This window comes from Carettochelys insculpta, chromosome 1, assembly GCF_033958435.1.
Source record: "Carettochelys insculpta isolate YL-2023 chromosome 1, ASM3395843v1, whole genome shotgun sequence".
In the NCBI taxonomy this organism is placed as follows: Eukaryota; Metazoa; Chordata; order Testudines; family Carettochelyidae; genus Carettochelys; species Carettochelys insculpta.
The window spans coordinates 148,905,905-150,034,635 of NC_134137.1; the positions used below are offsets into that span (position 1 = coordinate 148,905,905).

Consider the following 1,128,731-nt stretch of genomic DNA (forward strand, 5'->3'; position numbering starts at 1 on the left):
TTACAAAGGATAGCTGACTGCTACAGAACACAGAAAAAATAGCATATGTAACTACCCATGCCCTCCAAAAATGAGATTTGTGAGCTCAGGGACAGTGCAGCATCTTTAAGGCAAAATATCACCAGAAGCAGAGCTTAAATTCAGCTGGAGCTGTGCAGAGTGGAGTTGTGGTAAATACCTATTTTCAAACCCGTACGGAACCCTAGTGCACCCTCCACCGGCCAGCCACTGCAAGGCTAAAGCCTGGCATTCCCCCCACCCACTGCCCAATGGCTGAAGCTTAGAGCCTCTCCCTCCCTCCTCCTTACCCCCACTGGGCTCTGGAGCTTTTATCATATTTGGAGGAGGCGGGGCTTAAAAATCAGTCCAATTAAATGGGACTAAAGGGTCGCATAAGCCTTCAAACAGAGGTAGACTTCCAGATGGGTGAGTTTCACTTGGACTAAGCAAGGTTACATGGCTAACCTTGCACAGTACAAACTGAATGAAACATGGACTTTTGGGCATCTTGAGTTTTTGTCCAGACCCATCAGAAGGTATGCAGTGACAAGGGCAAAGTGCACCAGAGAGAAGTTTCATTTTAAAGACACTAGGTCCATACCAGAGGGCAGGATTCCCTCACCTGGATTTCTTGCTGCAAACAGTGTTCACACACTCATATGTAGGTTCACCACTGCACGTTTTATTTACAAAGTTCTAGACAAATCCTTGGTGCTGGACAAGATATGGCTTTCACCTTTTCCCCAAAAAAGAGAAGATGGGGAGGAAATATCTGACCTCCCAGAGATTCTACGTTTCTTGGCCCTTCCTACTTTTTCCTGTCTGAAGTGTCCTCAGATGACAAGTTGAAGTCACCTTGTTAACAATTAAGCACTAGGTCATCTCATTGAAGTGGCGTAAGTGGTGAGCCAGTATTAGGCTACTCTCTCGATCACAACTCATTTAAAAAATGCTCCAATGAAGCTCGACCTCTTTCAGGGTACATAAAATTCATATTGGGTCATGCTGGGGTTTGTGCATAAGATTGATACACACTTTATAAAGAGAATGCACTGCCTAATACACATTTATAAGATGGGTAGACTATCTTTCCCTTAAACATAGCTAAAAATGCTAAACAATCATCCTACCAATGGATAAAAGGAGGTAGAGGGCAAAAGGGAAAAAAAAGAGAATCCAATTTCCTCAAACTTGGCTGCGATATTTTGGCTCAAATTTTCACAAATTCAAGCATGTTCATGCAAAGGCCAAGAACAGAACATTTCAGCCCAAAAGATGAAAATTTGAAAAAGCTACAAGCAGCTGAAAATTGAAGGGTGTGGGGATGTAGAGTTTAAAAAAACAAACAAAAAATCCCACAAACATACATAGTGGAACTCTAGCTTTCTTTAGGATGAGGATTTGAGTCCTTGACTTTAGCCACTATTACCCACAGACCAGTGTTCCCTGTAAGCTAAGAGCAGTGGCCCAGGAGAGATTCAGATGTCTCCCAGCCATTAGCAGATCACCCAGAGCAGGCAGTGTTTATACTGGTGGTGCACATCCACACATACTTTTATGCACATAATTTTTTCTACCTATGGATGAAAAAAAAGAAGAGGGATCACTACCCCATACACAATGCCTTTATAATTGGACAATCCCTCCAAAGGCCACCAGACAATTTACAGTCTTATGAGGCCCCAGGCCTGTAACTGACTCTGTACAGGAGGAGGTCTAGTGGATTCATGGGGTCAGTTTCAGGATCTGGAACTTAATGAATGTATATGCTACTTGCAGGGATAACTTCATTTGCAACCGAAATGCCACAAGTAGCGGAGTGAGAGGTAGCAGCTGTTTAATTGCATGAAGCAATAATACCCGGCAGTTCAGGAGGCAGTGCATTTATAACAACATCAGCCATTCTAGGTAAGCAGATTGTAATTACTCAATTTTGAATTTGGCCAGAACTCCAGACTCAACGTGTTGTGAAAGGTGCTATTGGATTTTAAATTACCAAAAGCATTTGCAGTTTTTGGCTTTATATTTTATCAGAAACGGGTCATCTCCAGCTAGGGATGCCAGGCCTCTGGGTTTTTGACTGGAAAACCCTGTCAAAGAAGGACTCGGGTGGCTTTGGCCCATAAAAGTCCAGGTGGCAGCAGCTGCCAGCTCCACACAGCTTCCAGAAGCAACCAGCCTTTCCCGCCAGTTCCTAGGTATAGAAGTGGACAGGGGGGCTCTGGGCACTGCCCTGAAATGGCAACCAAACAGACCTACACCTGTAGCTGCAAACTGAACCTCACCTCCTGGCCCAGCCCAGAGCCTCCTCCAGCACCCCTAATTTCTGGCCCCAGAACCCACAACATACTCCAACCCCTTGCTCCAGCTGGAGCCCTCTCACAAACTCTGAGCCCCTTGGCTCCACCTTCCAATCCCAGAACCCTCTCCTGCACTCAAATCTCATCAATCCCAGCCCCGCCCAAGAGTCCACAAGCCCCATTTGGAGCCTTCACCTTCTTCTGTATCACAGCTTCCTGTCTCAATCTGGTGAAAATGAATGAGGGCGAAAGAGTGGGGGGAGTGAACGGAGGTGGGGCTTTGAGGAAAGGGTGGAGCCATGCTGTCCCGTTTTTCTGCAGTCAGAAAGTTGGCAACCCTCTTCTCAGCTGCTTCAGATTCCTCAACATTGTGATGGAGCACTACATTGATATGAGTTTTGATGGAAGAGTGCCATCTGTGAAATCATCCATCTCAGTGTTTCAATGAGATCTAGCTATGTACTCGCCTAGTCAAAGCTGCTTGGTTATGGCATGTGGCAAGATCCACAAAATGCATGCAATACCTGTGGGAAAATAGCCTATTTGGTCCTCCCTTATAATCAGAGAGGACCAAACATATAACAAAAATATTTTTACTATTTAGTATTTGGATTCAGATAATGCTAATAATGTGCACTAATGGGTAAAATTCAAGAATACCATTCTGTAAACACCAGGGAATAATGATAATAAAAAACCCTCTGTAGCCCTTTGTAGGTAGTAGGAGAAGGTGGGATGCAAGGAGGGCGAGATAAATGAACATAGCCCCCAGGAAGGGAGTGTGTGCAGCAATTTTCATATCAAAGAAAATAATGTTATCACACATGCACTGCCTGATGCCCTTTGGGGAACAGAACAGAGGATATTTGTAAATTAATATTTATGCTGAAGAGTAGCAAAGCTTCTCTTTGGAAATACCTGCTCTTTTCTCGACTTGAGAAAAACTTTGAAGGGTGTAGAGCTGCTGCACGCCTGTGTCACTAAAAAAAGAAAAACCCTTAAAAGGCGCATTCTTCAGGGGCTGGCGCAAGAGCTGTGAAAGGCAAGACACGTCAAAGAGACTGAATTTCTGCAGAGTATGTGCCCTGATTTGCTGAGAGAGAACAGAAGGGTTTCTCAAGGGGCATCGTCACATTAATATTCACTTGTTACACTGTTCACCTCCCATGAGTGACAGGAATTGAGGCAGAGATATTCCAAAGGCCTATGGCAGGAAGACAACCTGCAGGAAAGGACATAGGGTATAATGAAATTAGAAGATTCACAGAAGCAGACCCACAGGAACAGGAGTAGAAACACTCAGGAGCAATCAGACAGAAACTGCTATGGGCGGCATCTCACCAGTTGGCTTTTTTTTAAAAAAAAGCTGTAAATTGGCCCCATACTCTTAGTAAATCCTCTAGACTCCAAAGTATGCTTTTTAAGTGTCATTATTTGTGTGTGTTTCCTGGACTTTTGTCTGCATATTAATGTTTTCCTGAAAGAGGACACCTCCGCCATGAAGCCTCTATGAGCTCCATGCTAGTCCCAAGCCTGGATGAAGAAGGAGGTTTAGTCAGATGTGTGTCAATGCGCTGACTGTCAAGCAACAATATGAATGAAATCTGATGCCACTACAACTAAATGATAAAAGACACTGGCTTGGATGTCACCCGGATAAACAAGGTCCGCGATACCAATCAAGTGATCGGGGTTGGGTCAATAAGTTGGCTACCAAATGAAAATTACAACTAACACATACGCTATCTATTGGAACATGGAACGTCCGAACACTGTGGGCAACTGGAAAATTAGAGCTGCTTTGGAAGGAGATGGAGAGATACTGATGCTACATACTTGGACTGGCAGAGATGCGTTGGACGGCATCAGGAGAGACATGCAGTTGTGAAATCATTTGATCAGGAAACAAAACAGCATGAAGCAGGAGCTGGATTCCTTCGGAGCAAAATAGCTAAAAGAGCATTATTAGGCTACAAACTGGTGAGTGCAAGAATGATGGTAGTGAGATTCGAAGCAAAACCGTTCAACATCTCAGTATGCACCCCTGTCGGACACTACAGAGGAAGAGATTGGGCTATTCTATAAAGACTTGACAATGATGGTGAAGGAGATACCAAAGAAAGATGTGTTGATCATCGGAGGAGATTGGAATGTGAAGATTAGAACAGATAACAAAGGTTGGGAGAGAGTCATGAGAAGGTTTGGATATGGAGAAAGAAACGAACGAGATGAGAAACTGCTAGAGTTTGCTACAGAGCATGAGATGGTGATCTGCAACAGGAGATTCCAACAAAAGGACTGTAGGAGGTGGACGTGGCGATCGAATGACGGGAAGTCCAAGAACATGATAGATTTGATTTTGATAAGAAGAAGATGGATAACATCTTTGATAAGAAGAAGATGGATAACATCAGTACAGCAGTGCCGAACTTTCCAAGGAGCGGATATAGACTCAGACTACAGTCTAGTGATCGCAAACATCAAGATAAAACTCAAAAGAAAATGTAAGACACAGTTTAAGAAAAGAGCAGGTGTGGCGAGGCTATGTGAGGAAGAGACAGGAAATGCATACAGAGCAACGCTCAAAGAGATTATCACCACAGAGAAAGACCTAGATGAGAGAGTAGCAGGGATAGGTATCGCTATAGAAGAGGCAGTTGAGCAGACTGTTCCAGAAGAAGAAAAGATCAATAAGAAGTGGATTACCCAGGAGACACTGAAGTTGGTTCAAGAGAAGAGAGCGATGAAGGTCAGGAGAGAAGCTTGTGAGATGGCAGAACAGCAATATAGGGTGAAGTGCAATGAGGTAAGTAAAGCAGCCAGAAAGGATAAAAAGAAATGGTCAGAGGAGCAATGTGAAGATATAGAGAGGTATTATGATGAATGTAAGACCAAGGAGGTGTATAAGACAATTCGGAATATTAATAGGAAATGACAGCTGAAGCAGATGGCGATCAATGATGAGAACGAAGAAGCGCTCATGAACAGGGAGAAGATTGTGCAGCGATGGATGAGATATTACACTGATCTATACAAAGCACAGTTGGACCCGAGTGTCTCAGACATACTGATTGAAGAACTGAAAGAGATATCTCCACTGAGCATCAAGAGTGAGACCAATATTTCAAAAGAGGAAGTAGAAAAAGCAGTGAAATGACTAAAGAAGAACAAGAGCCCTGGAAATGATAAGCACATGGGAAAGAAGATCAAATATGGCGAAGAAAGCATGATTCAGGAAATACACCGACTATGTAAATATAGCATGGAAAGAAGGGAAGGCACCTAAGGAATGGACAAGATCTGTGCTAGTGACAATACCCAAGAAAGGAAGTACATTGGAGTGCAAGAACTACAGGATGATTGCCCTAACGAGTCATCTAGGCAAGGTGCTCGTGATGATACTGACTGAGAGACTAAGATCACAGATAGAAGAACATATAGCAGACCAGCAAGTAGGGTTTAGAAAAGATAGAAGTACCATACAACAGATATCGGCACTAAGACTGATAGAGGAAAAAGCTCAACGAAAGAACAAGAACAATTTCCGTCGATTTTCAAAAGGCATTTGACAGTACAGATCAGAAAGTGACTAGGGCGGTGTTGGAGTCATATGGAGTGGATAGCAGACTGATACCGTTGTTGAAGGATATCAATGACAATGCGGAGACAGCGCTGAGAACACGTGGGGAGTTGGGAAGTTGGTTTAAAACAAGTAGAGGTACGAGAAAAGGAGATCCAATATTGCCAAGTATCTTCATCGCACATCTGGAGAGAGTGATGGACAAGATCAAGGAAGAGGTAGAAGGGATATCTGTGCATGGGAAAAGAATAAACAACTTGAGGTTTGTGGATGATATAGTTATCATTGAGGAAGATGAGAAGAAGCTAGCAAAAATGGTGCAGGTGCTAAACGAAGAAGGGAAGAAGTTCGGACTGATTATGAACATCAATAAAACAAAAACAATGGTATTTGGAGATAAGGAAACAGGAAGGAAGATCAGTGTTGATGGTATTGAACTAGAAAATGTAGAGAAGTTCACATATCTGGGGAGCAACATAATGCATGATACAGACTGTAAGAAGGAAATAACCACTAGAATAGGAAAGCAAGAGCGAGTTTGAAGGCGATGGATAAGATCTGGAAAAGCAAAGCAATTAGCTTAAGAACGAAGCTGAGCATCTTGAAAATGTGTGTATTCAGCAGCATGTTGTACGGATGTGAGTCATAGGTGATAACAAAAGATTCAAAGAGAAGAATATTGGCGTTCGAAAGGAGTTGTTATAGAAAGATTCGGAGAATAGGATGGATGCAAGAGGTCACGAATGAGGAATTATATAGAAAGATACAGCCGAAAGAGAACCTGCTGCAGAAGGTTATAAAATGGAAGCTACAACTATTTGGGCATATTTGCAGAATGAACGACGAATGAAAATTCATGACCCTGGTATTCGGTATAATGAATGGTTCGAATATGAGAGGCAGACCCCACAGGGAATGGATAGATGATATAGTAGATTGGTGCAGATCTAGTCTACAAAAACTAAGCCACTCTGCACTGGAGAGGGAAAGATGGAAGGAAATAGTGAGAGAGGCATCAGATACCAACGGGTGCTGAGCCTACGGTTATTGATGATGATGATGATGATGAAAGAGAATACAATGAGTTTTACTAGACCATTCCCATAGCCATATCACAATCAAAGATCTTTTCCCCACAATCTCCAGGCAACAGTGCTGTGCAAGAGAACACTATGGAGTGCTCACACTCCCAGTGCCCTTTATAATGCCTGTAATTATCCTTATTTTCAGTGTCAGCCTTATTAGAATCCCATTTCTCACAAGTGTAATTTTAGTCACTAGAGCGTTAATACGTGAATCAACAGTATATTTGTTGCAATCTGAACTCACATAAAAAGCACAGTGAGGTTTCAAGAACTTTTTTATAACACTTTCATAAGGGAATTAATTAATTGATAGAAGTCAGATTTCATATTTTCGGGATGTGGTTAATAAGAGTGTTTATTTTAATGAGGCCAGATGCCATGGCTAAGTCTACATTAGAGAGTTTTGTCGACAAAACTTGCAGAGCGTCCACGTTCCCAAAGAGTTCTGTTGAGAGTAAATCTACAGAACGCGGCATTTTTGTTGACAGCCTTCTGCCTTTCCCCCATGAGGCAGAACGTCTCTGTTGACAGCATGTGTTGACAGAAAGACAGTCTATATGTTCCAAGGTGCCCTCTATCAACAGACAGAGCTACCGGGAAACTGGCCAGCCTCATCTATTGTGTTTCTCATTGGCCATTTTGTGGAGAGAGTGGCCAGGCAGTCACTCTTTCGATTGCTTTGGCTCTGGCCTCAATCTGTCAACAGAAGTTTTGTCAGAAGATATCTTCCAACAGTAACTTCTGTTGACAGGTCACCCTAGTGTAGACATAGCCCACGTGAACGATATGTCTCCTTTTAGAGAGTATGCCCTTCTTCCAGAAAGCAGGAGAGTAAATTCGTCTCTAGTTATTTTTTTTCTCCCAAGTGAAATATTAATTTGTAATAAACTTTGCTATTCCAGTAAATGGGCAAGACTAGCATAGTTTATAAAGATGGGATTTACTCCAATTTCTGTGAGATTGATATAGTGTTTTAGCAGTGAGATACTGGTAAATCAATGCACATTTCCTGTAATAAAAAGGAAAATCAAAAACCTGTTTAAATGTCAAAGACATGGGGAGGAATATATATTAATACCTTTTATCTTTTTCATTAAGTGAACACAACAAAGTTTCTTACCTTATAGTACTTTGAGAAGAGTGGTCCCTCTACCAATACTCCACTGTCCATGAGCATGTGTACACTGTGTTCTGAGTAGAATTCTCTCATGCGGTGCCATTGGTCCATGCATGCACCCTTGCTTTCCTTGTGCTGCAAACTGAGGCCAGGTCTACAGATACAGGGGAAGATCGAATTAAAGTATTCAAATCCAGCTACATTAATTACATACCTGGAATTGACGTGCCTGCATTTAAGCACTGAACTATGTCAATGAGGAGTACCAGCACTGACGGGGACATCCTCTGAGTTCCACTTGGCATGTCCCTACCAGATGTGCTAAATCAAACTGTGGAAGATTGACCTGTAGCGAAGATGTGCCCCAAGTGTATAAAGGGAAGAGCGGAGCAACTACCTCTTTGATTACTTCTTCTACAGAAGGGAAGAACAGTAGTATATGGACCAAGGAAATGAATAAGAACATAAGAACGGCCATACTGGGTCAGACCAAAGGCCCATCTAGCCCAGTATCATGTCTGCCGACAGTAGCCAATGCCTGGTGCCCCAGAGGAGGTGAACCAAAGACAATGATCAAGCGATTTGTCTCCTGCCATCCATCTCCCGCCTTCAACAAAAGGCTAGGCACCATACCTTACCCCTTGCTAATAGCCATCTATGGACCTAACCTCCAAATATTTATCGAGTTCTTTTTTAAACTCTGTTAGAGTCCTGGCCTTCACAGCGTCCTCTGGTAAGGAGTTCCACAGGTTGACTGTGCGCTGTGTGAAGAAAAACTTTCTTTTATTAGTTTTTAACCTGCTACCCATTAATTTCATTTGGTGTCCTCTAGTTCATATATTGTGGGAACAAGTAACTAACTTTTCTGTATTCACTTTCTCCACACCGTTCATGACTTTATATACCTCTGTCATATCGCCCCTCAGTCTCCTCTTTTCTAGACTGAAAAGTCCCAGTCTCTCTAGCCTCTCCTCATATGGGACCCGTTCCAAACCCTTAATCATTTTAGTTGCCCTTTTCTGAACCTTTTCTAATGCCAATATATCTTTTTTGAGGCAAGGAGACCACATTTGCATGCAGTACTCAAGGTGTGGGCGTACCATAGTTTGATATAGGGGAAGTAAGATATTCTTTGTCTTATTTTCTATCCCTAACATCCTATTTGCTTTACTGACTGCCGCTGCACACTGCGTGGATGTTTTCAGAGAACTATCCACTATAATTCCAAGATCCCTTTCCTGATCTGTTGTAGCTTAATTTGCCCCCATCGTATTGTATGTATAATTAGGGTTATTTTTCCCAATGTGCATTACCTTACACTTACTCACATTAAATTTCATTTGCCATTTTGCTGCCCAATCACTCAGTTTGCTGAGATCTTTTTGAAGTTCTTCACAGTCTGCTTTGGTTTTGACTATCCTGAACAGTTTGGTGTCATCTGCAAACTTTGCCACCTCACTGCTTACCCCTTTCTCTAGATCATTGACGAATAAGTTGAACAAGATTGGTCCCAGGACTGACCCTTGGGGAACGCCACTAGTTACCACCTTCCATTGTGAAAATTTACCTTTTATTCCTATGCCTTGTTTCCTGTCTTTTAACCAGTTCCCAGTCCATGAAAGGATCTTTCCTCCTATCCCATGACCACCTAATTTACATAAGAGCCTTTGGTGAGGGACCGTGTCAAAAGCTTTCTGGAAATCTAAGTATACTATGTCTACTGGATCCCCCCGTCCACATGCTTGTTAACCCCTTCAAAGAACTCTTAATAGATTCGTAAGACACGATTTCCCTTTACAGAAACTATGTTGACTTTTGCTCAACAAATCATGTTCCTCTACGTGTCTGACAATTTTATTCTTTACTATTGTTTCTACTAATTTGCCCGGTACTGACGTTAGACTTACCGGTCTATAATTGGTAGGGTCTCCCTTAGAGCTCTTTTGAATGGTTAGACTGGAACAACCAGTGGAGGACCCAGAGTCACATACCAAGCTGGGATCCAAGACCACATCAGTGTTAAAGCATAGGAGAAGGGACCTAGAATGAGGAAGGGAAGCAGACTCTGGAAGAGGGGTGGGGGTAGATCTGGGATAAGGAGGGCAGGAACCAGGAACAGATGGGAAGGTTGAGCTCAAGCAAGTAGGCAAAGTCCTGTAGTAACTGCCAGCCAGGAGTTCACCTAGCTGCATGGACAAATTTCCTGTGCCACTTTCTGGATTAAGTACTTGGACAATCAGTAGGGTTGGTCATCTCTTCTAATCAGGTGCTTAAAGGGGCAGGGTCCTTTCTGAGTGGGAGCTTTTCTAACCTCCTTCTCCACTGGTGCAGGTGAGCAGCTTGGTGGCAGCTGTGGTCTAAACATGACCTGGAAGACTGTTCCCCCACACACTCAAGGCAGGGGATGGGGTGTTGAAGTCAAGGCAAGTGGGAGGTGCAGAGGTTAGGGCAGGGGTCTCAGGACAGGGGGCTGGGAGGTGAGGGAAGTTACCAGGGACATCTATGGCTGTGACAGTGGTGCTGCTCCAGTGGCAGCTCCTCCCAGGGGGCCATCACAGCACTCCCTGGGCAATGACTCCTCATGGGAGGGAGGGATCTGGGGCTGTGTGCTTATTGGGTGGGGACTGGGGTTCTGCACACTGCCCCCTGTCTGGGGAAGGCAGCGCTCTGGGGGCAGCCTACAGACTGCCGCTGGCCCCCAAACCTGAAGCTGCTCCAAGGGGCCTTTGTTTGAGGTAGTGGTCATCCTGACCTGCAGCCTGTTGAGGAAGGGAGAGCTCTGTGGACGGGAACCACCCTCCAGCTGACCCTGGCCCTGCACTAGTCTGGTGAGGGCTGCTCCCAGCAGCCTCCTCCATCCTACAGTCTGTTCTGTGGGCGCTTCAGGGACTGGCCAGGCTCTGAAAGCTGCCTTCCCACTCTGGTTGCAGTGCTCCTATGGCTTGCATGTGTGTGTGGGGGGAGCAGTTGCAGGCTCTGGGACTGCCCCCACAGCCTGTCTAAATGGGGAGTCAGGCTGCCTGCCCTCCATCAGCCCTCCACAGTGGGCAGGCTGTCCAGGGGCCACAGGCTCTGGGAGGGCTGCCCCCCGCCACTTCAATTACTGTCAAGGGCCTGCAGACTGTCTGGGGAGGGACCAGGCTCCAAGTGCTGCCCCCGACATACTGCAGGCTTTTGGGGTGGGGGGAAGCCAGGCTTCAGGGAGCTACCCCTTCTCCAGCTGCCACACTCCCCCACCCCCTGCCCCTCTGGGCAGGGCACAGCTGCAGGGGGCTGCCCCTTAAGCTTCCCCCATTCCAGCTACCATTCTGTGGTCTGCTGTCTGTCTAGGGGATGCAGGCTTCCATGGGATGAGCCTCCTCCTTCCAGCTGCCCCCCGTGGTCCGTGGGCTGTTTGGAGGATCCAAGCTCTGGCGGAGGTGCCCCTTCCTGTTTCCTGCAGGCTGTCTGGGTGCTGCCCTCCTCAGTTATTCCCCACTATGGTCTGCTGGCAGGGGCCAGGCTTTGGTAGGCTGCTCCCCCAGTTGTCTGAGAGAGCCAGGATCTGAGGTCACTTGTCCTTTCAGCCCTGTGGCCTGTAGGCTCTCAGTGGTGGGGAGGCTCTGGGTTTGGGGCAGAGAAGCTATTTACCTCGTCTTTGTGGCAGGCAAGATTGCAGAGCCCCCGCCCTGTTGGCCTCTCTGGCTGCGTCTACATGTGCACAGCTTCCACAGGATCCTCTTCACGAAGATCGCATCCACATAAAAAGCTGTCCGAAAGAGCCGCCCCTTCCTCCAGAAGAGCGTGTCTACAACTGCATGAGCGGTCTTCCAGAAGAATGAGGCTGGAAATGCCAAGGACAGGATCCCATGGCTGGAGAGCTGTGCCGGGGACCCCAGCCATATAGTGCGTTAAAGGGCCCATTCCTAACAGCCCCTCCCTGCGCAAGCTGCTGAGGCCTGACATGCTGTATGCAGCAAGGCTGAGCCTGTCCCTGCTCCTGACTTCCCAACCACCAGACATGGACCCCCAGCAGCTGCAGACCTGCAGGGTTGCCCTCACCTGGATGATGGCCCTTCTCCTGGCCACCCTCCTCAGCCCCCAGTGGCAAAGGAGACTCAGGCCCATGGGTCCTGACCCACCACCACCCCTGCTGAGATCCCCCCTCTCCTCCGGCCATCCTGTGCATCTAGACCCAGGGCATCAGCACCAAGTGGTGGGACAGGGTGGTCATGGTGAAGAGGGACAACACGTGCTGGCTGCAGAATCTTCTGATGAAGGAGGAGACCTTCCTGGAGATCTACAGCTGGCTTATCCCCATCCTTCGATGGCAGGAGACCTGGTTGCAAACCAGCCCTGTCTGTTGAGAAGCGCATGGCCATCACTATATGGAAGCTGGCCACTCTGGACAGCAATTTGGGGTGGGCAAGACCACTGTCAAGGCTGTCATCCTCAAGGTAAGCCATGCTCCGGGACCTGGCCTGGGGAGCAAGCTGTCAGGCAAGGACAAGGGCTTGGACTGGGGAGGACAGGGAAGCCTAGCCCCAGGGGACATACAGCAGCCTGCAGCTAGAAAGGTGCCCCACAGGGGCAGGGGATGGAGGGCCCTGTAGGGAGGGAGGAGAGACCCAGGAAGGCAGCAGGGGCACCCCATGCACACCTATGAGCATGCTTGCTCTTTGCCCACTGCAGTTTGTGAGAGCCATCAACAATGTGCTGGTGTGGAGGCTCATGTGCATCAGCGACCAAGACACAGTTGTTGAGGGCTTCGCCAAGCTCGGGTTCCCCCAGTGCTTCAGGGCGACTGATGGAATGCACATCCCCATCAGCACCCCAAACCACAGCACTGGCCGCTATATGAACCCCAAGGGGGACCACTCCATCATACTCTAGGCACTGGTGTACTCTTGGGGGCAGTTCACTGACATATATGTGGGTTGGGATGGCTGGACCAGGCCCATGACACATCTTTTGCTACTCCGCCCTGTACCACTGGACAGAGGCTGCAACCTACATCTCTCAGCAGAAGCGCACCATCAGGTACATTGCCATGCCGCTCTGCCTTGTGGGCTACCCAGCCTACCCGCTGCAGCCCTGGCTTATGCAGCCATACACGGGCTGCCTCACACCCTCCCAGGAGCTGTTCAGTGCCTGGCTCACATGGGCCTGCTACCCGGCGGAGAGTGCCTTTGGCCACTTGAGAGCAAGGTTTAGTTGCCTCCTCCCATGCTCGATGTGGGAGTGGAGAATGTCCTCCAGATTGTGGGCACCTGCTGCGCCCTCCACAACGTCACTGAGACACGAGGAGACCCTTCCACAGGGCTGGATGGAGGCTGCCCCCAAATACAAGCAGCCTGCCATGGCCCCCGACTGGCAGCTCAACCACAATGGGGTCCACAGTGGGGAGCAACTCCAGGAGGCATTTACCTGCGGGGAGCACCTACTGTCTCCCGAGCCCTCCTCCACCCCTCACCACTCCCCCTCAGTAATCAGTGTCATGGTCAGTTGGAAACTATTAAATTCTACTTAGCCAGAACTTGCAAACAACAAACATTTTTTAACACATAACTAGAAAAAAAGAAGCTTTTATGTTCAAACTGAAACCTGTACAAGTATTTACATAGTGGTGTCAGGAAACAGGGGCATACTAACTTGGGTGGGGACAGGGCCTTGGCATGTGTTTACGCGAGACGGCCTCAAAAAGGTTGAGTGAGGCCTGGCTGGAAGTGGCCTGGCTGCTGGAGGCGGAGGGAGCTCTCCGAGGATTCATTCCCAGACAGGACCTTGACATCCTGGGTGCTGGGCTCTCTGGCAGGTCCAGGCTGGTCTCTAGCTAGACCTGCCTGCCCCTCCTGTGCAGCATGGGGTTCCAACACAGCCATCTCAATGGTGGTGTGGGGTGGGGAGGTGTCATCCCTCAACAGTGGGTCCCACAGCTCCCTAAAGTAGGGACAGCTGGCTGGGTCCTGGCTGGACTGGTGGGTGCCGTCCCAGGTCCTCATACAGCCCTGCCTTAACTCTTCAGCCTTACACCACAGCTGGTTGTGGGGGTTGGGAAGGGTGGTCTTGGGCAGGCAGGCCCTTTGGGAGATGCATAAAGGTGGGGCTGTTCCTATGGTGTCCTGTAGTGTCCGTCAGCACTTCTTCATCCCTCCAGAGCCCCAGGAGCTCTGGCTCCATCCATAATTGGGCCCTCCTTTTTGTGAGCCAGTCGGGGTCCTGGCTGCCCTCAGCTGGCTCCCTAGGGGAGCCCTGGAGAGTGCAAGGCTCTTGTTGTTGCAGCGGTGGCTGTGAAGTGTGACCCATGTGCTGCCTGTCTCCACACACTCAGGTTCCTGCCTGGGGTGGGTCTCTGGGTCTTTGCAGCTTTAAAAGTGGCTGAAGCTAGAGAGCACAGAGCCCTGCTGGGGCTGCCTGGAATGTCTCTGCGCTCCAGCTGGCCACTGCCAAGGCGGACCACTCTTTCAGAAAAAGGGGTCAGGAGCACTTACACATACTTTCTTCTGAAAGAAGGTGCTCTTCCTTATTTGGGAGTGGAGTTTGGAATCCAGAAGACATGGTGCTTTCTTCCAGACTCCTTCTGAAAGCGCACCTTTAATGTGTAGATGCTCCATGGATCTTCCAGAAGAAGCTGGTCCTCTTCTGGAAGATCATGCATGTGTAGACGCGGCCTCTTGGTGCTGCAGCTGTCCCCAGTGGCCACTCTCAGTACTGCATCCCTCCTGTCCTTTCACCTCCTGCCCTCTCCTTTTCTGTGTTCTGGAAAACAGCCCCACTCCCAGCACTTCACATTTCCCAGGCACAACCCAAACCTGACCTTGCTTTAAGTTTGTGTAAAAGAAAGCATCACACCAAATTTCATAGTTGTAGCTTTTATGGTTTAAGAGGAGTTCTTGAACAAACGTAGCACCAACCAACAGACAGATGCACTCTAAAATCTATCTACACCTATTTAAGAAATTTAGATTATTCAGCTAGAAAGGGAGCTCTTTTAGACGCTCTCCAGATTCACACTCCTAAGATACATGGATGCTGAAGCTGGGCAACTGGTGGAATCTTCAAACATCAGTGGCTACTGGAGCCCTCTTGCAGCGATGAACAATCCAAAGACAATGTTGCAAAGTGGGAGAATGGCACACTTCAGTTTATTCCATCATCTCTTCAGTTCCAAAGCTGTAACAAGTACTCTGAAGAAGGGAGGGTAAACAGACTAAGTGTGTGAAATCTATGTTGAAGAAATCCAGTTACAAGAGAGTGACTTATTTCTCCTTCAGGTGTTCTCTTTATATTCCTGCTTTTGCGAATCTAGCAAGCAGTAATCACCTGAAAAGCCGAGAGCTACAGGAGAAATTTAGTGCATTATGCACAACTCCTAAAGAGTGACAGCCTTTTTAAACACGCTAGAATATGCTCCCCACTGCTTGTTCTCATAAACTATCAGTTTAGTGTTCTAGGGAGCCATTTGAATAATTTCCCATATAGGTGATGAAGAAAATACACAAGAGGAAAACACAGGGCTTTCAACTTCAGAATGCTGATATGTAGTATTTTTTTTCCTGGAAATCACAGTGAATTATCATATTCTTGCAATCAGATCCCTAGTCAGACTGGAGAAGTCCGAGGTGATTTGCTGACTGAACACAACTTTTTACACAGCACTGCATCACTGCATTTGCAACATGATGGATTCCTGGCTAGTGTCAATTTCATAAACATGCCTTCTATATTTGGAACAGAGTGTTTTGCTAGTCAGTACTGCAGGATTCATATTTAGACGTGCATATGAAGTTATGTATATTGCTGAAACCGGAAAATTCATCAGCTTGAGAAAGAACACAAAGAGAGATGAGCTCTCCTGAAGCATTTCTATTACTGTTATAGGGTAATGCATGTGAAATTTGAGTTTCCTGATCAGAGGAGAACATGTGAAGGTCTGCAAGAGGTTGTAGAACGCCATCTTTCTTTGAACGAAATTTCCTTACCTCAGTTTTTATTTTGGAAAGTAAGATGAAAATGTATGTACTTCATTTAAATCATTGCTTTGAGGTAGAGCTGGGAATGAGGGGTTCAGCATGCAGGCTGCCCAGGGAGAGAGGACCAACCCAGCACGTTTTGACAGTAGCAGCTTCGGACAGGTGAGAAGCATTTCTCCATGGTCACTGCAGGTCCAGCAAGCACAGTCAGTGGAGTGGTGAATGCCTCCAGATGGGACAAGTCCAAGTTTGTCTGCCTCCTGTGCTTCACATCCATAGTGAGGAATATAACAACATATGCACTTAGCCCTCGCTCGCTGACAAAGGGGAACAATTAGAACTCAGAATGCCTCTTCCCACAGAAACAACAGACTTACAAATGAACTTTTAGAACACAACCTGTTTGTAAGTGTGGGACTTCTGTATTTGTCTACAGCAATTATGATTTACAGAGTGAAAAAGCTACATTAATACTAAGTACCTTCAAAAAGGAAAATATGTATATTAAAGACATTGGTAGAAGAAAAGTTTTATTTTCCATTTTCTAAAAAAAGGAGTTAGATATAGAAAGTAAAAACAAAATATAAATAGTGCTTGAAAGCTTCATTTAAATAAAATCGCATTCAAAATCAAAGTCATTATGAAGTGTTCAGTCTCCACGCAATCGAATCAGAATACAGCTGAGCCTCAGCAATTTTCAAAGTAATCTGTCTGTAAAGGGCACCACTCACTGTTTGGTCCATAATCAATGCTCTTTTTTTCTGTTCACGTTGAAGCTCCTCTCTGAATTGCTGTACTAGTTCTTTTTTGTCAGACGAAGATGGCACCCTATTCATCTTCTTGCCTGCCTCATGGTTAGGTGTCAAGTTGTTTTCAACTTCACTCACTGCAGAGGTGAGACAGCTCCCAAGGGTGACCATTTCCTTTTCCAAAGCTTGTGCAAAGTGCTCAGTAAGAATGTCCTTGCTTTCTAACTTTATGAGTTTTACTTTGCATGTTAGTGGAAGAAATCCAATGAGTCTGTGAAGGCACTGGAACAAGACAGTTTGATTTCTGTTTAAAAAAAAAATCAATATAAGGATATAATCCTTTCAGAATTTTTTAGTGGAACTATACAATGAAGCTACTCTGAACTGACCAGGAAAATTATCTATGCACCTTATTGTGTAAACCTTTTACATGACATTTCCTGTAGGTGGAATGACAATCAAAACCTTTCCTTTGGAGTTTCAGCCAAGTACTTCATAGCTAAAGAATGAATGCCAAACAGGCTTACACAACATCAGCCAAATACTCAGTGTTGAAATATACACACCCAGTTAAGAGTGCAGTGCATCATCTATTTCTGGGAGAAGTATTAGACTAATTAAGGGGGTTTCCTACAAGTGAAGGTGAATCTGTTTCCTTACATGCCGAGACAGAAGAAAGTCACTTGTGACAATGCAATGTGTGTTATCTGCATATTGCAGTACAGTAGAGGCATCACATTATTTATTTTAACAAGAGTGTTTTAGTTTATAATTTCCAGGTTTTTAAAAACAAGAGTAGGAGGCATAATAGTGGGCAGGAATACTGCTCCCACAAACTTCCATACTTTCATTAAGGTGTATAGGTGCAGAATTATTAGACAAAGAACCTCAGGGAAAACAGAATGGGCCTGTCAAATACTGTATCTCCTATGCTGGTTCAGCCGCAGAAAAAAGGAGTCTTAGGCTGCATCTGCACTATGAGATAAATTGGAATTTAAGGCAGTTAGCTCGATATTACTAAATGACTGTCTTCACTGTAAATACCATTAGCTTGATTTAGAGAGCACTAATATCAGTATCGTCAGTACCTGATGGTATAGCATCAAGCTTGAACTCAAAAGTTCAATTAAAGGCCAGTGTGGAAGCACCACATCTTAACAATCAAATTCGTTAGCTTCCAGAGGTCCCCCTATGTAACCCACAATGCCCCTCTGTGCTCTGCTCTGGCCGCTGCTCTCCAGGTGGACAGGAATTAGGTAACAGGAAGATTTCAAATCAGGACCAGGAAGCCTGTGGGGTCATGTTTGTATGAGAGCCTGAGAAATGTCTTTCTTTCTTTGCTATTAGCGCTGTCACTGCATCTACACATTACAAATAGCCCCTGCAGGGAGTTCATAGTTGGTATTTTTTTCTGCTCAGCCCAGTGCCAGCTGCTGCCCCGCTACACCACGTGGCAACAAGGCTATTGTGAGGGTCGTTCTTGCAAAAGAGGCTGAGAAACTTCTTCTCAGTGGTTTACCTTTGTGCGTGAACCTCTCTCACTCCCCCACAGGCACCAGGAAGTTGGGGTCTTTCCTAAAGTCAACCACCTCATGTGGCTAGCCCCCAACCCAATAAAAGGATGTGCCTGCCGTTTGGTGCCGACTATGCTGCCTGGAAGCACTATGCCCTAGTTTGTGCTCAGTTAGGGCACCAAAGGCAGGAAAGAATTACGGGGGCTTGTTGCCACTGGGGGGGTGTCCCCCAATGCCCCCCCACTGGACCCTCCCCATGTCCCTAGCAAGTGACTAGTGGGACTTGCTGCTGCCAGGGGTAGGGAGAGGAGTCTCCCCCCAACGGCTAAGATAGTTGTGGGGGGCTACTTCAACTACTTCAACATTTCAAGTGGCTCTGCAGCCACAGACTACAGCACCCCCCCACCAAAAATATTTTCGGGGGCTTGCAGTCCATTTCAGACACCTGCTTTGATATTTCTATTCAGAAATGTTAGCTATAAAATCTTTTTCCTATCTTCATGATTTGACCCCCCCACCCCCCCAGAAAAACACAGGAAGGAGGGCCAGTTGAGATTCCTGTTTCCATTAGAAGTTCAGCATATGAGGTTTCACTGCCATTCCCCGTGTGGTCAATGTAGTCGAGGGAAGACAAATATTTTTTTCCTAGATTTGTCTATCCTCTTTCTTCTAGTTTTGAGAATACGGTCTGTCCCTGTGTTACTTTCAGGGATCTGATGCAATCACAGGAGCGTTTGTGTGTGTGGTTTGGGGGGGGAGGGCGGTCAGTGGATGGCCAGTTGAGAACACAGCCTGTGCACAGAAGCCTTATAGTGCACCAGAAAGCAAAAGACGTTCCCCTTAGCAACTCCTTTTCCTCAAAACTTTTCTATCATCTCCTTCTTTAAGCTTTTCAAAGTCCCTGTATTATTTTCAGAGATCAGACGCAATCATGGGAGTGGGGACAGTCAGTGGATGGCCAGATGAGAATTAAGTTACAGAAGAAAGAGATTTCTGTTAACTTGGCCATCTCTGTGGATGCTTTACTTTTCCTTCCTTCCTATTGGAAAAATGGACATTTGCTTAATATGGAAGGGGAACGAGGAAAATGCAATGTGAGAAGAAGATGTCAAAGACCAGCAAGCATTCCCAGAATGCTACAGGGATGAGTGAACTGTGGGATAGCATCCCACAACGCACTACTGCAACAGTCAATGTTTGCCAATTGAGTGTGGCAGCAATAAGCCGACTTTGCGAGGAGCACGTGGGTAGATTAGAATAGTCAAAAACTGAATTTATGAATTCCGGAGTTATAAAATCAATATTAATAAATTAGATTTTCTCTCACAGAGCAGTCATAGCCTCAGAAGCCAAAGAGCTTAGACAGAGGCTTAGAGGAGCCCAATACATTGTATGTGATCCCAACTGCAGCATAAGCTCAAACTCCACTTATCTTCAGTCTCCTATACACTTTTTTAAAACAGAATTCATGGTGTTCCATTTTTTTCCACGGCATTCTAATTTCAGTCCATTTGAAGACAAAGGAAGATGGAAACCCCCCTTATTTCTTTATGACAAACCTCTGGCTTCAGTCTTGCCAGTGGTAGCAAAATGGATAAAAACCACGGTGAGCTATAGTTTTAGGAAGATTAATATTTAATCATTTTCCCTAGTGGATTCATTCAGAATCCCTTATATGATGTCCTTTACATGTGGTGACAATACACCATGTTGTTCATACAAAATAAAGAAGCTAATCTCTACATGGAGGGAGAAAAGCCAGTTGAGTGTCTTTGGTTAAGCTCAGAAGCAGAAGCAACACAGGTGATCAGGTAGATGATGATTTCTTCAGACAACCAACAGAAGCTGCCAAATCACAGGTCCTGTTTCTCATGGGAGACTTTAATCACTTAGACATTTGTTGGGGGACCAATACAGCAGCACACAGACAATCTACGAACTTTTTGGAGAACGTTGGGGAAAAATTCTTGGTACCAGTGCTGAGAGAAATGACCGGGGCAGTGTGCAGCTCACAAACAGGGAAGAAAGAGGAGGAGAAATAGAAGTGGGTGGCCACCTGGGCTGCAGAGATCTTGAGATGGTAGATTTCAGGATTCTGACAAAAGGAAGAAAGGTGAGCAGTAAAATACAGACCCTTGATTTCAAAAGAGCAGACCGACTCCCTGAGAGAACTGACGGGCAGGATCCCCTGGGAAGCTAATATGAATGGGAAAGGAGTTGAAGAGAACTGGAAGTATTTTAAAGAAGTCTTATTGAAGGCACAGGAACAAAACATCCCAATGCACAGTAAGAAAAACAAATATGGTAGGCAACCAGTTTGGCTTACAATGAAAATTCTTAGTGAGCTTAATCTCAAAAAAGGATGTGTATAAGAAGTGGAAACTTGGACAGATGACTAAGAAGGAGCACAAATATATGGCTGAAGAATGCCAGTGGGTAATCAGGAAAGTGAAAGCACAACTGGAATTGCAGCTAGCAAGGAAAGTGAAGGGTAACAAGAAGGGTTTCTACAAGCATGTTAACAATAAGAGGGTTATCAGGGAGGGTGTGGGGCTGTTACTGTATGAGGGAGGAAACCTGGTGGTAGATGGTGTGGGGAAAAGCTGAAGTACTCAATGCTTTTTTTGCCTCAGTCTTCATGGACAAGGTCAGCTCCCCAAATACAACACTAGGCAATGCAGTATGGGAAGGAAGTGGGCAGCCATCAGTGGGGAAAGAACAGGTTAAGAGCTACTTAGAAAAGCTAGATGCACACAAATCCATGGGTCTGGATTAAATTCATCCAAGGGCACAGACAGAATTGGCAGATGTCATTGCAGAGCCTTCGGCTATTATCTTTGAAAATTTGGAGATCGAGAGAGGTCCCGAATGACTGGAAAAAGGCAAATGTAGTGCCCATCTTTAAAAAAAGGAAAGATGGACAATCTAGGTAACTAGAGACTGGTCAGCCTTACCTCAGTCCCCTGAAAAAGAATGGTGAAGATCCTCAAGGAATCCATTTTGGACCACTGGAACAGGGGAAAGTGATCAAGAGTAGTCATCATGGATTCACCAAGGGCAAGTCATGCCTGACCAATCTGATTAGCTTCTATGATGAAGTAACTGGCTCTGTGGACATGGGGAAGTCAATGGATATGATAAACCTTCACTTTAGCAAAACTTTCCATACAGTCTCCCACAACATTCTTGTCCATAAGTTAAGGACGTATGGATTAGATCCATGGACTGTAAGATGGGTAGAAAGCTGGCTTGATGGACGGGCCCAACAGGTACTGGTCAATGGCTCAATGTCTGGTTGGTGGTCGGTTTCAAGTGGAGTGCCCCAAGAATCGGTTCTAGGGCCAGTACTGTGCAACCTCTTTATTAACGACCAAGATGAGGAGATGGTTTACACCCTTAGCAAATTTGCAGATGACACTTAGCTAGGGGGTCAGGTAGATAAACTGGAAGATAGGGATAGGGTCCAGAACAACCTAGACAAATTGGAGGATAGGGCCAAAAGAAATTTGATGAGGCTGAACAAGGGGAAGTGCAGAGTCCTGCACTTGGGATGGAAGAATCCTAAGCACTGTTATAGGCTAGGGACTGACTGGCTAAGTAGCAGTGCAGCAGAAAAGGACCTGGGGATTACAGTGGATGAAAGGCTGGATATGAGTCAACAGTGTGCCCTTGGAGCCAAGATGGCTAACAGCACATTGGGGTGCATTAGGAGAAGCATTTCCAGCAGATCTAGAGAAGTTATTATTCCCCTCTGTTTGGCACTGATGAGGCCACATCTGGAGTACTGTGCCCGGTTCTGGGCCTACCAATATAGAAAGGATGTGGATGCATTGTAGAGGGTTCAGCAGAGGTCAACGAAAATGATTAAGGGGGTGGAGGACATGACCTATGAGAAAAGGCTGAGAGATTTGGGCTTATTTTGTCTGCAGAAGGAAAAACTGAAGGGCAATTTGATAGCAGCCTTCAACATACTGAAAGGGGGCTCTAAAGAGGATGGAGAGAGACTGTTCTCCATGGTGACAGACAGCAGAACAAGGAGGAATGACCTTAAGTCACAGAGGGAGAGGTGTAGATTGGATATTAGGGAAAACTATTCAGCAGGAGAGTGGTGAAGCACTGGAATGTGTTACCAAGAGAAGGTGGTGAAATCTCCATCCCTAGAGGCTTTTGGCTACGTCTACATGTGAAGCCTACATCGAAATAGCTTATTTCGATGTAGCAACATCGAAATAGGCTTATTTCGATGAGTAACTTCTACACGTCCTCCAGGGCTGGCAACGTCGATGTTCAACTTCGATGTTGCGCAGCACCACATCGAAATAGGCGCTGCGAGGGAACGTCTACATGCCAAAGTAGCACACATCGAAATAAGGGTGCCAGGCACAGCTGCAGACAGGGTCACAGGGCGGACTCAACAGCAAGCCGCTCCCTTAAAGGGCCCCTCCTAGACACAGTTGCATTAAACAACACAAAATACACAGAGCTGACAACTGGTTGCAGACCCTGTGCCTGCAGCATGGATCCCCAGCTGCCGCAGCAGCAGCCAGAAGCCCTGGGCTAAGGGCTGCTGCACACGGTGGCCATAGAGCCCCGCAGGGGCTGGAGAGAGAGCGTCTCTCAACCCCTCAGCTGATGGTCGCCATGGTGGACCCCGCTATTTCGAAGTTGCGGGACGCGGATCGTCTACACGGTCCCTACTTCGACGTTCAACGTCGAAGTAGGGCGCTATTCCGATCCCCTCATGAGGTTAGCGACTTCGACGTCTTGCTGCCTAACGTCGAAGTTAACTTCGAAATAGTGCCCAACGCGTGTAGCCGCAACGGGCGCTATTTCGAAGTTAGTGCCGCTACTTCGAAGTAGCGTGCACGTGTAGACACAGCTTTTAAGTCCTGGCTGGGATGATTTAGTTGGGGTTGATCCTGTGTTAGGCAAGGGGCTGGACTAGACCTTCTGAGGTCCCTTCCAGGCCTAGAATTCTATGATTCTATGTTGAGTGAAAACTGAGTCCACTCTAGGTAAAGGAAGATCAGTAATACCTTCTCTTTACTCTTTGTCTTTCAGACTTCAGGGCAGTAAATATACCATGTTTCATATTTGAGTAGTATTTCATACTCTGTAGGCTACCAAGCTAAACACCACTATTATTATTAACAAATAATTGGCCTGTTAGAATAAGTTCTATGACCTACCCATTTTTGAAAAAGGCAAGACAAACTTTTGCTAATTCAACTGATCCACATTAGGGGGAAAAAGGGGGGGGGGGCAGCAATCTGTGACTATTCAGACAAAGATCTATATTATTATTTATTATACTTTTAGGATAGGAACTAATCAACACTGCATACCAAATATTGAATTAAATGTCACTTTGAGGTGTTGTTATTAAGTGTAATGGTCAATGATCGGTTCATTGTTTTTATAGGCTGAACCTCTCTAATCCGGAATTCTCTCATCTGGGAACATCCATAATCTAACATGATTTTAGTTAGCTGGATGACCACTTATCATGGGTGTGGTCAAGTTTTCTGTGTTCTCAAAGTTTGTTTCTAGCCACCAGTCCTGGATCTCAGTGTTTTGTGCTGTTAATTAGCTGTAGTTTACGCTTAAATGTCTTCTAAGAGCCCAATAAGCAGTGGAAGTGTTGGTAATGTTAGACAATATTGACCTCCTGTAGTTTGGCAAATTCTCTCATTTGGTACTGGCCAAGTCCCCTGGGTGCCAAACAAGAGAGGTTCAACCTTTAGATTTCTTATTTTTAAAATCTGCGTAACAGATGTTTAGTTTTATTTTAATATAAAATTTATCATGTCTTCAAACAGAATTCAAGACTTTCCTGAAATGACAAAATCTTGAAATTCAAATTGAACTACTGTAAGCTCCCCCCTCAAAAAAAAAAGGGGTGGGGAACTCATGAGAGCTGCAGATATTTGCACTCTCCAACTGTCTCATGAACTTTGTGCATAAGAAATCCTACAGGAAAGCCCACAAATTTCTGAACTTCATCCTTTGCTCAAGACTTGTGATCAGCAGTGAGAAGATTCTACCTCCTAGTGCCAAGGGAACATAGCCAAAGATCTAACTCAGAACTACTCTTCATTTTCCAAGGCTAGTAACCAAAAACAACTCTTAAGGTAGATGAACATACCTTATTCGGAGTTCATGGAACATTATATTCTGACATATTAAATAACATTAATCTAATATAGACTTTGATTTTATGCACAGGTGTCTGTGTAGAGCACAAATGATTGCAAATAGGCACACTATGGTAATTTAAAAGCACTCCTAACTGCCTGTCAATTAATAAACTGGCAAAATAATTATAATGAAAAAACAAATCTGCAAAACCTTAAGTAATGGAGGACTAAATATTCCCTAAGATCTCTAACTATTTTTACCTGCAAAACAACGTTAAAATTCCTTTGAATGGAGTTTTAGGATTCCAGCTAAAGACAGTGCCATGAGGACTTCCAAATTTATGACAAAACATATTTTCAGGGCATTCTTTGACTGGCACACACTCCATTTGTGACAATAGCCACAACTTCACTGTAGTCAGAGTGCAGTCAGGTGAGACTATCTGAAAGGAGAATTTGAGAGATACTGCTAGAATAGCAAATATATCTTCCATGGCGCCTGTAAGAAAAAATATGAAAGGGTATTAAAACTAAATATTTTATGCTTTAACAAATGCACATTTTGATCAGTTTCTTTCAGATGTCATTACCTCCTTCTTATAGTTATTTCAAGAAAGCTGAAACTGGGAACGTTTAATGTTTCCACGGCCATGAATGGTATCTACCTTGCTAACCTAAGGCTGCATCTACACTGTGAGATAAATTTGAATTTAAAGCCGTTAGTTTGATTGTAGCAAGTGACTGTTATTTAGTATAAATACCATTACCTTGATTTAGGGAGCACTCATATCAACAGCAAGCATAACAATGCTGGAACCGTGTGGATGTAGTGTCAAATGTGAATTTAACAGTTTGAATGAAGGCTAGTGTGGGAAGCAAATCGAATTTATTAACCTCCAGATGCTGACTGGTGCTGCTGCACCTGGCTCCCTGCTGCATCTAATGTAGCTTAAGATTGGTATCTCCCTTTTGCTTCACCTCACAGGATAGCTGTCACTCTTGGATCTTACCTTGCCTCTCAAGTCTACCAAAGCACCTAGCCCTTCCCAGAGAATTACCTTCCCACCACATTCTTACTGCTGTTCTTAGCAAACATCCAGGTCAACTGACAGAGGACCTCCTGTATATTAGAGAGAATTATCAATAAACTACTGTGCTAGTGTGATTGGTGGACCTTGGCCTTTGATTCACTAGCTCCTAAACAGCCTCTTGCCTGACTTTGCCCTCACAGATGACAGAGAACATTTACAATGGCCAAACTGGACAGTCTCTTTGTAAAAAAAATAAATGGACACAAATCAGATAGCAGGAATGGTAACATGCAAAAACCTGTAGGAGAATACTTCCATCTCCCTGGACACACAGTAACAGATTTAAACATAGCCATACTGCAGCAAAAAAATTTCAGAAACAGACTTCAAAGAGAAACTGCAGTCTCAGATGAAACTGTACACAATCATTTGCTAAACCAGAAATTTTTTGTGAAAGCAAGTCAGGCTCGAGATTTTGATGAGCATTTCCCAGAATCATAGACAGTTGCCTTGTTCTCCGCTTGCTCACCTGATCAGCTGCATGGGAACTGTGCCATGCAGACTGCTCTGACACCATGAATCCTGGAATTCCAAGGTCTGTGGCTCCAAAGCAGTCATACTATGTCAGGGTTCCCAGGACCTGGGCTGGTGGGCTGAAAGCCCTGGAAGTTCGAGGTTTCCAGGCTCCCTGATGTGGAGAGATTAACTGGAGCTCTGGTCCTAGTTTCATGGCAGGGAATCTGGAAGACTGGAGAATTCTGGCCTGAAGCCAAAGCCCTCAGAACTTGCACGTTCTCTGTCATGGACCTGAGAGCCTGGAATGAGTTCCCCAAGTTTGCAGCTGTGAGGCACTTTTCATGGCAGGACTTCCCCAGCACTGTAAACCCCAAGTATGTCTGGGAGTCCAGACAAGGGGTAAGTGAAACTGACAATCTCAGCTTCACATGAAAAGCTGGCTCTCCCATCCAAATGCTATATCGGAAATACGTCAGCATTTCCGAAGTGACATTTTTTAGAATTTTCAGGTTACAAAAAGTTTTGAATATTAGGTTCCAATACTTTGGACTACTCATCTGCTATCAGTGCCAACTAACTTGGTTTTGTTAGGTACCTTTGAAATTTTTCTCAGTTTTCTCTAAATAAAGAACCTAATTTTAAGTTACCTATAAATTGTGTACTGCTCTCTTCCTTTTTTAGCTCACTAAATCGATTTAAACCGTAATCCTAGTACAGAACCTGGAAGCAACTCACTTCACTTTTTCCACAGTGACAACTTACCATTTTTCCACCTGAGTCAGTTTCCAACTCATGATAGATCATTACTTTACAATGAAGCACATATTACGATCAATGTGATTACAACACAGAAGATTAGATTATGGCTTGAAAACAAAGACGAGTCAATTGAACCAGCTCTTCAGACTAAATGTGAACAAGTCATCAATGCATGATATATTTACCTGTACAATGACTATTATTCTTTAGCAAATTTACTGAATATTTCCCACTTGAAATATCTTCCAGGCAAAATGAAATTTTTCCACATGATAAATTCAACTTTTTGCTTTCCTGTAGGTTGCCATCTTGATATTTTCTCCTCTTAGCATGTAGTAGTATTATACAACACACATCACGGAATGCCAGCAGTGGTGAAAGGTGGGTAACAGCAACAAATGTCTTTGCCCCATCTGCTGGAATTTCAGAAGGCCTTCCATGGTATTCTTTTTTCAGGCCATTCTTGCTGCAGAAGTCCAGTTTTATCCTCTTTGGTCGTTGCTCCATTTGGCATGAGGAGGTAGACATTGCTGAGAAAGCCTGGTTCAGTTTAACTAATTTACTCTGACACTCAATAACTGGAGAAATTGAAGTGAAGTCATGACGCATTACCAGGGATAAGCGAACATCATTCAGTGACCTGTAAAACCCATAAAAGATATCTGGATTTCAAGCTCACACTTTACAATCAAATATAATCAAAATTTTGCAAAAATGTATACTGACATTTAACAGTCTAACATTTTGGAAATTCAAGGTTTTATGTGGTCAGCCATTATCATATGAACTGATCAAAATTTTAAACATAGGTTCAGACTAACAAATGTAATAGTGCAAAGATGTTTGATAAGCACTTTGAAGGTATTTTTGGCACATACTTAACCCATTGTATTAGGTTCCAAAATACAGGCTGGGATTTTTAGAGGAACCTACAGGAATGAGCTGTCCAATTCAAATTGAAAGTTAATAGCATCTGTGTGCTAAATTTCCTTAGATGTGACTGGATTTTCAGTGACATGTTCTTGTCTATGAACTATAAAGTCTGAAGTTTATTTTTAAATTTTCTTTTGTAGAAGACATTTCCTTACAATACAGTACAGCAACATTCCTTCGCTCTTTAAAATTTGTTTGAAATGTGATGTTACTCCTTTAAGCATCATAGATCACTTTTGCTACACTATACTTAGTTTTAAAAAGCTCTGTGGAGTTTTGTTCAAACATATGTGAATTTCAAATGAAGGTGTTAAATTACTATACTAATTAATATAACAGTTGATATAGTGCTGTGTGAAATTTGTAAAATGCTCTATTCACTTTAATATTACTCTAAATTATTCTCTCACAAAGGCCCTTAAAGGACTTAAAATTAACAAACACTGTTTTATCAGTCACTTAAGATTCAAGTAGAATTCACATTTAAGACTTACATTTCACAGTTTTCTTTGCAGTGAGGTAACATCTTATGCTACAATACAATATTGCAATTTTGCTTAATAGGAAGAGGAAATGCTTTTAGGCATAGGCATCACTGGTTAAATATTCTATAGTCCCATTAAAAACAACAACAAAGTTGAACAGAAAATTGCTACTATGATCAGAGCTGAAAATTAGAAACTTAAAACATCTCCCTCTACAGCTCTTATAAGATGAAGAGGATGTCAAATTTTTATAAAGTCATAGTAATCTGGTAGCGGAGAAAGACTATTTCAATACGTTTGACACAGTGGCTACAGGACTTAGCAGGTCAGTTCAGTTAGTCATTCAGTGGCACCAACAGTCAGAAAGCCTAACTTTCACAATCTCTAATATGTTGCCTATGGGAGTATAGGTAGAGCCCTACACGGCGAAAGATTTCTATCTGCATACACACATATCTATGGACAGACATCGATATCTGTGAACCGCAGCATTCTACTCATGGGAACCCCAGCAGCTAAGAGAGAAAAGAATATGGTACTGCCACTCCCAGAAGCCAACTCCCCATGCTGGCAGCTCCTCCCAGCAGAGGCTGTACTGCCCCCAGAGGGGCTGTAGGACCTCTGGCAGGGAAGACACATGCATGGAAGCAATGTGGGTGGTACAGCTGCACAGTCGGGAGGAGCTGCTGGCACAGAGCACTGGTTCCTGGGATTGGCAACACAGCGCTCTTCTTTGGCCTCTGTAGTTCACTGGAGTAGAGCACTGTGGTTCAGTGGATACCAATTCTATCCACATCTGTGCAGGGCTCTAAATATAGACCAAAAGGTAACAGCTCTGCCTTTAAAAAGCAACGTGTGTTCCTGTGTCAAGTTCATGAGTTCAAGATTTTCTTTAAAATAACTTGCAAATTAAATACTTGCTAAGCATATTTTTCTAGGATAGAAGTGAAATATTTCTGAGCACTCTTGGAAATGAAAATGTTCAACTATGAAAGTCAAGATAACAGAATAAACAAACCCTTTCATGAAAGTTAGTTCTATTTAATTTTTGTATGCATACAGAAGTGCTAAAAATGTATTTACAACTGATTTAAATCATGTGGGATTGCCAAATTTTAAGTCTGACTTCACACCAACTTGAAACATAACTCATTTCAGAAGACTAACAGTGGAGTATCTGAATGTACATCCCATGGCCAGATGTCACAAGTGTTATGGTGAACAGAATGTCTGATTCTACTGTACTTTTCTCTTAAAATGACATGGACTCAATTTAAAAAGAAAAAAACATTTTTACATTTATTGAAAGAACTATGCTAAGGCAACAGTAAGGGTACAGTGAAAAATAAACCCAGAAAAGCAAAACTTAAAGACCTCTTAGCATTGATGTATTCATATTGCATATAGGTATTGTATTATGTCCAGTTTTCTTCATTCCTATGTAATTTACAATTTCTTTAACTTCATAATAGAGGTAGCTAAACCACGGTTCTTTTACAATGAAAGTGTGGCTTGACAGCTCCCCACCCATTCTGCGTCTATTTAAACTAGAGTTGGGGCTCGGGGCTTCTGCCCTGTAGTGGGATAAGGTGGATAGGGAGGCTAGACATTCTGCCTCATACCTACTGTCAGAAGTTTGCCACCCCCCAACAGCTTGAGTCATGCTCCCCCAGGCACGTCCCGCCCTCACCATCAGCCACCCCTCCCTGCAGCTCCCAAGTGTTAGCTCTGTGGAGACAGATAGCATCTAAAGCAGCAGTTCTTCCTACAGCTCCCAAATGGTTTCTGTTACCTCTCCCTGTGCGAGTAGCACCCAGCTTATCAGCTCCAACAACTGTCACACACCATGTGACAAAGGGAAACCAGCAAACTCTGGGAAAAATCCGGTAGTCTACTACTACTACTACTACTCCAGAGTCTACTGCCACATGTCTTCACGCTGAACAAAACCAGTGGCAACACAGGTCCTGAGGCTTCAGCCCTATAGGGCACATCATCAGGGCCTCAGCAGGAGCGGGGCTGAAATCTTGAACCTGGGTAAACTCCTGAGGAGATGAAGAGGCTTGAGGTTCCACTCCATATAGACCTGAACTCTGAGCCCCAGCAGGTGCCTCTTGCAAGGTAAAAGTTCCAAGATCCTCTGCCTGCGAGGGCTGAAGTCCTGAGCCCTGGAGGTGCACCTCAGGTCTTAAACTGTTGAAAGTTTGGCCACCCCCGGTTTAGAAGATATAGATTTCTAAAGCACACAGCCAAAAGTTACAAGTCATTTTTTTAAAACTTTGTAGTCACTTGCAGCTTTGCAAAGACAGGATCCAACTTACAAAGTAAGTCATTAGAATATATTTACTTACAAGTTAGGTGATTCTCTTATTTTAATTCCAACTACCAGTCTGTCATCCACCACACGGTGCCATAATTTCTCTATGAAATGTTCTGGGATCTCAGATGTCAGTGTCATCTTTTTATCAAGAGGATGAAGATTTTCCGTATCATCCCAGAGAGAAACAAGACCTTCCTTAGAGAAAAATATATCAGTTTAAATAACTGAAGTGCATGTACTATATAATTCTTTTACTTCAGTTAAGTATTTTTATGGTCCTGTTTACCAAGTAGTATTCAGCTGGCTATGAGGACAAAAAATAAATTTATCTGGAACATGCTGTTATACCTGAAATATGAATGGAAATTAAATTCTATCTTTTACAAGCAACATAAGATGTATTTACCTAACTGTGCTGTGCCATGAACTCCTCATATGCATTAAACAACCTCAAAATTCAACCTTCCATTGTGAAAAATTACTATATCAACCCTGGACTACCACATAACCCTATTGGCTTGAATAGGATTATGTGATCAAAGTTATCTTGCATGATTACTCTCAATATCTTAATAGCTTTAGGTACCTGACATTATTAAATAAACCAATCATCAACTGAAAGGTGAATTTAGAGGTAAACCTACACTGGAGCATCTGTTTCAGGACATGTGAATATACCATATATCCAGGACAATATATACTGAAGAGTCAATTTCCTTAGATCTGTCACCTTTTCAACCCACAACTGAAAAATCAGTTTTGTACTAACTACAGTTAAAATAGATCATATTTCATTTTGACCATAATATAGAAACTGTAACAGCATAATCTATTTTACCTCTTCTGCAGTTGGTAGGATATGCTCTCTCTCGTGGACAAGGTCTATTAATGCACGGCAAGATTCAAAAAGAACCTTCTCCTTGAGCCGTAAATGATGCTGCAGCTCCCGAACAGAAGCGTAGCCAGCCTTTGGGGTATAAAAAGGGTGGTGACTAGTGTTAGTTAGCCAGCAAAGTACGAGTGAGATCTTAAAAGCTCCCTGTGGCTTTTCAGCTTTATATTATACTCTAAACATTTATGTCAAAATAAAAAATTAAAAAAAAAAATAAAAAAGGTTAGGCACTGAAATTCATGTTTTGAACATAAAGGCGTTGTTGCCAAAACAAAATTGGCTGCTGATCTTAAAGAGAAAAAGAAAAAGAAACAAACCCTTGCTTTTTAAAAAGAGTTTTCTGGATTCTTTAAAACAATACAAAACAAAAAACCCAGACTATTTAGTCATCTTTTCTTGCTTCACTTTCTTATCTAAATAGAAAATTCTTTTTGCCTATATTGGTAGTGATTAATGGTTAAACAAAGTAAGACCCTACACTTAACCATGTTAAATATAGAGAAATGCCATAAAGTTAACTTCTGAATGCACCCATCTCATCAATTAAAATCTTCATGGAATATTCTAGGAACACATTTATTATTTGAGTGAAAATCAGAAAAGGGGTGGGTGGGGGAGGCTGGGGACCATTCAAGCCCCTTGCACTTAATTAGCAGACTTAGCTGCTTCAACATCTGCCCCCTCCCCCTGGGAACTGCCACTGGCACTGTAGGGAAGAGAGAGGAGGAAGCCCTGAGCTTTGCAGACCAGATCAAGGCAATCCGTGGTCAGCACATCATCCACAGGCTCTGTCTGGCAGTGGGGAGGAAGCGGATCTGTGCTCTTCATTCCCTACCCCTTGCCAGCTAAGGGAACAGCGACACAGGGAAATTCTGTTCCTAAACTTTCCTGCAGGCTCCAACTCATCATTCCCCCTGACTGGGAAACCTGGCCAAGGACAGTGGCAGGGAATGGTGCCTGCATGCACAGGGCAGTGCACAGCAACCTCTTCCCCTCCAGAAGCTGTGCCAGGTAGGCGCCCCAATCCCCGGCCCTACTCCTGAACCTTACCTCCTGCCCAAACAGCTCATCCCAAACCCAGTCCCCAGCAGCTTCCTCTTATACATTGTACCCCTCATTTCTGAACCCTCCCCAGAGTCTATGGGGGCCCCAATAAAATCTACTGGCCTTGGGCCATCTGATTCAGAGGCTAATTTAAGCCATAGATTATTAATCAAAGCTAACAGTTTCACAATTTCATATTTGAGCTCCTTTGAAAAGTTTTGGTGAATGCTAGCCGATAATGGTGACTTATTACCATTTACCGATTTGTTCCAAAACAACCACTTTCGACCACCTCTAGTCTGGAATGGTCCCTCAGATATGTTGCGCAAAAGAATGGCATCTGGTATAGGAATCTCCCTTGCATCCTCTGTACTTAATAATCATGCAAAAATTCATTTAGTGTCTCCACAATGGTCTTATCTTCCTTGATTACTCACTTAACACCCTTATTTTTCTAGTGGCTCCACTAACAATTTGGCAGGCTGCTCCTATCATTTTTTTGTTGATGTTAGTGTACGTGTTTTGCTATTTGCTCTACACATTTTTTCTGGCTTGCCTAATTACACTTTTTCACTTGACTTGCCAGTTTATGCTCCTTTTTACTTTCTGCTGTAGAATCTGATTTCTAATTTCTAAAAAAACAAAGTAATGGCAATTTACATATCAAGATATACAGAAAGTACTGCAGAATGCAAACCTGCAGTCTTGCTTCAAGGGCCTGGATGGTAAGAAAACCATTCTCCTGTAGTCCTTCTGCAGGAGGAAAAACCTCCTTACACTTGATGTCACTCTAAAGAAAAGCAAACATTAGTATACAAGCTGATAATAAACTGCAGCTGATTGTCAAACAATTCTAGGATAGCTTATGATGAGCAATTAAAAAGCCACAAGAACCATAATGTGCAATAAAAAAAAAATCTTATTTACCAAAGAAAATTAGAGTATAATATTAAACATTGCAAAGACCGATTTGTGAGAAATTAACTAACAAGTGCAAGGCACTCAATTAAGTGTCTTTAGTTGACCAAAAAATAAACATTGTAGCAAATGTTGCAATATGAAGCATCAACAAGAAGCCTCTTAAGCATTATTTTAATTTACCCATATAATTTCTGTTACTGATGATCATTTCAAGTCAGTTATTTTGAATGATTCTTGCTTATTATAACCTCACTATTAAAATAAAAGACATAGTATTGACATTTAAGTGGGAATCTGATATATAGTATGTTCAACTTCACTCTGTTCAAGTACTTTTATTAATAGTATTTTGAGGTTTGGGTCATGAAATTTCATTAGTGTGTACTAAATGGGTAAGAAAAGATAAACTGAACTTACTGCATAGCTGACCTTGCCAGAATCTGTTATAATGAATTTACTTAAACTATCTGTATTGGAGATGTCCTTAAAAAGCAATAAAATTTGTTCAGTCCCAGTGCCGATAAAATCATCTATCAGGACAGACATCGCTTCTTGCCATCTGGAAGTAACCTACGATAAAATGCAGTAATATGTATTTTTCTAGCACATCTGTGTTTGAGATTCAATTTTGTTGCAGTTCTCCCACAATTCTTTAAAACAAAACAAAAATCATAAGACAGCAATTGTTTTTTCACCAGCATATAGTTCAGCCTAGAGCAGCAGCTCTCAAACTGTTGGTTAGGATCCCAGAATGGGTAATGATCCTTTCTTCAATGGGGTCACCAGTGCTGGCTTTAAGATGGAGCCCTGGGTGTAAACCAAAGACTGATCCCCATTGCCTAGCACTGAAGCCCTGGGGCTAGGGTGGGCTCAGGTTTGGTCCTCACTCCTAGGGTCTTGTAGTAGTTTTCACTGCCAGAAGGGGAGGCGTTATATTGCAATGAAGTTGGAGAATGCCCTGGTTTATGGGCTGGAGCTCAATACTGTAAACTCAAGTCCAAAATTCTGTTCCTGTCATTGACTAGCTGTGTCACCAAGGTCAAATTAGTTAGCTTCTGTTCCTCTATCTTCTCAGATTTTTAAAGTGGGTTTGTCTTTAAAAGAAAACTCCACTTTTCCACATCCTTCAAATACTGCAGTTTTTGATCGTTTATTCTTAAACACAATGTACAATTTATTGAGACCTATGATTTAGTCATATTTCCCTCACCAATATTTAAGACAGTTGTAGATCTAAACTGTGCACTTCACATGGAAAACGAGCTTATACTCATAACAGTTAAGGAGATCGTAACTTTAAGCATTTACAGATCTCCATATTCCTTATGAAAGCTCAACTTAGAGATAAAAATAGCAAATTAAATGCTTGTGTCAACTATGATCATTAAATACAAAAGAGCTGAACAAAAAGGACATTTTTTGTATTCTGAGACCAAACTGTGAGATTTCAACTAAAACTAGACTACATGGAGATTTTGGTAGCATATCAACAAAACACTAACAATTCACACTGCCTCATGAATTTAGGAAAACTAAGGCCGAAAACAGTCCATTGGCGTCACCAGCTGCATTTCTTTGTTGCCAAAATGTCAGGAAAAGTTAGCAGAATTCAAGTAGCAAATTTAAATTTGGGTTTAACATCTGTTCAGCCCTCTAAAATTTATGAATGTTTTTACATAACAACACAGTCTTGTTACATGACCAATTCTTATTTTAAACAACTTTTGAAACAGTAATAGGTTCACTGACTAAGTCTCTCTATTTTTATTAAGCTGCTTAAATCATTTAGGCTCTCTCTATACTACAAAAATAACTTCAAAGTTGCTTACTTCAAAGTTGCTTACTTCAAAGTACAATTTCAAAGTAGAGCATCTACACACACCCTGCTTTGAAGTTAAACTTCGAAGTAGGGCACTACTCCATTCCTGTGAATGGAATAAGGACGTCGAAGCTGGGCTCCCTAGTTAACTTCGAAGTAAGGGAAAACGTGTGTAGATTCCCTGCTGGCTACTCGGATGTAGTGCCTAACTTTGAAGTTAACATCGAAATTAGTTCCTACTGTAGATGCATCCCTAGAGTTTTTAGGCAAATCACAGAGCAACACTAGGAAAGATGTATCCTACTGTATTCAGATCACTTTAATAGAAGCAACATAAAGAAGAGCAGATAATCAATACTAATCTCTCTGTTGGGAGAACCTGACTTACAAATGTGGATAGAGAAAAAATAAACCCACAAATTTACACTGATACTAGCTATATACAACTATAATACCTGAAAGCTGTCATTATGCACTGCACAGACGTTTCCAGAAGCAAATGATACAACAAACAGTGAGCCATTTATGCCTGTTTCTGCTACTTGTATTGAACAGGGCTCTTCATATGGAAGCTGACAGACATCTTTAGGAAGACCATCTTGGAACCAAATTAACTGTTTTTTGCGGGTGATGGCTACAACTGATGTTCTGAATGGACTTCTTGATATATTAATCCTGCAGACGTGTACAGAAGATATCACGCTGCTGTAGGCATGAGGCAGAAAACAGATGCCACTTAATATTTTCTGATTTTCAATTGCATATACAACAAACTCACTACCCCAGATGGCTCCATCTGATTTTGAAAGAGGGTGCCTGTCTTTTTCTTCTGACAGACAAACAGCTCTTATCCCTATTACTACAATGCCTTCATTCTCAACTTCATCTGCCCATTCAATGGAAGAAAACTGAACAGAAGCACTTAGCACGGTGCAAGTTTTGGTAGAAATATAAAAAAGTCTTTTGGCGTGTCTCCACAATACTGTCGGACCATTAAGCAACCTTATATCATCTTTCAATTCATAGTCCAATTTAAAATGTAAGCACTGTTCAAATTCATTGGAGCTGTGAAACAACAACAAAAAATATTTGAAAACACTATTATTTTTTTTCCTTCTCATCAAAATACAGGGGAGATTAACTCCTGTTCTGAAATCTGCTGCACAGCTACAAGAAACAATTTCAATATTCAAGCTTCCACCATGCATGCTGAGCAGTCCTGAGGATTTTTGAACAAACACGTTAGTGCCACTGTCATATACCATTCTCTTGACATGTAATCTTGTTTTTTCAGCTGCACATTTTGCTTTTGACAGCTGAAAAATGAGGACTTCGCCATTGTAAGATAAAATTTTTTCTTGTTCATCTGACAGCATTTCCTTTTATGGTTGCTCCACTACATGAATCCTGGATGTCTCTCCATGTTTCATTACGATACTTTTTCTGTTAAATGAAATTTGTAATCCAAGTGGAGTTTTCAATCTACAAAACAAAAAAACCTTTTTAGATCAGTGGTTATCAAATTTTTTGGCCCACTGCCCAAACTTTCTGTGGAACACTAGCTAACCACCCACGATAACAAAATGTATTTGCTTATCTCTAAATACGTTCGAGACTAAATTATTCATATTAAGTTACTGGAGCACAAAAACATAACTATGCAGCTATGACATAATCCGGCATATAATTAGATCTTGTTAGTTTGCCAAGCCTTACTTTAAATAAAGTAAAATATTAAATTATGTCCGAAACAAAAGGTTTCAATGTTGTCTTGATTTATGGAAGGGGCGGGGAACCTTTTTTGGATTAGGGATCGCTGACTTACAGGAAAAAAAAAAAAAAAAGTCAGTTGGGAGCCGGACAAAGGTGAGAAGCAAACAAAAGCAACAACAAAAATAATCCAAGTCTCACTGATATGGCCCCTGACTGAAACACCTCACTCACTCTCACTCCAGCCCCATGGTGAGGGGGAAGGAGGACCAAGGTTCAAGGCTTCCTATAAGCTAAGTTAACTCTTCCGGGGTCCTAGAACTAACAGATTTTGTGCCGCCCCTCACTCTGAGGTGGGACCAAAAATGAGGAGTTCTGTATACGGAAAGGGGTGGCTGGGGAGCAGGAAAGGGACGGGCATGTTGGATATAGGCATGAGGGAGAATGCAGGAGGCTGAGGGTGGGGTGGGGTCTGCGTGGGAAGCAGGGTTCAAGAGGAAGGGGCTGGGGATCTGTCTGGGAGGGGGTGCAGGAGGAGGAGAGATCAGGTCAGGGGGGCCATGTGGGCGATGGGGATGTGGGGTCTGGCCATGAGGGGGCACTTACCTGGCTCTGCACTTCCTGACACCATCCTCCACTATTCCCATTAGCTAGAATTGCAGCCAATGTGAGCAGCACAGAAAGCCTCACACATTAGAAAGACAGTTTCCCAACCTTTAATATTCACAATGATCTAAGGCGGGCACTTAGTATTTCCCACCCTGACCCCCTTCAGTTCTGTGTATCTGATTTGTCAGTTTTTATTTCAATTTTTTTGGATCTCTGTATTATAAAATCATCATTGCTGTACTGGAAATTTTATATTTCTAGATCTGAAGAAGTGGGTCTACCCCACAAAAGCTCATCACCTAATACACTATTTTGTTAGCTGTATTAAAGGGCTACATGACTGCTGGTTTGTTTCATTAAGATACAGACTAACATGGTTACCTCTCTCTTACTATTCAACATCCTAGAGCTTTTGTGGAGGTGCTTCCTCCCTGCAAAGCCAGATATGGTTCATGAGACTTGGGATCCACTCCCTCCAAGCATACAAGGGTTGGGGGGACTAGAGTGCCAGCTGGGCTGCCCCCCCTGTGTGTGTGTGTGTACAAAGCAAACCTCAAGCCCACAGCCCATCTGCAAGACAGGTACAGAGAACTGCACTTTGAGTACCACTACAGTAAACTCTTTCATATCTGGCATTCTACTACCCACAACTCTCAAATACCTAGCATTTTAACCATAAGTGCATTTTAGTTAAGTTTTCCATAGGTACAGTATAGTGAAAGCAAATGTAGTATAAGTTTACAGTGTACGATACTACTATTGTGGGTAAATAATCTGCCTACACTTGTTTGTTTCTTAATATCTAACCTTGTTTTTCTTTAGTGTTATGCATCACCAGTTATATCACTCCATTATCCAGAATATTTGAAGTTCTGGTAGCCTCCCATTCCCAGGCTTCCAAACATGAAAAAGTTTTCACAGAATCATAGAATAGTAGGACTGGAAGGGACCTCGAGAGGCCATTGAGTCCAGCCCCCTGCCCTCATGGCAGGACCAAGCACTTTCTAGACCATCCCTGAAGGCCATCTATCTAACCTCCTCTTAAATATCTCCAGTGACGGAGATTCTACCACCTCCCTTGGCAATTTGTTCCAGTGTTTGATCACCCTGACAGTTAGGAACTTCTTCCTAATGTCCAACCTGACCCTCCCCTGCTGCAGTTTAAGTCCATTGCCTCTGGTTCTATCCTCAGAGGCAAGGAAGAACAAGTTCCCTCCCTCTGCCTTATGACACCCTTTTAGATACCTGAAAACTGCTATCATGTCCCCCCTCAATCTACTCTTTTCCAAACTAAACAAGCCCAACTCTTTCAGCCTTTCTTCATAGGTCATGTTCTCTAGACCTTTGATCATTCTTGTTGCTCTCGTCTGGACCCTCTCCAATTTCTCCACATCCTTCCTGAACTGCGGTGCCCAGAACTGGACACCATACTCCAGCTGAGGCCTAACCAGCGCAGAGTAGAGCGGGAGAATGACTTCTCGTGTCTTGTTCACAACACATTGTTAATGCATCCTACAATCATGTTTGCTTTTTTTGCAACAGCATCACACTGTTGACTCATATTTAGCTTGTGGTCCACTATAACCCCTAGATCCCTTTCTGCTGTACTCATTCCTAGGCAGTCCTTTCCCATTCTGTATGTGTGACACTGATTGTTCCTTCCTAAGTGAAGCACTTTGCATTTGTCCTTATTAAACTTTATCCTGTTTACCTCAGCCCATTTCTCCAGTTTATCCAGATGCTTTTAAATTATGAGCCTATCCTCCAAAGAAGTTGCAACCCCTCCCAGCTTGGTATCATCTGCAAACTTAATAAGTGTACTTTCTATGTCAATATCTAAATCGTTAATGAAGATATTGAACAGAACCGGTCCTAAAACAGACCCCTGTAGAACCCCACTAGTTATACTTTTCCAGCAGGGGTTCTACTGTATTTTAAATTAATATGATTAATGATGCCTGCATGCAAACAAGGATATTGGTTACAAGCCCATCATTTGGTCCCTACTATAAAGTTCTGAAGTTAGCATGAGGGTTGGCACAGTTCGAAATGCAGGATTGGAAACAAGCACAGCAACTTTTTAATCAAAATTAGAAAAGCAGAATAACAGTTTGTATTTTTACCCTTAATGCTACAAAATCTTTTCGTTATTTTGTGAGCTCAATCCTCGAGGAGGCCATTTAGGGGTCTGGGCAAATAGATTTGTTTATAAAAAAATAAAAAAAAATAAAAAAATTGTCAGGGATGGTACTTGGTCCTGCTGAGGGGCAGGGAACTGGACTCAACAACCTCTTGAGGTCCCTTCCAGCTCTGGACTCAATGACCTCCTCAGGTCCCTTCCAGCTCCATGTATGATATGTATTTAACAACAAGTGTTAATTTACAGATTTCCAACAATCTACAACATAAAATAATTTAAGCTATTTGATAACAAAAGTATATTATTTGACACCAGTGTTCTCTGTAAGATGAGCACTTGGCCAACTGCCCAAGAGAGATCCAGGTGCTGTCCAGCTGATTAGCAGAGTGCCAATAGCCATCCGCAGTGGGCAACATGTGTTTCTATTCATGGTGTACATAACAAAATGTATTTTGCCAATGCATGGAAAAAAATAAATAAAGGGAACACTCTTTGATACACATTTAATCATGACAATTCAAGAAGGCGCTCTAGGAAAAAATTAAACAGACCTGGAAACTGCATCACCAAGAACTCCCAAACTATTTTCTCATGCATAATTCTATTCAGATTTAAATAATTTATTCTTGAGCCGTCAACACACAAAGTTTTACAAAACTTTTTTTTCCAGAATAAGAACACAACTACTCATTGTTGTCCAGGAAAACTTTTTCTTCACAAAATGCATAGGATGGCGGTAACCTGAGCCCAATGAGAGATCACAATTTATACCACAACTACATCATCTTCACATGCTCCTAACAACAAAAGTTAATTTCCACTAGCTGGTCCCACAAATCAACAGTAACTGAAAACAACTTGATTTATATCTGGTTTATTTTCAGCAAGAAAAGAAGCAGATGTCCAAGTGCACAGCTCACAAGGTGACTGCGAAGGGGAGATTCAAATGTTGCCCAGCTGACTGGCTGTGGGTCACTGCCAGCAGCACGTTTATTTTGCACATGAATGGAACAAATTACAAGGAACATTGTTCCCAGCCATATAATAATCTAAATACTTGGCTTGACCACGAGACAAGAAGCTGTAAACCCTCAAAGCAGTAATTGGAAATGCATACATAATTTAATCTAAAGATCAGACAACAACCCTGGCAAAATATATTGACCACCTGGGTGTTACAAGTAACTTTTCAGCTTGTATTTGTGCATGTACTAGTAACTTGTACAAACAAGGCCATCCAATGAACATAACTTAACATCACAGGAATGGGCAAGTAATTTAGTCACTCTGTACATCAGTTCCCCATTTGTAAACCTGAAATAATAGTACTTTCCTACCTCGCAACAGTGATATGAAAATTAATGTCTTGGGGCAGGTCTACATTATGGAGAGAATTCAATCAAAGCTAAGCAATTTGACTTATGATAGTGTAATTCAAGATGATGAAACTTAGATCTACTTATCACAGGGTCTACACTGCCCTAAGTTAAAGGAAGAAACTCTCCCATTGACTTCCTCTTGCTCAACTCATCCCAGTGGAGTACTGAAGTCAATGCCAGAGAGATCAGCAGTCAGTTTTGGGGGTCTTCCCTAGACCTCCTAAATCAACTCCCAGTAGATAGATCGCCCTAGCATCATTCCTATTTGTAGTGGAGAGAAGTCCTCAATGTCATGATCATTAACGTACTTTAGTAATGAAAACCATTCAAAAACCCAAGTTTTATAAATAGGAGACAAAAGGGAAGTTCCTATTTTATGTAGATTCTTATAACATCCTCATCACTGTAATATGTACATGCCATTTCCTAATTTTAAAATTCAGCACAGATAAGACTCAGAACTTGCAACTTATCCATATACGTAGGCCTGTGTGCTGAAATGGTACCTGTCTGTGCCAAGCAAGTTGCAAGATAAGGCAAAGGGTTGCACTGTAATAGGAGTTTCCACATAATAAACTCGCAGAAATAGTATTTTCGTTTAAAAATCAAGTCTACACCTTTGAAAAATTTCAATTAGGAATATTCCAAGAGGAAGGAAATTATTCTAGCCAGTCAGTGAGGAATCCCATTATGCCAAGTACTTTGTAAGACAAAAATAAGTCCCTAAACTACATGTAAAATAAATTGGCCAACACATACTCCAGCATATTTGTATTAAAGCTACAATACTATCTGCTTTGTTTGGCAAAGTAGGAGAGGTTAAAGCGGGCAGACATGATTTGTTCCAGCACCAAAATCTGGAGATTATCCAGTCTTCCATTCATGGCATTTTTTGTCATGGATTCCAACTACCTTCCTATTAAGTTATACTTTGAAAACAATACATAAGATACTAACAAGCTACTTAAACTGTAAGTATTAAAAATTACAATTCACAATAAAAAAACTAATGTGTATTTCAGACATACAGAACATAGGAATATAAGAACAGTACTACTGGGTCAGACTATAGGTCCATCAAGCCCAGTTATCCTTTGAATCACGAACCTGATGAAATATAGCTGCAGCCCACATTCAGAAACAACAATTTGAGTAGCTGCCACTCACAACATCAATATGGAGAGAAATACAAGCTGTAATGCAGTAAGAGACTTATGAGGTGACAATGAATGTGGGCAGAACACTTCAATTCTCTAGTCCAGCGGCTTTCAACCAGTGTGCCCTGAGAACTGTCATCAATATTCCCTTGATGTGGCTCTTTGCAAAAAGGGGGCGGGGAAGAGGGGGGTTGATGGTACCGTGTCAGCTGGGGCTTAAGTAGCCTGAGCCCCAGCTGATACAAGCTTCCTCCATTCCCCTTCTCACTTTGGTGGCTCTTTGCAGAGCTACCAAATGTAGACCTGGCAGGACCTCATTCATGTAGTAAGGCAGCTGAAATGCTGATTCGAGGCCAGAAGAAAAAAGGGCAAGCAGTCCACCACTGCTCCCTGCTGTGGCAAGAGCAAGGAAGCCTGTGGGAGCTGGGGGACATAGTTCAAATGCCACCTTGCAGCTCCAACAGGCTGGTGGATAGGGGAGTCTGCTTTCAGCGGTTACTTATTTACTCAACATCCCTCACATGGCTTTGAACAGATTTTGAAAATGGGTCTGTGCTTCCTAAGACAGTGTATTCTGTGGTGGATCTGAAATGTTAATGTGTTTGATCCTTGTTGTATACACCACTATGTTGCAAACCTCTCCAGTAAGTTTCTAACCATAGTAAATGTAAGCAAAAGTGACTTATGAGCAACTGATTCTGCTGAAAAATGTGGGTGTGCCAAAGAATTGTTTCACTGAAGTGTGCTGCACTATTGTTAAGGTTGGGACCCACTGCTCTAGCCCAGGGGTGAACAAAGTGGGAGGCCAGCCCCATGGGGGTCATGAAATTTCATAAGTGGGGTGCAGCACAATCACATGCTAGGTCTCTGGCTCGTGCAGCTTATTAAAAAAGTTGAAACGTGTTACTGTGTTTACGTATGTGTGGTCACATTTACACACAGATTAATAAAGCTTTTACATCCTACCCACTTATTTTCTTTTGCATTCTGAAAGGCTTTTATTGTCACGTGAACAAAAGTTTCCATTTTCTTGGATTACATTCGACAGGTTTGGGGGGCCCGACATAAAAAAGTTAGCTCACCCCTGCTTTAGTCAGTCAGATAGCTCAGCTCTCAACCAGATAAACACTACTCTTGTAAGACAGAAGGGCCTGATTCTTCCGCCAAAGGGCGGAGGACAAGACACCTTTCCCAACCTGCTCCGCGCACACGCTGTTATGAAGTTCGGATTCACCCTCTTGCCTGGGATTGGGCCAAACGTAGAACTGAGCCCAAACCTCAGCCACAGACTTGGCTGCTCTCAGGTTGCTCCCTCAAGGCTGCTGAGCCCACGCGCAAAGTCATCGGCCTTTAAACAGCCAATCCCACGTCGACAGGTAGAGTAACCAGCCGCCCACCTCATAACGCCAGCCCCTCCCCGGCTGGGCGAGGACCGTGCGGAACACGCGGGGCGGGGCCCGGCGCGCGGTACCTGTTCCTACGCAGCAAGCGCAAAGGCGTCGGAGCCATTACACAAGGTCAAGCCTGCAGCCCCCGCAGCTGCGCTAACTGCTCCACCTGCCCGCCCACCGACCGGTAACGGCCCCAACCCCGCTCCCTTCCCAGCCGCAGCCCTTACCCGCCTCATGCGCCGCTCGTACACCGCCAGCCTCCAAATGACCCGCCACGCAAAGCATTGTGGGAGCGGAAGCACCTCCCTCTTCCGGAAAAGCCACGGGGGGAGGGGGGTGGGATTGGAGGGAGAAACAGACAAGAAACGAGGTGCGGGAGTTGGGCGGGGCCGTCCCTTGGCCGGATGTAGCAGGAGCGGCGCGCGGGCTGACTGACCTGTCGGGGGCCGTGCCGGGAAGCGCGCGGTGTTGGTCCAGCTTAGAGAGCACCTGCCCCCCCTCCGCTCCGCCCGCCCTTTCCGTCACGCGCTTCTCCACCCCCGCGCGCCCTGCTGTCTTGTCACCTGCTGCTGCTGCTCCTGAGGGCAGCGGTACTATGGCTGGTGTGAGTAGTTGCGCGCGACCTGGGCTGTCACCCCCCCGCCCCGCCTCGGCGCCTCCCTGCTGAGGAGCACGCTGACCCCTGGGGGACTTGGGGGGGAAGGGGTTACTTGGCCGGGCATGGAGGCTCCAAAGAAGTGGGACAGGGAGACTGGGGCGGGAGGAGAGGGGCCACCTGGGCAAAAAGGTGTAGCGGGACTTACCCAGGTTTATCCTTTTGTTTCTCAGCAACAGGACAAGGCTGCTTTAATTAGCGAAACCAGACGGCGCTTTGAGAGTGACTATCTGCCAGGTGGGTACGTGGCTGGGAATGGTGTCCACCTAGGTTAGGGTTTCCTGTCTCATCCGTCCCTAGCTGCAGTGCTGGATCAGGATATGTGTTTCTTCATGTAGGTGGCACATTGCGTGGTTTGCACAACCCTTAGTGATTTTGTAAAGCCTGTGTCATTTTGCCATTCTCTTTCCCCATGCACCCAAGTGAGTTGATGTGCGGAGCCTTTCATGTCTAGGTTATGGGGTCTAATACGCATCTATGCCATATGTATTTAAACAAAAAGCCGTCAAGTAGCACTTTAAAGACTAGCAAAATAGTTTATTAGGTGAGCTTTCGTGGGACAGACCCACTTCTTCAGACCATGAAGAAGTGGGTCTGTCCCACGAAAGCTCACCTAATAAACTATTTTGCTAGTCTTTAAAGTGCTACTTGACGGCTTTTTGTTTTGATAGTGTATAGACTAGAACAGCTTCCTCTCTGTTACTATTCAACATATGTATTTAGTGAGTTCTGTGAAATAAGTTGGTTCTTATTCATTTCATTTTCTATTACTGGGAGGACTACATCATTAACCACCACAGTAATTGGAACACTTCTAGTCGGCAGTGTTAGGAGGTCAGGGAGAAAATAGGCATAGTGGTGTTGCAGTTTAACTCCAACTGTTTTTTATGTCTTTATATTACATTAGGACCTAAAAGCTGTAGTCATGAATGAAGACCCCATTGTGCTATATCTGATGTCTCTAAAGAGTTTATAGTTCAAGACCAGACCAGAAAGAGGTTTCTTTGTATCAGTGTTTGCTTCCCCATGTCTGTACTGAAGAAATACATAGGATGACAGTGCATTATTTATCAGAACATCAAACAACCCAATTTAATATTTAACACAGTGAGTCACAATCTGCTTACCATTGTGGATGGCATATGCAACTTTGTGTGTTGTAGGGACCAGCACATCCACATAATATGTGCTATACTACTTGTTTGTCCCTCAGGATGTCACATGGCCCTCAGCTGTGCGCTGATCGGTCTGCAGGCTGCTTGTTTGTTGAGAACTACTACTCTAATATAATCTCAAATGTGGGTTGGCCTTCAGTGTAGATAACCTCTCTCCCCTTTCTACTTAGGAATTTTCAAGTTAATCTATAAATAAAAGGACTCTGAAGCATAAGAGCTGTAATACTGAGTCTGATCAGTGGTCTGTGTAGTCTGGTATCTTGTCTCCAGCAATGGCTACAACCAGAGTTTCAGAAAAATTGTACAAAATAGGGTAGTTGGAGTGACCCTCTCCTGTCTCTCTCCACTCCTTCACCTACCCCTCCTTCCCCCTCCCGCCGCCCCCAGCTTCTGATATAGGTTTAGGTTTGTGTGGAGCATGGTATTACATCCCTAGCCAACCAAAATAGCCATTGACGAATCTATCCTCCATTAATATGTCTATTTCTTTTTTGAACACAGTTATACTTTTGACCATCACAAAATCCTGTAGTGAAGAGCTCTATGGGTTACCTGTGCAAAAAAGTACTTTCTCTAGTTTGTGTTATCCGCTACCTATTAATTTCATTGACAGCTAATTTTGTTTTGTGGAAAAGAGTATATAATACTTGTCAGTTCACTTTTTCTACACCATTCCTGATTTTTGTGAACCTCTATCATAGCCCTATTAGTTGTGTCTTCTGTACGATAAGCAGCTCTAATCTTTTTAATCTCTCCTTTTATGGAAACTGTTCTATTCCCTTCTTCATTTTTGTTGCCCTTCTTGAAAACCTGTTCCTGTTTCATTCTGTCCTTTTTGACATAGGGCAAACAGAAATATTCAAATTGTGGTACACCAGGGATTTATATAGTGGTGTTATGCTATTATCGGTTGTTTAATATCCCTTCACTAATACTTTCTAACTTTCTAGAAGCTTTTTGACTTTTTGAGCTGCAGTTTTAAGAGAACCATAAACAGTGATTTCAATATCGTTTTCCCCCAGAGTATGTATGTAGTTAATTGTACATACTGGAGTCTGTCCTTTTAATATAGGCCTAAAGCCTGCATGTGCACGTGTTTTAATGTTGCACCCCAGTCCTGTTGAGATTAAACAAGTGTTTGTGGGGCTGGGGCATAATAAAAATTCTTGTCACTTTATAGTGAGGCTTACTGCTGTTCCTGTGCTGTTCAGTTTAAAAAACAAAACCAAACCTTTTGAATGCTGCATAATTGAACTTAAATTTAAATTTGATGCTTATTAATCCTAACTTTTTTTGTTTTGTTACAATAGAAACAAGAGGGGCAGCTATGGTTAAGTTTGTATAATGGCCAGCATTCAAACTCCCTGATTACAATTGTTCATAATTGCTGAAACTTTCATCTCTTTCAACTGCAATATTTCAGGCTTGATCTTTGCTTAAAGATGTATCTTTTTGTGTATGTGTGGGAGCAGGGAAACTCAGGGGGTGAGGTGAAATCAGCTATTACTGAATTCAGTGAGTTTTCAGTTCCAGAGGACTGGAGGTGGATATATTTTCCCACTATAAAAAGGCAATTAATTTTGCTACTCTTTAAATGGTCCAGGCAGGTGTAGTGGTTGTAATGGAAATTTTCAGTTTGTCATAAAAATATCGTGATTAAACAGCAGAACTTATAAATTTCCAATGATATTTTTTTCAGCCAACAGCACTTACTAATAGCATGTATTTTATTTGTTAAAACCTTGGTACATATGTACCTTAAGTATATTTTTCTTTGTTCAACTGTTTAAAGCAGGCTCCTGTTCATAGTCGGCCTTCCTTTAACTACAGGTTTTGTGAATTTGTTTAAAGAACAAACCACATGATGTAGATTATACTGCATGAGCACAGCATGCAATATTTACAGACTTCAGTTTTGCTTTGAGAGAGCCAGAAGTTCATCAGAACACCTCTCTTCCTTTTAAATTTCAGGCCTCTCTCTTTCCAGTTGTGGAGCTGTTTATAGATAAATAACATTTGAAAATCTTCACCTTTTATTGGAAAAGTTTTTGTCCTGTTCATCTCATATTCAGAAATGACTTGGCCTTTCTCTGGTTGAGGAGCAATTATGTACTTCTTGAGTGGTGATAGAATTATTAAAGTACATACCATTTAGAAAAAGGAACTTACCATGTCATATGAAATCTACATAAGTAAAGTTGACTTTGACAGTCGCAGAGAGGTAGTTGTATCTTCCAAACCTTGGAAGTTGCTCAGTTACCAGATTACTTTAACATCCCTAGTACAGTAAACTCTTTTATATCTGATACTTATTATCTGGAACGCAAATAACTGGCATTTTAACCATAAGTAAATTTTTAGTTATGTGTTCTATAAGTACAGTATACTGAAAGTAAATACAAATAACTATAGCAAATACAGTATAAGTTTACAGTCAACAATACTACTGTTGTTAGTAAATAAAGTACTCCGCATACATTTTTGTTTCCTAATATCTAATCTTGTTTTTCTTTAGTGTTATACATTGCTGGGTATACCTCTCTATTATCCAGAATATTTGAATATCCAGCAACCTGTTGGTTTTGGGATGCCAGATATGAGAGAGTTTACTGTAACAGCAATATCCTGTATCAATCAGTTTGACTTTTTACTTCTTTTTTGCCTTTGCTAATCCTTCTCACTGCTTAGGAAATTTCCCCAACTGGCCTTATGGTCATGAGCTGCTGCTGTTTCTGTGTTCCTTTCCTTATGTAAGTGGTGTGGTCTTGAAAGAATGCTAATTGTTTTAATGGTAGCTTACTCATTTCCATGCAAAGTCTGTAGTAATAAGTAAGGGAGGAGGATTGAAGAAAACACATAGATATAATTATATTTGAATCATTGAGTCATGTTTTTTCTTACACATCAGAGAGTTTTCAAATGCAATTTTGTAACATTAGTTTGAGATTTTTTCCCCCATATGTAGTTCTATGGGAAATGTAAGGTTTATTCTGGTTCTTATTTAAGGCAATGGCAAATCTGATGTTATCTTTTCAATATGAGTAGGATCAGTCCCTACATATTAAGAATTGTGTGCTGAAAGAACCATGATTTACATATATGGGAAGGGCTCATGGAGGCAAGTGTTGATATTTGTTTTAAAAAAAACAAACAAAAAAAACAAAACCCTCTAATGGAAAGTGTGAGCATGCCTGTTCATATCTGTTTAGGATTCGAAAAATATATTTTTCCAGGCTCTGACATGCAGCAAACTGAGATCTAGCATATTTACATGTGTTTCAATTTATAAAGTGAAAGAATAAGCAAGATATACTATTAGTCACAATTCCTGGCCGGTGGGAGTGATGGGGAAGCAGCCTACAAGTAAGCACAGAGACAAAACTTTCCTGCATTGCGTGAAGAGCCACTTCTTCCTCCCAACAGGAGAGCCCACATGTCAGATGCGGCTTGTGGCTTGCTTTGATTTGGCCTGCAAGGCTCAGGTTTCTCCCACTCCACACCTCCAACAGGGGGACAAGCCGGTGCTGGCTGTCTGGCCCCCAAGGGACTGTGCCCCGCCTCGGCCGTAGGTTTCCCTATAATTGATCTTGGGTGTAATCAGGAAAGACAAAGAAGGAAGCATAGGTGCAGCTGGTACTTTGTGGCTATTAGTAAATAAATATTCTCAATGTAAAGTTAGAGCTTTTCTTGCCTCTTCCATACAAAAGGAAGCATTTTACCTCTTGGCACAAAGACTGTGCAATTGACTGTGTTTCATAATCTTAACAAAGTTTTAAGGTTTCTTAGAAGTGGTTACTAGAGATTGCATTCAATCTGTCAGGCAGGCAATCTGCAGATTTTCTCTGGGTCGACTGCAATCTGATTGATTTAGCTTCTGCTACCTTTCCCATGGTATTGGATAGAATATGTGATTAAGACCTAAACATAAAACATCCATCATTTGATGCTATACCAGTGTTAAGTAATATAGGCTGACCTACACTTGCCCCCAACTTTGAAGGGGGCATGTTAATCAGGGTGACTGGAGATTACTAGTGAAGTGCTGAGATGAGTATGCAGTATGTCATTAAGCTAATTCTCCCCCACAGCAACTTCGAAGCGTCAAACTTCAAAGTGCTGGTGTGCTGGTAGCCACGGGCACTTCGAAATGCCCACAGCTACACACATGCTGGCATTTTGAAGTTTGATGCTTTGAAGTTACTGCAGGGGAGAATTAGCCTAATGAAGTGCTGCTTATTCACTGCAGCAATTCATTAGTAATCTCTGGTTGCTCTGATTAATGTGCCCACTTCGAAGTTGGGGGCAAATGTAGACAAGCCTGTAGTCTCTTAACATCAATCTAAATCAAACTGTTTGTCACTTTCTTCCTGAAAGGTAGGTGACTCTGCAGTGCATAATTTAAATATTCAGAGAATATTTAAATATTCTCTGTTCAGTTTTTTAATTAAAAAAAAAACCAAAAAACAATAATTCTCTGCAGTATAACTGCTGGGGGGTAAGTCCAAAGCTTGGATTCTTAGCTGCTTGGACTGTCTTGGTAAATACTTTACGTGAAAGTGTTATGCTTTGGAGATAATTGTAGTCCGTGAGGGCCCTACGCTATATTTGTATAGAAACAGAACAATTTTCACAACTTGGCACAGAAATGTCCCTATGCTGGACATTTTCAGGGATAAGTGGGTATGGTATTCCATGGGTTTAGACTTTTTGTTTTATGCAGAAGTTTTTAGTCTTCATTTGAGTCATCGGCAAACCCACCTTTTTGTGAAGGTCACTGCTGGTTGACTCCCAAGATTGTGGATATGTGCCACCAAAAAAATCTCTTGGAACTACAGTTATGGCTAAGTAATCCATCTTCATTTCCACTTTTTGGAAATGGTTGTCTCAGATCACTGGTCTGTGAACTGAAACAAAGTTTCAATTGTTTTGATAAAAAAAAAGGTGAATTTACTTAATTTTGCTGTGCTGATTTTAAAAAATGGCATGCATTTTGCTCTATCACGTTAGGATTCTTCCCAAATCAGAAAGGGAAAAAAAGGACATTTTTCAAGCTTTTTATTCCACCTTATGCATAAACACTTGGTAAATAGTAGGTTATAGCTCTTTTAGAAGGTCTATTGTAAGTCCTTGTTAAAGAACAACAGAGCAGAGTGTGAAATTTAACAGCTGAGTAATTTTAAATGATTAGATGCAACTGAATCAACACTCTTCTGACAACTTATGCATTTCACCATCAGTCTCTTTCCAGGGACCAGCAATAATCAGCCATCGTTTTGACATCTCAGCATCCTTGATATCTCTTTTCCATCATCTTGATATCTTGAAATCTTTCCCCTTGCTCTTCACTGACACTTCCAAGAGTTTCAGGAGTATAATCCAGATGGGAGTGCAAAAAATGAGCTTTCAAGCTCATGTTGTATCCAAGGGTCTTTCAGATTTTGTTTAGCATGTTGCCAACAATGTTTTTATAATCGGGACCTTTTGTTATTCCCTAAGAAGTTTTATATGACATTTCTGAAGGCCGCCCAAGCATCTTTCTCTGTGGTGTTCATTGTTTCTTCAAAGTTAGTATCAAGAATCAGTTTTCTGATCTGAGGACCCACAAAGACACCCTCCTTAACTTTTTTGGTAACTCAAAGCTGGGAACTTGTTACAAATGTACTTGAAATGGTCACTGTTCTTGTTTAATGCTTTCACAAATTGTTTAATCAACTCAAGCTTGATGTGGACTGGAGTTAGCAGTACCTTGTTGAGCTCAATCAGTTTTTCATGCATTGCAGTGGGGTCTCAACATTCACAAGGGTTGAGAAGCCTTGCGAATGTTGAATTTAGTGAATATGACAGCCCCTGGTGCTCACTGCCCGAGGCAAGTGGCGGCTGCTGGCACTCCCTGCCCTGGGGCCCAGGGAAGCAGCTGCTTCAGTCGCTCACGAATAATTGAATTCGCGAACCTTAGGTTCGTGAATATTGAGACACTACTGTACTTCCTTGGAGCCGGGAGTCAGACTCTTCCTTGGTGGCCACCATTTCCTTATCCAGTGAAGATCTCTTGCTTTGCTATCCCATTCACATAAAAAGCATGACATTTTTGTGTAACCAAAATATAAAATAACGCAAATATCATTCAAAACATAAAACAATGAAACCATTCTGTTTTGTTACTTCTATGAGATATAATATAATAATTTGGCGATCCTCTTCAACAAAATTAAGCTAGGTGGCATTCATTTTGACAAATTCAATCAATTTGAGGTATTTTTGTTTGCAAGTTCTTGAAAATACGTCACATCATATAATGTGTAATGCATTATAAAAGTATTTTTTTTGAAAAAGTGGATGTCAGTTTTCAGAAAATCTGTACATCATGGACAAAAATTGGTATAATTTTTGAACTCAGCACCCCAAAATTAGTTGAGGACAGTTATTTGTTCTCAAACAATGGAACCCATGCAGGAGGGTGAAGTAATTACTTTGTAAATTATGAACAACATTTAATTTATTGAGGAAGATCTTACCAGGATCTTTCTGGGACTGGAAATCTGAAGAGGTAAGAGATTCCAGTGGGGAAAATCTTTCTCCTCTGGAGCTGATAAGCTCTGTTGTTTGTTCTGCGCATTTTATAAACTTTTAAGACTTAAGCACAAAAGCTCATGACCTAATACATTTGTTAGGGTATGTCACACAGCAGTCTTATTCCGAAATAAGCTATTCTGGAACAACATCAGGCAAAATATTTCCATTAGAGGCAGGGAAGTGTTAGAATACATGATGGTGGTGAGAACCCATCTGGAGTACTGTTTTTATACAATTCTGGTCTCCCATGCAAAAGTGCTGATTCTATTCATGGGCTGTTCTGGGACACACATACGCTCAGGGGGAAAAAAAAAAAAAAAGGGTGCTCAACACCCAGGAGCCAGAGCTTTAGCATGGAATGTGATGATTTCTATGCTGTTAACATCTGTCCTTAGGGAAGGGAGTTTGTTGGAAAACAGAGGCTGTGTTTTCCCTAGTTTGTTTATGGGCAGTTTATGTGAAACAATTAAAGCCTTACTGTTCAGGAACGTTCTAGTTATTACTTGGAGTTTGGGGTCTTGGACTAGATGACATTTGAGGTCCCTTCCAGTAATCGGTTATAATTGGTTGAGAAATAAAATAGCTAGTAGATGCAGGTTTATATGGAATTTCCTACAGAAGTGGATGCATTTTGCTTCTACCTATCTCCAAAAAAGTGTTCCTAGACACTTAATTTTCTTGATTACTGTACTGACATGTATTTTAAGGGAGTAGAGACCTTTCAAAAGGCAAGGTGGAATAGTCTGATATTCCAATTTTAATACTAGTGCTGTCGAGGTCAGGGCATTGTGATTATAGATAGTTTTCAAAAATTATAGCATCATAAAAAATTGTCAGACCTCTCTCTCACATAGGTATTCTGCAACTCCAAAATTTCAAACAGATAAATATAAAGTTAAGACCTATATTTTTGTTCAACTGAAAAAAATCATAGTTGATATATCAAAATGACACAAGCAAAAATCGAATTCTGCCAAACCTAAATATAACTGGGGTACACAGTTGATCAAGCAAAAATATTTTACAACTGTGTATCTTATGGTAAGTCTCAGTGATTTAAACTGTAGAAAAAGTAAATTAAATTAATGGTAGTATTCTTGATCTTAAATAAAGTGAATGTCACAATGCTGAGAATTCCTCCATTTCACTTCAGGAACAATGTGTGTGAGTTTTACATTTGTCCATTTCTGTACCACTTTATATGCCCTTTCTTGAAGGATGGTAAATGCCTATGATAAACCAGTTTAGAAAATCCAGACAAGACCTGATGTATCTGAGTCTGTGAATGTGTGTGTGCATATCGTTACAAAACTTTGAGAAGTCCAGATCTTTTAGACTTTGTCTGCTATTAGAAAGTAATCTGTCTTTCTGTATGCTTGAGGAAAAAGACGGGAAAAACTTAAATGGTTGTCATGCATGTACAATTATTTTTTGTCAATGTTGGTGTTTTTCTTTTAATAAAATTCAAAAAAAATGCATCTTTTCCAGTCCTGAGAAATATTTCTTCTTAATAAATTCCACTTTTTAGTGTAATTGATAAATATTTTCAATATCTTTCATTTCAGAGGTGCTTAAGTATGCTGAAATCTTTGAGATATTTATATTCCCAAGCAGATCTCTGCCCCTGAAATTTGCCCAGTTTCAATTTTATAATATTTCTGTAGTATACAGTATAACATTAAAAAAATTCCATTTTTTAAATTAGATAAATCAGATAAATATGATTCCAGAGATGTGGAAAGATTGCGGCAAGATAATAACTGGGTTGAAAATTATTTACTTTGGCGTCATGATGTGGTGGATGATACGTTGAAGATGATCGATGAAAGCTTTCAGTGGAGGAAGGAATACATGGTCAACGGTAAGATGTCATTTACTACTGATTAATGTTTTGTCAGTCAGGCCTGCCTTCGGAGGCAGGGGTGCAGTTCCCCTGTGGCCAGGGAGTTCAAAAGGGCCTAGGAATGCTGGCTACCACTACTGCAGAAGTTGCAGTGTCTAGAGCTCTGGGCCCTTTAATTTGCTGCTGGAGTGCCATGTGGGCCTCTCCAGACAGCGTTCAGGGCTGGGGGGGGCGGTGCTGAGCTGCCCCCAGCTCTGCCTTTCTGTGAGAGGCCCCACCCCTTCTGAGAGCATGGAGTTGGAGGATCCCACACCTTGCCCAGGGGCCCAGCAAGGCTATCAAACTCCCACCCCCACCTGCAGAGGTTAGTTTCTTATTAAACTGTACCCTATATGTACAATTTAATTAAACACCCGTTCAAATGGCAATATAATTTTTTCTTTGTCGAGTTGCCATATAAATCACTAATTGTGCTTTATAATTTAGCGTGGTTGCATTTTGGGCAATGAAGCTATGCAATAGACTAATAGCGTGAAGATAATCTGTAGTTTTGAAAATATCAGGGTGTTTCGTGGACTTCAGTTCTTTCCATGTTCCTCAGGTGCAAACCTCTACAGAAATAAATTTCCCTTCCTTTCGGTTTTAAAATTCTTCAGGGAGGAAGTGGTCCACAGGTGGAAAGACTCATATGCTACAAGGTCATGAACTAATAATTCATTATATGCTCTCTTACTAAGACCAAAGTACAATCTTTCCAGCTCAGTAAATGAGTTTAAACCTGTGAAGTGCTGTCATTGCATTAATTACTGTAGTGTCCACAGTTTCTAGTCAAAACAATATTCTTTGTGCTGTATAACCACAGAAAGAAAGCCCCTGCCCCAAACAGGTTAACAGTCTACATAACCTTCTGTTAGGGGCCATTGACCCACAGAAAAATCAGTTACAGGCTACACTCAAACAAAAACCTCATTCAACTTGCCTGTAGTCAAGGCCTGATTAACTCTTCTGGGGGTGGTCCAAGACTATTAGGTTGTTTTGAGCCTCCTAGGTTCCAGGAAGGGACCAAAATAAGGTGTTGGGGAAGGGCTGTGTCTGGGGGTGTAGGCTTTGAGGTAGGACTGGGGATGAGGCATTTGGGGTATAGGAGGGAGCTCAGGAAGTGCAGTGGTGGTGGGCATACAGGTCCTAAGCAGAAGCTAGGGTGCTGCAGCAGCCTCATGGTGTGGGAAGGAGTGCAGGGTGATGGGGGGGACAAGCACATGGCTCATTTTGGGCCCCACTGCCCTGTGCTCACCTGCAGGTATCACTCCCTGCAGCTCTCCTTGGCTGGGAATTCTGTCCAGTGGGTGCTGCAGAAGGGGAACCTGCAGATGTGGGCTGCACAAGCACAGAGCTTCCAGTGATGATGCAGCTCTAGCCCAGTGGAGGGGATGACAGTGTGCCTGCCCCCCCGAGCTTGGCAGGATTGTATAATAGGCAGAGGCTTTAATGTCTGTAACTAGGGCCCTGGGCTAAGTGGGCCTCGAAAAACATCTGGACTTTTGGCAGCCCAAACATCTCTTCACTGGGCCTCTCTTCACCCAGGGCGCTAGGCTGCGGCCCCAAAAGGCTCTTTCTTAGTCTGACCCTGCCTATAATGGGAATGGGCTTTAGGCACCGGTGCTCATGCTCCAGTCCTGCTCGGGGCTTTCGCCCCTGGCGTGAAGACTTGCAGTGCGCTGTATCAAATTGAGCAGGGGGCTGGATCTGTCCTGTGGACTGGAGGTTCCCCAGCCCTGGTCTGAATAAAGAAATGTTACAACAAGTGGGTGTTACAGAGAGTACATGCAGGAGGGAGGCCAGTGCTAACAAAATATTTGTAGGTCTTTATTCCTCCAGCCTTTAATATCTAATTTGTTTTCCACTCTCTCCCCAATACTTTTCTGGTATAGTTTAAAACAGAAAAGTGGGAAAGAAAGTAGTTTGCAAACAAATTAACTGTAAAATAGAGGGCTCAATCTATCTCACACATATGAAGCTTATTTTCAATATGAAGTTTCTCATACTGTTCAGACATTCAGTAGCATCTTGTAGTGACTTTTAAACAGAAAAAGGACACAATACCAATTTTCTATAATAACTTTTCTGTTTGCTTTGCAGACTTGTCTGAATCCATCCTTCCAAAATGGTTATTTGAAAATGGTGCTCTCTATCTCCATGGATATGATAAAGAGGGTTACAAGTTATGTAAGTATCATGCACACTTATATTTTCAATTATCTTTTAGTGTGTGTGTGTGTTTTGTGTGAAATATATATCTAAATAAATACATTTTCATATTGGCAGCTGCTAAAATGCTGTAATCAATTACTTATAAGGAGCTACTTGTATGAAAAAAAGAGAGAATCAAGTGATGTTTTTTTTTTTCCATTAATATCTGACAAATAGGTCGTGGACAAATGGTTACATTGCAGTATGTGATCAAAAATGAGATGTATAGCCTTGCTTGTTGAATCCAAGAGTCTTTTACTAGAGAGAGAAATTCTTCAGCATTCACATTTTGTAGCTTGAAATTCGGCACTCTCCTTTTTAGCTTTCCTGATACTAAAAAGCTCATTAGGATTGCATTCAGGTTTCCTTCATTAATGTTGCATCATGTTTCAGTTCGGTAATGCAGTTTAAAAATGTTCAATTAACATGCTATGTTTGTATCTCTTTGGCTGGAAACATACAGCCATGATTAAGGCTGCGATTTAGTCACAGAAGCTGTGAAGTCCAGCTGCCTCTGTGATGGTTGGGAGCTGCAAAGTTGTCTGCTTGGGAATGAGGCTGTGGGATGCTTCTCCTTTGTGCATCATCACTCATCCCCCCCACCCCCACCTGCGCGCAGTAGCAGGGAGCTACAGGGCAGCTGGGAGCAACATGTCTGGCCTTTTTCCTGCATTCCCTAGCTGCTACAGGCATGTGCTCGTCCCTGCATTTGTTCTGCTAGAACAAGTGTGGAGATCTGTAGATTCTCGTTTTGTCAGAGAGATATTTTGGTAAAAGTTAGGGACGGGTCATGACTTCCATGGATTCTTCTATTTTGCCCATGACCCATCCATGACTTGGACTAAAAATGTCTGTGACAAGACCTTAACATTAATCATGAGCCTCGTCTACAGGACAGTATATTGTCCTTGCACTCACTTGTTTACGAAACAAACTGGTATAGCTGTAATACCATACTCGTACACACATACTTGAAATGGTGCACAAGTTTTCATATCATTGTTTGAACTAAACATACTGAGAGAGGCCGTTATTCAGTAGCAGTACAGTACAGGCAACAAACTCTGGCGTTGCAGCTGCAGTGGTGTCAATTAGTTTTTCCAGTTCTCTTGTCGTTCTTCCAGGTTGCCTTTGACAGCCCAATCATATGGCAAATCCTTTCATTGTTAGCAGCATGCCGACGCAAGAACACTCAAGTACAGGTTGAATCTCTCTAATCCAGCACACTCGTGTGTGGCAACATCTGTGTTCCAGCGTGATTTTAGTTAGCTGGGTGTTCAGTTTATCATGTGTGGCCAAGTTTCCCATGGTCCCAGAAAGTTTATGTACAGACACACCTGTATTGACTCTGTGTTCTGTGGTGTTATTTAACTTTAATTTATCCCTAAATATTGTCTAAGAGCCGAGTAAGCAGTGGCAGTGTTCATAATGCTGCCAGACTAGAGATGTTCAACCTATAGTCTAGTATCTACTCTGGTTTTAGCCTTGCCTTCCACTCCTGCTTTCTTCTCACCAATCTCATCAAAGGTAGCAGCACTCTGATGATAGTAGAGGTGTGAATTGCATCTCTTTGACCCCACTTGCTTTGTTTCTTCTGCTTTATTTAGAATAATAAAATAGGGAATGGGGTGTGGGAGGAGGGAGGATCAGTTGCTCATGTTTAGTACTGTCAACACTTGAATGATTTCAGTTCACCTTTCTAATGTGACTATTTCAGTGAGCGTGTGAGAGATCCCTTTTGTGCTTCTGTTGTATGTTTGGAAACAATTGTGTGTGTGTTCATAAAAGAATGCCTGTATCTCTGCAGTGAGATAAAATATTGCCTTCAGTTTAATAAAAATATAGATTTCTTTTTTCCAGTATAATGTACAGGTTTGAACTTCTCTAGTCTGGCACTCTTGGGACCTGACTGGTGCCAAACGAGAGAATTTGCTGAACCATGGGCCATCAATATTGTCTAGAAGCATTACCAACACCTATTACCAGATAACTGCACAGAACACAGAATCTGGACTGATGACTGTAAACGGAATTCCTGGGACCATGGGAAACTTTGTCACACCAATGATAAATGGACTTCCAGCTAACTAAAATCATACCAGATCACAGATGTTGCTGGATGAGAGAGATTCAGCCTGTAGAATACCACAAAAAGGAGGAGGGGGGAAAAAAAGTTAGGATTAAAAAGCTCAAATGAGCCCCTCTTGTTTCCCTTCTCTCTTGTGTGTTGGGCCTTTTCCAGTGACATTTTATTTCAAAACTGTGTGTGGTTGGGGAGGTGTCTAAATGGAAGTCTAAAAATCTGCTTCATCTTCCTATTCCTGCCAGAGCTCGCTAATGAAAATAGTGAGAATGTTCAGTATTGTCACATAGTAGTGGGATTTTATTACCCTGTGCCTCCCAAGCACCACTGTTGTAGTTACTTAGGCTTTTTCCCCCCTCAGATCAAATGTAGATATTATTTCTTAGTTAGGGTTCTAAGATGGACTAATTTAAGTAATCCATTTTAATCAACTTTTCCATTTTTACACCTGTTATTTTCTAAAGAATGGTTTCTCATTGATTATAACTTGTTGCTTCACAACTAAATAGTCATTGCATGAGATTTGGTGCACCTTTTTGATACCTAGAAGGTACTCTATACCATGCACATTTATTTAAGCAACTGCATATTTTAATATTTCAAATTCTTATTGATTGTATATTTTCATGTTAGAAAATAAAGCCTGATGTATTTAAATTTTTCCTCATGATCTGTATCAAATTGTTTTAGCATGATAACTGGTACTTAATTTAAATGCACAACAGTACATTTTTAATTAACTCTTTTAAGGTACTATAAGTTTAAGCCTTAACATATTTTGCATTAAATTCTAATTTCATTTTACATAGCTTTAGTTTTTAAAATAAAAATGTATTGTGCTTTTTTTAAAATAAAATAAAAATATGATTTAACATTTTTAAAAAAAAAGGGGGGGGGGCGTTTATCCACCCTGAAGGGTTCTATCCATGTCAGGGTCATAAAGTAAGAAATCTTGGCTTGCTCCTCTGAAGCAAACTGTAAGTTTGGGCATCAGGAAGGCCAAAGTTCTAATTTTGATTCTTGTGTTTACTAAATGTTAGGTGAATCACTCTGCCTTTCTTAAATTGCTTCACCTTTCTTTGGGCTTGTATCCACTACTGGTGGGATCAGTTCTGTGGCAATTGATGCACCAAGGGTCGATTTAATGGGTCTAGTGAAGACTCACTAAATTGATCACTGATCACTCTCCGATCAACTCATATACTCCACTGGAAATGGAAGAGTAAGTGGGAATTGATGGAAGAGTTTATCTTACTGACCCAGGTTGGTGTGGATCCCTCAATAAGGAGATCTAAGATATGTCAGCTTGTTATTCTACTAATGTAGCTCAGATTGTGTAGCTTTAATTGACCATTAGCCACAGTGTAGATTTGTCCATTTCTAAGTGTGTGCAATAGCTTATTCACCAGCACGTAGGAGATTTCTGAGGATTAATTAAGTAGAACCTAATCCTACAGTCAATTCCACATGGGTGGATGTTTAAGCCCTCATATAGCTCATTACAGGATTAGGGACGTACAATAATTATAACTTGCAATAGAAGTGTTTAGCTTTTTCAGTAGTGTATCACTGTTCACAAGTATAGTTAGTGTGAATAATTGCAGGCTTGAAAATCTGGGGTTATTCACTCTATTTCAATGGATTTTTGTGTCTAGAGCCCTGCAAATGTATAAATATCTATAGACCGTATTTGTGGATTGCATGCAGATTAAAAAAACATTGTATCCACTCAGAGCTCTAGGAATAATGGTCTTGGAGAAGACAGGGGTTGGTAGGTGGAAATGATTTATTTATTTTGTTTTTTTCCCTTTTCCAGAGGTAAAATAGAAATTGCTTTTAAAATTTTGTAAGCTGCCTTGAATATTTTTAAATAGAGAGGCAGGGTAAATATTTTCAATAAATAAATAAAGCATAGAAAATTTTGAATAATAATAATAATACAACAACTAAAAAACCCACAAAACTCCTCAGTAGGTTAAAATCTTCCATGCATGGCCTCTGGTACGAAGTATGAATGTTCCCAAAAGTTACAAATGTGGTAAAATAAAAGTTAGAATAGACAACACTGTCTTGCAACCTTAGCAATCACCTCTACATCCAGAACCTGTTAAAATTACTTCTTTGGATCTGTGTGACTACAGACTTTAATCAGGAAACAAATCATATGGTAAATGCATTTGGAATAAGTGTGGTATTTATCTAACATACTGCTAGTATTCAAATGTATTTTAATTATGCAGTCCTTTTATTTTCCTGTTTGTTCTTCTATACCTCGTGTTTTTATTTTTAAAAAATCAAAAGGCCATTATTTGGTGGATGTTTCTATAAGAGCACCTGAGAAATAGCTGAAAATATAGAAACTGTATATAGCTTTATCAAACAGCTGGTAGATTTCATAAGAGGTCACTTAATGCTTTCCACTAATAAGATTCTGATATTCTAATGAGTTCAGGTTTTTTACATACGTACATACATATGTTTTCTTTGTAGTCTGGTTCAGAGTGAAGTTTCATACAAAAGATCCTAAACAACAGTTTGAAAAAAAGAAGTTTGTAGCCTTTTGGCTAGAGCACTATTCCAGAAGGGAACACGGGAAGCCTTTAACAGTGGTGTTTGACATGGCTGAAACTGGAGTCAGTCACATAGTAAGTATTTTAATTACGATTTCTGGTTAGGTTATGTATAGATTAACCATGCACTCAGGTCCTGTGCAGCACCTTATACAGCAAAGGACCTACAACCTAGGCAGCACTGCCCCGTAAGATCTCTACATCCTTCTCCCAGGCACGTGAGAAATCGTGGCATAGGGCTTGTAGGCAACCAGAAAGCAATTAAGGCTTTTTTTTTTTTTTGTTCTACATTTTTCTCTTCCCCTTTTGAACTGAGGCAAAGATTACTTCAGTTAGTGGGAGGAGGGAGAGAAAATCACCACAGTCACTCTTATTAAGCAAGTGTCTGCTGTACGATACCCGACCCAGTATCTGCTGAGGCATGCCAAATTAGCATGTTAGCTTGAAGTGTGTTTCTTCACTGGAGTGACACCCATTTACAGCAGTTATGACTTTGACCCATACAGCCTGACTCTTGTTACTGACATGAGTGTATAACTTTAAAATGTCCCAGATTCACGTGCATTTACTTTTGGGGTAGGGGGGATAAACATACTTACTTTAATATTGAGCCTCTCTATTTGTAGTTGTGAAATAAAATGCAACAAAGTGTATTTGTAAATCATAAATTGCAATAGCAGGTTTTTTCATTTAAGGCAGCTCTCAGGCAATGTGTATTTCCAATTCTTCAGGATTGCTCTCCAGTGAGTAGTGATAAATTGTATTTCTTTGGAGTATCATCTTCCTATTCTTACACATGTGATGTGACAGATAGGTCATCTAAGACATTGGAACCTTCTTGTAGCAATACATGTCACAGGACTCCTGGGCCTCTTGCCTTTCCCCTCACCATTCCTGAACATTTTGAGATGGTGTATTGCTCCTATTTGCCTCAGTTCCTTCCAACCACATCAGCAGAAGGATGTGAACTGATAAGGTTTCATTCCACTAAAAAGATTTAGTTGTTTTTAGGGATAGTTTTACCGCTAGGTATGATTAGGATCAGTTATAAGAAAAGTTTAGATTGTTTGTTTGTTTGTTTTAGTTTAAGATAAACTTTGTTTTATAGTTAGATCTTCTATTTTACCTACTGGTTCCATGCAGATCCATATCAGAAAAGATCAAGTTTTAAAACATGCATGTCATTTGTAGTGGTCTTTATGGCATCATATGTTTGCACTCAATAGCTAGTATGCCTGAGTGAGCTTAGCTTTCCTTTTAAGGTGTATAATCTGCAGCATCTTTGCCCTCAAAAGCAAGAAAGACATGTCAGAATGAGCTGAAAGTCCAGCTATTATAAACACCTCTGTTCTCAAATCCTGTGTGGTGTTACGCTGCGAAAGGATTTAGAGTAAGAACAGGAGGCAGTATCAGCTGTAGGCACTTCCAGATCTAAGCAGAAGACAGTTGAACACAAGCTCATGGTCCAAAGCAATCATGTTGTTGGTACCAAAATCTGCAGAGCCAGCATCTAGATATGATCTCCACTGGCATTGGCCTCTTACATAAGAACCCAACTCTGTGAGTGCATCAGATCTGAGTATCTTGGCTCCATTGCATGTAACAGAGCTGGAGAGTCTTCAGAACTCTTGGAGCAGGATTAAATCAAATGGATCCACATGCAACAAGAATGAAGGAGCTCTCAGGAAAATTTTTGCCTATTCCTGGCTTTAGGGTTCCACTGGCTCTGAAGAAGTTTTTGGAGCCACTGTTGTCAGTTTGTCTATGTTCTTTGGTCACGGTTGTGATGCAAGTGCGCATTTAGGCTGCGTCTACACTACAAGATAAAATCAAATTTAATTGTTAGCTCAATTTTACCACGATTGTCTTCACTGTAAAGACCATTAGCTTGATTTTGGGTGCAGTAATATCAAGATTACAAAATTGAAGTTACCTGACCGGTATAGCGTCAAGCTCAAATTCAGAAGTTGGATTAAATGCAAGTGTGGAAGTGCCATGTCTTAAAAACAAATTTATTAGCCTCAGGAAGTGTCCCGTATGTAACCCATAATGCCCATCTCAGTGCTCAACCCTGGCCGCTTCTCTCTAGTAACAGGAAGAGCCTGAATTTCCAAGAAGGAACAGTGAGCTTTTAGCTATGGGCTTATGTTAGTATGACAGCCTGAGAAATGGCTTTTTTCTTTCTGTGCTCTTAGCGGTGTGCATACATCTACCCATTCAAATAGCACCTGCAGGGAGTTTGCGGTTCTGTCTGTACTCTTGCTGTTTTTTTCCTATGATGCCTGATGCCAGCCCCTGCCACACTGAACCATGTGTCAGCAAAGTTGTGCTGTGGGTTGTCTTTGCATAACAGTCTGAGAAACTTCTTCTCAGTGGTTTACATTTGTGTGCGAACCCCCTTTCCTCCCCCAGAGGCGCCACACAGTTTAGGTGTTTTCTGTGCTCAGCCACATCATGTGGGTAGCTCCCAACCCAATAAAAGGATGTGCCTGCCATTCGGTGCTGACAGTCGCATGGGAGAGGAACTCTGGGCTTTGGTGCCACTGTGGGGAAATCTCCCCCGGCTGTTAAAATACTGGGGGCTTTGCTGCTGCCGTGAGGAAGTCTCCTCTGGCAGCTAAAGGGCTTGCTGCTGCCACCAGCGAAGGAGCAACTCAATTGGTCATCCACTGACCCTCACGTTCATGGCCCACACCTGGGCTTTCTGCCACTGGGGGAAAACCAAAAATTCTTTTTTTTCCTTAACTTTTCTATCCTCTTTCTTCTAACTTTAAAAAACAGTCCAGGACCCCACATTCAGACTCTCCCTTAGACCAATGTAGTGTATGGGGAAGACAGAAATTCTTTATTTGTACATTCTTCTCAATGTAAGAAACGTTCCAGGCCCCTGCATTATTTTGAGGGCTCACATGCATGCAATCATTCATCAGTGTGTGTCCAGTTGAGAATACAGCTGCTGCACCATGTTGGCAAGGTAATGTGTGGGGAAACCAGAAATTTTCTTCTAATTTTGAGTGTCTTCTGCATTGTTTCCAGGGATCGACATATTTTCAGGGATCGAGAGGGGAATGATGAAAATTCAATGGGGAAAGATGACCTTAAGTCCAGTGAGCAAACCCAGAATGCTACGGGGATGAGGGAACTGTGGGATGGCTTCTCACAATGCACTGCTGCAACAGTTGATGTTAGCCAATGTGTGTGTGGGGAGCACGGTGTGGAGTGAGCATGGTCAAAATCAAACTTACAAATTCCAGAATTAGAAAATTGGTATAAATAAATACAAATTTCTCATAGCGTAGATGCAGCCTTAGGAGAAAAAGATGGGGAAGAGTCCTATGAGTCGCTCTCTTCCTTGCTGCCTGTACAGAAGATTATTCTGCTATAGTGCTGGGCATCTATTTGAAGAGGAAGTCATGTGTGGTACAAATGGAATATCAACAGCTAGGCACAGAATTTGATTAGGTCTTCTCTTGATGAGAGTGTTTACATAAATAGAATAGTATCTATGTTAAAGCTCTTGTCAGTTTCCTTAAAGGAGACTTGTCGTTGAGTTTTTTGATAATGTCAGCTTTAACTTTGAGTAGAGTCTCCGTCCCAATTTTAGATGGTCTCTGGCAACTAGCAAAATCCTTCTGGTTTAATTTTGCTTCTTGTCAGCTGTTCTCAAATGTTGGTAAGCTATATTAAATTCCATATGACAGATTATTTTGCATGTATGCTCTTCCTCTTTGCAATTTATTGGTGTTAGTTGCAGTAACTTACAGGTCACGAGATAGAAGTTTGAATTCTACAGCTTCCAGCAAGGAAAGCAGGAATTTGAGACTGAAGGGGGAGGAAAATAATTTCTTCTTTCTTCACCCTCATATGAGAGGTGCAAATTACTAGGTAGTGACATTGCAATGTTAGTGCCATTTATGGGGCAAAATGTTGATGATTGCAAAGACACTTCCTAAAGGCCAGTGAAATATAACAATTACGTTAATACACATGACTGGATGGTTGCCTAATACACAATTTCCTCTTAATGTCTTGTCTTGGTTATAAGATCAATTTGTGGTAAAAATCACATGGATATGATCTTCCACTCTCTCACCAAAGACAAAATCTAATAACAGTACTTTTTAAGGAGAGAGGGTGTTCAACAATAAAGACAAAAAATTAGAAAAAATCAAAGATACAGATCTTGCTGCCAAAGTCAGTGTGTCTTTTTCAGTCTGAGAGGAAGAATTCAATGACCTGTCTTCAGGTGCAGTAAGCATCTGTATTTACTAGCCTCCTGATCCTCTTAGGCCCAGAGACATCACTCATGCCATCATAAAGCTTCCTTCACCTGTACGTTCTCTCCTGAATGCCAAGTCTCAAGTTTCATAGTAGAACCAACCCTTTCAACCCCAGATTGGATTGTAGCTCTCAATCTTAAGGATACATATTCCTAGACTACCAAATCACTGCAAATATTTTTGCTTTACTATTGTTCATAACCATTTTCACTACAAGGTCGTACCTTTTGGCCTTTTTACCTCTCAGGGCTATGTCTGTAGTGGAGAGTTTTGTCAACAAAACTGGTGTAGCATTCACATTCCCATGGTGTTCTGATGACAGAATGTGGCACTTCTGTCTGCAGAATTCTTCCATTCCCCCAGGAGGCAGAATGCCTTTCTAGAGGGCCTCTGACAGAGAGCCCATGTGGGTGCTCCAGGGGTCCTCTGTTAACAGACAGGGATTCTGGGACACTGAGCAACCCTCTCTGCTGTGCTTCTCATTGACCATTTTGTCGAGAGAGCAGCTGGACAGTCTGGCCACTCTCTGTTGACAGAGAGGATCGATGGAGCGATCTGCTTTTGTGTCCATCTGCAATCTATCGACAGATGTTTTGTCAGAAGATATCTTCCAACTGCAACATCTGTTGACAGGTTGCTGTAGTGTAGATGTAGCCAGGGATTTTATAATGTACCCCTTTCTAGTAGGAGCTTGTCTTGAGGCAATAGGGTATTTTTGTCTACCTATAGTTAGACAATTGGTTTCTTAAATCCACCTCAAAAACATAGAGCTGCCACCTTGAGTGATGTTTAGACTGTTAAAAACACTATTCAATAGCTTTGGCATTTTAGTCAAATGCTTTGTTCAGTAGAGTACTTCTGTCCTTTCTTAACTAGACCCTTGAATCCACCAATCAATCATACGTACTGCTCACAAACCTATCCTAGGAGTGGGAGTGTGCAGAGTACATAAGAAGAAATGGAGGTTACTTACATGTGTAACCAAAATTCTTTGGAATGGACTCTGTATATTCACACCTTTACCCACCTTCCCCTTTTCTTCAGAGTCCTAATAAGATACAAACCTTACAGAAGCTGTGCAAGAACTGAGGTGGCAAGAAGCCCCTTGCCTTTGGAATGCTCAGGAGAGGTGAGGGAAGGGACTATGAGCGCTCTAATAGGCATTACAGAGCATAGATTCTATCATTCAATCTGCATCAGCCAGTGCATCTCATGAGTGTGAATATCCACCTTGAAGAACTCTGGTTGCAAGTAAGCAATCTTCATTTGTCTCTGCATCATATGCTATGAAGATTTGTTTTATTTATTTATCTATTTACAACTAGGGATTTATCTGGTGTTGCTCGGGCTCTTGTGGGAGTTCCGGGCAGGAGCTGGAACATGTAGCCAGCAGGGCTTCCTTGCTTCCATACCCCACCCAGTCCAGCACTGGGGCTGAGAGCTGTGGTGTATGGCTTTGGCCTCAGAATTTGGGGTAGGAGGGCCACTAATCCAGGTTGGTGGCCTACAACATGTTAAACCCCAGCTGGCTGACTTGGCTTACCTAGTGCAGCTGCCCCCTCTGGTCACTCTACATTACATTACACCCCTGACTTTTGTGTAGGTTGTGTTTCCAGGCAGCCTAGTGTAAGTTGAATTTTGCACAAGTTGAGGGAGCAGCTGTGCTGGTCAGTTTCCCAGCTTTCTGCAACTCCCTGCAAGGGGAGGGGAGCCACCTGGTTCCCAGCTCCTTGCCACTCCTGAGAGCCAGGAAACTGGCCAGCGCTGGTCAGTTTCCTGGCTCCTGCAAGCAGAGGGGGAGCCAGGAGCTGCCTGGTTCCATCTTGTGGAAAGCAATCCAATTCTGGGTACATCCCATTATCCTGGCACAACCAAAACCTGACCTTGCCTTAAGTTGTGGTGAGAGGAAGCTGCATACCAAATTTGATGCTCCTAGCCCTTACTGTTTAGGAGGAGTTCTTGAACAAATGGGCTGACAAACAGATGCATAAATTCTATAAAATATGTAGCAGATGTACCTCACGTGCACCTGTTCCAACACTAAATAAATTCTAAGTTCTGTTGTCATTGTGTGTTTTCAGCAATAGCCAGGCATTGTTCTTCCCTTAGTCTTTTGCAGAACTATGATTGTTCATAGGATTATGAAATTTAATTTTTGTCTCTAAATACTGGTGAGCTATGACTTCATTAGCAATCAAGACAAACAGAACTAAAAAAAAAAACCCTTATAACAGGCAGACGTTTCTTATCCCTTGCCGTTTTGCCTTCAACATACAAAACTTAGTTAGCTTGCTCATCTGTCTCCAGTGCTTGTACTGTGTAAGGAAGGCCAACCCATTGCGATTTAGAAAAAGAGGTTTGTTTGTTCTGTTAGGCTGTAGCTGTTAGTGAAGAGTTAGATTTTCCTGAGACCCCAGTTCCTTAAAGACTTAATGCGTGTGCTTAACTTTATGCACTAGTCGGTAAGTCTTACTGACTTCACCAAAACTACTTTTACGTGGATAAATTTTTCAAGGATTGTTGCCTGTATGAGTAGCATTGCATTGGAGGTTGGGGCAGTGTTTTGAAATTTAATATTCTGTATATAGCCTATGTACATTTAGTATGTTTTACTTTAGTTGTGAATTTAGGTTGAAAAATCTTTATTGTATAATTAATAGTTTACAGAAGAACAATTATTTTTAAATAATGCGTGCAGCATTCATTATTATTTATTTACCATTATTTTAGGACTTGGACTTCATTCGATTCATCATCAACTGTTTTAAAATTTATTATCCAAATTACCTCTGTAAGTAATGTATGTTATCCTTTTGTAAGGGGATATAGTTTATAGGCCTTGTATTTTTCAATGTTATTTTGTTGTATAAACGTTTTTAACTTATCAGGAGAGAGGGTTTTATTAAAGGTTTGTAAATACTACTTTTTGCATGTGTGGACTGCAAAGCTAAAACCAAAATAAAGTCGAGAAATGTGTGTGATGTGGCCCAGAACAAAGTGCTGTTGAAGGTGGGTAGTTCAGCATATAAATGCATTTATTAATAATAATATTTTATCTTTTAGAAAGATTAATTTACATGTGGAATTCCACCATCACAGCCTTTGACTGGTTAACAGAGCTGATCATCACACATTTATTAACTTAATTTTGGTTTGAAATTCACATAATATATAGATTTTGTGTTAAATGCACATAGTCTTAAAGTATTTTAACAGGTACAAATTCACCCTCTAATTAGTTTTAGAAGAATATAAGCAGTGAGTTAATATTCATAGCTTCCAAGGCCAGAAGAGATTATTGTGATCATGTAGTCTGATCTCCTGTACGTCATACGTGATGGAATTATTTGGAGAAGTTCTAAGAGCACATCTTTTGGAAGAACATCAAATCTTGGTTTCAAGATTTATGAGGAATGGGAGAATCCACAACAGCCATTGGTATATTGTCCCCATGTTTAATTACTTTCACTTCTGCGGTGTACTTTTTTGTTTCCAGTCTGATCTTGGCTCGTTTCAACTTCTAGCCGTTGGATCACATATTTTCTTTGATAGACTGAAGTGTGCACAACCAAACCCGACCTTGGTTTAAGTTAGGATAAGAGGAAGCTGTATACCAAATTTTGTGGTCATAGCTCTCTCACAGTTTGAGACATTCTTGAGCAAATGTAGTACTAATAGGCACACCATAGATTTTGAATTTTGTATACTAAAACAATACATGCTATAGTTTCCAATTGGCTTTATAGTACTTCTGTTTATCTTACTATAGAAATGGTTTCAAAAACACTGATTATTAATTGATAAAGTGAAGAATGTTAATTTTTTTCATGAAGAAAGTAAGAATGGAAACTGTGTTCTGTTTTTAATAGTTCTCTAATAAGACTTTCTCTCCTTTTGTTATTAATATAGAAGTAACATCTTTCAATTATTTCCTCCTCTTGTCTTTACAGCAAAGATAGTGATCTTTGAAATGCCATGGATAATGAATGGTAAGTATTTTCCATAATAGGTTTAAAAATCCCTGTTCTGATATGATCTTAATTCAGACCTATAAACTGATTTTTTGGATTTATACAATGTTTTTAATGTCGCTGTGTGTAGGTATAGAAATATATAGCTAATGCATAAGCCAAATTTTTCTTTTAGTTAAGCACTTGGTGTTGTATATTTGTCAGTTCAGTGCTTTAGTGTGCACATTGTACTGTGATTCAAAGATTAAATAGTCTCCTTCAAAGTGCAGAGCCAGACCCTGCATCTACCTTGCCACTTGCCTAACTTGGAAGCACTTCATATGTAGACTACTTCTTGAAGCCTCCATTTTCCGGGTTCTCTAAAGCCAAATCCATTACAGGTCCAAGCTTGCTAGGGTTAGTAAATGTTTTTCTGTCATGGCCAAACACAATGTGATATACAGGATAGGGTGTATGCATGACGCTGATAATCCCCATATATATCTATGTTGATGCGTATATTCCAGTACTCAAGCTAATCAATGCACTTGGAAGACAAGTTTTTGTTCCTTTATATTGCATGCATGCACACAATTATAAAAACTGCCCATTTACTGCACATTCTACAGTCTCTCTCTCTTAAGGCTATTTTAGTTGTCTACAGTCAGCAGGTTTGAACAGCCGTCATTTTAAAACAGCAAACCTGCCAGAGAAATGTTTCGTTCTGCCAGCTTTTCTCTCATTCAACATTGGGACCTTACTTCTCTGTTCACTTTCCCTTTTCTTGAAAAAAATAAATTAGTCACCTGAGATTCATGAGGGCTAAATATTGAGTTGTTTGACATGTCACCACTTTAGTTCATAGCATGATGAGATATTGGAAAGGATGTAAGTAACTGTGTTTAGTGGCTGGCTCAAGGAATTTGAGTCTGCTTGCACTACAGAAAGTTTCATAGAGGACATTTCCATTAATTCTCTAGGGCAAGTTACCATTAAAGACCCACAATTTTCTGGGAACCCTTCAGAGCCTTCTTCCCCTGCTTCAACTAACTTTTGCAGCAGCCAGTGTTACACATAGGCAAATTTGAGGATACATTGGAGAATCCCAGGCTGACTATAAAGGATGAAGATCTTCTTTTTACCCTGCTTTTGGGGAGCCATTTGTTGATTTTTTTTTTTTTTTTTTTTTTTTTTTTTCTTCATGTGTTATACATATCCTGTACAATTTTGAACTGTACTATTTTCTCTGCTAGGAAATCATGCCAAGTCCCATTCCTCCTTTCATTTTCAGTTATCCCTCTCACAAGATGATGTCCTGGCACTTATCTAAAGTAGGCTGCTTCATGAAGTTCAGTATTCCTTCTCACAATCCACTATTTCCTTGACAAGATCACATGCTTCTTTTGGGTGGCCAGTACTTCTATTACTGTTCAAAGGGCCAGTATCTTGCAGTGAGACATTGGTGAAACAATAACACAAAGGTACTGCTTACCAGCAATAACTTTTTTTGCCCAAACATATTGGCTGCACTGAACCACACTCAGCATCCCTCTTCTCAGTTTTGGATCATGCATCCAAATAGGTTTCTGGGTGGACTACCTGCACCCACTACTTTCAGAAGAGAGCACAATGTATTCACATTCTTATTCTGGATTGTTGTGTTAAGCACACTATGTAACAGTCAACAACTACTTGGAAAGATTCCACGGCCCAGGGACTGGAAGTACAGTTTTTGCTGTGTGGCTCTGTGCAAACAGTACATTCAGAAGACACACTATTACTTGCAAACAATTGCCCCTCAGGTGCTTCCAGCTTTTGCAGACACATTTCATTTTTCATTTATTTATTTTTCTTCACCTTGAAGCTTGTGTAATTGGTTTAATAGCACTCAGTGGCACAGGGAGACCAATAATACCAACGAAGAAAACTTAAAGCAAAACAAATCTGCAGGAAGTGTGTCTCGTACCTAATGCACAATATATTAAGGTTTTGTAGGCACACATTAATGATGACCTCCATTATTTGATTATGACTTTGCTATTCACAAATACTACAGCAAAGCACTTTTTATGAATTCATGTCAGTGAAGTTTCTACCACAAGGTCCTGCTATGTTCATGTGCTCTCTGCCTTTTTGAGCATTTATAATTGCTAAAGAGGCCGTAACTGGACATCTAATTGTTTCACTGAATTAAGTGCTTAATCTAACATTTTTATGAGCATTTATTTATACACTGTCAATGGCAGATAAAACTGCAGTGTTTTTTTTCAGGCAACTCATGTATTATTGTTTTCTGTCTAGCTGCTTTTAAAATTGTGAAAGGTTGGCTTGGTCCAGATGCCATAGGCATGTTGAAGTTAACAAACAAGAATGACGTGCAGGAGTATATCAGTGCAGAATATCTGCCTGCTTATATGGGCGGAACTGTAAGTATGTTGAAATTTTAAAATAACTTTGTAATGCTCACTATCTTCATGCAATTTTTTGTGCATATATAAATTGCCTTATTACGCACTATAGTAGACGCAACTAACGTTTTTCAGGTAGGAATATGGCTATGTCCATCTGATGTTGTTAAATTTACAAATTAACTATTAATGATTGCAAGTTCTATTACATCTCAACTGCTGATTTTTAATTTTTTGCTTATTTTATAAAGTTTTCTTAGCTCTTTTTGTAAGATTGGAAGTAATTCTATGACCCTTATTCAGTGACTTTATTTTGGGAATTTTAATAGTGCAAGTGTGCTGCTGCTTCTCATCTCCTGCCAAAGTAATGATTGAATGAAGACCTGCCCAATCCATTTTCTGGCCTTCCTGCCCTCTCTCCGCAATCCACAAAAATTGTCTGTGTGGATTTGCAGGACTCCTAAACAGCTTTCCAGGTCACCAAGCAGCAGGCCCCTGACCTCCAGCCACCCCCTCTTCTCCCCAGAGATCCTGTGTCCCACCACACCTGCCCTTTCCCTACTCTGGGTAGGAAGGCTACAATCTTGGGCCCTTACATGCAGTGTCCCCCTCCCAGTGGGGCAGGCTCAGACACCCCTGTACAGCTGTGGGAGGCTGTAATGCATGGAGACCCAGTCCAGACAGAGCAGAGGTAACTACTGTCCCTTCATAGTGTGGGCCCTTGCCACCCACTTATTTTAAATTACACCTCCACATCTCTTTCAAAATGGCACTAGGCTCAGCCTCTTCTGAGGGAGTTGTAGCTTACTTCCTCCATCCAAGCAAGCTGAGGGCTACAGTTCCCAGAATGCCCAGCAAGCTATCTCCTGTGTGATTTAGAGAGCCAAGCTGGAGCCTGCAGGCTGGGTGACAGCAACTCACTTCTGGTGTCTGGTGCAGAGACAAGTGCATCTGTACGTGAGCTGCTATCTGAAAAAATGGTCCGCCAATATTTCCAGCTGATACCCACAGATTTGCAGGTCTCTAGCGATATGGACTCAAAGCCTGTATTAAAATAGTTATGCACATTTATAATACTAGTTCTTTATATATAGCCAATCTGTTTCAGTTTTTACAAATTCAAATCATGGACTACCTGCATAATTTTCTGTAAAACCAGAGCTGTTACAGAAGTATTAAAAAAAATCTGAAAATCCACTGCTTTATTTTGTTTTAAGTTTGTCTTTGTGTAATGTAGAAACAAAATTTGGTTTAATTCTTCCCCCCATCTTTAGATTTTTTGATTTCAAATGTCAATTCAAAACAAATTCTGCAACTTATTTGGAAATATGCAAATGTTTCCAATAGCTATAAATTAGTGACTGTGTTGGATGATTGTCATATTTGATTATTATAGTGGACAAACACAGTATCAACTTTTTTCCATGGATCCAAAGGAACTTATATTGTATAAATGAAATATATATGATGTAAAAGGACTAAAAAAAACCCCACAACCTCTACTTTAATTATACTAGTGAAATAAATCACTTTTCCTTACTATCAATATACTAGTGAATTAAATATTCTTGTATTTTAGGATACTTTCAAGTACAGTTACCCTCCATTGGTTGATGATGATTTTCAAACTCCATTGTGTGAAAATGGGCCTATTACTAGTGAAGATGAAGTTGAAAGTAAAGAGGAGATTGAAGCAGACAAGGAGGCTGGAGAGTCCAGTGAAGAGCAAATTCTCAACCCAAAAAAGGTATTCATTAACTCTAAAAGCTAAGAATTAAATGAAAATAAGAAAAGTTGGGCATGATTTATTTTTTTTATGGCAGATTTTTAAATTTGTGTTTTGGGTGTTTGCCACTTATATTAAAAATTCAAGAACCTAAGAAGTAGCTCCATTATCATGGATGGGCTACAATGCACACATGCAAATCAAGCATTAATCTTTTTATTTGTGTGTGTGTATGTGTGCGCACGTGCAAATATTTAGTTCTGGTACTGCTCAGTTAAATGTGCAATGTGAAATTTTAAAATATATTTTAATTTTATCCATGAAACTTTGTATTTCTCTAGATGTATAATTAGTTCTTAAACTTCCATTTTAGCAACCATTATATTACTTTAACTATCATTTATCCAGTTTTCTCAATAGGGCTATGTCTGCACTAGCCAAAAACTTCGAAATGGCCTATCTGCTCATAGGAATAAGGGGACTTTGAAGTAGCCGGGGTCCTTTAGAAAAGGAGCCCCGACTGGAAGAGCCATGCGGTGGTGAGCCGCGTTAATTTCAAAGTGCCATAGATGCCTGCATGCTAATGAGGCGCTGAATATGTATTTCAGCGCTTCATTAGTAAACTTCGAAATGGCCATTTTGCATGGCCATTTCAAAGTTTTTGGCTTGTGTAGACATGGCCTAGATGTTTTAATGAGCGCCTGAGAGAGGAAGTATTAAACATTTTGAAAGCATGCTATTAAGAGTAGCGTCTAGAAATAGTATTAGGTTTCTATTTATCGTCTAAGTTACACAAACTCCAGTTAATTTTATATGGTCACAAAACAAAGCAAAGGCCAGAATCCTGCAGTCTTATCTACGTGGTAACAATTTTCTGTGCCGAATTTGTTCCAACATTCCAGGGCCAAGGAATACAAAAAAGGAAACCTAAGGGAAATATAAACCTTTTTTTTTGTTCATCAGTACTGGTCTTGAAAAATAGCCACTGTGGTACAAAATCTGGAATGCACAGTTATTGCCATAACTGCCTAATCAGAATATTAATTTGTTAGTATGTATGTTTTAATATTTCTTAATTTATAGCATACATGCTTTCAGTTTACGTTAGTACTGTAGTATTTTGGCATGTATAGAGCAATTTCTATTTTAATAGTTACGGTGCTTTTAGAATTTGAGGACTCAAGGAACTGTTAGGTCATCTACTCTGATTTCTTCCATATCATAGGCTCTTAAATTGAATCAAATTACCCCGTATTGAGCTTAGTAACTTGCATTTTCTATTTGACTTAAAACGTATCTTCCAGAAAGGCATCCAGTCTTGATATGAAGATGGCAGGAGTTGGAGAAAGCACTTCTTGGTAGAATGTGTTCCAGGGGTCAATCACCCTCGCTGTTAAAAATTCGTGCCTAACTTTTAGTGTGAATTTATCCAGCTTCAGCTTTTTGCCATTGATTATTGTTATGCCTTTTTCCTCTAAATTAAAGAGTCTTTTAGCTTGTGGCATTTTGTCCCCATAACGGTACTTACTTGCTACAATCAAGTCATCCGTTGTCTTGATAAATTAGGCTGTGCGCTTAAATTCTCTTTCTCTCTCTCTCATGCTCTCTAGTCATCTAATAATTTTTGTGACTCTTTTCTGCCCACTCTCTAATTTGTCTGTAACCTTTTTAAAACATAGATGCTGAAACCAAATCCACTATTCCAATATTGGTCTAATAAATGCTATATGCTGAGGTAAAGTTTCCTCACTACTCCTGATCACAGTTCCAGGAGTTGTCTTAGGTCATATTGCCAACCTGTTGGGAACTCATATTTAGTAGCTTACCCACTGTGACCCCCTAAACCATTTTTGTAGAGTCGTCATTTTCCAGAACACACTCCCTTATTTTGTTGCTATGTTCTGCATTCTTTATTCCTAGATAAGTAACCTTGAATTTGGCTGTATTTAAAATATTGTTTGAATGAGCCAAGTTTACCAATAGCTACACATCGATTGTCCAACTGTCCTCATTATTTACCACTCCACCAGTCTTTGTCATCTACATATTTTATCACCAGTGACTTTCTATTTACTTCCATACCATTAATGAAAATGGTGAATAATATCAGACCTGGTACACTTGAACCTCTTTAATCTGGCAACCCAGGGAAATAGAGTATGCCAGATTATGAAGTTTTCCAGACCATAGAGGGTGCTGGGGGTCTGAAAAGGAAGGATGGTGTGTGAGGGGATATGGTGGTGTGTGAGGGGGTATGGGGCCAGGGTGTATATCTGGCACCCCGCTTCTGGGGACATAAATGACTTCCTCCCCTGTGCCACTCCCAGGCACTGCCCCTGCTATGGTGTGTGCAATAGGTCAGGGGAGGCTTCCAAAGAAGCACTTGGCTGTAGTACTGTTCCCTCAGCTGGGCAAGCAGGGAGAGCAGCAGCACACAGTCACTTCCTCCTCTGCTTGCCAGGGTCTGAATCACAGGGGTTCCCAGATTAGGGGCACCTGGATTACAGAGGTTGTAGTGTGCTAGTACTTGTGGAACTCTACTAGAAACCAACTACTACTTCCACAGTGGTTTCTTAACCCATTTAATATGTATTCTGCTCATACTTTATAACGCTACTTTTTAGTTAGAATGTTATGTGGTACAAATTTAAATATCTTGCAAAAGTCTGTGTATGTTACCTCTACATGATTATCTATACCAATGAAGTTTATAATCAAAACAAATGAAATCTGGTTTGACAAGACAATTTTCCATAAAATCCTGCTGATTGGCACTATTCATATTATCTTTCGTTAAAACAATGTTTTATCAGTTTTTCTGTTATTTTACCCAGATGATAATTATCTGGGTCATCCTGTTTATCTTTTTTTTTTTTAAATATTGGCACAAAGTTAGCCACTATTCAGGTCTCCTGGGAATTTATAAAAAATTGACATCTCCAGAGCAGAGATTCTCCGCACACAACTCTTTTAGAACTCTACAGAACAAGATACTGGGACCTGCTGACTTAACAATATTTATGCCTTGTAGAATATATAAACATTTTCTTCAGTTATAAATAGACTGGATAACACTTCACCATCCTCTTACGATGGTAGTACCTCATCTAGTTTATTACCAGATAAACAATTGAAATTTATATAATAACACTTCAGTCTTTTGTGACTCATTAACAGTTTTACTAGATCCATCTGATACTGGTCCTATACCAAAAGGATCAGCTTTGACCCCTGACTATGCAATTTTGATGATCTTTTACTTAAAAGTTATAATATGATGGTATAAGGGAATAGCTAACTTTTGAATCATGCATCAAACTGTACTAGAGATCCCTCTTGAGTTTCAGGTCAGAGTTATCTGCTAATGAATCATACATGTTAGAGTTTGATTGGCTTTTTTTTTTTTTTTTCATGAATTACAGGCTCCTTTGTAAGTATGAGTCTTTTCAGATACTTTCAGAGAGCCGTGTGCTTTCCTCACTTAATACCCTCAGCATCCCTAGCTGCATCATCTACATGGCCCCTCCCTTTTGGAAGGGGCATGCAAATAACGGCCAATCAGAAATGCAAACTATGTGTGGATTTATATATCGTGTGCCTCATTTGCATGGTCCCATGTGATCTGGCTTCCAGAAGAGCCATTTCTGGAAGCCCAAGCTGCTGTGTAGATGAGGTTCCTTCGAAAGGACCCCCCCACCTTTCAAAAGCACCCTTCTTCTTAATATTTTTTCAGGAAGAAGTGTGTTTCTGAGGTGGGGGGGAGGTGTTCCTTTCAGAGGAACCCCATCCACACAGCTGCTTTGGCATCTGGAAATGGCTCTTCCAGAAGCCAGATCATGTGGGACTATGCAAATGAGGCATGAGGTATTTAAATCTGTGCCTCATTTGCATTTCCAATTGGCCGCATTTGCATGCCCCTTCCGAAGAGGGAGTGACTGTGTGGACGTTGCTCCTGTGTCTGAAAGATTAATTCCCTCCTCCTTATTCTTACCCCATATTTTTTCTAAAATTCTTACTCAGACCTTTGAATAAGCTATGATACTAAACTGGAACGTTAACCAAATTGGAAAGAAAGATGTAGCCCAACAGAGGTTTAGGTTTAATCATAAAATAAATCCATCTCCTAAAAAGTTTCATCCAGACTCTCAAAAAATCTGTAATTTAACTTTCATACTGAGGAAAATAATGTTCCTATTAGCTATGGAGAATTAATAACATGATGTTAACAAGGAAGGGGTGAGACCTTAAATTAGGCTATTCAGATTTATTTTGGAAAAATCCTTATATCTGAACCAAACAGATCTCCTGGTGGCCATGTTTGTAAATTAATTTTTTTTTTATTTACTTCCTTGTATGTTTTTAATGTAGGTGTATCCCATGAAAGAGTCTCAGATATGTAGGCTCTCTAGGCTGCAAGTCTGCCTCATCAAAAGCCTTCTTCCGACATCCTGGTCTTCCTAGCTCCACGTGGAAAAAGAGATGTCATCAGAGGGAGTTTTCATGACATTTGGCCCTGTGTGGATGGGCCAAATGTCAGGAAAGCCACTCCCAACAGAACAGTCAGCAGGCGATATGCAAAATGCATTGCACAAGTTGCATCTCTTTTCCTGACAATTCTTAGCAATCTAGACATAGCCTGCAATTAGAATAGATACCCAAATACATTAGCTAGTCTGAGAATAACTGACTATTGAAACGAAATAAGTCTGTGGCCTATACCGGGGCAAGCTGCTGAAAGCAGCTAACTGCTCCCTGTGGCTCTGTGCTGCAGAGCAGGGAGAGCTTCGTGTGCTGCCCCTTCCCCACAATAAAAAAAAATTCTGAGTTGCTATTGGCCAGAAACTGGCCAATGGGAGTTGAGATTTTGCTGGGGGTAGGGGTAATGAGGCAGAATTTCTTCACTCCCATTGGCTGGTTTTTGGCCAATCAGAATGGAGAGATTTTGCTGGAGAATGGGGCAGCATATGAATCGCTCACTCTCTAGTGCAGAGAGACATAGGGAACAGCAATTGGGCTGGGGCTGCTGGAAGACAGGAAAGCCTGCCTGAGAGGGCTGCTGGCCCAGAGCTGCTCAGGTAAGTGTGTCCTGGCCAGAACCTACCTCTGGTACCATACCTCAACTCCTTCCCAGACCGCCCTTCCCTTCTACACTCCTCCCCTAGTCTAGAATCCTCTCCTGCACCCATACCTTCTCCTGGATCCTGCATCCCAATCCCTAGCCCCAGGTCAAAATCCCCTCCTTCATCCAAACTCCCTATCAGAGCCAGCATCCTCTCCTGCACCCCTGTCACCTACACTAAGCTTCCTTATGCCCCCAACCTAACCTCCCAGACCCACACTTCCTCCATAGCAAAGTGTGCCTCTTGATCACATACCATTGTCTTGGTGTGTCTCCCTATCAAAAATTATTGCCCCCCGCCTGATCTGTATATTAAGTTTCAAGCTGATAAATTTGAATTCTTGTAATAAAACCCCTTATATAGCATTTTTCTTACACTCCTCATATTTAAAAATAAATATTTTTATTATACTCAAATTATTACCATATGTGATTAAACAATATGGGGAATGTTGTACAAAGTTTGGAATTGAATTCTAAACAAAATTACTAGTTTTAGAAATAAAATCATTGTTTATTTTTACTAATTCAAATAATCAAGGACAGTGCCTAGAAGAGCTGGAATATTTTAGTAGTGGGGATTTAGCATATTTTTACAATGAATCTGGCATTTTTATAATGTATCTGTTTAAAGTTAGAATCAAATGGAGAATAACTTCCTACACTTTAAAGATGGGGGAAAAAACTGTTCACAAGTTACAGTTAAGTGAGGAAGAAATAGTCAGATTTTGAACTTCAAACTGGAGGAAAACTTGAAGAATGTAGTCACTAAGATGTCACAAATTGTAGGAAATTGTTATCCAGTTAAATGTTTCAGGAACAGTTAGAGAATAAAGATAAGGCGGCTTAAACAATTCTGCTAGTATTATACTTTTAATAAGAGTAATTAAAGAAACACAGCATTATGAATCTTCTGGGAATTGAGGTTCATAATACTGAAATGTTCACAATGCTGAATAAAACACTGGCTTTTCTTTCAAAAGTTTACAACTGAACATTGATTTGATATAGTTATTAAACATTACTTCTCAAAGAAAAATGGAGCTTGTATTCATCTTAATTTAAATGAAACAAGTACAGAAAGTTTCCTTACCTCATCCTATCTTCTTTAAACTTCTCTTTACTTTTTAGTAATTTATCTTTAACACAATACTGTACTGCATTTTTTTGTCTCTGGTGCTGCCTGATTACAGCTGGTTCAAAATGAAGTGTGTAATTGACTAATCAATTCATAATTCAGAGATTCTACTGTATTACATTTGGAAACACTATTTTTTCTGAAGTTCAGTTGCCAAATGGTTGACATGGATGGATAAGAAATGTGTAATGATGATTTAATCTGTCTGATAAATTGCAACCCAAGATGGAGATGTCTCAAATCTTGTGATGTGATAAAAGCTTGTGAGATCAATAAATTAATTCCTTTTGGAGTTGGGCCAGCACATCTTTACATCTGGATGGAATATCGATGTGTGAAGAGAGATACCAAATACAGTTGAAGAGTTTTGTCTTTAGGTGATTCACAGGGTGTTTTCATTGGAAGGTCCAGAAATCCCAAACACACACACCTCAGTACTGATCAGACGAGTCTGCCTGCTTCCTATAAGAAATGCTAAGTATTTGATTACCCTCTCCCAAAAGAGTGATTTTCTTTTAGCAAAAATCCTTTGTGAACAAGAATTTGTGTCTTGGACCTTAAAGTACAAAATCATAACTATAAGCAGCCTTGGGAAGTAGAGAGCTTTTAAGAGCAAATATGTGAAAGGTTCATCACCACATTTAAAGACTTCTCTAATAACTGGTGGTAGAGCAATCTATTTAACAGTGTAAGAATTTATCATTAATGCATATCACTATGATATATCATAGGAGTTTTTGTGCATTGAAGAAAGTCAGAATTTGGCCTTGAAAGGCAATACCTTTGCTCTCCTAGAATACTGAAAGTTTCTGAACTTCAGATCTTTGTTCCTTTAAATCTGTACCCTGGTAATGATGAAATTTATATTTTGAAATTTTCCAAATTAATAAACTTAACTTCCATGGATACCAAGATACCAGATTCTAAATAAATAATCAAGCAAAAGGAAGAGGGGGAGGCAGAGAGTGAAAAATCTCCTTCCCCACTACGTGTAATTTTACTCTCCTGTCCAGGGCACCCCTTCCTCTGTGTTTTTCCTTATTTAAATCCCATCTCATATCATGGTTGCTTTCTTTTTGGGATGTAGGTAGTCCTTTTTTCATATAATTTTTGTACCCAGAGTACTTTTATATTTGTCCTCAGTCTGTAATGTTACTGATACATGTCTTACCAGCAATGGTGGAGCCACATACAGAGAGGTGCTTGTGATGCAATAGTTTTAAATAGGAATATTTAATACTTTCTATTTGATACTATGAACTGATTGGTAATCTGTCTATAGAACCTAAAAGTCCTGTTTCTTTGTTTAAAAAAAAAAAATAAAAGTAAGGTATTCAGTAAGTAATCTATGGTGTAGTGACATCCCATTTTTTAGACAATGTCTACTGTTACTTCAAACGTCAGCTATTTTATTAAACAATTCCAGTGATCACACCAGAGTACAAATGTACATGTAAAACTATAGATTAATGCCTATCTACGCTATATAAATCTTTCCCTCTTTATCCCAGAAAAGGGATAACCAGAGGTGCAGAGTTCACGAGCCTTCCCATCTTTTCTGGTCACCCCAGTACAGCTGATTGGTAGAAGTTGCTGCAGGAGGCTTTGGATCCCAGTGGAGCGGGTCTTGAATTGTAGTGTTTCTGTGAACGGCAGTCCCAATTCCCTGGCAAAGTGGTATCTACACATAGTCCCCAAATGTGGTGTTACCCTCTGGTCCCCTACCTCACCCTGGTTCTACTGTGTTGTGATTGACCACACAGAAGCCATAGATTAAGGGGTGCCATTCTGTCTACATCCCCAAGCAGTCGCTTCATATTTTTGGGGGCTTTTCCCACTTGCTAGTAGTTATCATGAACTTAGAAATACTCTACCATACTCTACATCAGTGGTTCTGAACCAGGGATACATGTACCCCTGAGGGTATGCAGCGCTCTTCCAGGAGGTAAATTAACTGTGTTTCTCAACCTTTTCAGGAATTAAAAAAATTGAATTTTTTTTATGTTTATCTAATATTTTTATTTATCCTTTTTTCAGTCATAAGTGCGATAGCAAGTTTATTGCCTTTAGGCAATTTCTTCCAACCAACCAGTTACGATTGTTGTTTAAATAAATGTGTTGCAATGGTAGAAAAAAATTGCGTGTCTGAAAATTGTAGGGGGGTACTTATAATTTTTTTTTTTTTTTTTTGGAAAAGGGGTACTTTTAAAAAAAAATAGTTGGGAAACACTGCTTTACATCTGTTTTTCCGAAGCGAGTTATGACACGCAGGATCTGCTGGTTATGCTTCAGTTTCTGTTTCCCTAAAGGGTTTTGTGTAAGCACATTTTACCTATGCTTTGTCTTGTTGCTCCCAGTGGAGTTCTGGCCCAGAGCATCTAACTGTGCTAGTGTCTCAGTGCTCCGAGCATGATTCTGAACCATAGAAGCAGTGAGCACTCATTTAGTTCTCCCAGGAAGGCTACAGGGCAAGGTTGTCCCTTCACGTCCTGAGTTTTATCTTGGTAGGTTTTCAGTAGATCCCTCTGGAATTATCTTTATTGTATCATTACACAGAATAACACATTAAGAGAAATCATCTCCTATGTTCCTGCAATTAGCATCCAGAACCTTCTTTACACTCAGGATAAAAACACGCTGAAGGGGTTCATCATACCCATATATATTTGCCTTTTAATACCATGTTAGGTATGTACTTAAGTCCTCCTCCTCTGCTCCGGGTCCCATGAATTTAACTTGATCTTCTTTCCTTGTCTTGAACTGGTGATCTTTGTCCTGGTTTGCAAGCTTGTGTCCCTCTTGCTCTGTCTGCACTCTGATGTCAGGCCATAGATTACTCCAGAGCTCTGGATCTGTCACCATAGCTGGATCCTCTGTGGCACCATTTGCTTGATCACTTATGGGAGAAGTGGCCCTGGTTTGGAGTGCATAGCCCATCCTGTTTTCAGGCATGAGATTGCAGCACTGCCCACGATGCTATCTACCTCTCCTTCACACGTGGTCTCCACTCCTGCCTCTACACTTCTCACCAGGACTTCTCATCGTCACCATTACATCTTATGGACCATCTCTGGAACTGTCAGTGGCACTATCTCTCTGGTCACCAGCCTGCCCTTTAGGAGAAAAAGGGATTCCTTTTCACTCCTGATTTGGAGCAGGTGCCCCACCCTTCCTCATGGTTTACATGTGCAGTATGACCAACAACTCCTATTTTTCTAATCAGCGGAAACAAAGCCTCACTGTGCATGCAGGATCAGATGTGCTCTTTCTTGAGGTGTTCTTTATTCATAATGGGTAACTATTTTTTTTTTACTAAAGATAATTAAAAAAATCTGCTCATGCCTTTCAGACCAACAGCATAAATGAAGTTCCTTGCATAAGTGGTTTTAAAATCTTCTTACACTATTGCACCAATTCCTACTACACTAATTCCAAGCATTGCTACCATTTCATTATAGTTCCAAACAGGCTGGCCGCCCCACTAGACTACTGTGTTAAGGGTTGCTTGGTGTGTGTGCTTTAAGAGCCTAAATGGAGTGCAGCCACTGTCTTCATTTGGGGGTCTGTGTACACACTCCCAGGGCACAGACCGTCAATCTTCAACACCCTTCTGAGAACCTGCTTCCCATCTTTCTAGTCACTGGACAAGTCATTGATCCTTTAGACTCTGCTATTAAGAGGACTATGTACATCCTCTCCAGAGTTCCACTTCAAAGATGTGATGCTTCAGATTTAAAGCTAAACTCTCAGGAGGCCACAGAGTAGTTTGAAAACACTGAGCACACACTGACACTTTGCCTTGAGTCTAAGGTTGCATCTATGCCACACGCTAAGGGAATGATTCTCAGTTTGTGCATGCATATTCCCACTACCTCTTATGCGCACACTGGTTCATAGATAGTAACAGGGTAGCCGTGTTAGTCTGTATTCTAACACAACAAACCAGCAGTCATGTAGCACTTCAAAGACTAACAAAGTAATTTATTAGGTGATGAGCTAATAGTCTGTCCCGGGAAAGCTCATAGATAGTAGCGTGGGCAGTGGAGGTACAGCTCAGCTGGGCTGAGTAAAAATGCATCTGGTCGAAGCCAGCGGCTGTACACTTGGCACGGCTAAGCTCTGTTGCTGCAGTCACTTCCCATACTACCACGGATATGCTCCTGTTTATCCTCACAGTTGCTCAATGAGCGCTTGCATAAGTCTGCGGACATGAGCCGCAAATGACACCCCATTCTGTAGCGTAGCCGTTGCCTCACACAAATGCTCTTGATCGTGTAGAGCACAAAAAAGAACAAGTCTAGAAAACAATATACCATACAATACCTTTCCCTTCTTCAGTTTTGTCATTGCTCCAGTTCATTCTGGCACCAGCTCAAAGAATTTCTTGGGGCCATCTGTGTCCAGTAAAGCTGTCCATTTCCCTACTTTGTGCAGGTGTAAAATGTTAGGCAAGTTCTCACTCAGAGAGTCCTTCCCCATTTTCTGTGACCTTGCTGTCTCTTGCCCCATGCTTCCTCTTGCAATCTGATGTCTGTTCTTTGGTTTTCTTATTTAACCCCCTTCTTCTCATTCAGCATCTTTCTTTGTTCTGTCTTCTGATTAGCTTCCCAGTGTTTAAGCAAAAAACACCACCACCAGCACTACACGCTTCCCCTCAGACAGAGGAAGTAGCTTTTCACTTGGGAGGCAGTTTTTCTTCTTTCCATAACTTTTGACACATCATTTAACCTTAAGTACCCCCTTTTTAATCTTTGGGGGAGTAATTCTGCAATATTGCGCAATGCAGAATTTTGCAGGAATTAACATGCTCACAGATTTCCTTTCCCCTACGTCCCGCGCCAGAGATGGGTTGTGGTGCTGCCAGCCACTTCTAGAAGCTGCTGGATCCCTCAGAGTTCAGCCCTCTCACACCGTGCTGAGGAGAGGAGAAAGAAGAGAGCTAGAGAGTTCTTAGCAGCTGCCCTGCCCAACAGGCCCTGAGGGAAGGAGAGGGCGGCATGCAGAAAACTCCATGCAAACCTGAGACCGAAGACAAGGCTATTTCCTTCCTCTGTCTCTCTGAGCTGGACAGTGGGAGATGGGTTTCTCAGCAAGGGAGGGTGCCTATGACTGGGCTTTGTGGGGAGAAGTTGTAGTTGTCTGTTCCTGTGGCTGGGCTCATGGGGAGGGAGGCGACAGAGAAACCAGGAACTGGATTGTCATAGGAGTTTCTTTAACTCTCTATTGCTGGATGCATGTTTTGTTTGTTTGTATTTGTACAGATTTTACTTGCTGACACAGGGGTGAGCAAACTTTTCGGCCTGTGGGCCACATCTGGATATGGAAATTGTATAGTGGGCCATGAATGTTCATGAAAATAACAGTTCAAGAAATAGGGGTCCTGCTGGCAAAGACATCCATACCAGACTCCGGCATTCTTGAAGGCAGTTCTGAGGCCATCGAGGATGAGGCCATAGGAGTTGGGGAGGATCCAGGCCATGGTGATTGGCTGATGAGAAATGAAATGACTCTTGGAGGAACAATGTCTCAGATTGCTTAGTGAGTCATGGTTCCTAATAGGGCTTGTGGATGGTATCCTGCCATGCTTCTGTCTTTAATCATTGGTCGTTTGGGTGGAGCTCGCCCTTCAGGGCTTGGGTGCACTGCTGTGTAAAAGTAGGGCTCCTATCCTGAAATCAACAGAGTGAAGTCAGCATGAGCAATGTCAGGTGCACCTGCACGCTGCTGTTCTGGATGTAGGAAGATGATTCTCATAAAAGAATTGGGGGTTGGAGGTCATCTGGGGGCGAGGGCAAGCCTCCGACCCTGCTTCCCAGCAAGCACTCATAAAAGGCCGACATAAAAGGTCTGATGGGTCAGATGTGGCCTCCAAGACATAGTTTTCCCGTCCCTGTGCTGACAGGTACTTTGAAATAAATTGTCAAAATAGTTGAAACTGGTGTGGCTACGTACTGCTCTTTTAACAAATGGAATTTTCTGAATTGTAATTTTTTTAACAGAAATTTTAATTTTTTGAAGAGAGTGCTCCCAGGAATAGTGCATGTTCTGTCAGCAGTTATGGATCCTTTTACAATTATATGCTCACTATATAATAATAGAGAGGGAGTTGTGCTAGTCTATATGCTATCAAAACAAAAAAGCAGTCAAGTAGCACTTTAAAGACTAACAAAATAATTTATTAGGTGAGCTTTCATGGGACAGATCCACTTCTTCAGACCATAGCCATACCAGAACAGACTCAGTATTTAAGGCACAGAGAACCAAAAACAATAATCAAGGTTGACAAATCAGAAAAAAATCATCAAGGTGAGCAAATCAGAGAGTGGCAGGGGGAGGTTTCAAGAATTAGATTAAGCCAAGTATGCAGAAGAGCCCCTATAATATCCCAGAAAATTTGCATCCCAGTTCAAACTGCGTGTTGTTGTGTCGAATTTGAATATGAAAGAGAGTTCAGCAGTTTCTCTTTCCAAAGCAGACTGAAAATTCTTCTTCAATAAGACGCAAACTCTTAAGTCATTAACAGAATGACCCACTCTATTAAAATGTAGACTAACTGGTTTTTGAATCAGGAATGTTTTGATGTCTGTTTTGTGCCCATTAACTCTTTGTCTGAGGGAGTTTGGAGTCTGTCCAATGTACAAAGCATCTGGGCATTGTTGGCACGTGATGGCATATATGATGTTAGTTGAGGAACATGAGAGTGTGCCCCTGATTCTGTGAATAACTTGGTTAGGTCCAGTGATGGTATCGCCAGAATAGATATGTGGACAAAGCTGGCAGCAGGCTTTGTTGCAAGGAAAAGTCCCAGGACTGGTATTCCTGCAGTATAGACTGTGGCTGTTGGTGAGAATCCTCATAAGGTTGGGAGGTTGTCTGCAGGAGAGAACAGGCATGTCACCCAGGGCCTTCTGGAGTGTGGCATCCTGATTGAGGATAGGTTGTAGGTCTATATAAGTTTTTTTCATAAACTATAATATCAAATAGAAATCAAAAGAATTGATTTCCAAATTGTAATGTTTTGCCAGTGTTACTCTGTAACAGACAAAATCTCTACGTGAAGTTTGTGGGTCTCTCTCTGGCAAAGAAACTGAATGGCAAAAGCACCTCATTGCACCTACCGCAAGCTTACTAAAAAGGTGCGCTTTACCTTTTTTAGTTTTCATGTTTATATAGTTCATAACTAGACTGCTTTAGCCCCTGTCCTCAAGTTACACGTTTTAAATTGGCATGCCAGAACTAAAAGTTTCCCCTTTGCCTATTGTAACAGTCATGTTCTATATATGAAGTTATTGGAACTTCAGCATCTTTCATATTGTAATCTTTATATGTGTATGAGCATTGTGTAACCTTGTGCTGTACTTGTCATATTGCTTTATATTTACCTTCTTAAATTCTGTGCTTACTCCTAGAACTGTAGTTTCTTAAGCAATAAATGATTTTAATTGTTTTAACTAGAAAGCAATCCCTATTTAAATAAAACAAGTGTGTTATCCTATTTTACCATTTTTAGTTTGTCTTGATACTACATTGAACCATAGTTTTGTAACCTAGTTTAATTAAAAGTACATTTGTTTATCAGATACGGTTTGAACCTCTCTAATCTAGAACTCTTCCATCTGGCAACATCTGTAATCCCACATGATTTTACATAGCCAGATGACCACTTATCATGGGTGTGGTCTAGTTCCCTCTGGTCCCATAAAGTTTGTTTACAGCCACCAGTCCTGGCTCTCCATAGTCTGCTGTTATCTAGCTGTAATTTACTTCAAAATGTCTAAGAGCCCAGTAGACAGTGGAAGTGTTGGTAATATGCTAGACAATATTGATCTACTGTGGTCTGGCAAATTCTCTTGTTTAGTACTGCTCAGGTCCCAAGGTTGCCAGATGAGAGAGGTTCAACTTGTACTATTTTCTTAAGTATTAAGAATTGTTCATTAAATTGTGCTGTGTTTTAACCATTAGTGTGTCTCAGTGGGAAACACACCCTTCTGATATGTTTGTGTTCTATGAAGTAATTGATAGAACAGCATTCATCCTCATGGCTATTTGAATCTTATAGTGACTTCTATGATGCTTGTCCTTTCTCACAGTTAATTGAATTTTATTTTGATTTTTCCTTCTTTTGCAACTTCAGACTTAGAAAGCTGCTTTTCAAGCATTATTAATATCTTGTCTCACTCGTTTATGCACGTTTATTTTTATATTGTGTAACTTGCATATTTATTGATATTTTGCCATAATTAAAAAAAACTTTTTTTTTTTCATTTAAAACTCTCTAGTTATATTATTTCCATGGCATTGGCTAGTGCTTGAAAGAGGATTCTTGGAGGTAAATAGTGGAACAACCTTCTGAGCTTAGCATAATGAATAGTAATTATTAATTTTCTTATAAAATTTTTTCTGAACAAATTGCATGAGAAACAGGTAGATTCCATCTATTTAATTCTTGTTTCTCACAGCTCTCAATTTTTGATGATTTAAAAAAAATAATTTTAAAATAAAGTTTTCACCTCATAACTGCTAGTATTTCTTTCTGTCCTCATATACTAAAAATAAAAAGCTTATTCTTGATTTTTACCCTTACCAGCCATGGATAATTTTTTTTTCAGGTTGTCTTTGGCTTCCCTTATCAATTTTCTTCATTTACATTAAATTTTTATTATGTTTCCCTGTCCAGTTGTTCATATAAAATGTTCCTCATTGGTGTCTTTACTTGGCCACTGCACTATGATGGACTTTTAGCCAAAGCAACTATCTATCTTGATTGTGGAACTGTACTACTTTTGTTTTGATCATCTCTTCCTAAACAGTTTGTCGTCTTTGTCTTCTGTTTTAACTGTTCTTCCCTATCAGTTTTGCTAATAGTTTTTCTCCATGTTCGGTAAATTGCTCTTTTTGAAACATCACATGCATATATGAGAATTTCAAAACATGATTTTGATTAATAAACTGATGACAGTATAATGCTCAGGGTGTTGTGCAACAGGGCCCTAACAGTAATTATATATGTATATAACATTTAATTTAACAATAATATATGTATAATAATATGTGTATAACATTTAATTCGGTATTATATATGTGAAAAAATAAAATACTATATACATATACAATTACTGTTAGGGCCCTGTTCCACATCACCCTAACGTTTATACTTCCATCAGTTTTTATTAATCAAATCATGTTTTGAAATTTCCATGATTGCTTTATATCTTGCCCACTAAGGAGCAAAGATGAGTTAAGCAAGTCCATGAAATACATTTAAATACAGTATTCTCATTTATTTTATATACCCAACATCATAATTTGTTGTTGTTTATATTGAGATATTGGTTTGAATCTTTTGCTCTGTGTTGGTGGAATGAGTGAAACTAATGGTTTTTGAAGTAAAACAACTCAGGTTGGTTACAAGACCAGAGTTTTAAAGAACTCTCCAAGCTACAAGGCATCAAGGTTCTAATGTGTATGTATGTTGCTCTTTGACATAAAATGGTGTGTGTGTGTGTGTGTGTGTGTGTGTGTGTGTGTGTGTGTGTGTGTGTGTGTGTGTGTGTGTGTGTGTGTGTGTGTGTGTGTGTGTGTGTGTGTGTGTGTGTGTGTGTGAGAGCTGTAATTTGTTAGAAGCCTGATATCGAGGCGGGTGTGTGTGTGTTTCGTTTATCCAAAGTACAGGGATTTCCAAGATGAACAGGGTCTATAACATGTATTTGGTGGCTTGAACATCTTTCCGTAATATTTGCCGCAGAGATTATCTACATGAGTGTAATGTCTATAATCCTCATTTTTTATTCCTTTATCATTCTCATTTATTTTTACGTAGGTGTGTTCTGTAGAACAAATTTCCAAAGTGGAAGAGAATGACAAAACAGATTCCAAAACAAAAAATTCAAAGAAAACATTAACCGTTTTTAAAGGACTGTTGTTACATATAAGGTAATAATGGGCAATAGTAATTTTTTTTCCTTTGTCACATTGTGTGTAGCTCATTTAAAATTAATTTGGTCAGTTTAAATCCACAAAAATAGAAATTTAAGAGTTAAATGATTTGACTAACCATTAATAAGCTTTTGCCTTCTACAAATTCTTACGATGTCTGATATGAAATGTACTCAGGCTTGCTTTTCTTCCATTCAGCAGTTCCAAGTAACTCCAAGTAATGTCACATAATATCTGTATGTCTGTGGATGAACACTTTCATTGATCATTAATTTTTCCACATAGATCAAAGTTATTTTTGGTTGTTTGTGCAGTGCCATGAATATGCCTGGTACTAATTGACAGTTTCACATCTTAACTATATTACCAAAGTGTACCAGTTCAATTAATTTTTATATAATCTAGTTAGAACGATGTAAACGCCATAAACAAATTTAAACATTGCTTAAATTTGCTTAGCATAAATGTTAGCTGTTGAATTTTAATTTTTTCTTTTAACTGATGCAATTTTAGTGTCTGATTTTAAGCTAAAACGCATATAAGCAAGGGTTAAAGTGATGTAAGTATGTCTGAATGAAGGCTTTGCATTAATTAAACAACAGGTTGAATCGCTGCATTCCAGAACTCTATTGTCCGGCAACATTTGTAATCCAACATGATTTTAGTTAGCCAGACAACCACTTGTTATGGGTATAGACGAGTTTCCTGTGATCCCATAAAATTTGTTTCCAGTCTCCAGTCCTAGCTCACTGTGTTCTATGCTGTTGTTTAGCTGTAATTTACTCCTAGATATCTTCTAGGCAGTGGAGGTGGTGGTAATGCTACTAGACAATATTTACCTCCTGTGGTTCAGCACATTCTCACATTCGGCACTAGTCAGGGCCTGAGGGTGCCAGTCTACGGGTTCAACCTGTAGATCAATTTAACTGGTACAACTTTTCTAATGTACAAGAACAATGTGCAAGACAGGTCCTTGCCCCGAGGATCTCCATCTAAAATTCTTATATTTTGCTGTGAGAGCTCTCATTGTTGCATGCAAATCTTAAGAAACGTCATCTCTCATCCCATTGTTCTACAGCTCCAGGTGCTTGTTTGGCAAATGAAACAGAAAATTAGATGTTAGTTAAATTTTTTATTTCTCTTATGATTTTAGATGATAAATGAAAATAATGTTTACCTTAGTTGATTAGGACCTGTCAGTTTCATACATGTCGCAGTCTGTGAAATAAGCCCTCTACCATGAAATCTGATCTTCCCCATGCTTCTTGGAGTACCCCAGCTGGTGGCTTCTAACTGCTCGTCTGGGCCAGGTACAGGCAGGAGTTCTTCCCTTGTCTAGCTAGTCTTCATGCAAAGACCAGATGTACCTCTAGAGATGCTTCCTCCCTTCACCCCTGGACTCGGGTCACTTGCCTCCCATGAATACAGTCAAGCCTTGGGCACCTGCTCCCCATGTCCCTAGCTGGAGCATTAGTCCACCTCTGGCCAGGACTAGCAGCTAGGAGCCCCTGGCTGGTTTGCTCCAAGTAGCACAGGGGAAATTGGACCCACCTCTACCTTTGGGTATCTCATACAGCTGTAGAAAGCTCCAGGGCTGCTGCCCAGCCGCAAAGTTTCCTGCAGCCAGAGAGATACCAAGGAGTGGGTCTCACTTCCCCCTATCAAGGCCCATGCAGTGGATGAACAAGTCTTGTCCTCCCAACCAAGGTAGGACTAGTAGCTAGGAGCTCCTGCCTCAAGGGCTGTCAGCAGCATGGGGAGAGTGCAACCCGTTCTGCAACAGCTTTGGGACCCCTCCCCCACAGTCCCTTTTTGAGATGGCACTCCTATAGTTACAATAATGTGAAATTTAAGATGAAGGTTTAAAATCATGAAATGGAACAATTTAAAAACCCTCTGGCCAGGAATGTGACCAAAATGGACTGTGAATTTGGTTGGGCCCTACTTACTGATAAAACCTCCTAGCAATTTTCAGGCTGGCTTTTCTATGTGCTAAATTAGACAAACTAAGTAGTTGTTACACCTGTGAAATTTAGCAGATTTGCTCTTCAGATGCAGAATGCTATCACGACTCCTGTGAAGCCACTGTCCTCACAGACAGTCCTCCATATGTTAAGAAAAAGGTATAGCCTGTAGACACTTCTGATTAAAAGAATTTCTGAAATTTACAAGCAGGCATAGGTTTCTGGTTATAATTTATTAGAATATTGAATTTGAATAAGGATTGCCTATTTTTTAATGACCTGAAGAAGCTGCCTGTGGTGTTACACACAATTAAACTTTATACTGTATCATACTAGAAGCTTTTGTGCTTTGCCATTGGATTAGAAGGGCTTGAGTTTGTTGGAAACGGGGAAGAAGTAATTTAGTGAAATGTACCAGTGTTTGTACGTGTGGTGTTACTAATCTATAAAATGACAAAATTGTGTATAGTCTGTGCTGCTACTGCAAAAGCTAGAAAGGGAGAATATGCTACACAGTAATTACTTTCATTATGAAAGTAATGTGCTATTGGGGGCAGGGGGAAATGCTAAATTTATTTAATGATCTGTGGCGTTAAAAGCTTTGTAGTGCAGCAATGGACTAAGGGTGCAGCTTATATCCAGAAAGATGAATGTGTGAAATTGTCTTGTTCTACCTAAAAAGGCTTATCCTTGTGTGTTTTCTGGTTCATATTCTATTGCAGAGACCAATTAACTTCTGCTTTTTACACTTCATACAACTGCAGAGCCATTGATAACTTTTGTGATAGATGGTGGGCAAGTTGGGTGATCAGATGTCCTGATACTACTCCAACTATACCATGCTCCCTCTCTCTTCCCCCCTGTTCCCCACCCAAAGAAATCCTGATTATTTTATTTCCATACTTGCTTTCTGGTTGTTCTATGGGCAAATGAGAGAGAACCCAGTTTAACTTTGAAGTCCTGTGTCAAGTTTGCAGAGGTTTCCTGAGAGCTGGGCCAATGTTTACTTATAAACTGAGCAAAACTAATGTGAAGTAATTGAGACAGTAAAAATGAAATCTTACAACACCTTTTTTATGATTCTCAGTAAAATCACTCTACAACAAAGTCACAAAAAGTCACAAATGTGGAATCGTGTGTTGTACGGTAATTCCTTCTTGAGGCAGAAATATTAGACACATTCGATTTTTCTAGTCTACTGTCTAGGGTAGATTGGAGAGCTATCTCCTTCCATCCCTTCTCCCTCATCACAGCTTGTCTTGTCCATCCCTTCTTTCTTTTTCATTTGCTTTTTCTACTACTGTGCAAGCAATGAGATGCCTTTACAGGACACAAGTACTCTTCTTCCCTCCCTCCCCAAACATGACTAGACTGCTCCTATTTAGAACTGGGTACCATTTTGTCCTCACAGAGGCCCTACTATCCCAAGTACTTCTGCTGCTGACTCTGACCCCTTCCAGGTGAAGTACAAAGCTACCTATGGCTGGGTTTAGACCAGGCGTGTCCAACCTGCGGCCCGCATGCAGTCCTGGACAGCTAGTAATGCATCCCCACAAGATCGTAAACTTTTAACATTATTATGTGATTTATATACATTAACTATATTTTGTACACGGCCCAAGACTATCTTCACTCAATACGGCCCAGGCAAGCCAAAAGGTTGGACACCCATGGTCTAGATGGAACCACTCTCCCAAGAGCTCTATGCAAATAAACAGCCTTGCAATTGCAAATGGCTGCTCATTAGCATAGCCGTGTGAGATCTCACTCTCAGCAGAGGGGGGTGCTGGCAGTAAAGACGCTGCGTACACACGCCCCGGCCAGCCAAAAACCCCTCTTTTTTTTTCAGGCATAACGGGCTGGTGACACGGGCTTTTTGCCAGCAGGGGCACGTCCACGCAGCCTTTTTTACTGCTGGCACCCCCATCTGCTGAGAGCGAGATCTCGTGCAGCTGTGCTAGTGAGCCGTGGAGCTGCCAGGAGAGCGGCTTTGTGTAGAGCCAGCCTACGTATGGTAAAAGAGGTGGGTGGAAGGAAAGGGATACAAAGTAGTTTGAAGAAAGAAGAGGTCAAAATGAGCTAAAAAGTAATTGGAAAAAGAAACTGATTACGATTACTTAACATTATCCTTGCTTTTCAGAAGAGAAACGTCAGGCAAAAGAATACAGCAACACTTTTACGTGTGCCTTTTAATTACTTTAAAAAATAGTATTTTCTTGTGCCAGTCCTCTTCCTTCCATTCTCTGTCTGTTTCTCACCTGGGTAATGCATGTGCCTTGCTCTGCATATTCAAGATGAATGTCAAATTCCAGAATGATAATACCCTTGTCATATAATTTGGGAAGAGAAGCATAACCCAACTTTTGTCAAGTTACGTGAGAATATAAAGCACAGGGAGAGACGTATCTTTATTTCCTGGTGCACAGAACACTCACCTTCTACTGGCTTTGGATTCCATCAAATTTTAAGTATGCTGTAGACTATTCTGGCAGCTTCCCTGTGAGTAACTTTATTTACAGTGATAGATACTATTGGATAGGGTTTTTTCCTATAAACTCAGATTTGCATTATGATAAATTATTATTTCAAAATATTTTGTCAAAGATAGTAGATTACTCAATGCAAATTGTATAAACCATATTTTTATTTTAGCCCATCAGAAGAACTGTATTTTGGATCCAAGGAAACTGGAGAAAAAAAATGCTTGATAGTTCTGACAAATGTGACTAAAAATGTAGTGGCTTTTAAGGTAAGTATTATTTGTGCATATCCATAGTTTTATTCTGCTGTCCACATGCTTTTTATTTGTATATAAATATAAATTTGTCATTACAAATTTTGTGTGAAGTCCCAATCTTTCATGGAATAAATGACCAAATGAGATAATTAACAGCAGGAATAATGAAAGGGTAGTGTCCTTATGCTACTTAAAGGTTTCAGGTATTTCATTTCTCTTTGGATGTCCAGATATTGATGGATTTTTTTCTCTCTCTCTCTCACCCTCACTCACCCTCACCCACATCCAGTCTGAATTTGATTATTTTATTTAAGGTTTTGTAGGACACCTAATGTTTTCTTGTGTTTTATCCATTGTTATATTGAAGCAGATTATAGAAATTAAAATAGATTTTTGCATGTATTTGTCACTTACAAAACCAATACCAAACATGGTGGTAAATTGCATAAATCCTTGAGAGAACCTCATATAAATGAGGATTTTAGGGATGATTACAGTTTTTACCTTTTGATCCTCTGGATCATCCTTTAAAAGATCAAAGTGCGAACAGCTATCTACATGTTTATTTCATGAACAAGTCACCAGCACTTTGTGTTTAACTGTGTCTACATGATGAAAAGTTAATTTCCCAGCAGTTGTCTTCAGAGGAATAAATACTCTGTTTCATGTGCAACACAGTTGCCATCTTTTAAGGGATGTAAGAAATTAAATGAATTTAGATGTGCTTGGTTTACCCCCATTTCTTTGTGCAGGTATAATTTAAAAATAAATATAAAAATAAAATATTTGTGTTTCAGAGATGTGAAACCAGAAACTTTCACAAATTGTATGTTCACTATTCTTGTTTGCTTATTTTATTTATGTGTAATCAAGAGAGCAAAGATATCAGTCTTTACAAAATGGGAAAAGACAAAACTAGTAGAGGAAGAAGTTAGAAGTATTAGGTTCTGAGACTAACCCCAAAAAGGAAGGGGGATATGGGTGTTGATTTTGTTTTTAAAATCTTCATTGCTTCAAAAATGTTCATTACTTCATAAAATCTTCATTAATCTTCATTACTTCATTTTTTGACAGTAGCAGAGGGCTGTTAACATTTTAGGAACACCAAACCCTGTCTCTTACTCTTTTTTATAACCTAGCACTAATAGAACTGGTGGGTGTATTGTGTGTTAAACTCTGATGTATGCCATATGCTTGCTTGCTTTATTTTAGGTGAGAACAACTGCTCCTGACAAGTACAGAGTTAAACCAAGTAATAGTAGCTGTGAACCTGGTACATCAATAGATATAGTAGTATCCCTTCATGGAGGTAAGTGAAAACATACAGGACAGAATTTTCAGATAACTCTGCAAGAAGTATGTGCATAATTAACAGCTATTCTGTGAGTTGGTCTCTGTATATTCCCAGCTGGGGACACATTTTATGGCACCGTGAGGTCTGGGATATGTTAGAAGACCATTGGACTAACCACGAAGATTTATTTAGCGTAACAAGGCTCCTAAACTGCATTTTTTCACTTTGGTACTGCTATAGTGCCATTATCCAAGATTGTAGCTGTTAAAATCTGAGAGTGAGCCCATGTTAAGTTACCTTTAGTTATGGTTGAAAACAGCTTTAATCTGTTGTAGTAGTGCCTACCGAAGGATTTAAAATAAGCATCATATGTAGAGGTGTACATTTAGCCATATTGGTCTGAATTATCTTCTTCTTCCAGTAGAGAAGTGTTCTCTTTGGTATATTTTGTTTTTTGTTTGGCTTGGGTTTTTTGTTTGTTTTGTTTGTTTGTTTGTTTGTTTTAACCAATGTCCCAAGATTTTAAGTGTAATACAAGGAAAATGAGACTGGCTTCTAGAGAAGTTGAACAAACACGTACAATTTATTTTATTTAGTATGGATAACAATGTTATGTATTTCATCCATGTGATTTGAAATTCTACTGAAACTGTACTGCTAAATGATTGGAAAAGAAAAAATTCAGATTTTGTGTTACACAAATAAAATGTAAGTAATTTTGAGATACATTTTTATAAACAGGAGTTCTCTTGCATCTTTCTGCATTGTTAGCTCTTTTTATTATTAAATTATATTCATTCTTTTAACAAATTTTAGATAGGAATGTTTAACATAAGTGGATATTAAATTCATGCTTATTTCCCAAAATGTATTGTCATTTAAAACATTCTTAATTAAAAATTTATTTCTATGTTTCATTCTCTCTTTAATCTCAAAGGGTCCAGTTGTTAAAATTTTGCCAAGGATAATTTATGTCAAATTAGTGGATTTATGGTGTAAAGTGACTTATCTTGTTTTCTTATGCATCTTTTTTTCACAAATCTAATCTAATGCAACATGTCCTTTTTGTGACCCAAAGAAACAAATGTTGGATTGTTCATTAGCATAGATTTGCCAGTGGAATTTTGCTAAGTAGTCTCCATTGTGAAAATGTCAATTCCTTCAGTTTTGTGTTTTTTGCTATTTCTTCTTTTGTGTCTTCACAAGTTTTTGACACCTGCTGTAGTTGCATTATACCTACCTTCCTCAAGTGATAGTCCTTATGTGTATTCCAGATCGTATGCATGCATACAAATCCAGAAGTGTTTAACAATGTCGGTTGAATTATGCGGACATAGGGCATACCAAGGGTATAAGAGGTAATGTGGGTCAATACCACTCCAGTTCCTTCTTACTTCAGCATGGCCTCAGTCAGAACTACTGGTCCTTCTGCTAGGAGAGTGATTTTTTTTCCTCTGCGCATAGTTCGTAAGTAGTTTTGTTACTATAGGTAGATAAGTTATATTACAGTTATTAGAGGACTTCTCTTCCCTGTTCATGAATGTCATCCACCTCCAACTCCTCCCTCCCCCACTCCTCCTGGGCTTTACCCCAAGATCCCAGGCTTCAAAACCTGTCTCTTGCCCACACTCCATCTCTGAGGCTAGGTCTAAACTGCAGGATTCTCTCTGGAGGGTGAAGGCCTCTGAACAGAAGTCTGCCGCGTTGGGAGCGTTCTGCCAGCATCCCGATCTTCCCTGTTCCACGAGAAAGAAGGGCTGTCTCAGCAGAGGGGGTTTTCCCCAACATTTGGCCCTGTGTGGATGGGCCAAATGTTGGGAAGGCCTCTTCCAACAGAGCTGTCAGCAGAAGATAGGCAAATGAATTGTGCAATTTGCCTGTCTTTTGCCTATAGTTCTCAGCAATGTGGACACAGCCTGTGAGTGTGAAGCACCAGCAGTGCCTTTACTGCTTAAGTGAGGCACATAGCGGGGCACATTGTGTCATCGGCAAGCCCTTTCTTACCAGAACAAGGGAAGCCCATGAGTTCTGCCTCTGAAAATATCTTACGGAGGAGGCAATCCAGCCCCAGCCTCACTGAGATTCCGGTCTAGAAGATCCCCTGTCCCTCAGGCAGCAGTCATGCAGTGAATGCTCCCTCTGAGCACAGAGCCTGACTTGGAGCTGGCAATATGTCCTGATAGAAGAGCAAAAAGTTCTTACTGGCATGAGGGCAGGTGTCTCTAAAGAACTGCTCCCAAACTCAGTGTTTCTTCCCTGAGCCAGGTCAGGTGAGACTTACACCAGGCACCAATGAGATCCAGTGGTACCAAGAGTCTCCTGGACACCCAAGCAACTGGAGCACTCACTAGCATCAAAACACCACCCATCCCTCTCTGTTTATATCCTGTGTCTGCTTCATGAAAGGATTAGTCAACACGTTTCCACCCGTGCTGAAGCCCACCTCCCCATGGGCCTTCATCTAGTTCTCTTCACCCTCACAAGGACATCCTTTCAATCAATGGCCACATGCTCATTCTCCAACTTCTCAATTAAAATGGCATTCTTAGTAGCCAAAACCTCAGGCAAACAAGTCCGTGAACTCAACAGCCATGATGGCATACACCTTCTCCCCACACAAACACATGTGCACACACAAGATTCCGCAAGGTTAAGGTGTTCTTATGGCTGAACCCCAGCTTCTTTGCAAAAGTGGTATCTGAGTTCCCTTTCCATCAGTCTGTCCAATTGTTGGTATTCCGCCCAAAGCCACTTTCCCACTGACAGGGCCTTGTACTCCCTTGGTGTCCAATACACTCTAGTGTTCTTCCTTCACAGGACTGGGCCATTTTGAACATTGCTTAAACAATTGGTAGCCATTGCCAGAATGTCAAAGGGACAAGCCCTTTCATCCCAGCCAATCTCCAGATAAGTCTCGGAGTGCATTCTTGAATGCTACAAACTCAACCATGATTCTCTGTACATGGGAACAGATCACCTCCTCAGCCTCACTGGCAGATGTTTCTAGCAAGACCTCTGTTTGTCTTTGAGTCATTATCTCCAAACTTGCGTGGCATGCTGTGTCAGAATATGCAGGAGCCACAGATCCTGCCGTGAGCTATGCCATATTACAAGCCGCAGGGCTGTTAGTATCCTTTAACCCACCTCTGTGCTGATCTTTGCTAGCAGGACACCTATGTGTGGAATGCTCATTAAGACTATCATTCAAAGAAGAGGAGCTCTCCTGTAGCTGGAGAATCTTTGAGATGTGTGGTCCCTCTCGGAATTCCACTGCCTGCCCTCAATCCCCTCTGCTTTGGAGTGGCTTATGTAATGGTAATTCGGAAACTGGAGTGGCATTGACTCACACTACCTCTTATCCCCTCCGCTGCGAACGAGGAGGTGGCTCACTGTGCACATGTGAGTCAACAGACACTGCTTTGAAACACTTCCGGATTAGGTGGATGGCGTGCATGCGCATCCACGTATGAAATACACAGGGCCCACATATCTTGAAGAATCTCTAGTCACAGATAAGTAACCTCTCTCTTTCTAGTATTCATGCTATTCTTTTAAATATACTTAAACGGCACAGTTCACATTTTCCTAATTACTTCTCTAGGGAAGAAATTGAAAAGTTTAAAAGTCATGTGTGCGTTCAACCTCTGCTAAATGTGTTGTTTTGGATTTTTTGGATGAGGGTAGGTTTTGCCGCTTCCCTGCAGGACCGTTTCTTGATAATGGCAGCAGAAATGGACCAGTCTTCTGGAGCAGGTGCACCAGAATTGGCTCAGTTTTGGAAAGAAGTCCCTAGAAGCAAAGTGATGGAGCATAGGTGAGTGTATAGTTAATCTTGTCTGAAAGGCTTTCTTGTGTGGGCTTTGTATCTGATTTCTCTTTTGTGCATCATCACCAGTATTAAAGATTCTGCAAGCCGAATTATGCTCTCTGTGACCCCTGTTCATCCCCATTGTGTGCAGTGGGCTTTACAGGTAAAATTGATTGGGACTTTGTTACTGATGTATGAGCTGTACAGGTTGAACCTGGCTAGTCTGTCAGTCTCATATGGCAGCATCCATAATCGGGCATGATTTTAGTTAGCTGGATGACCACTTACCATGGGTGTGGCCAAGTTTTCTGTGGTCCCATAAAGTTTGTTTACAGCCACCAGTTGTGGCTCTTAGTGTTCTGTGTTATTTAGCTGTAATTTACCCATAACTGTTTTCAAAGAGGCCAGTAAGCAGTGGAAGTGTTCGGGAATGCTGCCAGACAATATTGACCTCTGGTGGTCTAGCAAATTTGCTTATTCAACACTACCGGTCTCAAGGTGGCCGGACTAGAGAGGTTCAACATATAATAGAATTGATCTCTCATACTGCTGAGTGTTAACATGAATAATCACCAATAGCAAAAATTATTTTTGCAACAAAAGTGAACAGATGTTTCTCAATAGATGAGTAATGCTGAGTAAGAGAGTACTATTTTTATATTATCACTTTTTAGATTAGAACAGCCATTAAGCATTCTATATAATGTTTTTTTTTGGGGGGGTGGGGTGAGTGTATAATTTCTTTGCTGTTTTTCTAAACAGCAAGTAGAGGAATTAGGTGATATAGAAGTGTTTTCTAGCCAATGCTAAAATCCCCTTTTCACTGTCAGACATACACTGGTAGAAATATCTACTGCAGAGCCACTAACCCTGTTTTACTGAGTTTATACCTTAATCCATGATCCAAAGCTTATCAGAGCACTCATTGTCTGATAGACAATAGAGTTGGTAGATCTTATCCCGCACTTTGAACATTGGAAAAAGCAGTAAGTAAAGTTTGGACAGTGGAAGCTCTTAGCTTTAGTAAAACTGCAGGTTTGTTAGTATATTACAACTGAAAGCTCTCTTCATTATATGTTTTCTTCCTCTCTGTTGAAATTCTTGTTAATTTAAATTGCTTCTTTGTGTTTTAATTAAAACTGTTTTTCTAGCTCTTATATGTTTTGAAATGCGAATGTTGAACCTAGCCATGTTATTCAAAATGGTACATAAGAGAATACATCTCTTGATAATTAAGCAGTTCATAAATACAACTGTTAGGTAAATTTTCTGTTGCTCTGTTATTTAATAAACTCATTCTTTCTGGATCATATAAAAGCAGTTTCACTTTTCAAGGAATTTTGGGACTTTTTCTCACGTTTTAGCTCCTTATTTTTTCAAATACAAATTACATAAGAGTTGTTTAATCTCTCCAGTCTTCCAAAATCCCCAAAGAAAAGAATAAAATTCCCTATAGGAAAATATAACACAATTTTTATATTATTTTTGTTTACACACATTGGAAAGATAAATTGTGTGCATTTGTACATTGAGTTGTAGAATGTAAGTAAATGTTTTCTTGCTGAAACCGAGGTATTTTGCTATGGTAGGCCATTGAACAATAGTGAGAAATTACTTGACTATATTACAGCTGCCACAATAGCCTTCAGGGGAATACTTGACTAATAAACCAATACAAATGACTGCATCAGGAAGCAAGATGTTCTTCCATGTGCTTAGTCCAATAATGTGACATGCAGATATATACAGTGCTGACCTTTTGTTTTTTTCAGGGAAACCTGTATCAAGTACAGTAGAGCATGTCATTGTTGTCCACCTGAAGTGATGCAGTGTTGCTTGACTATTTATAGACACAGACGAGTAGCTCCATCTTGCTAAGTCCTCTCCCAGAGGAGGCCAGTTAGCATTTTGTTTTCCGAGGCGGGGGGTGTGGGGGGAATTATTGGAAAACATCCTGTTCTTTTAATTCTCTCAAAAGTATCGGCATTTCCATTTTTTTCGCTGAAGTATAGTGAAAGAAAGTCTCGTGCTAAAATTGATTCACACCCACCCACAGTAAATAAATGCACCCATTTCCTCTCTAATGGACTTAAGTGTTTCTAGAATGATTCCTGCGGTGTTTTTATAAAAACACTTTAATTTTCAATATTATGTATATCAAATGCATTGATGACTAACTATTTCTTAAGTAATTTTTCCTATCTTGTTAGTGTTTTAAACCACATTTTGAAGCTTGTAACTGTGTATTTAGACAAGCTTTGAAATTTTCTTTCTCTAAATTTGTATACTTAATATAAATTAATGTCCTTTTTAGTATTGAATCTTGGATTATAATCAGTTATATAGTGCTTTACACAGCTGTGGACCACAGCATCTTCAGGGCCATACTTTAGTGTAGCTGTTATATGGCTGTGGCCCAAATAACATGTAAACAGAGCTTCATGTGTGGCCAACAATGGTAAATAGGTGGAGAACCACTGTTCTGATGGATTATTCTGCTCCCATTTTACCTTCATATTTCACAAGTTGGTGCAATGTAACAAGGGTATTTTGGGCATGATCCCATGTCCTGTTGAGTTCATTAGAGTCAGAATCATATTTTGATAAGAATGTTGTCTTTGACTATTCAGTGTAAAATAATTGAACTATAGTGTGTTACGAAAAGCATATTTTAGGATTTTTTGTCCTTTACGTGTATTTTCCTGGTTTAGTTAAGGCAACACACTTTATAATAGTAATAATAAACTGCGTTTAAATTTTCACAGGTTAAGATGTCATGTTGTAGAAAGTAGCAAGCCTTCTACTCTAACATTAAAAGAGAATTCATTTAACATTCCGACAAAAAACAATGAAGACTTACATTTACGGGTAAGAGAGTATTCTTCATACAGGTGGTCATTGAACAAGTTTATAGATGATTATCTTGCAGCTATAAATGGCAATTGAAGATTTAATGAAATAGTACAAAAAAGTTCAATACTGAAAATATTTTCGATAGAGGAATTGAATGCATCAAAAGGATCACAAATCAAATAATGACATTATTTTAATGATTTTTATATACTTAATAAAATGAATTCTGTTACATTTTCAGCTTCCAACATGGCACTGTCATTCTTTTCATAGGTATTATATACCTCAAGTAATCGAATTACTAAGTGTTCTTATCTGCTGCTTAGTAGAAAAATTTGATTTTATTTATATTAATGTGCACACACATGCATATGTACACATACTCATGTAGCTGTATAAAGGTAGAATTGCTTATACCGCCAAAATAGTATCTTCTACAGATGTGATCAAAATTATGAGAGCAGCCTGATAGAGGAATTCTTGAAGACTTCTTTGTTATATATATTTTATATTGTTGGTTAATTCAGTATTGTAACTCTTTCTCAGCTACTTGCAGCTAAAATCACTAGAGATAGTACAGTTCATTCAGTAAAAAGCTATTTAATATCATCTAACCTATTTTTCTTTTCAGCTAACTCAGTTATTACAAGTTAATAAAAGACTTCAAGAGCAGATTGATTGCTGTGTCTGGTTCCAACAGCTAATAGCTGTATTAGCATTGTTCTTGGTTGCTATTGCTGCCTTTTGCTTCTACCTGTTATACACTCAGAGATGCTGAACAGCAATGCTTTGTACTGCACATGATGCTGAATACAATGCTGCTCCATTAAACCCAGAAACTACCAAAAATGAGAGGGGTCTCTCCTCCCTTGAGACTGAAAAATATAACATCGAGTTATACTGGTTGCTGCTAAAGGAAGAAACCTAAAGACCTGCAAGAGCTCAGAAATTCACTGAAACTGTCTTGATACTTTGTAATACCGAAAAAGGATATTAGAAGATTTAGGAGCGGTGTTCACTGGACAAGTTATTGAATATTACCAAACAGAAAAGATAATTAAACATAACAATATAACTTAAAACTGCCTAAAATATATTATTTTTCCCTTTTTGGTTGAAGTACTTTAAATGTGACGTTTTTTGTTCCATTCATGCTCATGCAAGCAAGATGTACTAAAAGTGCAAACAGACTGCTGAAATGTATTTAAATAACCTTTTTTACAGCATTAAAGTAGCTACAATAGCATAGGTTAGATTTTTCTTACATTGTATGTGTGTATGCACATTGTGTGTGAAAACAGAAATATGAACATGCAGCGCACAGTGATTAGGTTGTCATGCTTTTTGAAGTTCAAGAAGAGCTTCCTTATCATGAATATCTTTTTTATTTTTGTTTTTTCTAATGTAAAATTGTTGTATAAATGTCATGCCAAACAGTATACACAGTGCATCAAATTGTAGCCATATAGCCCTGAGAAAATCACTTCCATAATTTCAGACATTTGATTTAAATACTTGTTAACACATTGTCCTGATTATAGATATTTTGTTCTGTTAGATTTTCCTACTTTAATATTTACTAATTTTAAGTTAAAGTAGAAGGAATTTTTTTATTCAAATGCTGAAGCAATGTGCTGTTAAGTAAGTCAGCAGTAGTCTACTGCATGATTCATACAAAAGCTAAAAATAATGAATGATGCACAATATACTTCAATCGTGCATGAATATTTGGAAGAAACAGGCCAGGTCATGAAAAGATTGGTGTATTAGATAGAATATGAAAAAATACTGTATCTGCTGCTACATTGAAAGAATTTTAGGAATGGTATATAAAATGAGTAAGCATTTATTCTAGAAGAGATTCTTTATACACCTTTCTATAAATATTTATATTAAAATGATCTAAAATGCTTAAAAGGAGGCATGGTATCTTTCATACATTTTGAATCTTTTTTTACTAACCATTTATAATAAATGCTTGAAACTTAAAATTGTAATCTGTTGCTTATTTTCACCACAAATTGGATTGTTCACGAGTCTCTTCATTAAAGGTGGGCTGATGGCTGTGGGCTTTTTTATAGGTTAGAAAAGATATTGAGAGTTCATGTTAATATTTTAAGTGTATTGATTCCTCCAAAAAAACAAATTTAAGTGGAAAAAACAGGATGAACATTGGGTATCTCTCTCATGACAGTGTCTCCTGAATTATTATAGGTGTGGCATTATTGACAAAAAATAAAGTTTAAAAAATTCTGATCAATATTTTATTCTGCAGAATTGAAGGTAATAGACTATTAGACTAATACTAGTGAAGCAGAATATCAATCCAATAAGATTACCGAACATTTGCTTTATAATGGAAAGATTCTGTAGAAATGTGTTTGTGCTTGGTGAGCTATGTTGTATTAACTCGTAACTTCAGTGTCATTTTATCACAATGGTCTCTTAATTTTCATTTATTCTGGGTTCTTTTCAGCTTTGGTTTCAGCTCTTCTTTTATTTTCCATAATATTTAATACATTCAAAAATTGGTTACCATTGGCCATACTATTCCTATATTTCCATTTCCAAATATTTCACATTCAACAAAGTATTTTTATGGAGCAACCTCTGGAAAAATAACATGAAGTTCTAATAACATACAGTAATATGTAAATTAGAGACAAGATTTACTAACTTATAAAATGTTTATCACTAATTTTGACTGGATGTAGTAGCACTTTATTGTAAAACTGTAAAAAAAAAAATATATTCTTAGAATCCATGCCAATTTAAATTTTGTAATGTTTTGCTAATTTTCTATATTTTTGGTATTTTTAATACAGTTAGTATTTACTGTGTATAATTTGTCAGATGAACATGTTTTCCATCTTAATGTATTTTAGTTGAATAAATGCACTTGTGAAATAGAAAGAAAGTAGCATTTAATGTCAGCCACAAAATGCATTGTGGAGTTAAAAATCTTTGGGTTTTGTGGTGTGTGGGTTGGCTTTTTAGGGTTTAATTCCTAGCACAGTAGGACACCCGTCTACTAATGGCATATAGGTACAAGGTTTTAACAAGATTTTGTTTGGTACCATTGTGTGCATGTGCACATTGTAAAACCTAACTAGGATTTCAGTTTTCTGTTAGTCTGTAAAGTGCCACAGGACTTCTTATTGTTTGTTTTTGAAGATACAGACTAACACGGCTACCTCTCTGATACTTAGTACCATATAGTATGTGAAGATGTGATGTAATATAAAGATAAATGTAATGCAAAGAGCATAATGAACCCCAGAACAATTCTCTCATTTTGTCTAGGTTTATATGGTACTTCATCAGTACAGAGGGCTGGAAGTCTCTGCCTGTCCTACATTTCAGTGATCATGCAACATGCAATTCTTCTTTGAACAATGTCACTTTGGGTTATCCAGTTCAGGCATACGTTTGCCTCTTGATTTGTAAACCTTCTGCTAGAAGTGTCTGGCTTGTTCATTTGTCCTCTTCATGCCAGACACCAAGGCATTATACGGGTGTGCAGATGATCGGTCTAAACCAGGAACAGGCAAGCTATGGCCAAGAAGCTGTATTCAGCCCATCAACCATTTTAATCCAGCCTTTGAGATCCCGCTGGAGAGTGGGGCTGAAACTTGCCCTGACCTTTGCAGCTCTTAGAAGCAGCAGCATGTCCCCTCTCCAACTCCAATACAGAGGCAACCAGAGAGGTCTGTGCATCACCCTGTCCTCAAGCACTGCCCCCTGCAGCTCCCGTTGGCTGAAAACTGTCGCCTTTGAGAGCTACAGGGACAGTGACTGTGGATTGCAGGTGCAGTGCACAGAGCCCCCTGTCCATACTTCCAGGTAGGAGCTGAAAGGGGGATATGCCACTGCTTCTGGGAGCTGCTTGAGGAAGTAAAGTGCAGCCCAGAGCCTACACCCATAAGCCCCCACACTCTGAGCCTCCTGCCATCCTCTGAACCCCTTGGACCCAGACCAGAGCCCCTCCTGCATTCCCAGCCTTTATCTCCAGCCAGAGCCTGCATCCTTAGCCAGAGCCCTCACCCCCCCTCCACTACCCCATACTCAATTTTATGAGCATTTGTGGTCCTCCATAACATTTCCATACCCTGCTGTGGCTCTCAGACCAAAAAGGTTACCCAACCTGACCTTAATTGCCTTATCCTAAGGTTTCATCTCAGGTTATGTCTACACTGTGAAAGATCAAATTTGTGAAGGTCGACTCTTCTAGCACTCAATTCTGTAAAGTTGAAGGTGTGCACATCCACACTGGTACCTAAAGTCGATGGAGTGTGTCCCCATTAGAATTGCCAGATTTGACTTTGTCAGCAATGCACTGTGGGTACCTATCCCACAGTTTCTGCTACCCCATTGTATTGTGGGTTTCTGTCTCAGTGGCTACGTCTACACATGCACGCTACATCGAAATAGCTTATTTCGATGTAGCGACATTGAAATAGGCTATTTCGATGAATAACATCTACACATCCTCCGGGGCTGGCAACGTCGACGTTGGACAGCACCACATTGAAATAGGTGCTGCGAGGAAAGGTCTACACGCCAAAGTAGCACACATCGAAATAAGGGTGCCAGGAACAGCTGCAGACAGGGTCACAGGGCTGACTAGCGCTTCTGGGGCAACAGCTAGCTGCTCCTTTAAAGGGCCGCTCCCAGACACACACAGCCTGCACAGCACGCGATCTGCAGAGCCATAGGCACGCACACCTTGAGCGACGCAGTCATGGACCCCCAGCAGCAGCCAGAGGTCCACCCAGCTGCCCCTGCAGGAGCAGTGCTCGCCCTGCTCCATGCCATGCAGGAGGCAGCTGAGCACCTCCTTGCCACAGAGGAGGAGCTGCCCGCAGGGGAGGAGGACGCAACCCCGAACCCTGCAGCACCCCCCTCCGCCCCCCCCACCGCACACGCCGCTGGCTGTGGAGCTACCCCACGAGCACTGACTGGTGGGAGCGGCTGGTGCTCAGAGAGTGGGACGACGACCACTGGCTCCAGAACTTTCGCATGAGCCGGCAGACATTTCTGGAGCTATGCTAGTGGCTCACCCCCACACTGAGGCACCAGGACACCGCCATGCGGCGTGCCCTCAGCATTGAGAAACGGGTCGGCATCGCTGTCTGGAAGCTGGCCACTCCAGACAGCTACCGATCCGTGGGCCAGCAGTTTGGTGTTGGCAAGGCCACCGTCGGGGCTGTCCTCATGGAGGTAAGAGGACCCATGGGGGGAAGGGGAGGCAGCCCTGGCAGGGGAGGGGAGGGCCACACACACCCTGCATACCCCTCATTGGTGCTCTCCCATGTGCTTCCCCTGCAGGTTGTCCGTGCCATCAACGCCGTGCTCCTCCACAGGCTCGTGAGGCTTGGGGACCCAGATGCCGCCATCGCGGGCTTTGCCACCCTGGGCTTTGCCAAGTGCTTTGGGGCTCTGGATGGGACCCACATCCCCATCCGTGCCCCGGAACACAGTGGAGGACGCTACTTAAACAGGAAGGGCTACCACTCAGTAGTCCTCCAGGCCTTGGTGGACAGCCGGGGCCGTTTCTTGGACACTTACGTGGACTGGCCTGGCAGCACCCACGACGCCCGGGTATTCCGGAACTCGGGCCTGTGCTGCCGGCTGGAGGCGGGGACCTACATACCCCAGTGGGAGATCCCTGTGGGGGACACCGCCATGCCCCTCTGCATCATCGCAGAGGCGGCATACCCCCTCCAGCCCTGGCTCATGCACCCATACAGGGGCTATCTGTCAGCCAGCCAGCCAGGAGTGCTTCAACCTGTGCCTGAACCACACGCCAGGTGGTGGAGCGCACATTTGGGCGCCTCAAAGGGGGCTGGAGGTGTCTCCTCACCCGCCTGGATGCGGGCCCCACCAACATCCCCCAGATTGTGTGCGCGTGCAGCGCCCTACACAACCTCGTGGAGAGCAAGGGGGAGGCCTTCTTTCAGGGCTGAGCTGTGGAGGCCGGCAGGGCCAATGTGCAGCCACCCGCTGCCCCCAGTCGCCAGGTGGACCCCGAAGGGACCCGGGTCCGGGAGGCCCTGCGGGCCCAGTTCAATGAGGCCGCGGGGTGAACGCTGGCAGGCCCCCCACTGCCCCCCCATCCTCCACAGCACTCCCTGCCCGTACGCCCACACCTGTTAAGACTGATGCGGTGCTGCACATAATGAAGGATTCCAGGGCTATGTTGTATTCCCCTGGCCTCTACACACCAGCCCCTAGACAAAGACAATATAGTTAATGGCCATACCAACGTCTGCTATACTCAGCATATATTCAGTGGCACCAGTGGCCCTACACTCTGCAATGGTGATGATGCCCACCATTCCCTTAGCAGTGTTTCAGTCCCACTCAACCTAACAAGCAAATGTGAACATTTTGAAGGAATAGAAGACCTCCCATCGACTCCCGCACTACTAATATCTATTCCACCTTTTGGTCATGGTATGCTCCATTTCTCCATAATTCATGGACGATTACTACCGTCAGATGGGCTGCGCTGTCCCCTTCCTGTCCATGCTCTCTTCCCAACCCCTACACTTACCCTTTCTGGGAATCCCTCTCATGGCCACTTGCTCCACCAAGAGTTGCAACATCTTCTACAAATAGGAACAGTGGAAATGATGAACAATCAGCACAGCTGAAAGGGATTTTACTCCCACTACTTTTTGGCAGAAAACAAAAGCTGTGAATGGCAACTAGTTCTTGAGTTCAAGTGACTAAAGTTTGTCAAAAAGGAAAAATTCTTGATTTTTACCCTGGCCAGCCATGGATTTTTTGGGGGGGGGTTGTCTTTGGCTTCCCTTATCAATTTTCTTTACTTACATTAAATTTTTATTATCTATTTCCCTATCCCATTGTTCATATAAAATGTTCCTCATTGGTGTCTTTACTTGGCCACTGCGCTATGATGGACTTTTAGCCAAAGCAATTATCTATCTTGATTGTGGAACTGTACTTCTTTTGTTTTGGTCATTTCTTCCTAGAGAGTTTGTGGTCTTTGTTTTTTGTTTTAACTATTCCTCCCCATCAGTTTTGCTAACGTTTTCTTCCTGTTTGGTAAATTGCTCTTTTTGAAACATCACGTGCATATATGAGAATTTCAAAACATGATTTGATTAATAAACTGATGGCAGTATAATGCTCAGGGTGTTGTGGAACAGTGCCCAACAGTAATTATATATGTATATAGTATTTTATTTTATCACATATGTAATACCAAATTAAATGTTATATACACATATTATTATACATATATTATTGTTAAATTAAATACTATATACATATATAATTACTGTTAGGGCCCTGTTTCACAACACCCTAAGCATTATACGTCCATCAGTTTTGATTAATAAAATCATGTTTTGAAATTGCCATGATTACTTTATATCCTGCCCACTAAGGAACAAAGATGAGTTAAGCAAGTCCATAAAATACATTTAAATACAGTATTCTCATTTATTTTGTATACCCAACACCTAGGCAGTGTGGTGACACACATGTACTGTTTCCTGTGGTGTGCAAAGAGCAGACTTAACCCTTCTTTCCCTTCCTGGATACCAATGCAAAATATGGAGAGAAACTTAGACGTGTATAGGCTACAGCAAAGTCACACTTTGTGACAGCATTCAGTAAGAAACAATGATATTCCTGAGCTATCTTTCAAAAGATAGTTCAAATGTCTTTTTCTCTTAGCTCCATCTGAGTCTTGCTTAAGAACATAAGAACGGCCATACTGGGTCAGACCAAAGGTCCATCCAGCCCAGTATCCTGTCTGCCAACAGTGGCCAATGCCAGGTGCCCTAGAGGGAGTGAACCAAACAGGTAACAGTCTCTCTCCTGCCATCCATCTCTAGCTTCTGACAAGGCTAGGGACACCTTTCCTTACCCACCCTGGCTAGTAGCTGTTAATGGACCTAACGTCCATGAATTTATCTAGCTCTTATCTCCCCCCTCCCCCCAGTATAAAAAGGATGTGGATGTGCTGGATCAGGTTCTGTGGAGGGCAACGAAATGATTAAGAAGCTGGAGTACACGACCGATGAGGATAGGCTGAGGGATTTGGGCTTGTTTAGTTTACAAAAGCAAAGACTTAGGGGTGATTTAATAGCAGCCTTCAGCTTCCTGAAGGGGAGCTCTAAAGAGGATGGAGAGAAACTATTCTCAGTGGTGTCAGATGGCAGAAAAGGAGTAATAGTCTGAAGTTGAAGAGCGGGAGGTGTAGGTTAGATATTAGGAAAAACTACTTCACCAGGAGGGTGGTGAAGCATTGGAATGTGTTGCCTAGAGATTTGGTGGATTCTCCATCCCTCGAGGTTTTTAAGTTCCAGCTTGACAATGTCCTGGCTGGGATGACTTAGTGGGGGTTAATCCTGCTTGAAGCAGGGGGCTGGACTAGATGACCTCCTGAGGTCCCTTCCAACCCTATGATTCTACAATTCTTTTTTAAAACGCTGTTATATATTATCCGTGGATAAATCTGTGCTGACGATCACAGATATTTGTGTGTACATGTAAAAACTTTATAATTGGGTGAATAGCTATGGGTTTCTCATTGAAGGAATCCTGGAGACTGTGTCTGAGTCTTGCTAGAAAGAGTAGGAAACTCAGTAGTTTAGTGTACTTACCTTTGGTGTCTTCCTTTGAAAGCCTAGGACTCTCCCTAGTCCTTGTCAAAACAAAAAGCAGTCAAGTTGCACTTGCTAGTCTTTAAAGTGCTACTTGACTGCTTTTTGTTTTGATAGTGTATAGACTAGCATGGCTTCCTCTTTGTTCCTAGTCCTTGTGTGTACCACAAAATAGCCATGTGACTGAGCACATTAGACAGCATGAAAAGCCAAGGACTAAGATTCCAGGTATTTCCTTATCTTGGGTACACATTGGACAAAGGTGCTCAGTAGAGATCATGGAGAGTGCATCCTTCACAGCATCATACTCAACACTCTGGGATGACAGAAGCTTCTCTGGTTCTACAGGGATAAATCTCTGTAGGGTTTGGGGTCGAGGAAGGCAGAGACTCCATCTGGCATTTTTTGGGCTTTGGTTCAGACCCGAAGGGACTGGCTGCATCAACCAGGAAGTCTAGCAGAGCTGGGAGCAGAGTCCCAGTCCTATGAGTCTGAGGCTAGTACCCACCAGCTCAGCCATCCTTTCAGGAAGAAAGCTGAATTAGATTTTGTAGTTCAGTGATGAGGCATGCTAATGAATCATGTGTTGTTTCCTGTGTTTTTGAATAACTTCCATGTGTTTCCTCAGCTCCCATCTCCACTACAATCATTTCCAAGTACTTTCATTTTTGACAGCGTGGGCCAGCTCTGAACACTTGTTCCCCAGCCTCAGGGAAAACGTCGGAAATGAGGAACATCATTTAAATAAATACAGATGACAGAAGTAGTGTGTAAAATAAACACAAAGAAAATTTAAGTGTTTTTTTCTTTCTTTTTCTAGCATGGCACAATTAGTAAATTGTTAAAAGGAAAAGCAGATCTGTACAAGCACCACAGATGTCTCGTTAATCCAGTACAACTAGCTCATACACATTGATGCTTAACCCTCCGGCATCTGTGCAGGACTATAATTCCCATGCTATAATGCTGCTTTGTACACATTCATATGCACAAAAACCATTGACCAAAGAAATTCTCATTCTCATAAATCTTCTGCTTTAAACTTATGTACATCTGTTATTTTTCTGATCGTGTGCCAGTAGTGTTCAAAGCCTGAGAAAAGGGGTGGTGCCTGTCTCAAAGAGTTCGCTCATCTACACCTCGGTCGATCTTCTGGGGTTTTGGTTTGCACATACAAAAACCAACATTTTCTGGAGTCAAAGTTAACCCCAGAACTCCTCACAAGTGGTGAATTAAGGAAGGTCAATGGGAGAAATGCTCCTATTGACCTTCTTCCTTATAGGCTGTGTCTACACTAGCCCCAAACTTCAAAATGGCCATGCAAATGGCCATTTTGAAGTTTACTAATGAGGCACTGAAATACATATTCAGCGCTTCATTAGCATGCGGGCGGCCGCGGCACTTTGAAATTGGTGCACCTCATTGCCGCGCGGCTCGTCCCAACAGGGCTCCTTTTTGAAAGGACCCCGCCTACTTCAAAGTCCCCTTATTCCCATCAGCTCATGGGAATAAGGGGACTTCGAAGTAGCCGGGGTCCTTTTGAAGAGGAGCCACGCGGCAGGGAGCCACGTCAATTTCGAAGTGCCGCAGCAGCCCGCATGCTAATGAAGCGCTGAATATGTATTTCAGCGCTTCATTAGTAAACTTCGAAATGGCCATTTGCATGGCCATTTCGAAGCTTGGGGCTAGTGTAGACACAGCCATACACAGTCATCGAAATGGACTGCTGCTAAGTTGATTTTAGCTATGCTATTGGCATTGCTAAAATTGTGTCCCTGCAGTCGACTTCTATGTCTAGTATTGACATAGCCCACAAACCTGATTCTGCACAAGGGGGCAGTAAATAAGTATCCTGATTCCTGGACTGCTGTACAAATATTAGGGTCCATGCATGTAGGTCAACAGTGTAGACAGCAAAACGTTGCTGGATTTACTGCAGGCTATATCATGTGTGTGTAAATTTCATCATCCCAGGAGTAGTCCCAGCAAATGTTGTGCTTCAGAGGTACTGTCCGGGTTTTCTCTTTGCATCAACTGTGTATTAGAATCCAGAGAAGCATTATTAACTATGATAGAATAACACCATCCCTGTGCCCTGCTGCCCCAGGAACTGCTCAGACCCACTTTCTGTTAATAGACAGTCTGTACTCTATTATAAACCCTTCCACAGACACTTGTACAATGCAGTATCACAGTTATAAATGTCTAGCTCTTTTATTCCCTTTTACTTGGGTGCTTGGCGGAGAAGAGAGCTTCCTTTCTCGGGAATTCTTTCTGGCTCAGCTTGGCGCCCTCCACCAGCACTTCCTTCCTGACTTTAATCAGGTCAGCCAGCTGAGGGCTAATTAGTTCTTTCTCTCCTCCAGGCTTTTGTGATCAGCTAATTTTTCTATCAGCCATGGCAGTTATAGTGGCTACAACAATTAGATTGTTGACCAAGTACTTCTACCCTAGACCAGTAACAAATTACAACACTCCCAGCTCAGCTTAGCTGTACTAGCAAGTGTATTGGGTGAAGCGGAGACACCAGGCATTCCCTGCCCACTTGCTGCAGGAGAACGTAGACACATACTGCCCATTTACTCCTACATGCTTAGCACGAGGTTGGGGTATGTTCCCCTTTGCTTCCCTGTGCAGATGTGTTGTCCATGGGTAAAGTTTCCAAATGCACTCAGATGATTTCGGTTCATGTGAATGGAGGAGGACTACAGTGTTTTGGCTCCTCTGCCCCACCCAAAGTCTCATATTCAAAAATGGCTTAGACACTTGGGCAACGCCTATACTAGGCAATGTAAGTCAACTGCAGATACACAGTTCTAGCTATGGCAATTCCATAGCTAAAATCAGCCTATCTGCACTCGGTTTACTTGGCCATTCCTACTGAACGAGGTTGATACAAGAGTTTCTGCTGTAAACTTTCCTTACTTCTCACATCTCACGAGGAGTACAGGGCTTGACTGCGATCCCTGAGAGATTGATTTTGTGAGTCCCTGAAACCCCTGAGTAGGTCAATCTTCCAGGCTAATATAGTTGTAGCCTTAGAAGCTTAAGCTCAAATTTCAATGAAGAAGTGACAGAAGTCACTGTTGACAGATATTTCCCAACAGAGCCACAATCTACAGAACACATCCACATCTAATACAGGCTGACCCTGTCAGTGCCCTCTGTTGACAGAGAGTGGCCAGACTAACCAGCCCTCTGTCAACAGAACACCCAACCAGAAGCTCTTCAAGCAGGACAGTTGGTGAACCAGAAGGCCTCTCTGTCAACAGAGAGCCCCCCCCAGGGCATCTACAATATTTTTTTGTTTACAGAATCTGTTGACAGAGGCACTATGCCTCAGATGGTCAAGACAGAACTCTTCTGGGAAAACTGCTGCGTTCTTCTTCGAGTGTCCCCGTGGGTGCTCCACATTAGGTGTCGGGCTCGCCCGGCGCCGCAGATCGGATCTTCCAAGCAGTTTCTGCCGGACCGCGCATGCGCCGGTGCGCGCCGCTCCCCCGCGCGCTCCCGGCCATGTGCGCGATCCGGTCCCCGCCAGTTCCTCTTAACCGCCGTCGGCTGCAGACGGAATCCAACTAGGCTAAGGCCAAGTAGTGTATTCAACGACTTTATCTGTTTTTTCTTAAAGTTTTTTCAGGCACTTAGGCTACTATAAGCTAGCCGGTTGTTATTTTGTAAAAAAAAAAAAAAAAAAAAAAAACAACAACGAACAAGCTAGGAGAGGGACAGCTCAGCCAGTCCCAGTAACAAGCGCCGGAGGCCAGGAGCTAGGGCTATCAGCCCTCCTGCTAAGGCAGGCCATCGGACGGGGAAAACGGCACAAAGAAGGTGCTAAGTACCCACTTAAAAACTCAAAGACTCACCAACAATGTCCTCTTCAGGCTTTAAAACAAGAGAAAAAAAAAAAAAAAAAAAAAAAAAATGCTGCTTCTTGATAAGGCCCTCCAGCCAGAAGCGCCGGAGCGGCCGCAGCAGGAGGGACCCTCCGGGGCCCTTAAAAGGAAAGCTGCCTCCCTCACTCCATCAGCGCAGAAACGGAGGAAAGTATCTCCAGCCCGATCCCTGCCGGCAGCAACAGCGAGCGGGACGGGAGGAGCAAGCAGCCCCCAGCCGCAGCAACAGCTGATCGGCGGCGGCACGGAGAGCCACGTGGAAACGGCTCAGCCTCCAATACTCAGCCAGCCGCCCAGCACCGCAGGCAGGGCGGCGGCTAAGCAAACGCCGGTACCGGCGGCACCGCAGGCAGCGGCACCGACCCCCGGGGAACCGGCGGTGCAGAGCGCGCAGGCACGCAGCCTGCCGGCACCGGAGGACACCGCACATGCGGCATCGCCCTCGAGCGTGCCGAGCTCGGTGCGGACGGGGCCGGAATCCCCTGTATGCTCCCCAGCCCGATCCCTGCCGGCAGCAACAGCGAGCGGGACGGGAGGAGCGAGCAGCCCCCAGCCGCAGCAACAGCTGATCGGCGGCGGCACGGAGAGCCACGTGGAAGCAGCTCAGCCTCCGATAATCAGCCAGCCGCCCCGCACCGCAGGCAGGGCGGCGGCTAAACAAGCGCTGGTACCAGCGGCACCGCAGGCAGCGGCACCGACCCCTGGGGAACCGGCGGTGCAGAGAGCGCAGGCACGTAGCCTGCCGGCACTGGAGGACACCGCACGTGCGGCACCGCCCTTGAGCGTGCCGAGCTTGGTGTGGACGCCGGAATGCCCTGTATGCCCCCCAGCCCGATCCCTGCCGGCAGCAACAACGAGCGGGACGGGAGGAGCGAGCAGCCCCCAGCCGCAGCAACAGCTGATCGGCGGCGGCACGGAGAGCCACGTGCAAGCGGCTCACCCTTCGATAATCAGCCAGCCGCCCCGCACCGTAGGCAGGGCGGCGGCTAAACAAGCGCCGGTACCACCGACCCCCGGAAAACCGGCGGTGCAGAGCGCGCAGGCACGCAGCCTGCCGGCACCGAAGGACACCGCACATGCGGCACCGACTTCGAGTGTGCCGAGCTCGGTGCGGACGGGGCCGGGATCCCCTGTATGTCAGGGGCGGAGTTACCTCCTCAAGGGAGGGGGAAGACTGCACACAAGAGGAGGCATTGCAGCCCCTCTCCGCACAGGGCTGTGTAGTTGCTTTCTCACAGCCCTCCGCTATGTTGCAGACTCCAACTAGAAGGCAGGGGTCCCCCCCCCCTTGGCCTACCCGGAGCCCCCTTCTCCATTTCTGCAACCAGCCTCACCCTGGCTGGGACCACCTCTCCAGGGTCTCGACGGTCTCCCTCCCCCAGACGCAAAGCGTATGCACCAAGGGAGTGGTCTAGGTCACCTTCCCAAGACCAGTGCTTATACTGCCGTGGTCGCCCCTACCACGCAGGGCATAGACACCATCGGCAATCTACTAGGGAAAGATCCCTACGAACGATCTCGTACCCCCGAGGGCAATTGTGACCGGGGACAGAGACTTAAGCATCTCAGGGGGGACTGGTTATGGAACCCCGAGATTTTTCCTCGCACACCTCTAGTGAGAGGGTGTACCATCATCAGCAGGAACCGGAAGGGTCCAGAAAGACGTACCCCAGCGGTTCCTCGCTTTCCTCCCCGGATGAGGCTACGGCCCCGGGGGGCGTCCATCCTCCGGACGATCTCAAACAGTTCCAAGAGCTGTTTTACGAGGGTGGCCTTCACGCAAGGCTTCCAGACAGCAAAGGTGCAAGAGCAACACCATAAGCTCCTCAAAAATCTGAGACCTCCGGCCTCCTCCAAAATAGCATACCGCTGATGACGCAATCTTGGAGTCTGCCACTATGATATGGCAGACTCCTGCGACTATTCCGCCTGTCCACAAAAGAGCGAAAATAAATAAATACTTCGTGCCCACGAAGGGCATGGAGTTCCTGTTCAGCCACCCACAACCAAATTCTTTGGTGGTGGAGTCGTCGCAACGTGGGGGAATAAACAAACATGCCAAAAAGCTAGAGCTGTTGGGCAGAAAGGTCTACTCCTCCTCCACGCTACTGTTGCCAATGGCAAATTACGCAGCGCATCTAGCGAACCATAATTTCAACAACCACATTAGGTTGACCTCCCTCATGGACTCGCTTCCAGAGGGCACGAAACCAGTGCTCAAGGCCATCATCCGACCATTTTATAACCAGTGGCAAAGGATCACCACAGACACATGGGTGCTGGAGATCATAGCCACGGGGTACGCCATCCCCTCCCAGTTGCTCCCACCGCCATGACCTCCACCCGGGGCCCCACCTCCAGGAGACCTCCCATGTAGCGAGGCTCAAGCAGGAGGTAGACCATCTCATGCTCGTAGGGGCAGTGGAAAGAGTGCCGGAGCAACTGCAAGGGAGAGGGTTCTACTCGAGGTACTTCCTCACGGGGAGGTCCATCTTAGATTTTCGAGGCCTCACCGGTACCTGCGCAAGCAACGTTTTCGGATGATCACAAACGCCTCCATCCTTACGGCACTAGACGATGGAGATTGGTTCGCAGCCCTTGACTTACAAGGTCCTACCGTTTGGGCTCTCCTCAGCCCCCAGAGTCTTCACCAAGACCTTGGCAGTGGTGTCAGCCTACCTGCACAGACAGGGGGTATTTATATTCCAGTATCTGAATGACTGCCTACTCAAAGGGGCCTCAAAGGAGGAGGTACTACGCATAATATGTGTCACAGCAGGCACGTTCTCTTCGCTCGGCCTGCTTATCAATCTGACAAAATCAAAGACAGACCCCGCACAGGACATAGAGTTCGTAGGGGCACGCATAAATTCTATTACAGCGAGGGCGTATCTACCAGAGACTCGCTTTCGGGCCATCGGCTCCCTCGCGCAAGGCTTCACCTTCAGCCCTATGGTGCCGGTTCTGACGTGCTTACAGCCGCTGGGCCACATGGCAGCAGCAACGTTTCGTAGAACAGAACGCCAGGTTACACATGCGCAGCATGCAGCATTGGCTGGCGAGCGTATACAAACCGGCAGCACACACTGTTCACAGGATGGCGTCGCCCACAACGGAGGTGCGCAAATCCCTGCAATGGTGGGTAAACCCCGAGAACCTGCTTACAAGGGTACCCTTCCACCAACCACACGTATTGGTTTTTCTTACTACAGATGCCCCCCTCATAGGGTGGGGAGCACACATGGGCGAAGAGGTGACGCAAGGGCTGTGGTCCTCTATGGAGCAGTCACTGCACACAAATATACTGGAGCTCAAAGCAGTGTTCAACGCCTGCAGACACTTTTGAGACCAACTGAAAGGCAAGGTAGTCGGGATCAGTACAGACGATACCTCCACCATGTTTTATATAAATCGGCAAGGAGGAGCTCGGTCCCGTGCCTTATGTATAGAAGCAGTCCGGTTGTGGAACTGCTGCATCGCCAACAATGTAACCTTGAAAGCCTCGTACTTACCAGGCGCTCGCAATGTGAAGGCAGACCAGCTGAGCAGGCGTTTCGCACTCACGCACGAGTGGCAGATCCGTCCCGATCTGCTGCAACCGATTTTTCCACGCATGGGGTTTTTCCCCAGATAGACCCTGTTTGCTACTCAGCACAACAAGAAGTGCCCACGATTCTGCTCCAGGGCAGGACTGGGACGGGGGTCCCTGAGGGATGCCTTCGCGATCTCATGGAGGGGCCCCCTGCTTTACGCTTTCCCTCCCACAGTGCTCATCCACAAAGTGTTGCAGAAAGCCAGGAGGGAAGGAACCTGAATGATCCCGATAGTCCCAACGTGGGATCGACAGCAATGGTTCCCCCTATTCCTGCGCATGTCGGACCGGCCACCGATGTCCCCTCCGGTGGCGCGGGATCTGCTCACGCAAGCCCAGGGGTCCATAGTGCATCCGCACCCCCAAAGCCTGCGACTACAAACGTGGTTAATCCATGGCTCAGCTCCCTAGAGAGCACATGTACGGAGGAAGTGCAGCAAGTCCTAGAAAGTAGCAGGAGGACTTCCACCAGGAAGACCTTCAAGCAGAAATGGACTCGCTTTACGGCATGGTGTTCTACCAAACAGCTAGCCCCCTTTCGGTGCCTATGGCTGTGATATTAGAGTATTTACTGGACCTCAAGAGAGGAGGACTCTCGCTATCCTCGTTTCAGGTCCACCTGGCCGCCATTTTGGTGTTCAGACACGAAGAGGAAGGGCACACGGTGTTCGCCCATCCCATGGTTACCAGGTTCTTCAAAGGGCTGGTAAGCCTATACCCCCCTCAGAAACCGCTTCCACCTCTGTGGAACTCGGACCTGGTGCTTAATGCGAAAAGGGGACCACCGTTTGAGCCTTTGGCCACGGTTTCCCTCCGCCTCCTTATGATGAAGACGACCTTTCTTCTCGCAATCACGTCGGCTCGCAGGGTGAGCGAGCTTGAGGCAGTTATGGCAACGCCGCCCTGCGCTGTTTTTCCAAGGAGGCGGTAACCATACGGCTGCATCCAGCCTTTGTTCCTAAAGTTTCTTTCTGAGTTTCATACTAACGAACCTATTGTTACCCTTGTTTATCCAAAGCCTCATATCTCTAACAAAGAGGTGCGCCTACACCTCCTGGACGTGAGCAGGCGCTAGCTTTCTATATGGACAGGACCAAGTCCTTCCGGAGAACGGATAGGCTCCTAGTCTCTATCGCTCCCAAATCAAAAGGAGAATGTCTCTCTTCGCAGAGAATCTCTAAGCACATCGTATCTTGCATAAAAATGTGCTACAAACTCAAAAAGACTCCTTTACTGGCCACGCCCAGGGCTCATTCCACTAGGGCGGTGGCAGCATCAACAGCCTTTTTTCAAGGGCGTTGCGCTAAAAGACATTTGCAGAGTGGCGACCTGGTCATCCTGTGACACCTTCGCCAAACATTACGCCCTTCACAGGGTATTCCAAGAGGATACCCGTCTCTTGGCAGCGGTCCTCTCGGGGACAAGCTGCACATAATCCGATTACCCACCTCCTATCTTGGGTTACTGCTGGGTAGTCACCTAATGTGGAGCACCCACGGGGACACTCGAAGAAGAAAGAAAGGTTACTCACCGTAGTAACGGTGGTTCTTCGAGATGTGTCCCCGTGGGTGCTCCACTACCCGCCCATCCTCCCCGCTCCGGATCTCTGTTTAGTGTTTTGCAGGAGCATCCGAGGCGGTTGGTCAAGGAACTGGCGGGGACCGGATCGCGCACATGGCCGGGAGCGCGCGGGGGAGCGGCGCGCACCGGCGCATGCGCGGTCCGGCAGAAACTGCTTGGAAGATCCGATCTGCGGCGCCGGGCGAGCCCGACACCTAATGTGGAGCACCCACGGGGACACATCTCGAAGAACCACCGTTACTACGGTGAGTAACCTTTCTTTCTGTCAATGGATTCTTGACAGAGTGCATCTGTAACATGGATGCTCCCTAGTTTTGTCGACAGAAGGCCTCAAAGATTATCAAAGTTCCTTAACCAAATTAGACTCAGTAGCGTGCTCTGCTTGGGGCTAACATTCAATAGCTCATGGGAAACTTAAAGGTCAGATTGTTGCTGCTCATAATCTGAACAGGAGTGCTCAGGGAAAGCATATTGCTCTTATGTGCTACTTTCTGCTTAGGATTTCAGCTCAAGATGTTGACTACTACCTATGATGGCCTAAAGGATGTAGGTCTTATTGAAGAAATAGGCTTTCCTCCATAACCCGCTAGTTTGTGTTGACCAGGAACACGTTAACTGTTCATCCCGAGGTGTGAGGTCACAGGAACTGGGGGGAGAAAAACATGAGGTCCTTCATCTTTTGGTGTTTGTTCCCACGCAGGATGAAGCTGGGGATAAGTGTAGAGACCTCTAGAGAGACATGTAAACTGCATCCCTGTGTTGTGACTTCCCACTAAATACAAATCTTTGAGTTCTTTGGTATCTAGGTTGGGACTTGGATGTTTCCTTTTCTGTTCTCCAGATGTTAACTCGTTTCTGACAGGGACACAGTGTATTTGCTGCTGTAGCCAGAGATAGTAAATATGAGTGGACAGGTAGATGCACCATTATTCTGATCATCACTCTCTGCTATTCATGGTGATGTACAGTGTTGTCATTTTTGAGGTTTCAGGTCTCAGAAACCAGCAAGAAACATGTTGAGAAGCTTTGACAGAAAACTAAAAATTCCAGTGGAGAAAAAAGACATCCACAGGCCTAAAGGGAGTAACTTTTCAACTTGAGAGATGCTGAGACTGTGGGTGTCAAGGTCCAGGAACCAAAGGAGCTGGACAAGGCAACTAATAATACTAAAGGACCTGGACAAGGCAACTAATAATTGTCTTCAATAAGAATCATTTGAATGTAAATATATTTGGAGGCTTACAGACATTTTACAAAGAGAGGCCGTGTGTATATTAATATTATAAACTTGTAATCAAAAAGATACCTTATGCTGGGAGGCTAACCAACGCTATGTCTAGCCTGCAGGCTTCTGTCGACAAAACTTCTGTCTTGACCTGTCAGAAGGTTTGTCTATGAGCGTGCGTGAAGACTGCAGATCTCTTGGAAGGGGTCTGCTGCTTCAGGAGCATTCTGTTAACATCCCTGCACACCTCAGTCCACGAGGAAGAAGGGATGTCTCAACGGAGGGGGGCTTTCCAACATCTGGCCCCATGAGGATGGGCCAAATGATCGAAAAGCCTCTCCCAACAGAACAGTTGGGAAAATCTTTTGCCGACAGTTCCCCACAGTCTAGACACAGCCCAAGTGGTGACTTTGGAAGAAAAAGAGAGAAACTTTAGACCAAATAATTTGATTCATGGCAAACCAGCAACATGTGTGCTTAATGCAGACTGCAACTTTTCAGCCCAACAAGACAATTGAACTAACACTTTCAAGGGGAGGGGATAACTCCGTGCTTAGAACATTGGCTTTGTAAACACAGAGTTGGGAGTTCAATCCTTGAGGGAGCGTTTCAAGAGATCTGTCAGGGATGGTGATAGGTCCTAGTGTGAAGGCAGAGAACTGGACTGGAAGAGCTCTTGAGGTCCCTTCCAGTTCTATGACATGATGCACGTAAAAAAAATTTGCTTAATCACCAGTGGATGTTCCAGAATGTGGGTTTGTGACCCCTTAAACTTGGAACTGGGTGCAGATTCATGGCTTGAGTGACTGACTTATCTCTGGCTGCTTCCCTCTCCCTCTTTACATGACCTGTTTCCCCTAGTCACATGTTCCAATAGTAGTGGGAAGGTGGTGCACAGCCACTGTTACGAACTTGAAAAAGAACCACCGCAGAGCTCAAAGTGGGGCTGCATATTGGAAATGGTACCAGTGCTCCCAGGAAAAGTGTATGAAGTGAAATTCTCCACCTGTTTGGAAGGGTGCATCTGCCAGTCTCTGAAAGGGTTTTGGGAGGAGTGGAAAGGCTAGTGAATGGGGGTATACCTCATATTGCTTGGAGGACTTCCTGTGAAAGAGAAGCTGAAGGACTGAAAATTAGTGATGAAGTTCAGTTTCATGTCAAAGAGCCACTGTGAGGTTGCGAGAGGTATAAAGATGGTATTGGACTTGGTTATGTTCGAGTGGTCTCCTCAGAATGTGAATTACACAAGTGCCACCACTTTATTTTAGCAAGGAACTAGTATGCAAATGACTTCAAGAATTTTCTTTACTGTGTGTGAAAATGAACCAGAGCCAATGTGGGGCTGGCAGACATTCAGGCAGGTTTCCAATCCTGTTTAGGTTTTCCCAGGATCCTCCCTATTTTTGAGGAACTTTCCCTGGGAAATCCATAAGGATGTTCAGTGCACACTGACAGCTATCAAATTTTGTGGGATCAAGTTTATTTCAGATGTCCCAGTTGTTTAGTTTGGGATGCAGCCCTAATCCCCACACAGCCCTATCTATGGTTCGACCATGTGATCTTCATCACCACGTATCTGAGCACCCCACAATTATTTGATCTATTAAATTTACTGCATCCTTTAAGGCAGGGAAGTAAAAGGGGGAGTGGAGACACAGATCCTCCATGATATTTGGGCTCCTAACTTTTATTGAAATCAATCAACGGACCCTAACTATTTTGAGGGGCTGAGACAGAGAGCTGTTTAAATGCCATGGCCATACCTCCTACAGAAGTGTGATTTTTACAGCACGCCAATGTCTTGCGCACTAACTGGCCCCTGTAGCCCCTTCCGGCACACACGAGAAGTTCCCTAGGGTACATCAATGTAGTACTGCAAACTGCACTCCATTAAAGCTCTTCAGGGAACTTTTATTGTATGATAACAAGATCGACATAGGCTAGTTAGCGAGCAACACTTCGGTTCGCTTTAGAAATGACGCTCCAGCAAAACATATTGCTGTGTCCTCTAGACAAGGCCCAAGTGACTTGTGCAAAGCTGCACAAATCTGTGGTGGACCAGGAACTGAACCTGGCTTTCTGAGTCAAAGGCTAGCCCCATAACCATGGGATCTAAAAGTGCTGTGTTTTTCTTCAAAAGAAATGAGTGATGAGAACTTTTCATATCAGCTCATGGTGTGCCAGAACTGCTCTGTCTATTAATGATCTGGGCCAGGAAGATTTACTTGTACATGAAAGCAAGCAATAAACTTATGGTTAAAAATGAAGGTTGGACAGGTATGTAGTGGTAGAAACAGTAATTTTCACCAGCATGTCCCTTTGTAAGATCCTACTTTTAAATGAGTCAAAGAGAGACAACGTAGAACATGGGCCAGGTTTGCGGAATGAGTAGAGTAGAGTAATATTTTGTCATTTGCCTCTGGTCTCCAGCCAAGTGAATCATTGCTGTAGTGCTGAAAACTTCTGAAATGTAACATGACGGAGTTCGATTCTCATGTGATATTTGAGTGCTTTGGCACTGGCTGAAATGAGCTCATTTTTATGCAAATGGAAGCCAAGACTTTCATAGATCACTTCCTAAAGCCTGTGGGGAAAGACATTTGCCCAATATAACGCCTAGTGGAGAGAATCTTGCAGGTAATTATACACAATTACACAAAACCTTTAATGTCTTCATGACATATTTTACTCACCAGACTGTTACAAAAGTTGAGTTATTGTGTAATATTCAAGTAATGGAAATCATCAGCTAACTCCAGATTGTTAATTGCTGTAGGACATTTCCAGAAACTTAGGGGGAAACAGTTCCGTTTTCAGGAACATTTTAAAATATACAATTATGTGCTAACCTTGCAAAGAGGTTACCTTGCAATGTGCTCATTGTATGAGTTGTGAGTTATTTGCTCTCTGAAGCATAAGCATGTTTATCATGAAGGCTAATGAGAATTAAACATACACCAGAATGGGTGAATAAAACCATTTAATTAGAGGCCTTGAGATTTTTGAGAAAGCTGAAGTGGCAATTTGGACAGTATTCTTAATAAGATATTTTACCACTTTTGGTTTGCCATTGAAAATACACTCACTCCTATACATTTGATCAGTAAACAGAAGTAATTTTGTAAGGTGAGACTATTATGAGGAGGTTTAATGGAGACTAGCAGCAATTTAAGATAAAGAGGCCTTAAGTTGGAAGCCCAGCAAAGTGTTTACAGGGTGTCAGGGAAAAGAAAGAGTGAATTCACATGGTTTCACTGCACTCGAGATTGCAGCTGGATTGCTGCAGGACCGGATAACAATCCATCACTGAGACATACTGCATTATCATCACATGCTTAGGTTGCTTGATCACCCAATAACATGTTAGTAGCCCAGTGCTATGAAGCAACAGCTTAAAGCTATTGTGACAGTGTGGCAGGATGCAGTGTTGTAATCTACCTTCTTATATTACAGAAGGGCAGGGTGCTCCCTGGACTACGGCAGCTTTTGCTTATGAGTTTGGACCAGGAGAACAATATAACAAAAATCTTTTAACAGTGGTGAATGCAGCTATGTCTGACTGGGTGGGGGTGAAAGGAAAGGGATTCCCTCAACTTCTTTTTTAACTGTAGTGTTTTGCTTTTCCAGCCAGAAGTGTGGCTGTGCCACATCCTCCTTTCTCCCACTCCCACAGTATATTAATCATTACTTAATAATCACTTCTTTGTTACAGTACATTTAGTGGGTGCCATATAAACATAGACTGTAGTTCTGCACACACTTATGAATGTACCTAGCTCTTACTCAATCAGCTAGGGACTACTTCTGTTAATTCAATGGAGCTGATTGTAGAAAAAGTGCCAGGCCCTCTCTTCCCACTTCTCCAAGCTCTGCTACTTCCCTGGCTCCTGGCTCCTACTTACACTCCTGCCCTGTGCCCTTTATTCCAGTTTTCTACCCCTCAATCCATTTCCTTTTCTCCATGTCATGCTTTACATCCACCTCTGTATCAGACCAGAAGATACTGTAATAAAGCCTGGATTAAATAGTGCTTCAGCCATAAATATAAGATGTGTGTGATTTTGTGTGATGTTGTGTGTTATTGTAAGGGCTGGACTTGATAACCTCCTGGAGTCTTTTCCAGCTCTAGGATTCTGTGATTTTTACTTTAAGTTATGTTTTGTGTATCTTTAAAAAGGGGAACTTCATGTATGAATGAATGAAAACCATCAAATACTCAACAGCATTTTAACACACCATGGTTGTGGCCACACTTGGCCCAAATTTCAAAAGGGCCATGTTAATGGCCAAATCGGACAATAGTAATGAGGGACTGAAATGAATATGCAGCACCTCATTAGCATGCTGCTGGCCGCGACACTTTCAGAGTGCCACATGTTGCTCGCTTGCAGCTCGTCTACATGGGGCCCTTTTCAAGAGGACCCCGCAGACTTTCAAATCGCCTTCTTCCTATCAGCTCTTCCTATTTTTTTCTGAACTTCACGAAATCTTAAAGCATGAATGAGATGTGACATACAAAATTCCAGGGGCATCAATCTCTTTTTTTTTTTTTGTGGGGGAGAAGATGGGGTTAAAAATCAGTCATAATATGGGAAGTTAATTTCAATCCTAACAATGGAACAGATGTTGTTTCAGAATGATGGGGTATCATTGCTAATTCTCATTTGGCATACATTTTATTATTTTCCCATAAGGAAGTAGTGATGTCATGTGAAATGCAAAATTATCTCACTAATAAAACATGCCTTTTTCACATGATGAGACATTATAATGAATGAGAGGCAGCTCATAAGAATTATCTTTAACAACAAGAGGCCATTTTAGTTGCTTGTAGTCCTACCTTCTGTGATAAGTCCTGCTTTCCTTTCAAGGGAGAGGCCTAATAATTTATTATTTAGTAACAGATGAACCATCTGGTTTGAGTTTGTGGTTCCAAGTCGTATAGCATGAAATGTGTTCCATAATTTGTAGTTCCACAACATTCCAGTCACTGCGTCAGCTGTCCAATGCTTCCCACAGAGCAGAATAATCCTGCTCTGAGCTGAGGGTTACCTAGGCAATTGTCTAGGATAGGGGTTTCCATTTCCAATTTCTCTTAAGTCTTGTAGTAAGCTTTGGAAGAGATTGTATGTGAAACAGAGCAAAGTGTGTTGGAAAAATCCTGCCATGGAGACAGAATAGACTTGATTTCAAGAAAATGGTAAATCTGGTGTAAAGCAATTTTGCATAGATAAAAGAGTCAGGCTGTGTATTTCTATAGTTAACACCATAAAGCTCTGCTCTTATATACTGCCTTGCCCATGATAATTTTAGATCCTGTGGTCTGCAGTTGTTTGGTCCGGGGCTACTCTTACCAATAGTGGGAACTGTACAAGCTTCAGGAATATGGCCCTTCAAGAGGGAGGGACAATGGTTCAGTGGTTACAACGTAGCCTTGGACCTTGGAGACCTGGGTACATGTCCTTGTTCCATCACAGGCCTCTTGTGTGACCTTGAGCAAGTCATAGCATTTAAGGCTATTCTGACCTCCCATATATCACTGGGCACCAACACCAGCCAACCACTGCACAGTAAATCCAAACAACCAGAATTAGGCAACATATTTCAGTCTACAAGAGACTAGATAAGTGTGTGGCATAGGCATCTCCCTGAGGCTGAGTTCCCCATTGGTAAAATGGACATTACAGCACTGCTTTCTCATAGGGCTATTTTGACGTTGGTACTCAGAAACTGCAATAGACAGTACATGAGGTACCCGAATGGCAAAGAGCCCCCTTCCACTCTCCTGCCTTGGGTCTTCCCTGTTATGTTTTGAAAATCACAGCACAGAATCTGCTCCAAAGAGTGGATCTTTGAGTGAAAATGTGCTATTTATCCATAGCTGGTTTTCAGAACAGAATTTACCCTTAACTCTAACACATTTCTTCCTTCCTGAGAGACATGTTCAGATCTGATTGAAGTAAGTTCCCAATTGTTGCTGGCATCCTCTTCCCCCAGAAGATACACGTGCACAAATATAGGGCCAGGTACTGAATCCCTAAATATCCCTAAAGCCCAGCATGCTGCAGGCAATGCACCTGGCGGACTTGGAATATAGTTTGAGAAAAGGGAAATTTGCCTGGGTGAGAGAAATATTATAAAATATGCTCGAAGGCGCAGAAATTTATAACTCCCAAGAGTAACAGTTGACAAAAATATCACTAGGCCAGGTATATTCCTTCATAAACCTTCCTCTTCCCCCCACCCCCACAAAGCTACCTTTCATCTGAATGAAAATTGAATGAAAACAAATCACCTGCTTCAGTTGCACTGCTGTTGGTGACAGCACTGTATCTTTGCACTCCATTATAAATCAGGGGATGATATAAACAGGAAAGACCCATTATGGTAGCCATGTGTTTATCCTCAGCAGCAAACAACGTGAACTATTAATGAAGTTATTTGGGTGTGGTTTTTATGTTTTGTTTTATTTTATTTTATTTTATTGTAAAATAACTTGCTGTAGCATAACAATTCACCTTTGTTGGGTAGTGAACTTATACCAAAGGCAATGTGCTGGGTTTTTTATGTATACCCAGTGCATTTTTTTGTGCTGGTATTGCCAGTACTGAGTACTGGCACTTCATCAGCCCCAGCCCTGGGATTGCCTGTGGGGCTGGGGAGCCTGCTGAGAACCAGCTCCTTTCTTTCTTTCTTTTTTTTTTTTTCAAAAGAGCATTGTGCACACCTAGCCTAACTTAATTTCTGGCCTATTGATGACAGAAGTATTTAACACCGGCACTGCATGTGAAGTGCTGACAAATCCTCACTGAGATGATTCATTGTTCTGAGGGGAGCAGAGAGCGATTTCCGCTTAGCATAATAAACCTACACAAGGGAATGGAAGGGCGTGTTTTCAGCCTTGCTAGACGCAGTCCTGTAAGCAATTATTTCAATAGAACTGCTCATGATTGCAAGCACTATGCCTGGTACCACAGGGCCATTGACGGCACGTCTGCATTATTATTCAATTTGCCCTATAACTGTTGTTCACTTTTGGCAGGATACAAAAATGTCTATTGTTTTTTGGTCTCATGACAAAAGGCTGAAGAATACTGACAAGCTCTGAGCTGCATTTCAATACAGAGCTGTTTATTTTATCTGCCAGTTTTGCTGGCCTTGCCGTGTTCATTTCACTTTAAGACTGCACCACCCATCTCTGCTCTTGCTGATCCTAAACACTCTTTGTCCTCCCCCATTCATGTTATCCCTCCACTAATTAATGTAATAAGAATAATGATAATTAATAAAAATAATTGAACCAATATAATGAACAGTTTGTCAGCCTTGCAAACAGAGAGTGCAGGTATATCTGCCCAAGCTTTAAATTAGCTAGCATGGTTCAAAATGGCAGTGAAGGCACAGCAGCATGGACTGTGGTGCAGATTAATAACATAAGTGCATACTTCTGGTTCTGGCTGGGCTTGGACAGCGTATGCTGAAACCTGCACTGTGCTTTCACTGTTATCTTTAGCTTGGCTAGCCGCCTTAAAGTCAGCATGGGCATGCCTGCAAAAGCAGTCAGAGGTGCTCAGCACCTGCTCTGCCCCTGTCTGTGCCTCCACCACTTCCTCCCAGTCCTGAACCCCCTCTTCGCCACCTGCTCCCTTGAGCATGCCTACCGCCTGCTCTTCCCCTTCCTCCCCCCGCTTCCGCTACACGACGAAATGGCTGATTGCAGCAGGTGGAAGGTGCTGGGAAAGAAGGGGAGAAGTTGATTGACAGGGCTGCAAGTGGATAGGAGGCACTAGGGATGGGGGGCAGGTAGCATGGCTGCAGGTAGGTGCTAATGGTTTTACACCCTAACCTGAAATATAGATCATTGATCTTAGCGATGGGTTGGATTGCTTGGTTGGTGCTGCTTGTGCCAGCCTTTATATCCTTCGACTGTGATTTTCAGTGAACTTGCAGTGTCAGTTAATTCATTTTTATCTAGCATGGCCTGCATGGAGCCTTTTCCCATCTCAGCACTCACAGTTTTGATGTGTTCATCCTTACCCTGCTCCTGTGTTACAAGAGGAGGCCCACAGAGGCTAATTGACGTGTCCCTGATGATGCAGGAAGTCTAGCAGAATAAAGACTTGAACCTAGGTCTCAGGCCAGGGTCTTAACCACTGAACTTGCCTTCCTTTCTATTAGGGGGAAAGATACTCAGCACCTCTGAAAATCAGGGCTGAGGTGGCTCAGACTGGGCACTCAGCCCTGCAGGAGCTAGTTTTGCAATATTGTCCACAGAATACGACCACCGAGTTCCCAGGTGACTGGGGCATACTGATAAGGAGTAACTAAACAATGGTAACATTCTAATATGCAGCTTTTGACCTGCCCCATGTTCCTGATAACAAATACTTACAGAAGTGAATTATTTGTTAGGATGCTACCCTACTTCATCAAACTCAGGAGCCTGAGATTTAATGATTTCTGATACCATCTTTTGGCAACAAGCAGCACCTTCGGAAAACAAAAGATGCTTTGTACACTATCTCCATTACAGCCCTCATGTATTCTTGTTATCAAGATGTAGCAGAAGACAGGTATTAAAATCCCTTTAAAGAAGGAATTAAAGAGGCTTTGCCTGCTTATTAAACAGTGCTGTTCTACAATCTCTCTGTCACTGAGAATTCAGGCTCTCGGCTATCTCTCTGAGAGGCGCTGTACTATGCCAAGCACCTCTGAAATGAAAATATAACTCTGTACAGCTAACTTCATCCTTTATTTTCCTTCTGCCGTGAAGCAGCTTTCCACCCCACTCTGATCTACGAACATTAAGGGCCTGCTCCTAAACTCATTGACGCCAATGGCAGGTTTTTCATCAACTTAAGAGTGCTGCAGGTCAGATCCTTTAGACTTTTCAAAGGATCTCATACGAGCATCCACACTGCATAGAGAAGTATGTTAAGAAGGGGAGGAAGCAAGTCACCAGCTCCCTGCAGTTTTCTGACAGTAGCAGGACTAGGGACAAAGAAGCAGCAGCTGCAGTAGCATGTTCCATGGGCTGTGATTTAGTCCTTTCCCTCTGAATTCCGCTCTGATTGGGCAGGACTGGACCTAGTTGAAACAAACCCAGACATGGAGTGTCTTCAGCATCCCTCCCTGCATCTGTGAAACTTCTGAGTACCTTGTCTTGTACTGCATTTGTAGCTCAGTTCATGACTTGGATGCATGATTTTCCTGTAGGGTTCATCCCTGCCGTATAAGCCGAGATCTGTAAATCTGTATTTATTCATTCAAAAATTGTTTCCTCTATACTTACAGAAACATTTAATTTTAAGTATCAGAGAGGTAGCTGAGTTAGTCCGCATCTTCAAAACCAACAAGAAGTCCTGTGACACCTTATAAACTAGCTGATATTTTGGAGCATAAGCGTTCATGGGCGAAGACCTACTTTGTCAGATGCAACTGCCCACAAAAATTTAATTTTAAGAATAACTGACATATTAACATCGCAAAATTGAAATGTGCACCAACCTGGAGTGGCCCAGCATTAAATAGTCTTACTGTAGGTGACAGCTTTATAATGTTACCTTAGTCTTTCGTTCAGAAGGCCACTTCTCTTGCCTTAGCCCTCGTGAACGCAAAGCTAGGCACACATGAGGAAAAGCATCCTTTAACTCAGCATTATTAATGAATTAGAGAAGTTGGAGTGGAGAGTGCTTCTTGTGAGGCAAAATGTGCTATATGTTGTCCAGTTCAACAGAGAAGTCTTTTTTTCATTAATATCCAAACACTCTCTTTGTGTCAGTGTCTGGAGAAAGTCAATTCGTTTGTTTGAGAATGTTTTCCTGTCTGTCAGCAGCTTACTCAAGCCATTCAACTACCTGGACCCCCAGGTCTTCCATTTACCACACCTTCTTTTCAATCGACAATGGGGCAGGATCAACAAAGAAGCAAACTCCTTTTTGAACTTTTCTTCCAAGATTCCCAGGACCTCATCTCTGCCCTCATAACCAAACTGTCACATCTTCCCATGAATAGGAGTTTCCCTGAAGACAGGCTTAACACCTAACTTCTCCACTGTTTCTTCGGCAGCAGTGGTGAAGTCTTCAAATCTGCTGTTTCACTGGTGTGTCTGTTTTTCATCGAGACCCTTATTTTCCCCACAAGTAGAGGACTTTTCCTTTGGACAGAGGACTAAAGCACCAACTAGATCAAAATCTCCCAGCCAGTCAGAAGGAAACTGGGACACATAGTAATCCCAAAAAGGTTCATAGCTCTGAAGTGTCCTGGGTCTAGTCTTTAATTATATATTTATTATAACCCACCTTTTCCACATGCAGCAGTGGAAAGTGTACTGTATTGATGAGAGAGAGAAAGAGAGAGAGAGAGAGAGAGAAAATAGTTTACAATTCTTACTTCTACAACTCCTCTACAGTTCTTCTGTGTTTTAAAATCATGCTGCAAAAAAGTCAGTCCAATGTGCGAGTCAAATCAACAGTTAGCTGACTATGTCTGCCTAATATACAGTATGGAAATACCCCATATCTTTACATTCACAAGCTGTTATCCAGAGGAGATTTATACAACACTGTGGCATCCATGTTACCTTTCAGGTGAGGACACAAATGCTAGACTTAGCTTTAGAGGGAGGAATAGCTCAGTGGTTTGAGCGTTGACCTACTAAATCCAGGGTTGTGAGCTCAATCCTTGAAGAGGCTATTTAAGGACTGGGGCAAATAGATGCTAGAGATGGTGCATGGTCCTGCTGAGAGGATAAGGGGTTGGACTAGATGACCTCTAGAGGGCCCTTCTAGCCCTAGGACGGGGTGTGTGTATGATTCTTCTAAACTGTAGACAGTTTAAGCCATTAAGAAAAAGGAGTTGGTCTCTTTTCCTTGCAGACATTTTATGCATGTGCTGTTAAAAAGTAAATGTAAGAGTAAATAGCTTCAGATGTGCAATATGCTGTTTGCTTGGTTCATATTCTCAGTAGTTTGCTTGGTTGATTTTGAGGAAGTCCCTCAGTCTATGTCCATACTAGGGAAATAAGCCAATTTCAGATACTCAATTCTAGCTACAGTGTTTGCATAGCTAGAATCAACATATTGGAAATCCACTCTCCCATCAACTGCCCTTACTTCTTTACTCCCGACCTCGTTTTATGCATCTTTACCAGATGCTCAAAATTGAACTCTGGAATATCAACCTTGATATAGGCATACCCTTAGGATGTTTTCTTTTTCTTTGGTAATAACCCAGCCTGCGGGGTGGCTGGCAACAATGCTCCTTTCAGTCAGAACAGCTAATTATTCTGCTTGTAGCAACCTCCATTCAAAGATTCCTCTCTAAAGCTTTAAGACGTAGATCTTCACTACCTCCTTTCTACAAGTGGTGAGATTAGGGATTTGAGCAGCTTTAGTTCGGTTTTGTTCCAGAGCTCATACATTCCATGAGATTACTTAGACAGAACTTTTTGCTCAGCATTCACTACCTTGGTGGGATAACAAATGTTCTCATTTTTAAGTCTGCCAGTTGTCTCTTGTCTGCAGGGAATCCCAGGAACCTCCAGAAGAGGGGTAAATCTTCAAATATGAAATCTCTTTGCTGATCGCTTCTTGTACACATTTAGCTAAACTTCATGTCTTAGCATCTATCTTTGAAAAAGTTGCAGTGTCTGTCTTTTCTGATTTTTTGGGGGCAATAGTTTATGGGGTTTTTTTTTCCTTTCTGAATTACTTGTTTTTGAAAGAGGGGTATTCAACACTCCCAAAATTGTCCGCAAAATGAGAAATTCCTATGTTCATTCCAAGTGCGCAATTAATCACTTTGTTCTGTGACACATTCTTCAGTTGCATACTTCCCCCAACAAAAGCTTCCATAGCACTTGACAGATAATCAATTAATCCTCCCCACACCCCTTCCAGGTAAGGAGGTATTATTTCCATTTTACAGATGGAAACAACAAGGTGCAGAAAGGTTGTGTGACTTATCTTAGTAACTGCCAGACTGGATCACAGCAGTGATCCATCTAGTTCAGTATCTTGTGTCTAGCAGTGGCCAACACTAGGCATTTCAGGAGAGGGTAAAAGAAATCCTGCACTAAGCAGTTGTGAATTTACACACTCCTAGATTCAGAAACTAAGGGTGTGGGGGTTGCTACAGCACTCTCTGATTTTACACAGGGTCCTCACTGTCAGCTCCACATAGGGATCCTGGCTGCTGGCTCCAGTCTCAGTCCCTTTACCCCATCCACATCACTCCCTGTGGGAGACATGGCCTTACTCTTGGCAGGAAAGAGGCCAGTGGAGTAAGGGAGCTGGCTTTCAGCACCTCCACCATGAAGAAGTGTTCCACTACTACAGACCATACTCACCACAGAAGTTTCCCAACATGCTCAGTGGCTGGTTCATTCCTTGACACCTGACAGCTTTTTATTCTCAGTTGGAAATTAAGCTACCTGGGGCAAGTGTCCATACTCTCATTATCAGTATAAATGGCCAGGCCTTGTTTTTGTCCAAGTATAACTGCCCACAGGTAGAGTTGAACCTGGGACCTCTAGAGCTTAGTCCAGCTGCCCTTACAGTTATTGCTAAGAGGCAGCCATTGCACAGCTTATACTGAAGAGGACACTTACCCTTTCTCTGTGAAGTGGTCCAGGTGCCACTACTTGAGTCAGTGACCCACACATAGGTGTGTGGGTTACACAAGGTCAAACTGAAAGCCTAAACAAAGGCCGTTAATAGGCAGTTGTGGTGAAAGACAGCCTGAAAAGTTAAATACTCTTTTTTCTTTTTTTCAAATGCAGATGTGTTCACTTTAAACTTTCATTTATGAACCGGCTAGTAAGACCTTCAACCAGTTGTGGCAAAACTGCAAAGGTCTGCCAGCACAGTGCCATGGACGAAATTATTTTGGCAGAACGTGTTCACATTCAGCTACTTGTGCCAGTGGATTATGTTCACATAGCAGCAAGTTGTCTTGACAAATGGCATGATATGCTGTGGATTAGAAGCCTGGTGTTCTCCATGCTACCTTTAGGTTCAGTGCCTTGTGGGAAATAGTCACTGTATATTGTGGCTCAGCTGCTGTGCATTGTGGGACACCCGCCTGCCACTCTTTCATGCCATTTATGAATTAACCCAGGCAAACATGGCTACAACACAGAGGCTGTGTCTACACTTGCATTCCTCTTTCAAAAGAGGCATGCAAATGAGGGAAACTGAAAATGCAAATTAAGTGCAGATTTGTATATCTGGCACCTCATTTGCATATTCTTATTTCGAAATAGCTTCTTTCAAAAGAAGAAAACCAGTGTAGATACAGTTCTTTTGCAAGTAAACCCTACCTTCGAAAGAATTCTTCTCCCCATAAAAAAAAGGAAGAAGGATTCTTCCAAAGATGGGGTTTACTTTTGAAAGAGTAGTGTCTGCTCTGGTTTTCTTCTTTCGAAAGAAGCTATTTTGAAATAAGACTATGCAAATGAGGTGCCAGATATGCAAATCTGCACCTCATTTGCATTTTCGATTCCCCTCAATTGCACACCTCTTTTGAAAGAGGAATGCAAGTGTAGACACAGCCAGAGTAATACTGAATTATCCACTGGGTGGGTGATCCTGTTGCATTTGACTACACAAGGAACGCAGAGGCTATGATGTGGCACACAACTGCACTTGGTGAGGCAGTGGGTTTGGGCCCACCCAGCTAGCACTGAGTTGGTGGGCGGAGTTTGTGGGGAAAACCAGGGACAGCCAGAAAGGGTCCCGGTACTTCTGGAGGAGGAAGGCTACACTCTGTGTTGACCTCAGCCCTGTCCTACAGCACAAAAATATTAAGTTGAGAGCTGCCCTGCAAGTGGAGAAATAAGTGACAATAGCCCCAGATTGTTATCAGGTCAGCACTGAAAACCAGCAGAGGGGGTGGTTATCTTTAAGATATACAAGGTGATAAAGCGTATCCTGTGAAGGGCGGGCAGGCGAGGCAACACGCAATAAATAACAATGGATTCAATCAGCACAGCTACTCCAACTGTGCTCGCAATGGGACCATGTCCCAGTTCTGTGCCTCATCATCCCTAGACTCTGAGTAGCTGAACCCAAAGAGGTAACCTCAGTGGTTCTGCAGGCCTTAGGAGTCCACTGTGGACAATTTACTGGCAAATATTAGCTGGTTAGGGAAAGTTCATGATGCCTGGATATTTAGAATCACTTGACTTCAGAAAACACTGAAAGGAGGGAGTCTTTTTGGGGGGTCCCACCAATTGATATAGAGTGGGTTTCTGTATCATTAATAATTCAGGGTGACTCCTTTCATTTCCCTGGCTTTGAAAGCTTTATACTAGTGAGTTATGTAAAAAGTTTCTTTCCTGAGCAGTGGACAAATTAAGGTGAAGTGTGTCTGCAGGGCATGGAAGGAGGTGGAGGTATCTCATGACAAGATTCCACCTCAGTAAAAAAACAGTCCCACTGTTATTGCTGCCTGCTGTGCATTGAATACAATCTGCGAGACCAAGAGTTTTGCGAGGGTGGGTAAGTGTAGTGGACACACTTTGAGCAACCTGAAATTATGTCAGTTAACAGACCCACTGCTAGGGAAATTCAAGTGAGGGCAGCTTTACCAGCCCATTTAAACAATAGGCGGATGTTTCTACGTAACTATCATTACATACCCTGGTGGGGCATTGTCAGGGCTGTCCCAAGGTGTGAGTGTGGTCTGGGGCAACCTCCTGCCAGTACCCCATGCATAGGGCCATAGCAACCTCCCCAGTGCCTCAGATCCTGTCCCTACCCTGTTCCACCCTCACCTCACTCCTTTACGGACCCTCTACTCCCTAGGTAACAGTGCCAGGGGATTACCTGGGGCTGGGATTTGCAGACAGCAGCAATAGCAGTCTCCCATTCCTGCATTCACCACCCAGGTGGCGGGACCACCAGCCTTCTCTGCAATGCTGTGCTTTCCACTGATGTGGAGAAGCTAGGTGCACTGGGCCAGGAGAGCTGTGTAGCAGAGCAGAGCAGGCTTCAGGTACTTCCACCTGCTTGGTGAGTGCTTCGGGGGGAGTGACCCCCTGTTGCAGCTGCTGCTGCATGCAACTCCCTACACCAGGGAATCCCCCACCCTGGCTCTGGCCCCTGTGGCAGGCCCCAGGTAATCCTCCCCACTTCCATTCATAGGATGCCTGTGGCAGCTGCCGCAGGGCTCCCAAAAGCATGGGGCCTGAGGCGGCTACTTGACGTCATCCTATGGGTGGGACAGCTCTGGGCATTGTATTTTTATACTGCTCAAGCCTTTTCTGTTACATACATGAATGAATTAATGTCAAAGAATATTTTATTGACGTGTGGAAGATTGAAACTATATGCATATAATCCTTAGTAAAATAACTGCTGGTGTATTTCCAGACTGAGTAGAAGCAATTGCTTCTATAGACTTCTAAGAGCTCTTGAGATTTGTAAAGTGCAGCATGGAAGCCTTTTTTGTTATAAGGATTACTATGCTACAGCTCTTCACTGCACACACTACTATGGTTCAGATTGAACCTCTCTAGTTCAGTACCCTGGTGACCTGACCAGTGCCGGACCAGAGAATTTGCCAGACTACAGGAGGTCACTATTGTCTAGCAGCATTACCAACACTCCCAAGGCTTACTAGGCTCTTAGAAGACATTTAGGGGTAAAGTACAGCTACATAACACCACAGAACACTGAGAGCCAGCACTGGTGGCTGGAAACAAACTTTACTGGACCAAGGAAAATTTGGGTACACCCAGGATAAATGGTTGTTTGGGCGGCTAAAATCATTCCAGTTTATGGATGTTGCCTGCTGAGAGAGTTCCACATTAGAGAGTTTCAACCTGTACCAAAAATCACAGTTAAAGTACATCAATTTTCAGATTTTATCAACAATGCAGTCTGCTGGACAGAAACAAAAACAAACCGAAAAACAAACAAAAATGTCTTACAGCTTTGGTGTTGCAATTTGATTTATTTGTTTTCTGAGGCTTTTCCATCTGTGGCAAAGCCGGAAAGGCTCTCTGGTTATGAGACAGAAAGGCAGGGCTGTTATCTAGTCTGTTGCACATGGAAAAAAGAAATCCATTTTCTGGGATTATACCCCCGCCCTTCCTGGTTTCCTTGTCTAGATGTGCCAGGCAGAGGTTCCATTATTCATGGAAGTTGAGGGGGCAATCTAGCCCTTGCTCTCTTTTGGCTGGTGATGATAGACCATATGGAAGGCTTGGGAAAGGCACAGCTGGAAGGTCTTTTGGAAAACAGTCTATTTATCTCATCTTCATTCTCAACTGGAATCTGGGAGATCCAAGTCCACCTATTTTCGTTTGGCAAAGCTGTGGTAGTCTGGAGGCCCTGACTAAGCCTGTTTCTCTCCAGGTTCAAATCTTCTTGTCTTCCACTGTGCTGGATTCAGTTGCACTGGCTGTTCTCAAGAAAGCTTCTGCAGATGTTTGACTAATATTTTAGACCCTCATTTTAAAAGAAATTAATATAAGGGAAATACTTTTAAAAAGATAACTTGTGCTCACCCCTTGAAATGTGTACACTCATTAGCTTTATATAATGCTTGAAATATAACAAAGACACTTTCACATGACTGTCCCTTAAAAGAGAACTGGTCTCATTTCCAACTGTGTCTGGTTATTAACTCCTAGGTGATGGGAGGGAGCTTGAACCAGTGGTTGGATTAGGGCACCAGGTATCATTTCCTATAAGACGGAGCATTCATCATCAGGGAGAAGTTGAACAGTGAATTAGAATTGGGAATGGACCCACAGAGCTTCCTTTCTGAAAGATATCTGGTGAGCTGAGTGGGTGCTTGAGCCTGATATTAGAGTAAAGCAGAGAAAATCTGCAGAGATGCACCAGCCATATGTGCAGAGTCAAACGGTAACAGAGACAAAGTTTTACCACGCCGGACAGAAGTTAAAAACCTGGGTAGAGATACTTGTTGTGTAGGGGCAGGAGCAAAACCCTTAAGGTTAGAAGTCCATGAGGGCAAAACGGCTTGGTAAGCCTGGAGAAGAAGGTAGAGGATTCTAGTTCAAGTTAAAATATTATTTTATGTTAGTAAGCCAGACTCTGTGAAGGGGCGTAATTCACATGAGAGCCTGCTTGCCATTATTGGGAAACCCAACATGGGAAAGCAGCAGGGGCAAATGCCAGCGGTGGTAGAACCATAGCACATCAACAAATACATTTTCCACATGATTATTCATATTTTATTTGGTACCTCTTCTTTTGCTCAGTAATTTGTTTCATTTGTGATGAGCTCCAGCCTCCCTTTTTTAGATGGAGCAGAAGGTGACATTTATATGAAAAGAGCTACCTCCAACCCCACAGATTCATTTATAATTTAGAGAGTCATCAAACTGAAATATCATGCAAGTTCATCTGAATTTAATCCTGTGTGGTGGCAAAATAAAATACAAAGCAAAACACTGAGAGGGCGATATCATGGTTCTCAAGGACGTGAACTCTTCTCTTTCAACTCGACATCAATATTTATGAAAACCTGCACATCACACTAGCTGAATGTTTTTGGCTGGGTTAAAGTTATGTGACAGCTTTATCCAGATACAGACGTCCCTCAGCACTGCGGAAAAATGTAAAAATAAGTGTTCTTGTGTTCTGTATTGCAGGCAGTAATAGTGTAACAACCGGATGTAAAGAAACAAATGCTATCAAGGCTGTTCCCCACTCTGACACTCCAAGTGCAGGAGGTGGGGGCTTGCAAGAGACCTTAAAAGTACCTTGCGTCCATAGCTTCCCAGGGTCACAGATTCCCTGGCCTTGGGAGGGAGCTGCCACCACCCAACTGAGAAAACCCCTCTTTAGAACCCAGGAAGACACACTTGGGGTGTCTCCTTGTGACCTAACTCTGTTCTCTTAACTCTCCCTTAGGAGAAAGTTTGAACACAAAGAAGAAGAAATTAAACCGCAATCTCTGATAGCTGACATTTCATTCTCAGGCATCCATATACACAGGCCCCTCTCTGGGACACGGGCATCAAATCACTGCCTTAAAAAGGTGATTTATTAACAAATAGGTGTTATAGGACAACTTTAAAAAAGGGTAGGGTAAAGCACAGAGAAATTACTTCCCTGGGATTCAGTTTAAAAGTTACAGTGTATGGGGGATACATTAGTCAGCCCAAGAAGTCCCACACCAACAAAATTTGACCTGATTTTGTCTGATTAAACATTTCCTTTCCACTTACATATCAGTATTCCCAGAATTCTTTTGAGTCCTGGATATTTGCTGAATCCTCCAAGCCTGGTTCAGACTTAAACCATCTCTGTGTCTCTTTCCTCTGGCCACATAAAAAGACTCTTTCAGAAGGTAACTACTCCAATTCAAACTCTCTCTTCCTGTTGGTCAGCTGGCTGCTTGCCAACAGAGAACCCACTCTGTCCTTTACAGGCATTCATTCATGAGAAATGTATTTGTAGATTGAATTCCATTCTGTCCTCTGTCTTCCTTATTCTGTTTTCATTCTTTTCTTTTCATATGTTGCAGTACAGCCAATCTAAATAAAAAAAAAAAAAAACAAATTCTCCAGATGAGAAATTGAATGGTGTTTTCAAGATGGTGCCCTGCAGTAATGCCTGTAAATTCACAGAGCATGAACACTTTATACCATTGAGTGGCAGGGAAAATCAGGGATGCGGATCGAACCTCTCTAATCCAGCACACACTGTCCTGGCAACATCCATAATCTGGCATGATTTTAGTTAGCTGGATGTCTATTTATTATGGGTGTGGCCATGGTCTCCTAAAGTTTGTTTAGAGCCACCAGTCCTGGCTCTCAGTGTCCTGTGCTGTTATTTAGCTCTAATTTACCCCCAAAGTTCTTCTAAGAGCTCAGTAAGCAGTGAAAGTGTTGGTAATGCTGCTAGACAATGTTGCCCTTCCATGGTTTGGGTGCTAGACCACAGAGGTTTCACCCGTACCACTTTCTGAGAGAGACGATCCAGCTGTTCAACCCCTTAAAGCAGCTGGATACTCAGTTACAAACTCATCTTCTGTAGTAGATTTTTTTTTCTCTGAGGCTAAGATTTTAAAGTGTAAGACAGCAACAGAGGGATCAATAATTTATCAAAAGGGGAAAACATGGCCAGGGAGAGCCTAATACCCTCAGGATTCAGACTCCAGCTGGCAGATTGCCTGCCATATAGTAGAACAGAGTTCATCATTTTACTTTAATTTAACCCCAAACACAGCTTTAGGAAAGTATTTAGTAATTATTTCTAAAGGTTGTAATATTGGTGTGGAGTTTCATAGAATCATGGAACAGGAAGAAATCTCAAAAGGTCATTAAGTGCAGTCCCTAGCACTCATAGAAGGGTCATTTAATATCTAGACCATCCACAACAGATATTTCTCTAGCCTGCTCTTAAAAATCTTCAGTGATGGAGATTCCACAATCTTGCTAGGCAATTTATTTCAGTGCTTAGCCACTCTGACAGTTAGAACATTTTCCTAATGTCCAACCTTTGTTGCAATTTAAGCCCATTGCTTCTTGTCCTATCATCAGAAGTTAAGGAGACTAATTTTTCTCCTTTTTCCTTTTGGGTACCTGAAAGCTGGAAGATAGTTTATATTAGGCACCTCTGATAAGTCATTGGAAGATACTGTTTTCTGAATTGTGACATGATGCAAGTTGTTTCTATTGAGCAATGTTAAGCTATGGGATTTCTTAAAAATAATACGTGGAGTTGATTTTATGATTTTTCCCTTTAATTCCTTGAAAACTTGTTTAAAAATTGTTTAGGTCAAATTAGTGTCCATTAAACACATTTTTGAGTGCCTTGGTTTTCTGTTTGAAATCCCATTAAGTGTTACCTATAGATTAAACTGATGCAGGAATTAATTTCTAAGGTCTAGTCTACATTAGAAGATTATGTCGAATTTGGCTGACTTAGGTCAATAGTCTAAGCAATCAGTCCACATTCCAGGTTCTGTTCCACTGACTTTAAGGACTCCGAAGGTAGACTTTTGTACTCCTGATTTTCACAAGGAGTAAAGCCAAATTCAGTCTTGAATGGTTGACTTTAGGTCAGTGCAGGTGGAGCTTTGTAAAATTCTGTGTCTTGGCCTCCTGAAAGTGTTCAACAATGCCCCACTGTGACCTCTCTGGCCACCGCCTTCTGCTTCACTGCCCTCCAGGTGTGAAGGAAACAGCCTCGGAAAGTTTGAACTTCCTTTCCTGTTTGGCCAGCGTGATGAGGAGAGCAGGCAGAGCACCTCTGCAGCACACCTGCCCATGAATTCCCAGGGTCACAGATGACCTCTAGCATGGAGCATGCAGGAGATCCAGGGGTGGTGTGGGGCATAAAGCTATGGTGGCAGAACTACAAAGCAGCAAAAGAAATGAAACCATCTATGCTGAGATCTCAGAGAGCATGGAGGAAAAAGGATACACTGGGGATGCTCGGCAGTAGAGTATGAAAATAAAGGAGCTCAGGCAGGTGTACCAGGAGACAAAAGAAGCAAATGGACATTCTGGGTCATCACCATAAACATGCCACCTCTACGAGCAGTTGCCTGGGATTCTAGTCGGGGACCCAACCGCTGTCCCCAAAGAGTCCATGGATCGTTTCCAAGAGATTGCTCAGGCAGCCACTAGCAACAGTGGGGAAGACATGGAGGAGGAAGAAGAGGAGGAGGATGACAGCTGATCTCACCAATAGCTAGGAACCTTTTTTAACTGGTTTTCATCACTCTCCTCCGAGTTCATTTTGCAGATGGACCCTGGTGGCAGGGAGGGCACCTCTGGTGAATTCTCCTTTTTAATCATGCTGCAAGTGGGTTAAGGCAATTGGGTGTTATCTGTGGCACCCACACATCTGGGGTTCCCCAAAACAAGCCTCCCTGCACATCTCCATAAAGCTCTCTTTAATCCTTCTTATGAAGTTTCAGGGGAGAACTGCCTTATTTTGACCTTCACAACAGGACACCTTTTCATGCCAAACCAGCAGTAAGTAATGAGCCGTGCAGCACACCAACCAGCCCTCTGCTCACATTCAGTCATCATCTGTTCCTTATCAATGTTTGTTATTCTAAGCAGCCTAATATTTCTCGTTGTAACCTAGAGGAAGCAGGGGAAGCAGCATTAAGCTATGATAGCACAAGCCACACTGCCATGCCTGTCCTCCTGGACTCCTGGGGAAAGAAAAACTTTCACTGTCCCAGCAGAGCAGTGAGGAGAAACATGTGTCAACCGTGAGGGGCACGTGACCCGGATAGCACAAGCTGCACTGCCGTACCTCCATCCCACTCCCTTCCTTTTCCTGGGCCCCTTGGGGAAGCGAAAGGTTCAATGCCCCAGCAAAGAAGGTGGGGAAGCATCCAGTGAATGCCACTGCCATAGCTCTGAAAGCCACCCTGTCCCCTTCCCCACACCACTGCTTTTGGAATCACAGGCTTGAAAGCATGCCCCAGTCTGTGCCTTGCCATGGCTGGAGATGAGCTGAGTTAAGCAGGTCCCTTAGGCTATGTCTTCTTGGCACCTAACCTTAAAATCAGCTACACAATTTGCACTATGCAACTTGCAAAACTTAGGTCAAGTAGAGTTAGAAATATGCAATTTCAGCATGTGCTGCTGTCTGAATGGCTCCACACGGCAAAACACAGCCCAATGTTCAGGCATCCCTGTACTCCTCATGTGAATACATGAGGGGGTGGCAGGGGCAGTGGGGGTGGGGTGGGAAGCAGTGGGGCAGGAGACTGGACTGGCTGCTCTGTGAGGGTCCTGCCAATGGTCTGCTGGTTGCCCATCAGTACAGCACAGGCCTCCTGCCCCCAGGCCAGGTCTGCCCTGTACAGCTTCAGCTGCCCTCAGCCAGTTCATGTTGGTGGCAGACGGTGGCCATGTAGGCATTGCTGTCATCCCAGGGGCAGCAACATATCCTCTGGGCATGGGCCCACCTGGACACCAGTGGTGAGGCTGCCCTGGCCTTCTTCTCCTCCAGTCCTGGGCTTCCTGGCCCAATGATGCGGATGGGGCTGGCCAGCCCCGGAGGTGAGATGGGGCTCGCCCGGCCCTCAGATGATGCAGCTCTAAGGATGGAAGGGGAGTATGTCAGTCCCACAGCCCAGCCCTGAGGTGAGGGGTGTTCTGCCTCTTGCCCTTGGTCACCCCCAGAACCTTCTCATCCCACCAGAGGCTCAGCAGATCCCCAAGTTCTGGCTCAGTCCAGGGTGGGGCCCTCCTTTTTGGCTGTAGCCACACTGGCCCCCTCCTTTTGGAAGGGGCATGGTAATGAGGCACTTTGGCAGGTGCTAATGAGGCACTACCATGAATATGCAGCACCTCATTAACATAATGGCAGCCTCACGCATTTTGAAACTGCTGCTTTCAAAAGGTGTGCTGCCTGTGTAGCCGGGGGCCTTTCAAAATGACCCCCTGATTTCAAAAGTCCCTTCTTCACAAAACCAAATGGGAAGAAGGGGCTTTTGGAATCAGGGGGCCGTTTCAAAAGGCCCCTGGCTACACTGGCAGTGTGCATTTTGAAACCGCACTTTCAACGTGCATGCGGCTGCCATTATGCTAATAAAGCGCTGCATATTCATGATGGTACCTCATTAGCATCTGGCAAAGTGCCTTATTAACAATCCACCCCCCCACACACACACAAAAGGGTGGGGCTAGTGTGGCCACAGCCTTTGTGGCTGAGGCTGGCTCTTCTGACCCCTTGATCAGCTCCCTGGGAGACCCTTGGGGGTTGTGGAACAGCTGGCTGGCTGATATGGTCACTCCAGTCTCAGCAAGGGTGGCTGTGAAGGTATGAGGCTGCTGAACTCAGCTCCTTGCTGACTCCGCATTCACAGCTCCCTACCATGTTGTGTCCAGGACCTCCTACGCCTTTAAGGCAGCCAGACACAGAAAACGTAAAGCTCCGATACTGCTAGCCAGGGTGTCTCCGAGTTCCAGCTGGTCGGTGCCGTGGAGGATTCCTCTGTTGAAGGAAGGGCCCCCGGACTGCATTTTTTAAAGAATCTTTCAAAAAAAGGTGCTCTTTCTCATCCGGGAGTGGAAGAGGGGGGCCGGTAAAAGGGCCGTGTTCTTTTGGTTGCATATCAAAAGAGTGCATTTTGTGTGTGTGTGGAGGCTCCACACATTGTTTTCAAAAAAGGTCCGTCTTTTTCAGGAAAAACATCCTACTGTAGACAAAGCCAATAACTGGTGATGTGCAGATAAAGAGCTCTGAGCATGGGACTCAGCACAGCAGACCCTGAGGACAGTGCCTTGCTTAATGGGCTTTTCCTTTCCTTTGTTTAACCATACCACATTTGTCGCAGTGTAAATTTATGTTTGGCTATTGTTATTAAACTAGCTGTTTCTTTCTCAGACTTCGGGCTTGCCAGAGGGGAAGAACTGACTCTACAGACTCCCAGCAGGTGGGGTGAGATTGTTCCAGGTTACTGGGTGGGGACTTGAGCCAGTTTGGTTGAATTATTGATGGAATCCCCTAAGAATTCAAGCTGGCCCTTCTGGTGGTCACCTGCTCTTGAGAGAAGGGTTACACATAACAAATCCCTATTGTGTGCCACAGAGACGCTTTCATGAAATTCCTTTGTGAGTTGTAAACCTTATCTCGTCTACAGGAATGTATATCCCTAATGTCTAGCCTTTACTTATGTTCTGTTGCAGTGTGCTCATCAGTGGGCTGTTTGACCACTATTCCCAGATCTATCAGTCACATTCTATAACTATGAAACATCAGTTACCTTGAAATCCACCTTGTGTAACACATATCCTTGTTAAAACCATATGTGAGCAAGAGCCAAACAAAGGTTTCTCTGGCATCTGACTGGGAGGGGGAGAGTGCCCATGCAGTGGAGCGAGTAAGGTGTCTCTTCACTCCACCCAGGGTGGGAGGTAAACTGTGAAGATGCCCCTCTGAACCCTTGCTCTGCACTGATCAAAGACAGCAGCTGAGAGTAGGGTGCACAGACGGGTCAGGCACGTGAACTAGACTTTTGGGTGGCTGGACTTAAGAACCTGAGGGGAAAGGGAAACCACCTCCCCTACTTGGGGATGGGTCTTTTGCTCATGGGTGATGCTTATGAACCCCCGTTGTGTTGTTTTCCCAAATTAACACAAACTTCCTTCCTTTATTTTATTAAAAGTTTCTTTTTGACACTGAGACTCTTCGCTTGCAAGTGGGGAAGCTCTGCTTCTCAGGAGACGCGCACAAGTGGTGTGTAAATATCCCAGGTTACTGAGAAAGGGAACTTGAAACAGATCTGTGTTGGTTTGATGGAAAGGAAACCCTATGTATTGAACCCGGCCCTGGTTTCTGCTGGCTGCACCTGGCAGAAGTGTTACATATATGTTGTCAATCCCTTTTCTCCCCAGACCCTACCACCTGACTCAGAATTTGGACCTTGGTATTGATCCCAGCCTATAGTTTGACTACAGACTTCTGGACTACTCTCAGGCTCAGGTTTGCCTCTTCTCTAATCATTGGTCCTGACAGCCCTTGTCCAAATTTTGACATAATGACCCACTATGAGGGACACATAGTGCCATGTCTCAATTAATTGTACAATAGAAATATCAATAAATTAAAAAAACCTATGTAAGACAAATGTGCTAATCCTTAAGGACCATGAAACTTTCAGATGTCATCTTTCAGTTAGCATATGGGATCTAGCATGGTAGAGAGTATTTGCCCTGTCTCCTAAATATAGGCACCTGGTTTATTCAACTCACGAAATGTCTTAAATTGAGAGAAGGTGGCAGACATCCCATTAATGCAGTCATGAAAAAAATCCTGAAAGTTTCCCAGGCCTGGCACTAGTAATACTTGCTCACTCAGTACCACCATGACAAATTTCACAGAAAACTCTCCTCAAAACACCTTGCTCATGCAGATCATTTCCATAGTGAAAGAAGTGGCACAAACTAGTTATTTTATATTTCTGTTATCATTCTTATACTACATATGGCGATGCCATGACCCATTCCAAATACCAACTTGACCACTTCTAGTCCTCCTGGTGAGTTCCTTTTTATTTCCTAAAACTCAGCCTGGCTCTGACACCATTTATATGAGATGATTTTTCCAGTCATCTGCATTCAAGATGACTTGACCTCAGAGCTGTTGAGGACTGTCCTTAGGCACAGAATCAAGTTGAGTTCAATCTTCTGTCTCTACCTTCCTTTACCCTGGGAGCTTTTCTTTTTTTTTTTTGTACACCAGTGTTTGGCTGACAGTCATTTCTGACATTGATTGTCAGGTTGATTTTTATCTTTACTGGATCAGAAGGAGAGTTCTCTTAGACAGTTCCCCGTGGGATGTGTCACTGACTTCTACAATAACAACTGTTACCATTTTTAGGAGCTGCTTTCAGAAGGCCGACAACAGGGATGGTAAATGACAACTCACTCCAATGCTCATGCTCTGACCTGAAGCTTTTTGTTGCTGAGATTCTCTTAATCTATACTTGGGGAAGCCATTTATGATCCCAATGTGAACAAGCAACTTTCTAGCAGCCGTGTCCAATACTAAGGTTACAGAAAGAAAGACCATGAGAAGGGAACACAAAGCCACAACATTGTAAATCTTTATTTTGTCTCAACATCATAACCAAGAGCTTTTGTTAATTTCCATTTTAATATCAAGCACTCAAAGATGTATCTCTCATCACATTACATAGCTCTGCATCTATAGGTTGAACCTCTCTAGTCCAGCACTCTGTTGTTCAGCAATATCCGTAATCCTGCATGATTTTAGTTACAGATGACCACTTATCCTGAGTGTGGCAAAGTTTCCCATGGACCCATAAAGTTTGATTGCAGCCACCAGTGCTGGCTCTGAGTGTTGTGTGCTGTTATTTACCTGTAATTTACCCTCAACTGTCTTCTGAGAGCCCAGTAAGCAAGTTCTGGCAATGCTGCTGGACAATACTGACCTCTCATGGTCCAGCAAATTCTCTCGTTTGGCACTGGTTAAGTCCTAAGGGTGCTGGACTAGAGTGGTTCAACCTGTACAACTGATTATTCACATTTAATACTAATCTTTCTTTAAAAATCCAAAGAGTGAACATATACCTTGGGCATATAGAGTCAGATCCCAGACCAGATTCTTGCTGCTTAAAATCCTTGTAAGATTTTTTTAATCAATGGGTCCCAAACCGTGGGACATGTCCCCCAGGGGGTGTGGATGAAAACTGGGCATGGGGTGGGGGAGGCAAGGCAGGACCTGGGCCAGGGAGGATGCAGGACTGGAATGCCACCCAGCCTTGCTCTACCCCATCTGCCCTCTGGCCCTGGCCTTGTGTTAGCCGACGGCTGGGGGTGCGATACCACGAGTGCCCTCACTTCATCTGAGTCTTTAAGTGCTAGGACAGACAGCCCCTTCACAGCAGGCAGCCGGGGTGGCTGACGGATGCCCCAAGGATTATCACCCAAGTCTTTAGCTGCTAGGATACACAGTCTCTTCACAGCGGGCAGCCAGGGAGGCTGACGGGTGCCCCAAAGGTTGTACTGAAAGCCTCCTTCACCCGAGACTCTGACTGCTAGGACAGACAGTCCCTTCGCAGCGAGCAGCCAGGGAGGCTGATGGGTGCCCCAAGAGTCTGCCCCGTGGAGGCAGCATGACTCAGCACTCAGCTCTCAGTACGCCTCACCAGTGACAATCCTAATACAGCCGAAAACCATCTGGGGTTCTTTGCTTGTGTTCGGTTTAGCATAGTAACAGGAGGAGTCAGCCTAAAACTTAAACAATTACTATTTATTTGATAAGGAAAAGCTTAACTCTTCTGGTTACAAGGTTTATAGTTTCACTTCTTTATTTACAAGCAGCTAGAATTTTACAAAGTACTTTAATTCATAGATCTATTATTAAATGTGCGCAAAAGCAAAACAAATAGCAGGTCTTATTCTCACCCCTGTGTTACCCAGCTTGGCGTCGCCAGCGTCTGTCACTCAATCCCTGAGGAAGAAGAAGTAGGAGGAGGGCGTCCCCTGGGACATCGGAAGGCAAAGACCTTCCTGACCGGCAGGTAGAGGTAATTGGAGCTCAATCAGAGTGGGCTGCCGGACCCTTCTTTATACCCCTTGGGTCATGTACACTCCTCCTTATCTTAAAGATGCCAATTGTGTTAGATCATCTCGTGACGCTAGTTCTCACAGGGAGTTTCAGGGACTTAATTCACACCTGCGAGGGGAGATAATTTAGACATTCTTTTCTTATGGGTGTGAGATTCCTCTCCTGGGACGATGTGTAGGCGTATCAATCACTGGTACTAGCCAAGGGCAGCCTGAGGCCCTGGTTGTCTCCTAGCCCGTTTGTCTTTTGTTGTCTCGTTTCGGTCCATTCAGGGTCATGATGATACATCCATCTGTGCTCTGAGGCATCAAAGACTGTGCTTGAGATTAGTGCACCTGTGCTCTCAGGCATTCCAAGTCTGGGCTGTATCCTTTGTGCTCAGAAGCACCTAAAAGGGGCAAGATGGAGTAGAGCGGGGGGATTCTGTCTGGCTACACCTTGGCCCCTGCTCCTGGCCATAGCTGCAGATCAGGCTCTGCTCCCTGCCTCTGACCACAGCCCTGCTCGTGGTCATAGCTTGGCCTCTGGAATCCACTCTCAGTTCTTACTTTCAGCACCCTGTCCCTGCTCCTGACTGCAGCTCTTCTCCCTGCCTTGGCTGCAGCCTAGCCCAGCCACAACTCTGATCCTGGTCTGTGGCACACAGACAAGTTCTATTACTGGTAAAGTGGAGAAAGCAAGGGGAAAATTTGGGAACCATTGGACTAGAAATTACATTAAACTCAATGGCTTATTGCAAGATCTTTGCTGATGTATCATGCAGTTCCAGTGCATTGGCAATGTACTGTAAGTTTTTATGCCTTGTGGTTTTAGTATCTTTATGTTCTTTCACTAGTACCAAGTGAGTCATAAAAAATGTCATTCATATTGAATCTCATGTCCCAGCACCACACAGAGCCCTCATGATTTGCATAAACATATACGATACATGAATGTGTAAACTACTGGACCTGATACAGCAATCACGGAAACCTTTTTTAATAGAAGGCTCATGTAAAATGAAATTCCAAGACAACTCACCCACACTAACGATGTCTTTTAGTTGAGGTTTGAACAATTGAAATGAAAGGATCTTTTGTCACTGTTCATGTCGTTGTATTACAATTGTGACATTTCATTGTTATTATTGATTTTGGAGGAGAATGTAGCCTTTGTGGAAGGTGCCGGGTAACAGTTCCATATTTTCCTACTTTGCTTATGAGACTGTTGTGTAGGATAGTATCTTATTTCGAAAGAGGGCTGCAGTGTAGCTGTAGCCTACGGCCGTGTCTACACTAGCCCCAAACTTCGAAATGGCCATACAATGGACATTTCGAAGTTTACTAATGAAGCGCTGAAATGCATATTCAGCGCTTCATTAGCATGCGGGCGGCAGCGGCACTTCGAAATTGATACGCCTCGCCTCAGCGTGTCTCGTCCCGATGGGGCTCCTTTTCGAAAGGACCCCACCTACTTCGAAGTCCCCTTATTGCCATCAGCTCATGGGAATAAGGGGACTTCGAAGTAGGCGGGGTCCTTTCGAAAAGGAGCCCCGTCGGGACGAGACGCGCGGCGGCGAGGCGCGTCAATTTCGAAGTGCCACGGCCGCCCGCATGCTAATGAAGCACTGAATATGCATTTCAGCGCTTCATTAGTAAACTTCAAAATGGCCATTTGCGTGGCCATTTCGAAGTTTGGGGCTAGCGTAGACGTAGCCTATGTCTGTATTCTTCGATAAGAGTTGCAGCACAAACGCAACTAAATGGCCAAATGCGGACGTCCTTTCTCAGACAAAAAGGTCAGTGAAGCGTTTGGGAGTTTTGAAGGAATAAAATGATGATTTGGTCCATGATTTTTATAGCAGAGATGAGACTTTAAAGGCATATCAAATTGCAGTCACTTATATCTTGCTGATTAGATGACAATAGCACGGTAATGAGCTGTATTCTAGCAACACATCGCAATGTAGCAACACATTCCTAATGTCTGTTCTGTAATGTAACATTTACGTTAGTCACAATTAATTACGCACTCCTAGGAGTTTGATATGTGTATTATTTACTATGATTTATTTGGCTCCTATCACACAGTATCTGGGCCTGCACACCATTGTTGAAACAATTGATAAAGATGGCAATGCAATTTGGCCACAAACAGTTATCTTTCTCTCATAGCAGAAGCTTTCTGATTTGTAGCTAGTGAAGAGGTTCTACCAGGACATCATGTGTAATTTATCCCCTCCAGTGAGCACAGCAGGGCTACGTCTACACGTGAAGCCTACATCGAAATAGGCTATTTCGATGAATAACGTCTACACGTCCTCCAGGGCTGGCAACGTCGATGTTCAACTTCGACGTTGCGCAGCACCACATCGAAATAGGCGCTGCGAGGGAACGTCTACACGCCAAAGTAGCACACATCGAAATAAGGGTGCCAGGCACAGCTGCAGACAGGGTCACAGGGTGGACTCAACAGCAAGCCACTCCCTTAAAGGGCCCCTCCCAGACACACTTGCACTAAACAGCACAAGATACACAGAGCCGACAACGAGTTGCAGACCCTGTGCATGCAGCATGGATCCCCCACTGCAGCAGCAGCAGCCAGAAGCCCTGGGCTAAGAGTTGCTGCACACGGTGACCATAGAGCCCCACAGGGGCTGGAGAGACAGCGTCTCTCAACCCCCCAGCTGATGGCCGCCATGGAGGACCCCACAATTTCGACGTTGCGGGACGCGGATCGTCTACACGGTCCCTACTTCGACGTTGAACGTCGAAGTAGGGCGCTATTCCCATCCCCTCATGGGGTTAGCGGCTTCGACGTCTCACCGCCTAACATTGATGTTAACATCGAAATAGCGCCCAACACGTGTAGCCGCGACGGGCGCTATTTCGAAGTTAGTGCCGCTACTTCGAAGTAGCGTGCACGTGTAGACACAGCTCAGAAGTCCACTTCTTTTTCAGGGGTTACAATTTGGAGTGCTGTCCCTTCCCGCTCACACTCACTAGCACTCTTAAGGCCAGCTTTGTAGGGACGCACTCCGTATCATAGAAGAGGACATGAAAGTATTGCATCTGGGAGTTCTGTCCTACAGGAATTCTTTCTGCTTCCGCTACCTATGAGCACAAGGGCTTCTTTTTCTACGTGTGCAGCAAAAAATGTGCCTCTCTTACTCTATCTGGCTTTCTGGGCCCATATGCAGGAATTTCTGTTGGGGGGAAGGTGCTTTTTCTGTAAAAGTAGACAACCCCTCCCCTGTAGTGGGCCCTGCCCCTCCCTTCCACTCCCCCCGGTTCTCCAGACAACCCTCCTCCTGCCTACAGCCGCAATATGGCAAAAAATGTGGTATTGGGGGGGTGGGCGTGGGGAAAGAGGGATAGCTCAGTGGTTTGAGCATTGCCCTGCTAAAGCCAGGGTTGTGAGCTCATTCCTTGAGGGGGCCATTTAGGGATCTAGGGCAAATAGAAGGGGCAGGGGAAGAGATGGTGCTTCATCCTGCCAAAAGTGCAGGGGACAGGACTTGATGACCTCCCAAGGTCCTTTCCAGCTCTGTGAGAAGTGTATCTCTCTACTAAATGCAAACTACCTCATGGGATTTCGCTGTAATATTGTAAGTGAAAAACAATATTCCAAAATATTCCAGTCTTCAGCGCTCCCCTTGCACCCAGTCCCCTGCCTGGAACCTCCCTGACTCCACAGCTGGAGCAGTTGCAGAAGATGAAGAATCAGAAACACCAGAAGGAGGAAAACAACCAGAGCCGCAAGTAGCACAAGCGGCGAGGAGGCAGCTGCTTGGCTAGAAGCGGGTCTCTTGCTTGGGCAGTGCACTGAGCAGGGCAGCTGCTGTGCCTGAGCTTCAGAAGCAGCACTCGTGCTGTGCAGCCTTAAGGCTTCCTTGCCGCGGCCGCACCCAGCATGAGGAGGCCCATGGTCCAGCTTGCACATGGCCTAGCACCCAGCATAGGTGAGGGAGAGGAGGGGCTGCTGATGCAGCTAGAACTATCCTGGCCATAGCGGGGGTGGGGTGGCTGCCTCAGGCCCCACAGCAGCTGCCCCGGCCATCCTATGGACGGGAGCGGGGGGAGTACCGGGGCAGTGAGCAACGGCAGTAGTGCAGCCACAGGGGATCACCTTCCCATGGGCACAGCAGAGAGCTGCATGTGAGTGCTGGGGCAGCCGGGGGAGGTCATCCCCTGCAGCTGGCATTGCCTCTGCCACTTCCTGCCCTGGTTATCCCTGGTTGGGGTGGGTGCCGTGGGTCAGTGTGGGGGCAGAGCAGGGAAGGGGCTGGGTGGCCCATGGGGGGGGTTACAAATGAACCCCCCCACCCCCGTGCATGGGCCCTGCTTTCATTTCAGAGCAAGAAACAGTAAAAAAACAGAGGACGACTGCGAAGCACCTTTGTGGGAAAGAGACGTGATCTGCTCTGCAACAGGGAAAGCCCTCTGCTTTCGGAAAGTGCGGTGCACAGCAGAGGGATCTCTCCTTTCAGGGCAGAGGGTCTGTGGAAAAGAGAACGGCCTCTCAGCGCAGACTTCCAGAGCTCCATCTTTCCCCCCACCTGTTTTAGGGGATGCATCTCCAGACTTTGTTCCAATTATGGCATATCAGTGAAAGAGACGCCATACTGAACAAATGCCTGCAGTGAGCACCTCCCAAACTGCAGCAACATGAACATGAGTACTAAATAATCCCTCTAGCCTGAGAGCGTAGATTCTTATGTACATTATGCTTCTCTCCCTGACCTTCCTGCTCTACTTCATGAGTTGGGAATAGTCGACCAAATCTTGCATCCTATCATAGAATCCTAGGGCTGGAAGGGACCTCAGGAGGTCATCTAGTCCAGCCCCCTGCTTCAGGCAGGATCAACCCCCAACTAAGTCATCCCAGTCAGGACATTGTCAAGCTGGGACTTAAAAACCTCGAGGGATGGAGAATCCACCAAATCTCTAGGCAACGCATTCCAGTGCGTCACTACTCTCCTGGTGAAGGAGTTTTTACTAATATCCAATCTACACCTCTCCTTCTGTAACTTCAGACCATTGCTCCTTGTTCTGCCATCTGACACCACTGAGAACAGTTTCTCTCCATCCTCTTTAGAGCTCCCCTTCAGGAAGTTGAAGGCTGCTATTAAATCCCCCCTCAGCCTTCTCCTCTGTAAACTAAACAAGCCCAAATCCCTCAGCCTATCCTCACAGGTCTTGTGCTTCAGCCCCTTGATCATTTTTGTTGCCCTTCGCTGGACCTGCTCCAGCACATCCACATCCTTTTTATATTGGGGGGGCCCAAAACTGGACACAATATTCCAGATGTGGCCTCACCAGTGCTGAATAAAAGGGAACAACCACATCTGTAGATCTGCTCCTCCTAAGGCACCCTAATACGCCGTTAGCCTTCTTGGCTACAAGGGCACACTGTTTACTCATATCCAGCCTTTCAGGTCCCTTTCCACTGTACTGCTGCTTAGCCCATCAGTCCCCAACCTATAACAATGCTTGGGATTCTTTCATCCCAAGTGTAGGGCTCTACATCAGATTTCTTTTGTCCCAATCCTCCAATTTATGCAGGTCACTCTGGATCCTATCTCTACCCTCCAACATATTACCTCTCCCCCAGCTTTGTGTCATCCACAGACTTGCTGAGGGTGCAATCCAGTCCCTCATCCAGGTCATTAGTCCCTTAGGGCGTGTTTTGGGTACCAAAGGACCTCAAGATCAGACCTAAACATCCAACACACTTTCAGGAGACACAAAGACAGTCAAGTTAGAGGAGTTTATCAGAGGGAGGGGAGGAGAAGGCCAGTAGGGTGGGGGTGGGGAGTGAAGGGAGTAAGAGAGGGGGCTGGATTCGGTTGTTTTGTGTGAGATTTTATCCTGTCGATGGAATTTCAGTTGCCATGATTTTAAGCAGAATGGCTTTCATAGATGCACTGTTTGGACAAGGCCTGATGTTTTATACATCATTTATACAGCTGCTAGCCTAATGATGTCCTAGTCTCTTATTAGGGCTTCCGTATGTCATGGTAATACATGTAATAACAATAAATAATTAATAATAAATAACAAACACATGTCAGGTTTACAGCTGGAGGAAGAAAAAGTTAAGGTCAGTTTTTGAATGTCTGTCCCATTTATCCTCAGGAACATTTTATCTAAATGGCTTCGTATTAGTACTGTATGTTTGACCTGCAGCCTTTGTATGTGGAATACTTCTTTGTGAGAGTAATGTCTTTCCTTGGTGTCAATGTCTGTGTGCCTTCAGGGTGGCATGGTGTTTCATCTGCCCACTGTCTTGCTACTTGGTGGTGTCTTACACATGTATTGTCACCTTTCCTTTCCTTTTTTAAAAGCATTGCGCCTTTGCTGCCTACGTGCCAACTGTTGTTATGGACCGAACGCATCCCTGGACGGATGTGTATTTGAACTGGCAGAGTGTATAATTGACATTGGGCATAAGTTATTTTTGTATCATGGCTTTGGCATGTTGATTGTCAGGAAAACTTCTCTAACGAAAGCCATCCACGCTTGCCAGCTGCACTATTAAGGCACGTGCCAGCTTCTTTTCTGAATGCCACTTGATGATAAAGTGCTAATAATTGATGGGGAGAAGCACGTTTATTTTACTATTTGTGAACAAGTCAATTGACCAGATCCAACTGTCACTGAACAAATTAGGAGTCGTTCTACTGATTTCAAAGGAATCTGACTTGAAACCAGTGCTATTACCTTTAAAAAAGTGTTTCCTTCTGTCTCCTTCTAAAATCAATTTTCATTAGCAAATGTGTGGCACCAAAATAGAGCTGAGGAAAGACGGTCAATCGGTTTTGGTGACAGCTGGTAGCTGTTGAGCTAAGGAGATGTTTGCCACTCAGACGTGGGTTATTTTTATCAGTCTTCTGCTTTCATTATCACCTTTTCTTCTCGCTCTGAGGAATAAATCTATTTTTCTTTGATGCAAAAGCAATGAAAGTAAAGACTAAATAAAACTTAAATCCAGGAGAGCCCAGCTGGCATGCTAAATTCCCTTAAAATAAATCTATGTAAAGTGGGGCTTTATGGAAGCTCCAGGGAGAAAAAATAAGGCAATCTTATTCTTGCACTTTTGGTGTTTGCTGTTTCTTTGCTCACTGGCAGCCACAGAATGGTAATGCAGGTGTGTGCAAAATGGGGGACAGGTTCCCCCAGGGGCCTGAAATTTCATAAGGGGGATGCAACACAATTGGGCACTGGGTCTCAGACTCATCCATCTAATCAAAAAATTGAAATATGTTATGGTTTTATCTATGTGTGTACATATTAATATACTGATTAATGAAAGATTTTACATGCTCTATACCTGTTTTCCTGAGCCCGTTGAAAAGTGTTTTTTTTTTTTTTTAATATGAACATAACTGAAAAGTCTGTCCGTTTGGGAACAACAAGTCCTGTGGCACCTTATAGACTAACATTTTGGAGCATAAGCTTTCGTGGGCAAAGACCCGCTTCGTCAGATGCATGAGTTGTGTGTGTGGTGGGGGAGGTTTCAGAGGGGTATTTAAAGAGTGGGGTCCCAGTAAAAGGGAGGGCCAGAGCTGACAAGGTCTATTCAGCCAGGTGGAAATGGCCCATTATCAGTAGCACGTATCAAAAGAGGAAAAAACAAATCAGATCAGATGGGGGGGATGTAGCCCATTGTCAGAGTCTAATGGGGAGATATTAATGTCCAGGGCAGATAAGCTGCTTTTGTAAGGGGCAGGCCACTCTCAGTCTCTGCTTAATCCTTAATCTCAGTTCATGTTCGGCAGACAGGCCTTGTGATGCGAAATTCATTGCCAAAGTCAACACTGAAATTCCTGGGGGAACATCCGCAAAGAAAGTACAATAAATGAATGGTCATGAAAATTATACCATTCTCTTACTTCTGTTTTACACTGTGACACAGTGGTTATGTCTACACTAGCCCCGCCTTTTGAAAGGGGGATGATAATGAAACACTTCAGCAGATGCTAATGAGGCACTGCCATGAATATGCAGCACCTCTTTAGCATAATGCCGGCTGCAGCGATTTGAAAGTACTGCTTTTGAATCATGTGCCGCCCATGTAGACGGGGACCTTTCCAAAGCACCCCCAGTCTCTGAAAGCCACTTATTCCAAAAACCAAGTACGAATAAGGGGCTTTCAAAGACAGGGGGGTCCTTTTGAAATGGCCCTATCTACATGGGCGGCGCACGATTTGAAAGCAGCACTTTCGAATCACTGTGGCCAGCATTATGCTAATGAGGCACTGCATATTCATGGCAGCGCTTCATTAGCATCTGCTGAAATATCTCATTATCATCCCCCTTTCGAATGGCGGGGGCCAGTATAGACATAGACAGTATAGAAAATAGGAGATGCTTCCTCTACACACCCTGAAGGTCTAAGCCTGATCTTGCAATTTTGGGATATTTTGGGACTAATATACATTTGTATATTTGACTCTGATGGGCCTTCCCAGGCAGCTGTAGCTGCATATTTACCTGGTGGCTGCTACATTTTGTACCTACCACCATCCCTGACTCTGGCCCTCTGCATAGTTTAATGATCTAAATGTTTGCTATGCAGAGATATATAAATTATATTCATGTGTACTGTGAAATCTTAAAAAACAAGTTTGTCAGGGAAATGAACGACTCTACTCTGAAAGCAAGACCTACGTCTTTTACAAAGTATGATCTGTTAATGGCACCTCTTGTCTGATTAAATCTGACCTCACCTATTTCAGGCATAAACTATGTGCACAGTTCACAGCTGTCGCTTTGATTTCTGCATTCTTGCTGCACACATGAAACGAAGTCATTGTGACAAACCTTCAAAAGTATTTGAACTCTAGATGCCTTCTTTTCTTGCACAGAATTTTGGGAATACAGAAGGTCAAAAAATTCCGGATGTTTTCTCCAAAAAGCTTGAGACTACAATGATTTTTTGTTTGTTTATTTGTTTCACTAGATAGCAGAAGGAGAAAATAAATGGGAGGAAAACTAAAAAAACTCCAAACTTTTCAGTTTTTCACTGGTAAAGCTGCAAAATGTTAAGCAAAACAAATTTTGTGACAGAGCGGCTTCATTTTGGCCAGAAAACCATTTTTGGTCAATAATTTTACGGTGAAATATTTCAAACAGCTCTAATTAAAACACATAGGCCTCATTTTCAGATATATTGAGCATCCACAGCATGCACTGGGGACTCACATGCTATCTCTGACAACCAGATCCTGCGTGTTTGAATTTGGGCTTTTCAAAGCAATAAACACACTGGATAGTTTTGGCCTTAAGATAGCCCAGTAACTTGCACGATGCCTGCACCAAAGTGCTTGCACAACAGTAAGGTCACATGGTGGGCAGTCATAAATTGGACCCTTAGGCCATTTCTACACATGCCACTTTCTCCGAAAGTGGCATGCTAATAAACATCCCGAAATATGCTAATGAGGCACGGATGCAAATTCCCTTCTTCCGGAGGCCCCTTCTTCCTGAAAATTTTCGTGAAGAAGGGGCCTCTGGAAGGAGGACTTCCTTCCGGAAGCCCCCACAGAGCCGCGCTTCTACACGGAGTTTTGGAGTCCGGAAGAGCATCTTCCGGCCTCCAAATCACTTGACCTTTTGCTAATGAGGTATGGGGAATTTGCATCCGTTCCTCATTAGCATATTTCGGGATGTTTATTAGCATGCCACTTCTGAAGGAAGTGGCCTGTGTAGGGATGGCCTAAGAAAGTGATGATTAATTTATATTTTGCATGAGATTGATTCTTGGGAAAAGGAGAGAACTTCAGGTGTTTGGCTGGGATCAGCAGTGCCTGGCTGGGCTAGATGAAATTAGTTACAAGTTAAATATAATGAACCTACATAGCGCAATATAACTTACTTGATGCTAGTAGTTTCTCGCTCAGTATTCTGGCACTAAACACTTACTACATATCCAAGATGTGAAACTTGTATCACTCCAACAGTTAACCTTGACAATCTGAAGTGTACATCTTTAGATTTATTATCATGCTTATTTCCATCCTTTGCTGTCAAGAAATATTAAATCTTTGCTCACCCATTCATTTTGCATGTAGAAAGACAGATGGCTCTTTTGGATCATTCTACAGCATAACAGATGTCAGAATTGAGGACCAGAGAACTCTTGCCAAATTAATTAGACTCTTCTACCAGTCTGGATGAGAAGGGTAGCGTACTGTAGGGGCTCTGTTACTAGTTGTTATTCCGTGAGGTTATCTCCTTTGAATTTCAGGTTTTCTAGTGAGCTGTTCTAGTGGGATGGGTTACAGTACTTTGGGACTGAGTGCAGAGGTGATAGTTAGATGACAAATGGTGAATGAACAATTTTAAAATAAAATAGAAATAATAACTGGAACATTAGTGTAGGAATATACATGATATGTCAGCATCCAGTGGGAGGTAGAGTTCTTATGGGATCCAGCAGGTTATTTTAATTTTTTGTCCATTAAGTTTATTCATATTTATTAAGTACCAGATAACTTATTGGTATCAAATACCAGATAGCTTATTAAACTTATTCATCAGGACACAATCTGTCATATGGGTATAGATTTCTCTAATTGATTCTGCATCAGTGAACATGGGATCTGATTTTGCAAGGTGTTAAGCACATGTCACTAACTTAATGGGACAAAACAGCAGTGATATAGCACTTTAAAGACTAACAAAATGATTTATTAGGTGATGACCTCTTGTGGGACAGACCCACTTCTTCAGATCTATATAATTTCCTGTCCAGACCCAGACACATTATATAGATCTCAAGAAGTGGTTCTGTCCCACAAAAGCTTATCACCTAGGCTGTGTCTACACTAGCCCAAAACTTCGAAATGGCCAAGCAAATTTGCATGGCCATTTTGAAGATTACTAATGAAGTGCTAAAATACATATTCAGCGCCTCATTAGCATGTGGGCAGCTCTGCTGATAGGAGTAAGGGGATTTCGAAGTTGGTGGGGTCCTTTCAAAAAGGAGCCCCACCTAGATAAGCCACGCAGCAGCGAGCCGCAGTAATTTCAAAGTGCCACGGCCGCCTGCATGATAATGAGGTGCTGAATATGTATTTCAGTGCCTCATTAGTAATCTTCGAAATGGCCATTTGCATGGCCATTGCAAAGTTTTGGGCTAGTGTAGATGTAGCCCTAATAAATTATTTTGTTAGTCTTTAAAGTGCTAAGTAACTGCAGGTTTGTTTTGTTAGAATACAGACTAACATAGCTACCTCTCTGTGACTTAATGGGAGTTAAGGTGCTCACAAGGATGAGCCCCATGCATTAGCCTTGGAATACTGTGAGCAGAGGGGGACAGGACGAATGAACCACTGTCTGTAGATTAGAGGCTAAAATAGACAATGGCTGCTTCTATACTAGCAAGTTCTTTTGAAATATTTTTCAAAAGAAGAGGGCTCTTTCTAAAGATCCCATGGAACATCTGCGTGCAAAAAGGGTTCTTTAGAAAGTAAATAAAAAGAACGTGGCACTCCTTCTGAAAGTGCTCTTCCACTCCCATTTCAGGAAGAAGCCCCCTTTCGAAAGCTTCTTTTGAAAGAAAACATGTAGACGCTCTGCAGGCCCTTTTTTCGAAAGAGCAGTTCTCCCGGCACCGGATTTTTCAATCCTTGGCCTGTTCTTTCAAAAGAGTGGGGGCTGTGTGAATGCTCTCTTTCAAAAAAGCAGATCACTCTTTTGATCCGCCTTTTTGTGTGTGGATGCACTCTTTCGAAAGAAGTTGTTTCAGAAGAGATCTTCCAGCAGGGCTTCCTTCGAACAATCTCTGTAGCGTAGATGTAGCCAATATGTCTGCGTTGTAAAACATCCTTCATAGCCTGTGGTTGCAAAATCTGTCATCTGCCATCAGGAGGATTTTGGCTCAGCTTAGTTGTGAGTTAGGTTGAAAGCATAAATCATCAGCTGCACACCCATATGACAAGAAACTTAAGGATTCATATGGTTAGATACTAGATACCATCTAGAGATAGGTGATTTTGATATATATCTCGACACAGATTTCCAGATTTGGGCTGACATATCTTTTACACATTCATGTGAGCACCTTAGCTCCCATTAAGTCACAGAGCGGTAGCTCGGTTAGTTTGTATTCCAACAAAACAAACCAGCAGCTTGGGGGTTGGTCCTGTTTGAAGCAGGGGGCTGGGCTAGATGGCCTCCTGAGGTCCCTTCCAGCCCTATGATTCTATGATTCTGTGAAATCCAGAAAAGGTCATTGTAATCATCTAATCTACCCTACAGTATAACACAAGCTATAGGGCTTCCCTGAATTAATTCCCATATCTTTTAGAAAAAAATCCGCACCTAATTTAAAAATCCACCATGCCTCTTAACTTGTTCCGTTGGTTAATCACCTTCACTGTTAAAAATATGTGCCTTATGTCTAGTCTAAATTTGCCTAGATTCAATTTCCAGCCATTGGATTGAATTATACCTCTCATCTCATGAATTGAAAAGCTCAGTATTATCAAATTTCTGTTTCAAATAGAGATATTTAAAGCATGTTCAAATCATCCCTCACTTTTCTCTTTGTTCAATTAAACCAGGGCTCTGCAACCAGTGTGCTGTGGCACACTGGTGTGCCACGAAGCAGTGCTTAGTGTGCCGCAAAGCTGAGCACCAGGCGTGCCATTCGCTGCTGTGCACATACACCCCAGCACTGGGTGGGAGACATGCACGGTGGTGGTGGCTCTGAGGTGGTGACAGCAGTGCAGTGGCTCTGGTGAGTTGCTGGGATTGAGTTACAGTGGGGTGGGGGCACTGGGGGTGCCTGGCTCTGGGAGAGTGGGAGGGGATAGGGCTATAGGGAGAGCTGTGGGCTCCTGGTTCTGGAAAAGGAGATGGGGATCAGGTTAGAGTGGGGGAATTGGGGTGACTGGCTCTGGAGGAGGAGGAGGGGATCGGGTTATATATATATTGGGTGTGCCCTGAAATTATAACAAGGGCTGAAGTGTGCCATGAGGTGATAAAGGTTTCTGGGCACTGAACTAAAGAACTTCAGCTCTGTAGGAAGGAGGTGTGGCCTCTCTGAGTTTAACAAGGAAGGATCACATCCTGCCACCTGCTGAGTGTGGTTAGGAAGGCCACGCCCCACCTGCCAGAAGCAGAATGGTAGGACAGGAAGTGGAAGTCTAAGAGGACAGACCTGCTACTCAGTTGGACTGGTGCTGCCATAAGAGACAGATGCATCTTGCTTGCTGCTGGAGCCTGAGGAGAACCCCGGCCACACTGAAGAGTAACGAGTGCTCCCAGGGCCACTGACTGACGGAGACCCAGAGGAGCTGCTGGGGTTGCCCTCTGGGGATGGACCAGAGCTGACGGTCAACTGAGACACGGGTGAGCTGCTCTAGCTGCCACTGGCCACCTCCCCTGGGGAAATGGAGGACAACTAGAACACAGAGGTACCAAACCCTGGGGATGTAGGAAGTAGCCTAGGGAAACTAGACTACAGTGTGCTGCTGGTGGATCCCCACTGAACTAGTGGTGGAACACTCCACCACTGAGAAGGCCCTGGACTGGGATGTGGATGGGTCCAATGACCCCACGATCCCCTATCCTTGCCACCCACCCTTGGGGAGGCAGCTTCCCCACCTTAGGCCTGGAGGCCTATGTTAGTCTAACAACTGCCAAGAAAGTATAGGAGACAGTGTTGTTGCTCACCTCTGCCAAACGGCCAGGGGCTTACAGACTTTGTTGCTCTGCCTTGACAACAGGGTTGAGCCTCTGTTTGCTGCCCCTCCCAGACTGTGGGCCTGGGGCTTCCAGACTCTCTTACTCTGTCCTGGTTGCAGCCTAGAGCACCCTAGACAATTTGCCCTTTTTGAAGTCCAGGGCTCATGGAGTGCTTCACTGCTCTGCCAGGTCTGAGGACCTGAACTCTAGGAGCAGTTGCTTCTCCTTTGGAGATCACCCTCACTGGTACCTGCCAGCGAAGAAGCATAGCCACCTTCTGAGCGTGACACGGTGGAATGGCCATGCTTCCCCACAAGCTTCCTAAGCTTTCCCTGAAAGCTTGCATATTGTGAGTCTTCTTTCTCAATGTATTTGTCTTCCTTGAGAATAATCATTCAGTATGGTCGGTGCAGATACAAAGACATTGTTCAATAATGGTTTAGTCCCTAATGCTAGCAGATAGAAGGACTATAGGATTTTATTCTGAATCATATTAGCTTTTTTTCCCCAACACACTTCTTCTTACGACTTTACAGAGAGAGAGAAAAAAGTAGCAGATGGCAGGCTTCTGCATCAGCAGTACGGTTATATACCGTTGCCCCTTTTTGGCCTGAGCAGTCAGTCAACATCTGGGGCCTTGCTGGGTTATTCCTGTTGTGAAAAGAAATTGATGATATAAAACAGGCATTTATGATCCTATTATTTACCAAGAATATACTCCCAAAAGCAGTGCAAACAAACAGCAGTAGGTGGGTTCTTTGTTCGCAATCTCCAAGCCTGACTTTGTGCCCTAAGGAGCTTTCTTTTTGCTCCATCTCCAGACCATGTTTGTGACTGTTCTTAATGTCTGCTGGCTTCCTCCTGGTTTTCTGCCTCTGGGACACAGGCAATAATCCTCTAGCCGCCTCCCCTGCCTTCTGCATTTGTGTCAGTACCAGGGAAGCCCCTCAGGCCACACTGTTCAACTTTGCTTAGTCTGTTCCCTGTGACCTTGGGCTTTTGTTGGTGGGTTGCTATTGTTTCAGCTACATCTGCACAGAGACATTTAATTGCAGCTTCAATTTAGTTGAAAGGAGGGGGCTTAATACACCCATCATCTTTAACTGGGTCTGTGACTGATGACAGCCATTAACACCTTCTAGCCTAACAATAGATTTAAAACTGAAATTAATGGACCACATCTTCAGCTAGTGTAAATCAATGTAACTCCATTCACTTCAACAGAATTAAGTTGATTTACACAAACTAATGCTATGGCTCTAATATCACCACCTCATTACTGTGTTTGCCAAAGCTCATTTAGCAGCATAAGCAAAAGAAGTAAATACAGCAGCAGAGGGTACAAAAGGTCACTGAGGTCAATTTACTATCTACATTGTGATGCCAAATAATGTGGGTGATGCATGTGCTGATAAAGGAGTGCCTGCTTCTTTGCTTCTTGAGTATCATGTTGGGAACCTGGTGTTTTGCAAAGGTGTGTGGTGCAGCTCGTTTTATAAAGTGTAAACCTGACCCTGACTCTCTGCATCCGAGTATAGTGTGAGCCAGCTTGTCCTGCCTGTAGGACAAGGTGGGGTGGCTGTTCCAGGCCCCACGCTTTTGGGGGCTCCATTACAGCTGTCCAACCCATCCTATGGCGTATTGTCTGCTGATGGTAGCAATGCATCTTTCTCAGCTGAGTTAGTTTCTTTTTAGGATTATAGTATCAGAAGTACAGTGGAAAAATGTTACCCACTGGGAGATTACAAAACCCTCACAGACATTAAACAACGGCTGTGAATGGCTGGCTAAACAGAAAAGCAGTTTCTCCTCTCTTGGTGTTCACACCTCCAGATCAATTGCTCCTAGTAGGCCTCACCCTCCCTGACTGAGTTCTCGTTATCTCCAGCCTTGCTCTGGCCTGCCTATTTATATCTGCCTCTGCAAATTTCCACTACTTGCATCTGATGAAGCGGGTCTTTGCCCACGAAAGCTTATGCTCCTTCATTTCTGTTAGTCTATAAGGCGCCACAGGACCCCTCGTCGCTTTTGCAGACATTAATATTGAATACATCAGAGTTTGTTAATCTCATGGCAAAGGAAGAAGCTTATACTCAAAATACGACTAGCACAAGACAAGTATCAGAGGGGTAGCCAAGTTAGTCTGCATCTTCAAAAACAACAAGAAGTCCTGTGGCACCTTATAGACCAACAGATATTTTGGAGCATAAGCTTTCGTGGGCAAAGACCCGCTTTGTCAGATGCATCTGATGAAGCAGGTCTTTGTTTGTGATAGCTTATGGTCCGAAATATCTGTTAGTCTATAAGGTGCCACAGAATTAGCACAAGACAGTGGTTCATGATCAAGATGGAAGGGCATATCACATCACTTCTGAGTCCAGTTCTGATCAATATCTTCGTTGATGGTTTAGACAATGGAAAAGACAGTATGCTTAAAAGTGTGCAAACAGGACCAAGCTGAGAGGGGTTCTAAGTGCTTGGGAGGTTAAAATTAAGATTCAAAACCATCTGGATAAATTAGAAAAATGGTTTGAAGTAATCAGGATGAAAGTCAGTAAGGACAAACGCAAACTGCTACACATAGGAAGAAACAATCCGTTGCACGCTTGTAAAATGGGAAATGACTCTTTAGGAAGGAATACTGAAGGAAAGGGCCTGGGGTCATAGTAGCTTACAAACTGAATAGGAATGAACAAAATAACATTGTTGCAAAAGAGCAAACTTCATTCTGGGATGTATTAGCAAGTGTGCTGTTAGAAAGACACAGGAAGCAATTCTTCCACTCTACTTCATGCTGATGAGGCCTCATCTGGAGTTTTGGCTACGTCTACACGTGAAGCCAACATCGAAATAGCTTATTTCGATGTAGCAACATCGAAATAGGCTATTTCGATGAATAACGTCTACACGTCCTCCAGGGCTGGCAACGTCGATGTTGAACATCGACGTTGCGCAGCACCACATCGAAATAGGCGCAGTGAGGGAACGTCTACATGCCACAGTAGCACACATCGAAATAAGGGTGCCAGGCACAGCTGCAGACAGGGTCACACGGCGGACGCAACAGCAAGCCGCTCCCTTAAAGGGCCCCTCCCAGACACACTTGCACTAAACAGCACAAGATACACAGAGCCGACAACGAGTTGCAGACCCTGTGCATGCAGCATGAATCCCCCGCTGCAGCAGCAGCAGCCAGAAGCCCTGGGCTAAGGGCTGCTGCACATGGTGACCATAGAGGCCCTCAGGGGCTGGAGAGACAGCGTCTCTCAACCCCCCAGCTGATGGCTGCCATGGAGGACCCCACAATTTCGACGTTGCGGGACGCGGATCGTCTACACAGTCCCTACTTCGACGTTGAACATCGAAGTAGGGCGCTATTCCTATCTCCTCATGGGGTTAGCGACTTCGACGTCTCGCCGCCTAACGTCGAAGTTAACTTCGAAATAACGCCCGACGTGTGTAGCTGCGACGGGCGCTATTTCGAAGTTAGTGCCGCTACTTCGAAGTAGCGTGCACGTGTAGACACAGCTATTGTGTCCTTATTATGGACGAATCTGGGCAAATTGGGGAAATCCAGAGAAGAGCAACAAAAATGATTACAGGTCTAGAAAACATGACCTGTGAGGGAAGATTGAAAGAATTGGATTCATCTGTCTGGAGAAGAGAAAAATGAGGGGGGACATGATCAATGTGGTCTCTGTTTTTTAATGTCTGTGTCCAGAATAAAAGTTGTCATGTGCACAGAGGCATGTTCAGATATGCTCACCCAGGAGAAGCACATGCTGCTGGCGGTGGGTGGCTGTGAGCGCTCTGCTAATCAGCTGGGTGGCATTTAACTTGCTTCTGGGTGGCCACCCATGCACACAGCTTACAGCGAACACTGGATATGTCAAGAGATGTCAAATGCCGAAAAGATTGCTACAAGCAAGAGAGAGACAAAAAAAGAGAGAGAGAGAGAAATCCCCACCTGAATGAACTCCACCAAGTTAGCTCCTCCCATTACCTCACCCAGCATAGTGGATGGACCTAACTTAGCCACTGCTGCTCCTCCAACTCTAATCCCAAGGGCCTGGTTTCATTGGCTGATCTATGGCAGCGTGAGAGGCCAGTCACAGCCAAAAGAAGGCAAGGATGATGCAGGAACTGCAGGACCCATCTGGCTCCCCTTCCAGATTGCCATTAGCTCCCCTTGCCCCTCCCACAATGCATGTGTGTTGGCTGCTTTGTGAGTGAGGGGCTCTCTGCAGCTCCCTGCCCTGCCGCAACTGAAACAGTGGAACTAAATGCTGTTGATTTAACGGCCGGATCTTTCCCACTGCCCTGCCAGCCATGTTCTGCTGTTTCAGCAGTGGCAGAGCAAGGAGCTGCAGAAGTGTCAGTGGCGGCAGCATCCGGAGCCACAAATGATGCCTTAGAGCTGCATGCATCTCTAGAGCTGCAGGTTGCTGACCCTTGATCATTTTCCTGGGGAAACCTTATTTTCACTTCGTGGAACCCCAGGGTTCCGCAGAAAACCCTTTGGGAAACGCTAGGTTAGACACACGCCTGTCACTGACGGCCTGGAATATAGATGGTGCTGGATGGTGGCATGAGTACAAGGGACTGGACTAGATGACCTATTGAGGTCCCTTTCAGACCGATAAGCTACAATTCTATGAAATCAGTCCACTAAGGAGATGTCGGCTTTTGCACCTTGCCTTATGGCTACAATTCAAGGAAAAGAAAAGCAAAACGTAAATAAGGAGTAAAATATGCAATGCTAACAATATAGAGGATGTATCAGCTCATGCTGACTGATAACATATATATAAGAAAACAAAAAAGCAGTCAAGTAGCACTTTAAAGGCTAGCAAAATAATTTCTTAGGTGAGCTTTTGTGGGACAGACCCACTTCTTCAGACCATAGCCATACCACAACAGACTCAATATTTAAGGCACAGAGAACCAAAAATAGCAATCAAGGTTGACAAATCAGAAAAAAATTATCCAGGTGAGCAAATCAGAGAGTAGAAGGGCAGAAGCGGGTGGGAGGGGAAGTCAAGAATTAGATTAAGCCAAGTATGCAAACGAGCCCCTATAATGACCCAGAAAATTCCCATCTCGGTTCAAACCATGTGTTAATGTGTTGAATTTGAATGAAAAACAGAGTTCAGCAGCCTCTCTTTCCAGACTGTTGTGAAAATTCCTCTTCAGTAAGATGCAAGCTTTTAAGTCATTAACAGAATGGCCCACTCCATTAAAATGCTGGCTGACTGGTTTGTGGATCAGGAGTGTTTTTATATCTGTTTTGTGCCCATTAACTCTTTGTCTAAGAGAGTTTGAAGTCTGTCCAATATACAAAGCATCTGGGCATTGTTGGCACATGATGGCCCCCTTCTGCCCCTCTACTCTCTGATTTGCTCACCTTGATAATTTTTTTTCTGATTTGTCAGCTTTGACTACTATTTTTGGTTCTCTGTGCCTTAAATATTGAGTCTGTTCTGGTCTGGCTATGGGCTGAAGAAGTGGGTCTGTCCCACGAAAGCTCATCACCTAATAAATAATTTTGCTAGTCTTTAAAGTGCTACTTTGCTTGTTTGTTTTGATAGTATATAGACTAGCACGGCTTTCTCTCTGTTAATATATATAAGAAATATATTGAAACATTCATTTGTATAAAATAGAGGCACACAGTGATGAAGTAGCTTACCCAAGGACACCCTGCAGGTCCATAGCAGAGCACAGCATTAAACTCTAGTTTTCTGATACCTTGCATGATGCTGTAGCCATAGACCACAGTGTCTCCACTGACTGGTGCTATACACATCCCTCTGACAAACCAGGTCACAGTGCCATCTGTAGCTAAATGTTCCAAAAATTGGACTTCACCAGGGATAAACTTGATTTCTTTTAGCTAAGCTACCAGATCACTTTTCAAAGAAAGCCAAAATTTGCTTAATAGCAAAGGACACTCTGTCAGAAAAATTAGGTTCTGTGTTAAAAGCAAAAAAGAGCTCCTCTGTTGTGGCAGCTGGACCTACAAACAGATATGCAGCTATTGTTCAAGGACAGCACAGTCAAATTATTATGGTATTTGCAATTTAAAAGGAAGCTTCAAAGCCAGTTTTTTTTCCTTTTGTTCTTTTTTCATAGAGCTGAGAACTGCATGAGGTACTTAGAAGTGTCCTATGTAATTTGTGAGGCATTCTGCCAAAAAGAAAGAGAAAACACATCAATATTGTGTATTTAGTGGTGACATAACCCTTGATTTATTTTATAAACATTTCAAAAGTGGCTAATATATATTTGTCCCTTTTGCAGTGTGCAGTGGGCCCATGGAAATCTGTGGCAAAAATTCCAGAGTTCTCCAGGCATTCAATGTCCTTGGAGGACTCCCACACCAAAATGAAGCCGCATGTGGGAGTAGCTCCTGGAAGGCAGGCCATCGCAGCAGGCATGATTCACATATTCAAGATGAGCATTAATTTCTGCTGGTATTTCTCCATGAATCTGGAGAAATACAACTCCATGGCGGTGTTTCCACTGGTCTTTTATGTGTATGTGTGTGCTTTTCCATCCATGTCCAGAATAAACTTTTATGTGCACCTAGGCGTGTGTGAATGTGTCCCAACAGTAGAAATAAAAAACCTGGTGGTGGGTGCTCTGCTAATCATCTGGGTGGCATTTGAATCTCTCTAGGGCAGCAGTGTGAACTCCCAGCTTACAGGGAACACTGCTCCACAGAGCACCCATTCAGATGAGCCATTCACCACTTCTACCCACTTTGCTTTCTGTCCCAGATTCCTTTTACCCAGCGGCTCAAACACACAGTGATGACAAGCAGCAATCTCCACCGGATCAGAAGCAATGGGATGCGGCCACCTAATCTCTTTGTGATACAAATCCAGGCTATTCCTACAGGTTTTCATCTGTTTCCCATGGGAACAGAGGCAGGGGATTGTCTGTCCACAATAGTTTTCCATCCAGACTTAATATTGTCTGATGCTAAGTTAATTTCCTTCTCAGTTTCCTCTCAATACATCTTGTCTTCTGTGTCACATTTCTTGAATTGTAAACTGTTCACTGCAGATCTTATATTCATAGAAGCCAAAATCTACCCATAGTAATAATAAAATAGTATTAACAAGTATAACTAGTACAGGTTAAAACTCTCAGCTCCTGCATTCTCTCGTCCAGCAACATCTGCTGTCCAACAGGACCATGGAACTTGCAGGACCTGAGAGTCCTGGGCCTGGGAAGAGGAGGGGCCTGCCACACCAGTGGCAGGAGCCCAGTACGGGGCAACCACAGATGGTCTGGCTGCAAGGTGGTAGTGGGGCAGCAGCCACCAAAGAATAGGTAAACTGGCAGTCCAGGCCAGAGAACAGTGGCTCATCCCCAGTACTGGGTGGGAAGCCATGGCTGGGCCTGTGTGGGAAGCCCCAGCCCAGGGAAGCTGAAGCTTGGGTGGAGTGGCTGGGGCTGGGGAGCCTACGCGAGGGGAAAGAAGGTTGGAAGCTGCAGGGAGGGAGCCCAGGAGCGGATGCTGAGGCCAGCAGAGGAGCAGCATTGACCACACTGGTCTGGCAAAATCCCTCATCCAGGACCACTCAGGTCCCAAGGATGCCAGACCAGGGAGGCTGAACCTGTAATTAACAGTAAAATAGTATTAACTGACATTATTAGTAGCATTTTCAATGACTTTATTGGAACCAGAATTTCTCCCTGTGTATTCAGTGCAGTACCAGGCATATTATAAACTTACCAAATAACTACAACAATAATTATCAAATTGTCTGGTTTAATGCACAACAATAATAAGCCAATGTTTTTAGTCTTGGTTGCTCTTTAAATCACATGTCAGATTTTGAGGTTATGGAATGTATTGATGTGCAGCAAATCTCTCATTTGTGAGGCAACATAGTACATAACTCATTTATTAATTTATTTAACTGCCAAACTTTTCGAGAGAGAAAATTCAAGGTTGTCCTGTAGGCAACTAATGTTGAATTAGAGAAAGTTAGCAATGCACATCAAATATTATTCTGCCATGCTTTCTCTATGTGATTGGAATGCTTTTGATCACATCATAAAGCAAGGTCCTTGAAGATCAAAGGGGTCTTTATGTCCAGGCTTCTTATCAAAGTTGGCTGGAGCCTAAGTGGGCACGACTGAACAAAGAAACCATTCTAAAACCTTACACAACAGTCTCTCATGATTCTGAAGTCTAGGAGGAAAGAAATTTGACAAGATTAAGTTGGTACAAAGAATATATGGAAGCTCTCTCTCTGTCCTGCAATGCCAACAACTGCCTTTGCCCCTAAATAAGAGTCAATGGGACACTATGGGATTGCCAAACACTTGTCGGGTATTTGCAGTGTTTTAATGGTCAAATATTAGGTAAGCTGGGAAACAGGAAATGAATGTGGGGCCCACAAAGGAGATTAGGAAACTTCATGTGTTTGGATATGTTTTTGCCTTCTTATTCTTTTGAATGGATTGGAAGGGTTTGGCCTTCTTCAGAAATGTTAAGGTGGTTAAGGTGGACACCTCTAGCTCTGTGGGAGGTTCAGCCATCTGTGAATCAGCTGTGACTCTATGTTTCTATTAGTTACTCTCTCCTCCTGCAATGCCACCTCACAGTGCACCTTCACAGTTATAGCCCCAGCCTGTTTACTGTTCAGATGCTTGCTGACACATGGGGAACAATAAGAGATTAATACTGACAGGATGTGTCAGAATGTACCTTTGTATTTGCACCCTACACACCACTGTAATAATCTTTGTTCAAAATATGGCTGTTCAGATATCACTTGAAAACAAATAACTGACTGGGTCAGTAACATCAAACTGAAATGTGTGTTGCAATATTAGATGTAAAGTTATAAACACAAACTGAAATCAAGTCTGAAATGTATTTACTAGACGTTTCTCAAAGACAAAGGACACGTTGGAGCATCCAGGAAAGTGTCATCAAAGCTGATGGTGATCACCTGTTGGCCATTCTTCAGCCAAGAAGGTGGGTGGGAACAAACAGATCTGAATCTTGGCAAATGGCAGCATGGAATCGCTTTCACCACTGGGCTCTGTGTCTCCATCCTCATGGCAAGAATGAACTTTATCTGCAGGCAGCCCTCGGGAAAATGGATTTTCAAAGGGGGACCTGCCTATAGAGTGATGGGTGGAAACACCCACCCTAAATATTTGTTTCTGTGCATCTCTCTCTTTTCCCCCCTAAAAAAGAAAGAAAGAAAGAAAAAGAAACAACACTTGGACTTTGGGAGTAGACCCTGGCCTGAAAACTGGGTCCCAGTGTTACTGGGAACATGTAGTAAGGGGCTTCACCTTGAACCAAATCTAGCTTTGCTAAGTTTAGTACTAAGAAGCATCTGATCGCTAGATCTCTTTTATCCTTTTCAGTCTTTAACAACTTATACTCGTACCTACTTAAAACCTCTCCTTGTAGGTAAACAAAAGGTTTTATTCCTTAATCAAAACTAGTCCCATGTCAGAGGGGTACCCACATAGTCTAGAACTTCAAAAATAAAAAGCAATACTGTGGCACCGAGAGACTAACAAATTCATTAGGTCATGAGCTTTTGTGCGTAAAAGCCCCTTTCTCAGATGAAATGCAGTGGCTTTGAACTGTGTGGATATCTCCATTTACCTTGCACAGAAGGGTAACAGAGAGAGAGAGACGTGCTAGTCTATATACTATCAAAACAAAAAAGCAGTCAAGTAGCACTTTAAATACTCACAAAATAATTTCTTAGGTGAGCTTTTGTGGGACAGACCCACTTCTTCAGACCATAGCCAGACCAGAACAGACTCAATAGTTAAGGCACAGAGAACCAAAAATAGTAATCAAGGCTGACAAATCAGAAAAAAAATGATCAAGGTGAGCAAATCAGAGAGTAGAGGGGTAGAAGAGAGGCTGAGTCAAGAATTAGGTTAAGCCGAGTATGCAAAAGAGCCCCAATAATGACCCAGAAAATTCCCATCCTGGTTCAAATCATGTGTTAATGTGTAGAATTTGAATATAAAAGAGAGTTCAGCAGCCTCTCTTTCCAGACTGTTGTGAAAATTTTGTTAGTCTTTAAAGTGCTACTTGACTGCTTTTTTTGTTTCTATGCAGAAGGGATTAGGCTTTAGCTGGCTAACTACCCCAGATTAAAATTTTAGGGGAGTATTAGTAGATAATGGATGTATTTTTCTGTGTTTCCTTTGTTAGAGGTTGATAACGTAAGCAAAAGATTCCTGTCTGTCACTGTAGTCTGTTAATTAAGGGATCAAAAGGAGATGTTAATGTTTAGATTAACGGTAGTTAGATCTTTGTCTTTAATTCTCTTTGAAGTATGTAGCAAACTGTCAGACATCAGAAACTGGAATAAACATAAACCTGTAGGGGCACACTTCAATTTTACAGGACAGACAATTGTGGACCTTAAGGTAACAATCTTGTTACAGAAAGTTTTTAACACCAGATTACAAAGGGAGACATCTGAACTGGAATTCATTTGCAAGTTTGACATATTTTACAGGGTGGGAGTGAGGGGTGGAGGAAAGGGGAAGGGGCTTAACTGAGATCTCAGTTATCTTACACATTACAGGGACAATTTCCCCACGTTTGATATTTGCAGGAATGGTACACATCCCACTTTACCTAATTTACTCTTTCTAGAGGTCCTATTAATGATAGTTGACTTTTCCCTTTTTAGTTTCCTTCTCCTCCTCTCCACTCCGTGTTACATATGTAACCTGTTTACTCATTTTTGTTCCATTATCTGAAGAAGAGTCTTACCCACAAAACCTCATTTCCTAATAAATAAAATTCTTAGTCTTTAAGGTGCTACAGAACTGTTTGCTTTTTGTTTTGTTTTTTGTTTTTCTTTTTTGTTTGTTTGTTTGTTTTGTTTTGAAGCTACAGACTAGCACAGCTACTCCTCTGAGACAATGATGTTTAGGAAATAGAAGAATTTACTGCAGATCCCGGATGACCAACTATTGTTCACCCCAGGAATATTTGCTGGGAATAGGATGTCAATAGAATCATAGAAGAGTAGGACTGGAAGGGACCTCAAGAGGCCATCGAGTCCAGCCCCTTGCCCTCATGGCAGGACCAAGCATTTTCTAGACCATCCCTGAAAGCCATCTATCTAACCTCTTCTTAAATAGCTCCAGTGATGGAGATTTTACCACCTCCCTTGGCAATTCGTTCCAGTGTTTGATCACCCTGACAGTTAGGAACTTTTTCCTAATGTCCAACCTGAACCTCCCCTGCTGCAGTTTCAGTCCATTGCCTCTGGTTCTATCCTCAGAGGCAAGGAAGAACAAGTTCCCTCGCTCTGCCTTATGACACCCTTTTAGATACCTGAAAACTGCTATCATGTCCCCCCTCAATCTTCCCTTTTCCAAACTAAACAAGCCCAATTCTTTCAGCCTTTCTTCATAGGTCACGTTCTCTAGACCTTTGATCATTCTCGTTGCTCTCCTCTGGACCCTCTCCAATTTCTCCACATCCTTCCTGAACTGCGGTGCCCAGAACTGGACACAATACTCCAGCTGAGGCCTAACCAGCGCAGAGTAGAGCAGGAGAATGACTTCTCGTGTCTTGTTCACGACACACCTGTTAATGCATCCTAGAATCATGTTTGCCTTTTTCGCAACAGCATCACACTGTTGACTCATATTTAGCTTGTGGTCCACTATAACCCCCAGATCCCTTTCTGCTGTACTCATTCCTAGGCAGTCCTTTCCCATTCTGTATGTGTGACACTGATTGTTTCTTCCTAAGTGGAGCACTTTGCATTTGTCCTTATTAAACTTCATCCTGTTTACCTCAGCCCATTTCTCCAGTTTATCCAGATCCTTTTAAATTATGACCCTATCCTCCAAAGAAGTTGCAACCCCTCCCAGCTTGGTATCATCTGCAAACTTAATAAGTGTACTTTCTATGTCAATATCTAAATCGTTAATGAAGATATTGAACAGAACCAGTCCTAAAACAGACCCCTGCAGAACCCCACTAGTTATACTTTTCCAGCCGGATTGAAAACCATTAATAACTACTCTCTGGGTACGGTTATCCAGCCAGTTGTTCACCCACCTTCTAGTAGCCCCATCTAAGTTGTATTTGCATAGCTTATTGATAAGTATATTATGTGAGACCGTGTCAAATGCTTTACTGAAGTCTAGGTATACCATATCCACCGCTTCTCCCTTATCCACAAGACTCGTTATTCTATCAAAGAAAGCTGTTAGATTGGTTTGACATGACCTGTTTTTAACAAAGCCATGCTGGCTGTTCCCTAGCACCTTACCACCTTCCAATTGCTTGCAGATGATTTCTTTAATTACCTGCTCCATTATCTTTCCTGGCACAGAAGTTAAGCTGACTGGCCTGTAGTTTCCTGGGTTATTCTTGTTTCCCTTTTTATAAATGGGCACTATATTTGCCCTTTTCCAGTCTTCTGGAATCTCTCCTGTCTCCCACGATTTACCAAAAATGATTGCTAGTAGCCTGCTAGTGATTTAGAAAAGAACTATCAGGCCCTGATCCCCTTATCTCACATCTGCTTAAGCTTCATCACGGGAAGTTTGAGTCACAAAACTGAAGTCTCTAGCTCCAGTCACTCTGATTTTGGACATGGCCTGCCTATTTTGGACAGCATCCTGATGAACTGATTCTGGAAATGGCTCACATGACTTTCCTGCTGGACACCGGGCAGCCCAGACTGCCCAACACAGGTGGGTCCTCAGCCACAGGAACTGAACCTGGGACCTCTTAATGAGGTCATAGCTAAAAAACCCTGTTCCCTTAGCCCAGGAAGAAATGTTTGCAGTTCTGAAGCTCACCATCTGTGCAGTGAAACTGACTGTAGAACCCTATCGATGCCTGAACTTATAATGATCCTTTAACCAATACTCCTCCCTTTTAAATTATTTTACTTTTAGTTCAGTTGTGTCCAATAGGATTGCCACAGCCCTCCCCCTGAGCCAGGCATATCTCCCCCCCGCCTCCACCTAGGCACAACCCCACCCATGCAAACTGCCAGGTACTCACCAGAGCTGCTGTGCCTGGAGCCTCTTCCATACCTGGAACCACCGCTGTGAGCTGCACGGGGCCTTTTCTGCTTACAAGGTAGTTAAGTGTTAATGTGTTTAAATTGCTTATATAATATATGTTTACTGGCATTAATTATTGCCACTGTTCAAACTGCTGCTGGTAATGCAACAGTGTAAACTATTTGGGCCCAGGGCTCATATTAAGATGTTTAATTATTACACAGCCACTAATTTGGGCCATGGAACTGGGAGCACTGGATAGGCAAGAGCTGTTCTTGCTAAGGAATCCTTGAATGCGTTCCAATTAAAATCATTTCCACTAAAATAGTCTCTCTGTCTCTCAGGAATTTCTCTCTCCTTCCCATCCTGCTTACTCCTCACCTGTAGTCAGAATGCCTTATTTATGACATTATTATTTTCTAAGAAATACACCACGGCACTTGCAACTCCCCCGGGCGGGAGAAAGATGGCTTTATGTCTCCTTTGTACCTTCCTGATCTTCAGCTGCTGCCAAGCCCTTGGCTCAGTTTTAGATAGACCAAGGGGATCTCTCTAAATTACAGTGTATTCCTCAGCTGCTGTGGCTCTGCCCTGGTGAGCCTTCTTGCCTCTAGCTCTGTTCCTCACATCGTCCCTGTAGCTACCGCTACATTAGAGTGCTCTTTGGAAAGGGCACCTTTTGAAAGAGAGGAATCGAAAGATGCCCTTTCGAAGGGGAACATCTACACAGGGGCGGGGCCTGGCGCTGTCGATGAGCGCCGTCGAAAAGGCCACATGTCACATCGAAAGGGGCCATCGAAAAAGCGCGTGTACAGCTCACCCACACCCTCTTTCAAAGGAAAGGGCCAGGAAACACCGCAGATGGGGTTGCGGGGCAGCGAAGCCCTTCCGGGGCCGCAGCCAGCCACTTCTTTAAAGGGCCCCTCCCAAACATGCTTGGCCTACACAGCACGAGGCTTGCAGAGCTGCCACAAGCCCCACAGATGCAGCGCCCGCCGGGAGCACCATGGAGCAGCAGCAGCTCAACACCCCGCTGGCTGCAGCCAATGGAGTGGTGACCCTGCTGGCCTTAGCAGTGGTGGCCACCCTGCAGCTCCTGTCAGGGGAAACCCCCTCCCCGGGGCAGATGGGGACTGCCCAGACCATCGGGTCCCTCAGCACCCCTCTCCTCCGGGCACTCTGCCAGCTCTGGAGCTACCCCACCAGTTCAGAGAGGTGGGATCAACTGGTCACGGGGGAGTGGGACAACGACCGGTGGCTCCAGAATTTCTGGATGTGGCAGCAGATGTTACTGGAGTTGTGCCAGTGGCTGACCCCCACACTGAGACACCAGGACACCTGGATGTGGTGCATCCTCCCCATGGAGAAGAGGGTCATGACAGCTGCCTGGAAGCTGGCCACTCCAGATAGCTATCAGTGCATGGGACACCAGTTCGGTGTGGGCAAGGCCACACCATGATGGAAGTAAGGAGGCCTGGGCATGCACTCACTGGAGCGGGGAGCCCGGGGTGCAGGGGGCCCAAAGTGGGGCCTGGCATATCCTGCTCACCCTCATGGGTACATATGTCCCCCTGCTTGCAGGTGGTGCAAGCTGTCAATGTCATGCTGCTCTAGACGGTCGTCCACATCGGAGACCTGGATGTGGACATCACTGGCATCACTGCACTCGGGTTCCCAAATTGCTCTGGTGCCCTCGACGGGACCAGTATACCTATCTGCACCCTGGAGCACAGTGGAGGACAATATATAAACTGAGAGGGGTACCAGTCTGTCATCCTGCAGGCCATGCTGGAGAGACATAGCCAGTTCCAGGCCATATATGTGGGCTGGACCCGCTGCACCCATGATGCGTGGGTGTTCTGGACTCAGGCCTCTGTTGCCATCTGGAGGTGGGAACCTACATGCCCCAGAGGGAGACCCCTCTGGGGGACGCCACAGTGTCCCTCTGCCAGGTGGCCAACACTGTATATTCGCTCCAGCCCTGGCTCATGCAACCCTGTATGGGCCACCCCGCCGCCAGCCAGGAGCGGTTTAACACCCAGTTCAACCACGTCCACGACAGGGTTGAGCGAACCTTCCGCTGCTTGAAGGGGTGGTAGTGCTGCCTCCTGGCCTGCCTGGAGGTGGGCATTCTCAACGTCCCCCCAGGTGGGTGCCTGCTGCCCTCTGCATAATATTGTAAGGAGTAAGGGGGGAGGCCTTCATGCACAGATGGGTGGCAGAGTCCGACATGGGCTACTCTCAGCAGGCTGCCGCCCTTAGCCGCCAGGCCCACCTTGAGGGAGTCCATGTCTGGGAGGCTCTGTGCTTGTACTTTTCACAGGGGCCCCAGTGAGCACCACCACAAGCTCATCTACCGCACACCGCCCACGACCCTGCGCAACCCCCTCACCGCCTCCCACCTTCCGCACACTGACCCCCCGCCACTGAGGACACAGCATGCAGGGTTGTTGGAAAAATAGTTATAGTCTAGCACTACAAAAATATGTGCTTAATGCCTGCTATGATTAACATAACGACAATCTATTTACAGGAGGAGGGGGAGCTAGGTGGCCAACCTGGTGGGCCATCACTCTGTGGCAGGGCTGGAGGGCCGTGACCTGCCCTGGCTCTGGGACTCTCACCCTACTCCCATGTCTGGGGTCCCTGATAGGGCTGTGAGGGGGCGGGGTGGATGGGAAAGTAGGGCCAGGGCTTAGCGTCGGCCCAGCAGTCTGGTCCAGGTGGGCCTTCTCCCAGGAGGGCTGATGGGTGATGGCAGGAAGGGCAGCAGGGGTGGCAGGAGAGGTGGTGGGAGGGGGCAGCCGGGGCAGCAGCTTCTGGTAGGTCGCTGCCATGTCCTGGAAGGTGCCCATAAACTCCCATCAGGCTGCCCAGTGCCAGACTGCCTCCCCCTCCCCAAAACGGAGGCACCACTCGGTCAGCTCCACCTGCCACTGGATGGAGGCAGAGAGGTGGGTTTTCTCAACTGGTTGTCATTGGCCTCTCCATAACCAGAGACATCCTGATGCTGTGGGTGGCTCTGGCCGGTCACTGTCTCTTTTGCCTTTGGGGGACTGTCCAGGACCACTGATGGGGCGAGGCTCTCCCAGCCCTCGGATGGTGCAGCTGTGGAAACAGGAGGGAAGAGAAGAACAGGCCATGAGTACTGACAGCTGCCCCATGCCCCACAGCTCCCATCCCTCTGTGGGCTGTGGGTCCCCGTCCCCTGTCCCACATCTGTGGGCGCGGTGGCCCTGTGAGCAGCCCCCTTGTATGGTCCGGCTTTGCATGCTGCATGTGTAGATGTGCCACACACTCCTTCAAAAAAAGACCTGCCTTTTGGAAATAATTTCCTAGTGTAGACACAGCCTGTGTCAGGCATGCAAGTGGGTCCTCAAAAATGGCTGTCGCCTGCTTTTTCTGACCCAAAGAATTTTTCCCCTGGACAGATCTGGGGATTTTAAGAATTTTTATGCTACTTCAGCCCATTTACTCATCATAAAGGGGTTGTAATGGGACTGAGGATTATGGATTTCAGAGAGGGCATGGGAAGTAGCAACAAATCAATTTTTAAAAACTAAAATTCTCCTGTCCCGCGAGCATCCTTGTCGGTAAATAATAAGGAAAGAGAAATGTAGAAAGTCCTGTTTATATAGAGATTCTTTTGGGTGGGGGAAGGGTAAAAAGAAGCCCAAATTTCTCTCCCATGGCATCCTATCCTCAAAAGCCCTGCATTGCTTCATCTTCCGTGAGCTAGAGAAGATCCCTGAGGAGTGACACGGGGCGCTCCAGCCCTCCAGATAAAAGCTGCACATACTGCCTACCAGCCCAGAACAGTTCAGAGTCAAACACCGTTAACATGTGTCAATGAGTTGCGCTGCCATGGGGGAATTGGCAGCTTCATGTAAGCCATCACCACACGGTGCTTTAAATATTAATTCCCGTCTCCCCACCCAACAGTCTTTATTTTCAGGCTAGAACAATGTGCATGCCCATATTGGGGGAGTGGCTGTGCGAGGGATGCATTCACACCCCCCATGGACTGCCCTTCCCCTTTCTCTTCCCCTTCCCCGCTCTGTACCCACCCTCACCCTGGCTCCCTCTCCAGCCAGCCTGGCCAGGGATTACCCGAGGCAGAGACGGGTGGCAGACAGCAGTAGGAGCTGCAGGGGATCACATCCCTGTGGCATCCCTCACCCCCCCACACTAACCATGGGGTGCTTTGCTGTGCCCTTCCAGCCCTGCTGGGTGGCTGAAGGCTTCCCAGCAGCCCACGGAGAAGCAGCTGAGATGGACTGCCACGTGCTGGGGAGGGGACAGACAATGAGGCGATGCCCTACATATGTTGCTGCTGCTTCGCCCCACCGCATGCCCCCTGTCCCAAGTAATCTTCCCCCTCTTGGGCTGAGTGGGCTACGGGATCCTTGGGCTGAGGAGGGATGGGGGGATCTTTGCGCTGAGTGGAGATGGGATATTCAGACCGAGCAGGGAGGGCGGGGGGGTTGTTTTGGGCTGAGCTGGGGAGTGGTGAGGTGTGTGGGTAGAGGGAGTGTGTTCAGACTGGGGGGTGATGTTGGGGCCATGCGGGATGGTACAGTCTGAACAAGGGGCAATGCTTGGGCCGAGGGGGGGATGGAGGGATTTTCAGACCTAGCAGAGATGTGAGGGCTGTTTGAGGTGTGGGGGCCAAACTGGGAGGTGGCTGGAGTGGGAGTGGAGGACAGGGCCAGCCAGAGGGGCAGACTGGTGGGGGAACTAGAAAGCTGGGAGGGAGAGAAGGGCAAGCCCCACTTGGGGGGGGGGTTTCCAGACTTTTTAAAAAGCCCCCCTCCCCAAAATTCCTGCATATGGGCCTGATGTGTATCATGGGGGGCACTGCTTACAGCCATTGAACTAAACAGTAAACCCTGGATGTAATTAAAAACACATCAGCACCCTTAGCTCTCGCACCTACAAGCCACTCCCTCCAGAATCCCCACACATCAGGACAAGTATCAGAGAGGGAGCCGTGTTAGTCTGTATCCTTGAAAACAACAAGAAGTCCTGTGGCACCTTATGGACCAACAGATATTTTGGAGCTTAAGCTTTCGTGGGCAAAGGCCCACTTTGTCAGACGCATGCAAGCTTATGCTCCAAAATATCTGTTAGTCTATAAGGTGCCACAGGACTTCTTCTTGTTCACACATCAGGAGCATCTCTCCACGTTCACTTATTTCGCATTCTTGCTCCTGAATAGTTAAAAACGACTCCACAAATCTGGTCTTATGCGGACATGAAACAGGTCAGTGGTCATGGAATGCATCTGGGAGTACTGCAGCTAGCCGAATTCAGTCAGGGTGTTTTATTCAGATACAGCCAATGAGACAGGTGACTAGCCAAGCTCTGCAGCGCATTCAAAAGGAAAGTTGTAAGAATACATGTAGGTCTAAGGATACAACATTGGCTGTAGCTACTTGCTGTTTTTCCAGACTATAAAGTCAGAACTAGTGATCCTCTTGAGGTCTCTTTGAAACAGGGAGACTGATGACAAGAAGAGACAGAGTCCTCACACATAACAAGGAAGCGTAATGAGAATAAGGCACGAGTGCCCACAGTTGCCTAAAGGTATTAAATTTAAATGAAGTGTAAGTAAAGTTGAACATAAGAGATTAAAAAAGGTCAAGAACTGTCAAAGCGATAATGGCAATTCAACAGCAATGGTCAGGGAGCGCCAGGCTCCAAAGATCTGCACTAGGATCAGGAACAGAGAAAATCCACACCAGGGGCATGGCTGCTTTTCTCCTCTCTGGCTTGCAGCATTGATTCCTGCTCATATGTGGCTGAGCTTTCTTAATTTCTCTGACAAACTTCTACTGAAAGAGAAATCAGATTTCTGGGAAACTCCTTCTTCCAGGACCTGGTCCTGTAAGGAACTCCATGCTTCTGGATGCGTGCACCAGAATGGAAGTTGTGGGTGGTCAGCACCATGTGCAACATGACAGGGACATAGGCACAAGGAAATAAGTAGCACTTCTCTAACTAAACGATAATTTTCACCTTGACAGTGCTCAGCATACAGCAGTGACGATGTGAGGGAGATTCCCACACCTGAACCATTCTTCCCAAAACATTTTGGGAGTTGGGGAACTTCAAGTTCGGCCGATACTTTGAAGCACCCAGGGCTACACTGCCTGTCAGCGCTTTGAAGTTCCTGCAGCAGGCAGAATGCTAATGAGATGCTGCATAGGCATTGCAGCACCTCATTAGCTTCCTTCCATCGGGCTGATTACCATACCCACTTCAAAGAAGGGGGCGAGCGTAGACAAGCCCTATGATCTGTATTTGTAGGGTGACCATATTTCCCTATGTGAAATACGGGGAACCTAGCAAAATTCATCATCATCGTCAACAGCAATGGGCTCAGTGCCTGTTGGTGTCCGATGCCTCCCTCACTATTTCCTTCCATCTTCCCCTGTCCAGTGCGGAGTGGCTTAGTTTCTGTAGACTAGCTCCACACCAATCTACTACATCATCTACCCATTCTCTGTAGCGTCTGCCTCTCGTGTTTGAACTGTGCTTGGCGTTAAGCGAGTTCAGTGACAATCCATTAGAACAATACAGTGCAAACATTCAACATAACATTAAGTTGACTGGGCACCCATTTAAACCGTATCCGGCATTATTATAACAAAAATAGGTAAAAATTAAAAATATATTTCTACAATTAAGTGGTTATTGCTCTATAGAACTACCTGCCTTGCCCTCCTCTTGTCGAACTCCAGAGCATGGTCTGACAGTGAGAGAGAGGTGCAGGAGCCAGGGCAGGGGGCTGAGGGGTCTGTAGAGGAGGGCTGAGGTGTTTGAATGTTAGTAGGCATCCTTCAGTCTGCATAGACTATGGATCGCGCCCTTTATAGTTTCAATTGAGGACTTCATTTACAGCGTCTATTGTGACTATAAAGACCCACACGAGAGCGACAGTCCTTGCTGCATCTTTTGCAGATGTAGTGGGTGTCTGGCAAGTCCTTATTGTGCTTTCTGTGCGCTCGCTTCTCCTCTGCTAGCTGTCTGATCCTCATCTCGCCCTTCTGAAGGCCCTTGTGTAACCCCTGCCTCCATCTGAATGAGCTGCTGGAAATCAGAGCTGGTGTGTGTGCAGGAGGGCAGGAGTCAGGGATAGGGGGCAGGAGTTATGACAGGAGGTTGGGAGCAGGGAGGAGCACTGGGGCTGGGCTCTGGAACAATGTAAGCCATTTGATATTCTTGCAGTAATATAAAAAGAGAATGAAACTTAACTAGGCCAATCCTACCCACTCGTCCCCATTTAAATGTCACTGGAGTCAGTGGAGTTACAACAGATAATTTATGGCTCCTCTTTGTCTCCTTGTTACTGCCTTTGGGCTGCCTTTTCTCCCCTACTCCCCACCCCCGCAGACCTGGCTTAGCTAGATCCCCAGTTCCTCAGGGCAAGGCAAGATAAGGTAAGGGCTACAGCCGAATAGTTCAAATAGCCCTTCCCAAACAAATGCTAGAACGTGATGGAAGTCACTTCTTGTTGTTCTTATCTGGAAATTTAACTCTAATTGAAAAGTCAAACAAACAAACAGGATCTATGGTGAAGTTCTTCCAGTTTGTAGTTTACCATGCAGCAATTGATAAAGTAACACAGGATATTTTTTAAAAAAATATTGATCAGTTTCCGATAGCTACAAAACTCCAAAGGAATTATGCTGTAAATAGAATTCTTTCCCCTCTAAACCATTAACACCTATGCAAAGTGGGGCAGCCAGGCTCCCTATCCCCAGCCTATTTCTCCCACCACCTCACCTTTCCCCCCAACTCTCAAAGGGTGGGGGTGGGAAGGGTGTGACTCTGGCCTTTGAGGGGAGGCACAGGCAGAAAGAATGGAGCAGCAGGGAGAGTTGCCTCCCCAAAGGGGAGGTTCGATCTGCCACACCTGCCTGAGCAATTTAAAAGGGTCTGAGCTCCCAGGCCCTTTTAAATTATCTGGGGTCCTGGGCACTTGCCCCTTTTGCCTCCCTTCTATCACTGCACCAGCCTGAGCCCTCTCCCACCCTCCAAACACTGGGAGCCCCCTCCAGCTGCACACCAAACCCTCCATCCCAGGCTGTACCCCAGAGCATGCACACCTAGCTGGGGCACCCTCAGCCCGTCTCACCACCCAGCCTGGATCAGCCCAGCCTGGATCTCCCCCTCCCATATTCTGAACTCATGATTTTTGTGCTCACCCCAGATCCTGGGGGCCCTCACAGAATCTAATAGCCCTGGCCTCCAGAAGGATTAATCCAGCACTTCCAGCCCACCTCCCTGATTCACCTGCCTTGTCCCCTTCTTCCTGCCTCTGCTCTCTCCTGAGCCCTGTCCCCCATTCTTCATGGGACTCGTCCAAAGCCAGGATCCCCCATCTAACCCCTGGCCTGGGCCCAGCTGCCCTTTACTCCAGAGACTTGCCTGTTTGCACTGCCTGTAGGCTCGCATGCTAAGTGCAATCCCCTAACAGCTGTTCCCCCTTTCCTCCGAGTGGCTGCCCCCCATTCCCTGCCATCGGGCCCTGCCATCCCTAACCCAATTCTTTCATCTGCCACTAGTGGTTGTGGTGATAGTGGTGAGGGAAGACCTGAGACACAGCCTCCTCTGTCTTTCTCAGGCACGTAAGCGAAGAGTACACAGCCTGATCCCCTTGCGCCTCCTCCACCACCTTTCATTGACCCAGGGGCTTCTGGCAACAGCTGTTTAAACAATCTGTTAAAGAGCTCACCCACCTCTCCAGCTAGCTCTTAGAACAGACACCCCTACTGTTTAAAGAGCTGTCTCTTTAAAATTCAGGTCCCTGCTTTACAATATAGGGGACACAGTCTGGAGGCTCTCCAGGGAGCTAGAAAAGGGACATTCCTGGCTAAAACGGGATGGATGGTCACCTTGTATATTTGGCATAAATATGGTAGCTTAAGAGATCTCTTTTTTACATACTGGTGTCTTATGCTTCACAGATGTGGAAGACCAGATTGCCACAGACTATAATTATGGTCAGCCTTCAGTTTCACCTGGCACAGATGAGATAGTCCAGTGTCTGAACTATTACCTCTTATAAGTCATGTAGGGGCTGTATTTGGGCTAATACCCTTCACTCATGGGACATGGAATCTTCCCCACACAGTGGAAAATATAGGATCTGCCATGTGAATGGTGGCTGGGGAGCGGGCCAGCCTTCTGCTCAGTACACGAGTGGTTTAGCTGAGCTCTCTGCCAGGCCTCTAGCAAATGGCGTGGAATGGTACTGGAGTCATGGGAGTGGCCACTGCATCCACAGTTATGCAGATCCAGTGACCTCAATCCTCCGGGTGAGTGTGAGTGTGTGTGTGTTGGGGGGGAGGGGCTGTTATTGCCTTATCCCAGCTCAGTGGCTGAAACAGCCGGAGAATGGCCACCTGTCATTTTGCTTTTTACTTGGGGTCAATTCTAGCATCTCCCAGTCTGCAAATCATTGCCTATAGACAATGTGTTTTATCTGGGTTTGGTGCAGAGAGCAGGAGGGGGTGAATTTCACTCTTGCTGTGTAAGTTGATGGGACCTCAGAAAGGTGGTCTGGTGTTTGGGCATTAAGAATTAAGCGTCTGGGCTCTGACCTAACAATCAATTATATAACAAGGGAGAGTTTCAAAGAAATGCCCATGGCAACATTTGAAAGGCAGCTGTGTGTACTGAAGAACATAGTCTGAATGAAAAACATAGTCATAATGAGTGTTAGAAGCATGCCCCAATCTCTCTTTATGGACTAGAGAGCTCGAAGCACAATGTTTTTTTTATAAAGGCACCAGGATATTTTGCTAAAGGCTTTTTCAAAAAAAAAATATATATATAAAATGCAAGTCACTCTGCAGAAACCTATTAAATTCCCCAGAAGAAAGCAAACACCAGGAACGATTCCCTTCCTTGTTGCAAACTGAGTGAAAGAAAGGGAAGGCTGATGGCCAATGTTTTCTTGCACAGCAGCCCTACTAGTCCACGGTAAAGTCAATTAACCATAACCGGGGTATTTGGATTAGGGAGAAGAAACCACACTCTTGAGTGTGAAGCAAACTGTGATAGCCAAGGGAAGTCTGACTTTCTTTTAGCCAGCTATACTCTATTGATCAAACACAGGGTGTCTGGGCTGTTCCAAATGGCCACTGGCTAACGGAAAATAAGAAAAGTGAGGAACTGGTGTGATGAAACAAGACAAGCAGAAGGAGTTTTGAGTGCAGGTTGCATCTCCCTGGTCTGGCACCCTCAGGACCTGAGTAGCCTTGAATAAGGGAATTTACTGGACCAGGGGAGGTCAGGCCTGACTTCTCCTGGGGAACCACCCTCCTGACCTCCACCTGCTTTCTGCCTCCAGGCTGCTGGGATGGTGGTGGAGGAAGCTCTGCTTCTGGGAGGGTTTCCTGCTGCTGCGCTGCCAGCAGGGCTCTGCAGCACATCCAGGCTCCCCAAGGGACTTCCCGTCCACAGCCTGGCTCCCTGCCATGGGCTGCCAGCACGGCTCCCCAGCCCAGCCAGGCTCCCTGAAGGGTTCCTGACCCTGGCCCAGCTCCCTGCCACAGGGCCTCCCAACTCTTACTGGATACTGGTGTGGCTCCCTGACCTGCCATGGGGCTCCCCACCCCAGACTGGACTGCTCCCTGCTCCCACAGGGATGCCAGCAGGTGTCCCAGATCCCAGCCCAGACAGCTGCCCACCACCCTGGGGCTCCCTGATCCCAGCCAGGCTTCATGGAGTGTGGCCCCATGCCCCAGCCTGGCTCCTCACCACAGGGATGCCCAACCCCACAGTTGCCAGTGAGGCTCCCTGTCCCTTGCCAGGCTCCCCACAGTGGGGCTCCCTGATTCTGGCCCGCTCCTCACTGCGGAGCTGCTGGTGGGGCTCCCCAAACCTGGCCTGGCTTCCCACCATATGGGGCTGCAAGGAGGCCTCCCTGTGGAGAGGAAGCGTTCCCTGCCATCAGCAGGGCTCTCTCTGGCAGGCTAGCCAGACTGTCTCTAGGCAGGTGGGGGTCTATGGTCCAGGCAGTCTCTGGACCAGCAACACCCATGATCCAATCTTCTGTCAGCTAAAACTAAGGCTGCCTAGTACCCTCAGAATGCTGCGTCAAGATAATGTAGAAGTTAACCTTTTCAAAAGAGCCTTTTGTGGTTTAGAAGCCAAAAACCAATTCTCAAAACTGACTTAGACTCTGAGGGAAAGATATTAAAGGTGTTTAGGTGCCTAAAGACAAATAACCATCTAATGGGATATCAAATAAAGCCTTGGAATGAATGAGGATCAGGCACCTAATTGCTTTTCAAAAATCCCATTAGATATCTGTCTGCATTTTTAGGCACCTAAAATCTGGCCCTTAGGAAACTAGCCCAGTGTTATTCAATATCAGTAGAACTTAGATTTTGAAGTGCTTAAGTCACTTCTGAAAAGAAGTGTCTGGTCCTAAATCACTTAAGAACTTTTGAAAACCTTCCCTTATGGGCCTTTTATCTTAAAATCACAAAGAAAGACTACAAATGCTTTTAGGGCCAATCAGTCATTCACCAGGGGTCTAGGATCAATGATCAAAATGAAAAATATTTGAACCTATAGTCCCAGAACACACTTACCAACCCCTGGTTCTAGTTCAAAGGCAAGACGATTTCTTGCCTTTGGAAGAAATGAGGGGAGGAAAAATACATGGCTTCCTGCACTGGAGAGAGACATCTATTATTGCCTTTGTGCACTGTTTTGGATCCTGTCCAATGCCTCACCCAGTTTTTCTCTGCTCTTGCCGGCATAACAAAACCTAGACCCAGAGGTTGTGGCCACACTTGGCCAAACCTTTGAAATGGCCATGCTAATGGCCAAATCAAAGAATACTAATGAGGCGCTGAATTGAACATTCAGCGCCTCGTTAGCATTAGCATGCTTCCAGCCGCACTGCTTCAAAAGCACCTCTTTCAAACGCGCACGGCTTCGTGTGGCTACCCAGGGGACCTTTTTGAAAAGACCCCGCATGTTTCAAAATCCACTTTTTCTGCTCAGCTGAGGGGAATAAGGGGATTTTGAAATGTGTGGGGTCCTTTTGAAAAGAACCCTTGTGTAGCTGTGCCAAGCTGCGCATGTTTAAAAGCGTCGCTTTCGAAGCGCTGTGACCAGAAGCATGCTAATGCTAATGAGGCGCTGAATATTCAATTCAGCGCCTCATTAGTATTCTTTGATTTAGCCATTAGCATGGCCATTTCAAAGATTTGGTCAAGTGTGGCCACAGCCAAATTGTGCAAAGCAGTGCACTGATGAAAGCTGTATTTTTTAAAGTGACTCCATATTCTCGTATGTAAGAGACAGATTGTACCAGGGCTCACGCACACTTCACACACGTTTCATATTTAACTCTCACATTCATTATGTAAGGAATGTAGCAGCAGGAATGCAATGCTACTGAAGGCTGGGAGAAATGCGTCTCCAAGAGATCTTTTGCATGAGATGCAAAGGTGTGCATATGTGATACCTTGCAAACAAAACCTGATGGGTAGCAAGGAAGCAATGGCTTTTGTTTATTATAAACACATTATCGTAAAATCACAATTTATGCTAGCACTCGGTATAAGAACTGTGAAATCTCACCAATGCTCCAAGCTGTTGTGGGGGACAGGACAGTCATCATAACTGCATAAGACATGGATTGCACAGGGCTTCCCTGGTCTAAAGTGTTGTAAAGCAGAAAGGGTGGGGGTATTGGTTGAACTAGCTAGGTGATTGCCTTGGCTGTACCTAAGCCTTGGCCATATAGCTATAAGCCTGGTTGATTAGCTGTCTCTGCCTGTTGAAAGATAGAGCTGGATACTGCTGTTTGTATCTTTTATGAGCTTTGACTTTGGTAGACAATGAGAACTGACATCACAGGGTGGCAGCTGAGGCAACTAAGAGCTGAAATCACAGGTTTTGCCACAGGCCAAACCCACAGCAAATGGCATGACCGGTGGATGGCTAGTAGGAGGAGCAGCAGATGGACAGAGGGTGTCATTAGCAGCCAGCTGGTAGGAGGATCAGCAAGTGGCCAGCAGTCGGCAGGAAGCTGCAGACAAGTGGACAGCTAGCACCACCATGGTGATGCATCTGTGGACTCTGGGTCTTGGACTGCACTGTGAGAAGTACACCCTATAAGTGTGTTGAGGGGGGGCTAAAGACAAAGAGCCCTCAGCAAGAGACTTGGTTCTATAAAATATTGGGATGGTACCTTGTTGATGGGGTTTATCTCTCCTTTGTTTAGATCTATTGCATGTGTCACTGTGTAAACGTGGGTTAGGCTATCGTTATTAAACAAGTTATTTCTATCTCAGACTCTGTGCTTGTAAGAGGGGAAGAACTGCTTTACAGGCACCCAGCAGGTGGTGTGAAATTGTCCCAGGTCACTGGGTGAGGGCTTGAGCCGGTTGGTTGCATCATTGTCAGAAAACCCTTCGGAGCTGAATCCAGCCCTTCTGGCAGGCACCTCGCATTAATAGAAGGGTTACAATTGTTACATTAAGACTAAGGTCTAACACTGAAAGGTTAAAATGATTGATTAAGGAGGTGAATATGTATTCAGGTTTTAGGGGAAAATCAGACTCTAAGACCTGAAGACGCATTAACCTTTGAAGTCTTCAAACATGGCACTGCTGGCTATCCAGAACTCGCTCATGAAAATGTCAGTACAACACACAGCCTCACTTGGCTGTTAATTTACTTGATGTGAATTCAGTAATGAACATTGGCTGGCCACACAGATGAAAACTTCCTGAAATTAATCTCTCTTGATTTAGATTAAAGTCCTCGAGCCTCCGGGCAAAAGGCACGTCCAAGCTAAAAATTCAAGGAAACATGACTTAGCCACCTTCCACTTTAACTTCAAAATACTCACTAATGGCTGTTGCGAAGTGCTAAGTGCTATGCAGTGCCCTGCACAGAGGCCTGAAGAGCTGCAGTGGTCCAGTTACTGGCTGAACAGAGGCACTCTAAGGCAATCGACCCACCATAGTTGATGCAGATGGTACTGCTACAGGAGCTCACTGCACAGTGATCCATACACCTGAGAATGGGTAGCAGGCAATGTAGGTGAAGGAAGGCACTGTCTTCCCAAAACTGTCTATGTTCCTCAGCTGCCCTGGGGTTACTTGGGGAGAGCTGGGGCCATGTAGCAGCCCTCTGGCTGCCTCTAGAGGGAAGGGGACATGGCATAGTATCCCAGCCCTCTGGCCATCAGGTGCTCTGGCTGGCCAGGAAGGGTGGGGCATGTCACCTGCTGGGATGGGTGACAATAAGGGGCCTGGGGATGATCAGCGGCTGGGCTGGGAGCTGGGTTTGGTTTCTTGAGGGGTGGAGGAAAAGTTGCAGAAGGGGCTGGGACTCTGGCAGAAGTGGGGGGGGGGGCTGGGACCTTCCTTCTGCAGCTGAAACTTCACCCACAGCCCATGCATCAGAGCCTGAAAGAAGAAGCATGTACTCTCCACATCCTTCAGAGCAACTATTGCCAGGGGCCCAGAAGGGGAAAGGGTCCCAGTCATGCTTCTTTGGGGACATCACCTGATTTTTGAGCAGCTTTATTTCTGAATTAAGTTGTTGTTCTTCAAAAGCTGCTTTCCAGTCAAACACAGTGTTGTAAACTCCTGTCCTCACTGCCACCATTTGTAAATATCCAGCTTGTCATTCAGCCTTTATCTATGTTAAATGCAATGGGCTCCCTTGGTGCAACAGGGGAGGAAACCTTCCTCTCTCCTGCTTGGGATTCCCCTGACATGAGAGGATCCCACGAGGGTGAAGAACTGCCTTAGTTGGCTTCTATGCCAGCTCCTTCTGTTTCCCTGTCTTCTTCAGCCCTCACCATGAGGGCAGGGCTGAGACATGTCCAGCGATTGCTCCCAACTACACAAAGTGCCAACATAAAACCAACATGAGAATCAGGAAGCTGTGGTCTGCTCCTCTGAGCCACTGTAGCCACTGTATTGATCAGGCCAATGTGGGTAATGAGTTCATTACCTGGCCCATGTGTTTTAATAAACACATGGAAGGCAGCCCTGTATTTTCTAGAGCTCTAATAGCGCGATTTCCCAAATCAAAGCAGCATAGGATATATTTGTAAATATGTGCAACCACTGATGTGAATGCACATTGATGTGGTAGAACTTTGTTTGTTCAGATGAAGACCAGCTTTTGTTTTGTTTTGTTTTGTTTTGTTTTTCCTTTCACCACAAAACCATGTAGAAGTAAGTCATAACTACTTGGGCAGATTTTGGCCTGAAGATGTTGCCTTGATTTAGACCGTGACTAAAAATGGCTTGTGTTCAGTGACAGCTGGATAGTTCTTTTTATTTTATACCTGTTTTACAGGTTGTTGTTTGGTTGTTTTGGGGCTAGTCTGAATCATTTCTGCTTCTTTTACATCCTCGGGAGTCATATCCGTTGACTGCAATGACATCTAGTTTAAATGAGGGCAGAGCAGAGCAAAGTACACAGCTGCTGAAAGGAATGGCAGGTTACTGCACACAGCTCTTGACTACAGCCAACAAGCCACCTTCACAGAAGATGCTGATTTCAAGCTAGTGGGAACCTTAAGGGATAATTTCTCATTGCATTAACTCACCCAGCAATTATGAGCCTATGAATCATCTTTCCAAGGAATGACGTATAGCAAATAAGAGTCTCCTCCTACTAAAACTGCATTGGAACAAATTTATGTTGCATAAGAGTTCTAGAGAACACTGACAGGATTTTTACATTGACTGATGGATTTTAATATGGGGAGGGACATATTCTGCAAAGTGGCATCAACAGGCTGATGCTTGTGGGGCATGAACTGCAGCAACGTTGAGTTTCAAGAGCCTGCTATAAAATCTAAACCCACTGGGAATGGATGAAGTCCTTTTCTGGTACTGAACATTCAGGACTGAGGTGATGAAAAGGCTATGTATTGCCTAACTGACTGAGTTTGCCCCTTCCCACAGCTTGCTGAGAATATGGGCACCTTCATTCCATGCCCTGCCAATATTATTTTTAGATTAGCTCCCTTGTCCAAGTTTAGTATAGTTGGATAGCTTTCGTGTAGGTAGACCTTGATAGCATTGTCACATTGATACAGGTTTTGCGCATGTGTTTGATTAGACTGCTACCGCAAAGAGCCTGTGTCATGGTGCACAAGTTAGGAGCATACTTTTGCATGGGAGTTAGACATGGACCTTATACTCTCATCAGAAAAAGAGATTCTGCAGTTTTCATGTGGTTGTCTTCATCAAATCTTTGAAAAAGCCTGGAGGGAGAGAGTCGCCAACACTGAGGTTCTCAAACAGGACAGCATATCCAATATGCAAACACTGCTCAGAGACACTTATTCTAGTTTGGAACTGTAAAAGATGGGTGCGTCTCAAAGGACATCCTCTATGGTGAATTTACTTCTGGGGAAAAAAAAGCCCAAAAGACACCACAAGTTGTATTTCATGGAGGTACACGAGACCTCAAAGAAATGGATATGGATATGGACAACGGAGAAGGCCACACTGAGGACCACAGCCTCTGAAAACAAGAACTTAGAAATATTTATCTGGAGATAACTAACCCGCACTCCTCCTATCTCTGTCCTATCTAGTTACGCTGATGCACTGAGCTTCCCAGGTTCCATCCTGCCCACCAGCAGCAAGGGTCTGTCGCTGTTATAAGTGGATGGGACATGGAACCTCTGGATCTAAATGCATAAGCCTCCACTACATGAGCTAAAAACCATGTGGCCTTTAGCTCAGGCTGTAGAACAGACACGTTAATTTCTTCTGAGTGGTCTTGGTGCCAATAGAAGAGATGAACCACCACACCCAGGAAGTGTGTGAACTACATTATAATTTTTGTGGAAAAGAAAATAAAAGGATAGAACTAGTTTGGCATTAATTTGGGAAAACACCACAAGCGGTGTTCATAAACATAAACCATGAATGCGGGGCAGTGTCCTTTTCCTCTTAGGTTCTTAAGTTCAGCAACTGAGAATTCCCTTTCACGTGTCCAACCCTTCTCTGAATCACTCACAGTAGCTGCCCTTGGCCAGCGCAGACCCAGGGTTCAGAAATGCACCTACAGACTCTACCTTCCAAGCTAGGTGGCAGAGGGCTAAAGAGGAGCATTTTTTACTCTGGTGCTCGGCACGTGTGTGCTGTCCTACCCTGCTGGCTGCCTGCTTACACTCCTGCTGTAGATCTCCGCGAGCCAGCCTGCTGACTGCTCATTGCTGTCACCCTGTCAGATAGACCTGGGACCTCTGGAATGAAATTCATGAACCTTTTCTCCGGGAGTGAGGAACTCTGGCTCATGGTCTGGATTCAGACTATGGCTTGTCTGGATCTGGACCTGAAAGCTCAGGGCTCCCCTCCATGGTATCTGGCCTGTGGAGGGTGCAGATCCTGAGCCTTGAGGGCTGGATGAAGCAAGCCATGTTCCGGACCCAGACTGCAAGCTGTGCTGGGAGCCAGAAAGGGGCTTCAGGCTCCACTGCTGGTAACTGCTCTTCTCCAAGAAGTGGGTCTGGCAGCGGGGGCAAGGGGGGAAGTAGCAGCCGCTGGGGCAGCCTGCCTGCCGGCTTCGTACCTCTGCTCTGCCTGGCTGGAATTCTGGCTAATCTGAGCAATGAAAGGCAGTTCCTGGGAGCCAGAAGTGGCGGGGTGCAGACCCACTTACATCTGGGAGGGATGCAAAAGTAAGTGCACTCCTGTCACCCAGCTCCTGTGCCCCCAGACAGCTACTGCACTCCCTCCCATCCAGACCTCCACCCCCCCACCCTCACCCCTCCCTTCTAGACCCCCCACCCCAAGCACTCCACGATCTCTCACCTAGACCTCACACCCCCCTCATGCACACATTCCCACCCACACCTTGCTTCTAACTCTTCCATTCCAGACCCCCCACCCCAAACTCTCCTGCACCCTTCCTCTGACCCCAAGCCTGCTTCTGCCCCTGCCTCCAGACCCCACAGCCCTGGCCCTCATATAGTCAGGGACACTGACTGATTTGTCTATGAGTCAATGACCCCCAGTGCCAAAAATGTTTCCTGACCCTGCTCTACTCCATGCACTAAAAACCATGGGGCCCTTAGTTCAGTCTGTAGGGTAGACTCATTAATCTCTCTCCTCTGCTCTTGCTGCCACTAGATGAATCAGAGCACCACATTCAGGAGGTACGGGGGTTACGGTTATGCGAGGAAGCAGTCCAGCTCAGCAGAGGAGAAGAGATCTCCCAGGAGGCAGAGTTGAAAAGGTCAAATGTAACAGAAGTATCATTCAACAGAGGATGCCTCTCTTAAGCAGGTCTCCTCAGCCATGGCTGTGGCTCTGAGAAAACCAACTAAATAAATTCTGTTCCTCTCAGGGACACATACTCATGCTCTCTCAGGACCAAAGAACACCTACTGACACTACCATATCACTGTCATATTGATAAAGGTTTGGCATTGAAGGTCCACATATTAAATTGCTTTAAACCTCTCGTTTTACGAGCCTGGGCTGGAAACCAAGTATTCTGCTTCATGAAAACTGTGAGGTTTCAACATTTGTTTTCATTCCACCGTGGAACAAAAACATTCACAAAATGACATACAAAATGAATAACCATATGTCTAGGCTGGGATGAGGGTGGTTCTACACTTACAAAATGTTCTGCCACAATGGCGGCCATAGGTAGCTATGTTTATATATTATCTGGGAGTATTTGCTCACCTAAGTTGGCCATGTGCAACAGCACACGCTCGTGAACATCTGAAAATGTTGTCCCACCCATCTATGACATTGATACCGCTGGGAAGAATGCCAGAGGGATCAGCAAAAGCTCTGAAAAGCATTAACCCTGGATTCAGCACCTCTGAAAATGGGATCACCCTCTAAAAGCACTTGTGCTGTTAAATCATTTAAATCCACTGACAGACAGGCAGCCTTGGTGTGAGGCAGCACCTTGTTGGTCTGGGGATGTTATTTTCACTTTGGGTGCAAGTGGGCCTGGGTTCAAATGCCAGACAAGCTGGCTACATGCAAGGGTGTGAGCCCTACATTACAGGGAGGAAATAGCTTGGTGGTTAAAGCATTGGCTTTATGAATTCAGGCTGTGAGCTCAGTCTTTGAGGGGGCTGTTCCTGCAGCAGTTTAGATTATAGGGACGGTGACAGGTCCTGTTACCAATGCAGGGGAGTGTACTCAATGACCTCATGAGGTCCCTTCCAGCTCTAAGATATATGTATAAACATGGCACAGTAGCAGTATCTCACTGTGATCTGCCCTCATCCTGGTTCTTAGAAAATTGAAAGGCACTAAGCTAAGGAGAAAATGGGTTTTCTCATCCAGAATAAATCCTTCATGTTTCTCAGATTTAACTTTCATCCATCTGTTACTTAAACTAGCAGGAAAACAAATGATTGAATTTCCTTAGGCTACATTCTACCCTAATGTTCCTTAGGAACATCCCAAATTAATGCATTTAGTGGAGTTCATGACTTTTAAAACCAAAAGCTACTAGGTTCACACGCACATACTTGGAAAATCTTTGGCATTAGCACACATTTCTACACAAGGCCTTTATTGAGAATGCTAGGATTTTGCATTTGGCACTGAGCAGGTCTTAAAAGAAATCTCTATATTGCAAAATAATCTTGTACTGAAGCAACGGCTTAAGGTGAAGCAGAATAAGGAGGGTATTATTTAAACCTGATTGTGAAAGATTTCTGTGACAAAAGCCACAGAAATCAGGAGGGTAGTTAAGCTTCTGAAAGGTTACTACCGGCAGAACAGAACTTTGCAGAACCAAAGATTGATGTGCAAATGAGCACACTGTCAGTATTGTACAGAACATATTGCACACAGTCTTTTGAAAGTCATAGCTACCCACCCTATATTCTGTTCTTTCCTGAGATACGCCTCATTAATATTTACACCAGTGTCTGAGACATCCAAATAGTTAGAGATTAATTAGGAAAAGCTCTAATTAAGAAAATGTTTAATTGTTACAGTGAGTTCAGCAGGCACAGGTTAGACTATGGCTGACGTTTCCAATTATTCAGGCTGAATAAACTCACTCTTGCACAAGTAATCTCCTAAAAAGAGTGCAGTGTTTGTTCTGTAACCCTGGCTTACTACTGACAAATATCTTAGGACATGTTTTCCCAAACTGGGGGGTGTGCCCCCCTGGGGGGACGTGAAGAAATTCCAGGGGGGACATGAGGCAACCCAGCCCCACCATCTTTCCCCCACCTGAGGAACTATCCAGCCTTTGCTTCCTGCTCTCAGCCCCTGCCATTTTACATGGGTGACCCAGTGCACCTGCTATAGTAAGCAGGCAGCCAGTAAAGACCCACGTGGAGCCAGCTGCCTTCTGCAAAGATGAATGAGTGTGGGTTGCGGGGGGAGGAGGAGGATGGGATTAGATGGGAGGCTGGAGGTGCCTGGCTCAGGTGAGGGGGATGGGGTAACAGCAGGGGGGACGCTTGTGGTGCTTGGATTTGTGGGATGGGTGGGGCTCAGGCGGGCAGCTAATCGGGCAGCCAGCCGGCTTGTGGGACTCACGGTGCTTGGGCAGCTCAGTCCGGTGGCTGGCCCCGGAAGCACGGGGCTTGGGCAGCTCAGGCTGGCAGGCAGGTGGCTGGCCCCAGCAACATGGGGCTCAGGCAGCTTGGGATGACAGGGAGGCAGCTGGCTCTGGGGCTGGTAGGTGGGCAGCTGGTCCCAGCAGGCTGGGGCTCAGGTAGCCAGCAGGTGGGCAGGGCTTCCCAAACATCAAAAGGGGGGCATGATGCCAAAAAGTTTGGGAACCACTGCCTTAGGAGATTAATGTAGCCCAAGAATCTCATCTCAAATGTTTTTGACTTCCGGACCTCGTGGTTGTCTGTGCTACAGATGAACAAGGCAAAGGGACACGGATGGAGTAAGAGAGGTGAAACTCATGCTTCTTGAAGCACTGACTCACCAAGCTTTACAGTTCCATCACATCGCTTGGCAAGAGTTGTCTCCCCAGAATGCAATGTTCAGGCGTAACTCCACAAACTCAATACTTAAAAGAAACAGGGCAGGGGTGGGCAATAATTTTTGATGGGGAGCCACTCCAAGAATTTGGTAAGTGGTCAAGGGTTGCACTTTCCTGTGATGTTAATGGAAGAGGTGTGGGTTGTGGGTTGGACGTTGAGAACAGGAGGGAACTCTGGGTAGGGGATTAGGATGCAGGAGGGAATGTGGCATTTGGGAGTTTCAATGGAGGCAATTGTGACCTCAGACAGGGAGTTGGGGTGCAGGAGGAGGTTCAGGGTATGGGAAGGGTTGTGACCAGGGACAGGAGTGCGGGGGGTTGGCGGGAAAGTCAGGTCTTGGCTCTGGCCAGAAAGCATTTACCACAGCCTGGCCAGCTGCCCAGTGAGACACTTCTGCACTGCCACACACTGCTCAGAGTGGCTGACTGCTGTGACCAGCATGTCTTTGCATGGTGCGCCCCTTAGGGGGTAAGCCCTCCACATGCAGTGCTGCCCTGCAAGTAGGGCTGGCCCAACCATAAAGGTGAACTAGGCAGTTGTCTAGGACGTCAGGCTCTCGGGGGCACCAAATTAGATGGAAGTGAATTCTCTATAAAAAAAAAAAAAGTGGAATCTGTTATTTCTTATAAACAAAAGTACCAGACATTGTGCTTGGAAAAGGGTGTGTGACGGCCGTGTCAGAAGCTAAGGTATATTATTCATTTCATATCGTGGAGCATGGCTGTGTGTGTAAATACGGTTCAAATGTGTCCTGGCCTAGCTTCAAAAGAGCACTGCCTGGATTTGCTGCCTGGGGGTGGGGTCCAGCAGTTCAGTCATTCTCAGTAGCCCAGTGTCGCCCAGTCATATGGTTGAGTCACTGTAGTTCGCCACTTAGGGAAGGCCAGTAGGTGACCTGCAACAACTGTTCTGCCCTGTTGCAAGCTGTGATTGATGGCCCAGTGCAAAGAGGTAATAACTTAAAAACAAGACTTAATTCGGTATCAAGGAATAAAGATTTTTGGAGCTTCCCAAAGATCAGCACCTTTGGATGAAAGACAGCTGCAGCTTTGAAATGCAACTGTTTATAGCGCTGACCAGAAACATGGTGTTCAACTCAAAATGGTTAAACTTTAAAGTCACAACAACGAGAAGTCCTGTGGCTAACAGATTTATTGGGGCACACATCTGATGCAGAGGGTCTTTGCCCACGAAAGCTTATGTTCCAAGAAATCTGTCAGTCTATAAGGTGCCACAGAACTTCTCGTTGTTTTTGCAGATACAGACTAACATGGCTACCCCTCTGATTTAAAGTGACAGTTATTAGGTGGTTTACCCTGTACAGTATAATTGTGTTAGGATTAACAAAAAATAGAAGAAAATCAATTCTTTCTATTTTTACTTTGTTAATTTCAAATGCCACATAAATAAAGAAAAAAAATTCATTCTAGACTTCTCATTTTTCTCTGTATTGAATGGAGGATGCCAAAGTCATAGTTTGCCTCGGGTGCCAAATTTTACTGCCTCAGAAGGGGGAATACAAAGGGGACTTTGGCTGAAAGGCTAGAGAACCAATAGGTTGGGCCTCACAGAGAGAAAAGGAGACTTACCAACAGATGCCTACAGTGGGGTCAGTTAGCCCTGTAGAGTCACCTTCACAAGGAGGTTGTCACACCTTAATATATTATTTAACAAATAAGAGAATGGTAAATCTCTAAGGGCATGTCTACGCAGCAGCACTGTTTCAAAATAACAGCTGTTATCTTGAAATATCTATCCCAGCATCTACACAATGCAACTGCTATTTTGAAATAACTTTGAAATAGCGGTTGGTTTATTTCAAAATTGGTAAACCTCATTGCACAAGGAATAGCCCCTATTTTGAAAGAAGCCATAGTGCATCCAATGGCTTTATTTTGAAATAGGCTCTATGTGTAGCTAAGTGCTATTTCAAAATGAATTTTGTGTGTAGCAGCATTATTTCGAAATAGTAGCTCTTTCAGAATCGCCTCTTTTGCTGTAAGGCTGCTGTGTAGACGTAACCTAACTTGCTCCTGGCCAGTGCTGCTATCTTCAGGGCTCTCAGTTTGGCCAATGTTGCTGTTCAGACTTTCTCCCAGCAACCAGACAACACCTCCCTCTCTCCCTGACCTTGGTGAGAGCCACATTCCTCTGCTATTCTTACTTTTCCTGTGCTAGTGCTCCCCTCCTGTTCCAATCTTCCCTGGCCTTTCCCTGCAGCTACCCTACTACTCCAAAGAAGTGCATGGCAGGAAGGGGCCTGACCTGCGAAACTTTTTGTAGGCTGATGACCACAGGAACACAGGGTTGGGATTACACTGAGGCCTTGTCTACACTAGAGCATAAAGTCGATTTTAAAGTACTTAGCTCAATTTTACAATGTGATGGTCTTCACTGCAAATACCACAAGGTTGATTTTAAGGGGTGCTAAAGTTGACTTTCTCATCTTACCCCTCTGAGAATCATAGAATCACAGAATCCTAGGGCTGGAAGGGACCTCAGAGCCGTGTCTACATGTGCACGCTACTTCGAAGTAGCGGCACTAACTTCAAAATAGCGCCCGTCACGGCTACACGTGTTGGGCGCCATTTCGATGTTAACATCGACGTTAGGTGGCGAGACGTTGAAGCCGCTAACCCCATGAGGGGATAGGAATAGCGCCCTACTTCGACGTTCAACGTCGAAGTAGGGACCGTGTAGTCGTTGCACGTCCCGCAACATCGAAATTGTGGGGTCCTCCATGGTGGCCATCAGCTGGGGGGGTTGAGAGACGCTTTCTCTCCAGCCCTTGCGGGGCTCTATGGTCACCGTGTGCAGCAGCTCTTAGCCCAGGGCTTCTGGCTGCTGCTGCGGCAGCTGGGGATCCATGCTGCAGGCACAGGGTCTGCAACTCGTTGTCGGCTCTGTGTATCTTGTGTTGTTTAGTGCAAGTGTGTCTGGGAGGGGCCCTTTAAGGGAGCGGCTTGCTGTTGAGTCCGCCCTGTGACCCTGTCTGCAGCTGTGCCTGGCACCCTTATTTCGATGTGTGCTACTGTGGCGTGTAGACGTTCCCTCGCTGCGCCTATTTCGATGTGGTGCTGCGCAACGTCGATGTTGAACATCGACATTGCCAGCCCTGGAGGACGTGTAGACGTTTCGATGTCTCCACATCGAAATAGGCTACTTCGAAGTAGGCTTCACGTGTAGACATAGCCCAGGAGGTCATCGAGTCCAGCCCCCTGCTTCAAGCAGGATCAATGCCAAATAAGTCATCCCAGTCAGGCCTTTGTCAATCTGGGACTTAAAAATTTCTGGTTTTAGAACATAAGTTTTTGTGGGCAAAGACCCACTTCATCAGATGTGTGCCCCAATAAATCTGTTAGTCACAGGACTTCTCGTTGTTGTGACTTTAAAGTTTTAACCTTTTTGAGTTGTACACCTTGTTTCCGGTCAGCGCTATAAACAATTGCATTTCAAGCTGAAACTGTCTTTCTTCCAAAGGTGCTGATTTTTGGGAAGCTCTGAGAATCCACCACCGCTCTAGGCAATGCATTCCAGTGCTTCACTACCCTCCTGGAGAAGTATTTTTTCCTAATATCCAACCTACTCCTCTCCTTCTGTAACTTCAGACTGTTGCTCCTTGTTCTGCTGACTCCACTGAGAACAGTTTCTCTCCACCCTTTTTAGAGCACCACTTCAGGAAGCTGAAGGCTGCTATCAAATCACCACTCACTTTTCTCTTCTGTAAACTAAACAAGCCCAAATCCCTCAGCCTCAGGTCATGTGCTCCCACCCCTTAATCATTTTTGTTACTCTCTTCTGAACATACTCCAGCACATTTACATCTTTTTTATACTGGGGGGGGGGAGGGAAAACTGGACACAATATTCCAGATGTCGCCTCACCAGTGCCAAATAGGGGGGAACAACCAGTTCTCATTATTGAATCACATCAGATTTCTTTTGGCCCAATCCTCTAATTTATCCAGGTCATCCTGGATCCTATCTCTACCTTCCTATATCTACCTCTCTCCCTAGCTTAGTGTCGTCTGCAAACTTGCTGAGGGTGCAATCCAGTCCCTCATCCAGGTCATTTGAACAACACCGGCCCTAGAATGGAGCCTTGCAGCATTACCCTTGAAACCGACCACCATCCAGATAGTGAGCCACAGACCACTACCCGTTGGGCCTGACCATCAAGCCAGCTTTCTATCCATCTTATAGTCCACGGATCCAATGCATACTTCCTCAACTTATGGACAAGAATATTGTGAGAGACTGTATCAAAAGTTTTGCTGAAGTCAAGTTATATCACATCTACTTGCTTCCCCATGTCCACAGAGCCTGTTACCTCATCAAAGAAGCTAACCAGATTGGTCAGACACAACTTGCCCTTGGCGAACCCGTGTTGACTACTCTTTATCACTTTCTTCTCTTAAGAGGGCTCTGAAATGGATTCCTTGAGGATCCCCTCCATTATTTTCCCAGGGATTGAGGTAAGGCTGACCTATCCATAGTTCCCTGGATTCCCTTCTTTCCTTTTTTAATGATGGGCACTACTTTTGCCTATTTCCAGCCATCTGGAATCTCTCCTGATCTCCGAGAATCTTCAAAGATAATGGCCAAAGGCTCAGCAATAACATCTGCCAATTCCCTCAGTACCCTTGGGTGCATTAAATCCTGACCCATGGATTTGTGTAAATCTAATTTTTCTGTGTAGCTCTTAACTTGTTTCTTCCCCACTGATAGCTGCCTTCCACCTTCCCATACTGCATTATCTAGCATGGTAGTGTGGGAAGCTGTCCTTTTCCATGAAGACTAAGGCAAAAAAAGCATTGAGTACTTCAGCTTTTCTTACATCATCTGTCACTAGGTTACCTCTCTCATCCAGTAATGGCCCCACACATTCCCTGATAACCCTCTTGTTGTTACCATGCCTGTAGAAACTTTTCTTGTTACCCTTCACATCCCTTGCCAGCTGCATTTCCAATTGTGCTTTCACTTTCCTGATTATTGCCTGGCATTCTCCTGCCATATATTTACACTCCTCCTTAGTCAACTGTCCACATTTCCATTTCTTATATGCATCCTCTTTGAATTTAAGCTGACCAAGTATTTCCCTGTTAAGCCAAGCTGGTTGCCTACCATATTTGCATTTCTTACTATGCAGCGGGATGGTTTGTTCCTGTGCCTTCAGTAACACTTCTTTAAAATGCTGCCAGTTGTTTTGGACTCTTTTCCCTTTCATCTTCTTTTCACAAGGGATCCTGCCCATCAGTTCTCTCAGGGAGTCGAAGTCTGCTCTTTTGAAATCAAGGGTCTGTAAATGTACTGCTCACCCTTCTCCCTTTTGTCAGGATCCTGAAATCTGCCATCTCATGGTCGCTGCAGCCCCGACTGTCACCCACTTCTATTTCTCCTACTAGTTCTTCCCTGTTTGTGAGCAGCAGGTCAAGTTGTGCATGGCCCCTGGTTGGTTTCTTCAGCACTTTTATCAAGAAGTTATTTCCAACATTCTCCAAAAACTTCCTGGTTTGTCTGTGTGCTGCTGTATTGATCTCTTAAGAAATGTCCAGATGATTAAAGTTTCCCATGAGAGACAGGATGGAGTAACGCCAAGTTTAAATTTAAAAGGCTGAATTAATGCTAGTGTGGAAACAACATTACTTTAAATCTCTTTTATTAGCATTCAGAGGTAACCCACAATGCCCCACATGTGCACATTCTGGCCACTTTTAACTCAGTTGCTCGCTAGGTACACAGCAAGTAGCTAACAGAAAGCCCAGGAATTTGAATTAATTTTCTTTCTGATTAGTGTGCATAGCATACCTCAGGAGTGACTGCATTTAGCCATCATGAGTTCTCAGGGTTCTAGTTCTGATCAGAGTTCTCAGGGTCACAAAAGAGCCCCAGCATGGAGCCATCAGGAGATGAAGGATCTCATTTCTGTGTGGGGTGATGAATCTGTGCTGAGCACACTGCAAACCAGCAAAAGAAATGTGGACATTTATGGGAGATTTCCCAGGGCATGATGGAGATGGAGCACACCACAGATGCTCAGCAATGCTGTGTCAAAATCAAGGAGCTCAGGCGGAATTATCAGAAGGTAAAAGAAGCCAACAGGTGATCTGGGACGTCTCCCAAAACCTGATGCTTTTCTGAGCAACTTGATGCAGTTGGTAGCAAGGACCCAGTCACAATCACCAAGGATTTCATGGACTCCTCAGGAGACAATGTTCAGCTCTCCAGTGAGAGCAGCAAGGGTGAAGAGATGGAGGCCAGTGAGAAGGAAGACACCGCCAGTCAAGCAATTCAGCAGACAGCCAAGGAAGCTGATCTGCCGCCCAGGAGCTCTTCATCACCTGGAGCCAGTCCCCTCATCAACGGCGGATGCTCCGGAGTCCAGCAATGCTGAAGAGGGCTCTTCTGCTGAGTATATTTTTAACACTGCTAATAGCAGATTACAGCTGGCTGGGGTAGAGGTTTACTTCTGTTGTGTTTATTTTTTAAAACTACTAAATGAATTGTGAGTGGGGTGAGGTGGATCTATGCTCCTAGAACAGCTAGTTAATATTTCTGGGGATGGAGCACTTATCCTTTTTGGAGATCTCCATAAAGGTCTCAGCCAGGTACTCTTTCATTTTTTGGACAGGCCTGATTTATTCCAGCTCCCACAACAGCACATGTTGCCATTCAAAGTTGCCAGTAAGTAGTCTGGCATCATGGCACCAGTCAGCATTCTTGCAAATATACCAGCCCTGTGCTCACACAGTATAAGCAAATTTTCTTTTTCACTCTCTGTTATTCTTAGGAGGCTGCTGTCTTTTTGCAACCTAGAAGAAGCATGGGAAGTTTCCTGAAAATGTTTGTCCCTGTAACGTTATCACACTGCTCCCTGTCCAGTTAAATTTCCCAGGACTGCCCTACTGCACCAACTGGCAGGTGGGCTCGCTGTCTCCCCACTCCATGTGGCTGGTGGGATCTCATGGCTCCCTTCCCTCTCACCACACTGCTGAGAGGCTCCCCATCACCTGCAACCACATGGATGTACATGGAAAACAAAAGTTGCAGTGATTGTCAAACAGATACCCATTCATTGTATGGGTCAGCATGCTGTGTCACATTTAAAAATTGCATCTAAATTTTGACCTTGACTGTCTTGAACAGGCAGCATTTGTGATGGGTGAGATCAGTGTGATGCTCAGAAGGACTTCATCCTACAGCAGCTGCAAGAGGCCCAGAAGAAGCAAGCCCAAGCTGCTGCGGATAAGAAGTGGACCCAGCAGTGGCAGCAAAGCTTGCTCCAGTACAGAAACCAGGACTCAGAAGAGCTCCTGATGGCTGTCAAGGAGCAGACTAACATCCTATGATCCATGCTTAAACTTCAGAAGGTCACCCACCATAGAACAGGGTGTGGCCTCCTCACCCTGTTTTCCAACCTCTCCTCAATGTCGCCTGACCTCCCCTCTTTGGGGGCCCTGCCTGTGAGGGGGGATGAGAAAGGACTGTCTCATGGTCCACCCATAGGACCTCTCCACTCTGCAGAAGGCTCATATTCCCCCACATGTAATGGCAGGATTCCCTTTCTTTTTCCCACCCCTTAATCTCACCCCCTTAAACAAAAAAGCTGCTGTTGTGAAAACCAGAGTGTTGTATATTGGTTCACATGAGATGGGGTGCAATTTGAGGTGCTTTCATAAAAATCAAGCACACATCATTGTGGGCAGTGGGGTGGTATCACAATAGTTAAATGCAGCAGATTCATGTGGCTGTCTGCTCATCACAAAGCTATTTTTCAAAGCCTCCCTGATTTTCATTGCATCTGTCTGCAAATTGCTGATTGCCCTTGCATCTGGCTGTTCATAAGCGCTGCCCAGGGCATCTGCCTCTCCACCCAGGAGGGAATGAAATTTTCCCCCTTTATTCACAAATGTTACGGAGAATACAGCACGCTGAAACTACGGCAGGGATGCTGGCTTTGCAAAAGTCCAGATGGGTTAAAAGGCACTGAATGTGGCTTTTAAATAGCCAAAGGCACATTCCATTGCCATTCTGCACTTGCTCAGCCTGTAGTTGAAGTGCTCTTTGATGTTGTCCAGGGTGCCTGTGTATGGCTGAATAAGCTAAGGGAGAAGAGGGTAAGCAGGGTCACCCAGTATCACTATGGGCATCTCCACATCACCAATCTTGATTGTCTGGTCTGGGAAGAAAGTTCCATCCTTGAGCTTTCTGAACAGACCTGAATTTCTAAAGATGTGTGTATCACGCACCTGTCCTAGCCATCCCACATAGATGTCAGTGAAATGACTGTTGTGATCCACCAAAGCCTGCAACACCATGAAGGAGTACTCCTTATGGTTTATGTGCCCAGATTTCAGGTGGTCCAGGGCCAGGATGGGGATGTGTGTTCCATCCATTGACCCACTATAGTTAGGAAACCCCATGGCAGCAAATCTGTCCAGTACATCTTGCACATTGCCGAGAGTCACATTTTTTTGTATCAGATGAGCAATGATTGCCTTGTCTATGCAGACCACCATGGCCCCAATGCAGATCTGCTCACCCTGAATTGATTTCCCACTGACTGGTAGCTGTTGGGCATTGCAAACTCACACATAGAAATTACCACTTGCTTGTGAACTGTCAAAGCACGTCTCATTTTGGTACGACAGTGCTTCAGGGCAGGAACAGCAAATCACAAAGTTCTATAAAAGTGTCCTTGTGCATGCAAAAGTTCTGCAACCACGGCTGGTCATCTGAAAGTTCCAAAACGATGTGGTCCCACCAGTGCGTGCTAGTTTCATGTCTCCAGAACCAGCACTGTACTGAATGCAATGAATCCAGGGCAGCCTGAAGCTATGCATTCCTGGTCTCCAGTCCTTCAATGTCATCTGAAGCAAGGTCTGCATCCACCTCATCCTCCCACTGGTTTTACACTAATAAAATACTGAACAACACTTTGGGAAGTGGCCATAACACACTTTGCAGTGGCTCTAAGCTGTTCAGGATCTATGTTATCACTGTGCAGTGGTGTGAGCCAGGTCCAGGTTTTGGAAAAATGGTGCAAAATTTCTCGGGCCATTTATTTTCCAAGGGTGGGGGATGGGGGCAGTGCACTCTGAGATAAGGACATCCAACACTCACGAGCACTTGCAGCACATTTTTTCCCAAAACACACTGGCACAAAACCCCAGATTACAATGGGGCTGCAGGCACTGTGGGATATGTAACCACAATACATTGCTGGCAACTGAACCTAGCAAAGACAATGGAGACATGTTATGTTGACTTTCTGGACATGTGTGGACACTCACCTTCGACTGTATCTAGTCTAATGTTAAGAAGTCGACTTCAGTAAATTAGACTTTATCTTGTAATGTAGACGTAGCCTGAGCTAAGCCTCCTGAGGAAGATCCTTTCTCTACTCCATGATCCAACAGCTGTGGCAACATGGCCCTGTGATACTTCAGTGGCACAGCTCTGGAGTTACTTCTTTTTAGTGAAGCATGAAATTGCATCATAAATGTTATTACCATCCTGCATAGGTTATGGGGAGCAGATTGTCGTTTATGGCGATCGCAACACTGAAGCAGCAAACTGCACTGCACCAGCAAACCCCCTGCTGGTGGACAGAAGCTGTTCCAGTAAAGATATATCAGAATGAAGGAGTTGGACTTTAAAAGAAAATAGTTACTGTTTGTACCATAAATCGGAATAAAATCTGTCTTGTAAATGTGATATATGTAATTCTGTGATTGTTAGCATCTTGTTTTCTATGTGCTGAACCTTTACATTTTTAGGGGTCTGTCTGCAAACACAGTTATCATTCATTTTATCTTGCAAAGCTGACTCAACAGTCTGCAGAGAAATCAAACAATATACACTCTGAGAGATTTGCCTTTTTTCTTGTTTCCCTTAATTTAAAATAAGCCATTCGGGCTTACCTGGTTGATTTTTGTGTAGGGGGAAACATAATAGCAAGAAAGAATGTGCTTTTGAAGGGTCACACATTTAATTTATCCTGATTACACACTGAGTGTGATAAAAAACAGGGATGAACATGTGAACGCGAAGGAGGTAACTCAAGGAATTAGCTCTCGTTCTTTGAAAATCTGAGGCTATTTTCTGGAGGTCATTCTAATCCATTCACCTTCACTGAGAGCAGAAGTATCTTCATTAATTCCCCTGTTACAGAGACTCAAATGGAGATTAGTATGTTAATGCACAGTCCTTACAGAGATTTAGATTGCTTGAACTCTCATCCATCTCCAGTAGAGTATTAGCAGTGTATTTTAGTTTATCTCATTTGTGTTTTATACATATTCAGTAGCCCTCCCAATTTGAAGTTAATATGAGTAATCCATAGTTCTTCATATTCTATGATTTTTCTGACTGTTCGTAGGATTTAAAGTGATAGGATTGTCCATTAAAATAATAGAAGACAGAAAAAAAGTACATTTTTTAAAAAAAGTAGAAAGCCTAGAAAATCCAGGAGTAAGGAGAGAAATTATAAGGACATTGCAGAGAAGCTGAATTAATTTTTTTCTTCTCTACGTAGAATTGTAAGGAGATTTTTATCTTTTCAGATAATAAAGAGGAGGTATGAAAAGCAATTGAGGTGTTATTAGGATAGCTGCTGGGACAGCTTGATAAATTAAGGCACAACAAATCATAAAAACCAGATAGTTTTCATATGAGAGAGCTGAAGAAATTTAGGAATGAAATGACTGGACTCCACTACTTAAACATTAGCTAACTTATGGGAAGATGGCAAACGTGTTGGTCTTTTAAAAAGTCTTGGGATGGATCCTGGAAACAATAAGCTTTATTTCAATACTAGAAATAATTGAGAAATTGGAACTATAATGAAAAGTAAAATTACATGATCATGCTGCAAGGCCAAAGCATTACAGCTTACATAAAGGAAAAACAAGCTTCTCTGATCTATGAGAATTCTTTCAGCTCAAAGAATTGTAATAGCCAACAAAATAAAATGATCAACAAAATTGTGGAAAAAGGAAAACTGGTCTCATAATTTAGTTGGGCATTCCAAAAAATCTTTGACAAGTCTCTTTGAATCAATGATGAGGAGAGATAAGAATTTGTTTCATGGATCAGTGGAAACAAGACAGAAAACAAAGATTAAGGACAAGTGGCCAGTTTTTATCATGGAAAGAGGTCAACAGTGGAATGCTTCCAGATTCTGTACCAGGACTTCTACATCTTGAATTGTTAATGATTAGAGAAAGAAGATGATGGTGTCAAGCCATGAGAAACTTCAGATATATGTAGAAAAGTGATTGGCTGGAGTGATAACAGATTAAATTAACTATAGGCAAGTGCAAGGTAATACATATTCAAAGGAGTATTTTCACCATTATGGTGGGTTCTAAAGTCACTGTGTCACATTCTTTGCTGAGAGCAACGAAGGGTCCTGTGGCACCTTATAGACTAACAGAAAAGTTTTGAGCATGAGCTTTTGTGGGCACAGACTCACTTCATCAGATGCTGTGATTTCCAAGACCAGCATCTGATGAAGTGAGTCTGTGCTCATGAAAGCTCATGCTCAAAACTTTTCTGCTGGTCTATAAGGTGCCACAGGACCCTTCGTTGCTGTTACAGATCCAGACTAACACGGCTACCCCTCCAATACTATTCTTTGCTAAGGTAAATGGGCATAGGTTCATGTGGTTAAGTGGAACTACACAGATTTCTGTGTAAGGCTTATGGACCCAGATCGTTTGCAAGAGTGAATGAATGTGCAAAATTAAGGGCTAAAGCCAGGCACTCTACTGCATGACCTAAAAGCCAGCTGGCACTCAGCTAAGGCTGTACAGCAGAGACTTCACTCTCCCTTGTCGGTGTCTCAGTGTCTCTGGAGTTATTTATACAGTTTTTCTGTGTCTACACTTGCATGCCTCTTTCGAAAGAGGCATGCAAATGAGGGAAATCAAAACTGCAAATGAGGTGCAGCTTTACATATCTGGCACCTTATTTGCATATTTTTCTTTCAAAAGAAGGAAAGCAGTGTAGACGCAGCTCTTTCAAAAATAAACCCCATCTTTGAAAGGACCCTTCTTCCCATAAAAAAAAAGGCTAAGTCTAAACTACACAGTCATTACAAAATAAGTAACATACCATTTGCACTACTCACACTCTATTTTAAAATAGCTTTGAACTAGAGGACACATTATTTCAAAATGGGTGACCCTCAAAGGCTGTGGCTACACTGGCCTTCCCTTTTGGAAAGACATGTGAATGCAGTCAATCGGAAATGCAAATGAGGCATGAATATAAATATTGTGTGCTTCATTTGCATAGACATGTGTGATCTTGATTCTGGAAGAGTTGGTTTCTAAAGCCAAAACAGCCGTGTAGAAGGGGTTCATTTGAAAGCAAACCCCGCTTTCAAAGGAACCCCATCTACACAGCTGTTTTTGCTTTTGAAATCAGCTCTTCTGGAATCAAGATCCTGCATGACTATGCAAATGAGGCACAAGCTATTTAAATCCATGCATCATTTGCATTTCTGATTGGCCGTATTTGCATGCCTCTTCCAAAAGGGAGGGCCAGTGTAGTCACAGCCTTTGAGGGTTACCAATTTTGAAATAATGTGTCCACTAGTTCAAAGTTATTTTAAAATAGAGTGTGCGTAGTGTTAATGGTGTGTTAGTTATTTCGAAATAACTGTGTAGTTTAGACATAGCCTCTGTGACTCTGCAGCTAAAGTGAGAGGAATACTGCTTATTTCAAAATAGTTTTTAGGCGTGGATGCATTATTGCAAAGTAAGATATTTCATAATAGCAATTTTGAAATATCTTATTTCAGATTAGGGCTGACTGCGCTCATAAACACAGAGGCTACGTCTACACGTGTCCCAAACTTCAAAATGGCCATGCAAATGGCCATTTCGAAGTTTACTAATGAAGTGCGGAAATGCATATTCAGCGCTTCATTAGCATGCGGGCGCCAGCGGCGCTTCGAAATTGACGCTCCTTGCCGCCGCGCGGCTCGTCCCGACGGGGCTCCTTTTCGAAAGGACGCCGCCTACTTCGAAGTCCCCTTATTCCCATGAGCTCATGGGAATAAGGGGACTTTGAAGTAGGCAGGGTCCTTTCCAAAAGGAGCCCCGTCGGGACGAGCCGCGCGGCGGCAAGGAGCGTCAATTTCGAAGCGCCGCTGCCGCCCGCATGCTAATGAAGCGCTGAATATGCATTTCCGCGCTTCATTAGTAAACTTCGAAATGGCCATTTGTGTGGCCATTTCGAAGTTTGGGGCACGTGTAGACACGGCCAGAGAGTCTTACATATATCTTTGTTAAGATTTTTATCTATGGAATGATCTGATCATAGGCAATTCTACTACCTTGACAGTCTTCTGGCTAACACACAGGCTACTTCTACACTTAGAAAACACTTCAAAATGGCCATGCTAATGCCAAATCAAAGAATACTAATGAGCTCCTGAAATGCATATTCAGTGCCTCATTAGCATGCTGCCAGCCACAGCACTTCAAAAGTGCCACAGTTCGCTCACCTGAGGCTCATCTACCCAGGGATTCTTTTTGAAAGGACCCTGTCAACATCAATAGGAATAAGGGGATTTCGATGATGGCAGAATTCTTTCAAAAAGGCCCCCCAAATAGATGAGCCGCTGCCGAGTGAACTGCGGCACTTTCGAAGTGCTGTGGCCAGCGGCATGCTAATGAGGTACTGAATATTTATTTCAGCACCTCATTAGTATTCTTTGATTTGGCCATTAGCATGGCCATTTCGAAGTTTCTTTTAAGTGTAGGCATGGCCCCAAGATTAGGTGGTACCTTGGCTTATATGACAGATCCTGTGTGTTGCCAAGAAAGAAAAACTGACTAAATTTAACTATTAGTATAATAGGAGAAAAAGCAACAAAGTATGAAGACATATGTAAGCATCTTGCAGTAGATTAAAAGCTCTGCTTTCTAAAGAAAACCTGTCAACTCGTGTGCATACAATTTTGAACAGAACCCATGGTGTGTACTGTAAAAAAGAGTAATTTTTACCTATACTGTAATTTAAGACAGTCAGAGTGCAATCTGCTAACCTTACTTAATAGTCACTGTTAGATTTCAGAGCTGAAACAGTAGATGATATTCACTGGTGTTGATTTGGGCAATATGTTACCCATGGAAACCATTCAAATTTACCAGGCTGCAAATCAGATTTAAAAGTGGATTAAGGAAGCAGTTGAGAGATGGTTTCTCCTGTATTCCTACCCATTTGTCCAATAATCTGGCTAGTGAGCAATGAGAAATATCTATGGTGATTTTAAGTGGCTCATTGGTAAGGTATCACAACATATAAATATGTATATAGACTTGAATTAAATCTGATAGTACCTGCCATTCATGGACTCTCGAGAAAAATGTCTAATTTATCCAGTGATTCCACATGCTCTGAGTAATAAAATTCATGTAGTGAAGAGTTCAGAGAACTTATTTCATAGTAAGGGACACTGTTTCATTTAATCTTTACAAGATACTTCTGCTTCTGAGAAGTGATGTAGAAAAAAGTAATAGCAATTAAAATTAGAGATGAAATTAAAAAACATTGTAGCACCTGAAAATAGTCAGATTTTTCCAGAAAAAATTGCAACTAGAATCATGTACCATTTTTAGTAAATTAAGCGCAGCTTGAACCTCTCTAGTTTGGAATTATCTTGTCCAGCAACTTCCACGGTCCAGCATGATTTTAGCCAGATACCTATTTATTATGGTATAGCCAAGTTTCCTGTGGTCCTCTGTTTACAGCCACTAGTCCTGGCTCTGAGTATGTTATTTAGCTCTAATTTACCCCTAAATAACTTCTAAGAGCCCAGTAAGCAGTAGAAATGTTGGTAATGTGCTAGACAATAAGGTCCTGCTGTGGTCCAGCAAATTCTCTGGTTCAACACTGGTCAGGTCCCATGGGTGCTGGACTGGAGAGGTTCAACCTGTAGATACTTTCCTTGCACTTTGCCATCACCTGTCCCATGCCTTTACTATCCACCATCACTCTTACGTAATGCAGTTTTCATCAAATAGCTCTATTCACCACAGGAAGTCATTAAAATAGACATTTATTAATGTTGTGTGACAGGTTTCTTTAAACTAAGAGCTTCAGTGAGGTAGCCATGGCAGTCTGTAGCTTCACAAATAACAAGCCGTCCTGTAGCACCTTAAAGGCTAACAAATGTATTAGGTCATGAGCTTTTGTGGGTAAGACCCACTTCTTCAGATGATTGGAATACACATTTAGAATCCAGGCCCACGGGGGTCAGCAACCCCCAGCACAGGTGCCAATAGTGGCACCCAAGCTAATTTTCATCCGCATGTGAGGTGGGAGCTCAGCCTCACCCCTCATCCGCTATGCAGTCGGGAGCTTGCTCAAAGCCATGCTGCTTGTGGAATAACAAAAGACCAGCTCATGCTACCAACCCCCACCTACATGGTAAAGCTCTGAATCTTCATTTATTTATTAATGAAGCTGTTGTAAGTAGGATTATCAGGCCGTGTCTACTCCACACAGTTAACTTCAAAGTTGCCTATTTTGAAGTCCAACTTTGAAATAACGGACTTTGAAGTTGTGCGTCTACACACACAAAGCCCCCAGCCTTTATTTTTAAATAGCATCCCAGGACTTCAAAAGAAAGCGTCTACATACCAGTAGCCCCGATTTCAAAATAAGAGGCCAGGAAATAACGCAGACAGGGGTCGCATGTCTGACAAACCCTTCCTAGCCCACAGCCAGCTGCTCCCTCAAAGGGTTCCTGCAAACACCCCCTCCACTTTGCATGTGCTCAGAGCTGCCAGGCTGCACACAGCAGGGCAGACCATGTGCTAGGGAGCACAGCTAGCCAGGGACAAGCTGCCTTGCCAGCTGTTCCCCCAGGAGACCTCCTCTCCGCTGCGGCCGGCCTGATGACCATAGTGCTTGCTGCCGTATTTCAGCAGCTCGGCAGGGCTGGTCACATGGATCCCATCCTGCAGGTTCTGGGCTGGGCCCTGCTGCATTGGCCCTGGCCCCCTGATGGATGCATTGGCCCTGGCCCTGGCCCCCTGTGCAGAAGCAGGTGGCAATAGCACTGTGGAAGCTGGCTACCTCAGACAGCCACCGGTCCATTGACCATCAGTTTGGGGTGGGCCAGGCCACCATTGGGGCAGTCTTGCTTGATGTAAGCCTGGTTCAGACCATGGACCCAACCTGGGAAGGGGGCTACTGAGCAAGGGAGGGGTGGGAAAGTGGCCCTTCCAGGGTGGGGTGAAGAGGGACAGGGGTCATGCTGGGCAAGTGGAGGCAGGGAAGGGGCCCTGCCAGGGAGGGGGAAGGGGGAAGGGAGGAAGGAGACCCTGTTGGGGAATGGGGAAAGTGGCGCTTGCTGGGGAAAGGGAAAGGGGACCACCCAGTGTGGCATTCATGAACATGTCTTTCTTCCACCACATGCAAGTCATCTGAGCAATAAACAACGTGCTCCTTTGCCACATCATCGTCTGGGACCTGGATGTCGCCCTCACTGTGTTTGTGGAACTCGGGTTCCCGAACTGTTTTGGCGCAATGGATGGAACCCACATCATGATCCAGGCCCGGGGCCACAGCACAGGTGCCTTTGTGAACAGGAAGGGGTACCACTCGGTGGTTCTCCAGGCCCTGGTTGATGCAAAGGGCTGCTTCATGGACATCTGTGTGGGGCGGTAGGGCAAGGCCCATGACCCCCAGGTGTTTCAAAATTTGTGGCTGGGACACCAGATGGAGGAGGGCATCAATGTCCTCCCCCACCCCATGGCTGGGAGCTCCTGCTAGGGGACATCATAATGTCCCCCTGTATTATGGCTGACACTGCATACGCGTTGCACCCATGGCTCATGTGGCCCTACACAGGACACAGCACCCTGTCCCAAGATCTTTTTAACAGCCACCTCAACCATGCCCTGGGCACTGTTGAGCTGGCATTTGGGAGGTTAAAGGGGAGGTTTTGCTGCCTCCACATGAGGCTGGATGCCAGCTTCCCAAATGTGCCCACAGTGGTTGATACCTGCTGTGCTTGCCACAATATTGTGAGCCAGGCTGGCAAGGGAGCAGGAGGTTGAGTGAGGTGCGTGGCCACAGCCTGGGTGAGGGTTTCCAGGCTGCCAACCACCTGCACCCACGTCTCCCACTCCATTAACAGCCAGTTCTAGAGCAAGGTGGTCATCTCCCACATGATGGCCTGGTTGGCAGCCGCCTCCTCATCTCTCCATTGTCACCATTGTGTGGCCCGGCGGCAGCCCTGTGGGGATGTGGGCTGGGGTGAGGAGGTGAACTCCCAGTCCTCCACAGCTGCGGGCTGGTCCAACATGGGGCTGAGGCTACTCCCAGTAGCAGACCTATGGAGACAGAAGGGGACAAGGGGTGGCCTGTGAGTGAGGTGTCCCAGCCCCACTGGCCCCCACTCCACTCCCCTTCTATCTGATGGCCAAGGGGTCCCCGTGGAATCTGGGGTGCAGTGTAACCCGGGAATGGAGTAAGGACTTTGAAGTTGGCTTCCCTTACTTCAAAGTTAATTTTGAGGTAATGTGAAATGTGTGTAGACACTGCACTCTACTTTAAAATAACTCCAAACTTTGAAATTAACTTTGAAGTTCATTGCTAGTTTAGACAGCCTTAGTGACTTTAAAAAATATATCTGGCACTTGGGCCATACATAGAGGTCAAAGGGTCATATTCAGCAAGTTGCCTCAGAAAGGTTTCTGACCCCTGATCCAGGGTTTATATAGCTGTGTGTGTGTGTGTGTGTGTGTGTGTGTGTAAGTGAAGGAAGGACAGGGGTTTAAGTGTAGTAAATCAGCAGACAAGTAGGACAAGCAGGTAGTAGGACCAGCTGACAAAGCAACTTAAGTTAAGTAGAATGTGTCCCATTCCTGAGAAGGTCAAAGGTTGGGAAATTGCCTTGGTAGTGCATAAGAAAGCTGAGATCTCTGTTAAAGCCTAATTTAAATGTGTCAGACTTGCAAATAAATTCCAGTTCAGATGTTTCCCTCTGTAATCTTGTGGTAAAACCCTTTTGTAGAAGAAAATGGCTACTTTCAGATCTTCTATTGAATGTCCAGGGAGGTTAAAGTGTTCCCCTACAGGTTTAGTTGTATTCTAGTTCTGGACATTGGATTTATCTCCATTCATCCTTTGGTGCAGAGACTGTCCAGTTTATCCAATGCATATGGCAGAGGGGCATTGCTGACACATGATGGCATATATCACATTAGGGGATGAGCAGGTGTATGAGCCCCTGAGGCTGTGGCTGATGTGGTTAGGTCCTGTAGTGGTGACACACGATATGGGGAGAGCTGGTGACAGAGTTTGTTGTAGGCAGTGATTTATTTTGGAAAAAAAAGAGAAGCAGTACTCAGCCAGGTCCCCCCACAGACAACCCTGCGGCTGCTGAGGTGCCAGTACTCAATCCCGGGATGTACCAGCACAAGAAAGCACTTCTTATAAGTATGGACACCTGGGTTAGTGTTTCTGTGGTACGGCGTGTGGCTGCTGGTGAGTGTTTATTTGAGGTTGGCCAGCTGCCTGTAGGAGAGTACTAGCCTGTCACCCAAGGCCCAAGTGATGGAGAGAGACTTATATGCACAGAGAGCCTTAGATCCACCCTGTTCCAGACCTTGCAGAACTTCAGCTATAGCTCCAAACATCGAAGTTTGGGCCAATGTGAGACAGGGATGTTCAGATAATGATTTTTGTGCTTCTGATAACACTGACTTTGCATTTCATATCAAACATTATATAACAGGAGCATTTTTAAATGGCTTATACAAGATTAACAAATATTATAAGCATGTTATACATTAATAGATACCTGTCCAACAAGTGTTAGAAGGCCATCAGCCTTAACTTTCAGTAACCTACTGAGCTGCTGAACATTCTCCAGAAAGCTAAAACAACCGATTAATCATTTATTTAACATTATCAATTATTTATACCTGCATAAACTATTTATAAAGGTACCCATAACGTAAAATATAGCCATTTTCATTTCAGTAATTATATTTGTGTAATGTGGGCAGAAATATAACACATTAGCCGTGTCTACACGTGCACGCTACTTCGAAGTAGCGGCACTAACTTCGAAATAGCGCCCGTCACGGCTACATGCGCCGGGCGCTATTTCGAAGTTAACTTCGACGTTAGGCAGCGAGACGTCGAAGTTGCTAACCCCATGAGGGGATAGGAATAGCGCCCTACTTCGACGTTCAACGTCAAAGTAGGGACCGTGTAGTCGTTGCGCGTCCCGCAACTTCGAAATAGCGAGGTCCGCCATGGCGGCCATCAGCTGAGGGGTTGAGAGATGCTCTCTCTCCAGCCCCTGCGGGGCTCTATGGTCACTGTGGGCAGCAGCCCTTAGCCCAGGGCTTCTGGCTGCTGCTGCGGCAGCTGGGGATCCATGCTGCAGGCACAGGGTCTGCAACCAGTTGTAGGCTCTGTGTATCTTGTGTTGTTTAGTGCAACTGTGTCTGGGAGGGGCCCTTTAAGGGAGCGGCTTGCTGTTGAGTCCGCCCTGTGACCCTGTCTGCAGCTGTGCCTGGCACCCTTATTTCGATGTGTGCTACTTTGGCGTGTAGACGTTCCCTCGCAGTGCCTATTTCGATGTGGTGCTGCGCAACGTCGAAGTTGAACATCGACGTTGCCAGCCCTGGAGGACATGTAGATGTTACTCATCAAAATAGCCTATTTCGATGTTGGCTTCATGTGTAGACGTAGCCATTGCTTCTCTAGTACACATATTGTAAGAAAAGAGTAGCTGTAGTAGTTAGAAATACAGCAATATTTTTTAAACACACCAAATGACAGAGGGTGTATCTACACACAAAAGAAAACCCCACAACAGGCCTCTACAAGCTGACTTGTGAGGCTCAGTCCATGGGGCTATTTATTTTAAAGGCTTCTGTGGGCTTCTGCCCAACCCTGGAAGCCAGTACAGTAATTAAATGGCCCCACAGCCTGATAGGCTAGGATGGGCAGCCAGAGGTTTTACTTTGCTGTGCAGGCACATCCTTAGGAGTATCAGGGTGATTTTCAAAAGTGACTTAGGCAGCTAAGCCCAGAATCTCAAAGGTTCTTATTTCAATGAGAGTTAGAGGCCTCAGCATCGACTACATTCTATTGACATTCAGTGACACTTGACTCGGATTCTTTGTCTGAATCCAGTCTGAATCCAGAAGGATTTCTGGAATTAAGTGGGAGCCTGAACTGAAGAACCAAGTCCAGTAGCTTGGAGAAAGTTAGTTAGTTAAAGCCTGTTACTCCCGCTGGCATGTAGGCCAGCAAAGAGGGTCCTCCACCACCGTCTGTCTTTGGCCATTTTCTCCAGTATGTCCCAGTTGTAGCTCATTCTCTTCATGTCTACCTCAACAGTACATCACCATGTCATTTTGGGCCTCCCACGTTTCCGTCATCCTTCAGGCATCCAGTGAAGTGGTAGCTTTACAATGGCGTCTGCCTCCCTTCTCATCACGTGCCCTATCCATCTCCAGTGTCTTCTCATAATGATAGGCTCATAATTTTCTATACGTGATCTAATCACTAGATAGTGACAAAAGATCTTCTTTGTGCTAGTTTGGGCTGCACACTGTTGTTGTCCACAAAAGCTCATCCTAAACTTCAAAGATTTTGTAAAAGCTCATTCAAGTCCAATAGCGATGATGCCCTTGGACAGGTCATCTGCTAGGATTGAACTTGGAGTTCAAAGCACGAACATCTGTTGTGTGAATGAAAGGACCATCTTCCTTGGCTAACAAATGGTAGTTGAGTCACAAACCTCTGCAAGTGGTCTAGTCAATACAGGGAGACAGAACCATGCTATGTTAGGGAGGATTATAGTCAGTGTTCCTGCTAATTTTTCCATCCATGGGTTGAATACATTTTATGTGCACTGAGGCAAGTGTGGATGTGTATCACCAATAGACTCTGCTAATCAACTGTGAGGCACCTGGCCACTCAAGCACTCAGCTTACAAGTAACACTGGTTACGTTGTGTCTCTAAACTACCACCCTCCAGTATCATAGTTATTTGTCCGTCTATGAAAAATAAGGAGAGAAATTTAGAAGCTTTTTTCCAAGATGGACAAAAAATGCTTGGGAAAAGACACTTCTAAATGATCAAGTAATTTTACATTGTAGTAGCAATTTTCTTTGCATACTCTTCAAAGGCAATCTTGCAAGGTTTAGCCATTTAATTAATCTTCCTACCTATTCACAGTGAACTTGCACACTTGGTTTTGTGAGCCAGTGTAATACCAATAGACACAATTGAACCTGATACATCTGGAGCTGGATACGTATCAGTCTCTACCACATAATCTAAAGGCTGGCTGGCTGTAACCCAGACTCATTATTCTCTCCCACTAGATGGAACAGTACACCACCCCCAGGCTGCTGCTACACTACCATTCTCCCCTCGGAGGTGCCATCATGAGGCAATTCAAAGCAGGCTAATGAGGTGCTAACGTGCATATTCAGCGTATCATTAGTGTAATGGTGGCTACGCAAACAGACTTTGAACTACAGATTGACAGTGCAGATGGGGGCAGCTTCAAAATTACCACCCCACTTCCACATTCCCTTACTCTTCTCTAGGTCTGTGGGAGTAAGGGAATGTGGAAGTGGGGTGCTTATTTCAAAGCTGCCCCCATCTACACTGTCAATCTGCAATTCAAAGTCTGTTTGTGGGCTTCCATTATGCTAATGAGGTGCTGAATATGCACATTAGTGCCTCATTAGCCTGCTTCAAATTGTCTCATTACCATGGCACCTCCAACGGGAGAATGGTAGTGCAGCAGCAGCCCCAGAGGATGTGTGGGTTATACCAGCATGCTGCTACTTATTCTCAGGGGTAAAATTAATCCCATTATGCAAGTTGCGCCTGTTAGAATTTACAATGGAACTCTAGTTTTTGCATGGTTTTTGGCTCAAGGGTTCTCTTTCACCAACATCACAATAATTCTTCAAGTTATAAAGCATTTGCCTAAGGAAGCATTTTTTATAAACCATCTAAAATGAAAAATACTGGAATAATAGAGGAACAAATTTAGTCTACAAATGCAATAGAGTGACTAACATTTTTTTGTAAAATAGAAGCAGGTATTTTTATCTTTTTATTCTACACAAAATCTTTTATCACCAGGCTTCACACACACATTTGTTTCTATTACACATTTGATTTTGCATGGGAGTGTGTGCACAGAGTTTTTGCAGGATCAGACTAACCACATGGAATAATGAGAGTTTCCATGCTAGCAAATGTGAACACAGGAAGTGTCGCAAACGAAAGACAGTGGAAGGAAAATACATTTTGAAACAAAAACCTAACCAAACAAAATACCAAATAGTTTCCATGAGCCCAGTTTTGATCTTGCTGGTACCAGTGTAAATCTGGAGTAATTTCACTCACTTCTGTAATAAGTCATTATAATGTTGAATTTTCTGTGAGTTGCTCTGGATTTACATCAGTGAGAGTGAGATGATAAAGTAGCCATTTATGTAGAGATCTACTTTTAAATAGACAGATGGTTTGTTCATCATCATGTTGTGTCCTACACAAACATAAGGTATCAATTACTGAAGACAGCCCTACTCACTGTCTTCAAGTGTGCAACATCAAGGGGATCACAGACAAACAGCCTGATCTTCAGCCGAAGAGATGCCTTTTGTTCTTTGACCAAATCTGTCCATAAATAGTTTCTGCATCCTCTTCAACATACAAAACTTTTCTGTTAGTCTATAAGGTGCCACAGGACCCTTCGTTGCTTCAACATACACTAAGATATCTAGACCTACTGGCTACATCTATACTTGCATTCCTCTTTTTGGAAGAGATTTTTTCGAAAGAAAGAAAGCAGTGTAGACAGGGGGTCTTCTGAAAATAAACCCCATCTCTGAAAGAATCCTTCTTCCTGAAACAAAACAGGAAGGTTTCTTTCAAAGATGGGGTTTATTTTTGAAAAAGCCCCATCTACACTGGTTCCTTTCTTTTGAAAGAATCTCCTCCAAAGAGAGATTATGCAAATGAAGCACAGTATATGGTTATCAGTGCCCCGTTTGCATTTTTGATTTCCCTCATTTGCATTCCTCTTCCAAAAGAGGAATAGGGAAAATAGAACTTTAAGGAGTGGCAAAGAGTTATGGGGCCAGTTTGTATAATTTACATCCTATTCTGCCATTGGCCAAGGTACAGCTAATGATGTAATGGTGGAAAACACACATAAAATTCCAATACTTTGAGAAGAGGCACTGAAATGATAAGAGTAGCTCTGCACTTCATAAATATTGTAGTTTACACTAACTAGTAATTCGGTCCATATTAAATGACAAAAGTATAAGAAATGAATTTATATGCATTTTTTGTCATGCCAATTGTCAGACTATACTTTTTCTTAATTTGTATTTCTTTCAATATCTTTGTAGCAAACAAATGTACTGTCCTTTGATCCTACCGCCATATTTGTGTTTTAGTGATGTGTTTATTAGAGTGACAGTTAAGCCAGAGGCTTTCACCCCGTACTCTCTTCTCCACAGAGCTGAATGCTTCTTTTCCAATTGCGTATTTAATATACTGGTGTAAGTGCTTTTGAAAATTGTACTCTAAGTCTCATTTTCAAAGGTGATTTGGGGAGTTAGGAGCTTAAATCCCTTTGGTTTTCACCTACAGTTTTTCAAGAGCACCTGTCTCTATAATTGTTCTTGTTGATGGGTTCTGCCATGTGGCCTATGAATCACCTCCACAGGCTCCCTGCACAACAGGACTAAACACTGAGGAACTGTGAAACTGAAAGAGGAGGTTTCTCTCTTACAAAATGGCTCATACAACAAAAGAGCCGGAGAAGCCTTGTTCTAGCTCACCAACACCATCTAGTGTGTGAATACCATCATGGTGAGCTCCCCACGTTATCTACTATAATCCAGTAATATTGATTTTTAGAAGCATCTCATTCCAGTTGCATGTTATAGAAACTCTTGCATATTGAGAAATTAAAAATACTGAAGGTTGCATTAAAGCTGGGCTTGGGGGATCAGAAAAGCTTTGCTCAGAGGTAGAGTGATTAACTCCAGAGAGTTACATAAAATTTTTGCAGTGATAGTAGAAAATTATTCTGAACTGAGATTTTGTTACCAGTCAAAATGAAGATCAGATTCATCAAATGTCTGCTCACCTTCGTCTGCCTGCCTTTGAGTAAAGCTGTGGTAATTTGCAGCTCGAGGTTGGAACCTACGACAGAACAACCCAGGATCCTGTATAGTAGCAGACAGGTAGCCATGTTACTCTGTATCTTAACAAAACAAAAAAGTAGTCATGTAGCAGTTTAAAAACTAACTAATGTTTCTCTGGATCCTGGTGGATGTTTCCAGGCTCAGATTTGTCCACAGCTGGCATGATGACGACTTCTCTTTTGATTGGTCATAGCCAGTGCTCTTTCGTGCAGATACTTGCTGGTACTAAGTACTGGCACCTCAGCAGCCCCAGCATGGGATTGGCTGACAGCGGGGAGGCAGTGGGGGCGGGCTGGGAGAGAGGATCCACCTGAGTACCGGCTCCTTCTTTTTTTTGTTTTTAGGTTTTAACGAAGGAAACAGCACTAGTAATGGCCTGTACTGGAACTTTGCAGTTGACTATCCTGAAAGAAGGCTAGAGAGAAAGTAGGTTTTGTGAGTTGGGTCCATTTATTGACGTTATATGAAATTCCATGTTTTTGACATGAAAACATGTGAAAATAGGAATCTGAAAGGGGTTGTCCGAGCAACTATGAAGTTAAAGGAAAATCTGTGGTAAGAACTCTCACAAGTTGAAACTGATGCAGTCACTAAGGGGGGATCCACTGGTGCACTGAAATGTTTTAATCCCATCCCTAAGCACTACTGTGATCCACCAAACTGCTTGGCTGGCACCTGACACTCTAGGCGCCTCTCCTCACTTGACACCTAAGTTTTTTGCCTTTAGGTATGGAGCGTTCAGCTTCACTGATGCAGCTGCGCCAAAGTAGCACATTTAGTAGACATATGCTGAGTCAAGGAGACAGCACTCTCCTACTGATGCAGTTGCCCCACCTCAATGAGAGGCAGAAGCTATGTTGTCAGAAGACCAACTCCCACCAACATAACACAATATATACAGGGAGTGCTTTAATTTGATGTAACTTACATCACTCAGAGGGGTGTTTTTTTCACACTCCAGAACAATGCAAGTTACTTCGACTTAAGTGATAGCGTAGGCAGCATTTATTTATAAGGTTTGGCCTCAGCAATTAAAGAGATATTAGACTAAGCCACACAGTATGTGGCTCCCTTCTGAGTTAGTGCTATTCTGAACAATGTCACTTGGAGAAAAATGTATTTAATTTACATTTTATTCATGTGAACTCAAGCTCTGTATTCATTAAATGGTTGATTTTCTAGAGTGATACAATTTTATCTGAAAGAGACCGCTGAAATAGTTCTGTCTGATTCACATAGCACAGTATACACTGCACATGTGCTAGCATGATCTGCCTGGCCTGCAACAACTATAAATAGTAGAATGATTCGTATTAAATCGGGTTTGCTAACAGTAATGCACTTCCTTCTTTACACTTAGAATAGAGAATAAAAATTTGGTACGTGCTGTAAATTGTTCACCTTTTTATGTTAGGGTCCTTGTTTCATTCATTCATTGTTCATAATAATGAAACATGCATTTCTATAGTGCTGTCTAACATGGCCCTCTAAGGCTCAGATCCCCAAAGCTATTGAAGCATGTCACTCCCATTATTTCTGAGATAAATCTGACAAATTTCATGTGAAATCAGTAAATTTCATTTCCCCTCCTCAGATCAGGAACTCAGATTTCAGAGCAATTTCTGTGCTAGAACCAGGAATAGAATCCCCCGTTTTATGGTTTCTAGCTCAATCCTTAATAACACAAGGATTCTCTAACACATGCGGGATTTCGTCAGTGATGCTTTTCATTTCTCTGTGCCAGGAGTTCCTCATGTTTTACCAAACATTTACCACTGCTATGGAAGTGCTTTAGAGGAGCACTGCTATTAAGCCCACAGTAATTGTTAAACTAACAACCAGCCTCAGCCAGAGGTAGATTAAATAGTGTAGCTTAGAGTTTAGCTAGTGAAAGGGACAATTAGCTGCCAACATTTCTGTCAGCAAATTCAAGCTAATTAGATCCAGACATGCTCTTGGAATAGTCTGTTTTGTCCTTTCTATTATGAAATAGACTCAACAGTGCTATCACTTCAAAGCATGTAAAGCAGCCACTTACTATTAAAGGAATTAGTGAACTCAAGTCTGCATTCTTCAGTGAGGAGGCAGGTGTCTATGGCAGGTCTACACTACAAAGTTACTTCCCTATAACGATGTTGCTTGGGGTGTGAAAAATCTGCACCCTGAGTGACATAATTACACCCACTGAAGCGCCAGTGCAGACAGCGCTGTGCCAACAGGAAAGCATCTCCACCAACATAGCTACCGCCTCTTGTGGAGGTGGGTTAAGGATGCCAATTGGAGAGCTGCCTCCTGTCAGCATAAAGCATCTTCAGTAAAGCACCACAGTGGCACAGCTACATGGGTGCCGAGGCACCACTGCAGCACTTTAAGTGTAGACCTGCCTGGGTCTAAAGTCAAAATCTCAGTCACTTCTAGTGCTGTGCATTCCATTCACAACTGACACCTCCTGCCGTGTAACTGTGATCTCCATTTCACTCCCTTGCTGTGGTGCACTGTCAGCTAAAGCTGTAAATGGGCAGTTGTTGTCAGTGGCAGATTTATGTTACTAGACTCTTCATATTGACACTGAAGACTTTTGACACTATAGCTTAAATTGCTGACATACCTTTTCCAATTAAAAATAATGCCGATACAAAAAAACGCTGTGAATACCTGCTTATTACACAGATTTCAATGCATAATTTACTCATGCTTAGCTTAGCATTTGACTCTGACTTGCACTCTCTAAGCAGATGGGCTTGGATAGCTCCCTGTCTGCCTGGGCATTTTGATTACACTAATCGCAGTGGAAATGGGAGCTACCCACAACAGTTTAAGGGGCTAAAAAAAAGCAGCTGTAGAAGATGGTCTTTGGGAATCACTTCAGAAGGGGTATCAGGCAGGTAGCAATATCCCACAGGATGGGAGTTTGGGTCTCCCATGTGGTTTGGCATAGCCAGGAGGCTACAGAGTTAATCCCTCCACCCACTGAATAATTGTATTTATACAAAGTGGAACTCCTTCAACAGGACAGAGCCCTACCTCAAAGTAGCCTGCAGCTGAGAGGTTAGTGTGTTTTCCTGAGATGCTAGAGGTCCCTGCTCAAACCCTTTCACCACCACAGAGAGGGGTAGAGAATTGAACCTGGGTCACCTGCATCCTGCTAGCATGTGCTAATGCCCAAGCTAAACCTTACAAAGTGAATTCAACCACCAGCCAGATTTGGAAAGGGACCCAATTTAATTATCTGAGTTTGCCTACTGGCTCCAGCCCAGTAGATGAAATAGGTGCTCCTCCTCCACCTACCTTCCCCTGGTTCATCGTTTAGCCTGTTGTGATTTGAACCACTCCCACAGAAACCCATGCCTCCATCTTTTATCTCATCCATCATAGTCCTCTTTGCCACATTCCGTGATCTACAGTGTGGTGGGATGTATAAACCCCATCTTGTTTAAAGGGAGCTGGAAAGGGCAACTAACCTATTCCAGTGTTTGGAGGGGAGTCAAGTACTTAAGGATTAGACCAGTGGTGGGCATCCGGCAATGCATGCGCCACATGTAGCCCACTGAAATTCTACATGTGGCCCAAGCTCCACGCCTGCTCTCTCTCCACCACATTTCTCCTGCACTGGGGGCCCTGCACTTACCTACGTCTCCTCCTCCTGCCCAGCACTTCCAGAGAGCTGTGAATCAGCTGATTCATGACCCATTCCTGTTCCTCCCCATCCTCCCAGATCTTGAACACTGCTGACTTGTGGCATTCAACGTCCTGGAGACAGGGAGAAGGGCAGGAACAAGGCACAAATCAGCCAATTCACACCACTCTGGGCATGCTAGGACAGGGGAGAGGGGAAGGGATGGGGTGTGCTCCAGGGAGGAGACTGGGAAGAAGACAGGTAGGGGATTGAGGGAAGGGGTGGAGTGTGGGTGGGGGGACTTGCAGTGGAGGGAAGGCTTGAGCAGCCCCTGGTAAAATGAGAAGTGACCCACATTTAAAGCAAGGGCACATGTGAGGTGCATGCTGACTGTACACAACATTGCAAGAGCCATGTGCTCCCTCTGTTTTTTTGTTTCCTTTGCCAGCTATTCAATTTGCCCTGATAATGTATTACTTTGTGTTGGAAAGGCATGATAAAGAAGGATAATCAAGTGCAATGTATTTAATCTTATTCTTGGGGGTCATGGTTCATGCACATGCCTGATTTCAATTTTCTGGCCCACTGAGCTCACTTACCTCTTGTGGACCACTGTGCACCTCACTCACTAGGCTTGCCCATAGCTGGATTAAACCCAAGTAGACAGAATTAAGGCAGGGTCAAATTAAGGCTATGCTAACTACGGAGCTAGAGTCAATGTACCTTAATTCTGGTTTCTTTGTGGTCACCACTAAGGGAAGTCAACAGGGCCCTACACTCCCATCCACTTCCCTTACTCCTAGAAATGAGGCAGGAGAATGGCGGTCGACAGGGATGCCCTGTACATTCAATTTCACACATCCCCACTTGGTGCGCTAAGTTGAAGTCTAGAAGATTGACCGCAGCAGAGTCAATCTTCCCTGTGGTATAGTTGTACCCTCATACTAGATGGATTCTACAGAGGAAGGACTCCAGGGTACGAGGAGAGGAGTGAGGATAGAGAGGATTCTTACCCTGGGACTGGAGTTATAGGAAGTGACCAGAAAATCTGAAAACTTCCCAGGAGATTATGACAAACATCTACACCAAGACTTTACAGTCCCTGAGAGGAAGGTCTGGAAGTGCAGTCTTAGAAAAGTTGTCTGTGGAACCAGCCCAAGGAAGCAGGAAAGGATTATAAGGAGCAGGTTAAGCTGCTTAGCTGCTTAAACAGAAGGTCCCTGGGCTGGAACACAAAGGGGGGGGGTAGGTTGGGGTTTCCCCACCATTCCCAGGAAAGAATGGGTAGGAAACCCTCCCTGAAGAATAGGGGGCAAGGACTATAGAATGAGTCTGATGTGGGGCCAATGAGCATTAAAGGTTCATGGGCTCTTTAACCTGTGGGACTTTTCTTACCCCTTCTGGGGTAATAATTATGGAGAGCTAGAGTAATGAGGCTAAACTGACTGTCACTGCACCAAAGAGTTCTTTGGAGGGGGAAACTGAGGTGGGTGCACTGCTACGCCATGTCTGGCGTACAGCCATTCTGAGTGGCTTCATTTTCACTCTCTTGTGTCCTAGCGCAATATGGCAAGCACAGCAGAGGTGGGACAAATCTTTTTTTTTTTTTTCAAATGGGAACATGTGTATGTGTGTTAGGTCTTGTCAAAGCCTTAAAAACCACAAAAAATTAGACCCCTCTCTACAATAAACAAACCAAACCCCAAATCAACAATGCCCTAACTTTGAGTCAAGGCTGACTTAAGTGTTCCTTTAGTGTAAAAATTAGGCTGGTCTTTAGTCTCTGTGTTGGAAGTGTCTTCTATTCCTCCTCTGTGAGCAAAGTTTCCTTGCCACATTCACAATGACCTTAAAGAACTTGCTCTTCCTGACTCTTTAAAGGAGCTATCCAGAGCTTTATGGGTACAAAGTTCAGTGCTATGTGAGTTATTTATAATGTATCTTGTCATTTCCTCATAAAGAAATACTCCAAACTTGACTCATTTGCTGTACAGTGAAAGCAACTGATCCTTCCCTGCCTGTGTGGAGTCTCTGATGTCCATGGGCCGTACTGCTAGTGCAGGAGTCTGCCTGCAAACAGGCGAGACATAAATTTGCAGGGGTTCTACTGCTGAACATTAGCAACTCTACATAATTATAAAAGGAGTAGGCGTCCATCTGTCCATCCCACTGTAGTCATGAGCATTCCCCTGGGCCCCCCAACCTGACTGTGGCCCCCCGTATCTCTTCCCCATTCCCCCTCTTCCCACTACACCTCTGTGCTCTTTCCCCCCATCCCCAGCCCCTCTAACTGCTCCTCCCCAACTGCAGTCCCCTACCCCCCCCACCCAGCTTGCTCCCAGCCTATCTCCACACATGGCCCCTACTGCCACTCCCCCTCTCTTCCCCACTCACAAATGTGGCTACTGTAGCTCTGCCCCCTTTCCACTCTTCCTGCTACACCTCTGTGCTCCCTCCCCCTGGCCCCAGCTCCTTCCACTGCCCCTTCCCCGACTGCAGCACCCCTAGGCTTGCTGGCAGCCCATCTCCACATGCACCCACCCCCTGACTGCAGACCCCACAGTCCCTCATTGTGCCAAGAGAGCTCACGGTCCAGACTGCAGATGTCATCATTCATCATGTATATGGGGACACCGAAAACGATTCTGGAGGTGTAGTGTACTTGCACGAGGGGGTTATGTTGACAGGAACAAATGTTGTGGCCGATCATTTGAATGATAAGATCATGGAAAAGCTACCAGGAGAAAGCACCTGGCTGCAGAGTGAACATACCATTCAGGACAGAGATGAAGCAACTCTTTACCCCCACTAAGTTCCTAAATTCTTTGTACTGCAATGGCCTTGCACCACATAAGATAAAATTCAAAAGTGGATGCCCAATTATGTTCCAGCAAAATTGAAATCCATGTCTTGGCCACTGTAATGGTACATGGTATATTGTGAAGAACATGTCACGGCATCTCATAGAAGTGGAAATGCTTGGAGAGGACTCAACGAAAAGAACAGTCCCCATTCCTCACACAACCATGTCACAGTCTGAGTTGGATTTCCCAATCATCATGCAGGGCCAACAATTTCCCACTAGGCCAGCGTTTGCAATGACTAGAAACAAAAGTCAGGGACAGAATATCGAGAAATGTGGAACATGTTTATCTGCACTAGTTTTCACTCATGGCCAATTATATGTGGCTATAAGTCAGGTAGGCAACCCTGGAAACCTTGATATATACGCAGATCAACAACCTTTCCACATGACACCAAGGTGGTCCGTACAAGTTAGGTCTAACGATGTGCTTACCCAAAATGTTATGTATACAGAAGTGATACAGATGTAATCAGTGCTTGTAGGAAAGATTGATGCACTGTTTGTATATGGGACAAAATAAAATTTGATTGAAAAAGCAACAGGATATACTTTGGCTTACATATTAGAAACAACTGATTCTGCCTGTGCAAATAAGTACTTTGGCTGTAGCCGCCACAAAGGGGTGGGACCTGCTAGTAGGTTTTAAAAAATCAAGGCACCTAGAGGTGTCTGACCTCCAAACCCTCACACTGTGAATCCATGTCTTGGAAAAATCAGATAGTTGCCTGAGTGAAGAGGTTTTGTTCAGAAGACGCTGCTAAACTACCACATGGCAGAAGGAAACTCTAAGGTATTTAAACCATGTATTCAACATACATCTTGTTACTCCAGAGTCTAACCCTTACGCACTTTTACTGCGCGTGTTCCAATTGGTCATGCCTCTTCTCCCTCACTTTCAAAAATACCCCCATCTATCCAAGCTTCAACATCAATGTCTTTTTCATTTCTCTCTCTTCCTTTGCTCCCCTCAAAATTTGTCCTGTCCTTTCCATCTTCAAGATTCTTCTCCCTCAAGGACTGCAGCTTGCTCTTCTGAGGTTTTCCCTGATCCTCACTTCCTTCCTCTTTTGTCACAAACAGGTAGCTGTGTTAGTCTGTATTTTCACAAAAGAAAACAAAACAAAAATCAGCCCTGTAGCACTTTAGAGAGTAACAAAATAATTTATTAGGTGATGAGCTTTCATGGGACAGACCCACTTCTTCTGATCTGGAAAATGCTGATAAAAGTATACTGGCATGACAATAATTTAACAGAAAGAAAAAATATTTAATGAAAACTGATGAATCAGCTGTGTAGGACAAAAGAAGTGGCAGTGAAGATGGGGGAAGAACAGAAGAAAATTACTTAGTGCAAGTGTCTCTTAAGTTAAGTTGGTGGACTGAGGTCACTATGAATATCAAATATGGGGAAACTGTCCTTGTAATGCATAAGGTAACTGATATCTTTGTTGAGACTAAGGTGTGAAGAATCGAACTTGAGAATGAACTCCAATTCAGACGTCTCCCTTTGCAATCTGGTGTTGAAGTCTCTTTGTTTTAGAATGCAGGTTTTCAGGTCTTTAATGTGATGGCCTACTCCATTGAAATGCTCAAGGACAGGTTTATGTGTATTCAGATTTCTAATATCTGATTTGTGTCCATTCATTCTTTGGTGAAAACAATGAGAAGTCCAGTGGCACCTTATAGACTAACAGATATTTTGGAACATAAGCTTTCGTGGGCAAAGACCCTCTTTGTTAAGGGCAATGTCATTGCATCTGATGAAGCGGGTCCTTGCCCATGGAAGTTTATGTTCCAAAATATCTGTTAGTCTGTAAGGTGCCATGGGACTTCTCATTGTTTTTGGGGATACAGACTAACACGGCTACCCCTCTGATTCTTTGGTGAAGTGATTGTCCAGTTTGTTCAATCTGCATAGCAGAGGGGCATTGCTGGCACATGATGACATGTATCACATTGGTGGAAGTACAGGAATATGAGCCCCAGATCATGTAACTGATGTGGTTAAGTCCAGTGAGAGTGTCTCCAAAGTAAATATTTGGACAGAGTTGGCAATGGGGTTTGTTGCAGGGAAAAGTCCCAGGATTAGTATTTCTGTGGTGTGGCCTGGTTTTCCTCAGGTTAAGTAGTTGTCTGTAAGAAAGGACAGGTCTCTCACCCAGGGCCTGTGAGAGTGCAGCACCATGTTCCGGTATAGGTTGTAGATTGTCGATAATGCGCTGGAGGAGTTTGAGCAGAGGGCTGTAGGTGATGACAAGGGGTGTTCTGTTATTGACCTTCTTGGGCCTATCTAAAAGTAGCTGGTGCCTGGGTATTCATCTGTCCCCGTCAATCTGTTTTCTACTTCTCTGAGTGGGTAATTAAGTTTTACTAATGCCTGGTAGAGATCTTGAAGTTTTTGGTCTCTGTCAGTAGGACTGGAACAGATGCGGTTGTATCTAAGGGCTTGACTGTATGGAAGGATCATGTGACATGTGCTGGATGGAAGCTGGAGGCATGTAAGTAAGTGTAGCAGTCAGTGGGTTTCCAGTAGAGAGTGGTATTGATTTGGCCATCAGTGATTTGTACTGTGGTGTCCAGGAAATGTATGTGGAGCGGTCAAGGCTGAGATTGATAGTAGGATGTAGGTTGTTCAAATCCCTGTGGAATTCTTCAAGAGTCTCTTTGCCATTGGTCCAAATAATAAAGATGTCATCAATGTAGCATAAGTGATGGAGGGGTAATAGAGGACAGGAGCTGAGAAAACTTTGTTCTGAGTGAGCCATAAAAATGTTGGCATACTGTGGGGCCATGCGGGTACCACAACAGTGCCACTGATCCGGAGGTATAAATTGTCCCCAGTAAGGAAATAGTTGTGGGTGATGACAAAGTTACATAGCTCAGCCACCAATTTGCTGTGGTAACATCTGGGATAGTGTTCCTAATCCCTTGTAGTCCATCGTCATGTGTAATATTGGCATAGAGAGCTTCTACCTCCATAGCGGCAAGGATAGTATTTTCAGGAAGGTTTCAGATGTTCTGTAATTTCCTCAGAAAGTCAGTGGTATCTCAGAGGTTGCTAAGAGTGCTGGTAGCATAGGGTTTGATGAGGGAGTCTACACAGCTGGATAGTCCTGTGGTAAGGGTGCCAATACCTGAAATGATAGGGCATTCGGTGTTTCCAGGTTTATGTATTTTGGGAGGCAAATAGAATAATCCTGGCCAGGGCTCTAAAGGTGCGTTTGTATGAATTTGGTCCCCTAGTTGAGGCAGGGAGCTCCTTAAGAAGATGATGTAGTTTCTTTTGGGATTCTACAGCAGGATCAGAGTAAAGAGGTCTGTAAAATGTGGTGTTGGAGAGTTATCTAGCTGCTTCATGTTCATAGTCTGAATTATTCATGATGACTGCAGCACCCCCGTTGTTAGCCAGCTTGATTATAATGTGAGTTATTTTTGAGACTCTGAATAGCATTGCGTTCAACACGGCTGAGTTTACGTGCCACTTGGTTTCATTTGCGCACAATGTCAGCCTGTGGAAGAATTGAATATAGAAATCAGACTGTCACTATGACCATCGGGGAGAGTCCGCATACAATTCCTTTTTTTTTATGTTGGTAGGGGAGAATCTGCTGGGTCAGCTTGTGTTGGAAGTATTCCCTTAGACAGAGACAGTGAAAGACGGCTTTGAGGTCACCACAAAGGTCACCACAGACAACCACTTAACCTCAGAAAAATTCTTACTAGCAACCACAGGCCATGCCACAGAAATACTAATCCTGGAACTTTTCCCTGCAACAAACCCCATAGCCCTAGGCTACTTCTTACCTATCCCTGCAGGCTTCTTCATCAATTTCCTCTGAACAGGGAGCTTTTGTGGCCATTGCTTGCTGACTGGCCGCCATGGTTTGGTCTGTCCACAGCTCTTCCTCAGGAGCTTAGACATCACCTAGTTCACTGGTGTCAAATGCCCTGATTGACTTGCTCCACAGGCCTTTATAGCTGGCCTGCAGCTAAAGCATGCCCAGAAAGGCTCTGGGGGGAGGGCCTTCTCAGCCATGTAACCAGAGATAACCCTTTCAGGCCCAGTGTGGGATTGGGACACCACATCACAACCAACTTATGTTCCAAATGTTCCATTTTAGGTGCCTAAAGTGAAAGTTGCCTGACTTTTCAGAATTGCTTAGCATCCACAACTCCTTTTTAAATGAATGTTATCTGCAGGTGCTCAGTGCCTCTGAAAATCAGGCTATTTATTTAAGATCCATAAGGTAAATTACAAATTTTAAGGCAACTCCGTGTGAAAATTTTGGCTTAAATTCCAAATACCTCCCCTTCCCATCAATCCCTTAAAACAAAGCTCTCTCTGCATACATTTCACTTCTCACTTCCCTTTAAAGTAGAAGGCAATGGGGGTGAATGTTACCACAAAATGATAGTGTTGATGTTTCTAAGGAACGGTACCAGGGAGAACAGTAAAATAAAGACAATGGATTTCAAGAAGGCAGAGTTTAGCAACTTCACAAAGTTGGTAGGTGAGCTCTCGTGTGAAGCAAGCCTAAGAGATTAAAAAAAAACAATTGAAGATAGTGGACAGTTTTTCTAGGAGACCTTGTTAAGGGCACAAGAGCAATCAATTCCCCTGGATAGGAAAGATAGGAAGTATGACCTTGGTTTAACCAGGAGCTCTTGAATGAGCTAAAAACCAAAAAGGAGTCCTACAAAAAGTGGAAACTAGGTCAAATTATGAAGGGATATTATTGAGGACCAAAGAACAAACTATTCTACTGTGTAGTAAAGATAGGAAGTATGGCAAGGGATGACCTTGGATTACTGAGATCGTAAATTATCTAAAATTCAACAAGGAATCATATAAGAAATCATAGGAAAACATAAACATTTAAAAATTAGAAAGGCCAAGGCACAAAACGAACTCAAACTACCTAGAATTAGAAAGGATAACAAGAACGCATCTGCAAATGTATCAGAAGCAAGAGGAAGACCAAGGACAGGGTAGGCCTCTTACTAAATGAAGAAGGGAAAACAATAACAGAAAATGAGGAATTAGCAGAAGTGCCCAATGATTTCTTTGTTTCAGTTTTCACCAAGAAGGTTTTTGGTAACTGGATGCCTAATCATAAAGAGTACCAGTGAAAACTGAGGTCAGCTCAGAAGATAAAATAGGAAAAAAAACAAGCTAAAAATTGCTTAGAGAAGTTAAAGATCTTCAAGTTACAAGGGCCTGATGAAATATATCTGAGCATACTGAAGATATAGCTGAACCATTAGCTATTACCTTTACACACATCCCACAGATCTGGAAGCAACACTGGGAGGTCATCAAGACCATTCCCCTGCCCTCTTGGCAGGACCAAACACCATCCCTGACAGTTTTCTTTTTTAATCCATTTGCCCCAGACTCCAAATGGTCTCCTCAAGGATTGAATTCACAACCCTGGGTTTATGAAGCCCCTGCTCAAACCACTGAGCTATGCCACCCATTGAAAGGTCACGGACGAGAGGAGACATTCTAGAAGACTGCAAAAGGGCAAATATAGTGTCCATATGTGAAAAAGGGAAATAAGGACAACTCAGGTAATTACAGACCAGTCTGTTTAATTTTTGCACCAGGAAAGATAATGGAGCAAATAATTAAAAGAAAATGTATCTTTTCTAGACTCCCTGAGCTGAGGAATGTGTTTTACAGTCTTGAAAAGTACCAAACATGCTGTTCTAATTAGATTGTGTCTGCCAGGAAGAGTTTCTCTATCTTTTAGTTCTGTGTTTGTACAGCACCTAGTACAATAACATCCTGAGATTTCCAGGTACTATGGCAATACAAACAATAAATAAAAAATTATGTACATATCATATTTGTTTATAAGAAATACGTGCAAAGAATAAAGTCACTCTTCTTTGCACATACTGCACAGTATATTTTAGCAATAAATAACAATTTCAAAACTGACTTACATTTCCAGAATACAATGACCTGCCTAACCTTTCATTACATACCCCTCTCTTCATACACCCCAGTACTAAGCTCCTAGCCTGTATTCAAATCACTCCTGCTTGTGTGGACTTCTGATTTATATGCCGTATGGTATTTCGGCACACAAGATATATTCTTTTGGCTTATTTGAGTTTCCAAAGCAAATAAGGCAGATTATATTAACCTCTTAACCTCACTTTTAACATAATGGTCCACACAGGTATTCTTGTTAACAATGGACAAATTAGATTCAGATGTATTTCTACAGACATTCGGCATATTTTGTAAATTTCTCTTTTCATAACTCAGTGCCAGTGCAGCTGCACTGCTCAACAATATAGTAAATACCTATACTTATTTACATGTGATTTTAGATGTAGCTGAAATCGCAGTGCTGTTTACTCTGACTAATAATACATTGTTCTTCTAAAACAATATAACAAATGCCTTATGTTAGGTTTCTCCACTGAAGTTAGTCAAGTAATTTCCTTGCGCTGCAAACCAATAGAAGGGTTTCATTTCATTTCATTGTCACCCAGGGCCTGATCCCATAGCCCATTAAGATCAGTGGAAAGATTGCTGTTGGCTTCAATGTACTTCACAACATCCCTTTTGGCCCCACCAAAGAAAAATGTTTAAGTAATAAGATGAGACTACTCACATACTTAAAGTTAAGCATATGTTTAAATGTTTTATAGAGGCTGGCCCTTAGACTCTATTCTCACTGTGATATTTGGATTATTTGTTGCTTAAAAAATTAAATTACCGTGGCACACATTAAATGGATTAAAAGCTGGCCAGGTGATAGATGTAAATAGGGAATCATCATTGACTGAGGGTATTTCTAGAGGAGTTCCACAGGTATCAACTCTTGGCATGAAGATATGTAACTTTCTTGTTAGAGTCCTGAAGAAAACATAAGATCATTAGTGGAAATTATATTATGAAGAAGACAGGCAATTGAGTCAGAGGGAGCAAGATCACTTGCTAAGTGGGGTATAAGCAAATACTATGTCTATGTCTATGCTACAGCAATCTTTAGAAAAAAAGTCCTTCTGGAAGATCTCTTCCAAATGAACGTCTTTTGAAAGAGTGCGTCCACACATAGGCTGCATCTACACTTGCCCCCACATCCAGAAGGGGCGTGGTAATTAGTAGAGCAGAAGATGCAAATGAGGCATGAATTACAATGTCTTGTGCCTCATTTTCATATTCCCATGAGATCTCACTTCCGGAAGATCCCCTTCCTAAAGGAAAAGCTGCCGTGTAAACAGGAGTCCTTCGGAAGGAAACTGGGGTCCTTCGGAAGGAAATCCCACTTCCGGAAGACCCTTCTTCCACAAACATTCCGCAAACAATCATACAATTAAAGTAATTGTTGTAATGAATACCAGTTTTAGTCACACGGTTAGTAACAGAATATCAATTGATATTTTTATCAATATTTTTGAATGTTTTCTACATTTTCAAATCTTTTGATTTCAGTTACAACATGGAATACAAAGCATACAGTAAAAACAACAGAGACTCTGGTGGCACTTTAAAGACTAACAAATTTATACCCTAAACCCTATACACTCTCAGACTAACATGGCTACCCCACTGAAGGATTTATAGTGCTCACTTTATATTATTATTTTCTTACAAATATTTGCACTGCAAAAGAGATAAAAATAGTATTTTTCAATTCTCCTCATACAAGTACCATAGTACCATATCATGAAAGTGCATTTGTAAAATGTAGAAATTATTTTACATAACTGAACTTAAAAATAAAATGACGTAACACTTTAGAACCTCCAAGACAAAGCATGAAGGGGATATGAATGTTTAGCATAAATAGCTTGACATGCCAGCTACCACAGTGCCACCCAAATGCTTGTCTCTCTTTCAGATGAGAATATAAATAAGAACCAAGGCAGCATGAAGCAGGTCTTTGCCCACAAAAGCTTATGCTCCAAAATATCTGTTAGTTTATAAGGTGCCACAAGACTTCTTGTTGTTCTCAAGGCAGCATTGTTTCCTGTAAATAAACTTGTCTGTCTTAGCAATTGGCTGAACAAGAAGTAGGACTGAGTGGACTTGTAGGTTTTAAGGTTTTACATTATTTTGTTTTTGATGGCAGCTATGAAAAAATAATTCTACATTTCTAACTTGCACTTTCATAAAGGTTCAGAAAAAGGCAATAAAAATGATTACGGGTTTGGAATGGATGCCATATGAAGAGAGATTAAAAAGACAAGGACTTTTCAGCTTAGAAAAAAGGAGAGACCAAGTGGGAAGATATGATAGAGGTCTTGTGTGGAAAAAGTGAATAGCATAACATAAGAACAAGGCAGTCAGCAGAGGAAATTAATGGATATCGGGTTTAAAAATAACAAAAGGAAATTTTTCTTCACTCAGTGAATGGTAGGCCTGTAGAACTCCCTGCCAGAGGATGTTGTGAAGACCAGGACTTTAACAAGGTTCAAAAAAGAACTAGGTAAAATCACGGAGGATCGGCACATTAATGGCTATTAGCCAGGATGGGTAGGAGTGGTGTCCCAGCCTCTATCAGAGCCTGGAAATGGATGAAAGGAGAGGGATCTTTTTAACAATTATCTGTTCTGTCCACTCCCTCTGGGGCACCTGTCATTGGCCACTGCTGGAAAACAGGATACTGAGCTAGATGGACTTTTGGTCTGACCTAGTAAGAATTTCCTTATGTTCTTATAATAAAAGAGATTGCACTACAGAACAAACTAGTAAATACTGTGCTGTACTGTGCCTGTCCTTGACTGGGCTGGGAACAAACTAGTTAGCTCAGAACTTGGAAAAGAAATTTCCCAAACTGTACTGAAACCTGGTCTGGAGCATTAGCTGCTGGAGCTGGATCCCAAGCTCCTGCCTGCATGCTGTGTTTTGGAGCAGCCCCTCAATATTAAAGGATCTTAGCCTGTACTTTGTACCCACTGACACTTTGGTGCCCCAAGGCACTTAACTCATCACCCTTGCAGCTAAGGGGCTACAACTTGTTGCCTGTCCCCACCCTCACTCCTACTCACCAGGCAGGCCTGCTGAGCTGTGAGCCCCTGCACCAAGCTAGCAGTCTGCCCTGAGCAGCATCTTATAATAGCTTGTTCAGAGTTATGAACATTTCAGAAGTATTCATAATCTCCATTCCTGAGGAGTCTGTAACTCTGAGGTTCTACTGTATATATACAGCGGAGCCTAACTGACACACGATGTTAAAATGCTACCTTAGTTGAAGCTATGTGGCATTGTGGTTTAACTATGTCTACATACTTTTTCAATAAAGGAAAAGCTTTGCATTCATAAGTCAAGAACACCCATGCAAAACGGTAGGTAAAACTAATTATGTCTATTGACGATTATTAGTTCAATCTGTTGCATTAATTTAGCAGGGAAATGTTGCCTGGTTAGGCACATATTTATCCATAGTTTACTATGTTCCAATTTAATATGGGAGCTTATTCTCAAATGAAAAATATTCTTGTACTGTATTCATTCGTTTACTTACTGATTCTAATTTTAAGTACAGCGTCTGGCTTCTGATCTCATTTAAATTGATGTGTATCAGAGCTAACACTGTTGAAAGAAATGGAGTTTCACCCATATATTAAACCCAACATTTCTTTTTAAGGCCTTGAATGTCATCTTCAAATTTAGCTGAACATTTGTAGTATTTGAAATATCTAAGGACAGAACAAGGCCATTAGACAAAACCAGAAAGAAATAAAAGGGCTATTAACCGTATCTATGTTCAAATAACTTTGATTCAAAACCATTTCCAAATTGATACAGTTAATATGAGCAGTTCATAGACTTCAGTAGTCACAACATAATGAGTCTTAGAGCAGCTACTTGGCTGGTATCTCTGAACTAATAGGCTTTTATTAGCATGGTGCTGCAATTACTTACCGTTGTAATGCCAAGACATCTATGTTGACATTAGTTCTTCACTGAATGTAAGGACTTAAGATGATCAGTCAGGTATGCTACAAAGAACATAACAACCGTGAAATCTGACATAAATAAGGCCCAAATTGAATTAAGGGATGATTGTCAAAAATCATGTCTGAGTGGTGGACAAACCAGGGAAAAGTGTGGAAAAGTAAACATGGACCTTATTATTTGTGTTAATAAAGTTCATTATTATTGTTCTGCGATTTTTGCTGTTGGCCTCCCAGAGCTAAGAGTGGAACATGAGGCTGACAGCAGCTACCTAAAGCTGACAGTGAAACCTCTCACTTTTAGCCCCAGGGCAGTTAGGGCTCCCACAGTCTGCCCCATGCACAGCAGGACTCCTGCCGTCAAAACTGCAATGGAAGCCTAATATTGAAGAATATTCAATTTTCACAATATCACAAGTTAAGCCATGCCAGTCCTCACAGTTTTGCCTTCTGAATTTTTTTAATCAGCTCAGTCTCAAAGTCAGAGCTGTCCCATCCATAAGATGGCCCAAAGTAACGCCCCAGGCCTGGTTCTTGGGGCACCCCATGGTGGCCACCCCAACGCTATGGCTAGGTCCCATGGAGCTTGGAGCATTGAGGTGGGTGGGGGTGTCCCAGGCCCTGTGCCCCCTAGGTAGGGCCCTGCTCAAAGTAAGTTGAGTGATATTGTTTGGTAACCCTCTAAGTCATGTGACTGGACCATGTAACAAGAAAACAAGCCTGCTGAGGACATAAGGGAAGTCTAAGTTTAGGAAGGGAGTAAGTGACAAATTACCAGGGGGGCTAGACAGAAGAGAAGACCAGACTCATGGAAAGATACACATAATATCTGCAGGAAGCAGGATCCTCCTTCAGGAGGGAAGCTCCAGCTAGGAAGGATGTAAAGGATTGTGAACCTGGAGAAAGGATTACAAGGAAGTTCTGCTGAAGGACTTGCAAAGTCTTCTTAACCAAGAGGGAGGGTTTATGGATACTGAACCTCCTTATAAACTGTCTGAAAGGAGCCAACTGAGCTGGGGAAGAGAGCTGAGTGCCTTACTATTTGATTGCAACAGACCACATCCAGAAAGGAGCAGTATTGCAAAACCAGCTGATTTGCTAGTTTGTTTTCAGGTATGGCTCATAAACTGAGGCAACAGCAGGACCGCTACAAGCATGAAGGCATGACATTTGGGACACCAGGCTCTGTATGTGAATTTGGATATGTCTATTAAGCAATGCATATTTGGTGATAATATCCACAATGAAACATCAAAATACATGCTGTGCAGAGAGACACCTTACCATGGCACACGTTATACACAGTCTACTAAGTCAGTTTCCATAGCATAACTAAGGGCTTGTCTGCACTACCTCCCTACTTCAAAGGGAGGATGGTAAGTAGGGTGTTGGGAGTTTATTAATGAAGTGCTGCAGTGCATATGCAGCACTTCATTAAGAAATTTCCACCCACCGCCCCCCACAGCAACTCCGAAGTACCAGCTCCCGTCTAGCCATGGCTCACCTGCCGGTACTTCGAAATGTCCAGGGTACTTTGACATACCTTTGCTCCTCAAAATTTTGCAGTCTAAGTTTAGGAAGAGAGTAGGAGACAACTTACCAGTGGGCCTAGACAGAGGAGCAGAGCAGACTCATGGAAAGATACACATAATAGCTACAGAGAGCAGGATCCTGCTGTGGGAGGGAGTAAAGTAAAGTAAAATTTTGAGGAGTAAAGGGACTTAGAAGCGCCCTGGGCACTTCTAAGTACCGGCGGGTGAGCCATGACTAGATGGGAGCTGGCAGTTGGAAGTTTAACACTTCAGAGTTGCCAAGGGGGAGGAGGGATTTGCTAAATGAAGTGCTGCATACTTCATTAGTGAACTCCCAACACCCTACTTACCATCCTCCCTTCGAAGTAGGGAGGTAGTGTAGACAAGCCCTGACAGAGATCGGCATTATGTGCAAACTGTAAGACTTCGTCAGACTGTGGGTGTTTTGTTGCTGGTGTCTTCTTGTAATGATGATAGCAGGCAGCTTTATTTTCCCAAGGGGTACAGAGTCACTATGGTAACTTCTTGTTGAGCTACTGCAGCTATCTCACATTGTACGAAAGCTGACAAAAAACATAAGTTTCTCTGTAATTAACTATCAAAAGAGTCCTTGTTTCACCAAGCCATATTTTAAGTTTTTGCAGTTCTCCATCTAGTCATTAAGGGGAACTGCAGAAGAGGTACATTGTATACCGTGTTTAAGTCATTTAGTTACCTCAGATGTTTCCTTTTTTACCCTAGGCTCAAAGTCAATGACACAGGGCTCCTTATAGATATAAGCATGCACATGCCACTGTACAGTGTGACTGTGAAGCTGACTAAAACAGTACAAGGTCTAGGGAACCTTCTGGAACACCTTAGCCAAACAGCTAGACCATGGGAAAGTTTAGAGCATGAGCTTTCGTGAGTTAATTCACTTCTTCAGATTCTTCACTTCTTCAGATTCGTTAACTCACGAAAGCTCATGCTCTAAACTTTTCTGTTAGTCTATAAGGTGCCACAGGACCCTTCGTTGCTGCTACAGATCCAGACTAACACGGCTACCCCTCTGAAGCTAGACCATGGTTTCTCAAATGCGGGGGACATGAAGAACTTCTGGGGGGGTGGGCAAAGCGACCCAGCGCACCCCATCATTCCCCCAGCCCAAGAAAGAGCCAGCCTTTGCTTCCAGCTCTCGGCCTCTGCCATGTTTGGTGGGCGACCCAGCACAGCCGCTAGAAAAAGCAGAAAGCTGGCAAAGACACATGTGGAACTAGCTGCCTCCTGTAAAGGTGAGTATGTGTGGGTTGTGGGGAGGGGAAGGACAATGGGGTTAGATGAGGGACTGGGCGTACCTGTCTCGGGGGAGGGTGATAGGTAAGGGGGGGGTGGTCTCTGGCTTTGGGAGAGAGGAGAGGCTCATGTGCGTGGGTCATGGGGCTTGGGCAGCTGGCCCTGGCCCCATGGGGCTCAGGAGACTCAGGCTGGTGGGCAGCTGGCTGGCCCTGGCAGCATGGGGCTTGGGCGTCTTGGTCTGGCGGGCAGGTGGGCAGCTGGCCCTGGCAGCATGGGGTTCAGTTGGCTCAGGCAGGCAGCTCTGACAGCACACGGCTTGGGTGAGAGGGTGGCTGGTGCGGGCAGCTCTGGTGGCTGGCATGGGGCTCAGGCAGCTGGCCAGCTGGGGCTGCACCAGGCACCCTCACTGGGCCAAGAAAAACTATTTGTGCTTATTTTTAATTTTAAATATTTTTGTATCAAGTTTTTGTGTTTCTTTTAAATTATGAATTGAATATTTTGTTAAAGTGTGGTTGAATGATGGTAAAGAAGAGGTTGGGGAGTATGAGAGTTTCTCAAAAATCAAAAGTGGGGTGTGATGCCAAAAAGTTTGGGAACCACTGAGCTAGAGTGATGAATGTCTTCCAGTATAAGTGTGTTTATAGCTCATTTACCACTACAGTACCTCTGTGTGACTACCTCTACAATAGGTATTATCCCTATTTTGTGATCTCTCAGCACACAATGGCCTTAACAGGCCTACCTCAGTGCTAGGCATTGTTCAAATTAGTAAAATAGTTTATACCCTGGAGAATTTACAACGTAGTGCCAGGTAAAATGCATCAAGTATGTACTTGACTCTACATTTTCAATGAGTTTGTCCCCTGTGAGGCTCTCTGTTTTAAATAAGATCTTCAGTTCAAAATGAGAGTATGTTATAAAGGAAGCTTTTCATTGTCTACTTTTCCATTCATCTAAAAATGGAAAGGATAAGAATATGGCTTTTTGCACTTGAAAAACAGAATAGAAAAACACATTTTCTTGAAATATGAAACTTTCTGTTCATGCTATCTGTGTCTTACAGACTAGCTCCCATTCTGTGGCATTGCTTTAAACCCAAAGCATAGAAAGACCACCTATAAAAGGGCTTGTCTACTTTAAAATGAAACTGAATTTCTGACAGCAGATTAACATTTTCTTGTGTAGCTAAAACTTAAGAGGAATGTTTGAACTTTGGCCTTTAAATGTTATCATAGTTGAAATAATTTTTATGCACATCAGTTTGCTGAAACATCACTTTTGTGAAGTGACTAAAGCAGGAACTGTTAACAGAATCTTTATGTCCAGGGCCAGCTATAAAGTAAGAACATTATTGGATGCTGCTTATTAGGCAACTGGTTTTAGCACCTTACCTCTACACAAAAGATGCTCAGTCTAAGCTTCTTTAACCATACATGAATTAACAATCTTCATGCAGAACTCTTCTAGAATTGGCTGCTATGAGACATTCTGTTGCCCATGAACTGGTTTCTCTGGCTGGGAAGGAGGGGCAACCAAGGCAATTCTAATTAAAAAAATAAACGCTCTTGTTCAGCAGTGCCTATCTTGAAGTTCACAGACCACATATTGTTCCACTTCATGTTGTAATCTTCATATAATTTTAGCTTACACAAAGAATCACCAAAAAATGAGGAACAGGTTTAATAATTGAAAAGTGTTGTCATGTTTCATTGAAGCGTAAGTCTGCAAGTAATAACTGTCTGCAGTCACAATTCAGCTATAGGCTGAGCAGACCGATTAAATTTGTTTCCTTAGTGATTGTTGTTATAAAAAACGTTGAAAGACACCCGTGGGCAATGGGTGAAGCTGCCGCTTGGGGAGACATGAGCTCCCCCACCCACCTCTTCTGCCTGTGCCCATCCTCCACTACCTTTCCACCCTCCACTCTGCCCAGGTCCTGCCAGCTCCCCCTTCTCTTCCCTCCCACTAGCTGCTCTTCCTACACCCTTTCCAGTCAAATCTCTGAACCCAAATGAAGCAAATTCTTTTTTTTTTTAAATGAAACCGCTCTTCTGCATTTTCTTTCTAAAGACAATGGAGCGTGTTTTCCACTGCATGCCAGATTCAACATGCAGCAAGTACCTATTTAAAAGCACTACACTGTGGAATAAAAAATGTCAGTCACAGTTTTTTTTATACACCTTGTAGTTTGCCAGAGATTTATGTTCAAAAACTTTGTAGGAAAGGCAAGTCAGTTGTTCTGCTAAATATAACGTTGGCTGTGTGTACACTAGCACCCCCATTTCCAAAGGGGGATGCTAATGAGAATTCTGGATATGCTAGTGAGGTGCTGTAATGAATATTTGGTTATAGGAATAAGGGGATTTCGAAGTCTGCTGGGCCCTTTCTAAAAGACAAGCTGTGCACAATCAAAGATTGTGGACAAGCTGTGCACGATCAAAAGTGGCACTTTCAAAGTGCCACGGCCTCTATTATTCTAATGAAGCACTGCATATTCATTGCAGTGCCTCATTAGCATATCCCAAAGTGTTTCGTTAGCACCCTCTTTCGAAAGGGGGGGAGGTGCTAGAGTAGACATAGCCATTAAGTATTATGGAATACATGAGGCAGCTTGTCTCTGTTTTACGTTTTCTTAATTAGTATTTCTAGGCTGATTTTATATTTTAAATATACTCTTAAGATCATTCCACATTGCCACATATTTAATTGACTGAAACAAAGACACTTAAAATAATCAGTCACAGAGTGCTAGTGTGTTCATAACAATGTTCATTGTTTTCATAAAAAGGACACACTAAGGTACTTTGTGTAATGTCCAGAGCAGTAGAGATGTTTATGACATTTTGACAGCTTCAAACATATGCTTCCAAACAAATATTTTAGGCATAACAAAGGAATTTATATTTTACTAAGTTACTGATTTTGCTGGAGGATTCTCTTTAAATTCCCTTTAACCAAATATTAAGAAGCAGTCCTTTTTTGGTTAAAAAAAAAAAAAAGAGAGAGAGGAGTCAGCTGACTCCCCATCCTCCCTCTCCCATCCAATACCTGCTGTGGTTCTGGTATTCAGTATTGGCAAGTACCAGCACAAAAAAAGCACTGATCAGAAATGATATCTGGAAAAAGTGGTGTTGTCCCTTTACGGGCTTTCTTAAAGCAGGGGTGAGGCTGTGAGTGAAGGAAGAAAGATGAAATTTATAAGGCTGGACAGAAGAGTCAGGAGACTTTGGGAGCAAGCTCTTTGTACGATAGAAATTCAAACAAAAATGCACACGTTACATAAGGGTGGTCTTTTGAAAGATTTATTTAAAAATGTAAGCCTGACGAGCCAAGCATTTAAGGCTAATGATAAATATTCAGATTGTGCATCTTTGTGCATCTAAATATCTATCAAAGACATTTTAGAGATGTGATTTTTATAATCTTGAGCAACACAGCAATGGAATATCTCAAAGCAAATTTTAAAATAAGGTCCTGCAGACGAAAAGTTCTGAGTAAATATTGCAGTAATGCACAGCTGCTCATCAGCAAATTTGGAAAGGGATGGTATATACGTGTGGGGCATGGATGGCAGGTATCAGAGGCAGGGGAAGGCAATGCCTTCCTAAGCTGCTTGGCTGGCCCTGCCCATAGTGTGCCTCCGTCTTTCCGTTCAGCATGGTTCCCTCCATCTCCTGGGCTGTCTGGGTTTCAGCCCTGTGCTGCCAGTCTTCTCCGTACTGTGTGGGAGGCTGAGGCTGGCGCTGGGGTGAAAGAGTGGGGTTGCCGGGGCAGGGAAGGCCAGAGCATCATCTGTCCGTGTGCTGGAGGGGCCTGGCGGTGGAACACAAAGAGAGGTTGCGGGGAGCTGGCCACAGGCTGCAAGTGCTCCAGGGAGGCTGGGTCATAGGCTGCCTGTACTTGGTGGGAGGAGAGGACCATGGGTGCCCTCTGCTCAGAGGGAGGAGTAGCCTGGCTGCAGGCTGCTCATGCTCAAGGGGGTGCCCATGTTTGCTGGGGAGGGCCCTTCCCCTCCAGTGGCGGGGCTCGACAGCCATGGGGGTGATGGGCAGCCATGGCAGGGGCGATGGGTGGAAAGCCTGAGGCTGCGGTGGCTTGGGCTTGTCTCCCCCAGCCGTAAGTTAATCCACTGCCCATAATGTGGGGGCTGTCACATGGCTTCATTATTATGCAAGTGGCTTTTTAACCATATAGAAGGCTTTGCCCCTCCTAAGTTACTAGCTCAAAGACTTGCCAGGCAGCAGCCAACTGTGGGAGCCACCTCAGCAGCAAAGGTCAGACCAGGATTCGGAGGAGACAAGAGAGCGTATACTAAGACCCAGGTAAGGCAGTGCCTTCCCTCACCTCTTACACCCACTGCCCAGGAAGACATCTTTGGACACATGCAGATTCCTTCCTCATTACCTGTCCTAGAGGCAATGCTTTGGGAGAAGCAGATGATGTGTGAAATGCCACCAACAAAAGGGGAGGTGGCTGGTGAATTTCACGTTTTTCAAGACATGTGAACTGACTGATTATTTTGTGTGCCACAGCTAAGCAAATCACCTTGTCGCATTTGCCAAGTAACAGCTGCAGTGTGGAAGGAATAGACGTACCATGAAGTGACTCCATGACATGAACACACGGGGAGAGCAGGATGACTACAAGGGTCAGAAGTGAAAATAAGGTGATGCTCCCTGGCTCTCCATTCAGGCAAGAGCTGGCTGGGGCACTCCACTGAAAGCCAACCAGGGCACTCCACAGTAGGTGCACATGGTGCAGCTTATGTTATGCTTTTCCAGTTGGGCTCCTGGGGCTCCTGATGTAGGCTGGCACTGGCGGCCCTGCATGCACAGCCAGGTGAGGCGGGCAGGTGTGAACGGGGCTGGCTGGAGGTGTGCTGGAGGGGAGGTGTGTGTGCTGTCAGCAGGCTTCCTTGTGCATCTACATCTACTGCGCTCAGACTCAGTGCTGGGCAGTGTGTGTGGGTGATGTCTACACAGCAGTGTTATTTCAGAATAAGCTATTCCAGATGAGATTTTCCAGAAAGGCTTATTTCGAAATAACACAGCTACATACAAAATATATTTCGAAATAGCCCTCAACTGTTTCGAGCACAATATCTACATACAATAGAGCCTACTTTGAGATAGAGCCATTGGACAGACTAGCTGCGTCTACACTAGGCAATTATTTCGAAAAAGGAGGCCTGTTTATGAAGTTGCGCGTGGTGCATCTACACGTGCCGGGTGCTCTTTCAAAACCAAAATCAATGGTAGTCACCACAGGAATCAAAATCCCTCTTCCAAACAGGAAATAGGAAGAGGCCACCCCCCGCTCCTTTTGATGTCCTTTTTCTAAAGAGGACATGTGTAGACATTCCATATCCTGTTCTTTTGAAAGAGTGGGGTCTGCCATGGCGGCAATCAGCTGTTAGGTGGAGATGTGGTCCCCAGCGCCTGCGGGGCTCTGTGGTCCATGCATGAAGCAGCTCTTAAAACCACACAGACCCAGAAACCCCACTGCAGGAAGCTGAGAGTGTGCAGGCAGCAGCCTCAACACGCACTACCCCGTAAGTCTCAGCATGACCCCTAGCACAGCTGAAAGCAGCATGGCCAGCACCCAGGCAAGTCAGGAGCCCCAGGGCCTCCCCTCCAAGCATGTCCAGGGCTTGCAGGGTCCAGCCTGGGGGGAAATAAAGTGCCCCCTCCTGGACAGAGCACGAGTTCCAGGATCTGCTGGGGCTCTGGCAGAAGGAGCAGGTGCTCCAGGCGACGGGAATGAAGTGGCGGAATGTGGCTGCTTTCACCTGGCTGGCCAAGGGGCTGAGTATCAGGGGTCACCCTACCTGCACTCCTGACCACGTCAGGAGTAAGGTGAAGGAGTTATGGCAGGGTTATGCCCAGGCTCAGGACTCGGCCAGCCATTTGGGGGCCACCCCCACTTCGTGTTTGTATGCCTCCTCCCCACCTGCCATCCTGGATACTTCTACAGAGGAGACCCAGCCTGGATACATGGAGGAGCTGGGACTGTCACATGGCTCCACACCACCTGGGCCAGAGCTAGAGCCAGCCTCAGCCAGAGACTGGTCAAGTGAGGAGGGGAACCTCATGATAGACCTCCCCTCCCACACTTCCAGCCGGGCATTGGCCAGCCGGGCATCCCCCAACTTCGGCAGTGGACCCTCAGGTACGTACCCGACAGGGCACACACCCTGCATCATAGGGTGGGTGCACCAGACACAACTGGGGCTGCCCCACACACTGGCAGACCCTGGCTGGACCCAGCCAGACCACGGCCCTCAGGACAGTGGCATGACCTCCAGCACCCTTCAGCACCTGCTCCCGCAGACTGCACTGCACCCTGCCCCTGGGACAAGGAGTGGCAGGGGCTGGACCGCACAAGGGGGCTGCCCACAGGGACACCGCATCCTCAGATGGGGGACAGGGGACAGGGACTCGCCACCCACAGGAAGATGGGGGCGTGGGCCACAGGGCAGGGGCTGGTACTCATGGCCTGTTCCTCTCTACCCTCCTGTTTCCACAGCCACACCATCCGAGGGCTGAGAGACCCTCACCCCATTTGTGGTCCCAGACAGCCCCCCAGAGGCGAGGGAGGATGACCAGTCAGAGCCACCCCCAGCACCAGGAGGTCCCCAGTCATAGAAGGGCCAACGGCAGGTGGCAGAGGACCTCCACCTCACCGCCTCCATCCGGCAGCAGGTGGAGCTGGTGGAGCGGAGCCTCCGCTTTGAGGAGAGGGAGGCTGCCTGGTGCCGGGCGGCCTGGGGGAGTATATGGCCACCTTCCAGGATGTGGAGGCCACCTATTGGGAACTGCTGGCCCAGATGCCCCCTCCCATCACTCTTCCTGCCTTTTCCCTGCTGCCCCCCTTTCTGATGTGGCTCCACCCGCCAGCCCCCCGGGAAAGGGGGCTGATCCCCGGCCCTACGTCCCCTTCCTCCCTGAGTGCTCCCAGCCCCACCAGGGCCCCTGGACAAGGGGGAGGTGCGGGTCCTGGGGCCGACGCGGGTCGCAGCTCTCCACTCTAGCCCCAGAGTGATGGTCCACCAGGCTGACCTTCCAGGTCCCCTTCCTCATGTAAATAGTTCCCTTCCTCCTGTACATAGTTAGCCCCCACCCCCCACGTAACTAGTTTGTCATTGTGTTATGCACAGAGGCATTAAGCACACTTTTTTGTAGTACAGAACGTAACTGTTTATTTTTCCAACAACCCTTCGTGCTGTGTGCTCGGTGGTGGGGGCAGTGTGTGGGAGGTGGGGGGCGGTGTGCGGGAGGTGGGGGCGCATGGTGCACAGACTGGTGGGCAGTGTGTGGTAGACCCGCTGGGGGTGCCCATGGTGGTTCTCACTGAGGCTCCTGTTCAAAAAATGCACGCAGGGCCTCCCAGATGTGGACCCTCTCATGGTGGGCCTGGCAGCAAGGGGCAGCAGCTGGCTTGGGGTAACCCGTGCCGGACTCGTCCACCCACCCCTGCATGAAGACCTCCCCCTTGCTGTCTACAATATTATGTAGAGTGCAGCAGATGCCCACCACCTGGAGGACATTGAGGCTGCCCACCTCCAGGCGGGCCAAAAGGTTGTGCCACTGTTCCTTAAAGCAGCCAAAGGTTCGCTCAACCACGTTGCAGGTGTGGTTGAGCTGGGTGTTAAACCACTCCCGGCTGGGGGTTGGGAGGCCTGTATAGGGCTGCATGAACCAGGGCTGGAGCAGATATGCAGCGTCGGCCACCAGGCAGAGGGGCACAGTGGTATCCCCCAGCGGGATCTCCTTCTGGGGGATGTAGGTTCCTGCCTCCAGATGACAGCATAGTCCCGAACTCTGGAACACCTGCACGTTGTGTGTGCAGCCAGTCTAGCCCACAAATATGTCCTGGAACCGGCCCTGGCTGTCCACCATGGCCTGCAGGATGACGGAGTGGTACCCCTTTTGGTTTATATAATGTCCTCCGCTGTGCTCCGGGGAGCAGATGGATATATGAATCCTGTCAAGGACCCCAAAGTAATTTGGAAACCTGAGTGCAGTGAAGCCAGTGATGGCTGTGTCCAGGTCCCCGATGCGGATGACCCTCTGGAGGAGCAAGGCACTGAGGGCATGCACCACCTGCAGGGGGGAGACATATGCACCCATGAGGGTGCGCCAGGTGTGCCAAGCCCCACCCTGGGCCCACCCCAACTCCATCATGCTCTGGGCTCCCCCCGATGGGTGCATACCCAGGCCTCCTTACCTCCATCATGACGGCCCCAGCTGTGGCCTTGCCCACACCGAAGTGGTGTCCCATGCAGTGATAGCTATCTGGAGTGGCCAGCTCCCAGACAGCTGTCATGGCCCTCTTCTCCATGGGGAGGGTGCTCCACATCCAGGTGTCCTGGTGTCTCAGGGTGGGGGTCAGCCACTGGCAGAGCTCGAGGAACTTCTGCCACCACATCCAGAAATTCTGGAGCCACTGGTCATTGTCCCACTCCCCCATGACCAGTTGTTCCCATCATTCTGAGCTGGTGGGGTAGCTCCAGAGCCAGCAGAGCTCCCAGCGGTGGGGGATGCGCTGAAGACCCAACGGTCTGGGGTGTCTCTGTCTGCCCTGGGGGGGGGGTCTCCCCTGACAGGAGCTACAGGGTGGCCACTACTGCTGTAGCCAGCAGGGTGACTATTCAATTGGCTGCAGCCAGCAGGATGTCGAGCCGCTGCTGCTTCATGGCTCTCTCTGCAGGCACTGCATCTGTGGGGGCTTGTGGCAGCTCCACAGGCCTCGTGCTGTGCAGGCGAAGGATGCTGGGGAGGGTACCTTTAAAGGAGCATCTGGCTGTGAGCCCGGAAGGGCTTGGCTGCCATGCAACCCTGTCTGCGGCGTTTCCTGGCCTCTTCTTTCGAAAGAGGGCATGGGTGAGTGTAGACTCTCTCTTTCAACGGCCTGAAGGGCCCCTTTCGAAAGGGTGGGTGGCCCTTTCGATGGCGCTCATCGACGGCACAAGCCCCAGCCTGTGTGTAGTTGGTCCCCTTCAAAAGAACATCTTTCGATTTCTCTCTTTCAAAACATTCCCTTTCAAAACAGTGCTCTAGTGTAGACACAGCTACTATGGCTTATTTTGACATAGGCTCTATTCCCTGTCCACACAGCCCCTGTTCTGAAATAGCTATTTTGAAATAGGTTGAAATAGGCGCTATTCCTGACACAATGAGGTTTACCTAGTTCGAAATAAGCAGTCTGCTCTTTCAAAATTCTTTGGAAACAGCGACTGCGTAGTGTAGATGCTCGCAAAGTTATCTGAGGATAATTTTGCTGTGTAGACCTACCCATCCAGTCTCCAGAATACATTCCTGCCAGCAGCCCCTGAGAAAGAGCCAAGGGAAGGGAGCACAGGCCAGTGGGGGTCTCATGCACCATTGCCTGTTTCCCTGAGGTAGTGCCCCCACACAGTTGGTGCACAGCTCCTGGGTGCCACTGTAATGAACAGAAGCAGCAGAGTCCAGACCTGTCCACCGGCCAGGTAAGGTAATCCTGGAGTGACCAGGAACCCCTCACCCGCTTCCTCCTACACAGACAAGCACTAATATAATTGCATGGTATTATTTGCTAATACGCTCTGAGCAGCAAAGTTCTATACTTAGAAAATCTAATGAAAACCATGGTGGTTGCTGTAAAATTGATCAGGGTAGATGGGTCGAATCACTGATCATTTCAAGCATTCTCAGAAAAAGCTGATTCAATCTGAAGTTGCAAGGGAAAAGAAAGACTTGTTTCCCAGTTATACTCAGCTGTAAAAGCTTTTCAGGAAAAACTGCGGCAATGCTCGGAAAAGGAAACAGTATTTCGCTTGCCATCCTGTGAAGAACTCAGGAAGAAAGTAACAGAGAGGAAGCCGTGCTAGTCTATACACTATCAAAACAAAAAGCAGTCAAGTAGCACTTTAAAGACTAGCAAAATAGTTTATTAGGTGAGCTTTTGTGGGACGAAAGTGGTCTGTCCCACGAAAGCTCACCTAATAAACTATTTTGCTAGTCTTTAAAGTGCTACCTGACTGCTTTTTGTTCAGGAAGAAAGGGCCATGTTCCAGTCCTGAGTGTCTGAGTGGTAAAATTAATGAACCTCTTGGATGAGAATTTGGAGGCCAGATTTTCCAAATTCAAGTCACATGTAAATGACTTCTGTCCAAAAACTGTTTTGTTACTAATGAGGCAAATATCCACGCCTCTCTGGAAATGGAACTGATTTAGCTCATTTTTAATGGACGTATTTAATTAAATGAAAGGCGATTTTACTCTCTGCTGACCAGGGATCAGTTTCAAAATCTGTCTAGATTGCTAGTTGAATGTGCACAGTTTTTGGCAGCACACACATCTCTGAACAAACTTCCTCCGTTATGAAGCTGAACAAGGCTCAGCTGTGCTACTGCCTAACAGGTGGACATCCGCATACTGTACGTCATGTAAGCATCTCTCACTTTGGGCCAAATTTTAACATACTGGTTGCTGAGAAACAACCTCAGACTTCTTACAAACTTTGAAAATGCACTTTTTATTTGTGGTTAATGTGGGGGGGTGTTCATTACTGTTTTTCCCCATTTTCTTTAATTCTGAAACACATTTTATGCACTGATTGCTTTATGCATTTTAAAATAGATAATACTGTACCTATAAACAACTGCAGGATGAACCTCTCTAGTCCTGCACACTCTCATCTGGCGACATCTGTAATACAGCATGGTTTTAGTTAGCTGGATGACCATTTATCATGGGTGTGGCCAAGTTTCCCATGGTCCCATAAAGTTTGCTTCCAGCCACCAGTCCTGGCTCTCAGTGTTCTGTGCTGTTATTTAGCTGCAATTTACCCCTAAATGTCTTCTAGGAGCGCAGTGAGCATTGAAAGTGTTGGTAATGTTGGTAGACAATATTGACCTTCTGTGGTCTGGCAAATTCTCTCATCTGGCACTGGTCATGTGCCACAGATGCCCAATTAGAGAGGTTCAACCTGTATCAAACTACCTACAAATGAGCTTAGTTTAAAATATAAATCAATGCAGGTGACTTCAGATCTTGTAAGAATGTGTAGAATATGTCTGGCCCACTCAAGGTTGTACTTCAGTTTATGTGGCCCAGTTGTGGAGTAAGGTTGGGCACTGTTCACCTCATTCTATGGATTTGATAATCCTTAAAAATAACGACAGACTTCAAATTCAAAACACCCCAATGTCCTGAAACAAACTGAGTTTCTGCCTTTCTTTACCAGCTTGCTTTGGTGCATTAAGTGCCTGACTACTGTACATGCTGTGTTCAAAATACTCCTGGGGATCCCTGGGAAATGTAAGACTGAATTCTATTAGTTGTATGTGAAAAGTCAGATTTGTATGTGTGTGTGCGTTGAATGCTTACTTATGGGCTCAGTTACCGAGATGTCATATGGTAAAGGCATGCAATTGTCCAGTGGGCATGAACACTTTTATAAACTCCGCGTCTAAGGTTTTAACTATTTCTTGTTGGCATTATCTGTTAACAATAACTCTCCGCCTTGAATTCCAATTGTGGACATTTCACATTCTACGCCATGAAAACTTTTGATTGGTACTGGAAAAATGTGATGTGATACAGTGCCAATAAATTAATATTTACTAGACTATTTTTTACCAGCCTCTCGCACAGATATTGGAATATAGTGTCCGATCAGACTGATGATGACAAACAGTTTCCCTGTCAGTTGCCAGGTTACCTGTTTTTAATTGGCTGGCTGAGAGGCCAAGACTTTTTAATACCCATTGTGGCTCTCCAGTGTAAATACTCCCCTGTTTAGCCAGCTAATGAGGCTAGGAGGCAGGAGATGAACCTTTACGACACAGATTGTCCTGAGAATATTCCAGAATTGTCCTGAGAATATTTAGCTGAAGCATGATTGTATTATAGCAGGCCTTAATCCTGCAGTTTTTGGATCAATGCAGGAGAGGGTGCATAGCTGTTGTACTTCAGCGCATATGATTATTGAATCAGGGCATGAGTTTAAATACAAACACTAGGCACTGTACATGTTGCTAAAAGTAAGTCTCCTGTCCATTTCCATCTTCCCAAATGCTATATTGAGACAATGCTTAATTCATTGCCTAACTTTCTCCACTTTTCAGTGGGAGACTATCATATGAATCCATGTAGCGAGGGACAAGGTGTGATTTACATGTGGCATCTCAGGTATATGCTCATAGATTTTAAGGTCAAAAGGGGGCCATCATGATCATCTAACTTGACCTTCTGCACATTGCAGGCCACAGAAACTCACCCACTCACCCCTGTAATAGATCCCTAATCACTGGCTGAGTTACTGACACCTTCAAATCGTGTTTTCAAGGAACAAACAGCAAGAATTTTTGCTGTAAGCTGGAGACTTGTCGGTGGAAAGTGGCAGAGGATGAAAAAGACCAGGATGTTTTGGATGATCACAGGATGACTGTGGGCTTCCAGTGTGATGTGGCCGTGAAAAAATAAATGAATAAATAAATAAAGCTATTTCAGTCCTGGGATGCAATGGGCATCGTATTTTCAGTTGAGGGAGGGATGTGTCAGTAGCATCATAAAATGCAATGGCGAGACTTCCCCTGGAGTTCTGCGTGCAAGTCTCTTCTTCCATGTTTATGAAAGGTGAATTCAAACTGGAACAGGTGCAGAGAAGGGCTACCAGGATGGTCTGAGGAATGGAAAACCTACCTTATGAGGAGAGACTGAGAGAGCTTGGCTTCTTTAGCTAACCAAGAGATGGCTGAGGAGAGAGATGATTGCTCTCATCATGAGTGTGGTAAGCTTATGGGACTGTCTAGCATGATATGCAGCCCATCCATGACTTTTAGCAGCAAATATCTCCAGTGGCTGATGGTGCAGAGAGCTTTCAGTTACTACAGAGAATTCTTTCCTAGATGTCTGATTGGTTGGTCTTACTCAGGTTCTAAGTGATCAACACATTTGAGGTCAGGAAGAAATTTTCCCTGGGTCAGATTGCCAGAGACTCTGGGGGAAGCAACAAGCATTACCTTCGTTTGCAGCCTCTGGCATGGGTCTCTTGCAGGTTTCAATTAGTGTAAATGGTGAATTTGCTGTAATTTGAAATCTTTAGTTCTAGGTGCAGTATTAAATTTCAACCAATTTCTATCACTCCAGCTTTCAAGGTCATCTAGAGCTTGTATGATACTGTGGTCCTCTTCCATATCAGCAGTACCTTCCAACATTGTGTCGTCTGCCAATTTTATTAGCACACTCACATATTTTGGACTAATGTCATTGTAGGTGCGAGAAGAGTTTGTAACGGTCTCATGAGAGCAGATCGACCCCTCTGTGAATCCTCAGGAGAATCTAAACAGACCAGTCTGTGCAAGGTGAAAGCTGCAAACTGCCATGGGAACAGCTGCAGAACAAGCCGCGCTTGCCAAGATTTCAAGGCTACGCTGGCAGTAGGCCACAAGAGATAGTGATAAGAAATGCATAGGCAATTTTAGGCAATCTTATGTTAATGAGCTCAGCTTTATCAGCTAGTGTTAGGAGGCCTGTTACAGAGCCTCTTCCCGAGCGAAGCTCCGACGCGTCGGGTTTTCCCCCACTGGTGACTGCAGCGTCTCCGGGGCTCCCGTCGTGGGTGTCACACGCTTTCAATAAACCAGATATATAGCACTCGCCTTCTGGGTGCAGCCTCGTCTCTGGGGAACCCGAGCCTGGTTGGTTACAATTGGCGCAGCGAGCAGGGTTCTCCAGGTACGATGCCCTTTTGGTTGAAAGCAGGGGAGGCAGGGCAGCCAGCGCTGTCCCTGCAGCGCATACCAGGATGGCCCTCGACGGAGCAATGGAGGCCGGTAGCGCGGATGGTGGCCAGTTGGGCAGCCCCGGCAGACTGGCCAGAGTTGCAGGAGGCGGCAGGCGTGACGCCGGTACAGGTAGAAGGGGCGTTGCGTCGGCTGCAGTTGAGCCACCGGCCGGGGCCGGAAAAAAAGGTGGCGGGAGAGGTAGCATGGCTTTTCCTGACTGCCCTCCGGGCCCTTGGTGATGAGCTTCTCCGCCTGCAGAAGGCGCTGGCGGGGAAGGAGCAGGAGTGTTGCGCTTTGGCGGATGCGCGGGCAATAGCGCAGGAGGTGGTTACCTCGCAGTCCGAAAGGACGCAAGAGTTAACCCATCATTGTGAGGTGTTGGCAGCGAGAGTTGCGAATCGGCGGCGCACGAAAGTAGGGAAAGCACCGGTGTCGAAGGCCCAAGTGCGTGCGGTCCTAGCGCTAGCCTCTTGGGACCCTGAGACCTGGGATGGTAACATTTGGAGCTCTTCCTCGTCTGAGGAGGAGGAGGAGGTGGTGATCGGGGAGGCTATGCCTACCGACCAGAGGCAGGTGCGTCCCGTTCGGGAGATGAGGTCGGAAGGGGGGCACCTGCGCTCCGATGTCTGGCGAACGTTTAAGACAAGTGAGTTGCAGGAGTTGGTGAAGAGTTTTAAGCAGGAGCCGGGGGAAGGCCTTTTGGCCTGGCTGGTGCGTGTGTGGGACAACGCGGGCAATTCTGTGTTGCTGCTGCCTGACGAGCTCCACCAGATGGGTGTGTTGTCCCAGGATTCACAAGTCAGGCAGGGAGTGCAGACTATGCAAGGTCTGACCGATGGACAGGGAAATGCTGTGGAAGCGCCGTCCCTGTACCGCTGGTTGGCTGCGGCGGTGGGTGACGTCTACCCCTCCCCTGGGGAGCTGGAAGCACAGGTGAGGCCCTGGCGTACGATCCCAGAAGGGGTGAGTGCACTAAGACAGCTGGGCATGGCATGGGCTGTGGCCCTCGACCTGGGACCGGACGATATAACTGTCCAGAAATCCATCAAGGCCACTCTGTTACGCCTTGCCCCTCCCGAGCTGAAGGCCTCCCTTATGGCCATGGTCATGGCAGCGGGCGGGACTGTCGGTGACTTGGTGGGAACATTGATGCAGTTAGAGGCTGTCATAGGCGGCGCGAAAGCGGTCCGTGCCACAAAAGGAAAAGGTGGTCGGGCAGGAGCCTCTGGACAGGAAAAAGGGCACGTTAAGGTGACTCGGAGAACTATGTGGACGGATTTACTGAAGGCAGGAGTGCCCCGTGAGGAGATCAATGGTGTGCCGACACCAGACTTGTACAAGCGTTGGTTACAACTGCCGCCTACCCAGCGGAGCGAGGATGTGGGTGCCTCCAAGAGGGTGAGCGAGACTCAGGCACCACAGAAAGGTACAGGAGCTGGGGGGAGGACCGAGCCCAGTGCCCCGGTCGACTGGACCATTCCCCCTAGGAAGTGACGGGGAGGCGGGTCCCCTGCGGTACGGGCTGTGGCTGTGCAACAAGTAGCAGGGGACCGGCGCCCATTCGTCCCGTTAACCATCAAGTGGCCCCGGGGAGGGGAGCAGCATGTCCTTGCTCTGTTAGACACTGGAGCTGAACTGACCATTCTGCATTCTACCCAGGCTGCGGGTCACGTGGTGGTTGTGCAGGGCCTTGGAGGAGCAGAGACCACCGCTTATTCGGTGGAGGTCACCCTCACACTGGGGAAAGCCCCTCCCTTTCGGGCGACTGTGCTGGCTGCGCCGTTAGGTGAATATATCATCGGCATGGATGTTTTGCGTGGCCGGTGTGTGGACACACAGTATGGGCTGTTTGCCTTTGGGCACCCCCAATACATCCGGGCAATCAGAACTGTGGAGCCCCTACTTCGGGGACATCCCAAATGGGAGCCTGTACGCCTGCCGGTCCCCCAGACCCCGGTATCAGTCAAGCAGTACCGCATCCCCGGTGGAGAGCAGGAGATCAGTGACACTATAGCTGCATTGCTACAGGCGGAGATTATTCGCCCCACGCTGAGCGCCTTTAACAGCCCCATCTGGCCAGTGAAGAAGCCGGATGGTTCGTGGCACATGACAGTGGACTATCGAGAACTCAATAAGGTAACCCCAGAGCTAACGGCCGTAGTTCCGGACATGGTTACCATTCTGGAGCGCATCACCCTGGCAGCCCTGCCGTGGCATGCCGTCATAGACCTGGCTAATGCGTTTTTCTCTGTTGACATTCATCCCGAGAGTCAGGAGCAGTTTGCCTTCACGTGGCTAACAAAGCAGTACACGTTTACCGTGTTACCCCAGGGCTTTAAGCACTCCCCGACGATCTGCCATCAGCTAGTGCAGGCCGATCTGGAGCGTCTGGACCTCCCGGACCAGACAGCCTACTATCACTACATCGATGACGTTATGATCTCGGGACCAGATGAACCGACTGTTCAAGCTGCCTTAGACACCGTTGTAACAGGTTTGCAAGAACAGAGATGGGCTATTAACCCCAAGAAAGTGCAGGGGCCAGCCACCAGTGTGGTTTACTTGGGTGTGCTGTGGATGGGTACAGACAAATGCATTCCACCGAAAGTGCGGCATACCATCCAGGCATTCCCCACACCCTCGTCTAAGCAGCAGCTGCAAACCTTTCTGGGCCTTCTCGGTTTCTGGCGTGCTTTTATTCCGCACCTTGCTTTTCTTATGCGTCCCTTACAGGAGCTTGTGCGCAAAGCCACTCAGTGGCACTGGACAGAGAAGCACCAACGCGCCTTTGACCTTTGCAAAGAGGCAGTAGTAGCACACGCCCGCCTCACCGCACCGCTGCAGGGCCAACCGTTTGAACTGGAGGTCACAACCATCGGCGACACGGCGTCCTGGGGTCTGTGGCAGCAGGTAGGAACCCAGCGAAAAGAACCTATTGGTTTCTGGTCACGGACCCTCCGCGGAGCAGAAGGTGGGTACACCCCCCTGGAAAAGCAGATCCTAGCAGTGGTGTGGGCGTTGCAGGACACTGAGCGGGTCACGGGTGTCGCCCCTGTTACCGTGCGGACCCCGATCCCCTTAATGGGGTGGGTCACGGATACCTCTGAGCGTGCACATACGGGAGCGGCCCAAGCAGCTACCCACTTCAAGTGGAAACACTACTTACAGCAGCGCATGCGCTTGGGAGCCCCCACACTTACTGCTCCACGTGCCCTGCTGCTGGGAACCATTACCTTTCAGCATGATCCCCAGCTAGTGGATGAGCTACCCGCCGTCGACCCACCAGTGGCCCCCTCGCCGGTGGCGGAGGCACCTCCATTGGATACCGTGTCTGAGGAAAGGAGAGGAAGCATCTGGGTAACCAACGGGCTTGCTGTTTGTACAGCCCTGCAAGCACGCGGACGCTGCTGCTACAATCACAGCACTCACTCAGCTCAGCGAACGGCTGACGCTACGGACCCTGTAACCATGGCCTGGCTGTGGCGCTGGTACCTCTGGACTGCTGTAGCACTGGCCTCGGAGTGGGGCCCACATATCAGTGACCGCTCCAATGTCTGGGTAACATTGGCACAGACTGCCATCAACGCGTCTGCCTTTTGTCTGCCCCACAGCATGGCCGTGGGACAGCTCATGGACACTTGTTTCATAGGTGTCAGTGCTTCTCCTGCTGTCTTGCAAAACTATGCCCTTTTGTATAACTTTGCTTTCACTGCTCTCATATGCTGTTGTCAAGTCTGTTCCACAGGTGCACACTGTGTTGCCAGAAGAGCATCAACCACCTCACTTGATTCCTACTAGCCTCGGCGTTCACAAAGGGGTCGCGGGCAGGAGTGTAGGGTGCGAGAAGAGTTTGTAACGGTCTCATGAGAGCAGATCGACCCCTCTGTGAATCCTCAGGAGAATCTAAACAGACCAGTCTGTGCAAGGTGAAAGCTGCAAACTGCCATGGGAACAGCTGCAGAACAAGCCGCGCTTGCCAAGATTTCAAGGCTACGCTGGCAGTAGGCCACAAGAGATAGTGATAAGAAATGCATAGGCAATTTTAGGCAATCTTATGTTAATGAGCTCAGCTTTATCAGCTAGTGTTAGGAGGCCTGTTACAGAGCCTCTCCCCGAGCGAAGCTCCAACGCGTCGGGTTTTCCCCCACTGGTGACTGCGGCATCTCCGGGGCTCCCGTCGCGGGTGTCACACGCTTTCAATAAACCAAATATATAGCACTCGCCTTCTGGGTGCAGCCTCGTCTCTGGGGAACCCGAGCCTGGTTGGTTACAGTCATTAATGAAAATGTTAAAATAAGATTGATCCTAAGACTGATCCCTGAGGAACTCCACTAGTAACCTTTCTCCAACTTGACAAATCACCTTTCAGTATGGCCTGTTATAGTCCCGATTTAACCAGTTCTTTACCCACCATTCAGTTCTTATATTAACCACCATCTTATCCAGTTTACCTAATAATTCCCCATGTGGAACCTCATCAAATACCACCTTGAAATCCAGGTAGATTTGCTCTACTGCACTTTGTTTCCAAACCCAGGCCATTCTTGCAGGAGATGTCTTAGAAAAAATTGTACCTTCAATATGCATGAATAATTTTCATTGGGCCAAATTCTCTTTTCAGCTGTATTCCATATCTGGTCAATGTATGCAGTTCTGTAGCATTAAAAAAAAGGTTTGACCCCGACTTCAATGAGAATTGCCTATTCATATCCAGAGGCAGAATATGGTCCTTTTAATTCCGATCTGGCTACTTATATTTCCTCCTGTGCTCATGCCTGAGTTATTGTGCAAGACAAAAATCCATTGATCCTATTGAACCTTCAATGAAAAAAAAAGTTTCAATACACTGGCTTTCAGTTTCCTCAGCATGTTGGCATTGATAATTAGACATTCATTATTTTTTTCTTGTGGCATGTCAGTTACAACAACACAAACATTCCAGGTTATTTGCTCTGTTGCACTTAGCAGTCATTCCATTAGCAGCCTTGCCACTAACTCTGGGTGAGAGTCCCTGGCCCACAAGTTTGCATTACTCAAGTGATGAAAGTGATTTAAAGTCAGTCTAATCAGCTGGTAAAGAATTTCCCCTGTTCTGAGATTCTCTGGTGGCCTAAAGTGATTGAAAGGCTATGCCAAAGCCCATCCTGATCGACCAGAAATTATTAGTCCATCCCTTCCAAGTGTGGTTGATGTCAACTCTGTGGGTTTTCTTACGTGTGGGGAGAATCCTAAAGACCACGGACAAGATTCAAGAGGAAGGGAACAAGTAACATTAAAGCGGGAATGCAAGTGATCACAGCCCCAATTTGTAGGCTACTTAATTAAGCCCATGCATCTCTTCAAGCATCTGGATAAGCTCATTGATTTCAATAGGATTACTTATAGGTTTAAAATTGTGCATACGATTCTGTGTTTGAATGGATTTGGGCCTATAAAATTAGAGAGAAATGATGATTTAGGGATTAAGGCACAGGAGCAGGTCTCAAGAGACTTGAGTCAAAGTCCTCGATCTGTGAAAGACTCTGTCTGTGTCTTTGGGCAAATCACTTAATCACTATGTGCCTCAGTTCCCATCTGCAAAATGGAGATAATAGTGCATTCCTTTCACAATGTAGGTCTTGTTTGACAGTTCTTCAGGGTCCTCTACATCTCATGCTAAGTGTATGTACGCTTGGGTTACTTGTACACACTGGCCATGGTTAGGAAGGAATCTTCCTTGTTTGTTTTTTGTTTTTAAATTAATTATTAAAAATGCTATAAGGAAGGGCAGTGCATGGTAAGATATTCTCTATAATCAATTGTATCCACATTCCTTACAACACACACAAAGAGGCCTCAGTGCACTCATTCTTCATCTTAAAATTGTTTCACTATTATGCTGAAAACGTGCGAGATAAAGTGCATTCTTCAGCGTTGCCCCTCCAGCAAGGCATCTGTCTTTGCCTTTTGTTCATTCTTCTCTCCCATTTTGTTCAGGCTTCAAAGTTCATTTAAAGATGATTCCCCATTGGATTAGCTATAATTTCAGGTCAATAGACAACTAACAAACATTAGCACCGATTTTCACCTTTGTTTCCTATTCAAGCTGATGTTTAATTCCCTTCTCTACACTGATTTTTGTTTTCTGTAATGTAGTTACCCCTTTCTCACAGATGAAAGTGTATTCGTACAACCTGGCAGTTTATACTTCTCAGGTCCTAAAGATTGTATAAACAGACACCTCAGGAGACTCCATTCCAGTGAAGTTCTTTCATTTGGTATCAGTTTTGCAGCAGTAAATAGTGGAAGATGTGAGTTCATGTGACTTCTTAATACAGCGTTAGTGCCTTCTGAGAGAAATGGAAAGCAAATTGCTTCATATGTGAAAAACATTACTCCACTTGCATGGGAAAGTTTGGATCAGATCACAACACTTGAGGGAGTTTCACAAACAAAATAAGCTGCTCTGGAGGGATGATTGCCAGTTTTCTTCTTTGAAACAAAGGTCCTAGCCTTCCATTAAAAGAAAGAGCCATAATTATTTAATTATGACTAAGTCTGACTGTGAAGTAATGTGACTGCTTCCACAGAGAGAACAAGGTACAATTACAATTGTGAGTTACAGCCTACAAGAATCTTATGGTTAAAGATTAAAAATCTTCAGTCTGTGGCCTGGTCTACACAAGGGCTACATCCACACCGTATTCTGCTTTCAGAAGCAGAATGCAAATAAACGAGATCGAAAATACAAATGAGGTGCAGATTTACATATCTCATACCTCATTGGCATATTCTCACACAATTGCACTTCCAGAAGAGGCTTTTCTGGAAGCAAAAACAGCCGTGGGGGTGGGGTTCCTTCGAAAACAAATGCTGTTTTCGTAAGAACCCTTCTTCTGATTTTGTTTCTGGAAGAAGGGTTCTTTCAAAAACAGGGTTTGTTTTTAAAGGAACACCATCTACATGGCTCTTTTAGGTTCTGGAAAAGCCTATTCCAGAAGCGAGATTGTGTGATAATATGTAAATGAGGCACAAGATATGTAAATGCATGGCTCATTTGCGTTTTCAATCTTGTCCATTTGCTTTCTGGAATGCGATGTAGATGTAGCGAAGGAGAGTAAGTCGAATTAAGGGTCTAAGATCAATTTTATGAACTAGCTGTCTATAGCCTAGCACTCAATGGCCGTGTCTACACTAGCCAGAAATGCTGATACTATGATGAGCTTCACATTATTCTGGGGGCAGATGCAACCTCTTCCCCCAGAAGAGGACTCCTGAAGTGCATCCTGATGTGGAAGGGGTAGATGACAGTGGGGTCCATTCCAGCGCTTAAGTAGACCCTGAAAGCCACGAGCTATTTGTCAAGCTGGAGTCCATGAATCCTGTATCCTTAACTCAGGAGGCAGCTTTGGAGGGAAACCCAGATCCTGGAGAGGGCATTTCTGTTGAGTATGCTTTGTTTTATACTTATAATAGTATGTTGAAATCGTGGGGTGGAGCGTCTATGCCCCTTTCCCTTAGAACAACTTGCTAATGTTTCTGAGGATGGAGCACTGATCCTGTTTGGACATCTCACTGAAGGCCTTAAAGTGTCACTTTTGGATTCTCCTCATAAGACTTTTGGGGAGACTTGACTTGTTCCTGCTTCCACAGTAAGACACCTTACCACGCCAAGCCACCAATAAGTTATCTGGAATCATGGCCCCACAGACCATTCTTGCAAATTTTCCAGCATTGTAGCTGGACAGAACGAGTAATCTTTCCTTATCCCTTTTTCTTATTCTGATGACTGATCTCTCATTTGGTAACCCAGAATGCATGGGAAGTGTTATGAGTCACCAAATACTTTTTGCCTGTGACCTAGTCAGTGCAAACTCATGCATCTCCTGCAGCAGCCTCTTTAAAGTCCAGGAGCTGCTTTAAGCAGCATATGCTCTAGACAGCCCCCATTACCTAGGGGGCTGGCAGCCTTTAAGAATGTCACAATGCAGCCACTTACTCCCTCATGGTCTGGCAACCCTGAGACACACACACCCCACTCCAGTGTTGCTTTCAGAATTTTTTTTCCCATTAACTGAGGATAGCTTACCATAGTGTTACAGATAAACCTCAGTGGTAGAAGAGCTGAAATTGGTCTGCTTGGAATCATGCATTCTTCAGCCTTAAGAGGCATCAGAGTGACATTCCAGCTGCAATATGTTCTTCCCTAGCGACAGATAGCCATACTTTCTGTCGGTATGGTCAGTGTTCCAAATAAAAATAATATTGCCAACGACATTAATATTTCTAAATGTATTTTATCAGGAAATGACCTTGGTAAAAGAAAAAGAGGCCCAGTCCACTTGATAAGAGGTTGCCCCAAATATGGAGGAAGAAGAAGATCCAAAATGAAATTTTGGAAAATTATTTTGATCTAGTGACAAAGGAAAAAGCAGAGCTCAGCGACTGGAAAAAAACCATAATGGACTGTCATGTCTCATTCATGTCCTTTACGAGCAAGCACACAGAAATCTTAGTCAGTGACCTCTGCCTTAATTGAAGCTGTGCTTGAGAAAAAGTCAGCGAACCATGCACCCCGCTCCAACACATGCCCCATTACATGCCCATCTGTCCATACACATTACCTCCCACTTTTAGGCTATGTCTACACTAGCCAAAAACTTCGAAATTGCCATGCACACGGCCATTTCGAAGTTTACTAATGAAGCACTGAAATACATATTCAGCGCCTCATTAGCATGCGGGTGGCCGCGGCACTTTGAAATTGACACTGCTCGCCGCCGCACAGCTCGTCCAGAGGGGGCTCCTTTTCGAAAGGACCCCGCCTACTTCGAAGTCCCCTTATTCCTATGAGCAGATGGGAATAAGGGGACTTTGAAGTAGGCGGGGTCCTTTCGAAAAGGAGCGCCATCTGGACGAGCTGCGTGGCGGTGAGCCACGTCAATTTCAAAGTGCCGCGGCCGCCCGCATGCTAATGAGGCGCTGAATATATATTTCAGTGCTTCATTAGTAAACTTCGAAATGGCCATTTGTATGGCCATTTCGAAGTTTTTGGCTAGTGTAGACACGGCCTTAGAGGCACAGAATCTCCAGGCCACTCTAGGCATCACCAGTACATGCCACCCATACCCCATTCATTCTCCCTGCCTGGATGGGGCACTCCATGCACCATCATTTGAGACCTCCCTCAACCCAGTCAGTCCACTCACCACCTCCTGGCTCTGCATAACCCATCCAATCAATGCCCCCTTCCAAACCTCCTCCTTCCACACATTCAGCCCCCTCCTTTTGTCAGGGACCCAGAACAAGCAGGGAAAGTCCACGGAGAGCCCTGCATTGTAGCCCCACAAACCGAGCCATGACTAACCATGACCTTATTATCCTTTTTTCAATTATACCCCCAACTCTACCATTAGTGCTCTCTAAATAAAAATGTTTTATTTTGGAAAAAGAGTTTAGTTTATTGGTTAACATGCTTTGGAGTTGGGTGGGAGGTGATGGATGTCTCGAGGTTGAAGGGCAATTTCACAAAGGGCAAGGAAATAGTATGTGTGAAGTGAGGGGGGTGATACCAGTTAATGCTCTTCATGCTTACTCACAAACTTGGTTTCCAAGGCATCCCTGATTTTCAGTGCATCTTTCGGGGCTTTCCTGTTTTCCCTTGGGGGGTTGATTGATGATAATTTCTTGCCAGGATCGCTGCCTCAGCCCCCCATGCTGGCATGAAGCTTTTCCCCCTTGCCTCACAAATGTTATGAAGAATAGAGCAGGCTCCAGTGACAAGGATAGTGTTTTCATCAGTGAGGTCTAAGCAGGTCAGAAGGTACCTACACCTGGTTTTTAAACAGTCAAAGGCACATTCTACCACCTTTCAGCACCTGCTCAGCCTGTAGTTTAAGGAGCTCTTACTGGAGTCCAGAGCTCCTGTGTACGGATTCATGAGGCAAGGGCACAAGGGGTAAGCAAGGTCACCCAGAATCACTATGGGTATGTCCATGCCCTCAATCTTAATATTCTGGTCTGGGAAGAAATGTCCACTCTGGAGCCTTGTAAACAGACCAGAATTCCTGAAGATTTGCACATCATGCACCCTTCCCAGTCACTCCATGTTGATGTCAGTGAAATGACCTTTGTGATCCATCAATGCCTGCAAAATGACAGAGAAGTACCCCTTGTGGTTAATGTATTCTGAGACCTGGTGGCCCAGTGCCATAAAGGGGATGTGCATTCCACCTATGGCCCCACTGCAGCTAGGGAACCCCAAGGCAGCAAATCCCTCCACTATTTCATGCATATTCCCCAGAGTCACTGTCTTCCACAGGAAAAACCTGTTGATTGCCTTGGCTACCTGGATGACAATAGCCTCCACTGTAGTTTTGCCCACTCCAAATTGATTTCCCACTGACCAGTAGCTGTTTGGCGTGGCAAACTTTCAAAGAGCAATTGCCATGCACTTCTCAACGGTTAAAGCAGATCTGATTCTCGTATTTCTGTGCTTCAGGGTAGGAGACAGCAATTCACAAAGTTCCCTGAAAGTTGCTTTATGCATGCAGAAGTTTCGCAGCCAGTGCTGATCATCCCCATGACTGCAAAACAATGTGATCTTACCAGTCTGTGCTGGTGTCGTGGCCCCAGAACCTGCACTCCATGCTGTACAGTTCTTCTAGTAATGCCAGAAATACCATGGTTCTTCTCTCCAGATCTTCATAACTGTCAGTGCCCCCAGCAGTAATGAGCTCATACTGCACGGGCATTATGTTTGGAAGATATTACTTCGCAGTGTGGGAATTGAACACAAAACACTGCATCAAACTTTGAAATGTATTGGGATCCATGCTAGTGCCTGTAAAGGTGGTTAGCAGTCAATATGAAAACAGCACACAAATGCCTTTTTTTTTTTCCAGCCGGAAAGGGGGAAATGAGGGAAATGCAATCTGGGATGTTGACATCAGAAACTCAGAACCGCTTGCGATGATCTTTTTTTTTTTCCTGCAAGACACCAGCACAAAATCCCAAAATGCAATGGGGCTACAGGAACTGTGGGAGAGGTGCCCACAGTGCGCTGCTTCCACAGTCGGACTTACACAACCTTGTGGGGACACACTAAATTGACTTTCCGAGCAGGTCAGAACACTCAACCTCAACTTTGTAAAATCTAGTGTTAAAAAGTGGACTTTAGCAAACTTTACTTTATTCCCAAGTGTAAACATACGCCGAGTACTAGGAAATGTACGAATGAGGAGACCGAGAAGACTAGGGCTATGGCCACACTTGGCCAAAACTTCGAAATGGCCATGCAAATGACCATTTGGAAGATTACTAATGAGGCGCTGAATTGGATATTCAGCACCTTATTAGCATTAGGACGCTTCCGGCTGCGGCGTTTTGAAAGAGCTATTTTTAAACGCATGCAGCTCGGCGCAGCTTCACGGGGGTCCTTTTCGAAAGGACCCCGCATATTTCAAAATCTCCTTGTTCCTCGGGGGAATATTCAACTCAGCGCCTCATTAGTAATCTTTGAAATGGCCATTTGCATGGCCATTTCGAAGTTTTGGCTAAGTGTGGCGACAGCCTAAGTTTTCTGGGGCAGGGACCTAGTACAGTGGTGTCCCAGTCAATGACTGGAGCTCCTAGCTACCCCTGCAGTGGAGAGTCATTTGTACTGTAGCTGTACCTAAATCTAAGAGTTACCAATTCCATGTTTAAAGAGAAATAGTGAATATCTTAGAACATGAGAGAAGCTTGCCTTTGACCTGCCACAATTACTGTAAATCTACTCCGGAAGTTGATGATGAGCATATAAAACAGATAAGCAGGACAAAAGAAAATAATCAGCCCATGAAAGGCAAGACGCTTGGCTGATACTTTGGCAGTACTTCCAGACCACCTTCCACAATGGAATTTCGGGGCATGCACACACTTATGTAATATTCCCAAGATGCAGTTCTATCCTGGATATGGATGAAACACATGGAATATTGGAGAGCAGGATTTGGCCCCCTACCTGCAAAGAAAAAAACCTTCATTTTAACTTCTAATTCCCAGCTAGGGGACTTGCAGACAGTCTGTGACACACAGATGCAGACACCCGCTGAGCTATGATCTATAGCAGGGGAGAACAAGATATATACGGAAAGTTAAAAGTCTGTTCAAAAAGGAGGCAATAATATTAAATATGAGTAAATGACTTAGCTAACTGATGCTCCCCAGATCTAACACTTGACTAATCTTATCAAACATCTGGTGCCATGATGAGTGACATTAAAATTGCTGTTCTGTTGTTTATTGAGTGGCATTCTGGGCCTAAATAAGAAATTCATGAAGAAGCCACAGTACATTTACACTTTGATGGCCCATCTTCTAAGCAGGTCAAGCAACTAAAGAAACCACCTTATGACAGTGTTCAATAACCTGCATCAGGTCTCCTTTGATTATCTGCATCGCTTCAAGGTACTAGTTCTGTAGGCCCTTAATGCAACAGGCCTCACAGAGACTCAGAAATTGCCTCTCACCGATCTCTTCTGGGATCCATCATAGGAGCTGTGAGTGTCTGGCATGAATTTAACAGGGCCCAGGCTTAGATTCAATTAGAGGAAGAACCTTTTCAGTAGCAAATGAAGGGCTCCGTAAAAACTCCCACATGAGACCAAGAAGAGTCACCAGTATAAGATTCAAAAACACCTATGTGACTTAGGAGACTAAATCCTATTAGGCTTCTACTTCATTCAGGCATTTTGAAAATGTCCCTTTTTATTTCACTCAGCCAGCTGCACTGAGAGTCATCGCTTCCCAATACCTTTTCTCAAAGAACCAGGGCATAGCCACTAGTGTGCACACAGGAACTGGTTTATATCAAGCAAAACAAGTTTAAAAGGTTAATAGGATAGAGAACAGACTGCCACTCGTGACAGCGCTCACTCAGTTCTATGATCCATGCACGCTACGTATAAACCAAAGTGATAGTTGCTTTAGAAATGTTTGTAGAAAAATCTATGAAGAGACACGTTGTGTTTACTATAACAATGGCTGTATTGATTAAAGGTCTTCTAACTTCCATGCAGGAATAAAGAGAGGATTGTTGTTTAGAAGATATGCATAGGTAATCAAAGGGGGGTGTACAATACTATCTCCAGCCTTACTAATAGCTTACACCAACTTTGCTCTCTCTTTGTATGGCTGTAAATAAAGACGGAAGGTACAAGGCAGTAAGAATGAAGCCAATAGACTTCAGAATGTATCCTCCTATTGAAAGAATCCAGGTTTCTAATGTCATTAAGGCAGATTTCTGATGAATTTTGTTCACTCCTTATCCAACTTGAATGTGAAGCATAGCCTTTCCACTACATTACTTCCTCCACTGCAATCTAAGGCATATTGGTGGAATGAAGACAATCAATGGGACACAGCCATATCAGGGTACAAAATATATTGGAAGGACAGAACAGGTCACGCCAATGGGGGAGTGAAACTATATGGGACAGAACATATAGAATTAAATTAAATAAAAATCTTATATGAACCAAAAGATTCCATGGAACCTCTTTGGATACTAATTCTGTGTTCTAATAATAATATAGAAGTAGGGATATATTACCAACCACCTGAGCAGGGTAGTGCTCAGGTGACTATAGATGAGAGAGGCTAGCAAAATTTAAAAAATAAAAAAAAACCTCAATAATAATAGGGGACTTCAACTAGCCCCATATTGACTCAGTACACATCACCTCATGATAAGATGCAGAGATTAAATTGCTTGATACCTTAAATGACTGCTTCTTAGAAGAGCTGGGGAATAAAAAGTAAATTTGGGGGAGTAAAGGCGCTTGGAAGTTGATGCAGAGAGAATTAGCCTAATGAAGTGCTACATATTCATTGCAGCACTTCATTAGTATTCTCCGATGAGGCTGATCACCATGCCCCCTTCGAAGAAGGGAGCAAGTGTAGACATAGCCTAAGAGTACCAAAAGAGTGCCATTGTGGCTTAACAACCAGGTAAAAGAAGTGAGAGATAAAAAGGCAGAGTTTTAAAAAGTGGAAGTTTAAGTCCAGAGAGGAAAAGAGAAAGGAGCATTAACTCTTCAAATTAAGTGTAAAAGCATAATAAGAAAAGCCAAAAAAAGAGTTTGAGACCCAACTAGCCAAAAACTAATGGCAAAATGTTTTTCAAGTACATCAAAAGCAGGAAGCCTGCTAAACAACCCATGGTGCCACTGGATGAGCACTCAAAGACGATAAGGCCTTTGCAGAGAAACTAAATTAATTTTTTTTGCTTCAGTCTTCATGGCTGAGTTTGTTAGGGAGAGTCCTAAACCTAAGCCATTCTTTTTACACGACAAACCTGAGGAATTGTCCCAGATTGAAGTGTTATTAAAGAAGGTTTTGGAACAAATCGATAAACTGAATAGTAACAAGTCACTGGAATCAGATGGCATCTACCCAATAGTTCTGAAAGAACTCAAATGTGAAATTGTGGAACTGTTAACTGTGGCTTGTAACTTATCTTTTAAATCAGCTTCTCTACCTAATGACTGAAACATAGCTAATGTGACACCAATATTTAAAAAGGGCTCTAGAGGTGATCTTGGAAATTACAGACTAGTAAACCTAACATCAGTGCCAAGCAAATTAGTGGAAATTATAGTAAAAAGATAAAATTGTCAGACACATAGATGAACATAAGTTGTTGGGTGAAAGACAACATGGTTTCTGTAAAAGGAAATCATGCCTAATCCATCTACTAGAGTTCTTTGAGGGAGGTCAATATGCATGTGGACAAGGGGGATCCAGTGGATTTAGTGTACTTAGATTTCCAGAAAGCCTTTGACAAGGTCCCTCACCAAAGGCTAAGTAAAGCAAGTTGTCATGGGATAAGAGGGAAGGTTATCTCATGGACTGCTAACTAGTTAAAAGATGGGAAACAAAGGGTAGGAATGAATGGTAAGTTTTCAGACTGGAGAGTGGTAACTATTGGTGTCCCCCAAAGGTCCGCACTGGAACCAATCCTCTTCAACCTATTTATAAATGATCTGGAAAAAGGGGTGAACAGTGAGGTAGCAAAATTTGCTGATGATACTAAACTTCTCAAGATAGTTAAGAACAAAACGGACTGTGAAGAGCCTCAGAAAGATTTCACAAAACTAAGCAATAGGGCAACAAAATCGTAAATGAAAATTAATGTTGATAAATGTAAAGTAATGCACATTGTAAAAATAATCCCAATTATACATACAAAATGATGGGTACTAATGTAGCTACAACCACTTGAGAGAGATACTTTCAAGTCATTGTGGATAGTTCTCAAAAACATCCACTCTGTGCAGCAGCAATCAAAAAAGCAAACAGAATGCGAGGAATCATTAAATAGGTATAGAAAATAAGACAGAGAACACCTTATTGTCCCTAAATAAATCCATGGTTCTCCCACATCTTGAATATTGTAAGCCCATGTGGTCACCTCATCGCAAAAAAGATGTCTTGGCATTGCAAAAGATTCAGAAAAGGGCAACAAATATGATTAGGGGTTTAGGATGGTTGTCACACAAAGGCTTTGTCTACAGTAGCCCAAAACTTCGAAATGGCCATGCAAATGGCCATTTCGAAGTTTACTAATGAAGCACTGAAATAAATATTCAGTGCCTCATTAGCATGCGGGCGGCCACTGCACTTTGAAATTGACGTGGCTCGCTGCCACGTGGCTCGTCCAGATGGAGCTCTTTTTCTAAAGGACCCCGGCTACTTCGAAGTCCCCTTATTCCTATGAGCAGATGGGAATAAGGGGACTTCGAAGTAGCCCGGGTCCTTTTGAAAAGGAGCCCCGTCTGGACGAGCTGCGTGGCGGTGAGCTGCATCAATTTTGAAGTGCCGTGGCCGCCCGCATACTAATGAGGCGCTGAATATGTATTTCAGCACTTCATTAGTAAACTTCGAAATGGCCATTTGCATGGCCATTTCGAAGTTTGTGGCTAGTGTAGACGTAGCCACTGAGTCAGACCGAGGGATAGTATGAGGGAGTCTGATTCAGACACCCACTTCTGTCAGTGACTGGGATGTGGACAGGCCTAGGAGCTGGGGCAGCAGATAGAACTGGAGTCTAAGACTAGGAATGACAGTCCAGAGTCAGAACCAGGTTTCTAGGAGTGAGGCAAGGCAGGAGCAGGGCTGGAACAGAATGGGAACTGGACTGGGAACAAGCAGGCACAGGGGGTTCTCAAAGCCAGGAGCAAGTGCTCTGAGCATCCAGCATCCTGCTGCTGGTCTAAAGAGCAGGTCTGCTGATCCCATCAGCCAGTCAGGCACTTTGGCCAATCAGGCAGTTCAGCTGGGGCCCAGCTCTTGTTAGATTGCCTGGGGATTAAGCTAACTGGGGAGCAGGACAGCTGCAGGTCCTTACCCCTGCCTGTATTCCCTCCCCCAAGGGTGCCTATGAGAGGTTTCTAGGATGGGCTAAGTTTCATGAAACTCCTGCAGCTACCAACCAGGGCAGGAACATTTTCCACTGGTTGCCAGTGCACTACACACTGGAGATTCCGCCAGTGCATCAGGAAGCAAGAATTCACCAAACCAAATAATCTGCCTGGGCTCTCTGTAAGATTTCAGGAGGGAGATGTGGACAAAGATCTCTACTGGTTATGGGGCCCAAGGCAATGTGCTATACCAATTGGAGCACAGGGCCCTGAAGGCACAGGGCCCATGGCAACCACTTCGCTCGCCTTGCTGCTGCCTGTCACCACTGCCAGCTCCCTGCCCCGGGTAATCCCCCAGCCCATCCATAGGATAGGTGGGGCAGCTGCTGCCGGGCCATGAAAGCACTGGGACTGGGGCCACCTTGTCCTATGGAAGGGATGGCTCTGCCTGGGTTCCAACTACTGAGTCTGCATATGGCCTTGTTTCTGATTCCTGGCTACTGACTCCTGCTCCAACCATTGCGCATGACTGCCCATGCCCCAATACTGAAGCAGCCCGATAAAAGAACCTACTGGGGAGTGGGGAGGGAAACTGGTTCCCTGCTAGTATGGAGTTCACCGAGACGAACCTCTCCCTTACTTCTGCTAGTAGCCTCACAATGGGATTACTTGTGTCTGAGTGAAGCACCTAGAGTTTCATCCTAAGCATTTAGAAGGGCTCACCTATTTGTCAGCTCCTGGAGTCAAGTGTCTCTGTGATGATCTCAGTCTCCTTTCTTAAAGTAAAACTGAGTTTCTACCTCTTGTGGCTGTGGAGAAACCTTCAAAATGTGACCCCAGTGAACCCTGACAGCTCCAAAAGCAGAAAGCACATAAAAGGAACATACACAGCCTCGTGATTTTTAGCGAGCCTGACTCCTGGTTTTTGAACATCTAGGGTTGATAATGTGGTATGTTACACATTCATGAAAGGAACAGCACATATGAACTTTCCGCTAGTGAAAACTCATTTCTATGAAATTAACTAAACTCCCTTTGGCTTCACTGGGTCCAAAACTGTACACTTCTCAGTTTTCATGAACTCTGTCTTTTGCGTGAATCTGTGAGGAAAAAGTGCCAAGAATGTACTCTAGAGCTATTCATAATGGTCTCAGTACTACATGCTAACTCTAAGATGATGGGTTGGTCTTTATTCTCATTTTGATGAAGTTACCTTTCACAAAAATTGAAGAAGAAATATTTGTATCTTGGTTAAAATTTGATTATTTACAAACCTGTCATCATAATTCTACTTCATTGGAGGATGCAGCTTTCAAACACATTTACTGGTTCTTGAACTGTCTGAAAAGAAATATTAGACAGTAATTTTTTAGGGTAGTGATTACCTTCATTTTGTCATCTTGTATAATGGCAATAGCATTGCTGATACTTAAATAATGCAACCCTAAAATTTCTTACCCTTTTATTTCTGAACAAAGGTTCCAGAAGCTATCTAGATATATGCAGTTTTAGGAACCCATTTTTGCTGAAGGAAATAGAGACAAGCCCGGGCCTCATTTTCTGCATACCACCACCTATATTTTGCAAATGTCACTCTTTGTAAGACTCCAAGCTGTGTGCTTGCATCATGGGAACATACAGAAATTGTGTGGACTTTCCCTAGAAAGTATCTTTTTTTTTCCTCTCTGTCACAGGGTATAACTCCTTTGTAGTTCCTTACAGGAGGCTTTGTGATCCTATGACAGCCTTGTCAGGAAACAGAGCTGTGACAGGCCAGGGGCAACAAAGGTGGCACCTCCAGACCTGCCCAAAGCGGCCTCACAGGAGCAGCCAATCAGAGTCCAGCAGGCTCAGATAAAAGCAGCTGCCTGTCATTATCAGGGCAGTTTCTGACTAAGAGCAGAGGAGTGAAGAAGGGGGCTCTTCTCTGGCCAAAGGAGCTTGATGAATAGCTCAGTAGGCAGAAGCTCAGGAAACTAGTGGTGATGCATTGAAGTCAGAAGATGTGTTTGCAGTGTGTAGGATCCATCCGTTGGAACCTGGGCTGGTGAGCTGGACTGGGCTCCCCCAACAGCCAGAGGTAAAGTGGTGTAAAGGGAGACGATTTTTCAGGGAGCCTGATCAAATGGCTGAACATAAAGAACCCAAAGCTGAGCCTGAAGCCCCAGAATGGACAAGGAGCCTGTTAGTTATTGGACTCCTGAGTGCCCTGGCAGGGGTGTATTTGGACTTTGTGATTTGGCCAGAGGACCAAACCACTAAAGGCCCGCAAAGGCTAACTAGCAGGTTGCAGGAGGTGTCAGAGGGGATGAAAGAACTGCAGCACACCTTGTCACTTCTTGAGTGTCTCCCCAAACACCCCCAGAAGGGGCTCTAAAAAACTATTCTAAAGAGCACACAGAGTGGTTGGATGGCTTTGTATTCCGGCTGCATCCTCTTAGCTAACCCTTTCATTGTGCATTTCACTTGATGTCATTCCCATTTGTTGATTGATCACAACAGCCCTGGAGTTGTTACTAGTACACTGCTGGGTAAAATTCATATCAAACAGAATCAGACCCAGCATGGAGCAGGCTTACTGTACCTGAGCAAACACCAGAGTGTACATCTGTCTCATGGTGTTAAAACGTAATGGAAAACATCTGTACTCTCCTAGCTCCCTTCCAATGCATCGCTGAAAGCTGCTCTGCAATGGAAGGGTGTATGTGGTGGCTTAAGGAGAATGAAGGACAGCTCAGGATTAGACTGTGCTCTGAAGATGAGAATACTTGAATTTTTTCCTCTGATCTATTTTTGATACCAGAAGCAGATGGCTCAACACACACACACACACATAAAGTTGAGTAGCTTTAGCAGTGCGCACAGTGTGGGACTTTCAAATGCCTGTATGCAAGGCACATAAATACCCTCTGCTGCCACTAAGGTCAGATCATTTCTATGGTTGTGAGAGAAGTTGATGTGTGTTTTCTGACTTACCCTGCAGGTGTAGAGTGAACAAAAGGCAGTAATTGCCCCCAAGTCATTCCTTTCAGAACTCTGCTGAGGTACGTCTCTCCACACCATTGCTTCTGTTCACTTTTTCCCTTTCAGCTGGTAAAATTGAAGTATCACTGTTGCCTGAGGCCTGAGAGTTGCTAGTAATGGCCAGACCATCCCAGATATGTATCAGTGTAACCTAGCAAGAATTGTTCTATTACCCATGAGAGCAATTTGCCCCCAAAGTTGTCAACTGTGAGGTGAGAGACTGTTTTCTAGAAGCCCACGCAGTGATGAAGCAGATATGGACTGACTTTGTTTCCATGGTAACACCTGCTGGTCCTCCACCGTGCATGAAAAAGTGATTTAGTTTTGTTTCTTCTTTAGTCTTTATCACAGCAGTGTTATACCAAAATGGATAAGCTTTGCCTTAGATTGGGGTTTTTCAAACATGAACTCTATAGCTGCTTTTTTGTTTGTTTGTAAGTAAAGAAAATGATACAGTATGTGGTCAAAGGAAGACTTGTCTCAGAGGTTATAACTGACTTCTTTGTTAATCAGGCCTAACTGCTGTAACTACATATGGATTGATATTAAGATGAGTACCCTGAACTGTTTACAGAAGTCTATACTACATAATTACACACAAACTCTGTGCAGAATGCAATCTTAACATCTCCTGTGAACCAATAACATCACCAGTAAAATACTATATTAGATTTCATTGTATTATTATCAGGTACAATGTTATGAGACTATTGCTTTAAGGTCTGTTATATCAAAACTGGTGGGGAAAAATCTAAATGGTTTTCCAGGCATACTGCAATTAAATATTCACTGGGTCCCCTGCATTTGTCTCCCTCCCTTCAGCTTTTTATTTTCACATTTTCCACCCTACACAATCTATATATCAGGGAATAGACATGCGTGTTCTACTCAAGGTGCTTTAATACAAATCATGTTTGACTTTATTTTTGAGGTTTGGTGTTACTTGTCTGCCTTAAAGATACATCTCAAATCCAGGCTGACTCAGCCATTCATCATTCCATGCAGACAAATGAGAGTTCTACGTCATTTACTCTGTGCATAGGGGGGTGAGAGATGAAGGGTTTTTTACCAAGCGGACTCTTAAAAACTGATGTCCTGTCAGTTCTGCATGGACACTAAGAAGCAAATATTTAAGGGGCGGGGGGTGCGTATGTGCATGCAACTCTATGCCTAATTTGGTGTATAATTGCAGACATGGCACAAGCAATCATATGATCACATGGGAATAGCCAGGAATGTAGACAACAGACCTTTTCTGTATGTTTTCATATGTGCTCTTAGTAACTTCACACAGATGAGATGTGCAGTGCTGAAAATGAGTTAACTTTTATTTTGTAAAACTCTCATTGTAATGACAAGAACCAAGCACAGAATATAAGCTTTGAGTCCTATTTGATTTTTTGCCAGAGGTTTGATTGTCACCCCCTCTAATAATCTCCGTCCCCAACTGTTTCGCTTCATATTCCTTTTGCAAGAAATCTAAAACATTTTGAGACCTGTGCTTCAGATACACTGTTGCTCCTCATGTGCCACGTCCTAAAATGCCCCCAACAAATATCCTCAGAGCCTAGAGGTGAATGGCTTTTAAAAGAGCAGTAGCGAGGAGTTCAAAGCTCACTTTGGATGCAACCAGAACAATGATGGCCATGACAGTTGCAAGGCAAAATAGTTTCCCGAAAGGTAAAAGGTCATATATGATTTACTTAAAAGCATATCAGTCCATGCTTGGTATAAATCCTTCTGTATAAGTTCAGCTTGGGGTATCCATGGCTGTTGGGGATGCAAGTAAGAGGCATATGGAGCAGTGAGAGTGTTTCTTGACTTTCCTGTTTGCAGTGTCAAGTTAGGAAGAAACAAACAGGACTTCTCCCTTGACATCTTAAGTCCGTAAGGCTTTGGGTGGACGAGAGATGTCCTGCACCAGCCTTCATTGTCACTAAACAAAGTTGTTGGTCACTAATGCATAACGCATGTAACATGCTCAAAGGTCAAACGTTAAAGGTGTTGTTTTGACATAATCGGCCTGATCCTCCCCGCCCCGCCCTTGCATCTTGTGCTATCACTTAGGCCTGTGCGAAATGAGAGAGACAGATAGCATTTGACACCTGCTGTCAGGGCTGTCCCAAAGGGGGATGTGACCCAGGGCTAGTCCCACCCCCAGTGCCCTAGGTGCAGGTCCCTGGGAATCCCCCTGCCACCACACACACACTGCAGGCCCTGCCCTTTCCTTGCTCCACTCCCACCCTGTTCCCTTTCTCTCTCCATGACCAGCCTGGCTGGGGATTACCTGGGGCAGGGTGTGGCAGTGACGGCATCAGCAGCAGGGGTTTGCCTTCCCGCAGACTGCCCCCAATCACCATGCGGTGCAAGCAACAGCCTTCTGTGTTCCCTCTGCCACGCTCTGCCAGCCTGCTGAGCCCTGCCTCTCCACAGGCGGCTGGGAGCGGAGGCTGCTTCCTGCTACGGCAGAGGAGTGGAGTCCAGTGGACCAGAAGGCCCCAGTGTGGCAGAGCAGAGCAGAGCAGGCTGCAGCTTGCGCTGCCAGTGTGGCGAGTGCAGGAGGGGACAGACAAGGGGAGGTGACCCCTTACTGCTGCTGCTGTCCACCCCTGCGCCCGGCTCCAGGTAATCCTCCCCACCTCCCATCCATAGGACGATTTGGGCAGCTGCTGTAGGGCCCCCAAACGGGCGACCAGAGACGGCCACCCCACCTTGTTCTATGGACAGGATGGCTCCGCCCGCTCTGTTTAGGAGTTATGACTGTTCAAGGCATGAAGCATATTTTGTCACCTGTATTGTGATCCATATTTCTGACAGAAGCAAGCCTCTCATGAAGCAGTTCAATTTTAGCTATACCTTTATTTTAGCTGTAGACAAGGAGGTAAGGTGGGAACGGAGAAGCAGGTAGCACAGCACTATGCTTGCTTTCTGCCAAGAAAGAGCTAACAAGAAGCCAGTTGCCTTTCCCTCAAATATTCACCCTCTACCCAGACTTGCTAATCCAGCAGCATTTTGCTGAATGTTTGAAAAAACAAAGCTGCCTCATTTAGTCCTGCAAGGGTCAGTTGTGTAACGTGTGCCACACTGAATCAGAAGAGTAACTCAATGGAAAATCACTAAAGCTGCGTCTACACGTGCACGCTACTTCGAAGTAGCGGCAGTAACTTCGAAATAGCGCCCGTCACGTCTACACGTGTTGGGCGCTATTTCGAAGTTGAAATCGACGTTAGGCGGCGAGACGTCGAAGTCGCTAACCCCATGAGGGGATGGGAATAGCGCCCTACTTCGACGTTCAACATCGAAGTAGGGACGTGTAGACGATCCGCGTCCCGCAACATCGAAATAGCGGGGTCCTCCATGGCGGCCATCAGCTGGGGGGTTGAGAGATACTCTCTCTCCAGCCCTTGCGGGGCTCTGTGGTCACCGTGGGCAGCAGCCCTTAGCCCAGGGCTTCTGGCTGCTGCTGCTGCAGCTGGGGGTCCGTGCTGCATATACAGGGTCTGCAACTAGTTGTTGGCTCTGTGTATCTTGCACTGTTTAATGAAAGTGTGTCTGGGAGGGGCCCTTTAAGGGAGCAACTTGCTGTTGAGTCCGCCCCGTGACCCTGTCTGCAGCTGTGCCTGGCTCCCTTATTTTGATGTGTGCTACTTTGGCGTGTAGACGTTCCCTCGCTGTGCCTATTTCGATGTTGGGCTGAGCAACGTCGAAGTTGAACATCGACGTTGCCAGCCCTGGAGGACGTGTAGACGTTATTCATCGAAACAGCCTATTTCGATGTCGCAACATCGAAATAAGCTATTTCGAAGTTGGGTGCACGTGTAGACGTAGCCTAAGAGTGCTGCAGCCAACATAAGTGCACTGTGGAAATCACTGAACTTTCAAGACTCGCGAATGTAAGTTCCATTACTCTGCAACAGTTCCTTAGGTGCCTGTTATTGCCACAGTACTTTTAAAAATGCAATAAGCAAATCGCTGACAGATTAATTCTTATATTGCAGCTTCATTTAAGACACCAGAAACATGAACACAGTAAAAGCATGAGGTGCATATAAAATAAACAGATGCAAGACAAGCAGAAATGAAATGGTAATGTACATGGGCTGTTTTGCAGCACTAGTCAGAGCACCTGGACTTGGAAATATGCTCCACATGCCCAGAAAATACCTGATACTTGTACAAACTGCTGAGCAGCTCCTTCACCGTGTGGCAGTAATTATAATTTGCCACAGAGGTATTACAATAAAGGACCGTAGTGCTTGGGAAATGCTGCAGAAAGATACTCAGAGGTTTTGGAATACAATTACTTTCCCGTATAATCACATACGTGCTATGACAAATTCAGAAACCCTGTTACTTCAAACAAGGGATCTCTGTTCCTTCATATATATAGCCCCTTTGCCACAGGTACCTATTACCTCTGGTGCATTTCAAAATAGAAATAATAATCTGACACTGATGCCACATTCCTAGAAGTTGACGGATTTTGTTCATTTTTACACCAATTCTGTAAGGGAAGTGTTAGGACAGGAGTATCTCTGGTTATCTGAGGTTCTCATACTTGTCTGAGACAAGCAGACAAAGTGTTTGGTTGATTAGATTGTAGTATATGCTACCCATTCTTCTGACAGCCAAGTCTTATTCTGACCCTTCCATTTCCCTTCTGCATGTTAGTATTTGTTCGGGGCCTTTTTGGCCAGCTTTCTGATGCAGGAGAAACAGGCCCGCTGACAGGGATTGGGCAAATGGGGCAGTTGCCCCTGGGCCCTGTGTTTCAAAGGGCCTGGGAGTTCTGGCTGCTGCTGCTACTTTGACAGTGGTGGTGGCCAGCACTCCAGGCTCTTCTGTACGGGCAAGGCAGTACAGCTCAGCCGTTCTGCCTGGCTCGTGTGCAGGGCGGGGTGGGGCAGGCAGCAATGCAGTCCGGGCTGTGCTAAAGCCTGACTGCCATAGGCCCCAGCCCTTGCACCCTTGGCCCTGCCCCTCCTGGGATCATAGAGCTGGGCCCCCTAGCACCTTACCCTGGGCCTGTGGTAGCTGTTGACCCCACTGACTAGTAATCAATTATACAAATCTTGTTTAGCTAGGAAATGTAAAAGAATGGGGACAAGCAGGTCCCTCCCAATAATCAGCAGGGACAAACTTCCTCAGGGCCACAGCAGGGGATAGAGCTCCTCAGGCTCCCAGGTCACAGGAGGGACAGAGAACACGCTGCTTCAAAAGTCATCTGTTTTTATTCCTGCACTCACCCCATGGGTATATTCTAAGTGTAACTTCTTTTACTTTCACACACACCTGATGTGGGAACAGAGGTGTTCAAACTGCAGTTAGAGCAACCTCTTCTGTCAGTAATCTCGGCTCAACACTACTGCCTCGTTCCTAGGCAGCAGTCATGGCTAGCGAATTGTCTCCAACCCGCGACTCAGGCAGACATGAAACTGTCCTGCCCCACAGGACCACTGCCTCTTCGCAGAACAATGCATCAGTACAGAACACCTTGCCAGGTGACTTGAGGTAGCACTCGGAAGGTGCACCACTTCACTGTGCACCCACCAAAATTGTAGCTGTTAAACAAGGTGCCCCCACTTGCCTCCGGCCTATCCATCTGGATGGCCCTTCCTGCAACCTCTCCCTCAGAAGGCACCAGTAGCCTACGAACACCAGACAACTTGTCTTCCCAAGATATGGAGCCTGAAAGGCTATGAATAATGGTCTGGCCTTGTGATACCGACCATACCTTAACAGTATGTATAATGTGGTGGTAGGTGTGGCTAGGGTTCTGCTGCGGGTTAAGAATTATGCCGTATCCAGCTGGAAGGCAAGGAGGCAGCAAAACTGTACAGCACTCATACCGACAGAGTAAGACCACCTCTCTCTTTGGGGAGCTGGATCTGATCTGATTTACTAGTGCAGTCAGGCTAAATCTACACTGGCACTTTACTGCGCTGTAACTTCCTGGCTTTTGGGTGTGAAAAAACAATCCTGAGATCAACAAGTTACAGCACTGTAAAGCATCAATGTAAATCAGACTACCAGGGTGGGAGCTGTACTCCCAGCACCATTAGCTGCTTCCCTCATGGAGGTAATGTCTATGCTTCCAAGAAGATTGGCCCAGTCAGTGTTGATCTTCCGGAGTTCAATTTTGTGCACCTGATAGAGAAGTGCAAAACTGAACTGTCTGGGGTCAGCACTCAACCCCTGTGCTCCTCCCTATCACGAGGAGTACGGGAGGTTGATGGGAGAAATGTTCCTGTTGACCTGCCTTTTTGTGGATGGTCACATATGTCGATTGCAGATAAGTCAATTCTCGCTGTGCAGTTGCCTTAGCGAGAATTGCGTATCTGCAATCCGCTTACGTGTCTAAGGTAGACTGAGCCCTAGAGAGCTCTCCCAGTGCTCCTGCCACGGCCACTTGCATTTAAAAGCACTGCCACAGCTGTGCTTTAATTTTGGAAGTGTAGACAAAACACTCGGTGGTTTTGTTGTGCTTTTCTTTGGATGGCTATTTTAGTTCGGCACTTTTTGAGGTTTGAGAATGATGGATGGAAAACTTCTGGAATGGAATGTTGTAAGCATGGGAGAGTGATTGCTTAGAGCAAGATGGGTGTCCCTTAGTGAAAGAACTGGAGGTCTTGCAACTGCCTTACCTCACTGAGTCTGAAAAAAAACAAAACAGATGACATCTAATCTGACTTAACCATTGAATACTGTGTTCTCTCAGCGGCAGTGTAAAGGGGAGGCAAAGGTGCAGGCAAACTCCTAAAGGCTTGCATTGAGGGAAAAACGGCTCTGTGGATTCCCTCTCTTTGATCTACTTTCTTACGTGGGGCTGTTTCAAATCACTTCTACAAAATATCCCATGCGCTGGGTGGGAAAAAGGTGTGGGGTGAGGGGAGATGCTCACAAAGTGGCATGTTCTCCGTACACCCTGGTGTAAAATCCACAGAGAAAAGTGAAAGCCAGAGTAGAGAATGCTTCAGCAGAACTAACTGGTCAATCTGATGTGGTCTGTGATTCTTCTTTAAGGGGCAGCACGGAGTGTGATTCCAAGGCCAATAGCAGCACTTCAGTCATGCCATACTTGGGAGTATAGATTCCCCAAGACCAGGGGTGAGCAAACTTATTTATGTCAGGCCCCACTTGTTGTCCCTGCAATTAGCAGGTCCTCCCCAACCTGTCTAATGTAATCCAAACCGACGGACATTTGAGTTAGGTTCATATGAGAAAAATAACCTTTCAGCACGTGTAAGAAAATAAGTATGTACAATGTAAAAACAATATGAATCAGTGTATAGATGTAAATACACAAACATAAAAACAACAACATAGTTCAACATTTTTAACGAGATGGACAAGCCTGACACCCAGCAGCCAATCGTGCTGAGCCCTGCTTATGAACCACCCCACCCTTTGCACAGCCCTGCCTTAGAATCCCAGTTTTACTTTCTCTAATCCCATCTCCTGCCTGTCTCACTACCCTCAGAATTCAGGATAGAGAGGGAAATGCACCCTAAGGTTGGCTCTGTAAGAGCTTCTGGGCCTGAGAGGCCAGTGCTTTGTGCAGTCGCTTACATTTCTGCCAGCAAAGTGGGTGTCCAAGTACTCAGTTCAGCACAGAAGCATTGTACATCCATTTTGCCCAGGTGTTTATGACTACAAAAGGGCAAGGTAGTGCTGAATCAGGCTGATTGTTTTCCTCACGTTCTTTGCTCTTTCAATTCACTCTTCACTCATACTTCAGCCCAGTCTCAACGCCAACTAAACGGAAAAGCGCAGAAGGTAAAGAACATACAAAAACAGAGTTACATTAGTAGGATACTTTCTCCTATCAAAAAAGAGTCAGACACTGTAGGTACAAAGCCTGGACACCATGTAGAATCAAGTAGGAGGGTTTATTAAGCACAGCCGGCAAAGTGCCACTTCACCTGTCAAGCTCTGGGGGCACTGTCAAGCAATTGGTTACAAATGATTATATCGGATGCCAATGGGCAGAGAGAGACAGCGGGGTGGGAGCTCCCGAGCCCCTGGATAGGTGCTGGCAGCAAGACAAAGTGAGCATAACAAGCCAGTAATCTAAAAGGTTACACAATGACTCCACCCATAGCTTACATCAGCATTTTGTCTAATACGCAGGTGGTTTTCCTTAAAAATTTACTTATACGATGCATGCATTAATTTTAATTATGTTTAAATTCTAATCATGTGTCCATGGGAGTAATGATGACTCTTTCCAAACAGGTATGATTCACAGGTACATATCTGAGGGATTTAAAGCAAGAGCAGTGAAAGTACATGACAAGCGTACATAATTGTAATACATTGTTATATCTCTGAGCACCCAAGCTGGCAAACATGGACGATACCTGGTACGGAGGACAGGGAAGATGTCATATCTCACTATTGACAATCTAGGCCTCTCTCTGCACGTGAGATCAGCCTTGGAATGAAGCTGTTGGGGCTGTTATCTCTTCCTCCAGACTTCTAGGCCCCATCCCGGGCTATGACCTTGCTTGGGGCTGTAACATAGGATAAGGGGCTGTTGAAGCAGAGACCGCCATTTTATGTTACTGCCATTTTGTGTTAAGGTCAAAGCATGTGGTTTATTAGTGTTAAGGTGGAGAACAACTCCACATATGGTCGCCTGCTGGCTTACCCTATCAAGGGCATGTAACTGTGCAGGGTACAAGCGTGGAGCCAGCTGATTTGTTGTTTTGTATCTCTTGTGCACCGACTATGTAAGCACTGATACATTCTGTTGGAGGGCAGAACTCGCTGCACAGCCTGGCAGGACACACTGTTAGGCCTGTCTGTGTGTGTGACTTCTCTTTCTTTGCAACATTGCTGGGAAATAAAACTTGTTTACTTTCTTCAGTAGTCTCCTAAAATCATTGAAGCAGCAGTTTTGCTTCTAGAGGGCTACACGTTCAGCCTCCCACATGCAGTTTTAGCTTGCTCAACTTTAGACACAGGACAGAGTAATATTCCACTCACCCTAGCTGCTCATTTTCTCATTAGCTAGGCCTCATAGCAGACTATGAAATTTGGGCATAATGGGAAGGGGTCTTAACAGAAACCCCAACGTAAATTAGGAATGTGTATCCTTCAGACACTAAAAGTGACTTCTTCAATAACATCTTTGACAGCAAAAAATTGTAAACGCTTTGTCTGATTTTTAAGGGCATTCCCTTTGTACATCACAGATTGACTTAGCAGTAAAATAAAAAAGTGCCAGCAGCTCAAAGGTTAATTGCAGCACAAGCCTTGATTTGCCACTCCGTTTGTAATCAGAATACTTTCAGGCACACTAATCAATCAACAGTGTGCTTCCAACTAGACGCTTTCATGGCAGATGAAACTCTGTGTCCATCATCACATTTCTGCAGAGGTACCAACCTGAAGTGAGAAAAGAAAGCTGCAGTAAACAAATGGAAAAGTCCCCCCTAGCACAAGCAGAACAGAAGGGGCATTTATCACATGTCAGATGGATTTCTGTGTTCTCACAAGAGATGTGGGCCAAAGAAAGAGTGTAGCACACAACAATCCCCATTTCAGTCTTTAACAGATACTCACTGCTTACATAATACTGACAGAGAGCAAAGTCAACCACCACCAACACACACGAGTTCCAAGATACTTCCTCTATGGGTATCTCAGTATGTCCAAAACACAGACTTCCTCAGAGCAAACATCAGGCCAATGGTCCAACTCGTCCAGCATAGCCACTTGCCTGTGCACCTAAACATCCACCAATCTGCTCCATTCTCCCAGCTCTGCTTCTAGAACGAACAGAGCCAATGACCTACATATTCACCTCAGCAAATGTGCTTTTTCTTCAGAGGGGAGAGGCGAAATGCCGAAAAAAGTCAACATAAAAATTTTCCACACTGAAGGTGACAAATATAAATCCAAAAGTCAATCAGACTTATAAATCTAAAACTGTATGTATTATATCTAGGAGTCTAAATGAACTGAAATGATGGTCAAAACAAACTGTTCTTACGTTTTTGAAACACAATATTGTGACACTATCAAACTGAAAAAAGAAAGCAGGAACATTTTGTGCTGACACTTTCCCATCAAAGATTTCATTGTGACTGACATTTCCTGAGAAATGTTTTGACTCTGATGAAACTGTGTTTTCCGTTCTCTTGAAATTTTTTTTCAAAATGGGCTTTTATGCCAGTTAGACACGTTTGAAATGTTCACCCCAGCTGTTCTGTCGTAGCTTTCTTTTCTCAAGGAACTACAGAAATATGGAATCCCTCAGTATGTTTCCTAAAACAAACGTTGATAGTGGGAACAAATCTAACAAAGCTATAGCGGGAAATTAAGTGAAGGCAGAGATGGTGATGTAGCTCTGCCATCTGGAGCACATACATACTATGCCATAACTAACATGACACACAGCTAGTGTTTCCTTAAGGAAAGAAAAGAAAATCAAATAGCGATTTTCCACTGGGACTTTACCAGTGGTGTAGGTCACCTGTTCAGAACATCTAAGTTTAATAGCCTCAATCTGTTTGTCATTTCATTGCTGAGAACCCCAAAATGTGTGTGACACAATATCATCTGCTAGTGTCAAACGGTCTGAAACTAATGAAACAAAAGCTCATTTATATTCATTCTGGATCCGGAGGTGTTTTGTCCCAAAATAAACTAAAGCGCATTTGAGTAGCACAGTTAATTGCATTATTTGACTGTCTGACTTAATTACCTTTAAACACAAAATAAACATATCCAATAACAGCTGTATTATGGGAAGAAATCTGTCCTATCTTCATATTGTAACCTACTGCTCAGTGGCTACACCATCTGCTCTGGCAGAAAACCAAAGGAAACACACATTTAGGATCCGGAGGAGAAAATGTCCGTGAGGTTCCACACATGTCATATTCCTGGCACTGTCCTCCTAAGTTCATAGGGGGCACGCACGTAGTGTAGTATAGGGGTCAGGCTCTTCTGCAGATTCGCTCATCTCAAAATCTTCAAGGACATGGAAACAGTCTGCTTTCTGTATAGCCAGCACTAGGGCATGTGCTTGAAAGACACCAGATGAAATCTGGGTTGAAGGGATAGAGTGTTCATTCAAATTAGCAAAAGAAAATAAGAGCCAGATCCTCAGCAGCCATAAATCAACATAATTCCCTTGAGGCCGGTTGATACCATTGAATCCATTGCTTGTGATGCATGTTATGGGGCTCCTCTTAGCTTCTGATGCTTGTTGTCCAATGTCTGGTTAAAAGAAATGAGTGACTAGCAAAGGGAGGATAGTGAACAGGAGGCTGTGAAAGAGGGACATAATTTAGCTTCAACAGCATGCCTAACTTCCATGCAAATTGGATGTTTGTTCACATCTCCAATTAGCTGTGCCATTTGTATACGTGTGGGAGCTGCATGTGCAAATGCAGAATTTTTGTGTATGGAATGGTGCATGTTTGAAAACCAGGAACTAAGTAACCAAATGATGCTTTAAAACTAATCCAGTACATTTTCAGAAAATACTACGGAAATCCTAAAAATGTTGCATCATGTATTAAAAGGATATTTTCCAACAGGATCAGGCCTCAGATCTGACATGCATTTACCTACTTCTGTGGCAAAACCCATTGCATGTTTGCATCTATTTCTCTTTAATTTTCTGTTCAAGAACAGTTTCAGTTCTCATATTTCTTTAAGGAAACATCAGTGCCAACAGCACTCATGAGCAACCCCAAAATAACAAATCAGGGTGTTCATACAATGAAAGTCAAAAAGACAGTTCTGAAACAATTTTCATTTTGCATCGTCTGGATGGATCATTGATGAGGGGAAAATTACTCTATATACGTCCTTGCCAGACTGGTTAGCTGGACATCAAACAGTTCATAAACTCTTAAAATGTCCTTTCCTGAAATTTTTCCATTTGGTCACATGTCAGTTACTCACTTTTTAGAAAATGTGCTTATTAACAAGATAGGCAAACATCTATAAATGGTTTAGAGCTTCTTGTGGGAGCAAAGCTGTGGGCTGTATCCGTACAGCACGTAGAGCAACTTGTTTGATTTTAAAACTGAATGACACCTATAGAACAGGCCTGAGGAGTTTTTTGTTCTTTGAGCACCACCATACTAATCAGTGTTGAAATATATGGGCTTTTGTTGCAACAGAGCTTGTTCTCACAATTGTCTTTGTTTATTGTCACGGAGTATAAGTTTTAGGTCAAATGTGACTTTCAAATTTGCATGCAAATGAACATAAATTGAATGCATCAGAGTTACACTATAATTTGTTTCTAATTTGTAGAAAAATTAGAGACAATACATACAGTAAAAGTGTTTAGCTTATGTTGAACAAATAAAAAACCCAATAACTCCAATAAATGTCTCATGTTATTAATTTGTATTATTGTCATGCCTACCGGTCCCAATGCCCATCAAGATCCTGTTGTGTTAGGTGCTACACAAACACAGAACAAAAGTATGGGCCCTGCCCCAAAAGCTTACGTACTGAGCATAAGATCAGGGAGAGGTGAATACAGTCAGAGTACACGGGAACAATGAGACAATACTGCCACTTTGCCAGGCTGCGGTCTCTGCACACCAGCATGATTTAACATCACATTTATAGGATGGTACCTAGCTCTCCAGGGTTAGAGAAGGACTGTGCCCATGTCACTGCCCTTGTCTAAAGTTGAGGAGATGGCCATGCTGGGTTTTCAAATGGGTCACCTAAATGTAAAGAACAAAGCAGAACTCCTCACCCACTTGTCTGAATCTCTCAGCAGTAGCTTGTGTGACAGACCCTTTTCAGTGATGATATAACTTTTGATAAAATTCTATGCGTACTTCATGTCAACATCCCTACAGCTGAGAAAAACAGGAAAACAGTATACAAACAGCACCCTGCCATGCACAAGAAAAGAGTAATTGCTATTGGAAGCAGCAACAGCTTGGGTGTTGGGAGAGATTACAGAGGTGTCACTTCAAGGTTTGTGTGCGGTGTTTGCCGTCTGACAAGAGAAAGATGTATAAAATGGATTAAGAGTTTGTAACGGGTTAATGTCACAGACATGGTTCGGTTTCTGCTGAAGCTTGGACCTGTATGCTTCTAGGCTCTCCACGGAGTGGGCAGACACGAGGCTTTGTCTGTGACCTGGACCTTGGGCACACTTACTAAGCATGCACTCTGTCTGATGCCATTTCGAGGGAATAGAGTTGTGTAGTCTAGCTGCACTGGGCCCCAAGATTATTGCTGAAGCCCACAAGTCTCCTCAGTGCTTTTAGCACGTCCTTCCCAAAGTTCCACCTTTATGTGTATTCTGTTTTACAGCTTATCCCTTCATGGACAGAATAACTGAAGCAAATCAGACAGACATTGCAGAGGGATTTCTGAACAATTTGCTATACAGTATAAGGGATACATGGGCCCAGGCAAAATCAGAAACATCAGTACACAATTCCCTGCCTCAGTTTCCTCACCAATCCTAAGCATTCTCCAGGATCTGGGCAGTGTTCTTTCAGGGACTCTCCCTTATTCTCCCTCTTCTGGTTCTTGGAATCTTCTGACTGCTACAGCCTCCCTTCTTTTAGTTTTGTCTGCTGCTGGGGTCAGATAGTTTCCTCTTGCTTTGGAAGCACACCTCTTTTTACCTCTTCCTGAACTTCTCAGCAACATTGTTTTTAAAGGCCTGTACTAACAATTATGTCTCTTCCCTCCCTTTTTGGGCATTGTCCCACTTCCCTCTCTTCTCAGAACTGCAGCTATCCTGTTGTACTACCAGGGCAAATTTTATTCAGTTGTCCATGGTCCTTAACAACCAGCTTAGTCAGAGTCAGGCACCCAGCTGCCCATCCCCTTTTGCTCAGAACAATGAATGTGATGTAAAGATAACCTACAGGGCATAAACATAACATAAAACCGTATTTATAAGTAGTGTAATGATGGATTTTTCCCAAACCATCACCACTTGCATGTCTTTATCTTCACCCTTCATGTCTTTTCCAGTTCCCCAGCATTATTCAGAGGCTCATTTGGGGTGGATTTAAACTAGGTTGGCCTGTTAATGATTTTCTTATGGTAGCATCCTGGGCTCCAGTCCCATGAGCAGGACTCCATTGTGCTAGGCACAAATATAGACCAAAAAGATGGTCTCTACCCCCGAAAGCTTACAATCTTCTGAGTAACCTGGGCCTGAAATTCAATCAGAACAATTTGTGACATTTTAAGGAAAGGCTCAAGAAGTTTTTTGGTCTGGTTTAGCTTTTGTACCTGCTCTGGTTTCATGTGGAAGTACCATAATAAGTGAAAAATACTATGTGGCTTCTTTTCCTCAAAGGAATTACTAATGTCCATGTAGAAGGTTTCACAAGAGTTCCAGAAGAGAAGTTTAGAAACATTTGGATAATTTTTGGAGAAATATATAATCTTCTGAATGCCCGTGTAACCCAAACATTTGACCATTTTTGTGGTTTGCCCATCACTAGAGTATGACAGATTGAATTATCTGTGAGCTAGTTATTTCATGAGTCACAGCTCTACATGATTGCAGCCGCTACACTTTTGGAGTAATTTATAATGAAGATATGTTGCCATGTTTGTTGCAGCATAAATATGTGACCTTTAAATTTGGACAGAAAATAATACCAGCCCTCCAGAAAGTAACCAAAGTACTTTTCCCCAGAGTCCACATCAGTGATCAGATCTGCTCTGCAGCACTTTTTCTATATACTTGATTCTGAAACAAGGTTCTGGACAATAATGTGATGCATTTGCAGTCTTAAATGCTAAATATACATGGAAAGAGCGAGATCACATAAATAAATGCTCTTCACATGGTATTACATTGAGCTTATTAGAATGCACATGGCTTTCCGTCAAAGTTTGTCTGAACACAGAGCAAGAGGGGGAAAAAAACCCTTTTGAAGTTCTTGAAGTGTTATGCCTTCCATAAAAAATCCAATTAACCAGAGATTTTAAAACCAAGTTGGACAAACACCTGTCAGGTATGGCCTAGGTTTAAATGGTCCTGCCTCTGTGCAGGGGGCTGGACTTGAAGATATTGTGAGCTCCCTTCCAGCACCATGTTTCTATCATATCTATTGTTTCCAGAGTATTAGAGAACCCCCTTAAAGTAGAGAACCTACAGTTCTTGTTATCATTCCCTTGCTTTTAATGTAATTAAAAAACCTCTTCTTAATCCCTTTCATGTCTCTTGTTAGGTGTAATTCATATTGTGCCTTAGCCTTTCTGATTTAGTCCCCATCAGTTTGTGCTACTCCTTTGTACTTCTTAGGAATTGGTCCTTGTTTCCATTTTTGCAGGATTCCTTTCTGAGGTCATTGAAGAGCTCCTGATGGAGTCATATTGGCCTCTTACCATCCCTCCTCTCTTTCCTTCACCTCTGAATAGTTTGCAGATCTGTTACATTTTCTTTCCATGGGTTCTTATCTACTGGTTCTCTGAGTCTGTTAAAGTCTGCTTCATCAAGAGGCATCAGTCCCCTCTGTGGGCAAGAGGCCCTCTAGCGCTTAGAAGAGGGAGAAAGAACCTGGCCAAAAGTCTCCATGTGGGATGAGAGAACAAGGACAATCCAACAGAACAGGGGCAGTTCTGTAAGTCTTCTGCTTCATGATGAATGGCAGGGCCCCTGAGTCTGAACTAGTATGAGCAGAGTGCTCGAGACGCTAGCTGTTGCATATCTAGCGAGGACAACTCCCACTGGGAAACCCCTGATGGTCAGACCAGCTTCAGGCTGCCCAAGCCTGTGGAGAAGACAGATCTGTGCCTATGGCAGTTGCCAAAGCCAGCTGTAATTGAAAGCTAACCCAGCAAAACATTTTAATCAAATTTGAATGGTGAGGTTTGTCCCCCGGATTGACTGCAGCTTTTCCCAGTCATTTCCACTGAAACTATAAAGCCCTGAACACCTGCTGAAAGGATTGAGAAAGGACGGGTGACGTTTGGCTCTGTGCCTCCCAGGCTCACCGTTCACGCTAGCCAGTGTGTGGCTCTGTGCCTCCCAGGCACACCGTTCACGCTAGCCAGTGTGTGGCTCTGTGCCTCCCAGGCTTACCGTTCACGCTAGCCAGTGTTTGGCCTCTTTTTATCCCCTCTACCTCAGAAAGCAGAGGAGAATATCTGGTTCTAGTCTCTGATAGTGCATTTCATTCAGTGATAATATCATCACAACGTCCCTGTGAAGACGGGAAGCTACGTTATCTACAGCCTACAGACAGTGAAACCCCAGTTCCCTGGAGTATAACAGACGTGCCTATGGACGAAATGACATAGCGAGGGAGAGAACCCTTATCCTTACTCTGAGGTCTGTGTTCTGCTTACAGCACCATGCCCCTTCCCTAGTAAGTACTCAGGCAAGCGTAGGCAATGCAGTATAGGAAGGAAGTGAGCAGTCTTCAGTGAGGAAAGAACAGGTCAAGGCTATTTAGAAAAGCTAGATGTACACAAATTTAATGCATGTCCAGATTTAATGCATCCAAGGGTACTCAGGGAATAGGTAAATTACATTGCAAATGACATGGCCATTATCCTTGAAAACTCTGGGCAAAGGGGAGAGGTCCTGGATGACTAGAAAAAGGCAAATATAGTACCCATCTCTAAAAAAAGAAAGAAGGACAATCCAGGGATTATCTACAGCCTTACCTCAGTCCCCAGAAAAATCATGGAGGGGATCCTCAAGGAATTCATTTTGCAGCACTTAGAAGAGGGTAAAGTGATCAGGAGCAGTCTTTATATACCTGTTGGTATACTGGGAACATTAAATCAGTACATGAAACTCACTTGGAAAATGCACCTTGGCATGGGTATGCTATTAGCTGTTATTTGTTTAGTAAAGTTTATGGTGCTGTACAAAACAAAGAAAAGGAGCTCCTGCATGGAGAAATTCACAATATACAGACTTAGAAAACAACATCAGCACGTAGCATTTAACAATATTGCTTTGGGGAAAAATATGATTCTTCTCAAGAGGATAAATAAATATTCCTTGGGTAAACACACGCCAAGGATTAAACTGCTGGAGACCTATAGTTCTTTTCCCTAAAGACTACTTCTCTCTCTGTAACATGAATGTCAGTTAAAACAGCATTTCTCATACCTTAAAACAGGGGTTTGCAAACTGGGGAGGTGCACCCTCTGGAGGCCATGACATCTCAAAAGGGGGGTACAGCACAACCAGTCCTCCCCCCTGCAACTGTGAGGGCTCTCCACTGCTTCCCTGTAACTTGTGTGCACAGCTGAGCTGTGCTCGCATGCTGCGCTGCCTGCCTCCAGGCTGGAAGAGGCCAGCTTCCTTCTGATACCCTTACTCACCACAGGGGGCCCTCCATTGCCTCTTTGCAGCCTCTCCTGATTCTGCTGCCCACCTCCCTGCCCCCCAGCAGTCTCTGCTGTCATTTCTAGTTCCCTCCTCATGTTTTGCAGAGGCAGCTGAATGGGGGTAAGAGATGTGAGCTTTTACCAGCACATCCCCTTCTTCCAGCTTCCCAGAGTCCAGCCTTTTTTTGAAAAGTGCAATTATGTTGATCTTTTGTTTAGTTGTTTTGTTTCCTGTAAAAGGCTGCCCAGGAGGGCTGTAAAGGGGGGCTCTTTAAACAGCAGGAAGCTGTTTTTCTTCTAAGCTGCGCGGGCTCTTGAAACAGCAACATGAACCATCTGGGACTGCTGGCGTTGGGAGGGCTGTTTAAACAGAGTGAGTTTTTTGATTTAATAGCTGCCTGGGAGGACTGGAGAAGGTGCTTTGCCTCCATCTGTATAGTGAGTACCCTCTCACCCCATTGTGTGCGTCCTACATGCAGCATTGCTGTTTCTGTTGCTGCCTCACATAGACTGGCACATGCCGAAAGGTGGGGGGGTTGTTTTGTTTTGTTTTTCATATGAACATAACAGAAATTTCCGTTGGTTTGGATTTTATTAGACAGGTTGGGGGGCTAATTACAGGGATGAAAAGGGGGCCTGATGTAAAAAGTTTGCTCTCCCCGCCTTAAAAGAAACCATACCGAAATTAGCATTATGTGAGGCCAGCACAATGCATTTATAGCTTTAAAAATGCCTAAGGTCTTACTGTGACTCTCTAATTCCACCTTTCCTTTCATAAAAAAATCATTTCAGTGTTGGCAGTTTTGTCTCCATAAAAATTAGTTAGCAAGTTCAACAAGCCATTCTTCTCACGAGGTCATCAGCGCATCCCAGAGTTTTACATAATACCGACTCTAAAGACCTGAGATTCAGTTTCCCTAAGCCCTTTTCCAGGAGCCTTGAAGTGGCTGTAAATGTCATTTTGGAATAATAGAAAAGAAAAAATTGATGCTCGCTTGCTTGGAAAATAGTATGATGCTTTCATTACATGCTACGTGGATCCCCATCTCCTTCCAAATTAAGGCCCAGATTGGGGTCAGGAACCTTCAGCTCTTGGCCCATCAGGGTAGTCCTCTGCTGGCCACAACACATTTTGTTTATGTTGACCATCTGCAGGCTCTTCTCCCCACATCTCCCAGCTGTGGGGTGGGGTACAGGCTTCAGGGGCACATTGGCTGCCACTTCTTGCAGCTCCCATTGGCCAGGTACAGCAAAGCATGGCTATTGGCTTTGCCCTGCAACTGCTGAAAGCAAGGGGAGGTTAGCAATTAACGTCAGTGAGAATGAGAACAGGCCTTGTTTGAATAGCTTTTAATTGGCTAATCACTTGAGAATAACAGGAAGACCTGTTCAGTGGTTCTGAGATTTTTGTGGCGTTGAAGTGAAAGCTCGAATATCAAGTTTTTAGCTGCTTTATCATCTTATCTTTATCACCCTATCTTGTAAAACAGTACGTAAGTGGGCTTTTCTGATGAATGATGCACACTAGTTTAGCATAAACAATACTAAGACTTTCCTGACTCTTTTGCGTGCTGTTTTAAACCTCCTCTGAGCTGATCTGTTGCAGGCTGCAAACCCAAGGGGTTCAATGTCTGACACATAAACAACTCATTTCTCATGCAGCCCAGAGTTCTGCTTCTCTGGAGACTGCTAGCTGGTGCTGCTCTGCATTTCAGCTGCTCTGCTGTTCCTGTCTGTGATAACATGCACCAGTGAGCATGTGGTTTGGCAAAACGCTCAGGCTGGGGTCTCATCTGAGCTGTATCTCTGTTTTTAAATTGCATTACAATTGGTAATCAGTACCATTTGCTGACAAGAAAAAATGTATTTCTGAAGTACCGTCTAACCACCCTATCCAAGGCACTGTGCAGTGCTATTAACATTAGAGAGTGACACAGGTTGAACCTGGCTAATCTGGACCTGTCTTGTTCAGAGACATCTGTAATCTGGCATGATTTTAATTAGCTGGATAACCACTTATCGTGGGTGTGGCCAAGTTTCCTGCAGTTCCATAACGTTTGTTTCCAGCCGCCAGTCCTGGCTCTCAGTGTTCTGTGCTGTTATTTAGCCGGAATTTACCCCTCGATGTCTTCTGAGAGGCCCGTGAGCAGGGGAAGTGTTGGTAATGTGCTAGGCAACATTGACCTCCTGTGGTCCAGCAAATTCTCTCGTCTGGCACCAGTCAGGTCCGGGGGGTGCTGGACAAGACATTCAACCTGCATAAAGATAATCCACAGGTGGCGCTGACTTTCCCTTTTGCCAGAAGGTGCTTTTGACAAGCTGTGTGTGTTTCCTTTGGGTGGGGTTGGGGGAGTGCTGTCAGTTTCAGGGAAAGGGTGATTTCAGCACATTTATATGCTCCTTTCCTGTTCTAGTTACTGAGTATGTGTCTGTCATTGGTACCTTCATGGGCAAGAAGGCCTTGGAGCAGGGGACAGAGAGGAATGGGAGGGGGTGCTTTATGGGAGGGGACGAAGAGGAGCAGAGCCTGGGAAGGGGGGGGCCTCAGGAGCAGGGCACAGAGAAGTCAGTGGGGGGCCTCAGGTGAAGGGGCAGAGTGGGGATGAGGTCTTGGAAGAGGGGGAGTGGGACCTTGGGGCGGAGCGGAGGATGGAGCCCTGGCACTGTTCCCTCTAATTTGTTATGTCCATACATGGAATAAATGTTGTTATGTGCACCAGTATGGAGGTTTGAGGAGGGAGTAAAGCCAAAGGGTCTGGCATGTGGGAGCGGGCTCAAGGCAGGGGCAGGGGATGAGGATATGGGAGGGTGAGGGCTCTGGCTGGGGATGCAGCCTCTGGGGTGGGGCCAGGGAAGAGAAATTTGGAGTGCAGGCTGCCATTAGCAGAGGGGACTCCCGCCAGCTGGTCCTCACTGCAGCATCTTGGGACTAGGTGAGATACACCTCTCCACACCCATGGCAGCTCCAGCAGGGCTGGGCTAAGGAAGGGGCACCGCTTCATGGCTGCAGCAAGCCTGGGATGGGGCTGAGTGGTGTCTGTCCCCTGGCCACAGCAGACCCGAGGTGAGGCTGAGCTGGGGCTGGGGGTGGGGTGCTGTGGGAAGTCCAGGATTTGGGGGGAAGCATCTCTTGTTGTTACCGTCCTGAGCAATCTCAGGTTACATACCTGCATACCACTTAGTAGGCAGCTGTGCAGCCATTTAACTTAGAGGGAACTCAAGTCCCTGGTCTGGGTGCTGGTGGCCTCCCTACACCAGGAAGCTTCCAGTGGTCCCACCCAGCCTTCCCAAGAGCAAGAGCTATGTGCTGCCCATGATTATGGCTCCCCTGAGCATCACTAGTTTTTTCAGTGGGTGCTTGATCCCTGGAACACCCACAGCATTGGTACCTATGAGACGATCTGACCACAAACACACCCTGAATCCCTACTGAATCACGCTAGTGTACGAGATTCTTATCAGGAACACAAGCCAACATGAAAGGCATCAGAGGGAGAGGTAATAAATATGAGTCCCCAAAATGGTCGTAAAAGTCCTTTGCACACCTTTGGCAAGACAGTGAAGGCTTTTTGTTGGTTTGCAGTAGACTGAGACTGTGATAGCGAGAGAGCGGGTGGGAGGGGGGCATGAGAATGAGACACTGAGGTTGCAAAAAAGTGAGATTGATCCACTCAGATGCCTTTTAGTTCTTGAATGAACTTCATCCTCTGGCGTGGGAAGCTCTAGTTTCAGTATTCAGCTTGACCAAAAAGGTCACTGTATTTAAATCTAAGACATTCCACTGTGATATAAAATCCATAAAATTTTCTCTTGTGTAGTGTGGAAGTTGCCAGGTACTGAATTAAAGCAGAGAAACACTTTCACTTCCTGAAGCACATTAAGGATTGATGTGTTAGGCCTTTCATTGCCAGGAGAATTGAAGGAAATAATCATTAAAAATGTAAATTCAGTGCTCTTGAAAAATGACCTCTGATATTTTTTATTATCCTACTGAAACATGTACTTTGTCTACCAACTTTAACCAAGCTTATCGGCCACTGTCAGGGTTAGGAATTAATGAGCTATATTCTAGCTAAATTTCTCTCTCTCTCTCACATTATTTCCAATGTAGATTTAGGCAGCCTCTGAGGATCTGAAACCCCTTATAGGAATCCAGCCACACATTGTTTCCTGTGTTCCTGGTCAACTAGTTTTCCTTAAATTTCTCACCAGTGTTTCCATGACTTAATTTTACAGCTTGAATACTAAGTTATAGCCCTGATACCCTTATTCAAGTGGAACTGAAGTCTATAAATGCCCCATGAAATGCTGCGTGACTCAGACTGAGTAAAGATATCTAAACATGACCTCAAACATTAAAGAGGATTTCGTCCTTCCATTCTGCCCTTTCTCTGAATTATTAAACGCGTTTCTTCCTTTTAATGGGGGTTGCTGTTTTCTCCATGGTACCCTAGCCATCTGAGCCCTGTGCAGCATGCCTTTTCTTCCTGTTTGTCCACAAGAAATTAAGTAAGATTTGTTATTTATCCAGTAGTGCATGGGTTCAATTCTAGTCTGGCAAAGATAGTCCCTCAGTGGTATTTAACTGTAAATGCAACACAGTGACAATTAAATAAGGTAGGGATATTTCTCTCTTCCTTATCTTTTTTGAAGAAAAAAACCTCCATGAATTTATTAATGACCTAGTACTGAAGTTGCACAAGTTTCCATTTTGTAGAAATAATGGCAGTATTTCAGTAACAGCCTGCAGGTCAGAGGGTAGATGGGCCTTTATTCACACTGAAGTACTGACCTTCTGCTTAAGAAGTCCAATGGATTTCTGCTGGACTCTGACTTAGTATTGAGTAAAGGTGGCAAAGTCCGTCTGTCTGTCTGTCTCTCTATATGTAAAGAAGATAAATAGATAGATATGAAATCAAGCCATCCTTACCCAAACCAGAACGTGCAGTTGAGTAGGACACCCAAAATCTGGAGCACTGCTGGGTCTTAATGTTCACACATCTGCCTCTTCCTCTCCCTGTTCCGTGGCTCTGCTTCCTAAAGAGAGGATCTAATTAACTTAAAAGTGGAAAAGCTGCCAGAGCTATTAGCAGAACATTGAACCTGTGAAAGTTCCATTCAAGTGGCAATGAAGTCATTTAACAGGCATTTGCTAACCCCAGGTATATACTATCAGTTTCTGAATTTACTGAGTTAGTCTACAGGACCCTAGTTTAAAATTTGCTTTAGAAATATTTCATTAGCGTGTTGCGGAAAATTATGGAATCACACCTCTAAAAATCACCCCCCCCAGCTGCCATGGGGTGCAGCTGCACAGGGACACACATTTAATAGTTCTGCGTTGGGCCCCAGAGATGCTGAAAGGTGCTGACATCTGCCAAGCAGTGGGTCTTATATCCATTGACAATCACAGATATCACTAGAGTCAGTTGTGAGGGGTGAGGGCAGATAGCTGAGAAAGGAAACGCCAAAGAATGTGCCGGGGCAGGGGAAGCTGGGGTGGGGTTAGGACATGGGGAATGGACAGGGGCAAGTGAAACAGGGCAGATGGGGAGGGAAGGGGCTTGCCCTTTGGCTCATCCAGAGAGAGGGCACTGTGGACCAGTCAGAGCTGTGGGCTTCTCCCCCACCCTGGGCTCCCTCTTCCAGGCTGGACCATCTAGCTGCGTGGTCTCTGCCAAGATCTCTGTGGATGTGTTCATGTGCACCGGTGCTGCTGCTGCACATTCCCCGTTAGTTCGTTAAATCAAAGTGCCCTAAAGAACTATTAATTAATGTCAGGGTGCTTCAGCCGATCTGAGCCATGGCAGCCTGGCCTGGGGTGTATCACCCCCTTAACGTGCTGAAAATCTGGCCCCTGCCAGCTGCTTAGCTTTCCTATCTCTGTCCATAGTATGCTTGAAAAGGCACACACATACACCTAGGATAGGCCCACACAGCAAAGAAAGACCCATGGATGGCCCACATCAGACAGCTTGGGCATGTGGGACTCAGGCTGCGGGGCTGGTTCACTGCTGTGTAGACATCTTGACTAGAGCTGGAGCCTGAGCTATGGGACCTTCCCACCTTGCATGGCCCAAGAGCCCAGGCTCCAGACCAAACCTAGGCACCTACACGGCAGTGAAACAGCCCTGCAGCCCAAGTCAGCTGGCCCAGGTTGGCCTCAGCTGTCTAGCTGCTGGGTAGACATGGCCCAGGAGACTGAATCATAGAATCACAGAACAATAGAGCTGGAAGAGACCTAAAAAAGCCATCGACTCCAGCCCCCTGCTCTAAGCAGGACCAGACCCATCAGATCAGCCCAGCCAGGGCTTTGTCGAGGTGAGACTTAAACACCTCCAGGGATGGAGACTCCACTACTTCTCTGGGTAGACCATTCCAATGCTTCACCACCCTCCTAGTGAAAAAGTTTTTCCTAATGTTCAACCTGGACCTTCCCAACCACAACTTGAGACCATCGTTCCGTGTTCTGCCATCCGTGACCACTGTGAACAGCCTCTCTCCAGCCTCTTTGCAACCTCCCTTCAGTAAGTTGAAGGCTGTTATCAAGTCCCCCCTCAGTTGCCCTTGCCTTCCCTCTCATTAACTCCACCATTGGCTCCCTGGTCCTTTCTATGCACTGGGTTGTGCCAGCCCTTCAGCAACCGCCATCCCAACTCAGCCCTGCCCTGGAGGGAGAGCCCATAGTCCCCAGCTGTAGCAGCAGGCACTCCATCTGCACTCCTCCCAGTCTTGACTAACCACTGGTCTTTCCAGATACCAAGTGACTGAGACTGAACAAGCTGTGTTAATAGCACCTGCCCCGCTCACCTAACAGGGGTTTAGCGCACAGTATGGAGCCCATGGATAAGTGACCAAACCTTGACATAGCAAAAGCAGGCTCTGTTTTTTCCTTTTGGTTCCAAAGTGAAAGATGAGCCAGTTAACTTCTGCACTCTTCCTTCTGCCGCCTGCAGCTGCCCCCACCCCACATCTCTTCCCCATCCTTCCAGCCAATGAAGGAGCTTTCTGGTCTTCACCTCCATAGCACCAAAAGAGGCCCTTTCCCCACACAAGGAGGTAAGTCCTTGTGCCTTGCGATATGGTACTGATCAGTTCCCTGAGTCTGCTCTGCAAACTCAGATTGGGTGCATTCTTAATCATATCATATAGGAGGAGTGGAAATGGGAAAAGTTGCCTTTCATTTTGATTAAAGGGGTCGTAGGTGCCAGCCTTACTGATGAACACGTTAATGCACTTTTAGGAGAGACTGATCTCATTAAGCCTATAGCTGTCTATAAAAAGGCATGTGCATGACTGGAATTAAAACTGCTTCCTTTTTCAATATTCAGAGTTCTTCACCCACATTAATTGATACTTCAGACTCTGGCAATAAAACCATTTCCTGGACTGAGCAGCATACAGCATAAAGGGCAGACGCAATATACTTAAATGAAAAAAGTGTCACTAGGAGAATACTACTTAAGTCCACCTTTTCTGGTATTATAAGTCCAAAGTACTTGAAAAATAAACTTAAAGATGTCAGAAGCAGTGCCCCACACGAGGCTCTCTAGAATCAACTCTAACAAGAGGCCCTGCCTCCTTCTGTGCTCCTGAGTTATAAGGATCTCATTTGGTATAAAGTAATCAAAGGATAGAGTCGAGGCTGTCAAGCATAAATAATATGCTTGATAGCAAAGCCTCTAATATTGAAGTCATAGGTGTAAAGAGGAATGTGTTGCCATGAAAACAAATACCCATCTAAGCTCTCCCCCGCCGTGCTTCACTGCTGTTATGAAACCTAATTGAAGCGAGCTAGAGGTTTTTCATTACTATTCTTTCCCTCACAACTGCTGCCTGTTGAAGTGACTATTCCAGCAAGTCTGCATTTCAATTAGACGTAGGTGGGTATGACTATACATTCTCACTGCATGCACACCTGTTTGTGGCAGCATATGTGTCGCAGTGGTGCATACAGACATATTAATCCTACTGTGTGTGTTTTGCTTACCACAGGAGTAGCTCTGGGAAGCCTTTGATTGACTTAGGCTGTGATATCATTTCTACAGTTCACTGCTCCTTCCCCAGTGAGCAGTGGAAGGCCAGTGGTGGTGATACTTCCGGGTAGGACTTAAGACACGTAATTTCTGGCACTATGTAAAATGTTCCTGCACCACTGCTTTGTGGCACAGATTGGCTTCTCTTCAGTGGGTGAAATTCAGATTGGGGTACCTGAGGCATCTCTAGCATGGCCTTTGCACTGTCCCAGTCCCAGGCTTTTCTGAGAACTCCAGAGGAACCTTGAGTTAACACAGTCACCCAGCATGATCCGGTCTTTCTGCAGTTCCACAAACTGCAGCCCTTCCTCAGCCCTACCACCCTCAACTTTACGTCCGAGATGCCCCATATGCCAAGGCTTCTGAGGAGGCTCTCGAAAAGTAGTCGTACGTCTGTCTCTGCAGTGCCTAAACTGCAGGAATCCTTCCTTGGCTGCAATTGGGTGCCCCCTTATGCTATTCCAGCCTTCTACTTAGTTCAAAGCAGAACAGAGGATCTTACCCCAGGCTTATACAGTGCCTAGAAGGAAGAGAACTGCCCAGGTGAGGTTGGTAATGTTACCTGCATACAAATCAGATTCAATCTCAAAAGTGTCCAATGCTTGAATGCTTGAGTCATCATTAATTTCAAGTAGTTATCCTAAGGCCAGGTCTACACTGCAGAAAACAAATGGATCTGAGATATGCAACTCCAGCTATTCAAATTGTGTAGCTGAAGCCGATGTATCAGAAATAAGTTTATTGAATCATCCCCACATTGGGAAGTGAAGGGGAAAAGTCCCCGTTAACTTCCCTTATTCCTGGCAACAGCGGATAGTACCAGGGTCGACACTCACTTGGAGTGCTAAATTGAACCCCAGAAGATTGACAACAACTGTGTCAATCTTCTGGTAAGTGTATATGTATCCAGAGTTTCACTGACATTCAAGCAGACTTTGGACTTTGCATATCTACATAAAGAAAAAGTTTGAAAACACAACAATTTACTTCATTGTTTTCAGCAATGTTCCTTTTTCTCCCCAGACAGTGCTGGTGCTGTTATTAAAAATTAACAAATATCATGCAGGTCCTGTAATCTTTCTGGCAAAGTGCAAGCCATTGGAATCCAAATGAAAAACTGGTCTGGGTGTCATTAAAGTATGGATCTTACACAGCCTTTGCAGCTGGCTTAATGAGATTGTTTCTTTAAATAACCAGTTTTAAAAAAAAAGTTGGATGCCATCATTTTATACAGTTCTTGATCATCTGGGAATTGCTGCAATTAAAACAGACTTGTCAAAAAGTCTTTAATGGTTTTGACTTTTAACAGCGTTCTTGCTACTAAAGGAAGGAAACAAACTCAGGCTTGTCATGAATCTTTAAGAGAATATATAATTAGATCTATTAAAATGTTCTGATTCTAGGAAGGGCTGTCTCAGGTTCCCAAATGTTGGGTATGATTAATCTTTAATTGCTCCTAATGTTTAATTTGTTTCAAAGACAACAGGCAAAACCAAAAGGCTATGTCTACACTGCAAAGCTATATCGAGATACCAACGTATACCAAAATAGCTACTCCACATCTATGAAATGTGCTTGTTATTTCACAATATTTTTCTCAATAATGGGCACAGCATTTCAGCATCCCTGTACGCCTCGTTGCAGGAGGAGTAAATGATGCTTTGAAACGGCACATTATTTTTGACATTTGGCACTGCGTAGACAGCATCAAATCCCAAAATAGCCTATGTCAAAATAAACTCAAAAGAGAACATGCGATTTACTTATTGCAAATTGTTTATCTTATTTCAAGTTTAGGGCGCAATGTAAAGATAGCCAAAGAGAGTCTGTGCTTTACATTTGCTTCCAACTGCCTCAGTTTTTATGTTCCACTGACAAACTCCTGGAGGCTTTTCCGAAAGAGTACCTCTTTGTGCATCACCTCTGAATTTGGATTATTAAGTTTAAAAGAGTTTAAATCTGTCCTTCTTATAGGCTTCTCCCTGCATAGTTACTGTCTTCCTGCCTGTTGGTGTGGAGTTTACATAATTTAGATGCCCTTAGTTGTACCAGAGCAAATTCAGAGGAGAGGTGATGTAGGAATGGATATAAGATGATGTAATTTATATGCCAAAGGGCAGAATCAAAAAGAATTCAGTAGCACGGATTCTCTTTGGCTCAGCCTCTTGGTATGGGCCACATTCTGTACTTTCCTTAACCACCCCTGCCAGTCGGAGGCTCATACATTTCTGTATGGATTCTGATTATGTATGCTCTCACACCAGTGCAGTTGTACACCATGTCAGAGAAGAAATGGGCCCAGTCCATGCTCTCCTTTTTTCTTTAGTTTGGATTTTTAGACATATCTACAAGACTGACACAAGACGGCATGTTCAGAAACGTGCAGTAATTTAACAAATGGTTCCAAATAGATTTAGTTCCTATCTAAACTTTGTGTACAGAGTAATTAGAATCATAGAACCATAGGGTTAGAAGGGTCATCTAGTTCTACCTCTCCTCATCCCCTACCATCATCTTGCAAGATTTAGGTGAATTTTTAATGGTTTTAAATGAAATAAAAGTGAAGATAAATATATCTTCATGTTGCATGTAGCTCTGCATTTAAGTCACATGTAAAGCACTCTGATTAAAGCCTAAGTAGCTTTGCTCAGGCAAACTCCTGGAGAAGTAAATGGGAAGATACATTTCTGAATGAGGACTGTAAAATCAGACATAAAGGTCCATATCTTCAGCTGATGGAAATGAGTATAGTTCAAGGATGGGCAACACGAAAGTGACAGCTTGCCAGGGTTACTCCTTGGTGAGCCCCCATCTCTATATTTACCTGGGCCTCCACAGGTATCGGGTGACCAGCAGCTTCTGTTGACTACAGATTGTCATTTGCAACCAATGGGAGCCTCAGGAAGCAATGTGGACTATGACATCACTTCCTGATGCTCCCATTGGCCAAGGTGATCCATAGATAATGAGAACTGTGATTTCCCAATACCTGCAGAGGCACAGTTAAATATCGAGGTCAGGGCTCACCAGGAACTAATCCTGGCAAGCCAGATCTGTCCCACGTGCCAGTATTTCCCCACCCCTGGTGTAGTTCCTTTGGCTGAGAGCACTGTGATTTCTCAGTTCACATACATATGCTCATGGTGATTCAATGAGAACTACCACATATATAAATAGGAGTGTAGCCATGACAGCACAGGCAGAGAGGCAGCAAGCTGGAGTTGTGCCAAGTGCGTACCCCCAGCTTTCAGTTGACTTTTTTGTGTGTTTAATACAAAATATATAAAAATTGAAACATCGAAAAATCCAATCTCTTTTCAGATAAATACACTACCAGATTTTCATAATACTGGAGAGAATTAAGTGCAGCAAAGGGCTGTTTAATTTATTGTAATTATTAGGATATTTGCAATCTTCTTTTTTGCATGTGCAACATGTACATTTGAAAATGTGTAAAGTGATGTACATTTCGGTATCATTAAGCAATCTACTTACATATGAAAAGCCTTATTGCTATAAAACCTTTTCTCTGTTTCACTCACATTCCATAGTTGCCAAGCCAACAGTCAGCTCTTGTACAGGTCAAGGGTGCACTGCCAGCAAGTTCATAGCCTTTGTGAAAAGTAGCAACATTTTGGGCACCTAACACATCCACTGTTTGTTGCTGTATTAAAGCACACCCTGCCCAGTGTACAGACCTCCTTTATGCTTTTTCCCTCACAGCTACTGGGTGGATACAATGTCTGACAAGTCTAGATTTCCCATGGCATTGGATATGTCTCCTATACACTTTGAAATCCCATCGATTTCAGCTCCTTTCTCCTTTAAGTGGAAGGACCCCCAGAACCAGTGAAAGATTCCTCATCTCCCTGTCCTTGCCTTTGGCTCCCAACGGATGGACCATCTCGACAGATGTCTACATGAACCTAATTTTTAAGCCTGAACTACTGGACTCAAACCCACCTCACCCCAGACCAAGAGGGTCAAATCATTTCCCAGCCTGACCCTTGACTCCAAACCTTAGTCAGAGCCACTGCGGCTGCTGCCACTGCCTCCCGCCTGTGGGCTCAGTACAAGTGCATGTGCCAGAGACTGTGCGTGCAGCTTGCTTCAGCTCTTCGCCACCCCTTGGCGCACTGTCTGAGAGAGTCAGACTCTGCAGCACACACACTCAGCAGTGAGGCGGCAGTGGCTGGCAGGAGCGGGAAATGTAGCCACCACCACATTTGGCCCCTAGGGGCAGAAGGAGGAGACTCTACCCAATCTGTGTGTGAGGGTTTCCAGTTGTTTCCTTTCATCCTCTTGTTCTCTCTCCAAAAACAATACAAGACACAGCAGAAGCAAGTGCTCAATTGTAATCCAGATGTGAAAGTTAAACGAGAGACACGCAAAGGCAGGGACCTTGGTTTTACCCATCCCAGTACACATTTTACAGAATTTCTTCACCTTTCCCCTTTGTGCCCATGTTTAAACCCCCAGCATTCTTACATGTAGGTGACTGCACTGTGGTTGTGCATCCCTCATTTTGGGTCTGATCCAATCAATAAGCACTAAAGTCAACAGAAAGCCTACAATTGGCGGACTTGGACTATTGTCTTTCTGTCCTCTTCCCTACAGTGCACAGTAAGGCTATGTCTACACTAGCCCGAAACTTCAAAATGGCCATGCAAATGGCCATTTTGGAGTTTACTAATGAAGCGCTGAAATACATATTCAGCACCTCATTAGCATGTGGGCGGCTGCAGCACTTTGAAATTGACACAGCTCGCCGCCGCACGGCTCATCCAGACGGGGCTCCTTTTAGAAAGGACCCTGGTTACTTTGAAGTCCTCTTATTCCCATCTGCTCATAGGAATAAGGGGACTTCGAAGTATCCAGAGTCCTTTCGAAAAGGAGCCGCGTCTGGACGAGCCGCATGGCAGCGAGCTGCGTCAATTTTGAAGTGCCACGGCCACCTGCATGCTAATGAGGCACTGAATATGTATTTCAGCGCTTCATTAGTAAACTTTGAAATGGCCATTTGCATGGCCATTTTGAAGTTTTGGGCTAGTGTAGACACAGTCTAAGAGTGAATAAGGCAATTCATTGCAGTGAACAAAATTTACCGTCTCACATTGAATCCCTACCCCCTTTTCGTCGGGAGTCATAACTTTTGTTTTCACCAAACACCTGGAGAGCTCAAGAGATGGGGTCATAAATCCAAATCTAATTTAATTAATTGAATAACATTTTGCTCTGGCACAGTAGAAATTGTGATTAGCACATCTAATGACAATTCATGAAACTGAATTTACCAAAGAGAGAAATGGCTGTTGGTCCTTTTTCCTATTCATAAAACATACAATTAAACCCAAATTCACCAGCTGTCTGGTTAACTCTGTTCATATGGTTTAAATATGCTTTTAATAAATTTTTGAAATGATAAGAATTGTGTGTTCACTAAACAGAAACATGGAGACTAACAGGAACTTGTTAAGTGACCTACTTCATCCTCTGGCAGTGCAAGCATGTTCCATTCCCCATTTTCTAGCCCTTTGTCAAGTCTAATTTTGGCACGGCATTGAACCCAGACTGTGTAATCAGAGGCATGCAAGCAGACTCTTGTACCCATGCAGAGCCTCACTGATGTCACTGGAGCATTGTACAAGTGCAGTGGTCCATTCACGTGCATGCAACTGAAGGATCAAAATTGGATGCTTTAGCCCTCTGTAACAAGCAGATATTTCCAAGCGTAGCTGTTAATCCTTGGGGTTCCATTAAGATTCAACCACCATTCATTTATTCCACAATAGCTATCTAAATCTGAAACGTGTTATCCAGGCTTTTTATTACCTATTTATTATATTTCACATATTAGCCAGTAGCAGAGAAGACATCACAGAGTAACTCAGAACTGAGTTGTCAAGGAAGCATACAGATCATCAAGATGCTCTGTGAGAGGGAGGGCATTTCTGGCTCCTCCAAAACACCAGAAATACAAATATTTTTAAAATCTCTGATATACTATGAGGATCACATATATGAACTACTCATATAGAGAAGGAAGGTTTGGTGAAGACAGGAGGGTCAACAGACTTGTTGGGCTCCTGGGCAAGGAGGAAGGGAGGTGGTTCTGGGCCCCCAGAAGGGGTGTGGCTTCAGGTGGAAGGGGCGGGGTTTGGGCAGCCAGCCCTCATTGCCAATTGGAGGGTGCTGCACCATCCTCTGCAGACAATCTTCAGAGCTGTCCAGAGGACACACTCTGAATCACTGAGTCCCAGAGCAATTGTCCCTTTTGTCCCTGCCCCACAGTGGCAAGCCTCCTTGAAGATTCAAAGAGAAACTGTAAGCATAAAGGGAGTGGGCCACATATTTCAACACAAGCGTGGCTGTATCTGTGCTTTTCCCCCCAAAATATTCTGATTGTTTTATTCAAAAAGTCATTTAAAATATACAGGCCATTACACATCAACGGGGGTCCATTTGTAAGCAATGGAAGCAAATATCAATTACACAGTCTCAGCCTCTCACAACATCACAGAGAAAGTATGCGGGAAGAGAGCCTGCACTGAAGTGGAGCTAAGTATTAACCAGCCCATCCCTGACTGGTCTTTTGTCACACCTGTTCCTAAAAAGTTCCAGTGATGGAGATTCCACAGCCCCTCTAGGTAATTTGTTCCAGTGCTTAGCCACCAGTATAGTTGAGAAGATTTCCCTAATATCTAGCCTGAATCTCCTTTGGGGCAATTGAAACCCATTGTTTCTTCTCCTGGCCTGAGTGGATAAGAATAATATATCACCCTCCTCTTTGTAACAGTCTTTTACCCACCTGAACGCTGTTACCATGTCCCCCATCAGTCTTCTTTTCTCCAGACTAAGGAAACCCAAACCTTCCTCATATGTCATATTTTCTAGCGTTTTAGTCATTTTTGATGCTGTGAGGCCTTATCTGTGCTAAGTAGAACAGAAGAATCACGTGTGTCTTGCTTGCAACACTCCTGTTAATACTTACCAGAATGTTGCTCCCATTTTTCTAAAACTGCATTATGTCATTGAATCATATTTAGTTTGTGATCCATTAGGACCCCAAGATCCCTTTTTTGCAGTACACCATCCAAGGCAGTCATTTCCCATTTTGTCTGTGTGAGACTAGTGGACAAATTTGTATTTGTCCTTATTCAATTTCATCCTATTTATTTTAGACCATTTCTCTGGTATGTTATTGTAGTACCCAGAGGCACTGAGACCTCATCTGGGGTGAATGAAGTCTCTGCTCTACAGCCTTGGCCCCCGACCAGCTGGCCTTTCGCTTACATGGTGGAGTGGAGGGCTTTAGACCCTATGCTTCCAGGCTCTATCCCTGGGGCCAGCAACCTGGGTCTGTCAGCATTACAACTGGTGCAGTGGCTGGGAAGAACTGCTGGAAGGTCTCAGAAGCTTGGGATGTGCTTCCTCAGCCTAGGGAAGCAAGTAGTACCCAGAGACACTGAGACCTTGTCTGGGGTGAGTGAAGTCTCTGCTTGAGCGCCAGCTGGCCTTTAGTTCATGTGGTAGAGTGCAGGGCTTTAGGCCCTATGCTCACAGGTTCTGTCCCTGGGGCCAGCAACCTGGGTCTGTTGGTGTTACATCATGATCATTTTCAATTCTAATCCTGTCTTCCATAGTGCTTACAACTGACAGCCCTCCTGGGCCCCTGGGCAAGGTGTGTGGGTGGGGGAGCTCCATGCTCCTGGAAGGGGTGGGACTTGAGATGAAAGAGGGGTACAGGAGCAGCCAGCCCTCAGGTGTACCCAGAGCATACTGTACTGTTCCCCCTTCCCTTGCAGCCAACCCTTGGCACTTCCTGGAGCAATTTAAAAGGCTTGGGCCATCACCGCTGCAGCAGCAGCAGCTGGGAGTGCTTAGCCCTTTTGAATTGTCAGGCCTGGGGCAACAGCCCTCTCCACCCTCCCCTGTTGCCATGCATACCCCTCCCAGCCTGGTGTTATCCTCTGACATTATAAGTATACTTTTTATGTTATTATCCAAACAATTTATGAAGATAGTGAGAAGAACTGGACCCAGAACCAATGTCTGCACAGCCACATGCAATAAGCTCTTCCAGCTTGACTATGAACCACTGATAACTATTCTCTGAATATGGATTTCTAACCTGTTGTGCACTCAATTTAAGCAGGTTCATCTGGGCTATATTTCCCTAGATTGCTTATAAATAGGTCACATGAGACAGTACCAAAAACCTTATTAAAGTCAAAATATACCTCACCTGCTGCTTTCCCCTCCTCATTGACCAGGCTTGTAACTCTGTTAAAGACTTTTAGGTTGGTTTTATATGTTTTATTCTTGACCAATGCATATTGACTTACTTATCACCTTACTATCTTTTAGGTGCTTAGAAACAAATTGATTGATATTTGCTCCTTTATCTTTCTAGGTAGTGAAGTTAAACCGATGGAGCTGTTATTCCCTGAATTGTTCTTATTATGCACTTTATAGATGGGTACTACATTTGCTCTTTTCAAATCCTCTGGGCTCTTTTCCATCCTTCATGAATCCTCAAAAATAATCACTAATGGCTCAGAGAGCTTGTCAGGCAGTTCCTTAGGTATTCTCGGAATTTTTTGGTTAGACCCTGCTACCTTGAAGATATCTAATTTCTCTAAGTAATTCTTAGCCTCGCCCTTTTCCTATTTTAGCCTCTGATCCTACCCCATTTACACTAATGCGTACCACGTTACTTGTTTGATACCTGCTAACTTTTCTGGTAAAAACTGAAAAAAAGGCATTGCTGCCATTTCTGCTGTGGATTTTTCCTCCTCATTGAATAATAGACCTATTCTGTCCTTATTCTTCTTTTTGCTTCTAATGTATTTGTAAATTGTCTTCTTGTTACTCCTTCTGTCAATCTTTATATCAGTCTCACTGTGTTTCTTGATGAACATAAAGAACTAGAATACGAGAAGTGAAAATTTTAAACACTGTTTTATATTTCATTTGTTAATATACTGTAATTTATTCAGCTATTGATTCTAGAACTCCATCAGTATAGAAACATAGGGTGAAATCCTGGCTCTATTTCAGTCTATGACAAAATTCTCATTTGACTTTAGTGGGATCAGGATTTCACACTAGAAATGAAAGCTGGAAATGACCTTTTATGTCATCTGAAAACCTTGGTCTTGAGTTCAAAGTGATTGTAAAGAAATGATTATAGAAAAAAAATCCTGTTTGGAAAAAACACTTGCTTCTTTGAAGGAAGTTTCCATCATCTAGTCTGTCAGTGAAAGAAGAATCTTAATGTGGCCTACTAGATATTGCCCATCTTTCATTTTTATATTTATTTCTTCTCCAATAATTAAACTGCCTATACTTGACCAAATGTAGCCCATTCCATGATACAATCTACTTCTTTGGTATTCTCCCACTAGTCACCTCCCATCTCATACTGGAACTCATGTGGGGTATCATCAAATAATTACAAGCCCTATTTGATGGGGATTATATACTAAAAGAAATCTCTTCTGAACCTCCTCTTCTGACCTTCAAACAACCCCCTAACTTTGCCAAACTCATCACCAGAAGCTAGCTCGCCACAAACCAAAACAACCCAAAGCAGGACCAAACAATGTCAGAATAGCAGATGCAAAACTTGCAAACATATCCTTCACAACAAACTTCAAGATTTCTGGATCCTATACATATTTTCACAACATGCGTTGTACCTGCAGTGCATCAAATGCTCCAACACCAATGTGATTGAAGCCAGACAATTGCTGTGTTCTCAAATGAACTCACATGGAAAAATGATAAAAAACAAAAGCATCATATCACCAGTGAGCAGGCACATTTCATAACATGATCATTCCCAGCCCTCATCCTCAAAGGAAACCTACACAATACCTTCACATGACAAGCCTGGTAACCTAAATTCATAACTCTACTAGAAAAGACAAATATGGACTCAGCCAACGCTGGTTGTATAGATGATTACAACATTTTGTAATGTATTCACCCTCCTTTATCCTATAACTGTGGAGGTATTAAATTTCCACTTCATTTGAGATGGTCTTCCGCAGTTAGTGTTAACCCTTAATGCTTAACCATCTGCCTCACCTTGTATATAAGCTAAGACACTGAAGAAAAGCTCTGTGAAATGTGAAATCTTGGCTGCATCTACACTACAGTACTTACTATGGCACAGCTATACGAAAGAAGTTGAACTGTTGTTGCACTTGTGGCAGGAGATGCTTTAAGCAAGGGAGAGAGTTTTCCCATTGGCTTCATAACTCCTTCCTCCATAAGAAACGGTAGCTACTCCAGTGGGAGAAGCTGCTCTACAGACATAGCACAGGCTACACTGATGCTCAAGTTTGTATAATTTACATCACTGAGGGGTATGGATTATTCACACCCCTAAGTGACATGCATTACACCAAAGTAACATATGTGTAGATAAGGTCTTGTCTCTTCCACCAACAGAATTTGGTCCAATAAAAGACATTTCTTCACCCTCCTCATCTGTTTCATGCATGTAAAAGTTATATATGAATTAAAATTATTCAGATCCCTGGTGAATGAATGTACTGGCTTTGAAGACAGTATGCAACCTGGCTAAGAATTTATAAATCTACCACAGTACACCTGTACTAATATGAAAAATAATTAGGAGATGAACAATTGGCCTTTATTCCTGAGCTTCCAAACTCAACGGCTTAGAAACGCATATATCATCACATCAGTGTGAAAAGATGGTTGTATCTTTTTGACTTCTCCTTATGTTACCCAAAACTCATTATTTTATCTCCCAAACACAAGAGGACCCTTGTTCACTTGCAAGGCTTCAGTTCAACTTCTGACAGCTACAAACTTCTGGGGGAGCTTGGGCAACTCATGTAATCTATCCACTGTCTCAGTTCCCTCCTGTAAAAGGGTGATGAGTGTGTGTCTCTGGTGCCTCACAGGAGTGTTGAGAGTATAATAATCCACTGAGAACTTCAGGTGCTCAGATACTATGGCGAGAAGGGCCATATACATTCAACCACAGCCTTCATTCTAACAGCACTGGCAACAATTAACTTCCTGACACCCTAGAAACAGAAATATACATGTGCTATGTAGGTTGAAGAGGATTTAAAAGATAAGGAATTTCACTTTGCTAAAAAGGAACAGTGACCAGTATGTCCCTTTTTCGTCCAGCTCCCCCAAGCTTGGTAAAGAGGTGTCCCCTTTGCCAGTGACCTGCTTTTGCCACTACTTTCCTCTCCAAAGTATTCCTGTTCTATTGAGCAGCATTGTTTGTTTTAAAAGGTGTCCCTAAAACAAAGGCCAGGTCTGTACAGGGAAACCATTAATTCCTTGATGCCAGCTAGATGTCAACAGGCACTTTCTGCAGTACGAAAATGGCTGCTTCTAAAAGGTTCTAATAAAAATATCCTGGGGTGAGGGGGTTATCTATTCTGCAAAATGATGGTTTCACTCGTAACTAGATTTTCAGTGTGGACACATGAAAAGAATATGGATAATTTCCCACAGAGAAATGTTATCAGGTTGATTCAGTGCCACTATAAGGTAAAGATTCAATAAATGCGACTTGCTACAAACACTTCTCTGCCCCAGCACAGTACACATCTGGATGAAAACGGGAGGCCATGAAATAGCAAATAAATGCAATGGAAATCATCACTCTTTTTAATAAAGAGAAAAGTATGCATGTTTACTGGCCATTTCTCTGATAAATGACAAATGGGATGCACGTGATTTGATATTTGCAGTGGGTATGTGGATTGCGGATACACGGAATAAAATCTTTTATGCAAGAGGAATGTCAGTGACTTGAATCAAACAGCAGCTTTTGTTTGACCTTTCCATTATGTGAGGGAATATGTTTATAAGCTAAGCAATTAGGTGAAAATTTGAAAGCCTTGGAATGCATGAAAAAAGTGATCTCAGAGGTCAAATGGACAGAATCTTTTCCTGGTTTATAAATATTTTCAGTGTTCCAGCAGGTCTGGGCAGCAGCAGATAGAAAACAGTTTTAAAAAGCTTCCTGGCTAGCAGGGGTGCTGGAACAATTTTTATACTGGAGAAGCTGATGGTGGAAACCATGTATTTGGTGTTTGTTATTACTACTTCAACCCAGAGGTGCAGCACCTGTACGACTGGCATCACTCATTGTTAGTGGGAGGTGACATCCTGTCATATTACCTCTGTATCTGGAACTGGTGTGACTGCTGCTGGAAAACTTTGTCCACTTCTGGTGCCCGTACTTCAAGAAGAATGTTGGTAAACTCGAGAGAATTCAGAGAAAAGCTACACCAATAATGAAAAGGATTAGAAAACATGCCTCAAGGAACTCAATCTATATAGCTTAAAAAAGAGATGGTTAAGGGCCTATTAGTTAGTCTATAATTACCTATGTGGGGAAAAAATAGCAATGAGCTCTTCAGTCTACCAAAGAAACGTAGTGATGTGATCCAATGGCAGGAGGTTGAAACTAGACAAATTCAGACTGGAAATATGCATAACTTGTTAAATTGGTTTAATTAAGAATTGAAACAACTTTTCCAAGGGTTGAGGCAGATTCTCCATCAATGACCATTTTTAAATCAAGATTGATTTTTTTCCTAAAAGATATGTTCTAGGTAAGAAGTATTTCAGGAGAAGGGGAATGCTATCCCAGTGTTATTCAGGAGACCAGAATAGGTGATCTCAGTGGCCTTGGGCTACGTCTACACGTGAAGCCTACATCGAAATAGCTTATTTCGATGTTGCGACATCGAAATAGGCTATTTCGATGAATAACGTCTACACGTCCTCCAGGGCCAGCAACGTTGATGTTCAACTTCGACGTTGCTCAGCCCAACATCGAAATAGGCACAGCGAGGGAACGTCTACACGTCAAAGTAGCACACATCGAAATAGGGATGCCAGGCACAGCTGCAGACAGGGTCACAGGGCGGACTAGCGCTTCCGGGGCAACAGCTAGCCGCTCCCTTAAAGGGCCCCTCCCACATACACTCAGCCTGCACAGCACGCAGTCTGAGGAGCCATAGGCACACAGACCCCGGGCGCCGCAGTCATGGACCCCCAGCAGCAGCAGCAGCTAGAGGTCCACCCAGCCCTCCCGGCAGGAGCAGGGCTTGCCCTGGCTCATGCCATGTGGGAGGCAGCTGACTACCTTCTTGCCCCAGGGGAGGAGATGCCCCCAGGGCAGCAGGGCTCAACCCCTACCCCTGCAGCACCCCGCTCCACCCCCCGCCTCACACGCCGGCGGCTGTGGAGCTACCCCACCAGCACCGACTGGTGGGAGCGGCTGGTGCTTGGGGAGTGGGACGATGACCACTGGCTCAGGAACTTCAGGATGACCCGCCAGACATTCCTGGAGCTGTGCCAGTGGCTCACTCCCGCACTCAGGCACCGGGACACTGCCATGCGGTGTGCCCTCCCTGTGGAGAAATGGGTCGGCATCGCTGTCTGGAAGCTGGCCGCTCCGGACAGCTACCGATCCGTGGGGCAGCAGTTTGGTGTGGGAAAGGCCACCGTCGGGGCTGTCTTCATGGAGGTAAGAGAACCCACAGGGGGAGGCCAGGGCAGGGCAGGGCCACGCACACCCTGCTCACCCCTCATCGGGGCTGTCCCATGTGCTTTCTCTGCAGGTCGTGCGTGCCATCAACGCCATGCTCCTGCACAGGCTCGTGAGGCTGGGGGACCCACATGCCACTGTCGCCGCCTCTGCCACCCTGGGCTTCCCCAACTGCTTCGGGGCTCTGGATGGGACTCACATCCCCATCCATGCCCCGCATCACAGTGGAGGACGATACCTCAATCGGAAGGGCTACCATTCTGTCGTCCTGCAGGCCTTGGTGGACAGCCGGGGACGTTTCCAGGACATTTACATGGGCTGGCCTGGCAGCACCCACGATGCCCGGGTTTTCCGGAACTCGGGCCTGTGCTGCCGGCTGGAGGTGGGGACCTACATCTCCCAGCGGGAGATCCCTCTGGGGGACACCACCATGCCCTTCTGCGTCATCACAGATGCGGCATACCCCCTCCGGCCGTGGCTCATGCACCCCTACACGGGCCATCTCTCCGCTAGCCAGGAGCGCTTCAACGAGCGCCTGAACCGTGCGCGCCAGGTGGTGGAGTGCTCATTTGGCCACCTCAAGGGACGCTGGCGATGTCTCCTGACCCGCCTGGATGCGGGCCCCAACAACATCCCCCAGATTGTGGGTGCCTGCTGCGCCCTGCACAACCTCGTGGAGAGCAAGGGGGAGACCTTTCTGCAGGGCTGGGCCGCGGAGGCCGGCAGGGCACACGTGCAGCCACCTGCTGCCCCCAGTCGGCAGGTGGACCCAGAGGGGACCCGGGTCCGGGAGGCCCTGCAGGCCCACTTCGGCCAACAGGCCGCGGGGTGAACTCTGCCCAGGCCCCCTACTGCCCGCCCCTTCCTCCCCCACACTCCTGCCCCAACGCCCACACCATGGAGCACCCCACCGCCCCCCCCCCACTTGTCCTGGACAAATGACAGCACGAACGTGTGGGTGAACGTAAACTTTTTTTTCCTCTTTACGAAACTTTTTTTTTTTTTGTAAATAAATAAATATGTGAAACAGAAACCAAAAAGGAGGGACAAACGTTCAACAAAAGCAAGATGTGCACAAATAAAACAATATACAACAACAAAGCAAAGAAGTGTGCGCCATCAACAAAAAAGAAAAGCAGGGAGGAGAACGGGGAGAACTATTTACATGGGGGGGGACGGGGCAAACGGGGCACCAAAAACAAACATTCAAACTATATACAACAAGGGGGGGGGCCACGTCCCGGGCCCCTCACCCCTAGAGCCCAGCACTGGGCGTGCCCGGCCGGGAGCCCCGCCGTGCCTGCAGTCTGGTCCGCGGCTGGGTGGGAGCGGGCTGGACAGGAAGGTACCGGCGCCGGCGAGTCTCAGGGGGCTCCAGGGGTCCCTCGGCGCTGTGGCCCTCGCGGGTGGGTGGTGGGGCGACGGCAGACAGCCCGGCGACGGCTGGAGCAGCTGGTGGTGGGGCTGCAGGAGCGGGCAGGGCGGGTGATGGCTCGGCCGGCGCGGCATGGGGGGCCAGGTAATCAACCAGCCGGTTGAACGTCTGCATATAGGCCCCCCATGCCTCCTGGCGCCAGGCCAGCGCCCGCTCCTGCAGCTGGAGGTGCTGCTCCGACACCTCCAGCTGCTGGCGGAGGATGGCCAGCAGCTGGGGGTCTGTTGCCGCCGCCGGTAGTAGGCGCGGGGTCCGCCGTCTTGCCCTCTGCGGGGCCGGTCGTTCCTCGGCCGAGGGGCTGCCCTGGAGCGAGGGTCCCGGAGGGCTCTCCGGGACAACTGAGGCCTCGCCGGCGCTCTCTTCCGGTCCTTCGGATGGTGCAGGTGCAGGTGCAGGACACAGGAGAGGAGGCGGGAAAGAAGAATGGAGACAGGCGTTAGTGTGGGCCCCGAGCCGTGGCCTTTGTCCCCCCCGCCCTGTGCTGCAGGTTCCCCATCCCCGTCCCCGGGAGATGCTGCTGTGATGGATGGGGTTCAGGGGTCCCCCTGCCCTGCACCCCATCCCCTGGTGGGAGTGACTCTCACTTCACCCCGCAGGGTCTGAGAGCAGGAGAGCTTTCTTAGGCCACAGATGGCCAGTTTCTGGCAGGAGTGACAGCACCAGCTGTTGGAAGAGACAGTCCTTCCAACCCGTCGTGGGGAGAAGACCCCAAGGGGGGCCCCTCTGGGATGCAGCTTTCCCCCTCCTCTGGCTGGCTGCCTACCAGCTCTCCCTTCCCCTAGCCTCTACCTGTGGCCCCCGCCCTCGCCCCCCAATTCCAAGCCAGCTCGGTTCCTCCCTCCTATTTGCTCAGGGCAGAGGTGTCACCTGCCAACTGTAGCGCCAGGATCCTCCTTTGGCCCTGGGAGCTCCTCGGCTCTTGTGGCTCATATGTAGCCTGAGTCTCCCTTTGGCACTCCCCCCACTCCATCACATGCTGCTGCTGTGGGGTGTCCCACCCCCTCCGCCCAGGGGCCCCTCGAGGTTCCGCTCCCCCCTGGCCCGGGGATGGGGCATGGCACTGTCATGCAGGGTGGGGGGGGCACGGGCTGATGGCTGCAGTGCTGTGAGGGCCATGGCCCCGGTGTCCTTGGGGCCATGGCCATGTGAGCGTGTGGGGGGCCCTGGACACATCTCTGTTACCCCCGCCCCTCAAGCCCCGGGGTGTCCACCAGAGAGGGGTACCTACCTGTGGGTCCGCTCCCACAGTCCAGAGATCCCCAGGGGTCGGAGGCCCTGCTGCTGCTCCGGGATGGCAGGAGGAGGATCTGCAGGCTGGATTCTGCAGAGGAGGAGCCCCCCTCCTCCTCCTCCTCCTCCTCCTGCCGCGATGTCCTGGGGATGGCCTCCGGGGGGGGGGGCCCCCGGGGTGCGGGGCTTGCCTCCGGGTCGGACTCCGGCTGCAGGGCCTGCTGGGGCTCGTCAGCCGAGGTGTCAAGGGTGGCCGGAGGGGAGGAGGTGTGCTGGGAGCCCAGGATGTCCCTGAGCTCCCTGTAAAAGGGGCAAGTGACGGGGGTGGCCCCAGATCGGCTGGCCGCATCCCGGGCCCGGGCATAACCCTGCCGCAGCTCCTTCACCTTACTCCGGACGTGGTCAGGAGTGCGGGCAGGGTGACCCTGGGCAGCCAGGCCGTCGGCCAGCCGAGCGAACGCATCCGCATTCCGCCTCTTGCTCCCCATTACCTGGAGCACCTCCTCCTCACTCCAGAGCCCCAGCAGGTCCCGCAGCTTGGCCTCCGTCCAGGAGGGGCCCCGCTGCCGCTTCCCAGACTGGGTGGCCCTCTGGCTGGGCTGGCTGCCCTGGCTCCCCTTGGTGGGGGGTCCCCTGGGGGCGCTGGGGGGGCTCCTGGCTCGCCATCGCTGCTCTGTGGTGGGCTGAGGGCTGTGCAGGCTGCCCGCGTGTGCAGGCTGCAGCCTGCACATTGCCTCAGCTTCCTGCAGAGTCAGGGCGGGGGAGGGGACCTTTAAGGGGCCGCTCCACGTGGCCACCAGTGAGCTGAGGGGCTGGAGAGAGCGTCTCTCAACCCCCCAGCTGATGGCCGCCATGGAGGACCCGGCAATTTCGACGTTGCGGGACGAGGATCGTCTACACTGTCCCTACTTCGACGTTCAACGTCGAAGTAGGGCGCTATTCCTATCTCCTCATGGGGTTAGTGACTTCGACGTCTCGCCGCCTAACGTCGAAGTTAACTTCGAAATAGTGCCCGACGCGTGTAGCTGCGATGGGCGCTATTTCGAAGTTAGTGCCGCTACTTCGAAGTAGCGTGCACGTGTAGACACAGCTTTGGAGTCTAAGAATACTGTATATATATTTCTCAACTTCTAAACAGTGTGAAATCTTCAATAAAATAAGGTTGAAAAATGTAAGTTTAAATCCCTGTGAATGAAGTTTGTTTTCTAACCAGACATCTTGTTTCTCATAGATCTCATACCTGTCCCCTCAGCTGTGCCAGAAGAAGGGCCTTACCTATATTGTTGTGGTTGATTTTATTTGTGTGTCTGGGGTACATTAGAATATGGGGGACTGCATGACCTGGAGTTGCAGATTAATTTTATTATGCATAAAATATTGAGATGTACAGTACTATCTGTGTTGTAGGACCAGATAATTTTAGTCAGCTCAGAAGACACCACTTTTTGACAATTTAACTGCTTTTCTTGTGTTGGGGGGGGCTATATATTTGCACAGTGGTCTCTTGAAGAAGGCCAGGAGGAAAATAGAGACAGAATAGTTTGCTCTGTATCTACTGGGAAGCCCTTCGATATTGGGAATACTCCCAGGGTGAGCTAGGAGGAGCGACGTGTGTATAGGTTGATTTGTGTCAACTGTGCACTAATAAAAATAGGCACAAGGGATCTAACTAATGCAGCATTTCAGAGTGTGGTGCAAAGTCTGAGCTGCACATATAGATCTGAATGTGGTTTTTAAATATTGTAAGATGTCATTTAAGTTAAAGCATGTCAGACCTAGACATTACCCACTGAATATTTGGCTGAGCCAATTGCTTTGAGGCTCCCATAGCTGCTTTAACTGAAGATGACAGGACACAGGTACTGTAGTGGGTCCCGCTTAGAATCTCCTTTGACAACCAGAGAAGAGTAAGTCTCAGGCCAGGCCGACATTACAGACTTATATAGGCATAACTATGTAGTTCAGGGGTGTGAAAAAAACCCACCCCAATGCAGTGTAGTTATATCAACCAAGTGTACTTAGGATGCTTTAATCCATGCCCTGTAGTTAGGGTGTAGTTCATCCACCTTCCAGCAACATAGCCACCACCCCTCTGGGAGGTGGATTAACTACAGCCACAGGAGAAGCTCAGTGTAGCAGCATCTTCTCTGAAGTGCTACAGCTGCCCGAGGGCAACAACTTTATGGATAGAGCCACTTTCAGTCCTCAAAACATGAACAACACAAATACAAAAAATTACTTACCAATATCACTTGTTTGTTACACAGGAGATGTGGTGGGAGAGAAAAGATGAAGATGTAGTAACTAGCACACGGTGGTGGTGATGGAGGATGAGGCTTAATACAGCAGAAAGACAGCTACCAAGAAAAAAAAAAAGATGTTTACAACTAACAGCCCCCATTTTCAAATCATCTCTAATTATCATCCATCAAATCTCATTTATAATTCTAGGAAAGATTTTTATGCTGCAGACACTGAAAAGAGCAATCAAACTTTCATACAATACTAATATATACTTTTCACACTGAAGATTGCTATTTAGGATAAGTATCATGGCCATGCCCAGAGAAACTTGTCTTGGGGGGCGTGCTGAGAATTGTCTAAAGGACACGGGGAACAAAAAAGCAACAGAACTTTTGAAAATGGAAAGTGATAAGTTGAACAAGGAAATTAGACCTGATCACCCTATTTTTATTTAGTAATGGACAGGGCATTATCGCCTATTAGTACAGAAGAATAAGAAACTCTGCTCTATTATTCAATGGTTCAAGTATAGTGGAAATTCTTATGCAAGATGACAAATCAAGAAGTAAATGAGCCATTGCCCAAATTAATTTGCATTATCTGATCAACAGATGTCAAGGACAGAAGCTGAGAGCATTTGACAATGAGAACCCTTTAAAGTCATGTAAACAGCACAATTTATCAGTCTCTCTGATCACAGTTGGGATCCAAGCACAATTCAATGGCTTAAGAACATAAGAACGGCCGTACTGAGTCAGATCAAAGGTCCATCCAGCCCAGTATCCTGCCTGCAGACAGCAACCAATGCCAGGTGCTCCAGAGGGAGTGAATCAAACAGGTAATGATCTCTCTCCTGCCATCCATCTCTAGCCTCTGATTGAGGCCAGGGACACCATTCCTTACCCATCCTGGCTAATAGCCACCAATGGACCTAGCCTCCATGAATTTATCTAGCTCTTTTTTAAACCCTGTTAATAGTCCTACCTTCACAGCCTCCTCTGCCAATGAGTTCCACATTTTGACTGTGTGCTCTGTGAAGAAGAATTTCCTTTCTTTTTTTTAAACCTGCTGCCAATTAATTTCATTTGGTGTCCTCTAGTTCTTATATTATGGGAACAGGTAAATATTTTTTCCTTGTTCACTTTCTCCACACCATTCATAATTTCATATATCCCTATCATATCTCCCCTTAGTCTCCTCTTTTCTAAACTGAAAAGTCTTAATCTCTTTAATCTCTCCTCATATGGACCTGCTCCAAACCCAGAATCATTTTAGTTGCTCTTTTCTGAACCTTTTTTAAAGCCAATATATCTTTTTTGAGATGAGGTGACCACATCTGTAAGCCATAAGCCATACTCAAGATGTGGGTGTATCATGGTTTTATATAAGAGCGAGAAGATATTCTCTGTCTTAGTCTCTATCCCTTTTTAAATGATTCCTCACATCCTGTTTGCTCTTGTGACTGCCGCTGCACACTGTGTGGATGTTTTCAGAGAACCATCCATGATGACTCTGAAAACATCCACACAGCGTGCAGCGGCAGTCACAAGAGCAAACAGGATGTGAGGAATCATTAAAAAAGGGATAGAGAATAAGACAGAGAATATCTTCTTGTCCTTATATAAAACCATGGTACACCCACATCTTAAATACTGCTTCGTAAGATATTTGGCAATAAAACCCATAGTAGTATAGTGGTTGGATGCCATTGGGCCAACTAGCCGACCAATTAACTTTCATTAACTAAACTCTTAGCCAAACCACCCTGGCTGTGCTTCCATGAATCCAGCTGATTTAACACCAGGGTTGAGTTTGTGCCCACAGTAACAACAAAGCAACATTCTTTTAAGAGAATTCTTTGAAGAGAGAGTTCAAGAGGGCGTGAAACCGTTAAGAAGTGCCTGTGGATGGTGTGAGGCCGGTAGCGGCCCCCAGCGCGCCGGGACTGGGTCTTCTTGGAGTCGGGTTGCTTGGGAATGCAGCCCAAAGCGGGTGGTAAACTCCATCTAAGGCTAAATACTGGCACGAGACCGATAGTCAACAAGTACCGTAAGGGAAAGTTGAAAAGAACTTTGAAGAGAGAATTCTTTTCAGAGACACTCGCCACATTTGCACTAAAGGGGAAAAAAAGGTCTTTGATCCCAGAGACATGTTGTCATTCTGAGGATGGGAACAAATGTAGCATAAAAGTCAGCTTCAGTACTTCTCCCAGAAATGGAGTTGCCTTCTAGAGACATCAGTCAATCAAACTGACTCTTGCACTTAACGTTGTAGAATCGCAGGGTGTTTTCCCCACACTGTAATCTAAGTGGGGTCATCTAATGCATATTCTTTTGTAGATGTGGCAGAACAGAACTGCTGTCCTGCCTAAAGCACAGTAATATTTAAACCCTAAAAGGTGCCAGGAGTGGTAGCTATTTTAAAACACTGATTGCGGTTACAGTAAACTCTTCCATATCCAGCATTCTATTATCCAGAACTCTCAAATAACTGGCATTTTAACCCTAAGTAAGTGTTAGTTATGTTTTCCATAAGTACAGTACAGTGAAAGTAAATACAAATAAATATAGCAAATACAGTATAAGTTTGCAATGTACAGTACTACTGCTGTTGGTAAATAATTTGCAACGTACAGTACTACTGCTGTTGGTAAATAAAGTACTCTGCATGCAGTCTTGTTTGTTTCTTAGTACCTAATCTTGTTTTCCTTTAACACTATGTATTGCTAGGCACACCTCTCTATTCACCAGAATATTTGAATGTCCAGTGAACTCCCAGTCCTGGGGCTGCCAGATATGAAAGAGTTGACTGTATATCAGCCAAATGCCAGGTGGCTTTTTGGTCCTGCGATGGGGTATGGGGTTCTGCAACCATACGGAGCACAGAGAGAGAGGAGAGGAGAGTCTCTGTTGTTTACAAGCTGCAGCCAACAGAGAAAACAAGGCCTCTCTAAAGGGGAGAGGACAGAGGAGGAAAGGGAAGCAGGAAGGACTGAGGCTGCTTCTACACTCTCCCGTCGGAGGTGCCATGGCAATGAGGCAATTTGAAGCAGGGTAATAAGGCGCCAACGTGCATATTCAGTGCCTCATTAGCATAATGGCAACTATGTGAATTTCAAAGTGCAGGCTTTGAATTGCAGATTGACAGTGTAGATGGGGGCAGCTTTGAAATAAGCACCCCACTTTGACATTCCCTTACTGTGGGAGTAAGGGAACGTCAAAGCGGGGTGCTTATTTCGAAGCTCCCCCATGTACACTGTCAATCTGCAATTCAAAGTCTGTGTTGTGAAATGTGGGTGACCGTCATTACGCTAATGAGGTGCTGAATATGCATGTTAGTGCCTCATTGCCTGCTTTGAAGTGCCTCATTACCATGGCACCTCCGACGGGTGAGTGAGAGTGTAGAAGCAGCCTCAGAAAGCAAAGGAAGAAAAGCCCCACACCACGCTGTCTCCAGCCAGGAGAAAGCAACCCCAAAAAATTGAAGGGCTGACAGATTTAATTGGAGATGAGTATTCAGGAACTGGCCTGAGGGCAAATTAAGGAGAGTCAATGAGGAAAAGTGGAGACCCCTTGAAAGACCACCTGAAAGATGGGAAAATGTATGAAAAGTTTGTAGTATACCCATCTGTTTTGTTGTGGTGTGTAACAAACAACTCATGTATGAATCAAAGTTTCCTTGAAATCTTTACATGTGTCTCAAAGCATGCTTTTAAGTAATAGGCCCAGTCATACAAACTTTACTCTAGCAAATTCCAAGTGGTGCCAAGAAAGCTGAAATAGCAGAAGCAGGGAGATGTTTTTGAATGTGCCCTTCAAAGACATTTATGTAGAGGGTGAACAGTTTTATGACTTTTTTTAATTACAAAGAACTTGCTATAGTAATCTTAAAAAGGAGCTTGAAAAATACTAGATTGCATGAAAATATGATTCATCTTACTCAAATGTATGCAATATTCAAGAGGCACAGATATGAATTTTGATTAGATTTTATCTTAAGTTCTCGAGGCTTGATGCTATCAAAGTTGCTAGTTGCTCCACTTTGAATGTTAGTGAAAATAGGGTATGCACGTTTCTCCAACATTTGTAATAACCTGATCTATGCTTATTAGTTATTAGATAAATATTCTCCGTGAAAAGTCAGGCATCATCGGAATTGTCTTTCCTAGCAACTATTACGCGGTAAGAACTAGAGTGCCAGCTTGACATTGGTGATGTCCTTCTAGACAACTGTAGAGAGTATTAAGGCATTGTAGATTCATGCATATCAAGCTCTAACCATGCAAATTAATTAGCAAAGGGAAATTATGCCAATTAATTTTCCTATTGCAATGCACACGTTTTCAAATATTGGGTGAGTGTCCAACCCCCATAGGGATATAGCCTATGCTTTGGCTATGTTTTAAAAGAGACAATGAGCACACACTTAACAGTCATCTGTATTCAGGAAGGGTTTTGGAGTATGAGCTTAATTCCCCCTGATTTCAACTGAATTTAGGTATGTATTTTTGTTCTTCTCGAACTTAATTCACAAGTATAAGCAGGGCCTGAATGAGCTCTCCCTGATCCATATAGATGAGCTGGTGGGGGAAAGACTAGGAACAGACTGTGTTTACATGAACACATTTATTCTGCACGGGCATTCAGCTGACAAACCTGGATTGCCAAAGTGATCAGTTTTGTCTGATGTTGAGTTACAAATCTCTTTAGTATTGAATCCAGGGAGAGTGAAATGTTGTTATCCATATTATATGAGTAAAGGGCAGCAGAAGTGTACTTAATGTACCCTGATGGAGGGCAACACACTCAACTAAACTGCACTCATGAAATCTGAGGAGGTGGGACTTACCCGTGGAAGCTCACTGCCTAATGAACATATTTATTGGTTTTTTAGGTGCTACAGGACTGTTTATTATTTGTGAACTGTTGACCCGGGTGAAAGGTAGCAGGACATATGGATTTAGGGAGGCTCGCCAATCTGACTTAAAAGTTGAAGACTATAGGTTCGCACCTCCCCCAAGTTAACAGTTAAGTCTGAGGCAGAGTCTCAAACTGGAGGTGAGTTTTCGGGATTCCCAGTAATTACACAGACAATAATCTTAGCAGCACTTATGGTTTGTTTATTTAACAGCACAATGGTATATATGCAGCACTTAACCAATACAAACTACAGGTATATAATGCGGTTAATATTTGGATTACAATTACAAGGTTTTACTTATCAAAATTTCTAAAGCAATGCCCATTGCTTACTGACTGCACTTATGGTTTAAACCTATGCTAGGTAAACAGGATGCAATACTCACTGACTCCTTTTGAGCTCTTTAGAAGCGGAGACCAGCTCGCTTCCCCCTGTCAGAAAGTAGTTATTGCAGTGGTTGAGTAAAAGGAAGAAAACTAGCAGAGGGTTCCGGAAGAAATAGCAAGATTAAGAAATAGCAGAGAAAGAGAGAGAGTGAGAGGGAGCTGGGGTGACAGGCACCCCACTGCTGTCGGTCCATCTGGCATAGCTTAACGCAGCGCAGTGTTGAGTGTTCTTCTACGCTACTTTCTCCGTACCCCAAGGGATTTTTATACCCTTTTTCCCTCATATTGACTGAATTAGGGTCTGACCTCATAGAATCTTGAACACCTGCTGAGACCCCCAAGTTTCTGATGATCTTTTATTAACTGTCCTTCCAGTTCCAAGAAACGTTCGAGGGGAAAATCCTGTCTAGGGCCTTTCACCTGAAGCTAACAGACAATCTCACATTGCTTCCTTTAGGTGGGGGGAAGTTCAGGCGTATATTGGTGTCTGAGACGTGTCCTTAGATGGCACAGACTGATACACACACCATTACTAACCTGACCTTAAACCTACGTATGGAAAATTGTCTAGCCCAAAGCTTCCTCCTCATGCCATGTTTAACTGGCAGACCACTTGCATTACTGCTGACAGGAAAAATAGATAGGCATAGGCCCTTCTAGGCCTCAGTCAACTAGACTGTCATGGCTTCTCAGTGTCTATTAAAATGCAATAAATACTAACGTAAACCATATACTATAACTAAGTTAAGCCAAGCGCAGGCTACAGAACTTAACACAGCTACCCATCTGAGACTACTCAACGAGCAGGGATACCAAATCCTAGCAAAAGGAAAGAAGGGGTGGGAAGAGCAGTCTAGCTGGTGGTGTAGAGTCACAGATGCCATTTGAGTCTCCCCCTCTCTACTGTTTAAAGACAAAGCTGATTTCTCTCAATGGAGAGATTTTTGATGTGTTATGATTGCTGAAGTTAAACCACTGATAACCCAGGTCAAAGTGCTCAACCTCTGGTGTGCTCTGGGGTGGTCTTTTAGTGAGAGCCGGCAATGGCTGCACTAATAATGAGGTTCCTCCACTAACTGCTACAATCACTGTGAGCTGTGTGGGATCTCAGGATGTGGCATTGCTGAGGTGGCAATAGAGATGCAGAGGACAGTAGAGAAAGCAACAATGCTGCAGCCTACGGCAGCAGAGTGAGTGATGGTGCTGAGGCAGGCAGCAGTAACACAGTGGTGGTGGCAGTGAGCTGATTGAGGTAGGAGTTGAAGCGACATGAACACGTCTCTGATCTCTTGGTTGTCATTGACAGTATCTGTGAGTGTGGTGAAATAGAGGGAGAGGGAAGTGGTGTGTAAAAAGTATGTTTGCTTTGTGAACTTTCACATAGTAAGGTGAGAAACTGAGGCAAAGGACACTACTAGTGTAGTCTGGCGTCTGTGTTTTGCTCACAGTCTCATGGTTTTGAATATGGTTGTAGTGTTCTCCCAAACTAACACTTGGTTCCCACGAGATAAAAGTTCTCATTTATTATACACAGCCACCAGGCGGCAAGAGGGGCAGTATTGCATCTGAGTGGCACCCAGGAGTTCTGTTTGATTTTCAAACTACTAGATGGGTGCTGGAGCCAGTTCTGTTTTGCAGTGCTAAGAGGAACCCCTAGATAGCACACCTAGCCCTTGTTGCTGAGGCCTTAGCTGGCTGAATGGCTCCAGTATCCCTGGGGGAGCTGTGCAAGGGTGAATTCTGATTCCACTGACGCCAGCTTTACACAGATTGAACTCCTCTGCATGCTCTGAAACCTCCCCCACCTCTGCTATTGCCTGAATGCATTGAAGTGGGTAATTGAAGTACAGATTAAAAATTCAGTTTTAAAGCACTTCCTTTTTTGTTTCAAGTTCACCTTCCTCCTAAAGCATATATAATCTTTGAGAATCACTACTTCAACGTGCACCACATTAACATGATTTTTCTACTAATCGGTGACAAGCCATGAAATATGATTTTCAGGCATGACCATCCTGTGATGTTTGTCAGCTTTGAGCATAATTGACATGGGGACAGAGCACGGTACTCCAAAAATTACCTCACTGTATTAAAGGCATTTTGTCAATTTGAGCAATAGTCACGTTGGTGGTGTCTCATTAATGCATCCTTTACAGAAATTTAAATGTTAATTTTAGCAGAAGAGATCTAATGGATTTATTCCATTAACTTACACATTTTTAGTATGTTCTTAAGTAAACACTGCTGTTACCAGGCATGTTACGGAAATTACAATAGGTTCTGCTAAGTATTCAAGTGCTTGAATGTTATGGGTCAGACTTTTTACTGCCCTTGCTTGTGCTGATCACTGGGAAGGCAGCAGGGAGCTGGTTTTGACTTCCTGATTCTCTGCCCCAGCCCTGACTCTAATACAAACTAGAGCAATTTGAAGGCATCTCTAATACACATCAGAACGGTTCAATCTTCTGTTGAATTTCATTGGATTTTCAAACTTCCTCCCAAAAGTTTATTGTGACAGATACTAAAGAACTGACTGCTAAGGGTCAGACTGATGCTCCTGGTGCTTGGGCAGAAATAGGGGATCTGATAAACCCTCTTATTGGCACAAGCAGGTTTCCCAGATCACCTGCTATGGGGGACAGCAAGTACTGAATATGGCTGAGCAATGGGTACCCATTCATAGGCTGTGGGGAAAGCTGGGGAGGCCAGAGACCAAAGTAATGACATAGTTATTTTTGATCAGATTCACTGTGGAATGTAGGAAGCTGCCTTATATGAAAGAACGGCAAATCTTGATGGATGTTTTCCCCCCTCTTTGACAAATTGTACTCTTAATTAAACATGGTGATGCAGATGGTTTCATCTGGAAAATGCTGTGTATTTACAATTAAATGAGAAATTGTGTTTGTTTCTAATTTGGTAGAAATGTTTTCTCTGCAATGCGGCTCATTTTCTGGATTGTAACTCTTGATTATTTGATGCGAAGAATTTCTTATGCATGCTGAATTACCTCACTGTATTAAAGGCATCTTAGTAATTTGTGCGATATTTTTGTTGATACTGTGCAAGTGGGTGGAATAGGAGTAGCGGGTGGGGTTGGGGACTTTAAGTAAAATTAGATCTTTTGGCCATTCTGAATGTCACTACTCTTCAGTATGTTGTGACATATAGTTTGGAAATATGTATCCTTTAGCTTGCTATGCTTTCTGGAGATGTTCACAACATGAGTGTCTACCCTACAGCAGACTGTCAGGAACCGGGCAGACACCCCAGCCTGGTGGGGTGTTCTATAACTGGACTTCACCAACTCTGCAATATTTGTGAACGCCTGGATCATTGTCAGTCCCCTTAGAATCTCCAGTCTATCTTGCCACCTGCAGTAGCTGAACTTAGTGATAAATGGTCACTTAAACCAAACCCCACAAAATATTCAGATTGCTCCCAATCTCAAGAGACCAGTGATTTACCACAAGTCCGTTAGTACCCTAGATCTTACACAAAAGGCAGTACCATAGCCAATCCTGTAATAAGCTATCTGAAAGATTATTAAGTAGGAAAAATGGGAGAGAGTTGTTTATAGGTGTAATGGGGAATGACTTACCAGCATAGCACCTGCTGCCGGTCTCCTTGGAAATTAGCTCTTGCGGCCTGAAAACACCCCCTGTTAACCAGTGTCTTGCCTTCTGTTACCTGTCTTCTGAGTCCAGGTCTACATTAAACCTTAAAGTCAATTGCAGATATACAATTCCAGCTATGGCAATTGGGTAGCTGGAATCGATTTATCTACAATTGACTTACCTGGCCATCCTCAAAGAGGGAGGTCAATGGCAGAAACGCTCCCATTGACCTCCTTTACTTCTTGTGAGACTGAGGTGTACAGGAGTCAACTGTCGACCCCTGATAGTTTGATTTTGTGCATCCCTGCTAGGCAGCAGCTCACCAAAATAGCTAGTGGTGTCTAACCTTATGGCTCCTGAGATCCTCTGAGGCAAATAATCCATCTAAAAGTGTGGAACCCATCAAGCCAAAGAAAGAACTTTGTCATAGGCTCCTAGGAACTCATGAAATACAAATTTGATAATAAAGTGTTAGTCTTGGTTTGCAACACCAGTATGAGTAGATGAATCAATTGAGGCACCTTTAGAGGACTCAAAATGCTTAATTTCCCAGGATCTAAAGAACTGTAACTATGCATTATGGGGGATTAGTTCCATGAGAGGATTTTAGTCACACACACACACACACACACACACACACACACACACACACACACACACACACACACACACACACACACACACACACACACACACACACACAGAGTCATCCCCTTTTCCCATTTCATTCAAATTTGATTATCCCTATTTTACTTTCTGATGCATTCAGCATCGCCTTGACCTTCCATTCATCTTCCCTTCATGTTGCTACAATCTCCTTTCATTCCTCTTTTTTGCTCAAGATGCTCCCGTCACTGGTTAAAGATTTCCAATTTACTTTTGAAGGGGCAATACCCACCTGTTTAAATAGAAGCATGCAGGGCTTTTTTTTGTTCTGTTGGAATGCACCGGAACAAGAGTTCTGGCACCTTTTTTCCTGGCGCTGTTGTTTTGGAAGTAGGCTGGGTGTCTCCGAACCACATTTGGCTCTTTAAGGAGCCATTTGCAGCTCCTGCTGCTGCCATGGCTCACTCCTCTGGCTCCCTGCCATGCTGAAATTGTAGGACTTGATTTATTTGGTTTAACAGCTGGCAGGAGAGATCCAGCAACTAAACAATAGAGTCCTACTCTTTCAGCACAGCAGGGTGCTGGGAACTGTCCTGCTGCACTGTACGTGAGGGGAGCCAGAGAGCTGGAGGGAGAAGCACAGCCGCAGTGAAGACGATAAGGTAGCCAACAAAGGAGCAGCAGAGGGATTGGGGGCAGCTTGCAGAGCTCCTGGGTAACATAAGTGAATCCTGTGTTGTGGGGGTGATTTGGGGTTAAGCCTGGGGGCAGTTTGGGACTGCGGGGAGCTAAACCGGGGCGTGGATGGAATGGTGTGGGACTGCAGGGGGTTATGTCTGGGGTGGGGAGAGGTTTGGGGCTGCAGGGGGTTAAGCCTGGGGGCAGTTTGGGGCTGTGGAGAGTTCTGGCACCTTTTTTTCTAGAAAAAAAGCACTTCACCTCTCAGAGCAGATAATCTCTTATAATGGCCTCTCCTTATCATTCTGGTCATTCTTCATTTGTTGTCCCTGGAACACAGCAAATGCTTGCATTGGCTGGTTAAGTCTTCTTGTATGTGGCCTGACAGAGCAGCTGCAAATTAAATATAGTTTTACCTGAGATCAACACTTGCAACGTGTTTTACGTGGCACTCTAAGCATTCTTTTCTGCTTACAGTTGCTAGAATATTACAGTAACACAACACCTTAAACATCTGAGATAAACTAGCAACTGAGAAGATACTTTGCCAAAGAAGAGAAATGCTATTTCTGCTCCACTAGTTAACACAAGAAGTGAGTTGGTCGTGCTCAGAAGAGTTTTTCCTCTATTGGCGTTGGAAGGTAATGCCTCATGCTCTTCTGGTATTTTTCCACTAAGACTTCTGGAATGCTGAGAAGTCCATTTGCTGATCATTTTACCAGAAAAGCTAATGTTATTGCTTCTGAAGAGAAGTTATTTACTTGGACTACCATATTAGCAGCAGAAGGGAACAAGTCTCTGTGATAAGCTCGGTGGAACAGTGCCATCTTCTGGTTTGTCCATATATTAAGGAAATCTTACTTTCATGCATGGAAAGGGACCCTTAACAGCAAATTTACAAAAACTACCAAACTAATTGCTGAGGAGTTGGACTGAGTTAAAAAAAAAAATCAAGACGCTCACTGGGGTCATTCAGTGCCTCATCCACCATCTGCTCTGAAAGTGAAAAAGTCGTGTCCTTGCCTTCTGTAGGTGAGCTCCCTGAAACAACCAGCCTGTAGTAGCACAAACACCACCTTGCAGTGTCCCCAGCCCCTTATCCATTGAATGCTCACTGAATTGCCAGGCCTGATGTTGCCAAAGGAAGGGTACACAGCAGGCTGTAAAATTTAACTCCAGAGCACTACTGTGCTTAGCACATCGCCTTAGAAATGTCTATAGAGGGAAACAAGGCTAAGTTTATTATCCAAATCAGATTCAGTTGATAGCGTGTAAAAACACTGGAAACAAATAGTAACTTATAAAACAATATGTGTTTTCTAGAGACTAAACTTAACAAGTTTAGCTCCTATTTAAAGAGATTTCCCCACTGAAGTTCTCTCCAGCATTTTCAACCATGGCTGGTTGAGACACAGGAGCTCTCATTAAAGAAACTTGCTGTCCATTTACTTCCTAAGAGATGGGTGACAGGGTGTCTTTTTTGTCCCCTATATACGGTGCAACAAACGTTTGGCGTGACCCCAAACACCGCCATATCATTATGCGAAGCTGCTTTACAAACTACTGGAGAAGCCGCTGCGGTAGCTTGTAGCCACCCCTGCTGCTTGGACCCAGGTCCCCTGTCTTCTGTCTGGTTTCTATCACATACCGCACAATGCAGAGCAAGAAAAATCCCAGAATGCACCCAGCTCAGCCATGAAGCAAAGGACCTTGAGATACCCACCCAAAGTGCCACATGCTTAGTGTTCAGCAAGTCCTCATCACAACGCGAAGAGAAGCAGGACGCAGCTGTCCTGTGTGTGCACTCTTACTGTGGCTTACAGTCTGCACGCCAGCTGGAGCATGTCAATGTGGTGCAAACTGAAAGCCCTTACTCTCCTGCCCAGGCTACCCAGAGCACTGAAGCCTGGACGGGGAAGAGAGCTGATGTTACAAAGTGGCTATTTCTGCTCTTGTGTGGGTGGGAGGAGAACGGGTGGGCCGAGCTGTCCCATCCATAGGATGAGGAGGGGTGGCTGCCCCACGTCCAACACTTTTGTGTGCCCTGCAGCAGCCATCTCAGGCCTTTGGACAGGAGTGGGGGAGGATTATTTGGGACAAGGTGTAGGTGGTGCTGGGGAGGGAGTGCAGGCAAGATGCAGGTAATGGAGGTATTCGCCACATGACGTGAGCAGGACCCTGCTCCACTCTGACATGGCCTCCCAGACCACTGAGCCCCGCTTCTCTGTGGCAGTGGGAAGAGGCCTCTGCTCTCAGCCACCCGCAGAAAAGCAGAGCTCAGTAGGCTGCCACTCGCACCACATGGTGAGTGCAGGGGTTCAGGCTGAGGCTGGTCAAGAAATGGATAAGAGGGGCAGAGTAGGAGAAGAGTGGGGAAGGGATGGGGCCTACAGTACACTGAGGTTGCCCAGGGCCCCTTACCCCCAGACAGCCCTGAAGGTTGGAAGGACAGAGCTTTAGTTTCAATCCTCCTGCCCATTGCACCAAACCACACTTCCCAGGGCTGGTGCAGGAGTGAAATAGTCTTTGCTGGAAAAAAGGCTGTCACAATTTACTCTCACCACCCACACCCAGGGCAAGGAAAAGCATCAGACTGTGAGTCTCAGAGTCACAGTCACGTTCCTGCCCTGCTCCTGGGCCAGTTCTGCCATATACTCTCCCTTTCTTGGAAAGTTATGATCCAGCCTTCTGAGAAAGTCTATTTTCAACTCTGGGTGTTCCCAGCCTTACTGCTTCTTTGGGTGCCTAAGTCCAATACATAGGCATTAGTAGGATCCAATAAACCAACACTCAGCAGACACCTAATCACCCCAGTGGACTAGATTTCTACCAGTGAAATTCCCAAGACAACGTAGGTTCCATTGATGGGCAGGCACAGAACTAGCTATATCCTGACACCTCTCACACCTTGGTATCCTAGTTCAAACCTAAGCCCAGAAGGATTCTAAAGCTAGTCATTAGCCTTCCTGTCTCAGTAGATCCATTAGGTATGCACTGAGCAAACTTCTCCTCTCAAAGGAGAGCCTGAGGTAGGTGTAGGTGCCATTATGTGCAATAGCCCTGTGACTAAAAACTCAAGTTTAACCCTCTATTCTGCCTGAGATGGAGCCGGGGCACCCACCCCACCAGTGAGGACCCTGCTCAGCAGACTACAGGTTGAACCTCTCTAATCTGGAACTCTCTCATCTGCAAACATCCGTAATGTGGCATGGTTTCAGTTAGCCAGATGATCACTTATTGTGGGTGTGGCCAAGTTCCCCATGGTCCGGTTAAGTTTGTTTGCAACCACCTGTCCTGGCTTTCAGTGTTCGGTTCCGTTATTCAGTTGTAATTTACCCTTAAATGTCATTTAAGGCAGCTTCTACACTCACCCCCTCCTGTCAGAGGGGGCTTGGTAATGAGTCAGTTCGAAGCAGGATAATGAGGTGCTGACATGTACATTCAGTGCCTCAGTAGCATAATGACAGCCTTGTGAATTTCGAAGTGCAGACTTTGAAATGCAGCCTGGCAGTGTAGATACAGGCCGCTTTGCAAAAAGCACCCCACTTTCACATTCTCTTACTCCCACAAAACTAATTGGGAGTAAGAGAATGTCAAAGTGTGGCACTTATTTTGAAGCTGCCCCCATCTACACTGCCAGGCTGCATTTCGAAGTCTGCATTTGAAATTCACATGGTCGCCATTGTGATAATGAGACATAGAATATGCACGTCAGCGTCTCATTAGCCTGCTTTGAACTTCCTCATTACCATGCCCCTCCGACAGGAGGGCGTGAGTGTAGACTCAGCCTAAGAACCCAGTAAGCAGTGGAAGTGTTACTAATGTGCTAGACAATACTGACCTCCTTTGGCCCAGCAAATTCTCTCATTTGGCACTTCTCAGGTCCTGAGGGTGTTGGATGAGAGAGGTTCAACCTGTAGCTGGTACCTGTGGTGAGCTTGTCTTCTTGAAGCTGTTCCACTTTGTATGACTAAATAAATGTATATTGGAGCAGAGCCTTGCACCTGACTCTCCCACATCCAATGAGTAGCCTAATCCCTGGGTCATAAAGTCAGGCTGTCACTTTCCCGTTTTGGAATACTTAAGGTAATTCCAGTTCCACTTTCTTGAACATTCACTGGATCCTTTCTCAGGTTGTCACAACAGATTTATCACATTGTCTCAGCCCTGTTTTTGTAAGCATCTTAGAGACATCTTAACAGCTAGGCCCCAAAATTGTTTCTATTAAACTGAATGGCTTAAATCCCATTGAGTTCAATGGAGCTGCATCTGAGTTCATGTATGGAACATAACAAGAACTCAACACAATGCTAAATCCAGTTCAAAACTTCAAAGTTACTTTGTACACCTAGTAAAAGGTCACTGGGCCGATGGCTTTAAGACATGTCTAGCACAGCCGTGCGTACCTGACTGATGCCCTTTTATTGCACTGAGAATGCTGTGAAATGACTTGGAAGACTGAAATGTTTCTGAGAGTAATTTACTGGTACCCTTTTAGATTTATTCAGGGGGGTGGCACTTTACAGATATTGTGTGTAGTCATTTACAGCTGTACAAAGCAGATGCCAAATGCATACTGCTGCTAGCCATTTTTGGTAGTATTTTGTGATTTCTCTGCACAGCTGTGAATAACTACACACAGAGAAAGATGGAGGAAGTCCCAAGGGATTTGCAATCCAGGTGACACAAGCAGTCCAAATGACTTATGAGATAATTTGAGCGAGGAAGAACTTGCAGGACCAGGCCCTAACTTTCCAAAACACAATGCTGTGAACAATGGTCCCAATGCAAGAAAATACAGCGTACATCAGAAGCATGGAGGGGTTAGCAAAGTCTTTGTAAGAGAGGAAGGTTGCATGGCACGGAGAGGTGGAGGGTGACAAAGATGGAGTCAGAGGATGAGAACCCTAGGCAGCAGTGGTAGATGGTGAATGTAAGAAGTTTGGATCTGAAGGGACGTGGAGAGGCAGTTGGAGGTTTAGTGATATGGCAATATATTCCAAGCAACGCAGAAGCAAGACGTGGCACAAAGCCAGTGCTAGGAGAATGGTTCAGTCAGGAGGGCAGAATTAAACGAGGTGGGTGGGGAAGGAAGCAGAGTTCAGAGAGAACAAAATAATAGCGGAAATATGGAGCCATGGAAGTAATGTGGGGGTAAGGTGCAGGGTGCGAAATTGAAGCAGACGAAAAGAAGAGATGACAAAGTAATTTCTAGATGACTTATTGGAAAGATTTCTGAAATGACTGCCCCAACAAGGCATATACAAAGGGGGCAAGAGCAGTGGATCCTAATGAGATTTTTATTGCCATGGAGCAAGGTGGCTTACATTAAGAGATGGGAAAAAGCTGTGTTTGTGAAAGTGATCTAGGACAGCACTGCTTCTAAATCCAGTTTCTGCATCTATGGACATGGCAGGGAAAATGCATGACTTTGTATTTTGTGAATGGCAAGATAGGCAGTCTTGCCTCAGCATGGCTGGAGCTAAAATGAAGACAGAAAGCCATTTCATTTTGGAAAGGAAAACTTCTGCAAGATCTGTTGTTTAAGAATCATGCCACCTGAACTTGTGGGTTCTTCTTCACTCATGTACAACTCATAGAGCTGGAAGGGACCTTGGGAGATCATTGAGTCCATTCCCTAACCCTTTTTGCAAGGCCAAACACCATCCCCACCTTTTTTTTTTTTTTTTAATTCTATTTTGGCCTAGAGCCCTAATTGCCCCCTCCCAAGGACTGAGATCACAACCCTGGGTTTAGCAGGCCAATGCACAAACCACTGAACTATCCCTCACCCTGTTTCTTGCACTCTCCTGTATCTGTCAACTCTTGAATTTTATCTCTGCATTTACAAAAAAATTTCTCTGAAGATCATAAAAAAATAAAATATCTGCTGCTTTGGTTTTGGGCTCAACAGCTACAAATGAATATTAGTGGACTGAAGATCATAGTAATAAAAAGCAGCTTCTCCTGTCCTTATTTGAAGGCAGTAATTTTGCTTTTGTCGTTTGTAAAATCACTGAGATAGGTCAATGTTGGTTGTGATGCAGAGATTGCCAGCTAAAGTAGTGAATAAACCCACCAAAGTCAAGGTAAAGCAGCAATATTTAAAACAGGAAGGAAACAAATGAATAAAAAGAGTGTATTGTCAGTCATTGGCAATGTGAGTGGGCGGGGCATGGTGATGAGCTACAATTATAGACAAAGGTGAACCATTCAATAATTTGCTGAGCTTTAAAAGGTGTTTGTGCCCTTACTGGACAAGAGTGTCTGTAAACGGTCAAAGGGGCATGTATTAAAATGGACGAAAGCCATGAGGAACAAGCAACAAATGCCCATAGAGTACAGGTCAAACCTCTCTAATCCGGAACTCTCTTATCCAGCAACATCCGTGGTCTGGCATGATTTTAGTTGGCCAGAGGACCACTTAACATGGGTTTGGCCAAATTTTCTGTGGTCCTGTAAAGTTTGTTTCCAGCCACCAGTCCTGGCTCTCAGTGTTCTGTGCTGTTATTTAGCTGTAATTTATGCCTAAATGTCTTCTAAGAGCCCAGTAAGCTGTGGGAGTGTTGGTAATGTGCTAGACAATATTGACCTCCTGTCGTCCAGCAAATTCTCTCATTCGGCACCATGGCTAAGAACAGCTGGGCATGGCTCCCATCTGCCAAGCCCACAGGGACAGGTTGCAGCTCTGCAAGGCCCTACAGGGAAGCTTCTCCTGTGATTCTCAATGACCATTCCTCTCCCCACCCTGAACTCTCCCATCACCCACCCTCCCACCCGTCACCAACCCCTCCCCAATAACAAAGGACACAGGAGTGGTGGAAAAATAAACAGTTTACTAACAACCAGGTTAAATGTGCAAAATAAATGTTGGTGAGGAAAACTATTTACAAAGTGGAACTTTTAAAATATATACATGGGGGGGGGGCTTGGGACGTGGGGAGAGCATCGAAGCTTGGAGGGCGGCTTGAGATGGGGGAGCCTCAATCCAGGGGTTGAGGGGGGGGCCACATCCCCACAAGGAAGCAGGCCCCTGAGCAGCACCAGCCACAGGAAACCCTCCTGCTGCAGGTTTGGAATCCCCATGGAGGTTGGCATGGGGACAGGAGCATGGGGAGATATGGACAGGGGGCATTGTAGTAGGGCTGGGCTTGGTGGGGGGAGCAGGGGGAGCCTGGGGGGGGGCTAGTAGGGCAGGAGGGGCCTGGGGGCAGGTGGGGCAACTATGTCCATCAGCCAGCAGGCAAAGTCCACAAAGCCCAGCGGGGGGACGGATATCAGGCAGGGGTAGGGTAGTGTGGTGAGGTTGGCTTGGCCCTCAGATGGTGCAGCTGTAAGGAAGATGGTGGGAGGGACGGTGAGTCATTTCCACACCACAGCCCCTAAGGCCTTACCCATCCCAATGCACAGCCCCCGCCCCCACAGGGCCAAAGAATGGGGATATCCTGAGGCATGGGTATGTATCATGGCAGGCCCTGACACATGGGGCCTCTTCCGCATGGAGACCCTGTGGTGCCATGGGGACTGGGATGACTGTAGTGCCCCCCCCAACCCCTGTGGTAGAACTTTACATAGAATCATAGAAGCACAGAATCCTAGGGCTGGAAGGGACCACAGGAGGTCATCTAGTCCAGCCCCCTGCTTCAAGCAGGATCAACCCCCAGTTCGTTCCCTCCCCCAAACTTTTTTAAACATTTTAACTTTTCATTTTGAAATTTAGCTAGATTTGTTTTTCTTTTAAAACGTGGGGGTATAAAACACTCAAATATGAAATGCAAAAAGTTCAGTGAAACCCCAAACTAATTTTGTGGGGGTCAGCCCCTGAGCCAAAAATCAATTTTTCACTCAGTGCTCGTCCTTGTGACGGAGGTTGTGAGGAAGAGGCTTCCCTTGTGCTTCACTCCCCATTATGTTTTCCTTCAACTGTTAAGGCACTAGAAATAGTCGGATTGGCTACCAACAGAAGGTACTCACTAAAAATTTATATTTCATATTCTACTCTCCTTCCAAGCTCACTACAGAATGTGTAATGACTCCAAACAGGAAACTGGAAGCAAAATCTGTCATTCTTAGATAGCATGTAAACCACAGCCTTCCCAGTTCTCTTGGAAGATCTATGAAGCAGAAAAAAAGGACTTGGAAGAACGTCTGCTTCAGATGACGCTCCTGAAGAAGAGGAAGGCATGCAGAGTGGGAGAAAACAGGACTACGACAATTGGGATTACCAGTGACCTGCTATGCCTTTTCTCTCCTGTCACTCAGAGCAACAGCTTTTACACATATCAAAAGTTGTTTGGTCCTAGATGAGTATTAAGTCTAGTGGAGCTTGGAAAACCAAGCCCAAGATATTGCTTTGAAGGTATGTGGCTTCTGACATGAGAAGAATGTTTCATAACTTGGTCATAGAGGAGAGTGGGAAAGGGCCTTGCACCTAACAGGCAACCATAATTCAGCTGGTGGCCTGAAATTTAGAACAGCTTTCAGAACAAATAACCATCTCAGATTTCCTGAAATATTCAGTACACACGCCAGAAAAGAGTGATACCTGAACGTGTGAATCATTTGTGATGTCCATGTTTTTTGACTTCAATGGCTGTAAGCCAGAGCAAACTCAGTCCTTTTAGGTAGTGCAGTTTGTCACAACTGTTCAAGACAGCAGGTTCAGCTGCTAATGGTTATTGAATTCCAGCTGTGCATTCATTTTTCCTCAGCCCTTTTAGCATTTGTATAAATGATCTTTTTTATCAAATGTGAATAAAGTTGTAATTAGTAAAAAATTAGTGCAATTGGCTTGAAACTTGTGATATTAAAAAGGCAGACAATTATCACATTTGAAAGAATATCATTGTGTGAACTGGAATGAGATTTGTAGTGAAAAAATTTAAATAACTAATGAAATGAGAGGTGCTTGCTTGCACCTTCTTATATTATTTTTTTCCCAAATGTGCTTTTGAACATGGCCTTTGGGTTTTGATGAATCTTTATTGCAGTAATGTCACCAAAATATGTCCTCATTAGATGGAATCATATTATCTACCTAACAGATACATCACTTCTCAATACAGGTTATTTATTATGCAGTACACATCCTTTAATAGATACGCTGATTGCACCAAATGTCTGTGTAAAATTTTATTCAGGAAACATCTATGCCACAGTACAGGTATGCATCCCCCCCATTTGATAAAATCTACTGAGCTAGGCCACCGTGATGGGTGGCCATTTAAGAGAGTTAAGTAGGAATTAGATGTACCAAAAGCAATTGAGAGACAGTGTTGAGTGTTTTACTGCTGACCTTTGTAGCACCTGGACTTACCTACTGTGAGCAGAGCTGATTGAAAAGGAGCATATTCTGTCTGATCAACAGTGCTGAGCCATCATGCCAGAAGTCATCTGCAGTGCTGGCACAAGGTACAAAGACTGATGTCGGCTACTTCCAGTTAAAGGAAAGACCTTGCAGTCATAAGGTGGCTCACAGTTGGGTTCCAAAGCTCCTCCTGGGACAGTGCACCAATATGTTCAATTGTTTCCTTTTGTTTCCTTCTCTGTCTATCTGTCCCCAGTGGTATCCTGTCTAATACCTGTATTGGAAACTCTTTTAAGGCAGGAGCTGTCTATTTGTTTTATGTTAGCAGAGTATGCACCAGAATGAGAACCTTACTTATTATCAGCACCTATAGGTATTGCAACAATACAAAAATAATTAATAGGGCTCATGACAAAGCCACACCTGAGCTCTTAAACATTGACTGCTTGAATTGGTTTGGATATTTCTCTTTCGGATTTGCTGCTCCAGGACACCCACAAAAGCGTTTCTTCTTAGCCTGTAATATGTGCTTTGCACCAAATTTGGGTGTGCTTGTTGAGAAGGCATTGAAGGAATAAGCAATAAACCAAAGGGCTTTCTCATAACCATGATGGTGGAGGGAAGCAACTGTTCATGATAAAACCCTTACAGTGCATGTACACTGATAGAAATGTTTCTGTTTTGTTTCCTTTAAAAGTGATTGCTTTATATTACAGTTGTACATAAGTCAGCTTGTATACTTTCAGTAGGTCAGGGGATGAGTGAGAAAGGCTGAGTGTATGGTAACAAAAGCACTTGTGTGTGTGGAGGGGGGGTTGTAACAGTGGGCATGATGTACAAGTTGGTCTCTTCCAAATGGCAACAACAACAACAGCAACAACAAAAGTTTTCCATCCTATTCTTCTCTATTGTATTTCTATTTCCTGCATTACCACATTGTCTGAGCACCAAACAATCTTTTAATGGTTATCCTCACAACATCCCTGTGAGGCAGGGAGATATTACCACCATTTTACAGATAGAAAAGTGAGGCCCAGTGGCCCATATCCACATAAGTGCCTAAAAACTGAGATTTAAGCACTGAAATTCCATTTTTAAGTGCTGCAACATCCACAAAAAGTGCTGCTGTAGGTGCCTATGTATTTACAATAAAAGTTTCCTTGTACTTAGGTTTGTTTGTCTGGCCCTGTACAGTGCTGCCTCATGCTAGGAATTTATCTCTCGCCTAAGTCCCCGAGCAATCCACAAAGATGGGGGAAGGTATGCATACCTCTGCCTATCTCACCTGTGGGGTCCCATTCAAAATTGAACCACAGGAGAAGGGGGTGTCCCCTTTATGGTTCTTAGCCTAGTGATTAAAGCACTCGGCTGTGAAGTGGTAGATCCAAGCTCACCTCTACCCTCTCAGGAGAGAGTCTTTAACCATGGAACTCTGTAGATGTGGGTCTCTCATGTATTAGCCTGCTGAAACTGTTTCATTTTGGATAAATATTTAAGTAGCCCTTAAAGCAAGGATCCAGAACCCTGGGTCCTATCAGGTGCCCTAAAGACCTTCTCATAGGCCTAATAACTATAGCAATCAGCCTCCAAATAACTAACTCTTTTCATGGATCCAGTGCAGAGAGATTGACTGATCTGCCCAAGACCACAGCAGAAGTCATGGTGGAGCAGAGACTTGAACTCTGATCTCCTGTTTCTGAGGCAAAGCACATTAAGCATCAGATAAGCCTTCCATCCCTTAGGGCTTTTACCAGTTCTATGATATAATTGCTGGTACTGCCAGAAATTAGCAGACTCTGGAGCAGTGTGACCTGTATCCAAACCAGAAAACATCAAATCTTCTCCAGTTCTGTGACTGAATGTTAACAAAGGATTCCCATGAACCCTCAAAACTCCTATTCTCCCTCCTTGGACATCATGGCTAATACTAGACCATCAGTATGGTTAAACCCTCTCAGTAATGCTCATCAACTACGCAAGTTTAAATGCTTGCTTTATTATGTACATAAGTTCATGGACATGGCAGTCAAATACTCTTGGCAAAGCATTTCTGAGGTAATATGGCACTTCTCAAGTTGATAAAATCTTGTCTCTGTCAGCTTTGTAAGACAACTGAAGCACATTAGCATCAACCAGGTACATGTTGTGTAACTATGGCTTAAAGAATAAATCATTTCATCAGTTTCCTCAGTGCTGATTGCTTTGTGACACCCCACACCTCTCTAGGCAACATCAGTCACATCCTTTCTTCTCATCTGACATACCATCCTGTCAGGGAGATATATGAAAGTTGATTTTACAGCTGAAGTGTGCTACCCTGGAAACATGGGGGCAAACCAATGTTTCTGAAATGTCAAGCAGAGAAATTACCTCAGAATAACTATAGGTTGGGCCTCAAAATCTTCACAGGCTTGAGAATCAGGCATGACCATTTGTTCAGCTTTTAGTTTTTGTGAGGGCTTGTGTTTGGAGGATCTTTTCATATTTTCAATGTTAAAAAGAGAGGGGGAGTCTTCCCTGCAATTTCTGTTCTTTGAGGGTCTGTACACTGGTCTTCTGAAAGTTTACTATTCACTTCATTGACCTTTGGATAAAGTCCAAAGAGAGGGGATATATTCCTGTAGCTATGAGGTTTGCTGATAGGTGATTGTTTCCTTCTTAAGATAGCATATCCATCACAAGGCACTCCTCCAATTGTTCTTCTCCAGAGTATGAAGATTCTATAATCTTTTTTATTTATTTTAATTGATTTGTATTGCGTTTTCATTTTGCCAAGAGGAAGATGACCATAGGGATGGTCTGTGTGGACATTTAGCAACCTTCTACCAATCTGTAACCAGGCAGGAATGTCATAGGCAGAAATTCAGAGCTATTACTTCAGTAGCAAGCATTGCATGACTTCCCTGCAAATTATCAAGTGCTGCTTGCTGGTGTCTATCAGGTCCTAGGTAATGGTAAAACATACACAAATCTGTAAAAAAAAAAAATGAAGATTAGAAAACTGATGTCAGAAGAAACTGAGCTGCCTTGTGATGTATTGCTGGGATTCTCATCCCAACATTACTTGGTCCATCTGACCAGCCTCGTCTCTTCCTGTACCCCATTTACCTTCTTATGGATGCCATTGGTGGCAATAGTGGCTCACTTTATTGGGGGATCTGGGGCAAGTTGTACAAGTAATTTCAGAAAGATAGATAGGAGTGGACCAAAGCTGGAATGTTTCCTGCCAGACCTTGGCAGTCTGTGTGGTAGATAGAATCAATCAAACTTTCAGGCTACATCTACACTACAGAGATATTTCAAAAGAAGCCCTTCTGGAAGATCTCTTCCAAAAGAACTTTTTTCGAAAGAGTGCATCCACACACAAAAAGGCGAATCAAAAGAGTGATCTCTTTTGAAAGAGAGCATCCACACAGAACCTGCTCTTTCAAAAGAATGGGCCAGGAATAGAAAAATCAGGCACCATGAGGACAGCTTTTTCTAAAGAAGGGCCCTGCGGAGTGTCTACATACGTTTTCTTTCGAAAGAAGCTTTTGAAAGGGGGCACTTTTCCAGAAACAGGAGTGGAAGAGTGCTTTAGAAAGGAACACTACATTCTTTCTATTTACTTTTGAAATAACACTTTTTGCATGTAGACACTGTGCGGGTTCCTTCGAAAGAGCCCCGTTCTTTTGAAAAATCTTTCAAAAGAACTGCTTAGTGTAGACACAACCTAACTCTTTGAGAAAGAGATTCCACTTTTCTAATGTGAATGTCAATCTCACTGGGATTTTGTGTGCTAAGAGCCTTTAAGGCTGTGTCTATACTAGAATTAGATAAATTAGAAATCTTAGGCTAGTGCTACAATCACCCATAGTGCTGGCAGCTTGATGTAAATGAGCAGTCTCAAAAATTCAAAATGGCTGCTCATTTGTGTATCCAATCAGCTCATTTGCATATTCATGGCAGAAAACAAGCAGTGAAGATGTGGTTCTGTCAGCAAAAAACCCTTTTGAGAGCAGCCCCTTACTCCTAATTTTCTCCAGGCAAAAGGGGCTGGCAACAGAGAGTGTTTTTGATGGCAGACCCACATCTCCATTGCTTGCTTTCTGCTGTGATCATGCAAATAGACTGTGTGAATATGCAAATGAGTACCCATTTTGCATTTTCAAGACTGCTCGTTTGCATCAAGGTGCCAGCACAGGGTGAGTGTAGGACTAGCCTTATTGTTTAGGCAGTTTTGCATATGCCTACATTTACATGGAAAGAAATCACTCCAGTTGCACTGCCATCATGGTGTCTCAGTTTCCCACATGACTCCGTGAACAGATATTTTGAAAGGTTTTCTGGGTGACCAGGAAAATATGAGCGAAAAGCTCTGACTCCATAAACGCCTGGAGACACCACCACTTTCAAAGGATTTTCTCAAAATGGAGGGTGGGTGGTAAGAAAGCTCAGCAGTTCCTCTGTGCACAGCAACAAAGGTTTCTGCGGCAACTTTAGAAAAGCTGTTGAAAGGCGAAACTCTGATACTTCAAAGTGGAAACAATGTATTAGGTAATCTTCTCCACCCCCTGTCAGCTCAAAAGTGTGTGTGTGTGTGTGTGTGTGTGTGTGTAAAATAGCACTCCACTCTACTCTGAAATATATCAAGGTATGGAGCTTTTATTATTTGCCTTTGGAAGCTATTGTACATCTTTATCGAGCTCAATATTAGGAAGCTTTCTCCAATATTCAGCCTGTTTCTCTTTCCTGACTCTCATCCTGTTACTCCCAGTTACACTTCCTCTCGCAGCTAAAGCCCTTTCAACGTGAGCGTGCAAGGTCACTGCAGATGGATTTCTTCAAAAGGGAGGTAAGGTTTTGTGAAAGAGGACACCCAAAAAGTTGTGGGAAAATCACCTTTGCTGTGTGGCAATACTAAGTTCTGAGAAAATGACCGAGGCCTACCATTCAAACAGTTCAAACTATTGAATGACAATGATGTGATACCCTGGAGGCCACGCACACTGCAGCTGAGGTAGCATGGAAATACAACGTTTCATATGAATGCTTCAGAAAGCTGTGGAAGGTGTCAGCTAGTATTCTAAGAAAAATGAATGTTCCAGGGCCTTGACAAGGTAAGTGCTGTTGCTTGGAATGTTATGCAATGGTTGGAGCTTGGATTAATCACAAACATCCTTGTAAGAGATGAAAACAATTTGAAAATCCTCAAGTGTTTCCAAAGGGGGTTCACAAGTTTTATTACAGACTATATATCAGGTCATGAACCCAGCAGCACCAAACAGTTGTTGCTATGGTGATATGAGATATGTAATAATACATATTCTTTCAGGGAGCTATAAAAGAACTATTCCAACACTTCTTATCTCTCCCATATTCAGCTGTGTGAGTATCATGCCAGGTAGCCATTTAACATTCCAAAATGACCATTAGGCAAATAAAACTTTTACTATTGAGCCTATCTATGAGACTACTGACTGGTTTACTTGGCAGTAGTCATCCATAAGCAAGGACAATGCACATCTCCCTGGACCATCTAACTAACGGGTGGGTAAGATAGGCCAATCTGGTCTCCCAAGCCTTTTAATCTGGCCCACGGGAGCACCTAGGGATGTAGAGGGGGGAGATATTCAAGTACTACTGCCACGCACTCAGGAAATTTTCTCAGCTCCTATTGGCTGGAAACTGGCCAATGGGAACTGAGAAAGTGGGCTGCACTGCCTCACCACCCAGCAAACTCTCTCAGCTTCTATTGGCTGGATGCACAAAACTGACCAATGGGAACCTAAGAAATTTTGCTGAGGGTAGGAAGGGTACAGCACAATTTTTCTCCTCCCATTGGCTGGTTTCTGGCCATAGGACCTGAGAGATTTTGCTGGGGACAGGAGCAGGAAGCCCTTCCCCCAGCACATGGAACAGCCTTTAGGCTGAGGCTGCTGACAGTCAGGAAAATCCGCCTGAGAATTTTCCTGGCCAGAAGCTACTTAGGTAAGTGCCTTCCGGCTGGAGTGTGCTTCTGGTACCCCAACTCCCTCCCAGACCCTGCGTCCCCTCTTATACCTCTCCCCCAGGTCAGGATCTTCTTCAGTACCCAGATGCCCTACTGGACCCTGCACCCCAATATCCTGCCTCAGGTCACAACCCCCTCCTTCATCCAAACTCCCTCTCAGACCTTCCATTGTCTCCTGCACCCCAGTCTTCTATCCTGAGCTCCCTTCTGCATCCAACCTCCCTTCCAGACCTCGCACCCATTCTATAAAAGAGTGCAACCCTTGACCACTTACCAAACTCTTGCAGTGGCTTCCCCATCAAAAATTATTGCCCACTCCTGACCTAACTCCTTCCAGATATGTAAATCTGTTGCTACTGGTAGTAATAGTATGATAAAACTTCTACCAAGGGACCACACGTGCTAATTAAGTCTGTATCAGAATGCACATACACAAAGTCTCACTGGTAAGCTTAATGTGATGTTTTCAGTTTTCACTGTGTTTCATTTTGCCACTTTGGTGGTAGACTGTAGCTTTTGCACCTTCTACTACAGAGGGCAGTGGCTTATTAGGGTTCTATTAGCCTGCTAAGATGGTGGTGGTGGTGAGGGTAAGGAAGCAGAGAAAGTGGAAGTTATTCCTTTCTTTTCCCCATAAATCAAAACACACTCATACCCAGGAAAGAGGCAATGCTACTGAATAAAAATACCTAACTTACCTGTAGCCAATGAAGAAAGCATAAACATTGCTAGTAGAGATACACACAGACACCATTTCCACAGATATTATTGCAAATCGTGAGTTTGTGGAACTTGTCTTTCTGTGGAAACCTTTTTTATAAATACTGGACATTTAGCGTAAACTAGCGCATTCCAAACGGCAATAATATACCTTTCACAGCTCTTTTTAAAATCCTATGATGTAATTTCTGTCATAATTTTTAGGCGAATCCATATATAGGGATGAGCTACATCCAAAGCAGAAATGTTACCTCAACTTCTTAAGTTGGAGAAGGAATTTTAACAGTTGCCTATTGATAGCCTCCAAGATTATTCTCAAACACACTGTTATATCATCATTATTTCCATTCTTTGTGATGGTGTGCCAATCTCAATAATTGTCAGCCAATAGGCAAGTGTAAGTGCTTGCCTGATTGAATAATAACAGAGAGATAGCTGTGTTATTTGGTATTCTAACAAAACAAAACAGCAGTCATGTAGCATTTTAAAGACCAACGAAGCGATTGTACACTTGAATTCATCCTCATGTTAGTCAGACACTCTTGGCAAAATATTTCTAAGATAATGTGGCACTTTTAAAGTTGATAGCCTCTTCTCTGTCAGCTTCGTAACAAAATTCTGATGGATGCTAGCATCAAGCAGGTACATGTAGTGTAACTCTTACTTAAACAATACAATATGTAAATGCTGATTGCTTTGTGACACACCATGCCAGTCTAGGTAACATTAATTACATCCCTCCACCTCATCTGACATCTCATTCCACCAGGGAAATGCATCAAAGCTGACGTTACAGTTTGTGCTACCCTGGAAGCATGGAAAAAGCACTGATTTCCTGAAGTTTCAAGCACAGAAATAACCTGAGTCAGAACCAGCGTTCCCCCTCATTTTTCCTACCCCGGAGAGAAATGAATTTTCTTATGTGCACCAGTGGGGAGGTGATGTGTGACGCATCACCTTCATAGCACTGCCCATAACAAAATTCATGCGGCGCATGTGGGGCCAAGGAGTTCTGAGTGTAGGAGGGGGCTCAGGGCTGGGATGCAAGGGCTCTGGCTGGGGGTGCAGGCTCTAGGGTGGGGCTAGAGATGAGGCATTGGGGTGCTGTAGGGTGGCTCCAGGTTTGAGAAGAAGCTGAGGGCTGGTGATTGGTGTGAAGGACAGGGTTCAGGCTCTGGGCTGGGGGGAATGGGCTTTGGACTGGGGCTGGGGATGAGGGCTTTTGGTGCAGGAGAGTGCTCAGAGCTGGAGCCACTTATGGCGGAGGAGAGGATTGGGGTTTGGGCTTACCTGAGTGGCTTCCTGCTGGGGACCCTGATGAGGGGTGCTCTGCTCTCCCCCGCCATCAGCCACACCAGCTTGTTGCTGGGGCTAACAGGGAGGGCTCCTCTCCCTTGGCCATGACAACTCCATGCGAGGACCAGCAGGGAGGAGCTTTTCTCTGCTGGCTCCATTGGCTTCTGGATTTATGGAGAGATATCTCTCCCTGCTGCAGCCTTAAATCTCTGTCTGGATGCTGCAGCAGCCTAGGGAGAACTTAGCTCAGAACAGATCAGCCTTCAGTGTCTACATCTTTGCACGCTCAAAACAAAGTATCTCTGCTTCTTTGGTGTTTATTTTTTTACTGGGAATTCATGTTTGAAGGGTCTTATATTTTCAATGAGAGAGAGACATCCCCAACTTTCTATTCTTTGAGAAGTAATGTTCCAAGGTTCGTGATACATCTTTACATCCTAGTAACTTTTCCCACAGAAGATAAAGCAAACATCACAACAAATTGCTTTCTTCCCAACTCCAGAGAGTTGAGGGTTCAGTCTAGTGTAGAGTTTGCCTTTTACTAAAAGGCCCCAGGGAGCAGAGCTGTACCACAGGGCCACCTGAGAAAACATACTGTAAATCTACAAACAGCTCTTTACTATATCCTGTTGCAATTTCAGGACACAAGACATTATTTTGCAGTGACTCACAAGAAAAACAAATTAAGTGGGACTAAGGTACTATATTTGATTGTATTTTGTACTTGAATTCACACTCCTTTTGTATCTTTTTTTCTGGTCTATATAGACGCTGAGAGTGAGCCTGTATTTTGTAAAACTTTGCTCATTAGGTCATGAATTTTACTGCATAGCCTTCATTCAATTTATGTCAAGGTCTCAAATAAATATAAGTGTTGTGTTTCCATGCCTTAGCCGCGTCTACACGTGCTGCCTACTTCGAAGTAGCGGCACCAACTTCGAAATAGCGCCCGTCACGGCTACACGTGTTGGGCGCTATTTCGAAGTTAACATCGACGTTAGGCGGCGAGACCTCGAAGTCGCTAACCCCATGAGGGGATGGGAATAGCTCCCTACTTCGACGTTCAACGTCGAAGTAGGGAACGTGTAGTCATTGCGCGTCCCGCAACATCGAAATAGCGGGGTCCTCCATGGCGGCCATCAGCTGAGGGGTTGAGAGACACTCTCTCCAGCCCCTGAGCTCGATGGTGGCCGCGTGGAGTGGCCCCTTAAAGCTCCCCGCCCCCTGCCTTCCTGTGCAGGAAGCTGAGAGAGCATGCAGGCAGCAGCATTGCCACGTGGCCAGCCTGCACGCTTCTCTGCAGCCACAGACACCCACACCCGACGCAATGGCCACCCGCCAGCCCCCCAAGCGCCCCCAGGGGACCCCCCCCAAGGGGAGCCAGGGCACACAGCCCAGCAGCCAGGCGGGGAAGCGGCAGTGCGGCCCCTCCTGGACAGAGGCCGAGCTTCGGGACCTGCTGGGGCTCTGGAGCGAGAAGGAGGTGCTCCAGGTAATGGGGAGCAAGAGGCGGAACGCAGATGCGTTCGCTCGGCTGGCCGAGGGCCTGGCCGCCCAGGATCACCCTGCCCGCACTCCGGATCATGTCCGGAGTAAAGTGAAGGAGCTGCAGCAGGGTTACACCCAGGCCTGGGATGTGGCCAGCCGATCTGGGGCTGCCCCTGTCACTTGCCCCTTTTACAGGGAGCTCAGGGACATCCTGGGCCCCCAACACACCTCCTCCCCTCCGGCCACACTTGATACCTCGGCCGACGAGCCCCAGCAGGCCCTGGAGGTGGAGTCCGCCCCAGAGGCAAGGCCCGCACCCCGGGGGCCCCCCCAGGAGCCCACCCCCAGGGCACCAGAGGAGGAGGAGGAGGAGGAGGGGGAGTCCTCCTCCAGCAACTCCGGCCTGAGGATCGTCCTGCCATCCAGGAGCTCCAGCCGGGCGTCCGCCCCCGCCCCGGGTGTCCCCCGACCGTGGTAGTGGACCATCAGGTATGTACCCCCCCGCCCCAGTGCACACCCCCAGGGTTGAGGGGCGGGGGTAGTAGATATGACCAGGGCCCTCCACATGCCCAGATGACCATGGTCCCAAGCACAGCAGTGGCATGTCCCTCAGAAGAGTGCATCAGCACCTGCCCCCCACAGCACGACAGTGCCATGCCCCATCCCCAGGGCTGGGGGGAGCGGAACTTCTAGGGTCCCCCGGGGGGAGGGGGTGGGACACCCAGCAGCAGCAGCAGCATGTGATGGAGTGGGGGGAGTGCAAATGCGAGACTCAGGCTACATACAAGAAACAAGCAGAATAGCTCCCAGTGGCTAAGGATGATCCTGGGGCTAGAACTGGCAGGTTACACCTCTGCCCTGAACAAAGAGGAGGGAGGAGCTGAGCTGGGTTTGAATTGGGGGCGGCAGTTAGAGGCTTGGGGAAGGGAGAGCTAGAAGGCAGCCAGCCTGAGGAGGGGGAAAGCTACACCCCAGAGGGGCACCCCTCGGGGTCTTCTCCCCAGGACGGGTTGGAAGGACTGTCTCTGGCTGCTGTACTGTCGCTTCTGTGAGAAACTGGGCATCTGTTGCCTAATAAACCTCCTGTTGTACCTGCTGAGTGAGAGTCACTCCTGCCAGCGGATGGGGTGCAGTGCAGGGGGACCCCTGAACCCCATCACAGCAACATCTCACGGGGATGGGGAACCTGCAGCAGAGGGGTGGGGGGACAAGGGCCACGGCTCAGGGCCCACACTAATGGCTGTCTCCACTCTTCTTCCCCAGCTCCTGTGTTCCACAGCCACACCATTGGAAGGACCGGAGAGCGCCGGCGAGGTGTCAGTGGTCCCGGACAGCCCTCCGGGGCCATCACTCAGGCCAGCCCCTCGGTGGAGGACCGACCAGCCCCACGGCAGGGAAGACGGCGGACCCAGCACCACCACCCGAGGGCGACGGACCCCCAGCTGCTGGCCCTCCACCGTCAGCAGCTGGAGGTCGCCAAGCAGCGGCTGCGGGTGGAGGAGTGCCACCTCCAGCTGCAGGAGTGGGCGCTGGCCTGGCGCCAGGAGGCATGGGGGGCCTTCATGCGGACATTTGATCGTATCGCCGACTACCTGGCCCCCCATGCCACACCGGCCGCTGCTGCGCCCACCCTGCCTGCTCCACCTGCTGCTCCAGCCACTGTGCCATCCGCCGTCACGCCGCCACCGAGGGCCCTTCCGCCGAGGGGGACCTGGGGCCAGCTGACACCCGCCGACCATATCTACCAGTCCGCCCAGCCCCCAGCCAGCCCTGGCCAGGGCTGAGGCTGAGGCGGGGATCCTGGCCACCCACCCCCAGTGCTGGACATTAGGGAGTGTGGGGCCCAGGACGTGGCCCCCTCCCTTTGTATATATTCCCCCCAGTGTTATGTTATTTTGTAAATAGTTTGTATATTTGACCCCTGTTACTATGCTGATCCTTGCCCCCCCATGTACATAGTTCGCCCCTTCCTTGTCTTCCCCTTTCATCTTATCCTTATTTATAATACATATATATATAAGTTAGATTTTGCCTGTAAATAGTTAGTCTTGTTGATAATAATAATAAGAGTTCTACAGATATTTGATTTGACGAACAACTGTCTGCTTTTATTTACAAGAAAAGTGGGGGGGCGCTCTTGGGTGCTCTGTGGTGTGTGCGTAGGGGCAGGGAGTGTTGTGGAGGATGGGGGGCAGTGGGGGCCTGCCAGCATTCACCCCACGGCCTCATCGAACTGGGCCCGCAGGGCCTCCCTGACCCGGGTCCCTTCGGGGTCCACCTGGCGACTGGGGGCAGCGGGTGGCTGCACATCGGCCCTGCCGACCTCCACAGCCCAGCCCTGAAAGAAGGCCTCCCCCTTGCTCTCCACCAGGTTGTGGAGGGCGCTGCATGCGCCCACAATCTGGGGGATGTTGGTGGGGCCCGCATCAAGGCGGGTGAGGAGACACCTCCAGCGCCCTTTGAGGAGGCCAAATGTGCACTCCACCACCTGGCGCGCATGGTTCGGGCGCTGGTTGAAGCGCTCCTGGCTGGCTGACAGATGGCCCGTGTACGGGTGCATGAGCCAGGGCCGGAGGGCGTATGCTGCATCTGCGATGACGCAGAGGGGCATGGTGGTGTCCCCCACAGGGATCTCCCACTGGGGGATGTAGGTCCCTGCCTCCAGCCAGCGGCACAAGCCCGAGTTCTGGAATACCCGGGCGTCGTGGGTGCTGCCAGGCCAGCTCACATATATGTCCAGGAAACGGCCCCGGCTGTCCACCAAGGCCTGGAGGACCACTGAGTGGTAGCCCTTCCTGTTTAAGTAGCGTCCTCCACTGTGTTCCGGGGCGTGGATGGGGATGTGAGTCCCATCCAGAGCCCCGAAGCAATTGGGGAAGCCCAGGGTGGCAAAGCCCACGATGGCGGCAGCCGGGTCCCCAAGCCTCACGAGCCTGTGGAGGAGCAGGGCGTTGATGGCGCGGACGACCTGCAGGGGAAGCACATGGGAGAGCACCAATGAGGGGTGTGCAGGGTGTGTGTGGCCCTCCCCTGCCAGGGCCCCCCTCCTCTTCCCTCTCCTCCCCTGCCAGGGCTCCCCTCCCCACCACTCTCCTGCCAGGGCTGCCTCCCCCGCCCATGGGGCCTCTTACCTCCATAAGGACAGCTGCGACGGTGGCCTTGCCAACGCCAAACTGCTGGCCCACGGATCGGTAGCTGTCTGGAGTGGCCAGCTTTCAGACCGTGATGCCGACCCATTTCTCAACGCTGAGGGCACGCCGCATGGCGGTGTCCTGGTGCCTGAGTGCGGGGGTGAGCCACTGGCATAGCTCCAGGAATGTCTGCCGGCTCATGCGAAAGTTCTGGAGCCAGCGGTCATCATCCCACTCTCCGAGCACCAGCCGCTCCCACCAGTCGGTGCTCGTAGGGTAGCTCCACAGCTGGCGGCGTGTGCGGCTGGGGGAGGGGGGGTGCTGCAGGGTTGGGGGTTGCGTCCTCCTCTCCTGCGGGCAGCTCCTCCTCTGTGGCAAGGAGGTGCTCAGCTGCCTCCTGCATGGCATGGAGCAGGGCGAGCACTGCTCCTGCAGGGGCGGCTGGGTGGACCTCTGGCTGCTGCTGCTGCTGCTGCTGCTGGGGGTCCATGCCTGCGTCACTTGAGGTGTGCGTGCCTGTGGCTCTGCAGACCATGTGCTGTGCAGGCTGCGTGTGTCTGGGAGGGGCTCTTTAAGGGAGCAGCTAGCTGTTGCCCTGGAAGCGCTAGTCCGCCCTGTGACCCTGTCTGCAGCTGTTCCTGGCACCCTTATTTCGATGTGTGCTACTTTGGCATGTAGACGTTCCCTCGCAGCGCCTATTTCGATGTGGTGCTGCCCAATGTCGACGTTGAACGTTGACGTTGCCAGCCCTGGAGGACGTGTAGACATTATTGCCGCTACATCGAAATAGGCTATTTCGATGTAGCGTTCACGTGTAGACGTAGCCCTTGTGTTTCTGATTCTCCTCATGAGCCTTGCAACTAGTGTGCCATAATTAGCTGTCTCTAGTCAACAGAGAGTGGGGACAGGAATAGCACATGTGTACAAAGTCATGGGAGTGGCGGCTGGGGGTGAACTGGCAAAGCTGTTATTTATCGTTTAGAAGCATTAATTCACTTACATACAGGGGCAGCCTGAACATACAGGTGAGCTAGGCAGCGGGCACCAAGTTTTAAGAGGTGTCAAATTAGATAGAAGTGAATTTTCTTCTCTTTTAAAAAATGAGTATGTTATCACTTATAAACAAGTATCACTATTGTACTTGTAAAACAGTGCATCGTTGCCTTTGTAAGGAAGCATCATTGCCATGTCAGAAGTTATTTATCTCACATAGGCTACGTCTACACGTGAAGCCTACATCGAAGTAGCCTATTTCGATGTGTCGACATCGAAATAGGCTATTTCGATGAATAACGTCTACACGTCCTCCAGGGCTGGCAACGTCGATGTTGAACATTGACGTTGCGCAGCACCACATCGAAATAGGCGCTGCGAGGGAACGTCTACACGCCACAGTAGCACACATCGAAGTAAGGGTGCCAGGCACAGCTGCAGACAGGGTCACAGGGCGGACTCAACAGCAAGCCGCTCCCTTAAAGGGCCCCTCCCAGACACACTTGCACTAAACAGCACAAGATCCACAGAGCCGACAATGAGTTGCAGACCCTGTGCCTGCAGCATGAATGCCCCGCTGCAGCAGCAGCAGCCAGAAGCCCTGGGCTAAAGGCTGCTGCACACAGTGACCATAGAGCCCCGCACGGGCTGGAGAGACAGCGTCTCTCAACTCCCCAGCTGATGGCCGCCATGGAGGACCCGGCAATTTCGACGTTGCGGGACGCGGATCGTCTACACAGTCCCTACTTCGACGTTGAACGTCGAAGTAGGGCGCTATTCCTATCTCCTCATGAGGTTAGCGACTTCGACGTCTCGCTGCCTAACATCGAAGTTAACTTCGAAATAGCGCCCGACGCGTGTAGACGTGATGGGCGCTATTTCGAAGTTGGTGCCGCTACTTCGAAGTAGCGTGCACGTGTAGACGCAGCCATAGGGTGTAGGTAAACAGAGTTAAACTGTGTTCTGGCATACCTTCAAAAACTGCCATTCTCAATAGCCTGGTAGCCTGGTGTTGGCCAGCCATATAGATGAGTCAGTGTTGCTCCCTTCTCCGTGAAAGCTGCTCAGCAATCAACCACAGCAGTTCTGCCATGTTGCAAACCAGGATCCCAAAGACACCATGCCCACAAAGATTGTGTTTGACCTGAAAAATCTGGTGAGAGGTTTTAATAAATGGAGAATCTCAAGTATTTGTAAGATTATTTTTATGTGTTTATTGTAGACTGTTACTGTTCAAGCAATAGCTAAGCCCTGATTTTCAAACTCCCGACTACTAATGTTAATATATACCACTTAACATGTATATTCCTTTCCCTTCTAATTGTAATAATGTTGAATAATAATAGAAATTCTGGCCTTCCTTTTTATTTTTTGATAGTTTTAAGTGAGCATAGAAATGATAAATTAAAATTACCAAATTTGTTACTATGTTGTTATCGCATGCACAGTAACTCACCAGGATCATTTCCCTAGATAGCTACATTCTCTGTTGTCCTGTGACATTGTAAATTGATAAGTTTACTCTTTCCATGCATAACTTATTTCACATTTAATCAGTCTTATTAATCATTTTGACTCATTTGTCTTTTAGTTTAAAGTAAATATTACTTTACTTTGCTATCGTTGTTCTTTTGATTATTTCAGTTGCTAATGGAATGAGCAGCTTTTCAAACTTAAAATTGATAAAAAACATATATTTGTTCTTCCATGCTGAAAAAGAGAGGCTTGTTGGACTAGCCACCATCTCGCTAGAACACAAAGCAGCTTCAAAACTTTCTCTCAAATGACTTATTGCCCAATTTGTAAAAGCAAAATACGAAAAGGAAAGTTCTAAATGTTTACACAGATTGATAGCCCAGTGCAAAGGAGTTACAACTCAAAGACCAGATTTCATTCAGTATCAAGGAATAAGGATTTCCAGAGCTTTCCAAAAATCAGTTCCTTGGGAAGGAAGACAGTTGCAGCTTGAAATGTACCTGTTTATAGAGCTGACCAGAAACACTTGCATACAACTCAAAATGGTTAAAACTTTAAAATGTCAGCTACTGGGCTGTTTACACTATACAGTATAATTGTGTTAGGAGTAATGAAAAGTAGAGAAAAATCAATACAATATTTATTTTCATTATTACATTGTTCATTTTGAATGCCAAGTAAATAAAGGTAAAATTTCATTCTAGACTTCTCATTTTTCTCTATTGAATATGGGGGTTGTCTGGGTGGTGGGTGCCAAAGTCAGAGTTCGCCTATGGTGTCATAACCCCTTGGGCCTCCCTGCTGACATATGTAAGTAAATAACTAAAACTCATCCACACAGAATGCCAGATCTCTGCGTGCAAAGTCATTCCTCATTCTTTTATTTGTAACTCCCTGGGCACCAAACTGTGCTTACTCTGTGGTTATTTCATACATGTTTGATTGCAATTTGTTGGTCCCTGGGATTCTTCCCTGGGTCCAGATTCACTTCTCCCTTACTCTAGCATAAATCCAGAAGAACCCCACTGATGTTAATGGACTTATGCTTAAGTGGAATCTGTTAAAGGAAGAGAATTAGACACTGGGAATTCTATAGGTTTTACGAGAATCAACTACCTTTTTTTTTTTGTCTTTGAAATGATGGACTATATCTATCTGTCTTATATGGTTACCCTATAAATATAGGACACCCCTGAGATGGAGTGTATCAGTGTATCTACCAGTGTATCAGTGGTACCAGTGTCTACCAACTCAAGTTGAATTAACGTGCAATAGTATATGTAGTACATTAATATAATGTGAGTTGTTAAATACTGATAGATACACTCCCTCTCAGGAGTGTCCTCTTTTTTGAAAGGTGAAATATGGTAACCCTTACCTACCTATCTATTGATTCCCCCTTATTCCATCTTTTCAATAAGGTTGATGAATAACAGCTTCTGCCATTCAATGCATTGCTCATTGATGTCACACAGTGCAAAAATTTGATCTACACACCCCCTTCCTTTGCGAAAGCCAGCTTGTTCTTTCCTCAGTGATTTGGCAACAAATTTTGAAAACGCCTTTCGCAGGATTCATAGGGATAGCCTTTGGCGTATTTTGAGAGCATATGGAATACCACAAGTAGTACAGCTCATCAAAAGTTTTTATAACAATTTCACATGCAGTGTGAGAAACAATGATCTGCACTTCAAAGTTAAGACTGACGTAAGGCAGGGATGCATCATGTCTCCAATGCTTTTTAACTTAGTCATAGACTGAGTTATGTGGCGTACAATAGATGATGAGCCAAGAGGCATCAGATGGTCCGTCTTCTCCACACTAGAGGTCCTTGATTTTGCTGATGACCTCATGTTGCTCTCCCACACACATCATCATATGCAAGAGAAGACAAATCAACTCTGCACCTTCAGAAAACAGGTTGGACTAAGAGTTAGCCAGAAGAAAACAGAAGCCATGACCCTAAACACTGAGGCAGCAGCATCAATCAAGATCAATGGCCATGCCAGAGAGAGCTTTACATACTTGGGTAGTATCATGAGACAAGATGGAGGTGTCAGAAGCAATATTCAGTGCAGACTTAGTAAAGCCAGATATGTCCTCATAAAAGTCTAAATGCTGCATGGAAGTCATCAAAGTACAGCATCCACACCAAACTGAAGCTTTATCAGAGTTGTGTCTTATCAACATTATTATATGGATCAGAATGCTGGCAGATGACTGGGTCTGACCTCAGTGAATTGTTGACTTTTCACACCAGGGCCGTGTCTACACTAGCCCCAAACTTCAAAATGGCCACGCAAATGGCCATTTTGAAGTTTACTAATGAAGCGCTGAAATGCATATTCAGCGCTTCATTAGCATGCCGTCGGCCGCGGCACTTCGAAATTGACACGCCTCGCCGCCACGCAGCTCGTCCCGAGGGAGCTCCTTTTCGAAAGGACCCCACCTACTTCATAGTCCCCTTATTCCCATCAGCTCATGGGAATGCGGGTTCCTTTCAAAAAGGAGCCCCGTCGGGACAAGCCGCGCGGTGGCGAGGCGCGTCAATTTCGAAGTGCCGCAGCCGCCCGCATGCTAATGAAGCGCTGAATATGCATTTCAGCACTTCATTAGTAAACTTTGAAATGGCCATTTGCGTGGCCATTTTGAAGTTTGGGGCTAGTGTAGACGTAGCCCAGAAGACAATAATAATTTCAAATCAGGACCTGCTTGCACAGTGCAAGCAAGATGACATGACCACCATCCTTATGAAAAGATACTGGCGATGGATTGGGCATGTGCCCAAGAGAGATGGAAGCTCCATAACAAAGACTGCTGTACACTGGACTCCTGAAGGGAAGTGGAAATAAGAATGACTCAAGACAATATGGCATCGGACGGTTGAAGTAGAAATGGAGAGCATGAATGACACTTGGGGCAGTATTGAGAGGCTGGCTAGTGACAGACAGAATTGGAGGACCTTTGTTGCTGCCCTACATGCCAGTAGGTGTAAAGGACAATGATGATGATGATTCCATCTTTACTAAGGTTAGCTGCATGAAAACCTAGATTTTGTCTCCTCTGACAAGGGTTAGATGACATGAAGGGAAACTTACTGCATTCCGTCTACCTTAGCACCAGTATAGTTCACTATTTCTTATATAAAGTTATAATTAAAGTTGGATGGAGACAAAAAGCTATGGTAGTGAATGGCATTGAAACGTTCATTTCCAATAATTAAAGCTCTTGGCAGTGACTGTCTTCTGTAAACTTTTGAATTTTGAATTTCATACTAAAGTTGAAGCATGTTGTAACTTTAAAAATCATCCTAGAATGATTTATTTTCTTTTTATTAGCTTTTGTTGTGCTTCATTGCATATAATGTTTAGTCTCCTGAAATTCCACAAAAAGAAAAGGTTGGGATTTTTGGTATTATGCAAAACTGGTCAGTGAAAAGTATTGCACAGATAATCTAGAGAAAATATTTTCCCCTGATAAAATAATAGTTACCTACATAGCTTGCATTCTATACTATATCAAACCATATAACTAGGTTTTCTAAAGTTTTGGGAGTGAAGGAACTTTGAAGTTCAGTGCATACTTCAAAGTGCCTGTGGCTACTCTGCCTGTCAGTGCTTCAAAGTTAGCAGCTTCAAAGTTCCTGCGGTGGCCATTAAGCTAATGAGGTGCTGCATATGCACCCAATGGGATGAAGTGCATCAGGCCCACAGTGCAATTTAGTCATGAAGACAGATCTCTGATTTAGTCTAAACCTGCAACTACTAGACAATTCTACCACCCCATGTTCATGGAGAGACATGAAAGCTGAACGCTAAAGCCATGTATAGAATTACTGAGACAATAAAAACACATGTTATCAAGCCATAGTAACTGAGGAATATACAACTACTTTCAAAGAATATGAGAAATGCTATGAGAGTAAAAGTAACGTAGAACCCCGAGGAAAACAAGTTTACTCGCATAAATGGTGGAAAACGTGATGTGGTAGTACAGTGTATGCAAGTCTTAATAGGAAATAACTTTATCATAAAGTAGGTCTTGGAGTGTGAGATGGTCTTCACCCTTCGTGACAACTCAGAAAGCAGGCAAATGGTACAGAGAGTGCTAGATAGCCTTTGCAGGCTTACAAAATGAATTAACCTTCCTAATGATCATCCAAAAATGACCTAAATGTTAACTGCTAGTCAGCTGAAATAGCATCTGAGACCTAAACTGAACTGATCTTAAACCAGAAAGTTTAAGCCAGAAAGTTTATATCAGCAATACCAACTATAAATGATTTCTTAGTAGATCTAATGCAACTATGGAAGCAGATGTATGGCCTTTATATAATTACTAGAGCATGGTGCCAATTCATTTTCAATCTGGGAAACCATTCGGGAGACGAGCTGGCACCTGTCAAATGACACCCCCCATTTTTCGTAAGGTTGAAAAGGCAAAATTCCTTCTGCATAGGAAATTATGAATAGGTTCTTAGAACAGAATCCAGCGATGAAGAGCTTATCTTTGATGCTGATCTGGGGTTTTATGTTCCTCTGGAAATATAACTTGGTGTTCTGGAAGTTGCCTTTCAACTTATTGCTGCATTCACCACCTGTTGTGCAAATATAATTCTGAACTTTTAAGAAAACATGCCACTGAACTCTAGTGAGGGAGAATTGCATGCTACTGCTAACTTAGGGCTTGTCTTCACAGCAGGTAATGTAAACTACCAGGGTATGACTTCTATAGAGCTCAGCACTATGCTAAAACACACTAGGGAACTTTGAATGTGCACCAGCAGGAGCTTCGCCAGTTGTGGAAACCTGTGGCCCACAGACCATACCCAGTTCAACAGTTTAAGTCATTGGCAGGCAGGCAGGCAGACAGGTTATTTATCTTGTGTCTGCAGGTACGACTGCCTGCGACTCCCATTGGCCACAGTTCACTGTTCTGGACTAACGGTATCAATGGAAGCAGCAGTCAGCAAGTCCTTGTCGACTATGCTGCGTCAGGCAGCCTCCATTGGCCAGGAATGGTGAACTGTAGCCAATGGGAGCTGCAAGCGGTCATGCCTGCAAATGTAAGGAAAACAACCTGTCTGATTTCCTGCCAACAGCTTACAAATGGACAAGCCACATGCAGGCTGCATGTTGCACTCCTCTCATCTATGCAGACTAGATCAGACAACATTAGTACACTATAGAAATTGCACAACCAAAGTGTGCTTTACCCCACTGAACCGATACGCCCTGAGAGAATAGTTGATGCATTCTGAAAAGTTTAGACAATACACTAATTTGTCCCATCTCCTCACATCATGGAACACATCTCTCCTCAATGGCCAAATACAGAGAGAAGTTAGAGTATCACACATAATTCTGTGTTTTCAATTAATCATAGAATTGTAGAATCCTAGGGCTGGAACGGACCTCAGGAGGTCATCTAGTCCAGCCCATTGCCCAAAGCAGGATCAGTGGTTTGAGCACTGGCCAGCTAAACCCAGGGTTGGGAGCTCAGTCCTTGAGGGGGCCATTTAGGATGTAGGACAAAATAGAATTAAAAAAAAAAGGGGGGGGGAAGGGATGGTGCTTGGTGCTGCCAAGAGGACAGCAGTATGGACTAGATGACCTCCTGAAGTCCCTTCCAGCTCTATGAGATGTGTATCTCCACATCAACCCCAACTAAATCATCCCAGCCAGGGCCTTGTCAAGCTAGGACTTAAAAACCTCTAGGGATGGATTTTCTGCCATCTCCCTAGGTAACATATTCCAATGCTTCACCACTCTCCTCGTGAAATAGATATTCCTAATATCCAACCTACACCTCCTGTTTTGTAACTTTAGACCATTGCTCCTTGTTCTGCCATCTGTCACCACTGAGAACAGTCTCTCTCCATCCTCTTTAGAGCTTCCTTTCAGGAAGGTGAAGGCTGCTATCAAATCACCCCTCAGTCTTCTCTTCTGCGAACTAAATAAGCCCAGATCAGTCAGCCTCTCCTCGTAGGTCATGTGCTCCAGCCTGCTAATCATTTTCATTTCTCTCTGCTGGACCTCCTCCACTGCATCTACACCCTTTCTACATTGTGGTGGGGGGAGCAGAACTGGACACAATACTCCAGAAGTGGCCTTGCCAGTGCTGAATAGAGGGGAATAATCACTTCTTTAGTTATTTCAGTTCGTTCAGCTATGAAGGGGAATGGGTATTTAAGCGTATAACTACCCTTTGCTTGTGAAAGCATGGTGACTGTGGCTGTAACTGCTGGGATTGTAAATGCAAATATAAGAATGTACGTTACATCCGGTATTAGTTGGTTGTTGTTATTAAGAGTCCCTTTGCATGCTGCACATTTCCTGTCTGAGCTGAGCGAAATAGATGACGAATTCTATATGCAGGTTAAATGTTATGTACATTGGCCAGCTGAAAGTGTTATTGCTTTTCAAAATGACAATGTGATTAATGCAGTAAACCTGTTTGTAAAAGTAAAAAGGGCTAAACTCTTGCTCAGACTGTGGAAAATAGTCAGTGAAATTTACGATGAAACCAAACCTCTGGTGGGGGAACTGAAAAAGCAAAGGAATGATTCTAGAATACAGATCCTCAGCCTGCAGGTCATGCTATTACCTGGGGGTTATTGTGAGTACATGCACAAAACAGAGCAATTACTACACAATATATCATTTAAATCGAATGTTCTAGAATATTATACTTGCCTTTACAATACAGTATAGTATATTGGCTTCAAAAGCACTGCAAACATATAACACAGAGGTCCTTGTTCTTAAACAAAATATACATATGTATTATCACCCCTTTAAAGGAGTTGGAATCTGGTGATAGCAGTGTTGTGCAAGCAGGTTTGTTTTGAAAGAGCTGCATTAAACCACAGACCAATCAGAACACGGAGATAAAAAAAATGTATAATTTAACAGTCAGTCTTTCATGCAAAGGTAGTGCTGGGGGGCAAGGGCCTAGAAGGGTTTACAGCCACCCTGAAATTTCTCTTTGTGTCTCTGTAGGGACACAAGACAAAGAACAAATAATATGCAAAAGTACAGGTGACATGGTATGGCACTGTCACTCTTACTTCTGCAGTTCTGTGCTACTACTGGCAATGATGCTGCTGTCAGAGTCGGGTGCCCAGCCAGCCTCCGCCACTCTTTTACCACCCAGCGCTGAAGTCAGTGCATGCCAGTAGCAGAGAAAAAATAAGGGTGGCAATGAGCCACCAGTAAGTCTTCTGTGAAAAGCAATATTGACAAAGCTTATTTGCGCTCCCCCGCCCCACAGTCCCAGTATTACACAGTAACTATTTAAAATAACTTACAACAATTAAAAATGTAAGGTAAATTCATTTTAAACAATAGGGTTATAAAATTAGCATTTCATATAATGCTTAATATAAAATTGTGCTCCCCCAGACATGGAAGTCAGACTGTGCCTATGCTTCAGGTATGTTAATTGACTTGATAGAGAGATTTTTTTTCTAAATCCTGACCAACTGCTCAGTGAACCACAATGTAATACCAGATATTTTTTAATGTAAAAGCCTCTAACAAATTTGTGTTGACATTTGTGGCATGATCATACAATATGTAGGGGCAGATTATGGAAGGAGGCTTTGCAAATAGCTAAGTTCAAAGGTTAGTGGTTTGAATTAGGAATTGATATTGGCAACTTATAAGTAAATAGACACCATCGCAGAATATTAGACTGGCAGAGTTGATACCTGTGTTCATTTAGGAGATATTCATTTATTTGTTTGTTTTTAATTTGGTAATTTAATCTTCTTCTGATATTTTGTTTGAGGTTGTGCTCTGATTATTTAAGGTTAAGTTAGAGGTAATCTTCTGATGTCCTATTTTGAATTTGAGGTTAGTTACGTGTTAGAGGTAATGAATACCCAGAGAGTAGTTCTTAATGGTTTTCAATCCTGCTGGAAAAGTAAAAAAGTGGGATTCCGTGGGGTCTGTGTTAGGACCAGTTCTGTTCAATGTCTTCATCAATGATTTAGATATTGGCATAGAAAGTACACTTATTAAGTTTGCAGATGATACCAAGTTGGGAGGGGTTGCGACTGCTTTGGAGGATAGGGTCATAATTCAAAATGATCTGGATAAATTGGAGAAATGGCCTGAGGTAAACAGGATGAAGTTTAATAAGGACAAATGCAAAATGCTCCACTTAGGAAGGAACAATCAGTTTCACACATACAGAATGGGGAGAGACTGTCTAGGAATGAGTACAGCAGAAAGGGATCTAGGGATTATAGTGGACCACAAGCTATGAGTCAACAGTGTGATGCTGTTGGAAAAAAAGCCAACATGATTCTGGATGCATTAACAGGTGTGTTGTGAACAAGACACAAGAAGTCATTCTTCCGCTCTACTCTGCACTGGTTAGGCCTCAGCTGGAGTGTTGTGTCCAGTTCTGGGCACCGCAGTTCAAAAAAGATGTGGAGAAACTAGAGAGGGTCCAGAAAAGAACAACAAGAATGATTAAAGGTCTAGAGAATGTGACCTATGAAAAAAGGTTGAAAGAATTGGGCTTGTTTAGTTTGGAAAAGAGAAGATTGAGGGGAGACATGATAGCGGTTTTCAGGTATCTAAAAGGGTGCCATAAGGAGGAAGGAGAAAACTTGTTCTTGGCCTCTGAGGATAGAACAAGAGGCAATGGGCTTAAACTGCAGCAAGGGAGGTTTAGGTTGGACATTAGGAAAAAGTTCCTAACTGTCATGGAGGTCAAACAGTGGAATAAATTGCCAAGGGAGGTCGTGGAATCTCCATCGCTGGAGATATTTAAGAACAGGTTAGATAGACATCTGTCAGGGATGGTTTAGATAGTACTTGATCCTGCCATTGGGCAGGGGCTGGACTCGATGGCCTCTCGAGGTCCGTTCCAGTTCTAGTGTTCTATGAGTCTATGATTCTATGATAATAAAGCTTATGAAATGGAAAAGTCATCTCCAGTCCATCTCTTTAGCTTCATAAATGGGACTCCACTGAATTGCTGAGACCTTATTAGAATTAATCAGCCTCCATATTGATTAGCTCTGTTTGTTCTTGCAATATGTTGATAAAGAATAGCTTCAGGTACTACTCAATGCTCATTATAACTTGATGGACCCCTTTAGAATTCAGAGTGGTGGCCTCTTAAAGAGTTAAAAGACCAATGGCAGGATTGATTTCATTATCTCCCAAGCAGAAGAGTTTCAGACTGAAGGAGCTACAGTACTTTGACAAGTGTCTGTTCATTAATGCTCTGTAGAGACTTGTTAGAGTTTGGCAACTAAATTCTCTGAAAATTATATCTGTACAAAGCATGCTCCAGCCTAGGGTGTGCAAACCTTTCCTTCTAATTGCTTCACCCAGTTGCCCCTGAGGAGCTCAATACATGAACTGAGAGCTCTCAGGCAGAAAGGCAGCAGAATGCAGACTAATGCAGAAGTCACACAGGTATTGCAGGGGTGTTAGCTGTCATAGATGGGATGTGAAGGGACTGAGATCTGATAACCTGCTCTGCAGAAAGAACACTGCCTGGGGGTGGAGACTGAGAATAGGCAGGTAACTAGGGCACAGATGTGCAGCTTGGAGTGGGAGAAAGAAAACCAGAGCAGCCTTGTGGGGCTGGGAAAGGGTAGCAGTGTCTGTACACAACACAGCACACTCCTTTCCTGAACCTGGACGGAAAACTAGATTCTGCGTTTCACTGCCTCTCTGCTGTCACCAAATACAGGCAGAACCTACCATCACCACATGTTTTGTCTCCCCCTGTTCTGAGAAGAATTAGGTCAATTTCATAATGTACCTGTCTTCACTACAAATATCATTAGGTTGATTTTAAGGGATCCTAAGGTTGACTTTTCTACTTCAGCTTTTTCATGAGGAGTAACGTAAAATTCAAATTTACAAGGTTGACAATGCTAGTGTAGACACAGTGTTTAATTTGATTTTATTGGCCTCTGGAAGTATCCCACAATGCCCCCAATGCGGCCATTCTGACCATCATTTTAACCTCCACTGCTCTCCAGAGCTACGTCTACACGTGAAGCCTACATCGAAGTAGCTTATTTCAATGTAGCGACATCAAAATAGGCTATTTCGATGAATAATGTCTACACGTCCTCCAGGGCTGGCAACGTCGACGTTCAACATCGACGTTGCGCAGCACCACATCGAAATAGGCGCTGAGAGGGAACATCTACACGCCAAAGTAGCACACATCGAAATAAGGGTGCCAGGAACAGCTGCAGACAGGGTCATAGGGCGGACTCAACAGCAAGCCGCTCCCTTAAAGGGCCCCTCCCAGACACAGTTGCACTAAACAACACAAGATACACAGAGCCGACAACTGGTTGCAGACCCTGTGCATGCAGCATGGATCCCCAGCTGCAGCAGCAGCAGCCAGAAGCCCTGGCCTGCAGGGCTGCTGCACATGGTGACCATAGAGCCCCGCAGGGGCTGGAGGGAGCATCTCTCAACCCCTCAGCTGATGGCCACCATGGCGGACCCCGCTATTTCGATGTTGCAGGACGCGGATCGTCTACACGTGCCCTACTTCGACGTTCAACTTCGAAGTAGGGCGCTATTCCCATCCCCTCATGGGGTTAGTGGCTTCGACGTCTCGCCGCCTGTCGATGTTAACATCGAAATAGCGCCCAACACGTGTAGCCGTGACGGGCGCTATTTCACAGTTAGTGCCACTACTTCGAAGTTGCGTGCATGTGTAGACACGGCTCAGGTGAGCAGGAAGTAGGAAACAAGAAGCAGAAATCAGCCAGGGTTCTCCAGCTTTCTCCGGCATCTTGCAGCTGTACCCTGCACCACGCGGCTGCCAGACTCTCTGGCTGCCCTCTGCACCATGTGGCTGCCACCCCACCATCACACAGCTGCTAGGCTCTCTGGCTGCCCTCCCCCATGGGGCTTCTGGGTCAAAAAGAAATTAAGCAAAATAACACTATCAACACAAAGCATTCAACAATACCAAAAAAAAACAAATTTTCAATAGCTCCAAAATTGATACTTTTCAGATTTTATTTCTGTATTTTACATTTCTCAGGACTGTCCTGCTAGCCTTGTAACAGCATGTGCCAGGGCAGGCTGTGGAAAAGTGGTGTGAAAATGCACTTGGCAGTTTGTTTTCAACTGGGAGCGGGGAGTGAGGGCAATTCACTCTCGGATGATGACATCAGAAACCCACAACTACCACGGGCGTCCACCACAGCCTGGAGCACAATGGAGTGGTACCCCTTGCGGTTGATGTATCGGCTGCCACTGTGATCCGGGGCCCTGATGGGGATATGTGTCCCATCGATCACCCCGAAGCACTGGGGGAACCCGAGCACAGCGAAGCCCTCAACAACTGCGTCCAGGTCCCTGATGCTCACCAGCCACCGCACCAGCACATGGTTGATGTCCCTCACGACCTGCAGGGGAATGGGTACACTCATGGGCATATGCAGAGGGGTCTCTGCCCCCTTCTCCTTCCACCCCCTCCCTCCCTACCGGGCCCTCCCCTGCTGAGGGACCCCCTCCGGCAGCGGCCATGTGGTATCCCTTCTGGACTAGGCCTGCCCGCCCCCCCTACCCTGCTCCCTCCCAATCAGTGCCTGGGGTCCCCTGAGCCCACCAGCCCCCTCCCTCCCTCCCTCCCACCGGTGGGGCAGGGTCTGGGGCAGGGATTACCTGGAGGACGATGGCCCTGACGGTGGATGTGTCCACCCCAAACTGCTGCCCAATGGATTGGTAGCTGTCCGGGGTGGCCAGTTTCCAGATGGTGATGACCATGCGCTTCTCCGGGGAGAGGGCTGGCCTCATCCACATATCCTGGTGTCGTAGCATGGGGGCGAGCCAGCTTCAGATCTCGAGGAAGGTCTCTTTCTTCATCCGCAGGTTGTGCAACCAGTGGTCATTGTCCCACTCCCCCATGACGACCCTGTTCCACCAGTCCGTGCTGGTGGCGTGGGTCCAGATGCATTGGACCAGTTGGAGGGGGCCCGGCAGGGCTGGTGGGGGTGCAGGACCCACGGGCCTGGGCCTCTGCCTCCACAGGATGCTGAGGAGGGTGGCCAAGAGGATGCCTAGCATCCGGGTGAGGGCAAGCCTGCTGTCCTGCGGCTGCTGGGGGTCCATGCCTGCTGGTCTGTGGGCGCTGGATAGGGACCTGGGTCTGGCTGGCTGGGCACAGAGTTGGCTGGCCTCAGCAGCGTTTGCAGGGAGGGGCTGTTTGGGAGTGGCCCTTTAAGGGGCCATGTGGCTGGCAGCCCTGGAGAGGTTCCCTGGCTGTGCGACCCCACCCATGCAGTTTCCTGCCCTGTTCTTCTGGAAGAGTATCATTGCCTGTGTAGATGCACTCTTCCGGAAGAAGATCTTCCAGAAGAGCTCTTCCGGAAGATCTTCTTCCAGAAGAAATACCATGTGTAGAAATGGCCAATGTGTATGTGCTCTGGGATCACCCAGATGACTATGCCATGTCAACTGGTCCCTCAGCTACTTTCCCCCCCTGGAAACCACAGTATGGTATGACCTGTCTTAAGAAAGCGATTTGGTAAGGAATTTGCCAAAAGAAACAAAGATTGGAAAGAAAGCATCAACAAGGATGGTCAAATTAACTGAAATCTGTTGTTTTTATACTTGAATTATCAAAGAGTTTACAAAAAGCAGCAAGCATCCATTTTTTCAGAACAAAAGAAGGGGATCACAGGTGAAGGAAAATCAAATAGTCCGGCTTCAGAAGGTGTAGTGTGCCAAGCAGGAGGTCTGTTATACTGACCTGTGATCACCCAGGAGTCTGTGTCTTCTCAACTTGCCCTCGAGTCACTGTTCCCCCTCCCTTGATTCCAGAAACATCATCCCTGACAATATTACAGGACCAATGCAAAGCCTGAAGAAAGAGAGGGATCATAAAGGTTAAGAAAAAAGACATTTTTGATTAACAATTCTTGGGTTCCCACTATGCTACACAGACACGTCCAATATGTTGAAACGGTCCCTTCAGTGTTGCTCAGGCAGGGGGGCCAGCCCTAATTGACCGTGTGGGGGCTGTTCCCCCTCGTTCCACAAGGAGGGTGTTTTGGGATGTGAGGTTGTTGGTTGAAGAGCCAGTTGAAATGGTCCCTTCAGTGCTCCTCAGGCTAGTGATCGAAATCTTTGGTGCCAGGGGAGACCTCCACCCCCTGATGAGAGCAAGCCCCTGAAATCTTTGCCATGAGGGTAGATATCATAAAATTGAGTTAACTGCCTTAAATTTGACTTTTTCATGTAGCATAGACATATCCTTAATTTCCTAGTGTAGACATAGCCTTAGCTCCTGCCTCCTGGGCAAGGGAATAAGGCTATCTCCTCAGTGGAGAGTGGGATTGGGAAGCTAAGTTAATGCTTGTAAAGCACTCTGATACTATAGTCAGGACTGTCCCTAAGGGGAAAGATGCCTGGGGAAACCTACCCCTAGACCCAGAGGTGCAAGGCCTTGGGAACCCCCCCAACTACACAGCTCGAGATGATCCTGACTATCATGTCTTATGCATTTGAAAGTCTGGACATTGGAATGGCAATTAAAATATTGATGCGAATGAACGGAGGCCTGCCATCCGTTTGTGGTTGGTCACTGTGATTTGGGTGACCAAGGGGCAGGAAATGTTGTATAAAGTCTCCGCTCAGTCGAGTACAATGCTGATACAAGTTCTGTAACTTTCAGCCATCACTGCTTTTAAATCCTGTAACTTTCTGTAAGCTTTGGAACAGAAGCTTTGTTTTGTAGATGTAGTTTTATTCTATATAGTTATATTTTGATTCCTTAGCTTTGCTTTGCGGTAGCTTCTGGGTCTATATTAATCAGGAAAATTATCGAGATTGGCAAATCAAAAAAGCAGAGGGACAGTTGTGGGGGGGTTGTAGGGTGGGGAAGTTAAGAGTTAGATAAACCATCAGAATGTGTAAAAGAGTCCTTATAATGGGTCAGGTAATTGCTGTCCCTGTTCAAACTACATGTTAATGTGTCGAATTTAAATGTGAATGTTAGTTCTGAGCATTCCCTCTGTAGACGGTTGTTAAAGTCCCTTTTCAGTAGAACACAAACTTTCAGGTCTTTAACAGAATGGCCAACTCCATTAAAGTGCTGGTTGATGGGTTTGTACATATGGAGGTTTTTGATGTCTGTTCTATGTCCATTCATTCTTTGTCGAAGAGTGTTTGCAGTCTGTCCTATATACATGGTTTGAGGGCATTGTTGGCACATGATGGCATATATGATGTTAGCTGAGGAACAGGAGAATGTGCCCATGATTCTGTCATTAATGTGATTAGGTCCAGTGATTGTACCTCCAGGATAGATTGGCAATGGGGCTTGTGGCAAGGAAAAGTTGCAGGATTAGTATTATTGTGGTATAGCTAGTGAGAATCCTCGTAAGGTTGGGAGGTTGTCTATAGGAAAGAACAGGCCTGTCACCTAGGGCCTTCTGCAGTGTGGCATCATGATTTAGGATAGGTTGTAGCTCTTTAATGATGCGTTGCAGCAGTTTGAGTTGGGGGCTGTAGATAACGACAAATGGTGTTCTGATATTGGCTTTTTTGGGCCTGTCTTGGAGTAGTTGGTCTCTGGGTATTTGTCTGGCCCTGTCAATTTGTTTTCTCACTTCTTCCGGTGGGTAATTCAGGTTTATGAGTGTTTAGTAGCGATCTTGTAGTTTTCAATCTCTGTCAGTAGGATTATAGCAGATGAAATTGTAACTCAGGGCTTGACTATAAATGATGGATTGTGAAATGTGTGCAGGATGGAAGCTAGAAGCATGTAGGTAAATATAGTGGTCAGTAAGTTTCTGGTGGAGAGTGGTATTGATCAGGCCATCAGTGATTTGTACTGTAGTGCCCAGGAAATGTATCTCTTGTGTGGAGTAGTCAAGGCATAAGCTGATGATGGGGTACAGATTGTTAAAGTCTCTGTGGAATTACCCGCATGACCTGACCCATTATAAAGACTCTTTTACATACTTTGATGTTTTGTATAACTCTTAACTTCCCCGCCCCCACTCCCCATCCCTCTGTTCTTCTGATTTGCCAACCTTGATACAATTTTTCTGATTTGACAACCTTGACAACAGTTTTTGGACCTTTGTGCTTTATATATTGAGTCTGTTCTGGTAAGGCTATGATCCGAAGAAGTGGGTCTGTCCCATGAAAGCTCATCACCTAATAAATTATGTTTTTAGTCTTTAAAGTGCTACTGGATGGCTATTTTTTAATGTTTTGATAGCATACAGACTAACATGGCTATCTCTCTGTCTCCATTTTTAAAAGTGTCTTAGATACTTATGTACTTATGTCTAGATCCATAAAGGTGTCAGACCCAGTGATTTACCATTTAACTTTTAGGTGTCCTTGTACCAGGCTCCTCAATGGCGGGGGGCAGGGTGGGGTGGGAAGATGACAAAGCGGGCAGTTGCTACTTTGTCAACAGCAGCAACTGGAACTCCAGGCCCCTTTGAATTGCCACAGCAGCACTACAGTGTATAGCTGTGACGGAGGGGGCCAGCGTCACGGTCCAGGCAGCATGAAGGACTGAATGCCCTATGCCCCTGCCCTTTTGCCTTTGGCCTTGCCCCTTCCAGGGTGCAAAGCTTGGTTCCCCTCCCACTTTGTCCCAGGGCCTGTGGCGGCTGTCAGCCCTGCTGCCTAATGCCTAGTAGAATCTGGACCCACGAGGCGATCTGTATAATGCATTAGGAGTGCCAGGCCCCTATGATTGGGATTCACAGAAGTGAGGTTACAAAGCAGCAAGCCTCCTAAACTAGCCAATAGGAAAAGCACAGAAGTGAGGGGTGGCATAAGCCCCATCCCTCAAGGGAGGCACATCCCTGAATCTAGAGTTCATAGGTGTCTCTTAGATTCAAGCACCATCAAGGAACAAAAAAGCTATAAAATGCTGCAAATAGTGAAATAGATGATGTTCCCTGTGAACCTCTTTGGCAGTACAAGAGCTGGAGGTTTTTTTTTTTTTTTATTAAGCCTATTCTCCCTGCAGACAGATCTTATTGCTTTCAAAAATTAGTGAGCACTAAAGATTACAGTTATGAAAAATTATCTGAAGGAAATTAGGCTGATATTGTTATTAATGGAAAACAGGAACAATCCTGCAGTGACTTAAATTGCTTTTTTTTTTTTTTTTGTTAAATGACTGGAAGAGATTAATAAAACCTAGGAAGAAGAATGACCCTTCGCTTGTCACAAACTTTAAAGGCCATTGTAAACCAAAATCAGGATTCTAGGATAATTGTAAAACAGGTTATTTTTATGAAACAGCTTCAGACAATACAGTATTACACATATGAAATGAGCCATCAACAGCAGCAGTAAAGCCAGGTGCTTCAATAGAATCAGGAAATAACTAGCAAATCCATACATGAATGGAAAGATGGGATCTGAAACAGAAAATGTGTGGGAAAAGAAATTATCAAAAGAAGCAGATGTGATAGGGACAAAAACTTTTTCCTTTTCCCAAGATTTTTTCATTTGCTCTGACTGTGTTGGAGTCATTCGCACTTTTATAACTGTTTGAGGAGGCAAAGACGGCTGGCTAAAAGGCTGGGTTTTCATTATCAGTAACAGCAGCTACAGTCCTAACTGAGGTATGGTGTAAAATGAGTTTGGTAATTCTAAATCATCCCTTCCCCCTGTATTACCAATCCATCTCATACTGTGCAGCACTGCAGAGGAAATAGCTGCCCACAAGGGTCAGAAAAGGAACAACTCGGTATTAACCCAGTGATTACCTTTAAGAAAACTTGCCCATTGCCTGAGACAACTAAATGAGTCAGAGTCTCTCCTGCACTGTGTAATCCCTTCCCAGTGCATAGTGTGCCAGAGAACCAGCTATAGTTTCTAGCTTCTATGGACTCGGCAGCTTCTGTAACATAAGATACAGATGCCTAGGAACCATATGCTAGCCGTGAATTGCTGTGGGGAGTAAGGGAACCAGAGCATATGCTGTCTTGCCTTGCAGTCACCATTGGGCTGGTGTCCCTAAGTCAAAGAGAGGCAGAAGACAGTAGTCAGCAAGCAGAAATTAGAGGAATCATCAGAGGTAGACTCAATAGGTAAGAAACAGGGTCAGCATCAGGCCTGAGGTCAGGAGGCAATAGTCATGGTCAGAGATTAGAAATCAAGAAGCACGATGAGACCTGGAATCACAACAACCCAGACATCTGAGTTGCTATCCAGACAATCCCCCAGGGCACCCTGAAAAGTTTAATAGTGTGTGCAAGCCAATCAGAAGGCTGCAGGGTGCTGTCACTCAGACCCCTTTAGGTGGAACATCCCATAGAAGCTAATTACTGTTGGAATGTGACTCTCTATTGCTTTGCAGGGAAAGTCAGTTGCCCCAGGCTTTGCAGAGCTGGTTTTATTTCTTCAGGTCCTTACCCAGAGAATTCTGCTCTGCCCTTTTAGTCTGTTTTTACTTTATATCACCTCTACTCTGGAAGGGGCAGGGCAGGCTGACACGAGTCCACAGCCAGTTTTCACTTGGCCAGTAGCAGCTAGTTGTACTCAAATGGCACAAGGAGGTTAGATCTGGGGTCAAGAATCTGATGCCTACCATTTTTCTTCAGTATTTGCAGACCTGTACACATTTCCTGTGTTAAGTTTATAGGAATGAAGGAAAAATTGAAGACACCTTCTTTGTTTATCCAAAGCACATTTGACATTGTTTTAAAGGAGACCACTGTATGAGTTATTTGTAGTCTTTCTTCTTATGTTCATGGATTGGAAGGCCAGGAGAAACAAAGAATTTAAGCCATACTTACAGTGCAGAGGACTCTAATATGGGAAGCAATGACTTTAAAACAGATTTGGGGATCACGAAGAATGGTCATCATGTGACCAGGAGCTCCTACTGTAATCCTGGGATGCATAAGCAGAGGAGCTCAAGAATACAAGAATACAGCAGGTATTTTATCTCCATATTTGGCACTGGTATGGCAGCCACTGGTCCAGTTCTGGTGCCCCACTTCAAGAAAGATGTTGATAAAATGGGAAGGGTTCAGAGAAGAGCTATGAAAATAATTAAGGGATCAGAAAGCCTTCCATAAGGCAATAGAATCAACCAGCTCAATCTATTTAACTTGATGAAAAGGTTAAGGAGTAGTTGGTTACATCTTGTACGTATCTACATGAAAGACCAGTACTTGATAATGAGCTCTTCAGGCTGCCAGAGAGAGGTACAATAGGTAGGAGTTTGAGATGGACAAATTCAGAATGGAAATAAGATGATCACAATGCTCCCTTCTGGCCTTGGAACCTAAGCAAGGGACCGTTGTGATGATCTAGTCTGTTTGCCTATATAACACAGGCCACCAAACTTCCCCAAAATAACTCCTAGAGCATATGTTTTTGACCAAACAAACCCACCCAATGTTCATTTAAAAATTGCCAGTGATGACGAATCCTCCACAAACTGATGGCAAGTTGCTCCAATGGATAATTACACTTACCATTACAATTATGCACTATTTCTAGTCTGTATTAAGATGATAATTTCTGAAGGATAGAGAGGAGCCTTCATGGTAATTGTCAGCATATGGTATGCTTAAAGCCACGTCTCAAAAGCAGTATGTGCATGCATTGAGGACTTTCGTTCACAAGCCATCAACTTAAATTAGATAGTTGTATCATATGTGCTCGTTATTCTTATCCCTGACACAAAACTTATAAACCAAATGCAAATACAATATTACAAGCAGGGCACCCAAACCAGGCCCACACTCATATAGTTATAATCTTTCTACCATGTTGGATTGAGAGCGACAAGGGCCAGTTCAGTACCTAGGCATTCCTTTTTAACAATACAACACAGAACTGGCTGAAGTCCCCACCCAGTAACCAGGGAAAATTACACACCACCTCTGGATGCCTGAAAGGGGCAATACATCCCATCATGCAAGCATTTAATCTCTGTTCAGGAAAGAAACTTTTAATAAAAAGGAGACAATAACCCAGCATTAATTTGTGAAAATGTCACAAGCATAATTCACAAGCTTATGACCATGAGCAGAACACCCACCCAAGGGTATGACGGGCCCTTCAGAGAAAGTCTAACAAACAAACGTTCCTTCAGCATGTCTCTCCACGGCACTCCATTCACAGTTGTTGTCCATGGTCAGTGAAGACCCCGTGGTCAAATGTGTATTTGTGGCAATTCACCTCCCACTTGGAAAGGCTTGGGGTGGGGGTGAGGGGGTACCTAGGCTCACTCTGCCTCAGTCTTCATATTCCTGCTCACTCTGATGGCCACTCACTCACTCCACTTGCCTACTGGCCACTCAGTCTTCTGCTGCTTGTTCACCACTGCTCTCTCTACCATGACCACCAGGGTGCCTTGAGGTCCTTCCACTTAACACAGCTCTCAAGGATTTCAGCTGGTCGTGGGACAGCCTCACTGCTAATGCAGACTGGACAGCCTCTTTCATTAGAGACACTCTGCCACGGATGGTCTAATGCTTAGGCCTGGCTGTCGGTGATTTTGGCTGTAGTGGCATACAACAAAAGACTCTCAGTTTAATCTTAGTCTGCTCTGTCATTACCCAATTGAGAGGCTCAAGTGTTGTCTAGGGCACTCAGGCACAGCCCATACCACTGGGTAGAAGCACCCATTCCCACTTTCTCTTTTCTCTATGGGGCTTTGACACCCCCTATCTCCTGCTAAGCAGGTGCAATTCAGTTGCAGGTGAGCCCCTCAGTTGGCACATGGCAAGCACAGGTCTGTTATCTTTGAGCCACACAACATGGAGAATAACTTTCTTCATTACTTCATTACTGCTGCACCCAATAAAAAAGTGACTTGCAATATAACGTCTGCCAAACATGATCATTTGGGCAAAGCAGTTCCATCCTGCTGTACACCGATGCAGAGTGGGTGTGTCTATATAAACGAGGTCAGCTCCTGAATTCTCCTCCCGCTCATCTCTAGATATTGGTGGAGAGCTCATTCTGACCCTGCTTACATACCATTAAAAATAAACCACACACAGAGACCAGACTGCGTGTCTTCCCACCACTCTGAATGCAGATGCCATCAACCAACCGTTTCCTCCTCAGGAGAAGCCTAGAAGAACAGGTGGGGTCTTACAGTATCTCCAGGTCGCCAAATCTGGGCTCTGGCAAGCAAAGGTGGGAAACAAATTCTAGAACCCAGAATTCCATTGATACTGGGAGAGGGTTGCTAGGCAAAGCACCTCTGATGGTCTCAGCTGCTGCAGCAGGAGGCAAGAAGAGAGGCAACCTCTTGGACAGCCAGCACCCAAGCCATTCAGAGCTATAAAAGTCAAAATAAGCTTTAAACACCCAAGCTTCACGCTGAAGTCAGGGAACCACCCATGCAGATTGTGGAGCACAGAGGTAATGTACTTTCCCTCTCCCCATGTGCCATTGAAACACTTTGAGTGCTGCACTGCATTGGCTGCAGATTGGCTGTATGGTTTGGCAAACTAACACCAGTCAAAGCTTGTCTTACCTTAAAGGGTATGTGTATCCTGCAGCCGGATGTGTGCCACCCAGCCTGAGTAGACAGCCCTTCTTTGCTCAAGCTCACATGCTAAAAGCAGTTGTGTGGATGTGGCATAGAAGGTCGCATGGGATAGCCATCTGAGTATGGACCCTGGAGGCGGGGTGGGCTTATACTTGGCTAGCTAGCCCAAGCCATTGCCCATGCTGCAACATCTACATTGTTATTCGAGTGCACTAGTTTGAGCACGATCCTAGCTGCAGTGTAGATATACGCGAAGCAGCAAAGGTGTGGCTAACTCTTGCAGGTCTAGATCCAGAAGGAAAGGAAGGACCTTTCTTATGTAGATGACAGGTCTGAGTGACTGGGGCTGCCCAGCAATCTAACACCAGTTAATGGTCCCCAAATTGCAAAGCTTTCAGGAAAACAATGATCTATACATTAGAGATGCTATTGTGATTTCCACCATTTATTGTAGTTATTTCTCCCATACTACAAACAACATCTTAGTCTTGCCTGACTCTCAGCCATCATCCATTAAATACTAGATACGTCATCACTCCCATGTAGCTTAAGAGTCAGAAAATACAAAAAGTCTGCATGGACAGAAGACAAAAGAAAAATCAAAGTATGAAAACCTGCATACTTAGAAATGTTGTGTCAGCCTAGTCCAAACGCTGCAACCCTTGTCTACTTGAGTTGAAGATCACAGACACACTCCACCAGCACTTCCATGCTCCCAAAACAGGACGTAAGGCATGGCCGATGGGACTCATTAAAATTAATTTCTTACTCCCTGTTTGCCTACTTTCATGCCTACCACAAAGGGATTGAGGAGACAAAATTGTAACATCCCAGCCCTGACCAGAATTACCAAACTCATGGTACATACCCTCAAAAGTGACCACTGAGAAGAATGCAGCCACCTCAACTGGTTACCAGAATAGGAACTTCTGAATAGCCTGCAAATGATGCCAGAGAGACACCATCCAATTCAATAGCTCCTGTCTCTAAGCCTTCATCACCCACATCCTGTGGAACAGTTCCATCCTAAAAGAGGCCATTCAAAATACATATTCCCCCAACCATCCATTCACCACCACAGAGATCCAATCTCACAGAGGCCATGGCTACACTAGCCCCCAGCTTTCAAAAGGGCCATGCTAATGCGCCACTTTGGCCGATGCTAATGAGGCACTGCCATGAATACACAGCACCTCATTAGCATAATGGCAGCCACTCATCTTTCAAAAGTGCCGCTTTCGAAACCCACACTGCCTGTATAGACAGGGGCCTTTCAAAAGGATCCCTTGGACTTCAAAAGCCCCTTCTTCCTAAAAACAAAGAGGAAGAAGACGCTTTTGAAATCCAGGGAGTCCTTTCAAAAGGCTTCCATCTACACAGGCCGCGTGCGTTTCAAAAGCAGCATTATGCTAATGAGGCACTGCCTATTCATGGTAGCACCTTTTTAGCATCTGCTGAACTGGCTCATTAGCATAGCCTTTCCAATAGGCAGGGGCTAGTGTACCCATGGCCAGAGAGAACTAGGCAGTAGCCACATGTCAATCCATCCACCCCCAAATGTAGAACACCCACTTGTGAGGAAGGCCTGACTGACACAGACACATTAAGGCCTCAATTTCTGCTTCCCCTTGGCTTCCTAAGGTGAGATCTCAAGCATTTATCATTCATCAACATCATGAAAAATACCTTAGGAAGAGCTAATCCCAGCAGTAACAATTATTTCATTACTTCATTGGTGAAAGTTACTGGAGAACGTTAGTTTTGGATGTATTTGTGTTGCATGCCCCTGTAGGCTTGATGCTCTCATTGCTTAATTTTCTCTAATTTTGGTAGGAATGGGTGATCCATTTTAACCTGCTTTAGTTCCTCTAGTCTGTTTTAAATGGCAGATGAACACCAGAAACACAAGATGCCTTATGGAAAATGGTTGGTGTAAATTAATTTAATGCAATAAACTGCACAATAAATGAGCAGATGTTCCCAAACTCCTGAGTGCTGTGGAATATCTATAATTACTAGGTTTTGGGCAGCTGATGACCAAGGGACAGTGTTTGTGTTCAGTAGCTTCAGAGCTCCCTGCTGTGTTCTTCACACCAGCTGTGAATGGAAAACATTAGCCACAACCACAGAAAAAAGGTAAAATCCAGGAAACAAGCCAGTCAAGATAAATAAATGCTAATGGCTGCATTGACCCTGATTAATTCCACCTTGGACAAATAAATACATAAAGGAGAGTACAACAGCTGGACACTGAAATGTAATGAAAAGCTACAAAGTTTTCAGTCAGGAATGGAAACTTCCGGAGGCTGCCTGTTTTATTCCTGGCAGAGTTTATATTGTTCGTGTGTGCCTGTCTCTTTTCTTTTCCATTTTCCTTTGTTAGGTCTGAAAAATTGAGCAGAAGATAAACACAGCAGCACCATCAGCTGGTCAAATCTACTGCTGCACCAACAGGGAACATTCAGGTTATTCTTTAAACTTGTATATCCATCTAGTTAATTTCATTTTGTGAGGCCTTTGAGCCTGATTCTAGGATCCAGTTATGGCGCTGTCACAGGGTGTGGCTCCTCACCTGCCTTCTCCCTGCAGAAACTTCTCAGACTGCTGTGGCAGTGCCTTCACCGTGTCCTTTTAAGTTCCCTCCACCCTTTTCCCTGTGCAGCAGTCTCTTTACAATGGCAGTCTGGCATGCAGCCCCCCTCACCAGGGTGCGAAGTGAACAGAGGTCTCCCTGTTCGGCACCGCTGCGTGACCAGGCTTCCTTTGACCTGTCCATCCCCTCAGCTGTGCCGACAGGCACCTCGGGCCTGAGGCACAGTGGGAGGTGGCCAGGTCCTCTGTCCTGGAAGGGACAGGGCCAAAGGCAGAAGGGTGGGACGTGGGAGGTCACCTCTGGGCCCCTCCCTGTGCTCCCTCTGAGTGGCGCACAGTGCTCAGCGGCATTTCAAAGGGGCCCAGAGCTTCAGCCACAAAGGTGGGCAGAGCTTAGAGCCGCTTAGAAATGCTAGGCCCACCCCCTCACCCCTGTCAGCAGGTCTGCATCTCCTCCTTCCGCCCCCCTCCCCCCCCCCCCACAGCACCTCCTATCTCTTTATCAGCCACCAGGTGTGATTAACCAATTGCCCCCCTTCAGTTTTCTCATGGGGAACTACTTAATAGCTGAGTGATCAGCCTGAAAGCTACTCTGTTTGCACTCTGCACTCTCTCACAGGCCCCTTGGTATGTCCCTGGTGCTATAGAGGGGCCTATACAAGGGCTGCATCTACACATTCCCCTCCTTTCAGAGGGGGCATGTTAATGAGGCAGTTTGGAAGATGATAGTGAGGCACTGACATGAATATGCAACATCTCATTAGCATAATAGCAGCCATGTGCGATTCGAAAGTGCTGCTTTCAGAATGTATGCCTCCCGTGTAGATGGGGGCCTTTTGCCAGGACCCCCTGACTTCGAAAGCCTCTTCTTCCTATTTGGTTTTAAGAAGAAGTGGCTTTGAAAGCCAGGACGTCCTTTTGAAAGGCCCCGGCTACACAGGCGGCGTGCATTCTGAAATTGTGAGGAGGCTGATATAACTTAATAGTAATGAACAGTAGTGAATCAGGCCCAAAAAGTATCCAGAGAGAGTAAAGTGAATCTGCCTGAGAAGGTTTACAAGTAATCTACACTTACACTTACAAATATCAGTTTAACTGAAGGTAAAGCCATCACGAGTCAGAAAATATAGACTGTTCTTGTGAGGGAAAAAGTATGTACCCATGAGCAAGCATATATATTTAGAAATCTGGTCACCCTTTCTACCATGGTCTGAAGAGTAGGGAGCCCTAACAGGAAAGCCAGAAATTTTAGCCAATTCTTTGAATATTAATCTCATCTTGAACAAGGCACATACAATACAATGCATAAACATTTCTTGGTAAGTTTGCCATAATAAAAGTTTGGTGTTTTTAACAAGGCATGAGAAGGTTTCAGAGAGCCCACATTGTCTATTTGTTAAAAGCAAGAACTGTTCAGTAAGGAAGTGTTTATATGTTTTAAAAGAATAGGATAATAATTTGTGTATTTATTTATTTAATGTAAATGTTGTAATAGAGACAACTGAAATCCAGCCCCCATGCAGCTTCAGGAGACAAACAGCTGCTTCAGCTCTTATCACAACACTCTTCAGAAATGTTAAAGGAAAAGTCCTGTGGTTACAAGAGCCCTGAACCCTGACAAGATTCCATCTTATGATGAGAGTTTGTGTACTATTAATAAAGTTCTTAGGCATTTGTAACAAGCCAGAATTAATATATTAATATTAGATCTCAACCTAGATCTCCGAAATGTTAAACATAATGCAGAATTGGAGCTCTAAACAAAAAAAGAGCAGAATATAAACCTATATTCTGAGCAAACATCATATACAACAATGCTTAATATGTAGGATAAAACCAGCTGAAATAGAACCCTTTAACAAAATAACAGTCTAGAATCTACAAAAAATATATTCATGAAGTTTTTCAATCATTATGTGGCACTGGCACAATTTCAAGTTTGGAAATAGCTCCACACTTCATTAAGTTTGCTTTATAGCTTCAAAGATAGCTGTGCATAAAACTCTAAACTATCAGTTTCAATCACAAATGATTTAAAAATAAATACATAAATATACTGAGATGGTACAAAATGAGCACAGGGAATTCATCCTAGTTACACAAGATAAAAAGATTCAGATAGAGCCACGCTATAAAATTGTCAAAAAGTAACCAGATCTTTAAAAAAAAAAAAAAAAAATACCAACCACCTGATAGGACAAAGCACGTCATGATATTAGTTTAGCTCTACAGACAAACTGATTGAGATCACACAATCAGATGCTTAAAGAAAAACGGCAAAACTGTTCAGAAAAAAAAATATTACTGTTTGGCCATGTCTACACTAGCCCAAATCTGCAAAATTGCAATGCAAATGGCCGTTTCGAAGATTACTAATGAGGCGCTGAAATGCATATTCAGCACCTCATTAGAATGACACCAGCTGCAGCTCTTTGAAATTGCCACTTTTCGCTGACGCGCAGCTTATCCAGACATGGAACCTTTTCGAAAGGACCCTGGCAACTTCAAAATCCCCTTATTCCCGTAAGCAGATAGGAATAAGGGGATTTTGAAGTTCCTGGGGTCCTTTCGAAAAGGACCCCCATCTGGACGAGCCACATGGCAATGAAAAGTGGCAATTTTGAAGAGCCACGGCTGGTGGCATTCTAATGAGGTGCTGAACATGCATTTCAGTGCCTCATTAGTAATCTGCGAAATGGCCATTTGCACGGCCATTTCAAAGATTTGGGCTAGTATAGACGTAGCCTTTCTGATCATAACATTTACAGAGCTAATTTTTAGTTTAAGATGGGGGTATTTTGGAGCATGAGACAATGCTCATTAAAATCAGTGGAAGTACAGTAGACTATCAAGATTCACAAACTTAATGTTCACGAATTTAATTATTCGTGAGCGGCTGAGTGGCCACCTCCCCTGGGGCCTCGGGCAGGAGTGCCAGCAGCTGGGCTTCAGGCAGGAGCCATATTCGTGAAATTCAGCATTCATGAGGGTTCTCAACATGGAACCCTCACGAATGTAGAAACCCTACTGTACTCTTATTGACTTAATGGACATGCGATCAAGCCCTTATGCAGTACATCTATGGCTACATCTACACTAGGTGAAGTAAGTCGATCACAGATACACAATTCTAGCTGTGGCAATTGCATAGCTAAAATTGACGTATCTGAGCTCAGCTAACTTGGCTGTCTGTACTGGGGAAGGGAAGAGACTCTCCTGTTACTCCTTGCGGCTCGCAAGTGGTAGAGGGGTTGACTGCAATCTCTGGGAGATGAATTTTGCGTGTCCATACTAGACGTGTGAAATTGAACTCTGGAAGATAGACACTGACTGGGTCAATCTTCTGGGGTAGTATAGATACAGCCTATACCTGACAGTGGTATGCCCAAGTACGGATATAAATGCTCTTTTTACATACCAGAAGACCAAATAAAGTGTCCATGTTTGTCAACCATTTAAACCATATAGGTGTATGGGGAAAGTTTTAAACAAGACGCTCTATTTGAAAGGCTGCGTGTCCATTTAGGTGCTAAGGGCTCTGTATTTCTTTCTGTAGACGTTAACAGATATCACAAGCACTGAATGCAAACCATTTCCTGGCACTGTGCATGTTAGTAACACAGTTAGCTTCTGTTTGTGAGGTCTTGGCAACTGGAAAAAGGGGAAAAATTTTGAAAACATTATTTAATGAATTGTAGTATTTGGATCCACACATGCATTTTTTAAAAGAACACTCAAACAATATGGAGTTATCTCAGAAGAATATGCACCTGGTATATTAATTCTTAAGTAATTACTTAGGATCATGATTCAGAATTAGAGATGAGAGGGGCTAGAAAGTTTGTACTCAAACCCTGATCCAGACTTACCCAAATTCCCTGTGCAGTTCTGGGGTCTTGCTTCAAATCCATCTCTATTCAGACTCAATCTTTGAACAGAGTCAATGCAGAGAGGTGCACAGAGAGGCAGAATAGCTGAAACAAACTATAATCATTCTTTCCACCCAAAAGAGCATGCTCAGAGGTCAAAGAGCTTGTTGGACAATTAAAAATAAATATAAAATTGGGTATTGCTGGATGAAGTCCTGGTTCCACTAACGTCAACAGGAATTTTGTTACTGATTACAATGCAGAGTCAGAGTCAGAATTTAAAACCTTTTGTTTGGTTGACCGCCCACCAACATCCAAATTAACACAGAATAAAAAAAAGGTGCAGATTACCATTGTCCTTATTTTATTTTTAGTTTAGAAAGACTGAAAAAGAATTAAAGTTTTGAAGTACTTATATGTTTTCATTATTTATTATAATATGCACTGAAGATAATTATTTCTATTTTCTTGGATACGGGAAACGTTAAGAAAGAGAATGTTTTTCCAAGAAAGATTTTTGCTTTCATCCTTCAAATGAACTGTTTGGTAACATTTTCTGGGTAAAAAAATGAAGCTGTCCTTTGTGATGACCTGCGGATAAATCCTTAGGAATTTTCACTTTGCGTTCAAGCCATAGAGAGGAACAACATTCACTCCTTGCCAACAAGTGGTAACCTGTGTCTTTGAAAAATGTATCTTTAAGGAAGAAATTATACTGAAAGAGGAAGCCTTTAAGTCGCAAAACACATTAATGGATATGTATTTCGAATGGCTGATTAAAACTATTTCTGTTGTTTTCCCACTGCAGGAAGCTATTCTAACAGTGCTATAGAGACAATAATGTGAACACTTCATAGTTTCAGATGCAGGTCTGAACAGATCATCTTTGGCTGGTGTTCATCTATATGGACACTGGGGTAGTCTGCAAACACAGAATATTGTTTAAGAACTAGTTAATATTTTCATGTTTAAAATATGAATACTAGAAATAGACTAACAATAAAATAACTGGCATTCACTCGCTTTCCTTTTCTTTTAATTCTAATCTTAATTCTAAGGAAGAAATTATCAGCAAATTCTCTGATCATCTTTAAACAAGAGCTGAATTATCTGCTTCAAATGATTAACCAGTTTTCCCACATCAAATCTCCCTTGTTGCCCTTTTCCTTATATGTAAAAGGGCAGCAAAAGTACTGAACATCTTCTAGAGCCTGGTTAAATCTTAAAAAATGATATATTTGGTCCTCCTGTTACTTGCTCGCTGAGCTGAATCACATTTATCAGGTTTTTATCCACAGCTAGTGGAGACTTGAATTTTATTATTTTTTTTTTTTTTTGAAGAAAACAGAGTCTCCTCTAAGTATATGACTCCAGCAGCTGGGGCTTTCAAAGAAACAGCAAACACCACAAGACTCACAGTAAAATTGCAAGAGTAGTTTGTTTCCATTACAAAACTGGCCTTATTTTTACTGGTATGGCTTTAAACACGTTTAAAAGTGGAGGAGAAAATGTTTCAGCTCATCCGGGAGCAGAAGTCCAGTTATCTTATCATGGTGTTTGTGTCCAAAGCTCTTCCTAATGCACAGGCGGCACAGCTGCATCAAGGTCAGAGGCCCTGGAAAAAAATATCACAAGACAAGTTATAATATTTGTTTTTATTGATCCAAGATGAGTTGTCACAGAACTGAAACTGTAACTATGTAAGAAGGCTGACTTTTGTGTAGTACAGTCTGAACCAACTTTACTTAAAGGCAACATTCCCAACCTCTCAGCTCATGCAGGCTCCTGTCAGATCAACTTATGGCAAATTCTTTACTGAATCATTTGAGTCATAAGGTGGTTGGAGCAGGTAGAGGTTTTTAAGGGAGGTCAGAGCTGGTGCTCGCCCACTGGGGGCTCTAAGCAGGAATAACAGGAGGGCCCCATAACATAAAATATACAAGAGCATCGGGGGCCCTGTGAGCTGCTCAGGACCCTAAACACTTTCTTAGTCTGCTCATGGCTAGTGCTGGCTCTGAAAAAGATGATCATTTATAACAGGCCCATACGCAGGGTGTGCTGCTCTGCCCCTTCCCTGCTCTGCCTCCACCCTGACCCCGGTCCACTTCCCAAGTGGCCTGGCTAGGGATTAGCAGGGCAGGGAGCAGGTGGTGGCAGCGGATCGCCTCCCTCGCCCTCCTGCACTCACCGTGGGGTGCTCCACCATGTCACCCAGCCCCACTGAGCCTCACTGGGCAGCTGGCGGCCTCGCAGTCATCCACATAGAAGCAGGGCTCAGCTGGCTGGGAGACTGAGGCAGAAAGCCCTGTGGTGAGTGCAGGGAGAAGGAGGTCACGGGGAGGTGACCCCCTGTGGCTACTGCCGCTGCCTGTCCCCCATCCCAGTAATCTTCCCCCTCCTGGGCCAAGCAGAGGAGGGAGGGAATATTCAGGATGAGCCTGAGGAGGGTGTCCTTGGGCAAAACGGGGGTGGGGCGTTTGGCTGAGGGGGGCTGTGTTAAGGTGGGGTGGAGGTTTCAGTCTGAGTGGGGGCTGGGGGTTGGTCACTTCTTTGGCTGAGCAGGGGAGGGGTGCTTGGGATGTGGGGTGTTTGGGCCAGGGAGGTAGGTTGGGGCCTTGCAGCAGGGTGGGTGTTTGGGCCTAGTGTGTGTGAGGGTTCAGGCTGAGTGGGGGTGGGTAGGGTGTTTGGGTGGGGGGTGGTGTTAGCGACTTGTTAGGGGGTGGTCATTGGGCTGAGCAGCTGGGGTGGGGTGTTTAGACCAAGTGGGGCGTGGGGGGGCGGCTCTTGGGCCTAACAGGGGATGGGGGTGCCAAAGCAGGGTGGCTGCAGTGAGGAGAGGGGCAGAACCAGCTGGAGATCTGAGGGGTGGGTGGAGAAGAAGGGCAGGGCCCACTGTGTGTGGGGTCCATGTTTACAGTAAAAGCACACACACCACCAGAAATTCCTAGCTGAATTCTTAAAATGGCACACAGGTACCTTTTCCCCATTGCTGTGCGCCTGGTGCAGTCATTCACTCCAGTGCAATATGGGTGTTAAACACTATCAGAGGAGAAAGCGCCTCTCCCTTGCCCCAGTAGAAGCAATATAACCCCATGTTGCCCAGGTGTGAATGACCAGACAAGAGGCAAGCCTCCAACAAAGTGTTGTGTTGGAACCACACACAGTCATTCTTAGTCCATATTCTTATACAGGTCTGATCAGTAGCTGTATTATTTTCCTACAAGCTATAAGACAAATGTCGAATACTTTATGTTGCTTGAAAATAAGAGATGATTAATGCTCCCTTCAAAAGCCTGTCCCTCGAGTGAGATTCAAGCTTGCAGTCCACTGATTTTTACAGAAGTATTCATAACAGTATAACAGTGATAAATACAGAGCAAGGGACACAATATATGATCTCTCATTTAAAGCTTAGAGATTATTTAGTCTCATGCTGATAATGCAAGCTCGATAAAGAATCCTTATCCTTTACTTAAATATAATAGCACAACATGCTTAATGGAGCTTATCCGTCTTGTTAAGATGTAGTTACCTTGATGCATTTAAGAACAAATCAGATGGATCATACAGCATGTCGATTATACAGATATCACAGCTGTCAGCCAGAGAGAAGTGGAGGTGCCGCCTTCCTCAGCTCCTCCTGAGTCCTCTGGCCTGTGCTCACACTGTTCACCACCACCTTGTGTGCAGCAGCTGGGCGCAGCCCGTGGAGATGGAGGGCTGGCCAAGGACTGAGGATGGTGGCTGCCACACCCTATGATTAGCATGCAGCTGCACAGGACACCATGAAATATGGGACAATTTGGAGCACCAAATTTCATGGTGCCCTATGTAACTGCATGTTTTGTGCATTGATGGGGACAGCCCTGGCTACCTTCTGGGTAGCAATTTTAAAAAGCAGCTGTTTTCAGTGTGTCCTCATATTCCAGCCACCACTTTTTCAGCAGCTCTTCACAGCTGGCGGGGTTCCCTTAAAGCCCGTTTTACTGTTAAGTGGCTGTCTCAAGGGCACTGTCAACATGCTGTATTAATGAGACACGTATTAATGAACCTGTTAAATACAGAGGCCTTCATTTTCCACTGCTTTATATCTTACACCATTTACACCTGTACACCGAGAGTGGAAGACTGTTCTAAGTCAGATCAGTAGCGTTTTACATCCACATTACACAAGTCTGAAAGACAAAAAAGTGGTGAATCCAGACCAGAATCACGTCTTACTTTGGGGTCTCTGTGCCTGCTGAAACTGGTAGAATTGCAATTAGACTGAGACGGTGGGTGAGGTAATATCTTTTATTGGGCCGACTTCTGTTGGTGAGACAGCCAAGCTTTTGAGCACTGAGCTCTTCTTCAGGCCAGGGAAAGGTACTGGAAGCATCACAACTAAAGGCACATCTATACTTACGGGAAGATCAATGTGCTATGGTCGATCTTCCTGATTTCGATTTTGTGCGTCTGGTTAAGGCATGACAAAATTGACATCTGTGGGCTCAGCCGTCAATCCCTGTACAGTCCACGTCAGACTATCGAGGTTCAGAATAAGTAGGGAGGAAAGTCAGTTCTGATACGTTGATTCTAGCTGAACAAATGGCATAGCTAGAATTGTCTATCTGAAATCAACTGTATCGCCTAGTGTAGACCTAGCTTAAATGTAAGGGGCAACAGATAGTTTGGCATAAATAGTTAGCACGTATTCTAAGGGACCATTCAAGTCTTCAGCCATGGACCAAACGAGGGGGTTAATGAGTTACAGATTGTTGTAGTAAACCATTAATCCAGTGTCTCTCTCTGCTCAGCTGGAGATTTTAAACTGTTACTAAGTTATGAATTTAATCTCCCAGTTCATCTTTTGAAATTAAAGTTGACAACACTGGGAACCAGAGTGACTATTGCAATATTACACCGTGTGCTCCATTTTGTCCATTTTATTTAACTTTACCATAAGTAAATGCCTTTTTGAGAGCTTCTTACAAGTTTAAAACAGTCCCATAAAAGCAGAAAATATTTCACTGAAAAGAAGTTTCTTAAAAAAATTAATTTAATTAATTAATTAAAAATCAATTTCACTCTCCTGGAAACTAAACAAAAATTCAAGGTAATTCTTTCAGGAATGTAATGACATTTTATTTGTTTATTTTAGTTAGTTATCAGACCACATGCATAACTAACTATCTGTGTCATTCAGGCTATGTCTACACTACGAGATAAATTCTAATTTACTAAAATAGATTTTATCATGACAGTTTTGTTAAATTCCATTTTGAGTATCCTCACTTCCCACAGGCTCCCAACAAATTTGACATATTGCTTCCACACTGAAAGCAGCAAACATCGACTGTTGCAGCAGTGCATTGTGGGAAACTACCTCACAGTTCCCTCAGCCCCACATTCTGAGCTGGGAACCAGGTGCAGCAGTGCTGTCAGTTTCCCCAGTCCCGCAGCTTGGGAGACCCAGAAACTGACAGCGCAGAAGCCCTGGTCAGCTTCCTGGCTCCCACTATTAAAGTAAGCCCTCCATTTAATGCACTAATGGAGGGAAAGGTAGTCTGTTCTTCCCGATAGTCCGCTAAATGAGAAGGTTTACTCCTCTTCCCTGCAGACTCCTCCAGCCTCAGTCCCACCACAACTTCCCTCCCAAAACATCCTCCCCAATACCCACAAAAAGAAAACCCCTGCCACCCCAAAAAAACCCTCTACAAAAAAACCCAAACTCCTGCCACTCACTGGCTCCAGTGGAGGAGCCGCTGGACCCTGCTGGCTAGGAGTGCCTGGTCGCAGGTGCCTGCACGGTGGGCGCCTGACCATGGGGTGCCGGCCCTGAGCAACTGGAGGTGCCTGACCACAGGGTGCCTAGTCCTGAGCAGCTGGAAGTCCCTGGCCATGGGGTGCCTAGCCTCATGTGGTGGAGGTGCCTGGCCGTGGGGTGCCTGGCCCCTCGTGGTTGTAGCTGCTTGGCCCCATGCACCAGCCCTGGTTAGTTTCCCGGCTCCTGCTAGTAGTGGGAAGCTGGGAGCCAGGTGCAGCACGTAGCTTTGTAGGATAGACAGGGGACACTTGTGGAGGCTAATAAATTCAAATGAAAGAAATGATGCTTCCACACTACCCTTTATTTGACAATTTAACCTCGATACTGATGCTATGCGTGTCTGTTAATATTGACATTTTGTTATTGCTATTAAGGCAGATTAAATTGAGCTGACGACATTTACAGTGAAGACAGTGACATTTTAATGTCAAGCTAACTCCTTTAAATTCAATTTTATCTCAGTGTGGACACAGCCTCAGACAGAAAACATAAGCAGTGAAATGTTAGATGGGGTAACAAAACATTCTGTAACTATTCATATGGGTGACTGCGGGCTGGCCCTTTGGTCAATAGCCTACAGAGGCAAAAACCCCTAGATACTGCCATGTCCCACACATTTATAGGAAAAGGCTTTCAAGCATTTACGATGATGGAGGGAAAGAAAACAGGATGAAAAACAAATCTGATTAGCAACTGAATCTAATGGAATAAGGGAGGCTGCACAAAATTGTGCAAATTACTATCACTCACCTGCTGCCTGTGTGACAGATCCCCATAAGCTCAGAATGAATCTGAATGAAACCAGATGGAAGTAACACTATGGGAAGGGAACTTGAAGGTTAAACAAGGGGGTGTATATATTTTTCCATCTGTTTTCAGTTGTTTCCATGTGAGAGATCAGACCCTTTAGAAACCAGCTGCTAGCAAACCTGGAACTTACTGCACGAAAGGACTTTTGTAGAACATTCGGGAAACACTAGTCATTAGCAAAGTGTTCTCCAGAATTTTATAAATACAGGCCTCAATTACTGTATTTCCTCAGATATATTAGTTATTGCCCAGTCCTTTCAAACTCTGACCTTCCAATGTTACATGTGGTTCTGTGGCTGCTCTCTAGGCATGCATGACATATTCTTTTATCTCAGATGTATCACGAGCTTAATGGAACTCAGGACTGACTCAGAACCCACTAAGTCAATGAAAAGTTTCCAATTGACTTCAGTGGATTTAGGGTCAGTCCCAAGAACACCATTAGTCAGACAGAGGAAAGTTCCCAGTTGATTTGTAAGCGTTCTTCCGCTTAATACTTCATCTCCTAAGCTCATTTTCTGTGCCACATCACAAGCTCCAAATCATTTTACTGATGTCCTGGACTCCCAGGACAAATTCTCCGAGAGTGGAGGTTGTCACAGTTGCTTGGGATCCCAATAATATTCTGCGGCATTTGCGGTGACTGGAAATTTGTTTTTCCTAAGGCTCACAGCTCCATAAAGTCTTTTAATAATAATAAATATTCTGATGCTAATAGACATGATGTTCAAATATTTGAGGGCAGATCTGAGCCTAGTTATTACAAATTCTGAGTTATATCAATATTATGCCCTTTTGTCAGCCACTTACACAAGCCTCCTTACGAGTTATGATTGTGAATAAAGCAAATATTAAAGGACACCTTCTTTCCCCACAAATATTTGTGTTAAAGCGCTGTTCGGTGGGACCAGCTCCACTGGCCGTTGGCCTTCTGTATTCTTAGCTTGTACATCTGCTCCAAAGTCAACCAGCAAGAGCACGAGGTCAGCACTGGCATTCCTGGCCGCTACGTGGAGAGGAGAGTCCAGATGTTTGCCACCATTTGCACTTGCTCCTGAAAATAAAGTTGAACCAAGAACATGTTCACATGAGGTAAGAAAATCAACACTCGACCATCCTGGAGATGGATGTTAATAGTCTGGGGCTTGATTATGGCTTTAAACCACTGACTGTGTTGGGATGAGGAGGGTCTGTGAATTACTGAAAGATCCCTGAGACACTTCCTGAGGCTGTGCCTCTGCTCTGGGAAACCACACACAGTAGCGGTATTTGCTGTACATTTTTATGGGCCACATGCCAGTCTGCTGGATGCTGTGGAGCAGAGACGGGAACGCAACTCCACTCTCAATCCCCAGATCCTATTTCCCACTGCCTGTGGAATTGCTAGGACTGTGGGTGCTGCTCTAGTGTTCCAATCTTTGCATGATGTAATTGCATGTGCCAAGGCCCCAATTCAGTACAGTACTGAGGCACATCCCCAACATTACATATATGAGGAATCCCATTGACCTGAGCGGGACCACTTGTGTGGCAAGTGAGGCACATAGGTAAACATCTTGCTGAACTGGTGCCCACATTTGCGACTGGCCCTTGTAAAGGTCTACAAAGAACCCATAAATGCAGGGCTAAGTGCAGTCTGGCTCTCTGCACCAGGGGTATGTAGTGTTTGAGTTGAACAACCTAGGCCCTTGGTGGGAATTACATGTTCAGTTTCATTGGCTCACCCACCCTCCTGGCAACCTTATTTTCCCTTACTAAAACTGTTTTCCAGGTGTGAATTCAGGCCCCAGATATTACCCCAAGCCCAGTGCTCCAGGCTCTGTCTCCTTCTCTCCGCTACACATCAGTGAACTCTAGGAGGCATGTGCCTCCGAAATCAGTGTAAGATGTGTAATGAAGAGGCAGGTGGACTAACGGTGAACTGCACTGTTAGAGACTCATGCCTAATGTCAATCTGGAGCTGGCAGGGAGGTAGTGAGGTGGGAACAGCATGGTCAGCCTCTGAATGGAGGCTCCTGCAATTGTTCAGCAGTTACAGCTCTGGCTGCTCAGAAGAGTCAGTCGAACCATGGGTAAAAGTACAGTTCCTGCACCACAAAAATCTCCTAGGTAGGAGATGTAAAGCAGGGAAAAAACAGGAAATTATCAAGGCTCCAATAGTGCTGTGGAGACACCCAACTCTTCCCCCACCTCAACTCCAACAAAAACATAGAGCAAGTTGAAGTGCTAATTCTGTCACACTGATTTTCCCTTAATTTGAAAATTCCATATTCATCTTTTTCATCTCTGCCTTTCCCAGCACTGATGAGACAAAAAAAGCATGTCCTGCACACCCTGAAGAGCCAAATCTGATGGAATTTCAAGCTGACTGCCAAATTACCCAGTTAATGCCAGTCAACCATTTTGACCTCTTAGTCAGATCACAATATTAAGGTCAGGTCTACAGTAGGGGGTAAGTTTGAATTGTGTAGTTGGAGTCAGCATACCTTGATTTGAACTTTGGTGCCATCTCCACAGTGGGAGGACAACAGGAAAAATGCTCCCGTCAACTTCCCTTACTCCTTGTGTCTGCAAGGAATACCAGCGTTGACGGGAGGGCCCTCAAAATTTGATTTAAGGCACACTGCTAGACATGCTAAATGAAACCTCAGAAGATCAGCCTCCAGAGTCTTGATCCGTGGGTAATTATAGAAAAGCCTTAAGGCTCGAGAAGTTCTATTAAGCCCTTCTGCAGACGAACAGAGGAAACCTCTACACACAAGCAGCCAGAACTAGCCAGGTAGATGAGCCTTAAGCCTCACTACTGTTTTGTTTGAGACAAAAGAAATGCCTGTAGTGTTACTCTAATTTTCACCTCTACTGAAGCTGGTGGAAATGTTGATGACAAATTTGATTTTTCAAAATTTTTCACAAATTTTGTATAAAAACGTCTCCTCTTAGATTGAAAAGCTCCCTCTGGGCAAAATGTGAGAAAAGGCAAGTTTTCCTTTTGTTTCCACCAGCACTCCTCAAACGATTTAGATAAAATATGAAACTTTTCACAATGCATGTCATGCTGTGACTGATAGTGCTTGAGCCAAGTACCACTGGTAATATGCAGTAGAGGATCACTGTATTAGTTTCAATGGAAGCTGTGTGTCTAAATGCCTTCTAGTCAACCTCAATACCCAGAACTATCTACACAATTCAAGTGTTTCAAAATTCCACTGTGTGAGCACCCATAAGCGCTGGATGAGGCCAGAGTATGCAGAGATCTTACAAAAATAAAAGATCATTTTAATTTTTTTACCTGACTCAAGTAACTTCTTGGCACAGGCTACCTGCTCTTTCTCACAAGCCACATAAAGCGGAGTACCCAGATGTTGGATGTTGCAGTCTATGTTTACTCCGTTGGATATGAGGGATTCAACACATTCAGTATGCCCTTTGAAAGGATAAAGGAAGGTCAAATAATAAAAATAAACGGTTTCTGAAGGACCCTCATTCTGTGCCCCAGAAATGCCCCATGCTTCAAGTGTAGACCAGCAGATCTCCCTTGATTTGACAAGAGATTTTAGATTTCTATTTTTATCCTCTCTCTGGATCCCAGTATGTTGACACATCCAATATGCCTTTGTCTATCCATCCTATAAAGAACCATTTTGATGGGATGGAGGAGGGAACCAGCAGGTGACAGCTCACAGACAATAATAGTCTCAACAATAGCTCATCCAAACAGTTATTTCTGCCATTTTTGATTTCCTGTCTATAATGGACCCTTCTCTCCCAGTCTCTTGTCAAGAAATTGAAATAGCAATTTCCTCTTTCCATCTCTAGTCTGGTCACAGGATCAATAGCCATTAGGAATATTATCATGCAATGGGATGGAGATTACACACACAACCAAATTATGCCATGACATCTTCAAAGGGATGTATTTGATCTGTTGGGTAGATTCTGCATTGAAAAATGGGAACAGCCAAACCAAATCAGAGAAGGTCCATGCAAGACACCCCACTTGCTTCTGACATTCTTCTGAATCTATTTAATTTATTAGCGATATATTTTGCTCTCTACCAAGATCTCACTTTGGTATGCCGATTGCTAGTTAATGGGAGGGCACTATCCATTCTCAATATCTATAAGACTAAAATAGTAATAGAAATAAGATTCCTTGCTTCATGAAGTGTTTACTAGGAACAGGAAGTGTCTGAACATTTGTACCGATTTCCACTGCTTTTGAAAACTTCACAGTAATTCTCTCTTCATGGATCTCTGCATGTTTGAGAAGTTTGTTAATTTAGGACAGGGAAGTTCAAGTTCCTTCTCTACTCCTATGCCTCCTACAAAACAATTTAGCGAGTTTTACCATCTGGAATGTCAGGCTGTGGTAGACAGAGGCCAGAGCAACACGGTTGGTGGGATACTATCCGAGACAGGGAAAGACTTGCATGTGGCACTTGGCCCCAGATGAGAGTAGTTAAGCGGTGGAAGCCCCAAGGGCAACGTTTGGGTTAGAAACACCCCCCGCCACACAGACACCACCACCACCACACACACAGACAGTAGTTTTGATAGGTGTGAAGGCTTGGGAGCCAGACTCTACAGTGGAGGAAGTTGAGAGCGGTAACTTCACATATCTAGGATTTCAGGGGCTTAGGAAATCCAGGAGCAAGTGTCACAGATGAAGACAGAATGGCAAGAACTGTGATACCAGCACTACGAACAATTACTGTGGTTCTGGCAATGATATATTTGTATTTTACATGAATTCAGTACATAGACTGATCTTTTCTTTCTCTCGCGAGCTTCAACTGCATGGCGTTGGTAACAGGAAAAGCAGTTCCAACATGAGTCACCTACCTCGCTTAGCAGCTTCATGGATAGGTGAAGCCAGGTCACATGCTGCATGTGGGCTGGCCCCATGCTGCAATAATAGATTCAAACAGGCCACATTGCCGCTGACACAGGCATTGAACAAAGGAGTGTGCCAATCAATAGTAACTCCATTAACCTAAAGGAAGAACAGACAAGTAGTTTCTTTAAAAACAGTAGAAGGGTGGGAATATTTTGACTAGGGCTGATTGAATATTTTCATCAAAACTGTTTTTTCTGTGTAAATTTAAGTGTTCAATGAAAATATTTTTTCCAAAAAGTGTCTACTTCCTGTGGAAAATATCAACTTTTCACTGAAAAACACCCACACTCTTTTCCAAAATCTGAAAACTACTGGAGTCAGCAATATCACCATGCTGCTCATGGGAGTTGTTTGGGATCATCATGCTCCCATTGTCTTGCATGAGCCAGATTCTCCAGCTGGAACACATCATCCATAATGCACCATGGCTATGGGCTACCGTGATGTACCATGGCGGCTTAGCACCACTGGCAAATATATCTCCCTCCGCCAGGGAGCCCAGCCCAGTGAGGAGAATGTGAGTATGAGTCACCTGATCTAGAACTCCCTGGAGGTAGGCACTGTGTTGACATTTGTGAATTAGCAGTTTTGGTTTTCCAATAAAAATATTCAGTTTTAAATTTTTCACTGAAAAGCCAATACTTCCTGTTGGAAAAAAATTAACAACAGCATTTTCTATTAGCTCGGTTTTTACTATTAGGTTGACTATCCGAAATGCCATGAGACTTCATATTCATCACCACTCCAGGCACTTTGCTTGCATACTGTCTCCGTTTCTCCCCCTTTTATGTGGGTTTTTTTATTTTTCGCACTGCCCCTGCATATTTACACCTTTACTGCATTCAGGGCTGCCAATGGGGTGGGGCAAAGAAGGCAGCTTTCCCAGTGCCCTGCAATTTAAAAGGGCCCAGGGCCCCTGCTGCCACTGTCACTACCTCAGCAGTAGTAGCAGATGGGACCCCGGGCCTAACTGAATAGCTGCCATAAATATATAATATGATATGAACCATAATATGATATTCATTTATATTAGATTTTGGTTCAAAAACCTCTATAAGGATTATTCATTTCACATAGCTTACAACATCAGGAGCTTGAAAGGGGACTTTTTAAAAAATACAACTGGTCTTTTTATTGTTTAACTTATTGTCGTACATTTCTTCAGATCACACATGCCTCCTACACAACATTCTGTGGATCTCTCAATATGCAATCCTATGGTTTCCGTCTCATCCTTCATTAACCAGTTAACCCATTAACTCCATTAACCCACAGGGAAAACTGAGCTTCAGAGATACACTAGTAAACATCTGTCATACTTACACAAGCACCATGTTTTAATAGGACACTGGCACAAGCAGGATGGCCTCCTAAGCAGGCTTCATGAAGAGGAGACACACGATCTGCTGTAATGAGGTTAACACTGCTGCCCTTGTAAAACAACAAAAAATATTATTGGAGGCAATAACAGTAATTCTTACCACTTACATAGTGCTTAAATATTTTAATTTTTTGAATGATCTTAGCTTCCAGCTAATTACATCACCCGCTATGCCATATAACCTTTTCCTTCAAGATTTAGAATTGCTACTTCTCAAATAAAAGTGACCTTTTAATTTCTGTAAAGATTTTATATGCAACTTTATCAAGAAATTCTGGAATTTTATCAAGCTGTTTTCCAGACACCATCATTGTTTCTGGATCAAATTTTGATAGAAAAGCAAACCTTGCCTTGCAAATGTTTTATTTGGCTCTGCCACAAATCCTTCAACTGTGACAGAATCTTGTGAGATCTGGAAGATCAGACACAGGGTATTTCCTCAATAACTTATCTCCTTCAAAGTCTTGACAGGAGAAAGAAGAATATAGCAACACTAACACATGCTGAACTTGAAGTACAGCAGTAGTCCCATACTCTTTCATGGGACTAGTTGTGCAAGAATTAAGCATTTTTCCTTGAAGAATTGAAGCTTTCATTTATATGGCTTTGCATAGATAATAAGCTGGCTATAATAAACCCATCCATTATAGGGGGAGTTCACTGTATTAACTACAGATAGCTTACAATATAAAACACACCCTACATTAAACAATGGGATCAATGAGCGAAGTAAGCAAAATATTCATCTCCCTATTTAAATAATACCTGATTGATCAGCTTCTTCAGAGCAAGCAGACGCCCATGGATAGAAGCATCATGTAAGGGGGACCAGTCTGAAATGAAATCTGCAAAAAGAGAAAAGACAAGAGTCAAGAATTTCCTGGACTATTTCACTGCCTTTCTTTGTCTAAACTGCATGACTGCAGGAAATTTAGTAATCTTGCTTTCTTCTCATGTGATCAAGTATTCTCTGATTTCCACTAGTTTACACATTACTTGAGTTGTTGCTGCATTTAGCAGTAGCCATGAATTTGGTCAAGATGTTTTATTACCTGAGCTGCCAGCCTTAATTCATTTGGAGGGAAGAAGAAAGCAAGATTCATTTTATGAGCCTGCAAATTGTATTTTAAACAAGCACTAGCAACTAAAGTCCCATTGGAGAACACAAGAGTGATGTATACAGCACAACCTTATTTTTATTTGTCAGGCTCAGCATAAGTTTACCAATTATCATAGAAAGAAGATACTTAGAAAAGGTTGCAACTGCTAAATTATTTACTAATAGCCAGAGATGGCTAGAACTAACAGCATTTGATGGTGGTTGGTGCCAAAATATTCAGGGGTAATTGTGTTATCCATTGACTTAGTACCTCAACTTTTGGTAGTCTGTATTTTTGTAATGACAGTAGGAACTAAGTGTCTGCTCTGCACCCTGTACCATTAAAGCTATAAAATTAGCTACAAAATGAACAGGGGAGACCTGGAGGAAGGATTGGTCTTAACATTTAGCATGCTATTTTTTAACATTTAATGGGCAGATTGAATTGCTTTGAATTAGCCTTGGTGAGATTTCTGGGGAAAGTGAGTTTTAAGGAAGGATTTAAACCAGTGGGTTCCCCCAAGAGGTAAATTCCATGTAATTTCCCCTGGAACAACACTAAGCCATCATAACATTGGCCCACTAAATTCTATCCTGTCTTAGCTTCATTAAAAAACAAACTAAGAAAACCATAACCCCATCTTTCAAAGTGCCTTGCCTGGCAGTCTGTTTGTGTGCTCTACTCCCCCTGGATTCCCTTGCATGATTTCAGGCCTAAAGCAAAACATTGAAAGGCAAACAATTTTTTGCAACAATACAGGGAACCAGCACACTGTAGTCATGGGTGTGGGAAGCGAAGTTTCATCCAAGGACGTAAGGAGATATCTGATATCTACTCTGAGATCACTGATGTCCACAAAAGAGGAACAGATATTTGGGTTTAAGTCTTGTCTGAAGGGCCATGTACAGTACAATAGATGGAAGTCAGTTTATATACCTCAGAAAGATGAAGTCCTAAGACAAGCTAAGATTTCGAGGATTGGTTCCAGAGAGTCTAGGTATTTAAAAATTGACATGTAACACAACATCTCCAGAAGAAGAACACAGTCTGCAAAAGCACTGACTTCATATGCACTGACATTTATAATGTTTTGATGGAAAAAGTGTTACCTAGAAATTTGTCAGCATGGGATAGCTGCGACAGGCTCTGAAAAAAAGTCTTTTATAATGGGGAATTTGTTTTGGTTAAAATTTAACAGGGGAATTGGCAAGGGTTTTTTTTCGGAGAGAAAGAAATTCTGCATTTGTCAGGCGAAATGGCAATTCAAAACATTTCGTAAGACTGGCCAGTCATTCCTGGACTTAGTAGATTAACACAAACATATGAATTGCTCAGATGGATGTTATGTTTAATTCTCCTGGTTGGTGAATCTATTATTTATTTAGTTAAAAACTGTATCTCTTGGCATTAGGCACCTGTATTAATACAGAAATACCAGCAAAAAGGTCAATAGCCTCAACACAAAAGGCTTTATAGCATGAACCATCTGACTGCACTGTTGAAATCAATGAGAAGTCCTGTGGCACCTTATAGACTAACAGATTTTTTGGAGTGTAAGCATTCGCTGGCAAAGACCCACTTCATCAGACGTGTTCATGCATCTGACAATGTTGGTCTTTGCCCAGAAAAGCTCATGCGCCAAAAAATCTGTTAGTTTATATGGTGCCACAGGACTTCTGTTTGTTTTTGCGGATACAGACTAACATGACTACTCCCTGATACTTGTCACTATTGAAATCAGTATCACATATTTGAAATACAACATTTAACCATGAAGGGTCCCTCATAAGTAATCAAATAAACCACTAAAAATCCGTTGCCCTTTCAAGAGAATATCTGAGGTATTCAGCAGGCACATCAGCTCATCAAATCTTAGCTCTGGCGGATCGAGAGAAAGAACAAATACATGTGAAAGTTATGGACCAGACACAGAAAATGCAGTGCTAGCAGCCACTAACTTTAAGCCATCAGTTGCTAGTTGGGTATCATCTCCACTGACTCATCTAGCGGGGACCATAACCACTCGATGACTCATTTTCAGTTATAACAACTGAAAGTTATTTCATGGACACAAGACAGACAAGAGAAGGCAAGTTGTGACATATACTAGCATAATATTTATATTAAGAAAGGTCTGTAGTAGGTAAATCACAAATGGCAATCTTTTTGGAATGGGGATGTCAGGGTAGCCTAGGTGACTTATGCTTTTGTTCTGTCTGAAATAATGAATTAAGCAACAAAAATTAGACAAACTTTATGGCCTTTCACAGACTTGAAGCCTCTGGGCAGTTTATCAAGTAACAAAGCAGATATGAGGGATAATTAAATTTTTGAAAACAACAATCCAACCTATGAGGTTTATTATATTACTCAAATAAAGTAAATTGAAAGGAATTTGAAGCATTTAGTGAAATAAGAAGTCAACCACTTTTATTCTAAAAGTGGTGTTATCCTGGGACAAAGAGAAAGGCTGGAGTAAAAAGTGAGCAGCTGAAAGTAAGGTTAGGCCAGAGTGAAATAGGTTTACTGGTACAGCATGTTGACAGACAAGTCTGAACTAGCTGCTGGAATGGAAGCTGGAATAAAGCACTTACAGTAAGAGGTTTTCATCACACACGGACACACTGGTGGCCCAGTGTTTTCACAGACCCCAACATTTCTTTATCTCCTGTGGTGTCTCAGAAAAAGGAATGCTGAAACTAGCTCAGCAGAGGAAGGAAAGACTGGGAAGCAGACAAAGATCATGAATTTAAGGGGGCAGAAAGATTCACTTCTCTGTTTAAAAAATAGATTGCTCAGGCCTGTGGAATTTAGAGGAGTCAAAAGGCCAAACGGGAGGCATGATATATCTTTAATGAACCTTTACTCCATGCACTGACTACCAATATTCGTACAATAAATCTTTCTGAATAACCTGTTGTGTGGTACTGTATTTCTAGAGAAAAAAACCACATTTTTAAAAGAAATTGGTAGTTTTTCAGTGTCTCACTTCTTTTCACAAGCAAGTCAGCAAAGTTCCATCAGCTTCTAATATAATAACTAGTATCAATGCAGGTACTGGTGTTTTCTCAGGATAACATTTTGGGATGAGAATGTCACTAATGGATTACACCAAACACCTCTCCTAATCTCCTGAGTCAGTCTTAGCCTCCTCAGACTCTCTTGACATCTCATTCATTATTTGCAGCGTCATCACTTGTATTAAGCCTCTTCCAAAACCTTCAGACACTCCCATTTTGAAACCTGTGCCATCACAATGTCCGCACCAGGTTCAGCAGAGATTGGTTTACAGGTCATTTCAAAATATTGGATTGAGAAACAATTTTTCCTATCTTTTATTGCTATCTGCCTCTTATGTCCTAACCTAATCCTGACAGCAGTAGAATGCAAATATGGGTCATTATGCACACAGGTGTGAACTGTGTGTCTATTGTATACATTCAGATGAATTTCAGGTGACAACATAGTAACCACAAGAGTGATGTGTACAGTTGTGCCATCATAACCTGGAACTGTATGCACAGACTAAGCTTTCAAGTGTTTCCGTGTGCAGCGTACTTGTGGAGATTTACTTTGGGACTGTGGATCCCAGTGTGTAAGGTGGCCCATATTTCCCTATGCTGAATACAAGACACCTGGCAAAATTACTTGTGGTCAAGTGAATTCAGTGTCAATCAGACCTGTGCAGTACAAACATTCAAATGAATATCAAACTGACCGAGGCCCTATTAAAAAGAAATACTGGGTAGCTGGAGTCTTTTTATTTACCTTCTTATCTTCGGGGTTTGTACGAAGAGAGGTCTCTCTCTCTCTCTCTCTCTCTCTCTCACACACACACACACACACACACACACACACACACATATATATATATATATATTCCTGTACACCTCTCTCAAATGAGTATGGGGGGTTGCTGACTGACCTGACCCAACCCTCTCTGCCCAGTGCTCTCCACCCTCCATGCCTGGCTGGATCTCTGGAATGGACCTGCCTCTCCTGGCATTTGGTGCCTTCTTGAGGCAACATATGGGAACACACAGGGTCACTCCCCTCGCAGATGTCTGTGAAGGTTCATGCCAGAACATGGCCAGCAGCAGCCTTCTGGCACTGCGCAGGAGGGAAGGGCTTCCAGCTGCAGGCGGTGGAGATGGACAGTAGGGATGATTTGGCTCACAACTTTCCAGAGGTCATCTCTTCCCCCTTCCCTCCCCCAGACTACTCCCCTGTGGCTAGGAAGCCCATCCCGCCCTTCTGCAGAGAGGCAGCTAACACCTCCTACCTACTGCTGGCCACAGCATGGGGAGAAATGTGTTAAGCCCAAAGGAAGGGAACCCAGCTGCAGAGGTGGCTCAACAGGAGAAAGCACCTGTGGGACAGAACAGCCCAGTGCTTCCCAGGGGCAGGACCTTGGGCAGCATGTGATGAGGGTGATATGTGCCCTACCCAGGGGCTGCATGAACAGGCTGGAAATAGCTTCTTCCCTGCGGCTCCAGGGCTTAGGTGAGGAGCAGAGACACTTCCTGCAGCAGTGCCTTGTGGGGCTTTGGCACATAGAGGGCTAGTTTCCTTCTGCACCCCACAGCCTCCCAGGACAGAGTGTCCTGAGCTTTCCCTGGGTGCCCAGCCCAGCCAGGCAGTGGGGGAAGGAAGGAGCCAGCCAGGCTGTTGGTGAGCTGAATGGTCTGACTGGGGCTGGTTCTCTGCACAGTGTTGGGAGCAGAATACACCCCGATGGGGCGGATGGCTGAATATGGAGAAGCAGCAGGGCTGAGAGGGTGCAGGGGCCCAGCAGGAAGAGCACAGGGAGCGGGGAGCATGTAAAGGGCCAATGGCTCGGCACCAGAGGCAACATGTGATCAGTCACTGCCTGTCAGCACACACCAGCCCCTGCAGCAAGCAGCCAGTGCTGATTGGAAATGGGGAGGTGGGGGATGAGGGAGGTCTGCTGGCCAAGAGGTGGCACACGCAGCAGGGAGAGGCTGGCTTCGTACACTGCAGCATTTCCCAACCACCAGCCTTGAGCATTCATCCTCATTGTCAGCCGCTGATCCCCACCACCCTCTGCTGATGGGTGGGCTGGAGAGCAAGGATCAGGCCAGCAGAGGGACCCACCAGTACTGCCGGGAGAGGAAAGACAGAAAAGACATGACAATTTGCCCTTTTATAAGAAAAATTAGGGATACCTGTGGGGGGGGGAGAGGGGTCTCAAATATGGGGCTATCCCTTCAAAAACAGGACATCTGGTCACCCTAACAGTGTGAGATTCCCCAGACCTCTGGGAGTCTGCCATGGGTTATGTGGGTCTCCTCCCCTTGAGCCCAGGCTTCAGTGTGCCAGAACTGCATTCCAGCACTCCTGCCACAAGGAAGATGACAGTCGTTTCTCACAGTGTGACGAAGAGGCACAGCACAGAACTCAGACCAAGGCCAGGGTGGGGCTCACGTGAGTTCCATTCACCATTGTGCCGTCCCAGTCCTGGGCACTGGAAGGGATGGTTGAAATCAGCAACAGCTCAACTTTCTGAGACCACAACACACCAAACAACCGTATTTTTTATGTGGAACATCTCTGAACATTTTCTTTGAAAAAACAAAACACACACACAACCAAACAGCAAGATCTACGGCAAAACCAAAAGGAAGTAATTTAATCGGGTATCATAGCAATGGAGATGTAACATTGCACCTGGTTTTAATAACAGAAAATATACACACGCGCCACACATCTTTGCCCGCCACACACCTGCGAGTTGCCTGCAGAACACTAGTGTTGTATGGCACATAGTTTAAGAAACACTGGTCTAGCTCACAGAAACTTTGCAGACTGCTCTATCAGCTACCCCACAGCCCAGCATCCCTCCCCTATACACACACCTCTCTTGCCCTCAGCTCCACTCCCTAACAACCTGCTTACATCAGGCCTCATGAGGGGATTCGTAGCCATGGGTGATGAATATGGTAGGCAAGGGAAGGCAACGCGTTCCCAAACAGCCTCACCTGGCGCTGCCATACTTTCCTGGGGGCTGGTCCCCATCACCTGGCACTTCCACAGAGTTCCAGGGCTGGGGTGAGCTGCAGTCGCTCCTCCTGCCGGCTGCCTGGGACCACATTATCTGGGGCTAGTGGGCAGTAGAGACAGACCCATTGGGGGTGGGAGGGCTGAGCAGAGGTTCGTGGCCATAGTGCAGGGCAGAGCTGAGAGTGTTTGCCTCCCCAAGCCCTGGGATCGCCCACCGCATATGTTCTTCTTTGCCTTTTATCTATCTTCTGCACGTCTTGCTCCAGGGGATACCTTTATGACCCCTTTATGCCATTATGGGACTTCTGAATGTCAGCAAGGGGCTTGCATATGAATGAGGCTAAACCCATTTTCTGCTCAGTACTGTACATGCAGCAGCTGTGTTAAAAGTTATTAATGTTTTCCAAACTCGCAACAGATCCCAGCTTTTGCACAAAATACAGTCACTAGCCAATGCCAACCAACCACCATTTGCTTTAAATTTACAAATACTGGCTTCAAAAATATTTAAAATCTATTCTGCACATGAATACTGACTGCAAGGCGGTGAGCTTGCTTATGCCCCTGGTGAATTCTGCCAGGCAAAGATACACACAACTATTCCCGCACAAGACCTACCTAGTGAACTTGCAGTATTTCGAAATCCACCCAAGATCCCCCCCAACCAAAACCCAAAATAGTGGGTGCTGAGCACCTACTGGCTGGCCATACCAATTGGCTCCTCCCCCAAGCCCCAGTCTGCAGAGGGCCCTGCTGATCCTCGTCACCCCCCAGCCTTCCCACCTGCCACTGAAGCTGTTTGTTGGCACCTGGGGGAGGGAGAGGAGGAGGAGTTGCAGGGCACGAAGAGAGAGGGAAGAAGTGGGAAAAGGTAGGGCATGGCAGAGCAGAGGTGGAAAGAGGGGATGAAGCTGTGTGGGAAGGGGTGAACAAGGAATAGGGCCCACAGCTCAAGCACTCTCAGGGAAATCAGAAAGTTGGCACCTCTGCCTTTAGTCCATGGAGAATGTACATAGGGATCTTATACAGTAGCTTAGGTCCCTTGGACTATCTCAACCGTAAAGAAGTTAGTGATCAAACTCCCGCTGACTTTCAGTGAGAGTCGGGTGTCTAATTTCATAGGCTTCACTGAAGAATTCCTGCCCACAAGTTATTTTGAATGCTTAAATTAAGGTCACTAATCTTTGCTTCAGCGTGTGCTTATTTGTATTATCCTCGAGCCTAGTCACAGACCAGGCTCCCACTGTGCAGGCTCTGTACAAATACAGACTTTCCTCCTTCATTGCATTTGCTGGAAACCCACCATTCATTTAATAAGACTCCATCTCAAATCCACACTCTTTCTGGATTTTGTTGTTATAACTCTTCTGTCTCCTCACTCCCCAAAACAAAATCAACCTAAACAGCAAGGCACCACTAGAGACACCTGGGTCACTTCTGTGCTCGCAGCTGGCCTTGTAGTTCTCACATTCTAACCACATCATTCTTTTTTCTTTTAGTAAAAATGGGAGATTTCCAGAGATCTCAGGACAGAAAGAGGAATATTACAGTGTTCCTGCATGTTGTCTTTATTTTTCCTCCCCCAGTACACTGGCCATGAACTGAACACATAGCCTCCCCAAGAACACAGCCAAGTGAAACACCACTAACAGAGTTGTATGTGAAAAGATAGTGTCTTTTTACACCGTTTCAGGTTTCCAACAGTTTGGAGCAGATTGAGAGTCTCTTATTCAAAGGTGTGAGCAGACTGGGGCAACTTGAATGTGTAACTGCTCATCCATGACAGACAGAAAGGGGCTTACACCCCGGCCCTTTGAGAACAATCCCTAAATGCCTGTAATGTCACTAGCAAAGATTTTTTAATCTACCCTCAAAAACAAAAGAGGAACTTGTTCCGCTGAGCTAGCACTGAGCATTCAGCTGGCAATAATACGAACCAAACATGCCCACCCTGCAACTTCTTTTTCAGTTATGTCCAGGTCAGATTGTAATGCTTATTTTATTTACACAGATACCTAATATTTGGGAAATGCTTAAAATGAAGTTTGGTTTTACTGTCAGAAAGCATTAATAGTGCATAATAAATCCTATGTGAAACGCAAGAACATGTACACAGATATGTGCCAGGAACTGCATGTAAACAAGCCTTCAGGGAGATTATGCCTCTGGAGTGCTGCATAGATACCATCCATACCCTTTCATGGCCACCAGAAAGCTACCCAGAAGACTATTTAAATAGATACAGTTACATTACTTACCACTCATCAGTGGGTTTGATAGAGAAGTTGCAAATGACTGTCCTTCCACGCCCTGCAATTTACTGGCATTTCCCGTTGCTCCCTCACCGTCCATCACACACTGGTCAGTCAAATTTCTGTTATTTCACTTCACAGTTGGTCTTCAGAGTTCAAATTCCATCCTCCCTGATGAAAATCTTAGTTATGCAAGTAATCTATTAAGCAAATTGTGTGTGCGCTAGTCAAGCAGACTGGAATTTGGTTCCAGCAGCAGTTTCAGAGTAACTCAGGGATCTATGTGCAGATTTAATGAAATACCTCCTCAGTTCACTTGGTGTACAGAGAGAGATCAGACAGACCATACTGTACAACATGAGAGAGGTGGTTGATGTCACATCCTTTCAGAAGCCATGGCCAATCAGCTAGCCTGCTTTCTGCTTTTATCAGGAAGGAACTTCTAAGTTTGCCAAAAAAACAAGAGAGTGCCAGCTCAACTTGTTGAGTAAACTCTGCCTCTAGGAATTTGTAAAAGCAACTCAGAGAGATAACAGTGTTCAATGCTTTGGTTTCAAGAGAAGCATCATATTAATGTTATTTTGAGACAAACCCCTCTTCCTATATCTACTGTGACTCCCATGTTCAAAAATTGACATTATCTAAAAAGTTCCTGCCTGCATGCACAGAATGATATATTGAGTTCCTTTTACACAGCAGCAGACACCACATGACATAATAATATTGAAACCAGATATTTACAGAGCTGTACTTTCCAAAGGAAGTATTTTATTGTCTCCAAGGCATGAAAAGCCCAGTATTATGTAGGTATATTTCCCCCCAACCATTTCAACGAGTCACTTTAGGTGCTTTTTCACTTTAAACAAAAATTAACCTACGACGGATAAGTAAACAGGGTTAAATTTTCAAAACGTCTTCATCCTCACCTCTCTTGGTTTATGTGCAACTTTGTTACTCACAGATCATTGCAACATTGTACTTTTTTGTTCATATAAATAAATTACAAGTACAAAATATATTTTCTCATACATATATATATATATATATATATATATATATTAGCACAAGTAAGGATGCAATACTTGTATTTGTAACTGATTGTCTTTATAAAGTTACATGCTGTACCCAGAAATTGCATTTTTTTTAATTTGGCCTCAAAAACTAAGTAATTTGACTTCATTTTATTTCTACTGACAGCACATAAAAAGGCATCTGTGCATTTGACTACAAATACATTTACATCAACCATGTAACATCACAGTAAACCTGGAGACTCACCTGAGTTTTAGCTTGAGATCACCCCGCTCTGATCTAGGTTTGAAGGTGCTGTAAAACCAGATTAGTTACGCAATTCAGGGGTGGTTACAATCCAAACTCCCCTTTCATGTGGCCTGGAACTTGACCATTTAGTAGTGAGAATGGAGGCATAGTCCTCCAATGCCTTCCAACAGTTCCTCACAAAGACAAGACAAGTTCTCCAGCAATTGACACAACTTACTGGGAACAAATCTGAAGTAGCTCACCACAAAGACCCATAGAACATGCTTCCAGATTCTCCTGTGTGCGAGCACAAACAGGGGGAATGCAGTAACGCAGGAGGGCTTTGCTACAGGGCTGGTCATACCTGGGCTGGGCTGGGCTATCCTGCATGCTGATTACTTAACACAAGTGTGCAGTACTGGCATAGCCTAAGGGCTTGTCCATATGACAGCTTACGTCAATGTAACGTCTCATTCCATGGTGTGGAAAAACCACCCCATGAGCAACATAGGGCACATCGACTGGAAGTGTTGTCTAACTGGATTATGTCTGTGGGCAGTGCTGTCCTGCTGACATGATTTCCACCTCCCATTTTAGCAAGAGTAATTACATTGACAGGGGAGTGCGGGCCCATCAGCGTCGGGTGTCTTCACCAGATGTACAACATCGATCAAGCTGCATTGAAGAAGCTGAGCTGATGTGGCACGGCGGGAAAGACAAACCTGGCGGTTGCTCCTTACCACCAAACCAGAACATAAGCAAAGATGAAAGCCAAACCCTGACAATACCCGCAAACACAAGCCCTTGTTGGATTCTACCATCCCCAAAAGCCTGAGTAAAGCATTTCGTCTTGCAGCGCACCCTAAGAGTAGGGCTCTTTTGGACAGTAGGTGAGGGGTTAAGAAGCAACATGGTTCCAAAGCTGAGGCAGATGATGTGACACGGCCACAACTCTAGCTGGAAGAACAACTACCCCTGTCTGAAGTAGTAAAACCAATTGAGTCACCCAGCTACTATTCCCATGAGACCCACCTTCCTTCCTCATTCTCCTGCTGCCTACCTAAGGCAGTGCTTATATCTCTGCAGGACGTGGGGGGCTGAAGCTATTCCCCAGCACAACCATCCTGTCAGCCTGTGCTTTGGGGCCACTGGGGGCCTTCTTGCAAGCCACAGATGAATCTTGCATGATCTGTACCCTGCATACAATATCCCAAAACATCATTCTACCAACGTCAGAATATGACATTTTCAAATAAGCCCAGAATCCTCACTCCTCCCTGTTGCCAATGGGCAATTTCTAACAAAACAAAAAGGAGTCCTGTAGCACTTTAAAGACTAACAAGATAATGTATTTGTTTCATAGAATCATAGAACACTAGGACCGGAAGGGGCCTCGAGAGGCCATCGAGTCCAGTCCCCTGCCCCGACGGCAGGACCGACCACTATCTACACCATCCCTGATAGACATCTATCTAATCTGTTCTTAAATATCTCCAGCAAGGGAGATTCCACAACCTCCCTTGGCAATTTATTCCAGTACTTGACCACCCTGACAGTTAGGAACAGACCTCTGCCTACAACAAGGACTATGGTGAGTAATTATGATTTGTAACAATTTCTCTTAATGCCTTAGGTTTAGCTGGTGTGTTTTGTTTATTTTAGCTTAGTAACTTATTTTTATCCATCTGTCATTCATACCCACTTAAATCCTATTTTATACATAATAAAAGCACTTTTGTTTATTATCAAAACCAGTGCAAACAATAGTTACCAGGAGGGACAGCAACAGCTGTGCATCTCTCTCTTTTACTGACAAGCCAATCTATGTTTTTTCTTCAAATTTATCAATTGTTCCAAACTAATCATTTTTTCACAGATTCCACTTACTCTCTCCCTTGCTAGTCAATATAGCTATGTCTACACTGCCCTTCCCTTTTGGAAGGGGCATGCAAATGCAACCAATCAAAAATTCAAATAAGCCACAGATTTTAATATCTCATGCCTTATTAGCATACTCACACGGGATTTCAGTACCAAATGGCTGTTTTCAAAAGCCAAAACAACCCATGTAGATGGGGTTCATTTGAAAGGAAACCCAGCTTTTGAAAGCACCCTTCTTCCTGAAATGAAACCCAGCTTTCAAATAAACCTTGTCTGCATGGCCGTTTTGGCTTTCAAACACAGCTCTTCCAGAACCGAGATCCCCTGGGAGTATGCAAATGAGACTTGAGATAGTTAAATCCACACCTCATTTGCATTTCCAATCGGCCATATTTGCATGCCCCTTCCGAAAGGGAGGGGCAGAATCGATGTAGCTTAAGTGAAATCTAAGCTCTGGGCGCTAGTTGCTCTTGGTTATAGCAAACACACAGACCTCAGGGTTACGATTACCTCAGCAACAGAGGTTTGTTCAGACCTGTGAAATGTCTGCAACTTTGAACAAAATGATATGGCTCCACTTGCAAAAGTTTACAACTGAGCATTTAGGCTATGTTTAAACCACGGATGCGATCTGGGAATACAGACGTATCCCAAAATGGCAACACTGTAGCTTTTCACAGACCTCAAAACAGCTCTGCCATTTTGAGTGTGATATTCTGGTTCCGCTACCCCTCACTGTGAGAGGGTAACGGAACTTTCCAAATAGCCCCTTATTCCGAACTGTGGTGCCATTTGGACATCAACAAGTTCAGAATAAGCTATTTTTAAATAATTTATGCAATTTGCGTTGCTCAAATTATGTAAATTATTTCAAAATAATGACACAGTCTAAATGTAGCCTCTCATACAGCTTTGAAACTTTACTACGCAGAATTAAAATGCTGCTTTCCCTTGGGGTTTATTTTAAACGTTTTACCCAGTAATGTTTTTTTTTGGGGGGTGGGGGGAATTAAGGCCTGTGGGGGGTAGTTCTCTCTGTTGCTGCCTGATTGCGTACTTCAAGTTGCAAGTGAGGCGTGTGGTAGCCTGGTTAGTTTGTAACTCTGGTGTTCATAATCTGAGGTTTTACTGCAGTTGTATTTCTGTTTCCTGATCTGATGTGCATAACACTTATTATCAGGTTTCTGGTGCAAATGTTTGCAGCAAGGGAATTCAAAATTCACTTTTCATGAATATTTCAAGCATGTAAGACCAAAATTCAACTCATGCAGGCACATATATGGTCACACAGAGTGGTGTGAAGATGGCACAAATAGATAGTTCAGGGTGAATGAATATTCATAGCACCATTTTTATATCGTTCACGCATTCTAATGCACAGCAACACAGTGAAAGCCTCTGACAGAAACTGTGGAAGGACTTCAAATGAAGGGATCATTCATAAATAAGCACAATGCATTTGCTCAACTTAGAATTCGGCCAGCACACAAGAGCTATCACTCATGTAAAAAATAGCCATGGAAACTTTCATAACAACATGCAGTCAGCATGGGGATTTTGAACCCATAGAACAGCCCCTCCAGATGCTAGGCTAGATACTAGTCCAAACTTGACTCAGAGGCAAAAATAAAATACAATAAAATAAAATAATGCTGAAATTGCCAGTTTCACCCTGCTGCAGTATGTGCATTTTTGTTGGAGGGATCCTATTAAACTCTGAGCAGGCTCAGCCCTTAAGAAGTTCAGAGTCTTCTCAGCTCCCGAAGATAATAAGGGTAGATCTTCTACTTGTCCTTAGCCACCAATAAAATCTCTTTTCCAGAGTCCGCTGTTGTTTTTTTAAAGACCACACTATACTGGCTGTTCCTCTGAAGCAACAGCAGCACCTCACTCTCTTAGTAACTTCCCTCAGTAAACATGCTCTCTTCCTGCGAGAGATTAGCTCCTCTGTGTTTTAGCTAAAGGAAGTACAGAAGTCTATATCCTGTTACTGTCAGCCCTATGCAGGTTTGTTGCTTTCAGGGAAGGAGAGTCTCACAGTTTAAACCAACAGAGCTAACTTCATTTAATGAGAACCAAATCCTGACTCCAGTGAGGTCACTAGAAAACACTCCTGGAGTTCAACAGGACCTAAATCTGTGTCTTAAAGCTCACTTCATGGAAGCTAGAGTTTCTCCAGTCAGCAAGGTGCATGTAACGGCAGCAAGAGCTCTTCAGGCTGGATTTCACACTAAATATTGCAACAATGTTTGTGGCAACTGTGCAGTTAGCGTGCATCTCCACTGCTTAGTGGCTGTTATACTTCACACCCGTGCCAAATCCTTTCCCATTTATTAGCATGGCTGGCCTCACTGGAGTCCTTCGTTTTCAGGCTGAACAGGATCTATGTGGGAAAGAACTGATTTCCCCACTTTCGCACTTCAAGTACAGAAGGTGGGGGCTTACCACCTTGCCCCCAAAGGCTTGTGTTAAAACTCCCCAAGGTGACAGAGTCCCTGGCCTTGGCTTGGCATCCCAGCCAACACCCAAGGGCAAAAACCCCTTTGAGAACTCAGGGAGCAGCACAGAGAAAACACAGAATTGCTTCTCTGGGATTCAGTTTGAGAAGTTACCGTATAAGTGGGTGGGTGCACGTGCTCACCACAGAGAAATCCACCAACCCCCCACAAAGAACCTGATCACCTCTGAATAAACATTCCCTATTCTACTCACGTAGCTGCTGTTTCAAGATTTAATCTTTCCATCGGCATGGATGTTGCTGGATTCTCCAGGCCTGATTTGATTCCTTCCAGCTCTGCTCTGATTATACAACAGCTGGAACAGGAAAGTCACTGATTTCATACTCTGTTTCCATTGGCTCTCCTGTCCTCCTGCCAGCTCACTTCTTGCTTCCCTAGCATTCCTTGGAATGCTCTAGGATCTGCTGGCTATGCTCTTAACCCTTATAGGCAAGACAATTAGGACTAGGTCCCAAGAACTGACTACTGTGAAAGACTTTAGCTTACTGGATGGCTGGAACATCCAGAAAAGGATATTAACCCTCTCTCCCTGCCCCACCCCCAACTCTCCAATCATCACAGAAAGTCACCCAGTTTAAAAAAAGAACACACACAAAACTGCCATACTAGGGCCTCTGACAGCAAGGAGTTCAGTAATGACTTTGGTTAGTGTCTGCTACAGTGCATACCCCCCCGCATCACAGCCTCTTCTGAAACAAACACGGGTTTGATCAGTTGTATTCACCCATTCCAGAGAGCTCCCATCCAGAGACAACAGTACGCAGCTGACCCAGCCTCCTGGGGTGCTAAATGGCCACCCTGCCTGCACCCCTTCCTACTCCTCTTCCTGTTAAATGCACGAAAGGAAGTCACATCTTGCCAGTCTCTGACCTGGAGGGTTACTCACTCATCTCTCTCCTCCTTCGTAGCATCTTCACTGATCCACGAAGTGAGGCCCCAGGCAAGGCACTCCTGGGCAGTACTTTCACCCTCAGGCTATGTCAACATTACAGCGCTCTGCTGACAGACATCACTATTGGAAGTGATCTTCTTGCAAAACTTCTGTCAACAGAGTGCAGCCATGCTCAAACGCCGATCGAAAGAGCGAGTCACTCTGTCAACAGAGTACTAAGTAGCCAGACTGCCCAGCCCTCTCTTGGCAGAGCGGCCAACCAGAAGCACAGCAGACAGGGTGCCCAGGACCCGGAAGACCTGTCTGTCAACAGAGGGCCCCCAAGAGCTTCCACACAACTTTTTTGTTGACAGATTCCATTGAGAAAGGTGTTCTGCCTCATGGGGTAGGGGCAGAAGGCTGTCAGCAGAACGCTTTGTGTGTGGATGCTCTGCGAGTTTTGTTGACAACCCCCCCCCATTTTTGTTGGCAAAACTCTCTAATGTAGACATAGGCACAGAGCTGAGGGCAACTGTCTGCCCCTTGCTACTACCTGCACCTTCTGAGGAGTTCTGCTCCTCTTTTTAAAGCCCTGTTTAGACTCCGCGGGTGTGTCCAGGTGGGGTCAGCTGATCCCAAATCTGTCCCTTAGCCCCTTGCTCTTCAGTGTGGAATTTGCAAACCCCATCACACAGACTCACATGCTGAGTCTGTTTCTGTATGCTCAGAGCCTGTGGGAGCCATCCTGATCCATAGTGCATAAAGCAAGCTGTGCTTTAAACTCTAAATCCCAGGTCTCATGCTAGGTTTTTGAAGTACTAGGATGACCAGATAGCAAGTGTGAAAAATCAGGAAGGTAGTGAGCACCGATGTAAGAAAAGTCCTGAGTCTCAAGACTGTCCACATAAAATCAGGGCATCTGGACACTCCATATACAGGGATATCAGTCTTGGCTGTCTGAACATGCTAGAAAGCTCAGAGAAGTTTTCTAAAACAGGTAGTGGAAAGAGTAGGCAAGTCAAACCCAGGGGCCTAAATTTTCAGTGTTGAGCAAACTACTTTAAGAAGTCTAATTCTTTAGAACTCCTGAAAAACAGCTCACTGCAAAATTGGTCCTTGTAAGGCATCTCTAGCTAGCACGTAAAACTCGAGGCCCTGAGAATTATTATTTGCCTTTGAAAACCTAGAATTTTTTATATTATATTTTGTAAACATTTCACTTTGGGCTGCAGGGCAGACACATCTGACGTGACTCTGGAAAAACCCTCCTGATGGTATGTCATGTTTCCCTTTTAGACAGGTGAAGAGAAAGTTACCATGATAAAGAAAATTGTCTGGTAAAATGTCCAAATGAGTTATCCTTGTTTTACTCCTTAGCTTAAGTGGCACTAAATACAGCAGGCAAACCAGTAAGGGATCTCAGAGTCAGCAGCAAAAGGTATTTTTCCCCAAACCAATAAGAAGAGTCAGAGCAGATATTTTTTCATTTCCAAACAATATTCAAATAGCAGACAGGTGAATTTTTATTGGATTTATGAACTACTTGCTGCATTAAGTTCCTCATTAAATGTCAGATATGCAGCCAGCTCCTTGAACACTGGTGAAGGCAATCAGACATACCTACTGATGTCTGCCAGCTCCCAGCAGATAGGGACAAAGTAGAATATATTTACAAGAAGCAAGAAACAGAAGCTGCATCAATCTCACAGTGGAATTTCTTACCCTGTCTAAATGGACTCCAGTTATTCACCTACTAGGTATTATTCTTTGGGACTAAACTAATGTACTATTTGCTGGGAATTTTATAGAAAACTTTCCATGGAATGACTTGCCATACCCTGACACAAAAATCTGATTGACAAATGTCAGGCATTGGCAGGCTAGTTATTTGAGACCTATGTTAAGTGTATTGTCAGCTTTGAATCTATAGAGATGTGAAGCATGGCAGTAACAAATCAAAATGATCTCATTCACAAGTGAGGAGCTGGTATGGGTATTAGGGATTGATTATGAAGTGACAGGTATTCACTGATGAAAGGCACAAAGCTTTGGAGACAAACTTAAAGCATTGTGTGTCTCTCTGCATATCTCTCAGGCTGCAGACAGCAGCAAACTAACCGTTAGAAACTGCTAAAAACAGGCATGTCTCTGCAGGATAAGGTGATACAAACAGAAAGCAAACAAATAATGCTGGCTGGGCCAGTGACTGGAAAATATTCCATCTCACACTAAGGCTGAGAGATCTCAAAAATGTACCATAGCTCCTCTGATTTTATAGTGTTTCAGGGTGATCTCACACAACAGCAACTGTTTCATGAAGATCAGTCTAAATATTAGGTACACTCCATTACGATTAAATTGGAATGCTTGTGTCCCAAACACAGCCACTGATCATTCTTTTTCCATTTAAGTATTGGATGTTTTCATTGTTACATTTCCTCTCTCTTCTGTTCCAAATCCTGATCTCAACCAACAGTCCAGTATTCACAGTATACAGTAACCTGCTCCTGAGTGTAATAACCTGATAGCACCTTCATATGTTAATCCTTCAGAAACAAGGAAAAGTGAACTGCTATCACAATGCTCTGGTGCTAATAACAGAAAGCTTCTGATTTATGGTGGCTTGAGAGGACAACAAGGTGCAAGGTTGCTGTTTGACTCAGTTTGCTTAATTGCTTAGTCAGATTAAATTGAAGTGAGCTTTTAGTGTACAATTAATAGAGAAATTGTAACTCAGTACAATTTTCAATACTCCAGCACCTTCCTAAATGAATATGAAGCAGGGTAAGTGACAGTTAATAAAGAAAGTCTACGACTGACATGGCAGCAGCGTTGCAGGTCACTACTGAATGATGTGACTTGGCCAAGTAGCATATGGAACTTGGACTCTGCCAACTTTCATTATGCTCCTGCTAGAGTTATTAAGATCTGTGAACCCTGAATTCACTCAATTATTTTAAATGTCTGTCTCACAGATTTCCCCTGTCTCCATTTTGTTTTCCAGAGCACATCTCTGAGAGGATCGCTTCTCTCTTAGACTTTCTGGTGACCTAAATACGTGAATCATAATCCTCCAAACTGTCATGAGACGCAAGAGCAAGTTCTGAGCACCTTTGCATCATGGATGGCTCCCTCCAGCTAGCATGCAGGAAGAATGACCAGGCTGCCAAACGTGATTCTATAGGAATTTCATTGATGAAAAATTTTATTGATGAAATCTTTATATACACCAAACCTAACCTAGCAAATTAGCACACTGGCAGGTCCTCCATGCTGGGTTGCTGAATTGTAGAATCAGTAGGTTCAGCTCACTCAGACACAATGGTAACAAAAATCTTCTCCCTACCTGAATTTTATTACAATTATTGAATTTCTGAGTGACATTTCCTTCCCCTTTCCAAAATATTCTGGGTGGCACTCCTTCAAGAAATGGCTAACTTATAATATTAATATTATTTCCTTCTCTTCCACCACCAAGTTTGTTTGATGAGTTCCTACAAGTGTCAAGAAGCTTCAGGATAAAGATATTTTTCAGAAATAAACATAAAACCAAACAAACAATTCTTTGTGAAATATACTCTATTAGATATTACACTTCTACTGCAGAACATTTTAAAAAAATCACAATGGGGAGCAACTGGTTTGTGCAAAGGAAAAAAATATTTTGAGAAACAAAATACACAAAGACATCATAAACTGTTGGCCATACAGATGGCTCAGTTGACTGCTCAGATTACTACCTAAAACTTTGCTTATGAATTAATTGTCTTGGGAGGCTTTGCAAACTTGGCATGCTGTGACATTGTGGTGCAGCATCAGAACAACAAAGACATTTGGAGCTCTTCAGCAGAAACCCTGTCAGATACAGGACCACCAACTGAAAACTAGGATATCATGGCTTCTATGGTGGGGGGACCAGAATAATCCACTCTAGGGCACATGGATATAAATTATTCTTTTCTCGTATCAGCTGATTCCTCTGTGCCCCTCAACAAAAATTTCCCAAGTCAGGACAGGTCGTGGTACTGCCACCTGCCCTCTCTTAAGATTTGTACTTGGCAGGTGGGAGGGCTAGGCGGGGACAGCCATAGTTATGGCAGGGGTTCCATAAAAGCATTTCCAGTGACCCTCTGAAGGAGATGTGCTGAGTTAGCATGTGCCCAAGCTGTCTGGGCCATGCTTTCCTCTGGGGAACTGCCAACCATTTTTCTGGAGTATGCTACTAATTTACACAGAGGAAGGGGGAAAAGACAGAATGACTTTTTTTATTTTGTATCCAGGCGCTGTATTTTGTCTTTTTGACAGTGGAAGCCAGTGTACACCCCAGTTGAATCCAGTCCTATGGTAACGTACAAAGAGAAAGAACCATGTAATGAGGAACAGTTGAATAACAAAAAACATTAGCTTAATTTTACATGAACAGGAAGACTACATGACCTGAGAAGGGAATGCTTATCAGTGTGTATGAAACCAAAAGTGCAATATATATTGGCATATAATACATGTGGATTATTTTCCATGGAAATACTTGACAGTCCGTTAATTATACCCACAGACTTCAGGAGTGTAATGCTTTTTTCTTTTTTGAAAAAACATTCATACAAGGAGTTTTACTTACTGAGCCAGAAAAGAAGACCACGTTTCCCACTAGCAAGTCATTCAGAAAGCAGGTACTTGTATATGTGATTTAAGGAGTTTGGAGGGAAGGAAGTTTTGCCTGTGCTCACTCAAAGCCAGCCAGGAAATCCACATTTGCATATATGAGATCTGATTCGTTAAGAAAGGGCCAGATGCCCAACATGATTCATCTCCCAGAAAAGAAAGAAGCCATAGGAACTGGCTGATTTACCACAAAACTATTTTAATAGGCGGGGATAAAGTGGATTGGACCAATGTCAACCAGAGACAATCTCCATGTATAAGTGCAACAGCTTGTCATTCCCACCAACAGTAGTTGGTCTAATAAAAGACTTTGTCCCCTGCAAAAATTATCAGATAATTATATGGATAATGCTGCCTCTGATTAGAAACAGAGAGGTTGCCATGTTAGTCTGTATTGTATCAAAGCAAAAAAGCAGTCCTGTAGCCCTGTAAAGACTAACAAAATAATTTATTTGGTCATGAGCTTTTGTGGGACAGACTCACTCCTTCAGATCTACAGCCCTACTAGAACAGACTCAATATAGAAAGCACAAAGATCCGAAAAATTGTTATCAAGGTTGACAAATCAGAAAAAATTGTTATCGAGGTTGGTAAATCAGATAGAAAAGCAGAAAGGGGGCGAGCGGTGGGGGAAGTTAAGTGTTTGGTCAAACATCAGAGTATGTGAAAGAGTCCTTATAATGGGTCAGGTAATTGCTGTCCCTGTTCCAACCACGTGTTAATTTGTCGAATTTGAACATGAATGTTAATTCCAAATATTCTCTCTGTAGCTGGTTGTTAAAGTCTCTTTTCTGTGCTCTGGAGAAAAGAGACTTTAACAACTATCTACATAGAGAATGTTTGCAACTAACATTCATATTAGACTCATTAGCACGTTGTTTGAACAGGGACAGCAATTACCTGACCCATTATAAGGACTCTTTCACATATTTTGATGTTTGACCAACTACTTAACTTCCTCCACCCAACCCCCCATCTTTCTGCTCTTCTCTTCTCTCTAATTTGTCAGTCTTGATAACAATTTTTGGACCTCTGTGCTTTATATATTAAGTTTGTTCTGGTAAGGCTGTGATCTGAAGAAGTGGGTCTGTCCCATGAAAGCTCATGACCTAATAAATCATTTTATTAGTCTTTAAAGTGCTATGTGACTCTTTTTTTGCCTATGATTAGAGAGAAACTAGACCTAGTGGCAAGAGATTACATAATTGTCCACTATGGGATTTGCTGGTGCTGGCCACTGTTGGGGGGAAAAAGGGCATACCAGTCTAGATGGCCCTCTTGACGTTACAGGAAAGCAATTCCTGTGTTCCCATGAAAAAGATGGGATACAATGGTCTGAAAAGTGGCTGGGAAAGTTTGACATCCACTGCATTAGACCAGGCCTATTTCTCAATTATTGCTTTTTATCTTCCTTTGTGGCTTAAAGTGAAAACCATTTGTTCACAGATTGAATATGTATTGAAGCTGGAATCCCTTTTCAGCTTTGTTGAATTTAAATGAGCCATCACTAACCCCCTGGTCATGGCAAAACGGCATCAAAACTCCAAGACTGAAGAATCTCTCCTTCCGTGAACCTACCAACCTCTGGTAAAAACAAACAAACCTTGAAGTATGCCTTCTATCTAGTTTTTATTCACCCTACTAGCCATGGGCTTTTGAACTAATAATGGGAAGGCAAAAGCCATAATAAAGTTTAAAAGTTCTTTCACAAGTGAAGTTGCAAAAAACCAAACAGCATGGGAATGACAAAAGGAAAAACTATCACCCCCTAGGCATGTCCAACCTTGAAGGGTTCCATTCCCCTTTGATATTTTCATTTGATGATTTTTTACTTGAAATAAATCCCAAAAGTCTGGGTCTTGTGCATTCTTTTGCTGCACTTAAAAGGAAAGAGAGGAGAAAATGCGTTATTTCTTGTGGCTCAATTTAAACTTCTTCAGCATGAGTTTCTTCAATACCTGGATTTTGGCACAGTTTTTCTATACAGTAGTTGACTGAATTGAATCATCCTTATGGTGGTTTCGATACCACATATACATATACCTGCATACAATCAGCTGTTTTGGTGTATTAATCACCTACACACACACACGTCCCGGTCCCGTACATTCAGCCACTTGTGAATGTGAAGCTCTTATCTAAGATCAGTGGATTTAACACAAGAGAGAGAGGTATCATTTCCATGGTAACATGCAAAGCCATTTCCTGTGGCTTCAACACATGGAAATGTTGTGTCAAGGAGTATTGTTTCACTAGCAGCAAAGTAATTTGGTACCTACAGTAAGCAGTAAATGATGTCTTTGTTTTTCACCGTGTTTTAATATATCTTTGTGGTAAACAGCCATATTGTTCCTCCCCAACGATCATTTCATGAACAGTCCTAGAGCTATCGATACAAGAGAAATTTTTCAAGTGGCTCAGGAAGATTCAGCTTGTGGGCTACATAAAGGCACGAGCGACCCAGACACTTCCTGATACACAGACGACACAGCTGGGCAAGGCTGGCAGGACCTGGAAAATAAGGAAAACAAAACAACCCATAAGCACACAGTAACTGACAAGAGAATACAAGTGAAGTTTTAGTGATCAGATCAAACCTGACAAATTCCCTTAGATCGAAAGAGAGATTTGGGGAAATCCTTCCCCGTGATGTCTCTGCTAAATTATATTTTCCTTTTTATTGTTGCGTTGTTTGTTATACATTTCAAGGGTCCTTCTTGAGAGCTGTAATACTAAAGGGACAGTGTTGAGTGTCCACTAGATAAGCAGCCTAGGAATCTGAATACATGGCTGAAATTTAGAGCATATAAATACATTTTAGCATTGTAGGAAATTGGAGGTTCTGTTGAAACATATCTCTGGAGATAAAAAGTGAATAGCAATATCTATAATGACACAGTCAACCTGTTAGGATCCAGAATGTGCTTGTCAGGAAGAAATGTTAATTCCATGTAGCAGTCATCTATGATAATCTATAGGTGCTCTACTTAAAATATTATAGGAGGAATAGTAGCAATGGTAGCAGTTAGGGAGTCAGATGCTCAGCTGTGGTAAATCAGCATGGCTGTACTGATTACAATGTTGCTATGCCAATATATACCAGCTGAGGATCTGACTCAAGACTGGAATATGTCACTCCTTATCAATTCTTCTGAAGCTGCACCGAACTTTATCAAACAAACCGCCCATGGGAGAAAGTTTTCTAAAACGTGTGATCCAGTGACTTCAATTAGAAACACATATGCTGGAGATTGCATGCTGCCAGTATTAAGCATCCTTGGGATTTCTCAATAGTACAGATGACAATTACCTACCTCAAAAAGTATTGCATCCAACATAGGCAGATTCTATTTTAGACCTCATTTTGACAGATATAGAAGAACTGATCACAGAACTAAAAATTAACAGTAACTTAGTTACAAGTGACGATAACGATTACATTTACAATGTGCAGACAGAATAAACTCCACACCAGCCACATTTATAACAGGTGCTTTAATAGGGTCAATTTCACAAAGTTAAAAAAACTATTATGAGCCAAATCAGCTGGGAGGAAGAATTTAACGAGAAAAATTTGAATGATAATTGAGAATTGTTTAAGAATATTTTAGTAGCTGTGGAAAAGCCACAATCAAGGAAGAAGGCTGTATTAGTTTTTTTTCTTAAAAAATAGCTTAGTGGGGAAGTGACAACATCTATAAAAATAAAAATAATATATAACAAATGAAAGAAAGGGAAAGGTGATAGCAATTAATATAAATCAAAAGTTGGGAATTGTGGAAAATTCATAAGGGAAGAAAAGAGACAAAAGGCGAAATCTAAGACCTCAGGGGTTACAGACAAAACAAAGAAAGTTTTTTTTGTTAAGTATATTAGTAACAATAGCTCATTATTAGATGGTAGAATTATGACAATAGGAATGCAGAAAAGGCAGAAATGCTTGATAAATATTTCTGTCCTATAGCTCGAAAAAACTGATGATATAGTTATAGCATATGGTAACATTCTTCATATTCCACTAGTATTTTAGGAGGATGTTAAACAGCGGCTAATAAACTCAGATTTTTAAATCAACTGATCCAGATAATTTGCATCCAAGAGTTTTAGAAGAGCTGCCAAAGAAGCTTCCTGGACCACTGCTATTGCTTCTCAGTAAATCTTGAAAGAACATGGAATTTCTATAAGACAGAAAAAAGCAAATGTTGTGCCAACATTTTAAAAGGTTAAATTGGATGGCCCACATAATTACGGTCCAGTCAGTCTGGCAGTATTCCTGGGCAAGATAATGGAGCAGCTGATGAGACCTAGTTAATAAAGAATTACAGGAGAATAATATAATTAATGCCACTCGACATGGGTTTATGGAAAATAGATCCTGTTAAACAAACATGATATTTTCATGAGACTTTAAGTTTGGTTGAGAAAGGTAATTGTGTTGATGCAAGAGATTTATGTAAGGTATTTGACTTGGTACTACATGACATGTTGATTAAAAAGCTAGAAAAGTATAAAATTAACATGGCACAAATTAACTGGATTGAAAAACTGGCTAACAGAGGAGTGTAAAAATGTAACTGTAAATGGGGAATCATAACTGAATGGTTGCATTTCTAGTGGAGTCCTGCAAGGATTGTTTCTTGTCTCTGTGCAATTAACATTTTTATTAATGACTTGGAAGAAACTAAATTATTATGGTAATGTTTACAAATGATACAAAAACAAGGAGAATGGTTAACAATGAAGAGGATAAGTCACTAATACAGAACACTCTGGATTGCTTGATAAGATAGGCACATGTAAACACCATGTGTACATCTATGAACAAAGAATATGTACATCCATGAACAAAGAATCTAACCATACTGAACATGGGGGTGGGGCTCTATCCTTGTAAGCAGTGGCTGAAAAAGATGTGAGAATAAGCATGGCTAATCAGCTGAATAAAAGCTCCCAGTGTGATGTTATGGACTAATATGATCATTGCAGAAAGAGAGTAATCTTGAGAATTTGGCATTGGTAAGACTACTGCTGGAAAGGAGCAAATTACATTTCATTAGTGGGTTAAATTCTCTTCTGTGCTGAGAGCCAGCACAAAGGCCAAGAACTTAGGTAGTCAAAACAGGATTGAAGTGGGATTTTAGCAATGGATAGGCCTTGTTCTGGCCCTCTGAGTGGGGTGAATTTCACCCAGTGTGTGTAAGGTGGATGCATTAGTCCATTTATCATCAAGAAACAAAGAGCCAGATTCAACTGCAGAGTTACAACATCATGAGCCAGCATAGGCCTTTACGTTGTTGGCAACCCTCCCAAAATGAGAGACTAGAGCAATGCAAAAGAGCCACAGCTAATGGGGAGGGTTGCCAGACATCTTGCAATCTGTGGGACAGTCCCAGATTTCCATGAAAAGTCCTGTGCCCCTCATCTATGCAAAAATGTCCCACGGGATGGGGACCTGGGACTTGTTATGGAAATTTCCCACACCAGGCTGGTGTTCTCAGAGCTGGGGCTACTGAGGGGGCTCCGTGCCCCAGCCGGCTCCTCGTCGTAGGGCTGCCAGAGTCCCCCTGCCACCAGCTGGGGTTCCTGCAGCTGGGGCATGTCTCGCCTAAACAGTGTAACTAGGTTGGAAGGGGCCTATAGCCTAGCACAGCTTATTCTCTGTTATTAGTAAAAGGGGAGTGCATTTTACACTTCCCTGCAGGAGCACTACTGAGAGTACAGAGAGAGGGACACCAACATGGATACAGAGGAGTGCAAAGATCAGCGTAAGAGAATAAAAAGGACCTTTGAGAGGATTATGGGTGAGCTACAAGGCAGAATGGGAAAAGGTACTGGCTGAACCTCGAGAGGTATGAAAAACAGAATGACAAGAAAGACAAGTGAGGTAAAGACCTGGCTTACAACAGCACTCCATGCAGATGACAAGGAAGGCAGAGCAGAACATGAAGAGTCCACAAGAACGAAGAAAGTGCTTTTCAAAGGTCTAAGGAACTCAAGCTTGTTAAAGTGATCAGTAAAGCCACTGAGACTCTTAATACAGTGACAGGAGGGAAACCTGTTGGGATGGGCATGTCTCTGAACGTTTCGATTAGTTTCCAAATGACCCGGTCTTGTAGCTACTGAAATCAATAGAAATTAGGTTTCGTATTCCCAGAAAAGTCACGCTGTGACAGGATGAAATGCTTTAGAGATACAGAAGTGTAACAATGCTCTAATTTTATTGATTCAGAAGGGCCCAATCCTCACTGACACTAAGTCTTCTATAGTAACAGAGAGGAAGCCGTGTTAGTCTATACACTATCAAAACAAAAAGCAGTCAAGTCTTCTATACTAGTGGTGCTTAACCAGGCATACATGAGCCCCTGGGGGTACACAGATGTCTCCTAGGAAAGTATGTCAGCTCATCTGGGTATTCACCTAGCTTTGCAACAGGATGCATAAACAGCACTAGCGAAGTAGTATAAAACAGTACAGTACAAACTAAAGTTGATATAGGAACTGACTGGTTTATACTGCTCTGTCTCGTGTATATATATGGTAACATAACGTGTACAAAAAAGCAGTCATGTAGCACTTTAAAGACTAACCAAATAATGTATTAGGTGATGAGCATTTGTGGGACAGACCCACTTCTTCAGATCTCTTTGATCTGAAGAAGTGGGTCTGTCCCACAAATGCTCATCACCTAATAAATGATTGTTAGTCTTTAAAGTACTACATGACAGCTTTTGTGTTTTGATAGCATACAGACAAACACGGCTACCTCTCTGTCACTATATAACATGTATACATTAGACATATTTTGTTATTTACTGTTGCATGCGAGCACATTAATGAGGTGGAAGTTGGGTATGCAGTTGTGATGTAAACATTAGTAGATTTTTAAAAAGAGGAGCTAGACACAGCAGTACAGGTAACAGTGAAAAATGTAAGAAATTGAAAATGACTGAAAAAAAACCTTCCTCAGTTTTGTAAGGAATATATTGTTTTAGATTCACATTCAAGAATAGCAACCCACCTCAAGCTTCATGTTGCCTTTGTGGAGAAACTCATCTAGAAACAATATAAAAGGTGGCATATTTGCAGGATATTTCAAAGCAAAACACCCTGTGCATGCAGATGAGCCCATAGAATGTTTTCAAAAGAAGCTCCAAGCTCCAGATTTGCCAGCTTCAAAGACAAAAGCTTCAACTATTTACAAGAATGCACTCAAACCTTCAAGTATCGGAGGGGTAGCCATGTTAGTCTGGATCTGTAACAGCAACAAAGGGTCCTGTGGCACCTTATAGACTAACAGAAAAGTTTTGAGCATGAGCTTTCGTGAGCACAGACGCTCTCTCCCTTCTTACAGCAACCTCAAAGATGCCGTATACAATTGCAGAAGACCTGATTATACCTGTCATTGCGGTGCTTGCAGAAAACTTGATGCTTTTGCTGAAAAGTATCAACATTCTCAAGAGAGTAGTACCCTTATCAAAAGATACTGTGTGTCATAGACTTGATGAAATGGCTGAGGGTATTGTCTTTCAATTTGCAGAGACATTTTAAATGTCGAAAACATTTTCCCTGCAGCTTGATGAGTCCCTGGACATTAATGGAGAAATTTGGCTGATTGCTTATGTTCCATACCCTCAAACCACTGAAATCAACATATTATTTTGCAAAAACATAAAGGTAATCTCACCCGCAGAAGACATTTTTAAACTGACTCTTTTTTTCTGAATATGATTATATGAAATTTCATCCACACTGATGGAGCCGCTGCAGAGATGGCAAGAATGGACTTGTCGCTAGGATCAGGAAAGGAAATCCTATTTTGCAGTGTACTGTACACAGAGAGGTACTTTCGCCAAAAAAAATGAGTTCTGCACCTCATGAAGTTTTAAATGAGTCTGTCAAAATGCTCAACTTGATCAAGCCCAGGCCACTCAGTGCTCACATGTTTCGCATTCTCTATGAAGAAATGAAGTCAGATCATCAACTACTGTTGCTTCACATGGGTTTGCTGACTTTCAGGAAGTGAAGTTCTTGACAGATTGTTTGAATCACACACAGAAGTTCTCGGGTTTATTTCTGATCATTCACCCCCCCACTTACCTCTGTGTTTGAGCTAACTACACAGTACTGTCAACCTCACCTACCTCTCAAGCATGTTGAGCAAGCTGAATGATTAAATTTGTCTATACAAGGCCATGACACTAACATTCTGAATCACTATGATAAAGTGGATGCTTTTATTGAGAAAATTGACTTCTGGAAGTCCAAATGTACAGATGAAGACTTCACTTATTTTCCCGTGCTCCATGTATGTGTCACGTGTCAGCACAGCAGAATTGAGCAGTGCAAAGTTAAAGAAATAACAGTAGATCATTTAGTCCACTTAATTTCTGAATTCAGGCCATATTTCCCCAACATTTAATGCCACTCAGCTCAACTCAGCTGGACAAGAAACTTCATTTTGTCAGATGTTAGCAGTAGTAACTTTTCTGCCAGTCAGCAAGAAAATCTTCTTGAGGGGTTACAAAGACCATGGTCTGCAAATAAAATTTAATGACTCCACTTAATGACTGCAGGTTGTTTGTACAGAAACAGTACACAGAGCTTGGCACCTGGGCTTTGGGTGGACCGTTACCTTTTGGGTCAACATGTCTTTGTTAAGTTTCATTTTGTGCTCTGACTGCCTTCAAAACAAGAGTAGGAATAGACTCACTGGCTACATCTACACTGGGGCAAATCTTTGAAATGGCCATGCTAATGACCAAATCGGAGAATACTAAAGAGGCACTGAAATGAATATTCAGCACCTCATTAGCATGCTGCCAGCCCGTGGAACTTCAGAAGTGCCGTGTTTTGCTCGCACATGGCTCATCTACACAGGGGTCTTTTTCTAAAGGACCCTGCAAACATCGAAATCCCCTTACTGCTATCAGCTGATATCAGTTTGCAGGGTCCTTTCAAAAAGGATCCCCATGTAGATGAGCTGCACACAAGCGAAATGCGACACTTTCAAAGTTCTGCGGCCGGCAGCATGCTAATGAGATGCTGAATATTCACTTCAGTGCCTTATTAGTATTCTCCGATTTGGCCATTAGCATGGCAATTTTGAAGTTTTGCCCCAGTGTAGACATGGCCACTGTGGAGAAAAACTAAGTTGTTGATGTCACTCCACTGCCTATCGGAATGACAAAGCGCACAAGCGAAAAACAGGCTCAAGTGCAATGTTCATATTCCAATGGATTCGTTTTATCACTATATGATACAATGGGGAAAGGAAGCAAATTATTCAGTAATAGTGAGCTGGGACACTTTCGGGAGTGGGGGGGGTTATGTCTAACTTTGCAAGCAAGTAAGTTTAAAGTGAGGTGAAATTTGGAAGAACACAAGACAAACAGATTCCTGAAAGGGTCTCTTGTCCCTCTCTCTTGTCAGTCACTCAACAACAAGTGGGATGTCTTCCTATTTGTGAGTCTGTCGACAGCTGATCAGCCCGATTCTGGAGACGCAGGTCTCATCACAGAAGGGGCAGGTGCTGGCAGCTGTTGGAGAGGCACAGGGCAGTTTTTGCCACTCTTTTCTTCTTCTCTGCCTCTCCTCATCTGCACTGCAGCAGAAAAGCAGTACAGTAGTCTGAAAAAGTAGAGAACCATGGCTCCATAGTCTCCACCAACCTGATGTGTTAAGAGAATGGAACACTAAGTGTATAATATATTTCAGTCACTAGGTGGTGCCATCTGTAACAGACCTTTTTTGAGCATACAGGCATACTGAGTAGCCCATTAAATAGTAAAATGAACACTTCTCTGATGTACCTCTCTGGGAAGGAAGCTCTGTAGCTGGTGCATAGCTGGTACAAGAGCCTGACCTACTAGTTGTAGCCCTGCAACCTACCATGTACTAGGAACACATAGCCTGGTGTAGTGGAGCACTTATGTGAGGAATCAGAGGGGTAGCCGAGTTAGTCTGTATCTTCAAAAAAACAAGAAGTCCTGTGGCACCTTATAGACTAGCCGATATTTTGGAGCATAAGCTTTCGTGGGCAAAGACCCACAATGCATCTGATGCAGCGGGTCTTTCCCCACGAAAGCTTATGCTCCAAAATATCTGTTAGTCTATAAGTTGCCACAGGACTTTGTGTTGTTTATGTAAGGAAGAATCAGGCATAAAGTGCTGGTGTTATTTCTAATCACTTAATCCATTAAATTCTCATAGGTGCTCAGAAAGAAACTGATCCTTCATATTCCCAAACAGAGAGTTCCACAGATTGAAAAATGCCTGGTGCTCACAAGAGTGCCATCAGATAAATAAAGGAAGAATCAAATACTTGCTTGAAAAAAAGCATGTGGGGCAGAAGTGTTGGGAGTATGGCTCTATTTGTCTCGATCAACAGGCTTAAGTAAGAGATTCGTTCATTTAGCAATTGATGTAGTTATTCATGAATGGTTCTGTCTTCCTGTAACTTTCAGGCATTTTGTATTTCAGTTATGTCAATTCTCGTACCTTTTTAATTTTTAATTCAGTCAAGCAAGTTAGAGGTGCAAAAACGCAGGCGGGCTTTTGTAACAGTAAGCACCCTTCTAGTCAGAGCCCACAGACTATTATAATAAATGAAATGTGCCTTCTGAGGTATCATTTGAAATTATCAGTAATACTCTTGCATGATGGATGTACGCAGAAGCTATAAAGAATTATGGGCATATGCCTGAATTATAACTAATGTATGCTTACACCAGGCAAGTCAGTGGTGTCTCTAAGCTGTGCACTTGCACCGCCACTCAGGAGAGAGTTAAATGCCACCCAGCTGATAAGCAGAGTGGCCTCCAGGCCCTCTCAAAGCCATTTCCAGCTTTTGAGGCTGCAGCCATAATAAAGATACTCAAATGTAACTGTTCTCTACCTTTCAAAACATACTTGATCCAGAACTAACCACCAGTAGTGGTGTGTTTGTAAAATCAGCTGATCTTGGAGGACATGTTCATCACAGTCTAATCTTGGGCCTTCTGAGCCGATATATTTTTATTGCTATTTATGAAGATTTTAACTCTTTAATATGATATAATCTATATCAGTTAACAAAAAATTATGTCTTTTACCAAACCACAACCCTTATGTGTTTAAATCTGCAGCCTTAAGCTCAGAGTGTGGCACATTTTGGTCCATTAGGGATGTGCTTAAAAACAAGTTCTGAAATTTGTCAAATGCCAAAAAATTAACAAGTTTCTAAACTTGAGGCCCAGGCCAAGGCCAAATTGGCCTTGGTGACCACAGCTACTTTATTTCTACTGGTGGTGCATATCCCCATAGGCCTGAGTTCACATAAAAATTATTCTGCACAGGCAAAGAAAAAAAAAATCTGCAGGTGGATGGAAAAGATTAGAGGGAACATTGTCAGGGTTATTGGTAAACAAGTGTTATTTGATTTTCTGACCAGTTCAACTGACCAGCACAGACAACGAAGGCCCATGTTTACATATGAGGTAAACTAAGCTATTATCATAACCATGGGGGAAGAAAGAGCCTGGAGCTCCCTTCACAGACCAAATCCATTTTGCCTTCCTCACTGCTTGGATAAATTTTACTTTGCAAGTGAACCCTCAAAAAAAAAAAAAAAAAAAAAAAAAAGATAAAGACATGTCAAATGTTTCCTGTTCCACAAAGAAAAGGGAACTGAACCTCAAGTGGTAAGCAACCGAATCAACTGATTGTGTATGGTGTGACTGTACTAAAAGTATGTATTGAACAAGGTCTTTCCTGAAGGCTGAGACACCCTGGTGATTAATATCAGTGTGAAATGTATGTATTAACACTATAAGAGGAAACATGAATACTAAATGATATCTTTTGAAGACTGTGGTGAAACAGGAAGAGGCAGGTTCCAGCCCAGACAAGACAGAAGGCAGCTAACACACCTGTTTTCTGTGTTATTTAAGCACAGTAGAATCAAAACAATAGAAGCTTCATTTATATAAAAGGCAGGAGCACAGGAAGGGAAAGTTGTGGGTGAAATAAGTTTACCATACTTTGTAAGCTATAAGGAGGACAGAAGTCATCTTTGGCATCTATCACTAGGCAGACATAAAGGGGAAACTCTTGAAAGTTGAGAAATATAGGTCCTTTACCCAAGAAAGGGCTAAAGTCTCTGGAAACTGAAAAGCCTGATGAGGTAAAGATTGTAGGTAGCTAGAGTAAGGTTTAGACGTTGGGGGGGGGTGTTCTCGCTTTTGCTTTATTTATAATCCTATCTTTATTCCTTTTACTTGGCACCACTTAACCTACATTGTATTGTTAATAAATTTGTTTTATTCTTACTATAAACCAGCTTCTTGCTGTGTTTAAATGGATGGGCATATTCACCTCAGTTAATACGTTGTGATGTGCTTCTGTGTCCTGAGAGGAACAAATGGACCATATTATCTCCATGAAGTATCCCAAAGGGGACTGGACATTGCAGGTCACACAGTTTGGGAAAAATTCAGGACTGGGAGTCAAGGTTCCCTCTAAGCTGTTTGGCCTTGCAGCCACCTAATAAGTCCCAAACAGGAACTCAGGCTCAGGGATGCTTTTTCTCCAGCCCCAGCGGGGAGATGTCACAGCCAAGGGAGAGGCACCTTCTCAAAGGTCTCCCCTCTACCATCCCCAGCAGCATGGACCTGCTGTAGCCCAAAGATAGTCACCCCCTCCGCAGCCCAACCCAGCTTCCCCAGAGCTGCCATGGCCAGCAGAGAGGCACTTCGCACGTGGCCCAGAGCTGCTACAGTGAGAGAGGACCAGGAGGAGCCTGTACCCAAAACCCTCATCCCCATCCCAGATCCTGTGCCTGCAGCAACTGCTTTCATCCCTGCCCCACAACACCCTGCACCAGCCCTGACCCCCCCTCTCACACTTCCACACCACTCACTTCCAGCCCAACACCACGCCCTCAACTCCCTCCAACCCAGAGCCCCTCCTGCACTCCAAACCCCTCCGCCCCACCTCAGTCATGGGCAGAATGAATTTTGCTGTGTGCGCCAAGGGGGTGGTGACGTTTCCCACGTCATCTCCATATCGGTGCACATAAAACATGCTCCACACCTCGACATAAAAATTACAGCGAGCACTGCTGGGAGTGTGCGGAGATCACCTTGCAGATCATAGCCAAGGGCGCTGGAAGCCAGAGAAGAGTTGTGGGACAACAGACCCGCAGCTGCGGTCAGAGCTGCTGAGCCACGGGTGTCTTGTGCACAAACTTTCAGGGTGCGCCCTGAATGCTTGTTGCCAACTATCAGCATCACAGGCAGGAAGTTACAGGAGCAGGGCATTGTGAGGCACTCAGGGCTACAGGGTAAGAGATGACACAACCGTCTCACTGGGCTGGATTGCCTCCTGAAGCTCTATCACAATTTTATTTCATACCCTTTAGGTAGGACTGTGCAAGTATCTGTAGAAAGTTTTTGCCAAGCTGTTCCACAAAGGAAGAATGAGAATGATGCCAGATGCAGAATTAAAAATAACTCAGAGGAGAAGAAAAATACTGAATTCAGGACATACGAAGAAATTAGACGTACTGAATTGTGGTGGGATAAGGAACATTAAGAGAGGTTTTATCATATCACTGGGATCAGGGAAAATATGTGAGGATTAGACAAAAGCCATTAATGGACTGATAATTAGGAAGGGCTCTAATAATGAAGATTTTGAATACTACAGATCACTAGGTCTATCCTGTTAGATTGGTAGGCTCCAAAAAGCTTTCCTCAGATGAAAATGTACTGTAAAGCAGCAAGGCTAAAAGCAAGAAAAATTCATGTAATCATGAAAGTAATGCAAAGCTATTATTATTAGTTATACACAACCGTAGTTGTGCATTTCACTTTACAAAATTAGTAGAGAGAGAGTTTCTGCACTCCAGATTTAGATCTCTATATGAAGGCTAAACACTGCAAGGCAAGAAATCTACAGGAGAGGAAGTTGCAAGATGAGGTGGATAAAATGCTGGCATGTTTCTAGTACAATTGTTTTTCCAGACGGATCTTTTAATGGTACCAGAAATACTGTCCGGGACATCGAGAATAAATTATAAAGGCTCATTGATGTAACGGAATGCTTCCTGGAGCTTCATGAAACAACAGTGACACAAGAAACTGAACAACCAAGTGGCGTTAAGTTCCAACTTTCTCACTGTAGGCAAGTTATACACCTACATAGAGCTGTTTATCCAGGGAGTTGCATAATGAGTTTCAGTTACATACAAGTTGATGTATACAGTGGAACCTACAGAGCAAGGCAGGCCTGGGCCTGGCTTCTTGTCCCCAGAAGGCACGCATATGGGGCAGCTATCAGTGCCTCCCGGACCACGCCACACAGTTCCCTCCTCCCAGACCAGCACTCCACCAGTGATTTAAAGGGCCAGGGGATCCAGCCACTGCCAGTGATACAATAGTAGCATCAGCTGGCAGGAGCCCTTTTGAATTGCTGGGACCTGGGCCTGTTGCCCCCTTCAGCCCTCTCTGTCGGTGGGACTGGATGTACATATTTCATTTGGGGTTTCTGGTTTGTATGCAAAATAGTTTTTAGCTTGTCATCCCAAATAAGGTTGATAACAGTAATAAATAAAATACTTGGCACTTATCTATAGCACTTCCCACCCACAGCATTCCAGGCATTTCACAAAGACAGATAAGCACTATCCTTATTCAATAGATGGGAAACTGAGGCACATTAAAACTGAGCCTCCGGCCTGCCGTCTCAAGGACGGTCAATAACAAAGCTAGGAACAGAACTGAGGTCTCTCAATCCTCACTTCTGTCCCCCGTCAGCTAGACTTGAAACATCACAGAGAATCACCGAGAACTAACAGAGGGAGGCGCAGTGCGTTGAAAAGCAAACTGATGAACACAAAAAAATACTAAGTAAAAAGAAATAAAAATTGTCCCGTTAAAACAAAAAGAACCATTACCTTCCCGAAGCAAGAGCACCTGTCCCACTTTGCTGTTGCGGGCTGCCAGGTCCAGGGCACATTTGAATTCTGCATTTCTGCATGTCAAGCTAGCGCCATAGTCCACTAACAAGTTGACTACTTCTACACTGGATTTCCTAACTGCGGCATGGAGCGGTGTGTCTAATCGTTTACCCAAGTCAACACTGGCTCCTTAAAAACACACACAGGGATAAGAACAGACTAGGGTTAGCATTCAGAGGAAAGCAGGGAAACACATGGCTGGCTGAGTCTAAGCTTTATATCATACACTGACTTCCATCATTGGCATCAATAAATTAAGTGCACTTGATGGCAAACAGGACTTGCCATCTTCCCTTGGTTATAGCAATGCTCAATATCCAGCAGTCACATGGATACTGTTAGCCTCAAGAGTAGCAGTAAGATGAATTGGACAGAAAATCAACAGGAGCTGAGCCAATGCTGAGGTTCTGGCTACTAAATGAGTGGTATTTAAAATCTATAGTGGCATTCATTAGAGCTACCATATAAAAAGGTACATTAATGCAACCTGAATTGGTAGATATTGATAGAGATACACTCCCTCTCAGGGATGTTCTCTTTTTTGAAAGGTCAGATAGGGTAGCGCTACATTCGTCTAATCAATTCAAGGACATTAACATCTAATTAACATAAAACTGTAGAAGGTTTAGGAGTAAAACGCTTATCCTGGGCTGACTGCAGCATCCGTATTGGAGCAGAGTCTTAGCTGGTGTCAACGAGCATAGCTGTGTTGCTTTAAACAAGTCACAGCACATGAGAAGCTGCCCTGCTGTGTATGGGATCTTCATGATCACTAGAGGGATTATTTTTTGAGTGTTTGGTTAGCTGATCTGCTTCCCTCTGCATATGGTGCACTGTGGAGAAGTGAATGCATACCATGCCTGACTATTTATCTTATCAAAATCAAAAGGCGTTGAGGCAGGCCACCTGGCAACCATTACACCTCGATAATTGTTTGTTGCTCCTCTCTGCATCATTTTCAAATGACAGACTCCTTTATTTCATCCCAGCCTCAAAGTTCTTGGTTCTCCAAGGAGCCATGAGGAATTAAATGCCAATATCAGAAGCAGAACGGGATTAAGGAAAACAATAGGTAGTGGCTTCAAACATGTTTAGCTTCCCCTCCCCTGCCCCCCCCGCCCCAGAGCACCTAGTTCTAGAAGCTTCTTGACACAGTCAGTCCTCTGATACGTGCAGGCCACATAGAGAAGTGTTCCGTGCTGAGAATCTTCTTGGTCAATATCAACCCCATTGGCCACGAGAATTTCCATACACTCCCTGTGACCTGGATAGCCCAGATGAGAGGTTGTGTCACTCCAAGGCCTCCCTGCAGGAGGCCCGACAAACACCACACACTAGGTGCATAAAATTAGAACAGAATACAAAGAACTCCTATATAGAACAGGATAGAAGAAACCAAACACATACCTGTCTGGCCCTAAGGGGAGGATTAATCTTCCACATTTATTTAAGGAGGAAAAATAAATCCCGGTCTACTTATACAGTAAACCCTCAGTTTAATGGACCCCAATCTAATGGACTTCAGAAATAATGGATGCTGTCTGCCAGCAACCCAACATACCCCCAAATAAATGCTGAAGACTCACCAGAGCCACAACCAGGGCTGCAGAAGCTGCCAGAATGGCTGGGGCTTCAGAGGCCACCACAATGGCTGGGGCCACCAGGGCCAGAGGAGTTGGGGCGGGGGGCTGCAGCGGGGCTTAGGAGCTCTCCTTCCCCAGCCCCACGTGTGTGATGCATGTTATTACCCAGCTGCCATTGCCTGCAATGGTGCTGAGCAGCAGCCCTGATGTCAGAAGCTGCTACCCGCTGCCAGGCTGGGGGTAGCCATGCTCTACCTTCGTGTGGGTGGCTTGGAGGCGGGGCGGGGGGCTGGCCACAGCACTGAGAGCTGTAGGAGGTGGAAGAAGCCAGGCAGGCACTCAGCTCCTGTCCTGGTAATTGGGAGAGGGAGAGGGAGGTATGGAGGAGAGGAATGGAGCGGAAGGGGGAAAGGGAAGGAGGAGACAGAGGACAGGAGGCAGTGATGGGCTGGGAAGGTCAGTGCATCATCATACAGTAAAACCATTTGGATATAATGGACTTTCTGCATTAACGGACACCCCCTCCCCACTATTACTCTATTAAATCGAGCGTTTACCGTAATTAATTGTACTCAAAGCCTGAAAATTACCTCTCTTTACTGCTTCATGAATAGAGGAAGCAAGGTGACTCTCTAGCTGGGGCTTGGCACCAAATTCAAGCAGCATGTTCACACAAGCTGCACTGCCACTACAGCAGGCATTAAACAGAGGAGCGATCCCATCAACAGTGACTGCATTGACCTGAAACAGCAAGACAGAGAGACAGACAATCTGTTATAAAAGGGACGCACTGCCATTGGAAAGCACCCAGAACTCAACACTAAATGCAGCATACAAAGAAGGCACTGATCTTATTTAATGCTCAAACTCATCTCAGTCACCAGAATTTATCCATAGCAGGAGATGCGTAATATTATTAAGTGCCACCCTGCCTCTCTGGGCAACAAAAGCACAGGACTCTGACACTGGAAATTGTACAAGTTCCTACCTGGAACTCACCGGCAAGTAAGGAGTTTTCCCCTTCGAAAATTTAGAATTTTCATTGAATCATCAACAATCATTTTGTCACCCAAAACCAACACAGTTGCAGTTTTCTGACTGAATCAAAATATCTGAAGGAAAGCAGATGCGTAGTGAACGTTTCTAGCCCAGTCTCCTGTTCTCTCCAGTTCAGAAGCCACACAGGTTATCAGATTTCTCAGTCAACACTGTTTCCCGAGTCCCAGGTTGTAACAGAAGTAAGTGCAGCTCTGCTGCATATCCTGAATGGGAGGTATTTGCTACATAATGTGGGTCTAGTATGCTGTATGATAGCACTGGTGCAAAGGCCCCCATCCACTACAGCATGGGAACTGGAGAGCTCAGCAGACTTGCAGAAAGTAATGGACACCTTTATTGCATGCTTCTTACAATAGAACAGCCAGGTTCACAAAGACCCCTGCTTCCAGCTTGGTATCTTTGCAAACCCCATTTCTACTGCAGAATTAGATGAAGGTGTTTTTTTAAAGAAAATTATGTATTTTTGTTCATTTAAAATATAACTTACTAGGCATGCCGCCTTCTTGGAGAAGCCATGTCCCAGCCTGTTGCCTTTCTGCAGCACTACAGCCTTCATAATCCCCTTTCCCATCAGGCCATTTACTCTGGAACAAGTTTCTCAGGATTCCTTCCTCTATTCCCAGACAGATCAGTATCCAGTAGAAAGAAGCTGCTCCTTTGCTAGTGTTCTTGCTTGCATTTCAATGACTGGCTGAGTTGTCGGTCCCATATAAATACCGACAATTTTTGATTCCCAGTTCTTGGAGCAGCTTCAACATCTACATGATGAGATTATGCAGCCATATGAATGCGTGCAAAGGTTAACTTTTTTCCAAGACGTTGAATATCTATTTGAACTGCATATATTTTATCAAAAGGACATCTTCCAGTTCTCTTCCAGACTGCCCATCTCCTGTTTTGGAAACAATAACGAATGGGGGGGATTGTTTGGCTTTGGGGAAAAGGGAAGGCACCAAGAAAGACGAGATCCAGAAGAAACACAAGAAGAGTCTCGAAGAGAGCAGTATATCTGAAGGATGCAACAGCCATTATCTTGGATTCCTAGGTTCTACCAAACTGGTTTCCTATATGTGATACAGCAGTGTTTGCCCAAGCTGGTAAAAAAGTCTAGGGCTACATCTATGCTACAAGATAAGTTTGAATTTAAGGCAGTTAACTCGACTGTACCAAGTGACTGTCTTCACCATAAATACCATTAGCTCAATTTAGGGAGCACTAATATCTATATCATAATATTGTCAGAACCGGCTGGGTATAGCATCAAGCTTGGATTTAACAGTTCAAATAAAGCCTGGTGCGGAAGTGCCATGTCACTGAATTGAATTCATTAGCCTCCAGAGGCTAACTGGTGCTGCTGCATCTGGCTCACGGCTCCCTGCCACTCGCAGGAGCCAAGAAACTGACCAGTGCAGCAGCCCTAGTCAGTTTCCCGGCTCCTGCAAGTGGCAGGGAGCTGGGAAAATGAGGGCACTACTGCACCTGGCTCCTGGCTCCCATGAGCCAGGTGCAGCAGCATGGGTCAGTTTCCCAGCTCCCCCAAGCTGCAGGGACCTGGGAACCAGGCAGCAGTGTGAGCACCGCCAGCGGTGCGGGTGCAGCAGCACCAGAGGGAGGGTGCAGAATGAGGGGCTGAGGGAGCTATGGGATAGGTTCCCACAATGCACTGCTGCAACAGTCATTGTTTGACCACTCTAGTGTGGCAGCACTAACTCGACTTTGTGTGGACTTTGTGGGAAGTGAGGATACTCAAAACCGAATTTATAATACCCTGTTAAATATTTAATTTAATAAAATTGTATTTATCTGGTTGTGTAGACATAGCCGAGTGTGAAAGTGTTTAGAATGGCACTTCTCCCAGCTACAGAGTTCTGCAACTTGGGAATGCACCCCATGTCGAGGCTAGATCTACAACAAGAAAAAAAAAATAGAAAATTAGTTAATTACCAAGATGTTAAATATGACTTTGCAGCACTCATGGTAAAAGGAGGGCAAGTCATGTTTAAACGCCTGCTAGAATCATGACCAAGACCAACTAACATGCTTTCAGCATGTCTGTCCCTGTACCTCCTATTGCTAGTTAAAATGAATTAGTTAGTGCATTTCTAGCATGATGCTTTTTCCCCAGCATAGACAAAGCCCTGATGTGCAGCTCCTAAATTTTGGTTGGTAGCTGCTACTTCTTGCAAAAACACTAGCAAAAGTTCTCTACTGGACAGTGACTTACCTGGGAATAAAGGAAGGAATCCTGGGAAGGTTGTTTCAGAGTAAATAGCTTTCTAGAGAAGGGAATTAAAAAGACCACAGTGCTGAAAAAAGTCAACAGAAAGGGGGATAGTTTTTATGTCCCTGACTATTAATTTATGTAAAGGAAAAGCCACTGACTAACTGTGTCTGTATGTAGCAATGAAGAATGGGAACAGCTGAACAATAAGAATGACTTACTGAGAGTGACAGTTGGTACTTCTGATTTGTGACTTTCCAGGTGCTAAAAAGATATGTGATCAATAAACTTCATTTTTTTTTTTTTAAAAAACTGGGTAAATTTCCAAAACAACCTGAAATTAATAATATGAAGATCAAGGCTGGTTATTCCTGTTTGGGAAATTAAAATGAATATACAATATGGTTACACAGTAATCATACTTTTCTTTGCTAATGAATACATCAGTCGCTGGACTGCTCTCGCTTGATTTTTTTTTCACACCATATGCAAATTTTCTATCATAGTATTCAGAGAAACCTGTAAGCAGACCCAATGTAAAAAAAAAAAATCCCATATATTTCATTATAGTCCCATATTTCATTTTTAACATATTTGTACATTAGGTCTAATGTAGGGAAATGTTGGTATTTTAGTAGCTAAACTGTTTCTTTTCTTAAGCCCCTGTATATATAAAATCCAAATGATCTCAGAACATTTAGGGAATTCCAGTGACCATTCTGAAAAGCACAAAGCAAAACTCCTCATCGTAAGAGTTAGTGTGGCCTAATTTTTTTCACACTGATCACAGTGAAGTTTCACAGAAGAAAAGCAAAGACATATGTCTGAAATCAAAACAGCAACTGAGCTGTGAAAAGGTGGAGTCCTTCGGGAGAAAAGCTACCACTACAGAAATGTAAGTAAGTTATTATTAGTGAAAGCAAACTACAGGTCCCCTTTTGTGGACAGATTTTTCACTCTCTCTCTCTCTCTCTCACACACACACACACACACACACACACACACTGTGCATTTCCTTTCAGACTCTATGCTAAGGCCAGTTGCGTCATCATTGTACTGACCACTTCACAGAGAAGCGTTGGCTTCGCTTATATGATCGTACTCACTTGAGCTCCGTTCTCCAGTAAGACTTTGGCACAAGCAACATGGCCACCCAGGCAGGCCTCGTGAAGAGCAGAAACCCGGTCTATTGTTACAATGTTCACGTTAAATCCCTAGAATGCAGAACAAAGATGCACCATTTGAAAACCCAACAAAAAGCAAGCAATGCAAACATCATGAATGGGGTGCAGCCCAGGAAGAAGTTATATAGCAGCCAAATCTTGGTGTAGCTAAATTCCTATGGAAGTCAATGAGAGTTGCCCTGGGATACACAGGTCTCAGATAATCAGTCTAACTCCAGGCTTCCTCTTTACTGGGGTTCCATCCTTTTCATGAGCCTGGATAATTAGACCCTCCTCTGGAATCCCCACTCATGCATCTGGCGAAGTGGGTCTTTGCCCATGAAAGCTTATGCTGCAAAATATCTGTTCGTTTATAAGGTACCACAGGACTTCTTGTTGTTTTAGTCTGACACTGAAGCTCTTGCATCCATCACCATTGGAGAGAGATTTTGAGCAAAAATGTAAAGAAACTGAGTAACTTATCTATGATGCTTTATATTTCCTGAAAAATTGCAAGAAAAATATTGCATTTCTTTGGCCTCTGGTGACTAAACTTAATTTCCTATTTCCAAAATTGCACAGGACACTAGAATATATCATAAACTGTGATTTTAATCCACAAAATTAGTGTGATTTGTTTCCTGAGTCACCTGGTACTGTTCTTTCTCCCTGATTGTTTATCAACCTGACTAAACAGGAGTAACAAATACTGGATAGAAAATGCCCTTTGGGAGTGTTTGTATGAAAAACAGCCCTTCCAGCAGCAGCTGTATGAACTGCAACTGGCCAGGCAAATGTTCACAGGGAGAAAAGCAGCACAAATAGGGATGGATCAAAACATGACTGAGACTTTGTTGTATATGTTTTCCAGAATAAAGCTTCATCACATGACAAGTGAGAGTTTATGCACATGTACATCGGAAATCAGTTCTACCACCGTAGCATTATCCTAACTCTGACATTCAAAATACAGTAATTATTTCATGCTAAGTTCTGGATCAAGGATGGGAAATAAGCAGCTCATGGGCCTGACACATTCATCAGACACTATTTACCTGCATAACGGCAGGTATAGCTGCTTGTAGCTCCCATTGGTCACAGAGAGCCTATCACCATTCCCAGTCAATAGGAGTTACAGGACAAGGAAACTACTTCCTGCAGCTCCCCTTGGCTGCAGATCACTGCTCCCAGCCAATGAAATCTGCGGGAAGCAGTGTCTTGGTCCATGCCACTTCCTGCAGTTCTCATTGGCTGGGATGGTGATCCATGGCCCAATGGGAGCTGCAAGCGGCTATACCTGCAGATGCGCAGGTAAAGAAAGCATTTGGCAGCCCAGTAAGGGCTGACCCTGGCCAACCTCATCCAGCTCTTGGGTCACTCACTGCTCACCCCTGTTCTAGCTACTAACCTTCCCTCTCACAGAGAGTTCATAGGATGGCAGCAGTAGGTTGGTTTGTTTGTAACAACAAATATTTCCCACACAAATGAGTATTTCTGGGCAATTCAGTGCTGTGAAAGTAGGCAGCCACAATTCACTGACATGATGAGTATTAAAAACAGTTGCAATACCATCTAGCTCAACATTTTAAACTAAAAGACATGAATCATTTTAAAAATTAAAAGCTTTGCTGGCTCACGTCCACAGAAGGGGAAACATCTAAGAAAATTACATGAAGCCCAACCATCCTCTGTACCTGACATGGCCATTTTAAGATTATTCCATCATACAGTAGCAGTGCATTCACCACCCAATATATACACCCCTATGGAAGAAAGGAGTTGTACAAATCCTTTGTGTGAGGAAAAGAAACTGAGACAGTGATATATTATTAAAGCAATATACCAGTGTTACATAAATATGCGTAACACATGAAACACAGTAATCTAGTGGCAGGAAAAGTACCCCATCTATTGAAGAGTGACTTAGGTGCACAAGCTCCATGTACTTCCCATGTCACTTGTTGGCTTAGGGCAGTAAGTGACTTCACCATTGAAACCACATCTGAAAGAAAAGTGTTCGAGAAAGTGTTTCCTTTAAAGTGAAAGATACCTATTTACTCTGAACATAAAAGGTGAACAGCACACGCAGGTGGACCACAGTGAGCAATGCCTAGGCTCTTGCCTGGGCAGCTTCAGTGCCTACTGCTTTGACTTCAGCTTTATCAACTGGAAGTCCAGTCCTGCATTGCAGAGATCAATGACTTCAAGGCACGCAGAATCAGAGTGTAGCTGCAACCACAGATTTAAACAAAAGTAATTCTGTGATTTTTAGTTATAACACTTGTTTTCCTTTCCTTCCCTCATCCCTATTCTGTGGTAACTTGCAATGCCAAAGTTTAGGGTGCAAAGTTCTCAAAGTCAGGTACTGTGACTTCTATAGGCTGCAAAGTACCTCAAACACTTCAAGTGCTACAAATATAATAATGCACCAGGGACTAGGAAAAGTGGATTCTGTTCTGTTCAGGTTTTGGTGCTTCCCCTAGTTCTTTAATGTCTGAGCACCTTCCAATGCTGCATCCAGTCATGTGATTAGCTTCAGCCATGGGTTACTCTCTCTCCATGCCTTCCCACAGGCAGACAATTCTGTTGGTTTAAACTGTGCGCTACCTGCTTGTATTTATGAAATTGCTGCTTGTTTTAAAGAAGTGCCATTAAGTAAATCCATACCTGGGCATTTCCAAGGGAACAAAATTCATGCTCGCAGCTGGAGTCCAACTGCAACTTCTTCCCTAAAATACTGTATAACAATCCAAAAAAAATAGAGCCAGAAAGAGAGACCAGAAGAAATGAACCGTGCTCCTCTTCAGTTGCGCCCTTCATTTTCTCCTCCACAATATATTTTTTTTTCCTTTGACCTTAAAAATTGCTTGAAGTCAGAGAGTTCATAAAGAATGATCAAGAACGAGGAAGGGAAATTGTTTTTCACTTTTCAGGCTCTGGTAGTGAAAGTCTTTCCATAACCAGACGCTGCTAAGCATCGGAGTCTGAGGATTTCACAGGACAAAAAAGGGGCAAACAAAGGTGCCAACTCCGTGGAGGTTCCAGGGCTGGTGCACCCACAGATGAAAAAATAGCAGGTACTCAGCAACCACTGACTAGCTGACAAGTTCCCTCTTGTCGCCTCTGTCGTCGTCTTCCCCCCCCCCCGCCCCCCCCCGACACACAGCGCTTCATACTGGCCAGCCGTCCTGCTGATCAACTCCTCCTCCCATTGTCTCCCACCCACTGTGGTCACCTGCTTTGCAGCATGTCAATGCTCTGGAAGGAGGGGGAAGGAGCAAGGATGGTGCTCACTTGGGGGAGGGGGTGGAAAGAGGTGGGGAAGATGCAGGTGGGGGCAGAGAAGGGATGGGGAAGAGGCAGGGGGATTTATGGGAAGGAAAGTGGGGGAGGGGCCTGAGGCAGAGCAGGGTTTGAGCACCTCCCAGCTACAGGGGAAGTTGGCACCTGTTGTGGGGAAGTGATGCTAATTCCTTTCATATGTCCCTTGTTTTAGCCTCAGACTTACCTTCGTACTATGCAAATTTGTAACAGTTTGGTCTCACCTATACTGCTGAAATTCATTGACATCAGCAATAAACAAATCATGAAAGCGAGGCCATGGACAGAACTATTCACATTAAGGGAATGAATCCAACAGCACTTGACGTTTCCTGTATGAACAATTTCCCAGGTCTTATGTCTGTGCCGTGGCAGGTGGAGATGTCAGATTTATTTAGGGGGTTGGTCTCTTTGGGTACATTTACACTGCACAGAGAAAAACAACAGCAACAAAATCCTGGAGCACCAAGTCTCAGAGGCTGGGGCTGGACTGCAAAGCTAAAAAATGGTAATGTAAAAATTCTCATGTGGGCTCTGGGCCCCTCTCCCCTTGTGGGGTTTCAGAGCTCCTGCCAGAGCCCAAATATGCACATTATTCACAACCCCTCAGCCTGCGAGCCACAAGCCTGAGTCCACTGACCCGAGCATGGAGACTTAGCACCTCAGGATTTTCTCTGCCGCTCAGACATAGTTTTAAATCGTGGTTATAACAAGTACTGAGACACACAAAGGAGGCTAACACCAAGCACAAATTAGTTGACCAGTCTCTTTTAATTGCCCATTTTGTCTCTTACAGGCTATGTCTACACTAGCCCCAATCTTCAAAATGGCCATGCAAATTGGGTTTCAGGTTTTTTTCTCCCTCTCACTTCTCCTCTCTCTCAAAAAAAGACAATTGTGAAAATGACAGGCTGTCTGGACAAAAAATGATAGATGGAATTCAATACTAATAAATGCAAAGTAGTGTACATTGGAAAACATACATATAACATGATAGTGTATAAATTAGCTGTTACCACGGAAGAGATCTTGCAATTACTGTGGCTAGCTCTCCAAAAACATCCATTCAATGTGCAGTAGCAGTCAACAAAGCTCACAGAATAATAGGAATCGTTAGGAAAGGGAAAGACAGTAAGGCAGAAAATATCAGATTGCCTCTATATAAATCCATGGTACGCCCACATCTTGAATACTGCCTGCAGATGTGGTTGCCACATTTCAAAAAAGAAATATTGCATTTGTAAAAGGTACAGAAAAGGGCAACAAAAATTATTAGTGGTATGGAACGGCTTCCATATGAGGAGAGATTAATATGACTGCAACTTTTCAGCTCAGAAAAAAAGATGACTGGGGGAGATGAGAAAGACTGATGTGGAGAAAGTAAATAGGAATGTTGTTTGCTCCTTATCACACAAGAATTAGATGGTCAATTGTAGCCAGACATGAACCCCCCATTTGGCCTTTTCTTCCTCTTCCCCCCACTGGGACAGACAGAGAGAGAAACAAGCAGGGGAGACAGGTAGGCTTTGATGTCCTGGGAACGCAGGTGTGCTGTCTCACCCAGCCCCTCTACTATACACAAATATCAGACAGTGAATGGGCTAGCTAATGGCCGCCGTTCTGGCTGATCTTGGTGATTGACACGCCTGATCACTTCCCCAGGAAGAACGGGGAACCCCCCCCCATCACCTCCAAAGGTGCCCAATTGTCCACAATTCACAGGTGCAAACTGAGCCTTGCACCTTCCCTGGGAAACATGGGGTTCAAACACATTCCTCCCAATTGGCCACTTGAGACCAGGAAGAAGCCTACGTGACAAAAGGGGTATAAGAGGGGTTTGGCAGCCCACCCCCCTTTGAGTTTCAATCACCTACACCTGCTGGCCAGGTCTGGAATTAACTCCCGAGACTGGGGACGCCTGGTTCGTATCTACTTCTTCCCGAGGGATTAGGAGAAAGATTCTGGGTCACACCGGATCTAGGAGGCAGGGGTAAGAATTACACCTGTATTACACTTCTTTCCTATAGGAATTGAGGGAAAGACTCTGGTTCCACCAGGTCTAAGAGGCAGGGGTAAAATCACACCTGCAACGTGCCTTTCTTGTGTACACATTACTTGTATTAGTTTAAGCTAGCTAGTTTGTCTAAAACTTTTCTTAAGTTAAATTGTGTTGTTTCCCCTTTAAAAACCACGAGTACTAACTTGTACTTTAATCATTTGTCTTAGTTAAATTGTTTCTATCTTTGTATAAATAAAAAGTAACTGTGAAAGCCTCTCTAAGTGTAATTTTCCTCTTGCTGCTGTACCCGAACTAAACACAAACCAAAGAACCCAGCCTGCCCTGGCTGCTCAGCGTAGCTGCTGGTGTGGCATCACCCCCTTTGCCCCACCAGACCTTTAGCTGGCACCTGGGCATCGGCTCACATCAATGAAATTAATAGGCAGCGGTTTTAAAGAAAACAAAAGGAAGTATCTCTTCATACAATACATAGTCCACTGTGGAAATCTTTGCCACAGGGTGTTGTAAAGGTCAAGATTATAAAGAACAGCTCCATTAGCCTGGATGGGCAGGGACGATGCCCCTAGTCTCTGCTTGTTAGATGTATGGAATGGGCAACATGGGGTGTATCACTAGATGATTACCTGCTCTGTTCATTCCCTCTTGGGCCCGGGGCATTGGCCACTGTCAGAAGACAGAACACTTTCGTCCTTGGTGTGACTGGGTATGGCTGCTCTTACAGTCTGTTCTGTGGAGTACCCTATAGGAAAGTAAGGTCACTTTTTGGTCCTAATAATTGGTACAGTGGCCCCTGAGCATCCCTTATTTTCTATTTTCCATAGAGATCATGGATGGTATGTCAACACAGCAAAATTACTTCAAAATAGCTTTGCTAGCATCTACACAATGGCACTGCTATTTCAAAATGAATATGAAATAGCAGGTGGTTTCCTTTAAAATGCATAAACCTCATTCCACAAGGAATAGTGCCTATTTTGAAATAGGAGCTGTGTAGGACAGGCAACACAGCCTATTTCAGAATAAGCCATAGTGGCTGTGGCTACACTGCCCCTCTCTTTTGGAAGATGCATGCAACTTCAGCCAATAAGAAATGCAAATGAAGCACAGCTTTAAATATCTTGTGCCTCATTTGCATACTCGCACAAACAGGATTTCAATTCCAGAAGAGCTGATTTCAAAAGCCAAAACAGCTGTGTAGATGGAGTTCATTCAAAAGAAAACCCTGCTTTTGAAATCACCCTTCTTCCTGAAAAAAATTAGGAAGAAGGGTGCTTTCGACAGCAGGGTTTTGTTTGGAATGAATCCTGTCTATATGACTGTTTTGACTTTAGAAATCAGCTCTTCTGGAATAGAGATCCCAATACAAATGAGGCACAAGATATTTAAATCCACACCTCATTTGCATTTCTGATCAGCTGCATTTGTATGCCCCTTCTGAAAGGAAGGGGCAGTCTAGCCACAGCTAGGGTGTCCAAAGGCTTTATTTTGAAATAGGTTCTATTGGGTGTAGACGTTGTATTTCAAAATAGCTGAGGGTTATTTCAAAATGCATTTTGTGTGTAGCAGTGTTATTTAAAAATAAGCTGTTCCAGAATATCACTTTTAGATTAGTTTGTTTTGGAATAAAGCTGCCGTGTAGACATAGCCAGAGAGCGAGAGAGAGAGTACTCTATCTTGTAACATATCAGAGCCATAAAATACATTAGCTCACAGGCACGATCTCACTTCCTAAAAGTATTTATCTGATTCATATGACAAATTCCAACTCATAAGATTCCAACCTTGCATTGAAAGAAAATTTTTGAGACTTTGTGGCCATGGAAGAACCCTTCCAAATGTGAATTGGGATGCAATTATCTTCCTAAATACGTAGGCATCCTGAAACAACCACTGCAAACAATGTGAACCTCCCTTCCCCCATTCAGTAAACCAAAGAGCTAACTCTCTAGTCTCATAATGATCATTTATAAAATAGATCGTCAAATAACTAAGGCTTGCAATGTGCATAGTCACCACAAGAGAGCATCTGTGTACGTGTGCATGCATGCAATTAAATAAATGCATTCACATGACCAAGACAGAAAAAGCAATGCCCCTGAAGACATCTTGCATCATATTTCCCAGTGAACGAAGCTGAATGAAATTACTTTAGTAAAGATACTAAGAGTTTAGTTTCTGCATACCACACTTGTTTTGTTGTGGATCAATGGTGGAACATGACTTTCACTTTGCCAGTCTTGCTCATAAACCGTCATTCAAACTGCCTTACGGCCGGCCGCACTGAATACACTGGGAGACATTAAGACTACAGAGAAGACCCTTGAGCGCTAGAGGCTGATAGCACACTTCAGCAGGGTCTACACTGTGAGCAAGAGGTGATTCCCAGCTCCTAGCTTGAATGGAGACAGTGCAAGTATAGACAGTGTAGCTCCAGTTGCGCAAGCAGAATACATACCCAGGGAGGTTAGTAAATGGCTCAGCTAAGTCATGTCATTGCCATGCTACACTGCTACGAGCACACAGACTAGTTCTCTTCAAGCTACCCTCAGTATGTGATAGTAAGCCAGAAATCAACATGCCCAGAGTGTCACCATAGCCTTTGACTGTAATAGATATTAATACAAAGAATTTTTGAAACCTAATGATGTGCAGAAAAAGAACATTTTCTTTTATGCCACAACATCCAGTGTTCCAAAGAGCAGCAGAAGTAATCCAAGTCATGACCAAACCCAGGAACGCTGGCCGCCTTTGCTAAGAGATTTTAAAAATGTTTTCCACTGCCTGGAATCCGACACCTGCCCTCAGACTCAGTTGACCATCTCTTTGGTTGCAGATCATTTTCAAGAAGAGAGAACCAACGTGCTGTCCTTCCAGGCTGCATTTGCCCTCATTGGTTAAAGTCTACACTAAAGCGATCATCCGACAAAACGTCTGTCGACAGATCACAGTCACACATGAAAGTGGATCACTCTGTCAATCTGCTCTGTCAACAGAGAGCAGCCAGACTGCCCAGCCGCGCTCTCGATAGAACGGCCAACCGGAAGCTCAGCAAACAGGGCAGCATGATGACCCAGAAGCCCTTTCTGTCAACAGAAGGCCCACCCAAAGCATTCACACTTGCTTTCTGTTGGCATATTTCTGTCAACAGAGGCCTTCTGCCTCATGGGAGAACAGCAAAACGCTGTTGACAAAGTGCCACATTCTGTCAATTTACTGATGCTCCATGAGATGTTTTGTTTTGTTTTTTGGTCAACAAAACCCTCTAGTGTGGACATAGCCATTAAGTTTCTAACTATACCCTGCTTTATGACCCTATGCTCAGTGGTTTGAGCATTGGCCTACTAAACCCAGGGTTGTGAGTTCAATCCTTGAGGAGGCCATTAAGGGATTGGGGCAAATAGATGCCACGGATGGTGCTTGGTCCTGCCAAGAGGGCAGGGGACTGGACTAGATGACCTCCTGAGGTCCCTTCCAGTTCTAGGAGATGTGTGCGTATCCCTTTCCTCCTCTTGTTCTTCCAAATCTTTCTTTCCTTCCCACTTTTGCCCCTCTGGCTCTGTGGCATCAGTGGGAGCGGAGGGCATACAGTTCCTTACAGGGCTGGGCCCCAGCTTCTAAGTTTCTCTTTGGCAGGAAACATATCTGTCTTTGCTTTATAAGGCAGCACGCACATTTGCAGCCTTACAGAAGTGTAATACCCGATCATTAATACCTAACAACGAATAGTGGTATATTTCAAGTCCTCTCATCTCTTGTGTTGTTTGCCTTTGAAAAAGAACCTAATGATGCTTGCTTATTGTAATCCAGGGCACTCTGTCTCTTTTGTTTTTGGTTTACTCCCAGCATGTGTCAAAAATGAGTCCCATACACATTTAAATTTATAATCCAGCTCTCGGTCTTTGAGTGCCCACTGTATTCTAGCACATAATTCATGGGTAAGGTCTAACCAAAACATCCTGAGGTCTAACCACATATTTACTTTGGGTTTCTTACCTGTGCAATCAAAGTTTTCAAAGATAGCAGGCGCCCTTGGAATGCAGCTTCATGAAGAGGAGATCGATCTGCCCATGAACCTAAAACAGCCCAAGAATTAATTCAAAGGCATTACAAAGGCACAGTGACACCAAAATATAAATAATTCTGAAAGATCACACAAGAAATTTGTTCACTCATCCCTCCTTGTCTGCTTGCGGGGGGGGATGGAAGGCCCGTCAAGCTATGTCAGCGTGTAAAATGTACCTGTGGGATGAAACCAGTGAAGTGGAATTGCCCAGTAAAACTGATTTCTGTGGGAACTGCTTCATGCTCAGCTTTTTTGAAAATTGGGCCACTTATGTAGGAACATAAATAAAACCTTATGGGATGGATCTTTCAAAGCACCTTGTAAGCTGCGAACACAGCATCATGAGATTTTCTGGGGTAATTTTCAGAATTCAGCCTTGTAACTCTAGTTTTAGGAAACCCCCCACATTATTTAACAAAGAAATCTTGGTCACAGGCTTTACTTGGTAAGTTAAATTTTGTCATAAATTGCTCTCTGGGTTCACTTTGTTCTGAGATGTATTGTATGCACATACCACCTTAGCTTTGGGGTGACATGTCCATCAATCCAATGCTAATACAGCCCCAACATTTTTTCTGTGAAATGAATACATTTAACATGCACTATACTTTTGTCTGTCTTCTCTGTTACACTCATTAGCAGTTAATAGGTAATTTTTCTCTTCTCCACTTGAGGATTTCAGAGCATATGAAAAAAATACATTATTCCTTGCTTTTCTACATCATTTTGAACAGGTTTGCGCCAAAAAATTCCACAAAGCTGACTAGTTTGTTTTAGCTTTTTATTTTTTTTTTTTAATAAGTTCTATTTGTGGTCCCATTTCAGCAGAGTTGCTACCTATAGGTTCAGCAAAACAGATAATTAGGAACATTATTCTAGCTACAGAGAACCAAACTGAGAGAAAATTTACTGGCCTCAGTTTAGCATGTAAAAAATCAAACTGCATCACAATTAGGGCTGGCAAAAATCTCTGATTTGTGGGAAATTTTGAAATTGGGTTTCAGTCCAATTCTCATGAAAACAATTTTTCCCCCACATTTTCCACAGAACGGATGTTCGAGAAACTGTAGCTTGGAAAATTTAAAACCCTGAAAGAAAATGTGTTCCAGGATTTCCTCACAGCTGATGAATTACACTGACATGATACTGGCAAAATCTCACCAATGTAATGCAACAGTTACTAGGGTTCCTGGGGCCTAATGCTCCTAGGCATCTGTGAGCTGCCTGGGGCACAGGTCCCCAGAGCTACCAAACATTCAGGCTAGTTACCTCCCAAGCACCCTGATCCCTGAAGCATGGGGAACCAGCTGACCTGAGAGCTGGGCAGCCTGTGGTACCAACAGGTACAGGAGTTTTGCTGGTTCTCAGCTCAAAGACAAGAAGCTGGGCAGTTCCAAGAGCCCCCTCTCAAGCTGAGTCTGCCAAACTCTCCACTGAGGTGGCTAGAGCCCAGTCCCTGAGAAATATAACTTGGGAGCAGGGAGGCTGAAGGCTACAGGAGTTCTGAAAGTTGCAGAGAGTCTGTGGTGAAGCAGAAAACTGAACCCATGTTTGCAGAGTCCCAGGCTACCACCCTGGTGCCTCCCAAAAACATTTCAAAAAGCACAGCAGTGAGGATAATAAAAAGGTGTAAGATGTGTCCACACTTGGAAGTGAGGCCTGAGTCCCCACTCAAGAAGACATACCCACGCTAGCTCTCATTCAGCTAGCACACTAAGAATAGAGCATAGCCACGGCACCTGAGCGGCCTTGTCCGGCTTGTGCTTAGCACTCCTGGAATGGTTTTTCCACAAACACTACCCAACATATTTACCAGACACAACTACTTAGCTAACACAGGAAGTGAAGTGACTGTCACATTTCAGCCATGCTCCAAAATGTGCCTTATGTTGGAGTTAAGGGAGGAGAATAGAAACCTGAGAAGAGCTGAGCTGCTGCACCTTCTTACACAAGACAACAATGCGCATGCCATTAATCTCGGCAGCCTTAACTCTGCCTTGGATTTGTAACCATACAGCATTCCCAGGAAAAAGCAGGAAGTGCTGCGTAATAATCTGCTATCCATGGTCTTAAACAAGCTTGTTTTATAGGCAGGAGTAGTACTGCCACGTATTTTAAGTGCCACTTACCATCATTAAAACCTTATTGCAGTTGCTTATAACTTAGCCAGACTTAGCTGTTTGGGCTGACATTGACCTTGCCGGGTGTCTGCCTGAAACTGAATCACTGCTCGATTGAGCTGTTTCTGAGAATGAAGCTGGTCGAACAAGTTTGCCCATGATAAACTATTTCAGCAACCTTGTTTTTGAAGCTCCCCCATGCTTGGTGAGAGGTACGTGAACACGGCACAAACAGGGGTCTTGTGTGTGAGAGATGGGCCTTTTGCTGGTTTTGTGTAAATTTGGCCACGTTTTGAGCCTATGGAAAAATTGCAACGTGCAAAGGCTCTACAGTAGAGTTTTCCTGTATTTTAGCAGCTAAATTCCCAGAAAAATCCATCCTAATGAAGCAGGCTTGAGCCTGTCACAGAACTTAGTGCCAGACAGCATGTGCACCATCCCCTCTGAGCAGGACTACTCAAGCCATCAGCTATAGGGATGAAGCAAGACTTTCCCTGTAATTGCTGCTCTCTGTCTCTTTGGGCATGGTGGCACCAGGCACTGAACCTGGGAGCAGGGTGCCTCTCTTTTCTGTGCTCCCGTTGAACCCCTTGCCAACCACAAAGGGAGTGTGGAGGCAACCAGTTGCAGAAAGGACAAAAGCCAGAGCAGAGGGAGGGAAAGGAGTCGACTTGACAAGGAATCACTTGAGACTAGGACAAACGTGGGAATGAGGGGGACCGAGACTAGAAGCCAGGGGAGGACTGCTGGGACTGGGCATGGAGGGCGCTGGATCGACTGAACAAGGAGACAGAGAAGTTTGTGGAATGAAGATGAGGATTGGGCAAGCCAGGAGAACAGGGCTGGGACCAGGAGCCAGGGGTGAGAAAGAGACAAGCCTGGGAAAGGACTGAAAGAGTCAAGCTTGGGAGGAAGGGGTAGACAGGTCTATGCCCATGCCATCCTACTCCCTCCACAGCCAGGAATGGAACCCAAGACTCTTGAGTTTCTCCATTTCTCTGCTGTCTGTAAATTTCAGTGAAACCCACTGGCAAAGTACCTGCCTCAGCGACTTCTGATGCTATTCCACATACAAAACAACAACCCATTACTGCTATCAGTTATGCTATCAGCAGGAGTATATATGAGCTCAGGTCCCTGGGTATAAAGTTTTCATCCCTGCTGATGGATATGTGGAATTGTCTGGACACTGCTGTGATAGAATTCTGACTTTCCTGATGAAACAGAGAAACTGCCAGATGGCACAGCCAGTGTAAAAGCAAGCCTTTGGGTTCAGCTAGCCCCACCCCACTATACCCGCAACCAAAGCCGGGCCAGAGGGAGGGGGGCATGAAGAAGGGAGTTCGGCTCAGATCAAGACTGACTGGCAAAAGAGAATGAATCAGCTGTCTCCCAGCCTGAAGGGACAGAGCTTGGACCTGCTAGCTGGAGAAGACACCTGCAAATAAACGCTGGCTCCCCAACCCAAGGAGATTGCAAAAGAAACGCAGTACCAGAGGGAACTGACTGAGGGAACCAGTGAGATATGGGGCTTGTTCTCTGCAGCTTGCCACCACCCCATCCTGGATATACTGCTGGGCGACCCTAACATGCCCTCATCCAAGGTGTTCCCCCAAAGCATACATTCTGTGCTGCCCCGCCTTTTCCTGGACCATCCAAAAATATGTAGTCTCAGAGAGGTAGAGTTAGTCTGTATCTTCACAAACCAGCAGTCCTGTAGCGCTTTAAAGATTAACAACATAATTTACTAGGTGATGAGCTTTCGTGGGACAGACCCACTTCTTCAGATCTGGAGAATCCTGATAAATGACAACTGAGACAAACAGAATTTAACAGAAAGATGGGAAAAATGAAATAAAAAGCAGACAAATCAGCTAGATAGGACAGAAGGAGGGGAGGGAAGGAGTAAAATAGTTTCTGCAAGTGTCTATTATACGTAGTTCATTATGCCCTCAGGGGAATTATATGCCATTTTAACTAAATTACACAGACACTGCAATTTGAACTCACTGGGTTAGACATAACAGTGAAACAAGATCATTAACGACACACTGATAATTTTAAGTGAGTACACGTGATAAGGCATAAAAGTCAGAAATGGTTACAGGAAAAACATAAATTGAGTCTGTCCCACGAAAACTCACCCAATAAACTATTTTGCTAGTCTTTAAAGTGCTACTTGACGGCTTTTTGTTTTGATAAATTACTTAAGAAAGGATCTTAGAGGGAAAGCAAACTGTCTTACCACCCACTCCAGCAGACAACTGACCAAACTCTCAGTCAGAACCTCTCCCTTAGAGTCCAGCAGCTGTTCCTTTTGTCTTCTCAGGTATGGATTGTACTTCCCTGGTCCAGCACCTTCAGGACCTGACTGGTTCCAAACCAGGGAATTTCTTGGATTAAGGGAGGTCAATGCCATCCCCTCTGCTGCCACTGGCTACCAGGCTCTGCTTCAGTGGCAGCACAGAGGCTGGCACTGACCAACCAGGAACTGGGTGGGGGGGGGCATGCGAAGGGAGAGGTAGGATGGCTTCAGAGCCCTGTGGCTGGAGACCAGGAGCACAGCCCCGGGGAGCACACTGAGCCCTGCTTCCATCTCCTATCACTGAGCAACAGGCTGTGCTCCTGGCTGGCCTGGCCCCTGGCCATGGAGCTCCACAGCCACCCTGCCTCTTGCTCTCAAGCATGTCCCCCCGTCTGCACTTGTGCCCCTCCCTCCCTGAGCTTGAGTGCCACAAATCAGGTATTTGCAGCACTCCAGAAGCTTTAGGAAGGCAGAGGAGGAGCTGCTGAGTGAGGGACCGGCAGCAACCACAGGGATGCCAGATCACAGATGATGCCCAGTGGTGGAAGTGTAGACTATAGAGGTCCAACCTGTACAGTGAATGCGGTGGGCAGAGAGAGGGAAGAGATCTCTTGGGGGTATTTGTACTCCTTATTTATAGTTTCAGTTCCCCTCTTGACAAACAGTTCCATTTCAGCCTTTGCGGAAGGATAGCCCCACTTGGTATTTTTCACCTTTTTGGACTTCCTTTGCTTTCCCTCTGGCTTGATGATTCTGTTTACTGGTTGAATGCAAATTAAGGCAAACACAAATTCCTTCTTTTATTTAGCACAGTCCTGAGTTCTTCTGTATTATTTGGAACATGTGTCAGTAACCTCACACAAAGAACCTTGTAACTCCACATGCAGTGTTGCCATACACCTATTTTACAAGACAATACTGATCAGCAAGTTATGCGTTTTCAAACAATACCTTACCACGTACAAAGATTATGATAGCGTGTGGGGTGTGACTACAGAGACAGTCTGTCACAGAGTAGTATCCCCTTTTTATAGGTGGCACAGAGACACTGAAGTAACAAATAGATACTAATTCTGGGGGCCCAGTTTGAGAGACTTCAACCAATTGTTGAAAATACTTGGTACTATTATTCTATAGCATTGGAATTACTCAAAGCACAGCTCCCACTGACGACAGCTAGAGCTGGGAATGCTCAGTCATTGGACAAATCAGACGGACAGAGTCTAAAGCTGTACACCCAGAAAATGAAGAACACAAAATTAATGATCATGGGAAAAGTATTGGTTAAGCAAGTTGCCTAGCATCACAGGAGTTCTGTGACAGAGGCAGGGATAGAATCAACTTCTCCAGGGCAGCATACGACTGCCTTTACCATGTGACTATCCTTTCTCTTCCTGCAAACTCTTGCCACAGTCACTACACACCTTAGAGTTTCTGCAACAAATGAGGCTGGAGTCCTATAGACAACAGCCTCATTTACTGTGCTGCTCAGAGTCATCCTGAAATCAGCTCCCAAGCATACTCTGAATGAGTTCCCTCTTCTCCCGTTTGCTCGTCCAGTCTATTTGTTTGCCCTCCCCCACCCTCAATACCCTGCTACGCTCCCTACCCTGCCCACTTTCTCCACTCCCCCTCCTCAGTTCCCAGTCCCTGTCTCCTTTCCTAGACACCTTGTCCAACTTCAGTGGCCCGCCCCCCAACCCCACCAACTCATCATTCCAGCCAGCCCTAGTTCTCCACCTGCATCCTGGCTCCTCAGAGCTGTCTTTCCATTCCACCATGTCTATTTTCTCCCTTCCCACTTTTTTTCAGCCTGTTCCCCGCTCTCTGTAAAGCCCATCCCAAGACCTTCATCCCAATCTTTTCCCCTACCTCCCCAACCAAAGTGTCTGTCATTCCCTCTGCATTCCACCATAGTCACCCCCTCCATGGTGCCCAGGCTCAGCAGGTACAGCTATGCTGCAGTTAGAAACCTGTGCCAGCTGTCTCAGGCTTGCAGGGTGTAAACAAGGGGCTGTTATGTTGCCGTGTAGATGATAGAGCATGGGCTGCCCCCCAAGTTGCGGGACCCTCCCACCTCCCAGATTCCTAGAGCCCACCTCCAGCCCGAGCCCTAACAGCCACTCTGCAACTGAACAGCCCTTTAACTGAGTCCTGTGAGCCCAAGTCATCTGGCAGGGACCATCCGGGGGGACCTAATTTCAGAGCAGGCATAACCATTGAGACCAGATGAGACGAGCTTCCTGACCTCAGTTTCAGCCACTGGTTTCAACCCAACCTGCAGCAGCACAGGGTTGTAATTGCAGGGAAAGTCCTGCTCAGCCCTGGCCTGCCCAGGACAAAGAGTAACTAAAAAACTGAAAATCTCCTAGCAAGTCTTCCAAGCATAACCCCAGTGATTTTTCAAAGGCTATGGCAGACCACATTTGGGCAGATTTTCACAGGGAAGGCAAAAGGGTACAAAGGACCAGCCTGCCAGATTGCAAGTCCTTGCTGGAACAGGGGGGAGCACAAGTTCTTCTCAAATAAAAGGCCACCTGAATTTTTGAACATGGGCAGAACGGCGGATTTTTCCCTAGCCCTGCTCTCAGAAAATGCTGGAATGTTTTGGCTGAAAAAGTTAGAGGTCCACACACATATTCTGTTCAGCCTGAGGCAGACACCCGACATGGACAGCTTCCATCTGAACAGTTAGAACTCTGGCAAAGTTATATAAGGAAGGTAGCTTGATACTTCTCCTAAGAGAGAGTGCTTCCACCCCCACCTCTAATTAACGTTACACCCAAGGGCACTGTGCTGCCGATGCAGACATGCTACACACATACTGTACATGTATATTTACACACTTCACGTTACATAAAGCACACGTTTCTCACAAAGCTATGTTTTTCCATGCCAACTACAGAAACCTACCTCCCTGAAACGTGTGGCAAATGTAGTTCCCATAAGGGGCATCTCTTAACTCTCCGGTTACCAAAGGCATATCAGACATTTCATGTGCTTTTTAAATCTCCACAGATAATTTTGAGCACCCCTGCTCCTGCGTCTCTCCACATTGCTTTAATTTAGGCTAGGCTGTGACATTACAGCTGCCATCCAATCTAGTATGCAGGCAACAAACATCACATGACCTTGTGTTTTGAAAGATAATCCTTGATGGATATTTGCAAATGGCAACTTGCAGATAAAAATATGATGTACTCCTGGTAACCTTGTACGCACATAGAGAAAGAACCGATGTGGAGGTGGGGAAAAAGCCAACTGCCAAATATTTCACTAAATTTAAATTAAGACACATAATAAGTACTATATAGTACATTAACAGAATTATTTTCTAATAACCCATAAGACGATTTCTAGCACATTGTTGAGGTGTATGTAAATATTTATTCCGCTTTATATGAGCTTTGTAAAAAGTTGTTGTTGGGCCAGATCCTGACTTGTTACCTTAAACTGCCAGTTGTTCTGATGGCTTGCTTAGAACCACTCATGAAGGTAGGAACTATACAGAGAAGGCTCTAGTCTCGAATAGGAACAATGAAAACATCACTAAATACTCTGCCTTTTTCATTAAGTTAGGATTTAATTAAGTACTGGTCAGCAGTTATATTTTTTAAAGTAGTTATGCATTTTAATTAGAATTGTTACTTTTGTGATAATTGCTATCACTGCACTATTATGACAAATAGTTAAGTCTGTAGAAAAACTACTTGGAAAGAAAAATAGGAAAATGATTCTTTGAAGGCCCATTACACGTAATCATTTCCACACTTTTGGTTTCACTGGAATTTTAGCTATGATCTTTTTTATGGTCTGGTTCAAAGGAATAGGGAACCTTGACATTCCAGCTGTTAATTGCACCTTTCTTGGTGTCTTCCTTCATAAAATCCAGTTTCTAAACCTGTTGCCTGAGTGCTCTCTCGTTGTAAATTAGGATACATAGTAAAACTTTGTCACTCACACAGTTGACTGACAAATGCTTTGCTTCCTGAAGCAGACTTCTTTATTTACTTTACTGTTATTCAATATTCACTATACTTCAACAAGTCTTCACAGGCAAACTGTTAAAGCCTCTCATATTTTGCATACCTAAAACATACCAACCCGTACTGGTTCTTCAAAGATTTCAGAAATGGAATGCACTTACAGCTTGAACAAATCACTCACTTTACACTTTTATCAGTCACCTCCTTAGGATACGACAACAGAGCGATTACAATCTAGAGACAAAATACAGCTGAATTCTTTAGAGTTCGTAATTAACATTTTACCTGGGGCTATTCCATAGATCTCTTCTGCTATCCTGGCAGCCTCTTTTCTGTTGCCCTTAACTATATAGAAGTGGGTCAGCAGAGCCAAAGAAATTTTAATTAAAAGTTTAAAGCAAAATAAAGCAAAGATCGCAAAATAAATGTTGTTAAAAGCATGGAGTATAGAATTGCCCTCCATTTTGGCTTGTTCTTTGTATAGCTTCCCAGGTCTGCTAAGTTTCACCAGGCTATAATTGGTATCATATGACAGCTATTTTAAACCTTCCAGCACTTGCTGTTCCTCAGTTACCAAAAATAAATTCAGTTTTTATTTTGGGGGCAGCCATTGATACGGAACAACAATACTGGGGATTAAATCATTTCATGGTGTTATTGGGCCGAAACTGGATGTCAAGTACTGACATTTTTTCCATCTCTGGATGACAGAACATGCTGTGTGAATATTCACTACCAATACCATACTGAATAATCATGAAACAGAATCAATGTTTTTAGCAATTTATACAGCGTATTATTTGAAAATTAACCATGTACCTTTCTGCAACTGAACATACGTTGGCAGTAACTGAACACACAACTCTCCCATTATTTAAAATCCTCTTAAAATCCACTTCTTCCATAAGTCCAAGAAGTCAGTTTGTGATTTTAAAAAAAACCAAGCTAATAAACCAACTGATCATCCCCCTCGTTACGTTCTGGTGTTTCCCAAATTATATATCTGGAGTAGCCTCCAGTCCTACAAAGAATCTGCAGGAGCATATATGGGGCTCAGAGTCCCAATCAACCTCTTTCGGTGTAAGGAAATGTGTATGTGTGTATTCTTCATCCCCACACATTTTGTCACCACTAAACAAATAAATACAACCAAGGGGTTAACAATAGCCTGGAAAAAGAGAGGAACTCTTTTACTCCTTCCTGCAGGCTCGCCTGTGGCCCAAGCACAGAAGAACATTGTAGCCTTCAGTGAATTTTGACCTCAAGGGTCATACAGCGTGTGGAGCTAGACCTTCCTTTTTAAAGATACCTCACGACTGGATATGTGAATCAACTATTACAGTGAATTATTTCCCCAGACAAGTTCAGACACAGTTACTTGGTTTCCCTCTTCTCCTTCCCACCCTCCAGCATTCCAACTATCTCCCTGTCTCTCCTCAGGGCCTCAGTCTCTCTGCTACCACTGCAGTAAACACAGGTACCTGCCCACTGGTGCTTGGCGCCCACGGATTAGCATGCTGTACAAGTGGATCCTTACACAGACTGAGAACGGGGAAGGGCAGTTGGAGAAACGAAAAACTTCAGTAAAAGAAAAGGCACAATTCAAATAAACTAGTCTGGCACCATCAACATTGTGATACTCTAAAGAAGTTTAATATGCTCCTCATTCGAATAATAAAGGCAGTGTTTATACACACCATCTACTTTCCCACCCATGAGTGTATCCAGTCTCCTGGGTAAGTAAAATAATGGATTTTTAGCTTCCATAACAAGAAGTTTAGCCTAGGAGAATAAGAGGAAGAGCCAGTATCATGCATCTAGCCAGCTCTCCACAGGCCAGCTTTGGAGAATTACTGCAACAGAGAAAAGAAGGGATCACTTATTGTAACTGTGGTTCTTCAAGAGGTGATGCCCATGTGTATTTCACTTGCATGCGTGCACACCGAGCGTACCGCAGCCTGAAAATTTTGTCTAGCAGTACTGCAGAGGGGCGGGAACTCGTATGTCATGGCCATAGGCCCTGACCTAGCTATATTACGTGGTGCTGCCTCAGCCCCCTCAGTTCCTTTCCACCAAACACCCAGAGACCAAATTCGAATACGTAGGGGAGGAAGAGTGGGTCTGAAATACATGCCTGCATCACATCTCGAAGAACCTGTCACAGTCAGAAACCGCTGCTGCTTCTTTGAGTAGATGCAGGGGTGTGTTCCATGGGCAAGATTCAATCTGTACCTGTATGGGGTGGGGCTCAGCATCAACTTAAACAAGGATTCTTGGTCCAACTTCCCAAACACTGCATCTGTTCTGGATAAGGCAGCAGTGGCATAGTGGTAAATAAACGTATGCATCAATGGCTATGTGGAGCCCTGCGAACATCCAATACAGAGACATCAGTCAAAAACGTCATTGACGTTGCTTGGGCTCTCATAGAACAAGCTTTGCATCTGTTGACAAGGCACAGCCAAAGCGGTTCTAGATGCAGCCTGGGTACAGGAAGTTGACCTCTCAGAGACCATCTGTGAAGAGACCTGTCCCTTTAAATCGGGCGTGTCCAACCCACGGCCCTGGACAGCTAGTAATGCGGCCCCACAAGATCGTAAACTTTTAACATTATGTGAGTTATATACATTAACTATATTATATATTTTATATGCGGCCCAAGACAATTCCTCTTCACTCAATGCGGCCCAGGCAAGCCAAAAGGTTGGACACCCATGCTTTAAATGATCTGCATATGACACAGATAAGTGTGAAAGGGTTTCGGTGGTCCAGATAGAAGGCTAGACATCATCTGACATCTAACGTGTGAAGGTGCTGCTCCTTCAGGAATTAAGGCAGTTTAAGAAAGAACACAAGAAAACATACCACCCAGTTCAAATGAAACTGAGACCCCACAAATTTTGGGTACAGCTACAAAGTCACTGTGGCTTTGGAGAGTTGCAAGTAAGGAAGCTTTGCCATGAAAGACTGCATACCACAGACTCTCATTCTGGATGTTGTCACCACCAGGAATGCAGTTTGATTGAACAGAGGAAGGACAGTAGATGCCAGAGGTTTGACCAAAGATTCCATGAGAACCACTAAGACTATAGGAAGGCCCCACACCAATGGATGGAGATGAAAAAGCCCTTTTAAAAGTCTTGCTACCACACTAGTGGAAATTACTGAACTTCCATGAATTCAAGGAGTATAAAACATTGATATTGCTTTCAGATGTGCCTTCAATGAACTACACATAAGGCCTCACAACTGAAGATGCAGCAAATGCTCTAAGATATCCTAGACGCGAGCCAGCATTGGCTTGACTCCGTGGGCCAGCAAGCATATTGCTAACTTTTTCCACAACACCATATAGGCTGTTTTGGTAGAGGATTTTCTGCTGCTGAGCTGGATATATCAAACAGCTGCCAAACGCCACACATTCTCTTCATTCAACCAGACAGTGAGCAGCTGAGCACAGGTTGCAAATTGTGACTATGAGCCTTTGAGAGCAGACTGGGCTGGAAAGGAAAGGCTGAACTGACAACCTGAGAAGGATGGAAAACCAGCACTGCGTCAGCCCTGCCAGGGCAACAAGGATGAACTTGGCCTGATTAGCTTTCATCTCAAAGCTCACTTGTGCAATAACTGGGCTTGGAGGAAAAGCGTTCAGGAAGGCCAATTATTAGTTGAGGTGGAAGGCCAGTACTGGACAGTGAGTCTGAACTGAGGCTCCCTCAATCACAGAACAGTTGGCATTCCCTGTTGTCCTTAAAAGCAAAGAGGTGATTCATCAGGATGACCCAAACCATGAAGACAATACGTGACACACTGATCTTCAGACACCACTCATGACTCGGGGGGGAAAAAAAAATCCTGCTGAGAGGCTCTGAGAGATGATTCTGGACCCCAGGCAAATGACTGGCTATTGCAGTGATACACCCCATGCAGAACTGCCACAGCTTGATTACCTCTTGGCAGAGCGCCCTGCAGTTTGTTTCCCCTTCCTGTTCACAGAATATATCACGGTGTGGTATTGTCAGTTTATATATGAACAACTCAGCCCCTGATGTGGTCTCAGAAAGTGTGATAGGCACTGTAGATAACCCAACACTGTGATATGCAGTGACAATTCTAGTCCAATCACAGGCCCTGAACTTTCAGAAACTTCAGGCAATTGGTAAAGATCGGACAAAGGGAACACTCTGACACATTCCTCTGAGCCATCCACTGCTTCAAGGAGTCCAGGATTGATGCAGGGAGGCAGACCAAACCGCCCAAGGGGTGAAGGGTTGGAAAGTAAGCTGTCCTGAGCCACATTTGAAGAAGGCAAAGCTGCAAACTTGTGAACTGAACAACTTGTGTGCATGTGGACATGTGTCCCAGGAGCTTCAGGCACACAAGAAGGGCTGAGATGGCAAAGTGAGACAAAGTCCGTGAATCACCTCAAAAAAGTCAGTTGGCAAAAACAATATCAAACTTGCAGAGTCTATTAGGGCCCCAAAGAACTTAATTGTTTTGAATATAGACAAGTGTTGATTACCCTCTTCAAAACAGGAAGAAGAAGAATAATTCGGGGACTTAGCACCCAGCTGTCCAGGCTGAATCCCAGACACTGTGAAAGTAAGCCAGCCTGAACAGAAATCCCTGAATAGAAGGGGTGAGGTAATGGAAGTCAAAGCTGGGCTGCTGCTCTAGAAAAAAAGAGAAAATGGGTGTACTGGGGGAGGGGAGAGCATGTTGGCTGTAAAAAACCAGGACCCAAAAACTTCCACTTCTAGGATAGTCCCTCTGTCTTCAGTGAGGGAAAGACTGCCACAGGGGTGTTGCTGTAATACCACCTTTGCAGTGCCAGTTTATACAACCCTAAGGAACACAGAGTAACCCTAGAATCCTTGAGAGGGAAGTTTTATCCATTTTCTCCCCCTCACCCACCCACAATAAAAAGCATCCATCAAAGGGCAACTCTTCTGCAGCCTGCTGCTGCACATCAGGGGCAATAACCACATTTTGTATCCAGGGCACCCTCCTTATGGTCACAGTTGAGAAATCTTGGTCACCAAGCAGCCCTTGGGAATAAAAACCCCAAAGTCCACGTTGGAGGTTACAGGCAGCTGATCTGTAAATTTAGACATAATTGTTTAATTTACAAAATTGCATTTGGGCAACAGGGCTTGCTGGCTCACAGTCTTCAGAGAAGTGGTGGTGTGGACTTACATCTGACCTGCCACGCTCCATTATTCGCTGTGGCTGCAACCAAGGAAATAAACACCAGATGGCATTAAACCCCTCGAATCCCTGAATCAAGACAAAGTAGGACTTCTCCAAATGCTTTACTATAGGTGACACCAAAGCCTGTGTACTCCAAAGAATCCCAGCAGACTCTACAAGTGTGTCGTTAATGAGAAGAGCCACTTTCCCCAGGGCAGATAACTACCTGATGTTCAGCTGCTTATGGGGGTGGTTTCCTCTTGGAATTTGGCATGGATGCCCAGGGAAGCAACCATATGCCACAGAAGGTCTTGAAAGTCTCAGACCCTGAAAGCGGGGGAAGAGTTAGGCACCATGAATCACTTGGAGATGAAGAGGCAGTTACTTATGACTGTGACAGATCCTATCCTAAACTGGCAGACCTGGATGGGACAATTCCAAAGGCTCCATAAGGGGAAGGAAAACTGATGCCTGAACTTGCAGTGGGTCAATGGCTCCAGCCAAAAACATGCCTGGAGGTCTCATGTTGAAGTAGGCTAAGTCGTGTGGACTGAGCTGTCAGTCAACAGAACTCATCTTCTTTAACGCTCATCTTCTATGACAAACTAATCCTGGATCAGCAGAACGGATTAAAGATGTCACATAAAAAACTGCTAACTGTGGGTGCTGTATGTTCTTTTTGGATCCTGTGCTTTCCCTGTAGTGCCTGGATATGCTGAGTCTCAAAGCATTTGAGAGTCTGTACAATGGTTTGCCTCAAGGACAATCTGTGCTGAACTAGTGTTTCCAGATCACTGGGAGATATGCTACAGGACTTCATGTTGTACCTGAAGGTGTCTTTCCATGAGCAAGCTGGCCATAGAAGATCATCTTTGCTATCCATGTATCGTCCATCCTCATAATATGACCAATCCAGTGAAACAGCTCATAAGCATTGCTTCCATGCCCATGACACCACACAGCTTTAGAACCTCCATGATAGGAATATTGTCCCCCTCCACTCCATGGGCGATCTTCCTCAGACAGCATATATGGAACTGACTGAATTTCAAAACATGGTGATGATATATAGTCCATGACTGAGCCATAACGCGGGATATTGAGGACAATTGACTGTTACCTTGGTACGGAGTATAGCACCATGATCGTTCCACAGGTGTTTGGTCAGTTTGCCAAAGGCAGCGCTGGCTTTGGCTAATTGAGCAGATATGTCATGACCCACGTTTATGCTAGAGCAAGGGTGAGCAATCTTTTCACATCAGGCCCCACTTTTTGTCCTTGCAATAAGCAGCACATACACAAACCCCGATAGCCCTGAAAGCGAGTGGTGGTCTCCCAGAAATCACGTGCTGCGCTGCACTCCCTCAGCAACAATGGCGGCAGAGGCCCCTGGAGTGAGGGAGTGAAGCAGTGGGTAAATCAGCTTTCTGAATGCCACTCTCTCTTTTGAGAATCTTGGCTGTCATTTTTAGTTCATTCGAGGAAGACAGGCCAGCAAAAAAGTCTTATACATTTATCAGTTGGACCCAAGGGATCATTTCTCTGACCCTGGCACCAAAAAGTAACAGGTCGATAGTAATTGTACTAGTTTTGTAGCTCACACTGCTTCTTACTAAAAGTGATTCTCAGCAGCAATGAAACTTCAAGTAAAATATGTTCCTCTCTCTTTATATCAGACTTTCAGAAGTTTTGAAGCAAGCCCAGCCCAGGGTGCCTCAAGAAATTAAGTTTGAGCACAGCTGATAAAGTTGAATTAGCATTGGCAAAGCAAAGCCCCTGGTGGAGCTTGAGCCCAGAGCCAGTGCCCAGGAGATCTCAGCACGCTGCTGATGGGGGACTTACCTTTTTCTGCTGGCACTGCCTGGTAGGAGCAGGGAGTGAACAGCTGGCAGGTGCTGATCCCATCTGGCCTGGGAGCCGACCTGTCTGGTCTGCACACAGTCTGAAGCCTTCCTGCTTCTCTAATCACACTGCCCCCAGCCTCTCCTGCTGGCAGCTCTAAGCAGAGCCTTTTGTGAGGTGTGGGGCAGGCTGTGTGCAGTGTCAGCAGGAGTTGCCCTAAACACTCAACTACCCCTGCAGGAGGGTCATTAATCAACCTGCTCTCCTGCAGAAAGGCCACACCCTCCTCTTGGGAGAGACACCCAGAACAAACTGCTGCCTCGGGGGCAGGAAGACCACACAGCTCTCTGCAGACATCAGCATAATAGGAGCAGTGTGGCTGTGGGGAAGGTAACAGAGGTTGTGTGGGAAGAGGAGTAGGAGGAGGGGCACCCTGATCACACTGCACCCCTGCCTACAAAACGTCATGCCTCCCCAGGGGTTGCACCTTTTAAACACCTGTACTGAAAGCCATTTGTAAAGGATGTGGATCAGGATCTTACCAGCTATGGAGAGATGAGAGGGATGCCCGGATGGTCATCACAGCATGCGTGGTCACCCTTTTCTCTTCTATATGTGTATAATCATGGCATCTTTGAAGTCCTGTGGAATTAGCTCCTCCCATATGACAATAAATAAAAGGGATGAGACGATACATCAGCGGACCACCAGCTGCTTTATAAATTTCTGATGGAATTGCATCACTGCCAGGTGCCTTTCCAGATTTCATCTGTTCAACAGCTTTTTGTATCTCAGCAAGATTTGGTGATATGCCCAGCTCTGAATCATTAGCCCACTGAGGAACCTCTTCGAGAAAGCTGCTGTCAAAAGTTGAGGGCTGGTTTAATACTTTGTGAAAATGTTCAGTCAGTGGTCAAGGATTTTAGCACTATCTGTGATCAAAGTGAGGCCATCAGCAGAGCACACTGGTGTAGAGCCAGCAATGCGTGGCCCACAGACCTGCCTTCAGCCTCTCATAGGATGCTTTAAGATCATGTCTGTCAGCTGTACCTTGGAGTTTAACTGCTTGATATTTTCACCTGTCCTCTTTCATTTGCCGTAATTTGACTTGTGCCTCCTGCCTGGCTTGAATATATGCCGATTTCCTAGAGGTGTTCTCTTTGCCATTGATCCATGCCAAGTGCTTCACATGCATTTTATCAAGGAGAGCTTGCACATCTCTATCCTTGTCTTCAAACTAGTCCCTGTGCCTGCATTTTTGGAAACTGAGAATCTAAACAGCAATTCTGTAGGTTGTTTCTTGGACAGTCATCCTCAATGGTGAGTGACCATTCTGGACCTTAACTGCTGATTACTAAGGAAGAATCGAGACAGTGTTGAAACAGGATTTGTCTCTCAGGTATTTCAGTTTTACCTACATCCACCTTTTTTTTTTGGGGGGGGGGGGGCATGCAGAATGATGATGTTTTGGTGGACAAAAGTTCAAGACAACACTGCATACCATTTAGTGATCAGACCAGGAGCCAGTGCCACCCACTGCATGAGTCAACTTGACATCAGAAAGATCTCTTTGTTTTGTGATGTAGTAGTTAATCATATTCCAATGCTTAGACCAAGGGAGCATCCAAGTTGCTTTGTATTTGTTCACCTGTTGGAAAAATGTGCTTGTAATAACAAGCTCATGCTGCACACACATTTGAAGAAGAGTGCCAATTGAGTTCTCACTTCCAATATTATGATGTCCAAGCACCTTTTGGGCCATGTGGTGTATCCTGACCACTCTACCTTTAGAATTGCTAAGTATATATATAGCTTGGATTTAATAGTTACTGAACAGATCACTGAACTCAGGCTAGCATAAGAAGCCTCCTTTCCACCATCTGTGGCAGTCAAAGGGGGTGCATATGCACCAACAAGTGCAAGGCATTGTCTCTGCCTCAGTGGAAGCTTTGTGGTTCTAAGGCTAGAACAACTAAAGTCAAAGGGAAAGATTAAGAACCATATGAGTTCTGGCTCCAGCCATGGGCGATCACAAGGAACTGAGGGGGGCTCAGGGTGGCACTCCTCATATAGCCACATGGGGGGCTAGCCAAAAGGTGTGAGTGTTGCACCCTATAGGTACTGCTAGGCTAAATTCTCCAGCTCTGGTGCATTGGGCATGCAGATCCCTAAATGGAATACATATTTTCATCAACTCAAAGCACAATTTTGAGTTATTTCTTCTCTGCCCACTCTGCCTGGCAAAATAAAAACATGTACCTGTGCAGTGCTGGACAACGATGTGAACAAGAGGATACAGACATCGCTAACTTCCAGCAAAGGTTATTATAGAATAGCATTGCTTACTGAATTAAAAATAGCATTCAGCTGTTTTTAAGAAAAGGTCTATTCTCCAAGGGAAAATTCCTCTGTACACAGAGTCTTGCGCCACTCTCCCATCTTCGATGATCTAACCCCAAAATGAACAATAAATGTTCATAAAACTTGGCAAAAAGCTCTCTTCTTGTGCAGGATTTCAGCTAGATGACTCATGAACCACTATAGTCCCAGGCTAGGCAGACAGCTAAATTGCTGTCATGTGCTATCATTGCATGCGTCAAAAGACAGTAAATGAATAGGAGTTTTTTTAAACAAAAATCATACACCGGTTTCTTAGCTCCTAAAAATGTGAAGAGGGGAGGCCAGGAAAGAATGGCTAAGTCTCAACACCAATTCATTTTCAGTATGTGATCTTTTAAGCTTGCTGATTTTGGTGAGTAATCCAGTTGAGGTCTTGTATAAAGAAGAATGGATCAGAAGATAAGAAAGGAAACATTCCCTAGAAGGCTGAGAAAGAAGCACTTTATTTTATGCCTCATCAACCCTTGAACTGTAAATGTACATTTCTTACAAACTGAATTTGTAAGTGGCTGAAGCTAAAGTTATCTCCAATACATTTAAAAAGCTTAACAAAGACACATCCAGAGAGGCACTTACTCTATGCTAGTTCTCATACAAGTAGAATGCATACACAGCAAATGCCCATTCCTGACTTGCAGATTTACACTGATGTAAAAGTAGGAAGCTGAAAGACCCACACCTGGTAATTTCCAAGCAAAATGTGTAACTTTAAGAATATTTTAGCATGCTAGTTTCAGTTGCACACCACCAGAACTTCTGCTTTAAACTGTTTAAAGCCACACCCATGTGAAGTATTAAATTGGTTAGAAAACGGGAAAGCCAAGCAAGTCAATTCACTGATGTTTTGAATCCTGCAGAGATTTGTAGTATGCTAGAAATTAATTCACTGAGGCAATCCAGCATAAATAAAATGCATCCTAAAAGGAACAGTTCTACTTAAAAATCCATTAAAATTCACTGGTCCAAGACAGAGTCTTGTAAGCTGTTGTCTTTTCCCCTCCCCTTTCATGATTATTCTGACTTGAATCTTCTATGCTCTGAACCTTAAGGTATTGGTTTAACACATGCATACATAAGTTTATGCAGTAGTCCCTTTGGCTTGTTCACAAGTGTTCGCAAGATCAGAGACAGCCTGTAACACATTTGTAATAGAGCTCATGTTTTCTCTATGTTTTGGGAAGGACCCAGAACAACTTAGGAGAACATGAAACCAACAAGTTGGTTTCCAGCTAAAACATACTTACTTCCTCTACTGGAGAACATGCCCAGCATGCACCCCAGCCACATCAAAGAAAAAGCATGTTGTTGGGTCTGGCCAGAGCTGTCAGGGTTCTAGCCTTAGTATATAGTATTTTCCCCCTTTGAAATTCTGCTGCTATATTGGCCGTGTCCACACTAGCCTAAAACTTTGAAATTGCCATGCAAATGGCCATGTCGAAGTTTACTAATGAAGTGCTGAAGTACATATTCAGTGCCTCATTAGCATGCGGGCGGCCATAGCACTTTGAAATTGACGCGGCTCGTCCAGACAGGGCTCCTTTTTGACAGGACCCTGGCTACTTCGAAGTCCCCTTATTCCCATCTGCTCATAGGAATAAGGGGACTTTGAAGTAGCCGGGGTCCTGTCAAAAAGGAGCCCCGTCTGGACGAGCCACGTAGCGGCGAGCCGCGTCAATTTTGAAGTGCCGTGGCCGCCCGCATGCTAATGAGGCACTGAATATGTACTTCAGCACTTCATTAGTAAACTTCAAAATGGCCATTTGCATGGCCATGTCGAAGTTGTGGGCTAGTGTAGACGTAGCCATTAGCGGTTGGAAGGATAGGGGACATTTAATAGAGATGGCAAATCTAGGAGTCTAGACTCAGTTTATCATTTATAATAATAATATAAATATAAAAATAGTGTAAGTCTAATTTATTATTGGAGCAAATAATTCCTTAGAAGTCCAGGCCTGGATAAAAGGTGACACAGTAATAAACAGATCAATAAATACCAAAAGGAAAATTAATTTATTTTTAAAATGATTTCTACAGAAAACTTTGACCACAAAAATGATTAAACATTACAACTACTATACCTTTTTAGATCTATCCAAACCCTTAAAAAACATTTGAATGACACCTTATAGTATGGAGACATTCACACTTCACTTGCTACTTGTTCTCATTGTAACAGGTCATTTTATATCGTCAACATATTGTTGTACATATTCACAGTGTGCACAGAGTGTCTAGGCACAACAGGCAGGTCTCACATGCTATGGAATGCCTATCAGGTTAAGATTTCCATCATCTTTGAAATAAGGAAGTAGGTCCAACCACTCTAATTTTCAAGATAACTCGCTCCACCAAGGAGGAAATGCCTTCTGTAATCCTTTATTCAAAAGGTTTGTTTCAGACCCTGTTCCATTTAAGATGCTCATGCACCTGATGAAGCGGGTCTTTGCACACAAAAGTTTATGCTGCAAAATATCTGTTAGTCTATAAGGTGCCATAGGACTTCTTGTTATTTCTTCTTCAGATGGTCTGATTCACTGTTTGGTCATGCTTAATTGATAATATTTGTAAAAGTGGAAAATACTTTCCACAACTGCACCTTGATTTTTTTAAAATGCATTGTTTACTATGATACTACAGGTTGAACCTCTCTTGTGCAGTACCTTTGGGACCTGACCGGTGCTGGAGGAGAGAAGTTACCAGACCACGAGGTCAGTAGCGTTGAGCACATTTGTAGCCAGACAGAATCCCCCCAGCTCTACTCCATCTTGCCCCTCTTAGGTGCTTCGGAGCACAAAGGAGCAAAAGGAAACAGCCCAGTCTTGGAATGCTTGAGAGCACAGATGCGCTAATCTCAAGCACAGTCTTTGATGCCTCAGAGCACAGATGGACTGCCTCATCATGACCCTGAACAGAATGAAACCAGACAACAAAAGACAAAATGGACTAGCAGATGACCAGGGCCTCAGGCTGCCCTTGGCTAGTACCAGTGATTGATACGCCTACACATCATCCCAGGAGAGGAATTTCAGGTCCATAAGAAAAGAATGCCTAAATTATTTTCACCTCGCAGGTGTGAATTAAGTCTCTGAAACTCCCTGTGAGAACTAGCGTCACGAGATGATCTAACACAATTGGCATCTTTAAGATAAGGAAGAGTGTATGTGACACAAGGGGTATAAAGAAGGGTCTGGCAGTCCCCTCTAATTGAGCTCCAATTACCTCTACCTGCCGGTCAGGAAGGTCTCTGCCTCCCGAGGTCCCAGGGGATGCCCTCCTTGTACTCTTCTTCCCGAGGGATTGAGTGACAGACGCTGGCCACGCCAAGCTGGGTAACTCAGGGGTGAGAATAAGACCTGCTATGTGTTTTGCTTTTGCACACATTTAATAATAGATCTATGAATTAAAGTACTTTTGTTATATGCTAGCTACTTGTAACTAAGAAGAGAAAATATAAGCCTTGTAACCATAAGAGTTAAGCTTTTCCTTATCAAATAAATAGTACCTGTTTAAGTTTTAACCTGACTCCTCCTTTTACTGTGCAAACCGAACACAAATAAAAGAACCCATCTCGTTTTTGGCTGTATTAGCATGGTCACTGGTGAGGCGTACTGAGAGCTGAGTGCTGGGTCATGCCGCCTCCACGGGGCAGAATCTTGGGGCACCCATCAGCCTCCCTGCATGCCCGCTGCGAAGGGATTTTCCGTCCTAGCAGTTAAAGACTCAGGTGATAAATCCTTGGGGCATCCGTCAGCCACCCATGGCTGCCTGCTGCAAAGGGACTGCCTGTCCTAGCAGTTAAAGACTTGGATGAAGTGAGGGCACACATAGTATCTCACCCCCAGACCATCAGTTAACAACATTACCAACACTTTCACTGTTTACTGGACATTTAGGGGTAAATTACAGCTAAACAATATAGAACACTGGGAGCCAGGACTGGTGGTTGTAAGCAAAACTTTATGGGACCACAAGTAACTTGGCCACACCCCTGATAAGTGGTCATCCAGCTAATTAAAATAATGCTGGAGTACAGACATTGCCAATTGAGAGTTCCGGATTATAGAGGTTCAACCTATAGCACTTACCCATGAATTCTGCGTAGCTTTCTGCACTTTGTTGCTGAAATGTTCTGTCTCTGTCAGTCCGACAAATATTCTATGCCTCTACAGATCCCCTTCTCTCCTTTTCCCATTTTTGCCACTGCTGCCTTCTGAGCTGTTCACTGGCTGTGAAAAGAGTGACACCACCCTGCCCACTTTTACTCATCTAACTTGCATATTTGTCCAATGTTGGTAGTCAACAGGGAAGGCATTGTGACCAAACAATGAGCTTAGTAAAGGACTTAAAAGGGAGGTGTTGGTTAAAGGAGCAGAACCAAGGGTATGGGGAGCTCCTATAACTCTTATGGCCGGGAGCCAGCCAACGTTCCCTCTAATCTTTTTCACCCACGTGCAGATATTTTCCATCCTTGTGCGGAATAAATTTTTGTGTGTTCTGACATGCAAATGGGCACCACCAATAAATAGAAACACAAAACATAGTTGTGGGCACTTCTGCCAATCAGATGGGCACCACTAGATTCTCTCCTGAGTGGCCACAAAAGCACACAGATTCCAGAGACCACTGGAGCCAACCCACCTTCATGAAGCCCACCTTAAATATCATTCAGGCAGGGGAGAGATAAGGTGCCAGCAATGGGTTGGCTAGGAGCCTGGCTGGAAAAAAACTGGGGCTGTCAGAAGCCCCCAGGTAGATATTGAATTAAATGGGATATACGGGGCAGGTCATTTATCTGTAAGGTAGTCCTAAATATCTAATTAAAGAAGTTACAGCCTGATTAAAACAATATCAAGTATCTCTTGCCCTTCTGCTGGTACAGCTGAAAAAGGGCACTTTCCTGCACACACTTTTACTCCTCTATCGTGCACACTGCAATCTTAGGCTGCAAATCTGCAAACATTTTCGTGGGGCTACTCATTGATATGTTGACGGGATCAAGGCCCTGCTGTTTGAAAAGAGCAAAATGAGCAGTGGGATGAGATTACAAACTACAGATATTATAAACTACATTGTTTGTGATACAGTATATTTGTAGTTAAACCAGTTAAATTAAATTTAATTAAAAACAAAAACAAATTATTTCATACATCATTTACCGTAGTAAGTTCCATTTTCATTGATAGAATAGCAAATAGCAGCATCGGTGCAGTTTCTGTATACATTGCCAGTGTGGGTGTGGGGGGGTGGTGTACATTATAACTGAAGATATCCGTGCTTTAAGGCAAGGTACAAAAGACTTAATGTAGCCTGGAAATTATACAAGCCTAAGAGAAGGCCTTACTGTATAACTCAGAAGGGTGTAATACTCTGGCACAAGAAAGAATATTATTCATAGAAAGGATTCTCCTCCTATTCTACATTTGAATTCTGAATGCTTTACATGAGTTCTTATATGCTGTTGGACGTAAAAACAGAAAAGTTCCAAAAGAAATGGAAATCAAGAATACTTATAAAAATTAAACAGAAATGGGCATCCTTGATTTTTTTAGAAGTTTTTACAAAAATAAATAATGCACCAAATCTTAAAAATTAAGAAAGTCTCCTTAATAAAATGTTACTTAGAACTCTAATACTACTCTATTTAATCTCTATTTTTTTAAATACTTAATGTTTGAGTTTACAGTACTATGCTTACAGTATGTTAAATATCTAGAATTGAGCATTCTTTCCTTAACAGGAGAAACTAAATCTTAGACTTTGTAAACAATGTGCCTCTCATAGTCCCCTCAGTGCTTCTTTAAAATACTTTTAAACAACTTTAGTTAAAAAAAGCTTAAATTTTAGAAGATGCTTATACAAACATTAACTAGTTGCTTGTTTTCATTTATTTTGCAAAGTTACGAAAACATAACCTTGCATATTGCACAACCAGAATAGAATTACATCATCAGGTGTTTCACTCAACTTTCAGTTTAAAACAATGCTATATGCAAGAAATCAATCCACAGAATGCAAGATAAGATCCTGTGAGTTGATTCACAGGAACACAAAGTTGTTTTCTGGTTAATACACGTCTAGACTACTTAGATTAGGGCTAAGAACCAATGACTGAGAGGGACCACATTTATTACAGGGAGTATGCAACTCTACTGGCCAGACTCATTAACTTTTTCCTAGAAAAAGATTTTTTTTCCTAGATTCATTTAAAATATCTTTGGTGCAGTCTAGGTTGCATAACAATTGTTTAAAATTTTCTCTTTTGAAGATGAATTCAAACTGAAGGTATAAATGAAAAAAAAATTGTAGTCTTTGTCTATCCCTTAGTGGATGCTTATCTATATCTCTCACACAAACAAGTTACCATGCACTTTGGCATGGTCTACTGGAGAACTTGGCAGGCCTGAGCTATTTTTGGAAGCTTATGCCCTTACATTATGCTGGTTTTTAAAAAATAACTTCCTCACTTTAATGAGTACCCTAAAAAGAAAAAAAGAAAAAAAAATCAAATTTTACATGTACAGTGAAATAGGAAATATTTATCACATTCTTATATATATACACACACACACACACACACACACACACACACACACACACACAAATCTAGAATGGCATTCTGATATATCAGAAAGACATGAACCACATTTAGGCAGAACATTTAAGAACCCTTTCAAATTTAGTTCTGTGCAGCCAGAAGAGTCTGTCTAGGGGACACAGTTGGGTAGGATAAAAACTGCCTAGCAGTACATCTAATATGGAAACTATATGTGGTAACGTGCTTGTTTTTAATAGAAGTGATTTCACGTATCACTTTTGATTTTTGATTGATGTGGGTACATATTTTTATTTGCTGATCCTTCACCAGTCTCCAACAAATCAATACAACTATCAGGAGTTGGCAAAAACCATCTAAAGCTAGCTTTGTCTTTTGACACATTAAGTGCCATGAAAAAAAATCCATGCTTATTTTCTGTGTAATACAGTGGTAGCAGATAAAATGTAGTATTCTTGTCCCTTTTAAGGTATTTTTTACACCTGAGTTGTGCATTACCACGTTCCCCCCAACTGTGCGAAAGAACAGTATCCAGAAATCTGCACATTTAAATCTTCCCTCAGAACCAATTTGTAAAATCCTAACTTGAGGTAGCATGTTACCAAGTTTCTTCCCAACAATTTAGGAAAGCATTAAGAGTGTAAAAACAATCCCTCTTTGTGAAATTAGTCCTATCACCAAATACTAAAACCTTTTAGAGAGTAATGCTCTTAAAAACATTTTTTAACAGTTTGAAATCTCTTCTTTCTCAGTTGCTTTTTTACTAGCAAAATACTGTTGAGTCCACGCTCCACCAGGACCCGTGGCATCTACTGCAACATCAATAATGGAGTCTGGAGTCATCCATCTTAGAAATACCAGGAAAAGGAAATTTAATACAGCAAAAAGAGCAAAAATACACCCAGTAACTGAGCCACAGTGAGATATTAGTCTGTCAAGCCGCTTGTCCATTGGTAATACCACTTCATCTGCAACTCTGTCATATACCTGAAAGGAGGGGGATGAGGAAATAATTAAATTTTGCACATTCATATTATCTCTGAAGATCAGGCAAAAGTGAGTGTTACTACATATTTCACATGATGATAATCCTGTTCTGAACTTACATGGGAACATCCAACAAAAATAGTTGTTTACATATAAAATATTTTCCTGTTCAAATTTAAAAAAAAGAGAATAATGATTGGGGAAACTTCCATAGGAAGACAGACTTAAAAGACTGACTAACGATAATGTTCCACTTCGTAAGACGGATGGGCAATGGGGCCACTTCACAAATTTTGGTATGCTGCCACCAGCTGCTCATTTCTACTGTATTATAGGAGGGGTTGCAGGGTCCAAGAGGTGTTTGGGTGCAGGAGGGGGCTCCACACACTGGTGCAGAGTACTGGTGGGGGGAGGCAGCAGGAGCGTGAGGCATTTAGACTCCATCCAGGAGGCATTCACCACAGGCAGCTCTCAGCTCACAATGCAGTGGGACACTCAGGCTGCTGTGACTCCACACCACTCCTGGAAGCAGCTGTCTGCTGCTGGCCTGTCTCTGCACACCTCCTGGGGAAGGAAGGGACAGCAGATTTCTGCAGTCTGCCTGCTCATGCAAGCAGTGCTCTTGCAGCTCCCATTAGCCAGTTTCCAGCCAACGGGAGCTGTGAGGATGGTGCTGGGGAGGGGGCGGTGGTGGAGGCATCACATTGAGACAAGCTGCTACCCACATCCTCCCCCTGCACCAGGGGCACAGAGAGACATGGCAGCAGCAGCAGCTGGACACTTCTGGCAGCAGCACGGAGCCATGATACAGACCCATGGCAAGCAGGCAACCTGCCTGAGCACCCCACTGTGCTGTGGGTCAAACAGAAAAGTCACAGGGGACAGATTGAGCCTGCAAGCCATATTCTGTCCACCCACGCTGTGTAATGAATGGCACAGAGAAGAGAAAGATGCATAGTAACGGATGACTTCTTGTAATACAGGAGCAAAGAAAGAGAAAAACGGCACATTTGAAACAGATGAAAAAGAAATACTATCCCAACTTAATTAAAGTAGCTTTCAGAACTGGCAGTCGCAAGAAATCACTAAGGCCAAGAGTTTGAAGGGACTCATAAAAGATCAGACACTTTGCTATTCAACAAGGATTTTCAATTAGAAAAAAAAAAAAAAAAAAAAAAAAAAAAAACTAGCTTTCCATGAAAATCTACACTCTCTCATCCTTCAGCATGATGATAAATAATGAAAAGATCATTATTTTCCTTGTCCACTAAAATATGTGGGACTGCTGAACATGGCAAGTCTGTTTTTTCCCACACGAAGTACAGACCTACTCTGATAAGTAGCTGTGAAAACACAGTAACTTCTTACTCGTCATATGCTTAACTTCTGTGTGCTCAATTGTATCTGGAGACTTAGATCTCATTTTAGGTATTATGTTTTACTTCTGTTAGTCTGGCAGAGCCAAGACACACGGACATATTCTATTCTTTCTCATGCATCAGAGTAGTTCATTATCTTTTCTATTTGCAGCATCAAGAAGTTACATGTGCACACATCAATTAAAAACCAATTGGGTTGCATAGGTGTAACTGTGGGCATTATTTGCAGTTCAGGATCTTCACTGATAGAAAGAATTCAATGCCATGCACTGTTACTATCTGATTTTCTAGCTGTAGTGTGAATTTCAAGACTAGTAACTGTAGAAGAAAATATTTACTTTTTACTTGTTAAATTATGCACATTTGATATGGGCATCACTGACATAAAACACACAGAACCTTACAACACTACCTGTATTGAGTAATTTTTCAGAGAATAAGAAAATCACATTTTAAGATAGTCAGAAGCAGAATTCTACATACTTTTGCTGTTCTCTCTGCCACATTCCTCCATGTATAGAATGTCTTTACTCTGTTATGGATAGTTTCTGGAGTTGGTAGTGTTCCTGACTTAACCTGGACAATAGCTTTTTCCAGACCCTTACACAGAGATTTCACTGTAGGCTCACATAAGATGATAAGATCTTCTGGTAGCACCTCAGGGATTCCACCAACTCTTGTGCTCACAACCTTTGCAGGGAAGGAAACAATTAAGTAGCATGTGTAGGCCTCTAAAATATAGCTATATTGAAGTGTTCAACAGGAGTATTTTAGATCAAAACAAAGAATCCAACCTAGCAGGTGACTCCCAGGCACAACATCAAATGGCTTCAAAGTGCGTTTCTACCTCAAGTCAACGGGAGATCTGAACCTAAGAGAGGTGTTAGTGCAACAGCTTAGCTGTGGGAGGTTCAAAAATCAATATTTGGGTATCAAGCAGACCATAGGTACAGAAGAAAAAACTACGCACAAGAGAATATTTCGAAGAAGGGAATTATCTTTCCTAAAGGTGTCTATTACAATACTCACACAAGTATATATAATCTGTCTTAGATTCCCTCCCCCTACTCCCCAAGGGAAAGGGGCCAGCAGACTAATTTAACGGGGGGTGGGGGGGGTGTTTTATTTCCCCCCAACGCTTCTGAGCTTGTCTGACACTTAGGCTACGTCTACACTAAGGGAAAACTTTGAAATTGCCATGGTAATGGCCAAATCGGAGAATACTAATGAATATTCAGCACCTCATTCGAAGTGCTGCAGGCGGCAGCATGCTAAAGTGCTGTTTTTCACTCACGTGCAGCTCGTCTACACGGGGGTCCTTTTCTATAGGAATAAGGGGATTTCGACATTAAAAGGACCCCCATGTAAACGAGCTGTACGTGAGTGAAATCTGGCACTTTCAAAGCGCCACGGCCATCAGCATGCTAATGAGGCACTGAATATTCATTCTAGTGCCTCATTAGTATTCTCTGATTTGGCCATTAGCATGGCCATTTCGAAGTTTTCCCGTAGTGGAGACATAACCTAACAGTTACAAGAACATACTATGTTTGAACATTCTGGAATACTAATCCACCCTCCCAATCCCCCCATAATGTGTCGCAGGAAGGCTTGGAGGAGTTGCTGTGGGTGCATCTGGCAGGACATGGCAGAGCTGGGCCACTTCTGGCCGTGGGCAATGTAGGAGCAACCACCACTGCCATCAGGCTATGGCAAGGAGGGAAGGTGCTGCTCAGAGCTGAGCTCCAGCTGCCACTACTGACTTGCCCCACCCCCAGGTCGGGCAGCAGGAAGTGGCTCCCTCGTCAGGAGTGGCAGCTGGAGCTCAGCTCCAACTGGTGCCCCCCTCCCTGCTATGGCGTGGCATTGGTGGCTGCTCCCAACTCCTCCCCCTTGCCCATGGTCAGAGGTGTCATCTCTGCTCTGCCCTGTCTCCCTTACCACCATCTCACTGCACCACAGCAACCACCCCCAAGCCTCCTGGGTGACAGACTGGGGGGGGGGGGGGGGGGCGCTAGAGACCCCGGAAAGAGAAGGTGGTTGACGAGCTAGCAAGCAGTGGGCAAAGTTTCCTAGTTTCTTTAGATAAAAAGGAAGTAAGTAGAATGTAGATTCTTGTCAAGTTTATTATTACTGGGCAACAAGAAGAAAGTTAAAAAGCTCACTCTAAACAACAAGTGGAAAGGGAATGGGTAATGGGACTCATAACTGGAGAGAGGAGCGAGGCTACCAGGCAGAATCTACTATCATGGGTTGCTGGAGAGTGTTCCACTCTACATCTGATTTTTCTCTTAAAAATTTCTATGCTCAAGAAAGTGTGTATATTTAAGTGTAATCTCTGATAGCACTGACTCTGCTCAACCATTATTTCAACCCTTACAACACTAACATGGATTCACAACACTCACAAAAGTATACCAGGAACAAGTGATTCCTTCGAGAACGCTCCAGTGTTTAATCTTGTTTCCTTTTTCCTCCTTATGTGAAACCTCTATATCGGTGGTTCCCAAACTTCTCAGCATCACTCCCCACTTCTGATTTTTGAGAAACCCTCACCCCGCCCTTTACCATCATCCAACCCCTTTTAACAAAAAATTCAATTTGTAATTTGAAATAAACACAAAAATTTGATATAAAAATGTTGTTTAAAATTAAAAATATGCACAAATAATTTTTCTTGGTCCCTTGTGGTTGCCTGGTTCAGCTCCAGCTGGCCAGCTGCCTGAGCTGGGTGCCAGCCTCCAGAGTTGCCCACACCAGCTGCTCACCCACCTGAGACCTGCAGTACCAGAGCCGCCCACCCGAGCCCCACACCACCAGAGCCAGCTGTCCACCTGCCCACCAGCTGCCTGAGCCCTGTGCTGCTGGGACCCACTGCCCACCCACCAGTCACTCACCCCAGCTGCGAACCAGCCACCCGAGCTGCCCTCCTGAGCCCCAGGCTGCCAGGGCCAGCCGCCCACCTGCCATCACGAGCCGCCTCAGCCCCACACTGCCGGGGCCAGCCACCTGCCTGAGCTGCCCAAGCCCCATGCTGCTGCAGCCAGCCACCTGAGCCCCACGAGTCCCGCAAGCCCTGCAAATTGCCCACCCGAGTCCCTTCCCTGCCCTCCAACAAAGCCAGGCACCCCCCAGCCCCACATCTAACCCCATCTTTCTCCTCCTCCTCCCCACAAACACACACACCCCCTCTTTTGCAGAAGGGAGCTGACTCCACATGGGTCTTTGCCGGCTGCCTGCTTTTTATAGCAGCTGCATCGGGTCACCCATGTAAAATAGCAGGGACCTGAGAGCCGGAAGCAAAGGCCGGATCTTTCTTCAGATGGGGGAGAATGCTGGGGGCGGGGGGGCTAGGTTGCCTCGTGCCTCCCCCTTGAATTTCTTCATGCTCCCCTGGGGGCACCCCCTGCATTTGGGAAAACATGCTCTACATAGAGTAAATACTTCCACAGCTGATTTAAGAAATGGATCACAGCAACAAGCACTTGGGAGACTTATGCTATTCCTGACTATGCAAGAACTTCCTCTGAGAGCTAACTAAGCAAATCAATTAACCTTTCTCAGTTTCCAGAAGATGTGTAAATCTGGATCAATATTTGCTCACCTTGGTAGGCTGTTTATAGATCATCTGATTAAATACACCATTATAAGTATATGCCATAAAAATAAGCCATGTAAAAACATGTATACATTCCAAACAAAGACTTTTTTACCTGTAAACCACAACTTGCTGCTTCCACAATTGCCATACAGAAGGCTTCAGTGAGAGAAGTATTGAGAAAAATGTGTCCTTGGACCAAGACGTTTCTAACATCCTGGTGTTCCAAAGCTCCTAGAAGACGCACTCTGCCCATAGTTAAAGAAAAAGATAAAACACAGATTTCACATACTGTAATAAGGGTACAAAACATTATCCAAAATATTCTGCAACAGTTTATAGAGTATGCATAGTACTATATTAAAGCACTGTCAACACCATCTTATTCCTATTTCTTTAAATTAACCTGTTATATTTATCTTGTAACAAAAAACCAAACTTTTTAAAAAAATGAGTTTTTATGGTAATTACCTTTAAAATATGTGTACCAAGTTTTCTTAGGTTAACAAGGGAAGATTGTGTTATTTGATTAATTTACTGTGATATTTGAGAGAGGCTGTCTGTCAAGCCTTCTGTCCATCTATTTGTACAAGAACTCCTCCTAAACAGTAAGAGCCCCCATGATTCGTACAGGGATGCATAAAACCATGCAGAAAGGGGACAGACTCACCAGGCAGGCAACCGAGATGCACACCCCACGTCCCCCCCACCCCACCCTGAGCAACGCTGGGTAAATCTTCTAATATTCTGTATTTATCAGTTGCTCGTGTTCAAACAAGTGCAGCAAAAAGGGAAGTTCTATAGGAAGAGTTAGAGGCTCTGTTCTCCACTGAATACGATTACGGTCAGTAATGGGCTGTGACCATTTGAAGATGCACCATAAAGAATTCCCTACAGCGAGAAAAATCCAATCATAACCAGATTCTTAGCATGGACTTTGCAAAAGAATATCTGAAGATCCAGCAAGTTGAATGGAATGGAGAATTGCACAGGGCATACCAGAGAAAGACTGTTCACCTCAACCCATAAAGAAATCCTAAAAGATTTTCAGACATCCAAAGAAAACAGACGATTCTTGTCTGGGAGCCCATGCTACAGAATGAAAAGAGCATTCCAAAAGATGACAGTCTGCCTACCCAGAGCAAAGACACCAGATGCAGCTGAAAGATTAAATAGGCCTCTGCAGTTGGCAGGCAAGACTCCATTAGCAATGGTGCATATGTACGCTAATAACAGTGCTTCATGTGAAAACTCAGATTATAAATGACTTCAGAAAACTTGGAAAGGTTCTGGAGGAAGAAGTTCATTAGTGAAGGAAGACAGGAAACAGAGGATTCTGAAAGTGAACCATTTGCTAGGTAACTTGCACAATGTAAAGGTTCTGGTTTTGTAGGAAAAACGGGACCACCTTTTTCAGGAAGTGACATGATGCAATTGGATGATCTCAGTTTTCTAAGGGACAGGCTGGCGAGGCTAGTCAGGAAAGCGCTACGCTAACAAAGAGGAAGCGGGAAAAGGGAGAACAAATACAAACTCATTTAGCACAAGATCAAGGCATATGCTCAGAAGAAACACTTTCATCACCTATACATGAACGCTAGGCTACATCTACACTTCCAGGAAGATCAGCCCATTGAGGATCAATTTTCTGGAGTTCGATTTTGCACGTCTGGTGGAGATATGCAAAACTGATCTATCTGGGTTTGGCAGTCAACCCCTGTACCCTTCACTATTGTGAGAAGTAAGGGAGGTCGAAGAGAGAAATGCTCCTGTCAACATCCCTCAAGTGAGGACAGTCAGATAAGTAGATTTCAGATACATTGTGTCAAGCTATACAATTGCCATAGCTAGACTTGCTATCTGAAATCAACTTACCAGCCTAGCGTAGACCAAGCCCTAGGAACTTAGGTAATAAGCAAGATGTATTGGAAGTAATTATTTATAAACAAATTTGACCTACTTGGTATTACTGAAATCTGGTGTGAAGATCTTCATGCTTGATATGTAAAAGTCTGTGGTTATAAAGGTAGTCAGGGAAAGATTATAAGGGCCAGAGAGAAGGGAGGATTTTTCTTCCTAAAAGATATGTTCCACGCAGCTACTGGACCTGAAGGAGGAATTAATTCAGGGAAAGTTCAATGGTCTGCATCATGTGGAAGGCCAGAATATATAACTCACAGGAGATCCTTCTAGTGATTAACACACAAAACTTTGAGACGATGAAACTTTTGTTCCATATTAAATGCAGAAGAGGAAATATTCTGAAAATGTGCATCTGAAAGTTATAAAAATCACACTAAGGAAATCAAAATGGCTTCTTCTGGATCATTATCAGGAAGATATTTGAAGACTGTAAAACATAAAAGGGATATCACATTTCTAGTAAGACTGTTTAGGAACACATATCCTGCATGTGCACAGATTTTTTTTTTTTTTTTTTTTTTTTTTTTTTTTTAAAAACCACACACAAAATACCTATAGCTTTTTCATATCTGTTAGCCAAACTTAAACTTATCAGCATTTACAGGAATATTCTAGGGATTAAATGGGAGGAACCGTTTAGATTTGAGGGAAAATAGGAGAACCAGAAGGGAGAAAATGTTGACTCCCTGAATTATTTCCCCTGAGAGAGAAGTGAAGTCAAGCAGGGAGGAAGGACACACAGAATCCCTGGCACGTGAATGGCATACCCTGGTTGGACGGCACTGTGCCCCAGCCATGAGGTAGGGTATGCCAGGTTATAAGGAGTCCCCTGCCATGAGTGAGGACATGGGAAAGGGGCTTGAAGGCAAGCCCTGAAAGAGGGAGATGGAATGGTGGCACACACAGTGCCTGGAGTGTTCATAGAGACCCAGGTGTGTGTGTGTTTATTTTTTTAACCCACTAGATATTTGGCAGACAGTACAAAAAAATCCCTAAAGTTGTGCGTTCATTGCTCGGTATTATATGCAGAATCAATAAACCAGTAACCCATATTGTTGCCTAATAGAAAAGCAAGCAACTCTCCCCATCCTCCAAAACAGAGGAGACAACTCATACTAACATTTGCTATGGAAACAGATCCTACCTCAATTATTGTTTTATTACAATACCTCCTAGAAGCCCAAATTAGGGACCCACTTTGCATGTGTAAATAGACCCTAAAAGATAGTCACTGCTCCATAGACCCTACAATCAAAGTATTAAATGAGAGACAACTGGTGGGCACACAGATGAGGGAACAATAATAAAATGGTACTGGTCAGCTTGATGAGCAGCAGGTACAGCAAACCAGCTGCTTAACCATGAACATCTTATTTCACTGTTTGATACGTGAGGGCAAGGACTCTCTCACCTCTATCCTGCAACTGGAAATCTGCATACAGAACTTTATGCCTGTACAGAGTCCCTGGGACTTTGCATACCTTTGCCTGTACAAACCTACTTGCAGAATCCGTGTGCAAGTTCGCAAGAGCTTGCTTGTTCCCTTGTTTGACCTATTTCTTCATTGTATCACCATATTCCATTTTTATATTTACATTGTAACCATAAACACTGAACAAACCTGTCATGTAGTTGGAATCTTTCCCGTACCTCTTCCAAAACAATTCGCTTTGGTCCTTCTCCTCCAACTAAGAAATGTAAATCTGGATATTTCTGACAAAGCTCAGGAATTATACCACTAAGCAAATCTATACCTAAAATGCAAAATGCAGAGAAGCTATTAGAGTATTTAAGGCTGTGGCCTCACTCGGCCAAAAGTTCGACAGGGCCATGCTAATGGCCATTTCGAAGATTACTAATGAGGTGCTGAACTGAATATTCAGTGCCTCATTAGCATTAGGACACACGCGGTTTGGCGCGGCTCCATGGGTGTCCTTTTCAAAAGGATCCCGCACATTTCAGCTGAGAAAAATAAGGGGATTTCGAAATGTGTGGGGTCCTTTTGAAACGGACCCTTGTTTAGCCGCGCCGAGCTGCGCGCGTTTGAAATCGGCACTTTCAAAGTACCGCAGCTGGAAGTGTCCTAATGTTAATGAGACGCTGAATACTCAATTCAGCACCTCATTAGTAATCTTCGAAAATTTCGAACTTTTGGCCTACTGTGGCCACAGCCTACATGTTTACAGCTTATGCTTTTGATGCCATCCATTCCCACAATTCTATTCATAGTTTCAAAACGAGAGGCCTCTGAAAGATTCCTGTATTACTGGATATTAAAATATTAAGCATATAACTATTTTTATCTTTACACAACATCACTACATGCATGGATAGCCCAGAGAGAACAGAATCTCACCCAACTGAACTAGTTTATAAAATAAATACTGGACCCCAAATCAACTAGCAAAATGAACTGAAAGCAAAAATAAAGAATGAAATTAATTGGAAGCACTGCTTCTAAGTTTGTAGTTTTTTGTTTGTTTTTTTTACAAAGGAAATATTGCCGGTTTTATTATTCTAATATTTTAATTAGCATTGACCTAAAACTGGTCATATGGATATGATATTTAAAAAAAGTCAATACTTAAGTTTACAGTGAGGTGATTTACATTAAAACACTATCTCAGTCCAAATTGTGATCCGAGCCACCCTTCCATGCAACCACAGTAAGGGGGAAGACAAACTAATAGACTGTGGCCATACTAGCCACCCCTCCTTTCAGAGGGGCTATGGTAATGTGGCACTTCGGAAGATGCTAAGGAGGTGCTACCATGAATATGCAGTGCCTCATTAGCATAATGGCAGCCGCTAATGCTTCAAAAGTGCCTCTTTCGAAATGCACACTGCCCGTGTAGTCAGGGGCCTTTCAAAAGGACCCTCTGATTTCGAAAGCCCCTTCTTCCTATTTGGTTTGGGGAAGAAGGCACTTTCAAAATCGGGGGGGGGGTCATTTTGAAAGCCCCTGGCTACATGGGCGGTGTGCAATTCGAAAGCGGCACTTTTGAAGAGTGAGTGGCTGTCATTATGCTAATGAGGCACTGCATATTCATGGCAGCGCCTCCTTAGCATTTTCCAAAGTGCCACATTACCACAGCTCCTCCAAAAGGAAGGGCTAGTGTGGCCACAGCCACAGAGAAGCACAAATACTTCATACAAACATCCCTGGCTTCCCAAGGATCCCATAGGTTTATCTAAAAGCCCTGCATGACTTTCTGCAAGCGAGGGGAACAAATCTTAATAAGGTGGCAAGAGAGCAGCTCCAGAACGGAGTGCTTATGGAGCAAATCTCCAAAAATCCCACCCCCCACTGGTTGTTTTGGTAATTTTTTTTTTTTAAAGAAACAAACAAAACTACTAGGCAATTAACATCACACTGAATTCTTGTAATGGCCGTATTGTTTTAACAGCTTGAGTAGTGCCTCCTATTGTTCCTATTCCCACCTCCACAGCAAAAAATGTCATTGTAGCAGTAAAAATGTTAATTCCATTAAGATATTTTTAAATGTATTGATAGCTTAATTATTTTAGTTCTATGTGTATATATATATATATATATATATATATATATATATATATATATTAATTTGAATATTAAAGAGCAACCAAAATATTAAGAATTACTTGGCAACACTATATTCCAGTATGCTGTATGTTACACAGCATTTGTAAAACCAGATGTAAAAGTTTAGAAACAGAAGGTTTATATAATAAAGGTTGAACTTCTCAAACCTGGTCCTCTCACCTGGCAACATCCATGGTGCAGCAGGACCACGGATGGTGCAGGACCAGAGTGTACTGGAGCAGGGGGCCAGACCTGCATCCATGGGGCAGGGACTGGGGCCAGAGCAGCTGAAGCACAAACGGCAGGTGGAGAGTGGCTGCGGCTAATGGCCCCAAGCTGCAGCACAGGGCTAGACAAGAGGCCCCTGCTGCCAGAGCCACGTGGAAGCCCTGGGGAGTCTGGAGTCCCAGGGGAGGAGGAGGCCGGGAGTACCTGAGGCAGAAGCCCTGGACCTCCCCGGGCCCAGCAAATTCTGTCATTTGGGTTCTGTCAGATCCCAACCATGCTGAACCAAGGAGGTATAACCTGTATCATGAAATTTCTTTTTTTTTTTTTTTCCCCTTTTCCCCCTACAAGAAACAAAAAGTGGAAACAGACATGTACGATAAACATTAAAATTCTACCGAAGAGGAAAAATTAAGGTCATACTGTTAATTAAAAGTTAGATCGTAAACAGATTTCTTCACTTCTGCTACCAACCCCACCTATGCTCACAGAAAGTGAAAAAAATTAAAATCCAGTTTAATTTTCACTGTCAGTGATGCTTGATAAAAATCATCAATCAACACTACTCAAGATAGCTACAGTAATGTCTCTAATATAGTTCTATATATGAATATTTAAATACTATGACAGGCAAAATATTTAGCTTTATATATAATTATTCTCACAGCAAAACGACTGAATATTATCATCTTAACAATGATTGGTTAATAACGTAGTAGAAGCATCCTCACTGGTTAATAATTAAATTACACTGTTTTAATATCACGAGCTGCAAAGAGCTGCAAGAGACACACCAGCAACTTGCATCTCATAAGCCTCAGTCTGAGTATCACTGGTTTATGTCTTTCATTTACTCCTTCCATTTCTATTTACTGGGGCAATGAAAACCAAATAAGTCAATTTTCACTTATTGAACTGCTCCACTTAGAAATTTGTAAAGATTACCTTATGTTTATTTTCTTTAATATCAACTCATTGCTGCAATTATAGAGGAAACTGGAGAAACTCTCTTTTAAATTGGTCAGGTTTTAATTGTAGGAGTGAGACCTATGTAGTCGCATATAGTTATTTATTTCTCTATTTAAAAGGGACAATGTTGGGATATATACACATTTACTATGTGAAGGAACAGCACTGTGCCTGTCAGGAGCTCCACTGACTTCAATGGGGTTCTGTTTGAGTTCCCATTTCCATTCACTGCTGTTCCTGTAGAGTCTGTACAGGACCAAAATTTAAATCAATCTGACCAAATATTCAAAATCTAAGGCAAAAGAATTAAAAAAAATTATCCATGGACATAAGTTTAATTTTGCTTAAATAAGAAGATTCCCCTGTACCACAGTAGCAAACTCCTGCAGTAGTCTGGGTTGGCTGGATTTGCTGCAGGAAGCCATGGGGACACATAATGAAATTGAAGACCCAGTTCAGGGTTTTATAGGCCACGGTCATGCCCCTGTGGAATTATGTGGGTCTTTAGAGCCTGGCACACTACAGAGGTTACTCCTGGGAAACTGGTGACCAGACCCTGGGACTCCAGGACAGCTGCCAAGCACCCTCAGTCACTTGGTGAGTCACAGGGATGGCTGTTCAGGAACAGTTTCTATTCGAATGAAGTCAGTAGGAGTTAAGGTCCCTAGCAGCAGGGTCCTAGACGTCGTACAAGCAAGTGGACAGAGGGAAAAGACTGAAACAACTGTTTCAGATTCAGTGCATTTTCAATGGGTCTCAGATCTGGCATCTGTATTTTGTTGCTTAAACACTGAACATTTCTTACCACCCACTTGAAATGAGAAATAAAAGTTATTTGAGAAGCAACTTACAGTATGTGTCTCCTTACCTTTTCTGTAAACAAGCCTGCTGACAACAACAATAGTTATCAGACTATTATCCCTCCTCTTTGGGTCTGGAGTGAAGTCGGTGGGATCAACAGCATTGGGGACGACAGACACAATCTCAGGATTTAGTGCTGCTCTTAGTACAGTGTTCTCCTTGCTAGTGTAAGAGACGCATATGATGTGGTTTGTATCACAAAGTGAAACAGTTAGAAGTTTGTTTGTAAGCACCGAACTGACATCAGCAAATCCAAAGAGAGAATGGTCTGTAAAAACTGTCTGTATTCCCATTGTCTTGGCATGGAAGAGTGCATCATGTGCCATGGAAGAAAACGAACTATGGGAATGGACTATGGTGACTCTCTCACGCACAAATATGTACCTGAGCAGAGGAAGACTGTGGAAGAGGGTTGTTGCTGTAGATTGATTGTACATAACCTTCAAAGGTAAATAATAAACTTTCAGACCATTAGTGAGGTAACGAATGCCTTTTCTGGTTCCATAAGAATGGGTGACAATTATAACTTTGTGCCCCCTTTCTATCAGGCACTGTGACAGCTGGTAGATGTGACTTTCCACTCCACCCATATTTGGATAAAAAAAGTCAGATACCATGCATATACAATGTGTTCGAATTCCAGGTGCAAGCGATTTTACACAATTACTTGAGGAAGCTGGAGAAAGAGAGTGTCTGTCGATTCCTATTCTTCTGCAAGCCATACTGAGAAAAATGTTCAGAAATCAATCCTTCTAGTAGCCATTTAGTTTGTAGATTTGGGCCTGCTGATTACCTAGGACAGAATTAAAAAAATATTGCCAAATACACAAAGAAGCAGGGCTTAAGACTGTCACATCTACAAGGACCTTTGTGCTGCAGCAATAATATCATTTTAGTTTTCACAGGCTGATGCTAGCTTTTGGAGAACTCTATGCAAGTGTTTCTCAAATGGTATTCTGAGGAACCCTAGGATTCCGCAGAGCAAAAATAAGCATTCCACGAGAAAATTCTGTTACAATAACATTTATGATTTAAAATAATAATTAATATTTAAACATTCATGAATTTTATTAATAATAATTTTCATTTGTGTTCGTCATGATAAGTGTCCCTGTGTAATGCCAGCTCAGACAGAAAGTGGGGACAATGTCACTAATCAGCACTGCACGCGCAGTCAATCAGTAGTGCAATAGCCTGTTATATACCACCGTTAAGTCCCTGCACTCACTCTCAGGGAGCATGGATCACGCAGGTGATGAAATACAAATATAGCATAGTTACACGATTTCTTGTATTTAAAAATTTAACTGTGACAAATATAAATCGACTACGATCTGGGTCAGCAACCTGCAGCTCTTTAAGGAGTCATTTGAGGCTCTGAAAGCTGACTCCTCTGTGGCTCACTGCCCTGCCACTGCTGAAACAGCAGAACTAGGTTTAATTGGTTTAACATCTGGCAGGGCAGAGGGAGGGATCTGGCCATTACACCAACAGAATTTAGTTACATTATTTCAGCAGCAGCAGGGCAGGGAGCCACAGAGTGCCCCTCACTTGCACAGCAGCCAGCGCATGTACAGTGGGGGCAGGGCAAAGGGAGCCAATGGCTATCCAGAGCGGGAACGAGATGGGTCCTGCAGTTCCTGGGTCATCTTCGCCTTTCATTGGCTGTGACTGGCCTCTTGCATTGCCATAGGGTGGCCAATGAAACTGGGCCCTCGGGACTACAGTCGGAGGAGCAGCAGCGGCTGAGGTAGGTTCATCCACCATGTTGGGTGAGGTAACAAGATGAGCTAACTCAGACAGTTTGTTCGGGTGGGGTTAGGCAGGGGACCTCTTTAGGTGGGTGGGTTAGTCCCAGAGGCTGAGGCAGGCTAATCCTGAGGATGGGGCAGGGGAGGGGAGAGCGGATTTGGGGCATAGCATTTGTTCATTACCATCCTTATTTATTTGTGATCTACTTTTTCAGCTCCATATATAAGACTGTTATTAGGGGTTCCACAAAAATCTTTCGAGTTTAAAAGGGCTACATGGCCAAATAAAATTGGGAACACACTGCTCTATGCCATTCACCTTTTATAGAATCTGCCCTCTTTCCTAACCACATCCTACCTGTGGGAACTACTTCTCATTAATTTGTGAGGCTCCATGGTGTCTTGTGGCTCAGTCTCTCCATTCCATGGACCATCACACAAGGAGATAGAGGTGTTCTTTGGTTCTGAATGGCAGGAAGATAGAACCCCGAGATGTCTTCTGTTTTCTGTGATCGAACAGGACAGTGGTTGTGGAACTAGGGACAATACCAGGATGATGGGCCAGTTATATAGTTGCCACAAAACACTGCTTGGAAATAAAAGCTGAAAAACCATATGGAATATTGTCATAATGAATTACAACTTTATACCAGTCATGCAGCACCTTCAAGACTAACAATTTTACTTATTTAGTAGGTAATGAGCTAACACAACACTTTTATTGGACCACCTCCTGTGGGTGAGAGAGGAGCTTTTGAGTTATACCGCAAAAGCTATGATATAACTCAATACATCGATGATATTCTCATGCTGTTGACAGGTGACAAACTCCCAAAAAGACTGCCACCACAAGTTCAACCACCACCACCCATCCATTAAACTCACTCTGAAAAACTCCCACACCAGCACCAACTTCCTGGACACCATCATCAACTTCAACAGTGGAAATCTACAGACAACTATATACAAGAAACCTGCAGATCACTACCTTCACAGATCTTGCAACCACCCCAAGCACAGCCAGAAATCTCTACAGCTTGGCACTCAGACACTTCAGAATATGCTCTAAGGAGAAAGTCCAAGATACAAAGCTTAATACAGTCAAAAACGCCTTCACCAGGAAAACAGATTACAACACTGAATGGTCTGTCTACATAACCCAGAAGAACCTGCTTTACTACAGAAGTAACCCTTCTTCCACCTTACACCCCTACTTGTTATGTACCACTCCACACTGGAACCTATATGGGATATTATCATTGAATCACAGAGGTAAATGTGTGGTTGCGTAGGTGGTATAGGAGGGAAGGATTTGGTTTCTTTGACCATGGGATTCTGTTTTGTGAACAGGGATTGCTGAGAAGAGATGGGATCCACCTCATTAAAAGAGGAAAGAGCATCTTTGCAGGCAGGCTTGCAAACCTAGTGAGGAGGGCTTTAAACTAGGTTTGTCACGGGAAGGTGACAAGCCCAGAGGTAAGTGGGGAAGGAGGAGGGAACAATCAAGTGGGCTTCTGGGTAAAGAGGAGAAAGGGGGCCAATCGGCCCCTTCTCTAAGATGCTTGTACACTAATGCCAGAAGCCTGGGGAACAAACAGGAAGAATTAGAGGCCCTGGCACAGTCACACAAGTATGTGGTGGTTGGAATAACGGAGACTTGGTGGAACGATTTGCATAACTGGAGCACGATCATGGAAGGTTATAAATTGTTTAGGAAGGACAGACGGGAGAAAAGGAGGAGGAGTTGCACTCTATGTGAGGGAGCAGCATGACTGCTCAGAGCTCCAGTATGAGGAAGGAGAAAATCCAGTTGAGTGTCTTTGGGTTAAGCTTAGAGGTGGAAGTAACAGAGGTGATGTTGTAGTTAGTGTCTGTTATAGACCGCCAGATCAGGGAGAAGAGGTAGATGAGGCTAAGTGAAGCTTCCAAATCACAGGCCCTGGTTCTCATGGGAGACTTTAATCATCCAGACATTTGTTGGGAGACCAATACATCAGCGCACAGACAATCCAGGACGTTTTTGGAGAATGTTGGGGATAACTTCTTGGTACAAGTGCTGAAGGAACTGACCTGCTGCTCACAAACAGGGAAGAATGAGAAGAAGAAATAGAAGTGGGAGGGAACCTGGGCTGCAGTGACCATGAGATCGTAGATTTCAGGATCCAGACAAAAATTAAGAAAGCTGAGCAGTAACATACAGACCCTTGATTTCAGAAGAGCAGACTTTGACTCCCTGAGAGACCAGATGAGCAGGATCCCTTGGGAAATGAAGATGAAGGGGAAAAGAGTTGAAGAGAACGGGAAGTATTTTAAAGAAGTCATACTGAAGGCACAGGAACAAACATGATAGGCAACCAGCTTGGCTTAACAGGGAAATCCTTAGTCACCTTAAATTCAAAAAGGATGCATATAAGAAATGGAAACAGGGACAGTTGACTAAGGAGGAGTATAAACATACAGCTGGAGAATGCCAGGCAGTAATCAGGAAAGCGAAAGCACAACTGGAACTACAGCTGGCAAGGGATGTGAAGAGTAACAAGAAGGGTTTCTACAGGCATGTGAACAATTAACGGGTTATCAGAGAAGGTGTGGGAGGTAACCTAGTGACAGATGATGCAGGCAAAGCTGAAGTACTCAATGCTTTTTTTGCCTCAGTCTTCACGGACAAAGTCAACTTCCCCATGACGGTCCTGGACGATGCAGTATGGGGAAAGAACAAGTTCTGAGCTATCTAGAAAAACTAGATGTGTACAAGTCCATGGGTCTGGATTAAATGGACCCCAGGATACTGAGGGAATTGGCAGAGGTCATTGCTGAACCTTTGGCCATCATCCTTGAAGACTCGTGGAGATCAGGGCAGATATCGGATGACTGGAAGAAGGCAAATGTAGTGCCCATCTTTAAAAAAGGAAAGAAGGACAATCCAGGGAACTACAGATCCGTCAGCCTTACCTCAATCCCTGGGAAAATAATGGAGGGAATCCTCAAGGAATCTGTTTTGGAGCACTTGGAAGAGGGGAAAATGATCAAAAGTAGCCAAAACATGGATTCACCAGGGGCAAGTCCTGCCTGACCAATCTGATTAGCTTCTATGACGAGGTAACAAGCTCTGTGGACATGGGGAAGTCAGTGGATGTGATATACCTTGACTTCAGCAAGGCTTTTGATATGGTCTCCCACAACATTCTTGTCCATAAGTTAAGGAAATATGGATTGGATCCTTGGACTATAACATGGATAGAAAGCTGGCTTCATGGTCAGGCCCAATGGTAGTGGTCAATGGCTCAATATCTGGATGGCGGTCTGTTTCAAGCGGTGTGCCGCAAGGCTCAGTTCTGCGGCTGGTGTTATTCAACCTCTTTATTAATGACCTGGATGAGGGACTGGACTGCACCCTCAGCAAGTTTGCGGATGACACAAAACAAGAGGGAGAGATAGATACGTTGGAGGGTAGAGAGAGAATCCAGAGTGACCTGGATAAATTGGAGGACTGGGCCAAAAGAAATCTGATGCAGTTCAACAAGGAGAAGTGCAGAGTCCTGCACCCGGGGCGGAAGAATCCCAAGCATTGTTACAGGCTGGGGACCGACTGGCTCAGCAGCAGTACGATGGAAAGGGACCTAGGGGTTATAGTGGATGAAAGGCTGGATATGAGTAGACAGTGTGCCCTTGTGGCCAACGCGGCTAATGGCATACTAGGGTGCATTAGGAGGAGCATTTGAAGCAGATCGAGAGAAGTAATTATTCCTCCTTATTCGGCACTGGTGAGGCCACATCTGGAATATTGTGTCCAGTTTTGGGCCCCCCAGTATAAAAAAAGATATGGATTTGCTGGAGCAGGTTCAGCAGAGGGCAACAAAAATGATTAAGAGTCTGGAGCACAGGACCTATGAGGATAGGCTGAGGGATTTGGGCTTGTTTAGTTTACAGAAGAGAAGACTTAGAGGTGAGTTAATAGCAGCCTTCAACTTCCTGAAGGGGAGCTCTAAAAAGGAGGGTGAGAAACTGTTCTCAGTGGTGTCAGATGGCAGAACAATGAGTAATGGTCTGAAGTTGAAGAGGCAAAGGTGTAGGTTAGATATTGGGAAAAACTACTTCACCAGACGGGCGGTGAAACATTGGAATGCGTTGCCTAGAGAGGTGGTGGATTCTCCACCCCTTGAGGTTTTTAAGTCCCAGCTGGACGAGGTCCTGGCTGGGATGACATAGTGTGGGTTGATCCTGCTTGAAGCAGGGGCCTGAACTAGATGACCTCCTGAGGTCCCTTCCAGCCCTGTGATTCTGTGATATTGTAACAGGTGGACTGGGCCCTGAAGCCCCATGTTGGATGCTCACAACATTGCCATGCTCCATCCCAGTAATCACAGAGAAGTCCTCCAAGGGAAACTAGAGTATTGGTTGAAGGCAGCAGCCAGTCTGGGGCAAGGAAGGCCCTATATGAAGAGCTACAGGACCAGGGCCTGCCCAGTGTGGAGGGAGTCCTCCAGGAGCAAAGAAGACCGGGGTGGCTGGTTGCCTAAGGGAGCACACCAGAGAGCTCTGTGTGGAGGGCTGGTGAATGACTGAGGACTGTCAGTAGATGCTCAAAGACTGTGCTAGAGCCCTGAGGAAAGGCCGAGGACTTGACAGGCCCTTGGGGAAGTGACCCAGGAAATCAGCAGCTGTAAAACTTAGCAGGTAGCTACTACCTATAGGGACTCTGACATGGGGCCTGGAATCAACACTGGGAGCAACCCCCGCCCCCGACACCACCCTCATTAGCAGCTACAAGGACATCACCTGGATTTTGGCAACCCAGAAGTAGGGCAGGTTGAGGAATTGGATATTAGCCACCTAGCCAGAGGGCTGGAACTAGAAGGGCCTTAAGACAATTCATACACTATTCTCCATGAGGGAAAGCCCTGAAGGGACCACTCTTTACCAGAGTGGGGAACAGATTTAGGGAATGGACTCAGAGATGCTGAGGAGTACATTGGGATGGGCCCCTGTTAAATGTGCATACCACAGAAGGGGTTTCTTGACTGACATCTGAAGTCTGACTCAGCTGGAAGGCTGCGTACCTGAAAAGCAAAAGGACTGAGTGAAAAGCATTGAGTGAAACACACACTTGCTCAGAAGGGCGCACTCTGAGTGCCATTCCATTAAAGCCATAATCAATTACATATTCAGTGGAATCCCACTCCGAAAGAATTCTCTCTCAAACCCCATCTTCTGGCCTTCAGAACAATCCCTCCAGACAATCTCATCAGAAGGAAGCTCCTCATAGGACAACACACCAACTCAAAACAGAACCAAACCCTGCTACTGTAACAAATGCAAAACTCACAGACATGGTAGCACTGCTACAATGACTAATAAACCAACACCACATATTTCAAAATCCAGGGGTCTCACACATGACTATCATAACTTATCCACTGGATCCAATGCTCCAATAACAGCTATAAGGGTAAATCAATCACTATGCTCTCAACTGAACTCACTCAAGAAACTGATAAATGACAAAACACTGTATCACCGGTCAGTGAACAATTTTCACACAGTGACCACTCTACATCTGATTTATCAGTCCTCAAGGCCAACAGAAACTTGTACAACATTGTCAAAACATAAGTCTAGGAGCTTAAATTCATAATTTTGCTAGATAGCGAAAAACACTTTTGGGATGGCACTGGATTTAAGGCTCATTACAACAATCTGTTACCATTTAACGCAGTGGTGTCCAAAAGAAATTTAATATTTGCTGCAGCCCCCCACCACCCCCAGCCAGGCATCCTTCCAAGCCAGGGACTCTCCCCACATCCAGACAGGCACCCTAACCACCCCCTCCACCATCCCCCACTGCAAACTGCTGGTGACTCACTGGATCCACCGCCAGAGCCGTGATGCGCGAGATGCCCCACCACCCTGAGTCACATGAGCTGCCCAAGCCATGAGAGCCACCCTGAGCAAGCACAGGAGGAGCCACCTCCACTGCCATGCACTTGTCCCACCAAGTGATTGGGCATATGCACGGAGGGCACTCCACTTGCACGGCTCTAACAAGCTGCTTCACCACACGGCACTGTCCAGTTTGCCAAATACAGCAGACAGAGAGCTTATTGGACACTGTAGCTTTAATGCCTTCTTTTTGTTCAATACCTACAGTGGTGTTAACATCTCCCTTCTTTGGAAACAATCCCTCAAAACTGGAGGTGAGGAAACTTTTTATGTCAGGCCCCCCTTTTTGTCAGTGCAATTAGCAGGGCTCCCTCAGCCTAATGTAATACAGACAGACAGAAATTTTGGTTAACTTCACATGAAAAAAAATCCCCACTCTTTCAGTGCGTGTAAGAAAATAACTATGTAGAACATAAAAAAATTATCAATCAATATATAAATACACATACATAGAAACAGGAACGTATTTCAACATTTTTAATGAGATAAACCTGACACTCATGCTGATCATGCTGCACCCAAACATGAAATTTCACACACCCCTCCCTGAGGGGGCCCGCCCCCCACTTTGCATGCTCCTGCCTTAAAATGTGTTAACTTTGTTGAACAATCTTGCGAAGCCTGGCTTTCAGAGGTAACTCTGAGTGCCTTTTCCTGATCTGAAGAGCTCCATGCAGCCAGAAAGCTTGTCTCTCACCAACAGAACCTGGTCCAACAAAGGGTATCACCTCACTGTCCTTGTACAGGTTGAATTTCCCTGGTTCGGCACCCTTGGGACCTCAGTGGTCCCAGAGGAGGGATTTTGCTGGATTAGAGGAGATGAACGCTCCACAGGTCCTTGGCCACCTCCCACTGGCCTGCTGCAGTGGGCTCTGCCAGTTCCACTTGTGAGGCTACTAGGGGACGCGAGCTCCCCCGTGGGGCTGCCTAGGCATGCCACCTCTGTTCCCGCTGCCCCTTACAAGGTTGTTGGAAGGCCTGCTTGGCTTGTTCTCCTGCCTCTCTTTCTGGTCCAGGGAGGAGGGACGTTGCCGGCCCAGAGAATGCCGTTTTCAGAGCTGCAACCTGAACGTGCGTTACAAGAAAACCGTCCACGCTTGAACCTTACCGTGCAATGCTCTCACACACACACGTGACAAGGCCCACCATACTCGCAGCGTGGGAGCACATAAATCACCAACGCGAGCGGCCCTGCACCTCCACCACGAGCTAAAAAAACAACCCATGAAGAGGCTCCGTGGGACTGAGGCCGCCCACGGTGCTGCGAACACCACTGCACAGGCAGTAGCCGCGACAGAGCCACACAGGTCTGCACCACGCGGCGGGGCTGGAGCCGAGCTGCGCTCGGCGCTGCACAACACAGAGGGCAGAACAGGCCTCCCCGCGCGTGGCTGCGGGCGGAGGACACACGGGGGCGACGCGCTGCCCAGCAGGTCCGGGGCCGCCGCTCCAACCGGCGGGGGAAACCGGGCGAAAGGACATGGCCCGGGGGGAGTGGGGGCTACTGGGTGGCGCGTGCAGGCCGGGCGCAAAGGAGGATGGGAAGGGGGGGGGGGGGTTAGTCACGTACCTGCCGCGCGCGGACACCGACCAGGCTCCCCCATTTCCGGGAAGGAGGTGGATTCCCGGTGCCTCACCTAGACAACAGCCCCGCCTCCGCGCTCGGCCGAACAGCCAACCAACGGCGGGGCAGCTTCCGGGTCTGAGCAACCAATCGGAAGCCTCGGCTAGGGTGAGTGTCCGAGCTGGTAGTTGGTGACGCCATTGACGTTCTGGGGCGCCTTTCCCCTTAACATTTCCTTCGCCCAGGCTCTGGCCGAGGGGCTTCCAGACTCTCTTGCGAACGCGCGCTGGGCGGTGCTAAGCCGGGCTGGCCCCTCCCTGGCTCACGTGCTCCAGAAGCAGAGTCCGGACCGTACACTGCCCTTCTTCCGGCGGTACCGGGTGGTCCGGAGCCAGGCTGGCCCGCGTGCCGCCGGGAGCAGGGCTGGGCTTCCCGTTGGGCACCGGGGGCTCCTGCTTGAGGCCCTTATCGCTGTAGAAGTGTGTACAACGTGGGGGAGCGGGGCAAATGCTGTGCCTAGGGGCCTATGGGGTGTAACTCCCCTGCAGCCGTGCGCGGGAGGGCGAGAAGCTTATTGCCTAGAACGGTGCTGTCCAGAACAAAGTACAGCAATCGCCACAGCCCTGCACCCCAGCCAGACGCCGTCCCCCTGGCCAAGCACCCCTCCCCCTGCCAGCCAGGCACCTCCACTTCCCTGCTCAAACTGCCGGTGGTTCACTGGAGCCCTTCCACAGGAGCAGCCCTGCTGCCCTCAGGTGTCCAGCTGCGAGCTGCCGTGAGTGAGACGCCTGGATCTGCTGTGTGGCTCCATACGGAAAGGGACAGAAAGAAATTTGAGAAAATGAGGAAGTTAGTTAAACACAAATTAAAAGGTATGAAAGGGAAATCCCTGCAAGCTGCATGTGAAGTTTGCAAAGACACCATAATAGAGGCCCAACTTAAATGTATACACCAACTTAAACACACTAAGGGTGTGTCTATACTGGCAGTCCTCGTTTGAAAGAGGTATGCAAATGAGTTAAAAATGAAAACAACGTATAAATTTGCAGAGTTGGTACCTCATTTGCATATTCTATTTTCAAAAGAGCTGCTTTTGAAAGAAGAAAGCCAGTGTAGATGCCACTCTTTTGAAAGTAAACCCCATCTTCAAAAGAATTCGTCTTCCCTTTATTTTCCTCTTCCCCTAATCATTTTAGTTGCCCTTTTCTGAACCTTTTCTAATGCCAAAATACCTTTTTTGAGGTGCGGAGACCACATCTGTACACTGTTCAAGATGTGGATGTACCATAGTTTTATAAAGGGGCAGTCAGATATTCTTTGTCTATCTCTTTTTTAATAATTCCTAACATCCTATTTGCTTTTTTGACTGCTGCCACACACTGTGTGGATGTTTTCAGAGAACTATCCACAATGAGCCCAAGATGTTTTTCCTGATTAGATGTAACTAAATTAGCACCCATCATACTGAATATATACTTGGGGTTATTTTTTCCAGTGTGCGTTACTTTACATTTATCCACATTAAATTTCGTTTGCCGTTTTGTTGCCCAATCACTCAGTTTAGTGAGATCTTTTTGAAGTTCTTCAGAGTCTGTTTTCGTCTTAACTGTTTTGAACAGTTTAGTATCGTCTGCAAACTTTACCACCTCACTATTTACCCCTTTCTGTAGATCGTTTCTGAATAAGTTGAATAGGATTGGTGCTAGGGCTGACCCTTGGGGAACACCACTCGTTATTAACCTTCTCCATTCAGAAAATTTACCATTTATTCCTACCCTTTGTTTCCAGATCCAGTTTCTAACTTTCCCTAACCTGAGGTGAAGCTGTTTCACTCCTGTTAATTTTTGCCAGTAAATAGGATGCATGCATAGGATTTGGACACATCAAAAGAGTAAGAAATGAATTATTCCTCCCTGTCCTGATTCTTGAAGGTAGCAGACTGGGTTTGTTGTTCCCATTAGAAGTGTTCCATAAGGAAGTACAGAGGTTATGTTAGTGGAGAACACATGGAGAAGCCTAAAGCAATTCCTGTGGTTCAGTTCTGGATGTCATGTTTTCACTTCAGGACTCTGGAAAGTGAAGAAGCACCAGTACTGTGTAGTTGAGGCTGAAATGCTGTGGCAATTTACCCCTTTCTTTCTCCCTCATAGATTTGTCACTGTTCCTCCATCCTGATACGTAACATCGCCACTAACACATTGGTTTTGAGCAGAACCTGACAGTTTTGTGGTGGATTTTTTATATTGTTAAATTGGAACACAGCAGGCTCCATGTAATTTTTAATGAACACAATAAATTTTTAAAATTAAATATATAAATTAATCTATACTAAACCTATATATACTGCTTACTTTAATTTGTTTATTTCTATATGCACACACATATGAACATTTAACGAAGAAAATACATAGGTTTAAAACATACAGATTTTAAAATTAAATATTGTGTGTGAGTACAAAGGTGATAATCAAGATGATGTTTCTGACATCTACTGTAGCAAACATGCACCAATCAAGAATCATATGAAACCAAATGGAGTTGTGTTCAGCTGTGTGTACTCTGCGCAGAGTTTGGAATCTGGAAGTTAAATTTCTTCTTTGGACTGAAGAAAACATACGGGTCCTGCCCAATAGAGACTGGCTTAGATCCCAGTTCTGTAAACCCTGAGCTATGTGCTTGACTTTACTACTATGAATAGTCCTACAATGCAGCACTAGGGCCTTAAGTGCCAAGCATAGAGCTACATTGTTAAGTGAATCTGAGCAAGAAGTAACAAAGGACATCCGAGACAAAGTAGGTTTTTTTTGGTCTGAGGGGTTGTCTCACCTATGCGGTGAAGACAGAACTGCCGCTTTGTGCATCAGCACTGAATTGAAGGATAAATTAGTTTTGTGTTGCTGGCTGATGGTATTTTAAAGTAATTGAGATTGGAGATTTGGGGCATTTTTGCCTGAGATGGCTGGGAAGGGGGAAACTGTCCACCTTTGCAATTTTTGAAAGGCTGAGAATAGTTTTCCTTTAACACCCTAGACTGACTGGTACTTCATTATTTCAGTAGATCAGTGTAGCCAGACAGCCAGCCCCCTCTCAGACCAGCATTGCTGGGAACACAAGGGAGCCAAAACAACAGGGCACTTAACATAAATTCCAGCACAGCCTTTGAAGCTGAGAGAAGCACAGGTGTGCTGCTACAATGTGCCTCTGGGAACATATACAACGATTAGGCTCACAGCAGACAGAGAAGCTGTGACAGACATGGCTCTTAGCCCCTACTAAATAACGTGATGCACACACACCAACATCCTAGGTGGGAAAATATTTACCCTAATAAAAGGAATGTCCAGTAGTCGAAACTTATTGTTTCTCTCCCTTGCAAGTGTAAACTACTCTTGCGAGAGCTGGCGTCGCCCAGACAGACCAGCCCCAATTTGGCATAAGAAAGGAGAAAGAGAATAAAGGAGTACAGAGGTATAAGTATGGGACCTACAGCACCATGATTTTTGAGTGCTTTTCACTATCTATCTGCTGGTCAGATAAGTGACAGCCTCCCAAGGCTTCTGCAGCTAAAAGGGTCCCTAAGCCTTGTCCCTTATTCGTCTTTCCGCGGAATTGAGTGACCGATCCTGGCTTGGCACCGCTGGAATCGAGAGATGCAAGGAGGGTAAGAAGCACCCACACCTGATCTCCTATCTTTAGTGTACACATATTTTGAAATAGAGCTCTATACTTTGTTTTCTTTCTTTGGGATAGTGGCTTCAGTTTTGTAACTTGTTTGTGTGTGTAACATCTATACATTTAAATAAGTAGGCACTAGCAATTTTGTAACCACATGATTAAAATCTAGTTTAATAAATTTTGGGTAACCGTTTGTGCATAAGCCTGACTTGTTTCTCTGGTTTACTGTAAAGCAGCCAACACAATTAAAGAACCTCAGCCGTTTTGGCTATAAAGCCTGGCCATTAGGTGAGAGTACTAAGAGCCTAGCGTTGAGTTGTGCCGCCTCCACGGGGCAAACTCTTGGGGCGCCTGTCAGTCAATCCTGACTGCCCACTGCGAAGGGGCTCTGAGCTCTAGCAGTTAAAGTCACGGGTGTGGAAAGGCTCTTAGTGCTGCCATTGGGGCACCTGTCAGTCAGTGTTGACTGCCCACTGCGAAGGGGCTCTGAGCTCTAGCAGTTAAAGTCACGGGTGGTTAGGACCTTGGGGCATCCGTCAGCCTAGCCCGGGCTGCCCGCCGCAAAGGGACAGTGCGTCCTAGCGGTTAAAGTCACGGATGTTATAATACAGGCATAGCTGGCACCTCACCAAACATCCTTGGCCATCGGCTAACAGATTTGGCGTAGTCGAAGCAGGATTGTGATATAGGCTGCACTACAGTAACACAATGAAACCAGTCATGATAAACACCACAGAATTCCCTGAGCTAGAGAAAAGTTTGACCCAAGAGGGATGGGGAAATCCTCTGTGGAGCAAAGAACTGCTGGAGAAATATTGGGGAAAACCAGCAGAGATCTGGCAGCATTTCTGTAACTGGAGAACTGCCTGCAAGATGAAGAAAGGGAAAGGAAAAGGTGCTTGTATATGGCTGCTTACTAACATTTGGCAAGCTGCCTGTAAGGATTATCATAGTCTGGCAATAGAATTTAATAGGCTACAACAGGAAAGGGACACACTGCGCAAGGAATGCCAGAATTTAGATACCCGAGTAAGAACACTGAATAGGGATATGGAGCATCTTCAGAAAAGATTACTTCCCTTAATTGAGAAAGAAGGGATAGAACGAAGGGAAAAGCTGGAGACTGAAACACGCAGAATCAACCGGGCTAAAGTTGAGACTGCTCTCTGGCTAGACCCTGAGAAATGGGACGGAGACATTTGGGACTCAGCAGATGAGTCCCCCTCCTCTGAGGAGGAATTAAGACCAGCTATCACACATCACAAATCAGAAGAACATGAGGGAAATTTGAGTGGGGCAGAGCTGGATGAAGAAGGGGATGACAATGATCCATCCACCTCTTCAAAAACAAAGAAGGGAGGTAAAAAGGGAAAAGGGAGTAAAGCTCCAACACACTTTACCAAAATTACCACCCACCAATATACTCCCATGGAGTTAAAAACAATCCAGGGAGATTTTGCTAAAAAGCCTGAGGAAGGTATAATAGAGTGGCTGGTCCGCCTCTGGGACACTGGGGGTGGATATATACGCCTGACAGCCCAAGAAACTGAGCGCCTTAACTTAGGTGCAGGAATATTCCTGGAACATTCAGAGGGGAACACCCCTAAAACACTTTGGTCTCTGGCTTGTCGATGGGCAAGAGGAATTTACCCAGCAGTCCGAGATGAACCCACAGTAATGCACTGGACCAACATAGATGAGGTAAAAACAGCTCTATTAACTGTGGCTGTCATTAGCATGCTTGGCCAAAACCCTCAAGATTTAGCCTATGAAAGTCCATGGGAGGGTCAGGTATATGTAGATAATCTCAGACCCCTGCTTAAGGGAGCTCCGAGTAACCATAGGGCTATGGCACTGTCCCTTAGATCAGATGCTGCAGCACATAACAGAACCTTTCGGGCACTGCTAAACCGTCTGGTGTCATACTTTAGAGAATTTGGAGACATCAGAGCACTGACAGGCAAAGCTAAGATGCGTTCCCTTCAGGGAAACAAGGGGGCACCATCTAAAGGACATAAAAACAAGCGAGAGCCAACCCAGGAGGAAAAGGAGCTTAGAGCCAAGTTGTGGAGACAATGTCTGGCTTTAGGTTATCCCAGAGATGTGATAAATGGACTGCCCACAGAGTGGCTAAAATTATTAACCACCTTTAAAAGAGCTGACTGGGAGAAAACTAATGCTACTCCCAGTGCACCTCCGCAGCTCTCACCTCCTCTCCCACCTGCAGACACCCTGTATACTCCATTGCTGCAGCAACTGCAAGTGTTACCAGAGCAGGGAAACTAGCTTGCGGGGGTCAATCTCCTCTCCTAATAAACCAGCTTAAATCCAAAGAGGAGAAAACAACAGCAAAAGACCCCCGGATACATGTAACTGTAAATGACAAACACATTATTCCTTTCATAATGGACACAGGGGCTCAAATGTCCATGATTAAGTGAGAAAGTTTTCAGGGCCCGCCACCTACTGGCCGAAAGCAGGTACTTGTTACAGGAGTAAATGGCAGTACCATAACTTACCCATTAGTTAAGATAAAACTGGATATCCCATTGCAACCCCACCATCAGCCCCGAAAATATGAGGTGATTTTGGGCAATGCCAACATACTGGGCATGGACGTTTTAAGAGGAAAGGAGGGAAGGATTAATGGGGAAAGATGGGCTTTTGGAGTCAGTTCTGTTCCTCATGCCACCCACCTGGAAGAGGAAAGCCCTCCCCACTATTCTGTAAACTTACTTAGCAGAGCGCCTGCTCTCCCGCCCTCAACAGTAACAAACATAAAGCAGTACAATGTCCCAGCTGAGGCCATAAGCCCTGTTACTGACCTGATCAAAGATTTGGAACAGCGAGGAATTTTAATTCGTACCCACTCTCGCTTTAATTCTCCTGTGTGGCCCATCAAGAAACCAAATGGCAAATGGAGACTCACTATAGACTATAGGAAGCTAAACAGTAACACTGGACCATTAACTGCAGCAGTCCCTAGCATAACAGATATTGTAAACACCATACAAACCTGGGATAAACCCTGGCTAGCAGTATTAGATGTAAAGGACATGTTCTCCATGGTCCCTTTGCAACCAGCTGACCAGGAAAGATTTGCTTTTACTTGGAGAGGTGTACAATACACTTTTACCCGAATGCCACAAGGGTTTAAGCACTCACCCACTATTTGCCATGGGGCACTGGCAAAGGTCCTAGATGACCTTATACTGCCACCCAATGTACAAACTGTGCAATACATTGATGACATCTTAATAGGTGGGAAAACCTCAGAAGAGGTACAGGAGGCTATGAATCAAATCAAAGGAGCACTAGAAGCCCTTAATTTAGAGTTACCAGCTGAGAAATGCCAAGGTCCCTCCCAAGAGATAAAATTCTTAGGTACTGTATGGATAGGAGGTAGGAGGTCTGTGCCTAATGACACTGTGCAAGAGCTAAATCAGGCACCCTCCCCTGAAAGTAAAGATCAATTGAGACAGATTTTGGGAACCCTGGGATTTTGGAGGAAACATGTACCTGGCTTTGCCATTGTAGCCAGACCATTGTACAATTTGTTAAAGAAAAGTGCTGCCTGGGAATGGGCTCCTGCCCATGAGGAAGCCCTCAGGCAACTGATAGGGGAGATACACACCTATCAGGCTCTCGGTCCCATACATCCTGAAGCCCCATTCCATTTGTACCTAACTGTGGGAGCCACTGGAATGTCTTATGCTCTCTGGCAAGAAAGTGACACTGCTCCCAGATGACCAATTCAGTTTGGTTCCAAGTCATGGCAAGGGTCACAGGCTAACTACACGCCTTATGAGAAGGTGCTTCTGGCAGCTTACACAGCCTTGAGAGAAACTGAGGAATTAACTCAGGATAAGGACATCACAATTCACACTCCTCTTCCAATCATTAAACCTATATTGGAAGGGAAAGAGTTACCACCTGGTGTAGCACAGAAAATGACTATCCAAAGATGGGCACTTTACATACACCACAGGGTAGGTGGTGCAGACACTGCACAAAACCCCACTATGATTCAGGAATCCCTATGGAAAGTAGGAATGCCTGATGAATACCGCCTACCTCCACAGCAGTCTCCCATTAAGGATGCTGCCCCATTTGATCCTTCTAAGCCTGAGGGAGTATGGTTCACTGATGGCAGTGCCAGGCTGGTTAAAGGAAAATGGAAGGGGAAAGCTGCAGCAGTGCCTGCAGACACCTCTGCAGCACCCCTAACTGCTGAAATTGATGGGTCAGCACAACTTGCAGAATTGGCTGCAATTAAACTGGCCTGTGAAGCAGGAGCCATCGCAGTATATACGGACTCCTATGCGGTGTGGGCAGGTGTCACTCAGTGGATCACTAACTGGAAAAATAACCACTGGGAAGTAGGAGGTAAACCAGTATGGGGACTGGAATACTGGAAGTGGTTATATCAGCATGCCCTGCAACAACCCCTGTCTATAGGACATGTCTCAGCTCATCAGAGGAATAATACCCCAGCTGCACAGTTAAACAATTTAGCCGATGCAGCTGCCCAGCTCTTTACCACACAAGTAGAATGGGAACGCTTATATTCATGGTTACATGATAATTTAGGACACACAGGAAGTGATGAGTTGGTGCGGCAAGCACATATCAGGGGGTGGCCTATCACCCACAGACAGGCTAGAGACCTGGTGCAAGCCTGCGCTATTTGTGCTGAGACTAGAAAACATATAGCAGAAGGCCAAAGGTTTGCCAGGCTAAGAGATGGAAAAACACTATGGGCAACCTGGCAGGTCAACTATGTCGGACCACTGCCCACTACAAGGCAGAGGTGGAAATACATCTTGACTGGGGTAGAAATTGTTTCAGGGATTGGTTTTGCATATCCAACCCGATTGGCAACAGGGTTGTCCACAGTTATGGGACTAAACCGCTTAACAGCAATTGTCCCAGTGCCTCAAGAAATCCAATCAGATAATGGTTCGCATTTTAAGAATAAACTTGTAAGGGAATGGACCCTTAACCATGGAGTCCAATGGACCTTCCACCTTCCATATCGACCTCAATCTAATGGCATGGTCGAGCGCTGGAATGGGTTGCTAAAGAATCACTTGAAGCCTACTGATGGCACATGGGGAGACAGACTGGACGAAGTGGTGCAGAGATTAAACAACAGACAGACTCCTACAGGAAGTCCAATCAGCAGGGGATTCTTCCCTACAGGGAAAGCTATCTCCCCTGCCAGAACACCACTGCACAGTTCCAAGTATGCTCCCGGAGACACTGTTGTGATTAAACACCCAGCCCTGGGAACCTTTACCTGTGTTTTGCACGCCTATAAAGAGAAAGGCGTATGGAGTGCCTTAAATGCTGATAAAAGGCTAATAACCATTACAGAGGCTTGGATCGCATCCAAGACCGGCTGACCATGTGATTTATTGCAGGAATGGTCCCATGGTTCCGAGCAACCTGCCAGCTAACCTGTCAGCAAAATGGACCATGCAGCAGACCTGTTTGATCACTAGAGACTACTATGAACTGTTGATATATTTGCCATTACTTATACTAGCAGGTATAATTATTGCTTTTGGTTTTAAAATAAGTTTTTTAGCTAGAACCCGACCCACCAGAGATATGTTCCTGCAAGCCCTCATGATCCTTCTGTTGGCTCCAGTCACCTTGGCAATACCAGAACATCCTCTTCGGGGAGCAATCCAAACCATCGCCTCAGCTGCTGGTGCTACAAATTGCTGGACGTGCACCTTGCTAAATTCAACCAATGGACTGGGAATTGAATTTGTACCACTCAGCCTAAATGATTGGTGGAACAAAAGCGACATCTTTCGGTGGGGACCAGCGTGGTACACCAACAACCCTCGCATTGACTCGGGGGGGGTGGGACAATGGCATCGCACTGTTTGGGGACGTCCTGTGGAATATGTAAAGGGATCATCTAAAGAAGTATACCCTATTTGTTTTGAAACTCAGGGTGACATACAAATGGGTAGTCTAGATAAGCAGCAATGTGCCCATACAATTGTATTTGATAAAAGAAGAGGGGAATGGACAAACCTCATGGATGCAATGGTTAGCTCAACACTTGGGATTTTCCCTCTCCCCGTTTTTACATTCGGTTGTAAATACTGTTTTAACCATTTTAATTATTGTAATTGTTTTTTGTGTAACTTTATGTATTATGAAGCGTTTGATTCAAACTGCTCTTTCCTCCACACAAATCAGATACCTAGAGCTAAAAAGGGATCCTAACCAATTCCGCGAACCCTCATCCTCTAATTTGTTTGTTGGGTATTTCTAGATTTCCCCAAGGAGGGCAAGAGGTGCTGGCATCACCGCCACCTTGCAATCTGGGATGTAGTGTGGTGCATCAGGGGGTGGAATGTAGCCAGACAGCCAGCCCCCTCTCAGACCAGCATTGCTGGGAACACAAGGGAGCCAAAACAACAGGGCACTTAACATAAATTCCAGCACAGCCTTTGAAGCTGTGAGAAGCACAGGTGTGCTGCTACAATGTGCCTCTGGGAACATATACAACGATTAGGCTCACAGCAGACAGAGAAGCTGTGACAGACATGGCTCTTAGCCCCTACTAAATAACGTGATGCGCACACACCAACATCCTAGGTGGGAAAATATTTACCCTAATAAAAGGAATGTCCAGTAGTCGAAACTTATTGTTTCTCTCCCTTGCAAGTGTAAACTACTCTTGCGAGAGCTGGCGTCGCCCAGACAGACCAGCCCCAATTTGGCATAAGAAAGGAGAAAGAGAATAAAGGAGTACAGAGGTATAAGTATGGGACCTACAGCACCATGATTTTTGAGTGCTTTTCACTATCTATCTGCTGGTCAGATAAGTGACAGCCTCCCAAGGCTTCTGCAGCTAAAAGGGTCCCTAAGCCTTGTCCCTTATTTGTCTTTCCGTGGAATTGAGTGACCGATCCTGGCTTGGCACCGCTGGAATCGAGAGATGCAAGGAGGGTAAGAAGCACCCACACCTGATCTCCTATCTTTAGTGTACGCATATTTTGAAATAGAGCTCTATACTTTGTTTTCTTTCTTTGGGATAGTGGCTTCAGTTTTGTAACTTGTTTGTGTGTGTAACATCTATACATTTAAATAAGTAGGCACTAGCAATTTTGTAACCACATGATTAAAATCTAGTTTAATAAATTTTGGGTAACCGTTTGTGCATAAGCCTGACTTGTTTCTCTGGTTTACTGTAAAGCAGCCAACACAATTAAAGAACCTCAGCCGTTTTGGCTATAAAGCCTGGCCATTAGGTGAGAGTACTAAGAGCCTAGCGTTGAGTTGTGCCGCCTCCACGGGGCAAACTCTTGGGGCGCCTGTCAGTCAATCCTGACTGCCCACTGCGAAGGGGCTCTGAGCTCTAGCAGTTAAAGTCACGGGTGTGGAAAGGCTCTTAGTGCTGCCATTGGGGCACCTGTCAGTCAGTGTTGACTGCCCACTGCGAAGGGGCTCTGAGCTCTAGCAGTTAAAGTCACGGGTGGTTAGGACCTTGGGGCATCTGTCAGCCTAGCCCGGGCTGCCCGCCGCGAAGGGACAGTGCGTCCTAGCGGTTAAAGTCACGGATGGTATAAAACGGGCATAGCTGGCACCTCACCAAACATCCTTGGCCGTCGGCTAACAATCAGTGATACTCAGACTGAAACTAGTAAGTCACAGGTGGCTTTTAAATGTGTCTCCTGCAGCAAACACTGTGTGGTTTAATTATTAACCAATTAGTCTGTTTTACTATGTTATTAACCAATTGTAGTTCATAAAATAATAATACTTTATAAGTCATTTTATGTGAGAATTAGAGAGAGTGAGTGAAAAGGAAAAAATTATACTATACAGTGAGAAGTCCTGTGATTCATCGGATGAAGCGGGTCTTTGCCCACGAAAGCTTATGCTCAGAAATATCTGTCAGTCTATAAGGTGTCACAGGACTTGTCATTCTTTTTGTGGATATAGACTAACCCAGCTACCCCTCTGATAATTATACCATTGTGATTCTTGTGAGTAATGATGATTGCTAATTTGTCTCCTGAAATACTGAGGTCTGAATACCACTTCTGTAGGTGGAGAACGTGCCAAATACATGACACAGCCCAACACTTGGTCAAGAAGGAGAATGACACTATATCCAAACACTCTTTGTTCTTTACCATCCCACCTGTAAATTTTCTAACTTAATAGATAACGAAATCTCTTAGAAAGTGGGCAAGATTTCATGCTGGTGTAAGATTTAAATAAACAATCGAGAGGATAAGCAACACAGCCCATGCATAAAATGTACGATGTAAAAAAGTATTTGTTTTCCCTTGTTTAAAATTGCCTTTCAAGGTCCAGAAAATAAAGCGTCAAGCTCCCTGTAACCCATGTTACTGATGCAGCTGAATCTACTGTTTTTTTCGTCAGTGGAATTAGAGATGGAAAATACCTCCTGGGTCACTTTGTCCAGCACCCTGCAAGGGCAGGACCGATCCCCACAGTGTGATATCCCTTTTTTCATCCAGTCCTGTTTTAAATGACTCAATATATGAGTCTTTCACTATTTCCATGAAGAGACCATTCCAAAATCTAAAGGCCAAGTCCTACTGTGTTCCAACATGAAGGTTCTCAGATATTATATAGCAAGGATGTGCCTTGTTACGTAATTTCAGCCAATATTCTGCCTACACTTTCTGCCTACAGTTTCTATGCTCAGTTTTCTTCACAGAGCTGTCAGATCATCCTGAAGTAGCTTTCTGTATATTAACTTGCAGAGAACATTCAGATCTAAACTCCATCTTCCCACAGCTGGATCGAAACTGGACAAACTAAGCCCATGTGTTTTCTCCATTTGTAGATCAATAATGTTAGTACACATGCAGAAAGGCCAAGCTTACAAAATAATTATTTTTGTGATAAATCAGATTTTGAATTTAAAAAAACAATATTTGACATCATCCCTTTAAAATAAATAAGCTTTATAATATCATAAAAGAGTACAACATAAATGTCAAAAACTCTAATATGATTCTCACATTAAAATATTAAAAAGTAACAGAGAGGAAGCTGTGCTAGTCTTTTTGTTTTGATAAAATATTAAAAGTGATGTTACAACAGTAGATGGAGCTAGAGGAACTTTAAAATTTACTGATCCAAGTGTGTTGTGAATCAAGGCATTGACTGGTTATAGTCACAGAGAGATAGTTGTGTTATTCTGTAGCTTCACAAAACAAAAAAGTAGTCCTGTAGCATTTTAAAGTCTAACAAAATACTTTATTAGGTGATGAGCTTTCGTGGGACAGACCCACTTCTCTTCAAATCTAGAAAATTCTGACTGCTTATGTTTGAATGAAGTTTGGTAAACCCAGCAACCGTGTGAAATGATGCCATGACAATGTAATATGTTACAAGTTATTGCCTCCTAATATCCAACTGTAATTGCAAAGCTTATTAAATTCATTGTTTTCTCTACTACATGCATTATTATAGCCTTTTGGGTGCCTTCTGCATGAAGAAGAGCAAAATACATTCCCTTTCTCAAAAGATGTATATATACTGTTACTCTATCACTATCTAAAGGACAGAAACAGAAAATGTAGTCAGTTGGCTAAAAGCTAACCTACTCTATAATGAATACTCAACTGTAACTTTACTTAAAATCAGTCAAATGTGAAACAAGTATTTCTTTAAAAGGACACACTGGATAATCCCAGATTAGAGATGGACTAACTGGCTTTAAAGGTCTTTTGACAATAGTGCATTTGTCATCTAAATAAGAAAAAAATAATAGTCCATTAGATGGACAAAATCTCATAAACAAAACTTCCATACTTCTTATTAATTTGGTGAGCTCTGCTTTACGATACCATTTATTTATTTAGCCTCAAGAACAGAGCTGGACAAATACTGCACAGGGATGTTTGAACATCTGTCCTAATTCTGAATGTCAACAGGGTACATATATCTTTCAATTAACTTCCCTGGGACTATTCTCAGGACTAAACTCTGTGCTCAGCAGTAAGGTTCATTCATAACAAGCAAGTAATTCTTCATCAGGAAAGAAAGAAAAGTAGAGTCCTCCATGATATCCACTAGGGAGACTGCTGTGCGCAGATATGATTTTCTAGGTGAGTAAATTAATTTAGGTACTAAGATCATGTGCTCAATCATAGTCATTGACTCTGTGCATGCTCAAGGGAGTTCAGCACACACCAGCTGTCCCGCGGGTCAGTTCGCTCTTTCTGCTCAACCCGCATCTCTGCCCACCAGTTATCTGCTGGTCAGTGCTGTGCAGGAGGAACTGTGGGGGAAGGGGAGGAGCTGTGACAGGAAAACAAGGTGCAGGAGGGGGCAGAATGAGGCAGGAAGAGGAAGGCGGGAGGCTTGATGGAAGACATGGAATGAGAACAGATTCTGGATTAGAGTGGGAGTTGAGCAACTCTGGAACTTCAGAAAGCCAGTGCCATGGGGTTCAACAGAAGACAGCAGGCAGTGCCTGTGGATTCAGAGTAGTGTGTGATATGGTAATGGGTTTATTCTTCGTCACAATCTCACCTGAGTTCATGAGATAATTACAAATAAATCAAACATTAGATTTAAGAGTCTTCAGAAAGAGTCATCAGTCTAAACCACACATTCCGGGACAGGGAACCTGATGAAATAGTTTCTAGTCTGTTCCTATTTTCTCACCCAACCTCAGTACCAGGGGTGGGGGATCATCTAGGGAAGTGGGCCAGGGGAGAAGAGCTGCTGGGGCAAGGGCGAAGGGATTCAGCCCTTGATGGTAGCAGCCATCCAGGGTCCCTGGGCCGGAATCCAGACCGAGTGAGTGAGGACCGGACTCCTGCCCAGACTGCCCCTCTGCACCAGCAAGGGTAATGGGGTTCCTGTGGTGGGGTCAGTGGACTGAACAGAGGGCTTGGGGCCCAGGAACAAGGCTGATCCTGCCACATCACATACAACAGTAGCCTGGGATCACCATCTTTGCTGCCTACAGTATTTTCATGCCTGTTCCCCACCCTACACTTCAAAGCATTTTGTGCTGAGTGCTGCCCTGGACACCTGCTTCGGGGAGATTGTGGAATGTGAGTAGGCCTGCGTAGACAGCATAGTCCATGTTAATTTAGCTGAGGAATTCTCATAAGTCTGAAGTAGAAGAACCAATATTCAGACAGGGCCCATTTTGCTCCTCATGTTGTTCTACTTGCAAACCCCAAACTCTGCATGATCTTCAGAATGGGCCCCAGAACAAATCCTACATAGACGGAGACCCACAAGAGGAGAGGGCCTGAGGGGCAGGGAGAGATACTGCCATATTGAAACAAACATGTTTAAAAACAATGATCTTTTAATAGGGTGACCACATTGTCCCATGGCAAATATGGGACACCAGCCTAAGGGGATAGAGGGGGCTGCAGTGCCATGTCAGGGCTCCTTGGCAATGGGGGCTACCGCACCAAGGTGAGGCACTGGAGATGGGCATTCCACAGCCTTACAATGAGAGGGAGTGGAGGATGGGGGCTCTGCAAGCTGCTGGCAGGGGGTGCGGGTGCAGAAAATAGGGGCTCTGCAGCCTTCTGGTGGGCAGGAGGAAGGAGGAGGCAAGGAATGCGGCAGCTGCCCTGCAGCAGGGATCCCTGGCCTCAGGAGCTGCCATGCTGGGAAACAGGGTAGCTGCCCTACAGAGGAGCTTCCCCACAGCAGGAGCTGCCTTTCCAAGGTGCAGGATGCTGGAGATGTGGCAGAGCTTGCCAGCAGAAGGGGCTGTCATGGTGGTGTGCCAGAAAATGGGGCAGTTGCCCCACAGAAGAGCTCCCCTGAAGCGGGAACTGCTGCCCCAAGGCACAGGGGCGCCAGGGAACTGAGCAGCTGCCTTCAGTGGATCCTGCTGCTCCAAGACACTGGATGCCACGGAACAGGAGCCTCACAAAATAAGGGACAATTTGCCCATATTCTTAAAGTTGGGACACATTTGAGACAGCTTAAGTAAGGGACTGGCCTGGGAAAAACAGGACAGATGGTCACCCTATCTTTTAATGATCTCTCAGCTTTCTGTTTCCTAGTCCATGCGCCATAAGCACTTCTACAAGTATATGACGTATAGATTGGTTTGGAATAATTAGGTTAATTACACTTAGCAGAATGGTGTAGAATTCTTCATTGTCATATCCTCTTTTCTGTCTCTCCAGAATTTGCATCCTTTTTTCATTTGTGGTAACACATTCCCGACTCTTTCAAATGTGGGGACTTCACAAGTGTTGAAAATTTTATTTTGTTTCTTATTCAGTTCAAAGGAAAATGTAGAAGATGTGAAAGGGCTAGTCTGTAATTACTGGTGTTCTAACGAATCTTCTATTGGTTTTGTAAGGAATCAGTCATTATAACTTAAATGTGTTCAATCTTGATGTACGTATTAATACATAGAGAACTCATAATGCCAGAATCCAGATAGAGTTAGTTATGATTATGTAAAATTATGACATGCCATATAACAGGAAATTTTAGAATTTTTCTCTGATTATGAGATCTGTAGATCAGGTCCATATGTTTGAATAGGCCAGCTGAACACAGTAATAAAAGGCATGTCACAGTTCAGACAGAGCTGTTCCTCAAATCAAACTTTTTTGCTGTGGAGGTCTTTCGGTCATAGGTCATGATCTAATGACATAAATCAAATATAGATCTGCCATGAATTTTACAGGCCTCACTTAAGCATTGTGCATCACTATATTAAAACCCTATGAATGAATCTGTAAAGCATTTTTATTCCATCTTTGTGTGAAAGTTGATATATATAACTTTTTATGGTGTATTAAATATTCAAAATGGAGTATTTCTGATATCTATCAAATAAAATAGACTCAAGGGGCTTTTACAAATCCTCAGTAAACACTTGCCATGACATCTCCTTGTTTCCATCTATAACAATGGATCTCGTCAACATTTTTGTTTTAGTCCCTGTTTTCCACATGGAGGATTTATGGTCTTTGCCATAGTGTTTGCAACACCCAGATCATCTTGTGGCTGTGATAATCAAGAACATCCTACAGACCTGGCGCTTGCAGTGTCATGCTTAAACACTTAAGATTTTTCACATGCTGTTATTATGTGGAATGTTACAAATATGCAGCACATGCTCCAGATTGCAGACAGTGGCACAGAATCTCTGCAGCAGCAGATCTGTCATTATTTCTTCTAATTTATTGTAGGATAAAGAAGCTGCCGTCCTCTTGTGGTGAAAGGGCAGTATAGGTTGAACCTCTCTTGTCTGGCACCCTTGGGACCTGACCAGTACTGGACAAGAGAATTTGCCAGACCACAGGAGGTCAATAATGTATAGAACATTACCAACACCTCCACTGCTGACTGGCTCTTAGACGACATTTGGAGTAAATCATAGCTAAGTAACAGCATAGAACACTGAGAGCCAGGACTAGTGGCTGTAAACGAACTTTATGGGACCACAAAAAATTGGCTAAACCCATGATAAAGTAGCCAGCCAGCTAACTAAAATCACTCTGGACTACGGATGTTGCTGGATGAGTAAAGTTCCAGATTAAAGAGGTTCAACCTGTAATGAATCAGTACCACTTGAAAAGTAGGCTATGGTGACCAGGTATATAGGAGGGTGGATGTACTGTTTCAATGCATCTTCCATCAGCAAGGTGCCTGTTGTATCTACCCTTCTACACAACAGAAACCAAGGGAGGGCAGTGCTTCTACACGATGTCCTTTTAGCTGAATCTCCATCAAACCACCAAGGACCTAGCACATTTAGGGATATGTGGCTTTGCATTCCTGCATCAGCCATAGGGATTCTGACCTATTGTATATAAGAGAAAAGAAAGAAACGTTGCTAATGTTAAGTTTGGTATTATGTATTGTCAAGTAATGGAGGAGGAAGGCAAAAAAAGCAGCCTGATGCAGGGATTTAATCTTGCCCCCTGGGAGCAGGCTCATGGAGGTCAATGGACTTACTCACAATTAGTAAAAGTACATGCATGAGTCTTTGTATGATCAGTGCTTTCATTTTTATTATTTTTAAAAATATTGTTCCTTGGGATTACATAGTAGCAGACCTAATGTTAACAAGGCCTCTTACTTGTCAGCTGGGTATAGAACTGTGTTGCCTAGATTTTTAAAAAATCATTTAGTTGTGCAACCAATGTTCTAACAAGGTTTTGCACATTTAAGCCCTGGCCCAATATGAGGGACACTGTGATGTTCAGGCAGTGCAGTCTCTCCACCACCGACGTGGTATATTGCGGAAGTGTAAAAGCTGCAATAATTATTGGACTGGGGCAGCATACTCTGGCAACAAGTCCATCCCAGGGGCCAGGTCCATACCTGGATTTTGAGCAAAGTGAAGGGATTCTTCTGTGTTCTTGAGGAACCTTCAGAAAGGGCTCGGAGAATGTATCCTATAACGAATGTGTATAAACTTGAAATTTGTCAGGGAGGAGAAAGCGACCCCAGAGACTTCATGAGTAACCAACATTTGCCAGATGATAGTCTAGGGAATAGTTGTTCAGAACATTTTTCTAGGGCCAAATTCATTATCCCTAACTTAGATAAAAGTCTCAATAAAGTTAATCGGAAATATGCACAAAGATTAAAGGACACAAAGACCAGTATGTAGGATTTGGTCCTTAACTTCTTTTTAAAGAAATCCAAATGTTCCTGTATACACCCAGAAAATAACACTCAGCCCATGCACTACAAAGATTTGTTTCTGACCTTTATGTCATGTGAACCTTTCCATTGCCATAGCAGTCCAATTTTGTTTCCTCTGTTTGCCTGGGCTTCTGTCACCTGAAAATAGCCAACGGTTGAATTTAGAGCTGGAAAAGATCTATTATAGCTCATTTAAACTGTCCTCTGTCAAAGCACGATTGTTCTTTACAGTATTTTCTTTAGACTTGTGCAGTCCAGGTTTAAATGACTGGATTTCCCAGCCTTTTTCTCACTCTTGACTTGCAGAAAGCTCCATAGCTCAGGTTTTATGCAGGTGAAATTAATTCTGTCCTAAAGAAAGATACTCTCTATTTCCATAGCATCACAGGCTAAAAGTAAAACAAGCCCTCAACACAATTTGTGTTCCCAAAAGTCTCTGGGGGCATTTTGGTACTTGTGTGAATGCCACCTCAGCAGTGCACCAACACACCACAGCAGGAGCCAGAACAAAAACCGAAACCCATCACCTGTGTGGGAAATGAAATCTTTTATTCAAGCTACTCTGACGACCAGCTTTCCCACATGTGGTTATTCCAAGCTATGTATGGACTGGGAATAGACCCAGCAAAGCCATAGCTTGATCCTTTTGTGAGGTGGGCTTGTCTGCTTTTGTGTACATTTGTTTGAGATGACTTTGGATAATAAACAGCTTGAATAACTGAAGCATTTATTTTCTTATATACATTTAAATATGGCACATCTGACAGTAGTTGTACAAAAGACGCAAAATGATAAAGCTGGACAGTAGATCAAATCATTCAGTGTTGAACGTATTAGAAGCCAGATCCTGTACACTGAAGTTTTGAAGAATGCTTCATCAAAGAGGCGTGCTAGCTAAGGATTCTGAGACTATCCAGTCCGAATTGCTGGATGGTGACTTTCACTCTACTACACTTATACCAGTCTCATACGCCATATAACAGTGTTCAGTTTGCTCTTTCCACACTTTCCTTCCTACAGCCGGTAATATTTCTACTGCAGTTATCCATTAGAAGACAGCTACCAATGACCCAGAGGGTCCAATAATAGTGATTAATCTAATAAATAAATGCAAAGTGAATGCATTCTTCTGTGATTAATGTGGAAGATGTCCCACGTTTACTAACAATTAAAAAGTCAGTGACAGCTACTTTGCAAAGCAGCGTGTTGTTGGGGGAGAGGGCAGAAGCTAGATCAAGGATTTTCTTTGCTCTGTGACGCATGAGAAATTCTCTTCTCCTTTGGACAACGACAATGCTTTGTACACATGGGTCTCGCAGTTGAGCACATTCTGGGTTGGGATGAGCACTTGTCCTCACAGCTGTTTAATAAAGACACACACAAAGAGAAGCATGATCATGTGATAGCTCTGCACTTGTCTAGCATTCAACATTTTCAACATCTTAGCATATCTACCCAAAACGTAACGCCATTATTTGGGAGGAGATCAGATGATCCAGTAAATCCACATGAAAGGGGAAATCTAGGGCAGGTCTACGTTACAGGGACAGGTTGATCTGGGCTACGCAATTTGTTATGTCAGTAGCATAATTCAAATAAACCTAGCTTAGATCTATTTACTGTGGGGTCCACAAGACGCAGGGCCAACAGAAGAAAGTCTCCTTTCAACTCCCTTTACTCATCTCATTCTGGTGAAGTACCAGAATTGATGGGATAGCAATTGGTAGTCGATATATTGTGTCCATACTAGACGTGAAAATTGACCCCACCTGATCAGTCATTGCCCTGTAGTGAACACATGCCCCTGTATGAAGAGGGGCATCTGCATGGAGGACTTCCACTTTCACATCATTCTGCTGGTGGCATCTGACTCAGATGATGAAAACGAATGTGTGTCAGTCCTTAATGCTTTGAATTGTTATAAAGCAGAACCCGTCATTGGCATGGACACACGTCCCCTCTGGTATTGTGGTTGAAGTATGAAGGAACATATGAATCTTTAGTGCATCTGGTACATAAATATTTTGTAACGCTAGCTACAACAGTGCCATGAAAATGCCTGTTCTTATTTTCGGGAGACATTGTAAACAAGAAGCAAGCAGCATTGTTTCCAGTAACTTGATTGTCTGGGTACTTGGCTAAACAAGAAGTAGAACTGAACAGATTGTAAGCACTAAAGTTCTGCATTGTTTTACTTTTGAATGCGGTTATTTTTATATATGTAATTGTATCTTTGTAAGTTCAACTTTCATGCTAAAGAGCTTGCACTACAATACTTGTATGAAGTGAACTGAAACATACATGGGATGACTATATCTCCCTGTCCTAACTACGGGACAGGGAGATATGGGGGGAAAGGGTGGCTCCTTCTGGCTTCACTAAGTCACAAGGAGGCTGCAGCCGCCGACCCTCCCCATAACCCCAGGAAGCACCAGGGACATGGCAGCCACCCATGCCCAACTGCTTCCCTGAGGCAGCAGCTGCACCTGTACAGCTGCTGTTGGAAAATGTCAGCAGGGGAAGGCCCAAATACGGGATAGTTTGTCCCTTTAGAAGTAGGGACAGCTTTTTGGCGTTGCAAATATGGGACTGTCCCACCTAATGCGGGCTGGATGGTCACCCCAAACATACAACTATTTGTGTTTTGTGGCCAAATATTTGTAATATTTGTAATAAAATATTTGTAATAAAATAAAGTGGGCACTGTCATTTAAATCAATATATTTGAAAATGGAGAAAACATTCAAGCTTATTTAAATAAATGGTATTCTGTTATTAACACTGCAAATAGCTGTACAATTAATCGTAATTCATTTTTAATCACGTGACAGCTCGAATTAAAATGAGACTACCACACCCAAACGAGCCAAATGAATTAAATTTTCAAAGTGCATATGTGTTGCTTAGCAGAGAAGCACATGGTTTTCATGTTGTCCAGCTATGCTGAGGAATGTGAAATTGAAAGGGCAGGAACCCTTACCTGCAGGTCTCTGCATGAAAAATCTTGTGTCTCTGAGAGCAACTCTCCTGGCTCTCCCTACACAAATAGCAGCTGCAGTTCTCTTTATTTTGAAAAAAATTGCTGGGGCATTTCCATCTACAGGTACACTCACAGTTATCTTCATCAAATTCCATATGTGGCCCACACTTAGCCAGCTCTGCAAGAGGAGGGAGTCCTGTAAAAAGAGACAAATCTTTTGGCAATAAGCTCTATGTACCCAGGTTCTGCTTGTGCATGTGTACATGGAGGGGGAGTGTGGTCCTTAGAATTTCTATTAGAAATTAACGTGGTGGATGAGACCACCACCAAACTGAAGAGGTCAGGATGATTTTCCTGCCTTAGATGGGGATATCCCCTTTGGATACTGCTGTATCACCCCTGTAAGAGAAAGCCTCTCCAGGGACTTCTATACAAATCATTTATGAAGAGCTTTTTGTTTTTGTAATGCATCAGGTTGAACCAACCCACATACTCCATACAAAGTACAAACAACATACACACAGCATTGTGTGTTGCAAGTAGTGGACATAGTGTATGTTTTCAGAAGCACCATATAAACAACCTCAGCAAAGTACAGCCTGGTCTAAATTGGATTGCTAAACAGCATGGATGCCCTTCTTAGTTAGTATGGATAAGACAATGAGAAAACATGTTTCAGTGGTAAAAGCAGAAAATAAATGACTGTCCTCAAAACCTCACCTCTCCTTTGCAAGCATGCACATCCTGCCATACCTTCAGGTTTATCATGACGAATGGTGAACTTTTTTATGAGTGCTCCTGCTGAAGTGAGGGCAGAAAACCCTGGTTAAAGGTCATAGCCTACTATGTGTCACAGGAGTGGTAGTTTCCTGTAATTTTATAAATGTGGAATGTGAAACTCATCTTGTGACTTTGGCTTCTGGAATCTGAGATCTGACTTCAATGGCCGGAAAGGAGATACTCATTACTTGTGGGAAGCCTCGGTTGTTATTAACTTAATACCAGAAATTAACAGCCAAACAAAATAAAAAGCAAGTGTCATTTAAAGATACAAAAGTTTGCATGGATTTTGGTGAAATGATTCATCTCTCCCTCCCCGGGCATATATTAATTTGTATATGCTGTTCAATTCTCTCTTTGCTTTAGCCTCAAGGTCTTATATACAATTAATTTGTCTAAGCCACTACAGCAAATGATTGTTGATTATTGCAAATTTTGGCTTGTATCAGTAAAAGCCATACTCGAGTTATTATCATAAGTCATTCTATCTTTTATTAGCCCACAGCACAAACAGCTAGATGTTTTCTGTTGTTCCCTCATGCATACAAACTATGGTCTTCCTGCAAAGTATTGAGTACTTAGCACTGATTGAAGCCAAGACACCACACTTGATGGACTGATGATCTGATCCATGGTGATAAACCTCTGTCTATAGGGCCAATATAATTTGTCTCTTGTCCAGTAATATTAAATGAACATACTAGATAGAAAGTTTACAGACCTATATCGGTTTATTTTAGGCCATTGGTTTAGGAATGCAAATGTTTGCGAAAAAAATGTATAGTCCTTTGGCACCTTAAAATTATCAGATTTATTTGGCCATAAGCTTTCATGGGTAAAAGAGACTTGATCAGAGGCATCTGAAGAAGTGGTTTTTACCCTCAAAAGCTTATGCCCAAATACATTTGTTAATCGTAGGTGCCACAGGACTCCTCACTGTTTCTGCAGATACAGATGAACACAGCCATCCCTCTGAGACAATGTTTGCCAAGTTGCTTTTGTTGCTGATTTGCAGCATTCCCTTTAAGCTGAGCACTTCGGTGGCCGCCCAGGAGAGATTCATGTGCCAACCAGGTGACTGGCAGAGCACACAAAACTGCACACAGCCAGCCTCATGTTTTGCTATTGGTGGCACACATCTGCACATGCCTTGGTGCTCAGAACAAAATTTATTCTGCCCATGGATGGCAGAAATTAGAGAGAGCCTTGCTGGTTTGTATTCTTAAATTGGTTGAATGTAAAATCAGATAGAAAGGCAAGTTTTTCTTCTGTTTCCGTGTAGCTTAGGTTTATTGGATTTGCATTATTGGCTATCTGAATATAAATATTGTATTGTGTTTAGGCAGCTTACAATGCCTCTCAATATCTTCAGCATGAAAAAAATCTTTACATTTATAGCAATGGGTTTACTTTCCCCAAGGAAAGTTTTCAACTATTTTCTTTGAGGGATTCAACTCCTTTCCACCAAAGGAACAGGAGGAAGCAATGGTGCTTTTCTGGAAGTTACTCCTACGTATGATTTCTAATGTCTCTTTTATATTCAGTTAGTATTAAACAGCCTGACAACAGAGAGCCCTTACTCTCACAAGTAACCCCGTTGGCATCCTAAGTCCAAACTGCCAGCTAGGGAACTTGCTGGGCACAAGGGCAAAGAGTCTGAAGAGCATTCTAACAGACTAGAACGAAACATCCCCTCCTTCCTCGGCACATGAGGGGAGCACAGGAAGTGTTATGCTTGTGAGGGGTGTCTCTCAAGCTCATTTCCTCCGAGGTCCAATTTATGACTGGCCTGTAAGAACCAACAAGTCATGGGAGGAATGGTTTGCTGGATGAAAACTGGTGGATAAAATTCCGCACTTGGCACATCTTTACCCATACAACCCCATGGATTTCAGTGAAGGTTTCAAGTGTGCGCTATGTAGGAAGGTAGAACTTAGCTGCAAATATGACTGAAAATACCTTTGTCAGTTTACTTTAAACCTAGGAAAACATGAGCCTTTCTTGAATATAGATGGATAGATATGGGATAGTGAGTTGAAAGCCCTCTGAACAAATGACTAAGTTGTCTGTGTACAATGAAAATTTAGAGTGTCAGCAATAGGAATTCCCCCTAGTATATTGCTATTCTTTATTCCCATTGCCAGTATGAAAAGAAAAAACCATCAGAAGAAAATGGGATGAGGTACTGCCGTTTGTGTGCATGTTTATAAGTAGAGGAGTAGAAATGTAGCACTTTAAATACTAATAAAATGATTTATTTGGTGGTGAGCTTTCCTGGGACAGAAGTGGGTCTGTGCCACAAAAGTTCATCACTGAAGAAATCATATTGTTAGTCTTTAAAGTGCTACATTTGTGCTGCTTTGTTCTGTTTGAGTACAGGCTAACATGGCTACCTCTCTGTTACTATCGCTAGACAGTTAATATAATGTAATATAATATAATATAATATAATATAATGCAGTAGATTGATTTAGAATTAGAGAAATCTCAGTGAGAAAAAAGAGAACTTTATTGAGCCCCTTTTAGTAGAGATGGTAGCTGCAAAAATGTCAGTCAATATTACTACTTTTACCTTCCCTTCTGCTAGGATGGTCTTTGTCTACAACACAGTCACATTTGTTGCTGTCCCATATCAAGCCACCATGACAAAGTTTGTTGGGAAAGGGGCAACTAGAAGCAAAAACAATATGATCAGATATTTTAAAATAAGCGTCACAAGAAGTGATGTAGCTACTGACAGACACTAGTCAGTGAGCTTGCTCAAGACCATTATTTACTGCCAGACCCATCAGCTGTATTGTGTGAATTGATAGCTTAATTAAGGAGAACTTAATTTGTGCCAGGGCATGCTACGGTAAGCCCAGCACCTCTAGGCTTGGCATTTCATAGCCTGGCACCTCTGGGTTTGCCATGACAGTTATAAAGGTGGAAAAAAAATTGCTTGAGTACCAGCTCCTCTTTCATTCCAAATTAAGGATTGGGCAATAGCATGTCACATCACCCCAGATGGGAACATTGTGGCCTTCTGTTCTGATGCCCCAATTCAATAATGCACCAGTTAGGAACATGCCTAGCTTTAAGAATATGAGTAGGTACAATAACTGCAATGGGTTACCCAAGTGCTTCTAATTAGGCACTTGCTGAATTGTGACCCCAGTCTGGCTGCCAAATATAAGCAGACTAAGCCTGTTTACAGTGGGTTTGAGTTTGGCTCTGTAAGTTTGAAGAATACCTCTGATGTTTGGATATTTGTGGGAAAGCAAAAGATGGAAGAAAACCAGTAGCAAATGTCATAAAATCAAAGAGATTCCTGATTAATTCAGTATATGCTGAAGTATTTTGCAAAGGCAGAGTGCCTTACCCATCCTCCTTTGGGTACTGAACAGATCTTCGTATGATGGCATATTGGTGGTGCTGAGCAGTGGATAAGCACTTACAACCTGTGTGGTTGGCAATTTTGACTGGCACTGGCTCTGGCACACTTGTCAAAGGAACTGAAATCTCAAAGAGCTAGAAGAAAGACATATGCTGTTCAATTTCTATTACACAACTCTCATTATTCCTTCAAACCTTGTAAATGCCGGCTTGCTCCCCATGCCTTTCCCCCTCACCTCCCTCTTTTCTGCTGGTAGCTGTCACAGGTCTGACATGAATTAACCCAAATGGAAAACTAAGCAATACTCACTGAGCTAGGAACCGGTCAGCATAGTCAACCCAAATAGTCGACAACATAACACATTGTAAATATTATTTACTGGCCTGTTTCATGAATGAAGCTGAAATACATGAACTTGTTTTTGCATACATTAACAATGTAACCTCAATCACTTATACAGAGACTCATTTAACTACTCCATCTCAACTTCCAGCGGACGTTTCACAGTGATGCCTACAACTTTTCGGCAAAGAAATAAAGAGCCCGGGGAAAAAATTTAGTCCCAGCAATACTGATGTATGCCTGCAGTAACTCCCTTGACTTTAGTAGAATGATTCTGGATGTACATATTTATATCTGGAAACAGATTGTACCCAAAAGCTTTTGAAAATAGATCTTTTGAAGGAAGTTAAAGGAATGTGACAGTCTGCGGAATTTAATAAAATTTAGGTTTTTTCAACAAAGTTATGAACTGCTGCTCCAAGAGCCATTTGAATAAATATATAATGTCAAGTCTAACCCAGGCCTCAAAACTAGTCAGACATCTGTAGAATACATACAACAGCTCATGCGTGCTCTTACAGATATGAAATGGAGCTGATTGACAAATATCTGCATAGGGGTTATTGGCCAGGCTCACCAGTACATTATTGCAGTTTTATTGCACCACAACTCTACTGAAATCAGTGGAATTACATTTGTGCACAACTGGAAAAACACAAAGGTGCCCACTGCTTTTAGAATACTTGTTCCAGGACTATTTTAACTTTCGCTCTGAACAATTGTCCACACATTTTTACCAGTTCAAAAAATTAATCACTAGCCTTTAATGTGTCTCTTTTAAGGCATGACATTTTAAATGTAAAATAATAGTACTGCCTGCAAAATCCAGGTTATTTGCTGCCGGTTGCTACTTAGCAATATCTATTGATTGGAGCATATGTTTTCAAAAGCAATGTGTGACTGTGTGGACTGACAACTTAGGGCATTTGTACAGAGGGCACCTGGTTTTCAAAGAGCACTTGGGGAAAAAATTCCTTTTAGGCATGTGAAGCAGGGCACCCAAATGTTGAAACACCTAAAATTGCTGGTCACTTTTCTTTTGTCACTGGTCACCATTGAAAAAATTTAGAACATATCTCTGAAGCATCTCACATCAGAATTTCCTAAAGAATCCCTTAGGTCAGTGGCACTTGGAGTCTGCATGGGCCACTGGCATCAACAAATCTCAGTAGCTCTAGAATAAAGAATAATTTAACCCGTTAACACCACACAAGTCCATAACATAACATGACCTATTTGTCACTGCTGTGCACCATGCTTAGTCATTTACATGTGTTTTGAGTCTTAAACAGCCTTAAATCATTCACCAGGCCTTATCCACTCTGTAAAAATACACATATGCGTGTTTCACCATAACTGTAGAGAATAGCTCCATAACCAGCTTTTAGAGGCCTAGCATCCTCTTCCCTCACTTTGTGTTGGGGCCAGTGGCAGGCCAGAAAGAAGGCGAATTGTTTCAATTACCGTTTTTGAAACATAAGTCGTGCTTGTGTTCATACAAGCCAGGCTTTCCTCATTGCAGCAGCCGCCACATCGGAACACATTCACACAGGGAGGCTTAAAGAACTTGTTGGTGGTTGTACCCAGTTCTTTGGCAACTTCCACGCATGTCTCCCTGGGCATGCACTGAGTTTTTTGCCATTCTTCATCTATGACTGCAGAAAGCAAAATCGTTATGAACAGTATCAAAAAGAATAGTAATAGCATTCAGTTAGAAAGATACAAGAAGCAGGTCTGGGGTAGAATCCCAGCCCCAGTGAAATTAATGGGAACGCTTCAATTGACTGCAATAGGGACAGAAACTCACCAATAGACATTAAAAACCAACCAGTGAATTTGAGTGCCTTTATTTTTGGATACTTAGCTTGAATTACTTGAAAGGAACCTGCTTTTCAGAAGGAGATGCTCAGCACTTACGTAAAATCAGGCCCCATCAAGATATCTCAAATGAGGCACCCAAAATCACCAGTCGCTTTTGAACTCCTTGGCACTGGGATGCGTTTATTTGCCATTGTTCAATTAGGACATTAATGTGTGGGTTCTGATTTTCATTACATCAGTGTAAACCTGGACTAGCTGCACTAAAAGTTGATAGAATTACTCCATTCGATACTAGTGTCTCAAGATCAGAATCTGACATTAGGCTTTCTGTTAAAGTAGAAAACAACGTCCTCTCCAAACTAACCATTTAAGAGGGCACTTGCATAAGAGAAATACTCTTCAAGCACACACGTTCTCCCGCTATTAATCACTTTTAGAAACTGAGGTGGTGTTGTAGGAAGATTAGGTCAGAGAGGTGGATTTTACATTTTGCTCTGCAAGCACTGAGGTCTTTGGTCATTCTGAGCTCTTCCAAGTGTGAGTCACATGTTCATGGGCCGGTTGCCAAGAAAACTCCATCTCCAACATGCTCCAGGTAAGGAGTTCTATTGATCTACAGGAACTTGGTTGTACTGGGGAGAACCATGATTACCCAGGGTGAAGTGGGAGCAAAGGCAAAATGAAGACCAAATTCTTGAATTTGCCCTGGTAGCTCAGGGAACCAGTAAAGAGGGACAAGCAATGATGATCCACCTATGTCTTTGATCACACAATATCTCTACATTAAAGCAAAACAACCACCATTGACAGAGATCAGTTCCTCTTGACTGGAAAAGGGAAGAGAAATACAAATTTATGTGTATGATTTTAGCAGGTGCTCAGTCAGATTCCATGATGATAAAGAGTATATTAGAACATTAATAGAGTTGGCCTTGGAATAATTCTGCCTTAGAAGATGGGGAAGAAGACCTAACAGGATCATTTCTACCTTAAATTTCAATTATTTGAATTTAAATAATTTTTCTCATCTGGATCCTGGTTAGGATATTTGGCAGCTCTATAGCTGGAGTTAGATGTTTAAAGGGAAAGGGAAAATAAAAGTAACAGCTCCTCCAGAGGGCATAAGTAATGGACATCCATAGAATATTGATTTATCAGCTTACGTTTGCCACTCTTTTGAGAGGATGACTGTTCCAACTTGATCAGCTGAGCAGTTATATTATTTTTAGGTTTTGATAAAAGCCTATTGCCATACACTACACCAGTGTCATTTGCTGTACTCATCTGTTGTTTCATTGGGCGGACAAATGGGGAGTCACACATCTTGCAGTATTGCTGTCTGACTAAACGAAAAACTTAAAAGGTGGGTTTCAAGTTTTTGATCGAAAAAATCTAGCAACTGGTACTAGAAATGAGTTCAGTACAATGGCTGGATCATGAGTGCTAATGTCTTTTGCATAATCCTTAAAAGTGTATCGATAAATTCCACATCCTTTAACTGTCCCTGCAAGGCATTCACAGATCATGATGAGCTAGGATTTTGTTGTTTTTAAAATAATTCTTCAAGTGGTGGGAACACCTTTCTTATGTATGTCAGGGTAGCAAATACCTGGAAGGAAGAAGACCTATTTACATTCAAGAAAAATGTTGACAAAAGAACAAAAGGGTGTATACTGGCCATGAGTAAATTCAGGTTCGAAATTAGAAGTACCTCGCCAACAGCAGAGGGAGGCTGTGGAATGGCTTTCCAACAAGAATTTTGGGGGCAACAGGACAACTAGTTAGTATTAAGACAGTGCTTGACAAATTTGATTGGAATTATGTAACAGGGTTGCTTTTGGCAGTGCAGGACTGCTCTTGCTAGTCTTGAGGGGTGGGAGGGTGTCTCTGGTTTATGTCTTATGCTCCAGGACTTCAGACAATCACCTGCAGTGGTCAGGAAAGGATATTTTCTCCTGAATGGATTCTAATGTTTGTTTGTTTTTGTTCTCTTTCCTCTGAGCATCAGAGGTTGCTGAAGATGGAGGCAAGACATAGAATGGTGGGTAGACTGGTGCTCAGAATTCTCTCTTTCTGGTTCTTGGCTGAAGGGTCTTGCTCAGATGCTCGGGTTTGGACTCCCTGTCACACTCATGGTCAGGAAGGAATTTTCCACCAGGCCATATTGGCAGAGATTATAGACAGGGATGGGTGACTTCACAGCCTTCTGCACCATAGCGTATTGGTTGCTTGCTTAAATCTTCTAGGTCAGGGGTATGCAACCTGTGGCTCTGGAGCCACATGCAGCTCTTTAAGGACTTCTTTATGGTGCTCAACACTATAATTGCAAAGTAAAAACCTCTGCCTGATTATTATTTTCAATATTTTGGTGAACATCTAAAAGCCCAATAATGAACAACTCCTATCTAAATAGCAAACAGCATGTGATCTCGAAACACTGGATAACTCCCCCTTTAATATGTGCAGTGCATTGTGGGAGATGTGTGTGTGCTGTTCTTAAAACAGGGATTACAAGAAGGATGGTTTGATATTATTTATTAAGGACTGTCCCCTATTCACATGCATTGCAGCTCTTGAATTATTGGGGTTTTTACCGAATTCGAAAAAAATGGCTCTTACTTTTCTTTTGGTTGCCGACTCCTGTTTTAGGTCTATCTTACTAAATCAATTTTCTGCCATCAAAGAGGCCTCAACTGTTGGTATAATTTGGTCCCTCCTGTTCTCTTCCCGTGGCACATGATAGTAAAGTTGCTTTAAATGTGTAGTACTTTAGTCTAATTCTAGCTGCTGGGCTTAGTGTGTGAGTACTGTGTGGTGACCTGGAAATTGCAGAAGATGAGACTGGCTGATCAGGTGATCCCGTGTGGTCAGAGATTCTGACTCTGTGATTCTGAATCCCACTCAGTCATTTGCAAGCTAATTTAGTGCGGGCATTTTTGTCTGTATCTTTGTGATCCAGCTCAGAGAATCAACTTAAGGTCTGGCTAACACAGGCAAGTGTCAGCAAAGATGTGAAAGAGACACTGCAAATATCCTAGAAGTCATGGGGGAATAGGATCACTGTTGCCTGGCTTCCCAGCAAGGAAGTGAATAATCTTGCTGTAGCCACATCACATCAAGTTGAAGACTGTACAGTAAGAGGAACAGACCTTTTACACCTTATTATTTCACAGCTCGTATAACAAGGGACTGCCGTACAGTATCTCTTCACCATGGGTGGTGAGTTCTGTGGACCTTTAGGCTACGTCTACACGTGCAGCCAACATCGAAATAGTCTATTTCGATGAATAACGTCTACACGTCCTCCAGGGCCAGCAACGTCGATGTTCAACTTCGACGTTGTTCAGCCCAACATCGAAATAGGCGCAGCGAGGGAACGTCTACACGTCAAAGTAGCACACATCGAAATAGGGATGCCAGGCACAGCTGCAGACAGGGTCACAGGGCGGACTCAACAGCAAGCCGCTCCCTTAAAGGGCCCCTCCCAGACACAGTTGCACTAAACAACACAAGATACACAGAGCTGACAACTGGTTGCAGACCCTGTGCCTGCAGCATAGATCCCCAGCTGCTGCAGAAGCAGCCAGAAGCCCTGGGCTAAGGGCTGCTGCCCACGGTGACCACAGAGCCCCGCAGGGGCTGGAGAGAGAGCATCTCTCAACCCCCCAGCTGATGGCCGCCATGGAGGACCCAGCAATTTCGACGTTGCGGGACGCGGATCGTCTACACAGTCCCTACTTCGATGTTGAACGTCGAAGTAGGGCGCTATTCCTATCTCCTCATGAGGTTAGCGACTTCGACGTCTCGCCGCCTAACGTCGAAGTTAACTTCGAAATAGCACCCGACGCGTGTAGACGCGACGGGCGCTATTTCGAAGTTGGTGCCACTACTTCGAAGTAGCGTGCACGTGTAGACGCAGCTCTAGTGTCCAGGCACTGGGAATATTCCTGGCCTGGAGCCCAGCTCCACAAAGTTTGGGACCAATTGTTTCCTCTGGCCTCTGTGCGCTCCCTCCCTGACATCCCTGTCAACGCCCCCCCCAACCCATTCCCAGCACTTCTGCTGTCCTCGGGTGATTTAAAATGGCCCCAGGGCCCCTGCCAACAATGTAGCAGGGGAGAGCTGCTTCCTGCTGGTAGCTCCAAGCCACTCATGGCATGTTCCTGCAACCCTGTGGGAGGGTTGTCTCTGAGCCCTGCTCCTGCCCTGAGCACCCCTGGGGCCAACGGGAAGCTGAAGGGGAGGTGCCTGCAGGCAGCAGCTCGTGTAAGCCACCAGATCCCCTCTCCTGAGTGTCCCAAGTAAACACCACCCCCACAACTCTCCCCTTGCTCACTCCAGTCCCCCTAGAGCCTGCACCCCCTCCCTGAATTTCCTCTGAATTTCCTTTGCAGCCCCCAAACTACCTTCCAGAGCCTGCACCCCTCCTGCACTCCTGCCCCAGCCAAGATCAGCATGCAACACCCAGACACCTTCCCAGAGCCTGCACCCCACGCCCTTTCCTCTGCACAAATTCCCAAGCCTGACCCCCATCTGATTTGCATCCAAACTCCCTCCCAGAGCCAGAGCCCTTTGCACCCAATGCCCTGCCCCAGCCAAGAGCCTGCACCCACCACCCAACCTCCATCCCAGAGCCTTTGGTGGGGGTGAGGGAGAATGGAGTTTGAGTGGTGCAGGCCGTGGGCATTCAGGGCATCACCAAAATTTCCTGCAAACCTGACACCCCTACTATTCATTTCATCAAGGAACAATCACTCTATCTTTGTTTTAATTCTGTGGACTTAGGCTGTGTCTACACTAGACATAGCAGTCAATGGCTCATATGTGATGTTAGCTACACCAATTGCATAGCTAAAATCGACTTTTCAGCTGTTGACTTCCGTGGCTGTCTTCACGAAGAAGATCGATGGGAGCTGTCCTCCCATCAATCTCCCTTAAACTTTGTGGCTCGCGAGGAGTTACAGGGTAGAAGTTGACCCCAGAAAGCACTGTTTTGTACATGCGTGAAACGGCACAACAGAAGATCGATCCTGAGCAATTGGTCTTCCGTGGTAAAGTAGATTTAGGCTTAGATTAGATCTTGAGTCTCTGATGTCAAGGGAATTGTATTTTAATTCATTCTAAATTGGGGGTATAGGGTGTGACTCCCCACATCTCATAAATCTGTTGTTTCAGCACTTACTTCCTCTCCCCACAGAGATTTTTCTCAAACTGTTAAAGATCAAGGCAGTCTCCTTGGTAGGTAGTGCCAGCTCACATATAGTGGTGGCAACCTCTCTGCTGAGGAGGTGTTTTGTATCAGAACACAGCTCATAAAAGTAGGAATTACAGTGCTTTCTGTCAAGTTCTTTTGTCTTTCCCTGCAGGCAAATTCCAGGATTTTGCATTTTGCTGTTGGCACTCTCCTGGGTCAGCCTTTCCAAGCCATTTCTGCATGTTTACTTCTCCTTTGTTTTGTTGACTGGCAAACCCATATTTCATATATTTTTTGCTTTGGCTTGTGTGCAGAGAGCACTAAACCAGCTCTGACCATAAACCAGGGAGACGTATGCGAGCTGTTGCCTAACAATGTGCCTTCACATGTTGCTTTTCTTGTTCACCAATTCCCTGCTGATCCAGTCTAAAAATGCCTGTTGCTTTAACTGCTACTTATGCGTGTGCTTGGTGATTCTGAAGATGAAGTGAATGACTCATGCGCAACCGCACACCTACCTCTCAGTGTCTCAATGTCATAGAACGCAGCAGCAAATCGAGTGGAGCGATGAGACGTGGATCGGGAATCTAAAGGGGAGAGGCTTTTGAGTTTTAATCTGCATTTCCACAGCTTCCAGTCCTCAGAGTGAGTGATTCGAAGCAGCTCTTCCAGACTGGCTGCCTTCCTTATCAGCTGTTCTGACCGTTCCAGTGCAGACAGGGATGCCCTCTATGACAAAAGTGGAACATCAGAAGGGCAGGACACTCACCATAGGCACAGAGTGCAGTATTTAAAAACAACACTTTGTAAAAACAAACAGGATTTTACTTCTGGTGAGGCAGCTCTGGGAGACCTACCTGAGCGCTTGCCTGAGTCACAAAGCCTGCTGGAGTGATGTAACTTTCTACTACCCCCAAGGCAGAACAATACCTATGAGACCCAATTCAGCTTGTTGCCTGAAGTTTGTTTTAATAGAATACCCCCATTTGTCAGAGGGGTTCCTCTTCTATGACTGTACCTAGAAGTGCAGGGGTTTTCTGCAGACTCAGCCTGATGTGAAGATTAGTGCCCTGCTAACAGAGAGTTAGTTCTGTTGGCTCAGCAGAGCAAATGATGCTGAGTAGCTCTAACACCAGGGGTGCTCAAACTGTGGATCTGAATCCCAAAGTCAGTTGTGATTCCATTTTACGGGGTCACCAAGGCTGTCTTAGATTTGCTTTGCTTTGCTGTGGCCCTGTGCCGAAGCCTGAGGGCTTCATCCCTGAGCAGCACAACTCAGATTACTGGACACTTGCCTAAGGCTGAAGCCTAGAGCTTTGGCTTTGCCCCCTTGCCCCTGCACTGGGGTGTTAGGGCTTGGGCAGGCTCAGGCTTCAGTGTCCTCTCTTTGAGTGGTGCAGTCATTTCTGTTGTAAGAAGGGGATCGTGGTGCAATGAAGTTTGAGAACCCCTGCTCTAACCAGCATGAAAGTAAAGGATTCACAGATCTTTCAAGAGCTGGAAAGCTAGGGGGAACTCCATAGGCAGGGAGGCTCCACAGGAAGACACCCTAGGAACAAGCCAAATCCAAGAGAAAGCTTCAATTGTGTCTCATGGGTTGTTAAAACCTAACCATCAGAAGGATGAGTTTTGGACAATAAACCGTAAATACAATTAACTCGTAGAGCTGGAAGGAACCTCAAGAGATGATCAAGTTCAGTCCCCTGCACTAAAAGCAGGACCTATCACCATCTCTGACAGATTTTTTTAAGCAACTAATCTGCCCCAAAACTTTGAAAGATTCCTTTGAAGATTGAACTCAAAACCCTGGGTTTATAAGGCCCATGCTCCATCAACTGAGCTATCCCACAGCACGCACATAGTTGAGAGCCACGTGGAGAGTTTGTCAGTTCACAACAACCCTTACCTGTTTTTCCAGGACAGTTAACTCTTTCACAACTGGCATTGTAGTATCTGGAACACTCAAATAACCGAAATTGGTAAATTCTAATTGTGTATGTCTACACTTGACCCCTTCTTTGAAGCAGGCATGGTAATGAGCCTGATCGGAGAATACTAATGACATGCAGCACTTCATTAGGCTAATTCTCCCCATGACAGCTTCGGAGTGTCAAACTTCAAAGTGCCAGCATGCTTTATAGCTATGAGGAGTAAGGGCACTTCGAAGTTGCACAAGTACTTCGAAGTGCCTGGGGCTACACAGCATGCAAGGACTTTGAAGTTTGCAACTTTGAAGTTGCTGCAGCGAGCATTAGTCTAATGAAGTGCTGCATATTCGTCTTCATTAGTATCTTCGCTCAGGTTGAGTGCCATGCCCTTTTCAAAGAAGGGGGCTAGTGTAGACACAGTCATTATAGAATCATAGAATGCTAGGACTGGAATGGACCTCGAGAGGTCATTGAGTCCAGCCCCCTGCCCTCATGGCAGGACCAAGTACTGTCTAGACCATCCCTGATAGGCATTTATCTAACCTGCTCTTAAATATCGCCAGGGATGGAGATTCCACAACCTCCCTAGGCAATTTATTCCACTGTTTGACCACCCTGACAGTCAGGAACTTTTTCCTAATGTCCAACCTAAACCTCCCTTGCTGCAGTTTAGGCCTCAACGGCTGAGCTCACAACTCTGGGTTTAGCAGGCCAATGCTCAAGCCACTGAGCTATCCCTCCCTCCCATAAATACAGTACAGTGAAAGTAAATACAAATAAATACAGCAAATACAGTGTAAGTTTACAGTGTACAATACTGCTGTTGTTGGTAAATAAAGTACGCTGCATACAGTTTTGTTTGTTTCTTAATCTCTAATCTTTTTTTTTTTCCCTTTAGTGTTATGCACTGCTTGGTATACCTATTATCCACAATATTTGAATATCTGGCAAACTCCTGGTTCTGGGGCTGACGAATATGGAAGAGTTTACTGTATTAATTATTAGCCAAATCCTGCAGCCCTTACTCCACCAAAGCTATTGTAGTCACAGAGAGTATTGTTCACAAGTGAATTTTCAACTATAGCTTTAGTATGTTAAGCATGGGTGTTCCTTACTGGTTGCATACAGTATTTCTCTGAGTGTGTTTACATGTATGGTACTGTGATGGGGTTTGTGGTAATGTATATATTTGTTTTGATACATGAGGAAGTGCTGCCCTTCCTGGGACCTTATCATCAATTATCATAAGTAAAACTTCCATCCTTTTAAGTAAAAGAACATTAGAGAAATCCCCGGGTCTGTACTAGCACTCAGACAGTGCTCCATACACAGTCAAGGGCACAGCATGCTGTAGGAGGAGCAGGCTTCTGGACAAGATGTAAAACCAAAAGACTGGCGACATATGGTGTTAATTCTCAAAACATCTGCAGTATTTTCATTTTATTTATTTATTTTCAAGATTACAGATGTTAGCTCGGCTGTTCTGGCCAACTATGTTTTTGGGTAATCATTTCCCACCTACCTAAAAATCCCTGCTTGTTTCACTTGAAATAAATTATTCACTGCTATGTAAGCCTATATGCAGCATTACTTTGGCCAGTGGTCATGATTCATCTCACAGGCTGCTGTTTCACTGGTGAGTAAAGCAATTTCTGCCGTAGGTGTGAAGCCTGAAAAGTGCTTTTGGCTCCCTCTGGAAAGCTAGCCCCAAAGTGCACAGTCATCCCTTGAGATTTGCGAGGGCTGCATTCCCATGCACCTTCACATAACTTGAATTCTGCATTAAGTCGGGGGGCAGCATTTTTCTCCTGGCAGAACGCACGTTCTGCAGCCGGGGAAGCAGCAGGAGCTCCTGGAGCTCCTTTTGAATGGTAAGTCCTGGGGTTGGGGGTGGGGCAGTTGGGGAGGATTAAGCCTGGTGGTGGGTTGGCACTGGGGGAGGAGGGTTAAGCCTGGCAGCGGGTTACAGCGGCAGGGAGGGCAGACGGGGTGGAGCTGAGCAGGGCTGTGTGACCCTGTGGGAGTTTGAGCTGGAGCCTCACATGGGGGATTGAACCAGGGTAGGGGTGGTGATCCAGGCTGCAGGACGTTGAACTGGGGAAGGCAGGGGTTGAGCCGGAGCCATACACAGGGGTTTGAAGCAGGGCCACGAGTGGTTGAGTCAGAGCCACGTGTGGGGATGGTGAACTGGGCTTCAGGGGCTTTGAATTGGGGTGGAGAGGGTAGAGCTGGGGCAGGGGAGGTGAGCTGGGGCAGGAGCTGCATGCAGGTGGTGAGCTGGGCTGCAGGGGTGGGTTTGAACCAGGGCTGTGCAGGGAATAGGGGATTGCTCTAGGGCTGCGGGGAGGAGGATTTTGAGTTGTGCTCAACTCGCATTAATGCAAGTTAAGCACAACTCAAAACTGTACACTCTGAGGGTTTACTGTAACATACATGTAACATACATGCATACTGAACTGCAGTGCTGTTCTAGTTCTGCTGAGCTAGGAAGGCTGAAAGAAAAGTGAGAAAATAATTTGTGACAAATAATTAATTCTAATCATTTTGCCTATTTTTTTCCATTTGGAAATTGCCTGCTGGATCCCACAGATGCCAAGAGTCTAGAACCAATGATGAAGCAGTTAACACATAAGTAGGTCACGTACAGGAACCAAGTAGCATGGCAAACACCAACGTATCGTTTGTTATTGCAATAAGTCATTCCAACCCAATCAACAGGGTCTTAGAATCAGACTTAAATGAAAGAGAACTTGTAAAATTGAGCCTATGATGTTATCTAATTGGAGATACAGAGGACCCCTGATTATCTGACCTAAATGAGACCCAAGGATGGTCGGATAATGGAAAGGTCAGATAATATGATGCCGGCTGCAACTGGGCCAACTGCCAGCTGTCACAGGACTGGTGGAGCAACGCTGATGGAGCACATCAGATATACTGGATAACTGCAAGTCAGATAATCGAGGTTGTCCTGTAGTTCTGCGCTTTGCACGGAGGCCAGCGGTTTCGGAGGAATGTTTTGCTTGTTCTTTGTGGGAAGGGCTTAAAGTGTTTACTAAAAGATTTCCTAAAATTGTCTCTGTGGACAAAAAAAAGCTTAAAAACTGAGGTACAAACACACTAAAGAGAAAGGTATGAACACGTCTACGTGATCAGTGTGACTATGTCCTTACCTACTCCAGAAGGTCATACCACTTTGGTTATAACTTGTGGCAATGGCCCCTCTCTCCCTGGCCAATGTTCGGGCTGGCAGTTAGTTTCTGGGGTTGGGAGCCCACCCACTCTCTCTGGGACTCTCTCCTCTGCTGTCTCAACAACTATTTGTGTCTTGTGAGTCACTGGCATGTGGTCTCTCCCTCTGTCCTTCTCTCTCCTCTCACTCCTTCTCACCAGGGAGGCTTTTAAAGGCTGCCAGCAGGCCTGAAGTGGAGTCAGCTGGCCCCAGTCTGGCTGGGCTAGCTCCCTACCACCTACTCCTTATTGTCCTGCAGCCCTCCACCCTCAATTATCAGGCCTTTCATCCACCTGGGGCTGCCTTTTCTCTACTCTGTAGCATCGCTCTGGTCTGACCTTGTCACAACCTGTATATCCACCTTCACTCCCTCTTCCAAGCCCTTCACTGTGATGGTGAAGTTGTGTACCTACACATGGAATAGTTTCAGATCTTTTCACTTATTAGAATTTTTTTTGGGGGGACATGGTTTTATATCCATTTGCTTCTGCCCAGTAACCTCCATCCTAATCTCGGTCCTCCTGAAGCACTTTACTACTAAGACAACAGCTGGAGAGATAAGCCATTGCTCCCTTCTGAGCATTGCATAGCCTGCTCAAGTTCTGTACCTGATAATGATACGGAGAGGGAACGATGAGGGGACGGAGGTGGGGGTTATTAGGGTTACCATATAAAAAAGATGACATCCGTGAGGTGTGTATCCGTATGAGAATCTACCAACACACATTATACTAATGTGTTATAGTATATATAATACAACATGAGTTGGTACATATTGATACAGATACACTCCCTCCCTCCTTTTGAAAGCTCAAATATCATAACCCTAGGAAACTTTTGCCTTCTAGCATCTTGTTTTACACAACCATTTCCACTTCCCTTATTGAGAGACATCACCCTTCATCCTCAGTAGCACCGTAACAAGCACAATTGTCCTTCCAGTTGAAAAGGTTTCCTCCAGACTAGGGAACCAATTCTGGAAAGCACTTAAGCATGTGTGTATCTTTCAGCACATGCTTAAGTCTACCCCATTCAAAAAAAAAAAAACAACCAAAACCAAAACAAAAAAAAATCAAAAACACTTAAGCATATGTTTAACGTTAAGGGAGATAAAGACATATTTTGACTTCATTAGGACTTCCTTAAGCTGGTGCTTATGTACTTTCCCAGATCTCAGACACAGTGTTCAGGACCTTGGAGACCATCATTCCTTAAACTATAGGGTAAATTGAACTAGCCTTCCTAAGGATGTCACAAGAAGGGATAAGGCTGTGTGGCATTGAGAGCAAGATGACTACAGGCATTTTTTTAACTGGCCTTATCATACTCCCAACCAACACTCAGCAGCCTAGATTCTTTGGTGTTTGAGCAGGTTTTCTGACTTGGGTCCCCCACTCTGAGACAGCAACGAAGGGTCCTGTGGCACCTTATAGACTAACAGAAAAGTTTTGAGCATGCGCTTTCGTGAGCACAGACTCTCTTCATCAGATGCTGGTCTTGGAAATCTGCAGGGCCAGGTATAAATAAGCCAGAGCAAGGGTGGAGATAACAAGGTTAGCTCAGTCAGCAAGGGTGACACTTACTACCAGCAGTTGATCTGGAGGTGTGAACACCAAGAGAGGGGAAGCTGCTTCTGTGTTTAGCCAGCCATTCACAGTCTTTGTTTAAGCCAGAGGTGAGGGCATCGAATTTGCAGATGAATTGTAGCTCAGAAATTTCTCTTTGGAGTCTGGTCCTGAAGCCCTCCACCCTCAATTATCAGGCCTTTCATCCACTTTCTTTGCTGTAGGGTAGCTACTTTTAAGTCTGCTACTGTGTGGCCTGGGAGATTGAAGTGCTCTCCTACGGGTTTTTGTATATTGCCATTTCTGATGTCTGATTTGTGTGCGTTTATTCTTTTACGTAGAGACTGTCCAGTTTGTCCGATGTATATAGCAGAGGGGCATTGCTGGCACATGATGGCATAAATTATATTGGTAGATGTGCAGCTGAATGAACCCACGATGGTGTGCCTGATCTGGTTAGGTCCTGTAATGGTGTTGCTGGTGTAGATATGTGGGCAGAGCTGGCAACGAGGTTTGTTGCATGGATGGGTCCTTGAATTAGAGTGACTGTGGTGCGGTGTATAGTTGCTGGTTAGGATTTGCTTCAGGTTGGCAGGTTGTCTGTGGGCAAGGACTGGTCTGCCTCCCAAGGCCTGTGAAGGTGGGGGATCATTGTCCAGGATGGGTTGTAAATCCCTGATGATGCGCTGTAGAGGTTTTAGCTGAGGACTGTAGGTGATGGCTAGTGGTGTTCTGTTGGTTTCTGTCTTGGGCTTGTCCTGTAGTAAGAGGCTTCGTGGCACACGTCTGGCTCTGTTGATCTGTTTTTTCACTTCCTCAGGTGGGTATTGCAGTTTCAAGAATGCTTGGTAGAGATCCTGTAGGTGTTTGTCTCTGTCAGAGGGGTTGGAGCAAATGCGGTTATATCTTAGTGCTTGGCTGTAGACAATGGATCGTGTGGTGTGTCTGGGATGGAAGCTGGAGGCATGAAGGTAGGTGTAGCGGTCAGTAGGTTTACGGTACAGGGTGGTATTGATGTGGCCATAGTGTATTAGCACCGTGGTGTCCAGGAAGTGGATCTCCTGTGTGGACTGTTCCAGGCTGAGGTAGATGTTGGGGTGAAAGTTGTTGAAGTCCCGGTGGAATTCCTCCAGAGTCTCCTTCCCCTGGGTCCAAATGATGAAGATATCATCAATGTAGCATAAGTAGAGATGGGGTGTTAGTGGACGAGAGCTAAGGAAGCGCTGTTCCAGGTCAGCCATGAAAATATTGGCATATTGAGGGGCCATGCGGTTACCCATAGATGTGCCGCTGATTTGAAGGTATATGTCGTTGCCAAATCTGAAATAGTTGTGTGTGAGGGTAAAGTTACCGAGCTCAGCCATCAGATGTGCTGTAACATCATCAGGGATACTGTTCCGGACAGCATTTATTCCATCTTTGTGTGGGATGTTGGTATAGAGAGCCTCTGCATCCATGGTGGCTAGGATAGTGTTTTCTGGTAGGTCATCAATGTCTTGCAGTTTTCTCAGGAAGTCAGTGGTGTCTCAGAGATAGCTGTGAGTGCTGGTGGCATAGGGTCTGAGGACAGAGCCCACATAACCAGACAGTCCTTCAGTGAGAGTGCCAATGCCTGAGATGATGGGGCCACAAACCTGGAAATCCTGGACGTCCCATGGATATTACTTGATAGTAAAATAATTCAAGAATATACACATCTAGTCAAACAAATTGTTCTAAAAATGAGAAAACTCTAATACTTTCACATAATAATCTTTGTTAAGTGCCAAATGGTTGCCTGGTGTTGTAAAACATGCAGAAGAGAACATGATCCTACCTACTTACTGCTACAAATCTACAACAGACAACACATATTAAACACACACATAAGCTGTGTCTACACGTGCACGCTACTTCGAAGTAGCGGCACTAACTTCGAAATAGCACCCGTCGCGGCTACACGCGTCAGGCGCTATTTCGAAGTTAACTTCAACGTTAGGCGGTGAGACGTCGAAGTCGCTAACCTCATGAGGGGATCGGAATAGTGCCCTACTTCGACGTTCAACGTCGAAGTAGGGACCGTGTAGACGATCCGCGTCCCGCAACATCGAAATTGCCGGGTCCTCCATGGCGGCCATCAGCTGGGGGGTTGAGAGATGCTCTCTCTCCAGCCCCTGCGGGGCTCTATGGTCACCGTGGGCAGCAGCCCTTACCCCAGGGCTTCTGGCTGCTGCTGCGGCAGCTGGGGATCCATGCTGCAGGCACAGGGTCTGCAACCAGTTGTCGGCTCTGTGTATCTTGTGTTGTATAGTGCAACTGTGTCTGGGAGGGGCCCTTTAAGGGAGCGGCTTGCTGTTGGGTCCGCCCTGTGACCCTGTCTGCAGCTGTGCCTGGCACCCTTATTTCGATGTGTGCTACTCTGGCGTGTAGATGTTCCCTCGCAGCGCCTATTTCGATGTGGTGCCGCGCAACGTCGAAGTTGAACATCGACATTGCCAGCCCTGGAGGACGTGTAGACGTTATTCATCGAAATAGCCTATTTCGATGTTGCTACATCGAAATAAGCTATTTCGATGTAGGCTTCACGTGTAGACGTAGCCATAGAGGCCAGAAGGCCTTATCTTGAAACAGGGCAGCTGCGCCATTTTCAGACATGACAAATCACAGCAAGGCTGCCCAGATGATGGGTGCTATAGCATTTCCCTTGCCTACCTCCTACTTGCTTTTCAAATGTCTTCTCTTCCCTGCACCACAGCCTCCCTTTGGGGGCAGTGGTTAAAAGGCATTTGAAATGCTCATTACACAGCCAAAGGCAGGGGGCAGGAGGGAAAGCTTCCATATCACACTTCTCTGATCCTCACTGTGCTTTCTAGCTCTGTGTCAGACACTCCTTCTGCCAAGGCTCTGCCTTCAGAAATAAGTCTGGTGGGGGTCTAATTGGACCCAACTGTGGTCAGGCTCAGGTAGTTTGGTCAGGCTGGATGATTTTGGTTCTGAGGGGTCTCTCACTCACTGCCTTCTCCTTTGCTTGAGCTGAGCCCAGGAGGTGTGAAAATATCTGTCATTTCCATGGTTATTATTTGTATTGTGAAAGTATCTACTCATTGACTGGGGTCCCACTGTGCTAGGGACTGTACACACAGTTAATTAAAACCCTATCTGTGCCTCAAAAAGCTTGCCATCTGTAGTGATTTGGGGTGAACAGGGAGCCAACAGCCACCATGGTGGGAATGGGCCTGGCTCTCTACCTTTCAAAGGGGCAGGGCCAGGAATGGAAAGGGTGGGACTTAGACCAGTCAGCCTTTCCCCCACACTCCCTCATAAGAACAGCCAGACTAGGTCAAACCAAAGGTCCATAGAGCTGACAGTAGCCAATACGAGGTGCCCCAGAGGAAGTGAATCAAAGAGGTAACAATCTCTCTTCTGCCTTCCATCTCCAGCTTCTGACAAACAGAGGCTAAGGGCACCATTCCTTACCCATCCTGGCTAATAGCCATTAATGAACCTAACCTCCATGACTTTCTCTAGCACTTTTTAAAACCCTGTTATAGTCCTAGACTTCACAGCCTCCTCTACCAAGGAGCTCCACAGGTTGATTGTGTGCTGTGTGAAGAAAAACTTACTTTTATTTATTTTAAATATACTGCCCATTAATTTCATTTGGTGTCCCCTAGTTCTTATATTATAGCAACAAGCAAATAATTTTTCCTCGTTCACTTTCTCCAAACCACTCCATTTTATTTACCTCTATATTATCTCCCCTTAGTCTCCTCTTTTCTAAGATGAAAAGTCCTAGTCTTTTTTCTCTCTCTTCACAGGAGACACATTTTAAACCCCTAATCATTTTAGTTGCCCTTTTCTGAACCTTTTCTAATGCCAATATATCTTTTTTTGAGATGAGGTGACCACATCTGTACGCAGTATTCAAGAGGTGGGTGTACCATGGCTTTATATAAAGTCAATAAGATATTCTCCATCTCATTCTCTATCCCTTTTTTAATGATTCCTAACATCCTGTTTTTTTGACTGCAGCTGCCCACTGTGTGGATGTTTGCAGAGAACTATCCATGGTAACTCCAAGATCTCCTTCTTAATTAGTTGTAGCCATATTAGCCCCCATCATGTTTTATGTATAGCTGGGGTTATTTCTTCCCATGTTCATTACTCTACATTTGTGCACATTAAATTTCATTTGCCATTTTCTTACCCAATCACTCAGTTTTGTGAGATCTTTTTGAAGTTCTTCACAGTCTGCTTTGCTCTTGACTGTCTTTGAGCAGTTTAGTAGCATCTGCAAACTTTGCCATCTCACGGTTTACCCCTTTCTCCAGGTCATTTATGAATAAGTTGAATAAGATTGGTCCTAGGAGTGACACTTGGGGAACGCCGCTAGTTGCCCCTCTCCATTCTGAAGGCACCCCTCAGAGCTGCACATGGAGTGGCTGCAGAGCACTGCCATGGCATTTTAAAGGGGCACAGGGCAACCACTGCCTTCACCCACCTCCTTCTCCTGTCAGTGGGACCGGGGAGAAACTAGCAGGCATGCCAACAGTGGGGGTGGGGAAAGGGGACAGTGGCCCTGGGGCTCAGCCTTTGAGAGAGGCCCAGAGCTGCATGCCCCTTTGAAGTACTATGGTAGCACTGTTCCACCACTCTGCACAGTGGGGGTGGGGGAGGCAGTGCCTCAGTGGAGGCAGCACTCAGAGCTGACTGCCCTTGGCCACTCCTTCTGCTGTTGGCAGCCCCCTTCCACCCTGCCCCAGGGCCTGCTATGGCTGTTGGCCCTGTTGGAAACTGATAATGAAAGACTCATACTCATAACTTCACAGTGAACAAAATCAAATTTCAAGGGCTATGCCTACATGGCAGAGCTATTTTGGGATACCTCAGTATCCCAGACTAGCTACTCCGTGTCTTTGAAATGCGCCTGTTACTTCAAAATATTTTTCTGAAATAACGGGTGTGCTATTTTTGCATCCCCATAGTCCTCCTTGCGGGTGGAGTAAGGGATGCCTTTAAATAGCACTTTAGTTTGAGATTTGGCACCTTTTAGACAGCACCAAATCCTGAAATAACTTATTGTAAACTGCACTCAAAATCAAAACAAAAAGCAGTCAAGTAGTACTTTAAAGACTAGCAAAATGGTTTATCACCTAATAAACCATTTTGCTAGTCTTTAAAGTGCTACTTGACTGCTTTTTGTTTTGATAGTGTATAGACTAGCACGGCTTCCTCTTTGTTGCACTCAAAATAAGTCACACGATTTGCATAGCACAAATTGCAGCGCTTATTTCGAGTTTAGACTGTTGTGCAGACATAGCCAAGCTGTTTCTCGGCAAATCTGACAAGTTTTGCAATGTTCACCCACTGAAAAACATACACGACAAATGACAAAACTCAAACACTATGGCCTGCATGTGTTTCTTTTCATATTACTTTGCACTCATCTTTTTCCATTGGTGCAAAACTCCTGCATGAAATGCTGATTATTCCAAACAAATCAAGAGCACAAAGTCCATCTGTAACAGGCCATCAGTTGTACCAGAGTGAAATATTTTTGGTGAAATAAAATGTCAAGAAACTGAAATCTAACCGAAATCTATTATTTTGATTCTGAGGTTTTAAAAATGCTTTTTCATTCAAAAAATTAACTGTGGGAAATTCCAAAGCAAAACATTTTTCTGGAAGGAAAAGTCAAAAGGTTTCATTTCAGAGCAAACAAACCTTTTCAACATTTCTGATTTTTTTTTTAACCCAGCTGAAACTATTTCCCAAAATTTGACTCAAATCTGCAATTTTTCAGAAAAAAAATTGTACATAAGAAATTTTGCCCAATTCCTCTTGTGAAATTACTTGGGTACTAAATAATAGCAACCCTCTTTCCCTTCCAGCTTACCCCATCGCCAGTTAATGTAAAGCCACCACAAAGACCCACAAAGTACATGGAAGCTCCTCTGGTCATCTAATCTTGGCTTTTAGCTGCAGTGGCAGGCTTGTGTGTGTTCTGCCACACTTGGGGAATATCAATCCACTATCAATCCAATATCATCATCACCATCACCATCACCATCACCACCACCACCACCACTGTACAGCATAGAACACATAGTCTTGGATCAGAGCCCCATTGTGCTAGGTGCTGTACAAACACAGAACAAGCCAGTCTCTGTCCCAAATAGATTACAATTTAAGTATGAGACAATGGATAGCTATAGACAGGCAGATGGGGGAGTATAAAGAAATGAGACAATATAGGTTAGCATGATAGGCAGTAGACTTGGGCAACCAGCAGATGAACCATCCCATTTTTGTAGTATATATAGTCCAACCATGACTTTCACGTTTGCAGTGTTCTATACACTGATACTAAAATGATGAGGGAAAACCCTGAGCAGCTTGAAAACATCAGGCTTGTAAGAGTAAATTGAAGCCTTATTAACAACTAAGTGTGGTGCTCTATAAAATCTTCTGTCAGGAGTCCAGCTTTACCAAATGTATGACAGAGAAGGATCTGGTATGCAGTACTTATGACATACCAGCAATGGTATATCATTTCTGAGTAGCATTATGGAAATTCCTATTTCTTGACATTCCATCTGAACAATATTCCTGGGTCTTTATTAGCTATGAAATCATGACACACAAATTCCTATCTGTAACACTATCCTCTGTGGACTACTTGGCTCTAAATATTATTATGAATGTTAGACATTACAAATTACCAAAATAATTTGTTTGCACATTAGCTTCAATAGTTTGCCAATCCAACACTTTGCTAATGACCAGTGTGATCATAAAATACTTGCTTGTTTTGCCTTTCTAGTAATACAGTTCCAATTTTAACATGGCTGTCTTGAATGAAATGGGCTGATCCTGAAGCTGTTAGCCTCTTGCTCTGTTATCAGAAGCCTGGGTTAATACTCACACAGTAAAGGTGCATTACGTCATTCTAGATTTAAGTGGTCACTATTTGCCTGGTGAATATTATGCACCTGTCTGGCTGATGCTTGTTTATCAAATCTCTCAACATGTGACTTCATGCCATGATGGGTTAAAATGAACACTCATTCAGCGGTTGTTGATGGTGGTACATTTGCCTTTGTCCAAAATTGAGTGATACATACCTGCAGCTCATGAGTACAGGTGAACATGGCTGACTTGAAACTTCTAAAGACACATCTGAATTTCACAAGAGTTTTTGGAGACCAGGCAAAAGCTCTTAAAACCTCCTCGTTACGTACTGGGAAGAGTTCTGTGGTAATGCTAATGTCCAATTCATACATCTGATTGCCAACCCCACAATAGAAGACCAGCACTTCAACCTGCCACTCAAACAATAGTCTCTTTTGGACCATTGCAGAACTTTGCGCCGCAGATGCGGTCATCTTTCACAGCTCTACATGATGAGAAACAAGGCAGTGTGACTGTGCAAACCAGTCCCAAACAACCGGCCACATTGTAAATCAGCGCCCACTTGGACTGGTTGCTTGTAGCACGTCAGCCTTATACCAAGCCACTCCTGAAGCTATTCACAGACTCAGTAACCTGGACTTAAGCTATCTGAACATTGCTGCTCAACTCTCTTGCAATATAAAAGGACATTTGCTTCTTAAGAGTTGAGAAAAAAGTATAAATGATCCAATTTTATTCAAATTTCCCTTTCATTCAGACCACATAGTTTGTTATCATTACTACAGCAGGGCCAAGGTAGTGGTGAGCTGGAGACACTCATGAAAGCTGCTTTTTGACAGAGCCAATTTTGCAACCAGTTTAATTTCCTGGAAGGTCATCTCTAGCTCTTCCTTTTGCAAAGATAATCTTGAAAATGTAAACCCATTGTGTACAAATGATGTGCTAGGATTGACAAGAATAGGCAGCTAGGCTATTTTCTACCACCGGATGTTGGACGTGACTAAAAAATCTCCCCTCCCCAGTACGCACTAGTTATATAAAATGTGTCAGTTATGGTTGGGGTATACCACCAAATCTCCAGTGTGCCCTGTGTAAAATGGTGTGATAATCATGGACGGATAACAGCAATACACTCCAAAACGCTATGGCTGGCTTCCCCCGGTAAAGTATTCAGCCTGAATATGCTCTTTACAGCAACAAGAAGTCCTCTGGCACCTTACAGGCTGACAGATATTTTGGAGCACAAGCTTTCATGGAGCATTTAACAAAGCAGGTCCTTGTCCACGAAAGCTTATGCTCCAAAATATCTGTTAGTCTATAAGGTGCCACAGGACTTCTTGTTGTTTTTGAAAATACAGACTAACTCTTTACAGCAGTGATCTCTTGCATCTGCCCTTGCAGTTTTAGGGCCATAAAGGCAATTTGCCATGTAGTCCCTACAGCTTCAATGCATGGCTACTCATGCTGTGCAACATGATGGGCAAAGAGATTTTTTCATAATGGACACCCTTTTTATTTGCAGGGCTGGGCTGCTAAATTCCAATTCCAATTTTCATTGAAATTCAATCCAAACTTCGCAGTGCAGGACAAAGTGGCCATACTTGGAGGGTCACTGCATAGCTTTGTGGGATACATACAGGACACTTCTGGAGGCCAACAAATACGAATTAAGGATATGGTGCTTCCACATTAGCCTTGATTCAAGATTTTAAATTTGAGATAGACGCTATATGTGTCCACAAAATCAATGTTCAGTAATCGGCATTATGTCTCTATAAATCAAGTTAACAGTAACACACATGAAGACAGTCACGTTTCACTATCAAGCTGAAGACTTGAAATTTGAATTTATCTCGTAGTGTAGCTACAACCTCAGTCCTTCCACAGTCAGAGAGCAGGACAGCTTGCCCACCACCACTACTGTAAAAGAAGCTGCAGGACAACAACTGCCCCTGCCCCCATGGCGCAAGGAAGTGCAATGGGACATGGCGGATTGCGAGGTGCTGAGCCCAATACCAGGCATGGAAGGATGGATTGATTTAGAGGAGTAGGAGTGTGTAATGGGTGGATTCTGGGGAACAAAAAATATGTCAGAACAATCAGGTTTTTGTCAGGAGTTTGCATAATGGAGGTTGGGCTTGATGGATTTGTATTGAGGGAATATTCTACACAGGGAATGTGACATGTCTCTCTCTGACCAAGGGGCAACATTCCAGGGAATCCCTCATTAAAAATCTTGGCAGCACCTTCTTGGAACAATGGCCAGAGACAGGGAAACACGCTCATCTTCCAACTGGGTGATCCCATCCCCGAGGTAAAAGTTCCTTCCTATCTCCCATATTTTAGTAACTCACTCCTTGAGGTGTGAAGTTTAATTAACCTTCTCTTTCTTAATCTTAGCATTCATAGATACAAAAACAGTCACAAAATGGCTACTGACTTAGCTGAATGCGATGTGTTTTCACAGCAAAATTTTTTTTAGTTAGACTGTGACTTCACGGAGGCAGCTGTTCTACATTTTGATTGACTTGGTCCACAGCAATTGCATCATTTGTAAAGCTACAGCAGATGCAGATTGGACTTCTAGCAATTTAACAGCATGCTTAAGCTAGCAAAGCTCACAGAGACATATGCCACATAATATGCTTTGGTTCCTACCTGGGTTTAACCCTGAGCCTTTCATCTGAAAAAAGCAAAAAATGCAAAGGAAAAGAAAAAAAAAAAACCCTAACCCCCAAAAGCCTACAAATTCTCATGAGATTTGAAAGTAAAGGCATAAATAAATGCAGGTCAATTCAATTTTTGTCATGCTTGCTGCAGTTAATTGTTGCTAATATTTTATCAAAAGGATGCTCACAAATATATCACCACCCACTTTAGTCAGTGTAGGTTGTACCTCCCTGGCCTGGCACTCTCAGCACTTGAGTGATCCCAAAAGAGGGAATTTCCCAGACCAGGGAGGTCAGGCCTCTGGGCTGCCCTGGAGGTTGGGAAGATGCCAGCGTGTTGGCTGGGCTCCCTTCCTTGCTACCCCCAGCTCCCTGCCCCCAGGCTGCTGGGGTGCTTCAGTCCTGCTGGGGACCCCCACCACCACAGGGCTGCTATGGGGCTCCCTGGCCTAGCAGGGCTCCCTAGTTTGACTCTGTGTCATGGGGCTCCCCAGCCTCAGCCAGGCTGCCCATAGTGGAGCTCTCTGACCCTGGCTAGGCTCCACGCTATAGGGCTAGTTGTGGGGCTCTCCAGAGCGAGCTGCCAGCAGGACTCCCTGCCACCTGTGTGGCTCTGCTCCAGGCCTGTGCAATTGGAACTCTCCAGCCATATTCATGGTCCTGGTAGACCATGGATGTTGCCAGATGAGAGCGTGCCAGCCGGGAGAGTTTCAGCCTGTAATCTCTCTTGTAGTAGAAGGTGGGGAGGCAAATGTCAGCTTGTGGAAAGGAGCAGGGGAAGTTTTAGGGAATCAGCTTCCTCTCTCATTTAACACTTCTTCTCAGAATCAGGTTGCAAGGGTTATGAGTGACAGCAGTCCTTCAATGAAGAGTGTGTTTAGAATTTGTAACCAAGGCCAGGTTTAAACTATAGGGGAAAACTGAGCTATGATAGGCAACTCCAGCAACGTTAATTAGGTAGCTGAAGTTGACATACCTTTATTTGAGCTTTTGCACTATTTCTATTGCAGCAGGTCAACAGGAGCAAAAGCTCCCATCCATTTCCCTTTCCCTTCCTGAGGAGCAGGAGTACCAGCACTGACGGGGGCACCCTCTGCACTTGATTTAGCATGTCCCTACCAGACATGCTAAGTCAACATCCCAAAAGGGATCACTCTTCCACATTGTGAAGACATACCTGAACATTTCACACAGCTGCACTACAGACCTCTCAGATTTCTTACTGAAATGCTGCTGGCCAGGAGACCACAAACCACATACCATTCTGGATACTGATCACAGGGACAGCAGTCCTAGTTAAATATAAACTGCGCCTGATGCAGCAGTGCAGGGATCTCCCATATTCCAGCTAGATTAGTGCAAAGGATCCATAGGAGAACCTCAATCTCTCTCCTGCCATCATGGGGAGCTTCTGGACCACTGCCATTATGGATGCAGGGACCATTCCAAAGGAGTAATAGTGTTTGGCAGGTATGGATCTGATCTCCATCAATTCTTCTTCTCAGGAGGTGCTCAGGACACCTGTAGGGGTTATACCTGAGTAGGGTAGATGCCAACCCCATTCCTTCCTTCCTTCCATGATTGGGACCCGTGTTTTCCTCTGAATTATTGTCTTACACATATATGTGTTGCCCACTGCCCCCTCCTCTAGACCTTCAGTCCAGATCCTTGTGGGACTAAGGAACTGTATCAGCAGGAGCAGCACTGGGGGGCTGCTGAGGCTGCTGCAGCCAGACTACCTCCTACTTGTATGGGGAGAGCCTGAAGAAGAGCCTGGAGGAAAGACTCTCAAAAACCCTAGATGGAAAACCACAGAGTGGGGAAACTGACTGTCTCAGTGGGAAGACGACTGGGGAGAAGAAGCAAGGAGGACAGCTGGGGGAGGCAGGAAGAGGAAAGAATTGGGACTGGAGGTAATGGAACCTGCCCCCTGGCTCAGCCCACTTGCCCACAGGAGCTGAGGTAGTGGATTCCTTATCTCTCTCTCTCTTCCCCATGCAAAAGCTAATCACTGGGCTCTGAAGGGGCAGCGGTGAATTCTCTCACAAGTGCACTGGACTGTCTAAGTTAGTATGAGCCAAATGGAACTAATCTGCTTTGTAGCGCTTATTAAACTGCACAGGCTAGTCTTCAAACTGTCATTTGCATAAATACCATATTCACCTGTACTTTGCTGGGATGCATTAATATTTTCATTCCAAATTGACAATGGGGTTGGTACAGTACAGCATTCATCTCTAGACACTAATTAGTAATATTGCATCATACCAAATACTAGGAGCTAGTTTAATACTGCGACAGGACTATCATGCTCAGAAATGATCTATTACACGGTTGTATGACGGTCTGCAGAATTGCCATTTTAGTTGGGCAGCTGACCATTGTTTGAAAGGCCCAGGGGTTTGGACAAGGTGTCTGGTCTGCCCCAGAGATGGAGAAGTGAGTTAGAAAATATGAAATATACATAAATGTTCTTTCAATGCAGCAGAACTTTCTTTTGTGGTTTTTTCCATTTCCGTCAGTATCCGGTTCTGACCTGCATTACTTTAATAAACAGCCTGGACCTGCATGACTTCTTTTGGCAATCAAAAAAGCAGTTTCCAAATATCACTGTATAATGCAGAGCAACTGCCATCACTGAGGCCATGACTACAATAGGGAAGGACAGTCAATTGCAGACACACAATTCTACCTCTGGCAACTGCATAGCTAGAATCGATGTAACTGCAATCCACTTAACTGGCTGTCCTCACTGAAGGTCACAGGGAGTTTCTCCCATTAACCTCCCTTACCCCTCATGTCCCATGAGGAGTACTGGGGTTGATGCCAACACCTGATGGGTCAATTTCATGTGTCCCTACCAGATGCATGAAACTGAACCCTGGAAGGTTGACCCTTAGCAGGTCAATCTTCCAGGCAAGTGCAGACATTGCCTGACTGAACTTACATTATCTTGCTCATTGCATACATGTTTCTGGAATTGTACTTTTTCCTCAAGTAACATTTCTCTAGCAGTTCAGTCAAGTATCCAAAGGAAAAGACATCTGAATCATGTTTCCAACTCAGATTAAAGGGGGTAACCATTTATGTGCATCATTATCAACTGGCAGTGTGACAAAGAGAATCCCCACAGGATGCAACCTACTTGCCCTTGAACAGGAGCCAAATGTAGGGGTTAAGTTCTATGCGAATGGCTCTGTTGCAGTCAGTGGTGAGAAAGGAGCACGATCAGCTTTATGTCAAACTCCTACCTAGGAAAGTACTTATGGCTGAGCTGTAGCCACCTGAAAAGCCACCCCCTAGAATCATCCCTTTCCAAATCCCAAGGTGATACCCATTTGATTGTGCAAAATGCCATCCATTCCACAGCATACCTCCAGCCAACTGCCTGACACAGTTTTGTTTAGATCCCAAGGATCCTTGATGGTATTATTTCACCAGCTCAGAAGACCAAAATCATACAGTAAAAGTCATATTTTGGGGCGGGGGGTGGGAGGAGTAGGTGCATAGATACAACTCAAAAAGCTGAGTAATTTGAACTGAAGCAAACTACTGTATGTTGAACCTCCCTAGTCCAGCACACTCTGATCCAGCAACATCCATGGTCCAGCATGATTTTAGATAGCTGGAGGTCCACTTCTCAGGGGTGTAGACATATTTCTCGCGGTCCCATAAAGTTTGTTTCCAGTCACCATTCCTGGCTCTCAGTGTCCTGTGCTGTTACTTAGCTCCAGTTTATCCCTGTCTCCTAAGAGCCCAGTAAGCAGTGGACGTGTTAGTAATGCCAACAGACAATATTGACCTGTGGTTGGGCAAATTCTCTGATTGGGCACTGGTCAACTAGTCCTGAGGGTGCAGGACTAGAGAGGTGCAACCTGTATGCTGTATTTACTTGCTCTTCTGCTCACTCACACATACACAAAACCATGCTTACTTTGCACAGTCATCCCCAAAGTCCAAATTCTGCCTGGCTCTTACGTGGGTGCACGGTGTTGGGCTAGGGGGAAATGTCACAAAGACCTTTCTCCTTCTGCTCTGGTCCTGCACAATCTGTGCAAGAGCTAGGCAAAGCTGCAAAGCACCCTTAAGTACCTTATACAATACCCCTCATGGGATGGGGAGGAGACAGGGCAGGATCCATAGTAGTGCCAAAGGATCAGGCACAGAATAAGAGGAGAAGGGGGCACCATGTGAAAGATATTGTAATTGTGTGCGCTTTCAGGGTGTGCCAGCAAGTTCCCAGAGGTATCGTGCCATGCAGCAGAACACCTCTTACTGCTTGCCAGGTTATTCCAGCACTACTTCACTCCATTCCGTCTTGAAGGCAAGAGCCAATTTTAAGGGACTGAAAATGACCTTTATTTCAAAGCCCCTTTTGATATTGCAATGGTTATATTTTGGCCTTAAAATAAGCATAGACCTCAGTCACTTCACTTGACAATATAAAACTTCAATGCAAGATTTTTAATTATAATGATTTTAAAAAGCCATCAACAAAACTAAATCTAGATCGGGACAGTGCATAACAATACAGTACAGTGGTGTGAGTGGATGGTGACTGGTCAGGATTGTGGGTATGAGTAAACATTGCTCCGGCCTTGTGCACACTGGGGATTGCAGCAAACCACTGGAGTGCCAGTACAAAACCGTCAGTGCAGACACACAAATCTGCTACAAGCCCCATTTGGCACCAGGGTAGTTTACCCCATCACCAAGCAGGCAACCCTTATTTCTGCTTTGCTTGTCTGTGTTAGGAGTTTGCACCAGTGCAACAACATTCATGACTCATTGTTGGGCGTACAGCTGAAGCAAGTCTCTCAAGTGGACTAGGCATCAGAAAGAGATTCAGAGGAAGACCATCAGTAAGTAAATGTTTGCTGTGTCCAAGTTACTTGCTTATTTTTCTTCCACTGTGATCACCAGTCACCAGAAAGGTGAGCATATGATTGTTTGAAGATGTCTTACAACCCCAGTCTACCACAGCCTCATCCCATCAGCTTTATAGAGTTCCAGTTGTGCGTTAAGATTGATGTCTATGTTTAATTAGCTGCTGTCTTCATTTCATTCTCCAGCCTGCTTCTGATTGCCCGGAACAGCTTGCCATATTAAGAGAGGTCTGCTGTATCTCCAGATGTCACATTTCCTACTGACATGGTGCAGCAGAGAGGATTTTTCCTGCTGATTCTGGTGAAAAAAGAGTTGTGGTAGCTCAGGTAACATAGCATTATTAGTTTTCTCTAACCAATTAATCAGAAAATAGGCAAGGAATAATGCAGTGTCAGATGGCAATAAAGCAAAATTCTGCTTTAATCTTTGTTGCTTTTAAAGTTGATGAGAGATAGAAGCCAGGAACAAACTGGCTTTCTGCATGATTTACTGGAGGGAAATTGGATTCCTAAGGGGAAGCAAAGGAACATTTAGCAAGCTTTCTAAGATGTTACCCACTGTGACTCTCAACTTTAACTTTAGTCACAATATCTGCAATGGTAAAGAAAAGGTGAGAAATATTGTTGAAAGCCATTGTTCCATAGTGGTAGTTTCAAACAGTTTGGTAATGGTTAAAGAAAGCAGGGTATAAGGAACACTGAAGAAACATCTAGTTAAAAGACAGAAATATTTTCCAGCAGATTTGAAATTCCATTTTATCAGTCCCGGTGTGTTTGGCTCTGCTTCTAGGTGTTGCAGCCTCCACACAGGGAATGCCAGATGTGATAGAAAATTCACTGACTGGTCTCTTTATGAAGGGTAGGCAGAACACAGCCACCGATCAAAGCTGATACTCGAGAATGAGCTAGGATGCTATGTTTCAGATTTCCAAAATCTTCTCAGTTGGACTTGGGTTTTTCAGGGAGTCACATCTTTAAGCAGGTTAGCCTCTGAATTTAATGTCACACACTTACGCTGCAGCTTCCAATGTTGGTAATGTGCATATCAGGGTTATAGATGGTACTGCACTAATGTATAGCGTTGGTTTATGTCTGTTCAAAAGACAATGGTAGTGTGGTCATTAAGGAACTGAGCATGACTGGCTTTTGGAAAGGAAGGTAGAAGCTCCTTTGGCACACCACATGAAAACCCTTTCCATTCACACCCCGTGCTTGCAGAGGCATAAGGCATGCTCCAGTCTGGTGCCCCTGGGAATAGAAGTCAATTTGAAGGCAGGTACAGGCCCAATTTCTCCACGTTGTGCAGCAGACCAAATTGGGATGACTGGTGATGGCCATACCTCAGGAATGGATATACCAAATATACTCTGGAGGCGGTTTCTGTTGAGCTTTCTGTGGGAATCCCAGTCTGATGGGCTTCCAGACAGCTGTTGAACTGCAAATGACCTCTAGAGGTTTAACTGTAGAAGGTGGGATTCATAGAAAAGGGACAACTTTAATTGCACAAGTGTGCATAAATAAGAAGCGCTGGGGAATCTTTTACCTTAATTTAATATAGTGGAGACGCTTATCTTCTAGAACTGGAGGGGACCTCACAAGGTCATCTAGTCCAGTCTCCTGCCCTCTTCGTAAGACCAAGCACCCTCCCTGACATCTATTTGCCCCAGTCTCTACATGGCCTCCTCAAGGATTGAACTTTCAACCCCAGGTTTAGCAGGCCAATGCTCAAACCACTGAGCTATAAGCAAAGCAGAAGTATTCCTATCCCAAGGTCTTCTTCAGGTCTATCAGCCCAGGGCTCCTCTCAAATAACGACAGGAGGTTTGAGACAGGGAGCCAGCCTCAGCAGAAAAGGTGAGCCATGAATCTCACAACTTAGGCTTCAACTTTCCCTTTCAAACAGGGCGATGGGGTGCGCAGGAAAAGTTGGAGCCCAAGTTTGTCAAAGACAAGGAACTTGCAGCTCCATTACAAAGTCAGCTATGGTGTTGGAGAACAGAAGTAGCTGACAGATAAGAGCAGTTCATTTGGCTTTTCTTGGTGGAGATGCATTGGGTTCTGATGAATAAAAGGAATGTATCTTTTTGTAACATTTTAAAATTCTGGAAAAAGTGGCCTATGCCTAGAATACTTAGAAATAATTCCTGGGAGAGAGACAGGAAAAGATGGTTGTGGTTGTTCAGCCAGTGGATTCCTAAAAATAAGAGACTGTCAGGATAAAATTTTAACACAAGAAAAGTTTTTAATGTTTCGTCAGCAAAAATTCATACATAACAATAAAAAAGTGACATTGAAAAATGCGATTGTTGCCTGAAGTCAGCGTGCCAAATTTTGCAGCTTGAATCCAATCATTAAAGAGCGAAAGAGAATTGCCAAATTTGTGCCACTTTCTACACAACCTCATCTGTAGAGTTACAACTGACACCTTCCAATATTTGAGAAGGGGCTGGCAGCAATACCTATTATTAAGAATGTTGCATGCATCAGAACTTTATCAACCTTTAACTCTTCAGGGTGAACTTGTTCCTGATAAGTATCAGAGAGGTAGCCATGTCAGTCTGTAGCTTCGAGAACAACAAGAAGTCTTGTGGCACCTTATAGATTAACAGATAGTTTGGAGCATAAGCTTTCGCGGGCAAAGACCCACTTCATCAGATGCATGCCTCAGGCTGAATTTTGTGTTTTGGAAAGTTTCAGCCAAAGAGCTTCAGCCATTTCTATGAATAAATTTACAGAAAAATACATCACTTTGCCTATGTTAAAAACTAGTGACCTTTAATTTGAGAAGCCCTAGCCCCCATGCTGTGGAGCAAATACTTGAATTTTGACCAGTAGGTGGCCTTTGTGTTAGGAATGTGCCTTTTGCCATTCCCATGAAAATCCACTCAAATTATCAGCCTTTGAAAAACAAAACACTCGTGCTAGCCAGTAGAGATGATTTACAGCTTTAGCAGCTAAAATTTCCAAAGGTTCTGTCAGCGTGCTCCCACCAAGGGTGAGGAGGACTTTTATTGTAATTGCAGTTTGCTGGGGGCTGGGCCAGGCATAGGCCCCAAAACTGAAAGCAGGCAGCCAGTCTCTTTGGTGAATGCAATGCTCCATCTTCTGGACTGAGGGTAGGTCTACAAAGCAAAGTTACTTTGAAATAACAGCCATTATTTCAAAATAACGATTCTTGCATGTACACCATGCAACCGCTATTTTGAAAGAATTTTGAAATAGTGGTTGGTTTACTTCAAAATTGGTAAACCCCATTGTACAAGGAAGAGGACCTATTTTGAAAGAGGTGCTCTGAAGACAGGGAATAGAACCTATTTCTAAATAAGCCAGAGTGTGTCCAATGGCTGTACGTCAAAATAGGCTCTATTGTGTGTAAACACTATTTCAAAATAGCTAAGTGCTATTTCCAAAAGCATTTTTGTATGTAGCAGCCTAATTTCAAAATAACACTGTGGTGTAGACATACCCTGAGGCACAGTAGATACTGAGCAGTTAACAGCCAGACCTGAGGTGAAGGGATTAGACTAGGATAAAGGGTCTGGGGCTGGAGGAGAGTGGAACTGAAAGCTAGCAGGGAGGAAGACGGTGTCTGGGACTGTAATCCAGGGATGGGAATGGGAGGGAGGGGGAAAACACTGCGCCTAAGGCAGGAGACAGGGATCAGAGACAGAGGTTGGTCGGGGGAGCAGAGAGGGAGCCTGGTACTCTCAAGATTGGGACTGGAAAGTCCTGGCCAGGGGAGATAGATCTAACAAGGAGCCAGGGTGTGAGAGGACAACTGGGCAAAAAGAACTGAACCAGGAGCCTGACCAGGTGGGAACACAGACAGATGGAGGAGCCCAGGGTGGGAAATAGACTTGGAGCCAGAGGGAATGGCAAAGATGGGCAGGGGGATCAGTGCACAATTGATGGGGAGAGAAACAGCTTAGATGGAGATGCTGGGAAGGGAGGAATGGAGACCGGTGGGGGCAAGGACACTGGGTTTGGAGAGAGGGAATGAGCAAGTTGGTGCTCACAGGAGGAAACCAGCACTGCCTGGGCAAGGATACCAAGGGTGGGAGGAGGAGCAAGAGGACTGAATAGGACTAGTTAGAGGAGGAGAATGGGTGTGGGAAGAGGAACCAGAACTGAAGAGACAAGACAGGGCAGCATGGTTCAAGCTTGGGACATGGACTTCGTAGGGTTGCCAGCCTAGTGTTTCAAAAATAAGGGACCATTTTCTTAGTATCCACACCCCTATCCCCTTCTAATCTTTGATGATAATACAAGATGAACTTCTCTAATCCGGAACTCTCTGATCCCGCAAACTCTGTAATCTGGCATGATTTTAGTTTGCCAGACGACCATTTACCCGGGGTGTGGCCAAGTTTCCCGCAGTCCCCTAAAGTTTATTTCCAGACACCAGTCCTGGATCTCAGTGTTCTGTGCTGTTATTTAGCTGAAATTTACCTCTAAATATCTTCTAAGAGCCCAGTAAGCAACGAAAGTATTGGTGACGTGCTGGACAATATTAACCTCCAGTCGTCTGGCAAATTCTCTCGCCCAGCACCAGTCAGGCCCCAAGGGGTCTGGATAAGAGAAGTACAAGTTCATCATAAACAGTACTCACGCACTCACCAGGGGTATTTCTATCTGCTTTTTGCAACACTCATCAACTCCCAGCCTTGTACACAGCTGAAAAACCAAAGGGATATCCATTTCAAAAAGTGACTGTTAGAAATGCTAGGTAGGGATAAAGGGCAGAAGGGTCTGTGCCCACTAGAAACATTATCCTATGGAGCCTGGAATGCACTCAAAGCTCCTGGGGTTCTGAAGTTCCCTCTGTTGCCAGAGAACATTGGTGAAACCTACTGGCAGGATGTGTGTCTCATCCTCCCCCTAATGCTGGGCTGTGTATAGGAGATGCCTGTTATTGCTATTAGAGACTCTACTAGCTGGTGAGGCAGAGGTCTGTGCAGTGGATCTAAAGGTTTCAACCCTGCTGAAAATTAGGTGGATGTCAGTGTGATGCCACATGATCTTATTTCTGGGGGTAAAGGGCTGGTACTGAGTTTTCTTGATCTGGGAAATTCCAAGAAATTTTTTTGTAAGTTAAAATATTATTTAGGTTGAAAAGACAAGCATACAAAAGTCAACCTTAATTCTGGGATTTTCTAGATTTTGCATGTTTGACTTTGCAACCCAACTAACATTCTTTAGTGTGTGTGTGTGTGTGTGTGTGTGTGTGTGCGCGTGTGCGTGTGTGCGACACACACAACTCTATTCTGCAGTTGTTACTCACATAAAACTTCTTTTGACTCAAAATAACTCCAGAAGATCAAGCTATGAATTACTACACATCTTCTGTGTTCTGCAACTAAAGTAAAGTAATGTCCACAGCATCCTTGGTTACATATTTAGTCCTCTTGAGTGACAGAACTGCTACTTGCATGCGGAAGAAATACTTAACAGCTGAACAGCTACAAATTGGTCACAATATGATCCCACATAGCTGTATTTTCTCTCCACATGGCCTCAAGTCCATTTTCTCTTTTCTGTACTACATAATAGAAGAGATGATATTACCCAAAAGGAGCAACAGGGGGAAGAGGCCAAAGTGCCAGCACAGAAATTATTCTAAAATGTCTTTGAATAGACAATATTAGAAGTGCTACAGATATGAATTTTGCAAAGTTCAGGCAGACTGGATTAATGAAATGGCATTTTCTCTACCCAATGGCTCCGAATCTATGGACTACAATAAACATCATTATAATAAAGACTTGGTAGGAAATGCATCTGTCGTACATGCCAAATTAATACCAAAATCTTTGTTTCAAGAAGCAAAATATCTAAAAACTTAAAGGTGCTTTAAATTCAGCCACAAATCTCCCTCTTCATAAAAGTGAGAAGAATATTTCCAGTATGAGAAACCAGAGAAGTTAACATTTGGTTTTAACAAATGTTAACCTCTACTTGAAACACAGATTTTTTTTTTTTTTAAGAAGAGTGACATGCTACATCTTCACATTAGTGCTGAGTGCAATTGTTCTTGTACTGCAGTAATACATCATGGCCAAACTGTGACTGACAGTACAGCCAAATATCAACTTTTACAGCTGTACATATGTTAAAAAGACAATATGACAGTCTGTGTATACATACTATATGCAGAAAAACTTAAGGATAAGCCATTGCATTTATACCTGGGAAAGCATATACTGTTGCAAAATTCAATGAAATTCTTTTTACTCACATAAATCTTGGACTAACAATATATGGAATTGGTATTCTGTGTTATATGTGCAAACATAGTCCTAATCATATCTTTTACTTCCATTGTGTACCCACTCACACATACGTTTAAAGTTTAATTAGAAACTGTTCTCTGATTTAAAGTTACTTACATGCAAGACACCAATGATTTGTCAATCAAGGTGCAAAGAACATGAACAGACTGATCATACTGGTCTTCGTTGTTTCAAAGTACAAACTGCTCATGCTGTAAAATAAAACTTTATTGCAGTAGGATTCAGAGGGGCTAGTCATTACCATTTTCAAATTAACATCATGCACTAAGGTTAATTGTTATTCTTGTAGTGGACCTCCGCATTTGTGTGTGCAATCTAAATGCTTGATACAGAGGTCAAAATTCAATGTGTTTTATGGACTACTGTGTGGTCATCGCGTAGCAAAGGGAGAAGTTCTCAAGAACACGAAAGTTAACTGCTGTAGTGGCATTCAGGGAAAACATCAAGAACTTGCTAATATCTCAGGAGCACACACTGGAGACCCACTGAAGAAATGTTTTGCCCCTTGAAAGCTCATCACCTAATAAATAATTTTGTTAGTTTTTAAGCTGCTACAGGACTGCTTTTTTATTTTGTGAAGATACAGACTAACACGGCTACCTCTCTGTGACACTAGATTAAGTGCGACTTGGAAATCCTGCAAAGTAGGTATCTCATTTGACACTTTGTTTCCTTTATAAATTACTGTCTGAGCATATTTACATTTCCTCAAACCAGAAAATCCTTCATTCAAGCGGCTACTTCATCTTAATTTTTGAACTACAAATCCCATTCAGATGAAAACTGAATCCCTAGTAATTTTCCAGTATTATTATTAGTCACTGCATAGGTGAAAAACCTGAGTAAAGCCTTCTAACAACAGTGAGAAGAGACATGGAATGGTGGAAAATGACTGCACAACAACTTTCTATATCTTGTAAGTAATTTTCTAGACATTAAACCAACACAAAATGATAGGAAGAGCCTATTTTTATAGAAAATCTGATTTTCTGACTTTTAAGTGTCTTTTTTAAAATTTTTAAAGCCATTATTAGAGTATTTTATGTAAGGTGGAAAATTTTCAAGTGGCAAAAGGGCAAAACTATCAACACACTCATTATAGATTAAACTATTTAGTACAGAATACTTCCTCCCTACTTGCTTCATATCTGTGTACATAAATAACATTTACTCCTACCATCAAATATATTAACAAACAAGTAAACAAAAAAAATTAGACACTACTGCCACTTCATGAAATGCCATTCACATATTCTCAGACAATTGTGATTATTTGCTCTATTAGCAAATTAAAGCCCACCTACCTTCATAGGTCCATAATCATAATCAGATCCCTGCAGCAGATGCAGAAAAGACACTATGAAAATATTCAAGGTTGCCCACGGTTTGTACATTCTGATGTTTAAGATCCACCGATTACTACGCAGTTGATATCATACAGATGGAAGGTTCTGTTTTGAAATGCATTTCTTGCAACAATTAAAAAAAATAAAAGCTTCCAGAATTTCAGTTGTAAATCCAAACAGAATATGCATGTGAGAGAGTAAATAACAGTTGTCTCATCCAACACAGTTATAATTCACCTAGATATTTGTCATTTCCTAGACTGTTCTTTAGGTACATTTTAAAGAAAATTTGAAGGGTTTGCTTTGTTTCAGCTGATATTCTTAGAAGTAACCAGGTACAGATTCACATTAACTTAATTAAAAGGCCTCCCTTCTAGACTCACAAAGGGACTCAATTTATTTGTTGTCTAAAAATTTGAAAACGTGCTGTATTCTGTGCTCTGCACTACAGCTGCCTTTTAAGATGGTAGTATAACGGCCAATGTTTTGAGCTACAGAGAGCTGTAATCCAACTCTGTATTAAAACTTTTTTCACAACCCTCGTGGAAGCTTGCAGAAGCATGTGTCTTAAATCTGATACAGACTTTGGCAGAAACAGAGTCAAACTTTGGCTCTAATCCCATTCTGTCCCTACCAATAGCATAGCAGTTTTTAAACTAACTGATGCAATCTAGACTGCCATTATTTTAAAAAGATTACCTGAAACATGAAACTTCAGCACACGTTCTTACATAGCACACATTACAATAGTTAGTTCTTTTATTTAAAAAAGGGGGAGGACCACAAACTCTTGTATCTTCTGGGCTATAAGATTTGCTTAATGGTGTTTCACAAAGGAAAGTAAACAGCTTAAATAAATAATTTTCTTTGAACAGCCCATATAAAGTAATACATTTACTACAAATAAGTCTTTTTATTGCAGCAAGAGAGAAATATGTTTTATACAGCACAACAGAAAAGGACTTAATGAGCTTTCCATATAAATACATGAACCTTACCCTCAGTAAACATAAATCACACATACACTCCTTAGTAATTAGGTATATTAAATACATACTGCCAGCCTGTTCTAATCATTTTTATTTATATGAATAGTTCCACTGAAGGCAACAGAACTACTCATATGTATAAGGATTGCAGGATCAGACCCCAATGATGTAACTATGAAGTAGCAAGCTACATTCTTAATATTGCAGATCATTAGTTTCCTATCTTTGACTTCCAGGTGGCAGCTCTCTCAAATCCATTTTTTGCCCGTCTGTAATCTTCAATGGCTTGCATAATCTCTTCCTGAGTATTCATCACAAATGGCCCTAGGACAGAAAATAATTTTAATCCAGAATTTTCAGCTGTGATCAGTTACTTAATGGAGAAATTATTTTCCAATACACATTGTTATATCGTTATGGCTGCATTCTTTTGCTACCTGTTTTCGCTAAACAACATTCTATTTCTCCCTACCCAAGCTCATCCCCGGTAATTGTGGCTTGACCCCTCTGCGTCGGTTAGATCAGTGATGACTTGGAGCTCACTTTCTCAGGCAGGGTTTGCAGGGTCTCCCCCTGTTTTTGTGTTTCTCCCATTCACCCTCTCCCCTCCCGTGTTTGCAAGGGGAATCATAGCATTTCTATAGATCCTTTGCTAAAGGGGAAAGTCACCTTGAATATATGGTGAAGGTTCCCACTAAATAATAATCAGTTAATTAACTAATCAGTTTAATTCATATGCTATTTAATTTAAAACATTTTAAACTCAAATGCATCATTTAAACATTTGCCTTCTCCGCTCTCCTTCCCACACTGCTGTCCACCCCAAGTATAGCACATAACCCCATTTGCTTTACTGTAAATTTCCATCTGGAGGCACTACTTTAGCGTGTTCTACAGTGGAGAGGCAGTGCATCTAGTAGATATAGCACAGGGCTGGGACTCAAGAAACCTGGGATCTCTTCCCAGCTTAGTGACCCAAGGTAAGTCACTTCACCTCCCTGTGTTTCACTTTCTCCAGCTGGAAAAAGAAGACAGAGATGTCCTTGGTTTTGAGATCTACTGATGGAAAGTACTGCATTAACAGGTAGGTATTAGCAGTAGTGCAGGAAATCTCAATGGCATCTCTGTACAATCTCTGGCTTGTTACACAGGAGGTCAGAGTGGATCACAATGCTGCCTTCTGGCCTTAGGTTCATAGATTCCATTAGATTTACAAAATGAAGTCAAATGCTGCAGTGACAGGCAATTATGCTTAGACTTCCTTTCAAGAACCTGACCCAAAGACTTTAACAGCTCCCCTTTAGGAATCTTAAGTCAAGAGATGGTCTCCTACTGATTTTAATAAAATTTGAATTGAACTTTAAAGTTCTTAATGAATGCAGGGACAAAGCAAAGAGAGTCAACAGATGTACTGAGAAACTTGTACTTAACAGGCTTTCTAGGAAACAGCTTGCACCCACACCATATCTCATAGAACTGGAAGGGACCTGGAGAGGTCATTGTGTCCAGCCCCCTGCACTCACAGCAGGAACTATCACCATCTCCGACAGATTTTTTTGTATTTTTTTTTAATTAATTTAACATGCCCCAGACCCCTGAAGGGCCCCTTGAGGGCTGAACTCACAACCATGGGATTACAAAGCCAATGTTCTAACCACTGAGATATCCCTCCCCACCAACACTTGCAATTTTTTCCCTGCCCACCACACCATGGCCAGACTCACATCTCTTTCATTTTCTAGTACACAATTTTCCCCCATCAGAGTTGTGTCTCAGCATTTCCCTCTCCACCCCACGCAAAACACCCACAGCAATACTGAATTTCTGAATGGACTTCATGGACTTTTTTTTCAGGGTTCATTTTATTTTTAAAATGTTTCAAACAAACATGGATGGAAAATGAGCTAAAAGTGAAAAGTATAGTATTTTAAAAACAAAGCAGATTATTTTTAGAATACAAAGAATATACCTTTAGTCCAACAGCACTATCTCATCATATATAAACAAACTGGCTAGGGAACACGGGAAGCACTGATTTGCATTTTCAATCACTGTAATTGTGATGAAAAAGAACATAAAAGGCTCCAAAAGCTGGTAGTTGGGGGAAAAGGCCCACATCCTTTATTAAATTCTTTCTGCTGGTCTACATGACAAAGCCATCAACCAACTAGCAGTTTGTTTACTAGAAATGCTTACCATGTTGTACCACAGGTTCCTTAATCGGCTCACCAGCAACTAAGACAAAATGGCTTATTTCAGGACCCTAAATTAATAAATAGGATGTATTAAAGAACAACATTAGTATATTATATTATGACTGACATTCTACAGACTGTTTGGTTAGCTGACCCTTTAGTCTGTGCAACTTATCTTGACTGGCTGTGAAGCAGAGCGGGCAAAAATTCATTAGTCAGACCCAGAGGGGGAAGGTCTGGCTGATGGGGGAGCTGGGAGACGCAGCTGGAAGAGAGTTACAGGAGGGAAGTGGCTCCTGTGACTGACCTTGGAAGGACAGGGTGGTAGGGCAGAAAGAGGCCTGGATAGGCCAACTCTTCTCCCCCACCCACAGGCAGATGGTCTGGACATAAACTAAGTATCTAGTCTGGGGAGAACCAGTTTAGAAAAGGTCTCTAGGGAAGAAAGCCTGAGGGCTCTTGGTCCAGGTCAGAGCTGGGCCTTCAGGAGGAGGTTAGCACTGTAGGAGCGAACATGGTGGAAAGGTGTCTCAAGAGCCACAAAGGACCTTTGGTTTTACGCTCTTTGGACTCAAAATTGTTGCTTGACAGGGCCTCTGTGAGGGGAGGCAGGTCTGCTGCAGGATGGCTGTTGGGACTAAGAGGAACAGAGGCAGGATCACTGCTGAAGCACGCCACAGCAGGCCCCATGGGAGCACATGGCGGCAGTGGTGCCACACAGACAAAACAAAGAATAGATAGAATTTGATACCAGAGGAAAACTTTCTGTATAACATCAACCCACATGTATACTTTAGTGTAAAAATTCAGATGTCAAAATAAATTCCTTTCAGTTATTTAACATCATCTTAAACCCAAGGACAGGTCCAGTCTAACTTTTCCACATGCCAGACAAACCAAAAAGAAATACTGGAAACAAAAATCATCTTAAACCAGAGAAATGTAGCAAGAGAGTCAGGCCATAATTCCGTGCAGCCTGCTTACAGTAGTCCCTCAAAGCTAATGGAACTACTCACATGAAAAAGGATTTGTGGGATCAGGCCCTGGAATATTGCGAATTAAACTGATAGTTTTAGGCTGCAACAATAAAATATGAGCCCAATAAAAGCAGTTAATTAACCCTGACCTCAAAATAACATGATTTCATCCTATTTTTTGCATTTGAAACTATGAGTTACAGCATTCTGCACCAATTCAAGTTTCTGTACTAAGCAAAGCTAACATAATTCTCAGCTAAAATCATTAAGCAAGTATTTGTAAATTGATCCTGTGAGGGGATCTACACATTCCCTGTAACTAATCCACACACAGAAGATCTTTTGTTCTACTTCCAATTACAAGGTAAAAGAAAAATTGGATCAATTATCTCAAGCATCTCAAATAAGGCTCTAATTTAGATTTAATAAGATATTATGACACTGCAATTAAATACTGATTTTAGGTTTATCAATGAACAGACATCATTAAAAAAACTTTTAAAAACTGCTGTTAGTATCATGACTATTGCAACTAGACAATTCGCTCTAGAATACTAATACAGTGTTTTGGAAATGTAAGGTTAAATGATGAGTTTGATCTCTGTGTATATATTAATAATGATCAAAACAATCAATAAAAAATAGGGTTATAGTCAATTTGGTTTCCAATAATATTTTCTTCTAGTTTTTAATCCAAATTTCTCTATTTTCTTTCTTTTCTATTAGGTTTATTGAGAAGCAATTCTCTTACAGATTCAGCCTATTTTTCTGGCTTATCTTAGTTCAATGTCTTTTAATGTCCCTTCAGTTATGTCAATTTTGAAGACCGTGCTTGAACTGGTGATCTGTCTCTTTTCTGTTTGGTTTTATAAGAAGCAATCCCATTCCAGGCACATCCTATTTTCCTGGCACAATCAAACACGTACGTTGCTTTGAATTATGATACAAGGAAGCTGTATATCAAATTTGGTGGCCCTACTCTTACCATTTAGGAGAAGTTCTTTATCAAACAGATAAACTCTCTAAAATATATAGTAAATGGGGTTGAAAGAAGTTAAGGTATTGTATAAAACGAAAAAAGGAGAAAAGTTTCTGATGGCATGAATTCCATATCCAATACCCACTGTTGCAAAAATCTAGTCACGTGTTGAAATGTGACACACAGCTCTGGTCCTCAGAGGGCACACATGGTGTCAGAATGTAACTACCTGCCCAGATAAGGGATGATGGAGGTGGTAACAAATATAGCCACTAATAGGCAACAGAAGAAGAACAATTCCAAGTCAATTTGACACTTCATAAACAGTCAATGTGCAATAAACAAGGAAAGGGTAACATGATCCCAGTGCCCTGATGCAGTGAGCAAATGTGTTGCTGCATTCTGAAGAAACTGCAAGCAAAAGAGATGAACAGCTGGATGCTTTGCAAGGAGGAAATTACAACAACAGAAATTCATTGTCTTCAGGGCACGTACTGCTGTTGCAAAATTATCATGGGACACAAGGGCGTAGACTGCACCAAGTACACAACTAAGTAAACACTTTTGAACCATGCCAAATACATTATTTGTCAAGGAAAGGTGGAACAGCAGATCACATCAACATCCTTAACCTTGGTTGGTATCTACAAGTGATTCCCCTTGGTTAGCAAGAAAGAGTATCCACATGGCTACTCCTACACACAATTTCTGTATTGCTAGTGCTGCAGACAAAGTAGATACATGTGGCATTTATTTTCCCCTCAGTATGTATGTTACATATTTCACGAAAAAATACAGAATCACAGAATCATCAGGCTGGAAGGGACCTCAGGAGATCATCTAGTCCAGCCCCCCGCTTCAAGTAGGATCAACCCACACTAAGTCATCCCTGCCAGGACCTTGTCAAGCTGGGACTTAAAAATCTTGAGGGATGGAGAATCCACCACCTCTCTAGGCAACGCATTCCAATGCTTCACCACCCTCCTGGTGAAGTAGTTTTTCCTAATATCTAATCTCCCCCTCTTCAACTTCAGACCATTACTCCTCGTTCTGCCATCTGACACCACTGAGAACAGTTTCTCACCCTCCTCTTTAGAGCTCCCCTTCAGGAAGTTGAAGGCTGCTATTAAATCAACCCTAAGTCTTCTCTTATGTAAACTAAACAAGCCCAAATCCCTCAGCTTATCCTCATAGGTCCTGTGCTCCAGCCCCTTAATCATTTTTGTTGCCCTCCGCTGAACCTGCTCCAGCAAGTCCACATCCTTTTTATACTGGGGGGCCCAAAACTGGATACAATATTCAAGATGTGGCCTCACCAGTGCCGAATAGAGGGGAATAACTACTTCTCTCGATCTGCTTCAAATGCTCCTCCTAATGCACCCTAGTATGCCGCTAGTCTTCTTGGTTAGAAGGGCACACTGTTTACTCATATGCAGCCTTTCATCCACCATAACCCCTAGGTCCCTTTCCATCGTACTGCTGCTGAGCCAGTCGGTTGCCAGCCTGTAACAATACTTGGGATTCTTCCACCCCAGGTGCAGGACTCTACACTTCTCCTTGTTGAACCACATCAGATTTCTTCTGGCCAGTCATCCAATTTATCCAGGTCACTCTGGATTCTCTCTCTACCTTCCAACGTATCTACTTCTCCCCCTAGTTTTGCGTCATCTGCAAATTTGCTGAGAGTGCAATCCAGTCCCTCATCTAGGTCATTAATAAAGACGTTGAATAACACCAGCCCCAGAACCGAGCCTTGTGGCACTCTGCTTGAAACTGACCACCATCCAGATATTGAACCATTGACCACTACTTGTTGGGCCCGACCATCAAGCCAGCTTTCTATCCATTTTATAGTCCAGGGATCCAATCCATATTTCCTTAACTTATGGACAGGAATGTTGTGGGAGACCATATCAAAAGCTTTGCTGAAGTCAAGGTATATCACATCCACTGACTTCCCCACATCCACAAAGCTTACCACCTCATCATAGAAGCTAATCAGATTGGTCAGGCAGGACTTGCCCCTGGTGAATCCATGTTTGCTACTTTTGATCACTTTCTCCTCTTCCAAGTGTTCCAAAATGGATTCCTTGAGGATTTTCTCCATTATTTTCGTCAGGGATTGAGGTAAAGCTGACCGGTCTATAGTTCCCTGGATTGTCCTTCTTTCCTTTTTTAAAGATGGGTACTATGTTTGCCTTTTTCCAGTCATCTGGTATCTCCCCCCTGATCTCCAAGAGTCTTCAAAGATAACGGTCAAAGGTTCAGTACCAACCTCTGCCAATTCCCTCAGTACCCTCGGATGCATTAAATTGAGACCCATGGATTTGTGTACATCTAGTTTTTCTAGATAGCTCAGAACTTGTTCCTTCCGCACAGATGGCTGCCCTCCACCTTCCCATACTGCATTGTCTAGGACCATCATGTGGAAGTTGACTTTGTCCATGAAGACAGAGGCAAAAAAAGCATTGAGTACTTCAGCTTTTCCTACATCATCTGTCACTAGGTTACCTCCCTCATCCAGTAACGGCCCCACACCTTCTCTGATAACCATTTATTGTTAACATGCCTGTAGAAACCCTTGTTATTCTTCACATCCCTCGCCAGCTGCAGTTCCAATTGTGCTTTCGCTTTTCCGATTATTGCCCGGCATTCTCCAGCCGTATGTTTATACTCCTCCTTAGTCAACTGTCCACGTTTCCATTTCTTGTATGCATCCTTTTTGAGTTTAAGCTGACTAAGGATTTCCCCGTTAAACCAAGCTGGTTCCCTACCATGTTTGCACTTATTACTATGCAGTGGGATGGTTTGTTCCTGTGCCTTCAGTAAGACTTCTTTAAAATACTGCCACTTCTCTTGAACTCTTTTCCCCTTCATCTTCATTCCCCATGGGATCCTGCTCATCCATTCTCTCAGGGATGAGAAAGAGAAGTTACTCACCATAGTAACGATGGTTCTTCGAGATGTGTCCCCGTGGGTGCTCCACGATAGGTGTCAGGCTTGCCCCGGCGCCGCAGATTGGATCTTTCCAGCAGTTTCTGCCGGACCGCGCATGCGCCGGCATGCGCCACTCCCTTGCGCGCTCCCGGCCACGTGCGCGATCCAGTCCCCGCCAGTTCCTTGACCAACCACCTCAGATGCTCCTGAAACACTAAACAGAGATCCGAAGCGGGGAGGATGGGCGGGTGGTGGAGCACCCATGGGGACACATCTCGAAGAACCACCGTTACTATGGTGAGTAACTTCTCTTTCTTCCTCGAGTGTCCCCGTGGGTGCTCCACAATAGGTGACTACCCAGCAGTAACCCAAGAAAGGAGGTGGGTAATCGGTTTATGTGCAGCTTGCCCCCGAAAGGACCGCTGTCGAGAGGTGGGTATCCTCTTGGAATACCCGGTGTAGGGCATAATGCTTGGCGAAGGTGTCATAGGATGACCAGGTCGCCGCTCTGCAGATGTCTTTTAGCGCGATGCCCTTGAAAAAGGCTGTTGATGCCGCCACCGCCCTGGTGGAGTGAGCCCTAGGCGGGGCCAGTAAAGGGCTTTTCCGAAGTTCGTAACGCATCTTTATGCAGGACACAATGTGCTTCGAGATTCTCTGTGAAAAGAGACCCTCTCCTTTTGACCTGGGAGCGAGAGAGACTAGGAGTCTGTCCGTTTTCCGGAAGGACTTAGTCCTGTCTATGTAGAAGGCCAACGCCCTCCTCACGTCCAGGAGATGCAGGCGTGCCTCCTTGCTGGAGCTGTGAGGCTTCGGGTAAAATGAGGGTAAAACTATTGGTTCGTTAAGATGGAACTCCGAAGAGACTTTTGGAACAAAGGCTGGGTGCAACCTTAAGGTTACCGCCCCCTTTGAGAATACTGTGCAGGGCGGCATTGCCATCACTGCTGCGAGCTCACTCACCCTGTGAGCTGACGTGATCGCAAGAAGGAAGGTTGTCTTTATCGTAAGGAGATGGAGGGAAACTGTGGCTAAGGGTTCAAACGGTGGTCCCGTTAGCGTGCTGAGCACCAGGTCCAAGCTCCACAATGGTGGAAGCGTTTTCCGAGGGGGGTACAGGTTTATCAGCCCCTTCAGGAACCTGGTAACAATAGGATGGGCAAACACCGTGGGCCCTTCCTCTTCATGCCGAAAAGCCGATATAGCGGCGAGGTGGACCTTCAACGAGGATAGGGAGAGCCCTCCTCTCTTGAGGTCCAGTAAGTATTCTAGTATTACAGGTATAGGCACCTCAAGGGGAGCTAATTGCTTGGTAGAACACCATGCAGCGAATCGAGTCCATTTCTGCTTGTAGGTCTTCCTGGTGGAGGTCCTTCGGCTACTCTCCAGGACTTGTTGTACTCCCTCTGTACATGTACTCTCTAGGGAGCTGAGCCATGGATTAGCCATGCTTGTAGGCGCAGGCCTCAGGGGTGTGGGTGCACTATGGACCCCTGGGCCTGCGCGAACAGGTCCAGCGCCACCGGAAGGGGAAGCGGTGGGCGGTCCGACATGCACAGAAGCAAGGTAAACCATTGCTGTCGATCCCATGTTGGGACTACCAGAATCATGTGGGCTCTCTCCCTCCTGACTTTCTAGAAGACCTTGTGGATGAGCACTGTGGGGGGGAAACGCGTAAAGCAGGGGGCCCTTCCACGAAATTGTGAATGCGGCCGCCAAGGACCCCCACCCCAGTCCTGCCCTGGAGCAGTATTGGGGGCACTTCTTGTTGTGTTGAGTGGCAAACAGGTCTATCTGGGGAAACCCCCATGCATGAAAGATAGGTCGTAGCAGATCGGAGCGGATCTGCCACTCGTGTGTGAGTGCGAAGCGCCTGCTCAGCTGGTCTGCCTTCACGTTGTGAACGCCTGGTAAGTACGAGGCTTTCAATGTTATATTGTTGGCGATGCACCAGTTCCACAGCCGGACTGCTTCCGCACATAAGGCACGGGATCGAGCTCCTCCTTGTCGATTTATATAAAACATGGTGGAGGTATTGTCTGTATTGATCCTGACTACTTTGCCTTGTACGTGGTCTCGAAAGTGTTTGCAGGCGTTGAACACTGCTCTGAGCTCCAGTATATTTATATGCAGTGACTGTTCCGTAGGGGACCACAGTCCTTGCGTCACCTTTTCGCCAATGTGTGCTTCCCACCCTATGTGGGAGGTGTCGGTAGTGAGAAAAATAGAGATTTGTGGTTGGTGAAAGGGTACCCCTGTTAGCATGTTCTTGGGGTTTACCCACCATTGTAGGGATCTGCGCACCTCTGTCGTGGGCGACACCACCCTGTGGACGGTGTGGGATGCCAGCTTGTAGACGCTCGCCAGCCAATGTTGCAGGTTGTGCATCTGCAATCTGGCGTTCTGTACCACGAACGTTGCCGCTGCCATGTGGCCTAGCAGCTGCAAGCACGTTAAAACCGGCACCGTGGGGCTGTATGTAATGACTTGCACTAGGGAGCCGATGGCACGAAAGCAAGAGTCGGGTAGATAAACCCTTGCTGTGATAGAGTTTATGCGTGCCCCTATGAACTCTATGTCTTGTGTGGGGTCAATCTTTGACTTCACAAGGTTGATGACCAGGCCCAGCGAAGAAAACGTGTTTGCTGTTACGCATATCATGCGTAGTACCTCTGCCTTCGAGGCCCCTTTCAGTAGGCAGTCGTCCGGATATGGGAATATGAATACCCCCTGTCTGTGCAGGTAAGCTGACACCACTGCCAGGGTCTTGGTAAAGACTCTGGGGGCCGAGGAGAGGCCGAACAGCAGAACCTTGTATTGGAAATGTTCTTTGCCGACCATAAACCGGAGAAAACGTCTGTGTGCCGGGTGGATCGTTATATGAAAATGCGCATCTTGTAAGTCCAGGGCTGCAAACCAATCCCCATCGTCCAGTGCCGTGAGTATAGAGGCGACTATGATCATCCGAAAACGTTGTTTGCGCAAGTACCGGTTGAGGCCTCGAAGATCTAAGATGGGCCTCCAGCCTCCTGTTTTCTTCTCTGTGAGGAAGTATCGTGAATAAAACCCTTTCCCCTGGAGTCGATCCGACACTCTTTCCACCGCCCCTATCAGCATAAGGTGGTCCACCTCGTGCTTGAGTTTCGCCTCGTGGGAGGCATCCCTGAGATGAGGCCTGAGCGGAGGTCTTGGCGGTGGGAGCGACTGAAAGGGGATCATGTAACCCGTGGCTATGATCTCCAGTACCCATTTGTCTGTGGTGATCTTTTGCCATTGTGAGTGGAACGGTCGGAGGCGATGATGGAACATTAATTGTGGATGACATTGCGCGATGGTACTAATAGTGCAGCCCTCGAACTGTCCGTCAAACTTGTTGCCTTTGGGCCTGCCCCGAGGATGCACGGCCCTGTTGGGAACGTCGCCTAGGAGTTCTATACTGTTGTTGCTGTTGATGCCGCCCTTGGTTGTAGCCCCGTTGGTACTGAGCATGCTGAGGTTGGTAGGGGTATCGCCTTTGTTGAGGGTAATACTTTTTCTTTCTGTATGGAGGGGTATAAATACCCAGGGTTCTGAGTGTAGCTCTTGAGTCTTTAGTGGAATGAAGGACCGAATCAGTTGACTCTGCAAACAACTTCTGCGTGTCGAAAGGGAGATCAACAATTTTTGCCTGCAGATCCCTCGGGATACCTGATGTCTGAAGCCAGGATTCCCTGCACATGACCACTGCCATAGCCGTTGAGCGCGCCGCCGTGTCTGCTACGTCCAGGGCGATCTGGACTCCCGTCCTCGAAGCTGCATAGCCCTCTTGCACGATGGCCTTCAGCACCGGCTTCTTATCTTCTGGAAGTGAATCCATGAGAGAAGTAAGTCTGGAGTAATTATCGAAATTGTGGTTTGCTAAATGTGCTGCATAATTTGCCACTCTCAGCAGCAGGGTGGAGGAGAAGTATACCTTTCTGCCAAATAGCTCTAGCTTCTTGGCATCTCTGTCTGTTCCCCCCGCTTTGTAGTGGGAAGTCTTCGATCTCTGCTGAGATGATTCTACCACCAGTGAATTTGGTTGTGGGTGACTAAACAGGAACTCCAGGCCCTTCGCTGGGATGAAGTATTTCTTATCCGCTCTCTTGTTTATAGGTGGAGCGGAAGCCGGGGTCTGCCATATGGTGGTAGCAGACTCCATGATTGCTTCGTCGAGGGGATAGCAATTTTGGACGAGGCCGGAGGCCTCAGGTTTTTGAGGAGCTTGTGGTGCTTCTCCTGCACCTCTGCTGTTTGGATGCCTTGCGTGAAAGCCACCCTTTTAAACAGCTCCTGAAACTGTTTGAGGTCGTTCGGGGAGGCAACATCCCCGGGGGCGGTAGCCTCGTCGGGGGAGGACAAGGAGGAAACACTAGGGTAGACCTCCCTTGAACTCTCAGGGTCCTGCTGTCGGTGGTACACCCTCTCACTGGAGGCTTGCGAGGAAAAATCTCGGGGTTCCAAAATCAACTCCCCCTGAGACAACTGTGTTTCTGTCCCCGTCCGTGCATGCCCACGGGGATACTGGATGGTCGAGGGGGACCTGCCCCTGGGTGTACGCCTGTGGTGTCTATGCCCAGCGTGATAAGGATGACCGTGGCAGCACAGGCATGGTTCCTGGGATGGAGACCTGGACCACTCTCGAGGTGCATACCCCCGATGTCTGGGGGAACGAGATCATCTGGATGACTGAGACAATGGTGAAACTGGTTTGTGATAGTACTCCGGGGGTCAAATCCCAGAAAGGGCGAGGGTGGCCCGAGCCATGGTGACGCTGGTTGGAGGAACGGAGAAGGAGGCTCTGGGTAGGCTGGGGGAGACCCATGTCTCCTGGTTGGTGTTTGCAGCATAAGGGGAGGGCTTGTTGAGAGCAGCCCTGCAGCCCTGCCCAGAGAAGGGCTGCGGTGCCGGGTTTTTGCTGCTGCCTTTCCCCTCCCCTGCGGGGCTGGCTCCGCCCCTTCCCGTGCCAGGGATCTTGGCCCCACTGTCGGCGCCGCGCTCGGCACGCTTATCTGCGGTGCCGCGCGGATGGCCTCCTCCGGTGCCTGCAGGCTGCGTACCTGTTGGCCTTCCACCATTGGCGCCGCGGGGGTCTGTGCCACTTGCGGTGGTGCCGCCGGTTCCAGCGCTTGCCTGGCTGCCGCTCTGAAGGCTGTGCATGCCGGCTGCTTAGTTATCGGAGGCTCAGCCTCTGCCACGTGCGCTGCCACGCTGCCGCTTGTTTGTGAGTGCGGCTGGGGGCTGTGTGCTATGCCCGTCCCGCTCGCTGTGACTGCCGGCAGGGATCGGGCTGGAGAGAGCTTCCTCCGTTTCTGCACCGAGGGGGTGAGGGACGCCGCCTTTCTTTTATGGAGCCCTGTGGGTCCCTCCGATTGAGGTCCCTCCGGCACGTCTGGCTGGAGGGCCTTATCAAACAGCAGCATTTTCAGCCGCATTTCTCTGTCCTTTCTGGCTCTGGCTGTAAGCTTTGCACAAAAGGAGCATTTCTGGGTAACGTGTGATTCCCCCAGGCACCTAATGCATTGACTATGCCCATCAGAGGCTGGCATAGCTTCGCAGCACGACTCACACTTTCTGAATCCTGAAGAGGACATCGCGGTGAGTCTTTGAGCTGTTAATAGGGTACTTAGCACCTTCTCTGTGCCTGTTCCCCTCTCACGGACCCCAGCCTGCCGTGGCAGGAGGCCTACTGGCCTTCACGTCCCCGCGTTGCCTCCGCTCCTCCTTCTCTTTTACTAAGAGCTTTCTGCATATATTTTTATTTGTTTTGCAATAAAGAAACAAACAAACAATCTAACTAAGAACTCTGAAACTCTAAAAACTCTAAATACGCTGACTGGCCGCAGCCTGAGCGGATTCTGTCTGCAGCCGATGGCGGTTAAGAAGGAACTGGTGGGGACCGGATCGTGCACGTGGCCGGGAGCGAGCAAGGGAGCGGCGCGCGCCGGCGCATGCGCGGTCCAGCAGAAACTGCTGGAAAGATCCGATCTGCGGCGCCGGGGCAAGCCCGACACCTATCGTGGAGCACCCACGGGGACACTAGAGGAACAAGTCTGCTCTTCTGAAATTAAGGGTCTGTGTGTTACTGCTCACCTTTCTTCCTTTTGTCCAGATCCTGAAATCTACAATCTCCTGGTCGCTGCAGCCCAGGTTTCCTCCCACTTCTATTTCTGCTATTACTTCTTCCCTGTTTGTGAGCAGCAGGTCAAGTTGCGCATGGCCCTTGGTCGGTTCCTTCAGCACTTGTACCAAGAAGTTATCCCCAACATTCTCCAAAAACTTCCTGGATTGTATGTGTGCTGATGTATTGGTCTCCCAACAAATGTCCAGATGATTGAAGTCTCCCATGAGAACCAGGGACTGTGACTTTGCTGCCTGAAGAAAGCCTCATCTACCTCATCTCCCTGATCTGGCGGTCTATAGCAGACACCAACTACAACATCACCTGTGTTACTTCCGCCTCTAAGCTTAACCAAAGACACTCAACTGGATTTTCTCCATCACAAAGTTGAGACATCAACCCTCACAAAATACCATCACAAAGTTGATACAGTATCTGCTGAGTTTTTTACTGCAGTCATTTTCTTTCAGAATACATTACATTTCTACTGTGAGGCAATGAAAGTGGGCAAGACAGATCCCCATTGGGTTACATTGACCACCTGCAGGCATGCTTCCTCACCTAGCCCATGGGAGATGCAGAGGGCCATGCCCGTGGAAAAATTACCCTGATGGGACATGTTTCAAAGGTTGATGACCCCTGATATAGGCAATCACTGGGACCACATGAGGGAGAAAGGTGAACAGAATTCAGCATATCATGATGGAACACACTCACAAATAAACCTTAATATTTGTGAACTCATCATAGTTACATGAAATATAAGTGAAGTGTTGGCATTGTTTGGTATCTTTTCTGCTATAAAATTTCTAGTGATAAGCGACAAAATACTTTGTCGATGAGCAGTGCCTAAAAATAGGACTTAGGTGCCTAAACACCTTGGCAAATATGGGCCCCGGTAAGATCTTTGCAGAAGCTATCCTGGCTGAGCAAGGGAGTCTCCAGAATAGACACAACCAACCTCCATGTTCCATACTGCAATCTTCACAAAGAAAGAAGGAAGATGTAATGGAGATAACATGTACAGGAGCAATGGGAGAACTAAGCTGAGCTAGAGACAGAAGGCTGAAATTAAGTCAGGAGAACATATTTATTCTTCTAAAGTATTTTGCCTATTGCTGCTCCCAAGATGCCCTCTACTAACATAATCTAAGCGCAATGCAGTATTGTGCAATGGATAGCTCCAGAATGAACAGACAGTCCACACGTTACATGGGACTATTAACTCAGAAAGCATAGATGGAATGGTATATGCCAGCAAAGCCATGAAATCTATCTTGTCCCTTCCAGGTCTCATCTCCATTTCAGGATTATCTACTACAATAACACATTAACTTGAAAGAAAACACTCATAAGATACAAGTGGAAGTTTGGAGATGAAACATTGGTTTCCCTGACATCAGCAAGGGAGAATTAAAGGTCTGTCCCCTGCAACTGTTTACACAGAAGTCAAAGTATATTATACAGAGTGTACTTTTAAATTTTATAGCTCATCCTAATAAGATGACATTTTTCCACACTCAAGAAATATAAAAACTATTTGAAGATTTCATTTGGCACAGTTCCTGACCTTTATCTGATCTTGTAGCCATCAGCAATGCTTACTGAAGATTACAGTTAAAGCTTCACATTGCATTTCCTATTAAAAAACCCACTGCAGAAGAACTGTCTGATTCATAGGGATTGGTAATGTGCTTTTAACATCTAGTTGACCAGTTCAAACCCAGTTCTCCCTACCCAGGCATTTATATTTTGCTGATGACACTGAAGCCCAGCTGAGTAATTGCTAATCTTTATCATCCTTTGATCTCCTGAGGTACTCCCTTCAGATGATGTGGTCTCATGGAGAAACCAGTACTACAAGATGTGTTTGGTGATGTATCAAGAATCTCAGTCACCAAGGCTGTGACTCTGCCCCTCTTCAGGACCAGCATCATGTTATTTTATTTACATCTTGCAAAGCACATAGGACTTGGGACAAACAGAGTGAATACACACATAATCTATCTCCTTCAAGTCTAGAAGAAGGCCCCTTCCAAGCAGCGAGACACACTTCACTCACGCACTGGCCCATGTCTAAACACAAGCAATTCTGGACTCCATGTGTATCACTTCCTATTCTAGTCTCTGCCCCGCACCCATTGCCCAACTCTTGATTCGTCCCAATGTGAGCAAGGAGTGGGACCTGACCAAACACAGCAAGAGGACTAGGCAGAAAGCAGATGACAGAGTGAGCTCAGCAGGGTATACGTGGGGCTGACTGACATTCCCCTCAGGCTAGGGTCTCTACTGGGCTTGCTACCCAGGAGTCACACCTGATTTCACCACAACCTCCTGCTCACCAGAGTATTTCCAAAAGCCAGAGAAATGTTCCATTGGGGAATAGCTGTTTTTTAGGGTCAATAAAATTGAGCTTTGTCTTCTTTTGGAAAGGGGACACTTCACTTTGCCTTAGCTGGAATTTTCAAAATTATGAAAAGGATTACAAACAAACTGTGGGGGTGAAATCCTGGCCTCACTGAAGTGAATGGCAAAGCTTCTGAGTTAGGATTTCACCCCCAATCTAGACACAATTCCAACACATGGGGGGCAACTGGTGGAAGGGAAAAAAAAAGAAAACGGGTTTAAGACCACTTATGAAATGGACATACACGCCTCTCCTCAGTCCTAACATTTCTTATGGTACGTTTGCACAGACTGTGCATTAAAATACTGGGGGAAGGGAGGGGATGGAAACAGCCAAGAAATTAAATTAATAATTCCTATCCAAAATCTTTTACAGAAATGAGTTGTAAGCGCTAAGCATGAGGACAGGGAAAGGATTACCTTGTTTTCTAACTGAACGCAGTCTCCATCATCCAGCACCGCAGTGTGGTGTGGTTCTATTTTTTCTTGGGCATCACCGGAGCCTTTGAATAGACCAGATACACCAAAAGGCAATGAATAATACCATCAAAGTTGCAAATTATGCAAATCATTCTTTCTGCTGAGAGCTATTTTACTTAAGAGCATGCATGGGTTTCTTGAATTTAACTTCTTCTAACAGTGGTTCTCAAACAGAAGTCTGGGGTCCCCTGGGGGGGCTGTGAGCCGGTTGCAGGGGGCAGATGTGGAGCTGAAGTCCAGGGCCCTCAGCCATGCCATCCTGAGCTGAAGAAGCAGCCTGAGAAACTTAGCTTCATGATGCTCCCTCTGGCATGGAATGCCAGGTAACACCCTGCTTGCCACTTTCCAATGTGAGCCCTGGTTTTTGTATGCACAAAACCAGTTGTTGTGGCATACTGGGGGAGGGATGGGTCAGGGGAGGCTCAGAAGAGAAAAGACCGAGAACTCCTGTTCTATCACTCCCACTTTGCCTTTCACACATATATTTCACTGTCCACCTCAGATCTCTTTTACTTTTAATTTCCTTTCTGCAGTACCTGAACAAAAGCCATTTCTCTCCCTTCTGTTAAGTCCATTATGCACATGTTCTAGTAGACAATGGCCATAGGGATTAGAGTACTATCCAACCGAGAGAAGTTGTGTGATGGACATGAATGCATTTGATACACTGATTACCTGAGGTCTCAACCTAGGGAGTGCAAACAGGCATGGGAGGCAATGGCCGGCCTTTTTCTCTATGGCTAGATGCAAAAGGGATAGAGAAGAGTTCCTAAACTTCTGTTGCAAAATAGTGTTTCTTAACAGAAAATATTGAGAACAATTGCAGTAACATTAACAGGTGTGTTAATAAAAGGGATCAAAAAAGAGGAGAAGGAAGTGCCTTGAATTTTAAAAGTCATATTCTTACGAAAGCTTTTTGGTACATTTTCAAATAGGATTATTATTGGCTTTAATAGTGAACTTCAGCCTCAAAATAGCAGTCCCTGACAAGGCCCTACCTACCACTTAGGCCTTACTTATACCTTTAGTACTGGTCTTAAGAGGGTGAACAGGACCTTATGTGGGCCCTCTTCTATTAGTCACAGATTCACAGTACAAGATTTGTTTTTTCTAGGGCTATGCCTAGACTAGAGGCTTAACCCAGGGAGTGTCCAGATTCCCCAGAGCGTTCTGTCAACAGTAAGTCAACAAAACACAGCACTTTTGTCAAGAGCTGTACCCCACTTGCCATGGGGAAGAACGTCGCTGCTGACAGAGATCTGTCAACAAAATACTGCTCTGGGCATTCCTGGGGGGCCTTCTGTTGACAGAAAAGGCCTCCGGGACTCTGTGCAGCCCCGTCTGCTGTGGTTCCAGGTGGGTGTTTTGCCGATGGAGCGGCTGGGCATCCGGACGCTCTCTGTTGATGGATCAGATCGCTCTTTCAATTGTCCCTGCAGTCTGGCTGCAATCTGTTGACAGAAGTTTTGTTGCAAAATATCTTTCAACAAAAGTTTCTGCTGACAAATTGCTCTAATCTAGACATAGCCTGGTTGTTATGAAGACTCCCCCAAGCTCACCTTTACCCCAGACTCTTATCTCTCACTGATTTATGGACTTCTTAGTTAGCTGTAGGCTACAGGGTGAGAATACTTTACAAAATGAATCTTATGAATTATGGTAGGCACAAGAAATGACTTATTTTTCTTGAACTGATATTTCTATGCTCTTCAACGTGGTGAAGGCTTTAAAATGGACAATTGAAACCACACTGAACCTTTTCAGACAAAAAAAACATTGGTATATTGGAATTAATGTATTTCTTGTAGGATTGTGCAAGAAGAAATCAGAAAAGGATGTGTTGCCATGTATCACGTAGCAGGATAGAGCTAAAACTCCTTAAATGCTATGAAGCATCGTTGAAAGGGCAGCTGTATAACTACAGTGAATATGCTTATCTGTGCTCCTTTACGTGCATGCTGTAGTTTGATATTCAAAGACTGCTAAGCTGCTGGAATCAATTTGTTCCCTATACTCAGAAAGAACACTGAGGCATTCATTTTGAAAACAGAATTGGACTTTGAAAAGCCAGAAAATAAAGTCTAAAAGTGGCCCATATTCTGAGCATAATATCAGCATCCTTTTAAGAACGGCCCAGGTGATTTCTCTTCCCCTGTTCTTTCAAGGCATCAGGATTTAAACTTGACTAGCAGAAGTCTGCCAAGGAACTGCACCTTTGACTTTATATGGGATTATTGCTCTTTCCTACTCATTTTCATTGTGTATGGATGGGAGCCATAAAGTTGTGATTTCAAGGATCACTTACAATGAGGTACAGACATAGATGTAACCCATATGTTTTGTTTGCATTCTAGCAATTTCTGGCCCCATGGTTGACTGGTAAGCCCCTGACTAAATTTTATAACAATCTTCAATTTACTTCCCGGTACTATAAATAAATGTGTAAAATGTTTGTAAAAGGGCTGCAGAGCAGCATGGAAGAGCATGGAGCTTATGTTCACAGGTGAATATTTTATCAGTACAATTTTTTGTGTATGTTAAATAAAGTAAGTTACAAAAGAAAAATGTTTTAAAATGACTTTCAGTTATAAATGCAGCCAAATCTGATAAATATTTTCCATTACCGACCTTGGCCAAGAATGCTTAGTCTAACAGCACAGTTTACAAAAGCCCCAATGAAAATACTTCTGCTGCAATTGTTGTTAGATTTGGCTGTCCAAACATTTGTAAGAAGAACAGAAAAACAACACAAAAAAAACAGGTCTAAATTTTGCATTTTAGTATTTTCAGAATGTGCCTATGTCAACTGGTGTTTATGTACTCCCCCCCACTTTTTTTTTTGAGGTAAGAATTAAGATGCTGCAATTTCTATGATTATAGGGTATATTTCCCAACCCAACTGGATGAAAATCTTCACCTAGAATCACTATATACAGTAAACTCTTTCATATTCAGCAGCCCCAGCATGGGAAGTTGCTGGATATTCCAATATTCTGGATAACAGAGAGGTGTACCTAGCAAAGCATAACACGAAAGAAAAGCAAGATTAGATATTAAGAAACAAAAATGCAGGCGGAGTACTTTATTTACCAACAACAGTAGTATTGTACATTATAAGCTTATATTGTATTTGCTGTATTCATTCATATTTACTTTCACTGTACTGTACTTATGGAAAAGGTAACTAAAATTTACTTATGGTTAAAATGCCGGTTATTTGAGAGTTCTGGTTGATAGAATGCTGATATGAAAGAGTTTACTCTAACATGCAATTAAATTTTATACTACTACCAAATCTTGTTCTTTTTCTTTTTGTTGCCAATACAGAGCAAGGTTGTGACTTGCCCTAAGCATACCTGCACAAGGGAGTGGGAAGGTGATATAAGACATTCCTGCACACCCTTGCATGAGCTACTCATCTGGAAATTTACATCACAGGGAATCACTGTTTTCTGTGAGGCTGCTCCCCTTCTTGCATGTGTGGGCAGGAGCATGGAAAGGAAGGCTCTTTGACTCTATCCACACGTTGCACTAGCCAGCACAGCTAAACGAGCACACAGGGCCTGATAGAGAGTTGGCACAAATACCTCCTCTTGCCCTCTAAGCAAGAGGGGCAGCCAGGAACCAGACTGGGACATTCATTCAGTCTGGTTCCTGGGACAGTGTAACCATATGCTGCCCCTTACATAGGCCTGGAGCAAAGCCAAAAGTGAGTCTACAGTTACACTCATCATAAGCACATTGCAAAATCGTACCAGAGGGCACACTTCAGGGGGCGATACGGATCAAGGGGGATGTCCATCTCCATATGCCAGAAGACTGAGCTGGAGACAGAAAAGACATGAGAGACTGCTCAGCCTGAAACGCTGACTGGTTCTCAGGAATGGTGAGAACAGTCTACAACAGGCAGAGTCTCAGGGCTGTTTGTTAGGTTTCAAAGACCTGTAACTCTACAGTGCTTTCCTAAAAGTGACTGGGGTTAGGAAACTTCTTTGTGAAGCCTTCACCCCTTGCTTGCCTGCCATGTTATCTCTGGCAGAAGGTCAGCATGCCACCAGCAATGTGGAACTCAGGGCGCCTGTAAATAAGCAACAGAGGACTTGAAAGGGTTGAGGGAGTGATTTGGTAGTGCACTGTGGCTGTAGAGCCCCATGTCCCAAAGATGGGTGTCAGGCACAGGTTCTTCATGCAGGAGTGCATCTTAGAGACTCAGAGCTAGAAACAGTGAACATGCTCTTCCCAGGCCCAGTTGGACTAGAGCCATATGGGAGCCAGTCTTTGGCACCACTCACAAAAGACTGAAGGGGAGAGGGCCCACTTATGGGAGGCTGCATGGCTCAGGGGACAGATCAGTCAGGCTAATACTAAAGTATACCCAGGTTACCTTCCATTGGCTTGCTAAACAACTCTGGGCCAGTCTTGTCGGTGTTTGTGCCTCAGTTTCTGCATATATAAAATGGGGTTACACAAACTGATGTCCTCTGTGAACTCCTTTGAAGTCTACTAATGAAAGCCAGTATATAAAAGCTAGAGATAATTATCAACTGACTGGTCTTTGTTAAAAAAAAAAAAAACGTGATTGAACATTTCACTTGTCACATTTCTTGATTTGTTCAAGCCCATTTTAATGATCACAGCAAGCAAGTTATTTTACATGGTGGATGCCTTCACCTGTCTGGAGCCCCATGAATGCTCTGTGACAGCACAGGAGTCGCCCTGCATAGAACAGCTTGCTGGACAGGGGCCATAGTCAGTTCTACTATGTTGTTAAAATGATGCTGAAAATTTGAGTCTCCTCCCTTACTATAAAAGTGTAATTTTCATTAAAATCCAATGGCATCAAGGGCACCTGTATAAACTATTGCACACAAACAGATCACTGTGCTAAACCACTTAATTTTCAAATTGTTTAAGATCTAAATTATTTTTAAGTCTGATCTTCCTTTTTCCTGCAGAACAGTAATGTTTCAGATGTTCAATCCTCTCCCTGCTAACAAGTAAAATAAAAGTTTAATGGGAAACTTACCAACACAGAGATTGCCAGACAGCGTATAAATAAAAGAAGTCCATCCTGAAATATAATCAAGCAGTACTAAAGGTTAGCACACATAAGCTTAAAGCACTTATATCCAACATTACATGGAATTATACTGATACTGTACGCTTTATTTTCCATGACACATTCCATAGTGGCTCTTGTAATTTTACAGACTTATTCCAGTTTAAAGGGACACCAGCAATTTTAAAAGCTCACATTTTTCATCTGAAAACTTTGTACCTCCTATCGCTTTAAGTAATAACCTAAGATTATTATAACTGGAAACAATTACGTATATTTTTTCCTAATGATTAGTTTTGTGTGGTCTCTCTTACTATTTTCCCTGTATAACTATCCAGTTTCTTCTGTTATTTAGGTGGAACTTTAACTCAGAAAGCTCATTAAAAATAATCAGGAAAACATGTTCAAGAATACAAAAAGATTGGTGAAATTTCTCCAACATGTGACATTTTGTACAGAATTCCCATGTGTCCATTACGGGGCACATTTTTTTCCCCTTTGCTAACTTAAGGTTCTGTTAAGTTATTATGTGCAGTGGCATTGCAGCTGTGTTTGCCCCAGAATATTAGAGACACCAGGTAGATAAGGTAGTATCTTTTACTGGATCAGCTACTGTTGGTGAGAGAGACAAGCTTTTGAGCAACACAAAGCTCTTCTTCAGACAGAATAAAAGACAGTACCTCACCCACCTTCTCCATATAAAAACGTGCAGTACTAACATCTGTGGACGACACAAAGAATTTGGAACATCATAGTATTTTATCCATTCCTAACAACAAAAAGTGTCATTTTTTATGCCCACCATAGTTCCAAACCAACTCTCCTATCCATACAATCCATAGAAATGCTGATACGGTCTGTACGTTACTGCTGACTCTTTGCTTCTGGACTTTGTTCTAAGCTCCGTGGGGCACGGACCATCTCTTTGTTTTATGTTCATATACAGTACCTAACACAACGGGGGTATGGGTGTGCCGAGCCTTAGATTCTACCATAATATAAATGATTAATAACAATAATGTACTTAGTGACTTTCTGTCCTTGTTGCCAGCAGCTCAGATATAATTACAACAGGTCAAGATAACCATATATAACCCAGTGGCGTTGAGACCACAGAGACAGGGAGAGTGAAGTCTGCTCTATGGCCTTAGCTAAGAGACAGTAGGAGGCTTTTACCTCAGGTTGTAAAGGCTCGTGGCTTCAGCCTCTAAGATTCCAGGTTCAATCTCCCCTACCCACAACCAGAGTCTGTTGACCTTATGCATATATTAACCAATTTTCATAAAATCACATTGCTGGAAGGGACCTCAAGAGGTCATCAAGTCCAGCCCCCTGTCCCAAGCAGGGTCAACCCCAACTAGGTCATCCCAGCCATGACTAAGTCAAGCCAGGACTTAAAAACCTCTAGGGATGCAGATTCCACCACCTCCCTAGGCAACGCATTCCAGTGTTTCACCACCCTCTAACGTTACCTATAATATTACTAGTTTGAAACAACTAAAAATCAAGACAGACAAATTTTCAACATGATCTTCTCCTTACCCGCCCCCACAAAGGTTGCTACTCCAACATGCTGACATACCAAGCTTAAGATTGTGAATGAACGTATGTTTTGTTTGAGAAATGCAACCTTAGGTCTAATTCCTAGTTTTCTATTCTTGGGTTTTGTTTTTTATTTGATCTTTGTACAGAACATTTCAAGGGGGCCTCACCTCAGAATTTCCAGCTTTTCCATGTGCAGGATTTAAAGTCATGCTCAGGAAGAACCTGGTGATCATAAGACAATTGCGCAACCAGTCTTAGCTTCACCTTAACTAAGCTGTTTACATGGCAATTCAAGTGAGTGTGGTGCCCCTGAAGCCTTCTTAACATTAGACCTAAGATGGCCACTTCAGCTGTATCAGAAGGGGTCTACTCTCCTCAAAAATGCCCTCAGCGCTTTACAGGACTGATCCTACAATTATGCCTTTGATAAATTATGATTGATTCCTAACTTTAGTTTTGGAAGAACTCATCTAAATATTTAGCCACCCAAAGAAACTGTTCTATATGTTCTGGATTTACTTTTCTCTTCTTCTTATATACAATTCAAGAGACTACATCCTTGCAGAAATGTTTTCAATAGCTTTACTGCATGACCAGACAAGTCACTGACTAATTGTGGAATGCACAAAATAGCCCCTCCAGAACTTTTTCTTCACCTTATTGTAAACATTTTAACTGCATGTCTTTTTGCTCCCTCAAACTGAAATTAGGTCTTCCAAATTTTCCTGTCAGTCCCCTCAGGTTTTAAGCATTTTTGCTTAGCTTAAATGGCTTTCAGCACGTCTGTTCTCCACCTCTGGTTTTGGCTGCATTAAGTCTCTGGGAAAATTCCATAAATTCCGCACAAGCCTCCTTGGAGGGAAAAGCACTTAAGTCTGCCTTCTTTTTCCTTCTTTTTTCTTTCACAAGAGTTTGTTTTGTTTTGTTTTTTTTAAACTTCTTTTCCTGAAATAGCCTCAGAGTTTTCTCAAGCTTGATCTAATACTAGGAGATTAGGTAAAATTTAGGTGACTTAGGTGAATTTTTGAAGCCATCAGTCCACACAACAGGGTCCAATCTGCTGATTTTAAGGGCTCCTAAAGCCAACGTTTGTACTTATGCTTTTCTGAAGGAGTAACACCAAATTTGGATATGTTTGGTCAACCTTAGGGTAGTGTAGATGGACCATTGTGAAATTTGACGTTCTTGGCTTCCTGGGGGTTTCCCACAATGCTCCAATGTGACCACTCTAGCCATCACTTTCAGCTCCACCACTCTCCAGGTGTGTAGGAAACAGCCTGAGACAGTTTGAATTTCTTTTCCTGTTTGACCAGTGTGGCAAGTGGACCAGACACCACACCTTAGCCATGAATTCTCAGGGTCAGGGATGAGCTCCAGCACAGAACATGCAGGAAATCCAGGACCTCACTGGTGTGTGGGGCAATGAATCTGTGTTGGCAAAACTATAAAGCAGCAAAAGAAATGCAGATATTTATACCAAGATCTCACAGGGCATGGTACAAAAAGGATACACCAGTGACACCCAGCAGTGCCACGTGAAAATAAAGGTCAGGCTCCAGAACCAGAAGGCAAATGAAGCAAATAGATGTTCTGGGTCATTGGTGCAAACATGCCACATCTATGAGCAGCTGCATGGGCTTCGGGGGAGGGGGAGGAGGGACGACCACTGTCCCAAAAGAGTCTGGGGATCTGTCCCAAGAGATTTCTCAGGCAGCCACTGGCAACAGAAGGGAAGACATGGTGGATGAGGAAGAGGAGGAGGATGACAAGAAGGGTCAGCAGGTGAATGGAGCAGCAACCGAGAGAGAGAGACAGGCCCAATAGCACAAGCCACACTACGAAGACTGCCCTCACACCTCCGTTCTTTCCCCCAGGACCTGGGAGGAAGGAAATGGCTCAATGCCCCAACAATGCGAGGGGGAGGAGAAGCACACTGTGACTGAAACTGCCACAGCCCCTAGGAGCCCCTCCACCCACGCGCTTGCTACAGAAACTGCTTGCGCACTCACAGACTTGAAAACATGCCCCTGATCTGCGCCTTACCATGTCTGGAAGCAAACTAAGTCCAGCAGGTTCCATAAGAGCTCTGTGTAGTACCTGCTGCACAGAGGATGCTTAAAAGTCAAAATCTGTCTGTGGACAGAACACATCCACAGAGGTTCTTTCTCGAAATTCCTTTTTGTGCTGTTAACCTTTATCTCGTCTAAAATAAATGCATCAACGTCTGGCTTTCATTTATGTTTTGTTGTCGTGTGTGCAACAGTGGGCTCACTGACCACTGCTCACCCCTCTCTCAGCTGTTAGACTGGCACAGATCCAAAGGAGAAAACAAATGAGGGAACATATGTTCCCAGAGCACATGGAAGCCACCCACATGGACATGACACAGTCAGCTGCAGAGAGGAGGACCACGCTGGAGTCGAGGAGAGAGTATCGTGAGGACAGGAGAGCGCTCAGGAAGTGGGTTGTCCAGACCCAGGAGGAGATGTTGAAGATGGTGATGCAGCACACAGAGCTCTTGAGGCACCTGCTACAGGAGCACAGAACCACCACTGCACACCATTGTGAACCACATTCCCTCATCACCATGATCTCTAACCGCCCTGCATTGGCACCCCAGCATGTGGGGGTGGAAAGAGATGGACAGTCTTGCTTTTCACTTTCTGGGATACTCCCAGGGACACACCTGTGATGGTAAAATGCCTCTTACCCTTGCTTACCAACCCCCAAAGCCACTGCCATGAACTCCTTTACTGTGCCCTGAATAAAAATTATTAAGCTCTAAAGACAGTGTCTTTAGCGCTTATGTTGCATGGGTGGCAGGGTGTGGGGAGGCGCTGAAGGGATTACAGGCCAGCACATATCATTCGGGGGCACCTCCTTACAAGCAACACACACGACTGTCCTGTCGCTGTTTGGTCATTCATAAAGCTGTTTTGCAAAGCCTCCCTCATTAGCAGTACCCCTCGCGCAGTTTTCTCTTTATCGTCTTGGTGTCTGGCTGCTTATAATTACTGGACAGGTGATCTGCCTCGGCCCTCCAGCCTGGCATGAAATCTGCCCACCCCCCCCCGCCTCGCTTTCACATAAGTTATGGAGCTCACAGCAGGCTGTCACCACGAGGGGAATGTTGCTTTTGATGAGGGCTGAGTAAGAAGCCTCATGAACCTGTTTTTTAAATGGCCAAATGCACATTCTACCACCATTCTGCATTTGCTCAGCCTGTAGTTGAACTGTTCCTTACTGCAGTCCAGGCTGCCTGCGCCTGGCTTCATGAGCCAAGGGAGCAAGGGGTGAGCTGGATCACCCAGGATCACTACTGGCATCTCCACATCTCTAATAGAGACTTTTCCGGTCTGGGAAGAAAGTTTCATTCTGCAACTTTCTGAACAGACCAGAGTTCCTAAAGATGTGCGTGTCCATGCACCCTTCCCAGCCATCCCACACTGATGTCACTGAAATGACCCTCGTGATCCATGAATGCCTTCAACACAATGGAGAAGTACCTCTTGTGGTTTACGTACTCAGTGGCAAGGTGGTCCGGTGCTTAGATACGGATGTGAATTCCATCCATCTCTGTGCTATAGTTAGGGAACCCCTTTGCGGCAAAACCAGCTGTTATGCCCATTTCCCAGAGTGACTGTATTTTGCAACAGAAGAGTACTGATTGCCTTTGTTACCTGGATGACAGCAGCCCCCACTGTAGATTTGTCCACTTAAAATTGATTGCCCACTGACCCGTAGCTGTTTGGCTTTGCAAGCTTCCACAGACGTATTGCCACTCACTTCTTAACTGTCCAAGCAGGTCTCATTTTGGTATTGCAGAACTTCAGGACAGGGAAAAACAATTCACAAAGTTCCATGAAAGTAGCCTTATGCATGCTGAAGTTTTGTAGCCACTGCTGACAATCCCATAACAGTAGAACAATGCTGTCCCACCAATCTGAGCTTGTTTCATGGCCCCAGAACTGGCACGCCGTTGTGTAAAAAGCACTGAGTGCAGCCAGCATCTCTCCATTCCTCCTCTCCAATATTTAACATGTGTAAGTCCATGTCCTCTTCAGAATCTTCATCATTCTGACAGCTACTTTGGCTCTGCACATACCACAGAACAATGCATGATGTGCTCATAGTACTTGCCACAATGGCTTGAAGCTGTACAGATTCCATGCTAGCCTTGCAATGGCGTCTGCATGGATATGGTGGAAAAAAAAAGTGTAAAACCTTTCTGCTATTGCTTTCCAAAGAGAAGGGGAGGAGACAAGTGCACTAGGGGATGCTGATGACACAAATCCAGAACCACATACAGTACTTTTTTGTCCCATCACACGCTGAGACAAAAACCCACAATGGAAAGAGGCAGTAGGCACTGTGGGATAGGTACCCACAATGCATTCCTGACTAAGATGGAGCTCCCAATCCTTATGGGCACACACTCTGTCGCCTTCATGTGTGAATGTGGACATGCACCCTCAACTTTACAAAACAGGGTGCTACATAATTAACCTTAACAAATTCAACATAATTTCCTAGTGTAGACACATCTTCAGTTTTCTCTATCAGTAACACAGTCTCCTTACTTACTATGATGCTTCAATATTGTACTGGACCTTTCTTCTTTGTGCAATGCTTCCAAACACCTGTCGCCTGTTGGCATCACTTCAGTAATTTACACTATGTGAAGATTTGACCACTGTTTTTTCCTAGGGGCTCCCTACTAACTCTTTCTTGATATCTCTTCTGAAATATGAAATGTTGAATTTACCCCTAGTAAATATTGCACTTATATTCCATCCTAAGCCTGTGTAAGTGTCTGTCATTTTATTTTTACCATATACTTCAGTTTCAAAGCCTTCTTCTATTATTAACTGCACTTGATTGATCATTGCCCCTTCACTGTGCAAGCCACAGGGGAGAGTAATTAAATTTAAGGATGTCATTCTTGTTCTGTAATGATCTTTTATTTAATGTTACTGGAGGAAATAATTAAATTTAATAGAAGCCGTGGTTTTTTATTTGAGATACATAGTATTCTCTCCAGTGATTGTATTAAGTCTTACTTATTCACACACTTGGTAACTTCCACAATTCAATAATTTGCACGGGCTTCCCAGTCATTAGTGTGAGTTAGAAAGGTTTATATTATTTTCAGTTACTTATCAGATTCTTCAGTACAGTGATGCATGAGATCCACTCTGCATTATCCCTGGTAATTGGCTTTGTGCAATATAGCCAAGATAATATTGCTACTGAAAAATTAACCTTCAATTTTTTAGATTTTTTTCTATTTGGTTTTAGCTCTGAAATGGTAATATTGCAGTAACAAGGATTTTGCAAATAATTATTTTGAAATTCAATAATTCCCAGCAAAATGAACACAGTGCTACTTTTTTGGTCTACAATTACATCTGACACGGGAGAAATAAGACTAGTGACACTAAAAAGAATTACGTGTATCCTTATACAGGGAAAATCAGGAAACCTCTTAAGTTTTCTTTTAAAAATGCCTAATGAATGAATACACTTAACCACCTATCTACCTGAAATAGAGCCTTTAAAAGAAGCTGCTTTGTAGAGAGTTTAGGGCAGCTTACAGACTCAAGCACCAAGGTTGTAATCCTGGTTTTACCACTAACCTTGTGTACGTTACTTCTCTACCTCAGTTACCTTATTTTTAAAGTACTTGGAAATATGTGGCTACATCTACACTACGAGATAAATTTGATTTCATTAGAATTGATTTTGTAATGCTGGGTTTTACAAATTCGAGTTTGAGTATCCCCACCTGCCCACAAAGTCCTGACAAAGGCAAGCTAGTGCTGCCACTAAATCACCAAACACCGACTGTTGCAGCAGTGCATTGTTGGAATCTACCCCACAGTTCCCCAGTCCTGTGGCATTCTGGCTTTTTTTTTCTGCTACTGCAGTATGGGAAAAAAATGCCCCATAAGTGGTTGTGGATATATGATGTCATCTTCCCAGACTGCATTGTGCTCACTCCCCTCCCGTGGAAAGCAAATGGACATTTTTTCAGAAGGCAACTTCGCCCCAGCAACAACCAGGCCCTGTAATCTATGCCATCAGGGGGAGACTTCCTCCCGACGACAGCCAGCCCTCAAAAATCTTGGCTGCTGGGGGGGGAGACTCCTCACCAGCCATAGCCAGCCCTCAAAAATCTTAATTTGTGGGCTTCCTGTTACCCTACTTCCTGTGCACCTGGAGAACACTGGATATGCAACCGGCCAGAACAGATAACTCTGGGGTATGTGGGATGCATGTGGGACTCCTTGGGAGGCCAATAAAACTGGTTTAACTGGAAGCTGTTTCCACATGATCATTAATCCAAATGTTTACATTTGAACTTCCTGTTAATCCCACTAGGGTTGTTAAGAGTAAGAATATCAACAATAGCGCCCCCCTAAAGTCGAAATAATGGTATTTGATGTGTGAGCAGTCACAATTGAAAATCGTGCTAAGTGCCTTAGATTCAAATTCATGCTGCCGTGTAGACATAGCCTAAAAGTGGTATTCACCAACTTTTATTATGTAGTTCTCATCTATGCTTGAGACTTGTTACAGCAGTAAGCAGGCATAATCTAAGTACACGTCTCTCTCAAATATCTTTTGGATTTTCCTTCCAAGTTTTTATTTTTTTCTATTTTTTTAAAAAACAAATAGTACTTTCATGTCCACTACTGCAGAGAATAATTGTAAAAATCTACCTCCTCTCAACTGTCTAGGTATGAGGCACAGAACACGTAGATAGTTGGGTCTTGTTTATCAGTCTGGAAAAACATGATATATAAACTAAGGTTGTAAAGTCACTAGCTTTCTCCATAAACAGAAACATATGGAAAGAAGTTAAACTGAGGTCCTTAGGGAACAGGTAGCACAATAAAGCACTTACTTGGCATTCTTACAACCCTATTGTTTCAGAAAGGATTTTTTTTTTTTTAAAACATTCTGCTGTCGTAGTCTCGCCTTCCACTGTGTTCCCAGGCTTAACCGTTCTGCTAAAACTTCTGTTGCTCTGATCCCTTTCACAGTAAAATCAATGAGTTTTACTGTTGATTTCACTAGAACTGTGGGCTGGCAGATTTATAATTAGAAGAAAAATAAGAAAAATAACATAATGGAACTTCTCTCAGAGTGATTGTATGTAACTGGGTAACAGCAACATTGTATAGAATATACCTGGCTTGGATCACTGGCAAAGAGAACGCCTCCAGGAAATGGGCATATATTTGAGCCAAGCAGGAGGCACGAGTCAAATTTAGGCAAATGAAAGAGGACAGGTGAAAATATCAAGCAGTTAAACCTCAAGGTACAGCTGACAGACATGATCTTAAAGCATCCTATGAGAGGCTGAAGGCAGGTCTGTAGGCCACGCATTGCTGGCTCTACACCAGTGTGCTCTGCTGATGGCCTCACTTTGATCACAGATAGTGCTAAAATCCTTGACTGCTGAGCTAAACATTTCCACAAAGTATTGAACCAGAACTCAGCTTCTGATAGACGCTTTCTTGAAGAGATTCCTCAGTGGGCTAAGGACTTACACAGCTAGTCATACCGCCAACTCTTGATGAGGCACAAAAACCTGTTAATCAGATGAAACCTGGAAAGTCAAGTGGCAGTGATGCAATTCCATCAGAAATTTATAAAGCTGCTGGTGGTCAGTTGATGTATCATCTCACCCATTTATTTAGTGCCAGTTGAGAGAAGGAGCTAGTCCCTCAGGATCCCAAGAATCAAACCACCAACACGCCATTCTTCATCCTTCTTTGGTTCTGATATTTTACTGCTGTCCTGTGGAGGATGTAAGTATAATCCTATAGATCTGCAACTCATAGTAAGCTGGATGGCCTGACGGTGCAAACAGGTTTCTGAAGGACCTGGAACACGGTGGTGGCTACTGCTATACAAATATTCACATTTTTTGTGCATCTTCCAGCTCCATCTCTGATGTAGCCCATGTATTTGGCAGTTGTCATCTAACAAGACAGGATAAAACTTGGCTGGTTGTAATCTGGATCTGGAGGCTGCTTGATCACATAGGTCAGGGATTTAACCTTGTCTGGATTAATAACCAGATCAGTACACACTGCTTCTTGCCCAATCAGATCAACCATTTACTGCAGTGATTCACCAAACTGAACCAAACAGACAATTTCATCAGTATATCTGAGATCTCAGAGGAAAGTGGCGATCTGCTCAGTGTCTACCATCTTCGCAAGCTACTCCATCAGCCAGTCTGTGCCGATATTGAGTAATGAACGTGACTCACTGCAGCCTTCCCAAATCTGACTGCAGCTTTCTGTCCCATGATAGAGCTCTTAAATCAATGACACTATTGCCTGAAAGCTAGGGTAGATTAGCTACTAGCTTTCCCACCAATCAGAAGATTGGCAATGAATCTATACAAAGCTGCACTAGTGTCTTCTGCATGGAAGCAACTTTTCACTCACTTCACGCTCATTTCAATTCTCAAAAAAGCCACAAATGATCAGATCCGGTTTTGTTACAGAAATTTTTAACTAATTTCTTCCCTCCACAGTTTTTGACTCTGAAGAACAGACTGGACTAATAAAGTCACAGAGAGGTAGCCGTGTTAGTCTGTATCTTTATAAAACAAAAAAATCAGTCCTGTTGCACTTAAAAGACTACAATTTATTAGGTGATGAGCTTTTGTAGGGCAGACCTACTTCTTCAGATGTCAAAAATTCTGAATTTTCCAGATCTGAAGAAGTGGGTCTGCCCCACAACAGCTCATTACCTAACATATGATTTTGTTAGTCATTAAAGTGCTACAGGACTGATTTTTTGTTTTGTGGACTAACAGTTGACGCACTCATACAGTGTATGACATCACAATCCATCTGTCACAGGAGGAGTGAATTTTGTGACATCACAAGGGACCGATACATGAAAGAAAGTCAGTTCCAAAGGAGAGTATGCAAGTAAGTCAGTATTCAGCAGCATGAGAAAAGAAACAAAGATAAATTAAATCCTTTTGTATCAATGTTTGGGTATAAAAGGCACATTTGCTTCAGCGTGACAAAGGCTCTCCAGGGATGCAGTTGTGCAACCCTTTATTACATTTTAACTACATTGTCAGTGGTTTTAGCAGCACTTTAACTTTCTCATATCATGCCAGAAGATTAAATTTGTTATGACTGTAATGTCCATGAAACATCTGTAGAATAAACCAAAAAGTCTATTTTTGATGTGCTGAGTCTTCTAAATTGTCAAGTATCTTCAATCTCTTTTCTCTGTGTATTCCAAATCCCTAACTCCTTGCTTTAAGCATTCCCCTTCTATTCTTTATGCATCACTTTTATAAAATGCATTGCTGGAAAAAAATGAGGATGGACACCAATATCCTTCTGTCTTCTTCTCCAAGTGTAACATTTTTATAGAAAATGCATGTTTCGGAAAACACTAACGACCTTTCAGAGTACCACATCTCTGGCCCAAGTTAACTCCCATGAGGGTCTGATATTTCACTAACATTGCCCAAGAGCATGGCTTCCAACTGCTAAATCATCTGTCTACCTTTTCCTTTATGATAATATATTTTCCCCAAGTCTAATCTACTTCCTTCATACTTGCTTTGCTAATCATTTTTGGCTCCTACACTATCTGTTTTTGGTCTGTATCTGACGAAACCTCTGAAAATTTCTTAGAAAGATAATTTGTAGCATGGTCCAAAATCCTGAGATCATCTCCTTTCTCTGGTAAATGGGAGTGCAGCAAACTCTACATTGTTTTACTAAAAGTAAAATCAACAGGTACAGCGATAAACACTGTGCTCTTTTTTCTCAAGCGAAAACACAAAAATGTGTTGCAAATGTGAAGGAATTTGGCTATGTTGGAGATTTTGCTAATTATGAGGCCAGTCCTGCCAATCTTTACACAAGAGTAGCCCTGCAAAACTCACTGAGACTGTTCACCAGAAGAATGATTGAACACCACACAGTTGCAGGACTGGGCCCTGGATTCTTTGTAAGTGACATAGAATGTAATAGTTAACCTATTATTACATACTTCACCTGCTATTGTAAAAAATACTGTGCATAAACATATATTTTCTGAGAGAGCAAGTAAATGACCTGTTGCTTAACTCTTAGATGTATTTCTTCTAAAGGGATCAGTGGGATGATCAAAAGAAAAGCTGGGAACAGGGGATAAACACATTAATAGCCACTTTAGAAAGAAGCAGACATATATTAATATCCCATACTCTTACACTATTTCTTTACTACTTTACTGCAGATTTGGTGGGAAATCCTTCACAGTGTACTGGTATTTACTGCAGAACAACAAGAGAGTAGTCTATTAATGAACAACTCTACAAAGGCTATATTAAAATGTTCACACAAGGAAATAGTAAGACAACATCATTTGAAATACTGCAAGTCAATTATATAGATCAAGTTGTCTGTGCTTTATGAATATTCCACCATTTGCCCAACTGGTCCTCTTTTACCAAATGAGTAAAATGGTAGATTCTTGAAGACACTGGAAAAGACTCCTTACAGGCCAATATAGGGAGCTAACTAAGTAACTTTAAGTTGTTTATTGGTTTAGTTGTATTTTCATTTTCTTAACTGTTCCCAAATGAAGTGAATTTAATGGTGAGCCTATTCAATGTCTAGGATTGGTGAGCACCACCCACCAAAATAATAGAAGGCCCAACACCACAGTGAGAGAAGGGCCACTGAACACAGAGTGGAACAGCATCCCAGAGAGGGAAGGGCCTATTTATCCACAAAGTACAGACAACTGTATGTAAATACTCTCCCCAGTAGTTCAACCTCATGCAGTGAACCGCTGTCAAGAGTAAAGAGTAGTTTAGCCTTCTTGCTGTTGTTTCATGAACATTCCCCACTGACAACAGCAATAAAGATACTATGGTTGAGCCTTACACAGAACTCTCTCATCCAGCAACATCCATAATCTGGCATGACTTTAATTAGCTGGACGACCACTTTTCAAGGGTGTGGCCAAGTTTTCTGGGGTCCCATAAAGATGGTTACAGCCACCAGTCCTGGCTCGCAGTGTTCTGTGCTTAGTCACAGAGAAGTAGCCGTGTTAGTCTCCGTCTATTTTTGTTTAGTGTTCTGTGCTGTTTTTTTATCTTTAATTTACCCCTAAAAGTTGTCTCAGGGCCCAGTAAGCAGTGGACATGTTGGCAAAGTGCTAGAAAAGTTTGACCTCCCATCATCCAGCAAATTCTCCCATCCAACACCAGTCAGGTCCCAAGGGTGCCAGATGAGAGAGTTTCAACCTGTGCCGTGCCAGTTGTGAGGTGAGCCTACTAGGGTTGCCAACTCTGACTGAAGCTGTTCCAGGATTTTTTTTCCCCACAACATGATGTCATTTTCTTAATATATCACATTAAACTCTCCAGGTTTGCTTTCAGTAGTCACTGGGAGACTGAAGCCAATTCTGGGAGACTCTCAGGCCAGTTCCAGAGGGCTGGCAACCCTACCCTTTGCCCCATATGTGAGAGCACCAGTCCTTTTTCTCAACACGTGAGGATGGCAATGATTTTTAGTTACTGTCAGCTTGTGGGTCCCAACCAGATGCACCCCCTTCTCCAGTCCAGTCTCCCCAGTCAAATTAACTGGACTAGTTTTACATCTACCAATTTTTAATGGTTTTCAGACACTAGAATTTGCCCTCATAAACTAGTATTTTATTTTAGATACATGGATGATATTTACATCCGTGAGAATTATGCCTATTTTCAAGGGAAGAATTTGGTCAAAGGTAATTGTCATATTGAAATTTTTAACTTCTGAGTTTACAGAACACTGTAGCCATAAGGAGATCATTTTGCTCATAATACTACAATATACACAGAAATTCACGACCACCCCATTACAGGAGAAATGGCTTCAATTTTTTTGTTAAACTGATCACTGAAACCTTCCCTACCTTTGGGAACTGGCTGAATGTGCTTGGCTCCTTTGTCTAGCTTGAAATCCAGATATAATGTTGGTGTGCGAGTATACACCTTGGACTAGTGAAGAAAGAGGGAGAAAAAAGTCATTTCTGAAAATTAAATATACCTTTATATCACATAATGATTTTCACATAATAAATAATGACATTAAATTAACTACTGGGTCTGTTATTTAACAAAACAAAACAAAAAAATAAGTTATATCCTCTCTACAGTATTTGACAATCGCTTCACACTATAATTATTTAATTGTAATTTGTAGCACTGTGAGAGGTTCACACCTGGGCCTGGGTGGCCTAGTGGCTAGGCCCCCTGACCGAGCCTGTTGGGTGGGTTGGCAGCCCCCATCCAAGTGTCTATGGGTTGAGTTTGGGGCGTGGCCCTGAGAATCTAGTTCCCCTTTTAGTGGGAGAGGGGTCCCCCGGGGTGGGGCTCCCCGCAACCCTCAGTACCTGGGAGAGAGTCCTGGGCTGCGCCCTCCGGTGGCTAACTGGGTGGCGGCTCTGGCCTGGGGCCTCCTGCCTCGTCTCGTAAGCCCCAAACTGAGCTGGCTTCCCTCCCTTTATACCCGTCCAGGCCTGACACTGGCCACAGGTGAAGGGTGGGGGGTGCTGACTGGGCTAAGCCCTGTTTAACCCGTGCCTTGCCTGGCCTCCCTCTCTCACTCCTACAAGCACCTTTCATATAAACCAAGTGCCAAAATACATTTCAAGTTAAAGAGACATATGACAAAGTTAAATAGTAAATACATTACAGACAAAAGAGAATGGTCAAGAGGTAAAAAGGAGAAAAGTTATACTTCCAGCTGAGATATGAAAAGTTTGGAAGTGCCAGTGAGGTGAGGAGATAAAGTTAGGCTCTTCCATGCAGCAGGATCTGCAGAAAAATGGATCATACACCCAAAACCAGTGAGAGTGCATGGAGGGACTGAGAGATGCCAGACCGTGTGGAACAGGAAGTAAGTTAAAGCCCGTCTCTCATGGGAAAGGCTTAAACAGTTTTGAACTGGGTCCAGAGAATAGTGTTAAAGGCATTTGAGGATAAGATATTCTTTGTACACGCAAGAAGGCAAACAGCAGCACTGTACAAATAAAGTTTGCTTCCCCAAGTTCTAATTGTTCAGGACTGAAGGTAGTTGCAATACTCGAGAGGAGACGAAGTAGTAGATCAAGATTTCTAGAGCAATGGAGTCATGATAGGGGTTTCCACTGTCATTATGGCAGATTCATAAAAATACAAGATTAAGTATGGTGACCATCTGTTCCATACTGGGCGGGACAATCCCATTTTTAGGGCGCCAAAAAGGCACCCTGACTTATTTTTTAAATAGACTAATTGTCCTGTATTTGGCCCTCCCACTTCCTGTGCTGGCTGGAGACTCAGAGGGCTTTTTTTCCTGGTCACCACCATTTTTAAAACATAGCTCCCCGCTTGCTGCGCCACTGGGAAGTCACTGCCAGCCCCAGCCTCTCTCAGGTGTGTGGTTGCACTTGGGACGGAGCTGGGGTGGGGTGGGAAAGTGAGCACTGGGTGGGGGGAGCTGGAGCTGTTGCAGTGCAGGGCTGGGGCCATCGCCTGAGCCTCCACCACCCCCCCAAGTCCTTGCTGCAGAGCTGGGGTGGAGCCAGAGCCCTGCACCACATGGGGGCAGATCCCCCCCCAACTCCTTGCCACATCACAGGGCCAGGGCTGGAACTCTGTATAGTACAGGGCCAAGGCCCCCCTGGACCTCCCAAGAGGCCGGAGCCCCATGCCCGGAGTCCTGCCACAGGGCTGGGGTGGAGATGGACCTGGAGCCCTAGTACGACGGCCCCTGCTGTGGACCTGGGGCCAGAGCTCTGCATGGCACCAGGGTGGAGCCACCCCTGCCCCCAGCCCTCGCCACGTCACAGGGCCGGGGCCAGAGCCTTGTACTGTGTGGGGCTGAGCCCTCCCCAGATGTCCTGCAGGGCCAGAACCGCCCTGAACTGGAACCCTGTGCAGTGTGGGGCTAGGGCCAGAGCCCCTCTGGAGCCCACAGCACCGAGCCCTGAAGAACCTTCTGTAGGCTTGTCTGTCTCCCCAGCCCCAGTGGGAGGGAAGTTCTGGCTGGGAGGGAGGGTTGGGCTGGGGTTTGGGTGAGAGGTAAAGTGCAGTAATGGGTGGAGGGTTCAGGAACAGGCTGGAGGTGAGAGGTTTGGGTGGGAAGAAGGGTGCAGCCACTGCCTGACCCAAGGTGACCAGCTGTCCCGTTTTAGCCAGGACACCCTCCACCCCCAGGGTGTCCTGTATTTAGCCTAGGGGACTATGGTCACCCTAAGATTAAGGAGGAACATTCAGCATAAAGAATTATGCCAAGGTCACAAGCAGAGAAATCAATGGAGAGGCTGGAGCTGAGGAGCAGTTTTTGATTAATATTTACAACATTCCCTATATTCTGTTTTTTTTTTTTGAGGAAGCCATTATTCCTTTGGGCATATACAGCGTATGCTCATACACGTCCAGCCCATTCAACAAAAGCACGCAATACAACTCTTCAGAAAAACATGGTTTTGGTTAAGCAGATAGAAATGCAGAGATGTGTAGAGATATCACCAACTTTCAGATAACCAAAAGCTGAATAAGTAAGTTTATATTCAGGCATTTGTATCATTTACATACTATTGAAAAAAATATGTTTAAAATATAATTAAGCATTAGCATAACCCCCACATCCATCAACATTAATACATTTGCCTTCTGGAGACTACAAACAAACGAGTGCATACCAACATTGGCTATCAACTGTCTAGCTGTCTAAAAGATGCCAGCATTCCAATGAATGTTTTAATCTTTGCTCTGTGCAGAAATGCTCGTCAGAGAAGTCAATAACAACGATGAAATCTCACATGTGCTATAGATATTAACAGAGCAGAAGCAAATAATATTAATAAATAATTTACTAGAACTATTAGTGTAATAAAATACTTCCGGTGCAGACAGATTACACTTGGACTATCCTTATTAGGACTTTTTTCTAATTAAGAGGCACTTCCAGACTTGCACAGAAAAAGGCCCCCAAAAGAAAGCGCTCTCAATGGTGTGTGCATGCCAAATCATTACGTCCTTCAACATGTACAGCCCTCCTCTCTAGGAGATGAGTGAGAAAGTTGTGTCAGAACCTTCTAAGATACTGTGTAGTCACTATGATGTTCTTGGATCTCATCTAAACAATTGGACAGCAAATACACAAAAGCAAATGTCCACGCCAAAACACTGACAGCCATTTTCTGTCAGATTTTTCAGTCACCTCTTAGTGGAGTGTTGCTAGATTTGATAGCCTTGCAGTCTTGGCATAATTTTTCCCTCCAAATAGTTTACAATGGAGGTCCAGTGCCTGGAAACATTTAGTACTTAGATAGTGTTCTTCAGAAAAGTTCTGTTGAATTTAAATTAGAAAAAAAAAGCCCAACTTATCTTCAAGGATTTACAAGAGAAATCTTTCCCTGCTATAGGCTCACACAAGTTAAAAACCCTTTCGAAACACTATCATTCTCTAATAACTTTTATAGCTATTTAGAGCAAATTTTATCAGGGTCCACTAGATTTCTTACTAAATATACTGGTTCCATCACTTCAAAATTCTATGGGTCATTTTCAGAAGGATGCTCAATGCCATTAACCCTACAGATGTCAATGGGCCTTATAAAATTTTACTTTGAATTGGGAAGTGTTGAGTTTCCTGACACATTGCTGACCACAACTAACAGGCAATATAAACTAGAGCAAATGGTGTCCAGCAGCATGTCAGCAAACAGATCAACTATGAGCTAACACAAGCTTGAACATGATTTTTCTCTCATCTGCACTGACTGATGGTCAAAATTGTTTCACTGACCTCCTCAAAGCATCCAACTCAGTCAACCGTAGCACCCTGTGGACCATCCTCTCAAAGACTGACAGCCCTAGAAAATTCATTAGCATCTTGAGGCTGTTTCATGACAACCACAATAGTGAGCTACAACAGATTCCAAAGTGATCCTTTCGAGGACAAAACGGGAGCCAAACAAGGCCATCTCATTGCCTCATCATTGTTCTGCATCTCCATCGCCATGACACTTCACCTCGTTGACGGCAAGCTTCCAGATGGCGTGAAGACTGAATGATAGAATGAACAGGAAGCTTTTCAATCTCAGGAGACTGAAGGCTAAAAGCAAGACCTCCACTTCCTTGATCATGGAGCTCCAGTATGCGGACAACAACACGCTTGCTGCTCTTTCTCCCACAGCCCTTCAGATCATCTTAAGTGCCTTTGCTGAAGCATATGAGAATCTCAGCCTCACACTGAACACTGAAAAGGCCGAGGTGCCCCACTAACCTTTGTTGATGGGACAATCTCATGTACCTTCTATTGATGTCATTGGAGAACTGCTGGAAAATGTGGAGCACTTCTCATACCCTGGAAGTCATCTTTCAGAAAAAATTCAACATTGATGCAGAAATCCAGCAATGTCTGAGCCATGCAAGCTCTGCTTTAACCCGCCTGATTCAAAGGGTCTTCAAGAACTACAACCTCTATCCCAAGGCAAAGCTCATTGTATACCATGCAGTGGTGTTGCAATGCTAGTGTATGCATGTGAAAACTGGACAACATACAAGTGTCATTTGAAGGCACGTGAACAGTATCATCAATGCTGCCACGGGAGAATCCTAAATATCATTCATCAACAACTTGATTGGACTGGTCACCTGGTTTGGATGTCTGATCAGCACCTCCCAAAACAGATTCTGTTTTCTGAACTGGAGGAAGGACAGAGGAGCATAGGGGGCCAGCAGAAGCGGTATAAGGACATGCTGAAGACACACAGGAAAAAGTGCAGCCTTGGTGGCAACACTTGAGAAAACCTTGCTCAGGACCATCTCCCCAGGGGAGAACAGTAATCCATGAGGGAGTGGCACAGTTTGAGAGGTCCCACCGCAGTGCGGACGAGGAGAGGTGGAGAAGGAGAAGGAGCATCAAAAACTGCTGTGCACCCCTCCAACAGCTACCCACACCTACCCCTTCTGTGATAAGATCTGCGGCTCCAGAACTAGGCTGATCAGCCATCAACAGACTTACAAATAGGAGGGTGACATGAAGATGTCCTACCCATTATCAAGTGACTGCTAAGAGTTAGAACAGGGATGATTATAGAGATCAAGTATTCTGTTTTCCTTTAATCCATTCTAGGGGGAGAGGGAAGAATCTGTAAACAAAAAGCTTTTCCTTTTATTTACCTAAACCTAGACCAAGTAGAGCTTCCCACTAGCAGCCAAGTGTCCACTTTCACCTTTGTTATAAGGCACAGAAAGAGCACAGTCTTTTGGCCTTGAAACTTTATCAGGAGATCTCAGTGCAGCCTCTTCCATCTTTTCATTTAAGAAACTTCTGAGAAACCTCTAAACTAATGTTCCAGTTTGTGCCTTTAGCCCATGAGCGCCTTACAGCAATGATGATATTCTTTGTATGGCATGCTGATCAGTTGTAAAGCATGGTGTATACTTTACGGTCCTACATAAATGGATAACAAATAAAATCTCATTGCAGCTGCAGAGCACAGTAAAGAAAAGTACAGCATGTACGTGAATACACACATTCAGAGCTTACCATTAAAGAAGCCAACAACAGAGGGAAAGATTAGGAACTATTAGAAAAATCTGGGCTGGAGAAGAATTAAAAAAGGGTGTTGGAATTTTACAATTTTCATTAAAAAATATTCTTCACAGCAAAATCATTTATCATTTTCTGTGGGAGATCACTGACAACCAGTAAAGCCAGGCTGCCCATCCGTCCCGTTTTTGGCAGGATGGTCTTGTATTTGGGATGCCAAAAAGGTGTCTTGACTTATTTTATAAAAGGGGTTAATTATCCGGTATTTCTTGCGCAGGTAGTGTGTGTCAGTACGTGCTCTGTGCAACAGAGAGCGAGCCAGCTGAGGCTCGGGGAAGGTGCAGGGGCGGAGGGGCGCCTTCACTGCTCCCTCTCTGCTGCTTCCCCAAGTGCCCCCCCCATCCCATATGTGGCCCTGGGAGAAATGGTCACCCTAAGTAAAGCACTACAGCCTTATTCATTATCTCCAAAATGTACGAGACATGCTTGGGGATATTATTTCCTGCACATGTACACTAGATAGAATCATAGAATACTAGGACTGGAAGGGACCTCAAGAGGCCATCAAGTCCAGCCCCCTGCCCCAATGGCAGGACCAAGTACTGTCTAAACCATCCCTAACAGACATCTATCTAACCTGTTCTTAAATATCTCCAGCGATGGAGAGTTCACAACCTCCCTAGGCAATTTATTCCACTGTTTGACCACCCTGACAGTTAGAAACTTTTTCCTAATGTCCAACCTAAACCTCCCTTGCTGCAGTTTAAGGCCATTGCCTCTTGTTCTATTCCTCAGAGGCCAGGAAGAAGAAGTTTTCTCCCTCCTCCTCCTTAGGACACCCTTTTAGACACCTGAAAACCACTATCATGTCCCCCCTCAGTCTTCTCTTTTCCAAACTGAACAAGCCCAATTCTTTCAGCCTTTCTTCAGAGGTCACGTTCTCTAGACCTTTAATCATTCTTGTCGCTCTTTTCTGGACCCTCTGTAATTTCTCCACATCTTTCTTGAACTGCGGTGCCCAGAACTGGACACAATACTCCAGCTGAGCTCAGCCTAACCAGAGCAGAGCAGAGTGGAAGAATGACTTCTCATGTCTTGTTCAGAATACTCCTGTTAATGCATCCCAGAACCACGTTTGGTTTTTTTTTTTTTTTTTTTTTTTTTGGCAACAGCATCACACTGTTGACTCATATTTCGCTTGTGGTCCACTATAACCCCTAGATCCCTTTCTGCTGTAGTCGTTCCTAGACAGTCTCTCTCCATTCTGTATGTGTGAAACTGATTGTTCCTTCCCAAGTGGAGCACTTTGCATTTGTCCTTATTAAACTTCATCCTGTTTACCTCAGACCATTTCTCCAATTTATCCAGATCATTTTGAATTATGACCCTATCCTCCAAAGCAGTTGCAACCCCTCCCAGCGTGGTATCATCTGCAAACTTAATAAGTGTACTTGTCTATGCCAATATCTAAATCACTGATGAAGATACTGAACAGAATTGGTCCTAACACAGACTCCTGCAGAACCCCACTTGTTATACCTTTCCAGCAGGATTGAGAACCATTAAGAACTACTCTCTGGGTACGGTTATCCAGCCAGTTGTGCACCCACCTTATAGTAGCCTCATCTAAATTGTATTCGCCTAGTTTTTTTTTTTTTATAAGAATATCATGCGAGATCATATCAAATGCTTTACTAAACTCTAAGTATATCACATCTACCGCTTCTCCCCTATCCACAAGGCTTGTTATCCTATCAAAGAAAGCTATCAGATTAGTTTGACATGATTTGGTCTTTACAAATCCATGCTGGCTGTTCCCCATCACCTTACCACCTTCCAAGTGCTTGCAGATGATTTCTTTAATTACCTGCTCCATTCTCTCTCCTGGCACAGAAGTTAAGCTGACTGGCCTGTAGTTTCCTGGGTTATTCTTATTCCCCTTATTATAGATGGGCACTACATTTGCCCTTTTCCAGTCTTCTGGAATCTCTCCTGTCTCCCATGATTTTTCAAAGATGATAGATAAAGGCTCAGATACCTGCTCTATCAGCTCCTTGAGTATTCTAGGATGCATTTCATTAGGCCCCGGTGACTTGCAGACATCTAATTTTCCTAAGTTATTTTTAACGTGTTCTTTTTCTATTTCAACTTCTAACCCTACCCCTTTCCCACTAGCATTCACTATGTTGGGCATTCCTTCATCAGACTCCTCAGTGAAGACCGAAACAAAGACGTCATTAAGCATCTCTGACATTTCCAAGTTCCCTGTTACTGTTTCTCCCTTGTCACCGAGCAATGGCCCTACCCTGTGCCTGGTCTTCCTCTTGTTTCTAATATATTTATAAAAAGCCTTCTTGTTTCCCTTTATGCCTGTAGCTAGTTTGAGCTCATTCTGTGCCTTAGCCTTTCTAATCTTGCTCCTGCATTCTTGTGTTTGCCTGTATTCATCCTTCGTAATTTGTCCTTGTTTCCATTTCTGATACGATTCCTTTTTTATTTTGAGATCATGCAAGATCTCCTGGTTAAGCCAAGGCGGTCTTTTGCCATATTTTCTATCTTTCCTACGCAGTGGGATAGCTTGCTTTTGGGCCCTTAATAATGTTCCTTTGAAAAACAGCCAACTCTCCTCAGCTGTCTTTCCCCTCAGTCTTACTTCCCATGGGACCTTATCTACCTGCTCTCTGAGTTTACCAAAATCTGCCCTCCTGAAATCCATTATCTCTATTTTGCTGTTTTCCTGTCTACCCTTCCTTAGAATTGTGATGTAAAACAATCTGCATCTTAACTCATATGTTAAATATCCAATACCCAAAGGGCTTTGTTTTATGTGTGGATTAACGAACTGCAAAATCATTCTCAAACAAATAAAATCTGCCTCTAAAATTACAGCACCAAAAAGGCCATGGAATTAATAAATGTGCCTCCGTTAGTTCTTCTGTAAAGGCACAAACAGGGTTGGCCATGTTACATTACTCTTCTGTATCTTTAAACAAACTGTAGCCAGGCATTAACCTTACAGCCTGACTTTCATACAAGAATGAGCTTACACAAATAAGGGCCAGATCTTTTCTCACTGTGGAACACCCACCCAACAGATAAACTCCTGAAGGTCCCTCCAGATCTTTTTCTCAGGGATGGGGAAGAGATGTGGCACTCTCATCCCTAAACAAAAGGCAGGAGGGTAGGAGGTATCTTGATCTCAGGCGAATCTGCCTAAGTAGAGTTACCACACCTGACCTTTCAAAACAGAGGACCCCCCTGAGAGGGAGTGTATCTGTAGCAGTATCTCCCAACTCACCTTGTATTACTGTACTATATGTCACACGTCAATGCAAGGTGAGCTGGGAGATACTGCTACAGATACACTCCCTCTCAGAAGGGTCCTCTTTTTTATATGGCAAACCTATGCCTGAGTCATCAGAGGACAGAGCTATCCTTGCAAGGACCTTGTGATTCTGCAGTCACACAACCTGGTGGAACTGTGCTGACAGGGCTTCCCGTTTACAGGTGCTTTGTGAGCCGTCCCCTACAGGAAGGTTAGGCAGAGTGAAAGGGTTCCATTTAAAAAAAAAAACAACACTAATTCAGCCTCAGAATTCATTTGACAGTGAATTTCCTAGTGGTTCCTATGGGAAATAGGGAAAGATGATGCAAACAGTAAACCTGCTTCCACCCTCCCTATTCCAGTCTCTGCCTGCTCACAAACAACTAACCTCACATAGAGCTCTCTGCAGGGATTGAGGGTAGGATACGTTGCCATGGAGTTGACACTTCCCCCTTCCACATACCCTAGAGGACGTCTGGCTGTAAGTTATGCATATCCTGAAGATGATTTATAAAGAACCCTTAATTATGCAGCGCTACCAGACTTGTAAAAATATCCTCACCACTTCTTATGTGCCTAAGATATATAATCAAAGCCAAAGCCTGAAATCTTTGTTCATTTTTTTTTTTTGTAGTCCTTGCTCAGACAAAAACTCTTCTGGCTTCAGTGAAAAACTCCCAGACCAGTGAATAAGTAACTCAAGATATGGCCTTCAGTTAGCAGTGATCCATTCTAATTATATGCATATTCTCCATATTAAACTCCCCCAAAACAGTATAATTAATCTGTACGTATAAATTTCCTTTTTAAAACCAAGGATTACCCACACTGTGTACCCTTCAAAGACTTCCTGATCACAAGACTTCAATTTTTATCACCATTAACATTCTTTCCTTCCTTCCTCAGGGTTTTATTTGTAAATGTGTTCTTAATTATGAAAATAAATCATTGTCATATGTAAGCTGTGTAGCCTAATGAAATCATGGTTGCATCAATGAGGCAATGCTACATTTTCCAATACAAGGTTGACAGACAAAAGTACATTGAGCCCACAATCAGTTTTGTTTCTACATATCAGAGCTGATTTACTGAACCTTTTTAATGCTGGCCCTTTATTGCCGTGCTTAAACACAACACATAAATATGATGAAACAAAGTGGAGTTTGCATACCAACAGAACTGTAAATTCTATGAACATGCAATACGGCTTTAAACTTTTCTGTAAGTATTTTACAGTATCATTTTGAAAGACATTTTTGATTTAATGTTTTTCAAAAGGCACACTTTTTAAATTCATTGTGGTGCTTTTCCAATTGTGATCCAATTCCTGATCAGATGACAGTACAATTTGTAACTGAGGTATGAAACACCCACAACCTCAGATTTCATAGTCAGTGAGTCAATCAGGTCTTTTCTGCCAGTCTGTTTCCTGTTTGATGAATGGAGAAATCACAGAGATTCCTTTTGAGCTGTGATTAAGAGTATACCAACAATGGGCCATCAGAATAGTGTACTGGAATCAGAGCCACTCATAATTCATGGAACATTATGAATTGCATGAGCAAACAGTAACTTTTGTGGGATTACCACCCTCAATTTTTTCTCCTATTGTAGTATCTGCGTTAAATTGATGTGTCCTCCTTACCAGTGACAGATTGGCTCTGGATGAGATCTGTCTATGATTCTTTTAAGCTGGCTTCCATGATTTAACTAACCTACACACTAATATCTATGCTTATCTTCTAGAAAGGCTGCATATTACTGTATACATAATTTTCCCTACTCCAAATCCCCATTGCCCGATGTCAACCGTGGTAGCATTATCCCTAAATATAGGCCTTGATATGGTAACTGAATCCCAGGGGGAAGAGAGACAGACATTTTCACCTGTTGTAGAAGCCCTTTTTATTCAATGAAGGCCCCACTGTACAGATCCAAATGCAGGACTGAGGCCCTCAGGTTGTAAACTCTTCTGAGCAGCAACCACATTTTTGTGTCTGTAAAGCTCCTAGTACATTGTGAACAACTATGTCTATTATATATTTGCGATAGTTTATCTGTCTGTCTGTTTGCTCAAGCACTCCTCCTAAACGGTAAGAACCAGGCCCATGAACTTTGGTTTACAGCTTCCTCTTACCATAACTAAAAACCAGGGTGTGCAAGGAAAATGGAGCATGCCTGGAATGAGATTGCTTTTCATAAAACCATACAGAAGAGACAGAATAGGCAGGCAGGTGAAAGGAGCTGGCTGGGGGTACCCCCCGCTTCCTACCTTGGACTGACCCAGACCTGAGTTTTCCACCCCACAGGCACCCTTTAGGGTGGCTGGGAGGGATGAAACTCTCCCCTCCCATTCGCATGGGGACATTGCTGGCTGTTCCCCTTCGTCAGGGAACGAGGGGAAAGTCACAGTTTGCTGCATTGCTCACTCTGCCTGTGGAGCACAGGGGGCAGACAAACCTGGGGCTGGGGAGCAGCCAGGAGACAAGCACCCCTCCCCCAGCTGTGCCCACTGGAGGTGCAGTGGCCATGGAGGGATGCTTCTCACTTGGTCCCAAGCTGCTGCAGTGAGAGGGCTGGGTAGTCCTCTCTCCCTGGGCCAGCCTGCATACCGAGCTGCTCATCTCCATCTCCACCCCAGAGCAATGATTTAAATGAGGCATGTACATCTTCATTTCATCTTCCAAAACACAAAAATTAATTGAGTTAAGGACCTGAACAACACTGAGTAAATCTTAGAGTATGCACATAATAAATTATTCAGTAAAGAAAAATATTCATCAGGGACAGCACATTAAAGTATTGAATGAAACAGAGACATGGTGAGAGAAGAAGAAAAATTATTTGCTTTACAACAGCAAAAACAACAACAAAGTCAATCGTTTCCTGGCATTTAATTACCAGATGGGTTAAAGGCCTCTTCCAGATGGTTCCTAGCTGCCAGGAAATAAGTTTACCCATCAGTCATTATTATTTAAAACAATTAGGATACTGATCTATATTAGTCATATTCTGAGGGTGCAAATGGAATGGACAAGCTTCGTTTGAAAAGGGAATATAAAAACAAACACGCTAAGAAGAGTGGTGTGGAAACAAGAGATGTGTTTCGCTTGTTGCGCAGAATGATGCTATTACCACAACCAGAACATAATGCTCACAGGAAGCACTGAACTGCCAGCCAGCATTGTAAGGTTCTCTCCCACTAATCCACTTATGTGCTTCCATGCTGTCCTGAGGGGACCACCTCTAGGGGTGAGAGGTTAGTCTCCATGCCAAATCAATTCCTGCCTCTCCTGCTGAGACTGCTAGCAAAGAATGTGATTGCTGTGATTAGGTTACCTGACCAATATTAAAAGGTCTAAGACTAAATTCCAGAACATCAAAGCACAACGCTTTCATTTTCAATCTCCACCACTTGTTAAAAACCTCATTTAGACGCTAATTTTTTTCTCTCTCCAAGCAATGAAAACCTGAAACAGTCTGAACTATATACAATATTTTTTATATGAAATGTTAATGGTACCAAGAGAGAAATCAAAGATATAAACAAAAACTTTTACTTCAACTGTTTTGCTTTGTAATCAAATAACATAGATTAATATAGTTATTTCATAAAATTGAGGGTGCAGTCATCAGGGAATCTCAGGAGCTGCAGGTTAGATCATTCAAGTCCACACTTGAAGATTTTATTGTTACTTTATTGTTTCAAAGGAGATGAACAAATGAATATTCAAGTAAAGAGAACGGTAAAGAATTTAAGAGTAACATTTAAAAAAATGACACAACCTATAGGATCTATGGTTACACAATATCATTGAGGCCAAAGGATAACCATTTTTTTAAAAAAAGGAAGGGGAGACCTAGAAATTAAGTGAGCGCATCCAAGGTTACTAGACTGAATTTTTAAAATAAGGAATATACATTCTCCTGATTCTGGGTATAAACCAACCATCCACAGACAGGAGTATCATGAAACCGCTCACCACCATAATCCCACATGCTGGCTGCTGTTAGACTAGAACTTCTACAATGTGCTCTACGTGAAAAAACATTAAATCTGAGTTTTTGAAAGCTTAAGCTACTGCTGACTGCTATGCCATGCCAGCTAAGTAGAGTGTTTTGCTCTGTACGTGGGATACTGGTGTTTTATGACCCATATTGGCTATCTGTTGACGTTTAAGGAATTGACACTGGCCCAGATCCTACCTGATTTAGAGATCCCCCCTTTCTCCCAGGCAATCCTATCCCAGTTACAATTATCAGAGAGACTGAAGTTGGTGATCGTTAAGTTTGTGAGAGAGCTACTGCCAGGGCATTCCCAGTGAGTAGCACATAATTGTAATTCTCTCCCCTCTAAACTCCTGACCAAAATATCCTAAACGTGGTTACCATCAGAGCACGCAGCAAAGACTATTGTATTAGACAGACAGTTGGTGAGGGCTGACTTGAGTGGGGCACAAGTAAATTTTTGGAAACAGAGCAGGATTTGGCAAAAGAGCAGGATTTTGTGAGGCACACAGCCACGTACCTATTATGTTTTTATTATAACAACAATTATAGTTTCTGGAAGTTTAAGCCTAGGGGTAGGCCTCCTTTTATAAGCAATCAAAATAGATAAACTTAATAAAATGAAAGGATGAGATTAAATTAATAGCTCACAAATGGTGAGATACTGAATTCTTCTCTAAAAGATGGTCTGCAACAAGAAAACACAAAGAAAAGATGAGATTTAAACAATCAAAGAGAAAAAAAACCTTGTAAAATAATGATTTATAAAAAAAACAACTGCAGATCCTTTGAAAATTGTAAACATATATAAACCAGTAAATCTGGAAGATGTTAATCTGAGACTATTAGGGAATTAGCTGACAGCTAGTGAAGACAACAGAAAACACAGCAGAGAACAATGGACGTACATGGACAGGGAGATGGAATGAATATCACGTAACTCTTTCCAGTCTTACACAGGCAATGTGTCCTTGGCAGTGCTGGTTCTCCTGCCACTCATATTACATCAGAAGCTGATAACCAGTAGATTAGGGCCTACTGGTAGGTCCTGGAGTCTCTGACAGGTGATCCTGACTCGTTTGGCCAGGAAACGATCAAGTAATTGTACTACATCTGCCCCTCCCCCCACAGCCATGCTTTCTTGACCTCTGCTTTGGAGCTGGCCCCGGGGAGCCTCTTGCTTCCTGCACAGGAAAAGGCAGAGAGAGGAAGGGGGTGCTGTCGTCAGGGTGTCCCTCTCTCCCCACCTCGACAGAGCGAGGCAGGCGGGGGTAACAACAGGATCTGAGATAGAAGAAACTTTCCGTCTGCTTTTGAGAGCGGAGCAGGGCCAGGGCAGAGGTCAGCCTGCCCTAGCTGCACTGTGCTACCACCTGGGCGCTGCCTGTTGTAAATTCTGCCCAGTTGGCGCCTGCGCCCTGAACCCATGCTGGGAGGCATTGACTGGAACTACTGAAGTACAACAACTGTTCTAATGCACACAGCTCCTAGCATTCAACTTTTTAGTTCTGAGCTGATCTATTTTAGTCAATGCTTTTAAAACACCATCAAAGAATGGTTATTCCAATTCATTGACTGTGCCTCATCAACTTTTTCTTAATTTGGGTTCTGACAGCTAATCCATAGCCCAGCTCATGCAGCAACATCACAGATGTAGCGTATACATATTCTATACAGCACCAAGCACAACAGGTCCTGGTCCATGATTAGGGCTCTTAGGTGCTATAGGAATACAAATGAGTAAGTTACACATTTTAAACATGCACAGATAAATAAAAGACTTGCTTTCCCCTGAAGTGTCCGACTTAAGTGTTTAATCTATTAGATCAGGTACCGAATGACACAAGCTTACGTGTCAAACCCAGCATAACAGATTTTCAACATCCCTGTTAATGGTGAGGTAGAAGCTCAGTTAGGAGTCCATAATCTTACGTGGTGTAAGTAATAAATTACGTAGGGAGGTGGGGAGAGATGGAGCACGAGTAAAATGAACGCCTCAAAACATTTGGATAAGCATCTGGATCTTCCAACTATCCAAGAACAACAAAACCTTTTTCTGCTCCACCAGATACTAATTCTCAGTGCAGATGACATGAACTGTATTTTTGTTCTATAATTCTGTTCATCTGTACATCTTTTTCAGAAATACCCTAACATAAAGGCATCACACAGTGTGCTATACGATATATGGTTACATCCATCCAGCCTCTTGACACACAAAAGGAGATATGACAAAATCAGTCCATCAGGGTGCTTCCATTAGGGAAACAAGCCCAGTATGCAAGCAGCAAATCTTCTCACAGTGTCTACAGATTGATTCACTTGTCTGAGGGAAGCTGAAGTACAGTGCTTGCTCCCTTGCCTGTGATCCTCAGCTTGGGCTCTCTGATGGCTTCTCCATGGTGACTGCAACAGTCTTAACATGGCTTCTCCAAACTAAACTACAGTGGTCAGGATTTTCCCATATGTCAGTGGGAATACACAGTTTCTTGCTGCCTTGCTTCTCTTGTTGATGTACTGGAGCTTTGACTTTCCTCTATGTTATAGGCACTTCTTAAGTTGGCCACAGCACGCACAGAATTCAGCGGACAATCTTGAGGCATCTACTCCATGTGTCTCACCCAGTGAGGCCTGCGTATATCCAGTGAAATTTGTATACACTGTAGGCTAGGTCTCTGCAGGATCTATTTATTGGTGACATTTTGGTTCCCGAAATAATTCCAAGGATTTTACTAAGACAACTGAGCTGGAAATTCGTCAATCTTTGCTCCTACTTGGAATACTTAGCCCAGTTCTCATAAACAAAGGAGAGTACTCAGGACAGAAGCCTGAAAAACAGCCATGTTTGCGTTCAGGGTTAGCAACTTGTTGTCTCAAATACATTGGGTAAATTGAGTTGAGGTACAGAAGCGATCCACCTTGTCCAGCGCTTCATTAAGTGACACAGTGGCATCACTTAACAAATGATCACCTATGACATGCAAGTGCTAACATACAAATAAGCTCAGAAGAAAAATGGCATAAATCACTTGTCATCACCTATAGCCATCAACTCAAGACCCTCCAGTGCACTATTAATCTCTAATGTATACTGGAAAATTGATCCTTCACTCTTAAGATCCCAGTAGAAAGGCCTGTTCTATCCTATACCCACCCACCCAATTTCAGGAAAATTCTTACTAGCAACCACATGCCACACCACACAAATACTAACCCTTGAACCTTTCTTTGCAACAAACCCTGTTGCCTGCTCTGCCCACATATTTACAGGAGAGACAAGATCACTGGACTTAATCACATCAGTCACACGACCAGGAGCTCATATTTCTGCACTTCCACTAATGTGATATATGCCATCATGTGCCAGTAATACCCCTCTGCCATGTACATTGCACAAACAAGACAATCCCTTCGCCAAAGGATGAATGCACACAAATCAGACATTAGGAATCTGAATACATATAAACTGGTAAGTGAGCTCTAACTTGGCAGGACACACTACTAATAACCTAAAGGTTTGTGTATTACAACAAAGAGATTTTAACACCAAATTACAAAGGGAGATATCTGAATTGGAATTCATTTTCAAGTTCGATACTGATCACCATGGACCCAAAGATCTCAGTATCTTACCAATTATATGGACAATTTCCCCACCTCTGATATTCCCAGTGATGGCATCCATCTCATATAACTTGACACTTCACAGAGGAGTTTTTTTTTCTCTCCTCTCCTTCTTTCTCTCCTACTTAGCTGATTCCTCTTTTTTTGTTTTTGGGTTTCTTCCTCTCAGTAATACTCCAGATCTGAAGGAGTGGGTCTTTCCCACAACAGCTCACCACCTAATAATACTGTTAGTCTTTAGGGTACTGCAGGCTGCTTGCTTTTTTTTTTTTTAATGCTCTGAATTGCCAATGAGAATTTAGCTCATTTCAAAAGGGGTACAGTGCATACTGTCCCTTTGTATCTATGTGCTGAGTACAGAGGAATTATCATACTGGATCAAAACCAAAATCTATTTAGTCCTGTACCCCAGCACTAAATGCTTCAGAGGATGGCGTAAGAACCCCACATCAGAAAGATGTTGGAAAAGTGGCCTCCCACATTATAGCTGATCCTGATCTCTAACAGTTAATGACTGGCTTAAGCCCTATAGCATGAGGTTTAAATATCCTTTCCAAAATTGTTATTAGTAATAACTGTAACTCTGGATATTCTTGTAATCTATACATTTTTCAGTCCCTCTTTGAATCTTGTTAAGTTCTTGGCATCAAGACTTCCTGTGGCAATGAGTTCAGCAGCCTCATTACACATTGCATAAAAAAGTATTTCACTTTGTCACTTTGGAATTTACCACCTTCCAGTCTCATTGAATTGCCCCTTGTTCTTGTGTTCAGACATGGAGAACAGAAGCTTCTGATCTCTACATCATTCTATTTTGGAAAAAAAAATAAAAGGAATTTCTTCACTTAAACAGTTTTGTATCTGCACTGTTAGAAGTCTTACAGCAGAGATTTCATTCTTATGGTCTAGGAGTCTAAAGAGAGAGTTAGAGACAACCAAAATGAGTTGTGGGTCATTTCCAGTAAACTGTGCTCCCTACTCAACAGATGCTACCTTTATAGAGTGAGGATATCTACAGCTACCTCTTAGTAGGTACTGTGATTAACAGGTATACACCAATGTAGTTTATTTCATTTTTTACGGAGTTTGTTTTTTTAATACGATGGATTTCAGTTCTCAGGATGATTTCCTAAATGCAGATTATTGAAGGACAACTCCAGCTGCTGAAATGGCTCTTGCATCCAAATACAGAGTTTTGGCTAGGAAAAAGTTGATACTGTCCAACATTCTGAGTGTAGCAATAGACTCCATGCCTTCAATTTATCTTCTTAGTCACCATTCTTCTATTCCCAGGGCTATTTAAGAAATGATTTTTAAACATCGCACTAAATATTGGACAGAAGACAGTTGGTTACTTGGAAACTTGAGACAGTCCTGTTCATTATTCTCTCTTAAAAAGACAAGGGATGATGTTGAAAGCTTTATTACTCAAACTATTGCCAGTATAGATCCCTCACATTTAGGAGTATTAATTCCCTCTCAGCTCTGAAGTTCAGAAACTTCTGCAAGGCACCAGCTTCACAGTCCTTCCATGCAGGACTCTCTGTGTCGTGCAAGGTAATACCATTCAAAAAGCAACTACTCCAATCCCACCAGAGTTTCTTTTGGCTGTAGCAACTGAAGGAATTGAAATCTTCAGGACTTCTCTTCTTTCTCCTTTGCAGCTGCCTCTTCCCCCATCTTGCCCAGGAATTTAGACTGGGAACTTTTAATGGGTGTACATTGCAAAACTAAACAACATAGTAATTTGCTGGTGTATTTGTTTAGTAATCATCCCACTGTGCAATCGTGACAATCCAGTCCATTCTACACCCTTTGTTTTGGGTGACAAGCTATTGTTCCATAAGGGCAGGGTGGAAACAGCAGAAGGTGTTTTATGAAAGAGTATGTGCATGACCCGTGTTGCCTGGAACGGAGGGGATCACGCTCTGAAAGCCTGCTCCATCTGAGTACTGCAGTCTCATTTACCACCTCTATAGCTGAAAGAGGCTCCAACCACTACCTAACAGTGGCAAAAGCACACCTAAGACATCCAAACAAAAAGCAGTCAAGTAGCACTTTAAAGACTAGCAAAATAGTTTATTAGGTGAGCTTTTGTGGGACAGACCCACTTCTTCAGACCAGAACAGAACAGGCCCGTTCTGGTCTGGCTATGGTCTGAAGAAGTGGGTCTGTCCCACGAAAGCTCACCTAATAAACTATTTCGCTAGTCTTTAAAGTGCTACTTGACTGCATTTTGTTTTGATAGTGTATAGACTAGCACGGCTTCCTCTCTGTTACTAAGACATCCAAGTGTCTAAGTGTTCTCTACACCAGCTTCTAACAGCAGAATCTCCACAAAGAATCCATTCAGAGCTTTTCATGTGAATTATGTCAAAGCATGAATCAGAGAATGTCTTCTTTCTTTATATCATAGGACATATTCTTTAATTTGGAAGAAAGCCAACATCACTTCTTTAATGCATCTCTGACACAATATTATACACAAAGTTTTAGACCAGTTCCATCTTCTGCTGCTCTGGTAGTGAGGTCCTAATGCAAATCCATACTTTAGTGGCACCAGATGTTTTTATTCTTCCTATCAGCCAAGCCCCTGGGAAACAGTTTACCCTGGAAACATGGATATTCTTTGGGGTAGTATCTACCTTTTAAAATAAAGGGACCTGTGAAATAAACAAAATATCAGTTTTGTAGAAAATGCGGTAGGAAGTGTTCACAATGAAAGCCTTTCATAGACCCTTAGAAGCAGGCTATCATCTGCAGCACCACCCCCGAAAGCCTGTCATTACTCTCTGATATCCTCTGAGAAGAAGAGGACAGAATTTGCACACTTTATAGTACTATGTTAATTCTGTCTCGTGATCAGCCTTAACAGAAATGGAGTACTTGTGCCAAGTTGTGTGTGCGCGCGCATGCACACGCATGTGAGAGAGAGAGACACCCACAGACAAAAAGTTAACCTGTTCCTCCTCAACATGCCAGGGTCTTGGACCCTGTACACCCACCAGGAAAACAGGCTGAACATCTTCCACTTGCGCTGCCTCAGGCGCATCCTTGGAATATCGTGGAAGGACAGAGTGTCCAACACCGCTGTCCTTGAGCAAGCTGGAATCCCAACCATGCACACCCTTCTCAGGCAGCGGCAGCTCCGCTGGCTTGGCCACGTCCACAGGATGAATGATAGAAGGATCCCAAAAGACATCCTGTATGGCGAGCTAGCCTCTGGCAAAAGACCTCCTGGACGCCCCCAATTGTGCTACAAAGATGTTTGCAAGAGGGACCTCAGGGAGGTAGACATCGAGCCGGACAGCTGGGAGGAGCTGGCAAACGATCACAGCAGATGGAGACAGGAACTACACAGGGGCCTTCAGAAGGGTGAGATGAGGAACAGACAGCTATCCAAGGAGAAGCAAGCCCACAGAAAGCACAGTAAGGACCTGACAGACACCCATTACACATGCAACAGATGCAGCGAGGACTGTCGCTCTCATGTGGGCCTTCACAGTCACAGTCGACGCTGCAAATGATGATTCCAAATGGAACTACGAAGGGCGCGATCCATAGTCTACGTAGATTGAAGGATGCTGCTGCTGCTGCTGCTGCTGCTGCTGCTACTACTACTGATGTGCCTATCGCCAAAGTAAAATGATGACAAGAAAAAAAAAATGCAACAAGATTATGCCTTGGTCAGCATTCCTGAAATGATTTACTTTTCCCTCCATCTCTTCATTTAAATGTCTACAGCTACAGATAGAACCAGTTACTTCTCACTTGGGAAATAACCACCCATACCCACTGCTATGCGGAAACTAGGAATCACTCTCTTAAGACATGAAAGTATGGACTTGCTAAAGAGAGTTGTTGTACATGTGGACTGTTCTCTTCCGACTTACCTCCCAGTATAAAATTAGATAGTTCCAAAGTGCACTAGGGTGATTCACAGTCAAGTAGAGTAAAATAGAAAGTTTTATGGCTCAAAAAGGTTACAATCTATGGCTACGTCTACACTACAGAGATCTTTCAAAAAAGCTGTGTTGGAAGATCTCTTCCAAAAGAACTTTTTGAAAGAATGCGCCCACGCACAAAAAAGCGGATCAAAAGAGAGATCTGCTCTTTTGAAAGAGAGCATCCACACAGCTCCCGCTCTTTCGAAAGAATGTGACAAGGACTGAAAAAAAAAAATCAGTCCCCATGAGGGCTTCTCTTTTGAAAAAAGGGTCTGCGGAATGTCTACAGAGGTTTTCTTTCGAAAGAAGCTTTTGAAAGGGGACACTCTTCCTGAAACGGGAAAGGAAGAGTGATTTTGAAAGGAGAACTGCATTCTTTCGATTTACTTTCGCAAGAACGCTGTGTGTGTAGACGCTCCATGGGATCTTTCCAAAGATCCCCTCTTCCTTTGAAAAATCTTTTGAAAGAACCAGCTAGTATAGCTGCAGCCTAAGAGACAAATTCTACCTTGCTTGCACTACCTATGCAGCCTTAGTGAATTAAGTGTTGGGCAACTTTGTAAGGACCTGACAGCCAGGACAACAAGATCAAGTTTGAGGCAGGAGAAAAAAAGAGAGGTGGTGCAGGGAATTAAATATGACGACTGATGTCATCACTCCAGCTCATGTGATCACTCTGCAGTGCCATTTAGGCCCAGATTTCAAAGGGCATCAACACTGAACTGCCCCTACTTGTGGATAGGAAATACACAAGCAGTTCTGTATAAGACAACTGTCTGCTGTCATGCTTCTACAAAGTAACTGTCAGTTTAATAAGACCCATAGTAAAGAGACTCTGGAAGAATTCCACAGAGATTTTAACAACCTGCACCCCAGCATCAATCTGAGCCTTGACCATTCACATGACAGATTCACTTCCTGGATACCATGGTACAAATCACTGATGGCCAGCTCAATACCACTCTTTACCAGAAACCCACTGACCACTACACTTACCAACATGCCTCCAGCTTCCATCTGGGATACATCACACAATCTATCCCTTGTAGTCAAGCCCTTAGATACAACCATATCTGCTCCCTTCCTACTCCAATCCTACTGATAGAGGCCAAAAAACTTCAAGGTCTCTAGCAGGCATTTGTAAAACTTACTCACTCACCAGGAGAAGTTTTGAAAAAAAAAGATCAACAAGGCCAGATGAAAATACTTCTCGACAGGCCCAGAAAGGTCAGTAAGGGAACAGGCACTTGTCATCACCTACAGCCCCCAAATACAACCCCCTCCAACGCATTATCAACAACCTACAACCTATACTGGAACATGATGCTACACCCCAAGAGCAGGTGAGAGACCTGTGCTATCCTACAGACAACCAACCACCTAACCTCAGGGAAATTCTCACTTGCAACCATACAACATGCCACTGAAATACTTACTAATCCTGGAACTTTTCTCTGCCACAAACCCTGTGGCCAACTTTGTCCACATATTAACTCCAGAGGCACCATCACTGGACCTAACCACATCACTTACCTGACCAGGAGCTCCTATTGCTGTACATCCACTAATGCTATCTATGCCATCATGTCCTAGCAATGCCCTTCTGCTATGTATATTGCACAGGCTGGACAATCACTTTGCCAAAGAATGCATGGACACAAATCAGTCATTAGGAATCTGAGCACACATAAACTTGTCAGTGAGCCTTTCAATGGAGTAGACCACAGTATTAAATAACTGAGAATGTGTGTCATACAGCCAGGAGACTAACATCAGATTACAAATGGAGATGTCTGAACTGGAATTTATTCTCAAATTCGACACTTTGCGACCTGGTCTTAATAGAAATAGCAATTACCTTATGCATTACAAAGACAGCTTCCCCACCTTTGATGTTTGTAGTGATCTCAGGCAAGTCACTTAACAGACATCTTGCAGTAAGTAATTTTCTTTCCCCTCTTCTGCACCCTTCACTCCATCTCCTTCTAATTTGTCAGTTTTCATTTCACTGTTTTTGTTTTCTATCTCTGTTATATCTTTGTCATGCCAGTTCACTTTCACCATTGTTTCCAGATCCAAAGAAGTGGGTCTGCCCCACAGAAGCTTGTCACCTAACAAATTATTTTGTTAGCCTTTAAAGTGCTACATGAGTGCTGGTTTGTTTTGAGTAAGTGAGGACAGTGCAGTGTAGAGGCAAAATGGGGCAGTCAGGGCTCACCTTGGAAGGCAGGGAGCGCGGCGTGTGGGCAGTTGGCTCCAGCCTAGACAGCGGTGCAGTTTGTGTTCTCTTTGTAACCTTGTCTGATTCAAAGACCATGCCGATTCAGCAAAAGGACGAAAGCTCAGGTCAACCTTGAAATGGCACATTCCAGCAGATTACAAAAGGCATGTTCTGTCTTAGTATCATTTTATATGTGAAGACATTGGCTCCGTTTTTTCATATGCCGTTAGCTTTATGTGCAATTTAACGAGCTTATAAAATACCCAATAAAAGTATGATTCAAATACCAGGATTATGAAACCTCATCATTTGCCAGAGAAATGAACAAGATTTCATTATATTAATTTTTCTGGTTTTAGTAAACATGCGTTCAAAGCACAACTAGAAACGTGAAGCGATAATATTTAATTGGTTACACGGTGTCCATTCCACAAGTTCACTTACAGCTGAAAGAAAAGCACAGATGTAGATACTTCACCATTACACAGACGTACCAAATACGTTGAGTTTGATATCTCGGATGGCTAGATTTTACTCTGGTACCAGTTCTCATCTGGTGATTGTTTGCAAAAAAAATTAATTTTTTTCCAGTATAAAACATAAGTGTTTTATAGCTTTCCTTCTGCTGAATGTAATTTCCATTAATAGGAATTAGAGGGACACACTAAGATCTGCGAAAAGGAACGTGCAGTTCTAAAGTCCCCAAATTCTACTTTAACTGAACATTAACGTAAAGCTCTCCTTCATGCACAATAGTAATATCCATTGTTGTAAAGTGTCAGGGAAAAGGTTATGAATATTTTCAGGGCTTGACTCTCCACTGCTTTGCCCCTTCTGCAGGGTAACTGTAAAGTGCTACCATTTGGATTCAGAAGGGTTGTATGACCTCTCAAAGGGCAAGGCCATGGGGGCAATCAGGTAGTCATTATATGTTCAGCCAACATTCAGTTAACCCACTGAAATTATAAAAAGAAAGTTCAAATAGAGCTGGATTCCAGTGAGTACCGAGATGATGGGAACTGACTTTGCCTTTATCAAAAGGTAAGCAGCAGAGGCAGCTTAAAGAGCTCTGATGTCCAAAGAACCACTTTGGCTGCTGGCAATGCGCGGCCGTGTGCCCACAAAACTCATTTGCTACACGGTCCTTACAGTGCAACCACTAAGACACTCTGGGCAGTATGGGTCTTGGCCTCAACTAGATACTCCTCAATGCCTTGTGTAATCACTTGCATCTCTGCTAATGGATGTGAAATGCTGCCATTCTGATAGGATACATTTCACGCCCACTTTGCACACATGGTCAATAATTACATAAGGCGGCAGTATAGAACCAGGCCCTTGAGTTTGCCACTGGCACCACTAGCAAGCCAACATCTCAACACCAGGCATTTATCTCCCCCACATGGTTGGACAGCTGATCAGAGATTTGAGATCCTTGTGCCCTCCCTGCATACTACTGCACCTGAACAGTTGAGCACCTGCTCTGATCCCAACAAGAGCAAAGCCTGCTAACAGGACAAGCTGATACAGATGAAGTGCTAGCCTGTTGCAGAATCATTACTAGCTCTTCGTATACTTTTAAAGGCCTGAAGTTGCAAGGATATCCCCACTTATACAATGGACTACACCTAAGTAAGGGCTGCAATGTGCGCTAAGAAAAGAAATTTTAACTGACAGCCTATCATAGTCTTTCAGAAGGCCAAGAAGTATTCTTTCCAGGACACACGCACACGAACTTTGCTATTTTTCAGTGGAGAATGGTGCATGAGTTTACAGTCCATCACATAAGGGAATAACTTGTAATGCAGTATTTTCTTCCAAGAAACGTACCTTACCAAATGGAAATGACAAGATGGCACAATTACAACTGCAGCTTTCAAGGAATGTTTATAAAACTCTCTCCTTTCACAACAAAAGCGGGCAGACAAAACATTTGATGTTTACAAATGCACACGTTCCTTGCACAGGATCACCAGCTGTAGCAATGGTCACAAGCAGTTTACCTTTACTCCCAGTGCCTCTCCTGAAATGACAGACACAGTCACACCATTCTTGGAGGGTTTGGGGACATCTTTGCTTTTCAGTTCTTGATATTGGGGTTTCACCATTTTCTCTGAACTTCTCAAATTGACCCAGAGTTGCAAAGCATGTGCTGGCTCCTCAGAGCAGAGCATCTCTGCATGCACAATACCCCGTCCAGCTGTCATCCACTAGAAAAACCACACACAACATAGACGGTCAGCAAGCTTTCTGAGGCAGAGGGCCGAAATTTGATCTCTTGACCTCTATGTACATTCTGAGTGCTGGTGATACTTTTTAAAGTCATTAGTAGCCCTGCTTACAACAGATTCATTCATAAATAAATGAAGAGACAGAGTGGTTGGTAGCATTAGCTGGTCTTTTGTTAATCCAGAGGCAACATGGTTTTAAGCAAGCTCCCAGATGCATGGAGGAGGATGGGCGGGGCTGAGCTCCCACCTCGCATGTTGATGAAAACTGGCTCACGTGCCACTCTTGGCACCTGTGCCGGGGGTTGCTGACCCCCTGGCCTAGACAGTGCATTTTACAAAATGTAAATGAGAAAATACACCACAATTTCACTGCACAAGACAAGTTTATATAATAGAATCACAGAATCCCAGGGCTGCAAGGGACCTCAGGAGGTCATCAAGTCCAGACCCCAGCCAGGATCAACCCGAACTATACCATCCCAGCCAGGATTTTGTCAAGCTGGGACTTAAAAACCTCTATGGATGGAGATCCCACCTCCTGTCTTGGTAACGCATTGCAGTACTTCACCACCCTCCTGGTGAAATAGTTTTTCCTAATATACAACCTACACCTCCCACTCTGTAACTTGAAGCCATTGCTCCTTGTTCTGCCATCCGTCACTACTGAGAACACCATTCTCCTTCCTCTTTAGAGCCCTGCTTCAGGAAGTTGAAGGTTGCTCTCAAATTGCCTCTCATTCTTCTCTTCTGCAAACTAAACAAGCCCAAATCCCTCAGCCTCTCCTCACAGGTCATGTGCTCCAGCCCCTTAATCATTTTTGTTGCCCTCCACTGGATCGTTTCCAATGCATCCACATCCTTTCTGTACTGGGCGTGGGGCCCAGAAGTGGATGCAATACTCCAGATGTGGCCTCACCAGTGCCAAATAGAGGGGAATTATAACTTCTCTAGATCTGCTGGAAATGCTCCTCCTAATGCACCACAATATGCCATTAGCCTTCTTGACTGCAAGGGCACACTGCCGACTCACATCCTGCTTCTTATCCACTGTAATCCCCCGGTCCTTTTCTGCTGCACTGCTATTTAAGCCAGTTGGTCCCCAGCCTGTAACTATGCTTGGGATTCTTCCACCTTAAGTGCAGGACTCTGAACTTCTCCTTGTTCAACCTCTTCAGATTTCTTTTGGCTCAATCCTCCAATTTGTCTAGGTCACTCTGGCCCCTATCCCTACCTGCCAACGTACTTACCAGTCCCCCAGCTTAGTGTCAGCTTCAGATATGCCCAGGGTGCAATCCATTCCCTCATCCATATCATTAATACAGATACTGAATAATATCAGCCCTAGAAACAATCCTTGGGGCACTCCACTTGAAACTGACCACCAAACAGACAGAGCTATTTCATCACTACCTGTAGGGCCCGATCATCTAGCTAGGTTTCCAGCCCCCCTACAGACCATTTATCCCATCCATACCTCCTTAACTTGCAGGTAAGAATATTGTGACAGATTTAGTTTGTTTATTGACTTTAACAGTTAAAGTGCTGCACTGATACAACAGAATTTATTTATTACTCTATTTTAGCGGAGATTTTAAAAAACTAAAATATGAAGCTTCCCAGTATAACACGGCATACTGGGAATTTATCTAAGCATATGACAACAGAGTTCAATATAGTTACTTAGTTTAAAAGTAGCCAGTTACAACTTCTATGATAACAGAAAAAGAGAAGCAGTGCTCCTTGACAGCAGGGCCCATACAAATTCAAATGGAAAGGCAGAAGTGCTTATCACTTAAGATTAAGCTGTCAATGGCTCCTTTCTGCCCAGTTTCCCATACCTGTAAATCTCCTGGGTTCAATTTACCAGCATGTCCACAAAAGTCTTCATGAGCCATAGAGCCACCGTCTAACAAGTAAGTTACCTTTGAAGAACGAGAAATGAAAGTGTTATGCACAAGATGCTCTTTTGTTCGTTTGTTCATAACAGCTGTAGAGCACTTATAAGAAAACAGGCGGGGGTAAAACAGAATTAGGCTATTTCAAAGTAGCAGAAAACAAAGTACTAGTAGCCCAATACTAACTTGTGGGGACACAATTTTTGATGTTAAAATTACCAATACTGAAAGAGATTACAGTTTTAGGATCAGCGCTGCATCATTTTGCTCTCTGTCTCTGACTCATTCCTCTTCTTCCATTTCACTTTATGGAACTCTCCCACCATCATGTCTTCCTTTCTTCCCGTTTATCGTTCTTTCAGCATTCCTCTTTTGGGTCTCAATTCCATCACAAAGGGAAACTGCAGGAGAGACTAATCAAGGGTGTATCTCCTGAATAGCAACATTTTTGCTGCGAAGGCAACAAGGAAAAGGCAAAACTCGCAAGAATTATCATCACTGCAGAAGGCGCTACGGACAGTGCTGAAGCACAAGCCTGGGAAGTTCAATCTGCAAAGACAGACATATCGGACAAAGGAAATGAATTTGTTCTTGCAGATGATGATCTGTTCTGGCCTCTGATTTTGACGTTGGCTCTAGAAGTTCTGTAAAATAAATCCGGCTGAACCAGCCACTAGGAAATTCCAAGTCAGCCACATCACATGAGGGGCTGGTCACAGACACAGCCCAAAGGAGGTTTCGTGTACTCCCTGAACCGATGTACTCCAGCTATTCTCAACTGCCAAAACAACCGCTTCAGGCCAAAGCCGCAGAACATACGTTACAGTATATTACTTGATCTTGCTCACCTCAGGAACCAACCCTATGCCAGGCAGGCCCAAAAAATGTACTGAGGCCACAAATGTACTGTCTCTCACCTTCCCACACAAGCGTAGCTCCACTGGAGCAAAACAGAGTCACTACAAATTATGGATCATAGGCGACAGTGCCAAGAGTGGAGGAAGGCAAGGAGCACAATTACATGTGGGGTAAAAATAAAAATAAGGCTACATAAAGTAGAGATATAAAATGTGCCACATATTTAGACTCAGACTAAATAGCCTCTTAAACCAAATGTGATCCTCCACACTGGGGACGCACATCTACAGACAGTTGTCATCAAAGAGCTCTTGCCCCTTACTTCAAGGCAAATTCTGGTATTGCCAATTTATATTCAGCCTTCCAAAAATAATAGGGTTTTAAAAATATTTTGCCATGTGCTTCTGGATGTTTGCAGTGTTATGGTAGTCACGTTGGTCTCAGAACGTTAGAGAGGACAATGCGTGTCAATCTCACCAACAAAAGCTAGCCCAATTAAAGGCATTACCTTGCCTACCTTGTCTCTCATGGTATCCCTTTTGAGTTGCTCTAGAAAGCCCCCTTGCTCAGGTTCAAAATTCAACCTAAACTGCACTCGAAGAATACAAACCTACCCGCTGAAGACACTGTTTACTCTTTCAAAGTAAGTGGGATGGGGAAGCTGTTTTTCTGTCCCTAGCTACCTCCTCCACACATAATTATCCTCTGCACCCTCCTCAGATTCTTTAGTCTCCCTCTTACCCATACATTTTCCTGAGTTCCCTCAGTCATCCTCCTCTCCCCTCTCTTTCTACATTGTCCCCTCAACTTCTCCATTCACTTCTTCAGTCTTTCCTGTGCTCCAAACAATCCTGTGTATTTTCATACTGTGTCCTCTCTAGGAAGCAGTTATTTTCTCTTGGGCTATCATAATTTCAACCCCATTTAAAAACAAATGGAAATGGGGGCCATCTCTATTAGAGACAGCCTCTCATCTACATGCTGGCAGCTACTCTCCTTGGTTCAAGTCCCGCTGGAAGTGACGGCCAACACTTTAAATAAGGAAAAATCCATAAGCTGGAAGGAAGAAACACAGAGATCAGGTGATACGTAAAACATACAAATATCACAACATTGTTGGCAACACTAAATTCAGAGGTAGATTAAGATGGGTATGTTACTGCAGTCGATACATATGTGTGTCCTCATGTCAAAGCTGAATTTTTCTTGCAAAAGATCACCAGAAAGCTGGCTTTTATTTATGCAGGGATTAGAGAATGAAGAAAAGGGATAGGCTTTTCCCTTATGAAGGAAGCACTGTCTGCAGGCAAATAGCAACTATTACTGCCACCTCATCAAAAGTTTATATTTTAGAGAACTACTATACTAATTTTGTGCAAAATTTAGTTTGCTTCAAATTGCTGAAAAATCTAATTCTTAAAAGAGAGAACAAGTTTCCTTTTGAGACATTGTATCCACACTAGTAGTCGTCCTCATCTCATTTACTCTCTCTGCCTTTCTTCAAACAAACTACAGCCTATCAACTCCTGAAATTTATCCTGCACAAATTACAAAATTTCTGAAGCGCTTATTTCAACTACAGAGACATGTCTGTCTCAAGAGCTAAGTCCCTGTGGTTTATAATGTTTGTACTGGTTTCTGCACCCACTGAATTACAACCTCCCTGGAAGTTTTGTGCACTGCTTTATATTCAATAGGAGCAGCATTCATTTTATACTCAAAAATTACATAGTTCTATTCTTCCAATTAAAAACTATTTTCCTGACTTTCAATGGCTTTTCCTCTCCATTTTAGAAAAGCCTTGTTGCTGTAATTGTACATTTTTATTCTGTTTCTAATGCAATATTAGAAGTTTTACTTCAACAGTTCTCTATTTATTATGCACCTCTCTACCAAAGTATGACGGCTGTGCTTCCACTCCATGGAAGGAAGACTAATTTCTCAGCTAGTTTCTGGAACATTTCATTAACGTGAACTCACAAGTGTCTGGCTGGATTACTCATACACCCAAACCTGCATCCTCACACATTAGCTATTTCTTTCAAGACATAAAGAAAGCTAATTCACTACATTACTCTAATTTAATGTTGACAAAACCCATGGAAGACATTACGGTCTCAATAGATTCTGATGGGCACCATTTTGATGTGGTGGTGGGCATATATGATATTGCAAAATATATTTTACCCCTTTCTTCTGTCATAGTACGCATCGTATAGGGTAGGCTACGTAGGGCTTCCATTACAAACCTTCTGTTTATGTAAACTCAAACTTTTTCCCAAAGTATTCTTGGCCTAGCTGAAGTTTTCCTAGGCCTGCTATCAGACTTGAGGTGACCTGTTCATACATTTCTGAGCAAGGGTAAAATATAAATACGCTTTCTCTGGCATAAAAAGGGTTGACTTCACTGGAGACCACCACTCCAAAGGCAGTTTACAGGGAGCAGCCATCAGTAGCAGATGTCATACTGCTAAGGAATGTGGCTACAAAGGACGAGACAGAGGCACAGCGCCTCTGTGCCTCTGGTTGATTCCTGGTGCTTGCAGCCTAAAAGAAAAAAGGCACCTGTTTAGCACCAGCACAAAATATTGGCAGCTATACAAAGACCCCTAGCACAAAGGTGCGGGCTTCACTCTTCTTTCACTAGAAGGTAAGGTGCAAGGTGACTGAGTTAAGGATCAATTCTTCTAAACAATTACCTCACCAATCCACCCCAAAATCCTAATGTTGGCCTTATGGACAAGAGCTAGTTACATCTGAAAGGAAGGGTAGGGGAACGCGAATAGCCATTCTGTAGTCCCATTTCCCCCCCCGAAAGAATGTTGCCGCTGATGGGTTTTCAGCAACTTTGACCTTGAAGTTTAAGATGCAGGGCCTACAATGTAAACTCATGATTAATTTAAACACACGATTAACTTTCATTTGTTCTGCTCTGGTTTATGGTCAATCCATTATTTTAAAAAATCAGTTTAAACCAGGCTGAAAATCAAAACAAAAAAGCAGTCCAGTAGCACTTTAAAGACTAACAAAATAATTTATTAGGTGTTGAGCTTTTGTGGGGTAGACCCACTTCTTCAGATTTGGAGATCATGCTGTACTAGAAATAGTTAAAATGGGTTGAAATCAGTTGCTCTGAACTGCATTTACTCTTTTCTTGAAAAGAGACTGGAAGCAGTTCCAAGTCCTGTCCTATAAAGCTGGCTGCTTACATAGGGACATACTTTCTTCTTGCAATGGTATTTATTTTTCATAACATTACTGCAATGGATATCATCTAACAAGAGAGCTTGCTAGCATGAAACAGTCATATAATTTTACATGCAAATTCTACATGACACCAGTCAAATTTAACACAAGTGGGATAAGAATGTCTGCAGTAACTCAGACATTGAGCACTCTGCCCACAATAGCATTTGTAATCTTTGTTTTTGCTTTGAGACTCTGCAAGAATGAAGGAAAAGCATTTAATAGCAAGTAACTAAAGAATGAAGAGCCCTTCTGCCAACAGAACATAACAGCATGAGCCCATGTCAACAACAACAACAACAACAAATTAGACTGTTAAGCTTCTTTGAAACAAAAACACTTAAGTAGTACGGAGGGAAAAGGAGGAAAAGAAAAGTCACATTCCTGAAGTCCAGGACAGAGATCCTCCTCTCCCTTTGAAAGGAGATCACAGTTCTTGGGACACAACCAAGATGAGGTTACTTTATTTGGTTTCTTTTTTATTTGAGAGACTCCAACAAAGCTCTATGGCACTGGTGTCCTCAGACATAATTACCATCCTTCAAAACAGTTGTAGACTCTCATGTGGTTAAAGTTTTGGCATTGCTACGTAAGCTTTTAACTATAGGAGAAAGATTTTCTGTAACAGACTTTTGTGACAGCAACGTTTATGCTCATAAGTATTAATAACCATTAATATCCATCAAGAGTGAGCTCTTGTATAGTCCAACAACCAAAAAGAGTTAAAAAATATGACAGTAGTCGATTAAGAAAAAAAAACAACACAGAATAAATTAGGAGCCATTGCCACATATCCCAAAGCCCAACTTTTAATTCTCAAAATGCAGTTGATTGATATAAAGTGTGTTAAGATGTACTAAAAGTTTTGGACCAAGTTCATTGCTATTTCAATGCACTTACACTTGGAAGGACTGTGGTACAATCTCCATTATCACATGTTATATGATAAATTAATTATAATCACATGGAACATTGCTTAGAGCTTGTCTACCCTTGCCCCCAACTTCAAAGGGGGTATGTTAATCAGGATGATGGGAAATTACTAATTAGGCTAATTCTCACCTACAGCATGTAGCTGTGGGTACTTCGAAGTGCCTTTACTTCCCAGCATGCTGGCACTTTGAAGTCTGATGCTTTGAAGTTGCTGCAGGGGAGAATTAGCCTAATGAAGTGCTGCGTATTCACCACAGCACTTCATTAGTAGTCTCCCATCACCCTGATTAACATGCCCTCTTTCAAGTTGGGAGCAAGCGCCGACCCAGCCATAGTGATTCACCCCAACACTGCAGTGAAGCACTTAGCAAAAAGCCCCTTTCATGGAACTTACTCAAATCCCTGCCCAGAGTTCCAATATTTGGTTCAAAAGCCTCTCCTTTTGCTTTTGACTATCAGGAGTGACTTGGGTGATCCACGAATTCAGGTTTCAGAATCACTGGTTAGATACATTAAGCATGCTCAGAGACTCCAGAACAGTGAATACTGCCATCTGCCTATCCCTTTCCCTGTTCTGTCTGAACCACATGACCAGAGCAGTGGACCACTATGATGAGGGGGAGAAAGTTGCTTGAGCTTGGATTGCCCCACTGCTTCTTCTCTCTGCGCGCCAAGAAATAGAATGGGTGAAGTTATGTCAGAGACCAGCCAGAGTCCACCATGCCATGTGCTCTGAAGTTCTGAGTCCTGGAATTCTGGGGCCCTCTAAGCATGGGGCTGCAGAGCTGCCTGCTACACCTTGACAACTCATGATCTGATTGCAAATCACACAATTTGCTGTTTTTCTTGCAGCCCTCACATCCTTAAGTCATGAGAATTGTAGTTTTCATTTAAAATAAACCACATTTTGGCCCTTGTTGCAGAGAAAAAATTGACAACGACTCAGTGAATAAATTAGAAGGCAAATACGAAGTCAAAGTCAAAAATTTGTTTTCTAAGATCTCATGAACGTGAAGAAAAACTCGTGATGGGGGCAGATTCATGATTCTTAAGTGCTTGAGGATAACACTACACTTTACAATGACTAGGTCTGCCTTTCCTCAGTTTATGCAGCTGTTTTTTTCCCTAATAGCTGGATTTCTAAATCAGTGGAAAGGAAGAATATATCCAAATGGCAACATTTTAACTCTGACTTGGCATGGCTATAAAAAGCTGTGAAAAGCAGCATTTGGGATATGGCTGCAAGGAAAGACAGATTCAAACCCAATGATTTTCCCCACTCTTGTATTGAGATACAGTAAACTCTTTCATAACCCGCAAACTCAGGACTGACAGGTTGCCAGATATTCAAATATTCTGGATAATAGAGAAGTATACCTGGCAATGTGTAACATTAAAGGAAAACAAGATTAGATATTAAGAAACAAACAAAACTGTATGCAGAGTACTTTATTTACCAACCACAGTAGTATTGTATACTGTAAATCTATACTGTATTTGCTGTATTTATTTGTATTTACTTTCACTAACTGTACTTATGGAAAACATAACTAAAATTTACTTATGCTTAAATGCCGGTTATTTGAGCATTCTGGATAATGCAATGCCAGCTATGACAGAATTTATGGTAACATGGTCAGATTGCAGAACTCTACTTAGAAAAATAAAGGGGGGGAACATCCAAACCATTATTTGAAGGTCAGCTTCTTGTTAGCTTTATAATTATCCTAAAATTGTGTGTTAAATGAAATCCACGGGCTTGTCTACACTGCCACACTATACTGGTGCCAATGCAGCAGTGCCGCTGTCGCCAATCCGTTTAAGGCATGCTATACGAACGGGACACAGCTCTCCCATCAGCCTAATTGCCCCATCTCAATGAGAGGTGGAAGCTATGCCATCAGAAGAATGTCTCCTGCCCACAAAGTGCATGATGGGTGCCACTTTAAGTAAACGTAACTGGCATTGCTCATGGAAATGGCGTTTTCACACCCTTCAGCAATACAACTTTTTGACCAATATAACAATTATGACTTAAGCAGTAGTGTAGCTAGGGCTTCAGTCTACAACACATGGAATTTATTGTATTTGGCTGATTGCCATTTATTCTGTATTTAATTAGTTTCATTAAAGAGGTAGTAAGAAAGATTTTCTTAATATCTATCCCAAATCTCGCTTGCTGCAGATAAAGCCCATTATTTCTTGTCCTACCTTCAGTGGACATGAAGAAAAATTGTTCACCATCCTCTTTCAAGTAGCCTGTCACACAGGGAAGGTTTTTATCAATTCCTTCCCTCAGCCTTTTTTCCCTCAGGACAAAACACTTATCTTTACTGAATTTCATCTTGTTGAGTTCAGAACAGTTCTTCAATTTGGCAAGGTCCTTCTAAATTCTCAATCCTGTTTCCAAAATTTTTGGTGTCATCCACAGATTTCATAAGACTTTTATAATCCTTTACCCAAGTCACTGAAGAACATGCTAAATAATCTTCTCTCTCCGTGGTCACTCAATAATGAGTAGGATGTCTTCATGTCACCCTTTTATTTGTGAGTCTGTTGATTCTGGAGCCGCAGGTCTTACCACAGAAGAGGCAGGTGCTGGGAGCTATTAGAGAGGTGCGGGGCAGTTTTGGCCACTCTTTTCTTCTTCTCATCTGCACTGAAGTGGGACCTCTCAAACTGTGCCACCCCCTCACGGGTTACTGCTCTGCACTGGGGACGGTCTTGGGCAAGGTCCTCCCAAGTGTCAACACTGGAATTGCTGTGTCTTTTGGGTCACCCACTGTCTGGGTTATCCATTAGAGTCCACATAGTCATCGTTCCAAAATTTACCATTTGATTTTGACCACAGAGCTGAAATACTGAATAATATGACACCCAGAACTAACTCCTGTGGCAGTTCAGCAGATACACCCACCTGTTTGACAACTAACCATCGCTAAGTACTCTTCGAGTTGAATCTTTCAATTAGTTGCACACGTTCTTTATCATAATTTCATGTAAATCACCATTCCCTACTTTACCTATGAGAATGTTACATATGACTGTATCAAAAGCTTTACTAACATCAAGATTTAATCGATCACCTACTTCTGTAGTCTACTAATAAGACAGTAACTTTGTCATCTTCTAATGAAAAGTACTATATAAGGCCCAGTTGTTATTGGCAAATCAAAAAAATACCTCAGGAAACCTCTTAAAAAGATGTTCACACGAAAACATCCAGATCTGCTTCACTATATCAAAAGGTAATGTAACAGTCCCAATTCACAAACAGAGTACAAACCCAGCAAGTAAGACATCGGGTTTTGGAGTTTAAAAAGCAAACAGTGATGTGCAGAACTCAAAGGTTTCAGTCTGCACATTCAGCAATTGTTATTGTTTTTGTTCTGTATGTGTTTGGACAGAAGTGTCATTGTGAGTTTGAATCAAGCTGCATTCTAAATTGGCTGTACAACCCATGGAAACTGGCCCATATATTATCACTAATACATAGCGGGGATGTGGATATGAGAAATAATCATGTCTGCTTCTCTTCCCTCCCTGAGCGTGCTGCTCAACAGAAGCTCTGGGAGGGCAGGCTGGAGTTGCTGATTGAGGGCCCGAGCTTTTCCCCATGAATGCTCCCGCCCAGGGTCATCCACAGGGATGCCGGACCAGAGATGGTGTCAGACTACAGACATCTGGACCACAGAAGTTGAACATGTAATGGTAATTTTCACCATTTATAAAGGGAATACCAAGCCCAAGGGAACACTAATAAAACAGAAAACACACTCAAGGGTTTATAATTAATTTTTGATTTCCCAAATTTTACCATTTAAAGTGCTCGGAGATGAAAAGTTGGGGGTAAGGCTATCTTTGTTCCTCCCTCATCTCCCCAGGAGCAGGGAAAGCTGTGAAAGTACACCAGGACCTGGGCTACATATTCGTCTAGAACATTTGCTCCGGTGGTGCATGGGGCCGTGTAAGTGAGCTTTGTCTTCTCTGCATTGCTCCCTTAAGTATTTATTAGTCTGCTGCCATGTTGAAGAGCAACATGTTAAAAGGACACAAACTGCTTTTCCCTTGAGACTTATTTCTTTCCTTCTTCTATTTTTACATGAGGGGAATTCAGATTGAAAATAACCATGCGTGGTTATGCAAGTCTCTCTCCTACAATTCTCAGGATACCTTAATGATGGATCTATCACAAACACAGGAGCTTCAAATTCCAAAATACCTCTAGGGCAGAGTTTTTTAGCCCAAGGTATTGTTACTTTGGCGTAATGTATCAGCAGCTCTGGGCAGAGCTGAGAAAACCAATACTGGGTAAATTTGCTTAAAACCAGGCCACTTATGCTGCATCTATACTTGCATTCCTCTTTCAAAAGAGGCATGCAAATGAGGGAACTCAAAAATGCAAATGAGATACATATTTACATATCTGACACCTCATTTGCGCACACACTTCTTTCAAAAGAAGAAAAGCAGTGTAGACATGGCACTTCTGAAAATAAACCCCCGTCTTCGAAAGAACCCTTCTTCCCTTTTTTATGGGAAGGAGGGTTCTTTCAAAGATGGGGTTTACTTTTGAAAAAGCTGCATCTACACTGCTTTTCTTCTTTTGAAAGAATAATATGCAAATGAGGTGTCAGATATGTAAATATGTACCTCATTTGCATTCTCAAATTCCCTCATTTGCATGCCTCTTTCTAAAGAGGAACAAAAGTGTAGATGCAGCCTTAGAGGCCAGGCTGTGATTTCCTTCTCACTGAGGCACATTAAACCAGCCACAAAAGCACCTCTGTCAGCCTCAATGGCCAGCCAGATGCCACACAAGCAAACCCACAGACTCTCCAGCTGCTTTGAATGCCCAGACCAACAGCCCCCTTTACTCAGGTGACAGGTTACTAAAACCTATTTCACCAAATCCATACAGATTCTTCCAGGCCCCAAAGGGTCCAACCACATTACCAGGACAATATACACTTGGATCTTACCTAAAAGAGTGCACTGTCAATCCTTTAGAGTCTAAAATCTAAAGATTTTATAAGAAAGAAAGAAAGAATAGGTGAGAGAGAAAAATTGTAAAAGTGGTACATTACATGACATACATCAATTACAGCTATTGATACAGGCCAGTGAAGTTATATGCCTATTTCTTGAAAGCCTCTGAAAATGCACTCATGAGGGCTTAATTCAGAGACTAGTCTGGAGATGAAGGATGGTCACTGCCAACGCACATCTTATAGCTTGCCATGTGGATGAGAAATTCCTTTTTTCTCACATAGGCTATAGATGGCCACCTAACCAGGTGGGCCATTGTCGCAAACTGACATTGCTGACTGGCTTTGCCAGCAAGTCCCAGTCCATGTATATAGTATGTGGAATCGATGTCTGGGTATCCAATCTCTGCCCCTTTGTTTAGCCCAGGTCACCCGACCACGTGGGCTGTTGTGGCACTTTGCCATTAGTTGCATCCAAGATGACAAGTCACAAATTCCTGAGATGTGTATTTGAGATCTGAGCTTTTGTTTCTAGTCCATCATCCTGACTGGGGAGGTGATTAGACCTCCCATTGTGAATCTCAGCACTAAAACGTTTCCAGTTTAGGTATAAAGCTAATATCTATAACTTAACATACAAACATGACACAGCTCTATAAGCAGCATAAACAGACTCAGGGCATTACCAGCTTTCATTAGACAGCTCACTTGGGCCACCTGGCACAAGGCTTGGTGCCAATTATACACAGTGGTAACATACATGGCTTCCATATTCAATTTAAAAATCTAGTAAGGCTACATGAGGAGAATTCAGACTGAAAATAACCATATATAGTTATGCAAGTCTTTCTCCTACAATTCTCAGAATGCTGCAATGATGGGTCTATCACAAATATGGGTGCCTCAAATTCCAAAATACCTCTAGGATAGAGTTTTTAGCCTAAGATATAGTTACTGAGGGAACAGCTTGAAAGCTCCTGATGATGAAGATATATTGAACTGACCTCTCTCTTTCTTAGACCCAAATATAATGCCCTTCATTCACAGGGGCTTCTACCATCTGAGCACCCATACGCCAACAACTCAGCTGCCGCAACTTCTAACCCCCTCCTTATCCTGACAAGCTTTTTGTGGACATTTGGAGGAGTTCTCTTGATGACACCAAATCAGAATGCAGGGGAAAAATAAAAACGTTTCAATATATTCAGTGTGACAGTATAGTAATAGGCATATCTTGAGAAACAAAACACACATCTCTCCCAGGCATTTTATAAACCAAGGGTCCTAGTTTCTCACCACAGCAGAAATTCACTCTATTGCAAGAGACTCAAACCTTGAAATAGAGTTCTCACCTCACAATATCAAGCACTAGCATCATATGGAGTGGTTGTACTGCAACTCCTTACTCCAAATGGAACAGGCAATTACCTTTCAACAACAGTGAGCACATCCGCTAGTGAGGCAGGTGAGTAGAGGTAGGTGATAAATATTCGTGGGATGAAAAAAATCATTTCTAAGTGTTCAAAAATGTATGCCATCCCACAATGATATACAAGTCACAAAGTTTTTCAGTTTGCATCAATCCAAATGTTCTACTGTGAGTCTGACATTTGTTAAGCTTTGTCAATCATAGTTAGCATAAAGTTCAAAATAAAATGATGTTTCAAAAGAAAACACAAAATCCTTAATTTTTACAATTTATTTTTTCCCCTCAGAAGCTCTTCAAGTCAGGAGAATCATCAAAAACAACCTTGTTTTATGAACAGTTTCTGTTTTACTCAAGCAGCGTTTTTTTGACAAAAAAGCATTTTATTGAAAATTTCCCAACCAATTCTATAACAGAGTTGAATGCAAGTGGCTTCTAAATCTCACTTTTCTCTGTAATGATTCTAAGCTGATAGTAGATATAAGTAAGACGACAAGCTGAAACCCTCTTTTACAGGCATTATTTCATTAGTCAAAGTCTGCATCTGTTTCCTTGAGTTTCTCTCTCACACTTTTGCGATCCACTTACAAGCACAGTCATTTGAGAGGAGGGAGAATTACCAGTTCTGACAATCATTTCTATTGTATTTCAGGCAAGATTTTTTTAAGCTATAAATACTATTTTTCCTTTATATTGCAAGTTATAGATTCAGACCTTACAGAAGTGACATAATAGTTTACATCAAAAGAAAACATTTATCTTATTCCTATATCGATCTTACAGTGATATATTTACATTCATAATATATATCATGGTGTGATGATATCAGTACTTCCGTGCTTCCTTTTAGATGTAGCCTACTCTTTTATGTATTACTATAATTACAAAATGGGCAATGAAATAAGCAGTGCCTTACCCTGGTAATTAAACCTAATGGCCGTACCTATGCTAGCCAAAAACTTCGAAATGGCCATGCAAATGGCCATTTCGAAGTTTACTAATGAAGCGCTGAAATACATATTCAGAGCCTCATTAGCATGCGGGCGGCCGCGGCACTTCGAAATTGACGCAGCTCGCCACCGCGTGGCTCGTCCAGACAGGGCTTCTTTTCGAAAGGACCCTGCCTACTTCGAAGTCCCCTTATTCCCACCTGCTCATAGGAATAAGTGGACTTCAAAGTAGCCGGGGTCCTCAAACAGGAGCCCCATCTGGACGAGCTGCGTCAATTTCGAAGTGCCGCGGCCGCCCGCATACTAATGAGGCACTGAATATGTATTTCAGCGCTTCATTAGTAAACTTCGAAATGGCCATTTGCATGGCCATTTCGAAGTTTTTGGCTAGTGTAGACGTAGCCAATGGCTACGTCTACACTAGAAGCATCTGTTGACAGACTTCACCTACACACAAAAGAAGATGGACAGAGCAATCCACAATCTGCTCTATCGACAGAGGGCAGCCAGACTGCCTTGCCCTCTGTCGACAGAACAGGTGAGCAGAAGCTCTGCAAACAGGGCTGCCCGGTGAACTGGAAGCAGTGTCTGTTGGCAGAAGTGTCTACACTGTACTTCTGTCGACAGACACATTATTCCTCAAATTTTTGAGGGATAACACTGCATTTTTCTCAACAGAGTTCTGTCAAGACTCTGTCAGCAGAACACTTGGGGTGCACCTTCACTTGCACTCCTCTTATGAAAGAGGCACGCAAATGAGAATTTGAGAATGCAAATGAGATAAATTTGCGTATTTGACACCTCATTTGCATATTCTAATTTCAAATGCACTCCTTTCGAAAGAAGAAAGCCAGTGTAGATGCTGCTTTTTCAAAAGTAAACCCCATCTTCGAAAGAATCCTTCTTCCCATTAAATAAAGAGAAGAAGGATTCTCTTGAAGATGGGTTTACTTTCAAAAGAGCAGTGTCTACATTGGCTTTCTTGTTTCGAAAGAAGCCCTTTCAAAATTAGAATATGCAATTGAGGTGCCAAATATGCAAATGTATACATCATTTGCATATTTGATTTACCTCATTTGCATGCCTCTTTCGAAAGAGGAATGTAAGCGTAGACGCACCCTTGATGTATGTAGATGCTTCGAGTTATGTCGACAGAAGGCCCCTTCTGTCAACAAAACTCTCTAGCGTAGACACAGCCTAGAAGAATAGCTCATATATTAAGCCAAAGAAGTAAATAAATATCCAAATTATCACACAGTAGGACACTAGAACTTGGACTTGTTCCTTCATCTTTCCAAGATAAGTACGAGTGGAGTAAGAAGGCAGATACGTGTCTAACAGGCGCTGACTGGCTCAGGTCCTTGGTTTTATAAAGTTAATGAAATGCCTGTTGGGTTCAGTAGGCATTGGATCATACTGCCAAAGCATAAGTTACTATACTTTTCTTGAACAAAAACTTTTATAAGTACTTTCCACCCATCAGTAAATATTCACGAAATAAATTCTCACTTCAGCATGCTGATTTTTAGTGCTGACACACCATGCCATCTGCTGGTCCTCATGAGAAATAAAGTTTGATGGACTCCGTCCCTCAACACCATGTTAGCTTACATACTAAATCTTCCTGCTGCAAGTTCCTGATGATTATAGCCAGTCTCATGACAGCTGGAGCTCTCCTTGAAGGCCCACCTCTTTAAGTCAACTGAATATCTCTGCTTTTATATTTTTAAAAATTCTAGCACCCAAGCTTAGGAGAAAAGATTGTAAGTGGGACTTGACGGCATCCTAAATTTACAAAACACAGAAGACAAATGAAGAGATCACAAAAATTGGTTTTTAAAATATCACTCATCATAAAATATCACCCCTTTTAAAATTTTGGGCCGACTTGTGCTTTTTGAATCGTGGGGGTTGGCAATACTATTTACTCTTAGTTCCTATCTTGTGTATAATTATTATTGCTTAGGGACTATTAACTTCCCTACATTGACTTAAAAGCAATATATTTTTATGTACTCCTTTAAAAAAAAAAAAAAGACATCCCTGAATCATACAGTGATCAAAAGCAAACTGAATGTGGCCCCTGTTGAAGAGTAAACGACAGTTTTACCCTAGTGGATCAAATCATATTTTTATACACAGCCCAATAAGGATTCCATTCACCTGTATGTTAAGGACCTTTACCATCCAATGCACCATTTTAAGTCTCATTGAAACTTTGTTGGGTGTCTGCTTGGTGAGTCTTGCCCACAAGCTCAGGGTCAAACTGATCACAATGTTTGGGGCTGGAAAGCAATTTCCCCCAGGTCAGAGGCAGAGAACCGAGCAGAGTTTAGCCTTCAAGTGCAACATGGGACAAGGGTCACTTGCAAGTTTAAACTAATGTAAATGCTGAAATTTTATTGTAACCTGAAGTCATCAAAACATTATGTGAAAATTTCAGTAACTCAGACAGAGGTTGGGGTCAAGTACAGGAGTGGGCAGGTAAGGTTCTCTGGCCTGTTTTGATTTATAGGGTATAATTTGCCATTTCAAAAGGGACTCGACTCTTTCCCAACATATCCTGTTCTTCAGTGTGTCCAAGAATTCTGTTCCTTACTATAGTTTCAAACAGTTTGTCTTTTAAAAAAAAAATTGGCATTACGTTAGCAATCTACCAGTCAGTCATCTGATGCAGAATCTGATTTAAGCGATAGGTTATGTACCACACTCTGAACTTTCACATTTCAGTTCCTTCAAGACCCTGTGAAGCCTCTGTTGATCTGTTTTGTCACTTCTTCAGGTGGGTATTGCAGTTTCAAGAATGCTTGGTAGAGATCCTGTAGGTGTTTGTCTCTGTCAGAGGGGTTGGAGCAAATGCGGTCATATCTTAGTGTTTGGCTGTAGACAATGGACCATGTGGTGTGTCTGGGATGGAAGCTGGAGACATGAGAGTAGGCATAGCAGTCAGTGGGTTTACAGTACAGGGTGGTATTGATGTGGCCATCGCGTATTAGTACCGTGGTGTCCAGGAAGTGGATGTCCTGTGTAGACTGTTCCAGGCTGAGGTTGATGTTGGGGTGAAAGTTGTTGAAGTCCCAGTGGAATTCCTCCAGAGTCTCCTTCCCATGGGTCCAGATGATGAAGATGTCATCAATGTAGCATATTCAGATCAACAGAGCCAGATGTGTGCCATGAAGCCTCTTACTACAGGACAAGCCCAAGAGAGAAACCAACAGAACACCACTAGCCATCACCTACAGACCTCAGCTAAAACCTCTACAGCGCATCATCAGGGATTTACAACCCATCCTGGACAATGATCCCCCACTTTCACAGGCCTTGGGAGGCAGACCAGTCTTTGCCCACAGACAACCTGCCAACCTGAAGCAAATCCTAACCAGCAACTATACACCGCACCACAGTCACTCTTACTTGGGGACCCATCCATGCAACAAACCTCATTACCAGCTCTGCCCACATATCTACACCAGCAACACCATTACAGGACCTAACCAGATCAGCCACACCGTCGTGGGTTCATTCAGCTGCACATCTACCAATATAATTTATGCCATCATGTGCCAGCAATGCCCCTCTGCTATATATATCGGACAAACTGGATGGTCTCTACGTAAAAGAATAAATGCACACAAATCAGATATCAGAAATGGCAACATACAAAAACCCATAGGACAGCACTTCAATCTCCTGGGCCACACAGTAGCAGACTTAAAAGTAGCTATCATACAGCAAAAAAATTTCAAGACCAGACTCCAAAGAGAAATTGCTGAGCTACAATTCATCTGCAAATTCGACACCCTCAGCTCAGGATTAAACAAAGACTGCGAATGGCTGGCTAAATACAAAAGCAGCTTCCCCTCCCTTGGTGTTCACACCTCCAGACCAACTGCTGGTAGTAGGCCTCATCCTTCCTGACTGAGCTAACCTTGTTATCCCCGCCCTTGCTCTGACTTATTTATACCTGGCTCTGCAGATTTCTATGACCAGCATTTGATGAAGTGAGTCTTTGCTCACGAAAGCTCATGCTCAAAACTTTTCTGTTAGTCTATAAGGTGCCACAGGACCTTTCGTTGCTGTTACAGATCCAGACTAACACAGCTACCCCCTCTGTCTCTTTACTTGGTAAGTAATTTCAGAGAGGTAGCCCGGTTAGTCTGTATTGAAACAAAAAACAAGCAGTGCTCTAGCACCTTAAATACTGACAAGTTTAATTATTAGGTAAAGAGCTTTTGTGGGTTAGTAAATCTGAAAGAGTGGGTCTTACCACAAAAGCTCGTTATCTAATAAATAAATTTGTTGGTCTGTAAGATGCTACAGGACTGCCTGTTTTCTCTTTACTTGATTCAGCAAGTGTATTATTGTGCAAAAACATGACAAACATCTTGTCAAGAATTTTTTGTCCAACAAAAGAAAACTTTACTTGCTTTTACACACTGCAGCCAAAACCTTCCGGAACTCGATCACATCGATGTTTCTTAGTATGAGGGCACAGAGAAAAACAGACTTTAAAAAATGTACATTATGTAGTAAGCATAAACTGCCACATCCATGGTATGTTTTGGACTTCCTCTTCTGTAAATATGGCTAACAATCAGCAATGTAGGAAGGATATACAGTGTGTCCCACTAGTTCATTTTTACTAAAAATGTGTGTCAAGGAGTTTAAAAAATTCAAACTAAGTGGAATACATGGATCACTCAATCACTTTTGTACAAGCGCATTACACAATCAACTTCAGTATCATCAGAGAAGAGACTGAATCTAGGATGATTTTGGTGTGTCAAATTGTGATATATTTAAACATTAATGCGAGCTGCATTACTAACACCTTGAACTCCCCAATGAAATAAACGTGTTACTCTGAATTTGCTCCTATTTCCATGTTAATCGCTCTCGTGCTCATGAGGTACTGATGTTTTCCCTTATCCAGAGCTGTATGTTATTCCAAAAGTAGCCCAATTCACTTCATACTCTACGACACTATTCACAACTGAGGTGCTGCAACCAGGCCGAGAGATTTTCTGTGGCCTCCAGATTTTTTTTTTTTGTTTGACATTATGCACTAAATTTCTCCCCACCAACACTAGAGCCCCTTTTCTTTAAAATGAAGAAAAATACTGTAGTTCCAAAAACACTTTGTTAAAACGCCAGTGTATGGAGTTACCACCACCTTACCTATCAAATGCAAATGTAATATTGTGCGTACAGTTTGCAGGAGAAAGCTGAGACTTACTGGTAACCTCTACAATGATTTGAGGAAATGAAGAACTCTGTCCAGGGGGGATTCCAAATGCAGGACCCTACCTAGCATGGAGAAATTCTCTCTTCAAAACTAAATTACCATTCTGCACATCCATACATAGAAACTCACTGCAGCTGTGACATGCAGCTGAGACATCACAGCTCTCTGTCCCTCGGACAGGACTCCGCAGTCCCAGTTCTAGAAATCTCTCAGTAGAACACCATCAACTGTGGAACTCATTTCCTCTTACTGAGGAGTACAGCTTGCTGACCTTCAAAAGATGAGAATACGATACAGCTGTTTAACTAGCACTGAGGTTTAGAGCACTGTGATGAGATCAGTGCTAGTCAATGAACTTTACTATGACACTATCATAACAAGCATGATTTGGACAAGCCAGTAGCGATTATAGTGTTATCATGCTGTGCAAGATGTCCTGATTCTTTGGTATCAGATGATTCGTAAATACCTACAAAATACCAGTTAGCAAAGTGTAGCTATGTGCTGTAGCTATGGGCAGGCAGGGTATTGTTTCAAGTACTGTACAGCCAGCATCTCCAAGCAAGACGGACTGTTACTGTCTGCGTACAAAATCTAAAAGTCTAATCTAGAAATGGCTTAAGAAAATTTGCATTAGGTTTCTGTATGTCATAAAAAGGAGATAAAGTTAGAAAGTTGAGAAGTAATGTTAGAGTTTAACTGGAACCTAAAATTTCTGTCTTTCACATTTCGGCACATATTAATCAAGAGTATTTTATTGCAGTACCTAACTATCAGGCAGAAAACGGCATCACAAACCTCACCACTTTTCGTGTAAGTACAAAGGTGGCCTTTTTCTAATCTGCCCTCACTCATTTAAACACAGGGCAGAATGTGCACTTAAAAAACAAACACACAGAAAACAACCCTAAGAAAACGAGGCATGTAATTCTCCTTCTGGACACTGGATGAGAAAACAAATTACCTGTAACAGATGGTAATCATGTCACTTCATTCACTGCTGGAAGGTTCTCAGATACTATGCTGAGAGCAGTATAAGAACCTATAATGAATAGAAAGCTACGAATAGATAGCATGTGAGGAAACAGTACTCTAAAAGGAAAAAAGTTATAGTAAGTAAACAAAGCAGCGGAGATCTTCAAGCAATTAATATTGCTATGGTCTGGTTACAAGACACACAGTTACAAACGAGAGAAAGCTTTGGGAATTACACTCAGTTTCTCACTACAGGCTGAACCTCCCTAATCTGGCACTCTCCCATCCAGCAACATATGTAATCCGGTATGATTTTAGTTGTCTGGACAACTACGTATAATAGGTGTGGCTAAGTTTTCCACGGTCCCATAATTTTTTCTTTACAGCCATGAGTCCTGGCTCTCTGTTCTGTGCAGTCATGTACCTCTAATTTACCCTCAATGTCTTCTCAGAGCTCAGTAAGCAGTGGAAATGTTAGTAATGCTGCCAAACATACTGACCTCCCATGATACAGCAAATTCTATTGTTTGGCACCTGTCAGGTCCTAAGGGTGCCAGACCAGAGAGGTTCAATGGGTATTATGGTGTTAGGAGCAAGACAGGCTGATGAAGGAAGAGTGAGAACAGTATCCAGTTTCTGAGGAGTATGCACACACAGCAGCTGGTGCGAAGGAAATAACTGTAATGCTGGAGTTGCTCTGTTACAGTTGTGCAGGACAGCTCCTGAAGCATTGGAGCAGGTAACATATACATGGAAATAATGTAGATTATTCTCTTGGCAAAGGTAGCTGTCCTGTGATATTTTCAAGTGACAGAGAGAAGTTATATGTTGACCCAGGAGGATGATAAGTGGTCTGAAAGAAGAGCTGATCAACAGATAACTCAAGAGTGTCATCTAAAGTAAATCAGGATAACCCCATTATCCTAAGTGGATTTACACTGGTTTATACCAGCTGACAGTCTGACAATATACAATTCTTATCCAAAAGAATTGGAAGTACTTATGGTTTTGAAATGTTAATTTCATACTTTTGCCCAAGATAAGCTCTTCTGTTTACTAATTATTTTGAAAACACTGGTGTGTGTTTTACTCACTGAAATTATGGATCCATATTGGTAAATGTCCCAAACTCTGGTCCTGAGCATCCCACAGGTGACGCTTTAAGTAACTTTCAGCTGACTCCTTACGGAATAAAAAAGCAGTCATGTGGCACTTTAAAGACTAGCAAAATAATTGATTAAGTGATGAGCTTTTGTGGGGCAGATCCACTTCCTCAGATCTGGAGATAATGCTGTACCGGTACAGCACTCTCTCCAGATCAGAAAAAGTGGGTCTGTCTCATGAAAGCTCATCACCTAATAAATTATTTTGTCAGTCTTTAAAGTGCCACATAACTGCTTTTTTGTTACGATACAGACTAACGCAGCTACCTCTCTGTTACTGTACCTAACACAATGGTAGAATATTTTTCTAATAAAACCCAAACTGTTCATAACAAAGTCCTTTTCTCCTAAGCATCTTTGCTGGGATGCACCTTTCTCAACTTCCTCCACAGCTTGGAGAAGCAGGGGCCTGGGTTCCTCTGCCCCTCACCCCACACTCAGGGCTGGACAAAAACTAAGCCATAGTCCAAGAAGCCTGAGCTACTGTTTAACCGTCCCACTACAAGCCAAGACATGCAAGCAACATACATGGCAAGGCACTAGGTTCTGCTGATTCTACAGGGAAGGCAGGGAGCACCCTGACCTTGAGACACAGAAAACTTACAAGGTGGTAGTGAATGCAGATATGGATTCACCCCTAAAAGTCAAGAAGATGAGTAGAACATGAGCCTGAATCACCCATCAGTCAGAAGGAGGAGAGCTTCCCTTCCTGGCCCAATGAAGAATGAAGATAAAGTAGCTCTCTGAGAGCCAACAGCAGCAGCAGACTGCCCAGCCCAGCATCTCCTTCAACAGTTGGATCACCAGCACCAGCAGCTGACTCGTGAAAGCCACAGGAGCAATGCTTGCAGGAGGTCACTGCCAAGTTTCCAGGTGCCGAGTCCCCATATCCCAAGGAAGGGGCAACTCGGAAAGCCTCCGCTGTGCCTGTGTAACTGATTGAGATGGGGCCCTATCACAACCCAGAGACCTTTCTGGTCTTATTAAAGAGGATTAGATCAGTGGCACAGTAGCACTGTGAACAGTGAGCCACTCTCTGTGCACTCTATTTGATGGGTCCAGTGCAAGCCACATATCACAGGCTTGCAGCAGCTGCAGCCCACAATTATATCAAACTGAAAAGGGAGATTCTTGATGCCCTCCATATAACCCCGATACATTCCAGTGAGGGTTCTAAGGATAGATGTATCCCTCAAGGCCCCCCACCAGCAATGGTCACAGAGCAGATAAAAGATGCCTGTGGGTGGAGGTGCTAACCCGAGCAGCACACTGGGGTTGAGGTCACCAAATGGCGACAGCCTTGAGTGAAATGTCCATCTTAACGAACAGCTTCATGTCTGACAACAGCCCAATCTCTTAGAGCCAAACCCTGCAGACTTTGAGGCCAAAAGAGGAACAGCCCTAATAACAGGAAACCTGGAAATGGCAGAGGTGTTTAATGACTTCTTTGTTTCAGGTTTCTCCCAAGAAGTTTAGTGGTGACTGGATGCCTAACATACTGAATTGAATGCTAGTGGAGATGGGGTAGGTTTAGAAGAAAAAAATGGGGAAAGAGCAAGTTAAAAATTACTTAGAGAAGTTAAATCACATCTGGCTTAGTTCCCAACATGGCCGAGGGGGGCAGGCTGAGATTCAGGAACCTTACAACACTGCTGTGACAAACATGGATATACAGCCTTCATTTCACTGTGCCTTGTCACAACCCATGGAGTACCTGTACTCTGCACACCACCCTCAATGTAGACATAGCCTCAGATACAGCAACAGGTCCCTGAGGTATAGTGACAATAGCAAGTTCAAATTTAAAACATGTACGTCTTAAGATCACTTAAAATTACTCACTGTTTCAAAACCCCGATGGGGGTGATCAGGAAAGCCAGCTGGTTTACCTCCTTTGAATTCATCAAGCAACAAAAAAGGATCCAAGTTTTTTAACTGAAACAAATCAAATTTAGGATGATTAGACAAAGATTTTGTGTCAACTTCTACATGCTGCACACAAAACTGTAAGAAATGCTGAACCCAAAAATATCCTTTGGTTATTTAACAGACTCCCTTAGATACCAGCATTCAAAATGTACACAAGGGCAATGGAAATTCTAGAAGCTATACTTTCACTGCTCATTTTCTTTATTTCCTGTATTTATTTTTGAAATGTACTACCCAAAATAGCATCAGAGTATTCATACCCCAAAGCGTAAAAATCACTAAAGAATTTTTTACAAATTGGTCCCCACCCAATAAGAGAAAAAGTCCTCCCCCAGAGTAAAGATTCTCGCTAATGATCAACTTCGGAAAAAACTGAGCAACTAAACCAACCCATAAGCATGCCTAGGAAGTCAGCAGACTTAGATTCTGATGGATGCAGTGAATACCAAAGCCCTGAACTCTAGGTAACACCAGACCACAAGCCTCCATGTGATCTGTCAACTCAAGTGCATCAACTGATCTCAGCCAGGGCTGGATTAACTTTTTAGGGGACGTGGGGCTATTAAATTTTGTGGGAACCTTTGGTTTTGGGGTGGGGTCAACAGTAAGAGGATCAGGAGGAGGCTGTAGGTTGAGGAAGGAGATGGGGTGCAGGAGTGGGGTCAGGAGTTGGACAGGTGATGCAATCTGTGAGATAGGGCTGGGATGAGGCATTTGGAGTGGCAGAGGGGGCTACAGGCTAGAGCCAAGGGGTTTGAAGTGCAGGATGAGGGTTCAAGCAGAAAGTTGGGGTGGGGATACAGGGTGTGGGTGAGAATTGGGATGTAGGAGGCGGCTCAGGGCAAGAGGGGCATGTGGAGTCTGCGAAGGAGGGCTTACGGCAGGAGGGGGGCGTTTATCTGGGCAGCTCCAGTTTGGTGGGGGAGGACAGGTGGGTCCATGCTGCCCTGTGCCCATTTGCAGGCACCACCCCCAAGGTTCCCATTAGCCACAACTCCCGGCCAATGGGAGCTGTGAGGTGGAACCTCCAGCTGAGGGCAGCACAGGGACAGGGCTTCCCGGTGCTTGCAATGAGGCGGCTCCTGCCTGGGGTAGGTAGGAACAGCAGCACATAGTTACCTCTCCCCTGCCACCAGGAAGAGCAAGCTCAGAACACACACAGGTGCTTTAGCGGCTGCAGCCCAGGGCCCCAAGCTAAAAGGGCCTCCCCTTAACCCTGGCTGTAGCCCTTAGAGCCTCTTTCTTAATCTGGCCTTGATCTCAACTCGTGCAGCACTCCACAAAGATAAAGAGGCAGGTTCTCAACACACACCCAGGTCATGCAGAGCTTTACTGGTAACAAAGGATGTTAAAGAGCAAGTCACCTGGTAACCGAGTAACTTCCAAAATTTCTGTTGGTTACCCAACTAACTGTTGTGGGATTGGACTCTTCCCCCTCCCCAATGGGAAGGAGCCCAGTCCTCAGGGCAGGGACAGAAGCTGAGCCAACCTATGTGCAACTCAGTCTTTTAGATGGAGAGGGCAGCTGGGGAAATTACCTGAGCCTGGCACAAGTAGGGACAGAGGCTGAGCCAGCCACTCCTTATTTACTGAGGTGGGGGCAGGGCTGGGACTGCAGGTACCCGTTAGCACTGATAAGCAGATGCTTATTGGCTAGTCATGTAATTGGATGCTTCATTACATCCCTACTGGGAACAATCAAAGCTGATACCTTGAGTTGTACTCAGAAGCAAGCCTGAATCCAGTGTAAGCTATGGAGAGTAGAGCACAAGTGTACTGTGCTCCCTACAGGAAGATACCAGAAGAAAGCAGAAACTCCATTCCACATTGGCAGTTTCTCCTTATTTTTACTGCCCACCTAGTGTTTATTGTACTAATCCAGTGTCCAAACCTAACATGGCCAGCCTACCAATAGGCAAAACACCCAGCCACGTAGGGCACCATGAAACGTGGGGCATCAAATTCTTCAAATGTCATGGTGTCCTCTGTAACCACATGATGCCTATGGATTCTGGCTGCCCACACCCACCATCACCTGCCCAGCTGTACCCCACTCCGCACCACTCAGTGCCAGTCTGGCTGTCCATCCCCAGCCATCCCTACCCGTTTAACACTCAGCCCCTACTCACCAGAGGGAGGCAAGTGGCCATCACAAGCTGTAGGACAGCCGCAGGGGCAGCTGCACAGCAGACAGCTAGAGAGAAGTGGCACTTTCCCTTTTAAAGCACCGCTATCTTCTGGCTGACTGTGCCTGCTGCTCCGCTGGCTCACATCTCCCTCCTGGCCCTGGCTGCCAACTCTCCCAGACCAAACATTAAAGGGCACATCATAATGTGCCATTCAGTTGGCAACCCCTTTCCCCCATAGATTCGATCTCCCTGGGGTACAAAGGGCACTACGGACTGCCCTTGCTAAGACACAGATAACTGATAACAAGCATATGTGAAAGAGGTCACAATTTTCAAAATAATAGTGCCACGACTGTCACTCAGTTCTGTAATGCCAGCCACAGTCTCCCCAGCAAGACTCCCCCCCGGTCTCCTATTATACTGAAAAAAGTTTGAAAATCTCCAGCTTAAAATGTAACGGGGCAGATCTCAACTCTCCTGTTTCCTACAGAGGACCTCCATCCCTTCTGGTTGAGCATCACCAATATCCATGCTCCTGAATCACACGGCAACCAAAGTGTGAAGAAAGCCCTGACACAGGACTATAGGTCCTGTTATTGCCATTTTTCCTGCTGTTGTATGAGACCAATGCATTATGCATAGTTTTCCCCCCCCCCCATGTATCTACCAGCAACCAGAAAATTATCATTTAGCACCACATCACATCTCTTTGTGAGGAGTGGGAAGTACAGAGCATACCTCAGGCCTGCCAATGCTTCTCCGAACACGTGCCCCAACCCCTTCTGCCTGCTCAACACTGAGTACAGTTTTGATAACTTTCCTCACAGTTGCCATCCTTCCTTCTTAAAGAAGATGCAGTTTCCAAGATTTCAAAAATCTGCACAGGGAACAGATAAGATTTTTAAATGTTGTCAATATCTGCAGGGAAGTAAAGAATCAAAAAACACCTTCCCATGCACAAATTCAGAAACAGAGCAGCTAACAGCCAAAATATCAAATGCAAATGAAGACAGAAAATTGGCAAAATACGATGAGGTTTTAGTTTTACTTTACAGTACATTCGTAAACAGTCAATGCATCGCCTGTAACGCACCTAAAAACAACAGATGGAATTTCCATTTACTTGAGCAAGAGTTCATTTTTTCCACTAAAGGAAAGTCACAGCCAAAGTAACCTATCACCCCCCACAGTAGAGTACCTTGCTGCTTCCTACCTGTGCAGGACCGCAATGCCCGCAAACCTTGGATTGCTTCACTCCCTCTGCTTTGCAACTCACAGTACCTAACTCAGCATGAGTCAGCGTAACCATCCCTTCTAGCAAACATGATGGGTGAGTCATATACCGCGGGGCGGGGCACTGGAGCAGGACGATACCGGGGAGGTCATGTACAGTGTGCCTGTAGGGCTTTTACAATGCTAACAGTTGTGCAGCGTGAGCTCCCAGCGCGCACACAATCACACAGGCGTATGGCACTCAGCGCGAGTCACACCCAGCTGGGCACCATGCTCAATGAACACGAGCACAGGCGCACAAGACGTAATCAGAGCCCATCGCTCTCTCTCGCGCGCGCGCGCGCACGCCCCTATCCCAGCCACCGGACTCGAGGCGGCACAGTCGCACATCAGAGCCTCGCCACTCTCGCGCGGGCACACAGCCGCTCGCCTTCTCGTGCCGCTCGCGTCACTGACGGCCCCGCCCCAGGGCAACGAACAGAGCGAGAGCTCCGGCCCCTCCACCAGCTGGAGGGAGAGGCGTGCTGTGGACGCAGCTGCCTATTGGATGAGGCGGGTGGAGGGGTGGGGTCTGACTGTCCGCGCGCCCGGGGAAGGCGTGGGGCTGGGTTGCAGCTCTGAGCCGTTCGAGGATCCGGGTCCTGGCGGGGTCCATCTGGCCGGAGCTTGTCGCCCGCTCTCGGATACCACCCCCTGGGCCGGGGCCCGGTCCCTGCTTTCTCTCCACTAAAGCCAGAGGGAGGAAGCACAGAACCTGGCCCTGGAAGCCAAACAAGCTGTAGCAGCCTGCAGACCCCGTCCTGCTGGTGTCTTAAGGCCGTCTTCCGAGAAGGTGCCATCCATTTGAAAACTCAGATTGGCTGGTTATTATTGCAGTGGTCAAATACGTGTGGCAACATTGCATGAAAAGCTGCGAGTGCGAGTCACACACTTTCATGTCAAGTATTGGAGGGGTAGCCATGTTAGTCTGGATGTGTAACAGCAACGAAAGGTCCTGTGGCACCTTATAGACTAACAGAAAAGTTCTGAGCATGAGCTTTCGTGAGCACATCAGAAGCTAACCTTGTTATCCCCACCCTTGCTCTGGCTTGTTTATACCTGGCCCTGCAGATTTCCAAGACCAGCAACTGATGAAGTGAGTCTCCAGCTTCCATCCCAGACACGCCACACGATCCATTGTCTACAGCCAAGCACTAAGATATAACCGCATGTGCTCCAACCCCTCCGACGGAGACAAACACCTACAGGATCTGTACCAAGCATTCTTGAAACTGCAATACCCACCTGAGGAAGTGAAAAAACAGATCAACAGAGCCAGACGTGTGCCACGAAGCCTCTTACTACAGGACAAGCCCAAGAGAGAAACCAACAGAACACCACTAGCCATCACCTACAGTCCTCAGCTAAAACCGCTTCAGCGCATCATCAGGGATTTACAACCCATCCTGGACAATGATCCCCCACTTTCACAGGCCTTGGGAGGCAGACCAGTCTTTGCCCACAGACAACCTGCCAACCTGAAGCAAATCCTAACCAGCAACTATGCACCGCACCACAGTCACTCTAACTCAGGGTCCCATCCATGCAACAAACCTCGTTGCTAGCTCTGCCCATATATCTACACCAGCAACACCATTACAGGACCTAAGCAGATCAGCCACACCATCATGGGTTCATTCAGCTGCACATCTACCAATATAATTTATGCCATCATGTGCCAGCAATGCCGCTCTGCTATATACATCGGACAAACTGGACAGTCTCTACGTAAAAGAATAAACGCACACAAATCAGATATCAGAAATGGCAATATACAAAAACCCGTAGGAGAGCACTTCAATCTCCCAGGCCACACAGTAGCAGACTTAAAAGTAGCTATCCTACAGCAAAGAAATTTCAGGACCAGACTCCAAAGAGAAATTTCTGAGCTACAGTTCATCTGCAAATTCGATGCCCTCAGCTCTGGCTTAAACAAAGACTGCGAATGGCTGGCTAAATACAGAAGCAGCTTCCCCTCCCTTGGTGTTCACACCTCCAGATCAACTGCTGGTAGTAAGCCTCACCCTTGCTGACTGAGCTAACCTTGTTATCCCCAGCCTTGCTCTGGCTTATTTATACCTGGCTCTGCAGATTTCCAAGGCCAGCATCTGATTAAGCGAGTCTTTGCTCATGAAAGCTCATGCTCAAAACTTTTCTGTTAGTCTATAAGGTGCCACAGGACCCTTCGTTGCTGTTACACTTATGTGTGGTTCACTCTCTTAGGTAGTGTTACCGAGGCTACTTTTTCTGAGCTGGGAGCCAGCTGGTCTTTAGCTCAGGCTATAGAGGTGGTTGCATTGAGCTCCACAGGTCCCAGGTTTGAGAGGGCATGTGAGCAGCTACACAAGCCCTTACACCATGGTGTTATTAACACATGCTCCCTCCAAACCTCACAGCAGGGTTCTTATGAAATTCGGTATCCATTTTGGTCAATTTCATGGTTGTGGGATTTTTAAATTAAAAATGTCATGGGTTCAGATATTTAAATCTGCGATTTCATGGTGCTGGGGTCCTGACCTGGGGGAGGGGTTCCAAAGCTGTTGTAGGAAGGTCATGGCATTGCCACACTTTACTACTGTGCTGTTGGGAGCAGTGTTGCCTTTAGAGTTGGAGAGTGCCATTAGCATCAGCACGGTATCCTGAATGAATGCCTGTAAAGAGTTAAACCCACAGACAGTAGGTTCTCTGTTGGCAAGCGGCCAAGTGAGCCAGTGGGAAAAGGGGAGAGATTTTTGAACTGAAGTAGTTACCTGCTGAGGAGTCTTTTGTGTGGTGGGAGGAAAAAGACACACAATCAGAGATGTTTAAGCCTGAGTAGAGTTAAGGAATTCAGTAAATATCAAAGCCACCAGGAGCTCTGGAAATACAGATATGTAAGTAAGAAAGGAAATATTTAGTCGGATGTGATCAGTTGTTGTTTTTTGGGGTGGGGTGGGGTGGGAGACTTCTTAAGCTGGCTAATATACACCCTGTACACTGTCACTTTTAAACTGAATCCAGGGAAGTAATTCTCTGTGCTTTAACCTACTTTTTTTAGTTGCTCTGTAACACGTAGCAACCAAGTATGCATTATCACTCAAATTTTGTGTTAATACATCACTTTTTTTAGGGCAATGATTTGATTCCTGTGTCCTAGAGAAGGGTTTGTGTATATGCATGCCTAAGACTGAAAGGCAAGCTATCTGATTGCTGCTTGATTTCTTCCTCTTTGTTTTCAAGCTCTCTCTTAAGGGAGGGTTAAGAGCATAGAGTTACCCCACAGGGAGACATCCCAAGTGGGTTTGCCTGGGTTCTAAAGAGGGGTTTTCTCACATGGTGGTGACAGCTGCCTCTGAGGGTCAGGGAATCTGTGACCTTGGGAAGATTATAAGTAGATGCGTATAGAAGCAAGTTATTTTTAAGGTCTCCTGCAGACCCCCACCTTCTGCACTCAGAGTGTCAAAGTGGGGATCAGCCTTGAAACACAAAATTGAGGGTCATGGTATAGGGAGGAGTCATGACAGTTTTTGTAGAAAGAAGGATCACCCTTAGGACAGGTGAGTGGATGACTGTGGTCAAAGGGTGATGTGGTTACCGTACCACTACACACAATCAACCCTAGGCCCCTGTAATTCCTGAGTGCTAGGCCAGGAGACAGGGAAGGGCTAGTCTGGGATGATTGGGATGTCCTGTTTGCCTGCATGAGATTCTCCCTGCAGCTGGGTAAGACTCACCATTGGGAACTTACCCTAAGCACAGGAAAATCTGTCTCCCTCACGGCTTCATACCTTCATCTCCCCCCAAGAAAGGCTCCCCCAGCCTGTCTTCTCCCCTCCAATAGCTAGACTTCACAGGGGAGACCAGATTGCATGTGTTTTTCATGACTGTGAATTTGGTAAGGCCCTACTCGTAGCCCTGCCCAGGTGGAAATTGGCAAAGGGGTCTGTCCTAGAGAAAGATGTGTGTGTGCTTGAATTTGCATGTAAGCTGTTCATGTAGACTCTGTTCTCCTGTGTTTTATAATTTCAGTCCCTTTCTCTTATAAATATTTCCAGCCTGTACATTAGGAAACTTAACACACCTCATCAACCACTCTCTATGTCCATGCCTATGCCATTTCTTCTACAGAAAGGCTATGTCTAAACTGCAGGCTCCCATGAGGAAGAAGGGATGCCTCGGCAGAGAGGGATTTTCCTGACATTTGGCCCCTTGTGGACCTGTTGGCAGGAGATATGCACATGCATTGTACAATTTGCACATCTTGTGCCAACCGTTCTTGTCAATCTAGACATAGCCAAAGAGAAAAAGGAAGGAGTCATTGGACTCAGGAGGAAGGGTTCTGACATGAGGGTTTGGTCAGTAATGTGCCTGAGATTCATCCACCACTTATGACAGTCCATGAACTTATCTAGTTCTGTTTTGAACTCTGATCAAGTCCTGGTGTTCACAACACCTTCTGGCACAGAGTTCCACAGGTTGACTATGCACGGTATGAATAAAAAATTCCTTTTATTTGTTTTAAACCTGCTATCAATGTGTGGTGGAAATTTTGTTTGAATTTAATATGCTTTGTTGAATTAGGTATTAGTAAACATCTTTCTTCTTGTAATCATTACTGATTTGTAATCCTCATTCCTTGTACTTATTTACAATGTGTATCTTTGTGTAAGCAGAAAGTGAAGGAATGCATCCCTTATAGGTAGCTGGAAGCAGGGGGAGATTCTGGGTGTGTCTATGTAAATACAGTTTGCTCCTGCTTTGCTTAGGATTTTTTAGACATTCAGCAGATGGAGTGGTATTTTGTTCTTTGTAATCAACTAAATTTGTGATCCAACACCAGTTTGTTTGTATTAAATTCTATGGTAGCTAAAATAGGGTCACCAGTGTTTGTAGCTTAGAGAAGAGGAGCCTAAAGGGATGTGGTAGAGGTGTATAAAATAACAGGTGTGGAGAAAGTCAGTAAGGAAAAGTTAGTTACTTGTTCCCATAACCTAAGAACTAGCAGTCGCCAAATGAAATTAGTTGATAGCAGGTTTAAAACAAATAAAAGGAATTTTTTCTTCCTACAGCACACAGTCAACCTGTGGAAATCTGTGTCAGAGGATGTTGCGAAGACCAGGACTTGATCAGTGTTCAAAAAAGAACTAAATATATTCATGGACTGTCATAGGTGGTGAGTGCATTGAGGGCTGGGAGAGGCAAGCCCCCAGGGGAACCCTCCCCTGCCCCTCAAGGCAGGCTTCCATGTGAGCCTTCCCAGCCCAGAGCACTGGGAGGGCAGGTGACACACAGCCCCAGCCTAACCCAGCCGCAGAGCTAAAGCAGGACACACTGCTCCAGTGTCCCCAGCCTCGGCATGGCTGATGCCCTCTGGCGGCCCAGGAGCTGTGCTGATGTAGGGAGCATTCTGGGGGCAGAGTACGAGCATATGGTTCCATAATACTGAGTTGGGGTTTGAGGTAGTTCTCGGATGGATGGAGGGATGGAGAAGAACCCGTAGCTATTCATCTTAGCCCCAGCTGCTGCTGGCTCCACCTGGCAGAAGGGTTACATCTGTAGTTAATAAACTTGTTTTGCTGTTTGATCTGATCTAGAGGCTTTAAACTGAAGTAACTGTGTAACTGTTTGAATAGTGAGTTGGTGTGTTGTTATTGTCTTGAAGAAATAATATAATTGAAATATTTATATTGTCTAGGAGAGGTCTGGGCAATACAGGACATGCTGTTCTGGGGGAAATCTGGGGCGGGATGTGTGTTGGAGACACCCTGCGATATAACCAAGGCTGGTGAGGGCCAGAGTAAAACTCAAATGTGGCTGGCAGGCTTCAGTTACACACAGACACAGAGGGTGCGGCTTGCGTGGAGGAAGGCTGTTTGAGTGGTACAGGTGGGAGCTAGTTCAGTAAGGCACCCAAGATTGCAGGGCGGGGTAACACAGCCCCTGCTCCACTGGCCTGTGCCCTGGAATGTAACTGGAAATGTCAATCTAACTGCATAGTCCTTTTCCTCGCCTGTGTGCTGCTACTGCTAGAGGCAACTTGACCAGTCCCAAAGTCTGAAGTAAAAGCTATTTGTGTTCTTAATCTCCTAGGCCAGTGTTTCATAACCAGTGAGTTACACAGAAGGTAGTCAGGGCATCTCAAGCCATTGGAAAGTCTATCAAGATCCAAAGCAAAGAAGTTATCCCTCCCTTCTCCTTGCACATCTTTCGCTTTCAAGGTGAAGAACTCTCTGGCCATCTTTTCAAGCATAGATCTTTTCAGAGGCCTGATCTACAGCAGAAAATTAGGCTGACATAACTATGTTGCTTAGGGGTGTGACACATCCATACCCCTGAATTCTGTAGGTAAGCCAACTTAATTCCCCCCCATAAACACGAGGAGGTTAACGGAAGCATTCTGTTGCCTTTGCACTGTAGACAAGCCCTGAGAAATCCATTCTATTGGCTTAGCTTTGTTATCACTGATACATTTTTTAACCCTTACACTAAATGTTATGGGAGTGGAGAGTCCCAAAAGTTCTGACTTAGAAAAAGGAGGTCACCATCATGGAAATTATTGCACTGAGACAATGTGGTCTAGTGAACAGAACAGTGGATTGGTACTGAGAAAATCTGTATGCTGTTCCTGGTCCTGCCACTGACCTGCTGGGTGACCTGTGGCAAATCACCTCTTTGTGCCTGGCTAAGAATACCCAAGGGAAGTATTTTGTAACAGCTAGGTAGTATAAATTTCCACTGAGATCATCACTCAAATTGAAACCGGTAAGTGGCCCATAGTGTTTGCCATATCCCTATGTATTTAGTTTACGTTTACTTAAACTCTTGCACTTCATAAATATAACATTTCAGATAAAAAACAGGTTTTAGGATGTTACAAACCAGTGACAATTAAAGCAAGAAAATAAGGATTTCAAATAGATACCACATTGTGTTTATGTTCAGACTTTCCTGTTTTTCTTTTTCCTTTTTTCCGAAGTCTACTCCAAAATTTTTCAAGGGAAAAGTTACAGCATGGCAAAAAAAAAAACAAAAAACAAAAAAAAAACCCCTAAACAAAACAAGAACTCTGGAGAAACACCAAAAACTTCTCACTCTGGTCACTGACTAAAAAGAAACAAATGGTAGGGAAGAAAATAAAATTTCAAGAATTGAATTTTGTAAAGGAATTTTTGTGGTATGGTGTGTGGTATCACTCTTTGCCTCTGTCTGCCACTGAAAATAAATCTCGGATGATGTCTGCAATGTGTCAGGCAAGTTCAATGGAGCATTACCTATTATTGACAGAAAGCAGCTCCTAGCATTATTTGGCAACTCTTTAATATTGATTAACTAGCCTGTACCTATTTACTAGTTTTTAAATTTTATAAAAATTGCTTCAGGGTGTATGATAATCACTTGCGAATAGGAACTGGACAGGCAAGTTATTTCATATTTGTCTCCCAGAGAGTTTCTATGATACTGCCTCTGTAACGTGATGCTGGATTTTGGCACATAGGATATTGGACTGAATAAGCCAGTGGTCTGACCTCATATGTCATTTCCTGTGTAAAAATAAACCCAGAGCCCATAACATTTTTTTAAAGTTTTACAACATGTTTATTTCCATATAATCACTGAAAAAGTTATAACTTGTATTGTATTAAGAAAATGGTTAAATTCAAGGTATTCAATTTACACATAATTGTGCAAAGGTTCTTTTATGGAACATGAGATTCTAATGCTTAAGGGGGCTTTTACGTTGAGACAAATCTGGCAGACAGATCTCCCTAGATGTGGGGGGGTAGCCCTGCCCCATGCTCTGCCCTGGGGCTCTAGCCCCAGTCAACCTCCTCCCCTGAGGCCTTGTCTGTGCTCCACCCCCACTCCACCACTTCCTCCAACAGGACCCCTCAGCCGTGTCTACACGTGCACGCTACTTCGAAGTAGCGGCACTAACTTCGAAATAGCGCCCGTCACGGCTACACGCGCCGGGCGCTATTTCGAAGTTAACTTCAACGTTAGAAGGCGAGACGTCGAAGTCGCTAACCCCATGAGGGGATGGGAATAGCGCCCTACTTCAACGTTCAACGTCGAAGTAGGGACCGTGTAGTTGTTGCGTGTCCCACAACTTCAAAATAGCGGGGTCCGCCATGGCGACCATCAGCTGAGGGGTTGAGAGACGCTCTCTCTCGAGCCCCTGCGGGGCTCTATGGTCACCGTGGGCAGCAGCCCTTAGCCCAGGGCTTCTGCATGCTGCAGGCACAGGGCCTGCAACCAGTTGTCAGCTCTGTGTATTTTGTGTTGTTTAGTGCAACTGTGTCTGGGAGGGGCCCTTTAAGGGAGCGTCTTGCTGTTGAGTCCGCCCTGTGACCCTGTCTGCAGCTGTGCCTGGCACCCTTACTTCGATGTGTGCTACTTTGGCGTGTAGACGTTCCCTCGCAGCGCCTATTTCGATGTGGTGCCGCGCAACGTCGAAGTTGAACATCGACGTTGCCAGCCCTGGAGGACGTGTAGACGTTATTCATCGAAATGTCGCTACATCGAAATAAGCTATTTCGATGTAGGCTTCACGTGTAGACGTAGCCCTCATGTGCTACTTGCTCCTCTCCACTGCCACCCCTGAGACCTAATCTCTGCTCACTACTCTCCAGCCTTGAGGCTCCCACACCCGTCACTCATTCCTCTCTGCCTCACCCCTTCCCCTTATGTGAAGAGGAGTAAGTGGCATGCAAGAGGTGGTCTTTGGGGAAGGGGCAGACTGAGAATGAGAGAGGCAGAGCACAGTCAGAAAGAGGCACAAGGGCAATGGAGCCATGGAGGACAAGGCCCCACTTCACAGGAGCTCCCAGAGGCAGCGCTCCCCAGGTAGAGGGCTGGCTTGCTTTACAAGGGAGGCATGCCATTTCTTGCCCTGTTTAGTCTCTTATACTTGCCACCCATGATCCTCAATCTCCTAGCAAACAAAAATCAGAATGGCTGGGTCACATACACGAGGAGGGCAAGATTCCGGTCGTGCAGTGCCAGGGAATTGTTATATACTTCAGAGATTTGGGGCCTTTTATTGTACTAATGGTACTGCATGTGTAACACCAACAGACTCTGGTCGTTGGTAGGCAGGACTGAATGTGGGATCTCTGAAGCTAAGCATCTACCAAATGAGCTAAATGCCATTGCTGTGGTGTTAATGAGGCAGTTTGGAAGATGCTAATGAGGTGCTGACATCACTATGCAGCACCTCTTTAGCATAATGTTCACCGTGCGCAATTCAAAAGTGCTGCTTTCGGTTTGGTTTTAGGAAGAAGGGGCTTTCAAAGTCAGGAGGGTCCTTTTCAAAGGCCCCCCATCTATGTGGGCGGTGTGCATTCCCAAAGCGGTACTTTTGAATCGTGCATGGATGCCATTGTGCTAATGAGGGGCTGCATATTCACGTCAGGGCCTCAGTAGCATCTTCCAAACTGCCTCATTAACATGCACCCTCTGAAAGGAGGGGGCATGTGTAGACACAGCCCATGGTAGGGCTATAGCAGGCTCATTAATCTCTAGATGCTTTAGGTGCCACTAGCAGGAGAAAGAGTGCCCCACCATCCAGGCATGGGTTACGCGCACACAGTTTCATAGGCTTATTCCCCTAATAGACAGCAGCTGTCCTCAGGGATTGATAAAATGACACAATCACATACATGCACACAGATAATACAGTCACAGCCAGACACACACACAGATGCACAAATTACACTCCCACACACTCAGATGGCACAATCACAGAAGCCATAATCACATGCATGCAGACATATGTTGACATAATCCCAGATGACACACATACAGGGCACTTTCTTACACTACCTGCAGAGGGCAGAGTCCCCTGCAGTGTAAACCACACCCCAAACACTCTCCCTGCCTGCTGTACAGATGGATCTGCTGTTTCTATTCCTCCACTTCCCCACCCCAGCCCCTTTTCAAGTACACCCCTCTGGAGATTGTGCACAAGGGTCAGACGTTCTTGTATTCAAGGAAACCATTCACCCAACACTGGGTTGCCTCCAGGTCCTGCAGTATCCTTTTCAGTGCAGGTAATCTGACATGGAGCATTCTGGCGCATGCCTTTCTCTGCCACTTCCAATAGGACTTGCAGCTGTTTTATCTCTGCCCAAGAGGTCTTCCCGAGACAGTTCTGAGCTCTCAGTCTGCTGCTCAGACCTCCTCAAGACCTGGAAGCCAGTTTCCCCAAGCAATTCCATGGAGGCCCTGGAAGGGAAGAACCTCCTCACAGAACACCTCCTGCACAGACCTCATCTCCGTGTGTAGGTGGTGGAGTCTTCCTTCATAGGAGACCTCCTGCTTTATGATCAGAGGCACTGGCTGGACCCTGTGACGCTTGGCCTGTACATGGGGCAGCCCATCCAGTGTGGCCCCCTCCATCATGTGCTCCAGGTAATGAATGCAGGCTTGCCTCCTGTTTCTCTTGTTTTGCTTGTATGGGTCTTGTCGGAGGGTGCTTCCCACCCACTCCTAACCCCTGGGCCTCTTTAACACATCATCAGACCCTTGCCCTACAAGCCTCCCTGGCCACTCTTACACACCACTTAAGCCAGCTCTGTGACACTCAGATGCTCCATCCCTGAACCGTGCCCAGATACCGTCTTTTTGTGTTTCTCTTCCATCCACTTCCTCGCCCTCATGTCCCAAGAGGGAGGATCTGCTACCACCTAAGAAGAGTGGAGTGGAGACACTCCAGTGGGCCAGTTTGTACTTCACTGCAGTTCCATGGTTGGCTGCAGATATTAGCAGGTGGCTCGTTCATGGAGCCAAAATATGGGTATGTAGTTCATGCAGTTCAAAAACTCCCAGACACCTGTTCTTCTGTGAAGAGAGGGACATTCTGGTGCATATCTGTAAAGTGTACATCAGGTTGTTGTCCCTTTTCTGACTGTTCTTTTCCACACTCTTCTTCATCAATGCACTCCCCATCTATGGCTGCACAAAGTGGGGGAACCTCCTGGATAACCGCCTCCTGGTGCTGACCAGGATGGCCATCAATTATACCGGGAGGAGGAAGTTGGAGACGGGTTCTGCGGTTGCAGGCCCCTACTCAGACCTTTGTGTGATCATGCCTCCAGGGCAGTGTTCACTAACTCCCTAGACAGCTTTGACTAGCACTGGGTGCTATCATGGGCTCTCTGCTCAGTGTCTCCCCCCACCACATCCCACTCCCATTCCTGCTTTTTCATTCATTGTCCCCAGTAAATCAATTATTGTTTGGGATCAATGATTCCTCCCCCTTAACTGAAGGGAGGGTCTTTAGTTTTGGGCATCCTAGACCTGTCTGTCCCCTGTACTTCAAATACTTCCCAGTGGTGAGAAGGACAAAGGCTATTTCTCATCTCCTAGACTGAGCCTCTCATTTTGTTTACCGGAAGGAGAGGGGAAAAACGTGAAACCAGTGGAATTGCCTCCACCCAAACAAAACAAGGAGAAAGGAAGCAAAAGCTGAAGCTGACAATGAAAATCGAGCAAGCCTAATCAGAAACAGAAATCTCAGCATTACTTTGTCCATTTCTGTTCCCTGCTCGGCACTGCTACTCCTAGAGGGAACATGGTTGATAACAAATTTTGAAGTAGAAGCTGCTTTGTGCTCTTGCTGAGCTAGGACAGTGTTTCACAAGTAGACAGTCACACAAAAGGTAGTCAGGGTAGTACAAGACTTGGAAGTTACATTACTATCTAAATCAATGAAAAAGTATTACTCTCTACCCCCTGCATATTCTTTCCCTTCAAGGTGAAGCAACCTGTAGTTCTCTCTGCAAACCTATACAGAATGTAATTGGGGAGAAAGATGGTTTGCAAAATTTTAACTTAACAAAAGTCATGGAAAGGTTAACAATTACTACACTGAAACAATGTGGCCTACGAAACAAAGCTGTGGCTTGGCACTCAGACAATATGTGCATGCTATTCTTGTTCTGCCACTTGCCTGATGAAAGACCTGCAGCAAGTCGCATCACCTTTTATGCTTGAATACTGATGCTCATGGGAAGTACTATGGAGAAAATACACTTGGAGGTCACTCAATAATGAGTAGGGCATCTTCACGTCACCCTCCTATTAGTGAGTCCATTGATGGGTGATCAGCCTGATTCTGGAACCACAGGTATTACCGCAGAAGGGGCAGGTGTTGATAGGTATTGGAGGCATATGGGACAGTTTTTGCCGCTTTTCTTCTCTGCCTCTCCTCGTCTGCAGTGTGGTGGAACCTGTCAAATTTTATCACCCCCTCATGGATTACTGCTCTCTATTGGGATGTTCCTGGGGCAAGGGCCTCCCAAGTGTCGACACCGATGCTGCACTTTTTTATGTGTGGCGTCAGCATGTTTTATATCACTTCCTCTGGCCCCCGATGCTCCTCTGTCCTTCCTCCAACTCAGAAAACAAAATCTGTTTCGGGAGTCACTGATCAGACACCCAAACCATGTGACCAACCCAGCAAAGTTGTTGGTGTACAGTAATGGCTTCAATGCTGGTCATGTTAAACTCTTCCAGGACATTAGTGTTTGTGTGCCTATCCTCCCAAGATATCAGAACAAACCAGCAGTCATGTAGCACTTTAAAGACTAACAAAATAATTTATTAGGTGATGAGCTTTTGTAAGGCAGACCCATTTCTTCAGACCTCTATTAAGGCCAAGATTCAATGTGTTGAATTTGAGCATGAACGGCAGTTCACACATCTCCCTTTCTAATGTGCTATTAAAGTCTCTTTGTTGTAGAAAATATGTTCTCAGGTCTTTTTGACGTTCAGTGTGAGGCTGAGGTTCTCATATGTTTTGGTAAAGGCATTTAAGCTGGTCTGAAGGGCTGTGGGAGAAACAGCAGCGACCATGTTGTCATCTGTGTATTAGAGCTCCGTGACAGAGGTCGTGGTGGTCTTAGTTTTAGTCTTCAATCTCTTGATATTGTCTGTAGAATGAATGGGAAGCTTTCCAATCTTCACACCACCTGGAAGCTTGCCATCAATGAGACGAAGAGTCATGGTGATGAAGATGCAGAACAGTGATGAGTCAGTGACACAGCTTTGACTCCCATTTTGACCTTAAAGGGATCACTTTGAGATCCATTGTTGCTCAATACTTTGGCAGTCATGCTGTTGTGAAGCATCTGATGCTAATGAACTTTTTGGGAAAGCCAGTCTTTGAAAGGATGATCCACAGAGTGCTATGATTTAGTTTAGCTCTTTGGTTAGGTTGATGAAACTCATGTATAAGGCTTGGTTTCATTCACAACGGTGTTCTTGCAGTTGCTGGGCAGTGAAGGTCATGTCTGCTGTGCCTCGGAATGGTCGAAAGCCACACTGGGATTCTGGGGGTATTTCTTCTGGGAGTGGCAGGAGTTGATGTGCAAGCATTTGAGATGCAGTGATAGTTTCCACTGTCCAACTTGTCATCCTTTTTGAAGAGAATGATGATCAGTGTGTCTCTGAACACTCGTGGCATCTGCTGCCTATCCCAGATTTTGAGAATCAGGAGGTGGAGTTGTTGTGGAGCTCTGACCCACCTTGTTGCACTTCATCATTTTGATGGCAGCCTGGACCTTACTCAGGTCCAGGGTAGGAAGTGATCCTAGATCATCCCTCAGTGGCTGCTGAGAGATTTAGTTAAGGGATTCTAAGATCACAGTGGAGGGACGGTTCAAGAGCTCATTATAATACTCCCTCCAGTGAGAAGATATTGCTTCGTTGTCTTTCAAGAGTTGGGTGCCATCCTTTCATCTCAGGGGAGTGATTTCACAGTTTCTTGGTCCATAAACAGCTTTGGTGGCATTGAAGAAACCTCTTGTACCACTGATGTCTGCGAGATGCTGGAGTTTTACATCGGACTTCTGCCTTGACCTTGGCATGTGCTTCTCTCTTCATTGTGCAGTTGTGACTTTGTCAGGCCCTAAAAGCTTTCTTTTTTGCCTCAGTTGGATGTTCACTTTTCCCATCGTTCTCAGCAAACCCGACCTGATGCTTTCTGGACTGGTAGCCAATGGTTTCTCCATAAGCTGTAATGATGGCATTTTTAAATATGAATATCTAATGAGATCAGCTAGAGTTATCTGTGCAGACTGAAGGCAGTAAAGGGCCCACAACATTTCATTTTCCATACCTTCATTTCTTTATCACATATAGATGTAAGGAATGTGCCAGCAGGAGCTCAATACTTCTGAAGGATTTGGGGAATATGTCCTGTAGAGGTCATTTGCATGAAAATGCAAAGGTCTGCATATATAATGCCCAGAAAACAAAGCCTGATGGGTAGCAGGTGAAGCAATGAGCTTTTGTCTACTGTAAACAACTTGTTGTTGTAAAGTCACAATTTGTGCCATCACTGTGGAGTCTCACCAATGCTTGAAGTTGTTGTGGGGGTACAGGGCAGTCATCACTGCTGTGTAAGATATGGATGGCGCAGGGCTCCCTCCATCTAAGCATTTTGAGGTTGAAGGAGGACAGTATAGTGGTTGAACCAGCTGGCTGGGAGCCTTTTGGCCATACAGCTGTAAGACTGATCTGACTAGTTCTCGCCCCATGGCCCCCACCCCTCAACCGTTCAAAGATAGCTCTAAAGCTGGGTCTATAGTTATTTTGTGAGAATCCACCTTGGTGGATACTGAGATGCTGTGGCTAGGCCCAGAGCTGAATGCCACTATGAGCTGAAACCACCGTTGAAGCCACAGAACAGTGGAATCACAGGGCTTTGCCTCCAGCAAAACCCACAAGACAGCAGGCAAACGGCCAGCAGAGCACAGCGGACAGGTGGCTGGCAGGAGCAACCGGCGGGTGGCCAGTAGGAGAAGGAGTGGGCAGCCAGCAGGAAGGCCGGCAGGAGTGACCGGTGAGTGGTCAGTGGGACAGCTGGCAGGGGCAAGCGAAATGCTGGACCAGACCAAAGGTGCCATTGCCTCAGGCTCAGTGAGGGAATGCATCAGGGTGATGTGTCAGGGCCTGCATAGACTGGACAGAGTTGTAAGGGGGTATTTGAAGGGGGCTGTGTAGAAAGTTTGGGTGTGTGGATTGGCTGATTACAGTATGGGACTGGTGAGTCTGAGAGGCAAAGGACACTGCTCAATGCATTTGAGCTGGGACAGTTACTTGAGGGCTGGTTATGAACTCTGAAGCTACGTCTACACGTGAACGCTACATTGAAGTAGCTTATTTCGATGTAGAGACATCGAAACAGGCTATTTCGATGAATAATGTATACACGTCCTCCAGGGCTGGCAACGTCGACGTTCAGCATCGACGTTGCGCAGCACCACATCGAAATAGGCGCTGCGAGGGAACGTCTACACGCCAAAGTAGCACACATCGAAATAAGGGTGCCAGGAACAGCTGCAGACGGTCACAGGGCGGACTAGCGCTTCCGGGGCAACCGCTAGCCGCTCCCTTAAAGGGCCCCTCCCAGACACACGCAGCCTGCACAGCACGCGGTCTGCAGAGCCATAGGCACGCACACCTCGAGCGACGCAGTCATGGACCCCCAGCAGCAGCAGCAGCAGCAGCAGCAGCAGCAGCAGCAGCAGCAGCCAGAGGTCCACCCAGCCGCCCTTGTAGGAGCAGTGCTCAGCCTGCTCGATGCCATGCAGGAGGCAGCTGAGCACCTCCTTGCCACAGAGGAGGAGCTGCCCGCAGGGGAGGAGGACTCAACCCCCAAACCTGCAGCAACCCGCCCCGCCCCCCCCCGCCACACATGCCGCCGGCTGTGGAGCTACCCCACCAGCACCGACTGGTGGGAGCGGCTGGTGCTCGGAGAGTGGGACGACGACCGCTGGCTCCAGAACTTTCGGATGAGCTGGCAGACATTTCTGGAGCTATGCCAGTGGCTCAGCCCCGCACTCAGGCACCAGTACACCGCCATGCGGCGTGCCCTAAGCGTGAAGAAACAGGTCGGCTTCACTGTCTGGAAGCTGGCCACTCCAGACAGCTACCGATCCGTGGGCCAGCAGTTTGACGTCAGCAAGGCCACCGTCGGGGCTGTCCTCATGGAGGTAAGAGGACCCACAGGAGGAGTGGGGGGGAGGCAGCCCTGGCAGGGGAGGGGAGGGGGGCCCTGGCAGGGGAGGGCCACACACACCCTGCACACCCCTCATTGGTGCTCTCCCATGTGCTTCCCCTGCAGGTTGTCCACGCCATCAACGCCCTGCTCCTCCACAGGCTCGTGAGGCTGGGGGACCTGGATGCCGCCGTCGCGGGCTTTGCCACCCTGGGCTTCCCCAATTGCTTCAGGGCTCTGGATGGGACCCACATCCCCATCCGCGCCCCGGAACACAGTGGAGGACGCTACATAAACAGGAAGGGCTACCACTCAGTGGTTCTCCAGGCCTTGGTGGACAGCCGGGGCCATTTCCTGGACATTTATGTAGGCTGGCCTGCCAGCACTCACGACGCCCGGGTATTCCGGAAGTCAGGCCTGTGCCGCCGGCTGGAGGCGGGGACCTACATCCCCCAGCAGGAGATCCCTGTGGGGGACACCACCATGCCCCTCTGCGTCATCACAGATGCGGCATACCCCCTGTGGCCCTGGCTCATGCACCCATACACGGGCCATCTGTCAGCCAGCCAGGAGCGCTTCACCCAGCACCTGAACCACGTGCGCCAGGTGGTGGAGCGCACATTTTGCTGCCTCAAAGGGTGCTGGAGGTGTCTCCTCACCCGCCTTGATGCGGGCCCCACCAACATCCCCCAGATTGTGGGTGCGTGCAGCGCCCTCCACAACCTGGTGGAGAGCAAGGGGGAGGCCTTCTTTCATGACTGGGCTGTGGAGGCTGGCAGGGCCGATGTGCAGCCACCCGCTGCCCCCAGTCGCCAGGTGGACCCCGAAGGGACCTGGGTCCGGGAGGCCCTGCGGGCCCACTTCGATGAGGCCGCGGGGTGAATGCTGGCAGGCCCCCCCACTGCACCCCCCTCATCCTCCACAACACTCCCTGCCCCTATGCCCACACCACAGAGCACCCAAGAGCACACACCCCCAACTTTTCTTGTAAAAATAAAAGCAGACAGTTGTTCGTCAACTCAAACGTTCTTTACTACAACTCTTTTATATTATTATCATTATTATTTATTATTATAAATATTCTGAACAAGACAAACTATGTACAGGGGAAATCAAACTGATAAATATATATACATTATAAAAATCGGGATAACATGAAAGGGGAAGACAAGGAAGGGGAGAACTATTTACATGGGGGGGTAAGGATCAGCAAAGTAATAGGTCACAAATACAAACTATTTACAAGAAAAGAACAATAAACTGGGGGGGAATATATACAAAGGGGGTGTGGGGGGGCCACGTCCTGGGCCCCACACCCCTATAGTCCAGCGCTGGGGGTGGGCAGCCAGGATCCCCGCCTCGGCCGCAGCACTGGCTGGGGGCTGGGCGGACCGGGAGATACGGCCGGCGACTGTCAGCTGGCCCCAGGTCCCCGTCGGCGGAATGGCCCTGGGTGGTGGTGCGACGGCGGACGGCGCAGCAGATGGAGCAGGCAGGGCGGGCGCTGCAGCGGACGGTGCGGCCTGGGGGGCAAGGGAGTCCGCGATGCAGTTGAGGGTCCGCATGCAGGCCCCCCATGCCTCCTGGCGCCAGGCCGGCGCCTGCTCCTGGAGGTGGAGGCAGCGTTCCTCCACCCACAGCCGCTGCTCGGCGACCTCCAGCTGCCGACGGTGCAGTGCCAGCAGGTGGGGGTCCGTCGCCGGCGGGTGGTGGTGCTGCGTCCGCCGTCTTCCCTGCCGTGGGGCCGGTCGTTGCTGCGCCGAGGGGCTGGCCTGGAGTGATGGCCCCGGAGGGCTTTCCAGGACCACTGACGCCTCACCGGCGCTCTCCGGTCCTTCCGATGGTGCAGCTGCAGAACACAGGAGTGGGGGAAGAAGAGTGGAGATAGCCGTTACTGTGGGCCCCGAGCCGTGGCCCTTATCCACCCACCCCTCTGCTGCAGGTTCCCCATCCCCTTCCCCGAGAGATGCTGCTGTGATGGGATTCAGGGGTCCCCCTGCACTGCACCCTGTCCACTGGCAGGAGTGACTGTCACTCACTCAGCAGGTACGACAGGATTTTTATTAGGCAACAGATGCCCAGTTTCTCCCAGAAGCGACAGTACAGCAGTCAGAGACGGTCCTTCCAACCTATCCTGGGGAGAAGACCCCGAGGGGTGAGCCTCTGGGGCGTAGCTTTCCCGCTCCTCAGGCTGGCTGCCTTCTAGCTCTCCCTTCCCCTGGCCTCTAACTGCAGCCCCCGATTCAAACCCAGCTCGGCTCCTCCCTCCTCTTTGTTCAGGGCAGAGGTGTAACCTGCCAGTTCTAGCCCCAGGATCATCCTTAGCCACTGGGAGCTATTCTGCTTGTTTCTCATATCTAGCCTGAGTCTTGCATTTGTACTCCCTCCACTCCATCACATGCTGCTGCTGCTGCTGCTGGGTGTCCCACTCCGTCCCCCCGGGGGACCCTAGAGGTTCTGCTTCCCCCGGCCCCGGGGATGGGGCATGGCACTGTCGTGCTGGGGGGGGGTGGGCAGGGGCTGATGCACTCCTGTGAGGGACATGCCGCTGCTGTCCCTGGGGCCATGGCCATCTGGGCATGTGGAGGGCCCTGGCCATATCTATAACCCCCGCCCCTCAACCCCGGGGGTGTGCACCGGGGGGGTACATACCTAATGGTCCTCTCCCATGGTCGGGGGACACCCGGGGGGCGGACGCCCGGCTGGAGCTCCTGGATGGGAGGATGATGTGCAGGCCGGCGTCACTGGAGGAGGAGTCCCTCTCCTCCTCCTCCGGTGCCCTGGGGGTGGGCTCCTGGGGGGGGCCCTGGGGTGCAGGGCTTGCCTCTGGGGCGGACTCCGCCTCCAGGGCCTGCTGGGGCTCCTTGGCTGGGGTATCAAGAGTGGCCAGAGGGGAGGAGTTGTGCCGGGGGCCCAGGATGTCCCTGAGCTCCCTGTAAAAGGGGCAAGTGATGGGGGTGGCCCCAGATTGGCCGGCCACATCCCAGGCCCGGGCGTAACCCTGCCGCAGCTTCTTCACTTTACTGCGTACATGATCTGGAGTGTGGGCAGGGTGACCCCGGGCGGCCAGGCCCTCGGCCAGCCGAGCGAACGCATCCGCATTCCGTCTCTTGCTCCCCATTACCTGGAGCACCTCCTCCTCACTCCAGAGCCCCAGCAGGTCCCGCAGCTCGGCCTCTGTCCAGGAGGGGCCCCGCTGCCACTTCCCCGCCTGGCTGCTGGGCTCTGAGTCCTGGCTTCCCTTGGGGAGGGTCCCCTGGGGGGGCTGCCGGGCGGTCATCGCATTGGGTGGGGGTGTGGGTGGCTGCGGAGGAGCGTGCAGGCTAGCTGCGTGTTACTGCTGCTGCCTGCACGCTCTCTCAGCTTCCTGCTCAGGAAGGGAGGGGGCGGGGAGCTTTAAGGGGCTGCTCCACGCGGCCACCATTGAGCTCAGGGGCTGGAGAGAGCATCTCTCAACCCCTCAGCTGATGGCCGCCATGAAGGACCCCACTATTTCGATGTTGCGGGACGCGCAATGACTACACGTTCCCTACTTCGACATTGAACGTTGAAGTAGGGCGCTATTCCCATCCCCTCATGGGGTTAGCGGCTTCGACGTCTCACCGCCTAACGTCGATGTTAACTTCGAAATAGCGCCCAACACGTGTAGCCGTGACAGGTGGTATTTCGAAGTTGGTGTCGCTACTTCGAAATAGCGTGCACGTGTAGCTGCGGCTTGAGTGTGATATTTTCCCAACCTTATGCCATATCACTTTTCAGCCTCTTTCATTGAAAGTTGCTCTTCTACACTCAGACTCTGTGCTTGCGAATGGGGAAGCATTGCGTCTCTGAGCTGCCCAGGGGTGTGTGAATTTCCCAAGCTACTGGGAAAGCCACTGGGTGGTGGCTTGAGCCGGTTCTGTGTGAGATGGATGAAAAGAAACCCCTAGATGTAGAACCCAGCCCTGGTTGCTGCCAACTCCTTTCAGCAGAAGCATTATATAAGGAAAAAAAGCTAAGACTTAATACAGAAGTCTATATACAAAGCATGCTCTTAGGATATTACAAACCAGTTACAATTAAACCAAGAAAATAACCTTTTCAGATAAATTACACATTTCTGTTCATGTTTAAATTTTCCTGTGTTTTGGCCTGCAGGTAACTCAAACAGTACAGAGTAAATACAAACAAACATCTTCTCCCAATCCATTCATGACACAAACCAAAATCAAAATGACTGCCATAGTTTATTTACTTCCATATTCAAAGTGCTAGAACTACTGCATTACCTTGAACTTTTGTTTTTTATCTTCAATCTTGTTTTTGAAAAAAATCCTAAGCGGCATTTTTGGCATAACTGTTGCCATTGCAATTTCCTTCCCATGTGAAAGATGTTAGCAGTACTCTGTGGAATCTCACAGAAGTCATTACATGCTAATATCGGAGGGGTAGCCGTGTTAGTCTGGATGTGTAACAGCAACAAAGGGTCCTGTGGCACCTTATAGACTAACAGAAAAGTTTTGAGCATGAGCTTTCGTGAGCAAAGACTCACTTCATCAGATGCTGGTCATGGAAATCTGCAGAGCCAGGTATAAATAAGCCAGAGCAAGGGTGGGGATAACAAGGTTAGCTCAGTCAGAAAGGATGAGGCCTACTACCAGCAGTTGGTCTGGAGGTGTGAACACCAAGGGAGGGGAAGCTGCTTTTGTGTTTAGCCAGCCATTCGCAGTCTTTGTTTAATCCTGAGCTGAGGGTGTCGAATTTGGAGATGAATTGTAGCTCAGCAATTTCTCTTTGGAGTGTCTACATAGCTGTTTTCTTGACAGAACCATAGAATCATAGAATTCTAGGGCTGGAAGGGACCTCAGGAGGTCATCTAGTCCAGCCCCTTGCCTAAAGCAGGATCAACCCCAACTAAATTATCCCAGCCATGACTACGTCAAGCTGGGGCTTAAAATCCTCTAGTGATGGAGAGTCCGCCACCTGTCTTGGTAACGCATTGCAGTGTTCCACCACCCTCCTGGTGAAATAGTTTTTCTTGATATCAAACCTATACCTCTCTCTCTGTAAATTCAGACCATTGCGCCTTGTTCTGCCATCTGTCACCTCTGAGAACAGTCTCTCTCTATTCTCTTTAGAGCCCCCTTTCAGGAAGTTGAAGGCTGCTATCAAATCACCCCTCAGTATTCTCTTATGCAAACTATATAAGTCCAGATCTCTCAGCCCCTACTCATAGGTCATGTGCTCCAGCCACAACAAGGGGTCCTGTGGCACCTTATACACTAACATAAATGTGTGAGCATAAGCTTCTGTGGGCAAAGACCCACTTTGTCAGATGCAGGTGACGAAGTGGGTCTTTGCCCACAAAAGCTTATGCTCATATATTTCTGTTAGTCTATAAGGTGCCACAGGACCCCTCGTCGCTTTTGCAGATCCAAAGTAACACGGCTGCCCCTCTGATACTAATAATTTTTGTTACCCTCAGCTAAAACCACTCCAATGCATCCACATGCTTTCTATATTGGGGGGCCCAGAATTGGACACACTACTCCAGATTGGCCTCACCAGTGCTGAGTAGAGGGGAATAATAACTTCTCTAGATCTGCTGGAAATGCTTCTCTTAATGCACCCCAATACGCCGTTAGCCTTTTTGGCTACAAGAGCACATTGTTGACTCATATCCAGCCTCTCATCCACTATTATCCCCAGGTCCTTTTCTGCTGCATTACTGCATAGCCAATTAGTCCCCAGCCTGTAACAGTTCTTGGGATTCTTATAGAATCATAGGGCTGGAAGGGACCTCAGGAGGTCATCTAGTCCAGCCCCCTGCTTCAGACAGGATCAACCACAACTAAATCATCCCAGCCAGGACCTTGTCAAGCCAGGACTTAAAAACCTCGAGAGATGGAGAATCCACCACGTTTCTAGGCAGCGCATTCCAGTGCTTCACCACCCTCCTGATGAAGTAGTTTTTTCTAATATCCAACCTACACCTCTCCTTCTTTAACTTCAGGTCATTACTCCTTGTTCTGCCATCTGACACCACTGAGAACAGTTTCTGACCCTCCTCGTTAGAGCTCCCTTCAGGAAGTTGAAGGCTGCTATTAAATCACCCCTAAGTCTTCTCTTCTGTAAACAAAACAAGCCCAAATCCCTCAGCCTATCCTCATAGGTCTTGCGCTCCAGCCCCTCGATCATTTTTGTTGCCCTCCACTGAACCTGCTCCAGCACATCCACATCCTTTTTAGACTGGGGGCCCAAAACTGGACACAATATTCTAGATGTGGCCTCACCAGTGCCGATTAGAGGGGAACAACTACTTCTCTAGATCTGCGCAAAATGCTCTTCCTAATGCACCCTAGTATGCCGTTAGCCTTCTTGGCTACAAGGGCATACTGTTTACTCATATCCAGCCTTTCATCCACCATAACACCTAGGTGCCTTTCTGTCATACTGCTGCTTATCCAGTTGGTCCCCAGCCTATAGCAATGGTTGGGATTCTTCCATCGCAGGTGCAGGACTTTACACTTCTCCTTGTTGAACCGCATCAGATTTCTTTTGGGCTAGTCCTCCAATTTATCCAGGTCACTCTGGATTCTCTCTCTACCCTCCAACGTATCTACCTCTCCCCCTAGTTTTGTGTTGTCCTCAAACTTGGTGAGGGTGCAATCCAGTCCTTCATCCAGATCATTAATAAAGATGTTGAACGACACTGGCCCCAGAACCGAGCTTTGTGGCACTCCACTTTAAACCAACAGCCACCCAGCTATCGAGCCATTGACCACTACCCATTGGGCCCGACAGTCAAGCCAGCTTTCTATCCATCTTATAGTTCAAGGATCCAATCCATATTTCCTTAACTTATGGCCAAGAATGTTGTGGGAGACTGTATCAAAAGCTTTGCTGAAGTCAAGATATATAACATCCACTGAGTTCCCCATGTCCACAGAGCCTGTTACCTCGTTATAGAAGCTAATCAGATTGGTCAGGCAGGACTTGCCCCTGCTGAATCCATGTTGGCTACTTTTGATCGCTTTCCCCTCTTCCAAGTGCTCCAAAATGGATTCCTTGAGGATCCCCTCCATTATTTTCCCAGGGATTGAGGTAAGGCTGACCAGTCTGTAGTTCCCTGAATTGTCCTCCTTTCCTTTTTTAAAGATGGGCACTACATTTGCCTTTTTCCAGTCATCTGGGATCTCGCCCAGTCTCCAAGAGTCTTCAGAGATAATGGCCAAAGTTTCAGCAATGACATCTGCCAATTCCCTCAGTACCCTCGGGTGTATTAAATCAAGACACATGGATTTGTGTACATCTTGTTTTTCTAGCTAGCTCAGAACTTGTTCCTTCCCCACACATGGCTGCCCTCCACCTTCCCATACTTCATTGTCTAGGGCCATGGTGTGGAAGTCAACTTTGTCCGTGAAGACTGAGGCAAAAAAAAGCATTGAGTACTTCAGCTTTTCCTACATCATCTGTCACTAGGTTACCTCTCTCATCCAGTAACAGCCCCACACCTTTTCTGATAACCCGTTTATTGGTAACGTGCCTTCTGTCCCAAGTGCAGGACACTACGTTTCTTTTTGTTGAACCTCATCAAATTTCTTTTTCACCCAATCCTCCAATTTGTCTAGGTGACTCTGGACCCTATCCCTACCTTCCAATATATCTACCTGACCCCCTAGCTTAGTGTCTTCTGCAAATTTGCTGAGGGTGCAATCCATCCCCTTATCCAGGTTATTAATAAAGATGTTGAACAGTACTGGCCCTAGAACTGATCCTTCAGGCACTCCACTTGAAACTGACCACCAACCAGACATTGAGCCATTGACCACTACCCATTGGGCCCGACCGTCAAGCCAGCTTTCTATCCATCTTACAGTCCATGTATCCAATCCATACTTCCTTAACTTATGGGCAAGAATGTTGTGGGAGACTGTATCAAAAGCTTTGCTAAAGTCAAGATATATCACATCCATGTTCACATAGCCAGTTACCGCATCATAGAAGCTAATCAGATTGGTCAGGCACGGCTTGTCCTTGGTGAATCCATGGTCACTACTCTTGATCAATTTCCCCTCTTCCAAGTACTCCAAAATGGATTCCTTGAGGATCCCCTCCATGATTTTTCTGGGGACTTAGCTAAGGCTGACTGGTCTATAGTTCCCTGAATTGTCCTTCTTTCCTTTTTTAAAGATGGGTACTACATTTGCGTTTTTCCACTCATCTGGGATCTTTCCTGATCTCCACGAGTTTTCAAAGATAATGGCCAAAGGCTCTGCAATGACATCTGCCAATTCCCTCAGTACTCTTGAATGCATCAAATCTGGACCCATGGATTTGTGTGCATCTAGCTTTTCACTGTTAAGAGAGATGTTATACCTGAAAGGGAAGATATATAACACTGCCAGCAGATGTGCCAGGTTTTGTTGAGAAACTGTCAACAAAGTGCATTTTCCGTGTAGATGCTCTGTGGTTTTTCAGAACAAAAGCCCAGTTTTGCTGGGAAAAGCCTCTTGTGTAGACGTAGCCATGAACTCTACCATTTCATGATCACTTTCACCTCAGCTGCCTTCCACTTTCAAATTCTCAGTCAGTTCCTCTGTACTCATGAAAATCAAATCAAGAACAGCCTCTCCTCTAGTAGTTTCTCCACCTCTTCAAATAAAAAAAATCTTTTTAATACATTCCAAGAACTTACTGGATAATCTATGCCATGCTGTGTTATTGTTCCAGCAGATGTCTGGGTAGTTGAAGTCCCTCATCACAACCAAGTCCTGTGCTTTGGATAATTTTGTTAGCTGTTTTTACAAAAGCCTCATCCAACTCCTCTTCCTGGTTAGGTGGTCTGTAGCAGACACCTGCAATGAGGCCACCATTGTTTTTATCCTTTTATCCTAACCCAGAGCCTTTAAACAAGTCTGTCTCCTATTTCCATTTCAACGTCAGTCTAAATGAACACATTTTTAATAAAAAATGCAACACCTCTTCCCTTTCTTCCAGGCTTATCCTTCCTGAACAACCTGTACCCTTCTATATCAATATTGCAGTCACATATATTATCCCACCAAGTCTCTGTGATGCCATCTGTATTATTGATGTGTATAGCAATTAGCATTTCAAGTTCTTCCTGCTTATTCTTCATACTTCTCACATTGGTATACAGACATAAAAGCTACTGACTTGATTTCCCCTCTATGTTCTTTCTAATCTTGCCCTTATCCCTGCTATTGCAGCCTATACTGCTCTCACAATCCAGCTTCCAACCCTTTTCATGAGACTAGACAGCAAAAAAGACTAGCTGCTCTTCCTTCATAATGCACTACCATATTGTTACAATACCTCACTTGCAAACACCATGGGGAATTGTTCAGAGGACATAGATCCCCTTAAGTTTAATATGTCAAGGCTAAAAATAGAATGGTGCAAAATACGATAGCATAGAAAACACAGCTAGATGTGTTCCGATGAAGTGAGCGTGATGATAGGCATGCAAATACCTTTTATGTGACAGACACTGCAAGTTTGATAAGGATGTGGTAGGGAATAAGTCAGCAGGACATTTCCCTTTGGAGCACCAAGCAAACAGAAGACAAAGGACACAATTCCCCTTGTAAGTACAACATTCATGTAAGTAACCTTGAACATGAATAGTTTTAAAAACCAAAGAGTCTTGATCCTTTTTTCACTTATTACTGCATAGATAATAAGATTAATCACTGAGAATAATCCTAGAATGACATTTTCACTTTTTGTCATTCCTTTACTTGTATGTTTCTGTTTCATATCATTATGGTTCTTTCAATGCAAAGAGAGAAATTAAAAATTACCGGTCCAGGGCACACTGTGATCATGTATGCTTTTTCTCATCTGTGGATACGAGGAATTATGTGATTACTGCTGTAATGACTTTCTTACTGACTCAGAGGTGATACATTTGTGCTATAGCTGCAGTTTTTTGCCAGGCAATACAAGACTTTAAAGGCAGAAATTCTCAGGCAACAAAAGGGCAGAAAAGGCCTTAGCTGGAGTTATAGCTTTATTTTAAAATTTATTTTTCCTATAACATGTTTATTTTTGTCTGAGTCAAAAAACTAATTACACAGCTGTTTGTAAAACATAAAATATGTTCTTCATATGAGCTTGTTAGAACATGCTATCAATATATCTTAAATTCATTTTATAACATGCTTCACTATCCGTTAGTAAAGGACATAGCTGCTTTTGTTAATCTTTTAACAGCTATTATTATTAAACATGCCTGTTTCCAATTTTCAGGGCAATAAAATGGAGACGGAGTCAATTCTAGAGGAGCTTCTTTTAAAGAAGTCGCAACAGAAGAAAAAAATTTCACCAAATAATTACAAAGAACGACTGTTTGTCCTCACCAAAACAAACCTCTCTTATTATGAATATGATAAAGAAGTGAGAAAGTTTTTCTTTAACTATACCTGTACATCCTTTTTCCTGTATTTTGATTCAGTGTCATATAATGGGAATCGTGATATAATTTGTTCCAAGTGGTATTTGAAAATATTATAGGGGACCAAAATCTGGCCATGATTCAGGAGAGCACTTAACCATGAATTTAGGTCCGTCCTCATTCAGGACAGAACTTGTCCATGCTTAATATTAGTTATATGCTTAAATGTCATCTAAGTGAATGGGACTTAGACCCATCTGTAAAGTCAAGCACATGCTTAAGTACTGCACTGAATTTTTTCATGAGTCAGGGTCTCTGTGGTGAGTTACATATCTGGCATTGGTTTGGAAGTCACTTGCACAGGAGGTAGCTCATCAGGGCCAGGGGAAGGGGGCAGTTGCCCCGGGACCTGGCAATTTAAAAGCCTGGGGGCTCCAGGCTGCTGCTACCACAGCAGTGATGGCCAGAGCCCTGGACCCTTTGACTTGCCACTAGAGCTCCAGGTGATGCTGAGGGCTGGCTGCCTCCTACCCACACTCCTTCCTCCTGAGGCCCCACCCCTTTCAGCTAACCCAGAGCTGAGCTCCCTTAACATTGTCTAGGGCCCAGCAAAGCCTGTTGCTATCCCTGTAGCTCAGTGCACAATAAGACCCATAACTGATGTAAAAGTCTAAAGCCTGATTGTATCTGAAAAATGATTATATATGTCAAGTGGTCAGTACTTTTAGCACAGTGGTCTTCCTTGTTCATTCAGCTGTAGCTCTGAAGTGACTAAAATTCACTGTTATTATTTGCAGTCCAAATAGCACATTTGGACTACTCCTCTGAGTTGTGGCTCATTATGGCTACGTCTACACGTGAAGCCTACATCGAAATAGCTTATTTCGATGTAGTAACGTCTACACGTCCTTCAGGGCTGGCAATATCGATGTTCAACTTCGACATTGCGCGGCACCACATCGAAATAGGCGCTGCGAGGGAACGTCTACATGCCAAAGTAGCACACGTCGAAATAAGGGTGCCAGGCACAGCTGCAGAGAGGGTCACAGGGCGGACTCAACAGCAAGCCGCTCCCTTAAAGGGCCCCTCCTAGACACAGTTGCACTAAACAACACAAAATACACAGAGCCAACAACTGGTTGCAGACCCTGTGCCTGCAGCATGGATCCCCAGCTGCCGCAGCAGCAGCCAGAAGCCCTGGGCTAAGGGCTGCTGCCCACGGTGACTATAGAGCCCTGCAGGGGCTGGAGAGAGAGCGTCTCTCAACCCCTCAGCTGATGGCCGCCATGGCGGACCCCGCTATTTCGAAGTTGCGGGACACGCAACAACTACACGGTCCCTACTTCGACGTTGAACGTCGAAGTAGGGTGCTATTCCTATCCCCTCATGGGGTTAGCGACTTCGACATCTCGCCGCCTAACGTCGAAGTTAACTTCGAAATAGCGCCCGGCGCGTGTAGCCGTGACGGGCGCTATTTCGAAGTTAGTGCCGCTACTTCGAAGTAGCATGCACGTGTAGACACGGCTTATGAGAGCAACAGTGGCAGGGTTGGTGCCAGTAGTTAAACAAAATAATAGTCTGATTTTGTAGATTTCCTTTTTCCATTAGAAACTTTTGCATTTTATTTTCCCCGTCTCTGCTCTTGCATTGTAAAACGAAGGTGCTTAAACCAGATATGGGGTCTATTCTGTAGTCTTTATACCGTGACTTCACAGGGTGTTTTGCCAGTGTCTGTATTGCAGGATAAGAGACAAAGGAGGATTCTCAATGTCTTTCTCAAATAGTTTAACAAAAGCAAAACTACACTGTACCCAGTCTGAAGTGTGCAATTACACTCAGCTTAGATGAAATGTTATTTTATAAAACTTGTCACGCCAATAACTTATTTTTGATTTCGGGGTCAATAGTCTCATGTTTAGAATGAGGAGTAGTTGTGTTTTGGCTTTTATTCCTAGAAAAAAGGAAGTAAAAAAGGATCAATTGACCTAAAGAAAATTCGATGTGTTGAGGCAGTGAATCATGAAGAACAGGCGCCTTTGGAGCGACAATATCCATTTCAGGTGAGATCACAAAATATGAAACTGATCTTTACTGTGGCTACTATTATTTCTATGAAAAATAAGGGGTTGTTAGGCTACTGTTACAAAAACTTAACAGCAGTTTGGAAATGAATCCATGTTACTGTAAACCTGACTCAAAGCCCATCAAAAGCAACGGGAGCCTTTTCATGGAATTGAGATCAGGACCTGTGTGTTTGTGCATTCATGTATTTATAATAGCTCATTTGTTTTGATTCTCTACGCGCACAAGAATGGTGCATTATTTGAATATTATTGCATATGTTTATTTTGTTGTGCAACACAGATCACAATTCATTTCCTCTTTTTAAGCTTTCCTCCCTCCTTTAACTTTAGTAGCAAAAAAGCAGTGCAGAATTTGGGCCATTTGACAGTAAAACTATTGGTAGACAAGTCTAGAAATTCAAAGTTATGGTTCCCTCTAAAATTGTACCTCATCCAAATTGTATATGTTAAACTTTATCAATCTACACAGTCCTACAAAATACTGTATATGTGCATCAGCACTAAGTCATATCTGCTGCAAAAGCTTCAACTTTGAATTAGCTGCCGTGTGTGTTAATTCTCAGGGATAGGTCCATTCCAAGGCCTATGCCAGAGCAGAGAATCCTGGAGGCAGTGAGTCTATGAGAAGAAGAATATACAGCAGTGCAAAGTAGCTGCAACTTTTCTTTGTGTTGAGGGTGGGATTCCTTTGTGTTGTGGGTGGGTCTAACATGGGCAGCAAGTAGCTTGAAATGGATGCGTAGAGTCATAGAATGTGTGTCCTGGGCAGCAGCAGATTTCATTAACTAACTGCCACCAAGCAGTTGCTACCCACGGGAATAACTCCAAAAGAGAGGGCATCAGTGTTAGCACTGTCTAACTTACCTGAGGTTGAATACCTCAAACCCTATTTAAATAGTATTTTTATATTACATTAGTTTGTTACTCTTGTGCGTACCTAATACACTCAAATATGTGGGAGGAAGTGTGCATATGGGGAACAATGAAAGGCACATATTGTACTTAATGAAAATGTAAAAGTGATTGAGTGTAGGTCTTTACTGTTTACCCACCAGTTCCAAAGAGAGTTGTATCACTGGGTGCAGGGCTGGTTCCATTCCATAATGCAAGCTCACATTCATGGGAAATAGGAGTGTAACTAATTAATTCTGGGTCTTCACTGTCCTGGGCTACCTGCCTTTTGGTGTGAACAGGCCTGCGGAGCGTGATCCTTGAGTTCCTAAATTTTTCACTTCTTTGTTTCCATTTCTCTAGATCTTTTAAAAAAAATAACACGAAGCTAATTAACTGTGAAGAAGATATAAAGCACAGGATAATTAGAGTGAGAAGTCCCGGGGCACCTTATAGACTAACAGATATACCAGAGCATAATCTTTCATGGGCAAAGACCCACTTATTCAGATGCATGACGATAATTAGAATGAATAATTATAAATTAGCTAATTAGAATGAATAATAATAATTACTAATTAGATAATTAGAATTAGTGTCTTCTCCTTCTGTTTTAGATTGTATACAAGGATGGACTTCTCTATGTCTATGCAACAAATGAAGAAAGGCGAGATCGGTGGCTGAAAGCTTTACATAAAGGTAACATTTCTTTTCACCATCTTGTGAGCGGACTTTAAAAAAAAACAGGAAGGGGGAGTTTGTGTGTTCAAAAATCAACTGAATAGTTTACTCTAGTTTCTCATTTTAATGAATTGTTTTGGTTAGCCATTTTCAGCCTCAATCTCAATCCATCAGGCAATAAGACTTGAGTGGATAAAGACACTACAAATATTTCAGTGAAAAATGGTGAGGAGGAAAACATTCACAAAATTTCCCTGTTGGCATTCTCCTACCACCTCAAGTCTGTACTTAGTGAAAAGTCCCTCTGGAGAAAGGTGGAGGGGTGGTCGAGCCACATACTACACACTGAAGTATCACCCATGAAAGTCAATAGGTGCCTTTCCATTGATTTTAGGAGACTTTGGATCAGGCCCTGTTTATCCACCTGCCAGTTATCTCTTCGGGGTGGAGTGATTCTGAGCATGTGGCTCTCTCTTTACCTCCATGAAAAATGAAGATATGTAAATTATCTCCGCAACATTGTTGCTGGTGGAGCTGGGCAGACATGAGACCTTTTCCTTTCTTCTTCTCAAAACCAGGGACAAATGTTTTGAATAAGTCTTTTGAAGAAAAATTTAGCATTGAAAACTCCTCTGGAGTGATTAGATAATTATCCCCAGAAGGGATTCAGACTGGCAATGGAGTAGGGAAGAATCACAGGGAACCAGGAGGCAGTTTGGAGGCATAAGGGCTTCCCACTGATGGCTCTGACCTCTGGCAGATTGAGTTTTTGGGAGTGGAATCCTCTGCTCATTTCATCTACCCAATAGAATTAGGTCAAGAAAGCTTCCAGCTTTATCTCTTCATGGATCTTATAGTCCCCTAGTCATCTTTTACCTGATGGGAGAGTGCTCAGACCTTAAGCAAGGAACCCATGATTTGGTTCAATATTCTCAGATGAGCATAGTAATAAAAGTGCTATTCAAAAAAGGTATGTTTTAAAAAGAGTACATGTGAGGAGCATAGCTTAAGTGAAATATTGCTTACATCTTGTGATGTGCATTATAGCAAAAGGATTATAATTTTCTAAGGACATTTTCAAATCAAGTTTAACCATAAAAACAAGTAACAGAATTCTGTGGCTAAGATTTTGAGCAGCGGCTTCTGAATGTGCAGCATTTTTGGAAATGGGCCTAGATTGTCAGGTACCTCAGCATGGATTTAGGATCCTAACTTTAAAAAATCATTGGTAAACTATTAACATACGCTTGTACAATTAAATTTCTTTTGTTATCTTTCAAAAACAAATATAGGTAGAACCCCTCTAGTCCGGCACCCTTGGGACCTGACTTGGTGCTGAACCAGAGAATTTGCCAGATCACAGGAGGTCAAATATTGTAGCTGCATTACCAACACTCCCACTGCTTACTGTGTTCTCAGGAGACATTTAGGGGTAAATTAGAACTAAATAACAGCACAAAATACTGAGAGCTGGACCTGGTGGCTGTAAACAAACCTTATTGGACTGTGGGAAGCTTGGCCACACCCATGATAAATGGACCTCCAGCTAACTCAAATCATGCCAGACCAGGAATGTTACCATACTGGACAGTGCTCGGTCAGAGAGGCTCAACCTGAATTTAAAAAACTCCTGTGTCAATATTGTCAGTCATACTGTTTGGGGCCAGTCCTGTGAAGTACTAGAGTATTTTTATATACAAGTACCAACTGTTTATTTGAGAGACCTGTGGAATAGAAGGTGTTACATTTGAACTGGGCATTCCTTTAACAGGTCAGTTTTGTGCTGGAATTTTTCGTTTGGTATACTGAACATCTATAGTTGTATAAGTTTATTTCTATAATCTGTATTAATTTGATAGAATGAGAAACGAAATCACTCTTTATACTTTTGACACTGTGACAGACCCCTACCTGGAAGCTGCAGGAACCTTCTGGAAGGGAGGTATACCGGATGGTGGGCTAATGCCTTTTTGTTTCCGGATTGAGCCCCGTTAGGACAGGCAGCTGGGGCCTTATTAGGAATCAGCACTCATTGGTCAGCTGAGACCTTGCACTCCCGATAAAAGGCTCCCCATCTGATAGCGGGGGGTAAGTTTTTGAAGGCACATCAGAGGAGCAGAGCGAGAACAGAGAGGAGCAGAGCAGAGTGAGTGAGTGAGTGAGCGAGAAGGTACCACGGGGAAGCGGTGGGCGAAGTGGCCCAGGGTGAGGTTGCTACTTTGGGGCAGGAGTGAAGGCCTTGCCAGTTGCCTCTTGTCCCCTTAGGGACCCTGGGCTGGTGTCCAGGGTAGAGGGTGAGTCTGGACTCCCCCCACCCTTCCCCACAGGGATTACTCCACTGGAGCAGGCACAGGCCTGCAAGGGGACTGGCTTTATCCTCCCCATTCTGGACTTGCCTGTGATGAGGATGGCTCGCTAAGCGGAGACTCCTGCCTCTGGACAGGCCTGGGCAGATAAGAGGTCTCTGTGAGTCTCTGAGGCACAACAGACAAACCGCCAGGAAGTGCAGGGACCCACGGGGGCTGACAAGGGACTTTGTCACAAAACATAAAATAGTATATTAGATTTTTCAGCATTTATTTTTGAATAGGCTTCAGGACAGTCTAGCAAAGTCTTTAAGTCTTTATAAGATGTGTATCTCCCCCCATGATCCTGATTCATGCTGAATTCTTTCAGTATATCTGTCTGGTTTACTTACTGCAAACAGTATACTAGCATACCATTTAAAGTTTTTTTCTTCCCCTCCTGTGATCTCTAGAAATTAAAGACAATCCTGGCTTGCTAAATAAGTATCACAAAGAATTCTTTGTCAGTGGAAAGTTCCTCTGCTGCAACCAGACGTGTAAAACCGCTCCTGGATGTGCCATTTGGGAAAAATGTAATGAGCCATTTTGTTTTATGTGCTTTTTGATATGTTGTTAGTCTTAATTATTCTTTTCACAAGACAGTAAACTCTTTCATATCCACCAGCCCAGGACTGGGAGGCTGCCGGATATTCAAATATTCTGGATACTAGAGAGGTTAACCTAGCAATGCATAACACTAAAAAAACCAAGGTTACACATTAAAAAACAAACAAAAATGTATGCAGAACACTTTATTTACCAACAACAGTAGTATCGTACGCTGTAAACTTTTAAGCTGCATCTACAAGGCCCCTCCATTTTGGAAGGGGCATGCAAATGAGCAAGAATGGAAATGCAAATGAGGCACAGATTTAAATACCTTGCACCTCATTTGTATATTCCCGTGTGATCTGGCTTCCTGAAGAGCCATTTCCGGAAGCCAAAGCAGCTGTGTGGATGGCGTTCCTTTGAAGGGAAATCCCCCTTTTGAAAGCACCGTTCTTCCTAAAACAAAATAGGAAGAAGGGTGCTTGCAAAACGAAGGTTTCCTTTGGAAGGAACCCCATCCACACAGCTGCTTTGGCTTCCGGAAGTGGCTGTTCTGGAAGCCAGATGACAAGGGAAATATGCAAATGAGGTGTACAATATTTAAATCTGTGCCACAGTTGCAATAATGATCTTGCTCATTTGCATCCCTCTTCCAAAAGGCAGGGGCCATGTAGATGCAGCTATACTGTATTTGCTGTGTTTATTTGTATTTACTTTCTCTATACTGTACTTATGGAAGACATAGCTAAAATTTACTTACGGTTAAAATGCTGGTTATTTGACAGTTCTGGATAATAGAACGCCAGATATGAAAGAGTTTACTGTATTGCTAAATCTATGAGAATAATTGTAGTCCATGGTGGGCAATATAAAAATCTGGTCATTTTTTTCCCCTTAATATGTTATTAACTTCTTTTAACAACAATACCAATTGTAGTTTGATAATATGGCAGGGGAAATTACATAGCATGTGAAACACCTGTGCTGACATCATAAAATTTTATACTATACCTCAAAAAAATCCTTTTTCACTTCTTTGAGTCAGTATGCTGAGTTGCTGTTGCTGTTGTTATGGAACTCGGAGGAAAAAAAATCAGAATTCATCTTTCTGGCTCAGTCCTTAGAGACAAATTACCTACTAAAAATAATAGCACCACACCATCATTTGTGGGAGTCAGCCTTAACAAATTCAACTTCATTATTAATCCAAAAGAAAAGTGAATTTTCTCATTATATCCATATGAGTGGTGGCTGATTTTCGAAACAATGCAATATTGTCTCCCCACCAGCCCGTTTCGAGTACTCTATGAAATCTGCATTTGTAATAAGTAAGATTGTACTACACAGAGGGGGAATCAAGAGAATAGCTGAAAAATCATTTTAACTTTATAAACTGTACTGTGCTGGGGATCAAGTTTAGTTATGGAAAATTGTCAGTTGGATTAATGCACAAAACAGGCAGCTCAAGGGAGGAGTTGTTTCAAATAATATGTAGTCCAGAGCTTCATAAAGCATTTGTGCAATTCCCTGCTGAGCACCACTGGAAAACAAACACGTAGGACAAAAATGGATACATAAAGCTAAACAAAAGTGGCATTCCCAACTGTCTAGTGATGGAGTATCTGAGATGTAGACTCCTGCAGTATGTTGGAGCAAGGTATTTACGGAATGAAGGAGAATTTTTGAACATATTTGATTATTTTTCTTTAAATATTCATTTTCAAATTTGACTGCATGATTTAATTTTCACCTAGATATCATATGTATGGACACTGTGAAGGAGCACTAAACAATGCCCTACTATTTTAAAGAGTTGCCAGGTGTTGGTTTTTGGTTTTTTTAAAATTTGAATGGCCTTATGTGACTTCCAAACCAAATATGATATATGCAAATAGTGTTATAAAGCCCAAATGCCATCTTAAATAATTGTTTGGTTGCCATCAAACTGCCACATATGGTAGTATGTAGAAAAATAAAACCTTCCAGAAAGTAGGCTTACCGCGTATCAAGCACTGTTTCTTTCTGAAATACTGCAAAATGCGAGAGGATGTTGTGTCTACTCTAAATTTGCTTCCAAAATGTCCTATTTTTGATAACCCAGTTCTGCTGGTGATAGCAAAAGGGTTGTGAGAGGGCTGCAGAGGAAAACTTCCATGCAACCTCCAACATATTAACTATCATGCCACCTACAATAGTTAACCCAATATGAAGGTAAAATGTTGGTGGTCACCAGTTCTGAGTCTGCTCCAGTACTCCTACCACCACTGCCACCAGTGGAAAAGCCTATTGTACCCAAGGGCTTGGAGTCATGCATTAAATTTCTTGTGTTATTTTTACTTTCTGCCCAATTATAGATATGAGTCTGCAAAGCACAAACAGCGCTGTGAAACCACTGCCTCCTGTCCCTGGTAAACCAGTAAGTGGCAAGCTTTTAGTATCAGCCTATAATGAACTACCTATGGTGGGGGGCAAATCGAATCCCTAGAATCCACCACAAACAGGTGATGAAAAGACCCACTGAGGTAGGGCTGGGGAACCTTCTCCCTCAAACAACTGTTCAACGGAGGCTACTCTAATTTAATCACCGAGTCCCATCAATGTCATTAGTAGCACAGCCTGGGGAAGGACAGGAGGGTGCACTTAGCAGTCCTTCAGTCCTACCCTTTCTTCACTTGTCCACCACTCTGCCCACACTCCCCTCTGGGCTGTTGAGTGCGAGTCCCTGCCAAGCTGGGAAAGTCACAGACAGTTTTGAGGCATTGTAGTGTGCTGCAGCCAGTTTGGGTCATAGCAAACCTCTGCTTTTTGGGAAGTTCTTTGAACAGATTTACCTCTGTGTGCCCATTTCCACTGAAGTCCATGGGAGTTTTGCCACAGGCTTCAGTCAGAGGTCTGGGCCCCAAACTACGTATCTAGAGCCCAAATTCTCCCCACTCCCACAGGTGCAGAGGGCATCCTTTCGAGCATGACTGCTGCAGTTCCCCTGTACTGGGGAAAGGGCAGGACTACATGTGTCTATACAGGAAGTGAGCAACCTCTGCCAGCCAGAGTCCTGCTCCTGTTATAGTCATGTATAGAGGCATATTGGAGGGAAGGGTCAAGATGGGGCTGGCGAATCTGTTACTACACTGATTCTCTGGTCCTTTCCTCCCTGTAGAGCACAAGATTTATGCGGGTCACGTCAGCACCTAGGCCCAGGTGGTGACTGCAGTTCAGCTTCCTTGTTGTTCTGTAGCCAGGGATTGGGGTTGTCTCCAGCAAATGCTTCCATGTCCAGACAGGTCACTCAGGCTTGGAAATGAAGAGAGGGCTTGGGACTAAGAGCTCAATTATATGCCGTGCATCTAAGTGACAAGTATCAGAGAGGTAGCCATATTAGTCTGTAGCTTCGAGAACAACAAGAAGTCTTGGGCACCTTATAGACGAGCAGATATTTTGGACCATAAGCTTTAGCGGGCAAAGGTTCGCTTCGTAAGATGCACGTCTCATTCATGTCTCATGCATCTGACGAAGCGGGTCTTTGCCCATGAAAGCTTATGCTCCAAAATATCTGTTAGTCTATAAGGTGTCACAAGACTTCTTGTTATCTAAGAAGTGACTAACAGTATTGCCAATGCCAAGGAGTCCTAATTCTTTGTTCAGCCCTCCACACCTCATGTGTACATGTACCCAAGGGCACACAGAGCTCTTCCAGAGGGTAAATTAATTCAGTGTTTCTCAACCTTTATGAATAAAAAAATTGGACTTATTTTATGTTCATCTAATTTTTATTTATTTATTCTTTTTGCACAATTTTAAGTATGACGGCAAGTTTATTGCCTATTGGCAATTTCTTCCAACCAGCCAGTTATGGTTAAGTTGTTTAAACAAATGTATTGCAATAGTGGAAAAAATGTGTCTGAAAATTGTATTTACTAGGGGGTACTTGTAATTGTTTTTTCCAGAAAAGGGGTACTGTATAAAAATGGTTGAGAAACACTGCTCTAAGGTACACCCAGGTCACAATTCACAGCTTTTTTTTTTTTTTTTTTTTTTTTTTTTTCAAAAATGAGCTCTAAAAGCTTTTTTGAAAATGAAAAGTGAGCTTCTCACATGATCCCTTGATTCCAGTAGCAGGGGATTTTAGAAACATACCAAATGTCTCAAGGCTCATGATAAAAATCATAAGAACTGGCAGTGCTGGATTAAGTATTTTCATGTGCGTAGGAATGTGGAAAGCTTATATAGCTGACCAAGTGGACTTTGGATGCTTCTTCTGATAGCAATTTTGTGAATAGTGAGACTGTTAATAAACAAGTTTCAAATGTCATGGGCCATCCTCCCTGTCTTCCGTTGAAGGGTTTTGTTTATCTAAAGAGATTATCAGTGATGCAAATCAGCCACTGGACAGGCTGACTCATATTAGGACTTTCCAGCTCATTTTAATTATTTCTGAGCTCCATGTCAGCCACTCAGGTCTGTCCTTTTCCCTTCCTTCTCTTTGCGCCAAAGGAGAAGTCTGCCTCCACATAATGCTCCCAGGCCTTGCCAACTCTGTGACAGGAGAGCCTGTGATGAAAGCCCCAAAACACATCTCAGGTTCAGCAGGACCTTCATATTTCCAGAAGCAGAGGAAAGAGTCATTAGCAAACTGCAGTCCCCTGCCAAAGGTTACCCAAGCAAATGATAGTTGTACATGTCTCTTCATGTGCCTCTTTTTCCCAGAATATCAGCTAGAACGTGTTATTGTCATGGAATGGTTAATATATAATAATGGACAGAGGCAGTTATATCAATCTCTCCTCTCACTAGAAACCTGAAGATCAAGTTCTGTAGGTTGAACCTCTTTAGACTGGCATTTTCTCATCCAGCAACATCCTTAATACAACATGACTTTAGTTAGCCGGATGACCGCTCATCATGAGAGTGACTAAGTTTCCTGTGGTCCCATAAAGTTTGTTTACAGCCACCAGTCCTGGCTCTCTGCATTCTGTGCTATTATTTAGCTCTAATTTACCCCTAAATGTTTTCTAAGAACCCAGTAAGCAGTGGAAGCATTGATGATAATGCTGCTAGACAATATTAACCTCCTATGGTTTGGCAAGTTCTCTCATTCAACGCTGGTCAGGTCCCCAGGGTGCCGGACTAGAGAGATTCACCCCGTCCTGCCTCGTTTTAACGTGAACACCAATGGCCTTTAAAGTGCTACATGACTGCTGTTTTGTTTACTTATGGAGTGGGTCATGTAATAACTTACGTAGTGCCTAGTCCTACAGGCCACCATGTTCACAAATCCCTTTTAAGTCAAGGGGGAGTCACATGCAGGTGGCTTGCCAGGTCCAGTCCATAGTGCCAGTGCTTCATGTGTGCTCTGTCTGGCTCTTGCACTTCCCAGATGGGAGGGGGTTGGCTCTCAAGCTACATGTGCACTACGACCTGGGGAGGCGATTCCCCCCCCCTTGTGTGCATGAACTCACGCTAACAGTCATTGAGCTAGTGTATAGCCACTTGGGGTTGGAAGATGAGCAGCAGCAGCAAAGGCACAGCTTGGGGATGCTGAGCACAAACTCACCTCAGACCTGCTTAGCCGTGCGCCGCAGCCCATGCTGCCACTGCCGTCTTCCCTCACACTAACTCAGTGAGCGCTAGAGCAAGTAAGTGTCACCCAGGAGGGCGTTACGCCCTCAACTGTTAGTGTAGACAGAGCCTCAGTGGCACTGTGTTAAACCAGGAACCCCATGAGAGCCAATGCAGCTACCCTGGCAATGAGCCACTGTGAGATCAGCTTCAGCTCCGGGATGTTTGCGGGCGGAGGGGAGCGGTTACCTGAGGTCCATCAGGTCAGTCATTTTTTGATTTTTTTGGTTATGAAGTGTATCAAATAAAGAAGTCAAAATACACATTTCCTGCTCTGTTTTGAAACTTGTTTTAAAAGGATATAATATGCCTGAAGGCGCTTGGCACTTCCCCTGACTTTGCTAGCCCTGTGCACTTCATACTTTCAATGGTAAAAAATATACAAATGGATTAAAATGGGACCACTTCTTCCTATTGTTACCTTTCTTAACTATTTATCATTTCTTTGCCAACCTTCTTCAGGCCCCGAGGCCAGTAAACCTCAGTACTTCAGTATTTCAAAGTTTATGCTTTATAAACACGCATACTGTGCTCCTGTCCTAGTCCTGGACCCACTGAAGTCAGTAGAAGTATTCCCATTGACTTTAACTAGTGTAGGGTCAAACTCCAGGTGCTGACTGGTATTATGATTTATGTTACAATAGACTGTTCAAGTTTACAAGCTTGTTTCATTAATTGCTGAAAGTAATACGCCAGATTAGTATTAAATAGGAGGGGTAATAATCACAAAAATTCTACCTAAAGTTCTTATTTATTAGCTGATGAGCTTTTATGGGAAAGACCCATTTCTTCGTATCTGGGTAGTTCTCCAGATCTGAAGAAGTAGGTCTTTCCCACAAAAGCTCATCACCTAATACATAAAATTGTTACTCTTTAATATGCTATAGGACTGTGTGTTTGTTTTGTGAAGATACATGCTAACACAGCTCCCTCTCTGTGACTATTGGATCTGTCAGAGTTCCCCTGGCCCAGGCGGGTACCCAGGGCTGGAGCTGCTAGAGTTCCCCCATGCTCTGGCCAGCTCCCTGGCCCCAGAGCTACTGGAGTTTGCTGGCCCTAGCTGGCTTCCCAGTGCCAGAGCTGCTGGTGTTCCCCCAGCCTCGGCTGGGGATACTGTGGCTTTGTCTCTCCCCAGCTGCCAGTGCCTCCCCTGAGGCCCCACCTGTGCCTATCCAGTTGCTTTCTGTTAACCAGCATATTTGACTATTCAGCAAACTGCCGACCCTGGGGTTGCCAGATACAGAAGAGCTTACTGTACTGTGTTCAGAAGAGGAAATAACAGACATCACATGTTTTTATAAAATTCAAAGTGCTTTTGTTTAATATTACAGCAGAGTCTTTTGGAACAGTCTGCTATGAGCACACTTACCTACAGCAGGCTCAAAATGCATACTTCAAGTATGTCGTCACTGCAAAACAAGATGTGTTTTTTAATTTGGTTAACATTTTTGAGTTCATCCCCAGGGTAACCTATGGGCTTGAGCTGCTAACCCAAGTCAAATGCCAGTTTTCCTTGTCTCTTTTAACCCAAGTTAATTAATCTAAGTTAGGAACACACCTTTCTTGCATTTAGGTATACCCCAGGTGTAAGTATCAGTTAATCCTGTAACTATTTCCAGTTATGTATATTCATCATCTTTGCTGAGCCACCTGCAACGTTTTTGCAGGTTTGAGCTCATGGTGAGCTCACAAATTGTTAGCTTCAGCTGAGAATGTCCTTACCACTTCTAGAGTAATTTCAACCCACTGAGCTTAATTCTGTTTTTAGCCACAGTACAAAACCTTGCTCCATGGGTCTTGCAACATAAGGTCTGTTGTCATGGCTGCTAATTTTACAGAGTACATAACACCACATACATTACAGCAGGACCAAGTCTTGAATATTATTGTAACAGAGTTTGGTTTGTATTTCATTATTTATGTTGGCTACAGCTGTTGGGATGTATTTCAAAACTGATAAAAGCAAAAATACTTCACCACACCATGCGTTTCTAGTTAGCTTGTGCTAACTAGGTCCAGTCCATAGTGCCCATGCTTCATGTGTGCTCTGTCTGGCTCTTGCACTTCCCAGACAGGAGGGAAGAGTCACAGAGCTCCCAGCAGATGCAAACTACAATATAAATGCTAAAAATGATTTTTCTACTCCAATGCACTTCATTATAATTTTATTTCTTCTGTCTTCAGAAGCTGAAGCGTGGCACTCTGCCTTCAGTTCCAGCAGGTGGTACCAAATCACTGCTGAAGATCACTGTGGCAGAGTATGACTACGAACCCAAAGGAAATGCTGATATCCAGCTTGTGAGGAACAGCAAGTACTATGTTCTGAAAGAAGAGGACCCTGACTGGTGGCATGTAAGGGACCTGCAAGGGTAAGTTTAGTTTACACAGTCCACAGAGTGTATCTGTAAAAGTAACAACCCTCCTTCCACATCCCATCTATTCTTAAACAACATTGCTGGTGCATTCCAGAATCCAATTAAGAACTACCTTGGTGGCTTTTTAGACTTGCTCCAGCTGATCTCATGAGCTCTTATTTTCTCTACACTCTTGCATTCTTTCTCCTCTTACCTGGCTCCTAATTCCTCCTTGACCCTTGGACATAGGCTTCTACAGATGACACAATAGAGCATCTGTCTGACACACGTGTTTAATGTGTTGGCATGGCATTCAGAGGAAAGTCAAGCCTACTCAGGATTTATCATTTGCTCACAAAAAGTGCACTACAGTACTTGAAATCCATATAACAGTATGTACAGAGAACAGGGTTTGCATTCCTTAAAGCTGTTCAAAAATCTCTCCTGCCCCATCTTTCCTTCCATTTCACCTACTTCCATGTGAAATAACTAGCATTTCAGCCACCAGGTCAGGTATAAGTCACAATAACCACGGAGTAGACCATTATCTGAGCAGTCTGTAGTAGTTTTTTTTTTTTTGATATGTACCTGCAATAGCTGTGGCAGCTTTAGAGCCAGAAACTACTAGAAAAGAAGTACTTTTTTTGCCTTGGAGTGTCTACATGGGGGTTTGCGGTGGGTGTGTGCGTTTGTCTGAAGCTTTTTGTTGCACACCAAGTAACTTGCAGGATACCAATAACACCAACAGTGTGCAAATGCAGAACAGACTCTCCTGTGTTGAGTTCACATTGTGTGAACGCAGGTGGCAGTTTGCTGAGAACTGAAGGCACAGCATTCTCCAGCGGTACTCCATGGCATGACTTTCCAAGGGAGGTGTCTTTGCTGTGCTGTTGAGCACCAGTGTGAATCCAGGAATTGCTTTCACTGCAAATTGTGGAAAGCCAGGCAGGTTCAATTTTATTTGGAAAAATCATGTTTCCACCATCTCTGCCCCATACTTCCATTCCGGGGGGCTTGCACCATTTCCAAAATACCGTCATCCAGCATGGATTCCACAATGCTCCACATCACTGTGGGGGCAGGCATGAGGATGCAAAGGCTGGCTGAGCTACATTACAGTATTCAGAGCTTGATGAACACCCAAGGTACTACCCAAGCTGATGAGCTGGGAGCAGGAGAATATCCTGCAGCAATAGCTCCTGCAGCAGCAGGGGCACACTCTACAGAGGTGGCCGCAGGAGAAGGTAGAAGAGCAGGAGGACACAGTTCTGGGCTCAGGAAACCAGCATTGATTGTGAGAAGATTGTTCTGCAGGGCTAGGATGAGCAGCTGTGGCCATAGAACTTTGGGATGGAGAACCTTTATGGGAAGCTGCACAGAATTGACCCTGGAGCTGCAGCAGCAGCAGCATGCCAACATGGGGTGTCCCACATTGGTGGAGAAGTAGGTCACCATTGTTTTCTGGAAGCTGGCCACCCCAGAGTGTCACCATTTAGTAGCCAACCAGTTCAGTGCAGAGAGATCACTGTTGAGACCATTCTTTGCTATCTAACTAGGCCATGAAGTTGGATAATTCTCAGTATGGTTTTGCATGTGTGCCTGAGGTTCCCAAATTGCATAGGGGCATGATGGAACCCATGTGCCTATCTTTATCCCCTTTCTTCTGCCAGGACCGACCAGATACAGGGACTGTGGAAGTAAGGGGGGAAAAACCCAGTTGTGTACTGTTTAATATGCCAGTCACATCACAAAAGGGTCTTTTAAGTATATCTATATGACTTCCCCCCACCCTGAGACTCTTCCCATCCTTGAGAGAACCTCAGAGATGATCAGTGGTTTGCATGGGGAGAGGGTATTGGCTGCATTTTGGGTTTAAGTGTCCTGTGACCACTTCCATGCGGCTGGGGATGAGGTGCTTGGAGCTGTGTTCCAAGTTTGCTTTTGCAGATTTGTTTGTGTGCAGGAAGCATGATTGTGGTGTTAAAGGTGCAAAGGCAGAGTCATGGAGTGTATCAGGGAGGGGCAGAAGTGCTAGATTGTAATCTGCTCTGTATCCCTTTAAGGCTGTCCAGATTTGCAGTGACATTATGCTGCAGTGGGTGACTAGCAGCAGAAAATAACCTTATTCGAAAAGAAAAAGGGCAGGTCAGTGAGGTGTGGCTGTGAAGTTATTCTTTGGATGGTTCCCCCAGAAGTGCTGCAGGAGTGGAAGGGGCTTGCAAGATATGTTGGGGATCATAGAATCCTAGGGCTGGAAGGGATCTCGGGAGGTCATCTAGTCCAGCCCCCTGCTTCAAGCAGGATCAACGCCAACTAAGTCATCCGAGCCAGGACCTTGTCAAGTCGGGATTTAAAAACCTCTAGAGATGGAGAATCCACCACCTCTCTAGGCAACACATTCCAATGCTTCACCACCCTCCTGGTGAAGAAGTTTTCCCTAATATCCAACCTCCTCCTCCCCTCCTGTAACTTCAGACCATGTGCAGATGGCTGTGAAGTGCTGAACAAAATGTAGCAATTTCTCAGTGTTAAATTCTGTCATACCTCATCCCTCAGTACAGTCCGCTGCAGGCGTGGAGAAGTGCAAAGAAAGAAACAGGCCTTGCAATGTTCTTCTGCTAAACTGCGTGTTACAGGGCATTTGTACCTCTGTCTGGTCCAGCCATGCAGTGTGCACTCGTAGCTCATGTGAACTATGACAACTAACCACAACTATTCTCCTATAACCATTGTCCCAACCAAGGGCGTAACTTTGTACAAATGAATGCTTTCGATATCCAGTACAAGAGGTTGGGCACAGATTATGGCTGTGCTATCATGGGTGGTGCCCTTCTGAAAAGCAAATAGGGGAGGGAGGGCAGGGCTCCTAGCTCACATCCGCCAACAATCATAAAACATTGTAAGGACGGAAACTCACACTGGAGTTCCCACTGAGGGATCCAATTCTTTCGTCCCAGCCTGGATTTCTCCCTGGGAAACTGGCTCTGTTGATACAAGGCAGGAATCAGGGCCCATTGTAGCAGGACAGAACTAGGACTGGCTTTCCAGCTGGCCGTTGTGGGAACCCTAAGTCCTAAAAGATCCTGGCAACTCCTCTCTGGCATCCTTCTGCTCATTCTCCAGCCAGTCGTCCTTGGGGGAGTGCAGAGCCTGGGCAACAGGCACTGAATAGTGCTGTTGTACTATAATTCGGTAGAATCCTACCCAGTAACAGGTCACATGTCCAAAGCCAGATTGTCTCTTTTTATCCCTCATTGTGATGCGTTTTCTCTTGAGCTCCTTGCTTTGTACCCAGCAGCGGTCAGAATACACTCCTGACTCCTCACAGCTGTCTTCCTTGTTCCTGCGTCTGGCCACAAAAAGCTTTCTGGAGTAACGCTTCCCCACAGATGATGAGCTCCACAGTCTCAGCTGAGACCCTGGGGGCTGCACCAGAATGATACACTTGGATTCTGGAGCAAACAGCAACATCTGGCTCTGTGCCAGCTTTTCAAAGCAGGGAAGGGGCATCCTGGAAACTTAATGCCAGAGCATGGAGGGCATACAAGTAAAGAGACAGGTCAGGTAAATGTACAAAGCTCTATGGGAGTGCCAATGGAAGCATGCCAGGAGTATTGCTCAGCCATTGCGCACAAACAAAAGACAGTGCAATCTGAAGTGAAGCCTAGTCCACCTTGCGAGGAAGTAAGACACAGTGATTGGTTGTGTTGTGCATACACAACTGTTTTCAAACCAGATTAATTTGACTTGATCTGGATTAAACCTCCATGTAGACAAGCCCGTACTGTTTTACCACAATGACTGGGCATCTTTTTCTGTATATCTTCTTGGTTATTGCCCTTGTGATCCCCAAAGGGAGGAATCTCCTTCAGCAAATAAAAGGAAGGTGTTTTCTCAGTAATCTCCAGATGAGCACAATAGCTGTGTTCAGCTGAGAGAGGTGCCAAACAGGCTGAAGGGAGTTTGGACCTAGGAGAGTTGGCTGGTCCACTAATAACCTCATTGATTTTAGTACAGTTTGTAAATAAAGAAAGAAACAAATTTAAATAAACAAAATAAACTTTAGCTCATAGCACACAGTATCCAGCTTGACATTCAGGCTTCATCTACACTGCAAGCTAAAATCAATTTTCTTAACATCAGTTTATTAATGCTGGGTTTTATCAATTTGATTTTTAGCATCCTCACATTCCCACATGCTCCCCACAAAATCAATTTGTTGCTGCCAGACACAAGTAGTGTAAATCAAATGTTGCAGCAGTATATTGTGGGAACCTATCTCAAATTCCCCTGAGCCCTGTAGTATTCTGGCTATTTTCACTGGTGCAGCATGAGGAAGAAAATGCCCCACAAGTCAGTGTGGGTATCTGATGACATCTTCCCACATTTCATTCCCCTCTTTCCCCTGCCATGTTAAAGAAATGTCCCTTTTTCCAGGCAAGGTCTGGCTTGCCTTTATAAGAGATGTGCTTTTTATAACTGAGGGGAGGAAAGGGTAGTAAAGCGCTTAGGAATGGTTAGAAAAGAGATGTTGGTTTTCCCAACCAACGGGTTTTTGAAAAGAGGATGCAAAAGTGCAGGATCTTTGCAGGCTTGGATCTGGATTTAGACCTCCTGGCAAAGGAGACCCTTAGAAGAAGGATATGTGTAAGAAGATATGAGTGCTACACTGAAACTGCAATGAATCATTGAAACAGTTACAGCTTGGGGTAGCTAAAAGAGCCCCCAGCTATAGCCAGCCCCCAAAATTGTGACTGTTCCAGGAGACACACCTGCCGCTATTAACAGCATGCCTAGGCTTGGATCTAGGTTTGGACCTGAATCTGGATGTGGACTTCCTGGAAAAGAAGACCCTTAGAAGAAGGAGTTGCTTTAGTAGACATGGGTTCTACACTGAAACTGCAATAAGAACATAAGAACGGCCATACTGGGTCAGACCAAAGGTCCATCCAGCCCAGTATCCTGTCTGCCGACAGTGGCCAGTACCAGGTGCCCCAGAGGAGGTGAGCCGAAGACAATGATCAAGCAATTTGTCTCCTGCCATCTGTCTCCAGCCTTTGATTAAAGGCTAGGGGCACCACACTTTACCCTTGCTGAATAGCCATTTATGGACCTAACCTCCAAAAATTTATCAAGCTCTATTTTAAACTCTATTAGAGTTCTGGCCTTCACAGCCTCCTCCGGCAAGGAGTTCCACAGGTTGACTGTGCGCTGCGTGAAGAAAAATTTTCTTTTATTAGTTTTGAACCTACTACCCATTAATTTCATTTGGCATCCTCTAGTTCTTATATTATGGGAACAAGTAAATAACTTTTCAATATTCACTTTCTCCACACCATTCATAATTTTATATACCTCTATCATATCACCCCTCAATCTCCTCTTTTCCAGACTGAAAAGTCCCAGTCTCTCTAGCCTCTCCCCATATGGGACCCTTTCCAAACCCTTAATCATTTTAGTTGCCCTTTTCTGAACTTTTTCTAATGCCAGTCTATCTTTTTTGAGGTGAGGAGACCACATCTGCACGCAGTACTCAAGATGTGGGCGTACCATAGTTTTATATAGGGGAAGTATGATATTTTTCGTCTTATTTTCTATCCCATTTTTAATACTTCCTAACATCCTATTTGCTTTACTGACTGCCACTGCACACTGCGTGGATGTCTTCAGAGAACTATCCACTATAACTCCAAGATCCCTTTCCTGATCTGTTGTATCTAAATTTACCCCCATCACATTGTATGTGTAATTGGGGTTATAAAATTGGGAATCATCGAAACAGTTAGGGCTTACAGCAGCTAAAAGACCCCAGACTATAGCCAGGTTTGGACCTGCCAAAGAAGAATATTCCTCACTGCAAGCCTTATTTTGAGAATTGTGGTAATTGTATAGCTACTACATCGTGTTCATTGAAACAGTTACAGATCGGGGTGGCTCAAAGACCCCCAGCTACAACCAGCACCTGAAAATTGTGACTGCCAAGGGAGACTTCTCCCAGGTGGCTAAAAGACCACAGACTACAGCCATCACCCAAAAATCTTGACTGCTAAGAGAAACTTACCCTGGGTGACCAAAATATGCTGACTATAGCCAGCCCCTTGGCCTTTGGCTAAAGCCCATCCAAAAATTTCCCCTCAGAGGACAGACACGCTTGCAACAAAGTATTTTCTTCTGTTGCCCAAAGATCATGACTGACCAGGGAGACTCCCCTGGCCAGCTATAGGACCCTGACCATGCGCAAGCTGCCTGGCACCTTGGGTAGCACATCCTTTTATTTGTTCGGGTTCAAGCCACATGATGCGTCTGGGTGCAGGAAAGTTCCAGATTGTGCGGCACCTCCAGGGGGGAGAGAAGGGAGGGGACGTGGGGGTCAGGACAAAAGATAAAGGGCTGAAAAGAAGTTTCTCATCCTATCAGACAATCACAACCTCCACCCAAAGCCTAGCTGCCACATGGTGCAGGAGGGGCAGCGGCTGGCAGCAGGCAATGCTGGAAAAAAAAGGGCAGCTAGCAGGAGTATACCCAGAACCACAGACCCCACAGCTGCGCAGCTAGCAAACAAAAAGATTTTTCAGCCTCTCATGTCCCTACAGCCATGGGCTTCCAGGTGGCAAATTGAAATGGTCTTCCTGTTGCCTAATTTCTCTGCACCTGAGAGCAGAGGGGATGGAAGAGGCCAAAGTTGAGAACTGTGGTGCATTGAGGGGCACATACGGGACATCTGTGGAGGCAAATGAATTTGATTTAAAGACACGGCGCTCCTTCACTTCCCTTCGTTCAGAATTTTAAATTCGAACTGAATGCTACACCCGTGAGGTTACTACAATATTGTGGTATTGATATTATGTCAATTTTAGTGTTCCATAAATCAAGCTAATGGAATTTGCAGCGAGGACAGGCACTTGCGAAAATTGGGCTAAATGACTTAAATCGATGATATTGCATAGTGTAGACATAGCCTCAGTCACACTGCAAAAAATCCCATGGAACTAAAGGAAGGAGAAGACCAGCAACAGATTAGTATGGAGGGGAGAGACTACCCAGTATAAGGCATGGAGTGAAGAGTGCATGGTTGCTTGGCTGATGGTCAAATGGGGTGCAAGCAGTTCCTGGCTCTTACAGCACAAACACAGCATCGTGAGCTGCAGGGAAGGAACAGAGAGGGAGAGAATTATTCATAGCATTTCCCCTTTGGGCTGTGGGGGTATTTGGAGCAGGGCCATGTGGAGCCTTTGGTGTTAGGATGAGACATTGAAAGCATGGGTCAGGAACGTTTTTGGTCTAATCTTATTTACAGAAGCAAACAACCCTCATTGTCTTCTTTCCACCACAACAGCAGAAACAAACAGCAGGCAGTTCCCTCACTCAGAAACCTTTGTCTTCCGTTCCATTGAGTTCTCTGCCCAGTAAGCCCTATATCTCTGCTTCAGTCACAGTCATGCTCACTCTTCACTCTCTTATCTTTCTGTCCTTCCAAGTGAAACAGCTTGCAGCTAATATTGCAGCCCTTCACTGTGTTGAACCTGAAAGCAAGTGCTTAGTACCTCCATTAACTTAGGCCTGGTCTACACTAGATACACAATCAGGATCGACTTTATTCCCTAACGTAGTTCAGGGCTTGTCAGGCTCATGCCAACATCCCTTGCTCCATGCAATAGCATGGAGTACCAGGGTCAATGGCTGAGCCCAGAGAGATCAATTTTGCTGCATCTTACCACGCGGGAAAATCAAACTCTGGAAAATTGATAGTGGTGTGTTGAACGCCTGGTAGGTATAGACATACACTTAATGAGGTCTAGTAACAGAGAGGAAGCCGTGCTAGTCTATACACTGTCAAAACAAAAAGCAGTCAAGTAGCACTTTAAAGACTAGCAAAATAGTTTATTCGGTGAGCTTTCGTGGGACAGACGCACTTCTTCAGACCATAGCCAGACCAGAACAGACTTAATATTTAAGACACAGAGAACCAAAAACAGTAAGCAAGGAGGACAAATCCGAAAAAGATAATCAAGGTGAGCAAATCAGAGAGTGGAGGGGTCGGGGGGAAGATCAAGAATTAGATTTAGCCAAGTATGCAGACGAGCCCCTATAGTGACTCAGAAAGTTCCCATCATGATTCAAACCATGTGTTAATGTTCCGAATTTGAATATAAAAGTTAGCTCGTCCACTTCTCTCTCTAAAACGGAGCTATAATTTCTCGTCAGTAACACACATACCTTGAGGTCATTGACAGAATGCCCCATTCCATTAAAATGTTGACTAACTGGTTTGTGGGTCTGGAGTGTTTTGATGTCTGTTTTGTGCCTGTTGACCCTTTGTCTAAGGGAGTTAGAAGTCTGTCCAATATACAAAGCATCTGGGCATTGTTGGCACATGATGGCATATATGATGTTAGTAGAGGAGCATGAGAAAGTGCCCGTGATTCTGTGAGTAACCTGGTTAGGTCCAGTGATGGTATTTCCAGAGAAGATACGTGGACAAAGCTGGCAGCGGGCTTTGTTGCAGGGAAAGGTTCCAGGACTGGTGTTCCTGGGGTATAGGCTGTGGCTGTTAGTGAGGATCCTCACGAGGATGGGAAGTTGTCTGTAGGAGAGAACAAGCATGTCACCCAGGGCCTTCTGGAGTGTGGCATCCTGATTAAGGATAGGTTGTAGGTCTTTAATAATTCGTTGCAGTGGTTTGAGTTGGGGGCTGTAGGTGATGACCAGTGGTGTTCTGTTCTTGACTTTTTTGGGCCGATCTTGGAGTAGCTGGTCTCTCGGTATGCGTCTGGCCCTGTCGATTTGTTTTTTAATGAGGTCTAGAGTTGGTTTTTTTTTTGAATGAGAGCACCATCTGCTGGCAGCCCTTAGTACGACAGTACATTCTTGGGCAGCCCTACCTACAAGTGCCTGCTCCAGTCCTACTGCTGAGAAAGTCGATCTCTACAGTGGAAGTTTTGGTACATCTGCACTTGCACTTGATCCACAAAACTTTTATTGGCCATGAGTGTTTAACTCCTTTCCCCTCCCAAAATGGCAAAGCTTTGCTGTGGCAAGTGCAAGTGTGAACTCTGCTGTGTCAACAGAAGTGCTTTCCTGCTGACAGTGAAACCCCCTCATAGGGGGTGGAGGTATTCTGTTTCTGAAGTGCCAACAAACAGCATTCACGCAAGCTGACTTTTCGCCTTGTCACTAAAAGCTGTATTAGTGTAGACATAGGGTATTTCAATGGGTGATACAGATTTTAATTTATTAAAAAGTAATTTCTTCTGATATCACAATTCCTTATGCGTTCTCTGTCTGGCACCCTATATTTAGCAATATATTAAACATGAAAATGTCTGACACTTTAAAAAGTTAATGAGTGAGTCTTTGACCCCATTTCCTATTTTAAATGATCAAATTTAAGATGGGATTGTGCAAGATAGCTGAACTGTGAAATATTTAATTTGCAGGAACGAAGGCTTCGCACCAAGTATCTATCTGAAAGAGATTTCCTGGAATGATGATGAATCTGGGTAAATCAACATGCAGCTACTCAGTGCTCCTATTTTCACCCCACCATTCGAGAAGAGACCTGGCTACATCTCCAGAATGTTTTACTAGTCTACGATCTAGTCAGTGGCTTTCTGAGCCCTCTGAATAAAGTGACCTGAAAGATATTGGTTAGACCATATCTTCATCAGGTTGTACACCAGGCCCACCAATGCGGTGGGGGGAGTTAAAGGGGGACAGTTGCCCCAGACTCTTGTGGTAGTAGGAGTTGCAGCAGCCAGAGCATCAGGCCCCTTTAAACTGCCAACAGAGGGCAGTAACTTGTGCTCTGCACAGCTCTGGTGGCTGAGGGGGTCCAGGCTAGCAGTCTGGATGGAGCTGAGGGCTGGCTGTCCTGGCCCCGCCCCTTCTCCCTGAAGCCTGCCCCTTCTGGGAATGTGGTGCTACCCAACCCCCACCCTTGCCCAGGGGTCTGTTGCATATGTGTTTAATACAAAAAGTTGTGGGTGAAATACTGGCCCCACTGATATCACCATGTAAGGCTGATGGACCTGGGTCATCAGCATCAGGGAATGAACCTGGGACCTGAGGGACAAAAGCCATGTGCCTCTGCCTCATTAGCTAAAAGCCAGTTAAGGCCATAGACAGAGCAGAGACTTCACTCTCCCTTGTCAGTGGTCTCAGTGCCTCTGGGGTTACAGGTGGAAGTTTTGCCGTTGACTTTAATAGGGCCAGGATTTCACCGTACTCATTCTAACTTCACTATTCAGGTCCCACCCTTGCAAACATTTATATATGTAAGCAATGCTGGTTTGTGCCCGTAGGGCATGGTATGCCATACCAGCACCTCCCAGCCAGGCTTCCCAGCCAGGTGGCAGGAGGACCCCACTAGCCTCACGGCTGGGGCGTAGAACCCTGCCGGCAGCTCCAGACATGGGGACCCATCTGGGGTTGGGGAACCCTGGCAGCTGAGAGCCAACTGGGGTGCAGAGCTCCACCAGCAACTTCACCCCTGGGGACCTGGCCAAGGCTGGGGGAACTCCAGCAGCCCCACGCTGGGAGCTCTGCTGGCACTTCAGACCCAGGGACTCGGCTGGAGCCAAAGGATCCCTGCAGCCCTGCACCCCTCCCACCCAGACCCCCACACCTTAGTTGAGTTAAGGACCTGAGCAATACTGAGTAAATCTGCTAGTTTCTTATAATTTCCTGAATGCTATAGAATATAGTAAAAACTGGAATCCTGAATTGTTGGTTTATTGCTGGGATTGATTTGGGAGAGGAGGAAGGGAAAGTATTTGTTTTGTTGCCACTTGTTTTGGCATGTACTGTTTTAATTCTGTCCTTGATATTAAGAACAGTTATTGGCAGATTTTGAGCTTTTATGAGTTTGGAGAATTTCTGTGTAAGCTTCAATGAGGTAATTACAATTTCCTCATAACAAGTGTAGCAGAGAGGGTCAGCCCATCTACCTAGCAGGAGAGGCAGAGAGAGGCTACACTACACTTCTGTCGACAGAAGCGTTATTCCTCGAATTTTCGAGGGAGAACACTGTTGAGAAAAATGCAGAGTTCTGTTGAGATTCTGTCGACAGAATGCTTTATATATGCAGACGCTACCTGTATTATGTTGACAGCAGGGCCCCTCTGTCAACAAAACTCTCGAGTATAGACACAGCCAGTGTGTTTAACTCTCCCAGCATACTGAGTATTACCACAAAGGCAGAGGGGCTATTTTAGGCTCTGCTCAGAAGTTTTAGAGAGTGCCCTCTATGAATGCTCATAATATTTCAATGGATAATTTTGAAAACTGAGAAGTAAAAATGTCCTTCAACAGCTAGCTAAGGCATTGTGACTGAGAAAATACTGTCTGCGTGAAACAAGCAAAATTCAGCTGTAGCTCTAAAATGGAGGCTAGAGTATCTGACAATGGGAAAATGTTTATCTTTTTTTCACCCTCACCACATAAATAAAGAAATGGAAAGAAAATGAAATGTATCTTCAAACTTGTCCAAAGAGGGGAAAAATCCACTTTGGAGAGAGTCTAGCAATATGTCAGTATGAATACTTCTAATATGGGTTTCGACTCAAGAAAGGTCAGCATATTTAATCTTGATTTCAATGGGGTATTTCATTTTTGTAGGGGAAGCTCCAGTGGAAGTGACGATTCATCCGAAGCAGAAGAAGAAAAGAGCATTGCTGAGCACGAGTGAGCACGTGGAGCATTTTCATGTGTAAATTAAGCTTTTGGGGACAAGAACCATCTTTCCATTAGCTGTCTGCCCAGTTTCTGTCATAGTGGAGTGTTTATCCTCCTCTCAACCCTTTGGAAATACAATCATCCTTATTAGTTACAATATTCCAAAGGCTTCCAATGAAACGAGGCTGTTTTCACTCAGCAAAGCAGCAAATGAGGAGACTTTTAGAAAAGCCCACCTGCTAGCCTGATAGAATGGTGTACTCACAAAAGCTGACAGCTGTGGAGAGGCTGAAGGGAGTTTTTCTTGCAAACATGTGCGAAGGAGCTGTCTCTTTCCCCTGGGAGATTTCAGCTCTTTAACATATTACGTCAGTTAAAGCCTGACTATCACAGAGGCTATGTCTACGCTAGCCCCAGAACTTCGAAAGGGGCATGATAACGAACGTAATTGAAAGATGCTAATGAGGCACTACCATGAATATGCAGTACCTTATTAGCATAATGGCAGCCTCGGCACTTTGAAACCTCCACTATCCATCGCCCACGGCTCCTCTACAAGGGGTTCTTTTTGAAAGGACCCCACACGCTTCAAAGTCCCCTAATTCCTATTTGGTTATTCCTTTGGTTATTTGGAAATTCACTTATTCCTATTTGATTTTGAAGCATGTGGGGTCCTTTCAAAAAGGACCCCGTGTAGACGAACTTCACGCAATCAAAAGTGGCACTTTAAAAGCACCGTGACTGCTATTATGCTAATGAGGCACTGCATATTCGTGGCAGCGCTTCATTAGCATCTTTCTATTAGGTGCATTATCAGGCCACTTTCAACGTTCTGAGTCTAGTGTAGATGTAGACATAGCCATTCAGGTGCCACCCAGCTGATTAGCAGAGGAGCCCCAGCTCTCCACAGTAGGCAGCCAGTGTTTCTATTGGTGCTAGATGAACTCCCCCTGCTGGACACACACCAGACTGCTATTTCTATTGGGGCTGCACATCCGCACGTGCCTTGGTGCACGTAGCAAAAATTATTCTGAACATGGAAAAAATAGAGGGAACACTGGTGACATACAACTGATGCTTTTCATTTGAAAGTCTCCCCTCCGAGAGTGAGATGCATATATGGCTCTGCATGGCACAGTTGCCAAAAAATAAAGTACCTTCACTCTCCGAAGGCTGCAGAGCAAGGTGCCATGCTGGGCCCAAAGCCACGTCTACACATGCACGCTACTTCGAAGTAGCAGCGCCAACTTCGAAATAGCGCCCGTCACGGCTACACATGTTGGGCGCTACTTCGAAGTTGAAATCGACGTTAGGCGGCGAGACGTCGAAGTCACTAACCCCATGAGGGGATGGGAATAGCGCCCTACTTCGAAGTTGAACGTCGAAGTAGGGCACGTGTAGACGATCCGCGTCCTGCAACATCGAAATAGTGGGGTCCTCCATGGCGGCCATCAGCTGAGGGGTTGAGAGACGCTCTCTCTCCAGCCCCTGCGGGGCTCTATGGTCACCGTGTGCAGCAGCCCTTAGCCCAGGGCTTCTGGCTGCTGCTGCGGCAGCTGGGGATCCATGCTGCATGCACAGGGTCTGCAACCAGTTGTCGGCTCTGTGGATCTTGTGTTGTTTAGTGCAACTGTGTCTGGGAGGGGCCCTTTAAGGGAGCGGCTTGCTGTTGAGTCCGCCCAGTGACCCTGTCTGCAGCTGTTCCTGGCACCCTTATTTTGATGTGTGCTACTTTGGCGTGTAGACGTTCCCTCGCAGCGCCTATTTTGATGTGGTGCTGCCCAACGTCGAAGTTGAACGTCAACATTGCTAGCCCTGGAGGACGTGTAGACGTTATTCATCGAAACAGACTATTTCGATGTCGCTACATTGAAATAAGCTATTTCGATGTAGCGTGCACATGTAGACGTAGCCAAATAGGCCAGAGCGAGGACAGCCACAAGAGTGGGGCTATTTATATGGATTCAGTAACCTGAAGCCCCTGCATAGGAAAAGTGGAGAGGCAGTAGCCACCCCAGATGCTTAATTTGTAATGATTTGGGGTTTTATTAAAACCACTGGTAAGGGACTTTGTGTTTGAGAACAGACAATTCTTAACATACTAGTGGCTTCTCAAGGGACAATTTTCCTGGATAGAGGGAGGCCGGCTTGAAACCAGTTTGCTTACACTTTCCCCAGAATAATGCATCTAAATGGGTATTTAGCTATCTGAACATGTGGGAAGTTCTCTCATTCTTTGCAAATTTGGCCCTCAGTGTCCAGTGATTTGTGGTTAATAACGTCATTTAATAAGTATCATCTATGGAGAATAAAGAGCTCTGAGTCTCAGTGGCCTAGGAGGCTAACTCAGAAGATATGTATTTATTTTTAGGGTTCATCTTCTAGTTCTAGCTATCTCAGGATCAAAATTATAACCTTAGAAAAGACGTGTAACTTTCAAATGTATTTTGATCTGTATCAGAGAAGCACGGTGGTGGAGTGGTTAGGGGACTAGCCTAGGACACTAATGTGTGACCTTGGGCAAGTTATGTAGACTCCTTGTGCCTCAGTTTCCATCCGAAGAATTGAGCTGATAACTTTATAGGTATGTTGTGACGATAAATGCATTAAAGACTGTGAGGCAGTCAGGTATTTTTAACACTGGGGGGACCGTGTAAGGTAGGTACTTTAGCTTTTGAAAAGCAGGTTCGAAAATGAGGCCTCTTGTGAGGGGTTTTTTTCCATCTGTTTTGCCAAACAACAGTGATTCAGAAATGATGGTATAAACAATATTTCTTGCTGCAGTTGGTATGCAGGCGATGTCTCCAGAGCCCAGTCAGAGCAACTACTACGACAGACGGTACTGGAAATGCCTTTATCAACTCCACTTAAACCTCTCTCTCTCTTTCTGTCGAGTGTTGTCTTTTCTGCTCATCGTGTCTAGGGGGTGCTGATGCTCCACAAATAACATTAGTCTTGCAGGGCTAGCAGCAGGCACTGAAATAGGATGAAGATCTGGAAGTAATTAGGGTTCCCAAAGGTGGTGAGTGAATCTAGATGTGACTGTATAATAGCACTAATCTGAACTGGACAGGCAGAGCCCTCCTGCCAAAGGTCTGTCAATGGATTTCACTCCTGACACACGGGACCCTAAACTGCCATTTCAAATGCTGATCCTCTTTGAGCCCAGACTGCCGGTCAGAGGATACAGTGGGTGTGGCAGGGAGGGGCGGTGTTTATATGATGTGCACAAATGGAGATGGCTGGACAATATCATTGCCTTGCTCCCGCCTACTGTCAGCAGTGAGTGTCCTTCCTTTGACTCCCTTGGCAGGTGCTCACTCCTTGTGCTCTGAGCTCAGAAACGACACAGAATCCTGGCAAACAACTGTGCCTTTGTAGCGGGGAGGGGGACTAGAAGGAGGACTAGACAGCTGTGGCCAGGTCAGGCGTAAATGGTCAGAAATCCCAGTGAGCTGAATGAGACATGAAGCTGTGCAGCGTCTTGCAGCAGCGTCTCAGTCTACAGCTGGACTTGTAATTCCAGCTACACGCCAATCAAATGCCAGCACAGGACAAACACAGCTGCATCAGGTACTGCTAAGAAGGTCCTCACAGAAACCAGAATCTCAGCACCTACCTGGGAAACCTGCAGTGGGAAACAGAAATCTATGGTGGCGGGGGGGGATGGGGAAGGAGGAAAAATGGGATTTAACTGCATCTCATGAAAAATGGCCTGATAAGGAATGTATTCTGAGAATTTTCCTAGCTGTCTGGTCCACTTGATGTACTGAGGCAAAGGAAAACTGCTGAGTGTTTAAGAGAAAAGCGTCAGGGAAAAATTAAAAAATACTCCTCTGATAGTGGATGTTTCATGTGCTGTTTTCCTTCCTTTTTTTTGTTTATTGTTATTAGGGGAAAGAAGGTGCTTTTATGGTTCGAAATTCAAGCCATGTAGGAAAGTACACAGTGTCTATATTCAGCAAGGCTCTTGAGTGAGTATTCAAAGGGTTGGTTTTGATTCCATTGTCTGCTCCATGGGTTTGTTTCCTGGGGCTGTTCAATACCACAGTTACTTCACCAGACTGAAACAACTTCAGGCAAGCTTGGATATAGACTTCTAAACAGTATTGTCCCACTAAAGCCAGCCATAGCTTAACCGTCTGGCCCCTTATGCTGAGCCCCATACGACAGAGAGAGGAAATCCCACAGAGAGGTGTGCTCATAGCTGGGGGGAAGGCATAGGGGAGGGCTGGAACTGATATTGTTTTGCTGCTAGCTGAACATTGAGGATCTCCAGGGATAGGTCATTTGAGAGAAGGGGAAGGGAGAGGAAACGAAGAAACTGAAGATGGGGAGAAAGGGGGAAAGAGAGAGGGGGTCAAGCTTGGGAGAGGTAGGAGAAAAGGAAGGTGAGGTTAGAAATGGAACTCTAAACGTTCAGGAAAATTGCCTTAGTGGATCAAACTGTTGGTACTTCTAGTCAACTGTCATGTAAGCAAAGGTAGCCATTACCGGATGCTTCAAAGGAAGATATAATATCCTAGTTCCCCATCACCATCGCTTGTATTAAATAACATGTAGCTGCTGTACAACAAATCCTGCGACTTGGCCAGGGGGCTAGACTACATGACTCTAACCCTACGGGTCTAGGATGTTCATGGGGAAAGTTTCTTCCTATCCCCAGGAAGTTAGTGTTCTGCAGTGGAACAGCTGATATCTCTTATAAACATGACTGGCCTTTTGAATATGTCTTATTGGAAGCTATAGAAATACAGAGAATTAGTAATATGTAATTTTGTAAAGGACGCACTCAGTGCAACAAAAGTATCACTTCACTCACAGGCCTGCAGGCTGCAGAACTAGCCAATTTATTCCTCTGCACCTCAGAGACTGACAATACACAGAACAGAAAATAATGGGGAGCTGGAGCATCCTTCCAGCCCATAATACCCTGGGTGGCCCAATTAGCTGTATCATGACCACTTTACTGTAGTAAATATTTAGATACTGCTTGTTAAGAAAAGAGTTCCCTCAACTAAATGAGAGCTGGTAGCAGCAAATTAAAAATAGCATCAAAAGTGTAACTGGTGCATTACGGGCTTGGTGACTAGCTATCTAACTAAATAAGGCTTGGACCTTATTTAGTCCTTTTAACAAGACTTTTGCCGAAAGAATACTTTGTGATATTTTTCAGAGATAAAAAAGGAACCGTCAAACATTACCACGTGAACACGAACCATGAAAATAAATATTATCTGGCTGAAAATTACTTCTTTGATTCGGTGCCCCAGCTCATTCACTATCATCAGCATAACTCAGCAGGTGAACCCCTTTTGTCTCTCCTTGTCCCTTCTGGTGATCCTGAATGTCTTTTTCTCCTGTCATATGTACTCTACTGTCAGTAGATTTAGAGTGGCCCAGGTTGTTGGGTTTCTGCAATGTTTGGTGAATCTCTTACCATACTCAGTGGTTTAAATTCTAAAAACACATTTAGCCCCCTTATAGATACCAGTTTTGAGAATTTGATTGTGGCGGGTGTTAGTTGCCTATTATTATTATTATCATTATTTAAGAAAGCTGTGTCTACTGTGATCATTAACTGGCCTGTTTTGTAGGTATGATTACAAGGCTTCGACATGCTGTGACTATGAAAGCAAGTAACGTTCCAGCCACAGCATCCTTAGGAAATGGTATGGAGATGATTTTCCCTTTGAAAACTATTGTCACTGTTTGCCACCTATCACGTGCCAGACGAGCGCCCCTCTCTTGTAACTCACCATACTGCTGGGAGGGAATCTCAGTGCTAAATTCTCTAAGCCTCTAGATCAGTGGTACTTAGCCCATGGGCCATCTGCAGCCCAGTCATCACACAGCTGCAGCCCATGCGACACCCTCAGGGCCATACAGGTAGTATGTATGTTGTGTGACTGTAACCCATAGAACACAGACAGCTGCATATGAGGCCCACAATGATAAATAGGTTGAGAACCATTGTTTTTGAATCTGAAGGGAGTCCAATGACTACCCCTGGCTTGGGGGCTCTAGGCACAGTCTTGGGAAGAAGAGCCTCTGTTTAACATGTGCTCCTGAGAGCTGAGACTTTTTGGTCCAGCTGCCTAGCCTCTGCAACCAGGAATGACCTCCACAACCCACTGCATCTTACGTACAGACCTTCCCAGAGCTCCACTTTTGTAGGCACTTTGGGTTCACAGATTAACCCATCAAAGGCGTGTGGTAGGGATTATACATAACTCACACAGGCAGATTTTGCACAAGATTCTGAACTGCCACTGCTCTTTACCTATTCCAAAGGCTGCTGTGTGGGTGTGTGTGGATGTTAGGAAATGTGGTCCATTGGACCTTCCAACCCCTTCTAGGGCCAAGTGATGGGTTCCTGGGGCACCTTCTCCATCTGCACACCCATGCCATGGCCAGCTCAATCTGGCCCTTTCATGTTCTGTTCTAGCACTCAGTGGGGGGGATGGCATTTGTTTGTGAAGCCAAGTGAAAAACAGCCTGGAGATATTTCCGTTGTTTGACCCAAGTCTTTCATAAGTCACGTGAACTTTGTCTGATTCTGTGAACTAATACACCTCAGTACCAAATGACACTGCTGGGGGAGAGTGTTTGCTACAGGTTACCCATTCCTGCTGCTGCTCACATGCATAATCCATAGAACTGCATGCACACACTTTCATGCACTGCTAAAGAACCCAAATGGACACCTTTAGGACCCTGTGAGTGCATATGTCATGCTGGTAGCTGAAAGGGATTGCTTTTGTCCCATTAGGGATCTGGGAGCTGAAACGAGAGGAAATCGTCCTGCTTAAGGAATTAGGAAGTGGCCAGTTCGGAGTGGTGCAGCTGGGCAAATGGAAGGGAAAGTACGATGTTGCCATCAAGATGATTAAAGAAGGCTGCATGTCGGAAGATGAATTCATAGAAGAAGCTCACACCATGATGTACGCTCTTCTTGGCTTGGTGAACGAACATTGCAAATAAGGGTCTCCTTCAGACCATATTCGTAATACAGAATAGTCACGGAAAAGAATTCCTTTCCAAGATAAAAGTAAAACCATAAGTAGTGCAGGCAAAACTGTAGGCATGGGCTCAGTAGTTGGCCACCAAGGGTGTCTCATTTAAAGAGGCAGCAACAGAATAATAGAGAAATTGCTGGAGTTACCACCAGTAATCAGTATTATGGTGCTCTTCAGTGTCAATGACTGCACAGCTTCTGCACATGTGAGTTAAAAATGTACTTCATCACTGAAATGCCTCCTCCAACAGGCCTGGATGGAATTACCTAGTTCTGATATCCGTAGCAGATGCCAATGCTGTACACGTGAGTGGATGGGATGTCTCAAACCCAGGAATGCATCTAGATTATGGTTCCTATTGGCAATGGGGATGTAACCACCCCTGCTCTTCCCTGCAGGAACCTTTCACTCTCTTTGACAGCTTTCCCTTCTTGTTTCCAGTCTCACCTTTTATAAGGATCAGCTGCCCTTTTTTCTGGCCCATATTGAGAGGTTGCTAATAAGGTAGAGGTGGGCTACAGTGATTCCCTCTTAACAGGGCCATTCCATTCTGTGACGTGGAATCTTTATGCTCTCAGGCGTCAATACACGCACTCAGTTTTCTTCACTTGTGCTCAGGGCTGTGTGCAGGCTCAGAGATCTGCCCTATGGTAGCTTAAAATCGTCCGGTTTACCCTAAGTGGTTATTTGTGCAGTTGTTTCATGCCAGCATGGAGAAAAAAACCCACCTCTACTTGAAAGGAAAAGTCTAAAATCTAAGACGATATTAATCAAACCCAAATTTGTGGCTGGATTTACTAACTAGGCCAAACATTTACTCATTGTCGTTTGTTCCATTGTTGTGTGGTTCCAGAAGTTCCTTAAGGATGCCAGGTTAATGATGAGGAAGAAAAGCTCCCAAAACAGAGTAACAGATTTATTTCTTCGTGTTTTGTTTTAGGAAACTGAATCATCCCAAGCTTGTTAAGCTCTATGGTGTTTGCACAGAGACGTATCCCATCTATATAGTGGCTGAATACATGGCTAACGGCTGCTTGCTTCACTACTTGAAGAGCCATGGGAAGGAGCTGCAGCCCTTTCAGTTGCTGGAAATGTGTTATGACATTTGTGAAGCTATGACTTTCTTAGAGAGTCAGCAGTTCATTCATCGAGATTTGGTAAGCCCTAGCCAGAACGGATAAATAGGGGGAGGAGAGTTAGGAGGTCATTCTGCACTCTCTCACACCCATTTTATCCCAATGTAACTCACACTGGCACACAGCAAGTCTAAAAGTGTGACCATACAGAGCTGGGGAAGGGCAGTGCAGCGTCGCGCTTCCCCTGAGGCTTTCCCCCGCCACTCCCATGGCAGCAGGGGGTGGTGCCTGAGAGCAGCAAGGGGCATAGGTACCTCTGGGAGCGCAGCACCAGGTAAGTACCCCACCCCCACTCCCTCATGGCAAGACCCCACAGTGCCCTCCTTGGTCCCGCAAAATCTTTAATCCAGCACATTCTGTTTCCCAGGGTTGCCAAATTAAAGAGGTTCAAGTGTAGTGTAGCTGAGAGCAGAATAAGAACCTTAATCTTTATGCCCACAGTTTATACAGGTGTGTGAGTGTGTTCAAAAATACTAGCATATGGGTTCAGATACCGTCCAATTGGTTATTGTATGAGAACTGTCCCTTGGTTCAGGGGACTTGTGTTCCAGTCTCAATCATGACACTGGAAAATGTGTGAGAACCTCAGCTCAATCTCTCCAGCCGTCGTTTTAAATATTCGGTTTAGTGTTTGCGATTATCGATTTGTGTACATGACCTGAGTGACTGGACATGTAACTAACCAGTTTGCACATGAAAATCAAATCCAGGATACCAAACAGATTATCGGGGCAAAATTCAAATGATAAATATAAACTCAGTTTCTGAAAATGCGTGACTCATTCTTACAAGCTATAGAAAACCAAGAATAAAAAAAAAAAAAAATCCAGAATTTGCCTTTAGGAGGTGTGAACCATATCCCTGGGATTAATAGAGTATTCACCAACTCACCTTGTATTAATGTGTTACAGTGTATCTAGTACATTAATACAAGGTGAGCTGGTGGATGCTGCTACAGCATCTCAGGGATGTCCTCTTTTTTGAAAGGTCAAATATGGTAACCCTAGAGATTAATAACCCTCAGTGTAGAGATGGTGCTTTTAAGTAAATGTTCACATGAATAACTGCAGAAGTGGGCTCTTATTGCCTATTCATTGCCCACATTTCTTAAATGATTTCTAAGTAGTCCATTCTCCTTATAATGCATAGTAGATAGCCAAGTCAGCATTCTCCTATCATACCTGTGTTGCTCTTGCTTTTGATATACTAGCAACTTTTAAAGTGGCTAGAATGCTGGTCTGGGACCCAAGAGTCTTGCATTCAACTCTTGGCACTGCCATTGGTTTTCTGGGTGACCTACCTGCCTGTGCCTGTTTCCTCTTCTGTAGAATGGGGTGATGGTGCTGTTTTTCTTTGTAAGCACTTTGAGATCTACGGATGACAAGTGCTGTCAAAGACCTAGACATTATTATTATTACAAATTAAAAATAGTGCTTTTTTAAAAAATCAAAGAACTTCTTGGGTAGAAGCGATCGGGGTATGGGACGCCTAGCCTAGTGGCCATGTTTGGGCCGTGATCTACATGTGAGGAGCAGTAGTCATTGAGCCGGAGTTGGATGAATGACACGAGTCAAGTTCAGTAAGAAAGAGTTGGGGTCAGAGTCAGACTGGGATCATAGGGTAGAAGTCAGAGACAGCATGAGGCAGGAATCAGGGTCAAAATCAGGCTGGGATCAGGAGACAAGGCAAAGTCTGGAGTCACAGAAAGCCAAAACCTGTGTGGTTACTCAGACAACTTTCTGGGCCAACACCTAAGGTTAAGCAGAGGCACTGGACCAATCAGATGACTTTGTGTACTTGTGTGGTACTTCCTGCAGCCTGTGCTCTCCACTATTCCCTCTGACTGAAGCAGTGTGGGGTTTCCTGGTGATACAATAGGCCTATCAGCTGTTTTAGGCTCTACAGACCTAGGTTCTAGCCTCAGGCCCCTGACACTGGAATTCTACAGGACAGAAATACTATTAGAAAACAACCAAATTCGTATTTCACTTGGATTTTGGTCATTCAGCCAAGAAACATGTTTTCTTTTTTTCCCACTCAAGGCTGCTAGGAACTGCTTGGTTGACAGTGATCTCACTGTGAAGGTGTCTGACTTTGGGATGACGAGGTAAGCCACAGATGGAATCTTCAACCTCTGCCATGCAATGATGTCACTCGTGAATGGTTTATTGGTGTTACTCAGCCTGGGCTGCCATGAAGCCAGTTGCTAATGAACTGGTTCTTGGTAACATTAAACCACACAGGCTATGTACTTCTCTTTAGTCCCACAGAGTTAATGTTGTAACCCAGTCTTGGTCTTTCACTGAGATGAGAAATAGAAGATGCAGACTCCTTGTGGCACTAAAGATGAGAGGGCAAATGTAATGCATGCATGTTGCTATTTCATGCCCATCCCAGAAAGCTGAAATATGTTCTCTGGGTTAAGAGATTTTATAATGCCCCTTTGTGAGGGATGCACATGATTTGGGGTTGCTGTTCCCTTTAGCAATGACATTACAGGGCTCCTGACAGAATTGCCCTGCCCCTGGTCAATGTGCTGGGGATGGGGCAGCTCTAGGCCCCCAGAAAGGCAGGGCCTCATGTAATGAGCAGGGTAAAGGAAATAGCCTCCTCCCACTAGCCCTTCAGCACTGCCTGGCCCAGGGCATCTGTCCCTTTTACTGTCTGTTGGTGTCCCTGTGTGCCCCATTTTGCTGCTGGCATGGAGGGCCCACATGGGCACAAAGCTGGACCATGGGTGGCAGCTGGACAGCACATGCATGCACATGGCACATGCAAGCTGCCACCACCATATGTAAACCTATATAAAACCAAGGTTCACCCACATCTTGAATACTGCATACAGATGTCTCAAAAAAGATACATTGGCATTGGAAAAGGTTCAGAAAAGGGAAACTAAAATGATTAGGGGGTTGGAACCGGTGTCATAAGAAGGAAGATTAAGAAGACTGGCAAATACTAACTTAGAAAAAGGAAGACTAATGGGCGAATATGATAGAAGTCTATAAAATCATGGCTGGTGTGGAAAAGGTGAATAAGGAAAAGTTATACTTGTTCCCATAACAAAAGAGCAGGAGTCACCAAATGAAATTAATGGGTAGCAGGGTTAAAACTAACAAAAGGAAGTTTTTCTTCCCGCAGCTCATAGTAGACCTGTGGAACTCCTCACCAGAGGATGTTGTGAATACCAGGACTTTAACAGGGTTCAGAAAAGAACTAGATAAATTCTTGCAGGTTAGGTCCGTCAGTGGAGATTAGCCAGAATGGGTAGGAATAGTGTCCCTAGGCTCTCTTTGTCAAATGCTGGAAATGGATGACAGAAGAGGGATGTTCTGTTCACTCCCCCTGGGGCACCTGGCATTGACCACCTGTCAGAAGACATGATATTGGGCTAGATGGACCTTTGGTCTGACCCAGTATGGTCATTCTTATGTTCACCACTGTGATTTAGAAGTGTCAGGGAGCTCCCAGTCACCACCGCCACCACTGTACCAGTGGCCCAGAGCCCCAGATCTGTCTAAGATGTCCAGGCCCTGGACAATTGCCCCCTTTGCCCTCCCCGCCAGCAGCCCTATGACATTGTAAAGAGTCCTTTGATAACTTGAGGGCAGTGATATGTTATAGTTTCTGTCAGGTCACCTGGGTTTCTATCCAGCTTAGTTTACAGGCTTCATGGATAGTTCTTGCAGGCCATTCTGGGCAGAAGTGGTATTTCACTAGATATTTGTCATTGCCTATCAACTGGCTCTTCCCTTGCAGGTACGTTCTGGATGACCTCTATATAAGCTCATTAGGGTCTAAGTTTCCAGTGAAGTGGTCGGCACCAGAAGTTTTTCATTATACCAAGTTTAGCAGCAAATCAGATGTATGGGCCTATGGTAAGTATGTGTGGGATTTAACCTTTCATATTTAAGATGCTTAATGACATAAAATGCAAACTAGACTGCATATTTGAACAACCCAAAAAAAAACAAAACTGGCAGGCATTAACAACTACTGTGCGAAAATGTAAGGTATTTATTACATACCGTATATATTGTGCTTAGTATTGTCATGCAACAACAGAGCAAACCACTGTAACTTTAATGGCTTCTTTGTGGAAGCAGATGTAGAGTCTGGCCCACTACCTGTGTGTTGTTCAACATCTGTGTCACGCAATGCCTGGGGTGAGTCACTGGAGCGGAGACCAAATCTGAAACCACAGACTCTACACACTCAAGTCTCCCCTGCCTGAGTAAAAAGGCCTGTTCAGCTAGTTGAATGGTTGTAGCAGACTCATAAACCTCAAGCCTAGCTTCTAGAGTTTTAGAGCATGCTGTACTGTGTCATAAAGGGGTATATGTGCCCTGCTAGCTTCTTGCCAGAACGTAGAACCTGCTGCACTTGTTTCCAGCCAGGAGAGTTGAAACAGGTGAGTTCATGGGAACCTGGCGCTGAGCTGTGGACAAGGTAGAGGGAAGGTTTTCCCAATTCTTCTTCCTCCCAGCTTTGTCTCCACTAGTCACCCTATCCCATTAAAAGAGAGACTGCAGTACCGAATATGTTTTGCTTGTGTCCTGTGCTATTTTATTATACGTATACAGATGACATCACAATTTCTTGAGTATAAATGATAGCTTTCCCTGTTTGCTTTTACGTGGTGGGCAGAATCCTAGCTTTGATGAAGTCTGTGCCAATTTTGGCATTGGCTTCAGTGGGGACAGCATTTCACCCGAGAAATACAGGGCCTGATCTTCTTCTCATTCTCAGTGATTCATTGATCCACTGCAAACAAGAAAATTAGGCTCTTCTGTTAGATGAGTATTGCTGAAGTGTCTTGATCTGGACTGCTATCTGTTAAATTCCTGTCTTTCAATACTGATAATTTCCCCAGGGATCTTAATGTGGGAGGTGTTCACTCTGGGAAAGCAACCATATGAGCTGTATGAAAATATAGAAGTGATTGAGAAGGTTTCTGAGGGATATCGGCTTTACCGGCCGCAGCTGGCCTCAGATACTGTCTACCAGTTAATGTACAGCTGCTGGCATGAGGTATGTACATTGATCTATGTGCTCCGGAGAGATGATCTAAAATAATTGGTGTGATGCATGACAGCTAGCTGGGGGAAAAAAAATCAATATGCCAACTGTTTGTTTCTGATAAAGAACATCATTTGTAGAGTAAAAATAGCTTCCATAAAGCACTCCACTACAGTACACCAGAGGAAGGACCCATAATTAATAAGATAAAGTGAGGAAATTTAGTGTGAAGAACTAAATGATTTTCCTTTTGAAGAAGCTGCACCATCCACTTATGAAGATAACTTTAAAATATGTCTCAAAATAGATGACAGGTTTGGAGTTTGAGGGATTTACCACAACGTCGATATGCCTGCAATTCTAAATGTACAAGGCACTGACACGGGTTGTATGTCAAACACTGATCATTCTGTGTCCATATTTAAGTTTATCTAAAGGATCAATGTCTGCCAGGCTGCCTACAGTGACTCTGGTACAAAAAGTATTCCTGATTTATTAGTCTTCATCCAACCTCTCTGTACTTTTCTTTAAATTGTGAAATGTCCCTTCTCGAATGCTTAGAAAATGCCTGCCAGATTATTGCTGCTATCATAAAATAGCAGTTGATAATTTTTCATGTTACTCACACCAAACATGAGAAAAACAAGTACTACTTCAACAAAAATTTTAGAGAAAGAACAAGCTCTAATCAGAAAGCTATAGCAATAGAAGAGAGATTTAAAGCATACAGAGCTATCAAAATCAGCAATTGTTTTGCCACATAAATGCCATTACCTCTCCATAGTTCTATGTACATGAGCTAAGATGAATGAATATGTTACAGTAACTGTTATAATTTCAGTGTTAAGTATCCATGTACATTGTTTTTTGTTTTCTTATAGCTTCCAGAAAAGCGCCCCACATTTCACGAACTCCTATCACTTATTGAGCCACTCAGAGAAGATGACAAGCCTTGAAGACAAGTCCTCATAAAGTAGCTTTGAATGCTGTTTGACATATCACTTGTCTGTATTGTGGAAACTAATACACTTGTATGAATTCTGAAATCTAACCAGCAGTATTACTCTTTTTCCTACCCCCCTCAAATGTGCAGTGCTTTGACAGCATGAAGAAAACTTGCCCAAGGGGTGACTGGTCCCGTCTGAAAGAAGGGTGTAGAAGAATATTGTAGATGTTTTCAGTGTGACCCCTCCCCACACAGTACTTTACTGCAGTGAAGTATACAGTAATAATGTACACTTATCTGAGGTTTGTTGTGGTTTTTTTTCCAGGTCACAACAGGTTTTTATTAATCTTTATGTGGGCAATTTCAGCTTCATACATTTTCTCAGTATCATATCAGATCTCACGGCATTTTCTGTTATATAAGCCTGAGGTTGGCAGTATGGATCAAATTTATACTGGTGCCAGTGGCTGCAGCTCAGTGGCATTAATCTTAATTTCAATCATGCGGATGCCATGGCAGATGAGACAGCGTATCTGTTTGGTCAAAATAGGGTGAGGTCAGAATGGGAATCTTTCCATTGACTGGTGCATATTGGATTGGGCCCTAATGACAAAAGTTAAATCCATTATTCATTCTGAGTTGGATGTGTGTGATATCTGAAATACAATTATGGGGCTACTGTTTATGTTCTTGTTCCCTATTTAATCCCTAAAATGCAATACTATCCTTACCTAGAGTTCCAGGATCCTTAACAAACCAATCTATTGAAACACCCCTATGGGAACTGCAAGGCAAGATACTTGAAGAAGCCATCCCAGTTTGAAATGTTAATAACTTTGGTAGGACCATACGTTTCAAATCTGAGTGCTTGGCATTTGGCATCTAAATCCATATTTGTACACTTAAAAAGAAGGGTCTGACTTTTCAAAGGTGCTAAGCAATCGTAGCTGCCAATGACTTCAGTAGTAGCTGGCATGCCCAGAACCCATACGTGCCAACTTCATGGGTGTCTGGGGCTGGAGCTCCCAGGGTTAAAAATAGTGGGTGATCAACATCTGCCAGCCACAGCTGTTTGGCAGCACCCTCATATCTGCTTGTTCAGGGCACTGCCAAACAGCTATTTGGGAATGCCCCAAACAGATGTCGGGGGGGAGGCGCGGGCTTGGAAGGGGATGGAGATCAGCAAGTGGTGGGCAGGCAGGGCCTTGTGGGGCAATGGAAATAGGTGAAATGAGGGCAGGCTTTGGGAGAGGGTGGAGTGAGGGTGGGGCCTCAGCAGAGGGGGTGGAGCAAGAAGAGGCAAAGTGAAAGTGAGGTTTTGTAGGGAGGGAAAGTGTGGGGGCCAGGCCTCAGGGCAGAGAGGTGGTGAAGCAATGCCGGGGAAAGGGAAAAGTCAGCACCTATTTCAGCACCTCTGAAAATGTGGCCACTTCTGTGTAAGTGTTTGAATATCCATCTAGGAGCCAAACCTTAGGCACAAAGGTTTGCAAATTTTGACCTATTTTCTTGTATAAATATGTTGAAAAATTTTGAATAATGTTTGATTCACAGTTTTTGATTCACCTTTTGGAAATCAAAAGTTTGTCTAAATGTAAGCCATTTGGAAACTTCTTCCATATTCCTTGGCCAATATTTGATGTTGGTCTTTCTCTTGCTAGCATCAAGTTTTATGGGCATGGACATGGTAGCCGCTTCTCTTTCAACTTGATCATGTTCAGAAAAGGCTTTCATCTGTGGTTTGAACAGAACTCCAAACCTGCGTGAGGCAGTATTGCTTGTCCGAGTCTAAAAACCCAAAGTGGAGAATTGCAGAGTTGATTTGGTTAATGTCTTTAACAGAATCCTATGACTTTGCATTACTATACTGTAATTTCACACGGGGCCATTCTTAGGATGTAAGGGGTCCTACACAGGACTATTAAACTGGTTCCCCGATGCCTGATGGCAACCAGGGGGACTGACGGCTATTTAGAGATGTGATTTTGTAATCTTCAGAAAAACACTGTGAAATATTTTTAAAATAAATTTCAAATGAAGGTCCCGTAAACTGACACAGTAAATTCTGAAACTGACTGTGTATAGCTGGGATTGGTAAATGCCTGTTAAATGGGTTCATGGCCACTTGAATGACTCTTTCACAGGTCCAGTGTTCTGTTACTCTCTCTGGCAGCTTTTCCACTTTTAAATTAACTTGATCCACTCTGGAGGAAGTAAAACCACAGCACAGGGATAGGAAGAGGCAGGTCAGTGGATATTAAGACCCAGCAGTACCCCAAATTTTTGGGTGCCCTACACAATATTATATTCTGCGTATGGATAAGGATGGCTCTGACATCACTTTTGAATGCAACATTGCACATCCCAGTGCACAAAATTACCAGAGTTTTATGGCAAATTATGATTTCTGAACCTACATGTGATGAGCCATCCTGCATCTAGAGGAGACATTTGCAACTTTGAAGTGAAAGTGTTTGTCTTAGCTGCAAGTTATGAATGGATGCTTAGGCTGTGTTGTTTTTAGCCCACAGCTCTTATTCTGCATTGTTGATTATATTACTTGCTTGGCATTTTGTGACATTGCAGCAGAAAGGGAACACTGCATACTTAGTTGCTTTCCTGTTTGCATAACATTTGTTTGGTGGGCCAAATGAAAGGTAGAACAAGATACACAGGAGAGTAGAAAGATGCAAAACACACATGGCTGTCAAAAGGGGAATTCAGACACTAACAATAGGCTTCCATATTAAATATTGTGAAATATGCACCAATTATATGAAAATATTAGTGCATATGCATGTATACATCCACCGTTTTGTTTTAGTAGCAAGACACTGTCAGCTGCATTAATGTCATTTAGCTAGACAGCAGCAGCATTTTAACCGGGTCAGGTATGCTGTTTCACTGAAACATTGATGAAATAGAACCAAGCCCTTGTTGTTCTATGATTTCATTATTAGAACAAGTCCAAGTCTGCTAGATCAGCAGTTCTCAACCAGCTGGCCATCGCAAAGGTCTGAAACTCAGGGACTCAAGCCCTGCCACCTAGTAAGGAAACCAAAGCCTGAGAAACTTAGCACTGCAGGGCCTGCTGCGGGGTGGAACCCCAGGCGGTTCCCTAATGCTGAACCTGGCTTTTCTATGCAGAAAAACAGTTGTGGCACAAGTGGGCTATGGAGTTCCTATCACATGTTTGGGGGAGCCTCCGGCAGAGTAAGGTTATGAAACCCTGTGCTGGATTAAAGGCCAAGTCTTGGTCCCACACCAGTGGAAAATGCCCGATAACTTAGATGGGATTGAAACAGAAAACAACCACATTAAGCACTTCTCTGCTCACAGGTGCCAGTTCCTCCAGGTCTGAGGACTCCTCAACCCTCCACTCCATCCCTAGTCCTTCCCATACTCCCACTTCTTCCACCCATTGCCACTGCCTTCTCTGTGTGTGCCCTGTCCCAGCTCCTCCCACCTGCCCCAGTGCCTCCTGCACAATCTGAAACAGCTGATCACAGGGGGGTTGGGGGAGTGGGAGTGGGGAGCTACCCACTTCGGAGTGCAAAATACCCTCTGTTGCTGCTGTCTTCTTTGTTTTGGCTTGACTTTGTTCTTGCAGAGCTGCGAATCACCTCTGCTGCCAGTCTAGTCAGATTTTTATATTGTGCTCAGCAGTAATAGTATCCATGCACCCCAGTGTCTCACACCCTGAAGTGTGTGTTTGTGTTTGCACACTGCTTGTTCCATGTTTGGGTAAAAGACTTGTATGAGCTCATAATTACACAGAGTGGAATCATTAGCCAGTACTACTGTCAGTTTGCATATGTCATGCCAGCCATTTTTCTGAATCATTGGTACCATAGGAACGGTAACTAAATGTTTCTGTATGATCTTGTCTTCTGTGAGCAAGACCTTCTAAACGGAGGTGTTGTTTGTTTCAGTGCAATGAGAAACATGTGAGGTCTCATCATGGGAAAATACTGAAAGCAGGGCCATGAATAGACTTCAACTTCCTACTTCTAACCTTGGTCAGTCTGTACTGTCATGGTCCGTCCTTTTGTCTCCGGTGCCCAGAATACGCCGCCTGTGTGCCCACCACCAATTCCCCTCTATGGTTTAGTTTTTATTATTAGTTAAATGTTTTAGTACATTATAGCAGTCTTAAATACTAGCTGGAGGGACTGCATGTGTTGTTCAGCACCCAGCGTAACAGAGCCCAATCCTGACTAAGCTTTTCAGCACTATCATAGTGATATAATTACTATGTAATTAATTTTAAAAATAACATAACTGCTAAAGTAACGTTGTCTGTTCTAACTTTATGATCAACTGCTGATGCCTAGATAATTTGATACAGCCCAGACACTAGGCATATAATATATGTAGCTTTTCTGCCAAAAGCTAGCTCTAATGGCTACATCAGATCAGTCTCTCCCTAAACCATTTCCTGGTGAGGTGACAATTTCCTTCTTTACTGTTTAATGCAAAAGCACTTGGGTGTTCTAAGAGAGACTAGAAGTTGTGATTTACCCTCTCCATTGTTTTGGTTTCCTTCAGTCAGTGCAGCTCAACTGCAATAATGCCGTTGTCCAGGATTTCCAGAAAAAGGTGCCTAAAGTAGGCTCTTAAATCCAGCTTAAGGTCACTGCGTGGAGTGACCTGATTTTCAAAAGTGCAGAGGACTCACATTTGTACTGAAATTCACTGCACCCGAACCTAGTTGTACGCGAACATTGTGAGCAGTGAAGAGGGCAGCAGCTAACAGGGCGTTTGCCTAGAAGAACATCTGAGAGGAGCTCGGGCAAGTGTGGCTTTTGTGGGGCTGCATTGTGAGCTGGTGGGTTGCATCACCAAGTGTCTTTTTGTCTGTCTGCCTGTCTGAGCGTTTGTTTTGTAGTTCTGCAAAGAGCAGCAGTTTGGAAGTGTGTTTGTCAGTTTGATAAGTTTACAAAAGTGTGAGTTGGGAGTGCTTTGTTCCAGGTAGGCCAGGCAAGGCTTTGAGCCTGACCTAGCCAGTACCCTTTAAGAAGGCAGCCACAGAGAACATTGTGAGCAGCCAACTGGGAGTTTGCCTATGAGTTCACCTTGCGGGGAGCCCCATACTGGTTGTCTCTTTCTTTCTTATAGTTTTGTTTCTCTTTTGCCTTTCAAGGCAACACCAAAACAGAACAGAAATATGAGGGAATTCTCTGAAGAAAGGTAAAAATGGAGAGTGACAAGTCAGCTGTTGTGACCTGCACAGCATGTGCCATATTGGTCTTCCTCCCAGAGGATAGAAGGGATTTCGTGTGTACCAAGTGCAAGCTGGTTGTTGTCTTGGAAGAGAAGGTTAGAGGACCTGAGGTGCAAATATCAACATTCTGGTCCATCGCAGAAGGTGAAGGCTTCCTTGACAGAAGGCAGAGTTTACTACAACAAGCACAGCAAGCTGAGCAGCCAGCGAAGGCAATGCTAAACAAGGAAGAAAACCGGAAGCATATAACCTCAAGGAGAAGAAAGCCAGTTCAGGCATCTCCTATTCCAATAGAGATAAGCAACTGCTTTCAGGATCTCTACCCGGGTGATTCAGTGGAGAATGCTGTGGCAGAGACTTTACAGGGACAGGACCAGAAGATCCACTGACTGGAAGGTATGGGATGCATAGTCCGAGGGGTGGCAGTTCTATGACCACCACCTCTAAGGGAAGAAGATGGCTGGTAGTGGTCAGGGACTCCCTCCTAATAGGGACAGAGTCATCCATTCCAGAGTCATCCAGACCTGGAATCCCAGGAAGTTTGCTGCTTAGCAGGAGCGAGAATCCAGGGTGTGATGGAGTCTCTTCCAAAAACCATCAAGCCTGTGGATTATTACCCTTTCCTACTCCTCCATGTAGGATGTGATGACACAGTCAAGAACGACCTTGAGCAGATCACTGAGGATTATGTAGCTCTGGGAAGAAAGATCAAGGAATATGGAGTGCAAGTGGTGTTCCTGTCCATCCTCCTGGTTCAAAAAAGGGGGAGCAGGTAGAGATTGTTGAATCATGGAGGTAAATTCATGGTTGTGCAGGTGGTATCAGAGAGAGGGCTTTGGTTTCTTCAACCACGGGACTGTTTCGGGAAGAAGGATTTCTAGGAAGAGATGGGATCCACCTAATGAAGAGAGGAGAGAGCATCTTTGCAGGCAGGCTTGCAAACCCAGTGAGGAGGTCTTTAAACTAGGTTTGTCAGGGCATGGTGACACAAGCCCTGAAGTAAGTGGGGAATGAGGATGGAACAACAAAGGAGGACCCCTGTTTCAAAAGCAGAATGTGGGCCAGTCAGCTACTATCTAAGGTGTTTGTACACAAATGCAAGAAGCCTGGGAAACAAACAAGAACAATTAGAGGCCCTGGTACAGTCCAACTATGAGGTGGTTGGAATAAGGGAGAGGTGGTGGGATAACTCACATAACTGGAGCACAGTCATGGAAGGGTATAAACTGTTCAGAGAGGACAGGCAGGGGAGAAAAGGAGGAGGAGTTGCGCTGCATGTGAGCGAGCGGTACAATTGCTCAGAGCCCCAGTACATGCAGTGCAAAGAGCCAGCTGAGATTTTGGTTAAGCTTTAGAGGTGGAAGCATGAGCGGTGATGATGTAGTTGGTGTCTCCTATAAACAGCCAGATCAGGTAAATGAGGATTTCTTCAGATCACTAAGAGAAGCTTCCAAATCACAGGCCCTGGTGCTCATTGGAGACTTTAACCACCCAGACGGTTGTTGGGAGACAAATACAGCAGCACACAGACAATGCAGAAAGATTTTGGAGCATGCTGGGGATAACTCCCTGGTACAAGTGCTGAGAGAACCGACCGGGGACCGTGCACAGCTTGACCTGCTGCTCATAACCTGGGAAGAACTAATAGCAGAAATAGAAGTGGGTGGCAACTTGGGCTGCAGTGACAGAATCCAGACAAAAGGAAGAAACATGAGCAGTACAATACAGACCCTTGATTTCAGATGAGCAGACTTTGACTCCCTGAGAGAATTGATGGGCTGGATCCATTGGGAAATGGATATGAAGGGGAAAGGAGTTCAGGAGAACTGGCAGTATTTTAAAGAAGTCTTATTGAAGGCACAGGAACAAACTAGCCTGATGCACAGTGAGAAAAGCAAACATGGTAGACAACCAGCTTGGCTTAACAGAGAAATCCTTGGTGAGCTCAAACTCAAAAGGGATGCATATAAGAAGTGGAAACTTGGACAGTTGACTAAGGAGGAGTATAAATATGTGGCTGGAGACTGCCGGAGAGTGAGCAGGAAAGTGAAAGCACAATTGGAACTACAGCTAGCAAGAAATATGAAGAGTAAGAAGAAGGTTTTCTACAAGCATGTTAACAATAGGAGGGGGATCAGAGTGGGTGTGGGGCCATTACTGGGTGAGAGAGGTAACCTAGGCTGCGTCTACACATGCACGCTACTTCGAAGTAGCGGCGCCAACTTCGAAATAGCGCCCGTCACGGCTACACGTGTTGGGCGCTATTTCGAAGTTGAAATCGATGTTAGGTGGCAAGACGTTGAAGTCGCTAACCCCATGAGGGGATGGGAATAGCGCCCTACTTCGAAGTTGAACGTTGAAGTAGGGCACGTGTAGACGATCTGCGTCCCGCAACATCAAAATAGCAGGGTCCGCCATGGCGGCCATCAGCTGAGGGGTTGAGAGACGCTCTCTCTCCAGCCCCTGTGGGCCTCTATGGTCACCGTGTGCAGCAGCCCTTAGCCCAGGGCTTCTGGCTGCTGCTGCTGCAGCTGGGAATCCATGCTGCATGCACAGGGTCTGCAACCAGTTGTCGGCTCTGTGGATCTTGTGTTGTTTAGTGCAACTGTGTCTGGGAGGGGCCCTTTAAGGGAGCGGCTTGCTGTTGAGCCTGCCCTGTGACCCTGTCTGCAGCTGTTCCTGGCACCCTTATTTCGATGTGTGCTACTTTGGCGTGTAGACGTTCCCTTGCAGCGCCTATTTCAATGTGGTGCTGCCCAACGTCGAAGTTGAACGTCAACGTTGCCAGCCCTGGAGGACGTGTAGACCTTATTCATCGACATAGACTATTTCGATGTTGCTACATTGAAATAAGCTATTTCGATGTAGCGTGCACGTGTAGACGTAGCCCTAGTGACAAATGATGCAGGAAAAGCTGAAGTACTCAATGCTTTTTTTTGCCTCAGTCTTCACGGACAAGATTAGTTCCCAACCTACAGCACTAGGCAATGCAGTATGGAAAGGAAGTGGGCAGCCCTCAGTGGGGAAAGAACAGGTTAGGAGCTACTTAGAAAAGCTAGTGTTACACAAATCCATGGGTCCGGAGGCATTGAGGGAATTGGCACGTCATTGCAGAGACTTTGGCCATTATCTTTGAAAACGAGTGGAGATCAGGAGAGATCCCGGATGACTGGAAAAAGGCAAATGTAGTGCCCATCTTTAAAAAAAGGAAATAAGGGCAATCCAGGGATCCTCCAGGAATCCATTTTGGAGCACTTGGAACAGGGGAAAGTAGTCAAGAGTAGTCAACATGGATTCACCAAGGGCAAGTCATGCCTGACCAAGATGATTAGCTTCTATGATGTGGACAAGCAGAAGTCAATGGATGTGATATACCTTGACTTTAGCAAAGCTTTTGATACAGTCTCCCACAACATTCTTGCCCATAAGTTAAGGAAGTATGGATTGGATACGTGGACTGTAAGATGGATAGAAAGCTGGCTTGACGATCGGGCCCAACAGGTAATGGTCAATGGCTCGCTGTCTGGTTGGTGGTCAGTTTTAAGTGGAGTGCCTGAAGGATCAGTTCTAGGGCCAGTACTATTCAACTTTTTTTTATTAAGAACCTAGATGAGGGGCTGCATTGCACCCTCAGCAAATTTGTGGATGACACTCAGCTAGGGGGTCAGGTAGATACATTGGAGGGTAGGGATAGGGTCCAGAATGGCCTAGATAAATTGGAGGATTGGGCCAAAAGAAATGTGAAGAGATTCAACAAGGAGAAGTGCAGAATCCTGTACTTGGGACAGACCACTTCCACAAACTGGTGTAGGCTGGGGACTGCCTAGCTAAGTAGCAGTGCAGCAGAAAAGGACCTGGGGATTATAGTGGATGAGAGGCTGGATATGAGTCAATAGTGTTCCCTTGTAGCCAAAAAGGCTAATAGCTATCGGGATGCACTAGGAGAAGCATTTCCAGCAGATCTTGAGAAATTATTATTCCTCTCTACTTGGCACTTGTGAGGCCACATCTGGAGTATTGCATCCACTTCTGTCCTGCCACCCCCCACCTCCCCAGTATAGAAAGGATGTGGACACATTGGAAAGGGTTCAGCAGAGGGCAACAAAAATGATTACGCAGCTGGAGCACATGACCTGTGAGGAGAGGCTGAGGGATTTAGACTTATTTAGCTTACAGAAGAGAAGACTGAGGGGTGATTTGATAACAGCCTCCAACTTCCTGAAGAGGGGCTGTAAAGAGGATGGAGAGAAACTGTTTTCAGTGATGAGTACAAGGAGCAATGGTCTGAAGTTACAGAGGGAGAGGAGTAGGTTGGACATTAGGAAAAACTATTTCACCAGGAGGGTGGCGAAACACTGGAAGGAGTTACTGAAACAGGTGGTGGAATTGTCCTCTCCAGAGATTTTTAAATCCCAGCTTGACATAGTCCTGCCTGGGATGATTTAGTTGGGATTGATCTTGCTGTAGGCAGGGGGATGAACTCTATGGCCTCCTGAGGTCCCTTCCAGCCCTAGAATTCTATGATTCTATGACCTAGTTTTCAAAATCACATCCCTGAACATTCCAGCTTGCGACTATTACAGTGTTACAGTTCCTTCTGCTAGCTGAAGATATGATTTTTCATGAATACAAACATAGAAATTATCAGACCTCCCTTTGCTTTAGGGTAGTGTGTGAATTCATTTGTTACTTAACTTGGTCAAAAGGCTCATACAGGCGAGAGCTGGTATGGCTTGAATCTCAGGCTACCTTCCTGAGACACAGTGACAACATGATTCCAGCTTGCTGTGCACATAGGACCTCAACCTAAATGCACATCTCAGTTTAGAAATGTGATTAAGCTGAAGTTTGTATCTAAACAGTCAGACCTCAGCCCTGCAAACCTGAGCACATCTTTACATTTAAGGACATGCATAATCTCACTGACATTAAAGACGTGCATAAATATTTGCAGGCTTAAGGCCTAAATGACACATCCAGTGCAATCTAATTTTTATCCTGATATCATCCTTCCCCGCTGCAGTACACTTCCTCATCAGGGATTCCTCTTCTTTTACACCATCTTCACTCAGTTCCACTAGAGTGATAATTAGCTAAAAAGGAATTCTCAAATATATGTTATCAATCATCCCAGTAGAAAGAGTGTGTCATGAAACATCCCACCTCTCATTCATAATCACATGGTTCAACTCCCCTCCTATTTTCAGCCAAAGTCATCACTTTCAAAACAAAAGTCATTTTTGATATTGGAAAAATAAGACTATTAGGAAAGAATTTGACATATTTTATATGGGCTTTTCAGGCAGTTTGTTATTACAGATGTGTTTGTAGACAAAATAGATCAGTGGTTTGCAACCTAAGCTTTCCAGAGAGGTCTGCACTTCCATTTAACAATGTTTAGGGGCTCACAAATGAGAAATGGTTGAATACCTCAGAAATTAATGAAGGGCCCATTTTAGATGGCTGTTAAATCACTGATGCCAAGGGAGAAGGCATGTTCCATTTTCTGTACAGTCTGGAGAACTGGAATGGGAAAAGTCTGTTTCCCTTGCCTCATACAAAAATTAAATCTCTGGGATATTCCTAGTTCACCTCCCTCCCCAGCCACTGTTCTCTGTTAAAAAACTTTGGAAATAGATGCAACACAGAGGAACAGCAAATAGCTGGTTCATGGATAGCAGCATGAGTGGCAGTGCAGTGTGATAAATATATTTCACAAAAAGGTCATGCATAGCATACCTCTTGTGTATCTGTACATCACCTATTGAACAGAGATGGCAAATGTATCATTTACTTGCTTCAGGGTGCAAATGGGCAGCTGCTTGTAAATATAAGAACCCATAGGGCTTGTCTACACTTGCCCCCAACTTCGAAGGGGACATGTCAATCAGGGCGATGTGAGATTATTAATGAAGTGCTGTGGTGAATTCTCCCCTGCGGCAACTTTGAAGCTTCAAAATTTTGAGGAGTTAAGTTGCTTTGAAGTAATGCGGGCACTTCAAAGTGCCCACGGCTACACGCATGCCAGCACTTCGAAGTTTGATACTTTGAAATTGCCCCATGGGCGAATTAGCCTAATGAAGTGCTGTGTATTCACCGCAGCACTTCATTAGTAATCTCCTATCGCCCTGATTAACACGCGCCCTTCGAAGCTGGAGGCAAGTGTAGTCCCAGCCATAATGTTTAATGACATCTGAATTATTTGGCCTTTTCAATGCATTGTTGTTAAAGCTAAAATGAAAACAAAAGCTTAAATATAGAATCCACATTGATTTTCTAAAATGATGTTTGGTTCTCATCATGTTGTGCAAAAGCTGGATTGACTTCTCCATCTTCGGGTTCAGGGTTGATGGGGTTGGTATGTACTAATTCCTTTGCGCCAGCTTTCCTTCTCCTATAAGCAAAAAGACTGTGTTAACATACACAAAGCTGAGCCTCTGCTTGATCCAGTTTTTCTGGATTCTAACGGATGAATCTTTTAAAAAACATTGTATTTCATGTGACTCATTTTACCAAAATGAGTTACACTGGCCTGTTGACTTCAATGGGAAAAGGAGGAGGTACATTGAATGGCATCTTGTGGGAGTACCATTGATACAAAAAAGCCATAAAATAATGAATCAATCGTTACATTGATTTTAGATCAAAACTATGGCTCAAAAAATACTTATGAAGAAAAGACTTGCAAATCACTTTATAGATCAGCTCCTGCAATGCATTAGGTGGCTTGGAACCCCCCAGAAAAGAATTTAGGCTGAAAACAATTTGCTGAAAACCCACGTTCACGTTCAGTAATGTTTGTCATCTGTATTGCCAGGCCTCCACCTGGTGGCATGTATTATTTAATATATTACTTACTTTCTCCTGTCTCTCTGCCCAGTGATGAGCAAGACAATGACTCCGACCACAACTAAGCCCATGACCACTCCAAACAGTATTAGCCAAACAGTGACGGGTGGTTTATGAGGTGGTGCCAGTGTTGGAGGAAGGCCCTCAAACTCCAGAGAGTTGTCATCCAGTTTGAAAGCCTCATTGATTCGTCCCCGAGACTTTCTGCCAGCAAGAGCACAATCAAGTAGATGAATAAATTGGGCACAAACCAATCAAATATTTTGCATTCCTTATAATCCTTCATTGAGCTCTTTGCTTAATAATTCTGCTTCAGTACTGGAGGAATAGTTACTTTTCTTCCTAGAATGGTACAGTAGCAAGACATGCTGGATTTGCTCCTGCTCCAAGAACAGTAACTGAAAGCCTGAATTTCTGTAGTAACCAAACTTGATTTATTCATATTCTATATTGTACATAATTGTATCCCAATACCTAATAGTCATATCAAAACAAGACAAGAAACCCTATTACTTCCCTGTCTACTTGCATCTTATCTCCACCGCCTTCCCTTCGTCTCTAAGTTCCTTGAAAGTCCAGTATACAATCACAGCCTTATCTTCCCCTTCTGAGTTTCCCTCTTGGATCCCCTACAATTTGCATTTTGCCTCCTTCACTCCATCATAGACATTTGCACCAGTCTCCATTGCTCTTTTCTGGGCCATATCTAAGATACTTTTCTCCATCTTTATCTTTCTGTTGCTTTTGACAATTTTTGCAAAAGATCATAACTTCCCCTAGTTTTCCAATCTCTCCAACTGCTCATTCAGCACTCCCTTTGTTTTGTCTTCTTCCCAGCCAGTGATTTGTCCTTTGTCATTTCTTATTTTCTCTCCATATGTTATCTACAACCTTATTGTTCACAAAGCTTAATTTGTCATCTGTTTGGTAGAATCACACATTTACTTTGCCAGCCTTGATCTCACCTCTTCTGTACAATCTCTCATATCTGGCTTTTTCTAACACATCATCCTGACAGTCCTGCTAAAAAACAGTACCTGAATTTATACTGATTACACTAAAATTCCATGGACTATCTATCGTCAGTTTCAGGGCATGAGCTAGCCGCCAGCTGGGGATGGAGAAATGTTCCTTCTCCAAGGCACAAATGGATGCGTTCTAGGAGTTTCACATTTTTCTGTATCACTTTATAGTGGCTGCTTTGAAAACAACATCACATTGTACATATCTTTTTGATATGACAATTTCTTTCATACCAATTTCTGTTATTTTAGCTATGGGTCACACTTTCGTATAATATTTTCCTCAGTCATTAGAGTATTTGTGTCCCTGCCAGCCGTCATTCATATTATTTCCTCTAAGAGCAAAGTTTCACCTGATGGCTGTTTCCACTTCAGTTTTGGGGACAATATTGCTGACATTATCGGGCATGTGGACAATAAAAAAGAAGGAGATCCTTTGTGTTACATTCCATACTTGGATATCTGTGCTCCTGATGAAAAATAGATACAAAAAAAAAGAGATTCTCTGATTAAAGAGATACATCTACCCCTCATCACATGAATGAGAATCTTGCATCTACTGTACGTACAAACACCTAGCAGAACAACTTGGGATCTATTACTAGAAAGAGGTATTTTGTTGACCACCCGAGTCCTCAGTTTTATAATTTCAGTGTCACTAGATGTCGTTTGTTGGATGCTAGTGGATGTCTGGATGCCTGTCAGTGTTCTTCCCCTGTATGCTCTCCCTGCTCTGAGCAGGTAGCTGGCCCAGTAGACCTCAAGCAAACCACCCAATGACCACAAAATCCATTATGATACGAAGGCAGTTAGTCAGGTTTATTGTCATTGAAGCAAGGTCCTAACTCCCTGGATCAGTGTCCACAGCTACACTAGCATATGTATGGCCCAGCTCAGTGAATGGCAGGACATTCCATTCTTCCCTGAGCCAGACAAAGATACTCCTGAGATACATCTTTATACACCAATACAAACCAGTTAGGTATTACTCTCGACTTATCAGGGTGCCCCCTTTGACAAATTAGGGTGCCACCCATTGATGTATCCGGGGGCCACTCATTTCCTTGCAAATGTTGGTTGTATCAAAACATCTCTAACCATCATGCTGTCATCCTGACTTCGTTTTTAGGATGGGTCAATGTGTTCCTGTTATCTATGGAGAATATGCCAGTGTCAAGGTGTTCTGGGACCAGCCTTCCTGAATGTGCTTGTATTAGTATTGTGTGCCAAGTGGTATCAGCACTGTTTCTGTGAAATTCTACGAGCAGGGCCTGCCTCTTGCTCACAGCTTCACTTTGCCTGGCATCAGCAAAATGCTCCCTAGGGCTCAGGTCTCACATCAGGCTTCTAACACAAGGGCTTATGTTTCAGGCCCTCTTCCTACTACACTAAGCAATTCTAGACACAGATGCCTTGCCCTAGGTATTGAGGCACCCCCTAAAGCCCCTGGCCAAGCAAAAACCACAGGGCTTGCCCTCTCATATTTGGGACAAATTTCAGCTCAGCTTCTTGCAGTTGTAACTAAAGAATAAAAATTAGCATTGTGTTGCACCTAAGCCCTTCTGAGGAGAGAGTTGAGACATAATAATGATGGATGTGCTAAAAGTATGATCAAATATAGTGGGTAGGTAGGTGTCTTTAGATGATTTTATGATGGTATCTAGAATCATTCAAAGACATCTAGCAAGAATGATGCTTTTTGGCAGGGGGGATTTTTATTCATAGCCTATGTTAGTAAGGACTATGTATTGGATTGGGGGGCATTTATTAATTGTGGGTGACTTTCCAACTCATACAAAACAGCTTTCATGGGTCCAAAGTCTCTTGACTGTTTAGCATCATGTATATGATACATGTAGTATTGCCTAGAATTTTATATAATCTCATTTTAATTCTTAATTGAATGTTTCTCTTCTATTCTTGGAAAGGTATCTCAGTTCTTTTCTCTAGCTCCCATAGCCCTAGTCCCTGTTAGCATTTGAGCAGCAGTTTGCCAGATCATATTTCACTACTAATAAATGATATAACTCTAGTTTTGTAGCTTGCCTAAAATAAAATATCTAACTGTTGCACAGGTGACATTTTTCTTTCCGTCAAAAGTTCTGAAGATTAAGAAGCATGCAGCAAAGCAAGAGGCTCTCCTAGTGTGACCCTCCAATGACTTCATGCTCTTTCGTATGAAACCAACACACCTCCTCTGGCTACATTACCCAGAAATCACAATTACATCCATCAATACATATCCCAGATGAAGCAAAAATACTATGCTCCCAGCATGCACAGTCAAAATAACTCACTCAAAGGAGACCATCTGGCTCTTGACCTCTGAGAAGTACTTCCTCATGGCATAGGCAATTGATGACTTGAACAAGTATAATTCACTTTCATCCCAGGTGTACTACAAATATAAAAACACACCTTCAGTACAGATTATAATTATGCTGAAAATTACCTTGCATTAAGCAATTGCTTTTAAACTATTACTTCAGTAGTAGTCATTATAATTATAGCTAAGCTTCTTTTTTCTTTTTTTTTTGCCAGAAAATGCAGATTCAGGTAGACCAAAACATTTTGCAAATTTGTGTTGAATCTGTTGAATTGTTGTGGTTGGAAACTAAACACGCACCCTAAAAAATGTTATTTCACTTTAATATTTTCAAAACAATTTTTCATTTTAAAATTTAAGTGAAATACGTTGACTTTGATCAAGCCACAGGCCCAGCTCAGGGCCCAGATGAGTTAGAGCTGTACAGAAGAAGACATTGCTTACCCAATAGCACTCACAGACATTTTACTGGACAGCACACAACAGGTGGACAAATATGTGAGCCTGAGGTAACAAAGCAAACTGATGCTAGCAGAAAAATGGAAGTCTTGACTCAGCACTTACCTACTTTACAAAAGGTATTTTGCATGTTCAAAGTGACTTACATATAACCAATTAATCTCCACACCTCCCTTCAAGGTACATAAGAGCTAAGAGTCCCCATTTCACAAATGGGGGGAAAGAGACATACATAAGTGAAGCGACTTGAATAAGGTCACTGAGGCTACGTCTACACGTGCCCCAAACTTCGAAATGGCCATGCAAATGGCCATTTCGAAGTTTACTAATGAAGCGCTGACATGCATATTCAGCGCTTCATTAGCATGCGGGCGGCAGCGGCGCTTCGAAATTGACGAGCCTTGCCGCCGCGCGGCGCGTCCAGACGGGGCTCCTTTTCGAAAGGACGCCACCTTCTTCGAAGTCCCGTTATTCCCGTGAGCTCATGGGAATAAGGGGACTTCGAAGAAGGTGGCGTCCTTTCGAAAAGGAGCCCCGTCTGGACGCGCCGCGCGGCGGCAAGGCTCGTCAATTTCGAAGCGCCGCTGCCGCCCGCATGCTAATGAAGCGCTGAATATGCATGTCAGCGCTTCATTAGTAAACTTCGAAATGGCTATTTCCATGGCCATTTCGAAGTTTGGGGCACGTGTAGACACAGCCTGAGAGTATATCTGTACTGCAATAAAAAACTCATGGTATGGCTCCAATGCAGCTGAGACAGGTCAGCTGACCTGACTTTGCAGAGATGGGGGCTCAAAATGTCAGGCTATAAACCTGCAATGAAGGCATTAAGATTTGGGCCTGGGCTCTGAGACCCCATGATGGAGGAATATATCCAAGCCAGACTGCAGCCCAAGCCTGAATGTTTACACTGAAACTTGTAGCCCGACAGCCCAAGCCTTGCAAGCCTGACTCAGTTGACTCAGGCTGAGATTTGGTGTTGTGGGTTTTTTGGGTTTTTTTTAACTCTTGGTGTATACACCCCAAGTGAGTCAATGGCTAACCCAAGCCTGGAACAAAAGGCTTTCTGGATTTCAGTCCCACGGTTAGTGCACAACTGATGTTGTTCCAGGGTAGGTTTACATGGACCAGTTATTTCAAAATAACTAAACTAGCATCTAGCCAACACAACTGCTAATGTGAAATAAATGCAAAATAGCGGTTGACATTTTGAAATTGGTAAACCTCATTTCACAAGGGCTATGTCTACACTAGCATTTCGCTTTCCAACGAGGCATGCAAATGAAGAAAACCAAAAATGCAAATGAGGCACAGGTGTACATATCTGGCACCTCATTTGCATACCTTTCAAAAGAACTTCTGTTGAAAGAAGAAAAGCAGAGATGACTTTTTCAAAAGTAAACCCCCATCTTCGAAAGAACCCTTCTTCCTAGAAAAGAGTAGGAAGAAGGAGGTAGTTCAAAGATGGGGATTACTTTCAAAACAGTCACATCTACACTGCTTTTCATCTTTTGAAAGAAAAATATGCAAATGAGGTGAAAGACATGTATGTGCCTCATTTGCATTTTCAGTTTCCTTCATTTGTATGCCTCTTATGAAAGAAGTATGCTAGTGAAGATGTAGCCAAGGAATAGTACCTATTTCGAAATAAGCAATTTTGAAATAGATCGAAATAGGCACTGTTAAGACATGGAATAGAGCCTATTTCAAAATAAACCTGAGTGCATCCAATGGCTTTCTTTCAAAATAGGAGCTATAGCAGATGTATTTCAAAATAAATGCTATTTCAAAATGCATTTTGTACACAGCAGCCTTAGTTCAAAATAAGCTGTTTTGGCATAGGTCTTCTGGAATAGCTTATTTCAAAATAGGGCTGCTGTGTAGACATACCCTCTACTGAAGCTTTAGTGGGTTATCATCTATTTGAAGTTCTGCCATTTATTACCTAAGGCTATTTTGTGTCTGGACTGAATCCCACAAATAGTACTAGGAATAGCTATCCCATTTCAGCACAGGGGTTGACAATAGCTGAAAAGATCTTTTTTCCTTAAATCAACAGAGGCCAGATCCTAGCCCTCATGGGCTGTTTCTACACAGGCCACTTCCTTTGAAAATGGCATGGTAATACATGGCCCGAAATGTGCTAATGAGGTGCAGATGCAAACTCCACGCACCTCATTAGCATACGGTCATGTGATTTGGAGTCCGGAAGACTGTTCTTCCGGACTCCAAAATGCCATGTAGAAGCACGGTCCCCAGGGGAGCTTCTGGAAGGAAGTCCTTCTTCTGGAGGCCCCTTCTTCCTGAAAATTTTTGGGACAAAGGGGCCTCCGGAAGAAGCACTTCCTTGGGGGGGCCATGCTTCTACACGGTGTTTTGGAGTCCAGAAGAACGGTCTTCCAGACTCCAAATCACGTGACCATATGCTAATGAGGCATGGGGAATTTGCATCCACACCTCATTAGCGTATTTCAGGCCATGTATTACCATGCCACTTCCGAAGAAAGTGGCCTGTGTATAAACGGCCATGGATTCTTCACCCAGGAATAGTTCCACTGGAATCGTTGGGAGTTCAGTTTGCGTAAGGACTTTATGTATAAAATTATTTAATAGAAACCAGTATCTAACTCATAAACAAGTATTTTATTAGGAGACTAAGCTGGTTTTGTGCTTGGATTTTAATTGTTAAGCAATGTTTCTGCAGAAGGTATCTGTTGATTTTTTTTGTACCCCAAAACAGACAAGTGATTCAAAAACTACAGAGCATATGTGGTGTTTCTTTGCAAACTATATGATAAATCAGATATTAACACTAATGTAACACAGAAAGGCTGTGTCTACTCTAGTACAAATCTTCAAAATGGCCATGCAAATGGCCATTTTCAAGATTACTAATGAGGCACTGAAATACATTTTCAGTGCCTCATTAGCACACTGGCGGCCACAGCACTTCAAAATTGCCACGTTTCACTGCCGCACGGCTCATCCAAATAGGGGTCCTTTTCAAAAGGACCCAGCTAACTTCGAAATCCACTTATTCCTATCCACTGATAGGAATAAGGGGATTTTGAAGTTCCTGGGGGCGGACGAAAAGGACCCCTGTCTGGACAAGCTGTGCGGCAGTGAAAAGCGGCAATTTTGAAGAGCCGGGGCCACCAGCATGCTAATGAGGCACTGAATATGCATTTCAGTGCCTCATTAGTAAGCTCTGAAATGGCCATTTGCATGGCCATGTTGAAGATTTGTGCTAGTGTCGACATAGCCAAAGAGAATGTGCTGCATCAAGTTAAATAGCTCATCTCTAGAAGGTGCCCTTGCCTGAGCAGGTGGAAAATCCCAGCAATAACTAAGAATGTACCCTACGCAACTGTGCAATGGTGTACAAAGAAGGAAAGTTTATTTTTGACCTTTATAGCAATCAGTTTATAACTTGAAGCCAGAGATTGGACTATGCTTCTATCTTAGCATGCATGCCCATAAACCTTGTTATTGGTAACACAGTCCACCCTTGATATGAGGCTCATGGGCGTGATATACAACTCTAGATACCCCTTATATAATAGTTGTTATAAAAATCCAAGTACAGTTTTTAACTCTTGGAGCTCATGCTGCAGGGAATTTCATAAAAGGAGGATGCACTGGGACGTATCGTCAGGTTGTATACGTCAGCCTCACTCCATGGAAGTGAATGGTAGATTCAGATAGAAGGAAATACTTCTAAACTCAACCCTACCAATAAACCAATTCCTTGGCCACGTATATTGGACCACAGCTTCATTTACTTGAATTTACATTATGTATAGGGACAGGTCCAGTGCTCAGCAGTCAGAAGAACAAGATCCTGATCCAAAGTCCATTAGGTCAAGGGAGTCTTTGCATTAATTTTTTGGCTGTCTACAGTACCTCCCTATTTCGAAGGGAGGATGGTAAGTAGGGTGTTGGGAGTTTATTAATGAAGTACTGCGGTGCATATGCAGCACTTCATTAAGCAAATTCCCCCTCCCACTCCACCCCACAGCAACTTCGAAGTGTTAAAATTCGAAGTGCCAGCTCATGTCTAGCTGTGGCTCACCCGCCAGTACTTCGAAATGCTCAGGCAACTTCGAAGTCCCTTTACTCCTGGGAGTTTAACACTTCAAAGTTGCCGCAGGGGGAATTTGCTTAATGAAGTGCTGCATAGATCAGCACTGATGGGACAATAGGATGGATTAAAGCCACTGTTGCCCACACACATCTTCTTCTGAGGTATGCTACACATGCAAGATAGTACCCCAGATCTGGCCCTTAGCATTAATGATAGATTCAGCTGTATGGTGTCTCTCTGCTCTGGCATATTGTACATCCATTAGTTAGCTGACACCAGACATGCCAGTGCTTTTGCTTAAGTATTCATAGATATTAGCATTATTTTCACCTGTAGCTTGACCATCACAGTCCATCATGCCATTATGTTTGCTTTTCTCTAATTTTCCTTTCATCCTTTTCTACTTTATATTGTAGAAGATCTATTTTCCCCCTCAAAAGAACCTAATATATTAACAGAGTTTGATTCCACACCCATCATTTTTTCATATTTGGCCATAGAGCTGTTTGGAAATGTTTGGTGAACATAGTTCTCCATTGCACAATGTTGTTTCAACTAAACACTTTTCTTCTGTCATGAAACTGTATCAATTTCAACATTTCATTTAGAAAAAAAATTGAAAATGACAAAATGACCTGTTTTGACATTTTCAGAATGAAAAGGTTCAATTTTTCATTCAAAATGTCTTTGTTCTGAAATTTACATTATTTGTATATAAAAAAATGAAATAAAAAGGGTCAAAATCAAAACCATCACATTTCAGATTTATCCAGACAAACATCTTGCTAGACTGAAAACAATTGATTTTTCAAAATTTTGTTTTTACCAATAATGTCAAAATTTTGATTTTAGGACCAACATTTTTTTTGAAATCTTAAAAAATTTGATAGTATGGAAAAATCTGTTTCCTGACTAGTTCTGTCTGTCACTTCTTTTGTCTTTTAAATCATTTATCTTATTTCTATAAAATCTATTTGATGATGTTTTCATTCATAAATGTATTCAAGCAAAAATCTTGTGCTATTTAACACAAAATATAAGTTGGCCTCTAATTCCATTAGTTGTTTCCATCTTAAAATAAGCTTAGCTAACTACAAGTTGCTGACTTAGCAGTTTGCATTTCAGATTTTTATGGTATGATCACACAAAAGATGCAGATAGACTAGTTCTGGTTAACATTTAAAAAGGAGACTGTTCAAAAATAAAAAACAGATCCTCATATTAAATGGCTTAAATATTTTGTTTAAAGTTAGGCAGAAATTAATTGACTTCATAAGGACTGGTCCTGGCAATTTTTTAAATATTTTTTCTCCCTCAGATCTCTCTATTAAAGACACTGCCAGAGCAAAGCTGCAAGTGTATCTACCCGATCAACATGCATGAAGCAAGCTAAACAGAGGCTTAGTGCACTAGATTTCAGCTGGGCTTTTTTTCTGGTGGAATGCACTGGAACAAAGTTCTGGCACCTTTTTTTCATGGCCCCACCATTTTGGAAGCCAGCTGGGCGGTTCCGAGCTGCATATGGCTCTTTAAGGAGTCATTTGTGGCTCCCACTGCTGCTGTCACTCACTCCTCCAGCTCCCTGCCTGGCACATTGAAAGAGTAGGACTCAGTGTAATTGGTTTAATGGCCAGGAGGGGGGATCTGGCTGTTAAACCCATTAAATTGAGTCCTACTCTTTCAACACAGCAGGACACTGGAAGCTGCCCCTGCCACACTGTACATGGAGGGGAGTCAGAGGGCTGGGGGCAACTGCACAGCCATGGTGAAAGGGAGACAGCAGCCAGCAGGACATGGATTTCCCAGATAAGTAAGTAAATCCTGGGTATGGGGTGGGGCTCTTTGGGGTTGCAAGAGGTTAAGCCTGGGGACAGTTTGGGACTGTGGGAGGTGAGTGAGGCAGTTTGAGGCTGCTGGGGGTTAAGCTTGGGGGTAGGTGGGGTCATTTGGGGCTGTGAGACAGTTAAGCCTGGGGGCAGTTTGGGGCTGCAGGGGTTAAGCCTGGGGGTGTGTGGAACAGTTTGGGGCTGCCACAGGGCTAAGCCAGGGGTGCAGTTTGGGACTGTGGAGGTTTAAGCCTGGGGTGGTTTGGGGCAGCATGGAGTTCTGGCACCTTTTTTCTAGAAGAAATACCCTGGATTGAAGTTACATGTGCTATTCCAAGCACACTGCTTCTTTAACGTAAGCTGTGGAAAACAGACAATGAAGTCCTCAATCTACTTTTCTCACAAAGTCCACCCTGCCTCAATTAACTTTATAGCATTTCCATATGGAAGGGAATGCCTCAGTCTTTTCCAAGGCTTTTGCCACCACCAGTCTGTCAGATGGAATACAGCATCAGTGCTGTGGCTGTCATACTTAGAAAAGATTCCCAAGTCAGGTCTGCCAGGAGAGAAAGAACAGAGCTCTTACACTGTACAACTGTTCAGGCGAAGGAGGTCTGGACTTCTAAAACGATTGAGCCAGACCCTCAGCTAGCACAAGTCAGTGTAGAGTCACAGGCTTCAACAGAGCTGCACTAAATTTCACTGCCTGCAGGACTGGACAAGGACTATGGTGAGAGGCTTAACCCAGCTAGTGCAATGAATGCTGAAGCTGTGCTCAGTGACAAAAAGCACTGATGTCACTCACTTTGATGGGCACAGGCTTAGGCTCATGGTCACTCGCAGGCTCACATTACCTTACCACCATTGCCCAGCCAGTCCCTGACTTGATACACGATGCCTGCTCGAACAGCTGTGACTGTGAGATGGTCTAATACAGTTTGCTGTGCACTTAGCTCCATTTCTAAGCACCCGTAAGACACTGTGTAGCTCTTCCTTCACTCAGGAAAAAAAAATGTACATTACTTCACTTCTGAATCAGAAGGGCCCTTTGCCCCAGCATTCTTCACTGCTGCTGCTCCACTGGGCCAGACTCATTCATACAGTCCCTAGCTATTTTATGCTGCTCTGCTGATGCAAGACAGCAGTACACCCAGTGTGGCCAGCCAGTTAAAGTTGGATGTGGGATGCTTTGCAGTGCCTGGGCAGTAGCTGAAGTCTGTTGCTGACTGGGCCCATTGTGAGCTGCAGCAAGTGGTAAGTAGGAATCTTCCCAATGTGCCTAGTTACTGCTGCCGAATTACCGCACTAGCTGCACTTGTGTTACCAGTATCCCTTGCTCAATTACAAGGTTTCAGAATCATTTGTTTGTGCATTTCACCCGGGTAGAAGGAGTGTCAGAGCAGGAATGTATTTAATGGACAATGTCTCAGAGGGGCAGCCATGTTAGTCCGCTTCAGCAAGAAAAGTGAGGAGCCTGGTGTCGCTTTAATGATTAACAAATATTATTAGAGTCACCAAAAGAATCCACAAAGTCCTTTAGCATCTTAAAGACTAAAACATTTATTTATTAGGCAATGAGGTTTTGTGGGTAAGATTCAAATGGGTCGTGGGTTTTGTTTGTCTTGCCTCTTTTTGTGATACTACAGACTAACATGGCTACTCCCCTGAGGAGATATTGGAGTGTTACATTAGCTATCGTGAGATACAAATCACTTCCTCAAATGTTAAAGAGAAATCAGGGACATGAGTGCTAGTAAAATCAGAGTGTAATGTGAATACCTTTCCAAGTGTCTGTTTAAACAAAAACGCAGTCAAGTAGCACTTTAAAGCCTAGCAAAATGGTTTATTAGGTGAGCTTTCGTGGGACAGACCCACTTCTTCAGACCATAGCCAGACCAGAACAGACTCAATAGTTAAGGTGCAAAGAACCAAAAACCAGAATCAAGGTGGACAAATCAGAAAAAAAATTATCCAGGTGAGCAAATCAGAGAGTAGAGGGGCAGAGCGGAGCAGGGGAAGTCAAGAATTAGATTAAGCCACGTCTGCAAACGAGCCCCTATGGTGACTCAGGAAATTCCCATCCTAGATCAAATCAACTGTTAACGTGTCGAATTTGAATCTAAAAGAGAGTTCAGCAGCCTCTCTTTCCAGAGTGTTGTGAAAATTCCTCTTCAGTAACACGCAAATGCTTAGTTTTCAGTTCCCCTGGAGTAACAGTCACATTACAAGAGGTAATTTCCCCACTCAGATTTTCGCACCGTCTTACCACATTTGGAGATGAGCCACACCCCCTCTGACTTTATTAGCACTCATGTCACACTCCCAACTCCATGTCCCTCATTTATGTTTAATGCCCTAACACCCTAATAAATTTGTTGGTCTTTAAAGTGCCACCAGACTCCTTGTTGTTTTCAATGGACAAAGCTTCTGAAATGTGCTTGTTTTGCAGCTTAGGGCCATATCTTACATACAGTCATTCAAACTAAGCACTGTAAAAGAGATTGTTTTACAGCCCCTCAATTGCACAATACGAGAACATGATGGCAAAAGCCAGGAATAAAATGCTATCAAGTTAACCATTAACTATAATGGCTAATAAATGTGTTGTAACACAGACCCTTTTCCTGGGGGTTGCTATCACCAGGGAGTGACATCAAACTCAACTCAGGGGAACAGGAAGCAGAAAAAAGTTTACCAGAGCTTTCATGCAAGAGACTGACAGAATGGAAAGTGTGCGGGTTTGCCAGAGAAATAAGAACACATTTGTATTAACCTTCCAGGTCCAGCAGGTTCCTACACTGAGGTGTGAATTTCAAATTCAAGTATTTGGATACATAAGTAACAAGCACATGCCCAGTCAGACAATTTTACTTAGAAAAATGCTTACGCTTTCAAGGCAATGACAACCTAGGAAGGAAGGAAGGAAGGAAGGAAGGGTCTGTATGAGGAATGGGCAATCATATTTGATGGGGGGCACTCCAAGAATTTGGAAGGTGGTCAAGGGCTGCACTCTTCCCTGATATTAATAGAGGAGGTGTTGGGTCTGGGTGGGAGGTTGGGTGCAGAAGGCAGCTTGGGGTAAGTGAATGGAGTGCAGGAGGGGGTACAGGGGGTTTGGATTGTGACCTAGGACAGGAGGCGTTTGTGACCTGAGGCAGAGGATTGGGGTGCAGAGTCTGGGAGAGGGGAGGGGTGCAGGAGGCAGAGCAGAGGGTTTAGGTTTTGTGGGGTATGGGTGGAGTGGGTGTAGAGGATTAGGGGTATGTAAGTGGGGGGGCAAAGGATTTAGGGGAGGGAGAGTCTGGGGTGCCAGAGGCAGGATCTGGGAACTCCTGTTCAGCACCTCCTGGCCAGCAGCGCAGCTGATTTCACAGGAAGGCTACCTGCCTGCACCACCATGGCAAGGGCCACGTGCTTCTATAAATAGCTATGAGCCTCGGGGGAGGGAGAGGGGTGCTTCAAACAGGAAGCTCCCATTGGCCAGAAACCAGCCAATGTGATTGTGAACCCTCTTGTCTCCCCGCCCCTGGCTCACTGCTGTTGAAAAACAAACAAGGCACCCGCAGCTGCTTTTCTGAAAGGTGTAGGAGTGTGGGGCAGGCGAGTCTTGCCTGAGGCTCCTGCTACCTCTGCAGGCCAGGTCTGTAGCTTGGCAGGCCATATCTGGCCAGTGGACCCTGGTCTGGACACTGTGCCTTTCAACATAACATGAAGAAGGAAGTCTAGGATAAGGAGTAAATCCACAACCAAATGCCCGGCCTCAGCGGATGGGCTGAGTTAGCAGTGAGCCATTCATCCTGCATGATATTGAGGGGAATACCATCTCTTGCTAACTAGCTGCTACACTCCAGAAATGTAAAAGAAAAGACATTTGTACAAGTGTGCTGGAACATAGGCAAGGAAGATGTAAGGAGGTTTGCAGGGTTCATCAGTGCCTGGAAAGATGACATCAAATACACATACAAATTGCTAGAAAGACCTGTAATAGTGTTTGTGATAGTGAGCGTCCAGTTCCTCCTGTAGAGGATTCAGTTATACGTTAGCACGCTGAGCTACGATTTTTTAAAGAAAAACTTGACATATAGTAACAGAATGAACACACCAATCTGGGTTTACTCACAGCATTGCTCCCAAGTGCTGATTTCAGACTGATCCTCACTTTGATTGCCTCGCTAGAAACTGATTTTAAACAGAAAAGAAACATTACATCAGAACGGCAAAGTCTTTTCCACAAAGCTAGTACATTGCAAAAGAGAGGTGATTTTGTCTGACTGAGAGTTTTTACCCTCCCTGGACTATCAAGGTGTCTGACACAACCCTGTTCTCAGTCACTAGGATACTCTGCCTTCTCTCATGCTGACTGTGGCTACAGGGGCATGTTTCACATGTGGCTACGTAGCTGAGGTAGTGATGTGAGGCTAAAGAAAGCATTTTGCTATTGCTCCTACTTCGTGGGCCCCCTCTTTGTGATGGCCAGCCATGGCGACCCAGGGACAAATGAACTGGCTGGCCCATCCTGTTCCAGCACTAACAAGAGGGCATCCAGATGAGATCTCCCCAGCCCAGCAGATGTGAAACATGGCCACTAGTCTCAACAAGCGTTCCAACGGAAGAGCTGACCAGGACCTACAAACTCAACCCACTCTTCTCCTTCCATTCTGCTTAATCCATCCTGGTTTTTAGCACTGTCAGGGTGAAAAAACAACAAACAAAAAAGGCCATTTAAAGTGCCTGAGGCCCCTAATTCATTATCAGGGTCAGGTGCTCATTTCTGGGACCCAAGTGAAGCTGTGGCAGGGTGGTTGATGGCCACCGTGGTCCCTGCATGTGCTGTCTCTCCAGCTGTGCAAGTGATGAAGATGCTGCACTTTCACATGAGCAACTCTTACTGCTGGGTCCAGCGGCCATAGGAGTTGCCTGTTCTTTTTCCAAACTGCCAGATTCAACAACTGCAGAAAGAGAAAGGGGGCATGGATCGAGGAGAGGTTGCGAGTATTATCAAGTGGTCTGAATTGTACATATAACTGTCACGTACCTGAAGTCCAGACTGTGTTCCAACCAACCAATCTGCCACTATTGTTCTTTATCAGCCACTGATGTAACGGTTCAAAGTAGTGGAGCAAGGGCGTTGCATTCATCTTCTTTTCACCTGTTATACTTTCTAGTGCCTTGGTCCAGGGCTGTGATCTCCCTAAGACAAGCATGTCCCTGGGTGTGGAAGGATTGAATATTACTGCTAGGTTCCATGGGTGCACAGGTTATATGTGTATGCTCGTACTAATGCAAATAAATTGAGAGACAAATCACTTATGGGCAAAGGTGCCACCTTCTCCTCTAGCCATAGGGGTGGCTTAACCCCTCTGTCCCACGCCCCACACTCATTCCACCCCTTCTGCCAAGCCCCTCCTCTTCCTCTTCCTGCCCTCATCACACCCCCTTCCTCCAAGCCCCACTCCTACCTGGACATCATGCTTTCCCCCAAACCCTGCCTCTTCCCTGTTTCCTCCTTCAAAAGCCTCTGACACTCCTCCTCCTCCCTGCTAGAGTTTCCTGGACACTGCAAAACAGCTGTTTGTGACAGGTGGGAGCAGCTGACAGGCAGTGGGAGGAACTGGTCAGCAGGGCTCCCAGCAGGCAGGAGGAGCTGGGGGGCACCCATGGAGTCAGCGTCTATGCCTGTGGGTCAGAGCCTCAGCTGATATAAATTTGCATAACTCCACTGGAGTTAGCTCAGGGAATGGACTTTACTCTGGAGGTAAATTTACCCCTGCTGTAACCCGATTGGCTTCAGTAATTTAAGTGGCTTTGTAGTCAGGAGGGATTTGGGCCAGTTATATTCAAACTCCATTGATATAATAAATTGTGTGTTTTGTTACCGCAGTTTGTGACCTGCTGCCGTGGAATTTGTAATGTCACATGTGTAAAGAGGGCCTGTGTGGTTAGCAGCCTTGCAAAGTGCCTCCTGAAACTGGAACTGGTAAATGGTCCTTGTGTAATACCTTAGAGAAGAGAAAACAAACAATAAGAACACATGCCATACTTTGTGTAATGCTGTTCATGCTGGAGCGGCACATAGACTTCCCTTTGAAATGGGCTGCAATTTAGGTTACCGGTTTTGCTAGTGATGTGGGCATTTTGGGGAGAAAGACAAAACACTGGTGATGGCCTGGGCCAAACATCTTAATTGCCAAATCCCAAAGTCAAGCACAGTGTAAGAGCCCAGGTGTGCTCCCCATTCCAGTGGGGCCTAGCAGGAGTAAGGAGGGTTACAGAGACCCTGATTCTCCATTTCAGCTGAGCATAGCTGAGATCAGTTGGATGACAGCACCCCAAGAGGAAGCTGCAGCTCTGAGAGTCAGGGCTGCATAGAGACATCCCTAATGTGTGACAGACAGGGGTGTAAAAATACCCCAAAAAGTTACTTGGGTAAAAGTACAGTTACTTTGCAAAAAACGTATGCAAGTCAAAGTCAAAGTAGCCTTCTGGAAAACAACTTTGGTAAAAATACAAAGTTGTTGCATCTTATATTAAGTATCCAGAAATAAAAAGTAGCCATCCTATAGAAACTATGGTTAACCACCTGAGTTATCATAGGGCTCCATGTTATATATATATATATATATATATATGCATACACACACCCACTACATAATGTGCATATATACACACACACACACACACATACACACACATTTGTGTGTGTGTATTATATACACACATACGATGGATTTATATTTCAAATCTGGAATTTAAATGTTTTTACAGCCTTCATTTACAAACATAAAGAGTGACCAAATTAAATACAGGCATCAAATTACAGCAATGTATTTATTTTGTCCGCATTCAATAGCATGCATTTTGGCCTTGTAATGATTAATTATAAAAATGCTTGTTCAAACTTAGAAACAGTTGGTTTTTCAAAATTATCAGAGTCAAGCCTTAGGGCAAATGGTGCCCTAGGCAAATTTGCATTTTGATAACCTTGCCCCTGTATCCCAAACATGGTGCCCCTCCCCCGTTTCTGTTGAAAGCTGCTCAGTCCCTTGCTCCTCCAAGTACAGGGCTATTGTCTCTCCCCCTTGTAAAGGGAGTTGTCAAAGCCCTTCTTGGCCAAGCCCTTCCTTTAAGAACTATACGGGGAATGGATTACTTTAGCTTAACTCAGGTTTGGGGAACCTAAGGCCTGGGTGTCTGGATGCAGCCCCTGGCTTGCCTAGATCTGCCTCCTGAGACTCAGGGCTTCCCAGCAGCACTGAGGAGCCCATGCTGAAGCTCCAACCTGCTGCCATCCCCTTACGGAGCTGGAACACACAAAACCGACTAGCCTGGACCTTCCAATGAGAATGTGTTTCTTCTTCTCAACTGGGGTCCACAACAGTGAGGGTTCTGTTTGTCTTGGTGTTTGTTTTTGCTTCTCACTTGTATGTGGCCTGGGTTGTGGCCTCTGACCCAAGAAAGGTTCCCTACCCCTGACTTAAATATTTTCCACCAGATATGGCACACAGGAGGCAGGCTGCTGTTTTTGAACATCATCAGATTGCGAAATGAAACAGTAGGTAAAAAAAAAAATGTGAGGGAGTCACTCGCCATTCAGTGGGTTCTACCTCAACAGTTTGAGCTGCTATGAAGAAGCCCTGGCAGCTCCCTGGCTGCAGCAGCACTTTCCCCTTATGCCTGATGACTGGCCTGCAGACATGAGCTGTGTCTACACGTGCACGCTACTTCGAAGTAGCGGCACTAACTTTGAAATAGCGCCCGTCGTGGCTACACGCGTCAGGCGCTATTTCGAAGTTAACTTCGACGTTAGGCAGCGAGACGTCGAAGTCGCTAACCTCATGAGGGGATCGGAATAGCGCCCTACTTCGAAGTTCAACGTCGAAGTAGGGACCGTGTAGACGATCCGCGTCCCGCAACGTCGAAATTGTGGGGTCCTCCATGGCAGCCATCAGCTGGGGGGTTGAGAGACGCTGTCTCTCCAGCCTGTGCGGGGCTCTATGGTCACCGTGTGCAGCAGCCCTTAGCCCAGGGCTTCTGGCTGCTGCTGCTGCAGCGGGGGATTCATGCTGCATGTACAGGGTCTGCAACTCGTTGTCGGCTTTGTGTATCTTGTGCTGTTTAGTGCAACTGTGTCTGGGAGGGGCCCTTTAAGGGAGCGGCTGGCTGTTGAGTCCGCCCTGTGACCCTGTCTGCAGCTGTGCCTGGCACCCTTATTTCGATGTGTGCTACTGTGGCGTGTAGACGTTCCCTCGCTGCGCCTATTTCGATGTGGTGCTGCGCAACGTCGATGTTGAACATCGACGTTGCCAGCCCTGGAGGACGTGTAGACGTCATTCATCGAATAGCCTATTTCGATGTCGCCACATCGAAATAGGCTACTTCGATGTAGGCTTCACGTGTAGACGTAGCCTCGGTGAGCTCCATGCTGTCGGATAGGGGTTGCATCTTGCCCCTGGCTCTACTGCAGTCCTCTGACCACTCCTGACTCATCAGTGGTGCCATTTCAGATTGTGGTGGGACTGGAGAAGGCAACTGTAATTGTCATTCCGGGGGATACTTAGACACCTGGAATGTCTAGGATTTGGGGGGATATTATGGGGTGTGTGTGTTTCCAAATAACTTAGAAATTAGCTGATTTCACTGTAGATAGCAACGCTAAATATTTCCATCAGTAATAATTAAATTATCTATAGATAGGAAAGCAAGAAAAAGGCATCTTGAGATCTTATTAGAGTTAAAATTCTATGATATAAATTTCTGAAGTGGGCTTGTAACACATGGAGGAGTGAATGAATAGTTAATTCAACAAATCATGACTGGTATTAGGACATTTATTTTGTATATCGTGACATATGACATAGCGGATTTTGCTGTTTTGTTGTAGCTCTATTGGTGCCTGGATCAGAGCAACAAAGTGAACCAAATAATATCTCTAATTGGACCAAATATGGTCCGTGAGAGAGACGGCCTTTGAAACTCCTCAGAGCTCTTCTCTAGGTCTGTTAAGCTCAAAAGGGCTAATTTCTCACCAACCAAAACTGTTTCAAACTAAAAAAGATATTACCTCACCCTCCTTGTCTCTCTGTGTTTTCACAGCTTTAAAGCTTGAACTCTTTACAGCTCAGTTTCATTCTGTCATTAAAAATTATCAGACCTCCCTCCATAATTTCCCAAAACTTTGAAAATTATAAATATACAAAAAGCTTAAAACATATTACACAAAGTTATAACAAATAAAATGTGCATTCTACCAAGCCTTTTTATGAACCAGAATAGCAGGGGTGAAACTGCAGGGTGGATGAGGCAGAGCCTATATTCCCACTAAATTCCTCTGAGTTTAAGTGCCTCACTGAAACTGCAAGTCAACAATCACACCTCATCCTTCCAGAGAATGAAGAGGGTTTGTAAGCTCAGATGGGAGCAAAGAAAAATCTTTACTCCTAATCTTGATGCAAGAATAACACGGTGCTCAAAAATTTCTCAGGCCAGGGGCTTTAACAAGGCCCCCGACCTGAGAAGTTTCGACATACTGACGTGTACAACTTGTAGTGAGAACATAAACAAAACCAGAGGGTGTGGCTAGGTCATCAAGGTAAACGTGTTTCAGCCATCCAGCCGGACATCACCCACTGGGACTCATTTCCCTAGGAGACTCCTGTGAGAGCTGATTTCAGTAAATTATCTCTTCTGCTCCCACCCACCTGCCCTCATACTGGGGAAGCACCAGCAGCAGCCCCCCATCCACCCCAAAAAAAGCAAGCAAAACTTCTAAGCCAGCCAGGGAAACAGGAAGACAGAACCAGCTGCTGGCAGGGGAGGGGCACAGTTAAACGGTTCCTGCCTCAAAACTCCAGTGTCATACCCCACTTCCCAGTCTGTAGCCCAGTCCTCTTCCTCAGTCACCCAGTGGAGCATAGCAGGAAGGGGGGGTGAGGGTGGACCGCAACTTGTTCCACACTATCTCACACCCAGATAACAGTGTTATTTCAAATCCCAGCCAGCCAGCACACAGAGGGAAGCCACATACACACACACACACACCAATACTCCTCTCATACACACTCCCAACCCAGCCAGCCACAACAGAGAGAACACACACACACTTCAACCCCCAGCAACCTCAGCCACCCCCCTTGAGCCTCTTCCAGCACAGCCTGCCCCACCCTCTTCCCATAGGGCTTCTACATGGGTCCCTCTGTCCCAGGGAGAATGGGGAGCCCCTGCTCTGGACATCCACCTTGCTGCTTCTCCCACCAGAGCAGAGGAATTGCTGGAGACAGAGTTAAGTGCTGCAGCTACTGTCCTCCCTCCTGGATTTCCCCTCCTACCTAGCTGGCTTGCCTGCCGGTAAAGTCACATGAGTCTCTTCATATGCACCCCCTCAGCACATCACCTTTGGCAACAGCCTTGGTCAATAGGGATGGTAGACACTGCATAGATACTGTTTTGGAATGGAAAAGTGTTGATGCAACTATTAAAAGGATTAAAGAATCTGTTAAAATGAAATGCAATGAAATTAAATTAAAAGGAATCTGTTAAAAAGATTCTTCTTTGGCAGTGTCATTGTGCTTGTTAGCTTTTTTTTTTGTTTTAATTGTCACCGCATGGTGATTGGATAATATGCATGCACAGCTGTGCTTTAGGAAATTGGGACATGGGCTTGTGGGGTGATGAAAGTAGTGAGTAAGTAAATACTTTCAGAAATGGTAGGTGAGTAAGAAGGACCGCACTTTCTAAAAAAAATCCTTCAGTGAAAGCACAAGTTTTGTGAAAATAAATTACTTGAATAAAGTACAAATCCTGAACAAATGTACTTGGGTAGTGTAACAAAGCACTTCTCTACTTAGTTACTTTACACCTCTGGTGACAGCAGCATTAGCTACTGATTCTTCAGGCCCCCCTTCCCCAGGTTCATTAGGAACCTGGCTCCTCTGAAGAATGAGTAACATGCTCTTTCCTTCCCCTTATGGGAAGCAGCAGCTGGCAGAGGAAATAACAGAGCCCTCTCTACCAGCATTCCACCCACAGCAAGTTCCTCTGCACAGCAGGAAATTGCATTTGGGCATCTCCATTCACACTGCACGGCACAAGAATCCAGCCCTGCAAATTTAACTAGTCTGTGGTCTGATCCAAGCCCTTTGAAGTCAATAAAAAGATTCCCGTTGATATCAAAAGACATAAACCAGGGCCTAAATAAAAGAAGAATTTGGCCTTAACAATCTAAATGAGGTATTTGAGCAAGCAGCTGCTTGTCATCGAGGAGTTAGAAGATGATGAGAAAGATACCTTATAAAAGAGTAATCATTGGCCACATGGAACAAAGCAGCAGGGTCACAGTATGTTTCATCATGAGGCACTGGTTCTACCACACCCACTATTGCTTGTCTGGAAGGAAAAAAATAGAGGCATTTCCATTATTAATTCCTGAGGGAAAAAATATACTGATCTTTACAAATAGCAGTTGCTGTTTGTCAGAGTCATTGCTGTTGGCATCTCCCTTACCTTCCAAACACAGACATAACAAAGCTAAATAAACTTGAGTCTAAACTGCTCCTGATCTCTGCATGGGACTCTCAGGATTATTGGACCTAAATGATAGGAAACTCAAAGGTAAGAAAAAATTAGCAAAAATGTCACAATAATCTATAAGTTTCTGCCTTCATAAAAATGAACCAAGATAAACAATTTTTAAATGATGTTATGAATAAAGGCAAAGCAACCAGGAAGAGAAACTAGATCAGCAAAAAAAAAGGGGGGGCAGAAGGAGGGGGGCAACTGATATCATTCAAGACGGCTGAAACCATGCTTCATTAAAAACAGAAGAGGCATAGCTAAAATTGTAGTCATGATATTAGTCCTAACTTATAGACAAAATAAAAACGGGTTATACTAAGCTGCTCACTTTTCCACTTTGGGGGTTTCTTAAAAAATATTTGAAATAAAAAAAAATCTCCTTTTCCACTTTTGCTACTGCAATAGATCTGGTTCATCATCATCATTAATAACTGTGGGCTCAGTGCCTGTTGGTGTCTGATGCCTCTCTCGCTATTTCCTTCTGTCTTTCCCTGTCCAGTGTGGAATGTCTGAGTTTCTGTAGACTAGCTCCGCACCAATCTATTATATCATCTATCCATTCTCTGTGGGGGCTGCCTCTCCTATTCAAACCATCCATTATGCCAAATGCCAGGGTCTTGATTTTTTTATTCATCATTCATGCTGCAAATATGCCCAAATAGTTGTAGCTTCCATTTTATAACCTTCTGCAGTAGTTTCTCTTTTGGCTGTATCTTTCTATATAACGCCTCATTGGTGACCTTCTGCATCCATCCTATTCTCAGAATCTTTCTATAACAACTCCTTTCGAATGCCAATATTCTTCTTCTCAAATCTTTCTTTATAACCCATGTCTCACATCTGTACAACATGCTGCTGAATACACGTTTTCAAGACACGCAGCTTCATTCTTAAGCTAATTGCTTTGCTTTTCCAGATCTTATCCATCGCCTTCAAACTCCCTCTTGCTTTTGCTATTCTAGTTGCTATTTCCTTCTTACAGTCTAGATCATACATTATGTCACTCCCCAGATATGTGAACTTCTCTACATTTTTTAGTTCAATACCATCAATGCTGATCTTCCTTCCTATTTCCTTATCTCCAAATACCATTGTTTTTGTTTTATTAATGTTCATAATCAGTCCGTGACGCTTTCCTTCTTCATTGAACACCTGCACCATTTTCACTAGCTTCTCCTCATCTTCCTCAATGATAACTAGATCATCCGCAAACCTCAAGCTGTTAATTCTTTTCCCTTGCACAGATATCCCTTCTACCTCTTCCTTGATCTTGTCCATTGCTCTCTCCAGATGTGCGATGAAGATACTTGGCAATATTGGATCTCCTTGTCTCGTACCTCTACTTGTTTTAAACCAACTTCCCAACTCACCGCATGTTCTCACTGCTGCCTCCGCATTATCACTGATATCCTTCAACGACTGTATCAGTCTGCTATCCACTCCGTATGACTCCAACACTGCCCAAGTCACTTTCTGATCTGTACTGTCAAATGCCTTTTGAAAATCGACAAAGCAAATGTGTATACATTCTTGTTCTTTTGTTCAGCTTTCTCCTCAATCAGTCTTAGTGCCAGTATCTGCTGTATGGTACTTCTATCTTTTCTGAACCCGGGCTTGCTCATCTCCTATATGTCCTTCTATCTGCGATCTTAATCTCTCAGTCAGTATCATCATCAGCACCTTACCTAGATGACTCGTTAGGGCAATCATTCTGTAATTCTTGCACTCCAATGTACTTCCTTTCTTGGGTATTGTCACTAGCACACATCTTGTCCATTTCTTAGGTGTCTTCCCTTCTTTCCATGCTATATTACATAGTTGGTGTATTTCCTGATCATGCTTTCTCTGCTGTATTCGATCATTTCTGCCATGATCTTATCTCTTCCAGGGCTCTTGTTGTTCTTTAGTTGTTTCACTGCTTTTTCTACTTCCTCCTTCGAAATATCACTCTCGCTCTCGATGCTCAGTGGAGATATCTCTTTCAGTACTTCAATCAGTACGTCTGAGACACTTGGGTCCAACTGTGCTTTGTATAGATCGGTGCAATATCTCTTCCATCACTGCACAGTCTTCTCCCTGTTCATGAGCACTTCTTCGTTCTCATCTTTGATCACCATCTGCTTTGGTTGCCATTTCCTGTTAATATTCTTAATTGTCTTATATACCTCCCTGGTCTTATATTCGCCGTAATACCTCTCTATATCTTCACATTGCTACTCTAACCATTTCTGCTTATCCTTTCTGGCTGCTTTCCTTACCTCATTGCATTTCACCCTATATTGCTGTTCTGCCATTTCAGAAACATCTCTTCTGATCTGGAATGCTCTCTTCTCTTGAACCAACTTCAGTGTCTTCTGGGTAATCCACTTCTTATTGATCTTTCCTTCTTCTGGAACAGTCTGCTCAATTGCCTTTTCTATACCGATGGCTATCCCTACAACTCTCTTGTTTAGGTCTTTTTCTGTGGCGATATTCTTAATCTTCTCTTCGAGCGCTGTTCGGTATGCACTCCCTGTTTCTTCCTCACATAGCCTCACCACGTCTCTTCTTTTCTTAAACTGGGACTTACATTTTCTTTTGAGTTTATCTTGATGTTTGCGATCACTAGACTGTGGTCTGAGCCTATATCTGCTCCTTGGATAGGTCAGCACTGCTGTACTGATGTTATCCATCTTCTTCTTATCAAAATCATATCTATCATGTTCTTGGACTTCCCGTCATTCGATTGCAACGTCCTCTTCCTACAGTCCTTTTGTTGGAATCTCGTGTTGCAGATCACCATTTCGTGCTCTGTAGCAAACTCTAGTAGTTTCTCACCTCGTTTGTTTCTTTCTCCATATCCAAACCTTCCCATGACTCTCTCCCAACTTTTGTTATCTGTTCCAACCTTCTCATTCCAATCTCCTCCGATGATCAACACATCTTTCTTTGGTGTCTCCTCCACCGTCTTTGTCAAGTCTTTATAGAATAGCCCAGTCTCTTCCTCTGTACTGTCCAATGTGGCTGCATACACCTGAATGACTGAGATGTTGAACGGTTTTGCTTTGAATCTCACTACCATCATTCTTGCACTCACCGGTTTGTATCCAAATAATGCTCTTCTAGCTGTTTTGCTTAGAACGAATCCAACTCCTGCTTCATGCTTCGTTTCATTTCCTGACCAAATGACTTCACAACCACATATCTCTCCTGATGCCATCTAACGCATATCTGCCAGTCTATCACACTGATATCTCTCCATCTCCTTCCGAAGCAGCTCTAATTTTCCAGTTGCCCACAGTGTACGGATGTTCCATGTTCCAATGGATAGCATATAGTTTTGCTAAATAATTTGGCATTCCCATACACTTCCCTGACTCCTCTACTACTCCTGAAAATGAAAGCTGAGGGATCCCTTTTAAACTCTCTTTCACAGTAGTTCTTATTCCTGTTTCTCCATACTTACTTCATCTCCCACCACTTTTTCATCCACTCATCCTTTGGAATGTCACCTCTAAATACCATCCATCTCCATTTCTCCAGCATGTAAGTGAAAGGCATTGTTCCAACAATGGTGAGGGCTTGTTTGAGTAGAAAGTTGATATCCGTTTCTGTAAAAGAGAGCAGAGTGTAACTGTTATGTTGATGATGAATACATAACCAGGCTGCTAACGCTGCTTCTTTCCCCACACATAGCTAATTCTCTGCTTAGAAATATTTACTGAAACACAAGCAAAAACTAGCCTAAGAAAAGAAGGAAGATATTGTTATGAAAATCTGTATTCTTCCCCTCTTTCTGCTCCAACTCTTCTTTGTAAGCACTGATAGACCTATGGCTTTGCCTGCACAATTATCTTGTTCTGGGCCTGGGCTAAAATTCTGATCCAACTCCTAATTGGAATTCCCGCAAATCTTGGTGGAGTTTGCATGGAAAGATTGGATTTAGGCTCCTCTTTGTCATGTAATAGTCAATGGGACAGCCAAACCAGACTGTAGAAGAAGCTGAACAAAGCAGTGCTTTACATTTTAATACAGACTTGTATAGCTTTATGCAAACAGCAAGAATGAGGTCTGCTACTAATCTTACTGGGCTATGAAGATTTCTTCAATATTTGTTCAGTTCTGAAGGTAGTGAGGAGCTACAGGTTGAACCTCTCTAACCCAGCATCCTTGGGACCTGACCAGTGTCAGATGAGAAAATTTGCTGGACTACGGGAGGTCACTATTGTCTAGCAGCATTACCAACGCTTCCAGTACTCACTGGGCTCTTAGAAGACATTTAGGGGTAAATTACAGCTAAATAACAGCACAGAACACTGAGAGCCAGGACTGGTGGCTATAAATAAACTTTATGGGACCACAGGAAACTTGGCCACACCCATGATAAGTGGTCATCTGACTAACTAAAATCATGCTGAATTACGGATGTTGCCAGATGAGTGTTCCAGATTAGAGAGGTTCAACCTATGCTAATTTTCTTCTAAATTCTTGCAGTAGCCTCAGACTAGAGCTGCACTATAAATAAGTGCTTCCAATTCATGAATCATTTGGGAAATGAAGGTCCTGTGATATATAAGCAAGATGGAATTTTCAAAAGCATCTAAGTCACTCACTTCTCTTGCAAACCTCATACTCTGCTACAAAATAGGACATGAATACATTCTTGTTAGTTACCAGTGTCTTCCTGAAAAGTAGAATCTAGAAGATCAAGGGATTTCAAATGCTTTGGAGTGGCTGCGGACAGTGACATGATTTCTCCGACTGCTTCATGAAATCCTTCATTAGCTCCGCTTCTCAGTAGATAAGAAAGGTTGGAATATCCCATGTCATATTCTATATGCCCCATCTCATGATGTGCTGTCAAGAAGTCATCCATACTCACTTTAGTGCACATCTTGATCCTGCATTCCAATGCAAAGTGTTTTAAATTAATTAAAGACACTGCCAGTTTTATGCCATTTGCTCAGTACTGGATACTCTAGTTATGGTCGCAAAACAGCTTCAATAGCTCTCTTACTAGCCCTCTGGTATATTTCACCTTTACAGTTTTCCAAAACATTCAGCTTTGGAGTTCTCCTAGGCTTGAACTCTGCCTAAAGGAGATTTTGGGAGAAAAATTCCCTTGACCATGACTGAATTCGGCAGAGTTGAAATGAACACTGCTATGCTGTTTGAAGGCAGAGAAGTAAAAAACAGCTGCAAGTTGGCACGTTACAGTAAACTCTTTGATATCCGGCATCCATGGGACCAGGAGGTTGCCAGATAATCAAATATTCTGGATAATAGAGAGGAAAATCTAGTGATGTTTAACACTACAGAAAAGTAAGATTAGATATTAAAACACAAACAAAAATGGATGCAGAATATTGTTCCCAGTCTGTTTTTCACAAGCATCCATATACATTAGAAAGCTGTTGCCCCCTGCTGGCAGAACATGGCCTCAGCTGAGTAGCTCTGGTCAGTGTGAGTAGCTCCCACCGGGTGGGACAGCAGAGGCGCCTGCCTGCTGCGCTCAGACAATATTTGTGTCCCAAAAGCGGGAGACTGGCTAGTTTAGAAGACTGTCAATGGCAGTTGTGAAAAGTGACAGCCTGGTGGCTACATGGCCAATCCTCTGCCTAAATCTTTGTGAAGAAATATCTACATTGTAATGGACATTAATTATCTCTTCATGGGCAGTCTGCTGAGCACAGCCTGCAGGCTCCTTTGCTCTCTCTGTGCTCCTGTCTCGTGTCTGCTGACCAGAGCTGCTCTGCTGTAAGTTATGCCAGCTATTTGAGTGTGCCAGTCGATCAAATAGCAGTTAAACAAGCGTTTACTGAAATAGCACTTATTAAGGAGAATGTCTGTTGCCAAGCTTACATAATTGGTTGGCTAATAATGTAGTAAGAAATGAACAAATGTTGGTGACTGCATTTAGAATCCTTTTTTTAGCCTGTGTGTTTATACACAGAGATGCACATTGAACGCGTTCATTTTTTGTCGATACACATTATTACCACTCCGGCGGCCACATGGAGATTTCAGCCTTTATTGCACTCTTCTGACTGGCTGGACTGTGCAAGACGCATACAGCCCTGAGCAAGGTGTGCAAAGTTACACTGACACTGGGGGAACTCCGGGAGAGTTTGTGCCTCAGGGAAAAGTAGCTCATCTCTGACGCTAAAGGACATGGCCAAGGTCACAGAAAGTCAGTTTTAGAATCAAAATCTTTCTGCTGTCGGGGAAGCCTCTGTATCATCCACTTGAACACGGGGCCTTCCAAGCAAATTAATTAACCTCTCTGTGTCTCTGTGTTCCCTGCTGTAGATGGTACTTTGTACCCACAATTGGCAGCAGGAGCCATTTTCTGTCTGTTGATCACAGAACACTTTACAGAGACGGACAAGCGCTCCTGGACATGTTTTACAGTCCAGGTAACTAAAACACACTTTGCCTGAGGGACTGTTACGAGCTCGTGATTAAGAAATGGGGCATAGCAGGCAACAGACCAGCTTGTAATCTCATCCCTGCCTCGCTCTCAGTCATTTAACTCCTTTGTTTCAGTTACCCCGTGTGTGAAATGGAAATGATCATAATTTCTGCCCACCTCAGGTGGGTGTTGTTAGGCCTCACTGGGTAAGGTTTAAAGAGTGGTATTTCAGGGCAAAGTATACTGAGCACCTAGTGACATCTGTGTACTGAACTAGGAACGTGTGTGATGAATTGTTTCAGGCTTCTTTGACCAGCACCCCTGCAGCGCATTCACTAATCCATCCATCTCATCCACAGCTACAGCTATTTCATAATCCCCAGCCCCACTGGTAAATTATTCTCTTTTCCCTCAAATGTGATTTCGCTGCACTGCCATCAAATTACACTTGTAGAAGGCCCAGGGTGGGAAACTGTCAGCCCTAGATCAATGGCTGATATGTGGTGACCCCACCTCACCACTGGTCCATTTCTCTCCTTGCAGGCCATTGGTCGCTACTACTGATTTAAAGAAAGATAGAACCTAGTCCAAAGAGTCTCACAATGTATCAACTTACACTGCCACTGAATATGAAATAGACACCTGGGCACAAATTTTTCACTGACTTGCATTCCACGTGGTCCCAGCAGGGTCGACCCCAGGCAAATGCAGAGTACATGGCTGCCTAGGGCACTGCTAAATTTGAGTCACCTCTGTGGCCCCGAGTAAGTAACGTTCTATGCTGCAGATGCCTAGTGCCAGCTGAAGCAGCCCCATTGCGCCTCCCCCTCCAGCTCCTGCTCTTCCTCTTGACCCAGGCTGCCTAATCCCTTGCCCCTGCTCCAACTCCCAGGCCCAGCAGTCTGCTCATACTCCCCAGCTCTGACTCGGAGCCCCTGAGCCCAGTCCCCCGGCCCCTTGGCTCTCCACTCCTCCTCCCAGCTCCAGCATCCCAATCCCCCGCCCCGCCACCCACTAATCTCCTGGCTCCCTCCCCACCCTGCCTGCCAGCTCCAGGGGCCCCAATACCCTTGTCCCCAGCTCCACCTCTTGCCCCCTCCAAACTCCAGGCCCCTCACTCCACTGCCCAGCCCCAGTAACCTCAACCCTGCGGGCTGCACATCTCTGCTTTCTGTCTGTTTCCTCACCAGCCTCCCTGACCTCTTCCTGCCCCCCACCCCCATCAAGAGTTGCTGCCCTGTTCCCTGGCAGGGTGTGTGTGGGGGTAGGGTTGGGGGTGCAGGTGCTTGGCCTATGTCGGGCACCAGAAGTCATAAGGACAGCCCTGGGCTCCAGAGGCTGAGCACTGTACAATTGTGATAATGTTGAAGTCCCAGAATATAGTCATTCTATCCCTAACTTACAGGAATATCAAAACACTCCTCTGTTTAGCATCCCACTGACATTACAAAAAAAATTACAGTCCAGTTTAGAATCCCCTAACCACACTAAATCGACCCCAGTCAAATATTTTAGAGAAGGGAGAGATGAAAATTAAGTTCACGGTTTGCCCTGGTGCACTTGCACTACACAGTGGAGAATCGCAGATATGTAATGCTGGAAATGACCTCAAAAGGTGATCTGGTCCAGGCCCCTCCTCTGAGGAAAGCCCCAGTATACCTAGATCAGCACTAACAAGAAAACCTCATCCTAAAAACTGCAGCTCACCAGAATTCCACCACCTCCCTTGCGTGGCCTATGCTCGTACTTAACCACACTCACAATTAGAAACTTTTTCCTCTTACCTAACCTAAGTCTCCCTTGCTACAAATTAAGCCAATCACTACTTGTCCTACCCTCACTGGACATGAAGAACAAGGGATGACCGCCCTCTTTCTAACAACCTTTTTTACATCTTTGAAGATAAATGGGAGGATAGTATGAGTGCCTATAGGAAAGCATTACAATTGTTACAATACCTATAATCCTTTTTTCCCATGTCCCAAGCTGTAGGATGGCAAACAACCTTTCTTCCATCGTTAGGCTCTGTAATCATAGAGTTGTTCCAGAATCCTTCAGTCATTTCGTAGAGGCCAACAGATATGAAGAAATCCTCAGCAGACTTAAATATTTTTGTTGCATCCCAATTCTGAAACAGACAGTGATTATTCACGTAGAATATTAGCCAATTATGCTATGGCTAGATATTTTTCACAGTTCAGTAGAAAAGAGTATATCCTGAAAAATGATTCTGAAAACCAACATCACGGGCCCCATATTTATTGTCTCTCAGTGGCTTTAAATCAAACTTTTGCAGTTTGCAAGTAAGTTGGTAGCTTACTGCTAGTCCTGAAAACTCATTACAGGAGCTGAGTGTCAAGGTGGCTCATGGATCACAATCTATAATCAGGTTTCTGCAGTCAAACCCTGACTGCTGATAGCGCATGAGTCAGAAAAGAAGAGTGATCACAAGAGTGTATTTGTCAGCATTGTACATAGATATAAGGTCCAATGCTCCCCTCTTAGTAGTGTAGATCAAAGGTAGCTTGTTGAAGTTAGTGGAGTGGGAGTGTTGTAAAATTAGTGACAGGACATTTGGATTTGTAACTCAGAAAACTCAGAATAGGGACAACAGAGCTGAGTCAAAAAGGGTTTAATTTTAGTCATTATCCAATCATTACCACACCTGAAAGTTAGTTTTAAAATCTTCCTCTGAATTTAATTTGGTGATTTTACTTATTCTAAGTAGATTTTTGCAGCCATAAAGTCAGAGGCTTTCAAATTAGGGGAGTAGGGTAGTCCCATGGCATGGGTGTCAGCCTGAGACATAGCTGATCTGGATTCAGTTCCCTTCTCTGCTAGAGACAACCTGCGTGACTTTGGGCAAGTCTCTGAGGGCTTGTCCACATCAGGAATAAGCTGACAGGAGCTGGCTTACATTAGTTATTCTGCACTAACCCCCAGTGTGGACACTCTTACTGTATCCTAACCGTGCCTTTGTGCATGTGAGCTTAATACACTTTGCAAGTGTAGGAAGTTAAGCCACCTGGGAGCAGTTGTCGGCTTTTTCTGCACTACACAGCCATGTTGCTAGAAGGTGGGCAATGTAAACACTATTTGTGGGCAATTTGTCAATAAAATACATCCACCCCTTATGAATGCGGTTCACGTTGTTGACAGAACCCTCCTGTCATTTACACTGCCACTTGCTGTGGGAAAACACTTTTGTCTTCCCAGGGTGTGTGTGTGTGGAGTTAAAGCACCTGTGAATGAGAATCTAAGTTTTGCCATCAAACTGGCAGTTGTAACAAAGCCTTAGGCTACATCTACACTAGAAGTATCTGTAGACAAAGTTCCTGTTGGAAGAGATGTTCTGACAAAACTTCTGTCAACCGCTCAAATCTACACATAAAAGCAGATCAATCTTTTGATCCACTCTGTGGACAAAAGGGCCCCCAGAGCATATACATGGCTTTTTTTTGATGATTTCTGTTGACCAAACATACTTTGTGTGTAAATGCTCTACAAGTTTTGTTGACAAAACTCTCCAGTGTGGATGCAGACTTAGGGTGGACTAGAAGTGTCCACATGAGGAGTTAATGAATTCACACCTCACTTACTGAGCACTAGCTTCCCTGAATAGACAGGCTCCTTGTCTCCCTGTGCCAAAGTCCCCTTCTGTAAACTCAGGGTACAGTGATTCTCTACCATGTCCAGAGTGTTGTGAGGATACATCCATTGATGTTTGGGAGAGGGTCAGATACTCTGGTCCAGGGGGTCACATCAGTGGCACTCCCTGTCCAAAAAGTGGCTGTATTTAGGATAAATAGATAAATGTCAAATAAAAAGCTCTCTTGACTGGGTTTGTTGGTGTAAAATAAATGAAATTCAGGCAAACATACAAACTATGTGACTAAACCTTACAAATTATTATTGTTGTTGTTGTTATTCTCAGAAGGGTAGCCATGTTAGTCTGTAGTGTCACAAAAACAAGCAGTTCGTTAGCACCTTAAAGACTAACAATTTTATTTATTAGGTGAGACCCACAACTTCAGATCTGGAAGGAAGCCAGGAGGAGAAGTAGTATCAGGGAGAAAAGAAAGGAAGGGGAAGTCACCTGTCATTAACAGAACCAGTGGAATCCGTAAATTAAGAGGCTTGGGTGCCATTCCTGAGAATATCAAAGGTGGGGAAATCACCCTTGTAATGTGTAAGATAATCGAGATCTCTGTTAAGCCCCAGCTTAAATGTGTCAAACTTGCCAATGAATTCCAGTTCAATTTTTTTCCCTTCTTCTTCTCCTCTTCCTTCCTTCCTCCCTCTTCCCCCCTCCCTCCATACCACTAAATAAACCTTGGGTTCGTATTACCTGCTCCAAATTTGAAGTAGTGGGTCTTACCTAATAAATAAAATTGTTAATCTTTAAGGTGCCACAGAACTGCTTGCTACTATTATTACTATTGGTATTCCACAACCAGGGTCAGGGCCTTATTGCATTAGGCATTGTACAAAACAGCTTACAATTGAAAGACTCAAGACTGGCGCAGGGGAGTGGAAGAAAGACACAATGTGCAAGCAGATTGATCAAGACTTTGTGAGACAAATGTCACTGAGTACAATGTTTTCTTGAGTGGCATAAACACTGAGGAGTCCTGTGGCACCCTATAGACTAACAAATATTTTGGAGCATAAGCTTTCATGGGCAAAGACCCACTTCGTCACATGCATGTTGTCTACGTGCATCTGACGAAGTGGGCCTCTGCCCATGAAAGCTTATGTTCCAAAAATCTGTTAGTCTATAAGGTGCCACAGGACTCCTCAGTGTTTTTGCAGATACAGACTAACTCAGTTACCTCTCCGATATCCAAGTGGGATGTTTACTCACTTGGATTTTTATACACAAAACATGTATCTTGTGGAACGGACGCAAAAGAGGGAAAGAGAGTCGGAACTGAGACTAGGCTGTGGAAGAGAATGGAGCAGGAAAGACAAGGAAGGCAATGGTCAGAGAGAGGGGAACAGATGGGAAGTGAATGGATAAACACAGGGGAAGAGAGAAGGAAATAATAAAAGGGAGTGTAGCACATAATTCTATGCCTGGAGCATGACTGCACCTCAGACCATCTGTGGTTTCCCAGGGGATGGCTGAAGTATTTCATTTAATGTATTACCTAAAAACAACATTTAAAGAACCATAAGAATTGCAGAAAAATCTTATTTACAATGCAGCCAGTTGCTGCTTGACATCTCATTCAATGTCCTACCTTTTTAACCATTTCAGAAGTTACATCAATGTTTGGTTTGTCTGGATAGGGGACTGTCAAGGCATACAAATTAGTCCAGAATCTACCCCACATGTCACCTTCAACAGAGAAGGGAAAGTTATAAATTAATTAAATAGCATAGTACTTGCCACGTGCAAAATCCTCACAAGTTTGTTTGGCCCTGTATCATAACAGCAGTAAGGATTCACACGTGTAAGCTAGGGCCCAAGGCAAAGCCCCTGGGACTTAATTAGACCCTTACATTTATGTTAAGGAGCTTTGCTTCAAGCACATTATCATTATTATGTTAGTTCCTAGGAGCCCTAGTCAGGGCTCACAGCCTCTTTGTGCTAGGTTCTGTACAAAAGCAGAAGACAAAAACCCTTGTCCCAAGAGCTTAAAATCTAAGCCTGAGACAACAGATGGGTACACATAGACAGGATATAGTTAATAGAACAACGACATTGCAAGTAGAATATTTTAGAAAACAAGTAAGACATAGTTTTGTTTGCCATACAAAATTTATTTCAGCCTCAAAGGTGCTAATTTCTTCAATGAAAAAACATCATAAATTTCCATTCCCTAAGATAAACTACTTCTTATCATACGGCTTCAGGACCATTCAAAATTGAAGCAACTGAACATCCACTGTGTTTCTATGTGAAATAACCATTAATTATTTTTAATTAACTGCTATGCATGTATGTACATATGAAATGTACATGAAAATGTACATATTACATTAATGCAGCTTAAAGATGACACAGTGAAAATAAGAGTGTCTGTGTTAAGGTCAAGATCTTTAAATATATATACCTGAAATTAAGTCCCTAAGAATTTAGTAGTTTAAGTTAAGAAATCCATTTCTGTGAATTTTGGCCTAATCTAATAATAATTATGTTGGCCTAATTTAATCTAATCTAATATCTAGACTACAGGGATTTGTCAACAGAGGTTTTTGTTGGAAGACAACTTCTGACAAAACTTTTGTCGACGGATCCACAGCCAAACTGCGAAGCTTGGAATCCACTTTGTTGACAGAGAGCGGATGGACTGCTCAGCCACTCTGTCCACAAAACAGCCAACTGGGAGCACAGCAGACTGGGCTGCCTAGTGTCCCAGAAGCCCTGTCTATGAAGAGAGGGGCCCCTGGAACATCCAGACTGGCTTTCTGTAGACAGATCTCTGTCAACAGAGGTATTACTCCTCATGGTGAGCCAGTTACAGATGGCGACAGAAGTGCTACATTCTGTCGATTTACTGTCCACAGAATACTTTTGTAATCTGGATGCTCCCCGGGTCTTGTCGACAAAACCCTCTAGTGTAGATATAGCTAATGTCCCTAATTTCTTTTAAAGAAGTTAAGTTGGTTATATTATCTGGTGACATTTTGGGGCTGCAATATGGTCTAATGCAATCTTTCTGGACTACTGGATCCCTTTCAGTTGTCTGATTTGTCTTGTGTATCCCCAGGTTTCACCTTACTTAAAATCTACTTGCTAGCAAAGTCAGGCATAAAAAGACAAATGTGTCACAGCTCACTATTCCTGAAACATTGTTTACTTCCTAGTTTTTACAATATAATTATAAAATAAATTGAATAGAACATAAATATTGTACTTACATTTCAGCATGATGTTAAGCCTGTTTTTCACTTGTGTATTTTATCTGAAGACCCAGTCCTGCCACACATGGCAGAAGCAAGTGTCTTAGCCTCCCATGGGCCCCCTGTGGTGTGGAACTCAGGAAAAGTGCCCTGCTTACTGCCACCTAATGCTAACCCTGCACTTATGACGCCCCTAAAACAGGCCCATGACTTCCATGGGTCACAACCAGCAGATTGAGAAACACTGATGCAGATGAGTTTATACTCCATGGAAGACCTCTGCAGATCCCTGACTGAGAACCACTGGTCTAATGGACCAGGCACTGGAGTAGAAGATAGGAGCCCTGAGTTTTCTTCCTAGCTCTGCCTCTGACCAACTTATAGGACCTTTGGCAAATGGCTTCAACTCTCTAAGCCTCTCTTTCCCCTTTCGCTCTCTTTTCTATCTAGATTGCAACCTATTCAGAGGCCTAACATTATATAAAGACTCTGGATTAACATGCTGTATATTACCCATAGAGTATCTCTCCCCTTCTCTCTCAGTCTGTGTGTGTGTGTGTGTGTGTATCTCTCTCTCTCTCTCTATATATATATATATTAAACAGCATGTTAATCCAGAGTCTTAATATAATAGTTAAACCTGTGAACCCCAAGTGGGGCATAGGTCATCTACAAGGCTCCTCCACCTGGTTCTATCTTGGGCAATGGCTTCAATCTGGCCCCATGAATATCCCAGTTCTTGTGCTTCCGTGATTGTAGATCTCCTCCATGCTATTCGGGGTCTTCCTAGGCTGCGTTTCCCCTGAGGATTCCATTTTAGGGCAGGTCAAACAATGCTGGATGGGGATTTCCTCAAAGTATGTCCCAGCCATCCCCATTTTCTCCTTTTTTATTTGGATCCCCACTGGCTCTTGGCCTGTTCGTGTCCACAGTTGTTCATTTGTGATTTTGTCTTGCCATCTTATTTGTAATATGTACCTCACGCATCTATTCAAAAACGTCTTCAGTCTGTGTGTTGAGGACTTTGTGGTGCACCATGATTCACAGGCACACAGCAGGACGGACTTTACTTTGAATTGAAGATTCTCAGCTTTGTTTCGACACAGATGTTGTGTGATCTCCATACTGGCCACAGAGTTTGAAATGCTGCTTTGGCTTTGCCAATCCTGGATTTGATGTCTAGGTCAGTACCACCATCTTTATTCACTACACTACCTAGATAAGTAAATTGTTCAACGTCTTCGAGGGTCTCTTCCCCTAAAGTGATGTTGTCTTGTTTAATGTGGTTTACCCTCATAGTTCTAGTTTTACATCTACTGATTTTCAGGCCTGCCTTTGAGGCAGCCCTATCCAGTGCTGCAACTTTGCTGTCCATATGCTCATGCCAATGTGCCAGGGGAGCAATGTCATCAGCAAAATCAATATCCTCTAATTGACAAGAGAAGGTCCACTGAATACCTCTCTGGTGTCCACTCGTTGTTTTTAGCATCATCCAATCCATAACTACAAGGAAAAGGAACGGTGAGAGTAGACATCCCTGTCTCAAACTTGTTTGGACAGTGAAAGATTCCGTCAGAGTGCCATTATGTACAACCTGGCAAGTGGAGGGTTCGTAATTGGCTCGAATGAGATTAATGATCTTCTGGGGTATGCCATGATACTGCAACAGTCTCCACAGTGTATTTCTGTCTACACTATCAAAGGCCTGTTCAAGGTCTATGAAAGTTATATACAGTGGGGAGTTCCATTCCAATGACTGTTCTATGATGATCCTCAAGGTCATTATCTGGTCTACACATAATCTCTCACTCTGAAAACCAGCTTGTTCATCCCTCAACAGCCTGTCAATCTCTTCATTCATTCTCTCCAACAGGATCCTGTTAAAGACGTTCCCAGGAATAGACAGCTGAGTGATACCTCTCCAGTTTCTGCATTCATTCAAACTTCCTTTCTTGGGTATTTTAATTATATGTCCATGTTTCCAGTCTCATGGTATTTCCTCAGCGTCCTATATTCCGCCAAAGAGTTCGTACAGCATGTCTGTGGAGGTTTCAAGGTCCACCTTCACTGCTTCTGAGGGAATGCAGTCTGGCCCTGGAGCTTTTCACTTTTCAGCAGAGAAATGGCCTTCCTTATCTCCTCCTTAGTTAGTCTGTCTGTATTTATTGGTAGTGGTATTGGAGCTGAGGGATGTCTGGTAAGTCTGGTGGATCTATTGGTGCTGGGCAGTTTAAGAGATACTCAATGGAAAGAACATTTCGAGGAAGTTGTTCGGCTAGATTTGACAAGACTCTCCCATCCTTGTCTTTCACAGAACGATCTACTGTCCGTCTTGCACCTGCTAACTTCCTTGTGATATTATACAGTTTTTTTAGATTCTTCTGGCCTACGGCTTGCTGGGCTTGTTCTGCTAGTGCTTCCACGAAGTTCTTTTTATCCCTCTTTATACTTTTCTTGACTTCCTTGTTAGCGTCTGCATACAATCGCAGCGCTTCTGCCTTGATAACTCTGGTCTTGCTGCTGTTGACAACTGCCTTCTTGTCTTTTCTATCCTTTATCTTCCTTAGAGTCTCTGGCGATATCCATTCTTTGTGTTGTCTTGTTGTTTTGCCCAGGATTTTCTCACAAGCTTCTTTCCATGCTGATTTAGAGCTTTTCCATACTTACTCTACCGCTACATCTTCTGATCTTAGATCTCTAAGGACTGTATGTCTGTTTAACAGTTCTAACTGGAATTGTGATTTTGTTATCTGATCTCTCAGGAGTTCTGTGTTATATGTCGGCCCTTGCCTGTTTACTTGCATGTGGTGCTTTTTCAGTTTCAGTCTGAACTTTGCTAAGACAAGGTGGTGGTTGGATGCCACATAATATAATAATAATAATATAATATAATACAGAGTCTTAAATGGCATTGTTCTGCTCCTGCAGCAATAAGTGTCTATGAAGACAGGCTTGTATAATACAGCTGCTTTTTCATACCTAGTAAATGAGCAGGAAGACATCCTGTTGAACTGATGCGGTCTGAGCCATAGACACTCTGCAGCTTGTGCCTCACATAAGCATGTAGCTGCTGATACAAAGGTTTTATCTGGAAAGAAAAATGGGGATAGATCACAAAACCATTAATTTGTCTAGGTCACCACCCGGAAATGTAGAGCTCTAAGAGTCAACCAACTGGATATTGCTTATTGTGTTAGAATGCATGTGCCAAATGTTCTAGGTGCCTGCACACAATGTCATGTGACTGCATTCCGAAAGATAGCTGATGTTGTTGTCTTGTCCCACAATCAGTGCTCCCTCTAATTTTTTTCCATCCATGGGCAAAATAATTTTTATGTGCCCTGCGGCATGTGTGGCTGTACACCCCTAATAGAAACACACGGGTGGCTAATCAGCTGGGTGGCATTTGAATCTCTCCTGGGTGGCCCTCCGAGCGCTCCACTGACAGGGAACACTGCTGATTGCAATGCTATCAGGTGATGAAATTCAAGACTGAGCTCATTGAGTTTTACAGGGTCCATTGTAAAGACCAGACCATCCTGATCTCATTGTACGGGGGTGTTCCCAGAGGAAATGGCTGACTAACTGGACTCTGCCAACCATATTACGGTACACTGCTTTGCAGACAAGAGCTACTGCAATCCAGCTACCTATCAGGGTGGGAGGCATATCCGTCCGCAAGCCATGGAATATCTATGAAGCCGCTCAATGGGTACTCTGTGTGGGCCTTCACACAATTCCCATACAGGAGAAGGATGTAAGAAGCTGCATAGCAGGTGGCCATGTTGTCACACCTCTTAGGAATAAATCCACCCAATTATGGCTTGCGAAGCCTGCAGGAGCCAAAGCCAGCGGGCTAGGCAGTGTTGTAGTATTTTTCCCATAGTATGGCTTTCACACATTGGAAACCAGTGCAGAAGTGACAAAATGAAACTACAGAACAGTGGTTAAGAAAACTCCCACACTTGTCACTGAATCGCTACCTGGGCAAATGTGGTTTCCACGTCTTCAATTAGCTGATTACGGCTATAGGCATAGTCTGTGGAATCATCTACTTCATAATTTCCTCTCCAGTAATCTCCATAGTCAGAATAGTCTGTAAAGCAAAGGCATGCACTTACTGAGACCGAAATCCAGCCAGAAATTTAAACAATCTCTCCCTATAAGGGAAGAGATGAAGTTACCAGTACTGGAACTCAAGACAACAGCATGCTCTGTGAGCTGGTGAGAAGGAGGAAGTCACCCAAGCATGAGCTCTGTTCCACTGCAGGTTGGACAGCTCAGGGCTCCAGGGACAGCGGAAACAGAATTTGTAGCAATGGTTTGTACAGCTCTCTGTGATTCACAGGTGCGTTCAGAGGTACAGCATTAAGAAACTGATTAGGGTAAGGTTCTTAATTAGATTTGGGGGTAAGAGAAAATGAAGACTAATGTCACAAATTGTTCACAAAAAACCTATGCAGGGCAGGGTGCCTCCAAACTAGATGTATTTCTAGTTTTAAAACTAACCTAAGAATATGACTGCAGGGGCAAGTTCAGATCCTGGAATTTAAATTTGACTTCTCCATGGAATTTCTCTGGGGAGGGGATGGTTCATAAGACACATTGTCTGGGCCATTTAAGACTGAGGGAGGTGATAGTGAGGCCTCTTGTTAAAGTTGCCGTTGACACTTTCCATTACAAGCCTCCATTTTCAATTACTTGTAACTCTGACAAACATTTGCCACTTGGGCTTTAATTTTGCATTCTTGGTCACATCCTCTGGTTAGATCTTTTTGAGGTAGGATAAAGGAAAGCAGATGGGTAGAAGTATGCTGCATGGGGAGAGAGGTAATGTAATTATTCCTTGCTGGCTGCTAGTTTTGTACTATCATATGATCTATGCTAGAACTTCTCCAAATAAAAACAATTAATCCAAGCTGTTGTTTCTTGGGAGAATGATCCTCACTGATAGGGTCATTCTACAGAGATCTTTCAAAAGAAGCCCTTTGGGAAGAACTCTCCCAGAAGAATTTCTTTTGAAAGAGTGCGTCCACACACAAAAAAAAGAGGATCAAAAGAGTGATCTGCTCTTTTGAAGAGAGTGTCCACACAGCCCCAGCTCTTTCAAAAGAACAGGCAAAGGATCCAAAAATCAGGCCCCATGATGACTGCTTTTTTGAAAGAAGGACACTGTGGAGCATCTACACATGTTTTTTTGCCAAAGAAGCTTTCAAAAGAAGGTGTTCTTCCTGAATGGAAGAGTGCTTTTAAAAGAAGCGCCAAGTTCTTTTGACTTACTTTTGAAATAACACTTTTTGGCTACGTCTACACTAGCCCCAAACTTCGAAATGGCCACACAAATGGCCATTTCAAAGTTTACTAATGAAGTGCTTCATTAGCATGCGGGAGGCCGCAGCACTTCGAAATTGACGCGCCTCGCCGCCGCACATCTCATCCCGATGGGGCTCCTTTTCAAAAGGACCCTGTCTACTTCTAAGTCCCCTTATTGCCATCAGCTCATGGGAATAAGGGGACCTTCAAAGTAGGTGGAGTCCTTTCGAAAAGGAGCCCCGTTGGGACAAGCCGCGCGGCGGCGAGGCGCGTCAATTTCGAAGTGCTGCGGCCGCCCGCATGCTAATGAAGCGCTGAATATGCAGTTCAGCATTTCATTAGTAAACTTCGAAATGGCCATTTGCGTGGCCATTTTGAAGTTTGGGGCTAGTGTAGACACGGCCTTTGTGTGTAGACACTCCACTGGATATTTCAAAGAAGCCCCCTTCTTTTGAAAAAATCTTTTGATAGAATTTGCTAGTGTAGATGCAGCCCACATGCCTTCTCCACTCTGATACAAGATACATCTCAGTAGATACAAAAAGACATAGTCACCTCTACCCATTATCCACTGAGTTGTGACCAAGAGGTTGTGAAATACAGTGCACCTCAGTGATGGGAAACATTTGAATTTCAGGCAGTGGAACATACTGTTGTGTTATGGAAGTGAGATGAAATACCAACAAAGACCTTCCCTTCATTATGTGTAAAACTGGTGAAATCTATCTGTCTGATCACTGGCCTGATTCTCCATTGCCCTGTGCCATGTGCAGTTAGTCATAAAGGAACATGGGCTGTTGCTCTGCAAGGGACCTGCTGGGTCATCGAGTCCAGTCCCTGCTCCTGCAAGCAACTCCATCATATAACCCTATTCACACAGAATTCAAGATCCATCTTAAAATCTAGTTCAATTCTTTGCCTCTACTGGATCTTTTGGGAAGCTGTTCCAGAACCTCCCTCCTCTGATGGTTACAAACCTTGTTCTGATTTCCATCCTAAATTTATTTATATCCCGTTTATTCCTACTTCTTCTTGTGACAACTTTATCCTCTAACTTCAAGAGCTCTTTGACCCTACCAGGTATTTACTGTCCTGATGCACAGATAAACAGAAATCATATCCCCCCTCTGACCTCTAGGCTAAATAACCAAGCTTTTTATAGTCACCTATCATACAATAGGCTCTCAGTTCCCTTGAGCATTCTAGTAGCTCTTCTCTGCACCTCTTTCAAAATAGAACCACTCACAGTATTCTATATGAGGCCTTAATACTTCTCTTTTTCTATTAAAAGTGCCTCCCACGATACATCTGAGGATCCCATTTGCTTTTCCAAAGCCACATCATGTTGATGGCCCATATTTATCCTGTGGTAGACTAATAATGCTAGGTCTTTATTAGTTCCTATATGAAGCTTGTACTATTAAGTTCCATTCCTGTTCCATAACTACAGGCTTCCAGGTCATCCCATTCTTGTAGAATATTCCACTCCTCTGTATAGGAGGTACCTCCTAACTTTGCGTCATCAGTAAATTTCCTTAGCAAAAGCCTACTCTCTTTTTTTGCTTGTCCCTAATGAAGATATTAAATAAGATGAGCCCCAAGACAGATCCTTGAGGAACTAGTAATTGTTTTTCAGCCTGGTAGCTCCCCTTTCAACACAATCTGTCATCTCCTCTTTAGCCAGTTCTTTACTTACCTTACAATTCTTGTACTAATCCCCATCTTCTTCATCTTTAATAATTTCCTACCTAATACCATATCAAAGGGTTTCTGAAGTTCAGGTGTGAAGATTAGATCTACTGTGTTTGCCTTGTCTTAAAAAAAAAGTAATTTAATGAAAGATGCCAAATTAGTCTCTCATGATCTATCTTGGGTAAACACTCTTTGCAGTTTGTCTCTTTTTTCTAATCAAGGATGGCCTGATCAGTACCACACTGTACCGAAAACCTACTGATCGCTATACTTATCTACACCCTTCTAGTTTCCATCCTGCACATGTGACTAGATCCATTGTTTACAGTCAAGTGCTTAGGTACAATCGCATTTGCTCTGATCCAACTGACAGAGACCAAAAACTACAAGAACTTTACCAAATATTCATAAACCTGAATTACCCACCAGGAGAAGTAAAAAAACAGATCGACAGGGACAGACGAATACCCAGAGACCAGCTACTCCAAGATCGTCCCAAAAAAGCCAAGAACAGAACACCACTGGTCATCACCTACAGCCCCCAACTCAGACCACTGCAACGAATTATTAAAGACCTACAACCTATCCTTAATCAGGATGCTACACTCCAGAAGGCCCTGGGTGACATGCCTGTTCTCTCCTACAGACAACCTCCCAACCTCATGAGGATCCTCACTAACAGCCACAGCCTATACCCCAGGAATACCAGTCCTGGAACCTTTCCCTGCAACAAAGCCTGCTGCCAGCTTTGTCCACATATCTTCTCTGGAAATACCATCACTGGACCTAACCAGGTTACTCACAGAATCACGGGCACTTTCTCATGCTCCTCTACTAACATCATATATGCCATCATGTGCCGACAATGCTCAGGTGCTTTGTATATTGGACAGACTTCTAACTCCCTTAGACAAAGGGTCAATGGGCACAAAACAGACATCAAAACACTCCAGATCCACAAACCAGTTAGTCAATATTTTAATGGAATGGGGCATTCTGTCAATGACCTAAAGGTATGTGTGTTACAGAAAAGGAAAAATCGTTCCGTTTTGGAAAGAGAAACATCTGAGCTGGCTTTTATATTCAAATTCAGCACGTTAACACATGGTTTAAATCGTGGTGGAAACTTTCTGAGTCACTATAGGGGCTTTCTGCATACTTGGCTCAATCTAATTCTTGACCTTCCCCCCCACCCCTCCACTCTCTGATTTGCTCACCTTGATTATCTTTTTCTGATTTGTCCTCCTTGCTTACTGTTTTTGGTTCTCTGTGCCTTAAGTATTGAGTCTGTTCTGGTCTGGCTATGGTCTGAAGAAGTGGGTCTGTCCCACGAAAGCTCACCTAATAAACCATTTTGCTAGTCTTTAAAGTGCTACTTGACTGCTTTTTCTCTTTTTTCTGTTTCTCTCCATTTTCTAGTCTCCCTGATTTGAGAGCATTAAGCTCTGGGTTTTGCAACCATTGAAGATGTGGTAATGTCCATTTTTGTACATTTATTCCCATTGGACATCCTGCCATTGTTCTACTTCATCATCCAGACAGAAAACCAATCTGTGAGCTGCTTTGCCACATCTGGATTATCCTTCCCATCTCCACTACCCTCACAGCATAGTGGTCTCACTTTTTTTCTTGCTCTTTTATTTATATAGTTATAGAACTCTGTACTAATTGTTTCAGTTTTCTTTGCATGATCTAACTCAGCTTGGCTTTTTATCATTTCTCTCTTTATCCTTACACTTTTTGACCTTCAAGACATAACTTTTTTACAAATCAATGCCATCTTCCTTTCTTTATTGTCCCTCTGATTATCACTAATACCCTTTCTGGGGTGGTTATTCAACCCAATAGGTCTGCAGCCGTTTGTTAGTTGTTATTTACCCTTGCTTGTGATACAAATTCCAGACAGTTTTTTTTTTAACCTCTGATTTAAAGAAATTCCAGGTCTCCTCTGCTTTAAAGTCCCTGAGAAATTTTGTCCTGTTGATTTAATCAAATAGCTCCTATAATTTCTCAAAGTATGTGTTTTTGAAATTGAAACCCTCCGTGTATGTCTATGGCTACATCTACACTAGACAGTTTTGTCAACAAAACTGGGGATTTGTTGACAAAGCTCATGGAGCATCTACACACAAAATGTGTTTTGTCGACCGAAACTATCGACAAAAATGCCATGTAGATGCTCCAGGGGGCCCTTTCATAGACAGAGAGGCTCAAAAGCTCAATCCATTTTTATGTGTAGACACGCTCTGTTGACATAAGTTTTGTTGGAACATCTCTTTGGACATTAACTTCTGTAGACAGATGCTTCTAGTGTAGAAATAGCCTATACTACAGACAGACTATACTAGCACAGCTATACTAGCATGGCTTCATGTGTAGACACAGCCTACCCTGGACCACATGGTTATTCTGTTGAGCTGTGCACAAAAATTTGAAAGAAGTGGCCCTTTTTCGAAAGAGCAAGAGGAGCATCCACACGTGTAAACCCGTCTTTCGAAAGAAAATCAAAAGAACGGGGTGCAGACTTCGAAATCCGAACCCCGATCCCATATCAGGAAGATCGCTCCCTTTCAAAATACTAAATCGAAAGATTACAGGTGTAGATGCTCCATAGTCCACTCCTTCGAAATACGGTTCCTCCATGGTGCCAGTCAGCTGGAGCGCAGGGCCACTTCAGCTGGCAGCAGTGGGGCTCTATGGTCCCTGCATTTGGCTGCCTTAAAGCTGCGCGCACGCAGGAAACCAGTGGCACTCTCCAGCGCGAGCATGGCCAGCAGCCATCCCCCCTGCCCTACGATCCCTACAGGCCCCTCCAAGCCCCCGCAGGGCTCCCAAGGGGGATTAAAACAATAGGCCCCCTCCTGGACAGAGTGGGAGCTGCAGGACCTCCTTGACCTGTGGAAGGACGAGGAGGTCCTGCACCACATGGGCGTCAAGCGGCACGATGCCGCAGCCTTTGGCCACCTGGTGCAGGGCCTCCACACCAGGGGCCACCTGGAATGTACCACAGAGCACGTACACTCCAAGGTAAAAGAGCTGCACCAGGACTATTCCCAGGCCAGGCACCAGGCCTGACGCTCAAGGGCAGCTTCAGCGACATGCCACTTCTACAGGATGCTCTAGGGCTTCCTGGAGCCCCAGGAGAGCTCTCCACCCCGGCATTCCTGGACACCTCCAGGGAGGAGCTGCAGCCAGAGGAGGAGGAGCAGCAGCCCAGACCGGGGACACAGAAGAGCGAGGGGACCACTGAGTGGTTGAGTTAGGAGGGGGACCTCACCATCGTTATCCCTTCCCACTCCTCCAGCCGGGCAACTGGGAGCCGGACATCCCCGGACGTCACCGAGGGACCCTCTGCTACGTACAGGGAGGGGTGCACACCTGCTCCACAGGGTGGGGGCGATGCAATGGCTAGTCACCCGCACACAGGACTGGTGGTCCCAGATCGCACACAGACTACCCCCACATGGGATGTGGCATCCCGCACCAGCGATGCCCAGCACCCGCCCTCAGTGGACAGCACCGCAAGCCGCACAGGGGTGGCAGCTGGTCAGTGCTGAACAGCGCCTGGGGCCCACACACTGCAGTCTGGGAAGGGCCACCTGCAGGACAGACCCCTGCATGCACACCCAGGCTGGGAGGCCCAGCCCACGGGGGGCAGATCAGTGTCCTTTGGGGGGGCGGGGGCCCCTGGGGTAGGCTCAGGCGGGTGGGCCACAGTCTGGTCCCCTCCATCTGGGGCACATTACTGACATGCTCTCCTCCTCTCCACACAGCCACATGAGCTGTGGGCCGGGAGAGCCCTGTGCCATCCCTTGTCCCCAAAAGCCTGCCTGCAGCCATCGGAGGTGTCTGGATGCCACCCCAGGCAGCGTGCCATCGGGGCCATGGTTGGAGGGCCCCGCGCCAGGCCAGGGAGGACCCAGCCAGCCAGCGCCAGGCTGAGGTGGCTGAGCAACACCTGTGGCTCGCCCAGGCTGACATGGACTGGAGGAGGGCAGTCTGGGACAGACTGCTGACCACCCTCAAGGGCATTGGCCACACCCTCCAGGACCATACAACCACTGGTGCCTGCCTCCAGGCCCACCCAGCAGCTCCCCCCGCCGAGCCTGCCCCCCTGCCCCCACTGAGACTGCACCCCCCACCCCCACTAAGCCCGTACCCTCCGCCCCCACCAGGCCAACTCACTGGCAATACCTGCCGGTGCTACCTGCACCCTCTCCTCCCCACCAGGGACCCTGCACCCAGGGAGGCAGGGGCTCCAGGGGCCAATGGAGCTCACAGCCCACCACCCCTGCCCCAGAATGAGCGCCTTGCCCCGCCCCCTCCAAGTTAGGTTCCTCCCGTACATAGTTACCAACAAAAATAGTTAGATAAATGTTTCTTTCATTGTTCACCACTCTGTGCTGTATTCCTCCGGGGGACAGTGGGTGGTGGATGTGTGGGTGTGGTGCTGGTGGGGGTGGCAGATGTGCGTGGGGCGGGTGTGCATGAGGGTCAGAGGTGGCCATTGGCAAAGGCCTTCCTGAGGGCCTCCTGGATGCAGTGGCTGTCCCGGTGCGCCTGGTGCATGGGAGTGGCACGCAGCTGCTCACAGCCAGCGCCAGCCAGAGGGCCCCCACAGGGGACATAGGCATCCCCCTTTCCCTCCGTGACATTGTGGAGGACGCAACAGGCGCCCACCACCTGGGGCACATTGAGGACCCTGACCTCCAGCCATGTGAGGAGGCACCTCCACCATCCCTTTAGGCGCCCGAAGGCCTGCTCCATCACGTTGTGGGCATAGTTGAGGCACTCATCAAATGCCTCCTAGGTGGGGTTGAGGTGTCCCATGTATGGCCTCATGAGCCATGGTTCCAGGGGGTACGCCGCATCTGCCACCATGCAGAGTGGCATGGTGACATCCTCCGCCACCAGGATCTCCCGCTGAAGGATGAAGGTGCCAGTCCCCATGGGATGGCAGAGGCCGGAGTTCTGGAAGACCTGGACATCGTGGGTATGGCCGGCCCAGTCCACATAGAGGTCGGTGAACTGGCCCCTTGCATCCACAAGGGCCTGGAGCACCACCGAATGGTAGCCTTTCTTGTTGATGTACTGGCCGGCGCGGTGTGGTGGGGCGCGGATGGGGATGTGTGCACCATCCAAGGCACCGATGCAGTTCAGGAAGCCCAGGTCCTGGAAGCCAGTGACAGTGTTGTCCAGATCCCCCAGGCAGATGCCCCTAGGGAGCAGCATTGCACTGATGGCTCTGACGACCTGCAGGCGGGGAAGGGACACACGTGCTGTAGTGAGGGAGTGGGGGCCATCTCCCCCGCCTCAGGTCTGTTCTGCCCTCCTCCCATCCAGCCCCCTGCCCCCCATCCAGCCCCCGCCCCGTCCAGCCCCCCTGCCCCCTCCCATCCATCCCCCACCTCTCCCATCCAGCCCCCCAACCCGTCAAGGCCCCTGCCCCCCCACCCATCCAGCCCTGCCCCCTCTGGCCCCTTGCAGAGGAGGGTTCCCCTTGCCCAGGCCGTCACCCACCCACCCGGCCCCACCTTACCTCCATAAGTACAGTCCCGACGGTGGCCTTGCCCACCCCAAACTGCTGTCCTACGGGGCAGTAGGAGTGGCAATCCACTCAGCAGTTGGAGTGGCTTCCAGATGGCAATCATGACCCATTTCTCTAGGGGGAAGGCTGGCTGCATGAAGATGTCCTGGTGCCGGAGTGCAGGGGTGAGCCAGTAGCAGATCTCCTCGAAGTTCTGCCTCGACATGCGGAAGTTCCACAGCCACCTTTCCTCGCCCCACTCCTCCAGCACCAGGTGCTCCCACCAGTCGTTGCTGCTGGGGTGGGTCCAGAGGCATCGGGGCACCCAGGGGGTGCCCCAGCTGGGAGCCCTGTGGCCCCGTGGGGACCACCCAATCACCTGATGAGATCGGGTGCAGCTGCAGCGATGGTGCACAGCACTGACAGCAGGGCGTCCTCCTGCAGGAGCTGTTGCTCGGCCTCCATGGTGGGCATGAGTGGGACCTGCCAGGCTGGGGAAAGCTGGGCAGCACTCAGCTCGTGCAGAGGGCAAGGCGGAGGGAGGGGCCCTTTAAAGGAGGCGGCTGGCTGCAGACCCAGAAGGGCTTGTCGGCCATGGGACCCCGTCCGCGGCATTTCCTGCCTCTCTTCTTTCGAAAGAGGGCTTGGAGCCATGTGGACATTCTCTTTTGAAAGACCTGCATGGCACTTCGAAAGAGCGAATCAAAGTGCTGATCTGAAAAATGGCGGCGGGTACTCTCTTTCTACGGTCGCTATTTCAAATGCCGAACTTCGATTTTCGCCCTTTTGAAAGGGCGCTCACATGTAGACACAGCTTTGGTGTAAGGCAGAATTGCCTTGAATGATGGGAATGATGTCAACTAAACATTCTTCCATTGACACAAGTGTGACTACATTGTTTGGCACAGCTATTTTGATCAGGGTGTAACTTTTTCACACCCTCACAGGATGTATCTGTCAATTAGCTTTTAAGTTTAGACCAGGCCTTTGCTGATTGCACACATATAACGTGAATGAAAAATATGTGCTACCCATCAGTGTGTGAAAAATTCCAACTTTGCTTGGACACAAATGACTGCAAAAGGTATGAAAGGCTGGGGAGAATAAGTCCCTTGGTATTTCTGAAGGATAAAATAATTTCAATTGTAACTTACTATTACGTGTCGCAGCTTCATTTTCCAACTCAACATAACGTTCGTATAATGGTCTCATCTTCTTGCCAACTTCAGCTCTCCAGCCTTCCCAAGCCCATAGTCTCTCAGAATAATTAGTGCTGCTAGCCATAATAGCATCTAGGCCTGTGATCATTAAAAAAGTATCAGACCCATAAAACAGATTCATTCTTTCACTACTTGTTATTCTGCATTCAAAAAATCCAGGAAAATAAGAAAGAATGAAAATAGTTCAATGTACATTTTGGTAAAAACAGTTACTTTGTCACTGAAAGTTTTGATATTTGATTTATTGAAGGAAATGTTTTACTTATTTCCATTTCATTGTTTCTGACCTGGCTTCATGTGAGATTTGTGGGTCAGTTTGTGGTTCCGTTAAAACATCCGCGACTCTCTAGTTTAACTTCACTGAAGTTAGTGCAGTTTTCTGGACTGACACCAGTGAACAGAAATCAGAGTCTGGTTTGAGGTCAGCCAATGGACTTGTATCTTTTCTGACAGAATTTGGCAAGGCTCACCCAGGATGGCAGAAGCCCAAGTGATGAAAAGCTAGCATAGGCTGCTCTGCAACTCTGAAGCCACAGCCAAGTTTTGGCCACCAAAACCAACATTACTTGAAACGCGACATGTAATTTTGAACAAGCAGGAAGGAGGACGGTGAACTCTGCAGCTCAGACTATCTCACTAAATTATATCAGACACAGAAGGATTGTACTGGGAGATAAAAAAAACCCACCACCACCAAAAGTGCTATACAACACAAGCATGTGGAGAATGAAGATCTATTGACCTAAAATTTGATTCTTTGCCCTTAAAAAAAATCCTCCATGCTCTGTGCCACTCCTCTTGAAACCTGTTAATGTAAAGAGCATAGAACTGGCATTGTTTATATGCTACCTGGCTCCAGTGGCAAGCAATTAGCTGGATCATCAGGTTTGCACACAGTCCCAGTGCTGTAGAGGGTACTCATCGTATTTAAAATTGTTTTCAGCTGCAATTGAAATACAAGAAACCCCATTAAAAAGAAAAAAACAATGAATACAAAATGATAAATATTCCATAACTGTTAGTCCTTAAAACCGCAGTACAGCAGCCTATTTTAATCAACAGGGAAGCTTAGCATGCTCATAAGCACCATACTTGAGTGAAGCTGAATTCAGCTTGTACTTGAATGCTTTGTGAAGTTGGAACTTACTTGAGCAAGATAGCTAATGCAATATCTTTTGAGCAGACATTAAGTGACTGCACAAAACCTTTCAAATACAGCATCATAATAATAAAGATTAACAAAACATCTGACAGTAAACTCTTTCATATCCTGCAGCCCCAGGACCAGGAGGTTGCCAGGTATTCCAATATTCTGGATAACAGCGAGGTATCCCTAGCAATGCATAACACTTAAGAAAAACAAGGTTAGATATTAAGAAACGAACAAAACTGTATGCAGAGCACATCATGTACCAACAGCAGTACCGTACACTGTAAACTTGCACTGTATTTGCTGTATTTATTTGTATTTCCTTTCACTATATTGCACTTATGGAAAAGGTAACTAACATTTATTTAGGACTAAAATGCCAGTTATTAATAGAATGCTGGATATGAAGGAGTTTACTGTAGTTATATGTCACTCACACCAAAGTTTTCTAGGAGCAGAAAAGGTCCCCTTCCAGGTGTTGATAGGTTGATTATTGATTGTATTTTTAAGGCTAAACAAGGTAGATTGTGTTGATCTGTTTACAGTGGCCTTACACCAGTGTTCCCTCAATTTTTTTTATCTTAGGTGGAATAAATTTTGCTATGTGCACCAAGGTCCCCTCCCTCTTCAAGTTGTGATGGCCATCAATACCATCCTGCTGCAGAGGGTCATCCATATGGGAGATGTGGACACAGTTATGGCCAGATTTGATGTGCCAGGACCATCAGGACAGAGTGCAGATCCAGGAGGGCCTGAGGGAGATCTTCTCCCATGGCCCCCAGTAACCCTCCTCCTGACCCCTGACCCCCAGCAGGGGCCTCAGACACACAGCCCTACCCCATCCCCACCATGACCTCTCCCTTCACCCCCTCGCCCCTCCCCAACCTCTGCACAATGAAGAGGGGTGTGGGTGCGGTACTCAAATAACTATTTTACTAAACCAAAGGAAAAACAGTGCAAAAGAAATGATGTAATAAAACCCTTTTACAAACAGTGCAGTGCAGTGAACTATTAACAGGAGTTGGGGGCATCAGAATATGGATGGGGGGTCTTGGGACAGGGGGCCTCAAAACATGGAGTGTGGCTGTGAACCCATACAGGAGCAGAAGCCCTCTTGCCATGGGTTTTGGGGGCCCCATTGGGGCTGGGTTGGGGCTGGGAGCAGGGGAAGATATGGAGGTGGTGGAAATGCGCCGGGGTCTGGCTGGACTTGGGGAGCAGAGGGGGCCTGGGGACCAAGGAGGGTGGACATGGCCCTCAGCCAGGCCAGGAGCTTCAGGACACGCTGCAGGACAGCCAGCAGTGGTAGTGGGAGGGCAGTGATAGGTGACTGGGCTACCATGCCCTGCCAGATGCCGGAACACGAATTGGTCCCAGGCCTGTGACTGCCACTGCCTGTTGTTCCACACCGCACCCTATCTCCATCATCCTCCAGAGGGCAGCATTATGGTCCCTCTGGAGGTCCTCCTGTACGTGACGTTGGCTCGCCTCGATGGTGGGGTGGGGCTAGGCAGCCCTGGCAGCAAAATGGGGCAGGCCCATCCTGGGGGCAAGGTGGGGCTGGACTGGGCCTCGGCTGGCGCAGATGCAGCTGTAAGAAAGACAAGGAGGAGGGATAGTGAGTCATTCATGCAATGCAGCTCCTGAGCCCCTGCCTCCCCACCCCCACAACATGAGCAACAACCAACACCCCACCCAGGCCATGGGACAGGAATGTTCCAGGAGCAGAGCCATGCCATGTGGAGACTGCATGGTGCCTCCAGGACTGGGCTGACCACAGCGACCCGCTCCTGGCTGTGCTCGATGCACTAGTGGGCAAGGCGGGGGGGGACGACCACAGAGGGGTCCCTCATGGCTGGCGGGTGAGCAGGGAACAGCCTGTCCCTCACTGAGCCACCCCCACCCCCTCCACACACCTGCAGCTTGCAGAGCTGTCCACAGAAGCGGGTGCTGCTCTCCCCTGCGGGCATGCCCGTGTGCCAGGAGCCGCACTCCCCAGTGTTTCTGGGGTCAGACCAGTGCCCTTGTGGCCAGCCCACTTTCAGCCTTGCCCAGCACTGGCAGGGCTCCCCCCACCCCCAGGGGCTGGGGCTTATCTGACTTCCTTTGAGACTGGCAGCAGGCTGTTGCCTGTGCCCAGGGGCTGCCTGCTGGGCCGGGTGGTGCACACCACAACTACACCTGATGCCAGGACTGCAGCATGAGGTCCTGCCCAAGCTGGCCGTGTGACACTCACAGCACGCCCCGCCTGCACCCACCTCCCATGCCCTGGGGTGTGTGATGCATGGGGAACTCACCAGAGAGACCCTCACCCAGCTCCAAAAGAGCCCAGGAGGTGGCCTGCCTGGCTGGGACCAGCTCCAGGGTGTTCTCGAGGATGCTGCTGGCCTCCAAGCCTGTGTCTGTCTCCGGCTCCTGCAGGGGTTGGGGCTTGGAGGCTTGCTGCTTCTCCTCCTCTGGGAGCTCCAGCTGTGGTGCTGGGGTCTGGAGCGCCGTATCCACAGTGCTGGTTGGGATGATGTTCCTCCCCGTGTGTTATGCAGCTCCCGGCAGTAGGAGCATGTTGCTGGTCCTGCCCCTGAGCATCAGGCATCATCCCAGGCCTCTGTGTTCCCCGGTGAGGCTCTTTTGCCTTTACCCAGATCTGTTCCCTGGTGTGATGGGTGTGGCCCTGGTCAGCCACGGCCGTGTGACTGTAGATTTTGGCATTGCAGTTCCAGGTCTAGGGGTCCTGGAGTGTTTTCTCTTCAGCCCAGAGATCCTTGAGGGCCTCAGTCTCTGGACTGGACCAGGATGGCACATGCTGCTTGAAGCCCCAGAGTGGGTCCCAGGAGACGTGAGGCTGCTCCCTCAAGGGCCCAGGTGGGTCTCAGGCTCCCTGCTGCTGAGCCATGCTGGAGCTCTGGAGGAAAGGTGCAGCTGTGAGGGCGTGGATGGGCTGCAGCAGTGGCTCTGCTGCTCCCATGCTCTCAGCTTCCTGCCACAGGGTTTTCGGGCCTTCCAGCGACTTTAAGAAGGGCCAGTGGCAGGAGCCATACAGCACTGATTGCTGTGGACGGGGTGTCTCCCAGGGCATGTGCGCAGTGCCCTGGAGGCCTTTTCTATAGACAGAGGGTCCCCTGGAACATCCAGACCTGTGTTTTGTCAACAGATCTCTGTCGACAGCGCCATTCTTCCTCATGGGGAGTGGGGTATGGCTGTTGGTAGAAGTGCCAGAGATTTGTTAACAAGAAACCAGTCTGGATGTTCCAGGGGTCCCTCCATTGACAGATAGGGCTTCTGGGACACTGGGCAGCCCTGTCTGTTGTGGTTCCTGTTGGCCATTTTGTTGAGAGCTTTATCCAGGCTGTTTGGCCCCAGTCAACAGAGCAGATCAAATGAGCGATCCACTTGGCAGTTTGGCCATGATCTGTCATCGGAAGTTTTGTGGGAAGATATCTTCTGACAGGAACTTTTGTCGACAGATTGTTTTAGTGTAGACATAGCTATAGCAAGCCCGTGGAACTCTTTTCCAGAGGACGTTGTGAAGACCGGGACTTTAATAGGGTTCAAAAAAGAACCAGGTAAATGCATGGAGGATAGGTCCATCAGTGCCTTTTAGTCTGGATGGGCAGTTGTGGTGTCCCTAGCCTCTGTTTATAAGAAGTTGAGAATAGGCGAGAGGGGATTAATCACATGATGATTTCTTTTCCTATTCATTCCCTTGGGGACATCTGGCATTGGACACCACTGGAAGATGGAATAGTTGGCTAGATGGACTTTTGGTCTGATCCAGTATGGCTGGTCTTATGTACTAAGGATATATTGAGCTACCCTAAATTAAATTAAATTAAAATAAAATTAAACAAAAGTTTGAGCAAACGCTGTAAGGATGCAAAATAAATGTGGTCACAATCACAAAATTTAGAAATACGCAAATGTAGTTCTAAGAAACGGAACAGAAGTCACCTTTGAGCTCGGAACCAACATGAACAATTTCAGCCCAGTGAGTCTTTCTTCTGGAAAGCTATAAGAGCCTGAAAAAAATGGATGAGGATGGGAATGCCTTATGCATAATCACAGTGCTGCTACTGCAACACTACAACTACAGAGCGTATCTGCCTGGACCATTTAGAACTGCTCATAGACAATCTTCTCTTTTCTGAACACAGGAATTGCTAGGGTGGGTCAGATCCACGGTCCATCCTGTCTCTGGCCAGCACTAGACCCATCAGAGGAAGGTAAAAGAAACCCTCAGTAGACATATGGGCTGGGTCTACATGGTGCGGCTTTCCCGGCAGGTCCATACAAATGAGCAGCCTTGAAATTGCAAATTGCTGCTCATTAGCATGGTCCTGCAGCTCATTAGCGTAGCCGTGCAAGAGCTCAGTCTTGGCGGGGAGGTGCGGGCAGTAAAGAGGCTGTGAGGCAAAAAGCCCCTCTGTCGCCAGACCCTTATGTTTGAGGCATAAGGGACTGGTGACAGAGGAGGGTTTAGCTGGCAGAGGCACATCCACACGGCCTCTGCTTCTGCCAATGCCATTTGCAGTCCCGAGAAGCTCATTTTGCATAGCTCGGCTGGCAGCGGCGCTGGGCAGAGCGCCGTGTAGACCCAGCCTAAATGTCAAGTTCCATTTTGACTTTTGCTAAATTTTTGGTCTGAGACACTTCCTGTAGTAGTGAGTTCCAATAATTACACATCTAAGCAATTATTTCCTTGTCTCTATTGTAAATTTACTACCTTTGAATTACATTAAATGCCTTCTTGTTTGTGTTTCTACTTATTCCCAGATCCTGACTCTACAAACACGAGGGAGTCTATAATTTTCCTTATGTAAGTAGTTCCATTGACTATGCGATACAAACATGGATATTGCTTAATTGTATGTTACATATGCTGAAAGACCTGGGTTATTATGGAGTTAATGTAATGTTCTAAATATATACATATTTAATACATATTATAACCTAGCAATAAATTAAATGCGTGCATATGTAATATTAGCTAATAAAAGATGTATCATTGACAAGACAACACAGCTGGAATTTAATATGTTGCCGGGATAAACAAAAACTAGGAATAGTTTTGTAATCACTGAGAGAAACATATTTCAACCTTTGGGACAGTCTACATACATTAAACAACTTACTTCACTGTATTTTTCCTCAGATAACACTGATGTGCCTTTGTCATGAAGAGACTGAAGTTGGAGTCTGACGATAGGATCCGTAATTTTATCTATTGCATAGCTGCTGGCATTGTTGGATGCTTCCTCATAGAACGCAGACCATTTGGCTTCTGCTTCACTCTAGAACAGATTCATTAAAATCTGAATTACTCATTTATAAGGAATCTAGCAGGGTAATATGTTTTAAGGGAGAAAACATCCCTTGCTTGAAAAATTAATTTTGTGGATTTTGCTAGTTCTTGCATTAGTTTTGGAAATCCCGCTTCTATACAATGAAAACAACTAGGGAACCTTTTGGATTCCACTTATTCATAAAAGTAGAGCTTTGGAAACTTTGTACAATAAGGTCTCAGAGAACGCGAACCCAGAGTATACGATCCCGTTCTTACACAGTTGACCCTCGATTCCTATAGTAAACCCTGAAAATGTGCTATTTCCAGGTGTGCTTAACTTGCTCCCCACCCAGCCCTGGCTCAACCCATCCCCAGATATCCGCACACCCCGGCTCAGCCCCCCGCCCACCAGCTCCAGTCACCACCCGCTCAGAGCTCCTGCTTACTCCCCACCTCTGGCTGTAGCTTACCACCCTTCAGGCATGACTCCGGATCAACCACCCCAGCCCCAGTTCAACCTCACTGCCAGCTCATCGCCCACGCCTGGCTCCGGCTCCAGCTTGGACTCACTATCCTTCAAGCGAGGCTCTGGCTCCACGCGCCCCCAACACCCCGGTTTAAACCCTCCACATGCAGCCCTGGTTCCATCCTCCCCCCCGAGTCTAACCACCCCCCCCAGGCACGGCTCCAGTTCAAACCACCCCCCCTCCCCAGCTCAAACCCCTACTGCGCAGTCCTGGTTCAACCCCTCTCCCACCCTGGTTCAAACCCCCATGGCCCGGCCCACAACCCGAGCAGGGCTCAGGCTCACCACCCCCATACACAGCTCTGGCTCAGCCCCACCCCTTGCACCCCTGCAGCCCTAACCCACACCAGACTTAGCCCCCACTGCCCATCTACCATGGCCCCAACCCACCGCCAGGCTTAACCCGCCCCAACTGCCCCCCCACCCCACCTTCTGGATGAGGGAGGTAACCCAGTGAGAGATGATGTAGGGAAAGGTGAGGTGCTTAATGTTTTCTTTGTCTCTGTCTTCACGGACAAGGACAGCCCCCAGACTAATGCAATAAGTGATGCACTGTGGGATGAAGGTGCACAGCCTTTGGTGGGGAAAGAACAGGTTAGGAGCTATCTAATAAAGCTAAACATACATAAATGCATGGGCCCAGACCTAATTCATCCAAGGGTTCTGAGGGAGTTGGCATATGTCATTGACGAGCCCTTGGGCATTATCTTTGAAAAGTTGTGGAGATCGGGAGAGAGCCCGGATGATTGGAAAAAGGCAAATGTAGTGCCCATCTTTAAAAAAGGGAAGAAGGATGATCCAGGGAACTATAGGCTGGTCAGTTTTACATGAGTTCCTGGAAAAATCATGGAGGGACTCCTCAAGAAAGTCATTTTGAGGCACTTGGAGGAGGGGAAAGTGATCAGGAAGAGTCAGCATGGATTCATGAAGGGCACGTCATACCTGACCAGTCTCATTAGTTTGTACAATGAGATAACTGTCTCTGTGGATAGGGGAAAATCAATGGATGTGATTTATCTTGACTTTAGCAAAGCTTTTGAGACGGTCTCCCACAATATTCTTGTCAGCAAGTTAAAGGAATGTGGATTGGATAAATGGACAGTAAGATGGATACAAAGCTGGCTAGAAGGTTGGGCCCAGCAGGTAGTGATCAACGGCTCGATGTCAGGATGGAGGTCGGTTTCTAGTGAAGTGCCCCAAGGTTCAGTTCTGGATCCTGTTCTGTTCAACATATTTATCAATGACCTGGATGAGGGGTTGGATTATACCCTCAGCAAGTTTGTGGATGATACTTAGGTAGGGGGAGAGGTAGATACGCTGGAGGGTAGGGATAGGGTCCATAGTGACTTAGACATATTGGAAGACTGGGCCACAAGAAATCTGATGAGGTTCAATAAGGACAAGTGCAGAGTCCTACACTTGGGCTGGAAGAATCCCAAGCATTGTTACGGGCTGGGGTCTGACTGGCTTAGTAGTAGTTCTGCAGAAAAGGATCTGGGAGTTGTAACGGATGAGAAGCTAGACATGAGTCAACAGTGTGCCATTGTAGCCAAGAAGGCTAACGGCATATTAGGTTGCATCAAGAGGAGCGTTGCCAGTAGATCCAGAGAAGTGATCCTCTTTATTCAGCTTTGGTGAGGCCGCATCTGGAGTACTGTCTCCAGTTCTGGGCCCCCCAATTATAGGAAGGATTATGGACACACTGGAGAGGGTCTGGCAGAGGGGGACCAAAATAATTAGGGGGCTGGAGCATACTACCTATGAAGAAATGTAGAGGGAATAGGGTCTGTTTAGTCTGCAGAAGAGAAGACCGAGGGGGGACTTGATAACAGCCTTCAACTTACTGAAGGAAGGTTGCAAACAGGCTGGAGAGAGGCTGTTCACAGTGGTCATGAATGGCAGAACACGGGGTTTGGTCCTGCCTTGGACAGGGGGCTGGACTTGATGGCTTCTTAGGTCTCTTCCAGCTCTATTGTCCTATGATTCTATGACTTACCTTTCTGCTGCTTCCCCAGCTGCACAACGTGTTCTCCAGGGAAAAAGCCAGACCCCACTTACTCAAAATCTGGGTTATGAGAGGGTGCGTGGAACGGGACCCTCGCGTAACTCAAGGGTCAACTGTATTTGGAAAAATAGTTACCACATAATCAATCCCCTCACCCCTAAAACTAACCAACCCGTTTTTAGTTGATTCAAATACCATCAGCTTGTGCACATAGCTTGTTCACATAACCATACATACTGACCACTGCACCACGCATCCTATTTCCCTCTGATGTTTGTTGCATGCAGGTGTTGCATCTTGTCTGAAGTTAGACGGTAAGTTCTTTGGGGCATGGGGCATGCCTACTTATGTATTTGAATAGTTCATATCTCAAGAATCATGATCCTGACTGAGTCTTTCGGGTGTTCCCACAATAGAAGTAATAAATCATAGCTGCCATGTGACTGACGATAATTCTCTTGATTACACAAATATTTAGCCTTTATGCAGTTGTAATAATTCGTGCTTACTGACTGGACATAGAAGACCGCACTGTCTCAGAATCAGTTTAGGATCCCAGACTGTCCATGCAGACTATGAACCCACAACCTGCAGCAGTTTGCACCAACTCTGCATGTCAAGACAATCTGGCTCACAGAAGCAACACAAACATTAGTACTTTCGACCATCCTTTGGATATGAGCAATCACCAGATGAGCCATTTTTCATTTCTACTATTTTGTTATGGACATGAAGTATAATATAGTGCCAGGAAGCAGGTTTAGCTTGGGACAAACCCTTGGACACTTCTAATCTTCCTTCTGTATCTTTCATGACATTTAAGGGCCATTGTACCAATGGCAATCATAGCTCTTTGCTCGTGACTCATCAGAAGATAGAAATACCAGTCATAATACATGAATATGTTGGCAATGTCTTTTATTCATTCTTCGGAAATGAGAAAAAAATGGTCATCATTTTCTTTTTACTCTTTTTTAACAATTCAGTCCTGGTGTTTGAGTCAAATTTATTAGTGTGCAAAAGTATTTTTTACATTATTTGATCCCTGTGGGGATGACAAGCAGGTCGAGGGTCAAGAGGAGAGGAGGCATTTTCTGCCCTGTGAGAAGATCTACCTAGGAGAAACTGGGTTACCAGTGGGTACCTTACCATGAAAAGGGCTGGTTGAGGGCATGGGCTGCCTCATCCATTGCAGAAATGGTTAAGGAGTAGGCAAAATGGCCGTGTGTTTCACAGAATCATAGAATACTTGGATTGGAAGGGACCTTAAGAGGTCATCGAGTCCAGCCCCCTGCCCTCATAGCAGGACCAAGTACTGTCTAGACCATCCCTGATAGACTTTTATCTAACCAGTTCCTAAATACTTCCAGAGATGGAGATTTCACAACCTCCCTCGGCAATTTATTCCAGTGTTTGACCACCCTGACAGTTAGGAACTTTTTTCTAATGTCCAACCTAAACCTCCCTTGGCTTCAGTTTAAGCCCATTGCTTCTTGTTCTATCCTCAGAGGCCAAGAAGAACAAGTTTTCTCCCTCCTCCTTATGACACCATTTTAGATAACTGAAAACTGCTATCATGTGCCCCCTCCATCTTCTCTCTTCCAAACTAAACAAGACCAATTCTTTCAGCCTTTCTTCATAGCTCATGTTCTCTAGAGCTTTGATCATTCTTGTTGTTCTTTTCTGGACCTTCTCCAATTTCTCCACATCTTTCTTGAAATGCAGTGCCCAGAACTGGACACAATACTCCAACTAAGGCCTAGCCAGCGCAGAGTAGAGTGGAAGAATATCTTCTCGTGTCTTGCTCACAACATACCTGTTAATGCATCCCAGAATCATGTTTGCCTTTTTTGCAACAGCATCACATTGTTAACTCATGTTTAGCTTGTGGTCCACTATAACCCCTAGATCCCTTTCTGCCATACTCTTTCCTAGACAGTTGGTTTCCACTCTGTATGTGTGAAACTGATAGTTCCTTCCTAAGTGGAGCACTTTGCATTTGTCTTAATTAAACTTCATCCTGTTTAACCCAGACCATTTCTCCAACTTATCCAGATCATTTTGAATTATTACCCTATTCTCCAAAACATTTGCAACCCCTCCCAGCTTGGTATCATCTACAAACTTAATAAGCGTACTTTCTATGCCAATATCTAGACCGTTGATGAAGAGATTGAACAGATCCGGTCCCAAAACAGACCCCTGTGGAACAGACCCCACTTGTTATACCTTTCCAGCAGGATTGAGAACCATTAATAACTACTCTCTGAGTACGGTTATCCAGCTAGTTTTGCACCCACCTAATAGTAGCCCCATCTAAGTTGTATTTGCCTAGTGTTTGTGGAGGGGTGACCCCATTCTATGAGAAAAGTGTGTTTGAGGAAGCCAGTGGGACATCTTTCATTAACTCTGCCCTGTTAGCCAATGAGGGCCATGATACCAGTGTCACTGCTGGCATCACAACAGTATATGGATGAGAGCCAACCAGGACATCATCCCTAAGTTCCATCATACAGTGCTCATTACCAGTTGCACACTAAGCCACTCATTATACTCCTCCTTAAAGCTACTAAATGGAGCCTGAATCACACGTGCTTTGTAACGCTGCCAAACTACAATCAGCTAGGAGGGTTTCACCCCAAAACAGAGTCTATAATTAAGAAATGATGCAGTTAAGCCATGTTTTAATTTAGTAAGATGCCCCTGAATATGGCGATCCTGAGTTATACCTTTATTCAAAATTAGGTCTGTTGAGATGTCACTGCGTGACCACATGCCAAAACTCATATTTAGAAACTACCTTGTTTTAAAGCATCACTGCAAAAATCACCACAATATTGTCCATTGATTTTCAAAATTACAAGAGTCATTTTCTAATATGGCTGCAGCACTGATCCTCAGTGACCAGGCGGATGACGGTGTAATGCCGTCACAGGATACGATAGCTGTCGAGAGGGGAAGATGATTGTAATGGACAGGTAGAGGCAGAGAAGAAGCTGGATAGTGAGAGACTAGGAAACAGAGTGACTCTCATTGAGACTGGGCAAGCACAACTATTACGGTCCTTCCTGCAGCTATCTACTAGCTTCTTGTCGTCAGAGCACCAGGCCTTGGGAGTCGGGAAAGCTAGGTATTCACTGCATTTTCTACACAGTACAATTCTTCCTAATGCATTGGTGATCGGTAAGGATGCTACTAATGGGAACAGTGGCAGTGCTTTGATGCAATCATCCACCGTGAAATAGATTTGGGTCACCAACTCATTTCACATAACCCACTAAGGCTACGTCTACACGTGCAGCCAACATCGAAATAGCTTATTTCGATGTTGCGACATCGAAATAGGCTATTTCGATGAATAACGTCTACACGTCCTCCAGGGCCGGCAACGTCGATGTTCAACTTCGACGTTGCTCAGCCCAACATCGAAATAGGCGCAGCGAGGGAACGTCTGCATGTCAAAGTAGCACACATCGAAATAGGGATGCCAGGCACAGCTGCAGACAGGGTCACAGGGCGGACTCAACAGCCAGCCGCTCCCTTAAAGGGCCCCTCCCAGACACAGTTGCACTAAACAACACAAGATACACAGAGCTGACAACTGGTTGCAGACCCTGTGCCTGCAGCATAGATCCCCAGCTGCCGCAGAAGCAGCCAGAAGCCCTGGGCTAAGGGCTGCTGCCCACGGTGACCATAGAGCCCCGCAGGGGCTGGAGAGAGAGCATCTCTCAACCCCCCAGCTGATGGCCGCCATGGAGGACCCCACAATTTCGACGTTGCGGGACGCGGATCGTCTACACGGTCCCTACTTCGACGTTGAACGTCGAAGTAGGGCGCTATTCCTATCTCCTCATGAGGTTAGCGACTTCGACGTCTCGCCGCCTAACGTTGAAGTTAACTTCGAAATAGCGCCTGACGCGTGTAGACGCGACGGGCGCTATTTCGAAGTTGGTGCCGCTACTTCGAAGTAGCGTGCACGTGTAGACGCAGCTTAAATGACCATCAGAAAATTTTCAGCAACTACAGAACTCAAATCCAAAACTGAACCCATCCCAACTTCTTTATCCTTTAACAATTCCTCTATATCTATCGACAACAATGCAATAAAATAGCAGGTAGTTATAACATAATTTCTAAAATAATAACAAACATCCCTAGGCAGTGTTGAGTACCCACCATCTTCCTGGCATTCTCATCTGTGATGTTGGTGTTATAGTTCCAGGATGCAAGTGAACTTGCATAAGACAGGTCTTCTGCTCGTATATTGAATTGAGACAAAAAGTTGCTGGCCTCTTGTGTTACATCCTGTGATTTAACGACAGCAGTGAGACTGCAAAGAAGACAAAGATGGCCCAACATACTTCCTTCTGAGCCCAGGGCGACTGACTGTTAGGTTCCCTCAAACAAGTGTCTTAATCAGTTTGTGTCTCATCAGCCTTTGCACATAGGTGCGTACTAGGGAAAAAGGGGAAAATCTAATTTGCTGGATCTTTTTATAGTTTTTATCCAGTGAAGGACAGAAGTGGAAATAACTTTAAAAAGGCAAATAAACAAATGTTAATGGTTAACTTTGGAGAAACATAATTACTAGTAGCATTTTATGGTCTTCTTATAAAAGGCTTTTACTTTTAGTTAATATTTCCCCAGTATGTTGTCAGTGATACAGCTGGCTATTATCTAAAGTTTCACAGTATCAGAAGAAGTCTGAGATCTGCAGATCCTTTGACAGACTGATGATAATCTACATAATAATTAGCAAATTCAGTGAGACGCTACCTGACCTTACCTCTTGGGAAGAAACAAATTCAGTGTTGGGCTGGTGTAATGTTGCTGCTTAGCCTCCTTGGGGATGTGTACACAGCAGAGAAAACAGATCCCAGTTGCAGAACCTAGAGGCTGGGCTCCAGCCTGGACCCAGACAATAAACAGCCCGTAGCCTGAGCAGGCTGGCACAGGTCAGCTCTGGGTTTTTCTTTGTTACGTAGACGTACCCATAGGCCCAGACACTCACGCTACGTCTACACTAGAGCGCTACTTCAAAGTAGCAGCTTTTGAAGTAGAGACTTCGGAAAAAGCTACTTCAATGCATAGCGTCTCCACACAGGCTGGGGCTGGCGCCGTCAACGTGCACTGTCCAAATAGCGACGTGGTCCTTCAAAAGGGGCCGCCCCAGATGCGGAAAGGGAGCATCCACAGATGAAGGCAGCCCCTATCGAAATAAGGGGCCACGAAAGGCTGCGGACGGGCTCACAGGGTGGCCACGTCCTTCTGGGGCCACAGCAAGATACTCCTTTAAAGGGCCCAGCACAGACACACTTGGCCTACACAGCATGAGGCCTGCAGAGCTGCCACAAGCCCCGCAGACACAGTGCCCATAGGAACGAGCATGGAGCAGCTGCAGCTTGACATCCTGCTGGCTGCCACCAGCGGAGTGGGCACCCTGCTAGCTGCAGCACCAGTGGCTGAACACCAGCTCCTGGCAGCGGAGTCCCCCCTCCCGGGGCAGAAGGGGACTCCTCAGACCATCAGGCCCTCTTAGTCCCCACTCCCTGGGTGCCCTGCTGGCTCTGGAGACACCCCATCAGTTCTGAGTGGTGGGAGAGACTCGTCGTGAGGGAGAGGGATGACGACCGGTGGCTCCGAGATATCCTAATGAGGTGGCAGACCTTCCTCGAGCTCTGCCAGTGGCTGACCCCAGCCAGCCCTGAGACACCAGGACACCCAGCTGCAGCACGCCCTCCCTGTGGAGAAAAGGGTTGCAATAGCTGTCTGGAAGCTGGCCACTCCAGACAGCTACTCTGTGGGACACCAATTTGGTGTGGGCAAGGCCACAGTTGGGGCGGTCATCATGGAGGTAAGGAGGCCCGGGCACACACCCACCAGGGTGGGGGCTGGGGATGGGGGGCCAGGGTGGGTTGGGCACACCCCACACACTCTCATAGGTGTCCATGTCCCCTCCCCGCAGGTGGTCCATGCTCTAAACACCATACTCCTGCACAGGGTCATCTGCATCAGGGACCTGGACACGGCCATCATGGGCTTCACCACACTGGGGTTTTCAAATTGCTTCAGGGCCCTCAACGGGACCCACATACTCGTTTGCGCCCTGGAGCACAGTGTGGGACAATTTGTCAACAGGAAGGGCTACTATTTCATGGTCCTGCAGGCCATGGTGGGCAGCTGGGGCTGGTTCCAGGATGTGTATGTGGGATGGCCCAGCTGCACTCATGACGTGTGGGTCTTCTGGAACTTGGGCCTGTGCCACTGGCTGGCACATCCCCCAGAGAGAGATCCCACTGGGGGACACCACCGTGCCCCTCTGCCCAGTGTCCAACGCTGCTTACCCACTCCAGGCCTGGCTCATGAGGTCCTCTACAGGTCACCTTACCACCAGCTAGAAGCGGTTCAATGGCCAGTTCAACCACACCCACCAGGTGATTGAGCGCACCTTCAGCCGCCTGAAGGGGCAGTGGCTCTGCCTCCTCATCTGCCTGGACCTGTGCATTCTCAATGTCCCCCAGGTGGTGGGCGCCTGCTGCATGCTCCACAATATCGTGCAGAGTAAGGGGGAGGCCTTTGTGCAGGGCTGGGCAGTTGAGGCTGGCACAGGCTACCCCCAGCCAGGTGCTGCCCCTACCTGCTAGGCCCACCAGGCAGGGATCCACGTTTGGGAGGCCCTGCACCAGGACTTTGACCAGTGAGTGTTGCCCTGGCCACCCCCGGTGGGCCTCCTGCACATTCCTCCCAACCTCCCACACACTCCACCTCACCTCCTGCACACACACACACACACACCCATGAGCACACAGGGGGCTGGGAAAAATAAAACTGTGTATATTGCAAACTAGTGAAACAATGGTTGAGACTAATTTTTGCCAAACAGCCTTGAGGATAAATATTTACTGGGGGCGGGGGGTAACTATTTACAGAGCGAGGAGGACATGGATAGCTCAGCTGCTGAACCATCACTCCCGGGTGGGTGTGGAGGGGCGTGACCCCAGCCAACTCCTGGTCCTACTCCCTTCCCTTGTCTGGGGTCCCTGGTGAGGCTGGGTTGGGGTGCAGAGCACAGGCAGGTAAGACTGGGGCTTGGCCTTGGGCCAGCATTCAAGCCCAGTGGGCTCCTCTCCCGGGGGGCTGTAAGGTGGGGCAGCAGAGGGGTGCTGGGAGTGGGCAGCCAGGCCACCAGCTCCCGGTACAAGGCCGCCAGATCGTTAAAAGTGTCCATGAACCCTGACCATGCTGCCTGGCACCAGGCGGCCTCCCCCTCTTCAGAACAGAGGCACCACTCCGCCAGCTCCACCTGGCGCTGGATGGAGGTTATGATGTGGGGGTCCTCAGCTGTCCGCCTGCCCCAGCACTGGTGGTGCCTCCAGGTGGTCACCATCTCTCGCCTCCAAGGGGCTGTCCAGGACTACTGACAGGGTGATACTCTCCTGGCCCTCGGATGGTGCGGCTGCGGAAACGGGAGAAGAGAGAAGGCCATGAGTGCTGACCCCTGCCCTGTGGCCCACCACCCCCCAGTTCCCCCATGGGTGCTGGGTCCCCTTCACCTGTCTCCCATCCATGGGTGTGGAGACCCTGTGGGCGGCCCCCTTGCATGGTCTGCACCCCCACCACGGCGCTGTCTGCCAGAGCAGGTGCTGACAGGCTGTGCTGCCATCCCAGGGCCATGGGCTGGCTGGGTCTTCCAGAGGTGGGGTGGGGCCTGGGTTGTGTACCCTGTGGGATACGTACCTGAGGGTCCACCGCTGAAGTCCAGGGAAGCCCGTTGCGTGGATGTCCGCCTGGACAGGCAGGAGGGGAGGTCTTCCTCATTCAACCTCTCTGCCTCTCTGCCCAGGTCCAGCTGCAGCCCTGGTAGCGCACTGCTGGCCTCTGGTCCTGGCTCCTGCTCAACGACTACGGTGTCAAGGACGATCGGGGCAGGAGGTATTCCAAGGGCCCAGGATAGCTCTGAGTTCCCAGTAATAGGTGCAAGTGGCAGGGGCAGGCCCCAGCTGGCTGGCTGAGTCCCAAGCCCGGGCGTAACCCTGCCGCAACTCCTTAACCTTACTCCTGACATGGTAAGGAGTTGGGGGCAGGGTGACCCCGGGCAGCCAGGCCCTTGGCCAGCCAGGCAAAGGTGGCCACTTTCCAGTGCTTGTTCACCATTACACGGAGCACCTCCTCCTCACCCTGGAGCCCCAGCAGGTCATGGAGCTCAGGCTCAGTTCAGGAGGGAACGTGCTTCTTGTGTCCCAGGCTGGAGCCTTGGGAGCCCTGCAGGAGCCCTGAGAACATGCGCCTTGCTGCTCATTTGCCATCCTGCTCGGTGGGCTTCTGGGGGTCGTGCTGAAGCATGCAGGGGCACCTCATGTGCCGGCTGCTGCCTGCACGCTCTCAGCATCCTGTCATAGGGTTCCCAGGTCTGTGCAGCTTGAAGAGCTGCTGCATGCGCAGACCAAAGAGCCCCGCAAGGGCTGGGTGGAACGTCTCCACCTAACAGCAGATTGCCGCCATGGTGGATCCTGCTATTTCAAAGTAGCGGGACGCGGAGCATCTACACATGTCATTTTCCAACATTAGACGTTGAAATAGCGCCCTATTCCTATTTGCTCATGGGGATAGTGGTTTCTACGTCTCCACGCCTAAAGTCAATTTCCATTTCAAAGCTGCGTGCGGTGTGCGTAGATGCGATGCACACTGCTTCAAAGTGCTGCCTCCTACTTCAAAGTAGCTGGCTAGTGTAGACGTGGCTTCAGTGGTATTTAGGTGCCTAATTCCCACTGAAATTAATGGGAGTTAAGTACCCAAATTGCTGCTCTGCTTTTGAAAATCCCCCTAAGTATCTATCTTCAGGCACCTAAACCAACCCCTTTGGAAATCTGGCCTTAAGGAGACAGAAAGTCAATGATATTTAAGCTTCTAGGGCTGTGTCTAGATTAGAGCGATCTGTCGACAGAAGTTGCTGTTGGAAGATATCTTCCGACATAACTTCTGTTGGCAGATCACAGCCAGACTGCCAGGCAGATCACAAGAGAGCTCCACTCTGTTGACAGAGAGCATCTGGACTGCCTGGCCGCTCTCTCGGCAAAAGGGCCAACCAAAAACACAGCAGACAGGGTTGCCCTGTGGCCTGGAAGCCCTTTCTGTCTACAGAAGCCCCCCTGGAATGTCCAGACTGGCTTTTTGTCTACAGAACTCTGTAGGCAGATGTGTTCTTCCTCATGGCGAGCAGGATATAGCTGTCGATAAAAGTGCTTGATTCTGTTGACTTACTTTTGAAAGAACACCCTTGGGAATCTGGACCCTTTTTGGTCATTTTGCTGACAAAATCCTCTAGTCTAGACATAGCCTAGGCTCCTGAGGCACTTTTGAAAATAATACATAAGCTCCTCAGTCACATAGGCATTGCAGTACCCTATTTTCTATTTGGAAAGGGCTCAGCACAGCAGGGGCATTACTAGAAAACAAAAGGCAAAAAGGAAGACTATTTCATAGCTTATTTTTTATTATTTGTATTATGGCAGCGTCTAGCGAAAGGTAATTTGTAAGGGACTTTGGAAGGATAACTCAGGGATGTTCTAAGTAACAACATTTCAGAGGTTCTCTTGTAATTTACCAAAATGCAGCTCAAATCTCTTTTAGCTGAGGTTGTAATGTGCCCCTTGCAGACTATATTTTGCACCATGCTCTCACTCTCACTGTTAGGTAGATTTGTTCTGAATCATATCACAAAATTACTTCACTACTAAATCCTCAAAACTTTCTGGCTTATTTATAGGACACACGAAGTGCACCAGGAAGTGAAAATATTTTATTGTAGACCATTATTTGAGCTGTAGACCGAAATGTGCACTTTGTGCATTCATCAATATTTTTTTATAAGGGTAAACTTTTGTTGTGAATTTGTAGAGGTTAAAACTTGATCTTTGCCTACTTCAGAGAAATTTGGCCTGACAACCACTGCTCTGAGACCACCCAAAAATGTTCACCCCACACCATACCACACACGAAATTGCCCCTAATGGAGCAACAAACACACCACCATTTGGAGTAGGTTTGTCAGAAGTAAAGCTAAGCTCCAGGTGCTTTTCCATCATGTCAGTCCTCAGCAATGTAGCAGTCCTATTACCAATGTAATATCCCTAGACCGTCAGATAAGCTGCCCATTCCATGGTGAACTGGACAGAATGCTCAGTGATGGATCTTCAACTTAGTTTGGGGCGCTGTTTAAGAGTGCAAAGGCAGCTGGGCCTGCTCCAGTGAAGAACAGCAAGGGAAAGGGGAGAAATCCTAACGTAGAGGCTCCAACACAAGGAAGGACATGGTGTGTGAGATGCCTGAGGCCATGCTGAGATTCCACAACCTCTTCACAGAGTCCCAAGCTCTTTCGGTGACAAACGAGACAGCAGACAAGCAGTCCTAGAGGACCAGAGGTAGCAACTGAGTGACAAGAGGTTATATATACAAGTTTTCCGTCCTGTATGGAGAAATCAGGGCTGATTTTGCTGGCCCTGGGTAAGGTGGGGGAATCATAATAAGCATATAATTCTTGTGCAGTGCACAGATGAAGCTTCGTAGAGCAGTAAAAGTTTCTTTTCCCTCCAGATCTGCCAGTTTCTCCCCTCGCTTTCCCCTGCCTGTGCTGCTACAGCATAAATGGCAGCTCCGGGCTCCTTCCTTGCAAACCACTTTTGTGCTCTCTGAGTTTGACTTGTCGCAGCCTGTTCTGTAACCAGCTGCCTGGCTGCAGTTGCCGTTCTTAGTGAAGCATCCTGCTTGGTGTTTACAACACTGGCTGAGCTGTGCCATGTAACTTGACTCATGCTGGCTAGTAGGCCAATAACTTTACCTTGTATGTGTGAAATAGGATTTAAATATTAAGATAATATGACATTCTGATTTTAGTGAGCTACATATTGGGCATGATGGCCCAGTCATTTACCTTACTCCGTAGCTGTTAGGCCACTCTCCAACCCAGCACGTTAGTCCAGCTATCTGTACTGATATCTCTGCAATCACCCTTCCTTCCGTATTTCTGCTTAATGCACAAAACACAGGCACAAGCATTATTAGATATCAAACTGCTCGACTGCAGCTACAGGCTAGGGAGGGGCAAATAGAATAATGAGGGAAAGGTCTCAACACAATATCTAATGGGCATGTGTCCATATTTGCTATATCATTTAGATATACTATCTTGGAGAATGTTAATTCAAAGTCCAAAATTCCTATTGGTCCACAGCAGATAAGAGCTACATGTTGCACCATGTGACTATCAGAAACCAAATGGACAGACAGTGCAAGTTCATACAATACTAGCAAGAGGTAAACATTTTCATATTGATTGTTCATGGATTTTTTTCTTAATTTTCATTATTATTTGAGTAAATAAAACGAGATGGCCAACCTGCAGTGACAGCCTCCAGGAGTCACGCACCTGGTAACAATAAAACCCATCTAACAAGGCCCATAAAAAGGTAAAAGGAAAAAGCTATTTTGAGGAACAATAGTGAGCTCAAAAACTGAACTTTTCTCTAATACACTCTATAGCAGGGTCAGCAATCTTCCTGAGGCAGAGTCTGGAAATTTGACCTTTTGACCTCTGTGTACAGTCCGAGTGCCAGTGATACTTTTTAAAGTCACTAATAGGCCTACTGACAACAGCTTCATTAATAAATAAATAAAGATGCAGAGCTTTACCGTTGAATTGGTGGTTGGTGGCATTAGCTGGTCTTCTGTTAATCCACAGGTGGCCTGGCTTTGAGCAAGTGCCCGGCTGCACTGGGGAGGAGGGGCAGGGCTGAGCCCCTACATATAGATCTAGATCTAGATCTAGATATGGGTACAGAACATTCAGTTACAAAACCAAAATATATACCATTATTATATATGCATCCACAAAGTGTGAAGACATTTACATACTGATAATGTGACACTAATCATCACACAGCCACTATACCTGTTCTATATTATTTAAAAGTTACTGACTTATATAAATAAATAGGTGTATGTATAAACAAATAAACAAATAGGTATATGAAAATAGGTGTATATCTGCTTAATTATTAACTAATTATGTTCATTAGTAATTAGTTAGTAGTTCATTGGCATAACTGCTAGTTTATAAGGTTGGAACATAATGCAATTGCAAACCCCATATTACCTGCCTCTTTTAAAGAAAATGAAAATTCTAGAAACAAATTAGATCCACTCATAGAAAGTTGAGTAATGATTACTCACTGCTATTGGGCCAGGACAGCTGGTTAGTACATGTCCTAAGTAAACTTAGCACATTTTAAAAGTTTACTTTGTAAGCAAGATATTATTGCAGTGAGAACTAATCACACATCTTGGCTACATCTACACAAGCATTGCTCTTTCGAAAGAGGCATGCAAATGATGGAAATCAAAAATGCAAATTAGGTTTATATTTACATATCTGGCATCTTATTTGCATATTCTTTTGAAAGAGCTTCTTTCAAAAGAAGAAAAGCTGTGTAGCTGTGACTCTTTTGAAAGTAATCCCCCTCTTCGAAAGAACCCTTCTTCCTATTTTTTTTCTTTAAGGAAGAAGGGTTCTTTCGAAGAGGGGGATTACTTTCAAAAGAGCTGTGTCTACACTGCTTTTCTTCTTTTGAAAGAAGCTCTTTCGAAAGAATATGCAAATGTGGTGCCAGATATGTAAATCCATACCTCATTTGTGTTTTGTATTTCCCTCATGTGCATGCCTCTTTCGAAAGAGGAATGCTAGGGTAGACATAGCCCCCTCTGTTTTTTGTTGCCTTTATTCTTCAGAGCGCTCCATCCCAAACTCTTAATTGTATGTTCTTTCTGATACCCTGCATCGGAGTTTCCCCCACTAAAAATACAACGATGACACTAGAGTGGCCAGCAAATGGTTTTCTCATCCCAAGAAAATTTTTGAGATTTTAAAATATTTTCCAATTCTGAATTGGGACAAAAAGTAATAAATAAATAAATAAATACATAGATGAGCGTGAACAAACTGAAAAGTGTTTTGCTGCAGGTCATCGAAATGTTTTGATATTGACCTTTCCGTACAACTTTTTTTTTTACTCTGATTAACTTATTTATAGTATTGAATTAAAAACGGATGTTTTTCATTTTGAAAAATCTCATGATATCCCTCTTCAACAATTTCAGACCTTTTTTTTAAAAAAAATTCAAAACAAGAAATGTGTTGAAACTGATCCTTTCCCACAGTTTCCAAGTGAAACAAATGCAGATCTCTCTTTCCTCCTTTGCAGATAAAAATATTGAAGAGGGAAGACCCAATTTGCAAGGGTGGTTTCTTTCAAATTATAGAGCAACTGATGCTCCCTAGTAAGGAATAGCCAATAAAGTGCTTCATTATGAAGGATACCATGCAAAAAGGAAGGTTTTTTTTTTCCTCTGCTAGGGTGATAGGCAGTTCCAACAAAAATTGCTCTCTTTTGTAACTTCAATACCACTGGTGTCATTGTTGAAGACCAGTAGGACCCTAGATCTGGTTGATTTGTGGTCTCCTAATCCTCAACCCTGATGCATCCATGGAAAGTAGAACATTGGCACTGTGCCAGCTGGCCAGGTACTGAACCCTGCAGGTCTGTCCCTATTCCAAGCAAACATTTTGTCCTCATAGCTCTAACAGGCTTATGCAACTCCCTAACCTGCTCTATTGCTTAGTGATATACACACAAACTCTGTCCTACCGTTATGCACTAAAATGCCACAGGGTCTTCCTGACTCATCATGGAGGGCAAAATCTTTCCTAGAGGAAAAATAGTCAGACAGAGAGATTGAAAGGAGCCAGGGAACCAGAGCTGTCATCTGGGAGATGAATTCAGTCCCTCCTCCCCGACCCCCTGCACCTGGGACAGACCTCCAAAGTGATCAAGTGGAGGGGGACATAACCATAAAGAAATGCCTCATCGCTGCCACTCTGACTGCTTGTTACTCAGGGTGAGGAGCCCATTCTTGATCAGATCTTACCCTGCAATAGATGTACAGAGACAAAGTACCAGAGCTGTTATCCTTTTAACGGCCACTGGGAAAGAGAGAAGGACCAGAACCCATGGAGGTCTGATTGTGGGGAGTAAAGTCAATTATATGTATGTGCTGGGGGGGAATGTGTCTCATTGGCACAAATGTCTTTCCCTCTGAGTATCTTTGTACCTTGTTCAGGAGAGCGAGTGTAAATGCCTTCACTTGAACATGTACCAGGCTTCAGGATCAGTCAGCCCAATGGGGAGCCACCATAGTAGCAGCATCCTTCAGTCTACGTAGACTATGGATCACGCCCTTCATAGTGCTGTTTGGCATCCTCATTTGCAGTGTCAGCTGTGACTGTGAAGACCCACACGAGAATGACAGTCCTTGCTGCATCTGTTGCATATGTAATGGGTGTCTGGCAGGTCCTTGCTGTGCTTTCTGTGGGCTTGCTTCTCCTTTGCTAGCTGTCTGATCCTCAACTCACCTTTCTGAAGGCCCTTGTATAGTTCCTGCCTCCATCCGCTGCGATCGTCTGCCAGCTCCTCCCAGCTGTCTGGCTTGATGTCTACTTTCCTGAGATCTCTCTTGGAAACATCTTTGTAGCACAGCTGGGGGCGTCCAGGAGGTCTTTTGCCAGAGGCTAGCTCGCCATACAGGATGTCTTTTGGGATCCTTCTGTCATTCATCCTGTGGACGTGACCAAGCCAGCGGAGCTGCTGCTGCCTGAGGAGGGTGTGCATAGTTGGGATTCCAGCTTGCTCAAGGACGGTAGCGTTGGACACTCTGTCCTTCCACAATATTCCAAGGATGCACCTGAGGCAGCGCAAGTGGAAGACGTTCAGCCTCTTTTCCTGGTGGGCGTACAGGGTCCAAGTCTTGCTGCCATAAAGGAGGGTGCTGAGGATGCAGGCTCTGTAGATTTGCATTTTGGTGTGAGCGTACAGCTTGTTGTTATTCCACACTCTCTCGCTGAGTCTGGACAGGGTTGTGGCTGCTTTACCGATCCTCCTATTTAGCTCAGTCTCCAAGCACAGGGTGTCAGTGATGGTGGACCCGAGGTAAGCGAACTCGTGGACGACCTCTAACGTATAGTTGTCAATGCTGATTGATGGAGGTTCAGCAACGTCCTGACCAAGTACATTTGTCTTCTTTAGGCTGATGGAGAGCCCAAAGTCCTTGCATGTGTAACCCTTCTATTAATGCCAGATGCCTGCCAGAAGGGCCGGGTTCAACTCTTGTGGGGTTTTCCTGTCAAGGATACAACCAACTGGCTCGAGCCCCCACCCAGTGGCCTGGGACAATTTCACCCCCGTGCTGGGTGCCTGTAAGGCAGCTCTTCCCCCCCCCTCGCAAGCACAGAGTCTGAGATAGAAATGGCTCGTTTAATGACCATAACCTACCCCAAGGTTACAGTGACAGATGCAGTATATCTAAGCAAAGAAGAGACAAACCCCCTTCACCCAGATACCATCCCCATATGCAGTAGAACCCAGTCTCTTGCTGGTGCTCATGGCCCTTTACCCCACACACAGTTACAGGGTGTACCTTCTGCGGTGCAGTCCCAAACCCAAAGCCCGCCGATACATCACCAGGGCAGTACTAGCTGTCCACTTGTCTGCAGCCTCCCCTTGCTGCCACCAGCCACCCGCCGTAGCCCGCCAGTTGCCGTCGTCCGCTGCCACTCCTACCGGCCACCCGCCGGTCACCATCGCCACTCCCAACCCCACTGCTTGGAATCACCGTAAGGCAAAACCCTGTGATTTCAGCTCTGCGTGGCCTCAGCTGCTACTCCGTGATTTCGGCTCCTGGTATCTCTCATAAGGGGTTTCACAAACACCTTAGTATCCAGCTCTATCTTTCAACAGGTGGTGGGGGTTAGTCAAGCCAGGCTTATAGCTATATGGCCAAGGCATAGGCAGGGCCATGGCACTCAGCAAACTAGCTCAACCAGTGCCCCTCCCCTTCTCTCTCACAATTCTTTAAACCAGGGAGCCCTGTGTAATCAATATCTTACACAGCTAAGGTGACTGCCCTGTCCCCCACAACAACCCAGGGCATTGGTGAGATCTCACAACTCCCACATTAAGTGTCAGCTTAAATTGTGATTTTACAACTACATGTTTACAATAGACCAAATCTCATGGCTTACTTGCTACCCATTAGGCTTTGCCTGAAAAGGTATCACACATGCACACCTTTTGCATTCTCATGCAAATGATCACTGGGAGACACACTCCTCCCAGCCTCAGTATCACACCTGCCGCCCTTTGCATTCTCATGCAGATGACCTCTGGGAGACACATTCCTCCCAGCCTTCAGCAGCACTGCCTTCCTTCTGCCACATTCCCTACACATGCTTTGGGGAACTGATCCAGCAGCTTCTGAAGCTGGTCTTCTGTGTGTGACTCGACAGCAGCGTCATCTGCGAACAGCATATCTCTGATGAGGACTTCCCGCACCTTAGATTTAGCTTTCAGCCTTGCAAGATTAAATAGTTTCCTGTCAGATCTTGTGTGCAAAAAGATGCCCTCTGTTGAAGATCCAAAGGCATGTTTAAGGAGGAGTGCAAAGAAGATCCCGAACAGTGTCGGAGCAAGGACGCACCCTTGTTTGATGCCACTCCTGATGCTGAAAGCATCCGATAATGTGCTATCGTATTGGATGGTTCCTCTCATGTCTTCGTGGAAAGACTGGATCATCTTGAGTAACCGTGGCGGACATCCTATCTTGTGGAGCAGTTTGAACAGTCCATCCCTGCTGACCAAGTCGAAGGCCTTGGTTAGGTCAATGAAGGCAATATAGAGTGGCTTCCTCTGCTCCCTGCAGTTCTCCTACAGCTGCCTCAGAGAGAAGATCATATTGACGGTAGATCTCTCTGCACGGAATCTGCACTGTGAGTCAGGATACACCCTCTCAGCAATCTTCTGGAGTCTGCTGAGGATGAAGCAAGTGAACAGTTTACCAGTGATGCTTAGGAGAGAGATTCCACGGTAATTGTTGCAGTCGCTTCTGTCTCCTTTGTTCTTATACAAGGTTATGATGTTAGCGTCATGCATGTCCTGTGGAACCTCTCCCTCTCTCCAGCACAGGCACAGTAGCTCATGTAGGGGTTCCAGGAGAGTGTCTGTCGCACACTTGATAACCTCTGGTGGTATACCATCCTGGCCCAGGGCCTTTCCTACTGCAATGTTGTCAGTGGCTTCCTTCAGTTCATCCACAGTTGGTTCCTGATGCAGTTCATCCATTACTGGTAGGAGTTACGCTCCAACCCTGTACGCCACACCGGAAGTAAAAGACAAGTTTTATGATGTGCTTAGTGCTGCCATAGCGCAAATACCTGCTCGCAAACAACTGTACATTCTGGGTGACTTCAATGCTAGAGCTGGAGCCGATCGTGACTCGTGGCCTTCCTGCTTAGGCCACTTCGGTGTGGGAAAAATGAATGAAAATGGTCAGTGTCTTCTTGAACTTTGCTCGTACCACAGTCTGTGCATTACAAATACATTGTTCCAAACCAAGCCACAGCACAGAGTGTCATGGAGACACCCACGCTCGAAACACTGGCATCAACTAGACGTGGTCATCTCTAGACGTGATAACCTCAAAAACATCCTTCTGACACGCAGCTATCATAGTTCTGACTGCGATACAGATCACTCGTTAGTTTGCTCCAAACTCAAGGTGATTCCCAAGAAGCTGCACCACTCTAAACCAACTGGAAGGCCCTGCATCGATGCCAGAAAGACGGCTAACTCAGAGAGAGCTGAAAAGTTCAGAGCAACCCTCGAGGAGAATCTGTGCAGCAACCCTGGGGGTGCCGACGTGACATCCAGATGGCAGCATCTGAGGGATACAATGTACAACACGGCCTTGTCGGCATTTGGAAGAAGAGCTAGAAACACAAATGACTGGTTCGAAGCTAACTCCGATGAGATGATTCCAGCCATCGAAAAAAAGCGCGCCGTGCTCATGGAGTACAAATGTTCACCGAGCCAGAATACCCGGCAAGCGCTCGGAGCAGCCAGAAAAACAGTACAGCAGACGGCCAGGTGCTGTGCCAACAACTACTGGCTCGAGCTATGCAGCAGTGTCCAGACCAGTGCTGACTTTGGTAACCTCAGGAGAATGTCTGAGAACATCAAGGAGGCATTAGGACCCACCCAGAACAAGATGGCACCTCTGAAATCCAAATCTGGTGATGTCATCACTGACAAAGCCAAACAGATGGAGTGCTGGGTCGAGCACTACGCCGAGCTCTACTCACACGAGAACATTGTGGCAGACTCAGCCCTCAACGCCGTCGAACTCCTACCAGTAACGGACGAACTGGAACTGGATCAGAGCCACCATAAATTGTGGTAAGGGGCTCTTACAAGCTGCGTCTACACGTGCACGCTACTTCGAAGTAGCGGCAGTAACTTCGAAATAGCGCCCGTCATGTCTACACGTGTTGGGCGCTATTTCGAAGTTGAAATCGACGTTAGGCGGCGAGACGTCGAAGCCGCTAACCCCATGAGGGGATGGGAATAGCGCCCTACTTCGACGTTCAACATCGAAGTAGGGACGTGTAGACGATCCGCGTCCCGCAACATCGAAATAGCGGGGTCCTCCATGGCGGCCATCAGCTGGGGGGTTGAGAGATACTCTCTCTCCAGCCCTTGCGGGGCTCTGTGGTCACCGTGGGCAGCAGCCCTTAGCCCAGGGCTTCTGGCTGCTGCTGCTGCAGCTGGGGGTCCGTGCTGCATATACAGGGTCTGCAACTAGTTGTTGGCTCTGTGTATCTTGCACTGTTTAATGAAAGTGTGTCTGGGAGGGGCCCTTTAAGGGAGCGACTTGCTGTTGAGTCCGCCCCGTGACCCTGTCTGCAGCTGTGCCTGGCTCCCTTATTTCGATGTGTGCTACTTTGGCGTGTAGACGTTCCCTCGCTGTGCCTATTTCGATGTTGGGCTGAGCAACGTCGAAGTTGAACATCGACGTTGCCAGCCCTGGAGGACGTGTAGACGTTATTCATCGAAATAGCCTATTTCGATGTCGCAACATCGAAATAAGCTATTTCGAAGTTGGGTGCACGTGTAGACGTAGCCACAAGGTCCCACTCAAGTCCATAGCAAAATTCCCTGAGAAAGCATGTCCAACATTTGGCCACTAGTTTATGCTTTTGCCTATCCATCACAACATTTATATTTCCCTTAAAATTAAAGAACGTGTCTGGTGCTGCATTCACAGTTCTGTGCAGATTTAAATCAGTAAACGTGAACAGTGTCAAAATGAGCTTGTTCTTTAATTCAGGAACAGACATTTCTATGTTCTCACAGCTCTTCTCTAAACACTCTGAAGTAACAAGTGACAGAGTAACCCAACAGCTCGGTTTGTTTATGCCTATTTTGCACTAGTCCTACTCCACAGGCATCAAAATCTCTCTATTAGCTGAAGAGAAGTCCACCCCCATTGTTCTTTCAGAAATGCTGACTAACTCTGGACATGGAGTGACTGAAAAAACTTAATCAACATTTAGGAAGAATGTCTCTGAAGTTTATATTTGCTTCATTTAACTGTGTTTTAGTTCATAGATCTGGTATTTAGGTAATGATCTGTAGCCTCAGCTCAAGCTGTCAGAAAAGCACAATTCTCTTTCCAGTTGCATCAATGTTACCCTCATCAAACCTCATGGTGTGGCACTGATGTAGCTGAAAGCAGAATTGTCCCAGTGTCTTTAAGAAAGTGATTTACAGCTATTGCTCTTCATTGCATTCCCTATATAAAGATCACCATTAGGTTGCCTGGAGAAAAAAACAACAGCCGCAAACAAGCAAAGGTTATATCAGATAGTTGGGCCTGCTCCTCAGCTGGTGGAAATCAGCATTGCGCCATTTGTGGGGTTTAAAGGGCACAGTGCAGCAAGTTGAACTCTTTTTTTTGTTTTTCTAGAGTTTACAGTATGAGAGGCCTTCAACACAGACTAGTCTCTTCCACAGCAAATACAGTTTTGAAGAACCCAGCTTCTGACGACTATTGCAGCCCGGAACCTTAAATCAAGAATAATGGCTAACGGTTGTTATAAATTGTCCAAACCCTTTTGCTTTGTATCCCACAGGCTATTCACTCACAGCTTGTATGGGCAACCACGTACTCTGTGGCTGCACCTTATGTAACAACTGCTAAGGAGACAAGTATGCCAAGCCACTGTCAAATAATCTCACTGCTGAAGATCCAGTTCAGGAGGGGGTTCATGATTAACCATTTACGACTGATAACAGGTTACCTTACCTCACCTCATGTAAAATATTCATAAGAGAACCACTTTCAAAGTGCTGGTCAGTGCTGAAGACTCACACGAACCCACGTTAAAGTTCTATGTGGTAGAGAAAGCCCTGGCCAAGGCCTCTTTGCACTTTTTTCACCCACCCTGCATAGCTGCCTCTTTTCAGCTGCACTTTCCAGTTGCTGTTGTGCTACTACTCTATTCTCCGAAAGGGCCAAACGGCATCACCAGTTTCATCAGTTTTTGAAGAGATGTTACAGTTCCAGCCCTTCAGCGCTGACCACCTTAGAGTTTACTGCTAGCCATAGAGAGTAATGCAGCCAGCCTGCCATGTAGCCAATAGAATAACACCCAGCTTAATCATAGTCAATGCCTGAATTAAGGATGGCAGGATGGGGGCCAGTAATATTTTTACTTCTATGTCTTACATCCAAAGATCTCAAAGTGATGTTCTAACATGGATGAACTAAACTTGGCACTATCCCTGCAACACAGGGTATTATAATTATCCCATGATTACAGATGGAAAATCGGAAGCACAAGAAGATAATCGTTCATTTCCATTTTTATTTATTTTTTCAATTTGTGGCCCACACTTGTGATAGAAACCTCACAGCGCATGGAAAAGGCACAATACCTGCCCTCCCTAAGAAACTTACAGTCTAAATGGATGTGACGTGCAACAGATGTGGGAAGTGGGCAAAGATGTCAGCACAACTGAGGCCATCCTAGTCATACGTCTTGTCAGTTCCATAATTTTATTGTTATTAACTGCCTCCTTCATCCCTTCCCATCTGTCTCAATGCCCCATTTCCCTTCTTTTTACACATTATTCCCTCTATTCTATACCCTTCTCACCCCAGGCTTGAGATTCAGGGATGGGTGGGAGAGACCAAAAAGGAAAACACAGTCAGCAAAGATGGGGTTGGTCTTCTAGAGGCAGAGATCAAAATAGCCTGTCCAGACCCTGGAGTCCTTGCCTGCTCTTATCATTTTACACGTGTTCCTGAGGTAGGTAAAGAATTTGAAAATATGCTGCGAGACACTAATGCTTAAATAATAGTTTAAATGTTTCTACTGAAACAAGAAATGATAATTGTAGTGACGCTGGCCAAATTCCAACACACCCCTCTCCCAAACAGTGGCTACTCGTGACTGGAAGTTCATTATTCAGAAGGTGACCCCACACAAAACACACCTCTTAAACCTGGGAGAGCTGAGCTTAAAGGAAAAAAGGCTTCCCATTTGGGAAGGGCAGAAAGTGGGAAAAACAGAAACCTAAACTGCGAGAATAAATATAAAGATAAAGTTAAAACAAATATAAATGTTACAGATAGGAGAAGAAAGAAGAAGAAATTACTCACTACACTGTCAGGTAAGGCCCTATCTCTGAGAGAAGGGAGCAGTGTGTTCTACTACTGGCTTCTGTCCCAAACCAAAGGCAGTAGAGAAGGAACTGAGGCTCTCGAGCCAAATAGCACTGTACATGTATCCCGTGCACACTGTGAGAGAGACAAGATATGCATGTGTATTTCTATGGGCGCTTCTGGTGAAGATCTCTAATCCCAGGTGAAAGGGACATTGCTTCATTTGCAGAGGCGCACGCACACGGCTCTCTTGAAGAAGAACAAAGAAGAACATTATATTGTTGTCCTTAAATAATCATTAATAACTAAGCATCTGGTGTAAGACACGCTTCAACCCCATTCCACCAAACACATCTCAAAAATGTTTAATGAACAATTGAGTGCATGGCCTCACATTTGATTAGCTTTGTAATACACTCACCCCTCGCTATAGGAGCACAATTGGCTCTCAGTTTTCTGCTCGTAGGTGAAACTCTTAAGAGGGACACTAAATTACCATTAAATACACGTTAAAGTCTGTGATTGGTTCCCAGTGCTCCTAACTCAGCAAAGGAGTGGCAGCATGTGGTGCTGCTTTCAAAAGGTTAAATGAATTTTGGGTTGGGGGGGTTGGAGAGGTTTAAAAGCTGTGGGTAGTTTGGGGCCATGAGCAGGAAGGAGGGTTAAAACCTGGTGGTGGGTTGGGTCCTTGGGGCGGGTGGGGTTAAGGCTGCTGCACGTTGGGTGGGTGGGGCCAGTGGGGGGTTCAGGCTGAGGTGGGCTGCGGGTGTGTGGCCGGCAGCGGGGTCAGGCTGCGGCGGGTTGGACCTGCAGAGCTGGTGGTGGTGGAGGGTGTCAGGTTGCGGCAGGTTGGGTATGTGGGGCTAGCAGGGGTTGGGGGGGGTCAGCCTGTGACGGGTTGGGTCTGTTGGGCCAGTGGGGGTTCAGGCTGCAGCGGGTTGGAGCTGAGGGGAGGGGGGTAAGACTCGTATTAGCTGGGGGAGTTCATTCATCTAGTGAGCAAATATAGGTATATGTGTCTGTCGTTTAAGTGAGTACTTGTAAGTAAAGTACTTGTTTCACAAGGAATGAGTGTACAGGAATTTGTGTTTGTATTATATCAAGGGAAGTTTCTCTCAAAGAAAAATAACTGACAAGTCATGTTTTTCTCGCCTTGAAGTTTGACATTCATCAGCCATGATTAGATACAGTTGGCACAGTTCTTCTTCAAGAAGCCAGAAAAAAGTGATATTTCATAGGGGTGTGAAACGTTCATCATCTGCTGTGTAGACTCCATTGATGTGGCCTGATTTTAAATCTAGTATATCACAAGGAATCCCATTTTCTGTTGTCACTTGTGTGCCACATTGGTCTTCTAAATCTCCGTATTCTGCAGAGTCATTGTTATTTCTAAAAAGGAATAACAAAATTACATTACTGCAGTCAAAGTGTACTGTTTAACAAAGACTATACATAGTTAAAACAGTTTAGCATGCACTTTTATTAAGAAGCTGGCAGAACATTATATACAAGATACATAATGCAGTAGTCTGAAGACAGGAATGGGAAAAAGAAACTCACGAGTAAATTCTAATATTACTTTGGGACATTGGCTCCCTTCTGTTGCCTCACTCAACTTCTACGCCTCAATTTCCCTTTCTGGAAAAGGGTCTGAAGGATGATGCAAATTAGAAGAGATAAAGAATAAAATACACATTCATGTATGTGTATACACACACACACACACACACTTAATAGATTTCAAGGCTATCAGGGAGTACCATTATAATTTAGTCTGACCCATTGCACAATATAGGCTATAGATTTCACTCAGCAATTCCTGCATCTAGTCCAACAATGTGTGGTTGAACTAGAACAGATCATGGCATCCAGCAGTGACTTACACTAAAAATATTTGAAATATATGCACCACATCTCTTAGTAATCTGCTCCAATGGTAAGTTTCTCTTGCTGTTCAAAATTTGTATCTTAGGTGCAGTTCAAAATTTCACTAGTTTTACTTGCCATCCACTAGATCTTCGCCTACTAGATTGAATAGCAGTGTGTCTTGCACACTTCCTTTTTTCCAGACTCAAACTCTGATACCGGCCACATTCAAATAGTTTCAACAGATAATGATCTACACTTATAAACTGCAAGTCTATGTTTACACTGTGCCCTTAACTCGAAATAAGATACACAGTTTGCACTGTGGGGCACATGACCTTTTCCAAAAGAATCTTTTGGAAGACGGTGCTCTTGCTCATTTGGGAGAGGAAGAGTGCCTCCCACAGAAGCACTGCATTCTTTCCAAAGGGATTGGAAAGAGTACATTTTGTGTGTGGATGCTCCGCTTGCTCTTTTGGAAGAGGGCCTGATTTTCCAAAAGAACTTCCTAGTGTAGACGTGGCCAGCCTGTGCCTTTAAAAGCTTGACACAATCATGAGGAGAGGAGTTTATTACCCCCTTTCATTTATTATTAGCAGGTCTTTAAGTCCAAGTATCTCTCACAGGCCAGTAAAGATTTATTATTGATATATAAGTACTGAGTCAGGTTGTCACAAGGTATTGTGGGACTGGAAGAAATACTGTAGGTAAGCTGGGAGTTTCTTATCATGCTAAGTTGCAGATGCTGCAGTCTGTAAAGTATAGCAGGTTGTTCAACTATGAACAAACAGATCACAAGGTCAAAATAAACCTGGAAACTAAAGGAATTATACAGACATTGTTGGTTGTTGGTTGTTGGTTCTAGATTAAATTCACTTAGGCTATGTTTACTCTGCAGAGCTAGTTCAGGATACTTAGTTATCCCAAAATGGAAACTCCCCATTTAGGAAATACCAGGCATGCTGTTTTAGCATCCCTCTATCCCTTGTTGTAGGAGGAGTAAGAGATACCTCAAAATAGCTGCGTTGACAGCGCCAAATCCTGCAATAGCTTATTTCAAAATTGACTCAAAGTAGGATACACAATTTGATGCTCCGAGGGGCCCTTTGTTTGAAAGAGTGGTCCTCATGGTGCTGGATTTTTTGATCCCTGTCCTGTTCTTTTGAAGAAGCAGGGGCTGTGTGGACACTCTCTTTTAAAAGAGCAGATCACTCTTTTGATCCATTTTTTATGTGTAGATGTGCTCTTCCGAAAGAAGTTCTTCTGGAAGATCATCTCTCAAAAGATCACTGTTGTGTAGACACGGCCAGTGGCTTTGCACAGTCACATCTTTTGGGATCCTCTCTCCCAGCTTGGAAATGAGACAAGTCCATCAGCAGAGGAGATGATATGTTACCATGGTGATAGTGCTAACACATTGGAAATCAGACTTATGAAGGACTGGAGAAAGAGTCTGCTCTGTATGAGCCAGCTCCCACCGAGATCAGTGGCCAAACTGCCACTGCTTCCTATAGAGGACATGAAGATAGAGCTAGCGGGTTCTTGGAGTGTTACGTTGGGGCAGCAGAGGTTGAATGTTGCCAAGGGGCTGATCAACAAAAACATCTTTACTTGGGACAGCATGGAAGCATGAGCTTAACTTCAGTGAAATTTGATAAGTCCTACAGAAGTTTGTCCTACAGAACATTGTTGTGTGCTGTCCTGAACACGGATGGATTTAAACATATGCTTATATGCTTTACTGAATTGAGCAAACTTCCTTATTTTGTTCACTCTGTAAGGGCCTGAGCCAAAGCTCACTGAAGGAAAAAGAGCCAGATTTTTCAAACACTCAACACCTATAATGGGAGCTAGATTTCTTAAAAGAAAGCAACTCCCAGTGTACCACCTATGGCCTGATTTTCAAAAGAGCTCAAATATCCAAAAAGCTGAGCCCCCTTGAAAATCTAGTCCCAAGTGTCTGTCTCTTCTCTTGGGAGACAAAGTGGTGCAGATCTTCCCTGTAATCCTGAAATCCTCACAGCAGTGGATAGGAACAACTAAAATTATTTCCTTATTTGCAACTCTCTTTGATCACTGTTGGCTTAAAAGTGTGACAAAGTCCAAATGAAAGCACAGTATGAATCCAGCTGGGAAAAGCTGGTAGCAAAATGGTAAGCAGAGGGGAAAGGAATCTAATGAAAATAAAAGGGCAAGAGCTGAAGCAGAAAATGGGCAGGATGAATAACAAATTTATAGAGACCGACAAGTGGAACAAGTAGAGAAGGGAAGAGAAAATATATTTTAAATAAAACAATATACACGGTATATACCATATATAGGGGGCCGTCCTGTGCCAGGCTACTTATTTTTGAGAGGGAGGAAGGAGATGGTGGTGTCCATCTTTTGTCTCTAATATACCATACAGACTTCCCGTTAGCTAGAGAATCATGGTTACTTGGCGTTACTATTAGTGACATGTATTACAGGATGCCCAAAAGGGATTGTAGCTCCACTAGGCTAATCACTGCAATAGGGACTGCAAGAGACAGTCCTGGCCTTGAAGAGACAAGTCAATCAGAGGAAGAGCTACAGGAAGTATTATCCCAGATTTACAGAAGGAGTAATTCCGGTAAGGATAACATAGAGATTATGGTTCAGATCCTCAACGGGATTTGGTGTCTAACTCCCACCGATTTCAGGGGAGTTGACTGATGGCCAAGATCACACAGGAAGTTTGTGGCAGAGCAAAGAACTGGAGCCTGATCTTCTCAGTCTCAGGTCAGTGTCTTAACCACAAGAACAACATTCATTCATGGCTGGTTAGGTATCGTTCTTATTTAGAACAGGGATGGGATTAGATAGGGGAGAGTTTCACAAGCTCATACCAGTATTCTGAATAAAATATTCTTGAAATTCTCAAACCTTCAGCTCTGCAGGGTTCACTCAACCTCAGCAGTACGTGTTATTTTTACACAGATGTTTTACCTTTTTCCCATAAAATAAGTTACTTTTCTACTAGGGCAATCGCTGAAACTCCTCACTCTTCACACAAGAATCAACTCACATTGGACTATTTGTCTGTATTTTTCTTGCCACTGGACATCTGCTAATTTTTAAGCTATCTGGATGTCAAAAGCATTTGTACTTTTCCAATCCATCTCTGACTCCTGTTTGAGCTTGCAATGAAATCATAATGCTTGTGACAACACATCAATGGCCATGATGATCAAAGGCAAATAAAGGGTTCTCTCTCATCACTGCACGATTAAGCTGTAGAGTTTCTGAGGAGCTGAGAGATGTCCTTATCTAAGCACAATTGTCAGAAATAACAGCAAGTAGGAGCAGAATGGGAGCTGGGGATCACAACCAAGCCTCCAACTACTTAGCTTCTTCTCCTTTCCATCCCTATCTCACTGGCTCACAGCAGTAATTATCAAGTAGCCCTTACTATAACTCTTACGCACTATACACTCAACATTATGACTGCTGCTGCAACATGAGCAGGTGAGTAAAAGAGAAGGGAGACAACTGTTCCTTACTCTACTGCATAACCCAGATAGTCTAGTCTCATAGGCTATGTCTACACTAATTTTTAAGCTATCCGGATGTCAACAAGCATTTGTACTTTCCCGATCCATCTCTGACTCTTGTTTGAGCCTGCAATGAAATCATAATGCTTGTGACAACACATCAATGTCCATGATGATCAAAGGCAAATAAAGGGTTCTCTCTCTTCACTGCATGATTAAGAGTCTTCGAAGTGGGCATGGTGATCAGGGTGATGGGAGATTACTAATGAAGTGCTCTGATGTATATGCAGCACTTCCTTAGGCAAATTCTCCCCCGTGGCAACTTTGTAAAGCAATCGTCATATTCTTTCCCTGACTTAAGAACTCTACATTCCAAAATTACTCTTGGCCTATTGTTTATTTGTAGCCAATATGAACTGCAGAGAGGATCCAATGATAACACTTTGCATTCACTTAATTCACTAGCAGCTGGTTAGAACAAAAGAACAGCTTACTTTCTGCGTTGGCGGATTCCTGACACAATAAGTAAAAAAATTCCAGCTATAACGAGGCAAAGAACAACACTAAACACAACAAGCCAGACAGGCACAGTGGATTCAACGGGTGGTGATAAAGTGGTGGAAATCTTCAAGAACTCCAGTGTGTGGTCTGTGAGTAGGAAGGCACTGTTGATTCTGTTTCTGTTCATCCTTTAAAAAAAAAATACAAAATGCCAGAGAAATGATAAATGCATTTATAAATGAAAAGACAGCAAGGAAAATATAGCCCTGATGTGGGCAGTACAACTCTGGCAGGGCTGAATGTGGCACAGTGTAATGTTTTTAGGCTGCATACATTGCATAGCCACTATCACTGACCCCTGTATATACTGTACCTAGCCACAAGCCTCCCATTTGCAACTGTTTGGAAGCTTAAAGGATATGAATGAGACTTGAAATTATCACAATTTAGATCAGATTAGATTTAGATAGAGTTAGATAAATTTAGATAGATGACAGATGATAGATAGATAGATGACAGATGATAGATATTATTAATCATTTCTGCTTTAGGTCATGAATAAACTCTCAAGAGATGGAATATGTTAAAAATCAATGGAATTATTGCTCAGACAAAATGTATTATTCTTAATTCATGTAATTATTATCAAAGGAGGCGTCTTGCACTGGTCAGACATTGATTTTGATTCATAACAGATTTTGCATGTCCAACTTAGATTCAGAATACTTTAAGCAAAAGAAATATTGGGCACAGGCATTCTCTGACAGGAGTTTAAACATTTTTAAAAGTATATACTCCTCTGCAGTAGGTGAGAGACAACAGTTAAAAACCAAATATGCTATAACAGCACCTAATTTCTGTGGCAAACAGTGCCTTTAAAAGACTTAGTGTAAATCAGCTTATGTTACCCATGTATCAAAGAACAACAGAAATGAATGCAAAATAAAAAGGTGCATTCCAATGCTCTTAGCAAGTTTCAGTGAATAAATAACCTCCTTCGCCCATTAATACACTTGAGGTTGTGGCTGGGTATCTGTGTAAGAATTAGTTTAATCTGCTCAGCAGCTTAAAGTTAATCTTTCCAAAAGAATGCATATTCATTCATCAGGAATTAGGTATTATGCTTTTGCAAAGATAACATGATTTTTAAACACGAAGTTTAGTATATTTAAAAACAAAGGGCTCTATTTTCCACTTGATGTTTGGGAGATATATGTGGGTAACTCTGTTTACAGAGGTTACCCTTGCAAAGTCGTGGTGAACACAATGGAAACTGTTGAAGTCTAATAACATATTTTTCTTCCTTTCCTATGCAGTTCCTCTTTATTGTCTTTTGAGCTTCAAAACGTAAGTTTTAATGGGGAAATGGGACAATGTATGCTACATTGTATTGTATGCAAATAATGCTCATCTACTTCAGGGACAGGCTTCTCACAAAGACTAATGATAAAAAGAATGTGAGCACTACACTATTTCTTGGCCATGAGACTGGAGCAGCCAGCACTAAAAGCAGGAGCCTCTGTCACTTGAATTAAAAGTACTAAATCCCCTGGCTGGGGACTATATCAGACTCTGCAGATCAGCCATTAGAGATGGCAGATAAAGGATTCTCTCTCTTTAGTGCATGATGAAGCTGTAGAGTCTGGGAGGAGCTGAACATGTCCTTATCTAAGCACAATTAACAGCAATAACAGCAAGCAGGAGCAGAATGGGAGCCAGGGATCACAATCAAGCCTACGGACTTTTCAAGACATTCTGAGAATCCACTGTTAAAAAGAAAACACCTTTCAAAGTTGCAGTCAACCTCCCAATGGCTCACAAATTTCAGGAGGTCAAACAGCCTCTTCTCCCTCCGTCACATGTAACTCCTTTTAAATTCACTTGCATGTAGGAATCAGAGTATGAACCCTATTGTGTTAACTACTAACCAATGAACATAATTAAATAAAAGATACAGAGTGCTAGTTCATATGGCCTGAGACACAGCACCCCAAGAAAAGTCAGAGAAAGGGTCAATTACTTTACCTTATGGCTGCTTCTACTTCACTTCCCGGTACAGTTGTCACATTTTTGGAAGAGTCTGTGACCACAAACCAAAAGGACACCCTCTCTGTCATACAGCAAAGCAGCACATTGGAAATTCTGTGAACATTTAAAACAAACCAAATTTGAGGAAAATAAGTTCAAAACAAAAGTACATACTGAAGTGGCAGATGTTATCACTGTATTCCACAGTGTTTTGGTGTATGTGTGGAGAAACATCTTGTAGAAAAGCAAATTAATGGCGTCTGTAAACTGACTGAGAAAGAAAAACAATTATATCATTTCCTATCCTCCTGTACTACCCTAGGAGCTCTTTGGGTGGAAGATGCCATGGAGAATGTTGAATCAGTGCACCTTCCCGCTTGCCCACTTTCTGACCAATGTCACTCGTCTTCTTAGTGTGTCCCCACACCAGAAGCAAGAAGGCTGTAGAGAGTTTGTCTAACTGCAGCATCCTCTACAGGCATTCCATCTTGAATGTGTCTGACAGGTTGCAAGCCAAGAAAAGTCACATTGGCCCTTGGCATGTACCTAGCTCCCTAGTCAATTCTGCAGTGGGAGTTGAGTGGATTGTTGAGATAAGGGGCCAAGTTACTTGGACCTGTTGAAACTCACATCCATCTAGCACTGACCCACAGCCTTTTGGTCACCTTAAGTTACATTTAACTTTCTGGAGACATAAACATTCAGATGGACATGAAGCAGTTACTGGAAGCTTTGTAAACAATCAGATTTTCATGAATTTCTACATAACATGAAATCTGGAAAGGTCTTAAAATTAGCTTTTTCATACTCATACACTTATGAAGTATTAGCGGAGTAGCCGAGTTCGTCTGTATCTACAAAAACAGCAAGAGTCCTGTGATGTCTTAGTCTATAAAGTGCCACAGGACTCTTGTTACACTTATCAGTAGTTCATAATGAAAATGCCATTAGAAATATATGAAAGAGTAAAATATTGTAGGAATTTGAAGTATAACTGAGAGTAGATGACTCTGCATTATGAAAATCAAGGTGGGTAGCATGCTGAGACTGCAGCGCCTGAACGAATTTTAGGTGACATTTGGGTAAGCAATTATTCTGAGCAAATAATATTTTCGGATCAAACTCAGGCATAACAATCTGGACTTTTTTCCACTGAATTTCCTGGGCTGGTCAACCTGTGCAGTAATTCAGCATGGCTCCGGCAAGTTTTCACACATAAGTGCCCTGGAAGATTCCCACTTGCAGTATGGCATCACCAGCCCCCATGTGGAGTGAATCCCTGAGACTAGGTATGCACTGTAATTATAACACCCTGTATTTGTTAATATTTTGACATTGTTGCCACCTCATTTTTATGGCTTAGGCCAGCCTTCTCAAAACACAAGTTTTAACATTTATTTCCTTCTGTTTTTTTCAACAGGATGTATTTCCTTCTGCAAACAGCTACCCACAACAGAGTATTGTAATGTTCTATAGTGACCCCCTACTGGCTGGTCAGAAATGTGCATAAATAACTTCTAGCAATACCTCAGAGGAATCTTGCTGATTGTAGAAGGTTGGCTCAATGTAGGAAAAACAAAAAGGCATCTGGTAGCATTAAAGATTAACAAATTTATTAGGGCATAAGAGTTAGTGATTTGCAACTCACTTTGCCTCATGCATCTGACGAAGTGAGTTGTAACTCAAGAAAGGTCACGCCTCTAATAAAACTATTAGACTATGTCTAAATTGCTGAGAATTGTTGGCAAAAGATATGCAAATTGTGCAAGGCATTTGTCTATCTCACACCAGCAGTTCTGTTGAGAAAGGCTTTCCTGACATTTGGCCTGTTCACATGCCCCTTCTTCCTCGTGGAGCGAGGAATTATATTATTTTATTATTTGTTAGTATATTGTGTTGTTACTCTCCACTATGTCTGTGATTCGAAGTAGTTTATAAATGTCAACAACACAAATACAGAGGTTATGCATGAATAAAAGGCAAAGGCAGTCCTCTTTGGTTTTGATTCGGTTTGTTGGCAATAGGCAACTACTTGTTTGTTTTGTGTATAAGATGATACTTTAGTTGGACTCAATGTACCGCATTCAGAGATGGATCTCAGCTGTAAAGTTTGGGTCCGTATCTGCTTACAAACTTTCCCGACATGCTCAGCCAAAAGTTCATCCCTATTCACATCATTAACTGGCAAATGCAATTATTATTGTCGTAAGTCAAGCAACAAAACTCATGCAAATAGGTAAATTTTACTTCCTTTGAGCTCCCTGCTACACATAAAATCCTTGCACAATTATACTCATACAGAACTTGGCTCCACGGACACTTTTCATCAACAGCATCTGAGAGTAGGAAATCCTTCTAGGCTTTGAAAAGAAAGAACTTGCTGTTCATGGGAATTTCAAGCAGGCTGAGTAAACACCAAGATGGACTCCAGTATAACACACCAGATCACATCTCTTTTCACAGCCTCATTATCATACAAAGTTACTCGTTTATATATACTATTTCCCTTTCCAATATGTGTAATAATTTATATTGTGTTGTAACATACATATTTAACAGTAAGAATCTGTTCAGGTGGCAAAACTTGATACCCCTTATGGAAAGTACTATTAGGTAACTCTGCAAACCTGCCATGATGTGCGTATTTCTTATTTATTGCAACTTTTTACGCAGGATCTGCTTGTGCTAGGTGGATCGTGCTGTGCACCATGCCAGCCCCTCCCCAACCCAGTGTGGGGCCCGTCCTAGCCTCTCAGCTCCTCTTCCCTGCACACAGTGCCAAAATAAAAGGCATGGCCTATTCCAAAGAGCTTACAATTACAATAATAGTTTTCTCAAGGTCAATGAGCAGAAGGGAAAAAACCTATTACATTTCTTAGTCAGAGGGCAAAGTAACTTCTTTCCTGGGAAAGCACCAGGTTGTTAAGGAATACAAGAAAGCACAGGGAGCCAAAGGGCAGTGCAGAAGCATATAGCTTCAGCGCAAAATCCAATCTCCATTGGCTCAGAGACAGACCACAGCATTTTGGATCTTTTGAAGCCCTTGGTATGATATTTTGCAAGGCACGGGCACATTCTCGTGTTTCTCTGCTAACATATAGGCCATCACGTGCCAACAATGCCTACATACTTCGTATATAGGACAAACGGTAAGCAAGCTTTGATAAAGAATGAATGGACACAAAACAGATGTCAGAAAGCTCTTAACTCACAAGCCTGTCAGCCAGCACTTTAATGGAGTGGGCCATTCTGTTAATGACCTGAAAGTCTGTGTTTTACTGAAAAGGAACTTTAAGAATCGCTTGCAAAGAGAGTGTGTGGAGGTATCTTTTATATTCAAACTCGACATATTAACATGGGGTTTGAACCGGGATGCCAATTACCTGGGTCATTATAAGGACTCTTTTACATACTTTGTTTTATCTGACTGTTGACTTCCCCACCTTCTATTGCCCCTCTACTCTTCTGATTTGCTCACCTTGATTACAATTTTTCTGATTTGTCAACCTTGATAACTATTTTTGGTTTTCTGTGCCTTAAATATTGAGTCTGTTCTGGTATGGCTGTGGTCTGAAGAAGTGGGTCTGTCCCACAAAAGCTCACCACCTAATAAATTATTTTGTTAACCTTTAAAGTGTTACCGGACTGCATTTTTGTTTTACAAGGCACTAGATCTTTCCCCTCCCCATGGAAATCTCTGTAATCAGGAAGGGCCAAAATGCTCATATTGATATAATTAGTTCAAACCTGAGAGCACCCAAACATTTGTAATTCCATTTCTACATGGTCAAAATATTTTAAATATGAATGAGATCCTTGTGTAGAAGATACAGAACAAAGTTTGGTTTTGTCTGGCAGGTCTATGAAAGATATTGCAGATTTTTCAATATCGCTGTGATAAAAGATAAAAGCGACAACTGATTCTGCTATGAAATTAAAATAACTGCTCTCACATTCTTTATGTATTAAAGCTTAACTGGTCTCCGACACAAAAGACATGCATCATTTCAAACCAGTCATAGATTAGAGAAACCAGTGTTACCAACACAAATTAGAGAGGATCAGTTTTTTGCACTGTGCAATCAAAGGTCTGTATCTCAAAGCAAATTCCAAAGCCCTATTAAGCAGGAAATCAAAGATTTGTGCCTCTGCTGGAAAAGTTAAATTTTACAATAAACATTCATTTTCTATTATTAGAGAATACTGTACTCAAACAGGTTGTGTGATTTTTTTTTCTGTCTCGTATTACTCTACATTGAAATTTGAATATAATGGGAACCTTCTCTGACTTCCTGCCCTAACGTAGGGTCTGAACAGGGGCACAAATGGGCACCTACTCCTGGCCCACTGCCATTTCCTATGTTCAAAGCTTGTCACAGTGGTGAAAGAAATCCCCATTTATCCTTCCTCGAAGAATCTAGCAAGGGATCACTGTGAATCCTACCAGGTAGGCTATTCTCACTGTGCTGATCCATCCACCGTTTAGCTGCCATGTCCTTGAAAAGTACAAATTAGGTGTGGAAGTAAATGAAGCCCTAAAAATGAAGTAGGAGCTATGGAGAATCACTTCTGTTGGTCAGTGACCTTGTGAAAATGAGTTTTCCCCGACCCAGGTCATCCCCCTCTGCACAACCCCTATATACTTGCAAAGGGAATAACGATTTGTACCTTCATGCAAAAAATGTAACCATTCAATAATTCTCTGTGCTTGTTACTTCATAAATATTTGATCACTTGCATACAATGTTTCATGTTATTTAAAACTAGACCAAAACAAACCTCAGGGATAAACAGCTAGTTTGTTTTTTTTATGATACTGAGTAACTCATGGTGAATCTTCTACAATCCCTAACGAAAATTCCTTTACATGTAGCCAGTAAAATCACTGACACTGTAAAACGGAATTTAAATGGGTTATCTTACCATATTTTTCTCGCGCTTTCTGATAAAGTAGTGGTAAAGAAAGTGGATGGAGGAAATGTTTGTCTGACTTCAACACACAACATTTTAATTGTTCTGATATGACATATTACAGTGAATTCTTTCATATCCAGCAGCCCTAGGACCAGGAGGTTGCCAGGTATTCAAATATTCTGGATAATAGAGAGGTATACCTAGCAACGCATAACGCTAAAGAAAAACAAGATTAGAATTAAGAAACAAACAAAAATGTACACAGAGTACTTTATTTACCAATAACAGCAGTATTGTACAATGTAAACTTATATTGTATTTGCTGGATTTATTTGCATTTACTTTCACTGTACTGTACTTATGGAAAATGGAACTAAAATTTTACCTATGTTTCAAATGCCAGTTACAATCCTGGATATGAAAGAGTTTAATGTACATTGATTTTCTTTTAACAATGTAGCACCAAAGAATTATCCCTTTTCCAATAACACACAAAATCTCACTTCCAAGCAAGCAACACCACTGGCATAAAACGTCACATGTTGGGGTGTCAGCAGTCCAAGCTAGTGACTGAAACAAGAGTCTGGCCTAGTGCATGTAGCAGCATCAAAGGACATGGCTGGAGGCATGGTCAGGAGCCAAGGCAAGCCAATGGCCAGAGTCAGAACAGAAGCATAAGGGAGAACTAGGGATGTAGTCAAGGCAGGACAGTGGTTAGATGCAGAAATTCTAAGGAATGGGGCTGTAGCAGAGCAGGCAAAGTTTGGAGCAAGAGCAAGAGCTAGAGCAGGAAACAGGTGTGGCAAGCAGTGGCCGTGGAACACATTGTGCAGCCATTGTGCTGCTGTTGCTCCAAGGCTTAAATCATAAAAGAAGAGGGCTGGAAGGGACCTCAGGAGGTCACCCAGTCCAACCCCCTGCTCAAAGCAGGACCAAACCCAACTGAATCCTTCTAGCCAGGACTTTGTCAAGCCTGACCTTAGAAACTTCTAAAGATAGGATTCCACCGCCTCTCTCGGTAACCTCTTCCAGCGCTTCTCCCCCCTTCTAGTATAATTTTTTTCCTGACATCCAGCCTAGACCTCCCTGCAGCTGCAACTTGAAATCACTGCTCCTTGTTCTGTCATTTGCTACCACTGAGAACAGCCTCTCTCCAGCCTATCACATCTCCACCTCATTATTCTTTTCTGCAGATTAAATAAGCCCAGTTCCTCAGCTCTTCATAAGTCTCGTGTCCCATACCACAATCACTTTTTTTGTCCTCCACTGGCCATTCGCCAATTTGTCCACATCCTTTCTGAGTGGGGAGCCCAAAACTGGACGCAACAATTAGGATTTAAATAAATGGTGAGCCATTGGCCCTCCGACCCAAAAAAGGGCTCAGAGTAACATAGTGAGGGTATTAATGGGCTCTGCCAAGGTCATTGCATTGTGCTAGGAGACCACACCTGAAGGCGGCTGAGAGCTTGACGTGAAAATATAAATTGTAATATTTTATGTGGGCCTTGATTCTTTACTTCACCTACACTGATATAAAATCAATGGTAAATCATTTGAAGTGCATATGAAATTTAATAGAGAAGACAACTCTTCTGTCAAGTATATAAATTAATCCACAGGACTCAACAACAGAAGTTAAATTCTGCATTAAACTGATAGGTTGGTTTAAAAATGTCTATGGAAAAATATCAGAGGGGTAGCCGAGTTAGTCTGTGTCTTCAAAATCAACACAAAGTCCATCCTGTGGCACCTTATAGACTAACAGATAGTTTGGAGCATGATATTTTGTCAGCTGCAATGGGAAAAGACTTTTTTTTCCCCCACAAGGGGAACAATGTGGTGGTAAATTGGCCTGAGAGAAGAAACCATCACAGTATTGTCCTACAGACCATACTGAGTGATATCCTGCTGGGGTCCAGTTCAGTTCACTATATTCATGTGTAATGTAGATAATGCCATAGAGAGTACACTTACAAAGTTTGCTGATGTTACCAGTCTGGAAGAAGTTGCATGCACTTTGGAGTGTAGGATTAAAATTCAAATGATCTGCACAAAGTGAGAAATGGTCTGAAATAAACAGGATGAAATGTAATAAGGACAAAAGCAAAGTATTACACTTTGGAAGGCACAATTAGTGGCACACATGCAAAATGGGAAATGACTGGCTAGGAAGGAGTACTACAGAAAGAGATCTGAGAGTCTCAGTGGATCACAAGCTAAATAGGAGTATAACTGCTGCCAAAGAATCAAACAACATTCTGAGATGTATTAGCAGGAATGTTGTATGCAAGACATAAAAAGTAATTCCTGTGGTATGTTATGTGTTAACTTCCGGGTGCCACATTTCAAAAAAGATGTGGACAAATTGGAGAAAGTCCAAAGAGGGGCAACAAAAATGATTAAAGGTCTAGAAAACATGACCTATAGGGAAAGATTGAAAACAACTGAGTTTGTTTAGTCTGGAGAAAGACATGATAACAGTTTTCAGGAACATAGAAGATTGTTACAAGAAGAAGGGATAAAAATTGTTCTCTTTGACCTTTGAGGATAGGACAAGAAGCAACGGGCTTTAACTGCAGCGGAGGCAGCTTAGATTGGAGATCAGAAAAATCTTTCTGTCAAGATGGTTAAGGACTTGAATAAATTGCCTTGGGAGGCTGTGGAATCTCCATCATTGGGAATATTTATGAGCCCATTAGGCAAACATGTCAGGGATGATAATATTTAGTCCTGCCACGAGTACAGAGAACTGAATTAGCTCTCCTGAGGTCCCTTCCAGTCCTAGCCTTCTATGGTTATCTTTCAGTTGTAGTTTCTGTAAGTTCTCAAGAGAGATAACCTAGTTAATATTACAGAACAACAAGAAGTCCTGTGGCACCTTATAGACTAATGGATATTTTGGAGCAAAATGCAGTCAAGTAGCACTTTAAAGACTAGCAAAATGGTTTATTAGGTGAGCTTTCGTGGATATTTTGGAGCATAAGCTTTTGTGGGTAAAGACTTCTCACTCATGCATCTGACGAAGCGGGTCTTTATGCTCCAAAATATCTGTTAGTCTATAAGGTGCCATGGGACTTCTTGTTGTTCCCAAAGACACAGACTAACACGGCTACCTCTCTGATACTCGTTAATGTTAAAATTTTAAGCCCATTTGTTATTAGCATCATATTTTTTTTGCTTCCAAGTCAACTTACTGTTATTTCTATTAATATTGTCATGACATGCCAGTAGCAGTGATGCCAGCAGGAGTTGTAGCTTAAGTGCCTATCCCTTGTTTTTTCCCAGGTTGGTGAAACTGCTATAAATATGAAGAAAAATTTTATGAAAACAAGATCTGTATTATAAATAGATAACAGTGGATGCTCGTGTACTGTAAGTTTCATAAACTGCAAAAGTGAACAATCCTGAAGAAGCTTTATAGCACACTTTAAATAAGTTGCTTAACTCATTTTCTCTGAGAAGCACTTATGTTGTTTGCAATAATAGAAGCATGCTGTCATCTACTAAGGAAAGCAACGTGGTACATACGAGATATGGCTCTCTAACTTAAAGGAGCACTTCTTACAAATCAGACATCTCAGTTATGGATGGGATTGTTTTATTTAAAACCCACTACTGCAGCTGCAATTAAATACCATATGACTCAGATTAGCTAATCTCTCTGCAAATATGGAAAATGCTTTATGGGCCTCAGTGCCAGCCAGAGTCTGTTTTGCTTAAAAGCAAATCTAATGCCTGGTCTCAATAATGTACTATAACTGCAGACATTGCTGTTTATATTCATAAACAAAAGATACCAAAGTATCTTTATATTGCTTTCATCTCTAAGAAGAAGGTAATCATATTACAAACAGAAACTGCCATACTGACACTGACTACATACCTGTCTAGTCCAGCAGCCTTGCTTATATATTAGCTAATACCAGACATTTGAGAGGAAGGTATAAAAAACATATTGGGAGATTTTCTCCTGACTCCAGCTGGTAATCAGCTTATGCCATGAAGCAGAGGCAATCAATGTGGGGATAATAAGAGAGGCACTGGCCATGTACCCCTGTCCTGCCTGCTCCCCCTTCCCCCTGGAGTGGAGTGGCCTAGGAGTAGCAGGAGGCAGGAAGCTTGTGCTGCTTTTGGGCTGTGCCACTTGGGAGAGAGAGTGGGATCACCCCTGCACTCATGAGAAGTGGTGCGGTGCTGACAGTGAGTGCCGGGGTGGGTGCAACGCTGGGGTGCCTATGGTCCCTTGTGCACCCCTGTGTGTTGCCTATGCCCTGAAGCTTGTGCTGAAAATATGAAGCAAAATCAGAAGTGAAATTTGAAGCTTTTTCCTAGTAGACTCTAAGGTAATTAAGCAGGTGTACTCTTAGGGACAGATAACCTTGCAAATTCTGAAAGCTATGTCATTGTATATTACTTTCGTCTCCTTTACTCACAAGCATCTCTGTGTCTTCCTGCAGGCTGGCTTTTCTGCCATCTTGCCTATGAGGTGCAGAGGTCTGTGTATCTCCTGGGCCCCAGTCCTCTGCTCAGGCCACGCTCCTGTAGTGTGGGGCCCGGTTGCCCTTTATGGGGTCTGGGCTTTAGTCCCAAGGCCCAAAGGGCAGCAGGTAAGAGCCCCCTGATTTGCTCAGTCTCTGTTCCCAGTCCTCTTAGCCTTTGGCTGAGTCCTCAGGCTACCTGCGGGAGCTGCTCCCCATGGCCCCGTCTCTGGTGTTAATATCTCTAACTCCCTCCTTCTTTGTCTGAATCTATGACCTTCTCTACAACCTCCTCCTCCCTCTCTCCTGTTGCCCTGTTGGGGGAAGATTTTTAAAAGGCAGCCTCAAGTGGGGCCAGCTGGCCTCTTCCCCAGCTGTTACCACTCTGTCTCATTGCCAGGGACGTTTTGAGCTGCTTTCCTTCTTGTAAGTTGATCCCCTGGCCTCACCTTACCACATATCCCCCTCTTCTACGCAAGACTATGGGGCTGGGCTACTTGGGACAGGCCACGATAGGCCATCTGCATTACCATGTTGGGTTCTAGACCTATGTTGCACATGGACGTGGAACAGTTGTAGGGACAGGAACCACCATGTTATTTTTGCATTCCTGCCCCTGGTCCGGTACACCCACTGCAGGGGTGCATGGCCTGTAATGAGTGTGAATTGTCGCCCAAGAAGGTAATATCACTGACTTGGCTGGAGCACAAGACCTATGAGGAGAGGCTGAGGGATTTGGGCTTGTTTAGTTTGCAGAAGAGAAGGGTGAGGGGTGATTTAACAGCAGCCTTCAACTTCCTGAAGGGGAGCTTAAAGAGGATGGAGAGAAACTGTTCTCAGTGGTGTCAGATGGCAGAACAAGGAGTAATGGTCTGAAGTTGAAGAGGGAGAGGTGTAGGCTGGATATTAGGAAAAACTACTTCACCAGGAGAGTGGTGAAGCATTGGAGAGAGGTGGTGGATTCTCCATCCCTTGAGGTTTTAAGTCCTGGCTTGACAAGTTCCTGGCTGGGATGACTTAGTGGGGGTTGATCCTGCTTGAAGCAGTGGGCTGGACTAGATGACCTCCTGAGGTCCCTCTCAGCCCTAGGATTCTATGACTTTCCATGGCCCACTTCACTGCAAGGCACTCTGTCTCCACTATTGCATAACTTTGCTCCCTTGAGAGGAGTTTTCGGCTCAGGTATTGAATGGGGTGTTCTTTGTCCCTGTTCATTTGGGACAGGACGGCACCCAATCCAACTTCTGAGACATCCATCTAGAGCATGAACTCCTCTCGAAGTCTGGGGCTATGATCATGGGATCGCTGCAGAGAGCTGTTTTCAGGTCGGCAAATGCTTCCCCTGCCTCAGGGATCCATTTCACTACCTCCAGGCCATGGGCTTTCCTTAGGTCTGTCAGGGAGCATGCTGCCCTGCACGCAAAGTGGGGGATAAACCTCTGGTAGAACTCCACTAGTCCCAGGAACTCCCAGGTCTGTTTCTTTTGTATGGGCCATGGCAAATTCTGTATTGCCGCCACTTTATTCAGCTGGGGCCTTTATACCTCATCCCACAATATACCCCAGGTATTTGGCTTCCGCTAATGCCATCACACGTTTTGCAGGGTCTACGGTAAGGCCAGCCCTCCTCAAAGTGTCCAGTATGGCCTCCACCTTTTCTAGGTGCGTGTCCCAGGCTGGGCTATGGATAATGATGTCATCAAGATAACCCTCTGCATACGTGTGGGGTGGCTACAGTAGCTTATCCATGAGCCACTGAAATGTGGCAGGGGCTCCATACAGCCCAAATTGGAGGACAGTATACTGATATAAGCCCTCTGGCATGGAAAAAGCTGTCTTTTCTCTGGCTTCCCTGGCCAAGGGCCAGTACCCCTTGGTCAGGTCAAGGGTTGATAGAAATCTGGCCTTTCCCAGTCAGTCAATTATTCCATTTATTTGGGGCATGGGATATGCATTGAACTTGGAAACCTCATTTAATTTCCTGTAGTCACTATGGAATCTGATGCTGCTGTCAGACTTTGGCACCAGAACAACTGGGCTAGACCATTGGCTGTGAGATTCTTCAATTACCCCTAGCTCCACCATCTTTCTTAGTTCCTTCTTCTTAGTTCCTTCTGGACCTCCTTCCATTTTGCCTCTGGGATCTGGTAGGGCCCACGTTCACTCTTACTCCTGGGTCTGTGGCAATGTGGTGTTCAACCTCAGCAGTCCTGCCAGGTCTACATCTACATGTCACTCCAGCATGTTAAGAAATTTCCACTCACTAATCTGGGGTTAATTCTGGGGAGATCCCCCCTTACTTCTCTTAGTTTTCTTCTGAGGTCACCATCCCCAGGGCTGCCAGTTGTGCTTCCCAGTCCCACCAGGGTTTCAACAGGTTGATGTGGTAAATTTGTTCTGGCTTTTGGTGGCCCAGTTGTACCTTACAAGCTACTTCACCTAGGATTTCAGTTACTTCATAGGGCCCCTGCCAACTGGCAAGAAGCTTGCTCTCTGTTGTCAGAACCAATACCATCACCTGATTCCCCCACCTGAAACCTCCAGACTGTCACTCAATGGCTGTGGTAGGTCTGCTGGGCTTCTTGAGCCTTCTCCAGGTGCTCCCTTATGATGAGGGTAAGCTGGGCCATCCTGTCCTTCATCTGGAGGACATGCTCAACAACATCGCACCCATGGTTCAGCTGCTCCTCCCAGGCCTCCTTGGTGAGGTCTCGGTTACCCTGGGGTTATGCCCGTACAATAGTTCAAATGAGGAAAACCCAGTGGATGCCTGAGGAATGGCTTGGACAGCAAACATGGGATACGGTAGTAGGATGTCCCAGTCTTTCCCATCCCAATTCACCACTTCCTGGATCATATTCTTGAAAGTGTGGTTGAACTTCTTGATGAGGTCATCCACCTGTGGGTGGTAGACCAACATCCTCAGGGCCCGTATGTGGAGCAGGGCACACAGATCTTTCATCAACTTAGAGACAAAGGGAGTACCTTGATCTATCAAAATCTCCTAGAGTATCCCTGCCCTCAAAAACATCTGTATTAACTCCTGTGAGATCATGTCTGAGCGGGCATTCTTCAGGAGCACTGCCTACAGGTACTGGGTGGCATAATCCAGGACTACAGATATGCTCTGATGATCCTGAGCTGATTTCTCCAGTGGACCAACCAGGACCATGGCAACCCATCCAAAGGAACTTCAGTGATAGGCAAGGGCACCAGTGGGGCTCTCAGGTACGGTCGGGGTCCATGACACTCAGGGCAGGAGGTGAAATACCATTGTACTTCCATATGCACTCCAGGCCAATAGAGCCTTTGTTAGTCCTGGCCCAGGGTCTTATCAACCCATAAAGTGGCCCCCAAACAAATGGCTGTGAGATAAGTCCAGCACAGCTCTCCACTGCTTCAGCAGCTCCAAGAATTGTTCTAGCTCCTGGTCCTGGATTCATACTACTAGGTATAGTAGGTCACCCTTGATCACACAGGATGGTCTAGAGCCCCTGGTCTTTGCCTCCATGGGGACCCCATTTACATCAGCTACCTCTTATGTTCTGGTACACTGGGTCGTTGGCTTGGTCCTGCCCAAAATTATCAAGCAAGATCCCTAGATGCCTGAGCTTAAGGGGGCCTTCTGCCTCCCACATCTCAGGAAGCTGTGGGCTCTTCTACCTCCTGTGCCATTCCTCTATCAGCTGGGTCTGCCTCCCTCCCAGCTAGGGCCTGTCTTAAGTTCTGGGTCAGAATTCGGGTGCCCAGTCTCTGGGCTGCCATCCTCTCATGCTGGTCTTCTGGAGCTTTCCAGGCTCAGTGAACAGGTCCTGGGAAAGCTCATGGAAGACTGGGAGTGGCCCCTCCCCTGTAACCTCACCCATAGGGAGTAGACCACCAAACCCAGGGAAGTCCTGTTTGATTACAACTGGGTATAGGAGTATTGGGACCATTCCTGCTGCTATCCTTGAGACACTCCCCTGTATCTCTGTCTGTACAGGGACAACCAAATAGTATCCTATATCTCCATGCACACAGGAGATCCCCATGCATGTGGCCCAGGAAAGCTGGTCTTGCCCCACCAGCTGCCCCAAGACCTATGTGACGGCACTCTCCAAGTCCACCAATGCTGTGGTCTCTGTGCCATTCATCTCGATAGGTCGAGTGTACCTATGGGGTCCCGTCTCTATGCCTACCAGATTTATCAGGCTGCAGAGGCCCCACAGATGCCTGAGGTCACACTGCATGGGCTCCTTCACATCGCAGCATTGTGCTGCTATATACCCTACATATATGCCCTACATGCATAGCACCAATACCCTACGTGGGGCATCCCCCCACATCCCTTGGACTACTGGGTCTTACTCCTGGCCTTCCTTCTCCTGCTCCCCAAGTCCCTTCCTTGTCTCAGGCTGATCTTCCATTTCCTTTCTCCCATACCAAGCCCTACCCGGGGGCTCAGGGATGCAGGCCCTTGGAACTGGGCTTCACCAGCAAGGCCCTGTAAAAGGTCCTTAGCCATTAACTGTCTCTCTACTAGGGCCACTATGTCATTGTATCAATGGGGCCATGCTGGCTGACCCTCCCTCTCAGGTCAGATGGTAGCCCCCTTATATACTGAACCAGGACAATCATTTCCACTATCTTCCCTGGGTAGTAGGAGTGGGGCTGCAGCCATTTTCCGGCCACATGGATCAGGTCAAATAGATCAGACCTTAGAACTCTGCTCTCCCGGTACTTCCACTTGTGGAACCTCTGGGCTTGGATGGCAGCTGTTACTCCAGACCTGGCTAGGATCATAGCCTTCAGTTGGCGGTACTCAGAGGCAGCCTCCTCGGGCATGTCAAAATAGACCTTCTGGGCTCAGGACCTGCCTTCCCGAATGGCTGTTATCTCAAAGGTCAAGAGACATGCTTCCACATCATCTTCCCCTGTCACCTTCTGGAGGTAACTACTGGCCCGCAAGGTTCATGTCCCATCTTGGCCACACACCTGGGCAGTCAGAGCCTTCAACTGCATCATCTCTTCCTGCAGGGTGGCTTGGTCCTGGACAGCCTGGCTTATCAGCAGCTTGTTAGTTTCCTGCTGTAGCTGCATGGGTTCCTTCTGGAGAGCCATATGGGTCTGATAGCCTCCTGCTGCACTGCGGTGGCCTGTATGAGCACTTTTACTACATCCTCCATCTTGTCTTTCCTCCTTCTACAGAGGCGGCTTAATCTGCACTAGGTGGGTCCCTGCAATGGGTTGCACAGCAGTGGAGCATCCCACTCCTGACACCACATGTGACAGAGTCTGTGTATCTCCTGGGCCCCAGTCTGCTGCTCAGGCCATGGTCCTGCAACATGGGGCCCGGTTGCCCTTGCTGAGGTCTGGGCTTTAGTCCCAAGGCCCAATGAGCAGCAGGTAAGAGCACCCTGGTTTGAGCAGGCTCTGTACCCAGTCCTCTCAGTGTTTGACTGAGCCCTCAGGTTACCTGTGTGAGCTGCTCCCCGCCTCTGCTGTCTCTGGTGTTAATATCAGATATCTGCACCACTCCCTAATACCCTCCTTCTTTGTCTGAATCTCCAACCTCCTCCTAGCATCTCCTCACTCCCCCACCCCAAACACACTACTGGGGGAAGGTTTTTAAAAGGCAGCCTCAAGTGTGATCAGCTGGCCTAATTAATTTAGGGCAGCCTCTTCCCCAGCTGCTGCCACTCTGATTGCCAGAGCTGTTTCCAGCTGCTCTCCTGTCCTCACCCTGTCACAACAGGTACCAACAAGACAAATATACAAAAAGAGGGAACTGAGGCCCCCCTCCTCATGCCTACCTGAGAAATAACACGTGAGTTCTCATTATTTCCAACTTTTTCCTTTCTTTTCCCTTCCCCCCAACTCTTGTCTGTTGAGATCCTTCATTTATGGTATCATGTTAAATGAAAGGACAAATTCTCTGATGGTTTAAATAGCTGCAGCTCCAATGAAGCTAAGGGTGTCTAATTTATGGCAATAGAGAATTTAGCCCATGGATAGTTCACTGCTTGGGCAGAGATCATAAGCTGCGTAGCACATCTCAAGATGGCAGAAACTATAGTAAAAATGACATTGCAGGATGCTGGTTCTGCATAGTGTCAGTTTCCGTAACTTCTCTGTGTCCAAAATATGTTCCATCATAAGCAATGTTGTGAACACATATATTGAAAGACTACGTATGCACTTACTGAGTTGTTGCTTTGTTGGAATATCTTCTCATGGCAAAAGCCACCATTGCCTTGAATAGGTATTCCTCACTTGCATCCCAGGTGTACTGCAAAGAATGATAGAAAATTAGGAGTTGCAGCACTCATGCCAGCAGGGAGAAGGTTGCATGGAGTTCTGGCCCTGAAATAGTCTATCATCCAAAAGAAATAAACTTTCTTGATAAAGGTATGAAAATAACTTCTTGAATACTGTTTATTATGTAAAAAAGATTTTTAAATGGCTTGTCAGAAAGAAAAATACACAGAGCACAGTAACTTCAAAAATATGAAGGGACTCAATGCTTAATGAATGTTGCCAGCCTGAAAGCACTAGAGATCTAATTTTACTCTTTATCAGAGACTAGGAATATCAGACAAGTTCCCCCAAACTCTACCAAAAGGTGCCTGATCCAGGTCAGACCACATCGATGAACACTCAGTCCTGGGACTGAACAGGTAGGAAAAGTATAGGCAGAGAGCTTTCCCAAGCTCCACTGTCATTCCTGCAGGTGGTCCAACCAGTAGAGGATGGTGATAGATATTTGGCTGTGCATGGATTTGTGTGTGTGTAGCCGTGTCTACACGTGCACGCTACTTCGAAGTAGCAGCACTAACTTCGAAATAGTGCCCGTCACGGCTACACGTGTTGGGCGCTATTTTGATGTTAACATCGACGTTAAGTGGCGAGACGTTGAAGCCGCTAACCCCATGAGGGGATAGGAATAGCACCCTACTTCGACGTTCAACTTCGAAGTAGGGACCGTGTAGTCGTCGCGCGTCCCGCAACATCGAAATTGCGGGGTCCTCCATGGCGGCCATCAGCTGAGGGGTTGAGAGACGCTCTCTCTCCAGCCCCTGCGGGGCTCTATGGTCACTGTGTGCAGCAGCCCTTACCCAGGGCTTCTGGCTGCTGCTGCTGCAGCTGGGGATCCATGCTGCATGCACAGGGTCTGCAACCAGTTGTTGGCTCTGTGGATCTTGTGTTGTTTAGTGCAACTGTGTCTGGGAGGGGCCCTTTAAGGGAGTGGCTTGCTGTTGAGTCCGCCCTGTGACCCTGTCTGCAGCTGTGCCTGGCACCCTTATTTCGATGTGTGCTACTGTGGCGTGTAGACGTTCCCTCGCAGCGCCTATTTCGATGTGGTGCTGAGCAACGTCGATGTTGAACGTTGACGTTGCCAGCCCTGGAGGACGTGTAGAAGTTATTCATCGAACGATGTAGCGTTCACATGTAGACGTAGCCTGTGTGTGTGTAATTTCAGCTTTGTGCAGGCAGCTAGCACAGCAGACCTGTGACAAACTGCCCCAGTGATCACAAGATTCGTTAAGGTACGAAGGAACCCAGCCAGGTTTACTGTTAACAAAGCCTGTTAATAGCACCTGGCAGACTCTTGGACAATGGGCAGCCAGTGGTGGGACTTTCCATTGCCCCCAGGCTGGCCAAAGATACTCCTTCTGGGTATGTCTACACTATAGAGTTATTCCGGAATAGCTTATTCTGGAGTTATTATTCCAAAATAAATTATTCCAGAATAACGCATCTACACTGCAGGGAAGCCCCAAAATAAGCAAAACTTATTCTGAAATAGTGTGTACACTTCAAAATAGGGCGCTATTCCTAATAGACAAATGGAAGAATGACTTCGAAATGCAGCCCCGTTACTTTGATCCCAATTTGGAAGTAGCATACAATGTGTGTAGACACTCTGCAGGTCTTTTCTAAAGGTGACCTTATTTCAAAGTTATTTTCAAAATAAATTACTAGTGTAGACAGGGCCTGACAGTGAAATGAGCAAGAGCGGGGATACTTCTCTGCAGGGATTTCACTCCTGCCCATAAATAAAGATGTGAGCCATGATGCCATCCCTCACCTCTCTTGGGACCTCCCCTCAGGAGTTGGGATCTGCACAGGAGAAGAGGCAGCAATCAGTGAGCTACAAACAATGGTATGAACTACTTATCCTCAGATGAGAAAATCTTAAATGGGCCATTTGAGATAAGACTGAACTTGGACATGGAATCTGAACAACTCAGAACGTAGGGAATGTTCAGATCCAGAACAACGTCCGAACTTCCACACTGGGACCTATCTCTAAAGTCTAGGACACAAGAATGGTGCTAACAGATCTTAATGATGCATGCCAACATACGAACACAGAAAAAACAGTAGTCTGAACAAAGGGTTCTCTCCCAAAGCCGAAGCTTTCTTCCTGCAGAACCGATGAAGATGTGAGACAGCAACAACAAAAAGACTGATATTTAAAAATAAAACATAAAAGCTATGTCTACACTAGAGCACCACTTTGAAACAGCGTCTTTCAAAAGAGAGAGATTGAAAGACGCTCTTTCGACATGTAGCATCTACACATGGGCCAGGGCTGGCACCATCGAAAGGGACAAATGACACATCAAAAGAGGCTGCCCCGGACATGGAAAGAGAGCATCTATGCATACCAGTGGCCTCTTTTGAAAGAAGGGGCCAGCAAAGGCTGTGGACAGGGTCACAGGGCGGCAAAGCCCTTCCAGGATCATAGCAAGCTGCTCCTTTAAAGTACCCCTTCCCAACACCCTTGGTCTGCACAGCACGTGGCCTGCAGAGTTGCCACAAGCCCCACAGACACAGTGCCAGCAGGGACAGTGATAGAGCAGCAGCAGCTCGACACCCTGCTGGCCGCCACCAGCAGAGCAGGCACCCTGCTAGCCACAGCCCCAGTGGCCACTCAGCAGCTCCTGGCAGGGGAACTGCCCCCCAGGGGCAGAAAGGGATGCCCCAGACCATCAAGCCCTCCCGGCCCCCTTGTGTGCTTTGCCAGCTCTGGAGCCACCCACCGGCTCTAAATGGTGGGAGCGACTGGTCGTGGGGGAGCAGGACGACAGCCGGTGGCTCCGGAATTTCCAGATGCAGCAGCAGACCTTTACGGAGATCTGCCAGTGACTGTCCCTGGCCCTGAGACACCAGGACACCTGGATGTGGGGCACCCTCCCTGTGGAGAAGAGGGACGCAATAGCTGTCTGGAAGCTGGCCACTCCAGGCAGCTACCGCTCCGTGGGACACCAATTTGGTGTCAGCAAAGCCACAGTTGGGGTCATCATGATGGGGGTAAGGAGGGCTGGGCACGCACCCACTGCAGGGCAGGACCCAGGGTGGGGGGCCCAGGGCAGTGGCCTGGGGCAGTAGGGCCATGCACACCCCACACACCCTCACAGGTGCCTATGTCCCCTCCCCACAGGTGGTCCATGCAATAAACACCATGCTCCTCCAGAGGGTCATCCACACTGGGGACCTGGACACGGACATCACGGGCTTCAGTGAACTAGGGTTCCTGAACTGCTTCAGGGCCCTTGACAGGACCCACACACCTATCTGCACCCTGGAGCACAGTGGAGGGCATTTCATTAACTGGAAGGGCTACCATTTGGTGGTCCTGCAGGCCATGGTGGGCAGCCAGGGCTGGTTCCTGGACATATCTGTGGGATGGCCCAGCTGCACCCACAACACACAGGTGTTCCAAAACTCAGGCCTGTGCCGCCAGCTAGAGGCAGGGACCTACATCCCCCACAGGGAGATCCTGCTGGGGGACACCACCATGCCCCTCTGCCTGGTGGCCAACGTGGCATACCTGATCCAGCCCTGGCTCATGAGGCCCTATACGGGCCACCTCAACCCCAGCCAGCAGTGCTTCAACGGACAGCTCAACAGCACCTGCCAGGAGGTTGAGCGCACCTTCGGCCGCCTGAAGGGGTGGTGGTGCTGCCTCCTGGCCTCCCTGGACATCCTCAGTGCCCCCCAGGTGGTGAGCACCTGCTGCACTCTACATAACACTGTGGAGAATAAGGGGGAGGCCTTCGCGCAGGGGTGGGCATCGAGGCTGGCATGGGCTACTGTCAGCCAGCTGCTGCCCCTAGCCTCCAGGCCCACCAGGATGGGATCTGCATCTGGGAGGCTCTGCACCAGTACTTCGACCAGGGGCCCCAGTGAGCGCTGCCCTGGCAACCCCTGGCAGGCCCCCATACACCCCCCTCACCTTCCCACATCCCCTCCTTCCGCACACTCCCTCCTCACATCGAGCACAAGGCACACAGTGGTTTGGGAAAAATTAAACTGTTAGAAACTACGAAAACTATGGGTAATACTTATTTTTCTCTACAGAGGACAGTGGGGACAACTATATACAGCGGGGGTGGGGTGGGGAGGATAACTATTTACAGGAGGTGGGGAGAACTATTTACAGAGGGCAGGGGACCTAGGTGGCCTAGGAGGTGGGCCATTACTCCAGGGTGTGGGTGGAGGGCCGTAACCCCACTGGCTCTAGGTCCCAGCCCTCCCCCTTGTCCGAGGTCCCTGGTGAAGCTGGGTGGGGGTGGGAAGTACAGGGAGGTAAACTGGGGGATCTGACTCGGGCTGATGGTCTGGCCCAGTGGGCTCTTCTCCCAGGGGGCTGGCAGATGGGGCCATGGAGGGAAGGGTAGTGGCAGGCAAGGCAGCAGGGCGTGCGGTAGGAGGGGGCAGCCAGGACAGGAGCTCCTAGTAGGAGCCTGCCATGTCTTTAAAAAGTGGCCACAAATTCCCCCCACCCCAGCCTTCCTGGCACCAGTGGCCTCCCCCTCCTTGAAGCAGAGTAGGCGCTTCACCACCACCTGCCATTGTATGGAGGAGGCAACGGAGAGGTCCTTGGCCGGTTGTCTCGGCTCCGCTGGGATCAGGCCCATCCAGGCACTGGTGGTGGCTCCGGGCAGTCACCATCCCTTGCCACCGGGGGGCTGTTTGGGACCACGGACAGGGTGGGACTCTCCTTGCCCTTGGATGGTGTGGCTGCAGAAACATGGGAGAGGAGAGAAAAGGCCATGAATACCGACCCATGGCCTATGTCCTCCGTTCCCCCTTGGGCGCCAGGTTCCTATCACTGGTCCCCCAACCGTGGGCACAGTGGCCCAGTGGGTGGCCCCTTTGTGTGGTTCACACCCCCCAACTCCCCCCGCCCAGGTGACGGGCGAAGTGCTGTCCATGGAAGTAGGTGCTGACGGTCACTGGCAGCCATGCTGCAGTCCTGTGGCTGTGGTCCAGCTGGGCCTGGGCAAGCTGGGGTTTGCTGGGGGTGTAGGGAGGCCCTGGTTGTGTATGGTGATCCCACCCCATGATCAAGGGTGTGTGCCCTGTTGGGTACATACCTGAGAGTCCACTGCCAAGGTCGGGGGATGCCCATCTGGCCAATGCCTGGCTGGAAGTGTGGGAGGGGAGGTCCATCACCAGCTCTCTCTTCTTGCTGGACCAGTCTGCTGCCTCGGTGCCCAGCCCCAGCTCTGGCCCTGGTGGTGCAGGGCTGGCCGATGGTCCCAGCTCCTGTTCCTCAACCAGCTGGGGCTCCTCAGCCACAGTGTCAAGGATGGCCAGTGAGGAAGCGGTGTCCCGGGGTCCAGGATGGCACTGAGCTCCCAGTAATAGGAGCAAGTGGCGGGGGGGAGGTCCCCTGACCGGCTGGCTGAGTCCTGAGCCCAGGTGTGACCCTGCCACAACTCCTTCACCTTACTCCTGACATGGTCAGGAGTGTGGGCAGGGTGACCCTCCATGGACAGGCCCTTGGCCAGCCCGGTGAAGGCGGCCGTGTTTCAGCACTTGCTCCCCATAACCCGGAGCCCCTCCTCCTCACTCCAGAGCCCCAGCAGGTCCTGCAGCTCAACCTCGGTCCAGGAGGGGCCCCGCTTCTTCCTCCCATGGCTGGACCCTTGTGAGCCTTGGGATCAGTCAGATGGGGGGGGGGCCCTGGGGCTGCTCCCATGCCTGGCTGCTGTCCATCTCCAGCAGGGGGCTGTTGGGAGTCACTCTGATGCATGCAGGGGCACCACGTGTGGTGAGTGCTGCCTGCACGCTCTCAGCTTCCTGCCATGGGGCTTCCTGGTCTGTGTGGCTTTAACAGCTGCTGCACACCCAGACCATAGAGCCCCAAAGGGGCTGGGCAGCATGTCTCTGCGTTCCAGCTGATCACCACCAGAGCGGACCCCACTCTTTCAAAGCAGCAGGACGCGACGTATCTACACACGTCCTTTGTCGAAGTTGGATGTCGAAGTAGCGCCCTATTCCTATTTTCTGTTTGGAATAGCAGGTTTGATGTCTGCAGCACCTAATGTTGATTTCATGGTCAAAGTGGCGCACGGCATATGTAGACACACCACGCGCTACTTTGAAGTGGTGCCTGCTCTTTCGAAGTAGCCGGCTAGTGTAGACGTGGCTAAAGTACAAAAGATCACTGAATGCAGATAAGAACCGTAATCTTATTTTTCATCATTTAAGAACAACCGTAGCAAACAAAACACCTCTATTTACAGCACTAAATTAAAAAGACCTTGTTTGTTCATGGAATTACTGACCGACTCATCACACATTCACTTGCACTTTTTCAGAACAGCTCTAAGGGGAAAAAAAATCTGTCATGTTAATCATCATACCTATTTGCCCAGCTGTCAATAAGATGCCTTGAAAATAGTTGACTATGTAAGCTCTACTGCAGGCAAGTAATAGATACAGTGCAGTATTAATACATTGGCCGTGTCTACACTAGCCCAAAACTTCAAAATGGCCATGCAAATGGCCATTTTGAAGTTTACTAATGAAGCGCTGAAATACATATTCAGCACTTCATTAGCATGTGGGCGGCCGCGACACTTCGAAATTGACGTGGCTCGTCCCAATGGGGCTCCTTTTCAAAAGGACCCCGCCTACTTCAAAGTCCCCTTATTCCTATGAGCAGATGGGAATAAGGGGACTTCGAAGTAGGCGGGGTCCTTTCGAAAAGGAGCCCCGTCTGGACTAGCCACGTGGCGGCGAGCCACGTCAATTTCAAAGTGCTGCGGCCGCCCGCATGCTAATGAAGCGCTGAATATGTATTTCAGCGCTTCATTAGTAAACTTCAAAATGGCCATTTACATGGTCATTTGGAAGTTTTGGGCTAGTGTAGACACGTCCATTGTTTTAAATAGCTCAGTAAAGATTTGGCTTGTTTTAAATATTATTTTGCAACTACCGTGTTGCTATGTACAGGAGATATACAGAATACATCACTCGCAATTCAAAAAGCAACAGTAGACTGTCAGTGAAAGAGAACCGCGGTATTTAAAACCACAGGCACTGAGCAAATCATGGCTCTATTGCACATACCATTCAGAAGGCTGTGTGAAGTGTTCACAGTCTGATCCCATTGGTCAAACTGAGTCTAGACATCAGACGACACAACCATCATTGACTTTAATAAATATTTACTTACACCAGGACTAATATGGTCCTTGTAATGTGCCTACGTGAGTGGCTGCTAGCAACATCATTCTAATGGTGCCAAAGTTCTCAAATTACGTTGTCATGTTAAAACCATTTTATCAGATTATCTTGCAGATCCCCTCCCCTTCATGTGTGATCTCATGTATCATACCCCCTCCATTAGTGACCAAATAACACCTTTTGTGTATTGTTCCAGGAATTTCTCACATGGAAAATAAATATTAGTAAAACATTTACTGTATTTTTAGCTCCTCTCTAGCGTGATTTAGTATTCATATGCAGTACCACATGACCAGACTTTCTGGAACACCTGTGGTCAAGACAACAGAGTTTAGGAGACTCAGTAATGATCTATAAGGACCTGAACTAAAGAAAGGCATTAATATTATCATATGCATATTGCAGTAGCACCAACAGCCAGCCAGGTCTGGGCTGCATTGTGTGAGGTCGTGTGTGAACACTGTAAATGACAGTTCCGGCACCAAAGAACTGAAAGTCTCATTCCTGAACATGCTCAAGAATGGTGTCTGTCTTACAGAATAGGTGACATTCATTGACTAAATTATTTTCTATTTGCTATTATTTTTAGCTTTACTGACCTATATGATAAACCCCTGGAAGTGTACATCTTTATGGGTGATGCTGACATCCAAGATTGAAAATGTCAACACTTCTATCACTGTACACTGAACATTCATTTGAAAATGGCAGAGGCATCTCACTGATGCCATAGGAGACTACAGATTTTCCACCTGAAACTTATGTGACTGTACTATCTCTTCTTCATATTAAAAAGGTAAAATAGCATTATGTCCCGAATTGTTAAGACCGACTTAATTGTAGAACATTGGTATCTAATGTAAACTCTTTCCTATCCAGCAGCCCTGGGACCAGGAGGTTGCTGGATGTTCAAATATTCTGGATAACTGAGAAGCAATGCATAACACTAAAGAAAAACCAGATGAAATATTAAGAAACAAGTAAAACTGTATGCAGAGTACTTTATTTACCAGCAACAGCAATATTGTACACTGTAAACTTCTACTTATTTGCTTCATTTATTCATATTTACTTCTACTATACCATACTTATGGAAAACATAACTAAAATTTATTTATTGTATACTGTATACTAAAATTTACTTTATTTCATCTTATACTCTGTTTTGATGACGATAGGTGAAGTAATGAAATGTGATGTATATTACGGTTAAAATGCTGGTTATTTGAAAATCCTGGATGGTAGAATGTTGGTTAAAACAGAATTTACTGTATTTGAATTTCAATAACTTGCAGAGAGTGTTAGAGGTGCTATAAAAAGGTAACCATTCATTGTGCATCTAGGAAAGGAATTACTGATCATCTGTTGATACTTTTTGTGTGAACTAAGTATTCTCAGCAAGTTGTTGATGTAAAAATTATCCTAAATCAGACTGTTGCAGCTTTTAGCTTTACTCAAACCTCTCATAGGTTGTGAAATAAACTATGGTTTATCCTGTGCAAATTAACTAGAGGAATACTTCATAGCAACAAAACCCAGATTAGCAGGGTTACCTTTTGGGCTATTGATTCTGGTGCTTTGTGTTGCAGAACTTAATAAAATAATAAATGGTAGATGTAACTGAAAAAAAATTGACTATAATGAGAGAGCTGATGTTATTGTTAAGGCAGAAAACACTGTGAACTGTTACTTTCATTCTTTTCTCAGGATGGAAGCAGTTGTAATCAAGTTAAGTGCCAGGTACAATCTCATTGTATTTTCTACTGTAGGATTATTTTAAATATATTTTTAAAAGAATCCCAACTTAAACTGTTTTCATTAAAATTTCTTAGCCAAGAAAAGCTGACGTAAATTTTCAAAGACAAATAGGTGAACATATCCTGTGAATTTATTCATTATTTGTTCTAGCTGTTGCACTTTCTATCACAATGAATTTCATGCTGACACAGATTTATATTACCTGACATTTCAATTTTATCTGGGAATAGCTTCCTGTGTTATAAAAAGAGTTTGAGCATCTCCAGCAAATGCCTTTTACAGCATGTTACAGTGGAAGTTTATTTTCCAGGCTTCTAGAACAACGGGGCTCCTGTCTTCTAATAAAGAAAAAGATCAGGACATTTCACATCTAATTCAGTGATGAATCTTGTAACATGCAGGAGATATACTGCAAGTACTCATACATGGGGACTAATTGATGGGTTCTGTTCACTGTTCTGAAAGTCTAAAATAAAATCAAAACTAGAGAAGATCCAACAGTTTTTTTTGTTTGCTGTTTATTTGCCTCAACTTACTTGCCTCTACATTTAGCATTCTCAACCCAAGTGAGAAGAGAAGAGAATTTGCAAGTATCTAGCACTTTTAATATTGAAGGTACAATATCTCAAAAGCGTTTTCCAAAAATACCGTACATGGAACATTCTCTTTCCAAAGAGGTAAGTGCCATACTGATTGTTTTAAAGGAAGCTAGTTTTTGACCAATGCTATCCAGAACTCAAGAAAATAATACCTGAATTATGACTTTGTGGGCAGTTTATTACATTTAAGACTTCAGAGGAAACTTCCTGTCTCTCCTCAGAGATTTTACCATTTAAATTAGCTCTACGTCCGTTATTCGGTCAGAAAGAAAACATGAAGTTACTGTACTTACTGCATTATCTCCCAAAGCTGTTTTGATACTAACCCGTACTTTGATAGCATTCTGTGCACCTGACACAAAGAAAAAGAAAGCAATCAACATAAAAATAATCTTGGGAAATTGTCTTTAAATTATTTCCTTTTCCTACCATATTACACATCAGAACATAGTCTTAAAACCTTTTAAATGTATCTTAACTTCTCACCTATTATTGCTTATTATTATTAGGAGAACTCTAAGTCATTAATGCGAACAAGCCTGGACACCAGAGATTCTCAATGTGGTTTAACTATGATCTCTTTAGAATAGAATACGATCAGCTACAGCAGCCTATTTGCAAACTCATAAAAGAGGTGAAGGCTAAGAGCATACACCCTCAAATTCCACACAGAAATGCTACAAAAATAAGTCGAAGAGGCTACCTTTGAAAGTGTCCACCAAGCTTAGACATTTAGCTGATAAAGGAAGAGGTTCAACTGCAAAACATACCTGGGCTGCAGAGCTCAGCATGAGCTATGGTAGCCAAGGAGAAAGCTAGCAGCAAAATCTCTAACATCTTTTCAGAGTGGAAAACTTGCAGTAAAAAGAAAAAATTCACCACAGTAAAGCAGTCTTAAACTTTCTGTGACCCAGGATTAAAGCCTCAGCAGAAAAAAGAATGAGCAACTAAGTCACAGGTTTAATAATTAACACCCATTATTTTAGTTAAAACTGTCATTGGAAAGAACCATATTCTGACTATTTACCACTTCAGTAGAAAGAGAGATAAGACACTTAATTTTCTACCTCAATGCTATTTCCCACAACAATCCAAAAGCTTTGTATGCCCCCATAGTTATACCATCTGGTCTCTTCAGTCATCATCTCCAACACACACCAACAATTGTCTGACGAGATCATAAGGTACTTAATGTAGGGCCTCCCTGCAGTGATAGCAGCGGTGTGATGTGCTCTCCTCACAGAATCACAGAATCACAGGGCTGGAAGGGACCTCAGGAGGTCAGGAGGTCATCTAGTCCAGCCCCCTGCTTCAAGCAGGATCAACCCCCACTAAGTCATCGATGTGAAGTAGTATTATGCCAGCTTTGTTTATCATCAATAAATTCCAAAGAAAGCTACAGCCGTATTTAGCTAGTAAGTTCAGTTTAACTGACAAACGGCCTTAACCTGAACATAAGAAGATAAGAATTGCCATGCTGCATCTGACCAATAGTCCTTCTAGCCCAATAGTGTGTCTACTGCCAGTGGCCAACGCTAAGTGCTTCAGAAGGAATGGACAGAACAGTCAATCATCTAACGATCAGCTCCCAGCTTCTAGGAGCCAGAGCCTAAGGACACTCAGAGCATGGGGTTGCATTGCTAACCATCTTGGCTAAGAGTCATTACAGGACCTATCTCCATGAACTTATCTAGTTATTTTTTACCCCGATTCTAATCATGGCCTTCACAACATCTCCTGGCAATACATTCCACGGGTTGACTGTGTATTGTGAAAAAAAGTATTTCCTTCTGTTTGTTTCAACCATCTGGGAAAGTCTTCTGTTATGTGATCGGGTGAATCACCCTTCCTTATGCACTTTCTCAACACCATTCACGGTTTTATAGACCACCATCACATCCCCCATTCCATGCTGAAAAGTGCCAGTCCTCTTAATTTCTCCTTACATGGCAACTGTTGTGTGTGATCTATGGCAGGCACTGTATCTCCACATTACAGGACCCATCGAAAAACTTGTTAATGTGTCTGGGAATGGAGAGCCGATCCTCCCTGCACATCTCTGTAATGCTCTCAGACAGGCACTCTTTAATTCTTCTAATGAAGTTTTGTGGGGAGGCCTGCCTTACTCCGACCTCCATGAGAGTACACTTTTCTATGCCATGCCACCAGTAAGTAATCTGGTGTCATGGCATCACAAAGCGGTGCAGCGTATCAACCAGCCTTCTGCCACAATCCGTCACCATCCATTTCTTATCAATGTTTGTTATTCTAAGGAGGCTAACATCTCTCTTTCCAGCCTAGAGGAAACAGGAGAAAGAACATTAAGCTATTATGATAGCACAAGCTCCTCCATGTCTACCCACTTCCCCTCCCTTTCGTGGGCTCCTGGGAGAAAGGAAACTTTCATTATCCCAGCCCAGGCAGGGGGAACATTCAATGACCAAAAGGGCCAATCACACAGCCACACAGAGGAAAGCACAAGTCGCACTGCCGTGCTTGTCCCACTCTTCTTTGGGATGCTAGGGGAAGGGAATCTTACACTGTCTCAGCACAGCAGGGAGGAGAAGCACATGATGACCATGAAAGCCACACACATAGACACAAAGAGGAAAGCACAAGCCACACAGCAACGCCTGCCCCTGCTCCCCCTCTCCCTGGGCTGCTGGGGGAAGGGAACATTTCACTTTTCAAAGTCCTTACTTTCCCCAGGCCCCTGGGGAAATCTGTGCCTTGCCATGACTAGAAGTGAACTGAGACAAGTAGGTCCCTTAAGCTATTTGTGTAGTAAGGCGGGCTTTAAACTAGATTTGATGGCGACAGGGAAGCAAAGCCCACAGGTAAGTAGAGAAGATGGAGATCTTGGAGATGGGTCAGAAATGGGAGGGAGCATGGGCCATAATGGCAGAGAAAAAGGAGGGTCAAGGCAAAACTGGGAGGCAAGATCAAATCAATATCTTCGATGCCTATATACAAATGCAAGAAGTATGGGTAATAAGCAGGAAGAACTGCAAGTGCTAATAAATAAATACAACTATGACGCTGGCATCACAGAAACTTAGTGGGATAATACACATGATTGGAATGTTGGTACGGAAGGGTACAGCCTGCTTAGGAAGGATAGACAGGAGAAAAATGGAGGAGGTGTCACCTTGTATATTAAAAATGTACTCACTTGGACTGAGGTGGAGATGGACATAGGAAACGGATGTGTTGAGAGCCTCTGAATTAAGCTAAAAGGGATCAAAAAACAAGGGTGATGTCCTGCTAGGAGTCTACTACAGGCCCCCTACCCAGGTGGAAAAGATGAAGGAGGCTTTTTTTTAAACAGCTAACAAAATCATCCAGGGCCCAGGATTTGGTGGTGATCGGGGACTTCAACAATCCAGATATGTGTTGGGAAATAACACAGCGACACACAGACTATCCAATAAGTTCTCGGACTGCATTGGAGACAACTTTTTATTTCGAAGGTTGAAAAACCTACCGGGGGGAAGCTGTCCTAGATTTGATTTTAACAAATAGGGAGGAACTGATTGAGAATCTGAAAGTGGAAGGCAGCTTGAGTGAGAGTGATCATGAAATCATAGAGTCACAATTTTAAGGGAGGGTAGAAGGGAGAACAGCAAAATAGAAACAATGGATTTCAGGAAGGCAGATTTTGGTAAACTCAGAGAGCTGGTAGGTAGGGGCCCGTGGGAAGCAAGACTGAGGGGAAAAATAATGGAGGAGAGTTGGCAGTTTTTCAAAGGGACATCATTAAGGGCCCAAAGGTAAGCTATTCCTCTGTGTAGCAAAGATAGAAAATATGGCAAAAGACTGCCTTGGCTTAACCAGGAGATCATGTGTGATCTCAAAATAAAAAAGGAATTATATAAAAAAATGGAAACTAGGACAAATTATGAAGGATGAATATAGGCCAACAACACAGGAATGCAGGGACAAGATTAGAAAGGCAAAGGCACAAAATGAGCTCAAATTAGCTACAGGCATAAAGGGAAACAAGAAGGCTTTTTATAAATACATTAAAAGCAAGAGGAAGACCAAGGATAGGGTAGGCCCATTGCTCGGTGAGGAGGGAGAAACAGTAACAGGAAGCTTGGAAATGGCAGAGATGCTTGATGGCTTCTTTGTTTTGGTCTTCACTGAGAAGTCTGAGGAAGGAAGGCCTAACATGGTGAATGCTAGTGGGAAAGGGGTGGGTTTAGAAGATGAAATAAAAAAAAGAACAACTTAAAAATCACTTAGGAAAGTTAGATGTCTGCAAGTCACCAGGGCCTGATGAAATGCATCCTCAAATACTCAAGGAGCTTATGGAGGAGGTATCTGAGCCATTAGCTATCATCTTTGGAAAATCATGGGAGACAGGAGAGATTCCAGAAGACTGGAAAAAGGCAAATATAGTGCCAATCTATACTAAGGGGAATAAGTACTACACAGGAAACTACAAACCAGTCAGTTTAACCTCCGTGCCAGGAAAGATAATGGAAAAAGTAATTAAGGAAATCATCTGCAAACACTTGGAAGGTGGTGAGCTGCTAGGGAACAGCCAGCATGGATTTGCAGAAAACAAATCATGTCAAACCAATCTGATAGCTTTCTTTGATAGGATAACCAGCCTTGTGTCTATGGGAGAAGTGGTGGATGTAGTATACCTAGATTTAGTAAGACATTTGATACGGTCTCACGTGATAGTCTTATCAATAAACCAGGCAAATACAACTTAGATGGGGTCACTATAAGGTGGGTGCAAAACTGGCTGGATAATCATACTCAGTGAGTAGTTATTAATGGTTCTCAATCCTGCTGGAAAGGTATAACAAGTGGGGTTCCTCAGGGGTCTGTATTGGGACCAGTTCTATTCAATATCTTCATCAACGATTTAGATATTGGCATAGACAGCACGCTTATTAAGTTTGCAAGTGATACCAAGCTAGGAGGGGTTGCAACTGTTTTGGAGGATAGGGTCAGAATTCTAAATGATCTGGATAAACTGGAGAAATGGTCTGAAGTAAACAGGATGAAGTTTAATACAGACAAATGCAAAGTGCTCCACTTAGGAAGGCACAATCAGGTTCACACATACAGAATGGGAAGCTACTGTCTAGGAAGGAGTATGGCAGAAAGGGATCTAGGGGTTATAGTGGACCACAAGCTAAATGTGAGTCAGCAGTGTGATGCTGTTGCAAAAAAAGCAAACATGATTCTGGGATGCATTAACAGGTGTGTTGTGAACAAGACACAAGAAGTCATTCTCCTGCTCTACTCTGCGCTGGTTAGGCCTCAGCTGGAGTATTGTGTCCAGTTCTGGGTGGTGCATTTCAAGAAAGATGTGGAGAGACTGGAAAGGGTCCAGAAAAGAGCAACAAGAATGATAAAAGGTCTAGAGAACATGACTTATGAAGAAAGGTTGAAAGAATTGGGCTTGTTTAGTTTGGAAAAAAAAAGATTGAGGGGGGACATGATAGCAGTTTTCAGGTATCTAAAAGGGTGTCATAAGGAGGAGGGAGAAAACTTGTTCTGCTTGGCCTCTGAGGATAGAACAAGAAGCAATGGGCTTAAACTGCAGCAAGGGAGGTTTTGGACATTAGAAAAAAGTTCCTAACTGTCAGGGTGGTCAAACAGTGGAAAAAATTGGCTAGGGAGGTCGTGGAATCTCCATCTCTGGAGACATTTAAGAAGAGGTTAGACAAGTGTCTATCAGGGATGGTCTAGACAGGACTTGGTCCTGCCATGAGGACAGGGGGCTGGACACGATGACCTCTCAAGGTCCTTTCCAGTCCTAGTATTCCATGATTCTATGATTCTACCTGCTGCACAGGATGCTTATAAGCCAAAATTTGCCTTTGTACATAACACATCCCTAATGTGCCTCACAGACACTACTTCATTAAATTCCTTTGTGAACTGTAAAACTTACCTCATCTACAGTAAATGCATCTCCCTAATATCTAGCCTTCACTTATGTTTTGTTGCAGTGTGCTCAACAGTGAGCTCACTGACCACTGTCCCACGCCCTCCCTTCAGCTGTTAGACTGGCACAAGTCTGAAGGAGAAAATGAATGCAGGAGGATGTGCTCCTAAAACACAAGCAGGCTGACTGTAAGGACAGGGCAGAGTTAAATGCATGGAGGAGAGCTATGCTGGGAGACAGGAGGCTGGATCGGGAAGACAGGAGAGCACTCAGAGAATGTGAAATGCAGACAGCGGAGGAGATGTTTCTGCTGATGGTACAGCAAACAGAGCTCTTGAGGTGCCTGGTGCAGGAGCACAGAGACTCCCTTCACAGCAGGATGAACCCCATGTCCTCCTCCCTTATGTTCCATACCCTCTTTCCATCAGCACTTCACAACGGGGAGGGGAGGGGGAAGTGAGAGGCATTCCGCCTCCAGGGACACTTCTTAGAGCAGAAGGCTGACTTTCTACTACCTGTGAGGGGAAAATGCCTCTTGCCCATGCTTTCCCATAATGCCAAAGCCCCTGCCGTGAACTCCTTTACTGTCGCCTGACAAAAAATGATAAAGCTCTCAAAAACTATGTCTTTATTGATTCTGTTGCATGGGGGGAGGAGTTTACAGGATTTACAGACCTGTACACATCACAAAGGGGGCACCTCTTTCAGAGCAACAGGCATGACTGTTATGCCACTGTCTGGTCATTCATAAAGCTGTGTTTCAAAGTCTGTCTGAGTAGTAGTGCTCCTCACTGTGCTCTCCTTATTGCCCTGCTGTCTGGCTGCTCATTGTTACTGTACAGGTAATCTGCTTTGGCCCTCCAGCCTGCCATGATATTTTCCCCCTTGCTCTTATATAAGTTATAGAGCACACAGCAGGCTACCACCACTAGGGAAATGTTGCTTTCACTGAGCTCTAATTGATCCAGGAGGCTCCTGAACCTGGCTTTTAAACACCAAATGCACACTCTACAATCCTTCTGCACTTGTTCAGCCTGTAGTTGAACTATTCCTTACTGCAGTATAGGCTGCCTGTATATGGCTTCATGAGCCAAGGAAGCAAGGGGTAAGCTGGATCTCCCAGGATCACTACTGGCATCTCCACATCTCTAATAGTGATTTTCTGGTCTTGGAAGAAAGTTCCATTCTGCGGCTTTCTGAACAGACCAGAGTTCCTAAAGATGCGCACATCATGCTCAACCGTCCCATGCTGATCTCACTGAAATGTCCCTTGTGATCCACTAATGCCTGCAACACCCTGGAGAAGAACCGCTTGTGTTTTATGTACTCTGTAGCAAGGTGGTCTCATCTCATGCCAAGAAAGGGATGAGTGTTTCATCTATCACCCCGCTGCAGTTAAAGAATCCCATCACTGCAAAACTGTCCATATTTCAGAGAGTCACTGTCTTTCATGGCACTTATACTGAGTGCTTGGTCTACCAAGATGACAGCAGCCCCCACTGTAGATTTACCCACTCTGAATTGATTTCCCATTGACTGGAAGCTGTTTGGCATTGCAAGCTTCCACGCAGCTATTACACACTTCTGAACTGTCAGAGCAGGTCTCATTTTGGTACTCCCACACTTCAGGGCAGGGAAAAGCAACTCACAAAGTTCCATGAAAATGACCTTATGCATGAAGAAGTTTTGTAGCCAGTGCTGATCATCCATGCAGAATAACGTGGTCCCGCCAGTCTGAGCTTGTTTCATGGCACCAGAATCAGCACTCCACTGTGTACAAAGCATCGAGTACAGCCAGCATCTCCCCATTCCTCCTCTCTAGTGTCGTGCATTTGCATATGTCATAGAATCATAGAATACTAGAACTGAAAGGGACCTCAAGAGGTCATCAAGTCCAGTTCCCTGACCTCTTGGCAGGACCAAACACCATCTAGACCATCCCAAGAAGTGTCTGTCTAATCTGCTCTTAAATATCTTCAGCAACGGAGATTCTACAACCTTCCTAGGTAACTTATTCCAGTGTTTAACCATACTGACAGTTAGGAAGTTTTTCCTAATGTCTAACCTAAACCTCTCTTGCTGCAGTTTAAGCCCATTGCTCCTTGTCCTAGCTTCACAGGCCAAGGAGAAAATTTTTTCTCCATCCTCCTTGCAACCCTCTTTGAGGTACTTGAAAACCGCTATCATGTCCCACTAAGTCTTCTCTTTTCTAAACTAAACAAACCCACTTATTTCAGTCTTCCCAATAGTTCATGTTCTCTAGACCTTTAATCTTTCTTGTTGCTCATCTCTGAATTGTCACCACTTTTGCCACATCTTTCTTGAAACGAGGTGTCCAAAAGTGGACACATACTCCAATTAAGGCCTAATGAGCACCGAGTAGAGCGGAAAAAATCATAGAATCACAGAGTCATAGAATACTAGGACTGGAAGGGACCTCGAGAGGTCATCGAGTCCAGCCCCCTGCCCCAATGGCAGAACCAAGTACTGTCTAAACCATCCCTGACAGACATCTACCTAACCTGTTCTTAAATAGCTCCAGCGATGGAGATTCCACAACCTCCATTGGCAATTTATTCCACTGTTTGACCACCCTGACAATTAGGAACTTTTCCTAATGTCCAACTTTAACCTCCCTTGCTGCAGTTTAAGTCAACTGCCTATTGTTCTGTCCTCAGAGGCCAAAAAGAATAAGTTGTCTCCCTCCTCCTTATGAAACCCTTTTAGATACCTGAAAACTGCTATCATGTCACCCCTCAATCTTCTCTTTTCCAAATCAAACAAGCCCAATTCTTTCAGCCTTTCTTCATAGGTCACATTCTCTAGACCTTTAATCATTCTTGTTGCTCTTTTCTGGACCCTCTCTAATTTCTCCACATCTTTCTTGAACTGTGATGCCCAGAACTGGACACAATACTAGAGCTGAGGCCTAACCAGCGCAGGGTGGAGTGAAATAATGACTTTTTGTGTCTTGCTCTCAACACTCCTGTTAATGTATCCCAGAATCATGTTTGCTTTTTTTGCAACAGCATCGCACTGTTGACTCATATTTAGCTTGTGGTCCACTATAACCCCTCGATCCCTTTCCGCTGTACTCATTCCTAGACAGTTGCTTCCCACTCTGTATGTATGAGGCTGATTGTTCCTCCCTAAGTGGAGTACTTTGCATTTATCCTTATTAAACTTCATCCTGTTTACCTCAGACCATTTCTCCAGTTTGGCCAGACCATTTTGAATTATGAGCCTACCTTTCATAGCAGTTGCAGCCCCTCCCAGCTTGGTATCATCTGCAAACTTAATAAGCATACTTTCTATGCCAATATCTAAATCACTGATGGAGATATAGATTAGAACCAGTCCCAAAATAGATCCCTGTGGAACCCCACTTATTATGGCCTTCCAGCATGAATGTGAAACATTAATAACTACTCTCTGAGAATGTTCATCCAGCCAGTTATGCACCTACCTTATAGTGGCCCCATCTAAGTTGTATTTACTTACTTTGCTGATAAAAAGATCATGAAAGACTGTGTCAAATGCCTTACTAAAGTCTAGGTATACCCCATCCACTGCTTCTCCCTTTTCCACAAGACTTATTATCCTATCAAAGAAAGCGATCAGTTTGGTCTGGCATGATTTTTTCTTCATAAATGCATGTTGGCTGTTGCCTATCACCTTATTTATTTCCGTGTCCTTCTCAGAGTCTTCATCGTTCTGAAGGCTGCTTAGGCTCTGCACATACTGCGGCACAATGTGTGAAGTGCTCACAATAGTCTGAAGCTGGACAGTCTCCATCCTAGCTTTGCAATGGGGTCTGCGTGGATATGAGAAAGAGTGCGAAAACACGTGTCACTAATGCTTTCCAAGGGAAAGGGAAGGAGAGACATGCACTGTGGGAGGCAGACAACACACACCCAGAACCATCTGTGGCACTTTTTGTCTTGTCAGATACTGGAAGTTTAATCCACCATGCAAGGGGGCAGCAGGAACTGTGAGATAGGTCTCCATGGTGCATTGTTGACAATATTGAAGCTGCCCACCCTACTGGACACACAGTCCATCAACTTCCTGTACCAGTGTGCACATGCACCCTCGACTGTACACAACTGGGTGCTAAAAAAATCAACCTCAACAAAGTCATCCTAATTTCCTGGTGTGGATGTACCCCTGCTCCTGATAACTTCCACTTACATTGATAAAAAGGGACTGGGAATAAGATGTATGGGTATTTGAAAACGCTTGCAAATTCATTTAATGAATTTCATGCCATGCATCTTTTCTCATATGCTGGACATTGTTTTGACTGCCAGAGGCTTTGCAGCTTTATGGACTTTTTTTTTTTTTTTTTTTGCTGGACTCTGATCTCCACATGCCTTTTTACCTCAGGTTTCTCTTCTGCTTGCATTTTGGATTTTCTATCACGTCTACCATATCAGAGCACTGTCCATGCTCCATGAGCTTCATTCTGGAGAGACTTCTGCCGCGTGGCAAATTCTAATTACTTTTTCAAGGGTTAATTCTGGTCTTTCAGTAGTTTTTCTGTATGTTTATTTCAGATTCCAATCACAATCTGATCTCCTAATGAAGGCTCAATTCTCCGTGGTGGGATAGGTTCTCACCCTGAACAGGAAGGAATTTAAAAAGCTCTCTGGGCACAATCAGTCCCCTATCTGGCGCATCTAAGGCCTATTACACCAGGATAGGGGAGGTTCTTTAACAAAGAGGATCCCACACCAGTGCAGAAACCATGCAAAAGCACGAGTGTGTGCAGAAATTTAAGTTTGACTGATTTAGGGAGGGGCACATTACACACACGCATACACATAAAACCCTATCAAGAGTCACACAAACATCATACGTATCAAACAGCCGTGTGCTCACCATTTCAACAAAAGTCCATGCACTGTGGAGCAATATGAAAAAATGGACTTACAAGTACTTGGCTACAGAAAGATCACAGAGTTCCTTTGGCCCAGGGATCAAAGCTGTGCCCTTTCTGCAGCTCCGGGGCCAGAGAAGCTGCCATCACCCATTGCAGCACCAGAGCTGAAGGAGTTTGTTCTCCCTGCTGTGACCCTAGGGTTACCACTTGGCTCGTATTTGACCAGCTTGGCCAATTTTTTATGGATTTGCCAGTTGCTGGAAAAATAATTTCACCGGAAAGAGGGAGGGAACAGGTGCTATGTGGATCTAAAAATTTGTTTTTAGCACAATACACTGGGATAGCTAATGTTAAAAGCTTTGGTGTACAGATAAAGATGCTGCAATGGTCCCATTCCTGCAATTTAAGCAATCACTGATCGAAACTGTTGAAAATAGAGCAGCTGTCTGCCCAGCAATGCACTAGCGGACCGTGCATGTGTGATAGGGAGGCTTTTTGCACCTCAAAGACGGTAACTTCTGCTGCAGCCCTGAGGCTGGAGGTGTTTTGTGCCCCTACCGATTATGGGGGAGGTCACACACCTGTTGCCCCTGGCTTTGTGTACACCCCTCTCCTTGGGGACTGCTGTGGATGGAGCTACTCTGGATCGACCAGAGTGTCTCCGCCCATAAGCAACCCCCTGCCCAAAGTGTGGGAGGTGGGAGGGGCTGCTCCAGCCTGTAGCAGTTACCCATAACCAGTAAGCCTCATCCATTTAGGCTGAGGCTTATGGTTAACAGGTTACACTTTAACATCCCTACCAAATATTGTCATAAATAAGGCAACCTTCTGATTGTCTTCCTTTTTCTCTGGAACCCTCTGCTTACAGATACAGACTGAAGTGCTGTTTAAATCATATCTAGTTGCTTTCCAGCCTGGAAAGACAAAACATAAAGTTGATTCAATAATCTCTGAAGATACGCTGTTTTGACATTGTATGAACACAATGTTCGGATTTTTCATTTTCAAATTACTTTTGAAAAATGCTTATAATTGTTTTCAAAAATGGAAATCAAAATGGAACACTGATTTTGCTGAAATAAAACATTTTGATTCAAGACAAAAAAATCCTACCATTTGAAATAAAGCCAAATTTTGAAATCCTTTTAAAGGGAAATGCCGTCACCCGGACGGATCTAAGCCATATCTTAAATCTCCTTCTCTAACATTTTTGCTTTATCACAAGTTCATTCATGCCTTTTTATGCTGCAAGCTGAGTCTATCCGCATACCTGTAAAAGGCACAAACAATTTTCTAATTCCTCTTCATGTGGTTTCAATGATAAATCCAAAAGTATATACAAATATTTTTTAACCCCATTTTCCCTATGTTTTAACCCCATAACCCCTGTCTGGTCTGATTTATAAATATGCGCACATGTGTGCACTCACCTGTTTACATATAATTTTTCAGTATATTCATTCAAACTCACAAAACATTTTAGATGAAAATATAGTGCATCTAAAACATTTTGAAAATTCAACATAAAATGTTTTGAAACTGTTCTTCTTTGATAATAACTACATTAGACAGAATCTTTTTTTTTTTGGCTTTGTTTTACAAGACAGCAATGAAGAATCTGATATATGATAACCTTAGACATATCATTGAACTAGTGCAAATAATTTAGTAAAAACATAAATATGACTTACTCTTTCAAAATGTAAGATAACTGTATTTCTAAATAGTAGATTCCTCAAAAAATCTACTTAAACTGTAAGTATATAGAAACAATTATACCTTAATTTGGATTTTAAGCTTGTTAAGGCAAGGCTGAGATATGCAAAGTCATAAACCTACTTGATTTGCAGCTGTCAGTGAAAGAAAAATTTCCCTCTCCTGTGACAATTCAGATAGATTTAGCCAAATTCTATTCTGTTTCCACCTTGCATTTACATATCTTTGAAATGGAAAATCCCAATAAACTAAAGGTTTTTTTTAAATTTATGTATAGCATTGTTGTAGCCACGTAGTCTCTAATATCCTGGGACCAAAGTGGACAAGATAATATCTTTCAATGGACCAAGTTATTTGGGTGAGAGAGGCTAAAGGCTTGTCTCACTTACCAACAGAAGTTGGTCTAATAAAGATGCTATGTCACGTGCTTTGTCTCTTTATTTATAGCTAACATATAAGTTAATTAACAGCCATAACTGTGCTTAATCCTGGTTTTTCTGTTTCACCAACTAAATTTTCAATTCTGAGAAGGTTAATCACTACCTCTTAGAAATAAAAATTAACTCTTACGCACAAAGTATCAATGTGCTACTGTCAGCATTTAATCACTCATGGAAATGTAGCTATGGATCCAAACCTATAAGATGCCTAGCAATTCCCACTGAGTTCAGTGGGTTCATAGGTCATTCAGCACTTCTTGAAGTGATCAGAAATATGCAGGATCAGATTCCAAGTGAATGTAAGGTCCCCAAGCAATAAGTCAATGTGGGTGATATAGGACCGAAGCCACCTTTTATTAAAGAAAATGACAAACACTCACCCTTCAAGTTGGATTGGACCTACTGGGACTGTCATATATGAAAAACTAACAAATTTAGGCACTACATTTAATCAATTTACTTGGTGCTGCTCAGGTCCTTCACTCATTTTTTTTAAATAAAAGGAAAATGTGTGTTCGTCATTTAAATGATTGTATTTTCCAAAAATTCAGTGTTATTTTATGAAGTTATTTTTTATTTGAATTTCTTAAAACTTATTGTTAAAATCTATCTATTCAGTTTTTTTAAATGGGAATTTCATCAAGTATATTATTTCTTCATCCCTATATAGTATATACTCTTCTTATCATTTGCTGTTTTAATGGAGAAGAGCTATTGTCAATGTATGGTTTCCAATAACACTTTCTTTTAGTTTTCAAATGTTAACCATTTATTTAGCTGGGGCAAAACAGAGTACCACTCCAAATTTCTCCCTTTTCTCTAAGGCTTATTATGAAGAAATCATATTTCTTCATTCATTTTATTTTTCTGGCTCATTTTGGTTTGATCTCTTTCAGTGTTCACTAAGTTATGTCAGTTTTGAGGACTGTACTTGATTTGGTGGTTCTGTCTCTTTTCTGTTTGATTCTATGAGAAGCAGTCAATCCCATTCCAGGCACAATCAAACCCTTACGTTGCTTTAAGGTATGATAAGAGGAAGCTGTACATCACATTTGGTGATCCTAGCTCTTGCTGCTTAGTAAGAGATTTTGACCCAACAGACAGGCAAACTCTCTCAATTATACAGCAGATGGAAATGTAAGTAAACCTATTTTGTGTCTTTATTTTGTGCTTGTGGAAGTGCCCAGTTTGAGTGATACCTGTCATTTACTTCTGCAGCTACGTAAGCAGCTCTATATGCACTGGATCTGTAAATGACAGGAGGAGGGTGACCACATGTCCTATTTTTACTGGACGAGCCCCTTTTTTAAACTGACTCACAGGTGTCCCACCTTTTATAAGAAAATGTCCCATAGTTTGTCCTGTAGTTTGTGGGGCACCTACTCTCTGGCACCTGCTGTCTTGGGACAGTGCCACCCCAGCTGCCAGTGATCTCCTCCATGGGGCAGCTGCCTTGTTCCTCAGTGCCCTGCGCCTCAGGACAGCAGTTCCTGCTGAAGGGAAGCTCCTTTGTGGGGCAGCTGCCTTGTTCCCTGGAACCCCATATCTAACGGAGGCAGCTCCCACTCTCAGAGATCCCCTCCATGGGGTGGCTGCCGTGTTCCCTGGCATCCTGTGCCTCAGGGAGGCAGCTCCTGCTATGGGGAAGCTCCACCGTGGGGTGGCTGCCGCATTCCACAGCATGCCAGTCGGCAGGGACCCCTGCTGTGGGGTGGCTGCCGCATTCCCTGTCCCCCATTATACCCCTAGCCAGGAAGCTACCGAGCCCCTATTCTCAGCACCTCCCTGACAAGGAGGTTGTGGTACCCCCATCCTCTGTTCTCCCTCATTGGGAGGCTGAGGAGCTCTGATCCCTGGGGCTTCACTGTTGGGCAGCAGCCCCCCAACACTGAGGAGCCTTGACATGGGACAGCAGCCCCCCATACCCAGAGGCCAGTGAACCATATTTGCCCTGGGGCAACGTGGTCACTCTAGGAAGGAGTAACCCATTTTCAATGAATGAATTATTTATTTTTTATTAATACATTTTTCACCAAAATTGCGCATTGAGAAATTACCATATATTGCCTTGAAATCTGCACTCTGTAGTGGAAAACAGCAGAATTAAGGACCCCTCAACGGAGCTAGCACTAAAGATGAAAAAAGCAGCGGGATAGAGACTTCATGTACATTTCAAAAGAATTCTGAAGCTGCTCTTGTTTTCCCTGTCATGCTTAAGTTTCATAACTGAAGGATTTACCCAGCATTTGTCTGGGTCCTTATGAGGGTTTGGGGCAGAGGGTGGAGGAGTCCAGGCAGAGGAATAGAAGGTGTGGGGGGGCTCAAGGCAGGAGGTGATGGTGGGTGCAACAGTCAGGGCAGGGGGCTTATTACAGAGGTTGACAGGTGCAGGAGTCCAGACAGAGGGCTAGGAAATTGAGGGGGGCTCAGGGTACGAGGTAGGAACATAGAACAGGGTGCTGGGAGATCTCAGGAACTTCCCATGGCTGCCCTGCCTGGCCACTGGCAGCTCCCCAGGGCTGTTTTGACCACCCTGTAGTGGCTCCCCAGGGCTGCACTACACAGCCAGTAGTGAAGCTGGCCCAAGGTGGACCACTCCACCCATGGTGGTGGAGGCCATGAAGCCCACTCACTGGCTGATACCTGGGGCTGGCTTGAGCCGTGCAGGCCAGCTGGAGGCTGCTCTCAAGGTCTGGGGTGCTTGCTGCCAACCTGTGATCATTTTGGGGTGTAACTGTCCCCTATGGTCATTCGTGAGAATAACTCCCTGATATCAAAAATGGCAACAAAAATGATTAAGGGGCTGGAGCACAAGACCTATGAGGAGAGGCTGAGGGATTTGGGCTTGTTTAGTTTACAGAAGAGAAGACTTAGAGATGATTTAATAGCAGCATTCAACTTCCTGAAGGGGAGCTCTATAGAGGAGGGTGAGAAACTTTTTCTCAGTGGTGTCAGATGGCAGAACAAGGAATAATGGTCTGAAGTTGAAGAGAGAGAGGTGTAGGTTAGCTACTAGGAAAAAACTACTTCACCAGGTGGGTGTTGAAGCATTGGAATGCATTGCCTAGAGAGGTGGTGGATTCTCCACCCCTTGAGGCTTTTAAGTCCTGGCTGGACAAGGTCCTGGCTGGGATGACTTAGTGGGGGTTGATCCTGCTTAAAGCAGGGAGCTGGACTAGATGACTTCCTGAGGTCCCTTCCAGCCCTAGGATTATGTGATTCTGACGCCAATGCACAAACTCTCTAAAACAGGTGTGTTGTGAACAAGACAGGAGAAGTCGTTCTTCCGCTCTACTCTGCGCTGGTTAGGCGTCAGCTGGAGTATTGTGTCCAGTTCTGGGCACCGCAGTTCAAGAAAGATGTGGAGAAATTAGAGAGGGTCCAGAAAAGAGCAACAAGAATGATTAAAGGTCTAGAGAATGTGACCTATGAAGAAAGGCTGAAAGAATTGGGCTTGTTCAGTTTGGAAAAGAGAATATTGAGGGGAGACATGATAGCGGTTTTCAGGTATCTAAAAGGGTGTCACAAGGAGGAGGGAGAAAACTTTTTCTTCTTGTCTTCTGAGTATAGAACAAGAGGCAATGCGCTTAAACTGCACCTATTGAAGGCCGAAGGAGTGGGCGGGCACAGCCCGCCCACGACTAAAAGGCCCCTCTCACGAAGAGGGGGGACGTACTAAAAGAAAACGGCCCCAAAAGAGTCTGGGGGACAACAAAAGAAAAAATGGGTGGGAGTGAGGGTCAAAGTTTTAGAATAAGGGAGCTGGAGGGGGACACCGAGCAGAGAACCCCGGACAGCGCCCACCGCTCCTCAAAGGCGTCGAGGGAGTCGGTGGACGCCGCCCAGAGGAACTCTGCCCAGATTCATGACCGGAGGGAGGAACGGAAATAGTCCCCACAGTTGCAGGTCGCCCCCTCTGCTAGCCTCCTCTCCCTGGTTTTGTATATGGCCACTTTGGCCATGGCCAGGAGGAGGCTGACAAGGAGGTCCCGCGACTTTGTGGGGCCACGGATGGGGTGTGACAGGATGAGGAGGTGTGGGGAAAAGTGCAGCCAGAACCTCAAGAGGAGGTTCTGGAGGAGCCAGAAAAGGGGCTGCAGCCTGGCACACTCCACGTAGATGTGCGCCAGGTTCTCCCTCATACTGCAGAAGGTGCAGGTGTCCAGGATAGGGGTGAACCGTGCCAGGTACACGCCCGTGCTCACCGCTCCATGGAGGATCCTCCAGCTGATATCCCTGGCGGGCCACGGAACCAAGGTGGAGAGCTTAAACTGCAGCAAGGGAGGCTTAGGTTGGACATTAGGTAAAAGTTCCTAACTGTCAGGGTGGTCAAACAGTGGAATAAATTGCCAAGGGACGTTGTGGAATCTCCATCACTGGAGATATTTAAGAACAGGTTAGATAGATGTCTATCAGGGATGGTTTAGACAGTACTTGGTTCTGCCATTGGGGCAGGGGGCTGGACTCAATGGCCTCTCAAGGTCCCTTCCAGTCCTAGTATTCTATGATTCTATGAAAATGCACAGGAGACTAAAATGGCTTATCCATTATCTCTCTGAGCCAAAATCCAGATTTCAGGACTATTCATATGAATAACTACAGCAAATCAAAAGGGCTATAAACACGGCAAATCAAAATTTATTTTTTAAGTTAACAAAATTCACACTATTTAGCCAGTTTTCATTTCTCATTTATCCTCACCATCGCACTTCCCCCGTCCAAGAAAATGACAAGTCTCACTCCTACAGCATGAGCAAAATCCTGGCTTTGTTGAAATTAATGGCAAAACTTCCATTAATATAATCAGTATGTCATCCTATATGTTCTCCAATATGATCGATGAGGTCAATTCAAAATGTTTACGTACAAATAAATTGTACAGACACATGGATTTGGGCAAGTGAACACAGAAGTGCAGCTCCGTATATACCAGTCCACATGAGCCAAATCATAAATATGTGCCCCGATAGGTGATTTCTCTACTACATTGTTCAGACATAACATATCACATATTCCAAACACAATTTTATAACAGAACACACTGTGCAGATGAAATATAATTGTGACTAAAACATTTCCCTACTCTGTGTCATTTTGCTTGGTGTAATCATTGCATGCTGCTTTCCACATTGTATATTACTGTTTTGTATACACCATACATAGACACAGTCACAGCTTACAGTATCAACGAAGGGTCCTGTGGCACCTTATAGACTAACAGAAAAGTTTAGAGCATGAGCTTTCGTGAGTTAACTCACTTCTTCAGATGCATCACGGCTACCCCTCTGATAGCTTATAGTATGTTAGCTTGAATTTTAACCAACATTTTTCTAATGCATTATCATTGGATGAACAGAACTGCAGTCTCTGAAGGACTGATGTTTAGCACTATCACATAAAGCAGCATTAGTATCAACATGATTTCATTTGTCGTGGGAGAACATCTTGACCATGTTCAAAATCAGTACTGTGAAGTGACATATTAAAATGCTGTATCATAAATATCAGATAGTTCAGAGATTACTATAAGAAAAAATAAAACAGAACTAAAGCAAAACTAGTTTTTTTACAAGGCATTTATATTGCCAAGGAATATTTTTATAATATTTAAAAACACCTGAGTAAATATAAGCTTATGCATAGAAGGCAATATAAAATTTGAAATACAGAAGCAACCTGTATCAACCAGATAGTTTAAGCTATTTACTTACAAATGAGGGAAAATCTTTAAATTTTTGTCTGTTTTTATTCATGGATGCTACAGTTTTGCTATCTAGCTGCAAGGAACAATGTCATATTCTCATGAGTACTATGCATCTGGAATGCATTACAGCAGTGGTGTCCAAAAGAAATGTATCCAATCACCACAGGACACCCTCCCACTCAGCCAGGCATGCCCCCTCCTACCCCCTGTGAGATTACAGTATTTCCTCAAGTGATGCAAGGCTTGTGTGTTCCCATGCACCCTCACACAACTCAAATTTTGCGTAAGTTGAGGGGAGCTTTTTTTCCTGTCGGAACGTACGTTCTGTAGTCAGAGAAGCAGCAGGAGCACCTGGAGCTGCTTCTAAAAGATAAATTTTGGGTGGCAGAGGGGTGGGGGGAGACAGTTGGGGAGGGTTAAGCCTGGGGGTGCATTGGGGCCATGGGAGGGGTTAAGCCTGGGAAGGGTTAGGGCTCTAGGCAGTTGCGGAGGAGGTGAGTTGGAGCCACACGCAGGGCAGGGGGGTGAGTCAGAGCCATGCATGGGGGCGGTAAGCCAGAGTTGTGCTTGGGTGGTGAGCTGGAGCCATGCACTGGGGGTTTAAACCAGAGCCACATGCAGGAGTGTTGAGCCAGGCCACAGAGGAGTTGAACTGGGGCCCGACGGGTTTGAACTGGGGCTGTGGGGGAGGAGGTGGGTTGAACCGCCACGGGGCTGTGGGGGAGGGTTAAACCAGGACCAGAGGGAGCAGGATTTTGAGTGGTGCTTAACTCACAGTAATGGGGCAGCAGAGTGTGCTGAGATCAGCACAGCTTAAAGCACAACTCGAAATTGCACATTTCCAGGGTTTCCTGCACTCACTGGTGCCGCACTAGCTGCCCCATGGTTGGAGCCCACCAGGGCTGGAGGAGCTGCCTCCGCCACGTGCTTGTCCCACCATGTGGTGGGGTGCGTGTGCGGAGCAGGTGGAGGGGTACCCCACATGTGCAACTCTCCTGAGCTGCATTTCACCATACTCTGCTGCCCCGTTTGCCACATAGGGCGAAAGGGGAACATATTGGACACTGGCATTACAGCATGGCAAAAATACGTGTACAGGTATTTACTGTTGCGACTTTGGATCCGTGAAGCGTTGATAGAGGAAGAAAGGGTAGGATTACTTTTTATGGAAGCTGATGTACAAAAAGGACCCCTAGAAACCATGAAGATTCTCAAGCAATTCATTTTAAGCACTCGGAAGAGAGGAAAGTGATGAGGAATAGTCAACATGGATTCACCAAGGGAAAGTGATGCCCGACCAGCTCTACTGCCTTCTATGAAAGGGTAATTGGCTGTGTGGATATGGGGAAGGTGGTGGATGTAATGTACCTTAACTTTAGCAAAATTTTTGATATGGCCTCCCACAGTATCTTTGCCAAAAGTTAAAATGTATGAATTGGATAAATGGACTGTAAGGCAGATAGAAAGCTGGGTAGATAATCAATTCAGCAGGTAGTGATCAATGGGTCTATGTCTGGTTGATGGCTGGTACCAAGTGGAGTACCCAAGGGTCAGTTCTGGGGCCAGTTTTGTTCAACATCTTTATTTATCCCCTGGATAAGAGGATGAATTGCACCCTCAGCAAATTTGCAAATTATGCTATACTAGGGGGAGAGGTTAATATGCCGGGGGGTAAGGATAGGGTCCAGGGAGACCTAGACAAATTAGAGAACTGGACCAAAGGAAATCTGATGAGGTTCAACAAGGACAAGTGCAAGTCCTGAATTTGGGATGGAGGAATCCCAATAACTGTTACAGGCTAGAAACTGACTGACTAAGTTGCAGTTCTGCAGAAAAGGAGCTGGAGATTACAGTGGATGAGAAGCTAGATATGAGCCAAGTGTGCCCTGGTGGCCAAGAAGGCTAACAGCATCCTATAGTGCATTAGTAGTAGCACTGGCAGCAGATCTAGGCTATGTCTACACTAGTCCCCCTCCCTTCAAAAGGGGGTGCTAATGAGACACTTTGGGATATGCTAATGAGGTGCTGTAATGCATATACAGCACCTTATTACCATAATGGTGGCCCTGGCACTTTGAAAGTGCCACTTTCGATCGTGCGCGGCTCATCTACACGGGGTCCTTTTTGAAAGGACCCCGCATCTTTTGAAATCCCCTTAACCCCCTCTGCTGAGATGAATAAGGGGATTTTAAAAGGTGCGGGGTCCTTTCGAAAAGGACCCCCATGTAGCTGCACTGAGCCACGAGCATTCGAAAGCAACGCGTTCGAAGCGCCGTGGCCGGAAGCATCCTAATGCTAATGAGGTGCTGAATATTCAATTCAGCCCTTTATAAGTAATCTTCAAAATGGCCATTTGCATGGCCATTCCAAAGTTTTGGCCAAGTGCGGCCACAGCCTTAGCAAGGTGGTAGAATCTCCTTCTCTAGTGGTCTCTAAGGCCCAGCTTGATAAAGACCTAGCAGGGATGATTTAGTTGGATTGGTCCTGTTTTCATCAGGGGGTTAGACTCAAGGACCTCCTGAGGTCTCTTCGAACTGTATGATTCTATGTACTACAAACCATGAATTTGCAGTTATTAGAAAGCTTGATTATTTTAGTAATATGACTGGAACATGCTGATCTAGAGTCTAGGCAGCATACTAGTCCATTTTTGTAGCAATAAATACTTCAACATTACTCTATTATTTGTGTTGGTTGGAATGAGTTTTGGAGAGTATTTACCACAAATGACAGAACATTCATATACACTTACATGATAGATAGATAGATAAAATGGTGAAATGGAAACTAAATTATTAATATAATTATTGTACAGACATTCCAAGAATGGATGACCGCTTTTTCACTGGGCCATGGCACTTAATACTATGTAAGCCTAATCAGTTTTTCGTGGGCTAAATTACATTATTATATTTTTCCTAATAAAATAATATAAAAGCAGAAAGCTGCACAGAGTATAATCTTCTTACCAGTTAAATACGTTATGAAGTCTTAGAAGTGAGTTTTACCCAAGAATATAGCGAGTGGTCATAATGAACAAATGGATGCTGAAATTAAGCACTGAAAGGAATGGAGAAGAAAATGTGAAATATTGTCCTGTAAATAATGCAGTACAGGATGATTCACAAATATGTCTAATTTTTCTGTTGTTGAGGGATTTCACTTAAGAGATTGCTCACACTGACTCCTACTGTAACTTTATAACCAAACAGGAAATACCCAGAATTAAGAAAGAAATCACTGCATGAGGTCTGTCATAACATTTCAGAGTAGTTCTAAAAAGCACACTACTGCCATCTGCTGCATCTAATGAGAAACACACACATTATTTCGACAGAACAAACCAGCAGAAATACTTCCACACCACTGAACTTTACTAAAATAAGATAGGAGATTTACGTTAGACACTTTACTACTCTACAGAGGAAAAAGGACTGCAAGCTGACTAAACTCCTGCCTGGCACACAGAGCCACAGCAGTGGTACCACTAACTCAGCCAGCAATATCGTCAATCTGTCCAGCTACACACTCAGCTCAGCAGAAAAGTCTGCTCTTTCTCGGGGACTCTCTTTTTGCCCCAGCACCCGCACAAACATAATCCAGTTCTGCGGTGATCTGGAAGCCCACTTTCGCTGTCTCAGACTCAAAGAATACTTTCAACACAACACTGACCAGCACACCGTTACACAGACACCCTCCCAGCAGCACAGGAAGAATAACTCCACGTGAACTCCTCCTGAGGGTAGAAATAACAGTCTGGACCTATATATAGAATGCTTTTGCCGACGCGCACAGGCAGAAATTGTGGAGAGACAGCATCGTTTGCCTCACAACCTCAGTTGTGCAGAACGCAATGCCATCCACAGCCTCAGAAACAACCCTGACATTATAATCAAAGAGGCAGATAAAGGAGGAGCTACTGTCATCATGAACAGGTCTGACTACCAGAAGGAGGCTACCAGAACACTCTCCAATACCAAATTTTACAGGCTACTTTCCTCAGATCCCACCAAGGAATACACTAAGAAACTACCCCATCTGCTCAGGACACTCCCTACACAAGCACAAGAACAGATTTATACCAACACACCTCTAGAGCCCCATCTGGGGCTATTCTACCTACTACCCAAGATCCACAAACCTGGAAATCCTGGATGCCCCATCATCTCGGGCATTGGCACTCTCACTGAAGGACTGTTTGGTTATGTGGACTCGCTCCTCAGACCCTATGCCACCAGCACTTCCAGCTATCTCCAAGACACCACTGACTTCCTGAGAAAACTGCAAGACATTGATGACCTACCAGAAAACACTATCCTAGCCACCATGGATTTAGAGGCTCTCTATACCAACATCCCACACAAAGATGGAATAAATGCTGTCCAGAACAGTATCCCTGATGATGCTACAGCACATCTGATGGCTGAGCTCTGTAACTTTATCCTCACACACAACTATTTCAGATTTGGCGACAATATATACCTTCAAATCAGCTGCACAGCTATGGGTACCCGCATGGCCCCTCAATATGCCAATATTTTCATGGCTGACCTGGAACGGCGCTTCCTTAGCTCTCGTCCACTAACACCCCGTCTCTACTTACGCTACATTGGTGACATCTTCATCATCTGGACCCATGGGAAGGAGACTCTGGAGGAATTCCACCGGGACTTCAACAACTTTCACCCCAACATCAACCTCAGCCTGGAACAGTCCACACAGGAGATCCACTTCCTGGACACCACAGTGCTAATACACGATGGCCACATCAATACCACCCTGTACCGTAAACCTACTGACAACTACGTCTACCTTCATGCCTCCAGCTTCCATCCCAGACACACCACATGATTCATTGTCCACAGCCGAGCACTAAGATATAACCGCATTTGCTCCAACCCCTCCGACAGAGACAAATACCTACAGGATCTCTATCAAGCATTCTTGACATTGCAATACCCACCTGAGGAAGTGAAAAAACAGATCAACAGAGCCAGACGTGTGCCACGAAGCCTCTTACTACAGGACAAGCCCAAGAGAGAAACGAACAGAACACCACTAGCCATCACCTACAGTCCTCAGCTAAAACCTCTACAGCGCATCATCAGGGATTTACAACCCATCCTGGACAATGATCCCACATTTTCACAGGCCTTAGGAGGCAGACCAGTCCTTGCCCACAGACAACCTGCCAACCTGAAGCAAATCCTAACCAGCAACTATACACCGCACCACAGTCACTCTAACTCAGGGACCCATCCATGCAACAAACCTCGTTGCCAGCTCTGCCCACATATCTACACCAGCAACACCATTACAGGACCTAACCAGATCAGCCACACCATTGTGGGTTCATTCAGCTGCACATCTACCAATATAATTTATGCCACCATGTGCCAACAATGCCCCTCTGCTATATACATTGGACAAACTGGACAGTCTCTACGTAAAAGAATAAACGCACACAAATCAGATATCAGAAATGGCAATATACAAAAACCTGTAGGAGAGCACTTCGATCTCCCAGGCCACACAGTAAGAGACTTAAAAGTAGCTATCCTACAGCAAAGAAATTTCAGGACCAGACTCCAAAGAGAAATTTCTGAGCTACAATTCATCCGCAAATTCGATGCCCTCAGCTCTGGCTTAAACAAAGACTGTGAATGGCTGGCTAAATACAGAAGCAGCTTCCCCTCCCTTGGTGTTCACACCTCCAGATCAATTGCTGGTAGTAAGTGTCACCCTTGCTGACTGAACTAACGTTGTTATCCCCACCCTTGCTCTGGCTTATTTATACCTGCCCCTGCAGATTTCCAAGACCAGCATCTGATGAAGTGAGTCTGTGCTCACGAAAGCGCATGCTCAAAACTTTTCTGTTAGTCTATAAGGTGCCACAGGACCCTTCGTTGCTGTTACAGATCCAGATTAACACGGCTACCCCTCCGATACTCAGCAGAAATATAGTATTTTAAAGACTAACAAAATGATTTATTCAGTGATGAGCTTTTGTGGCACAGACCCATTTCATCAGATCAATCTCATTTCCAATACAGACTGACATTTATAAGTACAGAGGACCAAAAATTACAATAAAAACTGAAAAATCAAATACATAGGAGGGGACTGAGGGGTGGGGAGGGGTGTTAACTGTCCTGTCTGAGATAATTACCAGCATCAAAGGAATGGAAGCAGTCCCTGTAACGCCTGAGGTAACTGATGTCTCTGTTTATACCAAGTTAATATGCTGAATTTGAATATGGGCAGACAACGAGAACCAAATCAACACCCCCTTGGACAAGCAAGAAGTGAAGAATAGCAGGGTATAATGTGAGCATGTACTACACAGGGTCACCATAACTTTTAGAACAAAAAAGCAGTCCACTAGCACTAAAGACTAACAAAATCATTTATTAGGTGGTGAGCTTTCGTGGGACAGACCCACTTCTTCAGATCATAGCCATACCAGAACAGACTCAATATTTAAGGCACAGAGAACCAAAAACAGTAATCGAGGTGGACAAATCAGAAAAAAAAATTATGAAGGTGAGCAAATGGGAGAGTAGAGGGGCGGAAGAGGGGTTGAGTCAAGAATTAGATTAAGCCAAGTATGCAAAAGAGCCCCTATATAATGACCCAGAAAATATTGATATGATATGATAACCATTACAGTCTGTTCTGGTATGGCTATGGTCTGAAGAAGTGGATCTATCCCATGAAAAATTGTCACCAAATAAATTATTTTGTTAGTCTTTAAAGTGCTACGGGACTGCGTTTTTGTTTTGATAGAATATAGACTAAAACATCCTCAATATTTAAGGCACAGAGAACCAAACATAGTTAACCAGGTTGACAAATTAGAAAAAATTGTAATCAAGGTGGGCAAATCAGTAGAGGGGCAGTAGGAGCAGGGGAAGTCAAGAGTCAGATAAAACAAAATATGTAAAAGAATCCATATAATGGCGCAGGTAATCGGCATCCTGGTTCAAAACCTGCGTTGTCAAATTTGAATATAAAAGAGAGTTCAACAGCCTCTCTTTCCAAACCACTGTTAAAGTTCCTTTTCAGAAAAACACAGACTTTCAGGTCATTAACACAACTGCCCCCTCCAATAAGGTGCTGGCTGACAGGTTTGTGAATCAGGAGTGTTTTACGCCTGTTTTATGCCCATTGATTCTTTGTCTAAGGCTGTGTCTACACGTGCCCCAAACTTCGAAATGGCCATGCAAATGGCCATTTCGAAGTTTACTAATGAAGCGCTGAAATGCATATTCAGCGCTTCATTAGCAAGCGGGCGGCAGCGGCGCTTCAAAATTGACGAGCCTTGCCGCTGCACAGCGCGTCCAGACGGGGCTCCTTTTCAAAAGGACGCCACCTTCTTCGAAGTCCCCTTATTCCCATGAGCTCATGGGAATAAGGGGACTTCGAAATAGGCAGGGCCCTTTCGAAAAGGAGCCCCGTCTGGACACGCCGCGCGGCGGCAAGGCTCGTCAATTTTGAAGCGCCGCTGCCGCCCGCTTGCTAATGAAGCGCTGAATATGCATTTCAGCGCTTCATTAGTAAACTTCGAAATGGCCATTTGTATGGCCATTTCGAAGTTTGGGGCACGTGTAGACACAGCCTAAGAGAGTTCGAAGTCTGTCCAATATACAAAGCACGTTGGCATTGTTGGCACATGATGGCATATATGATGTTAGTTGAGGAACATGAGAGTGCGCCCGTGATTGTGAATAACCTGGTTAGGTCCAGTGATGGTGTCGCCAGAAAAGGTCTGTGGATAAAGTTGGCAGCGGGCTTTGTTGCAAGGAAGAGTTCCAGGATTGGTGCTCCTGCGGTACAGACTGCAGTTGCTGGTGAGACTCCTCATGGGGTTGGGTGGGGGGAGGGGGGAAGGTGTCTCTTGGAGAGAACAGGCCTGTCGGAGTTGTGCACAGAGTAACTCATATCCCGGGATAAGGCAGCGGTTCGAGCGCAAGGGCCGCACAAGCAAGTGAATGGGACAGACCACAAAGCGCCCACGCCCCACCTCTCTCCAGGCGGGCTAGTGTGCGCGGGGGGCCAAAAAAGGGTGGGGTCGGCTCCTCGCTCCTGTGGAAGGGGGGGGGGGGGCTTCACCGCCCGCCCTTCAAGTCGTGGGCAGCCCAAGCCCCCTGTCAACGGGCGGGCGGCTGCGCGCGCGCCCCACTTCTGGCGTTCTGGGACTGGCCGGCGCTGGGAGGGGCGCGTGGGTGCTCCGCCTCGGACCAAATCCCTGTTCCAGCCCCGCCTCGCCTCGCCGCCAGCGAGCGTGCATGCGTAGCCCTCAGCTGGTTCCGCGCAGGCGTAGTTCTCCTGGCTCCCGTCCTACGGAAGCGGAAGGAAGGCTCCGCTTCATCCTCTTCCGGTGTCATATCATGTGACGCTTCTTGTCCTTATACAATATGGCGGCCCCCTGGCCGCCCTCCGCCGCAGCTCCGGAGAAGCTGGGGTGAGTCCAGCAGCGCTGTTCTGACAAGCCCTCGCGCCGCGTGGCGCTGGCGTTGCAGAGGTCGCACCTCCGAGCCAGCGCGAGGCCTGGGGCGCTGTCCCTTTGAGAGCCCGCAGCCCCGCCTGTGCTGCCGGGAGCCACCACGACGGGGTCAGCCGCTCTCTGTATCGCGTTTAGTCCGCCCCCCACGCAGCCCTTAGCCCTACCGCTGAGCCGCTGTGGTGGGATTGCCCGCCATGCTCGCCTGGGACAGAGAGTGACAGGTCGGCCCGGGGGGAACCTCTAGTTTAACGGCCAGCATCGAAGCAGGCCGGATGTGTTCAGGGAAAACCTGATAGTTACACTTACTGTTTCTGTTGATGGTGATAAGAAGGGAATAGTCTGAAGACTACAAGGGCCTAAGCAAGGGTGGTCAGTTTTTCTGATTCCAGTTTCTAGAGGAAGATGATAACATGATAAGTAAATAAAAATATTGAGTCTGTACAAAATTATGTGGCTATCTGAATCTGGCCCACAACTCAGCTATTGTCTATCCCTGAGCTAAGGGATTGCAAAGGGCATGGAAAAAAGAACAGGAAGCATGAACCTTCACTGAAGAAATGGGGATCAAGTGAAGAAATTCAAAAAGAGGAAGATGCACTTAGAGTGGATGTGTGAAGAAAATATTTTGACAGCTTTTTTTTGTCAACAGGTTATGTATGAGAAGGTGGCTGTGGGAGAGAGAATCATAGGTGTTCTTAGTCTGAGCAGAAACAAAATTACAGATTTGTACAGTACATGTATTGTGGAAGATGAAGCAGCAGCATTTTTGGATGATGCCTGGATATTTCAACCAAGAAAGGCATATCAACAATGATTTGTTTCTCTTGCCACAGAACCCCATTACAGGCCTGAATTAAAGGAAGGAGAGAGGTAGTGTTAACAGTGACAAAAATCAGTGAAATAGAGGCTTTCATATGGAAATTATTGAGACTTCTATTTTGGCTGAAATAAATTTACCTTGACAGGGAGTCATATTAATGCAGAGCTGTAGGACAAGGGCTGAGAAATGCTATTGGCAAGAATTTAAAATTGGAAAGATAGGGAATTATGTGTTGCATTTATACAGCTATTTAATGTTTAGTGGGGAAAGAGGATAAGGACAGAGTCATAAGAGCCCTGCCCAAGACAAAAATAGAGGAGGAGGAGGACCCATTAGAAGAGGTGCTAGATAAATAATCAAGGAGACATGAGAATAACTAGGAGAGGATGGAGTCAAAAACTGTCAGTGCCAGTCTCATCTTCTCACATATCATAAACCAAAGAAGAATGCAAGGTGTGTGAGATGAGCATTGTAATGTGAAAAGCAGCAGAGAACTCAAGGAGGATGAGATGCTTTTTTTTTTTTTTAACACAACTACGATTATTACTACTGACTAGACACTGTTTTGCTGACAAGTTTTGCTTCTTTTTAAAATCTTACACCTGAAACTTTTATAGAAATACTGCTTCTGTGAATATTTGCAAAAACAGGAAGAAGTCCTGTGGCACTTACGGACTAACAGATTTTTTTTTTTTGAGCATAAGCTTTCATGGGCAAAGACCAGCTTTGTCAGATGCATGTCTAATGAAGCAGGTCTTTGCTGTCAAAAGCTTATGCACAGAAGAAATCTGTTAGTTTTTAAGGTGCTTACATGTCATCTTGTTTTTGTGGCTACAGACTAACATGGCTATCCCTCTGATACTTGTGAATATTTGGTGTTCTTTAGCATCTCTGATTTTCTGCATTTTGTGTTGCTGACAAACTTGTAATTTTTACAATACAACAAAAAATTTTCTGAAGACCTTTCATAATACAAGTGATGTACTTTACTATCTTCAGTCATAAAAAATACAGAGCTATTCTGAAGAAAGAAAAACGAAAGAAAAAGAGACAAGCACTTGCCAGATTAAGAGATTCAGGTAACAGCTAAATCTTTATTATTGTTGCTTTGAAAGGGTGCTCAGTTATTTATTCTTATTTTTAAGAAAAAGAAAGGAAGAATAAAATGGGAGCTTAATTATCTGAAGTTCCAGAAGATGAACAATTTTAAGGATGTTCCAGAAGAATGAAATTTTTAAAATATTAGAAAATCTGAGGATATAGTACACTATTTCCCACATACAGTGTCAGATGACTTTGAAGCTTCTTAAAGGTTTTGTAAATAAATGTTAAGTTTAAGTCTACAGGATTAAAAGAGAGAAGGTACTAGCAAACATATATCTTTGAATACGTGTAATTTTTATGTTTAATTTAAGGGATAACTAATTTTAAAAAGTGTAGCTGTTATTTGGGGGGGGGGGGGGGGGGTGTGTGTGTGTGTGTGTGTGTGTGTGTGTGTGTGTGTGTGTGTGTGTGTGTGTGTGTGTGTGTGTGTGTGTGTGTGTGTGTGTGTGTGTGTGTGTGTGTGTGTGTGTGTGTGTGTGTGTGTGTGTGTGTGTGTGAAGCCCGTGAGAAGAAATTATATTTAACCATATGTAGAAGGACATGCTGTTTTTTCCTCAGAAGTCACAGCAAAAGGTGAACTATTGACTGAAGAGCAGGAATTGGAAGAAGAGGAAAAACAACTTGAGGCTCAAAGGTAAATTAAACTTTAAAGTAATATTGGCAGCTGAAAACTTAAGTCTTTTTCTTTAATTTCATATTGAAATCTGTGACAATTGCTACATATATTTCAAATCAAATTCTATTTTGTCTATATTATGTAGTATATAGTCAAATTTTCCTTAAAACTTAACTGTGGATCCCACTGAGTGTCCTGTGCTCAGGAATTTCAAATAAACTGACTTCTTCGTATCCATAATTTATGCCAAAAGTTAAATCACTAAATTGGAACATTTAAATCAGTTTGTTTTACCTAGTTTTAGCTTCTAGGATAATCAACAAAGAAATGGCTAGCTATTATGGCCACCAAACAAACATATGTCTGATCATATTACATCATGTTCCAGTCCTGCCTAAAATTAATATTGATTTAATTACGGGAAGGCTATCCTAACAAACTCATAATCTGGAAACAGAATAAAAATGGAAGTATAACTGTCTACAGTTGTTTAATTCTATGTTTTTCTAAAACCAAAAGCGTACTTTGGTGTCAAAAGAACATAAATAAGCACCTTTTGGAGGAAATATAATGTTTTTGTAATACGTAGCAGTGTGAACTAATTGTAACTTTAATAACCCTGAAACCCTGGTACATTAAGTATAAACAAAAGTATGGACACTAAATTTCTCTTGGTAAGTAGCATCTGATTTTATTGGTAGGCAAAAACTACATGAGGAGTGGTTACTGAGGGAAAAAAAGGCACAAGAAGACTTCAAGATCAAGAAGGAAAAGGAAGAGGCCACAAGAAGACTTCAGGAAGAAGAGGAGGTGAAGTATAAATTGAGAACAGTGTTTAACTGCACGATACTGCCCATCTCTTAGGAAAAATATTAATGTCTCTGTGTTGTGTAGCAGATGTACAACACCTGAAGGTCCAGTATGTTTATTTTCTTCAGTTTTGATCTTAAATAAATAAGCCATTCATTCCTCACCAAAGGATATCTATCCAGTGCTCTGGGCACCTTTGCCATATATCTAAATACTCATATCTGGAAATGTTACAACCTTAATAGCAGGGTGAATAAAAATCTATTTAAAAATCAAAATAATTTTAAGAGAAATTTTAATATTGTTAAATTTGAACTGACTTAAAATTTAAGTTGAAGTGACAATATAAAATATGTTAAGGCCTATTTTACTGTCATCTATTAAAATAAATTAAATATTTAAGTAATATGTTTGATGAGCTATCAAGAAAGTCAGCCATTGATCTGGTGGAAGTTACTGGCTGAGCACCTGGAATGAGAGTTTGCTGAAGTGCGGCACCAGCTGTTGATAGCAGTGGCTCTTCTGCCTGTTACTCCTGAGGGAATTCTGCACCGTTTCACAGTACAGAATTCTGAGGATATTAACGTATGTAGAACTATTTTTCTGCCACAAAAATGGGCTGCAGTGTTGCTAGCGGCTATAAGGAGTCACTGGACTCAGCAGAGCCTAGCTTGCAGGCTGAAGACACTGCTGGGAGGAAGGAGAGGGAGCTAGAGAGTTCCTGACAGTTGTATTTCCTAATATAACTCAGGAGAGGAGAGGGCAGCATGCAGGAAACTCTGGAATTGAGCAAGCATCAGGCTGAGTTTGGGCAAGGGTGTCTGGGCAAGTGGGAGCGCCACAGTGGGGCTCTCGTTGGGCAGACGTACAAGTATGGTGGGGGTCTGCAGTTGCACACTGGTTTGCGAGGGGTTGTGGGTGTACGTCCCTTCATCTAGGCTTTGGAGGGGAAGAAGGTAGAAAAATGAGAGCTAGTTTGTTATATTGTTAGACATACCTACTGACAGGCATCTTGAAATAAAAAACAAAAGTAATTGAAATGGGCATCATTATGTAGTATTCATTTGACAAATACATTTTTCAGAATTTTGCATAATTTTTAATTTTTTGGCATAAGAACACCCCTAGGAGTACCAGATATAGAAAAGTATCAGAGAGGTAGCCGAGTTCGTCTGTATCTTCAAAAACAACAAGAAGTCCTGCGGCACCTTATAGAGTAACATATTTTGGAGCATGAGGTTTTGTGGGCAAAGACCCACTTCATCAGATGCATGAGCAGGGAGGTGTTTTAGAGGAGGGTTTAAAGAGGGGGTCTCAGTCAAGGGGAGGGCCAGAGTTGACAAGGTCTGGTCAGTCACAGAGGGTGTGGCCCATTATCAGCAGTGCATGTGGGGTTGTGAACATCAAGAGAGGAGAAATCAAGTCAGTTTAGCCAGGGAGGCTGTGACCCATTATCAGTAGTTAATGTGGAGGTGCGAAGGTCAAGAGGGAAGAAACTGCTTTTATAATGGGCCAACCACTCCCAGTCTCTGTTCAGTCCTTGGTTGAGAGAGTCAAATTTGCAAATGAATTGCAGCTCTGAAGTCTCTGGAGTTTATTTTTGAAGGTTTTTTGTTGTAGGACTGCTACTTTTAAATCTGTTACTGAGTGTCCAGGGAGATTGAAGTGTTCTACAGGTTTCTGAACAGACCATGTCAACTCTGGCCCTCCCCTTGACTGAGAATCCCTCTTTAAACCTTCCTCTGAAACCCCCCGCTTATGCATCTGACGAAGCTGGTCTTTGCCTACAAAAGCTTATGCTCCAAAATGTCAGAGATAGAAACAACTTTGTCTTCATCTCAGTTTATTCAGCAAGTTCAGTTAATGGATTGTAGGTTCACTCAAACTAAGAAACCAGTGGGGATTTGCAAAAGCAGAAACGCTTGTTTTCTTCTACCAGTCTTGGTGTGAGAGGATAAGTATGACTAGGTCTAAAATCTTGAAGAATTTGGTGACCAAAAACAATCAGTTCAGTTCATGCTTTACAGGTTGTATTTTCTTTGCTTAATAAGTGAGAGAGTTTTAAATTCAAAACATGTTTGATTATTTTTTCTTATGTATCCAGTGCATTGCTGGTAGTTTTATTTTATAGCAGAAAAGTAAAATGCTGCATTTATGCAAAATTTATTTGAATTTAAATAGATCTTGACAAAGATTGCAGGTTAAAAAAATATAGTATATAAGAAATGCACAAATTATCATTTTTATGATAAAAATGTAAACTGAGTATATTTAAGTCATAATAATTGCTTAAATGTAGATATGTATCCTTTTGGCTTTCAAAAAATACTAAATTTAGTAGAAAGTCTATATTTCATTGTAAATCAGCAAGTTAAGGTAACCAACCAATAAGAATGAGTACTTTGTTAGGAAAATAATTAAAATTTATAAATACAAAACAGGATTAGAACTGACATTTTAAAATCAGGTTTTTTGCTTTTTGATTTAAAACATGATTAAACATGACTCTTTACATTGCTTTGTTTTATCTATAGTTTTACCATGTAGTATTTTTGAAAGACTATTCTTTTAACCATTTACCAAGAAAATGAACAGTTTATTTCTTCTCATGAAGAGAAAGATAAAAGAAGAATGGGAAGAACAGCAAAGGAAGGAGAGAGAAGAGGAGGAGCAAAAACAACAGGAGAAGAGAGAGAGAGAGGTGATGCCTGCACTAGGAGGATAAACACACTGCATATCCTCTTAAAGCACTAGATGTAATAGTCTACAATTATATATAAAAGCTTATCTTTATGTATCTGTTTATTGGAGTTAAAAATGGGGAGTGGTAATAATGGATGGTGTTTTTTTGAGATATGGAAATAGACCCCAAGTATTTAATTGTACTATGGTGAAACCTTATCCTGTGGATAAAAATTAAAAGTAGCTTGGAGTCCTCCAATTTGTGTACCAGTATAAGGCTTCTTATATTACCCTTCCCCTGTAATTACTTGGATTGGGCAAATAAGGTATACTGTTGTTACCAGTTCTCACATCTGCACTTAGCAGCTATGTCTACATGGGCAGCCTCTTTCAACAGATCACATCCACACATAAAATCAGCTTGAAAGAACAAGCTGCTCTGTCAGCAGAGAGCAGCAGGACTGCCCTTTCCTCTGCTGGCAGAACAACTGACCAGGAGCTCTGCAAACAGGGCTGCCCAGGGAACCGGAAGCTGTCTGTGTTGATAGAAGTGTCTACACAGGGACTCTGTCAACAAAACACTGTCGACAGAGGCATTATAGCTAATTGGGAAGAGGTATAAAACTGCCGGCTGAACAGCTGAGTTTTTTCAACAAACTCTCAACAGAGCACTTTAACCACGTAGACATTTGACGAGTTTTGTCAACAAAAGCACAATTTTGTTGGCAGAGGCTCCCTGTATAGACATAGCCACCATGTTTAGGATAACTCTTAATATAGTATTGTATGTTTTTCCTGTACATCTGATCAACTTTAGTGTAACCATTTTAGAGAAACTTCTTGAATTGATTTGGAATTATATTGCTGCTGTTCCTTAACAGTGTTCTTAATCAAAAGATGTTACAGATCCTCTTTACCTGACTCATTCATCAGGATGTATCTTTTTTTATAGTTTTTTGGGTGGAGAAGAACAGAATATTGAAAAGCTGTATAATTAATGCCACTAGAAAAGATGTTTGGTAGAGTACCTGCTTAGAATTTAAAGAGATGGTAGCTGTCTGCCTGGATTTTGTCTTCCAAAGGTCCAAAGTCAGGTGGACCCCTTGCTTTCATTGGGGAGGGGTTATCACAACTTTTTCTGGACTTCAGCTACCTCCTTTCAACTTCTCCAGAGCAGGAAGATATGAAAATTGATCAGATCCTACTGAGTTTCATTCAGAATTGCTTTGTTGTTTCTAATAATGTGATTCAGCCCACAGCCACGTTCAGGAGAGGACAGGACAAGTAGGTTTCTCTCCCGTCTTCAATAACGGAAGATAGTACTGAGGCTACTGTACACAATATTCTCCAGTAGAAGCAAGAGAGGAGCACAGACCGGAATTGTCAGTCTCTTGCTGGAACTACTGAGGAAGTGATAGGGAAGTGACAGCAACCAAGATATTGATATGAGCATCTGGATAAAGTAAAACGGGTGGATGGGAGAAGGGGACAGTAGATTAGTAGGAGGATAAAAGATTGACCCAAATGGAATGAAAGAGTGTAAACTGAAAAAGAAGGAAGGAATGGTTGGATTTGGTTCAGCAATCAGTCCTTACCTGGCCAAGGCAGAATGATGCCCCTCATTCCCTGGGTCAGCAGGAGATGGGAATACTGTGCTGTCTGGATGCAGGAGCAGTTTCATCCACCACTCCCCCCTCCCTCCAACTAATAGTTGCCATGGTGCATGTCTTCTGTGTAGGATTCTAGAGGTCCAAACTAAGATGAATGTCTGAGCAGGACCTCAAGTATGGTGGGACAGACTGAAATGGAGAGAAAATAATAGAAAGATTGAAATGAGAACTAAAAGAGAAGAAAGTGGTAGAAACAAGGTGTTAGTTGTGAATTCCTAGAGTCCGACAGAGAGTGTACTACCAAACTGACAGCAAATGTCACGCTTAAACTAAAGGCAGTATTTATATGTGGCTTCACGCCAGTGGAAATTTGTGAATTGTTGGCCAAACCTGATTCCTCAATTTTTTGTGGCCAACTGGTCGGCTCTGTGTCCTGTTTCAGCTGCTAAATTGCATCAGAATCAATCAAAAATTGCTTTTCAATGTAGGAGATTATGCTTTTCAATGTAAATGATTGCTGTATTTGCACAACAGCTGTATATAACCAACATATGGAGAAGTGGTGTGCATCATTGTGACTGGGAGAAGTGGGTGCATGAGCCAACCGTTATATTTATAAGTGGTTCAGTCCATAAAAAAATTTGAGAACACCCAAGCTAAAATAAAAGCTAAAATCAAAATCAGCCTTTAAACTGAACCTTATGTCTGATATTTGCACGCACAAAAAGAAATTTTGAACTGTGGATGGAAATCCCTGGTATAAGCATAATAAAACTTTTTTTTGCTGTAGATGTTACTCAGTAGGCTCTGTGTATATAAAGAGATCTACAACTAGGAAAATCCAAAATTAATGCGTTAATATTAAAAATGCATTTTAAACTTAAATGGTAACATCCTCTTGTCCTGAATTCCATTTTATATTTATGCTCTTATCAAGCAGAATGTTAATGCCACATATAAGCTTAGCTGTGCAAAGTAAGGTATGGTTCAGTGGCAGCAAAAATAGAGAGAAAGGAAACTACTAATTTGAAAACTATATTTTGTGAAATGCTCTAGCATTTAGATATTAGAAAACGGTCATCTACATTGAAATCTTCTCAGATGTATCCTTTAACAACATTATGCGGGGGGGGGGTCTGACAGTGCAAAGCAAAAATAAAATTTTCAGTATGTTAAAAACCACTGGACTTCTTTAGAGTGTACAGTCATTAAAGATCATGAATTAGGTTCTTAACTACAGAAACCAGATGAGTTACCTCCCTTCAAGGTTTTCACTAGTCCTGTGTTTGCACCATTTATAGGAAGCTGTGCAGAAGATGCTGGATCAAGCTGAAAGTCAGGTATGTTCAGTCTCTTTCCATAAAGAACTAAAAGATGAGTACCATTTTGTTAACTAGTTGATAACTATCATCTGACTTCTGTCTTCTGAAATATTAATCTTTTCTGAAGCGAAGCTAATGGCCTTATATAACTTAATATATAATGGCTTCCATTAGCAATAGACAATGCATTTATTAGCTAGAATATATAATTATGCAAATTTGTGGCTACATGGGAGCAGCACAGCTCTGTATGCGTGTGGCTGTTCAGGAGAACCAGGTCTAGAATGACTGCAGTTTTGCTTTTTGGGCCACTGAAGACATGATATGATGGTATGGCTACTTTCAATAAAAGCAGTCTGCAACAGGAGAGAGAACTGATTCTGAAATAAAGAAGGAACCTCTTGGGTACCTGAAAGAGTGCAGATCTCAAATTGGTAAAAATCTGTAAGGAAGAATATTTGTAATTCATGTTGAGGGTACGAGTCCAGTGCAAGGACTGTGTACCATCATTGTGTGTAAAAATTGAACGCATTTGTTATCTCGCAAGCTCGCTTTTGTAGAGATGGGTTGAATCTGAGTAGTTATCAAGAGCTGTCCATCTTTGGACAGATTAGAGGCACTTTGATCACCACAGAGAACAGTATTTAAAATCCTTGGTTGAAACTTACATGGGTGTCAAAGGAGATAACATTGAATTAGGTAAGGATCAAATTTTGACTCCTTGCTGTTGCATTTTTTTATTTGCAATTTTCTGCTTGTTGAAGTAATTGTATGTTGATGGTGTTTTTGAAACAGCTGGAAAATGGCGCTACCTGGCATAACCCAGAACCCCCAGAGAACATAGGAACGGAAAAAGATAGAGCTAATTGCCCATTTTATATCAAAACAGGTTCCTGCAGATTTGGAGACAGGTAACTGGTTAAATGTTCGGAATATAAAATCGTTTAAGGGGTTAGCTCCTTGGGGATTTCTTGCCGGTTTGTGATCAGATCACCCTATCACTATTGCTGTGTGGGTTTTTTTTGTAGACTTGCTGGATAGGCTTTTGTTTTCCATTACACAGCTGTGAATGGAGAGTAAAAGCAGGAGGCTACCTTTTTGTTATTGGAACATTAAATTGCTAAAAGTCAGATCCCAGTTTTGAGTTGACTCACTGATTCAGCAGAAGCATATGCTGTGGTAGATCATTATGCCATCAGAGTATATCCACTTTTATGTCATTAGTAATGTAATTCTAAAAGAAAATATCCAGTTAGATGTCTTAATTTGCATACACCACACCTAAAGCAGCCACAAAAGCAAGTTAGTGTACATCTGCATCACTGGAACTGTTGTGACTTTCTGGTATCTGTTTGTACAATACACATGATCATTGCACATGATCCATCTAATTTATTAGCCTTTCTCCAAAAGTGGTTTGTTTTGTATCAGCTACTTTAAAGAGACATGCAGAATATCTTTTGTGGATAATTCGTAAGTAACTTAACCCTGGGGAAGCATCTTCCAACCTTTGGCACTTAGTGGGTGACTTCAGTCCAGAATGATGAGAGGTGGTACCACATTTAAACTTCATCCTAGCTATTTCAATTGCAGATGAAGTGTTTACTAGTCAAATTAACATTAACCTATTTTTTAACCTTTGTCTCAATTGTGTCTTGTGCCAGTTAATTCCATGGGTTCCAAGGCCTGACTTTCCTTCCCCTAACCAATAGATGAGAGTAGCTTCATTTACGTCAAGAAGAGTTATTTAGTTTTTCAGAGAAGAATGGAGGGGTTCCCGTAGAAGTAAGACTTGGAAGGATCTCGCAATACATTGTAGAAATTGAACACACACTTCAAAATAGCAGCATTTGAATAAATGCCTTTCATAATTTTTGAAATGTCCCACTGACTGTGTGGCTGTGAACCCTGATGGCATTTGTATATGGCAGGTGGGTTTAAGACTATCCAGAAACTTGTCCATGAATGACCATCTTTAGTCCTTGAAACATGCTGATTCACATGACACTAATGCAGCTCTTTTTTACATTATTTTTTCAACAGCAAATCAGGGCTGTTGATGGGTTTAGATAGCAACGTTTGTGGGGGTAGCCTTTGCTGCAATGAGGGTTTTTTTCCTTTCCCATGAATTATCTAGGTGTTCCCGCAAACATAACTACCCGACATCTAGTCAGACGCTTCTGATCAGAGGTATGTTTGTGACGTTTGGGATGGAGCAGTGTAGAAGAGATGACTATGATACGGATGCGAGCCTTGAGTACAGCGAGGAGGAAACCTACCAGCAGTTTTTAGACTTCTATGAAGATGTGCTGCCTGAGTTCAAGAATGTGGGAAAGGTGATCCAGTTTAAGGTACGCATGTGAGCCTGGTGATAATCACCACCTCTTTCATACCAGCATTGTTCCTTTGCAGTCTTGACTAGCGTACCTCTCAGATGTGCAATATGCCACAGCTAAGTATAATGTACGGTTTTAATTCAAACTGTATACTTCTGATGGTACCTGTAAACTAATCTCTGGGGTCTGGCATAGGACTGCATTTCTTTTAAGAGCACCCTTTTTGTATCTGCAAACCTTCCCAAGCTTATTCTGGGACAAACATATTTATACAATTACCTTCTGAAATAATATGGTTATTTCTCAGATCCCATCTCACTAAGATCTGAGCAGTTCAACATGCTTTCTGATAATTTCCAGGGCTGGAAAATTTTATTAACGACCTAGAAGTCCAAGCCTTATAGCCAAAGTAAAGGTAGCTGTGCTGCTATCGCCATGCATCCCTGGCCTTCCCCCATGTCCCTGGACAAACTGTACCTGTGATAATTTAAAGGTGTAAAATGGTTATGTGCTTGATTTATTTGGAACCTTTCTGTTTAATTTGCTTCTTAAAAAGGTATCTTGCTACTAATAATACTATGTCACAACATTCCCATCTGAACACTATAAATGAAAAGCTAAAAATATTTGAGAAATTGAAATAGTATGAAAATAGAATGTGAATTCTTTGACCAAACACCAGCTGTTCATAGTTGCTGCCCATTTGAGAGGCTTTGCAACTTACTGTGCCAGGTTGCAGAGCGCCTCATTCAAATTTGCTCCTTCATGATGGGCAGGTGGGGGCAGAGGAGGATGAGAAGTCAGATGAGGCCAGGGAGCCGTAGAGTTGAGGCCAAGCTTCCTAGAGGTTTGTCCGAGCTTGGTGCTGAGTGCTGCTGCCTGGACATAGTCCTGCTGGTGCTGGCCTTGCACTTTGCCCTAATGCAGTTTCACCAGGTGATGCCAGGTAGGCCTACCAAGGAGCAGCTGCTGTGGTGGGACCTTGAGGATTTTACCTTCTGTCGCTGTACAGCTGCATCAGAGGATGGGCTTGCAGAGGCCTAAATGAATGAGGTTGGGCTGGGGCTTTTGACTCCCACATGTGCAGGCTTCGGGGCAGGGAAGCGCTGGCAGTACCAGCCCCCCACAGGCTTCCAGGGGTCTCTATGGTGGGGCCAGCTAGGGGCTTAGTTCCTCCACACCAAAACTGCAACTTTATTGAACACCCACAATTCTTTTCTTACAGCCTCATTTATGATCTTGTCCATGAAAGAGAAATATCTTCTTAAGAGTAGTCTTTCCATTTTTATTCTCTCAGCTCTTCCCTTTTGTTGGACTCTCTACCACTCCTACCCCTCTTCCCACCCAGCAGATATTTTTCACTCATTGTACAATACACTTGTCCACTGTAGAGAGTTGTTTTACAGTACAAAATCCATACCTGAACACAATAAATTGCATTGTTGATAGTGAGGCTTTGAGGCTTTACACTGGCTTTTCAGTGGATTTCATTGCACAGAAGTACATACAGAAGTTGAGCTGATGTTCTGCCCTAAGTTGGAAGAGCCAAAACTCAGGTTGGAATGATAATAGTTGAGGATATTGATGCCCTGTCAAGGAATATATTAGCTGAGATAAATGGCTGAAAGACGAGATCTTCTGGTACCAAAGAATTTCAGAAAAGAAAATTCATTGTTGTGAGAGGGAGGACATGCACACAGCAGGAATGCATGGTAACAGAGAGGGAGCCGTGCTAGTCTATATACTATCAATACAAAAAGAGCAGTCAAGTAGCACTTCAAAGACTAACAAAATAATTTATTAGGTGATGAGCTTTCATGGGACAGACCCACTTCTTCAGACCATAGCCAGACCAGAACAGACTCAATGGTTCTCTCTGCCTTGAGTCTGTTCTGGTCTGGCTATGGTCTGAAGAAGTAGGTCTGTCCCACGAAAGCTCATCACCTAATAAATTATTTTGTTAGTCTTTAAAGTGCTACTTGACTGCTTTTTGTTTTAACAGGCATGGGGTCAATATATATCCACTCTGCAAGATGCTTCAGAAGGATAAATACCCACCTATTTTTTTTGAGAAAGTAAAATTGTACAGAAAGCAACGCTCTCTGGATTTGATATCTTGCATCAAGCTCTTACAAAGAATCCTGTGGGAATCACCTAATTCATTCTCAACCGTTCTGCCTGACATGATTATTATGGGACAAAACAACAAATTCTCACCGGTCCAGGTGTACACAGGGCTTCTAAGGCCAGTCCTAATTGTACCACAGTGGTAATTAAACCCACTTTTCAGCAGGTTTATCTAATGTGATGATAAACACATGAAGCTGCAGAGCCTTGTCCACACTAAAGCTACCACTGATTAACTTGCAGTGCTCGGTATTTTTATAAATTTGTATGAATTTCCTATTATGCACACATCTTAGTTCTTGCATGTCCGTGGTTTGATCTGTGGTCCACTAGTGGTAAAAGCTAGTCTGTATCATGCTGCTTTGGGGCCATTCTGCATCTAATGGCTTGAGTTATTTTACACTGTGTCTGAATCAGAAATGTTGACTGTATCACTATTTATTAATAATAAGCTAATAATACATTCTCAAGTATTTCACCTGTAACTATCTGAAAATTCTCTTCCTAAGCATTTTCTACCTGGATAACTATTATGTTATCAGCAGCTTAAATCTAAAATAACACAACTATGTAAAATTTCAAAGACGGGAAACTCTATTTGTACAAACAAAACCATGCCAGCAAAAGAGCTTTTAAATCACTTTCAGTGGAATGAAGCCAGCTTTGTGGTACAATACAGGAAAGAATATAACTGCAAGGGCTAAATATTTAACAGGTGTTTGCAGAGTAGCCACCTTCGTCCTGTTTTTTAAACTGAGCTTCTTTTTCATCCAAATTAGAATTAGATGGTCTTCTGTGAATTTAAGAATTACTGCTGAGTGCACACATTAGAACTGGGGTTTCTAGCATTTTTTAAAAGGATGGTGACCCCAATTACTTTTTACACTTATGGTGATTTAGTTTTCGCTGTTGCTCCCATTGCCTTCCAAAATATCAAAATTTTCCAGTGCTAGCACTGCTTGTCTATTTTTATTAACCTTTATTTTTCACTTCTGTCATTTTTTTTGCCATCTCCTTATGTACTTCCCTCTTGTCTTGTTAGTTTTTCCTCTCCCATATTAGGCTGTTTCTACACAGGCCACTTCCTTCTGAAGCGGCATGCTAATACAGGGAGCAAAATATGCTAATAAGGTGTAGATGCAAATTCCCCGTGCCTCATTAGCATAACGCCACGTGATTTGGAGTTCGGAAGACCGTTCTTCTGGGCTCCAAAACGCTGTGTAGAAGTGTGGCCCCCGGGTGGGCTTCAGGAAAGAAGTCCTTCTTCCGGAGGCCCCTTCTTCCCAAAAAAGCCGAAGGAAGTGGCTTGCGTAGAAATGGCCTTTAGTGTTTTTAATTATGAGCATTAGCAGCTCGTAACACAAGTTAAAAGTCCAGCTGGTGTTGACTGTGGTATTGGTAAAATCTTGTAGTCCAGCTGTACAGAACATCATGAAATCGGGAGGATTAATTATGTGGTGACACATCAGTGTAGACTACCCAACAGTTCTACAGAGAATAAAATAGAACCTAATTAACAGCATGAGGTATGCAGAGGTGTGTGTATATTTATATATGTTCAGTTAAAAGCTGTCAGCTGTAAGGGGAAATGGGAAATCCTGTGCCTAACATTAAATCAAACCATTTTAAACGTTTAAAACACACAGAATGTTTTTTTTAAAAAATGAACCACCATTTAATCAGATCTGAGTATTCAGTTTTATTAAACCTATATGTAAAAACTAAGGTAGATGAATTGATAAATAAAATACATTTGCATTCTTGTCAGCCAAGGTTTGAGCTACATTGGTGAGTGTAGTTCCATCATGAATGAGCTATTGTGGATCTCTCAATTTTTCAAAAGTCCTTAATCGAACATTTTATCTCCTCTTAGGTCAGCTGCAACTTTGAGCCTCACCTGCGGGGAAATGTGTACGTTCAGTACCAGTCGTAAGTGGATTGCAATTAACTTCTTTATGACACTTGATAATTGAATACTCCGTAAGTGGTATCCCAGTAATAAAATTTTACTTCTTTCTGTTAGCCGCTAAAAGGTTTAAAACCTTATTTCCATTTTACTTAAACCCTATTTTATCTAAATGACTAATTCCCACACTGCAATAAGAGTCCAAATGTAACAAAGAACAGAAGTTAAAGAATTGTATAATGGCACAGTAATGCTGCATATTGCACTATCTTTAAAGGGAGCGAGACTGTCAAGAAGCCCTTACTCTGTTCAATGGGCGATGGTATGCAGGACGACAGCTTCAGTGTGAATTTTGCCCAGTGACAAGGTGGAAAACTGCTATTTGTGGTATGTCAGTGATTAGTCTTTATATAAGGAGAAGTGTCTTATTACTGAAAGGTTTACTATAGAACTGAAAAATTAAGCAATGTCTTGCAGGCCTTCAAACAAGAAGACATCTGCATAAAATTATAGATGATGAACTTTCTGGGGTGGAAGGCGACGATTAGAAGAATTGCTTTAACTCCACTACACAAGCTTTGGGGAAGGAAGCGAATATGGTGTCCAACTGAAACTGTAGGGGGTGTGGAGGGTTAGGAAATGCCTGTAGTTAGGATGCAAAATCACCCTGAACCTTTACGAAGAGTGCTTTGGGATTACAGATTCCAAAGCAGGCAGGATGTCTGTTTCAGGCCTCATTCAAAACTAACAACCTAGTTAGGTTCTGAAATGTTAAACTATAGGTTCTTTATAATGATGCTCCTAAGGGAATTCTGCACATGCACAGAATTCATGTCCCGTGCAGATTTCTTTTTTTTCTGAAAAAGGGGCAAAAGGAATCCATACAACCCACCCCAGATTTCTTCCCCATTTGCAGAAAGCTCTGCAACACCCCACTTTCACTGCCTGTACCCATTGTTCCTCAACTGTGGGGGGACAGATCCCAATAGGGGGACCTGCTCCTCCATCTGCCTAATGTCCCATATATACAGATCCTGCTGCTGAGCCTCACACCCCTGCATTCAGAACTTCCCGGGCAAGCCCCACTTCCCCTCCACCACTCTGCTGAGCCATTAGCACCTGAATACCCACCAAGCCACACTCCCACAGCACTGGGAAACCTTCTGAGCTCTGTTTCTGGCGCCTCCCCACCCCCCGCCCCAGTGTGACTGAGCCCCAGCTACTGTCAGCTGGACCCCCTGCAGAATTCCATTACTATTTCACCCAGATCCCACACTAAGCTGCCTGCTCCTGGATTGCCTCATGAAGAGCAAACACTCAACCCATACCAGGATCCCTCCACACTACATCCTTCCAAACTTGGATCCTGCCCTCCTATGCCTGCCTGCACACATGGGCTACGTCTACACGTGAAGCCTACTTCGAAGTAGCCTATTTCTATGTGGAGACATCGAAATAGGCTATTTCGATGAATAACGTCTACATGTCCTCCAGGGCTGGCAACGTCCATGTTCAACATCGACGTTGCGCAGCACCACATCGAAATAGGTGCAGCGAGGGAATGTCTACATGCCACAGTAGCACACATCGAAATAAGGGTGCCAGGCACAGCTGCAGACAGGGTCACAGGGCGGACTCAACAGCAAGCCGCTCCCTTAAAGGGCCCCTCCCAGACACACTTGCACTAAACAGCACAAGATACACAGAGCCGACAACGAGTTGCAGACCCTGTGCATGCAGCATGAATCCCCCGCTGCAGCAGCAGCAGCCAGAAGCCCTGGACTAAGGGCTGCTGCACACGGTGACCATAGAGCCCCGCATGGGCTGGAGAGACAGCGTCTCTCAACCCCCCAGCTGATGGCCACCATGGAGGACCCCACAATTTCGATGTTGCGGGATGCGCAACGACTACACGGTCCCTACTTCGACGTTGAACGTCGAAGTAGGGAGCTATTCCCATCCCCTCATGGGGTTAGCGGCTTCGACGTCTCGCCGCCTAACGTCGATGTTGACATCGAAATAGCGCCCAACACGTGTAGCCGTGACGGGCGCTATTTCGAAGTTAGTGGCGCTACTTCGAAGTAGCATGCACGTGTAGACACGGCTATGGAGAGGCAAGGCCCTGGGGTTAGGCCCAGTCTTTGTACTGGTCAGAGTTGGATGCATCCTCACTGCTGAAATCCGTGTCTGTGCAGTGGAGAGGGACCTACTCAGTGATCTCCCACCTCCATGCAGCTAGTGGCCTGTGTTCCCCTCTGCCACTTGGGAGATTTTCCAGGATTTTAAAATAATGAGGGCAGAATGTCATCAGCAGTAATTACGATCAGTGTTACCTCTCTGTCGCTGATTCATCCCTTAGTCTAGTTACCATTCTAAATGTACAAACACACCCCAAGTTATAAACATCCAATTTACAAAGAGCTGCACATACAAATGAAAGCTCACTTGCAGCCTAAGGGGAGCAGCTAAGTGGCACAGTGGGTAGAGACCTATGCCAGTGCTGTTCAAACCACTCAGGAGGATCAGGTGGTGCTTGTGCAGCCAATGGCTGCAGAGAAGAGGTGCTTTGAAGGGGAAACCACTGCTTCTCTCCAGCCTCTGGCTGCATGGCCACACCCTGCTCTGCAGTCCTCTGGTCTGCACTCGTTTTACTTGCCACCTCCTGGTGAGGAGGGGCTGCGTGCGGTCCAGGGGAGGGGGGCACACGTGATAGCGGATGGCCACATACCCCAAGATAGGTAGAGCGTGTTGGCAGCCAAAGGATGCCCAGAAGTTCCCTTCAGAATCTTCACCTACATCCTCCTTCTCTAATTAAACCTGCCTCTTGTTAAGCACGAGCTTTTAAGGTAAAATAAACTATTTCTACTATTTTTTTTATTGCAAATACTCAGTATTTCAGCTACATTATGGGTTAAATAGGGTTTTGTGTTCTAGCCCGGGAACCTACCTATCATTCATAACATTCATCAGTGGGTAGCCAAGTTAGTCTGTATCTTTAAAAACAAGACGTTCTGTGGGACCTTATAGACCAACAGATATTTTGGAGCATAAGCTTTCCTGGGCAAAGACCCACTTCGTCAGATGCACGAGTGGGGAACTGCCAGAAGAGGCTATCCAAACCAGCAACTGGCAAACTAAGTTTTGGAACATGACCTATTCGTAAATTGGGGGCTTCCAGTGTTGGTATAGAGCAAAAAATTGTTATCTTCAGGATAGCTGTCAAACTAAGACTGCATCTACACTACGAGATAAATTCGAATTTAAGGCAGTTAACTCGAAATTACCAGGTGACTGTCTTCACTTTAACTACCATTAGCTCGATTTTTGGACGCACTCATACTGAGATTACAATATTGCAGTTACCTGACAGGTACAGCATCACTTTCAAATTGAGAAGTTTGATTAAAGGCCACTGTGGAAGTGCCCCATCTTAAAATTGAATTTTAGTCTCCACAAGTACCTTGTATGTATCCCACAAATCTATGAGCTGCACCTGGCTTCCAGCTCCCTGCTACAAGCAGGAGTTGGGAGACTGACCAGGGCTGCTGCACTGTCAGTTTCCCAGGTCCCGCAGCTTGGGGAAGCCAGAAAATTTACGAGGGCTGCTGCGCTATGAGTTTCCCAGGTCCCCCCGGCGCCGGTGACCTGCAAAACTGACAGCGCTGTTGACCTGGTTCTTGGCTCAGATGCAGGGCTGAGGGAACTGTGGGCTAGGTTCCCACAATGCACTGCTTCAGCAGTCGATGTTTGCTGACTTCAGTGTGGAAGCAATCTGTCGAATTTGTTGGGAGCCTGTGGAAAGTGAGGGTACTCAAAATGGAATTTAAAAAAAAACTGGCATTATAAAATCTATTTTAATAAATTCAAATTTATCTTATGAAGACATAGCCTAAGAGAGGTCAGTCCTTCAGATTAGCAGCTGGTTTACTCATGCTTTTATCTAAAATCCCTGAGATAAAACTAACACCTGCACCACCCAGTTTACATAACTAGGGTATGTAAATGAATAAATAAACAAACAAACATTTATATAAATAAAGTGTTACATAAAATTACTGGCTTTAGCTTTCAGATATTCTAGTATCAGGATGGATGTGTTGCTTGACTAAGATTATGAAGTGTAATCTTGGAAAGAACTGAAGGTTTTGTTCTTTTCTAGATGAGGTCGATAAGCACAGAATGGATATCTATAGGGGAAAAACAAAAGAATTAGGTGCAAAAATTCCTCCAACTTCTGTCCTATGTAGCTGATTCATCAGTTTTCATTTCATTTTTTTCTATGTTTCTATTAAATTCTCATCATGTAAGTTTACTTTTATCACAATTTTCCAGAGCTGAAGAAGTGAGTCTGTCCCAGAAAAGCTCATCACCTAATAAATTATTTTGTTAGTCTTTAAAGTGCTACAGACCTGTTTTTATTTTGTGGAGATACAGACTAATAGGGCTATCTCTGTGATCTTTAACACATTTAATGAAAATATTGCATTAAATATTTGGTTGCCTTTAAAGAATATTACCAATAACCTTTTATAAATAAATAATTTTTAAAAAATGTGTTGCAGGTTTATTTGAAAGGCAGAAATGCCCAAGAGGGAAACACTGCAACTTTCTTCATGTATTCAGAAATCCACACAATGAGTTCTGGGAAGCCAATAGAGACATACATATTTCCCCTGAGCGGACCAGTCAGTCAGCTAAAAACTCTGAAAGGAGAAACAGAACAGGTCATCATGAGGATTATTACAGCAAATCAAGACGACGGAGCAGCCCTAGCCCAGATCATTCCTACAAAAGAAATGGAGAATCAGATAGGAAAAAAAGTAGCCACAAGAGCAAGAAAAGACGGCAGTCTGGCAGGTCAAGAAGTCGGGAACGAAGACGGTCACGTAGTAGAGGGAAGAAGAGGAGAGGGCGTAGTCACAGCAGAAGCCATAGTTGTACACGTGGTCATAGTAGAAGCCGAAGTAAAAGTTCCTCTCGTTCCAGGAGTCGGGGCAAAAAGAGTTCACGCAGCAGGGGCAGAAGTAACGACCCACCTCCAAAAAAGTGAGAGTGCTTTTGAGTTGCCGCATGAGCAAATTAGTTTTACTAAAGATATCGTCTGTGCTGTGGGTGGGCTATGTACCAAGAATAATGTTGTACTACATTAGGGTGTATCTTGTATTTAAAATGAGTATCTTAATAATAAACTAAAGCTTGTTTTGATCTTGAGATGGTACAGAATAATTTAAATTTATCACAGGAATGTATCCTGAGGTCAGGGATCAAATTCTCCCATCAGGGAAGAAAGTTCCTGGAGCTGCTCCTTTCAAACAAGAGGAATGGGGTGCCATTCACATTTTGAAAGTCACTTTGCCTCTCCTGCTAGTAACACTGAGCAAATTCTGTATGTAGGACTAGCATAGAGATGGTTCTGCTTAGGGAATGAGGTGCAAACCAGAACAGAAGGAACAAGAGGAAGTGCACAGGTGCTTCAATGGTAGCCCTCACCAGTATTGTGTTCCTTAGAGCTAGCTGACAAGATCTGGTGCTTGTATCCTAGAGCAGTGAAGGGAAATACCTTGGCTAGTTCTCATCCTAGCTTTTGTGCCTGATAGACCAAAAGAGGCAGCTTGCTTTTTAGATCATAAATGTTAAATGTCTTTCCTCATATTTGAAAATGGAAGAACAAACAAAACTCAGCAAGATAACTGGTGCGTAAGTCGAAGCAATAAGGTACAGGTATGGCAATAGAAAATGGAGAGGAAGGAGTTAAGTAAGGACTAAAGATTACTGCAGAGATACTATAAACCAAAATGCTGGAGTGTTAATTAAGTGCAGTGGTTGAAGAAATGAATTAAGTTTGTATACAAGAATAATAAATAAATGTAGTGCTGCTAGGATTTCCTCAGTTCAGTTCTTTATAATGCTTCCTGTGGAGTATGCTGCCATTAATGAGCTTAGGTGAATTGCTTTGGACAAAGTGGTGGTAAAATAATATCTGGAAATAAGTTTATAGGGCTAGCTGGGGTGTAATTAGTGTTTAAAACCTTCATTTGCATTCTAAATGGATGTTTGAAACTGCTATTATCTTGGGATGTACTACAGTACTTAAGGAGAGATTTTCAAAGACCACTTAGGAACCTCCCTCCTACTGACTTTTTTTCAGATGGGACCTGTGAACTTAATTGTTCTTGAAAATATACCCCCATCATGCAGATAAGTGCTTATAGCCACACTGTTAAATAGAAAAGGAAATATTTATTCCAACCTTAACTTGGTGCAGTGTCTTCTAAAGCTTTGACCCTGCATCAGTGGTTAATATCAGTTGTGCATTAAGCAGCAGCTGTTGTACTTACCTCCACATTGAAGCTGTTTGGGTATGCATTCAGCACCAAAAACTAGACTGCCACAGATTTGTTATGGCCTTGAAGTGTTAGCATTTTTTTCCCCAACTTCTCTCCTGCTTCTGCGCTACGGTGAGGAGGGATAGATCAGTGGTTTGAGCATTGGCTTGATAAATGCAGGGTTGGGAGCTCAATCCCTGAGGCCATTCACCAGTCAGTGGCAAATGACCTTCAGTGGTCCTTTTGAGCTCTGAGATGTGTATTTCCACCATCTGTCGCATAACACTGTGAAATCTATGCATGTGAGGAAGATTGAGAATCAATCAGCCATGTGCATGATTTCCTGTAATTGCTCACTAAGCTGCAGCATAATGTTTAATTTATTTAACGTAAGCTTAAATTTTGCAGGAAAAAGAGCACAAGGTGGACTTACCAAAGAACTAAATTCAGTGGATGGATTTTCTGTTACAAGTATTTCTAATGCCATTGTACCTTATGAAGATTTTACAAAATGCAGTAGTACATGCAGAGCTCCTATCATGCAGTATCCTAAAGAAATGACAATAGAGTCCTGGTGGGCTAGATACTGTACAGAGCTCCATCAGGCTTGCAATCTAAGACAACACCCCCCAAATCCCGAATGAGTGCATTTCAAGCTAGCAAGCGCAGGCCATTGCCAAGATTCCTCTTCCTCTCCCCTCTAAACAAGACTTAATCCTGGTGGAATGTACTTTAAAGAGGGCTCCTGTACATGCTCTGAGGAAATGCTGCAGCAACTCATTTTATAGCATAAGTCTGAGAAGTATTTAAAGTTACTGACTCAGCTGCAGGGTAAAAAAAATTAGACTTTTTTCCATCTCCTCAGGCACTCTTGGTTCTCCAGCTTATAACAGGACACACTAACATAAAACATGAGAACACTTAACTCTAACTTTTGCCCTCCATGCTTAGAGGACAGATTGATAGTCCTCTGTATTTACACTATTGTCTTAGAAGCCCACACAACTGTTCAACAGTGACACCTGTCCACCATTTGTCTTTCCCTGTAGTGTGTGTCAAAGAATGGTAACTGCAGCTATACTGCACGTCAGCCAAATTAAATTATTCCTTATCCCAGGTCAATAGCTTTCAGAAGCATAGTAGTTGCATGCTGGTTAGTATCAAGTGCTGCCTTTGAGCATGGGTACCTTACCTAGAGGACTGTGAGAGCGCACACAGCTTTCTTTGCAGTGGGTATGAAACAGACTACTGATTTTCACGTTACGCTACCTCCCCCAGCTCCTCAAATACACCATGCTACTGTGACCACTACTAGAATATAGCAGCCAGTAGTTCAAGAGTGTTAGTAACTGGAAGAGGGTTCAAATAAGATAATTAAGGGAGTGGAAAACATGTCTTGTAATGGCAGATTCAAGAAGTCCAATCTGTTTAACTCAAAGAAATGATTAAAGGGTGACTGGGTAAGTCTGAGTACCTTTATGAGGAGCAAAAGTGAGAAAGATAGCTCTTCAGGCTAGCAGATAAGATAAAACAGCTAGCAGTTGAAGCTACATGATTTGACTAGAAAAAAGATGCAGTTTTTAAATGAGCATAATTAACCACTGCATAAGTTAGCACAAGTGTGGTAGAGCATCACTGGACTTTTTAATCAAAATTTGGTGTTCTTGACATGTGCTCTATACCTGTGCAAGCAGGAATTAATGCAGAATAGTAGTTTGCATTGCCTGATATACATCAGGCTAAATGATAAATGGGGGCCTTATTTATAAACCTCTCTTAAAAATGCTTTACCAAGGCAGGTTAGCAGCAGGATACAGGGCTCCAGAATAGCAGCCTGCAAAAATCAACATCCCTTCCTGTAAGCTATGGAGTTGGTATGCCACTCACCTTTGTTGCAGCTTCATAGGACATAAATGGGGTCAGGGAGGAAGAAGCAAGTAGAGAAAATTGAGAGGAACAAGTCACTAAAGTAATTTTTTTTGGGGGTGGGGGGAAGAGCAGATGAAAGGGTGTATATTCAAGTTCTCTTGTTAGTCTGGCTAAATGGGTGTCATGAGGAGGAGGGAGAAAATGTATTCTTGGCCTCTGAGGATAGAACAAGTAGTAATGGGCTTAAACTGCAGCAAAGGTGGTTTAGGTTGGACGTTAGGAAAAAGTTCCTAACAGTCAGGGTGGTCAAACACTGGAATATATTGCCTAGGGAGGTTGTGGAATCTCCATCCCTTGAGATATTTAAGAACAGGTTAGATAAATGTCTATCAGGGATGGTCTAGACAGTACTTGGTCCTACCATGAGGGCAGGGGACTGGACTCGATGACCTCTCAAGGTCCCTTCCAGTCCTAGTTTTCTATGATTCTATGGCTGATCTATGATAGCCTGGTCACAGAAAACATCTCATTGTAGGGATGTGGGTTTATCACTTCACTGAAATATGAACACAAATCAGAACATCCTCCCACTTCCTAAGACAAGCAGAACAGAACTTTTACAATGCTGGTACCACAGGAGATCAAAAGATAGACTCCAAATTACCAGAAAACTGGATTTCTATGAAAGCTGGCTATAGAGGTAAATTTTGCAACATGGCAGAACCCTACTTATAAATTAGAGAATGAGGTTAGCCTGAAGCTGATTTATACCCCTTAGTGCTGTGTCTCGGTCTATCCTTCAACACTTTGAAATATATTCTGCAAGGCATTCACCTTGAAATTCTTTAGTTATTCAATGCTCTGTATTCCAAGAACAGAAACTTTATGGAATAGAAAAAAAGATGATTAAGTAGAAAAACTTGCTTTCATCTCATCCTTGGCAGAAATCTTTAGAGGAAGGTACTAATGAGTTTCCATATTTTTCCCCCCCTTCAGGTAAAGTCAAGTGGAATTCAGACAAGCATCTTAGTGCTCCCTTTTTGGAAAAATGAGGAGTGGTTTCTCCCACTTAAAGAAATACTCCATATGAAATTAGGACTTTGTGTACTGTACTGAACTCCCTCTATTCTAGTCAAGACATGGAATGCTGTATTTTATTATCCAGATCACCTTCAGTTAATGTGTTTTTGGTATTAACTCTTCAATTAAATAGCACCATAACCTAAATATCCATTTAGACAAAATTTCTTTGAAGTGTTCTGTGTGTGACTTAAGTTTTCACTTACCTGGTAATTTGTTTCTGTAAAATTTGTGTAATAGTTGTAAATAAATGGAATCCCTGAGTATATATTAAACATTTTAAATAAAGTTTAATGCAACCCAAGTGCCGTAGTGCAGTTTCACTATGCATCATTTTTACTTTTCACTAAAATATTTACCTGTCTTTCCCCCTAGAAAAATATTAAACCTTTGATTATATATATACACATACACACACACTCACACACACAGAGCAATGGTGTAAAAACAAGCATTTATTACAATTCAATTGATGTGATACTAAGACAATGGTCACAGGTTTTGACACAATCACAATAAAGCTTAATCCTGCCTAGCACATATAAGTGATAGCATAAACCTTGAATATGTTTAAACACAAAGAACAGTTTTAGGACTGATATTTCAAATGAAAGAAAATCAATCATTTCAACAGCACAAACAGTAGACCATTCCAACATCAGATGTACCTTTTTTGCACATTCTACGTTGAGTGAAATACAAAACAGGGTTCTTGGGTATCTAATGCAAGCACAATATTTCAGTGATTTGAGAAGTGTGTGCTCTGTATATGAATGAAAAAATACTGTAAGTGGGTGGTACTGCTTACAGCAAGTGAGTAAACAAATGTTATGGAGTCTTGGTCAGTTCCAACAGAATTACAAACGTAGAAAAAACCGCATCTTGTGATTACTGCAGATGTGAAGTTCTACTGTGTGTTACTTTACATATAGTTTGCAGCAAAATGGCACTGACTTCCCATCAACAGAACAGAGTTCTGTACCTAGATCTCATAACATTACTCAAAGTATATTGCAAAACACTCATAACTGAAAATAAATGAACAAAGTACATTTGTGGGGTATTACCCTTGATTATTTGTTCATTTACATGCTAAAACTGTTTTCAGTAGGACCCCAGTGTAAATTAGTTTGGTTCTACTGTATACAACACTTGTGTTTGCTTAAGCTTAATAGTTTCACAATGGATGTCACCTGCAGGTATTGTGACAATCAGGACATTACTGTGTATCTATGAAGCATGTCAATAAAACATTTTAAATAGGCGCTTATGCCCCCTCTGAGCATATCTATAGCATATCAGTAAATGCAAAAACAGCCTTGTTTCAAAGGATCAAAACAAGAACATCTAAATTGTTATATGCAGTATTGCAACCATGTCTGTCACAAATTAGAGAGAGGGTGGGCAAGGTGATCTCTTTTATTGAACCACACTGTTGGCAAGAGACACAGATGCTTATGCTCTTACACTCAGCTCTTACTCAGGTGTGAAGTACGTATAAAGAGTCACAACTAAATACAATGTGGAACAGATTGCTTAGTATAAATAGTTAACACACATTACAAGGCCCGTTCGAAGTGACAGACTATGTTTATACTAGGCAAAGTAAGTTGACTGCAGATATACAATTTCTAGCCAAGGCAACTGCGCACCTAGTATCGACCTATCTGCACTTGGCTTACTTGGCCAGCCCTACTGAACAACACTGAGGGATAGTTTCTCCAGTCGACCTCTCTTACTACTTGTGTCTAATGAGGAGTACAGGGGTTGGCAGCAACCCCTGAGAAGTTGATTTTGTGTGTCCCTACTAAACGTGCAAAATGGAACCCTGGAAGATCAACCTTGAGCAGGTATATCTTCCAAACTAAAGTAGACATACCCTTGGCTTGTTACACTACTCCAGATCTTTGGAGCGGGGGGACGAGATAGGGGTGGATGAGAGAAAAAAAAAAAAGGTTGAGGGAGGCAACTTGGGCATGTGGGTTGTTAGTGAGTACAGATTTGTGTTCTAATATATAAATGCAGCATCTGTTCAGTCCATGATTTTTAGTATCTAGCAAAATTATGAATTTAAGCTCCTAGGCTCATCTTTTGAAGAGTACTGTACAGATTTCCTTTGAGGATGAGAAGTAATGGTCAGATACAAAACAAACTCTGAGAACAAAGTTCACCCACAGGTGATCTGGTGTTTGTGTCATTATCACAACAATCTATAACCCACTAACAACTGGAATTTTGGCAGGTAAGGGGGTCACAGCCCTCTCTCTTTGAAATTAGACAGGCCTGTCCTGATTACTTTTTGCCACAGCACCTCCCTGCCTCTCAATTCCCCGAAGCCCTACCAGCAGCTGGAGCTCATCTGGGTGTGTGTGGGGGATGTTAACAGGAGGAGGGGGTTTATGGTGCACTGCTTACCAGGTCTTTGCCCCTGGCCTGGGCAGAGGACCTGTTGGGCAGAGATGAAGACCAGAGGTTGCTCTTGATTTCCCTACCCATACAGGTGAGAAGTCCATGGCTCCCAGCATCTTCTAGCTCTACCCCTGACCCTCACTTTTGGGAAGGCTCCACTAGGGCGGATTAACATCCTTCTCTCAAGTGTCTTCTGTCTTAGGACTGGAGGGGTGTTAAGGAGCCCCTTTATCTTGTATACTCCATTGACATACATATTAATGCTAAACAATCTGTTCCACCTTATACTTAGCTGTGATGCCCAGGGTACATTTCTTAGAACTAAAAAAAGACCTCAGTGAAGTAAGTTCAAAAGGTTTTCTCACAACAGAAGTTGGCCCAATACAAGATATTGCATCACCCACCTTATCTCCAACTTCTTAATTGCACATTTGTAACGTTCCCTTTAGATCACGCCCCCTCCCATTCTCTCCATGATGTCAAGCACTATCCCAGGATATTTTGTATTATGCAGCTGCTCATCTGAAGTCAAGAAAAGCAAAGTACATTATCTAGGTGTAAATCTACAGTTAAGCAATAATATTGATGTTAAAAACAGGATGATTCCAAAACAAATTATTTCTGACAACTTCTGTTCCCTTTATAGTACATTAACTCATACGCAGTTTTGTGTAAAATCTTTACTGTATACTTCTATGTCCATCAATGGTCTGGTTGCAGCTCCACTGCTAACGATGAAGCCACCTTAACAGCTCATACCAGTTGGATACACATATCACAATAGGGTTCTTTGGTATAAGGGAAAAAATCCATAGTAAACAGCTAATTCCCATTCTTTCTGTATTAACTGAAAAAAACAATTTTCACAAATCCTGACATGAAACGTAGATGAACAAATAAATCTTTGGTTGCAAAACACAAGTTCCACATTTTTACACTTCACATTTAAAGTTGTCACAAATACTTTCCTTTGTGTTAAACGTGACAATGTACTGAAGCTGATTGCGTTTTTTCCCTTAAGTCACAGTTGCTTATAAAACAATTTAATTACAGAAGTAATTTTCTCAATGCACTAGAGAGAGCTTGAATTGTACTCTAAACTGGAATCCCTTTCTTTTAATCCTTTTTTGGAGGCTTTAAATTTGTTCCCCCCTTTTTTTTTTTTTAAATAAAAAACTGTACGTGGGATATTTCTTTGTAGGCCTGAATGAAGCGACTTAGCAAAACAGTAATACTGACAAACAGCATCTTACACCATTAGCTAAACATTAAAATGATGGCAGTGAACATTTACAGTATATGAAACACCCAGAGATGTCAGAGGAGAAGATTTATGTGAGTCCAATTTCTTCAAGTACACTACGTGGGGTCTCTGCTTCCTGTGGAGGAAAAATTTGAGAGTGGTAAACAGATCCTGTGCTCCTAGCAAACAAGCTTCATATGTGGAAAGTTAATATGGAAAGTTCTCAATTTCAAAAAAAAAAAAAAAGGTAAAATTAGGAGTTTATATTATGACATTAGCTGCATTTCTGAAAGGGTTGTTAAGAATTTTGCCAGGATGTATAGGGATGGCATGTAAGCTTTTTGATCTCTTAACACTAAAACAAATAAAATACTTCATCAGACCTTCCACCAAGGAAGGAGTCACAACATACCAAAACAGACAAACTCTAAAAAAACTGCAATGGATTCAAAGTTTCCATTTTACAATTTTTAACAGAGTTCCAAAAATCCTTCAAGTAAAAAGGAAATGGCTGACATACTGTACAGACATAATGTACTTTAAATCAAGGAGGCTCTCAAACAGGGGTCATTTGGTTATGTGAGAAAATGTGAGCTTTCAGCCTCCATCACTTATAGTAGCATTAAATATTGAAAAAAAAGTGTTTTAATTTATAGGAAACATGGGACATGTCATATGCTCATTGTGTGAAAGGAGTCACTGATACAAAAGTTTGAGAACCACAGCTTTAAATTTTTAAAATTCTGAAGTTTTGGAAGCAACAGTCAGACACAACCAACAGTATTAATGCTCAAAATAGCCCTCCCAGAGAGACTACTGTACACTAGATAAAAACTTCTTGAGGAGGATGAAATGGCCAATTTTGAAGTGAAGGGAAGCCAAAGATTTGGGTCTATAGTATTCTAGGCCAGATATAGACTTCTGTAACCAGAAAGTCTATAGCCAACTTTCCTTCTGGGAATTTGATGAGTTATTTCTAAACCACCTGAAGCAGATTTAGCTAATTAGAAAAACTGGGCTGTCCACTTCCACAATTACCAGCAATAGTAACAGAGAGGAAGCCATGCTAGTCTATACACTATCAAAACAAAAAGCCGTCAAGTAGCACTTTAAAGACTAGCAAAATAGTTTATTAGGTGAGCTTTCGTGGGACAGACCCACTTCTTCAGACCATAGCCAGACCAGAACAGGCCTGTTCTGTTCTGGTCTGAAGAAGTGGGTCTGTCCCACGAAAGCTCACCTAATAAGCTATTTTGCTAGTCTTTAAAGTGCTACTTGACTGCTTTTTGTTTTGATCATTACCAGCAACATCTTCACGGTCAATGAAAACAGATACTATGTCTTTATGGCCGTGTCTACACGAACCCCAAACTTTGAAATGGCCATGTGGAAGTTTACTAATGAAGCGCTGAAATGCATATTCAGCGCTTCATTAGCATACAGGCGGCCGCGGCACTTCGAAATTGACGCACCTCGCCGCCGCATGTCTCTTCCCGAAGGGGCTCCTTTTCGAAAGGGCCCCACCTACTTCAAAGTCCCCTTATTGCCATCAGCTCATGGCAATAAGGGGACTTTGAAGTAGGCGGGGTCCTTTCGAAAAGGAGCCCCGTCGGGACGAGACATGCGGTGGCGAGGTGCGTCAATTTCGAAGTGCCGCGACTGCCCACATGCTAATGAAGCGCTGAATATGCATTTCAGCGCTTCATTAGTAAACTTCGAAATGCCCATTTGCGTGGCCATTTCGAAGTTTGGGGCTCATGTAGACGTAGCCTATGAAACCAAAAAATTTTAAAGCACCCAAAGAAGGAAAAAAACCCAATAACTTACTTTAGCATCCTAAGACAATGCATGTCAAAGCAAGAAAAAGAGAAATTACAATTCAGCAGCAAATCCTCAGAATGCTCAGTTTTACAGAACATTTAAATGTATTTCAAAGTGTCTGTTTACTAGTCTTGTACCTATTTGATGCAGAGGATTTAGTATTATAACACTACCACTTAGAAAAGGAATCGTTTACCCTCTATGTGTAATATGTAAAATGATCAGTTTTATAATTTTCAGATTAACCCATGTGTACCCTGATTTACTGTTAAAGACAAAGTTAAATATTAAGACAGCTCCATTATATTTAAAGAAAGTGTATTTTAGTACCAATAGGTCACTGCTGAATAGTTTAAACCCAGCCTACTCTCCTATGCATGCACAAGCTCCATCAACAGTGCTGGAAAATAAGTAAGAAAAGGAGATTAAAAGTCACCCACTGCTATCACAATCTGATTTAACAAAATCCTGTAGGTTTTTTCAGTCCACCCATTTTTCAGTATAATTAAAAATACCTCCTTTTCCAATAAAGCCAAAAGACTGTATGCCCACTTCTATCCACATGACAAGATTTGCTTTCCCTCTGACGTAATATTTAACTGTTCCTAGACCTGTACTGAATGGGAGCTGGTGTGAAAGTCTTGGCATACTATAAATTACAAGAATGTTAAAAATACTCAGGGAAATTTCAGCTCCATAATAGAAGAAAAAAAGACTCTAAAATGAATGATCAAAACTGGTGAAAAAATTAACAGCATTTTCACACTGAGAATATTAGAGAACAAAAACAAACTGAAAAGTATATTCAAAATAATGAGTGGACCGTATCCTTCCAATTATTTGCTTCCCTATGCACTAATTTAAAGCATTTATTATATTAAATGATTGTTCAACTGTATTCCTATGGTTTAATCGAAAGAAAATGTCAAATTTTCATGCAAGCTTCTGGGGCTTTATAACTAAATTTATCCTGTTTAATGTAATTTTTTAACACCAGCCAGGGACAGTCTCTTTTCTCCATTTGGTCTGAGGGCAGCGTGCTGGACTTGATGACTGCTAGGTCCCCTGCAGCTACACATCTCTGTGATTCTCTCTCTTAATTATAATGGATTTGAAAACTTACAAGTACAGCAGAAGCACAATGCATCTTTTCCTAAACTATCATTTGAAAAACAGAACCAAGAGTTGAGGAAAAGCCATTCACATGAAACAGAAGTGCATGCAATATTTTATTTCAGACATGCCAGAAAAGCCAGTTCATTATCTAAGTCATTTAAAAGCAAGCAGCTATATACAAATAACAAGAAAAACAGCATCTTGTTACAGCTCAACGCAAAGTATTTTATGTCAGCAGGCATGAGAGAATACAGATTAAAGCAGCATTAAAAAATGCACATATTCACACCAGTTGTTGAAGTCTTACAAAACAGAGTAGCAAACTTGGAAATGGAAAACAAACCCATGATAGTCTTCTAAAATATACCCCAGAATGCTGCAAATTAAATTACTTTCATGGCCCCCAATAATTTTAAGTCAGATTGGCATTTAAGCATATGTATTACAATATATGAAGTACGTTTTGAACTGCTTGAGGTTGATTTAATTAAGCAGTTCCTTTCTATTTAAATTTACATAATCTTTACCATAAAGATAAGCTAGATCTACATAATGTAACTTTCACTTTTCCTGGGCATTACAGGGTAGAGTATATGTCTGCCTCTTGATACTGCACATACTCAGGGTAGCTTACTTGAATAGAAATCTTCAAAGTAATAGTCTTCCTTTTGCGATTCAATACTGTAAATCCCCGGTAAGTGCCATTTCAATTTGTACTTAACTCGCATTAACACGCGGTAGGTGCAAATCAAAAGGAGCGCAGCTGCCCACACCAGCCCCTGGCTCCCCAGCTGGGGGTAGCCGGGGAGAAGCCACCCTGGCACACCAGTCTGCCTGCTCAGGTCCCCCAGCTGCGGTGCAGCTTCTCCCCAGCTCCCGCAAGCCCAGGGAACTGAGAACCAGGCTGCTGCCTCGTTTGCAGCTCTTTTCTCCCTTCTCCTCCCCTTCTCCCCCCACCCCCCCCCCCCCCCCGGCCCCAACTGCATGAAATTTGAGCTATGCAAGGGTGCCCAAGAGAGTCTTCACATAACTTGGGGCCTACTGTACACCTTACTTCAAACAAAAACAATAGATTAATATATGTTCACATTTTAATATGCTTGGAATATGGTATGAACAATTGACTAGTAAAGTAAGAAGTTACAGCTGAAATATCAGGTTGCAAAGGAAGGTACTTAGGTAACAAATGTAATGGTGACTACTATAAAAGGAGAGCAACCGTTTAAAGTTTGAGTGCACTTAAACACAGATCAGAATGTTAGAAACTCAGATTTTGTGACATTACAAAAACATGCCCTATCTTAACTACCACCGATGAGGCAGAATAATTACTCGCCTCAACCTCTATTTATGACAAACAATAAATCACCACTTCCCCAACAAATATTCTCAAAAGAAATTAGAATAAACACAGAAGAAAATTGATTTTACTTTTCCATTTTTCTTCAGAGATGTACACATACTTTTACAACTATACATAAAGCAAGTTTATACATATGTATGTAAATATTCTATACACACTTTCAAAAGATAAACCCTCACACTACCCCTCTAGGCTCAGTTTTTCTATAAAGTTCTGATTAATACTACAATTTCTAAATGTATTTAAAGTAACAGCACAACTGAACTATTGAAAAGGTCAAGTAATGTTACTGTATGCATGTATTCAAGCTGAATGACTTCCACACAAATGTTAAATGTAAGACTTGAAACTTTTCACACAGAAGGAAATCATATGTTAACAAGAACAAATTATATCAAGATGAAACATGAGAATACACAAACAAGGGGAGAAGGAAAGTACAACAGCAAAGATGACTGTGGTATATATACTATTGTGTTCAAGATGACTGATTTCACCAAGCTGATGATAATGTTCTGCCATGAATAAGCCAGGTCTATCTCCTCTCTGAAATTCTGCATGCATGATGAATGAAGCCATTTAGTACACTGGGACATTAAAGTATTCATGACGTGGCTACAAAAAGAAATGTATACAGTCTTACACATAGTACAGAGGTGGACAGATATACAATAAATATTCTTGCCAAAAAGTTCTTTCAAACCTATCTCTACTATAAAAATCAAATACTATCCTCATCTACACTAGCCCTTCTTTGGAGATATTTTACTATCACTAATGCTCCTCCTCTGGCGATAGTCTAGAACACAGACATTTTTCCCACTCCATCATCTATGAGCAGATCCAGAAAAAAAGGGCTACAACATGCCGGAGGTCTATTGGCATTACCTCTTCCACCACTGCTGGCAGTAGCAGCTCTGCATCAGTGACATTTCCTAAAAAGCTTAATGTACACATAGCATTGAGGATCATTATTTCAGGTGGGGCTTTTTTTGCTATTGTTTGAGAAAAGATGTTCCCCCACTTTACGTAAACGCCACAAATTTTATTCACAGGTTGATAGTTTTCTTTCAAAATGCTACTACAACTCATTTAAAATTGCTGAATACAACATCCATGTCACAATATACTGCTGAAACATGTGTCAGGGTATTGAGAGCTTTTCAAACTTATCTGATCTTCTGTGTATTACATGTGGAAAGGACCCATTAAAACTACCTTAAACCAAATTATGGCTGGTACTACTAACAGTTTATCTGCACCGCTTCCTGCCGCGAGGGCTCCCCATACTAGCACTGGTGCACCTGAAATGATAATGCAGATAGGAATTTTTCTGATAAAATCTGTAGTGTGAACTCTGCCTCTTAAGGCACACATCTGAATCAGAAGAGCCAAAAAAAGGAACTGTATTTCAATAAAAATTTACCAAAATGACGACTTTGTATGTAGTTCCTTACATTCATCCTTTATGAGACAGTACAATTTCTTAAAGAAAGTAAAGTACAGAAATCCACTTGTACTTCCAAGACGTTCAGCTGCAACAATTTACTTTTCTGTAATTTTAATGCATATCAGTCTCATGAAAAGTCCAGGTACTATTGCGATTCACTTCCCTCCCACCCCACTTTTAATGATTGCAAGACTAACTCACCACTGTCCTGGTGAAAAGCTTTTCACAGATTAATTTTATTATCTGACAAATGCTCTTGCTTATCAATATAACCATATGCTCTCAGACTGCCTTATGAATATGGACATTAGAAAAACAGCTTCGGTTCAAGTATATTGTTTAAATCCACACGTCATTCTTAACACACTTTCACTTTATGCAATGTGTTCTGATGCTTTGAGGACATATGGCTCAAATTTCAAAACTACTCAAGGAATTTAGGAGCAGAAGCCACACTGAAAGTTGACAGGACATATTCAGACCATCGGGTATTTTTGAAAATTTCCCCATCAGGTTTCTATCCTTTGCAATATATGCCAGTTAAAGAAGTTACTTCACTTTCCATTTCAGAAATATCCAAGAAATCTTAATACAGGCAAAAAACTTAAAAAGGGAAGGAAAAACTTCTGCTCTTCTAATCTTATCTGTTAACACCCACCAAATAGCTGGTCTTGAAATATCTCCTAGTTTAACGTCAAATGTCTTCGAAAATGACAAAAAATTAAAATACACAATTTCCAGGAAAAAAAATTCTCGAGGAAGTAACATTACTCCACAAAGTTTGCACCCAAAACATTGCAGCACACCAATTAGCTAAACCATGACTGTAAACAATTGAATTTGACTAACTCAGCAGTTCTTCAACTGATACATATGCCATTGGCAGAAGAGCAACAGCCAGATACGTACATTGGTTTAAACTTACAATGGATTTTTATTCATTAACTGTACTGATTGAATTAGAAAAATTAGATGGCATGATAGTTTTTGAACTGTAAGAACATTCTCATTACCTAACCCAAAACAGATGTTAACTAGCATAAATAATAAAGAGAAAATTTTAGGACTGGTCTACACTATAAAATCAGGCAGGTTTGTCTAAGGCAAGTCAGGCATGCGATAAATCCACATCAAGTGCTAAGACAACTTAAGTTCTCCTATAGATAGCTCTAGGTTGAGGAAAGAATACTCTGTTGACCTAGTTACTGCCCTTGGGTAAATGAACTACTTATGCTGAAAGAAAAGGTCTCCCATTGGCACAGGCACTTAAGAGTTCTTGAGGTAGATGGGAGTGGGAATTGGGAGAGAGTTGTTCTTTGTCTTAGTGCTGGTCCTGATGCTGTGACCTTTGGGAAAAGAGGCATACATGCTGTACTTTTCAAATCAGACATTTTTAACACAGTTCAAGTATGGACTAAGTCTTAAGGTTTGTTTTTTGTTTTTTTCCTTCCTGTGTTAACCTAAGGGATCCCTGAGACAATTTTCCAGCTAGTTTTCATTAGTAAAAAACAGGCTTCTCTCTTTTGAAAAGTCTGTGTGGAGACACTGCTAATGTTTGCGGTGATCTCCCTCAGGAAAGGGTCCTCAGGGAAAAATCAGATTCCATAGTGCTGATTAAGTGGTGCAAGTCAATGGACTGGGGAAGCAATGCAGGATAGTAGACTAGCCATTTAAATTTTTATTAAGTTTAAGAAATCGCTTTTAAACAGAGAGACATATGCATTTTAACTTTATTGTGTTTATTTAGGCCACATCTACATGGCATGAGGGAACCCAACACTGCAAACGAAGTGCTGATTTACAAATCTCATGCTTCATTTGCATAATCTCACATGCCCGTGTTGTTGGGAGAGATTTTGGTGACAAAACAAACAGCTGGGTAGAACGGGTTCTGTCAGCAAAAACCCCCTTTCTGACAGAACCCTCAACCCTGAAAAGTATGAGGAATAATGGTTCTGTCGGGAAAGGGTTTTTTTTGCTGACAGAATACCATCAACATGGCTGTTTTTTGCCAAAATCTCTCCCAGCAACACGATTGCATGAGATTATGGAAATGAAGCATGAGATTTGTAAATCAGCGCTTTGCAATGCTGGGTTCCCTCATCTGAATCCTCCTCTTGTGAGAGGAATGCCATGTAAATGTGGCCCTAGAAAGTATATTTAAGGGAGAGCTCAGTGGTTTGAGCACTGGCCTTCTAAACAGAGGGTTGGGAGCTCAATCCTTGAGGGGGCCTATCAAGAGTGTGGGGCAGGTTAAAATAAGTCTTCCAAGGATGGTGATATTTTGAGTGAAGTGGACTTGACTGAATGACCTCTCAAGGTTCCTTCCAGCGCTATGAGATGTGTATAACTCTGCGTAAGTATACATATGTTGTCCCTAATTTAGATATGGTACAGGTATGTGAAATAGCCATGAATAATGTACAAATGTAATTTTCTTCTCCTGGCTATAGGCAGAAGAGGTCATGGGCTCCCCCGCCCATAGCCCAGCTTCCTCTGTTCTATGTGGCTAGGTTATCCCTCATCTCACAGCCACTGGACAGCTTTTTCTGGTCAGGAAGAAGGAAGATCTATGGAACCCAACCAGAGCCCATCAATTAAAGATTTTCTCAGAACTATACTAACTTCTCTCCTGCACAAGGGCAGGGGCTTATCTCTGAAGAGAGAGTCCCATAATTAGCTTTCTTGCAGTATTGGTAAATAAGAATACCCTACTCCTTCACTTGATGGTTTCGCCAATTATTGCCTTGCTGGTTTTTGTACTTTCCAAATTAGATTTACTTTTATTCTTCCCTCAGTGCTGGTACGGAGTAAGTTCTAGTCTCTGTTTATTCCATATTAACCTCAGTGCTTCCTAAGCCAATTTTTCAATTGAATGATAAAAACCCCATTTTGGACATGCTGTGTGGAGTCACTGCAAATACTTGCTGAAAACCATTGGTCCCTGAAGGGAGTAAAGTTTCTTTACAGGAGTCTACTTCAGTGGGACTCACTGGATGTACCTCAGACTGAGAGAAAGAGGAATACTGGAGCCCAGAAGCAGTTTGGAGTCACTGAGGCTGCATGGCCTGACTTTGTGGCAAAGTGTGACCCTTCAAGGGTCAAGCACACACAACATGTCTTCCCCAGGGGCTGTATAAAGGTGAGGGAATAGCACAGAGCTTGTAAATACATGACATGGAATAATGTATTTTCTACAAATGGTAACTAACTAGCATGGTCGATGGATGTGCATCTTTTCAGCTTGGTCCCATGACCAAAGAAGAAACATTTAAAATGGATGCTGCTCTGAAGCAGGGGGCTTGACCATCAACATGTCAGTCATGTACAGCAAAAAGAGGCAGGAAGGGCTCTGGCTCACCTTGAACACTGACAAGTCAAATTCTCTGAAGAAACAAGATCAAGTACAGGAGGGATGCATCTCAAGACTGCTTTCAAAAACCGGTAACTCTCAACTGCTTATAAGAGTAGAGTAGTTGTGATGAAGAAATTCCTTGGCTAAGCCTCTCTTCCTTGCTTCCATGCCACATTGTCTCTGAAAGTGTTACACTAGACGCTTGAGTGCCCACTGCATAGGTGGAACTCTGGAGAAGGCATAAACAACTGGGGGCTCAAAGCATCAGACACTGGCGTCTGTGCCTAAGCAGCTGTATTGTGGAGTCACACGTCCCAGAGGAGGACTCAGACACAAGGTCTGAGCCTGTGAGTACAACTTACACACCCAGAATTAGAAATAAGTAGATTCTACCCAAACCTTGTAGACTTAGAAGTTCATGGGGCCTAGCAGTTACATCCACTCATACAAATCATATTTGTACAGTTGCAACACTGGTCCAGGTTGTGACATCAAGCATCCACTTCTGAAAAACCACTAGCCACTCTGAAAATTGACACTCACTTTGCCTGACATGACCTTGGTTTCAGATTTCTTTCCCAAATAATAATCTGGAAATTAATCCATAATGAACATTACTTCAAATGATGCAGTCTGTATCTTAAGAAAACCACGTTCCAAAGAATCTAGGAGAGTAAGGCTCCACTGAAAAGCCCAGCATGTCACCAAGGATTTGTATACATTAAGAAAGGTGTTCAGATGAGATTCAGGTTAGCCAAAATATCTGGCAAGCCCCAACTTAACTTTAATCTTTTACTAAGCAGCAGGTTAGCAATTTTTGCCCCAATTTAGCTGGCTGATGTTCACACTAGCTAAACTGAGGCAACACTGTCTTTATCAGGGAAAGCTTGAAATTAGCTTTTTAAGGGTTTGACACTTCCACCTTCGGTGTACCTGAACACCCTCTATATAAAATTAGTAGCAATAGTGAAATCCCTAGTGGACATTATGGAGTCTCTTACAGCCCTATTTTTTAGATGAATATTCTCATCAGAGCAGAGGTGGGGAACCTCCTGTGCCCCAGTTTCATGCGGTTCATCAGGGTTTACCACTGTTTATCTGTGCATATCTGCAGCTCCCAGTGGCTGTGGTTCACCACTGGCAGTCAAGAGGAGCTGTAAGAAGCAGCAAAGACTTGGTCATCACTTTCCACTGTTTCCATTGCGCAGGAATGGTAAACTGCAGCCACCGAGACCCGCAGGGCACCATGCCTGTGGATGTTGAGGTAAACAAACCATTTGGCAGCCTACCAACAGCTAACCTTGATGAACTGTGTGGGGCCTGGCTCACAGAACTGTTTTGGAGATTGGATTTTTTTGTTTCATTGGCAGGGATTTAGAGGCAGACGATAGAAATGTGCTAAACTGTAAGCTAAAATGTGTTTGCAAACCCCAGTGCAACCCTGATCACTTCCTAGTCTAAATAAATACAAAAATGGAGCAACAAATCAGTAGTAAGTAAAGAATTAAGAACTAAAGTCCATTTTTCAGGAGTGTTCTCAAGAGACAAGAGGTTTGGCTTAAAACTGTTAATCCGAAGAGATTTCAAGGCAATATGCACTTGCAGATAAGATTGCAAAGTTAATTATTTTTTCTCTTCCTCCCCCACACGCAATTTAGGAAATATGAACAGGTTTATAGATTCTATCCCGTAAATATAGGAAAACAAAACAATTACTACAGCAGTAAGATTTTGTTCAAAAAGCCATTATATAGGAATTCATCATATCAACCTCTCATTGTTAAATTTCTCTGAATCACCACAAAATATTTCATTGAGATTTCTATATACAAAGCTCCTACAGTTTACTTTCTTCGTAGTTCCATCTTTTCAAACAACAGACAGTGATATGCTTTCCTTCACTCACCAATCAAGACTAAATGTTCAGAAACATTCGGATTAATGATAGTCTATTCACCAGAGACAGTATTCTGTCCTCAAAATACCCAAGTACACTAATCCACCTCCTACCATAAAACTTCTATTTTAAATAAAGCACCGCATGTTCAGAACTGTACAACCACTAACTAATGAGCATGTTAGAGCCAAAAACAGAATTCTGAACTATACTATTAGCAGGTCAGGTTTTTACTTTTATCTTACCTTAGCTTCACAAATTTAAGACTACTCGAATATATAAAATTATAGCATTAGGCACTTCAAGCATTATTTTGCATGGATATACAAATTTTACATAAGAAGTAAAAGTGTCATCTCCTTCCTCTTCACTTCATGAGCCAAGGAGAGGGTGAGACCCAACAGTCGTCACCCTTCTCCTCCACTCAATTGTGGAAGTCAAAATACTAGGCCAAACCTTCATTTTCTGCAGTTAGACTTCAGAGGGTCCCTTTCTCCTGGCCCAATTCTCTTCCCCGATGATCTGGTTGGAAAAATGTGATAATCCCTTCAGAATGTAGCATTTCATACTTGCCAGTTAACTGGGAAAATGATGTATTCCAAAAGATTTACACAACTTTACAGTTAGGGGAGTAAACATCCCCTATATCATACTAAATATTTTCAAAAAAATTATCCTTCATAGGTAGTTCTGCTGTGATTGCTTAGTAATATATCTCATAACAATCACACTGGCTACATCTACACCAGCCCAAATCTTCAAAATGGCCATGCAAATTCAGTGCCTCGTTAGCATGCCGCCAGCCACAGCTCTTCGAAATTGCCGCTTTTCGCAGCTGTGCAGCTCGTCCAGACAGGGGTCCTTTTCGAAAAAAGACAATTACCTGTTCCGTAACTGGTGTTCTTTGAGATGTGTTGCTCATGTCCATTCCAATTTGGGTGTGCTTCGAGCGCATGCCCAGTTGCTGGAAGCTTTTTGCCCTAGCCGGTAGCCTTAGGGTCAGTGCAGCGCCCGTATGGCCACCCACATATGCACCGCCCGACCTGCCCCCCCACTCAGTTCCTTCTTTCTGGCTACTCCAACAGAGGGGAAGGCGGGAAGGTTTTGGAATGGACATGAGCAACACATCCCGAAGAACACCAGTTACGAACAGGTAACTGTCTTTTCTTCTTTGAGCGATTGCTCATGTGCATTCCAATGTGGGTGAATGCAAGCCAATGCCTAGGAGGTGGGGTCAGAGCCCCGAAGGGAGCGCAGGACAGCCCTGCCCACTGCAGTGTCTTCCTATGCATGCTGCGTAACTGCATAATGCGCTGCAAATGTGTGAATGGAGGACCAAGTGGCCGCTCTGCAAATGTCCTGGATAGGGACTTTGGCCAAGAACACCACAGAGGACGCCTGTGCCCTTGTGGAGTGCGCCCTCATTGGAACCCACGCCAGTTTGTAACACTCACTGATACAGACTACTATCCAGGAGGAGATCCGCTGAGGAGACTGGACGCCCCTTCATCCTTTCTGCCACTGCAACAAACAGCTGCTGCGACTTCCATATGGGTTTGGTCCTGTCCATATAGAAGGACAGTGCCCTCCGGACATCCAAGGTGTGTAGACTCTGCTCTCTAGGAGAGGCACGGGGCTTTGAGTAAAACAGTGGTACGGTGATGTCTTGGTTGATATTGAAAGGGGAGACCACCTTAGGCAGAAATGCCAGGTGGGGTCTTAGTCTAACCTTGTCTTTGTGGAACACCATATAAATTGGGTCCACCATCAGGGCCCTTAGCTCTGACACCCTTCTGGCTGAGGTAATGGCCACTAGGAATGCCACCTTGTAGATAAGGAACAACATAGAACAAGAGGCGAGAGGTTCAAAAGGGGGAGCCATCAGCTTAGACAAAACCAAATTAAGGTCCCACTTTGGCAGGGGGGCCTGAGCCTGTGGTTTGACTCTTTCCATTCCCTTCATGAACCTTTTTACCACTGGGTCTGAGAGGACCAAAAACCTCCCCCCTCCCCCGGGTAAAACGCCAAAATGGCTGACACGTATACCTTTAGGGAGGATACTGGCAGCCCCATCTGGCTCAGAGCCAGCAAGTAATCTAGGACACTTGGTACTGGGGCCTCTCCTGGGGACATCCCCTTTTGGGTGGCCCAAATGGTAAATCTTTTCCATTTGGCTACATATGCTACCCTTGTAGAGGGTATCCTGCTGTTCAGCAATACTTCCCTGGCAGGTTTGGAGCAGGTCGGCTCAACTGGTCTCAGCCACGGAGCCTCCATGCTGTGAGATGCAGTGCTTGGAGACTGGGGTGCGGCAGTCTCCCTTCCTCCTGTGTCAGCAGGTCTGGGCGCAGCAGAAGTGTCTCCGGGGCGTGAGTGGACATCTCCAAGAGGGCTGAGTACCAATGTTGTCGAGCCCAGGCCGAGGCCACCAGGATTATTGATGCTCAGTCTGACCGAATTCTCAACAGCGTTCGGTGGGCGAGGGGTATCGGTGGGAAGGCGTACAGCAATGGGCCCAACCAATGGATGCTGAAGGCATCTGCCTAAGAACCTGGACTTCAGTTCTGGTCACAGCAGAACGTCCTGCACTTCGCATTGAGATGTGTGGCGAAGAGGTCTACCTGGAGACATCCCCACCTCTGGAAAACTGAATTCAGTACTTGTGTGTGTAATGACCTTTCGGGGTCCACGAAGGACCTGCTGAGGTGGTCCGCCAGAGAGTTGAGTCCCAGGAAGGTAGAACACCCTCAGGAGAATCGGGTGCTGGATGCAGAAATCCCAAAGCGCAAGGGCCTCTTGTTTGTTTATATAGTACATTGCTGTAGTGTTGTCTGTGCTGACTGCAACACAGTGCCCCTTCAGCTCATTCTGAAACACTTTGCACGCCAGTCGAACTGCTCTGAGCTCTTGCACATTTATGTGGAGATGAGCGTTGGTTTTGCCCCACAGGGCCTGCCTCTGGTGGTCCCCGAAGTGTGCTCCCCTGCCCAGGTCTGAGGCATCTGTGACTAGGGAGAAGTAGGGTTGTGGGGGATTGAAGGGTACTCCCATGCAGACTGACCCGGCCTCTAGCCACCAGTGCAGTGTCATCAACACTTCAGGGGGGCCTGTGACTAACTTGCCTATGTTGTCCCTGACAGGTCTGTATACTGAGGCGAGCCACATCTGAAAGGGGCGCATTTGTAACCTGGCATGCTGGACTACGACCGTGCATGCCGCCATGAGCCCCAACAATCTGAGGCATCCCCTGGCTGTTGTGGTTGGGAACCTTATTAGGACTTGGATGCAAGACTCCATCGCTTGGACCCTGCTGTGTGACAGAAACGCTCTGGCTTGCTCTGCATCTAGACATGCACCCACAAACTCCATGACTCTAGTCGGGGCTAGCACAGACTTCGCCTCGTTTACTAGGAGGCTTAATGTGTCGAATGTTGCTCTTATTAGCAGTACATGTTTCGACACCTGTCCTTGTGATTAACCCCTGATCAGCCAGTCGTCTAGGTAAGGGAACAGATGCACACCCCACCTGCGTAGGAAGGCTGCCACTACTGACATACATTTGGTAAAGACTCTCGGGGCTGAGGAGAGTCCAAACGGAAGGACTGTGAATTGATAATGGTCCTTCCCTAGCACAAGTCTGAGGAACCTCCTGTGAAGTGGATAAAGTGCTATATGGAAACGTGCATCCTGTAAGTCGAGAGCGGCAAACCAGTACCCTCACTCCAGCATTGGGATAATTATGCCCAGGGACTTCATACAAAACTTTACCTTTTTTACATATTTGTTCAGATTTCGTAGGTCCAAGACTGGCCTCAGCCCCACTTTCACTTTTGGAATTAGGAAATAGCGGCAATAGAATCCCTGTCCTCAATTCCTGGGGAACTTCCTCTATAGTCCCTTTTTGGAGGAGGGTTCCTACCTCCTGTCTGAGAAATATCTCGTGAGAGGGGTCCCTGAAGAGGGACAGGGAAGTGGGTTGCGAAGGGAGGTAAGAAGAAAATTGGATAGCATATCCTTTTTCTACCATTCGGAGGACCCACTGTTCCAAAGTTATGCTGCACCATGCATGGTAGAATGGGAATAGGCGGAGTGAAAATAAACCCTGGGCTGGAACTATGCGAGTGGACGTGCATTGCTTCTGACCGCCCCATCAAAATTGGAGTCTGGGCCCAGGAGGGGTTTTAGGGTGGCCCTGGTCCTGTGTCTGGCAACCCCGACGCCTCCTATTATGGCAGCCCCTTCTCCTGTTCCCATCCCGTTGCTGCTGGGGGAACTGCCTGAACTGGGGCCTAGGGTTAAACTGTCTTCTCTGGGTCGCTGGTACGTAAAGACTCAATGAGCGCAGCATGGTCCAAGAGTCCTTCACGCTATGAAGTCTCTCATCAGTTTTCTCTGAAAATAAGGAGGGACCTTCAAAAGGGAGGGCTTGAATGGACTGCTGCACCTCTTGTGAGAGTTCTGAAACCTGAAGCCATGCTCCCCTTCTCATGGCAATACCCAAGGCCATGACCCTAGTGGCCACATCGGCTGCATCTAGGGTGGCCTGCAGTGCTGCTCTGGATATGAGCCTCTGCTCTGCTACCAGGGCTGTAAATTCTGTCTTGGCGTCCGGTGGAAGCAGTTCAGCGAAACAGTCCATGGAGCTGGCCGTATTGTATGCATACCTGCTAACCATGGCCTGCTGGTTAGCGATTCTCAACTGTAGACCACCTGTCATGTAAACTTTTCTACCGTACATGTCCAGTCTTTTGGCATCTTGGTTCTTCGGGGAGGGCCCTTGAACCCCGTCTCTCCCTACTGTTCACAGCATCCATGACAAGGGAGTTAGGGGGAGGATGGGTGAACAGATCCTCATTTCCCTGTGCCAGGACAAAATACCAGCATTCGTTTTTCCACCTCTCGGCACCGGGAGCCCTCTGACAGCACCAATGGTGCTGGAGTGCTCTGCACCGCAGATGTGACGCTCTGCGTTCCCGCCAAGGAACCGTACGGGCACAAGGCTGACTCCATCAGGAAAGCTTTCAGGCTCTGAGCTCTACCTTTTAGAGTCCTGGGCTTGAAGGCCTTGCAGACAGAGCAGCGCTCTCAGAGATGTCTCACTGAGGCAGCCCAGACATGCTTTACGTGGGTCACTTTTGAGCATACGTTTGCCACAGTTTTTAAACCCCGGAGAGCCAGGCATTGCCTGGTGCCAAGGCACCACGGGGGTTAAAGACCCACCTTGGCTTACTAAGTGCTAAAGGCACTATTTTCCTACAAAGATAACAATCTAAACTATTTACAAGTAATTAAAACAACAAAAGTTACCAGCGAACTCTCAACAAGAGTTAAGCTCCAGCAACTGACAGCACAGCGAGACGGAACTGAGCAGTGGGTGGATCAGGCGGTGCACATATGGGTGGCCATACGGGCACCACTCCAAGGGGTGCCGCACTGACCTTAAGTCAACCGACTAGGGCTAAAAGCTTTCAGCAACTGGGCATGCGCTTGGCACACGCCTAAATTGGAATGCACATGAGCAATCACTCGAAGAAGAACTCTTTTTCTTAGTCCCTTAGTCTTAGCCAGACGAGCCATTTTCTGCCCATAGAAATAAGGGGATTTCGAAGTTGGAGCAGTTCTTTCAAAAATGACCCATCTGGACGAGCTGCGTGGCAGCGAAAAGTGGTAATTTCAAAGAGCCAGGTCCGGCTGCATGCTAATAAGTGTTACAAAAGTTAAGAAACGCCATATCTCTGCTCCCCCACAACCACAAGGCCTTTCAAGCTCTCAAAGAAAGATATCAGGTTTGTTTGACATGATTTGGTCTTGAAAAAAATCATGCTGTCAGTTATCACCTTATTATTGTCTAGATATTTGCAAAATGATTACTGTAAAGTCTCAGAGTATACAAATCCAGAGTACCCAACCCCGCTCTTATGTGGCTGACCCCCAATTCCTACAGTAAACCCTGGAAATGCGCCATTTCCAAGTGCGCTTAACTCACTCCCTCCCTGGCCCTGCTTCCCATCAGCTCTCCACAGTCCCAGCTCAGCCCCCACCTCAGCTCCGCTCACCACCCATGCATAGCTCCTGTTCAGCCTCCGCCTCTGGCTCTAGCTCTCCACCCCTCAGGCTCAACCTCCCTGGCCAGCTCACCACCCATGCATGGCTCTGCCCCTGCCCCCAGCTCCAGCTCACCACTCCTCATATATGGCTCTGGCTCAACCCACCCTCCACCCACCGTGGTTTAAAACACCCCCGTGCGCAGCTCTGGTTCCACCCTCCCTCTCTCTTCCCGGGTTCAATCCCCATGCGCAGCCTCAGTTCAAGCCACTCCCCCCAAGTTCAAACACTCCATGGTCCACTTCAAACACCCCGCAGCCTGGCCCACCACCCGAGCAGGGCTCTGGCTCACCACCCCCAAACAGAGCTCCAGCTCAACTCCACCCCTTGCACCACTGCAGCCCTACTCACCCCAGGCTTAGCCCCCCACCGCCCACCTCCCATGGCCCCAACCCACCACCAGGCTTAACTCTCCTCAACTACCCCACCTCCCAAACTCAGGACATACCTTTCTGCTGCTTCCCTGGCTGTAGAACGCATGTTCCACTGGGGAAAAAGCCAGACCCCCACTTATGCAAACTCTGGGCTACATGAGGGCACGTGAAATGGAACCCTCATGTAGCTCGAGGGTCTACTGTACTTACTTGCTTCCTTATCTCTTTCCAGCTACAGAAATTAAGATGACATGCCTACCATTTCTCAGAGTCCTTATTTCCCTTTTTATAGGTTGGCACTATATTTGCCCTTTTCCAGTCTTCTGGTATCTCTCCCCTCTTCCATGACTTTTCAAAGATAACCATTTATTATTCAGATATCCCTTCAGTCAACTCCTTCAGTATTCTACAATGCATTTTCCAGGCCCTTGTGACTTGAAGGTATTTAACTTGCCTAAATAATTTTAACATGTTCCTTCCCTATTTCAGTTTCTGTTCCTACCCTATTTTCACTGACATTCATAGAATACTAGGACTGGAAGGGACCTTGAGAGGCCATCGAGTCCAGCCTCCTGCCCCAATGGCAGGACCAACTACTGTCTAAACCATCCCGATAGACATCTATCTAACCTGTTCTTAAATAGCTCCAGTGATGGAGATGGCACAACCTCCCTTGGCAATTTATTCCACTGTTTGACAACCCTGACAGGAACTTTTTCCTAGTGTTCAACCTAAACCTCCCTTGCTGCAGTTTAAGTCCCTTGTTCTATTCTAAGAGGCTGAAAAGAACAAGTTTTCTCCCTCCTCCTCATGACAGCCTTTTAGATACCTCAAAACCACTATCATGTTGCCCCTCAATCTTCTCTTTTCCAAACTAAACAAGTCCAATTCTTTCAGCCTTTTTTCATAGGTCACATTCTCTAGACCTTTAATCATTCTTGTTGCTCTTTTCTGGACCCTCTCTAATTTCTCCACATCTTTCTTGAACTGCAGTGCCCAAAACTGGACACAATACTCCAGCTGAGACCTAACCAGCACAGAGTAGAGCAGAAGAATGACTTCTTGTGTCTTGCTCTCAACACTCCTGTTAATGCATCCCAGAAACATGTTTTCTTTTTTTTTTTTTTTTTGCAACAGCATCACACTGTTGACTCATATTTAGCTTGTGGTCCACTCTAACTCCTAAATCCCTTTCCGCAGTACTCCCTCCTAGATAGTTGCTTCCCATTCCTTATGTATGAAGCTGATTGTTCCTTTCTAAGTGGAGTACTTTGCATTTATCCTTATTAAACTTCATCCTGTTTACCTCAGACCATTTTTCCAGTTTGGCCAGATCATTTTGCAGCCCTTCCCATGGTCAGGTTCCCCATCTGGATACAGGTGCTGGTTTAGGAGACAGAAGCAGAGTCAGCAGTGCCAATTCAGTGCTTCCTAACCATAGCAAGTATGATCTGACTCCCTCCTAAAAACTCCCATTTGCAACCTGCTGTTCACTAGCTCCCCTTCAGTGTTTAGTTGCTAGCTTTTAAGGTTCTCTGTCCAAGTCTGCCCTATGCCTTCCTTAATCACACAAGGAGAGGGTGGTCACAACTCCAACTGAAGCTAATCTAAAATGATCCACGGAACAAAGGATGAAATGGTCCCCAGAGACACAATCCCTACTGATCCTGTAATTTAAATAACCAGAAAGAGAAAGAAAAATATGAACAGCCAAACTCATCTTTTCTTCTACTTTACATTACATCAGTAGCCTTGCCTGAAATTTGACAAATTTCTTCATGGCAGAAACTGTCTCAACACGTGATTGCACAGGACTAGCACAATGTAGTCCCAACACAGGCCTATGCAAGCTATCATAAAAGCAAAAACAACAAAAGGAGAAACCATCTGTACTACAGAATATGCTCTTATACTCCTTAAGAACACAGATTATACACTTAAACATGTTTGAGTATGCATCATGCCCTAGAAAGATTGCACGAAGTAGCTACAGTAAACAAGGTAACAAATTCTATAGGTTCCTCAAAACCCCTTGTCTAACTGCCCAATATAAATGGAAACACAACAGTTTTCAAAGTTTTACAACCACAAAATTAACATTGGCCAAGCCACAAGGGTGACAGGTCACATCCTTATATAGGGTCTCTATTATAGCAGAGCAACGAGAATATACAACAAAGTACAAAAAGTAACAAACCCGGTATTCATGACTGGCGGACAAAGTTCTCCTAGCAATACTCACAAAGGTTGTTGATTTTGTCCAATGAACATATTAGAAGATTCACTTCTAGATTTATTTCAAACAAACAAGCAACTTGTCACACATCAGTATTTTAGAACATGCAAAATTTCTATATTAGCAGCACACACCAGCTGCCACACTGTAGCTCAGAATTATCACTAGGAAACCTCAACCATCCTACCTACCCAGGATTTAGACAAGACTTATTTCCTTTTTTGTGATATAATATAGGAAAGGCAAGAAGATTGCACAATTCCCAGTTGAGTACCCATGGCCGAGAAATGAATGTCCTTCAAATGTAAATTTAATATGTATCTTGTATATTATTTTAAATAACTACCCTCTAATGACTTGAACAGTATTTCAAGGCCATATGGGAGGTTGTTTTAACAAGATGTAGTAAGTGTTAATGATAATGTCTAATAAAGGCTCCATCTGATATAGCAATTAATTACCTACATGAAAAAAATACTGCAAGGGTTTCACATGGAACTCAACCCAACTAAGTTTCAAAATATTCCCAGCAAACAAATGCATTGTTATAAATGTTTAGTTTCCATTTCCCTTAAACAAGCATATCATAATTATGTTATTGAATACATCAATGTTTTTCTTTTTATATACGCTAAGCCCCCTCCCCTGTTCCCACAAACTTTACAACACTGAGCTCCCTCACACTTCCAAAAACATTTTCTCCAAATAAATTACAAGCCAAAGTCATTAATGACATTAAATCTAGATACGTAACAACTGAATCTATGATGTCCACAAGATTTTTACTGTTTAATTTAAACGGTATCATGTAGGATAAATATTGAAGTGCAATTCAGGTCATTTGCTTTACCAAAGATTGACCAGTACACCTGAATGCCATGACAGGAGTCATCACATGACTACAAAGCAAAATTTTATTTAGAAGATGTGATATAAAGAAAAAAAGGTAAATATTATACATAAGCCAAAATGAGTAATCAAAAAGGCAAGCTCGGCATCTCAACTCATTATTTGCAAAAAAGTATTTTCTTAAAGATAGGATTTGTTTTTATTTGCAAATTTGCATACATTTACATTCAACTGGTCTAATGAATTAAGTCTTAATCTTTTATACATCTGAAAGTACACTTGAAATAAAATATATCACTGTTGCATTTATATGCAATAAAATTTGATTTATTTAACTGTATTAATGTCACATAATTGACTTACACAGTAAGACCTTGACTAATAGGCTTTCAAAGTGAGTTATTTTTCATTTTTGTCTTTTTTTTTTTTTTAAGGCACTCTTACCTTTCCTTTGTGAGATAACATTCTTCTCTTAGGAGTCTGCACAAATATATTTTGCTATGCATTATATATGCAAATACATATGTTTGTTCTGTCATGCAGCAGCTGGTATTAGATATATAGTCAATTGCAGCAGGGCCCAGTCTATACAGGGGCCCATGTCATTTGCCTACAAGAGTTAACAGTGCATTTTCTGTACACTTATGTTTAAGTGGGTTACTTGTAAGTAAAAGTCAAATATCAGTTTAGTAATTAGTTTTGGTATACCATTTCTCTAAACTCCATTAACCCGCTTAATTGCCAACACCAAAACAAAGCTCATAAAAATCCACTGATGCTGTTAGTATAAATGGAAAATAAATCAGAACACCCAAAGCACTCTTCCAATACCATCATGCAAATGTCGCAGAAGGTTAAATCCCACATCCATAATTTGTGTATACCTTTTACTCATCAGGCAAGGACTTCATTACACGTGCAACAATCTTTGCATAGCACCCATTTAATCCATGCCACCAAAATGGTAAAGCTGGTAGTTACCAATTTAGATGGGGAGGTCAAAAGGGCTAAAGCCTTAGACTGCTCTTAATCATAAGATATCCTCAGACAAACCTCCCCAGTCTTCATTCTGGCTCTACAAACACAAAATCAAGCAGCAGTGAAATTTTCATAATTACTACTTTAACAAATTATTCATAGTTTTTTTCCTTAAGTACAGCTAGAAAAATATATTCTGAACATCACACAAAAAATAGTTACTTATAACACTGTTGGACTTCAGCTGCTATTGATTTTCAATCAAACAAATAATTTCATTAGATTAACTGAAGTTCATTGCTAGGAAACATTCAACTAGCAAAGATGAAGAACATCTGTTTAAAGATCCCAATAGATTACATTGTAAAAAAGAAGCTCATTATGGTTTGATTTTCATAATTTTTATATAGAAGCGTGATGTTTAATAGAAGAGTTTTAAAACTTAAAAAAGGATCTTAATGAAATTTGTTTACAAACTACATTTATAATTAACAATCACACCCAGGAACCAAAATGAGCTTTTTCTTACAAGAAGAACGATGACATCAATTGTTCACTACTTATAACCAAAAGATTTATAAAATATGAGTAGAAAGCTACAGCAATATTTTGTACATATTTAATTCTTGTGGTCACATTTCACGTAAGAGTGATTTTTACCATTAATATTGCTCTGTAATTAAAGCAAAGGAAGTATTTTATACCTACATAAAGCAGAAGATGCATGATAGGGTTCACTTATTAGCTACCAGACTTCGTTTTAGTTTAGAGCAAGCATTTTAATACAAAACTCATTCAAGATCACTTATTTGATTACAATTAACAACAACAGGAGTTCTATATGGCAATAATTCATTATTACTTTCAGGTAGCAATATTATATGCAAAATATTACAAACAGTAAATGGATTAAGTACAAATGTCAATGGAATATCAAATTTATTTAGATTAGATATTAAAAAATTCTATATTCAATCATATAGATACTTTGGCATATCTTAAATACTCTGCAACTAATGTTAATGGACCTTAAACCCGAGTATGTAATTTCTCTTGCATTGGTAAATATTTCTTCTTTTGTATAGAGACAAACATAGAAGCTACTGATAAAAGAACATCAATGTACCTGATACTATACAAAACAGAAAGAGACAGTCCCTAACACAAGAACTTACAGTATAAAACACACCAACAGAACACAATGGGAGGGCAGATGCGGTGTTAACTAAATAGCATTTTTCCCCTGGAGTTCTGATGCCTCATGAAACTTCTTTCAAAGTAATGAGAACAAAGAGGATGGGCATACGACATGGCAGACCGCTCCATGCAATGGAAAGCCTCTACATATGCAACACTAAATATCATTGTGTGGATTCAAGGAAAGTATAAAATATAATAAGACACAGATTATAAAAAGTCACTGAAAACAGGAAGCAAAAATTTGAGAGACGAGACCTAGTAGTAGCCTTATCATAAAGCAGAATGTGTTCTCCAACTGTTCAGTGAATTTAATGTGTATACGGGTTGATAACCCCAGTGGCTAAAATACTGAAAATGAGTATTATATTTGCAATGGTAATGCAAGCTTCCTCACATTGCTTTAACACAGCATGCCTCAAGCCTGTTATGGAATAGGGCATCTCTAAGGATTAACTGGTAATTTAGATTACAAATATACTGATTCTTTGGCACATCCACAGAGACTGTTGACAATTTCATAATGGCAGTTTTGTAAGGTGGATATTGTTCACTAAGGCCAGGTTTACACTAGGGGAAAAAACAGATTGTACCTTAAATGGATTTAAATGCCACCCCAACAGTGGGAGGTCGACAAAAGAAACTTCCCTCAACTTCCTTACTCCTCATGACTGCAGAGAATACTGGGGCTGACAGCAGTGCCCTGATTGTTTGATTTATCATGGCCCTACTAATCACGGTAAATCAGACCCTGGAAGATTGATCTCCAGCATCTATCTTCCAGTAAGTATAGACGTGCCCTCAACCTCATAACGCAGAAGCTACCTAATGGCTATTAGACAGTTAGGACCCCAGTTATTAATACTAATGAGTCTGAGAGCCTCTAAATAGGAAGAATTATCATTAGCGTTTCTTGTAGCACTTTGAACACAGCTAGCTGCTATAGAAAACTAAATCTTCAACTAGTAAGGAAGAATTTCCCAGATAGCACATGACCTGTGGAATTCATTTTTGTTTTTAGTTTTAAATATATGAAGCTTTTGAGGATACATCTCTTTTATAACATTCTCCAAAAAATATTTAAAATTTTGACTATCCAATTCCATGTGAACAAAATTGGGGGAAATAAAGAGGAGGGGGTTGTTCCTCAGTTCAATACATTTTTTGGGGGGTGAGGAGAGGCAGAGCAGGTGAAATGAGATTTTAAGCATGTAAAACACTGCCTGAAAACGAGCAGCAGCAACGCACTTTAAATGACACTTCCCTATGATCACATTTGCTAGGCTGAAGGAGAGAAGGAATGTTTTACAAACATCTTGGCCTACTAATCCTGGACATTTAGAACAACTCTATTTCATAACACTTAAGCTATGTCTACACTAGACAGTTTGTCAACTGGAGCATTCACACTAAAAACACACCGTCAACCGACTGTCAACAGAACTTGGCACTTACTTTTGTTGACAGCCTTCTGTCTTTCCACCAAGAGGCAGAACACCATCCTCAACAGAATTTATTGACAAAAAGCCGTTTGGATGCTGTGGTGGAGGGGTTCTCTGTTGGCAGAGGGGGCTTCCGGGTCACCAGGCAGCCCTGTCTACTGTGCTTCTGATTGGCCATTCTGTTGAGAGCGCAGCTGGGCAGTCCAGCCACTCTGTTGACAGAGCAGATCAGAGGGATCCGCTTTCATCTGAGACCGCGATCTGTTGACAGAAGTTTTGTCGGAACATTCCAACAGTAACTTCTGTCAGCAGATCACTGTAGTGCAGACCTAGCCTCACAGAAAAATGAGGACAAACGTCAAGATATTGCAAAACCAATATGGCTAAAGCAGAAATAATCACTTGTCGGGGGGTAGAAGAAAAGGAGGAAAACTTGGTGATCTCCCCAATGCCACTGTTCCTTTTCAGTTTTACACATTACTTGTCCATGTTGCCTGTCTAAAACTAAAACTTATTTTCTGCTTGGAGAAATTCACATAGTAGATGTTCATCTATCCAGGTTCCCATTCCTCCAAAGACACAAGAGAATTTATTGGTTATTCATGATGAAGGCGTGTTTAGTAGCATACGCTATGTTTCCGAAGAAATCTTAGGAATGTTTACAAATAACTTTTGTACAGCCCAGTGCCAGCACGCAGTATAACTAAATGACAATTAGTTCAACCCACATTACATAAAACTTGAGTAAATATGACTTGTTCATTAAAACATGAACAAAGTATTGCTTTAACAATATGTTCTTGGGCCTGAGGGACAGCGATTAAAAATATAAATATTTCCATTATTCCATCAAAAGTAACTAATTGGCCAGGGAAGAATACAATAATTTATATCTATTCAACTCAAAAGTTTGGAAACCTGATCATTTAAATAATTGACTTAATTTGGATTAAAACTATTGACTTTTGCTTTTGAGTTCAATACGTGTAATGAGATCTCAAAAAACAAGCTATGCAAATCCTATTTTTATTTCATATTTAAGACCTACAGAACCTTTAACCCTGAAGATCACCTAGTGCCTCTAAAAAAAGTTATATATTTCTCCCTCCCCAGCACTGAGATTCAACCACATTTTACACTAACAGAGGCAGGAAAGCAAATGAGATTTCAGAGGAAATTTAATTAGGATTACAGTAGACCCCCAAAAGGCACAACTTTGATTTGTGCTTAACTTGCTTTAAGGTGAGTTAAGCACAACTTGAAGCTGCTCCGTGACTGTCTACCGGGCTCCCTCAGCTGGGGAGAAAGACAGCCGCATCACTGTGGTTTCTCCCTAGCTTCCTGCAACTGAGAGAGGCCTAAGAAAAGCAGAGCCTAGCTCCCAGAGTGGCAGGGAGCTGGGAACAAGGTGGCAGCCTGGTTCTCAGCTCCCCGCTGGCTGAGGCCAAGAAACTGAATAGCACTGTACTGGTCATTTTCTTGGTTCTCACCAGCGGAAGGGAGCCTGGAAGCCAGGCTGCTGCCTCGTCCCCAGCTGCCTCCACTCCCTGGAGCCCAGGAAACTTACCAGGGCACTTTGTGTGGGAAATTCTACTTACAGGGGGGTTGAGAAAACACAACCCCCACGTAAGTAGGGGGTCTACTGTAATGTAGTTTCCCAAACCATGCCTAAGTATTTTATGTATGTATTGACTTTTCTACAGCATTGATCACCGTGGTAACTGAGTACCTCACAAATATTAATGAATATATCTTTTCAAAATGTATGATCAGATAGGAACAAAGAAATTAAATGCCTTGCTCAACATCAGAGAAAATATATGGCACAGCCACAAAACAATTCAAATCTCATGACCCAAACATATCCCAACTAGTTACTTAGGCACAAGATCATCTTTCCTGTATTTGACCAGGACACAGGGCTAACACCTCTTCATTTTTCAGCTACCCCTCAGTAGCAGGATAATATCTGCCACAGGGAAAAATCATTTTTGAGACCTAAGATGACTGAGGAGACCAATTCATGCTTTACATCTTCTCTCCTCATATGTGAAAGGAAGTTGCTTAAAAAGAGTGCAACTACTGGCTTGGATGCTGTATCCTTTCATTTGTCTTCTGCAGTTTCTCAGCCTTCTGAGCATGCTGTTTTCTTCAAAATGGACTGAGATTTCACATACAATCTAATACCACTAAAGCTCTTCCCAATTCATGGAATTAATGCTTCCCTCTTTTAGGTATGCTGCCAAAGTGTCCTCATTGCATTTCCTCTGTCCCCCAGCAGTCCTCTTACCATGACTAATTGAGAAAACAGGAACTGTTTCGGAAGATGAGCATCGCTGCTGCCACGCGGCTCGTCCAGAGGGGGCTCCTTTTCAAAAGGACCCCAGCTATTTCAAAGTCCCCTTATTCTCATCTGCTCATAGGAATAAGGGGACTTCAGAGGGGGCTCCTTTTCGAAAGGACCCCAGCTACTTCAAAGTCCCCTTATTCCTATGAGCAGATGGGAATAAGGGGACTTTGAAATAGCTGGGGTCCTTTCGAAAAGGAGCCCCCTCTGGACGAGCCGTGTGGCAGTGAGCTGCGTCAATTTCGACATGCCGCGGCCGCCCACATGCTAATGAGGTGCTGAATATGTACTTCAGCGTTTCATTAGTAAACTTCGAAATGGCCATTTGCATGGCCATTTCGAAGTTTTTGGCTAGTGTAGATGTAGCCATTGAGTCTTTTCCCTGAACTCTCTAACTTCTGAGCTGAATGCCAGGGAAGTAATTCTTCGTGCTGCAACCAGAATGTTTTGAGCTCTTTTTCACTCGTTTTGTGAATGAATTATTTTTTTAAAGTCAATGATTTGATTCCTGTGTCCTAGAGAAGGGTCTGTATATATCATGGCTTCCCAAACTGGGGGGCACGAAGAAATTCCAGGGGGATGTGAGGTGACCCATTTCTCTTCCCCCACTTCACTCCCTCTACTCCAAGAAAGAGCCAGCATTTGCTTCCAGCTCTCAGCCCCTGCTATTTTACATGGGCGACCTGTCACAGCTGCTATAAAATTAGGCTGCCAGCAAAGACCCACATGGAGCTAGATGCCTCCTGCAAAGGAGTGTGGGTTGGAGGGGGAGAGGGAGGAGGAGGAAGAGGATAGGGTTAGATGGGGGTTTGGAGAACCTGGCTTGGGAGAAGGGAGGAAGAAGGAGTAAGAATGGGGGGCTGGTGGTGCCTGGCTTTGGGGGAAGAGAGGGACTCGAGTGGGTGGCTTGAGGGGCTCAGACAGCGTCTTTCAAACCTAGGATTTCCCAACTTGTGAAGAAAATGCAGTGTCAACCTTCATATTAAATTAATTTTATTTCTGCTGTTAAATTACATTTTTACTACATTTTTGGGCCAAGAAAAACTATTTGTGCTTATTTTTAATTTTAAATAACATTTTATATCAAGTTTTTGTATTTATTTTAAATTATGAATTGAATTTTTGATTAAAAGGAGGTTGGATGATGGTAAAGAAGAGGTGGAGGGGCGTGAAGGTCTCTCAAAAATCAAAAGGGGGACATGATGCTGAAAAGTTTGGAAACCACTGGTATATATTCATGCCTTAGATTAAAAACCAGCCATCAGATTACAGACCTTTGTTTCCAATCTCTCTCCTAAGGGAGGCTGAAGAGACTGGAAGTTACACCACAGAGAGACATCCCAAGTGTGTCTTCTTGAGTTAAAGGGTTTTTTTCCCCCACTTGGGCGGTAGTATCCTCCAGGGTCAGGGAATCTGATCTTGGGGATCTTTATTTAAACAGATCCTTTAAAGGCAAGATATTTTTAAGGTTTTTGCAGGCCCCCAATTTCTGCACTCAGTGTCAGAGTAGGGAGGCAGCCCTGACAGTTTTATAACGTATGTTCTCTTACGACTACCCTTGATTTTTTTCCTCCCATATGCAGGTAGAACAATGACTGCCACCTACCACAGATATTATGGAGCACATAGCAAACTGCAGCAACAATGGGAATATTCCTTTTCCTGATATCTACCCTAGTAAATAAGCTGCTGAAGTATGTCTTTAAATGGCCAAATGTGCATTCTACTATCATTCTGAACTTGCTCAGCCTAAGTTGAACTGCTTCTCACTAAAAACAAGAAATCTTGTGGCACCTTATAGACTAACATATTTATTGGAACATAAGCTTTCGTGAGCATGGCTATCCCTTTGACAATGCTTCTTATTTGTCTCCAGGCTGCCTATGCATGCCTTTATAAGCCATGAAAGCAAAAGCAAACAGGGTCTCCCAGCATAATTATTGGCATTTCAAATGTCTCCAATGGTGATTTTCCTATCGGGGAAGAAAACTTCATCTTGCAGCTTTCTGAAGAGACCAGAGTTCCTAAAGATATGTGCATTATACACCTTTTCTGACCATCCCACATTGACATTACTGAAACAGCCCTTGTGATCCACTAGCGCCTGCGACACCATTTGAGAAGTGTCCTTTGTCAAGTACTTATCAAGTACTCTTTGGCAAAGATGGTCAGGTGCCAAAATAGGGGTACGTATTTCATGTCAGTTAGGGAACCACATCTTGGCAAAGCCATCCACTACGTCCTGCATGTTTCACACAATCACTTTCCTTCCTGGCAGAAAGGTACTGATTACCCTGGCTACTTGGATCACAGAAGCCCTTACTGCAGATTTACCTACTCCATATTTATTCCCAACTGACAAGTAACAGTTTGGCACTGCAAGCTTCCACAGGGCTGTTGTTACTTGCTTCTCAACTATCAGAGCAGGTCTCATATTCTGGTATTGCTGCATTTCAAGTTGTGGGGAAAGCAATTCACAAAGTTCCATGAAAGTGGCCTTATCATGCACTTGCAAGTTTTGCAGACATTGTTTATTGTGCCCGTACATAACTATGCAATCCCACCAGTCTGTGCTTGTCTGCTAGGTCCAGAACTGGCATTCCAGTGTCAGTAGACTCAACAGCTGCCAGCTTATGCCAACTGCTCCACTCAATGGGCTCCTGCATGTCTGTCTCATATTCTTCCTTACGCTTGTGAATCCTAGCTAGGCTCTGTACAAACTGCAGCATAGTTTGTGAAGTGTTCACAATGCTTGCCATAGCAATTTGCAGATGAGTGGGGTCCATGCCTGGCATGCTATGGCATCGGAACAGATAACCAGGGGAAAGAGTGTGAAAAGATGCTAAACAAATCTATCAATCAACTAGAAGCAGTCATGCTCTCCTTGAAAATATTAATACAATATTTACTAGCCAGAAGCATACCAGGTAGCAAAGATCTGGCCTTAATGCTAATACTCCTCTCTCCAAATAAGTTCTAAAATTTTCTAGAAATCACTTGGCCAAATAAACAGAATCTATGGAAAAGTTCTCCTAGTTTTAACAATTGATCACATACACATTACTAAACAAGATTTAAAGAAAATCAGAATTTTCAGGCATCTATAGTACTAAAAAAAAAATCTGTTAAAATAATCCTTTTCTCTGTTGCCATACGCCATTAACACCCACATAAAATTTCTTTAAAATATAATCATGCAAAAGTCATAAGCTGAATGTTGCAAGAAACCTCTTAAAATGAAGGAAGCAATTAACCTACTTTTTCAGAAAAAGCACCCCCCCCCCCCCCAACAAGTAAGACCATCACATAGACAGCTGGGAGCTGCTAAGGAGAACACACTGTACTTAGCCCCAAGCAAGCCTACGCAACCACAAAGCTGCCATGCCATTAGGTGAAGGAACGGAGGTCTGGGTGGTAGAGGTGGATGTAGTTCTGCGTAATGAGATCCAGAAATAGAGGAAGCCGAACAGCTGGAAGCACCCAAAGCTCCATCAGCATGGGGTACCTATTGCTGGCAAGCTGACACCAGGGCTATCAGGATGATGTCCACCCTGTCCCCACGAACACTGAGAACTCTGTGTACAAGCAAAAATGGAAGGAAGGCACAGAGCAGCCCTGGGAATTCAGTGAACAAGGAATGTGTCTGCTACGGAGCCCAGGTTGGCATCCTATGTCATAAACAAGTGCAAGGAAGGGGTTAATCTTATGAGGTAGCCTGAATCCCAGGTGAGCCAATGGAAGTGAAGTAATCCTGTTTAAACTGAGAACAATTGCAATTCTGGGGCTTTTGTTTCTGAGGATGCAGAAAGAAAGACCCAGACTAAGAGATGGCTCCCAGGCAACTGCAAACAAAAATAGCCTAACTCTTGCAGAAGCAATCACAGAGGTGTAAGTACAAAGGACATGTATAGTTAGACACATTCAGGTTTTCTGGTTAATTTAAATTTGGATGGGCTGTGACTCGTTACCCTGTTTTGTTGTGGCTGCTCTGTTTTTCTCTCTTTTTTTGTTGTTTGCCTTGAAATTTCCCCCCTGTAACTTCTAAGCTGATTCCCAGGGAAATACTGTCTCTGCATGCAATCCAGGATTCCTTTTTCTCATTTTGTGAATAAATCACTGTCTTTTCTTATCAAAACAAAAATCAATCAAGTAGCACTTTAAAGACTAGCAAAATAATTTATTAGGTGAGCTTTTGCAGGACAGACCCACTTCTTCAGACCATAGCCATACCAGAAGACTCAATATTTAAGGCGCAGAGAACCAAAAAACAGTAATCAAGAAGGAAAAATCAGAAAAAAATGATCAAGGTGAGCAAATCAGAGTGGGGGTGTGTGTCAAGAATTAGATTAAGCCAAGTATGCAGACGAGTCCCTATAGTGACTCAAAATTCCCATCCTGGTTCAAACCACGTGTTAATGTGACGAATTTGAATACAAAAGCCAGCTCAGCTGTTTCTCTTTGAATAGCAGTGCGAAATTTTTTTTTTCAGTAACACACATACTCTTCAGTCATTAACAGAATGCCCCATTCCCTTAAAATGTTGACTAACTGGTTCGTGGATCTGGAGTGTTTTGATGTCTGTCTTGTGCCCATTAACCCTTTGTCTAAGGGAGTTAGAAGTCTGTCCATTATACAAAGCATCTGGGCATTGTTGGCACATGATGGCATATATGATGTTAGTAGAAGAGCATGAGAAAGTGCCCGTGATTCTGTGAGAAGTAACTGCCTGCGAATAGGTCTGCGTACCTGTACCTTTGGCCAGGAGCTAGCTATCAAATTACAACTCTGGGCCTAAACTCTCTCCTGAGGGAAAGTTAAGAGCTTAGGGGTGCCCCACAGGAAGACATCAGAGTGTGTCATCTTCGGGAAACGGGAGGAGGTCTCATTTGGTGGTGGCAGCCTACCCCCTCCCAGAGTCCAGGAATCTGTGACCCTGGGAAGTTTTAAAGTAAAGCTTTAAAACCGGCAAGATGTTTTTTCAAAATCTCCGCAGGGTCTCACTTTCTGCACTCGACGTGTAGGATGCGTAGGAACACCTGAAACCCTGGAAAGAGCAAAATGTGGGACATTTGTAGTCATTCTGAGGTACAAAGAGGTCCAGCCCAGGAACACCCACCTTTGGAAAATTGAGTGGACAGCCATGCAAATCAACATTCGTGGGCAATGAATTGAGGCAGTCCACCAGCTGGTTCTGTACCCCTGGGAAACAGGACATCAAGTGAATGGAGTGCGTTATGCAGTGCTCCCCCAGGCGCAGAGCTTCTGAGCAAAGAGGGGAGAAGCACAACCCTCCCTAGCAGACGACGTAATACCATGGTATTGTCTGACAGGACTGACACAGAGCGGCCACAGAGATCGGTAGAAACACCAGACAAGCCAGGTGAATGGCCCAGCGCTTGCACACATTGATGTGGAGAGACAAATCCTCCACTGTCCACGTGGCCTGAATGGTGGGATGTACCAGATGGACCTCCCAGCCCAAAGCAGATGCCACTGTGACCAGGAAAACACTAGGTTCAGGGGCATGAAAGGAAACGCCCACGAGAATGGTCTGTGGAGAATGTTGGAGACATGGTGGGCACGGTGATGACCATATCCAAAACGTCCCAAATAGGATGGGACACCAAGGCCAACCACACTTGGAGAGGGCAGAGCCTGGCAAACAGGACCATGTACGTACATGCTGCTATATAACCCAGCAGCCAAAGACGTGTGGACAGTGCATGTGTGTGTGAGTGAGAGAGAGAGAGAGAGACAGACAGACAGACAGGGACAGAGACAGAGTGTGTGTGTGTGTGTGTGCGCGCGTGCGCGCAGAAGCTGTGCAACAGTCTGGTAGTGATGATCGGGGAGGAACACCCTGGCCTGAACAGCATCAAGAACTGCCCCAATGAACCTTGCGCTGAGTTGGGAACAGCAAGGAATTGTCCAGGTTGAGCAGTAGACCCAGCCTGTCCATGGTCTCCCTGGTGAACATCACCTGAGCCTGCATCTAGCAGAAAGAGTGACTCCGCAGGAGCCAGTTGTCCAGATATGGGCATACCTGGATACCATTGTAATGGAGGACAGCAGCCACTATGGCCATGCACTTGGTAAACACCCTGGGAGCCACAGAAAGCCCAAAAAAGAGGGCCATACACAAGAGGTGCAGGTGGCCCACTGTGAACAGCAGGTACCACCAGCAGGAGGAATGGATGGAAATATGGAAGTTAGAGTCCTTTAGGTCAAGAACACCACACCAGTCCCCATGGATCAAGAGAGGGGGTAAAGGTTCCATGAGGCACCATGCAAAGTTTGAGACACACAATGAACTTGTCGAGTTCACTGCAGGTTAGGATGCGTCACAACCCACCATCTGCCTTAAGGACCAGAAAGTATCAGAAGCAGAACCCCCAACCTCTGTATGGATGGGGCACCTCTTCCACTGCCCCCAAGTCAAGAAGTGACTGCACCTCCCAGAGAAGTTGCTCATGAGAAGGATCACTGAAGGAGGATTGGAGGGCGGGTGGAGCAGAAAGGTACAGCGTATCCAGAGGAAATAGCCCTGAGGACCCACTGGTCTGACACAGTGACCAACCAGGCCAGGAAGAAGGGACTGAGTCTGGTGCGAAATGTCAGGGTAGGATCCAGTGGTGTGGGTACTCCAGTCTCAGATCTACCATCAGAAGGAGTGTTTGGAGGAGAACTTGGACTGGCCAGGACCAGCCCCAGACTGTTGACTGGGAGACTTGCAGCAAGGGTAGTGAGCTTTGTGCTGGTAGAAGTCCGAGTGCCCATGTGGTTGAAAGGGCCTGGACTGTTGCTGCTGCAGCTTGAAGGGTTTTTTCTGCATAGCCAGAGTGTGCAGGCCCAAGGACTTCATCGTACTGCGAGAGTCCTTCAGGCTACAAAGGCCGGATTCAGTCTACTGTGGGAACACTCCTATGCAATCAAACGAGAGGTCTTGGATTGTTTGCTGGGCGTCCATCAGAAGGCCCAATGCCTGTAGCAAGGCCACCATGCACATGGAAATGCCTGAGGTAATAGACCAGGCTGCTGCATCACAACATCCAAAGCCACTTGCAGGCAAGTTCGCAGTACTACTCTGAACTCCTGTATAAGGGCTGAGAACTCCTTCCTAGCTCCCAGCATAAAGATTTTTTGAACTTAAGGGCCACAGCCCTGGAGCGTTAGTTGTACCAGCTCAGGATAACCAACTGGTTAGCCACCCGGAGCATACGGCCTCCTGTAAAGTAGATCCTTCTCCTGTAAATGTCCAAGCATCTAGCATCCTTGAACTTTGGTGCTGCAGCTTGTTGAATCTGGCACTACTTGTTGACTACGTCCACCACCCAGGAACAGTGCCAGAAGGTGGGTGTCCAGGCAGTTGCATCCCTTTGCAGAGCAAAATATTTATGCTCCACCTCACAAGCAGCATGGGGGAGGATGAGAAGGAAATGGAGGATAGCGTTTGCCATATGGTGGAGGCAGTGGCCATGATGCTTTTGTGAAATGGGAGGGCCACCTGTGAGGGTCCCTCTGATGTCACAATAGACTTAGCCACTTCCTCCACAGGGAGGAGGACGCTGGTGGTCACACAGAGAAGCAGTTCTGAGAATTCACAAGTCTGTATGCAGAGGCCCTGAGACCAGTGCACCCATCACTGCCTTGTCTGGAGAGGAACTGGAAGATTCCAAAGGAGGAGCCACTGGCCCTGGATCCTCTAGCTGATGAGGCGGGGTGCAGGGTGCCACCTCTGGAAGCAGAAGGGCAACAGTCCAGAGGTGGGCAGCTAACAGTAGCCTCAGGAGCTTTTGAGTTAGCTGATGTAGGCGACTGAACAGGAGGTATGGTACTCTGTGTCTTGTGGTTCGCTATGGCATCCAAACTGGACACTGGGCTGGAGGCCAGTGAGAGGGACAAGAGTCCTGTTTCAGGCCAGAGGGGTCATACACCATGAAGCCACTGTGGAGCAAAGCAGAAGAACCTGAACGGGAAAGGCTAAGGAGGAACCATCCCTGGTGGAGCCATTGGAAGAGCACAGCCAGCGTCAAGCTTGGGGTGCATAAGATATATGGGACCGATGAGGTGAGCGAGAGCAACCAGGAGAGCCGGGTGGGTGCATAGATCTGTGCCAACAATATCAGTACTGCGAAGCAGAGCGGTACCACAGCAACACAGGATAAGAAACAGACCATCGTCAGGACTGGTGCCAGAAGCAAGAGTGGTGCCCAGATGAGGGACAGTGCCGAGGGCTGAGATAGCAATGAGAACAAGACCAGCACCAAGAAGGGGACTGGTGCTGAGAGTGGGAACATCAGGGAAGCGAGGCCTTGCACACCACAGAGGACAGATGCCAAGAGCCTGACCTGTGAGGTCTGACAAGCAGAACTATACCAGAGAGAGGAACAGGACCGAAATCCAGAACATGAATAGCGTCAGGGCCTGCCACAGGATGAGGCCAAGATGAATCAATTCCAAAGCCTGAAGCCGACTATTGGGGAGACTGGATTGGGACCGGCAATGAATGGTGCTGAGTGTTGGTGTGAGAGGCAGAGCATACTGAGAAGCCAGAATCTGCCCATGACAAGGCCCTGAAGCGTGAATGCGCATGTGTCAAAGCAGGGCAGCGATGGAAGCCACAAGTGATACCAACAGCTGTGCCACGATTCATAGTGGCTGGGTGTTGGTACCTGAACAGGCACAGCCAGAAGAGCAGGATTATCCCTAGAGACCTGCCAAGGGGCAGGGGCCTCACTGTGTGCTGGGGAGCTCATCATGTCATTAAGCCCCCGCACTGTTCTTTACATATCAGGTGTCGAAGGACCAACTGGCACCCACTCATCTCTGGGCGAGTCCAAGAGGATGAGGTTCAGCGTGCATGATGCTGCAGCATCAGGATCTCGGACCCCGCGAGCATCTGGTGCCAATGACTTGACTGTCTTGGAGCCATGACTGGAGAGTGGAAGCAGTGCCACGCTGGAGATTTCAGGCAAGTCAAGCCCTTTCTTCACGCCGAGCTCAGAGCCCAAGATGGCATGCTGCTCACTGAAGACAGAAGTGTGGGGCATTGCCACGGAGCTTGAAGTGCTGATTCCATAAGGAGCTGCCAGAGCCGAAAGTCATGCTCCTTGCAAGTCTGGAGCTTGAAACCCTGAAGATACGGCACTTATCCATCTGATGAGCTTCACCCAAACAACAAAGGCAGGAGTTGTGTCACTTGTTGGCATGAACTTTGAGCAGTCACTGCATTGCTGAAGGCCCTGGCATTTTTTCATTCCCCTAACCCCTGGACAGGAAACAGCAAGAGAGAGAGCAAGACCTTCCATACCTGACCACTACATAAAACACGAACTGAACTGAAAACAACAGTTATGCTAAATACAGCTATGTACAACTTATTTAAACAAGAAAGAGTGTGCTGTGGAGTAGCAACAGGGTACTCAAGCCACAACACTAACATTCTCATGAGAGGCTGAGAAAGGACCTGAGGAGGTGTCAGGTCAGTTGGGTCATATATCGGTTCCACACAGGTGCCACTCCAGGGGGCTCCCAGCTGACCTGGCTGGTAGTTGCAAGAAAAAAAACTGTCCAACAGTCACGCACACACGAACATCTAACTCAAATAGATATGAGCAAGCACTCAAAGAACCAGCTCTGTAAATATAATTACAATATACCACAGTTAATATTACATCAAGACCTGAAATAAGTAACTTCCAAGTTCCATAATATGACAAAAATGTATTCTTCTCAAATAGAAATGGACATCTTCCCCCTCACTCAGACACACAGAAGGAACACAGCAGTACTCAGATGCCTAGTTCCTACAAATATGTGCATCAAACTACTGTCAAGATTGCTGCTTTTTTAAACATGAGGGTAAGCTGTGGTTCAGTGACAACTTTAGTGGACAGCACCAAATGCAAACACACTCAAAATACTGTTAACATGGAGGAAGCTAAGAACACTAAGGAAAAATGAGCATCACTACACATGAAACATGTTATTCTGCAAAAACAGTACATCACTGAGATGAGGGCTGACAGAAGTGAGGGCTGGTTTACATGAGTAAATTAAGCTGCTATAACTAATAACGAAGAGGTAGCTGTGTTAGTCTGTACTCCAACAAAACAAAGCAGCAGAAATGCAGCACTTTAAAGACCAACAAAATGATTTATTCGGTGATGAGCTTTCATGGGACAGACCCACAAAAGCTCATCACCGAATAAATCATTTTGTTAGTCTTCAAAATGCTACGTTTCTGCTTCTTTTGTTTTGCTGCTATAACTAGGTCACTCTTGAGCGTGAAAAATTCATACCTCTGTGCTATGCACTTACATATAGACAGTGATAAGTGAATGGCCAAATTCTCCCATGAACCACTATCATCTCTCATAGAAGTTGAGTACCTGTGCTGACAGAAGAAGCTCTCATGTCATCGCTGAAACACTGCAAAGGTACAGCTGCAATGTTTTAAGAATAAACAATCTGAGTGTTCAGGTGACTATAACAGTATGGAGAGTTTATGCACAGGATACTCCAAACACTGGTCCACAATAGAATGCATTTTCTGGAAAACTGCAGGGGAACACTAAATGGACAAGCCTATAAGGGACCAATTCACTCTTCAAACAACTCGTGTCTGTTTTCCTTTCAATATCATTCATAACAGCAATTGCTTCCTCCCATTAAAGAATCCTTTATTCGAAAAACCACTTACGACCTCTAAAATGATGATCCTTTATGTGATAAACATTTCTGAACAGCTACTTATCTTCAAAATGCTTCAGAAACACTAATTATACACGTTAAATTTATTACGGTTAACATACTAAAATAGTGGGGGGTTTAAATGATTATATCAAGTAATCTACTTAGGGCTTAGATATATTGTGTATATGAGGAGTAGATCTAGTGAGAAAAAGTATCTGGATGTTTAAAAAACTTGGGATTGGTAGAAATGAAGTATTTATTTCATTCTTATGGATTTTCTGAACTAGTGAAACAGACAATCACCAAAATAAAAAGATTTGCTTACAGTGGCACATGAATTCCACATTTCAATACTATTCAATACTATTCATTGTCAATCTTTGGACTCACTTTGCATCAGCACACATGAAAGCAAAGATCCTACACTGAAAAATATAATTTTGTGTTAACCTTCTTTAAAATCCTGAAGTCCTTTCTTAAACTGAACTTCCACTGAAGGCAAAAAGAGCGGCCTATGTGCAATTTTGAATTAAACTGGCATTAATCTATCAAATGGTGACCAAAATCCTCAATTAAATTTTCACCCCACAATGTAAAATAAGCTTCAAAAGCAGCAAAGATAGAGTAAAAGCCCTTTAAGTCAACATATTGAGGAACAGGGGGGTGCCAGTAAATTAAAAATACCAGTTATGTAAAGTGGGGGTTAGAGTGTGGGGGACAGGGAGTACAGGGGAGGGAGCATAGGATCTGGTACAGGGCTTGGGTCCAACAGGGAGTTTAGGGATGTGAAGGACTTGGAGTGCTGGATGGGGAGGGCACTCACCTCTGAGAGCCCCCGAAAGCAGCTCCCCATCCCCATTGCTCCTGGAAGAGGCACAGTCAGATGAGGCATGCTACCTCTCTATCTGCAGGGGCCATCTTTGCAGGTCCCCCTTGCAGCAATTCCTGGCCAATTAACTGGGAATTATGGAATCAGAATTCCGAGGGGAGAGGAAAGGAGGCAAGTGTGCTTGCAGAGCTATCCAACCACAACTCTGCCAGCAACAGCAAGGGTGGGATACTCACTTCCAGTGGCTCCTCACTATTGAGCACCTCAAGTCCCTCCCACGAACCAACCTGGACCCAAACTCCCCCACACAGCACCACGGAGCCCGTGCCCCTCTCACCTCATCCCACGGTCAGCCTCACACCAACCACACTATATACTGGACTTTCGGCATGCATTAAAAATGCCAGTTTGTTGAGCCCGCCAGATGATGAAATGCCAGATAAGAGGGCTTTTACTGTACAAACCTCAAACTATAACATGCATGTTAGATGGGCAACTTGTATGACCCAGCCACAAACGGGCACACAGACTTTCCCGAGGTTTTACTAGGCACCACTGGCAGGATCTGAAGTGCTAGTTCAGTGTTGTTATCTTGAGACCATAGTTAGTAAATAATAGAATACAAAGGGGCTGGTAGAAACAGGAGGGGGTTCTTTAAAACATTACGTTATTACTAGGGATTCTGCAGTACAATTAAAATAGCAATTGCTTTCCAAGCTCTGAATTTAAGATCTCAGTTCATACTCTAACAATTGTCCAAAGCCAGACATGACCAGTGGAAACATTTTATTTCAATAACTAAATAATAGATGAAGTTTTGAATGCCTTTTCTACTTAATTCTACATATTTCTATGACTAATGACTAATATTCTATCTTTATAATGCATTTCTACTTTAAAGTTAATTGCTACAAATTTAAGACAGCTAAATGTCTACAATTTTAGAATAGTTAACATTAACTATACCTGAATGAGCCTCAAAGAAGAGAATCTAACTTCTGGATATGAGCAATGAAACAGTAAAGAAGCAGACACGCATCAGATATGACAAAAAACTAATGGCAATTATCAAGATGATTAAAGAGAAATAAAGACAAATCTAAGGAAAGGATACAGACATTAAAAAGAGCAACTGTAAATATTAGGTATAAGCACAAAAACAGCAGCTTGCAATTCTAGCAAATCACATACACCACCAAGACAATCTCAAACTAAAGTTTTAAAAAGAAGCAAACCATTCAGTAGGTTACATACGTGTGCACTGAATACAAAGTAAAAGGAATAAACAGAAAAATATGGTAGCCATATACTGCACACACAAGAAAACTTAATGGAGATTACATGCTAAGCATGCTAAAAAGTACTTTCTACCACATTAGAAAAGTGAGAGCCTTCCTTAGCTGGAGCACAGCAGATGGTGCTTAGGCAGGAGAGGAACCAATTGCTTACCTCCTGTAACAGGTCTGCCTGCTCAATGGCTTTGAGAACGTTTTTCTTGGAGGTTTCCTGAACTTCCCCTCCCAACAGAAACTCATCCAGAATAAAATAAGCCTTTTCAAAATTGAAGATGATATCTAGTTCACACACCTGAAAAATACCATAGTACATGTTATGATGGGGAAGGTAGCATGGTCTTATTAAAGTTGTTCAACAGTTACCCCCATTAAATTCTTCATAGTTTAGCAAAACTAACTGGCTAAAAGGCTGATTTTTTTTTTTGTGTGAAATAATTCAGCCAAATGGTTCAGACATTTCTGAGAATGAAACTAGTGAGACATATATCTTGCCCATATTAAAAAATTCTGTGACCCTTCTGATAAGCAGCTCTGGTACTCTATGCTTTCAAACAGGTACTGGAAATCTGGCAGAGCGAGGCCTTTTTTGGGCCTTTCACTCTCCCTGTAAGAATCTACACAACTTGGTCAAATCACAAGCATCTGAAAAAACACAGTTCACATCTACTAGAAGAGTCTTGCTTGAGTGTCACAGCTAACTATGATTCTATCTGCAGAGTATGCTCTAACCTTGGGCTGCAGGAGCCTGAGAAAAAACATCCCTGAAATTGAAGCTGAAGGAAAGCAGACTGGGGAAGGAGCCTGGGAGGAGAAGGCAACAGGCATGCAACTAGCTTCTAACCTGACAAGGGTGTTGTGAAGGTAAGTTAGTTATCAAGTTAGTCTGGCAAGGTAAGATTTTCCATATTCATGTCTAACCACAAACGTATCACTTTTAAACATTTTTGTACACTGAATAAATGTACTTAATATATTAACACACAGTGGAGTTTTGTAAAGAACTAAAATCAAAATCAGAGCCACTAACTTACACTGCCAAAATACTTGTCAAGTAGTTCTACATAACGATGAATTATTTCCAGGGTGATCAGTTCATTGTCCTGATCTTCAATAGCACAGCAGAAGTAAAGGCTTGCATATCTACAACAAAATTATTGTAAGGTTAGTATAAAACCACCAGCACCAATCAATGTTCCTTCTAATTGTTTCCATCCATATGCAGACTTTTTCCACGCAGGTGCAGAATAAATTTTGTTCTGTGCACCAAAGTGTATGTGCACCATCTGGAGAAACCTTAACCTAGTGTGGGTGTGCTGTTAGTCCGCTGGGCAGCACTGGAATTTCTTCTGAGCAGTTGCACAAGCTTACAGGGAACACTGACCCTCATGTCAGTCAAATCAGTGCTCTCGAAGATGCCAGATTATCATCACTCCTGGAAATTCAGATCTGCATATCTTCACAAGTAGCAAACTAGAGGCAGTAGCACTGCAAACTAGCCCACACAGCATGGCTGCTGTTCCTAAAAAAAAGAACTGGGAGGGACCTCCTCTATGGATCAGACAATTAGGGATGTTAACCAGAAAACATGAAGTTTACTGACAAGTTTACCATTTAACCATACATTGCCAGGGAACTCCAGCAATGGCCAAAACAGCCCCGGCTGCAGAGGAGCCAGCAGGATGGCCAGTGGGACCCCATGAGCACAGCACAAGCAGGTGGTAAGATGAGTGGTAGGACCCAAGTCAGAAAGATTAAACACTTATTTAACTAGTTAGCCATTTTAACATCCCTACAAATAATACTTCAAGTTCTATGGCCTTTTTAACTGCTGCCTTCTCTCAGGTTAAATGGAAATAGTTAAAAAATTGAAAAGGCTTTTTCAAGTCTGTTTCAGTTCTCTATCAACTTAATTCAACAGAAATAGAAACATGGCAACTAGATTACTAAGAGTAACTCCATAAGATGGTTTAATGCATTACAAAAAAATAATCTTGTGTACACTGTTGTAAAAAAAAAAAAAAATCACTTTCTATTATTTGGTTTTTAAAATAATTCAAAAGCAGCCAATATATAAGATTTGATAACCTAAATTAGAAATAAAACATCAAGATTTAAATTTCAGCCCAGAAAGACAAAAAATACCTGTGTGCTCTTTTAGCACATTAGCTTGAAGCTTATTCTAATTCCTAGTAATCAAAGCAAATCTGCCTGAATACCTCTATTCTGTTACTCAAAGCACATGACTTTCTCCACATTCATTTTAATGTCAGCTGAGCATTGCTATGTTCAGCTAAATTGTTTCCCTTCTTATGATTAAGGATAAATTGAATCCCATGACAATAGCAAACTTTAATTTTAAATGAAGGACAGAACGCAAATATAACCTAAACAATTTTACCTGTTTCAGACAAAAGAGTGTATGTGTCACTTAAAAAAAAATGTGCTCACTTCGTAATATCTAGTTATATTGGTGTTCATAACCAAGAGATTTTAAAACTAAACCTAAGCTTTTCTGAGTCCATTTTAATACATCACATTACTATTCAGCTCAATATCAAAGACTACATAGCCTACACCTCTCTTTTTCAGAAGACTACACAGTTTGCCCTTCATAACCATACTAAAGGCAAATATAATTTGAAACTCTGTGGTTTTTTTAAATTACATTAAAGCAAGAATTCAACTAGAATGCATTTTCAAATTCTACCGTATGCATTTTGGAGTGGAAATTTCAAATATATTTAAGTACCAAAGCTTCTAAGTTGCGACTCAACACAACCTGGGGTCAAAGGTACCTTTAATACTATATGCTGGCTAGGAAGTGAGCACTGTCGTTCAAAACATATAGCAATAATCAAACAATCACAACAGGAACAAACATGACCTCTTGAAAAGAAACAGACTAATATCTAGGCCATGAAAAATCACCTATACCAGATTCAGTCACAATTGCACAAGCCACATCTGCAATCTTCGGAAGAATTAAACAAAGGTACATGCTCTCACGAGGCCCCAATACTAAAGCAATCATATTCGTTGTCCTAGCTCAGATTGAAAAATACCGAAAAAAGTGCCCTAACATGGGCAACTTAAACCTGTCAATTCTAGAGTGGGCCTCCGAAGAGAGGAGCATGCAAGAGTTTATTTCTATGTTTTTTCTCATTGAAATACAAGAAAATATACTCTAATATTTCCATTTTAAAACATTTCATTTAGAGAATGTCTTGCCAACACAAATCATGATGAAGGGCTACAGTCTTGGTTAAAGCATTGCAGCTTTACTTGTGTGTACACTGGATATGTAAGGTGATATATGGCACAAACTATAACCTTAGCTAACTTGTTTCTGAATTTGTACCATCTCACACCCAAAAGATGTTAATGAGGCCATGGACTATTTTCAAGCATTTATAATCACTTCAAGCGCAAAATTTCCTAGAAAATTCTCCATAACAATACATAAAAACTGACAAAAATAAGTCATATTTTCCCATTTAAACACTTTAAAATTAAATTTGAACTTATGACAATCCACGTTAAAGTTCCTCTAATCTGTTCAAGTCACTTAAAGAAAAAAAATAAATATTACGTATTTACTACTGACAAAGTTTTAAAGAAAAATCATTCCACTGAACAAGCAGGAGTTGCTGGCTATACACCTGGAACCAGAATTTGTTGAAGTAGTAACTCAGCTTGTAGCAAAAGTAGCTTCTTCTGCAGGTGCAGAAAGAATAATTTCTTCATTTTAGAATATTTCACTAGTTTAGTTCAATGATTAGTTAATTCAAAGTTAAAAAACAACAGAAAGTTGAAAAAAGATGAAAGTCTGTTCTCTCTTCTAAACTGTGAATAAAAAAATAAGTGTGAGGATGAAACTTGCTAGTTCTAAAATAATGAAGGACACTGTGACCAGAAACTGTCAGTTCAACTGCAGTTTAACAAATCAGTTAGCTTGGATTAATTTAAGAAGCATGTTTTGATTAACTTTTTGATATGCATCCAAGATAGTTCATTTTAATATATTAAAAACTAATTTTATTTGCATTTTACTTCCATATGAGTTCCTAGCCACAGCTCAAATATAAAGAAATACATTATTCACTGTTTACTAACACAATACAGGTTGAATCTCTCTAGTCTGGCACACTCTTATCCAGCAACATCTATCATCCGGCACGATTTTATTTGACCGACAACCATTTATCACAAACGTGGCCAAGTTTCCCAGGATCCCATAAAGATCGTTTACACTCACTAGTCCTGGCTCTCAGCATTCTGTGCTATTATTTAGCTGTAATTTACCCTTAAATATCTTCTAAGAACCCAGTAAGCAGTGGAAGCATTGGTAATGCTGCTAGACAATATTAACCTCCCATGATCTGGCAAGTTTTCTTGTTCAGCATTGTTCAGGTCCCGAGGGTGCTGGACTAGACAGGTTCAACCTGTGTCAAATGAAAAAATAAGCATATGACTTAATTTACATTTATTCAGACAACTGCTTGTGTGAATGTGTACAACCATTGTTTCCTCTTACTTTGCAAAAACCAGCAGCAAATTTAGTTGCAAACTAACCTATTTTAAATATCAACCAGTAAGATAATCTTGCTTCATGAGTACATAAGCAAAACAATTAAAATTGATTGTTTAGGATGAAGACTATAAAAGCTCACTAAATTAAGGACTGTTTTCTCTGAAGGCTGCTCTTGGGCCACTAGAACCTGCTCCCACTCTTTTTGGGTTTCATCATTATCTTTGGAACAAAGTACCTTCTCTAAGCCCAAAAGCATTAACACTTAGACTGTTTTTTTTATTTATCACTTCTTCCATTCAGTCCTCTTGGTGGTATTTTTTCAGCTGAGTGAAGACCCTGACTATACAATTGAAGAAAAAACTAGGAAATAAAACAAATAAAAGATGAAATTATTTCTCCAACAAATAACTTACCTGTTCAAAAAAAACCTACAATGCATTTTTTTTAAAAAGTTTCTCAAGTTGACCACACCAGTTGATGAAGAAAATGAAACAAGTGCTTACACTGGAGCTACGTCTACACTTGCATTCCTCGTTCGAAAGAGGAATGTAAATAAAGGAAACTGAAAATGCAAATGAGGTGCTGATTTACATACATCATGCTTCATTTGCATAATCTCTTTCCGGAAGAGATTCTTTCAAAAGGGAAAAAAAAGCAGTGTAGACAGAGCTCTTTCGAAAATAAACCCCATCTTTGAAAAAACCCTTCTTCCTGAAAAAAAATAGGAAGAGGAAGAGGAATTTCTTTAGAAAGAGGAATGCAAGTGTAGATGTAACCTGAATGCGGCATACCTTTGCTATCAGGTTATAGGACTCAACGGATGCATTTATGGCCAGGTAGCAATGCATGAAAGGAAAACTCACGTATGCATAACCTTCACATTATACAGTAGCTTCTTTCATGCTGAGGCACTGATCCCGCAAACATAAACACACATTTACTCACATGATTAGACTATCAATGGTAGTACTGATATGAATAAAAGTATATACAATTCTAAGCACAGGCAAGATAATGGCATAAGTGTTTAATTTCTTCTTGAATTGAGCTATGCTATTTGCTGCAGTAAATCAACATTACATAATTTCTGTTCCATTCCGTTCTTTCACTAACAGAAAGAAGTCAAGAACAGTAAGGCAAGATATTTTATTTAGAAATCTAAGAGGAAATTACAGGACACACTAAAAAACCCCAAACCTCTAACAAATGCCCTGATTCCATATTTAAGTATTAAAACTGACAGGCTGAAACTCCTTTTGTAAAATTAGCTTTTAGCAGAACGCATTTATTTCCTTAACCTCATTGAAATGTCAATTACAGTAATTTGTGAAGAAAAATCAATTTCACAGCTGTTTTGTATTACATTCAAAAGGTCAGCAAAATCAAAACATTCCAGCTGTACAACCTTGGCATTTTGCATGGAAACAGGTGCAAAGGGAGATATCAGACTAAGAAAATCACAGTATTTTCACTCATGGACAACTGATCTTGATTTCTCAAAGTGAAAGAATGCTTTTTGCAGTAATAGCAAAAATCTATTCATATATGGCATTTGAAACCGAATTATACTTGTAACAGTGTTCCCTCTAATTTTTCCATTATGGTAGAATAAACTTTGTTATATGCACCAAGGCATGTGTGGATGTGCACCACCAATAGAAACACATACTGCTGGCTATAGACACAGTGCTAATTAGCTGTACAGCACCTCAATCTTTCCTAAGCAGCTGCCCAAGCATTCATCTTACAGGGACCGCTGCTTGTAACCAATTTATGAAGTTATCCTCTGCTGGAAATAAACACGTTTACAGAATTTAGTCAGTCATATATAATCATGCACTGCTTTTCACATTTGTATGCACTGTTTTATTTAGAAAGCTGAACACAGAACCAGAAAGAATCATTCCTCCTCAAGTTTAAGAAAAATAATCTGTTCGTCCACACATTTCTAAATGCATGAATGGCTCTTTACACATGAATGCTTCCTAACAGGTTATCACATTAGATTTAAGAAAACTAGCCGAGTTTCATAGTAAGGAAGAAAACATTTTACATTTTTTTTTATTATGATTATTATTATTATTGTCTGACAATTACAAGCTTAGTGAGGCAGAACCACCTTTTGTAGACAATCTTGAGGTCTCTCCACTCCAGGAAGCTGCACATTTTCGGTTTACGGGCAAGCACTGTCTGAACTAGTTCCCTTGTTATTTTCTTCTTCTCTTTGTCAGACAATGGGACATACCACTTCTGAAGTCTCAGCTTTCCCTGACGACTAAAAAGCAACATAAACTGCATCTGTTGAATTAATAAATAAAACTGTATTTAATCTGTTCAGCTCTATCAAATGCAAATACTTTAAAATTAGTTTTATTAGGCAAAAAATATTTAAAAGTAGAAAAAGATGAGTCACATAATTTTTCCCCAATCACAACTAGAAGTGAGAGGTGTCAAAGACAGACATACTAAAGCTAATATATAAGATATTTTGAAAGGCGTAATCCCTGTCTTAACTAAGGCTCTTTCTATAACAGTGATTTTCAAACACGGGCATGTGTACCCCTCGGAGTGCACAAAGCTCTTACAGAGGGTATATTAACTCTGTTTCTCAACCTTTTCTATGAATAAAAACTTGAACTAATTTTGTTTTTTTCTTTAATTCATCCTTTTTGCACAATCACAAGTACAATGGCAAGTTTACTGCCTATAGGCAATCTCTTTCAAATAATGTTACAATTAAGTTGTTTAAACCAATGTGTTGCAATAATAGAAAAAAAAGTGTCTTTGAAAATTGTAGGTACTGTCATACTTCTATTTTTTTTAAAAGGGGGTCAGTTAAAGAGGTTGATGAACACTGTTCTATGCGAGAAAAATGAAGCACTGCTGATAAGAGATCTCAACAAAGGGTTGAACCGTGGGCTGCACAAGACTAAGGCGCAGACAAAGAAATACTGGTTCAGGGATTTCAGAAACTGAGGTTAACCCCACCAGATGCTGAACACATTAGTTTATACATGCAGCTAAATCATGTTCTGCACTCGTACATTCTTATATTTTGTTGATACTCACCCCATCAACAGACATACCCCACCATGCACAAATTAAAAAACTGCACCATCACCCCCTTAATGTCAAAATCCAAATTCACTATTGACTGGACTGCAGGGACTGCATTAAGAACACTTTTTGCACCTATGTTAATTCATTCCAGAGTTTGTGAAAGCACTCGAGAGACCATGACTAAGTCTCCTAGCACCCTGGCGGTGATAAGGCTTTTCCTCCTGGGACTGATGGGGAAGCTAGAAAAGAGGTTGGCCCAGGACTACTGTGCCGGGTCGCCCTCCGCCCACGCCCACCCCGGTGTGACAGGACTACCGTGTTTGCGAAAACCCTTGTTTTAAGCACGTTTTAATGAATTTCATTACCGAACACATGGGGCGTGGGGGGGGCAATGTCTATTGGAGGCTGAGCGCGCGGGGCAGCACCACTAGCCTCTCGAGCGGCTCTGCTTCGCTAAGGGGCCTCAGCCCCGCCACGAAGGGCTCCGGCGGCGAGAGCGGGCTGCCTCCCTCGCCCCGGGGGCTGGGGAAGCGGGCGGGAACCGGAGCAGCTCCGCCACGATCCGGGCCGGACAGACGGGCCCGGGGCCGGCAGCTGACATGAGCCCCACCGCCCGGGCACTTGCAGTCCGCTCTCCGGCCCGGGGCCTGCGCAGCCGCTTCACCGCCGCGCACAGGGAGGAGCCGGGGGGGGGGGGGGGGGGGACGCGCAGTCCCGGACGTTGCCCCCCCCCCACGCCAGCCCCGTTAATTGCCGGCGGCCAAGGGCGCTACACAGCCTAGCGGGTGGGGGAGAGTCTGTACCCCGGGGACACCCAACCCCCGCGAGCAGCGGCTCCCTCAGCGCACCCCCCACCCCCGCTCCGGGGCGGCTCGGAGCCGCTTACCGTGCCCGCAGGGGTTGGCGGCAGCAAGCGCGGGGTGGGCAGGATGGAGCCGCCGGCAGGCTCCGGCTCGAGCTCGTGGCGCGCGCGCGCAGTTGGGCGAGAAACAAACAACCGCCCCGAGGCGGACTCGAGGCAGAAGGGGAGGGGCCGGGCGGAGCGAGCGGCCCCGGAGGGAGGGGGCGAGAGCGAGAAGAGCCGCTGCTTTTCTTCGGGTAAAACTTTATTACCTCGGCCAATGGAGGTGGGGAGGCGCTTTCAGCGCACTCAGCCGCCGGAGGGAAAGCCGTTGGACCAGCCAATCAGCGAATCGGACACAGAGGCAGCTCGGGATATAGCCTAGCAGCAGCCAATGAGTGTGCCAGGAACACTGCCAGGGCTGGGAGGGAAGGAGAGGAACCAATCCTCATGACAAAACAACCATATTCTAGCAGCCAACCGGAAAGTCCAACACACAGAGTTGTTTCCTAGTATCCAATCACCGAAGGAGACTAGACATCGGAAAATTACATCAGTCAATCAGGAGCCTGGAATTAAACCTCTTAAGCGCAAAGCGACTGCCCCCCTGCCAACCCTCTTTTGCGCATGCGCACTTGGGCGGGTTCTCAAGTGTACGCTTAGCGGGCTGCCGCTGGACACAGCTCCAGTGAGTGTCATCTACGTCACAGGCGTTGCCTACGCTCGGCTGGGTGGGAGGCGGTGACTGAGCAGGGTTGTCCAGCCCCTTGCCCGGGACAGAGCGCTATAATGGCCTTGGAGGGGCCGGGGGACCTCTGCCTCGGCTTTTCAGTGGCGCACCCAGAGGGAGGCAGGGCAATGGATGATCTCCAGTTCCCCTGCGTAAGCTGCGTCTACATTAGCCGCTGTTCGAAGTAGCCGGCCCAACTTCAAAATAGCGCGTCGCGTCTGCACGCGCCAGGCGCTACTTCAAAGTTGAAATCGACATTAGGCAGTGAGACGTCGAAATTGCTATCCCCATCAGAAGGTGGGAAAAGTGCCCTATGTCGGCGGCCATCGTCGAAGCAGGGCGTGTGTAGACGGGTCTTCCATGGCGGCCATCAGCTGAGGGATTGAGACGCTCTATCCAGCCCCTGCGGGACTCTGTGACCGCCGGGTGGAGCAGCCTTTAAAGCACCGCAACACTGGAAGTCCTGTGGCAGGAAGCTGAGTGCGTGCAAGCAGCAGCACAGACACATACACAGCTTGCACACCCTACAGACGCCCTGATCCCCCACTCAGCGCCCATGGCAGCCAGCCAGCCAGCCCCCCCGAGTGGCCCCAGGGCACACCCCCCGGGGGAGCCAGGGCTCCCAGCCGTCCAGCCAGGAGGGGAAGAGGCGGCAAGGCTCTTCCTGGTCGGACTCTGAGATCTGGCACCAGGTAACAGGGAGCAAGCGGCCGAACGCAGACACGTTCACCTGGCTGGCCCAGGGTCTGGCCACCCAGGGTCACCCTGTCTGCACTCCTGACCATGTCAGGAATAAAGTCAAGGAGCTACAGCAGGGTTACACACAGGCCTGGGACAGCAGCTGGTCTGGGGCCACCCTCTTCCGCTTTCCCCTTTTACAGGGAGCTCAGGGAGATCCTGGGCCCCGGTACACATTCTCCCCCCGAGCGACCCTTGACACCACGGCTGACAAGCCCCAGCGGGCCCTGGAGATGGAGGCCAGCCCTGCACCGGGGCCCCTAGAGTAGTCCACCTCTGGGACAGCGGAGCAGGAGGAGGAGGGCTCCAGCGACGGGGGCCTCATCATCGACCTCCCGCTCACAGCTCTAGCAGGGCATCTGCCCAATGGGTGTACCCCAACCATGGGAGCAGACCGTCAAGTATGTACCCCAGGTGCACAGCCCCAGGTCAAGGGGCGGGGGCAAGGGAGATGACCAGGGCCCCCCACACACCCAGCTGACCCCAGCCCTGCACGGCCCAGCCAGACCATGGCCCCGGGACAGCAGTGGCACAGCCCCCAGAGCCTTAGAGTACCTGTCCTCCAGGACATCGCCATGCCCCATCCTGGGGGTAGGGGGGAGCAGAACCTCCAAAGGGGGTCACTCACAGGGGGGGACACCACACCCATCATCATCCTGGGAGACAGGAGATGGGGACCCAGCAGCAGAGGGGTGGGGGGCATGGGCCATGGGTCAGGGCCCAGACTAATGGCTGTCTTTGCTCATCCCCCACTCTTTTCCACAGCTGCACCATCTGAGGGCCACGACAGCGTGGGCGCCGCGTCCGTCATGCCAGACAGCCCACCCGGGACGTCACGCCGTGGCAGCCAGGGAACGCAGCAGGGACCATCCCGGGACAAGCCCACCACCGCCAGAGCCAGCCACAGGCAGCCACTGACCCCCCAGCTCCTCACCACCCTCCAGCACCAGGTGGAGGTGTCAGAGCGCCACCTGCAAGTGGAGGAGCGCCGGCTCCACTTGCAGGATTGAGCGCTTGCCTGGTGCCAGGAGGCCTGGGAGTCCTTCATGAGGACCTTCAAGCGGATCGCCAAGTGGATGTCGCCCCCCACTGCTCCGGCCGCTGTCCCTCCTATCCACCCTCCACCTGCCCTGGAGCCTGCCGAGAAGGACCGCGGGGCTCAGGAGCTGGCCCGGCCATACCTGCCAGTCCTCCCGGCCCCCACCCAGCCTCAACAGGGCCTCTGGCCCAGGCGTAGGTCGCGCCCCCCCCCACTGGGCACTGGACAGTATGAAGAGGGCCAAGGACTGGGCCACCCACGCCCTGCTCCTTTGTACATAGTTACCCCCTCGTACATAGTTGTCGTGTCCCGCCCCATTAGTAGCTGTCCCCTCCAATGTACATAGTTCCCCCATCCCTGTTAAAAAATATTCATCATTTTTGTTGGTTTCAAAAATGTTCATGTCCTCCCCCCGCAGGTGGTCTGTGCGCCAAACGCTCTGCTGCTCCACAGGCTCGCGCGCCTCGTGTCGTCGTGTGCTCTCAGGTTGCAGTAGTGTGGGTGTGGGGGCAGTAGTGTGTTGTGGGTGGTAGGGGGGCTGTGAGTGGGCCACTGGAATGTCCCCGCCGGCACTCACCCCACAGCCTGGTTGAAATGGGCCCTCAGGGCCTCCCAGACCCAGATCCCCTCATGGTCGGCTTGGCGACTCGGCGTGGCGGGTGGCTGCGGGTAGGCCGTGCCTGCCTCCACAGCCCAGCCCTGCACGAAGGCCTCCCCCTTGCTCTCCGCCATGTTGTGGAGTGCGCAGCACACGCCCACAACCTGGGGGATGTTGGGGAGCCCTGTGTCCAGGTGGGTGAGGAGGCACCACCAGCGGCCTTTGAGGCGGCCGAAAGTCCGCTCGACCAACTGGCATGCATGGTTCAGGCGCGTGTTGAACCCCTCCTGGCTGGCGCTGAGGTGACCCATGTAGGGCACATCCGCCACGAGGCAGAGGGGCACGGTGTTGTCCCCCAAGGGATCTCCCTCTGGGGGATGTAGGTCCCCACCTCCAGCTGGCGGCACAGGCCTGAGTTCCTAAAAACATGGGTGTTGTGGGTGCTGCCAGGTCAGCCAACATATATGTCCTGGAAGCAGCCCTGGCTGCCCACCATGGCCTGGAGGACCACCGAGTGGTAGCCCTTCCTGTTCATGAAGCATCCTCCGCTGTGCTCTGGGGCACATATGGGGATGTGGGTCCTGTCCAGTGCCCTGAAGCAGTTGAGGAACCCCATGCTGGCAAACCCCATGATGGCTGCATCCAAGTCCCCAAGCCGCATGAGCTGTGGAGCAGCAGAGCATTCGGCGCACGGACCACCTGCGGGGGGAGGACATGAGCACCGCCCCCCGCCGAGTTGCCCCCGGGGTCCCCGCCTCCCTCTGGATTGCCCCCCGGGCTTCCCCCCACCCCCCTGGGCTCTCCCTTCCGTAGGGTGCCCCCCTGCCCCCCAGAGTTCCACCTCCCCCAGCCCCCTCCCGGACTCCTCCCTCCACCAGGCCCTTCCTCCCCCGGCCCCTCCACTCCCCGGGGTCCCCTCCTGGGCCTCCTTACCTCCATGACGATGGCCCCGACAGTGGCCTTGCCCACACCGAATTGCTCTCCTATGGATCGGTAGTTGTCTGGAGTGGCCAGCTTCCAGACTGTGATGCCAATCCATTTCTCGACGGTGAGGGCATGCTGCGTAGGGGTGTCCAGGTGCCACAGGGCAGGGGTGAGCCACTGGTAGAGATCGAGGAGAGTCTGCTGGCTCATCCAGAAATTCTGGAGCCAGTGGTCATCGTTCCACTGCTCAAGGACCAGGTGCTTCCACCACTCCATGCTGGTGGGGTACCTCCATAGCTGGTGGTGTGCCCGGCGGGCGGGGGCTGGCTCCTTCATCCCCTGAAGAGGGGAGCTCATCTTCCAGGAGGTGCTGGGCAGCCTCCTCTGCAGCACCGAGCAGGGCGTCCCCTGCCTCGGATGTGGCCCTGGGAGCTTCTGGCTTGTGCTGCTGCTGCTGCTGCTGCTGCAGCTGGGGGGTCCATGCTCCATGCACGGGGTCTGCAACCTGTTGTCGGCTCTACAGGCCTTGTGCTGTGCATGCTGAATGTGTCTGGGAGGGGCCCTTTAAGGGAGCGGCTTGCTGCAGCCGCAGAAGGGCTGGTCCTACCTATGACCCTATCCGCAGGCTTTCCTAGCCCCCTTATTCGGAGCGGAGCTGCTTTTGTGTGTACACGCTCCCTTGCGGGGCCCGTTTCAATGTAGCGCTTTCCTACATCAACGTTGATCGTGGACAGCGCCCGCCCTGGAGGATGTGTGGATGCTACACGTTGAAATAACTTATTTCAATTTCGCTATGTCGAAATAAGCTATTTCAATGTACCATCCCAGTGTTGACATAGCTTTAGGGAGTGGGCACTGTCCCGTGGAAGCAGATATGGGGTTGTGCACACTTAGGGTACGTCTATACTCACCTGTCATTTGACACGCTGCAGTCAATCCTCCACAGTTCAATTCTGCTGTGTCCGTGAAGACACAGTAAAAATCAATATGTCTGGGCTCAGCCGTTGACCCTGGTACTAGTTCAAAAGCCTCAGTTTTCACTAAGGAACAAAGTTGATCCTTATACGTCGATTCTAGCTATGACTTTGTTCCCCGGTGTAGACCAGGCCTTAGGGCCACATTGACATACCAGAGGTCAATCTTCCAGGGTTTGATTTAATGTATCTAGTGGGGGGTGCATTAAATCCAGCACTGGAGGCATCCCCATCCACGTTGGTACTCCTTGCAGTGGTGAGAAGTAAGGGAAGTTGATGGAGAGTTTCTCCGCTCCCCCTGCAGTGGAGACAACAGAGAAATTCGATCTAAGATACATGGACTCTGGCTATTGTAGCAGGAGTTTCGTGTGCTAGGTCAACTTTCTCACGTAGTATAGATACGTGCTCAGTTATCTTTTTCTGCTCTCTTAGAACAAGGGTTAGCTGTAGAGAACAAAGAATCTCATTCTATGTTGCTGAGTCAAACACCCTGCACTTTTAATTAAAATGTGCACACTAGTATTAATACCACACTAACGTTTGCAAACGCAACTACTCAGAGTTAGAAATTGCTAACAGTTACAGTTGTCCCTACAACTCTATATCATCCATGCTATGCATGGTGTGTATTTTGTAGTGCTAGTGCCTCTATTTCAGCCTCCTTACTGAGGCAAATCATGCCCTTCTTTATATCCCTCCTTTAAATACATGTCACTGCATTTATTTTGTCCCTATGTTTTTCCCCTCCCAAAATACTAACTAAATTGCTCAAAATGGATTTTTTTGGAGATAATACATAACACTGAAATAAACGGGGTAGTATTTTTAACAAAAGCCTAACTACAGTGAGTCTGCAAAACTGGGAGTACACTGTGTCCATGTGCAAGACTGCTAAATTTAAACATGCATAATTTTAAACTTACTCAGCAGATTTTCTTAAAAGTCACTTTTCTGAGTGTCGGTGAGCTTCAGAAAGTAATCCCAAGGTCTCTGGTCATAGGCTTGAATTATGTCAGAGTGCAAAATTTCTGATTAGACTATAAGGAGGAAGTGTTTTTTCCACAATCACAAAAAGCTCAAATTATTTTGCTCAGACCTCTTTTTATGCACCTCTGGACTGAGAACTTACATAGAAAATTTCAGTACAGGAGGAATGTGAGCAAACAAGAATGGGGATAAAAAATGGAGGATGGAACTAGCCTTAAACTATAATTAGTACTGCATGTACCTGCTGCCCTTCTAATGAACTTTCAGTCCAACCAATCTGAAGTGTTTTAAGAAACAAGTTAAATTTAGTACTACAATGGTGTTAATAATTATTTCCCTCTAAAATTAAAGATGGAAAAAGTAAGACACACAAGACGTGAATAATTTAGCCAACCATAAACTAGGGATTAGAGTCCAGTTTGTGCCCTAAACATCACTCACTCTTTTGCCAATAGCTTCAATCACTTTGAAAAGTATCAGTTTTTATAAACTTTTTTTTTACTATTAACTACTTAATAAATTGTATGATTTTGGAGAAAAAAAGTTGTAGCAGCAGATACACTGAAAACAGTATTTGGAAATGTTTCCTGCCATTTCATAAGATGTTGCAATCAAAATTACTTGAGGATAATCGCAAATATGTTGTTTTTTCTTTTATAGCCCAAGTGACGCTTGTAAGCCTAGAACTTAACACAGGGAGAGGGAGGAATGGGTGGAACCAAACTGATAGAAACGCTGATCACAAGCTTGAAGACTGCATAAAAGAAAACAGATCAACATCCATAAAGGGGCCTATGAATTAACTTTTAGGTGCCTAGAAAAGCACTGATGCAACACTGGGATCCACAAAGCCTGAGGTAGGCACTTAGACTCCCTATACAGTAAATGGAGAAATAGAGGCATCCAATCATAGAATCATAGAAACACAGAGCTGGAAGGGACCTCAAGAGTTCAGCGAGTCCAGCCCCCAATAATTAAGGTTACCATACTTGACATTTCAAAAAAGAGAATTACCCTGAGAGGGAGAATATCTGTATCAGTATCTACCAACTCATGCTGTATTAATGTAATATATATACTATAACACATTACTACAACATGAGTTGATAGATACTAATACAGATCCACTCCCTCTCAGCGGTGTCCTCTCTTTTACACAGTAACCCTACAATAATGCAATCCATATGAATGGCCAAGATTCCAATAATACTATGCAAGACTCTGACCACAGTCTTAGTTCAGAATCTTTAACATGTCCAGACGAAGCGGGCTTGAGGCTAGCAATAAACAAGGCATGACAAGGAAAGCAAAGCAATCGTATAGCTAGGCATAAAACAGAGCTGAGACAGCATAACCTTGGGTGTAGAACAATAATTGGCACTAATCTTGATTTGTAGACCCATAACTCACTGAGAGGAGCTTCGAAGTCTACTCCCCGGTTCAGAGAGAGATAACAGTACATCCTCCCCGAATACCAAGCTGAAATCAGGATGAGGTCATGAAATCAGCATGAGCGATGATGTCCACCCCTCACCAGATGTCAATTTGAGTCCAGAAAGGGGTGGCATTGTTAATTGGATACTACTGCCAATGTTATGTCTCAAAACCATATAGGAATATAGTTGGGAGGTGTCACCTGCCATTCCGAAAGACCTGGAATTGGAATTTAACCTAACTTCTATGAGAGAAAACCTAAGGGGATAACACTTGTATATTAACAAACATGTAAACCTGAGCCTTGGGAGGAGCACTCATGTAGTCTTCAGACTATTAGCTTGTGCTCAATATGTCTTGCTGCTAGAACCTGTCCAGGGGCTTGAGAACTCCCACCCTGTCACTCCCCTCTGCCAGTTCACATCCTATATAATCTACTGTAATCAGCTGTTTGTCAGTCTCACTGAGCCTAACAAGAGAAGTGACACTACACCAGCTGCCCTCTGGTAGCAGAAAGGTCCCAAAAATCTTAGACACCGGGGAAAACTTCCCCCCTCATGGCAGCAGGTAGCCCCTGGGTCCTTGTTGGAGATTGGGGGTGCTTTCGTGGGGGGACCAGTTGAAGTAGCCTTCCAGGCAGCTGCAAGCCCCCACAGTTTGTAGCCACTGGAGGGAGACTTCCTGCCAGTGGCAGAAAGGCCCCGAAAATCTTAGCCACCAAGGGAGACTTCCCCGTGGTGGCAGAAAGGCCTCAAAATATGTTTAGTGAGGAGTCAGTTGAAGCAGTCCCCCTGGATGGCTGCAAGCTCCCAAAAATGTTAGCTGCTGGGGGAGACTTCCCCCCAGATGGCTGCCAGCCCCCAAAAATCTTTCTCGCCCTTGGAGCCCTAACCACACGCAAGCCAGGACATGGTGCTGCCTGGCAGAATGGGCAGCACTGAACAGCAGGGACAACTTTTTATTTGGTCAGGGGTTAGCCATGTGGTGTGGTTGAGTGCAGGAAAGACCCCAACTGCATGGTGCCTTGTGGGGAGGATGGTGGGGCGCACAAAATGTAAGCCACTGAGAAGAAGCTTCTCTGCCTTTTATGCAAGCATGATCCCCATAACAGCCTTGTTACCACATGGTGTTGCAGGGCAGCAGCTGGCACCAGACATCACAGAAAAAAATACCAAGTGTAAATATAGAACCACAGACTCCATGCTGGGGCTATTTGTAATGGGTAGATGTGGTCACCGCACTAATAACAAAGAAAGAAAGACATTTCTCAGGCTCTCATACAAACATGACCCCACAGTCACAAAGCTTTCTGGTCCTGCTTTGAAATCCACAGTCTTCCTGTTACCTAATTCCTGCCCACCTGGAGAACAGCAGCCAGAGCAGAGCACTGAGGGGCATTGATGGTTACATATGGGACACTTCTGGAGGCTACTGAATTTGATTTTAAGACATGGCACTTCCACGCTGGCCTTTAATCGAACTTTTGAATTCGAGCATGATGCTACACCCCTCAGATACTGACGATATTGTAATATCAACATTAGTGCTCCCTAAATTGAACTAATGGTATTTACAGTGAAGACAGTCATGTGGTGATATCATGCTAACTGCCTTAAATTCGACTTTATCTCATAGTGTAGACGTAGCCTAAGAAACTTTGTGAATCTTGGGCAGAGATACGATCAAAAGCACACATCTCATTTGAACAAAAGCATACATCTCATTTGAACAAGTCTTTCTGTGAGTCTAACATTTAGTTCATTTGATGGATAAAAGAAGGACATAAATTATATGCAGATTTGTTAAATCATCCAGTACATCCTTCTGCATGTGGAGAATTATTTCCTACAATTCATCTTACAATAGTTTGGTCATTCTATTTTTAGAAGTCCCATGAAATATGCCTCCTGCCCTTTCTTTGAGAGACTCTTCCAGTCTAATTCTCACTGTTCAGAAAACTGTCGTGATATTGACCCTGAATTGTCTCTTTGCTAAATTTAATCACATTACTCCTTTTACTGTCCAATACATTAAATAATTCCTTTTCATCCTTGCCACATATACCCTTCAAATAGTTGAATTTTCTCCTTAGTCATTGCCCATGCGAGCAATCTAACTTTCCCACTTGTGATTTTTCCTCATAAATCATCAGTCCTTGATAATTTTGTTGCTTTTTTCTCAACAACTTCCAATGTATGTGCATCATTCTGATAATATAGAACTCAGAAATGACATACATTATTCCAGACTCACTAGTCCAGAGTCATATAGAGAACATCTATCTGCTCAGCCATAGTCTAATAAAAATGTAGGTATATGCTTAATCTCAAGCACTTCCTTATTACTCACATACTTAAAATCCCGCATACAGTTTAGTGTTACCAAAATTAGGTCCAAAAATGTCATTGACTTTCTAGCTCCTATATCAGACTCCAGATGAATGTCAGATTTGTGTCCAGTCTGTACAAGATGTCTTTCAGCAGTACCGCTTACCCTGCTTTCTCTCTCCCACTAGATATCTGTCTGGATTATTTTCCTCTGACTATGTTAGCTTTCATTTTTCAAGATGATTTTTTTACTTTATTTCCTGTCCTAATTTCTCTTCAAGCCCCATTGTGTTCTATCTCTTTCTAGACTGATGTTAGCAAATCCTCCCAATTTAGTATCACCTGCAAGCTTCCTTATGAGATGCTGACACACTATAGTAAAGAACAATAGAGATATTAATTAAGATCAGGTCTAATAGTGATCCCAGCAATAATCAGCTAATCACCCGTTCCGTAACTCTGCAAGATTTTATTGTATATTAATTACTTGTATCAGTGTGCTAGGCCTTTTATAGACATAAAGCCCAGATTCGACTCCCCAAAAGCTCAGAATCTAATGTTAGGTGTGGCACAATGAGTTTTCCTTTCAAAAAGTTTGCTCATTTATCACTACCCTTCATTTACCATCTTTTAGAATATGTCTGTGGAGCAGCCGGGAGTGAGCTTCTTAGGGCAGGTAGGCAGACATGCTAGCTCTGGTCAAGTTAGCAGGTTAAAATAGTAGCGTAGGAGAGGTAACAAGGCGGCAGCTTGGAGCTAGTCACTTCATTACATACCCCAGGGCGTGGGCGTGGAAAGCTAGCATAAGTTCCTGTCCTATGGGAGTGCTTACCCTAACCTACATAGCTTTAACTTCTAGAAGTGCTAGTGTGTGTCTGTTTACATGTGCTGGGAGACACAATCCCAGCTGCAGTGTAGTGTAGTCACAGAGGCTGGGTCTACAAGTTCCCCTTCCTTTCGAAAGGGGCATGTTAATGAGCGGGTTCGAAATATGCTAATGAGGCACTTCAATGAATATGCAGCACCACACTAGCATAATGGCAGCCGCAGTGATTCGAAAGTGCTGCTTTTCGAATCGCGCATCGCCTGTGGAGACGGGACCTTCCAAAAGGACCCACCCAGTTTTTGAAAGCCCTCCTTGATAGGAAGAAGGGCTTTCGAAAACCAGGGGGGGGGTCCTTTCAGAAGGTCCCATCTCGACAGGCAGCGCGCGATTCGAAAAGCCGCACTTTTGAATCACTGCAGCTGCCATTATGCTGATGCGGTGCTGCATATTCATTTCAGCACCTCATTAGCATCTTCAAACCCACTCATTAACATGCCCCTTTCGAAAGGAAGGGTCATATGTAGACACAGGGAGATTGAATAGCCAGCTTTAACAAGATGGCTGTTTAAAAATTAGTTCAGAACCTCTCATATTTCTAAGCCATTAGTTTTATCGCTCTCTTTTTATTAATGGACCTATTTTCTTCCTAGTATTTATTTTTGTAACCCTGACTTTCTTGTAAAAGTGCCTTTTTGTTCCATGTAAAACAGAAATCTAGCCTTCAGGGTTCATAATTCTGGTAAAAGATTGCAGACTACTTGTCAGGAACTAAAAAGACTGTACATAGTCACATAAGCTGGCAAACCTGGAAGAGTTTATGCCCTTTCCAGCGAAGCTAGTAAGGACTAAGCAGGTTGCACCTTCCAGCTCCGGGAAATATTGACCACACCCCATAAAACAAATATGGCCATAGTTTTCTAAGCAATACAAAATGTACAAAACATATTGTCTCACTTGTTTTGCATTATTATGTAACATTTGCATCGGATACCACAATGTGCATTGGTTTTCACAGGGATGCAGAAGATAGCTGGGGTCTGAAACCAATAGATTTTGGTGTCTAGATTTCACCCAGCGTGATGTGATATAGGGAAAGATGCCAACAGGCCAAAAAGAAGGAGGAAGAAAGCTTGCACAAATTAAAGATGAAGTTACTTGTTTTGCAAAATATGCCTTATGTTAATTTTTAATTAGCTTTAATTTATTAGGTTGGCCTGGGAATGCAGATCTTGTATAAATATTCATGAGCAAAACAACCAACATCCTGTGATTGGGCCCTTTATATGCTGTTGCAGAGCCAAGCGTGAGGTCCATAATAGCATTATCTTGTGTTTTGTTGTTGGGAACAGGAATGAATGGTAGACCAAGAGACTTTCATAACCTGAGTTGCTCACTAATTCAAAAAACTGATTGCTTATGAAATATTAATAGTTGTATTGTAGCAAAAAAGCCCAGCACTTAGGAGACTAATGGCTCTCTTCCCTCCTTACCATTTCTTTTAGTGAGGCTCACCTTTCCCAGGAGGAGGGTTGTACACTTGACATGTGCATACTCCCTTTTTGCTTCTCCAGACTACGCTAGATACTAGTTGTGCGCATGAAATTCATTTTATGGTAAGTTAATCTCTATGCTGCACAGCATCAGCCATCATTCCTATTGCCTGAATAACTGTACCATCATGAAGGCAGTAAGAGCAGAATTACTTGCTCTGCAAGTAATTACTGCTAGATGTTGCCTCTTCAGATTGCAGACAGGATATTGTAATATTATATACAATTCTCTTCACTTAGTTAATATTTGACCATTGGCCAAGCTATTAATGTACCATTATGTTTTATGTGGAATGCTGTTATTATCAGATGAGCCAGAAATAAGCATAATCTGAAGCCATAAATTACAGTGTCACCCTCATTGTCATACATCCCTGTTTCGACGTAGCCAGCTTCCTCAACAAGGGTGAGATATACTTCAGTGCAAACTAGTAGGCTATTACCATGTACAGCTCTGTATTTACAAGCATAGGAGCCTTAGGTCACTCGGCAAAGGACCAGGCAAACAGAAGAAATTTTTCCCCCACGTGATCTCTCCTGGTTCTGACTGTCAAAAAGCTGCTAGTCTCTCTCCTCCCAGCTCAGCATGTCATACTTGAACTTGTTCCACTATCTGGGCTAATTAGCCCTTTCGGATCTCCTCAGCTTATTCCAATCTATCAGTTAGGCATGCTTTGCCCCCACAGGATTACTTCACAACCACTGTGGGCCCCACAGCAAGGTGTGAGGGGGACCTGGTTCCATGCCCCAGAAAGGGGTGGGGCTAAGGGAAGAAGGAGCGGGGCCTAGAGCACTCAGCTCTCAGCAGCACTGGGACCAAGGTGCTGCCCTTCTTCCTTCCCACCACCCCGCCCCCCGGCTCCCTCACAGGCACATGCAGCTGACTCACAGGTGATTTAGTTGGTGATCCAGTGATGAGACTTGGGTACAGTGGGATACGTGTTCCAAAGTCATCGCCCATGTGGGTAGGGAGGAAGCAACGACACAGTGGGGACCAACGATACAGTTTCACTTCTAATGCTGGAGTTTTGTAAACAGAGGGACAGGTTAAATCTGAAACAAACTGGATTCAGTTTAAGTTGACGTGTCAGTTTTCACATATACCATTTATGGTACATATAGATATATAATTTTTTAGAGCTTGGTATAGCTCTCCCAGTAGGGTGGCAAGTGTGAAAAACTGAGACACTTTCATTTGGGAAAGGATATAGTTGCTTCTTAAAGACTAAGCCCCTAATGTCAGGACATCAGGTCACTCTCTCTCCCTTATACATGTTTGTTACAGCAGCTGATTGTCTCCTGTGGGCTCCCAGTTGCTCTCAAAACTCACTAGTCTGAGCTTGCTGTACAACACAGTGACCATTTGGTCAGAAATATACACCTGAGATAGCTAACAAATTTCCTTATTCCACTCTAGTCAGCAGGACCAGCCCCTTTATATTATCTAGGTCAACAAGTCTCAAAATTTAGCAACTTGAGGATCCCATTTTGATTTAATATTTTTCAAGGTTCCCCAAGCTGCCTTCTGATTTTCCCCAGGTGTGCTTATCCTAACTTCAAACTAAGAAAAGGAAGTTTTTCTTCATGCAGCACCCAGTAGGCCTGTGCAACTCCTTGCCAGAGGATATTGTACAGACCAGGACTTTCACAGGGTTCAAAAAAGAACTAGATAAATTCATGGAGGTTAGGTCCATCAGTGGCTGTTAGCCAGGATGGGTAGGAATGGCATCCCTAGCCTCTGTTTGTCAGTGGCTGGAAATGGATGACAGGAGAGGGATCACTCAATGACTGCCTGTTCAGTTCACTCCCTCTGGGGCATCTGACATTGGCTGCTGTTAGAAGACAGGATGCTGGGCTAGATGGACCTTTGGTCTTACACAGTATGGCTGTTCTTGTGTTCTTATGTTCCAACCCCCATTCAGTCCCAGGCTCTGTCCCCACTCCATTCCTTCTCCCAAGGTCCAGCTCTTGCCTCTCCTCTCCCCTACCTATTCCCACCCCCTCCCCTCAAGTGTGATCCATTTCTGCGCATCCTCTTTCCTCTGAGGACTCCTATGCACTGCTGAACAACTGCTCTGCGGCACTCAGGAGCCACTGGGAGGGAGTGGGAGGAGTTGATCAGTGGACTCACAAAGACTCTAGAAAATACACTTGTGAACCCCCAGTGATCTGTGCGCCTAGTCTGAGAATCACTGACATTAAGTATTGTTTTTTTTATTAGTTATTCAGTACAGTAAAAGCATTGTTAGCAAGCACTTTAATGTCTGGAAAACTCAGATAACAGGCATGTGGCATAGATGGCAATACAATTCCCCCTTTAGTTAACTAGAAAAATTCTGATCGATATCTGGCATCATTTTCCAGCATTTGCAGATGCAGCATTCGTGTGATGGCCCTGTGGCAGCAGAGGAGCAGTAAATTACAGTACTATATACAGTAATCATGTTAAAAGGTATAGTGTTATGCAATTTCTGAATTATTACATTTCTTAAATATTTTTTTGAGTTTGGTGATAAAACTTGAGTAACCAGCAACTCCCAGGACCATGCATGCTGGATAACAAAGCTCGGACTGTATTGGTATAGCAGTAGTGCCCAGAGTCCCTAGTAAGGAAGAAGGACTCTGGAATTAGCTGTGGTCCAGATACATAGGCAGGCGCAGGCCCTGCTCTGAAGAGTTTGCCATCTTGTATTTGTATGACTGTATAAATTTTGTGCTCGTGAAAGATGCCACCTAGACAGTCCTGAACAGGAAAGTTTCATCTCCACACAGTATGTGAAGTACGTGAATCAGTGGTGTCAGCTCCTCCGTGCTGCCTGCCCATCTCACTACTACTATGAGCAAGAGGTACCTCCAGTTTCCAAGTTTGTACTGAAGTTGGCCATAAGCACACCAGCGATGGAAGGTGGCTTGGGATGTGACCTGGACTAGAAACACAAGACACATTTCACACCTGCTGGTAAACATCCATCAGTGGGTAACTACTTTTGGTCACTACCACTCTGGGCTGAACTGGGAGCTCAGACAGCTCTTCATATCCTATAGCCAGTCTCCTATGTTTTCCAGTCTTCCAAAATGATCCTCCCGTATTGCACTAGGCTTCCATTTCAAATCCTGCTGTGAGACTCAGTCCAACATTCCCTTACCTTTTCTTAGAAAATGCATATAATGATTTGCAACTTTTCTCCTCGACAACATATAAGGGAGACACACCACACAATGCCTTCAGTTCTGTTTTTCTTTCTGACTGGACTATTCACAGGGGATGAAATTTACCCTTATGCAATGGGGCAACACAAGGCACTGAGCCAAGTATTCCTGACTTGGAAGTCTTAAATGGAATTTAGATGGTACACAGACTTTGTGCTGGCCTCTGAATGGGACTGAATTTAATCCACTAGAACCTCTTTCATCAAGCTCTCAAAGCAACTATCTACGTAGTTCCTTCTAGACCTGTAGCCGTCAACATTACTGCATAATACTGTTCAATTTTGTAATAGAGTTACTACCCTGGCACAAAGCAACTGTACACTAGCCTTTGCATCTTCTTTGCCAGGGGAAAATGACTATCTGGTGAGGAAATATGCATGTGGGCTTCCTTGCCATTAGAAAGCTTTAAAGATTGGAAGAGAATTAGGATTTGTTTCTGCTTCCCTGCTTGCATTACCATAGTCAAGGCCAGGCCCACCAGTGCAGGGAAAACAAGGGGGCTGTTGACCCCTGGCTGGCTTTTCAAGGTGGTCCAAAGCTCCAACCACTACCTCTGCAGTGGCAGCAGCCAGAGCTGCAGGTCCCTTTGAAGTGCTGGTAGTGCTATTCTGCTGTCCCACGCAGCTGTGCGGGGCCCCAACACTACTGTCCCAATGGCTCTAAGGGCAACTGTCTTTGGCCCCACCCCATCTGGAGCAGATAGCTGGCCCCTCTTGCCACTTTGCCCTGGGGCCCATGGTGGCTGTTGGCCCCAATAGTTATGGCTCTCATTTCATTGCCATCCATGCACTAGCCTATTGAACTTTGTGGAAAGCAAATCCAATTAAGAAGACTGCATTCCCTATCTGACTGCAGGATTCTGCTCTGTGCTGCTAGACCTTGACCAATGCATCATTAGTGGAACTGAGTCAGATACAGACTCAATTATTTGGTTGAGTATGGGAGGACAGCACTTCAAAACTGTAGAATAGACTGTTAACAAGGATGAAACCTGTGACAGTGACCCTTTTCCCTGCAGACTACTTGCTGAGCTGAACTTAAGGCTGTGATTACAGATTCATGAATGATTTTAATCTATCTTGGCAGCTTCCATAAGCGCTGCAGTCATCTGGAAGCAAAAATGATCACCAGTAAGTGCAAGGTAACACAGCCCTGCTTTGTATTTGTCTCTCATAGCTGTCTCTATCTGGTGGAAAAAGGGAGTTTGCATTTTTTAAATTTAGGTTCATCTGAGAAATGTGACAATTACAGAAAAATGCTTTGTGTGTAACATGAAATAAGATGTGATAACTGTTCTCAATATTTTGTTCAGCAGAAAATTTAGCAAAAAAGTATTTATTTGGAATGTATCTAGTCCTTGTATTCTCAGAGCAATGAAAGGTTTATTATTAAAGTTAGAGACATTAACAGCATTTTTTGCAAGAAAACCTGGCAATGAAATGAGAGGCTTCTTTCTTTTTTAGTTTAATCTTTTCCTCTCAACATGGCAGTTTTCATTAAACACTTAAGCTAGAGGCAATGTTTGTTGTGGAGCCAGGGCCATCAGAAAGCAAATCAGATCCAAGAATGTGGAGTTTTTTTCCCGAGGACATTTTGGTGCAAGATGGTATTGGGAATCACAAGTAGCACTTCCTATGACAGGCGCTTGAAGCGCTGCCAGCAGCTAATATCTAAGACTGGTTTCCTAATGTTACTTTTCCTTGGAAGGAATTATTGTAGGTGCGAGTGAGGATATACTGTCACAACTGGAACAGAAAGTGCCCATGAGAGTGTGAATGGAAGGGGGATGCATTAAAATGTGTAATTTGCGTATTAAAATTTAGCACAATCCACAAAAATGTTTAGTAACCCCATGACATAAAGTAAGAAATAAAACTCCAAAACCCTTAGGATGCAAACCTTTTAAAATGTCAGCCCTTATTTTTGTACATCCTCTAGCACAGTCGGATCCTGGGACATGAGTAGAGCTCCTAGGTGCTCCAGTGCCATAAATGATAAACACAAGAAATTATTTGTAATGGGTGAAGTTCATTCCCATTTTGACACATTTCTCAAATGAGCTGTGGGTTGGGATAACTTATTATTCACCCCACAAAAATGAAAAAAGAAAGACAAAATTTTGTCACTGAATGAGTAGATTATATGTTCTTGATAGTAAGCAGTTGAAATAAGGGATGTCAAAGAGCTGTATGTGCAAACATTGTAGAGATAAATATCCATATAGTCTGAAGTAGATTAGACAAAACCCCATGGCACGCTACCAAAGAGCCCTCTGCCTGAAACAGAGCAACAGAAGAGGGTGTATTTAAATCAGCTTCTATTTATTTACAAGTGTTGGGAACAGATGGCTGCCAGCATTTCATCAATACGCCAGCTTCAAAACAGCAAACTTGAAAGCTGTAACAAACAGCACAGTTTATATAGCGACTTTCCTCCTCCAGCCTGCTCCTGCGTGCCTCAGCAGAAACAAGGTGCAATTTGTCAAAGGGTGAAGGAGTGAGAAAAGAGAGATGTAATTATAAAACAAGGAAAACAACACGCACTTCCACGACTCAAAAAACAAGTATATCCTCAACATGATCAACAGCTCCTCTTTAGCCTTGTCTCCTGTCAGTGCTAGTTCTGCGTGTAGCAAATGGTTCAGAGAGGATTTCTTTCTCTCCCAAATACAGAGCTTCTCCCTCTGATACAGTAACAGGGAGTTTATAAATTCACTGTATCAGCCTATATATGTCTCATTATATGCCATTTTACTTGAAGTAATACACATGCTGTGTAATCTAAATATTAGTCCATCCTTCAGTGAATTTGGATTTCAGCATGAATGTCTGTGGCATACTTTTATTTCCCAATTTTCTTAGCTAAAGAAAATACATAAATAGACCTCATGTCCTCATACCCTTTTCATTTTGACAAAGTGGAGTCCTCATACCTCATGTATTCACTCTCAGAAGCCGTGTCTACACGTGCACGCTACTTCAAAGTAGCGGCACTAACTTCGAGATAGCGCCCGTCACGGCTACACGTGTTGGGCGCTATTTCGATGTTAACATCGACGTTAGGCAGCGAGACGTCAAAGCCGCTAACCCCATGAGGGGATGGGAATAGCGCCCTACTTCGACGTTCAACATCGAAGAAGGGAACGTGTAGTCGTTGCGCGTCCCACAACATCGAAATTGCGGGGTCCTCCATGGTGGCCATCAGCTGGGGTGTTGAGAGACGCTCTCTCCAGCCCCTCAGCTCAATGGTGGCCACGTGGAGCGGCCCCTTAAAGGTCCCCTCCCCCTCCCTTTCTGTGCAGGAAGCTGAGAGAGCGTGCAGGCGGCAGCCCAGACACACGGCCAGCCTGCACGCTCTTGAGCAGCCCCAAGAACCCCCAACCGACCTCATGGCCGCACGGCAGCCCCCCCCCAGCTCCCCCAGGGGACCCCCCCCAAGGGGAGCTAGGGCAGCCAGGGCAGCAAGCGGCAGCGGGGCCCCTCCTGGACGGAGGCTGAGCTTTGAGACCTGCTGGGGCTCTGGAGCGAGGAGGAGGTGCTCCAGGTAATGGGGAGCAAGAGGCGGAACGCGGATGCGTTTGCTCGGCTGGCCGAGGGCCTGGCCGCCCGGGGTCACCCTGCCCGCACTCCGGACCATGTCTGGAGTAAAGTGAAAGAGCTGCGGCAGGGTTACGCCCGGGCCCAGGATGCGGCCGGCCGATCTGGGGCCGTGCCCGTCACTTGCCCCTTTTACAGGGAGCTCAGGGACATCCTGGGCCCCCGGCACACCTCCTCCCCTCCGGCCACTCTTGACACCTCGGCTGAGGAGCCCCAGCAGGCCCCGGAGCCGGAGTCTGCCCCGGAGTTAAGCCCCGCACCCCGGGGGCCCCCTCTGGTGCTCATCCCCGGGGCATCGCAGCAGAAGGAGAAGGAGGAGGAGGAGGGGGGGGGACTCCTCCTCCGCTGAGACGGGGCTGCACATCGTCCTCCCCTCCCAGAGCAGCAGCCAGGCGTTCACCCCCCCGGGTGTCCTCGGACCATGGGAGTGGACCTACAGGTATGTACTCCCCCCGGTCTACACCCCCGGGGTTGAGGGGTGAGGGTAATAGATATGTGGCCAGGGCCCTCCACATGCCCAGATGGCCATGGCCCCAAGGACAGCAGTGCCATGTCCCTCACAGGAGGGCATCAGCCCCTTCCCCCCCCACCCAGCACGACAGTGCCATGCCCCATCCCCGGGGCAGGGGGGAGCGGAACCTCTAGGGTCCCCCGGGAGGAGGGGGTGGGACACCCCACAGCAGCAGCAGCAGCAGCATGTGATGGAGTGGGGGAAGTGCAAATACGAGACTCAGGCTAGATATGAGCAGAAAGCTGAATAGTTCCCAGGGGCAAAGGATGATCCTGGGGCTAAAACTAGCAGGTGACACCCCTGCCCTGAACAAAGAGGGGGGAGGAGCCGAGCTGGCTTTGAATCGGGGGCGGGGTGCCGCAGGTAGAGGCTAGGGGAAGGGAGAGCTGGAAGGCAGCCAGCCTGAGGAGGGGGAAAGCTACACCCCAGAGGGGCACCCCTTGGGGTCTTCTCCCCAGGACGGGTTGGAAGGACTGTCTCTGACTGCTGTACTGTCACTCCTGGGAGAAACTGGGCATCTGTGGCCTAAGAATCCTCTCCTGTCAGACCCTGCTGAGTGAAGTGAGAGTCACTCCCGCCAGGGGACGGGGTACAGCGCAGGGGGACCCGTGAACCCCATCACAGCAGCATCTCCCAGGGCCGGGGATGGGGAACCTGCAGCACAGGGGTGGGGGGACAAGGGCCACAGCTCGGGGCCCACACTAACGGCTATCTCCACTCTACTTCCCCCGCTCCTGTGTTCTGCAGCTGCACCATCGGAAGGACCGGAGAGCGCTGGCGAGGCATCAGTGGTCCCGGAATCCCCTCCGGGGCCATCGCTCCAGGCCAGCCCCTCGGCGGAGGACCGACCGGCCCCAAGGCGGGCAAGACGGCGGACCCCGCAACACCACACGGCGGCAACGGACCCCCAGCAGCTGGCCATCCATCGCTGGCAGCTGGAGGTCACGGAGCAGTGTCTGCGGGTGGAGCAACGCCGCCTCCACCTCCAGGAGCGGGCCCTGGCCTGGCGCCAAGAGGCATGGGGGGGCCTACATGGAGACATTCAATCGGCTAGTGGACTGGTCCCCCCATGCCGCGCCGGCTGCCGCTGCGCCCGCCCTGAGTGCTCCGCCCGCCACGCCATCCACTGCTCCGCTCGTCGCCGCGCCGTCCGCCATCGCCCCGCCACCCGCCACCGAGGGCCGGACCGCTGAGGGACACCTGGGGCCAGCTGAGACTCGCCGGACGTGTCTTCCGGTCCGCCTGGCCCCCAGCCAGCCCCGGACAGGGCTGCGGCCGAGGCGGGGCTCCCGGCCGCCCACCCCCAGTGCCGGACTATGGGGCGTGGGGCCCAGGACATGCCCCCCCCTTGTATATAGTTGGACTTATGTATTTGTGCCCCCGTTTGCCCAGTCCCCCGCCCCATGTAAATAGTTCTCCCCGTCCTTGCAATCCCTGGTTTTCTGTTTTTTGTTACATGTAAATATATGGAAACTTTTTTATTATTCACTTATGTTATGGTTTAGTTAGTAGGTCTTGTACATAGTTTTGTCATTATTAGTTAAAAAAAGAAAACCAGTTTCATTTTACCAACTAGTGCGTGCTTTTATTTGTCCAGGAGAAGTGTGGGGGGAGGTGCTGTTGGGTGCTCCGTGGTGTGGGCGTAGGGGCAGGGAGTGTTGTGGAGGATGGGGGGGGCGCAGTGGGGGGCCTGGCAGAGTTCACCCCGCGGCCTCCTCGAAGTGGCCCCGCAGGGCCTCCCGGACCCAGGTCCCTTTGGGGTCCACCTGGTGACTGGGGGCAGCGGGTGGCTGCACGTCGCCCCTGCCGGCTTCCACAGCCCAACCCTGAAAAAAGGCCTCCCCCTTGCTCTCCACCAGATTGTGCAGGGCGCAGCAGGCACCCACAATCTGGGGGATGTTGGTGGGGCCCGCATCCAGGCGGGTCAGGAGACATCTCCAGTGCCCTTTGAGGCGGCCAAATGTGCGCTCCACCACCTGACGCGCGTGGTTCAGGCACTGGTTGAAGTGCTCCTGGCTGGCAGAGAGATGGCCCATGTACGGGTGCATGAGCCAGGGCCAGAGGGGGTAGGCCGCATCGGCGATGATGCAGAGGGGCATGGTGGTGTCCCCCAGAGGGATCTCCCGCTGGGGGATGTAGGTCCCCGCCTCCAGCCGGCGGCACAGGCCCGAGTTCCGGAAAACCCGGGCGTCGTGGGTGCTGCCAGGCCAGCCCACATACACGTCCTGGAAACAGCCCCGGCTGTCCACCAAGGCCTGGAGGACCACTGAGTGGTAGCCCTTGCAGTTGATGTACCGTCCTCCACTGTGTTGCGGGGCGCGGATGGGGATGTGAGTCCCATCCAGAGCCCCAAAGCAATTGGGGAAGCCCAGCGTGGCAAAGCCCGCGATGGTGGCATCTGGGTCCCCCAGCCTCACGAGCCTGTGGAGGAGCATGGCGTTCATGGCGCGCACGACCTGCAGGAGGAGCACATGGGAGAGCACCAATGAGGGGTGAGCAGGGTGTGCGTGGCCCAGCCATGCCCTGCCCTGCCCTGCCCTCCCCTCCCCTGCCCTGCCCTGCCAGGGCCCCCCTGCCCTGCCCTCCCCCTGTGGGTCCTCTTTCCTCCATAAGGACAGCCCCGACGGTGGCCTTGCCGACGCCAAACTGCTGTCCCACGGATCGGTATCTGTCTGGAGTGGCCAGCTTCCAGACAGTGATGCCGACCTATTTCTCCACTGGGAGGGCACGCCACATGGCAGTGTCCTGGTGCCTGAGTGCGGGGGTGAACCACTGGCACAGCTCCATAAATGTCTGCCAGCTCATCCTGAAGTTCCTGAGCCAGCGGTCGTCGTCCCACTCCTCAAGCACCAGCCGCTCCCACCAGTCGGTGCTGGTGGGGTAGCTCCACAGCCGCCGGCGTGTGAGGTGAGGGTGGGGGTCAGGGTGCTGCAGGGTTGCGGGTTGAGTCCTGCTCCCCTGGCGGCTGCTCCTCCTCCGGTGTGGCAAGGAGGTGTTCAGCTGCCTCCCGCATGGCATGGATCAGGGCGAGCCCTGCTCCTGCAGGGAGGGCTGGGTGGACCTCTGGCTGCTGCTGCTGCTGCTGGGGGTCCATGACTGCGTCGCCTGAGGTCTGCGTGCCTATGGCTCTTCAGACCGCGTGCTGTGCAGGCTGAGTGTGTCTGGGAGGGGCCCTTTAAGGGAGCGGCTAGCTGTTGCCCCGGAAGTGCTAGTCTGCCCTGTGACCCTGTCTGCAGCTGTGCCTGGCACCCCTATTTCGATGTGTGCTACGTGTAGCATAGTGTGTAGATGTTCCCTCGCTGCGCCTATTTCGATGTGGTGCTGCGCAATGTCGATGTTGAACATGGACGTTGCCAGCCCTGGAGGACGTGTAGACGTTATTCATCGAAATAGCCTATTTCGATGTCTCCACATCGAAATAGGCTACTTCCAAGTAGGCTTCACGTGTAGACATAGCTGGAGTTAGAATGTGGGAGTAAGAGGCTGGGGAACTTTCCTTTGAAGTTGTTCAATACAGTTCAGGTCCTCACTCTCATAAGCACTAAATTAACGCATAAATTTGAAGAGAAAGATCCATTCCCTGTAAGCATGTGGAAGAAACTGCTTGTAAGGAAAAATTGGAGCTAGAAGAAAGAAATCAATTATATCAGCATAAGAGAACAAGCCAATGTAATGAGTAAACAGGTGTTTGAAAATGGAAACAGATGAATGTTTGCTTTGACCTTCTCTGATCTATTAATCTTCTGTAAATATTTAATTTGGAATTGACTGTTCTTTTCCAGTGGTAGCTGGTGGCAAGCAACAGATCAATCTCTCATTATTTCTGCCCTGGAAGTCAGTCGAGAGTCAGAGCATCATTCAGATCACAAACTGCTGTAACCTACACAGCCTGCCTAGGGTCAGATGTCTCCATTCAGCAAGATATTTAGGCATGTACCTAAGTTTAAGCATGTGATTTGCATTGACTTCAGTGGCATTGCTTAGTGCTTAAAGTTTTAACATATACAGGTTCAACCTCTTTAGTCCAATACTCTCTGATTCTGCAACATCTGTGGTCTGACATGATTAGTCAGCTGGATGTCCACTTATCATGGGTATGGACAAGTTTCCCCAGCCCATAAAGTTTCTTTATAGTTACTGATCCTGGCTTTCCGTGTTCTATGCTGTTATTTAGCCCTAATTTACCCATAAATGTCTTCCAGTGCTTACTGGGCTCTTAGAAGTGTTGGTAATCCTGCTAGACAATATTGACCTCCCGTAGTTTGACAGATTTTTTGGTTCAACACCGGTCATGTCCTGAGGGTGCTAGACTAGCAAGGGTCCTCTTGTACTTCGGTATCTTCTTGCATAAGTGCCATAGTCAGTAAATGTGCATCATAAAAAAGAGGGAATTTTAAAGTGAGCTGAAATATAACTGAAACATGTTCAGATGATTTGTTGGGAAGAAAAACAAGCTGTTGAAGGAAGAGAAGCAAGTTTGTTTTCATTCCTTTTTCTCCTGCTTCTCATGTATGCTTGATAAATTCTCATTAACACACTTGATAAACTAGACTGTTTCACTACTTGATGACTGGGAGTGTATTTAAAAGCAGACTCGGTATGACCCAGCTTTAGTAGAAAAAGGAATTGGTTTGTGCAGGGTTAGGGAGAGATTGCCTGATCAGCTCAGCACTACCCCCAAAAGAAACTGCCTGAACGATATCAGAGGCAAATGGAGGTGCACAGGAGGGCCATGTTGGTCAGATGCTAAACAGAAGACAGATAGATTTTCATTGTGAACCTTTCCAACATGATTAATAATGGAAGGAGCCAGTGTCTTGCCACTTTAGGGAAGAGTCCTTAACACATCAGTTTTCATAGAACAATATCTCAGTAGCTATCTGCAAGAGGCAGAATGATGGAATCCAGCTACAATGTATCACTAAAAGTGTTAATAATATACACTTTTAAGATACGTCAAAACATACTACCATTAATGGCGTAACTTCCACCGTGGGTAGTGAAATAATAATCTCTTTTGTGCTTTAATGTGACATATCAGTGCTTTGCTCCCATCTGCCACACTAAGGACTAAATTGTGGAACCTATGCTGATTTAAAAAGGGCAATTTTCATGGACAATATCGCCAACCTGAGTGTTCACCAATCATGAAGCAGACCTGCTCCCCCACAAAAAGTGTGAGATTAACTGTAAAAGTCATGAGATTTTTAAAAAGAATACTTTTCCTCTTTATTTGACTTTTGTTTCTGCACCTTTAGAGGTCACCCCGGACACATTTTAAGATTTTTCTCGGCAGCTTGAAATATAGCTTTAATTTTTTTAATGATTCTCACAAAATCACTTGCCTCTAACAGGTGGGACTTTAAGAAAGACAGCAAATGTCATGAGACTTGCATTAAGTGCGAAGCTGACACTGTAATCTGGATCATTTAACAATGAAAGGCAATGTGCGCAGTCCATTTTACTGTGCAAGAGCCCATCAGCCAAAAATATCTATGCCTGACTCTTTCAGCGTACCAGTCAGTTTGCGGCAGAATCTTTTAATGACTAAACCTGTTCCATTGCTTTTAACTGTATGGGTTACATACATGCCTCAGTATCCCTCCTTCTTGGGATTTTTTGTTCCCTAACCCAGTGTTTCCCAAATGGTGTTCTGCAGAATCCCCGGGTTCTGCAAACTCAAAATAAGGGTTCCATGAGAAAATGATTGGGGTAAGCAACCTGCAGCTCTGGAGCTGCAGGTGGCCCTAAGGAGTCATCTGTGGCTGTGGACACTGCCGCTGCTGACTCCTCTGTCACTCCTTGCCCCTGCCACCACTGAAACAGTAGAACTAAACTTAATTGGTTTAGTGCCTGGCAGGGTGGCGGGAGGGATCTGGCGATTAAACCAACAGAATTTAGTTCCATTATTTCGGTGGTAGTAGGGCAGGGAGCTGCAGAGAGCCCTCACTTGCAAGGTAGCAGGCATGCACACAATGGGGGCAGGGCAAGGGGAGCCAATGGTATCTGGAAGGGGAGCCAGATGGATCTTTCAGTTCCTACATCATCCTCGCCTTCCATTGGCTGAAACTGGCTTCTTATATTAGCATAGGTCAGCCAGTGAAATTGGGCCCTCGGGACTAGAGTCGGAGGAGCAGCAGTGGCTAAGGTAGGTTCATCTGCCATGTTGGATGAAGTAATGGGAGGCGCTAACTCAGGCTGAGTTTGCTCAGGTGTGGTTAGGCTGGGGGCCTCTTTAAGTGGATGGGTTAGTTCTGGGAGCTGGTTTGGGACTGAGGTGGGTTAATTCTGGGGATGGGGGACCAGGTTTGGGGCTGAGGGGACTAAGCCATTTATAAGACTGTGCTTAGGAGTTCTGCAAAATTCTTTCAAGTTTAAAAGGGTTCCATGGGCAAATAAAATTGGGAAATACTGCCTTAACCAAAGGCAGCACTTTTCTGGACTAAATGGTAGAGAATTATGTTTAAAGAAAAATCATAATACCCGAGTGTCTAGCTGTACTCCTTCAATTGTCCCCTTCCAACAACCACTTTTTGCTTTCTGTATTATATTAAACAGCGCATTCAGCCAAAGAAATGTCAGAGAAATTTTGGAAGTCAGTTCTCTCTAACTGACAAGGTGATCATTTCTTGGTTAAAGCAACAAGGGGTCCTATGGCACCTTATAGACTAACAGAAATGTATGAGCATAAGCTTTCGTGGGCAAAGACCCACCTCTGATGAAGTGGGTCTTTGCCCACGAAAGCTTATGCTCATACATTTCTGTTAGTCTATAAGGTGCCACAGGACCCCTCGTTGCTTTTGCAGATCCAGACTAACACGGCTACCCCTCTGATACTTGATTTCTTGGTTAAAAATTTGAAGTAGAAGTCAACCCAGAGATTACCACTTCCTCAACTATGATAGCCAGGAGAGCAGGTACACCCTGACTTGAATATGCCCAAAGACATTTTTGTTTTTATGCGCTCATTTTAAACATAAAAAATATGTAGAGAGAATTAATTTTGTAGCTCAAACGCAGCTAATATTGTTATCCTTGTTTGATAGTTTAGCACCATCTGTTCATCCAAATTTAAAAGTTCCTGACAAATCATTTTGAGGAAAGGTTTTTTTTTCTTTTTCATTTCTCCATGCAGCAGACAAACCATTAGTGTTATACAAATCTGGTTGGACAAAGAAATATGTTTATAAACTGATTGACTTAAATCTGTGTTGTCTGAGAAAATTACTTTTTAATGTAGTGACAGCTGGCTCCCTCTGGCATGCTTTCAGTTCACGTTATATTGGACCTGCATCATTTGTTTTATAAATGGATGTAGCATAACAAACAGTACCTTCTAGTCTCAGGTAGACACAAATTGCACATAAATTATATTTGTGTCCTCAGGGATAACTTTCCAATGTTCTTAAAATCAAGCCCAAAAAGAAGTATAAAATGGCTACACGCTACTCCTGTCTTAAGAAGTAAATTTAGAATTGTGCATCAACTGAAATAATTGCACATTCCAAAATAGTGTTTTTATTAGCTGTTTTTACTATGAGTTGAGAAAATTACTCTGCATATTTCTCTCCAGTTGCTTCTTGAAATAACAGTATTCCATTTATTAAAATCATAACTGGAAAATTAAAATACTGTTACTAATTTGTGTTACAGTAGCTCCTAGAGGCCCCAACCAAAATAGTGTCCCCATTGTGCTAAACATTATGCAGACACACAGAGATGATCCCTGTCCTGAAAAGCTTGCAGTCTATATGAAGAAATCAGATGAACAGTGAAACAGAGTTACAGAGAGGTGAAGAAATTTGCCTAACATCATTCAACAGAAAAACCAGACAGCAGCTCTCAGTTCCAGGACGGTTCTCTAGCTACACTGCCTCAAAACAACTATATGAAGTATTTTCTGAAGCATAAGCAACCAGAAGTCCTGTGGCACCTTATAGACAAACAGATTTTTTTCGAGAATAAGCTTTCATGGACAAAGACCTGCTTCATCAGATGAAGCGGGTTTTTGTCCATGGAAGGTTATGCTGCAAAAAAATCTGTTAGTCTGTAAGGTGCTACAGGACTTCTAGTTGTTTTTGTGTGTAACCCTTCTGGCGGAAGGAATTGGCAGCAACCAGGGCCGGGTTCAACATCTAGAGGTTCCTTTTCATACATCTCACACAGAACCGGCTGAAGTCCCCACCCACTAGCCTGGGAACATCACACACCCCTGGGCGCCTCCCAGAGGCAATGCTTCCCCACTCGCAAGCACAGAGTCTGAGTGTAGAAAAGGACTTTTAATAAAAGAGGCAGAAAAGTCAATTAGCATAAGCTTGGGAAAATACCACACCCAGAGTTCATAACAAATCCTCAAGTAACTGTCCCCGCTCAAATGCATTGAGCAATGTCCTTGGCCTCTCAGGCTCACCAATCCAATAATGTAAACAGCCAATCCACACACCCAACTTTCTCCGCGCCTCCTAATTCAAATGCCCCACTTACAACTTGGTCCAGCCCATGCGGGCACTGACACCTCAGGTCCAAGGCATCCTGCAGTCTGCGTAGACTATGGATAGCACCCTTCGTAACTCCATTTAAGATCATCATTTGCAGCATTGACTGTGACTGTGGAGGCCCACACGAGAGTGACAGTCCTTGCTACATCTGGTGCATATGTAGTGGGTGTCTGGCAGGTCCTTGCTGTCATTTCTATGGGCTTGGTTCTCCTCTGCCAGCTGTTTGATCTTCATCTCACCCTTCTGAAGGCCCTTGTGTAGTTCCTGCTTCCAGCTGCTGCGGTCGTCTGCCAGCTCTTCCCAACTATCTGGGTCGATGTCTACCTCCTTGAGGTCCCTCTTACAGACATCTTTGTAGCACAGTTGGGGGCGTCCGGGAGGTCTTTTGCCAGAGGCTATCTCACCGTACAGGATGTCTCTTGGGATCCTTCCATCATTCATCCTGTGGACGTGGCCAAGCCAGAGGAGCCGCCGCTCCCTGAGGAGGGTATGCATGGTTGGAATTCCAGCTTCCTCGAGCACGGCGTTGTTGGGCACTCTGTCCTTCCATGATATCCCAAAAATGCACCTCAGGCAGTGCAAGTGGAAGACATTCAGCCTCTTTTCCTGGCAGGCGGACAAGGTCCAAGACTCGCTGCCGTAGAGGAGGGTGCTGAGGACGCACGCTCTGTAGACTTGCATTTTGGTGTGACTGTACAGCTTGTTGCTGTTCCACACTCTCTTGCTAAGTCTGTACAGAGTTGTGGCTGCTTTTCCAATCTTCCTGTTTAGCTCAGACTCCAGTGACAGGGTGTCAGTGATGGTGGACCCAAGGTAAGTAAACTTGTGGACGACCTCCAGTGTGTAATTGTCAATGCTGATTGATGGAGGTTCAGCAATGTCCTGACCAAGTACATTTGTCTTCTCTAGGCTGGTGGTAAGCCCGAAGTCCTTGCATGCTTTGGAGAACTGATCCAGCAGTTTTTAAAGCTGGCCTTCTGTGTGTGTCACTACAGCAGCATCATCTGTGAACAGTATGTCTCTAATGAGCACTTCCCGCACCTTAAACTTAGCCTTCAGCCTTGCAAGATTAAACAGTTTTCCATCAGATCTTGTATGCAAAAAGATGCCCTCTGTTGAGGATCCAAAGGCACGCTTCAGGACGAGTGCAAAGAAGATCTCGAACAATGTCGGAGCAAGGATGCATCCTTGTTTGACGCCACTCCTGATGCTGAAGGCATCCGATGATGTGCCATCATATTGGATGGTTCCTCTCGTGTCTTTGTGGAAAGACTGGATCATCTTGAGTAGCTGTGGTGGACAGCCTATCTTGTGGAGCAATGTAAACAGTCCACCCCTACTGACTGAGTCGAAAGCCTCAGTCAGGTCAATGAAGGCGACATAGAGTGGCTTCCTCTGCTCCCTGCATTTCTCCTGCAGCTGCTTCAGGGAGAAGATCATGTCAATGGTAGATCTCTCAGCACAGAATCCACACTGGGATTCAGGGTACACCCCCTTTCAGTGAGCTTCTGGAGTCTGCCGAGGATGACACGAGCGAACAATTTACCAGTGATGCTTAGGAGGGAGATTCCACGGTAACTGTTGCAGTCACTTCTGTCTCCTTTGTTCTTATGCAAGGTTACAATGTTGGCGTCCTGCATATCCTGTGGAACCTCACCCTCTCTCCAGCACAGGCACAGCAGCTCATGTAGGGGTTCCAGGAGTGTGTCCAAGGCACACTTGATTACCTCTGGTGGTATACCATCCTGTCCTGGGGTCTTTCCTACTGCAGTGCTGTCAATAGCTTTCTTCAATTCGACCACAGCTGGTTCCTGGTCCAGCTCGTCCATGACTGACAGGAGCTCGACGGTGTTGAAGGCTGTATCAACCACAGTGTTCTCGCATGAGTACAGCTCGGAGTAGTGCTCAACCCATCGCTCCATCTGTTTGGCTTTGTCAGTGATGACTTCACCAGATTTGTATTTCAGAGGTGCTATCTTGTTCTGGATGGGTTCCATTGCCTTGTTTATGCCCTCGTACATTCCGCTGAGATTACCAGAGTCAGCACAGGTCTGGATACTGCTGCATAGCTTAAGCCAGTAGTTGTTGTCACAGCGCCTGGTTGTCTGCAGTACTATTTTTCTGGCTACTCTGAGTGCTTGCTGGGTACTCTGAGTCGGTAAGCATTTATACTCCAGAAGTGCAGCGCACTTCTTTTCGATGACTGAAATCATCTAATCGGAGTTAACTTCGAACCAGTCATTTGTGTTTCCAGCTCTTCTTCCAAACACTGACAAGGCCGTATTGTAGATTGTGTCCCTCAGATTCTGCCATCTGGATGTCGCATCAGCACCCCAAGGCTGCTGCGCAGATTCTCTTCAAGGGTATCTCTGAACATTTTGGCTTTTTCTGAGTTTGCCGTCTTTCTGGCATCAGTGTGGGGCCTTACAGGTGGTTTAAAATGGTGGAGCTTCTTGGGTCTCAGCTTGAGCTTGGAGCAGACTAGCGAATGATCTGTATCGCAGTCGGCACTGTGGTAGCTGCGTGTCAGGAGGACGTTTTTGGGGTTGTTGCATCTGGTGATGACCAAGTCTAATTGGTGCCAGTGTTTCGAGCGTGGGTGTCTTCATGACACTCTGTGCTGTGGCTTGGTTCAGAAAAATGTGTTTGTGATGCACAGATTGTGGTACGTGCAAAGTTCGAGGAGATGCTGTCCATTGTCATTCATCTTTCCCACACTGAAGTGACCGAGGCAAGCGGGCCATGAGTCACGATCGGCTCCAACTCTTGCATTGAAGTCACCCAAAAGGTACAATTGTTCATGAGCAGGTATTTGCACTGTGGCGGCACTGAGCTTGTCATAGAACTTGTACTTTGCTTCTGGTGTGGCATTCAGGATTGGAGCGTAAGCGCTGATCAGGTGGACAGGACCGGTGCAGGTTTGAAATGTGACCTGAAGGAGTCTTTCTGATCCACCCGTGACTAGTTCCACCATTTGCAGAAGGGTGTTTCTGATGGCAAAGCCGACACCGTGCTCCCTGGGTTCCTCTGGGGCTTTGCGCTGCCAGAAAAAGGTGTAGTCCTTTTCCTTTAGGGATCCTGAAGCTGCGAGTCGCGTCTCCTGCAAAGTGGCGATATCAACTTGGAGCATCTTCAGTTCTCACTGATGACAGCGGTCTTTCGGGTGTCGCTGATGTCCTGAAGATCTTCAGTCAAACTGGTCAACATGGTCCATACATTCCAACAAGCAAGCTTGAAACTTTGATGATTTCCTTTTCTTAATAATTTTCTTGTTGGTTTGTCTGGTGCTCATTTCAGTCAGTTGTCAGGTTTGGGAACCTTAAGCCTCACCCATTGAGGCAAGTGAACTGTGGCGAGACAGTACCCCTCTGGCTGGGGACTGCCCAGCTTAAGGCGGGCGGTGACTGTCCAATGAGATGCGATGATCTCTCCCACCATCGGAAGCAACCCCTGGTGCTCGTTCTCTACGCCAATCGAGCAAGAGCTTATAACCGGTATCTGTTGCCTCCTGTGTTGGTTCAATGCTGTTAATAGATGCTGGAGTACCTCTCTAGGCACGAGCCTGGGCAATTTTTGTGGAGACCCTGGGCTGCCCAGACACCAGGCCCCCCCTCTCGGCTTTACTGATATAGTCCAAAGGAAAGGATAACCTCTATGTTTGGTACCAGCTCAGCTGCAGGAGTTGCCAGGACAGTGCCAGAAGTTGACACAGAACTGCCTGAGGACTCCCCTCTAGATTTTCTGTCAGGGTTTACTCCCTTAGCCTTCCTCCTTCCCAGGATAACCCACAAGGCAGTGGGGTGTCTTCCTCCGCCATCACAGCAGTTGTCGATTTGCAGCACCACACCTCTTGGTCCGCTGCTGAGACTGTGCATTAGAAGGGAGAAGGAACACGTCCCTCCATAAGTTCGGTATGTAAGATAGACCAGACCCCCATCACTGTGTTTCACCTGCGAGCTGATGCAGTTGCCCGGGGGATGGTGTCGCTGTAATGCACGACAGCTGCTAGGAGCTAACAGTGAGAGTTGAGTGGTGGTTGAGGACCAGTGCTTCCGTCCGCCTGAAAAGGCACAGTTGCTGGAGAGTCAAAGGTACTACCTCTACCCCAGACACCCCATATCACCCATATCCCATGGAACCTGAGATAATGCCACCTTTGCGCTGGTCTGGCATTCTGCTTGCTTCCTTGCTCCTACCAGCTGTCCACCAGTCATGCTGTCCTTCCGTCCGCTGCTCCCCCTACCAGCCACTGTCATGCCGTCTGCTGCTCCCCCTACCAGCTGCCCGCCAGTCACGCTGTGCATCCATCCATTGCTCCTCCTACTGGCCACCTGTCAGTCACACTGTCTGCTGCTCCTCCTACTAACCACCTGCTGTCTGTCTGTTGCTCCTCCTACCTGCTACCTGGCAGTCACACCATCTGTCCACCACTGTGGGTCTGGCTTGAGGCTAAACCCTGTGACTTCAGGTCTTGGTGGCCTCAGCTGCTACTCTGTGATTTCAGCTCTTGTTATCTATCAAAGTGGAGTCTCATAAAAACACTAGTATCCAGCTCCATCGTTTAACAGGTGGGGAGGGCTAGTCAAACCAGGCTTATAGCTGTATGGCCAAGGCATAAGCAGGGCTAAGGCACTCAGCAAACAGGTTCAACCCATATCCCTCCCCCTTCTGCTTTACAATACTTCAAACCAGGGAGTCCTGTGTAATCCATGTCTTACACAGTTATATCGACTGCCCTGTCCCCCACAACGACTTGGAGCATTGGTGAGATTTCACAATTCTTATACTGAGTGCTAGCATAAATTGTGATTTTACAACATGTTTACAATAGACAAAATCTCATTGCTTCCTTGCTACCCATCAGTCTTTGTTTGCAAGGTATCACATATGCACACCTTTGCATTCTCATGCAAATGATCTCTTGGAGACACATTCCTCCCAGCCTTCAGCAGCACTGAGTTCCTGCTGGCACATTCCTTACATGTGGATACCGACTGAAACAGCTACCCTTCTGACACTTGATTTCTGCAGCATGTGTCACCATGGCATACAAAGGGTCATGATACACATGGGTAATATCAGGTTATGTTACTTTTCTCTGGTTCACAGGAGGAGCACGTGCAAGGTGCTAGTCATTGCAGTCTTCTGAGAAAACCGTCTTCTGGCCCTGTGGCTCATCAGGTTCCAAAGGGAGGCATTTATAATGTGAAATATTAGCTCCAACAGGATCCCTTATAAACACTTTTCAGGCCCAATCCATTACAACCTTATTGTCCTTTTATACCACCTTGAAGCAGAATGGCCCAGATGCTTCACTGGAGGCTGTGCCCTTAGACTTTCCTTACCCAGGTTCTGTTTAAATAACACCATTTACCTCTTTAATATACTGTTACCTAGACCATAGGCTAGGTGTGAGTCAATCACCATGAGTTTCTAACAAATATTTCTGTGAGATACTTTTGGTCTCTGTGACATGGCTGGGGAGGTCACTGCTAATGCAGGGTGTGTGCACCCACTTCCCCTACAGAGTGTTCAGGTAATTCCCTGGTCTAATTCTCCCCAGTCCATGTCTGTAGGGCCACTTACAGGCATGCAATTATGTGGCCTGCTGATCAAAGTCAGTAAACTCGCCTTTCCTCCCCAGGGCTGTATGGCCCAATAGCTGTCGTCAATACAATGAGTCAGTCTAATCACTCTGATTTGTAGGGTAGTGCAACCCAATGGGTAGAGTCAATATAACAAGTCTGTCTCATCACCCTGATCTGCAAGGCAGTGTAGCCCAATGGTCCAAGTCAGTACAATCACCCTTATCTGCAGGGCAGTGAAGCTTAATGGACAGTACTAGGATAACTGTTGTTAGAAAGAAGGAGGGGACTACAGCCCCCAAGGGGGGCGCAGCTCACGCCAGCCCAGGGCTCAGTCATTGGTGGAGTGGTCCACCATTAGCTCAGCTGCAATTCCCACTGAAACACACTGAACTCAGTGGGGTGGGAAGTACCACTTGCTAACTCTTCCTGAGACACTTTCTATCTTCTCCATCACTGGGGCAGTTCACAAGGTTTTGGGGTCCTCAGGTTCCCTAGCACCCATCTCTCCCCAGGGTTCCATCGATTTCAAAGGCTCATCCTAATCTCCAGGGTCTCTGTCTTCCTCTGCCTGGCTCTGCATCTGGTCCCTCTCTGGACCGCATGCCACAGTTCTTTCCTCTACAACATCCAACCCAGATTGAGTTTAGTTGCTCCATTTTACACTAACCCTGCACTTGGAGCACGTCCAGTAGGGCAAAATGGGCATGGTGTTCTCAGCCCTTAGTGCAGAGTTGACCCTTTCATGCCAATGGGGGGTGAGCGTGCCTCATCAGTCTCCTATGGGGTATTCAGTTCAGATTGTACTCAAAGAGTACTGAACTTCAGTAAGAAGCAGAATAGGGACCAAAATATATGTGATATTAGATACTGGGACAAAGGAGTGGGCCTGGCAAAAGCGCATGCCCTTAAATTGTTGTCAAGATGCTGGTGGTGGTCTGTGAGGGCTCCAGGGAAGCCTGGTGACAGAAGTAGGGAACATAGAGTTACAAAGGCAATACTATCAAAAGACCATTGACTTTTCATTAAGAGGCTTTTGTTTTCTTTCAGAGCAGGATCTTCCCCAGCAGCATGGATGAACTGGGCGTGTTGGGACTAAACTATAGTGTTAAACCAAATAACAATTCTAATAATAAAATAAAAACACACAAATGCGGAGAATGCATGCCTGGAAATTGCTGCACAATTATAAGGAAGAGTTTTAATAATTCTGAATATAGTTTTCTTAGCAATGTCTGTCAGAACGATTTTGATACAATAAAGTATAATCAAAAGACACCTTCAAAAGTGAAACTTATGGTGAAGTTTAGTCGTAGTTACTCAGATTACACAATGTCAATAACATCACATTATGTGTGTTCTGATGTGGAATAGCATCTATGTGGGCGTCTATAACACTAACATTTTGGCAGTTTTCTTACATGAAGACCTCTCAATCTGAAAATTGTTCTGCTTCAATTGGACCTCATTACTTTCCTCCTGCAAACAATACAGAACCCTTTTTAATTGGAACAGATAAAAACGGTAAGATTTTACAATGTGAAAGAAAAGAAGTGCTTTGGTTATTTTCCCCAGATATTTTCCATTCTTTTTATGTTGCACATATTGTGACTAAGTCAGAATAAAAACAGATGTATCTTGTTGAAAACATTGTTCTCCTTCCATTAGTAACAATGGGACTTGCAACACATCAGTCACTGTATTTTTTTGGAACAAGAAGTCCCTTATGCAGCCAAAAAAAGGACCTTGCTCGTGAAAACTATGATACAGCAAAAAGGCTACAGCCATAACTCAATGTGCTGTAGTTTCTTAAATCTCAGAAGCCAATTGTAGCATGAACATGTCCAGTACTTCAATAAGAGACTTCAGCAAAACAGAGCTGGCACAGGAACTGATGCTGGATATCCCAGGATTTTACTGGGGAGCAAGGTGTTTTATGAAAATTGGCTTATGAATATAAACAGTCATAGCTCAAAGATACTTTGGACAAAATGCCTCATACAGCCTATCAATTTTAATGTTACAGTCTCCTGGACCTGTATATCCTGTCTTGGTGCATGTATCATTCCTGTATGTAAAGTTAGAGATTTGAAATGTAAATCTGTTTCTATTTTAAATGTGCTGACGAGAGCCATTATTGGTGTCCTGGAAGCCTAAATGATTGGGTAACCAACTTAACTTGTAAACAGCCTTGTTTGTCCTATAAGATTAGAAGGCGGTTGGTGCTAGAAAGACATGTGACTATACTACCTGATACTGGATTCCATTTTGATCCTGTGTTTTTCCATGGGAAAGTGAAGGTGCTAAACAATAGATTCCTTCCCTGGGAGAGAGTCTGTTTAAGCAGTGGGAAGCTATCAAGTCTTTGTCATCATTCTGCCTTAGAAATGGCCTAGCACATCCTAAAAGGACACAAAGAAGACTGCAGACACAAGCCAGAGTAAAAGAGTTTGTCTCTGACTTGAAGACTATGCCTGAAATAAGAACAGCTCTTTAGGGTAAGAGTCTCTAAGCAGTGAGTTTCTTAGTGCAGTAGAACTAGCTATTCATTTTCTTTTCATTTTAATATAATAACTTACTTTGATCTTTCTGTTTTCATTTGCAACCACTTAAATCCCACGTTTTACTTAATAAGTGCACTTTTGTTTATTAACAGACCCAATGTAAGTGATTGTTACCTGGGGGGGGGGGGGAGAAAAACCACTGCGCATATCTCCCTTTCACTGGTAAGGGGGCTTACCTGATGAGCCTTCTCTGTGTAAAACTTTTACAGAGACAGAGATGGATTTATTTGGGATTTTGATCCCTTATGGGGGTTGGTTTCCTGGCTTCTGCCCCCATCTCAGAGCTGAAGTAGTTCAGTATCTGTATTGCTTTGCAGGGGTGTGGTAACCTCCGCTCTGGGTCTTGTCTCGGGGAGACCAAGGGATCTGGCCCAAAAGGACAGGGTAGTGGAGAGCTCCAGAGTGCAAGAAGGTAAGCAAGAAGGTGGGGAACAATTACAATGGGTCTTTTGTGACTGTATCCCATCATAGTGCTGACTTTCTGATGAACCATTCAATTAGGTTTTTTACCTCTGATGGTCATTAATAATCTCATGTCACATTCTGAAAATGTACAGCTATTAATCTTGTTTTTGTTCTAGTATGGATGATTACAGAGTGCCTGGCTGAATTCTCCCTGCAGTTTCACTTGCCATCCTAAACTGTTCACAGTGTGCTATTGAAAAAAACAAAAACAAAAACAACAACAACAACAAAAAAACCAACAACAAGAAGTGTTTCATCTCTGAAGGGACTGCAGTCTAATGATGGTGAAGTGATTTCAGCTGGAGCATTTAGCTTGAGCCAGGGCAGTATTACAGAAGTAGTGTGAGGAAGGACTGACTCAGAGAGGGACAGTCCTTTCCAAAGTGGCCCAGCATATGGAGGCATACACAGGCTGTACCCTCCTTTAGGTTGGTGCAATATGCTTACCCACAGTCCCACCAAGTTCAGACAGGTGTTGTGATACTATCACTCATGACAGAGAAGGAACAGGTTTCACATGTAGCAAAGATGAAGGACATTCTCTATTTAATCAGAAAGATATGTAGAGATTCCATTGTTCCCAAGCTGGCAATCCAACACAGCTCATGCTGTACTGTGTCACCACAAAGAATCTGTCTAAATCCTCACCCCAATTAAATAATCCTGGCAGCACTTCACCTCATTTAGGCCATAGCTAATTATGTGGTTTGGGATCCTCAGGGTGCTGTATAACTACCAGAGAAATAAAAGAACTAGGAGGCTTATATTTTAAATAGTTTTTGGATTAAAGTGTGTGTAAGTCCAGATATTTATCAGAATATTAGTACTGGTCACGAAATGCCTCTTGGAACACTCAGAAAATGTCAAAACATTTGTGTAGGGTGTATCAGTCCCATCAAAACTGTAAGGGAAACCAGGCTAGCCACCCTGGTTTCCTGCCAGCCAAGGCTCTCAGACTGCCCAGGCACCCTGCTCCATGAGAAAGCAGACCTCAGTGAGATGAAACTGCTCAGGCAACGTCTTCAGTTCCTTAGCAGCTGCCTCTTTGGCTGCCTGATCACTGGGGAATTGAGGAGTATGTGGAAACAGCTGTTCAGGAAGTTGGGTAGGCAGGAGCAAGGTGATAAAATCAGTTTTTCTTCTCCTGAAAAATGTTTTTCTTTGCTGAAAAAAAAAGATTTTTTTCATCCTAAAGACAAAAAGTCTATTTAAAAAAAAAAATTCTTGATAGGGAAATTCTATTTTTGGTCAGGTCTAGTCAAGGTGGACTTTAATGAAAACAGCAACTCTTTCCTATTATATCAGTTCAGAAGCCAGTGAAACCTGTTACCACAATCATACAACTGTAAAACAATAAATTGACCCATAGTTCTACTTTACACTCCACTGCCACGCAATGGCTGGAAATTTTGCACTTAAAGCTGCCTAATTCATTTTATATTAGATTTGAAGATACTTTCTCTGTCATTGAGAATTACATAATACTAAAAGATTTTGAAAGTCATTGCCAACTTTTTACATTAGAGCAGTCCACCACCACAAAGTTACCAAATAGCTTCTGATCAAAATGCTTAACAATCCTCAAAGTACCCACATTATATTCTTAGTGTTCAGACTGCATTTTAAATTTTTGTCGGGGTGGCAATTAAAAACACTAGGACACTATTGCCAGTAAAGCAGTCTCCAGTGCTTTTGCTTTAGTTATATATTGATCATGGTTGCCTGGTTCTCTTCCAAAAATACATTTCCCCTCATTAAACATTGCTGTGAGAGTGAGATGCCATCTTGTGGCTAGGCTTGAGAATAAGTGACTTACTGTAATTCTAACAAAATAACTCAGCAGTCATGTAGCACTTTAAAGCCTAACATAATGCTATATTAGGCGATGAACTTTTGTGGGACAGACCCACTTCTTCAGATCTTCGGCTCTGTCCCATGAAAACTCATCACTTAATAAATCATTTTGTTAGTCTTCAAGGTGCTACAGGACTGCTGGTTTGTTTTGTTAGAATACAGACTAGCACGGATACCTTTCTGTTAGTATTACTGTAATTCCATCACTTAATTCTAGATAGGGGAAAAAAGGGAATGTGTCCCATTGCTGGACATTAGTGACTTAATTCTGTCACCTTCTGAGCTGCTTTATCTTCTTACGGCGAAGCAATTTGAACATACAGAGGTTTCTCTTCCCTTTTTATTGGATTGCTCACAGTACAAAACAGCAACACAATAATGTAATCTGGAACTATCTGGCTCAATATCTTTGGAAAGCACTGTCAAGTGCTCTTTATCTCTTATAAGAAGAACGAGTGATTCAGAGAGCAGCCTCACCACTTTTTGAAATCCTCCTTTCTACCTCTTGTCCCAACATCATGTTAAATAGGCTCTAACTTACTTTAACAATCAGTGGCCAACAAGGTTCTTTTATATAGGATTATTAATAACCTTGCCATAAAATTTCAATTGGTTCTCAGTCCTGAATCATTGTCAAAGCAAAATATTTCTGATTATTTGACATACCATTAGTGTATCTCTTGGTAAATGATTACTGCAGAACTGACACAAATTAATTGCACCATTGTTGCAAAATATGGGGACAGGTATAACATGATGACAGCATGAGTTAATCACATAAAAGGAGATGAACTCTTGTTACTACAGTAAATCTGATCTTTCTCTGGTTATACAAGCAGTGCTTTTGTCTGCAGTTGTTTGTATATAAAGCAGCATTTTACCAAACTGTAAATATGTGGATGTCAGAAACTAATTCTTTCACTAAGCAGAAAAAGGAGACTCCTATTTTTTAAAATTAATGCTTTTTTATTTTTATATTAAAATAATCCACATAGTTGATGTGTCATTTTTAATTCATTCCTTAAGTATCTTTTGTACAAACGGCAATCATTTGCACTCCCTTAGTAATACAGGTTGAACTTTCTAGTCTGGCATTTTCATCTGGCAACATCTGTAATCCAGCATGATTTTAGTTAGCTGGGTGACCACTTATGGGTGTGGCCAAGTTTCCCATGGCCCCATAAAGCTTGTTTTCAGCCGCCAGTCCTGGCTCTCAGCATTCTGAGCTGTTGTAATTTACCCATAAATGTTTTCTAACAACCCAGTAAGCAATGTTGGTAATGTTGGTCCAGCAAATTCTCTCGTCAAGCGCTGGTCAGGTCTCCAGGGTGCCAGACTACAGAGATTCAACCTGTACTGCAGATGTAGCATGTAATTGCATAGGACTAAAAATATATCAATGCAAGCAGAACTGCTCTGCTTCTCAATACATTTCCACAAAGAAAGAGACATTTAAATTTCTTTATCTTATTTACCTTTCAGGAATCTTACCTATCCTATGTGATAGATAAAAAAGAACAAAGCTGCTACAAATCTGACTATTGGTATTACATCTGTAGTACCAATAACTATATAACTGAGTCAGTGGCTATATATCACCAATCAATACCTTTTCATACACACCCCTTTAATTTTAAAAATGTGTAAATGGAATATGTAATATAGAATTACAGATGAAGTTATATAAGAAATAAAGCTATGGATATTTTGAAATATCTTACTTAGCTATTTTGAAATAGCATTTCTGGTCCATAGCACTGTTTCAAAATATATAGTGCCATTGGAACCCATTATGGCCTATTTCAAAATAGGTGTTATTCCTCAGGAAATGACGTTTACCGCAATCAAATAACACACTCATTATTTCTAATTTATTTTGAAATAGCGTGTGTATCATTTACACAATGCAAAGTTATTTCTAAATAACTGTTCTTGTTTCGAGATAACTTGACCATGTAGACATGGCCTTAGTGGGGCCAAAGGGTTTATCAGACCAAAGAGGGATATTTATTTCTGCAGGTCCTTATTGCACCCTTCTTTCTTCCCCTACCCAGAATCAGGTAGATCCCACGCTGTCCAGGGGACCCTCTGCCTCCAGTGGCCACCTACTGGCCAAGTAAGGCAAGGCAGAGAAGTTGTCTGCTCTGTCATTGAAGATCCTTTCACACCACCATCTCAGGCATTCAGATGGTGTCCTGCTCTATAGGTTATCAGCATGGGAGCTGGGCTGCAGGTGTACTCTGGGTCTGACCAGATTTCCTTTTTGGGGTTCAGGAAGGGAATTTTCAATCGGGGAAGATTGAAAATGTCAGGTGTCTTTCCCCCTGGTTCTTTTCACATCATGCAGGAGGTTGCTGGGTAAAATGATAAGGACAAAAGATAGCAACAACAACAACAAAGTATAAAAAATTGAACAACTGTTGTTGCAGCCGGAGTAGGGAAGATAATTGGAGATCACCTGTTGTGGTAAACTCACCCATGGGAGGCAGCAGGCATGTAACCTAGCAGCCTGAGAAGTCAAGAAGGTCATAACCTTGCTGAGACAGAATGTCCTTCATCCGTATTCCCATCTGCCCTGGCAGCAAGGGTCAGCAGCTGAGCTGATGTTTGTCTTTGCTTCAGTCAGGCGAGGCTAATGCAGCTCACTCTCCTTCTGTGTAGTCACCTGTCTTAAGGCTAGTTGACTCCGCCCTGAACCCATTTAACGCCTGATAGTTTGAGGGAGCAGTTCATCCCACAACATCAGTCTGTTTAAACGTTAACAAAGTTGTATCCTACTGTGAGGAGATTTACAAACCCCATGCTCAGGCCAGGGCAAGGGAAAGGCTGGAGCCATAAGGAGTAAGGAAAGCTCTGACCCTCAGGCATGGCTGAACGTGCTTGTGCGGAAAGGAGCAGTACAGAGAAAGCTCCAGTGGACTAGGCAGGGGGTGGAGAAAGAGAAAGTATTTTGTGGAGGGACCTTGCCCTCAGATGATGACGATGGCAGCAACAGTAGGTACCAGAAGGTATGTCTGTAAATCCCCAAACTGTGAGGCACACCTGCAGAGCAGTCTGTGTAGATGCATTCAGAGGGCATGGTGGGCCCAGGTCAGCCCACATGGTGAGCAGGAAGGGAGCACCACTCGGCTCTGCTCCACTTCCAGCTCTGCTCCCACGCACACCGCAGACTCGGCTACTACCATGGCTGAGGCATGACTTTTTACCTGGCTCCAGCCTTGCCACCAACTGCAGCCCCACCCTCAGCCCCCTTACGCTGTCCATGGCCACCCCCCCAAACCACAGCCTTTCTCCCAGCTCTGGGGGAGAGAGGCCACAGACAGAGGTGGCGGGGGGGCTTAATCCTGAATAGTTTGGGGATCACTGCTTTAATGCCATTCCTGTGTCCAGCTGCATTCTTTTCTTCAGACTAATCAAAAGCAATTTCCTAGTTTGTCCATTCATGTGTAGAAAATACACACATCAGTCACGCTGGAGGCTCGTTAGCTATGCACTAATAGCTCCTTCATAGCTCATTACTCTTATATACCCTCTTCCTGAAAGTGATTCATAAAGGTGGAAGTTATTTCGTTTATTAACTAAAATGTCCTCTGTACTTTGAATTGAAATAACTTGTGACAAATGGGAGTCCTAGATTCCATCATTATATTCTCTAATAGTTTCTTTAACAAACTGCTGTTGAAGCAATGTTGCTAAGTTTAATTGTTTTTTGCTTAGGGTTCTCAAGCCATTTCTAAGCTACTGGACAAAGCCTCAGCAACTGACTGGGAAATAGTTTATTATGTCTGAATTAGCAAAAAACAATTCTCGCATATCACTTTTTTAATTTCTTGTTGCTTTTACTCAACCAATTTATACAAAAGTATAACATGAAATTTATTAAAATATGCTTTTAATGTATGGGATTTTTAACACAGGCAAAGAATATCAGATCAACTAAGTTGTTAACAATTGGCTTTGTTTGATTAAAACAACTTGTTTCTTCCTCCTGAATTAATGTCCTGATTATTATTTTTGATAGTGTGGTGGGAGGGTTGCCATTTACTTGTTAAAAACCAAAGTCACACATCATTATTTGGTTTGGAACCACAACCTGCTACTGGAGGCAGAGCGTGTAAGGTAAAGTTTGCATAGCTAAAGGGCGCGCTACCAAAAGATGTAACCCACAAGGGGAGAGGGCTGTGATGGCGTACTGGCCCCACAGTGGTCTCTAAGGCGTTAAAAGAGCCCTAAGAAAAGGCTGTGCTAAAACCAGACAATAGGAGATGGGCTGAGAGCAGCCAGTTAGGACCTGGAGGGCCCATACAAGCAGAGCTGCAGGGCAAGTTTCTCTTTGGAGTACAAGCAGGGAGGGACTGGAAAGCAAGCAAGCAGCCTGGACAGAGTATTACTACAGGCAGGGACCAGGGGAGCAGAGAGAGCTCCTGGTTGGCTGCTGGGATTTGCAGGCTGAGGCCCTGAAGCAAGGGTGAAGAAGGTGCTGTAGCTGTGGGGAAGTGGCCAGGCAATTGGGTACAGTTGCCACTGGGGAAATGGTGGGGCAGTTTAGGAGGAATATAGACTCTGACACAGCCAGAAGCCCGTGTCATGAAAAGGAAGCCACAGTCCTTGGAATGATGCGAGTCCAGGAACAGGAGGGACAGCGGATGAGGCACCGTCAGGAGAGTACTGACCTGTGGTGACAATCTCCAAGATGACGAGCAGGAAGTGCCACATGGTAAGTGGAGCATTGTTACAGGGGCTCCCCAGCCCAGAAGCGGCCACAGCAATAGCTAGAGGAAGCCACGGTTTCAAAAAACTCTTCCCCTGATGATGCCACTTGTGGGTGTACAGGTTTTTGCTCTGCCATCAATGACATTTTCAATAAGTCAGAACGAAAGGTTAGTCTGTTGAAATCATGTTGATCTCAGAGACCACACTGTAGGTTCTGTGTCTGACCAGCACAGTCCCCAAAAGCAGCTGAAGATCTGCCTACTCACCTACACTGGCAACATACCCAAAGGAAGATGATTGTGCAAACACAGTCTATCTCACTCATGGTTGTTTTGTTTCATAGTGCAGATACTGTTTCACAGCGCAGATACAAAATGCACCAAGCCTGAGTCACACTTAAAAGGAAAAGAGGGACACATACCATCTAACTGATGTAAGACCCAGGTTAGCATTATGTCTTCAAATATTAGGGTTGATCTGAATGGTTATGGAGGATAGTGTTTGGAGAAAAGGGCGTATCTCTGGGAGGAGACCAGATATCTCCCAGGCAGTGTTGTTGTCCATAAGGGAGTTGCTACAGGTGGTTTTACAGAAACAAGGCCTAGAAATAAAAAAGGTAGCAACAGCCATTTAGTTACGGATGTATTCTATTTTAAAATTAGATAGGCTTTAAAGTAAAAGCTCACATTTAAGCAACATATAACTTTAATGAAATTCAGATCCATCAGAAGGCTTTTGAGGCTTGGGCTTGTCTCCAGCTAAACTATAAAAATGGACAGTAACTTGTGACAAAAGGCTAGAGCCACTGCAAGGGATGGGGAAAAACAATGGTATGTGTTAGTTCAGATGATTTTAGAGTGTTAAGGGGCATATCAAGAGGATCACTTTCAGTACACATCAGGGACAGGTCCAGTCCCCAGTTGGAATTCAGTTGATAGCACAGAAAAAAGAATTTAAAGCTGTTTGCATGAATCCCATAGAACAATGCACTCCATTGATGCAAAACAGCAATAAACTGGTTTAAGTAGTTGGTTGAACTAGGTTTTCAGCACTTTTTTTCCCAAAGCAGAACAAAGCAGAGCATACCACTGACTCAGTGTGTTGAAAAATGAATGAATGTGAGCCCATATGTTGACTTGTCCTGCTCCCTCTGCTGAGTCTCTGAACAGACTTGCTTACTGAGATAACTGATCAATCTAGGGCTACGTCTACACGTGCACGCTACATCGAAATAGCTAATTTCGAAGTAGCGACATCGAAATAGTCTATTTCGATGAATAGCGTCTACGCGTCCTCCAGGGCCGGCAACGTCGATGTTCAACTTCGACGTTGCGCAGCCCAACATCGAAATACGCGCAGCAAGGGAACGTCTACACACCAAAGTAGCACACATCGAAATAGGGATGCCAGGCACAGGTGCAGACAGGGTCACAGGGCGGACTAGCGCTTCCGGGGCAACAGCTAGCCGCTCCCTTAAAGGGCCCCTCCCAGACACACTCAGCCTGCACAGCACGCGGTCTGAGGAGCCATAGGCACACAGACCCCGGGCGCCGCAGTCATGGACCCCCAGCAGCAGCAGCAGCAGCAGCAGCAGCCAGAGGTCCACCCAGCCCTCCCTCCAGGAGCAGGGCTTGCCCTGCTCCATGCCATGCGGGAGGCAGCTGAGCACCTCCTTGCTACACTGGAGGAGGAGCTGCCCCCAGGGCAGCAGGGCTCAACCCCTAACCCTGCAGCACCCCGCCCCCCGCCGCCTCACACAATGGCGGCTGTGGAGCTACCCCACCAGCACCGACTGGTGGGAGCGGCTGGTGCTTGGGGAGTGGGACGACGACCGCTGGCTCAGGAACTTCAGGATGAGCCGGCAGACATTTATGGAGCTGTGCCAGTGGCTCACCCCCGCACTCAGGCACCAGGACATGGCCATGCGGCGTGCCCTCACAGTGCAGAAACGGGTCGGCATCTCTGTCTGGAAGCTGGCCACTCCTGACAGCTACCGATCCGTGGGACAGCAGTTTGGTGTCGGCAAGGCCACTGTCGGGGCTGTCCTCATGGAGGTAAGAGAACCCACGGGAGGAGGGCAGGGCAAGGGAGGGGGGCCCGGGCAGAGGAGGGCAGGGGAGGGGAGGGGGGCCCGGGCAGAGGAGGGCAGGGCAGGGCAGGGCCACGCACACCCTGCTCACCCCTCATTGTTGCTGTCCCATGTGCTGTCCCTGCAGGTTGTGCGTGCCATCAACGCCATGCTCCTGCACAGGCTCGTGAGGCTGGGGGACCCAGATGCCACCATCGCGTCCTTTGCCATCCTGGGCTTCCCCAACTGCTTCGGGGCTCTGGATGGGACTCACATCCCCATCCATGCCCTGCATCACAGTGGAGGACGATACCTGAATAGCAAGGGCTACCATTCTGTCGTCCTCCAGGCCTTGGTGGACAGCCGGGGCCGTTTCCAGGACATTTATGTGGGCTGGCCTGGCAGCACCCACGACGCCCGGGTTTTCCGGAACTCGGGCCTGTGCCGCCGGCTGGAGGCGGGGACCTACATCCCCCAGCGGGAGATCCCTCTGGGGGACACCACCATGCCCTTCTGCGTCATCGCAGATGCGGCATACCCCCTCCGGCTGTGGCTCATGGACCCGTACACGGGCCATCTCTCCGCTAGCCAGGAGCGCTTCAACGAGTGCCTGAACCACGTGCGCCAGGTGGTGGAGCGCTCATTTGGCCGCCTGAAGGGACGCTGGAGATGTCTCCTGACCCGCCTGGATGCTGGCCCCAACAACATCCCCCAGATTGTGGGTGCCTGCTGCGCCCTGCACAATTTGGTGGAGAGCAAGGGGGAGACCTTTTTCCAGGGCTGGGCTGCGGAGGCCGGCAGGGCAGACGTCCAGCCACCTGCTGCCCCCAGTCGGCAGGTGGACCCTGAAGGGACCCGGGTCCGGGAGGCCCTGCGGGCCCACTTCAATGATGAGGCCATGGGGTGAACTCTGCCCAGGCCCCCCACTGGCCGCCCCTTCCTCCACCACACTCCTGCCCCAACGCCCACACCATGGAGCACCCCACCGCACCCCCCTCTCACTTTTCCTGGACAAATGACAGCACGCACTTGTGGCTGAACTTAAACTTCTTTTCCTTTCAGAACTTTTTTTTTTAACTGTAAATATATGAAACAAGAACAAACTATATACAAACATGTGGAAACAACCTAATATGTACAAAAATAAAACAATACTAAGAAGCAAGTGTCCTCATGAATAAAAAGAAAACCAGGGAGGATAAAGGGGAGAACTATTTACATGGGGGGGATGGGGCAAACGGGGGGCACCAAATAATAACTTTAAACTATATACAAGTGGGGGGGACCATGTCCCGGGCCCCTCGCCCCTATAGCCCGGCACTGGGCGTGGCCGTCCGGGAGCCCCGCCGCGGTCGCAGCCCTGTCCGGGGCTGGCTGGGGGCGGGCCGGACCAGAAGATATGATGCCCGGCGAGTCTCAGGTGGCTCCAGGGGTCCCTCGGCACTCCGGCCCTCGGCGGTGGGTGGCGGGGCGACGGCGGACGGGACGGCGACGGGCGGAGCAGCTGGTGGTGCGGCTGGTGGAGCAGGCAGGGTGGGCGCTGCGGCGGCCGGCGTGGCATGGGGAGCCAGGTAGTCCACCAGGCGGTTAAAAGTCTCCATGTAGGCCCCCCATGCCTCCTGGCGCCAGGCCAGCGCCCGCTCCTGCAGCTGCAGCTGCTGCTCCGCGACCTCCAGCTGCCGTCGGTGGATGGCCAGCAGCTGGGGGTCCGTCGCTGTTGGGTGGTGGTGGTGCGGGGTCCGCCGTCTAGCCCGCCGTGGGGCCGTTCGGTCCTCGGCCGAGGGGCTGGCCTGAAGCGATGGTCCCGGAGGGCTCTCCGGGACCACTGAGGCCTCGCCGGCGCTCTCTTCCGGTCCTTCTGATGGTGCAGGTGTGGGACACAGGAGAGGAGGGGGGGAAGAAGAATGGAGACAGGCGTTAGTGTGGGCCCCGAGCTGTGGCCTTTGTCCCCCCAGCCCTGTGCTGCAGGTTCCCCATCCCCATCCCCGGGAGATGCTGCTGTGATGGATGGGGTTCAGGGGTCCCCCTGCCCTGCACCCCGTCCCCTGGTGGGAGCTACTCTCACTTCACTCCGCAGGGTCTGACAGCAGGAGAGGTTTCTTAGGCCACAGATGCCCAGTTTCTCCCAGGAGTGACAGCACCATCTGTCGGAAAAGACAGTCCTTCCAACCCGTCCTGGGGAGAAGACCCCAAGGGGGGCCCCTCTGGGATGCAGCTTTCCCCCTCCTCAGGCTGGCTGCCTTCCAGCTCTCCCATCCCCTAGCCTCTACCTGTGGCCCCCGCCCTCCCCCCCCAATTCCAAGCCAGCTCGGCTCCTCCCTCCTCTTTGTTCAGGGCAGAGGTGTCACCTGCCAGCTGTAGCCCCAGGATCCTCCTTTGCCCCTGGGAGCTATTCGGCTCTTGGTGCTCATATGTAGCCTGAGTCTCCCTTTTGCACTCCCCCCACTCCATCACATGCTGCTGCTGCGGGGTGTCCCACCCCCTCCTCCCGGGGGCCCCTCGAGGTTCCGCTCCCCCCTGGCCCGGGGATGGGGCATGGCACTGTTGTGCGGGGTGGGGTGGGGCAGGGGCTGATGCAGTGCTGTGAGGGCCATGGCCCTGCTGTCCTTGGGGCCATGGCCATGTGAGCATGTGGGGGGCCCTGGACACATATCTATTACCCCCCGCCCCTCAAGCCCAGGGGTGTACACCAGAGGGAGGTACATACCTGTCGGTCCACTCCCACGGTCCGGAGATCCCCGGGGGGCGGAGGCCCGGCTGCTGCTCCGGGATGGCAGGAGGAGGATCTGCAGCCCGGATTCTGCGGAAGAGGAGCCCCCCTCCTCCTCCTCCTCCTCCTCCTACCGCGATGTCCCGGGGGTGGGCTCCGGGGAAGGCCCCCACGGTGCGGGGCTTACCTCCGGGGCGGACTCCGGCTGCAGGGCCTGCTGGGGCTCGTCGGCTGAGGTATCAAGGGTGGCTGGAGGGGAGGAGGTGTGCAGGGGGCCCAGGATGTCCCTGAGCTCCCTGTAAAAGGGGCAAGTGACGGGGGCGGCCCCAGATTGGCTGGCCGCATCCCGGGCCTGGGAGTAACCCTGCCGCAGCTCCTTCACCTTACTCCTGACGTGATCAGGAGTGCGGGCAGGGTGACCCCAGGCAGCCAGGCCGTCAGCCAGCCGAGCGAATGCATCCGCATTCCGCCTCTTGCTCCCCATTACCTGGAGCACCTCCTCCTCGCTCCAGAGCCCCAGCAGGTCCCGCAGCTCGGCCTCCGTCCAGGAGGGGCCCTGCTGCCGCTTGCCAGCCTGGCTGCCCTTCTGGCTGGGCTGGCTGCCCTGGCTCCCCTTGGGGGGGGTCCCCTGGGGGTGCTGGGGGGGCTGCCGGGCAGCCATCGCAGCTGGGTGGGTGGCTGAGGGACGTGCAGGCTGGCCGCGTGTGTGGGCTGCCGCCTGCACGTTCCCTCAGCTTCCTGCACAGGAAGGGAGGGGGAGGGGACCTTTAAGGGGCTGCTCCATGCGGCCACCATTGAGCTGAGGGGCTGCAGAGAGTGTCTCTCAACCCCTCAGCTGATGGCCGCCATGGAGGACCCGGCAATTTCGACGTTGCGGGACGCGCAACGACTACACGGTCCCTACTTCGACGTTCAACGTCGAAGTAGGGCGCTATTCCTATCCCCTCATGGGGTTAGCGACTTCGACGTCTCACCGCCTAACGTCGAAGTTAACTTCGAAATAGCGCCTGACGCGTGTAGCCGTGACGGGCGCTATTTCGAAGTTAGTGCCGCTACTTCAAAGTAGCGTTCACATGTAGACACAGCTTAGGAGAGCTTGGCATATGCTTCCATTTCAAATTTGCTTGGTACATAATGAATGATAAGTAGATGACAGCAACCTAGCAAAATCAGACTGAAAACTGTGCAAATCCTCAGTCTCCCATGCCAAATTCACCACAGAAATGAGGACAGTATGTGGAGGATGAAGTCACCCCGATGCTTGTTAAGAGATCTTGTCAAGGGTTACTGGGCAACACTGTATCTATAGAATAGCAATCCAACCTCAAACGGCATAGAGAACAATAGAGTGAGGGAAGAAGGCACAGCCTAGAGGAAACCTTGGAAAGTGAATTCCCAGGAGGAAAAGAGACTGCTTCAGTGCAGGAGTTTTGCTTTGGGCAACTCACAAAATTACAAAAGCCTGGTGTATATGATGGCATTTATGAATGTTTTATACAATGTTAACTTAATATATACACACAGCGCTTGCTTATTCGTTCGCACTTTACAAGTCAAGATTGATGAGGTTTATTTTTGACATGGAGTACACTAATTGCTGGTCTCAAAAAAAAACCCTTTCACGTGCAAATTCTTGTAAAATCACAATGAGAACTCTATCATAACAACAAAAATTATGTACGCTTCCTGCAGCTGAAGAGAATTTCCCATTTAGTCTGAGCTATGCAATGTATATATCTGGATAAACATTTTATAATGCATTATTATGTACATTTTTCAGTTCCACATCAATGTCTGCAATGTGCTGATCTTTTATATGTGCATCCATTATTTTTAATGCAAAGAAGATTGCGACATTTACTTTAGGCTGGGCGTTGTTTGTTTAATTCTAAAGCTAGCAAAAGCAGCCAGTTGCTGGAATCTAGTATGCAAAAATTTAACATGGAACTAACATTCAGGATCATGTGTGACACCCATGGACAATACATCCCAGTAGCAATTGTATTTATAAAACATGCATGTACACATATGTGGGTATGCCTGTACATTGGTATTTGATTTTAAGGAAAGAACCAAAGCTGCAAATATCAATTGGAATCTTGCATTAAATGCCAATTCCTAGTTGCACTGAATAGTACTAAGGTGCTCATTACTAAGGTAATGGAGACCACATAGCTACCTAAGATAGATAATATTCTTAGCAATGGGATTTCCATATAACAGGTGAGCAGGTTGAAATCTTGGTCATACTGACATCAGTGGGAGTTTCACAGATATAAATCTTGACAAATGAGAGAACTGGTCTGAAATTTGCAAGATGAAATTCTATAAGGACGAGTTCAAAGTACCATAGTGAGGAAGGAAAAATCAGAGGTAAATCTACACGGTAACTAAGTGATAGCACTGCTGACAACGATATTGGGATTAAAATATGTCACAAATTGAATATGTCAGTTATGTGATACATTTCCAAAAACAAATAAAAAAAGCAAATATCATTCTGGGGTGCACTAACAGGACAGCGTGGTATTTAAGATATAAGCTACATAAGGGTGAGATGAATTGGAGCCACGAGAAAGGGAGAGGGTTAATGACTAGGAGTTCTGAGGGCTGGAGAAAGAGCTTAATGTCTTTATCAGACATAAAACTGAGAGCGGGCTTGGTTGTGATATATAAGCACTTTTAGAGGGGAAAAATACTAGGTACTGATTGGCTCTTTAATTGAAAGGAGAAAGGCATAAGTCTTTTCTGCTAGATTCAAGAGCCCTATATTATTAAATTTCTGTAGCCCAGGTAGGTACTTAAGTGGTGAAATAAAGAGATTGAGCTCTTTGCCTCTATCACAATCAGGCACATTTTCTGATTCTTCAACCATTTTAACCATTCTCTTGGCTCTTCTCTGAACCCATTCAGTTTTTCAACATCCTGCTTGAATTGTGGACATCTGGCACAAATAGAGTTAATGGTACTAACGGTACTAGGCACAGAGTGGGAACACATTACGGAGCATCTCATGAAGAAATGTCTTGAAACCAACACACGCCCCACAAGTAACAGACATAACCAAACAGATTCAGGACAGGGTCAGGATGACAGCATAATGGACTGAGATTATTTTTAAAAAAACACTATGGCAAGATGAAGGCCTAAGTCCATGCAGCACAGACCTGATCTCAGGCCTGCGGCCTAGCTAACAATGGACAAAACATGGCTAACATAAAGCAAAGCTAAGGTGTGAGCAAAAGACAGGCTCTTGACAACAGAACTTGGCACAAACAGGGCTGAGAGTGCAAAACACTAATTGGTAATTGGCCCAGGTGCAGAACAATAATTGGTATCAGTCATAAGTTGAAATCACAAGGTACCACCGACTTATTAAAAAAGACCTTGGTTCCTCCCTCTCAGATACAGACCCAGGTTCAGGAAAGGGTCTGAAATAGCAGTATGATGGATAAGAGATGATCCAATCAAACCACGAGGTACAGGGTGGTGGGTGGTCACCTGACAACATCAGGGTGGCAACCTGATACTTCAGCAGTGAGGTGTAATTTGTTTGTACCTGTATATAAAGTGATTTCTTGGGAGGACAGTCTTTGTATGACTTAAGGGGCAGTGGATATTTCCCACTGTCTTTGTTATTCCAGTCTGGCAGGTACATATGTGCAGTGGCTCAGTAGAGTCTACTGACAGCTGTTATTATACTTTGCTTTGCAGTAAACCTGGCCTGGCATCTTTGATCCTTATCTGGTCTGTGGTCTTCGGGGGCCCTCTTGGGGTCTGCTGTGGTCACTGGACTCACGTCATTGAACATACAAACAAGCAGCCTTCTAGTTATCATCACTGATGGAGCCAAAGACCTGTGAGGACACCACGGCAGTAAATCCACCTAACTACAACCACCATGTTCAAGGTAATGGGCAGTAACTAGATAAAGAAGTAACAGGAGGCAACCTGATACGTCAGGAGTGATGTGGAACTTGTTTGTACCACAGTATACAAATGTACCCAGAGCTGACTTTGTCCAGCCTTGGGTCAGTGACAGTGTCCATGCCACTGCTTTGAGTTGAGTTCATTGTTACGGAGCACATATGCATAGTGGTTTGGGAGAGTCTCCTGACAACTATTACTGTAGTTCGCTCAGCAATAAACCTGGCTTGGGTGCCTTTGAAAACTATTGTTTGCATTATGGACTTGTAATGTCCAGGTGACAATTTATAAGTTCTGCATCAATGTGTTTTCAGTTAACCTCAGGAAGGGAATGGCTTGAGGGCCAATCTGACAGGAAGATAGCAGAGCCCCAAGGACCAGTGTCCTGACACAAAAGGGTGTGCTGGTGGTGAGTATACACCAGAGCAGTCTCAAAAAGCTTTTAAGCAGGAAGACAGCTCTCAGTATCCCTGTAGCCATATGCGAAAGATGCTGTAACAATTAAAACTCTTTGACAATGAAAAGAACACAGAACCAGACATGCACTCATTTTTCAGAACAGTTTGATGGCAAATCCCCTCTGTGCCCAAACCTTGAAGTCAATTGACCAGAGCCCTTCTTTCCATGGGACAGTCTGGGATGGCCACCACAGACCCCATGCTTTGGGGGTCCTGTGGTAGCCACCTTAACTTTGCTGTAGATGGGAGGGACCCAGGGGATTATGGGAGCTTGGTGCAGGGCAGCAGGAGGGGTTGTCCGTTCCCCCCCCCCGTGCAGTCACTGCAGGAGCTGGAGTGACCCACGATAGAATCATAGACTCCTAGGGCTGGAAGAGACATCAGGAGGTCACTGAGTCCAGCCCCCTGCAAAAAGTCTGGTGCATCCCAACTAAATCATCCCAGACAGGACTCTGTCAAGCCAGGACTTAAAAACATGTAGGGACAGAGATTTTGCCACCTCCCTGGGTAACACATTCCACTGCTTCACCACCCTCCTGGTGAAACAGTTTTTCCTAATATCCAACCTAGACATAGATTGACAGCCTGCTCCACTCCGCCGCACTGCCCTCTTTTAGCCATCTGTGCTCTGCTTCACCGTGGCAGCAGGAAGCAGAGTTCCTCTACCCCAGGGCACTCCATTTTAAGCCCCTGTGGAAGGCAGAGTGCAGTGGGCCAGGGAAGGTTATTGGGACAGGGCAGAGCAGAATATGTTGCCAGGCCACTCTGGCTCCCCTTGAGTACAGGAGGGGAGTCAGCCCATGCTGCCACCCTGTGCCAGGCCTCTGGTAATCCCTGGCTAAAGTTGTTTGGAGGAGGGAGCAAAGCAGGGACAGGGTCTTGGTGGAACAGAGACAGGTCAGGGATGGAGCCTTCAGCTGGGGTGAGGGGTTGCCCTGGGCCCCACACTGGGGTGGCTGAGGAGGGAGTTGCTCTGACATAAGTTTTGGAGAGTCCAATGCAGCACTTGCCAGTCAGTTTTTGAAGAGCAAGACCTAGTGAGGACAGCTAATCAGGATAAATCACATCAGATACCTGCCTGCAAATGAGGGTTTCCAGTGCCAAGGTACCCTTGGCTAAAATCCCACATCTACAAGTTTTGCAGTCATGGAAACAATAGAACATTCATCACTATGGAATTACTGGGTGTGAAGAAGGGATTTTGTGCATATACATACTGTATATACAAGTGTGTATATGTATATTGTGTATAGTTGAATTGCTATATGGTCTTTGAGGGGGCTTGCTCGCTTCTTATATGATATAAAAAGAAGAAATATAAGTACATAACTTGCAGACTAATTGCTACATTTTCAATATTTCACCAGAATTATTCACACTTCTTTCAATGATCTTTTTGTGGGTTGAATGAGCAATTAATATGTTCAGAACTCTGAAATCTGTGCTGACTTTCCAACATTTGCTAGGTGAATAGGAATGATCAAAGAAAAGCAATAGTGATTTTTTTTTCAGGTTCCACAAAATGTGTCTCCCTTTCTCCACGATCTACTTAGGTGGAGAACTTTTTCATTTTTTTAATTTTTGAAATACAGTAAGCCCTCGAGATACACGCAAACAAGTTACGCGTGTCTCGGGTTAACGCAACTGCTGCCCCTGACAGGAAAGGGGAAACCACTCCTGTCGGGCATCAGCCTGGCTCCTGATGCCCCTGACAGGAGTGGTTTCCTGCTCCTGTCGGGGCAGCCACTGAGAGTCAGGCTGCCGCCCCGATAGGAGCAGTTTCCCATTCCCCAGAGTGGCAGGGAGCTGGAAAGCAGGCGGCAACCCGAATCCCGGCTCCCCTCCACTTGCAGAGCCAGGAAACTGACCAGGGCTCCCAGTTTCCTGTCTCCAAGGAGTGGAGGGGAGCTGGGAACCAGGCTGGTCAGTTTCCCAGGTCCTCTAAGCGTCAGGGAGCTGGGAACCAGGCTGCCACTTGGTTTCCAGCTCCCTATCATTCTGGGAGCCAGGAAACTGGTGGTCTGGGCAGTTTCCCAGCTCCTGCAAGTCCAGGAGAGCTGTTCTCCCCTCGACTTGCATGAAAATGTGAGTTATGTGGTTGTTGTAGGAATGCAACTCCCATGTAACTTGAGGGTTTACTGTAACATACAAAAGTAAGATGTTTGGTGGTTTATTTTGGAATCTACTCAGCCCTACCTTCCTTTAATTAAGATAAGTAATTCTTGAGCAAACAAATATTTGCATATCTGTTTTTCCTTTAAAATTTTGTTCAGGTTATGGGGTTCATCAGGATTGGAACTGCCAATAACAAAACTGACCTATGACTGACAACATTACAGCTACACTGCCTGCAAAAATATTATAGCTAGGGGTCTGCCAACTTCAAGCCTTTGGCTATGTCTACACTAGAGAGTTTTGTTGACAAAACCCTGGGAGCCTCCAGATTCTCAAGGAGTTCTTTGGACAGTAAATTGACAGAATGCAGCACAATTGTCAACAGTCTTATCCTGCTCCCCATGAGGCATAACGCCCCTGTTGACAGACCTCTGTTGACAGAAAGCCGGTCTGGACATTCTGGGGGTCCCTCTGTCAACAGACAGGGCTTCTGGGATACCAAACAGCCCTGTCTGCTGTGCTCCTTGGACATTTTGTCGAGAGAGCAGCCAGGCAGTCCAGCCACTCTGCTGACAAAGCAGATCACTCTTGTGACCCGCTTGGCGGTCCTGCCACAATCAGTTGACAAAAACTTTTGTCAACAAATCACTAGACATAGCCTATATAACGGACCATGCCATCTTGTCTACCCCCATGAAATCCAGTGTTCATGTGTATTGCCCTATACTATCAGGATGTTTCTTCAGGGGGATAAGGCAACACACCACATTTATTAGTACTATAACAAAGTAGCATACACATTCACACACGCACACACCATCTTGTTATGTTAGATTAGCAGTCTGTTGCCCACCCAGACTTATTGGCCAGATAAATCAGGGATGTGGGGGTTGAGCTGAGTCTTATCCATATGGACTGATGCTCCAAGTTGTAGCAGGATGGCCCCGAAAGAATAATACAAGACACCCCCATCCTTTGTAGGGTTCTTCCTCCATGCAAGTCGATGCATGTTGCTCTATCAGGCCTTAATCAGTTACACTGCATCACAGTCAGTCCTGCAACACATGTTTATCTGAAAGTTGTTCTTGATATCAGCATGCCAACGACCCCTCCCAGGTGTTGTTCTCTGGGAAAGTCATTACTGGTTCCCAGTCAAAGGGTGCTTGTCTCTGACTTCGAGGTTCATCAATCTGCCCTGTTCTGGTTTTCATAGTTCATGGTTTCACGGTTCTGGTTTCCTAGTTATTTGGTGCCGCCAAATCTTCAGCTCTTCCTCCGGTCATTGGGGTGTGCAGTGGTCTTTGGGTCCATCTCTCCAAAAACATTCTTTCTCTCATTCACACAGACAGCATATTTACATATTTGTATATACATACAAATACATATGTACATATTACATATATACATAATTGCAGCGTGGAACAAATACTTGTAGCTACTTTCACAAAGTCTTTCAACATAGTGTATGTAGCAAAGTTTCTCCCATACTGTGATGCAGCGACGTCCAAAAGAAATTTAATAATCCCCGCACACCCTGCCCCAGCCAGGGTCCTCCCCAGCCAGGCACCACCCCCTGAGCCAGGCACCCTACCCCCCAACTCCCCAGCCAGGCACCCTACCCCCACCCCCCTGCACAAACTGCCGGTGACTCACCAGAGCCACTGCCGGAGCTGCACCGCGTGAGCCGCCCAGCCCTGAGATGCCCCACGTGAGCTGTCCTACAGTCCCAAGCAAGCCGCAGGAGGAGCTGCCTCTACCGCTGCTGCCACATGCTTGTCCCACCAAGTGGTGGGGCATGTGTGCAGAAGGCGCTCCATGTGTGTGGCTCTAACGAGCTGCTTCACCACACCATGCTGTCCAGTTCACCACATGTGGTGAATGGCCAGTGTATTGGACACTGCGCGTGTGATGTCATATCACTTGTTCTTCTTCGAGTGGTCCCCGTGGGTGCTCCACAGTAGATGTCGGGCTCGCCCCGGCACCGCAGATCGGAAATATTTAGCACTCTTCGTTGGGTCGCGCATGCACCGATGCGCACCGGCCCTTCGTGTGCCTTCGGTCACATGCGCAATCCGGTCCCCGCCAGTTCCTCCTCAACCGCCAACGGCTGCAGACAGATTCCACTCTGGCTCCAATGCCTGAGAAAGATAAAACTGTCTCTTAATTTTATTTATCTTGTTAATAGTTATTATTCTGATAGTTTTAGTTAGCATAGTTAAAGTTGTTTTCATTAAATGTAGATATAGTTAAAAAAAAAAAAAGTGGGAGAAAGAGAAGAACGGAGGCGGCCGCCTTAAGCGATCTGCTATCCTAAAAGCTGCGAACGTTGTTTTTTTCCAGGACTGATTAGTTGTTAAGTGTCCCATTAACATTCAAAGACTAAACGCCCAGGCCGAGATGTCCTCGCCAGGGTTTAAGAAATGTGCGTCATGCCGCGAGGCCATGCCTGCCTCAGATGGGTATAGCGAGTGCATTCATTGCCTCGGGGAGACACACTTTCCATAAAAGTGTCCTCACTGCTCCAAGCTCATGGCCAGAGCCAGAAAGGACAGGGAGATGAGGCTGAAAATGATTTTATTTGATAAGGCCCTCCAACCTGAACCATCGGAGAAGCCCCATAAGGAAGGGCCCTCAGGGTCACACAAGAGGAAGGCGGCTTCCCTAACCTCCTCTGTACAAAAGAAAAGGAAGCTTTCTCCAGCTCGATCCTTGCCGGTAACACCTGCGAGCAGGACGAGAGGAGCACAGGCCTCTGACCCACAGGCTGCTCAAAGCGGGATGACCGTAGCGCACACGGCTGCGCCGGAGCTTCCGACCATTAAGCAGTTGGTACCGGGGACGCCGCAGGCCCCGGCATTGGTGGCACTAACTCCCCCGGCACCAAGCCCTGGGGCACTGACGGTGCCAGAGCAGGGGTGCCCGGCACGGGACCCAACGTTGCTGGAGGAAGCTATCTGCGTGGCGCCGTGCACGGGGGCACCGAGCGTGGTACCCACAATGGTGCTGAGGTCCCCAGCACGGGAGGGGGCGGCGACTGCTTCGCAGGGACGGGGAAAAGCAAAGGCTAAAATACGGCACTGCAGCCCATCCCCGGAGGCCACCGCGTTGCCGTTATCGCCTAGCCCCCCCAGGTCCAAGAAATACATCGGGCAGCAACTCCAATGGCCTACTTCAGACCTCCATCTCTGTTCCTTCAACCACCATCCCCCTGGCTCAGACAACCTTCGCCAATCTCCAGTAGGGACCCCTATGAATACTATCACAGAGCATCCCCACCGCTATCAGCGTCATCACGGAGGTCACGCTTGTCTAGACCCCATGCGTACGTTTTCCGGTCATGGTCTAGATCCCCATCACCGGGCCCTTGCCCCTGCTGTTATGGCCGTCCCTACCATACTGAACACCGGCACAGGGGGTCCAGATCCAGAGGTAGATCCCCACCCACACCTCGCCAACACCCCTTCACACAGTCTCACCCTGTGAGAAGGACACAGCCTCCCCAGGCAGATGTTGGTCCACAGGCCCTGGACCTCCCCTCTGAATCCTCAAAAGGGCAAGTATATGAACAAATCCAGGAATTGGAGGAATTAGGGGAGGTATATCATAGCAACGTCTCTTCGTCCCCCCCAGATGAGGGGACTGTCCCTGGGGATATTTCCCCCTGGACGACCTTAGGCAATTCCAAGAACTATTCAAGAGGGTACCACAAACACAGGACATTCACATAGTGGAGGTGCAGGAGAAACATCATAAACTCCTGAAAAATTTAAGACCCCCGGCTTCATCTAAGATCGCTATCCCACTAGATGAAGCGATTATGGAATCAGCCACCAACATATGGCAGACTCCAGCCACTACCCCTCCCACAAATAAGAGGGTGGATAAGAAATACTTTGTTCCAGCCAAGGGCATGGAATTCCTGTTTAGCCACCCCCAACCAAATTCCCTGGTAGTCGAATCATCACAGCAGAGATCCAAGACACCCCAATATAAATCAGGAGGATCAGAAAAAGATGGGAGGAAATTAGACACGTTCGGTAGGAAAGTCTATTCCTCCTCTACCTTACTACTCAGAATGGCAAACTATGCAGCACACCTGTCAAACCACAACTTTGACAATTATTCCAGACTTGCTTCCCTCATGGATTTCCTTCCAGAGGATAAGAAACCGGTGCTAAAAGCGATCGTCCAACAGGGCTACGCAGCCTCACGAACAGGAGTCCAGATTGCCCTGGATGTGGCAGACACAGCAGCACGCTCCACAGCCACAGCAGTGGTAATGCGTAGGGAATCGTGGCTCCAGACATCCGGCATTCCCAGAGATCTGCAAACAAAAATCGTAGACCTTCCATTTGATAAACAGAAGTTATTCGCAGATTCAACTGACTCGGTCCTACACTCCAGCAAGGACTCAAGAACCATGCTTAGGACCCTGGGTATATATACCCCTCTGTACAGAAGAAAAAAGTTTTACCCCCAGCAAAGGTGCTACGCTTATCAACCTTAGCGTACGCAATACCAACAGAGTTATGACCAAGGGCGCCACCACCAGCAACAACAGTATAGGGCCCCCAGACAACGCCCCCAATAGGGTTGCGCACCCTCGGGGCAAGCCTTGAGACAGCAAGTTTGATGGGTATGTCAAGGACTGCAATATCAACACCATCCCTCAATGCCAATCCCAACACATGTTCCACCATCAGCTCAAACTGTTGTACTCTCAATGGCAAAACATCAACACAGACAAATGGGTACTGGAGATTATAGCCACGGGATACACAATCCCCTTCCAATCACTACCTCCACTGAAACCACCCACCCAGTCCTTCTTCAAGGACCCCTCCCACGAGACAAGATTAAAACAGGAGGTGGACCATCTCATGTTCATAGGGGCAGTGGAGAGAGTTCCGGAACAATTCCAAGGGAAAGGGTTCTACTCCTGGGACTTCCTAACAGAGAAGAAGACGGGGGGCTGGAGACCAATCCTGGACCTATGGGCCCTCAACTGGCATCTGCGCAAACAGCGTTTCAGGATGATTACAATTGCCTCCATATTTACGGCATTGGACGATGGAGACTGGTTTGCAGCCCTCGACTTGCAGGACACGTATTTTCATATAACTATTCATCCAGCACACAGACGTTTCCTCCGCGTCACAGTAGGCAGGGAGCACTTCCAATACAGAGTTCTTCCGTTCGGTCTCTCTTCAGCACCCAGAGTGTTCACCAAAACACTGGCAGTAATATCAGCTTACCTACACAGACAGGGTGTGTTCATTTTTCCATACCTGGACGACTGCCTACTGAAAGGGGCCTCAAAGGCAGAGGTCCTACGCATGATACACATCACTACAAACACATTTGCCTCGTTGGGCCTAGTTATCAACCTCTCGAAATCAAAGACCGAGCCTACTCAGAATATAGAGTTCATAGGGGCACGCATACACTCTACTACATCAAGAGTATACCTGCCCGAGGCCCGTTTCTGTGCCATCAGATCCCTGGTATAAGTGATGATGTACAGCCCCACAGTGCCAATCCTAACATGTCTACAACTGTTGGGGCACATGGCGACCACCACGTTCGTGGTACAGAATGCCAGGCTGCACATGCGGGGCCTGCAGCATTGGCTGGCGAGCGTTTACAAACCAATAGTCCATACCATCCACAGGGCAGTATCGCCCACAGCGGAGGTGCGCAGGTCTCTGGCATGGTGGGCAGATCCCAAGAACTTAGTAGTAGGGGTGCCCTTCCACCAGCCACAAATCACGATTTTTCTTACGACGGACGCATCCCACATGGGATGGGGAGCACACATCAGCGACAAAGTAACTCAGGGGCTATGGTCCCCCGTGGAAAACACATTGCACATAAACATACTAGAACTCAGAGCAGTGTTCAACGCGTGCAGACGTTTTCGGAAATACCTGCACGGCAAAGTAGTCGGGATAAATACCAACAACACCACCACGTTTTATATCAACCGGCAAGGAGGGGCCAGATCCCGTGTGCTATGCGCGGAGGCAGTCCGGTTGTGGAACTGGTACATTGCCAACAATATAACGCTGAAAGCCTCATACCTGCCTGGTGTCCACAACGTGAAGGCAGACCAGCTAAGCAGGCGATTTGCACTCATGCATGAGTGGCAGATCCGCGCCGATCTGCTCCAACAAGTTTTTCACAAATAGGGGGTTCCCCAAATTGATCTGTTTGCCACTTACAACAACAAACAATGCCGTCAGTACTGCTCCAGAGCGGGCATAGGACAGGGATCCTTGGGGGACGCCTTCACGGTGCCATGGAAGGGCCCTCTACTTTATGTGTTCCCTCCCACGTCACTCATTCACAAGGTTGTACAGAAAGCCAAAAGAGAGAGAGCACGCATAATACTGATAGTCCCAACCTGGGACCGACAGCAATGGTTTCCTCTACCTCTGCACATGTCATGCTGCCTACCACTCCCCCTACCGTGAGTGCCGGACCTTCTCACGCAGGCTCAGGGGTCCATAGTGCACCCACACCCTCAAAGACTCTGCCTACAGGCGTGGCTAATCCATGGCTCAGCGCCTTAGAGAATACATGTTCGGAGGAAGTGAAACACGTCTTGGAGTCCAGTCGAAGGACTTCCACCAGAAGGACTTATGTGCAAAAGTGGAAACGATTCATCTCCTGGTGCTCTTCCAAGCAGTTGGCCCCTCAGGGCGTCCCTATTACTGCAATTCTATACTACCTGCTGGAGCTAAAATAAGACGGACTCTCCCTATCCTCACTAAAGGTCCATCTTGCAGCTATATCAGCATTTCAACATAAAGAGGAAGGACCAACTATATTCGCCCATCCTATGGTCACACGGTTCTTAAAGGGGCTGGTAAACCTGTACCCCCCTCGGAAACCACTATCGCCATCATGGAATTTGGACTTGGTCCTCCATACGCTGTTGGAACCACCCTTTGAACCATTGGCCACGGTACCCCTCCGGTTACTTACCCTGAAAACAACCTTCCTTCTCGCCATCACGTCAGCCCACAGGGTGAGCGAACTCGCAGCAATAATGGCAACGCCACCCTGCACAGTATTCTCAAAAGAAGCGGTGATCTTACGATTCCACCCGGCTTTCCTTCCAAAGGTTTCCTCAGAGTTCCACATTAACGAACCAATAGTATTACCCTCATTTTATCCTAAGCCTCACAACTCCAGCAAAGAGGCACGGCTGCACCTACTAGACATAATGAGAGCATTGGCCTTTTACATAGACAGAACTAAGCCCTTCTGGAAAACGGACAGACTCCTGGTGTCTCTCGCACCCAGGTCAAAAGAGGAAGGCCTATCCTCACAAAGAATTTCAAATCACATCGTATCCTGCATAAGACTGTGCTATGAGCTCAGTAAGACCCCTCTGCTAGTTCCGCTCAGGGCTCACTCCACCAGAGCAATGGCAACATCGACAGCCTTCTTCAAACACATCGCGTTAAAAGACATCTGCAGAGCGGCAACTTGGTCATCTTACGACACCTTTGCCAAGCATTATGCCATGCACCAGGTGTTCGATGAGGATACGTGCCTATCAACAGCAGTCCTATCAAGGGCAAGCTGCACATAAGCGGACACCCACCTCCTTAATTGGGGTCACTGCTGGGTAGTCACCTACTGTGGAGCACCCACGGGGACCACTCAAAGAAGAAAGAAGTTACTCACCTGTGTAGTAATGATGGTTCTTCGAGATGTGTCCCTGTGGGTGCTCCACTACCCGCCCATCCTCCCTGCTTTGGAGCTCTGTTTTCGTGTTTTTCAGAAGCATCCGGGGGCGGTTGGTCAAGGAACTGGCAGGGACCGGATCGTGCATGTGACCGAAGGCACGCGAAAGGCTGGTGCACATCGGTGCATGCGCAACCCGACGGAGACTGCTAAAGATTTCCGATCTGCGGCACCGGGGTGAGCCCGACACCTACTGTGGAGCACCCACGGGGACACATCTCGAAGAACTATCGTTACTACACAGGTGAGTAACTTCTCTTTTCAACTTAACATCAGAATCGACAGCATATAGTAAAACCACACAAAGCTAATGTAACATAGAGCTAGAGCTAATGTAACATAGCTTCCTGGTACTAAGGTCTGAGGCCTGTATCTTTTGTTTAATTAGTATCACAGCATACATGCATAATAACTAACTTATTGCCTACAAAACTATAAGGTTACATTGTTTATAAGGGTATATTGTAACTAATTAATTTGTTGTGCATTACAATACTACAGGCTACAACATCACTGGGAAGAGCAGCATTTCTCAATTTGGGAGTCTGACCCAAAGGGGAGGTACAAGGTTATTTTAGGTGCAGTTGCAGTATTGCCACCTTCACTTCTGCACTGACTTCAGAGCTGGGCAGCCAGAATGATCTCTCTTGGCCAGATATCCAGTTCTGAAGACCATGTGCTGTCAGCAGCAGCACAGGAGTAGCGGTAGCGCTACCATGCTGTGCCGCCCTTACTTCTCTGCTGCTGCTGGTAGTGGCTCTGCCTTCAGAGCTGGGCTCCTGGCCAGCAGATGCCACTCTCCAGCTGCCCAGCTCTAAAGGCAGCACCACTGCCAGCGTCAGTGCAGAAGTCAGGGCGGCACGGTATTGGGTCCCACAACCTCCCCTGCAATAACCTCGTGACCTTCCCAACTCCTTTTTGGGTCAGGACCCCTACAGTTACAACACCGGGTAATTTCAAATGTAAGCTGCTGAAATAAGGAATTTTGATTTTTTTTTTATAATCCCGTGACTGTGAAATTGACCAAAATTGGCCATGAATTTGTAGGGTCCTTATAACCATTTAGAAGAGGCAGCACTTTTGAGGTGTACCAATCCAGTATTCATGTGCGTTGCCCTATACTATCAGGATGCTGTTATGCTTAAAAGAAGCACACGGGATCTTCTTCAGGGAGATAATGCAACACACCACATTTATTAGTAACATAACAAAGTAGCAAATGCATTCACACACACACACGCACACACCATCTTGCTATGTTATAATTACCAGTCTGGTAATATAGTAAAATGAGGACCATCAAGGAACCTGCCATCTTCACAGGGAATCTGGCTTAACAGCTCTGAAAGTCTGAGCAGAAAGAATTTTCCATTTGTTCATTATGTTTAGAAATGCACATGCAAATAGTCTTCAATGTGTTCTGCAAAAGCACTAAATAGCATTGTAGCGCCATGGCACTTCTAAGTCAGGGGTCAACAATCCCCGGCACTTGTGCCACTCTTGGCAAGTGAGCCGATTTAGAGTGGCACATGGTGGGGGACCTTCCCCCACCCATGCAGCATGGGAAGGGGAGGGAGCATGGGGCCATGGTCGGAGCCCCTGCCATGGCTCAGGGCTAGAGCCTCTGCCATGGGGACTGAGCCCCAGTGCAGAGCCATGGTGCAGGGCCGGGGCCAGATCCCCACCATAGAGCCATGGGGATGGAACCCCACTGCAGAACCCTCACCGGAGAACAGGGACAAAGTCCCTGCCGCAGCACAGGGCCAGAGCCAGAGCCAGGGGCCCTCCACCACAGCACAGGATCAGGGCTGGAACCCCTGCTGCATGGCCCCTGCCAGAGCATCTGGACACCCCCCGCAGCACAAGGCCAGAGCTGGAGGTCCTGCTTCCCCATTGGAGCACAGGCGGGGCAGCTGTGGGAGCTGGCCTGCCCCATGCACAGGCAGCGAGCACAAGGGCCCAGGGTGCCCTGCCCAATCCCTTCTGCCCACCACAATAAATGGTAAAGCTCTGAAACTCAATTTATTAATGAAGTTGTTGTAAGTAGGACTATTAGTGACTTTAAAAAGCATCACCAGCACTCAGACCAAACACAGAGATCAAAAGGTCAAATTTTGGCACTCTGCATCTGAAAGGTTGCTGGCCCCTTTCTAAGCACGTGTAATAAATAATAGTTTACTAAGAAAGGATTAGAGACTATAAACTATGAAGTATTTAGCAGAAGGCAGTCTCGCAGACAGCCTAGCCTGTGCATTAAAAGAAAAATGTTCACATGAGCTATGTCTAGACTTGGGGTTTTGTCAACAAAACCCAGGGAGCGTCCAGATTGCCAAGGGCATTCTGTCCATAGTAAGTTGACAGAACGCAGCACTTTTGTCGACAGCTATACCCCGCTCACCGTGGGAAGAACTCATCTGTCAACAGAGATCTGTTGACAAATCGCTGGTCTGGATGTTCTGGAGGACCTTCTGTCAACAGAAAAGGCCTCCAGGACACTGCACAGGTGCCCCAGGGGACACCCTGTCCACAGCAATCAGCGCTCTATGGTTACTGCCTCCAGACCTTCTTAAAGCTGCAGGGAGCCCAGGAAACCCTGTGGCAGGAATCTGAGAGTGTGTGAACATTACAGCGACACACAGCTGTGTCCCAGGCCCTCACAGTCACTACTCAGCAGCCAGCAGTCCCCATGGCAGACCAGCAGGGAGCCCATGACCTGCCCAGGCTCTCAGGGGACCATCCTGAGGGCCACCCTGGGACACCCTCCTGGACCGGGACCAAGGTACAGGCCCTGTTGCCTGTGGGGGAAAGGAGGAGACCCTCCAAGATGCAATACCCCCATATATACCTTGATGGCCTCTGCCCTGGCTGAAAGGGGTCACTCCCCCAAAAGCATGGAGCAAGTGGGGGCCAAGGTTAAGGAGCTTTGCCAGGGCTATGTCCGGAGCCAGGATGCTGCCCAATGCTCCTGGGCAGGACCCACCACCTGCCCCTATCACCACAAGCTCTATACCACCCTGGGCAGGGATGGAAACATATCCCCACCGCACCACAGTGTGGACACGGCATTCGAGGCCTCCCCCCACTGCAGCAGGAGCCTCCTGAGGAGGAGGAGGCCTCAAAGCCCAACCCCTGCCAGAGCCAGAGCCAGAGCCAGAGCCAGAGCCAGAGCCAGAGCCAGAGCCAGAAGCCAGCAGCAGACTCTTAATCATTCTGGAGTCAGTGCCTGCCAGCCAGACCACCTACTGGGCATCTTTGGAGCTGGGTGAGGGTCCCTGCGGTGAGCACCCTGTGCATCACACACCCCCGGGCATGGGAGGCAGGTGAAGATGCGGTGTGTCATGTGGCTGGCTTGGTCTGGTCCTCATGTTGTGGTCCCAGCCCTTGGAGCCAGGTGCAAGGTGTGGTGGTGCGCACAACCCAGACCCAGCAGACAGCCCCTGGGCACAGGTGCCAGCTGCTGCCAGCCTCATGGGAGGGCAGATGAGCCCCAAGTCCCCAGGAAGTGGGGCATGCCACCTCCTGCCGTGGCTGGAAGCGGGTTGGCCACAAGGGCACTGGCCTGACTCAAGACACACCAAAGTAGTGCAGCACCTAGCACATGGACATGCCTGCAGGCGTGAGGCAGCACCCGCTCCTGCAGACAGCACTGTGAGCCACAGGTGTGTGGGGGGGCTCTGGGCAAGGCCAGGCTGCTCCTGGCTCACCTGCCACCCATGCGGGGACCCTTCTGTGGCCAGACAACCCCCTGGGACACTATCCAGTTGTGCGGGGGGTGGGGGCACTGCAGTCAGCCCGGTCCCAGAGGCACAGCGGAGTCCCCCTCCTGCAGGGCCCATTGTGCAGGCCACACGTGACTTTGTTGCCAGGACATTCCTGTCTGTTGGCCTGGAGGGGCTGGGGGTGGGGTGTTGGTCACTGCTCACAGTGGGGGCAGGGCCCTAGAAGCTGTATTGCATGAATGAATCACCATCTCTCCTCCTTGTCTTCCGTACAGCCGCTCCTACACCATCTGAAGACAGGGCCAGGCCCACCTCACTGCCAGGGTGAGCCCACAGCCACAGAGGCCATTGCTGGGTGCAGGAGGACCTCTGGAAGGACCACAGTGCAGCACTCTGGAGGATGATGGAGCTCCTGGAGCAGCAGCTGCGGGATAGCCAGGAGTGGTGGTCATGGGCCTGGGGCCAACTCATGTCCTGCTTTTACACTGCCACCAGCATCTGGCGGGACATGATGGCCCAGCCGCCCATGGCCGCTGCCCCCACCCCACCACCCCCGCCACTCTGCCCCTACTGGCCGTACTGCAGGGCATCCTGGACCTGCTCCGGTGGCTGAGGACCCTGCCCACCCCCTCTGCTCCCCAGGTTCCCTCTGCTCCACCTGTCCACCCAAACCCTGCCACAGCTGCACCTCCGCCATATTTCCCACTGTTCCCAGCCCCAGCCCAACCCCGACAGGCACCCCCAGCCCATGACGGGAGGGGATCCTGAGGCCAACACCCCCTCAGGTGCATGACTCCCCATCTCCTCTATGTTTTGAGGCCCCCACCCCCTGCCTCGAGACCCCCATCCAAGTTCTGATGTCCCCCACCCCCATCCCCCTGTACATGGTTCAAAGATTTTTGCACTTTGCTTTATTGCACATGGCTTGTTGTTACATCGTTTCTTGACATGTTTCTTTTTGGTTAAGTAAAATATTGATTTATTCACCACATCCACATCCTTCTTTATTGAGCAGGGGTTGGGGAGGGGTGAGGGGGCAAAAGGAGACGTCATGGGGGGGACAGGGTAGGGCTGCGGGCCGGTGACCCCCCGCTAGGAGGAGAATGTCCGTGTGGAGGTGCAGCAGGTGCTGAAGTACCTCTGTGTGGGGCCAGTGCAAGCCCAGGGGCAGCTCTGGCAGCATGGCTCCCTGCAATGAGCTGTGTCTCCCAGGAAGAATCAAAGCCTTGCTCTGGCTGTGCTGTCTCTCGAGGAGGTAGGCACTCCGGCAGCATAAGCAGGGAACGGGTATCCGGTGGGGTCCCTTTAAGGGAGCACCTTGGCGGGGCTCCTGGAAGGCAATGAGGGCCTGTGATCCTGTCTGTTGGCTGTTTTACTGGTAGAGAGGCTGGGCAGCCCGGCCACTCTCTCTGAACAGAGCAGATCTTTCGATCCTTTTTGCTGTCTGGGCATGATCTGTTGACAGAGGTTTTGTTGCAAAATATCTTCCAACAAAAACTTCTGTTGACAAAACACGCTCACTAGACATAGCCACAGAGTCCTAGAAAAGCTACTTGCTACCCTAATGCACAGCATCTTTCTTCCCCTCCAATAGCAGGAAATCAGGTAAGGACTGGCAAAGAAAGGTGGAAATGGAAGCTGAAAAAAGCTCTGTAATTTGCAACTGCTGAGATACAAAAATCGTTATGATCATTGTATATTTATCCTAATATTTAGAGAACAACAAGAAGTCTTGTGGCACCTCATAGACTAACAGATATTTTGGAGCATAAGTTTTCATGGGCAAAGCTTTGCCCATGAAAGCTTATGCTCTAAAATATCTGTTAGTCTATAAGGTGCCACAAGACTTCTTGTTGTTCTCAAAGCTACAGACTAACACCTCTCTGATCCTAATATTTAGATGACTCTCCGAGTCCCCATATAGATTGTCTTCAGTTTCTTTCACTACAATACAGTAATGTCAAGGGCAGGTCAGCCAATCTTTATTTTCAAACTCACAGATGATTATGGCTTTATTTGTTGATCAAGCCTTTGCTGAAGTGACAAAAGGCTGAATGAGGCTGAAATCTCCAATTGAATTCCCTCAGTTTTGTAAATGGAGTGCCCTAGGTTTGCTCAGCAGCATTAAATTTTTGAGCACTTGAATTATTTACAGGTCAGAAAGACTGGATACGTTAGTTGCTATCAGGTACAAAACTCAGCTTTTTCTGAGTTGTGCATCGTGAAAATATCTGCATCCATACTTTATTGATTCAGAGCAGGTTTTACTTAAGTGATCCATATTCTAGTAGTGGTGGTGAGGAACAAGATCCCCTGGCGAGACCAATTAGGAAGAAAAGGAGTCGAAGAGGGCTGCCATTTCCTAAAAGATGTAATATTAGTTGCTCAACATCGAAGTTATTCTGATGCAGAGAAAAGATAAGCACCACAGTAGGCCAATGTGGCTGCACAAGAAGCTTTTTGGCACTCTAATAATCAAAAGGGATACATTCAGAAAATGAAAGGGGGAAGTGTCACCAAAGAAGTATATATGGAACAGCATAATGTGTCGGGGACAAAAAAACAGGAAAGTCATGGCAGACAAAGAGTTACAGCGGGCAAGAAATGTTGAAGACAACAAAATGGAGTCTGACAAAATATGTCTGACAGAAAAGGAAGGTGAGAGCTGGTGTGGATCTATGGCTCACTGGAGATAGCGAGCTGGTAATGAAAGATGGTTTGTGGGATCAGGTGTAAAGATTTGGAACTTGATTCCCCATTTCTTTATTTCCATTTTAAAGAGGCGTAGGTCCATTCGTTTAGTTCCAGTAAAGCTGCACCAGCTGGAGAGTGCACCAGCACAGTTTTGAATGAAGGCCTTGGGCTCTTTACCTAATTGCATGTGTGGTCTGGATGTGCCTCGCTACTTAGTTTAAAGTTGGGCATATGAAAGATGAGTTGTGCATGTGTTATGTTGATGTGCTGTGTTTATTTATTACTAATGTGTGAAGTCTCAATTGTGGTTGTGCAGGTTTTTAATTACAGACATTTTACTGGTAAAAGATAGGTTTTGAATATGGATGCTTTAGTTTATGATGACATTAAACCCAGGATAAATTTGGTAGACTGTTTCATGCGTGACAGAATTCTCAACATGAGATCATTTCTGTAGGGGTCCTGTACTATGAAATTTACTACTACATCACTGAGTATTTTCCTGTAAATGTATGAAGAGAAGTTTTTTGGGAGTGGATAGTCTGTGCATTTGTGTTTGTGTTTCAGTGGATATGCTCTTATTTTCCCAGGTGGTAAAGGCAAACACAATCTTTTTTTAAGTTTTGAAGGGGGCTCCTTAGCTATTCTTCCACCAGTGCCCTCTCTGGCTTTGCAGCACTTCTATATCATTTTATATCATCTGGGAAGTAACTGCTTAAACCTTTCTTGTCACTTTCAATCTGTTGTGCATGCATGTTCAAATTTCCATTCATCCTTCTTTCAGAACCCTCTGGTTCTGACTCATATTAAATATTCAGTTGGATTGGTGATGCAAATTGATGAGACTTTCAAGAGCTCAGCAACTTTAGTTTCCTCAACAGAAGATAAAATATATACACGTTATAAAGAAGCCATAACTTTTTCAGAACAACAACAAACCTGTGAATGAAATGGGTTAAAAGCAATTGAAGACACAAGGTGAAATCCTGAAGCCATTAAAGCCCAACTTGCATTGAATTTAATGAGACCAGGATTCCACCCACTGTATATAAGATAGGTTGAAGAGACTTCTCCTGAATATAAAATGAGTGACGCTGAAGCTAAACTGACCTTTTTTTGGGAAATCTCTTACTGTCATGCTACCAGCAATACAGCTTTACCTGTCGTACTGCTGGTAGAAATGCTAGAAGAGAGGGTGCCCAGGCATTTCCACTATCATGCCATCAAGAACCCACCTAGAGTAGTAAGTGTCTCTTTGAAGCATAGAGTTATTTGGATCTTAAGTTAACACTTTTCTGGAGCTAGTTAATGTGCAATAAATAATAGCCTAATAAAATAAAATGAAATAAATAATGTGCAATAAATAATAATAATAATAATAATAATAATAATAATAATAAATCGATAATTAGAGCTTATGGTTTTCAAGTATTTGACAAAAATATGGAAGTTTTTTGGTAAGTGAATAAAGGGCTGGAAGCCTCACACGTTTACCTTTTTGTTTTTACTGTGTGATGTGCTCATTCCTTGTGCAAATGAGACTGGAAGGATTTCTGAGTAAATGTAACAAGTTTCAAATTGTTTTCATTTCAAATAAATATTTAACAATATAGTCAAAACAATAGTAAATGTAGTCAGGCTAAAGCAAGATCTTGTGAAATGGAAAGGCCTCTCATTCTTTTAAGAAACAAGGTGAAATCCTGCCCTGATAGGAGTCAGTGGCAAAACTCTCATTGACTTTAATGGGGTCAGGATTTCCCCCCCTAGGGAGAGCAGCGATTCTGCTCACAGATACCATTTGTTACTTTGAAGAAACTCCACTGACTTCATCCGAGTTATTTCTGAATTACACTGGGATGAGAGAAAAATTAGGCCCTTAAATAATAGTGTATACCCAGCTAGTATCTGTCAGGGAGGATGAAATGGGGCCCAGCTGGGGTCACCTTTCCTCTGGGCACCCAGAACTTTGTCTCTCCCCAGTCTGGGACGCTAGGACTAATGAGGTACTTTCATTCCCCCTACCATGTGTCTTTGAGGGAAAAACTGCAGAGAGGAGCCGGCCAGCTGGTAGGAGCAGAAGCAGGAACCTCTGGACACTGAGAGGAACCCACACAATCTGTGTCAGCAAGCCTCCCAGTCAGGCCTAAGAATAGGTGAGTTGACAGCATGCTGAAGTTGCAGCTCAGGCTCTCAAGCCTCCCACCCTGACTCTACCATCATAGCTTCAGAAAGTGTCTACACAGGTGCTTTTAGGTTGTGAGTTCAAGTCTCTTGACCTAGGGTATGATACTTGCTGTCATTGGCTCTGCAGACACCCTAAGAGAGCTTTCTCCAGTTCTGCCCTCTGCTGACTGGCGGTCTGGGGGGCTGGCAGGTATTCCAGCAAACACAAAATCTCTTCACCTTGGCATCACTCCTCACCTGCCCCTCTTACTTTGCTCCTTCCCTGCCATGTCCCCCTCACTCTCCTTCCTTTCCCTTTCTCTTGAGTTGATCCCACTCCAAATTAAACCCTTAGAAAGAATTGTGGAATTGTTTGCTGCCAAAATATTGTTCACTCTGCTGTATTCTACCCTTTCCCCCTCCCTGTGTCTATTTAGACTGTAAATCTTTGGGGAGAAAGACTGTCTAGTACTCTGTACCGTGCTTAGCTCAATGACCCCCTCCTCCCCTTCTCACTGCCCCATTCCTGTTTGGCTCTTAAGCACTGCTGTAATATATATGGCTTATAATAACAATAACCAGTGGCTGACACTAAGCATTTTAATCTTAATTTTGGCAAACTATATTACAATGTTATTGTTAAATACATGCTTAAAATGAAAACTGGAATCCTTATGCATATTGTAAAGCTGCATTAGTCACATTTGCTGAGCATGATCTTGCAGAATGATAATGCAGAAAAATGTCCTATGGAATGCAAAGCAAAATCTGCTACATAATTTGGTTTCTATCCCTGGAATTGCTGCAAGTTTATTGTTACTGCTGGGTGTGAATGAGGGAAATACTACAGTACAAGGCTTGCTAGTTTTGTAGGTTTTGCGTGCATTTAAAGAGAATTGTATGACAAAGACTGGCCAGAGGAGGGCAACAAATCCTCAAATAATTGCCATTCTACAAAGGAAAGCTTCTTCAAACCTCAAAACAAGTCATAAAAGATAAATATTTCCGCAACAAACGAAACTCCTAATATTTCCAAGTCTAAATCCACCACAAATACCACAAACAACTTGTGGGAGATGAATGAAAGCAAGAGACGTTCATTTTTAATTAAAGTGTCAATTTTAGGAAACAGAAGCAGTAAGGAGATGGGGTGATGCCTTTAAGAGGTAGGAAAGAATGTTTACAGTCTGTGAGGATGCTGTTTGCTGCAAAATTATGAATGTCCTGAGAGCAAATGGAATAACTAGTTGTAGTACAACTATAATTCAAGTCTCTTAATCCACTGTGTGCTGACCCTGTCAAAAAAGATTAATTCTGGAACATTCTAAGTGTTGCTCATATCTAGTTTTCCACATCTCTCTCAGAAAGTCTCAGCTTTATAGACCAAAAGGAAGCTCATTAGAAATTACTTATTAGGAGTGAGATCATAACCTGGCTCAAAGTTGATTGTGGGGGGGAATTGTGTGGCTGTATGAATTTGTCACTGGAGGGAGGAAGGACCAAATATAATTCCTGCTCACAGAAAATGCTAGGGTTTTCTCAGTGCTGTGCAAGAGGTGAGAGATTTTAGTGTATGCCCTGCCTCCTGCAACATTTGTGCAAGAGCAGATCAAATCCTGCCCAAAGAATGGCAAGCTCTTTGAGGGTGGGATTCTTCAGTGCAGAAACCCCACACAAATCCCTACATACATTTAGGTCCCCATTGAAGGGATACACAGTACTTATCGACTTGCTTGTAAGCTCCGGGGTTGGTCTGAATTTTAAAAACGTATAGCAAGCTAACACCTCTACTTGCTTTCTTGGCTAGGACTTCTCTTTTTGAATTTAGAAAGAAGTGAGCTCTTCATTTTCTTGTATGCGGGTGTGAAAAACAACACAATATGATTTTAGATTTTTTTTATCCAAGCTAACGTATTAAATACACTCACCGGCTACATCTACACAAATCTGAACTTTTGTCAGGAAAAACCACGGAGCATCTACAGGCAAAATGCACTTTGTTGACAGTTTGTTGACAAAACCCGGTACATCCGCCGCAGTGTCATACCTCTCTGCATTCAGGTATAACGCCTCTCTCAAAAGTATTCTGGCGACAAAAATCCTCCAGGACCCTTTTGTCAACAGTCTGTGGTTCCAGTTCACCAGGCAGCTCTGTTCGCGGAGCTTCTGGTCAGGAGGTCTGTCAAGAGAGGGCCAGGCAGTCTGGCCACTCTCTGTTGACAGTGGATTGCTTTTTCGATCTGCTTTTGTGCGTAAATGCAATCTGTTGACAGAAGTTTTGCCAGGAAATCCCTTCCAACAGCGACTTCTGTCAACAGAGATTTCTTGTGTAGACATAGCCACAGTGATTTAGAAGAGGACTCTGAAAATTAAGTAGAAAATGTTGGGGTTTTCTTGGTAAATGTGAAGTGTTGTGAAAAATGAAAATAAAAATCAATATCTAGGCTGCCCCATATCTTATTTTTACTCGTTTCTGAGTGTTTTCTCCTAAGGAAAGAATAAGTGTTCCTGAGAGCCCATATATCTGTGGAACACTATTCTGTATTCCTTTCTCATGTGCAGCAAGGCATTAATAATGTTACTCTATCAAGAATGGGTTCAGTTGTGTGTAAGACGAGTGCTCTTGCTGCTCTGCCCCTCCCAGGAGCACAAGGACTGCATTGCTGACAGGCCTCTCTCTGGGTGCATCTACACTACAGCTCTGTTTCGAAAGAGCGTCTTTCGAAAGAGAACATTGAAAGATGCTCTTTCGAAATGGAGCGTCCACACACGCCAGTGGGGACCGAAGTTTTGATCCATTATTTCGAAAGGCCCCCAGTGCAATTTCGAAAGAAAGCATCCACACATACCAGTGCGCTCTTTGGAAAGAGCAGAGGCAGGAAGCATCATGGGCAGGGTCACAGGGGGGATGAGCCCTTCTGGGGCCACCCCCTGTCCACTGTCCCCTTAAAGGGCCCACCCACAAGCCTGTCCCCAGGCAGAGGAGAGAGAGAGAGAGAGAGAGGGAGAGAGAGCGGAGCAGGCATCCCTGGCCCCCATGGACCTTGAGCAGCAGCACCCCAGCATTGAGGCCATGGCCAGCGCACTAGCCGTGGTCCTGGCCGCTGTGCTCCAGCAGCTCCGGGTGGCCACCCTGCTAGCTGCCCTCCCAGAGGCCGTCCTCAGGGTGCGATGTCCCCAGCCAGTCCCCCAGGTCACCCACTGCCTGTGGAGCTTCCCCATGAGCAGCAATTGGTGGGACTGGCTGGTGCTGGAGGACTGGGTGACAATTGGTGGCTACAGAACTTCCGGAAGACCAAGAAGACATTCCTGGAGCTGTGCCACTGGCTTGGCCCCAGTCCTCCAGCACCAGGACACACGCATGAGGCCAGCATTCCCCCTACAGAAAAGGGTGGCCATCGCCCTATGGAAGCTGGCCACCCCAGACAGTTACTGATCCATCGGCCACCAATTTGGGGTGGGCAAGGCCACTGTAGGGGCTGTCCTCATCGAGGTAAGCTATGTCCTGGTCGTACCCACATTGCATGCGGAGAGCAGGGGGAAGGGAGTGCCCCAGCAAGCGGCCCTATTGGGGAGTGGTGGGGCATCCCCTGCTGGACACGGGTGGGGAGTGGTGGGGGGTGGGTGTGCAGGTTGCAGCCCAGGCCACACTCATGAGCGCACCCCCTCACCACCCCGCAGGTCGTCCATGCCATCAACAAGGTGCTCCTGCGGCAGCTGATCTGCGTCAGGGACCTGGACGACGCCATGTGGGGTTTCCAGGAGCTGGGCTTTGCCAACTGCTTTGGGGGGCTTTGACAGCACCCACATCGCCATCAGGGCCCCGGAGCACAGCCATGGGGCCTATGTGAACCGGAAGGGCTATCACTCCATGGTTCTGCAGGTGCTCATTGATGCCAATGGCTGGTTCCAGGACATCTGTGTGGGCTGGTCCAGCCGAGCCCATGACACCAGGGTTTTCAGGAACTCAGGACTGGGATGCAGCATGGCCGAGGGGACCTTCCTCCCCTGGTGGGAGCTGCGCACTGGGCACACGACAATGCCGCTGTGTATCGTGATGGATGCGGCCTACCCCCTGCAGGCCTGGCTCATGAGGCCATACACGGGGCACATCCAGCCGAGCCAGGACCATTTTAATGAGCGGCTGAACTGGGTGTGCAATACCGTGGAGTGGGTGTTTGGCCGCCTCACAGCGCACTTCAGGTGCCTCCACACGAGGCTGGAGATGGTCCTGGCCAATGTCCCAGCCATGGTCAGGGCCTGCTGCACCCTGCATAAACTTGTGGAGGCCAAGAATGAGCCCTATATGCAGGGGTGGGCCGCCCAGCCGGGGCACGGGTACGAGCAGCCCCCTGCTGCCCTGTGCTGCCTAGCACAGCAGGACAGGATGTGTATCCAGGAGGCCCTGTGCCAGGCCTTTGAGCGGGGCACATGGTGAGCTCCCCCGACGCTACACACACACACATCACCACACTGCACACTCCCCTCCCACCACATATGCACAGGAGACATGGGCTAGAGTTCAAAAATAAACATTTTAATATAAATAACAAAGCAAGTTTTCTTGACAACTATTTACAGGGGCCGGAATAGGTGATGGGGGCAGGGGGTAACTATTTACACGGGTGGAGAGACCCAGGGCAGGCTCCCAGGAGCGGTCAGCTTAGTGCTCCCGAAGGCTTGATGGGTGTGATCCCCATTGCCCACACCCTGCCCTTCCCCTCCATGTCCAGGGGCCCCACTGGGGCCGGGCCAGGGCTGGTGCCATGGCAGGTAGGGGCACATCTGGAGCGAGGCCTCTGTGGGCTGTGTGGGGTTGGCATGGGGGGGTGAGAGCCACAGCCTCCCCCTGGCTGGCCCTCGCCAGCAGCATGTGGGCCAGCTGGACAAGGTTGGCCGGGGACAGGTGTGTCGGGACCAAGGCAGTCAAGTCGGGCATTGTGGGGGGGGGGGCGTTCACTGCAGGTGGTGGGGTCAGAGGATGGACCGGGGAGTGGGGGGAGGTTGGAAGGGGGGAGGCCGAGCGGGGGACAGGGGAGGTTGGAGAGGGGTAGGTGGGGGTGTGGGGGGGGGTGGCGGGGTAATGGGTGGATGGGGGACCATGGGGTGGGGGTTGGAGTAGGGCGGCTGCGGGAGTGGGTGGCAGTCAGGGCCCAGTGGCCAGCCACAGCCTGGGTCAGGGTGTAGAGGTTAGCCGCTACCTGGTCCCAGGCCTGCTGCTCCATCTCCAGCCATTCCCGCAGCACGCTGGAAAGGTCCTGCAGTGCTGTGGCGAGGACAGCCTCCCCCGTGCCTTCCTCCCCAGCCAGGTGGCGCCGGCGGACGGCCCAGCAGTGGGCCGGCACAGGGACAGCGCAGGGTCTGGGTAGCTTCCCCTCGCCCTCAGTGGTGGGGCTGGTCCAGCCGCTAGCTACAGGAGCTGTGGAGACAAAAGGGGAGAGTGGGGGGGCCATGACTCCCAAGCACTGACCTTGTGCCCCCCACCAGGTGCCCTGTGATGCCCATGTCCCAAAGTTCCCTGCGTGGGTGCCAAGGGCACAGGCTGTTCCACGCTGCCCCCCGGTCCCTCCACAGCCACTGGTCTGTGATGCTGTTCTGCCCATGCGGTGCTGAGCACCACGTGTCAGTCCCCCATCTGGGCCTGGGGAACGCGGCTGTCTGGAGTCCACAGACCCAGAGTGGTGGGCATGTAGGGGGCTGCGGCAACCCTGGGCGAGACCGGATGCCTCCTCCTTACTCTCGGGGTGGCTGGTATGCGGGCCACCTACCTGTGGGTCCCTCCAGGAAGCTGGGCGAGGTACGGATGGATGGGGCCCAGCTGGACAGCCTGGATGGGATGTCGATGATGAGGGTCCCCTCACTTGACCCTCATCATCGCTGGTGGTGTCCAGCCTCCATTGGCGCCTGGTGCCGGGTGTGGGTCTGGGACGATCCTCCCTCTCTGTTCCCATCTTGGGCTCCTGCTCTGATGCCAGGACCATCATGTTCAGCTGCATGGCTGGGGGTCCTGCCTCCTTGGGCTCGAGGCGGTCCAGGTCTTTATAGTAGGGGCAGCTGGTGGGCACTGCCCCGATGGCCTGGCGGTATCCTGGGCCCTGCAGTATCCCTGGTGCAGCTCCTTCACTTTGGACCTCACCTGGTCCAGGGTCCGGGTGGGGTGACCCCAGCCGGTGAGGCCCATGACAAGGTGCTGGAACACCACTTTGCATTCCTGCACTGGGCCCCCGTCTGGTGCAGTAACTTCTCATCTGCCCAGAGGGCAAGGAGGTCCTGCACCTCAGCATCGGTCCAGGAGGGGGGGCCAGTGCTTGGGGGGCTGTCTCCCATCCTGGGAAGGCTCCCTGGTTTCTTTGGGGGGCCCCTGGGGTGGGCGGGGGTCGGGGGCACTAGTCATAGTGCCAAGAAGGCTCTGGGCTGGCTGGAGCATTGTGCCAGGGAGCAGGCTGTGCAGCAGCATGGCCTCCCTGCTGCCTGCAAGCTCTCAGCTTCCTGCCTGAGGGTTTCTGGGAGCCTGCGTCCTGAAAAGCAGCCGGATGCTGGAGCCGTAGAGCTCTGCTTGTGCTGGGAGTGATACCGCCGCCTACCCGCTGATCAGAGCCATGGAGCACCCGCTCATTCGAAAGAGCAGGCTGCAGAGTGTCTACACTTGTGCTCTTTTGAAATAATATTTCGAAGGAAGGTGCTCTTCCTGTCCCGGGATGGGACTTCGAAAGAATGGGGGAGTTCTTTCGAAGTTAATTTCAAAAGAGTGCCTTGTGTGTAGGTGCTCCGTGGGTTCTTTCGAAAGAACTCATCCTTCGATCTGGATTTTGAATGTACTTGCTAGTGTAGATGCACCCTTTCCCTGTGTCTACACGTGCCCCTTCCTTTTGAAAGGGGAAAGTTAATGAGCGGGTTCAAAAGATGCTAATGAGGCACTGCAATGAATATGCAGCACCTCATTAACATAATGGCAGTCATGGCTATTTGAAAGTGCGGCTTTTCGAATAGCGCACTGCCCATGGAGACGGGACCTTCCAAAAGGACCCCCCCAAGTTTTCAAAAGCCCTTCTTCCTGTCTGGTGATCGGAAAATGAATATGCAGCACCTCATTAGCATCTTTTGAACCCGCTTATTAACATGCCCCTTTCGAAAGGAAGGGGCACGTGTAGACCAAGCCTTTGGTTATGTCTACATAAGACACATTTGTCGACAGATTGCATGCATACAAGTATGATGTGGTTGGAGTAACGGAGACTTGGTGGGACGATTTGCATAACTGGAGCACAGTCATGGAAGGTTATAAATTGTTTAGGAAGGACAGATGGGAGAAAAGGAGGAGGAGTTGCGCTCTATATAGGCCGCGTCTACACGTGCACGCTACTTCGAAGTAGCGGCGCCAACTTCGAAATAGCGCCCATCATGGCTACACGTGTTGGGTGCTATTTCGAAGTTGAAATCGACATTAGGCGGCGAGACGTTGAAGTCGCTAACCCCACGAGGGGATGGGAATAGTGCCCTACTTCGAAGTTAAACGTCGAAGTAGGGCATGTGTAGATGATCCGCATCCCGCAACATCGAAATAGCGGGGTCCGCCATGGTGGCCATCAGCTGAGGGGTTGAGAGACGCTCTCTCTCCAGCCCCTGTGGGGCTCTATGGTCACCGTGTGCAGCAGCCCTTAGCCCAGGGCTTCTGGCTGCTGCTGCTGCAGCTGGGGATCCATGCTGCATGCACAGGGTCTGCAACCAGTTGTCGGCTCTGTGGATCTTGTGTTGTTTAGTGCAACTGTGTCTGGGAGGGGCCCTTTAAGGGAGCAGCTTGCTGTCGAGTCCGCCCTGTGACCCTGTCTGCAGCTGTTCCTGGCACCCTTATTTCGATGTGTGCTACTTTGGCGTGTAGACGTTCCCTCGCAGTGCCTATTTCGATGTGGTGCTGCCCAACGTCGAAGTTGAACGTTGACGTTGCCAGCCCTGGAGGATGTGTAGACGTTATTCATCGAAATAGACTATTTCGATGTCACTACATCGAAATAAGCTATTTCGATGTAGCATGCACATGTAGACGTAGCCTATGTGAGGGAGCAGTATGATTGCTCAGAGCTCCAGTATGAGGAAGGAGAAAATCCAGTTGAGTGTCTTTGGGTTAAGCTTAGAGGTGGAAGTAACAGAGGTGATGTTATAGTTGGTGTCTGTTATAGACCGCCAGATCAGGGAGATGAGATAGATGAGGCTTTCTTCAGGCAGCTAAGGGAAGCTTCCAAATCACAGGCCCTGGTTCTCATGGGAGACTTTAATCATCTTGACATTTGTTGGGAGACCAATACATCAGCACACAGACAATCCAGGAAGTTTTTGGAGAATGTTGGGGATAACTTCTTGGTACAAGTGCTGAAGGAACTGACCAGGGGTCGTGCGTAACTTGACCTGCTGCTCACACACAGGGAAGAACTAATAGAAGAAATACAAGTCAGAGGGAACCTAGGCTGCAGCGACCATGAGATCGTAGATTTCATGATCTGGACAAAAGTAAGAAAGGTGAGTACTAACATACAGACCCTTGAGCAGATGGGAATAAGGAGACTTCGAAGTAGGCGGGGTCCTTTTGAAAAGGAGCCCCATTGGGACGAGCCGTGCGGTGGCGAGCCGCGTCAATTTCAAAGTGCTGCGGCCGCCCGCATGCTAATGAGGCGCTGAATATGTATTTCAGCGCTTCATTAGTAAACTTCGAAATGGCCATTTACGTGGGCATTTCGAAGTTTGGGGCTAGTGTAGACACGGCCAGTGGGACGCAGTAAGCGTGTTACTCCTGTACTTTCTCTGGCTCCCTTTCCATTTCTGTTGTCATTTTAAAGCCTGATCCTAATCTTCAGTGCATTTAGGATCAGTGACTTCCATTCACCAGTAAGGTGTTACGAAGCCTCTGGGAAGGGGCTGTAGACTACAAGAAGCCCTGAGACATAGGTGTATGGAGCACTGGGCCCAGAACTGAGGATGGCAGACCAGATAAAGAGTTCAGATGCTTGCCTTTGTTAGACTTTTTGTTACCCTATAAGGGTGAGACTAAAGCCTGACTTGATTAGACAGCTGAGTCCCAAGAAGCGCCAGATCACTGTGGGTGCTCCTACACTTGCATTCCTCTTTCGAAAGAGGTATGCAAATGAGGGAAATTGAAAATGCAAATGAGGTGAATGTTTGCATATTTGGCACCTCATTTGCATATTATTTCAAAAGAGCTTCTTTCAAAAGAAGAAAACCAGTGTCGACACTGCTCTTTTGAAAGTTAAACCCCATCTTTGAAAGAATCCTTCTTCCCATTAACACTGGTTTTCTTCTTTTGAAAGAAGCTCTTTCGAAATAAGAATATGCAAATGAGGTACCAAATATGCAAACATGCACATCATTTGCATTTTCGATTTCCCTCATTTGCATACCTCTTTCAAAAGAGGAATGCAAGTATAGACGCACCCTATGGGACAAGAACACCTGTGAGCTGAGGACACCAGAGGAAGAGAACCTGCTACACCATTCCCTAGTATAAGGAGATGTGCCTGCTGTGTTCTGTCTTCCAGGTAGGTGGAGAATTTGGGTCTGACTACCACCTCCACTACACGCGGAGTGTGAGACTGACCATTAGTCTAAAGGGGAAGCAAAAGTAGTACATCTTCTGGTGGCTGCCCAGCAACAACACGCGGCTGTACTACAAACGCAGCAAGGGCAGTAACAAATACAACAGAAGCCATATTACTAAGGTGGAGTTCAAGGTTCCTACAGCTGGGGCTGATTCATAACTAGTGAATGAAATAAAATTAAACCTTTTCAGACTTCCAGACCACCACAGAAAAAATATTTCTTTTCTTAAACAAAAGAGTGGGGCTGGGACGTGCTTACATTCCCTAAAGGTTATCGTTCATAACTATTTGTATCTCAGTAGTACTCAGTGGCTCCAGTTCAAACTGGGCCTCTGTTGTGTTAGTTACTGCATATGTACATAGTAAGCAATAGGCCTCAAACTGCCACAGAGAGGGAATTAAGCAGCTTATTTTCCCCCTGGAGCAAGTGGGGAGAGAGACCATATTATGATGCTCAGAATCAGAGCTGGTTCCTGACCTGCTCCAGAGGCATCACACTGAGGTGTAGCTCTTACTTGGGCCTTCGTTGCTTGCAGAAGGTCAAACAGAAAGTCTATGGAGAGCTGAGAACTCAGTTCAGATTCCTGAGTCCCAGTTGGGTACCTTATGTCCCCAAACACCTTTCAGTCTTGCTGACAGGCACGTGGGAAGCGTGACAGACGGTAGACAGGCATGCTGGCAAGGTGTAATTTGCCGAGAAAGGACGACGAGCATGCAATTTTCCCCCGCTCCACATGCTCCAGTCTCTCCTACCTCTTTCTCCGCTCTTGTTTATATTCTCTCTTGTCAGAAAAGTTATTTGTTAAGGTTCTCTGTGAAGATCTTGAAGTGCCACTAACCTGCGTTAACTGGGGCAGCAAGATGATTGCAATGAGATCCTTGAGGTTTTGCCTCCTGGCCAGACATCTTGTAGGAGCTATTCAACACGTTACAATATACCTTTATTGGAAGCATCTTCCCAGGCGATCTTTGCTTTTCCTTGTAAGAGAAGTAGATTTACTAATGAGTTGTAATAGCAATTTATGATAATCTTGAGCAGGGTGGAAGTGAAAAGATCAAGTGGGAACAGCAAAATCAACGTCAGTAGTCACAGATAACCATTTGGGGTGACGTGTATGAGTTGCCCCTCTGATTCCCCATGATGCTAATGAGTTTTGATTGGGGCTATAAAGACCCTCTTTCACCTGTAAATACATGGAACCAGAGAAATTAGAGTTTGTTTTTTTTGCGGGGGTGCGGGCAGCTATTAAATCATAGGAAAATGCATGCGTGTGGACAAGGGAGGAGAGGTTATTGTACATGACATTTTTATTTAATTTAAAATATTTATATTGTCTGAAAATATATACATACTTTAACAAGAGGATATCTATATACTTAGTATATACACTCCTGAACAGGTTTGAACAGTCAAATTTTAAAAGGTACTCTCCTCTCCTACTCTTGTAAAGCAACACCAGAAAGCTCACAGACAATAACATGACAGTCCCATGGTAATAATGAGAGTTTGCACTTAGGGTTTAAATTTTCAAGGCATTTAACACATACTAATTAATATAAAAATTTTCAGAATGTCCTGTGGAGTAAACATTGAAGGAAATGTGTTAACTAAAGATTACATGAAATCAAGAGTACTTCCTGCTGCTTATGGAAACCAGGTACACTCCACGCTAGAAGAGAAGGATTATGCTATGCAGGAGTTTATACAGGATACCACCCTATCTGGCTGCCCAGGACGGGGAAGAAATTTGAGAATTGGCTGGAGAGCTGGTCCAAGTACTCCTTTCCTAAAGTCTGTTATCTAAAACAAAAATGTTCCTTTTCGATTGTGAACATTTAAAAATATACATAAGGATGAAGAAATTTAACTAACAAAATATGTTAACAGGTTATGAAATAAGGTTATTTAGATTATTATATAGGTTATTTAGAGCATAGTTCCACCATGCACATACTAAAAAGCAGGCAACACCTTGTGTAGTGGGACTAGTCTTGTGGCAAAATATTACTCACTGTTTGGGCTATTGTATTAGAACTTTCAAAAAAAGGACACCACTGGAGGGAGTCTAGCGGTATCAGTATCGAGCAGCTCACCTTGTATTAATATGTTTTTGTATATCTAGTACATTAATACAATGTGAGTTGGTAGCTACTGATACAGACAGATACAATCCCTCACAGGGGTGTCTTCTTTTTTAAAAGTTCTAATATGGTAACCCTACGTCACTGTGAGCAAAGATGTCAGAATCAAGATTATCCCGATTGTGATATCTCTGCTCTCAATGGCTGCATCTTCACTAGCAAGTGCTTTCAAAATATTTTTTGAAAGAAGGGGGCTCTTTCGAAAGAGCCCCTGGAGCGTCTACACACAAAAAACATTCTTCTGAAAGTAAATGGAAAGAATGTTATGCTCCTTTCAAAATAGCTCTTCCTTTTCCATTTTGGGAAGAGCGCCCCCTTTTGAAAGCTTCTTTAGAAAAAAAACATTTAGACACTCCGCAGGCCCCTTCTTTTGAAAGAACAGTCTTCATTTTTAATCCTACGCCTGTTCTTTCGAAAGAGAGGGAGGGGGCTGTGTGGATGCTCTCTTTCGAAAGAGCAGATCACTGTTTTGATCTGCTTTTTTGCATATGGACTCACTCTTTTGAAAGAAGTTCTTTCAGAAGAGATCTTCTGGAAGAGCTTCTTTTGAGAGATCTCTGTAGTGTAGACACAGCCAACAAGTATATGTTACTCTGTGGGAAGTCCTGCTAACTCCAGTGGAGCTTCCATCAATGAGTGAGGGTTTTTGAGTCAAGCTCAAAAGAAAAACTGTGTTTTAAGATTCGGAAGTAACTGTTAGACCTTAATACACAAAATGTAGATAAATCTCCTTTTGAACTTGGGTCCCTTCAAACTGCATTCATGTCTGCTTTTTTTACAAAGAAATATTAGCACTCTCACACTGTTGGCTCATGAACAATCCTCCAAAATCCTGACATTTTGTGAATGTCATATTCCAGGTAGCAACAGAGCTATCTAGAAACAAAAGAATTGTTTAATTTTTTATTTTAGAAACTAATAAAAAACTTAGGGTAACTATCACAGATATTTCAGAACCCGAGGCAGAGCATGCTTAAATATGTCCTAGCTCAAAAGGCACAGCTTTGTATTTTTCACTCTTCCCATTACTGGATGGGAAAGTAAATATATCCTGAGAAATGTGCAGATCTGGATTGGTAAATTCTTCAAAAGGGGAAAAATGACATTACACAGTAAACTATCCAAACAATAGGATTACTTAGCAAGATAATTATCTTTCTTATGTGCACCAAAATGCTGTATGCTTTGAGCAAGAACAGTTTTAAGCATGCTCACCATAGGATTCTGAAATATCTGTGATGGTTACTGTCAGCTTTCTGTTTATTTGCATTTTGATTTATGATCAGATGAAGAAAATCAGACCGTCTTCTTTCTCTGATTGAAGCATTTAACATCAAAAATGCAGGGAACATTAAATCTAAGCTTCCTCTTGTTCTCTGAACTGCAAGCAGTAATGATCTCTTACCTCTACTAGAAATGCCTCATCTTTTTCAAACGATGGAAATTCCTGGTACAGATTATGTGAAAAACATGTAAGCTATGTTTAATTTCAAAACCATGGCAAAATACGAGTTCCTGTAAAAATACAAACCCAAGCAATGTACAGATATATACTACAGACTGGTTGGGCTTTGAAAATGTTTGATTTGTGTCAGAGCTCCTGGGTGTTTTATGAACTGTGGGCTTGAAAAATGCAGCATGGTAACACCTACAGTTCAGCCAGTTCACATTCTGCTGCCTGGGCTGCAGTGTTTGACTTACTTATTCCTAGGACTTCTTGTGGTGTGATCTGCTTGAGTGAGTCCCTGAGTTTCTAATTGATGAATCCCTGCTGCTGCTGCTCTTTGTAGCAGCTGATTGTAGTTTGGCAGCTTCATCCCATGTAACTCCTTTGTTTCCAGGAATTCCTTTCCTACGATTTGTAGATTGCAAGCCATTGCCTGTTGGTTCTTCCTGCACCACACTTGCAACAACTTTATTTTCTTAATTCTTCCCCTTTCTTGCTGCTAATGCTCTTTTTTAAGTTACTTCTCTTTAGCTACTGCCAGCTCTGCCCTCCCTGCATCTTGTCACCCTCCCTGCTAATGATCAAACTGCTGCTGTCAAAACTTCCTTTCTCTCCCAGAGCTCTGACCAAATCACTTAACTTCATTGGTTCCCAGGGACACCAAGGTTGCTTCTACACTAGCAAGAACATTTGAAATTGAGGTCGGAAGACGGCCCTCTTTCGCAATAACCAGCTGAGTGTCTACACTCACTCCACGGCCCTTCAAAAGTAATATTGAAAGAATGTGGGAGTTCCTTCTAAGTTGGTCCTGCGTTTCCGCCCACTTCGAAAGAGTATTTCAAAAGAGAGCAAGTGCAGAAGTCCCACAGATGGCTATTTCGAAAGAGGGAGTCTGCCATGATGGAAATCAGCTGGCAGGTGCAGCCGGAGCAGAGCTCTGTGGCCCCAGCGTCCAGGGCATTTAAAGACGCAGGCTCACACAAGCCTTAGGCAGGAAGCTGAGAGTGTGTAGGCAGCAGGGAGCCCATGCTGCTCACCAGCTCACCAGCCCCCGTGATGGCCAGCCAGTCCCTCACCCTTCGCGGCCCCATGGCCAGCCACCCAGGCCTGCAGCCACCCCAGGGGCCCTCCAAGGATAGCGGGGAGTCATCCCAGGAGGTGAGCCAGGCCCCGAAGCTCCATGCCCCATCCTCAACAGAGGCCAAGATCCAGGACCTCCTCTTAAGGGATGTTTTCCTTCAAATCTTTTCCCAATCCATTTTATGTTATAACCATATCCCTTCCATGATGAGTACCCGTACTGGATGTGCGCCATACATTTTATATACTAAGCTGAAACATTATAATCAACATCCACTCAACCACCCCACTGCATCCCTGTCTTTCTGTCACGGTAGCCAAAAAATCCCACCCTGCTTCAGCTAATCAGGCAGTGAAAGAAAAAATCCTTCCCAGTCCCCAAATAAAAGGGTGACTAGCATAAGTGGGTTGTAAGAAAACTGGTCCTTCTGCAAGCATTCAGGCTGGCTGTGTGCTGTCAGCACAACACAGGAAAGAGATGACTCTTTCATAGATGCCTGGGATATAGATACCACCCCCTGTGCGCGCGGGCGATGCACACGCACACACACACGCACACGCACACGCACATGCACATGCACACACAGAAACATTCCAGGCAGCCTGGAGGGCTGTGCCTCCCCCAGACTTGGTGAAGCGGCTTTGTGTTCTTCCCTTCTTCCCCTTCTGCCCAGTAAACTTTTACCCATCCCCTTCCACAACTGTTGTAGGGAAAAGGCCCCACTAAAGGGAGCCAGAACCCACTTTCCTGCAGCAAGCCATAGAAGAACTCGCCATGTGGAGGATGTGGTAAGCACATCAGTGTAAGATCAGTAGTAAACATCCATGCAGCTAATGTAAAAAGATGTAATTTTCACCATCAACAGGTTACATTTTGTGCATATTTTAACCTCATGCTCCCAACAATTAATAGTGCTAGCGCTAGCATGATTTCTCTGCTTATATCACATTTTTGATATTTGTTTTTGATTTCGCTATTTGAAACCCATGTGTCTGATGCTAGGTGGGAAGGGGTTAAGCTTCAACTGTCTTAGGTTTAATGGCTTAGGGCACTAAAAGCAAATCATTCTGATTCAAGCGGTGAGGCAAGAGACCGTAATTCTCCAGAGGTTAATATATGGAAGAACCATCAACATTCAGGGTTGTTTGAAATTCAAAGGGGTGGAGAAGCTGCATTAGAAAATAGTGCAAATGCACTGTCGGGAAGAGCCTAAATTGGAGTAGTGATTTAAAAACCCACATACGCAATCGCACGGAAGAGCAAGAGACGACAGTGTAAGGGAGCAGGGTGGGCTCAATAAGTTTAAATAGGGAAGATGTGCTTGCCCATGCAGATGCCATGACTTCCTCATTCACAAGGAGTCTTGGTAAGATTATTAACAGAAATAGCCTTGTGTTTTGCATAATAAATTTTCAGGTACAGTCTATAACTCAACTTCCTGCCACATCATCAATCTTTTCTCTTCCTTGTTTTCAGTGACGTGTTTTTTTTCTTTTTCATATAAATCACCTCTGGCCAGATCCCCAAAGGTAATCAGGTGCCTCGTTCCCAATGAAAGGTGCCTGAATATGTTTGAGGATCTGGGCCTTTTATTTTTAAGTTTTCTCTTGTGCATTTCACCCAAGACATAATAGAATGAACTCTCCTGTCCACAATGCTGTTTGAACCTGCTGAGTTCACCCAGCAAAATGCATCCATTGTCATCAGAAGGCAGGAATGAAAATTAGGATTACATTTTGTGAAAATTACATTTTTAGGGCAAAATTTGCATATCAGATGTAAAATATTGATTTTTTTTTTCAGCCAGTTTTCATGGTCAATATTGAACCTCCTGTGTTTGGGCTTCCCTGAGCCCAGAGGGTCCCCTTGGTTTAGCTGAATGACAAGGCGTATTTCACAATGACATACAGCATTGTGCTATGGGGTGAGCCTGGACTGACCATTCATTCATGTTCAGATTTTATAGAAGTAAACACAGAACAGCCATAGGACTCTGGGATCTTGGAAACAAGCCTGCAACAAGAGCATTAAGTGAGCCTGCACTACAGGTTACCCTCTATCTGCTTTTGGTCTGTATGGCTATGTCTTCGCTGCATCGTAAACGGGGGGCGGGGGACGCGACCCAGCTTGTGAAATCAGTATTTCCAAAGCCACTCCTGAGCACCTACACTGCACTGCAAGTCTGGGTTTACAATTGCTGGACCTGAATTCTGGGAGCTGAGGAAGGCAAGTTTGGGGCTTCTATATCTTGTACAACGGAGAGTTAATCCCACTCCTTTCCTAGTCCCATTTTGTCCCACATGAGATGAGGCTGGCAGGGTCCCAGGTTGGGGATTATGTGGAACTAATTAAAGGAGATGATGATCTGCACCGAACATCTTATTGCCAATTACTCCCAGATTTTATGGGAATATCGTTGTAGCCTTATTTAAACCACGTCCATTGCCACTTGTCTTTCTTTAGCTGTGGCTGAATGGTGTCTTCCTATGGAGTTTCCATTAGATCTCTCACTAGTACTTCAGTGCAGCTTTATTTAAAATCCATAAAATAATCTAGACTGTTGGTGCAAGGTACCTGAAATACAGTTGCTTGAGGGACAGTCTGAAAATGGTGCCTAATATCTTTACTCCTTCCTGTTGCTTTTATAATTTTATTCAAGGGGAAGAGAAACTGTACATATACCATAAATAAAACAGACTGAAAAGCCTTTTTGTGGGTCCATACCAGTCACAGATCTTTCTTAACCGGCTAGACACCAAGGCCCAGCCCACATATTGAAGACCTTTTCTCATAAGTTAGGGTGTTGCTTCACTGAAATACTTTTCCCAGTGCATAACATCCCAAAGCTTTGCGCCACTCGAACAGCATGGACTGTTCTGTTTTAGTACACACAGAACCATACACTGCTGTGTTACATCATTGCCTCAGCAAGACTGAGCTCTGCTGGAGTGGAGAACATACGACAACTGGTTGCCACACCAGTCTGTCTGCTTCACCGAAAAACACGTCAAGATTCTACTTGCCTCAACATTGCCCTGCCGGTAACAGTTCATGAAGCCAAGATCCTGAGTTCTCAAGAATTAGAGGGGTGGTCGAGTTAATCTGTATCTTCAAAAATAATAAGAAGTCCTGAGGCACTTTATAGACTAACAGATATTTTGGCGCATAAGCTTTCATCAGACGAAGCAGGTCTTCGCCCTCGAAAGCTTATGCTCCAAAAGATGTTAGTCCATAAGCTGCCACAGGACTTCTTGTTGTTTTTGATTTCTCAAGAGAAATCTCTCTGCAAGGCCTCATCCTTCTCACAGACCACTCACAGCCATAATTCAGTTTGCTGCCTCCAAAGAGACAGAGCACACACCAGACAGTTAACTGAGGACTCACACTTGCTTCACTACAGCAGCAATGAGATGGTTTCTAATAAACGAAGAACTAGTTTGCTAGCAAAGAACAGAGATTTAATTGATTCTAAGCACAAGCAAAAGAGATAGCTATGGTTACAAACCAAACACACTTTTGACTGCCTAAAACTTATTTTTAGCCTGTTAAAATCTTTGCCTAACCAGTTTTCTTACATATTATCAAGTTACCAATACCTCTGGCCTTCCCAGCTTTCACAGGCTCAGAGGCTGGTGTACCCTATGTCCCCTAAGTGGGAGGATAACTAGAATGTCTTTTTTTCTCCCATTTATATTTTCCTCGTCTTAAGAGTCAGAAAGACTTCCTGCCGCCACACACTCTCTGCTCTTTATGCTCACCAATCTACCACTCATTAGTGTGATTGCTTTGTTCACCTTATATTGAAATGTTCTTTCATTGATCTTTAGCTCAGAAAGTTTGACCCAGAAGCAAGCTCCATGTACCATTTTCTAAAACTGGCTGGTTTATCTCCACAACATATTTTAGGAACATATGTCCTGCACACATGCATAAGTCTTTATGCACCATGTGTACATACGTTATGCAATGATATTCATGATCAGAGTGTCACCCGCTTTCATAAAATAGCTTACTCAATACCCTTTTGTAGCACATTAATTTTGTAAACCATTGATTCAGTTGCCTGTTCTTGGAGTCCAGTCACCTTGTTGTACCATTAGGGTGTTTGGCCCTGATTGTCACATGTTGTGTCAGACCTGATGAGATACAGTATAGATGGCTTTCTGCTAGCTGACAGTGAGGGGCTTTTAGGTCCACACACCTAATGCTTGTTTTGAATGGTTTCTGATGCTTTAGTATATCATTTGCTAGCAGTGAACAAAATTGCTATGATTTTGAAATGAAAAAAACCAAGGTAAATCCCCGAAGTACCATTCTAAAGAAACAGAAGATGAGACAACTCTTAAATACCACTAATGGCCATCATGCAGGTTACTAGGCTCGGGAGAGAGAGTATAGGTCAGAAGAGGTTACATTCATTTCTTCAGCATAGCTTGAGGTGAATAATGCTGCAACTGGGTTCGATATCGAACAAGAGAAGAAAAAGGACAATTTTCTAATGGATTGGCTGTTTTATATAGGAGAAAACTCCATGAAAAATCTTTGAATGGACTATGTCCTTCATATGCAGCACCATCTCCATCATTCACCTTAGTTCACATGAAAACAGCTTAGTACATTTTTATAAAACATCTTTTAAAAGCTTTGTGCAGTTAATATTTGGCTTTTGATTAATGGCTGATAGGCTGCTGTGTTGCAATGCTACATATCAGGCCAATCATAGCTGTCACATTCTGACCCTCCTCTATTGGTTATATCCACCTGTTTTGGGTCTTACATTTAGACTGTACACTCTTTACGACAGGGCTGTCTTCTTCACCCAGTAAGGCTCAGGCCTCTATGTTCCATTGCATGACAAACGGCGGGGCCAACACCCAAGCTGGGCCCTGGGGCAAAGTGGAAGGGAGGCTCAGCTCTGATCCCTGGAATGGGCAGTACTTAGGGCAGAAGGGGCAGAGCCAAAGGCAGTCAGCCCTTGGTCCTGTCCACCCATCCCCCACACCCATTCAGCGTGGTGGAGCAGCGGACCACAGCACTTCAAAGGGGCCTGGAGTCCTGGCCCTTTTGAAATGCTGAGCCTAGGGGCAACTGCCCCCATTACCCTCCCACCCCACCAGCAGGCCTGATTACAAATACAGATAACATCCCTTTGTGTGACAGCAGCCCTTCTCCAGCACATATACGCCTGACATTGCATGGCCCTGCAAGAATGCTGCCCTGTGTTCTGCTTGTTTGGCTCTTGTAAGAAGTCACTCAGTCCTGTTGATATTTTGTTTAAAGGCCTTCAGAGTTCAAGGAATTTATAAACCCTTTTACAGTCCAACATTGAACAGTGGTAGGTTTTATGTTACATTTCCACAGAGGCTTTGGTTTTACACAGTTATTTGAAAAACACCCAAACATTCATTCACACTGAAAGTTTATTGATTAAACACAAGAAAGAATGCAAAATGTAAACAACTATTGATACTGAAACTATGGTTGAGTGATTTTGCTAAACAAACTCAATTAAAACTTTTTAAAATCCTTTTCCTTTTGGAAGCAAAATATCTGTCCCTTTCCCTTTCAGAGCAAGATTTCTTTGCTGAAGGAAAAGGTTAATTTTACTCTCAATGCTGTTGTGAGAAGGGCAGTCTCATACTGTTCTTACCAGACAGACAGAGACAAGATGGGGGAGAGACGGGATAGAAAAGATGGGTGAAATATGGCTTTTTGTTAATGTTTTTGAACACTGGATGGCTGGTTATTTCAAAGTGGGTGGCTGGCAAGTTGGTCCTGACACCTACTGCTTGGACCTGGTTCATGCACTGCTCAGATCTATCTTGCTGACAAGGCAAGTTTGGGTGAATGCAGTATAGCTCATTTTAGGATTTGATGAAAAGCCGAGAATGAGAGAAAGGGCTGGAAGAAAGAGGGAGGGTAGAAAGTAACAGAACAAGAGAAGGGAAAACAATACAGGGTCTTATATGCCTTAAGGTCTCTGGGCCATATGTTCATGGTCATATTTAGCTACATTTAACACTTTTCATGAGTAGTTCTTAAAGCACTTTGCAATCATGAATGGATTTTTCTTCCCCTACCCAAGGGAGAGAGGGATAATACAGTATAAGCCCAAGTTATCCAGCATGTCAGATAACCAGCACATTCAGTTAACTGGGTCAGCTAACCAACCAGGGCAAGGTGTTGTGGCTGCCGCAGGGCCAGTTGCCTGGCTGGGGCCAGTTGCCGCATGGCTGGGGTCGGAGGCAGCACAGGGCAGAGCTGGCTGCTCACTGCCTGGCCGAGGCACAGAGTAGGACCCACTGCCTGGAGCAGAGAAGGGAAGGGAGAAGAGTGGGGCTGTCAGGCCACTGCCTGGCTGAGAGGGGCCCAGCTCAAATAACCAGCACATTTTACTATCCAGCATCCCCAATTCCCCAGGGATGCTGGATAATAAAGCTTATACTGTAGCATTGCCCTATTTTATGGATGGGGAACTGAAGGATAGGGAGGCTAAGAGGCACCGGGAGACCCAAGATCACACAGGAAATCCATGGAAGAGCCGAGAATTGAACATCAGTCTCCCGACTCCTAAGCTGTCACCCTAGCCACTGGCTCATCTGTTCTCCCATAAGTGGGTATCTAATTTGCATGCATAAAATGTGAGTGCACATTCTGTATATTGTGGCAGATCACAGACTGTAGCTACCCAGCGCCTGATGGAGGGGGAACAGTTTGGGTGCTGGAGGAAACCCTTTTTGTTCCCCTTTTAGGTTCACAGAGGGTGCAGTCCTGCAGGCTGCATAGGCAGCTAGGGTGCATCAGGAGTCAGCCAGCAACAGGCTGTAATTAAAGCACCTGGGGCCAGTTACAGCCTCCAGGCTTTCTATAAAAGGCTTTCCTCAGGAGGCAGGAGGGAAGGGGAGTGGTGCCTAAAGAGAAGGAGGCTGGAGGACCAGACTGGACTGGACCAGACCGGACCATGGCATGGTCATGTACCCCAGCCACATGGTACAGGGGGAAGAAAAGACCCCAGAAAGTAGTAGCGGGTGAAGAGGCCTGGGGAGAGGTTGCTGCTGTGGGGCAGGGACAAAAAGCCCCCATCAGCTTCCTCTTTCCCTAGGGTCCCTTGGCCAGAGTCCAGGGCAGTGGTCAGGACTGGACTCCTCCCACCACTTCCCCTGGAAGACAAACCAACTGAGGCAGAGCCTGAGCAGCTTGAAGCTGATGGAGAGGGATCTTCTCCACCCCAAATTTAGACTAGTCTGTGACGTAAAGGGAGACCCTTGCCTTAGGGAAGTCCCAGGGCAAAGAAAGAGGCCTCTGCGAGTCTCTGAGACACACAAGGTGCCTCCCAGAAGCGCAGAACCCTTAATGGTGGTCGAGGGCTCCATCTCAATATGTATTTCTTCACTGGGTAATTTCATCCAGAACTATCCTGCACATACCCCAGTTGGCATGTAAAGATAGAATTATTATATGCAAATAGGGGTTTTCTGTGTGCTGCCGCCATGCTTACAAATTTTGTGCATGCACTTTCAGTGTCTACTCTTGTGCTACTACACGTATTCCAATCAGAAACTGGAAACAGGTTCTCCTGCTGTTTGGAGGTGTTGCCCAGGAAGGTCTAGCTTTAAAAGGTCCCGGTTAAACATGGGAGGTACATTTATGATAACACAGTGGGATTCTTGTGCCTAATCCTGAGTGTGAAGTCTGTTGTAAAACAGTCTTCCAGGGGACTAATAAAGTGGTGAGGAGAATAAATAAGGCTTCTGGGCCAAAAATACAAGAATTTTTGGTTTCCTGCTGTTAGCTGGGGTTAGCCCAAGGATAGAAAGGTAGTGGCTCTATTGCCTCCTCCTTTTGAATTCCTTCCATGGAGGAAGCAGCTTTAGGCTATGTCTACACTATGAGATAAATTCAAATTTATTAAAATCAGTTTTGTAACACTGAGTCTATGTCTACACTAGCCCAAAACTTCAAAATGGCCATTTCAAAGATGACTAATGAAGCGCTGAAATACATATTCAGCATCTCATTAGCATGCAGGTGGCTGCAGCACTTCAAAATTGCCATGGCTTACTGCCATGTGACTCGTCCAGACAGGGCTCCTTTTCAGCAGATAGGAATAAGGGGATTTCGAAGTTGGTGGGGTCCTTTTGAAAAGGAGCCCCATCTGGACGAGCTGCATGACAGCGAGCCATGGCAATTTTGAAGTGCCACAGCTGCCCACATGCTAATGAGGCACTGAATATGTATTTCAATGCTTCATTAGTATTCCTTGAAATGGCCATTTGCATGGCCATTTCGAAGTTTTGGGCTAGTGTAGACATGGCCTGGGTTTTGTAAATTTGACTACCCTCATCTCTACACAATTTCCCCACAAAGTTGATTTATTGCTGCCACACTCAATCACCAAACATTGACAGTCGCAGCAGTGCATTGTGGGAACCTATCCCACAGTTCCCTCAGCATTCTGGGTATTTTTGCTGGTGCAATATGGGGAAAAATACCCCCCAAATGACTGTGGGTACATGATGTCTCTTCCCACATTTCATTTCCCTCATTCCCCTCCTGTGGAAAGCAAATGGCCATTTTTCCAGAAAGATGGAAGGAAGAGTAGGGAATCACAATGTCTATGTGCTTTGGGATCACCCAGATGACTATGTCACGTCAGCCGGTCCCTCAGCTACTTTTTCTCCTTTGGTATGGTATGACCTGACTTAAGGAAGCCATTTGATAAGGAATTTGCCAAAAGAAAAAAAGATTGGAAAGAAAGCATCAACAAATATCACCAAATTAACTGAAATCTTCTGTTTTTATAACCGAATTATCAAAGATTTTACAAAAAGCAGCAGTTGTCTGTGTCTTCTCAACTGGCCCTCCAGCCACTGTCCTCACTCCCTTGATTCCAAATCATCATCCCTGAACATATTAGAGGAACAATGCACAGCTTGAAGAAAGAGAAAGATGGTAAAGGTTTGGAAAAAAGACATTTTGAGATGCAGGGTTTTTGGCTTCTCACTTCATTATGTCCAACATGGGGAACAGAGCTCACAAAATTTACGCATGCATGAATGACTCTGCTCTGGGATCACCCAGCTGCCTATCTTCTCAACTGGCCTTCGAGCCACTGTTCCCCCTCCCTTGATTCCAGAAACATCATCCCTGAAAATATTACAGGAACATTGCAAAGCTTGAAGAAAGGGAAGGATAATAAAGGTTAGGAAAAAAAGACATTTTTGATGGAGCATTTTTGGCTTCCCACTATACTACACAGTGATGTACAACACTGGGATGGGGCTCGCCAAATTTCCACATGCATGGGTACAAGTGTGGTGTGGGGCTGGCGAAAAAAAGCCCCCCACCAGCTTCCTCTTTCCCTAGGGTCCCTGGGCTGGAGTCCAGGGCAGTGGGCGGGACTGGACTCCCCCCACCACTTCCCCTGGAGGGTGGACCAACTGGGGCAGAGCCTGAGCAGGTCAAGGCTGATGGAGAGGGAGTTGAAGGTTGTTACTCAAGTGCTGAAGTGTTGCTAAAGCAGGTGGGGCCTGCCCCAATTGACCGTGATGGGGCTGGCTCCTCTCATCCCATTAGGGGGTGTCTTGGGGTGTGGGGTCATTGGTTGAAGGTCCAGTTGAAATGGCCCCTTCAGTGTTGCTCAGTTGGGGGTTGGAGGCAAGCCCCCAAAATCTTTGGCACTGGGGTAGACTTCTCCCTGGCGGCAAGGCCCTGAAAATCTTTGCCCCATGGGGAAGGCCCCAGCAGCAGCAAGCCCTTGAAAATTTTTCCCGCCTATGGAGCCCTCATCACGTGCAAGCCAGGACATGGTGCTGCATGGCAGCACGGCCTGCACTGAGCAGCAGGCACATCCTTGCATTGGGTTGAGGGCTAACCATGTGATGTGGTTGGGTGCTGGAGAGACCCTGACTTCATAGTGCCTGTGTGGGAGGAGGGGCTGCCCCTGTACAAATGTAAAACTCAGAAAAGAGGTTTCTCAGCCTCTCATACAAGCATGACCCCCACAGCCTAGCCACCACGTGGTGCTCTGGGAAAGGGGCTGGTGCTGGTGCTGGAAAAAATATCTGAGTGCTCATCTTGCAGAGGCAGAGACTGAACCGTGAACTCTGTGTTGGAGCTATTTGTAATGGGTAGATGTGCTTACAAGAGGAGGCAAAGCACTATCCATCCAAAAAAAGAATGGTTGAAAAAGGGCACCGTTGTCCTCTCTCTGGGAGGTAGAGTGGAGATTGGCACTGGGTAGAATGGCTATAGAAATGCATTTATGATTGTCTGACTGGCTAATCACACATTTACTATTCTCCTGCCTAACATACATGTTAAATGTTATAATTTGGTTTGTCAGGCACTGCTTTATGGCATATGTTACACTGCACTAAAATAATTAGCATCCATACACTTGGACAAAAATTACAACTGCTGCACATAAAATATTAGGAGATCTTTGTGTTCTGTCACTACAGCCCATCCCATTACTCTTGGCAGGATTTGTACGTGTGAAAAAGAATATGTGAAAGGCCAGGCAGGCAGTCTCTGAGATACTCCCCCCCCTTGCCCCCCGCAACTGTAATAAGTCTGTTCCATTTTTAAAAATTCTATTTCTTACTCCAGTATGTTTTCTCAAATTACCCTTTTTTTTTCTTCAGTAAATTGCCAGACCAGTGAGTCATTTTCATTTGAGACAGTAACCACAAGCAAGGAGGCTTGTCTAATGCTTTTTGGAAAATCAAACTACATAACGTGTGCTTTGACAATGAAAAATCTAAATAACTTCCCATTGATTGGAGGCACAACTTTTTCTTCTTACAGTCCCATTCGTATCCTCATTCATCAGAAGGGGAGACAGGACAGAGGAAGTCATTTGGCAAGCAAGCTGTAGTTGCATTAGATGATGCTGCATCCAGGCTTTTACCCCACCACTGGGTCACCCCAAACCAGGGGGAGAGTGTAGCATGTCTTACAAAAACATAACTGCTTTCCATAGATTAGTAACGAAAAAGTAGAGGCTATTGGACCTACCATTGTCATAAGGTTAATGTCTTTCCCTTGGCAAGAGAAGGGCTTTAGGAACAACCTTTAGTGAGGGGCAGTAATGACCCTTCACCACTCCAGATGTACCTTTGGGAGACATTGTGCCTCAGAGGGAAGAAGCCAATATTGCCGGCCAATGAGGCTGAGTGCATGGTTGAGACTGTAAAACTATGCCATGAAGAGCCCCCCATCCCTGGGTTTTGAATAAATAACCCGGCTGCTACCCTGTAGGAAGTTTGGCATTTTTCTTGGCTTCCCAGGGCACACTTACACTGCAGCTGGGTGTGGGCTTCCCAACTCTGGTAGACAGACTCATTGAAACCCCTAGTTATGTACTGAGGTGGCTATCCCAAGCTACTGCCTATGGTACCCTGGCTACGCTACTCTTTTTAGCTTGCTACTTTGAGAAGAGCTGGCATGTCTGTGTAGCGGAGATGGGAAGCACACTCCCAGCTACCATGCAGATGTACCTTAAATGGTAGCAGTAATCTCCTCTGAGGGAAATATGTAGAAAGCTCTAAAGGAGAGGTGCTTCGGTGAGTTCAAACACAAGCTAATGTTGTTCCCCAGTGATCCACTTCGCCACTGTGCTGAAGGACAGCACAAGGATTCTCTACCAAAGTATCACCACTTCCTATGTTTTCAGTGTCGGGCAGGGTGTTTACTGCATTGCATCAATGGACTTTAACTGAATTGTGGCTAAATCCCTGCACAGCTCTTTGGAAAAAGATAGCAATACATTTCATGCTGTCCCATCGCAGAACCTGTCCCGTGACAAATGTCATGAGATCGAGCCAATTTGACCTTGGTATTTTACTTAACTTTTCAGGAGAAGAGTCATTTTTATCTCTAACAGCATTCTCACACACATTGGTAAACTCGTGAGTTGTCCTGTTCCCAAAGGTGTGTTATTATCTGCAGGTTATTTGAAGGGACACTATAGATGGTTTTGCCACCTGACAGAGTCTATGTGTAATATACTCCCAGGTAGCAATTAAATACCATCTCCTGATGGAAATTAGGCCAGGTTTTATCAACCAGTGCAGCAGAACAGCTTCTGATAACCATGGTCCAGGAGTTTTCAAGTCACGATTTGTTCTTCTGTGCAGACACGTCTCGAATGATACTCATTTGTTTCAATCTAAACACCAATTAGAGCTAGTTTGAATAGAAAACATATGAATAATTTAATGAAAAAACCAACATTTGTAATTAATATCATGCACAATATATAAGTCAGCCATTTCTAAGACTAGTTTTGGGGTTGTTATACTATTTGTTAAGTATTTAGAATACATTAAGCAGAAAATTAGCATAGTTCAATTCTTTCTCTATACCAGGCAAAGCAGAGTAGGAAATGAAAAACAGAAAATCTTAATTCTAATCCCAGCTCTTCCACAAACCGTCTGCTCAGAATTATCAGAAATGTTCACTTATTTTGGGGGCTTCCGTTTTTATGTGGCCAGCATGAAAACAATAGGCCAAATACCCTGAAGTCAACACGAGTCTTTTCATTGACCGCAGTGTACTTGGACCAGACTGGGGCCGGTGTTAGTGAAAATTGAATTATGGGCAAATTTGCTTTTTTGTGCTCCAGACCCCTATGGTTCTGGTGCCCCGCATTCCCCGTCATCCACTGAGAGCTCCCTAGGCTCCCCACCCCAGCCCCCGCACCTCCTTCTTATACCCGTAACTCCACCTCAAACATCTTAACGGGCTGACATTCTCATGGAATTCTGCTCATTTTAATACAGTAAGAGCCTCTTGGATTTAATTGGCTTTGTTGATTTGTATATTGTTGCTATGTATATATTTTACATAGAGGAGCTAGCATTTTAAAATACCAACAGCAAACTAGGGAGGAGACTTATGTATACAAAAATTAATTAGCATACTGGATGCACAGCTTGCTGTATTGTAACTGTATCTGTTTTATTTCTCAACAAGGTTTGCAGGCAACATTAATCCCAGTCATTAAAATAAACCAACTACAACTACAAAAGGTTATGAAATTCAAGAGATGAAGGTTCTATTAAAATCCATCTGCTTTGTAATATAATAAATGTCATGTTGAAAGTATGTACCTAAAAGTGTCCTGACTTTTATGAGATTTTTCCAAAGTACATTGATACTGTGGGGACCTGACAGAAGCTGAACCAGAGAATTTGCTGAACCACGGAGGTCAATATTGTCTAGCAGCATTACCAACACTTTCGCAGCTTACTGAGCTCTTAGAAGACATTTATGGGTAAATTACAGCTAAATAACAGCAGAGAACACTGAGAGCCAGCACTGGTGGCTGTAAACAAATTTTATGGGACTGTGGGAAACTCTGTTACATCAATGTTAAGTGAACCTCTGGCTAACTAAAATCATGCTGCACCACAGATGTGGCTAGACCAGAGAGTGCTGGACAAAAGTTCAACCTGTAGCACTGTTATAAATGGTTTTGGCTTCCAGTCCCCTCCATTAGAAATGTCATTATGTCAGATTCTGGCTTGCTTCATTTTCCCAGAGAAATTTGGCAATCATTGGACGACTGCCAATACAATGTCACTTAAGCTGCGACTTTTTCCAGGCCCTACTTGAATAGGTGGAAGTTCTTAAGGGTAGATCATGTCTTTGGGCAAAAGCCTGACTAAGGGCTGGTGAGTAGCTGCTGAACTTCCATAAGCTGTGCCAAGAGCCTTTCTGCCTCAGAGATGGCCTTTGAGGCCTAGATGTTTGGGTATTGCCTGCTGCAGTGGTTGGGGGAAGTACATTTCTTCAATTCTTAAACAAGTGCAACATAATCCCCCCTTCTTGTTCATCCAGCTGTTCCATCCATCGTGGCTCACATGCTGGTGTTGTACAGACCCTTCTGTCTTCTTGGTGGTTGGAACCACTCTCCTCTATGGAAAGTTTAAAAAAGTCTGAGGCTGTCTTTGTGCATCAGACAGAAAAGAGCACTTTTTTTTTTCAGATTGCCGTTTAATTTTAAGGAACCAAGGCAAGAGCATTTTTAGTTATTACTAGAGCTATTGAACGATTTGAAAATTAATCATGATTAATGAAGTGATTAAAATTAATCATGTGATTAATCACACTATTCAGCAACAATAGAATATCCTTTATATAAATATTTTGATATACTGATTTCAATAAGCACACAGGATACAAAGTGACCAGAGCTCTCTTTATTTTTGATTACACATAGTTGTACTGTAAATAGCAAAGGCCGGTATTTTTCAACTGACCTGAAACTAAATACCATAGTCGTAGTAGGCATCCTTCAGTCTACGTAGACTATGGATCGCACCCTTCCCCGGCAGGGGATGCCCCACCACTCCCCAGTAGTGGCCCCTGCTGGGGCGCCCCTGCCCCCTGCTCCCCGCATGCAGTATGGGTGTGAACCAGCCATGGTTTACGTCTATGAGGATGGCCCCGATGGTGGCCTTGCCCACCCCAAACTGGTGGCCGACAGATCAGTAACTGTCCAGGGTGGCCAGCTTCCAAAGGGCGATGGCCACCCTTTTCTGTAGGGGGAGCACTGGCCTCATGTGGGTGTCCCCGTGCTGGAGGACTGGGGCGAGCCAGTGGCACAGCTCCAGGTATGTCCCCTTGGTCATCCAGAAGTTCTGTAGCCACCAGTCGTCACCCCAGTCCTCCAGCACCAGCTGGTCCCACCAGTCGCTGCTTGTGGAGAAGTTCCACAAGTGGGCGGGTGACCCGGGGGACTGGCTGGGGAAATCACGCCCTGAGGATGGCCTCCGGGAGGGCAGCTAGCAGGGTGGCCACCCGGAGCCACTAGAGCACGGCAGCCAAGACGGCCTCAATGCTGGGGTGCTGCTGCTCCGGGTGCATGGGGGCCCAGGATGCCTGCTCTGCTCTCTCTCTCTCTGCCTGGGGACAGGCCTGTTGGGAGGGCCCTTTAAGGGGATGGCTGACAGTGGCCCCAGAAGGGCTCGTCCACCATGCAACCCTGCCTGTGGCGCTTCCTGCCCCTGCTCTTTTGAAAGAGTGCCCTGGTGTGTGTGGATGTTCTCTTTCGAAATTGCACTGGGGGCCTTTTAAAAGGACAGATTGAACCTTTGGTCCCCACTGGCATGTGTGGATGCTCCATTTCAAAAGAGCATCTTTCGATGTTCTCATCGAAAGACATTCTTTCGAAACGGAGCTGCAGTGTAGACGCAACACTTAGTAAAGGAGCTCTTCTGTATTTAAAAATAGCTTATTAACACATTTAGCACAGTCACAAATACCCCAACTCGGTAAGGCAGATAGAGATACTTCAGGATGTACATCTGCACTTCCATATGTACTCACCATCTTTTGTGGCACTATCTGAAATGTTAGCCATCATCTTCCTCATCGCCATCATCTTCCTCATCGCCATCATCTTCTTCTTTATCACCAGTGGCCATTATTCCAGCACCTCCCAAGGCCTTCATTTCCTTCTTCTACTGCCACTAAGCTGGGATGCCACTTGTATAGTATGTTCTGCTGACACTGTGATGTTTGATGCATATCCAGTAGAGGTATTTCCCCTTTTCCTTAAATGTATATCCTTACCTTGCTAATTTTGGAATGTCCTTCTCTTGTAGGTTAGTATATTAATGATCTTAACTTGATCCCCCTGGGGGATATAGGTCTCTGCCTCCAGCCAGTGGCATAGACCTGAGTTCCGGAAGACACAGACATCGTGTGTACAGCTGGGCCAGCCCACATACACATCCTGGAAGTGGCCCCGGCTGTCCACCATGGCCTTCAGGACCACGGAGTGGTAGCCCCTTCCGGTATGTATCTTCCCCTGCTGTGGTCCAGGGCGTGGATGGGGATGTGGGTCCCGTCTAGGGCACCAAAGCAGTTTGGGAACCCGATGGCAGCAAATCTGGCAACGGCTGCATCCAGGTCTCCAACCTGGACGACCCTCTGGAGCAGCAGGGCATTGAGCGCACGGACCACTTGTGGGGAGGGGACCCATGCGCTGATGAGGTTGTGCAGGGTGCCCCAGGCCCCTCCCCACAGTCCCCTCTCCAGGGAACCCCCCTGGCACCCCCTGCCCAACCCCTCCCTCCCAGGGCACCCCTTTCTCCCTGGCCCCACACCTGGGCCCTTCCCTCCCCAGGCCTCCACCCGGCCGTCTCCCTCCCTGGCAGCCCTCCCTCCCCAGCCCTACACCCAGTCCCCTCCCCAGCCCCCCTGCCCCCCAGTGGGTGTGCGTCCAGGCCTCCTTACCTCCATGATAATGGCCCAGACCATGGCTTTTCCCACTCCAAACTTGTTTCCCATGGAGCAGTAGCTGTCTGGAGTGGTCAGCTTCCAGACGGCTATTGTGGCCCTCTTCTCGATGGGGAGGGTGCGCCACATCCGGGTGTCCTGGTGCCTCAGTACGGGGGTGAGCCACTGGCAAAGCTCAAGAAAGGTCAGCCGGCTCATGCGGAAGTTCCACAGCCACATGTCGTTGTCCCAGTCCCCCATGACCAGCTGCTCCCACCACTCGGAGCTGGTGAGGTAGCTCCAGAGGCAGTAGAACACCTGGCAGCAGAGGAACAGGGGAGCCCGGTGCTCAGGGGCATCCCCTTCTGCCCCCAGGGAGGCCCCCCCCCCGCCAGGAACTGCTGGGCAGCCTCCCATGCAGCACCTAGCAGGGTGCTTGCTCCCTGGGTGACAACCTAGAAGGCTTCCAGGTGCTGCTGCTGCTGCCGAGAGTCCATGGCTGCTGTCCCTCAGTCTGCAAAAGTGTGGCTAGTGCTCTGCAGACCTCGTGCTGTGCAGGCCGGGTGTGTCTGGGAGGGGCTCTTTAAAGGAGCGGCTTGCTGTTGCCCCAGAAGGGCTAGTCCAGCCTGCAACCCCGTCCACGGGCTTTCCTGGCCCCTTATTTCAAAGGGGCCGCTTGTGTGCGCAGACGCTCCGCATTTCCTTCTGTGGTGGCTCCTTTCAACCTTCCGCATCACTACTTCAACGTTGAACATGGACGGCAACAGCCCTGGAGGATGTGTAGATGGTACGCGTCAAAGTAGCCTATTTCGATGTTGTTACTTTGAAATAGGCTATTTCGACGTAGTGTCCTAGTGTAGACGTAGCCTGTATCTGTTGTGGCAAAGAGATTGAGCTTGTATTCTCCCCATCTAGCAGAATGCCCCAATTGCTGGGCTGTAGGATATTCTGGGATAAGTGGTTTTCAGTCTCTCCTGTCAAAGCTCTTCCACTGTGCATTAAATAGTAGTGGAGCCTGGCTCTCTCACATTCAAATGAGCATCCTAACCACACAGCTATTGACTTAATCCTCCTTCTCTGTCTTGCCCAGTGACTAATTACTTATCGAAAGTGCAACTGCTTCAACAGAAGAGACTGAGAACACCAGGCCCCAGAGCTTCCTGTAAGAAAGGGGGAAACCCAAATTCAAATCCTTTTGTTGTGCCAGGCAAAAGTGGGAATTAAACAGTGTATCCCACGACCTGGGAGAACACTCTGACTACTGGGTAAAAGTTATGAAGTTGGCAGCACCTCCTCCTGTAGCAACAGCAGTGTGTTGTGTGAGAAAGCACTTAGGTGTCTCCTTCTAGGAGAGGGTTCACAGTTGTAAACATCAAATGGAGACAGGCCTGTAACTTCTCTTGAGGAGCAGATGGGTCTCCCCCTTCTCCTCTGCCTTCCCTATTAGCTGATTTAGGCAGCTTCCCACTCAGATTGCTGGATCCCATCAGAGGTATTTAGCTCTAACCACATATTTCATAGGGCGTCTGGGAACCTAAAGGAGGGCTGTGATCTCCGCTGAGGAAGCAAGTGGTGTTCCCTGTAAGCTAAGTGCTTGAGTGGCTGCCCAGGAGAGATGCAGATGCCACCCAGCTGGTTAGCAGAGTACCTACAGCAGCCCACAGATGGCAGCTGGTGTTTCTATTGGTGGACCACATCCGCACATGCCTTGGCGCACATAACACAATTTATTTCACGCATGGATGGAAAATATTAGAGGGAACACTGGTGGCAAGGTGCCTGAAATGAGGTGCTGCTGTGCTGGTGCTTCGACACCTAAGTGCCTTTGTGTAGCTTGTCCTGCGTGGGATTCTCTAAATTACAAAGTAGGCATGTGTGGGTGGTGTACTTATGCCCAACTGAAGTTGAAAACCAAGCCCAAAATGTGTACCTAATTGCATTTCAAAAAGGTAATTGTGACAGACTGATTGTATCCTGTATTGTCTGAAACAAACCTTGTGGAATGAAGATAACACCAGAATTAAATTAAACCTTATTGAACTGGGTTAAATAGCATTGGGATATATTGCATTAAAAATGCAATTGTGTGTGTTGTTATGGCATTGTCTCTACTTTCTCCAGTAGGCAGGAGCTGCTAACTTCTCAGCTGTTTTGAAGCTCCCCCTTCCCTCCCTGCCCCCCCGTGAAATGCATATCTTGTTTCAAAATGGATTCCTCAGGAACTAGCAGATGACGAAAGGCCTTTTGGATAAATTACCCGATTTTAACCTGACTCTGGGTGCCTCCCCCACAAGATGTGGCTGGAGCACCACAGCCAACTCACCCCACTGCGGGGGAGGGGAGAGCCCCGAGCCTTGTGGGACAGATTGGGCCATAGGTTCCCCATCCCTGCCTAATCTCAAGCCTTCAAATGGCTAGTACCTCTGGTCCATGAAGGGTCCTAGTCCTTAGGGAATGGTTGGAAGGACTGGACCTGTGGAGAACCATAAGACTGGGTGCTTGGTCTAACAAAAGCTGCGATGCACTTATAAGCCCACGGAACTCTTTTGGTGGGAGTCTGAAGGCTTGTCCTGACAGAATCCACATAGGGTTGGGGTTAGGAACTCTGACTGGTGTGTGGCAGATTCTTTTATTGTTTGTAATGTTTTCTCTGTAGTGCTTTTACATGTAATAGGCTTCCTTTTGAAGAACTGTGTGGCACTTGCAATTGTTGATAATCACTCTGCTATCACTTTCTGTAGAGAAAGCAAGAAGGTGTGTTTGTGTTACTCTCAGCAGAGACAGGTTCCCCAGTGAAGGCAGGCGTAGGCACCAGGTGCCTGCAGAAGGAAGGAGTGCAGGGAGGGCCACCCATTTAGCAATTAAAATTTTACCAGCGGTGCAATGGTGTGGTGTTATCAAGGCAGGGAACTGTGTAGCCTGGACAAAACCCAGTCAGAATATAGTGAGTTGTGGATCTCCAGCCAAGAGAGCAGCAGCTGGGGTGCTGGAAACCTGAAGGAGGGTGCCCTGTCTGGACCCATGAGGGGAAATACAGGTACAGTTGCTTTGTACTGTGACAATACTGTATGTAGTCTATGATTCTCAACTTGATTCTATCGCAGGCAGACAAATTACATTATAGGCATGAAATTTCCCACACACCCAAAAATCCAATGTCATAAAAATCTGTCTAACCCTGATTTAGTGTGTTTATAGCACCATATATGCCACAAGTGTCAGGGTGCAGGTCTAGGTTGAAGTACTTCCAATTTTGTATTAAAATTAAATAGCTGTATTCAGATTATTTAATGAAAAATGAGCAAAATATGACAAGATAAGGCATTATTTATTTTAATGTGAGTATGGAGATAAAAATTACTGACTCGATTCCTAGTTCTATATGTAAGACGAGGTTGCAAACCCTGAGACTGGAGAACAGTGAAAAAACCATTCAGTTTGGAAAGCAAGACTAAGAACAGCTAGGGCGACTGTATCTCCCTGTCCTGTATTTAGGACCAGGAGATATGGGGGGGAAAAGCAGCTCCTCCTGGCTCCACCAAGCCCTGGGGAGCCAGGAAGGAGGCGGCAGCTGCTGGTCCACTCTGAGCCCCGGGTAAGCGACAGCCCCAGCACTCCCTGAGCTCCATGGAAGCAGCAGCCGCCTGTGCAGCTGCTGGCAGAAAAGGTCAGTGGGGGGAGGGCCCAACTACAGGATGATGAGTCCCCTTTAAAAAATAAGCATGGCGGCCTTTTTGGTATCCCAAATACAGGACCATCCCACCTAATACAGAACGGATGGTCACCCTAGGAACAGCTCATTCACCGTTCCCGCCACATTTTCTGACATTAAATAAGGAGAGCCATTAGTAATTTCCCCAATGCATCAGCGCAGTACTGTTTCATACAGTGCTCTTTTACAGTCATTGAGGAAAAAAGTAGCATTTGATATTCGGCACATTGCCAATTTTACCTGTTTGATAGTCTGGTGATAATACCCAGGCTGTAGTATAAAATGCAGTCTCTAGAGGAGACTGCAGGGCAGGGGCATAGGCTGTTGCCGCAGGAATGCACCACACCCAGGGTGAAGCCTGCGTGTGTGTCCATGTGACAGCACAACATCTACAGCCCCCTCTTGTGGCAGTGGCACCATTGGTCTGCCTTTATTTCCCCAGATGGGTGACGGTATCATTCTGCTCTTATTTCACAATTCATTCAAAATGTCTGTGTGCTCTGCCCAAAGTCCTAACTTTACAGTAAGGAGCAAACTCTTCCATCCAGGCTGGGCTAAATCCTCACCAAACTCTTTGCCCCCTCCTGGGCTCTACAGAACTTTATCCCGGTGTTTTTTTCCCGGAGGCTCAGCTCTCATCAAGTCACTGCTCTGCAGGACTACTTGCTGGGAGCCTTTCCCCAGTCCGGTTTTCTTCAGGCTGGATCTTCATGCTGGTTTACCCCCAAGGCCATCTGTTGGGAGGAGGGAACACTGGATTTCTCTTGGACCTGCTTCAGGAGTTATCTTCACTCCTATTGCACTCTCGGTTCTAATCTCCAGGAACGAACTTCCTCTATGGCTCCTTCCCCAGACAGCACAGTCATTCCACCTTTGAGGAAAATATCTTCTGGCTTTAAAGTTCCTCTGTTCTCCACCTGATCACACCCTCTCCAGATGTAGCTAGGAGGCTCGTTCACATTCTCCAGCTGTTTATACATCACCTCCCTTTCAGGATGACTTTTCCAGATCAACCCCAGTCTGTCTGGGCCACTTGTCCTGAGGACAGATCATCTCCTTAAAGAGACTGGTCACCCTGTGATAGGACATCACAAGCCTGCTTTGCATCAAGGAGTTGTCCATTGCCCCAAGGTAGGAGGTACTATAATTGGAGAGTGAAGGGTTGAGGATGTAGAGACTCTTTGAGGAGTTTGAGTTCTTTGTGATGTCTTGAATTCAGTTTATTATATCCCTGTTAACTGCTCCTTTCAGTTGCACTATGGTTCTTCTATCCATGCTGGTAATTACACTGAATAGATGTCTGTGCTTGAGTGATTCTAAAGTGACTTCCTACCTTCCAGCAATCTATAGAAGGGTTCTTCAGCAGGGTGGCTGGTTGAGATCTCTTACCAGAGAGGGATGCTTCCACTGTAGGGTAATTATTTTTTAATATATTTTTCATCATCCAGCTCTGGTATCCAGTAATTATTTTGGGAATAGATAAGATGGGAGAGGCTGGTATTAGTTCCATAAATCATTGAAATTTGCTACTGGATTGTTATGCAACTGCTGGCTGAAATTTCTACTGGAGCTTGAAAGTTTGTATCTTTCATCAACAGAAGTTGGCCTAATAAAAGATATCACCTCCCACACTGTATCTCTCTTACCGCTCTTTATTTTCTCATTCTGTGTTAGTGACAGTCTTCGTTTCTATTTTACATTTATTTTATTCCATAAGCCGGTGCTCAAAAAATGAGGGCATAGTTCCATCGCCTTAGCAAGTCCATTGCTCCAGTGGTTCACTTAAGAATACTGCAAATATATTATGGAGAGACTAGTTTCTTTAGAGGAACTGGTAATTGAAGAGGGGAAGCATGTAAGAGTCAAAAGGTATTTGAGCTGTCATTTTGTTCTGCCAAATGTTCATATTCTTCTTGTTTTAGCGGCACTTCAATTTCAAGGTAGGTTGCCCACTTGGTTGTAAAGGCGTCAATTTATTAGAACATAGAATCCTATTAAGAAAGGGTGTCACTGTGAGAGCTTTGGGCATTTGCATTTTTAAGGTGCTAGCTGACAAATTAATTTTGCTTGATGTGTAGGTGAGAGGGAAGATCCTAACTTATTTTATTTTCTGAAATATTTTATTTGAAGACAATCTTCTGAAAGCAAAAACTGCTTTATTAGATTTTGAGCGAACCTGGCAAAAAATAGTAAATTTACTTTCAGAGGGAAACTCAAAATGTCAAGTCATGTATCTATATAGCAGTATAAATGTATGACATGTAGCTATCGCGATAATGCAGTAAAAATGCTAATGAAATATAAATGTCTGACTTCTAAATAATCATTTGAGTTGCATCAATTATAGTTTATGTCCTTTGTGTGGGCTCTTTTATTTAGTGGTTTAATAGGATAGTATATTCAGAGCTACATAACACCAACAGATCCAGGTTGTTGGCAGGAGGAACTGAATCTGTGACCATAGGGGTGAAAGCCCTGCACTCTACTACATGAGCTATAGGCCAGCTGGCCCTCAGCCAAAACTGTAGAGCAGAGATTTCACACTCCCTAGTACATGGTCTCAGTGACTCTGGGGTTACAGACAGACAGACATAGATAGATAGATAGATAGATACAAGTAGTTCCAAAAGTGATTTTGTCCTGAAGACACTCCTTGGCCGTGTCTACACGAGCCCCAAACTTCGAAATGGCCACGCAAATGGCCATTTCAAAGTTTACTAATGAAGCGCTGAAATGCATATTCAGCGCTTCATTAGCATGCGGGCGGCTGCGGCGCTTCGAAATTGACGCAGCTTGCCACTGCATGTCTCGTCCAGACGGGGCTCCTTTTCTAAAGGACCCCGCCTACTTCGAAGTCCCCTTATTCCCCTGAGCTGACGGGAATAAGGGGACTTTGAAATAGCTGGGGTCCTTTCGAAAAGGAGCCCCGTCTGGACGAGACGCGCAGCAGCAAGCCGCGTCAATTTCGAAGCGCCGCAGCCGCCCGCATGCTAATGAAGCGCTGAATATGCATTTCAGCGCTTCATTAGTAAACTTCGAAATGGCCATTTGAGTGGCCATTTCGAAGTTTCAGGCTCGCGTAGACGTAGCCCTTGAGACCCAGTTCCTCCAGCACTTCCCTGTTGTACAGAGAGGAGGGCGATTAATCTGCTACAAGACTTGGCTATCATATCCAGTCAGCTCTGTCCTGCACTTTTACTCAGGTTTTTTGGGGACACACACACAGGGGTCGCCAGGGCTTGGGCATTCAGTCCTGCAGCTCCTGGCTTCATCGGCAGGAGAGGGAAGAACAGCAGGGATTAAGGCTTCAGCCTGGGGGGAGCATGCCAGGGATTGGGGGTCCAGCCTGGGAGGTGGAGAGGAATGGTGTACTGGGGAGCAGGTCTTCAGCCTGTGGGGACGGGTGCACCGAGGATCAGGGCTTCAGCCCTCATGTCCTGTCCTCAGCCCTTGGGCATTCAGCTGTGCAGCTTCGCTGGAGGGTGGAGGGGTGCCAGGCACAAGGGCTTCAGCCCCACAGCCTGAACGGGCTGGCAGACCCCCCCATTGGGTGCACACAGGGAGGGGTGACACATGCCCCTTACATCTTAACCCTCCCTCACACACAGGCTGCCTCACCTCCAACTGGCTTTGTGCCAAATTAAAAAACACAGTAAGAGACCTAAAAAAGAGCCACCATGGCTTAACAACCATGTAAAAGACGCAGTGAGAGATAAAAAGGCATCTTTTAAAAAGTGGAAGTCAAATCCTAGTGATCAAAATAGAAAGGAACATAAAAACTGCCAAACTAAATGTAAAAATGTAATAAGAAAAGCCAAAAAAAAAATTGAGAAACAGTTAGCCATACATTCGAAAAAACAATAGTAAAATGTTTTTTTAAGTACATTAGAAGCAGGAAGCCTGCTAAAAAAGCAGTGGGGCCCCTGGACGATAGAGACATAAAAGGAGCAATCAAGGAAGATAATGCCATTGTGGAAAAACTAAATGATTTCTTTGCTTCAGTCTTCACAGCTGAGGATGTTAGAGAGATTCCCAAATCTGAGCCGTCCTTTATAGGTGACAAATCTGAGGAACTCTCCCAGACTGAAGTGTCAGTAGAGGAGGTTTGGGAACTAATTGCTAAGCTAAACAGTCACAAGTCTCCAGGACCAGATGGTATTCACCCAAGGGTTCTGAAAGAACTCAAATGTGAAATTGCGGAACTATTAATGGTGGTTTGTAACCTATCCTTCAAGTCGGCTTTCGTACCCAATGATTGGAAGACAGCTAATATAACACCAATTTTTAAAAAGAGCTCTAAAGGAGACCCTGGCAATTACAGACCGGTAAGTCTAACATCAGTACCGGGCAAATTAGTAGAAACAATAGTAAAGAATAAAATTGTCAGACACGTAGAAGAACATGATTTGTTGAGCAAAAGTCAACATGATTTCTGTAAAGGGAAGTCATGTCTTACTAATCTATTAGAGTTCTCTGAAGGGGTTAACAAGCATGCGGATGGGGGGATCCAGTAGACATAGTATACCTAGATTTCCAGAAAGCCTTTGACACGGTCCCTCTCCAAAGGCTCTTATGTAAATTAGGTGGTCATGGGATAGGAGGAAAGATCCTTTCATGGATTGGGAACTGGTTAAAAGAGAGGAAACAAAGGGTAGGAATAAATGGTTAAGTTTCACAATGGAAGGGGGTAACTAGTGGCGTTCCCCAAGGGTCAGTCCTGGGACCAATCTTGTTCAACTTATTCGTCAATGATCTAGAGAAAGGGGGAAGCAGTGAGGTGGCAAAGTTTGCAGATGACACCAAACTGTTCAGGATAGTCAAAACCAAAGCAGCCTGTGAAGAACTTCAAAAATATCTCAGCAAACTGAGTGATTGGGCAGCAAAATGGCAAATGAAATTTAATGTGGGTAAGTGTAAGGTAATGCACATTGGGAAAAATAACCCCAATTATACATACAATATGATGAGGGCAAATTTAGCTACAACAGATTAGGAAAGGGATCTTGGAATTACAGTGGATAGTTCTCTGAAAACATCCATGCAGTGTGCAGCGGCAATCAGTAAAGCAAATAGAATATTAGGAATAATTAAAAAAGGGATAGAAAATAAGACGAAGAATATCTTACTTCCCCTATATAAAACTATGGTACGCCCACATCTTGCGTACTGTGTGCAGATGTGGTATCCTCACCTCAGAAAAGATATATTGGCATTAGAAAAGGTTCAGAAAAGGGCAACTAAAATGATTAGGGGTTTGGAACGGGTCCATTTGAGGAGAGGCTAGAGAGTCTGGGACTTTTCAGTCTAGAAAAGAGGAGACTGAGGGGCGATATGATAGAGGTATATAAAATCATGAAGGTGTGGAGAAAGTGAATACAGAACAGTCATTTACTTATTCCCATAATATATGAACTAGAAGACACCAAATGAAATTAATGGGTAGCAGGTTCAAAACTAATAGAAGAAAGTTTTTCTTCACACAGCCCACAGTCAACCCGTGGAACTCCTTGCCAGAGGACGCTGTGAAGGCCAGGACTCTAACAGAGTTTAAACAAGAGCTCAATAAATATTTGGAGGTTAGGTCCATAGATGGCTATTAGCAAGGGGTAAGGTATGGTGCCTAGCATTTTGTCAAAGGCGGGAGATGGATGGCAGGAGACAAATCACTTGATCATTGTCTTCAGTTCACCTCCTCTGGGGCACCTGGTATTGGCTACTGTCGGCAGACAGGATACTGGGTTAGATGGACCTTTGGTCTGACCTAGTTATGGCCGTTCTTATATTCTTATGTCTGCCTCTGAGCCTGGTGTGATAGCACCACCTGCTGGCCGCAGCCCGCCTGGCATTCTCCTGCCAGCCACAACAGGAGACTGCAGAAGCTGCACGGATCAGGGCTGCCCAGCTGCGGGGGCAGCGCTGCAGCTGAAAATATGGCACAATTGGCTCTTTCAGAAATAGAGGTCAGGACCGTTGCCTTAGAAACGGGACTGTTCCAGCCAAACCAGGACAGATGGTCACTTTCCCTCCACCCTGCACTCATTCAGTTTAGCCTGTGCATTCACTCAGCCCGTAAACTCACGTTCCGGGCATAACTAATTCTCTTGTGCAGTGGGGACCTGGATTGGCATGAGTACCCCAAGGTGAAGTTTGCAATACTTGTCCCTAAGGTCTGTGACGTCTTAATGTCATTGTTAAATTCAGGGTTTTTTTTTTTTGTTACACCTCATTTTTTGTAGACAGCAAAGTTGTAATGGAATGTGGTTTTTAAACATTGCATCTCAGTTGATGGTAGACAGTGTGACAATTTGGGACCTCTGGGATGTCATCTGAGGTACTTACAATGCTGCTGAGCTGGCCTCCTCTGTCAGCCTGGACTCCACCCTGCTCCCCTTTACTGGGTTTTCTTGAGCCAGGCTTTCAAGCCTCCTCCAGCAAAGCACCCCAGAAGGGCTACACCCCACTGTGGATATAGGCACCAAGATCAGCTCTGGGAGGACTCAGGTTCATATATATAGATATCTGATAGAGCTGGAAGGCACCTAAGAGGTCATCAAGTCCAGTCTCCTACACTCACAGGAGGACCTACCACCATACCTGACAGATTTTTCTTTTTTTTAAATCTACTTGCCCCACACCCCTAAATGGCCCTTTTGAGCATTGAGCTCACAGCCAGGGGCTTAGCAGCCCAGTGCGCTAACCACTGAGCCATCCCTTCCCCTCAGGATTTATTACAGAATTTCCTACAGCTCCCCGGTGTTCACTTCCCACTTTGGAGTACAAACCCAAATTTTTGTGAAGTTCACCTCTTTCCTCAATGTAAAGTTATGTATAGCCTCTTGCCCCCTACGCCTGCAAGAAATTACATATACTGGGTTATATTAAAAATATACAGTGGGCTATATTGAAAACAAGCAGTGGAGAACCTCGGCCAAGGGGAACATGTGGTACATAAGGGTTTGCTGTTGGTAGGCCACAAGATGATCCAGGTGTAATAATAAATATAAATGATTTAAGAAATCCTGTGAAGATTTCAGGAGAGATTCCAGAAGACTGGAAAAAGGCAAATATAGTGTCCATCTATAAAAAGGGGAATAAGAACAATGCAAGAAACTATAGACTAGTCAGTTTAACTTCTGTGCCAGGAAAGATAATGGAACAAGTAAGTAAGGAAATCATCTGCAAACACTTAGAAGGTGGTAAGGTTATAGGGAACAGCCAGCATGGATTTGTAAAGAACAAATCATGTCAAACAAATCTGATAGCTTTCTTTGATAGGATAATGAGTCTTGTGGATAAGGGCGAGCGGTGGTTGTGGTTTACCTAGACTTTAGTAAGGCATTTGATATGGTATCACATGATATTCTTGTCAATAAACATGGCAAATACAACAGAGATGGGGCTACTATAAAGTGGGTGCAAAAGTGGCTGGATAACCATACTCAGAGAGTAGTTATTAACGGTTTTCAATCCTGCTGGAAAGGTGTAACAAGTGGGGTTCTGCAGGGGTCTGTTATGGGACCAGTTCTGTTCAATATCTTCATCAACGGTTTAGATATTGACATAGAAAGTATGCTTATTAAGTTTGCAGATGATACCAAGATCGGAGGATTTGCAACTGCTTTGGAGGATAGGGTCATAATTCAAAATTATCTGGACAAATTGGAGAAATGGTCTGAGGTAAACAGGATGAAGTTTAATAAGGACAAATGCAAAGTGCTCCACTTGGGAAGGAACAATCAGTTTCACACATACAGAATGGGGAGAGACTGTCCAGGAATGACTCCAGCAGAAAGGGATCTAGGGGTGGTAGTGGACCACAAGCTAAATATGAGTCAACAGTGTGATGCCATTGCAAAAAAAAGCAAACATGATTCTGGGATGCATTAACAGCTGTGTTGTGAACAAGACACGAGAAATCATTCTTCCGCTCTACTCTGTGGTGGTTAGGCCTTTGTTGGAGTATTGTGTCCAGTTCTGGGCACCGCATTTCAAGAAAGGTGTGGAGAAAGTGGAAAGAGTCCAGAAAAGAGAAACAAGAATGGTCAAAGGTCTAGAGAACATGACCTATGAAGAAAGGCTGAAAGAATTGGGATTGTTTAGTTTGGATAAAAGATTGAGGGGGGACATGATAGTGGTTTTCACGTATGTAAAAGGGTTTCATAAGGAGGAGGGAGAAAACTTGTTCTTCTTGGCCTCTGAGGATAGAACAAGAAGCAATGGGCTTCCACTGCAGCAAGGGAGATTTAGATTGGACATTAGGAAAAGGTTCCTAACTGTCAGGGTGGTCAAACGCTGGAATAAATTGCCTAGGGAGGTTGTGGAATCTCCATCTCTGGAGATATTTAAGAACAGATTAGATAGATGTCTATATGGGATAGTCTAGACAGAACTTAGTCCTGCCATAAGGGCAGGGGGCTGGACTCGATGACCTCTCGAGGTCCCTTCCAGTCCTAGTATTCTATGATTCTATGAATCAGCAGTTCTCAAACATAATTGATTTACCCACTAACGGCTTAAAAAAGTCATGCCTCAGGTATCACATTCAGATTTCTTTCTTTCTTCTCCCTTTCCCCCACATTTATTTTCAGCCTAATAATATATTTGCGGTCTTGGTCATAAAATTGATTATGAATTTCAGTATGGAGATTTAGATGTGAAGGGAATTGTTGGTTTGGCTGGATGAGTCTGGCTGAATGATATGAGGTTCAGAGCTGGCAGAGAATCTTTAAATTCAAATGTTTTTTGTCAGAAAATACAGGCCATTTTTATGATTGCATTTTTAAATTCTTGTGAGCAAGCATCTAGCTGAAAAAATAGTAGGTCTTTTGATGGAAGAGGCATATAAATTACAATTGCAGATGATATTGATTTCTTACTTGCATGCAAGTACTTTTAATTTTTAACAGAATCATCTGGGATATCTGACATGTGCATTGTTCTGTGCTTTGGTTATTGGAAATGTCACACTTAATTATTTGGAGCTTCCAAACTTAAAGCTTAAAACAATGCTTTGTTAATGTTCTTCTTGGCCTAAATTAATTATCAGGATGATTACAAACTTGATTAATGCATTTCATTTGAGTGATTACAAATTTATTAACAAACTAATATTTATTTAATACTATACATATTCATTTAAAAGCCCTTCAGTACATCAAAACTAGGTGTCATTTGGCTTAACAGAAGGAAAACCTCTAATAGATCTATAAATGTACAGATCATTTTATGTATATGAAATGCACAAAAAGCTTTATCATTTTCTTAGACTGTTAATCTATCACATCAACGTTAAGTTTTGTTATGTAAAACATTTAATTTGAGAGATAAAAACTGTATAAAAGGAGTCCTGTGAGATGGGTGCGTGACAATACTGTGTAATGGATCATTGCTAACAAAGTAAATTTAGTCAGGGTGGAGGTGGCCCATTCACAACAGCTGATGAGAAGGTGTGAATATCAAAAGAGGGAAAATCACTTTTTGTACTAAGCTAGCCATTCTCAGTCTCTATTCAGGCCCAGTTTGATAGTGTAAAGTTTGCATATGGGTTCTGGTTCTCCAGTTTCTTGCTGGTCTGTTTTTGAAGTTTCTTTGCTGACTTTCGTATCTGTTACTGAGCATCCAGAGAGACTGGGGGTAAAAAAAAAAAAAAAAAGAATTGGCAGTGGGTTATGCTGGCTGTTTGAAAACTGATTTAACTATCACTGAAGTCAAAGGAGTCCCTTTATTGACTTTGGTTGGCTTTCAATTGAGCTTAAAGAAATTTCTTGCTTCAATAGTCTCAGTGGGTTGAAAGCTAGTATAGAAAGATTTCAGCCTAAAAGAACACTTTCTCTGTGGGTGCAATTTCTGAATAATCAGTCTGAAAAAGTATTTTTTAATTTATTATTGGAGAACCATCTCTCCCCCTTTAAACAGGATAACAGGGTCCTATATCTAATATGGCCACTTTTTTTGGATGCCTCTCTTTTGGCTGTCTAACTGGGGACATAGAGGTTATGCCTACACTAGCCCCAGAACTTCAAAAGGGGCATGATAATGAACCTAATTGAAATATGCTAATGAGGCACTGCCATGACTATGCAGCACCTTGTTAGCATAATGGTGGCCATGGCACTTTGAAAGTGCCACTTTCGATTGTGTGCAGCTCATCTACATGGGGTATCCTCTTATTCCTATTTAATTACAGGACTATAAGGAGATTTTGAAATTTATAGGATCCTTTAGAAAAGGACCCCATGTAGATGAGCCACATGGGATCAAAAGTGGTGCTACCGCCATTATGCTAATGAGGTGCTGCATATTCATGGCAACACCTCATTAGCATCTTTCAGTTAGGTTCATTATCATGCCCCTTTCGAAGTTCTGGGGCTAGTGTAGACATAGCCAGAGAGTCTGACTTTGAGAGATGTTTAGCCCCCACAATGCCACTCGAAGCACGTCGATTTCCAGTAAGTAAAACGGATACTGCCACTTTCCTACCTCACATTCATTCATCTCTGAGCACCTCAGATACCGTAAATAAATATCATCATCATCATTATCAAATATCATCATCAAAGTCAGTTCTGTAACCCTACTAACTTCAGCAGAGATATACCTGATTCCCACTGTTGAAGAAAATCAGGCCCACGAGATGTCACACTGAGGTGTAGGTAGATTTATTTCCCTGGCAGCCTTTGCTGCTGCCCACACACATATCACAGCCACAGCTTAATAGGCTGGTCTGTCTCATTGGTTGTACCAGACCTTCCCACCAGTCCCTTTACTGGGTTAACCATGCTCCTTGCCACTTTCTTACTCTTCTCAGAATCCTCCTACCAGGAGGATTAGTACTAGGAGTAATAGTACTCAAGTAGCAATGAACACATGTTATCTTTAGACCGCCACTCAGTCAATAACCAGTTCCTAAACTGAAGATCTACTTTTCAGTGCTTCTACTACGGTCAAGTTATATAGTCACAGGTTGAGGCAAATCAACTTGCATTTATTTCCTGTGTGCTGTATGTTTCAAAGGAATTGCGAGCAACACAGATAACACAATCTTTAATTTGGAAAAATGGGATTTGCTGCCTGAACAGTTCTATTTCTCCCCACTTCGACTAGGACAATTGAGATTGAATCATGTGAATACAAATGAATGTTGGCCACTGAATTTTCTGCCACCTTCACACAACTCGGTAGCAGAGACTGACTTGAGGCAGCCTTTCAGAGTTTCTGGATGCAAACCACTGGGCTAGTGCCACAAAGAACGCATCTTAGCCAGGTGTACAGTTTCTAAAGTTGCAGCACTGATCTGTTCATTAAGATCATTCCTGCTGCTCAGTCAGCAGGAGTTGGGTTTCCCCTTTGTTACTTGCTAACATTTGTTAGTCACCCTCTGACCCTCTCAGTACATAACAGCAGTCTGCATTCAATCCTGTACTGTAGTACCATGACACCTGTGGTGAAGCATCGCCATGAGAAGTTCACTTGTCATTCTGACAGGAACATTGATGTGATTTTTGGATGGAACCAGTCTGGGGTCTAATCACTTCCACAGCAAATCTGACAACTTTATAAATGATCAGCAGGCCCTCAGTTTCACAGTCCTCCGTGCTAATACTTTTCTTGCTAATGTTCAATTTCCCCTCCCTATATTTGCCTTCTCACCACCAGATAGCATGAGATTGCATGACTTCAACATCACTTTAGTCATCCCCACTTTTTCCCCCAGAAGGGTCTCTGACACCCCCCTGAGCTAAGTTTAGGACTGGGGATAGTACATAGTCAAATAGGCCAGTGTTTTGCACACCAAGAATTCCTGTATATTGGAAGAATCTCTACCTGGTGCATTAAGCCAGTTTCCATCATCTTAGTGGTGCTAAACAGTAATGTTGGAGCCAAGAGTTGGCCCTAACAGTTTCCTTGCTCAGGGTATAATCCTGGCCTCATTGAAGCCAATGGCAAGACTTCCATTCTCTGCTAATGAAAAAGGATTTCCCTTTCATAAGTTACTCCAGCAAATCCTCAGTGTCCTGTTTGAGACTATCCCATGGATACAGTTCCAAATTCTGTCACATACAGACACTTCTATGTCCCGTCCAACCCCAGGATCTACAACCACCATAGCTTTGGATGTGTGCTGTTGGAATGTCTGGATGAGACTCCACCATGGTTATTTTCAAGGCTCTGTCTATATTGTGTTGGTGTATGTGTGCATGACAAACAGAATAGCCTGGAAAACAGGCTCCATTAGCTGCAACCCTTGTTGAGATCAACAGGTACACTGACAATCCACGTCCTGATGTTGTGTCAACTGTAGGTAGTGCTTTTCATACAACCTAAGTATAGAAAATCTGCATAAGAATGCAGCATCATAGTGTTATGATGATGTGGGAGAGGTGATGTGCTGAAGATGAGCATGAGGAACGGGATTCTATAAACTGTCTATGAGTACCATAAATTGAGCATAACCATTGCAACAAATAATGAAGGTATAACTTTGATCCTAAGGATAAAGTGTAGAGAGATTATACCAAATATATAAGACAAATGTAAACTGATCTAAGACGGAAACGAGAAAAATTACTCGAGACCAGATAATGAAATGCAGTTATTTATATTCCACGAAGGCAGCTCTTATCAGCTCAGTGTTTAAATGTGTGGTATATTTTCCTGTTTATCGCAGTTTGCTGACGTTCGCCAATGGCGATGGTTACACTGCAGCAATCTGTCGACAGAAGTCACAGCCGGGAGAGATGTCCGGACAAAACTCTATCGACAGAGTGCAGCCACACACAAAAGCCAATTGGGAGAGCACTGGGCTCTTTTGACACAGTGGCCAGACTGCCTGGCTGCTCCCTTGACAAAACAGGCACCCAGAAGCATCGGAAACAGGGCTGCCCATTGTTCTGGATGCCCTGTCTGTCAAGAGAAGCATCCACACAGTGTCCATGCAGCTCTTTTGTCAACCCCATCTGTCAACAGCAGCATTATGCCTCGTGGCTGAGAGGCAGAACACTGCCGGCAAAGGTGCTCGGTTTTGTCAAGATATGGTCGACAAATCAGATTTTGTGTGTGGATGCTCCATGCGTTTTCTTTACAAAACCTGGGTTCTGCCAGTAAAACTTGCTAGTGTAACCGTAGCCAACCTGATGTGTAGTTAAAGGTTTGATCTGATTTTTCAGCTGAGACACTCTTTCCTTACTCAGCTGTCAGCTCCTTAGCTAGAAAGGAGAGCTGGTCTGAGATGAGTGTTTGTTATCAAATTCCCCCCACTGCTTTGAATGAATACACACAGAAGGTTGACAGTTTGCCTCTAATTAAAATCCTTCCCACTCAGCTGGCTGCCCAAGTGCTTCAGCTACTGCTGAAACTTTGAAATAAATGCCCAGATCCTGGCCTGCAGCCAACAAGCGCTTAAGATAGGGATGCACTGCATTCACTTGCTGCTTTGGTACCTGCCTTCTCCACTGCTGCCTCAAGGTGCTCTGCTGTGCCCTGCAATCCTAGATCTTTCCTGTGCTTGGACAGTCTTCCACTGCAGATTAGAGAAGCCCAAAGGCAGTCTTGACTTGCATTGCTAGCCAGTGCTTTCCAGGGTCCAGTGTCTCTTTATTTTTCAGTGTGATTCTTCTCCTGGAGTCACAGCACATAATCCCTCCATGGCCTAGCCTGTTCCACTATGCCAGTTATCAAACTTTTCTTTTTTTTCACAGACCACTTGAAAGTTGCTGAGGGTCTTGGCAAACCACTTAAATGATCCTTCCAAATGTTGTTTGAACCACTAGGTATCAACTGTAAAGTGCTTTGGATGAAGTGCTAGATAAAAAGTAATAATAATAATATTTTTGTTCCACAAATAAAAAGCACACAAATCATATTTTAATATCCACAGTCATACCTTTCTAATGGGATGGATGTGCCTGCTTTGGTGAGCAAAGTTCAGGGCAACCGAGATGTGATGTTTGTCAGCTTTAGTCTGAGGTCAGGTTCAGCATTCATCCTGCTTCTGTATTTGGACTTGAGGGTGGTAAGGGTTGAAAGTCCTGTCTCACACAGGTACATATGTCAAATGGCAACAGGAATTGCACTGCTTTCTCTGCAGGTTCTGGTTACTCTGCAGTTCTCTTTCTCCAAAACTCAGTTAGGGAATGTGTTTTTAATTCTGATGTAATGTTTTGTCACCAGAAGCTATGTGCTCGAAGCTACAGACTAAGACGGCTACCTCTCTGAAACAAGTACTCTCGTGCCTCTTGGACAAACCAGAAGGCAGGTCACTGATTTCAGTTCTGAAGGACTGTGTGTCCAGCTGCTTGGTTCATCTTCTGCTGGAAAGGAATCTTCAAACTGTTGCTTACGAGCAAAAATATGTTTTTCATATTTTTTTTTTCTCAAGAACTAGTTCATTTGCAGACAGAAAACCTTCCAATGTTGGAACCTTACAAGGAACTGTCTGAGGGCTACCTGGATGGAGCTTGTGGGTCCAGATCCCTTGTCTGCCCTAAGCAATGGGGAAGGCAGCAGTTTCTGGCTTTACTTTTCTTTTCTTTATTTTCGCACTGATTCAAGAATTGCATAACATAGAGACCTTGGTCTGATCTACGCTTTTTTGCTGCCAGTGCCCACTCTGTCCCTGGTCATGTGCAGTTCAGAGAGCCCTACCTTCCAAACCAAGCTGTGGTCTCTGTAGCCACACTCCATATCAGTCACAAGGACAGTGGCTCTGGGCACCATCCTAGTCCTTTGGGATGGGTAACTGCACTAGCAGCACGAGACAGGAGCATTCCCGGCACTGTGGGGAGCAATGTGTAAGGGCTGCAATGAATACAAATCTGCTTCCACCCACTCTACAGGGACCAGGCAGACTTTCCTCTCTGTTCACAAATACCCTGCATGCTTTCTTTGCACAGAGCTGCAAAATGAGTCCAAGTGAGTTTTAATGTGTAACCAGGGATTTAATCTCTCTTGCAGAATACTAACAAGATTTCCTTTTCATTAATATATGTGTCGTAGTATTTCATCCTGGTTTGAATACTTACTTAAGAGATACAAATAGGAGATCTATTACAAATTCCCAGAATTATTCTGATTTTAATATTTGAGAATTAAATAATAATGAGCCATTGCTCGAATTAAGAAGAGCCTGGGTGCTACAAGATAGTGTGATCCCAGCTAAATACACAATACCGACCCACTCTTTATGTGGGCAAGATTTGTACCATATATATAAATCTATAGTTTAACACTCACCAGAGAAATGCATTCTCTGACCCATATTTGCACGAGGAAAAAGAGCATGCTAGTGTGATTGGGGCAAAGATGATTAAGAGACCCATATCATTCCATGCACTGTCAGCTGTGCTTACATATTTGTGCAGTTATATGTCACTCTGGTTCCATAATAAATTCCATAATAAATTTAAAATAATCTCCCACATGGCTGGCGTTTATTATTTTTGTGAATGAATTTTGATTGACTTTCATAAGGATACATAATAAAAATGGGAAATGACGCGCAACTTGAATATGTTTCAAACATTGCACATTTCACAGGAAATCTTGTTCAGTTATGCAAGTTTACAATTTGTCAGACATTCACAACCAGACACTACAAAACCGGATGATATTACACAGGAATGTAGGGCAGCAGTAATTTTCGCTGTCCCTCTTTCTCTCTCTGACATATGCAAATAGCCATAAAGAAGGGAGGAGATGGGGACAGCAAGAGGGAGGGAAAAAGCAGAGAGGTCAGCATCTAACAGTGAAAGCCGTAAAACACACCTGCATTATATTTCACAACTAAAAGAAAAGCTGCGGGATGCCTGTCATTGGGCTGCAGTTACTGTCCACAAGAACTCAGATTGCAACGATCACTGGTATGATGCAAGAGTACGTCTGTAGGAGCTCCAGCCATGGGATAGAGTTCTGCTGCAAAATATGGGTGCTGCTGACAAACACAAGGCTGCTGACAAATGGAAGACAATACCTTACCTGGTGGCAAAAAAAATGTAGAGATCTGCCTATCTACAAGAGTAAGTCTGAGATGGAGTCAGGGCAAATAAAGTGCATGGAAACCTCCTACTGCCTGTGAGAGAATTGGTAGGTACCCCTTATGTGCACAAAAACGGGTGCTGGGCCAAATCCATCACCTAACATGTGCAGGGGTTCCTGTGGGGCTAATCCACCCTCATCCAACACATCTCAAAGTGAATCTGAAGAGGAAGATGCTCCCATAAAGTATCCTAGAATGAAAACCAAATTCTGGACTCCAATAACTGAACAAGGGAAGAGCTCCACTTCTTTGTCTCTAAATCCCATGGCAAAAGTATTGAGGCCTGTGGCTGGCAACCGTCCATCCATCACAAGACAGACCTGGAATAGTGAACTTGTCCCACACACATTCCCAGACTCCTGGAAGGAAAACAAACCTGTGAAGACAAACCTCAGTTGGTAGGCAGAGGGGATGTACAAGTGGAGGGTGTCTCTGGCGCCATGGACATTTCAGTACCTGAGCAAGAAATGTTAGTGTCTGTGCCAGTACAGAGGGTAGTTGCAAGAAAACCCTCATCACCCCATCCCCAGAAAAAGTCCTCCACAGTCCACTCTTAATAGATGTAGTAGCATTGTAAGGCCAGTAAATAGGAAAACTTACGATGCAACTGAAGTGGTTAGTGAGGACACAACACACTTAGCTCACAGGTTGTCGAAGCCATAGTGGATTTCTTCAGACCCTTTGAGGATAGTCATACAGTTGGTATAATCTGCGGTGTGATTTGTCAGGATTACAAATTCTCATCTGGGGGAATGATAAAAGCAGGATCTGAAGGAATGCTTTCACTACAGCTAGCCGGGATAGGAGAGAAACCATGGGTGTGTCTATGCGAATATAATTTGCTCCTGTTTTGCTCAGATTTGTTAGACATTCAGCACATGGAGTGGTATTTTGTTCTTTGTAATTAACTTAATTTGTGACCCAATGCCAACCATGTTTGCATTAAATGCAAGGATAGCTAACACAGGGTTACTAATGTGTGTACTTTTGTGGGCATACAGAATCGTAGAACTGTGCTAATTTGTTCCAAAGCAGAGGGCTCACAGCTAGGAGAGAGAACCTTGCTAAAAGGGGCTTGAAACTGAGCGCTTGAAACTAAGAGATTGGAGAGAGTGGGGGCAAGTGTATGTTATTGTGGGCAGCAGGCTGCATAGCCTTCCTTGCCTGGACTGCTTTGACCTGTTCCCCCTCCTCCTTCTGCCCACTGTTCAAAGAGCAGAACTAACGAGGCGTCATCAAGAGCCTTTCTTGTGCTAATTGTACTGGAGTTGCGTTTCTTCTAAACTGCTTGCAAAGAATTGAATTCGGTGGGAGCTGAAATCATTTGAGACTGATGGGCTGAAGTCACAGCCAAGGAGTGGATGGCAGCAGACGGTGACTGGCAGCCAGTGGTGAAAATAACTTAAAATTTCTGTAGCTACTGTCCTATTGCAACCTGGGTCCCTGCCAGCTCTTTAAATAGCTCCCTGCTGGCTTTTGTGACAGCTCAGCCAGCTCCTGCCAGAGCTGGGTACCAAGGTACACCCGCTTACTTTCACCTCTGGCCACAGTGAAGAGAGGTGATGAGAGGCCAGCGGAGCAGCGGCAGCATGATGAGTGGCCAGCAGGGTGGCAGCAGCGAAAGTTGATGAGTGGCCAGCAGGGTGGCAGCAGTGAGCAGGCAGATGTTGAGTGACCGGCTGAGTGAGTAAGATGTCTCTTTGCCTCCCCAGCTAAGGATGGGAGGTGAACTCTGGGGATGTACCTTTGAACACCGTAATTTGTGAGCCAGGCAAAGATGTAGGCAACCGAAGCGCCCATCTGAGAAAACTAAAGAAAAATCTAAGCAGACTCTTGCTTCATTCATTTTTATGGCACACAAGAGGGGCTTGGCTACGCCATGATATAAGTGCTCCAGTTGCTGTGGCCAAGAGGAAAATTCTCTGGCTGCATGGTATATGCTGGAGAAAACATTTTGAAAGTGGAATGTAATGTAGACGCAGGCAAAGAGATAGGACTCAGCAGTAATTTTAAAGTTTCTACATATCCTTGGTAGTGTCCCACAAGATAAACACAGATATGTGACAGAGTCTGAATCACAGAATATAGCCAGGCCCCAACTAGATCGCAGCAGCCTCAGTACTGTTGTATAATTCGTTTCTTGTTGTCAGTTAAATACACAAATGATCCAGAAATCTGCCCCAATAATCACTGAAGTACTATAGGTCAACAGCGGGAGCCAGCCCCTTTGTTTCCTCCCATTTTGTAAACCCACACAGGATCCAGTCACAGTCTAGTACTTCATTAAGAAAGGATAATAGCACACAGCAAGGGGTTAGCTAGACTGCTCCACATCTGAGCCCTTGTCTATAGGGATGTTTGTTCCAGTTTTTCATTCTGAGAGTCCCAGCGACTACGTGGACCCAGATCTGAAGAAACTAGAAGTTCAAGGTCCTGGATTGTTGAGAGCTCTTGTGTTTTACTGCCACTCTTGCAAACATCCTTCTGCTAATCTGGACCCAAAGTTTAGTAATTCAAGAGCTGATTTCAGGATGTCATTCACTAATTAAGTAAAACACTGGTTTGATTTATTGCTTGATACTGTTCTGTCCCACTGGTAAAAGAACATCATTTTAAGGACTACGCTGTAAATCTGACACAGTCTTCTACATGATTTGAGTAATTGTTTCAAAAATGCTCTTTGTAATATCTAATATCACAGAATATGTTACACAATATAATGACCCACTATTATGAATATATTATCATATAAAACAATATTACATTTAGAATTCTAAGAGACAATTGCTGTCACCTGATACTCTGCTTGGATCTCCGTATCTGCCTGTATTTTTGTGGCTAAGAAGTTTACAGCAGATTCTGCGACTCATGTTCTTAGCTAGGGGCCTCGCTAAGTGGTCTGACGTGTTCCTGACTACAGGCCATAGTTTTTGGCCTACTGGCTCCGTATTAATTTCTTTCTGGAATCAGACTGACCTGCACTGTAAGAACTACATTATGATCTTACCTGGATATATTCCATCTATGTATGTCTGTGGCATGCCATAAATTTTCAGTCTGGTGCAATCTGTTTGCCAAAATACAGCTATCTATGTGTCTAATGTCATTCTCTGACAGGTGTGTTAATTAATGCTGCAGTTTGTACTGTACAGAATATATTGAATTGTATCTAGATTTTAAAATCTCCATATCTTTATTTATACGTATTCTTTACATTCTGCTGTATCTGTGACTTATAGATAGCTGATGTTAGATTTTAATTTTATTTTTCTACAAATTTATTTGAAGATTTGCATTTTCTATGGAAGAAATTAGCCCAGACGTTTTTTTCAATATGCCTGAATTGAGCCACTCTTGCAGATACAGTTTGTAATGAGTATACTAACAAACTTTTAGTTGCCCCCTTGCAATCAGACAAGAAGCATAAAAAATCCAATATTTTATAGTCAGTGCCAATATGCGTTTTTATTTGCTACAATGGAAAAAATTAGCACATTCTAGGAAGCTAATCTACCTCAGGTAATGTAACTATTTTCACATGCAACAGCACTTTGTAATGTGAATCAACAGAACAAAACAGATGACGTGAATCACTATCTTAGTCACTGATACTTCCTTGGACACTACGTGTTGTTTATATTCTTAAAAAAATATCAGAAACTTTCAAACATTTGAAAATAAATTAATTTAGTCACTTACTGTTATTTGATGTTTAAATGAGACTTTGATGCCAAAATAAATATTACAATTGTGCTCACTGTTCTAAATATATTTTTATCTATGTAAACTGTTTGACATTAGCTTTAATGTTATTCATGGTATACAGTTGTGCATTAGTGAACAGCAAATGAGAAAATAGTAACGCCGAAGTGCAGGTTGGATGGAAGACATTGAATCTAAATGTTCTTCCTATTTGCATTCTTGTGGGGGAATATATATTATAGCACAGAAACTGTGAAATATGTGAAGTAGGGGAAAAACAAGCTTTTTGACAAATGCAGTTTAGTTCAGCTCTGTGTTAAAACTTCACAATACAGTGGTAAATGTATTGCAGTGTATTTTGTAAACATATCACTTGATGAGAGATGATGCTTCAGTATAGCAACCAGTATCTTTGCTGAGAAATGGGGTGCAGTGTAAGACAACAGCACTTTTTGTAGAGCATGTTATGAAATATATGAGTTGTGAGTAACAGAATAAGAATGAGCAAGGGTCTGCTCGAAGTGGAAAAGAAGATCAGGAGAGAAGTAGGTCAGAAGAATCAGAAGAGACTGGGAATTGGCGGGGAGGCGGGGAATGGGGAAATATGATTAAACCAGGAAATACAACGGTGGCTTAATCTAGATCTCTGCCAGAAGTGAGTAAGAAATGAAATTAATGTAAGAACATGAAAGGGCCAAAGCCAACCTGATCTTCACAGATCTGTGCCCTAAATGTGAATGACCACTAGTGGCCAGACTGACCAAGCCTCCTGGGAGTCACAAGTTTCTGGGAAATGCAGTTAACCTTTGCTATGTTTTTTGCGTTGATCTGTGGCAATGCTGGAGGGGTGAGTGCAGCCAGGCTTGACAACCAATAGCAGGGCGGGCCTGGATTTTAAGGAGGAGCCTTAGCTGCAGAAACTGATTATCATGAAGCAGAGGCAGCTCAGTCTGTCAAGGAGGGGTTGTTTTCCCATTCTACTTCCAGGCCTTGGCTGCAGCAGTGAGCAAGTAATTGCGGGGCTCAGGGTGTGGGGAACAGCTCCACTTACCTCAGGACTCACCACAGCAGGAGGAGTTAGAGATCAGGCAGGGTGTTCCTGCTCCACTCTACCCTTGTCTTAGGATGCCAAAGGAAGGAGATTGGAGGATAATGCCCCGTCCACTCCCAGGACTCGAAGAAGCACAGTTCTCTTCTGCTGCAAATATTCTGCTGAGAACAAACATCTTGTCTCTTCTCCAGATGTAATTGAGCCCCAGCCTTCTCGAATGTCACCTGTGGCCAGGTTCGTTATACCCCTGCTAAGATCCATTGGTATGGGGGAGGGCTGAAACTCTGCTCATGTAACCCACACACCTGGGGTGTGGTTCTCTGCCCCATGTAGGAGCATGTTGACCATTTACAGACAGACAGACAGAGTCTCCTCTGCAACATTAGCTGAGAGCCAGCTGGCTTTTACCACACAGTGGGGCTGCTCCTGCCCTAACTTCCAGAGGTCACTGGTTCAAGTCTGCCTGTGGCTGATGACACTCACATTCCTCCATGGTCTGCAGAGTAGCGTGGAAGACTAAACAAGCTTGGAATGGTTCAAATGAACCTTCATTGCCTTGTAACGAATACAATGCAAATTAAAACAAAATGAAATTGCAGTACTGAGGTTGCTTTTAGAAACTCAGAAAAACAAAGGAGAAGTGTGGTGGCAGCCATTTTGAGAGAGGTGCAGCAACCAAGGAGGGAATACAACAAGAAGACCTACATCTCTGGGTATGGAAAGAATCATGGAAGTGTAGGACTGGAAGGGATCAGAAGAGGTCACCTAATCCAGTTCCCTGTACCCAAGACAGGACGACGTAATAACTAGACAATTCCTGACAGGAGTTTGTCTAACCTGTTCTTAAAAACCTCCCATGACAGAGTTTTCATAACCCCTAATGGCAATTTGTTAACTGTCCTGACAGGCAGTTTTTCCTAATGTCCAGCCTAAACTGCCCTTGCTATAATTTATGCCCATTGCTTCTTGTCCTATACTCAGAGGATGGCGGGAGCAAATTTTCTCCCTCCTTTTTGAACAACCTTTTATATACTTGAAAATTGTTATCATGTTTCCCCTCAGTTTTCTCATCTCTAGACTAAATAAACCAATTTTTTCAATCTTCACTCGCGGGTAATTTTTTCTCACCTTTATTATTTTTTGTTGGTCTTCTCTAAACTTCCTCCACTTTGTCCACATCTTTCCTGAATTGTGGTGCCCACCATAGAACACAATATTTCAGCAGAGGCCATATCAGCTGTATCAGGTAACCACAATTCTTAGAAAGAACAATGTAGGATATAAACCATAGAAATGGAGGGACTTGGAAGAGACCTTGAAGCATCAATCCAGCCTCCTGCTGTGTGGCAACACCAGACACACCACACCTGACGAACGTGATGTTATCTGATTAAAATATGACCATGTAAGTCATTGAGGTGCAATCTAGGCTAGTGAGTGGGCTGCATGAGAAGCCCTTCTTCATCTCAGAGGGCTGCAAGATTATCATAACCAAGACAGTATCCCAGGATAGAGTAGTTTTGCTCACCGCACCTGCCCATCTAGAATTTGTGGGCATACCAATTGAACACTTGCAGCACTTCAATTGGATATAGAAGGAACACTTCACTTCCATAGTTGTGTGCAATCAGCACTCATCTCACCTTGTGTACTCTTGCTTTCAGTGCATGTCGCTTTTGTAATACCAGTGGGGAAAAAAACTATGCAGATTACAACCAACAGAACCTAGCAACCCTGTCCATGGGCAGTGGTGAACAAAATGCTTCATAGGCCACGCATAGAACCGCAATGGGCTGCAGGGTTGTAGATGTAGATGTAGATGTAGATCACTCTTACTAAAACTGTTACATAATTGCAACAGATTTTATACAGTGTGGCATGTAAGATGTCCATAGAAAAGTTCTGATTTGCTTAATACAGAAGTTGGCAAGCAAAAGAGCAGGAAGAGCCATTTTTTAAATTCAGTAAAAAACTCAGTAATTCAAGAGACCCAACGCATGTGAATCTGAGATGGTCCTTAATATATAACATCAAAACATATTTTTGTAACCCCTATTTTAAGAATATGCAACATTTCAAGATCACATGTCATTTGCTATTTAGATATGATTTGTTGATTTGTTCATGGTTGGGCTTTTCGATATTTGCCAAAATATCACGAATAATCTTTTTTTATTCTTTTTTTTTTTACTTTGCAACTGTAGCATCAAGAGCCACAAAGAAGTCCTTAAAGAACTTTGTGCGGCTCTGGAGCCACAGGTTGCAGATCCCTGGCTCTATATGATTATGTCATTTGAATGCAGCTATCATTTTTGTACCTGAAGTTATGGATATTAACTATGTACCTGTATTTTAAATGCTTGCTTATGTAGTTACAGCAATAAAGTATTTAGCCAACATATTATGAGGGAATTATTCAAGATGAATGACCAATCAAAGATCACTTAACTTATAATGGACTATGACAGATGCCTATCTACACTTTAAGGGACATTCTAACTAGATTGCAGGCAATGGCTTCTGCTATGACTAAATGAAGCATATATGGATATGTGACTTGCCCATGTGATACCAAACTATTTTGTTACATGTAATTTTCTACAGTCATGACCAACAGGTTTCCCTTTCACTGGGCAGAAGCTATAAAAAGTTCTGGAAGCATCTCCATTTGCCTCTTTCCTGCTGAAACCTCTAAACTATGAACTTATATTAATGGTTGCATTCTGACCAAAGGACTGAAGACTTTCCAGTGATTGGGAAGCAGCCAGAGACCGAACAAGCCAGCATTTTAGTCCATCAATGGTACAAGCCTATCCTGGGTGCCACTGGCCACCAGCCACTGCCGCAGTGACACCCGGGTGGCAGGTGGATGGGTGGTCATGAGCAGGGCCTCAAGCTCAGGAACTGTGGGGGGCAACTGCAGGAGGGGCTGCAGGGGGAATTGTGGGGGGGGCGGGCTATGGGAGATGCTGGCGAGGGAGGGGGAGGCGAGGTGAGGCGGGTAGCCACATCCTGGGTAAGGGTGTGCAGGCTCTTGGTCACCCATACCCAAACCTCCCACTCCATTGCCAGCCAGTGTGGGGCATGGTCCCCAGTGTCCAATGACCCATGGCTGAAGCTCCTGGGTACTACCTCAATGTGCCAAAAAGAAAAAGGAATAATTACTAATAGTGACAACATTGGGAGACATTATGGTATCTCAGATACCACTTTGGGCGTCACTCCATTTGTTTTCCTCAGCCTTATGCTCTGTCTAGTAATTATTTTCCATTGGTGGTGCTTTTAGAAGGTCATATTTCTTTTGGTGTTGCATACAATCAAGAGTCAAGCCTATAAACATCTATTCATGTACTTATCTTTAAGTACATGAACAAACCCATTAACTTGGAAACCATTTATCAAGACAGAATGGCACGCCACATCACTTATTTGCGTATGTGATTCTTTATTAACAACTGTACTTCCCCTCTTTAAGTACTCTGAGCTGGTGTAGCAAACATAGTTTTTATTCAAATTAATATTTCTATTGGCTATCCTATTGGTGGTTTTGTCCGCTGCAATAGTGTGAAGACTATTTGCTTCCTTCATTGTACGTAAACTGGATGAACTTGGATTGACGTCTTTTACGCTAACAGCTTGAAGAACCTTTTAAGGTTCTTTTGGGAAAAGCTTCATTTTTACTCATAAACAGACTAATGCGACCGATTATATATTTAGCCTGTGAATCATGCTGTATGCTGGCAACTCTTCAGCATCTTTCCAAGAGCTGTTGCATACACAGCTGCTTTAACAGTAAGATAAGTCTGGTTTTTTTTTTTAATCAAGACTAAGAAATAATGCTATTTTCTGCGGAAAATCACATGTAATTGTTTTTTTTTCTGTGGTTCGGTGAGTGATAAGAAGACCTGAGCAAATAACTGACTTTTAAAGCCAAAGATGAAACTCAGTTTGGTTTAAACTGGAACTGACCTCTTTCAATTTTTCTCACTGTACCAGGGTGGCTGGCTTCATAAAGGCTGGAGGATATGAGGTTAGGTAACCTTGATTATGAAAGAGGCACATCTGCCTTGGATTAGGTGATTTCCCCATAAGGAACAGCAGGAAGCTGCAAAGAGAAGTGGGGAAATCGGCTGTAGAAAGACTGCAGCGAGTGAGGCCTGGTCTACACTATGAGGAAAAATCAATGTTAGATGTGCAGGTCCAGCTATGGGAATTGCCTAGCTGGAGACGACTTTTCAAAAATCAGTTTTCACCACCATCCACAAAGCAGAAGGTTGACAGGAAAAACTCTCCCATCAACTTCCCTAACTCCTTGTGCTGCCAGGAGTACCGGGGTTGATGGCGGCACCATGACAATTGGATTTAGCACATCCCCACTACACGTGCTAACTCAAACCAGGGAAGAGCGACCTCCAGTGCAGATGTGCCCTTAAATAGGCTCCTGCTGGGAAGACCTTGAGACCAGAGGAGTTGCCCCAGCTAGGAAGAGCTGGCAGTAGACAGCACTAGCCTGAGACATGAGGGGACCTTAGGGCTGTGCCCAGCTTAAGGCTGGAGGAAAGGTACTAAACCAGACCCTAAGGAGGGCTCTCGTTATTAGACTTGTCAAAGCCAGATTTGTTGTGTTTACTGGGGAGCCAAAAGGTGACACTGAGGTGCAGAGCAGCTTGCAGAGCTGCTCTGAGTATATTAGGGGCACCTGGAAAAATGAGAAATCAGGGAATGGAACATTTAATTCTGCCCAGTGGGGCTGATAGCTGCCCTGGGGCAAGGGGGAAGCAGGGACCAGCTCCAAACCCCTGGAAGGAGAGGGGCCAAGCGTGGAAGGGGTGAGGGCAAGGGCAGTCAGCTCTCAGCACCACCTGGACTGTGGCTTAGCCCTCCCCGACACTCCCTCGCAGCCTTGCGCAGCAGGAGCAGTGCTGCCGCGATGCCTCAAGGGCGCTCGGAGCTCTGGCTACTGCCACTGCCTGAAACACTAGGACCTTGGGGAGCTGCTGCCTTTGCCCCACGCCCCCCCATCAACGGGTCTGATTCCACCAGAATATTTGTTGTGCTTTGTTTTTGTTAGCAACATTGTTAGTTTTTTTGTTTTTTCACTTGTGTGGTTCTTTTTTTTTTATTTTTTTAAACTGGCTCCATTTCTACATGAAATGCCATTTTGTAACAAAGTTGAAATGTTGGAAATGAACCATTTGTGCTTCAATTCATTTTCATCTTTCTGTTTTCCTTCAGCTGATGATATTTTCTAAACTCTACCTGAAACTGCATATAGTGTTGGTGCCCTGGGAAATGCATTTTTAAAACCGATCTCCTGTTACAGGCATAACTGAGTCTTTAACAATGAGCAAATTTATGTTAAAATAAACATATGTAACAGGGTTGCTGTTAGACAACAGATACGCTAGGCACTTGGACACAGAATGTCATAGTCCCTACAAAGAATAGCTCAATATTCTAAACCTGTAGCTTTCAACCTGTGGTCCATGGAACCATGGGAACACAGCAGAGTGTAGCTAAGATTTCCAAATCACCATTTGAAACTTCTTAGGGGTCTGAAAATGAAAAACAAGTTTGAAAACCTATGTTCTAAATTTTACATGAGGCGTGAGTGTGAGTGGCAAATGGCTGCAGGAGTAAGGGGTGTGAAAAAATTGGTTACTCCAAAACTCATTTATCTGCCTTCCTAATTACATGCAGCATTCTTGTGTGCATCTACCCAGCGGGAAAAAATCTCAACCAGCTCAGGTTAGATGACCTAGTCAGTCCTTTTATATGTCTAACTTTTGAGATCTTGAGTGCATTTCAACTTTAAATTGTGCTTTTTTCCAACAGTTGCAGTGTGATGAAGGAATGGCTGGAGCAGCTGCAGACATACATTCAAAAATGATGCCCTCTCTTTTGTGTTGAAAGGAACCTATGCAGCTATGTGAAACTCATTGGCTACGTGTGCCAGAGAGGTAGCCGTGTTAGTCTGTATCTTTGAGAACAAGAAGTCCTGTGGCACCTTACAGACTAACAGATATTTTGGAGCATAAGCTTTCGTGGGCAAAGACCCGCTTTGTCAGATGCTTGTGTGACTCATGCATCTGACGAAGCAGGTCTTTGCCCACGAAAGCTTATGCTCCAAAATATCTGTTAGTCTATAAGGTGCCACAGGACTTCTTGTTGTTCTCGAAGCTACAGACTAACATGGCTACCTCTCTGATTTTGTGTGTCGACGCTCCACCAGTTTTGTTGACAAAACTTGCTAGTGTAACCAGAGACGTTAAGAAAGAAGAGAGATCTGCCTTTTCTCTTTTTATCTAAATTAGCTTTGCTGAGTTTTCACAGGTTCCATGGGGGTCAATGTTAATCTGTCATATGCAAGTGTAGATCTGTAGTAATTCCACTGACTTCTGGATAACTGTGTTTCCAAAGTATGGTCAAACAGTGTCAGATTTGCATTATGGTTGCGAAGAGTTTATGAGCTCTCCGCCCTACACAGATTTGCAGAGTAAACAGAGGAACTGTTTGTAAAGTTGAGAAAGTTCCCCAACATTTAGGTAAGTGACAGCTTTCTGTCTCTGTCCCACCATTCTGCTCTTGTCTTTTCTGAGTCTCTTCCCCTCTCTTGACAAAAACAGAGGGTCTTTCTATATTGCAGCAGGAGGCAGGTCTCTCAGCCCAGGCAGTCAGACTAATGCTAATGTGGCTTGCACTAGTATGGTACAAATAAGTGCGGGGGGTGGTGGTCAGGCACGGTGGCTGGAGCCAGACAGAGTCAGGACTGGGTCAAAGGCCGTGCTGAATCAGGAGACACCGTGAATCAGAAGTGGGCTCAGGGTCCCTAGCAAGCCAGATCAGGACTGTAAACAGAGGTCAGCTGCATGCAGAAGGTGAAAGGCAATTTGGTTTGAGTCGTGGGGTGAGTCAGAAGGTGGGTGTGGGGTTGGAGTAGCATATGGACAAGGCTGACGCAGGCTGGGGCAAGGCTGGAGCAGGAAGTGGAACTGGGCCAAGGTCAGACTCGATGCCTAGGCAGTGCGTGACTCTGTGTGGCAGCAGGAGGGTTCCTGCCCATATCGTATTGAACAGACTAACTCACAGCTCTTGGAGGAGGGCAGTGAAGTACTTGTGCCTGGGGGCAGGGGGAGGGATCATCTGACCTGGGCCTTGGCCAGGGATAGGCTGTTGCAGCAAGCCTGAGGGCCCGGTCGTGGCAGGCTTTGCTCATTGAATAAGACAGTGCAGTTGAGCTGCTGCAGCACGCCTAAGGCTAGGTCTGCTCTAGGTCTGAAAGTCGATCCTAGATACACAATGCCATTTACGACAATTATGTAGCGAGAATTGACGTACCTAGGATCGACTTATCTGGCTGTCCTCACAGAGGGAGGCAGAGGGGAGAAATTCTCCCATCAACCCCCACCTTACTCCTCATAATAATGCAGAGTCCCAGAGTTGACTTCCAAGCCCTGATAGTTCAATTTCACGTGTCTCCACTAGGCATGTGAAACTAAACCCTGGAAGAGCGACCCTGACCGGATCAATCTCCCGGAAACTATACATGTACCTTGAGCAATGAATCACTCCAGGCTCTGTTGGAGGAATCAGTCATGGCACCTGAATGAACACTCCTCGTCTGGCTGCGGGTATGCCTCACAGTATACATCTATCCTCTGTATCCAGGATCATGTGGCTAGCCCCAGCTCTGCCTGGTGCTGCAATATCCACACAGCTATTTTTAGCTTGCTAGTGCAAACCTCACCATAAATCTGCATACACAAGCTGGGAGTCTCGCTCCCAGCTGCTGTGTAGGCAAACCCATAAAGATTAAAGGCCTAGAGAGACGTTCATGGTATTGCCTTGTGACTGTGGATTTAATACAGCTTTCTACTCTGGAGGTAGCTTGAAGGACTGTGTTTAAATTCACAGTCCTGGAATATTTCTGAAAAACAAAATTTATTCAGGTATTTATATTGGCCTGGAATAGTTGCTGAAGAAGAAGGAGGATGCCAGAGTATTCTCAGTCATAAGAACATAAGAACATAAGAACATAAGAATGGCCATACTGGGTCAGACCAAAGGTCCATCAAGCCCAGCATCCCATCTGCCGACGGTGGCCAATGCCAGGCGCCCCAGAGAAGGAGAACAGAAGACAAGTGATTTATCTCCTGCCATCCATCTCCTGCCCTTGTTATGAAGGCTAGGGCACCATACTTTATCCCTGGCTAATAGCCATTTATGGACCTGACCTGCAAAAATTTATCAAGCTCTTTTTTAAACCCTAATAGAGTCCTGGCCTTCACAGCCGCCTCGGGCAAGGAGTTCCACAGGTTGACTGTGCGCTGTGTGAAGAAAAATTTCCTTTTATTAGTTTTGAACCCACTACCCATCAATTTCATTTGGTGTCCCCTAGTTCTTGTATTATGGGAAAAGGTAAATAATTTTTCTATATTCACTTTCTCCACACCATTCATGATTTTATATACCTCTATCATATCGCCCCTCAATCGCCTCTTTTCCAAACTGAAAAGTCCCAGTCTCTCTAGCCTCTCCCCATATGGGACCCTTTCCAAGCCCCTAATCATCTTAGTCGCCCTTTTCTGAACCTTTTCTAATGCCAATATATCTTTTTTGAGGTGAGGAGACCACATCTGCACGCAGTACTCGAGATGTGGGCGTACCATAGTTTTATATAGGGGAAGTATGATATCTTTTGTCTTATTATCGATCCCTTTTTTAATAATTCCTAACATCCTATTTGCCTTACTAACTGCCGCTGCACACTGCGTGGATGTCTTCAGAGAACTATCCACTATAACTCCAAGATCCCTTTCCTGATCTGTCGTAGCTAAATTTGACCCCATCATGTAGTACGTGTAATTTGGGTTATTTTTTCCAACATGCATTACCTTACACTTACCCACATTAAATTTCATTTGCCATTTTGCTGCCCAATCACTCAGTTTGCTGAGATCTTTTTGTAGTTCTTCACAATCCCTTTTGGTTTTGACTGTCCTGAACAACTTGGTGTCATCTGCAAACTTTGCCACCTCACTGCTTACCTCATTTTCCAGATCATTGATGAACAAGTTGAACAGGATCGGTCCCAGGACTGAGCCCTGGGGAACACCACTAGTTACCCCCCTCCATTGTGAAAATTTACCATTTATTCCCACCCTTTGTTTTCTGTCTTTTAACCAATTCCCGATCCATGAAAGGACCTTTCCTCCTATCCCATGACCACCTAATTTACATAAAAGCCTTTGGTGTGGGACCGTGTCAAAGGCTTTCTGGAAATCTAGGTATATTATGTCCACTGGGTGCCCCTTGTCCGCATGTTTATTAACCCCTTCAAAGAATTCTAATAGATTAGACAGACACGACTTCCCTCTGCAGAAACCATGCTGACTTTTGCCCAACAATTCGTGCTCTTCTATGTGCCTTGCAATTTTACTCTTTACTAGTGTTTCTACTAATTTGCCTGGTACTGATGTTAAACTTATCGGTCTATAATTGCCAGGATCTCCTCTAGAGCCTTTTTTAAATATTGGTGTTATATTGGCCGTCTTCCAGTCATTTGGTACCAAAGTGGATTTAAAGGATAGGTTACAAACCACTGTTAATAACTCCGCAATTTCACATTTGAGTTCTTTCAGAACCCTTGGGTGAATGCCATCTGGTCCTGGGGACTTGTTACTATTCAGCTTATCAATTAATTCCAAAACCTCCTCTAATGTCACTTCAATCTGAGTGAGTTCCTCAGATTTGTCTCCTAAAAAGGCTGGCTCAGATTTAGGAACCTCTGTAACATCTTCAGCCGTGAAGACTGAAGCAAAGAAATCATTTAATCGCTCCGCAATGGCACTGTCTTCCTTGATCGCTCCTTTTATATCTTTATCATCCAAGGGCCCCACTGCTTTTTTAGCAGGCTTCCTGCTTCTAATGTATTTAAAAAACATTTTACTATTGTTTTTTGAATTTTTGGCTAGCTGTTCCTCAAACTCTTTTTTGGCTTTTCTTACTACATTATGACAGTTAATTTGGGAGTGTTTATGTTCCTTTCTATTTTCCTCACTAGGATTTGACTTCCACTTTTTAAAAGCTGCCCTTTTCTCTCTCACTGCCTTTTTAACATGGCTGTTTAGCCATGGTGGTTCTTTGTTAGGTCTCTTACTGTGTTTTTTTATTTGGGGTATACATTTAAGTTGGGCCTCTAGTATGGTGTCTTTAAACAGTTTCCATGCAGCTTCCAGGGATTTTAGTTTAATTACTCTACCTTTTAGTTTCTGTTTAACTAGCTTCCTCATTTTAGTGTAATTCCCCTTTTTGAAATTAAATGCCAGAGTGTTTGACCGCTGCGGTGTTCTTCCCAACACAGGAATATTAAAAGTTATTATATTGTGGTCACTATTTCCAAGCGGTCCAGTAACAGTTACCTCTTGGACCAGATCCTGCGTTCCAGTCAAGACTAGATCGAGAATCGACTCTCCCCTTGTGGGTTCCTGTACTAGCTGCTCCAAGAAGCAGTCATTTAAGGCATCAAGAAATTTAATCTCTGAATCCCGTCCTGAGGTGACATGCACCCAATCAATATGGGGATAATTGAAATCTCCTATTATTACTGTGTTTTTTATTTTGATAGCCTCTCTAATCTCCCTCATCATTTCAGCATCACTATCACTGTCCTGGTTAGGTGGTCGGTAATATATTCCTAATGCCATATTCATATTAGAGGAATGAATTGTTATCCATAATGATTCTATGGAACATTTTGATTCCTTTAGGATTTTTACTTCATTTGATTCTATATTATCCTTCACATATAGTACCACTCCGCCACCCGCACGACCTGTTCTGTCTTTCCGATATAATTTATATCCCGGTATGATAGTGTCCCACTGATTGTCCTCATTCCACCATGTTTCTGAGATGCCTATTATGTCAACTTCCTCCTTTGATATGAGGTACTCCAGTTCACCCATCTTATTAGACAGACTCCTAGCATTAGTGTAAAAGCATGTTAGAAAACTACCACTATTTATATGTCCGCCTTTCACAGACGTGGTGGATTTTTTTATGCACGATTGTTTCACATCTGATCTTGCCCATATATTATTTCCCACGTTCCCTATCTGACTAACTTCTAGGGAATCCCTGTCTATGGAGCCTCGTGTAAGAGAAGTCTCCGTCCGATCCAGGTGCTCCCCCGCACCAATCGGCTTTCCCCCACCTCTTAGTTTAAAAACTGCTCTATGTCCTTTTTAATGTTTAATGCCAGCAGTCTGGATCCACCTTGATTTAGGTGGAGCCCATCCTTCCTGTATAGGCTCCCCCTACCCCAAAAGTGTCCCCAGTTCCTAATAAATCTAAACCCCTCTTCCCTACACCATCGTCTCATCCACGCATTGAGACTCTGAAGTTCTGCCTGTCTATCTGGCCCTGCGCGTGGAACTGGAAGCATTTCAGAGAATGCCACCAAAGATGTTCTGGATTTCAGTCTCCTTCCTAGTAACCTAAATTTGGCCTCCAGAACATCTCTTCTACCCTTCCCTATGTCATTGGTACCAACATGTACCACGACGACCGGCTCCTCCCCAGCACTGCCCATAAGTCTGTCTAGATGCCTCGAGAGATCCGCAACCTTCGCACCAGGCAGGCAAGTCACCATACGGTTCTCCCGGTCATCACAAACCCAACTATCTATATTTCTAATGATGGAATCCCCCACTACTAAAACCTGCTTCTTCCTAACAGCTGGCGCTCCCTCCCCCGGAGAAGTATCCTCGGCACGAGAGGATACAACATCACCCTCTGGAAGGAGGGTCCCAACTACGGGATGGTTTCCCTCTGCTCCCCTTGACTGCTCTCCTTCCCTGAGCCTTTCATCCTCCGTAACAGCCTCAGGACTGTCAGATTGGAGGTGGGACAGCCCTACTATGTCCCGGAAAGTCTCATCCACAAACACCTCTGCCTTCCTTAGCTCCTCCAGTTCAGCCACCCTGGCCTCCAAAGCACGCACTCGGTCTCTGAGGGCCAGGAGCTCCTTGCATCGAGCGCACACATACGCCACCCGCCCACAGGGTAGGTAGTCATACATACTGCACTCGACACAATAAACAGGATAGCCCCCACTCTGCTGCTGGGCTTCTGCCTCCATTTCCTACTCTAGTTATATACGAGGGTTAATTAAATGTTTCAGATAGAGGTTGTTATAAAGGATTTAGTTTAAGGGCAACAGAAGTAAGTCACTGGCTCCCTCCAAGCTCCCCCTCTCAACTCCCCTCTCCAAACTCCCTCCTGTTAGCACGCACCCTGTTTGCCAGCACCCGGTCGCAAAGCTCCCTGGTCGCTTACTAGCAGGGTTTAAGTGCTCAGCCTCCCTGATAGCTCCTCCCTCTGCCTACAGCTCAGCCAATCAGCACACAGTGTTTCAATTCAAACCTAATCAGCTTCCAACTGCCTGCCTGCCTGCCTGCCTGAGCACACGGCCTTTCAAACAAACAAACAAACACACACTCAGCTCAGCACTCCAAACAAACAAACTCCAAACTCCAAACAAACACACAAGCCCAAAACCTCCAAATATAAGCAGCCACTTACCCCAAGGTGCTTTAGTTTGCTCCTTCCTTCCTTCTCCTCCTCCAGGAGAGCCTCTCCAAACTCCCTCCTGTTAGCACGCACCCTGTTTGCCAGCACCCGGTCGCAAAGCTCCCTGGTCGCTTACTAGCAGGGTTTAAGTGCTCAGCCTCCCTGATAGCTCCTCCCTCTGCCTACAGCTCAGCCAATCAGCACACGGTGTTTCAATTCAAACCTAATCAGTCCTGTCAAAGTCAGGGATAACAGCATTCTAAATGGATTTCTAAGCAAAGAAGGGATAGACTATAAAGCAGCTTCACCAGAAATGATGGCATACTGTTACATAAACCGATGGTACAACCTGCCCTCTAATGTACATACCCGCTCACCCTGTCTCGAAGAGCTAAAGCACATCATAGATGGGTGGCACCATTTACCACAGAGAGGTGTCCTTGAGAGGACAGAGTGGAGAGGAATAAGAGAAGACATGGTAGAGAGATAAAGTAATAGTTGACACGGAACTAGCAAACTGACTCCCATTTACTGCTTCTCAGCTTTCAAGAGCAAGGGGGCATTCAAGGTAATTGACAGGATAAATGGAAACACTCTTTCACACAACTCATTGCCATCATATAACTAAGAACACAAGCTGATAAAACACAGAAAGGAGTTAAGTATGTATAAAGACAATGTAAACATCCACAGTTACATTAATTAGAACAAACTTATAAAGGACATTAACTCCTCAGGCTTCAGGAAATAAGCCAAGTATTAACTACCTGGGCTAGGAAATAAGTTCACTTATCAGGGCTACTTGGCACATTTCGTATGGTAACTCTAGTATGGTCCTAATCAGACATGAAGATCAGATAATTGTCCTGAATCTTTAATTTCTTTCATTTTCTGTTGGGTGTGTTTGTCTTTGCTTTTTCCCCTGCACCTTTTATTTTAGCTTTGGCTATCCATCAGAATGAAAGAGAGTCACTCCATTCACATTGTGAATTCTGCCTATATATCTGCAAGAGTTTATGCATCTGTCTGTTTGTCCATCTGTAAACCTGCTTGTTCAAGACCCCTTCCTAAATGGTAAGAGCTCGGACCACCACATTTGGTACGCAGCTTCCTCTTACCCTAACTTAAGGCAAGGTTGGGGTTTGGTTGTGCCAGGACAATGAGGTGCACGAGGAATGCGGTTGTTTCTCATCAGATGGAAAAGGAGAGCTCTGGTAGCAGGGAGTTATATTCCAGAATGACCACAAGGGGGCAGCAAGCATGGTCCCTACCACCGTGGCAATCCAGGGAGCCTGGATTAGCCAGCGCAGCCCTCACTGCCCCAGGTCACCATGGAGAGCCTCCGAGCAGCTGCTGGCCAAGCAGCATGGCCTCCCAACATCTCGGCTGGTTCAGGGAAGCAGCTGCTGGCTGAGCAGCGCACTCCCCGCCACTCTGGCTGGCCCAGGGGAACTGATGATAGTTGGACAGTGAAAACCCTACAGCCCTGGACAGTCATGGAGAGCCACAGAGCAGCTGTTTGCCGGACAGCGTGGCCATTGCCTTGGAAAGCTCCAGGACCACCCCATACCTCCCAGCTGCCAGCTCTGGTTCATGTACTTCCTACCCTGAGCCTCCCCTTGCACCCTGCATTGACTCCTGCACCCGCCACCTCCTGCCCTGAGCCCCCACAAAGACCCCATTGCTAGGTAAAGGCTCTAGTGATTCTATGTTTTTGATTTTGGTTTCTCTTACAGGGTGGAATAGTTTTAACATCAAAATCAGATGTGTTCAGAGTAAACGAAAGTCACCATATGAGCGAACTCCTTGTTTATTATATTTTTGCAATCAAACATCTGAGCAATATGGAGTTTTCTAAAGTGTAAAGTATATGACAATGTATGTCAGTATTCCATAAAGAAAATTCTGTGTTACCTTTTCACTATAGGTGTATAATATTAAAGCATTATGTGCTCCCAAATGTACCACGTTTGGTAGCCTAATAAGGCGCTGAATATTGTCACCAAAGTTGCCTGCAGAAGACCAGTAAAGAAACTATTATCTTCCTGGTAGAAACTGTTCACTCAAAGCAATTGGATATAATGAACACATCGAAGTATTTTTATTTAGTCTTTTTCCTTTAGCTGTATGATTAATAGACTTAGTTGCATCTGGGAAGTCTGAATAGTGTGCAAAATACTGGTGACACATATGCTCTTTGGTCCAGAAGGCAGGCCACTAGATGCCAAGCAAGTTGCAACTATTTTGTGCGATTTACCTTCAAGCTGCCTATCATGTTTCCAAGAGCCCAGTAAGCCTTCCTGGGTGGAAACATATTTCAGATAAATAGAATGTGTTGCCAGCAAATGACAACAGTATAACAGAGCTAGAAGCCAGTTGTCTTTATAGTGCTGCACATTCCTGTCCATGATTTTTTTTCCCATTACTCTTTCAGATAAAAATGACTGCTGACAGTCTTACTTTTTCAAAAATAAGTTATATTATATTATATTATATTATATTATATTATAGTAACAGAGAGGTAGCCATGTTAGTCCGTAGTGCAACAAAACAAAGCAGCAGAAATGTAGATTTATTTGGTGATGAGTTTTCATGGGACAGACCCACAGACATAAATATATCAGCTGGTTTGCAGGACTGGTTTAATTCACTTTTAGTTTAAATATTCATATTGGGTTGGCTGCATTTATACAATTTAATATTGGATTAGCGGTTCTCAGTAGTCCATGCACTTTTAGAATGTGCCTCTCCAAGCTACTCAGGATATGTCTGCATTTACTGGGAGATCAACCCAGTTAGGGTTGATCTGCTGGGGTTCAATTTTGCTTGCCTAGTGGGGAAGTGTGAAATCAAACTATTGGGGTCAACAGTCGACCCCTCTACTCCTCATTGCCATAAGGTGTAAGGCAGGTCGACAAGAAAGTTTCTCCCTTGGACTCCCTTCAGTGAGGATGGCCAGGTAAGGTGACCATAGATACATCGAGTCCAGCAATGTAAGTGCCGTAAGTGGAACTGCATATCTACAATTGACTTTAAGGTCTAGTGTAGACTGGGGCTCGGAGTATATAAAATTTATGTAAATCGTAGAATCATAGAAGAGTAGGACTGGAAGGGACCTCGAGAGGCCATCAAGTCCAGCCCCCTGCCCTCATGGCAGGACCAAGCACTTTCTAGACCATCCCTGAAAGCCATCTATCTAACCTCTTCTTAAATAGCTCCAGTGATGGAGATTCTACCACCTGCCTTGGCAATTCGTTCCAGTGTTTGATCACCCTGACAGTTAGGAACTTTTCCCTAATGTCCAACCTGAACCTCCCCTGCTGCAATTTAAGTCCATTGCCTCTTGTTCTATCCTCAGAGGCAAGGAAGAACAAGTTCCCTCCCTCTGCCTTATGACACCCTTTTAGATACCTGAAGACTGCTATCATGTCCCCCCTCAATCTTCTCTTTTCCAAACTAAAAAAGCCCAATTCTTTCAGCCTTTCTTCATAGATCATGTTCTTTAGACCTTTGATGATTCTTGTTGCTCTCCTCTGGACCCTGTCCAATTTCTCCACATCCTTCCTGAACTGCGGTGCCCAGAACCGGACACAATACTCCAGCTGAGGCCTAACCAGCACAGAGTAGAGTGGGAGAATGACTTCTCGTGTCTTGTTCACAACACACCTGATTAGCGTACGATTAAAAAAAAAGAACTATAATCAAAGGGCAGATTTTGGACCTTAGGTATCTTGCTGTTTGATGGCTCTCAGTGCATGTGATTGATCAGAATCACTCATTGATAGAATCAGTCATCTAAGCTGTAGGTCACAACCCATATACTGACATCCATCAGTGGAGATCATCTTTTAGTTCAAGTAATAAGGGCTTGGACTTCTGCATCAGAAACGGAATGCTATCCCTGCTCTAGACATGATTACATGGTCCAAATGGCTGTATTATGCAGAACAGCAGATAATAGTGATATTGCTTGAGTGTGTAGATTTCTTATGACGTAGTGAGAGGCCCCCTAAATATTTAGAAGTTGAGAATTAGAGAGTGACAGCACCAAAACTGTTGGATAAGGTTCAAGAGGAGCATGGCAGTTGACTTAGAGGCAGACTCAGAGAGGAAAAACAGATTTGCAGCACAGTAAGAGCCGCAGATCTGTGCCAAATAAGGTAATTTCCTTATTTTTATGTCCTTTGGAGTTGAATAATAATCAGTATAGTAATTAACGTGAAATGAAAATGGGCAAACTCATCAAGAAGAGTGAGTTGCAGGTATTTATTGCAAAACACCAGGGCTAAATGAGCATCTGTGACACACATAGTGCTTTCCTGATGAGACACAAGTCAGCGTGAATCAACTTGAAAACCACCTAGGCTGTGGTAAGAATGGGAAAATTTGATTTTTGTTTCACCTAATATTACTAGGTCTCCCTCTAATGTCTAAAGTGTTTGTTTTCCTTCAATCACGGAAAAACTGATTGAACTTTCAACATGTTCGTGATGCTGACATTAAATTTTTGATTCTATAGTGATGATCCAAAATAACTAAAAGAAAGTTCTGGAATGAATTCATATGACTACATGAATTTTGTGGAAGAATAAGCTCTTTTCAAGAGCCCCTGAAAAGGGAAAAGAGACATCAGGAAAGACTAGAACATAATACAGGTCGAACCTTTCTTGTCTGGCACCCTGGGGACCTGAACAGTGCTGGACAAAAGAATTTTCTGGATGATGGGAGGTCAGTATTGTTTAGCACATTACTAATGCTTCCATGGCTTACTGGGCTCTTGGAAACATGATAGGCAGCTTGAAGGCAAATCACACAAAATAGTTGCAACTTGCTTGGCATCTAGTGGCCTGCCTTCTGGACCAAAGAGCATATATGTTACCAGTATTTTGCACCCTATTCAGACTTCCCATTTGTTGCCAGATCCCCTAAAAGATACTGAGCTTGAAGTATTGCTTTTAACAGTCCCAACTACAGCAGTAGTAGTAGGCATCCTTCGATCCCGAGGGATCATGGGTTTGCGCCCCAGTTGGACTGATTTGAGCAGCGTCTTCTGTGGCTGCGCAATCCAATGCGGGAGTGGCAGTCCTTTCCACACTGTGAGCAGCAGTAGGCAGATGTTGCTCTAGTATCACAGGTACGGATCTTCCTCAGGGCTCTCCTGTCTTCTGCTTCCTTCACCAAGGTAGTTTCATACATAACAAGAGCTTCCTTCACTCCCTGTTTCCAGGCATGCCTGTCTGAGGTGAGCGAATGCCAGGTGTTCACACTGATAGAGAGAGCGCTGAGGTCACACTTGCATGTGTCCTTGTAGCGCAATTTAGGTCGCCCTTTCAGCCTCTTTCCAGACGCCAGTTTGCCGAAGAGGAGGTCCTTCGGTATTTGGCCATCCGTCATGCGTGAAACATGGCCCAGCCAGCTCATACACCTCTGTTTGAGAAGGGTGAACACGGAGGCAGTGCCTGCCCTTCAAGCACTGCGCTATTGGGGACCTTGTCCTGCCATGAGATACCGAGTATGCGCCTAAGGCAGCGCATGTGGAATGTGTTGAGCCGCTGCTCTTGTTTTGAGTGCAAAGTCCATGTTTCACTGGCATACAGCAGTGTGCTCAAAACACAGGCTGTGTAGACCTGCCCCTTGGTGTGTACAGTGAGCTTATTGTTAGCCCATACTCTCTTCGTCAGCCTGGAGAACGTTGTGGCGGCTTTTCCAATGCGCTTGTTGATCTCGATATCAAGTGACAAGTTGTCCGAGATTGTCGAGCCTAGGTACACGAACTCATGGACGACTTCCAGTTCCAGGGTTGTCATATCTGGGGGTGGTAGCGGGGATAAGCTCCCACTATCTATAAAATGCTCCCATGGCGTGCGTCTCCAATAGCCTCTGACAACCAAAGTCCAGCTCCTGGCCTTCATAGCTGCGTCTACACGTGCGCGCTACTTCGAAGTAGCGGCACCAACTTCGACGTTAGGCAGCGAGACGTCGAAGTCACTAACCTCATGAGGAGATAGGAATAGCGCCCTACTTCGACGTTCAACATCGAAGTAGGGACCGTGTAGACGATCCGCGTCCCGCAACGTCGAACTTGCTGGGTCCTCCATGGCGGCCATCAGCTGGGGGGTTGAGAGACGCTCTCTCTCCAGCCCCTGCGGGGCTCTATGGTCACCGTGGGCAGCAGCCCTTAGCCCAGGGCTTCTGGCTGCTTCTGCGGCAGCTGGGGATCTATGCTGCAGGCACAGGGTCTGCAACCAGTTGTCAGCTCTGTGTATCTTGTGTTGTTTAGTGCAACTGTGTCTGGGAGGGGCCCTTTAAGGGAGCGGCTTGCTGTTGAGTCCGCCCTGTGACCCTGTCTGCAGCTGTGCCTGGCACCCTTATTTCGACGTGTGCTACTTTGACGTGCAGACGTTCCCTCGCTGCGCCTATTTCGATGTTGGGCTGAGCAACGTCGAAGTTGAACATCGACGTTGCTGGCCCTGGAGGACGTGTAGACGTTATTCATCGAAATAGACTATTTCGATGTTGGCTGCACGTGTAGACGTAGCCCATGTGTGGCTTAGTTTCTAAGCCTGGCAAAACTGTTTGCACTGACAGGAGAAGGGGTGAAGGCAGGTGACTGGTGCCTTAAAACCAGCTGCTTCGGGCCGATGGGGCTCGTCAGCCTGGGAAGGCCGCCCACCTAGGAGAAGGAAACTCTGATTTAAAACCTCCGCTGCCTTGCGGTGATACCTAGTCATGGGAAAGGCTTCGGGAGTAAACCCCGAGGAAAAATCTGGAGATGGAGCCCCTAAGGCAGTTTGAGGTTGTGCTCAATCTCACTCTGGCAGCTCCTGCGATGACATTGGTGCCAAGCTGCACTGGCTTTCACCTTTCCCTTGGATTACATCAGTGGCGTGGAGAGGGGGAACCTGCTGCTGGGCATCAGCTGGTTCTTCAAACTCACTTGCCCAGGCCTGTGCCCTGGAGAGGACACTGCAGCATCGCTTTCTGAGCAGTGACACAACATAGGAAGCAGCAGTTACTGGTATTAAGCCACTGCACTCGACTGGTGTAGAGTGAGGCGCCAGGGTTTGCTTCCAATGGTGGGAGAGGTCTTTGGATCTCATTGGGCAGCTACCGCCTGCCTCAAGCTGGGCAGCCCCCAGCCAAGTAGGTGCTGCCTTGCCACGGTCCACTTGCTCCACTGGGTGTGTGGGGCTTAGGGAATCACCGACAGGTGGATCGTTAACCTTACACCCAACTACAGCACAACCCTGATTTTTTGACCCCCACACCCATTGTCCAACATTCCATTTTGTCTGACACTTCCCAGCTCCCCCAGCCCAGCAGGTGGGTTGCTGCTGGGTGTGGGGAGCAGGGCAGTATAGGATAAAATGGAATGTTGGGTATCCGAGGGTCAGATAACCAATCCCACAGCCCTGCTGCAACCAGCCCCACTCTGTCAGACCACACAGTGGCAGCTGGCCCTGGACAGCCAGCAACACAGCCTGCGGAAACCAGCCCAGGCAGCCTACAGCTCCTTCTTTTCCCTGCTACCTGAAAACACCTCACTGCCACAGGGACACAACCCCTTCTCCCCTCCACCTCTTCTTAGGAGCAGAGAGGAGTTTTCAGATAATAGGGAAAAGAGGGAGCAGATGGTACAATTCTTACATAGGGAATGTGGGGATGAGGGGGCAAAAATGCCCCAGCAGCTCACAGTGTCTTTGTTTTCTACTCCCTTCCAGTGAACAATTGGTCAGTCTGCAATTTGCTTTTCTTCCTTCTCCTTTCCATGCCTGCAAAACTGGGCTGGGAATCTTTCTTTTCTTTCTTTGGACTGAGCCATCAATGGACGGAGCTCATCTTTCATAACGCCATTGGTGAGCAACTAAACCAATCCTTGACTGGCAGAGTAAATTACAGATATCACATAAAAAGCCACCACCTGAGGTGTTGTATTCTCTTTTCAGATCGTATGCTTTTTCTGTAGTGCCTGGATATGCTGACTCTCAAAGCAAGTAAGTGCCTATACAGTGGGTTGCCATCAGGACAATCTGTCCTAAACTAGAGTTTCCAGATCATTGGGAGACATGCTGCACGAATTCACATTGGCCTTTAAGATGTCTTCATAGCGCTTATACTGACCACCAATAGAACACTTTCCACGAACAAGCTGGCCATGGAAAACCATCTTTGGTGACTGTATATCATCCATCCTCATAACATGACCAATCCAGTGAAACTGCCTGTTCATAAGCATTGCTTCCATGCCCATGCCACCACACAGCTTAAGAACCTCCATGATAGGAGTTTTGTCCCACCAATTCATATAGGCGATCTTCCTCAGACAGCGCATATGGAACTGGTTGAGTTTCAAAACATGGTGGCGATATATTGTCTGTGGCTGTGAGCCATTCAGCCTGATAACTTCCACCTTGGTATGAAGTTTAATACCATGATCATTCCATAGGCATTTGGTCAATTAACCAAAGGCTTTGGCTAATCGGGCATATACGTCATGATCCACATTTATGCTAGAGGACAGTATGCTTCTAAGGTAGCAAAACTTGTCAACAGCCTTAAGGACTGTACCAGCAGCAGTGACCACTGAGTGCTGGGCTCTTTCCAAACAGGCTGAGGCATAGCTTCCATTTTCTCGAGGCTCACGGTGAGTCCAAAGTGGTGAGCAGAAGTAACAAAGCGATCAAAAAACTCCTGCGCATCCTGCACTGAGAGAGCCAACAAGGCACAGTCATCAGCAAACAGAAGGTCCTAGATAGTTGGAGTAACTACTTTAGACTGAGAGTGAAGTCTCTGGAGGTTGAAAATATCGCCATCTGTTTGGAAATGAATAGGTGTGCCCGGCATGCAGTCCTTAAGAGCAACTAACAGCGTCATTGAAAAGATCTTGAGCAGGTGAAGAGCCAGGGCACATCCTTGCTTTGTACCATTTGGTATTTGAAAAGAGGCTGATATCTCCCCACTGCTAAGGGCACGACCAAGCATGCCATCATGAAAAGACTCAACAATTTTGATATTTTTTTCTGTACAGCCAATTCACCCAAGTATTTTCCTGCGCCCATTTCTCTTGAATGTATTGAACACCTTGGTCAAGTCAATGAAAATCACATAGAGGTCCTCTACATTTCTCTTGTATCTGTCTGGCTGTAAATATCATAACAGCAGTGCCTCGACCAGCCTGAAATCCACCGGATTCAGTAATGATGACATTTTTGAACATATGTAGTAAAATCCAGTTGTAAAGGGTGCGGGCCAGGATCTTATCAACTGTAGAGAGCAAATAGCTGCTGCGATGGTCATCACAACACGAACAGTCACCTTTTCTCTTTTATATGTGCACAACAAAGGCACCTTTGCAGTCTTAAGGGACTAGCTCCTTCTCCTGAAAGGTGCTAAGTAAATGGGTGAGATGATACCTCAAATGGCTACTAGCAACTTTATAAATTTCTGATGAAATTGCTTCACTGCCAGGTGCCTTTCCAGATTTCATCTGGTTAACCGCTTTTTGTACCTCATCAAAAGGTGGTGCTATGGCCAGCTGTGAATCATTAGCTCACTGAGAAATCTCTTCAAGAATGCTGCTGTCAAAAGTTGAGATCTGGTTCAATACTCAGACTGGTAATGAAGGAGGAGTGAATAAGCCCTGGAGCTGCAGGAACAGCAGAGGTACACTGAGGGACAAGAAAGCAGTCAAGTAGCACTTTAAAGACTAACAAAATAATTTATTAGGTGATGAACTTTCATGGGACAGACCCACTTCTTCAGACCATAGCCATACCAGAACAGACTCAATATTTAAGACACAGAGAACCAAAAACAGTAATCAAGGTGAACAAATCAGAAACAAAATTTATCAAGGTGAGCAAATCAGAGAGTAGAGGGGCAGAAGGGGGGCAGGGAAGCCAAGAATTAGATTAAGCCAAGTATGCAAATGAGCCCCTATAGTGACCCAGAAAATTCCAATCTCAGTTCAAACCACGTATTAATGTGTTGAATTTCAATAAAAAGAGAGTTCAGCAGCCTCTCTTTGAAGAGTGTTGTGAAAATTCCTCTTCCGTAACACAAGAACAACAAGAAGTCTTGTGGCACCTTATAGACTAACAGATATTTTGGAGCATAAGCTTTCGTGGGCAAAGACCCGCTTCATCAGATGCATGAGTGGGGGGGATGGTTTCAGGGGGTATTTAAAGAGTGGGGTCCCAGTAAGAGGGAGGGCCAGAGCTGACAAGGTCTATTCAACAAAGTGGAAATGGCCCAGTATCAACAGCACTTATCAAAAGAGGAAAAAACAAGTCAGACCAGACAGGGGGATGTGAGCCTTTGTCAGAGTCTAATGGGGAGATATTAGCACCCAGAGCAGAGAAACTGCCTTTGTAAGCTGCAAGCCACTCCCAGTCTTTGTTTAATCCATGGTTAATGAAGTCAAATTTGCAAATAAATTGCAGCTCAGAGATTTCTCTCTCCATTTGATTTTTGAATTTTTTTTGTTTCAGAACTGTCACCCTTAAACCTGCCACTGAGTGTCCAGGGAGATTGAAGTGTTCACTCACCGGCTTCTGTACATTACCATTCCTGATGTCTGATTTATGTCCATTTATTCTTTTACAGAGAGACTGTCCAGTTTGGCCAATGTAAATTACGGTGGGGCATTGCTGGCACATGATGACATATATTATATTAGTAGATGTGCAGGTAAAGGAGCCCCTGATGGCATAGTTGGTGTTAGGTCCTGTGATGATGTCACTGGTGTAGATATGTGAGCGGAGTTGGCAGCGAGGACTGTTGCAGGGGCTGGTTCCAGGCCTAGAGTCACTGGCTTGTGATTTGCAGTGGCTGGTGAGGATGTGTTTAAGGTTGGCAGGCTGTCTGTAGGCGAGGACAGGCCTGCCTCCCCAGGTCTGTGAGCGTGAAAGACCATTGTTCAGGATGGGTTGCAGATCGCTGATGATGCGCTGGAGAGGCCTTAGGTGGGGGCTGTATGTGATGGTCAGTGGTGTTCTCCTGTTTTTCTTGCGAGGCCTGTCTTGTAGCAGGTGACTTCTGGGTACCCGTCTGGCTCGGTCAATCTGTTTCCTCACTTCCTTAGGTGGGTATTGTAGTTTGAGGAAAGCTCGGTAAAGGTCTTGTAGACGTCTGTCTCTGTCTGATGGATCAGAGCAAATACGGTTGTACCTTAGTGCCCGGCTGTAAACAATGGATCGTGTAGTGTGCCCTGGATGGAAGCTGGAGGCGTGTAGATAAGCATAGTGGTCCGTGGGTTTTCAGTCAGGATGGTATATATGTGACTGTCACTTATCTGCACAGTAGTGTCCAGGAAGTAAATTTAAGGCAGTAACACGCAAACTCTGAAGTCATTAACAGAATGGCCCACTCCATTAAAATGCCGGCTAACAGGTTTGTGGATCAGGAGTGTTTTTACGTCTGTTTTGTGCCCATTAACTCTTTGTCTAAGACAGTTTGGATGTAAGAGTTTGGAGAGTAAGGATGGCCTGATCGGTACCACACTGTACCGGAAACCCACTGATCACTATACTTACCTACACGCTTCTAGCTTCCATCCTGCACACATAACCAGATCCATTGTTTACAGTCAAGCCCTTAGATACAATCGCATTTGCTCTGATCCTACTGACAGAGACCGAAAACTACAAGATCTTTACCAAATATTCATAAACCTGAATTATCAACCAGGAGAAGTAAAACAACAAATCGACAGGGCCAGACGAATACCCAGAGACCAGCTACTCCAAGATAGGCCCAAAAATGCCAAGAACAGAACACCACTGGTCGTCACCTACAGCCCCCAACTCAAACCACTGCAACGAATTATTAAAGACCTACAACCTATCCTTAATCAGGATGCCACACTCCAGAAGGCCCTAGGTGACAGGCCTGTTCTCTCCTGCAGAAAACCTCCCAATCTTATGAGGATCCTCACAAACAGCCACAGTCTATACTACAGGCACACCAGTCCTGGGACTTCTCCTTGCAACAAAGCCCGCAGCAAGCTTTGTCCATATATCTTTTCTGGAGATACCATCACTGGACCTAACCAGGTTATTCACAGAATCACGGGCACATTCTCATGTTCCTCAACTAACATCATATATGTCATCATGTGCCAACAATGCCCAGATGCTTTGTATATTGGACAGACTTCCAAGTCTCTTAGACAAAGAGTTAATGGGCACAAAACAGACATAAAAACACTCCTGATCCACAAACCTGTTAGCTGGCATTTTAATGGAGTAGGCCATTCTGTTAATGACTTCAGAGTTTGCGTGTTACTGAGGAATTTTCACAACACTCTTCAAAGAGAGGCTGCTGAACTCTCCTTTATATTCAAATTTGACACATTAACATGTGGTTTGAACCGAGATTGGAATTTTCTGGGTCACTATAGGGGCTTGTTTGCATACTTGGCTTAATCTCATTCTTTGCTCTCCCCTCCCCACCCCCCAGCCCCTCTACTCTTTGATTTGCTCACCTTGATCATTTTTCTTCTGATTTGTCCACCTTGATTACTGTTTTTGGTTCTCTGTGCCTTAAATATTGAGTCCGTTCTGGTATGGCTATGGTCTGAAGAAGTGGGTCTGTCCCACGAAAGCTCACCAAATAAATTATTTTGTTAGTCGTTAAAGTGCTACTTGACTGCTTTTTTGTTTTGATAGTAGATAGACTAGCACAGCTTTCTCTCTGTTAAGAGGGACAAGAGGCCGGGATGTGTAATTAGCTGCTGGGCTGGGTGGGGGAAGGGAAGTAGGTGTGTGGATGGGGTGGTAAGTCACAGAATTAGCTAGTTACAATTTCTGAGCTGGGAGAAACCAGAAACTAAGTGTGACTACGCTGCTAGGTGAGAACTTTTCCACCAAAATCCAAATCAACTTACTTTATAGGTCGGGGAGAGTTGGCAACACTAACTTCTGCACACACATTAGCAGTTGGCACAGGGGAGTTAAAGATCAAGACAGAACAAAACATAATCTATAGTTTTGGGGAAAAAACGCCCTCACGTTTTTGAGCCAAACTCATGATTTTTTGGGGGGCGTGGGGTGGGTGGGTTGGTTAGGGAGTTGTCTCATGTTTTTTGGTCTTCTGGGAGTGAGAACAGTGTAGCTGACAGAGCTCAGGACAGCCTGTTGGGACAAGGAGATGGTGGCTTCTTGGCTGGGTGTCCTAACCTATAGAACCCTCACCAACAGATATTAACATATATGTCTTGACATGAAAAACTAACCTCTTTGCATATATACTCTCCACATAAAGGAGCAGAGGTAAATTTGCATATTCTTCTGGAGCATTGTGAGCCTTGACTCACACTGGGTGAAGGTAATTCTGTTTTGCTGCAAATCACACGGCGTCTTTGATTATAAAATAAAATGTCTTTCATAGTTTGTGCAGTATTTTGGAAGCGCTCTCTTCTGGGCTCCATCTACACTAGGGTTTGTTTGGGGTATTTTTGGAAAAAGCCAGGCCACTTTAGAAAAAAAAACCCGCAGGGCGTTGACACACAAAATGCATTCTTTTGACATGAAATTGAAAGAATGCAGCCCTTTTCCCAGGGGCCCTCTTTTGCTCCCAGAAGTGGAAGAGTGCCTTTTTTCAAAAAAAAAAAAAAAAAAAAAAAAAGGTGCATGCAGATGCTTCAGAGGCCCTTCTTTTGAAAGAGGAGTCCTCCATGGCACTGTTGAGCTGGAACTCAGAGACATCATGACCAACACTACTGGAGCTCTATGCTCCCTGTGTCTGGCCATCTTAAAGGTGCAGAGAGCCCTGGGGACCTCATGGCAGGAAGCTGTGAATGTGGGGGCAGCAAGGAGCTGAGCTCAGCAGCCCCACACCTTCACAGCCAGCCCTGCAGTGACCGGAGAGACCATGTTGGGCAGCCAGTCACCCACAGTTCCCAGGGGCTGTTGAGGGAGCCACCTGAGGGGTGCCAGCTTGTCCTAGCCACCAAAAGGAGGGCTCCCTCCTGGACTAAGCCCAAGCTCTGGGACCTCCTGTGCTTCTGGAGGGATGAGTAGGTCCTGATGGCGACTGCAGGAAAGAGGCAGAATACCCCCACCTATGGCCAGCTGGCCACCAGCCTCGTGGCCTGAGGACACCCCGCACAGACCTTAGACCTGTTCCAAGGTGAAGGAGTTGCACCAAGGGTACGTCCAGGCCAGGGACATAGCCAGGCACTCACAGGCAGAACCGGCCACCTGCCCCTTCTACCAGGAGCTGCTCCTTCCCCACGCCCCACTGAACCAGCCTGGACACAGCTGCTGAGGAGCCCCCTGCAGCACCGGAGGAGGAGCCAGGCCCAGCTGAGGAGACGGAGAGGGAGGCCCCCTCGGAAGGCGAGTCATCCAATGGGATCCTGCTGATCGCTGTTCCCTCAGGTTTGTTGAGCCAGGTGACCTCCAGCAGGGCGTGCCAGACCTCTCTGGGGGGCGCTCTGGTAAGTGCCCAGTGCATTGCACACCCCAGGACATGGGGGCGGCTCCTGCCCCTGCTGCAGCTGGAAGCGGGCCACCTACACGGGTGATGGCCTGACCCTGGAGACACCACCAAGTTGTGCGCCCTCAGCACATGGGCACACGCGCAGGTGCAGTCCGCCCCCACCCCCGTGGAGAGCACCGAGGGCTGCACGTATGTGGGGGGAGGGGGAGGAATGGCCAGGCTGTGCCTGGCTCACCCATCAATCCTGCGGGAACCCCTCTGTGGCCAGACACCTCTAGCCCATTCCCTGGGGGCAAAGGGCCCACAAAAGTCAGTCCCATTCCCAAGGCACCATGGAGGTCTATGTGAGGCAGTGCTGCCATACAGGCACATATGCCACTGCTCCTGGGACAGCCCCGTCCCTCAGCCTGGGAGCAGGGGCTGCTGCCCATGTCAGGGCTGGGCTATGGGACTGATGTATCATCTTTCTCTCCCCTTCCATCCTTATGGCTGCACCATCTGAGGGCCAGGAAAGCCCCAGCTCACCTCTGGGGCCGGCCAGCTCATCCATGTCCCTGGTCTGGAGACCCCAGGGCTGGCAGAGGAGAGGACTGGGGTACCATCACCACTGATGCCCCGGGGGGCCTGCAGCCAGAGGGCATGTTGGGGCACCTGGGACAACGATGCTGCCTAAATGGCTGCTCTCTGCCACCAGAATGAACTGGCTGAGTGGTGGCTGAGGCTGAATGAAGTTGACCTGGCCTGGCAGCAGAATACCTGGGCTGAGCTGATGAGCAACTAATGGACCATCAGCAGGGCTCTGACGGAGCAGCCGGTCCAGCCTCCTGCCCTCGCCCCACCTCCACTGCCCCTGCTGCTCTCACTGAACCCACTGCTCCCACTGCCCTGCTCCTGCCCATTTTCCCACCAGCTGTCCTGTTGGCTTTGCCCGGTGGATAATGGCCATGGTGGGCACTGTCATGCCAACCCCCCCACCCTCCCATTTCTCCCCCGACTGAATCCACGTCTGCTGCACCCCTCCCACAGCTCTGCTTCCCCAAGATCCCGGCCTCACCCCAGCCCCAATGGGGACCACACACCTGTGGTGATAGGGGATCCTGTGGCCATCATGGCTCATGGCCCCCCGCACCTTAGAGGACGAAGGCTCCCCATCCCCTGTCCCAAGCCCCCTCACCAAGTTCACATCCCCCCACCCCATCTCATGACCCCCATGTATATTGTTACCATCATTCACTCCTGTAAGTAATTATTTGCCTAGTTTTCAGTTTCAAAGAAGTTTTATAAGGTTCAGTAAATGGTCTATTTTTATACACTCCTGTGTCCCTCATTACTGGGGGGCACAGTGAGAGGTGGATGGTGGGAGGGGTTGTGTTGGGGGCCAGAGGGACGGTGGGCTGGAGTAGCCTGAGAGGTGTGACTGGGGGAGGGTCCTTGGGGCCCATAGGCGACACTCTCCTGGAAGGCCTCCCTTATTCACAGCCCATCACGGTGGGCTTGGCGGTCAGGGGCTGCATCCAGCTGTTCATAGCTGGGGCTGGCGTCGGCCATCTGCCATGGGAGGAAAGTCTCCACCTTGGCCTCCACGAGGTTGTAGAGGGCTCAGCATGCCCTCACAACCTGGGGGACATTGTGCACCCTGACATCCAGGCACATGAAGAGACACCTGAACTGCTCCTTCAGGCAGCCAAAGGCACGCTAGGTGGGGTAGTGTGCCCAGTTGAGCCAGCCATTGGACAGATCCTGAATGGAGTCTGGACAGGCTGTGTAGAGTCACATAAGCCAGGGCTTCAGGGGATAGGCTGCATTCCCCTCCAGCAGGGTGTGCCAGACCTCTTGGTAGGACCCTCTGGTAAGTGCCCACTGGGGGATGTAGGTCATCATCTCTGTACTCCGGCAGAGGCTGGAGTTGCGAAAGACCCACGTGTTGTGGGCCCAGCCCAACCAGCCCACATAAATGTCCATGAAGCGTCCCCTGTGGTCTACCAGGCCCTGCAGTAGGACCGAATGGTAGCCCTTTCGGTTGATGTAGGTGGCAGTGCTTAGGTCTGGGGCATGGATGGCGAAGTGTGTGAAAGAGTGTGGCAAACTGAGGGTGGCAAAGTTGGTGACAGCCACGTCCGGGTCCCCGATGCAGACGACCTTCCAGAGCAGCTGTGCATTGGTCACCCTCATGACCTGCAGGGGATGGAGAGCAACCACACATGCGTGTGTGAAGGGATGTTCCTGGCCCCAGCAGGCTCCCACTCCCAGCCCCCTTCTACCCTTTCTGGTAGATCAAATGAGAATAAGGTTTGTCAGCTTTAGTGGTGCAGGATCAGGACCTAAGAATTCAATAAAAGTTGTCCAATCCAGAACAATATGGCATACCTATTCAATTTTACACTTGCTACAGTAAGATAGGGTGCGTCTACACTAGCCCCTCCTTTGAAGCAGGCAGGTCGGAGGAGGCTAATGAGGTGCTGCAATGCATACGTGTAGATGCACCCATAGTGTAGCAATTTGCTACTTCTACGGTTTGTTAATATAATTAAATTTAAGCATAGAGTATATTGTTGGTGGTACAAAAATAAATTAAATGAAAACCATCACTAAGTTTTTCTCCAAACTGTAATATAAAAAAATTAGCAAAGAAGCAAGAGCTTTCATGCCTTTTTGAGGTTGATAATGATGCCATGACCCACTATCTATTTACAAAGATCAAAGTTAGCAATAAATTAGAACACACTGAAAGCACTGGATAAGAAATCCCATTAATAGAAATGTTAAAGACCTCTTTGTGCTTACAGCTACATTAAAAGAGTGATGCTTCTAATAAGCAGAAGGTTATTCCAGATGAATTGCCTGTATATGAAGAGATGATTTACATTTCAGAAGAGTCATAACCTTGAGAGACAAATATTAGGAATGAATTTTAAAATGAATTTCAAATATTTGCTTTGCCAAGTAAGTTGCTAAAGTATATGCATCTTCAGTCATGCCCCTTCACTGTTTAGACATAAAAAGGGTCAGTTTCAAGCAAATGTTTGCAGTAGGATACTAAAATAAAGTGACATGTGAACTCTTAAAGGTCAGTCAATACATTTTTCTAAAGGAACTTACTGGGGTTAATAACAGAGAGGTAGCCCTGTTAGTCTGTATTCTAATGAAATAAAAGAGCTGTTTTTGTTCTGCTGGGGTGAGGCAGGCTCCAGTCCTGCAGCCTGCTCTGCAGAGACACGAGGATCCATTTGCATGGAACAGCTTGCTAATTCAGGGCCTTCGTCATTTCAAATAGGATGTTTAATTTCTGTAGCCATTATGGAAAAACTTTCAGACTTTTATACTAAATAGCCTGTCGGTTTCTAAAGCAGGCCATAGAATTTTAGATGTAAGTTCCACTGAAGTCGACGGAAAGACTCCCATTGGCTTCATTTGGTGTTGGATAAAGCTCACATGGCAAGAATGTAATTTCCCATTAAATTCCATGGAGCGATTTAGAGATTTGATACAAAGGCTGTCGCCTCTTTGCTGTTTTCTGCAGGCTGTTTAGTATAATTTCTTCAGATTCTTTATGGATTTAATCCCTGCTTCACCATATAGCTTTTTCTCACAGGAATGGCAGAGGTGCTAGAAGACTTTGAGTAGCGGGGGGTGCTGAGAACCACTGAACCAAACTGTAAACCTGGCATTAAATGGGAACCACTTCAAGCTGGGGGGTGCTCGCAGCACCCTTACAACCAGCCCGTCTAGATAAGGCTTCACCAAATTCACAGCCATGAAAAAACACATCATGGATCCAGAAAGCTTAGTTCCCCCACAGGAAATCTGGTTATTGGAAGGGAGACCAGCGTTCACAGAGTTTGGCAGCCAGAGAGAAGCGGTCGCTTCCTTGGAGTCTCGCTCTGAAGACATCACTGTTGCCAACAGCAGCACAGATGTGAGGGTGGCATGTTATGGGGGGCAGGACTGGCCTTACAGGTGCGTGAGGAGGTGATTGCCCAGTGTGCCATGGTCAGGGGGCTGCTGTGGTCACCTCCTTCCACATACACCGCCAGCCCAAGCCACTTTAACTCTGAAGCGCTGGGCCTGGAGCCAGGGAAGTACAGGGCTACAGGTGCCCCAGATGGGCACTTCTACTGTGTGCCAGACTTCAGCTGCTGGTCCCAGAAGTCTGGAAGGGAGAAGGAGTTCCTGCACTCCCACAGCAATGTGACTGCAGCTCTGATATTTCCCCATAGCTTCAGGGTGTATGTTGAGTAGCAGTCCTGGCAGTGCTTCTCTGGGGTCAGTTTGTTGCACGGGCAGGGCATGGTGCAGTGCGGGTTCAGCTCTGGAGAGCGGCAGCAGCCTGGAGACTTCTGCTCTCTTCAGCTGTGTCTACACGTGCACGCTACTTTGAAGTAGCGGCAGTAACTTCGAAATAGTGCCCGTCGCGGCTACACGCGTCGGGCGCTATTTCGAAGTTAACTTCGACGTTAGGCGGCGAGACGTCGAAGTCGCTAACCTCATGAGGGGATCGGAATAGCGCCCTACTTCGACGTTCAACGTCGAAGTAGGGACCGTGTAGACGATCCGCGTCCCACAACGTCGAAATTGCCGGGTCCTCCATGGCGGCCATCAGCTGGGGGGTTGAGAGACGCTCTCTCTCCAGTCCCTGCGGGGCTCTATGGTCACCGTGGGCAGCAGCCCTTAGCCCAGGGCTTCTGGCTGCTGCTGCGGCAGCTGGGGATCCATGCTGTAGGCACAGGGTCTGCAACCAGTTGTCGGCTCTGTGGATCTTGTGTTGTTTAGTGCAACTGTGTCTGGGAGGGGCCCTTTAAGGGAGCGGCTTGCTGTTGAGTCCGCCCTGTGACCCTGTCTGCAGCTGTGCCTGGCACCCTTATTTCGATGTGTGCTACTTTGGCGTGTACTCGTACCCTCGCAGTGCCTATTTCGATGTGGTGCCGCGCAACGTCGATGTTGAACATCGGCATTGCCAGCCCTGGAGAATGTGTAGACGTTATTCATCGAAATAGCCTATTTCGATGTCACTACATCGAAATAAGCTATTTCGATGTTGGCTTCACGTGTAGACGTAGCCTTCCCTGACTCTGGCTCTACTGGGTTAGAGGCTCCAACTAATCTGCTTCCAGTCCTGCCCCTCAGCTTCTAGAGGGAGAGGTGAGCACAGCGTGGCCCTGCCCACCAGGGGCAAAAGGGTGGTTCCTTCACCTTGGGCTCGTTGCGAGGCCACTCTGCCTCACAACCACTGGCTTTTCTCCTTCCCTTTTTAATAGAAAAAGCCAGGGGACAAATCACTGAGATTAGTAAAATAAAGTGCTTACATCCTTCATTTGTTATGTGGTTTTATGTCCATTGATTTGTGTCTATGCATGAGAAAATACCACTGAAATTAAAGAAAATTAGCTTAATTTGATGAATACACTTGGCCTTACTAGACATCAGAGCAAGATATGTTCAAGGCTTGTCTACACTAGACAGGTAAGTCAAATGCAGATACGCAATTCTAGGTATGGCATTTGGATAGCTTGGCTCGACTTATCTGCAATCAACTTACCTGGCTGTCTTCACAGAGGGAGGTTGATTGGAGAAACTCTCCTGTTGACCGCCCTGACTCCTTGCGATATTGAGGAGTACAGGGGTCAACTGCCAACTCCAGGTTGTTCAATTGTGCATGTCATGACCAGGCATGAGAAATCGAACACTGGAAGTTTGACCCTGACCAGCTAGATTTTTCATGTAGTACAAACATGCCCTCAGGAAAGGTTTGCAGTTGTCATATATGGATGAATTGTATGTTTCTAAATAATCCACTTTCTGGATTTGCTTTAATACACTTATTTGTATTTTACATGTATTTGTCTATTCTTCCTGTCTTTGGTTCGTGTCTTCAGGTTGTAAATTCCTCTCCTACAAACCTTTATAGGTAAAACTGCATTGCTTATACTTGATGTAAGTATCAAAACAAAAAGCAGTCAAGTAGCACTTTAAAGACTAGCAAAATAATTTATTAGGTGAGCTTTTGTGGGACAAACTCACCTAATAAATTATTTTGCTAGTCTTTAAAGTGCTACTTGACTGCTTTTTGTTTTGATAGTATATAGACTAGCACGGCTTCCTCTCTGTTACTATTCAACATGCAAGGCACTGCATTTTGATGTAAGTACTGTTGGAAATGTTCTTGAGATTTTTCTCTCCAGCTTGTTTTTCCCATATACTTTGCAAAATATCTAACCTGTTATATCAAGACAAATTCTTTTCCTTATGGCATTTCTCAAAATCACACCTTATTTTTGTGAATAACAGAACAATTGTTTTGTCATTCATCATATTACCACCTAATTAGTACCAGTTTAATGAGCGCTAACCAAGGCCAATTTTAGGCGAGTGGGTGGTTGTGGGCTTTGGATTTTTGTATAGGGTATATGTCATATGGCCAAAGGATGCAGTTTGTAATAAACTTCACAAATAAAATCAGGAGTACTTGGAAAACTGGAGATAACAATGTTGGAATTGCTTCCAATTTTAGAGGTGGACTTAAGAATAGGGCCACCATGATTCCCTACACTAAATACTGGACACTCAGTAAAATTACTCATATTCAAGAAAGTTCAACTGCAATCAGTTGTTCAAGTGTTCAAATTGAAGCCAAGTTTATTGAGCCCATGTTAAAAAGAGATGTGGTGTAGTAGGGTTCTTTGTGTTTACTTTCTTATTTTTAAGGCTTTAGTGTTCACGGGGGGGGGGGGGGGGTGAGACCTACACACACTCCTCTGTCACACTGGGGTGTGTGTGTGTGTGAGACCCACCAACCCAGGTTTCCCTATTCCGTGCTCTCCATCCTCCATGCCTAGCTGGATCCCTGTGACAGACATGCTTCACCTGGTACATCTTCCCAAAGCAACATATTAGGAGAGAGCAGAGAAGGGAAGGAGCTTCCAGGGCCATGTGCCCTTCCCACACCTAGATTTCTGTCACAGTTCACACCAGAATGGGGCCAGCAGCAGCCTCGCAGAGCAGTGCTGAAGAGGGGAGGGATGGGATTTGCTTCCAGTCACAGGGAACGGGGTGGGAAGGAATGACTCAGTCTGTATATTTGCAGAGTTCATCTCTTCCCATGTTCCCCTAAGGCTGGAAGCAGCTTGCCCCTTCCTGCACACCCATTGTCAAAGGCAGCTAACACTTCCAGACTGCTGCTTGCCACTGACAAAACCCAGATACCTCCCATCCTGCTGCAGCATGGACAGGGAGGGTTTAAGCTGTAAGGCTGCACTGTGCACCAGGTCCCAGTGAGCCTGACTGCAGGGGTTTCAGCAAACCTGGCCAGAGAGGTGGCTCAGCAGGGGAGGGTGCCTAGGGGACAGAGCAACTCCATGGTCTCTGGTGTGGCAGACCCAGTGCTGGGTGTATATTTGCCTTGTTATGCTGATAAGAAGCACACAGGATCTTTTCAGTGAGATAAGGCAAGAACGCCATGTTTATTATCAGGATATTGTATGCATATAATATACTTCATTTACTCACAGGCATACTCATACACACACACATATACACACACTGTCTTACGGTTGCTTGTAGCTGCTCACTCTAATCCATTGGCCAGATGGATTAGAGGTGAGTGTGGAGCCAGGTTCTGTTGATCTGGATCAACGTTCTGATGTTGACAAGACGAGAAGAGGAACCCAGCCCTGTAGAGGTGCACACATCTTTTATAGCTCTTAGTCGACAGTCCTGGTTCTCTCCCACTGCTCCAGGCACTATGAGTCACCAGTCAATGGTAGATGGGTTTGATCCTTTCCCACTGCCCCAGGTTTCTGTTTGACTCATCACCTAAAAATGGGACTTAATCTTCCTCTCCAGATGGGTCATTGCTGCAGAAACCAGTTCCCGTTTGTTCTTCAGCCACCAAGTCTTTGTTGTCCAGATAGCCTCTGGAGCCAGCCTATCTCTCTAAGCATCCACATTCATGCTTCAGATGCATCTCACACACGCCCATCCTCACACAGAGACAGCAGAACGAGTACAAGCTAATACAACAGGGCATATCCCTCCAAATGGACTCTTGGATACAACATGGAGATAGATACACAGTGTCTTATAAATATAAAATAACAAATATAAAGGATAATACAAAGGTACAAAGTAGTACAAAATAAAAACATCTAAAGAGTAATTCCAAAGTATCTGGCCTATTAAAAAGATACAGGGTGATACAAAGGTAAATAGTAATGCAAAGTTTCCATTAAAAGATACCTTAATATCTAGGGCTGCTACATTGTGTGAGAGGGTGCTAAGCCCTTGCTCTGAGAACTGTGGTGGAGCTTGTAGTTCAAGGCATGAACAGGCTGGAAATTGTTTACCCGTCACCCTCAGCTGAGGGAGAGAGGTGCTTCCCCATGCCAGCAATGTGCAGGGCTTTTGCATATGCAGGACGCAGCTCTTAATTCCCAGCACCCTGGGCTGGAGAGCCTTGGGCTTTTTGGGCACCATCTTAGCCAGAGATAGCATGGAAAGGAAGAAGCCTGCCAGCCAGACTGCTCATGAGCTCAGCACTACACCCAGAGGTTGGTTCTCTGCACAGTGCTGGAAGCACTACAGGTGGGGCAGACAGGGAGGAGCAGCAGGGTGGAAAGGGGAGAGCAAAACTGAGAGAGAACAGTGAGAGGGGAACAACATAAAGGGGCTAATGGGTGGTCAGCAGAGGTAACATCTGCCTGCACTCACCAGCACAGGCACAGCCAATGCCAGCTGGAAAGAGAACAGGAAGGCAGGGCCTTGCTGGCTGAGAGTTGGCACACAGCAGGGGCTGCTCTGATGGGCCAGTGCAGGAGTGGCCGGTCCCATGCACTGCAGCTTTACCGTGTCTCCAGCCTTGTGCACCCAAACCCATCATTGGCCACCGGACTCCACTGGTGGGCAGGTGGCTAGTGAGCAGGGATCTGGCAAGTTGGAGAACCCACTAGCACCACTGGGGGAAGACAGAAACTATGGGGCAATTTGACCATTTCTAAAGAAAAAGTTGGAGGAGGACTTAAAAATGGGACTGGCTCTTAAAAAAGTGGTCACCCTAGTTAAGAAGGGCTAAATGGAAGAATGTATAATATAAATTTCTTTTCTCTATGGACAACACAGTCAGTCCTACAGGAAAAGAAAGTTATAGAAGGTTGCCATGATAGTTCCTGCTGGTTTGCTCAACTAGAATTAAAGTCATATTGGAGGCACAACAGTGTGATTTGAATGGCCTGTCCCCTTTTAGGAAGTGTGTGTTGATGGTGCTTTTAACATGCTTAAACAATGTTTTCATCTTTGAACATTGGACACCTAATGGTAGTCCATCTAGCCACTATCCTGACAAGTGACGTCTTATTTAGAACGAGACTTATTGGCCGGAACAGCCCCATATTTCAGGCACCAGGAAGGCATCCCCATTTATTTCTCAAAAGGCACTAATTGCCCTGTATTTGCTGGCTCCTGGCTCCCTGAGCTGTGGGGAGCCAGAGCCCGACCAGCATGGCTGCTGCCAGGTTCCCAGCTCCCCATGCTTGGCGGGAGCTGAGAGGATCACCAGCATGGGTAGCCTGGATCCTCCTCCCCGCTGTTTGTGGGAGCCAGAGCCCAAGCCCTGCAACTGTCGCCCGGCTCATGGCTCCCGAGCTGTGGGAAGCCAGGAGTGCACTGGCATTGCTGGCCCGGATCTGGTTCCCCATGGCTTGGAGAAGCCAGAGCTGGACCAGCGTGGCTACTGCTTGGTTCCCAGAACCCCACTGCTTCGGGAAGCCAGAGCCCAACAGGCATGGCTGTCGCCTGGCTCCTGGTTGGGAGCTGCTGCTGCCCCCGTAGCCAGGGAGCGCTCCTCCCAAGAAATGTAGCTCATCCCCCATCCCATATTTGGCCTGGGGAGGTCTGGTCACCCTAAGAAGACTCCATGGTCCATGCCCTTTGGATGGAGGATCCCAAGTGGGCTAACCTCCCATGACCCTTTCTTTGCGCGTTTTTAGGCCTGATCTATTCTGGGGAAATGCATGTGAAGTGATTTAGCAAACATGTCAGCAACTCTTGTGCTTTCCCTGTGATCATGATAGGGGTGCTTAAATTGTTCGCTGACTGTGGCTAAATCCAGGGTATGTCTAACACAACTAGATTTACTCTTGACAAGAGTAATGTTAAGTAGGTAATTCTTATGTTTCAAATCAGTGTGGTTGTAGAGTTCTCAGGTACCTGTCCAGCAACTGCTTTGCTGAATCTCTCTAACCCAGCCAGCCACAGACATATTTCCACTCTAACCCAGACAGATACACATCCTCTTTTGGGGGTTAAATCCTGATCCCCTGGAAGTCCAATGCAGCCAGGATTTCACCCTCTGTTTTCACTTGTACTGCACTTAGATTTCTCTTTTAAGGTTAATTCTGGTCTACATTAACTACGAATTATGGACTGATGGGTTTGAATCTTCCTCAGTTAAACAGGCTTATCAAAGGACATAGAATCCATCAGCAAAACCACCTTCCATTCATTCAGACAGCGAATGGTTAACTTAAATAAAGATAAGATCTTCAAGGCTGATTAAATTGGCCCTACTTGGAAGCTGAGGCCTGAGGGAATCCAAGCAAACAAATAAAAAGCCTATTAGCTTCTAAGAAAATTGCCCTAAGCTTAAAAAAATAAGGAATGAATATACTACTGTTCTAACCTATGCTAATAAAACAGGGCCCACCATGCTTAAATTGCCTGTGACAGGAAAAACATTAAAACCTTCTTTAATTACATCATCATGCCTGCTTTTCTTATTCAGAGCACAAACAAGTGTGTATTTAACCTCTGCCATTTTCCCTTTATGCTTTGTTGGTTTTCTTCTTTTTGTAGGAATCATATAGGCTCTCAGAAATTGTCAGTCAGAGCCATGATGCTTCTGGACAACACAGAAGTTCATCCATTATCAACAGCTGATGAGCTCTGGTAGGTTTGCCTCATCAACTTATGGGCCAATGGAGATTGGCAACAATGAAATGGTACAGAACTAAACTTCCTACTGTGACTGTAAATAAAGAGCACTCTTTAGTAAAAGTGACACAGTTTGTATCAATTAAAAACACACTGTACATGATGGCTAATGGAGGGAGTGACTTAGTAGTTGATGCCTTTCATTGCTTGAGCTTCAGAAGTGTCGACAAGGTAATGTCACCCAGTATGGCTCTAGAGGAAGAATCCAGAGCTACACAGGGACTATTCTACTTTGGTCATTGAAAATACTGAGGAGAGGACATCGAGTGAGGAGAATGGTACAGGTGGTAAGGTTAAAATCAGCAACAGCTCAATGTAGTAGGGACTCAGTTCCAGGAAATAGTGTACCGTTCAATGACAGAGAGGAAGGGGAAGATGGGAAAGCTCTTCCACTTTGAAGCCATTTAGTTTTTGAGATAAGCTTTTATGGGAGAGAAAATCAAAGTTGCAGATTATGTGCACCTTGTCTTTAGGCAGCACTGCAAAAGGATGAAAAAGAAAAAGAAACAAACTGTTGCCATGGATTTCACATCTTCAATTTTAAAGCAGTAAAGGGCACACCATTTTAATTAAGTAATTCTTTAAATTCTGATTGGTTTAATATAATGGATTAAAAACTTTTGCAATTAATTGGATTTGTCAGTTTAATTGCACTGTTTTTTAACTATAAATAAATTGAATACTAGGCATTAATATCTGCTTTGTAGTCATGTCTAGCCATTATGGATTTCATATATTACATATATAAATAAAGCCACAAAACTATTATTTAAATTAGATACTTCATTAGATTTTAGAGGGGATTAAATAAACATAGCACTGAACATAGCACTGACAGTTATTCTTTGGCTCCCAGGAGTTCAGCAAACTTTTTTTTTTTACATTTGATGATTTAGAATTGCTGCTCTAACTCGTACCTTGGGTAATCTAAATTCTTATACACTATGAATTTTTTTAAAGTCATGAGGTTTTTCATGATGAATATGTTATGTTGCTAAACCACTCTGCAGCTACTCAAGTGGATACAACTAAGTTGCAACACAGAATCTTCCACTGAGTTCCATTGGGTCCAAAAGAAAGAAGGCCATTCTTTGGTTTATAGGTTTAAGTCCCCAAGGTCATACATAGCTTTGATGCAACAAAAGTGTCAGAGAACAGAAGTACTCCAGCACACCACTCTTTGGTGCAAGGGAGCTCCTGAGATGAAATATATATATGATACAAAGACAGAGCTAAGAAGATCCTGGTAAGAAGATCATCAAACCTACTAGATTGCAATGATACAAATACTTGGCCATGATAAACCAGAAGATATATTTAAAAGGTACTTCAGCAAAGCAAAAGGTCAAGCACCAAAGACAAAGAAACATGACTCAAAACCATAACAGAACAGACAAAAGGCATGCAAAGAAAGAAAAGAAGGTCAACTGAAATAAATATCAATAAAATACTTTGAAGAGTGAAAAATAGCAATTGAACAAATTGCAAAATATTCTCAAGGGACACTTTGGCTGCGTCTATACTTACTCTCTCCTTTCGGAAGGGGCATGTTAATGAGGCAGTTCAGAAGATGCTAATGAGGTGCTGACATGAATATGCAGCAGCACCTCATTAGCATAATGGTGGCCATGTGTGATTCAGAAATGCCACTTTTGGAATGAACACCACTTGTGTAGATGGGGGGGCCTTTTGAAAGGGCCCCCTGACCTTGAAAGTCCCTTTTTCCTAAAACCAAATAGGAATAAGGGACTTCCGAAGTCAGAGGAGTCCTTTTGAAGGGCCCCATCTACATAGGCAGCATGCGTTCCGAAGCAGCACTTTTGAATCGCACGTGGCCACCATTATGCTAATGAGGCACTGCGTATTCATGGCAGGAGGCAAGTGTAGACACAGCTATCATGAGAGTAAAATGACAATGCAAAGTACAATTTGGAATGTAGGAAAAGAGCGAGCATATACAACACACATTTGTGAAAGCCAGTAAAGAGACTATGATTTATTGTTTTAAACTGTAAAAAGTGTTCTCAAAGGAAGCTAATTTATAGAATGTGAAGGCAATTATTATTACTTATGGAGTCATCTTAAGGGAGGGCCTGAAACCCTGAGCAATGCAATAAAAGCCATTGTTAGCATAGCAAACGTAATTTAAGAGCCACCTTCTTAGAACATTAAACTAGGCAACAAATAGAGTTGTGATAAGCATTAGAAAGCCCAAAGGGAGAAAGAGAGAGGAAATAAATAATTAAAGGAAAAACAATGGTCATAATATTTACTGTGATGCATAATATTTCCATGATTTATGGAAAATGGGTTATGAATATAAATATGCATAACTCAGAAATGGTTTGAACAAAAGGTGGCTTGTGACCTATCATTTTAATGTCATAACCTGTTGGAGCTGTAAAACCTACTTTGGTGCATGCATCATTTTTGTAGTTGAAGTATAAGTTATCTACATACTTGTTTTCCAAATGTTTGGCTCTGTGAAGACCTCAACAGGAGGTGTGGCTACCCTCTTGTGAGAGTACAGCTTGTAAGGGGATAGCAGTACTTAGACAACTTGATGGGTGTCAATCCACATGGGAGGAACTTATCTGTGAACATGGAATCCAGCAGACAGTCAATGGCTGATTGCCTAAAAAGGACTTGGACAGGTGATCTACTCATGTGACAATCTCCACCTTGGAGTACACTGTTACACCAAGAGAACAATGGGATTCCCTCTACAGAGGAAAGATATAAAGGGACCATGGAGTTCCTCCATCTTTGGTCTTCAGCTTGCCTTGAATATTGCCTAACACACCCTAAGAAAGACAGAGAACTTTACTGAAGACTGAGGTCAAGATAAGATTATTTCTGACCTGATGTTTTCACATGATATAAAGGCAGCTGTTTAGGATAAGATCTCACAAGTAACTAGATTTTTAGGGGAATAGAATTAGCTAAGCATTTTTATTTGATTTGCTAACTCCTGTTGAGCTGTTTGTCCTTATCTACAACTACTTAAATCCGACTGTATTGCTTAATAAAAACTCCTTTGTTTATAATGAAACCCACTGTAAAGTGTTAGTATCTGGGGAGGGCAGCCACTGTGCATACCCCCTTTCACTGATGAAACGGACATAGATGATGAGTTCTCCCAGTGCTTTGCACAGAGAAGCTGTGTCTACACTAGCAAGCTTTTTCAGAGAAGCTGTGCCTTTTTTGGAACCCCCCACGGAGCAGCTACAAACAAAATGTGCTCTTTTGATCTGACATCGAAAGAACGCGGCCATTTTTCCAGCAGCCCTTCTCCTCTCCCAGATGAGAAAGAGCACCTTTTTTCTGAAAGACTCTTTCAAAAATAAAGCACGTGTAGATGCTTTGCGAGCCCTTCCTTGGAAAGAGCAGTCCTCAGTGCTGAAGTTTTCGACCCCGGCTCATTCTTTTGAAAAAGCAGGGGTTGTGTGGACACTCTTTAATGAAAGAGCAGATCGATCTTTTGATCTGCTTTTCTGTGTGTGGATGCACTCTTTTGAAAGAAGGATTGCTCTAGTATAGATGCAGCCATTGAGACAGATTTATTTGGGGATTTGATCCCTTCTGTGGATTTGTTCCCCAGATGCTCTGCCCTAGAGCTGCATCCACCCAGAGCTGTGGTTAAAGAGAGTCTGTATTGCTCTGCAGATGGTGGTAACCTCAACTTTATGCTTTGGCTGGGAGAGACCAGAGAGGTGGGGGAGCCCCACAGAGCAAAAAGGAGGGTGTCAGTGGCATGATCAGCTTATGAGAGAACATCCCAAGGGATCTTCTGCGACCGCACCTCATCACATTTACATTTGCACAAGACCCAACCGTCAGGTTTTGAAATGGTGTAAACAATGATAATTCTCCCCACTTCAGGCCTCAAGGGTTTTAAATCTAGAATTAAGTGGCCAAGATAGCAAATCAGTGAGAAATACATCACAGTAATGGCACAATTGCATGACAACCTTCATGAGACAACCCTTTGATTTCCTCATTTTGCTGGGCAGCTCCCCACCAAGCAAAGTCTTAAAAAGTACATCTGAGAAAGCCAAGGCTGCGCCATTCGTAGCTTTCAAAGCCAAAGTGCCAATTTAGCCGTCCTACCACTTCACAAGAGGGCCAATGTAATGAACACAGACTGACCCATTGCACAGTGGGGGTTACCCCAGACTAGGAAACAAAACACATGCATCTGACAAAGCCTGTCTTTGCCCACAAAAGCTTATGCTCCAAAATATCTGTTAGTCTATAAGATACCACAGGACTCCTGACTGATTTTAGGAAATGAATGGTTTTGCATTTTGAACAAGCAGAAGTGTGCTGCTGAGAGCACTACTAAGCAAGAAGTATAATCATAAATCCTTAGTCACAGAGGCATACGTTGTTGTTTCAAGTTATTTGCACTATTGAATATATATGGATTCCGCCTACGCACATTTCTCCACTAGAAGCACCATTTTTGTAAAAAGTCTCAGAGGGGTAGCCATGCTAGTCTGTAACTTCAAAAACAACAAGACGCCCTGCGGCAGCCTAGAGACTAACAAAAGGTTTTGTACTGCATCCAACTCAAGCCTCTCTATGAAAAGATCATTTTGAAATCAATGCTGAGATTCATAATGTTTCTTAGATACCTCTGAATAATAAACTGGACATAAAAGGAAAAGTCAACATCCTAATTATGACCACAACCTCCACCCAGCAGAAAGAAAAAGTAGTTTTGATGCACTTAGACTTCCTCCAAAGAAGAGACCCAGGCTATATGTATATTAGAGTTTTTTTGCTTTGGGATACTTTGCCAAGACTAATGTGGATACTTTACAAATGTTTGCTTCAGAGTATAAATGGGTGACTCTTCTGTAAGGTGGAGTCAGCAGCAATAGCCAGGCCTGGGTTCAATTTCTAGGGGTTCCTTTCCCATCCATCCAACACAGAACTGGCTCAAGCCTCCACCTAGTAACCTGGGAAATTCACATACCACCCATGGGTGCCTCAGAGCATCAACGATTCCTCACTTGCCAGCAGAGTCTGACTGCAGAAAAGAAACTTTTCAATAAAAGGGAGGAAAGTAACTTGGCATTAGTTTAGGAAAATACCACAGAGTTCATAAACAAAACCGCATGTGAAAGTCTCACCTCAAATAGGTTGAGCCGTATTCTTTTCCTGTCTGGTTTTAAAGTCCAGCAACTCCATTGTCCCCTTCCCACGTCCAGCCCTTCTCTGCACCCGTCTCATAGTTGCTGCCCTTGGTCAGGGCAGACCCAGAGTTCAGGGTTACCTCTGCAGGGTTGACCTCCCATCCTGAGTAGGAGAGTAAAGTAACATCTTACTCTGGTGGTCACTTGCCCTCAGCCTGCTCACCGGTCTCCACCACCACCCTGTTGGCTCTTTATTGCGCCACCACTGCAGTGCGGCTCTCACTGGCTGCTCTGCTGCTCAGCAGTTTCAGCCCTTGGCCCAAAGTGCAGTGCAGCCACAAGAAGTCTTCAGCATCCACTGAAGTAAATTTAAAGTAGTAAAAGCGACTCCCTCATGCAGCCTGTTTTAGCTCTGTCATTGAACAGTGGGGAGAAACAGGTTGAACCAGTGTTACAGCTGTAGCCTGCTGGCTCAGAGCGCTGTCCTCCCCCTCTCGTTTCATACAATTCTGGCAAGGATCCCTTGTCTCTCCAAGGTTGTTTAAATGTACAGTGTCTCTCTCCTTTTGAACCAGGTTAAACACAGTCTGACTGTTCTGTAATCTCATGAAAAGCCCTTTCCATTCTTACATCTTGGAGCATATGCTACTGTTTCCATGTAGAAATGGATCAATGCCTTTGTCAAAATTCTTTTTGTTCCTAATATATTTTTAAATTCCTTCTTAGTATTACTATATCAGTGTGAAAGTTCTGTGAGTCACTAATCTAGTTCTTTTTAGACTCCAGCATGTTTATGTCATACTCTTACAGTAGAATACCAAGGTTGTTTCGGAGTACAGTAAATCTTCAACATACACAGGGGTTGCCTTTCTGCGTAACTCGAATTTTCATGCAAGTCGAGGGGAAATGGGAACCAGGCAGCCACCTGGTTCACAGCTCTCCTGGGGTTGCGGGAGCCGGGAACCTGGGGGCAGCCTGGTTCCCATCTCCCCCCTGCTTGCCACTTGTGGGACCTGGGAAACTGGCCAGGTGGGAAACTGACCAACTTACCAGTTTCCCAGGTCCCAAAAGCAGCAGGGGCAGCAGCCCGACTCACGACTGCTGCCCCAGGAAAACAATTCTGTCGGGTGGCAAGAGTCAGGCTGCAGCCCCTAACAGGAGAGGTTTCCCTGCTCCTGTCAGGGGCGGCATTCACATTAACCTGAGACACAAACAACTTGATCGCATGTATCTCGAGGGTTTACTGTGGTTGTGATTCAGACCAGTTGCCTCTAAAACATCAGTCTAAGAAAGCTGAGCACACTTCATGGAGAAGTGAACAGATTCTAAAGAATGAACAGATCATTTCAGGCTTAAAATACACACTGACATCAGTTATAGAAAATACACTCTAAACCATATCAGGGAAGCACGTGAACATACTTTGTATGTATTCAGGAACAGAAAGTCTTGGAGAATTATACTGGAGTAATTCAAATACAATTGACTATAGATTGTCAGTAATCACAAAACAACAAAAAGAAATCTTGAAGACTAAGTTAACAAGTGAGCCTGAGCAGGTCATTACTTAGGTGCATATTGGCATTTGCCTACTTTAATTACATTTATTTAGAGAAGAGGTACACATATTTCCAGCAAGACCTACTCTATTTTTGTATTGCACTCATTGTCTATTAGCAACTTTTCACTTCTGTTTCTTGTGCCCTTCTCGTGTTCTTGGTTTCAACTGTCTTAGCAGTGGTGAGACTCCAGTGTCTGAGTATTTTGTTCCAGGAGGATGACTGAGTTTGGGCTGCCTTCTTGGCCAGCCACCATTCTCTGTTTTGTAACCTCTGCACCAAGTGACAGATTAAGTAGCTGAGGATTTCACAGCTGTTTGCTCCACTGACTCTGGAATAGCTTAATAAGCAGGCTGCTAATGAGCAGGGTAAGTGTCCTTGCCAACCTGGAGACGTGTTTCTAAGACTTATGCAGAATTATCGCTCACAAGTTTACAATTTTAGAAAAAGTGTTCCTGCTCACAGCTTCTGGAAAATAGTAAGAAGGACATTCTTCAACTTTTGGGCCTCCATTTAACTGGACTGTAAATAAAATACCTACTATTGTATGCAGGATTCCATCTGTTACCCTCAAAATATGTACTCTGGATGCCTGAACTTCAAAGTTTGGTAATGCCACATTTTCAGTTGAAAAAGTTACTTGCTGAAAGAAAGATCAATTAAATGCAGCATCACTAAGGGATAATCTGTCCCATATTAGAAATTTCAGTATAAACATGTTACAATAGTTAAAGGGGCCTATCCGGAAAGCTGGGACTCTCCCAGAACTTACTAATATCTCTGTGGAGAAGAGGTGCTTTAACAGGGTTACCATATAAAAAGAGGACACCCCTGAAGGGAGTGTATCTATATCAGTATCTACCAACTCACCTTGTATTAATGTGTTGTAGTGTATATAGTACCTTAATACAAGGTGAGCTGGTAGATACTGCTACAGATACACTCCCTCTCAGGGGTGTCCTCTTTTTTGAACGGTTAACTGTGGTAACCCTAACTTTAATTCAGTACTGTTTTTACTCAGCGGTTTTCCTTAAAGCTATACTAGCTCTGCCTATTATTTATTAGTATTTAATTAAACAGGATAGTTCAAGTCTAATCAGTTGTCAGTGTTAGAGTTAGATATTTCAATTAAATATTCATGGCTTGGAGCAACCCCAGAAGTTCACCAGGCCTCAAACAGAGGCCCCACCACTGTCAAGCGTACTAAATAGACTTCATTTAAGTACCCTAGGAATCTTTTCCCCACAATAGATGCCGTAACTAGAGGTGTGATGAGTGAGGAGGACTGGGTGGGTGGGCGGGAAGTGCAGCCCCAACCCCAGGTTTGGAGTGGTTTCCAGTATATACAAGGTTTACAGTTTGGTTCAATGGCTCTCAGTGCTGTGCAAATTCTTCCAGCTCCCCTCTCCCCAAGCAAAGGGTCTTCAGAGAATGCTTCAGCAACACTGAGATTCCCAAAACCATTCAGATTGAGAGTCGCTTATCCTCCTTCCTTGGCAGCTAGAGCCCAAATTGTTCTTTGAACAGCTCAGGCCTCAGTCCACAAGGACACAGGCATTGCTGTGCTCAGCTCTTGCCCAGCAATGAATGGGGAGGGATAGATGCCTGAGAATAGGATCCATGAAAAAACAGCCGAGTAGTTGGGGCACTGCCTAAGCTAGCAACAGCACGACGCCAAGGAGAGGGGTGTGTCTGAAGTCCCACATTTCCACAGAGCTAGACACCTGAGTCTGGGCTGCAGGAGGCACCTATCTCAGCTTGTGATATGCAGTCATGAGCCCTCTCCTGGAGTCTGGGACCCAAGCTATTTCCTACCCGTACTGCAGTCTCTGTGCAAAATGGCAACAGCTGAGGTAAGTCACCCAGGATGTCTGAGACCCTGGTTCCAGCCTCCTCCTTCCATTGTGTCTGGTGTTAGAAGTGCTCAAGGCACATCTACTGGCTCAGACCCAACAGGCTGAAGGATTGCGTTGAGGCTTCAGCATGAGATAGGCATCCCAGTGTTTGCTTGAGGCAACACATGCCCAGAAGTAGACACTTCAGTGCCCTGGGAGCTTTTACATCACAAATGTAGGTGCTAAGTAAATTTAGACGGTTCAGCGACAGTTGAATGGCATCTTTGCAGATTGCAATAGTGCCTAAATCTGGACTTTGGGCTCCTGTTTTGGGTTGTGGATCTGAGCCTTCCTTATCAAAACCTATCTGTCAGCCACCACTTTCAGGACAGCTCACCAAATCCCCTAGGAGGTGAAAGGTACTTTCCCAAACTTAGATGGCTTGTTATCCCATCCTTGCCTAGCTGGGACTTGCTACATGCACCCCATCGTTCTTGTCTAAAAACAGGGACTGTAGTAAGGATGTGTGCCTCAGATTTACCTAAAGCAAGTGGGTGGGGGTCAGGAAATTATTTAAAAATATAACTGGCAAACCAGCTGTCCATGCTGATAATGAGGTAGCACTGAGGTCAACGCTGGGACTGCGGGGAGGTAGCTTACATCTATGCTATGGGATTGTCTAAGATTAGTAGAAGGTGCCATAAGTTTCATTCCTCCTCAGTGGTCCCTGAATGCCATTTCAGGAGGGCATAATTGATAGGCCATACGATCTTCAGCCCTCGTCCAGCTTCTATTGTAGATTATTGCTCTTCTGGCCTAGTGGGCTTCTGCTCCATCCCAAAATGCAGATGTAGGTATCTGCATAGAGGATATTTGGGGGAAAGGGAGAGGAGAGGGACTTATACCAGGCCTACAGAGCTGATTTAACCAGCTGAGCACCCTACCTTGCTCAGCCCCTAGTCAGTAACTGACTTTTGTCAGTACAAAGGTTCTTCAAATTTTTGGCAGCTGCCAAGTCCTGTGTAAAAGGTGCCAGTTAATCACCACTGACTGGAATTATCCGTTTTATGCTTGTGGAGTATTTGCTTGCACACCAGCTGCTCTTGATCAAGGCCATTTGGACCAGCTCCAGTGAAAGTGTAAAAGGTTTTAAAGAACTGACTGTAAATGAATAGGAAGAGAGGAAGTATTATCCACTGGTGATCCAGTGTACAATTAATGGGGATTTAGAGTATTGAGAGAATGAGATTTATGCAGGAAACAGTAAAATGCGAAAATTTGTATTTTCATAAACGAGGAACGTACGGACCTTTAGAACAGACAGAGCTATACCTTGCAAGGTACTGTATGTTGACCCATGTCAGTGTACACACTACAGCCTTGCTCCTGCTAATGTAAGTGCCCCGCTACACTGGCATAATAACTGCACCTTCATGAGAGGTATAGAGGCTACATCTGAGTAGTTAGGGGGCATTGTGTAGCTGTAAACATTTCAGTACTTACATATATTGGCTGTCATGCTTGTCAATTTCATGACTGGGCTGGAGCTGTGAAATTGACAAGAAACCCACACAGGGTAGCCCCCGTGGGCAGAGTCAGGACACACCAGAAGGAGCTTCCTGGCTGGGCCTCTGCCTAGGAGACAAGGGATATGTCACCACTTTCAGGGAGCTGCCCCCACCCTGAGGTAAGTGCTTCCTGGATCTCACTCCGCACCCCGCACTGCACACCTCAGCCCCTTGCCCCGGCCCTCAGTCCCCTCTCACATCCAAACTCCCTCTCAGAGCTCAAACCCTCTCCTCACCCAAGTCTCCTACTCCAGCCCCATCCCTCCCACACACACCTCGATCCCCAGAGTCCTGTCCTATACTCTGAACCACATGGCCCCCACCTCCCAAGCCTGGACCCCTCTTCTGAACACCAAATCCCTTATTCCTGGCCTCAGCCCAGAGCCCACACTCCAACTCTCTGTCCCACACAAGAGCTCCCTCCTGAGCCCCTCATTTCTGGCTCCAGCTGGAGCCCATATTGCCAGCTGGAGCCCTCTTCCTCTCCTCCATTCCAGCTCTTTACCCAGTGAGTGGGCGAGGGTGGGGGCAGTGAGGGACAGAACGAGGGGGGATGAAGTGAGTGAGGATGTGGCCTCAGAGAAGGAGCAGGATAGGGGCTGGGATACAGGTGTTCAGTGTAGAGCAATTAGAAAATTAGTTACCCTAGCGGTACCTGCAAGTCAATCAAACATAAAGTAACACATTTATTGTAGAAATGTAGCACTTTAAAGAGTAACAAAATGATTTATTCGGTGATGAGCTTTCATGAGGCAGACCCACGTCTTCAGATCAATCTCATTTCCAACACAGACTGACATTGATAAGTACAGAGGACAAAAACAAAAACAAACACAAAAACAAACATTGAAATAAAAACTGACAAATACGTAGAACTGAAGGAGGGGGATGAGGGGTATCTCAGGCAGGACAATTAACATCCCCCTGCCCTTCACCCCCCTCCTTCGGTTCTATGTATTTGTCAGTTTTTATTGCATTTTTTTGTCGTCTGTACTTATAAATGTCGGTCTGTATTGGAAATGAGATTGATCTGATGAAGTGGGTCTGTCCCATGAAAGCTCATCACCGAATAAATCATTTTGTTACTCTTTGAAGTGCTACATTTCTGCTGTTTGTTTTGTTGGAGTGCAGACTAACCTGGCTACCTCTCTGTTACTATTAAATTTATTGTGTAGACATGCCCTAAAACAGGGAGAGATAAGTAGTTTGATTTCTCGAGGTGCTGGCATTCTGTAGCTCCCAAGACATGCTCCAAGGGTCACACACAAAAAGTGACTTAACTTGAAGTGTTTTTAGAGCTTGCCTAGCTGTCATCCGATTCCTCTGTCATCCCTCACTTTGGTGAAATCTGCTAATTTTGAAGTTTTATAAATGCATTTTTGTGACAACAAATTTTTTAGAGTTGGCGAACAGTCATCGAAAAGACATAAGTGCACTTTTGTTATTGTTAGATGTGTGTTGGCACTACTACTGCAAGCTTCTGTTTCAGCAATGATACATGCATAAGAGGAGGATTGTTTCATGTACTGTGGTGAACGCATTTGTCATCGAACACAGAATAAGCATTATGATCATTCACTCTGAGCTAACAGACAGATTGGATAGTGAAATGAGATGCCTTTACATGCTATATGGGAAATAATGGAATCTCCATATTGCCTTGAAGCCTACAGTGGTCACACTCCAAAAGGTTCCTTGCTTTTTAGAGCTATCATCATGTTAATACTTTCTGGTTTTGCTGTTTCCCTTAATCTGCAATAAAAGTCTGTCAGAATGTTAGTACAGAGTTTGTCTTTACGAGTTGCAATAATTTGCTACTGGTTTTATTCTCTGACACAGGTAAAGATTTCTTTTGAGATAATTGCAATAGCAGAAAATATTCCATAGATTAATCTATTGAATTAATTGAAAGGCAACTAGTTAGCTTCAGTGAGTTTTCCTCAGGCCCAGAAAGATGAAAGCACGGTTCCGAAGGTATGGGAACAGATTTACAGCCATTCTTAGTAGTAAGTATCTTTAAAAACTATGTCAGACAACATTGTAGATATGGTTTAATTACACCAGCATCTACACAACTCATTTCAAGTGGGTAATTTTCATTAGAAATTACAGTATTTTGCCATAGAGATGCTGTAAAACATAAATTCTCTCCTCTAGCCATTCTTTCTTTAAGGTTACTGAATGGCCATGTCTACACATGCCCCTCCCTTTTGCAAGGGGCATGTTAATGAGGCACTTTGGAACAGGTTAAAGAGGCGCTGACATGCATATTCAGTACCTCATTAACATAAAGATGACCAGTCTTGCTTCAGTAGTGCTGCTGTCAAAATACAGACTGGCTATATAGACGCAGGCACTTTGAAAAAAAACCCTCACTTTGAAATTCCCTTCTTCCCAATTCGTTTTGGGAATAAGGGAATTTCAAAGTGTGGCACTTATTTCGAAGTGCCCACGTCTATACAGCTAGTCTGCATTTCACAATAAGCGCTTTTGAAGCACAACAGGCTGCCATTATGCTAATGAGGCACTGAATATGCATCTCAGTGCTTGGTTTCAGACACTAAGGAGAAGCATTCAATTATTTTCACATCAGAACCCTCCTGGACTTCCAAAATATTTGATCACATTTAGCTGTTTTCTATATTCTGGCAAAACCAAGAATTCAGACTGGATATGACTAAAGCTTTTAATTTCACACTTGAAAAATTAAAAAAAGCCTCAGTCTTTATCAATCACAGTTGGCATTCCTAGCAAGGATCTGATTAACCATGACAACATGATAACAACAAGAAGTCCTGTGGCACCTAATAAACTAACAGATATTTTAGAGCATAAGCTTTTGTGGGCAAAGATCCGCTTCGTCAGATGCATGAGCTGGGGGCGTTTTAGAGGAGGATTTAAAGATGGGGTCTCAGTAAAGGGGAGGAGTAAAGGAGTTGTGAACATCAAGAGAGGAGAAATCAAGTTGGGGGGATGTGGCCCATTGTCAGTTGCTAATGTGGAGGTGCGAACATCAAGAGTGAAGAAACTGGTTTTCTAATGGCTCAACCAATCCCAGTCTCTGTTTAATCCTTGGTTGATTGAGTCAAATTTGCAAATAAATTGCAGCTCCAAAATTTCTCTTTCCATTTTATTTTTGAATTTTTTTTGTTGTAGGACTGCTCCTTTTAAACCTGTTACTGAGTGTCCAGTGAGATTGAAGTGTTCTCCTACAAGTTTCTGTGTGTTACCATTCCTGATGTCTGATTTATGTCCATTTATTCTTTTACGTAGAGACTGTCCAGTTTGGCCAATGTAAATTGCAGTGGGGCATTTCTGAGTGTCTCCAACAACCCGCTCTTTAAATCTTCCTCTGAAACTGCCCCCACTCATGCATCTGACGAAGCAGGCCTTTGCCCATGAAAGCTTATGGTCCAAAATATCTGTTAGTATATAAGGTGCCACAGGACTTCTTGTTGTTTTTGAAGATACAGACTAACTTGGCTACCTCTCTAATTCTTTGGTTGTGTATTAGTAAAGGATGTCTGCATTTATTTACTTAGTTAAAAAAAAAACACTTGCAGCCGTCAGGAACTTCCAGTTATGTAACTGATAATCTATCATATGGGATCATATGATCTTATTTTTGTTTCCTTTACTCCTTCCTCCTTTTGTTATACTCGTGTCTCATCTTGGGTTTCAAAGGTGAACTTTGTGGCACAGAACATATGAATTGTTGGGAATTTCTTTTTGCCTCCCCTGTCCTTTGCAAGGCCAATCAGGGTAGCAGCAGATCTCCAAGTCATTAGTTTAAATTAGTGAGGAGGTCTTATTTTATATGACACTGTTACGCCAGCAAATGGATCCCGGTGATGGCCCTTTATTATGAACGTTGACACCCACTATTGTAACACTTTTATTGCATATAAAAGGAACAGCTCTTTTAGAGCGACATACTTAAACACGTAGAAACTAGTGGAGATCAGAACAGTAATGCTCAGTTGATGACATTTTCTCCATTCGTTGATTTATGGACAGCCATTAACAGATCTTTGTAGTTTTCAGGCAAACCACGTGACATCCCATTCAATCAAAAAAGCTAACTATACATACAGCAAAAAAATACTATGCCTACTATATGAAATAAATGACCAAATGTTTCTTGCTTAAGTGAACGTTCCATTTATAGATAGCCCATATAAGCCAGTCATACAGTGATGGTGTAGCAAATAACCAAGGCTTATGCTAAATGCTTTAATTGTATCTCTCTTTCTAGAAAACCTAAAGGCATTTCCTTGAGAGCTTTCGCCCATCTCTTTATGCTGAGTGTTTCTGAAACCCTAAAGACAAGGTATAATAGCATTTATCTGAAAGGTGTCACTCATGAAGCTGATAGAAAACAATTATTCTAGCCATTATTAGAATTAGTTTCTAAATCAGTTATTGCTCTATAGTTATCAGAGAGGTAGCCAAGTTAGTCTGTGTCTTCAAAAACGACAAGAAGTCTATATGGTGCCACAGGACTTCTAGTTGTTCTATAGTTGTACCTACTTATTTGAGACTTGTATGACTAGGATGCTTGATTAAGCTTGATAATATGCAGGAAAAATGGAGTAATTCATTTCATATACCACCTTGTCAGCTTATTGGCAAACTTCTCTAGCTTTCCTACTTAGTTAAATGAGATGTGTTACAGTGTGGCTGAAAACAAGAAAGTGTGATTACCAGCTGTCAATAAGCCCATGAACTCAGAAATTATGCCTTCATCTGTGTTTAATTGATTAGATTTTGAATGTCCCTGCTTGATCACTATGTGCGTTTCCTGAAGGAGTCATGACAACTATTCCATGAGATAAAATTACAGTTCCTGAAGCTTTAGGGATCTCATATTTTGTTTCCACATTACTAAGGTTCTCTAAGCAGTGATGGCCAAATTTTACCCTTAAATCAGGTTCTTGTGAGAGCCAATAATAAGCACATATTGAAATCTAAGGATGTTTCAGACATTTCTGCACAATAATGTCTACTACACTTGCTTTTAAAGGCATCGCACAACCAGGCCATAACTTAAATACTCTCAGATGCCTGGTGTATGGTATTAACATTATCACGCTTACAAACTGTCTGTGCAAGAACAGTTTTGGTTTTATTGTTAAACCTAATTCATATGCACTTTCTCCACGGACAAAGCTGTTAACTGTTGTTATTAATGAAGTCTGGTATTTATGACCTCATACCCCTTTAATTGGATATATCATGTTTTTACTTATTTCCAAAATATAACCTCTGTTATTCAGTTTCAAAGCCGGGTTGCCAAAGTACATATGTAACTGCAATGAAGATCTAATTTGTGTCTGCAGTTCATGTGCTTGAACCTGCAGTTGCTGAAATTATATATAAAAAACAGATGAGCACATTAACACAATTTACATTTTCTTGCCCACTAAAGCAGTAGATATCTACTTATCTTAATATAATGGGCCTGATTATGATCTCATTTACACCACAGTAAATCAGAAGTAATTCCATTGGGGTCCATGAAGTGACATTAGAAAACTGACGTCACCTCAGCATCTTACTTTCTCAATGTTAATGGAGCCTCCATCCAATTTAATTTCTCTTATTTTTTGCCTCTCCTCTATTCTGTATCTCTTCTGTGAATAAACTGCTGGCCTTTGTTATTCTGGCAGTCAGAGAAGATGAAATGATGGCCCCTTTTGGCATTACATGCTGTGATGTCAATATCTTTTGGCAAATTCTAAACAATAATTCATGTTCTTGAAACCCTTGTTCATGTGTTAATCATTTCTGCTTCTTATTGTCTTCTTAGCACACAACTCTTTAAACACCCAAGAATATTGAATGCTATGATTAGGTTAGAAAATTACATTAGGAATTAAGACCTTATCATTCAAATCCCCTCACCTTCACTTGCAGCCCATTTATCTCTTCAGCCAGGGGAAAATTATCTCTGATTACCCATACTCTCCATGAACTTACCATCATAGTTCTCTATCCTGATTCCCCCATTAGTTTTTCAATCTTCTCTTTTGGTTTTCCCAGGCCCATTAGGGGGAAATCAATGTCCCACTCACACTGTCTCATCAATCTAGCCTTTTCTGCTGCTTGCCTCCAAGCCACTGAATTTCTCCTCCCCTAGCCATCTCCCTTTAAAATGCTTTTCTTTTTCTTTTTTTTTTTTCTTCTCATTGGCATTTGAACTGCCTTTCTGTAAAGGAGCTTGGGATTCCCTAAATGATGTTATATACAGATAAATGGTACATTATAATCTGAACCTCTCCCTGGGACCCCATCTGAATTCAAGTCAAGATCAGTTAGTTTGCAGTAAATAAATCCTCCTGACATCTCCTGTTAGTTCTAGGTCCTCATCAGATAATAGAGCCATCGGAAGCCAAGTACTCGTCAGCTGTAAATTGCTTTTGAGGTTTTGCTGTCATATCCACTGTGGCTCAAGCAGCACAATTTAACCTTCACTAAGCGGCTCCTCTTCTGGCTGCCAGAGTGATAAAAAGGAATCAGTTGCCACCCACATCCAACTCAGTTATACTAACAAGTTTTCAAAGGCGTGTGCATTTAAATTAAACTTTTGGGGTTACCCCCACCCTTCTCCTCACACAGTCTTACAGGGAGCTAATTACACCATTTGGTTTTCGTTCATTTCTGGATCTTCCCCCTTTGCCCTCACAGATTGCAGTGCTGCTGCCACACTAGACAGAGAGGAGAAACACTATATTGTATGCAGCGTTTGCCATTAGAGGCTCAGCCTTTTCCATGTAACCACCCAGTGCTATGTGAGATTTCCATTGCCTTGTTGTGTCATTGGGAGATGGGGTGAAGGTGTAGCAATGATTGGCAGAGGCTGACTTTTAAAGGTTTCTGATGCATATCCCCCTTTTTGACTGTGATCTGCTTTGCAGCTAACCTGGATTTAGCTGAACTCCAGAAACTATTGTGACAGGCCCACAACTGTCCCTGTAGGGGTCCTGCACTTCCAGGCTGCTCCTTCTGTGCCTCAGAGACCCAGAGGCCCTTTTGTTGCCCTGGAGCTTCCCAAGGGCAAGGGTCTCCCTTTTCCAAGCCATTTTCATCACAGGCCAGTCCTGAGTGAGGGCAAAGTTCGAACCACTCCAGATGGGGTGGGGTGGGGTGGGGTGGGGGGAGTCCAGTCCCACCTACTGCCCTGGACTCCAGCCCAGGGACCCTAGGATGGAAGGGAGCTAGCAGGGCTTTCACCCCTGCCCCACAGCAGCACCCCTTCCCTGGGCCTCTGCACCCACCACTTCCCTCGGGTGCCTGGCATTCCTTGGCTTTGCTCGGCCCTCCAGCCTCCTTCACTCTGGGCTCTCCCCTCTCCCTGCTGCCTGGGGAAACCTATTACAGGGAGCCTAGAGGCCTTAACTGGTAGCAGGTGCTTGATTGCAGGCAGTGGCTGGCTGACTCCTAACGAGCCCCAGCTGCCTATCCAGCCCACAGGTCTGCATTGTCTGGGGATTTTTAGGAGGGAAACAAAAAGGCCTTTTTCCAGCACCCAAAATGTTTGGTCTCAATTAGATCTTTACTGGCAGCCACTTCTGGTCTGCCACACTATACTTAACTTATTCTAGATACCATTAGGAGCCTGATTACCAAGTCAAAAGGTGTCTCTGGCTCTGGCTTCTGACTTCCAGTGCGAATATCGACAGAATAAGCAGAATTTTAAAGGAAGCGTGGATTCTAATTAATCCAACCGTGTCTGGATGCATTTGGTAAGGAAGTAAAAGCCATTCGTTCATGTCTGAATCAATGGCTACATCAGAGCAAAATCTGCAGCTGACTTTGAGCTCTCAGTGGTTGACCTCCCAGTGGTCTGCTGCACACCATCTTCCCGTGAAGTATAGTTATCCGTATATCAAAGCACATCTTCCAATGAGACCATTACCATGGGGACCAGTTGCTTTTAACAATTTTGCTGGTATGTTATCAGCCCCTGACTCTTTCCCTTGCTTCAGTGATTCTTTAAGTGTTAATCCAAAGTAGAATGGCTTCAATTGGGAAGACTGAGGAAGATTCACACCCCCCACTTCCTCCTCTGGTGATTCTTGCAGGAAATGCTGCTGGAATCCAGGAGAGGGGTTTGCAAGCAGGGATCACAAGATGTCTTTGGGAGAGAAGGGGCATGGGACACATTCCTTTAGGTGACATCTTCCATTGGCTAGCTTAAATGGAGAACACCTAGCATGCTAGCTTGTGGGGATTGAGTCCTTGAGCACCTACCTCTTCCTATTCATTGTAAAGGCAGCTGAGGCTCCCACCGTAGGCCTCACGGATCCCACAGTTGTTTCAGTGGTTTTCCAGGCACCTCATGATGGCTGTGTCCCTCTGTGAATCTGGATCCAGTAGATTTTATTGACTGTTGGGGAAACCAACAACCATGTTGTAGAGTAACCTCCACCTTATGACTACAATGTACGACAACGCTATAGGAGAAATTGTATTTACATGAGAAGCCATTCAAAAATTACCATTTGTCAGTCATTGATACCACCATTATCACAGGCATCGCCCCTTGCACTGCTAAGGGTTCTGAAAACCTGTGGTGCTGTTGTGCTGTCGTGGACGGCTGATGCTGATGGTAGCACCGCGTATGGGATAGCATAGCCAGCCCCTGTTGTTAACTGCAGACACCCTTCCAGTCTCTGAAGGTGACAAAATGTAAACCCACAAATGAACAAATCACAACTGATGTGATTAACTTCGTCTCTTGAAAAACACGCTTTCTTGTTGCTCGGATACCTGATACACAGGACGGTATAAAGCCTGTACTGGTGGAAGGATATCCTGTGTGATTATTTTGGAGTTATTGTATTCCACCATCACAGACAGCATACTCTTTCATTCTGCAGAGTAGGCGTCTTGGATCTCTTTATCTCTTATTGAACTTTCTGGATGGAAATCCCCAGGTTCAATTGCGCACAGCTGTTGTGGAGGTAATGACACCTTTTAGGATGCATTTAAAGTGGTACTCGTTCCCCCTGCTCTGACATCATTGAACTAGGACTTCAAACAGCTGAACCTTTAAATAGAAAAGACTTTATTGAAGCCTTTAAAATGGTAAGAATGGTCCCATCTAGCACAATTATGCAGGGAAACTTGGTTCACAGGGTGTGAGTTACAGTGATCACTCAAGAAGCAATTCACTTTCTGAAACAGAGTTCATGGTTATTATGCAACATGATTTCCCTTCCTTAGTTTTGCTGAAAACAAAAGCTCTTTAGCTAGACCATAAAGACTCAGCAATATTTTAATGCCTGCAACGTGTAAGTCTAGGCATTACTGCGTGTCTAAGACTATCACTCTTAAACCTTGTATAATACGAACAGTAGAATGGTGATACTGCATCTTACCAAAGGCCCACCCAGCCCAGTAACCTGTCTTTTGACAGTGGCTGATGCCAGGTACCCCGGAGGGAGTGAGCAGAACAGGTCATCATCAAGTGACCCCCTCTTCTGTTATCCATTTCCAGCCTCTGACAGAAACTAGGGACACCATTCCTACCCCTCCTGGCTAACAGCCACTGATGGACCTAACCTCCATGAATTTATCTAGTTCTTTGTGAACCCTTTTCAAGTCCTAGTTTTCACAAACTGTATTCCTACATAAATACAAGGAGGGCTATAACTGAACAGGGTTAGGGTTGCTTTTTCACTATATTCCTAGATTTAGCAATATAAATATAATCATTAGTCAACTAATGTTTGTTCTACAGAGGGTTAACATTGTTGCTGGAGAAACTTCTGATGCTTCACCTTAAAAAGAACATGTTCAGTAACAATTTTTTTAAAATATGTCATGTTTATATAGAGTTAATGTTTGTGCAAATAAGGAGAAATGTATTCCTACATAAATACAAGAGGAGGGGTAGAATGGAATTGAACTAAAGCAAGTAATCTGAGACTGGCTGACAGTTATGAAAAATATTATGGTGGCTTTGGTACAATACAAATATTTTTCTGCTTATAGTGTGATGTTTCACTCTGTATTCATATCCTATGGACATGTATTTTTGCAGTAGCATAAGCTGACCTCTGTACATATTTGCCTTTAGCCAAAAACTTTTGAAATTATGAAGGATCTTTATGGCCTGTTTTTGTTATAAACCTGGGTCCAAACATTTATTACTTTGCAGGATATATCTAGACATTCATGTTTTCATCGTATCTGGCATTATATGAAATAAGAGTCATCCCCTGAACATCCCCTGCTTCTCCAGAAGCTTTGTTCTTTATTTGTCATAAATATGCCAGGATTTTTTAAAAGAATATTATGTACCTTTCAATGTAACTCCTGTATATTTGTTCCATTCAGACTCTATATATTCAATGAGTTTTTTTGGAAACTTTCAGCTTCTACAAATGAAGAGATCCATAAGTTTGGTGTGAATGTTTTGCAACTTTTGTATTTTTTGCATATGGAACTCATAATATTTATTTTTGTATGTTATTAACCTTTCAAATTTTTGATATACCAAATACTATCCAGCAGGCAGTTTCAACTGTGTGATGCTTCTTTTTTATAAAACTAATTAATTAATTCAAATTAATTAAAATCACCCAGCTGAATTCCCTTCTCAAGTAAGCTGAAAGTGTACCTTGTTACGTACAGCTGGCAAGCACATTGTTGCTTATATTATGAAACAGAACAACATGCATAATAGTAAAATAACCCAGAAACACAATGAAAATGGTATGCACATGTAACCCTTCTGCCAGAAGGAGTCGGCAGCAATCAGAGCTGGGTTCAACATTCAGGGGTTCCTTTTCATCCATCTCATATAGAACTGGCTCAAGCCCCCCACCCAGTAGCCTGGGAACAACGCACACCCCGGGGTGCCTCAGAGAGGCAATGCTTCCCCCATCGCAAGCACAGATTCTGAGTGTAGAAAAGAAACTTTTAATGAAAGAGGCAGAAAAGTCATATAGCATAAGCTTGGGGAAATACCACACCCAGAGTTTGTAACCAACCCTCAAGTAACTATCCCAGCTCAAATGGATTGAGCAGCATCCTTTGCATCTCAGGCTCACCAGTCCAGTACTGTAAGGGCCCAATACACACATCCAAACTTTCTCCATAACCTGCTTCAAATGCCCCACTTACAGCTCGGTCCAGTCCATGCAGGTGCTGACACATCACCCCAATGCATTCCCTCACTGGAGCTGAGGCAATGCCACCTTGGCACTGCTCTGGCTTTCTGCCTGCTCCCTGCCAGCTGCCCCACCATCCATTTGTCCACCGCTTTTCCCACCATCCATCTGCCAGTGACACCGCCCTTTTGTCTGCTGCTCCTACCAGCCAGCTGCTAGTCACCCTGTCTGTTGCAGGCTTGGCCTGAAGCAAAACCCTGTGATTGCAGTGCTTAGTGGTCTTCACTATCACCCTGTCATTTCCACTCCCAGCAGCTACCAAAGTAGAGTCTTGTAAAAGATACAAACGCTAACAGCCAGCTCTACCTTTGAACAGATAGGAAAGGTTAGTCAAACCAGCCTTATAACTACATGGGCAGGGCCAAGATAGCCGGCTAAATCATTCAACACACACTTCTCCCCCTTCTGCCTTACAATGCTTTAAACCAGGGGAGCCCTGTGCAATCCATGTCTTACACAGTTATGATGACTGCCCTGTCCCCTGCAATGACTTGGAGCATTGGTGAGATTTCACAATTCTTATACTGAGTGTTAGCATAAATTGTGATTTTACAACAATGTGTTTACAATAGACAAAATGCCATTGCTTCCTTGCTACGCTTCAGGCTTCATTTGCAAGGTATCACGTATGCACACCTTTGCATTCTCATGCAAATAATATCTGGGAGACATATTCCTCCCAGCCTTCAGCAGCATTGAATTCCTGATGGCACATTCCTTACCCAGAGATATGTGTCGTGTGTAACCATAGACTGTAAATCCTTAACATTACAAGATTAGCCCAAACTAGATTCTTTGATTTCCAAGGAGTTTGAATTCCGAATGGTGGGAACCCTGTTTTCTGGTTCAGGTTGTGCCAAATCTTATAAGAAGAGCTGAACTTGTGAGATTTTTTTTTCACTGTTACTGACCTAAATCTCTTATGTAACATCAAAGCCAACCCTGAACTCTTGTTTAACCCTAATCCCTACAGCTATGTCTACATGAGAGGGTTTTGGTGACAAAGTAGAGGTTTTTGTCAACTAAACTCACTGAGCGTCCACATGGCAAACATGGTTTGTTGGGAGTTTTTTAACAGAAGCAGGTACATACACTCGCAGTGTTATACCTTTCCCCATGGAGGTATAATGCCTCTTTTGACAGTATACTCTCAACAAAAGTGCTGTGTAGGGTGCTCCTGGGCCCCTTCTGTCAACAGAGAGGTCCTCCATGTCACTGGCCAGCCAGAGTCAAGAGGTGCCCTTCCCACTGCAGGCACAGTTCTATGGCCACAGTGTCCAGCCACACTTAAAGGGGCAGACAGCCCCAGAAGCCCCATACAGGAAGCTGGAGGTGTGGCTCCAGCCCTGCTGCATGCAGCCAGCAGCACGCTCTGGCAGCCACGCCCAGCTGCCATTAAAAATGGCTCAGGCTGCCCAAGACCCCCCAGCCCCTCCCCAGCCACAGGAGAGGGCTCCCCTGAAGCACCATGGGGCTGCAGGAAATAGGCCCCATTGTGGTCTGGTTCTGAGATCTGGTACCTGCTGGTGCTTTAGGCCAACAAGCCAGTACTGTTGGACCCAAGTGCCAAGTGCTGCAATGCCCTGGGCTACGTCCACCTCCCTGTAGCTCTGGCAGAGCACAGCCAACCCGCCTGCACCCTCGAGCAGCACTCCTCCATGGCTACAGGCATGCCTGGGATGTGCAGCAGAGGTCAGGGACAGGCACGGCCAGCTGTCGCTACTACCGGGAGCTGGACCAGCTCCTCGAGGGCGACAGTGGGGCCCCCAGCAGCACCATGGTGGACACTGGGGAGGAGGTTCCCCCAATGGAGAGGATGTTCCCTGTCTCCACTGGAGTCAGCCCATGACCCACCCTCTGACCCTGAGTCCGGCCAGGGCACCCTCGCATAGCCCTGGAGTTGGGCCCCTCCAATGCCACCACCTTGGCACGAGCACCTCTGGACCTCTGTACAGCACCATCTGGTGAGCACCCCATGGGTCACACACCCCCGGGCTGGGGGAGGAGGGCTTGATGTGCTACGCGGATCGCCAGGGTGGTTTGAACAGGCACCTGTGCTGGAGGATCAATGTGTGTGTGTCTTTGTCCATGACAGTAGGCCCCACCCACACGCAGCAGGCAGCCCCTGAGGCGTGCACTCTGAGCCTGAGGACCCCCTGGGTCCCAGTGGAGGGGGCCCAGCCTGGCCCTGACGATGGTGGGAGCAGGACAGCCACACAGCTGATGGCCAGACCCCAGGCAATGTGCAACACTCTCCATCTGGGAAGTGGTATGAGCCACGCAAACATGGGAGTGCCCCCAGGAGAGCATGACTGCACCCGGGCCACCCGCCTCCCGTGCTGGCACACCTTCATGGCTGGCCCGTCGGGATGTTGGGAGGAAGTGGTCAGGCGGGTTCCCACGACACCACACACTCCCCGCTCAGCAAGGCCCACCATGCAGATGGCAAAGATGTGTGCACCTGGGGCAACTCCATCCCATGGCCCAGGCTGGGGAGCTGCTGTTCACAGGAATCATGGGGCAGGGCCCAAGGGTGTGTGCTGCATGAAGGACTTGCATTCACCCCCACACAGCACAACCATCTGAGGGCCAGGCCAGCCAGCCCTTACCCATGCGCCCAAGCAGCCCCACTGAGGAGCCAGAGCCAGCAGAACCTGGAGAGGCACCCCAGGGGGATGGCAGCCCACCATTGGCAGGCCATGCCCACACCTAGAGGTGACGTTACCACCCAAGGAAGGACACCCCACAGGTGTACGCAGCCACCCTCCAGTGGCAAAATTACATTGCTGAGTGGTGGCTGTGGTAGGAGGAGGAGTGGCACCGGGACTGGGCACATGCCTCTGACCAGGTCGACTGCCTGATGGACCTGGTGGAAGTCTGGCTGGCCCAGACCATCCCACCCATGGATCCCTCTACTCCCCTCCTCACAACAGCTGGTGCTCCCCCTCCCGCACCCACACCATTATCCATGGTCTCTCAACCCCATACCTCATGACCTCCTCCAGGCCCCGTGGTGGGCAGTGGACATACCTTCCAGGCCCTCCCCTTCTGCTCCTCCTGCTCCTCAGCTTTCACTGCTCCCCTCCACTGGGCTGGACCCCACAGCACCCCCATCTCCCTGCCTCCTCATGGTCCCAGTGCTAACCCATACCCGAGGGGGAGCCCACACATGGGGCAAGAGGAGATCTCACAGCCACACAGCTCACGGCCCTCCACCCCGCCCTGATTAAGGCCCCCCTCCCAGTTCAGGTGCCTTCCACCCCGCCCCACTGTACAGAGTCAGACATGTCGGCACTTTTAAATAGTTGTTTGACCAGAGTTTATTTTTGCACAAGTTCAATTTTTTTTAAAGTAAACGTCAATTTTTATGCATCACCCCCACTTCCCACCTTGTTAGAAGTGGTCTGGGAGTGGGTGGTGGAAGGGAGGTGTATTGGGGGGCAGGACGTGGTGCTGGGGGGCCTGTGGGTGCCCTAGGGAGGATCATAGGGGGCCACAGGCAAAGCTCTCCTGCAGGGCCTTCTGGACGTGCACCCAATCCACATGCATTTGCTGTCTGGGGGCTGCACGAGGCTGTTTGTAAGGGCCCCCGCCCTCTGCCATCCAGCCCTGCAAGGCCTCCTCAGTATACTATACCAGGTTGTGTAGGGCACAACAAGCAGCCATGACATTGGGGCCATTCTGCTCCCTGACTTCCAGCGGCATCAGGGAGGCAGCAGAACCTCCCCCTCAAGCACACGAAAGCAAGCCTCGCGGGCTTCTGTTCCCAGGTGAGACGAGTTCCCACTGTAGGGCCTCATCACTCATGGGAGGAGTGGGTAGGCTGCATCCCCCACAATGCACACAGGCATCTGCATGTCCCCCATGGCTAGCTCCTGGTGCGGGGCCACAGGTTCCCGCCTCCATCTTCCGGAACAGTCTGTTGTTCCAGAAGACTCTGGCGTCATGCATGTGGCCTGACCCCCAGATGTAGGCGTTGAGGAATTGCCCTCAGTGGTCTTCCAGGGCCTGCATCACCACAGACTGAGAGCCCGTTCTGTGTATGAAGCATGCGACGCTGGGTTCCCGGACCAGATGGGGATGTTGGTTCCGCCCAGAGCTCCAAAGCTATTGGGAAACTTGAGATGGTTGAAGCCGGCTATGAGGACATCCACGTCGGCAACGTGGACGAGCCTCCGGAGCAGGGTGGTGTTGACGGTGCACAGCACCTGAGAGGGGAAGAGACTGGAGGTGCTCGTGAGTGACCAGAGGGAGCAGATGGGAGCTCTGGGCTCCGGCAAGCTTCACAGTTCCCTCCCTTCTCCCCATTCCTCCCTCCCCTGTCCCTTTCCCTCACCCCCTCCTCCCCTGCTCACTCCACCCTCCCTCCACGTGTAGAGTGGCGTGCAGGGGGCTCAGGGCAGGGGGCTCAGGGTGAAGGGAGCCAGGGGTGGGGAGTGTGAGGAGGGGCTCAGGGCTGGGGTTGTGTGTGTTGCTGTGCAGGTGGCAGGAAGGCTGCTGTTTAGGTGTGGCAGGGGCTGAAGCCCCCCCCATCTCTGCAAGTCATAGCAGCACAGGAAGTGGAGCAGCCAGCAGAGTCCTGGTTTGAAGCTTGTGGGGTACCCCCCTGCCCTCTCTAAATGGTGCTGTAGAGCTTGAGGCTGGACCACTCCCAAACCAGTGGGGGGTGCGTCCCCCAGCCAGCCTCTTTAGCCTGCTGGGCTGCCTGAAGCTCAGCATGGCAGCCTGCAGGAGCTCCCCAGGATCTGAGCTGGGACTGTGTTGTGCCTCCTCCTGCTTCAGGGTACCCATCTGGGCGGCTCCTTCTCGCCAGAGTGGTGCACCGGGATGCTCTGTCTTACTCTCATCTCTGTTCGCACGGGAGGGTCCCTGTGTTGAGGCAGAGAGGCCCCACGCTCTCAGAGAAAGGGCTAAGGAGAGCCTGTGGGCCCAGCTAGGCGAGCTTGACTCTACCTGCAGCCCCTGCCAAGCTGGAAGGGAGAATGAAGAGAGAGAGAGGAGGGCTCAGTTCAGGGCTGACTGGCCAGAGTTCTGCCTCTCAGCCTGAAGGCAAAGTGCACAGAGATGGGCCTGAGATAGCTGGAGCAGCCAGTGGGGAGGAAGAGGTAGAGCCCAATGAAGAGTAGCAGATGGATCACAGACTGATTGAGACCCAAGCCTGAAGTAAAGGACAGGACTGTCCCCAGAACACTTGGGGACAGCCCACCACTGAGTTACATTTGCTTTCTGTTACAGAGCGTTTCAGAGCTGAGCACCTCAAAACCCACAGAAGGGGTGAAGGCTGTTGGGACAATTAGGTGGTAGGCTGCAGCCCGCCTCAGTGGACATCAGAGACAAGCTTTGGGGCTACACGGAGCTCTTTAAGTCTGCGAAAGCCTTACCACTAAATGCAAGATGGGGATTGTTTGTCTTCGGAAGGTGGGATTACATCAGAGCTCAAAACAAAGTTGACACCCAGTGGCTACAAAAACATAAAAATGGCCAAACTGGTTCAGCCCAGAGGTCTGTCTAGCCCAGTACCCTGTCTTCTGACAGTGACAAGTGCCAGGTGCTCCAGAGGAAATGAACAGAGCTGGTAATCATCACATGAGCCAGCCCCTTTCATCCATTCCCAGACTCTGGCAAACAGAGGCTAGGGATACCATTCTGCCTCTGGGTACTTATGCCAAAATATTAATAGGCAGTTGACAGCAATCTGTTGCATTTTACGGGTGCAGCAACCCACAGTAATTCAGAAGGCAACTGCTATACACTGCAAGTGTTTCTGCACTCAGACGACAAATTATTTCCTTTATACAGGATTTGTTCTCTCTCTAACATAAGAAAAAATAATAGAAAATAAACTTAGTAAGTGGGGAAGAAAATGATTTGTTCAAGATTAGTCCTATTGAAAACCTCTGCTACATTACATAATTTTCTCCCCTCAAAAACAGCATGAAAAACCATAAAGGCTAATGTGCCGAGATGGTGTTTCTTTAACACATTTCTCCGGGACCTGTCTCACCTAGTTTTGTAATCACGTATTTTATTTTAAAATGGGTTAAATAGCACAGCTGACCATGTACTGTACATTTAATTTTCTTTATCTGTATGGCAAATGAATATATGTACTGCCTCATTTTCTCCAATTTAAGTACTATCATTAGTAATAATATTGCCATTTTCTCTGCCTTTGCATTGAGGGAATTGTTGGAGGGCTGTGACAATAGACTGAAGAATAAGAAAAAAAAGGTATGTTTCATGCGGAAGGGAAGGATTATATAATCTTCATTCATTCTGCAGCATTTTTCTGCAATAATTGGCACCCGGGAGGGAAACAGTTCCAGCCTTGACAGCACCGGCTCCCACAGAACAGCACTGAAATCCCAGAGAAGGGCAAAAATGTGGTCGTAAAGGAATCAGCGCCATCAGGGACTGGACAAAGCTTAGCCACCTCCTGTATCCTCTCACCAAGCACCCTACCATCTCTGGCTCTGTCTACACCAGCACTTGTCTGTGTGTCTGTAAGGATGGTTGTGCTATATACCTCTTAATATTCACTTCTCAGTCCGAAAAGCATGCGCCGGAAGGCAAGGACAGAGTAAGCCAGCATGCTGGGAGGGCGCCTGTGGGGAGGTAAAGACGCGCCTCAGGCTGTGGCTGACCTCATATTCATGCTAGTGTGCAGGATGATCAGGAGTAATGTTTACATACCAGGTCTACATTCGCAATAGCCCCACACCCCTCATTTCCACAAGGCACTGAACCTTTTTCTCTCTGACTCTTACCCAGTCCTCTGTATTTCACCAGCGATAGCCACATCAGACCAGATTTCTGCAGCACTCTTTTGATGAATACATCAACAGACACCATGATGACCACAGCCACCTGGTGTGCTGACCACTCCTGCTTGCTGACCAGTGTGTGATTGGAGTACAGCATCCTCTACATTCTCCCAAACCCAGCACATCACAGATGGACACTTAGTGTGGGTATGGGGAATATGAATGAGCATCCATTGCAGTTCAGACATAGCCTCTGCTTGAAGCAGCAGAGGAGTCACTCTGTGTGCTTGAGCATGTGTTCCAAACTGAAGAGGGTGGGACATGATAGAGAAAACCTGTGGCTATCACCTTTATTGGGCCACAAAGCTGACCGCAGGCAGGAGGCGGAGCAGGCAGCACCATCCCAAGGAATTACGTACTTTGTGCACGCTCTGGGGCATGAGACATGAGGAAGGGATATGGCTACTTGAAACAATCTCTTATCTCACCCGGACTGATGCTGCCCTGACCTTATTGTATTTAACAGCTTCTTCTGGTCTTCTCTCCTCAGCAGGTTGTACCCCTGACTGCTGGTAACACAACTGGCCAGTAATACTTCAGATGAACCCTGCCAGTTTTTCCTCCTCGCCTATTAATATTGTTAATTAGCGTGGAGGTTGTCCTTCCTGGCCCCCGTCCATCTCCAGGCGCCATTGTGCGAGGCACTGCACAGGCGTAAGAGGATAAAGTTCTGGTTCCGAGGCGCTTAGAGCTTATTCGTGCAGTTCTGAGCCCTGTCACAGCAGAATGTGTGTGCTGTGTGTCAGACTCTACCGCGCTTGGCCGGTTGCCTCTTCAGTAAAACACATTCAAATTTAAATGCGGCACCAGCACCAACAGCTGCTGCTTTTTCTAGGACCCAAGAGCAGCAGCAGGAATGAATTGATTAAAGCGTGCTCTGCGAGAGTTAGTGCTCCTGTCTGACATGTGTGTTTCCTTGTTCCTCACCAACGCTCCTGTCCCAGTCTCCAGTCTCACATCTGTCTCTTCCCATGCAAAAAAAAGGTGACCATCCATCCTGTTTTTCCCAGGACAGCCCTTTATTTAAGCTGTCTCACAGGCGTCCTGACTATTTTAAGAAAATGGGCAAATTTTCCCCTATTTTGTGGGACTCCTGTTCCCCAGCACCAGTGTCTTGGGGCGAGAGTCTCCTCCATGACAGTGCTCCACTGAAGGGCAGCTGCACAGTTCCCCGGCGCTCTGTGCCTCGGGGCAGCAGCCCCTGCTGGTAGGGAGCTCCTCTCTGGGGCAACTGCCCTGTTCCCTGGAATGGCTGCCGCATTCCCTGGTCCCCTCTGCTGGGAGGTTGCACTGCCCTCATCCACAGTGCCACACTGTGGGGCGGCAGCCCCCATGGCCAAGGAGCCCTGACATGAGACAGCAGATCCCCCATCCCCAGAGGCTGGTGTCCTGTATTTGCCATTGGGCAAATAAAAATACATGTGAGGAAAGAACATGTGAAAAAGGTTCATAGATCCAAGTTGTGGTTCGTTGCATCTCTTTGGCCCATCTGGAAACTAGGGCCTGAGATGAAACTGTTTTAGGAGAAGGAAGAGTATAAAAAAAGCAGATTCTAGGAACCAAAGGATTAGCAGATGACAGACTCCCAAAGCCTTGCTTTGTGTCCATATGCCCTCTGGCTCACACCTCAGTACCAGTGGCGCACGCTGTAAGGTCGTGTGACCAATAGTTCATCTAGGTGATGTCTGTACTAAATAGTTTTAGCAAGAAGGCTGTGTCAACACAACCTCGTTGCTAAAAGTCAGGGTGCATGAACGCTGTTTGCCGGCATCTCGGTTGACAAAATATTTCCATCCCCTGTGGGTGTCAGGGGGCTCACTTGGTTGGCAGCAGGGCACTCCTGCCCGCAGAGCAGCGTTCATCATTTCACCTGCTGAGGCAAAACTCTGGGTGTGTCTATATTTACCGGGTCAATATCCTGGGTTCGATTTTGCATGGCTGATGGGGATGAGTGAGATTGAACTGTCAGGTCTCAACAGTCAAGCCTGGTTCTCCTCATTATCATGCAGATTAATGGAGGCTGACAGGAGAGTTTCTCCCATTGACCACCCTCAGTGAGGATGGCCAGGTAAGTTGATCATAGAAAAGTTGATTGCAGCTACGCAATTGTCATAGCTCAAATTGCACGGCTACGGTCGACTTTAAGGTCTAGTGTAGATAAGGCCTCAGTTAGGCATAGAAAAGTGAAGTGACTTGCATAAAGTTACAAAGCAGCTAGTGGCAGAGATGGGAACAGAATCTGGGTCACCTTCATCCTTCCCCTTTTCCCATTCTCTGCATGATAGTGTCGCTCCGTTGGACAAGAAGAATAGCCAAAGTCACAGGTAGGACTTGTGTTTAAAAAAGGGTCACAAGTTCTCAAGTGTAAGGGAGAAGCCAGCCACTAACATCCAACTATCTGGAACAAGCTCCTTCTTATTCCATGAATGGCTGCAATGGGTCAAATTTTCAAAAGAGCTTAGGGCCAGATCGTCAATAGCTCAGTGGACAGAATTTTCAAGAGTGTCTAAATCCCCCTGAAAGGCAGCAGGATGGGATTAAGGGACCTAATTCACTTACACCCTTTTCATAACTTCCACAAATGAAGACGGGTTTTCATATGAGTGCAGCAGTCTCACCGGGACAGCTATGACCACCACAGAAGTCCTGGCAGAGCTCCATAGTGGATGGTCACAAGGATCTTATAACTGGGCCAGTCTTTGGATCATATGTGCACCCAAGCCAACTGGATCCGGGCCCAGTTCAACCACTCTCTCTGGCTCTCAGCCTTAACGGCAGTGGTTTTCAACTGTTGCGCTGCGACACACTGCTATGCCATTAGAACTGTCCAAGTGTGTTATGAAATACTGCCAGTTTCCCTTTGCCACTGCTCTCTGCAGAGCCACTGCGGGGCAGGGGTGCGGGGGGGGGGAGAGTGACAACCCCAGGCTAGCTGGGGCTCATGCGGAAGGCTGCCTGAGTCCCAACTGGCAGGAGGTTTGTCAATTTCCTCTGGCGGTGGCTTTTGGCAGAGCTGCTGCAAGGGGAAATGCTAACACCAGGGGAACCTGTTCACAGTGGGAGGCAGCTGAAATTCTGCTTCCTGGTCTGAACTAGCTGGTGAGAAATCCACCTCCCATCCCTGCTCTGGCAAGGTGGGAGGGCGAGAGGTCAGGAGCCTGTTGGAGCTAGGACATGGTTCAAGTGTTCATACCTCCTTCCCTCCCACCATGAGTAAAAAGCGGGGGTGCTGTGGAATTGTTTGTGCCACTGACACGTGCTGTGGTACTGAGAAGGCTAGGAACCACTGCTCTAGGGCATATTCCTGGGTGCCAGCTCCCTGGCTGAAATCATTCCTTGGGCCACGACCCTCTGCAGTCCAATTGCTCTAAACCCCCAGACATGTGCTCAGTCTCCCAACCCTGTCCTAGGCTGCGTCTACCCTGCAAGATCAAATTGAATTTATTAATATCCATGTGTAAGTCTGGAATTTATAAATTCGATTTAGACTATTCTCACCTCCCCACATGCTTCTCACAAAGTCGACTTACTGCTGCCTTGCTCAATTGGCAAACACTGACTGCTGCAGCAGTGCATTGTGGGAAGCTATCCCAGAGTTCCCTCATCCCCGTAGCATTCTGGGTGTGCTCTCCTTCGACATCACCTTCCCACGTTGCTTTTTCCTCATTCCCCTCCCATGTTAAGCAAATGTCAATTTTTCCTCTCGAAAGGAAGGAAAACTAAGGCATTCACAGAGACGGCAAAGTTAACAGAAATCTCTTCTGTAACTGAATTATCAAGAATTTCCTAAAAACCAGCAAGCCTGTCTTCTCAACTGGCCATCCACTGACTGTCCCTCCTCCCTTGATTGCATCCAGTCTCTGAAAATAACAGAAGGACAATGAAAAGCATGAAGAAAGTGTTGATAGTATAAGGAATGTGCCAGCAGGAGCTCAATACTGCTGAAGGAGTTGGGGAATGTGTTCTGCAGAGATCATTTGCATAAAAATGCAAAGGTGTGCATATGTAATACCCTGTAAACAAAGCCTGATGGGAAAAGGCAAAGCAAGGAGGTTTTATCTTTCATAAACAACATGTTGTAAAGTCACAATTTATGCTATCACATATTAATTATGTGGAGTCTCAACAATGCTTGAAGTTTTGTGGGCTACAGGGCAGTTGTCACTACTGTGTAAGATATGGATTACAGAGGGCTCCCCCCCCAAAGCATTGTGTGAGTGAAAATGGGGAGGCATGGGGGCTAAGCTTGCTTTCTAGATGCCTTTTGGCTATATAGCTGTAAGCCTGGTGTGAGTGTTCTCTATGCACTGTTCACAGGTAGACCTAAGGATAGCTATGTAGTTATTCTGTGAGAATCTGCCTTGGTGGATGCTGAAATGCTGTGGCTAGGCTGAGAGCTGAATGCCACTGTAAGCTGAAATCACTGAGAGCTAGAATCACAGGGTTTTGCCTACAGCAAAACTCACAAGACAGCAGTGGATGATGGATGGCGTGGCCAGCCAGTAGGAGGAGCAGTGGGCGGCTGGCAGGCAAGACCAGCAGACGGATGGTGGGGCAGCTGGCAGGGGGCAAGCAGAACGCTGGACCAATGTAAAGGTGGCATTGCCTCAGGCTCAGTGAGGGAATGCATCAGGGTGATGTGTCAGGGCCTGCACGGACAGGACAGAGTTGTAAGTGGGGCATTTGAACTGGGGGTACGGAGAAAGTTGGGTGTGTGGATTGGCTGATTACAGTATGGGACTGGTGAGCCTGAGAGGCAAAGGACACTGCTCAATCCATTTGAGCTGGGACAGTTACTTGAGGATTGGTTATGAACTTTGGGTGTGGTATTTTCCCAACCTTATGCTATGTGACTTTTCTGCCTCTTTTATTATAAGTTCTTTTCTACACTCAGACTCTGTGCTTGCGAGGGAGGAAGCATTGCCTCTCCAAGGCACCCAGGGGTGTGTGAATTTCCCAGGCTACGGGGTGGGTGCCCGAGCTGGTTCTGTGTGAGATGGATGAAAGGGAACCCC

At 44.7% G+C, this 1,128,731-nt stretch overlaps 12 protein-coding genes and 1 long non-coding RNA gene across 43 annotated transcripts; 4 read left to right on the top strand and 9 right to left on the bottom strand.

Annotated features, from left to right (window-relative positions):
- Nucleotides 1–14,944: 14,944 nt before the first annotated feature.
- Nucleotides 14,945–36,566, bottom strand: FANCB (FA complementation group B). 2 transcript variants are annotated; one of them, XM_074983353.1, is made up of 8 exons: nucleotides 35,610–36,566; nucleotides 33,753–33,905; nucleotides 33,112–33,204; nucleotides 31,317–31,445; nucleotides 30,510–30,673; nucleotides 26,926–27,380; nucleotides 24,696–24,933; nucleotides 14,945–17,087 (listed from the first exon to the last, which is right to left on the bottom strand). In XM_074983353.1, exons 1-8 carry the CDS (start codon nucleotides 36,528–36,530, stop codon nucleotides 16,673–16,675), a joined length of 2,568 nt encoding a protein of 855 aa, XP_074839454.1. In that variant the 5' UTR covers nucleotides 36,531–36,566; the 3' UTR covers nucleotides 14,945–16,672. The 2 variants fall into 2 exon arrangements, with proteins under 2 accessions (XP_074839454.1, XP_074839456.1); XM_074983355.1 differs by having other exon boundaries at nucleotides 16,880–17,065.
- A 7,339-nt stretch (nucleotides 36,567–43,905) lies between these two features.
- On the top strand, nucleotides 43,906–104,825 carry MOSPD2 (motile sperm domain containing 2). Of its 2 annotated transcripts, none has more exons than XM_074993210.1 (15): nucleotides 43,906–43,910; nucleotides 44,369–44,432; nucleotides 53,649–53,804; nucleotides 55,926–56,012; nucleotides 60,610–60,764; nucleotides 67,700–67,760; nucleotides 68,920–68,958; nucleotides 71,221–71,345; nucleotides 72,907–73,074; nucleotides 89,131–89,243; nucleotides 93,863–93,959; nucleotides 95,160–95,256; nucleotides 98,926–99,055; nucleotides 101,815–101,917; nucleotides 102,534–104,825. In XM_074993210.1, exons 3-15 carry the CDS (start codon nucleotides 53,759–53,761, stop codon nucleotides 102,678–102,680), a joined length of 1,368 nt encoding a protein of 455 aa, XP_074849311.1. In that variant the 5' UTR covers nucleotides 43,906–43,910; nucleotides 44,369–44,432; nucleotides 53,649–53,758; the 3' UTR covers nucleotides 102,681–104,825. The 2 variants fall into 2 exon arrangements, with proteins under 2 accessions (XP_074849311.1, XP_074849304.1); XM_074993203.1 differs by lacking the exon at nucleotides 43,906–43,910 and adding an exon at nucleotides 43,966–44,144.
- Nucleotides 104,826–376,455: 271,630 nt separating this feature from the next.
- Nucleotides 376,456–403,038, bottom strand: ASB9 (ankyrin repeat and SOCS box containing 9). 6 transcript variants are annotated; one of them, XR_012645410.1, is made up of 8 exons: nucleotides 399,886–403,037; nucleotides 391,272–391,351; nucleotides 390,449–390,556; nucleotides 389,071–389,221; nucleotides 387,518–387,652; nucleotides 385,091–385,282; nucleotides 379,030–379,227; nucleotides 376,456–378,534 (listed from the first exon to the last, which is right to left on the bottom strand). XR_012645410.1 is itself a non-coding variant. In XM_074993224.1 (7 exons), exons 1-7 carry the CDS (start codon nucleotides 399,977–399,979, stop codon nucleotides 379,103–379,105), a joined length of 885 nt encoding a protein of 294 aa, XP_074849325.1. In that variant the 5' UTR covers nucleotides 399,980–403,036; the 3' UTR covers nucleotides 376,456–379,102. The 6 variants fall into 6 exon arrangements, 2 of the variants coding, with proteins under 2 accessions (XP_074849325.1, XP_074849350.1); XR_012645409.1 differs by having other exon boundaries at nucleotides 376,456–377,394; nucleotides 377,613–379,227; nucleotides 399,886–403,036; XR_012645412.1 differs by lacking the exon at nucleotides 376,456–378,534 and adding an exon at nucleotides 382,018–382,135 and having other exon boundaries at nucleotides 379,117–379,227; nucleotides 399,886–403,038.
- A 9,094-nt stretch (nucleotides 403,039–412,132) lies between these two features.
- ASB11 (ankyrin repeat and SOCS box containing 11) lies at nucleotides 412,133–450,393 on the bottom strand. 3 transcript variants are annotated; one of them, XM_074993266.1, is made up of 7 exons: nucleotides 450,194–450,393; nucleotides 441,428–441,507; nucleotides 432,037–432,144; nucleotides 428,241–428,391; nucleotides 427,197–427,331; nucleotides 426,005–426,196; nucleotides 412,133–413,583 (listed from the first exon to the last, which is right to left on the bottom strand). In XM_074993266.1, exons 1-7 carry the CDS (start codon nucleotides 450,369–450,371, stop codon nucleotides 413,459–413,461), a joined length of 969 nt encoding a protein of 322 aa, XP_074849367.1. In that variant the 5' UTR covers nucleotides 450,372–450,393; the 3' UTR covers nucleotides 412,133–413,458. The 3 variants fall into 3 exon arrangements, with proteins under 3 accessions (XP_074849367.1, XP_074849377.1, XP_074849384.1); XM_074993276.1 differs by lacking the exon at nucleotides 450,194–450,393 and adding an exon at nucleotides 448,836–448,977; XM_074993283.1 differs by lacking the exon at nucleotides 426,005–426,196.
- A 10,884-nt stretch (nucleotides 450,394–461,277) lies between these two features.
- PIGA (phosphatidylinositol glycan anchor biosynthesis class A) lies at nucleotides 461,278–488,752 on the bottom strand. 8 transcript variants are annotated; one of them, XM_074993295.1, is made up of 7 exons: nucleotides 488,659–488,743; nucleotides 481,507–481,751; nucleotides 479,405–480,190; nucleotides 475,402–475,534; nucleotides 471,973–472,105; nucleotides 468,743–468,949; nucleotides 461,278–466,880 (listed from the first exon to the last, which is right to left on the bottom strand). In XM_074993295.1, exons 3-7 carry the CDS (start codon nucleotides 480,117–480,119, stop codon nucleotides 466,617–466,619), a joined length of 1,452 nt encoding a protein of 483 aa, XP_074849396.1. In that variant the 5' UTR covers nucleotides 480,120–480,190; nucleotides 481,507–481,751; nucleotides 488,659–488,743; the 3' UTR covers nucleotides 461,278–466,616. The 8 variants fall into 8 exon arrangements, with proteins under 8 accessions (XP_074849396.1, XP_074849421.1, XP_074849431.1 ...); XM_074993320.1 differs by having other exon boundaries at nucleotides 481,507–481,684; nucleotides 488,659–488,729; XM_074993330.1 differs by having other exon boundaries at nucleotides 481,507–481,654; nucleotides 488,659–488,677.
- Nucleotides 488,696–499,509, top strand: LOC142012686 (uncharacterized). The gene is made up of 2 exons (XR_012645425.1): nucleotides 488,696–488,820; nucleotides 497,751–499,509. It is a non-coding gene; the product is annotated as an uncharacterized LOC142012686 (long non-coding RNA).
- An 8,014-nt stretch (nucleotides 499,510–507,523) lies between these two features.
- On the bottom strand, nucleotides 507,524–550,816 carry VEGFD (vascular endothelial growth factor D). 2 transcript variants are annotated; one of them, XM_074993380.1, is made up of 7 exons: nucleotides 550,250–550,796; nucleotides 522,003–522,213; nucleotides 515,934–516,124; nucleotides 514,113–514,261; nucleotides 513,324–513,421; nucleotides 509,972–510,167; nucleotides 508,078–508,351 (listed from the first exon to the last, which is right to left on the bottom strand). In XM_074993380.1, the coding sequence occupies exons 1-7, from the start codon at nucleotides 550,337–550,339 to the stop codon at nucleotides 508,225–508,227; spliced, it is 1,062 nt and encodes a 353-aa protein (XP_074849481.1). In that variant the 5' UTR covers nucleotides 550,340–550,796; the 3' UTR covers nucleotides 508,078–508,224. The 2 variants fall into 2 exon arrangements, with proteins under 2 accessions (XP_074849490.1, XP_074849481.1); XM_074993389.1 differs by lacking the exons at nucleotides 513,324–513,421; nucleotides 514,113–514,261 and having other exon boundaries at nucleotides 507,524–508,351; nucleotides 550,250–550,816.
- Nucleotides 550,817–551,012: 196 nt separating this feature from the next.
- PIR (pirin) lies at nucleotides 551,013–638,162 on the bottom strand. Of its 5 annotated transcripts, XR_012645433.1 has the most exons (11): nucleotides 637,880–638,162; nucleotides 637,405–637,543; nucleotides 634,451–634,543; nucleotides 612,768–612,851; nucleotides 610,702–610,908; nucleotides 585,938–586,022; nucleotides 572,420–572,464; nucleotides 571,778–571,836; nucleotides 571,149–571,217; nucleotides 567,334–567,416; nucleotides 553,495–553,543 (listed from the first exon to the last, which is right to left on the bottom strand). XR_012645433.1 is itself a non-coding variant. In XM_074993399.1 (10 exons), exons 2-10 carry the CDS (start codon nucleotides 637,498–637,500, stop codon nucleotides 551,492–551,494), a joined length of 873 nt encoding a protein of 290 aa, XP_074849500.1. In that variant the 5' UTR covers nucleotides 637,501–637,543; nucleotides 637,880–638,162; the 3' UTR covers nucleotides 551,013–551,491. The 5 variants fall into 5 exon arrangements, 4 of the variants coding, with proteins under 4 accessions (XP_074849500.1, XP_074849507.1, XP_074849527.1 ...); XM_074993399.1 differs by lacking the exons at nucleotides 571,149–571,217; nucleotides 571,778–571,836 and adding an exon at nucleotides 551,013–551,604 and having other exon boundaries at nucleotides 553,477–553,543; XM_074993406.1 differs by lacking the exons at nucleotides 571,149–571,217; nucleotides 571,778–571,836; nucleotides 637,880–638,162 and adding exons at nucleotides 551,013–551,604; nucleotides 637,760–637,854 and having other exon boundaries at nucleotides 553,477–553,543.
- Nucleotides 638,163–638,716: 554 nt separating this feature from the next.
- BMX (BMX non-receptor tyrosine kinase) lies at nucleotides 638,717–705,024 on the top strand. Of its 5 annotated transcripts, none has more exons than XM_074993448.1 (19): nucleotides 638,717–638,731; nucleotides 664,175–664,321; nucleotides 666,275–666,379; nucleotides 667,912–667,993; nucleotides 670,734–670,853; nucleotides 673,224–673,285; nucleotides 678,670–678,854; nucleotides 688,277–688,339; nucleotides 690,456–690,521; nucleotides 693,297–693,351; nucleotides 694,407–694,486; nucleotides 695,689–695,816; nucleotides 696,110–696,184; nucleotides 697,285–697,456; nucleotides 698,472–698,688; nucleotides 700,710–700,774; nucleotides 702,427–702,545; nucleotides 703,541–703,698; nucleotides 704,568–705,024. In XM_074993448.1, the coding sequence occupies exons 2-19, from the start codon at nucleotides 664,184–664,186 to the stop codon at nucleotides 704,640–704,642; spliced, it is 1,965 nt and encodes a 654-aa protein (XP_074849549.1). In that variant the 5' UTR covers nucleotides 638,717–638,731; nucleotides 664,175–664,183; the 3' UTR covers nucleotides 704,643–705,024. The 5 variants fall into 5 exon arrangements, with proteins under 5 accessions (XP_074849549.1, XP_074849542.1, XP_074849532.1 ...); XM_074993441.1 differs by lacking the exon at nucleotides 638,717–638,731 and adding an exon at nucleotides 663,397–663,509; XM_074993431.1 differs by lacking the exon at nucleotides 638,717–638,731 and adding an exon at nucleotides 663,407–663,526.
- Nucleotides 705,025–712,196: 7,172 nt separating this feature from the next.
- Nucleotides 712,197–778,321, bottom strand: ACE2 (angiotensin converting enzyme 2). The gene is made up of 18 exons (XM_074993476.1): nucleotides 778,121–778,321; nucleotides 771,262–771,420; nucleotides 765,832–765,925; nucleotides 764,917–765,060; nucleotides 755,214–755,326; nucleotides 754,210–754,318; nucleotides 749,625–749,722; nucleotides 746,340–746,509; nucleotides 742,644–742,870; nucleotides 741,436–741,580; nucleotides 737,703–737,801; nucleotides 732,296–732,418; nucleotides 731,455–731,627; nucleotides 730,540–730,598; nucleotides 720,022–720,122; nucleotides 718,078–718,194; nucleotides 716,712–716,906; nucleotides 712,197–716,247 (listed from the first exon to the last, which is right to left on the bottom strand). The coding sequence occupies exons 1-18, from the start codon at nucleotides 778,301–778,303 to the stop codon at nucleotides 716,130–716,132; spliced, it is 2,427 nt and encodes an 808-aa protein (XP_074849577.1). The 5' UTR covers nucleotides 778,304–778,321; the 3' UTR covers nucleotides 712,197–716,129.
- A 16,393-nt stretch (nucleotides 778,322–794,714) lies between these two features.
- CLTRN (collectrin, amino acid transport regulator) lies at nucleotides 794,715–829,522 on the bottom strand. Of its 2 annotated transcripts, none has more exons than XM_074983357.1 (6): nucleotides 829,447–829,522; nucleotides 829,003–829,028; nucleotides 819,035–819,120; nucleotides 803,458–803,574; nucleotides 801,426–801,620; nucleotides 794,715–796,942 (listed from the first exon to the last, which is right to left on the bottom strand). In XM_074983357.1, the coding sequence occupies exons 1-6, from the start codon at nucleotides 829,511–829,513 to the stop codon at nucleotides 796,786–796,788; spliced, it is 648 nt and encodes a 215-aa protein (XP_074839458.1). In that variant the 5' UTR covers nucleotides 829,514–829,522; the 3' UTR covers nucleotides 794,715–796,785. The 2 variants fall into 2 exon arrangements, with proteins under 2 accessions (XP_074839458.1, XP_074839457.1); XM_074983356.1 differs by having other exon boundaries at nucleotides 828,970–829,028; nucleotides 829,447–829,514.
- A 26,208-nt stretch (nucleotides 829,523–855,730) lies between these two features.
- Nucleotides 855,731–880,766, top strand: ZRSR2 (zinc finger CCCH-type, RNA binding motif and serine/arginine rich 2). Its single transcript, XM_074993489.1, has 12 exons — nucleotides 855,731–855,793; nucleotides 857,655–857,734; nucleotides 858,318–858,393; nucleotides 859,077–859,185; nucleotides 861,800–861,886; nucleotides 864,779–864,817; nucleotides 865,595–865,710; nucleotides 866,937–867,150; nucleotides 871,136–871,191; nucleotides 871,446–871,555; nucleotides 875,731–876,214; nucleotides 880,360–880,766. Exons 1-12 carry the CDS (start codon nucleotides 855,747–855,749, stop codon nucleotides 880,361–880,363), a joined length of 1,422 nt encoding a protein of 473 aa, XP_074849590.1. The 5' UTR covers nucleotides 855,731–855,746; the 3' UTR covers nucleotides 880,364–880,766.
- A 114-nt stretch (nucleotides 880,767–880,880) lies between these two features.
- Nucleotides 880,881–932,201, bottom strand: AP1S2 (adaptor related protein complex 1 subunit sigma 2). 5 transcript variants are annotated; one of them, XM_074993518.1, is made up of 6 exons: nucleotides 931,922–932,115; nucleotides 930,095–930,273; nucleotides 924,476–924,584; nucleotides 923,599–923,736; nucleotides 905,643–905,736; nucleotides 880,881–884,231 (listed from the first exon to the last, which is right to left on the bottom strand). In XM_074993518.1, the coding sequence occupies exons 2-5, from the start codon at nucleotides 930,271–930,273 to the stop codon at nucleotides 905,692–905,694; spliced, it is 471 nt and encodes a 156-aa protein (XP_074849619.1). In that variant the 5' UTR covers nucleotides 931,922–932,115; the 3' UTR covers nucleotides 880,881–884,231; nucleotides 905,643–905,691. The 5 variants fall into 5 exon arrangements, with proteins under 5 accessions (XP_074849619.1, XP_074849609.1, XP_074849602.1 ...); XM_074993525.1 differs by lacking the exon at nucleotides 880,881–884,231 and adding an exon at nucleotides 888,017–889,010 and having other exon boundaries at nucleotides 931,922–932,116; XM_074993508.1 differs by lacking the exons at nucleotides 905,643–905,736; nucleotides 931,922–932,115 and adding an exon at nucleotides 932,149–932,201.
- Between the last annotated feature and the right edge of the window lie 196,530 nt (nucleotides 932,202–1,128,731).

Excerpts from the sequence above, each read along its gene's own strand:
- FANCB (XM_074983353.1), bottom strand. The coding sequence starts at position 36,530 with ATGCTGTCAGATGAACAAGAAAAAATTTTATCTTACAATGGCGAAGTC. Across the intron at positions 31,446-33,111 it reads CCCTTGAAGCAAGACTGCAG|GCTGGCTACGCTTCTGTTCG; the intron begins GTTTGCATTCTG and ends TATACCCCAAAG. Across the intron at positions 24,934-26,925 it reads GAATAATAGTCATTGTACAG|GCGCCATGGAAGATATATTT; the intron begins GTAAATATATCA and ends TTTTTCTTACAG.
- MOSPD2 (XM_074993203.1), top strand. Across the intron at positions 60,765-67,699 it reads AAACTGGAGTCAGTCACATA|GACTTGGACTTCATTCGATT; the intron begins GTAAGTATTTTA and ends CCATTATTTTAG. Across the intron at positions 95,257-98,925 it reads AGTAGTATCCCTTCATGGAG|GTTTTGCCGCTTCCCTGCAG; the intron begins GTAAGTGAAAAC and ends GGATGAGGGTAG.
- ASB9 (XM_074993224.1), bottom strand. The coding sequence starts at position 399,979 with ATGGACGGTGAGGGAGCAACGGGAAATGCCAGTAAATTGCAGGGCGTG. Across the intron at positions 391,352-399,885 it reads ATCAAACCCACTGATGAGTG|ATTTCATTTCAGACTGGTCC; the intron begins GTAAGTAATGTA and ends CTCTTTTTGCAG. Across the intron at positions 390,557-391,271 it reads TGAAGAAGCTGATCAATCAG|GGCAGCAGTGTTAACCTCAT; the intron begins GTATTATTTAAA and ends TTGTTTTACAAG.
- ASB11 (XM_074993266.1), bottom strand. The coding sequence starts at position 450,371 with ATGGAGGGCAATTCTATACTCCATGCTTTTAACAACATTTATTTTGCG. Across the intron at positions 432,145-441,427 it reads TGAAAACTTTGATTGCACAG|GGATTTAACGTGAACATTGT; the intron begins GTAAGAAACCCA and ends TCTGCATTCTAG. Across the intron at positions 413,584-426,004 it reads GGTGCTCTTGCTTCGGGAAG|GTCCTGCCAGCCTTGCCCAG; the intron begins GTAATGGTTCTT and ends CTTATTTTCCAG.
- PIGA (XM_074993338.1), bottom strand. The coding sequence starts at position 480,119 with ATGGCTTGCAGAAGAATAGGAATCGACAGACACTCTCTTTCTCCAGCT. Across the intron at positions 475,535-479,404 it reads CAGGCTTGTTTACAGAAAAG|GTATAGATTTGCTTAGTGGT; the intron begins GTAAGGAGACAC and ends TTTGCATTTTAG. Across the intron at positions 466,881-468,742 it reads TGGCAGAGAGAACAGCAAAA|GTATATGACAGAGTTGCAGA; the intron begins GTATGTAGAATT and ends CCCTCCTTTCAG.
- VEGFD (XM_074993380.1), bottom strand. The coding sequence starts at position 550,339 with ATGTACAAACCGTGGGCAACCTTGAATATTTTCATAGTGTCTTTTCTG. Across the intron at positions 516,125-522,002 it reads TGACATTGAGACACTGAGAG|TCATAGATGAAGAATGGCAA; the intron begins GTAGGTGTGCGG and ends TGCTTTCTGCAG. Across the intron at positions 510,168-513,323 it reads CCATCCTAGCAGAAGGGAAG|GACTCCCTCCTCTTGCAGAG; the intron begins GTAAAAGTAGTA and ends CTCTTTTTACAG.
- PIR (XM_074993399.1), bottom strand. The coding sequence starts at position 637,500 with ATGGCAACTGTGAGGAAAGTTATCAAAACTGTACTCAGTGTTGAGCAG. Across the intron at positions 567,417-572,419 it reads GTCTGGCAATCTCTGTGTTG|GCTCCGGTGATGCCCAAGAA; the intron begins GTAAGTTTCCCA and ends GTCTATTCAAAG. Across the intron at positions 551,605-553,476 it reads GGAACCTGTGGTACAACATG|GGCCATTTGTGATGAATACT; the intron begins GTAAGCATTTCT and ends TTTCTGTCCTAG.
- BMX (XM_074993448.1), top strand. The coding sequence starts at position 664,184 with ATGGAGACGGAGTCAATTCTAGAGGAGCTTCTTTTAAAGAAGTCGCAA. Across the intron at positions 696,185-697,284 it reads CACAGCATCCTTAGGAAATG|GGATCTGGGAGCTGAAACGA; the intron begins GTATGGAGATGA and ends TTGTCCCATTAG. Across the intron at positions 698,689-700,709 it reads AGTTCATTCATCGAGATTTG|GCTGCTAGGAACTGCTTGGT; the intron begins GTAAGCCCTAGC and ends TTCCCACTCAAG.
- ACE2 (XM_074993476.1), bottom strand. The coding sequence starts at position 778,303 with ATGTTGGGCCATCTTTGTCTTCTTTGCAGTCTCACTGCTGTCGTTAAA. Across the intron at positions 732,419-737,702 it reads AATGATTACTCTTTTATAAG|GTATTACACAAGGACCATTT; the intron begins GTATCTTTCTCA and ends CTCTTCTCTAAG. Across the intron at positions 716,907-718,077 it reads GAAGTGGAAACAGCCATCAG|AAAGTCTCGGGGACGAATCA; the intron begins GTGAAACTTTGC and ends TCTTGCTGGCAG.
- CLTRN (XM_074983356.1), bottom strand. The coding sequence starts at position 829,513 with ATGTTAGAGATTTTGCTGCTAGCTTTCTCCTTGGCTACCATAGCTCAT. Across the intron at positions 829,029-829,446 it reads TGCTGAGCTCTGCAGCCCAG|GTGCACAGAATGCTATCAAA; the intron begins GTATGTTTTGCA and ends TCTTTGTGTCAG. Across the intron at positions 819,121-828,969 it reads CAGCTTTGGGAGATAATGCA|TACACCTGGGATGCAAGTGA; the intron begins GTAAGTACAGTA and ends CATTCTTTGCAG.
- ZRSR2 (XM_074993489.1), top strand. The coding sequence starts at position 855,747 with ATGGCGGCCCCCTGGCCGCCCTCCGCCGCAGCTCCGGAGAAGCTGGG. Across the intron at positions 858,394-859,076 it reads AAACAACTTGAGGCTCAAAG|GCAAAAACTACATGAGGAGT; the intron begins GTAAATTAAACT and ends TTTTATTGGTAG. Across the intron at positions 859,186-861,799 it reads GACTTCAGGAAGAAGAGGAG|AGAAAGATAAAAGAAGAATG; the intron begins GTGAAGTATAAA and ends CTTCTCATGAAG.
- AP1S2 (XM_074993508.1), bottom strand. The coding sequence starts at position 930,273 with ATGCAGTTTATGTTGCTTTTTAGTCGTCAGGGAAAGCTGAGACTTCAG. Across the intron at positions 924,585-930,094 it reads CTCAAGATTGTCTACAAAAG|ATATGCAAGCCTTTACTTCT; the intron begins GTGGTTCTGCCT and ends ATTTTGTTGTAG. Across the intron at positions 884,232-923,598 it reads AGGCAGACCTGTTACAGGAG|GAAGCAGAGACCCCACGTAG; the intron begins GTAAGCAATTGG and ends TTTCCTCCACAG.